Source organism: Prionailurus bengalensis, chromosome A2, assembly GCF_016509475.1.
Source record: "Prionailurus bengalensis isolate Pbe53 chromosome A2, Fcat_Pben_1.1_paternal_pri, whole genome shotgun sequence".
Taxonomy (NCBI): Eukaryota; Metazoa; Chordata; class Mammalia; order Carnivora; family Felidae; genus Prionailurus; species Prionailurus bengalensis.
This window is the reverse complement of record NC_057348.1, coordinates 106280079-107433511: the sequence shown is the minus strand read 5'-3', so window position 1 is coordinate 107433511 and position 1153433 is coordinate 106280079. Positions and strand designations below refer to the sequence as shown.

At 35.6% G+C, this 1153433-nt stretch overlaps 2 protein-coding genes and 1 non-coding gene across 18 annotated transcripts; all 3 read left to right on the top strand.

The window, feature by feature from the left end:
• Nucleotides 1-190781: 190781 nt before the first annotated feature.
• On the top strand, nucleotides 190782-906099 carry DGKB (diacylglycerol kinase beta). Of its 7 annotated transcripts, none has more exons than XM_043589005.1 (26): nucleotides 190786-191125; nucleotides 252070-252327; nucleotides 341435-341511; nucleotides 345334-345354; nucleotides 353592-353745; nucleotides 370497-370637; nucleotides 381882-381931; nucleotides 385249-385323; nucleotides 388637-388756; nucleotides 397565-397682; nucleotides 400510-400598; nucleotides 400682-400798; nucleotides 410812-410910; nucleotides 436076-436111; nucleotides 445241-445357; nucleotides 455094-455167; nucleotides 458814-458888; nucleotides 480272-480357; nucleotides 482486-482575; nucleotides 495486-495646; nucleotides 588303-588367; nucleotides 713402-713492; nucleotides 723769-723964; nucleotides 866957-867077; nucleotides 868026-868086; nucleotides 902268-906099. In XM_043589005.1, exons 2-26 carry the CDS (start codon nucleotides 252258-252260, stop codon nucleotides 902373-902375), a joined length of 2412 nt encoding a protein of 803 aa, XP_043444940.1. In that variant the 5' UTR covers nucleotides 190786-191125; nucleotides 252070-252257; the 3' UTR covers nucleotides 902376-906099. The 7 variants fall into 7 exon arrangements, with proteins under 7 accessions (XP_043444944.1, XP_043444947.1, XP_043444945.1 ...); XM_043589007.1 differs by having other exon boundaries at nucleotides 190788-191125; nucleotides 436079-436111; XM_043589006.1 differs by lacking the exon at nucleotides 190786-191125 and adding an exon at nucleotides 191550-191658.
• Nucleotides 201482-201634, top strand: LOC122488838. Its single transcript, XR_006298752.1, has one exon. It is a non-coding gene; the product is annotated as a small nucleolar RNA SNORA57 (small nucleolar RNA).
• A 153679-nt stretch (nucleotides 906100-1059778) lies between the features above and the next one.
• On the top strand, nucleotides 1059779-1151840 carry ETV1 (ETS variant transcription factor 1). 10 transcript variants are annotated; one of them, XM_043588997.1, is made up of 14 exons: nucleotides 1059781-1060085; nucleotides 1060184-1060380; nucleotides 1060513-1060644; nucleotides 1061450-1061537; nucleotides 1062933-1062980; nucleotides 1072221-1072274; nucleotides 1108728-1108857; nucleotides 1111564-1111752; nucleotides 1115728-1115975; nucleotides 1133620-1133688; nucleotides 1135254-1135322; nucleotides 1138405-1138574; nucleotides 1142744-1142845; nucleotides 1147870-1151840. In XM_043588997.1, the coding sequence occupies exons 3-14, from the start codon at nucleotides 1060600-1060602 to the stop codon at nucleotides 1148089-1148091; spliced, it is 1434 nt and encodes a 477-aa protein (XP_043444932.1). In that variant the 5' UTR covers nucleotides 1059781-1060085; nucleotides 1060184-1060380; nucleotides 1060513-1060599; the 3' UTR covers nucleotides 1148092-1151840. The 10 variants fall into 10 exon arrangements, with proteins under 10 accessions (XP_043444937.1, XP_043444936.1, XP_043444932.1 ...); XM_043588996.1 differs by having other exon boundaries at nucleotides 1060486-1060644; XM_043589002.1 differs by lacking the exon at nucleotides 1072221-1072274 and having other exon boundaries at nucleotides 1059779-1060085.
• Nucleotides 1151841-1153433: the final 1593 nt, after the last annotated feature.

The window sequence follows — 1153433 nt, the reverse complement described above, 5'->3', positions numbered from 1 at the left end:
GTATTTTGCAAATATGCATAATAGGACCAGAAATAGACCATTATTACATTGAATACAACATGATATTCTTCTTATTCTCTTGGTGTATTTATTCTATTTTTGTATTTTTCTTAATGTTTATTTTTGAGAGAGAGCCAGAGTGTGAGCGGGGAAGGGGCAGAGAGAGGGAGACACAGATTCCAAAGCAGGCTCCAGGCCTGTGCTGACAGCTCAGAGCCCTATTCGGGGCTTGAGCTCACAAACTGTAAGATCATGACCTGAGCCTAAGTCGACTGCTCAACCGGCTGAGCCACCCAGGTGCCCCTATTTGCGTATTTTTAAAATAATCTTAATTTAACTCACCATTGCTTTATGTGGAGCTGCAGAGTTAAGAACAAAATGTCATCTGAATCACAGAGACAAATATGTCTTCAAAGAACACATATTCTGAAGAAAAATGTTGTCAGTATAACAACAATAATGTTTCTTCATTCCATAATTCCTCTTGAAATAAAAGAACCCTGCCCCTTCTCATCTAATTTGGATGTTCATCCATACTCTTATACTGATGAAATGTAATCACTGTGCCATCTTTAACTTTCATGTGAGAGCATCTGGTCTGGTAATTACTACTCTATTTTGCTTCTTTGATGAGCACCACTTTTCATGTTTAAAAAACAAAAACAAAAACACTGAGAATATCCCTTGAAAATACCTGGAGTGCATACAATTTTCCCTGCAGCACAGTTGTAAATTATGATTTTTTTTATTGTTAAAACATGGTGATTATTTTATAAAAGAAACAGGGCTCTATCAGATAATGTTTACATTATGTTAAAAAAATATCGGGAGACTGATATTTAATATTAAAAGTTTCCACGGGAAAACCCATAACTCTGAAGTTTTACTTGAATGGTTTCTTGCATTTTCAGAAATTGTTCCTTTTTGGCAGTGTAGATAAAGAACTGTGCATCCCTGCAAATTCGATTATGACATTCTGTCACCAGAGAACATGCAGGTGAACCTCTCTGGTGGGGCGGGGAAGTGAAGAGAGTGTCTTACTCTAAATGGATAGCTAATGAGACACTTGAAAGCACATCCAGTTAAATGTATTACTGTAACAAGATCTATACACATTTGTTTGAGGCCTCCATTTCATTGATTTGTTTTTGGAGGTGTCTTAGGTTTGTAATAGCTTTCACTGCTGTTGTGATATATACAAATTGAAGACATATTGAACACATCTTATTTGGTGAGAGTTCCTGGGGGAATATCAAAATTAGCAGCCTCCATCAATAATATTTGAGGGTCTCCCGCTTGATTTTTTTTTCCAGGAGTAATTAATTTAATAGTAATTGCTTCTCTACTGTTGTTTACATTGCAGCCAATTCTGAATGTCAGTAATTTCCCCTGAAGAAACAAACACAAAACCCCATGTCCTTAATGTTACCATGACTGTCCATCTCATTTATATGTAATTTAGCTAGGTCTAGACACAGAAAGCAAATGAAGAATTAGGCAGTTAAGGAGGGAATTTATTTTCCACTAATCAGACTAAATCACAATACTTTTGTCAACTTTTCTCAATAATACCATTGATTCTTGGGTGCCTGGGTAGCTCATTGTGTTAAGCATCTGGCTTGGGCTCAGGTCATGATCTCACAGTTCATGAGTTTGAGCCCCACTTTGGGTGAGCACTGCTTCTCTCTCTCTCTCTCTCTCTCTCTCCATCCCTTCCAGGACACACTCACTCACTCTCTCTCTCTCTCTCTCTCTCTCTCTCTCCATCCCTTCCAGGACACACTCACTCTCTCTTTCTCTCTCTCTCTCTCTCTGCCCCTCACTCACTTGTGCCCTCTGTCTCTCTCTCAAAAAAAAAAAAAAAGGAAAAAGAAAAAAAATGTAATTATGGAATGCCTGGGTGGCTCAGTTGGTTAAGCGTCTGACTTTGGCTCAGGTCATGATCTCGTTGTCTGTGAGTTCAAGCCCTGCGTCGGGCTCTGTGCTGACAGTTCAGAGCCTGGAGCCTTCTTCAGATTCTGTGTCTCCCCCTCTCTTTGCCCCTCCTTTGCTCTCTCTCTCTCTTTCTCTCAAAAATCAACATGAAAAAATTAAAAAAAAAATAATGTTGATTCTCCACTTCCATCTCCTATAAGTAAAAACACACGTTAAATCTGAAGCATGAATTTATATGATATGTAATATTGTGTTTGAGGAGAGAGCTAATCAAGGTTAGAGTAGGCAAATGAAAACAACACTCCTAGTGTGGAATCAGTCGAGTTCAGCACACATGTGTCTTTTAAATGGGGGAAGTGTCAGAAAAACTGAAGGGTGTAAATATGAAAGTCACACTCCCGGTCCTGGAGGAGTGTATTATTGAGGAAAACTGACAGTTAAGCATGTATCTTCAATATAATTTTTCACTAAGTGCTAGGATGAAGACAAAAACATGCAAAAACACTCCAAAAAATTCAGTTAATTACAATGCCCCTAACGCCACTCTAAAATGAAAAGACAGGGGCGCCTGGGTGGCGCAGTCGGTTAAGCGTCCGACTTCAGCCAGGTCACGATCTCGCGGTCCGGGAGTTCGAGCCCCGCGTCAGGCTCTGGGCTGATGGCTCGGAGCCTGGAGCCTGTTTCCGATTCTGTGTCTCCCTCTCTCTCTGCCCCTCCCCCGTTCATGCTCTGTCTCTCTCTGTCCCAAAAATAAATAAACATTGAAAAAAAAAATTAAAAAAAAATAAATAAAATAAAATGAAAAGACAGAAAAATAGTAGGAAAACAATTACCTTTGCAAACCCATTTAAACACACTACATTGCTCCCTAACTAGTCAGCAAGAGAACATTTACTACATTTGCCGCATCATATATAGTCCACTGTAGTAGAAAATTAATTATTAATGACAGAATAGATGAAAATTTCGGGAATTGAAATTTTCTCCAACACATCACCATGTAATTTAACTATCACTGTGCTACCCCTTAGGTTAGGTGGCTAAAAACCTTAATGACTTGCAGTTTATAGCTGGGAGTTACAGATAAGAATAACATTAAAAAATAGAGTTATTTACAGTTATATAATCTCTGCTGCAGATTATATTGATGGAGAAAACTGGGCTACTACAGTGACTAAAAGAATGACACTGTGCCCATGCCAATCATGCTATTCTCACTTCACTCTCAGGGTCTTTGTGTTATCCTTATTATTGGATCAATTTAAGTATTTTAAAAAGAGAAATTAAAATATTTTATCCTTTATCTTAGCTATTTTCAACACAGGTATTGTGATGTCTAATTTTATGTCAATTTGACTGCACCCAAGGCTACCCAGATTAAACATTATTTCTGGGTGTGTCTGTGAGGGTGTTTCTGGAGGAGATTACCATCTGTTATTATCTGCTTTATTCTTTTTAGTTGTCTTAATTAGGGTTTTTTTTTTCTTAGTATTTGGTATTCAGGTAGTTTGTTACTATATTGGTTACTGATGTGAAAGATCTGAGGCTCGTCTCATTTTCTCACCCCCCTTCCTAATGTCTCTCCACTGTAGTTTTGTACTTGGTACCCTGAAAAGTCATCTCAAAAATATAGTATTTAACCAGCGTATGTCTTAATATGCATTTTTTTCCCAAAATAATCCAATAAAGATTTTAGTAATACGGTATGACTTTTTAATATAGTAATTTAATTTTTCCTTCATTTTCTTCCATTATTGTCCTTTAATATTTTTTTTCTATTCCATGTGTTGAAATAGACACAAATTATAGTGATGTTTGATCATCTTTATTTACCTTATCTGCTATGTTCTTTTTAGTTGTCTTAATCTTTTTCCTGTATTTGGCTTTCACAGCAATTTCTTTTCTTTTCTTTAGGAGAGAGAGTACATGAGCAGGGTAGAGGGGCAGCAAGAAAGAGAGAATCTCAGCACCTCCTCCCCTCCTGCTGCCCCAACATGGGGCTCAATCGTACAACTATGATGTCATGACCTGAGCCAAAATCAAGATTGGGACACAGCTGACTCAGCTACCCAGGCATCCTTCACAGTAATTTCTTATGCCCTTTCTCTATGCCATTGATTTATTTCACCCATATTTACTCTCTTCCTTGTTTCAAACTCACTGCTTTTGTAACACTGTTGCTTAATTCATGATTTTGTTCTTCTAAGTCTGTAGTCTTCCTATTCATGCAATTTTGTACTTTTGTCATTTCATATTTAATATTTGATTTCATTAAAAGTATGCTCTCTTTGGGGCACCTGGGTGGCTCAGTCAGTTAAGCAGTCGACTCTTGATTTTGGTTCAGGTCATGATCTCAGGGTTATGAGATTGAGCCCCATGTGGGCCTGTGAGCTGGGTGTGGAGCCAGCTTGAGGTTCTCTCTGTCGCCTCTCCACCACTCACTCACATGTGTGCATGCACTCTTTCTCTCCGAGAGGAGGATGGGAGGATTAAAGGAAAGAAGGAAGGAATGTAAAATAAAAGTATGCTCTCTTTGAATTCTTTGATGCAAACAACCAAACACTAGTGTAGTTATTTTTCTGTGTCTTGAGTTTTATTTAATCTTGGAATTGAAAATTTCATCATTTTATGATTTTTACATTTTTAGTTTACCTTCTTATAGTGTCATAGATATATGCCATTCTGACTTCATTCCATTTATTTCTGACTCAAACAATTCTAACTCAAAAAGTATGAACTATTTTGTTTTTCTGGGACAGTGTGGTTAATTTTTCTTAATTATTTGACTACATTGTCTAAGACATGTTTGTCTCCACATCTAAGATTTTACTTAAGAAATATAAATTATATATTCGTTTTGGTTTTCTAAGAGTCTAAGAAAGAGCTTGTATTTATATATGTTTGGGGGAAATCTGGGAGTGGGTTAGGATTAAAAGTGCTAAGTCAGAAATACATTCAGTTTGAAAACTGGCAATTTGTCAGTAGTTCTGTTACAGAATCTACACTACCTGGTTGGAATTTTTGTTACCAGTTTTTGAGATATTTTTGAGCTTTGAATTTTTCCATGGTACCTTTGGATCGGTTTGCTTCCAGAAGACACACAACCCTGATGCCTCAAATTTAATTTGTTAGTTTTTAAGAAAGGAAATGCCAAGGTCAACCATTCTTTATTCTGCCACGTCATTCAAGATGTTAGAAGGTATTATAAACATTTTAGCATTGTCAGTTCTTGAAATGCTTCAACTCATTTGGGAAGGAAGTAACATATAAGTAATAAATGATAGAAATGCTAGCTCTCTATAGTGGATTCTCCCATATAAAATCTCCATCAGTAGTTTGAGAATGTGGTTTCAGTTAGGTCCAACAAAATATTTTGAATGAAATTTAAAGAAAACATATAAAACAGATTTCTAGTATACTTTTTTCTTTCATAAGCATTTTCACTGCCTGGCAAGGATATTAGCTGGCAAGGTAATTTGTAACTATTATTGAGAGTTGAATATTGAGTCCAACAGCTTTGGGTTCAATCTTGGGTTTGTTACTTATTAATTATGTGAGTGACTTTGAGGTATCACTTTACCTCTCTGAGCTCTAAATTCCTCTTTTATTATCTCCATCTTTGGGTTGTCATGACGTCAACTGTATGTGGAGTGCCTGGTATAGTCTATCATAGAATATGCCCAATAGCTAGTAATTATTATTATGAATTAACATTTCAGTGCTTTACTCCATTTTAATTAAGGTATAAAGTGACAGTTATATTGTGGCTTTGCTATACACATAAAAATACATAGATTTATATAAATGTTGTAGCTGCATCTTATACAGTTATGACATGAAAAATATTTTTTAAATTACAAATATTTGAAAACAAGTGCATAAATGTTTTTTAATGTTTTCTTTGTATAATACATCTGATAAGTTCAAGTAAATACCATTTTACATTAAAGGGTCAACAATTCTTTAATTTTCAGTTATTTTGAAGTTTATCTCCTAATGATGCTCATTTATTCTGTTTCTTTTCCATTTGGAGTAGTAATTTTAATTAAAAATCTCATAACAAATTTATATGCATTTTAATTTAGAAAACCAAAACATTAACACAGTTTGTCCTTTGGATACATATGCGTTCCAGCTTTTCTTCTTCCGTAATCAATTCTCTTACATCTTTTTTGGCGAGAGAAACCTCACATTGCATTTCAAAAAATGAGGAAGTAAAGTACATGAATTAATTCATGTAAATTACATTAACTCAGTAAGCTCTTCAAAACCCTTCAAGAAAATATTGAAAAGAAACAGATTTTGGCAGACCAGTGTTTGCCTAAACAAAAAAAGTGGTTTTAACGTCATTACATTTTTCCTTCTGTATTTGTTAGTTTCCTCTCAGTATAATCGGAAAAAAACATTTTTATCAACTGACTATGGGTGGTTCACGTTTTCTTTCTCACATTGATTTATAACTTCTACATTTTAAAAAAATAAATAGAAAATATTTTTAAAACAAAAGCAAACTAATTTAAAGCTATTTCTACAGGAAAAGAATGCTTAAAAATTACAGCATTTGATTTACAGACCTTGAGAAATTTCTATCCAAAACTTTGAGTCTTGGAAAAAATGTTCTATAAATAAACCCATTGATTATATTGTTCATCTAGTGTATTATGTCAATGTCATAGGAATTATGTTTGCCCATTATTCATTTATTGCTACATTTTGAATTGTTACTCTTTTTTTTTGGATCTTCTTTCCACTTGCATATGTCAACAAATCCATTTTATATTCTTAGGCTATCCACTCAGTGATCTGCTAAATCAAATTTGAAAGAAAAACTGCTATGAAATTTTGGTGGATTTCGTTGAACTCAAACTGCCTTTTTAAAATGGCTGTGGGCCTGTGGCCTTCAGTTCATTGTGGAAACATAAATATCACTTTACATCTATGTTACACTTTTTCATAAATACTTTTCATGGAAAATTAATTTATTTCTCATTAATTATGCAATCATATGGCTTTATTTGTTATAAAGTATGATTGTATTCCATCCTTTTACTGAGGAACTTTTTCCCAGATTCTTATAAATGACTGTTTACATACAGAAAAGTTTTAATGGCAGTTCTTCCATAAGTGCAGATTTCACAAAGCAAGACATCCTGTCTTTGAGTCTTGGAGAAATGATTCCATGTGATAATATTCCACCAATGCGTATCACTTGTCTTCAAGCAATGAGTTTTATAAGGATGCTGTTATCTGTTGGCAAGTTTATTATTCATGGGGCAGTTGAGCTTTTCAAAAATGCAACTATTATGTGTTAAGTGGTATAAAAAAAAGGATAATGCATACCTACAGATCAAGAAGGTCTTCAGACATTTTTCATTTCCTCTTTGTCTCTTCCCTCAGTTTCCATAACTGTAACATGTTAAATGCTTTCTGTGGTGGAGAGATTATGAGCAGCATTCTCAACCGTTGCTCTTGACTTTAGACTTTGACACTAAGGATGAAGCTTCATTCAGTTCTTGTGGACTAAATATGATCTTTCATATCATTTGTGTTCAGCTAAATAAACCCAAATGTATCATCAGAAAATTAATACTTGAGTAGTCCATTTTAATGCAAGAGCTGTTACCTTTTGAAGGATCAGCTAATAAGTACTTTCCTATTTCTCATCTTCCTCACGGGACAATTAAGATGTCACATGTGGAAAAACCAGACCCCTCTCTAAAATGGCATATGGCATTCAAAAATATAAATCTCTATTTTCAGGGCTTGCATGAGTCTGATGATTTTTTTTTCTTTCAAGCAGAGACTTTAATGTCTTCCTGGTGTGTTTTGCAGAGCACTGGATCAGCATCACACATGGAATATATTTGTAAAGAGACAGACAGAATTATGTCATACCCAGAGGGGATAATAATCAGGTAACAAGCCTGCATTTGCTGCATTAATCATATTTTTGTGACTAAGAGAATTAAGAATAGAGTTGGTTATTAGACTCATGATGACCTCGTTCTGAGTCTCCTGTTTTGGTGTGGCAAATCTGTTGACCTGTCTGCACATTGTGTCATTGGCAAAGTAAAGATAATAATGCATAATACGTCCTTATTGGCTCAGGGCTTTGGAAAGTGATTTCACATTTTGTTACTTGAAAATTTTTATATTATTCAGATGCTAATGTTTCTCGCTAGCAAGGAAAACTAAGGCATACTCTTTTATGATGATTTGAAGAGGATTTTAAATGAATAACTATATTAATATTTTAAGTAGATTACATATCACCTTTATATAATAGAATTTAGAGTTGTTAGCACGGGGTAAAAATTAAAATGTAGATATTAAGGGTATATTAGGATTGGAGAAAAATGATAAGATGGAATTTTTAAGAGAAGACCTGTTTTCAAGTAAAATAATGTTACATTACACCTTGTAAAAGATAACTTATAGCTAATTTTGTATATAGTTTAGCATCTATTTGCAGATGATAGTGATAGGAAATGTCAAGGTTGAATATAGGCATTTGGATAAATTTAATGGGGTAAATGTATAAAACGAGATGTGCAGGGATACTCATTTTCAATATACTATCAGTTGAACTAGAGTTACAAGCACTGCACTAATAAGATATTAATTAATATTTGTTAATTAGATCATGTAGCAGTGATGCTCATAACTGATAAAACAACAAAGAGTTTGAAAAGCAATGGCTGAACTCTTCCTATTAAGGAGAAGGTTAGTTTCCTAAATGATACCTTGTTGCAAAGCAGATGCATGTCTGTCAGTGCCAGCTTGCCCAGAGAGAAGAGTATGCAACTGGATAGAACCTTGGATAGAACCTATGTTTCTTTTTAAGTTAAATAAGGTAGACCTGACAGCCATTTCTCATTTTTTGTTGTTGTTGTTGAGAGAACCCCAGTTCTACTCAGTTATCGGAAAGCCATATACTAAAGAGAAGGTCATATATTTTTAAAATGTACATACCAGTAGCTAATTTTGATCAGCTAAGCCAATGATTGTAATTCAGTTTTCATGGCATTGGCTTTTCAAACTTATACCAATGACTGGTGTTAAGTATAAGCATGTGATTGAATTCTGGCTTTACAGACATGAGGGAAAAACTGCAAGGGGGATTCTGGAAAAGACTATTATTCTCACTAATAACAAGGAAAAGCAGAAACAAAATAACAGTCTTCCCTTCTGGATTCTTTCATGAGAGTTGAAAATTTGGCAGTCATTTTGGGAACTTGAGTAGTGCCAGTGTACAAGAATTAGTAAAGATACATGCAGGCAAAAAAAAAAAAAAAAAAAAAAAAGAAAGAAAGAAGAAACAAACCAAAACATAAAAAGAATAAATCATGGGGCGCCTGGGTGGCGCAGTCGGTTAAGCGTCCGACTTCAGCCAGGTCACGATCTCGCGGTCCGTGAGTTCGAGCCCCGCGTCAGGCTCTGGGCTGACGGCTCAGAGCCTGGAGCCTGTTTCCGATTCTGTGTCTCCCTCTCTCTCTGCCCCTCCCCCGTTCATGCTCTGTCTCTCTCTGTCACCCCAAAAATAAATAAACGTTGGGAAAACAAAACAAAACAAAACAAAACAAAAAAAGAATAAATCATTATGTTGTAATTTATCCACTCAACTAATCATTCTCTCTCTGAACTTCCTTTTACATGCAATATTGAATTTCTGTATTGCCAAGTTATTTTTATTTGGTTCTTCTCTTACCTGCATTATAGTTGATGCTTGAGTATTTCATACACTGAAGAACTTATTTGCATAAGACAATCTTTCTGAGTGGATTTGAAAGAATTGAGAGTCTCTATCAATGGTATAGGTATATAAGTTAGGATTTCATTTGTCTAAATTTGTCAGACTAGTTTTAGATAATACTACTAAAATTTAGAGCAGGAGAGGTCCTTAGGTAACTTTTCCACATTTTCTTTCTACCTCACCATTTTACAAAGAACACATTGAACTCCAGAAATGTTAATTGGGGGGAAAAAAAAAGAAATGTTAATTGGCTTACCAAAGATAGGCTAGCTATCTATATTTTGAAGAGCTTTATTTAAAGCTATATGTAAAACACTTGATTTGATTCCTCATGTATTTTCCTTTCTGTTATACTATGCTTTTCCTAGAAGAATTGAAACTAAATCAAATATCTAATTTTAATTATTGCTTCAGAGCCTTGTTGTGTAGTTGACCCTTGTTTATAAAACTGGTGGTATTTATGAAATTTCCAGATTAACCAACAGATGGCCTAACAATTGGTGTTGGTGAGTCACTGTCCATGGTGCTATAGCAGTAGAAAGAAGAAAAGACATTTCTAATTATTATTTGACTCTTACTTTTTGGTAGTAGACAGTTATATCACCATGGTGTAATTTAAATAAATTTTATATAGAAATTGTTGCTCATTTTAAAAATAATATATTCATCATATTTGCCTTGAAGTTAAGATCCTAAAATTTTCCTTATTTTTATATTATTCTGGTAATTGTTTAGATGAAAATCTTTTAGACTCTATATGGTCTGTAGTAGAATAGTTTGAAAATATAACAGGATAATATAGTCATTATGTGATTGATCTTTATTAGAAGACCCCACACTGGTGTAGATTTAACATATTTTGCTTAAATTTTTTCATATATATGTTGATATCTTATAGTGCCATCACTCACCACTATCCAGGTTAAGTCATAATGAAGAAAGATACTTTCCTCAAAGTAGAGCATTTTCCTTAATAAGTGATCTGGTGCTCCCTAACTCCTTTCATGTCCTGCTAATCTCCTCTTTTACTTGTTGTAGCAACAGTTACCTTCTTGCTGTTCCTGGAATAAATCCAGAATGCTCCAATTTGTAGTCTTAGCTCAAATTGTTTCTCCTCCCTAGTCAACTTTTTCCCCCAGACATGTATGAACTCACTCACCTCCAGTATTGGTTAAAATACCACTTTCTCTGACTGGCAAAACAATAACAACAAATAAAATTGGTAAAAAATGTTGACAGCATTATAATAATTTATAGTTGTAATAAGTATAATAAGTTATAATAAGTATGTTAACAGATCCAATAAATCCTATTCATAAGCCTCCCATATTGTTTGTATATCATTGATAATACATGCACATAAGCTTTTTTGACCCTGTTAGTGTAAAACAGCTCTTTGTAGTTGTTTATTTATCCTGTGTACTGTGCTAAGAAATTTACATATAGTTTTCATTTGTACAACTTGATTTAAAGACTAATCTTTTCTCCACATTATAGATGAAGAAAAGAACCAGGTAACTTTCCAAAGGTACCTGACTTAACAAGTGATAGAACTGGAAGGATCCATAGTTTTAAATAACATATTTTTCAAGTATTTAAAAATCACATCTGCATATACAATATTTATAAAAGTAATAATTTAACTTCCCTTCTCTTCAACAACTTTATGGGGTTTTGGTTTTGTTTTCTAAGAGCTTTCTATAGCTATTTAAAGACAGGTTACATTATTTTGCCTCAAATTTTTTTTTCTGTAAGTTATTTTCAAGAATCTCTATCCAATTACATGAAAAATTCAATAAAGCATAACTTTCCCCAAAATGTAGACTTTTATATCATCCAGATCTATAAAACTCTGTAGAATTTAAGCCAGTATTCTTGATTCCCATGAACATTACAGCTCTCACCCTGATCCTGGACTCTAACTCAGTTTCAGATATGGTTCTCTTTCTTATAAAAGATTTGAACAAGACAATTACTTAAAAGAGAGTAGGTTGCAAGAAATCCTAGTAATTCTGAAAGTGAAGTTAAGTAAAACATGAAGATCATGTATGGGTATGACCCCAATGGATTCAAGCAAAGATTCATAGCAACATGGGAACTTGTGAGTATTTCTCTATATCATGAGCAACGTGATATCAGCCCAGCCAATTTAGAAACTTCCAGATGTATTGAATCAATAGACTTCTTTAAAATGGGACAAGTTAATATGTGATAACTCAACTTTGCCATTTAAATGACTTACATTAGTCTATGAGTAGGTACTGTGCCCACAAATAGAGTTATTTTAAACATTGTTATTTACTAATCCTGAAATGAACATTTAAAAAAATCGTAATTAAGAAAACTTGAGTGTTATTTTCCTAAATTCCATCATCATTTTCTCTGAGAGACAGTTAACAGTTTTTTACCTATCCACCTACTTTAATATGTTGTCTATTGAATAAGCAATTATGTGCCAAATAAGTGGTTTTCTGTCCATGAACCTGATGACTTGGGTATAATTGCCCTGCCACTATTTGTTTTTACACTTCATGTGACTCTTTCGTTTTCCTGCTGTCTCTTAACCTTCCTGATGCAGTTTGTGATAGTTGGTATCTAAAATGTCTGGCCCTAAGGACACGATCCTGAAATGAAATAAAACAGTAGGAGAATGATGCCATCAGGTAAATCAGACTCTTAATATTTGAATTGCCTCAGTCTAAATGTAATGAAGGTAGCAGCTTGTCTTATTATTTTTTTATTTAAAAACCTGTATTAAACTGACAAAAAAAGAGAAGAAAACAGCTTAAATATTCTGAGATACTGAAAGTTTGCACTAGGACATCATGATCTCTCTGTTTATTTGCATTGATGGCAAAATGACCTTCTCTTTGATGTAAGAGAGTTTTGTCGCTATTTGATGTTTCAGTTATTTTTTTTTTTACCTGCTAACACTGAGCAGTATTCCCAGAATCTCCCAGCAATACTGCAGTACTGTAGATGAGCTTGGGATAGTTACTGAAAGACAACTGACATTTTAGTAAATTCTTTAATATTGTTCAGACTTGGTTAAAAAACAAATTTTTCTATTCTCTTTTCCTTTTTTTTTTTTTTTTAATTTTACTTTGCCATGAGAAAAAGTTGAGATCACTTAAGCCCTTAAATACAAGAGCTTTCAGATAGCACTCTTGATAAAGTGGTATATACAAGTGAGTGGTATATTGGAAAGACTTGAAATAAAAAATTCAGGAAATCATATGTCAAGCATGGAGTTCAGAATTCCTATAGAAAAGTACATTCTAGCTAACTGTACTTGAATTCTCTACTCTTTGTAAAGCATGTTCTTTTCACTTCCATCATCTGTCTTCCCCTGCTGCCACATATATTCCCCACGAAATACTCCAATTCCTCCACACTCTTAGTTACTAGAATTAGAACTCTTGTGTTTTGTGGTAGTTCCAAAGGAAAAAAAGAAGGGCATGGCTAGCTCACTGAATTCAAATTATATTGGCTTTTGCTGTGCAAGGAAAGAAAATGTAGAAGTAGGTTAGATTCCATTTTAACTTTTATTAAAAAAAAAAACTTTTGAGCAAATTTTCACGATCTTATTCAGTCACACCATCATCTCTCCCCTGATTTCCATGACTATAGCTTGACACATTATATAGACACCTAGCATCTTTAAGTTGGAAGACAGATTAAGATTTATGATACTTATCTGCAAGGCCTTTTTTTGTTTTTTCTTTGATATTGACTACACATTCCACTGTTTGCATTCATCCTGGATTTCTAGAATCTCACAACATTTAAAATCTCTACGTGACTGCCAACGAACCACTCAGTACCCGTTCTTCAACAACGCCACTTTACCTAGGCCAAGACATTAGATAATTGGTTGATATATTGGAGACAGGCACTTATCTATGGCAGGTTTTTTTATGTTCCATAGTGTTTCACCTTCTCCTCATCTCCTGTCATGTCTTCTATATTCTGTTTTCCAAAGTGGAGAAGTAATTACCACCTTCTTTTGGGTGTGGCTCCCATGAAGGTTAATGACTTTCCCTCATGATTGACATGATTGACCATTCCCTCTTTTTGCATCATTGACTTCTCTACCTTAAAGGACATCTTTTCTGATTTTCTTTTTCTTGTACTTTTCTCTTTTACTTCAGAGTTTGCTGGTTGCTATTCCTCATTTTACCTTCTAATCTAAATATGGAATGTATTTGGAATGTTTTGGATCTTTGTCTTTTCTATATACATAATAATGCATTCATGACAGTATATTTTCTCTCTGCATATAATGTATTTATATATAATGCATCTTTGCATACATATCTTCTTATATACATGAAATGTATCAGTCATTAAAATGCTCCTGATAAAAGGAATATATAATTATATCAAATGGATTAGTGACATGAGTTTTAAAAAATTAGAAAACAGTTGTGATCAATTAGCATGTTGTAAAATAATGTGTTCTGTAATATTAAAATTGTTTACATTTGAGAGGTGGTGTTTTATGTATTTTACACTATATATGTATATAACATACAGTATTTATCATAATTCATATATATTTATAGACAGCAGAACAGCAAAATGTTATTCTTTTTAATATATTTTTTCTTTTCAAATTTTTATTTAAATTCTAGTTAGCTAACTTACAGTGCAATATTGGTTTCAAGAGTAAAGTGATTCGTCACTTACAAACAACACCCAGTGGCAAAATGTTCTTCTTAAAAACATATCAAATCAATGAATAAGGTAATTTTTAAATTACATATAACTTAATCCATTAATATTTACTAAATTTTTAAAGTGATCTTATTAGAGTTGGGGATATAATTATGGCATTTATGAGGGAAACATAAGAGATTAAAATATTTACCATATATATCATGTATTTATCATATAGGGTAGTTCAAATGACCAAAATTGCTAACTTTAAAATATTATTTACTTCTCACTAAATAAGCTATTTCATCTATTCAACTATATTTTTCATAATTCTCTTACACTACTTTTGACTTTTCCAAAGAATTGTAATTGGAACTTTAATTGAAATCAAATCTAAATAATTTATTACTTAATATGGTGTATCAGCTCCCTTTTTTTTTTTTTTTGCACTAATGCTACATAACAAAACTCCTGAGATGGGGGGAAAGAACTCCTGAAAATGTAATGGCTTAAAACAACAAGCATTTTTGGCTTATGAGGCTGCAGTTAAGTGACTCAAACAGGGCTTTGCCTGGGCAATTCTGCTCCTTTTGACTGAGCTTACTCTTCAGTCTTGGCATTTCCTAGCTGCAGGCTGATGTAGGCTGGCTATGGGAAAACTGAGACACTCCTCTTTGCTCTATGTATCTTTAATTGTCTAGAATGTGCATATTCTCATAGTGGTGGCAGAGATTCAAGGACACAGATGAAAGCTTGCAAGTACTTTTTAAGCCTGTGTTTATAAAATTCTTGCCAGTGTTTCATTGGCCAGAGCAAGTCACATGCCAAAATCCACACTAAGAGTGGGAGAGTACTATCTACCAAATCAGTATAACCACATTGAATGCTTCTCTAAGATGTCATAATCATCTATGGAGCATATTGTCCTTTCCATATAGAGCTTCTATCCCTTAAAAAAATCTTATTCAAAGTATATATGTGTTCAAATCCATACAGATGATTGAAATGTATAACCTGATTAAGAATCACTAACCTAATGCAATTAATACCAAAAGATATGACATGGCAGTTTAAATTGTCCTATGCAGAATATGCTTATATTTCAAAAATTGTCAAAAATGTTTACCAGGTTCAAGGCATCTGTAAAAATTTTGGGAGAGATGAGCCATGAATACAAGGGCAACTTTATTCCTTAGGTCCTGTAATTTATCTCCCTTGTACTTACTTTTCAGAATGTAAAAATTGTGAACACGAATTTATCTAGGGTGCCTGGGTGGCTTAGTCGGTTAAGCATCTGTCCCTTGATTTTGACTCAGGTCATGATTTTGCAGTTGATGAGATCAAGCCCCATGTTGGCCTCTGCACTGAGAGCATGGAACCTATTTGGGTTTCTTTCTCTCACTCTTTCTCTGCCCCTCCCCTGTGTGCTCTCTCTTTCTCTCTCTCAAAATAAGTAAACATAAAAAATTAAAAAGAAAAGAACAGTAATATATCTAACTTCAATGCTCCAAAATGCTCCTCTTAGATTCCCTGTTTCACATTTTCACTTGGTTTTACTACCTACTGCATTTTATAATACAGTTTTTCCCCTTTATCCAGATTTCACAAACGATCTAACTTCATTCTGTGACTTGCCATGACTCAGTGGATCATTCAAACAATAACTTAGTAATAAACACTGACTGGAGCATGTGTCACAAAATCATTTTTGTATTTAGTCTTTAAGTGTCATTCTAATTAATAATATGAGAGCATGATTTTCCAGTTTCATCATGGGATTTTATTTTAGTATAAATATCTTGGATTACTGCATATCAGGTTAAAATACAGAAATAAGAGAAATGTATACGGGGCACCTGGATGGCTCAGTCAGTTAAACATATGACTTTGGCTCAGGTCATGATATCACGGTTTGTGAGTTTGAGCCCCATGTCAGGCTTTGTGCTGACAGCTCAGAGCCTGGAGCCTGTTTTAGATTCTGTGTCACCCTCTCTCTCTCTGCCTCTCCCCCGTTCACACGCTTTGTCTCTCTGTCTCCAAAAATAAACATTAAAAAAAGAAAAATATGTATGAAAATTGATTCATGGAAAGGCACAAATGTATACCAAGACTCTAAGTTTTAACACAGGCAGAAATATGGCCTTATTCTTTTTCTCCATTTTCAGTGTGCTTTATTGACTGGCTTTAAAATAACTTCTCATCAAGAAACTTTAATTCTTATGAAAAAATAAGTTCATTTTTGGTGGTCAAGAATATTATTGGTGTAGTCCCATTTGTCTGTTTTTGCTTTTATTGCCTATGGTTTTAATGTTATATCTATGAAATCATTGCCAAGGACCATGGCAGGAAGATTTCTTCCCTGAGTTTTCAGTTAGAAGCTTTACAGTTTCAGGAGTTAAGTTTAAGTCTGTAATCACTCTTGAGTTGATTGTTGTGTATGGTGTAAGATCAGGGTCCAATTTCGTCTTTATGTCTGAAGATATCCATTTTTCCTATTGCCGGTTTTTGATGAGACCATTCTTCTCCCATTATGTTCTTGTCATCCTTGTCAAAGATCAGATGACTGTATAATGTCTGAATTTATTTCTAGGTTCTCTGTATTCTGTTCTTTTAGTCTAAAAGTCTGTTTATGCCACTACCTTACTGTTTTATTGCTGTATCTGTAGTATATTTTGAAATCAGGAAATGCAATGCCTCTAGCTTTATCCTTCCTTTTCAAGTTTGAGAATCCTTTGTGATTTGAGATCCTTTGTTATTCCATACGAATTTTAGAATTATTTTTTCTACTTCTATAAAAAATGCCATTAGAATTTTGTTAGGGATTGCATTCAATCTGTAGATTGCTTTGGGTAGTATAGACATTTTAACAATATTAAATCTTCCAATCAAACAAAAAACTTCTCAACAGTAAAGGAAACAATCATTAAAGTGAAAAGGCAACACACAGAATAGAGGAAAATATTTGCAAACCATATATCTGATAAGAGATTACCTCCCAAAATATATAAGGACCTCTTATAACTCAATAGGAGCAAAAACTAACAACCCTATTTTAAAAATGGGCTAAGGACTTGAATAGACCTTTCTTCAAAAGATATACAAGTAGCTGACAGGTTTATGAAAAGATGCTCAACATGACTAATCATCAGGAAGATGTAAATCAGAACTATAACGAGGTATCACCTAACATATGTTAGGATGGGTATTATAAAAAAAAATACTGTTGTTAAGAAATGGGAACCCTTGTACACTATTGGGAATGCAAAAATGGTGAAGCCTCTAAGAAAAACAGTATTGAGTTTCCTCAAAAAATTAAAAATAATTAATTTTTACTACCATGTGATCCAGTAATTATAATTCTAGATATTTATTTAAAATAACTGAAATTAAGAACTCAAAGTGAGATTAGCTGTCATGTTTATTGCAGCACTATTTGCCATAGCCAGATGTGGAAACAACCTAAATATCCATCAGTAGATGAATAGATTAGATGAAGGAGATGTGCACACACACACACACACACACACACACACACACACTAGACTGTTTTTCAGCCTTAAAAAATAAGTAAATCCTATAATATGTGAAAACATAGATGAACTCTAAGTACATTATGTTAAATGAAATAACACATCCACAGAAAGACAAATACTGCCTGACTCCACTTATGTGAAGTATTTAAAATAGTCAAACTCCTAGAAGTAGAGAGCAGAAAGGTGGTTACCAGGGGCAGCAGGGAAGGGAAATGGGTAGCTGCTCACCAATATGTATAAAGTTCCAGTAATGATGAGCTAAATTGGTGAAAAGGATTAAGAGGTACAAATTTTCAGTTATAAAATAGATAAATTATAGGGATGAAAAGTACAGCCTAAAGAATATAGTCAGTAATATTGTAATAATTTGTATGCTAACAGATGGTAAGTACACTTGTGATAAGTATATCATAAGTTTATAATGGTCAAATCACTATGTTGTACACCTAAAATTAATATAATATATGTCAACTATACTTCAATAAATAAGTAAAAATAGAAATAAAAGTTAAGAATGAAATTGTTTTAAAGTTCTAGTAATCCAAGATGAATGGTGTAGTATATACTTAAAAGCTAAGTGGGTAGTTCTCATGTTAAATGTTACCACAATAAAATAAAAATTGAAAAAGAATATTATTGAGTAAATTTGAATTAAGTGCTATATTTGAGGGAGCTATTTAAATGCATGATCTATCTATTGAAGAGTTCAGGCCTGGTTTCAGAAATTTGGGACAAAGAAACTCTGAAATGCTTGAGGCATGTTTCCTGGCACTGTGTTATATCACCTTTTCGGACTCTGAAGCCAAGACTCATAGCTTAAAGAGTGGGATGTTGATTGTCAATGTGTTACTAATAAAAAGTTAAGCCCTCAGATTTCTAAACCAGACATATTTGCAAAAACCATTGCAATTCCTTATATTTCTTTCTGTATCGGTTATTCATCTCACACTCCTGAAAAGCAATGCATGACTTCATTCATTATGATCTATGCTTCAGTTTGAACGATTCAGGAATATTCGTCAAGATTTGCCATTAATCAGTTAAAGATGTTCATAAACAAAGCCAATGAATAATTCATATAAAATCGAGTACATGTGCTCTAATGATGAATAATCATGAGCTGATCTGGAATTTGTTAATGACTTATGAATATTTATCTCTAGATGGAACTCCTGTGCAATTCATAATTCCATGAAAACTGTTTCCTTTTAGATTTCATCATGTACTTTTGCTGAAGATGCCTTTGGGACCATTAAGTATCTTTCCTAGAGGATTATGATACAATAAAAATTGTGAATGTAATGTCATCTGCAGACCTTACTAAACACACAAAAAATTTAATTTATTTCCACAGTCTGCATGTAGCAGATTTTTCTCAATAATATGGTCTTTCACCATATGATCTTCTTACATGTGACAGGAAGATTGCTGTGTGAACCTCTTTTAATGAGTCAGATGTGAAAATGTGAAAAAGTAAACCGAACTGAAAACCAAATGCCGGAGGTAACATTTTACTTAAGTAGTCCCTAATCTTATGCCAGGTGTGGAATGTGCTGCTCTTCTACAAATGTGTTCTCAGTGTGCCCTCCGGCCACTTGCACACTGGAAATTTCACAACAACTTTGGATTGAGTATTTATATGACATGAGACACTTCAGCCTAGAATTGTCATCAGCTGGCCTTTCTCAGGATGAGGAGAATTAGCAAGCAACATTTTTGGAACTCTTCAAGTGTTCTAGTGCTTGGCAGTCCTTTACCAGTTAATCCTCCTTTAAGGGAGGTCAGCCCTCTGCTTGAATTTTCACACAAAGTATTTCACACAGATGTGAAATAATCTCTAAAAGGCCATTGTGCAAGCAGTTGGGTGGTAATGAAATAATCATCAGATACATACCTGGACAAAATTGAGGGGCAAGTAATCTATCTCTTTGGTTGCCCACTTGGATGCACTTTCTTAGTGCTGCTTCTAAGAAAAGCATAACTGTTACTCATTGAATCAGGAACTTTGCTAAACACATAATGGAGTGAATTTGTTTTTCACTAGAATTCTAAGAAACGGGGACTATCATTGTCTCTATTTTACAGATGACACAATTAAAGCATACAGTGGGTAAATTAATTGTTTAGTACATAGCTAGTAAGTGACACAGCTTGGATTCAAATCCATCAGGGCTCCACACAGGACTTGAAAGCACTCTGATAGGATATGCTTCCTCTGTTTCCCTGGGATGCCTCTGCTGCTCCAGTTTTGCCCTACCAATTATCATCATCTCATCTAATATGTCTACTGCCCACAATTACCTGTAATGTACATGTCTGCCAAGTATCTCCAGCAAAACTTGTTTTATGTCCTGTTAGTCACTGTTTTCCCCCTCTACAGCAAGAAACTCCTAAATTATCCCTACATAATGTGTCTTTTTTTTTTTTTTTTAATTTTTTTTTTGCTTTTTCAATGTTTATTTATTTTTGGGACAGAGAGAGACAGAGCATGAATGAGGGAGGGGCAGAGAGAGAGGGAGACACAGAATCGGAAACAGGCTCCAGGCTCTGAGCCATCAGCCCAGAGCCTGACGCGGGGCTCGAACTCCCGGACCGAGAGATCGTGACCTGGCTGAAGTCGGACACTTAACCGACTGCGCCACCCAGGCGCCCCACATGTGTCTTCTTGATCACTGAAATATTTTGAAAGGGTAACTTTTGGAGATTAATTTAAAATACCTTGTAAGTAGATATATACTGTGTCCCTGTGTCCCTGCACAGGATCACCTGTGCATAAAAAATGTGGTGAGTTTTTTTTTTATCACTGTTTTCTCCACAAGATTGTAAAATTTATCAGGCCCCTTAGAAAAGTGGGAAGCTTTTGCAATTAAACTCTGGAGGAGTTCGCCGCTAACCTGTTTGTAGATAGTAATAATGAGGGCAAGGTTGAACTGAAAAGTAAATCTCATGCTCTTTTAGACGTTTTATTGTCTAGGCCAGGACATTTTCATACGTGCAAATGTTGTAGGGTTTTTGGAGAGGGCACACTGCTAGTATTTGGGAAAATTACTTTGTGATTGTAAATTTTATCTATGTCACTACACTGAGTGGTTAAATTCCTCAATTTATAAGGAAAGTTAATGGTTGCTATGAGGGTCAGTTTCTTTTTCTTTTTCTTTAATGTTTCTATGTTTATTTTTTATTTATTTATTTATTTATATTTATTTTTTAAAATATTAAATGTATTGTCGAATTGGTTTCCATACAACACCCAGTGATCATCCCAACAGGTGCCCTCTTCAATACCCATCACCCATCCTCCCCTCCCTCCCACCCCCCATCAACCGTCAGTTTGTTCTCAGTTTTTAAGAGTCTCTTATACTTTGGCTGTCTCCCTCTCTAACCTCTTTTTTTTTTCTTTCCCTCCCCCATGGACTTCTGTTAAGTTTCTCAGGACCAACATAAGAGTGAAAACATATGGTATCGGTCTTTCCTCTATGACTTCTTTCACTTAGCATAACACTCTCCAGTTCCATCCACGTTGCTACAAAAAGCCATATTTCATTCTTTCTCATTGCTACGTTGTATTCCATTGTGTATATAAACCACAATTTCTTTATCCATTCGTCAGTTGATGGACATTTAGGCTCTTTCCATAATTTGGCTACTGTTGAAAGTGGTGCTATAAACTTTGGGGTACAAGTGCCCCTATGCATCAGCACTCCTGTATCCCTTGGGTATATTCCTAGCAGTGCCATTGCTGGGTCATAGGGTAGGTCTATTTTTAATTTTTTGAGGAACCTCCACACTGTTTTCCAGAGTGGCTGTAGCAGTTTGCATTCCCATCAACAGTGCAAGAGGGTTCCCATTTCTCCACATCCTCTCCAGCATCTATAGTCTCCTGATTTGTTCATTTTAGCCACTCTGACTGGCGTGAGGTGATATCTCAGTGTGGTTTCAATTTGTATTCCCCTGATGAGGAGTGATGTTGAGCATCGTTTCATGTGCCTGTTGGCCATCTGGATGTCTTCTTTAGAGAAGTGTCTACTCATGTTTTATGCCCATTTCTTCACTGGGTTATTTGTTTTTCGGGTGTGGAGTTTGGTGAGCTCTTTATAGATTTTGGATACTAGCCCTTTGTCTGATATGTCATTTGCAAATATCTTTTCCCATTCTGTTGGTTGCCTTTTAGTTTTGTTGATTGTTTCCTTTGCAGTGCAGAAGCTTTTTATCTTCATGAGGTCCCAATAGTTCATTTTGCTTTTAATTCCCTTGCCTTTGGGGATGTGTCAAGTAAGAAATTGCTGCAGCTGAAGTCAAAAATGTTTTTTTTTTCCTGCTTTCTCCTCTAGGGTTTTGATGGTTTCCTGTCTCACATTCAGGTCCTTTATCCATTTTGAGTTTGTTTTTGTTAATGGTGTAAGAAAGTGGTCTAGTTTAATTCTTCTGCATGTTGCTGTCCAGTTCTCCCAGCACGATTTGTTAAAGAGACTTTTTCCATTGTATATTCTTTCCTGCTTTGTCAAAGACGAGTTGGCCATACTTCTGTGGGTCTAGTTCTGGGGTTTCTATTTTATTCCATCGGTCTATGTGTCTATTTTTGTGCCAAACCATGCTGTCTTGATGATTACAGCTTTTTAGTAGAGGCTAAAGACTGGGATTGTGATGCCTCCTGCTTTGGTCTTCTTCAAAATTACTTTGGCTCTTCGGGGCCTTTTGTGGTTCCATACATATTTTAGGATTGCTTGTTCTAGCTTTGAAAAGAATGCTGGTGCAATTTTTATTGGGATTGCATTGAATGTGTAGATTGCTTTGGGTAGTATTGACATTTAACAATATTTATTCTTCCAGTCCATGAACACGGAATGTTTTTCCATTTCTTTATATCTTCTTCAATTTGCTTCATAAGCTTTCTATACTTTTCAGCCTACAGATCTTTTAAATCTTTGGTTAGGTTTATTCCTAGGTATTTTATGGTTCTTGGTGCAATTGTGAATGGGATCAGTTTCTGTATTTGTCTTTCTGTTGCTTCATTGTTAGTGTATAAGAATGCAACTGATTTCTGGACATTGATTTTGTATCCTGCGACTTTGCTGAATTCCTGTATCAGTTCTAGCAGACTTTTGGTGGAGTCTATTGGATTTTCCATGTATAATGTCATGTCATCTGCAAAAAGTGAAAGCTTGACTTCATCTTTGCCAATTTTGATGCCTTTGATTTCCTTTCGTTGTCTGATTGCTGATGCTAGAACTTCCAACACTATGTTAAACAATAGGGGTGACAGTGGACATCCCTGTCGTGGTCCTGATATCAGGGGGGAAAGCTCTCAGTTTTTTCCCATAGAGGATGATATTAGCTGTGGGCTTTTCATAAATGGCTTTTATGATGTTTAAGTATGTTCCTTCTATCCTGACTTTCTCGAGGGTTTTTATTTAGAAAGATGCTGAATTTTGTCAGATGCTTTTTCTGCATCGATTGACAGGATCATATGGTTCTTATCTTTTCTTTTATTAATATGATGTATCACATTGATTGATTTGTGAATGTTGAACCAGCCCTCCAGCCCAGGAATGAATCCCACTTGATCATGGTGAATAATTCTGTCTATATGCTGTTGAATTCGATTTGCTAGTATCTTATTGAGAATGTTTGCATCCATATTCATCAGGGATATGGCCTGTAGTTCTCTTTTTTTACTGGGTCTCTGTCTGGTTTAGGAATCAAGGTAATGCTGGCTTCATAGAATGAGTCTGGAAGTTTTCCTTCCCTTTCTATTTTTTGGAATAGCTTGAGAAGGATAGGTATTATCTCTGCTTTAAATGTCTGGTAGAATTCCTCTGGGAAGCCCATGTGGTCCTGGACTCTTATTTGTTGGAGATTTTTGATAACTGATTCAATTTTTTCTCTGGGTAGGAGTCTGTTCAAGTTTTCTATTTCTTCCTGTTTGAGTTTTGGAAGTGTGTGGGTATTTAGGAATTTGTCCATTTCTTCCAGGTTGTCCAGTTTGTTGGCATATAATTTTTCATTGTATTCCCTGATAATTGCTTGTATTTCTGAGGGATTGGTTGTAATAATTCCATTTTCATTCATGATTTTATCTATTTGGGTCATCTCCCTTTTTTTTTTTTTTTTTTTTTGAGAAGCCTGGCTAAAGGTTTATCAACTTTGTTTATTTAAAAAAAAAAAACAACAACTCTTGGTTTCATTGATCTGCTCTACAGTTTTTTTAGATTCTATATTGTTTATTTCTGCTCTGATCTTTATTATTTCTCTTCTTCTGCTGGGTTGGGAGATGTCTTTGCTGTTCTGCTTCTAGTTCTTTTAGGTGTGCTGTTAGATTTTGTATTTGGGATTTTTCTTGTTTCTTGAGATAGGCCTGGATTGCAATGTATTTTCCTCTCCGGGCTGCCTTCGCTGCATCCCAAAGCGTTTGGATTGTTGTATTTTCATTTTCATTTGTTTCCATATATTTTTTAATTTCTTCTCTAATTGCCTGGTTGACCCATTCATTCTTTAGTAGGCTGTTCTTTAACCTCCATGCTTTTGGAGGTTTTCCAGACTTTTTCCTGTGGTTGATTTCAAGCTTCATAGCATTTGGTCTGAAAGTATTTATGGTATGTTCTCAATTCTTGTATACTTATGAAGGGCTGTTTTGTGACCCAGTATGTGATCTATCTTTGAGAATGTTCCATGTGCACTGAAGAAGAAAGTATATTCTGTTGCTTTGGGATGCAGAGTTCTAAATATATCTGTCAAGTCCATCTGATCCAATTTTTCATTCAAGGCCCTTGTTTCTTTATTGGTCCTGTGTCTTAGATGATCTATCCATTATTGTAAGTGGAGTATTAAAGTCCCCTGCAATTACCACATTCTTATCAATAAGGTTGCTTATGTTTGTGAGTAATTGTTTTATGTATTTGGGGGCTCCCATATTCAGCACATAGACATTTATAATTGTTAGCTCTTCCTGATGGATAGACCCTGTAATTATTATATAATGCCCTTCTTCATCTCTTGTTACAGCCTTTAACTTAAAGTCTAGTTTGTCTGATATAAGTATGGCTACTCCAGCTTTCTTTTGAGTTCCAGTAGCATGATAGATAGTTCTCTGTCCCCTCACTTTCAGTCTGAAGGTGTCTTCAGGTCCAAAATGAGTGTCCTGTAGACAGCAAATAGATGGGTCTTGTTTTTTTATCCATTCTGATACCCTATGCCTTTTGGATGGAGCATTTAGTCCATTTACATTCAGTGTTATTATAGAAAGATATGGGTTTAGAGTCATTGTGATGTCTGTAGGTTTCATGCTTGTAGCGATGTCTCTCTTCCTTTGTCTCACAGGCTACCCCTTAAGATCTCTTGTAGGGTTGGTTTAGTGGTGACAAATTCCTTCAGTTTTTGTTTGTTTGGGAAGACCTTATCTCTCCTTCTATTCTAAATGACAGACTTGCTGGATAGAGGATTCTTGGCTGCATATTTTTTCTGTTCATCATATTGAAGATTTCCTGCCATTCCTTTCTGGCCTGCCAAGTTTCAGGAGATAGATCCATCACTAGTCTTACCAGTCTCCCTTTATATGTTACAGCATGTTTATTCCTAGCTGCTTTCAGAATTTTCTCTTTATCCCTGTATTTTGCCAGTTTCACTATGATATGTCATGCAGAAGATCGATTCAAGTTATGTCTGAAGGGAGTTCTCTGTGCCTCTTGGATTTCAATGCCTTTTTCCTTCCCCAGATCAGGGAAGTTCTCAGCTATGATTTCTTCAAGTACACCTTCAGCACCTTTCTCTTTCTCTTCCTCCTCTGGAATCCCTATTATATGTATATTATTGTGTTTCATTGTATCACTTAGTTCTCTAATTCTCCCCTCATACTCCTCGATTTATCTTTTTCTCATATTCCTCTTTTTCCATAATTTTATCTTCTAGTTCAGCTGTTCTCTCCTCTGCCTCTTCAATCCGAGCTGTGGTCACCTCCATTTTATTTTGCAGCTCATATATAGCATTTTTTAGCTCCTCCTGACTGTTTCTTAGTCCCTTGATCTCTGTAGCAATAGATTCTCTGCTGTCCTCTGTACTTTTTTCGAGTCCAGCGATTAATTTTATGACTATTATTTTAAATTCATTTTCTCTTATATTACTTAAATCGTTTTGGTCAGTTCGTTAGCTGTTGCTACTTCCTGGAGTTTCTTTTGAGGAGAATTCTTCCATTTCATCATTTTGGATAGTCCCTGGAGTGGCGTGGAACTGCAGGGCTCTTCCCCTGTGCTGTCTGAAGTAACTTGTGTTGGTGGGCAGGGCTGCAGTCAGACCTCCCCACTTGCATTTGGCACTCAGATTTTTGGAGAACCAGTCTCTTCTGAGCTGGCCGGTGTTCAATAAATCTCCAATCCACCAAGATCTCCAAGTGCTTCTTGGTTTTTCTGCCAGCATTCCAGCCTGGTTCTGTAACAGTCTGGTCAGGGGTTGAATTTCCTCTGAGGAAACCCCTTTCCTTTCTCAGTCCAGATGCTTGGATCTTTCAGATTGAGCCATCTAGAGGCTGGGAAGCCCAAGATGAAGGTGCCAACCAATTTGGTTCCCTGTGAGGCTTCTCTTCTTGGCTTGCAGATAGATGGCTGCCTTCACACTACATCCTCCAGAGAATATCCTGAAAATATTCATGTCTCAGCCCCTCTTCACTAACATCCTGGTTGAAGCCACAGCTCATGAACTCAGGTTTGATTGACTCCATCACCCAAGCAGAAACCCTGTGAGTCTGTGGAGGGCTCAGCTGTGGTTAGCCACCCCTCCGTGGAGCTCTGCCACCTGGAGGAATCTTTAATGTTGTCATTTTTTGAGACAGGGTGAGAGAAAGAGAGTGCAAGTGGGGGAGGGGCAGAGAGAGAAGGGGCAGAGGATCTGAAGCAGGCTCTCTGCTGGCAGCAGCAAGCCTGATATGGGACTCGAACTCACAAACTACAAGATCATGACCTAAGTTGAAGTCAGACGCTTAACCACCTGAGCCACCAAGGTGCCCCGAGGTCAATTTATATTCATAAAACCATTGAAGGTTTACAAACTATTTTGCTTTCCTTACAGTTCAGACTATTTCATACACATTTAAGTTTTTATATCTGGACCAAGCTTGTAGGTGCATGTACATATTTTTAAAGCACTTCTCCATATATCCCTCCCCATTTCATCAAACGAATATTAAGGTTTGAAAAACCAATAATTGTTCATAAATATTAATGGCACAATGGGAATTATATCTCATAGCTGCAGATAGACAATGATATATATGATACAGCAATGAAAGAAAATATGAAGTCTTTTTAAAGGCTGAATTGGAAAAAGTAGGTCCTTAGAAACATTGCTAAAATTACTCAAAATTCTGATGTTGTCAACACCTCTTTCTTTTATACATAAGCCTAGCATTTTTGCCCTAAGAGAAAATATCTAAGAGCCAATGGTCTTCTGAAAGTCTATCAAATTTCATGAAAATTACTTCAATCCTCTTCATAAATACCTTGTGTGAATTTATTACCAAATAAAATAGTCTTCTTCAACAACATGGGCAACATAATTTATATTATTAGAATAATAACAATTTTAAATGGACTGGTTTTATTTTCTGAATTTTTCAAATCAACTTGCTAACCCTTTGTGTATATCTTGTACATTACAATACAGATTACTTCTTTGTAATGTTATTGTGAGGAGACACTTCTCATTTATATTTACTTTTAAAAATTGTAAACTTCCAACAACAAAGCAAAAAGGCAACCTACTAAATGGGAGAAGATATTTGCAAATGGTATATATGATAAAGTGTTAATTTCCAAAATACATAAAGAAATTATATAACTCAATACTCGAAAAATCCAATTAAAAATGGGCAGAGGACGTGAATAGCCCCCTTTTTCCCCCCAAAGAAGACCTATAGATGGCCAGTGGACACATGAAAAGATGCTCAAAAAAGTAAAGATACTCAACATCACTGATCATCAGGGAAATGCAAATCAAAACCACAACTGGATATGATCTCACACCATTCAGAATGACTAGTATCAAAAAGACAAGAAATAAATGTGGGCAAGGATATGGAAAAGAAGGAACCCTCATACACTGTTGATGGGGATGTAAGTTGGTAAAGCCAGTGTGGAAAGAAGTATGGAGATGCCTTAAAAAAAAAATCAAAACAAATATCATATGATGCAATAGTTCCCGTACTGGGTATTGGCAGAGGACCTGAACAGATAGGTTTTTCCATAGACATACAGATGGCCAGTGTCTCTAATCATCAGGGGAATGCAAATAAAAGCCACAATGAGATATTACCTCACATCCATCAGAATTACTAGTATCAAATAATAAGTGTTGATGAATATGTGGAGAAAAGGGAACCTTTGAGTACTGGTGGTGAGGTCAATTGGTGCAATCACTGTGGAAAACAGTATGGAGGTTTCTCAAAATTTAAAAAACAGTTCCACTACTGGGTATTTACCCAAAGAAAATGAAAACCACCAATGCAAAAAGATGTATGCACTTCTATGTTTATTGCAGCATTATTTATAATAGCAAAGATACAGAAGCAACCCAATCTATCAGGAGATGAATGGATAAAGATGTGGTGTGTATGTGTATACACACACACACACACACACACACACACATATACACACGATGGAATATTACTCAGCCATAAAAAAACAATGAGATCTTGCCATTTGTGACTATATAGATTGAACTAGAGGGTATTTTGGTAAGTGAAATAAGTCAGACTGATGAAGACAAATACCATATGATTGTATATGGAACTCAAGGAACAAAACAAATAGCAGCAGGGGGGAAAGAGAGGAAACCAAGAAACAGACTCAACTATAGAGAATAAACTGATGGTTACCAGAGAGGAAGTGGGGGGAATGGGTTTAATAGGCGATAAGGATTAAAGAGGGCACTTGTAATGAGTACCAGGTGTTGTATATAAATAATTAATCACAAAATTCTACACCTGAAACTAACATTACACTGTACATTAACTAACTGATATTTAAATAAAAACTTGGAAAGAAAAAAATAGTAATAATAAAAATTAAAATAAAATTGAAAAAAAAATGGTGGTTGCCAAAGGGGAGATGTATAGAAGATAGGTGAAATAGGTGAAAGAGATTAAGTAGTACAAACTTCAAGTTATAAAATAAATAAGTCACAGAGACAAAAAGCACAGCACATGGAATATAGTTAATAATATTGTAAAAGAACGTATAGTTGCTATTTTATCAAAGTAATATATACAATTAAGTGCCTTACATCTATTAGTTCATTCGCCATCTTTCATGCATCTTTTATCAGCTCTTTATTTTTTAAAAAATTTTTAATGTTTTTATTTTTGAGAGGGAGAGAGCAGGGGAGGGGCAGAGAGAGGGAGACAGAGGATCCAAGGCAGGCTCTGTGCTGATAGCAGAGAGCCTGCTTCGAGGCTTGAACTCGGGAACCATGAGATCATGAGCTGAGCTGAAGAGGGATGCTTAACTGGCTGAGCCACCCAGGCACCACTTTCATGCCTCTTTTAGATAGTTACCTCTATTATCTCTATTTTAAGAAGGAAAAAAAATTCAGACACATGGAAGTTTATTTAGTTACAGTTAGTAAATGGGTAAGTTCTGGTTATACATAGGCCTTTTAAATATAGAACCTGTGGCAGGTTCTCCTACACCAACCGCCTAAAAGCTGTGCTGGGATAAGTAACAATCTCTCTTCTTCGTCTCCGCCATCTGCTTAATGGAGCAGCAGACGTAAAGCAACAACCATGTGTGAGTACATCTCCAACCACATTGGCCAGGCTGATGTACAGATCGGCAATGCCTGCTGGGAGCTTTATTGCCTGGAAAACAACTTATGTTAACCTGAATAGGCTGATAAGCCAAACAGTGTCCTCCATCACTGCTTCTCTCAGATCAGATTTGATGGGCTCTGAATGTTGATATAACAGAATTCTAAACTAATCTGGTGCCCTATCCCCATATCCACTTCTCTCTGACCACATATGCCCCTGCCTTCTCTCCTGAGAAAGCCTACTGTGAACAGCTTTCTGTAGCAAAGATCACCAGTGAGTGCTTTGGGCCAGCCAAGTAAACGGTGAAATATGACCCTTGCCATGGTAATTACATGGCTTGCTGCCTATTGTATCATGGCAACATGGTTCCCAAATATGTCGATGCTGCCATGGCCATCATTAAGACCAAACATACCATCCAGTTTGTAGACTGGAGCTCCAGTGGCTTCAAAGTTGGTATTAATTACCACCCTTCCTCTATGGTACCTGGTAGAGACCTGGCCAAAGTACAGTGAGATTGTGGATGCTGAACAATCACAGTCATTGCAGAGGACTGGGTTCACCTGGACCACAAGTTTGACAAAATGTGTGCCTAGCATGCCTTTGTTCCCTGGTATGTGGGTGAGATCATGGAGGAAGGAAAGTTTTCTAAGACCCATGAGGGTGTAGCTGCCCTTAAGAAGGATATGAAGAGGCTAGTGTGGATTCTGTTGAAGGAGAGGATGAGGAAGAAAGAGGGGAAAACTGAAGTTAAAAATGTCACAAAGGTACTGTTTTTACCTGGAAGCTTATTCTGTTTTAAACATTGAAAAGTTGTGATCTGATTATTTAATTTGTATGTAGCAGTGTATGGTCTCATATAGAATTACTGACCTGTACTTTAAAATACAACAGTTGTTACAGACCTAAGCTGTCTCCATTTCTCTGATGGGTTTGAATAAAGTATTCTCTGTCTTGAAAGAAAGAGAGAAAGAGATGAAAGGGAGGGAGGGAAGAAAGGAAGGAAGGAAGGAAGGAAGGAAGGAAGGAAGGAAGGAAGGAAGGAAGGAAGAACTTGCTTTGGTGTAATTGACCAATTCTATCTTGTTTTTAAATATCCAGTGGTTCTATAAAGCTGATGATAAAAATGCCTTTTTTTGCCATCACTAGTTACTACTTTGCTTATACCTCCATCTTCCTCTTTCTTAAAAAGAAAACTATCTCTGCATCTGTAATATAACTTATAGAGCTATTTCTGGAGATTTCACTGTTGGGCATTACTTATTGACTCCTAGAAGAGGAGGATTTCACCCATACAGTTCTTCCTCCCTTTGTGACTCCACATCTATAGCCATTCTTCTAAAATACTAATACCCAGTTTCCTGGTTAACTCAAACTTCATTGTTTACATTTTTATGGTTTTTCAGATATTGCTGTCAGTTGGGCCATTGTCAGAACTTTCACACTTCATTTCTGTACTAAACACACTAACACTTCATTGCTTGTATGAGTTTTTCTTTATCCTGGAGTTACCTCATTCTCTTCAATTGCTTTTTTCCCCCCTATTATTTATCAGTAACTCAAGCACCCAAATGTCCTGACAGAACTGTACAATTATTTTCAATATGGACAGATACTCCATATGCATCTATAAGTTTCATTATTTCTCCTTTGATATATCCGGCCTAGACCTCTTTGTCCCCTGCTCCCATCTGGCCCATTTATTCACAAAGCCTACTGTACATACGGCTTTGGAAAATTACCATTTTTTTCACCATCCTGGGAATTATCTTCCCCTCTCTTCTCTGTCAGATCCTCTTTATCTCATGTCTTCTCGTTTTAGTGTTTATTCTCTAATTTTGATGGAGTATATTCTCAAAGATCTCAGAAGTAAAAGATTTAAAGTCAAGCATGACTTGACTTTATACTGAATATATAGAGTGGAATTATTTTATCAGCTCTTTAGTTTCCTAAGTTGATCTTGAGGAATAAGATGCAAAATATTTTATGCATCCTTTTTTCTTCTCTGAAAGTTTCTAGGATCTGAATGTAGGTCTCAAGTGTTACTGTGATCATGTCTGGCCTGCTGTGATGGGTTTCTTCCTGTGTTATACAAAGTAATCAGTGAACCTGTGCAGTTTGGAAAACCATCTCCTTCAGTTCTGAGAAATTTTTTTCTCCCAGTATCTTTCTTTATTATCTCTTTCTGGAACTCTTAATTGCTGGCTAAAATATTTTTATTATGAAATATTTATCTTTATCAAGGGTCAGTGCACATTTTCTGCAAAGAGCCAGATATTAAATATCTTAGGGTTTGGCAGACCATAGAGTACTTGACACTACTCTACACAACTACTCATTTCTGTTCATAAAAGTTTTCATAGATTATACCTAAATGAATGGGCGTGGTTGTGTTCCATTAAAACTTCACTTACAAAAATGATAGTGGACTCATTTGGTTAGCAGGTGGTAGTTTGCCAAACCTAATCATGATCCACATCCACTTTACTGAAATCAGTCATTAATTTTTATTGTATTCCAAATCATTGCTTTGGATTTCTACACAGAATAACTCAGATACATTATTTGCACCAACAAAAAAACCCCCAAATTTAGTTTCTTCCTTCCCATTGGTAACACAGAGTTTTTATTCATTTATTTATTTGCCAGATGTTTCAAATGACTAAATAATACTATTGGCTAAAACCTTCTGATTTTAATGTGAACAAATCTATTACCATATTAGCTCTTAGTTTAAGGAGATTTCTTTTTCTTTTATTATTTCTAAATAACTTAATTAGGGACAGTGTGATTGAATTCCCTAATGACAATATGATTGAAATTCCCAAATGGTAATTGTGAATAGTTTTTCCAGTTGCCTGGGACATAATGTAGTGATTTTATGATAATAATTATTTAATTGACAGGCTAAATCTCGTTCTTCATGATGTTTGATTTAAGTTGCTTAGAATTTATTTATAATTTTATTTAGATTTAAGATTTATATTTATTACTATATAATCTTTTTATTTATAAACTTTGGTGTATATATATGTGTAATTTTTGAGATATATAGGTATGTGCATATAAACTTATATTATTGATACATTGAATATGTGCCCTGTGCATGTGGAGCCTGTAGGAAAAAAAAAAAATACTAGTTCTATTCAATCTCGGTGACCAATAATGGATATTGGCTTACCAAATTACTTTTATTGTTTTGTCAGCTCTTCTCAAGAAGCATTTGAATTCAAAGTTTACAAAGAGAGTGAAATTCAGTAACACAAAAGTAGACTGAAAAAGCCATAAGTGGTTGGTATAAATAAGAGGTGCTAGATTAGGCAGCAGTCAATATCTGCCATGGATAGGTCAAGGTAAATGGGCCAGTAGTGCTGAATTTTATGCTGATTACCAGTTCTTATTCCTTTGTGAGGTTTGATTGTTCAGCTCTTTCATTTTTTTTAACTTCCTCCTATATTCATATAATAACTTTCTATTATCTGAATTAGGTTTTAGATGTCCTGGCAACTCAAATGAACTTTATTATTTTTTTAATGTTTATTTATTTTTGAAAGAGGGAGAGAGAGAGACAGGGTGTGAGCAGGGAAGGGGAAGAGAGAGAGGGAGACACAGAATCCAGAGCAAGTTCCAGGCTCTGAGCTGTCAGCACAGAGCCTGATGCGGGGCTTGAACCCAAGAACTGTGAGATCATGACCTGAGCCGAAACCAGACGCTTAACCAACTGAGACACCCAGGCGCCCCATCAAAGGAACCTCAAAATGCATGCACAGATCAGAGGCATTTGAGTGGCTCAGTTGGTTAATTGTCTGACTTTAGCTCAGGTCATGATCTCCCGTTGAAAGATATCACACTTAAGTTACTTTATCCTAGAGCTTTATTTGGACATAAGTTTTGAATTTTTCAGCATTTTTTATAGTTTTTGGTTTATTCATATTTTCTCTTTCTTAAATCAATTTTATATTTTAAATGTTTAGAAAGATCATTAACCTATTACAATTTCAAATTCATTAGCCTGTATGTAGACATAGTATTTTGTTAAGATATTCTGAATCTCCTTTACATAATGTTGGAAATGTTCGACCATATACTCTTTTAAGTGTTTTAAGACTTGGAAATTGAGAATGACAGTGGTTTTTATTGTCTCTGATAGTTAAAATATTCAGTCACCTGGAAACATTGGAAAACTCTTTTGAAGATTACCTGCTCCGATTACCTCAAACTTGAGGGTGGTTTCTCAATTGTTTCCTTGCAGATATAAATAGCACTTTGATACAAACCCAGACAGATATTATTTAATTGGCATAAGTACAAAGGCAATTATAGCATAAATTCACCTTGAAGACTCTTAGAGAATTCTGATGTTCCTCAACAATTTAGACATGTTTGGCAAAGTGAGCTAGCAGAGCCTTAATTTTGTTTTGTTTTGTTTTGTTTTGTTTCCATGTATATTTCTGGTTCTGAATTTTCAGCACATATGGCCATAAGAATAAAGGAAACTGATTAAATAGAAACAATACGTTTCATTGCATTGTCATTCTCATACTCTTCCACATTTACAAATACATATGTAAACTACATTTTAGCATATTCCTTTTGAAAACCACTTTTGAGTATAATTAAAATTTACTTTTGCTTTATTGTATACTTGTATTAATTTCCCCTTTCTTTTCTTAAATGCTAATCAGTTGTTTGATTTAAATTGTGCGTAAGAGAAATAAGCCTCTGTAATGCTATTTCTATATTATACATAAATAATAACTGAATTTCAAAGGAGTGAAACGTTTCACGAAAAATTTTGGGACCTAGAAGATTATATGGCCTTTTTCCCCCCACGGGAGAATATTAATTATTAGATTCTCAAAGAAGAGTGACTCGTGAAAAATTTTAGAATCACTGAATAACTTTGTGAGACTTTGGTAATGTCCATATTGCTTAAATATTTATTTTGCTGTCTAGTCAATATTAGCTAACACTTTTGAGTAAATGGAAGTACTATTAGTAGTAATTATTGCATTATTTTTTAATTAATAGAAATGTCTCTGGCTTTCACTAGTTAGCATGATTTTATGATGATTACAAATTATATTAAGTAACATTCTTGTATTATATTTGACTAAGAGTTTTGTGTGTTTTGTAATCAGGAATGGATGGTGATTTCTATTATAAAAATTTGACAGTTCTCTAATTCATGATTTTTTTCCCTCCTTTGAACTATGTAAAGACTGAATCATATTCATAGATTTCCCAATAAACATTCTTAAATTTCTAGGATAAAAAAATACAAAAGTCATCTTAAAGCAACCATAAAAAATGTTTTCATCAATGGTATATAGCATCAGCAAATGATTAGTTTTTATGCCTTTTTACATCACTCATAGTATAAAACAAACCAACCACCCACTGGCCAAATTGATCAAGAGAAAACAGAAGAGGTCATAAATATTCAAAATAAGAAATATAACAAGGAGGAATAACCATTGAAACATAAGAAATTTAAAGAGACTCCTTCAGAAATGTCTATGCAAACAGACTTGAGAACCTAGATGAAATGGATAATTTCCCAGAGAAGGGCAGATTGCTGAAATTAACCCCAATAGAGTTAGACAGCTTTATCCAATTTCCTAATAAGGAAAATTATGGAGGAACCGCCCTGGAAGCACCAGTGTCATATGACATCATAGAGGAATTCTACCAAACCTTCAATGAACAAATAGTCTCATTGTTCCATAGATCATTTTAAAGCAATGAAACTGAGGGAAAACTCAAATTCCTTTAAGAAAGGAAGTGTACACCAATACCATAGGATCTTCCTTCTGTCTTCCCACAGTTTTCCGTCATTTGCCTTTGTTGCCATAAACTTGTTGATGGGGTGGCAGTGACATGTTAGTGTGGAAGATCATATATTGCTAGTTGGTAGGTTATTTTTCTCTTTTACTCAAAGTTAAAGTCTCAGCATTCTCTGTGATCACATTATAATGAGGGTGTAATTTGCGTAGAATGTAATTTTCCATTCTTACTGTATTACTTGGTGATTTATTAGTAGATAGAGGTACATTGACTAGATTTGGGCTCATTTTCATTAGGTATATCATGTTATTGTTCCATTGTTGGCATGTGTTTTTAGTCCTTATGTCTTTTTAATACACATACGTGCTTACGTATAATGAGACTTCTTTTCTCATTTACTCCTTTTCACTTTGAATGCTACTTTGCTTCATATTTATCATTCATCATCTTTATTTTTCATGATTTTCTTATATAGCTTTTTCTCTCCTTTTTTTTAGGCTTTCTAGATCAGCATACCTGTTTCATAAAGTTTGATGAGGATTAAATGATTATATCTATCTATATCTATATATCTATATCTATATCTATATCTATATCTATATCTATATCTATATCTATATCTATATCTGTAACTCACTTAAAATAGTAACTAACACAGGGGCGCCTGAGTGGCTAAGTTGCTTAAGGGTCTGCCTTTGGCTCAGGTCATGGTCCCACGGTTTGTGAGTTCCAGCCCCACATCAGCCTCTCTGCTGTGGGCGCAGACCTGCTTCAGATCCTCTGTTGCCTTCTCTCTCTGCCCCTCCCCTGCTTGTTTGTGTGTGCTCTCTCCCTCAAAAAAAAAAAAAAAGTAATTAACACATAATAAGTACTTGATGTTATTATTTTGCTTCCAGTAAACGAAAAACTAATTAGATTTTAAAAGCCCTGTGTGAGATTTTTGAATTTTGTTATGGACATATCTGGACATATCTCATGCATGATGGGTGCCAGAACCCACTTGACTCCTGGTCTTTTAGCTGCTTGCTCTGCTACTGCTACCATGGCAACTAACTCCATGGGATCATGTCGTTCTGCCTGTCTGAGGCTGACACCGAGAGGCTTATGATTCCCCCACCACTTCCAGATAAAATACCACACTACCTGGCAAGAAATGGAATTTCCCAATGGTTGTCAAAGGACCACATAATACAAGTTGAAAGTCAAGGATAGTAGCTTCCCATGTTGTGAAATTTGACTAGCAGGAGTTGGGGACAGAAATACAAAGAAGAAAATATACCTTTTCCATGCTTCCCAATGTAATTTTCTGAAAGACAGTGTTTGCAAAGCTTGCTTAGAACTTTACAGCTTGGCTGAGCTAATGAACATGTGCCTTTATGAAACAGTGGCTCTTCGTGTAATTGTGTTATGCTTTTTGAACCTCCTTGCATCCTGTCCTAATTGTATGATTTATGTTGCATGATGAATTCCTGAAACACCCATGACTTAGTACCATAATGACATAGATGGCAGTTTAGACTCATACTTACTCATTGCATGGTCAGATTATCTCCTTCTAGAAAAGGTCATGTACTGAGGGATGTTTTTTTCCAAGTCAAATCTTTTCTCTATAACGATGGGCATGTTTTTGTTCCAGTGTGTGATAATCTGTAGACCGTGTATGATGTTTTATGTCATATCAAGGAATATCAGTGTGTGGATATCTTATGACAGAAGAAAATTCACTTGAATTCTACATTGAAGCTTTACTGCTGGCCTTAATGTATAAAGGCAAACTGCTTTTGGCCTCCTCATCATATTTCTCAAAAAAAATTTTTTTTGCCAACTCAATTTCTGTGTACTAGTTGCTGGTGACTATGCTTATATGAGTCATTCCATATCACGTATGGCATTTTCAAGTGACATTACCATTTTGATAAGATTACGGTAGATCTTCATTATCTACATGATTTATAAGGTATTAGCCACAGGCCATGTTAGTGAATGGAATGGGATGGAAGGGTAACTACCACTCTGAGTTCTTCAATCGTTAAAAAAAAAAAAAAAGTTTATTTATTTATTTTTGAGAGAGAGAAGAAGAGGGCAGAGAGAAAGGGAGACCGAAAATCCCAAGCAGGCACTGTCAGCACAGAGCCAGATGTGGGGCTCCAACTCATGAAGTGTGAGATCATGACCTGAGCCAAAATCAAGAGTTGGACACTTAATCGACTGAGCCACCCAGGTGCCCTTTCTTCAGTCTTTTTATGCAGGTGCACTACTAATTGATATGTTATATATTGATATATTTTATAAGTAAAACCAAATACAGGCACATCACAACTGATTTTTACTTTAATTGTGAATGATAGTTATTTGGAAAAAAATCCTGTGACTTAAGAAGTTTGTCATATAGTTATCTCTGAAACAGTAAGAGTTATAAACAAATTGTTTTATACATTAATTTTTTGTAAGTATAATTCTTTTCAAAACATTTCATGTTTATTCTCTTTAAAGTGTTCAGAAGATAAGCTTTCATTTTTTTAAACCCTTGTCGAGTATAATATTCATCAGCAAATAAAATATTCAAGTGTCGAACTTAGTGAGTATTCACAAAATTAAATACACACAATGATGTAATTGGCACCCAGGTCAAGAGATAGAGCATTACCAGAATACCAGAAATGTCCCTTAGCTACCTCAGTACACTTAGTACTACCCCCATAAGGGTAATTGCTATCGGACTTCTAAGAGCTTAGATTAACTCTGCCTTCTTTTGTTATCAATATAAATAGAATCATACATTATGTACACTTTTATATCTGCCTTTTTTGTCTCAGATTTTACTTCTTAAACTTATCAGTCTGTTGCATATAATTGCAGATCATTTGTTCATTTTATTTAGTATCCCATTGTAAGGATATTTCATTTCAGTCTTCTAGTGATTTATAAGAGACAATGAGGAGTTGAATACATTTTCAAATATTTATTGGCTTTTTAAATAGCTGGCATCTTCTGTGAAATGTCTGTGCAAATTTTTTTGCATATTCTTCCCTTGGATTTTCTGTCTTTTATAATAATTTTATTTTGGTTATCATTTCTTTCTTGGGTGTGTATACTGCCAATATTTACCCTATGGTTTGCTTTTGTCCTCTATTATTGGTGTATTTTGCCAAATATTAAGATGGTAATACAAGTTTGATTAAGAGAGGAGCCCTAAAAATAATAATTACATGTACTCCTTCCTCCCCTATTTATTTTCTCATAGTTTTGATTTCATTCCTTGATATGAACATATACTTCTTATCAATTAATTTTTTTAGGTTTATTTATTTACTTATTTATTTTGAGAGAGACAGAGAGAAAGAGCACGTGAGCTTGGGAGGGGTAGAGAAAGGGAGAGAGAGAGAATCCCAAGCAGCCCCCTCACTGTCAGTGCACAGCCCCACCCGGGGGCTCAAACTCACAAACTGTGAGATCATGTCCTGAGCCGAAATCAAGAATTGGATGTTTAACCAACTGAGCCACAAGGGCACCTCTTTACCAATTTCTTTTACAAAGTTTTTCCAGCACTAAGTTTCCATTATCTGAATTATCAGACCAGACTGCTATGCTCAAGGAAGACTTATTTTCTTTTTTTCCCATTAGGAAGACCATTTGAATACTAAGTACTTTTTTTACCAAATGGTTAAAAGTTCAAGTGTATCCATTTTTATTAAACTGGCATATTGTTGATATTGTAATCACTAATGATACCAACTAATTTCTAAATGTGAACACTTTTTGCATATTATTTCACATCTTAAATTTAGTCTTTCCAAGGGGTAATCAAATTATTTTAATTGTTTCTTCCCACTATTTTTAAATAGATGAGTTGTCAATTCTCTTTTTGTTGGTAAATACATATACATATGTGTGTATCATGTAATAACACATATAACATACACATAATTTAAATAGTTATTTACTGAAAGAAAAGACACATGTTTCTGGCCTGAAGAATATTTAATTTCAGGGGTGAGTTTGACAGCATTTATTACTGTGATTTTTACAAGCATGTAGGAGTAACATATAAAGGATGTTAAATTTCCTCTAAGCAAAGGCATTGATTTTAACACTCTTACTTCTATGCATACACATATAACTACGTTCCCCTTGACAAAATAAGCCAGAAAATTGTGGGAAGGGCCAACTAGAGCTATTTGTTATTAAATAGTTTAAAGCATCAACTTTTTTAAAGTAGCGTTAAGAATAACCATTATTAAACAAAATCATTTACTCATAAGTAGGAGTGAGAATAAAACAGAATAAGGGAAATAGTAATACCTGTATTATTATGATTTTGCAACCTTAAAATTCCTACAGTATTTCAAAATAGCCTAAGATTTTCTGCAGATTGCTTTGAAGTAGTTCTCCTTTGACTTCTTTTTTTAATGACTAAGTGATTTAAGAGTAAAAATAAGCATTTCTTTGAATTAATTTTCAGTTTCAATTCATTCCTTAGAAAACATCCTTTTCTGAGACAACATCCTTCTTTTTCTTCCTCTGTTGTTTGAATTGGAAATTTTTAATTTAAAGCCAAATGTGTTCTCTAATGCATTAGTATCATATTTTCCCCGTATGTTTTTTAATTTTCTTAGATACAGATGATAAAGTCATTAAAGAATGGAGACATACTATATTTTTTTAGTATTGTCTGACGTTCAGCTACTTCTCTAAAATAAAGTAGTCCTTTCAAATAAAACTCTTATATAGCTGGAAGTAAATGGATTGCAGAAAATATACAACTTTTTATTGTCAAATTCATTCAAGTCAAATGGCCAAATGGAGCCAACAATCATCAAGAGAAAGGATGGGAAGTGAAGGGGGCAGAATTAGCTACAACTCATTATGCAACAAAGCAATGGCAACAAATGGGAAATTCTGTTAGGGAGCTCCCTCTGCAGGTGAGTTAGGGGACTTGCTATCCCTCTTTTTACAAGAGATTGCAACTGGGCTTCCAGTCAGGTCATGGTGCTTTTGCGGGTGGGTGTTCCCTGATTTCCATGATATGGAAATGTCTGTAATAGTGTCCTGCCAAGAATAGCAAAGGTTTAAATGTCTAAATGATTATACCAATCTTGATATTTTTATACCTAAATATTTTTTGGACATTTCAATCTGGTTACAGGTGGCTTTATTCATTTGGTAAATGGAACAGCATATTTAAATTAATCTTAGTTTAATACCTTCTTTCTTGAAAGTTCCAAACAAGACTTTCTGCATCTAAAGGTGTATTTCGGAAACTGTATCCCTTTAGAGATAGACTAAGCTTCTTGGTGACACTGACATCTTTCAAATATCAGAACGTATTTATACTTCCAAAAACATCAGTGTATTACAATCTCATCATTCAACCCAGCCTACTTTTCTTTCCTAAGTCTATCCTTTGAAGATAGGATGCACAATTATTTTGTTTTTCTTCAAATTCTTAAGTGCTACATAAAGGCCCCTCCATAAAACCCTGCTGGGCCCAAAACTACATTTTTTTGTAAATCTTTAAAACTTCTCTAATATTTGATACAGTTTGTGCAAACTACAAATATCAGCAAGGAAAAAAGGAATCACTGGAAAAAGTATAAACTCCTCAAAAACACAAAGCAACCTGCAATACAGTGTCTTAGTCTAAAAATTGTATTCTCTTTATTTTAACTAACAAATAACTTTGTTGCCCCAGAAAATTCATATACAAAAAAGTTCTCTTCAGTCTTACACTCACATCCCCAACAGGAATGTGGCAAAGAATAAGGTTTCTTTTCCGTTTAGTAAATCCATTCCCTGAAATAAAATTTTGATAAATCTGGTTTTAGCCATAGTTTTACTTTCTTTTCTGTCTCACCCAAAATAACACCAAAATAAATGGCAAAATTTCTTTCTAGGCAAATTTGGATTGATTTTATGCAACCAGGCTTCCATGGTAATATTATGGTATTTCGTAGGACAAGGGCATGTGGTCCTTTCCTTTAAGAGAATTTCAGGGTATGGGTAGGAAAAGATGGGAAGAGTGGTGCTGAGTTTCTGTTTGTAGAAGTTAGACTGCCACTATCCGACAGACCTAGTTCACATAACTTAGTAAGAGGGCATGGCCAACAGCATCAGGGAGGGTAAAAATACTTACAATTAATGCAAGAGAATAGTTGTGCCTCTGAGCACATACCTGAGATTGCTTCTGTCCGCTGTATCTTGGCTCTGTATCTTAAACTTTTCAGATATATTTTGGATGGACTTGATGCTCAATACTAAATAGCTGTGGCTGTGTTTAGATCTAAAAGAACAAAAGAAGTGAATTTCCTTGCTTTAAAATGTTACAAGTGATAATTAAAGGTACCAATCTCAAATAGCTTTGCTGTATCAGGCACAAAAATAATCTGTTTCAATTCTTTGTAACGTTTTTCTGATAACAAAGTAATATCAATGTATACTTTTAAAAAATACAGAAATTAGAATGTCAAATTCACCTTCTCGAAAAAGTTTCTTAAATATAAAAACTTGACATATACATATATATATATGGAATCATATATATGGAATCAACATTTCAATGATTTCCTAATTCTTCAATGAAGGAACAAGTATCGGTGTTAAAGAGGGTTGCCACTGCAACTAGGTGTTTTTAAGCATTTTTAAAAGCAAATGTTAGAATAAGAATTCCATTTTAGAGATAAAACTTGTTAATGTCTTATAGGACAATAGAATTAAATTGGGCTTATTTTCTCTCCTGGACAGAAGTCTACAATTTACTATGCCACTTTATAGTTTCTTGACCTTTAGTCAAACAGCAAAAAGCAATGTCAAATAGAGGTATATTCTTCTAGAGAATTTAATAGCCCTTATCTGTGAAAACAGTGCTCCAATATCATATTGAAAGAACATCATGTACTTTTTTTGCCTCTTTTCCAGATTTTGAAATTTTTGTTAACAGTCCCCCCATTTTTATAAATAATCTCCAAAAAGCTTTCTTCATCACAGAGATTGAACACATTATGGTTGGATTGCTTGTTTGTATAGTTACAGGAAGAAGTATCGATTCACAGTCTGCACACAGTTTTGAACAACTACTGAGCATCTACCAACTAACCCTCGCTAGAAATTTTCATACAGACACTCAGTTTTGGGTTTTTACAAGCTCATATTGTTTGTTCTTTTATACTCAGTCCAGGAAACCAAGGCCGAGAAATTCTCTCTTATAAATTTGGGGAATTTCTACTGTATGAGGTATGTAACAACTGTTAAGGTCTCTGGTCTGTCAGGAAGGGCCTTCCTGAATGAAGAAGCTGTAAGTGTGTAACAAGTACATGGGACAGTTTACCTGAGAAGCCTCTGTTAGCATAGGCACCATGTGGAAACTCGTTCCTTAAGAGTCCACTTGGCATACTCTGATCAAATTAATAGCATTCTCATTGCGACCCTTTAGGTATGCTCTTGGATTCACTGTTGATATCTCCAAATATATTTTAATCAGAAAACATTTTTATTTAACCTCTGCAAGTAACTATATTTTCATTAAAAGTGCAGAAACTCAGTAGAAGTATTTGTTTCTGAAGCATGAGGGGTAAAAGAGACTAGTAAATTGACTTTTGACACAGATTAAGAGGAAGAGAATGAGTTTACTAATATACCCATCAGAAAATAGAACAATGAGATTAAATCCATAGTATTGCAAATAAATAACCACAATTAAATTTCCTCATTAGTTCTGTCCAAGGGATTAATTCTTTTACTGAGTCTTAGGTCATTTGTCGGTTTTTACATAAAACTTTCTACTTCTGGATTAAAAAACAAAAACAGGGGCACCTGGGTGGCTCAGTCAGTTAAGGACCTGACTCTTGATTTCAGTTCAGGTCATCATCTCACAGTTCATGAATTAGAGCCCCACATGGGCTCTGCACTGGCAGTGGGGAGCCTGCTTGAGATTCTCTCTTTCCCCTCTCTGCCCCTCCTCTGCTCTCTCTCTCTCTCAAAATAAAATAAATAAACTTTTAAAAAATGTAAATAAATTAAAAAAGAAAGAAAACTGACAGATCACCTGATTGAGTCTCCTGGTACGATTTGGCAGCTGTCTACATGATGTCAACTATAAGCTTCAAACTCTGTAACTGCAAGTCGACTTTTTGAAGTTATCAAGAGTTATCAGTAGTTAAAAGCACCTGATATATTGCCTTCCATAAGCCTACCTTTCTTTGTTGAACACAAAAATTTATTCTATAGCCTATTAGACTTTAACAAGCATGAGAGAACAGCAAAAAACATCTGTTGATGATACTGAATGACTATGCTTAGTTTATCACAGAACCAATATCACTGTAGAGAGGAGTGAAGTTCTTTATTGGAGTACAGTGAATAACCCGTTACTAAGAATTTTTTTCAGTGTTGTCTCTGAGAACATACTAAGGACAGCAAGGGCATTGACAAATCTTCAGGACCTTCAAATCCATTTTGCATACCGTAGAGTCTCTGATATATTTATATCATTCACTGTCAACTTGTATAAAATTATCCTTTAGTCTGAAATCTCTTCCCATGTATCTTTTATAACAGTGTTAAGTTAGATAAGAAATCTGACGGATGTTAAATGAATCTATTATTTTCTCATATTTCTCTTTTGATAAGGTGAAAGAACAAGAGGACTTAATGATTTCCAAAAACCCTGTGAAGAATTCTAATCTTTGAGTTAGGTGTAAAAGCCATGCAGTTTTTCCCCCCACTAAATTCAGAGACTGATTTAGAGGAAGGCAAAATTAAAAAAAGATTAGTGAAGATTTGTTCACTTGATTAAAACCAAATCCTGGGTTCTTAAGAAAAAGTAATCAATGTGGCAATATAATATTTTAAATAATTCAAAGAGAAGAAACTTCAGCTCCTTTAGATACAGAAATAAATATCTTTTCATTGTTTAAAACTCAACCACATGATGAAGTCAAAACAAAGCATAGAAAATACGGAGTTCCTCTGACGAAGTATGAAACCTCAGCTGTTTGAGCATACACATTGTTTTAATACCTCTTGTTAACACATGACTAAATACTTGATTATTACCCTAATGAATAACAAATTCAGTTTTCCATTAACATATGGCACTAGAAAATTCATAAGCTTATTTTAAAATATATTATTAATCAGGTCCTCAATACTAAAATAATACCAAATTTTTAACATATTTATTTTCTTCTCTTTACACGAATTATTTGCAGGTAGATCATTTCCAAGTTAAATAAAGTTAACGTCTCTCAAGTCCTCTAAAACTTGCTAAATACACTCAAGCATTTCCCTTTATGTGACTTCTGTACACTCTGAAGTGAGCTGACACATTTATTTTAGGGCAAAACTACTATCTTATTTTCTCTTAAAATCAGAAGCTTAATGTACAGACTTGTTTTTGCAGGCCATTAACATTCCTACTATAAGTGCAAACACCAATATTAACTATGACTTTTTTAAAGTCATATTGATTTTGAGAGAGAGAGAGAAAGAGAGCATGAGCAAGAGAAGGGCAGAGGGAAAGAGAGAGACAGCTCTCTGCCTTTGCTGGCAGCACAGAGCCTGATATGGGGCTCCATCTCACAAACTGTGAGATCATGACCTGAGGCAAAATCAAGTCAGATGCTCAACCAAAAGAGACACTAGGCTCCCCTTAACTACAACTTTTAATCATAAAAACTCTATTGCAAGGAGAAAGCTGAGATGTGATTGGCAGCTGACTGCCAATGCCAATCAGTTGACAGACCACAAAGGCTCATGAGCAAAACAGTGACCACCTACTAATACCCACATTCTTTTTATTCCTTTCTGAAGTGACTAAATAGAGATGTTGATTAATTTGATGCAAAGAATGGCCACTCTGTAACATACTAAAGTAATAAGTAAAGGAATATATATATATATATGGTATATATCTATATAGATATATATATGTATTTGATATATATCTATATATGTATATATGTATATGATATATATCTATATAGATATATACATAAATGTATATATAAATAGAAATGCACATATATGCATGTATATATACATGTATATATTAATTAATGTTTAGTATTCACTGTTTCTTAATGTTTCACCAGGCACCTAAATATTAGTTATCAATTACTTGGTTTAATATTAGTCTGTGTCTTTAAGTTAAGCAAAGATATTGGCAGTTTTTTAAGTTCTCATGCCCAAATGTCACAGAACACTTATGAATTCTTCATTAGTAATTAATACATCTAAATTCATAATATACTAGCATATTTAAGGTTTCAGAAGTTTAGTTGTTTTGTTCTCCTAGGTTCCCTAATTGTTGGATTCCCTAATATATATATAACATAAATCCTAAAACAAAAATTACATAAATCCCTGATTTATGTTACCCTTGTCAGTCTCTATAGACTAATTGAACAAGGCTTATTCAGTTGAGAGATGTTATAATTCAATGTATTGATATACTACAAAGGAAAGATTTTGAACTCACAACAGTATAGGTGTTTCCCAATCAAAACCACACAGATGCATAGACAGCTAGCAGGTTTAGCTCTGGGGCGCAGCCACAAATTTAAAATAAATACAGAAGGGGCACCTGGGTGGCTCAGTCAGTTAAGTGACCGAGTCTTGATTTGGCTTCAGGTCATGCTCTCATGGTCCGTGAGTTCGGGCCCTGCATCTGGCTCTGTGCTGATAGTGTCGAGCCTGCTTGGGATTCTCTTTCTCACTCTCTCTCTCTGCTCCTCCCCTGCACGTGTGCGCTCTCTCTCCCTCTCTCTCTCTCTCTCACTCTCTCACTCAAAATCAATAAATAAACATTAAAAAAATACAGAACAGCAACAAAGAAATCAGTATTGTAGATCTTAAAGCGTTGTTTTATTTTTTTCCAGTGGGCAAGAAATGTTTTCTTCACTGAGTTAAGCTCACAAATAGAAAAGGCACACAAAATAAGGAACTAAATAGCCAGATTTTGATCATCTCTTAGCTGACAAAAAGAAATCTTCATTATCTCAATGGAGATTACCAAATGTTCAGGTCATGAAACCAGAATCCCAGTCATTACTGCCAGCCAGTCAGGAATGAGTTATTGGCCATATACAAATCAAAACCAGAACCAAACTTCATAAAAAACCTGAAACAAAACCAAAACAGAATTGAGAGAGACATAAACTAAACTGATTACTAAATGTTTGATGAATATCAATATTCTCATTGATTTCAGAAGCAAAGTAACTCAACAATTTATCATTGACAAATATAATAAAATGGATTTTTAAAATTTGAGCAATGCAATTTATTGTTTTGAAAAATTTTAATTGAAGTATAATTAACATACAGTATTATAGGTCTACAATATAATGATTCAACACTTCTATATATTACTCAGTGCTCATCACGATCATAATCCCATTTGCATCGCAATACACCATTTATTTAAAACTGATAGACATGTTGAAGCTCACACCATCCTCATTCCAAACAATAAATGTCTTTTAATCCCCTTTATCTCACCCATTTTCTATCCACCAGCCTCTGCTCTCTGTATTTAAGAGTGTTTTTTGTTTGTTTATCTCTGTTTTTCTTTATCTGTTTTGTTTCTTGGATACCACATATGAATGAAATCATATGATATTTGTCTTTCTCTGTGTGACTTATTTCATGTAGTATTATACCCTCTAGATCCATCCATGTTGTTGCAAATGGCAAGACCTCATTCTTTATGTGGCTGGGTAATACACACACACACACACACACACACACACACACACACACACACACGTCACATCACATCGCATCACATTTTTACCCAATCATCTAGACACGGTTGCTTCCATATCTTGGCTATTACAAATAATGCTGCAATTAACATAGGAATATATATAAATTTTCAAATTAGTGTTTCCATTTTCTTTGGGTTAATACCCAGTAGTGAAATTACTGAATCGTGTGGTAATTCTGTTTTAATTTTTGAGGAACCTCCGTATTGTTTTCCACAGTAGCTGCACAAATTTGCATTCTCACCAACAGTGCACAAGGGTTCCTTTTTTGCTATATCCTGACCAACGCTTGTTATTCCTTGTCTTATTTATTCTAGGCATTCTGACAGGAATAAGGTGATATCTCATTGTTAGGTTTGTAAAGTGATTTATTTCGGACCTAAACCAGAAAAACAAGTGCATATGAACCTGCTTCTGACTTTCAACTCCAAATTCAAGTCTTTTATCACAATAACTTTAGTTGCTTTTTTGGCACTATATTATTTATGCTGAAAATGAAACTATTGACGTATGCCTGGACTCAGTTCTCTTCTTCACCATCACTGCCATCTTTGTTCCCAGTTGAGAAGACATTGACCTGCTTGAGGGGCTATGTGTGGTATATACTATACAGACATATGGGAGTCCGAATTTCAGATTTGATTTTTTTCCACAATGATATTAAGAATTAGACAAGTGTCAATATCTCTTGTCCCAAAACTCTATAAAATGAAAAATTGTTCAACTACCTGTCTGTTCAGTTCCATGCCAGCTGGATTATTCTATTCTACAAATTATTTATTACTCTACTATAAAATTGAATTTGGCAGCAAATTGATGGATCTTACTTGTCAACAGGGAGATTCTTAGTCATGGTCCATTATGGCTAACTCTTTATTCCTGCACATTTTACTATGCAGATAAATGTCTAAGGTGTACTTAATAAAATGATAAATATTCAGCTTTGATGGGAGGTTTCAAAGGGGAAAATCTTTTATAAAATCATAGCAATTAAATATGCTGGAGAATACCCTGAAATGTGTGTAGTTAGCCTAAAAGTCGTTGTTGACCTTTTGTACAAATACTATCTCCAAAACAATAAACAAGATAAATCATTTATTTGTAAACAGCTAATATGCCAAAATTACAGACTTTTATTATTTTTGTTACAAGTTTGAGATTAAAAATCCCTCAAATCTTCCAAAGTTTATATTTTTAAAGTCTTGAATTGCTTGTCTTTTGGACATGAGTATTTCTTTTCAAAAGACTCTCCTTGACATAGTGTTACATGACAAATCAAATAGAGTTAAAACATGCTTAGAAAGGTGCAGCATTTTAACTCTTCCAAAGCTTAGAAAAAAAAGTGTCTCTCATAAAAACATAGATGTGCATATCTTAAATTTCCCCGTCTGCGTTTTTTCACTAGACAGAAAAAAACCAATATGCCATAAATATATACACAAATCATATATAAATTGAGACATCATATTAACATTTTTTATCAGATTAAAAAAATCATCACTTACTGAGAAATTGTCCATATGATATATTTTTCATAGAAAATACAACATTTGGGTAAGGACCATTTGGGAAATTGAGTGTTTAGAAGAAAGCGTCATCAGCTGCATTCACAACATGTATATATTGTCAACAGGGATTAGTTTTCATTCCTGTTTGACAGCAAGTTAATTCTATGGCCTCCTCAGTGCAGAGCAGTTCCATATGAAGCCAACAAGGAAATGTATAAGCTTGCATTCACAAAAGATTTAGATATGATTACAATTTATTTGCCCATATTTCTAATTTATCTCACAAAGAAACTTTCATTTTGAGTGAAGCCTGTATGTAGAACAGATTATATGCTCACTCTGTAATAATTCTTATTGTTTGAATATATATTTGTGATAGATTTGCTATGACCAGATTTTAGATACTAGAGACTGTTATCTATACTTAAGGACACAAGTTTGAAATTTGAGGACTGTTTCTAAAAATATAAAAAAGACAATATCTAAATACTTTTATAATCTTAAAGAATAAAGCAATAAGTCTTTTTAAATGTAGTTTTTAAATTTTTAAAAGAGGAAGTAAAAAGGTTCTTCTCACTACTTAACTTGTTCCTCTATAAAACGTTAGCTCCCTATGTCCTATAGTCTTGGTAACTCTGATGTCTTCAAACATTTTTGAGCTTTTTCAGCTTTGTCAATTTTTCTTGACAGGTAAATTGGCTTGACATTAGCTTTTTTCCCATAAAGGGTACATATGTCTCTTTTTTCGAACTTTAAACATAAAACACTAATTTTAAGATGACTTGAAGATTTCAAATATGTCAATAAATGTGTACAATCAAGACTTTTGTAATAATAATAGGCGAAAATGAGTAATTTATTTTAAGTAGCTCAACTGTATTTCTAATGCACATATGGGAAAAAATATTTTTGTTACTTAAAACCACACCATGTTTTTCTGCTCAAGGCATCTATGGATCATAAGTGGAATACTTCATAATGATAAAATGGAATTCATAATATTTTTGAATTAAATTTTCAAATTTTAATTTCAAAAATTAAATTTTTGAAATATTTTGAATATTTTGGATGTATATGCACATAGAAAAGTAGTCTCAAGTACATAAATAATTTTCAAATGTTGAGCCAAATTTGAATACTTGGAATAAACCCTACTTGGTAGTGATGTAGAATTAGTTTTCAACATTGTTGGATTTCATTTGCTAATGTTTTCTTGAGGATTTTTGTATCCATGTTCATGAGAGATACTGGTGTGTAGTTTTCTTTTCTTGTAATGTCTTTGCCCAGTTTGGTTATTAGGGTAATTCTCAGCTCACAGAATAAGTTAGGAAATATTCTCTCTACTTCTTTTTTTCTGGAATAGATGGAAAAGAATTAGTATAATATCTCCTTTAAAGAGTTGGTAGAATTCGCCAGTAAATCTATCTCAACATGATACTTTATATTTTGGAGAGTTATTATTGATTTAATTTTTTTAATCTATATAGGTCATGTTGAGATTATTTAGTCTCCTGTGTGAGTTTTGGTTGATTGCATCTTTCAAGAAATAGATCAATTTCCTTTAAGTTATCAAATTTGTATGTGTCTTAACTTTCTCTCTCTTTTTCTAAATTAGCCTCTCTAGTGTTTTATCAAGCATATTGATATTTTAAAAGAACTAGCTTTTGGTTTATTGATTTTCTCTATCATATTCCTATTTTCAACTTCATTGATTTATGATCTAATTTTTACATTTCCTTTCTTCTGCTTACTTTGGATTCAGTTTGCTTTTCTTTTTCTAGTTTCCAGGGATGGAACCTTACATTATTGATTTTTTATTTTTCTTTTCTAATATAGGTAGTCAATACTATCAGTTTCCATATAGCATTGCTTTTGCTGTATGGTTCAAATTTTATAAAGTGTATTTCATTTAATTTGAAATAATTTTTAAAATACTCTTGAGAATTGTAAAGATTGGCATGCTCAAAATCCAGGAGGAGGTGATGTTTCAGTTTGAGTCCAAAGGCGAAAAAAACCTAGTATTTCGGCACAAAGATAGTCAGGCAAAGAAGAATTCCCTTTTATATGGAGGAGGATCAGACTTTTTGTTTTATTCAGGCCTTCAAACGATTGGGTGAGGCCCACCCACATTAAGGAGGAAAATCTGCTTTATTCAGTCCAACTATTTAAATATTAAACTCATCCCAAAACACCTTCACAGAAACGCTCAGAATAATGTTTGGCCAATTATCTGGCACCCCAGATAATCCCAGTTAACATCATAATGTGTAAGTTACACTTTTTGTAATCCTCCCATAGGTCTTGGATATTCTATTCTTTTTCATTTTGTTTTTCTCTTTGTATTTCACTTTTGACAGTTTCCATTGACCTATATTGAAGCTTACTGAATCTTTCCTTACATGTGTCCGGTTTACTGATGAAGCCATCAAAGGCATTCTTCATTCATTTCTGTTACAGTATTTTTGTTATCTAGCATTTGCCTTTACTTCTTTGAGTTTTCATATCTGCTTATGTTACCTATCTCTTCTTGTGCGTTGTCCATTTTTTTTCACTAGATACTTTAGTGTATTAATCAGAGCTATCTTAAATTCCTAGTCTGATAATTCCAACATCTCTGCCATAACTAAATCTGAATCTGATGCTCGTTCTATTTCTTCAGACTGTTTTCTTGCTGTTAGCATGTCTTGTAAAATTTTGGTCAAAGGCCACATGTGCTGTATCAGGTAAAAGGAACTGCAGTAGGTAGGTTGTTAGTGCGTGGCTTTATGTTTAGCAGGCTAGGGGTTAAGCTGTGTTCTCTTTGCTTTGACTTTGGTATCAGAGGCTAAAATGTCTTTTAATATCTTTGTTCTTATCTCCCTTAATGTCTGTGGGTGTCCCTAGAGAGTCAAATAGTAATGAAACTTGTAGGGGTTTTTTGTTATGTTGCAATCCCTTGTTATTATATGGGAGCCCAGTAGATGTGATATTAAGGTGTGGGAGAGGGGCATGCATTCTATAATCCTCTGACTAGGTCTCAGTCTTTTAGTGAGACTGAGTTGGATATTTCTCTTTCTCCATGTCAAAGACGAGAGTAGACTAGGTTTGTGTATTTCCCTTCCTCAAGGTAAGTTGAGGCTTGGTAAAACCGCAGTCAGTTAGGCTTCTGTAAAGTACATTCCCTTTAGGGCAGGTTTGTTAAGGAACACAGAGAGCCCTGGGTATATTTCAAAACTTACTTTTTCAGATTTTTTCAACTTTTTTTCAGGTGTAAGCATAGACATGACAACTTCCAACTCCTTACATGTCGGAATCATAGCCAGAAGTCTTTGCCCAGTTTGTAATATGATTTCTCTCTGACAGTGTGCTTAGATGATAACCTGTTACTTCATTTGCTGTGCCCGGTGCTTTAACTATCAAGCCACTTGTTATTTTGAAAACCAGTTTCATTTGATTTTGTCTGACTTTACATGTATTATTTCCTTTACCTTGAAAACTCTATCCTCTAGTCACAGCATTAGAATTAGCTCCTACTTTTCTTTCAAAATACACTTCATTGTAATTCTCCATGGTTCTGAGCTTTTGGTGCGCCTCCACTCCTCAACTTCTGTTCATTGTGTATTTTCCCTAGGCTCGCATTCCCTTTTCCAAAGCACTTTCACACTATGTGGCAGTTGTCTTTCCAAGTGTCCCCTTTTAACTTGCTTGTCCCTGGCCAGACTGTTGCTGTAATGCTAGTACTTGTCACATAGTTGTTTCATCACTGATTTTAAATAACTGGGTTAATAACACATGAGACAAAAATAGACATTTTACTATTGCATTAAAAAGACAAAAAGAATAATGATAAAATTAGGGAACTTTTGAGCATCATGGTCTGTGGATACTGTTTACCAATTCCTTTATTTTTACAGTGGAGGATGGGTGATCAGGCTGTCCACAGGAATATACACATATTTCTTACAAAACACTAAGCAATTTTGATTCAAAGTCTAATCCTGCACCTTAATAGTAGTTGCAGTAGTGTCTTTGAACAAGCCATTTAACCTGCCTAAGCTTAAGCTCATAAATTAAAATACATTTAATAACTTGGTAGGATTTTTAACTTCATGGGATGACCAACTTCATAGGTCAGTCAGGCTTACAGAAGACACTCTGTAGGATGATGGTTCATGGTCTGCATTATTTTTATCATACTGTTTGTGATTTTTGAAGTCCTGGGTTGTGAAGCTAATGAAATAAAAAGAGAACTGGAAGCTCATCTGAATCCACTTTTAGTCCTGTAGGTTTGGTTTTGGCATAGTTCTGCTTGGATCCCCATAGTTTCCTATGGGTCACAGCCTGTGGAGTGGTTGGTTTTCTCTGGCTGTAATCAAGTCTTTTCTTTTCCCCAGGCATATTACAAACAGTAACCCTTTCTACTTGTGCAATAGCCAGAGCAAAGTTAAAGAGTACCACTTTATAAACTCGCCTACCCTCCTCACCCCACACCCCCACTGATGTCCTTTCCTGGTAGTCAGAGATTTGTTTTGTTTTAACGGGGGAAAACTCAACAGGGTTCTAGGTGGGAAGCTGTGTCCCATAGGATGCTAGCCAGAGGCAGAGCTGCAGTGACCTCTTGAGCCACGGAGTCCCTCACCTACTAATGACCACAAAAATGTCTTTCCAGCTAATCCTGTGGCAGATGTGCAGGGCTCACATGGAGCTCTGAATTATAGACACCAGACTAAGATCTGCTTGATTTTTCCCTTGAAAATTTTGATATGTGGTATTTTGTTCATTTTTATTGTAAAAAGACAATACGCTTTAAAGGGAAAAGATCTAGCCACAAGACTTGCTGCCTAAACTGAAGAGTCATATAAGGTCAGTGTGAAGAGTGGACTCATAATAGATGCCTTTGAAGCATTCCACTTAGCCACAGCAGAGGCCAGGCTTCTTAAGTTACAAACTCTGTGTCTGGCAGCACTTGGTAAAGACACAAACAGGTCCACTCTTTCAGTGGTGAACAGGGTAGACCTTCTCAACCAAAATCAGAAGAGTGAGTCCCCTAAACTTACATTTCATGATATGATGCTGCCAGGTCTTGAAAGACAAGCATGGCCACTCAAAAGAGGCATCAAAATCCCTGTAGTCCCAAGTGACTGAGGCCTGAAAAATGTTAATTTCAGAAGAATATAGAGCAGAGTCAGAGGCAAACAGTTCATAGGTTTGATGAAAATGTTTAGTTTCAGAAAACCTTAAGGCTGCTTGCCCAAGAAGATGCTGAAAACAAAAGAGTACAAGAGTTGTAGGAACAGGAGAAAAAAACAAAGGATAGGATATATCAACACACAAAGGAAATAGGAGGTCACTTACAGAGAACCAGTTACAATGTCTGACTGGACTCTGTGTTGAAGATGATAAACTTCCCTGTTATCTTTAGAGATGATTACACAGATAGTGAAAAGCTGGCAACACACAAAAAGGATGTCAAAATATGGAAACCAAGAGTGTCAGAGATCAATTTGAAGAAGCTCATTGATGCCGTTAACTGAAATGTTTTCTTTAAAAAAAAAACTCAAAAAAGAGAAGCAAAGAGTATTTTAAAAGTTCCCAAACAGAGCAGGCATCTTTCTATGCAGTGAGAAAACGCACAGTTTGGAAGCGAGATTCAAAAGCTTCCTCTGAATCTCCAGACTTCCTGAGCTAAAACAAGAACATGAAATGCGATTTTGCAGAAAATCATTGGGGGAGGGAATTTACTGCTTAGAAATGGAGGAGACAGTCCACAAAGTATATGAAAACATTAGCCTTGTATATCAAAACCTTTACTTCTACAGAAAGATGGCCAAAATCCTGGAGAAACATTGGGATATTCCGTTTCCTTCAACCCAAGATGAATCAATTCCTATGAGAAGTTAGCTTGAGAAAATTTGCCAGTTGTGATTGCAATCAAGAGAAAGCTTGATGATCTAAAGAAAGAACATGGTCACAACAGGCAAAAACTGGCTGAATTAGAGTTTGAGTTGTAACTTTTTCCAAGTGGCCCCTTTCTGCCTCCTATTTCCAGTGTCTCAAGGCAGGGTCCTAGAGAGTCAGAGCATGCCTCTCTCATCAGATCCCCGGGGCATCCAGGGTGAGGTGGGAAGGTTTAAGGATCCTGGGTGATAGATACAAGTTTGATTGAGGTTTGCAGCAGCCAACTCCCAAATATCTACAACCTCAGCAGGATATCTGATTTGTCTTCTCTCCTTAAATTAATTCTGATGGATGCCTTTTGGCTTAACTTGTTACCCTAAGTGATGCAGTATTCACTCTTTTGTAGTTTTATATAATTGTAAACTCCAAAATATTGTTTCCAGAATATATATTGTTTTACCATAATTTTTAAGAGTATATAATTTTATTTCATTGGAGCCTTCAGAATTAGGTAATATAATTATTATATTTTAATTTATTTAATTAGTGTACTAGTACTTGAACTGTTACTGTAGTTGGACCTAACTAGTTGGACATTTGAAACGTTGAAAATCATTTCTACATGCTGTGAGGTGATGACAAATCTGTAAAAGTAATCTGATGTTTACATTAATAAATGTTGATTGGTCTTAAAACACTGTAATAGAACAAAATCAAACACAACCACATCCTCAGTTAAACTTAGTAGTATTTTTGTGTAGGCCTAATTCCATAGATTAATTTTGGGAAGTTACCATTTGGCAACCACTTGTTTCTTATTTTTTTTCTTTATAATCTTTGTTATATAAATTTGTATTTTGGATATTGTATCATTTACTGTTAAAACATTTCTAAATTTTATATAGTTAGAATAAAATTTGCTTCTATGGCTTCTGGGTTTCATTTTTGACTTGGAAACAGTTTCCTGAATGTAAATTTTCTCTTCCTCTCTCTGAATTTTATGGTTACAAGATTTTTACATTAAATGTTTGAACCTGCTCTGCTTTGCATAAGGAAAGATTAGAAATTTCACATCATTTTTCCCCCAAAATATCTATGCAGTTTTCCCATAGGACTCATGAGATTATCCAGGCTTTCTAACTATTTAAAATGTCACCTTTATCAAATATCAAATTCCCATATGTCTTTTAGGTCTACTAGCACTTTTTTTTTAAAAATAGTGCTCATGACAAAATCAAGAGAAATAGCAACACAGAAGATGGGCAGGGCCACTAGTATTACCTGAACAACATGACTCTTGTAGGACAACCTAGTGCCATGCTTAATTCTCCCTGGGCTGGTCATCTTCTTCATTTGCACAAACTCCACAGTAAGCCATCCCTGGCCCATCTCCCCATGTCAGGGGTGCATGAAGACAAAAACATAAAGTCCTTATAGCTGCCCCAGGCTGACAGTAACAGTGAGTAGGTAGCTGCCGTGACCAGAGAGCTCCAGCCTGCTGGTTGGTAAGGAGGACTCAAGGACCAACAGGTTAAGGCACCATGTCTTCACTGCCTTTATGATGGGAACCTTACAGATGACCTGCCAAACACAGCGTGGACCTGACAGCACGTCATGCTGGGGTGCAGTCAGTGAACAACAGTTCTTGTCTCAGAGATGAGAGTGTTTTAGGGTTAGAAAAGTAGGGCAACCCTTGAGAACAAGAGGAAAGTGTACACAGGCAAAAGTGCAAACCCTCCGACAGTGTCCCTGGTGGCTTGCACTCTATCCCAGAGCAGTCAGTGAGCCAGGAGCACTTACTGAAAGCTGACCAGGGCTCCTAGGATGTGGCTGAGCCATGCTATTTATTATGCCAGTTCTTTTTGTTTGCCTCACGTCCATCCCATTGGTGAGAAAGGGGTTCTACCTCAGGGTAAGGGGGGTGGGCAAATATATACCTCCTGACTCAGGACAGTTGGGATTTACAGCAGTTTATTTGGTCACATGTACTCATAGCCTGTGGGAGAACACTGCATGCCATGTGGGACCACACAGAGTTTCCAGCTGGGGATGGAGGGAACAAGTAGGGATTAAGAGAGGGGACCTTTGTATATCAAGAAGGTAGGATGACTCCTTGTTCCAACGGATGATGTAATTGGCTCGTTTGAATGATTCCATGGCCAGAGAGGGAACTGAAACAAGCTATTCAAAGATAGGTAGGAACTGTGGCTGATACCCTATCCAAGGGACCTTCTACATGGGAACAGTTAGAAGGGAAATTGTAGTTAGACCTTTCAAAGCCCTTTTGAATTCACCACTTATCAAGGCAGCACATAATACTGGCATTTATTTTTAGACGTTACACCATGTATGTGTTCTGTTTTTGCTGAATGTATTTTGAAACTCTGTTATAAGGTATATTAGCATTTAGTTCTCTTGTCTCTTCTTAGCATGGATCCCATTATCATAATATGAGCAAATCATATATTTGATCAGGGACTTGTGTCCAGAATATATAAAAAACCCTTACAACTCAACCAGAAAGACACATAACCAAATTGAAAAAGGAACAAAGGAATTGAATAGACATTATTCCAAAAAGTGGCCAATAAACACATGAAAAGATGCTCACCACCATTACTCATTAGGGAATTGTAAATCAAAACCACAAATTCAGTATCAGTTGACACTCTAAGATGACTGTAATCAAAACGACATATAATAACAAATGTTGTGGAGGATGTTAGGAAGTTGGAAGCCTCATGCACTGTTAGTGAGGATGTAAAATGGTGCAGCTGTTTTGGAAAACATTTTGGCAGTTACTTGAAAGGTTAAGCATAGAACCATCATATGACTCCACAAGTCCACTTGTAGGTAATAAACTCAAAAGAATTTGAAACATACGTCCAAACAAAAACTTGTATGTTAATGTTAATAGAACATTACTCATGTTAATAAAAAAATCAGAGAAAACTCAAATATCTAACAATTGATGAATGATTAAATAAAATATGATATATCCATATAATAAATATTATCTGTCAATAAGGAGAAATGACGTACTGATGCGTGCTACATTCAAGAACATTACAAACATTACACTAAACATAAGCCAGTCATGGCGCCCCTGAATGGTTCAGTTGGTTAAGTGCCTAACTCTTGATTTCAGCTCAGGTCATGATCTCACAGTTGGTGAGTTTGACCCCACGGTGGGCTCTGTGCTTACAGTGTGGAGCCTCCTTGATATTCTCCCTCTGTCTCTGTCCCTTCCCTGCTTCCACTCTGTCTCTCTCAAAATAAATAAACCTAAAACAAAAGAAGCCAGTTACAAAAGATCATATATTTTATGATTTCATTTCTATGAAAAGTCTGGAATAGGATAATCTATACAGTTGGAAAGTAGATTAGTGGTTGTTTAGGTTTGGATGGTTGAGAATAAATGGGGAATGACTGCTAATGGATATAGGGTTTCTGTTTATGGTGATAAATATGCTCTAAAATTGATTGAAGGGATGATTTTTCTGTTCTATGAATATACCAAACATGTTGAATTGCACACTTTAAATGAGTGAATTTTGGTGTGTGAGTTTTGTTTCCATAAAGCTATTTTACTATTTTTTAAAGATACAATAGAAAAAGCAGTAGACTGAAAGACTTCATTGGTGAATTCAGGAAATGATTTCTATCAAATTGACACTAGATTTAAAATTTTTTTTTTCAACGTTTATTTATTTTTGGGACAGAGAGAGACAGAGCATGAACGGGGGAGGGGCAGAGAGAGAGGAAGACACAGAATCGGAAACAGGCTCCAGGCTCTGAGCCATCAGCCCAGAGCCTGACGCGGGGCTCGAACTCCCGGACCGCGAGATCGTGACCTGGCTGAAGTCGGACGCTTAACCGACTGCGCCACCCAGGCGCCCCAAATTGACACTAGATTTAAAAAAAAAGAGGTGTTTTTCCCAACTTATTTTATGTGGCCAGCATAATATTGACACCAAAACCTAACAAAGACTTTATAAGAAAGGAAATTTGTAAGCTAATATTTCTCCTGACCATAAATGCTAAAATCCTAACAAACAAACTGACCCAGCAATATATAAAAGGCATGAGACATCAAAACCAAGTTGGATTTATTTTGAGAATAAAGCCATGTGTAATAGTTGAAAATCAGTTAAAGTACCTTACATTTTAGTAGGATAAAAAGAAAATTTCATATAGTTTTGTTAATAGAACAAGAACTTGATAAAATTCAACAGTGAAACATAATTTTAAAAAATCCTCTTAACCAAGGAAAAAATAACTTAGTATGATACAGCATACCCACAAATTTCTACAACCTGTGTGTACATACTGGTGAAATTTTGAAAACTTTTCCCTCCATATCTAGAAGAGTACAAGAATGCTCTCTCTTAGGGTACCTAGTGGCTAAGTTGTTTAAGTTGACTTTTGGTTTTGGCTCAGGTCATGATCTCAGGGTCATGATCTCAGGGTCTTGAGATCAAGCCCTGAATCAGGCTCCGTACTGGGAGTGGAGCCTTCCTAAAATTCCCTCACCCTCTACCACTAACTCTCTCTCTAAAAAAAAAAGTCACTCAACTTTCTGTACATCCTAATGTACAGATCTAGAGATCCTAATTCATTCATTAATTCCATAAAATATGTACAAATAGTAAATAAAAAGAAAGAACTCTCATAATATGTGGAAAATGTGTATATATAAAAAATTCAAAACAATCTACAGGCTATATAATTAATGTGTTAATTTGCAATTGCTAGATAAACCAATATATACATTTCCAAATAATAGCAAGTAACAGAAAACATTTTAAATAACAATATTTAAATTAATATCAAAAATAGCGAATATTTTGGAATAAATATGAAAAATATGTATAAGAACTTTACAGTGGAAATCTACAAAATATTACAGAGATAAGTCAGAGAAAGCCTAAATAGGTGGCAGGACATATTACACTTCTGGTTAGAAAACTTTTACCAAAAAGGTGTAATTTCTCTCCTAATTTCTCTATATATTTATCCAATCCATATCCAAATTCTGGCAGGTTATTTTTATGGAAATTAACCAAATATTTCTAAAATGGAAATATAAAATGAGACTGTTAGGACCAAGACCAGGTGAATTTTCATTTTATAGTCTCTTCTCTTACTATGGGGTCTTTTTTCTTTATGGCAGTACCTCATTTCCAAATCCCAGTACTTTTTTTTCTTTTTTTTCTTTTTTTTTGGAGTTTCCCACATCAGAACATTTACATTTTATTTGGAGAGCCATACTCCTTTTCTGAAGCCATGGCAAACCTAGAGCCAGCAGCTCTTAGAGAAAGAAACTAAGAACTCTTGGGAGACACCTAAGTTAACCTTTCAAGCTAGTTGCTAGTTTTGAGTTTCTTAGAATTATCAGCTCCTCAATTACCTTAAGTTTCACAATTACAGTGGACCCATTTAGTTCATAGTCCATTTCATTCACTGACTCCTTAGTCTTCTTGTTTGCTAAGTGTCTGTAACCTTTTGAGGTAACTATCACAGGTGTTCTTAATTAGTACCGTGTTTATTTTTAGCATTTCAGTAGGTTTTTTTGAAAGGAGTAGAGAGAAAAACCTGAGTGTCCAATCACCCATTTTGCCATGGATGTTTCTTTACTTTGTAGGTGTTTTCCACCAGTGCTTTAACTACTATTCAAAATAATTTTAGAATAATAAGCGGGGGGGGGGGGGTCTGGGTGACTGAGTCAGTTAAGCATCTGACTCTTGGTTTCTGCTCAGGTCATGATCTCATGATTCATGAGATCAAGTCCCATGTAGGGCTCCATGCTACCAGGTCAGAGCCTGCTTGGGATTCTTTCTCTCCCCCTCTCTCTGCCCTTCCCATGCTTGCACACACTCTCTCTCGCTCTTTCTCCAAATAAATAAATAAATAAATTAATTAATTAATTAAAAAAGAATCATAAGCAAATTCATGACACTCAACTCTTTTTTTTTTTAATTTTTTTTCAACGTTTATTTATTTTTGGGACAGAGAGAGACAGAGCATGAACGGGGGAGGGGCAGAGAGAGAGGGAGACACAGAATCAGAAACAGGCTCCAGGCTCTGAGCCATCAGCCCAGAGCCCGACGCGGGGCTTGAACTCCCGGACCGCGAGATCGTGACCTGGCTGAAGTCGGACGCTTAACCGACTGCGCCACCCAGGCGCCCCGACACTCAACTCTTGACTAAAAGTCAACGGAGGGACAAAAGAAAGAACAAAACAGCCTATGTCCTTCAAAAACCTTACTGATGATTTGTGATTGTTGAGTTTGTATAAGCGTCACATTGAATTTTTTTCATGTTTAATAGAATTAAATATCTCATACTTTTTGAAAAGATTGTATAAAAACAAGACCTTTGGTAAAAATACCTCCAATGTGTGTATCTATAGATTTAATCTCTGGACTTTATTATTAATACAGTCAAATGTAAGCAAGGCAATCCTGAACATTATGAAATGCATTTGTGAATTTTTATGAATTGGTTTATTTCTTAGCTGGTTGCAGAGCCTTCCACGAAATTGAGTGCCTAAAGGATTTTAATACCAAATCATTGGCTTTCCATTCATTTACTACTAATAGTACTCATTTCTATTTTCTTGGTTCTAAATAATCATAACCATAGCAGCATGTATTGTGTTGTTTTGACGTAAGTGGAAAATTGACATATTGTTTGCAGAAAGGGAGCATTAGACAGTTATAATAAAAATATTGTGCTGTTTTACTATAGGTTAAATGTAAACTGTTGTATGTCCTAATTCAAACACTTTTAATATTTTAATGTTCTTAGTTCCTTGTCTCAACTGTCACCACCTTAGTTCAGCTCCAGTTCTCTCCTTGCTAGATTCTTGCAAAGCTTCCCATCTCTTCCACCTGTATCCACCTTGCTCTTGTCCAGTCATTTTCCATGTAGGAGCAGAGACATTCTAATAATGTGCAAAATAAATCGTGTCATTTTCCCGCTTAAAATTCTTCAATATTTGCTCATTTCTCTTAGCAAAAAGGACAAAATTCACCAACATAAAACACAACAAGCTGCAGAATCAAATCTCTTCCAAGCTTTCCACCCTCCTTGCTCTCCCTGTTCCACTCATTGTAGTTTTCTTTTAAATTACTTCCTCATGCAGTTGAGATTCTGATGTATTCAGACTTTTTGTGTATGCTGTGACCTCTTGCTTGGAAAATACTTGGTCTTTTGTTTTATAACAAAATTCATCTCATATTTACATTTTATTCTTCTATTCATTCAAGAAATGTCTACCTACAGTGTACTGTGATAATATTGCAGATAAACTTGTGAGCAAAGTTAGACATAGTCTTTGGCCCCATGGCTATTAGAGCCCAAGTAGGAAAATAAACATGGAGCAAATACTTCCACAAATAACCTGACAAGTAAGAAAGTACTTTGAAAGAAAAGCATGTGGCAGTAGAAAAGCATATAATAAGAGTATACTAAGGAGATTTCACCCAATTATAGAGATCAGAAGGTTTTTAGGAATGATGATTAGCTGAGCTGGGAATGAGTAACAATTAACTGGGCAAAGTGGAGCAGCATAAAGGCATTAATGTGGGAGAGATCAAGCAAAAATAAAGAAGTGACTTTTACTCCCTGAGTGCTATCTACTGACCTGTGCCCTCCCAAAATGTATACAGTAAAACCTTGGTTTGTGGGCATAATTTGTTCTGGAAACTTGCTTGTAATCCAAAGCATTCGTATATCAAAGAGAATTTTAAGAACCATTGGCTCAGTTGTGATCATGTGACATTCAGTATCACATACCACACACATTGCAAGATGTCACTTGTTTATCAAGTCAAAATTTATTAGAAATGTTTGCTCGCCTTGTGAAACCCTCGCAGAAGAAGTTACTCACAATCCAAGGTATTACTGTATGTGGAAACCCTAATCCCCAGTGTGATTGTATCTGTACATGGGACTTTTAAAAGATAGCTAAACTTAAGTGAGGTCATGAGGCTCGGATAATAATCTGATAGGATTGGTGGTCGTATAAGGAGAAGAGGAAAGAAGGAAGAACATGGGCAAGAAGCTGGTTGTTTGCAAGCCAGGAAGAGAGATCTCATCAGAAATTGATTCTGCCAGCACCTTGATCTTGGGCTTCCCAGCGTCTGGGACTGTGAGAAACACATTTCTGTTGGTTAAGCCACCTGGTCTGTGGTATTTTGTTGTGGCAGCCCAAACAGACTAATCAACTGATGAAAGTCCTTTGTGACACAACAGATTACATGATTGTGCCTCTGTAAACTAGTTTCACTGCAGCCTGCCCTTCTCTTGATCTCCTCCTCTATTTTTCAGCTCAGTTTTCCTTTTCGTGTTGCCTCCTTCCATGAACAATCTTCCACCTGTGGCTTGAGAAAAATGCTGTTCCGTATTTACTTTATGCAGGCTAACATCTAGAGCAGAAATTTCTTCCCCCTACACTCATTAAAATGTTCATAGGACACAGATTGGCTCTATTGGGTCACATGCCTGGGAATTACTGTGCAGTACGTTTGGGTGATGTGCTCACTCTGTTCCAGAGTTGGGGTCCATTGCCAGAAGGCATGTGGGAAAAACCATTTTGCAGAATTAGAAGCAATCACCATGACTGCCCAACACTATGTTTCCTCCACCACTTTTTAATTCTATCTTTTACTCACTTCCTTGAGGGTATTTTGCTTTGAAATGTGGCTCAATCTTATTTAAATATTTAGAAAAACTTTGCACTTTAACAAAATTCTAAGAATACACTTACAATGTGAGTAGTGTAAACATTTTAAAACTTAATTTCAAGTATGTTGCAATGAAATACCTGAAATTATATTGCATGTCAGAATTGAAAACCATTTTCTATGTGCAAGAAAAACAGGAAATCAGAAGCCAGCCATTCCAGCTTTTATAAAGCCAAACCTTTTTCTGGATTCACTAGTAAGATAAGAATTGATTGTATTACTTTTCCATTTATATTGAAAATTATAATGTCATTTATGACATATCTCAATATCTGGCAAATTCCTCCCCTGAGAAAAGAGTATATCAAAATGAAAATATCATTCTTGACAAAATCTAAAATGGATTAAAATACAAATGAAGAAAATAAACAGTTTATAGTAAACTAGATAACTTTAGACAAGTCAGAATATTAACTGTGTTATTTTAAGAGCTGCCAATCTCTGTTGCTTATAATAAATTCTAGAATCTAGAGAATGATGTTTTGCTTTATGCTTCAGGATCCCTATGAATCATTCAAGGGTACAAATAATATAAATCCATAATCCCAAATTATCTATAGCTATATGCTTGTCTAAAATTTAAATTACACATGGCAACATTTTCATTTGATGACGGTGAGTTATTAACAACACATATTTATTGAGCACTTACTCCATGCTATGCATTGTTCTGTGGCACTTAAGATATATTGGTGAATGCAGCAAAGTTGCCTTCAGTCATTGAGTTTATGTTCTATGAGATTTTAGCAACCACTTATATTCATAGTTATGTGAATAAGGAAACTGGAATGGTGTGCCCATCAGATGGGCCTCTACAGATTGTCCTTTATCTTGGAGAAATCAGCTCATTTTATAGGCTAGCCTTAACCACTCACTAAAGAAAACTGATGTTGAGTATATACCAAATAGTGCTGCGTCTATCACAGGTAGAATTCAGTTAACTTCACAGACACCAGTGTCTATAAGAAAATCACTGATTTACTGACCTATATTAAAATCTACAAAACCAGCTATACAGGGACTAAGCTCCTGTATACATTCTTCCTCTGAGGACAAAATCCAGGAAAGCCCATCTATAATCAGAGGATTGCTTGCAGAGCATAAAATCGCATCATGGGAGTTAAAAAGAGGTTTCAAATGTTTGCAATATCAAATTGAAAAAAAAAATCTGTTAAGGTCAGCCTTCTATGAAGTGTCTAACTCCAAGTTTTTGTGCAAATTATTTTGCATTCTCTGGTATCACTCTAAAGTATACATACAGATAAACAAAGAGAAACATGCTCATTTCTCCATGGCTGATTCTAAAACCAACTCTTTGATTGTCTAATGAGGTACATTATACCTCAGTCTTCCCATTGTTGTTCCCTCAGATCTATCTACGTGGGAAAAGAAATGGAAAAGGATATAGAAAATGTGCTGGTCTCTAGTTTACTCAGTTACATGATCTTCATTACTGTCTAGTCAACCTGCCTAGCAAATATAATATAGGATTTCAACCTGGGAACTCACTCTTGTTTCTCTAAATATCTAGTTCATATCCTGTAATATCTAATGGATGTTTGGGTTTTTTTTTAATGATAAGCTCCCAATCTGTGATGCTCTGATTTCTGAGTTTACTCTCTAAAAGTGCATTTTGTGCAGTCTTAATAATAGTCCTCACTTTTTCTCCACCCACCACAAGTTTATTATTTCACAAAACACTCAACATCCCACTCACTGTCAACTCTACTTTAAAACTGTTGTTACATGTTCCCAGTACATTCCCTATAGAAGAGTTTATTATCTTCTCTACTGATATCCTCATTTGCCTTGTCCTATGGCTCTGTGAAAAGTTGGAGTCTGGTTTATACACATAACACAATAAACGATTCCCATAAAAGGCAATGACATTTGTAAAAAGGTGGTGCTTTCAGTAAACTGCAGTATTGGAAAAAGCATGTGTGATAGTGAATTATTTATGCATAATTCATATTCAACAAAATCAATGATGTATTTATCCTTAATGGATCCCTCTGAAAATGGTTTCTGATTCACAGGACAACTAAAGGTTCTTAAATTAACAGTAGGAGGTGTGTTACTCATCCTTGTGCAAAGTTTTCATAGCATAGCCTCAAAGATATGCCTGAATTGACTTGTGATTATCAGTGTGTCGTGGATTTGACCAGGACATGCTGATTTACTAGTGGAATTATTATTGCTTCTAGAATATTTATTTATTTTTTTAATTTTTTTTAATTCATTTGTACGTTCAGTTAGTTGGTTATTTAGGTACTTAGGGGAGACATAGAAATGCACCACTAATATCTCCCTTCAAGCAAGGACTCTGCCTAACTGCAAGCTGTTGTAACAGTGGAGACAACAGAGAGGTTAAGTAATAAATGGATCCTGATCAAAATTGGGCATATGATGGGTCCACTGGATCCATAAACCCAATTATTGGCCATTTCCACAACTTTGGGATATGTAATTGCCATATATGTATGTGATAGTTGGAGTAACTACCATTATAATGGATCTTTAGGCTGTGCAATGTCATAGTAGGGAAAGGCAAGGAGAAGTCTCTGAATTACCCCTACAGCCATTATTTCTTTAAGGATAATAGCAGAGATATAAGCTATGCAGCAGTGGTAGCCTCTATCACATCCCCATTATATTAGCAAGTATGGGTCCTTTACAAATTGGGTGGATCCTGAAGTATGCATAGATGACCAAAGTTCCTCCAAGTAATAAAGTTTCATCTCTGTGCTCATGTAGTATCATTGCTAGAGGCCTCAGGTACATAGTATGTAGATTCTGATTTGGTGAATGACTTATGTCCTATCCCAATCAGGAAAGAAAATTAGTTTGTATTCACATGGAATAATCAAAGTCAGCCACTGACAAGACTGTGTTACCAGTGGTTCAGAACTCTTTAGAAAGGAAGCTTTCTTCTACTTCCATGTAAGTGACCCAGGCTAGGGACATGACAACTTAGAGTTAAAGGGGATTTAGATATGAAAGTGAAAAAAGGAGGAGACATATACCAGTTTGGGTAAAACTATTAGAGTGAGTATTTTTAGTCCACATTACCATTATTCTTTTAAGTGTCCCCACACTAAGGCGGGCACACTCAAATTCTGGAGAAGGGATCCCCAAATGTGTATGGTCAAGTGGACTTACATGGTAAAAAGAATGGATGGTGACAGATACGGAGGTGTGCTGCTTGACTTTCTTCAAGAAAGGACTCACTGGCCAACTGCAAGGACTGTAGTTAGTTGACAGCCTCAGCTGCTAACTCCTTCAGGTCAACCTTCACTTTTGTACTAAGAGCACACTCTTTCGGTGGCCCCAGTCATTGACTGAGAAGCACTGTGATGCCAAGGCCCAGTCATTTCCATACAAAGTACAACTCCTCTAACGGCTAATCCTTCCTCCACCTAGGAAGAATATGTAGGTTGGAATCTGCCAATTCGGTGTTATTATCTAAGGCTTCCCCTTTCCATTCTTGTTTCTACCTATTACCTTTCATTGCTATTACTTTCCAGTTAACTGTTGCACTCCTAGCTCTGTCTTGGGATGTACTTCACAGAGGACCCAATGCAAATAATTTTTTTATAAAGTGCCCAAAATTGCTTAGAAGGAAAATCAAGATTTGGTGTTTTTCTGCGTTTTAGGTTGGTTTTACAGCTGGAACCTAAAATAAATAAATAAATAAATAAATAAATAAATAAATAAATAAATAAATAAATAAATGATATATATATTCTACTTAAACATCAAAATTAATTATACTTGGAATTTCTACTTGAGACTTTTCAAACTTTATGTACTCAGAGGAATTTCTAATTCTGGCTATGAGATAGTGACTAGTGTCAGACTCACCTTTCTGCACTGAACAATTAAAAATGTATTATAGGGGCGCCTGGTTGGCTTAGTCAATTAAGCCTCTGACTTCAGTTCAGGTCATGATCTCATGGTTCGTGAATGTGAGCCCCATGTCCAGCTGTGTGCTGACAGCTCTGAGCCTGGAGCCTGCTTCAGATCCTGTGTCCCACCCTCTCTCTGCCCTTCCCTTGCTCACACTCTCTCTCTGTCTCTCCAAAAATAAACAAATACTAAAAAATAAATTTAAAAAAATAAAAAATATATCAACCTTAAAATTTATATAGAATATATGCAAGTGAAAAAAAACGAACTTTTAAATATTGGACAATAGGCCAAGCTGGGATGTTTCTTACAGAGGGGAAATAAATATAATATGCTCCATAACCACCATGGTTCCTGCCTGAAGGCACTTCTGGACCATGAAACATGGAAGGTATATTGGTTTGAATAGTGTCCTCCAAAATTCATGTCATCTGGAACTTCACAATGTGACTGTGTTTGGAAATAGGTTCTTTGTAGATATAGTTGGTTAAGATGAGCCCATACTGAATAAGAATGAATATTAGATCCAATATATGCATATAGTATGATTCCATCTACATAAAATTTTGGAACTGAGAAAAGTGCAGTTGCCTTGGTATAATAGGGTTTTAGGGAGTAGGGGGAGAATGAGTAGAGATGTCTGGGAAGAGAAATGAGGATCTTTCTGGGTGATAAAATTTTTCTGTATCTTGAAAGGGGTATGGGCTAACCTAACACACTGGGTGTGTGCATTTATTAAACCTCACTTAACTCTATAATCCACTGTACTTTCCAGTGTATGTAAATTATATCTCATTTTCACAAGTTTATTTAAAAATTTATAATAGAGTTTTGCACACAGAAAGCCTAAATACTGGAAATCAGCTTTTCAGGAAAGTGGGGGCTTGCTTAAGTTCTAAAACATCAGTACACTTGATTTTATCTAGGCAAATCTATCTCTTAACAGACGGACATCATGACTAATTTTTGTGTCAGCATGCATGCCAAAAATAAATAAATAAATAAACACAGTCAACAGGGACTATTTACAATTTCTTCATAGCTAAAGAGTTTCTTTGAAATTTGTGACATTTTTGGGGAACTTTTAAAGCCTACACACATGCAGAGTTTTTTTCATGTACAGAGTTCTTATGTACAGCCAAAGAATGGTGTTTTGAGATTTGATGATTTGTAGATACTGTTTTTTTTTTACAGTTACTTTTAGAGGTGTCTTTAAAACCTCTAGAATATTGGCTGGGAAAATAGTAATACATGTACAGTTTTTCCAAGAAGACATACTTTAAGAGAGAAGTTGTGGTAAAGTTATAATAACTCCAATCTCATCTTGGTAGATGATAGGTTTTACCATGCATTGAGGAGAAGGCACACACTAACTCCTTTGTTCTCTCTGACCCTTTCTCTACTCCCATCCTTCTTAAAATAGGATGAAGTTGCACTTTCTTCTACTACCTGCTTTGCTCTCTATTCCATCCAGTGACTTGTTCTTAACTTTTCAATTTTAGATGACCCTAGTGCTCTATTTCTAAAATTGCTTTCATTAACACTAGAGAGTGAGTTCTATGTCTTCAATAATAGGCTAATGTAGTTTAAAAAAGAAAAAAAATAAACTTCTAAATTAATTTTAAATTAACCATTGATGTTTTTTAAAATTCAGTCAGAATAATTTTACTGGACGGGCACCTGGATGGCTCAGTCGGTTAAGACTCTGACTTTGGCTCAGGTCATGATCTCGTGAGTTTGAGCCCGGCATCAAGCTATGTGCTGACAGCTCGGGGCCTGGAGCCTGCTTTGGATTCTTTCTCTCTCTCTTTCTCTCTCTCTCTCTCTCTCTCTCTGCCCCTCCCCTGCTCACGCTCTGTCTCTCCCTCTCTCAAAAATAAATAAACATTAAAAATGTTTTAATAATTTAAAAAAATTAACAAAAGAATATTTTTACAGGGTTGCTAACTATAGATAGAATTGTGAATGAATTTTTCAAACCTTCTATTTTTAGACTGTTTTATAATGTACTTACATTTTTGCACTTTTTGTTGATTTTTCATAGCTTATTGAATTTTCCATAATGTGCTTTTATACAGTTTAGAATTTAATAGTTAAATTTTAAATTCAACCATACATAGAAAGAAAAAGGATCAAACAGCCTTTTGAATAGATAGAAGAAATGACAGTTTTATAATTTATTGGTTACACTGTTTTAAAGAAAGAGAAACCTCAGTGCTTTGGCAGTTACTCTCAGAAACTGATAAGCAAACTTAAGATATAGAAAACTTTGATATGCAGGTTGACAAGGGATGATATAAGGAAATTGAGAAGGTTAAAAAATTCACATTAATTTGGCCTTGATCCTTCTAAAGCAAAGTTGACATGGGAAAATGATGTCTTTTGTGTTTTCTGCATATATTTGTCTATCTATTGATTTTACCTACCAGTTCTAAACTACTCCAGTGTAATCTCATTGTATATCACCAAACTATCCTTGAATCATTGTATCAAACTCAATCTCCTTTTTAATTTTCTTTCCTTCTCTATAATTCCTAATATCCCTCTCACATTTTGTGTTTGGACCACGTATTTGACATTCTCATCTCATTTATTATGATCACTATAGATTTCCCTCTACAACTTAGTTTAGTTCCCTCAACACATGTGAGACAATCTACAAAAATTAGCAGAAAATTACTGAAAATGTGGACATGTGAATCTTTTCTCTAAACTCTGGATATTCTATTTCTCTTTAGCATGTATTACTGAATACCACATAATAGTCCATAAGATTTTAATTATTTTGCATTATGCATTTTGTTTGCTATGTTTCCTTGGCCATGCCAGTCACAGGTGAAAATATTCAAGAGATAAAGTCCTTCCCTGTGATGTAGGAAATAACTTTCTAGTACTCACCACATATTTTTTATGAGGATATTATTGTGGAAGGCATACACATATTATAACTTACGTCTCTCAATGGTACGTATATTCCAACACTATTTAGGAATGTGTAATCATTGAAATGAGAATGGATAGTAAACAGAACATTTCCAAACACACTGTGAATAATTTGTTTCAGAATTTCTTGCTGTGGGAATATGCCAAACATTAAAAAGACTTATGATAGAAGCTAAAAACAATAGAATGCATTTTTTAAAAAACAAGATTAGAGAGACCTTCGAAAATATCTTGAAATTTCATCCCTTTTTTCTTTGTTTTCTGAGAGCTGTTTGGCAATGGGAGATTTAAGCTAGACTGCAAATGTAGACTTATCTAGTGATAAATACTGCTACGCCAGCAATCATATTAAAATATATAAATGTATCAAAGTAACATGCTGTACACCTTGAACTTACACAATGTTATATGTTACATGTATTCAATAAAATATTTTTAAACTGTTTTAATTCTGAAGCCATTTCTCATGAAAGAAATATAAAGGGAAGAATAATTACTTCCTAATGAGGATTGAAAATAAAAATGAGATATTTTGTAATTTAACAGCTAATCTTTCAAGAAATTACAATTATTCAAATACCACTTATGATTACTTTCTTACTTTAGGTGGTTAGTTATATGGCAACTTAATTTAGAAGTTAAAAAAAAAAGACTTGAGTTTAGTTGTCCCAAAGAGAATCAATTTCCTGAGCGCACAGTTTTTAGAATTGTTTTTTTACAAGATTTTCTGTACTTTAATGCACAGAAAGAATACTGCCCAATTTAGTTATTACAGCATTATTCTGTTCTTACAAATATGTTGGTACTAATAATAACGTTTTGAGCATGATATTTTTCTCTTTCATGTTTTTCTATTTTCTCTCACCCAGTCATCCACTTGTATTCCTAATTCCCACATTTTCTGTCTCCTCCATGTCCTTCCACCTGAGACTCTCTTCTCTTTCTTGCTTATTTATTACTATTTGTTCTGCACACACTCACAGCCTCTACTGACATTTAGACTCCCTGTTCATTTAAAAATGATCCAGGTTTTTAGATTGACAGTCATATTCTGCTGGTTAATATATTACAGTGTCTTTTTTTTTAAGGTCAAGTCTTCTATATCAGTGTAAGTTCTCCTGAAAGTTCAACACGAAATCTCAAGCACATTGAAGTTTGGATGAAGAAACAACACAACTCATGATCTTTGGTGTATAATAGCTCCACAACAGGAATACCTCCCAGGGCCAGTTGTTAACAACTGCCATCACACCACAGAGTTGGTTAATGTTAACTTCCAGTTGTAGCTGAATATCTTCAAGATGATGACTCATGTGTGCCCTCTAGCCTTTGATCCATCAATGAGAACCTCACTAGCTATCTCATGAAGAGATAGTTCTATGAATTCCTGGTCTTCTTTCTTACAGAAGCAGAGTCTAAGAATTGTATACATCATCATCTCCATGTTCATCTACTCTTTCCACCCAACAACATGTACAAAGTTGGATAGTAGAGGAATAGAGAAGGTTTATCCTCAATGCTAGCAGAAATTGAGCTACAGTTAAATTAGATATAGATTCAGTTTAGTGTCTGTTTTCCACTGGACTTAAAACTCTTCTAGGAAAGCAAACTAGTGGAGTGCTTGGGTGGCTCAGTCAGTTAAGCATCCAACTGAGGCTCAGGTCATGATCTTGCAGTTTATGTGTTCAAGCCCCACATTGGGCTCTGTGCTGAGAGCTCAGAACCTGGAGTCTGCTTTGGATTCTGTGTCTCCCTCTCTCTTTGCCCTCCCCCACTCATGTTCTGTCTGTCTCTCTCACTCTTTCTCTCTTTCACACTCAAAAATAAATGAGCATTAAAAAAAGAAAGCAAACTAGGATGTGTGATGCTTCACAATGACCATCAGAGCTCTGTGCTCATGTTACCCTTTTAAAATAATTTTTGATGTTGTTGACAAAAAAATTAACATATACACAGATGTCATTTGTACTTTGAATAAGTACAAAGATATCTTCTTTTATTTATTTATTTTTAATTTTTTAAATGTTTATTTTTGAGAGAGAGAGAGCATGCGTGCATAAGTGGGGGAGGGGCAGAGAAAGAGGGAGACGCAGAATCCAAAGCAGGCTCCAGGCTCCAGCCTTCTCAGCACAGAGCCCAACACGGGGCCTGAACCCACAAACCGCCAGATCATGACCTGAGCTGAAGTTGGACGCCTAACCAACTGAGCCACCCAGGCACCCCAAAGATATCTTCTTTTAAAAAAATAAACCCAAGTTTTGCATCTGGAGATTAGATTTTTGTTCTTATGAACACTTTCAAAGAATAATTCAAAACATATAGTCGATTTTCAAGAAATTCTTTCACTTGCATATAAGATACAATAATCAATAGATTGTTTTCCTTCAACAAAGGAAAAAGGGCATGATTTATTTATTTATTTTATTTATTTTTTTTATTAAATTTTTTTTTCAACGTTTATTTATTTTTGGGACAGAGAGAGACAGAGCATGAACGGGGGAGGGGCAGAGAGAGAGGCAGACACAGAATCGGAAACAGGCTCCAGGCTCTGAGCCATCAGAAAAAGGGCATGATTTATATAAAAGATGAGAAAGAGAAGGAAAAATATATAGATGGTTTTGGTCCAAGTGATTTTTTTTTTCTTTCACAGGAGCTAGCAGCCAACAAAAGAAGCCAGTCAGGGTGTTCTGCCATTGGCAGATCAGTGGGTCATCAAAGAAAACAATTTTAATTGTTTGTGGATTCTCAAGACAAACTTTGGCATACACAGCATCTAACAGGCTCTCTCTGTATACTAGCTATCAAAGTCTTTTGTTAACACTTCTTTCCTAGATCTGAATGTGCTTCTTTTATCAGAATTCCCCAAACTAGAGCTGAGCATCTGATGACATAGCTAAAATTCCTTAATGAAAAGCTATACCATGTTTATAAATAACATACCCTCTCATTATTCTTTGACTCTATTTTATAAAATAAAGATGAGCTTTCCACTTCTATCAGTTTACAGATATGGTGTCACTATGAATTCTTAGATATTTCAAACTCATGATTGCAAAACCAAGTATCTGAATGAAATCACCACCACCAATAATAATCTCCTCTCTCTGTCTTTTCCATGTACAGTCTTGTTGTTGTTATTGTTGTCTCTGAAAAGAAACTTTAGAAATGTTAAATCTTTGAGCTAATGGGCATATTCACTATACAGCAAGGAAGTCGGTGTACCTGAAGCTTATTTTAAATAGAAGAGCAGCAGACAAAACCCCTGCTTATGTAAGGTTTTTAGTTTTTAGGCCTTTTTTATTTTGTTTTTGTGGGGGTTTTTGTTTGGTTTTGCTTATGATAATGATTTTTGATTTTACTTGGGTAGATTTGATGTGGTTTACATTTTCACAGGATCCTTTTGCAGGGTATTGAGAATAGAGAGCAAAGTAGAAAGGGTGGAGTAAGTGGAATCTTGCAGTAGGATTTATAATAATCCAGGCAGGAGTTGATTATTGGATTAAGCACTGCTATAGAGGTGGTGAAAAGAGGTTAAATACTACATAAAGATCTACTGATAGACAGGATGTAGAGTATGACAGAAAGATGGAAATCAAGATGGACTACCACCTTGTTATTTTGTGTGCTTTGAAGTTTCTCCTGAGCCACCTTTAATAGGATTGTGTGTCTGAACCTGGAAATATCCTAAAGACTTAGATTGACTGCGCTCAGTCAGATTTCTTTTGGCCATCTAGATGTGGGGTGAATAGTGTCCTAAAATAGTGACAGGATGCTCATTCTCACTTATGGTTAAATAAATGCAATTAAAGTAATATTTTTCTCTCATTGTTTTGGAAAAGCACAAAGTTTGATAGCACACAGTGGGAAGGGCATGGGAAAGTAGGAATTTTCATATACACTATAAATGTGGAGAGTAATTTGGTAGGACCATGAAGGGTATGATATTGAAGTATCCATAAAAATTAGAAATTTGGGGTGCCTGGGTGGCTCAGTCGGTTAAGGTTCTGACTTCGGCTCAGGTCATGATCTCACAGTCTGTGGGTTCGCGCTCTGCATCGGGATCTGTGCTGACAGCTCAGAGCCTGGAGCCTGCTTTGGATTCTGTGTCTCCCTCTCTCTCTGACTCTCCCACCTTGTACTCTGTGTTTCTCTCTCTCTCTCTCTCTCTCTCTCTCTCTCTCTCTCTCAAAAGTAAATAAACATTAAAAAAATTTTTTCATATGAAATGTATTGTCAAATTGGTTTCCATACAACACCCAGTGCTCATCCCAACAGGTGCCCTCTTCAATGCCCATCACCCACTTTCCCCTCCCTCTCACCCGCATCAACCCTCAGTTTATTCTCAGTTTTTAAGAGTCTCTTATGATTAGCCTCCTTCCCTCTCTTTAACTTTTTTTTTTCCTCTTCTGCTCCCCCATGGTCTTCTGTCAAGTTTGTCAGGATCCAGATAGAAGTGAAAACATACGGTACCTGTCTTTGTCTGTATGACTTATTTCACTTAGCATAACACTCTCCAGTTCCATCTATGTTGCTACAAAAGGCCATATTTCATTCTTTCTCATTGCTATGTAGTATTCCATTGTATATATAAACCACAACTTCTTTATCCATTCATCAGTTGGTGGACATTTAGGCTCTTTCCATAATTTGGCTATTGTTGAAAGTGCTGCTATAAATTTTGGGGTACAAGTGCCCCTATACATCAGCACTCCTGTATCTCTTGGATAAATTCCTAGCAGTGATATATCTGGGTCATAGGGTAGGTCTATTTTTAATTTTTTGAGGAACGTCCACACTGTTTTCCAGACTGGCTGTACCAATTTGCATTCCCACCCACAGTGCAAGAGGGTTCCCGTTTCTCCACATCCTCTCCAGCATCTATAGTCTTCTGATTTGTTCATTTTAGCCACTCTGACTGGCGTGAGGTGATATCTCAGTGTGTTTTTGATTTGTATTTCCCTGATGAAGAGGGACGTTGAGCATCGTTTCATTTGCCTGTTGGCCATCTAGATGTCTTCTTTAGAGAAGTTTCTATTCATATCTTCTGCCCATTTCTTCACTGGATTATTGTTTTTCGGGTGTGTAGTTTGGTGAGTTTTTATAGATTTTGGATACTAGCCCTTTGTCCGATATGTCATTTGCAAATATCTTTTCCCATTCCATTGGTTGCCTTTTAGTTTTGTTGATTGTTTCCTTTGCAGTGCAGAAGCTTTGTATCTTCATGAGGTCCCAATAGTTCATTTTTGCTTTTAATTCCCTTGCCTTTGGGGATGTGTCAAGTAAGAAATTGCTGCAGCTGAAGTCAGAAATGTTTTTTTCCTGCTTTCTCCTCTAGGGTTTTGATGGTTTCCTGTCTCACCTTCAGGTCCTTCATCTATTTTGAGTTTATTTTTGTGAGTGGTGTAAGAAAGTGGTCTAGTTTAATTCTTCTGCATGTTGCTGTCCAGTTCTCCCACCACCATTTGTTAAAAAGACTGTCTTTTTCCCATTGGATATTTTTTCTGCTTTGTCAAAGATTAGTTGGCCATACTTTTGTGGGTCCAATTCTGGAGTCTCTTTTCTGTTCCATTGGTCTATGTGTCTGTTTTTGTGCCAATACCATGGTGTCTTGATAACAGCTTTGTAGTAGAGCCTAAAGTCTGGGATTGTGATGCCTGCTGCTTTGGCCTTCTTCATCGAAATTACTTTGCGTATTCGGGGTCTTTTATGGTTCCATACAAACTTTAGGATTGCTTGTTCTAGCTACAAGAAGAATGCTGGTGCAATCTTGGGATTGCATTGACTGTGTAGATTGCTTTGGGTAGTATTGAGATTTTAACAATATTTATTCTTCCAATCCATGAGCACGGAATGTTTTTCCATTTCTTTGTATCTTCTTCAATTTCCTTCATAAGCTTTCTATACTTTTCAGCCTACAGATCTTTTAGATCTTTGGTTAGTTTTATTCCTAGGTATTTTATGATTCTTGGTGCAATTGTGAATGGGATCAGTTTCTTTATTTGTCTTTCTGTTGCTTCATTATTAGTGTATAAGAATGCAACTGATTTCTGGACATTGATTTTGTATCCTGTGACTTTGCTGAATTCCTGTATCAGTTCTAGCAGACTTTTGGTGGAGTCTATCGGATTTTCCATGTATAATGTCATGTCATCTGCAAAAAGTGAAAGCTTGACTTCATCTTTGCCAAATTTGATGCCTTTGATTTCCTTTTGTTGTCTGATTGCTACTGCTAGAACTTCCAACACTATGTTAAACAACAGCGGTGAGAGTGGACATCCCTGTCGTGTTCCTGATCTCAGGGGGAAAGCTGTCAGTTTTTACCCATAGAGGATGATATTAGCTGTGGGCTTTTCATAAATGGCTTTTATGATGTTTAAGTATGTTCCTTCTATCCCGACTTTCTCGAGGGTTTTTATTTAGAAAGGGTGCTGGATTTTGTCGAAGGCCTTTTCTGCATCGATTGACAGGATCATATGGTTCTTATCTTTTCTTCTATTAGTGTGATGTATCACGTTGATTGATTTGCGAATGTTGAACCAGCCCTGCATCCCAGGAATGAATCCCACTTGATCATGGTGAATAATTATTTTTATAAGCTGTTGAATTCGATTTGCTAGTATCTTATTAAGAATTTTTGCATCCATATTCTTCAGGGATATTCCCCTGTAGTTCTCTTTTTTTGCTGGATCTCTGTCTGGTTTGGGAATCAAAGTAATGCTGGCTTCATAGAATGAGTCTGGAAGTTTTCCTTCCCTTTCTATTTTTTGGAACAGCTTGAGAAGGATAGGTATTATCTCTGCTTTAAATGTCTGGTAGAATTCCCCAGGGATGCCATCTGGTCCTGGACTTTATTTGTTGGGAGATTTTTGATAACTGATTCAATTTCTTCACTGGTTATGGGTCTGTTCAAATTTTCTATTTCTTCCTGTTTGAGTTTTGGAAGTGTGGGGGGTGCTTAGGAATTTGTCCATTTCTTCCAGGTTGTCCGGTTTTTTGGCATATAATTTTTCATTGTATTCCCTGATAATTGCTTTTATTTCTGAAGGATTGGTTGCAATGAATCCATTTTCATTCATGATTTTATCTATTTGGGTCCTCTCCCTTTTCTTTTTGAGAAGCCTGGCTAGAGTTTTATCAACTTTGTTTATTTTTTTATAAAAAACAACTCTTGGTTTCATTGATCTGCTCTACAGTTTTTTAGATTCTATATTGTTTATTTCTGCCTGATCTTTATTATTTCTCTTCTTCTGCTGGGTTTAGGCTGTCTTTGCTGTTCTGCTTCTAGTTCCTTTAGGTGTGCTGTTAGATTTTGTATTTGGGATTTTTCTTATTTCTTGAGATAGGCCTGGACTGCAATGTATTTTCCTCTCAGGACTGCCTTCGCTGCATCCCAAAGGGTTTGGATTTTTGTATTTTCATTTTCGTTTGTTTCCATATATTTTTAAAATTCTTCTCTAATTGCCTAGTTGACCCATTCATTCTTCGGTAGGGTGTTCCTTTTCCTCCATGCTTTTGGAGGTCTTCCAGACTTTTTCCTGTGGTCGATTTCAAGTTTCATAGCATTCTGGTATGAAAGTGTGCATGGTATGATCTCAATTCTTGTATACTTATTAAGGGCTGTTTTGTGACCCACTATGTGATCTAGCTTGGAGAATGTTCCATGTGCACTCAAGAAGAAAGTATATTCTGTTGCTTTGGGATGCAGAGTTCTAAATATATCTGTCAAGTCCATCTGATCCAATGTATCATTCAGGGCCCTTGTTTCTTTATTGATCCTGTGTCTAGAGGATCTATCCATTGCTATAAGTGGAGTATTAAATTCCCCTGCAATTACCACATTCCTATCAATAAGGTTGCTTATGTTTGTGATTAATGTTTTATATATTTGGGGGCTTCTGTATTTGGTGCATAGACATTTATAATTGTTAGCTCTTCCTGATGGATAACCCTGTAATTATTATATAATGCCTTTCCTCATGTCTTGTTACAGCCTTTAATTTAAAGTCTAGTTTGTCTGATATAAATATGGCTACCCCAGCTTTCTTTTGACTTCTAAAATTGTTTAAAATTAGAAATTCATATCTAGCTTTTAAACAGAAATTACACTGCTCAACATTTAGAGACAATTTTTGATGTGTTTCACAGATGTGTATTAGAATTTATTTTTTCTTAATAACAAAACACTGAAAGTGACCTAATTGACCTTTGGTCATTGGTTGAATAAATTATTTACCTAGTCTATGTATATCTGGTTAGTATACTACTGTGCAGTAACTTTTTAAAAGTATATCATTTATATTTAAGTTATATTCTTAAAAAGTGAAAGGTAGAAAAATGTTTATAATTCATTCTTTTATTATAAAAATGATTACATATATTTATCAATATATATCTATATATATATGATTTTAGATGCATAGAAAGTTTGTTGAAGAGTATAAAAATGGCTAACAGACCCAGCCTTTGTGAGGAGAATTTCTACCTCAGGAGAGATCCTTATGTTTGACATCTTTTGCAGTGCTGGAAGTTTCTTGGTGTGCACATATTATGTATTTAATTAATTTAGCTAAAAATATAAAAGTTGACCATTTCAGAGAAGTGGTGTGATATATTATTGACCACATTAATCTATAAGTGTCCATCTGTTAAATTTTCAATTATTTTAATTCTGTTTTTTTCTGAAATATCTAGTATCTAACATATGTGGTCAAAATTACCTGAGTAATTATTTTATTAAATATCTATTTTATATTTTGTATTTTGTTCTATTTTGTATTCCCAATGAGCACTGGGTTCTTCTCACATGTTTAGTAAGGACTGGAGTATTGCAATTTCACTGACTTCCCAATTGCTAAACTTATTGTTTGCTTTCCAACTTTGCTCTGTTTGATCTTATTCAAGCATTGTGTTACATTGACTACCACCTACTGGTAGTCAAGGCATTCCTCCTTGACTTCACAATGACTGACTACACTCTCTCTTGAATTTTTTTTTCTCTCCTCTTTTTTTTTCCCTATATTCTTTAGCTGGCAGCCTTTTGCCCTGTGTGTCCTCCTTAATGATTAGTTCTCCCCAGGGTCCTGTCACTCCAAGTCAGGTAATCTTAACTTAGATTCTCAGACTTCAAAGTTCATAGAATTCAGATTGAATCTATGAACTTGGATAAGAAAGAGTTAAATTACATTTTTATTTATCTTTAGCTTAAATTTTGAATGTAAGCTGCAAACCTAAAGTATTAGCAATAGTACCTATATCTCTGTGACTAATGGAAATTGAGTATTTTATATCACATGACAGATATTACAGACACACAGCATGCCATTTATACCCACCACTAGTTTGAAATTACAGTAGCTATTAGGTTTTCCACTAGAGCTTGTTATTGATTATTGATTATTGTTGGTGAATAAGCAAATGTGTGACCATAACTCAAATATGCTTATATTTTGATAATTATTTTAATAAATGGGTCTTTTTTGTGACCCTATATATTTACTTCTGCACATTTAAATGACTTATCCAAGGGGGTCCTGGGTGGCTCAATTGATTGAGCATCTGACTTCGCATAGGTTATGATCTCATGGTCTGTGAGTTTGAGCCCTGCGTTGGGCTTTGTGCTGACGGCTCAGAGCCTGGAGCCTCCTTCAGATTCTGTTTCTCCTTCTCTCTCTGCCCCCACCCACCCCCATGTTCTGTCTGTCTGTCTCTCTCTCAAAAATAAACAAACATTAAAAAAAATTAAATGACTTACCAAAAAATGCTTTCATAGACTTTACCAGTCTATCAAAAGGGAGAATAACACAGAAAAGTTGAAGAAAGTTGAGTCTTCCCTTGGATAACCACATCACCTCCAAGACTTCAGTAATCATCAAGATCAAATGATCCTCAAATCTATATCTTCAAGAAAGCCTTCTCTCCTAACCTAGGTCATTAAGTTAGAGTCAATTCATTCTAATGAGAATTCACTCTTCCCCTTCCCCATCTCTACCTTCATATCTGGGTACCCCTGTATCCCCTGTATTTATTCATATTGCCCACATTTATGTAGTTTCACAAGCCAAATCATATAGTCATTCTTTATTCCTCTAGCTTAAATAAAGAAAAAAAATCCATCTGCCAATTTTTGTGCCAAAAGCTATTTGGGATTTGCATCCCAATTTGATTTTCTCTTCACAGCAATCCTACACACACAAAAAAGTTACTGAGCCCTTGGTAGACTGGAAAACACTAGCATGGAGAAATTAAATATTATTAAATGATCAAATGAAAAGTCAAGTCCAGTTGTCTGATACAAAAGACCATACTCTCTATATCACATAAAGAGTCAGTAGAATCCTTTATTACTTTCCTCATCTTACTAAAAACTCAAGGAAGTGGGAGCCATGCTTCCTTCCTTCCTTCCTTCCTTCCTTCCTTCCTTCCTTCCTTCCTTCCTTCTTTCCTTCTTCAAACATTTACTGATTCCCTACCATACTTTAGAGGGTCTCAGTTCTGTATTAGGAAAAAAACATAAAGTTGAATGAGACGTGACACCTAGTCTCAGTCACCTTACAAATGATCCTTTTTTTTTTTTGCAATTTAAACATCTACAGGCAGAGTGACTTGCAAAAATTGGACAAAAGTTCCTTTAAGAATTGGATAGTGTAGTGACTAATAATACTAATTATTGGTAATGCCAACTGAAATTGTTAAGTACAGCTTCAAAACAGCAGTTACAGAATTTGTTCTACTATCTTGAATTTGATATCCAAGTACGTTCTTTTTTGTGAATACATTTTATTCAGTTTCCAGCACTGTCAGTGATAATAAATTTACTTACAAATGTGTAGACAACCAATGACAGACACCATATTTTATCATCAGTGATAAAGTCCAATTTCCCACATTTTTCTCACTGTGACCGAAACAAACAAAACTACCACACATTAGTAGGTCTTGGGAATTTCTATTATAACTGTTAAATCTATATTTAAGTATTTGAATAGTGTTTTGAAAATGAACTTACTATTTTATAAAAAAAACAATGGATGCTTATTATCTAAAAACATACATGAAACCCAAAAGAAAAAAAAAAGTAAAAGACTACTTACTCTCTTATATACAAGGTAATATTATTAGAAATCAGATTAACCCTGGTGCCTGTGTGGCTCAGTCGGTTGAGCGTCTGACTTTGGCTGAGGTCATGATCTCACGGTTCATGAGTTCGAGCCTCGCATAGGGCTCTGTGCTGACAGCTCGGAGACTGGAGCCTGCTTTGGATTCTGTGTGTGTCTCTCTCTCTCCTGTCCCCCCCACTTGTGCTCTGTCTCTCTGTCTTTCTCTCAAAAGTAAATATACATTAAAAATAAATTTTAAAAAATCAGATTAACCCCGCTCCAGGCATTACTATTGTATTTATTAATAGAGGCTATATGGATAGGTAACCAGATATGTATGAATGGAATTTTTAAATAAAAATTGGATTATACATGCCATTTTATTGAAAAGTATAATTTTAAAATATGAAATGTATTTTTCCTCTCTTGATGAAGTTTAATTTCTTATCTTTTCAGACAAAAATGGAAAACCTTGTTCTGAGCCTAAAAATGCATTTAATTTCTCAGTTGAGTTAAGAAAATCTGTCATAATTATTTGACAGTATTCAACATTGTTTATGAGCCATCCACTAACACCAATTAAAGAAGAAAACATTAGAATCGAGTTGGCCCTCAGTAATTGGGAGGAAGGAAGATTTTGTCTTTAGAAACAACCATAAGAGCTCTTCCATTTCAGTAACCACCTTCAGGCCCTTCCCAGAGTCACTTTTGCTTTGAACCTGACCTTGTTAGAGGGTCTATCTCATTCTGTCTTTTACTGTGTTTACCTTCGACAATGAGGGCATGATTATCATTCCTCGATCTCTTTTCTCTTTGTGAAGACAGATGCTACCACATGACAAGGGTCTGTCTTCTCCCTTAACTTCCTCCTCCCTTCACAGCCATGATAATTGCCTTTTGGTTAAGATATTTATCCAGAGGCTGAAAATTCACAGGTGAAGAAATTAATGCATCTGTCTATCCATATACGTTATTTTCACAAACTGTACGTCCACCCTATACCAAAATGAGGCAGTTGTTGAACATAAGAAGTCCTATAAATTTTTAATGTGCTTTATGTGCTTTGTTTCATTGGAGTTTACTAGTCTCACAAAAATTTTCAGAAGGAGATAAAGTATATGGCTCCTTTTTAAAAGACAGATAAATGTAAAGGGTGGCAGTTTAATGATTTACCAGAAGTCATAGAACGGATTATAATATAAGTGAAACTAGGAACCAGGTATCCTGGTTTCTAAAGCAGGACTTTCTCCACTACATCAAAACATACACTTTAGTAACTACTACCAGAGAAGATGTATGTGGTGTGAAATTCATAGAAGAGTACAGGGAGAATACTGTTTGTTGCATTTTAGTATATATGAACTACTGATGCTATCGCAAATTTATTTAAGCCCCAACAGATTACAGTTAATTTGATTTGGGAAAGACATTTTACTCAATTTTTTTTTCATTCATTGCAGTCATTTCCTTTGACAAAGCTCATTAACTGAACTAAATATAGAAGAATAAGTTGTTCCATGTCATTTAAATCATTTGTAACGAGGTGCAAATTTTTTTCCACAGTTGATTCTTAATGGAACAAAATATTATTATGCCTGCTTAAAAAGAACTTTGAGTAGACCAATTAAGTATCTTTTTAAACGTTTTTTTAATGTTTATTTATTTTTGAGACAGAGAGGCACAGCATGTGTGGGGGAGGGACAGAGAGAGAGGGAGACAGAATCTGAAGCAGGCCCCAGGCTCTGAGCTGTCAGCACAGAGGAGCCCGATGCAGGGTTCGAACTCAGGAACCGTGAGTATATGACCTGAGTCAAACTCGGACGCTCATCCAACTGAGCCACCCAGGCACCCCAGTTTAAGGTCTTTAATTTGATTGACTACATTTTTATTTAAAGTTGCATTTTTCTTCCTGAGCTAAGACACTGATTTTGGAGACCTATAATTAAGTCAAAAGCTGAACAGTTTAAGTATCCATAACCTGGCAAATCATACATTCTTAGTCTGAACTCCCAATAATTAATGATTTGTCATTCCGGCATGTAAAAATAGGTTTAGAAATATTGTTCATGTAGGGAAATTATTTTAATGTAACTCCCATCTCCATTTCCTTGGTTATTTGCCTAGCTATTCTTATATGCGAGGACCTCTATGTCTGTGGTCTGGCTAACCCCCAAATTCCGTTAAGACCAAGTTATCATCCTCAAATGTGATGATGATTTATTTGAAAATCAGATCTATTGATTGACAGAATACATTTTCTTCTCCAGTTCTATTCATTGTGATTGCTGTGTTGAACCAATACATGAGCTAGAATAGTTCCTCATAGCTACTTAACCTTTGGTACCTCCATACCTGGTTTGAAGCAGACTGTCAGATGAAATCTAGACTTAGGTTTCATGGCTTAATAAACTCAAAGGATTATCTCTGCACCATGGTTTTGTTTCAGGTTTATAATCCTTACAAAACTATAGACTACTCACTATTGCAGCTGAGGGACGAATCACTGGGTTTTATATAATGAATCCAGAGGATTGGAATGTCAGTGTGTGGCCTTGGCAGCAACTGGTCTTTTAATAATGGGATGAAAATGCTTCAGCAGCTCTAGCCTTAAATCTTTGGGGAAGTCATTTCACTGTAGGAATCTCACCATCGGAGTTTCTGATTTCACTGATCAAGGATGGGCCTCAGGAATTGGGAAAAGTTAAATGAGCCTTAGGTGACTCTCATTTCCAGCCAAGATTAATTCCAGCCCAAACTGATAGAGTCTCAGTAACGATAGATATACATCAGCTGGGTAGGAGACAGATGCCAAGTGATGCTCTAAGCTAGGACCAACTTGCTCTCTCTTTTGACAAGACCATAGCAAAGTGCACAGAGGATAAGGTAATCATATCTGCAAATGTTAGAAAAACAATTGGTGCTAGTTCTTTGACTTAGAATTATTTCTCTTGTGTTATGTTTAATTTCCCAATATAGTATGTATTCACTCCATTTACATAACCAGGATTTGGCTTGTTTTTCTGCAGATGAGGTTGGGTTTAGTGGCCATTGGTCTCAAGCACTCTTCTATACCAAAGACAGGAATAGGAATATAAATATAATAATATATAATATAATACAATATAATATAATAATAATATATAAATACAATAATTTCTATTTTTTTCTGTCCTCATTTGTTTTAAGGATCAGACTACTACCAACTAATGTGAGCTTGGGCTATTTGGCTATAAGGAACTTAGTTTTGTTTATTTTAATTACATATATATATGTGTGTGTGCATGTAAATTTTTATATGTAATATATTTTAATAGTATATTTTAATATTTATTACAAATAATATATTAATGTGCATTTCTATTATATATTAATATATTACTAATTATATTATATATTATATATAATTGCTATAATACTAATTATATATATGTGTGTGTGTATGTATATATATATATATATATATATATATATATAATGTGCATGAGAACAAAGACATGCTTTCCATGAAGTATTTTTTTAAAGCCCCTTTTCTTATATTGGAGTTCTAGAGAATGAGATCATAAATTGAGGAAACAAATGAGAAGTTTTCAGATTTAAAGAATATTTGAAACTGGAATAATGGAAAAGATACCAAAGGGAGATAGGAAAGCAGTGGGAAAGCCAAGATGTGGTAAAATATCTCAGTTCTCATTCTGGCTGTGCATGTGTGTGGGTTGGAAAGAAGGAAGGGGTGAATAAAGAAAGCTTTTCCAGAGAAGGAAAATATTTTGTTAAAAAGGTAATATATTATTTTAAAGTATTGGGTGAAGTATAATAATTTTGAGGGCAGCATATGGGTTGTATTAGCCCGATTTAATACAGTGAGGTATAAAATATGTATTTTTGTTTAGTTAAACACAATGATCAAGTAACTGTAACTCATGTATCCTTAGAACAAAGCATTACACTCTTTTCAAATTGATATTATTGTTACTAATGTTAAATGTCTCCACCCTCCATCTCATTTCCCTAATTGGATGATACTTCATGCTAAAGAGAGGTCAACTTTTCTCTTAGTATTCAAAAGGTATAATAGTTACTGCTTTCAGTCATGTAAAAATACCTTCAACAACAACTTGTGATGATTTGCAATACTGTCCCTTATTGAAATATAATTTTAGAGAATTTTGACTAGTAAGTATACAGTTTTTCTGCATGAACTAAAAAGCTTCATATATATATTATAATGTATATTATAAGTTTGTGTGTATATTTGTGCATGATTCTCTCTCGGTGCTCCCCCCACCTCTGTCTTCCCACAAGGAGTGAGAGGAATTTCACTGATGATAGATACAACCTATATTATGATAGTGCCATTACCTGGCATCTGGGTAGAATGATGTGAAACTACAGGAGAACTCTAAAGTGGTTGCTGTTATTTAGTAGTAATAGTATCGGGCACATCATAACAATAGTAAATCCCAGCAGATGCCACTGATGAATATGTATTTGAGCATCTTTGGGTGAAGGGCCCAGTGGGGGACTAGTTTTGCCCTTGCCCATGTTACATGTGAATATATACATGTTCATAAATCTATTTACTTTTATTATACCTTAGGCATCATTGGTCCTAATTAGAAACTTGACTTGGTTTAAATCATATTTGTTGTGCCACAAAATGTATTACTCCAAAGAAGAAATTGTCTTTGATTTGCCCTCTATTTATCATGGAAATAGATGCTAACTCAGGAGCTTCATGAATTAATCATATGGTTGTTCCTGAGAAATCCTTTCCCTACAATGTAAAATCAGATACTGTACCAAAGGGAAGAGTTATGATTAGCTGTTTTCTCCTTGTGTGTACAGTTCCATAGTCTAATCAATGCTGAGAAGAGAAAATTATTTTTTTCTATTGGACAGCTGTGGATGAGCACCTGGCTTAGAATCGGAAGACCAGGTGCTATTTCTGGTGCACTATGTGGTGTCTTGGTCCCATCATTTATCTTCTTGGACTCTCTAAACGCTGATTTATAAAATGAAGGTGACAATTTGCCTCATAGAGGTATTTTAAAGGTTAAATTTTTTAAAAATCCTTTGTAATTGTAATGGACTATGCAAATAACTGCTACAGTTTTTACTACAATTTATAAAGGATGTACATGGTATAAAATATGTAGCACTTCCTATATCTTACTTTGTTTTCTTTCCAAACAACTCCATTGAATAGTGTTCATGTTATCAATGACTACAAAGCAAACCATCCCACGTGAGTAGCTGAAGTCTTTCCACACAATTTTGTGCATCAGGATTTTGAAAAGTCTGGGCTAGGAGGTGAGTCTCGGATCCACTGTGGTATCAGCTAGAACACCTAGGACCAGAGGATCCACTTCCAATATGGCTTCTTCACTCTCAGGTGTGTGCCTTGGTGCCCCTTAGCTTCTCTCTCTCTTTTCACCTTTAGGGCATATCCATGTGGCTTTGCCTCCTCACAGCCTGGTTATCTCAGAGTTGTCACTCTTCTGATATGGTGGCTGGCTTCCAAGAAAGAGGACCTATCAAGCCCAGTTAAGGGCTGTGCCCAGAAATGGCACAGCATCATCTCCACTGTATTCCACTGGTCGAAGCCATCAAAAGGACTGCATAGGTGCAAAGGGGAAGAAAACAGACTCTATCCCTTCGTAGGGTAATGGCCAGGTGAGCTGCGTTTTGAATCAGATCTGACTCATTGTCTTCTGTTTATGTTTTAAAATATGCATTTAATAAGTGAAGACAGCTTTTTACACAACACACAAATACATACTATACACACAAAACATTATATGCAAAGGCAGCTATTACCTTAACATCTAGAAATATCCATTCACTTGACATTTGCTCTTGTTTTTGTTACATTCACAACTGATAGTTGTATAATCACCCTCAGGTGTTGAAAGTATATAGAACTACAAGGTGGAATATTTATATTTTATTTTCACTAAGCTACTTTCAGTCTGAGGAATAATAGAAGTTTGATGTCAAAGGCAGGGGGTGATGAAAATATTTTAAGACATGGGTACTATGGAAGCAGCTACCTCCTCTGCATAAGACTAGTCATCTTTTTCATAAGTTTGAAAGTGTGGAAATACATTTGTGGTATATATGATATATCAATGTGGGAGATATGACCACTTTATTCCTTAGAATAACAAGTATACCACAATCCTTCATTATGTCAGGATGGAGGGGATTTTTTTTTTCTAAAACTGTCATGAGTTTTCCTATTAATGCTCACAGATGTAATAGCATGAGATCCACAATGGGTTTAGTAACCATGACAAAATCTCACTGTGGCCGTCCTTCACTATTCTTAAATAGACATTGAGGCACCATTTGCTGTGTGTGTGTGTGTGTGTGTGTGTGTGTGTGTGTGTGTATGTGTGTACTTCATCATTTTCCATCCATTATAGGGAAATTCCAGCATCAATTTTCCTTTGCTAACGATCCTTAGTTTTGCCTTCTTGATGTCCATATCTCTAGCTTTTTTTTTCATCTTCTGTTGACTCCCTTCCTGATAAGATCTGACCTTTCAGTACAATAAAATACACTTGGGGAAGACTCACATCATATGAAATTATCAGGACCTTGAGCCCTGTTATGGGGCCCCTTTTTGCTTCTCTGTTCCCATTCTCTCCTATGCTTGAATCTGATTTATATGAAGGGGATCACAACCTCAAATACCTGTAAGTAACTCATAGTAAATTTAGATGAGTAAGATGAATAATGCAGACTAGATACAAACACAACAGGGTCTTTGAGGTTATCTTTTATTCCCTTATATCTGGTTTAGACATGAGTAAATAGAAATATTTTCGACTCTAAGAAAAAGTTTCATCAATAGCAACTGACACTCAGACTCACTCTGGAAGAGCGAGGGACAGGATGAGTAGGGAACAGTGGAGAATATGACAAATGGAAGGACAAAAGCTGTATAGAAGAGGTGCAGCCTTTACTCAGCTTCAGGTCCCTGGAGACACAAGAGAATACAGAGCTAGCATTACCATATCTCATTTTATGCAAATTCTCTTGAATTTTAAATCATGGTGACTATTTAAAAACAAAATAAAGTTCTGTGTAAGTCAAGAAAATATTTCTGTGGGCCAGCTGTGGACCACTAGTTTATAAATCTATTCTTGGCTCTTGACTCTTTTCTTTCTTTTGGGCTCTAGATTCATACCCAGCTACTCCTATGAGATCTTTTATCAAATACCTAAATCTACATGCATTAACATATCCAAATCAGAGCTCTTACTATTTTTCCCTCAAATTTTCCTATCCTAGAAAAGCACCATCAGCTTAGTAATCTACCTTAATTATCTTATTTCTCTTCTTCCCCATAACTCAGCTTATCAACAAGTTAGGTCACTTCTGATCCCCAAAATATAGCTAGAACAACACATCTACCTCTCCCCATCTTCACTACCACTTTCTTAGTCTTTGCTCAATTTCACATTCCTGGACAACACAATAGCCTTTAGATTGGTCTCTCTGCTTCTCCTCTTCTCCCTTTTTAACCTATATTGAATCAGCACTGGAGAAATATCAAATGACAATAACAATAAAAGCATTATTCCTCCACTAGAATCTTTCAGTGACTTCCCATTGCAATTGAGGTAAAAGCCATGATCTTCTCCATGTCCTACCTCTTTATAACACCCCCACCTCATTCACTGTTCTTGGGCCATATTAGTCTTCCCGATGCCATTGAAGGGGGCAAGATCTTATCCATCTCAGGATCAGAGTGTTTGATTTGCACCTGGTGCTTTGAATAGTTGGCTTCTTCTCAATTTTGTGTCTCAGCTCAAATATCTCCACAGAGACATTTCCTGACCATCTTATCTACAGGAGTTCCTCCACTCAGTATCTCTGTATCACATCACCTACTTTATTTTCTTCATTAGTACACTGCTGTTATTTTATAGCTTTATATATTTCTTGACTAGCTATAACCTCCCCATTGGAATGTAAACTGTATGAAGGCACAGATTTCATGTGTCTTGTTTGCTTTAGTAGTCACAGTATGTAGCCTGGCATTTTCCAAATAAATATTTGAGGGAGCAAATGGTTTGAACACCTAGAGGGACACACTTGGGATGAAGACATCACCATTATGCAAAAAGCCTCAAGTTCTTAACATGTCCTGTGTTACCTGGGCCTACCTGCATTGATCACTACAGTTAGCACCAACTTGGCTAACTCTTTGTGAACCAGCCATGTAATTCCTCATTTAGTATTGTAATACCTGCCCAGAGTGATCTTTCAACTCATATTGCTTTTAGCTATCTAGCTCTTATTTTGTTTGTCCTTACATTTCAACTGAATGTTGTTTCACAGTGAAGATTCCCCTGCCTGCCTCACATCCCACCTCCTGAGACCCCCACCTCAAATATGCTTTTATGTACTTCTCGTTTGTATCCCTTATTCCAGTTGTAACCATCCCATTTTCTTATTACTTGTTTACCATCTGTAAGGACCGAGTCTGTCTCATTTACTGCAACATCAATAGCTTCGTACAAACTTCCCCGAGCAGAGTTGCTGCTAAATAAATATGCCTTGACAAACATTTGTCAATGAGCAGCAAATGAAAGTACAGAACTCACTTTTCTGCCATCTGTGTTCCCTCAGAGTACAAATTAATTAACATTAACAGAAATTAATTAACTTATCACCCTAAATTACTAATATAGGGCCTTCATTCCCTAAAAAAAAAGTCCTCCTCCATTATTTTTAGGAAATCTTGAGGGATTTTCGTGTCTGCTCAAGAACTACTGCTGTCTGTGACCAGGAAGTCTGCTGTTTTCTCTCCTCCCTCCTGACCCACAGCTCTATTAATGTTTGCCATCAAAGGAGCTGTCTGAACGTATTCTGACACTGTCCCCCAAGTTCTCAGCAAGGTAGACTTCCATTTGTTACCTTTTGGTACCACAGCTGATCTCTGCCACCCTATGTGCTACTGAGGCTCTAGAAATGTTGAGTGTTTTAAAACATTCTGTGTGGACCCACTCTGCTGAGTTACATCCAGAAAAGCGAAAAGGGCCCTCATTCTCTCTTGGATTACAACTCATAACAGTAATGACATCTTGTAGTCCAGTGCTCTTCAGATTTTTTGGAGAAGACTGTGTTCAATTACTTGTTTCCTTATGCTTTTTAAAGGATAGAGGTGGCCAACTCTCTTAGGGTTCAGGCACAAATCCCAATGAAGCCCTGATTCAGTGACTGTTCCATGACTTTCTCAGAGCCACTCTATCCTTCTGATAATTGAGGCTTCTGATGTGGCGCAGACACAACTTTTCACAAGAAGAGGGTCTTCTTATATCACTCACACACATAGATTCCTGGAGAACATGTCTCAGGCATTTTGCAGATTTGGAATACAGTGGAAGATCCTCAAAATCCGCTTCAAATTTTGTTTCAAGGAAGAAAACAAACAAACATAGAAGTCGGAATTTGGGATCTGTATTGAGGTCTAATGGAAAATGCTTTGCAATTCCAAGTGAGCAAAAATATTTTTTTCTCCCACCTGTCTAGGTTCTTGACTGAGACCTCCTTGTAATAAAAGACAGATTAACAGGAGAAAAATAAACAGAAGTGTAATAAGATGCATATCTCCTGTATACATGGGAGGTACCCAGAAAAACTGAGTAACTTCCAGAAATAGCCCAAGCTACCACCTTAACATCTCCAACTAAAGACAAAGATGTTGAGGGTTGGGATCAGGAAGGAGGCCAGTTATGGGATGTTACTAGGAAAAGCACAGTAAAAAAGGTAAGGTTTTTACGCAGATTTAAGTTCAAGCCTTCACCATTGATAGGAATTTCTAGGGATTTAGGGGCACCTGGGTGGCTCAATTGGTTACGTGTCTGACTTCAGCTCAGGTCACTATCTCAAGGTTCCTGTGGTGGAGCCCCACATCCGGGCTCTCTGCTGTCAGCCTGTTTCAGATCCTCTGTCCCCATCTCTCTGCACCTCCCCGGGTTATGTGTTCTCTCTCTCTCTCAAAAATAAATCAATTAATTAAAAAAAAAAGAATTTCTAGAGACTTAGAGTCAGCCTTGTCTTCCTGGTACAGGGAGGCAGACACCCTTACAAATGGAGATTTTTTTTTCCCTCACAAATGTAAATGTCTTTTACAAAAGGGTAGCTTCTATTCAGTTTTCAGAGGTTTTCTAATTTCTGCTCTTTCTTAAAGATAATCCTTATACTAAAGTGGCATATTTTGAAGTCACAAATTCTCCCCTTTACAATTCTAGCATGATAAACCGCTCCATATCATGATGTATTGTGACACTTAACAAAGGCAAAATAATTAATATGGTTTCAGCATCACAGAGCCTGTAAAGGGCCTAGATTTCAGATATATTTATAGCAAATCCATCATAATATTCAGGGATCCCAGCCAAAGCCTCTTTCCTTCTCCCTTTTCCCTTACCATCACGTAAGATAGCAAGGAATGCCATATGCATATAAAAGGGGAAAATGCTGATGTGAGACTAAAGACAGGGAATGCTATGGAACCTGCTCTTTGGCAGGGAATGTTTTTTCAATGTGTAGTGACTAAACTTTTCCTTAGAAAAATTTCTCCATTCCGATAAATCTGCCATGCTTTATGACCAAAATGCAAAACAGGATGATAGACACTCAGCAGCCTAGAGACGGCCTGACCTGCCTTTTACTGCCTTCCAGGAGCCAATTTGAGCTCTGAGCAGTGAAATGTGTCAATGCTTGAGAAATACAGAAACATCAGGTGACAATTCAGAAGAGGTCTGCTGTGAACAAAATAGAAATTTTACTCTTAGAAAATTAGTAGAGACAGAAAAACCTGGGAGTGCAAAGGTTCAAAGCAAAAGGAATAAAAATAATTAAGAGAAGCAAAGATAGACTGAAGGAAGACTTGGCCAGTTCTTAGGCATGCTTGTAAAGAGAGATCAATGGGAAAGTTGAATATGACTGGGGAAAAAAAGCATTACTCTATACAACTTACTCTAGCACAAATTTCATATATATTGCATTTGAAATATTTATATTGTGTGATTTATGAATGTGTCCACATCACGACTGACACGATTGACACTATGCTTTGTATGTTTTTGTTGATTTTCACTCCATACATGAAGTGATGGAAGCTAATACTTCATGCCAATGATGAGGGGGTTGTAAGGAAGTACTATTTTACAGAAGATATCGGTGTATTTAGATGTGCTTGTTCTGATTCTTGTAATTAAATCAAACTCCCACCAGGGGGAGTAAGGGAATAAATCTCAAAGCCCTAAAGCCAGGCACCTTTCCAACTGAAGGTACACTGGATTCCACAGGGAACTGCTCAGTATTTTTTTCTTTTTTTTTTCTTGGTGAATCATTTGCAGCCTGCGTTTCACTGTGGGAAGTTTCTTTCAGATTTATTTTCTTTGGTTTTTCAGCTGCTTTTTTTAGTTGTAAATCCGTGCTGTGGTTGAGCAGTAAAGCAATATTCCAGCAAACTCCAGCAGGAAAATATTTTCTTACAGGATTTCTAAAACCTTGCATAATCAGTTACAACAGAGCCTTCCCCAGTGCCTTGCCAAAGGTAGCACTCTGGTAACTAAGCCTGGGGACTGGAAGAGGGAGTAAAATTAGATGGGTAGGGGACCTACTGCATAGAGAAGCTCTGGGAACAGCTTAATGACTCAGAATGATGAACTGGGGAAGCAGGCAGGTCAGCACAATAGATGCAATTAGCAAATGTGATTAGCATCAGCATATAAATCCCTCCCCCTTGACATTCTCTTTTGTATTGCCACGGCAACTCTGGCAGCCTCCTCCTTTCCCACCTCCTCCATTTCAGCAGCCCCAGTCTACCTCCCCTTCTCACTGACTGCCTCTGACCTTGGAGTTGATGTTAAACACAGTGCACCTGGATTAACATGTGTCTGGGGGTGGAGAAACAGAAAAAAACAAAAAATAAAACAAAACAAAAAACAAAAAAACAGGTGGGGAGAGTGAGGACTTAGGCTTTGCAGTTGAGCTTTTTTGTTGTTGGTTCACACTCTTTTCAGGATATAGCCTGTGTCATTTGGGGAATGTTTTATTCCCGTTTGTTTTTAAAACTATGGGCATCAGCTGGCATGAAACATACCTTTCTTTTCACCTCAACATGGGAGTTTGCAAACTGAGAGATGTGCATCCAAGCACTTCACTGTGTGCTCTCAGTATACCTTTTGCACATTTAAATCTTCTATGGAGCTAGTTTGTTGTAAGATAAGCAATGTTTCAAGTTAATTTCATTGGTTGCTCCCAGCCAGAAATTGTGAAAAGCAGCATAGCAATTCAGGAAAATAAATGGGAATGACTAAGTATAATATATGTGACTATATACTAGTAACATCTGAGAAGTGATATTAAAAGAAGATGGTGGGGCACTTTAATTTTCTGATTTAAACAGTTTTGGGGCACCTGGGTGGCTCAGTCAGTTGAGCATCTGACTCTTGATTTTGGCTCAGGTCATGGTATCAGGGTCATGGGATCAAGCCCCTTGTTCCACTCCAGGCTCCATGCTAAGGGTGAAGCCTGTTTGGGATTCTCTCTCTCCCTTTGCCCCTCTCCCCCACTTGTGCACGTTCTCTCTCTCTCTCAAAAAAAAAAAAATTAAACAGTTTTGCTTTTTATTACCTAATTAAGCAAATATATAATAGTTTTAAAAATATGAAACTAACCCTCCATTTTTTAAGTCATTTAAAGATAAAGACATTCTGATCAGTTGGGGAAAAATAAGACATAGAATTAAATGAGGCAAATATCTCCAATAATAGCAAAACCTTTACTGGCACTCTGCATGCCAGGCATATTCTAAGCACTCATGTGATTCTCACAACAACCCTAGGATGTAAGTATTTTTATCTCATATTTTTTTCAGATGAGGGAACTGAGGAATACAGACAATTTGGCCAACTTACTTCGCACTGAAAACTACCATGCTATACTGCCTTTCATTTTCAGAATTCTCTGGCGGCACGATTTGTTTATGACAAAAGAGAGAGAGCAAAGGAAAGGTAGGCAGCTTGATAACACGAAACATATTAACCTTCATGTCAGCTTGACTTTGGTCTAGTGAAGAATCTTATAGATTTTGAAGTCAGCTAGAAATATGTGCACATTAAGACTTCACCATTTTGTATCTGGCAGGCCAGTGTCTCAGCCTCAGGATTGACAGGTAAAATCGATCTCCTGAAAGCAACCTCTCTTCCAACCTGCCCACTTTCCCTTAGATTGTCATCCTACCCTCTTGTGTCCCCTGCTAGTCTTCCCCACCACCCCCCCGCCCAGTTTTGGATACTCCCTTCCTTCCTGCCAGAGTAGAAAGGACTTGGTAAACTCCCTAAGATAGCAGCTTAGTCGCACAGTTCCTTTCCTTGCGGTATTGACCCTTTAAAAAAAGGACCCATGTAGAAATGAAAATGCTTTCATCAAAGACAGTTTCCTTATGAAATAGTGTGGGGATGGAATTTTTACTGCAATACACTGACTTGTACCCTGTCATTTGCATTTCCATCTAAGCCTCAAGTGTACTTTTCTCCACATAAGTCACAGATATAGCATATACAGATATATAGAAATGTGGAGAGACTTTGTAAAAATACTTTGCTTACCTGCAGTGCCTCCCCATAAATGAGCTAAGGCAATGGAGCCCTGATGTACGCCTCTCAAATTTTCATGTGGCTTTCCCTTCAAGGGCCTTTTAATCAGAAAAAATAAAAGACAACTACTCATTTAGCTTTTTGTTTTCAGTTTTATTGAACTATAATTGACATGGTAACACATGTACATTTAAGGTGTACGACGTGTCGATTTGATACACTGATAAACTATAAAATGATTACAACCATAGCATTAGATAACACCTCCATCACATCACCTAATTGCCATTTCTTTCGCATGGCGAGAACATTTAAGACCGCATCTTTCCTACTTGCTTCAAAGTTCAAGTGTATAATGCAGTATTACTAACTGTAACCACTATATTGTACTCTAGATCCTCAGAACTTATTCATTTTATAACTGGAAGTTTATACTCTTTGACTAACATTGCCCCCATCCCCTCAACCCCCAGACCCTGGTAATCACTGTTTACTATTTCTGTGAGTTCAGGTTTCTTTAGCTTCTACTCATAAGTGATATCATACAGTGTTCGCCTTTTTCTGTCTGACTTATTTCACTTATCACGATTCCTTCAAGGACCAACCATGTTATCACAAATGACAGGATATCTTTCTTTCTCATAACTGCGTAATCTGCTATATCCATCCATCTGCTTTTCATTCATGTGCTGACAGACACTCAGTTTGTTTTCATGTCCTGGCTGTTGTGAATAATGCTGCCTTGAACATGGGGGTTTATATATCTCTTGAAGATCCCGTTTTTTGTTTTTTGTTTTTGCTTTGTATATATACCCAGAAGTGAGATCACTGGATCACATGGTACTCCTATTTTTTTAAACTTTTTGAGGAACCTCTGTAGTGTTTTCCACAACAGGTGCCCTGATATACATTCTAACCCCAGTGCACGATGGTTCCTTTTTCCCTACATCTTCCCCAACACTTATTATTTCTAGTCTTTTTTAAAATTTTTATTTATTTAAGGAATCTTTGCACTCCTCATGTGTCTCAAACTCATGACCCCAAGATTAAGAGTCACATGTTCTTCTGACTGATCCAGCCAGGAGCCCTTTATTTCTAGTCTTTTTGATGACAGTCATCCTAATAGGTGTGAGGTAATATCTCATTGTGGTTTTGATTTGCATTTTTCTGGTAACTAGTGGTGTTGAGTACCTTTTCATGTACCTATAGGCTCTTTGTATATCTTTGGGGAAAAATGCCTCTTTGGTTCTTCTGCCTAGTTTTTAATCAAATTGTGTGTTTGTGTGTCTGTGTGTGAATGTGTGTTACTATTGAGTTCTATGACTTCTTTATATATTTTGGGTATTAACCTCTTATAAGATGCTTGATTTGTAAATATTTTCTCCTATTTCATAGGCTGCCTCTTGGCCATTTAATTTTAGATAACATCCTTGAATGCATTGTTTAAATGGTTCATCTCCCAGAAAAACCTTCTGCCCTTATTACAGACTCTGGGCTTGAGAGGTTGGCAACTATTATTTAAGACTGGACCCATACCTAGTTCATTGGCTAGAATGCTTGCTTTAAGCCCATGAGGATCTAAAACTTTCCTTGAGCTATATTCAGGATATAACTTGTTAAACACTAGAGAAAAAAAAGAAAAACAAAAAAACAACAGTGGTGCCTCTTGTTCAGAAAGTGAATTTGGTTATATGTCCCAGCTGCTCTGTTGAGGCCATACGGTTTGACAACTTCCTGAGAACAGATTTGGGGGAGTGGAAACTTTGAATTTAGAAGAAAATCTCTCTTCCAACACACACACATGCACACACACACACACACACACACACACACACCACACACACTTGGGTCTCTATCTCTTTGGCTTGAATGCTCAGGGAATATAAATGTTCCTAAAGGAAAGATATCTCTGCTCTGCTCTTAGGAAACATCAGCAAAATGGGAGGGGCATGGCTAGAGAACTTCTGGTCAATGAGAATGACTTTGGCTTCACCTAAAAGAAAACCCCAACTTAGCTCAAAAAATTAATGCTTTATTATTTTTCCTTTATGAGGAGACTGGAGATGAGCCACTCCCAGGGTGGGTTGAATTAGAGGATCAACAGTGTAATCAAGGATAGTCGCTGTCATGGCCATCACTCCCTCCTGCCAACCTCACAACTTTGGCTTACATACTTGGAACTTTGTCCTTTGGTGAATGCAATATTATACCATACTTCCAAGAGTAACATCTTCAAAGTACAACAACCAATGTCCCAAAGCAAGTAATGGTGTGTGGGGAAGAGCATGTAACCTCCCTGTATACCTTTTGAACCGCCCAGTAATCTTCCCAGGGGATACCTCAACCCACTTACCTCCAGCCTTCCATCGAGTTCCATGTTCTGGTTTCTGAATTTGTCACTAGCAAGAAGAATGCCAGTACCTTGATTGAAATAGATCCACCCCAGCTTAACCTGAGACAATTGCCATCAGAGGGATTTCATTAGCAAAGAAGTAATAGAGGAATGGCAGCCAATGTATAGGCAGGAACCATTGAGCCAATTCAAGAGACAACCTAGGAAGCCAGTTGTAAATCATCTTTTTTCCTCTATCTCCTGTCTGTTAACCCTTGGCCTTGAGTGATGTCCTGAGAACCTCATTTAATTTTGTTGTGGGCTTCATAGGCAAGGTGTGGCCAACCTGAGCCAGTGTAGTAAGTGGGAGAACATCATAACCTGGAGCCAGCAATGTTTTGGCAGCCACACTAGTAAGATCCACATGAGAAAGAAGAATCTGTGATCAGGAGTTGAGACTGTGCCATACATCTGCCCTTCCCCAAGTGTATATTTTCTCCTACAGTGTTCTCCCAGGAGGATTCATTTGTTCACTCAACACATTTTAACGGAGCCTCTAGCAAGTAGTCAGTCATTTTTCTAGGTACTAAGGATACATCATTGAAAAAAACAGACAGTATTTCACATCCACAGAGCTTATATTTTAGTGGAGCTGGTGAAGAAAGAAACACTAAAGACCAAAATAAATAAGTAAATCATTTAGTACATAAAAGGTCAGAACCCTGTGAAAAAATGAAGCAGTGAAGGAGTAGGGAGGGTCAGGAACTGCCTTCAACAGAGTAGTCAGAAGTAACCTCACTGAGGGGCACCTGGGTGGCTCAGTCGGTTAAGTGTCTGACTTCAGCTCAGGTCATGATCTCATAGCTCGTGAGTTCAAGCCCCACATCAGGTTCCGTGCTAACAGCCCAGAGTCTGGAGCCTGCCTTGGATTCTGTGTCTTCCTCTCTGCCCTCCCCTGCTCGTGTTCTCTCTCTGACTCTCTCTCTGTCTCAAAAATAAATAAAAATTTAAAAAAAAATAAAAAAGAAGTAATCTCACTGAGAAATAACTTTTGAGAAAATACTTGAAAGAGGTCAGGTAGCCAATCATGAAAATATATTTGTGGGACAAGCTTTCCAGAGAAAAGGAACAAGTACATAGACCCTGTAGTGTGAAGAAGCTGGTATCCATGAAGGACACCAGTGAAGCCAGAGTGGGGTGATTGAGGGTAAAAGACAAAGTCAGACAGGAAGCTGAGGAATGGGAACTCAGAGGTTGTAGTCGGGATTTGGGTTTAGATTCAGAGAAAGATGAGAAATTAGCAAAAGGTTGTCCCCATAGTAGAGACCTGTATTGATGTATCTTCTTTTGGAGAATGGACATAAGGAGGTAGGGTGAGAAGTACAGAGGCCAACTAGAATCAGGCTATGACAATAAACAGATGAACAATGATCACAGTTGGGATCAAGATGGTAGAAAAGAGGGATAACAAGGATGGTTTCTGCATAGACACACACACACACACACACACACACACACACACACACACGTAGCCCCAAAAGAACTAGTTACAGGGTGAATGTGGCACTTGCAAAAAAAGAGGAGCTGACTGCAGACTATATTCTTTTATTAAAGGGTTTTTTGCTTTCTTAATCATGATTAGTCAGCACTTAGCACAATGCTACATGTAAAGTGTTAAAATGGGTTAAATATAGAGAAAAACAAATCAAAGCACACCTGGTGGAGGGTCCAAACCATCACTATGAGTAGGGAAATAAAATAACGAAAGTCACAACAACAGAGAGGAAGTAACACTCTCCAAAAACACCTCTTGAAGGGCCAGGCTCTGGACAGTGTATGACCCCTCTTTAATATAGCAGTGCTCACAGGTGTAGAGCACAAAACAAGCTTTTAAAACATATAAGAGACAGAAAACTAGCCAAAGTGATGAAACGGAAGAATTCGCCTCAAAAGAAATTCCAGGAAGAAGTGACAGATAAAGATTGATCAAAACAGGTATAAGTATATAACTGAACAGGAATTTAGAGTAATAGTCATAAGATTAATCGCTGGGCTTGAAAAAAGCATAGAAAACAGAGAATCTATTGCCACAGAGATCAAGGAACTAGAAATAACAGTGATGAATTAAAAAATGCTATAAAAGAGGTGCAAAATAAAATGGAGGCAGTCACAATATGGATTGAAGAGGAAGAGGAGAGAATAGGTGAATTAGAAGATAAAATTATGGAAAAAGAGGAAGCTGAGAAAAAGAGAGATGAAAAAATTCTGAATCACGAGGGGAGAGTTAGAGAACTAAATAATTCAATGAAATGGAACAATATTCATATCATAGGAGTTCCAGAAGAAAAAGAGAGAGAGAAATGAGCCAAAGGTTTACTGGAACAAATCATAGCTGAGAACTTCCCCAATCTGGGGACAGAAACAGACATTGAAATCCAAGAGGCACAGAGAACTCCCTTCAGACGTAAACTGAATTGATCTTCTGCATGACATAGCATAGTGAAACTGGCAAAATACAAGGATAAAGAGAGAATTCTGAAGCCAGCTAGAGATAAACTGGCCTTAACATACAAAGGTAGACACATTGGGGTAGTAGCAGACTTATCTAGTGAAACTTGACAGGCTAGAAAAGAATGGCAGGAAATCTTCAATATGATGAACAGGAAAAATATGCAGCCAAGAATCCTTTATCCAGCAAGCCTGAAAATGGATTCATTGCAACCAATTCCATAATTTTTTAAGGGACATGGTTAATAGTGATTGAGTTTTCTACTACAAAATGGGATGGGGTTCCACATTCCAATCCCTGCTCTTTTGGCATCTAATTTTGTTACCTTGGGCAAGTCACATCATCTTTCTAGATCTCATTCTGTTTCATGCGTAAAAGTAAAGTGGCTTTACCAAACCATCTGAGCTACATTTCAGATTCGTCATTTTGTAGTTCTTTGTGTGTGTTATCTGGTGAGGCAAACAGTTCGTTCTTCATATGTAATTGAGAATAATTATAAACATGTCACAGAGAAGATTATCAAATGACTTTCTGTCAAAATGAGCTTGAGAACTATTTTATTTCAGAAACAAAAAACAGGATTATTTTAAAACATCACTAGTCTATAAATTGTAGACATTTCTAAAGGTCTGATTATTGAGCCATAGAAATAAGATAATATCAACATTTACAAATAAGATGGTATCAATAATGTGTTTTGTAAGTTTGAATAAATTGCAATTTTTGCTTCCCCCAAGGAAAGATACATCTGTTGGTCTCTTTTGACCTAATTGTAAACCATCAAGAAGAAATGTCAGGTAAAATCAAAGGCATTAGTTTTGTTTTGCTTTTTTTTCTTTCAGTATGTCGGAGCAGGTTCCTATTTGTATCATCCATTAATTTAGTTCTATAATATTAATTAAAAAAATTTTTTTTGAAAGACTTAAATTTTCTGAACACAGAGGATGTGTTCTGTGGTCAAAGTCAGCCCTCAATAAGTTATTTTTAAGTAGTAGTTTTTTATCCTCCTACTTATAGAATCTGGTTACATACTTTCAAGAAACTATTTTTTTTTATAAATTATTGTTATAGGTGAGCTATTTAAATGCTATTCATTATTTCATCCATTCACTATACATCTAATGGGCCTACTATGTGTCAGACGCTATTTTACCTGTTGAGGACAGAACTGCAAAGTCCCCAGAGCTATAGAACTTTGCTTATGTTCTACTTCATAGTCACTTTCTACATGTCAAATGGACTAACTTAGAAGAAGCTAGGGTATAATCTTGCCTAAGGGTGTTTAGAAATGTAATTCTGGTGCACCTGGGTGGCTTAGTCATTTAAGGAACCAACCCTTGATTTTGGCTCAGGTCATGATCTCATAGTCATGAAATTGAGCCCTGCATGGAGCTCTGTCTTGAGTAGAGAGTCTGCTTGGCATTCTCTTCTCTCTCTCTCTCTTTCCCTCTCTGCCCTTCCTCCACTTGTTCACATGCATGCATGCTCTCCCTCTCCCTCTCTCAAAATAAATTAATGGACTTAAAAAAAGAAAGAAATGTAATTCTTAAGCAAACATTGCCTCATATGTTTAAATCTAATTATTAAGTAATATTTGTCATTTGTCATTCTTTAACTGTTAGTAGCCTTGCCTAGCACTGCTAAGTAAACTGGCATCTTTAATTTTCCATAGGCAAATGATTTTTCAGCTAGACCAATGGGCCTCATTTGTGCATTTCAATAAACAAAGCTACGGTGGTTTTGAATAAAGAAAATGGATTGGGAATCAAGGCTCCAGCTCCAGCCCTGACAAGTACTGTAGAAGCAAGCAAGTTGTGCAACTTGTCTGAGCTGAGGCCTCATATGTAAAATGGAGTCTATATCTATAAATGAGTGCCTCTTAAGGTTTTCTTGAGGCTCTAGTGAAATAGTATATCATATTACTCTAAACTATTCTAAACTCTAAACGAGTATACTATCATGCTGAAGTCTAAAATACTATTCTTAGTTTTAAAAAACAACAATCAAATTTGTTGTAGAACTATAACATAATACATCCACATTAAAGAGAGTAAAAAGATACATAGCTTGTAATTAACTTGAAAATTTTAATCCTTACATTATTTCATTCATTAAACATATCAAGTGAGAGAATTCCTGAAAATGGATCAGTTCATTTCTGTTTTCTTCAACTTGGTACTGGCAAATCAGAATAGCACACTTGAAACAGAGTGTGACACAAAAGAAAATGTGTTTAGCTCTGTTTATCCAAAAATGAATAAGCAAGGATAATTCATTTCAAAATGAGAGTTTATTGCATCCAAAACAACACAAATGACTTATGAGCATATTTTTTTCTTATCTCTAGGATTATAACACCCTTCAGAAATTTACTAAAGGTAACAAAGGTGTTCTGCAGGTACTATCGATTAACTGATCAATGAGATAATAAATAAGGTACCCACTGATTTTTAGAATCTTAATAGAGAATGGAAAATGAACAGCACTAACCAAAAGTCTATTCCTACAGATAAGTTAAAATGGTCTTTTAACCTCCCACAATCAATTTAAAGACTCCAGTGGACAGAATATAAATAATGGCTATGCCCAATGTAGAATGAAGCATAGGTTAACTACTAAGTGCATTATCACTCATCTCAAGCAGAACAAGCCATAATTTTTAACGGAATGTTAGCCTCATATTTTACTTTCTCTCTCTCTCTGATAACATCCTATTCTAGTAGCTTGCTAAGGAAGGTGTTTTCTTTTAAAATATAGACTTTAAATATTTACAGGGAAGCATTTTATCTTTACCTATGTAGCATTCCTCTAAATGGTTAAATACTTCATGATGATATCAGAGAAAGTAATGTCTGAAAGAAGAAAAAATATATAAATATGATGGAGTACATTATTAACTAGCATTTCTTCTTATTAAAGATCCTGGTGCCGAGTTATGTGATCCACATTAGAAAATAATTCACTAAATTCCCTTGTTTGCTTGATGAAGTACATAACCTTTATGGATCTGGGAATTGCAGCAAGAAATAGACTAACATATATCGACATTTAGGTGACATTCAAAAATTGAACAGAGGAAAAACAAACACCAGATACAAATATCATAAGTGGTTGACTTACATTATGTTATATCACCATTTAAATAAATTAATCACATAATAAGAGTCTTACATAGAAAACGAATGTATTTGGGGAAAGTTTCAGCTCATAAATTGGTATGTGATGTGTGTCTCACATAAATACCTCTAAAGCTGTTCCTTTCTTCCATACAATAGCAATTGAATATTTGATGGAAATTACTTAATAGCTGTGTTCCACTTGTCTCATGCAGCTTCCCACCAATTTTGAGTAAGGAAAAGAGTGAAATTAGAACTAAATTGTTATGCCATTAACAAAATAATAGGTAAGAACTCCCCCCAAATACAGTGAAATAATAAAGACCTGAGCAAATCTATACTGAACACATTCATTTCCACCACACAATAACCTAGGTCAATATTTCAAAAAGTAAATACAAGAGAAGAGAGGTGAAAATAATTGTTAAAATGCACCACGATTCTCTACATGCACAAAGGTGGGAGGTGATCATTTTAAGAAGGTCTTAATATTGGATTTGATAATATAGATTCATTAGAATTTCTTTCATAAATAAATCTTAAGTTAATTTACTTTGAGTATTTTCTCAAAGGTCAAATAGAAGATAATCAGATAATATGTCCTAACAGAAGTAGATAAAATTAGAAATTCACTGTAGTGGCTGCTGAGCTACACTAATCCAGGTGAGGACCAACATGCCAGTAGTTTTTCCAGTGCCTGGGAGTCTTCTCTGGCTCACAACTAAGACCCTCCCCAAGAACTGCTTTCTGCCAAAAGGAGCTATATCTCCACTGACTGGTCAAGGTGGGAGAGGGTGCAGAGGTGAATGCATTTGCCTCAGTATGGGAAATCTCTAAAAGGAGCACCAACTCCAGAGCTTCGAAGGGATCACCTAAGTCCTCTGTGTACACTCTGTTGCATTTCACCTTCTCCTTCTGCTCAGTCACACCTGCTTCCTTAACTGCCAGATGTTGTTCTGGAGAGCTCAAAATAAACCATGTTCATGCAAATGTCAGTCTTAGAGTCTGCCTCCTAGGGAATCTAACCTTGGCATTGGCCTCCTCCCTAATTAATTATATTTTGAAACTGCATACACTATAACAGGAAATTGGAAATACTCTGCATTTTATTATTACTCTACTGTCATTTTATTAAAATTCTTTGCTTATTTGTCTCAAAAATTCTTATAATGCTCTCCTTTTTTCCCTCTCCTATATTCTTCATCAAATTCTGATCACATCAAGAATATAGGACATTGACTTTTTTCTTTTCTAGATGTATGGTTTAATAAGGACAAAAATTTTGAAAGGTCATTGAATCCAGTTTTAGTTATAGTTTCAAAAGCCAATAGACTATGAACATTCTATTCAGTCCTCCAAATTAGCATTAGTCATCTCTATTTGAGACATCCCTGTCTGACAGCTCATTCAGATTTATATTCCCAGACTTGGGCTACTCTAAAAATGAAGCTTAAAAGACATAAACCAAGAGTTATATCAGGAACACTGCCAAATTTCTATTAGGTGCAATGCACATTTAAAAAAAGACACTTTAAATATACTAAAAAAAATTACCCACTATTTAATGATGCTTATTATCTGCTATATACTACATTAGGCACTTTTCATATATCGTCCCTAAACCACACAATATATTATAAGATAGGTATTATGACTATTAATAAGGAAAAAGAAATTAGTTGACATTCATGATTTTCAGGTTCATGAAGTTCATGATTATTAAATAACTAGGTCAAAACTGCATATTTAATTAGTGGTAGTTTTGAAGCTCCTTGGTGAAAGGTAGCCAGGGACACACCTGTAATCATACAATGTCAAGCTTATTTAAGTTGGTGTAGTCAAGAAAAACACTCCCCAAGCAAGCCTTCAGAGTTTCTCAAACTGAGGAAGTTGTGACAGGATTTTATAGGGTATTGAGGCTTGTTATGAATGGTTTTAAGGTACAAAAACAGAGTATCCGTTAATATTGATAGAAGCAGAAGATATATGCTTATTGGTTATGGGCTCTCCGTAGAAATATTTTAACCAAGGAGAAATGTTTTGTGTCGTTTTCTTTGGCCCACATGTCTATCCTTGTGATTTATGAATTAATACCTTTAAGGGGGCCCATCAAGCAGTTTCTCAAAGGACTTAAACCCCATTGCCATTATCTGAACACCTCCAAGTATTTGGACCTGAGCCCATTTTACCTATTCAACCATATCATGCTACCTTTAACCAAGGCAAAAATTCTAGAACATAGATGGATTAGAATGCTATCTTTTACATTTGAAACTTCATTTACAGTAATATATGTCTGTCAGTATGATCCTCACCATCAGCTTTCTCTTTAACTGGGTAAGAATGTACATTTTTCCTCATTGTTTTTCCTTTTCAGGAATGGATATTGGCTACAGTTAGATCTGTAACCACCATTTTGAAGGAAAACTAAAAGAAGTAAGTTTGGGCATAGACAACAGAAAATGCTTTGATATTAATTTTATTTGTGCAATAGTTAAAGATGGTCCTAACATCTAGAATCTGAGTGAGCACTTAGCTCTTCCTTGAAGAGGAAAATCGAGTTGATCTGCTTTAGACCAACTGATTTTGAAGTGGGTATATACTGACAGATTTGCCCTTCTCAGTTTCACCTAGACCTTGTGAAGCAGAACATGAATGATTTTGCTTGCTCATTATAACATTACATAGTTTTGATTTACTGTGTGAGATATTCTTGTGCACAGTTCATCATTGTAGTCACTGCAGAATGATGGCAGAGGTGATATAAAGACACCCCATCCATTTTTGGAGTTGAATCTGTTGATGTGGCTTGACAAAGGAAATTTTCAAACATATAAAGTAACTGTGCTAAAGTTTCTAGATGACTTATTTAGGAGTTGTTCTGGTTACCTTATTGCTGCCTAACAAACTCCCCTAAAAGTTAGTGGCTTAAAATAACACCTACTTTAATATATCTTGTGATTTTAGGGTCATAAATTCAGGCAGTGCTCAGTTGAGCAGTCATTCTGCTCTACATGGAAATGATGAGGATCACTAGGTGGTATTCAGTTGGAGGCTAAGCTGAACTGGAAGGTTCGAGACTGCTTCACTCACATGTTTTGTGCCTTGCTGGAGGTTGCTGGAATGTTGGGCTCATCTGGGTTTCTTTTCTTTTCTTTTTTCATATTCTCTCATGGCCTTAACCTATGATCTCAACAGCAAGGTAGTTGGACTACTTAGGTGGAGGCTCAGGGCTCCCAGTGACCAAAATGGAAGCCACCCATGCTCTTAAAAGCTAAGCCCCAAACTCGAATATTTCACTGATTCCAAACCCTGTTGATGGAAGTTGTCATAGGCCAGCCAAACTAAAATGGGCCAGGAGCACCCAACTCTTGATGGGAAGAGTACCAAAGCATTTGTGGTCATTTAATTTGCTATAGGAGTGTGAGAAGTTAGGTGATGCCTCTATCCACTGCTTATAACCTGACAGGCCCTCACCCTAAACAAGCAGAATCTGCTCACCATCTTCTGAGCACATCAACCCTAAAGAAAGCAGTGATACTTAAAATGCTGTCATCACCCATCCTGATGCCCTCTCGTATTTTTTGTTAAAAAAAATTTTTTTTTACTTTATCGTGGGAAAATATATCTTGTAAACAGTTTGGAGGGCTCATACTCACGAATTCTCAAAATAACCAAGTTGAGTTATAATGTAGACTGTCGGAACTAGTAGAAATGTCTGAGATAGTGACAAACCTAAACTCTGCTTTTAATTTTTATAGATCAGGTAACCAATATATATTTTATGAAAACTGTTTGGATTTTATTTAGATAACTTATACCAACCTCAATTTTGAAAATAAATTAGATTCTTGAATAAGAATCTAAAAAAAGTAGTATTTTCCTGTTGAATATTGTTTACTTAAATGTATTTCCAAATCCAGAATCTCATTATTAACCAATGTGCACATATGAACAAAAAGGTGACTAATTTAACTGACAGGTAAATACCATATGTTCTTATTTTCAATCAACAGCTTATTAATAAGGACATCAGTTTAAATGACCAACATCTTGAAAACCATAAATTAACTGTTGTTGGTTTGTAAACATGTCACCAAGGTAAATTACCAATTATAACCTGTGTAATTGGAATTGAATTGCAGCTAGAATAAGTTGTATTTAAAGACTATAATTTCCTTTCATTTTTATAAACCTATATTTTAATGAATTATCTATATTGATTAGATGTAAAAATGCCACAGTTTAAACTGTTCACCCTAACTAGAATTGAAACACTTTCTTATTTTCGTAATTATGATAGGTCTATAAATATCTGAAATACTTTATGCTTCCTATCCTATGTATGGTAAAATTCTCTTTTGCGTACATTCTATAGATATTCAATTTTTAGAAAAAGATTTATTTTCAACAACTTTTTTCAAGTATAGAAAGTTATGTGTAAGAGGTTTTTAAAATAAGTTATGTATATAGATTATCTTCTCACATTTTATTTATGGATTTGAGTTTCTCTCAGTCATTTTCTGTCATAAATGTTGTAAAAAAAAAGTATAAATTTCTGATAAGTAGTCACACCAATTCACCCCTGAGTTTTACTACAGTCTTTCAGTAGATGCTATGCATCCTCAAATATTTATTCATACATCTTTTTCAGTTAGATATGAATCAACTGTATATCTACTACTGTGTCTTAAAGAAGTATATAGAATTTTAGTATTGGTATGTAATGAAATTTATGTAGCCCCTTCATTCATTGGTAACCATTAATTGAGCTCCTACTCTTGTCACTCTTCTAGGATGACAAACAAGGCCAGCTTAACCCTCGGTGTCTTGAGGTTTTCACTGTATTAGAGGAAATGGCAATATAATAGGAAATAAATAAATATAATATTAGGTAGTCATTAGTGCCATAAAAATTTAAGTCAAGTAAAAAAGGTAGGGAATAATGGGAAAAATGGGTAGGAGGACTCTTTTAGTTCATGAAATCAGCCAAATAATTTATATGGGGGTGACATTTTTTTATGGGTGTGACATTTGACAGGTGCTACATAAAGGGAGAGTGGACCATGCATGATCCTGCCTGTGCACCCCATCATTCTACCTCTTCTTCCATAACTAAATTGTTTTATGGCACTAATTAATATTACATATATATTATATATATGATATGTAATTATTATATATAAATGAATATGTTTTTTATTTTTATATATATGTAAAATTATTTTATTACCTGCTCCCTTAAGGACTTAAGGATGCCAGAGGTTAGGTCACTTTTGCTCATCATTGTATCCCTAGAGGGAATATTATAAATATATTTAGCTTTATAGTTGGGGCAGCAAAGGTCCTTCAGTGATCAGGTTTCTTAACAAAAATCATACAATCTAGTTAATAGGATGAGGAGTTAGGAAGAAGAAAATAAACATAAGTTGATGTTAATATGTGCCATGTATCATGTGTCATGATGGGTACTTTATATCTATTATCTAATTTTTTTTGTTTTTAAATTTTTTTAAATTTTCTTTTTTTAAATTTTCTTTTTTATTTTTTTAAATTTACATCCAAATTAGTTAGCATATAGTGCAACAATGATTTCAGGAGTGGATTCCTTAGTGCCCCTTACCCATTTAGCCCATCCGCCCTCCTACAACCCCTCCAGCAACCCTCAGTTTGTTCTCTATATTTATGAGTCTCTTCAGTTTTGTCCCCCTCCCTCTTTTTATATTATTTTTGTTTCCCTTCCCTTATGTTTATCTGTTTTGCCTCTTAAGGCCCTCATATGAGTGAAGTCATAGGATTTTTGTCTTTCTCTGACTGACTAATTTCACTTAGCATGATACCCTCCAGTTCCATCCACGTAGTTGCAAATGGCAAGATTTCATTCTTTTTGATTGCCAAGTAATACTCCATCATATATATATACATATATACCACATCTTCTTTATCCATTCATCCATCAGTGGATATTTGGGCTCTTTCCATACTTTGGCTATTGTTGATAGTGGTGCTATAAACACGGGGGTCCATGTATCCCTTCAAAACAGCACACTTGTATCCCTTGGATAAATGTCTAGTGGTAAAATTGCTGGGTTGTAAGGTAGTTCTATTTTTAGCTTTTTGAGGAACCTCCATACTGTTTTCCAGAGTGGCTGCACCAGCTTGCATTCTCATATCTAATTTAATTTTTAAAGCAACTGTTAATAGGCTGAATATTTCCCCCCTCAATATCCACATCCTCCTCCTCAGAACTTGTAAATGATACCTGAAAACAAAAAGAGACTTTGCAGATGTAATTTAGCCAAGGACTTTGAGATGAATTCATGTGGGCCTGTGTAGTCAAAAGGGTTCTTATAAGAGGGAAATAGGAGATCAGAGAGAAAGCAGATGTGAATTTGGAAACAAGAGTTTAAAAGTGGTGTGAGGAAGAGGCGTGAGCCAATGAATGTAGGTGGCCTCTAGAAGTTTTTTCAAAAGCAAGGAAATGGATAATCCCTGACAACCCCTAGAAGAAACCAGTCCTGTCAACATCTTGACTTTAGCGCAATACAACTGAATTGAGACTGATTTGGTCTCTAGAATTGAAGATAATACATTTGTGTTGTTTTAAGCCACCAAATTTGTGGTAAGTTGTTACAGCACCTGTAGGAAATTCATACAGCAGCTCAGCTGGGGAACTCAGGTTAGGGTTAGGTAACTTGTTCAATAGTACAATACCTCTGTATTAGGAAGTTCAGTGTGGGGCACCGGGGTGGCTCAATTAAGAGTCCAGCTTCAGCTCAGGTCATGATCTCATGGTTCAGGAGTTCAAGCCCCACATCAGGCTCTGTGCTGATGCCTGGAAGCTGATGTGTCAGAGCCTGGAGCCTGTTACGGATTCTGTGTCTCCCTCTCTCTCTGCCCATCCCCCCACTTGTGTGCGCTCTCTCTCTCTCTCTCTCTCTCTCTCTCTTAAAAAATAATCTTAAAAAAAAGAAAGTTAAATGTTCTCTCCTATATTTGCAACCAGTATTCCAAAGCTTGTAATCAAGGCAGAAATTGCTCCTGTGTTTTAAATAGAATGTCAAGTAGCTACAAGCGACTCTATTTATAGTTCTTAATAAAATATGGTAGGGCAAGTTTTTTGCTTTGTTCTATTTTGTTGTTGTATTTGTATGGTTTGGTTTTGAAGGGAAAATATTTATTCATTACAAGTTTTCACAAACTCAGCGTCAAATACAGTTCTATATCAGAAACCAACTGCCCCAGTGGTCCAGCAGCCCTTTATTAATAAGACGTCCAGTAGTGTTCTTATCCCAAATGCTGTGTTTCTCTCTCTGCCAGACAGACCTAACACTTCCTAATCCTGCAATGATTGTATAGCAGTCACAACACTTACTATGGCACCAAACCATTGCAAAGCCTTGTGCTTTAGGCTTGGAATGACTGAGTATTGGTGGCATAGCTGAAAATACTGTGACAATTTTTAAGGGGCAGCTTAGCTGTTGTCACAGTGAAGATGTCCCTTGTCACACAAGATGGCCCACCAGTGCTGTCAGTCTCACAGGTCTTAGGTCATAAACTCACCTGCTTCAGAATTCCATGATTTGGCTTGATGGGAGGAACAGCAGAGCTGAGCTTAGCCAGGGAGCAAGAATCTTCCTGCCCAGAGCTGACTTGTGCTCCTCCTCTGTTTGCCATGGCCTAGTTCATCCTGCCATCCAAGTTTGTCATCTGTTTGAGAGACTGGTCTCCAAGATGAAAGACCTCCCCACTGTGAGGAGTCCATCAAGCAGACTTACAGCACCCAATCCACTTACATCTAGAGGTAAGTGAGGCCATGACCATAGGCCAGGGGTTTATATTTGTTGCATCATCCTGAAATTGAACTCTTTGTCTAAGACGAACTAGCCTGTCCTGTGAATCTTCCTTGTTGCTGTTTTTGTTTGTTTGTTTTTGTTTGTTTTATCTGTTTTGTTTTGTTTTTTGGTGCTGAAATCCAGGGTTGGTTGTTTTAATTAAATAGAAGAAGCCGTACCACATGCTTCTTCATATTTCATTTCACACTGGTCTTTTGTAAATCATGCCCACAGCCCATTCAGCCTGGGTAAGGTGTAGAAGACTTTATGAAAATAGGGAATTCATCTGGATTGTTGAACTGTGAGCTCAAAAAGAAAGGACTAGGACATGTGGGCTCTTTCTCTTCCAAGGCAAGATAATCTAAGAAAAGCGTGCAGAGATTGGCAGTATCTTTACAAGAAGTAGACTGCGTCTCATACCATGATTGAATGCTTATGAGCGATAGAACCTCACAGTCTCATCTTGTGGCTTCCCTTGGAGTAGAGCACAAGACAGTGCTTAAATGAGTCTCTTGCAGGATGGAGACATTTATGTACCTAAAGGCTTAAGCCTGTGTATTGCCATCAGTTTTCTGTGGGTGGGAATATGGCTAGAAAGGTCCACAACTGCAAAGAGACCTAAGGTGTTGAAGTGGCTCGTATCCCGCCATTGGATATGCAAGGATTCACGGGGCTGATAGATGCAGAATACAGTAGCCCAGCTTAAGTCTTCCTTTATGTGCCCCACAAAACAGGAAAGCCTGCCAAGAAGAGTCCCCACAGCTTAACACCCACATTACAGTACTATGCATTGTGGAGATCTTCACCAACCCACTGGAAAAATTCACTCATATGCCCTAGGAGAGTGAGTCATAGTGATTGAAAAGGAAATAGACGTGACTTAGAGTTTATGAGATTTGCATAATGCATCATCAGGGGGCAGGGAAGCTTGATCCAAAAAGAATGTTTAAGAGGAATAGCTGGTGTAAAAGAAAGGGGCTTCCAGAACATGCTTCTATCGAATTTAGTTCACTCAATACCCCAGTTACTGCACAAGTGTAGGATGGTGCAGCTAGAGCTTGGGACCAGACCTCCCCTATTGCTGTCAAGTTGTCTTCCTATGACAGTATATCAAGGTCTAATATCTATAGAAATCTAACATTACAATTTAGTCTCCAGTGTCTTGTTTGCAGTGAATATGCCTTTATGATACATTATACAGTGTACTGATGTTAGTGGTCATCTACCAGTTAGTGAATTGACAAATTCTCTACAAAATTTTCCTGCCTTAAAACATCAGATAAACTTTAGATTTCCTAGATGAGTGTTTTTCAATTTTTTCTCTTAATTTTTGGTTTGCCTAACTTGCCACACTTTGTTCTTGCTTGGAAGTTTTTTCCCTTTTTTCATGTAATAGTCAAGTGGGAGAGAGACTTGAGAAGATAATACGTTAAAAGATACACTTCCAGGAGCAAATTTAGGGTATTTTTGATAACCTAGGAACTATATTTTTGTGGTCTTTAGGGTTTATGATTTCAATTAAAGGAAAAGAGGGGAAAAATGGAGAGCATTACTTTGTCTAAATGGTTTCTTGAAAAGTTCAGTCTCTTGAATGTCAACCAATAAAGATTGTCAATTTAAATAATTAAGTCCTTTGTAGGAAATAGATGAAGAATAATAATGGGAAAGGAAAGACCTACCTTCAGTCATTAAATGGCCTAAAGACATTTAGAAGATAATTAAATAAAAGCATCTCCTGAACTCAAGACAAATTGAAATACTCAGCAAAGATGTTACACAAAATTGTCTTTGAAGTGAGAAAGCTCTCTTTGTCCTGTACCACTTGGAAATTGCTAAGAACCAGCATTTCTCAATTTTTCATTTCATACTTTAGATTTTATTTAAATAATAATAATCCAAGGCATTTAAGTTGAAATATGTCAGGTTTAATGCTGGATGTCTCTTTCTATTCTAATTAAATATCACACAAATATATATGTCCATCAAAAATGTTTTAAGTTTACAATAGATGTGTCTTAGAGGGCAGTAAACGTATGTTCTTTGCACTGTTACAAAATAAAGAGTTCAGTAACAGAGTCACAGAGTTTCAGATCTGGTTGAGGTCTTAGGACTCATCTAGATGACTTCCCTCATGGTTGGATTCAGTTTTCCAAGGTTTCTCATCTAATCAGGGACAGAGTTTGAATTCGTTGCCATTTCTTCTGTCTCCTGTCCAGTGCACCCATCCTCTCTGAATAGCATTTGTAATTTTTTTTCTTGGTTCCAGTTAACACACACATTCATCCCCTTCCCATCCTCAGCTTCCCCACCTCCCCACCCAATGATACAAGATGGACTTTGGGACAAATTTTATTTTTATATTTCTTATGTTCAAAATCCAAAATCATGTTGTTTGTGAGGTGCCTTTCCCCCTCCATTTTTGTCTACTTGTTTTTTTCTATTTGAAGCCTTGATTCCTTAATTTTTCACGCATTTGAGCCTCTTTGAACAGAGTACTGTGGGTGGGAGTTAGGGGTCAGTTTTAGGAGAATTGGGACAATCTGTATGAAGATGACAAACCAGAAATTTAGACAGTTTGACCCATTTTCTAATCACTCAACATGCTTACAGGATTTTGTTGTATTTTATGTCAAATTATGTACTCATACCAGTATGAAAACATGATAATTCTAAACCAGTTTCCCTAATGTTTCTGCATGAGATAAAAGAGGCTACAGTGTATTAACAGTTGATTGAAAATGCAATGATGAAAAAAAAAAGGCATTTGTTTCTTTCAACCAATAGTGTAAGATAGTACTTCTCAAAATAGGAGAACGGTTAGAAAAGAAGATTCTGGAACCTGACTCTAGATCTCCTGAAGCGGAAACTCTGGTACTGAGGACCAGCAATGCTTAAACAGATCCCTCAAGTGTGTCTGATGCTCACTACACTTTGAAGTCTATGGGGCAATTTCCCAACCCAGAGAGATGTAGGTGTGTGCCGTTAAGAAGGGGTACCTCTGCTCCACCTCGTCATGCAGAGACCCAAACTGACTGTATCTCTTCCATTCTCAACATACCCACATGAAAAGGCTGAGTGCACAGAGCAGTATATTGCGAAGTTCCATAGGACAGTTATTTTGCTTCTTACATAATTTTTGAGGGAATTTCAGCACACTGTCATAGGCAACTGCAAGGGAGGCTGAGAAGTGTAAAATAGCTGATACATAAGTGTAATGTAGCTCATAATATTCCCAGTTACTACAAGAGAGGGGCGAAAGGGGTTTTGGTAGACATCTGACAGTCTCTGAAACAATTACATAATTATATTTGGATAAACAGGTTTACTGGTGATGTGTTTGGTCTCTCCTTTTCCTTACATTCCTATTGATTGTTGCCTTCAGTCGGACACTTTAATTCTAGCATTACACAAGAGGAGTGCATCTTGGAAGCTGAATAAGAGGGTAATTCAAGAGAGACAAAACAGTTTACAGTGTCACATGCTGCTGAGAAATCAATGAAATGAGCACTAAAAATGTCCCCTAGATTCGGCAAAGTGGAGGCCATTGATCACCTTAGGAAGGATTATTCCATAAAATAATGGTACGTAAGCTGTGTTGGCATAGAGTACATTAGTAAATGCATAGGAGGTGAGAAAATGAAGACTGCAAAATATAAATAACTATTTTAAGAAAGACTGACTATGGAGTGGTGGAGAGGTAGGGCTGTAAGTAAAGCCTGATATAGGATGGAATCCTAGGAATGATTACTTATTGGTAGAAAAGATCTAGTTGAGGAGGTATGGTTGAATACTCGGGTAAGGGGAGTTGGATAACATGCCTGAGACAGTCTAATGGGGTCCAAAAGCACAGATAGATGGGAGGAGTGACCTTTTTTTTTTTTAAAAAAAATAATGTTAATTTATTTTTGAGAGAGAGAGACAGAGTGTGAGCTGGGGAAGGGGCAGAGAGAAGGAGACACAGAATCCGAAGCAGGCTCCAGGCTCTGAGCTGTCAGCACAGAGCTCGACGCAGGGCTCAAACTCACAAGCTGGAAGATCACGACCTGAGCCTGAGCCGAAGTCAGATGCTTAACCAACTGAGCCACCCAGGAGCCCCAGGAGGCATGACCTTTGATAGAAAAAGAAAGAAAGAAAAAAGAAATCTACTTCTAATGTTACAAAAAAAGAAGGAGATGTATAGGGAAAGGGGGGAAAATTGAGGTACTCACTGGGGAAATTGAGAGAGAAGTTTCTAAAGTAACATAGATGGATTAGTGAGCAGTATTAGAGACCTATTTGAAGTCACTTTGCACAAATGTACATAAAATCGTAATAACATGTTAATGTTACATTGATTTGCTATATAATTTGAATGCTAACCAGCCCTAAAAATTACATTAATTAGTTTCTCTGTTATTTTTTTTTCCTTTTTAAAAACTTTTAAAAACTGGCCAAGGGTAGAAAAACTATGATATTTTATTTCTGCCTAATCCTGTTTAACTAATCTGTATTGGGAATTCCCTAGTCAGTAGGTTTATTACAAATATAGCACTTTGTGAAATTCAGTAATTCTCTCAAGGCTTCACAATAAACACTTACATAAGAGGTTTTTAAAAGTTGCCATCATTTCTCTATATTTTACAGAAATTTTAGAAAATTCTGAACAGAAAGTTACCAAATGAACCAGTGCAGTGCTTCTTGCTTATAAAAAATTAAGAAAACTGAGTGCTTAGTTTCACATTCATTTCCTGTGTCCAGAAAACGGGGGGGGGGGGCATTTCTTAATCATTAAATATATTTTTACAGGAAGTCTCTAGGTGCCTGTAAGTTGAAGTGACCCGGGTGTGTATCCAATGCCATGCTCTCACCCTTGTGGTCTATCTTGAGGCATCTGAGTGTACTGTGAACATTACTAAAACCTACCATGTTGCTCTGAAAAGTTAACATCCTTTATTAGGATCTTACCCTCTGCGCTATTTTGAACCACCCTAATTGCTCCAAGTACCAAACAACGAGGGATAGCCCCTATGCTAATTATTCAAATTAGCCAATCCTCAGGGAGGCTGCAAAATCTAACTAACCCACCCTGATAGCCATAGCACCCCTACATAGCTGCCCCCTACAACTCTGGTTTGCTTTTATCTATCCCTGGGTGCTCTGGTGGGCCCCATCTGGCAGCTGTCTTTACTCAGTAGATGTAACAACAACAATAACAACAACAACAACAACAACAACAACAATCAGCCTTGTATCTACAGGAGTGTCAGTATCTTGTATCCTACCATTAAAAGAATTCTTCAAATCGTAAAAAAACATTTGTTACTTTAGCGATAACCACTGACTTTTGTATAACTTCTTGGGAGACTGCTCTTGACTTACTAACTGGTTCCAGACTGCAGAGGAAGAGACATTTGGTGTGGAATTGAAGCTTGTGCTTTTTGTCTTGTGGCCTGCTGCTCTGTCTGCTAGTGGTTGCCAAGTCTCAGAATATTAAAAATGAGCCATGCTAATTGGCTCACCTCTGGGGGCTCACCTCTGTGGACACACCTTATACATACAAGTGATAGGCTACGAGCTCTGCTTTCTTGGGTCTTTGTTCTAGTGTGCTTCCAGTCACCCTGTGTTTGGCAGAAGCCTATTCCAGGGGTCTGTCACTTCTTTGAAATTGTTTTTTTTTCATTATTCTTTGGGGCAGAACTCTCATTTGTCTATGTGTTTGATCAACTCCTGTGCAGAAGATGTTGGTTGGCTCCCCCACGGTAGAGAAACAGCACCTGGGTCTCCCATTGCTGTTGCTTAGGTGGAAGTAACAGCTAACTGTTTTCTTTGCTGCTGCATACCTTGTTGCTGTCACCAGGGAACTTTATACTTTCTAGATGTTCAGGGGCCTCGTAGGCTGCATCCTTGGAGACCAGCCACACAATGTATAATCCAAAGGAGGCCTCTCAGGCAAGGAAACTAATATCTCATCCCAACAACCGCCTTTGGAATACCTGCCAATTACCCTATTAAGTATTACAAGAACCCTAGCCAGTATGCCTGGACCTTTGTAAGTGCCCCAACATAACATACAAAGGCACTGGTACTTCTGAGTGTTGCTTACTGCCCTGTCCCAAGGAGAGGCTGCTCTAGCTCTCAAGTGCAAACTCCACTCCTTTAGAGGTGGCCTGGGAAGGCTGGTGCAAGAGCCACCTGCCTACGAGGCGGGCCACTGGTCCCTTTTCCCTTTTCCTCATAACCACCTAGAAGTTTCACACTGTGAGTTATCACACAGAGACTGAAACTAAAATCACAACATTAGGTGGCCAGAAGCCCCAAAACAGGTAGAAAATAATGGAATACAAGGGAAAGAAATAAATGCAGATACAAGAAAAAAAAATTAAAGTAAACTATATGTATGTGTAACTAAATTCCAGCAAAGGTCCAGAATTTGACCCAATTGGAAATCCAAAATTTACTGAAACAATGTTTGTAGCAACAAGATTTAAAAGATGCCAATTGCCTTTTTTGCCTCAGTAACACAGTCTCTAAATTAACTTTGACAACTACTAAAATGTACCAATTGACAAAGCTTCAAGACTTAATCGTAGTGGGTCTCAAATTTCAGTTTTACCAGAAATCCCATTAAATTTAAACATAGAACCCCCTAAAACCTTAGAAGAGTAACTAAATATAAAATAGAGGAAAAAATAGGTATTCCTCACTTGAGCTATAGCCTTGCCTAAATTTCCCATGGCGATAATATCCATTGTCCTAAAATATTCCATATTGGACATAAACACTAGGAAACCATGAGCAATTATTTGAAACTGAATAAAGACTTTGGTACTTACAAATTGGCTTGACAAAAATGAACCCCATTGACCTCCCAGTTAAAATAGTTAAGATGGCCCAATGTAAGTAAAACAGCACCTTTAAGAAGTCACTAATTATATAAGACATAATTAATAAAGGAGTGATTATGCTCATTCCTTCTCCAGAAAAGTCAAATTTTGCCTGTTCTTAAATTTTCAAAAATTAAAGAAAGAAAAAAGAATAGCACCTCACAGTGGATTATTGCATCTTTAATGCTGTGGTTCAATCTGCTAAGGCCCCATACCCAATATCCAATATTATTAAAATTGCTGACCTCACGCAATCACCAGCCAATAAATATTTTGATAGCAGAGATTTAGCTAATATGCTGTCTTTAGTGTCTATTTCAATAGTTTCTTAGTGGCAGTTTCCTTCACCTCTTTTTTTTTCCTTTTGGAGAGAGAGAGAGAAAGAGGGCAAAAATGAGCGAGGAGGAGAGAGAGAGAGAGAGAGAGAGAGAGAGAGAGAGAGAGAGAGAGAGAAAAGAAGAAGAAGAAGAAGAAGAAGAAGAAAGAAGAAGAAGAAGAAGAAGAAGAAGAAGAAGAAGAAGAAGAAGAAGAAGAAGAAGAAGAAGAAGAAGAAGAAGAAATGGGCTCACCTACAGCGGTGCTCATGTTTTTACCTGAAGCAGGGCTTGTGCTCACCGAGGAGTTTGCCTTCACCTCTATGGGAAGCAAGACATATTTTCCAGGCCAATCTCCAGAGTAACTGCCAATCTCCAGAGTAACTCAACAGCTTTGCCATTGTATAAAATGTTTACAGACTATATCTTAACTGCATCCACTGTTCTCCATCAGCATGAGTAGGACATTACAGTGATGATATCCTCCTCCAAAGAGTTTTATTTAACACACTTATTTTTTTAAAGATACTTTTTTTAAAAGATTTTTTCTAATTTTTAGGAAATTGCTACACCCACATGGGGCTCAAACTTACAACTCTGAGATCAAGAGTAGCGTGTTCCACCAACTGAGCCAACCAGGCACCTCAACACCCTCATTAAGGACATAAAAGTCCAACGTGTTTTAGTTTAGTCCTTTTTTATATTCTGGAAGCAACGTATTCCTCATTTAGAGATTCTACTTAATCTTTCTGATGCTGCTACTTACAAATTAACCTACCTTAACTGGGATCCTTTCCAGCAAAAGGCTCTAAAATCTGCCCAAATTAAAATCAATAGGCCCCACAGGGGACAACTCCATAAAATGCAACTGGGTGACATATGGGGTTGAACCAGAATCGTTCACTCTGGAAGAAGCCGTTACTGCCTGCACCTGGTCACCTCAAGTGGCGACACACATGGTTTTTTTCCTGTACCTGCATGGGGATACCCAGGCCACTGTCTCTGACGTGGTGCCCTGTTTGATTATCACAGATGCATTCAACTGCAAATGCCATTCACTGAGATAGCAAATAGCCCAACTCAGTCCTGTCACAGATATCTTCACCTCCCATGCCCCACCCCCCCAGGAGGCTTTTCTCACTTGACCAGACTGCAGAGCTGAATACAAGGCCTAAAAACTAGATATGCGTCTGTGCAAGGTCATAGACAAGTTCATTTGTGACAATGAAGAGTGGCCAAGCCTTCATCAGGGACTACCATCTTTGTTGCCTCATCCTGATCTACATGGGGAAAAGGTCATTTATTTTTGTATCTAGCGGCTGTGATTAAGATTTAACACAAAATCAATTTAACACAAAGAAACATTTTGAATGCAAACATGAAAATCAGCAAAACAATATGAATGCCACTTTGAAAAGAAGGCCTTTAACAAACATCAGCAGCTGAAAATCCATCAGTGATGATAGAAAAATGAATCTGATATAATAGAATTCAAGTGAAACCATGAAAGATATGGAAAGCACTCTGCTTCACCCAGTAGTCTAGAAGGACATGGGATGGTTCACAAGGGCTGCATGCATTAAAAGGGATGTTCCACTGTGGCAAACATGTGAGACAAATCTACGAAAAAGGAACCAACATGGAAGTAATGTGGAAAACATTCAAACCCAAGGATGAAGGTAAGTAACATACAGAAATTCATGCCCCAGAAAGAGAATTGTGTCAACACCCAAGAAAAGACTGCAGTAGAAGTTGTGCTTAGTCTCCAGATCCATGTTTTCTTTTTTTGTGAGGAAAAACACCTGTTTAAGTGTGAATTTGAAGGCTATTGCAAAAGATACGCAATGAAACACTGTCTCATGAGGCATGCTGTTGTGTATGATCGTGACAAGAAGAAAATGAAGATCAAAATAAGAACATTTCATGAAGAATCCAGTGAATATATCCCTTCTGAAAGAAAACACCAGCAAAGCTTATCTTAGCCTACAAAATGAAGACACTGAATGGTATTGATCTCAATAGTTGCAATACTTACTCTCAGCTAAATATTAGATCATATTGTTCAGAGAATGACAAACTGATGGAGCTCAGTTATTTTCTCTCAGAAGACCATTTCTCTTCATTGAAATCCTGATTTAGAAAAATCAAAAAATTGCTGAGACTCTCCTTAGTGTCCCGAGACTCCTTCACTATAGAGGCTTATCAGCCTCTTCTCAGGCCTCCCTAGTATCAGAACATCTATGACAGCCATAGGTTGCTATTGGGCTTTAGATGGTAGCATCTAACCTTGGCTCTGTGCTCTACACCATTAGAGCAAAAATTGCCATCCACTTACTAGCCCTTCCTAAAAATAATGTCTCTCACAGATCTCTGAACCTATGACTCTCTACACCTAGTTGCCCATTATCCCTGGGTCATAAATGCATCATCTCTCAAGCCACACCTTGATACAGAACAGAGCCAAACCTGGGCCTTATGGCACATTATACCTAGAGGAGCATGTGATCTCTCCTGTCCTCACTACCTTGTCAGATCTAGGATGCCGGATAAGATTATTGTTCTCCCAGACACCTTAACCACTTGGCATTCCCTTGGGATCAAATGAATGAATGACAGTGGGAGTTCATACACTATATGGATGGCATTGCTACTACCAAAGGGATGGAGCTCAGTTGTATGGTGTTGCTTTGTATCCCCTAACTGGTGTGTCCCTGATAAAGTACCCTGCTCAAAAGCAAATTTGCCAAACTTCAGACAGTCATCTTGCCTCTGGATATCCTGGTCAGCAAAATACCTCTACTATACATTTTTTAAAGAAATTCTTGAGTCTTTGCCTAAGAGTTTTACCCTCTGTTCAGAGTAAAGAACTCTGTGAGCCTATAGTCTCACACATACCCAAAATATAAATCAAGGTCACATGTAGTTCTACATATTCTGAAGCCAAATACCTCATTAAAACACTTCTTATCCCCTTTGGAGTTTCAGATACTTCTCAGAAAACAGTATAGGCCTACCTCTTTTTGTTGTGCTTTGCTTTATTGCACTTTGCCTATATTGCATGTATTTGTTTTTTGAAGATTCGTGGCAACCCTGTGTCAAGCAGGTCTATCAGCACTATTTTTCCAGCAGCATTTGCTTACTTCATATCTCTGTCATGTTTTGGTAATTCTCACAATATTTCAAGCTTTTGCATTATTATTATTGTTATGGTGATCTTTATATTAGTATTGAAATTGTTTGGGGGCACCACAACCCCCCTCCCTAGGTAAGGTGGCAAATTTAGTTACCAAATGTGTGTGTTCTGAATGTTCCACTGCCTTGCCATTCCCCCATCTCTCTCCCTCTGTGGCCTCCCATTTCTTGAGACACGATATTGAAGTTAGGCCAATTAATAACCCTATAATCACGTCTCAGTGTTGAAGTGAAAGGAAGAGTCAATCGATATGGCAAACTTAATTGTTGTCTTATTTTAAGAAATTGCCACAGCCATCCAGCCTTTAGCAACCACCACCCTGATAAGTCAAAAGCCATCAATACCCAGTCAAGGCCCTCCTCCAGCACAAAGATTACAACTTGCTGAACGTTCAGATGAGATTTATTCTCTTTTAGCGATTAAGGATTTTTTAAATTGAATTTTAGTTAACCTACAGTTCAATATTGGTTTCAGGAGTAGAACTGAGTGATTTATAATTTACACCTCCCTCCGTAAACCCTCAGTTTGTTTTCTATCATTAAGAGTCTCTTGTGGTTTGTTTCCCTCTCTTCTGTTTCTCCCCCTTTCCCATATATTCATCTGTTTTGTTTCTTAATCTCCACATATGAGTGAAATTTATGGTATTTGTCTTTCTCTGGTTGACTTGTTTCACTTAGCATAATACATTCTAGCTCTATCCATGCTGTTGCAAATGGCAAGATTTCATTCTTTTTGATGGCTGTGTAATATCCCACTGTCTATATCCCACATCTTTTTTATCCATTCATCAGTTGGTAGACATTTGGACTCTCTCAATAGTTTGGCTATTGTTGATAATGTTGCTTTAAATATTGTGGTGCATGTACCCTTTCAAATCTGTATCTTTTTTAATACTTTGCATAAAAATCCAATAGTATAATTGCTGGATCATAGAGTAGTTCTATTTTTAGTTTCCTGATGAACTTCCATACTGTTCTCCAGAGTGGCTGCACCACTTTGCATTCCTACCAGCAGTGCAAGAGGGTTCCCCTCTCTCCACGTCCTCGCCAACATCCGTTGTTTCTTGTGTTGTTAATTTTAGCCATTCTGATTGGTGTGAGGTGATACTGCATTATGGTTTTGATTTGTATTTCTCTGACGATGAGTGATATTGAGCGTCTTTTCATGTCTGTTAGCCATCTGGATGTCTTCTTCGGAAAAATGTCTATTCATGTCTTCTGCCAATTTCTTAACTGGATTATTTGCGTTTTTTTTTTTGTTTGTTTGTTTGTTTTGAGTTTGATAAGTTCTTTATAGATTTTGAATACTAACCCTTTATCCGATATGTTGTTTGCAAATATTTTCTCCCATTCGGTAGGCCACCTTTTAGTTTCATTGATTGTTTCCTTCGCTGCGCAGAGGTTTTTTATCTTGATGAAGTCCCAACAGTTCATGTTTCTTTTTCTCCTTGGCCTTTGGCAACATGTATCATAAGAAGTTGCTCTGGCCGAGGTCAAAGAGGTTGCTGCCTGTGTTCTCCTCTCAGCTTCTGATGGTTTCTTGTCTCACATTTAGGTCTTTCATCCATTTTTAAATTTATTTTTGTGTATGGTGTAAGAAAGTGGTCCAGTTTCATTCTTCTGCATTTTGCTCTCTAGTTTTGCCAACACCATGTGTTGAAGACACCGTCCTTTTTCCATTGGATATTCTTTCCTGCTTTGTCAAAGATTAGTTGACCATATATTTGTGGAGGCGATAAAATATTTTTTAATTAAAATATATTCAGTGTATTTACACATAATGCTATTGCGCACTTAACAGAATTTGGTAGAGTATAAACATAACTTTTATATGCACTAGGAAACCAGAAATTCATTTGACCTTGCTTTTATTGTGATACTTTATTGCTGTGGTCTAGAACCAAACTTTCAGTATCTCCAAGGTATGACTTTATTGGGTGCTTAAACCCATCTAATAAAACATTTCCCCAATAGATCCCAGAAGCCTAATGGGCTCCTCAAAAAACTCTCCTTTCAGTTTCACAATAAGCTATTAAATGGTGTCTGTCTTACCCCAGTCATTAGTCTGTCTCAACTCAAGGCCCTTTAGCCAATTCATACTACACACCAATTAAAACAAAAATAAAAACAAAACAAACAAAAACAAACAAAACCTTCCTAAAGACCTTTCCCGTATTTAAAGGGGGAATATACCTGGCCTACATGTATATAAACACACCTTAATGGTGTCTTCTTCTATTATTTTTTATTCAGATTTTTAATTCTGCCACCATCCCATATTGCTGGAGGCCAGATCTGGGGTACATGCTCTCCTGGAACCTGTTAACCATAGGCTGTCCCATGGGCCAGGATTCTGTCCATCTGATACAGGATTTATTTGAGCCTAAATTTCTACCACTTTAAAAATCTATGTCAATATGCAGGTTATAAGGGATGTATACTTAATTCCTACAATACTTCTTATTCCCTCCAGAAAATTAAAATTACTCTTTCAGAGCCTTTCCAACAGAGAGTGCACACTAACACAGAGGAGATAGAAAACTAGACTTCATAAATAAGATAAAAATAACACTCAGAGATAATAAAATCAACACCATATCCCATAATGATAAAATAATACCTCATTGGTAATAATCGAACCAGAGGAAAATCAACATCAGACAACAAAGGTCTGTCAAGTGCAACTATACACCATTCTGTTGACTGTTGGTTCATTGCTATCGGTCTGGAGGCTTTCATTGGTTTGCAATCCAAAGGCTCAAACCCTCCAAGTAAACCACTCTTTCACTGGCTTGTCCATCACCAGCCAAACCAAAAACTGAGTCAAAGCATCCATAGCAATTGGCTAAATTGGGGACCTGCCTACAGGAATAATGCTGGAGCTCCAAACACAGCCACAGATATTTTAATTGACAAACATGACATCCTGTTAACTCCATGTGCCCAAATCTGGTCATATGATTTAAAACCTATCTGCAGTAGAATCTCCCTCATTACCCATCTAGACCAAACCTTGAACACTTGGGAGCCTTTAGATTTGACAACCCTTAGAGATTTAATTGTGCCAGTCAGTTTCTGGTATATTAGTCCAGTCATGGCCATACCCTTGATACAAGCATCATCTTTGCTAGCTGTGTACCCACAAAGCCTTGAATTAAAAGATACTTATAATTCAAGCTTTCAAGCCCAGCATTGCCTTCATTTTCAGATTTTTCAGAGACTTAGCCTTGCTATAATACCATAAATCCACAAAAACAAAGCCCCCATCAACTCAAGTGCTCATCCACTTAAAAAGGATATTCCAATACCATATCCAAACCATATTGCCCTAGCCATATGCTTGCTCTTAGAGAAGACATCACTTCACATAACTTTGCATGGGACAAAGACCTCACCATTGGAAATGACTTTGCATTCTGTACCAGAGACAACTTCTCCCCAGACACTGAGACTACCATACCAGCAAAACCCATGGGTTGCCTCTGTTATCCCCTGAGATGATGATAAATTGAACATGGAACACTTATTACTTTTTAAATTATTATTAGAAATTATATTATGTTTCCAGAGCTTGCTGTTTGCTTTGTCCATGTTTATGTCCCTTGTGCTCTATCTATACTTTTACACCTGAGGGTAAATTTTATAGAGGTCCCTACTATCTGTGCCATTCTAAAGATTAATTCAGATTATTGATTCTCCCATTAGGTAACTGCCTCACCCTTTGATTGGACCTCCTATTCCCCTCCAGAGCCTTCTCCTACTTCCCCCCTCCCTCCAGTCTGTCGCCACAACCTCCCACTCACCACAGCCACCCCTTTATCCTAGTTACAAACAAATACTATTAACCTTTACACATACTTTACTGAACTATCAGCTTATAACCTCCAACAACAAAATTGCTGTACCTACCATCTTGACTCAAGAAATACACCAAGAGGGGCGCCTGGGTGGTGCAGTCGGTTAAGCGTCCAACTTCAGCCAGGTCACGATCTCACGGTCTGTGAGTTCGAGCCCCGCATCGGGCTCTGGGCTGATGGCTCAGAGCCTGGAGCCTGTTTCCGATTCTGTGTCTCCCTCTCTCTCTGCCCCTCCCCCGTTCATGCTCTGTCTCTCTCTGTCCCAAAAATAAATAAACGTTGAAAGAAATACACCAAGATATTATTATTATAAAAATATATAATTCATACTTTTACAAACTTTACAAATATAATTCATACTTTAACAAACTTTACATGATATTGTTAGAGACCCAAAAATTTCAGATCTAGGAAGATATATTATCTATTTTTTTAACATGATGTGACTTGTTTTTATTTGCTTTGGGGCAATTATAAGAAAACTATGTACAAGTAGCACCCCCTCATTATGCAGTTATGACAAACAACAGTGTCTCCAGATATTGGCAAAATCTCCTAGCCTGCATTTGGGAAGCCCTGGTCTATCATAATTTCTCAATTGGGATTGCAAAGGGACTGATAATGACTAAACTTAAATGATGCAATGCAAAATGTACATTTTATTGAACAGTATAAATATGGCCATATATATGTTTCTATAGATGTAAATATAACATATAAACATGCTACTGACTGTATTCATCCAATACTGCTTTTGGTCTCCAATCCCACACTTAATAAATTTGAGATGGTATGGCATAAAGTAAATATTCAGAACTTCAAATGTCAAGTCAGGGATTTGTGAAATTTTCTTAAATGGAAATAAAATCCTTTATTAACAATGAATCAAAATTAGCTCTATGAAAGTTATGTTTGGGGAGGAAAAAATTCCCCTTCTACTTTGTAGGTTCTTTAGCTGGTCTAATAATCAAATTAACATAAAATAGGTTAGTATCAGAAAAACAAATTCTATTGTGTACGTGCAGGTGCATCATAACGATAGAAGTCCCAAAGATGAGCTGAGTAATTGAGGATTATATGCCATCTTGAGCTAAAGGATGGGAAAGGGGCCTGAGGCTTCCAAGGGGAGGAGGGCAATTAGCGCACATGACAAAGCAGCAGTTTTGGGAGACTTATTCTCACCCTGTCTTAATTAATAGAGCCCTGAATAAGCACATAATTTTTAATCAACTGAAAGATAGTTCTTTCAATGCAGACAGATCATTACATTTGACCACATCTAAGTCACCATTGTTGTAGTAAAATTACAGGGTGACAAAGTAGCAATGCTACTTTTCAGAGTAACTAATGAGAATGATCACTGAAACAAATCTCTAACTGAAAAGTAATCCAGTTGTGATTTGCATAGTTTATCTTCCACAAACTGGTAGATTTTACACAAATCAGGTGAGTTCTGCTTTGCCCAGAGAGGCTTTATTTTAATTAGAATTAATTACTTTTAGATAAGGAATTTATCACTGGTCAGATTCACACCTTCATAAAAGGCATTAAAGTCTTCTCAAAATCAGGTTGCTCAATCAGTTGCAGTGTCCTGGATTGGAGGAGGGAGTGATTTTCTTCAGCATGAGATCCCATACTTATCAACATCTATGGTTCATTATGAATTATTATTTTGAAAATCCTCTAATTTTGTATGAAAAACTCAATTATTGTATCAGAGTTTGGTGTTAAAATAATATACTTATTAAAAGAAAACATTTTATTTTTTTAAATGTTTATTTATTTTTGAGAGAGAGACAAAGTGTGAGCAGGGGAGAGGCAGAGATAGAGGAAGACCCAGAATCTGAAGCAGGCTCCAGGCTCTGAGCTGTCAGCACAGAGCCCGATGTGGGGCTCCAACCCACGAACACTGAGATCATAAACTGAGCCAAAGTCTGATGCTTAACCAACTGAGCCACCCAGGCCCCAGGAAACATTTTACATATACAAAAAGTAACCTTTTTTTGTGTATATATTTTTCATTCTTAATGGGCTAGTGACCTAAAAATAGGGGTTCTCTGTTCATCTCTAAGATGCTCTGACAGTGTTGTTCTCACTGCTTATTGTGAAGTCAGTCTACAAAGACATGGACGGAGAGATAATTGAACCACTAAATGTAACATCTGAAGTTTCAGTAACATCCCTTTGGCATGAAAGGTGATGCCTGAAAGTGTTTTGCCAAGACCGCGAGGGATTGAATCCAGAATTCAGGACTGTCACCCCCATATCACTCTGGGAGTCCAAAAAAAATTAAAAAGGATTTAACAAAATAATTAAACTGAGCTCATGACTTGAGGAGCTTTTGTATTTGGCAAAGGCACTTGGGAGCAGAATCTTCCTTAGCAACCGGTTAATCATGATCTCTTGGCTATGTTCACCATCATCCATTCACACACTTGTGTTTTTATCTACATTTCACAGATACATATATTCTTACGTTAGTCTATATTTTTGCATGCTTTATTTATGTAAAGCTCATTTACCTGTATATATTAAACAGTACATTTTACAGCATTTTGAAATGTAAAATGCAACAGGAATCAGCACTGATATTTTTCTCAGATAAATCGCTGCAGTGATTACCATGAAGTACATTGATGTCACTATCACTATGACAACATTATGACAAGAACTAGTCACTCTAAGCTACCTAGTAAAGGGAACTGTCATCTATATTTCTGAATAAAATATAATACATATTAGGACCTCTGCTTTCTTACATAAATTTGTACCTTAATGATTAGGGAGTGTTGAATTACAATTGGATGAAGAAACAATTCATGTTAATGTCTCTCGAAAGGTAAGATTTGAATATTTGAAGAATGTATACTTTAACTTTTCAGTCAGTTAGAAAGGAAGCAATTGTTTTATCATTATGGTATGAGCCTATTTGATGCAATAAATGACTTCTTTTTACCTGCTTTTTTATATTTTCACATTTAAAAAAACACAATACAGTGATACCAACAAATATTCTAAATAGGTGAACTTTGGGATCTATTTGAAGGTTTTTACACGAAGCAATATTAGAATCTTTCAGGATACTGCATAGTTTTTAATTTTCAGCTTCTTATGAAAGAAGTGAGTCACCCTTTTGTACTGTTCCATTTTTAATTAAGCAAGGATTCAAACTCATTTCTCCTTTGTGAACTCTAAAAATCACTTGACTCTTATGTATTCTCTGTCTCCCTCCCCCTAGCCCCACCCAGGGTTGTCCTATAGAAAATAAATGAAGGCGGACTAGAACTTTAGGAAGAAAATATTAGTTGTCACAAACACCATTCATCTAGAAATGCACTGTTGCCAATATTTTTAGATCATTTATGCTCAATTTTGTACTTGTTTTAGTTTGTACAGTAGAGTGTCAGCATTCTGACATTTGCTGTTTAGAGAACTATATTACCACATGATATGACATGAAACAGTTGACAAATGGCAATTTTCCCAGTAATGTTTGCCTTTTTATTTGATCTGAGCCAAATCAGAAACTCTTTAGAGGAATTCCTTCCTTGTAAGATTTTATAGGTTTATAAAAAGAAAAAAACAAAGGTATAATCTGTCTTGATTTTAAAAGCCTACTTTCCATTTGGGGTAATTAAGAAATATGTCTATATTGGACATAATATGTATATACGGGCTGTAATCTTAGCGATGGACACTGTGTTCTCTTATAACTTCTTAATTGCAAAATTCTTAATGAACATGATTGAGAGGCTACTTCATTTTTTGTAATGCATCATTTGGTGCCAGAGACACTGAAAGAAAAGCAGAAACATTCTTGGTGCAGGGTGTATTATTCCAAGTATATTATCTGATGCAAAACTCAATTATGTTTTTGGTGTTACTCAAGTACCTATTTAGAACAACTGAGGAAGACCAACAATTCTTTAAAAAATTGAAAATGGATAATATTCATTATAAGTAGCCTGAGGTTTCTCTGAGAAATGATATGATTAGCTTAATATGCAATTCGTATTTTGTTGTATCAGTCTTTGTATTAGAACTCAGTTGTACCTATTCTGATTATACTATTTTTAACTAAATGTTTCTTGTTTTTCAAATTATGCTGACTGTAGGTGTTATACACCATCTAAACTAAGAAAAAAATTTCATTTCAATAGAAGACATTTTGAATATGCCTCAATAGCATTTTTGACCAAAAAATAAACATAAATAAACGTAAATATAAAGAGAAGGAATGCAATAAAAATTTTATTGGTTATTTAGAAGCATCAAGCTGAGATGATGTCAACTTGTATTTTAATGAAAAAAAACTTTAAAATTGATTGCTTTAAGGGATTTGTTTTCATAAGGCATAATTTCCTTGCAATTTGTAGTTTCTATTTTAAAATAAGCCTTTAGCTGAGCATATTGCATATCACTTAAAAAAAATTTGCTCGACACCATCCATCTAGCCTATTTTTATCATGTAATAAGACAAGCATTAGATTTCCTGTATCTTATATAAAGTTAACCTACTTTCTACAACCCCCCCAACCACCACATGTACACAAATGTACACACATGCTTTTGTGTTTATTTTTCTCTCTATTTCAAATTATATGTTTTACCATAATATCATTTTTTACATCTCTCCTTTAATTCTTGCAGAAGTAAACAAATTTAAAATTTGGTTCCCTAAGAACAACTCTTTATTTGAAGATTTAAGCAACAGATTTTTTTAAATCTTTCAGAGAACCGGGACATCAAAATCATATTCTTACGAAAGGAATTCAAATATTAAGAAATAGTTTAGATCTAATAGAATATTAGTCAGATGTTAAATTAATCACTTTAATGTGATGATTATTCCCTCATCTAGTGTTTTAAATTTACTCGAGTTCAGTGATGTTATAGCAAGTCGGAAATAGAAGGCAGGAAGGTAATCTTTTTTCTTCTTTTGGATTTAAAAAGAAATGTTTTAACATTTTGCTTTAAAGATAAAATGTTTTTGTTAATCTGGAAATAAATAAAAATTGCTGCTTATAAACGTAGGACAAAAAGACAGCAATATCTCTTTGTCACATGGACTCTGAGTTACTCTAGTTTGTCAGTGTAATTTCAGGAGGCAGCTTTTAGAGTGCATAAGGAATCCTGACATTTCACAAGATACTTAATCTAAAATGGAAACCCTTTTTTAGTATGCATATTAAAGTAAGAGTATATATCAAGCCTTAATTTATTTGCAGTTCACTGTAAAAATGACATTTGTGAATAGAATGGCAGGGACTCCAGCCACCGATTTCTATCATATCCAGATCCTAAGACAAAGTAGCTGTCATTATTTTACTAAAGCAATATCATCTTGATTTATCTTAAAATTACATTTAGTATTCTTTTATAAGCAAGTTTAGGCAAGGCTGTGACTTTAAAAAAAATTGAAGGCTTTCATCAATCCAGGAATTTTTACACAGACCGTATTGTATTTGATGATGTTAATGAACTTATTTTTCCTTTCTTTTTCCGGAATAAACCTAATTTGTTTCCCAAATGTTTGTTTTAAGTTTAGTTGATTCTGTGGTGCAGTTAAGATGTGGAAGATAAGCTAGATATTTTTATTCACCTACAAATCTTAACCCAAGTAATTGTTTAAAAAAGTACTATATTTAGTGTTCATAAAATATAGCTTGTGGCCAGAGTTTTTGGCCAAAAATATACCATAAACCTTTTGTTAGTATTTATGCCTAAGTGAGAAAGAAGGCAGGAAACTTTATTTTCTTCAATGTAAGTGAGGTTTTCCCCTCTCTATTATCTCAGAGTTCAGTACGCATAGGAGCCCCTTGGAATATATTTATTTATGATTACATTTTCCATGAGACCAGTCATTCTCTAGCCTCTGAAATACACAGGCCTTATTTACTTATCTGTTAGGAAATATTTACTTATTCACTATCTGTCTGGAAATATTTTGAGTTGAACAGAAGCAGCAAAAGAATAGCTCCACCTGCAGATGCTGTTCCACTGAGAAATTAATCCTAACAATTGAAATCATCACTGAGGGAGCCCCGGCTTATATTTCTTCTCATTGTGATACGACAGTTTACCTTATTTGACTCCTTGGGATAAGGAAAGAAAAAGACTATTTTTCATTCAGATTTCCATTTAAAACTTCACTTTAGGGGTGTCTGGGTGGCTCAGTAGGTTGATTGTCCGAATCTTATTTTCAGCTCAGGTTACCCCAGGGTCATGGGATCGATCCCCATGTCAGCTTCCGTGCTGAGCATGTAGCCTGCTTAAGATTCTTTCTCTCTCTCCCTCTGCCCCCTCCCCCACTCCCACTCTCTCTATCTCTCTCTAAAATAAAAGGAATCTTTTTTTAATTTAAAACTTCACTTTAGGACTTTACACAAAAATGGTTCAGGATTTCTCTACTCCCTGTCCTGTATTTTATTTCCATCCTAGTATATATGGTTGATCTGCACTCCAGACTGAGATCCATAAATGGTCTTCACGGCAGGGGGAGTTTAGGGCTACCTTTTGGAAGATAGACTCTAGGAATACTACACAGTATGTTATCAACAAGATTTGAACCCCCGTTAAAACAAGATCAAATAAAAATATAGCCTTTTAAGGGACAATTTATAAAAAAGACAATCATGCAACTTTGGGGAATGGACTGGAAAATTTGAGGGACAATTTTGTCTGCTTTTGTGTGTGTGTGATTGAAGATGTGTACATTTTGAGGATGATCTCTATGTATTTGCCTTTTTCTCCTCCAAATAATTCATTCATTTCCTTTTTCGCTTGTTTCAATTATTTTTTTTCTTTTATTCATTCAACTAACATTTAGTGAGCATTGTAGCATTGTGGGCCACTTTATTTTTTATTATATTTGCCAAATTTTTTTCCCATCTCCAGACTTTACCTTTTCCTATTATCCTAGTTGATTTCTTCACAACATTTGTCACTGCTTGAAACCATCTTATTTGTTTTTTTGTTTTGCTACATTGTCTGTTTCCCTCTACCAAATATAAGCTTCCTGAGAAAAATAAATTCTATGTGTTGTTCAATGCTGAATTTCTCAGATCTAGAGACTTGCCTGGCATCTAGTGTTGATGGTAAATACTAGCAATAATAATACCAACAACAACAATCAATAGGAGCTAACTTTTGCTAGAATTTTAACATGTTTGTTTAATAAATGAAAAGAATGAAAGATTGAAGTCATACCATAGGATTCCTTGAGATGAGTGAGGCCCAAATTATGTTACTGGACTTAATGTTCGATTGACCCCATAAATCTTCATTTTCAAATAACCCGGTTTCCTAAAGTCAAAGGGTATCTGCAGTCACTCATCATTATTCCTGGGGCACGTTTGTGTTGGACAGGAATTAGAATGGCACCTGGGTGGCTCAGTCGGTTGGGCATCCAACTTTTAGTCAGGTCATGATCTCGCAGTCTGTGACTTCAAGCCCCATGTCAGGCTCTGCGCGGACATATCAGAGCCTGGAGCCTGCTTCAGATTCTGTCTCTGTCTGTCTCTGTCTGTCTCTGCCTTTCCCCCTCTCTCACTGTCTCTCTCTCTCTCTCTCAAAAATAAAATAAAAACATAAAAAAATTTTAGAATGGCATTTTTTGTGATATCTTAATAAAGTAATAAATGGATATTCCCTTGAGGCCTGGGCCTCTAATTATTATTCTTACATTTGCTTATGATACAAGAATCCTTAGGGAGAACTGATAGTATCACCTACATTGTACCTTTGGTTTGTCTCTGCTTCTGGCCTTGTTGCTGGTATTGTCATTTTTGTTAACTCTTTTACAAATGGTGTTAACGCTGTACAGGATAGTGAAAAGATTAGGTGAACAACAAATGATCAAATTAATTTTGACAGGTGGAAAACAAGTCAAAATAAAGAGCTAAATTTTAACAAATATTAATGGAAACTGTTGTATTTAGGTTTAAAAACTAGTTAATATGTAATAAGAAAATGCCCAGAGTAATGGTGTTAGTGTGAAAACAAAACACATCACCTTCTTCGAATGTTGGAAATGTAAAGCGAATATGGTAAGAATGTGAAATCTCATGTGCTTTGATAAACGTGTATTCTCAAATAAAGGATACCATGGTCTGCATTTTAAGATTGACTAAAAATTTACTTCCATGTGAAGAGGGTCAAATTAATTTATTCCATGATTTTCCAGAGCAATAAGGCCTGCATCTTGCCACAGGAAGTGTTTGGGTAAAGAATGAATAACTGGGTTTCATTCAGTTGTAGACAGAGTCCATGCATGGTTGGTACAAAGGGGTGGATGATATGTTTCTTCCAGGTCTGAGGTTTTTTTTTTTTTGGAGTAAATTATTCAAGGCCAAAAAACAAACAAACAAAAACGGAAAAGTGAAAAGAAAAAGAGGATCTTTTATTTCCAGTCATCAAATGTAGAACATACTAATTTTTTTAAAGAGCTCTCTGGAGAACCTATTATTTTAATTTCACCTGCTCTGTTGAAAAGAGCTAAAAATGGGTAATTTATTATCACAGATTTTTTTTTCACTGTAAAAACAGCAGTGCTACATTTAGCTTGATTCAATTAGCCACACACACAAACACAATAAATCAAAAATCTATCAAATAAAGTGTTCTAAAGCCTCAAGTTAAGAACTCTTTTGTAAATTGTTCATGCTCTAATTGAGAGCAAGCTTGTTATATTTAGTGTTTCTTGGCTAATATGACAGTAAAGTCAATGGAATGTTGTTTTTAATACCCTAATACTTTAGTGTTGAGTGGGGAAAAAAGAAGGGAGAAAAAAAGATCAAACTTGTCAAAGACAGAAAGATATAAGGAGCAGATTGTTTTTATTATCCTTAATACTTTAGTGGGTAAAAAAAAGAGGGATAAAAAAAGATCAAACTTATTTAAGACAGAAAAATATAAGGAAGATAATGTAAATATTTATGACTTCTCTGCTACCAGAAACATTAAGCAGAAAGTGGCCAAAGGGATTTCAGTTCTGAGTTTCTCTAATATACGGAAAGTGGCTGAGTGGGCTATCACACTCCTCTCCTTGCCTTTGTCAGAAATAGGAATACTCACTGATCTCCAGAAATTATTAGAGTAGGTTATTTCTTTGGACTAAACTTCTCTCTTTCTCTGTCTCTGTCTCTGCATCTCTCTATTTCTCTCTTTTTCTCATTCTCTTCCTGTTTCTTTAATACCTTTTGCTCTAATAATTTTTCTGACTAAAATTCTCCAGTAGAATTCATTAGTCTTATATACTTTACTGATTTTTAAACAAGATTGTTCACTAGCATTTTAATCAAGATTGTTCACTAGCAAGGATAATTCAAGTGTTTTAAGCCCTGCAATTACATTTATCTCCCAAATCAAGTCTGAAGTTATGCTGAAGATTTTTAAGTTTTGTTTTTAATTATGAAAGGCATTCTCCTTAAAAGAGTCAACCATGTGCCTATAAAGTTAGCAAGCATTTGTTGCTTAGAGTGTTCTGTGGATGAAATGCAGTTTGTTTACATTATGTAGGAGTTTTAAAATGCTCTTAGATTTTTCCCTGGCATATTTGGATTAATTTTGTCATCTAAAATTTTTTGTCTTTCATGTAAAAAAATCTGCAACTAACCAGATGAAGTTGAAGTCTAAAACTAAACTTAATATTAATTCAGTAGTTTAACTAAACCGTACTTTTTATATATTATATTCTAACTTTTTTTTTTTTTGGTAATCAAATGGAAGTATTCCCTTCTCTAATTCTCAGTTATTTGTCTTTACAACATCTCTGCACTTAAGCTGACAGAAAAATAAAATTAACAATTCATTAGACTGCGTAAGGTTAATCATGGAATGGAACCAAGGAAAATCTCCAGGTAGATCTCTCACCTGCTCAGTTCTGTTGTAATAGAAGCAGCGTAAGTTCAGGCAGTCAACAGTGAGGATTGAATAGCTCCTTTCAAAAGTCTACCATTCTTGGGCCCCTTTGATGGCTCAGTCTGTTGAGCATTCACCTTTGGCTCAGGTCATGACTTCACTGGTTCTCTGCATCGGGTTCTCTGCTATTAGTGCAGAGCCTGCTTCAGATCCTCTGTCCACTCAATCTCAGGAATCGTAAGCCTCAGTCATCAATTTTGGGCATCACTGATTTGGTTCAAGAAACTGTACTCTTGCCTCTTATTTATTTAATGGCCAACTGTCAATTCCTCATCGAACTTCTTTCCACACTGTTGCCAGCAAGATCTCTTTAAAATGAAAATTTGATCCAAGTGGCTGGGTGGCTCAGTTGGTTAAGCATCCGAATTTGGCTCAGGTCATGATCTCACAGCTTGTGAATTCAAGCCCCGCATGAGGCTCTGCCCTGACAGTGTGGACCCTGCTTCAGATCCTCTGTCTCCCTCTCTCTCTGCTTCTCCCTCATTCGCGCGTGCTCTCTCTCTCTCTCTCAAAATTAACCATTTCAAAAAAAGATGTGAAAATAAATAAATTAATTAATAAATAATAAAATAAAATAAAATAAAATAAAATAAAATAAAATAAAAGTTGATCTTCTTACCACCCCCGGCTCACGAAAATCCTGTTTAAAAATTTTGAATCATGTTAGAATAAATTCCAATATACTTTCATAATCTACAAGATCTTTCCCTTTTTGGCTTCAGCTATCCAACTCTTTGTATGTAAAAATTATCATACGCTTTACTCTATCTGGAATATTTACAATTTTTCTAAGTACCATGTTATTCTATGAATCTCTGCCTTAACACTTCATATTCTTATTCATAATTCAACTGTTAAACACATTAATTATTCCAAACATTTGTCAGGCATTACCTCCAGTGTCAAAATCTCTCTCTACCCCCGAATTTCCACCCCTTTCTGCAAAGGTCATCAATTTTTACTAATGAAAAGGTTTTTATGTAAATTTATTATGGCAAATATCATATAAATATAATAATATCATAATATGGGCATATTTAAATAAATTTACTTTTACCTCTTTTGTTTTCCTTATTGAATTATGTGCTACTACAAAGTAAGGTCTGTCCTGGATTTATCCACCTGTCACTGTTGTTGAACATAGCGCCTGCAGCATGGTAAGCCTTTATTAATATTGGGTAACATAGAATATATTTCCCACCCACTGGAAATAAAACCAAAGAATATCTCAATAAATTTTAGTTTTAGAATGGGAATATAGGACATGTTAAAAACCAGGAGCTCTAGAACAAGCCCCTTTGGCAACGAAGTTTTATTCCATCACTCCCTAGTAATTGAGTCTCAAAAGGCAGATATACCACTGCTGCTCCAATGCAAATGTGAATTCAGAAAACAGGCAAGCAGGCCAAGGGTTGCAAACATAAGAGAATGAGAGAGAGGTCCAGTGGACTATAAGTTCTTGATTCTGATTTCCCTGGGAACTGTAGTTTAATTCATGTGCCAGTATATATTCTTTATGGTCAACATCTTGCCCAGACTCATTTTATTTGTGTTCATATCACTTGCAATCAATAGAATCCTAAATAATATAATGGCTTATATATTTGCAGCCACGAGGGTTTGTATGTTTGATGAAAATAATAAAATTGAAAATTAAAAATTAAATATCACTTGAAATAATTGTAGGAACATATATTAGTCTTGATGGTACTTTCCGGTTTTGCACATATGTACACACACACACACACATACACACACACAGACATACTCACTCCTATAGCTACTTATAAAGAATTTCATAAACATTAAGGTATTCTGAGGAAGCACAGGGAGGTGTTTCATTCTATATTGAAGGAGTGAAAAATAGACATTCTTGATTTACCAGGATCATGATAAAAGGTTTATGTTTTTTTCATGTAAACACATACTCTCTATCCCAGAATAAACCATTATATTGCAAAACATAAAATGATAATGTGATTATGATCTTTGAAAAAGGCATTGTTCTACTTTTGTTGGCATTGTTGCTCTTGTAGTTTTTAGATAAAAGTGTGATGTCCTTTAAAATTCTGCAACCAAAACAAAAACTGTCAATGAAGATAGCTATTCTGAAATTGGAAAGTGCCTTTTTTACTTCTTAAAATTGGAAATATAGGAGAATTTAGATGTATGGATGGATGTATAGTCTATTTTCTCCAACTTAAGGGTCTGGAAGTGCCTCATAAAAATATGTGAACCATCACACACTCAGTAATTGATAAAATTGATGATCATTGAGGATTATAGGCTAGTGGCATATACTGTTCATACTGACAAATAATTTTTCATAGTTCTAGATAAATGGCTATATAGTTGGTAAAATCATAATTAGAAAGAACCCATAAGTATATCGTCCCGCATATCGAGGCTGAGAGGATAAGAGGTTTTTTTTTTTACTTAGTGGGTAGATATGATGATAAGTAATCAGCCTGCAGTAATTTAGTGTATTATAATTTTTGTAATATATGAAATTTAGATCCTGTGAGAAGCAGATGCTGAGATTGAAGTTCAGAAGGGCTACCAAAAGTTATTGTGGAGTAAAACCTGTTTTTAAAAAAATAGAAGGGAGTAGGGTGGCAGGAAGGAAGAAACATGACTATGCAGCAAGAACTTTCAGACCATGTTTTGTGTTTGATAAAATCTACCACCCCATCAGGGAGGCTTGGGAGAATGATTGCCTGTTAGAAGAGTCCTGCATTAAGCAGAAATGGATCATTAAGTATCATAGTTTGATCAGTTATCTGCTGTGTCCAAAGAGTGACCTTGGCTCAAAAGCTGTGATGAACTAGAAAGTGCTCTGAAGAGTGTGGTTGGGAATCAGGCTGCCGCTTTGTGTCCCATGTCCATGACGGCCACATTAAGAAAGACAAAGTTAATATCATGATGAGCTCTGAGTAATAGAATTGTTGAATCACTGTATTGTATACCTGAAACTAATATAACAGTCTATGTTCATTACACTGGGATTAAAGTTGAAAAAAATACATAAAGCTAATTAAAAAGCATGCTTGTTGATCAACTGGGGTAACATAATTCATTGAGAGTTAGGACCATTGTCTAGAATTCCAAATTGTGTGTTTTTAATTTGGAAAGCTTTTGCTTACTAAAGAGTCTTGGGGTGCATGGATAACTCAGTGGTTAAGCTTCCAACTTCAGCCTAGGTTGTGATCTCACAGTTAGTGAATTCAAGCCCCACATTGAGCTCTCTGCTGTCAGCACTGAGTCTGCTTAGGATCTTCTGTCCCACTCTCTCTCTGCACCTCCCCACCACTTACTCTCTCCCTCTCTCTCTCTCAAAAATGAAATAAAAACATTACAAAAATAATCTGGGGGTTACCACAAGGGAGTGCTTGAATGGAAAATGGAGAAATGGAGACATCAAGTAAATGTTCTGTTCACTAAAACTTCATAATGTAAAAAAACAAAAAAAAGGTAATTTGCATGAACACAGATCTCTGAAACAAAGTGAACAAGATGCCAGGCCATGTTCAAAATATGGAAAAGAATTCAGAAAAGAGGGAATAGAAAAGGAGTACAATTGGACACATGTCAAAAAAGAATGGGATAAAGGAAGAACCTAGAAAAGATAATTTCCAGAGTGGAATACACATTAAAATAGGCTATATAATATTTGTTTTACTATTATTATTATTATTATTATTATTTAAAGTTTATTTATTTATTTTGAGAGAGACAGAGACAGTACAAGTGGGGAAAGAGCAGGGAAGAGGGAGAGAGAATCCCAAGCAAGTTTGGGCTGCCAGCAGGGAGTCCAATGTGGGACTCAAACCAGTAAGCTGTGAGATCATGACCTGAGCCTAAATAGAGTCTGACTCAAGCTCCGACTGGGGCACCCAGGTGCCCCCAGCTATACAATCTTTAGAGACCTCCATTCTGCATTGCTCTTAGAAAGCAGCTGTGCCTAGCCTAATTCCTGCCATAACTACCACCTCTAAGAATGAGATTGCCAGAATGTGCAAGAGAATTTGTAGTTTTTTTTTTTTTTAATTTTTTTTCAACGTTTTTATTTATTTTTGGGACAGAGAGAGACAGAGCATGAACGGGGGAGGGGCAGAAAGAGAAGGAGACACAGAATTGGAAACAGGCTCCAGGCTCCGAGCCATCAGCCCAGAGCCTGATGCGGGGCTCGAACTCACGGACCGCGAGATCGTGACCTGGCTGAAGTTGGACGCTTAACCGACTGCGCCACCCAGACGCCCCGAGAATTTGTAGTTTTATAAGATATAATATATCCTTAAATTGGGATGTTATGTTCTGTGGGACTTGTCCTGTGCTTTTCAGCTTGAGATCTTGGGTAATGAAAAATTTATTAGTGGCATATATTTAATTTGATTTGACAGTAAGAGAAATATTTGTTGGTATAACTTGTAAAATCTGGGAGGAGAAAATAAATGGATTCACAGTACTCAGTACACAGTTTTCACGTCAAGTTTAAATTGGATCAAAAAATTATCTGATTTGACATTGACAATGGCATCCCACTAGTCAGTAGCAAATGCAGTTTGGGGGAAAATCACCATTGTCATTGTCATTTTCATTCCTTGACTGGATTTGCTGTGACTTTATTATATAAAACGGTATTTGGAGAATGCATTTTCTCAAATTATAATATAAAGCTTACCTTCTTTCTACTTTTGTTTACCTTTACCATAATATGTTTCTATTGATAATACTTTTAAAATATATTTTTACATAATTAAATAATTAAAATAATACAGTTTTTAAGTCAATCTTATAAAACAAAAGAAAAAAATGAAGTCCAGGGATTGCTTATAGTTTTACTATCTAAGTGTAAGTATTGCTAATATTTTTCTTTCATTTTAAAATATAAGACAAATATTCTTTTTATAATCAAGTAGTACATACAAATTTGGGTTTCTTTTTCCTTTTACTACATCATAATGTTTCAAACTGTTACATATTCTTTTTAATTTTTTTAATGTTTATTTATTTTTGAGACACAGAGAGAGACAGAGTGTGAGCGGGGGAGGGGCAAAGAGAGAGAGAAAGACACAGAATCTGAAGAGGCTCCAGGCTCTGAGCTGTCAGCACAGAGACCGACACGGGGCTGGAAGTCACAAGCCATGAGATCATGAACTGAGCCAAAGTCAGACACTTAACCGACTGAGCCACCCAGGCGCCTCTGTTATACATTCTTTTAAGCACTATTTTGAATGGTAGCAGAATATTTCATTAAGTGAACCAAATGCACTATCACATCTCAATACTTGAATCTTACTCTTCCACAAATTGACCTTTGGAGTCTGTAAGAGTCACAGATCAAAGTTAAGAGGTTGTTCTTAATTATTGCATATTTGTAAATTAAAGATTTTTCAATGTTTCTTTTTGAGAGAGAGAGAGAGTATGAGCAATGGAGGGGCAGAGAGAGAGGGAGACACAGAATGTGAAGCAGACTCCAGACTCTGAGCTGTCAGCACAGAACAGGATGCAGGACTTAAGAACTGTGAGATCATGGGGCTCCTGGGTGGCTCAGTCAATTAAGCATCCGACTTCAGCTCAGGTCATGATCTCACAGTTCATGAGTTCGAGCCCCACATCAGGCTCTGTGCTGACAGCTCAGAGCCTGGAGCCTGCTGTGGATTCTGTGTTTCCCTCTCTATCTCTGCCCCTCCCCTGCTCATGCTCTGTCTCTCTGTCTCTCTCTCAAAAAAAAAAACAAAAAAAAAAAAACAAAAAAAAACAAAACAAAAAACAAAAAACAAAAACGTGAGATCATGACCTGAACCAAATTCAGATGCTTAACTGACTGAGTCACTCAGGGGCCCATCATATATTTGTAAGTTAGAAAGTAAATTAGTCTCCAAAAAACAGGCTGAGGTAGATTTCGAAATTGTAACTCATGTCTCTAGTCACAAAAGTGACTGATGATGGAGTTTGTCTTCACTTTAAAAATATAGGAAAACAGGACTCCTTGTTGAGAGGTCATGAGGAAAATGTTATGCTTTCACTCAGGGTTAAATACAAAATCATTTTGCTTAAAGAAAGATATAGATATTTCTTAAGTATATGGTAAGTATAATAGGTAGATAGATGGATAGATAGATGGATAGATAGATAAATAGATAGATAGATCGACAGACACAGATATCCCTATATATACAGCTATTATTATTGCAGTGAGATAAAATATTTTGGGTAAATTGATTGAAAAAAGGAGAACTACTAGAAGAAACTACTGTGTTTTACTTTTTTGCTTTCAGTGATAAAATCTAATGTTATATGATAGAGCTTTACATTTTACCTCACAACAATGATTGTGTAGGGATTACATTCCCCTCTCCAGAACTAAATGTTTAAATTACCGAGATTTCCAGTGACCTCTTTCAGGTTGACACACTGGAGCAGTTACTTAATCAGCTAGCCTGGCAAACATGTAATTTAGTGACAAAAATGGTTACTAGGTTACAAACGAGTTATGCTGTCTTTAGTGAACTGTAGAGCTTTGAATACACAAATTAGTTTCCTCTCCTCAAATTTAAAAATATTAAAGAAACTGGATCATGATGGCAGATCAAATGAATAGAGGCATATAACTCCTCATCCATTTAAAACACCCTAAAAGTATAAAAAATATGTTTAAAATTTTGTTTACTATACTGGCAAGTGAGACAGTCATAAACTGGTTATGAAATCAGTTTGTCAAAATCAATAGCTTTCATATAAAGCAGCTATATACAGCCAGTTAGAAAATGTAACTGAAAAATATCTATAAACACCTAGAAATAAACCTATCAACAAATGCACACTCATTCTGTGAAGAAGTTTACAATATTTTAAAAGATAAAAAAGAACTGAGCAAGTGGAGACATATTCAATATTTTGAAATGTGAAGACATATTTGTAAAGTATTCAGGTTTTATCTAACCCCGCATCCTACTGACCTATAGCTCAATGCAGTCCCAAATAAAATACCAAATTAACATCAGTGATTTTTCAACCAAATGATAGAGATAAATTCCAGAAACAGTATCCAGAATGAAGCTTAGGAATTATGCCGTTACATTCTTTTTTGGCTTCTGACGTAAGAATCTAGATTATTTATTCAGATATGAACTGCAACATTTCCTTATGCCTAGGCTTTCAACCAACCAAAAAGATCCTTCCCCAGAGAAGCTCCAGTGGAGGAGGGAGGGACCACAGTACAACATGTGGGCACAGCACCCAGCTGTGTGTCCACCAGGTGGCAGAAACCATCATGGAAGCTCTTCCTTGCTCTGTAGTTATCAACCTTCCTCACATCAAGAGTAGGCAGGAAAAAGTAGTGGGTTCACATTTGACCTTGACTAGTTTTTCTGTTGTTTTCTACATTTTCCAGCAGTGAAATCAAACTGGGTCTTCAGCTTTTTTCCTGCTTCTTGCAGGGAAGACCGTTTTTACTATTAGGCACGTTTTGTGTTTTTTTTCTCATTGAGAATTTGAACCCTCTTTTGTGTTCTACAAAAATTTGGAAACATGTTTATTTTTACCTGCTTTTTATTTTTTAATTTACAGATAGTATTTTTTATATTGCACTTGTGTGTCAAAATAACACCTCTCGGGGTGCCTGGGTGGCTCAGTCGGTTAAGCGTCCGACTTCGGCTCAGGTCATGATCTCACAGTCTGTGAGTTCGAGCCCTGCATCAGGCTCTGTGCTGACAGCTCAGAGCCTGGAGGCTGCTTCAGATTCTGTGTCTCCCTCTCTCTCTGCCCCTCCTCTGTTCATGTTCTATCTCTCTCTGTCTCAAAAAATAAATAAACGTTAAAAAAATTCAAAATAACACCTCTCACATAAAAAATAAAAACAAAAATATGGCCAGGGATATGCATAGTACTCTTTTTTTTTTCAACGTTTATTTATTTTTGGGACAGAGAGAGACAGAGCATGAACGGGGGAGGGGCAGAGAGAGAGGGAGACACAGAATCGGAAACAGGCTCCAGGCTCTGAGCCATCAGCCCAGAGCCCGTCGCGGGCCTCGAACTCAACAGACCGCGAGATCGTGACCTGGCTGAAGTTGGACGCTTAACCAACTGCGCCACCCAGGCGCCCCGCATAGTACTCTTGTGAAGATATTATACAAAGAGACTGGAGTTAAAAACTTTGACATAATGAAATAAAGTTCACTTAAAAAAAAAGGGGGAAATGACATTTTTGGGAGATTTGGTCAAAACAGAAAAAAATCAGATGTTTTGGACTTAAAATACTTAGCAAGTTTGTAAAGCTTATATATTTTTTTCTATTTTATTCACATCTAGAAGAGGTGTGTGTGTGTGTGTGTGTGTGTGTGTGTGTGTGCGCGCGCGCGCGCATGTTTAGAGGCATTGGTGGAGAGGGGTGGTAATGTAATTAACAAGAAGGCCATTAGGTTGAGGTGGCTTTAATGCCTTGGTAGCCTACCTAAGCAAATGAAAACCTAAACCAGAGTCAGTGCAAGTGTATCTGAGAAAATTAAACGTAACAACAACCAACCACAAACAGCCAACTAGGTTTCCCCAAATAAGACAATTACTTAAGCTTTTTCCCTTGCTCCTGTAGGCACAGCACTCCTAACCAGCTTTGGTTTGGCTCTGTGTGATTCCAATCAATGTATGCTCAAATAAACTCAAAAATTTTAATGTACCTAAATTTATCTTTTAAAAAAAAGCTATTTTATTGAGCTAGGAATTGTTTGTTTTTGTTTTTGTTTTCAAGTAAGCTTTACAGCCAACATGGGGCTTGAACTCACAACCCTGAGATCAAGAGTTCCATGCTCCACTGACTGAGCCTGCCAGATACTTCTCAGTTGATCATTTAACGGAAGATACTTAACCATTTCGGATACCACCTAATTCAGTTTTATGTGTTCACCATCTACCATCTACTGTCTTGTCTAAAACAAAACTACCATGTCACATGTACACTTGCCTCAACTGACCACAAGACCACAAGACCTCAGCCTCATAAGACCACAGAATCCCCTGGAAGCTTTCTTAGTTACACCACAGAGAACTTTGCAGATGGAAGGGAAACTAACGCCTATCACCACATGTATGGATGCTGACATATACAGTCATATGAGTGCCCCGGTTCACTGGATGTTGACTTAACTCTTGTGAACTTATATTGCCAAAATTGTTGGAAGACTAAAAGAACAACTTAGAATTTGTATAAGGGTTTCAAACTAATGCATTTAAATTACACATGTACAATATAACATATTCTACAGTGTAGCAAGTGCTGTAGAAGTGTTTATCAAATAATTATTTACTACCCAAGATATATTTCTGATACAAATATTTTAAAGCAATATTCAGTTTTTGATTTTACAGTGCCATGGATGTGAACTAAATTTTGAGATTTTGCTGTGTTAGTATTGATTTCTATCATTCATTTCTAATTCTATAAACAAGATTACTTCATTTATTGTTCAATTATATATTTCAAACATTTCATATATATTTGGAGTAGGTGTTAAACATTTGTAATATATAGAAATAGACATGGTAATAAATTGTGACAGTCTTATGTAAAATACACACACACACACACAATCAGATTTACAAGTATATATACGTCAGTGCTTAGTAAAAAGAGAGAGTTTCAACACCATTGCTAGGTGGATAAAAGCTAGTCTCAGAAAATACATTCATAATTCCTCACCAACTTTTAGCCACTTTTCTGTAGTGTCTTTCTCAATCTTCCTTAGTTGGAATTAAGCTATTTCTTTTTTCTTATGCTCTTTTGTTCTTCAATGATCATTTTCAACATATTCAACTTTGTGTTATAGTTGGTTGTATAACAAACTGTCTCTAATACTAGACAACATTATTTTATCCCACCTCATGGTAGCACAGGAAAAAATAAATTTTTAAGTTGACCAAAGCAACATTCTGAACCTTACTGATTAGAACATTTCTAAGCTGCAGAAATGGTATAGTAAGAAAAATAAAGGAGAATCAGGAATTTTCAAATTCTGTCTGAGGATTGATTTCTAGAGGCATTGAACCAAGCTAAGAATTTTGTTTTGTTTTTGTGTCCTCTTTGTTAAAAAAAAAACATAAAGCCAAATACTTAATAAATAATAAAATTAGAAACAGAAAATTTCAACTATGGAACTAGAAAACTAAAAAGCTTCACAAATTCAGATTTGGGCCTTTGATAGCCTCTGAAAAAGAGCAGCATCTGATTATAGGTTTCAGTTAGAGATTTCATTTCTTTGCAAATGAATTGTGAAGCTTGTTTTAGAGCAAGGAAACCAGGAGAACAGGAAGGAAGGCTACAAGAATGTCTAACTTCATGTTAACTTTTCATTGGCCTTTTTTATACTTTTTTTTTCTTTTCATGAAATGCTTTTTTCTCCCCACCCTCCACGTTTTTTGTTTTTGTTTTTTTTACCTAAGAGTAATGTCATTCTTCACACACAACCTAAAATCCTTAATGCTGATATTTCATGAGTTTCTATGTGTGTTTGTTGCACATATGGATATGCTTCTCTTTTTCTTCTCTAAGACCCTATATAATTTTATGTAACTGAATTGGTTTGTGACATTATGATAATATCTCTTGTATACACACTGGTATGTTGCTAGAAGCTAAGAAGCTTAAGCTATAGCCAATCACATATTTCCTTGTTTTGCTTCTATACCTTCTCTGTGAAAATTTTTTTCTGTATTTCTGTATTACTACATTACAGCAGATTTTGAATTTTAACAAAGGCTTCCTAAATCTTTATAAATTTTGGGGAAAATTGTATCTATATAAATCATTGCACATAGGTATGCTGGTAATGAACTTTACTGGGTACTCTTCCTCAGTCTCCCCACAAATATACTAAGTCCTTTACTATGTAGATGTCAGAGTTACTGTGGGGGACAAAACTCATTCTGGTTTGGGGAAAATCTTGCTAAGTCAAGAACTGTGTTTGAAATTCTTTGGAAGGTGTAAAGTATCCTACACATGAATGGAAAAACAGTTATTTTAGTTAATCTCTCAATCCCTATTCAGTTTTATAGTTCTGTCAAAGGAGTCATCTTTCTTAGAGTCACCTTTAAGAAACTGGGTACACGGTTCTTAGCATACTTTGCATTTTTCCCCATATTTTGATACATCTTATTATCACTTAAGTTTTGCCGAACTTAGTTTTAAATTTCTCTTAGGACGATCATTTTGTCTCCATTATAGGTGTTCTACTTCTCCAGAATACACACATCTCATACTTGCCTCCTTCAGTTTAACTTCCCATAGTTCTTTCTAAATAGTGGCCTAAAAACAAATTAGGATCTGCCCACCCTTCAGAGATTTGTTCTACTTGTATTCTTCGCAGCAACAAACACTGACATGGTGATCACCTATATATTTATGATCCTATTTATGATATATTATGTAAACTCTAAAGAGAGTAGGTAAATTTATCATCTTAGCATGGTTTCAGTCAAACATTTTGACTGGCTCTCTTTATCATTGCCCTCCTGTTCCCATTGTGCATTAAAATTTTTAAGCATTTTTTTTCTTTTAAAAAAAATGTTTTAGTGTTTATTTTTGGAGAATGAGAGAGAGAGAGAGAGAGAGAGAGAGAGAGAGAGAGAGAGAGAGAGATTGAGAATGGGTAAGGGGCAGGGAGGGAGAGAGACACAGAATCCAAAGCAGGCTCCAGGCTCTGAGCTGCCAACACAGAACCTGATACAGGGCTAGAATGCATGGATTGGGAAACCATGACCTGAGCCAAAGTCTGGCGTTTAATGGACTGAACCACTCAGGTGCCCCTTAAGCATTTTTTTTTCTGTTCCTTCAGCCCCTGCCTTGTTTCCTCCCAGTTGTCTCTTCTCAGACAAGCAGCTGTGGGGTTTATTGAAGCTGAATATTTACATGAATATCATTAATTATTTTCCTCTAATGTCCTAAATTCTTGTGAAATGTTGTTAAGATATTTTTGGACTCAGTCACTTGGGACTGGAGAGATTTTGATGCCTCTTTGAGTGACCTTGACTATCCTTTAAGATAAGCCATCATCATTCCACGAAATGAAATTTTATGGGATTGGCTTTTCTGTTCTTGGCTGAGAAGGTCAACTCTATCCCCCAGGAAAAAGGTGAAGCCATTCACATCATTAAGTTCTGCCAAACACAGAGTTTGTGATACCAGAGGACTATCCCCCACTACAGGTGACTTCAGGGCTCCAAAGTCTTCCTTCATGAGTCTGTTCCTCTCACTAGCTTTATGATTCTCTTCCATTGAGGTAGCGGTTTTTTTGCTAGCTTATTTTCTCTCAAAGCGTGTCTTTTTACTGTACATACATCAAAGCTGTACACATACCAAAATTACCAAGGGAAACTGAAAAAGAATTGAGTCTCATATTCATAATTCAGACACCATCAGACTACCACACAACTGCCACAAGTTAGCTGGAAAGACATTTTTGTACTCATCGGCAGGCCCTCATTGGCTCCCAAGGTCACTGCAGGTCTGTCTCTGTCCAGTTGCTTATGGATTGCAGCTGCCTTCCTGCAAACTCTGTGAGTGTTCTGTATCAAAACCAAACAGTGCCTGGAAACCAAGACAGATAAGCTTAGAAAGGTTAAATGGCTCATTCAAGGACATGAAGTATTAAATTGCAGTTAGATTTAGAATCAAAATCATCTGTCTGTCTATAATTTTTTTTCTTTTGTAAACCATTCTATATTGCTCAATAATTTTGCCCTGCTTTAAAATGATGTTGTTATTAAACAATGTTTAATGTGCATGTATCTGTACAATTCTCTTTTCCCATCAGTATTCCTTTTGATTCTTAATCTGATAGAAAAGTGATCATTTTTTTTTTTTGTCATGTGTGCTGTTAACCCATTTAATTAACAAGCACTAATGGAACTACTCCTATACAGCAAGTACTAGGGTTCCAGAGACAAGGAACTCACATTCTAGTCAAGGGGACAGACAAGCTAACACACAATTATATCTTGCTAAAAGAAGCTATACAAGCTTAGGGAGGACACCTAACCTGCAGGGCTTGGCAAGGGGATACGGCCCCAAAAGTCATTTAATATGAGGAATTATATTGCATTGGAGTTTTGAGAGCTCAGTAGGAGTTAGTTCATGATGGTGTGGCCAAAAGATATTTTTAAGAAAAAAAAACTAACAATTCATATAAAAGCAGAGATAAATAACACTGTGGTTTTGAACACTGGATGTTTTATGGTTTAAGAATTGGGCATGACAATGGAAGTGACAGGATATCATCCAAACATTGTCAAGGGGCAGTGGTATTGGAAAAGTTGCACATTTGCCTATGAAATTGTGGATTTTCTCCTGGTTGCAGTGAGGAACCTTGAAGTGTTTCAAGAGAGGCAGTAAGATGATCAAATTTGATTCAATAAATGCGTTTAATGCAGAGAATAAGAAAGCTCCATAATGCAAGGGTGAGAGCACTGGCCTTGTCATATGGAGAAGAGATTGTGAGGGAAAAAGGCTGTGAGATTGGAAAAACAATTCAGGTAAGAAACTGCAATCATATGAATTGTACAAAACAGCCTTACATACTAATATAATACTTGGCAGAGTGGTGAGTTAGGCAAAAATCAACAGGGCATGTACAGAATTGTATTTATCTATTGAGAAGAGTAGGAGGTCACAGATAACTTAGGTGTTTCTGACTTTAGAGACTTAGTTGATGTTCATGCCATTATGATTACGAATATGCATGTGCGTTTGGGGTGAGATGAAGCTGAAGTATTTCAAAATACAATTCCATTTCCAGAATGGACTTAGATGAATATACGAAACCATCTCTGAAGACAAAGTTTTGTTTAAAGAAAAGGGTATAGTTTAGATAATTTGTAAAAAAAAAAAAAAAAAAGTGTGTAGAATGACAGCTACAAAGAGGAATTCCAGTGTTTGTGAATTTAAAAGAGAATGAGATGCTTACAAAAGAGATTAAGCTTCACTAATTTTTGACAAGAATGACTCACCCACATTTTCTCGACTTCTCTTAATCACTCTGCAACTGAAAAACATCTGGTTTCTCTCCTAAACTTTTCCACTGGACCCGCTCTCCCACATGATCTTTTGTTAAGTCAAATGTGCATTTCCAAGTCCTATTTTTATTTGACATCTCAGCAATTTTTTCAATGTTGGTCTCCTTATTTCAGAAACTTTCTTTTTTGGCTGTTCCCAACCCCACAGCCTTCTGGGAGTTCTCCCTAACTCTTTACCTACTTTAGTCTCCTTTGTTAGCCACTCTTCTACCAAGTCTCTTAATGTCTCTTCAGGCTTATTAGTAGACTGTTTTATCTCTTTATACTCTTTCCACAGCTTTTCATGGATTTGGAAAATATCTACATACCAGTGACACTCAAATATGAACTTGAACCTCAACTTCTCTTCAGAGCTCCACACCTATATAGCCAAATATTTGTTTGCTATCTCCACCTTACTATCTAGTAGCCATCTATAATTTTATGATTTCATTATGCATATATCTGTATTCATTTTTCCTTTTGGTTTTATCTCATATTCTATATAAAAATAATATCCTGTTCTTCCTCCAGAATATATATCAAATATTTATGTTGCTACCATAACTATAATCAAAAAAAAAAAAAACACCACACCTATCTGGAGGATTCTAATAGCCTCCTCAAAATATTCTAACTTGTAGTATTGCTTTCCTTGCAGTTGATTCTCAATTCAGTGGCTGATCTGATTTTTTTTTCCTTTGAGTGATTTTTTAAAAATGCGTATCTGATTACATCTCTACACTGCTTTAGTCATTGATGACTGCCTTTAACCAAGGATAAAATTCAAGAGCTTCATGTCCCTTACAAGGCTCTGCATGATTTTACTGCGTATATTTTAGCCTCATTTCATTACACTCTACCTGACGTTTAATATATTTCTCCAAACTCTTTCATCCGCAATGCTTCCCCATCTGAAGTGCTCCCTACCCACTACTAATAGACCGGTCTCATGGTCAGCACCATGGACATCAAATGCCAGCCTTTTAGAAATGCAGAATCTTAGCACATACTGTACAATTCACTTTGATGGAGGAGTCAGAGATGACCCCCAGGTTTCTGACTTGAGCAAGTAGAGACTACATCTTCCTTCCCCTCCACATCTACTTAAATTTGAGATCTTAAAAATAGATAAAAACTGCTGCAAAAAATCCTCCTCTGATCCTCTTAAATAGTGATTCTCCAATTAGAGAGCAACATCAAAGTCATCTGGCGAACTTAGTAAATCACAAATTGCTGGGCCCCACCACCGGAATTTCTTACTTAGTTGGACTGATGAGAAAGGGGTGAGATTCACCTGTCTAGTAAGTTCCCAGGTGATGCTAATGCTGCAGGCTTAGGCACCGCTCTTTAGGAACCATGGCTCTGCTAAGTAGTCCTCAGCCTTAGCTGCATAGTAGAATCACCTGGGGAGAGTTTTTACAATCCTGATGCTGTTCCACACCGTAAGCTAATTAAATCAAAATTTCTAGGACCTTTCTTAAGGCCCTTACATCGGTGTGGCGGGTTTAACTTCAGCCTCTTCAGTTTCTTGAAGGACCTATACTGATTCTGTTTACTGATGTCTTAAGGTAAAGCGTTTTATGTTTTATATTTTCCTTGTTTCCTTTCGCTGCTAAAATTTCAACTTCATATTTGTGTGGTTGTTTTACAATTTTCAATTTCCTTTAAATTCCATTGAATCTAGTAGTGCATTAAATTCCCTGTATGTTGTAGTTATTACAGAGGCTTAATGATTTCAGCAAGGGAAGGGAAGTCTGGAGGGTGGATCTGCCAAACCATACCATACTGCTAAGTTTGAAAGACAAATTTCAGTAGAAAGTTAAGGAGGAAAAGTTGTCAAGAATTTTCACAATAAATAAATTGAAAGTAAATTATTTTTTAGTCCATATTAGAAAAAGGGAATATTAAGACAGAAAGGGGTGGGATTAGAGAATTTGTAACCTCAATTTTGTTACTCTGATTCAGAAACTCTGATACATTCTTGTTCCTGAATCTCATATTCTAGGCCCCATGGAAATTATTTTCCTTCTTGACAACTTTCTTTTCAGTTAAGGAAAATACAATAGTCAATATATTTTACTTAAGATTTGTGAGCTACCTATTTAAAGAGTATTGGGGTGCCTGGGTGGCTCAGTGGGTTGAGCGTCTGACTTCAGCTCAGGTCATGATCTCATGGCTCGGGAGTTTGAGCCCCACGTAGGGCTCTGTGCTGACAGCTCAAAGCCTGGAACCTGTTTCCTATTCTGTGTCTCTGTATCTCTGCCCTGTTCGTACTTTAACTATCTCAAAAAACAAATAAACATTAAAAAATAATAATTAAAAAAAATAGAGTATTGCTTCAGGTGTGTTGGTTGAACAAATAACTTTATATCTTTGATTCTTTTGACCTGAGGTGTATGTGTGTGGATATTTTCTTTTTCCTTTCAATCCTCATAATATATTGCCTTTACATGGAAGCCAATAAATGGAAAAGAGTAAAATGAACATGAAAAGAAGGTGGACAAAGAAAGCAGTAGATTACTGATAAGTAGGATTACTGAGCCTATTGAAATGGAGAAAAAAATAGCAGATATTTGGACAAAAAAGATTCAAAGGAACTGAGTATATATGGCTGTGTCTAGTGTAATTCTTTACCATGTGATTTTCCCCAACTTTTCATTGAACATACATGATAAAATATATATTCTATAAATTAAGATACATACACGCATGTTTTTTAGGGTTGTTTTTACAGCTCTTCATATATAAAATAAACCTAAGAGTGTTTTTTTTTTCTTCTATGGATATTATACAGTACACACTGTTATATGATCCTATAATTACATTAATTTGATTCCATTGTGCTCAATATAACTCATTACTTTATCTTAAAAATTTCACTTAAATATATACATAATTTCTGTATATGTCCCAAAAAGTTAATGATGCAAGGATAAATCTTACTCAGTAAAAATTTACATTTGAGCAATAATTCATCCAGAAACAAGTGGAATGCCAGAAACAGAACTGAAAAGATTCATTACAGAACAGTTTTGTTTTCCATTTCTATATAAAGGCGTTTGTTTTACAAGCAAAGTAACAAATGGCTTAAAACAATCTTCTTGTTGCTAGGCTCTTAGATACCTAAACAGACCTTATACTTTTTAGGTTTAAACATAACAAACTGTAGCATTATAAAGATGCTTAGTAAAATAAGAAGGTGACTCATTACAAAAATTAGAATTTCTGTTTCCAACTAGAAGTTCTTGACATTGTGTACAACAGATACTAACTTCTTTGTTAGGTTTTCTCCCTTTTTTTCCTTAAACCTTATCTTAACAACAACCTGGCTATGTGAATTAATATTTTTTTAAAATAAAACTCTGTAAAATATTTTTAAATTACAGTTTATTATTTCCTGGTTGTTATAAATAGGCTGTTTTATTTTAAAACATTTTCAGTTATTGTTATCTGATAATAAATTTTTGTGAATATACAACAAATCAAGTATAATAAAAATAGATTAAGGAACTTGGTTCAAATGTTGGAAGAATCTTGCCAAGTAGTGTGGATACAATAATAAACAGTCTTGAAAAGGGAGCTTGGAACGGGACTTTCAGAAGACTGAATGATAAGCCTTTTGATGAATTTATGGCTGTTTGATTGTAGGCAAGTCCTGTCTCCTTTTGAGACTCCTCATCTTTCCCCTTTATATAATGTCATAGACTCCTTTGGGAGAAAAACATTGAGTAACTTGAGGGCATGATGTTGTGTGTGTATATGTGTGTAGTTTTCAAGACAGGGTGTGGTTGTTGCTAATTAGCTACATCACATAAAAAAGATACAGTATTAAATACCAGCCTGTGAAATGTAGATTTACTTTTATATGCAGTATGTGTGTGTGTTGAAAGGAGAGGGAAATCAGTTTGAAGGAAAAATGATCAGTGTCTGGATGGAGAGAAATAAATGAAGAAGCCAGTGTAAAAGCAAGTGGGAGTTTGGCCTAGATAAAAGTAGTAGTTAAGGAAATGGAAGGTTCTTTGATTTTCTTCTGCAATAAGTGGTCCATTTTTTCTTTTTTCTTAAAACTATGTCAGTGTCAAACTTACATTCTCCTGGAGATGTTTAATAGATCATGAAAAACTAAAGACACAATGCTGTAGAAACTGTATGGAAGTAAACTACAAAACCAACTGGGTAACAATATGGAAAACTTAACAAGAAAATTAGTGATACTGGACAGTGTATACATTTTCAAGAAATCAAAATTAGAAGAGTAAGAATACCTATGTATTAACACTTTGTTAGTGGCATAATCTTATATTAGATGCTTAATACACCTTCATGCCGATACATTTGTTGGGAAAAAAATTAATTCTACAGTGCCACATTAATATTAATACCAAAATATTTTCTTCTTGAAATTCAAGATTTTTCTCTCAATTTTTAAAGTTTATTTATTTTTAGAGGGAGAGAGAGAGAGAGAGAGAGAGAGAGAGAACATGAGTGGGGAAGAGGTAGAGAGAGAGAGACAGAGAGAGAGAGAGAGAGAGACAGAGAGAGAGAGAGAGAAAGAATCCCATGCAGGCTCCACGCTGTCAGCACAGAGTCCAAATGAGGCACTCAAACTCATGTACCGTAACATCATGACCTGAGCCAAAACCAAGAGTTGGATGCTTAACCAACTGAGCCACCCAGTTATGGATGTGGAAAACTGAAGGAAAAAGTTATAAATAGGTTACTGTAATTTGCTCACTTACCTGATACAGATGTATAACACATAGTATTGATAAATCATCAGAGACTATGACTTCATTAATTCTTAATAATCACCAAGGTACAGGGTACCTGGGTGGCTCAGTTGGTTAAGAGACTGACTTCAGCTCGGCTCATGATCTCATAGTTTGTGAGTTTGAGCCCAGTGATGGGCTCTGTGCTGACAGCTCAGAGCCTGGACCCTGCTTCAAATTGTGTGTCACCCTCTCTATCTGCCGCTCCCCTGCTCACCCTCTGTCTCTCTGTCTGAAAAATAAATAAACATTAAAATAATAAGAATACCAAGGCATAAGAAATAAATATTATAACTGGTAATTGGAATATTGATTTTTTTAACACTACCTTGCTTTTTCATTTTTCTTCATCTATGTCTAAAATGGCTGGATTTGTATCAATAGAATATTTGTATTGCCTGTTACTTGAATCTAGAGTAGTGGAATGTTTTCAGATTTAGTTCCTTTTAGGGTGTACATACTTCTGTTTGTGTGTGTGTGTTAGTGAGGTTATAAAGGAACAATCATTATAATTAATAATAATGGGTACATATAAAAGATCTGGTATGGTTATGCTTATTTGTAACCAGATTTGTTTTAGTTTTCTAAGTAATTGTTTAGTCGATAACATAACAAGAAGGAAAAATCTTAAGTGTGTAAATAAAAACCTTGTTGAAAATTGAACACACAAATTACCAGAAAAGAATTTGAAAGCCAGGATGCTAGCAATATTTCTAAAGTTCTTCATATGCTCTCCTTCAGTTATTACCCTCTCCAAGAATAAGCATACTCCTGACATCTAACACTGTAGATTAATTTTGCCTGTTTTTTAATTATACATAAATGAAATTATGTGATCTAGACATTATTATATCTTTTTCAGTGTTAAGTTTGTGAGGATTTTCCCTGTTGTTTCATATAGTTACAGTTGACTATTTTTTGTGGCTGCATAGTATCCACTATGTGATAATACAGTTTATTTTTCCGTTTTTCTGTTCTGAACTGTTAAATTATTTCCACTTAGGTGGTATTATGTATGAGCTATTATAATCATGTGTGTACGTATATTTTAGTAAACATATATAATCCATTTCTTCCATGTGTCTACCCCAAAAACTGTTAGGTTATTACTAGGTCTTTTCCCAGATGAGAGTGACAACGTTTGGAAAAAAAATAGATGATGCTCATACTTCCTGAAGTTTATACTTCAAACTATATCTTCTGATAAAAGTTTTTGTTTTTAGAAAGAAGCAGATTTAATTTAGGTTATTCAAATCTTAGCATTATTGCCATTTTTGAATGGTAAAGTCAGTTACTGTGGGGATCTTTCCTGTGTACTTGATATTTAAAGGTATCCTATACTTCCATTTAAATGTATCCCTGAAATGGCAGTAGTGGCCTCCACATTGTCAACACTAACAAATGTATTAGATAATATGATGAAATATAATTTAAATGCTATTGAAAATGAGCTTGAATTCTTTATCAGCTCTCAGAAAAAACGTCGTTGCAATATGGTAAGCTTTAATAGCAGAATGAAGGACAGCCTTGTAGGGTGATGGGTGAATAGCCATCCACTGCTGAACAGAAAGCAGATAATACTGTGAAAGAAAATAAAGGGTCATGGGGGCCAGGAAAGAGCAAATTTAACTTAATAATGTAGTAAATGTAGTAAATCAATTAAGAAGTGATGAATCTTGAGTATTTATTATCTTTATATTTAATGTAACTTATTTAATTTCAAGTTAATTTGATTTTAATAATAGCTGTGTTTAACAACTAAATCCTAAGATTCTTGAAAATTCAACAATTGGGTCCCCTGAGTTGGTACAAACTGCCTTCAACAAATCACTGATGAACACTGAAAATACATGGAAATATATGAGTAATACATACAAATTTGTTTAGTTATCTCAAAAGCAGGCATTACAAATCAAAGTTCTTTTCAACAAATGTTTGACCAAAAATATTTCTGTATTATCAAAATATCTATACACCCAGGATTAGGACTCAATTTCATCATCCCATAAAAATAATGTAGATAATTTCTTCTGGCTTGGGAGTTCAAGCATTCCTTGAATACAAAAAAATAGGTCTATGAAATAACCACCTAGGATGTTCATTGTTATGAATGGTAGGCTACATTTGACTTAATGTAAGTCTGATTTTGATTTTGGATTTTTCTTTATGCTGTATTGTGTATAGTGTTAGAATTCAGTAAAGAAACTAATTGGTGTACATGGACATATTTTTTCCAGTATTAAACTAGAACTATTCAACACACAAAAAAATCTGAGTAAAAAATGGGCAGAAGACCTGAATACACATTTTTCCAAACAAGACATATAAATGGTTATCAGATATATGAAAAGATGGTCAACATCACTACTCATGAGGGAAATGCAAATCAAAACCACAGTGAGATACCATCTTAAACCTGTCAGAATGGCTAATGTAAAAAACACAGGAAATAATGTTAGTGAGGATGTGAACAAAAGGGAAACCCTGTATACTGTTGGTTGGAATGTAAATTGGTAGAGCCATTATGGAAAACAGTATGGTGGTTCTTCAAAAACTTAAAAATATAATTACTATATAATCCAGTAATTCTACTACCCAGAGAAGACAAAACACTAATTCAAAAAACATGTATGCATCCCTATGTTTATTGCAGCATTGTTAACATATTGCCAAGATATGGAAGCAACCATATCTATAGTCTATATATGTCTATAGATAGTGTCTATAGAGAGATGAATGGCTAAAGAAGAGGTGATGCATACATGCACGCACACACACGAAATAGAGTATTATGCAACCGTAAAATGGATGAACTCTTGGTATTTGCAACAATATGGATGAACCTAGAAGGTATTAGGCCAAGAGAAATTACTCAGACTGAGAAAGACAAATGCCATGTGATTTCACTTATATGTGAAATCTAAAGAAAAAAAAAAGAATAAGCAAAAACAGAATCAGACTTGTCAATACAGAAAACATATTGATGGTTGTCCAAGGGACGGTGGGTGGAGGATGGGTAAAATGGGTGAAGGGGAGTAGGAGATAGAGGCTTCCATTTATGGAATTAGTAAGTCATGAGAATAAAAGTCAAGTTACAAGTGGTATTTATACTTGTGGTGACCATAGCATCAAATATAGACTTGTGAAATCACTGTGCTGTGCACCTGAAACTAATGCAACATTGTGTGTTAAATACACTGAAATTTAAAAAGTAAAAAAATTAAATTAAATTAAAAACAAAATAAAAACCGAGACTTCATTAACTCTAATGATATCCACAGTTTTCTTCCATTTAAGAATATCTTATCTCAATTAAAGGAATGTGATCATGGTATTTTGAAAACACTTTTCTATATTAAATATAAAAATAAAGAAAATAAAGCCAGGGCGCCTAGGTGGCTCAGTTAGGTAAGCATCCAACTCTTGATCTCGGCTCAGATCTTGATCTCACATTTGTGAGTTGAGGCTCTGTGTTGGGCTCCAGGGTGGGAATAAAAACTACCTATGAATAAATAAGCACACAAGCAAATAAATCCTACACATTTATCAGTATGCCAGCTGGTCATTCACTCAGTATTGAGTGATCAATTCCAATGGGATCCTTCAATTATTCTAGGTATGAGTGACTTCTGGTACCTGGTACCTACGTACCAGAAGCCTGGAGTTAGGCAGCTGTAGCATGGTTTCAAAGGCTCATTTCAGAACAGCACTAAATACCATGCAATTTTCCATTCTTTCTGATGGCCCAAGGATCACTTCTGCAGCAGTATATATAATGTCTTTGACCAGCCTAGAAAAGAAGTGGTTCTCAGTGCATGCCTCACTTCCTCATCTCTTTGTTTTTTGAATCAGGATAAAAGTATTCTATTCAAGTCCCAGTAGAAATTAGTCACTGGCAGAGAAGGACAGAATTACCCATTCTGGACATCGTTAATACAGGATCTGAGCTGGGGTAAAGCGCCCACCATACCTACACAAACAGCTCTGCCTAGTCTAATTTTTTTTAAAAATAAATCTGTGGTTTTCCTAATGAGGGAGTAGAGATTGAACAAAATTAATGATTGAGCAGGTTAACAATAATAACGGTTCACTTTATATTCCTCAATTTATTTGAACTGTTAAGTTTTTCACTCAATTGCAAAGGCAAATCTCTGAACTAACTTAGCATAAATGAGCACAGCTCCAAAGAAACTATTACTAATCAGATTCTAAAATTGACTTCTACTAAAGTTGAGATTGAAATAATTTGGGGCGCCTGGGTGGTGCAGTCGGTTAAGCGTCCGACTTCAGCCAGGTCACCATCTCGCGGTCCGTGAGTTCGAGCCCCGCGTCAGGCTCTGGGCTGATGGCTCAGAGCCTGGAGCCTGTTTCCGATTCTGTGTCTCCCTCTCTCTCTGCCCCTCCCCCGTTCATGCTCTGTCTCTCTCTGTCCCAAAAATAAATAAACGTTGAAAAAAAGAAATAATTTAATAAACTATGAAATTATGTCTTCTTATACCTATACTGATTCTAAGTATCCCTTTTCTTAAACTGTATCTTAACTATTTAGCATAATCTTTCAATATCTTTCCATTATACTGAAATCTGGAACCTATTGTAATTTTTAAATTTCTATGTTGTTTTTATTATAAGTGTTTAGGGATTGACACTTATTAGTCATGTACAGAGGGTTTTTCAGACTAAGTACCAAAAAAACCCCTAAGTTTGTATTTTATATTTTTCACCAGTATTTGAATCATTATTATTGTTTGAGGACCACTTTAAGAAATTTTATGTAAACAACAAATCATCTTCATGGTAGTTGTGTATATTTACAAATTAGGCATAAAAATTCTAAAGTAGGGGCGCCTGGGTGGCGCAGTCGGTTAAGCGTCCGACTTCAGCCAGGTCACGATCTCGCAGTCTGTGAGTTCGAGCCCCGCGTCAGGCTCTGGGCTGATGGCTCAGAGCCTGGAGCCTGCTTCCTATTCTGTGTCTCCCTCTCTCTCTGCCCCTCCCCTGTTCATGCTCTCTCTCTCTCTCTCTGTCCCAAAAATAAATAAAAGTTGAAAAAAAAATTTAAAAAAAAAAAAAAAAAAAAAAAAATTCTAAAGTAAACACTCTCCATGGAATTGACTTAAGTAATCCATAAATCTGGACCATAGTTAAGATTTAAGTAAATATTTTTAAAAATCTTCCATTTCTTAATTCCTCCAGCTAATTTTAAGTAGCTATATCCCATTATGATACAGTTTTACCCAAAATCACTTGCTGAATTATATTATGGGTAAGGTAGTCTTTTCCTAAAACATGCCACATACAATCTCAGACTAAGACTCTTTTTCATTATAAAGAGCACTTCTGTTTCAATAATTTATTATTTTTTGCAAGAGCTTGAAAAGATGTAATTTTTATGACAGTATTAGTTCCATTTGTAATATTTCCCACTGTCAGTGCCCTACTGAGGCTATTTGACCTTTGCTTTGAGCAAGAATAAGTAATTCATCTCATAAATTTTCATTAAAAAATATATCTTCCTCACATCTAGTATTTAAATCATGGTCCCTACCATATCAAGAAATATGATCTGTATACTTTTGAGTATTCAATAATGCATTTATATTCTCACCCATCAAAGTCTTAATTCAGGCCTATGTTACTTTAAAAAAAATCCTAAGGCATTATTAAAAATCAATTAATATCAGGCTACCAGAAAACAGAATACCTGGAATGTCATCTTACTGTCCAAAGATAGATGCCTAAACTGAAATAGGAATTATTGATGTCCTTAGTCTTTATAGAAAAGTACCATAAGAAATGTTAGATTTTGAATAGCAATTTTGTGTGCATGGCAAAATGTGTTTCCAGAAAAATGTGTCTTGTGGAAAAATATTTGTGTAGTTATGGAAAAATACTTATGTACTTGTTTATACATTTTATTTTACAACAGATTAAAACAATATGGTGAAAAGTTTACTTCTTTTTGTTATGTGAAAAACTCCAGCCTCATTATGTGCTCACCTAATATAATCAGTCCATCTCAAATGTCTAGGGGTTTTTCTTAATTTCTTTAGATTCTATTTTATATCTTAAATACCATCTTTAAGTTGCATTTAGAAGCCCTTTTAAAACCTTTTGGAGCTGGGCAGCATGTGTATATTTTTTAAGCAGTTTGAAATTTTGTGTCTTCTGTGGAGTTCAAAATAACATGCAATATTTCCATAGTTTTCTAAGTAACTCTACATATGTGTGTGGGTGCGAACATATGTGCTGTTTGAGTACTTGTGTGCTTGTATGTTCATGTTCATATACATGAAATCTGGGAAGAGAAAGGCCACAAAAACAATAGAGAAAAGGAAAGAAAAGGTCTTATGTATTGCTTAGTATGTGTCAGGTACTGTTCAAGCATTTTATATACATTATTTCATTCAGTCTTTGCAACAGTGTTAGGAAGCTGGTATTAATCAGCTTCCCATTTTACTAATGAGATAACAGATTTTTTATATATAATATAAATATAATATACATACATATAAACACACATATACAGTAATTTTCTAAAAGAAAAAGAGCAATGAACTTGGAGTTCAAAATCTACATCCATATGTACGTATGACCATGGTTATCCAGTGGCTCGAGTTGATTTGTTTATATCATGCTAGCCATGTAATGTAGCTGGATTTTTGTAAAGACAGAGATGCATTATTGTCTCCTTTTCAAAGGAGTATCTTTCCATTGCAGGTCTTCCCTCCATATGAACTTATATTCAATCAAGATTTGGATATACTTAAAAAATTAAGCTATGTGGGGGTGCTTGTGTGGCTCATTCAGTTGAGGATCTGACTCTTAATTTAGGCTCAGGTCATGATCCCAGGGTCGTGGGATCAAGCCCCATATCACGCTCCTTGCTCATGCTTAAGATTCTCTCTCTTTCCATCTGCCCCTCTCCCCAACTTGTGTTCTCTCTCTCTCTCTCTCTCTCTCTCTAAGATAAAGTAAAAAAAAAAATTAAGTTAAGCTACGTTTATAAGCATGTACAGGATTTTTTATTTCTTTTTATTTAAAGTTTATTAATTTTTTAAGAGAGAGACAGTGTGAGTGGGGGAGGGGGACAGAGAGAGAATCACAAGCAGGCTCTGTGCTGCCAGCACAGAGCCCGACATGAGGCCTGAACCCATGAAACTGAGATTTCGCCTTAAGGCAAAGCCAAGAGTCGGATGCTAAACCAAATGAGCCACCCAAGTGCCCCTGGAGTTTTATTTCTATTAGTAATACATCAATATATTTTTTTTTTCATTTCAGATATTTCAGTTTTATTTGGCAATGAAAAGCCTAAGAATGTTTTTAAAAACCTATCCATAGGGAATACTCTAACCATAAAATCAATTTGTGTGATTTGGCAGGACAAATCTCAAATGTGTACTTTCAATGTATGTGACATTTTTATAATTACTATTAAAAAAAGATAATGTTAGTTGAAGTTATGCGATATACTAAAGTTGTGTGAAAGGTCTGGATGGACATATTATCTGGAATAATAACAATATGAAAAATGAGGAATAATTATAAGCCTAATCCTAGAGATGTAATCAGGTTATTGCCATGACACTCAATAGTCAAAGGAAAAAGTCAAGTAAAGCTGATTTGAGATGAAAATCAATGAATCATATCAAAAGCAGTTTTTATAACACTTAAGCAGAAAGTCTATATAAGGGGATATTTAACAGTCTCCAGGGTAAATTTACATGTAAGTGGGATTCTGTTAAATAGTCTTCTAAAACTACCTGAAATACAAAGTTGAGTGTCAGGTCATGAATTTTTGCAAACTGACACAAGAGACCCATCATTCTTGCTCGTGTTGCTCATTAATGAACATCATCCCTAATTTTAGAAAATAACTAAACCGTGTATGCTACCTTTTTTTTTAATTGCCCTATTACCAGCCAAAGATTTCTGAGCTATCAGGAACATTGATTGTGCTAAAATTTTCTTGAAAATTCTGAGTGTGTTAGCTTTGTCACTCTTTGAGGGGTCTCTGTTCCATTACCTTTATCCAGAATTTTTTTAATGTTTGTGTATTTTGAGAGAGACAGAGCATGAGTGGGGGAGGGATAAAGAGAGAAGGAGAGAGAACCTCAAGTAGGCTCCATGTAGGCGGTGCACAGAGCCTAATGCAGGACTCAAGTTCAGAAAACTGAGAGATCAGGACCTGAGCCAAAATCAAGAGTAGGATGCTTAACCAACTGTGTGCCCCAGGTGCCCTTGCCCCTTTTCAGAATGTGAGCATTGCATGCAGAAGAATTTGAATAAAGGAAAAAAATTCTTAATGCCAAAGTTCAAAATAAAATTTTTATTTTTGGATGGGGTCTTTTAACATTTCAAAACCCATTATATATATCTTACAAATAAGTGCAAGTAGTTTTGCTATGGAGACCAATTCCATACAACATCAAGAAAAACAAGTCTGATCTATTACTATCTCTGTCACACTTTGGAAGAATATATCTTTATTGAGCAACTATGTGGTGATTGGCACAGAATGAAATGCACAGGGTGGAAATAAAGTTAAGATCTAGTCAAGTTTTGAAGAGCAAAAAATTGGGTGGGGAATATGTACATATAAAATTAATTTAATGTGATTTAAGGTACATACACACAATGTTAGAAGGACATTTAACTGTCGTTGGAGTCTTGAAATTACCTTTTTCAAAAGAATGAGTAAAGTACATTTCTCTATATTAAATGTGTCTCTTGGGACACCTGGATGGCTCAGTCAGTTAAGCACCTGACTCTTGATATTGGCTCAAGTCATGATCTTACAATTTTGTGAGGTCAAGCCTCCTGTCAGGCTCTGTGCTGGTAATGTGAAGCCTGCTCAGGATTCTCTTTCTCCCACTCTCTCTCTCTGACCCTCCCCGACTCACATGTACATGTGCATACACTGTCTGTCTGTCTGTCTGTCTGTCTGTCTCTCTCTCTCTCTCTTTCTCCCTCTCTCAAAAATAAGTAAATAACTTAAAAATTAAAAAATAAATAAATTATAAGAGACTGCCAAAAAAGTCAGATTGTCACCTCCACTACTTAATACTGTTTTAGTAAAGGTCCTTTTGTTGTGTAAGCAATTTTGTCCCGCTTACTTTAGAAGAAAAGGAGGATGAAAAGTAGAAGAAGTAAATTAGAATTGAAATCAAAGTTAGGGTACCTTGGTGGCTCAATCTTAAGAGCATCTGACTCTTGATTTCAGCACAGGTCATGATCCAGGGTTGTGGGATCGAGCCCCACATCAGGCTCTGTGTTGAGCATGGAGCCTGCTTGAAATTTTCTCTTTCTATCCCTCTGTCCTTGTGCCCTGCTTGGATGCTCTCACTCTCTCTTAAAAACAATAATTGAAGGTGAGCATTCACACATTGGAAAGAAGAAACCAAGAGCAGGGTGCTGGTGCCTCTAATTGTATCTTTGAGAAGCTTCCAGGGACTGTCTTCATCCTCTTCCTTCTTTTCATTATTCTCCTGATATAAGGGTTCCTCTTCTTTCGAGTACAATATTTCCCCTTGTGATTTTGATCCAATTTAGGCTTTTTTTTCACAAGGACTACTGCACATTGAAAGCTGTTAGGCAATTTTCTTTATTCTTGTTTGTATAGTCTCTCCCTTGCCAGAGACCTCACTGGCCTCTAACAATACTCTGAAGCTTCTCAGTTGCAGAAAAAGCAGATCTTTTTTTCAACCTTGTTATCCTCTCAGCCTCTTAATGCTTTTTATTTTAAAAATTAGTCTCTACAGACTATGTTATTTACTCTTCCTTATTTCTTATGTACACTTTGGCATCTGATCCTGAACCCTTTACAAGTTGCTTTTAAAAAGATTTTTCTTGGGGCACCTGGGTGGCTCAGTCATTTAAATGTCTGATTCTTGGTTGTGGCTCAGGTCATGATCTCTTGGTTCATGGGGTGGAGCCCCGCAATGGGCTCCATGCTGACAGTGCAGATCCTACTTGGGATTCTCTCTTTCCTTCTCTCTGTCTGCTCCCCCCCCCCCGCATTCTCCTAGTCAAAATAAATAAACTTTAAAAAAATACACAGATTTTTTTCTCTCCTTTTTTCAGCCACTTAGTATCTGGTTGTCTTTCTGATAGCTCCTTCTCTAACTCTTCTGTGACACATTTCTTTCATTACCCACCTCCCAAATACTTACGTTGTCTGAACCCTGTTCCTCAACCATTTCCATTTCATGCCACTGTTTAGACACTGACTACATTGATAGGTATCACTCTTACCTCTAACTATTGATTAGGTATTGTCACCTATTGTCATGCTGATGCCTCAATATGGAACTCATTTTCCAGGTCAAATCCACGAATAATACTGACACCTCAATTTCTGCTAATAATACTGTCTTTCTTGTCAACCGTGTTAAATACCTGCAGACATTCCTCATCCTTCAAACTCATGGCTCTGAAAAATCATTCCTTTCATTCTTACAGTGAACCTTCCCTGATCATATGACCATTATTTTTTGCATAGATTAGCATTTCTCAAAATGAGTTATTTATTTATTTTTTTAATATATGAAATTTTTCATAAAATTGGTTTCCATATAACACCCAGTGCTCATCCCAAAAGATGCCCTCTTCAATGCCCATCACCTACCCTCCCCTTCCTCCCACCCCCCATCAACCCTCTGTTCTCAGTTTTCAAGAGTGTCTTATGCTTTGGCTGTCTTCCTACTGAAAGTGTGGTTGACAAACCAGCAATATAGACATCGCCAGGGAATGTTTTAGAAACGAAGATGCCTCAGATCCTACTGAATCAGAATTTACATTTTAACATGATCCTTTGTTTTGAAGTGACTTGCTTTGAGAACATGAGTTCCATGAGATTTTTTTGGAGTGGGAGAAACAGAGATAGGGACACATAGACAGAAATGGAGAAGGAAGGAGGGAGAGAGGGTAGAAGAGTGCAAAGAGAATGTAGACATGTTTCTCCGCTTGAATTTTCACAGTGCACGTAGCCTATTTAATGCTTTATAGTGAAACAAAGAATCTTCTGCATGTAATATATATGAAAGTTCTTGTAAAGAGCATTATATATAGCACTTATTCTATACTCACTGATTTCCTCATTTTTTAAATTTTTAAATGAAATTAGTGGTGTTACTTATAGATTACTATAATCTTGTCATAATCAAAAGATTGATTTGAATGCTTTTAGTCAAAATGCATATAATAGTTTCATTGTATTATCTTTATCTAAACTTTTTTTGGTTAGGAATTGTCTGGTGGGATGTTTTAAGAAAAATATTTTTAATAGACATTCTTATAATTGAAGTGTGTTACTGGGTCTTGGTGAGAATTTTGTATCCATTCAAAACCTATGGAGTTCATCCTGCTGTTGCCATAAGATAAATTTAACTTTGCTTCTTGATTAAAAAACAAAAACAAAAACAAAAAACAAAAACTCATTGTGACACCCCCAACCTTTCTGGCACATTTTCATAATATACACTGTCTTCCATTTGGAAATTCCCTATTTAAAAAATGGCAATTTCACAGATCTCTAAGGCTGCCAAAGCCTCTTTACATCAGGGTCTCATTTGCAGGCTCATTAAAGCCCACACAGAGACAGCTGCTGGTCATCACTGATGTGTTGGCTGATAGGCTCAGGAAAAAGCAGACACTTGAGTGGTTTTTTGCCCAATAATACTCAAATTGGCTCTAAAGCTCGTCACAGCATTAATAACCTGCTTTTAGCACTGCAAGGCTCCAAATTAGGCTGTAGGTAAAATTATGACTGCAAAGAAATTCGGTTATGTGGGATCACTTTTGTTTGCCTCAGCCACTGATAAAAATCATTGAATTAAAAAAGTTGGGCAGATGTCAAGTACAGATCAATATTCCACATGGGGTTTTAAATCACATTAAAGGGATTGATTGAAGCAGGCATTCTGTCACCAAACACAAGGGATCCATTTCTTGGGGTGTGTCAGTCAATAGACCAGCCCAAGTCTTTTGTTTTGAGCAAAAAGTTTGTTTGTTTGTTTTATTACTGGCAACAGGTAAGTAGGTAAAAAAAATAGTTGTCAAAGCCCTGTCTCCTTTTGGGTTTAGTGCAAGATGCTTTTATTCAGTGTGCTAGGGGGCAAAAGCAGGCAGCTTGATACACTGAGGACACACACTTTGTAACTTAGGCTCTTAGGTTAGCTGTGCAGGCCTAGCATGTAACATGCTAATACATATATTGTATGTTCAAAAAATGGCCAAAAAAAAAAAAAAGAAAAAAAAACACCATACTAGGAGCTTTTAAGATTATAATGAGCTAAAGGTAATTTCAGGCCACTTCAAGGAGCTTCTGTGCAAGTCCTCATCTCTAGGCCCTTAGTTCCAGACTTGTTGAACTGGTTCCCGAGGGGATCTTGTGGAACACCTGGCTGTGCATCTCCTCAGTGGGAGCTGTTGTTCTGCAAAAGAGACACTTTACTGGGGGGCCTGGGTGGCTCAGTAGGTAAACCTCTGACTCTTGGTTTTAGCTCAGGTCAAGGTTTTCTAGTTTTGTATGCACCGGTTTTGCAAGTTCCATCAATTGATGAACACTTAACATCTGGGAACTGCATATGTGAGTAAGAAATCGTTTCTACCCTGAAGGATCTGGTGAAGTGATACAGTGTTTACAACACTGTTTGGTTTTGAAAAGCTCTGGGGCACCTGGTGGGTCAGTTGACTGAACATCTGGCTCTTGATTTTGGCTCAGGTCATGATCTCACAGTTTGTGCGATTGAGCCCTGCATCTGGCTCTGTGCTGACAGTGTGGAGCCTGCTTGGGACTCTCTCTCTTCCCCCTCTCTTTCTGCCCTCTCCTGCTCATGTCCCCTCCATCTATCTGTCTGACTGTCCTCGCTCTCTCTCCCTTTCTCCCTCTCTCCCTCTCTCTCCCTCTGTCCCTCTGTCCCTCTCCCACCTCCCCAACTAAGTAAATAAATAAACTTAAAAAAAAAACAACCAGACCTATTCTTTTCCTGCTTTTGTCCCTTCCCCTTCTTCTCTTCTGTTGGTAGCTTTCAGCCTCTGATCTGAGTATTCCCTACTATATCGTAGCTCCTAATTCCTTATTTTAATTGTTTGGCTTTATCTGTTTTTCCTCTGCTAAATGAGCACTTATTTTGAAATATACCAAATTTGCATTTTTACATGATAAAATGTACTATATTAAGCATAATATATTTTGAGAGATATAAACAGTAAAAAAATATGGTGGAATATATTTAAATAGGTTTACCCTTGATTATTGTTAAAATTAGCATTTAATGATTTTTGTTGCTTACCTCTTCCTTACTTTGGAGTCCTCAATCAGCACATTCAGAAAGCAATAGTTTGATCTCACAACAATCTCACAAAAGTTAATAAATGAAAATGAATTTTTACGTCAGTAAGATCATAGATTGATGATTTATAGCATGCCAAGCACTCCTGTACTCAGAGGAGTGACAGTCCAGCAGATTCTTGGCTAATTGCTCTATTTTACACATAGAATAATGTTTATTCCTATTATACATGCTTATTTAAAATATTGGTCTACAAATAAATAAGGTTTGTCACTGAAATTTTAAAAAGTGATTTTCCTCTCCTGTAAGCATTCTATTAAAATAGTAATTTTGAAGTTAGTGATGTCAAAAGAGAAAAGTAATATTAATTATTTTTCTGTTGATCAAATGGAAGTTGAAATTATTCTTGATGTTGAAGCATGCACTAAAACTTTGTTTATCGAACACAGAACTAACAGGTTATTCAAATGCTTACTTTTGCCTGAGGACATTGTTCATCTGCGGATAGAAAACAATGAAAGGGTATTCACAAAGGTTATCATTTTTTGCTACTGAAAGTATATCCTTTTTCCACAGAGTCAACTGGTGGATTCCAGAGTGGAATATAGTGAGATGTCGCATAGTTAGGTGGATACTCTTTCACAGTTCTTGACTTAGGTGTCATAACTGATACAGGAAAAAATAGCAAAGTAATGCCTTGTAATTTTCAAACATCAACCTAATAGAGAAACTTTTGGGTGTTGAAAACTAAGTACATTGTATCTCTTAAATATTAATCATAATTAAATCTTAGCAAAGCATAAAATAGTAAAACTAAAGAAGTTTGTGTTCTGAAAAAGCTAAACTTTTTGCCCTCCTGAAATTAAAGTTCATATATTCGTAAGGCCTTGAGTGCTTTTCTAGTTTTGTATGCATCAGTTTTGGAAATAGCATCAATTGATGAGCACTTAACATCTGGGAACTGCATGTGAGTAAGAAATCATTTCTACCCTGAAGGAACTTGTGAAATGATACAGTTTTTACAACACTATTTGGTTTTTAAAAACTCTGGGGCAATTGGTGGGTCAGTTGATTGAGCATCTGGCTCTTGATTTTGGCTCAGGCCATGATCTCGCAGTTTGTGAGATGGAGCCCTGCATCAGGCTCTGTGCTGACGGTGCGGAGCCTGCTTGGGACTCTCTCTCTCCCTCCCCCTCTCCCCCACCAAACTGTGTGCACGCTCTGTTGTCTCTCTCAAAAATAATAAACATTTAAAAAATAAAAAATAACATAAAAAGCTAGAGTATAGTCTTTGAGGGATATACAAATGTAGATGAGACCCATAAAAATATAGATGGAAAATGTACTTCATTCTTTAGACACACAAAGTCCCCATAGAATATGTGCCGGATAGTATGTTAAGAAAAATTTAAGTCTGGGGCTAAGGAATGAATATCTTTATAAGTAAACCAGATTTAAGAGGGGAACTAAAAGATGGATAGATACAATTTCCAGTGATGGAGAAAGAAGAGGAAATGTATTCTAGGGATACAAAATTGTTAGGATGCAATGTACAGGGTATAATGGCCAGTTCAAGTGTGTTCAGCTGATAGAGTAATCTAATAAAGAATATGTATTGATACTTTAGTAGTAGATTAATATAGAAGCAGGGTTTATCGTAAGTGGAATAAACTGTTGTGGTTATTGTCTTTCAGTGCCAGGCAGCCAATTTTATAATGTGCTCTGTGATACTGGGGATGAGAGTCATTTCTATGTTTTCCTCACTGGCTGGGACGCAATGGTGTGTGACTAAAAGGTCAGAGAGGAGAAAGGACTCTGCCTCCAGCCTTCTGTCAGTCATTTCAGCATCAGCAGACAGCAGCAGCTCCAGTGCCATTTGCTTGCACTTTCCCAGGTGGCCCAACAATTAACCATAAAGTTCCCACCATACTCCAACACCTCCTCTTTCTCCCCCCCCCCCCCCCCAGTCCCCAGCCATGTCCCAACATGTCATCTAAAATCTGCCTTGGTAGCCAACACAGTAGCTTTGCTGAACTCCTAGTTTCTGCTGACACTTCTGACCCTATATTTCTCAAGACTTAGTGGCCATAACTGATTCTTATGGATCCCATTTTTACTTGAGCCTTTTCATATCTGAGTAACCCATCATCTTTATTAAATGATCTGTGTCTGAAATGCCAAGCTTGTTTCCATTTCTTGAATATACCTTATTTAACTGATACAGAAAACATTGAAAGATTTTGCTCAGTGTATGTGGCATAAACAGTCATGTGCTTTTAAAAAGTATAATTTTATAGTTTGCAGGATTGATAGGATGTGTGCTAACTGGAAGTTTGGCAACCATTTGGGAAGACTGTTAGTAATTCAGGTAAAGGGAAAAGAACTGTTAAGAAAAGATTGAGTGACATATTAACTATAGAATAGAAATACCAGTGGGTTGAGAACCTGAGGAAGTTAATCTAGCACATGTATATCACTATTAAAAAATATTTGGCCTGGAAAGAACACATAAATTCCATAACATCTGAAAAAATATGTGCAGTCTCTAGATTTTTTTTATTCTGACAGAGAAAATTACATACTCATTTATTTATTATTTTGAGATGCCAATGGATGAAGTAAAAATCCAAGGAAATTTTGATACAGTTAGAGTATTGCTAGGAAAACTAGGTATTGATATGGTTAACATTTTTCATGAATTTGTGAATCTTCATTTTGCTATAATTGCTACCAAATAAATTTCTACAAACTCACCCACTAGGATGGATGCAGATTTCATGAGTTCAAGGCTGTATGTTCACTTTTGAATTACCAGTGCCTGGTAAATAATAGCTGCTCACTAAATACTTATTGAAAGAATTAATCTATATTTCAGTATATCTATTTTTATTTAAATTCTATACAAATCTAATTTAAAATAGTTTTTGTTCTAAAGTTCAAAGGTCTTCTGCAAGAAAATTTTACCTATTTAATTTCTCAAATTCCTAGCCTACTCCATTAGTTACTCTTGTTATATTATCTAGACTCTAGTACTATGAGGGATGTATTTGTAGTAACAATCTTGCCTTTTTATAAACTGGCTCAAAATTCACTGTGAATTGCCTTATAAACAAACTAGTAAACCATGTAATTTGTGTAAATTGAATCTGTACTGAGATCTTAAAATGAGGGATTTTAGAGGTTGATTTTGCAGATAAATATTTGGGAAAGAGGGAAATGAAAAATAGAAACTGCTACTTAGAATTGGTAAAAATTGTTGGAAAATTTTTCTTTTTACTTTTTTTGGTTTTGTTATCTGTGCTCTGACTTTTCTCTGTGAACACAGGATATAGCTTAGGGAGAAAATGGGGGAAATTATTATTGAAAGTGATGTTGCTTTGCTTCATAGAAAGCAGGAAGCAGGGGCGCCTGGGTGGCACAGTCGGTTAAGCGGCCGACTTCAGCCAAGTCACGATCTCACGGTCCGTGAGTTTGAGCCCCGCGTCGGGCTCTGGGCTGATGGCTCGGAGCCTGGAGCCTGTTTCTGATTCTGTGTCTCCCTCTCTCTCTGCCCCTCCCCCGTTCATGCTCTGTCTCTCTCTGTCCCAAAAATAAATAAATGTTGAAAAAAAAAAAATTAAAAAAAAAAAAAAAAGAAAGCAGGAAGCAATATACTTTTTCCAAGTAAATATAATCCTGTAGTTACATTAACCTTTATCTTAATATTTCTTAACCATGACTTCTGTGTATAATACTGCAGAAATTATGTAGGGGTTTGCCTGGAATTTTTTTATGCCTTTAAAAATTCTTATTTACAGAAGATAGAAAACAAAACAAAAAATCTAGCATGCATCCTCCTAGATTAGTATACATATTGTTTAAATTATAAGGATAGTGTATGGTGAAACAGATGTCATACTCATCTTCAGAAAACAAGAAAAAAAAGAATGTTTAAAAGTTTGTTTAAGGGTATCAATGAACTAAAAATAAACACTTAAGAGATTCAAACTGAGAGAAGGCAAGGACCAAATAGGTAAGCAGAACATTGACAAGAACTTTTTCTGTCTTGACCACATTTAGCAAAACAGATGAACATGATTTTCAGTTTCACAGGAATACAGAAGAGAAAAGAAAAATGCCTAGGACGGGCTCATGGTAGAAGAGACCACTCAAATGGGAGAGGACTGTCCTCCCCATCCCTGCATAAAATTGGAATCCACAAAATTTAAATCATCAACACAGTGAAGTAGAAAGGTTCACCTCCCAATGACACTAGTAACAGGGAACTCTAAGAAAAAATGCCTGTCCTGAAACTTTATGTTTGAAGTAGAGAGAAAAAAGAATCACTCCTGTGTGTTTTAATGATAAACACACTCCTTAATGAGTCTATGGCCCAAATTTTTACTGAATAGAAAGTTCAAAACCCTAAGCTCACAATTTACATTCAAATGGTCCTAGGTTGGATCTCCAATACCCTTCCAAACATATGGAAGCAAGTGCAAATATTCTATAGAGAATCACATTCAGCAAGATATCAAAGAATTCCTGTGGTAAATTTTAAGGAAAATGAGCTGATTTCTAAAACTTAAAAAAACACCAACAGAAGCAGGCATTACTAGCTAGAATCAGAAGAAATAATAGATCTCACATTCAGATGCAGAGACATTAAATACTGGCTATATCAAACATTAAATATAAAACACTTAGGATAAATATATTTAAAGTAATAAAATTAAGGATTAAAGATATGAGAATGAAGTACAAGACATGAAAAGTGACCAATCAGATGTATCAAAATGAAACAAAAACATAAAATAATGTAGAAATACAGGATTTTTTATTCCATAAAGATAGAGTAACCTTATTCTTCTCAAATCCTCCCACTTGAAACTAAAAAAAAAATGCCTGAACATAATGCAACAAAAACAACAAAAAATAGAAAGATTCTGATAGGTGGAACAAAGGTCAGACTGTTTAGGAGCCATAGGACTTGAAAAATAAAACATTTAAACATACAATTGAAAATCATTCACACTAAGAACAAGGGAAACCACAAAATGAATGAGAAAAGAAAGTCAGCAGCTGCCATCAGCAAAATAAATCATATGGTGTAGTTATCTGACCAGAATTTTAAAGCAGCCATAGTAAAAATGAAATTCACAAAGCAATTATATATCCTCTTAAAACAACTGAAAAAAATAATTCCAGCAAAGAAATAGAAATTATACAAATAATTCAATGTTAATTATAGAATTGAAAACTAAAATAAAATCACTAAAAACAGAACACAACTTGGGATGGTTTTAGTAGTAGACCAGACATGACAGCAGATAGATGCTATGAACTGAATGACAGATCAATGGGATTTACCCAGTCTGAAAAGCAGAGAACATAATTTGAATAACAAAACAACAAAATTAGCATAGCCTCAGTAATCTGTAGGCCAATAACAAAAGAGCTATGTTTTGTATTCTTTCTAGAGATGGCCACTCAAGTGTGGCCACAAAAGGAGACACAAGAGAGGCACAGGGAAACAAAGTTAATTATACTTACAGATCTTAGAGAAACAGTCACTGCATGCCCTGAGCAGTCCTTAGGGGAGTTAGCTCAACCAAACAGTTGCAAGCTGAAACAGAGGTGTAGGGTTTGTGGACAAGTGCCTTCATTGGGGATCAGGATGCAGTATACAAGCAAAAGGTGTGAGGGAAAGTCACTGATGCATTTGGATGTCACTGGGCCATAGTCAGGGGAGAGTAAGAATTTGACTCCTTTAAGCAGAGACGAGAGAGCTGGGACTAGAAAACTATTCAAAGAAATAATGGCTGAAAACTTCCTAACTTGGTTAAATACATAAATCCTAACACTAAGGCAGGTGAATGAACTCTAAAAAGGAAAAATTCAAAGAAATCCAAATCCATACCAGGGCACATTATAATTGAACTTTTGAAAACTAAAGACAATAAAACAAAAAAACTCTCAAAAGTGTCCAGAGGAAAACAACCCATTGATTATAGAGGAACACCAATTTGAATTATGGCAGATTTCTTATGTGAAATTTATAGGGACCATAAGGAAGTGTATGATATTTTTCAAGTACTGTTACAAAAATGTAACCATAAAATGTTTATCCAGTGAAAATAAATATCATGGATGAAGGGGAAATAAACACATTCTCAGACAAAGGAAGACTAAGGAAATCTGTTGCCAGTAAACCCACACTTGAGGAAATTTCTCTTTATGGATAGAGAAGGTAAAGCACTTTAAAGGGAAAATTTCTAAACTTCAGTTGATGCAGTAAAACATAAATATGCAGTAGACTGTGCTAAGTTAAATGTGTATATTGTAATAGTTAGACCAATCACTAAGAAACATACACCAAGCAGTATATTGGGGGGGGAAAGCTAATTAAGTCAAGATGCAACCCTATCAAAAAAAAATCAAGTCATTAACAGGAAAATAAGGAAAGAGAAAATGAGGAAACAAATTAAATACAGAAAGTTGTGATATTTAACAAATTAATACTGAAAAACATATAGTTAAAATATGCAATTAAAAGATGGAGGTTGGCAGAAAGGATTTAAAAAGGAAAAGCATAATCCTAAAATACATAGGAATAAACCTAACCAAAGAAGTGAAAGATTTATACTGTGAAAACTATGAAACACTGATGAAAGAAATTGAAGATGACACAAAAATATGGAAAAACATTCATTGCTCATGGATTGGAAGAAAAATATTGTTAAAATATCTCTATTACCCAAAGAAATCTACACATCTAATGCAATCCCTATCAAAATACCCACAGTATTCTTCACAGAGCTAGAACAATCAATCCTAAAATTTATATTGAACCACAAAAGACCCCAAATAGCCAAAGGAATTTTGAAAAAGAAAAGCAAAGCTGGAGGCATCACAATTCTGGACTTAAGATGTATTACAAAGCTGTAGTAATCAAGACAGTGTTGTACTGGCACAAAACAGACACATAGATCAACGGAACAGAATAGAAAACCCAGGAATGACCCACAACTATATGGTCAATTAATCTTTGACAAAGCAGGAAAGAATATCCAATGGAAAAAGACAGCCTCTTCAACAGATGGTGTTGGGAGAACTGGACAGCCACATGCAAAAGAACGAAACTGGACCACTTTCTTACACCATGCACAAAAATAAATTCAAAATGGATTAAAGTCCTAAAAGTGAGACAGGAAACCATCAAAATTCTAGAGGAGAAAACAGGCAGTAACTGCTTTGATATCAGTCATAACAACTTCTTACTAGATATGTCTCTTGAGGCAAGGGACACAAAAGCAAAAATAAACTATTGGGACTTCATCAAAATAAAAAGCTTCTGCACAGCGAAGAAAACAACCAACAAAACAAAAAAGCAAGCTACAGAATGGGAGAAGATATTTAATAAAGGATTAGTATCCAAAGTCTATAAAGAACTTATCAAACTCAGCACCCTAAAACACATAATCCAGTTAAACATAGGCAGAAGACATGAATAGATATTTTTCCCAAGAAGACATAAGATAGATGGTCAATATACACATAAAAAGATGCTCAACATCACTCATCATTAGGGAAACACAGATCAAAACTGCAATGAGATATCATCTCACACCAGTCAGAATGGCTAACATTAACAACACAGAAAACAACAGGTATTGGCGAAGATGTGAAGGAGGACCCCTCTTAGACTGCTGGTGGGAATAACAAGTGGTGCAACTACTCTGGAAAACAATGTGAAGGTTCCATATTTTTATTTAACAAGTTAAAAACAGAACTACTGTATGATCCAGCATTAAAATATTTACCCAAATGATAAAGAAAACACTAACTCAAAGGAATACATGCACCCAATGTGTATAGTAGCATTATCAATAGTAGCCAAGTTATGGAAAGAGCTCAAATGTCCATTGGCTGACGAATAGATAAGGAAGATGGGATGAAATCTTGCCATTTGCAACAACATAGATGGAGCTAGAGAGTATTGTGGTAAGCGAAATATGTCAGTCAGAAAAAGACATCTAGCATATGATATCACTCAGTATGTGGAGTTTAAGAAACAAAACAAATGAATATAGGAGGGGAAAAAAAGAGAGGAAAACTACAAACAGACTCGTAATTACAGAGAACAAAGTGATGGTTATTACAGTGGAAGTGGGCAGGAAAGGTGGGCAGGGGGATGCACTAAGTAGGTGATAGGTGTTAAGGAGGGCATTTGTTGTGATGAACAATGGGTGTTGTATATAAGTGTTTAATCACTAAATTTATATACCTGAAACTAATACTGCCCTGTATGTCAACTAATTGGAATTTAAGTAAAAACTTGTGAATAAAAGGAAAAGCAGAATCCAACAATATTCATCTACAAGAATTTTACTTCAAGGAATAGAGGGGAGCTTCCTCAACCTGATAAAGAACATAGACAAAAACCTACAGCTAACATCATTACTTGATGGTAAAAGACTGAATGTTGAGGAATAGTCAATAATGTCTGTTGTTTCCACTCTCATTCAACAAAATACCTGAATTTCTAGCCACTGTAATAAGAAAAAGAAATAGAAGAATATATATATTGGAAAGGAATACTAAAATGATCCCTTTTTGCCCTTAGCAAGATTGTCTACATAGAAAATGCCAAAGAATCTAAAAACTTTTTAATTAAAAATAATTAAGCAAATAACCTCCTAGAACAATAAGTGAGTTTTTTAATGTTGCAGGATACAAGATCAAAGCACAAAATAAATTGCACTTTTATATATTAACAATGAACATATGGAGACTAAAATTTAAACACAACGCCATTTAAAATTTCTCCAAGGAAAAATGAAATAGTTAGGTACAAATCTAATAATGCATGCATAGGCTATGTATGCTGAAACATAAAAATGTTGAAATACAGGTGCCGGGGTGGCTCAGTCGATTAAGTGGCCAACTTGGTTCAGGTCATGATCTGGCAGTTCGTGAATTCAAGCCCTGAGTTTGGCTCTGTGCTGACAACTCAGAACCTGGACCCTGCTTCAGATTCTATCTCTCTCTGTCTCTGACCTTTCCCTGCTCATGTTCTTTATCTCTCTGCCTCTCAAAATATGAATAAATGTTAATTTATTTTAAAACATTGAAATAAATTTAAAAATACCTGAATAAATGCATACACATACCATGTTCATGTATTTGACAGTTCAGCATAGGAAACTTATAAATTCTCCACAAATTAATATATAAGTTTGATGATATTCCTACCAAAATCCAAACAAGGTCTTACATCTAGAATATATAAAGAATTCACAAAAGTAAACAATAAAAAATTAAAAACTGATTAGAAAAATATGCAAAAGACATGAAAGACATTTCATCAAAAAACAGGCACCAATGGCAATTACTGTATGACTCAGAAATTGTACTCTTAGGCAAAGAATGAAATGCATGTTCATACAAAAACTGATTCCTAAATGTCCGTAGCTCCATTTAACTCTTATGACCCGTTACCTTTTGGTCCAGTGGCTTCTGCCACCATTAGGCTGGACTCAGCTGTGGTTCTCTGTGTTTGCTTATCCCTCCAGCCTTGAGGTGACAGTTGCCCAGTGACTTCAAATTTCTGATTAATCTGAAAAAAAGTTACTGATTATCAGTTTATTCAGCCATTTTTTTAATGTGAGAATGACAGTGATGTCTTCTAATATCTTTATATGTCAGAGCTTAGAATATAAGTCAAGAAACTACCTGTTTTTCAACCAGCAAGTCATTCTTGAAAATTATCCTCAAATGTCAACTATTCCCTGAAAAACTTCCCTGTAATTTACTTCCCATTTTTTCATGACTTACCTCAAACTCTTCTTTAGTATTTTAGCCCTACTTTTGTTAAGCTGTCACTTTTATCTGTAACCTTTAAATGGCTTTGTGGGATTTACCTATTTTAAAGTCCTTGATTTTGGAAAATAGATGTCTTTCATCTTTGTATTTACAGTGCGCAGCACCATATCCAGCACATAAAACATGATATAAAACATGATTTTCTTGTGTAAGGATAATGGATATTACAAAGACTATAATGCCTAACCTTAAGATGTCACATGTTTTAGTAGGAGTACCAGAAAAACTCATAGGAATTTTATATGCAATGTGCGAAGTACAATAATTGCCGAGTGCATGGGTGCTATGAGGATCAGCAAGAAGAGAAATTACATGTTTTTCAGAGGAAAAGAGACCTCTTGTAAAAGAAAGAGTTGTAGGGAGCCAAGCAAAGCAAGAGATGGTCATAGGTGAATCAGATAGGGCATTTTGAGGAAGAGTGTGAAAGTGAGTGATAGCATGGGTTGGGTACAGATGTGCTGATCCATGTGCTGGCTGAAGCTGAGCAGAATTCTTGACATCATCACATTTCTTGATGAAGTGGAGGACCACATCATTTGCTCTGAGTGAATAGGTTGAACAAAGTGGGAGAACCATGAAGTCTGAAGTATATTTAAAAAAAAAAGTAAGAATAAAACTTTTTTACACAGTGAAGGAAACCACCAACAAATAAAAAGGCAATCTACTGAATGGGACAAGATATTTGCAAATGATAGATCACCTAAGGGGTTAATATCCCAAATAAAGAATGTAACATAGCTCAATACCAAAAAAAAAATCTGATTTAAACATGGGAAGAGGACCTGAATAGACATTTTCCCAAAGAAGGCATACAGATAATTAACAGACACATGAAAAAATGTTCAACACCACTAACCATCAGGGAAGTGCAAATCAGAACAACAAGATAATACCTTGCACCTGTCAGAATGGCTAGAATGAAAAAGGCAAGAAATAACAAGTATTTGTGAAGCTGCAGAGAAAAAGGATTGCTTGTGCACTGTTGATGGGAATGTAAACTGGTAAAGGCACTGTGGAAAATAGTATGGAAATGTCTCAAAAACTTAAAAAAATTACTAGGGGAGCCTGGGTGGCTCAGTCGGTTGAGTGTCCAACTTCGGCTCAGGTCATGATGTTGCAGTTCATGAGTTTGAGCCCTGCGTCGGGCTCTGTGCTTACAGCTTAGAGCCTGGAGCCTGCTTCAGATTCTGTGTCTCCCTCTCTCTCTGCTCCTCCCCCACTCATGCTCTGTCTCTCTCTGTCTCAAAAATAAATAAAAACATTTAAAAAATGGCATTACTATATGATCTAGTAATTCCACTACTGGGCATCTATTTACCCAAAGAAAACAGAAATGCTAATTTGAAAAGATACATGCATCCCTATGTTTACTGCAACATTATTTACAATAGCTAGGATATGGAAGCAACCTAAGGATCCAGTGATAGATGAATGGATAAAGAAGAGGTGGTATAGATATACAATGGAATATTATGCGGCCATAAAACAGATATTACTAGCCTGCCATTTGCGACACCATGAATGGACCTAGAGGGTATTAAGCTAAGTAAATAAGACTGTGAAAGACAAATACTGTATGATTTCACTTATATGTGGAATCCAGAAAAACAAAACAAATAAATAAACAAAAAGAAGAAGAAGATCTATAAATGCAGAGAACAAACTGATGGCTGCCAGAGGCAAGGGAGTGGGGTGATTAGCAAAATGGGTGAAGGGATGTGGAGATGCAGGCTTCTAGTTATGGAATGAAGTAGTCACAGGAATAAAAGGTACAGCATATAGTCAGTGATATTGTAATAGTGTTGTGGCAGATGATAGCTATACTTGTGGTGAACATAGCATAATATATAGAGATGTTGAATCACTTGAAACTAATGCAATACTGTGTGTCAATTCTACTCATTTTTTTTCAAAATTAGGATAATAAACTTTGACACAATAAGTAGGGGACAGTGGCTTAAAACAATGAGAGGCAACTTGAAAGGAACAGAGAAGAATTTCTTGCACAAGGCAACATGAGAGATGGTGTATAAGTAGGAAGATGTTGTATATATGTGGGGCAATTATATGTGTGGGACATACAGCACCCTACAGAAGAAACAGAGCCTTGACTGGAATCATGATAAAGAGAATAGTGATGAAATAGACAACCTGACAGGTTTTCACTACAATATTTACTTTTGGCATTGGCGTTCACTTATCCTACTCAGTGGCAGCTAGGGTAAGAAACTGAAGAATTTTGTGGCTGAATCTACTTAACACTAAATACTTTTCATGTTAACTCCATTGAAACAATTCTGGCTTCTTAAGTAATCTTTTCAACAGCCTCCTGTTGGATCCTCCTGGTGTTTTTCTCTTTTTATTCTGATACGTTCTAATCATGACCACCAGATGAATCACCCTAACCACTCCCTCGCAAAAATTCATTCCTCTGATGTAAACTCAGAATGTTTCAACATTGCTTGATCTAGCTGCTGATGTACTTGTTGCAGACAAGTTGAACTGACTCAAGCTACTTGATGCAAGATAGTATCATTCAAAAAATGTAAAGTGGTTCCTACACTAAAATAAAAGACAAAAAGACCAAGCTTAAAAAGGTTAGGAAATAAGTCAATTTTAATATCTATATAGAAACATATGAGGGTGTTTTTCTTGGAATTTTTCAAATCCATTAGCTTCACAGAGTTTGGGAATCTCAGCTTTCTAGGGAGAAAGTCTGGTTGGCTAAACTTAGGTCCCCTTGGACTTGGGAACAAGGTGTTTTTATTTACATTGCAGCAAAACTGTATCCAAAGAAAAATCAGAATTTGTTACAAGAAGATGGGGAACTGGACACCGAGTAGGAGTAAACAGAAGCTAAACAAGTCCAAAACAATAAAAAACTCAGATGTGCTTTGAACATAGCCCAAAAATTTTAGCCTAATAGGCAAATTCTTTATTGTTTTTTTCTGGTTTCTGTATACTCTTTTGGTGTCCTAAAATGTTTCCAACATTTTTTATAAACAAGTCAGAAAATGTGTAACAAAAAATGGTCCATTAATTTAATTAATCACTTTCCTTTTTTTTTAAATTTTTACATCTTTGGTCTCCTATCTTGGGTAAAATGAAACATAATGTTGCTGCAGTTTGACTTCCCTGGGTAATAGTATCCAGATGCTCTCTCTATAGCTTAAGGCTCTCATGAGAGCCTCAGGTGAACATGCACATCTTTCCCAGATGATTGAGACTTGGAAAAACCAACCTGGGTTTTGAAGGAAAACAAAGAAAAGAAAGAGGTTTGCCAACTCTTCCTGAATTTATTAATTTTATGTAGATGTGGATAATTGATCATTAAACTGGAGTGCCCATCTGCCAAGCTTCGGGCTAAGGGTTGGAGCTGTAGTGGCCAAACAAAAATTTCAGAATCCTGCCCCTCATAGAGCTTACAAGTTAGTGAGATTGACAAAATACTAAGCAAATAAACAGCAAATATATTGTACAGTTAATAATTATCCTAAACCATAGGAAAGCAAACCAAAAATACTCAACAGCAGACTATTAAGTTTACATAAGGTAAGATCAACTGTTTAGAGTATTTTCAGCATTTGGACAGATCCCTATACAAACACATTTATTGATGTTGTGATAAATTTGGCAATGTTTCTTATTCCAAATATTTTTCAAAGAACTAAAGCTACAAAGGCAAATAATATATAGTCCTTCCTTCATTGAGTTTATGGTGTAATGAGGGAGAGCCACAGAAAAACTAACCATAATAATATATCGTGTTTCACTATATATATATATATATATATATATATATATATACACACACACACACACACACACACATTGTATAGTTAACATAGTTATTAAAGTGCATAAATTAATGCCTCTATTAATTATTCTTTACCTTGGCATGAAGTATATCTATTACAAACTATTAGTTGCAATAATTATGCAAATGCCAGAAATAGATTATAACCTGAAACAATGGAAGGAATCTTGAATTTGTAGTTTAATGAGGATATTAAATTGTCAAGAATTCTACCTCTGTGTGATTTAAAGTTAATATAAATTATTGACATTTCAAGTGTTAGGTACATCAGTACTGATTAAACATAGATTAAGCAATTATCTGTCCTATTGCCATAGGCATTCTAATTTCATATCTTAAATGATACTTCTCTATTGAAAGTAGAGAGGCAGTATAGCAGAGCTGTTGAGAATATGAGGTCTGAAGTTAGCTTATGAAGATCCAATGCCTTTGCTATTCATCAGAGGTTTTGGTCCTTGAATAAATTAATTAACTTCTCTGTACTTCTGTTTCTTCATCTGAAGATTGGAAGTAACAACAGTATCTGCCTCATAAGATATTGTGACAAGTAAATAAGGTATCATTGTTTAGTAGACGCTCTCAGATTAGTGGCTAACATAAAAATATTTGCTTTTCCTGAGAGTGAACATATTTTTGGTGGACAAAAAAAGGAAACATAAAGTTATTCTGAAGGTGTATGTTCTTCCAAGCTTTGGTTGTTGTATTTTTGGAATAAATCTTTCCAAGAAAAAAAAAGTATGCTACAGGCTTTAGTTTTTCTTCATTTTAAAGAATATATATTTTGTTTGCCTAAATTTTCGTGATATCACAGATTCCCCAGATTATCACAATGGGTGGCAATTTTTGCCTAACAGTTTTGACGTCAGTTCCTATTGACGTAAAAGTGCTAATGTGCCAGGGTTTCATGGAGCTATTAAACCTCAGAGTCATTTTTAGATAAATCATCCAGGGCAAATATGGTCTCTGAATTCAGGTCATGCCAACTGAGAAAAAAAGTGACTGATTTTTGAAAATATATTTAGTCATTGTCTGTTTTAATTATACAACTTATTTTTAATTTGCAAGCTGACATGTAATGAAGTCCATTTGCAAAATAAAATTTTTCATACTGTCTAAGAAAACTTAGTTTTAAACATTGGGCTAGGTACAGTTATAACTATTTAGAAAATCTCCAATGAAAATTATTTTTCTTTCTATTTCTACAAATTATTAAAGTTCCTCTGCATAATATTCTAAGAAGACCTACAAAGATGAATCTTAATAATGTAATACATACATGATATTTGTATAGATAAGAACGATGAGGGCACCTGGGTGGCTCACTTGGTCAGACAGCTCAGGTCATGAACCCTCAGTTTGTGGGTTCAAGCCGCATGTTGGGCTCTGCGCTGACAGTGAGGAGCCTACATGGGATTCTGTCTCCTTCTCTCTCTGTGCCTCCCCAGCTTGCTCTCTGTGTCCTTCTCAAAACAATAATAATAATAAAAAAGAATCATGAGACTATGAAAATATATAAAAAGGTTTAGATAAAGGTAATATTAAGCAAGACACATCCTCTTTCAGGAGATCTTCATTCTTAGTTCCTTGAGAATCTGACTTTGAAAATATGGTTACAATAATAAGACAAGGAATTATTCACTGTAGAGTGAATGAACTGGTTTTAATAGACATACTTGTTTGGGGACGGTACAAAGTTACATGTAGGATCACACTTTTCCTCCTTCGTACTCTTCATGCTGGACGTAGGATAATCAGTAAGAAGCCACCACACACAAAAAATATTTATGAGTTAAAATTTTAAGAAGTATTTACTGAGGCTTAGAAAAAGCTTCTCTACTTCGCAAACTCACTTTATTATTTTAATATTTATATTGATCTCTTAGCCCATATAGACGGAAAAGGTTAACTGAAGAAATGCATCGTCAGTTTTTCAAACTAACTTTAAGGACAAAAACCACACAGATTGCTGATTTCACAGCAGTGAATATAAAGATAATTAATCTTCCTATTAAATTTCCACAATCTTCTAGCACTTGCCTTTCCAATAAAATGGTTTGTTAAATCCACCCCAAACTAATCTCTGTGCATGTGCTTTTTTAACGCATAATGCAGGTAGCTATGATTCCTGTTACAAATTTTAATAAAGACTCTGTATTTCAGGGTACTTGCCATCCTAGAAGTTATACAAGTCTATGTTTCAGTTTAATAAAAATTTACTTTAATGTTAAATCACATAAGATGTACTAGAAAGCCATTCAGCAACGCGCCCCCCCCCAAATAAACAAAGAAAATCCCTACCCTTCATCTTAAGGTAGTCTTGTCTAATATGTAGACAAGATGAAGCTTATATAACCAGTTAAATAGCTTAAAGCAAAAATAACTATTTGCTTGAAATTTATAATCTGCTGTTCTAAATATTTAGCTATTAAGTGAAAATTAATTCTTCTCTTTTAAAAGACATTTAAAATGATTTTTGTTACAACTCCATATCAATGCAATCGAAAATCTTTGAATGCCTTCTCTTTGTGAAAAAAAAAAGAAAGAAAGAGAAAAAGAAAACAAAATCTAAATTGACCTGTAAGTCCATTGAAGAGACAAACAAATAAATGACCTCCAAAGTGTTAGGAAGAGTGATTGGATGTCATTCTAGGGTTAGAAGAATCTCAGAAGAAGAATTAATTAAATCTACCTATCTAGTTTCTTTGAAAAAAAATTAGAAAAGGTCACAACAGAATATATATGTTGTGTCTTAAAAAAAAACAAAAAAACATTGGTCTAAATAGTAGTGAGATCATACTATATAAATTATGGCCATTTTTAGGAATTTGTCCTGAAATTCACTATGTGGATGATCATTGCTAAGTTAATTATGCTGTAATCCACATCCAACATGAAGACAGCAAATAAATGGCTGTGCTGTATCAGAGTCTGCTAATTTCCCACATAAAACTTCAACTTCAAAACTATAATTTCTCTGTCACAGACTCTGTATTTCATGCCTTAAACCATGTTTTGCTGCATTTTCTGTAGTTCCTTAAGTAGGTATATAGCTGTGGACTTCACATGTTGTAGATTGAACAAATGTAATTCAATAATTCGTGTGATTAATCACTGTTCAGTCAGACCTCCTTACAACACAAGTTACCTTCTTTGAAGTAGAGGGAAAATACTCTGATTGTAAAAATTGTCTCTTACTGTCAGCAGTATGCTTGCTGCCCCTAAGGGAAATCATGCAGATTCTGTCATCATCATTCAGTTTAAAAAATTAAATAACTGGAAAGTCATGTACTTAAACATTAACCCCAGAAAGTATCACAATAATGAAGGGAAGACGTAATAGTCCTTTTGTATGTATGTGTGCACATGTGTGTGCATGTGTGTATGGGAGCTTTGCCAGGCAGTGGGTTGTGTATTTTACATGTGCCAAATTCTTTGATTTTCTCAACTATTCGCTGGGGTAGATGCTATTATAGACATTTTGAGATATGGACAATTGCATTGCCTTCTTTCTCTGGCATGCTTTGAGGATAAAACCAGGTTGCCAACATTTCTCCAGAGGAAGCTTATGCACATGACTGGTGCCCCAGCTTTGATGGCTGCCGCCAAACAATGGGACACCAGATCACCTGGCTCTGATAGCCAACAGGGCTTGCTTTCATGATTCCAACAGGACTATAGTAAAGAAGTAGTTACATTTTCAAAAAAATTGTATTAATTACAGCTTTATTGAGGTATACTTGACATGTAAAATGTTGAGATAATTTAAGTGTACGTTATGGTGATGGGACATTATTGTACATTGTGAAAGGATGCCCCCGTCTAGTGAATTAACACATCCATCACCCCATTTATTTATTTCTTGAAAACATTTAAGCTCCACTCTCAGCAAATTTCAATGATAGAATATAATATTACCAACTGTAGTCATCATGTTTTACATACGATCTTCAGGCCTTATTCATGTTATAGCTGGAAGTTTGTACTCTTTTATTTATTTATTTATTTATTTATTTATTTATTTATTTAAAATTTTTTTTAACATTTATTTATTTTTGAGACAGAGAGAGACAGAGCATGAACAGGGGAGGGGCAGAGAGAGAGGGAGACACAGAATCTGAAGCAGGCTCCAGGCTCTGAGCCATCAGCCCAGAGCCCGACGCGGGGCTCGAAGTCACGGATGGCGAGATCGTGACCTGGCTGAAGTCGGATGCTTAACCTACTGAGCCACCCAGGCGCCCCAAGTTTGTACTCTTTTATGAACATTTATCAACATTTATCAACATTTATCAACATTTCTCTATTTCCCCCACTTTGGCCCCTGTGATCACTTCTCTGCTCTTTTAAGGGTTTTTGTTTTTTGTTTTTTTGTGTGTTTTAGGTTTCACATATAAGTGATACTATGCAATAATTGGCTTTCTCTGGCGTGTTTCACTTAATATATGTTTATATCATATATTCTTTATCCATTCACCCATTGACAGACACTTAGATTGTTTCCCTTTCTTAGCTATTGGGAATGATGCTGCAAAGAACATGAGAACGCAGATATCTCTTCAAGATTCTTATTCCATTTCCTCTGGATGTATATGTAGAAGTGGGGCTATTGGACCATCCAGTAGTTCTATTTTTAGTTTCTTGAGGAACCGCCATACTGTTTTCTATAGTGGCTATACCAGTAGTATATAAGGGTTCTCTTTTCGCCACATCCTCACCAACATTTATCTCTTGTATTTTTGATAATAAACACACTAACAAATGAAAGGTTACACACACCTACACACGCACACACATATATATATATACTCATATATATAGTGGAATAATAGCCTTAAAAGAGAAGTAAATTCTACCATTTGCCATTTGCAACAATATGGATAAAACTGGACTACGTTATGCTAAATGAAATAAACCAGACAGAGAAAAAATACTGCATGGTTTCATTTACATGTAGAATAAAGAATTTTTGAACTTATACTAGTGGATCAGAATGGTTGTCGCCATGAGCTAGGGTGTGGGGAAATAGGAAGAGGTGGGTGAAATGATATGAACTTTGAGTTATAAGATGAATAGGGAAGATCTAGTGGTTAACATAGTGAATATACTTGATAATACCATTTTCTATCATTGAAATTTACTGAGAGAGCAGAACTTAAGTGTTCTAGCAAAAAAAAAATCAAATATGTGAAGTGATGGATATACATAAAATTAACTTTATATGGGAATCTTTGCACATAGTATATGCTCATCAAATCATCACATTGTACATTTTGATTTTATTCTATTTTTAGTTGTCAATTATACCCTAATAACACTGAAAAAAATTATCCTTATTTTATAAATGTGAAACTAAAGTCTGGAAAGAGTTTTCCCAAGATCATCACTAGCTATTGACACACCAAATCATAGCTAGCTATTGACCTTTTTGTGTGGGCCAAAGCTTGCATATCTAACCCTGCTATTCCTAGTCAGATGGTCTAGTGGAGACTGGTAAATGACCTCAGCAATAAGCCATGGTGTTTTTGTCCATCCTATAAAATGTGAGAACTGGACTACATTAGGTCTAGCATCCTATTCAAACCCAAGATTTTAAGATTTTTATTCATAATAAAATTTTTCATAAATTTTTTTTTCATAAAATTTCATATGAAAAAATTTTTTCATAATTTTTATTCATAAAAAATTTTTCTGGGCCTTTCACAATTTCTTAGCCTGCATCTACTTATTCATGGTTTGAAAGCCAGTGGAAAAGTTCCCATGTTACAATGTACTCAGTTTAAGAAGTAGCTGTGCTCTTATCATTTAAATCAAAGTTGGTGAAGATTTTAATCACATTTGATATAAATTAAGCTATTTAATTTTTCTGAGACATAACAGTTAAATAAAAAATGTTCAAATTATAAAGTAAGAATATGTTTTTTTGTGGGACCATATGTCCTTTAGAAGCAGATGCTATGAGTGATAGACTATGTTTCTCTTTCCAATGCTTTGTATGTAATAAATGTTCAATAAGTATTTGTTGAATAAAGTATCATGAGAAGGTGTTTTTAAGCCCCAGTTCACATAAAAGGCTTGATAAGTATGGATTTACATTTACTTTAAGTAATCTATGCTACATCGCTAATTAGGTCCCATCTTTCATAAATTGGTTTTAAGAATTATGTTGCTAAAATTCATAAAAGGTCAGTAAAGATTACCTTGCTACCTTGCTTATAATCCTTATTACAGGACTAAAATTTTAAGAACACATATACATAGCTGTGTAACAACTTACTTTTTTTTCTTTCTCCTCTTCCTCCTCCTCCTTCCCTTCATCTCCTTTTGCATAAGCTTGTATTTCTTATAGATTTTTTTTTCTAAGTTTTTATTTAAATTCCAGTTAGTTAACATACAATGTAATATTAGTTTCAGGTGTAGAATTTAGAGATTCAACACTTCCATGCCACACCTAATGCTCATCACAAAAAGTGCCCTCCTTAATCCCCATCACCTATTTAACCCATCTGCCCACCCACCTCTCCTTTGTTAACCATCAGTTTGTTCTCTATACTTTAGAGCCTGTTTCTTAGCTGTGCTCTCTTCCCATCCCCTGCCCATGTTCATTTGTTTTGTTTCTTAAATTCCACATATGAGTGAAATCATATGGTATTTGTTTTTCTCTGACTGACTTATTTCACTTAGCATATATATATATATATATATATATATATATATATATATATAATGGTACTTTATATATATAGATAGATAGATCTGGAGTACATTATTGCTAAATGAAATAAGCCAGACAGAGAAAAACAAATACTGTATAGCTTCACTTACATGTGGAATTAAAAAAATTTGAACTTATAATGGAGAACCAGAATGGCTGTCGCCATGGACTAAGGAGTGTGTGCGTGTGGGGGTGTGTGTGCGCACGCGTATATGTGTGAACATTTGGGCTCTTTCCATAATTTGGCTATTGTTGATAATGCTGCTATAATCATCAGGGTACATGTATCCCTTTGAATTAGTAGTTGTGTATCGTTTCCATAAATACCTGTAGTGCAGTTGTTGGGTGATAGGATAGTCCTATTTTTAGCTTTTTAAGGAATTTCCCTACTGTTTTCCTGAGTGGCTGCACCAGTTTGCATTCCTACTACCAGTGTAAGAGGTTTCCAGTTTGTACACATCCTTGCCAATACCTATGTTTCCTGTGAACAACCTATTTTCTCAAACATCTAGCCAAGTACCCACTAAACTAGCTACAGATTTGGAAGTAAAAGTGGGAGAAACCATGCATTTCTTAGGGATGAATAGGTCTTGATGTTACTGGTTTGCAAAATTCTTAGAAAATGAGATTTTAGGGAATTAATGTTGATTGAATTCATATAGTAGAAAACCATTTTGGGAAAGTATTAGGGGCATTTATTATGAAGTTTTGTAAAGTCTATGAGATACTTTTTAGCAGTAAAGACTGGAAGAATGTAAACATCCTTATTCCGAGTTCACCTATCTTCCCAATATCTTGCATCCATAAATTAATTTATTTATTCATTCACTCATTTGTTAGAAAACTACTTACTGTACACATAGTACATTCTAAGCACATTGCTTGATGCTAGAGGCATAGGAAGGAACCAAATAGCCACGGCTTCTGCCACTGCAAAGCTTGCCATCTTTGGGCTTTTCTACAGCAAACACATATTTAGTTTGGGAATTACAGAATCTAGTTTGGGAATGAATTTTTTTTTATTGTCTATTTATTTTTGAGAGACAGACACAGAGAGAGCTTGGGCACATGTGCACAAGTGGGGGAGGGGCAGAGAGAGAGGGAGACACAGAATTCAAAGCGGGCTCCAGGCTCTGAGCTACCAGTTCAGAGCCAGACATGGGGCTAGAACCCCTGAACCATGAAATCATGACCTGAGCCTAAGTCAGACACTCAACCAACTGAGACACCCAGGTGCACCAGGCATACATGTTTTGATAATAAAGAGGTTTAGTTGGCAATTAAGATATTATTTATTTCTATAAACCCATAAGTTGTTGGGTTTGTTGATTGATGGAAATTTATAGAACAAGTTTATTTCTCTGCCACTGTGTTTCTGAGATTCATTAATTACACAATGATTCTTATGAATTTCTAAAATCCACTGACAGATCTATGGATAAATTTGATCTTCTATATCAAATATATTTCTAAGTAGGGTGGACAACCTTTGCCTACCTCCTTACATTACATTAAATATAGGTTTGAATGTGAAGCTACTCTGGATTATTTTTTAAGTTTTTTTTAATGTTTATTTTTGAGAGAGAGAGAGAGAGAGAGAGCAGGAGAGGGGCATAGAGAGAGGGAGAAAATATGGAGTGGTATCCAGGCTCTCAGCTGTCAGCACAGAGCCCAAAGTTGTGCTTGAACCCACAAGCTGTGAGATCATGACATAAGCCAAAGTCGGGCGCTTAACCGACTGAGCCATCCAGGCGCCCCTGGATTTTTAATAATGGTGACATATAAACAGAAATTGAAGAGGCAAAATTATGTGACTATTTGACCTTAAGTTTTATTAGGATTTTAACATTTAAATAATTCTATATACTCTTTGAATTTAGTACATTGTATGACTTTTAAAACAAAATATTAATCTATGTATTTTCTATAATAATGGTCATAAGGTTGGTTTTGGTAAATTGATAATTATTGGACAATTGGTAAATGCTTTGCACATGAACTGGTCTGTGTTTCGCTGAAAGCAGTGATTTTCTAATATAAACAGATCAGGAAAAGATGTATTACTTAATCCTTTTGGGTTCTTTTCCTCCTTTTGGATCTTCTGTTGTATTTCTGTTACGCTTCCTTCTTTTTGTATTAACATCCTCCAAATTAACCCTGATTACATAAGCCCTAGCAAGTGAGAAACTGTATGGCAAATACGAAAATTGCTCAGAGCAGAGCAGAAATAATTAATGGTGTGCATTACAAATAAAATTAAAAAGGAATTAAGTTTATTTTTAGCTTAGACAACTAAATGCTGAGAGTGGCTTAATACCACCACCAATTGGGGTGCCTGAGTGGCTCAATTAGTTAACTGTCCAACTCTCTTGATTTCAGCCCAGATGATGATCTCATGGTTCCTGAGATCAAGCCCTGCATAGGGCTTTGTGCTGACAGCACAGAGCCTCCTTTGGATTCTGTGTCTGTTTGTTTCTCTGTCTCCCTCTCCCCCTCCCCTACTCATTCTCTCTCTCTCTCTCTCTTTCTCAAAATAAATAAATAAATAAATAAATAAATAAATAAATAAATAAAATACTATCAATTAAGTGGTGTCTGTGTGTGTGTGTGTGTGTGTGTGTGTGTGTGTGTCTGCGTGTGTGTCTATTTAGGAGGGGTTGTTCATTGTTACTCAGACTCTTACAGAGCAAGAACATGAAGACAAACTTGCTAGAGCAAATTAAGTTAGTTATTAAGAAGTATTCTTGTCTTTGGGGGTTTTGAGAACTTCCTTAACTTCTTAGTTCAGCTCAGCTTCACCTTATGTGAGAATAAGCTGGAGATAAATCAGGACAGAGAATGAGAAACCAGTAAGGAGGGAAGGGGGAGTCCACAGACAGCAGTCACCCATAGGTTTTCATCAGAATTTCTAGCTGACAGAAATAGTAATGCATTGAAATCACAGTGGATACTATGTACAGAAGACAGAGCCACCAAGGGATGTGTGTATATCAAGGTAGCCTGCACTTAAGGTAAACACGCTCCTTAATTGATTTTGCCCACATTTTATAAGATAGAGATGATTTGTACACAGGCTTACATTTGTATTACTCCAACACATTATTTTACACACATGACTCAAAATTATCCTTTTACCTGTGACCTGACCGATTACATACACAGTTTCCCTTCTAATATTCACCTGCTTTTCCCCTTGCCTTCCTAGTTTGTCGTCATCCATCCTCCAGTCACCTGCTCCCAGGCTGGAATGCAGAAATAGAGTGTGCAGCTGTTAGAATTGCTAGAAGTGGGTTAGCAAGTGGTTGATGAACAATGACCCATCAAGGACTGTAGTTAGCAGAAGGGTGATGGGGAGACAGGTATCAAGTTTCCTGTTGAAGGGGAAATGTATCCTGAATGGTAGTAATTGCGGTGAATCAAGCCTAATGTCTCAGCCGCAGCCACTCATACCTGCACAGTCTCCACCCTCCTCTTATAACTGGTCCAGCAGTTAAATAGCTATAAAGCACTGTCTCTTTCTGTCTCATTCTCCCTGAGCTCCAACAGCAATAGTAGCAACAGCAGCTGTGGAAGCGGCAGCTAGAGATAGGCAGGGCTGTTGCTCGCTGCCGCGCAGATTGCCTCCTCCTTACCACACACGCGCGCGCACACACACACAGACACACACGCACTGCACGGATTCCCAACATCACCGCGTCTTGATAGAAATGAAGGACTCAGAGAGATGAAACAAGAGCATGAGTCATGGACAACAGGTATTTCAAGCTCTGGCAAATTCCATTTCCCTCGCATGCCCCTTGGTATGGCTACCAAAATAACCGTTGGCGATGCCGGGCTTAACCGGGAGCCTGGAGGTGGCCGCGCATGGGAGGGGAAGCGGGAGTGCGAGGTGGGGAAGCGGGATGCCAAAGATGACTTTCAGGCTCCGGAAAGCCACATCGTTCAGCCTCCGCTGTTTGGGAGTTGCAAATTGTCAGGGAGTGGTGGGCTGCAGGCCGCCTGTGTGTTGTGGACTGGGAGTCGATGTCCATCTCTCCGACACTAGTTAGAATGGGCCGCGCGTTGTGCAAGGGGGTGGAAGTGGAGGGGAGGAGAGGCTGCGAGCGGAGTTCTTGAAGCTCCACTCCTCTGGGGGAAGCCGAGCCGAGAGGCAGCCTTCTTCCCGAGCGGAGAGCGTGCGAGCTGGAAGCGATCCCGAGGGCTGGCCGGTCCAGGCGCAGGTCCTCTCCGGAAAAGCAGTTGCCCTCGCTTGGGAGATGCGCCCAGCCTTCGCCTGCATCACACTGCAGTAAGTTAAACTCGACACGGTTGGCAGTTTGAGTGGCTTCTGGGTTTGTGCTGCGGGGGGAAGGGAAGCTGAGAAGAAATGGCGAGGAAAGTTAGAAAAGCATAGCTCTGATTCTCCTTGAGATGTTAAATCCGTTGGTCTCTGCGACTCCCGTCCTAGTTACGCTATAGTTGGTGTACTTGCTCGGCTATTTGCTGAAGGCTGTGGCTTTTTGGCGAGGGATGCATAAAGCGCTCAGTCCTTTGGGATTTTAGGCAACAAAACTGGTAAATGCGTCCTACATTTCGTTACCAGCGCGTGCTCCCGAAAGTTACCAATGGATGGCAGTTTGCCTTTGCAAAAGAAAATTCGTGAAGAGGCCAACTTGCACTTACAAATGCTCAGCTAATTGCTACAAATTTATTCCAGGCTCCTTCCTAATCTGCAAAATAAAGAAGCAATCCAGCAAACAAAATGAAGGGAAGGTCTTTGATTTACTTGGTTGAGTTAAAATGTGAAGTAGGGCTCTAGATAACTGCCAGGCAACAACAGCCTAGGCGACTCTGATGATACGATAAACATGCAAATACTCTTTAGTGGATGGAAGTGCTGGATTCCCCCAGTTTCTTACTCCTGCAATCAGCACCTCCACTTGCTAAGCAGTCCCTTCCTTGTGATTTCAAAGTGGTGGTTTTTACACAGATGGCTTTATGCTCAGAACCAAGCAGCATTGTGGTCCCTGGCAAAATAAAATGAAGGCGAAAAAACTTTCGCAAAAGTACTTCAACTGGTTGCTCAAATTACAGATAACAAACTCTTAAAAGGAGGTAAAAACAGGTCAGTGACACAGCCAGCCCATTGTAAAGCAAATGACCAAATAAATGTGAATTCAGGCAGAATACTAAAGGTCTTTTTTAGAGAGAAGCCAGGAATAATTAATCTGGAAATGTTGGTGTATTTCTAACCAGTCCCTCTTTTACACTCACCAGAATTTTATAATGAAGAAAAAAAGAAGAAACAACATGTTTCACAAAAAACTATTAGACTTAGTTACAGAATCACTGGAAAAAATTATTCTATTACTATAGTTTTCTCCAACAAAGATTAATGTAAAAACAGAGGTTACCCAAAACGGAATCCAGGATTTTAAGCTGGATTGTCTCATGTGCTGTCATAAATTCTTTAGGATAAAGAGGTGTCAAAACTTATGAAACAACTATTGTGAAATGCAAAATAATTCTAAAAGTCTCCATCATTAGAAAGGAGAAACTAAGGATCACTCTTATCCAGTTATTTCAGTTTTTAATTGTGTTAAACTCCTCAAATCCACCTAATCTTCATTATCTTTTTAAGAAATAAAACATATCCTGAATGTAATTTGACTTACTTCACCTACTCATCCTAAGGATCTCTATATAATGTTCTTGTTATTATGGAAATACCCAGTTAGTTACAGGTAACCTGTTCCAAATACACATATTTCTTGGTGCAAAACTCTACATATGACTTTGTAAATTACTGAGTAAAATATCATCCAGAGGACATATTGTGATAGTGCATGCATGAGGGTGGTTAAAAATTTTAGACAGCAACAAAAAGGAAAAGGAATACAAAGACTCAAAGAATATGGTTGGAGCCAGTTTGTAAGCAACTCTAGAATAGATCGTTACCTGTATCTCAAGTATTGGCTAAAGACCAGAAAAATCAGGCTGAGAGCCTGAGTGGAATCACTAGGAGTTGTAGTTGAATAGGGATTTGTGAGACTATCTTTAAAGATAGAAACGTAGGTGGGTGGAGTTGAGTTTGGGGAATACATTTGCTTCATATTTTGGTTGTCCTCATGATAAACCTCAGGTTACACCTCATGGTATGTCCAAGGTGAAGATTTTCAAAACTGTTTTTGAAATCAATTATTTTAAGGTTTAAACCATTAGTAAGTTTTGCTGGGAAAAGCGTCTGAACTAAGCATGTACCCTATGACTCATGCTTTCCTTGAACACTATTGGAAGAAGGAAGAGTTGTAGCCAGACAAGCCAAAGATAACTGCTGGTCCCCGCTAATAATGACTATGATGTTGATGTATAGGCTTGAAATGACATTGAGAATATCCTTTCCTGGATGCTTCTCCTCCTGGCTGGCCTCAGGAACAGAACTTTACTTATGCATGCATCATACTGTTGTAATATTATCTTAAGGGTAATACTTCTAGCCTAGGAGCATCTGCCTGGAGGAAGATCTAGGCAAGAATTTAAAGAAGGCTCTTCCTGTTGCTCCTTTCCCATTCATGACATTTTCTCTCTCTTTTAAAAAGCCAACACAAAAATCAGACCTCAAGTAAGAATCTTATGGCTTTGTTCACCCTTAGGTATTGGTTGTTAAGTAGATTCAAGCTCTTAATAGTTCTTTCATTTATGGGATAACAGCTACATTTTCTCCCATTTATCAGAAACTTAATCTCAGAGTAAATAAGCAAATTGCCTAAAGCAGTATATTCAGTAACTGGTGGGCTAGGATTAATCACTTTGCCACTTTGTTTTATTTAAATGGTACTCTACCATATCCTAGTGGAATGGGCTTGTTGTTCTATCGTTGAAGAATGTTGAGAGTGCTTGAGAAATCATCAGGAGAGAACTCCCTCCTGTACCCATAACCAAGATTGGATCCACTCAATTTAGAATCTGAATTGACACCAAATCCAAACTTAGCAGAATCAATGATTCCAAGAGAAGTGTCCTACTATGGTTTCATGAACCATGGGAATGAAGCTGGAAATATCTTTTCCAGGAAGGAAAATGATGGAGTTAATGTAGGAGGGAAAGAAGTTGGAAAGCCCCAAAACCAAGAGGGATAAAAGGAAACTAAGGGGAGATTGGCTTATCATGGTGGGAGACGGGTATGAGAACTTGTCCAGAGACTGTGTCCTGAGGGATGTTAAAAAACAAACTCTTTGGATGGTATGTGGGGTAGATAGATAAAGCACAGATTTAAAACAATTCTTTAAGTATTTATAAGGTCTGATTATAAAAATTAGATTAGGTTTGTCTTCAGATAATGTCCTTTACACATTTTTTAAAGACTAAAAGTGATGATTCAAAGGAAAGTGGAGGAGAAAGGCCTGCTGATGACTGAAGAGGTAAAACAGTGGTGTGGAAATCTCACTGGTTTTTGAATAAGCACTTTCTGAAAATTTGCCAGGAAACGAAAGGCCATCTTTAACTGGTGAGGATAAAAAGAAAATGGTTCATTTAGGTAAAATCTGAAGTGTTAAGGAGAATAACATGATTACTGTCGCTTGTCTTCTTAACACAGAAGACAAACACTAACAAGGAAAAAAATCAAAATGTTGTGGGCATAGTGCCAAACAATATTTTAAGATTGGTCTTTCTCAGCATGCTAAATTTAAACAGCTGAAATTCTTTTTTAAGTATTATCTGAGTCAACAATTTGAAATGAAGGATTTGCCTTTTAATAGAGAATCTGTATTGCATTGGAAGTTTGAAACAGTGTCCTTGAGTCAGTTACTTCTAATTGGCAATTGGCCAATCACTACAGATCAAGGAGCACCAAAAATAATACCTTCAAAATGAGAGTAAAAATACATATGCTGCAAAAGGAAAGTTGATGAACTTTGATGGAGCTTTGCAAATACATTTACATTATTAGCCCTGATTCTTTGTTTTGTATCTTGTCACTTGTGACACTGCAAATCAAGGTTAGAAATAGAGTTCCTGTCAAGAGTTGATTTTTGGATGTGGTGCTTTGGCTCTTCTCCCCTTATGGTTTAAAAATAATGACAGGAACACTTACTGAGTGCTTACTACATACCATTTGCTTGTATGAACATCTTGCACATTTAATCTTGACAGTGTTACTCTTGTAGGATAATCCCATTATCGTCTGCATTCCCATTTTATAAAAGAGCACAGTGAGGCACAATAGGGTTAAGTGACTTACCCACAGTTAGAAATTAATAGTTACAGAGCTGGTGTATGAACGGAAAGTCTGGTTCTACAGCCTTTGCCTTTAACCCAAAGGCTGCAAGTCTACTCTTAACTCTTATTGGCTTTTTATAACCCTTTACAGTTCATGCTATTTGTTTACCTCTTTCATCTCTGCTTACACCTGTCTCTGTCTGTAATTTCTTTCTTGACACGCAGATCCTTCTGTCCTTATTCCATTAGTGTTTTACCTTAGGATACATCTTTAAGCTTCTGCTGTAGCATCATGACCTTTCAGGATTCTATTTGGATTCCACCACTGGCCTAACTGTCCTTTTCTGTTGTTCCACTGAAACTTGTGCTTACCTTTATTATTGGATATGCCACTGAGGGTTGAAATAATCTATTTTCTAAATTGAGGAAGGAAATTAAGCTTTATTTATCTTTGGAACATTAGTGCTGAGTGTTATGTCTAATACAAAAGTAAAAATCAAAAACCATTGAATTCAAAGCTCTAATTCAATTCCCTGAAGGGATAGGTAGTTTCAATTCCAGTCTTTATCCCTGCAAAGTCTAGAAAATAATGTTTCAAATGCAAGTTACCACCTCTGAGCCAGATAGTATATTTTAATTAGTTGAACTCATAATTAGTATGAAATTACTCAAAAGATATTTGCCACCCTCTGTGGTATTATATATTTAGAATATAGGAGACAATATTTTGGAAGGTGACAGATGGCATATTCCAAATTGCAATATTGAAATTTATAATGATAACTAATTTCTGGTACTAATGTATCTGGGGGTGGGGGGTATTAGAATAAATGGTTCAGCAAAAATGTTTTGCCGATAGAATGAAGTTGTGAGATGGCTTTTTAAAAAAATTGTTTCTTTAACTCATTTTCTTTGAGGAAACGTCCTGAGAAGATTTTGATTTAGTCATAGCTGATAAATATTGAGTCATATCTGTGAGCAGATGTTAGAACCTTGACTACCACTAGAGAAAAATGAAAAAAAAAAAAAAAAAGATAGTAGTGGGAAAATCAGTCCCCACTCTCCCTCCCCCAAAGAAGTATTTTCAGTTTATGGGATAAGTTGGATTTTACTTTTTAATGATTTGTAAATTTCTTTAAGTATTAAAACAACATAATGATGTGAACTGAATGGACATCGCCTAGGGCTGTCCAAATACGGCATTTTCATTAAAAATATCGTATTAGGTCAAATAATTCTATTTTACTCTCCAAACCACACAAATCAGTTGTCAAATAAGAGTTATAGCCAGAAGAAGAACAGATGTGATGAGATGTGTGGTAGGTATTTAAGATCCCTTTGGAGTTTCATCAACAAAGTTATCTCAGGATGAGATTACCTCAGTGAAATAACTAGACCTTCCTTTATATTTGTTTTTTCTTTACAGAATCTTGACTTATATCATATTTTGATTATTCATGATGATGGAATTGTGGTTTAAGGTGTGGGGAAATCGACTCCATGTAAAATTTCTCATAGGTATGCAAAGATGCCCATTTGAATTTCATTATTTCCTTCTTAGGCACTGTGATACAGGGGTTAACACTTACTCTTTGCATTCAAATTGCATGGCCTCAAATCTTTACTATGTGGATGACCTTGAGCAAGTAACTTAAAATCTGGTTTAGATTTCTCTTTGTAAAATAGGGGTAATGAAAATGATATCCACTTTATTGAACTGAATTATTGAATTAATCCTGTGTGTAAGAGGCTTAGAACAGAAGGAACATAATAAGTACTCAAAAATATTAGCTATTTGTTACTTCCTATTTACTTAGGATGTTGTCTCAGGTAAAAAGTAAAGTACTAATAGCAAAGAAAATGTTCTAAATAAAATTTAAATCTAAAAACTGTTTCCAGTTTAGTTTTATATTAATATTTATGAAACTCATAAAATCTATTAAATGTTATAATGAACAGCCTCTCATTAGGGTCATCTTTACTTAGTATTTTGCCCAAAAGGTTTTTATTGAATTATAGAAAAAAAATGGCAACTGGTCACAAAGATAAATTAGATAGCACATTTAAATACTGCCAGGAGAGTGGCGGGCACACAATCAACCCTTAGAAATTTTAATTCTTAGGGTGCTTGGGTGGCTCAGTTGGTTGGGCGGCTGACTCTGGATTTTGACTCAGGTCAGGATCTCATAGTTCCTGGGTTTGAATCCCACGTTGGTCTTCATGCTGATGTTATGGAGCATGTTTGGGATTCTTTCTCTCCCCTTTCTCTACCCCTCCCTAACTCAAGTTCATATTCTCTCTTAAAATAAAGGAAGAAACTTTAAAAAATTTAAAAACGAAGAAATTGTAGTTCTTTTCCCTTTAGCTAGAACCATGATGAGAGGCCTTTCACTTTTCTTCCTCCACCATTCTTAAAAGGCAGTCACAGCTATCATCCATTTGATATGCAAACTGATGCTCTATTTCCATCCTTATCAACTATTCTATTTGTACCTATGCAGACTGGGAAAATTTCCTCTTGTGTGAGCAAATCTATTATTACATAAATGGACTCCTTTTGAATTATATGAACTGGAAAGGAGGAAGAAATAGAGGTGCTATGGAAGAGCGTTACCGGATCCTTGACCTGAAAACAGAACTTCAAACACATAAGATGAGTTTGTATTTTATTCAGCAACTTGTTTTGCTGAGACAGAGAATGTGAGGAAATGTTTTTTCCTGGGCTTTTGACCAAGGAATCCCTTCACTGGTTCCTTCATGAAAAGAAAGAAAGACTGGGGAATTCTCGCTTGCCTGCCTTTCATAACATTGTATTTTAGGGATTGTAAGTAACACACAGCTACCTCTGGGAAATTTTGAGGTTCATATAAATAAACACTGTTACTAAAACTATTACCTTAAGAAACAGAACTAACACCAGGATCCTGTGTTTTATTGTATTTCATAATTTTTTTTAAGTTTATTCTTTTATTTATTTTGAGAAAGAGAGAGAACACATGAGCAGGGGGAGGGCAGAGAATGAGGAGAGAGATAGAGAGATAGAGAGAGAGAGAGAGAGAAAGAGAGAATCCCAAGCAGGCTCTGCACAATCAGTGCAGAGCCTGACACGGGGTTTGAACAAACAAATTGTGAGATCATGACCTGAGCTGAAATCAACAGTTGGACATTTCACCAACTGAACCACCGAGGTGCCCTTATTTTATTTCATTCTTTAGTCATTGATGGGCTACTCTGTCAAGCAATATGCCAGCCTCAGGGAAGGAAGAATAAAATAAGGGACAAGTTCCTACAGTACTGAAGGTACTACAGTGAAAGAGAAAGACACAAGCCAATATAATAAACAAGGAAGCAAATACATGATTTATTGTTGTTATTGTTTTATTAAGTGCTATGAAAGAAAGAGTTGAAATAGAGAAGAACAGAGGTCCAATTTACTGAGGAACAAACTGGTTTCAAGATTTATAAGAACCATTTCCACACATCTCCCCTCCATTATCATTTTTGTCATGATAGAACAAGTTTCTGGTGTTGACAGTGATGAGAGGAGGGTTATGCACGTGAAGTAATCCTAAAACTAAGACTGATGAACTCATGGTGAATCAGAATTTTAGAATTATTGAGCAAAACATTTTCATTCAGTCAGAAACATGACTCCCACATTGCTTTTCCCTTTACCTTTATATTACAGGATTTTTTAGCTTGTGGCAGCTTTTAAGGATTAGAAAAACGTGAGTCCTTAATGTTGCTTAGTAACTTGTATTGCCTGTCATTTTGGGCTGCACATAAACAACTTGTAACTTCCCCACACTTGTCCCAAATTACTAGAATTGAGAAAGAGCACACAAGCTGATGAGTCACTTTGCTATCCTGTTGTTCTTAATAAGAGTTCTGGTTACCAAGATGGGTGCTTTATCGTTACATAATCTTATTTGCCACCCCATATGTCAGAACTTTCTATTTGGCAAATAGAGTTTCCTTCCCTGTCACACACTGAAAACAGTATAGCATAAAAACCATTCACGGTGGGACTATTGTTGTGTTTGGGTTCCTGGTTTTCAATGTACTGTAAACTCTATCAGAAAACATACTGTGAAGGTGAAGTGGTACAGGGTTTTCACCTTCATGTGGAAATTACATTTTGGAGCCATGGATGCTTCTGTCATTTAAGTTACTTGCATAACTGCTTGCTGGTATGTTTAGTATTCAGGTAACTATATTATCTTGGTAAGAACACTTTCAAAGCAAAGCAAAAGAAAACAATGATTTCAGTGTGGCTATAATATTGCTATTCTTTATGGTTGGACAGTGTTTTTTAATTCTTAAAATTAAATTCTTTATAAAATCTTTTATAAAAAAGAAAACAACAAGGTTCTGTTAGATTTGGTGTATATATCAGTAGTATGGGAGTACTATACTGATCAAAATTTCTTCTCCACTATGAACTGTCAAAGCTGTATCAAAGGAATTAGCCCCTTTGCCTTACCTTTGGGGAGAATCCTAGATAAAGAGAATGTGCATAATTTCTGTTTTTTTAACATCTGTTTTGCTGATCCTAATAAGTTAAAATCCAAATCCAAACTATGTTAAGACAAAAGCGAAAATTGTTTGGGGAATGCTAGTATGTGTGTTAAAAGAAGAAAAGGGCAAGAAAGCTTTCCTTATCCAAACATTAAACAAAATTAAATAGTTTTCTATTTTAAGGACTTCTTATAGTTCGTCAGATGCAAGTGTGTGTAGGAATCTCTAGAAGTGGGATTTAGTACAAATTTCCCCGACTTTATTTAATCCCAGAATCCTTTCTTTTGGGAATATCTATTAATATCTCTTTGAAAACCCCAGAGAACAATTTATTGGTCTATTGGCACTCGTTTGTTCATATAAAAATTTTTGAGCATCTCTCATACATCAGAGTAGAAAGTTCTGAGAAGAAATTTATGAATAGAACCTGGTCCTGTCATTAAGTGGCTCCTAATTTGGGGGTTAGAGGAAGACACATGAATATAGAAATTATAACACCATGGGTTCTGGGCAATGATAGAAGATAGATGGGTGGGAAGTACATAGTAGGCTATAGTATAGGTAGATGAGAGTATATAGTAGATGAGAGTAAGATAATAAGTAATTCATTGTAGATAACTTAGAATTTGAGTTGGATCTTGAGAAAAAGTAGGAGTTTTTTCCAAAACAAGGACAAAAAAACAAAACACAAAGTTATGTCTAGAGATCGTTATTCCTTTGCTCTGATGTGGAAACCAGTACTCTTTTCACTCATCCAAGCATAACTCCTGAGTGAATAGTGGCTACATAAATTAAGAGATACGAGCAGGAAACTGGGAAAAAGATATATAAATTTGGTGATACAGATAGTATTTGATTCCTTTGAAGTAGATAAGAATCCCTGGGAAAAGAATGTAGAGTGATAAAAAGATAATTGTAGGTTTCTTGGTCAATTTTTAGAGTATATTGGAATACACAGGATATACAGAGTGAAAATGAATTGTCACACAGGAGAAGACCAATAGCAGAAATCTATGGTATTCCAAAGACTAGGGGAAAATATCCTATAAGAAAGACGGAATAATTATCCCTGTAGATGTTGCTGGGAGGTTGAGATGAGGAATGAAAAATATCCATTGGATTTGAACACTGGGAGATCATCGGTGATTTTAGCTAAAGATGTGTTGCCATGGTGATTGGGGTGAAACCCAGGTGAAAATGTGTTAAAGAGTGAGTAGGAGCCCAGGAAATGGAGATGGAGTGACTCATTCAAAAAGTTTGTCTGTGAAGATTTGAAAAAAAGAACTGTTTTTGCACAATAATGGAAATTTGAAGAAGCTTTTCTAAGATAGGAGTTTTTGAGCATGTTTAAATATCTATGAAAAGTCCCAGTGATCAAAAATATAAAATTGTACTCTCCTGTTCTTGGTGGGGGTCAAGTGGGTGGTCCCCACCCCTGAAATGTATTGAGACAGAGGAAAAGGGCTCCAACCCTCTCTGTACTATGTGTTTCAGTCCACCAGTTCAAGGGCCACAACATGGGTTCCAAAAACAAATACAAAACAAAATTTAGAAAAATAAAGCAATATTTGATGGATACCTAAAAATGTGAAATTGAATAGGTTTTAAGACATTGAGTATGAGTTGACTTTGACTAGCAGTTAACACCTTCTATAGAGAAAGAGGGAAGGAGGGAGAGAAAGGAACAATCTGAATAGGTATATAGGCTTTGTAGTGTTAAATTGAGGATATTTTTGGAATTTAAACTTTCTTGCTAGAAATCTGAACAAAGTGAAGAAAGTTTGAAGTTTTTGAACAAGGTTGGAGGAGTTATTGACTGAGACATTTGCTAGGATCTGGGTGATATTGGAGGAAGGGGCATTTGAGTAGGTAGGTGGTCCTGACTTTACAATGATGGCATTTTATGTCAGTATGTGATTCTTTTCAACAGCTCGGAAGTGTGATGTTAAAAAATATAGAGCTCATCCAAGATGTATTGTTTTATTTCATTTTGTCTTTTATATTGTCATCGCCTACTCTCTCAGTATCATCCATCATCTTCTTTAGTACTTCTTCAGATTTAGAAATTTGGATCACAATTTTCCTTTTTCTTACCTCCTGTTAGCATTATGATTGATTTTTTTTTAATTTTTTAAGTTTATTTATTTATTTTGAGAGAGAGAGAGAGAGAGAGAGAGCAAGTGAGCACGCACCCGCTGGGGAGGGGCAGAGAGTAGAGACAGAATCCCAAGCAGGCTCTACGCCATCAACACAGAGCCTGGTGCGGGACTTGAAACCACACACTGTAAGATCATGACCCGAGCTGAGATCAACAGTTAGATGCTTAACCAACTGCACCACCCAGGCACCCTGCATTATGATTGATTAAATTATATGGGTTGACAAGTCAATTAATAGCCTGTAGAAATTTTTAACCAAATTACCTTCATTGGTATTCTGCTCCCTTCCACGTTAACCATTGGCCAGTGACTCTATTCTGAATCTTGATATTATCTGGAACTTTTCATCTTTAAAATCATCAATCACAAAGCAGTAATCTTCTTGTTCTGTCCTCCTCCCACCAATCTCCAGCACCTTGACACACCTTGCTTTCTTCATGACTGTTTTCTCACTCACTTCTCCTTACCATGCAGCCAAGACCTAGTATACAACTTAAAGAATTCCTTTGCCCAAATCTTTTCTTTGTACTCTTTTCCTTCCACTTCACATCTGGCAAAATCTTTGACCTTTCTCAATTGAGCAGTTTCGCTTTGCTTTTTCACTTGGGGTATTGAATGCTATCAGAAATCACAAAACTGTGAAAACTGGTGTCATAATAAATTTGTGATCTCCCATCTCGGTCTGACCCCAGTAATACTTCTAAGTGCCCATGTTTTATTTACCTTTCCATTCTCTGCAACAGATATCTCATAAAACTCTGCCACACATGTACTTGGTAATTCCTTAAGAAAAGACTTAAATGTTATTACCTCTTCCTCTTTGTGCTGTTTACTTTTATTTTTGGTATTGATTTTTTTAAAATTTTTTTTTCAACGTTTATTTATTTTTGGGACAGAGAGAGACAGAGCATGAACGGGGGAGGGGCAGAGAGAGAGGGAGACATAGAATCGGAAACAGGCTCCAGGCTCTGAGCCATCAGCCCAGAGCCTGACGCGGGGCTCGAACTCACGGACCGCGAGATCATGACCTGGCTGAAGTCGGATGCTTAACCGACTGCGCCACCCAGGCGCCCCTTGGTATTGATATTTAAACATTTTTAAAAATTTTAGATTTTAATTAAAAATTATCAATTTCCATAAATAAATCAACCTTCCTCCCCACTGTCTCCACCAACCCCCTGTACCCTAGCTTTTAGATAGTTTCATAATTTGTCCCCTCTTTATCCTTGCAAGAATATATATTGCCACAGTATTCTCTTCCAATCCAATGTTTCTTTGACATTAAGCTGCTTAAAATATCCTTTCTGTCAGTGCTCCTTTCCTACCTTACTTGCACTCTCATTGTGTCTCTCATTCTTTGTCTGTGATTACAACAGTAGCTGGTACAAAACAGGTACCAAAAAAAAACAAAAAAACAGAAAACAAAAACAAGAGTAACACTGAATAAATAAGTGAATTTTGAAAATGCCTCCTTTTTGATTGAGGGTGATGGATTGTCTCATAAAGCATTTCCCTCAGTCAACAATGTTTTTATCTTTCAGTTTACTCTGTTAGAATGCTAAGCGACCATCTCTGGTCTCTGAAATATACTGTCCATTTTTCAGTAAAGTTTTTTTTTTTATTCTAATCAAGTGCTTGTCTTCTATCGCGTTTTCCCCTTGGTAAGTAGTAGTAATAAGTACATTTGCTTATTCTGGAAGTAATATTCAATCATGTTATTCTGTTTTGAGAGAATAAGATTATTCTTAATTTGACCGAATTCAGTAATTGGCACTTTATTTTACAATATTAACTGTTTACGTTAGGTTTAGGCACTTGTTTTATTTGTGACACATTTCGTGAATTGATTATCAGCATTTGATTGTCAACCTGGATGAAGTGGAAGGTTCAGAGTTATTTTCAGTATCTGACAAGAATAATCACTGAGACTTTGAGGGCTTAACGGAAGTAAACAGTAGGCTAAGAGGTCACACATGTGGAAGGAATAGAAAATAATCTAGTCTACTTTCTCCACTGCTATGTAACTTTCTCAGAGTCCCATTTAAGTGATGATGTACCAATGACAACAGAAAGAAAATACTTTCCTCAGCCACATGAAATACTTACTTAAAAAAGTGTGAATAAACACAGAAGATTTTTATCATGATTTCTGAGTGTAATTCATGAGCGGGTGGTCACTTGCTCAGTTTCTTGCTTTCCCATAGCCCTCTCTTCCCTCCATTCTTTCCACAAAATCAAATATCAACTAATAAATGAATGAAGGCATTTTTAGGAGGGAAAACATGATTTATATCAAACCTTACTCTAAAAGTGAATTTATCCACAGCAGTATGCTAGTCTACTTTACAAGTGTGTGTTTTTCACTTACGTGTAGCTCTAGAAATTATGGAATAGGTTGGCCTTGGAATAGCTTTTGGATTTCTAATACAGTGTTTCTTTTCTATATAGTTTTACTTAAGCAATATAAATAAGGTTAGCTGTGACCTAAAAAAAAAACTACTCAGTCATTTTTCTTAGAACACAGTATGGTATGTGCCCTAATTAATTTTATTTGTGGTATAGTAAAAAGTATAACTTCAGAAGGAAATGAAAACTGTGTGGAAAGAGATGACTTTGAGGCAGGGACACTCTATTAGAGCTTATGATTGGGGAAATACTGATAAGCTGATATATTGTAACACTTTATATGTTTGATTTTTCCCTCTTTTTTATTTATTCTAGACATTATAAAAGAGGTTAATGTATTGGGGTATGATATTTTTTCCAGGCCAAACAGGAAAAAAATTGAAAATTTAATTGTTAATTTGCAGAAATGACTTTGATAGGTCTGATTTGAAGAAATTAAAGTCAACTTTCCCTTTGCGTTATGTTGTCCAGATTCCATTCATTCCACACTTTTTGTTTTTGTAGATTGGAGGTGGAATTTTATGTTCTTATTTCAGGACTCTTTTCTTTGTACTTCCTGCTTGAGTGTCAAGAGACTAAGTACAAAGGATTCATTGATACCTGTGAAGACTTTTTGTTTTTGTTTGTTTTTTATGATGAGCAAAACATTGGTGGCCTTTTGCTACCCAAAGCATGCTCATTTTCTCTTAGCTAATAGGAATTTCTGTTTCTTAAACTGAGTACTGATTTGTGAAATGAGCTTCCTCTCCCATCTACTTAGGGCATGGAGATTTTCTACCCAGGACTTGTGGTAGGCCATAGCCAAGCCAGTTGCACTGAAAGTTTTGTTGGTTTGATGAAGCACAAGAAATAGAGCACAGAAGTATGTATACATCTGTGGTGCAGCAAGGCTCTCACTGAAGGGAAGAGGACTGGCCCTTTCATTGTTGCTGTGGTCCCCCAACCAGATGGTTATAAAAGGCCAAATTCCTACATCTTGTACTGTGCTAACTGGGAGGATTCCTCCCTCTGCATGGGATTCTGGTAGTATTGAACTTTGGCTTTGCCTTTGTGTGGAATAAAACAAAGCCTCAGGGAGCATCTACTGACTTACATTCTTAATCTTGTGTTTATTCTTTGCAAGGATTCTTTGCCAGTATAATTGTGAATCAAAGCAAAAGCTGAACGTAGTTGAGTCATGGCCCTAATTCTTGCCAATTCTAGAACCTGAACCAGCTTTTTTGTTCTTACCAGCTTAGAGTCAGTGGTGATAAAAATGGTTTTACTGGACTGGCTCATAGATTCATGGCCACTTCCTGCATAGTATCAACACTTCCTGGCTTCCACAGTTGGAGGGTGTTCCTCTTTATCCGTATATTACTTGCCAAGGTGCAATCTATGTAGTCTTATCAAATGTTTTAAAAATCATTAACTTAGAAAAATTCTAACAGGCCAGTAAATATTACAGTTACCAGCTCTTACTTGTTTTTCTTCCCAATTTCAATTTCTAAATAAAAGGGCTCAAACATTACCCTCATGTAGCTGTCCTTGAAACTTAACTTCATAGCAATGTTTTGTGTTCTAAGCAATGACCTACTCTTATAACTTTCAGATATATGGCTCCTTATTCACACAGAGGTAAAAATAAAAGGTCCAGTTCTTTTAGATTTAAGGTACCCCATGGGGAAGTAGCCTCTTTAAGGGTACACAGATAGGTATTGAATACCTAGTTGATATAATGGTGCAGCAAATTTCAACATTGGCATATGGAGTGAAGGGAACTCAGATGTTAAGAAGAGTATCTACTATATCATGTTTACCCTTAGGGCGTCTGTCTCTGTGCCTCCCACTTATTCTGTAGCGAATTATACTTTGCTATCAATGTATACCTGTACTTCAATTGGCCTTTAAATTTATTAACAATTTCCTGGTTATCAAATGCATTTACTTTTTATCAGTTTTTTTTTTTTTTTTTTGCTATCTTTAGCCTCTTTACAGAATTTGCCACCTTGGATAGCTTCACTCATTGTTGCAACTTTAGTCTTTGTCATTGGTAAGACTGCACTATTAGAATGTTACTTCTGTTTATTCAATGAGTCAAAAACTATTCAATGACTACCATTTACCAAGTACTTGGAAAACAATGCTAATAAAACACGTACATAGTTTTTGTGCCTAGTGAATTTATAGTTTAGTGAGTGATTGATAATAATTTATTATTTGATTTGTAAATATATTTTGAGTACCTACCTGATGCCAGGTTCTGTTCTAGGCATTAGAAATGCAGTGTAAAAACAGTACATGGGGAAACACGTTTTCTTGGAAGAGATAGAAAGTAACAAGTACTTAATATCATTTTATATATAACTGCCATGATGAAAAGTAAGTCCGGGCAAGAGGAAAGGAAGTGATAGAGAGTGGGTGCTATTTTTAATAATGTACTATTTTAGGGGCACCTGGGTGGCTCAGTCAGTTAAGCATCCAACTCTTGATTTCAGTCATGATCTCAAGGTCATTAGATCAAGCCCTGCACGGGGCATTAAGTTGGAAATAGAGCCTGCTTAAGATTCTCTCTCTCTCTCTCTCTCTCTCTCTCTCTCTCTCTGTCTTTCTCCTTCTGCCCCACCCTAGCTCTCTCTCTCTCTCAAAAAAAAAAAATAATGTACAATTTTAGATTTATTAAATATGTTCCATTCTTCCATGGACATATTACATTTGAAATGCCTTTAAATTATCTAATAGGTGCTGTTAAATAGGCAGTTGGGTACACGAGCCTGAAATTCAAGAAGTTATTGGAGGGGCGCCTGGATGGCTCAGTGTGTTGAGTGCCAGACTCTTGATTTCGGCTCAGGTCATGATCCCAGGGTTGTGGGATCTAGCACCACCTCAGACTCTACACTGAACATTGAGCTTGCTTAATGTTCTCTGTGTGTGTGTGTGTGTGTGTGTGTGTGTGTGTGTCTCCCCCTATGCTCTTCTCCCCTGCTTGTCGGAGACAAAAATGTGAGATTTGTGCATAGATCTAGGACCAGGAGTGATCATGTAGGGAATCAGAGTAGAGAGAGAGGAATATACAATGATGAGCCTTGGAGAAAGTAAGAAGGAGCAGCAGGAGAAAGCCAGGAGAATTTCTCTGGATGCTCAATAAGTTTGCAGTAAGAAAGAGCTGTTGAAATATGTGGCTTGTTACTGAGAGGACAAGCAAGAGGACCAGGTAGGTTAGCCACAGGATTGGGAAAGTCAGTCTTTGTTTACCTTGAAAAGGGAAATTTCAGTTGAATGGTAGAGCACAAGTTAGACCAAAGCAGACTGAAGTGAAAATTGTTGGTTTGACATGGAGGGAAAACCAGTCAGATAACAATACCAATAAATTGGAAATTGCACCTGAAATGAATGGCCCAAATATAACAGTATCATTTGAGTTCATCAAGAGGGTTTGAAAGGCTTCATGAAGAAATGATTTTAAACTGAGGTCAGAAAGATGAGTTGGTATTAATTAGACAATAAGGCAAAAGTAAAAAAGCTTGTGAAAAGACTAAGACCGCAAGGTAAACTTGAAGACTGCAAGTTCATACAGGTTGGCGTGGATATGTATGAGTTTAATGGTGACATGAAACTGTTTTATCCTTTTTTCAAAAATTTTTAACTTTATTTACTTTTAAAGAGAGAGAAGGAAAGAGTTCACACACATGGCATGGGGTGTGGAGGGGCAGAGAGAGGGGGAGAGAGAAAATCCCAAGCATGCTCCATGCAGTCAGTACAGAGGCCAATGTGGGGCTAGATCTCATGGACTGTGAGATCATGACCTCAGCCAAGATCAAGAGTCAGACACTTAACGGACTCAGCTACCCAGGTGCCCCAAGACTGTTTTATCTTTAACCCTAGAGCATTGGGCATAATGATTAGAGGGAGATGGGGATATGTGGACAACATCATCTATCATTTGATGAAGTTGCTCTAGCTGTACTGTGTATAGGGTATATAGGTAGGTCAGCAAGATGGAAGTTGGATAGCTCACGAACAGGTCATCTTAGTAATTAAGGTGAGTCAAAATTGTAGCTTGCATTACAGCAGTTAAGGTGTAAAAATGGAGAGAAAGAAATCTGAGTGATACTTATGAAGTGAAATTGGTAGTGCTTATAACAGTCTGGATAGGAGTATATGAGGAAATGTAGAGAAGTCAAGCATGACCCTTAAACTTCTGGCATTCACAGTTGAGAGGGAGTATCTTGGCGTTAATTAGGAGAGAATTAGAGCAGAACTCCATTGGTTTGCCATTATTTTTGTGGGCCTTAATGGATTTAGGTTATGCATGTTGGATTAGAGGGACTTGTGAGCCATTCTCACCTGCCTATTAGACTTTTCTATCTATATATCCCACTGAGTTCTCAAAAATATTAAAACTGAGTCCATCTTGATCCCTTCAAAATTTCTCTTTCCCATCAACCCAGACTCAATCATCTTGTAGTGGTTTTTCTTCCTAGTACCCTCTCAGTTTCCATGTCAGGAGACTCATGATCTTTCTTGACTGTTCTTTTGCGCATTTGCCCTTTTCCATTTTTACCCATACTATGCAATTTCAAACTCTTTAATTTCACTCCACTGTACTCTTAACCTGCTATGTGGTCTTTTTTTCCCCCAAATCATTCCTTGTCTGATACTTTTTTAAAAATTTTAAGTATCTATTTTCATATTTAAGATTCTGATTTTTCCCATGTCCCTACTTAAAATAATTCAGTGTCTTTCCTATTCCTTATAAATAAGCTGTAGATTGACTTTAGCTTGGAATTCAGGAAAAAAAAAAAAAGAAATCTGTAGATTTTTCTTACCCCGACACACTGTGGAACTCAGTAATTAGAAACTGCCTGGTTTAAATCCTGAGTTTAGTACTTACTAGTTGTGTGGTTTTGGCTGAGTTAATCACAATTTTCTATTTTTCAAATGGGATTAAAAATAGAAACTCATTTACATGGTTGTTTTAAAGTCTAAATCCATTAAATTCTCTTAGCACAGTCCCTGGCACAAAGCTAGCACTCAATTAATGCAGTTTCTATTATTATTCTGTTAGCCTCCCACCAAGCCCCCTGTATGTATGCAGGCACATTTAACCACTTCGTGAGCATGCCTTTTATTTCTCTGATGTGCTGTTTTATACAACTTGCATTCTTCTGCCTAGAAGGCTTTCTCCTTCCTCTCTTGGCAGCCTTTCCCCACAACGCAATTTCTTCCTGTCTAAATTTGTTCATCTCTTCAAGTACCAGCCCTTTTCTATCCCCAGGAAACATTTCTGTCTTTCCCAGCTTGCCCTGTCCCTGGTTCTAGGTGCGGTTACCAAATATATATATATATATATATATATATATATATATATATATATATATATATATATTTTTTTGTATTTTGACACCTATCTTATCAGCTCCTTGTATATAGTTAGGTATGTAGCTTTCTTACATCTTCTACAGGGTGGGCCTTGAGTATAGGGCCATTTTTAGGATGCTATTTGCCTAATGTCTATAGTTTTTGCAATATTAGTGAACAAAAGATTGCCAGTGTTGGTGGGCAGTTCCCTCCTTTGCCTGTGAATATTCTTTTGTTTTCCTTCCCGTGTAGACTGATTTTGGCTCTACTCCTCATCAAGAAACATCAAGTTACCTGTCCCAGATCTTTTCCTTAAAGACAAGAGCTTTCAAGTCAGCAATCCACTAAATCCGTCAGGGCTAATGTGTTTTCAGTGCTCTCAGGAACTCTAAGTGCATTTAACCAAGCTCTTCTGGCAACATGGGCCCTGTTTTTATGTTCCAAGTCGTTAGTTTTGTTTTGTTTTGTTTTTCTCAGTTACACATAATTTGAAGGAAGCAGTTTTAGGAGAGGTAACTGAGCACCAGCTTAATAGTGTTTTACTCAGAGATCTCTAATAATGGGCTTCTTTAAAATTAAAAAAAAAGTGACATAAAAAACAATATTTAATATCTTTTCTGTTTCCTGCCTAATTGCCTCTGGTTCTGCTGGGCCATGACCTTTGGATTACAAGCTGCCATTTTTTAGGATGTTCCAAAAGCATGAATCAAGATTGATTCTTACTTTATCCATCGTTGTACTTGGTTGTAACTTACACAGCCTGAGATGAGGGTTTATTTTTCCCCTCCGAAGCTTTCAGGGATGTTTTTGTCAGGTTTTGGAAAATGTGCTCCAGAGTAATGATAAATTGAGTGCTGCCTCAGAAAGAGTCAGGCTGTCAGGGAACATATTTATCTCCTCATTTGGAAAGCAGAGCAAAATAAGTACAGACCTTTCAAAAACCTGTGTGAAAACTTGCTATGGTAAGGGAGAAGGTCAATCTGACATGGCTTTATATCCACTTTATTTATAATTTATGGGCTTTATGGACATACGGAATAACCTAAAATCCATGATCATTCAAAGATGAACAATGTTTTTCCCTACAGTAATGTACTACTGAGGAAAACTTGATAGTTAAATGGTTCTGTTTCCTTCTGGTTCAAGAAAAGATATCATGATATAAGAGAAATAAATAATTGTATTTAAGAAATACTCTCCTACATTTGCCTAAAGTACAAATCTGCCTATTTTTTGTACATAAAAAGTTATTGGAACATGGCTGAAGGAATTTATTACATGTTGCTTATGGCTGCTCTTGCACTACAACTAGAAGAGTTGTGTAGTTGCAACAGACACCTTTTGGCTCACAAAGCCTAACATAGTTACTCTCTGGTTCTTTACGAGAAAAGTTTGTTGTCCTCTGGCCTAGGAAGAAATTCTGTCACAAATGGAAGTTTCTGCTCTATTTTCTATCATGACATTAACAAGAAGTTTGCTTTAGTTGTAAGAGATGACAGGATTGTAATGGGAGCATCTGTTTTTTAATTGGTGGTCTTGTTCTATGGATTTATTTGTTTGTTAGGGATAACTGGATTTAGAATAGGGCTAAAAATGAAAAGACAATAAATTAATAACTGCCTCATCCAACTAAAGCATTCATTAGGGTCTTAATTGGATATCACAGAGTTAAGTATTGTTTGCAGAGGTACTGAGTCTATTTTTGTGAGCAAAATGTCAAGTAAACCTCTAGTTTTAGGTCCCTATTCTTATAAGAGATTTCCAGAAAGGGACTCTCCATTTGTTCAGCAGTATGAATAGTGACAGTAGTTAATGTAAATAATACGGCTTTGAGTGTAGACTCCTTGCAAAAACTGTGAGGATTGTCTTTATCTCTACCTACCTCTATGATTTCTACCTCTATCTGTGTGTGAATATGTATGAGTGTGTATTTTTCCATCTTAAATATTTCTCTTTTTTTAAAGTTTATTTACTTATTTTGAGAGAGAGTGAGCATGTTATGCATGAGTGGGGGAGGGGCAGAGAGAGAAGGAGAAAGAATCCCAAGCAAGCTCCATACTGTCAGTGCAGAGCCCATCGTGGGGCTCGATCTCATGAACCATGAGATCATGACCTGAGCTGAAATCAAGAGTCATATGCTTAACCAGTCGAGCCACCCAGGAACTCCCATCTTAAGTATTTCTTAAAGAAATGGCAAAATCTGAATTTATTAAATTCTTTTCATGGATCTACATGTTTTGTGTTCTAGCTATGTATTTGTTTATTGATCACTAGCTCTCATTAATATTCATCCAATCAAATATTACCACTGTGCTAGGTACTAAAGGGGAGCAAAAAAGCATGTTCCCTAAGTTCATCAAGCCTTCATATTTGGTGTAGACAGACAGTTAATACAGGACAAACAAATTACATACATATTTTTATTACTTTTTTGTTTGAAAAGAAAGGCACAAATAATAAATGTATGGTTTTGTGAAATGTTCACAAACTGCACAGACCCATGTAACCAGCACAGACCAAGATGCAGGACATGCCCAGCAATCTCACTGATGTCCCTTTCTTGTCATGCCCACTCTCCAAAGAAAACCATGGCTTGACATAAAGCCCCAGAGATTCAAACCTGAGGTCTTTCTTCCTTCCTTCCTTCCTTCCTTTCTTCCTTCCTTCCTTCCTTCCTCTCTCTTTTTTCTTTCTTTGTTTCTTTAAGTTTATTTTTTGAGAAAGAGAACAGGGTAGGGGCAGAGAGAGAGGGGAGAGAGAGAATCCCAAGCAGGCTCTAAGTTGTTAGCACAGAGCCTGACACAGGGCTTGATCCCTTGAACTGTGAGATCATGACCTGAGCTGAGATCGAGAGTTGGAGGCTTAACTGACTGAGCCACCTGGTGCCCCCAAACCTGAGGTTTCTAAAACATTGAGTTTCTGATATTTATAAGTCAGGCAATCTGCATTTCTGTCCTCCTTTGACAAATAATTTCTGGGTATCTGAGCACTCCCTCCAGGCAGAGGCCTGCTGAAGCAGGAGCTGCTCCTGTCCCTGAGGGAGGGTGTGGCCTCCCAGGCCCACTTGGCTCACCTCATTTTGTTACTGGCCTGTCTGTTGATATGAGAGACACTTGCCTTTTTCTATCTCTTGATCCCAATTTTATGTCCGTATTTTTGGCCACTTCAAGCCTTTTGTACAAGATAGTATAATATTACATATAATTTTATATATAATTACTTATATATAATATATATTCCTTTTTGTTGTACTTATTTATTTATCTAACACATACAAATTTAACATGTGCCATATACAGGAGATAAAAACTGAGTTTATTACATGGGGCTGTGATTTGGATAGATGAGTAACCGAAGCTTCCCCTAACAAAGTAACAATTTAGCTAAGATGAAAAGTGAGAAGTTAGGCAAAGAGGAGAAGAGAAAACGTATCCTAGGAAGATACCTTTATACCGTTCACAGTTACACTAAGTACTTCACTCTAACAATCTTGTCAATTGTTTTTCCTCCGTAAAGCTTGTTTTTATATGCTCAAAAATGACATTTAACTTTCCCATTCTTCTTAAAACTTTAGCCATCACCTTTTATTGAATTCTCAGATGGCCATGGCCCATATTTTATATAGATACATATGACAAAAGTACAAACCTTAAAACGGGATTCGGCACTGCCTGTCAGTGAATAAAACTATCCTACCCACCCCTCCTTCTCTCTGCTCTTATGGGAGAGGAAGATTTGGTCCTTAGGTAGAATCTAGGAACTTAGTGTATACTCTGACCATCCAGCACTCCACCCTTCTCGTGGACTAGCTTTTCTGTTACCCATTTCATTCTTCCTCTTGCATCTCATCCGTGATTCCTCTTTCTCCCTCATACTCTCAAATATACTCATATTTAGTTTCTTTTTACCTCCAAAACCTACTACTGTTGATTTTCATCACTGCATTTGAGACCACCAAGGTTTCTTGCTTAGGAAACATCTGCTAAATTTGCAAATAAACTATGGAATGAATAAGTTACGGAAATAAAAGGCACGGCATGACGAATATAGTCAATGGTATTATAATGGCATTGTATGATGACACTGGTAGCTGGACTAGTGGTGAGCACAGCATAGAATATAAAATTGTCAAATCATGATGTTCTGCACCTGAAACAAATGTAACATTTGTGTCAACTCTACTCAAATACAAAAATCGCTTTCATAAAAATACAAAATGAACACATTTCAAAGATTTTAGTCAACTCATTAATTAATGAAGGAACTATTAACATGTCAGGAATGATTCAAAAGAGAATTAGAAGATGTGATATTTATAGAGCTGATTAGTTAAAGGAATAAAGAAATGAATTTACTAAAAGATACTAAAGTGGTTGGGGCGCCTGGCTGGCTCAGTCAGTAGGACATGCGACTCTTGATCTCGGGGTCATGAGTTCAAAGCCCACATTTGGGGTAGATTTCACATTTTAAAAATTGAATAAAAAAAACTGGGGGGGGGGGCGAAGGTCCAAAGCTGCAATAAATGATAACATTTGGATTATGGTATTAAAGTCATTAACGTCATTTCTTTTCAACAACATAATATACAATTTTTTCAGAGAATGATCATTGGCATTTCACTCAGTTCTACAAGTTAACCTTTATTCTTATATAGTTGCAACATATTCAAAGTAATAGTAAGTAGGAAGTTGAACAAAGATACGTGACCCTAGATATGTGACCCCCTTAAAATATCTTTTAAATTAGAAAATCTCCAGTTAGGGTGTGTCTGATGCACAAATAGCCAGTTACTGTACTGAAATGGCACCTAGTAATTTCTCTTCCCAAATGCAGAGCCATGTTTATGACTAAATTTTTCTGCACACACTCTTAACCCTTAATATATTCTCTAGAAAACCAAGAATGTTCTTTTGCCAATTTTATTATATAAAAACTTAAAATGCGGGTGTCTGAGTGGCTCAGTCAGTTAAGCATTCAACTTGATTTCAGCTCAAGTCATGATCTTGTGGTTTGTAGGTTCGAGCCCCACATCAGGCTCTGTGCTGACAGTGCAGAGCCTGCTTGGGATTCTCCCTCCCTCTCTGCCCCTTCCTCTTTCTTTCTCTCTCTCTCAAAATAAATAAACTTAAAAAATAAAAACACCTTTATGAACTAAATATTTTAGTCACATTCAAATGTGAGCAATTTGTTGAGAGTAAAATACTTTTTATTTATATAAATTGTAAAAGATTAACTCCTCCAGGGTTCAAGTATATACAAAAAAATTATTTTAAAAAAGATTTCAGAGTCATAGAAGCAAATCAGCAGGATGAGAACAATCAGTTTATAGAACCGATTCTAATGGGCAGTCCTGTGAAAAGATGCCCCATCTCAGTTGTCACGGAAATGAAGTGATGACCATTCACAGCCATATAATCCAAAGTTTGTCTATCAGATTGGTAACATTTAAAAGCATTTAATGGTATCCAGTATTGACAAGGCTGTAAAGAAATTGCTCTCTTCTAAATTATCAGCAGTTCTGTAAATGCTGTGGAATATTTTGAAAGCATTTTGCTATGACTTATTAAAATCCAAATTCCCCATCATTTTTTACCTTACAACATCATTATTGTTTATTTATTCAATGAAGTAAAAATGCTAGAGTATAAAGATACATGGTGGCGATTATTTTTATTGCAACATTATATATATATAATTTATTATAGCATATATATAATTAAATGTAATATATTATAGCATACAACTGGAGAAGTAATAGCAAATTAACATTATTAAGGATATGATTAAGTAAATTATACTTCCTTATTGTGTAATTCTCTGGCTATCATAAAGAATGAGTTATAATTGCCTGTATGCCTATTCTATTTTAAACTCATTAAATTATAGAAGGTGTAGCATATGATCATATCTTTAAAAAATAAAAAGTAATAGCAAAGTAATATTCTCTGTATACAAAGAGGTTGTATAAGCAGAGAGAAGTTATACACAAAGCGTTACCGGTGGGTAGTATAGGTTATGGGATTGAGATGAGGCTCCTAAAGATGTTGACAATTTTGATGCTGCACCATTTTGTTAAAAAGAACATTAATTTTACTGTTATACATATAAGTACATTAGTATACCATATTATAACTGTCCATATGCTCAAAATCTCTCAAAGGGCTTATTATGGAGTTAGAATGCAATCCAAATCTCTTACCCCCATCTGTAAGTCTTTTGGGGTTTAGTTCTTACTGCTCCAACTTGAACTTGGGCAACTCTAGCACTCCTTAGCTGCATCTAGAAACAACATCCAGCTTTTAGTTTATTTTGCAAAGTTAAAATTCTTTCTTACCTTAAAGCCTCCCCTCTCACCACCATATTCCCTGTCTAGAACCACCTTTCCTGTACCCTGGCTGATTCAGTTTAAATGTCATTTCTCTAAAATTGCCAATTTGTTCCTTCAATAAAATTTAGGTCCCCCAGTTAAATAGAAACCAAGTTGATGCCTTATGACTCTCAGAGTTGCTAAATGAAGCTTTTGAGTGTGCTGTGCAAAATGAGCTAGCTAAATATTGAGTATATAAAATTTGTAAAACTAGAATTCTGTTATGAGAGAAAAAAAGGATCATGTGTTCATTTGTCATTTATTAGTTACATGAAAGCATCTGGATTATTTCACATTAAAAGAATTTCAACTTGTCACACAAATATCTTATGGGATAAGATAATTTCAACGTAAGGTTAACTTACCATGGAGAAAATTAATGCTCCTTCTTGATTTTTCTTCCTAGCTGTAGGAGCTGCCACTATGAAGGTTTTTGTTCGATAAAAGAAAAGAGTTTCACAAGTTTGTTTACTAACATACATATTTAGAATCATAGGCATATTCTTTGGACTTGATAGCCCTAGGTGATTTCAGGTAGGAAAGAAAAAAGTTTTGGCCACTTGGATTAGAACCTTCCAAAGGCATAAATATTTAGATAGACTGCAAGGAGGTTCTGACAAGATAAAGTATAAAACATCCAAATAGCTTGGAAGAAGAGTTAAGTGTTTTATATTTAGGGAGCAAACTCCCAACTGAAGCAATAAAAACAGTCTATCTCTTTCAAGTGATATATTTAAGTGCATTCCTTTACTGAATACAGAGTGGAATTTTGCCATATTAAATTGTTTCAAAATTAGACTTGCCTAGCTAACAGAAACAAATCAGGTATCTAAACAGGATATCCTTTACGCCAGGTCATGAATATTTTGAAAAGCATTAAAATACAGATCATTTTGTTTGTCATAATTTGGGAAGAGTTACACTACCTTGAATTGTGATGTGTCTTGATACACATTACTTCTTTAACAATACAATACATCAGGAATCTGTATGATATTTTGTTCTGTCTAGAACATGAGGCCAGGAGTTTATCATTGATTCTTATCAACTAAAAGCATGGGGTTTTGAGAACTGAAATGTAACAATTTATAAAGCTGTAGCATTCATTTTGCTGGTGGCATTTAAATAGATGTTGTTGGTTTTTGATACAAAGTAGAATGGCCTGGGGCATATTTTTACAGTCCATAAACTAACACCTATGCAAGATTCATAATAAATTCAATAGGAGGAAAGCAAAGTTAGTTTGTGAGACATTTGAATAGATCACATGGTATAAATATTACATATCTATGTTTTTCAATTTTTTATATCTGATAAAAATGTAGTTTGTAGGGACTTATCACCAACTTGCAAATTAGGCAGTAAAGAGCATAGTCATATAACTACTCTAAATCTGACATTCTTTTAGAGCTTCACTGAAGGGACATTAGTGCAATTGGAAAAGACAAAGATGGAGCAAATGGTGAGAGTTTTACTGCACATTACCATTATGAATGTAGATGAAATAAGGGGTGAAAGTGTTAATTTCTGAATTATTATTGGCATGATTTTTTTTCTGGTTAGCTTGATGTATAGATTATATGTGAAAGGCTCAGACACAAGGAAATTTTGTTGACAGACTGTATTTGTATGTGTGTATATTTCACGGATAGAATATTATGTGCTTTTCCCCTTCTTACGGGGCATTCCCAAAGTCACCATAAAGTAAGACAAATGAAAAATTTATTCTTGCCCTTCTGTAAAGCACAAATGTGGATTCCTTTTTGAGTACATCGTCATATAAACTAGGTACTAGAGACACAAAAAGTCATAAAATGATAATCAGTCCTCAAAGCTAGGGGTGTGATTGAATTCTCCTGTATATGATTTTCTCCAGAAACCAATCAGCATATTTTCTAATGCTTCAAGGGCCTACTGTTTGTACAACTCAGCACTATGGAGAGTTATTTATTTATTTCTTGGAAATAATTTGGAAAAAAATTTTAAATGTGAAGTTAGCTGGAGCACCTGGGTGGCTCAATGGGTCAAGCGTCAGACTTAACGCTCAGGTCAGGATCTCACAGTTCTGGAGTTCGAGGCCCTCGTGTCTCAGAGCCTGGAGTCTGCTTGGGATTCTGTGTCTCTGTATCTCTCTGCCCCTCCTCCGCTGATGCTCTGTCTCCTTGTCAAAAATAAATCAACATTAAAAAAAATTATTTTAAAAAATGTGAAGTTACCTTAGTAAATAAACATTCATTAAGCATCTATCACAAACTTGGTTTTATGGGGAATACTCCAAAGCAAAACAAAAGTATATGTAAGTTATAAACTACTGTCATACGAAGCTGCACAAGTTGTGGGCAAGGGTGAGGGAAATGCAATCCCAGAGTCAGTGCCCCAAACGGATTGTTTCAAAAGAATATTTCAGTAATAATGAGACCAAAACTTTGACTGAATTTCAGCAGTAATATTGTAAAAGGTAAATTATACACGTGAAATCTCAGAGATTCCAGTGACAATGTGTGGTACATAGTTACGAAACTTCCCCTACCTTCCCAATATTGTTACATGAGAAAAAAAGTCTTAATGAACCATGATCATATAAGCCCTTTTATTTTTGTCACATGCAAGTCTAAAAATATTAATGTCTTTGTAATTATCTTCCCAGAACTAAGCATAGTTGTAAGCACATAAGTAGCATAGGGAGATTGAAATTGTAGACATTGAGTAATTTTTTCCCCCTGAAAACAGAATTTGGTGGTTGTTAGTAATCTGAATTAAATTACTTACAGTTTATGGGGTGCATGGGTGACTCGGTTGAGTGTCCGACCTCGGCTCAGGTCATGATCTCACGGTTTTTGAGTTTGAGACCTGGTTGGCGCTTTGTGCTGACAGCTCAGAGCCTGGATCCTGCCTCAAATTCTGTGTCTCCCTTTCTCTCTTCCATTCCCCTGCTCACTTGCTCGCGTGCTCTCTCTTTCTCTCTCAAAAGTAAATATTAAAAAAATTTTTAAAAATTACATACAGTTTATAAGTAGTTTGACATATAGGTTGAGTTTTTATTTATGATGTCATCCACTAGATTACAGACATTTATACCGAATGTACTACAGCAGTGAATTTTAAAAGATGATAGATAGTAGATAGATAGATAGATAGATAGATAGGTAGGTAGATAAAATAGTAGCCTAGCTAGCTGAGGAGATATGCTGTGTCAGTGAATGGCAATAGAGAGAGCATCATATGGTTAGGGTCGAATATCAGTTGTGCAGGAAAAAAAAAAAAAAAAAAAAAAGAACAAGCCCAGAAAGGCAGCTAAGTTATATTGAGCTGAATAAGTTGTGATTTATAATAACAACAACAATGTAGAACTGATATGATAGTGCTAATACTAAATAAACATTAAAACCTAAGAAACAAAAGAAAAACAGTTCAGGAAAGTTGGTTGAGTTCTAGCTTTGCTCTTCTTAGAATTCAAGGCAAAGATGTAGACCTGATAGTTAGGAGTCTTATTATTTACTCAAATGATGCACAATAGTGTGTTAGAAAAGATAGTTTCTTTTGCCCAATACTGGTCATTTTGAGATAAGATCATGTGTGCATGTGCATACACGTACAAATATATACACATACAAATCTAAGATATTTAGCATGTATGCACAGATTCATGAAAATTTCATAATGATCTTTACTGACAATTATTGAGCAGCAAGATTAAGTGGTCTTGATAGTTTCTCATAATTTATTTTTATAACTAGCTAAATAATTAGGCAAGCATAAGACATTATAACAACTTACAATTAGCAAAAACATTTTACAGAGGCATACAAATTGGTATATTTCAGACTAAAGTGTTAAATCATCTATATGGTTTGATTTTTTTAAAAGCATGATAACTTCTAAAAAGTGAATGTTGATTGTTTTCCTAGATTTTAAGCTATAAGCAAATATGGGAAGCAGCATTTTGGTTATGAAGTAAAAGAAGTAACATTTGGCATTCATTGAGGGTGTTTGAAAAGAATAGATGGTCCTAGATGACAAATAGTTTTAGAGGAATGACATTTATTTTTGTCTGTGGCTTGTAGTGGCTGCTTCCTTTCTCCACAAACATTTCTTTTGATAGGATGTTGGTCAACTGTTATTAAATTATATTATTCTTTGTGTTCTGTCCCTGACTTTCAAGGAAATTCATCTTAACTCCATTATATCTACTTAACTTCTTAATGATACACCAAACTCCTCTCTAGAAAATAGGTATTATTTTTTAACACAGAAGAAAATCTGTTTTTTCATTCATTAAGCTAGCAAGATGAAAAAAAAAAAGGTTTAGGAAGGGAAGATATTTTTTTTTCTCCTACTTTTTTTCTCCTACTTACTTGCGAGAAACAACCTGAAAATTTACATATGGGGACTGTGCAATCTAAGACTTGATATTATATCTAATAATAAATCTATGTGGGGGGATTGATTTTGAATAATGCTTTGAAGCTCAGGATACAAAGGATTTTGCTGCAATTGCTGCTTTTTTCGGTAACAATTTAAAAAAGCAATATTTCAGTTGACTTTAATCATTTGTATCAATACTCCTCCATTTTTGTCATGTATATGTAGTATTATATATTTTGTATTATTATTTAGTATGATATCTTAATAGCATCTTATTTACTGTGCTATAAAGTAGCATAGCATTTTTTCCTCATAATTTCATGATGAGAGTTTGTAGAAAAAATAATTGGCATTCTCATGGATTAAGTACATCTCCTATATTCATATAAATGAATAAGAGCAATATATATTTATAGTATTTACCATCATGGATTTAATTTGAAATGTGGAAAATCTGTGCTGTTTCCAGTGCTAAACTATGTCAACTAATTTGCCTCCACAAAAACTGCATTATAGTAGATTTATTTCTACTGAAATGATCTATGAATTCAATAAATCCTGAAAAAGGAAACTGGATGAGACAACTAAAGACTCTGTGATAGATCACAGAAACTCAGGTCCTAATTTTCTGAGGTCAAACTTTGTGATTAGTTTGTGTGTGTGTGTGTGTGTGTGTGTGTGTGTGTGTGTATACGTTTAAGTGCTACCGCAGGATTAACTGAGTACACCTACCTGTTCATCTTCAATTAGAAAAATTCAACCTCTGATACATTGGCTGGACTAATAGAATATTATTCAGAGAAAGAGTACTGTTTCTAATAATGTTTAGAAATTGGGGTTGGTAGAGCATGTGACTTTTGATCTAGGAGTTGGGAGTTCAAGCCCAACATTTGTCCTATATTTTAGAAAACTCCAAAAAAGAAAAAAACAGTCTCAAGAAGTTAGTCCTATCCAATCCATTAATTATGTTTAAAAATCACTACTGAATATTTTCATTTCATTCTTTAGGAATTCATTCTACTGTTTTTGTATTTTGATTAATAAAATTATTGTTCCATATTTTTGTAATGACTTTCTATGTAATATGTTACAAATAAGTTACTGTAGAATACATAAATAGTGCCATTACTGAATTCTACAAATAAAATTTTCTTTAAAGGAAACAAATGTCTTTTTTTAAATAGAAGTATTGGTGACATACAGTATTACATTGTTTTTAGGTGTATAACAGTGATTCATCATCTCTATACATTATGCCGTTCTCACCACAGTGTACCTATCATCTATTATAATGCCATTGACTACATTCCCTATGCTGTACCTTTTATCTCCATGACTTTTTCATTCCATAACTGGAAGGCTGTATTTTCCCGTCTCCTTCATCCATTTTGCCCATCCCCCAACTCCTTCGCCTCTGGAGACCACCATTCTGTTCCCTGTATTTATGGGTCTGATTCTGCTTTTTGTTTGTTTGTTCATTTGCTTTGTTTTCCTTTAGATGCCATATATAAGTAAAATCATATAGTATTGGTCTTTCTCTTATTTTTTTTCACTTAACACAATACCTTCTAGGTACATCTGTGTTGCTGTACATGGCAAGATTTTATTCTCTTTTATGGTTGAATAATGTCCCATTGTATATACATATACCACATCTTCTTTATCCATTCTTTTATGGATGGACATATATGTTGTTTCCATATCTTGACTATTGTAAATAATGCTGCAATAAACATAAGACTGCATATACCTTTTCAAATTAGTGTTTCCATTTTCTTTGCATGAATACCCAGTAGTGGTATAGTGGTTCACATGATATTTCTATTTTTAATTTTTGAGGAAACTTCACACTGTTTTCCACTATAGTTGCACCAATTTACCTTTCCACCAGTAGTTCACAGTGGTCTCCTTGTCTCCCCATCCTCACCAACACTTGTCATTTCTTATCTTTTTGATTTCAGCCATTGTAACAGGTGTGAGGTGGTATCTCATTGTGGTTTTGATTTGCATTTCCCTGATGATGAGTGAAGTTGAGCATCTTTTCATGTATCTGTTGGCCATTTGTATGTCTTTTTGGTTTTTTTTTCCTTTAATGTTTCTTTATTTTTGAGAGAGACAGACACAGAGCATGAGTGAAGGACGGGCAGTGTGAGAGGGAGACACAGAATCTGAAACAGGCTCCAGGCTATAAGCTGTCAGCACACAGCCCAATGCAGGGCTCGAACCCAGGAACCATGAGTTAATGACCTGAGCCGAAGTCAGACACTTAACCATCTGAGCCACTCAGGCCCCCCTGTATGTCTTCATTGGAAAAACATCTCTTCGGGCCCTCTGCCCATTTTTAATCAGATTATTTGAGTTTTTTGGCACTGAGTTGTTGAAGTTCTTTATTTTAGGTATTAACCCGTTACTAGATATATCATTTGCAAATATCTTCTCCCATTCCCTATTTTTGTACTAACTACGTATGGAATATTTTACATATAAGTTACTAATAGAATACATAGGTAATGTCATTACCAGATTCTACCAGTTATATTTCTTTAAAGAAACCAAATGACAAACAATTTTCATTCAGTTCAGAGACTTTCAGAAATGACTCTGTAGTTTTGGACTGTAAGGGTAACTGTCTAGAAATAATGGAACTCAGAATTAGCTATAAATTGTTGTGCATTTACTTGTCACTTAAAGCCTGTGTACACACGTATATATAAAGAATATTTATTTAGTATCTAATAAACTTAGTAATATTTATTTAGTATCTACCATAAATCAGGAGCTGTCCTAGGCATTTGAAGCATAGCATAATATAAGACAGAAACTTTGTTGGGATCTTTCAGTAAATACTTATTCCAGAGCAGGTGATAAATAGGTTTCATTACCTATGCCAAAATTAAGCAGTTGGTAGTATTTGCCTCTAGTGCTGTGTAGAGAGAAATTCTGAGACTGCCCCCGAGCTCAATAGGATGCTATTGTAATCCTTTATTTATGACTGTTTGAGTGTTGGGAGGTCTGTGCTTAGTGGTATATTATATATATCCATAGAGAGAGAGAGAGAGATGTCCATATATCTGTATATACATATGTGTGTGTGTGTATATATATATATATATATATATATGGATATATGGATATATATCTATATACACATATGTATATATATATGGCTATATATCTATATATACATATCTCTATCTCTATCTCTATCTCTATCCCTATCTGTATCTCTATCTCTATGCTGTACCTGCTATCCCTGTTCTATTTTCTTATTTAGAGTCAGCATTTCATTGGAGAAATAGATGTACTCTAAAGGTAGCATAGTTATATAATGAACAATATGGACAGATGAATATATGATAAATTCTTATATTACGGTGTTCAATCTTTCATCCTTTATAAACTCATATTTATTTTTAGATCTCATGAATCACCATTTTCCCCTTTGCTTCACAAAGAGCTTAGGGGCATTAATGTTCTTGAGACTCTCAGGTCTGTCTCAATGATAGCTTTATTTTGGGCAAAGTGCCATATTGATGACAGAAGTTGTAGCAAAAAATATTAGAGAGTGCTTACATTTCAAACTCAGAGGTTGTTTAAGATGAAAATACGAAAACTAAATGAGTAAACATTAAAATTCATTTTGACAATGATTGGTTAATGCCTGCATCGTGCCATCTATCTTTATATCTCCCCATAGGTAGCAATTAGCATAATAAATATGTTAATGTTTTTACCAATCTAAACAGTGCTGGGCACTTAGTAAAGGTACACTAAATGCCTGTTAATGATTTGATAAGTATGTGATCTGTGTGTTCCAAAAATTTTTTGTCAGCATTGTGCTATGAATGTTTTATAAGAAAAGGAGAAGCCTAGTCCTTCTCAGTTAGTCCACATCCTAGGTAGTGTTAGCAAACCAAACATCTGGGCATATTAACATTACCAAAAACAGAGAACAACAAGCATATTATAAATATGTGATAGGCTGTGTGAGACTGACCTTAAAGAGGGTAGATCAGAGTAGGGTGACTCATGGTAGCTAGAGATGAATATTCTCAAGATCAGTCTTAAGTTAGTCTTTGTCAGAATTTCTATGATGAGAGAAAATGAAAAAAGATTTTTATCAAAGACAGTAAGGGAAGTATTCTGCACAGAAGTCCAAGATATCTTCTAAAGAATTAACTCATTAATTCTCATATTTATTCATTTCATCTCACTCATTTACCCAGTGTGGAAAAAGAAGTTGCTTGTACCCCTACGATGCAGGCTAGGAAGCTCCAAGTAGGTTAATCAGGGGAGGAAAGAGAGCATTTCACTTACGGTATCTGTAGGATACCTAGATGAAGATCCCTAGTTAATAGTTGACTCTGTAGGCTTGGATGTCAGGTGAGAATAATGGGCTGAGGTAAGTTGAAGATGCATTTTCAACTGATTAACAGTGGAATGCAAAGATATGAGTGAGATCCCTCAAGGAAAGATGTGTAGGGCCAAGACTCCCAAGATACAACTTTGCACCAAGGTGTTAAAGAAAGGTTGATAAAGGAAATTAGAAAGTAGACAGGTAGAAGAATAATCAAGAGAGAGTGTAACTAACAAAGTAAAGTGTTGGATTACAAAACATTAATATCGTCTCCTAAATCATAAACTAGATCTTCTGGTATAGCATGAACATGAGTGGGTAATCATTTGTTTGTTTATTAGTATGTCATGATCCTTTGATACTGACTAGACAGGAGTAAATTACTGTAAATGCAAAGCAGAATTAATTTAAATAAATGAATATACATTGTGTATAAGATTGTTTCAAAAGACAAATTAGGCAAAGAACAGGGAAACACCATGAGTAATAAATGCTGTGATATATTCTTTATTTATGAGCTGATTTTACATAACTCAAGGAGGAATAAACTTTCAGAAAAGCTTTTATTTAGATAAGGTAGATCATACTTGTTTTTAGAAGTTAAGTGCTTAATGTTTGAAGTGAATTAATTTACTTAAGAATGGGCGTTGGGGCGCCTGGGTGGCTCTGTCAGGTAATTGTCCTGACTTCAGTTCAGGTCATGATCTTGCAGTTCTTTGAGTTCGGCTGCGTGGGGGCTCAGTGCTGACAGCTCATAGCCTGGAGCCGGCCTTGGCTTCTGTGACTACCATACTCTCTGCCTCTCCCCCACTCTCTCTCTCTCTCTCTCTCTCTCTCTCTCTCTCTCTCTCTCAAAATTAATAAGCATTAATTTTTTTTTGAAAAAAAAAAGGGAATTAGTAATAATACTGTGATACAGCATTCAGCTTAAACATTTTCCTAAAAATGGAAAGAATATTCCCACTTTAGAGGAATGTATGCTCATTTACAAAGTTGTAATAAAATGCATTACTTAAAAAAACTTTTAAACTTTAAAATGTACGGGAAAGTATGGATTCAGTTAAACCTTAAGTGTTTAATCCTGTGAAAACATGATAGAATCTCATAGTCTCCATGAGAGGCAACAATGTGAAGTAAAATATCAACAGTAAATTTTTAATCGAGTTTCATTTTCCGAGAATTTACATAGGTTGTTTTGAGCTTTTCATTACTCATTTTGATGAGGAACATGATTTTTTTTTTTTTTTTGTATATAATATTCGCTTTGGCAAGATGCCATTGCTCATCTCTGTGGGCTTGGTTATTTTAGTGATTGCCATCTCAACGTAGAATTTATAACCTTTAGTTATGAAGAATTCTGACAATGTTTAGCTTATAATATCTAGAGAGACTGTCCTTGGAGTTTGACATAAGTGTTCTATCTTTACCTCTAAGACAATGATGAGTTCTTTTTTGTTAGGTCTTCATGGGGTGTTTTATGTCTTCATCTTCCCCGAGAAATTTAAAATTTGCATTTCTGTAAGGAAGCAAGGAACAAGCAATTTACTAACATGGATTGAGTGTTTAAATGTACAACAGTAAATGTGCTAGATTCTTAGGCCTTTGATTTCACAGGCTAGATTCTTAGGCCCATTGAGGTAGGTACTGTTGTCTCTCATTATATTTAAGGGAGAAAATTCAGCCTTTTCCACTTCTACAGAGGGCGACTGGAAAGTAAAAAGAAAACAAAAATCAGAGAGGATGGAGGGAAGAAAAATTGTTCAACAAAGCAAAATGGTGGGGAGAGTTAAAGGAAAGTAGGTAGGAAGGCATGAGGTTTGGGAGCAGAGCCAGAGCTATTGTGGAGAGGAAGTCTCTGAAGTCAGAATCTGTATAAGAGAAGAGAGGCCACCATGTGGGGCAGCTACTGAAGGGAGCAGGTATCGAGTGGAATTTTAAGGGGAAGTTTTGCTTTGGAACATGAGTGTAATGTCTCTTTCTCCTGTATTTTACCACAAAACCTTCCATATAATCCACATTATGTTCAATGAAAGATGGAGGTTTCCACTGGGGGTTCTTGGTCTGATCAGAGCCAGGACAAGGTCCAGTTAGGTGGGGATTAGATGATGACAGCGACACACAGATACAGAGATGTTAATTTGAATTAAAAGTCAAATCCAATCTGTCTCCAAATCTCTTCTGTTACTACCTCACTTCTACAATTTGAAATCAGCTCTAAATCCAAGGGAAATACTAAATACTGCAAGAACACTGCTGTAGCTTTTATTGACACTACCTTAGGTAGTATTCCCTTTACAGTGTCTAACTAGACATCCGATTTGATTGTTTCAGCAGATACCTGTAAGGATTAGACGTCAGTCAAGGAATCGGTGCTAGTTGTTCTTACATATATATATCCTGAGGATCTGTATTTCCTCTGCTCTGCTGGTAATATTTATAAAGGCAGTTCTCAAAGGAGAAAACAGAAATCTAAGTTAGTTTCACATTCTGTTAAGCATATAGGAGAAAGTATGATTCATTTGAGATATTTATAGGGGTTAATTACATTTGCTTTTAATAATTCATAAATATTTACAGCTTTATTATTGTTTTCCACAAATACTGTTAAACAAATGAGTTTGAAAATTTAGTGCTCCAGTTTGAGAAAACACAGTCAGTTTTTAAATTTAAAGAGTAATTTAACAAGTTCCATTTCAGTAAAAGGAAATAAAACATTTCAAGAATTTATTGTTATAAAAACATGCAAACAAACAAATGTTGGCCTTAATATATTTTATGTGCTGCATTAAGAAGTTACTTCTGGGGGCGCCTGGGTGGCGCAGTCGGTTGAGCGTCCGACTTCAGCCAGGTCACGATCTCGCGGTCCGTGAGTTCGAGCCCCGCGTCAGGCTCTGGGCTGATGGCTCAGAGCCTGGAGCCTGTTTCCGATTCTGTGTCTCCCTCTCTCTCTGCCCCTCCCCCGTTCATGCTCTGTCTCTCTCTGTCCCAAAAATAAATAAACGTTGAAAAAAAAAAAATTTAAAAAAAATAAAAAAAAAAAAGAAGTTACTTCTGGGGCACCTGGGTGGCTCAGTCGGTTAAGCCTCTGACTTCACCTCCGGTCATGATCTCACAGTCTGTGAGTTCGAGCCGCACATTGGCTCTGTGCTGACAGCTCGGAGCCTGGAGCCTGCTTCGGATTCTGTGTCTCCCTCTCTCTCTGCCCCTCCCCTGTTCACGCTCTGTCTCTCTCTGTCTCAAAAATAAATAAACATTAAAAAAATAAAAATAATTTAAAAAAAGAAGTTACTTCTTGGGGCTCCTGGGTGGCTTTGTCGGTTGAACGTCCAACTCTTGAATTCACCTCAGGTTATAATCTTACGGTTTGTGGATTGAACCCTGCATCAAGCTCCCCACTCTCACCCTGGAGACTGCATGGGATTCTCACTCCTTTCTCTCTGCCCCTCCTTCTGCTCATGTTCTCTCTTTCAAAAATGTAAGTAAATATTTAAAAAAGGAAATTAGTTCTTTAAACCCCTTGAAACACAAAATGTATGACATTTCACAAAAACAGTTTAATTAGAAATGGGTTATTTTCTGTAACACTACTTAATATATGTAGATGTATTAAGAAACAGGACTACTATCTTCAAATAATTAGATGACTTATGAAATAGTCACCAGCATCATAAAAATCTAATCCACCCAGGCTTATGCATAATATTATCTAAAAAGTGCCAGTTTCCATTGCAATGCTCCATAGGAGGGTTTCTCACCCTTGGCACTATTAATCTTTTGCGCCAGATAATTCTTTGGGGCTTGTCTTGGTCATTGCTGGATATGTAGCAGCATCCCTGACCTGTACCCATTAGATGTCAGCAGCGTCTCCCACACCCACCCCACGGTTGTGATCATCAGAACTCTGTCCCAGCATTGCCAAACGACTCCTACAGGGCATATAATAATCTCAGGTTGAGAACCGCTGCTCTATAGAAATTCTCATTTACCTCCATTTTTTGAGGCTTAATATCTAGTTGTGTTATTCATAATTAATACAACTAATTAAAACATTTTATTTATGTTTCCTTTCTAGAAGCTTTGTATAATTGTGTAGCTCAAAAAGTTAGTACTAGTACTTGATGCTCTCCATCTCTGTCAATCAAAAAGATTATTTACTACGAATGAATGAATAAAAGTTGTTTTATTTTAAGAAACTCTTCAGAAGATTTAAAATAATGAGAAGTTGAGACGTATAATTCGGCTGAAAACACACATTTTTGGAACTAAATACCATCCCTTTGGCCAACTCCGTACGGAGACTACACTTGAGAAAGTAATGAAAAGAGACAAAACTCATCCTTGAGGTTAATTAAAATCTGGGTATGTTCAGTACAGAGTTCTGCATGGTCTTTGCTGGCTGTATTTGTAGAACACCCTGCCTGTGAATGGATTTATTTTGTCAATGACTGTCAAATTCAGTGACAGCCATTCTCATTTTACTTTTTAGAATGGAGTTATTACATCCAAGGAAAAGCCCAATAAATTAAAATATAACTGAAAAGTTAGGTGCCATCTGTATTCTCAAGTTTGTTGAAACTATTTCAAAACTATAAACCAGATTAGTTTTTCTTGGCTTTCTTGTATGAGCTAGTTTCTGTGTGGGAATCAAGATCTTGATAACAGAATACCAAAAGATAAATCCTGAATATTGATCCAAATAAAACATTTTTTTTTAAAGAGTATTTTTCTCTAAGTCTGGACTTTTCAGTCCAGGAAGTAACCTTTCTCCATCATCACATCTCAACTCCTTCTGTCTTTATCTCTATATTTGTATTCATTTCTGTGCTTTTGCTTGAACAATTGATGTCACCAAGAAAGCCTTACTTTTCTACCCTAACTTGGGAAAATTTTTATCTTTTAATTTCACTTATTTCTGAGAGAAAGCATAAAAAAATGAAAAATAAATTTAGTGATTTTTGTGACGTGTATAATACATTTAATGCAGTTGACCTGAAGTGATTAAAATATATAAAAAAACTTATAAAGGCAAATGAGGAGTAACAACTGCATTATATGTTCATTAAAAAAAAGGAGAAAAGAGGGACAAAAAGAGGACCCTTTGTAAAGAGAAGTAATAAGACCTTTTAGTCTTTTCCAACTGATTCTTACACTTTTAAAAATATAGGGGTGCCTAGGTGGCTCAGTCAGTTAAGCATCTGATTCTTGATCTTAGCTCAGGTGTTGATCTCAGGGTCTTGAGTTCAAGCCCCACATTGGGCTCTACACTGGGCATGAAACCTACTTTTAAAAAGTTAAAATTAGGGGCGCCTGGGTGGCGCAGTCGGTTAAGCATCCGACTTCATCCAGGTCACGATCTCGCAGTCCGTGAGTTCGAGCCCCGCGTCAGGCTCTGGGCTGATGGCTCAGAGCCTGGAGCCTGCTTCCGATTCTGTGTCTCCTTCTCTCTCTGCCCCTCCCCCCTTCATGCTCTGTCTCTCTCTGTCTCAAAAATAAATAAAAACGTTAAAAAAAAATTAAAAAAAATAAAAAGTTAAAATTAAATAAAATATTGGGGCACCTGTGTGGCTCAGTTTGGCTAAGCATCTCATTCTTGGTTTCAGCTCAGGTCATGATCTTGTGTGCTATGGGATTCAGCCCTGCATTGGGCTCTGTGCTGGTGCCTGCTTGGGATTCTCTCTCTCTCCCTGTCTCTCTGCCCCTCCCCTACTTGTGCTCTCCCTCTCTCTCAAAAATAAATAAATACACATTAAAAATATGTGTAAACATAAACTATTTAATCTGTGTAAGAGAAGTGACAGAACATCATAGTTACAATTCACTCAGAGTGGAATTTCCTCCATTGGACTTCGTGAGTTTGAATTCTGGCTCCATCGCTTGCAAACTGTGGTTCGAGGCAAATAACTTAAAACTCTGTATCTCAGTTTTCTTATTTGTAATATGCAAATAATAGTATTACCTCACTCAGAAAGTTCTTATAACCACTAAATAAATATAAAAAGTTAAAAATGTACCTAGACGATAGAGAGTACTTAGTAATTGTTAGCTATTTTCCTGTTTTTGTATTTATTAATAACAATTTGTTTTTTCTGTTTAAACCATATCACACATTTCTGAAATATGCATTATGCTGTAAGTCAAACATGTTAACACATATCTTTATATTATAAAATCTACTTAATATACACATTTCCTTTTTGAATGTATAACTGAGCAGAAATAACTTTGTACATTTTATTAGATGCCTCAGTGTCTGAGAAATATAAAAAATACAAATAGTGGAAAACCCAATCAGTTTATACAATTCATATACTCAGTTTGCTACTCGAATTTCAGAGGTCTAAATTTATTATACACATATGCCAACTACATGGAAATAAAATGACTTTGTGTGAAATCATCCTGAATTTGAATTATGAAGCCTACATTTCCCCTACAATGATGTCTTGTATCACTGCTATTAATCATTTTCTTGCTGGATATAGGTAAATATAGGGGTACGATGTGTCATTCACTGTTTATGAAGGAAATACATTTTAAATTCCCAGAAAAATCTATGATCTCAATATTTGGAATCATATAACCTTTAAAGATTGTCATGAAATTCATGAATTTTCTTTCCCAAGTGTGAATGCATATTCATGCAGTTTTGCATGTCATAAGAGGGTGCTGAAAGAGCTCCTGAGACTGTACATAAACAATTTAATATCCTGAGGGTGGAGGGGGGAACTCAAGGAAGGAGATTGTTTTATAAAATCCTGTAAATGTAAATCACATATAGCTGTACCAGTTAAAACTATAAAACTGATAAATAACTAACTGTGAAAGCATCTAATTAAAATTTTCTATACATTAATATTCTGTCACTGAAATATTTCTCTCTCAGAATTTACATACCATCCAGTTTTACAGTGTGGTAGGAAGAGAATGAAATATCTGTCTGTGGAAAATGACACCAAAATACCAATTTAAAATGATTTCCTTTTTCTTCCCAACTTATCTCAGTTTTTATCTGCCTTTCAGAAAATCATTTACTGAGAACCAATTTATTAGGCATTATGTACACATATAAAAGCAATAAACAGTGAGGGACAAATACAGATATGTATGATTGTCATCAGATTTCAAATTTTGTCCAAGGAGCACTTTTGTTATGAGAGGCAATGAATTATCAAGAATGAATGACATTTGTCTTTTGAAAGAAAAGGCTTCTTTATAGATTTGAAATATAAAATATTTTTAAGTAAGTGCTATCTGTCATAAAATCCACAATGTTTAAAGCAACAGAAATGATAGATTATATTTTAAGTATATATTATCCTGTCCTTTTTAGTCAGAGAAGTTATTTAACAAAGGAAATGCCTGGCACATTATTGTTAAAACATATCACTTTAGGTACAAAAATATAGAACTGCTTTTTCCATTATTTCTATAGCTAGTGAAATTGTTGCTTGTTGTCATTTTGTTTGTGACAGAGAAAATAAGTAAGTAGATATTATAAACTTATTTCTTACTTCTTGGTACAGTTTTCTGATTACATGGTTGTGTATTGAAATCACCAAAGTTTTTGCTACTAGGCCTTTGTTACGACTTTGGCTATATTGTAAGTCACATTATAATGTGGTTGGGAATCCTGGGATATAATACAACTGTCTTAAGAGGTGCATTTATTCATTCCCATTGTTTACATTTAGTCAGGAAATGAGGGGAAAGGAGAAAGGAAAATATTTATTAAACAACATGAAGATTCCATAATTAAATGTCCAAAGGAAATGTTGCATCAAGAAAATATGGCAGTACTTTTTAGTTGTTTGTTAGGAAGAGAATGTATTAGGAAATTTGTGAACTTCTTTTTTTTTTTTTTTTTTCATTTTTTTTTTTTTCAGCGTTTATTTATTTTTGGGACAGAGAGAGACAGAGCATGAACGGGGGAGGGACAGAGAGAGAGGGAGACACAGAATCAGAAACAGGCTCCAGGCTCTAGGCTCTGAGCCATCAGCCCAGAGCCCCACGCGGGGCTCGAACTCACGGACCGCGAGATCGTGACCTGGCTGAAGTCGGACGCTTAACCGACTGCGCCACCCAGGCGCCCCGGAAATTTGTGAACTTCTAAAATAATAATGAAAAAAAAACCTGAAAAAGTCTTTCCTACCAATCTTCTCTACTAGTTAACTTCTTCTCTACTCTTGCATATTTTGAAGATTCAAATAGTCCCATGTACTTCAGCTCTCTTAGCTCACCTCTGAAGTCAAGCTTTCCTGTCTCCTTTTTGGCTTATTTAAATAGTCTGTTCCTGATTCTGGAAAAAATTAATATTGAATGAAATAATGACAATATACTATATTTTCATGTATGACTGAGGAATCACAGTTCATCACCAAGAGTAATAAGGAGACTTGACTCGACTGTGTCTCCCTTAACCTTCTTCTTTCCTTGATATCCAGATCTCTTGTCCAAGTACAACCCTGTTTATGCAGACTCTAGTTTCTGTTCTTGACATCCACCCACAACCTGTACTCTCTGCCTGGATCACATCATGATTGCTGATGACAGTGTTTCTGCTGCCTGGAATGCCCTCTCCCAGTGAACATATAATTCAAAGTCTAACTTGGGTTGTACACCTCCTCTTTGTAGCTTTCCCTAATCTTCCCAGTCAGAATCATACTTGTACCTCTGTGCCTCTGAAGCACTCTGTCATTCACCAAACTGCCTCATAGAAAGATGAATGTATTTAAGTCCATCTTTTCAAACAGACTGGGAGATCGTTGAGCTCTGCAACCATGGGCTAATAATGTTTATTTTCCCCAGAAATTATGACAGTGAAATGTACTTGTCACTTGATGACAGTTGGATTTGAATATCTATACCTTATCTACTCTGGCTACTTTATCGAGTGACTCCCTGATCTGTTTTGTCTCTATCTCTTGGTCAATTACTGAGATTCCCATTCCTATCTTTTGGCTCCATGCTATTCCAGTGGTGGTTCTTTCTCTTTCTCCTTACTCCTTAATCTGTTGCCATCTGACACTATTAGAACTTTATATCCCTCATGGTGCTCTGCTGCCTAACGATAATACACATCTTGCAGGCCAAGTAATTATATTTCCTCCAAAGCTGCCACCTTGCTTAAATCTTATTTGTGTATCGCAGAGCAGGATTTTAATTTAATGTAGAGTTTATTGTCTTCTTTTTACATGCATCTTCCATTTCTTATATATATTCCTAAATCTATACATATTTTCTGTTTTTATTTTTCTTGGAAGAAATACATTTCTACCCTAAAATGAAGATGAGAAGAGTATAATCATGCTGATTTTTAGTGTTCTATTACTGCTGGTCATCAAAGTCCTTTTTATTGTAGTCATTTTTGAGCATAGAGATCTGCTGTGGGCAATCTGGCGATGGTAGTTAGACCCAAGAACAGAAACATACTGAAAAACTGGTTATTTCCAGTGAAACATGATCTCATTGACATGATTGAAAACAAAAGATAAACGCTAAAGCATGGCTTCTGGGTATGTTTTTAAAGTGTTTTAAGTCAATATTGGAGAACAGTTTCACTTTCATATACTCATTCATCTCCTCAGTCTTGAATAGTTGTTTGTATTACGTTGAAAATGCTGTTATAGGTGACTGAGTATGAATCTTACTAATAGTGGAGAACTAGTATCCATTGAATATTGATTCTAATAGGTCAGGTCAAGTAAAACTTTATCCACATAGGAGAAGATTGATTCACTTTGGATGTTTATATTTTCTAGACTTTCTCTTTCTTGAGATACTTAGAATTGCAGGTAGTATTTAAAAGTGTGCAATAAATTATAAAAATTAGTATATTTAAACAAGGGAAAATTTAAAATTCTGACAGCAAAGATACCATCAATAACTGAAATATGCTTAAAGCAATAAATGTATATGTGAAAAAATTTCTATATATGGAAAAGAAAAAGGAAAAAAAACCCCAGTAGAAGCATGGGAAAAGGATATCAACGGGCAGTGCACTGAAAAAGATACCTAAATGGCCAAGGTACATGTGAAAAGGTACAGTGTCCTAAAATCTAAAATCACAAATTAAGACAAAAATAAGGTAGCATCTTATCACCATTATATTTTTTCTATACCTCCTTAAATCACCACAGATGTTATAGTTTTAAACAACATTTCTTTATTATATCTTATTTGCTGTAGATAAAGAATGTGGGTGTGGTGTAGCTGAATTCTCTCTCAGGGTCTCACAAAGCTGAAATCAAGATGTCTGCAGAGCTGTCTTCTTGTTTGAAGGTTTGACTAGGGAAGGATATACTTTTGAGCTCCCTCTGGTTGTTGGCAGAATTTATTTCCCTGAGGCTGTAGACTTCATGGAAGCTTGCTTCTTCATATCTGGGAAGGGGGAAGGGCAGAGTGGGAGAAGCTTTGTTGCTTCAAGTCTCTGATATCTAGACCCACTTTATCTATTTCTTTTAATGATTTATTTATTTTTGAGAGAGAGAGAGAGAGAAAGAGAGAGAGAGAACAAGAGCAGGGGAGGGCCAGAGAGAGAGCGAGACATGGAATCCTAAGCAGGCTCCAGGTTCTGAGTTGTAAGCACAGAGCCCAAAGCTCGAACTCAAGGACTGGGAGACCATGACCTACACTGAAGTGGGACGCTCAACCTACTGAGCCACCCAGGTGCCCGATCTAGACCCACTTAAAAATTAATAATTCCAGTATAGTTGACATGAAGTGTTATATTAGTTTCAGGTGTACAATACAGGGATTTAACAATTCCATACATCACCCAGTGCTCATCAAGGCAAGTGCACTACGTAGTCACCTATTTCACCCATCCCCCACCCACAGACCCACTGTCAAAGGACTTGCTCATCTGACTAGATCAAGTCTACCAAGGTGATCCTCCTTTTGATTTACTTAAAGTCATCTAATTAGGAACTTTGATTATCTGCAAAATCTTTGTGCCTTTGCCATATAATGTAATCCGATCAAGGGAGTGACCATTGTCATATTCAACTATTTAAAAGCAAGTCGTGGGGCGCCTGGGTGGCTCAGTCGGTTAAGTGTCCGACTTCAGCTCAGGTCACAATCTCGCAGTCGGTGAGTTTGAGCCCCGCCTTGGGCTCTGGGCTGATGGCTCAGAGCCTGGAGCCTGCTTCAGATTCTGTGTCTCTCTCTCTCTCTCTCTGCCCCTTCCCCGTTCATGCTCTGTCTCTCTCTGTCTCAAAAATAAATAAACGTTAAAAAAATAAAATAAATAAATAAATAAAAGCAAGTCGCAAGTCTTACCCACATTCAGGGGGAAAGGATTAACTGACAGTGTGACTCATTGGAGTTTACGTTAAGAGTGTGTCTTCCACGTTCATTTTATGGGCAAAAGCTTAAGAAACTGACCAAAATAACTACATTGTAAAGAAGAATTTGGTAGCACAGAGCTAAGCATACTCTAAATTCCAACATTCTATGTATTGTTATATACCCCACAAACATATGCAAAAATGTCAATTGCGTCATTATTTTTAATAATTAAAAATGACACACAAAACCCAAGACCCATGAATAAAAGACGAGATGAATAACTTTGATACATTCATACAATGAAAACTTCTGCTCCACAGCACTGATAATGAATAAATCAGGGCCACATATGCTAATAGGTATACATCTGGAAAAAAAATGAGTGAAAAACAGAAGTTGCAGGAAAAAAAGATGGGCAGTATGATACAAATTAGGTAACATTTCAAACCATATAAAATAGTACTATGCAGAGTTCATAATATATATTTATATGCATATGACACTTGCAATAAAATAGTAAAGGAAACAGAAATAGCACTGTTATCATCTAGACTCTAAAAGGTATGAGTGTGTATGTGTGAGTCAAAAAATATATGGTTATCAATAGGAAAAGGATCAATTGTAACTGTATACTTTTATATTTCCATTTCAATAAGAATATATCTTTTTCAAAAGATAGGTTGAGATCTCTATATTTATTCCACTGAGGCAGTATTCAAATTTTAATCTAGGATTTTTTCAACTCTTGGAAATAAGCCTCAGGAGGGTTATAATGATGAGTTCATAAATTGAAAGCTGTTCACTTATGAGTTCTTATATAAAACGTATCTTGAGTGCTATTAGATTTTGTATTTGATGGAGGCATTATTTTTATCATTAAAATGGAGAGAAATATATGCTTCAGAGATTCAAGTGCACTACAGTTTGAGGAAAATGTTAATTACCAACACATATATTTTCTAAATTAGTATATTTGTTATTGGTTGGAGAGTCGGTGGGGTGTGAATGGAGGTCTTAGTTCTTGGATTCCTCACAAAAAAAAAAAAAAAAAAAAAAAAAAAAATTAAGAGAGGATCCATGCTGGAATAAAGACAGCCAGAAAGAAGGTAGCAATCACAAAGCGGTTTATTAAGGTGAAAGTACACTCTCAAGATGGGAGAATGGGCAGATTCCGGGAGGTGGATGCCATCCCGAGGGTTGTTTTGGGATTTGTTATTTCTTGTGTCTTTTTAGCCTGGGAGGAGCAGTGATGTTCAGTGGTGTGGTGTCTAATGGTGGCTGCTTCCAATCCTTTGGGGGAACCCCTCCCACAGTTTGGGACAGGGAGTTTTTGACCCTACATGTTTATACCTGGAACCATCATGGCAGCCTTTCTCAGGGGGCGGGGTTATAACCCAGTGCAAACGCATTATAATGGGTCTAGGTGTTACCCCAGGGTAGAGGTGGAAGTGGAGAGTGCCCACTCAGCACCTGTGGCTCTCAGTCTTTTAGCCCCAAGATCTTGGAAGCCATAAGGTCAGGATGTTGTGCCCCCCAGGCTTCTAATGTGTAATCTGTTTATCCCTACCCTTGCCTCCAGTTTCTGTCTCTATCATCTCCCCATCAAGGATTTGAGACTCTACCTCAGGGTATTCCCTGAGGGTATTCCTCCAGGGCTCTTTCTAGCTTCTACCTAACATATTGACCCTTAATCCCATTACTATTACTGTGAAACAATATATATATTATCTTTGCATACTGTACATTAAACTTTATGTTTTTTTATTATTTGTGCCTTATTAGGATAAAACATGTATTTTATTTATTTTATTGTTAACATTTATTTATTTATTTTGAGAGAGGGAACACCCATGAGTGGGGAAGGAAGAGAGAGACACAGAGAGAGAGAGAGAGAAAGAGAGAGAGAGGGAGGGAATCCCAAGCAGGCTGACTGGGGGCTCAATCTCATGAACTGTGAGATCATGACCTGAGTCATGAGTCAGTTGCTTAACTGACTGAGCCACCCAGGTGCCCCAAGATAAAAAAAAAAAAAAAAATGTATTTCAGGGTGCCTGGTGGCTCATTCAGTTAGGCATCTGGTTCTTGGTTTCAGTTCAGATTATGATCTCATGGTTTCCTGTGTTCGAGTCCCACATCAGGCTCTTTGCTGGCCTGCTTGGGATTTTCTCTCTCTCCCTCTCTCTTTGCCCCTCCCCCACTCACACTGTTTTTGTCTCTCTTGAAAATAAACTTAAATACATTAAAAAAATTTTTTTAATGTTTATTCTTGAGAGAGACAGAGACAGAGCATGAGCAGGAGAGAGGCAGAGAGGGAGGGAAACACAAAATCTGAAGCAGGGTCCAGGGTCTGAGCTGTCAGCACAGAGCCTGATGTGGGGCTCGAACTCACTAATCACAAGATCATGACCTGAGCTGAAGTTGGATGCTTAACCAACTAAGCTACCCAGGTACCCCTTAAGTACAGTTTTTAATTTTTTTTTAGAGTACACATGAGCTGCTCTTCAAAAGAGTAGAAAGGGAGTTGTATAGTCATATCTAATCAACATCAAATACGGTATTAATATTTAGAAACAAAAACAAGGACAACAAATTAAGTATGGAAAGAATCTGAGCTTTCCAAGAACATTGCGTTCAAAAAAATCTTGTGGTAAATACCTGAGACTTTACTTAAAGAGTTTAATCATTTATGACCCAAGAGGGCAAAATGCTCAATCCATCTCTGACAAAATGTGTGCATATGTGTTTTGTGTGGGTGTTTGTGTGAATGTATGCATGTGCGCTTGTGTGCGTATTTATCTGCGTTGGGTGTCAGCTATGTCTGTTGTCCATGGAAATATAGGTTTACATAATCAAACTTTCAATTCTTTATCCTTTTCCATGATGTCATAGATACTTTTTTGTAACAATTATCTCAAGATTAAAACTATACTTACATGGAAGGGATATATATCCTGTCTCTGAAAGAACCTTGAAGGAAGAATTTGTTAGTTCAAAGTATATCTCACAGGGTGATTGATTGAGGCTCTCCCTGGATTCCCAAGTGCTGCTCAATTTAGGCCATTCTAACCATGAGAGGCTGAGACGTGCTATTTCTCTGCTGATCTCCCAACAGCTGCTGTTCTTACTCATCTTTTTTGATGTAGACCTGATTTAAAATATTACAACCTCATTTCACACCTTGAATTCTTAAAAAAAAAAAAAAGGAATTTAATTTCAATTGCTTTTTTTTAGAAACCTACATTAAAACCTTTGTAATAATGTTTCATTTGTTAACATTTGTGTGTGTGTGTGTGTCTGTGTCTGTGTTTAAGGATGTCCTGCAGGCGCTCTTGAATGCATTACACCCTATTATGCTTCTGCTCAGCAATTGTTCCAGTTGAGAATTTGATTCATTTTTTTAATTCTAATTTGGTTATAAAAAACTTTTAAATGTTGTTGATGTTTTCTATAGGTCAAGTAACAAACACACTAGACTAATTTCATTAGTCAATTTGTTCTTTTGTAGTTCTATAAATAATCTCCTGCAGGAAAACAATAAAAGCTTAACTTGTGAAAGAAGAAATTCTTTTTTCAGTTCAATATTTTCTCAAGCAGGGAAGGGCAACATTTTATACTTCAATGCTAGCAACAAATAAAGACATCAAATGAGAAAATTACATTGTGTTTTTCTGTGGTGTTTTTGGTGAATCATGTGTACATGGAATGTTTAAGATAGTGGATTTTTCAGAGGGAAATAAAGCCTATATGACCAAAATATGTATTTTTCTATTGCTGATATCTGTCTCTGTGTCAATAAATTGAATATAGCTCTCTGGTTTTACCGTGGATTTACTGCAAGCATTACTTGTTTCTCAGAGCAGACATCAAATTTCATTTGGTAAAAAGGTCCCCAGTGTGCTGCCATAATGATTTTCCTTAGGCAGTTGTGTACTCTAACTTGAAGTTGAATAACAGCATTAGAGTTGATTATTTTCTAGAGATAAAAGGTTTGAAAGGTTCCTTACCAGCAATCATCAATTTCAAGGAAGTGCCTAAGACTGAATTTATTATTTTTTTAATTAATAGAAAAAATTGTAAACACATGCATTCATAATACCGAGTCTGAATGTATCATATCAATGGCTCTTTGGCAAAGAGTTGGGGAATTATTTTAGTGAATTTCTGCTTTCTTGAGTTGGGCATGAGAAACAGTAGTGATAAACTTATAAACTTTTAATAATTAGAATTCTAGAAAACATGTTTCTTTTGAAAAAGTCCCAGGTCGAATAGATTGAAAACACTCAATGGTATTTTTCTTTAATCAGTATTTCCATATTCAGGGTGGGAGGAAGGAGTTTTCTTTTATCCTTTCACATTTTCTCTTCTTTATTCGGGATTATATTTATGTTTGGAAAATCTTTGTAAAAGACACAAACAGGCCCTTTCCCCTGATAAAACAGAACAAAACAATGGCCCACAAAATGGATCTTTTCTCTTTCTGGCTTTGAGATCTTTGCCTATTCTAAAGTATTACTCTGTTAACCCCTTATTTTTTATTCCATGACTCTCATTCTCTCAACCATCCATCACTATAAAGTCCAAAGTTAGAAGGAAATTTATATTAAATATTTATACTCAACTCCCAAATACTTTATTCCTCAATTCAGAAGGAGATGGGAAATTCACAGCACTACGAGCCAGACAAGTAACGTAAGAAGGGTAAATTAAGAGTTACACACACACACACACACACACACACACACACACAATTTATTCAGCATATAAAAATGCAATAATAACAGTAAAATAATATTTTGGTACTTTTTATTTGGGTCAAATATTGTCCCAATATTTTTATTTTTACTTTTTAATAATAAAAACACAAAATAGTGCTGTAACTCAACCATTTTATTGGGTTCTTGTATTCAATGGGTCAGACTTTAGAATTTGCATAATGAGTTGGGTTGTCTGTTTGGCTCTATTTGGTAGCTCATCTGGGAAGACCTATAGCTTAGAGAAGGGGGTTACTTGAGAGCTTGGGCTGGAATCTGAAGGCATCTTCACACAGATATTTGGGGGTTTATGCTGGCTGTTGACTGACACTTAATCTGGGCTGTTGGCTGATGCACATATGCATGGTATGTCTTTGGTCTCTTCACATAGGCCAGTTTGACTTTCTTAGAATATGTTGATTAGCTTCCAAGAGCAAGTGTCCCAAGAAAGAAAGCAAGACTGAAGTGTGTGATAGTTTTATGATCTAGCCACAGAAGTCATGCTGCACCATTGCTGCTGAAATCTCTTGGTTAGAACGTAACCACAAAGGCACTCAAAAGTATAAGGGGAGGAAAAATAGATATCACTTGTTGACGGCGTTCAACAGGGTTCTACAATGGCATGTGGAATGAGTGATACTGTTGTGGCCATGGTTGGAAAGTAGATTCTTAGCATAGCACTTTACATTTAGTATTTCATATTGATAAAGGTTCTATCGCTGTACAGGATAGCCATTTCTACCTAACCCTCCCGTCTCCATTCTAAAGGGTATTCTCCTTAAAACCATGTATAAAAAGTGTAATTTTCTTAAAAAAAATGATAATCGAACTTTGAAATCATGACCTGAAAATACAGATAATGCAGTTTGATGTATTTCCCTGTTTTGCATCACCAAAGATTTCCCTTGAATTTTTTATTTTAGATTTTTTGTGGCAGTAGAGTCCAAAGATAACATAATCATGAATCTTACATTAAGCCCCCACATAGTCTTCTCAAAGGTTTGTAGACTTCCAGTTTATTTCCCCTATATACATACTGTATGTATGTTCACATCCTATACTGTAAATATGTCTTAAATCCTTACTTGCAAAAACAAGGAAAGAATAATTTTTATTGAGAAGATTTTATTTCTTTTGTATTATGCACATGTTATTTCATTAGCTGTTAATACCTCTGGGAAGTGGGTGATATTATCCACTTTTCATGAGAAAGGATTTGAAATTCAGATGGGTTAAGTGATTCACTTACATAGGGAAGAAAGCTCAGAATTTCAATGAGAATACAGATCTAGTTGATTCAGAAGTGGTGGGATAAGAATATGATTAATTGTCCTTTAGATGTTTAATTGTCCTTTAGATGTATAAGTTAATAATTTAAAACCAGGCTGTTTTAGTTCTAAATTTATGAATAGCAATGTCCCATTGGCTTTTAACTGTGTCTGCTGTTCTTACTACATGCCTTTAGTGAACTTGCTTTACAGTATTTGTAATTTTTTTGATTAAAAAAAAATTCCTAAAGATTTTATTTTTTAATTTATTTTTTAAAAGTTTATTTTTATTTTTGAGAGAAAGAGACAGAGACAGAGACAGACAGAGGGAGGGAGGGGCAGAGATTGATGGAGACACAGAATCTGAAACAGGCTCCATGCTCGTGGAACTTGTGAACCCCGAGATCAGAACCTCAGCTGAAGTCAGATGCTTAACCCATTGAGCCACCTAAGCACCCCAAGATTTTATTTTTAAGTAATCTCTATACCCAATGTAGAGCTTAGACTTAAAACCCTTACATCAATGGTGCTCTACCAACTGAGCCAGCCAGGCCTCCCACATTTGTATTTATTTATTTTTCGTATCTTCCCACCCTTATTTCTCTCTTCCCCCATCATTGCCTAAATGAACTCTCTGCTAATAACTACAATTTATATATCATCGAGAAAATAGAAGTCATCAGCCAAAAATCTTCCATTTTCTAGCCACCAAATCTACAAAACTACTTTCATCGGTTCTCATTGTTATGATTAATTTTGGCTCTCATATATTTTCTGGAACTTATCTCCTCTTGCTAACAAGGTCTTTTATAATCCTTTTTAAAGACTGAAATACCTATCACTTCTTCTGATCCTTAAACCATTCTCGCTATAAATCTTTCTTCAATTTTAAATTTTGTTGCAGTGATTCCTACAAACGAACAAACAAAAAAGCAAGCAAAATTCCTTGAATCCATATTCTTCTTGGATAGTTACTTCCAGCTTTCCACTCCTCACAATCATACTTCTCTGAGAGTTAATGGCTTTCACAGCTATCCCAAGCTCAGTTCTACTCTGCAACCTGTTCCAATTTGAGTTGCTCAGCCTCAGAGAAATTGTTTTGCTAAGGTCACCAGTGACCATCATGTTGCCTTTGGGTGTTTCAGTCCTCATCTTAAAAAAAATTTTTTTAATGTTTATTCATTTTTGAGAGAGAGAGCACGTGAGCGTGCGCATGGGGCGATGGGGAGGGACAGAGAGAGAGACACACACACACAGACTTTGAAACAGGCTCCAGGCTGTGAGCTGTCAACACAGAACCCGATGCCAGGCCGGAACCCACGAACCATGAGATCATGACCTCAGCCGAAGTCAGATGCTTAATTGATTGAGCCACCTAGGTGTCCCTCCTTATCTTATTTAATTGCCCAGAAACTTATGAAAAGTGCCTTCTACTCTATCCTTGAAGGATTCTTTTCTTCCTTTTTTGTTGTCTCTCTGGCACCATATTCTATTTGGGGGGGGGGGGTCTTTGTCTACATTTTAAAATAATGTTTACTTACCCATTCATTCATTCATTTATTTTTGAGAGAGCCAGTGAGCACGTGTGCACATAGAGTGAGGGGGGAGGATTAGAGAGAGAGAGAGAGAGAGAGAGAGAATCCCTAAAAGGCTCCATGCTCAGCATGGAGGCTGACATTGGGCTTGATCTCATGACCACCCTTGAGATCCTGACCTGAACTGATGTCAAAAGTTGGCCACTTAACCAACTAGCGGAGGCACCTAGGCAACCCTCTACTTCTAATCTCTAAATACAGGAACTCTTTGGAACTTTGTCCTGGGCCCTCGTTCTCACACCATATTCTTTCCTCAGATGTGCTTGATATTTCCTTATTTGCCCCTTGAGATTACCCCTTTCCCCTTTCCCCTTTCCCCCCTTCCATATTGCTCTCTGCTTCCTGAGATTATTTCATACAGGTGGCATCAATTGTTGCCTTTGCCCTCTGACTTATGATTGGGTTTGGTCATTGTGAGGCACTAGAGGAGATGGGAGAGTTGGAAGAGTACAAGGTTAGGGATGTCATTTCCCTCCACCTCCTGCCCAGCTAAGTCCTTTGAAAATAGGTGAATCCTGCTATCCAAGAACATGGCCCCTCTCAGATGACCCTGTATATATATAGCTACTCTGAGGTTTCTTACCTACAACATCCTTGTTCCGTTTAGGCTTAGGGTCAATAAGTTCCCAAGTTTTGCTAGATCAATATACTTCACCAGCCTCTATTAGCTCCCTAACCTTTGTCCATATTTACTCAAAATCCTTTTATTAAATTCCTACTTACCCATTTTAAGTGTACCATCTGTTTCCTACTAGGGATCCTGACACATGGGATCCTTCACCAGGAAACAAACACCAAAATGGAGTTAGGGATACAAAGGCTTACCAGGAAATTATTCCTGTGAAAGATAAAGGGAGGAAAAGCAGGATTGGGCAGAGACAGACTTCAAACAATGATGCAGATTTGATACCCAAGAAAAGAAAGGAGGTGGGGCTGCTGATTTGGTTATGAATAGCTTCAGATCACAATGCAGAGCTAACAAAATCTCAGCCGGTCCAATGGGTTGTTATGGAGCAAATACGGATCATTACAGGAGTCCTCCATTGTACAAAAACCACATGGTCCTAGTACATCCATCATCTTTAGTCTTTGACCCCTGCCTGAGAAGAGTGTGACCTTGGTTCAAAAGCTGACTGTATTCTGAAAGCAATAAGAGCTAGAGGCTGTCAGCTACTACAGTCTTGCAGCTGAATGCACGTTCTTTCTTAAAGGCAGATCTTAGAGGCAAAGCTTTATGGCTGCTACATCAGGCAAATGTACACATGCTCGTATCTTCAACAGTATTATCTATATCAGACAACTCACAAAATATGACCTCTATTTCTCTTTTATTAGCCTAGGTGTATCTTACTATCTACTAGTCCTGTCAATTGAGATGTCCCTTCTCAAATTTCATACATTCCCAAACAGAATACTGATTCATCTCTTCTCATACCTGATACTCTTCCAGTAAATAGTAATTTTTTAAACTCTACCTTTCTCTATGCTTTGCTCTAGCTCAGACTCTAGGAGTCATTCTTGGTTCCCTCATCCTACACACAATATATCCCATTCATTATAAAATCCTACTTCTAAAATATATTTTGAGTTTGGCCTTTTCCTTCATCTTTACTTCCATTTCTGTAGTAGAAGCCAACACCAGCTCTATCCAGTACTGGAGCAGACCTTCCACTTCGATGCTTGTCACCTTTCCATCCACCGTTTATAATGGACTTCTTAAAATATAAGTGGATCATGTTTATCTCCTGCTCAGAATATGTCAGTGGTTTCATACTTCAGTTATGATAAATCTTCAGTGTATCTTCTAAGAATCTACAAGATGTAGTTCTTATCTATTTCTCCAGTTACACCTGTCTTCTTTAGAGATCTGTTATTTTTTTTCTTCCCACTCTGAGGCTTCTGCTCATGTTTTTCTTCTCACCCAAGTTTTTAATTATTACTCACCTTTTATCATGCAGTATAAATAAAACTTCCTCTCTGAGTTGCTCTTTGAATCTCTTAATGAGGATACTGTGGTGCTCTCTCACAGAACTACATTGCCTTTTTTTTTCCATACAAGTTATTACAATTCAGAATGATTTATTTGTGTAGTTGGTTTGTAGTAATGTAGATCTTCCGCCAAAACAAAATCCAAGAACTCAGATACCATATATGTTTTGCTTTTAATATATCTCCAACATCTGGCATAGTGTCTATCATGTTCCTTTCATTAATACATGAACAAGTACTTATAAATTACATGATAGCATTAATGTTCCATTTAGTTTCATCCTACTTTTCTTAAACACTTTTTTTTAAGAGGGAGAGAGAGAAAGACAGTGTGAGCAGGGGATGGGGGCAGAGAGAGAGGGGGAAAAGGGAGAGAGATAATCTCTCAACAGTGAATGTTGATCTCTCAACAGTGAGGTCATGACCTGAGTCAAAATCCAGAGTCAGATGCTTAACCAATTGAGCCACCCAGGTGCCTCATCATCTTACTTCTCTTTCATCAATTCTTCGGTTGATATTTTGACTCTTATATTTTTGCTATGATTTCTCCATCACTTATTTAATAATTTGGGGTTTATGACCTTTCAGACCCAGTCAATATTTTCAGTCATCATAATACCTTAAATTTGTATACATGTAATTTTCACTATGCCTTAATGTGTATTAACTTTATTCAATCATGGGAGTCATGACTTGTTGACTTTGAATAATTATCAAGAAACATAGTCTGTGACTAATAAATAATGAATCCAGTCCATCAAATTCATGCATCTAGATATTGCCTATAACTTCTTCTTAGGAGATTGGTTTCCTTCCCTCATTGTAGAGAATATGTGTTAGCCCAAAGTAGGCCAAAGAGCCTTCTCCAATTCCTCCAACATAATTATTTCCTGCCAACGACTAAGTAAAATGGCCCATCCATTGAGTAGATGAGAATAACAGCATTAGACTGCTTTCCAACAGCCAGCAAAGTGGATCCTCCCTGGCTTTCATTTTATGTACCTGAAGAAACCCTTTGCCTGGGAGCAGGAAATCTGTGAATGTACCATAGGGAATCTCAACTGAATATTGTCATTCTCTTTCTACACATTTATAAAGAGGCAGAGACTGTAAGAAACCGTTGCCATCATGGGAATGCCTCTCCTGAGGCATGAATAGCTGTATCTCCTGGTTTAATATTATACATGCAACTTTTCTCTTTATAGAGAGCTGTGATACGTTAGTTCAACTAGTTTAAAATATTTGATTAGGAAAACTTTTCCATTTGCATCCCACCCTTATTTTTTCTTACTTTACCACATGTCACATCTCATTGTGAGAGTTAGCACTACCAGGATTGTAAGAAGACAAAGGCTTTACACTAGGAGAAGGATTAAGAGGAGGTTTTATTCAAGGTGTATTAGTTTTGGAAGAAAGCAAATCCAAGAACCAAAGAGAATTTACTTGGAGTCCTTCAGGGCTGCCATTACTCTTTAACATCTTCTTAATAAAATGCAAATTGTATTAGATCAGTCCAGAGAAACTGCTCTTGATACAGAAAGTTAGGACTCTGCCATCTGGCTGGTTCAGTTGGTTAAGAGTCCAACTCTTGATTTCCTCTTGGGTCATGATCTCACCATCATGGAGTCAAAACCTGCATCAGGCTCTGTGCTGGGTATGGAGCCTGCTTCAGATTCTCTCTCTCTCTCTCTTTTTTTCTCTCTCTTCTCTCTCCCCACTCACAAGCACTCTCCCTGTCTTAAAAAAAAAAAAAAAAAAAAGACTAGGACTTGTGTTGACAAGATCATGCTAAATTAAAGAAAGCTATGTAATTTTTTTTGTTAGATATAGAAAAATAATTTAAAGATAGTCCTGACGCTCATGTGTGTTATCATAAATATGTAAGCATTCCTTGGGAATAATGCTCATTTATATGGACTTAGTTATATTTGACAACAAAAACAATAATAAAGTACTCAAAAACTGTGTAAAATAAAATTTTTTAAAGTTCATTTATTTTATTTTTGAGAAAGAGAGTGAGAGAGAGGACACGTGTAAGCACGAGCATGGGAGGAGCAGAGAGGGAGAGACAGAATCCCAAGCAAGCTCCACACACAGTGCAGAGCAGAGCCCATTGCAGGGTTCAGTCCCACAACCATGAGATCATGACTTAAGCTGTAACCGAGAGTTAGCTGCTTAATCCACTGAGCCACCCAGTGTAAAATTTTTGTACCTCTAACTACAACTTCTTTGCTTCATGTCTCTTGAGTCGAAGGAAACGGATGGCCCCTAGTAAGAGTGAAATCTGTAGTGACTGATATTCCTAACCCCTTTATGCCCCATTTTCTCTTTCTCAACTTGAGGAGCTCTTTCTACCTCTACTACCTAGGTCTTTCTTTATGAAAAAAGCATGTAAGTGAGTTCATACCATAATTATTTACTAATCAGCTGCTACATACCAAGCATTCTTTTAAGTACTAGGAAAGTAGCAAACAGACAAAAATCACTGTCCTCGTGGGACTTAGGTCTTAAAGCACAGGAGAGAATATGGTAACATAGAATCTAATACATGTGTTGGGGAGAAAGAATGTCATTTCCCCTTCAGTATTCTAACAGACTAAGAATCAAATTGACATGAGACAGATTAAGAGGAGAAAATCAAATTTAATAGCATATGTATGGGGAACCTATACAGATACTGAAATTTCAAAGACAGGCAAAATGAGGCGTATATGTATCCTGAACTAAGGAGAAGGGGGGTAGTGCTCTGGGACGTCAGTGGAAAGGGATGAAATTCACAGGGTGATAGAATAAGCAGAAGTTTGGTAATTAGATGTTTGCCCAGCCATAAAGATGGGTCACTCTGATCAAATTTATCTCTGCTAATAACTCTTATTCTGGAAAAGAGCACACGGTGAGATTCTTCTATGTAGTTACTGGAGGGGCAAAATTGCCTTTGAGCCTATAGGATCTCTATTGCTTTCAGTCAGAATAATTTCCATTCCAAAGTGGCCCATTTTGGGGTGGCCTGCCCTTGACCCCTATACATACACCTGGATGAAAATCAAGGGAAAATGCAATAAGTATTTTTCCTTGTATTGTCCTTTTTGTGGAATCCTATGAGGGCTCAAAACCACTCATGTTGCCCCTAATTTGTAGCATGAGGAGCAAAGAATTACATAATATAAATAAATTAAACATTTGATAAGATATTATATTCAAAGCAAATAAAAGCATGATGGAGGGATGGTGTGTATGAAATATGCAATTTTAAGTTGAATGACCAGGTAACATTTTACTGTGAAGACGGGATTCATGTAGAGATGTGAAGGATATCAGTTATCCAGTCATTTTAAATTTGAGTTTTTTAATATGTAAATAATTGAGGAATTTTAATAAATTTCCCAGCAAGTAACAAGGTAGAAAGCTATAATTAATTAACCAATTCATTACTATTCTCATATATTAATTAACTTTTTATTGCTAATTTATCAGACAGGCCTCTGGAATCGCCTTAGTCTGTGACTGTCCATGAACTCAACAAACAGGCAACATTAAAGAAAGGTGGAGCTCAGGGGGCCAGTTAAGAAGCTATTGGAATAATACAGTGAGAGCAAGACACAAAATGAAGGCATTGGCATTTTTCTATAATGACATTTTCCCACAGGGATCAGGTTTCTCGTATTTTTGGATCTTCTACTGTTTATTACTGCCTTCAGAATAATTCCCCAAACTTTATTTAGCATTGAGATCCCTTCAAAAATTGGCCTCTTGCTGGTTCCAATAAAACTTTATTCACAAAAAATAGGGGGACGGCCAAATCTTTCTGCAGTTAGCTGTTTGGCTTCCTAGCCTATCTTATAGGATTCTACTATTCTTTGCACATGCCTTCCATTTTATCTCAGAAGTACAAAAAAAAACACAAAAAAACGAAAAAAAAAAACCTGCTAGATTTGCAGCCAGTATGTTACCATTCCTGGTAGGAAGTTGGAGGAAGAGAAAAAAGGTTAAAAGGTAATTTGCCAGCTGTTTTTCCCAGTAGAACCTTTCTATACACCTTATCCAACTTTATTTACATCTCACTGGTCATTTAATTATGCAAATAACCTGAAGAATATAGTTTTTTAGATGGATATATTTTCATTCATTAAGATTAGAGTTCTGTTACCAAGGAAGCAAGGGAGAGGAGTAAATATTGTTTAAGTTTCTAGCAGTGTCTCTCATATTTAACCAGATTCTTATCATCCAGGGTCAGTTTCTTTGTTTGTTGAAGTCAGAGAACACTGGTTCCTCACAAAGTTATTTTGTGAAGACTGAATAATCTGACACACAAATACTGTGAGGAGAGTACCATGCATACTGTAAGCTCTCAGTAAAGCTGACACATTGTTGTAATTAACATTATTTTCATTTTTGGGGTGTATTTTGATCTTTGTTGCATTTCTAGTGCTTAGAATGCTTTCTGGCACACAGAGGGGGGTAAATAAACTTTCTTTAAAATGAATAAATGATCTTCCATTATCATCAGTTAAGATTTGGGGGTTGTAGGCAATAGAAACTGATTCTGATCTACTTAATGCTTAATTGAAAGAATGTTACTTGCTTCTTGAAATGACAAGATATCTGGACAGTCTAGTTCAAGCACGGACATGCAGCCAATTATTGCTGTATCATTTAGGTACAACTATTTTCATCCTGTCCTTGAATAACTCCATTCAACATTTGAAGCCCCATGAGATGGTCTCATGTGCCAAATATGACTGAGTCATCTGTCTCCCTCTAGATAGGAAAGAATAGGACACCTTGTTTTAGAGTCCCCAAACTGCACGTAACTGGGAGAAGAAAGAATTAAGATGAAATCAGTGAGAAGGATGAAATCACAAAGAAGACACAAATAAATGTCCATCACATGTTCCTGTTCTTTTAGTTTGCATTATTTCCACAAAGTCATGGTTGTGATTTAAGAGCATTCCCTGGCAGGAAAAAGAGAGCTAGCAATTTGGCCTTTGTTAACACATCAGTATCTTCATTATTGCCAGTTAAAAAGCAAACCATCATCCCGTAAAACTGAGTGCAGGAACTCTGAACAGATGAGACAGACAAGAATCTTTTTTAAGGCAAAGATGAAAGGATGTGACAGTGAGGTCCTGGGGTTGATAGGGAAACAAACAAACAAACAACAAAAACAGATGCTAAGAGAGCTTACACACTAATGCCAAATATAGATACTATGGCCTGAGATAATGACATCTGTTTAAATAAGCTTTCCAAGCATACAATTCCATAAACTTAAGTCATTGTTGCTAAATATTTCATTTTCTATAATGATCACAATGCCAGTCTGACTTTGAGCAATTGGTTGCTGTCTTTAATAAAAAGTTGAAACCAGATGGTTTGTCATTTTGTTTGCCTTATAGATAAGGCAGTGAATGTAGGACCATGACAACCTAGGGATTTTTTTTTAAGCATGATTCATAGTAGTTATTCTACTATCATTACACAAGTCTGTCAGACATTTGGAATTGTTTTCATTTGGTAACTTTTATTGGGTTTTACAAATTGTAAAATTAAAATATTCTGTTTATTTTATTGCTGGGAAAAATCTCTATATGACTCCCAAAATTGATTTGCCTGATTTCAAATATATGTGGTACAGTTGAGTGTCATTCCAAATCATTGTTAAAAATCTGTTATACTGGTAATTGTATGTGTAAGGTTTGATTAGCCTCCTTTAATGATTTGGGTCTGGATTTTTATATAATAATTGCTTAAATATTAAAGGATTGATAAGTTCATAAAAATGACACCCTTGTTTGCTCTTAAAATGTGGAATTTATAAACGTGAACAACAAAAAAATCTACTTTTATGAAACAGACCTCATAAAAGTTTCTTCATTTTATATTTTAATCATATTTATTCCTGTGATCTGGCATTAGGAAATATACATTAAAATGCAATTAAAGAATGCATAGACAATTACCAATTGAGTATTACACAAAACAGAATAACTTTGGAACACATTATTTAGAAATTAAAAATTCTTAACATTCTATAACTTGTCAATTTTTTCTTTGTGCAATAATGCTGATCTTTTTATTTTTATGTTTCTTTTTCTGCAGTGCTTTAATATATTATTGAAACTACAAACTCACATCCACATCGGTTTCATGTTGACAGATTGCATATTTTGAAAGCTTGAGATATTTTGTAATGAAACATGCCATGTGGAAACTCTGAAGTATAGAATTCTGCCAAACACCTGAATAAAGAATTCCTCACCTGGTATGTAAGAGACATCACTACCACCATGACCAACCAGGAGAAGTGGGCCCACCTCAGCCCCTCAGAATTTTCCCAACTTCAGAAATATGCTGAGTGTAAGTATTCCTGTTGGTAGTATGATTTTATTTGGAATTCGTGTTAAATCAGATACTAATTATTTAGAGGTTTACAGATCCTGGTTAACGTTGGGATAGATGTAGGTATGTCTTTTGTGTTTGCAAGTAGGTCCACTTGGGACTACCTTTGGGCATGAGAATAAGGAAAAGGTAAACTTAAATATCATTAAAAAAAAAAAAGAACTAGGATATTAGATGCAAAATGAAGCCTGGAAACATTCCAACTGTACCAGAAGTAAAGCAAAAGGTAAGAGTTTGGGTGAATGGAAACTGGTGATTTGGCAACTGAGTAGAAGAACAAACAGAAGTAAAGGGGAAAAAAGGAGGGCTTTGTTGTTGTTTCCTTGTTGCTTCTTCTGTTAGTGTAACATTAGTAAAAGGACTGGGAGCAGGGAGTCACAGATTCATTGTGGAGTTGGAATTAGAGGTTGTTAGAGAGAGGGTATCAGGACCTTTAGCCAACTTTTCAAGTGTGTGTGATTATACAAAAGATAGACCATGGCAATCCAATTTATAGTAGGTTATTTCTAAATATGAAGTTTCTTTTCACATAAACAGTAAGATTTTATTTATAAGAAGTTTTATTTTTACCACACATTTTCAGGACCATGTTTCATGAAATGAGTTTCAACTATAAATATGAATAGCAGCTGGGTCAAGGTATTGAAGAGAGAAAAGGAAGTAAGTAATAAATAAGAGGCACCGCAAGTTGGGAAGATGATGAGTAGAGAAAAAATAGCACATAGAGAGTGGAATAAGATTGGCAAGAATGGTGGGAATACTATGGCGATTGGAGGAAGAGAACGCAAGAAGCTTTAGAAAGAGAAAAACAATCACTAGACACAAGAATGGAAGAGGAAGCTGGGGCTGCTTATGCAGAGAGCAGGTGTGGCATACAGGACATACAATAAGACTTGGGAGGAGAGGCGGGGAAAAGAATTACACACAGAAGGGGAATTTGAAATAATAAGTAGATAGGATAAATGAATACTAATATATTTATGGGGTACATATAAGTCAGGAACATTAATAAACAGTGCATATTATCTGAAAAGGACAATTTCACACAAGTTTTCTAGAGTCTTCCTCACTTGAGGACTGAAGTGTTCAGGGTGAGGTTGGGAGGATGTTGTTGGGTATTTTCAGTGAAGATGCAAAGCCATAAGAAAGCGTGCATTTTCTTAGTCAATAATAAAAATACAACTATCACTGGACGGTGGCAGAAATTTCTGACATCGAAGTGTTCCTGATATTCAAAAACTGTTTTGAGCAGCTGAAAGCACAGATCATCCTCTTATCCCATTAAGGACATGAAGTCTAGAATGACTGCGTTCTGCATGCTCTTTGCTGTTGTGTTATATCCGATAATTAAGTAAATAGTTCTGAGCACTTTCTTTTGTTAGAGTATTCTGCTTGGTACTGAAGGAAATACAGATATGAACAGATGTGGACCCTCCCTTCAAGGATGCTTAATGAAGGCTAGAAACTAATGGATAAATGACTCTGTATCTAGGCAGAATATTTTAAGTGCCACAAAGTTAGGGGTTCTGTAGGACATTAGTATACATTTGGAGGTGGGAAAAGGGAAGTCTTCATGGAAGAAGTAGGATTTAAAATGAATCTTAAAAAATAGGTTTAAGGTAAATAGAGAAGGAAATAATATAGATAAAAAGGAAAATTCAGCATATATTTGAGGCAGGAAGAGGAATCATATTTAGCCATACCACAAATTAAGACTGTAAGTGCTGTTAAAGATGTAAAAATGAGATGGAATTAAAATATATCATGCTAAACTTGAGTTAGACAGTGAGGAGTAAATGTAGGGTTTTAAGGGTAGAAAAACATGAAGAAAGAGTTTAATTTGGTAAAGATGAGGATGGTATATGGTATGGAAAGAGGCTAGAATCTTGCCAGTGGGCTGTTAGAATAAACTAAATAACATGGATGATGAAAGACAACCAGAGAAGCATAGATTCAGATATTGTAGCATTAAAACTAACAGAGAGTTTGAGAAATAATGAAGTTGAGAGAGAGAAAGAGAAATCCAGTTTAGTTCAAAAGATTTGAGTTTAGGGGCGCCTGGGTGGCGCAGTCGGTTAAGCGTCCGACTTCAGCCAGGTCACGATCTCGCGGTCCGTGAGTTCGAGCCCCGCGTCGGGCTCTGGGCTGATGGCTCAGAGCCTGGAGCCTGTTTCCGATTCTGTGTCTCCCTCTCTCTCTGCCCCTCCCCCGTTCATGCTCTGTCTCTCTCTCTCTGTCCCAAAAATAAATAAACGTTGAAAAAAAAAATTAAAAAAAAAAAAAGATTTGAGTTGAGAGATAGGGGAATTTGGTGACATAATCACCCAAGTGAAGGAAACATTGAGTTTGGTTTAGCTTATATTGAATTTACATGGATCAGTAAAATATTTTAATGTTTATGAAAGTACTGGCATAAAATAGGCAAATTATTGCCATAATAGCTAAATTATCACATAGAATAACTTAATTCAGATATTAGAATTCCAACAGAATTTATTGTTAAAGTATTAAATATGTTATAAACTGTTACTTTCATGTTATTGACTAAGGAATATGGTGTAATAAAATGGTAATAAAAATTGTCATAAATGTAGAAGTTGTAACATATTGAGACAAAGATTAATGAGCATTCAATAAATTGGTAGTAAGAAGTGACACAGTGAGTATAAGAACATTTTAAAATTGATTTTATGGGGTCAAAAATTAACTGATTAACTGTAACAAATTGACTGATTAACTGAAAATAAAAAAAAAAATAGTGCAAATTCCATGATCTACGCTCTTTTTTAAATAAGCAAGACAATATGACTTAATCATCCATGAAGTTTCCTGTGTAATTAGGAAGCAAAGAATAACATGATTAGAATGTATCCTTGTGTAATAAATTGCCATTGTTAAATATAGCTGGAAACAAACATTATTCTGAAGATTATAAAAGTAGTATATTTTCCATGCTATTCAGTACATGTGATCGGTTTGTCATCAGCATTTAAGGATCCGGTTTTTCTTTAAGAAATGTTTTTTAATGTTTGTTTATTTTTGAGAGAGAGAGAGACAGAGACAGAGACAAATGGGGAGCAGGGTAGGGACAGAGAGACAGGGAGACACAAAATCTGAAGTAGGCTCTGGACACTGAGCTGTCAGCACAGAGCCCGACACAGGACTTGAACTTACGAGCCTTGAGATCATGACCTGAGCCAAAGTCAGACGCTAACCGACGGAGCCACCCAGGTGCCCCAAGGATCAGATTTTTCATGTTGCAGTGCAATGTGGACAAAGTGACATTCCTCCATAGTTGATTAGAAAATGGTATATTGGATTCACTTTCTTGACTTTGTTTTGTAGCTTTCAATAGGAAGCTGTTTATATGTATTAAATTAAAAAAAAACGAGTTATTGATTTAAGTTTAAATTTGCAGCAGGTTAAGATTATATGTGCTATTATATGTGCTATATGTGCTATCAAATGAATGTTTCATATGCTTTTGGGGATGGGGTGGGGCTGTAGACCTCTTGTCAAGATGAGAGAATTTGGTAAAACCAAATCACTCAATGAGAGGCCTAGATAGCACCATAAAGATCATTTCCTCAATTGATCTGATTTTGGGTTCCCTCCACAACTGCCACAATACACCCCATATCTTGTTCTGTTTGGGCTGCTATAGCCAAGTATCACAGAGTAGGTGACTTATAAATACTGGAAACTTAACTTCTCACAGTTCTGTATGTTGGAAGTCTAAAACCAGGGCTCCAGCACGGTCAGGTTCTGTAAGGGCTCCCTCCTGGGGTACAAACTACTACTTGTACCCTCACAGGTTGGGAAGAGTAAGGGAGGAGCAGTAAGCTTCCCAGGGACTCTTAATAAGGGCACTAATCCAACTGGGGCCACACTCTGATGACTTCAGCTAGTTCTCATTACCTACCAAAGACCTTTCCTGTTGGAGAGTAGTATAGCAACCTGTGCATTTGGTGGGGACACATTTAGTCCATTACACCCGGTAACAAGAAATCTTCTCTCAACTTCAAGGTTTCTCTTGTAATTAATCGGGGACAATACAGTGATAGTGGCGCAACATTCCTAGTTAGGCTGCTAGCACACTAGACAGCTTGTATTCAAATCCTGATCCTCCATGTTTTAGATTTCCCATTTTGGGAAAATTACTCAATGTCACTGTGTCCCATTCTTTGCACCTATAAAATGCAGAAAACAATAAATATGTCAAGGGTTGTAAGGATTAAATTGAATGAATTAATAATATACATCAAATAATGATAGCAGTGCCTGGCAGGTTGTAAGTGATGTAATTTTACAATTATTATTTTAATAGGAAGGGAGTAGTGTGTTATGTTGGCTGTTTTGAATATAGATGATCAGTAGAAAAGTGCCATATTTTAGAACACAGTCAGTGTCTTTTTTTTTCCTGCTGTAAGACTAGATTCTTCCCACAAGGTGGAAACTTCTGGTGTTATTGGCAGCCTCATTTCTGTGTTGTCCCCACAAATGCTGAAGGCAGCTAACGTGAAGCCTGCTGTGGCTGCCTACAGCCTGCTGAGACCATGCTCCTGTTTAGGGTTTCAGGCTGAGTCACTCCATGGGAAACATTTCCATTGATATGTGGGAGAGGAGTATAATTTTCTTTCCCACTCTTTATATAAAGTCATCCAAACAGTTGTTACAAGACAGAGAGCTCTCACTCCTGCCGTGTAGAGAATTGAGCTTATCACATTATTAGTTTGCCAGAGCTTCCTGCTGTGGTTTCATGGCAGAGCAAAGGGTTAAGATACTCCAGATCTTTTTATGGAGGACAATATTTTCTATGTAAAAGCTACACGATATTTCCAAGTGATTCATTATCTGCCCACATATTGTCACTTAGGATTAGCTTTTTATTTTCTATATATAAAGCGTGTTATATAGCATGCAAATTATTTTTGAAAAATACTGTGTTATTATGGTGGGAACACTTCCAGATTTTCATAAATTTTATACTGTTTATAGCAGCTGGCATTGTTGAGAGTTACAAAATTATGATGAACTTGTTCTTTTCAACAAGGACCAATATGCCTAATGTTTAGACCTAACGTACAATTTCTTCCATGGAGAGAGGCAGGTGGCATGGCTTAGAGGAAGGAGCAAAGGATTTGCAGGTAGACTAATACTTGACAGTGTTGAGCCCCAGCCCCATTTTGTAGTTATTAGTGGTATGACCTTTAGAATATTACATAGACTATTTGTGCCTCAGCTTTTTCACCTGGGAGAGTAGAGTCCACCTCAAAGCATTGTTGTAGGATTTATTGAGACAGTAAGCATCATCATAATAAATAATACATTTGTTGTCTTATTCTACACAATGTGCAAGTGTAGAACACTTATTGTCTTATTCTACACAATGTGCAAGTGTGTTAACTCATTTAATACAATACACCTTAGAGGGAAGCAGATGATCTCTTTGAGGCAGATTACCTAGCACACAGCCATGGCATAGTAAGTGATGAAGATCAAAACAATAATAATTTATGTATATTTCTTATGAAGATCAATATGTTAATAAATGGGTTGTTAATCATGTTTCCAAAATAGGGAAAGCTGGAATCTGGGATTCAGGTCCTCATATTTCCATCAGCCACAGCCATCTCTCAAAGGTTTTCACATACAGGACAAAACAAAGAGGCAAAGCTGCTCACTAAGGCTTTGGCCTCAATATGTCTTCCTGGTCTCTTATCATAGTCAATTGGATTGGATCATGTGTGAACCTCAGTGGAGCTCTACCTAAAGAGAGACAGATTTCAATATTCCTCCTATACTCCCTCCTCCTGTCCCTGGAACCTCCCTCACGCTTTCTTTATTAAAAAAATGGGGAGAGAAAGACAGATAAGAAGAAAATCAAGAAGCAACTGTAATAAAAATATGGCAAAGTTCTTTTCCATTTTAAGTAGCCTTACCCTCCTGAGAAACTGCACCCACTAGCATGATGATCTAATGTGTCTTTGAAATATGTTTTGTGTTTGATCCATACAAGATGGGACAAAGATAATGGAGGAAAGCTGACCTGACCTCTTCCCCTGTGGGTATTTAATTTATTGTTAAGCAAATTTAGATCACATATTAGCCCTCTTTCTAATTTGTTATGATGCATTTAGCTTTTGCTTTTGGCCTATGCCATGTGTTAGACTGGCTCTGTGTTGGGAGGCCAAACCACTTACTGATGATTACTCTTGGTAAAATACAAAAGAATGAAGGGCAAAGGGTCATTTAGCACAGTGACTGAGAGAATGCAATTTTATGTTGCCTAAAATGAGGTAGGTTCTAGTGCTGTCACAGACCCCTCTGTTTTCTCACCCGTGTCCTAGGATTGCAATGATGATTCAATGTGAAAATGCACGTTAAATACACAGGACTCAATCTGTTATTGTTATGATGAGGATTATGATGGTGACACCTGAGGTAGTTTAATACCAAAAGAGAACTTTTTTAAGTAATTTTTTTAGGCCTATTCACCTATACTACTTAAGTGAAATGTCTTGACTTTGCCCTGATACTTGATCTGAAATTGGATTCTGCAACTCTATTTTGGATAATACATGTCTCTCATTTCCGACCCTGTTTCTTCTGATTCACATTGATTAACTCAGCAGTTCCTGGCTCTGACCCAGATTTTATTTCTGGAATGTATGTTGGCTGCATAATCTCTTTTGCCTCATTTCTGTCTCTGTTTTCTATTTGTTGTACTGTTTCAGACTGAATTTCTCCTTGGGAGCTTCTCTTGGTCCATATATGTCTTTAATGTTTTGATACATGAAGCTTGCAATGATAAAAGAAAGTAATAACTATGAGTGTCTAAATTTCTCTTATTTTAGTGTTGTAATGGCACATAATTTTCAGTGATTTTTTTAGATATCTATTTTTTTCAAACTTTTCAAACTTGACAAAAAAAAAAACAGTTTTATTAAGACTCACAGTCAAACAACCTTTAATATTGAAGTTAGGACTTTGAAGTATTGGCCATGGTGGGCCAAATTATGTCATAAAATCTTAGTGGCTTAAAGAAATAGGCACTGGTTTCTTGCTCATATTTTATTTCCAAATCTGAGTCAGCAAATGGTTAATTTCACTTTGTCCCCAGTCAAGTCCCAGTGACTTGGAATAGTCGTCAGCTTCAGAATTTGGCAGGTGCTGTGGTAGAGACAGAGAGCTTGAGAATTGGGTGCTGGCTCTTAAAGCTTCTCCCTGGCAATGATATTCTTAGATTTGTTTTGCCTAAGCAATCCGCATGACTACATCTAATTCTAAGTGAGTAGAGAAATGCATTATTTCTGTCTGCCCAGTGTCAGGGGAGCACCAAAATATTTGGTGAAAACTACTAACTGGCTAGTACACACAAGTAAAATATAATCAACCGTTTACTTTGGAAACTTAGGCTTTATGCTTCTGTTTCTTAATGCTTTACGCTCTCATTTCTTTGCCTATAAAATGAGGATGATTCCCCCTATCAAAAAATAACAACTGTTATTTTATCACTAATATTAATATGATAAATTTATAACAAAAGTTATCACTAAGAATCATACATATTGAATACATACTTCATCTTTAACTCTGTTATAGATTAAAAGTTGTCACTTGACAAAAGTTTCCTTTGTCGTCACCATCCCCATTATAGCAAAAGTGCTATACACACACAAAAATGTGAGTACACAGACTAGAGGAACTTACTTTTGCTCAATGATCATTATTCACACAACAATGCTTAGTACCTTTTATTCTTAGGCATTATGTTTGGCTTTGGGTAATACAGAAGTGAATATTGTGGTGCTTTCAGTCAAAGGGTTTAATCTATTCAGAGACTAATAATAAGGCAGATGATGATAAAGCAATGAAACACATTCTCTGAATGTTACATATATAAGAATGTTTTTTTATTGAGATATAGCTACTTATAAGATTGTGTTTTTTTTTTTTAATTTTTTTTTCAACGTTTATTTATTTTTGGGACAGAGAGAGACACAGCATGAATGGGGGAGGGGCAGAGAGAGAGGGAGACACAGAATCGGAAACAGGCTACAGGCTCCAGGCTCTGAGCCATCAGCCCAGAGCCTGACGCGGGGCTCAAACTCACGGACCGTGAGATCGTGACCTGGCTGAAGTCGGACGCTCAACCGACTGCGCCACCCAGGCGCCCCAAGATTGTGTTTTTTTAATGTATGTTTATTTTTGAAAGAGAAAGAACAGGGGAGGGGCGGAGAGAGAGGGAGACAGTGCAGGGCTTGAACTCACGAACCGTGAGATCATGACCTGAGCCAAAATCAAGAGTCTGATGCTTAACTGACTGAGACACCTGGGTGCTCCTAAGATTATTTTAATTTTAGGTGTACAGCATAAGGATTTAATATGTATTGTAAAATGATCACGATGATGAGTTTAATTAGCATCTATCACCACACACAGTTACATTTTTTTTCTTATGGTGAGAACCTTTAAGATCTAGTCTCTTGGCAACTTTCAAATACACAATACAGTTTTATTAACTATAGTCACCATCTTGCACATTATATTCCCAGGACTTATTTATCTTATAATTGGAAGTTTGTACCTTTTGACCTCCTTCAGTTATTTCACCAAACTCACATAATCACCCTCCATCTTGGGCAACCATCATTCTATTTTCATATGTTGGTAAGTTTATAGAGTTTTTTAGATTCCACATATAAGTGAAATCATACTGCATTTGTCTTCTGTGTCTGACATATTTCACTTAGCATAATACCTCCGAGTCCATGAATGTTGTCACAAATGACAGGATATCCTTTTTCATGGCTGAGTACTATTCCATTATATACTTTTGGCACATTTTCTTTATCCATTAATATGTCTATGGATACTTAGGTTGTTTCCATGGCTTGACTATTATAAATAATGCTGCAACAAACATGGGGTGCAGATATCTATTTGAGTTAGGGTTTTCTTTTCCTTTGGATATATTCTCAGAAGTGGGATTGCTAGATCATATGGTAGTTCTATGTTTAATTTTTTGAGAAACTCCATGCTCTTTTTCATAGTAGTTGTACCAATTTACATTTCCACCAACAGTGTACAAAGTTTCCATTTTTTCACATCTTTTCCAACACTTAAGTTTTGTCGTTTTGATAATAGCCATTTTCATAGGTGTGAGGTAATATCTCATTCCAGTTTTGATTTGCATTTCTCTGATGATTAGTGATGTTGAACACCTTTTTATGTATGTGTTGGTACATGATCTGCAAATATGCCTCTTTCTCACATACACTGGGAATTTTAGTCTGATACCTCTCCTTTGTACTCTGGGGTTAAGTCATTAAGAATGAATTCAATTTGCTATGGACCTGTGGAACCTGCAGACATAAGTCCTACTGGCCCCCAGAGCCAGACAGTCAAGGGATTCATCCTCTAGGCAGCAGCTACAGAAGCCTGGTACCAGTTGTGTGTACAAGTTCCTTTCTAATAGATACAAACAACTTGGAGTGAGGCAGAGGGAGAGTGCTAGCTTCCCTACCTCTGGGGAGTATTGCATTTGGCCCCTTAGATGTGTGTTAAGTTAGAAGGTTGTCTCTTGGGCCACAGCTTTTCCTTTTCTTCCAGTTTTATTGAGAAATAATTGATATACATCACTGTATCAGTTAAAAGCATACAGCGTGATGGTTTGATTTACATATATTGTGAAATGATTACCATAATAGGTTTAGCTAGCATCCATCTTCTCCTACAGATAAAATGAAACAAAAGAAAGGAAAAAAGAGAAAAAATGTGCTTTTTGTGATGACAACTTTTAGGACTAACTCTTTTAACAGCATTCTTATGTATCATATAGCAGTCATCATGTTATACATTATATCCCTAGTATTTATGTATCATAAAAGGGGAAAATTGTATCTTTTGGTCACTTTTTTCCAGCTCCCCCTCCCATGATTCTTCACCTTTGCTAACTAGAAGTCTTATCTCTTTTTCTATGGTTTTTGCTTTTGTTTGTTTGTTTTAGATGCCACGTATAAATGGGATCATATGGTATTTGTCTTTATTTATTTCACTTAGCATAATGCCTTCATATTCCATCCATATTGTCACAAATGGATTTACTCATTTTCGGTGGTCGAATAACATCACCACACACACACACACACACAACTTATTTATCCAGTCATCCATCAGTGGACACTTAGGTTGTTTCCATGTCTTGGCTATTGTAAATAATGCTGCTGTAAACATGGGGGTGCAGATCTCTTTTTGAGTTAGGGTTTTCATTTCCTTTGGTTATATTCCCAGAAGTAGAATTGCTGGATTATATGGTAGTTCTGTTTTCCATTTTATGAGGATCCTCCATATTGTTTTCCATAGTGGTGTCACCATTTTATAAACCCACCAACAGTATACAAGGTTTCCTTTTTCTTCACATCCACACCAACACTTGTTAATCCTTGCCTTTTTTGATGGTGGCTGTTCTAACAGGGATGAGATGATATTTCATTGTGATTTTAATTTCTATTTTCTTAATGACTAGCGATGGTTAGCATTTTCTCATGTACTTATTGTAATTGATATTTTTTTGGAGAAATGCCAATTCATGTCCTTCACCCACTTTTAAATTGGGTTATTTGTGTTTTGGTATTGAGTTGTTCTGAGTTCCTTACATATTTTGGATATTAACACCTTCCCAGATATGTGGTTTGAAAATATTTTTCCTCATCCCATTAGTTGTTTGGTTTTTTTTTTTTTTTCACTTTGTTGATGGTTTATTTTTCTATGCAGAGCTTGATTAGTTTGATGTAGTCCCACTTGTTTATTTTTTATTTTGTTGCTTGTGCTTTAGGACTCATATCTAAAAAATCTTGACAAGACCCATGTCAGGTAGCTTTATTTTCCTATGTTTTCTTCTAGAAGTTTCATGCCTTCAGTTCTTACATGTAAGTCCTTTTGTATTAATTTTTGTGAGTGCTGTTGATATGGGCCCAGTTTCATTTATTTTACATGTGAATATCCAATTATCCCAGCATTATTTATTGAAAATACTGTCTTTTCTACATTGAGTGGCCTTGGCTTCTTTGTCAAATATATTAGTTAACTATATACATATACATTGGGTTTACATTTGGACTCTTGATACTGTTCCATTGGTCTGTCTGCTTTTACATCATTACCATGTTTTTTTGATAGTATAACCTGATACTATAGCTCAAAATCAGGAATTCTGATACCTCCTGTTTTGTCTCAGGTTTCTTTGGCTATTCAGCGTCTTTATGGTTCCTAATAAATTTTGGGAGTGTTTTTCTACTTCTATAAAAAATGTCATTGGCGTTGCATTGAATCTAATATTGCTTTTGGTATTGTTGACAGTTTAACAATAATCTTCCAATCTATAAACACCAGATACATTTATACTTATGTGTGTCTCCTTTGATCTATTTTATCAATATCTTTTAGTTTTCAAAGTAGGGATTGTTTATCTCTTTAGTTAAATTCAATCTTAAGTATTCTGTTGTTTCAATGCTATTGTAAATGGTATCAATTTCCTTATTCTTTTTTTTGAAAATTGTTTTAATGTTTATTCATTTTTGAGAGAGAGAGAGAGAGTGAACAGGGGAGGAGCAGAGAGAGAGACACACACACAGAATCTGAAGCAGGCTCCAGGCTCTGAGCTGTCAGTGTGGAGCCCCACACGGAGGCTTGAACTCACAAGCCGGGAGATCATGACCTGTGCTGAAGTCAGATGCTTAACCGACTGAGCCACCCAGGGGCCCCATCAGTTTCCTTATTCTTTTTCAGAAAATTTATTGTTATTAAGCCATAGCTTTTAAGATAAGCACATCGGCTTTTCTCATGGAAAGACTGAATGCTTTAGTCTGTTGCCTCTGTGCTATACCTGGGGCTTAGCCTCAGTGAGTCCAGGTGAGTACGTTAAGAACTGTTTCTCAGTTCACTATAGCCTGTCTCCTGGACATAAGCCCTGTTGGTTTTCAAAGCTCAATGTTTTGGGATCCATTTCTCAGGTGGAGGTAGTTAGAGTTGGGGAACTAGATGTGGGATTCAACCCCTTTGCTTCTCCGGATGAAGCTAACAGTAATAAGTTTCCTTCTGATTCTGTGGCACTCTGGTGGGGGTGGAGTTTATGGTGATAGTGTGTGTCAGTTCCTTCTACCTGTTTCAATGTGGGTTTTCTCATTTGCCTGATGTGTAGAAGTCATTGAAATTTATGGACTTCTTTCATATGTAATTGTTCTATATGTAACTGTACATTTCTTGTGTCCATGGGTGGAGGTGAATTCAGGAGCCTCTTGGCATTGCCATCTTGAATCAAAATCTATGCAAGACACTTGGAGAGCTTTTAATTCTTCACGTAGATAGGAGTTGAGGGGGGAATGGGATTTTAATTTTAATTGAAATTATTGGATAGGAATAAGAGAAGTAGGGAAACTCTAAGCAGTTATCAAAGCATGTGCTGACGCATAATATACTGTGACACATTAGGGACAGTTGGAAGTGTGTGTCGATGTATGTACACATTTGTGTAGGAGTATGTATGATGTGTGCACATCTGCATGCATATAAGCACTGAAGATAGGCTGATCAGCAATAGCAATAAAATATGGGTACATGAATGCTATTAATAAAAGATTGTCTGTCAACATATACTCATCGGGAGACATGGAAGATACTAGTAGGAGGGATAGTGAAATGAAAAGATCATAATTTCTGAAAGAAGTATGTGTAGAATCACTTTGATTAAGGGAGACTACAAAAAATATTTTTCTAGTTCAAGTTGTTGAATACTCAGGGTTAAATGAAGTTAAAGGTATTGTTAACAGAGAGGTAATTATTTATTAGAGAGTATCTAGAGGTAAAATAAACCGGATGTAATCACCATTAGGATATGAGGACTAAGGAAGGAGGATGGTATACTCCAGCTTGAGTCAATGTGCTTTACTTAATCCAGGAAAGGAATACAAACAAACAAATTAATGCATTAATGACAGGTATAGAGAGAACTGATTTGATTTTGGACATAGTGAACCATAGTTTTGTATCCATGTTGTGATTGAAAATATGAAGTAGATTCTTGGGCATACAGTCTGGAGCTCCCAATAAATAAATCAGAACTGGATTTATATATAGAATCGGTGTGCTTTTGCATTGTGGGTGGTAATCAAATCATGAGAATAGATTAGATGACCCAATGGGAGAAAATTGGACAAGAAGATGGAGATGGACTGCTAGAGATCATTGTGTTTATAAGGCATTTAAGATAAGATATCCATGAAAGCAATTGGAAAATAGTACCTAGAAATGAAGGAGGAAATAAGTGAAAAACTAGTATTCTACAATCTAAAGAAAAGTGTTTTTAGAAGGTGAGATGTAACTTAATAACCAAAATGTACCCAGAGTTTTCATCATTTAGTGTTGCTGGTGATTTTAATGAAAACTCTTTTTTTCTTAGAATAGTAGATGCAGTGAGATGAGTGGAAAAGAAAGGCAGAGAGAATACATACACACTACTTTTTTTTATAGTATCTTAGCCATGAAAAGAAAGAGAAAAATAATTATAGCTGAAATGAATACAGTAAAAAGAAGAAATTTGTTTTACATAGGAGAAAAGACAAGTTGATAGGTGCACAAAGGGCATCATATAAAAAGAATAACTTGTGGTGGAAGCTTCTTAGCCTATGGCCAAATCTTAATTTTTGTTTTGGTTTTATTCAATTTTCTCAAGTTCATTTCTGTTTATTTTTTTAACATATTAGTTTTAGCCTTTAGCAAGTTACATAATCTTTCTAAACTTTAATTTTCTCAACTGTGTAATTAAGAAAATACTAAAGCCTATCTCACAAGATCGCTGTAAGACTCAAATAAAATAATGTGTGGAAATGCTTTGTAAACTGCAAACCACCATATGTAAGTTAATTACCACTTTCATTGTAGTTACCATTGGAATGTTCTGAGTTATCTTTATACTATTTCTTTTCTTTTTATGCAAGACAGTCTCTGCTTCTCCCAAATACACATTTATAATTTCATTATTTATTGAATTTTATCAGTTGACTCTATGGGATTATGTGAAAAATACCCACCTGCTCATTGTGACTTAATTTTTCATTTTAGCCTCTTAGATCACAGTTTGTCTTCAAATCCTTCAGTCTCTTGCAAAGACTTTCCCAGGCATCTTCAGGAGCGAGGAATATTTTCTCATACCAAAAACTGTATTTTGTGGGGAGGAAAATTGCCAATATTGTGGTAGGTCTGAGAATTTACCCCACTCACAATTTAACAATTTAGCTTGCCACAGATTTATGATGCTGGAAGACACAATACTCCTGGATCATAGGAAAAGGGCATTACTAACCATGTCACAGCAAACAGCATGCACTTCCTGTTCTATGTCCACCAAGGGTTTTCACTATAAAATATCTGTGAAGTGATGGTCTGGAATCAAAGTAGTGTGTACCTCTGTTTGTAAGACCTACAGAAAACTGAAAGAAACTTTGCAAATTATCCCCCAGTAAACATAAGCTTATAATAGTCATTACCACCATAGTCTGTATTCCAGAGGTTGATAAAAACACATGTTTCCTATCAGGTTGCCTTTCAGTCCCTATGAGTCTCTTTGTCTTGGTTTCCGACTCTCTTTCTTTCCCTTCACTCTGCTTCTGGGTTTTCAGATTCATCCTATCAGAGCCCTACATTTTATTTATTTATTTATCTATTTATTTAATTAATTTTTTAATGTTTATTTATTTTTTGGAGCGGGGTGGGGGGCAGGAAGAGCGGTGACCCAGAATCTGAAGCAGGCTCCAGGCTCTGAGCTGTCAGCACAGAGACTGACATGGGGCTTGAACTCACGAAGCATGAGATCATGAGCTGAGGTGAAGTCAGATGCTTAACCATCTGAGCCACCCAGATGTCCCTAGTGCCCTAAATTTTAAAGGTCTCTCTCTCTCTCAAAAATAAATAAACATTTTAAAAACTTAAAATAAATAAATAAATAAATAAATAAATAAATAAAATGTAGGACACTGATAGGATGAATCTGAAAAATCTGAAAACCTAGAAGCAGAGTGAAGGCAAAGAAGGAAGGTTGAGAGAAATCAGAGGTTATGAAGATCCAGGAAAAAACATAGAAATAATTAAGATGTTGGTGGACATTTTGGATGGTTTGAATGGGAACTTCCAATCTTTCACTTTTATGAGTACTCTTTTCCCCATGGTCTGAATGTAGAAAGTGACCCCGGGCTGGCTACTGTGTGGAGCCCTTGAAGTTGCCAGAAGAGAATGAGGAGGTCAGAAAAATGGTGCATATGGACCCAGCACTTGTAACCAGACTAATGTTGCAATTCCATCTCTTTTAAATATTGACCTGTTTTTTTTATCTGATACAGGATTGACGAATCGGCATCTTATTCTTTCCTTTCTAGGAAATTGTGGACAGTAATGTCCAGAGATTGACTAAATAATAATAGTGCTGCACATTCCCCCAGACTGCACTAGTAGCAATAGGTAGGGTGTCTTTTTGAGGAAAATCCCATAGCTCCCACTACTCATAAAAGTGAGGATAGGAAGTTCCTTCCAAAATGTCCACCAACATCTTAACTTTCAGTCAGATATATTTCCTTGAGTTGGTAGAGGACCCTTGTATCTTCAGGTATTTCTGATTTTTTTCCTTGTTCTCCATAACCTCTGATTTCTCTTGACCCTCCTTGATTGAGTTCATCGAAACCATAGGGATTTTTCAGACATTTTAGGAAGATTGATGGCTGGCAGAACTTGGTTACATATTTGGGCCACATATTTCTCCTATCACGTCTTTGACTGTGTACTGACCATCTTTTCCTAAGACCTCCTCTCTAGCATCTTTTGTAAAAACTTTCTAGTGCATCACAAAATTACCTATATTTTATCTTCTTTTCTCTAAGTGCTGAAGAAATTAGCATATATATCTTGATATTTCCAAACCTAATGCAGATTTACTTTCTAAACTAATAACACAGAGCTCAACAGAGGAACTGCAACTTTATCTACATTTATTCAGATTTTCCTCCATAAGCCACCTCAAAGATGACATTCTAACCTCCTTATGTTTTGCTTATATTTCAGTTTATTTTTCTGTTGTATAACTATGACTTCTTTTTTTTAAAAAAATCAATGTTTATTTATTTTTGAAATAGAGAGACAGAGCAAGAACAGGGGAGTGGGCAGAGAGAGACGGAGACACAGAATCTAAAGCAGGCTCCAGGCTCTGAACTGTCACCATAGAGCCTGACACGGGGCTCAAACTCACAAGCTGTGAGATCATGACCTGAGCTGAAGTCGTATGCCCAACTGACTGAGCCACCCAGGTGCCCCAACTATGACTTCTTCAGTGGACAGTTCAAAGTTTCTTTCTCTGGAAATCTCCTAAGTATTTTGAGATTTATTGTCTAGAGATATCTTGTGGAAGCTGTGTAACTTATCTGTTATTGTCCATACAGGGTCTCTGTGTGAATGGTTGAGATGTGAAGTAGATGTCCTTAGCTATACCGTATTCCTCATGGGTCTTTATTCTCCATAAGGATCCTAATTTTCTTTCTAAATATTGTATAATAAATAGGGAATAAGTCATTCTATCGCAGGCTCTTTTACCCAGGATTTCCTTCAGGAAATTTCTTTGAGAGATCATCTTGATAAAGATACATAATATAGCTTGGTCCTGCCTTTGGAGTAGAAACAATTTTCTCAAAACTTGTCTTTCTTCAGCATGTTTACTACAGAGTCCATGTGTCTATTGTGTCAGTGTCTCTCTTTCAAAATGATCTGTCCCTCTCTACTATCAGTTTAAAAGCTATAGTAGAAGCTTCTGGAATTTGCTATGATACGCTTGTATTTAGATGTGGCCATTCCACGAGTCAAAAATCCTAGGCAGCACCTTCTCTGACTGTTCCCATGCTAATAATACTCCATAGTGTTTTAAAGGGTGTTCAAATGCAGTCTGTCTTTCACACCAGATGTAATACTATGAGTTGCTGATAAAAAACATACATAGAGTTTAAAGCAAAACATTTGTTCATTTGTTCTATGCCTTTATTTTCCTCCTGTTTCCCTTTATCTTTCTTTTTGTAGCCCTTTGTAGTGTCCTGGCCCCATCCTGCCTGAGTTCTACAAGGTCAGAGCTCATAAGACCATTATTTTGGTATCCTGTGTAGTCTAGGTCACCTGTTATTCATGGCTTCATCCCATGAGGGCAAAAGATATCTCATTGAAGAATTTGGGTCCCTTTTAGAGTGTTCAGAGTGGTGTACTTTAAGGCAAGCTAAATGTTTGCATGTTGGTATTTATTATCTCTCAGAACATATCTTGAATGGCAAATATAGTATAATATCTAACACATAAGGATCTTGTCATGAATTTATTACAGCTCACGTTTTCTAAGTATCTGTGCCTTAACTATATTGATATATTTAATAATAGCAACCCTATAATGCCAGCAATTATTATTATTGTTATTTTACAGATGAGGAAACTGAAGCCCAGACAATTTAAATTAACTTACATAAGATTATAGGGATATTAAATTATAGAGCCATAGTTCAAATCAGGTGCACTGTGTCTATAGTCTATGCATTTAATTACTGCTTTACTGACTTTTTGTTATCCCTTGGGTGATCATTAGCTTAAAAACAAAGCATAAGCCAGCAGAATTGTTTCCCAACAGTAATGAGAATAGTAAGGAGAAAATGAATAAAGGGACCAGGAAACTCCATTTTGCTACAAGTTCAAATTATTCATAAAGGATATAAATGTTTGCTATGACTCAGACAAACTATAAAGCATGATATTTCTTGGAAGCTGCTGGGCTGAAAAATTGATGATTTCTAGTATATCCTTTAAGATAGTTTTGAGATAGTTCTGATGGGCAGGCAGTTGAGAGTCACTTTGAGAGAGCAGTGAGAGACTCATGAGAAAATCAGAGATTAAACGGGCAGAAGCTTTGATGAAGAGATACATTTCTTCCAGCCAGAATCCATTTCCAGGCTTTAGTAGGAAGAAGCATGATGAGGTCAGCCAAGTTGTTGGAGTAAGCATTTAAGGCTTGTCTCATTTTTACTGCAAGTTTAACACTGCTGCTCTGGGTAGGCCCTGAGCAGCATAGGCAAAATCAAATAGGCTGCCTCAGGGCAGGCAGCAGCAGTAACAAGAAATGTTGAAGGTATGATGCAATAAGTGGGCAAAAGGAAGTGTGCACTTGGAGACTTAATGCAACTGTTAAAACTGAAATGAATTACTCAGAAAGCCCAAGATGCCTCTGATTTTATGTTTCATTTAGTTCTCTACCTCACACTATGTCCTTTGTTGATAGAACATAGAGGTAAGAGTTCAGTTATGTTTTTGTTTTCAATAGGTAAGAATTCAATTACACTTTTGTTTTGAATAGAGAGTTAATTTTAAGGAAAGGGGGAATTGCCTTGGTCATTTGTTTATATTGTGAACCTTTTAAAAAAATCTTTTTAATGTTTACTTATTTTAGAGAGAGAGCATGTGTGAGTTGGGGAGTGTCGTAAACTCTGGGTCTTAGGTTCTCTCTTGTCTAGCAAAAGAGTGGCATGCAGGATTGAAAGTGAAAGATGGCTCATGTCCAGGAAAAGGCAAGAGCCCCGAATAAGTGTCCTTGCCCCATTTTTATTAGGATCAGAAGGCTAACAAACATGGCAACGGACGTGCACAAAGAGACAATGAATCTGTGAACATTAACTTGTGGATGTGAGGAAAAGGGTTCTTGAAGATACTTATGGTTAGGGGTTTAGGTTAATACAAAACAAAATCTGCACTCCGGGCAGTCCAGAGGAAGGTTGTTTACAGCGGACATAAGGCAGCACCTCTGTTTATCTTAGCCAGCCTAGGGGATGAGACAGATAGGGAAATAACCTCAGGGTAGACAAGGCACATTTTCTTTTGTTAACCATCTCCACTCTGGGATGCTTTGCCTGCAGTGCAGTGGTCTATAGTCCAATTCACCAATTTACCAAACCTGGCCCTATTCTCCTGTGAAAGCAGCTTTCTGCTACATTACTAAATTTTTGGGCGCTTTAACCCTGAATATCTAAGCTTGTTTGTTTCATATACCTATGTATTGGGCACCTTTGCACCATTTCTGTTTCAGGTCTTTTCCTGTCTCTATTGTGGGGGCTCTGCACCCCCTCTCTATTTTGGGGTGCCTTTGCACCTCCTTCCATTTGTGGCACCTTTGTGCCTCCCTATTCTTGGGGTGCCTTTGCACCCCCCTATTCTTGGGGTGCCAATATGGTTTACCCAAACTCAGGTGTGAGTATTTTATGACTTTGTATTTCTTTATGCCTTGTCAACCCATTGGTGTAAGCCTGCGGATTCCTAAGCTTATCCCCCAGAGGGGAGTAGCAGAGAGAGGGAGACAGAGGATCCAAAGCAGACTCTGCACTGAAAACAGCACAGTGCAGGGCTTTAGTTCAGGAACCATGAGATCATGACCTGAGCTCAAGTCAGATGCTTATCTGACTGAGCCACCCAGGAGCCCTGTGAACCTTTTAAAATATATTTTTGGGGGGCACCTGGGTGGCTCAGTCAATTAAGCATCCAACTTTGTCTCAGGTCACAATCTCACAGTTTGTGGATTCAAGCCCCACATCGGGCTTTGTGCTGACAGCAAACAGCCTGGAGCCTTCTTCACATTCTGTGTCTCCCCCTTTTTCTACCCTTACCCTGCTCATGGTCTGTCTCTGTCTCTGTCTCTGTCTCCCTCTCTCTCAAAAATAAACATTAAAAAATTTAAAGTAAATGAAATACAATATGTTTTCAGAAAATCGTGGCATCTCCATTTTAGCCACTAGCCAGCTAAACAGCTTAGTCCACCTGAAATTCAATCTTGCTGCAGAGAGGAGCTCCTCAGTTCAAGCCTGTTGTGTACCACACCTTTCACAGAGTTTAGGAACACATACTGAACAAGAGTAAAAGGAATGCTCTTTAGTATCTCTGCCTACCTGGTATATAATTTTGTCTCTTATTTAGACTCAACATGCTGTTTCTGTTGGGTCATTTATTATGAGAATCGAAAAGTGTAAAATTCTATAACTTTATAATTAATAAAAATAGACTGTTAAATGATGTTTTATTTACCTTTCTAATACGATCTTTAATGACAAAGATGAGGCCAGTTTATAAAAGGGTAATTGTAAATGAAAACTCAGTATGTCTTCTAATCTCTGATGCAGCTCACCTTGGTTGTGACACAGTGAACCATATACAATCATGTACAAAAATTTCTCGAAGTTGAGGCCAATGAAGGAACTTTTGAGAATTTTAATAATTTTCAGCTATATAATATAACATAGCTTTCTGAGTTCTGAACAGTAATACAGATACTTTGCTACTAATTTCCTTCTCCAGAGTGACTAAATTTGATGCACCTCTCACTCTCTCATTCTCAATTTGTATCTTTCTTCATTCTTTTTCTCTATTTCCCTCTGTAAAACATTCTCTTTCCTTTCTTTATTATAATCCATATCCTGACTGGCATAAACAAAATACACTCTTTAACATAAAAACTGTTTATATATTGCTATTTGTTGACAGAGGGAAACAAAAACAATGAGGAAAACATTATGTATTTAAAGGAAAAGTCGATGGTGATACAGGTTGTTTTAATATAGGTTGATGAGTAAGGCCAATTAAAGAAATTAAATTTTATTTTTAGAAGCCATATGTATTCATTGCAGGTAATCTGCAAAATGTGGAGAAGCTGGAAAAAAATTAATACTCTTAGTTTCACTTGCTTCTTGTTTGTTAATCATAATTTTATTGTGTTAACAAAAATTTACCTGCGTAAATTTAAAGATCAAATTGTCTTTATTTAGCAATTCATAAATTGGGAAGTATCCCATCTAGCAAATAGAAAGGACCTCCATGGAATCTAAAAAATAAAGATTTTTATGTCAGGAAGGGGGCAGGAAATTATTAGGAAAGAATGTAATATTTCAGGTAAGTTCTCCCTCCTAAGGGAAATGGAAGGCTTTATCTGGCAGATTATCTCATTAGTGCTAATCAGGTTGACTGGTTAAAGGTTACATACCTTGGGGGTTTAAACTGCACTTAGGTTAGGTATTAAGTCTTGATTTGTCAATAAGATGTTTAGCACAAGTGACTCCATTTTGGGCCTCCTTGTCTCCTTTTAACAATTGTTTTGCTATTCAAGTGATTTTGGTGAGAGTTGTTTGTTTGAAGGGTAATTACTTTTTAAACATTGTGGATTTTTTTCTTAGTTAAAATATAATCATATGTTTACGGCAGAGATACATTTTAAAATCTGACTTTATAAAGCATAGTCAACTTTAAGTTCTCTTAGTTGAAGTTAACGAAAATATACAATCTATGTCCTTGTTTGTTTGTTGTTTTTACTTTTAATAAGATACTATAATAATCATGTTTCCCTCCCCAAGGTTAATTTTTGAGAAAGCAAAAACGTCCTATATCTAGTATACCACAGACATAAATTTCTAAAATTGAGAAAATATTTTAAATATCTGCTCACTTTAGGAATAAAAAGTAGCAATTGAAAACACAAGACATAAGAATTAATTAAAAATTATATGTTATAACTTATCTACATATTTTAATATTTTACCTGTTACTTGAGTCATTTTGTCTCTTACCTGTTTTAATTTTAGTTGGTACTTATATTCCTCAATTATAGTTTTTTGACAATTTTTTGACTTAGTTTTGTTTTAATGTTTATTCATTTAGTTTGAGAGAGAAAGAATGTGAGCAGGGGAGAGGGGCAGAGAGAGAGAGAGAGGGAGAGAGAATCCTAAGCAGGATCTGTACCGTCAGCACAGTGCCCTATGGTGGGGCTCAAAATCATGAACCATGACATCATGACCTAAGCTGAAATCAAGAGTCAGATGCTTAACTGTCTGAGCCACCCAGACGCCTCTACTTAGTGTCCTTCTAATGTGAAATATGAAAAAATTACATATAAATTTAATTCTTAAATTATAAAATCTATTGTTCAGAATAAAAAATATATAAACTGATTGAAATCTGTGGTGAATTCAATTGAAAATAGATGACATCATCCAACTGTGCCTAAGATACTGAGTTGAGAAATATTAATAGTTGAAGACATCCCTAATTCTTGACAAGAAAGAAAAATTTTCCCAGAAATAGATATTTATAATATGAAGTTCAAATCTTTAATATGTGGTTTTGTGCTTGTTAGAACAGTTGTGCAAGGATTGCTTTTATCTGTTATTTGGCAGGATTTTTGTTTTGTTTTGTCTTGTTTAGTTTTTTTCTCATGAGCTCACTAACTTGCTTGTTCGTTGATATCAAAGACTTCTCCCATTCTGTAGTTTCTTACCTACTTTACTCTGAAGGGGAGCAGAATTTGCCACCCAAAATATGCCTCTTTGGTGTAAGAATTATCTTGAGCTAGTTATTTTTGAAAAACTGAATACACAGGAGAAATTCTAAAAACTGAGTAAAAGTTGCCCTTTTGTAAAGGACATTTCATTCATAAGAGAAATCTCCATTTGTAAGTGTGTCTCCCCCTCTATATCTGGAAGGGGAGGATGACCAAATCTCTAGAAACTCTTAACTGTGGAGAAGGCATTGAACGTAAATCTGTGTAACAACCATCCCCTTGTTTACTATGCGTTTCCTGGTAACCTCTCAACATTGGCCTCCCCCACTACATCTTTCTTTTGTCCCCAACTGGAAATGGTATGTAAGGTGGTGGCTTGGGTCATTTTGGAGAGTTAATCAGTTTTCTTGGGTGTCTCACGTATACAGGAGGTATATCCAACTTCCTTGTTTTTTCTTGTTAATGTCTCCCTTATTCCAGAACCTGGAAAGATAGAGGTAAAATTATTTTTCCTCCTTTACAACTCTTTTTATCAACCTACAAATCACCCTAGAATTGTCCATTCTATAAGAGCTTTACTAAACATCTCTACATACTGTTCCATCTATCTGCCTTGAGTTTTACCATAATTTGGAAACCAAAGGTTTTCATGGTCAGTATTCATTGTTTATTTTACCTGAACTCTCAAATTAATTCATTTGCATAACCAGTCATTTCTTCCTAAAACCCACATGTCTCTTGCTTCCAGATCTGTAATTTCCTCTTTTTTGACTACCTCTGGAGTGTCCTTCTCAATCTCCTTTGTAGATTTTTCTTCTAAACCTGACCTCTAAATGTTTGCTGCTTTCAAGATTATGTTTCCTTCTAAAACTCAACTTTCATTCTTTTGTAATGATCTGTTTGAAGGCTTTAAATACCATGTATGTGACAATGACTTCCAAATGTATATTTCTAACCCAGTTCTCTTCTGTCAACTTTAGCTCCAAATATGCAATTCTCTAGTTGACATCTTCAATTGGATTCTCATTGACATTTCACATTTGACAGATCCAAAACTGAATTCTTGATTCCCTTCTGCTCCATCCAAATAAAATCAAAATTAAAACACAACTCTATCCCTCCTTTAGATTATGCGTGTTGAATTTGTGCTATTATTATTCTATAACTTTGGAAGAAAAGTTAATACTCAAACTCGATATTCATCTTTCCCTCTCTCTCAACATATAAACTGTCAGCAAGTCAACCTCTAAGATAATTTCTCCATTTCTCTTGATTATGTTTCTTTCACTGTAAACCCAAACACCAATGTTTCTCTCCCAGATTACCATGGTACTCCTCTTCTTGGCTTTCCTGCATCCCCCCCAAATCCCTCTCCAAAATATTCTCTATGGAGAAGCCAGAGAAGTCTTTGGAAAATATAAATCCATCTATGCCATTCTCCTGCATAAAACTATGAAATGATATCCAATTGTACATTGAGTAAGATCCAGATTCCTTACTATTCAGTCTAAGACTTGTATGAGCAGACTCTCATCTGATGTACTAAACCATCTGACATCACTCTCTTTTGCCCACTATGCTCAGCCACACTGTACTGTCATATGGTCTTCTTTTTGGGGATGTACTTCCCTTTGGATTTTTTTCCAAGTGTGCTTCCTTTTTATCTTTCTGTTCTCAGTCTAAATGTCAACCACTCTATGAGGCCTCCTCTGGTCACTTGAAATTCTTCTTCCTTGATATTATCAACCCTGTTCATCTCCTGTATCACAGTTAATGTGATTTGGGTTTATTCATTTGGTGTTGTTGCTGTTGTTTAAATTTTTTAAAAACTTTTTTTTTTTTTTAGTTTTTAAGTAGGCTCCACAAGCAACATGGGGCTTAAACTCATTATCTACCAGCTGATAATAATTTTTTAATTATTTGTTTTTATCATTTCTAGTTTCTAAAGGTAGTTTGCTTATTCACAAATATATATCCACATTGTAAACGTAGTATTTAACATGCAGTGGATACTCAATAACTATGGATCTAATAAGTCAGTGAAACTTAAAGCAAATAAGGAAAATGGCCCTAGCCTATGTATATAGAAAGTGACATGGTAAGGTTTTCAAAGGGGCTTTAATACAAAAATGAACTTTTCTGACTTCAAGATTTCACTCTTCCTACTAATGGATATGTTACTAATTTAGATATGAGTAGCTTTTTTTTTTCCTTTAATGTAATTAATTGTAGAGCAGAGACAAAGACTTTTCTGGAATCTGGTTGAACCTGTTCACAGAAAGGATAGAGAGCTCTAAGATTGTAAATACCTAAGATGTTTCTCAAAAGCCTGGTCTGAGATTGTAACTATGGATTTGGGTCAGAAAGTATTCAATGGACCCCCTGTAGTTCTCCAGGTATAGCTTGATTTAAGTACAGAGACACACTTTGCTCCAGTTTTCAAAGTTCTAGCTCTGAGAGAAATCTCTGTGATAATTTTAGGTTAACTCTGTTAGAGTTTCTTGCCATAAACCCAATAGAAAAGTATTATCATGGAAAGAACACTATATCCTCCATAACATTTCAGATATAATCCACTCACATTATTCCCTCTCCAATTATCCATCCAGTGACCAATTATAATTGCATTAAGAACATTTGCTTCTTTTTGTGCTTATCTTTGTTAAATTAAAACAGTATGGCTTTCAATAAGCTTATTTCATATAATACTTTAGTTAATTGGAAACCATAAATGATAAACACCATTTCATAATTATATGTGCAGTTAAAAATTTTGAAATGCATTAAAATACCCAACCCAAGGAAATTTTTTCAAGTGTTATAATATCAGGCACTGCAAAACACCAGTGCCAAGGTTTTTTTTTTTGCTTTTTATGATGATTTTTTTTAGTGCTTGCTTAAGTAGATTATAGAAACAGCAACTATATGTTGAAATAAAGCATGGTATAAACATTTGGAAAACAATGAAATACTACTATATGTTAATGCTATATAAAGCAAAAATTGCCTACATATTATTGTAGTAAAAGAGTAGGATTTCCTACATGATGTTTAAAAACAAGGGGGCACAGTTACATTGGATTTAGGCAATTTTTTGTTGATGCAGAATCTCTATTGTTTACATAGCAGGTCACCAAGCATTTCTTAAAGCATAGAGAATCATCAGATGATTGATGATTGATTGTAACTAGGTAATTCCTTCAATGAGTTGATATGAGGCAATGTGTGGAAAGAATGAAAACAAAGGTGACTTCTTGCTATATTCTTTCTACCTTCTCTTTTTTAAGGTAGTCTCTCTTCCCCACAAGATCCCAAACACATGGATGAGGAGAGAAGGTATTATAAAGATTGTTCTGAATATATGAACCTATACTGATCTCTAACTTTTTAGAATTTATTATATTCATTCATTATATTATTCATTTGACTCTTCATTTAGTTTTATGACTTAAATTAGTATGTTTATTTTGTGTATTTTTTTAACTCATAAAGTGTATGATATACTGGTTAGGAACATGGGTTTAGAGGGATGCCTGAGTGGCTCCATTGGTTATGCATTTGACTCTTGATTTAGACTCAGCTCATGATCTCAAGGTCATGAGATTGACCCTGAGCCCAGTGTTGGGCTCTGCACCAGACAAGGAGTTTACATAAGATTCTCTCTCTCCCTCTGCTCCTCCCCTGCTCATGCCTGTGCACTCCTTCTCTCTTGAAAGAAAGAAAGAACGAAAGAAAGAAAGAAAGAAAGAAAGAAAGAAAGAAAGAAAGAAAGAAAGAAAGAAAAAGAAAGAGAGAGAGAGAAAGAAAGAACGAACGAACATAGGTTTAGAATTAAACTGCCTAGGTTTGAATTTGGATTCCACAAACGATGTTACTATGGGCAAGTTATTTCACCTCTGTGCAATGTAGAATCTGTAGAATATGCAGAATAATTACAGTATGTATGCTATAGGGATACAATGCTAGTAATTATGATTATTGTTGCCATTTGATTTTCCCTTTCCCCCAAAACAGGTTGGAACTACTGGGGAAGCCCTGTGCCTTTCCTTGGAAGTGTTTTCTGTGTTCTGTGCTGCAAAGCCAAACACTAAACCCAAGTTGCATTTTGGACAGCACCAGCTTTATTCAGTGGCCTGAGAATGCAGAAGCAGGAACTAAGTTCACAAATCCACTTCTCTGGGTTTTATGGGCTGGGGCAAAAATGGGAGAAATATGCATGAGTTTTTTCTGAATGAGTAGGTTTTTTCTAAGAATATGGTTGCCACCTCCTCTTTCTCCTTCCATGACTTTGGTTGGAACTGTTACAGTGTTGGCAGGTATGTCATCTGGCATCCTGATGTATTATAACCAGCCTATAATCAGATTTGGGGTTCTTCTATGGTCAAATCTGTCGCCATAGTCTAATTAGCTATGACTGGGTTTTTCCAGTCTCCTGCTGCCATCTTGGATCCAAACAGTTATGGCTAGTTCTTGTTTTGCCTGTAACTGAGAAGAATAAAAAGAGATAGGGCCATCTTCTGCTCAATGGGATGGGATGCAACCTTGGTAACATTACCTATTATTGTTATTGGTCAAGAGAACAATTGATTTATCCAAATGGTATACATCTGACTTAAAGGCAAGGCCTGTATGTCAATTTATCCCTTGGTATTATACACACTAGATTCCCTGTGTGTATTTAAAAAGTGTATTTAATAAATTGGGGAAAGTAAATTGAATATGGAAAGTGAATGAATCTGTGGCATGTGGAAATGACTAGGACATAAACTAAGGGAAACCAAGAGGAAGACAGAAGTGGACAAAGATTAGCATAAAGGAAAAAACAAGTAGCCTAAAGACTAGATGCAATAAGTTCTTTTAATGTATAATTAAATATTGGTACCTTATATTAATTCCTATTAAATAGGCATAACTGAGTTATGCCTATTTTTGTAGTAGGGACTTATGTCTGACTTTGTTTCTCTGACCTCCTTACAAATACCATCACCTCTAGTTGTTTTCTCTCTCGAATATTACCCTCCATGATATATAGATTTTGAGCACAGACTAACCCAAATACACTTTCCATAACAATTAATATGTCTTAATCATCATTCTTTCTCCTCACTAGGAAAGTAGAATTAAAAGTTGAATTTCAAATCCTGACTGGTAATATAATTTGGAGGCCATTGTATTCTTTAGTTTTTCTTTTTCTTCTCCAAAGAGCCATTGCCTCTGCTTCTGTCTCCCTTACACTACAGCTATTTTATAGTTCCTTCATGACTTCTGCTTGGAGTCTTACTCAGAAGTTTTCTGACGCTGTGGAAAGATGGTAGGAGGTAGAAGGGACAGGGATAATTGCAGTAGTCTAATGGGCTAAGTTTCTCCATGCTGCTGGGGAACATAGCAGGCCACCCTGCCTGCCTATTTATTGCTTTGCTTTTAGGTATGCAGGTTGGAATTCTCATCATAGCCTGCTGGTTCAAGATTGTAGAACCGCATGCATTAGAGGGGGCAGAGTTAAGTGTTTGAATTAATAAAGAATAGAAATTGGACCACCTCTGATTTAGCCATTTTATTTATATTTCTGGAAAACACCTTTAAAAGACTTTCAATAGTGCCATGTAGGAGGAGTGCGACAATGGCCCACTTTCCCTTGATATTTTTGAAACAAATGTTCTTAGTTGTTAAGGGCCCCCCTTCAATGAGCCTGTGGTGGTTTAAGTTTCTTAAGAATCCATGTTCTAATCTTCTGGAACATTGGTATTATCACAGTTTCCTAGCAGAAGTCACGATTTGTATACCTAAGAGAAAATCTGGAGTTTTTCCCAGTTGGTGTCTGGGTTGCTCTCTCGTATATTAGCACATAGTGCAGAAATTCAGAATTAGACTTGGCAGATATAGGAGACGCCTACTGATTTTTTGTTGTCGTTGTTACCAGAGTTGATTCTTGCTATCAGCATCATGCCATAATTTGTGTGCTTCTGGAAGCACATGTACTTTTGTATTATTATATTTCACTGGAAAATGATTAAAATAGACTTTACTTTGTAATATATTATTATTGTCAATATCTGTGGCAGGGATAAGGAAATAGACACTAAGCAGACAATTGGTTTTGACAATATAATCTAAACATTGTGTCATTTGTGCTTATTTTAGATGAAAACATGCATTTCCCTGTTAAGAAGGAGAAATGTATGTTAATTAAAATATCTAACTCTGATTCAGATTCTAAAAATGGGTAAACTACTGCAAAAGCATAGATATTAGATACCTTAAAAAAGAAAGTGTTTCTTAAGCTTTTCAAATTAAAATCCAACGTTTACTCAGTTTTTTATTACTATTTAGCCTCCCTTTGATAAGTTTCACTATAGTTATCCCTTAGAAGCTTTTATGTTTGTATTTCTATTTTTTTTGTTTGATTTAATTTTTTTTTAACGTTTATTTATTTTTGAGAGAGAGACATAGCATGAGCAGGAGAGGGGCAGATAGAGAGGGAGACACAGAACCCAAACCAGACTCCAGGCTCTGAGCTGTCAGCACACAGCCCGACTCTGGCTTGAACTCATGAATCAGGAGATCACGTCCTGAGCAGAAGTCGGACACTTAAGCGGCTGAGCCACCCAGGCGCCCCTTTTGTTTGATTTTTAAAGATATAATGATGTCTGACTAGATTTCATCATTTTCTTTTCAAATAAAAGCCAAATTTTGTACCTGGGCTTTTTGTAATTTAATTATTATGGTGAAACTCGACATGTGTTAGTATTATGATTGACAAATTAAAACTTGCAACATTTACCAGACTGTGAGATGCACTATTGGGGGCATATAACTTAAATTATCCCAATGGCATTTAGTCATATATATGTGCATGGTAGATGGAGCCATAAAGCTGTATCATCAGAAGTGAAGGTCATGGTCCCTGTGAGATTGTAATCAAATTACCATAAATTGGAGATGAACTTCATGATATCCTAAGCCATCAGTTATTTCCTGAAAGCTCAAACTGGAACTGGGTCTGAAGTTTAGCAAGGATTTGAAGGAAAATAAAAAGACAAATATTGATTCATGTTATGGGAAAGAGCATCTTATAGACAGAAAACTGTGTCAATAGTCTTTGGGTTTTTAAGTGTTAAGTGTTCCATCAGCAGTGTAGAACATAAAAGCAAACTCCTCACCAGGAGTTCACACTTGAATAATATTGGCTTAGTATGTTGGGTACCTATAGGAAGCCATTGCTATTATCAGTGAATGTTGGTTCAGAGTTTTTTGTTTGTTTATTTTTGCTATTCCAGTAAAAGCATTTACAGAAAATGTAGGTGTTATCCTATCATAATAGTAGATACTTATCCACATATGTAATATTGTGCTGTATCCTTTGCCTGTATTACCTCATTTAGTCTTTATGCAAAATAAGTCTTTATGTGAAATAGCATTATTTAGGCAATATTTTAGAGCAATAAAATTAAGATGTAGAGTCTTGGCATAGCTCTAACATGCTGTCAGTAGTGGAACCTGTGTGTGTCTGATTCCACAGTCCATGTTCTTTATTCACTTGCTGTTTTGACCACAATTCTTCCTGGTTAACGACAGCTAGAGTCTAATAAAAATGATCAATGACTATTTCAATAACTGCCAACCATCAACAGGGGTATGAGATCAGAAAAACCTGAGCCAAAATGGCAACTTATTGGAGAATGAAAAGGAACAAAAAGGTAATTTCTAATAAACATGTAGAGGGACTTTGCGGCTATTTTCTACAAGTATATAATATAGGTATCTTCTATCAGCCTACAATGTAAGCCTTTCATATTTAAAATCTACATCTTTCTCCTTCAGTTTAACCTGAGGTTGTATTTTATCCATTCCCTGGTGCCCCATGTCTGGTCCAGGGAATTGTCTTTCACAATATATTCCTAATAGCTTTCTTTCTTTTTGTGATTTTTGTAGTCTGTGATTTCATTACCTCTTGTTGTGCTGCTGTTGATAAAAGGAAATAACTAAGGGTTGAGGGGAGGAAAAGTTGAGCCTGCCTAGTGGGTAGTTCATGGGTGTGAAGTCCTCCCTTCCACAACACTAAAGCCAGGGACCAGGTCTCCAAGACACCACTCCGAGAGATCAGTATGGTTAGAGGAAGAGAACGATACCTATTTCTCTGTTAGGATCTTGGCTTAGACAATGGGCTTGGCACAGTGTCATATACCTACCTAAATAAGAGAAAAACAATCATGTGAAATAAGTGGGTGGAAAAATATGGGCAGACATCTGTTATTTTTTGTCATCACAAGGATAAGTGAGTTTCCCATGGGTTAAGTGAATTCAGTAAAACTGGCCAGGTTTGAACTCTTCCACAAGCATCATACCCTAGAGCGAGGCCTGGAAAGAGGACCTTGGAGCGAGAGGTCCACTAGCTTAGGGTCTAGAAGAGAGGATGAGGAGCCACATTTCTGGTGTCAAAGGAATGTGCAGTGGAAGGCACTGAATGAAGATTTCATGCCTGCACATGAGACTGCTGGCATTGGCTGCCTGCCCCACAGTGAATAATGATAGCAGCAGTCCTAGTCAGATAGGAAGCCACGATCAAGATGGAAAGAAGGAGAGGTGCCTGGGTGGCTCAGTTGGTTAAGTGTCTGACTTCAGGTCAAGTCATGATCTCACGGTTTGTGAGTTCAAGCCCCCCTGTCGGGCTCTTTGCTGAGCCTAGAGCCTGGTTTGGATTCTGTGTCTACCTCTCTCTCTGCCCCTCCCCGCTTGCACTCTCTCTCTCTCTCTCTCTGTCTCACTCTCAAAAATAAATAAACATTAAAAAAGTTAAAAAAAAAAAAGATGGAAAGAAGGAAACAACAAAGAAGCAAACAACAAAATTATCCACTTTTCTAATCTCTTAATTTTCTGCTTGTAACCCTCTCTACTAATCTGTGACTCATAAGATTTCATTTGTGTAATGTTTCATTTATAATAATATAGAACAGCAGCAAAATTTTTAATTATGAGAGAAAATACAGTAAATATAAAGATTAGAGAAACCATAAAATACTGTAATTGGAATGCCAGAATAAGGGAACAGAAGAAATCAATCATAAACACCAATTAATTATATATTAGAAGAGACTTTCTGAGCTGAAGAAGAATATGAGTCTGCTGACCCAAACAGTTAATTAAATAGAGCTAATTAAAAAAAAAAAACAACACTTAACATATAATACTGCCGTGATATTTTAAAACTTGAACGATAAGGAAAACATTTACAAGCCCTCAAGCAGGTGATCTCTAAAGTAAGAAAATTTGGTGTCCTTTTGGAATTTACCTCTTCAGAAAATTTAGTAATTTTCAGAAGAAAATGAAGTCATGTTTGTTAAATGTTGGGTGGAAAATGACTCTAAAATTCCAAATCCAACCACATTTCCATTCATAAGTAAATACAACAGAGACTAATACCTAAGCTTTTATGTCAGAAATTGTGATCTTGAAAATTAAATAGTCCTTTATTAATAAAAAGTATTTCTTGAAAAAATTCTTACCGTGGAGAGTATTTTCAGTCACAATAATGGAAATCTTGACTCAAAGTGGCTCCCCTCTCTATATGTCTATTTTTCCCATGTCACATTTTTCTCACTGCTATTCATTTATGTGATAGTTTGATGTTCCCAAGAGCAGTCCTGCTTAGGGCAAATAAGAGAAATATGCCTGTGGGTATACTAAATATAAGAGTAGTTCTTCTAGTGCAATTGAAAAAAAATTAAATGTGCATTATTTACAACTGCTCATCTATATTCCTTTTCCTTTTCTACTAAGACTTGCTAAAGGAAATAGCTGGAAATAAGGAGCACTGAATGTGTTTGAAATTCAGACAGTGAAGGTCTTTGGAATAGTTCTGGTTATTAATAAAATTATCATGTGCTTCTCACAAGTCTTTGAACACTCTAAATATGGCGTTGAAAAAGTTAGAGAACAGTCTACTTTTGCTGTGAACATCAGTGCTCAGGATTTCATGAGCTTTGTTTTCTTATTTTTAGATCATACTTGGTATATCACTGTTTATTTTTCTCCCTAGTTTGGATCTTGTTTCCTCAAAGCCGTATTTACTAGAGAGGCAGAAATTACAAGTGAATGCAAGGCGAGTTGTGGATTGGGGATAAAAAGGAACTGGAGATAGAAGTACTTACTGATGTTGCAAAATTGCTAAGGTGCAATTTCACAAGGCTAAATTTAACCTAACCGAGCACACATGGTATTTTAGTTGTTGAAATTGTATTGCTTTCAAAATGAGTTTTTAATACCAAGAATAGTTCACATGTGGGAGCCGAGAGAAGAACTAATGGAGTGAAGAGGGTTGAAAGATTGAAGCCTGGAGTATGTGACAAGATAAATTCCAACAAAAATGTCAAACTGGGATAATTTATCTGAGACCCAGGTAGCTGAAGCTTAGAATCTTCTATCGATATTTTAAGAGAAATGTTAACATTTCTCCATGTAAAATAATTTAATATTACAGAGTGATGACCTTGGAAAAATATAGTAGAATAAGAAGTAGGAAATAAGGGGTAGAAAAAAATTCAGGCTGTCAGGGCAATAAATTTCTGTTCTGCTAGAAAGGAAGACTGTAGATACTGCCAGCACAAGGAGGAAAGATTTTTATTTCATTCTAAAGTGAAAGAAAAATCTGCCGCCAATTTAATAAAAAAAAAAAAGTAGAAATGATAAGGGCTTCTCAAACTCAGGACACTTAATAAGAGTGAAAACCTGTGACTTGAACAGGTGTTTGTACACCACGTTCATGGCAGCATTATTCACGGGGGCCCAAAGGTGGAAGCAACCCAAGGGTCCATCAAAGGATGCAAATATAAGCTAAATGCGGTTTATACATAGGAAGAAAAAAATGAGCCTTAACAAGAATAAAGTTCTGACACCAGCTGCTACTTAGATGAACCTTGAGGAAATTATGCTAAGTGAAATAAGGCTGTCTCAAAGGTGCAAATACTGTATGATTCCACTTATATGAGGTACCTAGAGTAGTCAAGTTCATAGGAACAGAGAGTAGAATGATGGTTGCTGGGAACTGGGGGGAGAAGGGGATGGGGAGATAGTGTTTAATGGGTGCAGTGTATCAGTTAGGAAGAATGAAAAAGTTTTAGAGATGGATGCTGTGGATGGTTGCACAACAGTGTGAATGTACATTTATTTAATACCACATAACTGTTCACTAAAAATGGTTAAAATGGTAATTTTATGTTCTATATATTTTATCAGACACAACAACAACAAAAAAGAGAAGGCCCTATTTTAGAAACTATGGTAACAGGAGAAAATGGTCAATTCATGGAACTCTAATTTTAGGGTATTTAAAAAAATTTTTTTTTAATGTTTATTTATTTTTGAGACTGAGAGAGACAGAGCATGAATGGGGGAGGGCAGAGAGAGAGGGAGACACAGAATCGGAAGCAGGCTCCAGGCTCTGAGCCATCAGCCCAGAGCCTGACGCGGGGCTCAAACTCACAGACCGTGAGATCGTGACCTGAGCTGAAGTCGAACGCTTAACTGACTGAGCCACCCAGGCGCCCCTAATTTTAGGGTATTTTAACCAATTACATAAATACTTTAAATATGTTCCCCTCAAAATAGATATGTTTTATTCATTCTCCCTTTCCACTATTATCAAGAATAAATAAAAATATTAAATTTTTGAATAATAAGAATTTTATGAGAAGTATGGATTTTGATTGTAAAAGACCCAAGGTTTAAAAGTGTGTACTATTCTTTATTTTATAACTCTTGGCTATAATTCTTTATCATTAAACACTGAAAACAATTTAAATGTTACTAAAATTGCCCTTAGTACTTGGTTTTGAAGCGACACAATCTTGTAGTCATAGAGATTGAGAAATCTGGCTTACTTCAACTGGTCCTTTCTAGACCTCCAGAGTTCCAACTTTTAGTTAAGCCAGTATAATCAAAGAGCATTTTAATAATCCTCAAGCTCATGGCACTTCACCTGGCACTATTTAAAGCATTTGAAACCTTAACAGTTCCAGAACTGCATTGTCTAATATGGTAGCCACTAGCCATGTGTGGCTCTTGACTATGTGAAATGTGGCAACTCCAAATTGAGATGTGTCATAAATGTAAACTGAACTCTGCATTTCTAAGCTTTCATAAGATAAAGACATTCATTAATGTTTTGAAAGGTTAAATGTTGAAGTGTTAACATTTTGGAAATATTGAATTAAATAAATTATCAAAATTAATTTGACTTTTTTCTTTTTACTTGTTAAAATGTGGCTACGACAAAATTTTAGCTGACTTTTGCAGCACACATTTGTGACTTGCATTATATTTAAATGACTGTGATTGCTGGCCTAGAAAATTATAACGGAAATACAGTTAAGACCAGCAATGAGAATACAAGTTCAGGATGATATACCTTCACTCAGAATATGGATTCATTGCCAGGAGTGACTTGAGGTTCACTCGATTACCAGAAACCAGACTACAGCACATTTATTTTGTTCTGAAACCATTGTGTTCTAATAATGGCCACACGGGTACTTCTACCATTTATCTCTGAGTCTAGCCTTTGCAGCCATATTTCCTAGTTTCAGACCAGTTTTTAAATATAAAAAAGAATTCATATTTGCAATATGGATACATTCTGTCAGGTCTCTAGGAAAGACTTAAATGTAAGACTAAAGGAAGTGGAATTCATGATCTCAAGGTGTTAATGTAGGATCTTAACAAGTTTAACAGTGATTTGCTTGTTCACCAGATTTACTGGAAAACAGGGAAATAAACACAGTCCTAGAAATTTTACATTGGAAATCCACAGAGAACATTTTGCAAGTTTTCATGTTAGCTTTCTCTCATTTTGCAAATGTGCCAGGGGATGCTGAATAAAGGATCTGTTGCTTACTTTCATACATGTGGCCTAAAGCAATAAGACTATACTTTTCTTGAGGAGAGAACTACAGTGACTACTTTTAATGTTCCTCACTCCCTACTCTTGTAATACCAAAAATGCTGCTGTATTATTGACATTAAATTATTTTTTAATGTTTATTTGTTTTTGAGGGAGAGAGAAAGAGACAGACAGAGTGTGAGCAGGGGAGGGGCAGAGAGAGAAAGGGAGACACAGAATCCCAAGCAGGCTCCAGCCTCTGAACTGCCAGCACAGAGCCTGAAGTGGGGCTGAAACCCACAAACCGTGAGATCATGACCTGAGCTGAAGTAGGATGCTCAACTGACAGAGCCACCCAGGTGCCCCGGCATTAAATTATTATATAGTTTTGATTTCAGATCTGTTTTTCAGGCATATATTCAAGTTGACTTTGGAAAAAGTATTAACTTAAAAATCTAAGAACAAAAATACTTTTTCGCAAAAAGAAAAATTGCCTCGTGATGTGCATTCTTTCTTAATGAACACTCATTAGAAGATTCCAAATGTATTAGAATATTACTTTGAAAAACCCTACATTTCTTACATGGGTGGAAGGTAAAATATCACCTCCATATTCTTGGGGATAATGACACTGCCCATATAATTCACAGGGTCTTTGCTTCAGCTTCAGTTGAACTTGAAGTCTTAAATCTGATATTTCACTCACTTCTTTTGAAATGACTTTGAAAACATGGTCTCTGTTAGTATTTGACCTGGAATATTAAAAACGAAAACCACTGAACTCTAGTGGGAACTTAGTGCTTTTAGGTGAGTAGCTAATATCATTGTAAATTAAATCACAATTAAAATCATACATGTGAAAAAATATATTTAAATGCCTAATATAAAAAATTTAGCCAGAATCCTTAAATATCTAGATAGATTTTCTTAGGAGATATTCAGATTGTATCTTTGCCTCGTAAAGTAGTTTTATTACACTTTCCACAATAGTCAAAAAGAGAATGCTAGGAGAAAATTTGGCCTACATTAAAGTTATCACTTCCTCAAATTTTGTTTCGAAAGTTTTCTTTAACCTCAGTTAAAAATAAATGTGTTTATGTCTGCATAATTTGAAAACTTCAAGCAACTTCCAGTACAAGTGGGGGATGGCCATTCCCAAATGAAGAGGAACATGGAGCTGGGCCTTTGTTGTCCTCTATTTTGCCTCCTTCCCTCAGTTTCCAGTGGAGGATTTTTTTTTCCTTTTTTCAGTGGAGGATTTTGAGGACTGGGCATGTTTTCCAAGTTAACCAGTGTTACACAGCTAATTAGTGATAGGTCTGGGGTAAGGACCTGGTGTACCTGTATACTAGTGTAGTTATTTCCATTGTTTCTAAGGAGCTTCTTGGCCCTTTCCAACAAAATGAAACTATGAATTACAAGCAAACATTCTACCCTCATCAGTTTTCACCTGGGTTTCTGTAACAGCCTCTGTCCATGTTTTACTTCCTTTTTGCAGTCTCTTGTGCTCCATTCATTTTTTTTCTCAGTTATCATTTTCATCAAGCCTTTACCCTGTGTAAAACTCCTTCACTTTTTGCTGATTCAAGCTCAATGTGCTTTTACTATCCTTGAAATCCTCTATAGTGCAATGTCTCTTTTGTTATATTCAATTTTATTATACTTCTTTTGGATTCTTCATAGTTTTTGTGGTTGGTGATGAATATTTAGTGGGTATTAATGGCTACTTCTTGAATAGTCCAGAATCCTTCCAATAACTACCCAACACGCTAACCAGTGTGCCCTCTTCATGTAGCTAGTAACTTATTACTTTTGTGTAGGAATCCTTTTCCTTAAGAAATCATTTTCTTCATAATACTATTTTCTTTGTAGTAAATATCAACATTTGGGGGGAGCTATTTATTGAGTAATATTCAGGAAATGATAACTGATCTATTTGTTTATATAAACATCTCTCATAGAAATCTTGTTAGTCTACAATAGAGGCTAAATAGTGATTTACAGTGCATGAGCGTAGTTTAAAAATGGAAGCTCTGAAGGGTATTCTTATGACAACTGGGGACATTTGGATATGGTTAGATACTAGATTAGGAATTGACAATTCCTTAGTAAGAGATAATCCATATTCCTAGGAGTTTCATGATGAAGAATGTATGAATAAGTGTCATGATGTCTATAGCTTATTTAAAGTGATACCAAAAAATGTATATACCCAGACATATGAACAATAAACAAATATGTCATAATATTACAACTGTTGAAATTAGTCTGAAGTCATGTTTTTCATAATGTGTTTTTTGTAATTAAAACAAAGGGACTATTACTCTAAGAAGACGCTCTAAGCAGTAATGCTCAAACTTTTCCTACCATGACATATTTGTTTGATGGTGTAATTATAGGCAACAGGAGTTCTTTGAAAGAGATGGGAGAATACATGTTATGAGGTATTTCCAGGACTTTCAACTCCATCCCTCTTTATGTCATTTGTATCATTTCTGATACACATCAATAGTGATCTTATCAGTGTAATTTGATGCCATGGTTGGTAACTTTTTTTCTAATCTCATGTTACATTTCTTCATAATGATCTCTTCTGAGGCAAAGCAGAGGGAAAATAATATTTATTTTGTGCCATTTCAAGACATTTACCTCAGAATTATAGACAAAATTATCCTTCACTTATTTTAAATTAAGGGTAGCTGTAGTAATATAGCTACGAGAGCTAGTACTTACTCATTTGTGCATTCATTTTTTGTTTATTAAACATTTGAATTGGGCACTATGATAGGAAATAAATCTAAAATGATTAATGAGACATCACCATCTCTGTTCTCAAGAAACACAAATAGTGGGTAACGTAGAGGAGAGAATGGAAGGTTATAATATATGATCTGTGAGGTAAAACCTACATTCAGAGAGAAAATTAAACTCTAATTTGCTACTATGAGAGACAGAGAAAGAGAGACAGAAAAAAAATATAGACTTAACTGAAGAATTTCAGGACTGCTCTGCCTTTAGGTATAGCTTTGTTCCCCGAGGAGTTTATCACCATTTCTCAGTTCTGATTTTTCTTTCTAAGAGCTTCATTATGTTTCCTTCTTGAAGCTGGCCTACTCCAGCAGTGATGGATAAGAACCTTGCCAGTAAACAAACCTGGAAGAAAGAGCTACCATTGTTTCTAATTGTTTAGTGAAAATCCTAGAGCTGCTGATGCTAGTGGTTTCTCAGCTCACTTGCATATTGCTGCCACAATTGTCTGGGCCTAGGTTATATTGTCATTCTGATAGCCATGGAATAGGGAAGACCTTTGGTATAGCACAGTCTAAGAGTAGGAGCAAGGTGGATTTTTGAAAGAAATGGTATGTTATCAGAAAGGAGAGGGCAGGAGTATCTGGGTGGCTCAGTTGGTTAAGCATCCTACTTTAGCTTAGGTCATGATCTCGTGGTTCGTGGGTTCAAGCCTCGTGTTGGGTCTGTGCCGACAGCTCGGAGCCTGAAGCCTGCTACAGTTTCTGTGCCTCCCTCTCTCTCTGGCCCTCCCCCACTCATTCTCTGTCTGTCTGTCTCTCAAAAATAAATAAACATGGAATGAGGGAAGGAAGGAAGGGAGGGATGGAAGAAGGGAGGGAGGGAGGAAGGGAGGAAGGAGAGGGCTGCTTATGAATACTAAGGAGGCAAATGTACCAGATAGTCATTATGGGAAATAAGATGTGACAATTGCAAGTACTGTGGGAAGGCATGGTGCAGACAGCATACACTAATAATGAAGATGCCTTGTGACTTAAGATTGTGATCACAATGCCTTATTTTACAGTTTTCACTTTACAAACCATAGCAATGTAGGTGCTATTGATATGTTTTTATAAGGCATAGAACAATTATCAACTGTCCATTTGTGTTTACTCTTCCCTTTCTTCAGAGTTAGGTATTTACATGACTGGTAATGAAGGAATAGGTGCTGTGTTATGATCTTGACTACAAACACCCAGATAATTCTGAAAACTTAAATGTATGATCTGTAGCTGTAACATCAGTGCATATAGTATATTTCCAGTCAATAATTCTTTATAGGATTATTTTCCAAGTGCAAATTGGATAAATAATATTTTCTGATCTTTCTGAACTTCATAATACAGTGTTGTGCATTAAAGGTAGCTCTTCAGGGAGGCTGCAAATTAAGCTCCAGTTACAAGAAGAATGGAAGCTAAAAGCTGCTGTGCATACCTCAGGTAGGGTAGTAGGGCACACTATGTCACTTTGTCATATAACTTTGTAAAAAAAATAAATTTTAACTATTATTGAAGTAAAATATGAGAATCTGCTTATCTTAATATCCTAGTGTATATAAAAATGATAATGGACCTATTACATGAAAAGAAAAGACTGGAAATTTGAGTAGGCTACACTGATTTGACTTGGTTTGAAGGTATTTTCTAAAATATAATTACAAATAAAGGATTCAGTTTAACTAAAAATAAATCAATATACTTTAGATTCAAATGTTATGAGTTCTTGGGCACTGGCTGGCTCAGTTGATAGAGCATGTGACTGTTGATCTTGGGATTGTGGAGTTGAGCCCCATGTTGGATGTAGAGATTACTCAAAAATAAAATCTTAAAAAAACACCAATTTTATGAATTCTTGGTAAAATGACTTAGAGAGGAAGAGTTGTAGCCTTATAACATTGAGAATCAGAAAGAATCCTGGATCATTTCCTTAGAATTCTTATCAAGATGGAATTATAACTTCATACTCTTTTATTACAGTCACTAGTGTTGATAAATTAGTTATTTCAAAACTGAAGACCAAATCATAGTTTATATAACATAATATATAGATCCCCATGGACTAAAAACTGGAGAGAAAGATAAAAAATAGCATATGTAACTGAATCTACAGGCATGCTGGACTTTCCTTTTAGACTCAAACACAGGAGCTGAGATCTCACTTCCTATGTATCAAGAAGAACTAAAAGAACTCCACAAAAGGTGAGCGACCAGAAGTGTGTTCAAAGTTAGAAGCCAAGTGCTATGGTGAGTCCAACTAGTTAGTGAAAAGAAGCTTGAAAATGATGTACTTGCTGCCTTGAGCAGCATATACAGGGAAGAAGAACAAAGCAGCTGGTATCTTATAGTGATTCCACCCACTGGCTTATGACTTGTTCTGTGATATTCTCATTCCCACTCTTGGATGGTGTTTCCTAAGGCAGCAGCCCACAGTTATAGATGGGTTATTACACAATTATCAAGGAGTATCCAAATAAATGAGTCCATTGGAGTTGTGAGTGATAGCTCTATGCTAGCAATTCACCAACCTGAATCTTGTTTTTGGAAAGTGGGCTTTGGGACAGAATGGAGGTAACTATAAACTTCTTTGAAGAAATAAGAGAACCTAAAACAAGGAAGAAAATAACTTCTACTCAAAATTCACCTAAAAACTTAAAGAATGGTAACCAATAACAAGCCCAGTCAAAAGGAAAACCACCGGTAAAAATTAGCTGTAAGAGAAGAATTATAATATTTTTATAATGACTAAAAATTATCAAAGAGAGAAAGAAATAGAATTTAGAAATACACAACAGCAGCAAGACATATTAAATTAAATGAAAGTGAAACAAAAGCAGATGTACCTGAAAAGAGTTAAAGAAATCTTTGGAAAAGAGAATACAATCACTGAGAAGCTATAAACTCATGTAATGCATGTCAACATAATGCATTATTTCATGGAATAAATAACTATGATATTTTTATGGTTCAAAAGAAAGGACTAAAATTCTAGACACTAGTTACAAGGCAAGTGAAGAAGATATTCGCTTGTGACTAAAATATGCTAAGAGCAATTTTTGGAGCAATAATACAGATATTGAACCATAGACAAAAGAAAAATTATATCGATTATATTACACATATAAGAGTAATCACTTTTAAAAGTGGTATCTAGGGGCACTTAGGTGGCTCAATCAGTTAAGCATCAGACTTCAGCTCAGATCATGATCTCATGGTTAGTAAGTTTGAGCCCTGTGTCAGGCTCTGTGCTGACAGCTCAGAGCAAAAGAAATGAGCAAAGAAAAATCATGGTAGACACCACGCACATGCGCACACACACACACACACACACACACACACACACCAGGTGATAGAAATAAATTCAATTAAAAAATTGTCATAATACATTCAAACAGATGAATTCAGTCATGAAGGACAGTGCCTAACAAATGTGAAGGAATAAAAAACACCATTTGATGCTTTTAAATCAACCCAAAACATATAAATGAGAAACAGACAAGACAAAGTGAAAATAATAGAATGGCCGAAATATTTAGTTAAATTATAATCATTCTTCACACACACACACACACAATTAGCTAGCATAGCAATATTAGATGAAAGGATTAAAAGCGAAAGCATTAATAAGGACAAAGAGAGCTCAATCCTTTTAGTGCAACATCTAAACACATGTAATAATAGATGCAGAAAATAAATCACTCTCTGTCTTCTTAAAATGTTGGCTCATGAAACTTTGTCCAAGAGGTCTACATTCATTCCTCTATTTGAATTGCAACCTACCCCCAACTCTTCCACTTCAAGCCTTCCTTATCAGCTTTATGTTTTTAGCACAATCACTTCTAAGTGTTTTCTTCATTATGTTTTCAGTTCATTTTTTATTTTATGAATGAAGATAACCTTAAGAATATGCCTGTGAGAATGAAAACTTGTACGCAAATATTAGAAAAATATTCTCTATACATTTATGGTTATATAAATGTGCAGCAAATGTGTGAAAAATCAGTATGATGAAGATCCACTTCAGTTTTCAGATTGTGGTTATTTTCAGGTAGGATTGAGAGTGAAATGTATGCAGATTTTAGTAAATCTATAACTTTTATGTTGATTTTTATAAATGAGCTAAAGAAAACTATGACATTTTAGCAGTTGTTATATCTACATGGTGGATTACACAGATGCTTATGATTTTACTCTCTAAACTTCTGTGCATATTTGCAAGATTTCTAATAGAATGATAATTTCATCCATCATAATTTGACAAAACTTCAACATTGTTTTATAAATTACTTACATTAAGAATGTTAACAAGTAAATCTTTTTTTAACAAATAAAGATTTTTTTAAAATATTCATAGAAGTTCACAGAAATTTAAAAAAATATTTTGCAAAGTCTTTAAAAATAAGCTAAGAGAAGCCAAATAATACTATTGACCTTATTAATATTTAGCTGGCTAGATTTTAATGGGTCTTCCTCCCAACATAAATGCTATAGCCCCTACATTCCTAATGATTGCAATGGACTTTTGCAGAAAAATAACTGCGTTTGTAAAATTAGTAACAAAAAGGAAAATGAGATAGGCAAAATAAATTATAGAAATGATTGCTCCTTAAAAATTAGATTGCCGTTACAGTAGTGGCAGTGACTTTGTAAATTAGAAATTAAGTCAAGTATAGAAATGATTAAAATGATCTTAATGGTCTTTACTTTGTAATAAAATAGAAAATTCTTGACTTTAAAGGACTATAAATCAGGGATGAAACCCTAGACCTTGACAGAAATTCTAACACTAGATGTCATGTAAGAATTTTTCATGAACATGGTTAATCTTCTATTTTTTTTTTTCATTTAAAGTCAAGTTATACATACACTCTCTATAAAAACTGAGATGTCTGTATGTTTCTCTGCTTTTGGCAAACAATATTAATCATCCTCATAAAAACTCTTAAGTACTAATTAGACATAATACTTGAGTGATACTTTATGAACACTTTAATTTTTTAAAGTTTATTTATTTATTTTGAGAGAGAGAGGTAGAGGGACAGACAGAGAGAGACAGAGAGAGACAGAACCAGAGAGGGGCAGAGAGAGAAAGGGAGAGAGAAAGAATCTCAAGCAGGCTCTGCATTAACAGCATGGTGTCCGATGCAGGGCCCAAACTCACAAACCTCAAGATCATGACCTGAACATAAATCAAGAGTTGAACTTAACCAACTGAGCTATCCAGGTACCCCTTTGGCAATATGAACACTCTTTTCTTTTTCCTAAAAAAAGTGTAAGTTTATTATTTGAGTGATACTTTAAAAAGTATATAATCTTCTCTGATTTCTCAAAGGTGAATATCCTAGTGAGGCTCAGAAACCCAGACAGAGAAGGCAGAGCAGTGTCAATGTGTCTGGGAAGCAGGAAAGAAATACAGTATTTGAATATCACAAGTGATAGTTGTGGGAGAAGAGGCAGGGATGTTTTCTTGGGATGGTGGTGGTGGAATGCCATGTCCCAATAAGGTAAGATAAGGAGAGGAATCCCATTTTAATAATTCTGTCTTTTCTGAATGTAAGAAGTTTCAAGTAACATTTCTTGTAGAGTGAATTTCCAATACCCATTTACTAGAATGATTGCTGTTATTTTTCTTAAGATTCACCATTAATGTTCATGCAGAATCTCAATTGGTAATTTTGTCTCACATGACTTTTGTGTCTATGTGTATTTTCACGTATCTGTGTTTTCCTTGTTTCCTTAATTAGGATGTTAGTGTTTCTACCAAAAGAACATTTTTCTTCAGATTTAATTTGTATCTTTTTCATCGACAAATTCAAGAAATTTAGTTTAAAGTGGAATGAATTGGCTATAAAATTTCTTTCTATAAGAGGAGTATTATGTTTCCATGTGGGAAGTTTCTCTAGTGGATTGAATTAAAAGTATCTCAACAGAAAAAGTATGAAAGGGTTAATGATTATACTATAGATATGGTGCCTTTTTCTTAAAGCTGTTTTGCAGAAAAAAACAATGAGGTGTGACTAGATTAAACAAACAAAAGTATTCTAATATTATCCTTACAGTAACTTTCAAAGTTTGCTCAACAGGTGTTTAATTTCATGTCCCCCTTTTGACCTGAGTATGCCTGCCTATTTTTATTATGAATATGAAGATAACTCAAGCCACCGTGTGCTCATTTATAGAAACATTAGGAAAGGTGGATTTTGCTCAGAGCATGAAACCCTTTCTTTAGTTCTGCCTATTATCATCATTGTATGACTACCTGATCCGAGACTTTCCTGGTCTCAGTGTCCTTCTTTGGGTGGCTTCCAAGAGGTATTGTTCACCCATTTCTTTCCTGCTTCTATGATCAGAGTGGTAGAGTGAATGATGGAAATTCTTAATTCTCATCACATTTTCTATATCCAAATACTTTTTGTTCATTATTTTATTTAATTTTCACTATATTCTTTTGATGTCAGTACCATTATAATCGCAAATGATACAATTGAAATTCAGAGATGTTAGAAAACAAGAAAGCTAAAATTTCAACTGATAATTGTTTGACCCAGTGTCAAATCTAAGACTTTAAGCCTCCTGACCCTTTACTTGAACTGAACAATAAGTTATTGAGACCTTGCACTAGATTCCCTTTAAGATACCCTTTACCTACTACTGACCTAACTCTTCAGACTATCCAGTTTGGGTTATCATCATTTTTCTCCTTAGATTAGTTTTGAATAGTTTAATTATGTATATAGTTTGAAGGTCAAAACCATCAAAAAGGGAATAATCTGAGGAGTCTCATTTCTGTAAGAATGAGAGTCTGTTCCCACCCCCTTCATCTCTTTCCTCACCTCTGGTTCACTATTGCTATTTCTATTATTTTCTTATTTACCTTTCCATTGTCTCTTTCTGCAAAGAAAACCTAATGTATATTATTATCCTTTCACAAACAAAATTTCTCCTTGCCTGCTGCCATTTTACTTAAACCCTGTAACGATTTTTTAGTAGTATTTAGTGAGCTTTCTCATTTTTAGAAGTTTATTTATTTATTTTGACGAGAGACACCATGAATGGGGGAGGGGCAGAGAGAGAGAGAGAGAGAGAAAATCTTAAGCCTGTTCCACTTCCAGTGTTTTGCCAGACTCTCAGTCTCATGAACCAGCTTTCAATGTCATGCCGGCTGTCAATGTCATGAACCATGAGATCATGACCTGAGACAAAATCAAGAGTCAGACACTTAGACTGAGCCACCTGGGCATCCCTCTCATCCTTTTTTTTTTTAAGTTTATTTATTTTGAGAGAGCAAGAGGTGGGGGGTAGAGAGAGAGAAGGGGGACAGAGGATCCAAAGCAGACTCCGTGCTGATAGCAGGAAGCCCATTATGGGGCTCAAAGTCACACACCATGAGATTATGACTTGAGCCGAAGTCAGATGCTTAATTGACTGAGCCACCTAGGTGCCTCCCTCTCCTTATTTCTTTATAGCTACATTGTATTCTTTATTACCTAATGAAATTTCTAACCATCCTTTGTTGACAATCCCCAAAGCTAGCTAGCAACCTAGCTAGCAGCTATACATATATTTGTTTTATTAATTGGGCAGTATCCTTCTTTCAGTACTGGTAGTTAATCAAATTCATGTCATTTATCTATAACTATAAAATAAAATCTTTTAAATAGATAACTCAAAGATATAGCAAGGGGATTAAAAGAAAGTGTAGTTAATGAAAAGCTAACAAGATAACTGACACATTAAAAAATAGAGTTATATAATGATAGGTTTGGGGAAAAAATGATAGATTTGGTAGAGAAAATTGTAGCTTGGGCTTGAGGATCAAGGACACCTCAATGTGTAGTCTTCCTTGCTGCTTACTGGACCTGTTAATGTGGATAAGTTGTTTAGTGTCTCTGATCTTCATTTCCCATCTTTGTAAAATGAGGAAAATGACAGGTACCTCAGAAGACCATTATGAGAATGAATGAGGTAATTAATGTAAATCTGAAGAGCATGTGGCATATAATAACCACAGTAATTATGTTTTCTTTCTTCTTTATATTGTATTGTTCAGGTTAACATTGTAAAAATAAGAGTATTAACAAGTTTTCCAATTTCCTCCTCTAATTTTGTTAATGGATGGTTTAAGATGGAAATGTCTTTCTTGGCATATATCAATGTAGTTTTCTTTTGGACTATTATGTAGCCTCCACCCTTCTGTTGGGTCTCATTCTCTTTCTCTGCTAGGCTCCCAGTGATTTTATAAGAAGCATCTTAAGTGATCAAGGCCACCCACTGTTTTTAATCAGAGCCACAGCACTGAATGTAGCTGAAAAAGCGTTAGAAGGTAGCTACATGACAAGGCTGAATGCTAATTGGATTTGGGGATGAGAGTGGCATGTATAACCTGCTGTACTTCTTCATTCTCATATTTGGTGGCTGTTGGAACATTTTGCTCTGGGAAGGCAAAGCAAATGATAGGTCTAAGACAAGGTACATGACTGTACAACCATCAATCAGAATTCTGTCAAGGCTTCCTGCCTGCCATTTGTAATTAAATCTATTCCTAGAACAGTAATAACAACCCCACCCATCTAGTTGGCTATTTTAAGTAATACAGTACTGAAAACTGTCAGAATATTCTTTAGACAGTTTCAACTGGCAAGATGCCCTCCAATCTGTGATTCCTCTTACTGTTCGTTTTTGATCACTTTGGAACATTTGGCAAAGGAATAGCCGATAAGAAGATGGGGATGCTCATATTTAATCTCTAATGGAAACCATCAAATGCTTTATGTGAAGCTGAAAACAACTTCTGTGAGGCTTTCAGAAAAGCAGATTAAAGGCATAACTTTAAGATGCCAAAATAGTTTTTCTCTTTATTTAAAATATATTTGTGGATATCAGCAAAACAAAGCTAAACATTCTGCCTATACTGTGTTTTCCTTGTCTCTTTTCAAGCACTGGTTTGCACTTTCTCAGGCTCCTGAGTGTTAATCTCTCACCCTTTTTCTCTCCTAACCACCCTTGTGAAGGTCATACTTCAAAACACATAGTTGCATTTTTTTCTTTATGTGTAACACGTACTCTACTTGAGGTATAAAGTTTTAAAAATCCTCTATTAGCATAGTATAGCATATTTGTATGAGGAATATAGTAAGAGATATATTGAAAACTTATAGATTAGTCAGTCCAATTGCTGCTTTACTGCCTCTTTCATACATGGCCTTGGGAAAACTCTGGTTCTCAGGAGCCTCAGTCACATTCAGTTTAACAAGGAATAGCACTGCTACATGCAAGAGTTCATATGATGATTAAACTAGATAATGTATAAAAACATTCTGCAGAGTACTTTAGACATGTAGTAATGGATTAGCTTAGATGCTTTAAAACATTTGATTTGCAGTTTCCATCATCTCAGAGAGTTCCCTCTAACGCATTTTCAGTCAGTTAACTCCTACCACACCCAACCCCTGGAAATACAGATTTAATTTTTGTCATTACAGTTTTATGTTGGCAAGAGTATCATAAAAACTGAGTCATTTAGTGTATATATATTTTTTATTTTTATGTTGTTTGTGTTGTTTTGTGTTTTTCCTTTTTCTGGCTCCTTTCACTTAGCATAATGCTTTTGAATGAATCCTTAGTGCATGTATTGATAATTTGTTCTTATTACTCCTATATTTCACTGTGTCAGTGTATCAAATTATGTTTATGAATTCACCTAGTGAATTGAATGTCAGTTTTCAACAATTATGAAAGATACTGCTTAAATATTTGAGTACAACTCTTTTTATCCATAAATATTTTTCTTTTTCTTGGCAAATAATTGTATACATACAGAAGAATGTTTAAAACAACTATATCATTAATAGGGGAGGTAAATGGATGCAAAAAAGAGGTAAGTTTTCTATATTTCGCTTACTTTGAAAATGGTGAAGTGTATATTATGGTAACTTATATGTATGTAGTATAATATGTAGAACAGTCATTAAAATCTGTTAAAGAGATAAACAAAAACACTAGAATAAATGAAAATGGAATTATAAACATATTCAAGTAATCCCCAAGAAGGCAAGGAAAAGGAGAAACAAAACAGAGAGAACAAATACAAAACAAAACAGTTTGAGTCCCTAATATATGAATAACTGCACTAAATATGAATAGTCTAAGCCAGTTAAAAGATACATAGTGGCAGAGTGGATTAAAAATCATGGCTAACTCATTTCAAATATAAGGATACAGGCAGACTGGAAGTTAAAAGGAGGATAAAGAATGTAATGTGCAAATATTAATCAAAATAAAGTAGGGTGGAAAAATTAATATCATAATGTAGATTTCAGAGCAAAGAATATTTCCAGAAATAGAGACATTGTATAACAATGAGAGGGTCAATCTACTAATTAGGCAGAACAATCTTAATATATTTACACCCAACAAGAGTTTCAAAATATGTAAAACAATAGCTGAGAGAACTGAAAGTAGAAATTCCCCAATCTACAATTAGAGTTGGAGCTTCCATACTCCTTTCTCAGTAATTGATAGACCACTTAAATATTTAAACAGCAAGGATATAAAATAATTTAACAGCACTATCAACCAATATGATCCGAACATTATTTATTTAATTGTTTACACAACAACAGTAAAATACTTGTATGTTACTTTTCAGGTGCCCATAAAACATAAACCAAGATGGACAGTATCTTGGGCCATAAATCAGACTTTAACAAATCTCAAAGAATTGAAATCAAATAGAGTGTGTTTTTTGATCACAATGGAATCAAATTAGAGATCCATAAGAGGAAACCTCAAAATACTTGGGAATTAACATAATTCTAAATAAATAATGGGTCAGAGAGGAAATATCATGGGAAATAAAATATTAGTTTGAATTTACTGAAAATGCAAATATATCAGTATTTGTGGAACACAGCTAATAAAAACCAAGAGGGAAATTGACAGCAGTAAATGCGTGTAATAGAAAAGAGGAAACATCCAAGTCAATACTCTCATCTCCTCCCCCAAGAGATTAGAAAGATATGAGCAAACTAAATCTAAAGCAAGGAGAGCACATGAAATACCAAAGATAGGTAGAAATCAACAAAATTGAAACAATAGAAACAATACATGACACAAAGAACTTGTTCTTTGAAAAGATGAATAAAATTCACAAGTCTTTGGGAAGAGTGACAAAGAAAAAAGAGAGAGGCTACAAACTGGCAGTATCAGGAATGAAATGGGATAGCACTGTAGATCCTGTACACGTCAAAGGAATAACAAGAGAATACCACAAACAACTCTATGCACAAAAGTATAATAACTTAGACCACTTCTTCAGAAAACAGAAAATGTCAAAACTGAATCAATATGAAATAGAATTGAATAGCTCTAATACTATTAAAGAAATTAAATTTATAATTGAATAGCTCGTGCAAAGAAATCTCTAGGCCCAGATGGTTTTACTGGAATGCTACCACACATTCCAAACAGGAAGAAGTAATACCTATTGTACATATTCTCTTCCAGTAAACAAATAAACAAAACAAAACAGAAAGCGACAGACTAATATCCCCCCAAAATATAAAATCCTTATGAAAATATCAGCAAATAGCATATAAAAATGGAATATGGTGCTAAGCAAAGATTTTTTTAGACTTGATACCAAAAGCACATTCATAAAAGGAAAAATAGATAAATAAGATTCTCTCAAAATACTTATTCTGTGCAATAGACCCTGTTAAGAGGAGAATATAAGCTACAGATAGGGAGAAAATATTTTCAAAATACATTCACTGTATGTTAGCCAACTTGACAATAAATTATATTAAAACAAAACAAAGCAAAAAAAAAAGCAACAACAAAGTAAAGCAACAACAACAGTGACAACAAACTCCTTCAACAAAGGACTGCTATCTATATAATGAACTCTCAAAACTCAACAGTGAAGAACAAAACAAATATTCCTATTAGAACACAGGTAAAAAACGTCAATAGGCATTTCCCTGAAGAAGATATACAGATGGTAAAGAAGCACATGGAAACCTGTTAACATTATTGCTCGTTACGGAAAGGCAAATCAAAACCAAAGCAAGATAGCACTACTCACCTATTGGAATAGCTAAATTAAAAAGTAGTGACGGGGCGCCTGGGTGGCGCAGTCGGTTAAGCGTCCGACTTCAGCCGGGTCACGATCTCGCGGTCAGTGAGTTGGAGCCCCGCGTCAGGCTCTGGGCTGATGGCTCAGCGCCTGGAGCCTGCTTCCGATTCTGTGTCTCCCTCTCTCTCTGCCCCTCCCCCGTTCATGCTCTGTCTCTCTCTGTCCCAAAAATAAATAAACGTTGAAAAAAAAAAAAAGTAGTGACATCACCACCTGCTGGAGAGGTTGTAGAGAAAGTGTCCATTGCTGGTGGGAATTCAAAATGGTGCAGCTATTCTAGCAGTCTGCTGGTTTCTTAATAAACTAAACATGTAACTACCATATGACACTGCAAATGTAATCCTGGGCGTTTGTCTTAGAGAAATGAAGCTATGTTCATATAAAAACCTGCATATAGGGGCGCCTGGGTGGCTCAGTCAGTTAAGTGTCCGACTTCAGCTCATGTCATGATCTCACAGTCCGTGAGTTCGAGCCTCGCATCGGGCTCTGTGCTGACGGCTCAGAGCCTGGAGCCTGCTTCAGATTCTGTGTCTCCCTCTCTCTCTGCCCCTCTCCTGCTCATGCTCTGTCTCTCTCTGTCTCAAAAATAAATAGAAACATTAAAAAAAAACCTGTATATAAATCTTTATTGAAGTGTTATTTATAATAGCCAAACACTGGAAACAATCCAGTTGTCCTTCAAATCGTGGTAGCTTCATACCATAGAATAGGATTCAGCAATAAAAATAAACAAAATAACGAATCATGCAACAAGCTAGATGAATCTCCAGGAAATATTGCTGAAAAAACAGTCGGTCTGAAAATGTTACATAGTGTGTGATTCCATGTATGCAGTATTTTTGAAATGACAAAATTATGGGAATAAAGATGAGTGCTTGTCAGGGCTAAAGAAGGAGTGGGAGCTGGAGGAAATTGGGTATGGCTATAAAAGGGCATGTGGAATCTTTGAGATGATGGAACTGTTCTGTACCTTCACTATCAATGTCACTATTCCAGTTAGATATTGTACAATATTTTTGCAAGGTATTGCCATTGAGGAAAACTGAAGAGAAGACAACATGAGATCTCTCTGTCATAGTTACTTGCATATGAATCCCATTATCATCTCAAAATTAAATATTCAATTAAAAAAATTCCTCCAGTGGGAAACTGCAGCTATATTGTTGTAAAGTCAGGTCTGGAATGCTGATGGATTTTTTCTCAGTGTTCTTGCTGCACTGACATAATTTAGCAGACTGTCAATACCTGTGCCCTAGAGGAGACTCTGTGCTGCTTCACATCCTTCAGAAGCAGACGCTGTTGTATGTTATTTTATGTAAGATGTTTTTTATTTATTTTGAGAGAGAGAGAGAGGGAGAGAAATTGATGGAGTCGGGGAGGGGCGGAAGTGGTGGGGACAGAGGATTCAAAGCAGGCTGTGTGCTGACAGCAGAAAGCCCAATGTGGGGCTCAAACTCACAAACTTTGAGATCATGAGCTGATCTGAAGTGAGATGTTTAACCAACTGAGGCACCTAGGCGACCCCGTAAGTGCTTTTAAAAATAGCTTCTATTATTATTTAGGTATGGCCGTGTCAACAGATCACGGAGTGATTGCCATTGAGAAGGTACTTTGTTGTACTCACAGATCCTAAGAGAAGCGGCTCACCCTGCCATAGGGGACACAGGAGGGTCAGTCAGGAGGTAGACAAAGTAAGGAGAAAACATGGGCAAGGGCTTTTATTATGGTTTCTGTGTCAAAGAATGGGTGATGCAGGATAAGCAGGCTTAGGATTTCTTAATTTAAGTAATTTCAGCAGGCTTTGGGTCATGGAAGCTGTCTCTAGTCATTTGATACCTGGCCCTGGAGTAACTGGACCAGATAAATAGTGGCTCAGGGTGTGAGAGCCTGATGAAGTGGGTGAGTGGGGTAGAAGATGTGTATTGATAATTTGTAGATGAAAAGCATGCTCATAGGCAAGATTTTGCTATCTTAAAAATGAGCTAACCCTTGAAAGTAGCAGTCCCTTCTGCTTGAAGCAAGGCCTCAAGGTATCAAAGCATCAGAATGCAGAAAACAAAAGGCATATTAACCTATGCATGGCTTTTGATGGGATGCAGATGGCAGTGGAGAATTTCATACCGTCTGCTGCATCCTCAGACTATGTTTCTGTAGACCTGGTCCTCATGGCTTGGGTTGTTCTCAATGTTCCTGACCTTCCTCCAAGGGTAACAGACCTCTGTTTTGTATTAGGTCAGTGCTCTGGCCATGAAAGCTTTATATGTTCCTCCTAACAACAGCAGCAAGCCTTTGCCTGGGATCAGGGTACCAGAGTCTGGGTCTTTCCCAACAGTGTCCTAATGAGACTTATTACTCAGTGCAGTGATGCTAAGAGCCCAGGGCATGTTTTCATTCTTCTTCCCCAGCTGCAGTCTTAGCCATCAACTTTTGCCAGATTTATAATATTTTAAGTGTGTGGTGTGTGTGTGTGTGTGTGTGTGTGTGTGTGTGTGTGTGTGTCTGTCTGCATTTTCCTGGAAATTTTCTGACCTTTGCTTCCGATGAAGTTTATAACACAGGAGATCTCTGTACAATTGCTTAGAAATATCATGAAGGGAGAAAGAAAGAATGAAAGAAAAAAGGAAGAGAGAGACAGGGAGGGAGAGACGGAAGGAAAGGGAGGGAAGAGGGAAGGAAGGAAGGAAGGAAGGAAGGAAGGAAGGAAGGAAGGAAGGAAGAGAAAGAAAGAAAAAGAAAGAAAGAAAGAAAGAAAGAAAGAAAGAAAGAAAGAAAGAAAAAGAAAGAAAGAAAAGAAAGAAAGAAAGACTCATAAATGATTTCCTGCCAGAGTTCAAACACTGTTTTGTAAATAATTCTTTGAGCTGGTGGGATAATGAACTGTAATATGGCTTTCTTTTACCCTTAGATCTTTCAGCTGTTGCAAAAAAAGAAAAATCTTTCTTCTTTTCATATCTGAATGTGTACTTTCCAATAATACTTGGATAAATTTGAGTAATCCTAAATTTTGGAATGTGAAATGAATGTTTAACTTAATCTACTGTTTCAGAAAGTCTTATTCATGACTTTGGAATGTACAATATATATATGTATTTTGAGGTTATGATTCAATACTTGATTTTCTATTTCAGAATTCAGCTTGGGAGAGCAGGCTTAAGTTTCTTTGTGTCACAGTCTTCCTGTTATGTGCTTTTCCACACATGTTTTTGATGCAGGTGGCCTTCAATTTCTAGTTCAGTTCTAAGGAGACCTCTGTCCTATTTCTGATCTCCTGACAAAAAGTACAGCAGTCAATGGATTTAATATAATTTAATTGTGAATTGCAATAAGGTTTTTGCCATATATATATATGCATGTGTATATATACATGCATATATATACATATATGTATGTATACATATGCATATATATAAATACATATGTATACATATGCATATATATACGTATGTATATGTATATATATGCAAAAGCTTTCAATGAACTAGATGGAAGGAGTCAATATTTAGAGCCAAAATGTTTTATTTAAAAATAAATTGAATGACAGGCAAGGTTATAAAAGGAAGAAGTGAAACCATTTATTACAGTGAGTTTGCTAGCCATTTTCTACACTTTTCTTGAGACACTGATAATAAAATACTCAAAATAATTTTCAGAAGCCACTTAGCTATTTTTAAACCTTTGAAGTGTCATATTTTTATATCATATTACTTTTTACTTTATCTGTTTTTTTCTGAGACCTTGAAAGCCATATGATGAAATAAGTGTAAACTGCCAAGAGAAAATGGAAAATAAAGATAAAAGTCACTCATAATACTAAGCTGACTCTTTCTTGCTCTTTTTCATGGAAAGTGCACATTTAGCTTCATCGTACAGGCCATAGGGATGTAGGACATGTTAGTCTGATGCAGCCAGAACCTTAGTTTATGATGGCCATCCTCTGGTAAAAGAATGAGAGACTTTTCTTTCCTTTCTTTTAAATAACTTTTTATGTAAATTCTCCCTCTAATGTGGGATTCAAACTCATGACCGCAAGATCAATAGCTGCATACTCTACTGACTGAGACAGCCAAGCACTTCTTTTTTTAATATGTATTTTTGAGAGACTTTCTTTCTCATCAATGTGGCAGACTAGCCATATTGAAAAGCCTTTCAACAGTAAATATACATTAAAATATATTGTTGTTGAGCTCACAAGAAGTATGGAAAATTCTCAAAGGGCAAAAGAGAAAAAGAAAAGCTGACACAGGAGGGCTAAAGGAACAAAGAAGCCAGGTTGCCCTGAGGAAAAGGCTAATATCAGCAAACTAAAGCAATCTTAACTATATAAACAATTGTAAGAATTTCTTGTGATGACCAAAAAAGAAAAAAGAAAAAAAAAAAGCTAAAATCTAATCAAAATAGCTTATGATTTCGGAGTTGAATATTGTTAAAATGTTCAATAGCTTTTTAATAGTTTAGATTTTACTAAAATTAATTTGAATAGTGTAACTAAAATTAATTTGAATAGTGTAACCATTCAAAGAATAGATTACAGAGTGCAACACAATGGGCTGAGAGGGTGAATCCATAAGTATTAATAATTTAAAAAAATACAATGTATCTTACTCTCATTACATTTACTTCAGAAGATTTTTTAAAACTTAAAATGAAATTAATGCAATTTACAATAAAAGGTTCATGTTGAAAAAGTCATTAAAAACATTCAGTAAAACTCAATGTATATTCATGATTAAAAATTCTTTGCAAACGAGAAAAAAATGCTCAACTTGCTTAAAACTATTTAACAGGAAAGTATAATAAATACCATTTTCAATGACAAAATAGTGCAAGTATTCCCTCCAGAATTAGGAAATTGGCCGAGATATTCGTTGTCACTATTTCTATAAACATTATAATGGAGGTTCCTATAAGTAAAATAAGAAAAGAAAAAAATATATATATTAGGATTAGAATAGAAAGAACAAATGAATATTGATGGTGTAATTATCTATTTTTAACATTCATATATTGTGTGGACACATTTTGATAATTAATAGTTGAAGTAACCAGTTGCTGGTTGTAAGACCAATAAAAAAACTACTTCTGTAACTCTAAAACTAACAACTAGAAAATGTAAAAAGAAAATAAAAAGATGTTATTCAAAATAAATCTACCAAAATGTGTACAACAACCTAATGGAGAATGTTATAAAACTTGATGAAAACTTATTAAATCTGACATAAATAAAAGAAACAATATTTTATATTCATGACATGGCAGACCCAATTTTGAAAAAAAAATGATCAATTCTCCACAAATTAAGCTTTGGGCTTAGTTAAAAAAGCATTTTCAAGTATTATTGTTGGTGAGAGAGTTTAGAGAATGCTGTATCATAAAATAGGAAAAGTCTGTGATAAAACAAAAACAGAGATTAGCAAGACTTCTTCAAAATTAAAATAATGATGCCATCATTATAAAAAAAAGTTAATATTGGGATGCCTGGTGGTTTAGTAGGTTAAGCTTCCAACTCTTGATTTTGGCTAAGGTCATGATCTGGTGGTCCTAAGATCAAGACCCAATGTCAGGGCTCCAAGCTGAATGTGGAGCCTGCTTGGGATTCTCTCTCTCCCTCCCTCTCTGCCCCTCCCCTGCTTGTGCTTGCTCTCTCTCTCTCTCTCTCTCCCTCTCAAAATAAATAAATAAACATTAAAAAAAAAAGTGATTCTCAGGGTGCCTGGGTGGCTCAGTGGGTTGAGTGACTGACTTCAGCTCAGGTCATGATCTCAAGGTTCGTGAGTTTGCGCCCCACTTTGGACTCTGTGCTGACAGCTTAGAGCCTTGGGCCTGCTTCTGATTCTGTGCCTCCCTCTCTCTCTGCCCTTCCCCTGCTCAGGCTCTGTTCTCTTTGTCTCAAACATAAATAAATATTTTAAAAACATTAAAAAAAAAGGTATTCTCACTACCTCTTTCTGCCCCTCCCCTTGCTCGCACGTGCACATTTATGCTCTCTATCTCCTTCTTAAAAAAAGTCAATACAATATATATAGTTAAGGAAGACCTTAATTATCTGACTGTAAACAGTGGCTCCATTTTGTACATAGGGCAAAATAACAAAGAATTGTTAGATCTAGTATTCATTTAGTAAATATCTCAGAAAAAATAAAGAAAGGCATTTAGCTACTGTGAAAAAAATCTTTGTAAGAATATCATGCTCTAAATACTATGCAAACTACAGTATGGCATGGTTTGAACTGTGGATTGACTATAAGAAAATAGAACCTAACATTCTTTTTAAATGACACAGGATTAATCTAGCTTTCAAGCTCCATCCCTCAGGGTCCAATCACACTATTTGGTTGAGCAGTAAATTATACCATTATATGCCTAGTGTTGTAAATGTTGCTATGTAGTTTTGATATTTTAGAAATCAACAAACAGACAAAATACTGAAGTGTATTTGTTAAGTGGATTAAGATGCTAAAACAGAGAGACCAGAATTTCCAAAATTTAAAGAAGATGTTTATATCCTTCCTGCAGAAAATAGTCATCTGGGGAATGTTCCACATTTGTGGATGGCTCTATATCCCATGGTCATTTGCTTTTACTTTGCTGCCCTGCCATTTACTGCACACTTAGGCTGTGTGTAGGTTTTTATCATTTTCCAGCCAGCATAAACAAGAAAAATAAAGTGTAAAGAAGGCATATCCCCATTTAGTGACCCAACTTAGAATTAACAGAGTACTTCCTTACATTCCATGCCCTGTTTCTACATCTAAGCTGGCCCTCTGCCCAGCTACAACATTCACTATAGAAAAAGAGGCATCTCCATCACAGAATAAAAATGTAGAAGGCAACGTGTAGTTCAGAAAAGTTGGAAGAAAGGGTAGTGAAGTAAAGAGAGTGTAGGGCAATTTTCCTAGGCTCCATAGAGAACAGAGAACTGAAACTGAAGAATCAATAACTATAACTAGTAATATAAACAGTAAAATACTGAATGTATTTATGTGCACTTTGGCGGGAGTGCATATGCAACATACATTCTTTTATATCAGGATATCAGGTAATTAGTAAATATTATGATAATCAACAGAAATTGCTAAACAGCAGAAATGGCTAAAGTGGTCAGCTCTGGAGTTTGGGAGCCTTTATTTTTCATTTTATATTTTTTGGTACTCATGGAATATTTTAATTAAGTTACTTCAACCGTATTAATCATAAGTGGTGATTATGATCATGGTACTTTTATAATTAAAAATGGAATACTCTTTCCTGCTTTGTCAAAGATGAGTTGGCCATATATTTTTGGGTCCAATTCTGGGTTCTCTAATCTATTCCATCGGTCTATGTGTCTATTTTTGTGCCAATACCATAATACCTTGATGATTACAGCTTTGTAGTAGAGGCTAAAGTCTGGGAATGTAATGCCTCCCGTTTTGGTTTTCTTCTTCAACATTACTCTGGCTATTCAGGGTCTTTTGTGGTTCCATTGAAATTTTAGGATTGTTTGTTCTAGCTTTGAGAATACTGGTGCAATTTTGATTGGGATTGCATTGAAGGTGTAGATTGCTTTGGGTAGTATTGACATTTTAGCAATATTTATTCTTCCAATCCATGAGCATGGAATGTGTTTTTCCATTTCTTTGTGTCTTCTTCAACTTCCTTCGTAACTTTTTTATACTTTTCAGCCTACAGATCTTTTACATTTTTGGTTAGGTACATTCCTAGGTATTTTATGATTCTTGGTGCAATTGTAAATGGGATCAGTTTCTTGATTTTTCTTTCTCCTGCTTCATTATTGGTGTATAGAAATGCATCTGATTTCTGTACATTGATTTTTTACCCTGAGACTTTGCGGAATTCATGTATCTGTTCTAGCAGCCTTTTGGTGGGGTCTTTCAGGTTTTCCATGTAGAGTATCATGCCGTCTACAAAAAGTGAAAGTTTGACTTCTTTCCCCATTTTGATGCCTTTTATTTCATTTTGTTGTATGATTGCTGATGTTAGCACTTCCAATGCTATGTTAAACAACAGTGGTACGAGTGGACATCTCACAAATATATGGCCAACTAATCTTTGACAAAGCAGGAAAGAGTATCCAGTGGAAAAAGATAGACTCTTTAGCAAATGGTGTTGGGGTGAACTGGGCAGCAACATGTCGAAGAGTGAAACTAGACCACTTACTTACACCACACACAAAAATAAACTCAAAATGGATGAAAGACCTAAATGTGAGACAGGAAGCCACCTGTCTCAGGAGGAGACAGGCAACGACCTCTTTGACCTCAGCCACAGCAGTTTCTTGGTCGACCCATCTCCAAAGGCAAGGGAATTAAAAGCAAAAATGAACTATTGGGACCTCATCAAGATAAAAAGCTTATGCACTGCAAAGGAAACAGTCAGAAAAACTAACAGACAACCAATGGAATGGGAAAAGATATTTACAAATGACATATCAGATAAAGGGTTAGTATCCAAAATCTATCAAGAACTTACCAAACTCAACAACTGAAAAACAAATAATTCAGTGAAGAAATGGGCAAAAGATATGAATCGACACTTTTCCAAAGAAGACATCCAGATGGCCAACAGACACATGAAAAGATGCTCAACGCCACTCATCATCACGGAAATACAAATCAAAACTACACTGAGATACCACCTCACATCAGTCAGAGTGGCTAAAATGAACAACTCAGGAAACTACAGATGCTGGTGAGGATGTGGAGAAACGGGAACCCTCTTGCACTATTGGTGGGAATGCAAACTGGTGCAACCACTCTGGAAAATAGTATGGAGTTTCCTCAAAAAATTAAAAATAAAACTTCCCTATGATGCAGCAATAATAGCCCTACTGGGAATTTATCCAAAGGATACAGAAATACTGATTAATAGGGGCACATGTACCCCAATGTTTATAGCAGTGCTTTCAAAAATAGGCAAATTATGGAAAGAGCCTAAATGTCCATCAACTGATGAATGGATAAAGAATATATGGTTTATATATACAATGGAATACTACTTGGCAATGACAAAGAATGAAATCATGCCATTTGCAGCAATGTAGGTGGATCTGGAAGTGAAATTAGTCAGAGAAAGACAGTTAAGCTAAGTGAAATTAGTCAGAGAAAGACAGTTATCATATGTTTTTCACTCATATGTGGAACTTGAGAAACTTAACAGAAGACCATGGGGGAAGGGGATGGGAAAAAAATAATTACAAACAGAGAGGAAGGGAGGCAAACCATAAGAGACTCTTAAATACAGAGAACAAACTGAGGGTAGATGGAGGGTGGGGGGGTTGTGGGGAGAGGGGAAAATGCATGATGGGCATTGAGGAGGGCATTTGTTGGAAGGAGAACTAGGTGTTGTATGTAAGCGATGAACCACTGGAATCCACCTCCAAAACCAAGAGCACACTGTACACACTGTATGTTAGCCAATTTGACAATAAATTATATATATATTTTAAAAAATAATAAAGGTAAGACAGGGCATCCCTGTCACTTAATTAAAGATGGAAAATCTCTTACAATTTCCCTCTGTTAATTTAAACAATTGGGATAAAAATAAGAACAAATGTATTCATTCTTTCCATTAAATAATTCATATTGTATTTAAAAGTTCCAAAAATTTAGTGATAGGTACATTTAAAATTCAGAGCTACCTATGTAAGAGCAAAAGTTAAAAGTCAACTCCTTCTTCACCTCTATTTTAGCTGAAGGCAAGAAGTATAAAACCGAGGCTTTCTTAGTTGACCGAATATTTCATATTAGTAAACTTTGTATGAGACCTCAATCAACTTTTTTCTCTTTACTTTCTAAAAAGATGAAGTAAATGGAAGAATGGTTTCATTTGCAGAGGGTTATAGAGCAATTAATACTGGAAAATCAATATTTACTTTATTTTTATATGATCCTTTGAAATGAAAATGGATTAATAAGCAGCCTAGCATACTCATTTAAAAATATGTCTTAATATGATTCATGTAGCACATAAAAATGACTATTTTACGCAAAGTACTTTACATGCTAGGTGCTGTGGAAAAAAAAACCTAAGAAAATAAGTCATGGTCATTAGCTTAATGGAGCTTGCAGTATGGTATACATGGTGTTTGACAACTTGCAAAGGCTTAGAAATTGCCCAATCTGTCATCTTTATTTACAGATTAAAAAAATCAGGTACAAGGAATATATTTGTTCAGCTAGTACAGGTCTCCTAACTAAATCTTGTCGCATTTTCATTTCTGAGCACGTTTCTTGTTCAGTCTCTTTATCTTGATAATATTTAAGAGCATGATGCTTATATGTGTATATATGTATATGTATATACACACATGTGTATATATATATATATTTTTTTTTTTAATTAATTAGTTTATTTAAAAAATTTTTTTTTCAACGTTTATTTATTTTTGGGACAGAGAGAGACAGAGCATGAACGGGGGAGGGGCAGAGAGAGAGGGAGACACAGAATTGGAAACAGGCTCCAGGCTCCGAGCCATTAGCCCAGAGCCCGACGCGGGGCTCGAACTCACGGACTGTGAGATCGTGACCTGGCTGAAGTCGGACGCTAAACCGACTGCGCCACCCAGGCGCCCCTAATTAGTTTATTTTTAGAGAGTGAGAGAGTGAGAGAACAAGAGCAGGGGAGGGGCAGAGAGAGAGGGAGAGAGAGAATTCCAAGCAAGCTCTGTGCTGTCACCTCAGAGCCTTATGTGGGGCTCAAACTTATGAAATGCAACATCATGACCTGACCCAAAGTCAAGAGTCAGACACTCAACTGACAGAGCCACCCAGGCATGCCAAGAGCCTGATGATTATTAATTACTCTATAACAATAAAGGAAAAACAGAATTCACCAATAATACCTATGTTTACTTAATTTATTCACAGCAGTATGAAATGTGAATTAATGTGGATTTTTTTACTTGAGTATATGATTATTGAGGCTAGAATACAAATATATTTGCATCATATTTGAATTATGTCCAGATTCTATACACAGCAAATACTTTCCTTATATACATTGTTATGACAAATTAAATTGGGTCAAACTTGCTGAACAGCAAATTGGCATAATGTAAAAATAGCCTTAAAACATATGAAACCTTCCATCCATCCATGCTGCCTTTAGGAATTTATCCTATGGATAGAATCAAATATGTTCCAGAGATGTAAGTATATTATATTTATTTACCTTAAATATCAATAAAAATTTAGCCATAATTTAAATAATTAAATAGACAAGTAAATAAAATAATAGTACAACTATGGAAGGACACACTATTCAACCAATACTAACAATAATATGGATGTGTGTTTATTAACATAAAAACTTAAAAATATATATATTAGAGGCACCTGGGTGGCTCAGTCAGTTGAGTGTCTGACTTCGGCTCAGGTCCTGATCTTGTGGTCTGTGAGTTCAAGCCCCATGTCAGTCTCTCTGCTGACATCTCAAAGCCTGGAGCCTGCTTCAGATTCTGTGTCTTAATCTGTCTCTGCTCCTCCCCTGCTCATGCTTTGTCTCTTTCTCTCTCTCTCTCTCTCTCACTCAAAAATAAAGATTAAAAAGTCAATAAATAAATAAATAAATAAATAAATAAATAAATAAATATTAAATATAAGGGCAGCTTAAAAATATCATGTCCTCTCTCACCCCAGTTTTCATGATTTCTGATCCCAGTGTTCTAAATATGCATTTATATATACATATTACAGAAATTCTGGAAAGATATCACTACATTGATAATAGTGGTCATTTTCAGGTAGAGAAATTAAAGAGAGTGATATCGTTTTATATTTGGCAACTTCTGTTTTACGGTTCTAATTTGTGGGCATTAAAAATACAGTCATCTTGTCACTTCCATCTCAGCAGCAGTGGAGCACATTCTATGCAATATGATGCCAATCTGGACAATAAGAGCCAGACAGATAAAGCAATCTGTGGTGGAAAGGAGACTTAGGAAAGGAGAGAAATTGGAGAATTCTAACACAAAAACAATTTTTTTTTACTCTCACAAATTTAAATAAATTTGCTGCTGGGGTGCCTGCATGGCTCAGTTGGTTAGGCATTCAACTTCAGCTCAGGTCACGATCTCACGGTTCATGGGTTTGAGCCCCACATCGGGCTCTCTGCTGACAACTCAGAGCCTGGAGCCTGCTTCGGATTCTGTGTCTTCCTCTCTCTCTACCCCTACCCCGCTCATGTGCTGTCTCTGTCTGTCTCTCAAAACTGAGTAAGTGTTAAAAATTTTTAAATAAATTTGCTGCCAATTTTACTGAGTTGTGCATCTGTCTTTAATTCGGACTTGCTTAGAAAATGTAATAGTTTGAAGAAGACCATTGCATATGACATATAGATACTTAGGTTGAAAAGAGATTTTTGATGATCTGATTAGATTTAAATAACACTTGCAAAGGGCCAGTTATTTAAAAAGTCATAAAGCAGATCATCTAATTCAGAGCAACATTCAAGCAAAACCAGTATACTATAGCAAAATAGCAATAATAACACTATGCAAAAAAGAGGAAAGCTATGATTTTTGACACTTTGTGCAGCACACTACCCCTTCTTAGCTTTTCTTTAGTTTCAGACTTTCAGTGGAACAAATATGCAGTCACTCTGAATCTCCTTTATTTTGTATGTGCTTGGATGATGTGCCTTAGGCAAAGCTCTTGCTACATATTAATTGGAATTTATTTTAATTTCTTGGAATTCTCTTTATTTAAAAAAATTTTCCCAGACCAATTTTGACTTTGGAAGGGATAATTTCTTATTTTTCTTGGGCTCTTCCTATGACAAAAATAACATCAAGATGATTTTTTCAAGGCTTGTCAATCTTTTCTGTGCAGTCATTCAGATACATTTAAAAAAAATTTAGAGTATATTATCTAGGCTTCCCGACACCCCACCCCTGACACTTTGCACTGCATTCTACAAAAAACTTGTGAGGCAATACAGGTTCATGAAAATGTAACTTACATCAACACACTTTTATCATGATGTTGACAGGTCGCAATACAAAAGAATTCCTGACAACTGTTGGCCAGTATAATCATCTTTATTTATGGTCCATGTACACCTCCTGGTGATCTCATCTTTGGTCCACTTCAAAAGCTCTCCCATATTCCTTTCTAGGACTTTTAGTACAGTACAAGCATTTTGATTATGTGTTTCTTTGCTTCCATTATTGATTACTTCACTGTTTTTTCAGAATGAACTTGAGGATATGACTCCTTATTTAGAGCAGCTGATGTTGAGGACTGTACTGTTCAGACTTATTTGGATCCTCTGATGTGCTCGGTTAAACTCTGATGCTATTTTTGGCTTTTCTCACTCTTGTCCTTTCTTCATTACCTTCTTTGTTATTCTTCAGTTACTTTCCCTGAATTCACTAACTATATACATTGTTTTTCTACTTAGAAAGTATAATGTGTGTCTCTTATAATCTGAATCTAATCTATTATTGAAAATGTGTTGACTACTGATTTTTTAATAGTAGTAGCTTCAATGCCATTATTTTTAATAGGGAAAAACGAATGCATTTGCTGCTTATGAAAACATCCAAGCAAAATTTCCCAAGTCATAATACGTATTGAAAGACTTATATAAACCTCAACAAAGATTTTGTGTAATATAAAGCACTAAAGCACCAAATTACTTAATCATTAAACAATTATTTAGCACTTTATGAGCTTTTCGGTGCATAGGTGTGAAGTATGTAATGATACTAGTATATCAAGTATTAGATACAAATAACCTTCTCTTTCTAAGTAGAAACCTGAAGAATGAATAATATATTGGAGATTCAGTGAATGAAAATAGCCTTTAACAAAATAAAAAAAAAGTTAAGAAACGGGGTAGTTTTTTTGTTTTGTTTTGTTTTTTAAAGTTTCATTTATTGTGAGAGAGAAAGAGAGAGTATGTGTGTGCACTTGAGTGGGGGCCAGAGAGAGAAGGAGAGAGAGAGAGAGAGAGAGAATGCCAAGCAGGCTCTGCACTGTTACATGGAACCCGACACAGGGCTTGATCCCATGACCCTGGGATCATGACCTGAGCTGAAATCAAGTCTGAAGAGTCAGTTGCTTAACCAACTGAACCACCCAAGTGCCCCCGGATAGTTTTTAAAATTAAATAAACCCTTGCAGACTTCCTCACTGAGGTTAATGGTGAAAAGGGAGGTGGAAGATGTAGTCAAAGCTGCTGCTGGCTGAATGGAAAAGATGAATGGGAGGTAACTGGTAAAGGGGTGAGAGAGGCAAGAATAAGTGCCTGAAGTTTGGCTGTGTCCTAGTACATGGCCATGTCCGAGTATATGGAACCAGTGGATAATTTCTCCTGTTGGCTCTTTTGACTCTAGAAACATATGGCTGTGAACTATCAACTGATGTTATAGACAACAGTAATAGGCTCTGTAGAACTCAAATTCCACATCTATTTCCATTCATTTTGCTTATGCCAGTATAACTGGTGATAAAGTGATAATATGTGATGTTCATATTCATGTCTACATCACATACACTAGCTACATGGTTTTTACATGAGTGATCTAAAGCGTGTTTGAAGATTTTCATCAACCATCAATGCTTTCTCTTCTTCCAATTCACAATGATTAAATGAACAAATCCTTGCTGAACTATTCTTCAATGTTTTCACTGTCCAAAGTGACAAATCTGGCTTCTATGCTGGATATAAGATGTCTGTATGGTTAGCTCTCTTCATGAAAATTTCGGCAGTTTAGTTAAAAAAAAGTATAGAACTTGGGGTGCCTGGGTGGCGCAGTCGGTTAAGCGTCGGACTTCAGCCAGGTCATGATCTTGCGGTCCGTGAGTTCGAGCCCCGCGTCAGGCTCTGGGCTGATGGCTCAGAGCCTGGAGCCTGTTTCAGATTCTGTGTCTCCCTCTCTCTCTGCCCCTCCCCCGTTCATGCTCTGTCTCTCTCTGTCCCAAAAATAAATAAAAACGTTGAAAAAAAATTAAAAAAAAAAGTATAGAACTGTGTAATTTTTTTCATATTTAATTTATTGTTAGGCATGAAATCTCTTTTGCAGCCCACTTGATCAATTTGAGTACCTTCTTGCTGTCAGGACCATTCAGGTAGGCCTTCACAAGGGCAAAGTCATCTGCATCAGCCTCCCACTCCAGGTACTGCATCACCATAAAGTGATATGCCTTCAAGGTCACCAGTACCCTTGGCTGTACTAATATTAGTGGTATTGAGAGACAAAAAATATCACTTGTGCATTATCTCATAATCAACAACCCTAGAAGGATATCTTAGGTATAAGCAAAGAGCTGTATTTACAAAAGTTTCCTTCTCGAACTCTTCTTGGAACTTTGATGGATGGTGACAGAAAACTTTTCAACTGAGCCTTGACCAGCTTCTCATCATTTATGCCTCACACTTGGGACTTAGTACACTGTTAATTCTGAGGCCATGCTCTCCCTGGACTGCTCCCAGGCAGTGACTAAGCCCAGTGGCGGTGATAAACCCAAGTTCTAACAGCACTCTTCCAATGGGCAGTGTTTGCTCAGGAGCTCCACATTGGCCTGAGGGAGGCTTTGTCAGAGTTTCCCGGTATCTGAAGCCTTGCGACCCAATTCTCTTCCTTCTTGTGTCTTTTTCCAAGTGTTAGATCTGTTTCATTGCCTGAAAGTTCTACCTTCTCCTGCTTCCCTTTGCCCTTCACAGATGTCTGTCCAGTTTCTTGTATATACTCCTCACAGGACCTGAACTGACATACCATTTAACCAAAAATAAACTTTACAAAATTCCATTAAGATTCCTGGGTTTTTCAGACCAATGCATCAATAAAAGTATTGGCTGAACACTGCCTTTAAAATTTCTACCTAAAACCAGTGTCTTGTGGGTGAATAGTGCCCACACCTTCCAAAAAGGTATGTCTGAGTTCTAATCCATGGAATCTATGAAGGTGACCTTATTTGTGAAAAGGATCTTTGCAAAAATAGTTAAGGATCTCAGGAGGAGTTCATCCTGGATTTAGGGTGAGCTTTAAATCCACTGGCCAATATCCTTATAAAAGACGGAAGGGAAGAACACACAGAAACAGAAGAGAAGAGCATGTGATGACAGTGACAGGAATTAGTGTTATGTGTCAACAAGCCAAGGATTATCAAGGATTTACAGTAGCCTCCAGAAACTAAAGGAGAGTCATGGAAAGGATTCTTCCTTGGAGCCTCCAGATGGAACTAACCCTGTGGATACCTTGCTTTCAGACGTCTGGCCTCTAGAACTGTGAAAGAATACATTTCAGTCGTTTTAAGCCATCAGATTTGTGGTAATTTATTACAGCGGCAGTAAGAAACTAATGAGCAGTGTTAGCTTATTTTTGGAGGCTTTATGTTCTTGGTAGGTTTTTGTTCTTTTGTTTTTTGTTTTCCAACATGACTGAGAATTTACTCTGTAGGAGAGGCACATTGATCAATGGATTTCCACAATTCATTTGGAGAGAATGCTGCAGCCTCACTCATTGGAATCTTCTCATTCCTGATTGTTATACTGTGCGATGTCACATGGTCCTTAAATCCCTCAAACCATTTCCGATTTTCTTTGTAACCAAATTCCTTTACAAAATCATCACCTCTAATTGTTCCCTTCATTTTTAGATCTTCAAAAATATTTAAGCAGCGTGGGACTAGCCTTTATGCTGATTACAGAAAAGGTGCATTAGAAATCCCTTCCCTCAGGATAGCCAACACATTTTGCTAGCATTTTAGAAGGTGGTTTTATTTGATGGCAAATTATGGCCAAATCTGTTGGAAGTTGTTATAGCAAATATTCCAATGTAAGAACGTAGATTGTGAGATACCATTTAATAAAATAACACCACCACTTAATTTCCTTCTGAACACCACCCAGTAGGGATATTTAGAAGAACTAAGTGACAATATCCATGTACATAATGTTTCATCTTTGGTCTACTCGCCACTCAATAATTTTTGAAAATATAAAGATTGATTGTCATTTTGTAGGTAAAGTTCTCCATTTAAAATTGTCAAGTTAAGCCTTAAGGGACCTTGATCAAAGTTTATCACTTTTCAAAGTAATAAGTATAAATCTTAATATATTTCTCATATATAATGCTAGTAATATGATTAGAGGTTCAAATAACACTGGGGAGTTTGACATGCCAGAAAAATCTCCACCTCTCTGAACTGGAATTATTATTCCTCTCCTCCCTCTTCTGTTTATCAGGTTAGTGGGATTAGAAATTTCCAATTTCCTCATTCTGAACTTTGTACTCCAATGCTGGGTAACAATTAAAGGAAGGGGAAGTATACCTGGGAATACTAGTGGGAGAATATTTAGAAGGTGTAGATCTATTTTTCTATGGCATCTGGAGATTCTTTTTTCATTTGGATCATAGAATGTCTTGGTTGGAAGAATTCTTCAATACTGGTTTTGTTTGCTTTTCTTCTGACTTCCTCAGTGTTGGAGGGAGAAAATGGAGGTCCCTTTTATGAGAGGACTTTGATATACATCATCTAAGAGCCAAGGTCTGGAAGCAAATATTTCAACTAGTTTTAATTTCATGTAGAGCTAGAGGCTTCTTTTTCACAATAAAGCTTTCATGGCCCCTGGAGGCATGGTAGAGATGAGGAGATAAAGCCACAAGATAAATAGAACACATTTCCCTGCCTTGTGTTCTGAATTTAAGACCTGGGGACAGTGTTTTAGAGTTTTATGTTCTTTGAAATTATGTATGTAAGCAAATCCTATTCTTTGAAATATGTATGCCAGCAAAATAAATAGACTTCAGTTTTTCCACATTGCCTAATACTGTGTTGGTTGGTAAATATACACAGGGCTGAAAATTTTTATGGTCAGAAACAAATAGAAAACTTTGGTAGTTTTATGTTGTCTTAAAACAGGATGTCATTAGCAGTGCCACTAGAGAATACACAATTGTTGCCAGAATGTCTGGTTTCCCAGTTAAGTGTTTTGCAACCCACACAAAAAATAAATAAATAAACTTTCATCTTCTGAGCTAATGTGGGTTTAAAAGGTTTAAATAATGCACACATTCAAAATTGTAACTCATAGTTGCATTTCATTAAATATTTGGTTGAAACACATAATGGCTAGACTTAATTCTATTGTCCATAATAAAAAATAAAATTGATAATTTTAATTTAAAACATTTTGTATTATATCCTGGTTATTGGTTTAAATAGGAAATTTAAAGCATCTAGTGAAAATGCAAAAGAAAATGAAGAAAATTGAGAATAACCTGAAATTAAGGTTATGGAAGAAAAAAATCTCAAGAGCACAGTGTCAATCTGACAGGACAGATGAGAAGAACTCATGTTGGTGAATAACTGTTATGTATTAGGTACTAAGCCCATAAAAAATACGAGGAAGATATAATTACTATCCCCATTTACCGATAGCAGTAACATCATCACAAAAAGTTGGTAGGTAAGCAGCATTAATCAATATAAAATCTAGATATTTTGTTGAAAATGAGTTCATTAGTTTGGAGATTCTGCATGATACTTGTGAAGGATCTGCTTGAACAATGCTGCATGAAGTGGCATTTCTTGCTTAATACATACTTTGAATTTTTTATTTTTTAAAAAATTCTATTTTTGTGTGAGAGAGAGAGCGTGAGGTGGGGGGGGGGGGAGTGGGGGAGAGAGAGAGGGAGACAGGGACTCCCAAGTAGGCTTTGCACTGTCAGCGCAGAGCCTGACACAGAGTTCTTACTCTCAAACCGTGAGATCATGACCCGAGCCGAATTCAACAATCAGACCCTTAACCAATGAGCCACCCAGGCACCACAATATATACCTTTTAAATCTTGCCTATCTTTCTGGGAAAATACAATGAGTACAATTTGTAAAGCCTCCTCCACCAAACCTAACAAATGACTCAAAATCACTTTTACAAAGAAAGAAAAAAATATTGTGAACAAATGAGCAGCCTTTAAGCCAAAGGAACTGGAAAAAAATATGTAACTTCAACCATATAAGCTATAAAGTGTGTCAAGGGGCAGAAAGCCTTCAGAATCATCTCACTGTTATTTTTCAACCTCTCCAAAATGAATTAAGTGGGTGTGTGCTGCGGACGGTTAAAGCATCATCAGACAGGAAGGGAGGAGTAGCAAGCAGTGAAGTGGGGACAGGAGACTTAGAATGTGTCTCTAGAAAAATAACCTTTTTCACCACTGATAGTGATGGCTCCAGATAGAGCTAAGGTACTCGGGCTTTCTATTTTATTCTCTGGACAAGGGGGAAGGATGGAAAGACAATTTTAACAGAACTAATTGTGTCCAAATATAATTAGGTGCATTATAGAATAGAGAGAAAAAAATGAAGGAAGTGGGGGGGGGGAGCAAGAATAACTGAGGTACTGTTACCTCTTGGGAAACATATATAGAAAGCAATGTGAATTGTAGAGTTCTCTTTTCCATATCATTTTATGGATGGTAGAGAGGAGGCAGTCATCTGAGGAGGGGGTAAAGTTCTGAAAAGCACGATAATTGCCAGAAATGTTTCTCTCTCAAATGACTGACAGAGTCACGCAGTGGACTCTTCGTGAATTGAAGCCGTAATCCAAAACCCATATAACCCCCCAGAAAGTCATTAAAACCATCCCTCTGCTTCCTTCCTCAAGTTCCTTTCCTCCCCCTCACTGCAAATCACTTTGGCGAACAAACTATAATGGTAGTTAAATTTAACTCTCCACCTACGTTATAGTTGGCTGGCCTTCAGTGTGGCCTGGCAATCATCTCCCTTGGCCATTCCCCTTTTCTGTCTCCTGGATGGCTTTTCAAGACCTCCATATTCGCCTCAAATGTCTATAACTTCCCCTCTCCTATTTTCTCAATTGATGGTCTCTCTTCCTGCTTCACTGACTATAGTTGTCACGAGAACTTTATATATGACAGCTGGACATCTCCCTGCCCCTCAGCAAATGAACCCGTATACTCTGCCTCTCCCTTGGGTGAACTGTCCATGCCCCCCTCTGTTCTAAACCAGATCACCTGCTGTGAACAAGACTGCATGCTATTTTAGCCACTTAAAAAAGTGCCCATCTAGTGGTGTTCCATTCTTTTCCTTAATTGTTAATTTTTCCCTATCCACTGGATCATTTTTATCAGAGTGCTGTTTCCTTTTCTCTTCTCTTAGGAAAGTCAGCCTGAGTCCATTTCTAGTAGTCCACCTACTGCTCAAATTGTGTGCTTCCATTGCAGCAAATCCATTTGAATGAGCTGTCTCTATTGGCTGCTTTTGAATTCTTCCATTTTATTTTCTCTTAACTTACTCTGGTATTTTGTCCCAACTACTAAACTGAAACAGTTCTTGACAAGGACATGAATGGGTGTCTTACTAAATTTAATGATCAGTTTCTGCTCCTCATCCTACTGGACATTGTGTGACACTTTGCTTCCATGACCCATGTTTCTCCTGGTTTTCTTGCTATTTCACTAGATACTCATTCCTAGTCTCCTTGCAGATTCGTCTATTTTTCTTAACATCTGAACATCTGAGAGTTCCATGTCTTAGTCCTTGGTATCTTCTCTATGTCATTCTTCCTGTGATACTCAATTCTGTGGCTTTAAATACGAATTATATATATAACACTGAAATTCAGTCCTTTAGCCTAGATCTTCTCCTGAATTCAACACCCATATATAAATGCTTTCTTTTTTTACTAAAACATTCAATTGAAATATAGTTGGCATGGAACATTAAATTAGTTTCTGTACAACATAATGATTCAACAATTATATACATGATGACATGCTCATCACAATAAGTGCACTGTAATATCATTGATTGTATTCCCTATGCCGTACTTTTCTTTCCCATTATAACTGCTTTCATAATGGCCATACTTGGATGTTTGGTAGATTTTTCAATTATAAAATGCCAAAAATGAAAGTTTTTGTCTCAAACCTGCTCTTTCTCAGTATCCCCCATTCTTCTTTGTGGCAACTTCCAGTTACTCAAACATAACTTCCAGTTACTTCCAGTTACTCAAACATAAGAATTATTATGAATCTTAGAATTATTTTTGGTTTTTCAGTTTCAAAACCCACATCCTATCCATCAGTAAATCTTTGGACTCCACTTTCACAATGATCCAGGTTTCCTACTCTACTGCTAATACATTCATAAAAAGTCATCAAATCTCTGGACTCAATTAATGTAATAATTCCATAACTACTTCCCTGTTTTAACCTTTGTCTTCTAGAGTCTCTTTTCAATACAATAGCCAGAGCACTCCATTTAAAATATATTTTGAGGGGCGCCTGGGTGGCTCAGTCGATTAAGCGTCCGACTTTAGCTCAGGTCATGATTTCTCAGTCTGTGACTTCAAGCCCCACTTTGGGCCCCGTGCTGATACCTCAGAGCCTGGGGCTTGCTTCAGATTCTGTGTCTCCCTCTCTCTCTCTTTGCCCCTTCCTTGCCCACACTCTGTCTCTCTCTCTCTCTCTCAAAAATAAAATAAAAAAATAAAAAATAAAAATTAAGAAAATATTTTGAAATAACTTCAGATGCACAAGAGTTTATATTAAATATGTACAAGGAGCCCCCATGTACCAGTTAGAGATGGTTACACATTAAATAACTACAGTGTGTACAATACCATCAGAATCAGAGAATAGACTTTGTTATAATCCCCAGAGTTTATTCAGATTTCATCAGTTTTACTCGGACAGAGTATTTCTTTTATAACTTAAATCAGATTCAAAGTTTTGCCCAAATGTCATCTGTTCACAGAAGTCCACTCTTGCTATTTAAAATTGCAGACTACATCCTGAAAGTTGATAATTTTCCTTATCATTGTTGTTCTTTCCATAGCAGTTGAAATCTTCTAATATACTACATTTGCTTATATTTATTTTCTGTCTTCTTTCACTGGACTACAAACCACATGAGCCAAGAATATTTTCTGTTTTGTGCCTTGATATATTCCAAGTACTTAGAACGATGCTTGTTCTAAACTCATTACATGCCTCTCAAATATTTTCAAGAATGATTGGGCAGTCACAACTGGGCCTTTTGTTTTTTCTCTTGATCTCTATTTGTTTCTAAAGATTTGTTCACTTTCCTTAAAATACATAAATATCTATGTTGATTAATTCATTAATTACTGCTCATGTGAGTGAAATATTAACATATATTCCCAACTCCACATTCACGATGCCATGCTGAAGGCTTGAAATGGCCAAGGTGGGAGGATGTTTACAACAGGTTAATCAACAAACACATAAGTCAGCACTCTGCATCCTCTATAGTAGGTAAATATTTAACAGTACACCGCTGAATCATGCTAATCAATTTAGGTCCCAATTACAATTCATTTTTTTCTTTAGGGAATCTTCATTTATTTTCAAAATAAAAAAAATTTTTAAATAACTGCAATTACTACCTGGGCATACACAAAACTCAGCCACAGAGAGAGAATACCAAAAAGCAATCAACTTTTATTTATAGTTGATAAAGTAAATTTTGATCCACAATAAATATTTTATCCTGTAAGCATAAATTAACAAGGTTCATAATCTACCTTCGTAGAAGAGAAAAAGAAATCTGAATGTTGATGCATTGCACTTTCTTTAGGCCTTTAATGTTTACTTATTTTTAGCTACGATCTTCTCTTGCACCAAAAAGAAAATACTTTCATTAAAAATATTAAATATTAAGATGTCTTTGAAGGAGTTTTAATCTTTGGGAAATTATTTCTTTTTTGATTCCTTATGTTTTATTTGTTTATTTTCTTTTTAAAAAATACCTTTATTTTATTTTTTAATTAATTTATTGTTTAATATACATCCAAGTTAGTTAGCACATAGTGCAACAATTATTTCAGGAGTAGATTCCTTAATGCCCCTTACACATTTAGCCCATCCCCCCTCCTACAACCCCTTCAGCAACCTTCCGTTTGTTCTCTATATTTAAGAGTCTCTTATGTTTTGTCCCCCACCCTGTTTTTATATTATTTTTGCTTCTCTTCCCTTATGTTCATCTGTTTAGTATCTTAAATTCCTCATATGAGTGAAGTCATATGATATTTGTCTTTCTCTAATTTCACTTAGCATAATATTCTCTGGTTCCCTCCATGTAGTAGCAAATGGCAAGATTTCATTCTTTTTGGTTGTCAAGTGATACCCCATTGTATGTGTGTGTGTGTATACACACACACACACACACACACACACACACACACACACATATGTATATGTATATATACACCATATCTTTATCCATTCATCCTAAAATGGACGTTTGGGCTCTTTCCATACTTTGGCTATTGTCAATAATCCTGCTATAAACATTGGGGTGCATGTACCCCTTTGAAACAGCATACCTGTATCTCTTGAATAAATACCTAGTAGTGCAATTGCTGGGTCATATGGCAGTTGTGTTTTTAATTTTTTGAGAAAACTCCATGCTGTTTTCCAGAGTGGCTGCACCAGTTTGCATTCCTGCCAGCAGTGCAAAAGAGATCCTCTTTCTCCACACCCTTGCCAACATCTCTTGTTGCCTAAGTTGTTAATGTTAGCCATTCTGACAATTGTGAGGTGGTATCTCATGGTGATTTTGATTTGTATTTCCCGGATGATAAGTGATGATGAACATTGTTTCATGTGTCTGTTAGCCATCTGGATTTCTTCTTTGGAGAAGTGTCTATTCATGTCTTTTCCCCATTTCTTCACTGGATTATTTGTTTTTTCAGTGTTGAGTTTGATAAGTTCTCTATAGCTTTTGGATACTAACCCTTTATCTGATATGTCCTTTGCAAATATATTCTCCCATTCTGTTGGTTGCCTTTTAGTTTTGCTGGTTGTTTCTTTCACTGTGCAGAAGCTTTTATTTCAATGAGGTCCCAGTAGTTCAGTTTTGCTTTTGTTTCCCTTACAGTGATGTGTCGAGTAAGAAGTTGCTGCGGCCAAGGTCAAAGAAGTTTTTGCCTGCTTTCTCCTCAAGGATTTTGACACCTTCCTGTCTTACATTTAGGTCTTTCATCCATTTTGAGTTTATTTTTGTGTATGGTGTAAGAAAGTGGTCCAGGTTCATTCTTCTGCATGTCGCTGTCCTGTCTTCCCAGCACTATTTGCTGAAGAGACTGTTTTACTCATTGGATATTTTTTCCTGCTTTGTCAAAGATTCATTGATCATATGTTTGCAGGTCTGTTTCTGGGCTCTCTATTCTGTTCCACTGATCTGAGTGTCTGTTTTTGTGCCAGTACCATACTGTCTTGATGATTACAGCTTTGTAATATGTCTTGACATCTGGGATTGTGATGCCTCCAGTTTTAGTTTTCTTTTTCAGGATTGCTTTAGGTATTCATGGTCTTTTCTGGTTCCATACAAATTTTAGGATTATTTGTTCTAGCTCTATGAAGAATGCTGGCGTTATTTTGATAGAGATTGCATTGAATATATAGATTGCTTTGGGTATTATTGACAATTATTTGGGTATTATTGACAATGTTTACTCTTCCAGTCCAGGAGCATGGAATCTTTTTCCAATCTTTTTCAATTTCTTTCATAAAGTTTCTATAGTTTTCAGTGTATAGATTTTCACCTCTTGGGTTATGTGTATTCCTAGGTATTTTGGGGGTTTTGGTACAATTGTAAATGGGATCGATTCCTTGATTTCACCTTCTGTTGCTTCATTATTGGTGTATAGGAATGCAACCGATTTCTGTGCATTGATTTTATATTCTGTGACTTGGCTGAATTCATGGATCAGTTCTAGCAGTTTTTTGGTAATCTTTTGGGTTTTCCATATAAAGTATCATGCCATCTGTGACAAGTGAAAGTTTGACTTCCTCCTGGTCAATTTGGATGCCTTTTACTCTAATGTGTTGTCTGATTGCTGAGGCTAAGACTTCCAATACTATGTTGAATAACAGTGGTGAGAGTGGACATCCCTGTCATGTTCCTGACCTTATGGGGAAAGTTCTTAGTTTTTTCCTATTGAGGATGATATTAGCTGTGAATCTTTCATATATGCCTTTTATGATCTTGAGTTCTGATCCTTCTATCCCTACTTTCTTGAGGGTTTTTATAAAGAAAGTGTGCCGTATTTTGTCAAATGCTTTCTCTGCATCTATTGAGAGTATCATGTGGTTCTTGTCCTTTCTTTTATTGTTGTGATGTATCACACTGATTGTTTTGCGGATATTGAACAAGATTTGCATCCTAAGTATATCCCAATTGGTCGTAGTGAATAATTCTTTTATTGTATTGTTGGATCCGGTTAGCTACATCTTGTTGAGGATTTTTACATCCACAGTCATCAGGGAAATTGGTCTGTAGTTCCTCTTTTTAGTGGGATCTTTGTCTGGTTTTGTAATCAAGGTAATAGTGGCTTCATAGAAAGAGTTTGGAAGTTTTCCTTCCATTTCTATTTTTTGTAACAACTTCAAGAGAATAGGTGTTAACTCTTCCTTAAATGTTTGGTAGAATTCCCCTGCAAATGATCCGGCCCTGGAGTCTTTTTTTTTGGGAGATTTTTTATTACTAATTTGATTTCTTTACTAGATATGGGTCTGTTCAAATTTTCTATTTCTTTATTTTTCACTTTTTGTGGTTTATATGTTTCTAGGAATTTGTCCATTTCTTCCAGAATCCTCATTTTATTGGCGTATAATTGCTCATAATATTCTCTTATTGTTTGTATTTCTGCAGTGTTGGTTGTGCTCTCTCCTTTTTCATTCTTGATTTTATTTATTTGGGTTCTTTCCTTTTTGTTTTTGATCAAACTGGCTAGAGGTTTATCAATTTTGTTAATTCTTTCATAGAACCATCTCCTGGTTTCATTGATCTGTTCTGCTGGGTTTTGTTTGTTTATTTGTTCATTTGTTTGTTTTGTTCTTTTTCAATAGCATTGATTTCTGTTCTAATATTTATTATTTCCTGTCTTCTGCCAGTTTTGGTTTTTCTTTGCTGTTTTTTTTTCCAGCTCTTTAGATGTAAGGTTAGGGTGTGTATTGGAGACCTTTCTTCCTTCTTTAGGAAGGCATGGATTGCTATGTACCTCCTCTTCTGACTGCCTTTGCTGTGTCCCAGAGGTTTTGGGCTGTGGTGTTATCATTTCATTGGCTTCCATGTACTTTTTAATTTCCTCTTTATCTTCATGGGTTAGCCCAATCATTCTTTAGTAGCATATTCTGTAGTCACCAAGTATTTGTTATCATTCCAAATTTTTTCTTGCGGTTGATTTCGGGTTTCATATCATTTGGTCTGAAAATATGCACCATATGATCATGGTCTTTTTGTACTTGTTGAGGGCTGATTTGTGTCCCAGTATGTGATCTATCCTAGAGAATGTTCCATTTTCACTCTAGATAAATGTGTATTCTGTTTCTTTAGCATGAAATGTTCTAAATATACCTATTAAGTCCATCTAGTCCAGTGTGTCATTCAAAGCCATAGTTTCCGTGTTGATTTTCTGCCCATTGCTGTAAGTGTGGTGTTGGAGTCCCCTACTATTATGGTATTATGATCAATGAGTTTCTTTATGTTGTGATTCATTGATTTATATGTTTGCATTCTCTCACGTTTGGATCATAAATGTTTACAATTGTTAGGTCTTCTTGGTGGATAGACCCCTTAATTATGATATAATGCTCTTCTTCATCTGTTACAGTCTTTATTTTAAAATCTAGATTGTTTGATATAAGTATGGCTACTTCAGCTTTCTTTAGGCAACCATTAGCATGATAGATGGTTCTCCATCCCCTTATTTTCCATCTGAAGGTGACTTTAGGCTTAGAATGGGTCTCTTGTAAACAGCATATAGATGGATCTTGTTTTCTTATCTGTTCCTTTACCCTCTGTCTTTTGATTGGAGCATTTACTCCATTAACATTTAGAGTGGGTACTGAAAAATGGAATTTATTGCCATTATGTTGCCTGTAGAATTGGAGTTTCTGGTGGTGTTCTCTGGTCCTTTCTAGGCTTTGTTGCTTTGGTCTTTTTTGTTTTTTGTTTTTTTTTGTTTTTTTCTCTCCTCAGAGTGTCCCCCTTAAAATTTCTTGCAGGGCTGGTTTCGTGGTCATAAACTCCTTTAATTTTTGTTTGAGGAAACTTTTTAAATCTCTCCTTCTATTTTGAATAACAGCCTTGCTGGATAAAGAATTCTTGGCTGCATATTTTTATAATCCAGCATGTTGAATATATCCTGCTGCTCCTTTCTGGCCTGCCAAGTTTCTGTGGATAGGTCTGCTACGAACCTGATCTGTCTTCCCTTGTAGGTTAAGGAGTTTTTTCCCTTGCTACTTTTATGATTCTCTTCTTGCCTGAGTAGTTTGTGAATTTGACTATGATATGCCTTTTTGGTGGAAAGTTTTTGTTGAATCTAATGGGAGTTCTCTGTGCTTCCTGGATTTTGATGTCTGTCTTTTCCCAGGTTAGGAAAGTTTTCTGCTATGATTTGTTCACATAACTCTTCTACCCCTATTTCTCTCTCTTCCTCTCTGGGACTCCTATGATTCTGATGTTGTTCCTTTTTAATGAGTCGCTGAGTTCTTTAATTTTTATGTCGTGCTCTTTTGCCTTAGTCTCCCTCTTTTTTTCTGCTTCATTAATCTCCCTAAGTTTGTTTTCTGTATCGCTGATTCACTGCTCTGCCTCATCCATCCTTACCGCCGTGGCATTCATTCCAGATTGCAGCTCAGTTATAGAATTTTTTATTTCATCCTGACTAGTTTTTACTTCTTTTATCTCCACAGAAAGGGATTCTAATCTATTTTGAACCCCAGCTATTATTCTTACTATCATGATTCTAAAGTTTTATTCTGACATCTTGCTTGTATCTGTGTTGAGTAAGTCCCTGGCTGTCATTTCTTCCTGTCTTTCTTTTGGGGTGAATTCATTCATTTTGTCATTTGGATGGAAGAAAAGGAATTAATGAAGTAAAAAAAAAGTTAAAATGTTAAAAACAACACAAAGAAATCAAATAAAATATGCTAGAACCTAGGTGTGTTTTGGTCTTATGGTTGATTGAATCTTGATAGATTAGGGAAAAAAGGAAAAGATAAGAAAAGGAAAAAAAGGGGGGAGGAAAACATTTGAAAGTTTGAAAAAATGAATAGAATGACATAGAATAAAATGAAATGTTGTAAAATAGAATTTTAAAAAAATTACAAAAAATTAAAACAATATAGTAGAGAAAAGTTAAAGAAAAATATTTTTAATAAAAATAGCAAATAATTTTTTCCTCTTTATTCAATAATAAGAAAAGAAAAAGAAAAAAAATGAATGAAGGGACCAGCAAACAGAATGAAATATGATTGAAATGACATCTGGTATCCCTTAGAAGTCAAACTAAGAAGCACTTTATAGTCTGTAAACTAAGCAGGTGGAGGGACTAGTTGTGTTTCTTAAGAGTGTGGTTGGCCCATTTGGGTAGGGCTTAGTGTACGGACTCTGTTCTCCACTAGATTGTGCTGCTTAGCTTACTGGGGTGGATTGTTGTGGCACATGTAGGCATGTATATGCATGCATGGGAGGGGTGAAAATGGCATCTTTCAGCTTACCCAGTCTCTAGTATTGGAATTCCATGTCCTCCCCGACCAGGAATCAAGTCCCCCTCCTTTGTGTCTGGCTTTCATCCTCTCCCTGCTTTTACACTATTTATGAACAATGTGTCAGGCTGCCAGGCATCACCTCCATCCTGAGTTTTATCTCAGATAAGTCTGTGTTTCCCAATCCCTCATTTCTGAGGAGCTGTGGCTTTGGCCCACTCAGACCCTCTGGGGGAGAGTCTTGATGAGCAATGGCCAGGTGCCAGCCTGCCCCCAGGAGTGTTCACAAGATCATGGTGTTGCCAATTCCCAGAGACTGTGGTTGGGTGCCAGCCTGCCACAGAAAAAGTTTGTGTGATCGTGTAGAGGCAGCGTTTCAGTGATTATGGTAAATCACAACACATTTGGTACCAGGCTTCACCCTTTACATCCTTATTTCAACACCAGCAAATCTGGTTTTTCTCTGGGTCCACTGGGACATTTGCCTGTGGGGAGGCCTCACAGCCTCTCTCAAATGTCCTCCCAGCAGGGGAACTGCCACTCCTTGAGTGACCCATGGAGCCCTTGGACCTTCCTCTTTGCTTCTTGGAATTTACCTTTCCCACCAGAGCACCTCCAGGTATGGAGCTACGGACTTTCAGACTCTGCACTCCCTCTGTTTGTAGAGTCTTAATAGTATTTAAATCCTCTCCTTTCTCCTTTCTCCCTTTTTTGTTCAGACACTTGTGGCTGTTGCCACTTTTGATTTTTCTCTCCAGCTGTTTTTGAAAGGGGGGGGGGTGCTTTTCCTGTATTTCTCCCCCATCTCCGTCCTCTCTCCACAAGCAAAAATAGCTCCCTGCCCTCTGCAGCTTCTCTCTCCCCCAGTTCACCTCTCTGTTCTGCTTACCTGCAGAGTTCTGTGGTTCAGGTTGTGAAGATTGTTGTCTTAATCCTCAAATCCGTTTTCTAGGTGCGCAAGATGGTCTGGTATTGATCTGGCTACATTTCAGGGACAAAAAATGAAAAAAAAAAATAAAAAACTTCCGTGCTGTTCTGCCATCTTGGACTTTCCCTCTCAATTACAATTCTTAATTAAAATTATATTTTAAGTATCAATCCTTAGTTATTTTATAGAACAGTGGCTCAAATGCAAATGTATATTTTCCTTAATGAATTTTCCATGTGAGAATATCTCTATGATATGCAGATCATTTCATGGGCATTTCAGACAGTATCCAGCTGGAGGACAGATTACCAGATATGTTGTCTATCCAAGGAATCACTCTTATAAATATTTTGTCCAAGGCATTGAACAAGTGTACACCTCAAAAAGTTAAATGTGAATAGATGAATAAGGGAAAAAAATAGCAAATGCAGAAAATAGTTTTAAGGATTGGTTATTTAAGAGTATTATCATCAAATAATGAATATCAAAAGGAGAAAGGGAATTTTCTCCATAGCCTCACATCAACAGTTATCTTGAAATTAAATAATTGTCTTTCCAGATAAATAGAAATAATTATTATACTGTGTGTAATAGTTTTGTCTAAGATAGTATGACCATTATCTTTTCAAGTTACAAAGATCTCGAGAGCTTAGTAGAAATATGTAGAAAGGGAACTTGCTCTCAGAACTACTTACTAGCTTTTTTTTTTTAATTTTTTTTTTAATGTTTATTTATTTCTGAGACAGAGAGAGACAGCACATGAGTGTGGGAGGAGCAGAGAGAGAGGGAGACACAGAATCGGAAACAGGCTCCAGGCTCTGAGCCATCAGCCCAGAGCCTGACGCGGGGCTCAAACTCACGGACAGTGAGATCGTGACCTGGCTGAAGTCGGACGCCCAACCGACTGCGCCACCCAGGCGCCCCCTTACTAGCTTTTTAAAACAATTCTTCCTAATGTAGCTGTACCATCAGAGTATCTTTGGGATGTTTTTAAAACTCCAGCTATATACATTTCACTTAGCATATAAACTGCTACAGTGTGACTTACTATTTTTAACAATAGTTTCAGGTTTTTTTTTTTCTGTTTGTACATTTGTTATAATTCTCCCACAAGTAGATATGAACTTTAATGTTGGGGTGACTGGCTCTCCAAATATTTTATTCTATAATGTTGTAGGTGTTTATTTACTGCTGCTGACCACAACTTAAATAGGACATTTTTTTTTATATCACCTTGGGATTTACATTAATAGCAATAGCAATTTCTGGATCTTCTCTATTTCTAAAATACTATTTTTTGCTATCGTGACCTCAGATGCAGTTAAATCAGTTTTTAAGTAAAATGCTCTAATAAGTTTTTTTCCCTAATAGAAGTCCCCTGAGCAACAGCTAGACTAAATATATACTTATTAAAGATTATATATAATCTTTACAATCAGGCTAAATATATATAAATTCAGATTAAAGGCTCTGTCAACCTCTTTGCGTCATCAGAGATTTTTTTTTTCCTCCTGGAAATGCAATGTTCTCAGTGAAACAGGGACCCAGGTAGGAAGATGTAGCGGCAAAAATTTTGCTGATTAATTCTCAATTTCTTTATGCATCTCTTTAAGGATAAGAACAGTGGTTAATTCAACCTTAGCTGCATATAAAAATCATGTGAAGAGAATTTTAAAAGTTATCATGTCTAGTGGGATCCACTCTAGTGGATTCAATCATCATCACTGTGTTTTAAGCCCAGGTATCAGTATATTTTAAAAACTACCCACATGATTCTAAGATGGATCCCAGTTTGAGTATCACTGGGTTAGACACAAAGCTGTTTGGGTTATTTTATTTGAAATACTATATAGTTAAGGGAGACTTTAATTTTCACATTTAACTTTGTACTGAATAGTAATACGTTATATGTGCATTAACGCTAGCTCAGTATTTAGACTAGAAAATTTTCATTTAAACAGTTGAAGCTACAAACCTTATTTCCTACAGGATTAAAATAGCCACTGCAAAGATGATTTAGATTGAGTGCATAAAAAGATTTCTAGGCCACAGATAACCTTTTTTATAAGGGGAAAATACCACGTGGGGAAGCTTAGACTTTGAAGAAAAGTTTTGAAGCACTGAGTTGGGAAAGCCAACAGATGACTTTTCCATGGTCCCAAATTCAGATTACAGGCATTAGGAGCCTCTCTCACATTGTCAGAGCTGCATTATTCCTGGAAACCCAATGTCCTCACTGAAACAGGGGCCCATGGTGTTGTCTACTCAGGCACATAAAGGACTAGATGATTAATCTACAGTTGGTTATTTCAGAATTTGGTAGTTTTAAAAATAACAAATGTGCTTTGTAAGTTGGATAGTCTTGGTGTTAACAGTGGAATATGATAATCTTTTCATGGGAGTGAGAAGGCCTAGGACTACTGTTTGGATAGTAAAACTATTGGCCTTGACCTTTAAAGTATATTTACCTTGAAACAAACAAAAAAAGATTTTCTTAGGAGGTATAATAAGAATGTGTTCTTTGCAAAACATTTTTAGGATTTTACTTCAGTAGTTCTCTGCATTTGCTGTGACTTTCCCTTCTTAATGCACACAGGCAATTTTAATGTTTAAGAATGTCTCATAATAATTATATGAAATACATACATTATGTCAAATTTACATATGTTTTAAGGTTTTCAAAAAGAATTGTATATATATTCTAATTCCATTATCAAAGAGAAATATAATCCTAAACAAAAATAAATATGCCAGAAAACACTTTAAAAATATCCATATGACCTTTTTGGTTTGTTTTTTATATTTCATATATATATATATATATATATATATATATATATATATATTGTATTCTTCACCTGTTAATTTAAGTTGGTAAAAAAGAAATAGAATGTTTCCATGTGCTAGAAAAATAGGTAATGAACTTCAGTGAACTAAATTAAAGAAAACCATGGACTGCCAAGTTGATGCCTTGGCTATGATGGAAACTTCTATTTTTTTTGTTATGTTTTGCTTTGCTTTTACAAAATAAGGAAAACAGATTTGGGTCATATACCAAAGTTTGGATCACTACTTAAACCCCTTTGGGTTGTATGATTTTGAATAAGTAATGGTTACTTTAACCTTGATGTCTTCATGCGTTTGTGAGTCTTAAATGAAAGAATAAGATACAATGTTTAAAAAAAAGATACAGCACTTTGCAATCTCTAAAACAATCTACCCATGCAAATGTTGATTAACAGTGTTAATTGTACTCAATGCATAAATCAGGTGTAGATTCTAAGAAAGTTATTATAGGGTATTCCATAGAAGGTTAGTTGCTATCTACTGTTGTTGAAGGAAGTCTTGAGAGGTTTTATGAATAAGGTGACAGGTAAACTATGGCATGCATTATGTTTGAACTTCATTTGATATTGGAGAGAATCCCAGGCAAAGAGAACATCATGAGCAAAGGAGGGGCTCTAAAATCATGGGATATCTTACAATGAATATTAACTATAATAAGGAAGGCATGAAAAATAGCTGTTGGTAGGTAGGGTATGGATCATATTGTGACATAACTATTATGCCAAAAGGAGGAGTTTGTGCTTCAATCCAAACACAACAGGAAACTGTTGAAAGTAATGATATTTTTGAAGTCATATTTATGGTGGAACAAAGGAACAGGAATTTATTGCGCACCAGACACTCTGCTACATACAGTACTACAAGGTTTGTATCATTATTCCTATTTTCCATATTAGAAAACTGAGCCACGGAGACATTAAAAATATGCCCAAGGATATTCAACCATGAATTCTGGAGCCAGGACTCAAATCTAAAACTCTCTATCTTTAAATGTTTCCATAATTGCATGAGACCTTTGTGATTAATCTGAGAAGTGTGTGTTGAGTTTTTTGGAATGAAGAGTCAAAGAGACTGTGAAATCACAAAGGAAGTTCATTCAAGATGTAGCAGACACTTAAGTAGATCATCAGTCCCCATATACATTTCCTCTGTCCTTGCATATAACCAAAGCATTTGCTGAACAAAATGATCCCTCCCCGTTTTTGGTTCAGTAGCACCTTAGTGATTCTGATGGTGGTAGAGCAAGTAATCTAAAATCCCATAGTCTTTGTTGTGGTTAGTAATATTAAATTGCTTCCTAGTAAAATGGATATGGTTTTTACCAGGATATTACTTCCTGGTAAAATGGATATAGGGCAGTGAGTTGCTTCTACTGTTCTTCTCCAAGTCTCCTGCCCTATTAGCTGAGTCAAGCATCAGTGCCTCTGGAATTAGCCATGTATTTCATGTCATGACCCTCCTTTGCTTTCTAAGAGACCCTGTATTTGGTACTAAGCATCTGTCCTGATCCCTGATCCAAGGATGAAATCAGCTGTTTGAACATGGCTGCCCTACACTTCAGTTGCCAGGCTTCTTTGATGCCAGACCTTTGTTTCATTACAGATATGTATTACCTGTGAATTGATCTCCCAGTTCACAGCTGCCTGCCTGGCTGCCTGCCTACCTAGATTTCTCAGTATTGCTCAGCCCAGAATCTGTCACTATGCTCTCTTATTTGAAGCTCCAATATTAGCTGAAATGTGATTGAGATTATGTCTTTCACTAACCATCTATTCACCCAGGCATCACTTACTTTATGTCTGTTTTATACTAGAGAGTAGGTCAGATTAAGTTATGTGTCCTTTCTCCTCTCCACCACCCCAGTGCTGTTTGAACAGACGTGATTTAGAGTTGACAGAATTAGAAAGATAGGAATGTTTATGGTGACAAGTAATAGGAGCAAATCCAGAAAAGCAGTAGAATTATAAAATAAGTAAGTGACGTTTTGCCTTTGAAGGTCGGTAGAACACAACAGCAGGATCTTTACAATCTACTGCAGTTCGGGAATCCACACAGATATGTAGACTGTTCATATAAGGCAATTCTGATTAAAGGTTAGGGGACCAAGTCAGGATATCTGGAACCCTTTGATGTTTCATACCAGAATCTTAATCTATAGAATATTGGCTGGGTAAGTCAAGGCCTCAGTGGTCAAGAGACTGGGCCCAAGAGAGGTTATTGGGACTGGAATAGAACAACAAGATAATGTTCCAGTTCCTAAACTAGATTGTGAAGTGGAGATTGGATCATGAATATACCTTAGATATCAAGATTAAAAATGAAATTTGACCATTGAAAAAGGGGTAAATGGAGTGAATGGTGATTGATCTAAATATGAATCAGTGCTTGTCAAATTGTCCCTGAGCAGGATCATCATTGAAACACAGAGATTTTGCCTCTTAATTTGTTAAATTTATTCCTAGTGGTCTTCCACTAAGAATATTCTAATATAAACTATGACCAAGAAAATCCTAAAAAATGACATGAATAATTTTAAGGACTATTGCCCTCTCTGGAGCATTCATAAATGATTACTGAGTGTGTGTGTGTGTGTGTGTGTGTGTGTGTGTGTGTCGGGGCGGGGGGAGGTTTACTCCTATGGAAACCTGAAATGAAAAGCCTATCTTTAGGCAATGTCTTTAACGTTCTTCGGAAAGCCTAGGTATAAGAAAGCAAATTTTCTCCTCCCCCTTTCATTTTATCATGGGGCTCAGATATGGTTAAAATAGCCAGAGTCCTTGGGATATCTTATTCCAAAATTTGTGAATCTAGAAATGTGTATGTCTATGTAGTTGTTTACAGAAGTATCTGCATCCACATCTATAAATTAGAAGAAGTAAAAGTTTTCTGGTAAGTTACACTAATGCCTTATTATTGACAAAGAAGGATTTGGGACAAAAGATTCAGCTTCATGTCTCTCTTTAGTTTTTTTAAAGTTTATTCATTTATTTTGAGAGAAAGGGAGAGCGATAGAGAGACGACACTAGTGGCAGAGGAGCAGAGAGAAAGAGAGAGAAAATGAGAACCCCAAGCAGACTCTGCACTGTCAGTGGAGAAGCCAATGCTGGGCTCAGACTCATTAACTGGGAGACCATGACCTGAGCTACAATGAAAAGTCAGACAGTTAACTGACTGAGCCACCCGGGTGCCCCTCATCTCTCTCTTTAATATAGAACCTGGTCTCTAAAGTAGTTTTAAGTTTCTGCCAAGGTAAATGTCAAAGTAATTACTGTAATTTGTTTTAATTAAGAAATAGCTTTGATCAATTGAATCACAATATTTATTGCAATTCCATTACTTCATCTTTGTAATAAATTTGAGTGCTATGTAAAAATAAAATGTACATTTTCTTCCCCAGAGCAACCTACAATCTAGCAGGAAGCAAGACGTAACAAATTAACTCTGATCACAGTACAGAAAGTGGTAGCAAAATATATACTGAAAAAGAAATATATAGGAAAGTGTAACAGTCTTCAAACATGTTACACCACGCACACACACACACACACACACACACCACTCTCAACAGCAAAAAGATAAACAACCCAGTTAAAAAATAGTCAAAAGACTTGAATAGACATCTCTTCAAAAAAGATATACATATGGCCAATAAGCATTTGAAAAGATGTTCAGGGGCACCTGGGGGGCTCTGTCTGTTAAGCATCTGACTTTGGCTCAGGTCACAATCTTGCAGTCTATGAGTTCGAGCCTCACATAGGGCTCTGTGCTGACAGCTCGGAGCCTGGAGCCTGCTTCAAATTCTGTGTCTTCCTCTCTCTTTGCTCCTTCCCCACTCACACTCTGTCTCTCTGTCTGTCTCTCTCAAAAATAAATAAACATTTTAATTTTTTTTTTTAAAAATGAAAAGATGTTGAACATCATTAGCCATTAACAAATAACTAATGAAATACAAATCAAAAGCATTTCATTCCCTTTAAGGTAGCTCTGATAATAATTAAAAAAAACTAGGGAAGTATAGCAAAGATGTAGAGAAATTAGAATTCTTATACATTATTGATAGGAATGTGAAGTAGGATAGCCCTGTGAAAATCTGTTTGGCAGTTCCACCAAATGTTCCACATGGAGTTTCCGTATGACCTAGCAGTTCTCCTCTTCAGTGTATACCCCTGAGAATTAAAATATGTATTTGCACAAAATCATGTATACTTGAATGTTTGTTCATAGTGGCATTCTTTATAATAACTGAAACATGGAAACAACTCAAATGTACATGAGATGAGGACTGGATAAACAAAATGTGGTATATCCATAAAATGGAATATTTTTTAGCTATAAAAAGGAATAAAGAACAGACACATACTGTAGCATATGTGAACCTTGAAGTAAAAGAAGCCAAACAAAGACAACAAATTATATAATTCCATTTTTATGGAATGTCCAGAATATGGAGGTTGTTTTTGGGGTGATGAAAATATTTTGGAATTATGTAGGGTGATGGTTGCACAGCAATGTGAATACATTTTAAAAACCCACTGATTTGTATAGTTTAAAATGGTCAAAATAGAATCTATGTTATGTGGAATTTTTAATAATATAAAAACAATACAGTCACACAAAAAACCTCACAGAACTTACAACATAAACAAAATTGCATACTCTAAATGAAAGTATAATTCACAAAATATAGACATGATTCACTTGATGGGGATCTAAGAATTAATTTTCTGGCAGGATGCCTCAAAAGCTCATTTGTAAATTAGTATTTTTGGAACTGGGAATTATTTTATGTTACAAACATCGCTGAATCTTGGGGAAATGAAAGGAGGATGATATTCAAATGCTAGGACCATACCCTCTTCCCTAGTGGAAAACTAAACAGCTTCTGCTTATTTCCCACATTTCAGTTTCAGCCTTGTTTTATCACTATTAATCAAACTTGATTGAATGTTTAGATGGCTTATCAGTATTAATGGTTAGTTTTCTCTAAGTTAAGTATATTGTAAGTCTTAGATTGCTTTATCAAAATTATATTTTGATAACTATGAGAGCATTGTATTAGTAGATTGATTGCATATATTTATATTCTACTTATTTATATTTTTCTAACATTTATTTTCTTTCATGACATTATTTCCATATTAACTCAGGATTCTTTTGTCACAATCTTAGTATGATGAACATCCTAAAAATATTTCAAAATATTTCAAAATTGAAAAAGCAATTCAAAATTATTTTGGTAACATTTTTTAAAAAAATGTTTATTTATTTATTTTGAGAGAGACAGAGAGTAAGCTGGGGAGTGGAAGAGAGAGAGGGAAAGAAAGAATCCCAAGCAGACTCCACACTGTCAGTATGGAGCCCAACCCAACATGGGCTCCATCTCATAAACCTTGAGGTCATGGCCTCAGCTGAAACCAAGAGTCGGATGTTTAACTGATTGAGCCCCGCCAGGTGCACCTAAACTTTTTTTTTTTTAAGTTTATTTATTCTGAGAGAAAGAGAGAAAGAGAACCAGTGAGGGAGGGGCAGAGAGAGAGAGGGAGGAAGAAGATCTGAAGCAGTCTCTGTGCTGACAGAGAGCCTGATGAGGGGCTCAAACTCATGGACTGTGAGAGCATGACCTGAGCCAAAGTCGGACACTAAACCAACTGAGCCACCCAGGTGCCCCTAAACTTTTTTTGTGTGTTTTTTAAATTTGGAGCTATAAGTAGCTTTTCATTGAATGCTTCCTCAATGGGGCAGCATCCCTTCTGGCAAGTAGAGAGATACTTCCTCAACTTTGTTTCTTAATTTTTTTTTCCTAAACTTGGTTTCTTAATTGAATTAAGCTTTAGTTTGTTCTTTGTGTATATTTAGAAAATTCCTTATAAAACCATCTGCAAAATACTACAATGTGTACCTTGCCTCTGACTGGATTCACCACTGAGGCTTGACTACACATTTCATTGTGTTTATTTGTCCAGCAGGGTTATTCTTTGCTAATGGAGTAAAATATGTAAAATGTACTGTGTTAATTATAAAGTTCAATAACAAATGCCTATGTTTAATTTTTTTTCTTTTTTAAATGTTTATTTATTTATTTTGAGAGAGAGAGACAGAGTGAGTGTGTGCACAAATGGGGGAGGGGAAGAAAGAGAGGGAGAGAGAGAATCCCAAGCAGGCCCTAAGCTCAGCACGGAACTTGATCTCATGACCTTGAGATCATAACCTGAACCAAAATGAAAAGTTGGAGGCTTAACCGACTGAGCCACTCAGGCACCCCCTATATTTTCTTTTTAAACTAAGCTTATTTCATTCATTTAGATGTTATGCTATCAAAATAAAGAGAAGAGATGCTACTTTTTTATATGTTTGCTCATTAATTTATGTAGTACATAGGTAATGGCCTTATTCTTGGGCAATACACTTGGAAAACAGTATTTCTGTCCCTTTCTTTTTTGTGTGTGATTGCTTTTTTCAACCAAATAGCCTTTTGAAAATGATAAAGAATGTTTCACATGTTCATTTTAAAACTGAATATGTGTTGGTGGTTATATTTTAATGGGTCTTTGTTTCTGAACTGGGTTATTTAACCACAACAGGCATCTATAAACAATTTGTGTGTTCTCTATTTCTTTATAGATTCCACAAAGAAATTAAAGGATGTTCTTGAAGAATTCCATGGTAATGGTGTGCTTGCAAAGTATAATCCTGAAGGGGTAAAACTTCTTTTTCATTTATATCAGTTTCATATATATGATTGGAGAAGGGGTTTCTTAATGAAGAGTCCTTGGAAATATATGTACCATATACCATACCATAAATGAAATAAAATTCATAATGAAATGCTATTTTGGAAAATACGTAAAATAGTGTACTACTTTTTTCATTCAAAAAACGTTTGCTGATGAAAATAACATTTCTATACTGGGTGCTTGAAAGAGTATAGGTCATCTCTAATATGGTCTTAGGTTCTTTCCCTAGATGTTAAAGATACTGCAATTCTGAATTGGCTTGCTCAGGTAGGATCAGGTCAGGATTAGATAGAAGGGAAGACAAAGTGTGCTTGCCGCTCACTCTGTGACCTACAGGTTTTAACCCCAGATCAAAATTCGTTGGGGGCAGGAGAGTTACTCCTTTCAGAGAATGATTCCCTTGACTAAAGAAAGATCTGTAATTTTAAAAAGCCACTTTGGGTAAAAAAGAGGAATTTCTTCACCCTATCTTGTTTTAACCTACTACCAGTAAGCTGACAAGTCCCTGAAATTCCTTCCTTGTAAAAACTTCATGTCCTGTCGATTGCTTTTGGACACCTTGCTTGAATGAATGTCTTTCCTTTCCTAATTACTTGTTAAATAACCTTCCTTTTAATGCTGCCTGAGTGATGCTACATTTAAATGTTTGAGCACCTTTGCTGTGAGTTCTTTTGCAGTTTCTCTGAATGATAGTTGTGTTGTATGGGAGATAAAACAAATTACCCTTTGGAAAAGGCCCTTTCCCCTGGATGAATTATTTAGCCAGCTAGATAGGTTTGTTTGCTGATTTAACTGCGATTTGTTTTTTGTTATCATTGTCATTACAGTTTTGAATGTTTATAAGAGCACAGTTCCTAGTTTTCCTTCAATATTACTTTTCTTAGGGATTTATAGAATTTGCGTTTTAGTCAAAACCAAATCTACATATTCTAACCTTAATTCATATTGTTTTATAATTTCCTTTCAGTATTTTCCATAGCTTTCTTTCATGTCATATTTTCTTATTTTGTCTATATTCTGATACATTACTGTAGCTTGTAAAGGTGTTTAATCTAAGATTTGTTTTCTTTTTCAAGTAAGTTAATATTTACAGCCTACCAATGATGGGGAAAATAAGGCAGTTTAAAGCCATTCCCATTTTCCTGTCCTAGGAACAAAAGCAGATATCCAGCGTACATTTCCCTCAGATTTTATTTTCCTGGATGCTATAGTATGAGAAAGAAAATGTTGGCAGAAAAGTTTGTAGAACTGAAAATCTCAAAGACCATAAAAGCAGAGTGGGAAAGCTAAGATGACAACTGTACAGAATTGCTGTAAGGCCCAAAAGTGTCATTAATATTTACATTTCTGACCATGCTTGAAAATGTACATGTTATCTAATCTATATACATAGATAAAACTAGGTTTGTTTTTCTCCCTAAAGATAGCTGGTAGCTATAAATTAAGTTGGAATGTAATTTTGTTTGCAAAATAGCCTTTTTGCTTCAATGATTTCTTATTTAAAAGACTCTCCAGACTTAGTCTTACTGTTATATTTTTCATGAGGATTATCAGTCACTGTATACTGGATTTATTGAGGTAATTACTAGATTCATTCTTAGACACCCATATGATGTCAGCCTATTCAGTAATGTAATAATTCTCCATAAATGTGCAGATCTGCTCTTGAAATGCATTATTAAAATAATGAATTGTTGAAAAACAAAAAGTTAGATCTCATTATGACCCCAAAGTAATTCTAATTTAAAAGCAAAACTACTCCTAATCTAACATTGATAGGTCTTTTCCCTTCAGGAAAAAAAAATAAATAAAGTTTATATGACTCTTAAACACTAGTATGTATTTTACAAAAGCCAATAGGAGGTAATTAGGAATATTTAATGTTGAAAAAGAAATCTTTAAAGCCTTGAGGTTCTCTTCAGAACATGACTTCATCCAGTTTCTGAAAGGTTACTATAACAGTATGCAGAATTCACATGGGAAGTTATCACTCTCTATTGACTGGACAGGTTAATCCTAAAGTTCTTTGCCACAGATGACTACTTAATTGATGCCCCCTTATACAAGAAAATTTAGAAAAAAATATTTCATCTACACTACTTTTAGAATAAACAATTAATCCTTTGTTTTCTAAAATGAGCATTGCTTATGTCATCCATATAAAAGATATTTGCAAAGAAACAAAGAAAGAACAGCCTAAATATCTCTTACTTGCTTCTCCTCTTTTAAAGCTGCTTATATGATGGTAGGCGCACTGTATTTCTTATCACTCTTTTAATTACTGAATTCTAAATCTTTGTATAAAGGCTTAATATAATGAATATGTGACCTGTTTAAGTGTATTTTAATGGAGAAGAAATACTAATTGCAATATATGGATGAATCTAATGGAGAATAAATACTAACTGCAATATACAGATGAATCAATTATTTTTAATTTGTGTCTTTTAAAGATCATGTAACAATCACTCTTTGAAAAAAAATAAATAACCAAATCAAAAAAATATATTATTCTAAACAATGGTACTAAAGATTCCCTAAGAGCCAAAATTTTAAAAAGGTCTTAAGTTTCCTTAACAGATAAGATTATCAAGTTTTTAGATAAAGTCATTATAAGAAAACTAAAATTACTTTCTCAAGATTCACAAGCTAGTTTCATGATAAGAGCCGTAATTAAAACCTAATTATCTGGAATCCCAGATTAAGATTAATGCCCTTTCTTCTTCACTTTGTTGACTGGCCATAAAATGAAAAGGAAGGTTTTGGGAGATGAGAATAAGGGGAAAAGAAAGGTATGTCACGTACATTGAATGGCATTTCTTATGTAATGAGTATGGCATATTCCCATGCATGTAATTACTACTAACTCATACCTAATAAGGTAAGAGATTCTTATTAGTCTCCAACTAATCTTACATGAATGATATAATGTTAAGAGTATGATTATAGCTAGTTTTTAGTAGCCATCCAAACTCAGTGAGAAGACTCACAGTGAATATAGTCAGCATATCTCAGATATAAATGATTCATGAAAGTAACGGAATTTGATAATATGAGAGAGAACCAGTTTGGCATTGCATTTTATGTATATGTAAAATATACATAGAATATTATAGAATAAGTAATTGTGTGTGTGTGTGTGTGTGTGTGTGTATCTTTTTCCCTCCTGGATTTCAAATTCAATTCTATATTGTTCCACTGATGTTTAAAAACATGGGAAAAAATAAGTAGTACTATATGTATGGGAAGATATTTTTCTTTAAAGGCATTGCAATGGGCTAGTCAAACATGTTATTCCAAAAGATGGAAACATTAGAAGTGAGAAATAAGTATTCATAATCTAATATATATTTATAATGTTGTTATATTTTCATAATTTTCTCTGGAAGGTTTTAAAAATCTTATATGTGTTGTTCATTATATTTATCTCCTATCAGTTAGAACTATTTGCTTATTACACTCAAAGATTGACCTAGTAAGTGATTCTCAAATTTTAGCTTGTATCAGAATCACCTGTGGGTCTTCTTAAAACACAGGTTTCTGCCTGTTCCCCTACCCTCTCAGTTTCTGTGTTTCTGGGGTAAGGCTCAAAAATGTATATTTCTATCAGTTTCACAGTTTATGATAATGATGCTGTTTCAGGACCACATTTTGAGACCCATGGATCTAGGGTATGTTTTAAAATCAATCTGTAAAATTGACCTTTTAGCTTGTCAGCAATATGAGATAATGAGTATAAATTACCTTACATTAACACATGTATTCTTTCTTTCCTTGCATGCACAGAAACAAGACATTCTTAACCAAGTAAGACATTTTCTTTTCTATTGAAATCTGTCTTTTCTTTTTTTATTCTGATGTGAGCTATGAATTTCTCATCCATATCACTGACCTGTACTTCTGTACCATTAAGATTCATATAATATGCAAGTCTATCCATAATACTTAGTAGGTTATAATTGACCGACACTTGTTCACATCAAAGTCTGAAACAGAGGAGCTAATGTCTCAATGGATTCAAAGAGGGTCTAGAGGGTGGGCTTTAGTTTTATAGGCTCTTGAATTTAATTTTCTAATTTCGCCAAAACATGGATCAGACTCCAATAAAATAATTCATATAATGAAAGTCTTAATTTATTCTTTTACAATGGGAGGTTTATAATTGCACTTAAATGCAATTGATAGGGATTTCATTGTGGGGGGCATCTACAGTGCTATTAGAATCTGTGAGAAAAATATAACTGAAAAGCTGTTGATCTTTGCCTTCCTGGGAAAAAAGAGTAAACCATCTGTTGTTTCAGTCACTCTCTCCTAGCAAAGCCTATTTTGTAAAGGAAGTTTGGGGTCCATAGTTCAGCTGGGTGCCTAGAATTACAACCCATTTTGGGAATCTCTAAATGGATTTTTCTATCATACTAGGAATATATCATACCAAAATGCATGAGATATTTAAAAACATAATATTGTCTCCCTTGAACAGTAATGGGTATGTATTAGCAGCTTTTTATTCACACGTTTCCCTATGGTCTCAATGACAGAAAACACTGTGATCTCATCCCCGACATATCACAGTGCAATTGGTTACATCAGAATGATCTTGATCGACTAGATACAGGTCCTCCATATTACAGTCTCCTAGGATGAGGTAGGACTGAAATGGCAACTTATTGACTGTGATGACTTTCACCAGTCTCTTTCAGAGGATGACACTTCCCTGATATTATCCCTGACCTCTATGGAAACCTACCAACCACTACCCCACCCAAGATGGACTACATGGACTTTATGGTTTTAGGGGACAACTCTTCAGAGTAAATGGCTGCTTTTATATAGCATGCTTTAGCTAAATGAAAGGACATTTACTGAACACGTTGGTCAACAAACACACCTTTCTGCACAATCGGCATCCCTACCAGGGACTGTCTGAAAACTGGTGTCAAAGTTAGCCCTGCCCTTTTTAGGGTCAGTGGGATGAGTTTCTTCCTTTTCCTTGCTCAGTCTTTGTTCCATATGGAAATGTTTAGTAGGCAAGCGATTTCAGTTGCAGAATAGAAAGAATAGGTATAGCTGAGGTTAGCCAAAGGAAAAAAACACGGCATGCATATTTATTGCTCTATATGGGCTCTTGGTGTATCAGTGCCTATGAGTGTAGGACTTTCTCTTTACATTTCCTGTTAGTAGATGATCCTTGGCTCAAGGCTGAGTTGTATTTCATAGTTCCCTAAGCTTCCCTTATCTTTGTACTTGGTACTCTGTACTGTGGATTCTACCAATATAGAAGGTTACCCTTTACATTTAGTGAGTTGCTTCATTCCTTTAATAAGAAACCTGGGAATTCATAACTTACATTTGGTAGTGCTGTTGCCTAATGTAATATTTTAAGTGTCTTTAACAAGGATATTGACACTGATAGAATTGTTAGCAATGATATAAACACCCTTTTATTGTAAGCTATAATTGTCCTTCCAGAACCGAATTCAACCTTTGCCATTAAAGAAAGCATCTGGAAAGTATAACAGAGAAAATGTGGTCTTAGGAGTTCAACTGAACTGAGTTCAAATCCCACATCTGCCACATATTAGCAGTTCTTGTACAAATGATTAGCCTCCATTTGTTCAGGTGTCGAACAAGAGGAATACTGGCCTTATTGAGTTGTTAAAAGGGTTAAATTCTAAAGTGTGTATAAAATACTTAGCTCTGTGCCTGACGTGTAGGTATTCCAGTGATGTTTAAAGACAGTGGCTGTTAGTCACACTTTAGCAACCAGCATGATTTCATACAAAATTTCTAGAATATATGTGAAAAGAGAAGGTGGGAATATATGAGATACACCATCAGCCTATCCTATCACCTTTATTTTCTTAGAGCCTCACTTTTCTCAACTATAAAGTGAGAAAATATAACTCTGATGTCTTTTCCAACTCTAAATTGATTTCCTTCTACCATGAGGTACGAGTGGAGGACACAAGATGTGATTTGTTTCCCTGCCAAGCCTGGCCACCATCCAGAATGCTGTCCTGCTCCTAGAGTTATTGTGTCTGTTGTATCTGTTCTGCCTCCCACAACTGCATAAATGCCAGGGCAGTTAGCAAGGAATGGAAGGAACATGTCAACCAGTATCTCTGCTTCTCTTCCCATTTCCTGTCAACACAAAGGCAGCCATTTTCCTCTTATCATGCTACAACCAGAGAACAGTTTTGAAAATTTACCACCAAACTGAATAATAAAATGCCTTTGATAATTCTGTATTATTAACTTCATATTCACTATGTATTAATTATTGTTGAAATATGTAGTGACTTCCTTTTCATGATGGGGCTTGGCTTTTACACCTTGATACTCCGAGAATTGCTCTGCCCTACAAGGGAGCCATGTAAAAGTTTGAGAAGATACTTACATAGATACTTATGAGTTTACTTAGTTACATTTTATCATAATTAAACACATACATTTGAATAGCTTCTTACAGGTTTCTCATAAATGCACTGAGGATCCAATCTCGATATTGTAAAAAAAAAATAGTATCTTGTATCTATCACTACATTTAGAATTTGTGAATAGACCATTTGCAGTACCATATCCTAAATTGAAACTTCAATGATCTGACTTTTTCAAGTGGTGAGGTGATACCTGTCAACAGTTGATGTATTTCTCCCCTAATTTTCTACAATAGACATATGAGAATGTATTTTCTACTATTCTAGTCTGCCCTCACTCCTCCTCTGCTCTCCTGCTCCTCCTCACTGGATTTTTTATAAATTCCTTTAAAACAGGAACAATTTAATACCTCAGGACATTTGCACTACCTGTTTTGCCTATCTGAGATGTTCTCTCTCCAAATATGTGCAAAGCTATCTCCCTCATCTCCTTTAAATCTTTATTCAAAGAACAGATTCTCATTTCTTCATCATAAGATTTAAAACTACATGTGCCCCTCCCAAATACATAACCATTTTCCTTCTTCATTTTCCTACAACACTTAACACTGTCAAACATTGTACATTTAACATATTTATTTCTCTATTTTCTTAAATCCTTTGTTAGAAGATTAGCCTCTAGTGGAAGGATTTTCGCATGTTGCAGTAGCATCTTCACCCAAACACCTGGGGCGGAGCCTCATATAAAGTGGGTGCACAGTGAACATTTGCTGAATATGAGAAAATCTTCATCCTGAAACCACCAGAATACATTAATGATAGAGCGATGACATTTATTTTCATTCACTTCGAATCTACTTGGATGAACACTAGTGTTATTTCTTTAGAATTAACTAGGACTTAAAAACAAAGGACCCAGATGGTCAGATATAATAATGAAAGGCATATAGAAATGTGTTTTGAATTCATGCCAACTTGGCAACAATATCTCAGCAGCTCCCTCAGTCTGAATTCTTTGCAGATTCTCTATGTTATCTCCCTAAATAGTCTGTGGCTGCTCCTTAAGAAAAAAAAAATGAAAAAGCAGTTCTCAAAATTTTCAACATCGTGTGGTCTGTGTGTCTCCGAGCGTATAGTCAATTTGATTTTTGAACACTCATTCAGTTAAGTCCAACCCAACTTTTTTTTTTTTATTAGCGTTTCCATTGATGTGCATATAAGTGATCTCATTCTATTTTAAGGTCACAATCTTTAAAAAACAATTCTAATGCTGCTACATGACAGCAGTAGAAAATAAAATACTTAAATTTGGAAATGTTCTACTGAATCACGAAATAAGGAAAATGTATATATTGAGAACAGTATGCACTTACAGATATTTTAGACAACATAGAATTTAAAAGATATTTGGAAATCTTTTACTAACAAGAAAATAAGGAGACAAGGGTAACGAGAAAAGGCATTGCAGAATAATTAGCTCCATGAATTGGAAAACTGAAACAGCTCAATTTTGGCTTTAAAGAAGTTTGAGTTTTATAACACTGTAAATTGTATGTAATGACCGAAATGGAAGGCAGGGGAAATTTGCTTCCACCAACAGCGTAAAGAAGTTTGAAAGAGAAGTTTACATCAACAGTAAAACTTAAGTAATAAATGGGATGATGTCATCTCGTAGAAAACTTTCAAAACTGAGGAATTTATGATGATTCCAATAATAGACTTTTATTTTTTTAAAAGAAGATATTTGTTTATAAATAAATGCTCACATTTTATTTTATTTAAAAATTTTTTTTAATGTTTATTTATTTATGAGACAGAGAGAGACAGAACATGAGTGGGGGAGGGGCAGAGAGAGAGAGGGAGACACAGAATGGGAAGCAGGCTCCAGGCTCTGAGCTGTCAGCACAGAGCCCTACACGGGGCTTGAACTCACAAACCGTGAGATCATGGCCTGAGCCCAAGTTGGTCGCTCAACTGACTTAGCCACCCAGGTGCCCCTAAATGCTCACATTTTAAAAGCAGTGATTTGTCATTGTTGCCTGATTCTGAACAATTAGAGCAAAAGAGCTAAAATACAGAAACTGCAGGTTTGATTCGGGAAGATGTAGTGACTTTCCTGGTTTTCTGGACTAACAAAGAGGAAGGCAAATTAAGATAATAAAAAATCCATTAAACCTCAAACCAGCACTTCCTTCTATTAGTTTATTATTTCATTTATTTTACATGCCACGTCCCCAAGAGCATCTTAAGTGCTTTATGCTGATTTATTATTACATTTAGATGACAATCCTAAATGTTTGATCTTACATATATATATATCACTTTATATGAAAAAAATTAAGGTTTAGAGCTGTCAGAATAAAACCAAGCTGCTTTTTGCTTACTGAGCACAGCAGAGCTGCAGCATTTAATTTTAGAATGTTTCCTGAGGACCAAGAAAGATGTACCAAGGAAGGATGCTATTCATTTTGATTGATTATTTTTCTGTATTTCATTATTAAATTACAGGCGCTAATTTCAAGGAGGGTCTACTTGGGTTATGTAAAGCTTTATAAAATACACCCACTTGAGATGTGGCAGATTTTTTCTTTAAACGAGCATGTAGAGGCGCATGAGTGGCTCAGTCAGTTAAGCGTCAAATGTCGGCTCAGGTCATGATCTTACAGTTTGTGGGTTCCAGCTCCGCACTGGGCTTTGTGCTGACAGCTCAGAGCCTGGAGCCTGCTTCAGATTCTGTCTCCCCCTCTCTCTCTGCCCCTCCCCTACTCATGTCCTATCTCTCTCTCTCTCAAAAATAAACATTAAAAGATAATAAAAAAATAATAATAAATAAATAAAAGAGCAGATAAACTCCTTGCCCCAGAACCCTCAAATAGCAAGTAGAGATATTGGAATATGACACAAAATTATTTTATTCTGAAGTTCTTCTTTCGTTTTTCTTTGTTGGTTGTTATTGTTTCCCTCTGTTATCATGTTAAACTCTTGCCTTGCAATAGTTAGGTTTTAAAATGTATTCATGTACCAAAAGAAGATCCAGAGAATAAATGTCAATGATTCTAGTCCTTTGTTCATGTTTTGTTACTAGCTTTCTAAAACAAATATCCAAAAAGGATATTCAAATGCATACAAAAACATTTAAGGTAATGTGGTTTTGAGGCTTATTCTTCAAAGACTATTTGAAATTGCTAATAGACCAAAAAGTAGGTATTATATTATTCTTATCTAGAGATGGAAAAACTGAGGCATTGAGAGATTAGTAAATCGCCCACCTTGACACAGCTAGAAAGTGTTGAATCTGAAAGCAGATCCAAAGTCTCACTTTAAAACTATGCTGTTGTCTTCTGTTACATTGGCAAATACAATGCTGACTACTTAAGGCTTAGGACACAGAAGCAAGAGTGAATATAAATAACCATGCTCCCAGCCACAGTGCCTACGAATATGTTATTTTTTTTTTTACACAAAGTTCCTATATTTTTGTAATAAAATTAACTCCTAATGTCCCATGGGGCTTCACACATTTGAGGATTGTCTGTCAATACTGCTCACTCATCCAGTTGAATGTGGATTGAATCTCTGACAATAGGCCATGCCTAAGGAACCCTGTTAGTAAGAGTAGGTGTCTCTGGTCAAGAAAACTAATTTTGATACAGTGGCCTGGCTGTTAGCCTTATCAGTGTATTTGGAAACTTTGGTTTCGTTCATGGTAGCAAACTGCTTTTTGGAAGTAACGCTACCTGAGACTATTCTTTATATTTTTATATTATTCATGGATTTTAATTACGTGGTTCACTTCCTAGTAGAATGTGTAATATTTTGTAGTGGTGGTGATCTATTAAATATAGAAGAAAATGAAGTCTCCTTTTTTTATTAAAAAAATTTATTAAATGTTTATTTTTGAGAGACAGAGAGACAGAGCATGAATGGGGGAGGGGCAGAGAGAGAGGAGGACACAGAATCCGAAGCAGGCTCCAGGCTCTGAGCTGTCATGCTCTGAGCTCATGTCAGACGCTTAACCGACTGAGCCATCCAGGTACCCCATGGAAGAAAGTGAAGTCTTTTTACTACCTCCAGTGTAAATGTCTGAAGTGCTCTTTATGAATAAGCACAGGAAGATTAAACTAACTAAAAATATCAGATTAAGGTGTATGCAGAGTTTTGCAACCATTAATAAACAACATGACATTTTTGTTTTGTTTCTATTGGCTTGAAATTATATTAGATACAGAAACATACTTAGTACATATTCTTAATTGGCACATGATCTAATCTTTAAAAATGCCCTTTCTGTAATGATATCCCTGTATGTCATATTCCATTTTAGGTTTATTCAAAATAATGTTATAATAAAATTGGTCATTCTGTACCATCTTATCCCAATATAATTACACAGAACAAATACTTTTTCTATCCAAAATAGTAGTTTAAGGAATTAATTTATTCTCATCTGCCAGAAGTTTGACCAAAATTAAGAGCATTTATCAGCCAAATTTAATTTTTGCCCTATTTGTAGTTTCATCTCAATTACATTGAACTGGATAAGAAAAAATAGTGCCCTTCAAGGGCTTCTTCTGAGGACCATTGACCTTGCACTCTCTTGATCTGGACAGATGTGGTTTAATTCCAGCTACTTCTCAGTAGGTCTCTTAGTCCCTTCAAATCAACTACTGGCCTCTTCCATGTGGTCTACATTCATTTCCCAGGATATATTTGTGCCTTATTGTCCCTCCAGTCATGAGGGCGTTGGCCAAACCCAATATAGTGCCATTGACTTGCCTTTGCCCTAAAGCACCTGCACTCTTGTCCTCAGTTTTCAGACAAGAGTAAGATCCTGCCTGAATCTGTCCAGTCCACTGTCCTCATCTGTGTGGAGAAAGCAAGCTATCCAGGTGGCTCCTGGGAAATCCTCTCCTTAACTCAAGGATAGAAGGTGGTTCCCACCACTATTTCCCCAGGTCAACATGGAGACTGTCAACATATCAATGGTTCTCTCCTAAGAAATAACTGTGATTTCGTTTTGTTTTGTTTTTTTATAGACCTGCAGTGAGTATAGTTGGGCAAAGTTCTTGAAATAGGTTTCTTTGAAAGTTTGCATAGGAACTTTTAGAATTTCACTTTGGAATTTCATATCACTTGATTTTTTGGTGCTAGGGTGAAATTTATAATTAACCCCTTTTTCCATTTGTCAAAAGCAAGACTCACCATTAGAGGCAGGGAAATGAGACAAGAGAAATTCCTTTATTTCACAGTATTCATGCTGTGTTCATGACTGAATTGGCCTGTTCATGTCAGTTGCCTGATTTAATCATAACAACAACTCTGTAGGATTGGGAATATTATTCCCAATTTACAGAAAAGGAAACTAAGTTTCAAAGAGGAGATTTTTTAAGTGATAAGATACTCTGGAAATAGAAATGTGTGACTGGAAAGCTTCAGCCTTTCCTGCTGGAATCCAGCTCATCCACCACAGGTAAGATATATACTTACCTAATCGCCACTGTTAGCCTAGGACGGCTGCAACTATTTCTCAAATAGTCCCCTTCCTTTGGTAGACATGGATATAAGAATGTTTGCGGTCATTTCTACTACTGTTGATTCTGAATACAGCACATAAAAAATCTTAACATTGGCTGTGTGTGAAAATATATGTTTCAATTTTTTTTTCAGACAATAGATTTTGAAGGTTTCAAGCTATTTATGAAGACATTCCTGGAAGCAGAGCTTCCTGATGATTTCACGGCACACCTTTTCATGTCATTTAGCAACAAATTTCCTCATTCTAGTCCAATGGTAAAAAGTAAGCCAGCTCTCCTTTCAGGCGGTAAGTCTAATTATTTATTTAAGTATGTATACATAGTAGAAACCTCAAAGGGAAAATCGGTATCAAGTTCTCTATAAGAGAAGAGATTATTTGCTTAGGAAATATCTTTGTTGCAAGACTTATACTGTCATACTAAGACTGTGCAAAATATTTAAAGTATCTCTGATATAATAATAGCTAAACATTAAAGAAAATATACTTTTTCATTATCCATCACTTGTCATTCACAGTCTTAGAAGTCTGTGTTTAGGTAATAATTTTAAGAGATACTTCCATCACATATGGAAAAGTGCTCCTTTAAATGACTAGATAAATATAGATCACTTTATATATGAAAATGTAGTCACAAAGCCATCATGTGTAAGAAACATAATATTTTTATCACTTGTGTAAATTTCCAATATGCTATCAAGGAAGACAGTTTTGATTTTTCTCTTGGATACTTTTTTTAAAAATTTAATGTCACCATAGAGATGATTGGTTCTGTCATAATAGGTAGCTTTTCAGAGATGTCTCATGCATTAATACCTGTTGCTAATTGTGTCTAGCTCCATCCAGTCAGGAGAACAGAAGTCTCACTCTATTACTCTAGAGAGTGTAGAAGAGGTGATTGGTAAAACAGTGTTGGAAGGTTGAAAAAGCAATGAGAAATACTGAGGTTATGCAGAGGCAGAACCACAGGAAGTGTGTTGGTTGGAGTAATCAAAACTCAGAAGCTTGGAGAAAGGACGTCTTGGAACTGGGACACAAGGTTCTGCGGGGAAGGTGTTGCCTGGCAGATCTCACCCTGGGACTTCTGTGAAGGGGCTACTTCCTTCTGAGTTTTATAGCTCAGGGACTCAAGAGGAACCTGCAGCTTGGCAGTCAGACATCAGAGGAGCATCTCCGAGGTCTGTGCAGGACTGTGTAGCCAGAGCTCCCTCTGCCTTTCTCAATGTGGATAAAAGCTAGTGACTAGAGCCTCTTCTGCCCAGAACCATGTGCTGTGAGGGTGAGATACCTGAGAGTTCTAACAGGAGTGAAGGTAGATGAGCAGGAACCAGCCCCTTCTCCTTTCTTTCTTGTCATGTCTCTCTAGTGCCCCCTGTTAACTTGATAGGAATCCAGCTCACAACAGAGAAACGTAGTATACAGCTGAGTTTCTCAAACTCTTTGGTCTCAGGACACTTTCAGGACCCCAAAGAGCTTGGATGATGTCTATTGTAACCAGATTAAAGATGAGACATTGTGAAAGTAACCATAATCAACCCATTACATGTTAACAAAAATAACATTTTTTTTTCCAAAAACTAATTTCAAAAGCAAAACAAAAAAATTGTGAGAAGAGTGGCATTGTTTTATATCGTTGCAAATCTCTTTAACCTCTGGCTTCGTATCTGCTTCTGTGTTTCTTTCGCTGTATCCTATGTTATGCAACCTCATAAAAGATCTACTGTACAGTCATGAGAAAATTATAGTGAAAAAAGCAAATGTGATATCTCACAATTATCACTGATAATCATTTGACCTTACAGATTCCCTGAAAGGGCCCAGGGATCCCAAGGGAGCCCCTGCTCTAGCGACTTCAAGCCCTTACATCACTAAGTAGAATATCAAAATGTGAGTAAAGGGATAGATGTTTAATAACCCGCACTCCAATAAATAAAAAAAAAAAAACCTGGAACACGTAATTAAGAAATAGGTGGTTGAGCCATAACTAAGACTTAGGCAGTGTGATGAAGAGTCCATGCTCCTTCCCCTTCTGTTAATGACATAATGTCTCTTCCTCAAGTGATTATATATATGTCGGTGCAAGATTTTTTTTTCTTATTTTTTAAATTTACATCCAAGTTAGTTAGCATATAGTGCAATAATGATTTCAGGAGTAGAATCCAATGATTCATCCCCTACATAAAACACCCAGTGCTGATCGCAGCAAGTGTCCTTCTTAATGCCCCTCGCCCATTTAGCCCATGCCCCCACCCACAACCTCTCCAGCAACCCTCAGTTTGTTCTCTGTATTTAAGAGTCTTTTATGTTTTGTCCCCCTCCCTGTTTTTATATTATTTTTGCTTCCCTTCCGTTATGTTCATCTCTTTTGTATCTTGAATTTCACATATGATTGTAGTCATATATTTGTCTTTCTTGACTAATTTCCCTTAGCATAATACACTCTAGTTCCATCCACTAAATGGAAATGGCAAGATTTCATTCTTTTTTAATTTTTTTTTAACTTTTATTTATTTTTGAGAGAGACAGAGACAGAGCACAAGCAGGGGTTGGGGGAGGGCAGAGGAAGAGACATGGAATCTGAAGGAGGCTCCAGGCTCTGAGCTATCAGCACAGAGCCCAACACGGGACTTGAACCCACAAACTGTGAGATCATGACATGAGCCAAAGTCGGTTGCTTAAGTGACTGAGCCACTGAAACTTCTCAAGATTTCATTCTTTTTGATTGCCGAGTAATATTCTGGTGTGTGTGTGTGTGTGTGTGTGTGTGTGTGTGTGCATGCCACATCTTCTTTACCCATTCATCAGTCGATGGACATTTGGGCTCTTTCCTTGCTTTGGCTATTGTCAATAACACTGCTGTAAACATTGGGATGCATGTGCCTCTTTGAAACCGCACACCTTTATCCCTTGGATAAACACCTAGTAGTGCAATTGCTGGGTCGTAGGGTAGTTCTATTTTGAACTTTTTGAGGAACCTCCATACTGTTTCCCAGAGTGGCTGCACCAGCTTGCATTGACACCAGCAGTGCAAAAGAGATCCTCTTTCTCTGCTTCCTCGCCAATGTCTGTTGTTGCCTGAGTTGTTAATGTTAGCCATTCTGACAGGTGTGAGGTGGTATCTCCTTGTGGTTTTGATTTGTATTTCCCTGATGATGAGTGATGTTGAGCATTTTTTCATGTGTCTGTCGGCCATCTGGATATCTTCTTTGGAAAAGTGTCTTTTGCCCATTTCTTCACTAGATTATTTGTTTTTTGGGGTGTTGAGTTTGTTAAGTTCTTTATAGATTTGGATACTAAGTCTTTATCTGATGTGTTAGGTGTGGGCTTTTCTAAAAACAACTGTACACCTTCCATATGATATATTTTGATCCCTTCAAACTGTATACCAAAGAGTGCATTTATTATAATCTTTAATTACCCTTAAAATATTTTAGTTACTTAAATAATTCCCTTTATATCATGAATTGAAAGGACTCTCCCCGCTTTTTTTTCTCTGAGTCTTATTTTGTGTGTTCTCACAGTGTGCTATCAGAGCTTTCCAGTGTTTGGGACTGAACATTTTAAAATGGGACAGTTGCTTACTTTGATCAAGAAATTAAAACTCTGTTCTCCATTTCATGCTATAAATAGGTTGTACATACCATAGACTAAATAAAATAAAAATTGTCTTTTTAATTTCAGATGAAACAATACTGTTCTTGAGTTTTGACAAAGAAGCAAGGGGAACATTTTTCAGTCTGAGTAATTGTGTCAGAGTTGGATGAAGGGGAGAGATTCTAATTAATTAGGCAGGCTTGTAACAAGTGAAAATCTCAAGCTCTCTTTTCTTCAAATAGCATGTAGTATTACACAGAAGATGCCAGATTTACAAGGAGTAGAAATCGAATCAGTTTCCAAAATGGAAAAAAAAGGGTAACAGCTTGTATTTCATTTGGGACAGCCACATAATCTGCACAGATCTACTTGAAAAGGAATTGCAAGATGGGCTGTGTAACTCTCATGTAGCAAAAAAATAAAACTGGAATTCCTTTTCAAAACTTGGTCTCCACATTTTAAAACATAAGTGCATGGTGTCCTTCATAGCCCTGTTTTTAATGCCATATTCTTTGAAACTTACCACTGACAGTGAAAAATAAATGTATGTTTATTTTTAGAACCCTACTTTGCAATAATCTGTTATGTACACAAGATGTATTTGTGGCTGAAAAATCACAAATTAATATTGAATACAAGAGAGCTATAATCTGTTTTGTTTATCCCTTCTTAGAGTTCACCATATTGCATTACTACAATATCAACAGGAATATGATCACTATTCTTGACTCTGTATATAAACTAAACAACAATGGTTTCTCAATAAAAAGCAAGACTAAATTGGGAAAAATGTTAATGTTAATGAACAATATTCAAGTATCGGAGATATGGTGAATGTAAAACATTTAGTTTTTATAGAATAAAAATGTTTAAATGAGTATAAAGAGGCATAAAGGTGTGTGTGTGTGTGTGTGTGTGTGTGTGTGTGTAGTCATTTTTTGTTGAACTTGTAGTAGCTACTGATCCATCTGGTATTTTGTGTAGTGAATGATTTTTTTGGGGGGGAGTATATTTTGTTGCAGTATAAGTGCCTTTTGTCACCTACTTAAAATGTAAGCTGATTATTTTTCCTGTTCCCAGGTTAGACTTTTAATTTTTGAAGATATTCCTAACACTATATATTTCCATATTTCTCACTTCTTCTGCTTCACCATAAATGTCACGTCCCTAACTCCTCACCTCTTTGCTGGCCTAAGAGACTAACTTCTGATTTTACCTTCATCACTAGAGTCTATTACCTGAGCTATTCTCATTACAGGATTGTTAGGTCATGTGGAACCTTTGCTTTTTTGCAAGTGGCTCATATACCTTCCACCATGAATCGATATTATCATCTCATATTTCAGTCCGTACAACTCAAACAATAAGAATAACCCAAGAGAAATTTTATAAATATGCAGATTGTTGCCTACAAATTCTTACCATTCAATATTAACATGGCCTTAACACCTTTACACCTTTTTAAAAAATCTGTCTTAAAAAGTGCTCATTTTTGATGCTGTCTCCTAGCTCAATTAGGTTAAAATTTTCAGACATCCTTTAGCTTATTCATTTCTTTCTCCTCATTCTCAATAGGTGATTTTTTTCACAGTGTACAAAATAACATAAAGTACCTGAATTATTCCCCATGCAACACAGAACTGTTTCTTCAGCTCTAAGAAAATATATATTAACTATATTCAAGATGGAACTCTTCATCTGGATATCCCATAGAAATTGAACTAAATGTGTCTGAAAGTCAAATAATTGTATTCTACCCAAACCTGCTTCAATTCCTATCTCCTCTCTTGGTGAGTGGAACCCAAGTATCTATCAGTTTTCCAATCCTAAAATATTGGTCTCTTACACCCTCCACTGCTTCAGGCCTCATGTTTAATTAATCACAAAATACTCTCTGTTGCTCATGATAACTTATTCTTTTCAAACATTCTTTGTCATTTTTATCCATCATTGTTTGTGTCTTAGGCTATCCCCTGGCATGGCTCCCAGCTGGACCCTGACTTGACATCTCCACAATGTGCTCCACACAGCAGCCTGGTTATTTTACTCTTGGGTTTCCAAGTTTCAGGCCTTCATGATCACCTTGTGGAAAGTTTTTAAATTTTTGTATAGGGAGTCCTAGTCATAGTCTTCCCCTATCTTTTGAGACACCTCCCCCTCCACAAGGTCCCCTTAATGGAACTCAGGGTCTGGGCAGTGCAGTTAAGAAGACGATGAAACCTGAGTTTCCTAGTAGTAAATACAATGTCATGTAGCTTGTGGATCTGCTTATAGTCCCTGTTCTGTGTCCTGCCCAATGCACCCCCGCTCCTTTTCATATCTAAATGTTCACTCTGGCTTATGTCTGCTGTGGTTACTCAGAACTCTCATTTCCTGCGTAAGTCTTGCTCTGCCCTTAACTCACAGCAAAACCCAACTCTTTGAAGCCTCGGCTAATGTTTCATTGTAATTGAATAGCACATGCTGTGCTCCATGCTAAGAATGCAATGATCAATAAGATGAGATACTTAGACTGTGCAACTGGAAGGCAAGCCCGGCACCCTTGTAAAGTCACACCATCTTCCTCCTGTAAGATAGCTGGTGCATCCCTGCTCCTCCCCGACTTCCACCTAGGCCAACTCTGCACAGCAGCACTGGGAATTAACTATCCTCCACTAAATTACTGTTCTTATTGTATAGGATAGCACTTAGCAGTAGTCATTAGTAACTTCTGCTTTTTCTAAAAATATAGTAATTAAAAGAGAATGTAATTGATTTGTTACCTGCTTCAGACACTTATTCTGTATATTTCCATTGGTTCCACAATGTCTAAAATGTTGACTCCACAACACTATCTGTTATTAGCTATAGGTCAGTATAAGTGTTTTTTGTTGTTATTATTAGTTTTATAGGACAGAAAGAGAAGATTTTCCTAGCACCCTTTATATCAGACCATGTAGTGAGTTGGCCAGGTGTGCCATTTAATTCTTTGTCTGTTCATTTTATTACATTAATTCATGCATTCCACCATTCTTTTCTAAACCATATTATGTCCCAGGAATTCCACCAGAAAGCTGAAGATCCTTCAGACCCAAGCAGAAAAACAGACAATTAGGTAATCAAGTATATAATAAAATAAAAGTTGTCATCTATTTATCAAGATCATCTTTTTCACCATAAATTAAAATTATCTAATTTACATAGAGGTAGTGACAGGTACCAGTTGGAGAGGATGGAAGGGAGATTCAAGAAGAGAAAACATGTACTCAAATAAAAAATATTGCCTGGGCTTCCTGGGTGGCTTAGTCGTTTAAGTGTCCAACTTCAGCTCAGGTAATGATTGCATGGTTCTTAAGTTGGAGTCCCACATCATGCTCTGTGCCGACAGCTCAGAGCCTGCAGCCTGCTTCAGGGATTCTGTGTCTCCCTCTTTCTCTGCCCCTCTCCCACTCATGCTCCGTCTATCTCTCTTTCTCCCTCTCTCTCTCAAAAGTAAACCTTTAAAAAATTAAATAAAAATGCCCTGTCAAAGGATAGCGTGTGAACTATATAAGACATTCAGTATTATTCCATTCATAAATATTTATCTTAAAATTTTTCTTTTATTTAAAAAATATTTTTATTTATTTTTGAGAGAGGGACAGAGAGACAGAGAGTAAGTGGGGGAGGAACAGAGAGAGTGGGAGACACAGAATCCAAAGCAGGCTCCAGGTTCTGAGCTCTCAGTACAGAGCATGATGCAGGGCTTGAACTCATGAACTGCGAGTTCATGACCTGAACTGAAGTTGGATGCTTAATCACCTGAGCCACCTTGGCACCCCTATTTTTAAGTTTTTAAATAAATTTTAAATACAGTATAGTCAACTTACAATACTGTAATAGTTTCAGGTGTACAATATAGTGATTCAACAGTTCCATGTATTTCTCAGTGGTCATTACCACAAGTGCCCTTCTTCATCCCCATTACCTTTTTCACCCATCCATCCATCCACCTCCTCTCTGGTAACCATCAGTTTGTTTTCTAGAGTAAAGAGTCTGTTTCCCAGTTTCTCTCTCTCTCTCTCTCTCTCTCTCTCTCTCTCTCTCTCTTTCTTTGCTGATTTGTTTTGTTTCTTACATTTCACATCAGTCTAAAATCATATGGTATTTGTCTTTCTCTAACTTGTTTTGCTTAGCATTATACTCTCTAGATCCATATATGTTGTTGAAATTGGCAAGATTTCATTCTTTATGACTGAGTGATATTTTATATCATTCACAAATATTTATTAATCACTTACAATGTGCCCCCCACACTATTCAAATTTCAGTGAGCAAAATGGAACTACTTCCCTTCCCCTATAGTCATTAACATTTTAATAAATAAAAAAAATATATATATATATAGCATGTCAGAAGGTAATGTGAGGAGTTCTCTTAGCAAACATTGATTAGATAGAAAGTACAAGTTGAAACTGAGGATGACTGGAAGTCCTGAGTTTTTCATGAAAGACTAAAACTGGGATGAGGATCACAAGGAGATCATTTTTGATTGTCCCAGAGCAGATGGTAGTCATGACCTTGGAAGTATTGGGCACAGCCTGGAGGTGGGGCTGCGGAACTGGTCCTGGTAGGATCAGAGTCCTATGGCCTTAGGAGTTAGAGGTAAGTGGGCTTGATGAGTAAGAGGAAGGTAGGCTTGCTCAGTACTGAGAAATCTGGGTCTATGCCTTGAGTTGTTGGGATGGGGCAGATGAAGTGACTGGAAGAGAGTGGCTGGAGAAGATGCCAGGGAGGGAGCCAAGGGCCCATGGAGAAATTGGAGAGTTGATATATTGTCTTAAGTCAGAAAATAATCACACTGCTGGGGGCAATTGGGTGGCTTAGTTGGTTAAGCATGTGACTTTGGCTCAAGTCATGATCTCATGGTTGTGGGTTCAAGCCCCGCATTGAGCTCTGTGCTGATAACTCAGAGCCTGGAACCTGCTTCAGATTCTGTGTCTCTGTCTCTCTCTACCCACCCCACCTCCCCACCACCTCTGCTTGCGCTCTCTCTCTCAAAAATAAAACATTAAAAATTTTCATAAAAAATAATCATACTGACAGCAGTGTGGAAGCTATCACGAAGGGACATGAGGCTAAAGGTACAAAAAAGTCAAGAAGATATTTAAGATTGAGAATAATAATAGCTACCAATGAAAGAGTTATAGTACTTTATCTTTGGCCCCTCTCTTTGCCCATCCAGTATGGCAATGGTTAATTGATGTATGCTGTTAAGCTACAATATCATTAGTGGAATGTAGTTCTTTTTATGTTTTCTGTACAACCAGAGAGTCAGACCACAGGTAAAAATTTTAGGCATAAAAGGAGAAAGAATTTATTCTTGTTCATAAGGAAGTTAATCAAATTAACAACAGAAAAATGTACAATGAAAATGAGGTACTTGAACCTTGGGGAAAATATTCTTTTGCCAAATGACCTTACTGGATGTTCTTGCCAAAAGACACACTTCATTAATTGTGCTGAGAAGGAATTATTACTCTTATCAGGACTGTCTTGAGGATATTAAAAATTTGTGTGCATGTATGTGTGTGTGTATGTGCATGTATATTTTCACTGTAGCTTCCTTTATAGGTCTTTTGTGTCTAATAAACTATTTCAGTTTCCACAATACAAAAAAGGGCAGACAGGGTCTTGTAGAGCACAAACTGAACAGAGTACAAGGCTTACATGACTATAAGATAGGGAACTTCTTGTCACATAGTAGACATTTAAGATATATTTGTTTGTGTCTTCGCTAATGTGGATATACTTACATACTTATATAGAAATGCTCTAGAAATAAAGATAAAATAATTCCTATCCATTAGCTAAGTAGCTTTTATTTACATCAACCATTACATATCTTATGCTTTTATAGTACCAAATTTCTCTTATAATTATTATTAGTGGCAGTAATCCACAAATTATTTTATTCCAATAAATATTTTATCTTGAAACCCTGAAAACTCTTAACTGAAACCACAGAAAAATCTACACTTCAAGGCACCATTTAGGATAAAATTACTGTCAGTACAGGAACAGTTCCCCTAAATCTCCCCTTTGATTACTAAATAGGTTTGAATATATTGAGTTTTATTATACAGGTTTCTTTATTCTCCTATCTGAATATTCTAAGTAAAATGTTGGTCTTCAAATTTGCCATTTTTACCATTAGATTTATTCACCAAATATAAATGGATTTTGTATTTGCACTTACATGTTAATGATTGCATATATAAATGATAATATTATCTTAAGATTGTTGCATTGCATTGTATGTTCATGAATATCATTTATAGTTTTTTTATTCAAATAAAGGCAAATAGGATATTTAGTACTTTTCAGAGTCCCAAATGAGTCATAACTTTATTTAACTTGTGATGTACTCTAAAATACCTAGGAATAGCTGTAAAAATGAGCATTGGCTTTGATCCATTAGAATGAAAACCCTATAAAAATGGGATTTTTCAAATTTTCTGTGGTCAATGCTATATCCTAGGACCTGGTTTTACGTGACTAATATGAAAGGTTCTTAATATCTATTTGGTTTATATTTATAAAGTGCATGCTAGTTGTTTACCTATTAGATAACACAGATAAACAAAAAGAACATCTCACAATTGTATTTTATAATGAATGGCCCAAGAAATGATCTGAGTGCAAGAGTAACATTTAGAGGGGCACCTGGGTGGCGCAGTCGGTTAAGCGTCCGACTTCAGCCAGGTCACGATCTTGCGGTCCGGGAGTTCAAGCCCCGCGTCAGGCTCTGGGCTGATGACTCAGAGCCTGGAGCCTGTTTCCGATTCTGTGTCTCCCTCTCTCTCTGCCCCTCCCCCGTCCATGCTCTGTCTCTCTCTGTCCCCAAAATAAATAAACGTTGAAAAAAAAATTTAAAAAAAAAAGAGTAACATTTAGAGCTCTCAGCCATGACTAGGATTTCTAATTTCATTCCAAAGGTTTATGAAATAATCAATGTACATACTCTTAAGAGTCCTGAAAACCAGACTCTTAATACAAAAGGTCATTTATTGAGAGTTAGGAGACCGATATCTCTGATTTATTTTTTCTCTCTAGCACCACAGAATTATACTTAAAGCATAAATCTCAATTCAGATTGCCTTTTGAATTGGAACCATACTACTTGCCTTTGCCTCTGTTCTCCCAAATATGAAACGGAGATAATAACGTTCATGTATCTTACTGGGTACTGTGGGACTCAAACACATAATGTATTATGTATATTATAAGTGTTCAGTGAATGCCAGCTGTTACCATTATTCATTAAATAGGTTGTTTTCCAGCATTTTAGTTTGAGACATAGGGAAAAATCAAATTCACTGTCTTTTTTTTCTCTAAAATGTTGATCATTCTGAAAGAGTACAGTAAATTTTATGGAGTATTAATTTGGATTTCTTTTTGTTTGTTTTGATTTTTGTTTGTTTTATTAAGATATAATTCACACATATCATTGTACAAGTTTAAGGTGAACAGCATACTCGTTTGACTTAAATATATTGTGAAATGATGGCCACAATAAGTTTAGGTAGCATACATCATCTTGTACAGATTCAATAAAGAACAAAGGCAAAAGCAAAAACAAAAACAATGTTCTTCTTATAATGAGAACTATTAGAATCGACTGTTGGGGCGCCTGGGTGGCTCGGTCGGTTAGGTGGCCGACTTCGGCTCAGGTCATGATCTTGCGGTCCGTGAGTTCGAGCCCCGTGTCGGGCTCTGTGCTGACAGCTCAGAGCCTGGAGCCTGCTTCATATTCTGTGTCTCCCTCTCTCTCTGCCCCTCCCCTGTTCATGCTCTGTCTCTCTCTGTCTCAAAAATAAATAAATGTTAAAAAAAATTTTTAAAAAAAGAATCGACTGTTAATTTTTTTCTTTATAAGGGGAACTCTTAGGGTCTACTGTCTTAACAACTAGCATATACAGTTATATCATATAATAGTGTTACTTATAGTCATCAGATATATTACATCATTGGTACGTATTTATCTTATAACTGGAAGTTTGTACCTTTTGACCATGGTCCTGAAATTCCCCTCCTCACACCCCATCTTCATAACTTTTACTTTTTTTAATTGAAGTATAGTTGACATACAACATTACATTAGTTTCAGGTATACAGCAAAGTGATTCAACATGCTTATAGATTATGTGCTCTGTGCTCACCCACAAGTGTACTACCATCTGTCTCCATATAATGCTATTACACTATCATGGACTGTATATCCTATGTTGTACCTTTTATTCCTGTGACTTAGTGATTCTGTAACCAGAAGCCTGTATCTCTCACTCTGCCTCATTTATTTTGCTACTGTCACCCCAGCCGTAAGGTTGTTTATTTATGGGTCTCTTTGTGGGCTTTGTTTCTTTGTTTTTTGTTTTTCTTCTTGTTGTTGTTGTTCCAGAAGTGGAACTGGGATTTCTCTTTAATATAACAAAAATAAAAATTGTTATCATGACTCTTTCTTTTTAATACATAGTAGTTTTATTCTCTTACTTTCAGCAGACAGTATGTCACCAGTACTGTCGAATATGGTAGCCATTAGCCCAATGTACCTATTTCATTTAAATTTAAATTAGTTAACAAGTTAATAAAATGAAAATTCAGTTCCTCAGTCATAACAGCCATATTTCATATGCATAACAGCCATGCGTGGTTAAAACTACCATATTGAACAGTACACCTACAGAATATTTCTATCATTGTAAAATATTCTCCTGTAAAGAACTGACATAGATCTTGTTTTTACTGACTTGGAAAGACCTTAATGTCAGGAATTAGATATCCTGTCTCCAGCCCTTGGCTCCCTGGATTGCTATGTGACCATCAGAGGTTTGCTTTACTCTCTGATTTTTCACCCTATTGTCTCTAAAATAAAATTGTAGTGTCAAATCAGGCCCTACCATTGTGTTTAAGTGTTGTTGGCACACAGCTAGGGATGTTATAATTACTGCTTCTTCACAGTACAGAGCAGCACAGTACGGAATAGAAGCACAAATGTGCTTCTAGAACGTTACCCCCAAAGACCTGTGCTTTGAGCCCTTCTCCTTATAATTTCTTGTTTGGGGTTTTTGCCAATGTCCAAACAGATGAAATCCAGATACTTTGCTGACCCAGTCTCTTGTCAGGGAAGATATCCCACTGCCTGTCCTCACTTGATGCATATTTTACATTCCTTATTGATTTGTAACCTAGTCTATCTCATTTTGCTGCCAGTTTGTGTAAGCATAAAAAATAAAAAATATGTGTATATATAATACTATCCTAAGACAAGCATAATTGGAAGGTTAACTCTGAAAATCATGAAATGTCTGACAATACGAAACAATTGTTCTTACTTTTTATTATCTATGCTACTAATCATGACTATTACTAAGGATAGTGGAAATATGATTATACTCTGACAATACTCTGACAATGATTATACTCTGACAAGGCTTGTGTCTAAGCCTGATAAATTTCTGAAAATTGAACCGATATTAAAAAATAGAAAATCCAAATTGCCAGGTGGTTTTTTGCCTTGTAAGTTTAGAAATGTAATTCATGTTATTAGTTTTGAATATTCCATTTTAATAGATGAGGGGAAACACTGGATATAGTGATACCTTTTCATTATCTGAGCTACATGTGTTTCAAAATAAAACACAATGCAGCAGAGGCAATAATTGAACATGTACCCAAAACTTATTTGCTAATAATTGAACCTTGAAACTGGAGTTAAAAGTATCTGCTAAAACAAAACTTCTTAGGTTTTTGTTGCAGGAAATGGAGTGTCTAGTTTGAAGTACAATGAAAATCATGTTCTTGAAGAATGTGATAATAGCAGGCAATACTCAACTTGACTACTGCGAACTATTTTTATAGTTAAAACTTTGAAGAATGTTTATATATTAGAAGATATATATACATACACACAGACACACACTAAAATCATCATCAAACAGAAAAATGCTCTCAAAGTACAAGATAATTTTTTCCTAATTGAACTAATACACTCTAGTTCCAGTGCGTGTTTTTTTCACTTTATTTTGTGCTTTGTTGTACAGTGCAATAGATATACATTAGTATGTGGACATAAATGGTGTGTGTGTGTGTGTATACACTTGCTTCAGTTTTGTGACGCAGCATTCAAAGAAGCATAACCTTTGGCACATCAGCAAACCTGTAAACTGGGTGTCAACTAATCACATTATCTTTAGAGCTAAATATTGACCACTCCAGGCAAAAGAAACACCACTGTTTTTGCTTATCTTTGTGTTCCCTTCCAATTCTAAAAAGTTTTACCAAAAATCAGGTGGATTAAAATGGCTTTTCTTAATGGAAAGTAGAATACTGAGGCTTTTCATCAGAGGCTCTTGCTGCTGAAGAGGAATGTAGGGTTCCATTTAGCATCTCCTTGAAAAGGAGTCAAGAAACAGGGCTTGCAACTTCTTGTTTGCCACTTGTGTCATTTCCTGTGTGTTCTGCATCAACCTTAGCCAGTATTCTTGAAAGAAAAAGAAATATTTTAGAGCAATGAAGGAGTTAAGTTGTGAAAAAGACCTAAAGCCAGATTTAAGGAAGGGAAAACATATATATCAAGTATATATAAATGGTAGAGTAAGGTTGGAAAAGTCTCTATGAAGACAGATTGAGGCCCCAGGGCCTGCTTTCAGAAAATTAAATGAAAATATGAAGAAACATTTTCACCACATGAGAGAAAGTGAGCTGATCTTGGGGACGGGAGTAGGAGCAGGAACAAACATAGGACATTTTTCATCAGTTCAGCACCTCAGGATTCTGTCAAGTCCTGCTCTACCCAATTTTTTGTCATGAAGCAATTGAGAAAAAGGTCTTTAACATTTTTTTTCTGTGACTTTATCTCTCACAAAGGAACAACAATAACAAAAATCTTTGTCTGGATTTGAGGTTAAGTTGATTAGTTCTCCAATGTGATTGCTATATAAGCCCATATATTTTTAAAAAATAACCTTTAAATTATTTTAAATATAAAACTGTGACACGAATGTGACAAAGCTTTTCGTTTACAACATGTTGTGAATAGAAAGTGAAAAATATTTATTCATTTTGTCAAATAAAAATAATCTTAGTATAATAATATGTTTTTCCAAAAAGGTGGGGCTAAATGTAAATTATATGTGGATGTTTCTGTTCAATATGTACATTACTTAAAAGAAAGGCAAACAAAAAATATGTGGTTTTCACATTCTCCATATTGTTTATATTCACTATTATGAAAGCTGATAATGAAATACCAAGCACTTTAGTTTTATACAAACAAATGATCAGGAGGTGTTCTAAATCATTGAAAATGTATAATATGGTTGGCATTCTTTCAAATTAATGTCATAACATGTTCTTTTCCTTCTTTCTTGTTTTGTTATAAGTTTTTGTGTAAGAGTTAAATCAAGCTGATTAAATCATTTCAGTACCATAATGGGAAAGCAGAGAAGAGAGGATTAGCTCATCATGCAGGATGAGTTAGGTCATAGTTTATCCGACCATAATTCAAATGCTGTGCTTTCCAAGTCTGGAAGTTATGGCTATGTCAAAGGTTAGTGCCAAAATGTCTTTTATCATAAAAGACAACTGCTTATTCCTACAGTTGGCCAAGGTTTCGTTGGTTAGATAGAACCAGTAAGGTATATAGGTGTTTTAAAACTCAAGATTGTCTTCAATCTCTGCCTTTTATTTTTAAAAAATAACTATATTAGTTTGTATTAGACATACAGTGACATTTTTCTTAAGAAAAAATCAATTTATAATTATATGTCTCTTTTAATAGCTATAAACAGAAGTAGAATCAATGTGAAGCGTAGAATTGTATCTGAAATAAGACTTTGGTTAAAAGAAAATGAAGGAAAGATTTATAGCAGTGTTATTCAAAATGTGAGTTCTGACCCACTAATGGGTGGTGAATTCAATTTAGAGGGTCTTTGACAGAATTTTAAGAATGAAATAAAAGAAAAGACAATAGGTTAACATAGAAAAGAAAAATTGGGGCAATTATGGAACCTACTAGTAATGAGAAATGGGGTGGGGGGAATAAAAGGATTCTGCTGGATTAATATGTAAGTTGTTTTTCTTATTTTTTCTTACTCTTGGCCTTGAGCAAAAGTAGTCCGTAATTCATTAGTGTAGATTAAAGGGGATGGATTTTCCAGCTGCAGAACTCTAAGCTCGTAAAGTGGGAATATAGTAATCTACCTCACAGAGTTAAGGTGGGAATTAAGTGAAATCATACATGTTAAAGCCTCCGGTTTGATTCTTGCCACATGTTAGACACTCAATAAATGAATGATAGAAGTAATTTCATAATCCATTAGATTATATGCATGGCTATCTTGAGATGGCTAGAGGAGAGGCCAGGTACTCCATCAAAGTTATTCATCAAAGGAAATAGACAAGAGCAAGAGATGTGGTTAGGTTAGGTTCATAGAATTGTATTTGGATGGGATTATTCCCTCCATTCTAGTAACTCCTGGTTGATTAGGAATCTAGTACATTCAGTCCATTAACCATTTCACCCAAGCACCTCTTGTTTGCCAAATGAACCTTAAAAGACAATTGGGACTTGCCTTCAGGCCATGTCAGATACACATGATCTGGTTTCACAGGCTTCTCTGTGGAACTAACCATTTATGTAAACGAGTTTCAGTACAATTATCACCAGCCAGATAATCTACAATCATCAGCTGTTGCAAACAGACACTGAGTTCACTACCCTCGTCTTGGAATAAGCACAGTGAATGGGTTTCAGAAATAAAGTATGAACCATATTAAAACTAAAGTACAGTCATATGTTCCCACCTCTCTAATTAAATGTCTGTCATGTTTAAACAGATTTTTGTTTATGCTCCCTTTCTTACTCATGGGCAGATTTCTTGATAGGAAAAAGGATGTGTTGGAAAAAGGATGTTTTATTCACGGTGCTGGCAAATATTTGACATAAATATGAGTTTTTATGAGTGAATGAGTCCTGATTATCAACATATAAATCATATTGTGACAGACTCAAGTTTCTTCTTCAGTTTTTTGTGAAAGGCCAATTTTTTGTGTCTCCTTCGCTTATTTATAGCTGTCACTTCCTAAAGCACAGAAAGATGGAAGAGGAAAGTAGTTATTCATGCATTCAAATACACCTACCAGCTTACCCTGGACAAGAGGATTTGACCCTAACACCCTCCTGTAGGCAGGCAGAGCAGTCCCCATGTCCCTGAATCCTGAAGAACTCTGCACTATTTACAACAATCATAGAAAATGTCTGACTCTGCTATCCTAGAGTTCCAGAGAATTTGGTTATTATATAACCTAAAAATATATAGCTCTTTCCTTTGTCTTTGCATTATCTATTTTCTTAGTTGTTGTTTTTCTTTGAAAGCAGTGTGGATATTTTTATGAATATAAAGACAAATATGTTTTTTCCCCAGGTTTGAGAATGAATAAAGGTGCCATCACCCCACCCCGTACTTCTCCTGCAAATTCATGTTCTCCAGAAGTAATTCATCTGAAGGACATTGTCTGTTACCTGTCTCTCCTTGAAAGAGGAAGACCCGAGGATAAACTTGAGTGTATGTGTTTCTTTATTTAGTTTACTTCTCACAATAGTGGGGAGGAGGAGGGACTAGATACTGATGAATTGAAAATCGTATTTACTATGGTTATCTAAATTTTCATTAAATGAAGTGGCCTTGGTTAAGAAATAAAAATTCTTTAAAGTGGGAATCAAAGGATATTGTGAATATATTAAGATTCTTATCAAGTTCCATTTATTACAGAGTATTTCTTTAGCATGTTGGTCTGTCAGATGACTTGTTCTTGACTGTCCCTCAGTTAGGTAACATGATGATACTGGAAAGTGTCATTTGAATTGTTTTGAAAAAACACCTTTATTTCTAGGATATGAGGAGGTCTTCCTCTTAGCACCAAGGTTCACTGGACACATAGAACCTGAGCCTTTCTCTCATGGAAATCTTTCTTTAAAACTTCACCACTAACACTTTCTGTGCCAGGAATAAATGATTTCTCAGGTGCCAAACACCTGAAAGTTTCATATATAGGAGTTGACTGTGGATGTTGTAAATAAACATAGCTGTGTTTGTTTTTTTCTACAATGGAGCAGGTGTTTCAGATAGAGATTTTCTATCTAGGTGAAAAGGAGAAAATTGCTGTCTTTAATAAAGCGCAGTGTGTGAGCTCTCTCTGGTGGCAAACTATGCTCATTGCAATGCAAGATATATTTTTTCAAATATTTACAATAAGCCTGAACATTTAATAATCTGGTCTGTCTCCAAAGCCCCTGCTAAACATAGAGCTGGTAGTTTGTTCAATAATCCAATAACTTGATTATATTGGATAGTGTTAAAATAAATTAAAGTTCTTGCGACTGAAATGATAGTGAAGATAACAAATCCTAAATTTGATATTTTCAAGCAAATATAGACCATAGTGATGTTTCAGAATTATGATTTGAAAGCATGTTTAGTTAAATCTAATAGTAACATGTTGATAATATTTCTCTTACTAATAAAGAATTAACTATAATATGACTAAGTCATACCTGTCTAAGTTATAAACTGTATTAGGAGTCTTTAAATACGTATTTATTATTCCTAAATGTGGAATATTTGCATTTCAAGATTTATTTGTATTCCTAAAGACATACATAAATCTTTCACATTCCAAAATAAATATTAATGTTCAGGGAATTTCTCTTGAAGTGACAGCCAAGGAGAAAGTTTGCTCAGGTGTTGTCAGGTCCGTGTTTGGGATGATTTTAAAAATATACAGGCAAATCCTTTCTTCCAGGTCTGAGACTAAATGAAGGCACCATCATTCCTCTTCAACATGCTATTTGTGTTGGAGTTTAATTGTTTTTATATCAACTGGAAGCATTTTGTTTTTAAGGTAGAATTCTTAAGAGGTGTGCTTTTAAGTTCTCACATTGAGTTTATGAATCAAACCGTCTTTGTCTACAACTGCAGTCAGAATGTTAACCCACAAGTCATTCAAAAACACTTGATGAATCAGGTCAAACCTGACCTGCCACTTACCTTTCTTCACTGTTTTCAACCTCCTTTACTCTGTTCTTTCTTCAAATTTTCCAGCTTTTTGTCAAGCATTTGTCAGATTCAGTTGCCTTTGCCTTTTTTCTTAACTGTTGCTTCAGACTCTTGTCATAGTGGGAATTTTTAGAGCCTGGCTCTATCAGTATGATTTTCATCAGTCTCTTCGAAATAGATGAATGTCGATTTACAAATATATGAAGATTCTGCCTCTGTCCCTGCTACACTCAAGTTCTCTGCTCTACTCCTCTGATTTGGAGGAACTTAACTTGATCCTTAATTATCTGGAACTTGTTTTTTGTCTGTTCTTTTTGTTTTGTTTTGTTTTTTGTTTGTTTGTTTGTTTTGCTTTGCTTTGCCTTGTTTTGTTTTGTTTGTTTTTACTGCCAGTGCCTGGCCCTTTCCTACCTCTGTTAAGTCAGAATCCATTCCTCTTACCCACTTTCATATCAATGGACTGTACACTGTTTTCCTTCTACAATTAAACATTGACATATTCTCAATATTCATGTAGTCTTCTAGAGCTACAGGTTTGAAAAATATTTTCAGTAATACTTTAAAGAAATTTAATGGTGGTTAATTTAACATACACTTATTTCCAAAAGGGTTGTGACTTATTAAACACAATATAAACTAGAGGAAAGAAAAATAAGTTGACAATACATAAATATGGGCAAGCACCTAATATAATTCATTTTTGCTGGTAAATGCTGAACTTGGATCTTAATTTCTAAGTAGCTAAACAGAAAGGAATACACGCACATTCACTTAGGCCAGAAGTTAAACTTTATCACACATAAGAATTACCTGTAGGACTTAGGAACATACAGCTTATTCCGAGCCCCAGATTCAGTGTAGGTGCCTCAGCAGGCTTGGTGTGCGCCCTTAGAATTTTCATGTATAACAAGGCTCCACATAGTGCTGATGTTGCTGTTTCAGGGACCACATTCTGAGGAACACTGGCTTATGCAATTCCTCTGTCCAATGAAGCATATACACACACACACTTTCTCTGAAGGAAGGACCGTTTCTCAGAACTGCTGAATGGTGACAGTATTTGGTAGGCTTCTTTCCCTGGGTTACTACATAAAATAATGACATGGTTGTAAATGTTTCTAAAAAAGATATTTTCCCCCAAAATACTGTTTTATAAATCTATCCATCACTTACTATCACCTCCCATCTTCCTACCTGTCTTTTTTTGCCAGGCATTTACACAATGTTTAGAATAAAGGTAATTTTTTTCTTTGAAAGGAAATAGAAGTCCTCGAACTTTCCACCGATTATGTCATTTCTTCAAATTACTTTGCCTAGTCCAATTAGGTTTTCTCACTGAGAACTTTGCTTATTCTGAGGCCCAATCAAGTAGATGGCATTTATTCACCTGCTGCTGTAGAAGGTATATGTGCGTGTGCATGTGTTTTTATGTAAATGTGTTCAGGTTGTGGGGAATTCCATTTTTCTCTTTCCTTGTCGGTGCTACTTACCTGCCATTCTGCTGTGTGGAATAGGAACATTGTACCCCAGCTGTTTTGCCCTCCTCACCTTAAGTCAGCTACAATACTTTGTGGAGAGCCATTCAGTATCTCCCTCTGTTAGTTTCTTTGCCTTCCTCGAATTCTGTAATTTCAACTCCATTTTATTTCAGTCTCCCACATCTGCTGCAATACCACACGACTTGTAATTTGTAAAGACTGGTTTTATTCTAAAATTTTAAGCTCTAACATTTTACTTTGACCCCAGACTATGATCACTTAACTTCCCCCTCTCCTACTTTTAATTTAAACATAGCATAGCACAGTACTGAAAAGCCTAGACTCTTGATTTCACTAACTGAATGTGTCCTAGCTTTAACACTTATGACTGCCTGGGGGCACATTTTATGAAACAAAAACCTCTTGAGGCCTTAGTTTCTCCAACTATAAAATTGGAATCATAATAATATCTATCTCATATGTTTGCTATAAAGATTAAATTAACCAATATTTGCTCACATAAATTCCTTCATATTTATTGGTTCACATAAATGTTTGTTAAGTGCAATTTAAATAAGTATTCTTGTCTCTTAACCATTTCCCTTCCTCCTGAATTTGCCTGCTGCTTTTTTGGAAACCATCCCTCCATAATCTATGATGCCAGTCATTCTTTGACATTTAGTTTTGGGCACCCAATTTATTTGCTTATATATGGTGATGGCAGAGATTTAGTAAAATAAAACTATAATTCTACAGATTATAACTCTACTCAAAACTTCAGCTGGCCTACAGTGCCCTCAGTGTTTCTCTCATCATCAACTTCTTCTAGTTAAGTTGATCCAGATGCTTCATTTTTCCAACACCTACGTATTTAATCATCATCTTTTGGTGCGAATTCTTATAACTTTGTTTCATCTTACGTAAAACTTATCAACCTCTAGACATGTTCTTTCTTCTTCCTCTTCTTCTTCTGAATGTGTCCCTTTGACAGTTCCCCATTAAAAATACATAAACTTAAGCCCTAAACTTAGAGCTATAAACTGATTTGACTCTACAGTTTCATCCCAACCTAGTTGGCCAGTCTTGCATTTAGCTTTGACCTACATTTACATGCACAGACAACGTCCTAGTCACATAGATCTACTTTTCAATCACCAGACAAACCCAAACTTTTTCATATTTATACCTTTGCTTATAATGTGCATTTGCTGGGAGTGCTCTTTCTCAATGTATATCAGATCCACTATAGTATACACTTGAGACCCAGCTCATGTTATGAATTCTCTGGCCAACTCCTAATTGGATTCATTTTGCTTGTACACTTATGCTGTGTAACTTCCTACCCTAGCACCTACTCTGTGTGTGTGAGTGTGTGTGTGTGTGTGTGTGTGTGTATTTCAAGAGACAGATGATCAATAAATGATACTTAATTGAAATTGTGTTGAAGTCAATGGGTGTTTGAGAAGAGAAAAAAACGTGAATTATTTAAGTCATGGAATGATGCTAAATTCATTTATACTGCATTTAAAAAAAAATTTTTTTTTCAACGTTTATTTATTTTTTGGGACAGAGAGAGACAGAGCATGAACGGGGGAGGGGCAGAGAGAGAGGGAGACACAGAATCGGAAACAGACTCCAGGCTCTGAGCCATCAGCCCAGAGCCTGACACGGGGCTCGAACTCACGGACTGCAAGATAGTGACCTGGCCGAAGTCGGACGCTTAACCGACTGCGCCACCCAGGCGCCCCTATACTGCATTTTTAAGACACATTATATTTACATTAGGATTGGTATTTATAAATTGTTAATGACTTAAGGAATAATTTTTGTTAGCTTACATTTAATGAAAATGTATCACTGAAGAGAAATACAAAATACAGATACAAAATACAAAAATAACCACAAAATAGATCATTGACACACAAATGACACACATTGACACACAAATGAAGAATAACCTGTATGTTAAAGTTATTGCCATGTATAGTATTAATCTTAGAACAATTGGATTTAACACTGAAGAGACCCTAAAGATCAGTTAGTCATTCTCCCTATAGAGTCAATGAAAAAAATTAAAGCCCAGAGAGACTGGTTGTTAATTATAGCACTGGTTTTTTTCTGGCTCTGACTAACACCCATGATTTCTGAGTGGCTGTATAAGTGCTCTTCATTTTGAAAAGCTTCCTTTCCTTGTCTTTGTTGTTTCTGTATAGGAAAAAAGGAGAAAACATTACTTCATTGCATTAGATGTCACAAACTCCAAGCAGCTATTTTTTTCACCTCTGCCCTGAAAGCTTACTAATATATAAAAAAGTAAAAAAAAATGTGAGTTAAAAAATTCCAGCTTACATGCCCTTTATAAACATACTTTCTAATGTTTAATAACAAACTAAATATTAATATTTTGATTAGCAAAATATATTATCCCAAGTATAATAACACCAGAGTATATTTAGTAGGATGATGAGGAGAAATAGATTAAAAACTTGCAAATCTTTTGGAAGAGAAAAAAGTGTAGATATAAAGAATGAACCTTATATTGCATAATGTGCCTTTGCCCTGATCTTTTAACCAAATTCATGTGTGGGTGCATAATTGTTTCTATATAAAGGGAAATTGCATGAGCATAAAAATAGAAAAAAAGTGGGTTAAACTAGCTTGTAACTTTGTAACAGGTACCCACATTTGGAACTTATCATGTTGACAGAGTTATTTTAATATTGAGCTTAAATTATGTTTGCACCTAAAAATCTATATCCTTATTATGTTAGTTTTAAGAATATATTTTTTTCAATGATTCACTTGACCTTGGAGCCTAATTTAGTTTTAAATTCTAAGAAGAATATTAATTTTATCAGTATTATTCAATGTAGTTTTAAAAGGGAAAGATTATATAGACTTACCAAGCCAAACAATTTTTATTTTCCATAGTTTTAATAACTGCCCTTTAAAAAAAATAGCTACCTTTTTAAAAAGTTTCATTAGTTTCTCTATCTCTGTACAACTGAAGAATTTTCAAATCCTCCACCACAAATTCTAGTTTAAAAATTTGTGCCCTTCATTTTTTCTTTAATCTTTTCATTCTTAGTTACTTTCTCCATTATTTTACTTGTTCTGTCTTTCTGGAACTATTATTTTTGGATATTGATACTCCAAGACAGAAATTTGAATTTTTTTTTTCAGTATTTTCCTTTTCCAACATATTTTCTCCTATGTCTTTTTTTTTTCATCTGTAATGTCTTCTACATTTGTGATAAGTGTTTTATTTTTTCTGTCATGCTTTTAACTTCACAGAGGATTCATTTTGTTCTCAGCATAATCCTTATTTGTTTCTCTTCTCGTTTTATGGATTGAAACTTTCCTCTTACAAGATTTTATTCTGTCTCCCTGCCTAGCTGTTTTTTTTTTTTCCCCCTCCCAATTACTTGTTTTGGAAGGACTCCTTGGTGTGGTGGGTGGGTGGGTATGTGGGTGAGGTTTAAGTGTGACTCACTGGAGATAAGGAAGGGGGCTTATACTCTTAATATTCATTGTATAGATTTTCACATAAACACCCTGATTTTGGTGTAGTTCCCCTCCCATCAACAGTCCTAAGCAGCCTGAGCTCAGCATCCTCTTGGTTTGCATGCTATAGAGCACAGTGCCCACTCTTCTCCTGGGGTAGGGAGCTGGCATATTGTTAGGTGGATGGTATGAAGGGTAGTATTTGAGGGTCTAATTTCTTTTCATGAAGATTATCACTTAATTTTCCATCTCATCACCATTTCTGTGCAAATCTTTGCTGCTTCTTCACTTATGTTTATATTCTCTGGGTTCCAAGTCACTCAACATGTGTTTTCCAGCTTCCATTTTTTTTTTCCTCTTACATTTTCCTTGTACTTGTTGATTCATGCCAATTTCCTTTTTTCTTTTTTTAGATGCTTATTTATTTCTTTTGGTGGAGGGGGTGGGGGAGACAACGAGAGAGGGAGAAAATCTCAAGCAGGCTCTGCAATGTCAGCGCAGAGCCAGATGTGGGGCTCGATCTCAAGAACTGTGAGATCACGACCTGAGCCAAAATCAAGAGTCAGACACTTAACCACCTGAGCCACCCAGGCACCCTGATTTATGTCTATTTCATACATTACTATTACCATAGTCGCACTTCAATACACAGCCAATGTCGACAAATGTGTTTAATACTTCATATTTTGCATGACACTACTGTAATTTTAAATTAGGAAAATAGACTTGTCTCTGAAAACTAAAATCCTAGAATTTCTCTCTCTTATTAGGGGGAAGGGAAGGAAGGAAAGAAGGAAGGAAGGAAGGAAGGAAGGAAGGAAGGAAGGAAGGAAGGAAAAAAGAGGCAGGGAGGGAGGGAGGGAGGAAGGAAGGAAGGAAGGAAGGGAGGAAGGAAGAAATTCTTGATTTAGACTTGGTCAGATTTAGAGTATGTTAGATTTACTGTTCAATATATGCATGCCATTTATATGATTGCTATTCTTATTGACTAGAACTTTTATTTTTCCACCTTTTTCCTTGATGAAATAAAGAGAATTCATAAGCAACCATTACCCGCTGTCAGTGTGTTTAGAAATTATTCAAAAGATGTCAGGACTTCTACTTTAGACAATAATGAAAAAACTTTCAGACCAACATCTCTACTGGGAACACAATTTGGACATAGTATTTTTTTAATTTGTTTGAATTTGTTCGTTTAATTTTTTTGAATTCCAGAGTCTTCTTAATAGGTGTATGGTGGTCTCTGTGGCTTAAATTTTTATTTTGTTTATGATTGATGATCTTGAACACTTCATTTTGACTGACTATTGATGTATCTTCCATTTTTGAAATATCTGTTCAATATTTTTTGACTCTCTCTTATTTGGGTTGTCATTTTATTACTAAGCTATAGAGTTTGTTAATATATTTTTGAAATAAGCCCTTTATCAGACATCTGTGTTTTCAAAAGTTCTTCATTTGTGGCTGGATTATTTTGTTCTTATTTTTCTTTTTCCTTCTTTCTTTCTTTCTTTCTTTCATTTTTTTCCCTTTCTTTCTCTTATTTATCTTTTGATGAATAGAAGTTCTAATTCTGATGAAGCTTAATTTACCTATTATTTATTTTTTAACGTTTTTTTTTTTTAATTTATTTTTGAGACAGAGGGAGACAGAGCATGAACGGGGGAGGGTCAGAGAGAGGGAGACACAGAATCTGAAACAGGCTCCAGGCTAGGAGCGGTCAGCACAGAGCCTGACGCGGGGCTCGAACTCACGACCCTGAGATCATGACCTGAGCGGAAGTCGGACACTTAACTGACTGAGCCACCCAGGCGCCCCTACCTATTAAAAAAAAATAATAATTGATGGTCCATATTGGCTTACCTTAAGGTTGTAAAGATATTTTCCTGTATTTTCTTCTAGAAGCTTTATAATTTAGCTTTAGTGTTAAAATTAAAGTCACAATTTTTTTAAGTTCAATTTACACTTAAAATTTATCTTGATCTAACCTTTATGTCTGAGTGAACTAAGTAGCAATGTTGAGTGCACAATATCACTGGGCAAGACAGAAAAACAGGTTAGTTTTTAATTAATTAAATTTAACTTTTAAAAAAATATCCTATGTTTAGGATTTTTGTAAGGTTTATTTATTTTTGAGAGAGAGAAAGAGAGAACACATAAGCCGGGGGGGGGGGGGGGGGGGAGGGATGGCAGACAGGAGGACAGAGTATCCTAAGCATGCTCCGTGCTGACAGCATAGAGCCGATGCAGGACTGGAACCCATGAACTGTGAGGTCATGACTGCAGCCGAAGTGTGACGCTCAACCGACCAAGCCACCAAGGCACCCTAATTAATTTGATTTTTAATAAAGCTGGTTATTGTTTTTTTAATGATATTGAGGAACACAGAGAATCATTAGTAGAGGCAGAGAACCAGATCTGGAGGATACTTTTCTAGGATCAGTGGTGAACTTAAGTACAGAATTGGACCGGGGAAAAATCCCATTGCTGCCGCTCCGTGCACAGGGAGAGCACTGTTCATTGCCAACAGTCCTAACACATCCAGGACTCCGAATGCACTCTCTCTGATTACTGCTACTCCTGCCTCGCATCACCAGAATGAATTTGTATAGCACATTTTTTTCTTGGGTCACTAGCATCTGATCGATTAACAAGGTTTTTCTTCTGAATAGTAGAGCCGACGTCATGTGCAAAACTCTCCCTTCAGGTTGTCTGTTACTGTGTTTTGTAACATGTGGCTTTAAGAACATAGAAAAAAGTTGCAGACGGTGCCAAAAATAAATGGCAGATACCCCCACACAGAGTCCACTTGTGTGTGTATTTTTGAGGTTATGTTTCCAACAGGGTTTACCAAGAAGTGTAGAGCTCCATATATCCGACCATGTGAAAATGGTTTCATAGTCATTTATTACAATAAGGATTACTACAATAAGATAGGATTAATAGAGTCACCAGTACCCCCCATTCTAAAATACAGTTAGGCTTGGTGCCTCGGTGGATTAAGCTATCTGACTTCCGCTCAGGTCATGATCTCACGGTTTAGGAGTTCCAGCTCTGAATCGGCTCTGTGCTGACAGTAGGGAGCCTACTTGAGTCAGTCTCTCTCCCTCCCTCTCCCTCTCCCTCTCCCTCTCCCTCTCCCTCTCCCTCTCCCTCTCCCTCTCCCTCTCTCTCTCTCTCTTTCTGTGTGTGTGTGTGTGTGTGTGTGTGTGTGTCTGTCCCGCTTTTCTAAAAAATAAACAAACTTAAATAAATAAATAAAGATAAATAAATAAATAAAGTTAGGCTTTTGTAAGTCTTTTCCTTGTTCCCTGCATTGAAACCATTCTTTGGGTGATGTGTGAATGAATTCCTGCCGCTTAACAAGTGATTTTTATTTTCTGCTTTTTTCTGGAAAATCTTAGTATCCATGTTGTGGTAGGTTTTTTTCTTTCTGAATTTTTTCATTTATTGAGTACACCAGAGAGAGTAATCATCATGGTTTGCAAATAAAGATATTTACATCATTAGCCAGCCTAACGTTATGTTCCTTAACTCAATAGGTACACACTTTCCCCTTACATTTTAACATCTTTAAAGTCTTTTCGCGTTTTACAATAAATAGTATATGATAGTTACATTGCAAGCATTTTTTCCAGTCCGTTGTATGCAGACCGGCTATACATCTTATAAATAAGTAATCATATCTTAGATTGGTGAAGTATAATGATTGTTTTTAAATACAAAAATAATAATTACAGATATATGATCAAGGCCATTGCATAATTATGCCCCCTTGTTATCAATGTCTTTATTTAATATGATAGACCTCAGACATCAAGATTCTCCCAGAAATTATGCAAACCCAACAAAAACTCTCACTTCCACTCCTCTGTTTTAACAGCTGTGTCAGTCTTCTCTGTTTATCTCAAAATGGCACCTGCAGCCTCTTCTGTGGTCTCCTGGTGGTATGTGAATTTATGAGGGAATCCTCAGGCCATTGAGACCCACTGTCCTCTGGCTTTCCTGTGCTGGCTACCACAGAGAGAGCACTTCCCTTTTCCTGACTCATTAGTTCAAAGAGTGGGTACCCTATGAAACTACCTCTCAGACTGCAACAAATACACCATTATAACCGTGGTAGTAATGCATTTGTGTCTTGTTGTCCTCCATCAGAAAAATTCCCTTGTTTTGCACTAATCCTTTCCCATACTGCTTAGGGATCAATCAAAACAAGGGCTTACATTTGTGTACTGACCGACAGCTTTGGATATGCATTTATGTGTATCACCTCACTTAACTTTCACAAGTGTGTTTTATGACAGGGTAGTTATTCTCATTTTACAGAGAAGAAAACAGGGTTTGACTATGCTCATGTACTAGAGGATCGCCCATTCCGAATTTGGGTTACACACCTCCAAATCACATCTTTCTTCTTATTCACTCTGCCCTTTAATATCTGCACTCTGAATGTCTAAACTCCTTCTTTCATTTTTGAGTTTTCATCTAATGATCTTGTAATTAAAAAAATGAGCAAAGAATAGTACCTCTTAGTGTTTTCTAGATACATAACAAAAATTGATAGACCTTGTATCTGATATTTCATATTTTTGTTAACTGATGAATTCATTTGCAACTTAGTTTGATAAATGATCCCATAGATCAATTGCTTTGAGTAGGAGAGGATTGAATATTTGCTTTCAACAGAAAATAAATTTTGAAGAATCTGTCTTATCCTAACATTGATCTCACTCACCTATAATATTTTTTTCAACACCTCTTTTATTTCTAGTTATGTTTCGCCTCTATGACACAGATGGGAATGGCTTCCTGGACAGCTCGGTAATTTTTTTTCTTCAAATTTTCTGTGAAAATTTCAAAGCAGTTTGTTCTGAAAAATGCAATGAATAAATTTATAGCTATTACCACAGAAGACACACTTAATATAATTTCCATGCACTCACACAGCAGTTTTATCATCTGAATTTTTGAAAGAGAATGATCTGAAAAGGCTGTTAGGATTACAATTGTTCTATTGAATTATTTTACTAGAAAAAAGTGACTTTTATGCATGGGACGATAAAAAAAGACCCCAACCTTGTTTGAATAATACATGAGAAAGTTGAGATCATTGATCTAGAAAGAAAAAAAAATCTGAGGTTTGACACTAAGGAAATTATCGAGAATACCAGTAGAATTAAAAGAAATTATAAAGTCAATTCAATCATGTTATCATTTGCCACATTTTAAAGTCTTTTGGTCATATATATGCTGTTAAAATACATACATATATTTAAAAATTGATTTGACCAACTCTCCTTTTTAAAATGTCTCTCATCTAATATAAATGCAAACTGTATTCTTTATCATTTTAGTCATAAAAAGCAATAGGAAAAAAAATACAATCTCTGTATGAATTAATTGAAATGAATAATTAAATGTTTATTTTATTTGTAATATACACAAATAAGTGTTAGTTTTCAGAGTAGTTAGATTCTTAATTTTACTGCACGAATCAGTGCCTCAATTGAAAATCCATTTCAGGTTCCATCCAATAATGCATTTACATTTCCTAATCATATATTTTTCATATTATATCATTGCCTATTCCATAAAGGAAATATAAGAATATTAATAAAATAATAAATGTCAGGTTGTGGAAATTTTGAAGTATGCAGGTACATTAAAAAACAAATGTTTTGATATTTTTAAATTGATTAAAATGAGCATTACTTCTGATAATGAGTGAGTTTCTCTCATCATCTGATATACCTCCCTCTAACAGAACCAAACAATTCTACAGACAAAGCAATGAAGTTGGATACATATTTATGTAATGCTGAGTACGATAATGGCACATTAGCTTCTCCAGAGAGAGATAAAAACGTATAATTCCTAATTTAGGAAATGACCACCCATCTAAATTGATGCTGTGATTGTAGCATTTCTTATTTAAGTCCCTCCAGTTTTTCAAATGCTATCATTTTTAAGTGCCTGGTAGTGTGCAGTTTTCCATTTAGGAATATTAAGCTACACGATACATTTGCTCATTTTCTGGTGGCACTTCACAGCTAGGAGTTTAGACTTTTCTAGATATTTCCATATGCTTATTGTAGCACTTCTGACCATATTGATACAAATTATATTTCAATGCAAATTTGTTTTATTTAATGTTTCTGTTTAATTAAATTAAAAAGATGTTTCTTTACTAGACTTTTAGCCATGGTGTGGCAGCTGATTTGAAAATTAAATTAAATGCTTTTTTGGTCTCTGGCCATTTTTGTTGTTGTTGTTAACATACAGTATATTTCCAACAATATTTATAACTATACATACAATATTAAACAATGAATTGGGGATAAATAAATTTATTTATGATTCAAGTAGTCTGTTTTGTAATTAAGGGTCTGAATTTTGTTTCTATGGTTTTCTCCATACAACCTACTGCAACAGTATATTGCCTTCACTGTCAGGTTGAAATTGCACATGCTGATGTCATTTGTCTTGGAATTGTAAAGGTATAACACTTCACATAGTGGAGGCAAGGCATAGGAAAATTGATACTTTGAAAAATGACCACTGTTGTGTAATAATGCTAGTTAATATTTATTGATCCCTCGCACTATGCCAGGTGGCATAAATGTATTTCATATCATAGCATGTTTACTCTTTGCAGCAACTCTACAAACTAGGTAAGATTAGAATAGTCATTTTACTGATGAGGAAACCGAGTCTTAGGTTAGTTGACTTACCTGATGTCAATTAAACATGCCTACATAATAGTCTCCTAGAAATAGTTTCTGTTCCTAAAAACATATCCAGGGACGTTTAACCTTTCTAAACCACTAAGGCATATATATGTAGGCAAAGACAGAGTAACACACACACACACACACACACACACACACACACGCACAATTCTAGCCTATAATTCCAAGGTACACTAGTTTAAAATTTTTCTTATCTGTATTAAGTAAACACATTCATATTTGTATGTTTTTCTGGGGCAACCTGTGTTACACAAACAACATTTTCATGATTACATTTTTCTAGAGAATGGTAGGGTAGCTTCCATCAGTTTTTTATAGGGATCCATTATCTCCCAAAAGAAAACCTCTTTTACCATATTTCCTTCTTCCCTTTATGAATGTTAAGTACATATATTAGATCAGTAGATTAGTAGATTAGAGATTAGATTGAGTAGAGTTATCTTTGATTAATATGCTTTCAAACCTTATTCTTTTATACTATAAGAAGTATAAAGTTTTACATTATTATACTGTAACAACAATTTTAATTACGTCATTGACTACATTTAAAATTACTAGCATTTACAAAGCATATTTAATCTATTCTGGAGACAGGGAACAATTAAAGCATTAAATAAATAGTTATGAGCAAATGTTTTAATTTGTTTAGTCAAGTCATATGTCTTAACTAGCCGTTGTTCAAAGAGTTGACACTTGAGCAGAATAATATGAAGATTCTAACTAAAATTCTATTTCCTCATAAAATAAACTTTACATGTACTTAGCCTCTAAACTTTGACCCTTGAACGCACCTCTAGCAGAGCAAATTATACCACTTAATGACTAGAACAGTCAATATACATTCTCAGTGTATCGGAATAAAAATAAACTTCTCAGTTGCCCTCAAACACTTCCTTTCATCCTTCCACACCTGTTTCCAAGCCATAGGGTCAGGATGCTTGGTGACTTAAACATCACATCTTGTGAAAATATGCATGTCTCTTCTTTGATCAGATTTTCTTTCCCAAGACAGATTTTCATCCTTAAAAAATCTTCTATTGGAAGAAAATCTTTTTTTGTGCAGTTGGTGCCCTCTCCTGGTGAAGATTTCTAGACAAAGTACAAAATGAATTTGTATTCAAGTGCATCTTTTATGTATAGTTAATCAGACTGTTAAAAGGATATATTACATGTGTATATAAATTACTATATATATATAAATTTTATATAATAGGTATAGATTAATCATGTAACTCCTTTAGTTTTTGAGCTACATGTTAAAGAAAACAATTCTTGTAAGTAAAAGTTTGAAAAACTTACAAAGACCTTGTATTCATATCCATATTCTCTCTCTCTCTCTCTCTCTCTCTCTCTCTCTCTCCCCCCCCCCCCCCACTCTCTTCTCTCCAGGAACTAGAAAATATTATCAGTCAGATGATGCATGTCGCAGAGTACCTTGAATGGGATGTCACTGAACTTAATCCAGTAGGTATATGAATGGTTTAACTGTTGGCTACATTCTAAAAGACCCCTTTGTCTTTTGGGTTTTGCTTTGTTTTGTTTTGTTTGTTTGTTTGTTTTTGGAACTTGAAGATACTCCTGTCATTTGATATTTTCCTTTGATAACTCTAAGTTACTCTTTCTATTCATTGCTGAAAATGGATTCTGAACAAGAAAATGTGTATGTGCTGTTCTGGAGTTCTAAACAGTAACTTTTCCTTTTCTTCTTCATGGAAATTAATTTGAATGGTGGCCTCAAATATCTGTCGGTAAACAGGCTGCTGATGAACACTGCCAAAGTTGTGCCATGTCATAAAAAAGTCAGAAATGATGTGTGTTTTTCATGATCTCTATGATTTTCCTCGTATGGAAATAGCTAAATATTGATTCTAAAAGAAGGTGAACTCAATCAAGAAGATGATAGTTTACTGTGTATGGCATTGTATTATTACCTGTATATATGTTATTCAACACTTGCAACTCTCTGAAGTAGATACTCCTATTTTACTCATTTTACAGATGAGGAATTGAGACCTCAGAATGTTAAAGTAACTTCCCTGTAGCACTTAAGCTGGTTAAAGATAGAGCTAGAAAATTATAAACTATTGTTTAAAGAAATGGTATCTAACAATGCTTGTAAGAACATTAAAAAAAAACCTTATTGGGGCTCCTGGATGACTCAGTTGGTTAAGCAGCCGACTTTGGCTCAGGTCACGATCTCGCGGTCCGTGAGTTCGAGCCCCGCGTCGGGCTCTGTGCTGACAGCTCAGAGCCTGGAGCCTGTTTCAGATTCTGTGTCTCCCTGTCTCTGACCCTCCCCTGTTCATGCTCTGTCTCTCCCTGTCTCAAAAATAAATAAAATGTTAAAAAAAATGAAAAAAAAAAACTTATTTTTACAGCATTATTCAAATGTATATTAAAACATACTTGATTAGAATCTGTGACTTTTGCTACAAGTAATATTTTGGGGAGAGTTGATAAGTATGTTATTGACTTTAGTTTATTCTTGAAACCAACTAAGTCGAGCAAATTATAAATGAGTTAAGCAAATAGAAATCAATTTATTTTAATGGCTTGCATTTTATATGAATTTTAAAAGCCTTATAGCGGCATGATAATGACATGATTATGTGATAGGAGAGCTGAGATAGCATTCCCTTTGCTTTGGAAACTAACACCAGTAAATTACAACAAAATTATATGCAATGTCACCTATAAAGGAGGGCACCATTCTTACTGGGATTGAGGTTTCCAAGTTTTAAGTCAACTGGTTTTTCTTTTTTGAGGGATGTGGAAATAACATGCTGTGCATATGATGCATAGCAGATATCATGAACAAGGTTGCAGTTTTTATATTCAGTAATAAAAGAATGGTATTTAATTCTAAGAATACTGCTTGATTCATCTTAGTACTATTTTCACTGGAATTAAGGGACTTTTAAGTTCCTTTGTCCTTTGGGGTTATGTTCATCTAAAACAGCTTTGTCCATCCTACTCACCTTAATACCTGTAAATATGGTACATCTTTCAGTCAAGTCTCTTGTCCTCACTGGAGCCATGGAAAGAAGGAAGATGTTTTTTATATTAGATTTTAAAGCTGAAGGCGGCACTACTGCTTTCTCTCCCCCAAAATATTGGCAGGCTGTACATTTGAGTAAAAGGGAGATGTGGATGATTTGAGGAAGGGAACAGTTGGTGGCTGGGCCGTCTAATTATGACAGATCCCTACTAGAAAATATAAATAATAAACTGTATGGCATTATTTGTCATTTGTAGCACACACTGATAAATCTGTCACCTCTGTGAGTAGTATAAATAGTAGAAAGTGAAGATAAAATGACTTACCTTGTGCAGTGTGTTTGCCATCATGGGAAACGGCATGCCTCATCCTGCCTAATGATTCGGCAACTCTGCCTGTTTTAAACCAGTGTGTACATTTGTACACATTGTCAGACACCTGATAAGTTTACACATATGAATAAAAACAATTGAACATTTGAGGTTCATGGCAGTTAATGGGGAATATTGAGACGTCCTTGGAAAAGGTTTTTAAAAAATGAACCCAGGCTCTAACATTAGATGTATGAGGTACAACCACCTGAAACAATGCTCTGTGTTTTAGTTTTCTTCTTATTTATTGTTTCTACTAGTTCATCAAAGTACGTTCAAGGGGCAGGAGATTTTAACGGTATCTTCTACCTTTTTGCTAAATTCTAAATAATTTCCCCTGTTTTTCATTTGGAGAATAAATGATTATTTCAGCACCATTTGTTCCAAAAAGTCTCTTGTTTCTCAATACCTACCTTTAGGTGTGTATGAAGGAAAATAACCTGATTTTCAAATACTTCATGAGGAACCACACCAATCAACTAAGTTCAGGAGTTTTTAGGCAAACAACACTGTATCAACATATCAAGTATTTCATTTATTGCATCTTTCAAATTTTTGTTCTAATGCTCTCCGTGTATCTTTTTTTTTTTCTGAATCGATTAAAATTTCTGTATTAGCATTTTGGTGCTATTAGATGGAAATACTTCATCTCCCCAGAAAGCAAGGGTAATATGTTTGGAACACACATATACTTTTTGCTAATGTAATATTAACAGCCCCTATGTGATACTTAGTATACATTCTGGATGCTCTTTGAAAAAGCTTACAGTATATTAACATACTTATTAAACACATTGGATTAAATACTGATATTACCACTGTAAAAGAGATAGTTGTATTACCAACAAACACTGTAGAGAACGTTTTGAGACATTCTATACAAGTCAACTTCAGAAAAGAAACCTAATCAAAAATGACTTGATGGTTTAACTTCTTGGATTTATTAAGTTCTGATAGACAATTAAAAGCAACTTCATTCCTCCACCCCTTACCACTTAGCAAAGAATTACTTCAGCTCTTTGCCATGAAGTTAATTTGTTCAGACATTTTCTGGCATATACATGAATTTTAAAAATCTAGAGAAAGCAATTAAAGACCACTTTCACCCTTAAATTAAAGATACCCTCTTGTTTTAGCTGTATCATCCACTGAGAAAGTATTAAAAAGTGAAGCAGTTATTCGTACAAGTTGAACATCATAGGTGGTCAAGTTCCAGAAATCATAACAAAGCCACGATATCCACAGTTTTTGGATTAACATTGTACCAACTTACCTAGGTATTTATCTCTACTCTGCAATTAGTTGCTGGTCAGTTTGTTTTAGCTAATTCATTGCAATGCTTTATTCTTTCTTTTGAAATGTATTTTATTGATTCACTGCAAGCTTTCCCTCATCTCTTCTACTCCAGATCCTCCATGAAATGATGGAAGAAATAGACTATGATCATGATGGAACAGTCTCTCTGGAGGAATGGATCCAAGGAGGAATGACAACAATTCCACTTCTTGTGCTCCTGGGCTTGGAAAATGTAAGCATTTACACAAAGAGGGTGGCCTGGTGGTAAGTCAGTGGGGTGCTCCATTACACATTTTGATTATAAATTGATTTGGCCATTTTCTGTCATTAAGCATGTAGTGAGTGCCTGGACCTTTTAATAAGTATACCACAGTGCAGTGTCATAATAAGTTGTGATTAATACTTGCCACAAACACATTGATTCATTTTAGGTATTGCTTTATTATTTAATACGTAATTTCTTTTTTTCTCTATTTAAAATATGATCTAGTTTGAAAAAAATATTGACCTTCTCATTTTATTTACTGCAAGAAACTCCCCAATATTATTACAGTCTGTGGTTCTTGTGGTGCTCCTTCTCATTCCATAATCACCATCCCCATGAAGAAAATCTATTTTATTGATAACCAATACTTGGAGAAGCCAATTATATACTGAGGTAGTTAAGAGTATATATGAAACATAATTTTTTCTTACGTATCATCAGATCAGCCAGCTTTTCATTCTAAGCCTATCAAAAGTGTTCTTATATCATTGCTTCCAGTGGTAATTAAAAAGTGGTTTGCCAGAAAATAAATGAACCTAAGTTTAGAATGGGATATAACAGTGAGTTTGAAACTGAATCTTGCTGCCGGGTCTTGATGTCAATTTCAGTAATCAAAGCCAATGAGTCACTATTGGATTTTTGTATGTAGCATTAATGAAAAGAATTAATTCTAATGTGCATATAATAAAATGTATACTAAGATTTAGAGAACATTACTTATGGAAACCACCATAACACATAAAATATTTAGAATTTTGAAATGCAAGAACATCACGTCCACCATTTTGCTGCTGACTCCAAAACTTCTCATACTTATTTGTTACCAGAGCTAACAACGTTGCAGATTCAAGACTATACCACAGTTACTCAAGAGACCAAAATTTTTTTTAATTTTATTTTTTTAAAATTTACACCCTAATTAGTTAGCATGTAGTGCAACAATGATTTCAGGAGTAGATTCCTTAATGCCGCTTACCCATGTAGCTCATCTCCCCTCCCATATCCCCTCTAGTAACCCTCTTTTTGTTCTCCATATTTATGAGAAGAGACCAAATTTTTTAAAGCCCTCGTGAAATCTTACAGTCTGTATTTGTAAGACATATGAGAATATACACAATATGTTTGTACACTTTTACATATGGGTGTGGGAATATATATGTGGGCTTTAGGAAAGTAGCATTTCTCTCTTTTTCACCTGAATGTTCAAATTCTTTCACATTTAGGTTAAGCTTACCCCTCATGAGGCCCATAGGATTTTAGATATGGTCATAGGAAGGCAAAGAAAAATTGCTAATAGATGATATACAAGGAAGTTATCCTTAAAGTAAATAATTTATTAAAACAAAGTATATCTTATTGTTAATAGATATATATTTCTACATTTTGAAAATTAATGAGGGAGTTTTTTCTTATATCTGATGTTCTCATACAATACATAACCTGATATCTTTTGGTAAGAACCTGTTGTATATCTCTATATTTTAAATATTTGTTTAATTGTTTAATACACCTGATTAAACTATATGTAAATAAATCAGGAGAAAACAAAAAGAAAATTAACAAAAGTTAACATTTTAAGGAGTAAGGTATACTTTAAACAGAAAAAGTTGTCATATGCTAGTCAAGAAGTTCTGATAATAACATTTCCCTCAAAGAGAATTTTATATTTTTAAAGCTACAATTACATTTATTCTAAATATTTATGGAAATTTTAGTATGAGAGAATGTATGGGAATGAGTAAGTACACTATTTGGTATTTGGTATGGTGGACAGCAAAATGCAGAAATGCACACTTAGTCATCTATTTTTAAAATATTACATAAAGATTTTGAAATGATGTTCTTCTAAGGAAACAGTTGTTTAGATTTTTTATAATTATATATATATATATATATAATTTATAAGGTTGTGAAAATAGCATGGGTAAATACAATCCACAAGTCCTGATAGATTTAATTCAAATTATTTTAAACAAATACAATACTTCATCGGTTTCTAAGGTAGCAGTAAATTTATTTCAACTGAATGAAAATTCTTTGTCATGAATTTGTATCAGGATAAGCATACCTAATATACTTTATAATCATGTTCTTAAATTTATATTTTGTGTTTTTAGTAATATGAGATGTTTTTGGAGTTTAACAGGAGAAATCCATTTAGGGTTTCAAAGTAGTAACCAGACCTATGTTCCAAAATTGTGTTTCCAGTGAAAGCCACTAGATGGCATGGCTACATCGTTTAACATTTACTGATCAACTTAAATAGGAGATGAAATTTTTCCTCTATAAAGAATTCTGAGAGTAATAGCCCTTTTCCTTTGCTTTTTTAAAAAAGAATAAGCCAATAATGTTTTAAATTGTCTTTTAATAAAATGTATAAGCCATGTAATTATGATCACAAAGCAGAGCATTTATTTGTTAGAAACAGCTTTTTAATTCCGAAGCATGGAAAGTGTTATACAAAGCAGGAATGACACAATGACAACTGAGTGATGAGGGCCTTTTTTTAGTAATTGAGATTTATTTCCTTTTCTGTAGGCAGTTAATGTGTTATGTTATTACCTGTAGAGAATTTGATTCATGATGCCATTTCCCCCTTCCACCCCCCAAGCCCCCCCCCCCCTTTTGCTAATCAAATTGGAAATCTAGAAGCTTTAGGTTGAATCCAGCCATTTATTGTGCAGCCACGCTTGTTATGTTGTCCTATACATTCTTGTCTTCTGTCAATTATGAGCTCAGGGAGTAGATTCTAATTGATAGTGCTTGTTAAATACCACAGTGCATTTGAAAGTGACTGTGGTGTACTAGCCAAATTACACAGATAAGAACATTGTCCTGGGAGAGATATCCTTACTTCTAATGCAAAGCAGAACAGTTGTGATTTCATGGTAGTTTATTTTTCTCCATCAATAGACTTTAAATATTTACTCTATTTCAAGTACTATCTGTTTTGGCAGCAAAATCACAAATGTAGTTTATCAGAACCTGATTCTATACCAAATGGTAGAGAGTAAGAGTCATTTCTTTTCTATTATAAGAAGTCCATGAGGGGCGCCTGGGTGGCTCAGTCAGTTAAGCATCTGACTTCGGCTTAGGTCATGATCTCACAGCTTTTGAGTTCGAGTCCCGCATCAGGATCTGTGCTGACAGCTCAGAGCCTGGAGCCTGCTTCGGATTCTGTGTCTCCCTCTCTCTCTGTCCCTCCCCTGCTTGCGCTCTGTCTCTCTCTGTCTCTCAAAAATGAATAAATGTAAAAAAAAATTAAAAATTAAAAAAAAAAAAGAAGGCCATGAAACTTAGCAAACCCAGTATGAAATGGTACAGTCTGTTACATCTGAAGGAAAACTGAGAGTTTTGGTGGCACTTGTGATTTTTATTATACCTGAAGCAGAGTCATTTATTTATAAGGTCTTTGTTGCAGTTGCTCATTTCCACCATATGGCTGGCACAGAAGTAATCACAGGAACTAAGTAAAGGGAAGAGCAAAGCTGTGTTCCAGGAAAACCTTATTTACAAAAACAGCTTGCTAGTCAGATTTTACCCACAGGCCATAGTTTTCTGACCCATGATTTATTCTGTCGCTTATCTGTCATATTAGAAACAGAAAGAGTATTAATTTATATTTAGTCATTTAGGAGAAAGGAATCTAATATCTTTTTATTTAGCTCAGTTAGACAACCCCAACAAGACATGTGGACTAATGAAGAGATAGTAGGGTAGCAGTAAACTTCATCAAATTGATCTTTACCTTGGCTCTGTTACTAACTAACTAGGTCATTTTTGTGCCAGGCAGTCATTCTCTCTAGATACATAAAAAGAAACTAGGCAACAATATCCCTTTCCTTTTCAAATATTCTTTCAACTCAGTTATTCTTTTTTTTTTTTTTTTTAGATAAACAAGATAATTCATAGTGCTGCAATTCCTAAAATCTGTAATCTTGGATCATTATTAGGTTTTTCAAAGAAAATTCCTGAATTCATATTATCATAAAAACAGAAATACACATTTAAGTAGGAGCCTGGCTTAAGATAAGAATACCTTAACTTCTTAGTCTTGGATTGTAGTGCCCACATCTGGCATGTATGGCTTTTGAGTGGATATATGATTTCATTTCATTTTATGTGTTCTCAGAATCCTGGACTTTAAATACTATACATCATTTAAACTTTGCTGTTGATCAGAATGTCTTAGGACACATATTTTCAGCTGACTCAGCAAAGTAAAAGTGACCACTTGGTGTGCCTCCTGATTTCTGATGAAGTCTATTTCCTGATGAAATTTCTGAGTATAATGGAGAGCCGAAGATGATGCATTCTTAATAGACTAAGCTATATTTGGAAAACTAATGCTTCACACTCTATTTTTTAAATTTAATTTGGTTGAGCTGTTGTTCTGCTGTTTATACATTGCTCAATCTAGAAAGGAATTATGAAGCTGGATAAATGCAACATTTCTTGAGATTCCAAGTTGGGTCGTTCAAGGACGCCAGCCCGGTGCTGTGATGTGCTCTTGGATTTGCATTTGAACCCAAGAATGGCAGGTCCTGAGCCTGGCTTTTAAAAATGGGGTCTGGAGATAAGCAGTTGATTGCAACTCTACTCAGAATTTTAAACTGTCTCTCTGCATTCTCTTTGCCCAGATCTGATGTAACTCATCTTTCTGTCTTAAAGAGCATTTTCTTACATATTGTTGTAACTTTTTGGAGACCTTGAGCAGAAAAGGAAGGTAATTGAATGGTCATTATTATTTAATGAGTTGGAATTAATTTGCAACATTTGCTCTTAAAAGTGTCTTAAGTGAAGTCAGCTGAAACAGACAGGGATGTGGCCCGGTATGGGGATTAGGGGCATTTTGGCTATGGCATTAATAAATTTTCTCCTTCAGGTCTTTTGAAAAAATGAGATTATTTATAGTAGCCCTAGTTCACTTGAACATGATATGTGATCTTGGATGCATTTAGGGAAAAACTAAAACTTTAGAAATCATTAGGGTCATGAAATAGCTTCCAAAAATTTCCAAGGGGCATTCTTGCCTTTGAAACCTCCTTTTGACTTCTAGGGAGTAAAAAGGGAGGAGGAACTTAGGGCTCTTTCTCTGTGTGAACTTGCCTCTGTTTCATTAAGTAGTTCTCTGTCATAATCAGTTCACAGAACTGAACCACTTCACTTATAAAATACAGTGTTTTGTAAATATCAGGAGGAAATTTCTACTAAAAGTGATGTCTGGTAATGAAAAACAGAACAGATTTTTTTATGAAACAAAGTATAGTAAACCTACAAACATCCTTCTCAAGTCTTTTGGCTAAAACATTGGGATGTTACAACTCAACCCAATGATAGTAATAATATTTGCTGTTTATATAACACCAATCTTCTGAGGAGCTAAATTGACTTCACAGGTATTGTATAATGAAACCTCACACCACAGCCTGAGAGAGGAAAGTAGGTGTTTCCATTTTATTAGAGAGGAAAATAGGAAGAGAGGTGAAATGGCTTATCCACATTTTCATAGTAGGCCAGGAATCAAGCCTTCTAGATTTTTCTCTTCATTTCTTGTTTAAAAAGATGAATTCCTTTCTATGACAATAAATATTTATTTGCAAGAGAAGTACTATTAGGGACATGCTCTACTGCTGATAGAATATAATAAGGGACAGATTCTCCCTGTCCCCCACTAAGTTTAATAAGACAAACAAGACAAGACATGAAAATACAGAGGGCTGGAGTATAATTTGCACTGCTGAGAAATAGTTGGCTCCTGGTTTCAATTTCTTCTCTTGAAGTCACATACATATTTCATCCTTTGCATATTTTGGCAATGTATCCGGTTAAGAGCTATAAAGCTATTTAATTTGTTTTTTGGTAAAGTATTTTATGTCTGGGTAATGGATTTGTACATCAGTTACAGCCTGTAACATGGCTAAGTGTTCTGATTGACAGAACACCCACGTTCAGACTTGTTTATTTTTTGATAAGGAAAATGCCAGCTAACTTAGTCCATATGTGCTCTTCAGCAAGATGAGGCTTATTCACATGTAATGGACATTCATTTAAAAATAAAATGACAAGGATTATAAGAACAGTAATACATACGAAAATTCCATATTTTTTCTTTCCTCTTTTCACTTAAGAATGTTTGTTTAACCTGATTTTATCTATATCTATGTATTATTTCTATCTACCTATCTATACCTATGTGTCTATATCTATATGTATATCTGTATCTGTATCTATATCTCTATCTGTATCTATATCTCTATCTGTATCTATATCTATTAAATTAACAACCCCCTCACTTAAACTTTTCACTCAGGATGTTTTATTCTTATTTTAAGGAATAGAAATTTTAAAATACAGACAGTTTGAAAAACATAGCAATGCTAAACAAATATATAAAATGTTCCATTCATATAATAACAACACTAGAAATCTCATGACTCAAACAAATTAGAACTGGATTCAGAAAGTACTATAAACACTATTTCTTATTTTATTTTATTTATTTTGAGAGAGACAGAGAGAGCATGAGCCAGGAGGGGCAGAGAGAGAATCTCAATCTCCACTGTCAGTGCAGAGCACCACACAGGGCTTGAGCTCATGAAACCATGGGATCATGACCTGAGCCGAAATCAAGAGTTGGGCACTTAACCGACTGAGCCACTCAGGCACCACTATAAAAACTATTTCTTAAGTTGTGGAAGAAAATTAAAACACCAGTGTTTTCTGATGTCCTCTCCACAACACCCTTAGCATAACTGCTTTTGTTGAGAGCTTGTTTGTCAAAACAAACAAACAAAAAACAAAAAAACTAAACATTGTCCAGAACTGTGAAGGGCCTAAGAAGTTCCCTACTTGCACATTAGCAAGTTAGCTTGTTCAAGTTTCATGTATGCTGGCAGAGGACATGAGACACCTGGGTCAGAAACAAAGGACATTTATTTATAGCACAGCAAGAGGTAGGAGCTGCATGTTTGAGCCAGTTCTCTTGGCCTATAGTCTCACACAGGTGATGGAGCATGTCACAAGGAATCACTGTGCACAGCCTCAGAGCTTGGATCCCCTGGCTCGGGGAAACTAAATCTTTTATAATGTGCAATAAACAAACCTGCTTAACCTTTTCTTAGAAGAGAGAGATTATTTTTATTATACTGGACAGTAAGTAAAACTGCCCTCTGCTCTGTAGGGAGATCCATCTCTATTGTCCAAGGCTACCTGTTTTTCAAATATCTTTAAAAAGATAACCTGGAAAAAATGACAGTTCTTCTGCTTACAAAATGTGCAGAAATTCAAGACACCCATGGAGAATTATCTCCCAGGAAACATTTTCATTAATGTTTCATATTATGATGCAAATTTGACATTTCTGGTTCTAATGTAAGAGTTAGTTACTATGGATTTAATCAAGTACTTTAAATCTGATGGTTTATCTCATCACTGGAAATAAAAAAAGGTGGTCAGGAGGCATTATTATTAATATTTTAGTATAAAGAAAAATGAAACAATCTGGACATGTTTATATTGTCCCACCACTATGGAAAATGTATTCATGTCACAGCACACAGTAGGTGATCAAAAAGTTTTATTAGGTGAATGTGTTCTGTAAAATATAATAACTAGGTTAACGTGAAATATCATGTCCTATAATGGTTGCCATTGAATAAGTGATGTCTAAAATTAATCTGAGTTTGATAGAATTTGGTGAATGGTGTACACGGTCTGCAAGGACAGAAAATGATAGTAACAACAGTAATGGTATTTAATAATTTCATTTAGTATCTTGACCTTCTTGTAAGGAATTCAAGAGATTCAGGAGCATCTTAGTATTTCATTTTACTTCAGTCTGAACAATATAGATGTAATTAAATGCCTATTAGAGAAATAGCTATTATGATATTATATAGTTTTACTTAGAAGAATACATCATAATTATAATTGTTATGAAAAATGCGATTTAACTCAAACTTAAGATTATTATAGCAAATAACTATAGTGCTTGTTATAAATAAATACCATAATACAGTTTTAATATTTTAGCACCTTTCTATGAGATCAAAATCACTCATATTTTATGGAAGATGAATAAACAAGATAATAATATAATTAAGTCCGATGATAATATAATTAAGTCCTTAAAAAAGTTTATCTTTTAAATTTTGCTAGCTGTGACATACAAAAATACACTAATGTAAATTATAAGGTGTAAGTAGTCCTCAACTGAAGTCTTAAAATAACACCAATAACTTACCTTTAAGTAATTGTTCTTTCCCACCCCATTCCATCCCATTCCTCTGCCTCCTTTAAGACCCCCTGTCATGAAATTTGAATATTCCTACTACTAAGCAAGGGTTAACATTCTTTCCAAGTTTGTATTTGTCAGGCTTTTCCACTCAAGAAGAGCGTTTTCTCTTTATTTATTCATTTACTTCTTTCTGGAATTGTTCTAAGGATAAAATTTTCAAAGGCGAGGCAAGCATGTCCCCTTTCTTAGGGAGTGCTCGGTTTGCCAGGTCATTATGATGGTTTGGGACATGCTGTTGAACTGTTGACATTAGACAAGAATGTGTGCGTTGCTATAGTATCCGAGATGTGTTAGCGGATCTCATTCCACTAGAGCACATGTGTTTTTCTAGACTCTTGGGCGATCTTGGAGAAAGTCAGGGATGAAATAACAGATTGTCTTCAAATGCCTCAGTCCAGCTCTGAATTTTATTGGCACTTGCATATTCCACTGTTTATTTCATTAAGTGAAATCTGTTTCTTTTGCGTCCTGCGCAGAACGTGAAGGATGACGGACAGCATGTGTGGCGACTCAAACACTTTAACAAACCTGCCTACTGCAATCTTTGCCTGAACATGCTGATTGGTGTGGGGAAGCAGGGCCTCTGCTGTTCCTGTGAGTATATTTACTTTGCCTGGACGTCATCACCTGGAGGAAAGGTTGATTTCATGGAATAGTCCTATTTGTAGATTGAGACCTAAGAAATGATTCTGACCTTTCCTGTACCTAGGATTCATGTTTCCCTGCAATATGTTCCTAGATGTTTAGGTCTCTCTGGTTTTATCTTTCTTCACTTTTGAGAAACCTTCCCCTTGGAAAAGAACAAAGGACATTTTCCAATTGAGTAGCCATTTTCTTTCCATTGTAGTTTGATTTATGTATGATTCCCATTTCTTCTGGGACTATTATGAAAATTCCCACTGGCTTCTCATATTTTTATCTTACTCATATTTGCCCTTTTTTTCCAAGTTAGCCACTTAATTCACATTGTCTTCCTATCATGAGACATTTCTTTTAGGTCTTTTAAAAACAATTAAATTAATTGATTACTAATTTGCATTCAAATTAAGGATACAAACTAATCTTAAAGCTCAGGCAAGTAATTTTTAATGCTAGCATGAGGAAAACCTTCATATATGATTAATGGATATTGGGAACCAAAGGGTTGCCACTTCATGAGTTGTGGCCATTATTTCCGTTACAGTACACTTACCTTACAATTTCCGTTTTTTTCTGTTGAGTGAGTACTGCCCATTAGAGTTTTCTGGTAGTATAGATAAGAATTTATTAACAAGTCACCTGAGTATTTTTAAATTTTTTTTTTCAACGTTTATTTATTTTTGGGACAGAGAGAGACAGAGCTTGAATGGGGGAGGGGCAGAGAGAGAGGGAGACACAGAATCGGAAACAGGCTCCAGGCTCCGAGCCATCAGCCCAGAGCCTGACGCAGGGCTCAAACTCCCGGACCGCGAGATCGTGACCTGGCTGAAGTCGGACGCTTAACCGACTGCGCCACCCAGGCGCCCCCTGAGTATTTTTAAATACACAATATTTATGCCTGAGAAATGTTTACATTTTCTTTTGTCCCTGTTAAAACAGAGGAATAGTGTGTCCTAATCAATCAATATGCCATTCTCTTAGTCCAACAATTTGTCCAACCATCTCCTTTTCTGCTATGTATGGAGTTACTGAAAACTGTCAAGTACTTTTTTATGTTTATTTATTTATTTTTGAGAGAGAGAGAACCAGAGAGAGAGAGAGCTAGCATGTGACCAGGGATGGGAGAACAGAGTGAGAGAGGGAGAGAGAGAATCCCAAGCAGGCTCCATGCTGTCAGTGCAGAGCCCAATATGGGGCTTGAACCCATTAACAGCGAGATCATGACCTGAACCAAAATCAAGAGTTGGATGCTCAACCAACTGAGCCACACAGGTATCCCAGAAACTGTCAAGTTTATTAAACACATCCCATTTTTTTGTGCATGTATATTAAATCTAATTTCTTACTTGGCTTCCATACAGCCCTGCTGGCTTCCGATACTATTTTTAGGTAGCAGCATCTTTGGTACTATATCTGAGAACTGACTTCCTCTTACGTGTCCCATTTGACATAAAAACCATGTTTTAATGCCACGTTTAAGTGATATTAATACAGTTATGTGAAATTGGCTTATGTCACTTCAGAGGGCAGTTTCTAGTGGCCACATTTGAGAGGCTAGTTATGCTAGAACATACTTTATGTACAAAGGAAGTAATCTGTTTTTAAACTTTACTTTTTAAAGTTCACTTATTTGTTTTGAGAGAGAAAGAGAGCATGCGTGGTAGAGAGGAAGAGAGAGAGGAGACAGACTGAATCCCAAGTAGGCTCCACACTGTCAGTTTGGAGCCCGATATGGGGCTCTCAAACTCATGAACTGTGAGATCATGACCTGAGCCGAAGTCAAGAGCCTGCTGCTTAACTGACTGAGCCAACAAAGTGCCCCTAAACTTTGTTACTTTTAAGGAAAAGGATTTTCCATGGTAGACTCTACTGATGGGAGCATATGAAACAAAATGATAATTCATTGTGAGTGCTGTCAAAGAGAGAGTGAGAATTTTGCTCACAAATTTTAACTGAGCAGTGTGACAAATGTAATACTCAACATTGTTACCAATATGGAAAAGAAGAAAAAGTGTGATTTCGTCTTCAAAGTCACCAAAGGAAATAAAAATTGTGGATATTTTAAAACAGTTTTACTATATAAATATGTGAATTTAGTATTGTTCATTCCAATTCTACATAGTGGTTTGTTTTTGCCTTATTGAGAGGACTACACAGTAATTTTTTAGTTTTTATTCTCTATATTTATACATTTAGAGCTCTTTTAGAATAGGTTGTTCCTTTTGGACAAGCAGTGCCATGATGGCAAGTGAGGGATAAACTTATTCTGAAGGCCTGGCATGTATGATGAAATCTATTCTCTGGAAATGGACTAATCAGCCATTTAAGGTTTAGATAAATCAATAGAGAAAATAGCATAAACTCGTGGGCTTTTATTTCCATGCCCTCCAGCTGCTCTCATGCCTATACTTTGTAAAATATAGATCTCTTCCTTCTAGCAAATGACACCAAGCCATTTGGCAGTCATCAATTTGTCTTTAATATTTCTGTCATCTGGGAATTATTGTGAAAAATTTGAGTGAGGCCTGATTTAATTAAGCATTTCCTGCTATGCCATGACAGAGGAGTCTTGGTTTTTCACATGCATAATATTTCCTGTACTAATTGGCCTTTTGTATTCCATGGTAAAAACAGTCAACTTAGACTTTTTCTTGATGTAGCTGATTGGATTGATTAGGGGGCAGTGGATATAGAATGAAGTTCTGTTAATGTCGTTCTTTCCCTATACAATTGCACTTGGGACCAGCATTAACTCTGAATGTGTATACATGTTTCTTTTCAGTTTGCAAGTACACAGTGCATGAGCGTTGTGTGGCTAGAGCGCCGCCTTCTTGCATCAAGACGTATGTGAAGTCCAAGAAGAACACTGATGTAAGTGTGTAGCTGTACTTGCTCTCTTAGGGTGATGTTGAGGTATGCCTCCTCTTAATCACAATGTTCTTTTCTTATTCTAGGTCATGCACCATTACTGGGTTGAAGGTAACTGCCCAACCAAGTGTGATAAGTGCCACAAGACGGTTAAATGTTACCAGGGTCTGACAGGACTGCATTGTGTTTGGTGTCAGATCACAGTGAGTAACATTGGAAAACAAATCTCTAGCATTCACTCAAAATGACGACACTCTAAGAATTTTATCCTGGGTGATGATCCAGAATTTTAGACTAACTTAGCATAAAACCATGGAAGCTTCTTATCCCATGTGGCTCTCAAAGGGATAAGTATCAGAGTCAGATTTGTCCAAATAGAATCCAGAATTTTAGAACTACTGACATTCTTAGAGAATTTACCATTATGTAGATTCCAGCTATGTTCCAGGGAGCTCTGGGGGTTACCAGGAAGGTAATGAAAAGCCATGGCTAGGGGTGGGCACTGTGTGTTGGGTATAGTCTGTGTAGAACTCCGCTCTCCCTCCATCCCCAGTGCTATTTTGGAAGAAATTTGTTTTACATGTTGTAAATGTATTTTAATCACAGAATCTATGGGATTAAAAAAGGTAAAAAGATGAAAAAAACTTAATTATATAATGAAGATCCAAGACCAAGAAACATAGCAAATTGATGTTGACCACATGGCTAGGTAGACAAGCAAGTGGGTCGATATTTTAGTTCTCGATGCTTCTAAGAACTTATTTTGTGCTTCTTCACAATATGTTTTTGCCTTGTTTCTTCACTTATATCATGATTTGAGGGATACAGTTTTACATGTGGCATTTACATATAATATTTATAGATGTAAACTCTAGTCATTATAATGATACTGAGAGTTGACAAAGAAGAGGTAAATTGGTTTTTTCTGGGAACTTTTAGGATTCTACTTGGTTTGTATAATTATGAAAACCTGGTTCAAATGAATTCTGGAATAAATGATTTTAGATGATATTGATACTATTTTTGTGCTTAATTTTTGGAAATTAGTGGGGTGCCTAGGTGGCTCAGTCATTTAAGCATCCGACTCTTGATTTCTCACAGTTCGTGAAATCAAGTCCCACACTGGGCTCTCTGCTGACAGTGAAAAGACTGCTTGGGACTCTGTCTCTCTCTCCCTGTCTTTCTGCCCCTCCCCAGCTTACACTCGTGAGTGCTCTTTCTCTCTCTCAAAATAAATAAATAAATAAACATTAAAACATGATTTCTGAGAATTAGATAGAATGCCATTTTTATGGCATAGTACAAAAATATTTATGGAATCGTTTCCCCTCCCACACATAACATTTTGATTTTGTTTTTCCAGCTAATGCATGAGTGCTCTTGTTAGAGGAGAAATTGTTCTTGCTCTTGTGCAACTAAAACAGTAGAGGGCACTGTTCCAGTTAAGTACATTTTTCTGTAGTGCCCCTGATCACCATACCCCACAAACCATTTATGATTTTTCTTAAGCACACATATGCATAACACACAGGATAATGAGAAAAACAAACTGTGACTTGCATTTCAAAAATACAATTACGTACTTTTTTAAATGAACACATTTTCTTCAATCATTTTCAGCTATTACTCAGTTAAATTACATTTACATTTGAAATTTCCTCAATTATGAAAGACAGTTTTATACTTTTGAAGTGTTTGGTTATTATAATAAAATGTGTAACAATGATTTAAATTACTCATATGGATTACTTAAACATGTTAAATCCTCAGTTTTAAGAAGACCACACTATTTCGTTTTAGAAAATTTGTGCACATTATATAATAATTTTTGTTTGCTAAGCATCTATAAAATATGCAGTCTTTGGTTCAGATCTTATAGAAGCCTGTTTTGATTATTTTTCCCTTAATAGTGTATCTTTCATTAGTTATATCTTGACTTAAACTGAATTAGGGGTGCCTGGGTGGCCTAGTCGGTTGAGCGTCCAACTTCGGCTTGGGTCATCATCTCACAGCTCGTGAGTTCGAGCCCCACGTTGGGCTCTGTGCTGACAGCTCAGAGCTTGGAGCCTGCTTTGGATTCTGTGTCTCCCTCTCTCTCTTCCCCTAACCCACTTGCATTCTGTCTCTCTCTCCAAAATAAATAAACATTAAAAATTTTTTTTTAATATAGAAAAAAAAATAAAATAAACTGAATTGGGACAATATCAGAATTTATTTCTTCTTTATATTTCAAGTTATTTCCTCATTCTTCATAAATTTCAAATGTAATGTCTTAGGTTTGTTTTTCTTCTCTTTTTTAATTTATTTAAATTAATATCTTTTAAATGTGTACTCATCTTAAACATGCATTGCTAAATATAAAATATGCATTGCTAATACAAAAGCTTTTGAGCTTCCGGAATTTTCTTTATTTAGCTTATTTCTTCCTTTCATTTTTTAATCTCCATGAAGTGTCCTCTCCTTTCCATTCTATGGAAATGACTCATATCAAAGTTACCATTGGAAATAGTCTGTTATTTCTATTTCATGAATCTTGAAATTATTTTCTTGTTTTCTATCCCATTTTGTTTCCCCACCTTTCTTCCTTATGTTTTAATGTCCCTCTCATCTATGGCTCCACAAATCTGCATTGCTACCCCAACCACTTATTAGTCACACATTTACATTTGATCTGAATGTTGGCCCCAATCTTGTAAGAAATTGGGCCTTGCTTTTGTAGGAAAGAGGGTGTTCCCTCTGAAGAAACTATATACTTTTTCAGGATTTCATGTCCAAATCAATTCAGACAATAAACCCCTGACATCTTAAGTAAAGATCAGTGCATATATGAAGATTACTTTGTCACTCTGGCAGGGCACAATATAACCTATAAATGTCTTCAAATCCTTTAATTCTGGGTCACTTGGGTGTCTCAATAGGTTGAGTGTCCCACTCTTGATTTTGACTCAGGTTGTGATCCCAGGGTCATGGGATCAGACCCAGAGTCGGGCTCTGTGCTGAGCATAGAACCTGCTTGGGATTCTCTCTCTCTCTCTCTCTCTCTCTCTCTCTCTCTCTCTCTCTCTCATTTTGCCCCTCTCCCCCTGATCTCTATCTCTCTAAAATAAATAAAATGAAAAAAAAATCCTTTAGTTCTACTTAAGAAATAAAGGAGCAGTGAGGGGTTAAAGGCAGAGTAAAAAAAAAAAAAAAATGGCTGCCCTCTTACTAAGCTCTGCTAAGTCCTGAGGCTTCTGGAGAACCTCAGCCTTATTTTTCACACACCATGATCTCTAAAGGTCATTCGGGTATTTGGTTTATGAAACAAAATTCCACAATTTTTTAAAAAAGTTGTCATCTATCCAAAAGAATATGTAGCCCTCTCAAAAGTAAGTTCAGCCTTTTCTGCACTTTTGGATTTTTAATTATGAGCAATTTTAAGGACATATTTATTAATTTAATGATGCTGTACCTAGGTTAAACAGAACATATTTACCTCAGAATATTTATATATTTACTGCAATCTATAGTTTCTTCTTGAACCATTGTATAAAGACTTTAGTATAAAATTGATTTTATACCAGTTCTTAACTGGTGCTTACCTACTACTACTCATTGCCTTTAAACAGACTGAATCTACTTTCTTATGTCTATGCTTCCCAGAAAGTTCTATTAATATAGCACATAGCTAGCAGAAGTTGTGAAAGAGATGGGTTGTGGCCTCATCAGTGCTGAGTTTTAGGGAGACTTACCTGAATGGAGTCTGTGGGAAATAGATTGCAGAGAGAAACAAAGAGCATGAAACTTCATTTCACAGGTTTCCCAAATGCCATTATTTCTTTTATGTTTACTTTTAGAAATGGGTTGAGTCTTCTAAGGCCAATCAGATAGATTCTTAACATGATCGCTGTCCAACAACTAAGATAGCAGTTGTATAATCTTGGGCTAGATATATAAGAAGTTGTGGGCAGTTTCCTAATTTGTAAAATAGAGTTAATTGATATGCACCTTATAGGATTGTTGTAAGAATTAAATGAGTAAAAAAAAATCTCTGTAGGTGTGTTTAGGGCAAGACCTCACACATAATAAGTGCTCAGTAATTGACAATTATTAACATAATGAAATCTAGGCAAAATATCATAGGGTCACAAAATCCAACCCCTGGTTCACAGAGGGCACTCCATGATTATTACTCATGCCCTTTCTCTTTCACCTCTGGAAGGATCTAGTTGCCCAGACTAAATCAGACTAGTATCTGCATATTCTAAAATCATCCAGAACCATGTGGTCCTGAATCTCACTAAATCCTAGACTAAGCTGATTTATTTATATTCACAAAAAGCACCAATTCCAGCTCTCTCTTTTCTGTCAGCCATGGCATCATCATGCTTGCAGTCATTGGAAATAAAGTTAGAAATCAGTTTCTTTTATTCTTGTCTTTCACCTTTCTCTCATATAGTCAACCTATCACTGAGCCTTGACATTTTTTCCTTAAAATATCTCTCTCGGATTTGAGTTTTTGTATCCATCATTCACAGCCCAAGTGCAAACTCTTAGCACCTCTCAACTAGATTAGAGTCAGAATCTCTTGGCTTATCTCCCTAACAGAAGGTACTTTTCCTATAATGCAGGCTGCAAACCACCTCCAGAATCATCTTCTGAAAATACTAGTTTGTTATCATATGCCACCTTCAGCACCCTATAATAGTTCTGTGATAATAAATGCAGCCCTCACTTCCTTTTACCCGACCTGGTTTTCATTTCCTCAAATATCAGCCCCAAACCCAAGCACATGACGTATATGTTATTCCTTTCTACACACAGCCCCTGCTGTAGTCGTGCATAGCTGTGGGCAGTCCCTTGGGAGGGCCATGCTTCCCCCTTACCTGTTATTTTGCTTACTCTATTCCCTTGACTGTACCCACCTTGAATTCTAATTGCCCCTCAAAAACCAAATTAAGTTCCATATCTTCCTTGAAATTTCCCTTGACACTAATCATTCTCTCTCTCCTTTTTAAAAATACTTTCTATACATTGAGTCAATACCAAAATGAAAGACTAAATGCTCTCCAGTGGTTTCAGGTCTACGTACTGAAGTTGTACACACTGCCAGACTACAATGTGATTGAGCTCCTGGTCAAAAATAGACACTTCTACCTAATCACCTGAAGTACTTAACAGAGAATTGAGGTTAGAGAAGGTCCTCAATAAGTTAACCTAATCACTGATATACTCGTCTTCTTAATGTTAAATATTGAATTTTAAGTGCACATCCTAAATTCTGTTTTTTTTAGAAAGATCATCCTATAATACCTAAATCTGCATCAACTATGCAAGTAAGTTTACACAAATACTAAAGGTAAAAACTCATTTTAATACTTCCTTTTTAGTCAGCAGTTGTGGCTTCTTGAAATGATAGTTTTTGCCATATTGTAGATTGTAAACTCTTAGAAAATAGAGTTTTATCTCCTGTTGCAAACCTTACGTGAAAAAATAAAAACAGAAAACTCCTAAGTAGGAATAGTGTAAACTATCTTCTAGCATTTATGAAACTGTTTTATTACATTTTTATAATTCAATCAGTCATACTAAATATGTTCATTGATTCTCTCTTCCTTCTCTTGTTTACATTCTCTGATCCCAAGATCCCACTATTTATACGTTTTCATTTCTGTTGAGAGTTTATTTCCTTGACATTCTATTTAAAACAAGTTGTAATTTGCTCCTCATTGTAGTTAAATGTCCCTGGTCAGGTAGAGCTCCCCAGGATAGGAGGGTGATATATTTCATTTGAACTTGACTAAAGAAAGCCTATATTGTGGCTATGAATTATTTACTTTTGGTATCATGAGTGCTACTACATTATTAGAATATTAGGCCACCAGCAGTAGTGTTTAAAGGTTTCCAATACCTTTCCAACAGGAATATTTATGCTTTAGAAAAAGCTTGCATTAAAGCAGCAACCTGCACTTGCAAAATGTTAGAGATAAAAGGGTGTGTAAACCAACAGTGTTTTTGTAAATCAGGTCCCTTAGTTTTGCTTTGGAAGAATGACTTACTTCTCTTCTTTTCCTCCAAATTAAAATGAAAATATATTTCCTATTTTTCCTCCTTTGACTTCTTAAATTCCAAAGCTTTCTTTTCAATAGAGTACCCCAACTCTTTTCTCAACTCTTCCCTGTAAATACACACACACACACACACACACACACACACACACACGTGTGTACACACTCACACACACATACAAACTCTCACGTTTTCTTTTTCTTCCTAACTTGAGACAGCTTTTCCCAATAAACATAGATCTGGCTGTAAATTAGGTGCTATTGGAAATTGTCATAAACTCTAAAATTATTTCCAAATCTTTAATTCACTTCCAGGAAAAGCTGGTTTGTATTTTATGAATTTTGTAGATAAAGGTCTGATTCCCTTAACTCTAATGGGAATTTCTGTATATATAATAAAATGACCTATGCGTTACTCTTAGAAAAAATTGCAAACACAACCATAAACACACATAAAAACATTTAAAAGAAGGTAACAGTTTCCTATCTCTGGGCTCTATTGGCCATTTTATTGAAGACCTGGGATTCATCAATGCTCTAGTTTATTTGTATTCTTGATGAGGATTTTTGTATTTACACTTTTGGTGATTTGGGATCTGGGTTATCTTTAAGACAATTTTCAGTCTTCAGCAACTTATTGACACTGAAAAGAACTCAGCTGTGTCTTTTACTGATATGCTTGTCTGTAAAATGTCATGGTGACAAGTTTAAGCAAATTGTTTTTGTTGCTGATTATGCTCGCTTTTTTCATTTTTAAGATTGTATTGAAAAATAACATACATGCAGGAGAGTTTAAATGTCCTAAGGGTAGAGCTCAATGAATTTTGCACAAATGAACGCTCCATGTAACAAGAATCTGATCAAGAAATAGAACATTACCAGTAACCTAAGATTTTGTGTGAAGGGAAGGAAGGAAATTTTAAATTCTTTCATATCCTATTTTCTGGACATTTACTGTTTTTTAATAGACTTTTTATTTTTAGAGTAGTTTAAGGTTCACAGCAAAAAAATGTTCACTTTTAATCTTGATAAATAGTGCTGAGAACTATGTATTATTATTATTATTATATTTGGCTTTCACATTTTATCCCTTGTCCTCAAGTGTATCTCTGAGCAATACAGTGAATAAACTAGATCTGTTGTACAAATTTGACTTACAGCTTTTAGAATGATGAGAATGATCAGCAGTTCCAACATGGTGTCCTCAGTTTTGACACTTTTGGCTTCATACAATGTCATGGTGTCTATGGCCACCCAAATATATTTAGCAGCTGTAGGATTCCAGTCTTTAAAAAAGGTGTAAGGCATCATTGCACATTATTAGTTAATATAGACTTTTGGGGTAGGAGAATTTTCTTGCACTCTGTGTCCCTGTTTCACTGACGATCATATAGTTACCAGCTTTCTCATAGTCTCTGTTATTGGCCTATGTTCCTGCAGGATTCTACCTCACAGCTGACTCGATAAACCTCAATGATATGAGCCATGTGACAGGCAAACTGAAAAAAAAAAACCCTTACTAGCTTTATTTAGCACTTCTACTCTGAAATCTCCAACCCCAGATATGAAGAGTTATTCCCTGTACATACATTCTGTTGAGCTCATCACTGTGATTCTACTGGAGTCCTTAGTTCTTTCTTTTTGGATGAAAAACAGGTAAGAAAGAAAGAAAGAGAGAGAGAGAGAGAGAGAGAGAGAGAGAGAGAAAGAAGAAAGAAAGAAAGAAAGAAAGAAAGAAAGAAAGAAAGAAAGAAAAGGAAAAAGAAAGAAAAAACGTGTCGTTAAGTTTATGTTTGCCATCTCTTCTTACATCTGGTAACCCTCAAATAATTATACAGAAAGCTCACTTGTCCTTTACCAGATCAGTTGCAAATTGTTGGAAGCACATGGAATGCAGGTATGGAGGAGGCTGAGGCCTTCAGATAGCACATCTGTGGTCAGTGCTGGCAAGAGATTAGGAGTGCCCTGCCCCTCTGTCCTTCAGAGTCACGTGTGAGGCTTTACAAACTTCAGTCAAGAGTAAAAATTCAGTGCTTTCTCATTCTGTACACACAAGGATTTTTATTATAGATCTTATCTCTACAAAATAGAGGCTTCTGAGAGTCTGCATTCTCAGTTTTAAAGAGGTTGTGCAGGATCAAAACACAAGAGCTTTTTGCTGTGACACCCTACTAACACATGAGTGTTAAGACTCATCGTTTGTGTTTGGTTTGGGTTCAGTTTTCATAGTGATGGATATATTAGTTTCCTAAGACTGCCATAACAAAATGCCACAAAATGAGTAGCGTAAAACAACAGAAATTTATTCTCTCATAGAGGCTAGAAATTTGAAATCAAGATGTCATCAGAATAATACTCCCTGTGAAGGCTGTTTGGGAGAATGCTTTCTTGCCTCTTCCTAGCTTCTGGTGATTGCCTTCCATCCTTGGTGTTCCTCGGCTTATAACTGCATCACCAAATTTCTACCTCTCTTGCCACATGGCCTCTTCCCTCCATCGCTGTCCCTCTATGTCCAGATTTTTCTCTCCTTATGAAGTCACCAGTTATTGGATTAAGGCTACTCTTACTCCATTAAACTTCATCTGACCTTGAATACATCTACAGAGATCTCTCCAAATCAGCTCACATTCACAGGTATCAAGAATTAGGACTTCAACACATCTTTTGAGGAAACCATTGTCCATTAAGTCCACATCCAAAATTCCAGGGCCATGATTTATTACAAGGAAATTGACCAAGTCCAATAATTTAATAATATATTTCACCAGTCACTAGTTCTAATTTGAAGTAACTATGCATTTTCATTTGCCAAATTAGAATACCCATTTATTTAGTTCTATTTTACATGTAGCTTGACCTTCTTTATCTTCAACATCTCTTACTTTTTGACAAAGATCCGCAATGCTTGTTAAGAAGATTAAGCCACTTTTGGGAAGGGGTTTACATGTCACTGAGAAGCAGAGCTGCTAATGATGGATGAATGTATAAAGGGTCTTTCATTTCATATAATGTGGCCTGATGTGCAGTAATTACAGTCCAAGTAGTCTTAAGTCAGGCAAGGAGGTAGTATGACAGATATTTTAGATTCAAGGGCAACAGAAATACACCTTCAGTAGATTTCTGTCACCGACTGTAAATCAATACTCTTTAGTTGTTTATGTTTGATTGCTAATTAACTGCTTACAAAGGTAAGTTTGTTTTTGAAATTAATGTAGCCATGACTTAAATGGAGTGACTTTTGGTCCCAAACTGAAAAAGTGATGCAGCTCTGCTTTTATTTTGAACTAGGCATGTTGCTTTATTAACATGTATTATTGTTTAAAGTATTAATATTTTATGTTAAATTTTATATTTTAATAATTTTATATTAACTTTGTATGGTGCGAAAGAGGGAGAAATCCCTAGATGCCTTTAGCAAATTTGTATGATTCCAATGATAACTACCACCTCAATTTTAAAAATCACTATTTAATGCACTAGGTTATAACCTTAATTTAAACCTGTGACCAAGATGGATAAAAATATCAGTTTCGTTTCATACATGTTGAAAAGTAAATAACACATTATGTAATTATACGCTAACTTAATGTAGAGCTGATAGATACAATATAAAGATAAATTTTTATCATCATAATCATCTTCTTATATTTATATCCTGCTCCTACTGAGATGAATCTCTGGTTACATTTACATATTGAATTACAAAGTTAAAACTAATGATGGGATCAATTATGCCCCATACTGAGCTGTGCACTTTGGAATGACTTTGAGAAAACAGGAGGGTCAAAAAAAAAAAAAAGCATCCACAGCACACAGTGGTTTCAAGATTATGCTAACAGATAAGCACAGGAAGGACCGTAGTAGACAACAATTTGTGTTTGTCAAAGAAATCAGGTTTTTATTGGTGTAAAGCCTAAAGTATATTTTGAATATAAATATTTCTGAGAATTAGAAAATATATAGGCTGGGTCACAGAAGTTGCTAAATGGTTTATTTAAGGTAGATGTATAAAAGCAAATGTAATATGAATCGCTTTATGGTCATCTTAATTGTTCTTGTAATTCCTTTGATGTATTGTTAGTGTATTTGCTGTATCTCAGTTGAAATACCTGCTGTACGTTTGCTCTTGTCATGCCAGAGTTGATAGTGTCCTCTTTCTGCTTTCCTAGCTGCATAATAAATGTGCTTCTCATCTCAAACCTGAATGTGACTGCGGACCTCTGAAGGACCATATTTTACCACCCACAACAATCTGTCCAGTAGTACTGGTGAGTTTTTCCTTCTCATCATCCTGCTATAACTTGGGGTCTCTATGACTGACTGGTACACTATACCACTAAATGCTTCCAGAGCTAATTTTCCATTGATCAAGGCAGAGCTCTATAGATCTAAAAGACCTCATTACTGCGGAGTAGACACCTTTGCCCACTATATTTCCTTTTCTCTTCATGGCACAATAAACGTTTTAGTAAGGTATGCTCTAACTGAAGCTGACTAAGGCTTTATCACTTAGTCATGCTGTACTTACCAGAAATTGTATAGGCAGAACACTTCTACATTTTACATGTTTTATAGATCTAGCTTCCCAGAATAATGAAGTTATTCTTATGGGCAATTTTGCTGGGGATGCACATTATATATCTGAAACGTTGAGTTCTCTTATCTAGGTCAGAGGCTACCTAGAATGAGGACACATACGCTGAAGAAAGTTATGCACTGCCATTAGGTGTATTTTATTTTTTATTAGTGAACAATAAATTTAACTATCTGCAAAATACTTAATTAAATAAATGTGCAAGTGGAAAATGTGTTAAGTGAGGTAACCCAGAAAAAAAGCAAACCTTGATGGAGAAGCAGATATTTAAAGATAATATTCATTTTACATTTCAAAATCCAAATTGTGTCTAAAGTTTAACACTTATTTTACAAAACATACTATTTTTTTGTATATAATGCAATCTGTATTTTTTAAAAACTATGGAAATTAAGTGGCTGGAACTTCAGCTTGATATAATAAAAATACAACAACTAAAAAATGTTAGACAAATACTTTTCTAAAGGTCAATCTAGAAATTAATCAAATTACTCAATTTGCACCCACTTATGATTCATTTTGTAATTATCTGTAAAATACTGGTTGTATTTTAAATGTCTTTATTTAAAAAAAATTATTTAAAACTCCTAATTTTCTCAAACTACAATATAGAGCAAAAGAAAATACCTCCACCTTGCTGAGGATAGCAATAACCGATTCTCAATTTCCTTTCTTTGTGTGTGATTTATTAGACATCCTGTAGCAAATAAGATTAATTAAAAATAATGAATGCCATATAAATATACTTTACATTTTTAGATGAATTGGGGTGTCATTTTATTCTTTTAGAGTGTTATCTTAAAGAGAAAGGACTTGTAGAATTTTTACATGTTTTCATCCTTTTTAAAAAGTATAGTAATTTTACTGGTTTTGTTGCAGATCTCAGATTTTAATTCTGAGAAGAAATTCATTATGTCATCCTACCTTCTAGCTACCTATGTAAAACCCATTCAATTTATTGAAACTGTGGACTACTTCTTTGGTCCACTTATATCAGCCTCTGGTCACATAAAGTTAAGCATGAGATGTATTCTTTTTACCCTCTATCTTTTCTTTCTTTGAGAGAATCAAAGGTAAAGAACATGTGTTACACAAATATTCTTGTCTTTTAGCAATCTTACAAACCCTCTCATTATTTCGTTGTTTTTTTTTAGATACTCTTGATTCTGAAGATTTAATTTCAGTCATGAAATCTTCCTACAGTTTTAATCATCAGTTGTATCTCAACATTTACCATTTTCTCATTTCCTTGGTACTCTCTACTCTGAAACACGTGGGCACTATTGACCTCTTCATCCTTCATGAATGCCTACCTTTCACTGACTTCCATTATACCACATTCTCCTGGTCTTTCTTCTCCTGGTTTCCCTGGAGACTTCCTTTTTTATCTTTCCTGGCTTTCATAACTTCCTCCTGCTCCGTGTTGGTGCATCCCGTGCTCAACTGTCATATGTCACAGCTTTTCACTCTTAACATTCTTCCCAGTGGGATCTTGTTTATTTAGTTGACTTCATTACCATGTTAATTTATATACAGTTCATCCTCCATCCATAGGTTTGCATCTCAAATCTATGAGGCTGCAACTTGAAAGTCCCATGTTGTTTTACATGCCCAATATATTATTATTATTTAATGTAATAATGATAATTCATATATATTGAACATATATACCATACCAGCTACTATGCTAAACAGGTTAATTCATTAATTCAATAAGTATTTATTGACTGTCTAGTTGATGCCACATAGTATTATAGGCAGGGGGGTAAAACAGTAAAAGCTAAATTAAATCTTTGCTTTTGTGAGGTTTTCATTCCAGCAGTAAACAATGAAATGAGAAAATTATTTCCTACCTGGTTGTATGTTAAATGTAAAAGACAAAACTGAAGCAGGAAAAAAGAAGAAATGTTGGTGCTGCAGTTACGAAAGGGGTGGTCAGGAAAGAGTTCAGTAAGGGGATAGTTGAATGAAGAGTTGAAGAATGTGAGGGAGTCACCCAGGTGACTAACTGGGGATGGAATTTCACAGAGGAGTCACCAAGGAAGAATGAGGAAAGGCTTAGAGGCAGGAGAAAATGGTCATACCTGAAGAGCATCAAGATTAGTGGCTGGGCCTAAGTGAGAAAGAAGAATAGTAGAGGACAAGCTCACAAGTATCACAAAAATTTTCATGTCCTGTGGGGCAATTTAGGCCATTTTAAGATCTTTAGTTTTTATTTCAAGTGAGGTTGGAAGGAATTAGAGGATTTTTGACCAGAAATATGATTTATATTTTAAAAAGAACAATCACACTGGTGAGGGGGAAGCAGTGAACGAAAACATATGTGACACTTCTCTCTTCTCAGAGAAATAGGAAGCTGGGTCGTTGCTGAGAGCAAGGAAGGTATAAACTGTATGAGAAGTTTGTGGATTGGGAAGAAGTTACACAACAGGCACCTAGAAATGTGGGAGCTTAATGGATCAAGGAAATGCCATTTGATTGGCAGGGAACAATGAGCAGCCACTTGTTAATCATCATAGATTTAGAGTAAGACCAGTAAACTTGGATGAGTATACTTCTCTGGTCACATTCAGTCATATTTCTTTAGTTTCAATCTAGCTCCAGGAGTAGAATAGGTATAACCTAGCCTTAACAAGACTGTTTTGCTAAATACGATCCAAATAGAGAGTAACCAAGGAATTGAGACTATATGCAATGGAATGCTTATAAGGATTGGTCATGGAAGTTAAGCTGGGAGGTAAGGGAAGTAAGAACATGAAGAGTGAGGCACAGTAATGGGTGTTAGGAAGAATATCTTATGGATCATAATTGAATCAAAGATTGTTGAAGTCAAGGTTACTGGTGTGAGGTTGTGGGAGCGAGTGGGGTCACAAATGGAGATTATGAAGGGGTTGTGGTTACTGGTAATGATATGTATGAGTTTGTTTAATCCTCATAGTGACACCGTGAGGTCAATAGTATAACTTTCTCCATTTTGTATGTGAGGAAATTGGGAAACAGAGTTTAAGTAAATTTCCTATGTCACATGGCAACGAAGTAGCAAACCAGAACTGGAACCCAAGAGTGTCACTCCAGAGCTTGTGCACTGAACTCATCATTCTTACCCCTTTTCCAAATCCCGAAATAGGCCTTCTCCTATTTATCTTATCTTGGTGACTAGAACATTCATATCCCAACTTTCCTAAGACAGAAACCTTAGAATTATCATTGCTTCATCTTGAATATCAGATTGGTCATTGGGCAGCCTATTCTAATATTCTTAATCCTTTTCCTTTTCTTCAGCCCAGCCATAACGGCCTCACATGCCACTATCACAAATTGTTCTCCAGGATTGTCCTAATGACATCCTTACTGAATTGCTTCCATTCCATACATTGTTCATTCTGCTTCCAGAATCCACTTGTGAAAATGCAGTATAATATTTTAATTCCAAACTATCTAGCATGGTGAGCAAGGCTTTAACTAGATCAACTCATTCAGCCCTTCATATGCCAATTACTCACTAGAAATCAAGGATGATTTGAACTACTGTAGTTCTCTTAAGTACACCTGCTCTTTAAAGCCTTCGAAGTTTTGTGTATCTTAATAAACCAGCCTGAATCACTTTGCTTTAAAATTTCCCCCAACTTGCTAAGTGGAAATTAAAGGTTACATTCTTGTCATGGAATAGATCCTATTAAACCCATTAACTATCTAAATACTGATACTTTAAACAAATTAATGCAGTTGTTCTGCCCATAAAATTGCTTAATTTTTTCTGACTGATGGGCTTTGAGACTTTTCAGTTTTTAAGCTCTCATTTTATATCCCAGGTTAATTCCACACCACATCACCTGATGTAAAATTATAAACTTTTACTTAAAGAAAATCATTAGTCTTTTTTAATGTTTATTTACTTATTTTGAGAAAGAGAGCACAAGTGGTGGGGGGGAGCAGAGAGAAAGAGGGGGAGAAAGAGAGAGAACCGTAAGCAGGTTCCATGCTCAGTGTGGAGCCTGATGTGGGGCTTGATCCCACAACCACAAGATCATGACCTGAGCCAAAATCAAGAGTTGGGTGCTTAACCAACTGAGCCACGCAGGTGCCCCCAAAATCATTAGTTTTTCAAAAATAATATAATCTTGTTTTTGTTTTTTTTTTCAATAACAATTTCCTTCTTAAAAAATTATGAGACCCATTTTCTCATGCTAATGTCCTCAAAGAAGAACAGGTGAGGTTCAGAATCACTTATTGCAAAATGGCTGTGAATATCTTCTCTATCACATTCCAGGAAATATAAAATGAGGGACTTAAGATACCTATTTTTGTTGAGGTATTTTTTTTTTCCTTTTCCTTGACTGTATGGTTAGGAATTGGTTATTGAATGAGTGGTATAAACAATATGGAGCCCTAATTCCTGGTTGAAACATCTTAATAATATAAGTTCAAGGTCTATAGCAGCAGTTTTTTGATATTTTATAATGTCTTTTTAGGTTTTTTTTTTTTTATCTCTTAAAAAATCCTACACCAAATTTCTCAGCCCACTAATTACTCCTCAACACTTGTTACTAACTTTAAGTTAATGATTCAATTGATATGTGTTCACCTCTTTTGCAGATTAGCAAGGTAAGCATCTTTTTTTCACTGGTGGCACGTTTCTATTAGCATATACTACAAATGGCCTCCACACATAATTGGTCTTGATAGTGCCTATTGCCATAAAAATGGATTAAAACCAACTACTCTGAAATTAAAATTGAAATGTAACCAGTAACTCTATACATCAGATATAATCACTGTTTTCTGAGATTGAAATTGGTATCAGGCATATTTTGAAAGTATTATAAAAAACACATAGCTTAAAATTTATATAATTTCGAGATTTTGTCAAGATATTCTATGGCTGTGTTTGCATACTGATAATGCTTTCTTCTAAAAATTTTCCAGCAAAAATGATGACATTAGTGGGCCATTTATTGCCATATTGAAGAAAATTCAGAACTGTTTACAAAAGCAGATTTCTTGAAGGCCTTCCTTCATCCTACCTCCAAGTGATTCTATTCAGTGGAGACTCTTGATAAGCAACTTAATTTCCATAAAAAGCCATTAATTCTTCACAATTGATTGTTAAAATGAGTATTTCTCCTTTGAATAAAATCCTTTAAAAATTCATTCTTGATTCTTGCTATAGATTGCGCTCAGAAATTTCTGTTGTCCAACCTCATAGTGACAATGCAAAATAGAATTGTAATAATTGCATGTAGAACATGGCTTGATAAGCTTGAAATCTATCTTTTATGTTCTAAATTTAACCTCCAACCAAAGACAGACTTGGTCCATTTGTTTTAGTCCGTTACTGATTTGCTATAATTAAATGTGAACTCACCATTATGGCTTCAGCCTATATTGAAAGACATTTTAAAAATCATACAGAACTCCTTATTGTCACAAAAAAAGCTATATTTTTAGAGATGCCTTCATTACCTAACAGAAATCCTTCTCAGTTCTCTTTATCATGGTTTTCTTATCTTTTGGACACTGTGAGTCTTATTACTGTCATGATTTATTTTCTCTCCTTAGGATGCACTAGAGTTAAATGCATGGCCACATTTAACAATGATACACATTTTTATGTTACTTACTTCTATGTGCTAATCCATAACTTTATTGCTAGCTTATCAAATTATAATGGCCTCAGTTAGTACTTTTATTTTTTTAATTATTTTTGATAGTACATAAGTTTGTTAGATCACGGAAATCCATGAAATAGGCGAGTCCCTTTGATTCTTAGAGTAATTTTATAGAGTCAGCTATAAATGTTCTTAATTTTTTTTATAAAATTTATTTATTTTTTTAAATTTTTTTTCAACGTTTATTTATTTTTGGGACAGAGAGAGACAGAGCATGAACGGGGGAGGGGCAGAGAGAGAGGGAGACACAGAATCGGAAACAGGCTCCAGGCTCTGAGCCATCAGCCCAGAGCCTGACGCGGGGCTCGAACTCACGGACCGCGAGATCGTGACCTGGCTGAAGTCGGACGCTTAACCGACTGCGCCACCCAGGCGCCCCTATAAAATTTATTTTAAGAGAGAGAGAGTGAGAGAGCACAAGTGGGGGAGGGGAAGAGACAGAGGGAGAGAAAAAGAATTCCAGAGAAACTCTGCACTGTCAGCGCTGAGACCAACTTGGGCTTGAACTCACAAAATCTAAGATCAGGACCTGAGCCGAAATCAAGAGTCAGATGCTTAACCGACTGAGCCACTCGGGTGCCCCGAGGGAGCTATAAATTTGACCAACTTCTCTAAAACTGTGGTATAATCCATACATTCATTCCAAGTTTTATATTATTCTTTTATGATCAGGCAAATTGGGTCTCTAGGAGTATACCTGTTTTCCTAATGATTCTTCAGTTTGAGGGAGGCTGTTATTAAATTGATTCACTCTCAACAAAAGAAGACTTAAGATGTCTCATGAGGAAATCGCATTTTAAACTTTATGTTTGAACAGTGAAATGAAGCAGATCATCATAAAAATCATTTTTATTATATTTAGCTCCATGATTAAATTTAGTTTTCTGTATGCATAAAATGATTATTATATATTATTACTTAAAAGCAAGATTTTTATTTTCTTTTTGTAAGACTTTTATTTTCTAAATAAGGGGTTGATTAGTCATTTTCTGTATCTATATATCTATATATATTCTAGTAAAGCTGATAAATTAAAATATAAGAATGATATGGGATTGATTACTTTAAACATGAGTTTATATTAGAAATAAGTATCTGCCCTTTCTATACTATTTTGACTATGTCTTTATTTTAAAATCATTACTGATAATCTATGTGCATTGTTTTCATATACAATAGCTATAGTGCTTGATTCTTTTATGTCTTATCATCCATCTTTTTCTCTCTACTTCCTTCTTTCCATTGCCTTTTTAGGTTACAGAGCTAAAAATTCAGATAAGAATATTTATCTTATTTCCTACAAATTAGACTCTACTGGTCAAGGCAGAAAAGCAGATTACATATTATGGTGTGATAAATATTGACTAATAGGGGCTCTAGAGGACAGACTCTTAATTCATCAGGAGGGTAATTCAAAGAGTAAATGAAAACTTTCTTGAAGAAATGATGCCTGAATTATGAAGAATAAGTAGGGATTTAGCTATCAAATTCAAAGTGAACTCCATCTGAGTAGTCTCAGCAACAAGAGTACAGAGTGAGCTCTTGAAGCTAAGAAATGTTTATTAAGGGTTATGTGTAAAGGTGAGACTTGGAAAGACGGACAAGACAAAGTCTGAGATAGTGAAAAGTCTGGCCTGTCTCATCAAGGAGTTGGGTTTATCTAGTATATATTGGAGACCACAAGATCAGGTTTTAGAAGGAAAATTGTGGTAGCAATGTGATCACAAATAAATATAAACTGGGAGCAGAGGAGATACAATAGAGTACGGGATTATGATATGAACAATCATAAAACACCAACAAAGTAAGAAATTGAGAGCATCAGGAGAGAAAATTTTAGCAGAAAGTGGAATTAGAGGGTTTAATTTGATTTCAGAGTGGATTAGTTCCAGAGGATGGTAAAATCCAGTTTGTAACCATGGATCTGAGAGGCTCACCTGGTGCAGAAGAGAGGTTCACTAGATATCAAGAGGTCAAGTAACTCTTGGGATAGCTTATTGTATGTTGTCCTGAAAATGTCCCAGTGTAATTAAAGGGTCTTGGTGAAATGGTCTCGCTGTATAAGAGTAATGAATACGAATGGTGGGGAGAGGTATTAGATTCCATGAGTTTCAAATGATAAGAGATAGTCTACTCTGGGTCTGAAGGAATGATGATTTGAATGGAAAACCAAGAGATTTCTATAAAAACTATACAACAAAGCACTGGTTGAGAGAATGAGCAACCTCTTTACAGAAATATAGCAGGGAAAATGGCAGTGACTTGGAAAGAAAAAAAGATAATTTGTTTATTTGAAAGGTTCAGAGAGCCCAGCAAAAAGTTTTAAAAATGAGGTGAGATATGGAAAATCAATTTAGGAGAAAGAAGGCAGAAATAAGCATGGGATAGTGATAACCAGAAAGGATAGAAACTAGAAACTTAAGTTTCTAACATGAATTTTGGATCTGTGGGCGAGTTGTTTCCTTCATAGGATTACAGAATAAGAAATGACTTGTGTCCAGAATATAAAAATAATTTATGTATATAAATAATAGGTAACAAACAATGCAATTTAAGAGGGCAAAGACCTAAATAGGCTTTGAATAAAATATATACACACAAATCACCTAGAAACATATAAATATATGCATACTATCTTTACTCATTAGGAAAGCACATATTTAAATCTCAGTAGAGAATACTACACATCCATCAGAATTATTAAGACAATTAAAAATCCTAAGCTTTGCAAAGGATAAGAAACAACTAGATTGTTCATACAATGCATATGGGAGAGTAAATTTGTTCAGCCACTTTTGGATACTGTTTGGTAATATATTCTCTGTATTTGAATCCTGGCTTTTTCACTAATTTTGTGACATGAGGCAAGTTATTAGTATTTTACACATCTGTATTCCATTTAAAAAATGGAATTAAATTAATTAATTCATGAAAATTACTTAAAAGTGTGGTCAGTATTGTTCCTTTGGTATCACATAATATTACTGTTATGAGAAGTATTGTGTTGGAATACTATGATTAAAAAGTAAATTGTAACCAAGGCGCCTGGGTGGCTCAGTCGGTTGAGCATCCAACTTCAGCTCAGGTCATGATATCACAGTTTGTGAGTTCGAGCCCCATGTCAGGCTCTGTGCTGACGGCTCAGAGCCTGGAGCCTGCTTCAGATTCTTTGTCCCCCTCTCTCTCTGCCTCTCCTCCACTTGTGCTCTGTCTCTCAAAAATAAATAAACGTAAAAAAAAATTAAGAAGTAAATTGTAACCTTTTACTATAAAAGAACTATGTATTTGTTAAATAAAATTTATAAAAGCAACTTAAAAATGAAGAGAAAATATTTAAAAATTGTAATATAAATGGAAGAGCTATTAAAAATTTCCTCTTGATCCTTAGATATATATTTTTGACATTTTTGTAACTAAACTTGGTAAATCATGTGACACTTTATTTTTTTTAAGTCTATTTATTTATTTTGACAGAGAGAAAGCACGAGCTGGGGGGAGTGTTAGAGAGAGAGGAGAGAGAAATAATCCCAAGCAGGCCCCACACCAACAGCACAGAGCCCCATGTGGGGTCCAGTCCCATGAACCGTGAGATCCTGACCTGAGCCAAAGTTGGATGGTCAACTGACAGAGCTATGTAGGCTCCCCCAGCTTTCATTTTGAACACCTTGTTTTATACTTAAACTAGTACCATTAAATGTTTATGTTTCTATATACTATGTAACATTGCTATTAACGGCTGTATAATAACTTATTAAATGAAGATACCATAATTTAGTTATAACAATGTTTATGTTTAGTATGTTTCCAATTATTTATTTTGTTTTTATATATAACACCTTAGGGAACACCTTTATGAACCATGCCTTTTCCTGGTCACTGTGTAATCAAAGTATCCTTTTCTTCTCATACTTATTATTTTGTTTCACAGGTGAATCAGATTTCACAGTTGTTTCGTTTTTTTATGTACTATAAACATGATTCTTTTTTTAAGTTTATTTATTTATTTTAAGAAAAAGAGAGATCACGGAGGAACAGAGAGAGAGGGAGAGAGATAATCCCCAGCAGGCTCCATGCTGTCAGCGGGGAGCCCAATGTGAGGCTCAGTCTCACGAACCATGGGATCATGACCTGAGCCAAAATTAAAAGTCACATGCTTAACTGACTGCCCCACCCAGGCATCCCTATAGTATAAGCATATTTCTAAATCAGAAACATAATGATTGGAATGATTTTCCTAAAACCTAAAAAACATGTTTTTTGAATAAACTATTAATTTAAACATTTAAACAGTTAATTTGAGATGATTATTTTATTTTTCAAGAACATATTATTATCAGAATGTATGGTCAAAGTAGTATTCATTGGCAAAAGGTGATATGATAAGAAATTAAGTATATGTTCAGTAGTGTGCCCCTTTTGACCATTTGTGGTCTTTTCTCCCCAGAATACTTCATACTTTTGCTATAATATCCTACATTACCTTAAATAAACTTTTAGGAATGCCAACAAAATAACCAATGAAGCCCGTTAGCTCAGAGACAGGAAAATAAAGGTATTTGGAAAATATAAATTCTAGACATGTTCTTAGACTTAATTCAGAATTTTCCAAGTACCCCTCTTCTTTGTTGTGACTAAAAACTTGGACAACGTGGTGTTTCTAAAGTACCAATCCACGTATCTCTGCATATATCATGCTTGGAGAACCATATGCCTCTGCTACCTTCGCCTCTTCCAATCTTGTTTGCTCTTCTACAATTACAAGAATTCTACTAAATTATGCATTGTAGATATGGTGATTACGTCTTGTGTAGCAGAGAGTATGTTAAATCTGTCCTTAAAGCATGTGTTTAATCAAGTGTTTACTCCTCAGCAATGTCAAAAGTTCTTTTAGAGACTGGAAGTATGGTGTGTGTGTTTTATCCTTACATTCCAACTATTAAGGGTCCTTTCCATACTGTGTCTGTCATTTAACCAGAAACAGTCAATAATGACAATTTCAGTCATAAACATTAGCCAGTTAAAAAGGGAGGGAGATTTTTGAATTCTCTGTGATTCTGAAATTTGGATTTTGAATGCTCTGTAAACTTACTTCCTTTACTAGTTGTAGAGCTCCCAGAAGTCTGGTGGGGAAGTGTGAACAGTTGGCTAGGGATGTGACTTGCTGCACTGAGCTTCAGTTTTTATTTAACATCTTTTCGGCTGCTTCTCCCTTCTTTGCATTTACCTCTTTAACCTTTAACCACACTTACTGAAGTCATCTATTTTCTTGAAATTCTTTATGCAATGTACCATGGGTTTGTGCCTGTGTAATTTTCTTTTTTGTCTAAAGAGTGGGGACAAAGCACATTGTCAGTGCTCAATAAATGTTTCATCAATGTCATTACTTAATATTCATTTAATTAATATTCATTATAGATCAATTCATAATTGTCATCATAGTAATGATAGGTAAAAAAGAATCTAATTTTTCCATACTTTGAAAATCTAACTCAGACTCAATTTTGTGGTATTATTCATATAAGATAGCTGCTTTTTTTAATTTATTTTTAAAAATATGTAGAATTAAATTCTGAATATTCCCACATTTTTTTGCCAATTTTTTTTGATTCAATTCCATGGAGGAAAATATTTAAGCACTAAAGATCTGAAATGTTTATAAAATATGTGTACATCCATTTGGGTTGGACATAGTCTTCATGTATTTATATTTTAAAGGGACATAGTACAAGAAATGGAAAAGGACTCTGCATCACTAAGTGATGATTCCATCATCTACACTTAAGAGATGAACCATTTATCTGTTACACTGTCTTAGATTGATTCTAGTGGTTTCTGAAGAACCCATCTTTACAGTAGCTTAGGCTATATAATGTATACTATGTGTGATTAAAAGTAAGGGCTAACCTAGAAGAAAAAGTTAATTATGTCGTGGCAAATTATATTTGTTTCTACATAAATGAATATGGTAGATTCTATGTTTAGGATTATAAAAATATTATTTTTATTTTTTTAAATAGGACTACAAATTTATTCCTACACATTTCTATATTTTATGCCTAACATGTAGCTGTACCTTGATCAAGTTATAATTTTTTAAGGAAACAAACCTGTACTCTGTTAATTTTGTCATGATTTATAGAAAAGCAAAACAAAAGACTAATATGACATAAACAGAAAGTTCAATTATTTGAAAACTGATGGAAATCTAAAGCTTGTAGCCAAAAGTGGGTATTATCTAAAGAAGGAACAAAAAAAAAATACTTAAAAGGTAAAAATCTAGGTAATAGACTAACACAAAATAAAGAATATTTTGTATGTGTCTGATTCAAAAGTCAGGCTATGAGATTATGAATTAAGTTATTCTACAACGTATTACCAGTAACATTCAAAGTCAGCCTATTTAAGTATATATTAAGCAGCATTATAAAGCAATAAATTTATGCCAAAATCAAAGTAGACTTAGAAATTCATGTCGCTAATATCTTTAAAAAGTTGACAAAGGTAGTTTTCAGATTTGTCTCAGAGTTTCTTAGTAGCCTTATGAAAAAGCGGGAAATAAAGTGTTGACAATCTTCACAGCATAAAACCAAAGCATTCACTTAGCGGAAACGCTTTTTATTGTTATTGTTGTTACTGAGATCTGAGATTAATTTCTTCCATATGAAATTGTATCAGGCAGGGACTATGCCTCAACAATATTGCTGTAATCATTTAGTAGAGTTTGTTTCCTTTGGTTTTGCTTTTTTATAACAACTGTCAATGCAGAGTGATGGCTTATGGCCAAAGTGCATTTTAGTATAAAGAAGTCTACCTGTTGCAAAAATAAAATAGTAGTAATTCTGCCATAAGAAAAAAGAAACAGGCATAGTAGTTAAAAGTTAGATGGATGTCATACATGAAAATTTATTGTATTGAACGGAAGAAAATGTTAATAGCAATTGTTTTACCTGATAAAGAATACTAAAGAAAACATTTACTTTATAATATACTGATTTAAAAGGAATACCTGAAACTTTAAAAAAAGACATAGAGAAAAATAATACCTTAGCAGAAACTAAAATACATCAGTGTCTACCTAGGGAAAAATCAACATTGAGGACAACTGAATCAGTAATTTGAAGGAGAGGATTAAGACAACCCCCTTTAGTGCAAAGGAGAATGGCAACAAGGTGCTATCCCTAAACAAGAAATTAAAATATTTTCTTAAAGTCTAAATATGCTGAATAAAATCAAATTGAACTAAAAAGAACCTACATTTCTTCAAGTTCACTCATCCACTTAATGCAATTTCCAGGTATTATTACTATTATTCATGTTTTTTCTTGGCAAAATGATTCTACAGTTTGCCTGGAAGAATAAACATGCACAAATACGTTATAAATTCTAGGAAAGAATAGTAATAAGTTAAGACCTGTTTGAAGAGACCTTAAGAATATGCTTATTAAAGTTACAGTGATCAAAATAATGTAATACTGGTTCTAGAAGATACTTGGTAGAGAGTCTAAAACTTATTAAATGATATGTCACAGTGTAATATATGATGACACTCTCATATTAAATCTGCAGGGGGATGGCAGGGGTGCATGATGAGATGACTACATATGTATGGGACACTAAATTAATTCCACTTTATTCCTGTTCTAAAATAAATCAAACGTGGATTAACGGTTTAGTTTTTGCCTGTAAAATGCCTTTTTCCATTTTATCTTAAAACACAAAGGTGGAAGAAAATGTTGACAGACTTGACAAATCAAAAATTTTTTGAAAAATCATAAAGAAAGACCAAAACTCACAAATCAAGATAGATGTAAACATTTTAACAAAAAAAGCCTTGTTTTGTAAAATTAATACAAATACGTAAAAAAATAATGAAACTTTTAATTCTTATAAATAACTGAGAAAAACAAATTAAAACAAAGGCCAGAGATACTCATTTTCTATCCAGTGAGACAATATTGCCACGAAGTGGGGCATAAATATACTCCCAAATATGTGAACTCTATGTTGGTATTTTTGCTTGTGCCCTCCAGAGGAAGTTTGGGGTTGAGGCAGGGCAGATATCCAGAACTAATTGCATTACAGTAGAAATAAATACTTTATATCGTTTCTGTCTGCTCACTTTTAAATTTTGAGTGCAATAAAAATCGGATCCCTTCACCACTAGACATTGAAGGATAAATTCCACCTTGCAAAGGTAACCTGTGGTTTTAATGATTCCAGATGAAGTAGTGGTGATCATAAAGTATTTATATATATGCTTTTCTCTGTTTTACTATTAAATATAACTTGTCTATTCTCAGCTTTCAACTTGAAACCTGAGTAAGAATTGAGTCATGTAAAACTTTTGGTCTGGACACCAGTTTCATGCACAGTGAAATGATTTTTGACTCAATTTTGTCTTTTTTTATTAGCCTGCTCTATGTTTCCCCTTTTTGTAGAATAAAGATTGCTTAGTTCTTTTGAGACTGCCACACCTACCCCTTGCCTTCCCGTCTAGATGGTAAAATCTATCATTTCAAATTCTCTTACTAATACTCACAGGAGCTTTGACCAATTTGGATTCGTTCGCCCAAGGGAACTCAAATCCTGGAGGAATACAGCTCTCCATTCCTCTTTTTTCCCAACCTGAAATATTCTTGAATTCTTCCATTTGGTTACCATTACTCCAACATCCTTGAGTCATCCAACACCTCTATCCCTCCAGTTTCTTTCATTCTAGCATTTTCTGCCTCTCTTTCTCCCCATTTTGTTCCTGTCATGGCATATGCCACAGTATGTAATAATATACTGATTCACTAATTTACAGTTGGAAAACTCAGATAAGGTGTAACCTAACATCTTATGGCAGGTAGCACTTGACAGCACGGTGATCTGAGTGGTGGAACTTCTTTGTTTCTACTTTCAGTGATATGTCTGCCTCTGAGCCCATACTAGAGGGATAGCTGTTCTTTTTGCTGTCTTCCATATTTGTTTATGGATGTGACTTTTCTCCGCTTCTTAATGTAGCTATAAATCTATGCAGCTGTGAAGATGTACTCACTGTGTCAAATTTCCCTCCTCCTCCCACCTCAACCCACATTATTCTCATTCCTGACGGTCAAATAGGTGGAAACCTGCTCTTGCTATTCATCCCAAATCCAGCGGCACACTTTTTGGTTGGATTCCCAAGGAGCAGAGAGTGAAGGGGATTTTGCTGTTTGTGATTTATAGAAGGAGGAATGTTCCTTTTTTTTTTTAAATTATTAAATGATTATTTTTCAGAGAGAGAGAGAGAGGGGGAGACAGAGTGTGAGTGGGGGAGGGCCAGAGAGAGAGGGAGACACACAATCTGTAGCAGGCTCCAGGCTCTGAGCTGTCAGCACACAGCCCGACACGGGGCTCGAACTCATGAACCCTGAGATCATGACCTGAGATGAAGTCAGATGCTTAACCGACTGAGCCACCCAGGCGCCCTTGAAGAAGGAATGTTTCTTTACAAAATCATCTGTAAGGAAGGAGAGGAAGGGGGCTTTGAGCAAGGAAGGAGTCATAGGGAGAGTTCAAGACTCAGCCTGAACCTTGGCATCTCTAGCATAAAATCCCACCATATGATTGTTCTTAAGATAAGGGGTTGGCTTTTTCTAACTTGTATCAGTGTTTCATTAGCTGTGGCTTCCTGTAGGATAGAAGGTATTTGCCACCCTGGGAAGACTGCTTCTGAAGTAAAGAATAATTCTTCAGAAAATGGGACACTTGGGAATTCTCATCAGTCAACCCTCACAGCAGTTGGGGGATAGGTACTCTGGCCAGGTGACAAAGGATCTGCTTTGGGCTACCAACAACGTCTACTAGACCCCCTTTCCAAGAGTCCTCATTTTTTAATCCCCTGCTGCGTTGGCAGTATTTAAAGTGCTCTGTTATAATGTAGCACTCATCTAACACATTTCTACTAGTTTTTCTTCTACCCCTCTAACCACACTTTATCTACATTGCTAAATTCCTCATCCTCCTGTTCTTGAATATGTATGTCTCCATTTTTAACTGTACTCTCATGTCATTATGCTCTCTATAGATTATCTCATCCAGTATCTTATGACTACAACTCCCACTTTTGAATACAGCTGTGTAAGCTTCTTCTCCCTGACCCCTCAAGATCCAAATCCTCAGCTTCAGCTTGCAAATTTCCTCTTGATGTCCCATCGAGGGCTCAGTTTCCAAACACCAGGAACTGAACTGAAAACGTCTCTTGTGGAGCTGTTGCCTCTGCTCACTGACCAGTGCTGCCAACACTTATCACTGACACGAAAAGGGTTTATCTCTTTGTCTCAAGTACCTAATTCAGTAGGCAACTAGTCAACTAATATTTGCCGAATTAATGAATAACAATCAGTTGTCTCTTTGTGTCCCCATCAGTTACTACCTCTCCTGAGTCAAGAAGAAAATATATCAGACAGTGACATACATAGCAAATGAAAAATTAAAATGAATATGTGACAGGGAGGTTTCTTTTTTAAAATCATTCAAAACACATAATAATTAAATTTTATTGTTACAAGCTAATACACTCGAGTTCAAAGTATGTGATAATGAAGTAATCTTAGGGGCTGTCAAATAAGCATTGTGTTTAGTTTCTAGAGTGACACAGGAAGTATTTTACAGTTAGTACTAAATTTCAAAAAACCCTGTGATTGTTATGTTGTTGTAGTTATATCAGATATCCAATAGATGGTACTGTGAAATACCTAATATTTAAAATAAAGTGGTATTGCAGGTAGAAGGCTGAGAGGGAATATTTCAGAATTCTGAGGAGAATCGAGACCTTTTTCTCTGACTGTCAAAATATATTTACAATCTGATTTTTTTAAATATAGCTTAAGCAATACAGTAGTCCATGTAAAATATCACAAATATTCATTCTTAGTATAGCTCAGAAAATGAATATTGATGTTTACTACTAAATAGAACTTTAAAATTATTCATATTCTATTAGTAGGATTTTTTATGTGGTGATTATTACTCTTAGTGTTATTCAAATCACCATGTTTTCAGCAAGAAATTATAGCAACATGTCTTTGTCACTGAAATTCAACAGGAAATTTCATGTTAAAAATACAGCAAGCCTGTGTGAGACCATCTCCTTTCTTGTTTAGAAAGAGAGAGTTCATTATTTATTTCGTTTTGGCCTCTACCAAAGCCACTCTAATATCTGAATGGAACATTAGACCATTTTGTAAATATACATTCAGAACATTTAAAAATATATATAAGCTTATGGATTTAATTCTTTTTTTTTACAAAAGCAATGATTTAAAAACTGGTTAGAGTTTGTTCCTGAAGAACATGTAAAAAGTAGCAATTTATAAATGGCCTTATTTATCTTAGTTCTCGTCAGTATTTCCATTTTAAAACGATGCTTATCTACGTGTAAGAATGAATGTGAAGTATTCAATACCAGAACTAAGTGTTATGAAACCTATTACTAAAGCTAAAAATGTCTGAGGGATTATGTCATAACATAGAAAGCTTCAAAATCTCTGTGTATCTTATTTTAAATATTACAGGGAGCTTTTTAAAATTTTGCTTCTGTTGATGATACTGTTCTTGGGTATTAGTCAGTATTCCTTTGTATTAGGGTTATTTATTTGTTAGTTTATTCAATCATCTTTTATTTCATATGACAATATGCTAGGTTCTAGCAAAACCAAGATAAATAGCTTTTAGGAAGAATGTTTTTGCATGAATCAACAGCTTCATGTGGTATAGGAAGTATATGCCCCTTGGTTTCTTTATGCATTTACTATTTTTTCCATGTTTTATATAATCGGAATATGTTATATTATGCATAACCTCTTGAAAAGAATATAGTTTTAGGTGCTTATGAATTTTCTGCTTAAAGAAAATATGCTATTGAAATACCGTGAGCTAGCTTAAGTAATTGAGGTTATTTTCTTTATTGAAAAAAAAAATAGTTACTGCTTTGGTAAATCTAGGCTTTTCTGACTGTTATCTCCTAAGCCATATCAAAACAAATATGCCACATTTGTAATAGAAAAGTGTGGGATGAACAACTATTTTCCTGGATACTTCAAGATAAAAATAATTTCTATCCACCACTATGTAATGATACACCTTTATGGATTCATCAGGGAATCAAAGGTCCTCTAGAATCCTACTCAGGTCCTTTAAGATTTTCTGTGTATTGTGTATTATGTTCTTTTCAAAAACACTACCACACACTGATTCATTTTCAGATTTCCTAGCATACTGCATGTATATAACATTACATGGCCAAGTTCCTACTTGAGCTAAATGGGTTTAAATATGAACTGTGCATGCAGATCTCAAGTGATAGTCTCTTAATAGATGTCAGATACTCTTTATTGCTGCCCTCTTTTATTTCAGTAACATTTTAATTAATTCACACTGATTGAATAAATGTACATTGAGACTTGTTTCCTAATGAGGGCGCATTTAGAGGAAAGGTTTTGCATCATTCTGATATCCTGTGGGTAATTATATTCTAATTATATGGTCGGGGGAAAAGAGTCTATAACTCAGTACTGATATTGTTCGTTGGACCCAATTAATTACATGCACATAATGAAAGTTCATGATAAGGTTGACTGGCAGTCAATGTAAAATTTTAACTCAATTGAATCTTAGCCTAATGTGAATGCAGAATTGGACTTTAACCTGGTTAGAAAATGCTTTGGTGTGAGATCAGTGGATATTTAGAGAGGCAAAGGATAGGAACAAATTTCATTATACCTTGTTTGTTTTTAAATTTGGGTTTTTTTCCCAGATTGATGAAAAGGAAAACTTAGCAGCCTAATGCTTTAATTCTAAACATTATTATCCATATTCTTTCACTACGTAACAGTGTTTTTCTATATTTTAGAAAGCCACAGTGTTACGTTTTGAGAATGGGATCATGTTGAGAAAAAGAATAGGTATAACAGGAAGTATTTTTGATGAATTTTATTTACATAAAATTCAATAGGTATTCATCTATTGTATTAGATGTAGTTTCTTGAGGATGCTTTAAAAAAAGTTTATTTTCAGAAAGAGAAAGAGAGAGAGAGAAAGAGAGAGAGAAAACCAGCAGAAGAGGGGCAGAGAGAGGGTACATAAGACCTCAGTGGACTCTGTGCTGAGAGCAGAGAGCCTGATGTGGGGCTCAGACTCACCAACTGCAAGATCATGACTTGAGGGGCACCTGGGTGGCTCAGTCGGTTGAGTGTCCGAATTCAGCTCACGTCATGATCTCACAGTTGGTGAGTTTGAGCCCTACATTGGGCTCTGTTGTGACAGCTCAGAGCCTGGAGCCTGCTTCAGATTCTGTGTCTCCTCTCTGACCCTACCCTGTTCATGCTCTGTCTCTCTCTCTCTGTCAAAAATAAATAAAACTTTAAAAAAAAATTAAAGATCATGACCTGAGCTGAATTCCTATGCTTACCGACTGGGCCACCCAGGTGCCCCTTGAATGTACTTTTTTTAATTTAAAACTACCAGCTGCATTCAAATCCCCTGTCCCAAAAATCACAAGCATAATCATGCATATGTATACATACACGTAAATAGCTATCTCTTAATTATATTTATGTAAAGTAAGACTTGTCAAGAATTATTTGACACAAATAAATAATAAGGCATGTGCATTGTATTTTGAAATATATTTTGTAGATGGTTGAATCTGATGTTTAAGAATTTTTCAATACTTGAATCAAAAGCAAAAGCCACACTCTAAATATCAGCCCCCATCCCTTCTTTACTCAATTTCATTGTTTTCTTTGAATGAAAGGACATTTATTTCTGAAATGGTAGATGTAGTTATGATGCCCATGGTACATGTGAGGATTGAGGAGAGTAGCAAGGAGGACCCTGTTCTTCTTTTATTTTTCTTAGCCTCTCCTGTCTCCCTCTCCTTTTTTCACTATTGCTTTCTCTTTTTGATCTCTTGTCTCCCCTTCTGCATCTTTCCTTCTTTTTCTCTACTGTAATAGCCCTAACATCGATGTTTCATTAAAAAAAATAATCTGTTGGTTCACATATAGTTGTAAGCAACAAAAATAGTTTCAGATGAAGAAAGTGTGATTAGTCCTTTTTTGCTGAGCTACAGGCAGGCAGTGGAGACTGAAGAGCGCTTCTTCAACCATCTGGGCTTCTGATGATTTTATGAGACCTGGCCAAGTTATGATAACATTACTAATGATTTCATTTCACTAGTTAATCAGGATGGCAAGACAGTAACAATAACATTGGGAAGGGTTTAGTTCTTGCTGGTTGCTTTTATATGTAGAAATCTATGTTTGAAATGATTTGGGTATCTCTATAAAGATATGTTTTTAATATTCTTATTGAAAACAGTACCTCTTAAGTTTCCAAATATCCACTGCATTAGGTGTATTTTCCCTGAAGGTTCAGGGTGTTTCCTTTCTAGACACAAACATGCACACATACTGAGGGAACCATAAAGGATGGAGCCTTCCAATTCCTTTTGTGCAGTATCTCCTGAGCAAAACTCTGCAAATATGTGTAAATGATCACATTTACAAGAGTAAGAATAGACATTTTTGTGAACAATTAAAATTATGAAACACTGAGATTATCTGTTAAACATATTTTTACCATTAAATTCATGTTGTTGCAAACTTAAAAATTTGGCTCAAACATCCCTTGGTTAGTCAAGGGATCTTGAATAAGATTGTAATATCTTCTAAAATATTTTACTTTTGATAGTTTCATTTTAATTAGATATGTCAATGTGCTGCTGGAAAAGAAAAAAAAAATAATGACCTAATTTGTCTAATGTCTAATTGACATACTTGCCATACATTGAAATAATCATTGGTTATAAAAATTATTTATAGTATACAAATTATTTCAGTCTCACTTCCTTTTTTAAAATTTGTATTGTGTTTACATGTGTGAGTATACTCACTTAGGGACCTGCAAAATCATAAAAGTTTAAACAAATTATGAATCTGGAACGTGACAATAAAATTTAGCAAAACCAAATGTGTTTAGTTTCTATACGATACAGATTCCCTTGATACATTTTACCATCAAGGATGATAGAACAACTTCTCTTTAAGGCTGAGACACTGTACCACTTTAGGAAGTCAGTTGTTCTTTTCCCAGACTTGCTTTTTATGCTCTCACTTCTTTTTTGATGCCAGAGATATCAACCTGCATATAAGGAAAGCAGCTATTTAAAATAGTTTTGTTTAGGGGTGCCTCAGTGACTCATTCGGTTAAGTGTCCTACTCTTGATCTCAGCTCAGGTCGTGATCTTATGGTTTGTGAGCAGAGCCTGCTTTGGATTCTCTCTCTCTCTCTCTCTCTCTCTCTCTCTCTCTGCTCCTCCCCCCTCAAAATAAATAAACATTTTAAGAAGTACAAAAATAAAATCATTTTATTTGGCCACCTTAATTTACCACAGTACTAGAAGTTATAAGGTTAAATTAATCCATATTGATATTCAAGCCACTTCTTTCAGGCAGAACATATATATTGTGGTCTCTAAATACTTTGCAGTGTTCAGTGTTTTAAAATAATGGTATTTTCATATCACTTAAAAAATAGAGACATAGCTAAAAATAGACTTAGGAAAAAAATTCTTATTGAACTTGTGTGAAAAAAAATGGAGCCTGGGACAGAGAAGCACTATATTTGGATCTATCGTTAACTTTATTTTCTTAGGCTAATTAATTATCTAACCTTTCTGATTTCCAGTTTCTCAGTCTGAGAAGTGAAGTATCTTGGCTTACATGGAGGATTAAATGAGACAATAAACATAAAAGCGATTTTTCAAAAATTTGAACATCCCTATATAGGTAGAGCATAGAGTTCTGTTAATTTTACTTTAGTCTTGAAATAACTGATGACCCTTTTAATCTGAGTACTATGTTCTTATTATATTTTTAACTCAAACCTCCAACAATCTCTCTACCAAAGATTTTTCTTTATCCTATGACAATTTGGATTAAATTGTCAATTTAAAATGATTACATGTTAGAAACTATGAAGACAAGAGATATCTCTATACTTTAGAATAATAGAATTTTTAAAAATTCTTTGATATTACGTTGAACTTAATAAGTGCCCTGAAGACAAATGCATCTTTTAAACTAATTATCTGTACTGTGTATTCTATTTAATATTAAAATGATACTGATTAAATAAAATCAATCACATTCCTCTGTAGTCACACCTCACGTTTGATTAAATACAAATATACAGTTCCTATATTAATTCTGATTAAAAATATATTACATTTAGAATTATACAGTCATAATAATTTTCAAAAAGCTAAAACATTTACTCTGTTAATCCTTGATATTTAGAAATCATATACAGAAGAATATAATTGAAGTAACATAATATCTGAATTTGTTCTGTAACAAGTTTCTTGTTTGTCGTTTACCTGGATACCATAGTTTTCTTATTGTAACTCAAGGGTAAACCACTGATGGGCATATTAGTTTAATATACCCTCTTTGCCTACACACCTTGATTATAAGTGAGCTTTTATATACATTGTTTCATCCCTCTTATTCTTGGAAAGAATTTTTAGTGTTGCTGTCAGATACTTGAGTGTTGCTAGAGATAATTCTCTGAACAGGTGGCTTTCTCTCTTACACATTTATGACTTTTTGACCCGCTGTGCTCTCAATTTGTTTGATCCTGTTACTTATTCTTAGTCAACTGCTTTCACATTCTCAGAGAGGTAGTGACAAACTTTCTACTATTTCCTTACTCTCTTGTCACTACTTCTCTGCCAACATCACTCACTCTCAGTAGATGACCCATAATCCCACTACCTTAAGAAGGAAGAAGCCTGTAACACGAATATCCATAAATTACCAATTCTCCACACAAGTGGTAGCAAAGTGCCAGCTAGGGGTTAATTTCATCCTACAGTGTGTTTTGGGGAAAGAATGCCTTAAAACAGGGTCCTCATAACCCAAGTTGGCATAATTTTTGCTTTTTGTGTCATCGAGCCATATGATTCAAATATATCCCCAGCCTCTATTATTATTTTTCCATTATATATGCAGAAATAGATATATTTTATTAAGTTGAATCTTTTATATATAAATTGCAGGTAGTATGACATTACATTGCTAAATATGTCAGCAGGCATCTTGTAAGATTAAGGACAATTTTTTATACAATTTCCATACTATTATCACACATAGGAATATTAATGATAATTCCATAATATTAATCACTATCCTGTCTATTCAAATGCTTAAATATATCTCAAAAATGTCTTTTATAGGTTTTGTTTGTGTTTTTTTTTTTTTTTTTTTTTTGGTGCTTGAGGTGGGGTGGACCATATCCATTTAAGATTTGTGCATCACACTTGCTGTTACTCTAAACCATTTTGACAACTTTAATCTTTTCTCTTGGCTTTCCAGTGCCTTGCTCTTTACAGACGGGTAAGGTGAACATAGACTCTTCCGAAGATAGAAGGCATCTGTGACCTATGTCCCGTAGACTGTTTCATGGACATCCTAATTTTTGCTTGAGAGTCTCTGGGACTTTCCTTGGCCCATGGCATAGGATAGGATAAGGCACTTACTCTGGATTAGAGGGAGAGCAAACATAGACTATAATAAAGATGGAAGAATTACACTCATGTCTTAAAATGTTTATTCAGATCTAAGCTTGAACTAAGAGCTGAGAAGAAAAAAATAGGAAAGCTGACAACAAATTGAGGTGATGTAGATTGAAATTAGCACATTTTCCCCACCCCCCATTATCTCAAGTGTTATATAGACTGATTGGGGCTCAAAAGTCAAGAATATTACTGAAGTCAGAAAGCTTTCTTTGAAAGTTCTATGAAATCTGTTTTCAGTCCATCTGAGAAATGGCAATTACTTCCATAGGGTTTTGCTGTTCATGGGATAGTTAACCTAAGTTCATCCTTTCAGACTTCATGACTTATTTTGATGAAAAATCTGCAGCTAAAACATTTTTTTACTTACATGATGAAAATATCTTCTCAATAGAGTTGTATTCCTGGACACTTCAAATTCCTCTGTGGCTTCTCTAGACCCCTTCTTTTTCTGATCCACTTTTATGTGCACTGGATCCTTCTAGTCCTCTATGCTGAGTAGCTGGGAAGTCGCTTCTGTTGCATTAACCTCATGTAGCTATTTATTCTTCTGTTTCTTGTTGCCTTCTTGGATTTACACTGCATCAGGGAGTAAACTAATGTCTATGTTCTCAGATTTTTCAGACCCATCTTGGATATCCATTTAGAGTCACTTTCACATAGCCCAGTCCTGGGGGTAAACTGGATTATACTGACCACTCCCTCCTTTTCAGAGACACACAAATGTCTAAGACCTTCTAACTTGACATCCAGTTTCATACGTAGCCCCACCACACACACCCCACCATTAGAAAACTTTATCTAGCATTATGTGTGTGATTTGTCAACAATTCTTCCAAATTTGCCCTGAGTCCCATAGGGCATAGACTTTTGGAATTGTTAACCTTTTATTCTGTTTTTTGCCAGAAACAAAGCTACTTACTGTGACTCAGAAAAGGAGGGCTGGTGAATAATTGAAGATGCACTGTCATGAAGACCAGTTTCAGTGTGTTTAACCTCATCTTTTTTTTTTTTTTAAGTTACTCTCAAGTAAAATTTTTCTACCTACTTAATAATATTTTCACTTTTTACTGATGCTAATGGAATTTTTTTTCTTATTTCCAGAAAAATCCCAAAATAAAATCCACACCATAAGCTATGTCTCCATCAAAAAGATACTGAGTGTTTTTAGCAAGGAATGAGAATTGGACTGGAAAATGGAAAAGTGGGCCGGGTAAATGGGCAACTCAGTGGAACTTAGAGATGAGTTCTTATTGTAAAACCTGAATGTAATATATCAGTATTATTTCAGAGAGGTATATGAAGCAGGTCAACAATATTGACCAATCTCCTTTGGGTGGATGAAGTTGCATTTTGGACAAGTACTTCACAACCCAACCCACTCTCCATTAGAGTATTCCTTATTCATTTATTTAATGGAATTAAGCAGAAAAAATATGACAAGGAAATGCATTTTATATTTATTCATTTATTTCACAGAAGAAGAGTGGTATAAGAACCTTTGTTGGCATTTGTTTTCAGTTTGACTTTTGTTTTTTTCAGCTTTAATATGAACTTCTCTTTTTCAGCAGACTCTGTCCACTTCAGGAGTTTCAGTCCCTGAGGTGCGTAAGCAAAAAAGGTTTTCACATTTGGCCATATAGGTCATTATACATCTTTTCATTGTTATAAAGAACATTTGGGGCTATCTCAGTGACCTACTAATATCAATTTGTTAGTTCATTTTGTCTCATATTCTGATATTTGGAATTGGGGATCTTTATATTTTTTTTTTAAGTTTATTACTATTATTTTATTTACTGTGAGAGAGAGACAGAGAGCAAGTGTTGGAGAGGCAGAGAGAGAGGGAGAGACGGAATCTCAAGCAGGCTCTGCACCATCAGCACAGAGCCTGACACGGGGCTAGAACTCAAACACCACGAGATCACGACCCCAGCCAAAATCAAGAGTCAGAAGCTGACTGATCCACCCAGGTACCCCAGGGAGATTTATATTTTCATGATAGGATTGACTTGAAACTGTTTCAATCTACTTTTGTGAACAAACATTAGGAAAGCAAAAAGTTATATGAAACAAATTATACAGAGAAAAATAAAAGTTATTTTGCAAAGAGTTTTGACCTGTGTATAAGAATAGCATCATTCCTATTTGTCATGTTAAAATGTAAATACCTTACAGAAAACCCAAACGATGCAAAGTTCTATACCATTAAAATGTAGTTTTAAGTGATAGTAGATTGAGAAACTCTTGCTCACTTCGAAGTGCCCATCATTTTAAAAAAGAATGTATCTGCATTAATCAGTTAGCATATGACATTATCTAGGAATGTCACTGGAATAAAATATAGTTACAGAAAAAATGACTTCTATTTTGAAAATAAATATAGGTATTCCCATACCATTTATTTTCAGTGAAGTCTTAGCTTTGTCTTTGCATTAATAAAGGAAAGCCTCCACATTTTTCTGTGACCCTATTCTATTCAGTTGTTTCTATCTTTTTTTAAATGTTTATTTATTTTGAGAGAGAGGGAGGGAGGGAGGGAGGGAGGAGCAGAGAGACAGGGACACGGAGAATCCCAAACAGGCTCTGTGCTGTTAGTGCAAAGCATGACGTGGGGCTCAATCCCACAGATGGTGATGTCATGACCTGAAGTGAAGGCAAGACCCGGATGCTCAACTGACTGAGCCATGCAGGAGCCCCTCAGTTATTTTTATCTTTAAAGGATATGCTCAGATGGTATTATTTCCCCTAAATTATAATTTGAATCGGCCTCCTTAGGAAAAATATTATTTATAATATATGAATACTACATAAGGATATGAGTTTCTTTAGAGGAAAGCATAATTGTACAAAAATGTAGTAACCTCTCTTCCCTACCCACCCCCTGCAAAAAAGTTTTCCAATTAGTGTAGACTGCTTCATGAGACTTTTAAAACTTTAATTTTGTAACCAGACATATACTTTAAAAGATACTGGAAATATGTTTGAAAAAGTAATGTTTCTAATCTAAGAGAAATATTAAATTGTTTTTGTAATCTTTAAGTCAATTGATACCATTATTATCATCATGGTTATAAAATAGAAATGTTGAATTACAGACTCAAGTGACAAGCGTTCTCAGAAAGTTTATCACTTAGTTCAGTTATTTAAGTGTAAGAGAACTGATTTTGTATATTCAGGTGTTTGAGTTTATTTTTGCCCGTGAATATAGGCACTGCGTTTGAGATTTAAAATTTTCTCCTTAGACTTGATAATTTCCACAGATCTCCCATATTAAACTGTATAATCTGTATCATATAAATAGAATAAATAGACCAAACTGCACTTTTCATAATACACTTTTCTCATTTAAAAAAAACAAACAAACAATTTCTTCTTCTGTAAAGTTATTAAAAGTCTTCATACATTGCCTTTTATTTTCTGGCAAGATATATTGGTTTATATTAATTTAGACTTTTCACCATTGTCTGAAATCATCATATGAGTTTTTTTCAACTATGTTGTTCCAAAAATTTGATTAAGCCCATATGTGGATGTTTACACTGGTGAGTGTGTGAACACACACACACACACACACACACACACACACGTATCCCTTTGTTCAACTGTCAGAAACAATTGCTTGTTAAGTAATTGTTAGGTTAAGATGTATGTGGGGGAACTTATGGAAGGATATAGACATACCTTAAACATTTAATGTGAAATATGTACATGTATATTTGTTGGCTACACTTTTGATGTAGGTTAAAGGGCTTTTCTATGAGGCTGTATCTCTTGTTTGGAAATTGTATATAGGCTTTCTTACATATATCACAGTCTTATCACCCATGGTAAGTTTCAGTTATCAATTGTTGTGAAGCAAAAGTAAAGCATTCCCTATTTCATGAAAAGATATTCATTTATTTATGAAAATAATTGAAGACAATTATTTTCAGTTTTTTAAAGTATAACAAAAATTCAAGGATCTGTAAAGCAATTTGAGTGTAAAATAACTCTTAATATTTTTTAAAGTTTATTTGTTTTGAGAGATAGAGCATGAGCAGGGGAGGGGCAGAAAGAGAGAGAAAGGGACAATCCCAAGTAAGTCCCATCCTGTCAGTGCAGAGCCTGACATGGGACTCAATCTCACAACCATGAGATCATGATCTGAGCCGAAATTGAGTCACTCACTTAACTGAATGAGACACTCAGACACCCCAGTAATTCTCAATTTTTATTAATTTTCAAAGCTTTTACAGTCATTGTGTCTTAATCCAACTGGACCACTCCTTCTACACACACACACACACACACACGCACACACACACACACACACACACACACACACATCATGTATTATTGTGGTTCCAAAGAATGCAAGTTATTTTCACAGAAACAACTTATTTTACACTCAGGATTCAATGGTTTGAGTAATAATGAAATCACATGGTTATAATAATAAGATAACAAATTCTACTTGGAGCTGGTATAAAAAGATTGGGGGCAGCATAGTAATCACTATGAGGAGCATTTAACTCAGCTGGTTGAAAGACATGATGAGTATGAACAAACAAGAGTGCTACCTCCTTGCTTTTAAACTTTGGTTCAACATGTCCGTGGTGACAGTTACAGAGAGAGGAAATGGAGAGTGAGTGAGGTACGTATGCACACACATACTTTTATAAAGTCACAACCATATACTGGCAAACAGCCCAAAGCAAAAGATTTTGGCATGGGCCTTCTCATTCCTAAATTTCATTGCTTCCAATCAGTATTTCTTGAACAGAAATTTTGTAAGTGGTTTGCACCCAATATGAAATTACTCCAAGATAAAATAGTCACATTGTGTGTGATGTGTGAAAACCAGGACTTGGGGACCAAGTTGTAAATTGTACCTCCGGGTTTTGTTGGTGAGTAGCACCTCTAGGTCGTTTAAGACTAGCTTGCATTCTAATTGTTTGCGTCTCGTGTGCCCCAAAAGACCCCACCTGGATCACAGCACCACTTATCCCCAGAAATGGGGACTCAGCAGACAAATAAAGTACTACCAAGTAAATGAGGTACTTCTTCACAACACCCATTTCGCACTCCTGCAGTGTAAGCAGCATACATGTGATAAGTTAAATGAGAAAATATAGCAATATACTTTTTTGTATCTTAAAAATTTTGCCATTCGCTAAGTGCCTATTTTATGCTGGTATCTTTATCCACATTTTCTTAATTTATCATCACAAAAATCTTCTCATTTTATAGATGAACTCAGTGGTGGCTTAGAGATAGCAAATAACTTGCCCAAGTTTGCATGGCACATAAAATACAAATCTGGGATTCGGCCTCCAAGCCCATACTTAGGACTTTTCCCAAAGTAGTTTTAGTTTTTTAATAAGTCCTTACTTAACTAAATTAAGAAAGAAATGAAAACCTTTATAATATATCAATTATTATATCTATGTTTAAAGCTTTCTAAACTTTTTTTTTTTAAATCAAGACTGCTTTGCTACTCAGCCATAATAAATTTTGCTGCAACTTCCAAGGATTCCTAGTAGATTTAGAGCTTTTGTTATTTTCCGAGTGAATTTGTTTCTCTCGGCAGGGAATGACTCCAGTTTCACAATAAGGTCACAATAATTAAAAGTGCAGTTCTGCAGCTGTCAGCCTTGCTTTCATGGAACCCATAACCCTACTAACCACCAATGAATTTGTTGGCACGTCTGCTTCCACGAGATCTTTTATATTGGGAATATCTAAGTGTTACCTTGGGTTCAAATTCTAGAGCTCCTGGGAAATTTCTGTGGCCTAGCTCCAGTGGCAGAAAGGACTAAGTCTCCCCTAAGGCAGGTAACTGAGAAAGCAAGTTCCAGGACTAGCTAGAAGGATGCTGTTGCAACAGTGCACCAGCCCACCCTTTTGTGGCTTTGTACCAATGGAGGTACTTTGCTGCTGCCTGTTTCTCATGCTGAGATTGGACAAAAAGAAGAAAGCCCTGTGCTCGAGGTAATCATCACTTGCTGCTTGTAGTTTGTGAGTGATCGATAACAGCAGGCTCAAGTATTGTGGTAAACATCCCTTTTGTGAAAGTGGTTTTCAGCAATGCACAAATACTCTACCTCTGAGAATCAGCATGATATAAAAAAAAATTTTTTTTAAAGCACAGGTTTAAAGGGAGGTCTTTTTATTTCATTTATTTCATCTTTCTGTTTTCTGTGAATGGTCCTTTCGGCTTTTTTTGTTGGTTAATTATGGTGATTATTCTTTTGGAATTCTATTACAATGTATTCCCCAGTTAAGATCTGTTGTACTACTTAGAGAGTCTGAGGATCACAAAACACTGAATTCTATATTCAAAATGTCTGCATAGCAAACACAAATGGCTGATATTTGAAAATCCTGAAATATCAATAACTATATTTTATTTTTTGTATTTTCTATATTTTGGGGGATAGAGTAGCTCTTTTCAGGGTTTGAATAATTTCTATTGATTAAAGCAATAATTTTCCAACTCTTTTTATATCTTGGATAATTTATCTGGCAGAACAAAATTTGTCTTGATTATAATAAGGTAATTTATTTTGTTATTTAAAGCCCAAAAACTTAAAAAAAAAAAAAAGCAGAAGGTGAAGTGGTGAGCACTGACCTCTATTACCAGAAATCAATATTCTCCTGAATAATGATGCAAAATAAGGTTGGTGAGTTCTTCTTGAAACTTTTCAGTAACTTCAATAAGGGGAGTAATTCTCTTAAATATCACAATAGAGATCTGCCATTCAGAGTTAACCCCCACAACAGGCTAATGAAATTTCTGTGGACAGCAGATCTTTAAAAGATGCAATTGCTTCCCCTTCCTGTCCCTCATATGAAATGAAAGAAGTAAAGATTTTCGTAGTGGAAATAGGAAAAAGCATCCAACTATCATTCGGTGAGCTTATGCTGCTTAACTAAAGTATAGTGGATATTTCATGGAGATTGCTCTACAACTTGGAAATAAAGATGAAACAAATGAGTACAATAAAATGATAACTCTGGGGAAAAAGTAAATGCTTATGAGTTTCTCCTGTTTACAATTTTCGGCCTTGAGTAATTCCACGCATTCTACCCACTAGACATATTTCCCTTAACCAAAGAAACCATTTGGTGTCTTTGGGGTGTGTGTATGAGTTCGTGTGTGTGTGTGTGTGTGTGTGTGTGTTTAAACAAATGTTTACTATTTTAGCATTATCTGGATTATATAATAAAATTCACATGCAGGTGGAGGTACTGACGATTTTTCTGTTGACTTGTTGTATACCTCTTTCTTATAATTTTAGATTTCAAAAATAAAATCTTAGTTGAACACTCAATGTAGGATTTACATTTTTTTTAATATCTTACAAAGGTTACTATAAAGCATTTGTTTCGTCTACTCCAGTTTACTCAGAAAGATGACTCCCTGGAGAGACCTGAAGCTACTTAATCAACTGCTTTTCGCTAGTTGGAGGGTCTTACCAGCAATGGAATTTCCCCAGCTATGTGCATGGCTAAGAATAAAATCAAGTTAATAGATAATTTGGTAGTTCTTTACAGACATACACTTACATGTATTCAATTTCCAGCATTATGTATATAAATAGTTTGGTCACAAATATCCAGTTCCAATATGACTAACCAACTTAAATTTTATTTCATTCTTGTAACCTAAGAATTTTAGGAATTAAATGTAAAATAACAATTGTTGGATTGTATGTCAGAATACAAGGTATTTAAGGTATGATAAGATATTAGATATAGAAGATATTAGGTATATAAGTATCTTCTACACTATAGATTTTTATAGAGTATTTTATAGAGCGTTGTATGTTTTACATACCTATATGCAAGCATCCAGAAAGAAATTATTCCCATACCTACCTCAGTATTTTATTTTTGAACTCCTAATATAAGTTATGGATTTTCAAATGTAATCACTGAGACTTGCTTATTTAATATACTTAATGTAACTAAGTGTAATTTTTCATACATATATGCACTTGGAAATAGAACAAACACTTTGCATAATACTAATGAGCACCCTAATGAGACAGCCACACTTTCTTATTCATAATAACTTTCATTTATTGAGCACATATTCTAATATAAGCACAATGTTAGGAATTTGTGTGTTTTCTATTAAATTTTGCACAACTCTGAGGAGTATGTATTGCTAACTCCATTTTGAATAAGAGTTAAGTGTTCCAAGGTTACATAACATTTAAGTAACAGAGATGGGATTCAGCTCAGGCTTTCTGACTCCAAACCTCATCCTATAATCCACTCTTTCTGTGCATTATACTCTTAACTCTCTAGGGACAAAATTGTAATTTGTAAGTTTAGAAAGAATGATCTATCTTTAAAAAAATCAATATTTTTGCCAGAAATTATGCTTATGTGAAAGTACATCGTTTTCCAAAGAATGTGAATTTCAGGAATCCTATTACACCATCCATTTTTAGCCACACAAAAAATATATTCAGTGATTTTACACCATGAAATTGCAAGGTAAATGGACTGTATTGATTAGCATCTATTTTGGTCTGAGAAATTTTCTGATCCATCTGGCCCTAATATAGTTAAAAAGAGCTTTACTTGTTAGTCCATTTAAAATATGTTCCAAAATTACAGAAATTGAAATGATGCTCTAAGAAGCAAATATAGGGACTAGAAAATATGTGTCACTCAAATATTTAAGCATACATGGCAGACATTGCTTTTTGATCAGAACAACTTTTCACTCCAAGCCTAGACATGGCCCAAGAATCCCTCTTAATACAATACTATTAAAACATTAGAAATTGTTTGACTCTTGATTCATCTATTTCTCCATTCATTTATCCTGACTTTTGTCAGACACTGATTGAGGATCTGATCTCGAACAGTGAAGCAAACCAACCACTTTTTCTTCTGAAGTTTTGACTAAAAGTGGGGATAGACCAGCATTAAACTAATTAAACAGAACACATTTCAGGTTGTAATAAATTATATATTATATGTGTATATAATATGCATATATATGTATATAATATATATGTGTAATGTGTATATATACACACATATGTATAATACATATTATATATGTGTGTATAATATGTATATATACACATATGTATAATACATATTATATATGTGTGTATAATATGTATATATACACATATGTATAATACATATTATATATGTATGTATAATATGTATATATACACATATGTATAATATATATGTGTATAATATGTATATAATATATATGTATATAATTATATATAATATATATACTTTTATGTGCAAATATATTTTTATTTCTATAAAAGGAGGCTAAAGGGAATAGAGAAGCCAATATGACACTTGAATAGAAACATGAAATAAGTAAGGAACATGCCCAAAAGAAAGCTTTGCAGCAGAGAGAAGAATGATGGCCAAAGCTCTGAATTAAGAGCTTACTTGTGATCAAAGCATAATGAGGAGGTGGGGATAGCTGGAATGGAGTGAAATAGGACGAGTGTGGCTGTTGTACAGAGAATTGACTGTAGGGAGACAAAGATGGAAGCAGATTGATCCCTTAGTTGATGATTACAATACTCCAGGTAAAGAAGATGGCAGAGGCTTAAGATATGTAATGTTGGAAGTGGTGAGTAATCATCCAGTTTGGGATTTATTTTTAAGGAGAGTAGGCAGGAAATTCAAGAAAAAATAGTTTTGGATATTTGAGGACTAATGTGTGTTTTAGACACACATGGACAGATAGAAAGGGCATTTGTATGTAGGAAGTAAAGTTTAAGGGAGAAATCTGAACAGGAACTATAAATTTGGAAGTCTTCCTCATAAAATTGAAATTCAAAGCCTTGGGATTTAATTAAGTTGCCTAGGGAGTGAGTGTAGATAGTGAAGATGAGCCATTCAAGGAAGAGGTTAAGTGTTATGGACCCTAAACCTGGGAGGGAGAATCAAAGAAAGAGACTCTGAGGAAGCAATTAGTGAAGTAGGAACAGAGCAAAGAGTAAGAGAAAGACGTGTCCAGAAGCCCAAGTGAGGCAAGTGTTCAGGAGACAGGAAGAGATCAGTCTTCTCAAATGCTGCTAAAAAGTGGAAAAGATGAAGCTGATCAATAGGTGTGGTAATGAGAAGGTCATTGGTGATTTTAAGAAGAGCAGATTTGGTTGATTAACGGTGACAAAATTCATTGGGTTGGGTTGAAGAGAGAGTGGGGGTGGGGGTGGGATTGAAACAGGAAGCAGCCAACTCCAAGAAATGTTTCCACTATGATGAACAAAGGAATTAGCTGGGATAGAATGTGTGTTTTAACTTTAATGCCATCCTTGATATAAATAGCAGCTTAAAGGTCTGTCATGTCTTCATTTTCAGTATTGCCTGCATGTATAAGCCTTGTTTTTAGTGCTCAGTAACAAATTTCTTAAATTGTAAGTCCATATTATTTATTCCTACCATTCCTTATGAAAATAATTAGTCTTACTGGTCCTTGATAACTTCTGGTGAAGAGTCCTGATTGGGCACATAGGGGGAATACCATCTGGCTTTCTTTAAGTGATAATTAATTTCTTTAAGATAATTAAAGAAAATAATATTTCTTCTTGTGCCTGTATCATGTGGACTGTTGCAAGCAACAGATTTCTTAGTAGTCATTAAGATACTCCAAATTAGGAGCATGGGCCCAAGTCTGTAGCCAATAAAGTCTTCTTTGTGTTCCCCTTTTTATTAAAACAATATTCTTATAAAAGATTGTCTCCTTACAGGAAAGACAAGCAACAGTGAAAAAGGAAAAAGGTGGTTCCCAACAGTCAAATAAAGTGACTGACAAAAACAAAATGCAAAGAGCCAACTCCGTGACCGTGGATGGCCAAGGCCTACAGGTAGGACTTTTTTGATCAAATTTTAGTGGCTTTCATATTTGTTCCTTCTATGCTCTTACAGGCACATATGTCCAGCTGTCAACACATTTATTTAATGTGCAATTAGCTCAGCAGAGGACTTCAGAAAGATCTTTGTTAATTTATCAAGATGACGGTTTTATATTTGATTGACAGAGTGACACTCTGATTATATTAATCTCTTATGACATTATCTGCATTTGAAACTAAATGGTAAGAGATCTTTTGCAATTCCATAGATTTTGCAAATCATTACTAAATGTAATTTAGTTAGTTACTAACTGTAAATTAGTTACTAAATGTAATTACTAAATTACTAAATGTACCATTTAGTTACAGGCATACATGTTATTTATTTACAAGTTTACTTTCTCCATATATGTTTATATATTTGGAAGAATCATTTTGGTGGCAAAAAAATGTTTAGGAAAAAAATAAAATGAATTTCATGTGTGTGGATATTTTTATTGCTAAGAAATAACATAAAGGGTTTTTATGATTTATTCATATATTCCTTTAGTTTTAATTCAAAATTAAAACTCCATATATATTTCTAGTTTGAATAAACACAGGTAACTCAAAATCTGTTTTTAGCACCCTAGTATCTCGGACATCAGCAGTAAGATTACTTTCAACCTACATTTTTAGACATCGTAGAGATTGTGTGGATTGTATTTATTTGCCTTTATTTTTCACTCCAACCAACATGTGAAGTTGGCTAAATCTTTGTGACATTGTGCATTCATTTTTTTTGTTTTTTTACCTATAATTCTCTCTTCTAATTTTCATTTCCTTTTCTTACAACAATATGCTTCAAGTTTCATGTTCTCCAAAAAAAAATTACCAACCACTTACCAAACAAAAATATATTATGTCACATTCTTGCCTTCAATATACAGAACTTTGTATCTTCACTTTTCATTAATTATTTTATCTATGATATTATGGATTATGTGTTTTATATTTCCCTATATTGGAAGCACAGTTCAGAGCACAGAGTAGTTGCCTAAATGCATGTTTCTTCATTATTTTGAAGATCTCATTAAAATTTAATAATAATTGCTTAAATACTGGTAACCAGATTGCTGATTTGTTTTTGATCTAATAAAACACATTGTGAACGGAAATTTTTTAAGTGTTATTAAACTCAAATATAAAAAGAAGAAATTCTAAATGATGAAATTGTTACATTGGTTAGAAAGTTTAAAAATTAAAAGAGTAAAATTAAAAGAGTATTACAAGAGTACTAAAAGAGTAAATCAGGATCTACACTTTTTGGTAGTCATCTTTATATGTTTAGCAACCTCATTGAAAGACTCAAATATGAAGTCTGTCTACTTGGATAGAAAAAAAAACTTAAGTGATCCTATTAAATTTTTGTGAAAAATATCAACATTTACAAATCTAATACACCAGCTGCAAATGTTGATTAATTACATCTTCAGTCATTCTGGGTTCCAGTGATGAAAATATCAGAATGTAGAATTAATTTAAAAATCAAGTACATTTCACACATGGCTAGATACATACTTCTCAACATGAAAGTTAAACGTGCACCATTTGTCAAACAGTATATGGTAGACATGGTGATAATATCTTACGCCGACTAAGTAACTGAATCTTCTCAATAAATATATGAGATAACTATCCTTAATTTTCTCAATAAACATATAATGCATATCATCATTATTATCATGACTTTCAAAATGAGGATACTGATGTTCAAAGGCAAAGTTATTTCCAGGGCCTCCCACTTAGTCAGTGGTAAAGCCAAAGTTTGATAAGGACAGTCTGACTCAGAGTTTATGTGTTTTACTCCTAAGATACCTGGCCTCCTTGGTTAACAAAGTTTAACAGGTATATAAATGCTAACTTCTTGACCAACTTGTTCTGACTACCTGCCTTTCTCTGTGGACATATTGCATCTCACAAAACAGATAATAACTTTTCTAAATTTTCTATAGAGTGTGAATTTATCAGGTAAAGTTGTTAGTCAGGACAGGGTAGACACCAGCCTTATAAAACAGGAGTAAATAAATACCTTAATTATTGTCATCATAATTTTTTTGAATTTTAAATGTTGGTATATAAATCATGTGCAATAGTCTTTCACCTCAGCAGTATGGACTAAAATTAATACACATGGGTATTCACATAATTTGGGGGAAAATAGAAAAAAATGAAAGAATAAATTATTGGATAGCTAATGCAAAGTAGAAAAATAAACTTTGTTGTGAGAATCAACTTAAAAATAATAACATGGTTATTCTTTATCAGGAAAGATAAAAAGATATGCCATAAAGTTAATTTTTCTGTGAGTTTTAAAAAATGTGTATCATGAAAAAGCATTGAGTTGCAGGCCAGTTTGCATAGAAGTCCATGACAGAAGAGATCTACCCTGCTTAAAGAAGACTATTAATCATAGTTAAGCACATTCATCTTACTTCTTTCCAGCTAACCAGCATAATGATCAGGATTATTATTTCTAATTAGAGGAAGTAATAGATCATGTATAACCTTAGGATGAGTCTCATTAATTAACCCGGGTCCTAGGGGACTTCAAATAGAGGTGGTTAGGCACTCTGTCTTTGTCATCGCTCATACCATAGGTTTACACTTAATACATATGATCGAATGTAATTGAAACTACAATTTCTAACACGCACGAGATGTAAAAATGCAGTAAGTATTCGCATGTGAACAAATAGGTGAAACAGAACCATGGTTTAAACTGTATTCAACTGAAGTTTCCTTGTCCCTAATTATTGTCTGAGAAGAATTTCCAAATTAAAGGGTCACTTGAGAACCAAAAAGTCCAGTTTGTGATACTCAACACTAGAAAGAACAGGGAACCTTTATATTTAAACATGTAAAACTGAGCCAGTGCCATGCCCTGCCACAGTGCTTCTCCCTGTCCCTACTTTCTTATTTGCAGTATCCCATTCTTTTAATTACCAAGACTGTAAACACACACACACACACACACACACACACACACACGTGTAGTATAAATGACTTTATAGTGTGTGTATACAATTAATTTCCCGTATTTGATTGGACTGTGTGTGTGTGTGCGCGCGCATGCCCCTTGACTACTTTAGGAACCTCAAGCCACTTGGCTCTTCCATAATTAGCTCTTCATTGTCATTTTAACTCCCTAAGTCCAGAATTATTACTCTACACTTTAAGTAATGCAACAACCTTTAAACTGAGTTCCTGTTCCCATAGTTGTAATGTGCTAGCTTATCAATAATATGGAAAAAATGGAGCTCCATATGAAGTGTCAAAACTGAGAGTTAGAATTGTCTCTAATATTAAGTAACATGGCCAGATTTGGCCTCATTAAAGTGTGATATTTGAGTAAAGACTTAGGTGAGATCTTTAGTCTGTGGATATCCAGCGGATGGGCAGCCCTAAGGCAAGTGCATGCCTGGCAAGTTCTAGAATCAACAAGAACAACTGCCTGGTTGGAGCAGCGTGAGCAACATGGAAACTGGTGAAGACTACTTTAGAGAAGCAAGAGGAGCTAGACGTACAGAGCCCCCAAGGCCTGTATAAGAATTCTGACTTTCCCTCTGAGAGAGATGGAAAAATAGAACATGATCTTGACTTAACTGTTGAAAGTCTTACTCTTGTTGAGAATGTTAGGGACCAAAGAGTCTAGGTTGGAGATTTTAACTAGGTATTTAGGGTTTGTAGGATAGAGATATGTCCAGAGTAGAGCAGGAGAGGTGAAGAGATGGATTCTCCATATATTTTGAAGACACAGGCAACAGGATATGCTGATAGATGTGTGTAGGGTTTATTATGAAGTAGAAATTAGGTACATCTTTAAGATGATTGGCCCATTCACCTGAAATGATGGAGTTGCCAGTGACTGACATGGAGAAGGGTCTGGGTCAATAGGTTTTAGACAGAAATTTCTGATACTGTTGGACATCTAAGTGGAGATGTTAAGTCGGCAGGCAAATAAGTGAATCTAGAATTCAGAGCAGATGATAGATACACATTTGGAAGTGAAAGTCATATTGATGGTACTTAAAACCATTAATATGAAATGAGATTACCAAGAGGGAGAATAGAGAGAGAAAGGAGTCATTAAACTGGGACCCAAAACCAGTCTGAGTCAAGTCATGCACTTTAATATTTACTATACGAAATGACCCCGTTATGTGAGTAAGATTTCATGGGATTAGCTCTCTTCTCTATAGAGAAGAATCCAGTATAAACTTTCACATCCTGGAATGCCCTTTATCCAATTTATAACCATTCTTCAAGATTTCAGTTATCTTGAGCATTTCCTCCCTTTGTAAATATTGTCTTTGTTATACCATATTTCCTACTGCATTGTATCTTCAAAACTTGTCTGAAAAGCCCAGGGTTCTGTAGAGAGATGCCTCAAGCACAATGGTGGGACAATGGAAGGCTGAGGATAGGGTCAGGGTTCTTCTGAGCTTCAAACAGAGCAACTGGCTTTTCACCTGTCTTATCTATTCTTCCACTTAAGATTACTGCAAATGCTATAGAAATATTTACTTTCAAGAACAAATCAGTTTAGGCTGACAGTTTTTTTATGTATGTATATTTTGGTTTTCCCTCCCCTTCCACAAAAATTTGTTAGAAAAGGGTACAATATTTTAGGATGATAGTAAATCAGTATGTAAAATAACTTGGGGCACCTGGATGGTTCAGTCACTTAAGCATCTGACTTTGGCTCAGGTCATGATCTCCCAGTTCTTGGGTTCAAGCCCCACATCACACTCTGTGCTGACACCTCAGAGCCTGGTTCAGATTCTGTGTCTCCCTCTCTCTCTCTGTCCCACCCCTCACTCACTCTCTCTCTGTCAAAAATGAATAAACATTAAAAAAATTAAAGAATTAAAATAACTGAATTTTACATCTTTAAAATTTTGTATGAAATAAAAATTGAAAATTCATGACATTAAAAACTATATTAGATATAGTTCAAAGAGAATTAGTAAACTAAAGATTGATATATTAGTGCCATCTAATTCTTGGATTCCATTCAGGTTTTACCAGTTGTCCAGTAATGGCTTTTATAACAAAAGCAGCTAGTACAGAATCATGTTAACTTCCCATTTTTGACAGACAGTTGTGTTATGTTCATGTTCTTGTGTAAAGGCAAATCTAAAGTAAACAAGAGTGATAAAATATCATCTTATCAACTTAGTTTCAATTGGTTCAGGAAAAAATGTTATTTGAATAGTCCTTTTAATTTTTCTGTAAATTTGGAATTATTTTAAAGTATAAAAATGAAAATATCACTTCAAAATATACAAAATTAGTGTAAGATATTTCCATAAAACTTTATTCATCAAAATCAGATGTATTGAGTTTCAGAAACAAAGAAAAACTTTGTATTCTTTTAATCTGCTTAAATTATTTTAAGTATATATGATTTACATTTCAATACAAATTCGTTCCTCTAGTCTGAATTCTGAATTTGATAAGTTAGTTCTTACCTGATATTGACCTCCCAGGAAAATAAAATGTGGAATCAAATAGATCGGATTAAGTAATTAAAATATCACATCTAGTAATACCTGTATTTTTTTCCTCGTTTCATACTCTTCAAGTTACAAAAGGATTAACTGATAATGAGTATAAGGAGAATAACATAATGTAGAATAAAATAAGATACAGATTCTCTTCAAGAATTTTGATATCAAGTCTCTGTTCTTCACTTAGGGTCTAGAAATATTAACAAGTTTGATGAAGTATGAAGTTTCTATGCCTGGTTATTCAATTCTGTGCCCTTGTGGATCTTTCATACCAGTGACAATTAGGTTCTGCAGCACATAATGGAGAAAGAACAAAAACGAATAAAACATAACAGTGGTTTAGAGAAGTTAACCATCAATTTTTCTTTACTGTAAATAAAGTCTAGAAGGAGGATCTCCAGAAGTATGGCTAATAAGACAGTTCCACATTTTTATCAGGGCTGGTTCTATCTTTCCTGTCCTCCATCTGTGGCATCATCAAGGTCACCTCATTAGCAAAGATGGCTGCTGGTCCTTAGAATATCACATTTCATGCTGGCATCCAGAGGAAGAGGACTAGAAGCTGTTACGCTTCCTTTTTAAAGAGCATATCTTGAGTTTCCACAAAACACTTCTGTATCAGTCGCCTTGGGCTGCTGTAATGATGTATCATAGATGGGTGGCTTAAATAAGAGACATTTATTTATCACAGTTCTAAAGGCTGGACAGGTCAAGATCAGGGTGACAAGTTATATTTCATTCTGAGGCTTCTTTTCTTGGCTTATTGGTGGCTGCCATCTCCCTTTGTCCTCACGTTACCTCTTTGTGTGTGCAGAGGCAGGGGTAGATCTTCCTTTTTTAAGGGTACTAGTCCCATCATGAATCTCCCACTCTCATCTAACCTTCCTTGCATCCCAAAGGTTCTCTCTCCAAATACCACCACACTGTGGGGTAGGGCTTCAACATAAAATTGGGGGACACAATTCAATCCATAGCAACTTCCAATTATAGACGAAACATAGACACATTTTTTTCTACTTAGACTATTTATTTGCATGCTTATATGGCAAGACACCAAAAGTTACACCTTCCTAAAACTCTTCAAAAGAAATACGTATTTAAATTCTGCAAACAGCAGCAATAGTTTCCAAGGTACAGGTATGATGGGAAGGGCCAGTCTTTCAAAATTTTGCCCAGGGCTCTTTCGATAAAGATGAAGAGAAGTAGAAGTAATGACAGTGGCAGTCTTTGACAGTAAGATGCTGCTCCTTCTTCCAGGAGTATTAATGCACAAAGTAGTTGTTATTTTTAACATGTCAGACCTGAAAATGATCATGCAGGACTACAGTTTTGGTGCTTCCAAATTTAGGAATTCTATCTTTGGTCTTCTGGCCCCCAAATTTACTCTGGTGGGTTGGTATTCTTATAGTAACAAAGTGTAGCCAGATGTTAAAGCTTTTTGAATAGGGGCTTGAAAAACATGCTAGATTTGCTTAAAACCTTGACCTTTCCAGTGTAACACCATTAAATGATCCCTTCACACCAGTGTCTTTGTGGTGCTGGTGTTTAATCACATATTATCCCTTAAATGTAGATTGTGTTACGTCAGGAGTTTATCTAACATCAATATCAAAGAAGCTGTGTTCCAGGGCGCCTGGGTGGCTCAGTCAGTTAAGCGGCCGACTTCGGCTCAGGTCATGATCTCGAGGTCCGTGAGTTCAGGCCCCGCGTTGGGCTCTGTGCTGACGGCTCAGAGCCTGGAGCCTGTTTCAGATTCTGTGTCTCCCTCTTTCTCTGACCCTCCCCCATTCATGCTCTCTCTCTGTCTCAAAAATAAATAAATTAAAAAAAAAAAAAAGAAGCCGTGCTCCACAGTGCCAGGTAACTGATAAATAGATATCTCAAGTTTTCAGTATTTTATTTTTATTTAGTCTTATTTCATAAGCCTACTTTGTGATGTGAATATATACCAGGAAAAGACTGCTAAGTGATTTTATTCTTCCTGTATTTCCATTTGGCATATTTGACTTTTGTGCTTACAGAGCATCCCCATTCTTCTAAATTTGTTCTTTATCTAAATTATCTTCTATTTTCTAATCCATTTGACCTATTTATCCATTTACCCACCTCTAAAAATAACATCTACATTTTTTTTTTGTATTTTGAGATCCTATAGACTATATTCTAGTGGGATATTTATTTGATGGTAATAATGTGCCATCAGTTGTTCTATAGCTACAGTTGTTCTATAGCTTGCTACTAACCTTTATTTGATAAATGGTTATGATGCCTTTAAATATTCCATTATACATGTATTTCTGAAAGGCATTCAAAAATATTTAAAAATACATTGTAAATATTTGACCCAGTGTGAATGTAATATAATCTAATCTATTTTAATAGAACTGTAAGCTGAATGTTGAGTTTGGAGAAGATCATCTTAATGAGTGTTTGGGTTCAGACTTAATGTTGTGCTTGAAAACCTTTATTTACCTTGAGATTCTCACCCTTATTTAAAAATGAGTAACAATTCAAATTAGGTGCAAAAATAAAAATCCACATCTGTTACCATTACTTTTTTTGAATGTGCAAACTTCAGGAGTTCTTTCTAATTCTATAATAGGATAAAAAATAAAGGAAATCGAATATAAGTCTTTAGATAAAGTTGTGTTTGTGTAGTTTCTTTATTCTAGCTTTTAAATGAGGGGAGAAGGGCACACACTGCAACCTAGGAGGCACTGTCTATATGTTAATTGATTGAACACGTTTGCTACAGGAAAGTTACTACAAATCCACTTTATATATCTTATCTCCTACCTAAATTAGAACCAAACCAGGAACAAGGAACCCTTGTCCTCTTTACAGAGGAAAGCAAAACAGAGACAGATACAATAAATGAAAGTGACAAGTTGAGTAAGAGTAGAAGAATTAAGAATATTTTACTCAGCCTTCTGTAACTAATGTGAAGATTTTAACATTTTTCCAGTGCCTATAATCACTGGAAAAATTACAGTTCACTTAAGATTGGAGGAAAGTGTATTAGAAGAATATTTTAATTTCTGTTGTTTGAACAAAAAGGAAGAAAGGATATCATATGGTAAAATGGTTGTTTTTAAGTGTCTCATTACGTATCTTAGAATACTTTCTGAGATAGATTAAAAAAACATAGCAATAAAGGATAGCCTGAATCTACTTTCAGAAAGTAAACTGATCAAGAACTTTTCAATTTAATATCAAGAGGGGTCCAGTAGTTGCATATTTTGTTACTAAATATTTTTTGTCAAACTGTATTTAGACAGAATTTTTATAGTGGTAGATTGAATAGGAACACATGCATTTAAGAGTCTACCTATTAACATTGAAGTCAGGCAAAATGCAAGAATTCTTCCTTACCATCCTATCAAAAAACAGCTTTACCCCCTTCACACCAATAAAGTGCTATCATTTTATTTGATTTATTTCTCTTCATGGTATGTTTTACTGCTAACTACATATTTGTTTGCTTGTTGTCTATGTCTCGACTAGAATATAAGCTGCACTAGGACAGGCAATATTTTCTTGTTCAACCAAGAAATCAGTATCAGTATATAGTAGGAGCACAGTCAGTTTGAGGATTCCTGGTTAGCAAACAGACTTGATTCACTGGTCTTCTACTCCCCAGGCAGGGAAAGAAAACATTGAGGAAAATTGTGTACAGGGGAGCAGTTAGGCTGAAGGAGACCTCAAACCATCTTACTGAGATTCTAGTTGGCAAGAGATTGGGTAGATGGATTCCACACATGCCACAAACCTCTACAGGAGGTGTCATCTATAAAGTCAGGGCTGTCTATAATTTAATCCCTTTATTTTCTTCTAATCATTTTCTTCCCACTATCTTCTGTTTCATTCTGTCTGGTTTACTCACTGTCCTGCACATTGTACCTTTTGTTTTCATCTCATGGCTATTCAATCACCATTCTTTCTTCATAGCTACCTTCCTCTCTGCCCTATACCTAGCTGGACCCTACCTGTCTCTGTGGTGTGGATATGCCTGTTTGATATAGTAAAAACATAGGGTTCAACTGAGTTGTTAAACAGATCTATCTCTCCACCCAAATTACAGAACTGAAGAGCCATATTCTTAAAATTGCTAATTGGTATTTCATGAAATAGAAATTACAAGGGTCCTTTTCATACATAATGCGAATAATTTGACCATCTATCCAAATTTCTTCTAGATTACTCCTGTTCCTGGTACTCATCCACTTCTAGTTTTTGTGAACCCCAAAAGTGGTGGGAAACAAGGAGAAAGGTATGTTCTTAAAAATCAGGTTCCTTTTCTATGTCATATGTATGTAAAAGATAAACTAGAATTGGAGTGTAAAGACACTTTATTTACTTTTATCTATTTTTAATTTTTTAAATGTTTATTCATTTTTGAGAGAGAGAAAGACAGAGTATGAGCGGGGGAAGGGCAGAGAGAGAGGGAGACACAGAATCCGAAGCATGCTCCAGGCTCTGAGCTGTCAGCAGAGAGCCTGATGCGGAGCTAGAACCCACGAACCGTGAGATCATGACCTGAGCTGAAGTCGAACGCTTAACGGACTATGCCACCAAAGTGCCCCATAGAATTACAGTGTAAAGGCATTTTAAAGCATTATTCACTATGGTTTGCGAATTTTAATGTGAAATAAATAATTCTAGAGTCAATGTGTAATATATCGATATGATCTCTCCTTATTCTTATATAGTTCAAATTAATATAATAATGGCTTTTTATAAATATTTTTATTATCAATCTTGGGTATCTGAGTTCTCTCTACCCTATCACCCCTAGCCCTTAACAAAGAGCTTTGCATACAACATGGCTCCATAAATAGTGTTGAATGAAAATTGGTTCTCTAAGTGGTCAACAAGGTGACTTCAGGTAAATCATCACTAAGTAGTGAGGAACAGAATTTATATTCAGCTTCTAGATAAATTGTATTGAAATGATTTTCTACATGTGAGTTTTTGTAGTACGTGATGCCATATATCCTTAAGGAAAACAATCTGAATTATAATCTGAATTATAATAAGGTTCATTATCAGGTGTTTCAGCATTCTGGCAGACAATGCAGAAGTTTCATTTTTGTAATACATTAACGATTAAATCATAATTATTAATAAATATCCGAAAATCCCATTGAAGAGTAAATCTTATGTCCTTATAAAAAGGCATGTCATAAACAAAAATGCAGTTGCGTCTGCTGTAATTTCTAGAAGTCTTTACTTATCTCAACAAAAAAATGAGATGAAAGCATCCATGCAAACACTATGATAATAAAACAGAAATTTGCATTGTGATTCTCATGGTAAGTGGAATTGTTTTCATGGTAAATGGAATTTTATAATTTCTTTTCTTGCCATCTAACTTTCCAGCTTTATTTTAGTGAAAAGAAGAGTGCTATTCTTTTTCCAATCAACAAAATATTATTTCTGTTTAGAAAGTTTTGTTTCCTTTACCAACATGTAGTTGTATATTTTTTTTACTCTGCTAAACATGATAGAAATTATTTTAAATTACTAGTGGCTTAATAATTAAAAATGGTTTTATTAAAGAGAACAGTTACCTCACTTTTAGAGATACAAAATCACAATTAAATAATTAACTAAAATTATTTTCTCCTTTACTACGTACAGTCTGTCAGCTTTATATATTATGGATGTTTGCAAAAAAAAAAAAACTCCTTATACGGAATTAGGTAAGCATTAAATTCATGTTGGAAAGTAGAGATAAATGAAGTATGAAGAGGAAGAAAAGGTATATTTTCAAAGGGAAAGCATTCCTTTCATTTTAGGAGAATATGGATCATGCATGATGACCTTAAGTGAGTATCTGACTCCCCCTTATCCCATTAAGAAAAAAACTACATAGATAGACTAAAGTGAGAAGTAAATTAAACTTAATGGCAGGAGGGATGATACTGCAATGCTCCTAATTTTTGTGAATGAAGAAGAATCATCTTTCAGAAATAATGATATTCCATTCAGGGTTTCCTTTAAAAATAATTGGTTTTTAACTTTGATATGTTAGATAACTCGCAAAAGGTTACAAAATTATATATTTACACAAAGTGTTCCATACCAGTCAACAGATGTGAAAATGTTCACATACCATTCATTCATTCATTCATTCAAACAACAAAACCTTAGTGAATCCAAACTCTACTAGGAAGTGGGGATAAAAGACCCACGATATAGCCACGCAAGGAGGCAGGCACAAACAGATAAACTGCAGTACCCCAAGATGAATGACAAACTAAAAGTGTTTAAAATAAAAATGCTGTTGAAGTTCAAAGGGAGGAATAGCTATCTCTGAAGACTGAGAAGTTTCTTTGGACAGGAAGTAGCTTTTGAGTTGCTTGTGATATAGTAGATGTTTGCCAGGCGAAAAAAGAACGATTTGTGAAGGGGTGTGGTGTTTTTTAGGGAACCAGGAGATAATCACTGAGATTAAAGTTTCAGGGAAATGAGGGGAAAGGTAAGGCGTAACCTATTTTATTTTATTTTTTTATTTATTTTTTAATTTTTTTTCGTAACCTATTTTAAATATAATAAAATATTCTGTATCATAAATAACTTGACACTTGCAGAAACGTTTCATCCTGGAAACAACATGACTGTACTTAACCAGCACTATGTAAGAAGGCTGGATAAGCAAGAATTTTATAGAGCTGGTGAGTCAGCTTGCAATCCTGAGCTAAGGTAGTGACAGAGAATAACCAGGTTTGATTGACATTACTGATAGCAGGTGCCAAATTGTGCTCTCATTGGGTTCAGGTGCTGGGGAAAAAGAAGTACCAGAAGTACCAAGAATGAATCTTAAGGTCTTTCTTGAGACACTAGATCATGTAATTAATCAAGATCTAGAATGTGAGATTATTGCAGATTTGGGAGTGGAGTGATAAAACAGATATTACACAGTAAATTTGAAGAGTTTCTATCAGGAAACAGTATGAATGTGTTTATAAAATATATGGTAAAATTTTCCCATGTATGTGAAATCTGACTTTAAAAAACTAAATATATGCTTTCAATTTCAGTATTTCATTTAAGAATGCCAATATGGGATGTGTGTCTACTTAGAAATATTTGTACTGCATTTGTTGTACGATGATTGATTTCTTTTAGAAAAAAATTATTTAATATGTGCCTGTTGAGGGGCATCCGCGTGGCTCAGTAGGTTGAGCGTCCGACTTTGGCTCAGTTCATGAACTTGCAGTTTGTAAGTTTGAGCCCTGCACTGGGCTCTGTGCTGACAGCTCGAAGCCTGGAGCCTGCTTCAGATTTTGTGTCTCCCTCTCTCTCTGGTCCTCCACCACTCACCCTCTGTCTCTCAAAAATAAATAAACATTTAAAAAATAAACAAAAAAAAATATGTGGTTGTTGAAACAGTTTAGCAATTGTGTGAGCTGACTGATCAAGATGATTCTTTATGTGGCATAATTAAGCAGATGAGGTCACATTCTTTGATTATATATACACATACAGCATGCCCAGTCCCATTTTATATGTGGGATAGTTTTCATATTGATTAGCTTGGCCCAATAACCTGTAAATTTCATAGGGCTCCATTAGGAGAAGGTATGTTAGTAATTCTATTCTGATATTCTTAAAAAATATATTTGAAATCTAATTAGCCAAATAATATTCAAAAGCAGGATGGAGAATATTCTAAATGTATATGCATATTTAGAATGCAAGTATCATTCTTTCTATTATAAACTGTATTACTTGTATATTGGCTACTAAGCCTCTTTTCAAAGAACCCTAAGTTCTTATAAAAAAAACTGTATGTCTAATATTATTAATGTAAAATTTTTCAAATATATTTAGTTACAACCATCTATATAACTATTTAAACATTGGGGAGTGTCACTCAATTTCTTTTTTTTCCCATATTTTCGTTTTTATAGAATTTACAGAAAATTCCAGTATCTACTAAATCCTCGTCAGGTTTACAGTCTTTCTGGAAATGGACCGATGCCAGGGTAAGTCCAAGGAAAATATTGTTACCGTTAACTCATTTAGTAGTAATTAATACATCAAGCAGCCTGATGTACCTAGAGACAGTGTTATTTGAATACACAGCCAGATTAGTATACAAACAACAACAACAACAACAACAACAACAACAACAACAACAACAACAACAACATTGAATATCAACTCTATAACAGTAAGCAGTGCAGATGCTATTTTTCAAAATAGTCTGTTTCCAGCACAAATTTTTCCCTTTTAAGTACCGTGGAGTACTGTTACTATCACCGCTAATCGCATACACTCGCTTGCTGGCTGCCTAAATATCCAGACCATCTGTCTGAAGAACTACTGCCTCTTCCTTTCCTTGTTACAAAGCGAATGGAGATCTACCATAAAGAAGAAGCTAGCTCACAAAGAATAGAAATCATAACATGATTGTTTCCTTTACTACTTGAAAAATCTAGTGACTATCACTCTTTTCCAAGATACTTTATTCATAAGTAAGGGATAGTAAAATACATTTATTTTTTCCAACAGAGCCATGTGCTTTTGATACACTGAAGTCACTCATCATTAATTTGGCCTAGTTTACTAGTAACTTCCACTGACCTTTTTTCTCTCCCAATATGAGAGTAAACCTTAGATCAGATGAGGTGGTAAGAGGCTTTATAACGCTTACATGAGCTTCTTTTGAAAAAAACAAGAACAACAACAATAAAAATACATCAGTGTGATTGGAATAAGTCTTCCAGGTTTTCCTCAGAAACCAGAAACCAAATATTGAAATTGGATGGTTTTAAATGCTCAGAAGAAAATGTATACCATTGTGTCTTATGTTAAACAAAGGTAAATAATACACAGCTAATTAGCACAGGCACCCTTAATATATTCATCTCTTTCTTCCACTCCCTGCTACCTGTTGTCCAATGCCAGCTGAGCAGTGATCTGTAGAACCTCCTTGCTGTCAAAGGCAGGATCATCATAAGCATTTAGTTCAGAACAGTGTCTTTGTCAAGATCCAGACTCCAGGATCTAAAATATCATGATCAGATTTTTGGCTGCTTGAACCACATACAGGAAGTCCCAATCGAAAGAAAGCGAAGCAAAGTAAAGTCTTGCTATTAACAAGGAAGCTTAGTCAGGGTGGCTCTTTTTCTCGTTCTTCAATATTCTCTAAATTTTGAAGCAGTAGCTCTTATTCTGCAAGATTAAGCAGTGATGTATTCAAAAATTTAGCCATTCCAGGGCCTCTTTAGTTCTATCTAGATCAGTAAGTCCAGGATTTTCCCATATTTCATAATTAAATGCGATGCCCACTGACTGCTAATTACAAACCTCTGTGTCTTCATTGCCTTTTTCTCTAAAATGAGTACCTGCCTCATAGAATAATTATAAAGTGAAATGGGATGATGCTTATGAAGCATATAAGACTAGGCTTACTACATATATCCTCAACTAATGTTATTTATTATCAGTACTATTTACATTAATTAGTTAATAATTACATGTTTGTAGCTCCATATCAATGTACTGCAATAATAATGATTTTAGCCTTGTTTCCTCATTTCATTTTTTCCTATTCCACTTTAAACATGTACAACATGTTTCCTTTCACTCTTTCAATTTTAGCCATCATATTATCCTGCACTCTATTTTAATATATTGAAAAAATAAAAAATAATGTATGTACTTCTGAAAATCTACACTCAATAAATATTACTTAGAAAATATGCTAAAGGCCCCACTTCAAGCACTAATACTCCTCACATATTACCACTTCAAATTGTGTGTATCCTTCCAAAACTTCTGATGGGAACATAAAACCTAATGTATATATGTGATGTATTTACATATAATATATTCATATATATAATGTATTCATACACATATATGTTGTATAGATGAATAGATTTTTTTATGTAACTTGAATATAGGTCTTTTATTGCTCTGCAGCTTGCTTATTTTTTACGATGGATGTTGTTTAAGTAGAACAGATATTGATCAGTTTCATTATTTTGAAGAGATACTGTACTGATGTACAGTATTCTGTAGTTTTGTTCACTGTCCCATTATTGATAAACATTCAGATTGTCTGTGCTTTTATTACCAAATATGTTAAGTTAACATTATTAGCAAATATGTTTATTGCCAAATATGTTAACATTATTACCAAATATGTTAGGGTAACATTTCTCAGTTTATTTATGTTTTTGAAAGCATATTCAAATATTTTCATAGAATAGGTTGATAATAGGTAGAATTGCTTTGTTGAGAATATTTTCCATTTTAATTGTGTAAAGTTCTGCCAAGGTTCTATACAAAAAGCTTGTATTGAATGATAATCCCAGAAGTAGTATATAAGGCTTATTTCCCACCATGTTCTTTAAATTGACTATCTTCAGTAATTTCTATTTTTGCCCAATGTGACAGGTGAAAATATATTTGTGTAATTTTTATTTGCATGCCTTTGATCAATTACAAAGTTGGACATGGCATTAATTAGATTGCTTTTCTGTGAACAACAGAATGAAGTTACTCCTAGAATTAATTGAAAAATAAAAGAACTCTGTTTTGTTAAAGATAGGGATCAGGACAATTTGAGGGCACGGAGAAGTATGGACAAAGGACAAAGTCTGTGGGATTATTGCTGAGAGGAATTGGTTCCAGTTGCTTTTGGTATTCTTGTATCTCTGCTCAAGATTCATATACTATGGAGAAGTATATTTATTGGTTTCTCTTGTTTCCCATGGCACAGCCTTGACTTGTTTAGGATGGACCATCTTGACTCACAGCCCTGTCAAGTTTCTATCTAAATGGCTTATTCCCTCAAAGATACTTGAGGATGCTATAACCTGAGGATGACAGGTGAATTCTCAGAGGGAATAAGCAGTAGGTGTTCAGCACAATCCAGTCATTGGGTTGTCCAATATCCCTTCTTTTGTGAACATATTTATTGAAAAACAAAATTATGCCATTCAGTATATTGCTGTTACTAAAGATACAACTGAAAACACACATTCTCCTAAAATGTAGACAATGCAGAGTCTCATATGTCCCACTCTCCATCCTGGTTTGCTGGAAACATCTGTGGAGATGACTATTTTCTCCTCTCTTTCTCTACATTTGCACTTAACATACAAAAATGTAAGGGGAAAGTTAAAATGTTTAATATGAATTTAATGGAATGATGCTTTTAATAATAAAAGGAATGGGACACATGTAAAGTCTCTGTCCCTGGTTTTGTAACTGGTTGAAAGTTGTAGTTGAAACTTAAAACATTTCTCCTGCCTATATGTTTTTACCCAGTGCAGTTACCTGTTTTTCCCTTAGAGTTGAGACATTGGTAGTATTGTTTCTATAGGACTGAATTAGTCTTTCATTGACCCTTACTGAAAGACATGGTGGTATATGACAGTATTTGTGTTAGCTATCAAATATTTCCAGGTTTCTTCCCAGGCATTGATTTTAGTGTACTTCCTTTTCCCTTGCTATTTAGAATGTCCATATGGGTCTCTCACAATAAACTGTGGGCAGAAAGTAGATATTCCATGCTTTCTTTTCCTTTGCCAGAGCAACCAGCAGTATTCTAGATATTGGCTCTTTTGTTAGCTTGTATCATGGAGTAAAGAGAGGGAGAAAGAAGAGAGGGAGACCCACACACATCACCTTACTCATGATCCCCATTGAATGGAGGATAAATAAGCCCCTGTAAGGTGATGTCTCTAAGATTTTGGGTTATTTGTTATTATATGTAACCTGGCCTTTCATGACAAACCAGTGATAGGGGAGAGATCTTATTAGTAGTATCTATTCCCATTGTACAGCCACAAACCTATTTCTCCTTGAGAATCAGAGTCAACTACATCAGTTGACACCATATCTTGTTTGTTTGTTTGTTTGTTTGTTTGTTTGTTTTTTGTTTTGTTTTCGTTTTGCTGGTTTGTCTAGTGGTGTGAAAAGCCTCAAAATGTTCAGGTGTCAATCTTAGCTTCTAATTCACTGAAAACTGTATTGTCTCATATGGCAGCATTCTTTGCTGAGGTGTTAAAACATCTACATGATGATAGTTCAAAACCAAGGGTATGGGAAGCAAAATTGTTAAAGTGTATGGTACGAGTCAGTGTTCTTCAGAGACAGAACCAATAGGTTATATATAGAGAGATTTATTATAAGGAATTGGCTTACCTGCCATGGGAGACTGACAAGTACAAAATCTAGAGTTGATGTTTCAGTCTGAATCTAAAGGCTGGCAAGCTGCTTTAGAACCAGGAAGAGCCAATGTCCTAGGTTGAAGGCCACCAGGCTGGTGAGTTCTCTCTTTTATTCTGCCTTTTATTCTAATTTGACCTTTACTTAATTGGATGAGGCCCACCCACCTTATGGAGGGCAATCTCCTTTACACAGTCTACAGTTTAACTATTAAGCTCATCCAAAACTCTCTCACAGAAACATCCAGAATTATGTTTGATAAACTATCTGGGTACCCCATGGCCCAACCAAGTTGACCATAAAATTAACCATCACAGTGAGTCTTAAATATAATTGTAAGTTTAATCACGTAAGTTTAATCACTTAAGTTTAATCACCTTTTGGCCCCAGACCATGTTTTTTTTTTGCAACATGAGTAAGCATTGTCATATAGTTTAGACCATGTGCTACATCGGTTTCTAGTACACCATTTAAGTGTCCCCACTGATTCAGTGACTGAGTCTTTAGTAGGATATTTCAGTGTTCTGTTGACCAACTGCTTCTGCCCAATAAAACACAAGATAAGGATTTCAAGTCTTAGGGGCATCAGCCTACAGTCTTTCCTCTTTCTCTGTGAAAGTAATTTTTTGAGAGGAGATAGCAGTATGTGACACACTATGGTAGTGTGTGAGGCATTCAGTATCTCAATTGCTATAACCATTGACAGAAACATAATGGGAAGGAAAAGTAAATCCAGTAAATCCAGTAAATCCAGAATAAATGTCTAGTGCAGTGAGGCAAAAGGCTGCAGTACCATTATGGAAGGAGTCAGATGAATTTAGGCTACTCCTAAGTAGTTGTTTGGGTCCATTGAAGTAAATCAACACATTGGAATTCACTCATCGGTTTCTTTGATGACAACTTAGCACTCCTGAGTCTAACTACTTCTTGTTTAAGATAAATTAATGTTGTTTATCTCTTCCATCACCTCCACTCCTACCAACATGAACATGAATCTTTTTCCGCACACTCATTGGGAATAACTAAGATTCCTTTGGGTCATTTAAAGTCCGAACTATGGGTTCATTCTGAGAAGTTCACTTATGTAAGTTTTCTTGCATCACTAATTCTCCATTATTATCCTTTCCAAGTCCTTTATCATGTAAGACATCTTATCACCAGTGCTGTTGAATTGTTGTATTTCATAAACTTTGGTCAACATTCTGTCCAGAAAAGGTAGACATCAAATTTTATTGTTTAAAATACTGCCCTCTGGTCAGCTGGCATTGTTTTCTGTTCCCAGATTATTCCCCCTTCCACAGGAGTCTACTTCATGTTACTTCTGATATATCATGGAGAGGCCCTGGCAAACCAGTTTCTTTTATCCTTAAAGAATGAGAATTAAAAAAATGCCTATGAAGGCGGGGTTGGGGGGGTGGGGGGGTGGAGGTGTGGGGGTTGAGGCAGTGCCTGGGTGGCTGAGTTGGTTAACTGTCCAACTCTTGATCTCAGCTCATGTTTTGATCTCAGGGTTGTGAGTTCAAGCCCCATGTTGGGCTCCACACCCAGCCTGGAGCCCACTTAAACAGAATCCCTATGAGGACACAGATATGGGACACTCCTTTAGAGTGGTGCAGAGTTTAGGCAGATTCTGATTATCTGGGGGTGATATCAAGCATTTGAATCTCTTAAAATCTCCCCAGTTGATTCTTTGCAGGCAGCATGGAGAATCACTGAATAAATAGATCAGTTGCTGTATAATAGGTATTATAGTCCAGACTGATATGGTACAAATGGGGTAATTTCCCAATTGAATTATAATAGTAGTACATTCTTAGTAATAAGCCTTGTGAATTACCATGTTTGCAGGTTGTCGCATATGGATGAATCAGTAACCCATACTTATCTCTTTAGATCAAAGTTCAAGTTCAAATTTCAGAGAAAAATCGTCTCATTGGCCTGGCTTTGGTCACATGCCTATTGTTTGATTCAATACAGTTGGTTTCCTTGTTTGGTGTATCTACCAAAACCATTCCCAGCAGTATGTTTCCCCATAATCAAATAAGGCCAAAAGAACAGATGCTCCAAACAAGTTTTTTTTTTTTCTTATGTATACCAAAGTGTTATATTTCTTGTGTAAAGCATATGCTCTTTTATTTGCCCATTTTCCTTTTGATTTATTTGTCTTTTTTATGTTCATTTTAAGATCTCATTGCATAAATATTAACACCATCATTTTATATGTGTTGCAGATGCTTTCTTATAGTTTGCTCTGTGTGCTTTCAATTTTTTATTTTCTTCTTTTTTTTGTCCATATAAATATTCATAATTTTATCTACTAATTCTATGCAGAACGAGGTCTCTATTTTATAAGCTTTAGAAAACTCTTTCCTCAAGTCGAGATTATGAAATGTTCCTGTATATCTTCTTTTATTACTTTTACATTTTGTTTAAGGTTCTGACCTTTAATCTTTAAAGATTGAATTTTCTCTTAGAAATGCATTGAAAGATATGGATTATATAGACATGGAGCACATTTTCCGCCTCAAAATGAAATGTAATTGTCTCAACAAAAGCTGTTCATTAGTCCAACTCTTTCACCACTGCTTTGACATAATTTCATATATGATGAAATAATATATATGTTAGAGTATTGCTGCCCTTTGCTTTGCTTTGTTGGTCTTTTGATGCTAAGGATAGAACATTTTATATACTCTATCTCCCTAAATATTCTCTCAAAATTTAGTGACATTTACTCTTCCTAGTTTGTTATTGCCTCAAGTAAAAAAAAAATAAAAATAAAAATAAGGGCACCTGAGTGGCTCAGTCAGTTAAGCATCTGACTTTGGCTCAGGTCATGATCTCATGGTTCAAGGGTTCAAGCCCTGTGTCGGGCTCTGTGCTGACAGCTCAAAGCCTGGAGCCTGCTTTGGATTCTGTGGCTCCCTCTCTCTCTCTGCCCCTCTTCTGCTCTCTCTCTCTTCTCAAAAATAAATAAACATTTAAAAATTTTTTTTTAAAATTTTTTTTTCAACGTTTATTTATTTTGGGGACAGAGAAAGACAGAGCATGAATGGGGGAGGGGCAGAGAGAGGGAGACACAGAATCAGAAACAGGCTCCAGGCTCTGAGCCATCAGCCCAGAGCCCGACGCGGGGCTCGAACTCACAGACCGCGAGATCGTGACCTGGCTGAAGTCGGACGCTTAACCGACTGCGCCACCCAGGCGCCCCATACCATAAAATTTTTTTTTTAAAAATAAAATAAAATAAAAAGGTTTGAATGAAATTGCATTGAATTTCTAGTTTCTTTTGGATCACCTTTGAGAACGCTCTGTTTCTATACCAATGCCCGCACTGTGTCCCCAGTGGCAGACAGTACTTTTATGGAAGAACTGTTTCTCTGTTATTATCCTGGAGGCAAATGCCACTGGTAACTGCTCTTGATGGGGACGCTGAGCAGGCTATGACTGACCTGCTCACTTGTTGTAACTCCTGCCCCTCCTATTTCTAGCTGTGCTATCCCTGATCATGACTTTGTTACCAGAGCTGCTTTTGCAGTGGTTCCCTTTCACTGTTTTATGTTGGGAACTGTTCCATTCTGTGAGGTCTCTCGACTAATGTAATGTTCCTTGTGATTTAGTCTCGACTTTGTTTTTGGTGCATTACTTTCCAACTGGTATCATAGATGTACTTAAAATAAATTTATTTTGTCTGCCACCATGAGCTTGCAGTTATTCATTCTTTTAATTCCCTTTCTTCCCCATTTTTTCCTCCTTACCACACCAGTCTGTAAAATCTTTATGTATGCATCTCTTCTCTCATCCTATCTTTATTTATTTTTTCTTTTCTAAAACTTCGTTTATAGAGTAGAAACTTTTCTTGATGTATTGGAGCTCTGCTAATCCTTAGTGTGAGTTATTTAGTAAATATCAAACTCTTTGGACATTTCCCTTTTTATCTTAAATTGTTTTCAAGACAGAAGTGGATATTTGTTTGTTTGTTTCCATTATATCTCCTTATATAAATTCTCTCTGATTCTATTCTATTAGTGGTCTCTAAAATTAGTATCTATGTCATAAAAATGGTTTCTTCCTGATAATGCATGTTGTTATCTGATTGAATACATTATTTGCAGGTGTAAACTAGTTGGAAAAGATGAAATATACACTGTATATATTGCTTTCTGGTCAGAGAATGAGGAGGTGTTTTTTTCCTTCACAACACTGAAATGAATATGCTCATCTTGAGCTGTTACAACAACTGCATATGCTAATGTGGCCTATATAAAGTCAATATCAAGTTTTTGTGTACTTGTGACATGGGTTTTTCCTTTCTAACTCTAAAGCTTTGTGAAAGTACAAATGGTTTATTTTAGTCTCATATCATCCCTAAAATATTCTAGGAAAAAAATCAAGTATTTATTGAAATGAAATAAAATAGAAGATAAATCTTTTAAAATCATGTAAATTATTTTCCAGATTATTAGAATAATTAGGTATAATGATTTTTTTAATGAAAGGTGCTATATATAGAAATGTTTGGTTTCACCTACCTGAACTAAATGCAAAACATATACAATATTAAAAGTAAAAGTTAACAGTCTACAGATTCTCATATTCCAAGTATGCATACTTGCATAGTGAAAAATTTTAATATATTTTCCTATTACAATAAATGTGTAACATAGGAAAGATTAACAGATTCCACGAATTGTATTTACTACTTTCATAATTTAAGATATAATTTTATATAACAAAATTTCTACCATATTTTATGTAAATCAAATCCATCTTGAATCAGAACCGATGACCTACTATATATGTCTCTTGTTATGAAATCTTGTTGTGTCAGGGAGCTAAACAAAAATCCTCAGAAGGCTGAGAAAAAGATCATAAAAATTCAATCCAACTCTACTGGAAATATCCAGAAAAATAATGTTGCTGGTTGTGAAAAATTGTTGGCAAAGTAAAAATAAAGCCCTTCTCTCACCCTTCCAGTCCTTATGATTAATCCTATTGTATGATGATTTTCTGAGCTACAACCCATCAATTAAATGTGTGAGCTTAATGCTGTCTTTATCACTAGAGTAAATGAGTTTGAAGTCGATTTTTTATTAAATATCTATGGGTAGTAAAGGTTTTTATATTTTTTTATATTAAAAATCTATGGGTAGTAAAGGTAACAAAACAATGTGCTCCTACAATTAACAAAGTCATATAATCACCTGCCTTAAAGAAGAACTCCCCAATTTGGGGTATTACAACTTTATAGTCACTTTCCACATATATCAGCAAATGAATTATGACTTGAAAGATGTTGAAAACACTGAACTTTTGTTATTCATCTCACAAAGAAAGCAATACTCGTTGGCTGAATAGCAGTTATACTAGAGACCCATGTCATTCTAAATTCCTTGAACACTCTAAAAAGAACAATTTCACATGAATTGGCTGTTAGAAATAACCAATTCATTTATCTATATGCCTTAACCTGTTTTTTATTTTATCCCATGAAAGAAAAGTTTCTAATAATTACCAAACTAGTTTATTTGAGTATTCACAATTTGCTAACCTGCCCAGTGTCTTTTCTGGTACAACTTTTCCCATCCTCCCCAGGCAGTTAAAGGACACGTCCCTACTAATGAGTGAAAATGAGATAACTCTTAGTAGATATTTATGTCAGAATCTTTTAAGAGTGATGATCATATAGCTTAGTCCTATAATTTAATTAAAAGGAATAACAGTGGGCAGTGTAATCCATACCAAAAATAGAATAACGATGCAACAGCTAAGTAAAAAGTAAAACATAGCTCAATAATCACAACAATGATAGTGACATAAATTGAATCAGTATATATTTATTAAATGGCTAACAGATGTGAGGAACAAGTCTTAGAAGTGCCAGTCCAGTTTGAACAAAGAGATAACAGTTTCTACTCACATGGCTTTATGTTTCAGTGGAGGAAGACAAATTAAACTAACAAAATATACATTACGTCAGCAGAGAAAGTAAAGAGAATATACATGGGTAGTGAGTGGTCTGTTCTTTTATATAAGCTGAGCAGGGAAGAAGTCACCGAGTATAGACATGAAGGAGATGAGGGAGCAAGCCATTTGGCCATCTCATAGAAGATCATTTAAGGTAGAGGGAGGACCAAGGAGAAGAGCATCAGGATGGGACAGTATTGACATGCTTGGGGGAGATTAGCAAGATGGCCATGGTGGCTGAACCAGAAAGGATAGAAATAGCATAGAAAAATGTTACTGAGGGGCCAAATCACATAGGGTCCTACAGTTATAGTGAGTATAATAGTTAGATTTACCCAGGACTCTTCTGGTCTATTCCTGGTTTTCCAGCATCCATCCCAATTTAGTATTTGCCCAGGAATTTTATATTTTTAATTTAAATATTATCATTAATCAGTAAATTATAGTAAACTCTGATGATGATGATGAGTTTGGGAGCTCTACTGTATATCCAGTCTCTGCCATGTTTTCCTCTAGTAGGGTAAAAGATACATACCTGTCCAGTGAATGGTGTTCACGCTTCAGTATGTAATCATTACGTCTGAAACATTACCAGAAAAAAAAAACCCTCTCTTTTCCTGGTCTTTCCCACACACAAAGACAAGCAACAATTTCTTCTGAAGTACAGTATGCAGTGAGTTCAAAAATAAAATTAAATGTTCAGTAAACACCCTGTTGGCTAACTGGTCTACCAGCCCCTTATGCCTTGGCCACTGCCTCCTATCCCCTTGTGAGATGCAAAGGAGAAGAAATGTACCAATCAGCAATGTCAGTGGAAATTGGGGGAAATCATTGGTTAGATGCGTATTAAATAAATGTGAAGAAGAGAAGTTGAGCAGCCCTGCCAAGAATTTTAGTGAATAGTTTGAATACTCTTCTTCAGTCTATTCTTTAACTAAATATGTAGTTTGGGGGCACCTGGGTGGCTCAGTCAGTTAAGTGTCAGACTTTGGCTGAGGTCGTGATCTCCCATTTCGTGGGTTCAAGCCCTGGGTCAAGCTCTGTGCTGTTAGCTCAGAGTTTGAAGTCTGCTTCAGATTCTGTGTCTCCCTCTCTCTCTGTCCCTCCCATGCTCATGCCCTGTCTCTCTGTGTCTCTCAAAAATGAATAAATGTTAAAAAAATAAACATATAGTTTATAAATATTTGTTTGTAATATTTTTCTTATTTTGCAATAAAACTTTTAAACAAAAAGTAGCTAAAAAATCAATACAAATATTAAATGAAAAATTCAGGTCTGAGTTCCTATTTTCTCAGAAATAATTGATTATGAATACATAATTTTTATGGAATACTTACCAATATATACCATCGACAGTGGGAGCTCTATTGATATCATTGACCATATTTAAACTGTAAGCACAAATACACTGTAGAAGCATCAGTATCTGCTTCAAAATTAATAGCTAATTATATTCTCAAAACAACCATTTAACCTACAGAAAATCTCTTTGCCTATCACTCTTTGAAGCATGACTTTTCATTTAGATCAAATGATTTTTCCATATTAATGTTCATGTACAATTCCATGTTTTCTTGTGTGTGTTATAAAGGAAGTTATTAATATTTTGGCTTCATATTTTGGCAGAACTTTAAATGATTAAGCAATGCCTGTGTGAACTATTTTTCCACTTTTCCATTTCCTCTTCAGTGTAGTTAGGAGAATCTCTATGGAGACTGCTATTGTCAATAATAAACTTTAAGATGTTAAATAAAGCCCTGTTTATTTTTAAAAGTCTCCTCTCCCTTGGATATTAGGAAATAATTGTATCCAATCTCTATGGTTGCTGCTTCTTATGTAACTGGATACATCCTTCCTGGTTCATCCCTTGAAAATTATATCTTCCTAGAATTTCATATTCAGAACTCTGTTTCATGCATATAAGCTTCCTTAACTTTATAATAATAAAATAATGGTGATTTGTTGGGCATAGGTCAGGAATAGGTAGGTCAAAATACAACATACTTATCACTTGGGCATTTTCTCCATTTGCAGATAAGGAAGCTCATGATCAGACGGTTTAAATAATTTGCTCAAGGTTTTAATCCCCAAAAAGAGAAAATCTTTGTCTGCTGTATTCCATCACGACCCTTTTAACCTTTATTGTGTGTTCCCTCTTCTTACTTTCTTGATTTTGATCATCAAAATATATTTGGATTGTTTCTGAATATTGCCTTCCATCTCAGATTTCTTTCTGTAGTCCCATATAGATTTGTACAACTTCTAGACAACATTTCCAGGTTAGTATCCTGTAGATGTTTCAAATTTTGCATGTCTAGTATGAAACTATTTTTTCCCCTTTCTCAAACTTGCTCACTGACTTCTCTTCCATAATATGATGAATAGCACTGTCCCTTCTCTTCTGACAATGCATTATTTCACACTGTCCAGAATTTCTGATCTAATCACTTTCCTGGTATCCTTTATTCACCCTTCTTCTTATATATTAATCCTTCGCTCACATCCTGTTCCCAGTTCATCAGAGAATTAACTTACCTTGATATACTCCTCAATTTAATCTGCATCACCTGCTCCTAGAGAACTTTCTATTGTGACCTGAACTGTGTGTTATTTTGTCTGCTTTCTCAACTAAACCAGTCAGATACTGGAGGGAAGGACTCTATCTTGCTTTTTGGTCTCTGGAATCTAACTCAGTTCCTGGCACAGAGTTGTAGTTAATAAATGCATATTAAATAAAAGGATCAATGCAGGTGCTGTGTCATTCATAAAAGTTACTTTTCTCAGTGTATAAATATTCTATTAAACGTAACTCTCTTAGACATTTATAACTATTCTTTTGTATTTGATCCCTGTCAAAGTATTTTTTTCCTCCATAGAAGTTCAGATGTATTTCATAATTCACAATACCTTCTTACTTCACATTCTAAAATTAACTTGGTGGAATGATCTAATGCATATAAAAAACTCATTCTAATTACTACTAATAAAAGCATTAAAATGACAAAATGGATTTGAGTAGATTTGCCAAAAAGACCTAAGCAACCTAATCATTTTTGGTGTTACATTTTAGGAGTTAATTTTAGATAATGTCCTTTGGACCAGAGATGATACCTTTGTGCTTTCCAACTGGAAGTATTAGGAATGAATTCTTCCAAGTTAACTTCTTTGAACGATCAGGAAATATGTGTGATTTCTGGCTAAATTAAAACTCTTCATCATATTTTTCTCTTCATTCTTCACTTCAAAATTTTCAGTCTTTTCTACTCATGTTGTAGTCATATAATTATAAACTTAGAAGAAATATTTAAATTACATTTTCAAACATATGCATATATGTTAGTAGGCAAACTGTGTGTGTGTATATATTTATGTATATATGTATTTAAACATGCACACACACACACACACACACACAAACACACATTAGGATTTTGAGGGATGAAGATACACGTACCTGGCCATAAGGTTCATTGCATATTTACAGTACTAAATATAGTTAGATAAATACTGAGTCAAATCACCTACCTCCCATTCTAATGCAGAAAACTCTTAACATGTAGAGATGAGAGGAAATGTCTAAAAAAAAGTCTAAAAAAAAAAGGTTGTTTTATGTTCCTCAGCTACTTGGTCCTTAAATACTAATTTATGTTTATATATATTTAAGAAATCCTAAATCAGTTGCTATTTTCTACATACCAGAATAAGTATATTTTAAAGTAAGATCTTTATAGAAGTATTTTATTATACAAATGAAATCATGAATAGTTTCAGTAAAAGGCCAAAACTATTTTAGCTAACTATTTGTTTTTATTCATTGAAAAATGATGTGAGAGAGTTTGATGTTTTTAACACACTAATTTTCCAAGAATTATGTGCATTAGTGAAAAAGGAACCGAATGTTTGGACCACATTACAGAGCCGATTGTTTGCTGATTTATCCTCTCTAACTCATTTTATGTGAGGAAGAACATTAAGGTTATTTAATAAGATGACAGAGGTTTCCCAGGAAAAATATTCTCTCATTTTCTGTCTCTCATTATCTCTGTCATTTCTCACTGCCTTTCTCCTGTACTCTTTCTCTCCTTCTCTTGTAAAATACATATGCATAAAATATGTTTTTGATTTTTCCAGAGATAATAAAATTAATGTTTCAGTTATTGGTGGTTCATTGGGATACATGTTTTCTCCAATACTCTGGAAGTTATTTCTGGCTGTGGTGATAACAGCATTTATACTGGTTTCATCATGAGGAGTTCAAGTTACATTTTGTATGACTATCCCACTTATCTACATGAAATGCCCTCTTGCCAAAACAGTATAAATCCATCTTTCATACAGTATCCTTGAAAGACTAGCCAAATTTGTTAAAACAGGTGCATTTGCTAGTTTACCTAACCTTTATATTTTCTTAGTAAAAGAGAATACATAAGATATGAGATGGGAGGACATGGTTATAAGTAGTTTTACTTTAAACTGAAATGATGGGGGAGGCATATTACAGTTGATGAGTCATCACTTTGAAGCTGACATTATCAAGATCCACAGAAAAGGACACTATATAAGAATGTATTTTGTAGACAAAATTTTTTAACGTTTATTTATTTTTGAGAGACAGAGTGAGACAGACCATGAGTAGGGGAGGGGCAGAGAGAGAAGGAGACACAGAACCCGAAGCAGGCTCCAGGATCCCAGCTGTCAGCAGAGCACAATGGGGGCTTGAACTCACAAACCGTGAGATCATGACCTGAGCAGAAGTCGGATGCTGAACCGACTGAGCCACCCAGGTGCCGTGGAATATATTTTGTGAATTGGCAATATACAGTAGAGAGGAGACTTTGGGGAACATAATTGCTTCATGCATAGGTTTTCCAATGTGACTGCGGCAGCAATAATAGTATCCAGTGATACCAAGGTATGTATAGATGCGGTCTGGGTATTAGGAAATGAAGTGGAAGATATCAAACATTATTTTTCTAGACTAGCAATATGGTTTCAAAAACAATAGCAACATCACAATTCAGAAAATTCAATCTGGTTTTAGTGAGGCAATTGTGAAGCCATTTAATCTTATAACCATAAGAGTAATATTTAACTGTGTACCTGAAGGTATGACTATGAATTGAGCTAAATAATAAGAGATAAGTATGCTTGTTTCTGGCTCAAAATGCCTAAATCAAAATGCAGACCTTTCTTAAGGCAAGCTCTTGATACATTTTTTCTGAGCAAAGAAGAGGAAAAGGAAGAGTTGAGGACATATAACAAAGTCATTTTGTTTCTTTAATGCTAAGAAATATGAATAGTGTTTCTTTAATGCTAAGAAATATGAATAGTGTGTACTAATGAGAACTCATCCTGCATTATTATGCTGATAATATTTATGAATCTCATACTGATTTCTTGTAAATATCAAAGAATATAATTTTATAATATATGCATTGTTTAATAGCTATACACATATATTTTCCAAGATTATGAAATCCATACTATAGCTTTTCTTTTCTCTTTTTAAAAAAAAAGTTTTCCTTGTGTGTGTATTAAATACTATTGTCAGGTAACTATTAAAACTTCCTCAATCTTCTTTGTCTGTTTTATCCTAACACTTCTTAGCAATGGAAAGTAGACTTCTAAATCTTAGATGCAATATCTTGATTTGCTTTCAGTGATATTAAGCTTGAAGATCTCACCACCCTTTTTTACAGTGTGTGCTGTAGTGTTGGCTGTTGAGTCAATGTGGTAGGAAAGCAGCCGACACAGAGCTACTAAAGCTGTACATTAATATTAGATCTCCTTCACATGTAGCTATTGCGGCTGAATAGTAACTGTCCTAGGAGAGCACTGATGACCAACCCTGGAAACTCAGCAATTATTAATCCACTTCATAAATCACTTTAAGTTTTAATTTCAGTACATTTCCATAAACATAACCTAAATAAATTCCAGAGCCACACATGATTACTTGATTGAGAAATATTAATATGTATTAATTCTGCAAGTGGACCTCTGAAATTGGTAGGTGAAAGTATAATACACAGTACTAAAGTTTCCACAAACACACATTTTTGCAGACACTCCTTATTCCCTCATCCTTCTTATTGTTAGGATGTCATGTGAAGTGGGATCTTCATATCTGCTGGTCTTTACAGCTTAATGAGTAAAAAGTTAGTGCCCATGCAGGACCCTGCAGTTTGGTTCTTGCCAAGTCTCTTGGATTCATTTGTTCTCACTCAGACCTGTTTTTCTCTGCACGTTCTGGCCGTAATGCCATAAGTAGGCCTCCCTGTAGTTCACCGGCCACAGTTTCAGAATGGAGGTAGGAAAACTTCTCATTGTCCATCCAGGTTTGCTTGGTAGTAAGTTCTCCCTGTGATGATTTTACCAGAACACTGAGGGAGAGGGAGGGGTGGAAATAAAGGCATGACACTCTGACCTATAAAACATATATACTACTTTTAATGAAGGGAAAATGATTGAATCAGTAATAACCTGTGGATAGTACAATATAATTTACATATACATATTGTTTGTTTCTTAAGACAGCCCAATGAAGCAAATGTTATTAACTTCATTTTAAAGAAAGGAAACTGAGGCTCAGAATGATTAAATAATTTTCCAAGGCCACTATTCAGTGAATGAGTGAAATAAGGAATGAATGAATCTCTAGGGAAAACAGCATGGATTGAGTGGAATAAGAGGCTGAGATAGGTCAATTTTTCAATCCATTTAGCAATCTATTTACAGAGAGTAAGCTGGTCTGACAGTCACATGGGGTTTATGTTTGGGGGTAGGATGCTGCTGAAGAACCAATGATGACAATTTTAAAAGAAACAAGAATGAATAACAGATGAAACATCATCATGGAGTAGAAGAACAATGGTGAGTCAAATGTATGGTTAGGCTTTCACCAGAAACAATTAGCTCTACAGTAAACTTTTCATCTGCCAGCGTATTTTGAAAAACTTTTCTACGCTTCAGTGAGTCAATGTTTGAAAATTTAGGAGATAAACAAATTAATAGGGTATATTATGGCAAAAACTGATTTAGGGAGTATTAAAAATAGAAATTTTGTTCAATAATTATTAAAGGAATTGAAAAAATTATATAAAAAAGAAAGATAAAGACTCACCAGAAATTGGATAGTTTATATGCAAGTGCTACCTTCCAAAAATTGTACAGATGCTTCCAAAAAAATGAAAATGAAGGCATATTCTAGAACTAATTTTATGAGTTATGAATAATTTTGACAAAAATTAGACAGAGAGGGTAGGAGGAAGAAAAATAGTAAGTCTGTTTTGATGAATATAGATTCAAAATGTCTAAGGAAAATATTAGCAAACTAAATCCAGTTCTCTACAAAATAGTAATAAACAATATCCAATTTGGGTATATAAAGTACTGTAAGGGTATTTTAATAATGCAAAAATATCTAAATGTGTATCCCTACATTACTGATTAAATGAGATCAACCATATCAATATCTCAAAAGATGCAGAAAAAATTTAAACATTTACTCATAATAAAAAAACCCCTACTATAACAGGAATAGAAGGAAATTTTATGAACCTTGTAAAAGGTGTCATTCAAAAAAGAAGAAAATAAGAAAATCTGTACAAAACAATAAGAAAATCTGTACAAAAACATCATATTAAGTGGGGGAAAATACAGAAATATTCCACTTAAATTTAGGAAAAAAATGTGGGTGTTCTCTATGAATATCCCAGTTCAGCGATATTTTAGAGCTCTGGACAGCATGAAAAGAAATAACAGTTAGAAAGATTGGAGATCACTAATAGTACCATTATTATCAGCATATCATACAATTATTTACATAGAAATCCAAGTGAATCTACAAAATATAGGCAATAGAAACCACACGAGTAATGTGGCTCTTTGCAAGATCAAAATATAAAAGTCAAATATATTTTCTTATACCAGCAACAAAACATCAGTAATAAACTATTTTAGTAATATTTAGTATACCAACACAAACTATAAAACAACAAAGAATAAACCTAATAACACATATGCAAGACCTGGAAGCAGAAAATTAAAAGCTTTATTGAAGGACACTAAGCAATATCTAAAATAAATCAAACATGCTGTATCATGGATGAGGAAACTTCACTACATTATACAAACGTTAATTCTCCCAAAATTGATCTATAGGCTGAATGTTACTTTGTTCAAAATCATAATTGGTTTTGTTTGTTATTTTGTGTGTGTGGAATAGGACAAGTTAACTTTAAAATGTATATAGAAAAGCAAAGAAGGGATAATAGCCTAGATTCTTTACACTCTATGAGATACAGACTTATTATAAAATTACTTAAGGAATTAAAAGAATGTGGTACTGGTTGAGGGATGGACAAATTTATGAATAAAATAAAACAGTTCAAAAAGAAATGTACTCATGTATAGAAATCTTATTTATGGTGGAGCTAGGAAGTGGAATTATTCAATAAATAAAAAGAACAAAGAAGAGAGAAAAATTGGTGCACAAGAGCCACAAGGAAAGATAGAGGGAAGGAAGGGAGAAAGAAAGAGACAAAAAGAAAGAGAGGATGGAGGGAGGGAGAAAGGGAGAGAACAGGAAGTGAATAAAGGGATCCCTACCTCGTACCACCACAAAGAATCGTCAAAAGCAAAACTGAAATTTTAAAACATATTATATATGAATTATCTTCAGACCTCCAAGTAAGCAAACTTTTGTTACACAATATAGGCCAAAGGGCTAATCACTTATGAAAAGATTGATGAATTTGAATGCATTAAAATCTTGTGTATTAAAATACACATTAAAGTAAAAAAAAAACAACTTATAGAAGAGAGTTGCAAAAAAAAGCATTAAAATTAAGAACAATTAAAGACTTTTTTTTACAAATCAACAAGAGACAAAGGAGTAAAGAAATAAAAGTCATGAATAACCATTTCACAAAAGAGGAAATGCATGAAATTAAGAAGTGTGACATTATAAGTGTTAGAATGGGTTCAGCCAAATTTTATCTATACTGTGAATGGATGCATGCACTGGTAAAACTTCTTTCGGAAACTAAAGTTGCATATAAGTATATCCTACTCTGAAAGTAGCATCTGTCCACGAAACCTAGGAATATGTCCAGTACAGTTTTTGTAAGAACATAAATGAACCAATCCAAATGTCCACTGACGTGGATTTCAAAAGGCACATTCACCTAAATGATATTTACCAATAGAAATTAAATAATTTCAACTATACATGGAGATAACTTCAGCTATCACATGAATGAATCTTAGTAATAATGCTACGTGGAAAAAGCAAAAAGCGAACAATATGTTGTCTATGGCATGCACATAATGACTAAGAATTCAGAATAGTGCTCACCTTTGTGTATGAGGAAGAGAGAAAGACCACAGCGGTCTATGTAAGTTATTAGGAATGTTCTTCCCTTGGGGTGGGCAATTAGTACATAGGTGCTTAAATTATGCATAATATTATGCTATACATAATATGAGCAAACAAATGGGAAATAGTCTCTAAGAAAATATTGCAACATGTCTAACATTATATCCACAATATAATACCTAAGAAAATACTTGGAAGTTTCATGTTCTAAATATTAATGCCTCTAATTATCCGATGGTGGGGTTTTAGTGAATTTTTATACATTTCTATTATATTTACACACTGTTTGTATTACTTTAACAAACTGTTTTTGTAATAATGCTAATTTGAATGAGACACAGCATTCATAATATGTAGAGTTCATAAGATAATAATAAAAGACAACTCAGTGGAAAAGATGACGAGGGTTTGAAGATGCAGTCCACAGAAGAGATCACACACGTGTAAACCTACAGAAATATGCTCAGTCCACTAGCAAGCAGGGATATGTGATTTGACAATAATAGCATAATTCTATTTTTCACTATTACTGAAGAAATATCCTCAAGTTGTTTACCTACAGTGTTTTGAAGTTGAAGGAAATCGATATTTACATCTTTCCTAGCGGGAGCTGTTCAGAGAGTAATATGATGGTATACTGGAACATTTCTCTTCTAGAAGATTAGCCTTCCAAAACATGCACATGTTCACATAAACGTACTTCAAATAGTATTAAGTATGATACCTATTTTTTGTATTAGTGAAACACTAGAAATAGTTTAAAAGTACATGAAGGGAAATGGTATATTTGATCATAGAGTGTATACCTTATATAATGCATTCACTTATAAATCATGATGCAACCCTATATGAGCTGACATGGCAGGATCTCTTGCACATTTTTAAATAGAAAATGGACACAAATACATTAGCAGGATGTATAGCATAATCCCATTCACGTTAAAAATATGTGAATAATAATGCTCATATGTGTACCTTCACATATGTAAATATGTAGAAAAATTTCCTGGAGGATTGAATATTATATTACTACCAGTTGGTTACCCCTGGGTAAGGGAGATAAACAGACACATTCCACATATTTCTGTCTTGTTTCAGTTATTTATTTATTTATTTTTGTTGCAAGAAAATAGGCATATACAACTGTATAACTGCCTGCGATACCTGCCTTTTTAGCTTTCCCCAAGGTGGGTTTCTTTAACAAGCAGATGCTCTTTGCATTAGCAACAGAAGCTATGGTCATGTATTGCAGCCCACCCAGCAATTCGGTTTGAGTGTTCCTAGTAGCAAATGCAGAGGGCTGTGTCAATAGCCGAGGGGAAGCCTCCTATTTGCAAATTCTAAGTCAAAGGAAACAGAACCCCAAAAGCAATGTGATCGATTTCTTCCAGTGGTGGAAAGGCTGAAAACTCTCAAAAATATATTTGCTGGCATAATAGTTATATTTATATAATGATTCAAAAGAGCATTTTTGATTAATGAAAATTATTGAATTAAATACTATAATGTTTGTCACTTTGGGTTATTTGTGAGTTGCAGATCAAATATGAGAGGATATTTTAATAAAAATTATAATGTCTTAGTTTTGTTTTTGTAAACTTAAGAGTTGATGAATCTAGAATATACAATTAAAATATGTTTAAATCGAGATGTTCTTTTATTTTAGAATTTTATTCTAGATAGTTATTGAATATTTTTCAATAAGATCATTGATGTCATCTGACAGTTTTCATAAACTAAAAATGTCTGTCATTAGACAAAATGCTAAGAATACAAAACTTTACAAGTCCTAATTTTAAAGTATCAATCATGTGCCATTACATGCTTATTTTTCAGGTTAAACTTTTTCCGTGATGTTCCTGATTTCAGAGTGTTAGCCTGTGGTGGAGATGGAACCGTGGGATGGATTTTGGACTGCATAGGTAATGAAGACACATATTTAATGCACTGGGGTGAGACTGGCAACCGAAAATTCTTTATATTTTATTTATGTTATTTAATGCATTGATATTTTTGAGTGCTACGGTGGTATAATCGGACATCTGGCATGTTGCACGTTATTTACTGGCTTAATGTATTTTCTAAATTTAGAAATTTTAATTGGTAAAATAATTTGCAATTTCTATATAGAAATCCTTCTTTTTTAAATCCATTTCTCTTGGAATTTCCTAAATCCTCAGAGCTATTTTCAAATCAGGCTTTACAAATTCCATTTCTTTCTTTGCCCCGAAGAGGGAGCCAAAGAGCATCTTAGCATTTGTGATAAAATGTGTGCCAAATAGAAGTACTTATTTCATTGAAGCATGGAGCCTCAGAACCTTACCCTCTGTTTACAGTCATATCACATGCATCAATCATTATTATTAACATAGCTATTTTTTATTTATCATGAACTATCTCATAGACCTTGTGCTAATATTTTTACCCCATCCATCCTCACTCACAACTTTTTGATATAGTATTGATAATCCCCTTTTATAGAGAGAGGCTTTAATATATGGAGAAGTTAAATAATTAGAACAACGTTTTAAGAGCTGTGAATTGATAGACCTAGGATTTGAGCTCACGCCTAACCTTATTTTATATTGTTTCTCTATTTAAACTTTTAAAACATTTTTTTTAAATAAGCAAACAAAGCAGATACATGACTGAGGATCAAAAGCAGACATGAATCACAAAAGCTTGATGGTTGAGAAAAATTATCTAGTTTTTCAGAGACAGTCAGATGTCACAATTCATTACAAGTCAGTAAAATGATCATGTACCGGCCTTTAACAGGAGATAAATGCCAAACAAATATCCATTTCTTTAGTTCTCATTTCAGCTACTACATTGAACAATTCTTTGTTAAAAACGGGCCCTTCACCAAAGGGAAATAGTTGGTTCAAAAGAAGTTTTGCTGTCTATGTAAATTGAAGCAAACTTTGATTTAGTTAATGCAGGTGAAAATATTCTATCTTTTCATACACACAAAAGTATTCAAATTAAAAGTGAATGCATGTTGTCAATACACTTTTGGTAAACATCTTATGACTTTAGTCCATTTTTTTTTAAGAAACACTGAAAACTGTGTTCTTGGGCCTTTCAATAAAAGATGTAAATAGTATAATGTGCATTATCTAAGGAGAAAATCAGAATTCACAAACTGCAGAAATTAGAGCTGCTTGAATAGAGCCGGAGATCTTGTAAGAATGTTAGTGAAAACAGTACGATATTGTGAGTTTGTTTTAGCCTCCCAAATCTAAGCCTCACTGACTACACTGGGGCATATCCATCCCTAAATAATCTGTTGTCTCCACACTCTTCACACAGACACATACTCACTTTGAGGGCTGAGCAGGTAGAAAAAATAAAGAAAAGTAATATATGTTTGTGAGAGTCATCAAAGGCATATGATGGTTTACACAAAACTATGTGGAATTTTGATGGCAGAGATCTTTACTGTTCTGAACCCAAAGCACTATGTTCTGTAAACCTTAATCTCAAAGAACCCTGCTGATCTCAGAATTACCTAGTTCTTATGTTGTTTACTCTGACCCAAAGCAGCACCATGGGTAGGAACAACACAGTGAAACACTTTTAACATTTTACTAGCTTCTAGAGTTTGATTTTTTGAAACATTTTATTCCTTAAAGTGAAATATACCTAGAGTTGGTGTGCAAAAGGACTTTTTACAGAAATGCTCACCTCCACTCTGATGATAGCCCTCTAGTATATTCCTATGATGCATATACCTGAATCCTTGAGAATTTCAATGATGTTAAATCAAACCCACCATAATTTTTAACTGAGTTAAAATTTTAAAAGGCTTTATTCGGGCATAAGTCCTGAAAATTCCCACCACTTTGTAAATTATGGTATTTGTTTGTGTTTCATAAAGTGCTATAAATACACACAAATTAATCTTAATTTATAATTGTATATAGCTATAAAACAACACTTTTCCTGCTTGTAAGTACCTAGTAGGAAGCCTCATGCCAAGCTGTCTTATTTACTGTTTTTCCATCTGTGATGAAAATTTTATTTTATCTTAATTTTTCTATTCCACAGAAAAGGCTAATGTTGTCAAGCATCCTCCAGTTGCTATTCTGCCTCTTGGGACCGGCAATGACTTAGCAAGATGCCTGCGATGGGGAGGAGGTAAAACATAACACAATAATGAAAATCTTAAAAAAACAGAAATACAGTGTAGAACATCCCCCCCCAAAAAAAAACACCTAAGCCCATCATTTTTTATATGTGATAACTGCCGTGTGAAGTTAGTAAATATAATTGCTATGAGAGACACAGTATCTAGTTTTGAACAATAATTTAGGGTAAGGGAACAAATAATGGACCAATCGCTAGACTGTGAGTGCTGGGCTTTAATCTGATACCAATTATAGACTTTATGGGACATGGCAAGTTTCTAAACCTGATTGGTTTGGGGTTTCTAACTTAAGAAATGAGATAAGCATGGGTTAACTTTAAAATAATGTTCAGATTTTTAATCTCTGAGTTGTGTAGCAAAATCACAAACAAAGGAAAAAAATTGAAAGGCTAATGAATGATTTGTCCAGGAATGAATACATTAAATAATACTTACTTTTTGAGACCCGCTTTATACCAGGCAGTGTGTTCTGTACTTGGGATACAGCGTTAGTAATAGAAAACAAGATCTACCTTCAAAGGGGCCTTGAATTCTAGCAGCATGTAAAGTCATATGTAAATTTTGAGACTTCCTACTAACAAGCAAACCTATAACCAACAGAACAAAAGGCCTCACGGAGGAAATGAAAAGATAACATAGGGAGAACCCTAATTGGTGGATAATGACAGCCATATAGAACTGAAGGTAGACTTTATAGGGAAGAAAGAATCTCAATTTCAGAGACTCAGAAGGAGAAAGGGACTTGATACATTCAAGGAATTCAAAGTGGAATATTGTGTATGAAATAGGATAAGGGGGGAATATTTCAAAAGGTCTTAAAATAATTTGAAGTATCATTAATAGGCTCTACTTACCTGAAGATGACAAAGAAAATAAAACCAGATTTTGCTAAAAAAGCCAGAATTTAAATCTAATTTTATCTTCTAAATTCACTTAGAAATGTTTAAAAAGTGTCTGCTAAAACAACGTGAATCAAAAAGCCCTTGCATAGCTTGTTAAAAATACGGTGGCCTGACCTCACCCCAAATATGCTGAATGGAAATCTCTGGGGGTGACCTAGGCAGATGATTTTCTTTTTAAACAAACTCCATAAGTGACTCTGATTTACAGTAAAAATTTGAGAACAATTGTTCTGTGAGTATTTGGCCTACTGGTAAACTCTAAGTCATGTGTATATTATGTATGTGTATATGTATATGTATATGTATATATCAGAATTGGAGACTAAGTTAAAAACTCGGTATATTATATATTTGTAAGTTTCATTAGGGATATAATTTAGTAAAAGGATATCATGAAACACTGAGTTAAATCTCATAGAATCTATAGACCAACAGACAGATAGAATGAACCATTACTTATAAGATGCTAGTGTTTGCCAGCACTTACACATGCATATTGATTAAAAGGAAGAGAATCACACATGTGGTTTCTTGTGTATTCTTTCAAGAAAAAATTTGATGTTTGAAAATTAATGATTTTGTTTAGATTCCAAACTTATAAATGCCTTCAATCTCAAAATCAAATAGAAGTTACATTTGGAACATTTTCTAATGATTTTCTTATGAAACAATTTTAAATATTATTATCAGTGGTCAAAGACACATGAATTGTAGATATGGAATATATGGAGTATATGTCAAAGCTCTGAAAGACTCAAACATATTTAGAGAATAATGAGGGGAAAGTATCCAGCTAGACGGTCAGGAACACCTCTCTGAGGAAGTAACATTTAAACTGGATTTAAAACATAGGGAAGGAGAATTAGCCTCCTAAACTGTAAGGGCTGAAGGAAGGCTGATGTGACTCTTGAATCAGTCGAGAGATAGTGGATAGCAATGGAGTGGGGGAGATTGGAGAGATAATCAAGAGCCAAAATAATGCTGGGGCTTGGTGGTCTTGTTAAGAATTTTATTAGATTGAATTTGAAGCACGAAGTGAAACTTGGAAAGAGTTTCAAAAGCAGCGTAACACAATGACATTTATGTTTTCAAAAATAGGTTAATTGAGGGTTATAACATAAACTTAAGAATAAATTGTGAAAATGTAGACAATCACAGTTTTCCAAATAAGAACTTGTACGATAGTTTTCATAATTAGAGAATAAAAGGACTGGGCCAGGGTGATGATAAAGCAAATGAAGACAAGTAGACAAACTGGAGTTGTGTTTTCAGGGAAGGACTGATAGAACCTGCCAGTGGAGTGGATAGGAGCTTTGTGGAAGGCAAGGTATTAAGGGAAACAGCAAGATGCCTAAGTGGAGTGATTAGGAAAATAGAGATACCATTTGGTAAAGCAACATGCTCTGAAGTGTGATTATTTCTCACCAGGTGTGTAGCTAACTTTGAGCAAGTAAGTTGCTTAACAACTGCGTACTTCCGATTCCTCATCAGATTTGAAAAAATGGTAGTGTCTGCCTTGTGGGTTCTGATACCAAGCTATCAAATTGTTTGCCTAATGTTTGTTCTGAGTACTTTAGGTAGTTGTAGTAATTATCATCATGCCTAGCATTTGGGAAAGAAAATAATTACTTGGTTAATTATTGGTTAACTTTTGGTCACTGTAATATGTTGACTTTAAGCTTATTGTTTGATAAGAATATATTTGGGAAAATGTAACACTGGAAGAATGTAGGAGGTCCTAGGGCATTTGAAAATACTTAGTTTACATTCTCTTTGCAGTTTTTCTGGCAATAATTAGTCTAACAAAAATTTAACATTATGGCAGGGAAAATGTTTCGTGAGAGTGAGGGGATAAGAGAGTTTTAGACGGGGCACACACTTACAAATGTATGTTACTGCTTTCCTTTATGTGACTTTCCTTTATAAAAATTTCTATGATTATTTTTTTTTAATTTAAAAAAGTTTTATTCATTTATTTTGAGAGAGAGACAGAAAGTGTGAGGGGCAGAGTGTGAAGAAGAGAGAGAATCTCAAACTGGCTCAGTGCTGTCAGCATAGAGTCTGATGCGGGGCTCGATTCCATGACCGTGGGATCATGATCTCAGCCAAAATCAAGAGTCAGACAACCAACAGCCCCCCAGTCACCCCTGTGGCTTTTCAGATACATTTGGTCATAACATTGCATCATTAAATGGAAAATAAATATTAAATATGCTTTTATTTTGTTTCTTAGCCTAGAGGGATTATACGTTTTAAATCAAAATAATGGAAGTAAAATAACATCATTCTTTTCTAGAAATAGGCTTTTACTTATATATTTAGTGATTTTGATAAGTATTTTAAAAAAAATGACCTTCTTGAGTTTTGGAATCCTGTTTATAGTTACACATCATTATTTAACAAGCTTGTTCATAGATAAACAGAAACAAGTAGGGTGTAGACACTTGTTAAATTGGGGACTACAGTTTGGAATTCTTTACCTTTGAAAATTAGCTCTCAACTGCAGATGTTGTGATTCTCAAAATAGATTTACTGCCTATCTCTTTCCATTTTTATTTGGATAGAAGGTTGATTGGCATTAGACTTTTTCATGCTTATCCATAAAAACTTTGAGAAAATAACCAATGGTAAAGATTTTAAGGTGAACACTACTAGAATCTAGCTCTAATAGTTAAATTTCACTAAATCCGTTTCTACTTTGTTCTCTCCTGGTCAGTTGCTCTTCCTACATTTTTCTAGCATTATATTGGACCATGCTGCTGTTAACCTGAGATGTAGCTGAGGACAAGCGTAATATTTTATTTAAAGCATTATTATTTATCCATGTATCTGCTGAATATATGTAATACAAAATATATTATATATTATATTATATTATATTATATTATATTATATTATATATTTCTATTATATATATTGTACTATACTTCCATGCTATATTGTACTATACTATATTACATTAGTATATGTAAATTGATTTACACCTGATAACCATCATATTTATTTTCAAATGAGTTGAATTTGCACAATTGGTGAACATACTTAACTTTTTTATTCACTTCAACTGTGAAAATATATAAAATTCATTTGCGGGATAATATTTATCATTTTTATAAGAAATTAAAAATTTAGGAGACATTCAACATTAAGAATGAGGGCAGAACTATTAAAATATGAAATTTATGTAAGTTTAAATATTTTTTTTTAGCAGACAAAACTTTATTAGAGTATAAGATGAGAAAGGAAGAATAGTATGAAAGATCTTTTTACAGAGAGGGGACACTCGAAAGTGACTATAGGCAAAGGGCTTTGTTTTATAAGGTTCTGATTAGCCCTCCCTCCCCTTCCCCCTTGTTCCTTCTCAGGTTCTACCTTACTAGCTGGATAACTCTAGGTGCTGGGTCCATTCCTGATTAGTTCACTTCCATTGTATGAGGGGTAGTCTAAGGCCACACCACTTCCTTGTGGGTCATAGGTTTTGTGTTCAAGTCTGTCAGGTCTTTTGTCAAATTCCTAAGGGGAACTTAAGGGGGAGTAGGTGGTGTCTGTTGTATTCAAAAGAGAGACCTTAAGCCTGAGGGGGTTTGCTATGGTCAGACCCTCCCAGCCTTGTTACAAAATATGTGTTTTTTCCCACTCAGGGACCTCAGGTCCTAATCTTTCCCTCTGCCTACTGAATCCTATCCTTTTCCTATCATATTCCCACCCTCTGAACACATGATTCCTAACTGCTATTAGGAACTGGGACAAAGGCTGATCTTAACTGCTTCCTGCTGAGCAGGGGCAATGACAGGAGAACATTAGTCAGGGCAAGTTCAGAGGTTGATCCATGATCCGATATAGTGGGCAGGTGTTTGGAAAATCTGGACTAGCAAAATTTTCTTGGATGTCTTATTTTCTGGCATGTGCAACAGCTTCTACAAATGACATACAAAGAGAATGTTAGGCCAACAAGCATTAATATTCCAAAATGCAATGCCTCTTTTGTGTGTGTGTGTGTGTGTGTGTGTGTGTGTGTATCAGGATTTGACTATACTCCCTTTTATTTTTTTTTATTTTTTTTTCAATATATGAAATTTATTGTCAAATTGGTTTCCATACAACACCCAGTGCTCATCTCAAAAGGTGCCCTCCTCAATACCCATCACCCACCCTCCCCTCCTTCCCACCCCCCATCAACCCTCAGTTTGTTCTCAGTTTTTAACAGTCTCTTATGCTTTGGCTCTCTCCCACTCTAACCTCTTTTTTTTTTTTCCTTCCCCTCCCCCATGGGTTTCTGTTAAGTTTCTCAGGATCCACATAAGAGTGAAAACATATGGTATCTGTCTTTCTCTGTATGGCTTATTTCACTTAGCATCACACTCTCCAGTTCCATCTACGTTGCTACAAAGGGCCATATTTCGTTCTTTCTCATTGCCATGTAGTACTCCATTGTGTATATAAACCACAATTTCTTTATCCATTAATCAGTTGATGGACATTTAGGCTCTTTCCATAATTTGGCTATTGTTGAGAGTGCTGCTATAAACATTGGGGTACAAGTGCCCCTATGCATCAGTACTCCTGTATCCCTTGGATAAATTCCTAGCAGTGCTATTGCTGGGTCATAGGGTAGGTCTGTTTTTAATTTTCTGAGGAACCTCCACACTGTTTTCCAGAGCGGCTGCACCAGTTTGCATTCCCACCAACAGTGCAAAAGGGTTCCTATTACTCCACATCCTCTCCAGCATCTATAGTCCCCTGATTTGTTCATTTTGGCCACTCTGACTGGCGTGAGGTGATATCTGAGTGTGGTTTTGATTTGTATTTCCCTGATAAGGAGCGACGTTGAGCATCTTTTCCTGTGCCTGTTGGCCATCTGGATGTCTTCTTTAGAGAAGTGTCTATTCATGTTTTCTGCCCATTTCTTCACTGGGTTATTTGTTTTTCAGGTGTGGAGTTTGGTGAGCTCTTTATAGATTTTGGATACTCGCCCTTTGTCCGATATGTCATTTGCAAATATCTTTTCCCATTCCGTTGGTTGCCTTTTAGTTTTGTTGGTTGTTTCCTTTGCTGTGCAGAAGCTTTTAATCTTCATAAGGTCCCAGTAATTCATTTTTGCTTTTAATTCCCTTGCCTTTGGGGATGTGTCGAGTAGAGATTGCTATGGCTGAGGTCAGAGAGGTCTTTTCCTGCTTTCTCCTCTAGGGTTTTGATGGTTTCCTGTCTCACATTCAGGTCCTTTATCCATTTTGAGTTTATTTTTGTGAATGGTGTGAGAAAGTGGTCTAGTTTCAACCTTCTGCATGTTGCTGTCCAGTTCTCCCAGCACCATTTGTTAAAGAGACTGTCTTTTTTCCATTGGATGTTCTTTCCTGCTTTGTCAAAGATTAGTTGGCCATACGTTTGTGGGCCTAGTTCTGGGGTTTCTATTCTATTCCATTGGTCTATATGTCTGTTTTTGTGCCAGTACCATGCTGTGTTGATGATGACAGCTTTGTAGTAGAGGGCTAAAGTCTGGGATTGTGATGCCTCCTGCTTTGGTCTTCTTCAAAATTCCTTTGGCTATTCGGGGCCTTTTGTGTTTCCATATGAATTTTTGAATTGCTTGTTCTAGTTTCGAGAGAATGCTGGTGCAATTTTGATTGGGATTGCATTGAATGTGTAGATAGCTTTGGGTAGTATTGACATTTTGACAATATTTATTCTTCCAATCCATGAGCAGGGAATGTCTTTCCATTTCTTTATATCTTCTTCAATTACCTTCATAAGCTTTCTATAGTTTTCAGCATACAGATCTTTTACATCTTTGGTGAGATTTATTCCTAGGTATTTTATGCTTCTTGGCAAAATGCATGCCTCTGAAGAGGAGGCCTAACCATAGGAAGGAAAGACCCATTGTAGCCATCCAAAAAATTCCTCACATGTCTGGTCATTTTTTAAACCAATTTGACTGTAGTTTTCTTCCCTCCTCCATACTTATTTGGATCCTGTGATATCATTAGTTAGAATAATTAAGTACCTGAACTAGTTTATGGTTCTCAATCCTCAGATCTTCTTCTGGCTATCCAGTTTCCATAGGAACAACTCCATGAGGGCTATTTAAATTTACCTCAAGGAAAGATTGTTCTTTGATATCCAGATTGCTGTTAGTTTAGGCAATTGTGTATCTATCCTGGAGCTAGTAGCACTATAGTCCCTAATTTGGTCATATTATCTCTTTCTAGCAAGGGAATGGAGCTCTCTGGCATTATCAAAAAGAATATGAAAAAATTAAGGATGCCTGGGTGGCTCAGTTAGTTGGGTGTCCAACTTCAGCTCAGGTCATGATCTCACAATTCGTGAGTTCAAGCCCTGAGCCAGGCTCTCCAGCTCAGAGCCTGGAGACCACTTCAGATTCTGTCTCCCTCTCTCTCTGCCTCTCCCCTGCTCACACACTCTCTCTCCTTCAAAATAAATAAACATTAAAAAAATAGAATATGAAAAAATCAAGTCTCCCATATGCACCCTGGTAGCTGAGAGAAAAATTTTTCAGAGATGCCTCTAATCATTATGCAGTGTTCAGATAGTTGGCCGGGAGTGGAAAGGAGGACAGAAAAGATGGTTCCAGTGTCAGGAAGGAAATCAACTGGTTTACCTTGTATATCTAGAGTTACCAGAGGCTTTAGGTTTACGATAGCTAGTTGGTTTGGGAGAGCCATTTTAAAGAGCCTTGGACTATATCACTCCCTTTCAGGGACATTGGTTATCCAAGCCCTCACAGACAGAGGTCCCTGAAGGCATTCAGACTCCCAGTGCCCCGAATGGACAAGTAAATGGCACTTGGTTCCGGACCTAGAGAAATCCAGTCTGACATAGTGTGGAAAGCCACAACCAAGGCCTCAGATTTTTTCTTAAGACTCCTTTTCTGTTCCTTACTCTCCTCATGATCTCAGTTGTAATGTACCCATTTGACAGCTCCAGAGAACTCCTCCAGGGTCCCTTCCAGGCCAACAGCCAACTTTTTGCAGCTTTCTCCAAATATCTGGGGCTGATTGAGTGACAAATTTGTCCTTTAGGATCCTCGCAGCTTTGGGGGGTGTCAGGGAGATACCCATATATTTAACCTCAACCTTTCCAGGAAGGCCACCAGGTTTTCATCTTGTGTTTGCGTAATAGTGGCTAATTTACCATAATTTAAAGGTTTAACTTGGGACCTCATTAATTTTTCCAAAAACAAAGGCCATCCATTCCTCAATGAGATGGTCATAGTCCCAATTAGGATCTTGGAGCAGGACTGCCTGGGTCCTTTCTGGTTCCCTATAGGACCTCTAGTCCCATGATAATTAATGAGTTGCTTTATGAGTCCCCATATCTCTCAGCTGCTGCCAGAACCCTATGTTTCTCTGTCTCATTAAGTGTCTGAATCAGCAAAAGCATTATATCTTTCCAGAATATTCTAAAAAGCCCTTATATATCTATCTGGATCATCAGAAATTTTACCTAGATCTCCTTTTATCTGTCTTAAATCTTGTAATGAAAAAAGTACTTGTAATCTTACCACAGTGGTGCCTCCTTGTGTCCTCCCTTCCAGCACTTGAGCTTCTTGTAGGGGAAATATGCCTGTTGCATTATGGGGAGGGCCTGGATAACATGGGCAGAAGGGAGCAGAAGTGTATGTTTTTAAGTCTGAATGTACAGATCGAGGACCTGAGGAGGAAGAGGCTGAGATGGAAGACTTCCCTTTCTCCTTTTCTAGGTCTGCTTTGGGTACAGGCAAAGGTTCTTATGAACTCTTGGAAAACTTTGCCAACAGGCCAGAATGGACCCTATACATAACTGGATTCTCTCTTAAGGCCCCCAAAACACTGAACATAGGCAACTTCTCCTCAATTCCTCCTCACATTTGTAAAACAGTCCAATTGGAGAATAGTATCATAATTGATATTTTCCTCTGGTGACCTGTTTTCCTCCTCTAATTTGTACTGGGGCCAAGACTTGGTGCAAAAGAAAATGAGTCGCTTTTCTTTCAGGGTATGTGGATCAAAATTATCCCAATTTGTGATAATGCATCCAAAAGGAGGATTGGCCTTGGTTGGGGAATTGCCAATTGCCTATAGAATTCCAATTTCTACAGGAAAAAGGAGGAATAGGCATCCCTTATCTCAATTTCCTATCTCTGGCCAGAAGAAACCTTATCTCCTAACCACTGTACTTAGCCTGGCTATGCAACTGGCAGCCAAAAGCCCTGTCAGTCTTGTGAGGTGCTGGCAGTAGTCGCTTTTACCCGCACTTGACCCTACCTCCAAGAACGACCTTGTCTTCCCGATTCCTCACACCCCTCCATTTCCCACCTGTGGGACTTTGGGGGGTATCAGTTGTGACCAAGCAAGACTTCCCTGGATGTAGAGGATGGGCTCATTTTATTTTTGGCTGTGCAGTAATTTATGTATTGATCATAATAAAAACTGTTCCTCTTTACAAATACATGTCAAAAGGCTGGTGAAAAACCTTTTTTGTAAGGATAAAATTGGCCATTGAGGGGGGCTAAAAGCATCAAAATTGAGGTCTATTCCCCTGCCTTTTCCAGCAATGCCCACATAAATACATTCCAGCCATGTGGGTATCCATTTTACAATATCGAGGTTGTTGCACATTGGCAGACACTGGGTTAAGTGTAGCAAAATGGCTCCCATGTATCTCAATAAAAACCCTCTATATATCATAGCCATCCATCCATCCCTCATATGGCACAGGCCATATTCATCTGCCTTGCAGAAACACAAATGTAGAGTATTTGGAGGCCAGCAACGAGGGTATTGCCACCATTTTCCCAGCCTTTGGCTCAAAGGAGGGGGAATTTTAATCTTATGCCAGGGTACTTTTAAAATCTGTTCATTTTAATCTTAGTCTCCCTGACCACACATAAAATTCCTTTCCAAAGATTTCCCTGCACGAACCTTCTACAATTTTCCTTTGCATTCAGATTTTGTCCCAAGCCATTTCTCTTCAAACTACCAGTCTTGTTTAGGACAAAATTCCTTTTTTTTTTTTTTTTTTTTTTACTGTCTGTCAACAAAAATGTATTTCCTTTCCTTATAACTTAAACATCTACTTTTCTACAAACATATTTGCTTTTACTTATTCCTTGCTTCCTTATTTCCTTATTTGTACCAGTGTTAACTACATTAAGCAGAATTTTAATGGTTAGAAACCTTAGTCTCCAGTGAAAACTAAGCAGTAACCAATTGTGAATTGTTACATCAGAATTCCTTAGATAGAACACTTATGAATCAATTAAGCACAAAGCATGTTTTCCAACAGACCCAAATATCCTTAGTTTTTCTGCTATAAGTCAAAAGCATAGGGGCACCTTGGTGGCTCAGTTGATTGGATGTCTGACTTTGGCTCAGGTCAATGATCTGGCGGTTTGTGGCTTTGAGCCCCACATCTGTACTGACAGCTCAGAGCTGGGAGCCTGCACCAGAATCTGTGTCTCCCTCTCTCTCGGATGCTCCCTGCTCATGCTCTGTCTCTCTCTCTCTCAAAAATAAATAAACAATAATAAAAAAAAAAAGTCAAAAGCATAAACCAATGTTTAGTTAGCAGTGCTTTAGCATTCCACCTGATTTAGAAAAGTCCTAAATGTCCAGTGAATTTAACCCAGTTTATCATCCAAGCAAAACTTCAAAGGTTCAGGTTATCAAAGACCCTGAAAGCCATCTTAACAATCACCCAAGAACATTTTGAAACAAATTGCAACAGAGATAGCATGAGCTTGTTTGACCTTTAGTAAACCTAAGTAGACAATTTTTTATATATTTAATGCTGATGACCCTAAAGATGTGCATATCTTAAAGAAACCAACAAACTTAAATTTGTTTAAATACCAAATATGTTCCATCTGTGCCTATTTAAAAGTCAATTAATTTGTTCCCCATTGTTACTTTTTCCCTGGGGCACCTGTGGGGAACTCTGAAGTGAGTGGCTCCTTGCTGCCCCTTGACCAGAGGGTGGCAGGAGGAGCCGGTGGTGCCTGAGGCCCTGAGGATGGTATAGGAACCAGTTTCTAGGCGGCACCCAAGGTGGTGCGGAAACAGGCAGAGGGAGGGCAAGGCTGAAGGGATGAGCTTTGGTAAGAAGTCCAGAGGCAGATAAAAGCCCAGAGGGCAGACAAAAAGAGGTCTCCTGGTCCTAAAACCAGTCAACTTGACTAGATGAGCAGATGTGGATTTTTTTTTTTTTTTTCACCAACAAGCGGAAATGGGCAGTCCATGTTGGGCCAGAGAAGATAGGGAAAGTTCCCCGAAACAGAAGGAGTTTTTGCAGCTGCTTGGGACTATTCCTTAAAGTCCCCATCGTGAGGAAGACTAACCAGAGATAGTTGGCTCTTATTATAATCTGCACATTGTGGGAGCCTGCCAAATGTCTGAGTACAATTGTATGCAAATTATTATGTATATTCAAAGTTTTTGAATTTTACTGCAAAAATATGATGTAACATCTACAAAAATAATATGTGATACTTTTAATGTTCCTATGTGTCTAATCATTGTTTGTTGTACTCTTTGCTGTATGTATTAATTAGTACATAATTATTTTACCTGTGTAAGAAAAATGTAATGGTAGGCGCCGAAATAGGCATTCCTAGTTTCTGTCTGTCTTACCTTCTAATAGTTAATTCAACAAATACACCATAATTACACTTATTTATTTTTAAAGAATGTTGGCATATTACAGTGCCTATTCTTCTTTCTTTTAATCCAATTAATTCCAATGTTATGTGTGCTAACACCTCTGATCAGGCCTCATAGCCTCAGGCAGTTACTTGTTCAATGAATACATTATTAAAATATAGACCAAAGTTGGACACAGAAAACCTATGAAAATCTTGTTTCAATTCAAAATATACTCTCAAGAATGTGTGTGTGTATGTGTGTGCAGAGTTAGAGAGGGAGATATTGTTTAACTTAATACAATATTTCTAATTCTATTATCATTAGTAGTATTATACAGTTGAGAAATTCCTATTCTTATGCCTCATATACTAAGACCTTTTATGCATTTTTCTCATTTAATTCTCACAATAAATCTAAGTTTTTACTTAGGAGGAGGACGCTATTTAGGGAGGTTAACAGCAAATATTAAATAACACAACCAGGATTAGGATGTCTGAACTATAAGGTTATATAGATACAAATACATTTAAGAGAAAATATCATAGTAAGCAATAATTGTAGTTTCAGGCCATGTTGACTATCTGCAGTAGACTCATTAAAACAAGACTTGTTGAGCATCTGCTCCCGGGAAGACCTGGTAAAGGACACTTGCAGTGAGAACAATGCAAATAACTATAATGCGATGTAGTGGTTCTAAGGTGCCACTAGTTTGGAGAGCTGTGTGCTGTGGCACTGTATAGAAGCCATTTATTTTGGGAGGGTGGCTTCTGGAAAGAAGTGCTATCAAATATAAAACCTGCAAAGAGAGCAGAAGCAAGGCAACCAAAAGAAAAGGGTACTCTGGGTATATAGAATAAGGCAATATAGTGCACAAAATGAGAAAGAGAAGGACCTTCTTCTACTTAAACTGAAAGTTGTTCCATATCAGTAGAGAGCAAAGTGTGAAGATAAAGGAGGATTGTAAAGGGTCAAGTCTAAAATTGCATCCAGGATTTTTACTTCAGCAACTGGGTCAAGGCTGTTGCCTGTCTGAAAGAGAGTTAAAGCAGGCATTAATTTCATTCTGAATTCAATGATACAGTTTTGAGGGGATAAGCAGTGGAGATATTCATTTGTTCTTGGACTATACTGAGAATTGGCACCCTAGGAGAGGAATGTGAGTTGCAAATTAAAGCTAAAGGTAAAATATTTTTATGAGCTCAACGATTACAGTTAATTCTTTATCTTGTATTAGACTTTGCTTTAAAATGCATTGTTTAGCTTTAGAGTGATGTATCCACATGCACACACTCAGACACACATAAATACAGCTTTTGTTATTTGGTTATTTTTTTTTCTCAAGATAATTTTTGTTTCATTAGGTTATGAAGGTGAGAATCTGATGAAAATCCTAAAAGACATTGAAAACAGCACAGAAATCATGTTGGACAGGTGGAAGTTTGAAGTCATACCTAATGACAAAGATGAGAAGGGAGACCCAGTGCCTTACAGTATCATCAATAATTACTTTTCCATTGGCGTGGTAAGATTTTGCGTTAAATGTTCTTTTTTACCAGTCTGGAATAATCACTGTATATAAACTCTTACACTGTGAAGATTTACTGATTATAAATAATTTATTTTATCTCTGTGTCAGCAAAACACCTCTTTTAATGGGCTATAATAAAACTTACGAATTTATTCAAAGTCAAAGAATCAGCAATAGATAAATTTTTCATGTGTTAAACAAAGGAAAGAAACTTTTTTTCCCCCAGTTGATTTGACTATTTGGGTTACTAAAATAAAGGGTAGAATGGTTTGTAAGATAGTTATGTTTTTGAATATAGACTGAAGCTCCACAGTTAAAATGTGAAGATGATGCATCAAATTTTATCTTACTTTGAGATATGTATCAAAATATTATAACCTATTAGGTTTTTACGCTTAGGTCTGAAGTCTAAGAAAAATGCTACTATCATTCTCAAGTGGTTAAAACGTCAAAAGGCTAACTTTTTACTTAATTTCTTGAAAAATCTTAGATGGAAAGTAAAATATCATTTGACAATTAAAATAGTTATTGTAATTCTAATCCCTAAGGAATTAATATTTTTAATAGTGATTTTATACATACATATATGTACTTGGTAATTATTAATTCTTAAGATATATTATGTACATTACATTTCATTTAACATACACTGTTTAATATTAATCTCATGTCATGCTACATACTGTTTCATGTGCCTGCACACACACACACTCACACACACTCACACACACACACGCACACAAGCACCCACACACACTGCTCTCGTAGATTATAGAAGTCATTGATTGAATCTGTGAATTTAGGAAGTTAAGCTACCTGAGCAAGGTTCCTTTAGCAATATTTTTTCTGAGTGTCCATTTATTTATCTGTACTCTCATTGTTACAAATAATGTCGTCATACATTTAAAGAGCCTCAAACAATGGTACATAATGAAAGGTAAATATACAATCATTAATAATACTATTACACTATTATTATTTGCAACAAAAGTGTAATGCATTTGATCCAAAAAGTCCTACTTATATTTGATATGAAGTATGCATACTAATGTTTTTAACAGTTTTATGGGCATGTAACTTACACACAACCTAATTCACTCATTTTAAGTGAACTATGATTTTACTAAATCCATCCAATTTTACAAGATTTTCATTACCTAAACAAGAAGCTTCATGCCCATTTGTAGTCAATTCTGGCTTCTTCACCTAACTCTAAACAACTAATTTTTCTGTATATAGATATTTCACATAAAAGAAATCGTACAATATGTAGTCCTTTGCATCTGGCTTGTTTCACTTCACATAATATCTTTGAAGTTCACCCGTATGAACTGCATGAATACTGTATTCCATTTTATTGCTGAGTAGTATCCCATTGTGTGGGCATGCCACATATTGTTTAGTCATTCACCAGTTGAGAGGCATTTAGATTGTTTTGATTCTTTGGATGTTATGAATAATGCCATTCTCTTGAGTTCCTTAAGTGTATTTTTTGTTTGTTTTGGTTAATGTAGTTTTTAACTCCAGAATTTCCATTTGTTTCTCCTTTTATAATTTCTCCATTTTTAATTGGTATTTTTTATTTGAAGAGTCATTGTTGTTATGCTTTCCTTTATTCTTTAAATATAGTTTACTTTAGTTCCTTTGACATGTTTAAAATAGCTGTTGTGAAGTCATTTTCTGCTAAGTTCAACATCTGGTGCTCATCAGAGAATTTAATAACATCTTGACCACATCCAAGACTATTTTTCCCAAAACATGTGCCACATTTTGCTCTTCCTCTGCATGTCTTCTAATTTTTTGCTGGTAACTGGATATTATATACAATTTATTGTAATAAGTTTGGATTTGGATCTGCTCACAGTGGTTATAGTTGTTCCTGTGTTTGTTTAGTGACTTACCCACAATTACCATGTGGAGCATTTCTCTCCTGTGGTGTATGGTGTATGGCTGCTGATGACTCAGTTTTGTTTTGTTTTCTCTTTTTTAATTCTTGTGTTTATTTTAATCCTGGCTTCCTGGAGATCACCTCTGTGTCAGCATGATTGATCAGAGTTTGTGCTCAGTAAGTTTGTGGCAATAAATCTTCACCCCTTTGCCATTGGATCTGTGTGTTCACTGGGGAACACACATACGCTTCAGGCAATTTTTAATCCTACTTCAGCTTTTAATATCTGCCATCCCTACTTCTGTCTCTTTTGCCCATGCATAAAAATTCTCACTAGTCAAGGATGTATAGTCAACTAGGGCTCTTTTCGGTCTTTCCTGAACATGTTTGCAGCCTTGCACATGCATACAGCCTTTCAGACAGCCAATCAAGGCCCATTATGGCTATCTCATTCCTCAGGTCTCCTGTTGAATTTCCTGTTAGCTGGCTCCTTAGTTGTTTGCCTTAATCAGTTTTGCAAACTCAAGCCAGCTGGGACACTGGCCTTCCTTACCCACTTGCTACTGAGATTACTCTTGTTTTAGATAACTCTCTGGGTCATGGAGTTTTTCTACCTTCCACTCCAAATCCAATCAGTTCCCCTGCCAGTAAAGTTGCTTGCTTTCATGGCTTGCTCACACTTTAGAAGTAGAACACTGATGGAGCTGGAGGATAAGGGAGTAGCCCAAAGCTGAATCATGACCAATTGCCACTGCTCTTATCTGAACTTAAGTAGTTTTTCTTGGATAAACACTTCTCAGTTTTTATATGCTTTTGGTCAGTTTCCAGTGGCCCTCAACAGCATATAATTTTTTCCCACCACAGGAGATACTTGGCAATGTTTGCACACACATTTGATTGTCATGAATGAGAGGGGATGGCTATTGGCAGTAGAGGCTAGGAATGCTGCTAAGCACTCCCAGTGCACAAAACAAGCCCCCAGACACACAAGAAAGAATTACATAGCTCAAAATGTCAGTAGTGCTGAGGTTGAGAAACCCTGGTATCAAGAAACAGACATATTAAATACAAAACTCAAGGTGTTGGGAAAGGAGAAATAACTAAAACCCAAAGAAATGAGAAAGGAAACTAATAAAAATAAGATGGGAAATATAGCAAAGATTAACAACAACAGGAAAAATATATATATATAGAATGCTGGCACAACAAAATACTGGATAATTGAAAAGAATTAATCAGTTCTATTGCAAAATTGATTTTATAAAATTACAGTGGAGAGAATTACAAATAAACAATGTAGAATGAAAAAGACCAGAAAAACAAACAAATAAAAAAAAACCCATAGACACAAAATATAATATCCCAATTGAAAATATATTAGAACTAAATATGGGAGAGTAGCAAAGTTGCCAAACTGAAAACCAACTTAAATATTCAAAGTATAAGGTGTCTGCGTGGCTTAGTCGGTTGAGCATCCAACTGTTGATTTTGGCTCAGGTCATGATCCCAGGGTTGTAGGTTGTAGGCCTATGCCAGGCCCCCTGCTGAGTGAAGCCTGTTTAAGATATTCTCTCTCTCTCTCTCTCTCTCTCTCTCTCTCTCTGTCTCTCTCCCCTCTCTCTCTCTCACTGTCTCCCACTCTCTCTCTCTTTCTCTCCTCCTGCCCCTCTCCCCCACTCATGTTTGTTTTCTCTCTCTCTCTAATATATATATTCACTAATACTCCATTATATCAGTAATAATCAATGAATTTACAAAAACAGCAGTAAAAACAGAAAACATCTAATAATTAATAAAGTATATACAAGACCTATGTATAGAAAATGTTAAAACTCTCTACAAAGACATGAGGGATCAGAACAGAGACATTTCCTATTCTTAGATGAGATAGCTTAATATAATAGGCAAATTAATTTATACATTTATCTGTAACTAATGAAGATTAGCGCTGGATTTATGACAAATTCGAAAAACCTATTTTAAACTATATATCCCAAAGTAAGTCAATTTCAATACAAAGAAAAGATGGAGAACTGTTTGACCAAATTAGACATACTGCAAGTGGCCTGGAAATGAAAATAGAATGGTGCTGTGAAATGAAAAGATGGATGAATCAGAGAGGTAGAGGGACATATAATGACAGTATAGACATGGCACAAAGACTCATTGGTGAAATGACAGATTGTATAGTTCAGATTGCAAATCACTTAATGTTCAAAAATTAGCTTCCTAAGGAAAGAAAATTTTGTTAGAAGTCTACCTCACATTACATAGGTAATTGCTAGATGTATTTAAGTACTAAATTTGAAATGCCAAGCTGAGGACCTAATAAAAGAATATATCAAATATATTTGTGATTTTGAAGTAGAACAGAACTAACTAAACAAAGTGGATTTTGAGTGAGGTCACTTTAGAAGGGTCTTTGTCCGTTTGACTTGGAGCCTCTTTCAGTGAGTAAAACATGGGAAGGCGGGGTAGGAAGAAAGGAGAAAATCCCTCCCTGAAATATTTGCTTCTGCCCCAGCAAGCCAAAGGCTCAACACTCAGGATCGGAATGAGAGTAGAGTTCAAGCTTTGGCTGTCCCTCAGCAAGGCCACCTTCTACTTAGCAATTTGTATTCTCCTGTCTCAGTGGATCCAAAAAACAATAAAATGAAATGAATGATCTATCTCAAGCTATTCCTGAATATATAAGAAGCAGACCAGTTGGAATATTGAAAGGATGGGGGGGGGGGGAGGATTTCAGCTTTTTCATATCACCAGCATGGGACACATGAAGATGGCATACAATTTGTACTGGAAACTATCTCTTAGAACTTTATACCTCCTAGTTACAAGGAGATCTCAAAGTTTGACTGTATTATCAGTAGAGTTTTCAGGATTTCACTTATTGCCCTTCATTGGCTGGCCATAAGCGTTTTATACTTTATGTAGAACTTGCTTCAAACTTTTAGAAAAACCTGTGACGGTCAGAAATATATAAATATCATCTTCATATGCCCTGTGGAATACCCCTTGTATTAGTCAGAGTGGGTTGAGTACTGGCACAAACAACCCCAGAATAACAATGGTCTGACAACAACTAAGAATTAGTTCTTCCCTTGGGGTGCCTGGGTGGCTCAGTTGGTTAGGTGTCCAACTTTGGCTTATGTCAGGATCTCATGGTTTGTGGGTTTGAGCCCCGCATCGGGCTCTGTGCTGACAGCTCAGAGCCTGGAGCCTGCTTTGGATTCTGTGTCTCTCTCTCTCTGCTCCTCCCCCACTCATGCTCTGTCTCTCTCTGTCTCTCAAAGATAAATAAACATTAAAAAAAAAAAAGAATCAGTTCCGTCACCTAGTAGCATGGGTTAACATTTGGAGAGAGGTTCTAGTCCACTTGGTCACTCAGTGGCCCAGGCTCAAGAAAATAGAGGACTTTTGAAAGGAGGGCTTTTATGGACCAGGCTTGGAAAATGTTTCACTCAAAACCACTGTCCCTATCTGAATCATTTGCTGCACCTAATTTTAAGGAAGCTGCAGAAGGAATTCTTTCTGTGCAGGAAGAAAAGGGAAATGGGTAAATAACCAGCCCATTTATGCTAATTCCTTCTGCGTAATGCTTTTCAATTTTAGCCAGAACAACTGGAAATAATCCTGAAATCATAATTAACTCTAAAAATAGATATTGTTGTACAGTGGTGGTCCTTCAATAAAAGCATAATTATATAGCACCTACTGTGTGCCAGATATTGTTTGAGGAATGGCAGTGAACAAGATAGAAGGAATCTATGTGATCACTAAGCGTACATTATAGTAAGGCGAGAGAATTGTCATGAAAAGCTGAACAATCACATTAGAGGCACAGATATAGAAATTAATGAAAAACAACTGGTATGTGTCACCTTTCACTCTTAGTTTACACTTGAAAATAACTATAGAAAATCTCGATAATCGCAGGAAGAAAACTTTCCATACCACCAGATTCACATATGCCATTAATTTTGTCCTCATAGTTGATTCTTCAGCCATTTGTTTAATAAACAAAACTAAGTCCCCCTCATTTTTGGCCAGGCCTTAGTGTTCTAGGAACGAGTTAAACAGATCAAGTCATTATTAGAGCTTAGAGTTTAATGGTAGAATCATTAAAAAACAAATCCACAAGTACACATTTTTTCGGAAATTGTTATAAATTCAATGAATGAAAACTAAAGTTATCATGAGCTAGAATAAGGAACTTTAGATCTGATGGTCAGGGAAAGCCTAGAAAAGAAGATGTATTTAAGCAAAGATCTGAGGAGTACAAAAATGAACCGGTCACTAAAGAGATGGACAGAGCAGGGCAAGCAGGTGTAACTCTATGTAAAGAAATTGAGGTAAGAAAACATTTGATGTGTTCCAGTCCATGAGCCTGGAACATAGAGAAGGTGGAGACATATGGAAAAAAAAAAAAAAAAAAAAAAGGCTGTTGCCATGTTGCCACTTCCATATCTTGAAGAATCTTGGAAGCCAGGTGTGGTGTTTGCCTTTCAAGAGGGGCCATGAAATGATTGAATGCTTATAATCAGGAAGTTAAGTGGTCCAATATGTGCAACAGGAGTGCTTCTGCCAGGAGTGACAGCTACATATTAACCGAAAGATAAAGTGTCATAAAAATGATACACAGAATTTTGAATATTTTAACCTAACTTATATATACAATAGAATTGGTCAATCTTCCCTTATAGGCCCATCTAATACCATTTGTTCGAATGTGGATCTGAGGTTCTACAAAGTCAGTCTTGCATAAATCACATTCCGTAATAAACCATCTAATGATTTCCATTTGCAGTTTCTGTTAAGTGGAATAAAAACTCAAAAGACACTTAGGATGCAATCTGAGTATAAAACCCTTCTAGATTTTTACAATCCTTAAATCTTCTATAATGATTTTCCTTATAGGTAATTCTATAGCAAAAAAGATATAATTCTATAGCAGTTTCAGCCTTGCATTTATATCAGATCTTCGTTTCGATATAAAACAAAAAATTTTGTAATCATATTTTTATTTTATATAGTATGAAATTAAATTAGTAATTATAATAAAAACTAAAATTGGTATAAACAGTGTTGGAAACAACAAAAATGATTCTTGGTAAGTGTAAAGCTCATAATGTGGCAATACAAACAAGCAGGTTTACTAAAAACTAGTGGCTGATCAGCGCTGGAGGTGAATTACCAGACTGCTTCAGTATCCGCAGTCGAAAGGATGTTGGCAAGCTTGCTGCTGGGAGCACGGCTGGGATGAGCATGACCCCTGTGGGTTTCTGAGCAGGCAGGACCACTCCCAGATCACTGCTAAGGGTCTTGAGCAGGCAGGACCACTCCCAGATCACTGCTAAGGGTCTTGAGCAGGCAGGACCACTCCCAGATCACTGCTAAGGGTCTTGAGCAGGCAGGACCACTCCCAGATCACTGCTAAGGGTCTTGAGCAGGCAGGACCACTCCCAGATCACTGGAACCAGATAACAGCGCTGCTTTCAAATCCACAGACTGCACTTGAAGAAGCATTCAACTCCTCCAACTCCCTGCTCCCTGGCTTCAGTCCGCTCAGTTAGGGAGTCTGAAACTGTCCCAGAGCTTTTCTGTAGATGCACCTCTTCCCCATATCTTGGGACGGGGACATAGGGAGGGGGGTAAATTTTTAAGAATGGATGCTTTCTCTCGATCCTCAAAGCCTGGGTGGGTGTTGAGAGGCTCCTGTGTGTTTTCTCCAGAGCGGTGCACGGGAAAGCTGAAGTTTCCCGGCCAGCCTGCAATCCTGCAGAGTTGACCCGGCAGTCTGCACATGCTCAGAAGCAGACGGCCAAGCTTGCCGTCCCACGCACAAGGGTGCGCTCCGGGGCGGGGCGCGCTCTGGGGCATGTTCTCCGTCGGGGACGTGGGGATAGTCTAGGCAGGGCGGGTGGCCGTGGGGCAGTGGGGTTTTAACAAGGTGCTGTGGGCAGGCCTGATGCAGTTCGTGGTTTGAAGGTTCCATCATCCTCTGTTGAGTTCGAAACCTTTTTGGCCGTGAGTCCTCGCGTCTGCTACCTGCTCCCAACCTCTCCTTACCACTCAGCTGTGCTGATGCCCTCAGTATTCTGGGTGAGGCAAAAAAAAAAAAAAAAAAAAGAAGTGTTCTGTCCGGCAGTGTGCAGCAAAGTTTAGGAAGATGCGCACTCAACAATACTCAGGGTCTTCCGTGAGAGAAATCTCCAGCTGAGGGTCATTGCCTTTGTCACTGAGCTGCGCCACCTTGGGAAGGGGCGTCGCAGGTGAAGTGAGAGTGTTCTTGCCCTCCACCTTGCATCTGTTGTCGGATCTTTTGCTCCAGTGGTGTGCCAGAGCTTCGCTGGACCCTCTGACTCCCACAAAGGTACTGTGATCTGTGAGTGGTCACTTCTATGGCTCTTTGTGGGGGATTATAGCCGAAAACTCCTATTCTGCCATCTTGGTGATGTTCCTCTCCAAGAATATATATATATATGATATATATAGATAGATATCTATATATATATATGTATATATATATATGTATATATATCTATATATATGTATATATATCTATATATATATTTAATTATATATATAATTATATATATCATATATATGACATATATATACACATATATATTGTGTATACACAATAATGTGTATTGTGTATACACATATATATATGTGTATTATATTATATACATATAATATATAATATATGTATATAATATATATATTATATATAGTATATATATAATATATACACGTATATATTATATATATTACATAATATATACAAATTATATATTATATATATTATATAATATATGTAAATTATATATTATATGTATATATATACATTAACAGAAATTAAATACGCAGCGTAATTAGTTTGAGGCTATAACTACAGCTATGGAAAATATTTAATTACAAAAGTATGTGGTTTGCATGTTTATGTCATTAAACTTTATCATATGGAAGAAACGGAATATTTTGCATTCTAAAATAAGTAGCTGAAATTTCCTTAAGAGGAGGGAGTTTTAAATCTAAGCCAGTAGTTCTCAAATTTAAGTATATATTAGAATCACCTGAAGGGCATGTTGAACTCCAGTTTGATGATCCTTATATCCTTTCTATTTCATTAGGTCTGAGATGGGGCACCCAAATTTATGGTTCTAACAAGTTCCCAGGTGATCCCAGTATGGCTTTTCTAGGATCATGCTTTGAGAACCACTGCCCTAAGCATATAACAAAGATGAAAACATAGCATGTAGTGAGAAAACTAGTTTGGTAGTTCTGGTGTCATGTAAGATGGTCTTTCACAGCACAAATAATTCTTATATATTAGAAGTTATTTCAGAATATAGATTAAAATGGAATGTTTTCCCATTCATTTTGCATAGCTTGCAAATGTCAATATCGTTACCTCATGAACGACCCCAAAAAGAAAATACACATAGGAATATAAATGCTACAGTTTCAAACAATATAATTAGCAAATAAATTTAAGTATTATATTTAAGGACTAAAATCTGTTGACCAGGTAAAGTTTTAAGAAAGCCATAGTGGTAAATATTAGTGTAATGATTAAAAAAAAAACCAAAACAGGTTTGGGCACCTGGGTGTCTCAGTCCCTTAAGGCTCTGACTTTGGCTCAGGCCATTACCTGAGCCCCACGTGGGGCTCTCTGCTGTCCATGCAGAACCCATTTCAGATCTTCTGTCTCTCTCTCTGTCTCTCTCTCTCTCTCTCTGTCCCTTCCCTGCTCAAGCTCTCTCTAGTTCAAAAATAAACAAACATTAAAAAGAAAAAAAAAAAGGTTTGCCATTTTTCAAAATTAAAAACTATTGAAAATATGTAAAACCTTTTCTACAAATGCATAGTTAATATCATATTAATAATGGCATATTAAAAGCATTCAAAATATTAGGAAGAATACAGGGATTTTTCTATCACTACTTAATACTTTTAGAAAAGTAAGGTAATATACTGGTAACAAATTTAAGTAAGTCATAAATACTGAAAATTTCAGTAAGAGACAACATTATTATTTGAAAGTTATATCATGACATATGTAGCAAATTTTGCATAAGCTAAACAGTAAATGAATATGAGGTGCCAAATACTAGATAAATGTATAAAAAATGACCATCTAGCTTTCCTTTATGAAATTACCAGTTAATATATTAATATATATAATTTAATTAACAGTATCAGAAAACGATAAAATACCAAAGTTTACATTTAATACAAAAGATACCCAGGGGCGCCTGGGTGGCTCAGTCTGTTAAGCATCCGACTTCAGCTCAGGTCATGATCTCAAAGTTTGGAGTTCCAGCCCCACGTCGGGCTCTGTGCTGACAGCTCAGAGAGTGGAGACCACTCAGATTCTGTGTCTCCCTCTTTCTCTGCCCCTCCCCTTTTTAAGCTCTCTCTTTCTCTCAAAAATAAATAAATATTTAAAAAAAAATATGAGAAAGATATCCAGCCTATATGGAGAAAACTAAGTTTATACAAACTTATAAAATAGAACCTGAATAATAAGTCATTTCATGTTCCTACATGGGGCTATTTAATATTATTAAGAAATCAAGTGTCCTCAAATTATTTTATACCTTTAGTCTATTGCTACTGAGAATTCTTATAAGATCTAGTAGTTATTTTGATAAATGGTAATTTATAATTGGAAATATTCTCTTTTATAATTTTTAAAAATAATGTCCTATAATGGTCAATTTCCTTGCTATGTAGAAAATACTACTAAGTTAGTGTAGCTAAAATATGGTAGCACAAAAACAGATGAATAGAATGGAATATAAAATTAGACCAAAATAATTACATTACTCCATTGCAGGGGATTTAATATTTGTTTAGTGTTGAATTTTCAGATAATTGGGTAAGATTGAAATGCATAGTAAATTAAGTTACAGAATTGGTTACTAATTTGAATGAAAATAAATTTATATTCCCATTCAGATCCTTGTGAAATATACATCAAATAGATTTAAAATGCAAATTGATGTAATACATTAAAAATATATTAGAAGAAAATATGCAAGTATATTGCTTAGGATAGGAGAAACCTGTCTCAGGCAAACAGGAAACTTAGAGTCCGTCAAGTAAAAGGAAATTACAATTACTTTTCATAACCTTTTATTAAAAAAAAATGTTAAGGGGCACCTGGGTGGCTCAGTTGGTTAAGCATCCGACTTCGGTTCATGTCATGATCTCACGGTTCGTGGGTTTGAGCCTCACGTTGGTCTCTGTGCTAACAGCATGTTCAGAGCCTGGAGCCTGCTTCAGATTCTGTGTCTCCTTCTCTCTCTACCCTTCCCCTGCTCGTGCTGTCTCTCTTGGTCTCTCAAAAATAGGTAAATGTTAAAATAATTTTTTTTTAATGTTAAAGTTCATTAACAGTTAAAAGTCAAAAATAATTTCAGCACAAGTAGTAAATGTGGGGTTAATAAACAAAAATAGTAATTCTTAATAAAAATAAGTGTCTAATAGGAAAATGGACTAAGACTATAAGAATTATAATCAATAACCAGATGAAAAGATTCCAAATACTGTTAGTTTACAAGGAAATGCAGCATTATGCAGTAGATATCATATTTTGTCTTTCAGACTATTCAAATTCACCAAGATTGATAATATCTGTCTAAGGCCAGTAAGTATGCACAAAAATAAGGACATTTGTAATTGTGTGATCTTTAAATTTAAATAGTCTTTTGGAGAATAATTTGATTTCATTTGTTAAAATTTAAAATGTGAATCACTTTTGGGGTGTCTGGGTGGCTCAGTTAAGCTCAGATCATGATCTCACGGTTTCGTGAGTTCAAGCTCCACATCTGGCTCTGCACTGGCAGCCAGAAGCTGGCTTGAGATTCTCTCTCTCCCTCTGTCTCTGCACCTCGCCACTCTCACTGTCTCTGTCTCTCTCAAAATAAACACTCTTAAAAAAAATTTAAATGTGAATAACTTTTGAGCCATCAATCCCATTTCTTAGAATCCATTTTACAGAAATAAATAATAGAGAAGCCTAAGCTGCATTGGTTATGTTTAATGACATAAAATTGTGAACAGCCTACAAGTCTATCAGTTTTTAAGTGATACACAACAGGAAAAGAGGTCCCAAAATTATAATGTTCAATCGCAAAAGCAAATTGCCCATAAATAAGCACTGTTTCTTCTATTATTTTGTGAATGGGGATAATATAGAAACTTTCTTAAGAAGCTCTTAAAACAATATGTAGCACTGGTGCTTAATAAATATTAGGAATGATGATGGTGATAAAATATGAATGGTTTTATATAGCTCTAGTTCTAAGAACTTATGAAAGAGTATATATATGTTCACAATATTAACCTCTGGAGTGTGGAGGTATGGAAAGGGAAATTAAACTTTATCTTCTTAATATAATTCAAAAATATTGTGGAGCAATGGGTAATCTTTAAAATTTCACAGGATTATTCAAATGTATTTAAATGTTTTTAAACATACCACCATGATACTTAAATTCACATTCAAATATTCACTTTTAACCTGCTTCATAGCCCTGCCTTTTAAAGAATTTAATAGTGTTGGAGATTTGATGTGGTTTGATTTGGTTAGATCACATTTTAAGTAGTTAGACTTTACTAAACTTTAGTTGCTGTTCTGTTGATCTCTTTTACTTTTGTACATTCTCATGTCTTTTCCTTTCATTAATTTCTGCAGTAATTTAATTTTGTTTATGTGAGCAGCTATTATGTTCTGGACACAATTCTAAACATTGGATGATACAATGGAAATCAGTATAGGAGACTAGGACAGGCAAAACTTTAGTTCTCATTTAGTTGCCGTTTTCATAGGGAGTGAGACAAAAATGTGTGAATTTTCAGTAGTGGTAAGTGTTATGAAGGAAAAGATGCAGGTACTATGATGGAAAGTGACTTAGTATCTTTATTTCACTGCCGAATGGGAAATACTTTTCCTTTTGGACTACATTATTTCGTGCACTTTGCAGAATGAAGTCATCTGTATGGAGTTCCCTGTACCAGACCATGACAAATTCTTTTATTTCATATGTTGTTTTTTGCTTCTTTTTTTTTATTGAGGTATAATTGACCTATGGCTTTATATTAGTTTCAGATGTACAACTAAGTGATTCATATTTGTATACATTGGGAAATGATCACCACAATAAGTCTGGTTAACAACTGTACCATAAATAGATTATTTTTTTCTTTTTCTTGTGAGGTGGACTTTTAAAATCTACTTTCTTAGCAACATTTATTTAAAAAAAATTTTTTTAAATGTTTATTTATTTTTGAGACAGAGAGAGACAGAGCATGAACGGGGGAGGGGCAGAGAGAGAGGGAGACACAGAACCGGAAGCAGGCTCCAGGCTCTGCGCCATCAGCCCAGAGCCCGAGGCGGGGCTCGAACTCACGGAACGTGAGATCGTGACCTGAGCTGAAGTCAGACGCTTAACCGACTGAGCCACCCAGGCGCCCCTCTTAGCAACATTTAATTTTTTTTTTTACGTTTATTTATTTTTGAGACAGAGAGAGACAGAGCATGAACGGGGTAGGGGCAGAGAGAGAGGGAGACACAGAATCGGAAGCAGGCTCCAGGCTCTGAGCCATCAGCCCAGAGCCGACGCGGGGCTCGAACTCATGGACCATGAGATCGTGACCTGAGCTGAAGTCGGATGCCCAACCGACTGAGCCACCCAGGTGCCCCTCTTAGCAACATTTAAATGTACAATACATTATTATTAATTGGTAGTCACCATGCTGTACACTGTATCACCACTACTATTTTATAGCTGGAAGTTTATATTTTTTGACCCCCTTCACCCATTTGTGTCCCCCAACAACCACCAATCTATTCTATTTATGAGATTGTTGTGTGTTTGTTTGTTTGTTTGTTTTGGGGTTTTTTGTTTTGTTTTTTTTAGTTTCCAGATAAAAGTGAAATCATGTGGTATTTGTTTTTCTCTTTTCGACTTATTTCACATAACATAATGCCATCACAGTCCATCTATATTGTTGCAAATGGCAAGATTCCAGTCTTTTTTTTATTGCTGAATAGTATGTTATATATGCGCTACAAGTTCTTTATCCATTCATCCACTGATGCTCTCTTAGGTTGTTTCCATATCTTGGCTATTGTAAATAATGCTGCAGTGAACATGGAGGTGCTATATATGTCTTTTTGAATTAGCATTTTTTTCCCTTTGCTTCTTACAGTTCCACTTTCTCTTTGGCTGTCTCCCCTTTGAGGATTAGGACTTACACATCCCAAGGACCTCAAGGCCCTTAGATTTAGCCTTAAGGCAATGGCTCATTAATTTTATTTTCCAGCTTTCTGATTTTGTTGATAGCTATGATTTTCTCAGTTCATTACAACACTGACCCTGACTTCTCATGCTTTTGTCCTTTTGGCTTTGGGCTGGAGTGTGAATTTATACATAAAATGCGGATGGGAAACTCACACATCTGGGGACAATAGAATCCATACTCCATGACTGCTCCCTGTTCAAAAGTATTCACTTTTCCCAACAGCACAGAAAGCAAGAGAGATTATATATTCAATATGCAAGGGATGTAGTTCAAATTAATGGCGGATGCCACACACACACACACACACACACACACACACACACACACCCCACACACAGTTTTAAGTCCCTTTGTGCATTAATTTTTTGCTGCCTTGTGATGTTATTGTTCACCCAAGCAACATGAAGTTTTAAAGTAAGGAGAGTATTACATGCAGCATCAAGGAGAGGAGTGTTAGTACTCAAAAGTATTCCTAATGAAAGATCCAGTTCAACAGATCAGCAAAATATTCCTTTGATGAGCCTATTACTAGGATTTGTAAACCGTTTTGTTTAATAAACATATCTTAACCTTTGACGGTGTATGCTTTACTTATGTTAATATAAAAAAATCTAAAATGCTGAGTTATCATTTAATGCCCTAGTGCTGCTTAGTATTTTAGTCTCAAAGGAGTTTATTCATTAGTTCATTCCACAAATACTGACAAACTGCCCTCTCTAACTCTTGGGGTAAGCATTATAGTGGATACAAAGATGAATATTGTGCCAGAAAAGAGGTGTTAATTCCAGTGTATTGGAGGCAGAATATTAGACATATGTATCTTTGCTTGAATGTGTCTAGAAGAAATAAAAAAATTAATTCAGAGAATTAATTTTTCTCTTTAAACGGTTAGCATATCTATCTTGTTATTGTAAAATTGAGTTATAATATTAAGTTACTGTAAGCAGTATAATAATTTATTGTAAAAATTTATTTAGCCCTACAGAAATATAAAGGAATTTTAGGGCATATGTGAGCATCAGTGTATCATAAACCAAAACACAAATGTCTGAATTATTTTTCAATTTAATTTGTGCAGAAAAAAATTGAAGACTCATTTTGGGGCAGATTGCAGTAGCAATAATAGTATGACTTAGTGTTTCAACCATAATAAATGTTAAAATAATGAAAGATTTAAGTAAATCCATTTCTTACTAAGTGTAACAGTGATCATTTTTGCAACTGAGAATATGCGTAATTATGCATAATTAAAACCTATGAATTATCTTCCTCACCCCCTAGGTCTCTGAGGTTGAATCTGAAAAGTCCATGGATTATATCCATGGAAATGCTTCCACCAACATAAATTATATTTGGCTTGCTGACATAGATAGATATTCTGCCACAGAATAGTGCTCATGTAAGACCATCTTAGCCCAATTCTGTTTTCCCTCCATGGAGTATTGATTTTGTAGCAGCTGTTAATCATCCCAGTAAGTTCCAATTTGGACACTCTTCAACACAGAAGTCAGCACTGTGAGCAGAAACAAGCAAGGCAATAAGAATTTCAAAGGCTTCTGGAAGGGTCCTCCAGTTTTTGTAGAACACATCCAGAAACAAATTAGTATCGCACACTGTGTAAGAAGCGAAAGCCAATATGAAAATGAAAACCTTATCCATGTTAGTACGTCTGAAATTGGAAATGGGTCTATACTTGCTGTGGAATTACTCTCCGAGTCTCGAAGAAATCTGACAAAGACAAGTGGACTTTTAGTGCACCATATATATCACCACCCAAATGTTCTATCAAATAGATATTTGCATGGTTATGATTTAATATCCTTCAGCCTCACTCAGTCACTAAGAGCCTCTTATTCCGCCAGTGTAGGAAAAATATGACTGCTTAATTCTCATAACCATAAATTTCAAGTTAGTGGAATAGTAACCAGTCAGAATTCCTTTAGCCATAAGCCATTTCTTACATTATATATTTTCCTATGCCTTTACTGAAAATACAAAGGAAATATCTTAACTGTAGAAATTTGGTTATGATCACAGACTGTATAGGAACGTAGAGTTCTTTGGTCTTGATATCAATAAAATTGGGTCTGAACATGATCAAAATCTGTTTTTATAACTTTTATTTTCTTTGATTTGACCACTTCATCTACCTCTTTATTACAAGCATTATATAATTTTAAAGCATTTAAAGCATTTAAAGCATTATAAAATTTTAAAAACAAACTTTTAATTTGTTTGGCCAATTCTATTGGTCTAAAGATAATCCCGTTGTCATGCAGGCAACAATAATTGTTATGTGATTCCTTAATGAGGAACATGGATTCTATGTTTGAGAAATTGACAAGGTAATCAAATGAAGACTATCATTCTCATTATAGAAAGACATTGTTTTGAAATGCATTTTTTCCCATTTTATGACAAGAAATTTAGAATGACATTAATGCTATACTGGTGTAGAATGTTCTTCCTGTAAAGTCAACTTCATAGTTTTCTTGGAAGATGCTGCCTCCAAGGACATTTGTTTCTGAAGTAGTTATTTATCCCAAGAAAGATATACGTTATTTGACTGAATGGTCAACCACAAAAAGATCAATAATCTCAAGTACTTGATAGTTTTATCTTAAAACACTTTATTTTACATACAAAATTTGAATGCAAGTTTAATTCCAACCATTTTCTTACAATTACATAGTGTTTTCTCTTTTATTGGCCAAGCCACATTAAACTCTTTAGTAAATTATTTTTGGAAAAATGAGTAACTTAGAGTACCTGGGTGGCTCAGTCACTTTAGCCTTCACCTCTTGATTTCCGCTCAGATCATGATCTCAGAGTCATGGGATCCAGATCCACTTTGGGCTGTGTGCTCAGCAGGGAGCCTGGTCAAGATTCTTTCTCTCTCTCCACCCATCTCCCCCACTTATGCACACTCTGTAAAATAAAAAAAAAAATAATAAAAAATTAAAACAAGAGAAATGAGTAACTTATTCTATACTGAATGATAAATAAATTATTCATTAAGCATCAAACAGAAAATAATGGTATTTTTTTCCAAGCAGTTCCATCAGTTAAAAACCAATAGTGGATCCTATGATTTGATTTTACCCCATAAACTAAAAACCCTGAACTAGAATATTGAATCAGAGGCTGAAAACAAGATTGTTGTTCATATTGTATTAATAAATTTGCAAAAAAAAAATTTTTCTTAAGCAACTGATTGCTATATTTTTCAGTTATTTTTTTAACCATGTAAATTTTTCTTAAATGCTGAGACTTCATACTTTGGAGTTATTTTTCCTGCATTTTCTTTATCACTTAAAAATTTACAGTGGGTTTTCATTATTGACAAGAATGTCAGATTTTTGAAGATGGTATAATGCAATGTTTAATTTAAAATATTAAAATAAAATACAAAATATTAAACAGACTATTTTAAAATAAATATATAAAATACTTGGGGAAAGAAGAAAATGGAAAACCCATAATTTTTTAAAAATTTTATTCCTATATAATTTCTGAGTATAAAACAATTTTTTTTAATGTTTATTTATTTTTGAGACAGAGAGAGACAGAGCATGAACGAGGAAGGGTCAGAGAGAAAGGGAGACACAGAATCTGAAAGGGAGACACAAATGAGACCCAGAACAAAAGGGAGACACAGAATCTGAAGTAGGCTCCAGGCACTCAGCTGTCAGCACAGAGCCTGACGCAGGGCTCGAACTCACGGACTGTGAGATCATGACCTGAGCCGAAGCCGGCCGCCCAACCAAATGAGCCACCCAGGCGCCCCTAAAACAATTATTTTTAGTTGCCACTACCTCATCACCCTTTTGCTGAACTGTGAGTGGCTCTGCTGTCTCTTTACTCTCTCACATACCACTTTGCTAAAACTTCTCTGCCTTGTCACTCCTGACCTTCAAATTTTTCCTTCCTTTGTCAAGATTTTGCTGCACATAACCTTGAATTATTTTCTATTTCCTCAATTTCTTTTCTTCTTTGGGCTTCCTCACCTCCATACCCTCTCGAGTCCTAAAATTCTCTGACCACCTTGCTGGATATATGTCATCTTCATGTGCTTTTCTAACTTCATCTGTCTTTTCATTGTTGATGGTCACCAGGATTATTGTTCTGTGCTGCTCTTTTCTCTTCCCATCTACCTGAGCTCTTTCATTTCTCCTTAGGGTTTCAGCCATTGTCTGTGCAGATGACAGTTTTCTCTGTGTCATCCATCTTAGATTTCTGGAGTTACACAAATCTCCACAACGGTCAAAGAATGCTGATGATTCTATATCTGAACATCCTCCAAATGATTTCTCTCTTTACCCCCACGGCCACCTCCCTCCCCTGCCACCCCCAAGCTCATAAGTAGCTCAGACCTCTTATTTTCACAATTTCAGTGCTTCTCATTTGGTCTTCTCTGCCTCCAGTCTTGATTGCTGACCAATCTTTGCCCAGATAGCCTTGCCTTGGCCGGCCCACTATTTCATACAGAGGAATTTATATGCTTTACCATGTCCTGGCCCTTTTTAATCTCCATTTTGGAAACTGCCTTTAGTTTCCAAAATACTTTTTCTTGATTCTCTTGCTTGCTTCTGTCATCAACTCCTGGATGAAACTGACCACTGTCACCTTCCCCTCCTCTAATTTGCCTCAAATATATCTGCCCTTTCCATCTGCAGGTTATAAGGCTAGGTGCTGTCTGTATTGGGGCAATTACCTTGGACTACTCTTCTCTAAAAAAAAAGTCTTTGCTAAGCTACCAGATTGGGTTTGCCACTCCTCTTTGGTGACTTGTGTTTCTTTTCACATATCTTTTTTTAATATTAATCACATTTCTACATTATTTTTTTTATAGTAATCTGTTTGTAGTTTTTCCCCTAGTATCTGAGCTCCTTGAGATCAGGAATGTAAGTTTTCAAGTACTCTTTGCATATTCATTTGCATATAGCAGTTCTCAGCAGATATTAAATGATCATTTATTATGAATACATTTCCTACTCGATTCGAACCTGCAGAAAGATTTCTTTGGTTCTTTCTCTTGCTCATATTAAATTAACAACATTTTCATTGTCAGAGGAAAGCAAAAATATAAAATCCCTATCATAATTCAAACATTCTTTAGGTATATTAAAGTAAGCATATTATTCTTTTGAATATTTGTAACAATTTTAGAAAATGGGAATATTAAAAAGCTACCTAATGTGCACAAATTGAATCATAATGTGCCATACATTTTCTATACATACATTTCAAAGCATAGGATTTTCTTAAAAAATGTAAAAAATAGAAGAGGCCTTTGTCTGACTTGAATGATTTTAACAGAATTATTATTTTCTTAGAGTCATTGAATTGCTGGGACATGAACTTTCCTAATGTTCCATAGCTAATTTAATCTTACCTGGTTTTAGCTGTCATGTGCTTTTAATGAGTAAACTTACAAAATGTATCACAGCTAAGGAATTTTTTTTTTTACATTAAAAAAAGCACTACACTCTTGCTAAGAGCTATAATGCTGCAAGTGACAATGATAAATGAGAGTGTATTCCTGAAGATGTAATTAATCTGCAACAGGGTCAGAACAGCTCCTTAGGTAGATGAAACTAAATCAGCTGTGTAGTCTATAATTAACTTACAACCGTATTAGTCCAAGTGTAATATTATTCATTATATATGTAAGGTATTATTTTCTCCATATGAAAGTTGTAATTTGCTAAGTAATGATTAACAATTCATCTTAGTACTTTAGTCATATTATCATAATGTAATTGTCATATATTTTCATTTAATTCCATTTGCCATTTGTATTTGAGAAGCAGAAGTAAATTTGTATTCTTTACATGGTATGTACAGAAATAGATAATTTAAAGATAAAGTCTGATTTATTGTGATCAGATTAGTTCCCATTGACACTTGATTTACCAGGTTTATTGTGGATTCTCTGAGAATGTTGGAGGTGTATTTATTAAAAATTACTTCAAAGTAGAGGTATAACATTTGGTCTGCTTTGAGTACCTGTTAGTAAGAAAATTTCCAAGAAATAGATAAGGATCTATTGACCTTTCAAACCTCTGTCAATTTTTTCTCTTCCATTCTGATCATTCCATATCGAGGACTGAGTCTGTAACAGGTTCAGGCATTCAGTGATTAGTTAACCAGGAAAGATCTTATTTTATGCAAAGTGTGGTGCTTTTCTAGATGTATCCAATAACATTTTAGGGAAGAAGGAAAACAAATGAGACCCAGAAAAAAAATAAAACATGTTTTGGTGAAAACCCCAGAACCCTGCTCCTGCTAATTTAAGCTGAAATTGGAGTATATGGACTCACTTAGCTGATCCAGTAGTGTTTCAGTGTTTCTAATCCCAGTTTTAGGCTGGGATTAGAGGCTTGACAGCATTGTCAGTACCATATTACTTTTTCTTTCTTTTTGGTTCTGTTGATCATTGACTTCATTTCTAGCAGGGTCCAATTTGGATTCAATTTCTGGATTTAATTTCTCTCTCCATTTTTGGGTTTGGTTACCTCAGTCTCTTGTCATCAATAGAAAAACTACTTCCTGGGGCGCCTGGGTGGCTCAGTTGGTTGGGTGACTGACTTCGGCTCAGGTCATGATCTCACAGTTTGTGAGTTCGAGCCCCGCGTCGGGCTCTGTGCTGACAGCTCAGAGCCTGGAGCCTGATTTGGATTCTGTGTCTCCCTCTGTCTCTGCCCCTCCCCTGCTCATGCTCTGTCTCTCTCTGTCTCTCAATAATAAACAAATGTTAAAAAAAAAAAGAAAAACTACTTCCTGAAACTCTGGATCCTTGGTACAAAGATATAATCTTATCTCATACTTCCAGCAGCAAACCCTAAAGAGATATTTGCTTGAAAATGTTTTGAACATGTACTCAGGCTACATAATTTACAGGGCCCATTGCAAAGTGAAAATGAAGAATCTTTTGCTCAGAAGTTACTAAGAATTTCAAGAAGGTAGCAGTAAAACATTAAACTTACTGAGAGGCTCTCCTGAGTTGAGGGTGGGCCTCTCTTTGACTACATAATTCCTGTGCCCCTGACGCCACCCTGCATGGATTTATTCCTGAAGTAATCACTGTGTTCTATTACACCACAAAAGAGAAGTGCTTATGGTGATGAGTTATTTCTACTTGAGCCACAAAGAAGAAGTTACCTGTTGTAAGTCGAGATTTTATTATGAGAAGGGAGAGAAGGAGTACTTGATAGGCAAGCCAAAAAGATACCCACCAGAAGTCATTTAACGCCTTAGGAAGTCACTTAAGAAAAAAACTGAAAGATTAATTTAAGTAAAATTTAATCCAAATAGTTGGGTCCCATATACATGCAAGTAACTTTTTGTTGGTGTTCTTCCTATGTACCATAATAAATGCTACTTACTGTAAAGAATCTTGTAATCTAGAGGAGAAGATTTAAAAACTTAGGAAAAAGCAATTTTAGACTTGCTAGTATTTTTACAGATACATTTACTAGATAAAAAGCAGAGTAACAAGTTAAATGAAAGTAATATGTGCATTTGCCCAAATAGGCTAGGTTATGCTGAGATAACAAACTCTGAAGATTTTAGGGCTTAAAAAATACCAGACGTCTGTTTCTTAGTAATGTGCATTCATCACAGTCCAGAAGGGACTATATTCTGGGTGTGTTAATTCGGGGACTCATGCTGATAGATCTATCCCCATCTTGAATATCATTCGCTATGGCAGAGGCATGCAGAAATGGTGAATTCAACCCTGGATTTAAAGGCTTTTACCCAAAGTTGACACAAATCACTTCTACTTACATTTTTTTGCAAAGGAAGTCTGCAGCCACAGATGACTTCAAGGCAGCAGAAGAGTTTACTTTTTCCATGCATCCATTAGAAGAACCAGAATGTCAAATGACTATCAGAATGAACTCCCCTGGTTAGAAAAGTTTCAATTTAATCTCTGTCCCACACCCAGTATGCTCATGGCGCTGATCAAGGAAGTTACCCTCTAGTCCCAGTTACTCATATCCAGATTTTTCAAAGTTCAGACTCTGCCTTAATCATATTTGCCTGTTCTTCAGGAGGTAAGGAAAATAGTCTACCTCAGTTCTTCGTGTGGCCTCTTATGAGCTAAAGACCTAGAATTAAAAATAAGTTTTCTGCCCTCATTCTCACCTCATATGATGATGGGTTAGGAACACAATAACCAAAATACCTGCTCCCAGAAAGGAAAAGAATGGGAGTCATGCAGCTGACCTTGGTTGGTAGCAGTTCTTATAGGCTGTTGAATGTATAACTGTGAGCTTTCCAGCTCTGGAAGGGTGTGATGGAAGCTAATGGAGCCTTTTTTTTTTCCTGCTTTCTAGAGGCCCCATTGAACATTGTTCATAGTCCTTTTGCCCTAATTTTTATTACCTTCTTGGACCACATCTAATAGAGACATTTTGTAATATGTCTTTTTTGAGAGAGATTTTTTTCAGTATATTTTCTGTTCATAGATTCTTGGGGCCTCAACAATCTACTGTTGGGCCATCACAAGTCTTGTAGATTCAGTCTGATTTAGGCCAAGCTTTGGAAGTATATTCTGACTACTTATTTGGGCTATTAACTATTTGTTTCCAGTCAGCAACATGGTTCAATACCCACACCCACAATTCCTTTTAATTGAAGATATTTTAATTATATAAACTAAAGCTGGAGACACTCTCTCGTAATCTTTTTTTTTTTTACCCCTTGGGTCATCTTTTATCATTGAAAGAATATTCTGTGCCATGCATATTAGCCTAACTTCTCTCCAGTGCATCTTAATCTTTCCGAGGTTCTAACAGTGGAAATGACGGGCAGAAATGTAATCACATCCTTGTCTTGAGTCAGTTTAATGAACTGCAAGTTTTTAAAAACAATTATGAATATTTTTTCTTTATAAAATCTGAGTTTTAATCTACTTTTGTTTCTCTAAAACTGTCCCAATTATCTTGTTTATCAGACTAAGGAGAAGTATCTCCTTCCAGCTCTAGTAAATTCTCTCTGGTTTTAAAATTCCCGATTGCACACTCTTCAGTCCTTTTCTGTGCTCACCTCTTTCTTGGAATACCCTACCCACTACCATTAATAGGAATGGCCACATGCTACTTACATTTTTTTTAAAAAACCTTTTCTCCTAGAGCCCGGGATATTTAAACACATGTTCTCCTTTTATTTCACCAAGGCAGAAGATGAATTACCACTTTCTTTCCAACTACCTCTGACAATACTTTCCTCACTGTTCTATTCTAGACCTTACTTCTAAGCCATTGTCATATATTTTATTTCTTCTTCCTCCTCCTCCTCCTCCTCCTTCCTTTTAATCATGGTAACATCCTGCGTTTTGTAACGATTTCTGCTGGAATGTGGTGACCGAAAACAGTTTAAATTTCAGTGAATTAAAGTTTATTTTCATTCATGCTATGTATCCAGCATGTGTTGCCAGAATTCTCTGATCCATATCATCCTCATTCATGGATCCATAATTGGATGTTGTCTCCACAACTTGGAAAGTTGATGTTGTCTTGGCAGCAGAAAAGATACATAGTGAATCACCCTCTGGCTCCTCAAGGCATCTGACTTTCAGTGACATGTATCACTTTGGTTCACTCTTTTTTATCCCCATAAAACAAGTTACAAAGGCACTCCTAAGCTAAAAGCATCCAGAAAGAGGAGAACTGAAATATGAAATGAAATTTTGACAACAGCCATGATGGCTATCTTAGCATGCATGCACAGAGAGGAGTAGAAAAAGTAAATGCAATTTTAGAAAAATGTGACAAAAGATAAAACATTTAGCAATAAAGGAAAGTTGGAAAGGATGGTGATAGGAAGGATAAAATAGTTGTAGGTATAAAGGAAATGGGAGGTTTTCAAAAGCTGAATTAAAAAAATACATATTTTGGCATCGACATGAAGAAGCATCTGACAGTAGAAATACAAGTGGGAGTGAATGAGAGGGAAAATTGACATTTGGGAGCAAGCCTAGAAAGCAGAGAAAGAGAAAGAACTGACTTACGGAGGGGAGGGGGAAACCCAGCATGCTGGTACTAAAAGCAAAAATGGATTTCTATAAAAGAGAAAACACCACCACTAAGGAATTTAACACCTTGTTCTAGAAGAATATTCCTGTCAAAAAACATCATGTGAAGCTTTTATCATTACTATTACTCATGTCCCAGTAGTTTTGATTAGCCATATTATAAATGTGCCTGATTTAATTTAGATATTCTCTCTTTGAAAAATCATCTGAATTGTTTTTCATTAGAGTCAAAAATTTGACTTGCATATTAGCAATGGGAGAGACCCATGGTAATAAAATATGTTATTGACACTTTTTAGGCACAAAAAATAAGTGAATCTTCAAATATGTGTTAATGATTTTTAAATTCCTAAAATGAAGATTTTTCACTATTCAATGATTCTGAATTTTAGGTTTATTTGTTCTATATGTATATATCTTTTGATAAATGTCTTCAAGGCTGATTAAAACCACTGCTCTTCTACAGCACATTTGGAAATACGAAATCAGAGTTTTTTCGTCCATCTTTATTGAGAGATAATTGCCCTGTAGCACTGTATACATTTAAAATGTGCAGCATGTTAATTTGATACATTTATATATTGTAAAATGATTATCATGATAGTGTTAGCTAACACGTGTACTGCATCATATAATTACCATTTGTTTTTTGTAGTGAGAAAATTTAAAATTTACTCTCCTAGCAATCTGTAAGTATACAATAGAGTATTGTTAAATGTAATCACTATGCTGTACATTACATCCCCAGAACTTACTCATCTTACAGCAGAAAACGTGTATTCTTTGACACATATGGCCCCTGGGCCCCGTTTCATCCACAGCCCCTGGTAACCGTCCTTTTAGCCTCTGTTTCTAGGAGATTGACTTTTTAGATAAATGTAAGTTCTTCAGTACTTGTCTTTCTTAGACTTGTTTCTCTTAGCATAATGCTCTCAAGGTCTATCAAGTTTTCACGAACAACAGGCTGTTCATCTTTTTTTGTGGTTGAGTAATATTCCTGTGTGTGTGTTTGTACATGTATATATATACCACATTTTTATCCATTCATCCATAGATGAGCATTTGGATTATTTTCATATTCTAGCTATTGTTTTTTTTTTTTATTTTTTTAATTTTTTTTTAACGTTTATTTATTTTTGAGACAGAGAGAGACAGAGCATGAACGGGGTAGGGGCAGAGAGAGGGAGACACAGAATCGGAAGCAGGCTCCAGGCTCTGAGCCATCTAACCCAGAGCCGGACGCGGGGCTCGAACTCACAGACCGCGAGATTGTGACCTGAGCTGAAGTCGGACGCTCAACCGACTGAGCCACCCAGGCGCCCCAATTCTAGCTATTGTTAATGATGCTGCCTTGAATGTGGAAATGCAAATATGTCTTTGAGATCCTGTTTTCATTTCCTTTGGTTATAGCCCCCCCCCCTCCCCCTGCCAAATGGGATTGATGCACCATATAGTAGTTCTAATTGTAACTTCTTCAGGAACTTCCATATTGTTTTCCATAGTTACTGCACTGATTTATATTCCCACCAATTAAACATTTACAAATACAAAATCATGAAAAATTATATTGCATAATTTTTATTTAATGAAATTAGTTGATTCTTATTCTCAGTGACTGTACCTAGTCAGTAGTAAGGGATTAAATATAGAAATTTTTTTTTCTTTTTTTTCTTTCATTATTACAACCTTCACCATCTCAAAGGCTTTCTTCTGGTGTACTGTTAAAATTTTCTAAGTATATGGAATTTTCATATGTTTGATGATTGTCTTAACAATTGTTAAGAATATATTTAATTATGTTAAGGTCATTTTAAATTTCAGAATTAATGACTGCATTATAGAGAAGTAAAAGCTATGGCCTTAAAGCCATGTAATATTTTTAATAATATATAAAAATGAAATTTTAATATTTTTATTTTTATCAAAATGAAATTATTTTTTTTAAATGTACCTGATACCCTACATATTTATTTTTGTTTTTATTTTTTTTTAATTTTTTTTTCAACGTTTATTTATTTTTGGGACAGAGAGAGACAGAGCATGAACGGGGGAGGGGCAGAGAGAGAGGGAGACACAGAATCGGAAACAGGCTCCAGGCTCTGAGCCATCAGCCCAGAGCCCGACGCGGGGCTCGAACTCATGGACCGCCAGATCGTGACCTGGCTGAAGTCGGACGCTTAACCGACTGCGCCACCCAGGTGCCCCGATACCCTACATTTTTAAATATTCCTTTTTGTCTTTGAAATTACTGAGATGTATGTAGATTTCTGGAAAGGATTTATGAAGTTTCTTCTCTAGGATTTATAACCAGTCACTACCTTCTGAGCTAGTAAGTCTTGTATTTTTTTTTTTTTTAATTCATAGCTCTAGCAGTGAGCTATTATTTACCAAACTTCTGTTTACTAGAATTACTTTGTACTAGATGCTATACAATGTCGTTTCATTTAATAATCTCCATATCATTATGAAATGGTGGCTTCTATTTTTTTCCTCATTCTATTGATAAGAAAACCGAGGTTCATATGGGTAAAATTTCCCAAGCGTGTGAAGCTAATAAGAGGGAGGGTAATATAAATATTCAGACTTTTTTTTTAATGTAGATCTTCTAACACTGTTGTAATTAGTTATTACTTTATAAACATATTCTTTTTATAGCACTGGCAAAATGGAAATCAGTTCATTATATATTTAGAAATTATTTTAATGTCTGACATTTTTAAGTTAGAATAAAACATGACATAGACCAGAAATGTGTACCAGCCCATAGTGTGAAACTATGAAAATTAATCTTTATCTCAAAATCTTTAAATGGTCCTCTTGGACATATCTACTTTTTTTTCCCCCCCCCAAAGCCATTACAGCAAAGTCAGCTAATACACAATTCTCTAGGGTCTCTGTAAACATATTTGGGAGTAGTATGGTTATAGATAGAGGGCATTTCTTTGTGTGCTAAACTTGCCTGAACGCCTCTCGCCAAGGTGGTAACAGAGCGGGCAGTCTTCTGGGCCTGGTTGAAGTCTCAGGAATATATTCCTATGGAGAGTCATCCCCTCCAGAGGACCCTTGAATTTTATGATTGGACCACTGACAAGCAGAAGTGTTATTTTCATATTTCAGTGTCTGAGTCTTTTGCCTTTGCCAGGGAGAGGCAGCTATCCATTGGTTTAGGAGACAAGGCAAAGTAGTGAAATTTAAAACTTGTAAGGTTATACAGAAAATCTTCTTGAGTATCATTTCAGGGAGTGTATGGATTAAATAGGAAAATAAAGTGTGGAAGAGTTTTCTGGATATGAAGAATGATAACAAAGTTTTGAAGTAGAGAATCCAGTTAGTATAAGCCATATGTAGGGGAGAGTGATCACTGTGACTGGACAGAGGTTCTTGCAGGGGAGAAGTAGATGATCATAAGAGAGTTCAAAAACAGTGCTATGGTCCACATTCAAAAATTGATATGGAGTTGAAGGTTAAGATGTAGTTATGCTATAAGGGACCATCAGTTAATTTTGAAGAAACAGTTGATCATTTGAAAGGAAAGGTGTTTTAGGAAGAATGATATCACTGCAGCCAAGAAAATGAATTTAAATATGGAGGCAGTGAGGCCAACAAGTTCGTAGGCTAGTACAGCTTCCATGGTATGAGGTAATTATATAATGAACTGGAAAAGGATTGTTAGAATGGGCAAATTAAATCAAAATGTGCTAAGGACAAAACAAACAGTTGACAGAATTTGGTAATGGATTTGAATTGTTTGATGTGTCCATTAAAATGTTACAAGTTCAAAAACATCCTCTGACATACTGATGTCCATTGATGTCCAATTGGAAACTCTTTCAGGTTTGTAACACAGATAAAAAGGTGCAGTGATAAAAATTTAGGAGTAGATTGATATAGATATGATTGCTGGAAAAATCCTGTGGAATATAAAAGAAAGTAGTCTAAGACTGAGTAAGAGAATAAGTCAATTATGTTCTTTGGGAAATTAAAAAAAAATATTTAGAATAGGTTGCTTCTATATAGCTCTCTACAAATATCTATCAGTCTATTATTTCTTAATAAGATCTCTAAAACACAAATAATTACTTTAAAATGTTATTATAGACATGTACTTACAGGGAAATCTCAGTAATATTTTATCTTTTATTGAATATCCTCAGTGGGCTCAGTTCATTCCTGTTTCATTTGTCATGTTTAATAAATAGCAGGATATATTGCCCATGATTCTACTTTTTCATTTGGGATGTAAGGCATTGCCAATTTTTTATCCAGTGTAGAAGCACTTCAGTGTGCCTTATATGAAATGGTACTATAATTGACCTATGTTTGTGAATGATTTTCATTTTAATTTTTATTACCATAGAATCCTAGTCATGATACTACCTGCAGCTGCCATTCACCTGGCAGCTTCTGTGAATGAAAGGGTATCACAGATCTTTGGATAGGGCATCACTTGTTACATGAGTGTGTCTGGAAAAAAACAAACCAAAAATAAGAAAGACAACATGGGGCAACTGAGTGCCTCAGTCGGTTAAGCATCTGACTTCGACTCAGGTCATGATCTTAGGTTTTGTGGGTTCAAGCTCCACATCAGGCTCTGTGCTGACAGCTCAGAACCTGGAGCATGCTTTGGATTCTGTGCCTCCCTCTCTCTCTGACCCTTCCCTGCTCATGCCCTATCTCTGTCTCTCAAAAATAAATAAATGGTAAATTTATATAGATAGATAGATAGATAGATAGACAACATTTTTAATGCAGTTTTTCCTAAAGTGTAAACCATGGACCTCTAGTGAATCTTTAAATTCTGTCAGATATCAGTGAGCAGTCTGATGGCTTCAGATGAAACCCAATGAAATAATTTTGTTCATAAAAATTGCAAAAATTTGAAAAGTAGGGTTTGGGTGCCCACATGGCTCAGTCAGTTAAGTGTCCAACTCTTGGTTTTGGCTCATGTCACGGTCTCATGGTTTCATGAATTTGAGCCTGCTTGGGATTCTCTCTCCTTCTCTCTGCCCCTTCCCCACTTGTGCTGTCTCTGTCTGTGTCAAGTAAAGAAATAAACTTTTTTTAAGTAGGATTAATTACTATTTTTATAGATACTCTATGATGCTGTTAAACTTATCACTGCATTTGAAAGGTTATATCCATGCTAAAAAGACAGTGTTGATCAGTTTGTCTCAGACCATGTTCAGACAACAGACTAAATTTCCTCTCACCTAGTATTTTCATATTATTTGGATTTATTGCTTGTATGTTTTAAGTATGAAGTTGCCATTGTTACTGTTATTGTGAGTTTTTACTACTAAAAGTGCACCCAAGCTTCAAAATAAACCATGGGAATATGAATGTAATGATAAAATTAGTCATGAGGTTGTGACTCAAATTGTGAACCAGACCGTATTACAAGGGTGGAAGATAAAACTGTGTATTCTCACAAAGTGAATTAGCAAGTGTTAGGACAAGTAGCCACAACAGAAAATGATAAGATGGGAAATATGAAGATAAAAATCTTTTAAAATGAGATATTATTGGATTGGTTTTATGTATGTATGTATGTATGTATGTTTTCCTTACCCAGAGCTTTTCAGGTTAGAGATGTCTGCCAGTTTGGGACATGAACTTTTGCTTAATTTTCAAACAAAATACAGTAATCTCTCTAGTAAACCGATTGAGTTATTTCAGAAATATCGTAATATACTTGCAAAACTGATTACTATTACTTTTGCCAGAGGCAAGGACAAGAGCAACACTTCAAAAGCGTTGTTAAAGTCACATTTTCATCGTAATATGTAATATGGTTGCAGGGAGTATCATGACAACAGATGCAAGGTTAATAATGAATATTAAAAAAAACAAAAATGATGTATAGCAAAATTCCTTTCTCAGATGATACTGTTGATTCTGGCATATCATTGGCCTACATCTTGGAAGACAAACAGAGGGTATGTGCATGCTATTAAATATTTCACTTACGTGAGACCACTGATGTGGTAAGTCCATAAATGAGTGGTAGCTTAGGGAAATAGTTTCGATGCCATTTTTTCTCTTTTACACATGAAAATTCACGCTACAGGAGATTAGTCAAAGTTATTTTGCCAGTTACCACTGGGGAATTAACGAGGTATATTGTGATCAATAATGAAAAAGATTGAGTATTATATCCTAAAGTGTTTACCCCTAAAAGTTCATCTACATGTAGTGGTCAAATATATGTCTCTAGGGGCGCCTGGGTGGCTTCAGTCGGTTAAGCGTCCGACTTCAGCTCAGGTCACGATCTCGCGGTCCGCGAGTTCGAGCCCCGCATCGGGCTCTGGGCTGATGGCTCAGAGCCTGGAGCCTGCTTCCGATTCTGTGTCTCCCTCTCTCTCTGCCCCTCCCCCGTTCATGCTGTGTCTCTCTCTGTCTCAAAAATAAATAAACGTTTAAAAAAAAATTAAAAAAAATATATGTCTCTGGATCTTGATTAAGTATTGAAGCAAATCAATTTTATGAAAGTATGCAAAGGATATGTACTAATAATAAACCTTTTTAGTGTGCTGTTTGAGGAATTGGATAGCACCTCTAAGACTGTTTTTTATTACCAAATTACCATGGCTTTTAAGAAGAATGTGCATTACATGAGTTTTTTGAAATTGAAGATGAAAATTTTATGTTTGAATTTTAAAAATTGAGTTGTAGCGTTACATTAGTTTCAGGTGTACAGCATAGTGATTCAGTACCCCTGTACATTAGGCTGTGCTTACCACAAGTTTAACTACCATCTGTCACCATACAATGCTATTTACAGTATCATTGACTTTATTCCTTATGCTGTACCTTTTAGTCCACATGACTTATTCATTCCATAACTGGAAGTCTTTGTCTTCCACTCCTCTTCATCTTTTTTGCCCATCTCCCCATCCTCTTTCCCATGGACAACCAGCAGTTTGTTCTCTGTATTTATGAGTCTGCTTCTGCTTTTTGTTTCTTTGTTCTTTTGTGTGTGTGTGTGTGTGTCCACATATGAGTGAACTCATATGGTATTTGTCTTTCTCAGTCTGACTTACTTTACTTAGCGTAATACCCTCTAGGACAATTCATGTTGTCACAGCTGACAAGATCTCATTATTTTTTTTATGGTTGTGTAACATTCCATTGTGTGCGTTTATCCATTCATCTACTAGTGGACACTTAGGTTGCTTCCATATCTTAGCTATTGTAAACAGGGCTGCAGTAAACGTAGTGGTTCATAGATCTTTTCAAATTAGTATTTTTGTTTTCTTTAGATACATACACTAGTGGAATTATTGGGTCACATGGTGTTTCTGTTTTTACTTTTTTGAGGAACCTTCATACTGTTTTCCACAGTTGCTAAACCAGTTTTCATTCCCACCAACAGTGCACAAGAGTTCCTTCTTTTTTCCCACATCCTCACCAACACTAGTTACTTCTTGTCTTTTTAATTTTAACCATTCTGACAGGTGTAATGTTTGATTGTGGTCTTGATTTGCATTTCTGTGATGATTAGTGATGTTGAGCATCTTTTCATGTGCCTGTTGGCCCTCTGTATGTCTTCTCTGTAAAAATGTATATTCAGGTTATCTGTCCATTTTTTAATTGGATTGCTTTTTGGTGTTAAGTTGTATAGTTCTTTGTATATATTGAATATTACCCCTTTATCAGACATATCATTTGCAAATATCTTTTCCCATTCAGTATGTTGCTTTTTTGTTTTGCTGATTATTTGGTTTGCTATATAACAGCTTATTTTTCATGTAGTCCTAATAGCTTATTTTTGCTTTTGTTTCCCTTGCATTAGAAGACCTATCTAGAAAAATGCTGCTATGATGAATGTCAGATAAATTATTGCCTTTGTTTTCTCCTAGGATTTTTATGGCTTCAGGTCTCAAATTTAGGTCCTTTATTAATTTTAAGCTCATTTTTGTGTATAGTGTTAGAAAGCAATCTCATTCCTTTTTTTTTTTTTTTCATGTAGCTGTCAAGTTAAAATGAAAATTAAGAAAAATTCTTGCAGGCAAAACTTGTAAGTAACTTGTTCAAGTTTTGTATCTCAGCAATATTTTGGAAACAAAATTCAGAAACATAATTTACATGCCATAGAATTAACCCATTATAAGGGTATGATTCAGTGATTTTTTTGTAAATTTAAACAATTGTGCAACCATCTCCATAAAACAGTTTTAGAACTGTTTTATCATCCCAAAAAGTTCCCCTAATGTTCCTTTGCATTCGGTCCCTGCCCCCTCCTCTGACATTAGGCAGCCACCAAACTCCTTTGTTTTAAAATTTTTTTTTGTTGTTTATTTATCTCTTTTGAGTGGGAGGGTGCAGAGAAAGAGAGAGGAGAGAGAGACTCCCAAGCAGGTTCTGCACTGTCAGTACAGAGCCTGTTGGGGGCTTGAACCGTCGAACTGTGAGATCATGACCCAAGCCAAAATGCTTAACCAACTGAGCCACCCAGGTGCCCCAACCACCAATCTCCATTTTGTCTCTTTTCCTTTCCTTACTTTTTTGCACTGGCTAGACATGCCAATGGGCAGGTCCGCCTTCCTTTCGCAATCTTAGGGAAAAGGCATTCAGTCTTATAACATTTAATGTGAAGTTATCTTTTTATGAGTATCTTTTGTAAAGCTGAGGAAGTTCACTTTTTTTAAAAAAGTTTTATTTATTTAATTAATCTCTACACCCAACATGGGGCTCAAATTCACAACTCTGAAATCAAAAGTCATATGCTCTTCTGACTGAGCCCGCCAGACACCCTATGAGGAAGTTCACTTTTATTTTTATATATTTTATTTTATTCATTTTTATTTTTTTAAGGATATCAAAAGATTTTCTTTCACATAAAGTCACATACAATTTCTTTGGGAACTGGAACATTGTGAATATTACATAAACAAAAAGTGGAAAGAAATTAAGCATAATTTTACAAATTATATCCTATTGGATGGTATCCTAAAACTAACTATTTGTGAGGCTTTTAACATGCTATACAAATTCATTAGGAACGATGCATAAATACATTTATTTCATAAAACTTAATTAGACACACCCTAAATATATCTTTGACATTAGCTATACATACAGAATCTCATTGATACTTATTTTCCTACACCAAAGTCTAAGTCATTTGATTGTGTTCACCCAGGTATAGCATGCTCAATGATAAAGAACTCTCTCATTAGAAAAGAAGAGGGAATTCAAGAAATTAGAAGACAAGAGGTTGCATATTTCATTGAAAAAAACAAACATTTTAGGAAAAGCAAGTGCTTAAGTGATTATATAAAAGGCCCATTTAAAACTAATTTAGCTTTGTCTTTTAGGTCTTTTAAACCTATATTTTGAGCATTGAACTGAGTTGACAGGACCAAGTTATCCTTAATTATTCTTGTTTAACTTGACCAATTAATTCCTATTAGAGTAGTGAATTATTTCACTTATATGTGAGGTAACCTGAACATATACTGGGTTTTTTAATTTATTATAAAAAAATTATTTATTTATTTATCTATTTATCTCTCTCTTTTCAGTGTACATCCAAGTTAGTCAGCATGTAGTGCAATAATGATTTCAGGAGTAGAATCCAGTGATTCATCCCCTATGTAAAACACCCAGTGCTAATCCCAGCAAGTGTCCTTCTTAATGCCCATTGCCCATTTAGCCCATGCCCCCTACCCAAAACCCCTCCAGCAACCCTCGGTTTGTTCTCTGTGTTTCAGTCTCTTATGTTTTGTCCCCCTCCCTGTTTTTATTTATTTTTGCTTCCCTTCCCATGTGCTCATCAGTTTTGTATATTAAATTCCACATGAGTGAAGTCATGATATTTGTCTTTCTCTGACTAAATTCGCTTAGCACAGTACACTAGTTCCATCCACATTGCTGCAAATGGCAAGATTTCATTCTTTTTGATCAGTGTATAATATTCCATTGTGTATATATATATATATATATATATATATATATATATATATACCACATCTTCCTTACCCAGTTAGCAGCCAATGGACATTTGGGCTGCTTTCATACTTTGGCTGTAATCAATATTGCTGCTGTAAACATTGGGATGCATGTGCCCCATTGAAACCGCACACCTGCATCCCTTAGATAAATACCTAATGGTGCAATTGGTAGGTCTTTGAGTACTTCTGTCTTTGATTTTTTGAGAAACCAAGGAAGCTCACTTTTAATGTTAGATTGTTGATACTGTTTTGTCAGGATGAGTTTTATTAGATTTTATCAAATTATTTTTCCATGTTTACCAAAATTAAAACATTTTAAAGTTATCAGTTTACCTCTGTACAGTACTTGAACCAACCCATACATTTTAATATGTTTTGATATACCTTCAGTTTAGAAATTTTGTAACTTTTTTCATGATTTCCTTTATGATCAGTGGATATTTGGAAGTGCATTAGTCAATGAATATTTGGGGATTTCTCATTTTTTTTCCTATGGTTGATTTAGTTGTGGTTTGAGGTTCATCCTTTGGATGATTATAATAAATTTTGATTATTGATACTTTTTAGTGGCCTAATGTAAGATCTATCCTGGGAATACTCCACTGCACTTTGAAAGAATGTATAGCTCCTGTAGTTGGGTGGAGTGTTAAAAATATATGTGCTTAGTCCATTTTGTTGGTTGCGTGTTTCATTTGTTCATGTCTTCATTGATTTTCTAATTGTTTTATCATGTATCAAGAGTAGGATATTTAAGTCTCCAAATGTAATTGTTAACTTGTCTTTTTTTTCTTTTACCTTTGTCACTTTTTTTATCTTCTATCTTGGGATCCATTTTTATGTGTGTACATTTATGATTATTATATCTTCTTTATGTTTGGCCATTTGTATATGAAACTTTATCCTTTGTCTCTAACTGTATTTCATGTTTCAAAGTTCATTTTCTTAAATATTACTGTGTGTACTCCATCTCTGGTGGTTGCTGTGTACCTTATATAGCTGTTTTCCCTCCATTTGCTTTCAGCCTATTTATGTCTTTGAATTTAAAGCTTGTAGACAGAATATAAGTGGATCTTGTTTTGTATTTAGGCTGACAATTTCTGCTATTTGATGCAAGTGGTAGTCCTTTAATATTCCCATTGTTATTGATATGGTTATTTTTACATTCACCATTTTGTTTTTGTTTTCTGTATCAAATTTTGTTCCTTTGTCATTTACTGCTTTCTGTGGGTGTTGAGCAAATTTTTGTTCTGTATAATTTATATTCCTCTGATTTTTTGACAGCAGTTGAGATATAATTTAGTCTAAAATTGATTCATTTCAAGGGTACAATTCAGTATTTTTTTTAATGTTCATTTGTAGTTAATACCAAGTCTCATCTTTAGTCACAGACAACCACTGATATATTTTCTATAAAAAGTTTTTTACTAGACACTTGATATAAAGGGAATCATACATTATGCAGTCTTTTGCATTTAGTTTCTTTCCCTTAGCATGTTTTATTTATTTATTTTAAAGTATTTTTTGTTTATTTAATTTGAGTGAGGGAGAGAGAGTGAGAGGGGGAAGGAAAGAGGGAAAGGGAGAGAGAGAAACTTCCAAGCAGACTTCATGCTGTCAGCACAGAGCCCCATGTAGGGATCAATCTCAGGAACCATGAGATCATGACCTAAACTGAAATCAAGAGTTGGATATTTAAGCAACTGTGCCCCCCCAGACACCTTTCACTTAGCATGTTTTAAGTTGATTAATAATTAGAAGATGTATCAGTAGTTTTTTGAAAATGTTATTTGATGCTATTTCATTGTATGGTTATATCATATTTTGCATAACCTTTTATTAATTAATGTGTATTTAGATTATTCCCATTTGGGGCTGTTATAAACTGTGCAGCTTTCACATACATGTCTGTGTGTGGACAAGTATCTTCATTTTTCTTGGATAGGTTCCTAAAAATAGAATTGTTAAGTTGTTTGGCAAGTAACTGTTTGATAATTTAAGAAACTTACTGTTTTCAAAAGGGGCTGCATCATTTTATATTCCCACTGTAATTGATATGACCCTTCCAGTTCCTCTGTATCATCCCCTTCTCTTGATACAGTTTTTCTTTTTTATTATAGCTATTATAGTAGGTATGTAGTGGGATCTCATTATGATTTTGATTTGTAATTCCCTAATGACTACGGATGATGATCATTTATTCTCATGCATAATTGCCATGAGATATCTTCTTTGATGAATTATCTATTCACATTTTTGGCCCATTTTTAAAAATTGGATCTTTTGTCTTCTCATTGTTGATTGTAAGAATTCTTTACATATTCTAGATACAATCCTGCTATCAGATATATTTTATCAAATATTTTCCTCCAGTGTGACTTGGCTTTTACATTTCTTAATGGTGTCTTTTGATGTATTTTTCATAAAAATTTTTAAAAATACTTATTTATTTTTGAGAGAGACAGAGACAGAGAGCAAGTGGGGGAGAGACAAACAGAGAGAGAGAGAGAGGGAGACAGAATCCCAAGCAGACTCCAGTCTCTGAGCTGTCAGCACAGAGCCCAAGGCGGGGCTCAAACCCATGAACCGTGAGATCATGAACTGAACCAAAGTTGGACCCCCAAACAACTGAGCCACCCAGGTGCCCCGATGTACAGTAGTTTTGACTTCATTTGTGAAGTCCATTGAGGATTATTCTTTTCATATTTAAGACCTCTTTTCCCAATTCAATTTCATAAAGATTTTCTCCTGCATTTTCTTCTAGAAATTCTGCACATTAAACCCATCTATATAGATGCTGGATCCACTTTGAATTAATTTTTGTGTGTTGTTCAAAGGTTTTTTGTTTTTTCTTTCTTTATTTATTTATTCATTTATTTATTTGTTTATTGATAACTAATTATCCCATTGCCAATTGCTAAAACTTTTTCTCCACGGAATTAATTTGATGTCTTTGTCAAACACCAGTTGATCATAAATGTCAGGGTTTATTTAGGGACTCTTAGCTATGTTCTGTTGGTCTATGTGCATTATGTGCATATTGTAATGCCAATACCACCCTCCTGATTGCTATAACTTTATAGGAAATTTGAAATCAGATAGTTTCACTCCTCCAATTTTGTTCTTCTTTTTCAACATTGTTTTGACTATTCTGGGTCCTTTGTATTTTCCATATATTGAAGTTGGCTTCATCACTTTCTCCAAAATATCCTACAGGCATTATGATAAGGATTTCATTAAATCTATTTTATTTCTACAGAATTCTATCTTGATAATATTCATTTTTCCCATAAAATATCTCTCACTTTATGTAGAGCCTTTTCACTTCTCAAGTGTTTTGTAGTTTTCGTTGTACAAGTCTTTTACTTTTTATAAATGTATTCCTAAATATTTTAATTTTAGGAATCATTATAAATGAAATTATTTTCATGATATTTAAGATTTTTCAGTGCTAGTATATAGAAAAACAGTATTTTCTATATATATTTTTGTATCCTGTTACCATGCTGTCCACGTGACCTTTATTAGTTCTAGTAATGTTTTTGTTGGGATCAAGTTGTTTCTTTCTTCCATTTACATGTTGTAAATTTATTTTTATTGCACTAGCTATAACCTCCAGTGGAATATCGAATACAAGAGGTCAAAGTGGTTATTCCTTTTGGTGTAGCAGTCTTTCAAGGGATAGATTCAAGTATATCTGGGGGACATATGTTTCTCTTAATGTTTGTCAATATAGAGATGTAGAAATTACTGCAAAATATTTGTGACAACACTGGTATTGTTATTAAACAGATTAAAATTACTTTCTTTTTACTCCTTATTTATTGTTATAGGTGTTTATATGTTTTCCTTTAGATTTAGGTTATTTAGCTATATTATATATTTCCTCAAATTATCTTATAGAGGAAACAACCCAGATAAAATGAACTGGGAAACTTCATTTATATTCATTTATGATATTTTTTGGCTAGTTTTTTTTTTATTCTAAGAGTGATGCCATCATACACAAGGGCACTGAATATGTAGTGAAAAAGAAACACAAAGGAGAGGTTCAGTTTAATGGCAGATTATATAGACGGTTCATGGTGAGATTAAGTCAATTTGAACCTCCTTGCTATATCTTGTGTGATGGCACATTTCTTCTTATGAAGTTAATATAATAAGTAGGTTGATCTCATCTATGTTTTCATGAGACACCCCATATTGTGTAGTAAACTCATTTTAAGCATCTTTTCACATTTTATATATGCCGTTCACTTTTCAAATTTCATCCATCTATGCAAAAGACAGGAATTTTAAATTCTGGCCTATATCAACTAAGAAGTGATCAAGAGAAGAGCCAACCTGAAATGAGTTGTTTATACAGAATGGCAAGCCATGTTAATTACCTGCTAACTCCTTTCCTCAGCTGACCAAAGGCATTACTTAACACATGATCTTTATTTATTACCTCCCAAATTTTATACTTCATAAAACAGTGTATAGTAATTTATTTTAAAAATCAAAAGTATAAAGATTTACTTTTGGGAAGCAATTGTAAATAATTTTTAGTTACTGCATTAGAAAATATAGTCTTAGTAAAATGGCATGCCTGTCTTAGAAAGATTATTGACATTTTGATATAAGGCAGAGACCTTTAATGAGATCTCAATCAAAGGAAATACTTCAGTAATGATACATGAATTAATCGATGGTGATCATATAAATCTACTTCAGTCCATTTTGGATTTCAGTTTATATGAGTATCTGCTCAGGTCAAAAGATTAACAAGTTTGTAAGTGACTACTAATAGCATTCCACTTGACTATGCATTTGTGTCTAGCTAATTATACAAGACAATATTTGAAAGTCCTGGAGATTATAATTTATTGTAGTATAGAATTCCATGGAGAAGGAACGTAGCAAGCAAAATGTTATAAATGAAGGCTTAACCTAAAATAAGCCATGAAAAAATCCTTGAAGGTATATTGTGTTGCATGGAACTATGGGAGAATATAAATGCTAAAAAAATAATTATATTAAGCTTATGTTGAAAAACGTTAGAAAGAATTTAAAAGTTACCAAATCATATTCTGATAGCATTATCATTTCTCTGGATGCTGTCAAATCACCCTTACTCCTTAGGTAAGGAATTTTTATCTGTTGTACAGACATTTTTCATGCAGAGCTATGATAATAACACATTCCAGAGCTCCGTGCCATTATTTACACAAAATATCGTCATAATTACTTTGTAGTGGAATCAATAAGATCTTCATTTCAGGGCTCGTATTATTGTTGTTTCTAATGATATTACCAAAGACATAGTTACTCAATTAAATAGACTTTGCAGATTATTAATTTTAGCACCATGGCACACCAGAAGTAGTCGATGGTCACCTTTAATAGCAAACGCATGTAAACCAATACACGCCACCCCAACAAGTCCTTGCCCTGCTGCCATCCTCACCACTCCACAATTTCTGTATTTATTTGGGAAGTATCTACATTCAGCCTGTATCAGGTAAAATTTCAGGAAATAATTTTTTACCAACTTTCAAACTTAAGGTAATAGCTTTAAAAATAATTTTAATATCTTTAGGGGCACCTGGGTGGCTCAGTCGGTTAAGCATCTGACTTTGGCTCAGGTCATGATTTCATGGTTTGTGGGTTTGATCCCTGTGTCCAGCTTTGTGCTGACAGTTTAGAGCCAGGAGCTTGCTTTGGATTCTGTGTCTCCCTCTCTCTCTGCTCCTTCCCCGCTTGTGCTGTCTGTCTCTCTCTCAAAAATAAATAAACATTTAAAACATTTTAAAAATAATTTTAATATAGTTAGAGTATTTCAGCATGATTGTAAACAGTTATTCAAACAGTTCTCATGTCAGTCATTTCAGGAGGAAGAAAGTAAGAGTTTGGAAATGACTCTGAGCTGTGTTTCACCAGTTAGTAATGAAGTTAAGTTAAACTCTTGATCTGGATTTAGCCACTACACCCCAGTGCAATTGACAAGTTTCTGAACTACATCTCTTTTGACCTTACAGGATTAATTCTACCTCTCTATCCCTGTTATTTGCCTTATCACAGGTTTTTATGGGATATGTATAGAAATTTCATAAGACTACTAAATGATATAATAGCACTTCTCTACTTCATGGGCATACTATAACAGTCCTTATTTCAGATACTGATTACCTGTGTTGCAAAATAAATATCCCCATTCACATGCTTGTTTAATGAATTGCCTAATATTTTTGGTATTAATATATTTATGCTCTATTAGTGCAATGTATTGATGATTTTTCTGTTATCACTTGATACAAAGTGTATTCCAATATAACTACTCTGCAATTACTGTTCAGAAGAACCACAATACAAATACAATTTCTCCAGATTACTTCATAATTATACTTCAAGTTACCACGTAGTTCAATGACTAATCACCATGTTACTTGCAATTTTTATATCTTGTAAGCCTGCAGTTTAAAAGACAGAAATAATCAGATAATTAGTCTTTGATTACATAGTACTCACCCTGTTCTTAAATGTACTTAAATGGTCAATAATTACCATGTAATTACCAAGCAATTATTGTAGTGCATTCACACCACCATATGTAAGGCACTGCCAATGATTTCATCCCCTATGTTTAGGGACTTATGACTCAGTCATAGAAAGGTCACTGCAGGCTGTCGGGGAAAAATTGCCTAAGAAAGCTGGCCATTTTGTAAAGGTGAGAATATATGGCAATACAGTGGAAAAGCCTACTAAAGGGAAGTTATGATAACTGGATTTTAAGATTTTTTTATATGGTTAATACATACAAAAGACATGCAGAAAGAGAATATGTAGAGTTTATACTGACTGTTGACATTTTCAAAAATCTATCAACCTGTTCTTTTCAGTAAGTCAGTTTCTCTAAAGTATCTCTTTTCACTTGACCCAAAGATGCCTTTTTGGAGGGGCTACTGATCATTTTAGTATAAGGTTCACACACTAAAAATTTCTACCTCATTTCCATCTAGCAAGAAATTTTAAGTGCCAGCACCTGGTACCTCAACAAAAGATCATATTTAGCCCATTTTCTTTTTATTGAGAGTTGCATGACAAGAATCGATAATTTTCCACTCTGAGAGTTTCATAAAAGTTGCTGCTTTAGACATAGTTTTACATGGTTGTATTATCCTACTTAATTATGTAGTTTAACTAATTCTATAATGTTTTATTTTCTACATGTTTATCTTCCTACATTCAGGTTTGTTAAATGAAATTAGAATTATTTCTCTTAACAAAGAAAAATACATCTAAAGCCAATGAGAGTTATAGCACTTCCTGGTAATATTGTCCTGCACTTTCTTTGAAACTTCCAAAGGTGATTCAGACAGAGTTAAGCATATAAAGGAATCCTAGGAGAATTTTGAATTGAAATACATTCAAACCTTACTGTTTTTAGTGCCTTCTCTAGTGCCAGAATTTGTGAGGTTGGTAGTTTGATAGCACTTTGGAGGTTTAATTTTACTATTTTTAAATTTTGGCTTGTCTAATGGAGATGCTAAAGCTCATATGGCCACAAAACAGAACAAAACAATCTCTCAATTTAAGCGTTCAAATATTTATTCAGGTTTTATTCTGTCTTCAGTGCTATTTGTATACAGGGGGCAGTGCTAAAATTAGCTATCCCATGTACCTGTAGTTGTAGAGAGGAGATCATTGCTAAGCTATGCAAGCAAATTGAGGGTAGTTTTAGAATAAGATAAAAATCCTTTAAAACTAAATAAAAGGCTATGTTATTGTACACTCTTTAAGCACGTAAGAGTAAGGTATTAACTCTATCATTTGACTTAAGAAAAAGGAGAGAGGGAAAAATAGGTGAACTGGTTAAGTAAAAGGTGGTGTTTACTCATATCAAAATGTGGTGTGTGTGTGTGTGTGTGTGTGTGTGTGTGCACGCGCATGTTTACATCTGACCCATTTTGATATTCATGTATGACGGTTTAGAATTCTTCTTCTATGATGAACCACTCTAGATGAAGAAAGATCAACGCAGTTGGATGAGAACTGCTTTGTGTGTCACCCTACCCCTTCCCCAGGCTTAACAAGCAACCTGAGTTTTTCAATCCCAGGTCATTGGGCTGCTCTCTCACAGATCCTCACATTAAGCACACGGTATTTAAATTATTTAGTTTAAAAAAAGTTTGTAGTTGAAAAACTTTCTCTTATCCTGCTCCCGTTCTCCTCCTCATCATTTCTTTTTCTTGTTTGACTCTTCCCACTACTTGTGTTGTAATCCTTTGAGAGTAATTGGAATTTAGGCAGGTGTAAAGCAAAGCTCACTTTAAAGCATTGGTTCTTAATTGGGACAGGAGGGTGATTTTGCCTCCCTGGGGATATCTGGCAGTGTCTGGAGACATTTTTGGGTTTGTCACAGCTTTGTAAAGGGGATACTAATATCATCTGTTAAGTAGAGAACCGTGATATTACCAAACATCCTGTAGTATACACTATAGCCCTCTACAGCAAAGAATTTCTCAGCTCCAATTCCATAGGCTGAAGTTGGAAAACTTTGCTTTAAAGAATGAACATAAATTGACCTTGATAGTTTGTAATTAATCATATGAAATTTTAGAAGAATGTTTATTTTTCCGCAACATTAATTAAAACATATACAAATGCAGAAAAATATTTTCTTGTAACTGAGTTTGAAAAATATATTAAACATAAAGCAAAAATTAGTTTGTCTAGCTGGGAGTGGGCACATACTTTTAGCGTATGTAAAAAGCTATCCTACATCATTACTTTCAATGATTTAAAAATTCTAAAATTTGCTCTTAATGTTATTTTTTCTTCAAATGTTATTCCTTTACTTTATAACTCAACTGTGGACCTAATTGTTATGATGCTACTAATACAGATTAATAAGTCCCGGAATAAGTTGACATAGGTAATTAGCTTAATAAATAGTAAAAAACTAAAATATTTTCCTATTTTACAAATGAAATTATTTTACTCTCTATTTTTTTTATTATCCATGTTTAAAGCCATTAGAGCAACTGGATTATGTCTTGCTTACAATCAACAATGTTATGATTCTAATTTAAAGGTCACTAGACTAAGTCACTTAAGTGACCTACCAAGGACATGTACCCAATCATTAGCCAAATGAGAGAGAGTTCTTTGTTGGACAGAATGATTTTCCTCTGCTGCTTAATGAAGACAACTTGATAACACTCTTTTCAAGACATGGTATAAATGGAGCAAAAGAGTGTAATTTCCAGAACATTCATTCTCTTTTCCAGAAAAGTCTAACTTGAAACACTTAGAATGTCTTCTTTTTCATCTGGGACACATGTACATCTTAGAGTTGCCCTGGAACAGCTGAAGATGAAGGTTGGGGTCAAGCACAAACACATTTTTAACTGGAGTGAAAAGTGTTACCTAGACCAGGGCTACAGAATGGACAAAAGAAGAAAAAAAAATATCAAAGGGATTCAAAGTATCAGTAATAAATAAATTTAACTTTTTACTATTGAAACCTTTGACACTACCACAAGATAGAAAGAAGAATATAAGGAAGGCAATGTACTTTCCACACAGCTACAATGATTACCGACATCTTGTCAATCTTAATTTACCTATAAATATTTTAGTACATGTGTCTAACTTATAGCCATTTCATTTATTGGATAGCTACCATTATTTTATCATATTTAAGATATTAACAATTTCCTAATATTTTCACAATTCCAACAGGATCCCACATTGAAGGTGGGATCCTTTAAAGCAGAATTTAGTACATGAACTATTTCAGAAGATGTAGCCAGGTTTTAGGGATAACAAAATGACAAGGGGTAATTCAGTAGCCTGGCTTTTATCTGTTGGAAAAGTGTTCCTTTCTACACTCTCCTGGCCTGAATTCAGTGAGGAGTGAGAGCAGTTACCTAAACTCAGAGAAAGGGACTATAACCACTTCACTGGTAATGCTATTTTCCAGTAACGTTTGATTTTTTTCATGTTACAATTTAAACTGTTAATGTATCTCCTAAGAAATTGTTTTAGAACCAAGAATTGTATAGAGAAGTATGAGAAGTCAGAAAGTAAAAGGCTGAACAGATTTGAAAACATAGTCCAAAGTATTAGTGTACTGTCTGGGTCACCAATAAATCCATCAGCAGAAAATGAAGCATTAAATGCGTAAGACAGTTGAGGATAAACTCTAACCAATCTTTGGGGAAACACTAAGCTATATGGTCACATAGGTGTCCCCTAGGGTTCCAGGCTTAAAAATAAAAACAAAGTAACTGAGCAGAAATGTACCTTGTGGAAGATGCTGTATTGCTAGACAGATAGATGTAACAGATGGAGTCCAGGCAAAGTAACTAAACAAGAACAACAACAACAAAAAAAAAATACCAAAAAACCCAGCAGTCTTAAGGCGGGAGAGTCATAATCCAGAGTTGCTGAAATATCTGAAAACTCCATTATTCAAAAATTATGACATATGCAAAGAAATAAGAAAGTGTGACTCAGAAAAAAAATCTCTGGAAACTTTCTTTTCCAGATTTTGAAAGTAGTAAGTTTTCACAGCAGCTTTGTAAATATGTTGAAAATAAAAGAAATTGTTTTGAAAGAAATAAAACCATATACAAAAACAGTAAATCAGTGAATAATCTCAAAAAAGAAAAGATAAAAGTATTAAGTAAATGGAAATTTTGGAAGTGATAAGTACAATAACTGAAAACTGAAGAAAAAATGCACTAGAAGGGCTCAATTGCAATTCTATAAAACAAAAGGAAAAAAGAACCAGCAGACATGAATCCAGATAAGTAAAATATTCTTTTTTTTGAAGTTTTTTTTTAATGATTGTTTATTTTTGAAGACAAAGAGAGCACAAGCTAGGGAGGGCCAGAGAGAGAGGGAGACAGAATCTGAAGCAGGCTCCAGGCTGTAAGCTGTCAGCACAGAGCCTGACTCAGGGCTCAAATTGATGACCCTGAGATCATGACCTGAACCAGAGTACATATGACACTTCACCGACTGAGCCCAGTCCCCACACTGAGCCCAGGTGTCCCCACCTAAGTAAAATGTTCTTACTGGAAGAACGTGCATAAAAAAGACTTGAGGACCAATTAAAAGTACAAAACTTGTGGGCTGGTATCATGTACACCAATATACAAATTAATGAGTCTCAGAAGGAGAAGAGAGAGGGAAAACATAGAAAAGTTTGAAACATAATGGTTGAAAACTTCCCAAACTGTATGAAAAATTGTAAATCTACAGATTCCAGAAATCAACAGACTGTAAGATAAATACTGTGTGATTCATATAGAGACACACCATACTCAAACTGTTGAAAAACAAAGTGAAAATCTAGAAAGCAGGAAAGAAACAACTATTCACATAGAAGGGAATGACAGTATAGCACATAGCTGACATTTCATCAGACAAGGAAGGCCCAAAGAGAGTGGAACAACATATTCAAAATGCTGCAATAAAAAAAAATCTTGTCAAACAAAAATTTTATATTTTAATAAAGAAGGTAAATAAAGATCTTTTCAGAAAAAAAAAGCCTGAAAGATTTCATATAGGATTTCTTGCCATATAAGAAATACTACAGGAAGTCTTTCAGGATAAGGGAAAGTACTACTAGTAAATAATTCAAATTCACAGAAATAAATTAACTACTAGAAATGGTAAATATATGAGTAAATATAAAATATTCTGTAATTTTTTCTTATTTTTTCTCTTAATTTAAAATACATAATATGCTTTATGGCAATGATTGTAACATGGTATATGTATGTGTGTGTGTGTGTGTGTGTGTGTGTATAGTAACATTTATGATAACATATAAAGATATATAGCAATGATAGCATAAAATTGAGGAAGGAAAGGTGATATACTGGAGCAAAGTTTCTGTATTTTACCAGAATTATGTCAAATTAGCTTTATGACTAGCAAAATCACTAAGAAAATAGCCCTAATACTAAAAATCAGCAGAGATTAAATCTATAAACCAAGAATATCACAAAAGCAAGCAGTAGATATAGAAGAGCAAAATTTTATGAGACAATAGGTAACATCAACGAAATGCAGACATAAATCCAATCATATAAATACTTATATTAAATAAGAATGGACTAAATACCCAACACAAAACAAGAGTTTTTTCAGACTGAATAAAAAAAATCCAACTGTATGTTGCATATAAGAGACTCATACTAATTCAGATTCCTAAGTAGGCTAATGGTAAAGTAAATACCCTGCATAGAGTAACCCCAAGAGAACTTCAGTGCTTAAAGATGAGATTTATTGCAAAGAGGAATATTTCAAAATAACAAATGTCCATGCATCAGGAAGGTATAATAGTTATTTATAAATGTATATGCACCTATGGAGTATAAGTTATAAACATAAATTCGTTTTTGAATAGTCCCTAAAATATGTTATACAAGAACTGAAAGATTAAAAGGAGAAATGAAAAGTTTTACAATATTTCCTAATCTTTCAGTCTTCCATTCATAGAAATTTATAGGAAAGCCAGACTGAAAATATCAAATATATATGAATCTTAAACAACACTATCAACTATCTTGATTTAATTGACCTATATAGAACACTCTACCAATGACAATGGAATACACATTCTGTTCAAACACTTAAATTTGCGAAATATTTCTCAATAGAAAACATTTGCTGTACCATAAAACAAGTCTCAGTGAATGCAAAAATATTGACATCATAGAAGGTGTTGCTTTGACCATGGATAAATTATATTAAAAATCCACACTAGAAAGGAATCTTGGAAAATCCCAAATAGTGGATATTAAACAAGGCATTTGTAATCACCTGTGATCAAAGAAAGAAATCATGAAGGAAAGTGTAAATATTTTTTTAGGTTTACTTATTTTGAGAGAGAGAGAGAGAGAGAGGACACACGTGAGTACAAGCAGAGGAAAGAGAGAGGGAGAGAGTGGATCCCAAGCCGACTCCTTGCTGTCAGGGCAGAGCCCATGAAGAATTGTGAGATCGTAACCAGAGTAGAGATCAAGAGTTGGATGCCTAACCAACTGAGGTACTCAGGTGCCCCTGAAGATATTTTTAAATGAAAATTAAACCCCAACTTATACAAATTTATGATATGCTGCTAAAGTGATGTTTAGAGGGAGATTTATAGATTTCAACATCTGTATCAGAGGATAACAAATGTCTTAAATCAGTAACCTAAGTTTCCACCTTACGAAACCAGGAAACAAAAAGCAAATTAAATTCAAAAGCAAACAGAAGGAATGAAATAATAGACACTAGAATGAAACTCAGTGACATATCAAGTAGAAAATAATAGAGAAAATCAATTAAACCAATCAAAGCTTTGTTCCTTGAAAAGATGAACGTGAGACAACTTATACCAACAGATAATGATAAAAAGAACGAGTTAACAAAGTCCTGAACAATAAGAACTAAAACTGTAAAGTTCTGAAAAAAAGCAGGTGAAATCTTTGTGACTTTAGGTTACATAGAGTGTGCTTAAAAACAATAGTGAAAGCACAACCTAAGTATTAAAAAATGATTAGTTGCACTCCAATAAAATTTAAAATGTTTGCCCTTTAAAAGACATCATTAAAGAAATGACAAGTTAGAGTAGGACATTAAAGACAAGCTAGAGTAAGACACATATTTACAAATCATATATCTTATAAATGACTTATATCCAGATTATAGAAATAAATTGTATACAAGAATTATGAGGAAAAAAAAACAATTTAAGAAAGTAAATTAAAAAAAAAAGAAAAGAAAAGAAAAGAAAAGGGAAGCCTGAGTGGCTCATTCAGTTAAGCATCCGACTTTGGCTCAGGTCATGATCTCATGGTTTGTGGGTTCGAGCCTCGTGTTGGGCTTTGTGCTGACCAGCCCAGAGCCTGAAGCCTGCTTCGGATTCCTTGTCTCCCTCTCTCTGCCCCTCACCCGCTCCTGCTTTGTATTTCTCTGTCTCTCAATAAATAAATAAATAAATAAATAAATAATAAATAAATAAGAGATTAAATTCTTTTTTAAATGGAAAAAAAATGGTTTGAATAGACATTTCACCAAAGAAGATATTTTAAAAATGCTAATAAGCACATAAATAACACATTATTATCTTTAGGGAAATGCAAAATTAAAATTACCATGAGATACCACACATATACAGTAGGAAGGACTATAAGCAAAAGCCAAATAATACGAAGTGATGGAGAGGATGTGCAAAACCTGGAACCCTCATTAATTTTTGGTAGGTAAAGTAAAATAGCCACTTAGAATAAAAGCTTGGCAATTTCTTAAATAGTTCATTCCACACCTACAAATACACACAAAAGAAAATTCATGTCCATGCAGATACTTATGTCTCTTATACCTAAGTAATGTTTAAAAAGTTCATGGAGGCGCATGATTTGTTTCTTGCCATTAAAAGAGACGACCCAGCATGAAAGTCAGTTGGAGCAGCAGCAGCACCTAGGAACTTAGAAGTACAAATTCTGAAACCCTAACTCAGACCCACTGAATCACAAACACTTGGCACAAGGCCCAGCAATCTGTCTTTCAAAACCTAAGTGATTCTTGTAAATGCTAAAATTTGAGTGCTACGTATCTTTAAATTCCTGTAGTAGTGTGGTTCTCTCTCTTCTTGAGAGAAAGCTTAGATATCCTAAATCTCTATAAATCAAATGCTTTAAAAAATGTTTTTAAAAGTGTTGAATAGACAAATATTTTTATTTTATTTTCAAGTTCTTATTTAAATTTCAGTTAACTTGTAGTGTAATATTAGTTTCAGGGGTAGAATTTATGGATTCATCACTTACATGTTAACACTCAGTGCTCATCACAGGTGCCTGCCTTAATGCCCATTTCCCATTTACCCCATCTCCCCACCCACTTCCCCTACAGTAACCAATAGTTTGTTTTCTCTATTTAAGAGTCTGTTTTATGGTTTGCCTTTCTCTGTCTCCCCTGCCGGGTTCATCTTAAAATTCCACATATGAGTGATATCCTATGGTATATTTGTCTTTCTCTGGCTGACTGACTTCATGCAGCATAATACACTCACACTGTAGCTCCATCCATATCACTGCAAATGGCAAGATTTCATTCTTTTTAATGGCTGAGTAATATTTCATTATATTTTTATATACTGCATGTTATTTATCCATTCATCAGTTGATGGACACTTGGACTCTTTCTGTAATTTGGCTGTTGTTGATAATGCTGCTGTAAGCACAGGGGGTTGCATATGTCTCTTCAAATAAGTATTTTTGTATCACATGGGTAAATACCTAGTGTTGCAATTGGTGGGTCATAGGGTCATTCTATTTTTAACTTTCTGAGGAACCTCCATACAGTTTTCCAGAGTGATCGTTTCAGTTTACATTCCCACCAATAGTGCAAAAGGCCTTCCCTTTCTCTGCATCCTTGCCAACACCTTTTATTTCCTGTGTTGTTAATTTTAGCCATATTGACAGGTGTGAGGTGATATCTTATTGTAGTTTCGATTTGTATTTCCCTGATGATGAGTGATGTTGAGCATCTTTCCATGTGTGTGTTAGCCATATGGGTATCTTCTTTGGAAAAATGTTTATTTGTGTCTTCTACCCAGTTCTTAACTGGATTATTTAGTTTTTGGTTACTGCGTTTGGTAAGTTCTTTATAGATTTTGGATACTAACCCTTAATGAGATACATCATTTGCAAATATCTTCTCCCGTTCTGGAGGTTGCCTCTTAGTTTTGTTGGTTGTTTCCTTCACTGTGCAGAAGCCTTTTATCTTGATGAAGTCCCAATAGTTGATGTTTGCTTTTGTTTCCCTTGCCTCTGGATATGTGTCTAGTAAGAAGTTGCTGTAGCCGAGGTCAGAGAGGTTGCTGCCTGTGTCCTCCTCTAGGCAAATATTTTTAAGTGGTAGTATTACCTATAAAATTCTAAACATCACTTTTCTCTTGAAAAATTATAAGACAAGGCAATAGTTCTCTCATCTTCCTTACATGGCAGTATTGAGCAAGAGCAGACTCTAGGCATCCCTTGAGACAGCATGGGCACTTCAATGCGCCTCTGTTCCACACGGCTTTCTTCACTCATCTCCACTGTTTGTTATGGACCTTCTAGTTCTGATTTGTTTACTCCTATCTTTAATGCAATTCCAGACTATTTGATTGCAAATTAAAGAATTTGTAAAGAACATTGAATTCTTCAAAGGGTATAGGAGAAAATATTTTAAAGAGTATTGCTATAATGGTCCTGAGGGAGAGTGTATAGAGTTTGATTTTATTGCCATATTTGTAATTAGTTCAATGATTTGTTCAAATGGTGCACTTCTTGGTTTATTTTGTATTCACTTTTCTGGTTTACTTTTCTGTTTCATCTGCTGGGAGTTCCAACCATAGTTTACTCATGCCTAGAGTAATAGATTGCTTTGTTTACTTCTATTGTGAAACAATGGTTTTCTTCTAAGAAAAATCTAACTTCAGTGCTAGCAATTTGGAATGAGAAGTCTTCTTGCATTTCTGTAATAACCATGACACTTTCTTTACAATTCAAGTAGTTTTAACAAAAAAATGACCGAGGTGATTATTCATATAATTTAATGATAAAGTTCTTATTTCTAGTTGAAAAGACATAACGTTGAGTATGTTGGCTAGATTGTAGCAATGTTGTGTGAATACTTTGGTATTAGACACTTGAAATTTGAAATTTATTGATTTTTTTCTCCCCCTGATTCATACATTTTTGGATGAGATACCTAAATTCTTTTTTAAATCAGCTGATATGCAAGTTAATAGATAAATGAAAAGATAGTTTAATAAAATTTAATTATTAAACATGTTAGAATGTTTGAATCATTTTTTGATTTATTCATCATAACAGAGGGGGAAAAGTGTTTGGTCTGGCTGTCAGGAACACCTAAGAGACAATCCATCTCAAAGCAAAGAACTTATTTTCTTATTATGGGACCTTGAACACTGCCATCACTGATTTCATTATTTTCCTGGCAAATAATCACAAAACCCTCTATAATCAGTTTTCTCAAAGATGTTGAGTAGTTTCCTTGCAATTGCTAATGGAATATAAATAATGAAACAATATATTTACATACTGATGAATGCTTCCATTTTTTATTTTTGTAATTTGATTTTGATATTTGTTAACTGACTTTCTAATGCTATAAACGTGAGAATTGTTACATAAGAAAGTTTTATTACTGAGTGTCCCAGCTGTATATGGGGGATCTTGAGGTCACTAATTTTTAGTCTACTTATCTTTTAAGTGGGAAATTAATAGTACCTTTCTCTACTGTTGTGATAAAAAATCAAGAACACTCATTTTATCACTACAGTTGATACAGGGTAGGTTTAAAAATAATGTTCATTTGATTTAAAATAAGATCTGAATGTTGTTAAATAATATCTTTGTGATTCTGATACACATCTGTTTTGCTAATAGAAATGCTTAATCACTGCTTGTTTTATAATTAGATCACTAATACATAATAAATTTTATATTCAAGTGTTTAGATAGGGATTATTTGCAGTTACAATAAAATTCTACAACGTGCAAGTAAATAGTTGGAAATGTGTACATATTGTCCAAATAATGTAATCAGTATTTCTAGAGTTCTGCTTGTGTGTAGCTTTTTAAGAAAGTCAAGTTAATAGCCTATTTTTAAAAGTTGTTTTGAGGTGGGAATGTGATCCTCATATATATTTTTTCGTTTATTAATTCTAAACTAAAATTTTGGAAAATAGCCCCCCCCCTCTTTTTTTAACATGGGGCAGGGGAGTACCTGCATGATTCAATAAGATCAAAGTCTAGTTTACTATTTATATCATAATTTATATCTATTACTCTAGGCATGAATAAATTATTATTGGAATTCCCAGCAGATGAAATAGAAAAATAAACAAGAAAAGTGAACAAAAAGTAAACCAAGAAGTGCACCATTTGAACAAATTATTGAACTAATTAAAAATATGGTGATAAAATCAAACTCTATCCACTCTCCCTCAGTACCATTAAAATAATATTTTCTCATATATCCTCTGAAGAATTTACATCACAATTACATAATTTAACTCATATCATACAAAGAGTTTCTTTGGCGAGAACGAAGCCTTGTGATTTAAGTGGTACCCAAAATATAATCAGTTCTCAGTTAATTAGTGTAGTTTTCATTGGCATTTTATACATGTTTAACATTTATCATGGATTTAAAGAATTTAATTTACATGGGGAATAAATGAAACTTTAAAAAGAGAATCAGAGTACTTTTTCAGTAATTAACTGCTTAGAAATGTCTGTAGACCGAAAGCAATGCCAGCAAATTTAGGTACAAAATAGCAGGTAGAAGATTTTAGCCACTAGTAAGCAGTAGAACATAGTAACTACGTAGAGTACTTTTATATTTAGAAAACCACCCATATGTTCACCATTTTAAATTTGTTCTAACTCTTTCATTAAATGAAACGTTAGGCTGGTTCCTGGGGGGGTAGTATACAAAGATGAACAACATATAGTTCTACCTGTAAAAACACTTATAACCTAGTAAAGAATTGTCCTTAATTTGTATGCCAATTTAAATATTTATAATAAGAGAGTCCTTCCACTACAGTATTTAAAATCCTAAAAATATAAAATAAAGTATAAAACCCTGTAGATAGATGGAAAAAATCTTATTTTAGTAAAAAATGCTGTTAGTATATATGAAGATATAGGTAATAATTATGAGTCTTAATCACTCCCATAATTAGTTCAAGTGTGACACTGCCTTAAAGTCAGATGAATAAACTCTCAAAGATCTTCCCATCATCATGCTAACATAGCTAACTCATTTTAATTATTTTTTTTGGTAAGAAAGTAGAAAATACACAACAAATTTACATTCATTAAAAGCACAAAAAGCTGTTGATGTAACATGATTATTTTAAATGGACACAACCATCTACTATCTCTCATATGTATTTAAAAAAAACCTAAAAACTTTTTAGTTTTATTCTTAATTATATGTAATACCGCCAAATGTGGTTAAACCTACTTAATACATGTAGAAGATAGAATAATAAAGTATGGATTCCGTCTTAATCACTCTGCTCTATTAAATATTAAAGGGCTGTTATTAATAGCACTTTTATAATGGATGTCATTTTCTACCTTGAATGAAAACCTAATCTCCTTTCATGTATTCATTGCAGAAGTTATATAATCTTTTCAATTCCGAATCTTCTACCAAAGGATTTTTTACTACATGCCATATCTTCTTTGTATCTGCCCTAGTTCTTGATGTGTAATAAATGTTCAACAATTACTTCGTGAATGAATAAGTGACTACATTATTGAATGAAGGCAAAAATAAAAAAGAATAAATGAATTGTCACAGAGCAAAACCTCTTTGTTTAGTTCAAATAGGCTGTTTCATTTTTGCGGTTTAAACTTTTGCTGTCAGGGAGATTTTATGAGTTGTGGTGTTTTACAACTTATGTAATGATGGCTTGAGTTTCGTAATATATTAATAGATAGGGAATCAGTTCATTTAGTAGGGAAAATTGATAAAACAGTAAGTTTTTACAAGTTGTATATCTTAATTATAATTTGAGAAAACCACATAGTACTATGATAGCTTCTTTGTTTCAGGAATGGCTATGACCACTTTCTAAAGCCTGAGCTGTCTGTATGAATGTTTTAAGATAAATTAAAAATAAAAGAGAGTGAGTTATCAGGATGAGATTTTAGAAGGTTCCAGTAAGCTAAGGGTATTCTAATCATGTCTCATTTCCAAGTTAAATTTCATGGGTAAGCCTATTTCTTAACATTTTAGTGTCTTTCAAGAGAAACTGTTACAATAGAGAAACTTTACTCTCTGAGTAGTCTTTGAATATATGCATCAGCTATTAAAATCCTTCTTTGTAATCAAAGCAAGGCAAATCATTCCATTTAAGAAGATAAAGATAATGTGAACTTCTCAAATAATCAGTTTCTGTGATTGTGTTTGATGTTCTGCAAACATGAATGTGTTTTGGAAGTATGTATGCAGCATTTGATGAGCAAGATAGATACATCTATAGGAAATGGACGTAAATTGACCATGAATCAAGACTAAAGTGGTTGTGAGCTCTCTGATCATAGAAGAGACTAGATGTCTGTGTGTACTAAGTGCTGTAGAATTTGAGGGAATTACAGAATATAACATGATTTAACCACTCACTTAGAAAGGGCAACTTCTTTTCTCGATGCTAGATTGAAATCCTGAACTTACATGGCAGTGGTCATATAAGAGATGCTCACTTGAGAACTGAATGTAATATTTTTTGCTCACATCTTAAACTATAAAAGTTATATAGATGAACTAGCTCAACTCTGTAAAGTGGCAGGATGATAGGATAATAACAATAGTGCTGGATTTCGGGGTCAAGAGCTTGGGTTCAATAAATATGACTCACTGAGTTACTTTTGATCTATTAATTTGGACATATTAACTTGGTTACTTAGGTCTCAAGTTAATTTTCTAAGTATTTTCAGCTTTAAGAAGGTCAGTGTCAACTTCTCTAATAGACACTGTCCCTAAAACCAATTTAATAGCTATTGTCCTTACTAAAGCTTGTATGTACAGTGAAGATATTCTCAGGGTCTTTCACAGCAGCTCCAAAAACCTTTGCTGACTAATTCTACCTCATCCTTCCCAAGAATTCAAAATCTACTTGTTTTTCTTTCCCTAGTAAAATATTTTTCTTTCTAATAGGCACCTTCAGAAGATAGAATAGCTTAACCTAACTAAAGTGGCTCAATAATTTAAGAAATTTCAGGCAAACTGCCAGAACAGTTGGGAGGGGATTCTTTAAGTGGATGATCCATTTAAAGATCCTCAAATCATATACTGTCCATTTTATGTGCTCAGATGTTCATTCCTGATAATAAAGTTTACTAGTTTATAAAACAATATATTTTTTGAACATACAGGCAGAAGGGTCAAAGATGAATATTTAATAGAGCCACGATTTGAAGCCTGCAGTGCAAACTGTTCATCCTCGAATATATTTTTTTTTGACATTTGTCTTCAGGTTTTATTATACAGTTTAGATGAATAAAGCCAAAATCCCCCATTTCTCTTTATTTATTACTGATTTGGTTAGAAATATAAATTTTTTAAATACGCTGCCTGATTGTTTTTTGAAGAGTCACCTGGGTAAAGACAAAAGCCTAAACATCAACCTTTGTAAAATAATTGCCCAGTAACTATCCTCTGCAGCCAAAGGTAGCTTTTTAAAAAAAAATATTTTGAAAGATTTATCCGTCAGTACTAGAATATTGTTGACAAATCTGTGTATCTGTAAGTAAGTACTATAAGCTTAGGATGGACAAGTGTTTGGACCTCCATGTCTGGGAATTATGCCATCAGAACCCACAGTTGATTCACATGTTTTTTTTGGCTCTTTCCCCTCATGCCATCTGCGTGTTTGGCATTGTGCCTGCTAGCAAGTTGGGCAGACCTGTGCCAACATAATGGAATGTCGATGGATGGTACATAGAATGCTGCAAAATATAGCATTTTAAAAAGGAGAACCTGCTGCAGGGGGCACCACATTGGTTCAACATATGGCCTTCTGTGGATACCTGAGGAGAAAGGGTGAACAAAGACATGGAATCCACAGATACTTCCAAATGGCAACAAAGATAAGAGCACTGTGAAAATCTCTGTGCAAAGTACAAAATGAGAACATCCTCACACACTTATGGCTTGACATATTTAACATTAAATCATATGTGGATTCTCCATGAAAATGATTAGTAAGATGTCATTAAGATTTTTACATGCATATTTAATATTTCAGGAACATCCCTGACAGTGTGCTCTGGGGAGTTAAGTATTTCATTAAAATTGACACTATTCCTTAGAGAAAATATCAGAGCTTCAGTGCTACTGTTGAGTTTTGAGGGCCAGAGACTAAGATGCTAGATTTTGGCATTGTCATGAAAAGTACTGAAAACTATAATTGATCTTAAATTTTTATGTCAGTGACTGAGGCTTAATAATTTGTAGTTGTTTGAATTAAGCATCCTATGCTAGGTTGTGCTGCAACAACAAACAGGCATCCAAATCTCTAGGGCTTAACACACTAACTATATCTTGTCCAGGGGTCAGGCAGCTTAAATTAACCTCTAACTTATCCAAGCACCAGGCACTTGCAACTAGTACTTCTGTCGCACTGTAAGTACAGTGTCACCTTGGCATCATCCAGCCTACAGATGGAATGGGAAAGAGGACAAAAAGAAGGAATCCTGGACACTTACAGTCTACTGGCTAGAGCTGGTCAGTGGCCAACCTGCTGGGAAATACTGCAGAGCACAGATTATCAGGGGATGTCAACGAGCTCAGAGGCTGTCAGCAGTAAATCTTTTTTTGTGTATGGAAAATCCCAGGAGGTCACGATACCTCCACCCATTCACCTACTTACAGAATCTTGCATTGCTAGGGATTCTAGGGATGTTAGATAGGATCTCCTCTGTGTACGGCTTTGTACTTCTGAGTTCCCAGTGTCTTGCTAAGTCTCTGGCACAACTTTGTTTTGTGAATGACTGGATATAATCTAAATTCCCATTTTATATATGAGCTCAACAGAGATTAAATGACTCTCATAATTTCCCAGAGTTCTCTGGATCATCTGTCTCCTGGTGCATCTCTTTGCCAATCTTGGAAAACTTTATTTACATGCTGTCCATCTTTTTCACATAAATATTTTAAAGCTAGGCACCCTAATTGTTCCCTTTAAAAAATTTGAAAAGCTGGGGTGCCTGGGTGGCTCAGTCAGTTAATCGTCCGACTTCGGCTCAGGTCATGATCTCACAGTTCGTGAGTTTGAGCCCCACATCAGGCTCTGTGCTGACAGCTTAGAGCCTGAAACCTGCTTAGGATTCTGTATCTGCCCCTCCCCCACTTGTGCTCTGTCTCTCATTCTCTATCAAAAATAAATAAAGATTTTAAAAATTTTTAAAAAATATTGAAAAACTGTTTAGAAGGTAGTTTTTGACTACAGGAATTTGCCATTTTTGCCTCCCCAAAAATGTACTTCACACAAAGCTCTGGACTTGCTCTGTGGAGTCAGGACAACATCCTTCATGTGGGTGAGTTTACATTTATGGGTTTGTAGGAGGCCTGGAATTTTGTTCTTCTCTAATAAGAAGATTCTGCCAAAATCTTTTTTCTGAGTTACCAGTAAGTGTGGTTAGTCATAATGTAGTGCACAGTGTGAGCTAGAGATATATATTTAATAATACCATAAATCCTGCATTTTATAGGCTCTGGATATGACTATAACAACAGGCAAATTCAGGTTGCATATTTGAGTAGTGAAACTTACAGTCATGGGTCATGCAAAATGGAACCTGTACAGCTGCTAGTTCTACGGAAAGCATAAACTGGGGCGGTGGGGATGGGTGGATAACAAGATTCTGATGAAATTAAGGGGCAGAACATATGGTAGAATCCCCCAAGGAAAATACCTAAGCCACAGGTGATATTGATCCACAGGGGCCAAACTATCACCACGTAGTTGCTAAATGAACATTTGCCACATTTATTGCCTGTAAACAGTTGTTTTATCACTCCTAGCCTTTTGTTGCTAATGTTCCTTCCTGTTGAAAGGAAGGGACCCTTGAAAATATTAGGCAGATCTCCAGAAATAATCTGGTCATAGCTAAAAGTGAAAGCATTTAAAATCTCATTACTAGCAAGGGAAGAATGTTGCTCTGTCTTTATTATCAGCAGTAAAGAGACCTGGAAATCAAGTCTGTTGTAGATTGAGAGAGGAGATAGAGCATTTTCATGAGGACAGTGTACAGAAGTGAATACCGTGGATATTTGAGCAACATTTGTACTGTGCGAGCACCTTTTACTTACATATTTTCTTGAAGAAGATCTGCTAAAATTTGTTTTCTGTTTCAAGAAGAGTAAGAAATCAAAAGGATATTTAATCATAGTCTAAGGCAAATAATTATATACGTATTCAGTTAGGAGACAATTTTCCATTGATTTTTGAAAGCAAAAGTGGACAATGTAGAGTAATAAGCGTTTTCAAAACCTTCCCAAAGCAGTAACCTTGTGACAAGTAGAAGCTCATGTATAAGATAAGGGAGGATGAGGATGAGTATGGGAAATACAGTTAGGAAACCTCGAAACTAAATAGAAGAAAAAATAATGTTTAAGTACATGAAATTAATAGGGTATAAGTACAAGAAAATGACATTATATTGAAGCTCTCCACTTTGCAGCATGGGGTACAAGGAGAGCATTGGAGAGCTTCACCATAAAGTGAAGGCTTGCTCTCTGCTTCTAACCTTTAGAGAGTAACAGGCATTGAATTCTAGTCCTTGTTAGTTTGAAGAATTGGACAAGTTTGACCATGTTCACTGGGTGGTTATAGGATTAACTAAGTCACCACTGACTGCACTTTACCTAATTGGTTGGTTGAGAGAAAATTTAGTTTTTAGTGGTCTTTTGACCACTGCAGGTGAATTCAGATCTTGGAAATTATCCACTCAAATGCTTACAGGCGAGTTTTAAAATAAAAAGTAAATTTCAAGTCAACTGTAAGCTTTTTGTGGAAATCATGTCTTTTTCTATTTGATTTAAAGAAAAAGCAGTACTTTTGGTAATTGTCTTGTTTTCATATATCGATAGCTTCTTAGTGATGCATGTGACTGCTTGCTTCAGAGCAATTGTTTACTTTAAAACCATAAATGGAAGAGTGCTTAAAAATTTTACAGTACATTAGTAATCGCACATCTCAAATAGATGAATGATACTGTGTGAATCATAAAGATAAAGCTGTAGAAAAAAAAAAGTCAACAAGTTCATTTCTAGATGCCTCTTAGCTGTAAACCTCTAGCCACTCTTCATTTGTCAATACTGAACTTTAATGAGTCCGGATAAGAAGCTAGTCAATGGATATCCATTTAGCTAGTGATAATCTGAACTCCAGCTGATTGTCCTAGCAGCTGTGTGACTTCATTACCATTAGAAAGGCATACAGCCAAGCCAGCTGGTACCCAAACCGGCTACTCAATACACAGAGCATATCTATTTGTTGGTTTACACATCAGAATTGCACGAGTCTCCATGAAAAGTTTGGAGTATAAAATAGAATCTGCATAAAGATTTAATTTAAAGGGCTTATCATTACTATGCCAAGTACAGCTAGTTTGTTTTGTTTCTACTATGATATAGTATATTGTGGTTGCTTTCAGTTCTTCCATAAATGCAGCCTACATGCACAATTTGCATTTAGATACCAAACATAACTGCACATCATAATTTCCCAGTTAAGAAAACATCTTTTTGGTTGTGTTTGTTTTAGTGCTTACAACAGTGCATTTTCATTTTCTAAGGCAGCTTTAATAGAAAGCAGTTTCAGGAACTTGTTAATAGCTAGTTTAGTTTCCATCTGTCCCCTCCTTTCTATCCCCAGTGCTACTGTCTAGATCAGGCCTCTGTTAGCTCTCCTTTGCACTTTTGTAAAGTTTTTCTAACTAGACTTGTTCCTCTAGTGTCTCACTGCCCTACATTCCTATTAGAAAATGTTCTTGAATTACATCCCCATTGCATACACCTGTGTTTTATATTTTGGTCTCAACCCATCTGTGCAAGAATCAGCTGGAATCCAGAAGTAATTGGAGGCAGATTTTTAGCTCCATTCCAGACCCACTGAATAAGTCTATGAGTTAATTTCATTTATACTGATCTCTGAAAATTACTTCTGTGATAAAGATGCCACAGATAATAATTTAATTCTTGCCTTGAAGTCACCCCCAATTTAACAAAATGATTAACACTTTTACATAAAATGAGCCAAAATATAGATCATGATATAAATTCAAAATATGTGAAAATTAGATTATATAAGTAACACATGCAGTGTTGTAAGAGAGTAAAAACAGTTGGTTAAAACCACTGTCTCCTCTTCAGGACGAGACAATAGTTAAGGATTGATAAGAGTCTAGAAAAGATTGTCACATAAATATGGAGTTTGTTTTTGCAAGGAATTTTAAGAAGCATATTTTACCAAATAAGTCTCTGCATAAGAATCGTTAATATTAGGTAGGTTCAGCAGTGGGTCTTACACAGACGTCGAAGTACGTAAGAAGCTTTTTGTTCTTGTTGTTTCGGGGAAGTTGAGCCGCTAAAAATGGCAGAAGTATAGGCGTGATGAGGTTTCTGAAGCAAGGACTCAGGGCAACATACAGTTACTTAACATTAGATCCTGGAGAGGCATGTAATCACCCGAGATGAGAACTTCATTACTGGAGTGTCAGTAAAACAGTCAACGAAGGACAGAGTTTGGCCTTTGTAATGTTAAGCTGTCCACTTGTGCTTTCATTGAGTCCAGTTTTCTCTGTGTAAACTAATCCTTGAAGGGCAGATTAGAAAGAGTTAAAGCTGAAGGTAGTGTAAAGCTCTTAGGTGAAGGAGAAGAGAAAGCAAGTCTAAGACCATAGAAATCGTGCTGCTCTTTGATCAGTGCTACCGGCAGGAGGGGTTTTGCAGTTGGGACATACTGTGCTGAGAGTGGTGGTATAGAATAGGTCATATTTTCAAAAAGTGTTTATTGACATTTTAACTGGAATTACAAGACCCAAGATGGTCAAAATCAAACCTCAAATGAAGCTGTCAACCCAGTGTCAAAATTTGTGATCTTTATATTTCTGTCAACTATATTTAAGTTTCTGACTTTTGTAATTACCAGAAAAATAGCTATTTTCAAAAGTATTTCCAATCATAAATGAATACTGAAATGGCAGTATAGGTATGCTTGGCTTGCTTAAGAGTTATCTATTGCACTGTGTAACAAACTGCTTCAAAATATAATGGTTTAAAACAACCATTTGTTTTGCTCAAAGTTTTGTAGGACAGGAATTTGGAAATTGATGAGTGAGTGAGTTATCTCTGATTCATGTACTTCGGCTTTCATAGCTGCAGGATCCACTTAAGCCACATGTGTGATACCTTGGTTCTGTTTGGTCCTTTCTCTCTCTGAAGAATGGGAAACCTCTTTTTCTTATCACAGCATGGAGGTCTTAGGTTGGTTGGGCTTCGTACATGGAGCCTGGCTCTCTCCAAAGCAGATGTTTTAATTAATTAATTTGTTTTTTAAAAGCTTATTTATTTATTTTTAGAGAGTATGTGTGTGCACTCATAGGCAAGTGGTGGAGAGGGAGAGAGAGAATCCCAAACAGGCTCTATGCTCAGCATGGAGCCCGGCATGGGGCTTGAATCAGGGGCTTGATCTCATGACCTGAGTCAGAATAGAGGTGGGTGCTTAACTGACTGAGCCACCCAGATGCCCCTAAAGCAAACATTTTAAAAGCACACTTTCTGAGAGACAGAGGTGGAAGACTTACGACATAACATGTCATTTTAACTGTATTCCTGTTAGTTAGGTCCAGACTGCAGAAGAGACAAATAGCCTGCACTCTTCCTTGGAATATGAGTTGTGTGATTAGATAGGAGTAGAATTAATGATAGTTATTGAGATCAACTACAGCATCCACCCACATTTATGACCATCCCATATGTAAAATAAAATCACTGACTCCCAACACTGCAAAAGCCTTATTCCATTATGGCATCAGTTCAAAGTGCAGAACCTCATTATTTAAATTAGATCCAGAAGAGGTTCCTGAGTGTACTTCCTCAGGTACAGCTAGCTCCTCGAGTATGATTCATCTTGAAATAAAAGCCTATTCACTAAAGAGACAAGTTATCTACACTCCATATGCACACCTGACATAATATGGCCTAGGATAACAGCATTATATACTCCTATTCAAAAAGGGAGGAAATGAAAACTACATAGAACTTATGTGATTCATCACAGGTCTGAAATCAGGCAGAGCGTACCTTGCCAGTTTCTTGGTTAGTACCTAGTTCGGTTTCTTGGAGATGATTCTCTAAACTCTTCTTTCTGCCATCTGAATCACTATGTCTTTTCCAGAAAAACCTAATCCATGTATTCTTTTTTTTAAATATAATTGTATTTCTTTTTTTAATGTTTGTTTATTTTGAGAGAGAGAGACAGAGCACAAGTTGGGGAGAGGCAGAAAGAGACGGAGACACAAAATCTGAAGCAGGCTTCAGGCTCTGAGCTGTCAGCACAGAGCCCGATGCAGGGCTTGAACTCATGAAACGTGAGATCACGACCTGAGCCAAAGTCAGATGCTTAACCAACTGAGCCACCCAAGTGCCCCTATGTATTCTTTTAAGCAGTTTACTCTGCCTGCTACCTTGCCACAATAGGTTGGGGCTTCAGCAACCTCTTTTCAGTTTGTCTGGTTTCTGTCCCTTTCAGCCCATCTGGAAGAGCTCCTTTAAAAACTTTGTGTGCTTCTTAAGTGTCAAAGTATAAATCCATTCCATTAGGCAACAGTAATGCCCATATATCTCTTCCTGATAGACTTTTCTCTAGCTTGGGTTCCCTAAGAGGCTAGGGTAGGTAATGCCCTTAAGATTCTTACAAATTCTATTAACTGAAAAGAGTCTATAAAACATACTTTGCAGAGTCTTAGAAGTTCTACTAGACAGGAACTTAAGTATTTTTGAGGTCTTTTTTTTTTTAAGTAAACTCTGTACCTAACTTGGGGCTTATACTCATGGCCCCGTGATCAAAAGTTGCTTGCTCTACTGACTGAGTCAGTCAGTACATTTTTGAGGTCTTGGCAAAGAATCCTAGTCACAACTTTGTGATGTTAACTCTGATTCCATGTGTTATTTGTAGTGCCTGGATTTGATCTTTTCCCTGAAGCCAATTTTAATGAATTTTTTGATGGGAAGGACTGAGGATGAGAAACCATTTTATTTTCAAACCATTAAATCCTGGCTCATGAATTCTTTTCTTAAATTTAGCCTTAAAACTTGGTTAAGTTCCTTTGTTATTTAATATTTCTCTTTTGTATTTTATGATAAGCATCTAGAAAATATGAGTAGGCACTCTTCTACATTTTGCCTAGGAATTTTTGCAGCCATATTCATAAGATCATTCTATCCCATCCCTGTCTTCCTTGTAATAAGATGGAAGAATGTCACTAAGCATTTCACCACCGTGTAACAAGGGTCCCTTCTCTCCAGCTCCCAATAGTGTTATCTCCAGGTCCCAGTAACATTCTTCCAGCCATTTCTCCAGCTTCCAGTAACATTGTCCTCACTGTAGTTCACATCTTCACCAGTAGACTCCCTGAAGCTCTTTGAGCTTCTGCTCATCAGCTGTCCCCAAACCAACACTATACCCTACTTCCAGGTACCATAATTACACTACCACTAGATTGCTTAAGTTTAGGAGTGGTTTATGTCACTTAGTCTTTATATTTATTATTGTTAAAAATGATTGTTTACAAAGCATATGGAAATGATACTAGAGATACCCTTGTACTTTTGCTTATTTCATTTTAAGAAAGTTACAACAGCAACAGGGAAACAAGGATCTTTAGGAAAGTTACAACAGCAACAGGGTAACAGTCATGTGTTTTCTTAAGCCCTTACTCCATTACTCCAGTACCAAACATATATTAAGGCCTCAGTGATAAATTAATTACTTAATAGTAACAGCTGAGCAATTTTAAATGCAGTCAAAGGTTAAAAAAAATTATTTGAAAGGCTGATCAATAAAAACAATATGAAAACCTAATGGATATTTACATTAAAAAAGATGAAGCTTAAGATAACTTCAAGTCTTTTTCAATAGAGTTATACAGGCCAAGGTGTTAATCAAATTAAAAATATAAGAAAAGGGGTCATTGTTTGATTTTTAAAAGTTAAATTTAGTTTATAGCAAATGAAAACTCAGTCAAAAATATCTTTTATGGAGCATCAAGTTGGGGAACAGAAAAATATATAAAAAATGTAAAAGTCACAAAATTAATTAATAATAACTCTGTAAAGGTAAACAAGCTATTGAGTTATAGTTTTGATTCAACTTACTTTATTTTCTAATTTTGAGGGTGCCTTCTTCTCATTGCCACCGCCAGAGAAAAATACTGAGTGTGATTCATTATGACAGTTCTTGGGTTTTCTCTTTTCAGTTGGTGGGAAAATACTTAATTGTTCTATCTTTTATCTTACTACACTGGGCCATGCTTTGAGCAACTTCTGCCATTCACTTTCCAGAAGGTATGTCATTCCTTTATTACTTGGCATTAAAGTTAGATTTATGTAGTATAAAGGGTATATAATAGGAATCAAGAGACACACCACCAACACATTAACTATTTACAAATCGTTGTACTTAAAATGCTTACTTCACTTTTCTTGCTTGTCAGAGAATTTTTCAAAGATGACTTGGAATATCTAAATTTGTAGTTTTATGATTATGTTAGTCTATCCCTGATTTGGGAGGTCTTGATTTTCGTTTTTGGTATTGAGGAACACTTGGACCAGAAGAGAGAGTGGACAAGCCAAAATGAATCTTTGGGGAGTGATATTGATAGCCAATAAAAATTACATTATAGATTGGAGTAGCAAAGAACTTGCCTACGTTTCTTTTGAAGAGTTCCAAATGAGCAAAACATAGTGAAAAATCGAACCATAAATTTTTGGGGGAAGCCTTGCTTCCCACCAAAGCTGGTAATTCTCTGCCCCAAACAACTCCAAGATGCCAACCAGACCAGACTTACATTCCTGGGTAAAAACCAATAAAAAGGACAGAGAATAAGTTTGAACATAAGTATGTTTGTGGCATCATTTGCTACATTTTACCACTTTAAAAACCTGTGTGAAAACCTTTCTCTTATGCAGTGATTGTGTTAGCTCCCTGAAACAGAATTATAATTATCTTCTTAGAAGGAGGCCCATCTCTAAGAAATACCTTCCCCCGCCCAGGTCAAGAATTTATGCGTAGGATTCAGTTGTCAATCACATCAAATTAAAACTCTTTACTTTTACATTCTGGGGCCTTCATGTTTACACACAATGTCTTTCATCCTCTTCAAAACCCACTTTAACCGGCTGCATCTCTAAGTGATGACTCTACTTCCCTACCAATTATAATCTACTTTCCACATTCAAACCATTAGTAAACTTAAGGCAAATAAGTATACTATATCCCTGCATGAAGTAATTAGTTTTGACATTTTCAGTCTGTTGAGATGAGTATTTCCAGTGGTAGAATCTAGATTAGTTTGGCCCTATTTGTCCTTGCTAGCAAAGATCTGAGAAGTGCTTATGGATAAATCCTAGTGCTCATTGATATAATAGCACACATTTTGAGGGGGAAAAACACAAAAAAAATCTAACAAAATGGGCAATTCTCTGAAATTACTTTCAATAGACCTTAATTTGGATAATTTATCATAAAATGAAAAGGACACCTGCATTTTAATTTTCAAGACTTTTGTTTGCCTCCTGTTTCAGTGCTAGTATTTAGACAGGTTATTTTACTCTTCGAATCTCTGAGCTTGAATCTCTAAAAACCATTCCACGTTTTTAAAACTCCATGGCTTATTACCTGTGCTATTTTTCTTTTAAATTTATTTTGCTATGATTTTGTGGTACTGTGTGTTAATTAAGTTGCCAAGTTGGCTGTATTAATGTATCCTTAGCAGAGCAGTTTTAAAACATGGAGCACTTAAGTTTGTGAATATATTTTAATGAGATTTAAAGACATTTAAGCAAGGTAAGCATCTTTAACAAATGCTGCTAAGGAGAATGTGTAAGGTGGCAATTTGCTTCACTAAGACAATGTTTGTTTGCTTTGAAAAGATCTTTTTCACAAATTAAAAGTAATAAATTTCAATTACTTACTTTTCTGACATATTAAAGTGGAAAATATGCCTATTTTGGACTTAAACCCTTCAGAAAGAATAAATCAGGATTATTTGCCGTATGCATTTTAAAAATTATAAGAATTTAACTCAATACAAATACAACCTAAAAATCTAAAACAAGTCAAGACATATTAAGTGTATGTTTTGTTACTGAAGTTAAATGTGCAACAACATTTGAGTTTTATTAGTGCCAAAATATCAGTAGTCCTTTTTTGAGTGGCACTCGGTGATACACAGCAAATCTTTCAGCATTCAGTGATATTGGAGAAATAAGATAACCAGCCATCTCCTGGGAGAGAGGGAGGCATTTGAACTGGGTTTAATTAAATATCAGTTGAAACCAGATACGCTTTTGTAATATTGCACAACTTACCTAATATTAGTGAATCTCACTTTGCTCAATTATATATATAATAACCCCCAAACTTTGATAACTTCAGTAAGTTATTAATACTCCAGATGATCCAGCCAAGTTCTGATTGTTGCCTACTAGCTCCGGGTCATTTGGTAATCACGTAAAGGTGATTAGCAGATGCTCTGTATGCTCACTTGCACCTGACTGGATGTGTAGTGAGGAATATAGTGATGCCTTCTGTTCACTGCCCTGTTTCAAGAACCTAGAAAGATACTTTCTGTGATGTGGGGAATGGAGATGAGAGCTTGATGTAGTTTTCCCAAAAGTCTAATGCAGTGTTATTATGGAGGGCTAGTGTTGGAAACTAAAGGTACTCACTTTTCTTACCACTCTCCCTCCTTGTATAATCTACACCTTGAAGCATCCTCACATATTTTTAGAAATACATTCCTATTACGTATATTGATTTTTGGCATCTTACCTGAAAATGAGACTGCACACTCACCAATATAATTTTAATAGTAATTATATTACTGTAAATACCTAAACAACTTTATCCTCTCCTTCTATTTTTAGCTTTATTGAAAGAAAAATACTGCTTCTTCTGTTGGCAAGAACTTCACTATATTGTTTCTGCCTCTTTATCACTGATGCATACCCAGTAAGGTTCAATGAGAAAAGATTTACACATAGGATTTTTCCGACATGCAGGTCTTTGTTTTATTTAATTTTGTTAACTTGGGACCCAGCACAATGTTTGGCACATATTGGTGCTCAAAAGATATTTATTCAGGTAATGACTTTGTAAGTTAGTGGGATGAAAGTGGTTATTTGAATAAAGTATACTATTATTCCACTACACCTTTTCTTTGGTTTTTTGAACCCCTGTCTGAATAAAAGAACCCCAAAGGTGCCAGGTTTGTAAAGAAATAACAGCCATTTGTAACTAAGAAATTAATACTCATCAATCTTACTATCTTATCACCTTTTATGTTTTTAATATGCCACTGAGGTTTATCTTTAAAAATCCAAGAACAAATTGCTTCAGGCAGTTATTATAAGTTTGACCATATGGGCATTGCTTCTGCAATCTACATTTGAAATGGAAAAAACAAATCTTATGTGCATGTTTGATAAAACATGGACTATTTATTTATTAAAGGTAAGGCAAGAAAATGTTACTTCAATAAATTTTAAAAATGCAAGTCAGTAGGTTAAATATTAATTTGAATGTCTACAATAATGGGTACTTCTGCTATTTAAGGAAGTCATTATTCCACTGTGTAGTCAACAAGCATATTGATTAGAATTAATTCACTACAAAAAGTCTCCAATCATTTTTAACATAAGTTTTTCCTCTTTAACAGTAGCCTGAAGCTTGTCTTTTTTTTTTTTTCTCCTTTTGTGGTCAATTTAGCAACAAATTTGCAATTAATCATTTGCTGATTGCAATGAATGGTCTGTCAATAATATGCAACTCACATTGCTAAAAGGGTTATACTGAGCTTTATTGTTTTCCTTTTGTCTTGGGAATGCTTTGTCTAGCTTTATTTCCTAGAATGGATTTTGAATAGTTGTTTGGAGGTAATGCATGCCAGTTTTAAAGAGACACTACAGGCTGCTTTGAGGGTATTAATCAAGATATGCCCTAACTTTCTTTTGGCATTACAATATTTGGACATCTGTTCTGACTCCTTATATGTGAAATAAAACTCATACCAGATAGTAGAATAAATGAAGAGTTTCATTATCTTAAATGTCATAACATTTGTTTGAATTATCATGTGTAGATTTTAAATGCTGAAATTGTCATCTTGGTTTTGTTTCATCTATTTTGCTGTCCTTTCCAAAGACTATAAGCCTGAAGATTTTTTCTATTGCATTAATAATTTAAAAGAAATAATTTACAATTTTATGCAATAACAGTGAAATTGTTGTGGATGAGCTCTATAGTCTGGTAATTTCTAAAAACATAAATATTTTACTGAGAGAAACATACCCTTTTAAAGCACAAAAGGTTTCTTGTTATAATGGCAGTGTATTTAGTGACAAATAGTGCATTTTTAAAGAGCCATTTCTTGACCATCACTGTAGTTCTCTTTGTGTAATGGTATTCTTGGTTCTTAGGTGTTCACTTATTAAAGTCTTTTCCATTGTGTGTATCAGGAAGGATTTGTCTCTGAATTCCATGGTGCCACTAATTAGTGGTGACTGCATTTACAGACTCACGGGTCAACCTGAAATATAATAGGAGTGTATTTGGACTTTTCATTTAAAAAACAAAATAAATGATTTGATTGTGATAGATATAAATAATACTTTCAAATTTGACTTATACTACCTCAATACCTTTGCTTTTCTCAAGACCTTTTTTTCCTTTTCTTTTTTTTTTTAAACCAGTATTGTTAATCTTGGGAAGATAACTGTTTATCATTAAGCCATATCACATACGTCCGCTGGTTTAGTGTCTATATATATTTTTTCACTTCACATTACTGCAAAAGAATAGCATATAATTTGACATACATAAAATTATTTAACTAAATTCTAGAAACAAAGTAGTGTTTTACAAATGTATAATTTTGAATATCTTTACAAACCCACAGGAGCTCTCATCCTTGTATTCACTTTGCATATTTGATGTGAGAGAGTCAGTGATGTTTTGCCTACCAAAACATTTCAGTCCAAGGTGCCCCATACTACTTTGTTTGTGAGACTAAGGTTGGTTCTAATTCTTCACAAGTGAAAATCATTTTTATAAGTGTTGCTTACTTGAAGAGATGAGCCAAAGTTTTTATTAAATGTATACTCTTATATTTGCAATAACTGAATGATTCTGTGACCCTTTTGGATAGTTGGGGTTTGGAATTAGGTTCAGCATAAAGCAGAAACAAATGATCCCATTTGAAGTACTAAATATAACTTGTGTCAAGCTGTTCATACATTTTATGTTAGATATCTAAAATCTGGTCATATTATAAAACATTAAACTAAAATATGACATTAACATATAGAATGAAAAGGCAAATGATAAATGAGATAAAATACTAAACTAATGTAATAGAAAATATACTTTTTTTAAGGAAAACTTCCATAAGACAATACATATCAGTTATATATATATATCTGCTCTAAGCAGGGGGACTTGATAATCTCAGGTGAACAGCATTTTCATACATTTTAAATCTTCAGAGCCCTTAAAAGATTGAAGCTGATATGTTGGTACCAGAATAAATAGAATTCATGTATTTATTGATTTTATATTAAATTATAGCTTTAAGTTTGTATTTGCTTAATTGCTCTGATATGTACATATCCATGATAGGTAATTCTGTGATAGTTTTTCTTTTCTTCCTAGATTTAAAAGTAATAGTTTGTTATGTGAGAGGTCTTCATGGTGAGTAAGTCCAGAATCATAGAAGGCTGTGAATTGATTTATCCAGCATTAGTGTCTCTCCTTTTTTTAGCCTTCAGATAGCAATAGGGACATGAAACTCCATTTGTAACCCATAATTTATTCAAATAAACATACTCAAACTTATTCTGTACCCAATCATAGAACCGTTTTTCCTGAAAACATTAATATAAGATTATTTTATCAGAAATAGAAACATTACACAAATATGCCTCTGAAATAATTTGCATAGGTTAGGCATTCAAAGTAGATGTATTGAAAAATGGTTATGTCTGTCTAAGTGTATGTGGATAGTTTTACCTTTTGCAAAATTTGACTATGATTATTACTACTTAACAACTATAATAGTTTAGCTTTTTTATTTCTGTATACTATAAACACGTAATTTTTGTTTTGATTTTTGTAGCTGTTGAATGTGAAATATGAAGATGATTGAAATTCTTCACACCTATTACTTTTTAGGGTGACCTGTGTATATTAATTTTTCAAGTTCAGTAATCACAAGGGGTGGTCAAAGAGTTTTTGTGTTTGTGAAATTACTTTAATGGCAGATTGTATTTAAATGGTTGCTTATTAGAAACAGGTAAATTATGAAATAGATGTACACAGGCTATATTTTAAATATATGTAAATATTAGAATAGAATTCTAGAAGCAGGTAAGTTGTGAATAGTAGAGTAGTCAGAGGGTGGCAGGCCTTGAAAGCCAAGCCTCAGATTTGAAACTTAGATGGCCCAGAGTAATTATCACGTAGTGTGCCAGATTATTAGAAGAAAAAAGCATTTGGAGCACTTTTTAAGCAGTTTAGCTGGGATGTGATTGAACCTGGACTAAGGCAAGGGCATGAAGATGAAAAGAAACAAGAAGAATTGACGGGACAGGTTATAGAGAAGTTGTAGGAGTAAAGGGAGGAATCAGAAACTCTAACCCTGAATCCAGGGAGCCAGAAGCAGGATAATGGCAGGACTGATGGAAGTAACAGTTTTGAGAATAAGAGCCACTTTTGGGGAAAAGATAATGCTGAGTTTGAATAATCAGCATGGTACCTGCATGACAGTATAAAACATAGATTTGGAAAATTGGAACTGTATATCAAGAGAGCAGTCAGGGCTGCAAATACTGAACTAGACTTTACTTAAACAGTTGAAAGCTTATAGAAGAGAGTGTAACCAAAAATGTGGAGATTTTAAGATTATAGGGTTTGGAAGAAATGGAGGGCAGTGCTGAATATTGCAGGGATCCAGAGAACAATCCTAAAAAAAGTCTTTGGAGTTCAGTGATTTGGGTTATTTTCTCATGCTGTGAACTTTCTAGTAACTTTAATCTATCTCATGAAAACTGTCAATGAAATAAATATGTCCCAGTATTACTCAGCAAAGGTCTTGAAACAAATGTATGACATATTTTTTTTTTAAACATTTATTTATTTTTGGGACAGAGAGAGACAGAGCATGAACGGGGGAGGGGCAGAGAGAGGGAGACACAGAATCGGAAACAGGCTCCAGGCTCTGAGCCATCAGCCCAGAGCCCGACGCGGGGCTCAAACTCACGGACCGTGAGATCGTGACCTGGCTGAAGTCGGACGCCTAACCGACTGCGCCACCCAGGCGCCCCTGACATATTTTTAAATGCCGAAATTTTAAGAATTGTTGGAAAGATAAGGAAAATCCAGGAACAAATTTTCATGTGTGAAGTTGCTTTACTAAAGAAAATGTTCTATTTCTTATTTTTTTAATTGGGTCAATTTATTTTATGTGTCTTTCAAGCAAAGATTATTTTCTTTCTATTGATATATTTAAAAGATAATATTTGTAGGTATTTTAAAATGTCACAACTTATGAAGTCAGAAATCTGATACTTTTCTTACAAATTTCCAGTGATGACTTTTATGTTAGGAATGCAAATACAATGAAAAAAAGAATAATTATCATTGTTAAATATTTTCTATCTGGTAGATATTAGTTTGACCTTTTTACCAAACTATTTTCTTGCTTATTCTTTACCATAACCTCAAAGATCGAAAGCAATTTTCCCAGAATCCCACTGTTTGGAAATGACAGAGAAAGGATTCAAAATAGGAACTCTTGGGGCGCCTGGGTGGCTCAGTCGGTTAAGCGTCCGACTTCAGCCAGGTCACGATCTCGCGGTCCGTGAGTTCGAGCCCCGCGTCAGGCTCTGGGCTGATGGCTCAGAGCCTGGAGCCTGTTTCCGATTCTGTGTCTCCTTCTCTCTCTGCCCCTCCCCCGTTCATGCTCTGTCTCTCTCTGTCCCAAAAAAAAAAAAAAAAAAAAAAACCGTTGAAAAATAGGAACTCTATGATTCCAAATCTCTAATTTGTGTGGTTGTTTCATACTGAAAGATTGAATGCTTGTTTTAAACTATATCAAATAAAATAAGAAATCAACATTATTGGGGTGCCTAGGTGGCTCAGTTGGTTGGGGGGTCCGACTTAGGCTCAGGTCATGATCTCGCAGCATGTGAGCTGGAGCCCTGTATTGGGCTATGTGCTGACGGCTCGGAGCCTGGAGCCTGCTTTGGATTCTGTGTCTCCCTCTGTCTCTGCCCCTCCCTCAATCACACTCTGTCTCCCTCTGTCTCTCAAAAATGAATAAATGTTAAAAAAAAAATTAAACAAAAGAAATCATTATTGAAAAATGATGTAGCACAATTGAATTTTTCATCATCGTATATAAATATCCCATAATTTTTTTTTACAATTTAAGTTTTTATCTAAGTATTGATAATAATTGGCAATTTTCAAAGGAAAGATAAATTCTGGAAATGACTGTTATGGCAATATATCACATAAGTTCTTATTTGAGATTCTAATATTCTTTATAAGTATTTTCTTGTTAATAGTCTTTTTAAGTATTCTTGTAACCATCAATCTATTCTATTTCTTTAATTAGTTGAAAGCTACTAACACCCACCATCACATAATTATAAATACACATAAGTTTTGCATTCCAGAAATAACTTTAAATAGGTTTTTAGTCATTCACCTTTTTAAAGATATAGGCAGTGACTGGAGTCAAATGTCATATTTACCATAATAATTGGGTGAAGGCAATTATTGTGTGTGTGTGTGTGTGTAGTTTTTATATATGGTCTACACTTGACTCCGAGACTAACATTCAACTTCTCTTAATGGGAACTGGACTTTTGGAGACCATACAAATGTGCTGTTTATTTATTTATTTACTTACTTACTTACTTTTTTAAAATTATTATTCTGGATGTGGTTAACACAGTTTTTCCATTTATTCATTGTGTACACTTTTAAAAACTAGATATTCATTTCGATAGAAAGTTAAACAAGCAAAAAGTTTCAGTGTGACTAAAGAATGCCATCATCTCTGCTGAACTTCCTATTCTTTTTCTATTTCAGTTGGAGGCACCATATCAATGCAGTTACCCAAGCCAAAAACCAGAAAGTCGTTTCTGATCCTTTCCTCCCTCTTACATCTCAATCATTCAGTGTCTAATCAATCATCAAGATCAGTATTTACCACTTAAATATTTAATGAACAAGAACCTTCCTTTACATCCCTCCTTCTAGTGTTCTAATTCAGCACTTACTCTATTGTTCCCCAATTTTGTCCCCACCAAATAAATCATCCATACAGCTTCCAAATGATTACTCTAAAATGCAAATATGATGCCCTGTTTAAAACATTTCTGTGGTTTCTTATTTTTGCAATCATGTTTAATCTCCTTAATATGATTACATGCTTTTCCTTTTCAGACCAACTTGTGTAGAGTTAGAAAAAAGAGTATGAGGACAGAATCCCAAGAAATATCACTATTAAAGATGGAGACAAAGGAGTAGCCTGCCAAATAAACTGAGGTCAATGGCCTGGAAAATAAGAGAAAAACCAGGACTTTGTCTTATTCAAGTTCAGGCAAAAGAGCATAGGAAAGAAAGACAAGAAATAGAGTCAAAATTGCCAAGAGGTCAGAGATGTGATTTATAATGGATTGATAAATGACGTGCCAGACTACAGTAGAATAGGGAGTGAAAGTTAGTAGACGAAGCAGAGACATAGTTGATAATTTAAGTAGTGAAGTGGACAGTCAGACTGTAGTGGATTAGAGAGTCAGAGGTGGAAGTGAAGTTAGAGATTCTAGTCAGTGTTCTTAAGAAGTTTGGGTAAAAAGTGGAAAGCAGAGTGCCAGTATTTTGCAGGCACAGAGGTTAGGAGGTTTTCATTTACATTATTGGTGTAATAATAAAACTATGCAGTTTTAGTGTTAAGGAAAAAGAGCCTATTGAGAGGGAGGGGATGGAATACCGGAGGGAAAAGACATCAACTCCTAATGTATTATGGTTTGTCAGAGATTGAGGAAGAATAGGATCTGAGCACAGGTCAGGAGACTGGTCTTAAAATGGAGGAAGGGAACCTCTGCTGTAACTAACGGAAGAAAGAACAGGGTGTGTTTGAAAACAGTTATGTGTTAAGTTTGGTGACAGGAGTTTGGCAGGTTCCTTGGTGTATGTGTGTATATATAGGAAATAGGGTCACCTAAACTGGTGTGAGAAGAGTGAGAATGTCCAGTATGCCAACTAGTGTGGAGAGGGCTTGAGCAGATTCCAAACCCAAATCAAAACCCAGTAAGATGCCATCAATCAAAGATCAGACATGGAAAGACATCAGTTTTAAAACCTCAGGCAATTGGCCCACATATGTGTCAAGGACAGGTTTGATTAGCATTCCCAAACAATAAAGTTATAAATACTCAGTTCTCTTCAGAGGAGAATCCTTTTATATTCTTTTCCACTGAGGAAATTTCATCATGAAAAATAAGTGTTCATGAAAGAAAGGTTTCACAGAACAACAGTTTTAACTATTTCCAAACTACTTAAAAAAATAAAATAGGAGCAGCTGAGTGGTTCAGTTGGTTCAGCGGCCAGCTTCAGCTCAGGTCATGATTTAGTGGTTCGTGAAATCAAGTCCTGCACTGTGCTCTGTGCTGACAGCTCAGTGCCTGGAGCCTGCTTTGGGAGCCTGTCTCTCTCTCTCTGCTCCTCGCCTGCCCAGGTGATCGCGTGCTCGCTCTCTCTCTCTCTCCCCGTCTCTCAAAAATAAACATTTAAAAAACTAAAATGCTTGAATCGTTTATAAAGAAATCACCTCTGAAGTCCTGTTTTGGAACAGAGCTGAGTATAGAGGATGACTAAAACAGAATCTTTCATCTGTACTCATATTTGCCTTGCACACGGCAAGTCATATAAACTTTGTTGGTCCTCCCTTAACCCTTAGTACCTCTAAACTCTTCACTTTAAACAAAACTCACTAGTTTCCCTTTATGTTAGCATTATGTTAACATCTTTATCTTTTCACTCTTTTTCTGACACAGCCCCACAAAGAGTTCCCTGGATAAATTACATTCCCTTTCTATAAATAGCCTTCTGGGGATTATAATCCTTTTTTTAGTTTAGTTTAGTTTGTTTTAGTTTTATTTGTGTGTGTGTGTGTGTGTGTGTGTGTGTGAACAGGCAAAGAACACTAACATGAGACCTACCCTCTTAACAAAATTTCAAGTGCACATTATATTATTGACTGTCGGTACAATGTTGTATAGTATAACTCTAGAGTATTCATCTTGTTGGACTGAAATTTTATGGCCTTTGATTAGTAACTCCCCATGACGCCCCTTTCCCAGCCCTTGGCAATCACCATTCCACTCTTGGATTCTGTGAATTTGCCTTTTTTTTTTAAGATACCTTATATGAGAAGGTAAGTCCTTTTCTTATAGTGCTTTTCTTCAGAAAAATCAGACCAAAAGACATCTGAACTTTTATGTAAGGATTAAATGGGCAAAGAGAGAAGGAAGAAGTTATGAGTCCTGTGTGTTAGCAGTTGGTTTTCTGTCACAAATATGGTTGTATGTGTTATAACATTTAAGGGTTGTATATCTTAACATCTTGCTTCTATGATAAATCTTTTGCAGAACACACAATACTGAATCGTGTAATTTGATATTTTGATATTTGTAATTCGATGATATTTAAGAGTTTCAGATTTTATTACTATTAGTATTGTGGACTTTGCAGGAACGCTTCACAGGAACCCATGATTTGTGTGAGGCAGAAAGTAATGTTTCTCATATCCATTACTTCTGTACCTCTGTGTGATCTGTGTTAACAAATGTGACCACTGGATTTACTTACCTTCAAATGAGCCACAATGCAAGATACTTTTCCTTCATAAGGATTAGGCCTTTACTTTTAAGTTGGAAAACATGAGTAAATGTTACTGAAGCAGTGCCTGATATATGCTCTTTCATTGTTATTTATGGATTTTCCCCAGAGCTTTGACAGAGCTAGAGCCAGCACCTCTGCCCCAGACTGTTGCATACCCGTCACTCCCCAACAGGACTGTTTCCTTGTCTGGTACATGATTGTTCATTTCTCTGTTGCCCATAGGAAGATTCTTAATACACTAGATACAGCCTTGTTTGGGGAGAGTAAAAGTAGACTAACAGGGACAACTTCTCCTTATAAGTTTAATTTTTTCTAGATAGTGAGCAGATTTGAATTTTCTTTTACCTTAGAAGCAATGTAATTTTCTATCTGGAATCTGCTGCAAATTCACTTACCAGTATTATTCATTCATGAGTATGATATCATAGCTCCTTACCCTCTTTAAAGCCCTAGTTTACTGATGTGGGAGTTCTCTGCGGTCACTTTGTATGAAGTTCTTTGTAGCATTAAGGCATGGGATTATTTTTGCTGAAGAATTTTGAACTCAAGGTCTTCTGACTTAAATAAATAAATTAGTCTGATTATGGTCTCAAGCTACTGACTTACTGATTTCATTTTCTTTAAGGACTGTGATTACAGGAAAGAATTGTCAAAGTTGTATTTATTCTGGAGAACAAAGAATAGGCACACTGCTGTTTATTATTTAATGAGGACCAATCAACATTATTTTGTTTTCTAGTATTACCTAGGAAATACATCATTAATTAAATGAAACCTACCATTAAATTATGAACAGAATTATGGGCACAAGCAGCTTCTCCTGATTTTCTGAATATTATTAGTTGTTTTAGGAAATCTGGAATGTTAATGGTACGAACAGCAATTAATGTTGGAATACCTTAAAGACAAGACCATCATTGGAGTGAATATAAGTGAACTGTCTATATTTCAGGGATAAATAAGGAAGGCACACCTTGAGTTACAGATTAAGGGACAAAAGACAAACTCATCTGTCCTTTGGATAAGCTCAGAACCTCAGGAAAATCCCTTACATCCAGATAGACTTTTTTTTCCTAAAATAAAGATATCTTAATCTTAATCATAATATGTTAATAATCTTAATATCTGCTCTGTTTCTTTCAAAAAGGTAAATAATTTAGCAAAAGTAATGAGGTCAAAATATATAATTTGGAAGAAAACTCTTTAGAAATCACAGAGCTCTGTACAAAAATACAAAGTTTTGTAATTTTAACCATAAAAAAATAATTGAGTGAACTCTTTCTCACAAATCACCATTACAGGATTTGCAGACTTCATATCTTAATGTTTCCAGAGGAATGAGATGCTAGGGAAGGGATCACCCGTGTTTCAGTTAAGATTGTGTTTGGCTTCATGGGACAGTACAGAGTTAACAGGTCAGGGACTTCTTTTCTCTGCTTTTCTCATCTGGAGAAAGTCATCTTGATCATCAAGGTACTTTAGGGTCTTCTCGGTGGCTCATTCACTTAAGCATCCGACTCTTGATTTCAGCTCAGATCATGATTTCACGGTTCATGGGTTCGAGCCCCACATGGGGCTCTGTGCTGCCTGCTCAGATTCTCTCTCTCTCCTTCTGCCCCCGCCTCAAAAATAAAAAAAATAAATAAACATTAAACAAACAAATAAAAAAGATGTTTGAAAGGACCATGCTTCTTTTTTTGCCCCCAGCAGTTCTCAACAATAGCTTTTATCCTTATGTTTTCAAGTTATCTGCTATTCCTTTTAGTAATCACACCCATATGCTTATAAGTATGGAAGTGACCTTGGTGGTGGAATGTAGAAAGGAATTGTATCTAAATCACCACTCCTAGCTACAAAAGAATCCGCAGAATTGGGGGTTTGGTTTCTCCATTGCTTGCTTTTATATGCTTAGTACATGGCTTCCCAGATGAAATAAGAGCTTTGTTGGTTAGAAAGAGGTGGGAAATAGGTATTGGAGCTTAACAAGCAGCATCTGCCATGGCCAAGTTTTACCCTGTAAATGTCTTTGGTGGGTATACAGTTCTGGGAAAGGAATATTTTCTAGAAAAAAAAGATGATGAACTCTTCGTGAAGGACTTTCCTATGTGTATGTTCAGGAGGACAGAGAGTGGAGACAGATAGCAAGGAAGAAGGTGGAGTGATGGAAAGAGAGGGAAGGACAGGAGAATGAAGTATAGTGCAGTATTCCTCAGTGAATTTCTTCCTTAAGATGAAGAAGCAAATAAATAGAATATATGCTATCACTTTGAGCAATCTTATTGAAATCAACCAAACTATTAGTACCAATTATTTTTCAGATACAAAGAATACATTCGTATTTGGAAACCATTCTTGTAATGAAGCTAGAGTCATTTTGGAAGGAATTTTCAAGATACAGCCTTTAGAGCACTGGACAACATGACTATAAACTATTTACGTGTAGACACATACATTCTGGTTTATGTTTTGGCTACTCCAACTTGATGACTTATGCCAACTTATATAAACTGATGTACCTTCAGTTTTTTTTTTTCTTTACAGTAGTACTTATCGTACACACTTAACTGGGATAAAGGTGATATAATTATACCTTGTACTTAATGCCAAACATCAGTCTATTGGCATTCATTGGTTTTATCGATATTCTATAGAAAGCCTTACTCTTATACTTTTTCTATACAAATTATCCTAGTTTGGGTTCTAATAAACTGTTCAAACTCCTGCCCCAATGTGGTGTTCCAGTCTCTGTCCTCCCCCCTGACCCAGTCTCACATAGTCAGGCTTGTTTACACTCGTCACCTTTGAGACCTACTCCCATTTCTGCTTACAGAGAGTAAAAAGAAATTATTTTATTCAATCTCCATTCTCTTCCTCCTCTGCTCTACCTCAGCCTCCATTCCTACTTGTTTCACTAGTCTTCCTCCACACTATCTCACTCCAATTTGCTGGTGCCACTCATACCACCATGGTCATTACCACCCCAGTTTAATGACTGGCCATCACACAGCAGGTGTCTATTTTATTTTGCAAATGCAAGAATTATGCCTAGTTCGAGATATTATGAAAAATGCTGTTCACATTTAACCCCCTCCCCCCCGGGTATTTAAAGACAACAAGAGTTTCTTTGCGGATTTGCTGAAATTACATCAAAGCAGTGAATACATTTGTAGCTTTATCAGATTGAATGAATACTGTAATGACCAAGTCAACTTCAGAAATAAATGGAGTTGATGGCTCCAACCCTTCTGTTTTAACTGAAGAAGATAACTTTATTATTAAAGGTAATAGATATCCACAAAATACTTCAGGTTTGTAGAAATTAAAACAGCTAAGGATCTAGTTTACTATGAAAAGAAAGAAATATATGACATTGACTTGGTTTTTTTCAATTCAGCACTCAGACAAGTTTATGATAAATAAATATTTTAGTATTTAAATTTATATACTTGTTTTTTTTTCCAATTTTGGAAATAATAATGCAAACTCTAAGAATTCTGCTATGGAGAGATACAAAACTTTTGAAAACCAACATGTTATCCAATGTTCAGTGGACGCTAGCAGAGCTTGTGATATATTCTAAGCCTGTGATCATCTTTGCAGAGTGTTTTTGTAAACATTTGCCAGTCAGGTGATACATAAGGAAGGCGATTGGTTCTTTGTTAAGACACCACCAACTTGTTTCTTCTTTTCTCAGACTAATACTTTTTATTTGCCCAGTACCTGAGCAGTGTAATAATAGCTTTATTGTTCTGTTTATTGTCAGGCTTTATGCCAACGGATAAAGATACGTTCAAAAATGATCTTAGTATTGACCTGATGAGGTAGATCAGGGCTATTTTCATTTTTTAGATGAGGAAACATCATTGTAGTGATGGCCTAAGTATAGGAGCTATTGGTCAGGTGGTAAGGTGTTCTTAATTGCTGCACTGCCTGGCTGTGAGCAAGCCACTGCCTTCCTTTGTTTCAGTAATTTGGACCCTGTTTTTTGTCCTTAAGCCTTAACATCAAGTGCAGCCTTCCAATTCCTCGTTCCCTGGAGCCCTGGCCTGCTTTCGTTTACTTTGGGCCTGTCCCAGACCTTAAATGTGAGAAGGGTATGTAGACTTCTCTCTTGTTAGGCACGGACAGAATATCTTCCCATACTGCGTGATGTCCTCCTCTCCAGACCCAAAGCAGGACATTTTCATATGGGTTTGTTTCCCTCTGAAAGGGAAGGCCTGGGGTTTCCCTTTCCAGGATTATTCTGTGACTCTAATTTCTCGTGAGAACTTCAAATTTGCATCATGGTTTGAGTTGAGTTTTACTATATATAGGGTTTTACTATAGACTAATTTAATCGCCACAGCACCCAAACTATGAAATTAAAAAGAAAAACCTAAATTTTATTCTACAGTGTTTTTAGTAACAATTTTGATTTAAATATTGCCTTTGCTACTTATGCACCAAGTTCTGTATGTATTACTATCTGCTTTCTTTAGTTTTGACCTCAGCCTCTATAGAAAGGGAGCTCCTGATCTAATGATTAACTGCTACTAAAACTCTTATAAATTTGGCTTTCATGTATTTTTGTTTAATTAAGATGTTCTTGGGTCGTTCCACATTAGGAATGAAACAAATTATGAAGCAATTATTTAGATTACAATTCAGTCACTAATTATGTACTGTACACTGTTTGCTTCATTTGAGATTTCTAGGCCTCCAAATTTATGATTTCTTAATCAAAAGAAGCACTTTGAGAAGAATTTAGTCTTTTTAATTGAACAAAAAAATCAAATCTGCTTAGTACAACAAAATTTGTATTTAAAGGAGCATTTTGATCATAGAAATTATATAGTTGTGGTAATAGTATGTGTATACTAAGTTTATTATTCTTTTGGCAAGTTTGTTCACAGAGCTTAAAGTTAACGTGAAGAAACCGTTCTGGAAGTTTTCTGGCAGTGCTATGTGTTGTATGTGATAGAGCAAACGTGGGATTTATGATTTAGGGCTAATTGGAATATTTTTTCCTCACAACCTAAACTAATCTGCTTGGTTTCATGATCTCGTCTGCATAAAATTTATGTAAACAATGGGAATTTTTAATGAGATTGTGAAAATGAAGACTCTCTCCCTCTCTCTCTATATATATATAATTTTAATTATATAAAATTAAATGATTTTTACTGTATAATTTTAAGTATGGGTTTTTTGTTTGAGAACTGAAACTCAAACTAATCATTTGTACTTCTCCTGTCACTCTTAACATAGTCTATTAAATTTTTAACAAATGTTTATAAGAGGTGAAAAATACAATATTTAAATCCCAATAATGTTTATTTATAAAAGATTATGGTACTACTAACTTTGGTTTTTTGGAGTAAAATGGCCACCTAGGAATTATGTAAAATAAAATGCTTAGGTTAGAATGATTATCTCAAAGTTGATGCACAAAATTTCTGAAATTCACTTATAGGAGAACCTATAGACTATTTTAGCCTCTTTTCTGCTTATTGGCTGTGTTCCAGACTTGTGTAAGCTTTGTTTAGTCCACTTTGTTAGAGCAGGCTATGAGCAGTAGTTATGTTCAATTCTAGGTTTCAAATTCTGTGGTTCCCTTTTTTTCAAAGTATGAAAATTTACATCAGTGAAGCAGGAGGAAACTGCTAAGGAAAGACATTTTCTTTACAGCAAGAAGTGAAAGATAGGGGTTTGATATGATGGAATAGGAAAGGATTTAAAAAACCTTAAAACTAGAAAACACCATAATAGTCTGAAGTGATTCAGTGTAGAGCCAACAGCCCTGCATGCACTGAGGCCCATACTGTGTCACTGTACAAGGTTTATAATACGTAAAAAAATAGCCCTAGCCATTAAGAGTAGCTTAAAGGTTATGCTGTATATCAATTTTATTGAGACAAGGGATTAATTTATTAACTAAACTTAATTAAGGTAACTCTATAGGTATAATAATATATTTTTCCCAAATTAGCAAAATTTATATTTAAAAATTTAGTGTGTAGCACATAGTGGAAATATATTTACATGGGATATGTAACTCTTTGCTAAAGCTGGAAAAATTTCTTTGTGTACACTTTATTCTTAGTGCACATATGTAAACTTACAGGGTGCTCTTAGGTAATAATGGCAACTTTGGTTTCATTTTCTGAAATAACTCAAATTATTTCAGGTGTTTAGCTTTTTTTAAAATGAGAAAGTTTAGTATTTATTTCCGGGTACCATGTAATAAGTATTCATTAAAAATTTTAAATGCATATTTTATATATATACATGTACATATATACTTATATATTACAATTATTTGATACTTTTGTTGATACAACGGTAGCCCCCCCTTAAATGTCAGTACTTTTCCATATATTTGGTGCTCATGCTTCTTAGACTTCTGTGTTCTTGCACGTAGCTTTCTGTTCTGCTATGAGCATTGAATCTTAAGGACTGCAATTCCTCTATTCTGGATTGCTTCCGTTTGCCTGCCTAGATCCCCTCTCTGTCCTTCTCCATCGTGCTGTCTGACCGGGCAGTGTCCTATGTAACTATCAGATTCCTCTTGTCCTTTTGCTTCCGATTGACTTTTCCAGTTGAGGGCCCCAGCGAGAGATGAGAAGGAAGAAAGTGGGGAGGGTGATTATATCCCTGTCTATCTCAATGAAAAGTCAGTTGTGAGTGGAGGTCTTTTTCTCTCAAGGCCATGTTCTGCATGTCACTCTATTCCTTCTGAGTGGTAACTGCCTTTTCACGTTACCCAAAAGGATTTAGGTGTGGAAACCCTTTCCTTCTACTTTTCCAGTATTCTGTATGACCCTATTGGTTTCTCAGCTTCTTTGCATTTAGGATAATGCACTTCCTCAGATTGGAGTATATCATCTGTTTTTTATGGAACACTGATGATGCCGCTTCCCTCAGTGTAAAGCTACCAGCTTCCTAAGGGTTTCTTGAAAAATGAGAAAAGGAGAGCGGGAAGATGCTGAGGTGGGGACAGGCTTCATCTCACAGACAACCGCAAGTCATACTTCTCTCTGTAACGTGGACACACAGAGCGAGTGACATGTGCTCTCTAACTTTACTGAGTAATTGGGGGGGGGCAACTAAAACTAAAGAGAATTATAAAATCTGAGAGTAATAATTTAAACTGAAAATTATAACTTTTGCCATATTCCTAGAGAAAGTGTTTTAAAGAAATTTCTTAATTTAAGAAATGCGTGAGAAGTCTGCTCACAGTGAAATGCGTGGCTTCACTAAGCCACCTCTTGGTGCAAATCTCCTCATTGAAAATTCTGCTTCTGAGTCTGCATCTACCATTCAGCAAAGCCAGACCCTGGGGACTGGCTCTAAATGACTAACACCTGTCATCTTCCTCTCAGGAATGTATTTCTCTAAGTCTGAATTTGCAATTTTAGAAAAATTCTCTGATTGTCCCAGGAATGTAATCAGAAGCTAACTAACACAAGTCTGCACTGGGTTGCATCTGAAGTATTCATAGCAGGATAAATTGCAGGTGTGCAACCTGAAGCCTCTGAAATCCTGTGGAATCACATACACTCTCACACACACACTTCAACCAGTTCAAAGAGACAGTAAATACAATACAATAGAGAAAAGTCCTTGTACTTCCATTGATGCTCAAGTCCAGAAGAAACCGTACCACCCCTTGCATCCTCCAGCTCCTTAAATCATTGTGCCTCAGGATGGTATGTATCTCCATTGATTTGCTCTTCTGTGTCTTTCAGTAATTATGATTTTCTTCTGTAGGACTCACATTGGTAGTTTTTGTAATTGTTGTTATTGTGAATGGGATAATTTTCCTTCACTTTGTCTTAATGTGGTTAATTTTGCTAATTTTATATGCTAATTATATATCGGGACAACTCATTAAACTCAATTTATGTGGATTTCATTTGATTCCTTTGGATTTTCTATACAGAATATTTATGTCATCCATAAATAATGATAGTTTTTCTCTTCCTTTATAATGCATATACTTCTTTTTTATCTGTTCTATTTCTAAAGACCCCTAACGCAATCAATGTTAAGTAGATACTCAGCAGGAGGATCTGGGGTTGACTTAAGTCTTTCTCATAAAGACAAGAAGTTCTGCCTTTCTTTTTATTTAGAATTTATTTATTTATTTTGAGAGAAAGAGAGGGAGAGAGAATGCGTGGGGGAGAGGCAGAGACAGAGGCAGAGAATTCCAAGCAGGCTCTGCACTCTCAGTGCAGAGCTCAATGTGGGGCTTGAACTCAGGAACTGTGACATCATGACCTGAGGTGAAATCAAGAGTCAGATGCTTAACCCGCTGAGCTACCCAGGAGCCCCAAGTAGTAATATGCTAAATTACACATTCAAAACATCATGCTAAATACAAAAAATAATGCAATTTGAATTGATAGAATGAAATAAGGATTCAGAAAAGTTAAGATAATGCTTTCTTCAAACAACTTGTAGGGATAGATGATGTATAAATTTTCTTTGCCTGCTGTAACAAGTTACCACAAACTTGGTGACTTAAAACAGTAGAGATGTATTCCTTCATGGTTCAAGAGTCTGAAAGTCCAAATTTTGTATTCCTGGGCAGAAATCACAGTGTCACTAGGTTCATGGTTCTTCACGAGGCTGTAGGGGAGAATCCCTTCTTTGCCGCTTCTGGCTTCTGGCGGCTGCCAGTGTTCCTTGACTTCTGGCCGCATCACTCCATTCTCTGCCTCTCCTATCACCTTGCCTCCTCCTCTTCTGTCTGTCAAATTTCCCTCTGTCTCTCTTTATTATAAGGACACTTGTAAAGGCATTTAGGTCCTACTTGGATAATTCAGATAATCTTCTCATTTCAAGATCCTTAATTCAATCACATTTGTAAAAAGTTCACCATATAAGATGACATTTTCAGGTTCCAGGGATTTGGGACAGATATATTCAGGGGTTGCCATTCATCCCACTACTGTCTACCTGCTGGCCCTCAAAGATTTATTCCGTCCCACATACAAAATACTTACACCTCATTTCAGTGTCTCCAAATGTCTCAGTCTGTTAAATCAAGTCAAGTCAAAAGGCTCATCTAGGGGTGCCTGAATTCGGCTCAGTCAGTTGAGTGCCCTAACTCGGCTCAGTTGATAAGTTCACACTTGGTAAGTTCAAGCCAAGCATCAGGCTTGCTTCTGTCAGCTTAGAGTCTAGAGGCTGCTTTGGATTTTGTGTCTCCCCCTCTCTCTCTGCCCCACCCCCACTGTGTGTGTGTGCTCACACATGCTTTCTGTCTCAGAAATAAACGTTTAAAAATGCTCATCTAAATATCATCAGCTCAAAGTCCACATCTTATCATATAAATTATCAAAATTAGTTATAGGTGAGACTCAGATGATTCACCCTGGGGCAGATTTCTCTATTGTGGACCTGTGAAACCAGAAAGAAAGTTATCTGCTTTCAAAATACAGTGATGGAACAAGCATAGCAGAATAGTTAGACATTCCTATTCCAAAAGAGAGACAGTGCGAGGCAGAAAGGAGTCACTGGTCCCAAGCAATGTTAATCTGTAGCTTGATCACATCTGCAAAAACTTTACCAAGTTCTAGGAATTAGGTTCTAATATCTTTGGGGACCACTTTTCAGTCCAGTCACTACAGATGACTTCATGAAAAATATTATTTTAATTATGTAGAGAGAAAAAAACCTAAATAGATCACAGAACTTAAGAAATGTTAGAAAAACTCCCCAAACTACAAAGCTGGCAACTCACAAATGATTATTAAAGCCTTCGAAGAGCAAATAATTCTCATGTGTTGTCAGCTGTTTCAGAACATAAAGATGGAAATATTCCGATGCTCCTTATTAGCCAGCAGTTATCAATATCTCATAAAATCTGCCTATGAAACAGTCTCACTTATAGTTGTTGGTGTGATTTTCTTAAATAAAATATTTTAACAGATAGTGTATTGTATAATTAGTACATTAGGTAAAGGTTGTCAGGAGAGCAAAGACTGCTAATTGTAGATAGGAAATAAATTCTGAACTATAATCTTGTATCTAAAATTTCAGAGTCCCCAAAGCTCTGAAAATCAAAATTTCTTTATTGTTTATTTGGTGAAATACAGAATATGAATGGACATGGTCATTGTAATGTTAATTTATCCTTCTTTGAATCATTATTTATATGTGCTAGTGCAGAAATATTTATATGAATTTAAATTATGGTGTGCTATTCCTGACCCTTTGGGTTTGTTGATTAATTTACCATATATACACTGAATAATCTTTTTAAGACCCACAAAACTTTGCATACCAAAGCATGATTGTCCCCAGATACTTCATCTAATGCATTATAGATTTTATTTAAGATATCAATGAACCAAAGGAAAAATGATATGAACCTCAAAACACTAAATATATTTCAGTAATAATAAGAGCTAACGTATTTGATTGCTTTGTATGTACCAAGCCCTGTTTTAACTACCTCCAGGTACTAGAATATCACATCTTTGTAGGAAAGCAGGTACTGTTAATATCATTTCTATTTTTAAGATAGGAACATGGCAGGACTGAAACCTAAGCATACTTTTCAAGGTCAAAGATCCAGTTAATTTTAGAGCCAGGTCTTGAACCCAGGTTGTTTAAATCTACAGCTCGTGTTTTTAACCTCTCTGCTCTAGTGAATGTCAATAGGTATCTGGTGGTTATTAAAAACATTTGGTCATTCACCCATTCATTCAGTCAACCACAACTTGATGGTTAATCTTTCTCAGGCTATACTCTAGTTCTCAGATACAGAAGGGCATAAATCAAGTGGAAGAAAAGAAAAGAAAAGAAAAGAAAAGAAAAGAAAAGAAAAGAAAAGAAAAGAAAAGAAAAGAAAAGAAAAGAAAAGAAAAGAAAAGAAAAGAAAAGAAAAGAAAAGGAGAAAAGAAAAGAAAAGAGAAAAGAAAAGAAAAGAAAAAACAGAGACAACCTCTCCCTATTCTCATAGAAACTACATAAGCTTACATAGAGTTTACCTGTTAGGTTAACATGCTACATGTAAGATGGTCATAGTTATGGAAAAAAAAATATATCAAGAAAGGGAGTCAAACTCTTAATGAAATATAACTGGATGAATCTTTCCAAGCATGGTAAAAACTTAGGATCTCAAAAGAAAAGGCAGCATCATATGTAATGATAATGTAGTATAGTATACATATTTTCACTAAATCGAGTTTGCAACAAGTGTACTAGCATTTCCATTTGGTACTGTTTTGAATGTACTCAGTAAGCAATTAGATAAGAAAAAAAGAATTGGGGAAGGAGGTTTTTGAAAGAAGGCAGAGCATATATCATTATTTGTAGATAATAGGACTGTATGTCCCCCAAAAATGAATCACCTGAAAGGAATGATATATGGCAACAGCATTACAAGGTGTCTGTGGAAAAGATTAATAATAAATGATCAAATTATTTTTTAAAAAATATAACCAGCTCAAACAGATAATGTAAGAAGGTGTTGTATTATAATAAAAAAGAAATGGATAAGTATTTATGTAATAAATATAAATATATTACACTTAATGTGAAGGAAACTTTGGGCCCTACTAAGAATTATATGAGAAAACCTAATAAGTAGGAAAACATACTTTTGAAAGATAGGCCTGATATTATAAAATATTCCAGTTCTCCCAAAATTTGTCTATCGTGTAAGATATGATTACAATACCAAAAGATTTTGGCCAGGTTCTTAAAAGCAAAGGTAACTCGAAAATTATTTCAAATTTTATCCAAAAATATGAATCTTGTAGGAAAACAACAAATTTTTTAAAAAAGAGTAAGCGGAGAATTGATTCTAGCCCAACCAAATATGAACATTTAGTACAGAACTAGAATAATTAAAATAGTTGGGTACAGTTCAGAGGTAACGTAGAGATATAGAGGTGGAAATTTATTATAGAATTACCTGTGTCTTTCAAACAAGGAGGAAAAATTAGATTATTAAGCACATTCTATTAATATATATTAATATGTATAAATCTGAAATGATTGAAACACTACAGTGTAAAACATGAAGTCATCAGGGAAAAAACAAAAAGTATTCTGCTGAATTATGGAGAAAGGAAGGATCTTTCTAAGCATGACTCAAAAGACTGAAAGAAAAGGTTAATATATCTGAAATATAAAAATTTAACACTACAAGGTAAAAAAGAAAAGTGGGAAAAAAAAGAAATTTGGAAAATATTTGCAATGCATGACTTTCTCATTACTAGCAAAAAATATAAAAGGCTTGAAGGCAGTTACCTGTATTTAGCTGTTAATTTCACAGCTTCTTCCTGTATGGTCTGGAACAATTCTAAACTCCATAGTCCTCAGTTTCCTCAATCATAAAATGTAGGTAGCAGTAGCTAGCTCATAAAATGTTTATGAAGGTTAAATGAAATATTACATGCAAAGCTCTTAAAGTAGCGCTTTAAGAAAGAGTAGTGAATATTTAATTACTGCTAATTATCATCATTATGGTTATTAATATAAATATTTTTAATGTGCATAGAATGGATGAAGGACTTGACTAGGTACTCCACACAAGAAAAAGTTGAGGCAAGAGCATATGAAAAGATAATCAACTTCAATCAACAATAAGGAAAATTTATTTTAACAATTGTGATACATTGCATTTTTCAACTTACTGCTTTTATTTTAAGTATAGTTTAACCAAAGAAAAAGATCGTAATCAGTTTGAGAGCTTAAAGTTCTTCAAAGGAGACTTTAAGCATATATCCTCTGAAATATCTTTTGGAGAAATTTAATAAAAAAGGACGAATCCTTTAAAACACGTGAGGCTCTTTGTGGGGTGATTTTGAGGCAGAAACCACAAGTGGAATTGTGGAGTGCTCTTTGCTGAGATAGTACAAGAACTGCCAGAATGAATGCATTGTGGTAGAGCTGGAAGCATCTAGTAAGTCTGCCCCAGAACATTCAAATCTTCTATTTTCGTCAGAATTGACAGACCCCTCTAGTGAAGCAGCTGGTGTTGGCTCACATGGTTAAAGTTCCAAGCAACAGCACCATTGCAAATTTATTAGAATGGTGAAATTCAAGACTGCCAAGGGTTGGTGTTGCTGTGGAATGTTAGTAAAGATGGGGAGTAACTGGAACTCTCAAATGTTACTGGTAGAAGTGCAAAATGGTACAATGATACAATCTTTATCAATACAATTGGGCAGTCTCAATCCTAGGTATTTACTCAAAAGATACAATCGCATATGTCTATGAAAAGAGTTGTGCTCAAAAGTTCATAGCAGCTTTATTCATAAAAAGTCAAATGCCAGCAATCAGTGAGTAAATGAACTGTGGCCTATCTTTTCATTTGGATACTATTTAGTAATAAAAGGTGACAAACCACTGATATGGGAACAAATGGTAGAATCTCGTTAAGTATTACAATAAGTGAAGGAAGCCTGATGTAAAAGAGTACTTTTAAATTCCATTTATAGGAAATTTTAGAAAATGCAATTACAGTGACAGAAAGCAGACCAATGTCTTTTAAGGGGGGTAGTGGGGATATATGCCAGTGTAAAAGTATATAAATGCAAAAGGGAACTTTTTTGGGGTAATGGAAAATTTCTCTGTCATGTTTGTGAAAGTAGTTATTATATATACCTTTGTCAAAACTCTTTGAATGGTACACTTAAAATTGATGAATTTTGAATTAATAACTTAAAATGCAACTTTGGAGATTTAGGTTAACTGTATTTTTAAAAATAAAAATGTAATAACCCCTTACAGGAAAAGAGAAATCACTTCTCAGAAAAATATCAGTGACAGAGTATTAAAGACACCTATGACTAAGAAGCTGATTCTCTGATATATGAATATTTCTATGTACTGTGTGTGTGTATTACTACTTTCTGCTGCTTATAAAATTTACATATTTAAATTTGTCTTGCCTTAATAAAGATGGGTATATTTTATTTTTACTTCTTAAGATCTAACTAAGTTTTAATTAATTTAAAGTATTTTATAATTTCAGGAAATAACACCAATTTCAGAGTCAGTAAACACATGTTCCAAAATTATACAGTTTAACTATGGTTTAGCATCCTCTTTTACTTTCAGTGTAATTCTGATGTGGATATAAAATATATGAACATCCCAACTATACAAAATAATCTAAAAAATCTTCACCAAAATATTATAATGGAGTATGAGTATCCTCTTTTAAAGATAAGAAAGCTGTGACTTAACAATAAATAAGTCATTTGCTCAAAGTTACAAGTCTTGGAAGTAAAAGTCTGTCTGAATTTACAGTTTGTTCATTCTAGAATGGAGTAATGTTGATTAATTTATGTTTCTCAAGAGTGGAGTACATAGAGACAGAAACAGCAAAATTTATATAAAAAAACCCGACACTATTATAGCTTTTTCTTATTTGGTCTCCTTTTACAGAATCTTCGGTGTCTCTGAAATATGGCTGCTGGATAAGTTTACAGTGTTTGGCAGTTCTCTTTTAAGTCTCTTGGGGTTACGCCAAAGGGACAGTGTCCCATGGGAATTCAGTCTGAATTCTCATCCAAATGAACACCTGCCGTCATTGTTTCTTATCAGTCCTGTAGTTAGCAAATGCCAACTCCCATGAAAGCCATTCAACACATGGAAAAGGCATCCCAGTGTTCCTCACCAGTTTTAATTTATCCCTGCTTTTACTACATGATCCATTGCCCCAGTATCTTGGAGATAGAGCTAACATTAAGTTTGTCCTTGGCTATTTGGTGATCTATACGCCTAGGAGTTTACCCAGTTATAGTCCAGTCTAATTAAATGGTCTTCTTTTGAAACTCTTTCTCCTTTCTTCTCCTTTCCCCTTTTCTCTCCTTTCCTCTTGCCCTCTCTAACCTGTTTATGTTGCTTTGGAAAGGAAGAGATTTGTTATTGCAAAAATAATACGCTTGTAAAGCAAATTATACTACACAATCTATTTTTAAAAGTCTCAGTTCTCTACGTTAGCAGGAAAAATAATTCACGCAGAAGCAAATTCAATGATAGTCTCCCTATGGATAACCAATATTGATCATCCATTCTTAGTACTTGAATCATACTTCTTTTCTTTTTGTTCAGCTGGTCTCCTGGATGTATGCATTTAATTATAAAGTATTACAAATTGATTTTGAACCAGATTAGGGATAAAGTCAAAATAAATGATTTAAAAAAATTAATGATCATGTCATATAATATACCCTTAATAGCCTAGCTACATTTTTATCTATAATTTCATACCACGTAACACAACATTCTAAGATGTATTTATGACTTATTAGTAAGAATTTAAAAAAAAGAAGAAACTCTCTGACTGTATTTGAGAGCTATTAAACCAATAAAAGTGAACCATCTTGACATTACTACTTCTTAGCAAACCAGGAAGTTGACCATGTATGTATAACAAAGACATCCTAGAATACCAAACCACAGAGGGTTTTGGGGTAACTTTTTAATAAGTTTTTCTATATATCTTTGTGTCCTTTTCTCTTGCAGATTAATTTAATTACTTAATGATTTTTAGAGGATAAAATCTACAGAAAAACTAACAGTGCTATTACAGCTTTATCTTGTAGGGAAAAGCTACTGGGCCTGCCATCTGCAGCGGGCTTTGGTCCCTCTCTTGTGCCTCATGCTTTGTTATGCATGAGTAAGCACATTAGCCTTTTCATTTCATTCATTAGACTTTTAATCCTTGATTAGTGTTTTCAAGATTCTCTCAAATACACAACTTCTTTATTTCCTTTGTGTATGCTTTTTTTTTTTATCTGCACTATGAAACAAAATTAAGTTAATCACAACAGTAGACCCATTTCTTTTGAGATGACTGGTAAATATATTAGTTTCTCATTGGAGTGATTAATCATGTGTAGATGAAGAATGGGGAAATATCTTCTTGCTTGGAATAACAGGGGCAACTGTTTAAAGTCAGCAAGAACAGTCTGTTTGAAAAGCTTGAATCACAATATTCTACCAATCTCACATGCTCAGTGTGATTCTGTCTCATAGAAACTCTGAATGGATTTCCTAAAAGAAAGAAACATCCATTCGGGTTCAGAACTGATATGTTTGGGGTCTCAGAGCTTAGTTATAATTACACCAATTCTCCAAAAATAATTTTCTCTCTTCGGTGCTTTCTTTTCTCCATTAAGCAAGACATGTGAGAAGGTTGCTTGTGACTGAACAGTTAATAGTTACACATGCAAGACACTCTTAGCAAACTTTGAAGTCATGTATTATACTCATTTACCTTTATTAAATACGCACTTTCACACTATCTTTTTACTCATAATTAATCTCAAAGGACTAGAAATTACTATCGCTCCACTTAGGCATCCTTCCAGCTATGCATTACAATATTTTCAACTACTTTTTAACATTTATGTTCATTTACACTATTTTAAACATACTTCGATCATGAGACCAAAACCAGTTATTAAAGGAGATACATAAATTAAATAGAAATCAGTTTCCAGAAGTCAATATAACAAGTAACCGACAGTGAAATGATGGCATAAATCACACTTGTACTGAATTTTTGTAGGTTACTCATTTTTGCCTAATTTCAGAGTGTCTTCTTGGCAATATTGTTAAGAAAGAGTAATTTAAAAATATTACTCATTAACTTTTCTCTTTTGATCTTTGCACAAAATAGTAGGATCATAAACTGTCTCATTTTTCTTTTCTGTTTCTCTACCTAGGATGCTTCCATTGCACACAGATTCCACATCATGAGAGAAAAACACCCAGAAAAATTCAACAGTAGGTAAGATAACATATGATAAAATTATAATTACGGTTACTGTTGATGAATTATGTCATGAAAAGGATCAGTCTGTGCTCTAAAACATTTTAGGTATAATCGCTGAATAAGATTGGGTATGTATGTGTGAGTATTGAGACACAAGTGTAAATGAATTTAATTTTTCTTCTTTGGTTTTAATGAGACTATAATGAGGAATGCAGTGGTCATCTGTAGTCCATTCTCATGTGTTAAAAAGAATTTCAAGTATAAGGTAAAACTAATATTTTGTTAAGATATACTGGAAGTCTTTATATGGCTAAAAATATGAGGGTGATTACACCAAGTCCCAAAGAGAAAACATGGGACTGTGATTTGATAATGCTGAGTAACTCTGTATTACAAAGGTATCACGGAAGGCCTCTCATCTTTCTACTGTTCATCCAGTATTGGCCTCAAGTAAATGGAAAATAAACCAGAGAAATAATCAATGCTAACATAAACTACTTTAAAAGATACATTCTTCAAGGAGAAGATCCTTGACAATGAGAATTTGTTTTGCTAATATAGTAATACATATTTCTTTTTCAAATGTAGATATTGACTTTTTCTGATATTCAGGGAAATAGAGAAAGCTTTGGTTTTGTATCTTCCCCACTTGTAGATGGAAATAGGGCTGTCTCCAACCCTTTCCCCAGGAAAAATGGGATGGAAGTAAATCATCTTTGCTTCAATTACATACATTTCTACTTTGATCATTTCACAAAGTTACAAAATCATAACCAGCATTTCTGTGCATATATTTAAGTATATATTCAATATTAATATTAATATTCAAAGCCCAAGGATCTGTGGTCTCCATATTTGGATAGTTAACAACCCTGGAAATCATAAAATCATGATATTATGGTTTGCCTTTTCTCTTATAATTCAGCTAGGTACAATTTTTGTTTAAGGAAAGTGGAAGAAATGTATGTATGGATATGTACATGTGCCCATAGTGTCTTTGGAGGGATTCACAAAAATCTCTTAATTCTGGTTCTTTCTGGAAAAGGGAACTAAACGGTTGGGATGAAAACTAAATTTTTATTATATACTTTTTTTGTGTGAATCTTGTGACATGTGTATTATAAAATTTAGTAGAAATCTAATTAAACGTTGCACCTATAAATTTTCTTTGTATGTAGAATAGCCATTTTCATTTTATAAAATTTAATTTTATTTTATAAAATATATGCAAATAAATTGATGTAACAATGAAATTATATTCACTTTATAGCAACTTTTAACACATGGTAATCTACCTTGAATGTCCTGGACATGAATATACTAGTTAATGTACATAAAACCATATTATAAAATCTAGCTCGTGCTTACTCAAATACCATTCTGTGTAGCAGTCATATGTTGATATTCATATATTGAAATAGATTTCAAGCAAAAAAATAAATGCTATTTGAGAATGAGGCATGCAGTGACCCCATTCAGGAGTTTCACAATTTAAAAACCCAGTAAAGACTGTAAGAAATACATGGAAAAAAAAAAAAGTTTGATGATGTTTAAGGCATTTTTGTCCCAAAGTTATTCAGCAGAGAGAAAGAGAATGATAGGGGAGAGGGGAAGAAAGGAGAATTAAAAGTATAGAGAAAGTGTATCAATATATTTATGTAATACTCAAATTGACATACTACATATAAGAATGCCAATATATATGATCCTCTCTCAAGTACCAGTGGTTAATGAATTCTGTTCTCCGGAATAATTTTAATTCTTCTTAATAAGACTTCTATTATTCACATATATCTACTTAATTTTTTATTATCAATTGCAGTGTTAATTTATGACATTCCTCACTGCCCAATATGTGGTTAGATACTATTTACAGCAATGCGTTTGTATAGCCCAATGTATTTGTAAAGTGTAAAAATACATTTGGAAGGCTAATAACATAGAAAACACCTTCTAGATTGACACAGGTCACATGTTTCTACTGTGAGTTCAAAGAATGTCAGATATATAGTAGATACTCAGTGTATAATCACCTACTATTTTTTTTTAAGTTAAGAGCTCTAACATTGCATATATTACCAAGTCAGGCACATACATTTCAATCTATATTTTTTACAGATTGTCTTCACTCAGAATTACAAGCTTTTAGATAATTTGCTAAACTATAATTTAACTTATTCAGAATATGAAAATTTTCTAATAAATTTTTATGAGGAAGACATGCCACATATTGTGCATAAACAATTTCATACTTATAAGGACAGATTTTCAGATTTCAACTTTGAGACACATTCAGCCATAGCACTCTTTGGTATTTTCAGGAATTTGCAAATGGATTTTTTAAATACTCATAATAATGGTGTTTCACATCAGATCTCTTGTCACAATCAATCATATGCCATTAATATTATCCTCTAGTGTGCTCACCTTGAAATTCATTTATATTTTAAAGAACTTGATGTTTCTAACATTATCTTAAGGAAATTAATTACCAAAATATATAGTTCTCTCTATGCTTCTTCTGACAGAAATTGAAAGAACTGGGAAAGATAATGATTTTTCCGGTGCTTAAGAGAGTGCTGGTTGAGAGGTTTATATCATATTCTTTTCCAAATTTTTGTATAAATCTAAGTTAACTATTAAAAGGAATTGTTGTTTAACTTTCTAAACTCAAGACATTCTTCATACTTAATATATATATTTTTTATTATTTTAGACTCAAATAATCCTTAAAGTATTGAGGAAACTATTATTTAAAACCATTATTGTACAATATTATTATTTAAAATATTGACTTGACTATTATTATTAATAATCACATTCGTGTTCTTAGAATTCACATACATTACTAATTCTCCTGATTTTATTGAGAATAGAGCATGATATTACTTCTTGGCCTTTTGACTTAGATCAAGTGTAGAACAGAGCAATATAAGTTCTTACTTTAAAAAATGATACTAATAATTGTACACTTATAGTATTTAAAATATGCATCCATTAAAATGATAATTATGAAGGGCTGTAATAATTTTGAAAAAAACCAAAACTCTTTAATTCCATGAATAAAATCTTGCAACATTGACAAAGACTTACAAGTAATATGTGAAATGGAACCAACTATAAAAAAAAATTGGTCATCTTACAAAGATTTATTAATACTGTAGTTATAGCTTGTTACAGCTTGTTTCAAAAAACTAATTTTTTTTAACATCACTTGATTCGATTTGCTAGCAAACCCTGATAGCCAGCGATACTCCACAAAGATACTAATTCAGTAAGTCTACAAGTAAGTCCTTATTTAAAAGAATCTGGTCTCTAATGCACTGAATGAGATACAGATTGTTTTCTTAGCCTCCTGTTCAGAGGAATATACTTCATTCTTGTTCTGCATTCCGCTTTTTATGAAGAAATCTACAACTAGAAAATGGAAATTGGTGTATGAATTTAAATAAAGCCGTTTAACTCATCTGTGTAGTGATAGCGGATACATCAGAGGGTCTTACTGGCCAAATGTGTGAAAGGAAGAAACAAAAGTAACAAGTTGGAACACCACACTTATACTTTATCACTATATTAATAAACCCTAATATAAAAAAGTTCTTTTTTTTTTCAACGTTTATTTATTTTTGGGACAGAGAGAGACAGAGCATGAACGGGGGAGGGGCAGAGAGAGAGGGAGACACAGAATCGGAAACAGGCTCCAGGCTCTGAGCCATCAGCCCAGAGCCCGACGCGGGGCTCGAACTCAGGGACCCCGAGATCGTGACCTGGTACCCCGAGATCGTGACCTGGCTGAAGTCGGACGCTTAACCGACTGAGCCACCCAGGTGCCCCTAAAAAAGAAGTTCTGTACTCCAAATTACCCAAGAAATTAATAGCATACAGGAACATAGAAATTTGCGTATGACTTTAAAATCACACTGGTTCTGTGGAATGATGCTTGATTTTTTTTTTGTTTGTTTTTTCCTCTAAAGTAGGCTTGGTGAGATCCTGGAATAAGACTCTTTCTGGGACTTTAGTATCTATACAGAGCATGGAACATAATGCTCACTTAGTAGATACTTGCTAAATCTCTTTACTAAATTATTTATTAATGAGCGCTGTATTTGTCTTTTAAATACCTACCGGGGCGCCTGGGTGGCGCAGTGGGTTAAGCGTCTGACTTCAGCCAGGTCGCGATCTCGCAGCCCGTGAGTTCGAGCCCCGCGTCAGGCTCTGGGCTGATGGCTCGGAGCCTGGAGCCTGTTTCCGATTCTGTGTCTCCCTCTCTCTCTGCCCCTCCCCCGTTCATGCTCTGTCTCTCTCTGTCCCCCAAAAAATAAATAAATAAAAAATAAAAAAAAATACCTACCTAACTTTTATAGTTTACCCTTTTTATAGTGTCAAAAATGTAGTAGATAAAACAGAACTGAAATATGCCTAGAATGAGTCTTCATTCTAAACAACTATTCTTTCAGATTTTAATAATGCCTTTATTTTTTTTTTGTACAGTATTCATGTACTTAATCTCCAAAGCCCCCAACAATGTTAAAAAACAAGCAAAAATTCTTCAGTTATAATCTCTGACCATTGTGGATGTCTTGCTAATGAATAATACAAGCTTACTTATACATTTGTTTAGCACTTGTTATCAACTTTATAGGTCAGCAATATGTAATTATCAACCAGTTATTAATATTTACCTGGTGATGGTGACCTGAAGACTTAAGTATTAAAAATTTGTTTTTATGTCTCTTTTTCTTTGTCTCTAATTTTGTAAGTTGCAAATCATTTGATATAAAGCTAAAGACAAAATCAATTTTGTATAAAGTATAACAGGAGGCGTTAATTTGCTGAAGAAAATATTTTTATTGGTCAAAACTGTTCATGAAATATTTTTATTGATCTTGAAGTACCAATTTTATACCTTTTTTTTAATTTTAAACTGTGCATGTGTATATCTATTCTGAATTTGGAAATTATATTTTCCATATATTCCATACTCTACTGTATGGGAGATAGTACAATTTCCAAGTTAAAGAAATAAAACCTATTGATCTTTTTTTTTTTAAACTTTCCACCTTGGTGTTGTAGCAGATAGACAAGAATTATATAAAATTATCAATTGTTATCTAGACAGAAAAGATCGAGCTGAAGTTCTAGAATAAAATGTAGAGTTAAGAATAAAGTAATATTTCAATAATGATGACACGATGCTGAATCATAACTAGATTTTTCTATTTATCATTTAAATAACATTGAGAAGGTTTTTCTCTAAATTCAGTAAAATAAATTTTTAAAGCTTCAAAATCAGTGCTTAAATTGTGTTTAATAACATGATTATATATTAATATATCTAATTTTATTCATATACTGTAAATGTTTTTAATGTATGTTTAATAAAAGCCAATTAACACTATTTTTCAATAAACTTCATGATATAGCCTCTTACATATATATCTTACATATTTTTTTAAGGCACTTAACCTATTTTTATTTTTATAAAATCTAGATATATTCAAAGATTACACATTTTAGTGACTGTAATAAGTTAAAATCATTGTGGATAAACTAAGATTTTGGTTTTTTTTGTTTTGCTTTTTTTTTTAATTTATTTTTTTAATTTACATCGAAGTTAGCATGTAGTGCAACAATGATTTCAGGAGTAGCTTCCTTAATGACCCTTACCCATTTGATCATCCCCCCTCTCACAACCCCTCCAGTAACCCTCTGTTCTCCATATTTAAGAGTCTCTTATGTTTTGTCCCCCTCCCTGTTTTTATATTATTTTTGCTTCCCTTCCCTTATTTCATGTGTTTTGTATCTTAAAGTCCTCATATGAGTGAAGTCATATGATATTGGTCTTTCTCTGACTAATTTCGTTTAGCATAATACCCTCTAGTTCCATCCATGTAGTTGGAAATGGAAAGATTTCATTCTTTCTCATTGCCAAGTAATATTCCATTGTACATATATACCACATCTTTATCCATTCATCCATCGATGGACATTTGGGCTCTTTCCATGCTTTGGCTATTGTTGATAATGCTGCTATAAACATTGGAGTGCATGTGCCCCTTTGAAACAGCATACCTGTATCCCCTGGATAAATACCTAGTGGTGCAATTGCTGGGTTGTAGGGTAGTTCTATTTTTAATTTTTGAGGAACCTCCATACTGTTTTCCAGAGTGGCTGTACCAGTTTGCATTCCCACCAGCAGTGCAAACGAGATCCTTCTTCTCCACATCCTCGCCAACATCTATTGTTGCCTGAGTTGTTAATGTTAGCCATTTTGACAGGTGTAAGGTGGTATCTCATGGTGGTTTGGATGTCTGTATGTCTTCTTTGGAAAAGTGTCTATTCATGTCTTTTGCCCATTTCTTCACTGGGTTATGTTTTTTCGGTGTTGAGTTTGATACTAACCCTTTATATGGTATTTCGTTTGCAAATATCTTCTCCCATTCTGTGAGTTTCCTTTCAGTTTTGCTGATTATTTCCTTCTCTGTGCAGAAGCTTTTTATTTTGATGAGGTCTCAATAGTTCATTTTTGCTTTTGTTTCCCTTGCCTCTGGGGACATGTTGAGTAAGAAGTTGCTGCGGCCAAGGTCAAAAAGATTTTTGCCTGCTTTCTCCTTGAGGATTTTGATGGCTTCCTGTCTTCCATTTAGGTCTTTCATCCGTTTTGAATTTATTTTTGTGTATGGTGTAAGAAAGTGGTCCAGGGTCATTTTTCTGCAACTTACATGTATTTCTGAGTCAGTTACAACACAGCAAGTAAAATAAAGAAGACATTCCTTTTGTTTTCTCTGAAGCTTTTTAGTATATATATTTGTAGGAATTCAGCTTTTCTTGCACTTTGAAATTATAAAATTAAAATTTTTATATGACTTATTTATATAAATTTATTTACATAAGTATTTGTATCTAATTTGTGTATATTTTATATAAATTCTACTTATTATGTATTCTTAAAATATGTAGAATAATTTATTTTTATACTATTGACACATTCACAAACCATTGAAAACAATGAAAGTGAAGACAGAATGGAGTCTGCATGGCATTGTCTTTAAGGCATTTGACCTCAATTTTGCAACCACCATTATTGTATAGTGAAACCTTTTTATCTATTTAAGAACGTACATACGTACCTTTTAATGTAAACTTCCATATTATGTAAGTGGTACCATCATTTATAAACTAGGGAAATTGTGCTACTGATATTAAAAGTTAAACATTTTGATTTTTAGTATTTTGAATAAAATCCATATTCATTAGTATTGGCACTTGTTGGGGCGCCTGGATGGCTCAGTCGGTTGAGCGTCCAACCTCAGCTCAGGTCACGATCTCGCGGTCCGTGAGTTCGAGCCCCACGTCGGGCTCTGGGCTGATGGCTCAGAGACTGGAGCCTGCTTCCGATTCTGTGTCTCCCTCTCTCTCTGCCCCTCCCCCGTTCATGCTCTGTCTCTGTCTCAAAAATAAATAAATGTTAAAAAATTTTTTAAAAAATTAAAAAAAAAAAGAAATGGCACTTGTTGGGACAAGCACTGGGTATCATATGTAAGTGATGAATTACTGAGTTCTACTTCTGAAAACAATACTACGGTATATGATAACTAACTTGAATTTAAATAAATACATTTAAAAATAATAAAAAAAAGGAATGTCAGCACTTTATAGATATTTTTGGATAAAATTATATGTTAAAAAGAATTTCATATCCTATAGCATTTGTTATGTCTTCACTTTCTGTGTAATCAATTTTGTTATTTTTTAAAAATAGAAACATACTCCTTTTTCATTTTCACTTAGAATGACTCTTCAATTATATCTTTTAAATAACATTTCTTGACATTTTTTTGTGTTAGAACTATTGTTAAATCAGTTTTCTGAGGTGCTAGGTGGCTCAGTCAGTTGAGTGTCCTACTCTTGGTTTCGGCTCATGTCATGATCTCATGGTTTATGGGTTTGAGCCCTGTGGCAGGCTCTGTGCAGACAGTGCAGAGCCCCCTTGGGATCCTCTCTCCCTCTTTCTCTGCCCCACCCTTGCTTGTGCTCCCTTTCAAAATAAATATATAAACTTATGATCCGTATATAAGCGATATAGTGCTTAGATGAATATGTGGATTGATAATATATAGATGTATATGCATGTATACATACATGGTGTATGATTTATATATATGTGTGTACATACATATATTTTTTGAGTTTCACTTTTTCTTATATTTATGCAAATTTTTCATAATTATGTGTATTCTTATTGTACATGTATTTATGATATGAGGCTTTTAAAATAATTTACCAGTAGCTGTGGTATTATATTCATATATTTTCATTTGTGTGTTGAAATACATTTAAATACTTCATCTGAGGAGGTAAAAACGTGAATGGGTAAATTAGTCACAGTTGTGTTCACACTGATGCAAGGGATTCGATTCACCTGAATCTTCCTGCATCGTTTCTAGATATCATTAAACCAGAATACTCACTTTTGTGTCCAAGCTGTTCAAAATCATGTGTATAAGATAGTTCTTTGGAATGGAAGGAGAACTGGAGGATAAACAAGGAAGAGATACAGTAGCTTCTTCCTTTCTTTTGCCTCTCACTGATTTCTTTGTTCTCTCCGAAGTTTTTATTTCTGCTTTTTTTCTATTCTTTATTTTGCACTGCCATGGAGTAACAAAAGGATCAATGAAGGTCTTGAAGTTTGGATAACGTAGCTCCTGTTATTGATTTGGTTGATTATTTATTCTGCAGACACTTACTAAAGGAGCCCCTGTTATATGATGGACATCCATCTAGACAACTGAATCTTTCAAATCTCTAAGGCAAGTGAAGAAAATGAATTTGAAGTTACATAGAAACCTTAGATAATGATAGGTTCTGCAGAAAAATGTAAACAGGAAGAAAAGTTTTCATGGTAGTAATATAGAAGGAAGGATATTTTCTGGGGCTCCCAAGTTAAGGTGACCATTGAGCTTTAAAGGATGTATATTGAAGTAGGGGCTGGGGCGCCTGGGTGGCGCAGTCGGTTAAGCGTCCGACTTCAGCCAGGTCACGATCTTGCAGTCCGTGAGTTCAAGCCCCGCGTCGGGCTCTGGGCTGATGGCTCAGAGCCTGGAGCCTGTTTCCGATTCTGTCTCTCCCTCTCTCTCTGCCCCTCCCCCGTTCATGCTCTGTCTCTCTCTGTCCCGAAAATAAATAAAAACGTTGAAAAAAAATTAAAAAAAAAAACAAAACTGAAGTAGGGGCTGCTTGTATGTTCTCAGATTTAATTGAAGAAGAAACATTTATTTCTAGTTTCTGTTTGCAGGGTACTTATATTTTATTAGTATAACTTCCATGCAAATATTTTCAAAATTTTCTTCATTGATTTTGCCTTTCTTTTCCTAGGATTTGTGTTTGTGCTTTACATGAATTTGCATGTGTTTTATGCAGAAGTTTTACACACACACACACACACACACACACACACACACACAATCATTTCCTAGAGTTCCAAATTAAGAAACAAGATTTGTGAAGTTACAGTAGTTAATTCAGAGATGTCTACAAGATCACAACTGAAAAATCTAAGATACAGGGTATTTTTTAATAGGAAAGAGTACTAAACAGTAACAAAGGAGATTAGGAACAACATTTCTATTCATTATTACAGAGTCTGTGCCTACATGGAAACTTTTGGGAAATATTTATGAAATTAAAACACTTAAAATTATTTCTTGTTTGTTACAAGCTGACAGCATATACATACACACACACACACACATGCATATATATATATATATATAAAATTGCATGCTTTATTTTTTATATTTCTATATAGAATAAATATAGATGTAAGATATGTATGTATATAGAATATATGTAGAGTTAATAATACACACACATATGTATACATTTCAATTAGTTCACAGTAAATGAATGATCAGTTTTTAGGCAAAAACCAAAGATAGGCTTAGCCAGTAGTTAAAGCTACTGTTTCTGGGAACCCTATCCCTAGTTTATGAACTGCTTTTGTGTTAAAAACACTAAAGATCCCATTTCCTTTGTATTCAGATTAGTCTACTGAATCCTTTATATAGATCCCTACTCCTTTGTTCAGATTAGTCTAACTGTAACAAGAACCAGTTGTGCTCTCGGGACTAAGGGATGCGCTAAACTAATTAGACAGTGGACAGCCGACTTTGGGGAATGAGCCTTTGACATTGATCAATGTCAATGACAGATTTTTTTGTTTGTTTGTTTGATATTCTTAGATATTCTATAGACTAACATTTGGAATTGAATATCATTCAATTATTATATTCTTTAGTATATAGTACATGCCATGTAAATTAGTTCATCTGATATGAACTTTTAATATCTAAAAGTGTTTTGTGGTTCTTATAGAATAACATCTGTTGATTTGGAGTAGAAATCATCCCTGGGAACAATTTTGAGAACCTTATTATGTCACCTTTTTATAGGCCATATTAAGTAGAAAGTAAGTCTATCTTAAACTCTTTCAAAAGAGGTTAATCACCTCATTATAAGGTAATTTTACCTAGAATAATCCTATGGCATGGCTAATTGGAACTAATTTGGTGATCTCCATTGTCTCTTGCTCTACCTGAGTGAGCATTAGTTACTAATTCCTTTCCTTTTGGAATACATGTTCTTCAACAGAGAGGTTCAGCATTATATTCTGGCCGAACATAATAATCCTAATATATTAGCTTCAAATGACTGATAGAACTTTTTTTAAAGAGTTCCCTGATTCACATTTTTCTTTGAAGAGGAAAATAATATTCTCACTTAAGCAACACTGTTAAGTTTCTATTTTCTGTTTTACATTTCTACATGACTGGTGTTTTCACAAAGTAGAGAATCTTAAGCAGCCCTTCTATATATTGATATACCCTAGTCCTAAAATATGAAGAGATTATTTCCCTAATGGGTAAAATTTCTGAAAAAAAAAATTAGATAGAAAGTAGAGGTAAAAAATCTTGATTTATTATGACTTTTAATTCTAATTTCTCTGAAGTTTCTTCCTTCCCATTTCTACTTCTCACACACACACACACACACACACACACACACACACAAAACAGAAATGCTATATAACTTTATTACATTTATTTGGTAAATACTTATAAGGGGCAAAAATAGGCTGAGATTTGCCTGTTACTGTTGTTTCGTAACAAACTGCCACCATATAACTAGCGTTCAGTTTCCTTTTCCCATTAACATTATTCTGTATTGTCACTGCCCTCACTAATGGTTTCCCAAGGCCATTCATTGTCTCCCTTTACCTTCTAGGTTCTGTTCATCTTTCAGTTCCAAAGCAAATGTCACATGTTTTCTGTTTTTGTTGTGGCAACACTCCACTTCCTCATGTCAAAATCTCTTCTGTTTATTGTGGCTACATAACAAACCACTTGAAAGCTAGGCAGTATAAAACAACCATTTTATTACCTGCATAACTGCTGTAGCTCAGCCATTCAAACGCGGCAAAGCAGGGATGGCTTGTCTCTAGTCATGGGATCTTTACCTGGGAAGATTGGAAATGATTGGATTTGCCGGGAAATGGAATTGACTGGAGGCATGGTTACTCTCATGTCTGGTAGCCAGTGCTGGTTGTTGGTTGAGACCTTACCTGGAGCAACTGTGTTAGTCAGGGTCCTCTCCTTCCTCAGTCTTTTGTTCCATTCAGGTCCTGATCAGTTTAGATGACGGCTACCAACCTTGGGGAGGGCTGTCTACTTTACTGAGTCCACCAATTTAATGTTAATCTCATCTAGAAACTTTCACAAACACATATACACAGAAATAATGTTTAATCTGGGCACCCTAGGTCAGTCAAGTTGTCACATAAAATTAACTATCACAGCACCTACAGCACCTTTTTGTCGCCTGAATTTTCTTGCAGTGTGATGGCTTAGGATAGCCATACTTGTCCGATGACAGCTCAGGCCTTCACAAGTGAGTGTCCCAACAGAACAGGAAGAAGCTATATGTCATTCCTTCACTTAGCTTTAGAAGTCTTAACAGTTTCACGTTCTCTGTACTTTTGTTGACAGATTATCATGATTGCCAAATTTATCAGACTATTCAGCCTGAATATTAATCCTGCATGTATTTCCTTATCCCATTCCTTCTCTCCATCTTTACGACGCCCATTTCCAACATTCCCCATTTGTTTTTAAACCTCCTTTACACTTAGAGATGACCCTGATTTATACTTCAGTAAGAAAAAAGTAACACCAAATAGTGATTAACATAACTTCTAATAACAAAGGAACAATTTTTCTGCATCCACATCCCCCTTTCCCTCATCCTTCTAACCTAGCAGGTAAGTTAGCCATCCATTAATCTAGGGCCACTTTACCTTGTGTCCATATCTGTTACATACCACCACCATCCTCTGTTTCCCTAGATCTCGAAGCATACTTCATCCTTCTCGCCGAGATCTTTCCTGTCCTACAACTGCAAGGTCCTTTCTAACATCTTACAAACAAGCTCTACCTAGCTTCATTCTTCATCATTAAAAAATCAGTTTTCTGATCTTGCTTTTCGTCAGTTATGCCTCATGTACCTTATTGTCTTCACAAATAAATCCTGGATAAATTTTGTACTCACCCATTGCTCACTCATTTTCTTCTGCAAAACCATTCTAACTGGATTTTTTTACATGTAAATGAAGCTTTTCTCATTAAGGTCACAAAAGATCTCTAAGTCACTAAATCCAATATTTTTAGGGCTTTTTTGATCCCTACAGACATTGAATTTGCATTTGTCATTTACTCTGTCTTCCTAAAACTTCTCTTACCTGGGTCCATAAAATATACCATCGTAAATATCCCTGCTCGGTTTTGAGTTTTATTTGTGACTTGTCTAATCAGTTTGTAATTGTTAGTGGCCCTCAGAATTCTGAGATAGACTCTTCCCTCAGTTTACCTTCTCTTCTCTAATCTCTTGACGCTTCATCAACAGTGATCCTTTTAAAGTGCTGAACCACCGTCCTTTATTAAACTCTTTAACTTCTCAAGTCTTTACCAGGCCTCCATGATCTGGTTCCTGGCCTGACTTTTGACTTTTCCTCTGTCTTTTGATGCATCTACCCTTGCCAGAATTTTAGATTGGTTGTTGCTTTTCATTAGACTGATAACTGCTTAGATGCTACTTCTGAAAGGATAATCCTTTCTTGTCCCACCTGACTAGGTTAGGCTCCCAAACTGTGTTTTCTTTTGTAGAATTTGTAGAGGATTTATGCTTTTAATTCCTTGATGTGTTTTGATTTAACTATCTGGCCCTTTCTTTTCCCAAACTGTGCTTTAATTCATTTATTATTTCATGATTGGGTCAGGAATAAAGAGATCACAGTTCTGAGTTGTTAAATTTCAAGAGACTTGAAATTCACATCAGGGATAAAATTTTGAGAATAGTTTTGGAAATTTCTTAATTCTGACTTGTGAATATCATAAGTAGAGGCCTGAAGGACTCAGAGTAGGGGATTTATGTTAGAATCATGATTCTGATGTTACAGAGTCCTTGAAAATTACATGCATTTTTTTAATGGCACTTCAAAGGAGTTTGGCAAAAAAGAGTTAAATACTTCGGAAATTAATGCTGGGATTGGTGGTACATTGGAAAGAATGACAATTCAACGAGGCCATTAAAAATAGACGAAGATTTCACTGATTGCTATTTCTGATGTTCTAATTGTTAGAATTTCTCTTTTTTTTTTAAATTCGATTATAGTTTTATAACATTTTTAAATTTTCAAAATTCAGTTTTAAATATAGGCCTCATTACCATACTAAACCTAACAAATTTATAGAATTGTTTATGCAGAACAAAGTTTATTTTTGTTTATGCAGATATATGTATGCTGCTTTTATTAAAGTTATAGGAATGAAGTCAGATGTTTATTTTGTTATTAGAAATTTTTTTGCATTATGGTGTTTTGTATTTTTAATACTATTTTTTTCTTTTTTATTGTGAGAAAATATATATAACACAAAATGTTTCACTTTCATTATTTTTATGTGTACATTTCAGTGGCATTAGGTACATTCACTTTGTTGTGCAACCGTTACCACCATCCATCTGCCAAACATTTTTATCTTCCCAAACTAAAGCTCTACAAATGTGGCTATTTTAGATACCTCCTATAAATGGAACATTGCAATATTTGTCCTTTTTTGGCTTCTTTCATTTAACATATTGTCTTGAAGTTTAGTCCATTTTGTGGTATATATCACAATTTCCTCCTGCCTTCCTAAGGCTGGATATTGGTTCCACTGTATGTATGTACTTCATTTTGTTTATCCATCTGCTGATGGGCATTTGACTTATTTGCATGTTTTGGCTATTGTGAATAAGACTGCTCTGAATAGTGGTGTATAAATATCTGTCCAAGTCCTAACCTAATTTATAAAGGCATTTTAAACTCATTGAAATCAACTTTAAAAAGAGTTGTAATCTACATTGGAACAATTTTATTCTAGAAAGGACATTAGATAGAGCCTAGGGCCTTTGGGTCTTACAATAAATAGTTGCATATTTTCTGGGATTCATTCCTTCCCTCCTTCCCTCCTTTCCTTCTTTCCTTCCTTGCTTTCTCCCTTCCTTGCTTTCTTCCTTCCATTCTGACACATCAAAAGACAGAGGAAAGGTCAAAAGTCAGGCCAGAAACCAGATCATGGAGGGCCTGGTAAAGATTTGAGAAATTAATGAGTTTAATAAAGGAGGGTAGTTCAGCATTTTAAAAGGATCACTCTTGATGAAGCTTCAGGAGATTAGAGAAGAGAGGGTAAACTGAGGAAACAGTCTACCTTCCTTCCTTCCTTCCTTCCTCCCTTCCTTCTTCCTTCCTTCCCTCTCTCTCTCCCCTTCCCCCCAATCTTTGGAGTGTAACAGGAAGAGGAGTATTTGTTTAACAATGATTTTTCTTTATAGCCTATTTATGGGCCTCTTACTTTATTTTAGTATTTCTTTGGCTTGCTGTATAATGTGTCTTTTTAAAACTAGGTCACTGCTCTTCTCTGAAAAGTTTTATAAGTGCTGAGAGAAAGCTGAGTATAAGTACTCAAGAAAATAAGTAATCACCAAATAGGAGATATATGCCATAACCAAAATTTGAATGTTTTATGTACATACATAAAATATATATAATTTTCTTAGCTAAATACTGACTCATAAGAATTTAATTACTTCTCATTTTATGGCCTCATGTGCTAATGGTCTAAGAATATTCATTTACATATTATTTATTCAGTGAAGAATTAAAGATTTACACATTTATACTCTTATCATTATGAAAACAAAATGATGAATAGTGAATTTTGAAAACACAAAGCCCACAACTTTAACACAAGCACCCATAATGTGATTTTATATTTTTTCCATTATTTTTAATGTGTAACTTGAGAAGTATTTATTACAATAGGAAAGTGCTTAGAAAATAAGTTAAGGTTCATAATTAAATATTCTCCCTGCCCTTGGGGAAGACAAACCAAACGTGTACTCACAATAAAATGTGGTAAAGACTGTCACTGAGGTTAAGTGCAAAATTAAGTGCGGCGTGCTGCCAGGAGGAAATGTCTATTTCTGTCAGAGGTAAGAAGGAAAGAAGACATACCTCCAAAAGGTACTCTTACATCCATGCCCACTGCTGATAACACTGTCACCAAGTTCCTCCACCAAAAGTCACGCTTGTCGCTTCTCACATTATGCCTCATATTGCAAGGCACCTACACTAAACGGGAGGAGTTGTTCGGGAAAATGTCATCTTCTCCTGCAGGGTCCTGTACCCACCTAAAGCGTAGGAGGTATTAGCATACACAGAAAGAAAGGAAAGTGGATAATGAGGGTCAATCAGCAGTGTCTGCCCAAATTTTTGTATGTTGTAATATATTTCATATATTGGGCTTTTCATAGACTTTAGGTTTCTTCATTTTCTCAGCTTTAAGCAAGTCACATCTAACTCTCTGAGGTTCTCATTTTCTGTTGGGTCTGTTTAATGATGTAATCAAATTACTTACAGGTACTATGAGAAAACCTTATGTAATAAAACATTTTTGTAGTGTAGACAGTCAGCCCCACATATTTATGCTGTTCTGCTTTATAAGTTTAAATCTTTACATGTCCATTTACCTCTAAGCAGAGCACATGCCACTTAGGCCATCCTTGTAACTTACTGAGAAGCTTATTACTCACTGAGATGGCATAATTCATTTTGTTTTGTTTTTTACACATAGAAATATTTATATATACAGGTTGGGTTTTTTGTTTTGTTTTGTTTTACCTATTTTCACTTTACTGTCATTAACTCTTTTTTTATTCATTCTGTTTTTTTTTAAGACATGTTCAAATTAAGAAGGTCATTTGGTACTTCGGTAATAATGTCTAAGGCACAGAAACATTCATACACGGTGATTCATGTGATCTGTGAATTTATGAATATGAAATCTGTGTTCACACTCAATTATTTTAATTTTGTTGGCTTTTTTACATTTGAAACTAGGTGCTTTAGTCTGTTTTGTATTCACCCAATGATCTAAGCCATATTCAAATATATTTAAATTAACTGAAACTATTATGTGACATAAAGGAAAGAATGCAAATTCTTATACAAATTTTTCTTTTACTTTCTTTACCTCTATTAACTTTGTCTTTTTTTTATTAAAATATTTCAGAAAGAAAAAAGGGCTTTGTTTACCATGAAAACTTAAAATAATGCCACAAGACCTAGTACCCATCTTATTTTTATTGTGAATTCTTATAGCCTTTTGTACAGAGTTACCGATCTAGTAGTTCTCTTTTGTTATACCAGTCTACTATATTAGAACTCACCATTAATACCTCTTGAAGCCTGGGGTATATTTCAGATTGTCTTACAAATGGTTCTTCTGAGTTATTTTATTAAACAACATACAACCCTAGGATATGGTTACTATTATCCCTACTTTACATATTAGAAAACAGAAGTATAAGTTACTTGCCCTAGTTTATCTATTTAGCAAGTATTAACCATTTTGTCTAGATAAATAGTTAAAAGATATTTGCTAACCAGAAAAGATTTTCATTGCTTAGAATAAAAGGTGAGTTTGATACCTTTGCAACCTCTGAGTTTATGGCTTGATATGGGGAAACATGCATGAGAGCAAACACATACAGTGTTGTGAGATGGATGCATTAATTGAAGTACCACACATAAAGATACAAGGGAGAAAATAATTCTCATGTAGTCGTGGTGCAGTGGTGCTAGGAAGTCTTTATAGAAGACATAATGCCTGGGGCATCTGGGTGGCTCAGTTGGTTAAACACCTGACTTCTGTTCAGGTCATGATCGCACGACTTGTGAAACCAAGCCCTGCATCGGGCTCTGTGCTGACAGCTGGGAGTCTGCAGCCTGCTTCAGATTCTTTGCCTCGCTCTCTCTCTGCCTCTCCCTGCTCACATTCTGTCTCTCTATCTCTCCCAAAAAGAAAATAAACATAAAAAAAATTTAATTATAAAAGAAAACATAATGCCTGTATATTCCTCTAAAAGGTGAATAGGTACTTTATAAAAGACTAGCATAAGTGAAGGAATATCATGTATAAGATAAAGTGTAATAAAACATAATAATGTGTGGTAGGGACCAAGAAGGAAGGAGGGAAGGGTGGAAGTTAGTTTCAAATGTGAGAAATGGAAGATTGAAGGGGATTTGTTGATCATACTGGTATTACAGGGAATTTGGGTAGTCCTATTGGAAACGTCTCCTTTATCTTTGAGGTAATTTGGAACAATTACAGGGTTTTAAACAAGAACATAATACTTTTAGAAGAGAAACAAGCTTACTGTCCCCAAGCTTAGTAATTGATATAGGTATGAATGCAGATGCAAAGGAAAGATGAATAGCAGCAATACAGATTTAAGAGGCGAATGTGGGAAGAAGAGACGTGTGGGAGGAAGGTTATGAGTTTGGTTCTGTGTCTCTTGGGAGATGTGTGTGGGATAGCCAGGTCAGTTACACAGACAGTAGATTATTTTACCGGCCTAGGATTAGGTGAGATGTCTGGGATAGAACTCAAGAGCTAGTACAATAAAGGAGCCATTCTTGTTCCATCATCTGTAAACTGGAGCATTGGTGAAATCCACAGTAGTGATTACTAGGTTATTTGACTGGATTTGAACTTTATATACTTGTTATAATAAATACTCATTTTGATTTTTGAAGACACTGATTTAAAATCAATGGTGAATAATATTGCCATGTATTATCAAATGTAATTATATATAATTATAAAGTATTATATATAATTATGTAGATATTATTAATTGTTAGTTTTGTCAGAAGCATTTATTTAGGATTTATTTAAATCATTTTGTTTATTTTTTTAGACTATTAGAATTATTTATTTAGGCATAAGAAGTTATTAAATTATTCCTTTAATTTTTAGTACAATTTAAGAATCTAGCTTCATGACCCTCACAGAAAATCCATGTTGTTAGAATGCCTATTATTCATTTCAAAATCCAAGTTCTTACATACAGTTTTCATACATTCTTAATTCCAGAAAGAAAGAAGCTGTAAGTCATCCTTTGTATAAACCAGGCTTGAAAATATTTTCTAAATTAATGAATTTGAAGAATCTAGCCAGCAGAGGGCAGTGGCTCACATGAGCACAGGTTTTGCTAGGATCCTTATGATCCAGAGAGCACTGGAAGACTCTTTTCTTAATAAGCACACTGGAAAAGCAGTTGTTTTTCTTGAGTGTTGTGTTGATGTCAGAACTTAGATATTTATCCCAGTAGTCCTTCTCTTGTGGAATTACGCATCTCTCTTAGCAAAACGTACTTTGAGTTACATTTGAATGCCACTCAGCACACATGAGAGTATGAAATAAAATGCCAAAATCTGAGCACCTGTGGTGAGAGATCAAAGGCCATTTGTTACCTTAGTCCTGCTGACTAATTAAGGAGCTTTCGATCACATTTGATGAAGAATACCAGTGTTAATCTCATGTGGAAGGGGCTTTACTTCAGTGAAACTAAAAGTCAGAGTGTTGAACTCCTTTGTAATTGTAGCATTACTAATTAAATAAATGCCAAAATGTCTGAAACAATTTTCTAATTTGAACTGAGGGCATTCTAAGAAAAGATTCTTATTTAAAAGAATTCTTAGATAACTTAATTTGGGAATATTAGCATTACTATGATATAGTGTGTAGATCATTTAAAGGATTTTTTCCACATACATATCTGGCTTAGAAGTATTTAATGATCTTTCAACTATATTTTATAAATACTTCAAAAATGCAAGTAATCCTATATTTATTTTAAAGGAATTTTAACAGATCCCATATTTTACATACATTTATGATTATAAGTTTTCTTGCACTTCTCATTAAGATAGAAGCAGATAAAGAATACACTTGTTTTTTCAAGCATATAGTAGATTTTTAATGTACAGAAATTCTGGGCAGCTGGGTATTTTAGACGATTACTTAATATCGACTCGTTTTTAATGATGCACGCCCTTCTACTTATCTGTTTACAAGTACATCATTTCTTGTTATTATGCCACAGCATGCTTATAAACTTGTGTACAATCAAATATATGATATATCTGTGTAATGTCAGAAATATGTTTACTTTTAAAAGCTAATATGAAACATACTTGCTTTTATGTTTTAAAGAGAAGTTAATGCTGTCATTTCTACTGTAATATCCAACACCGTGAAAGTGTAGTAAACTGTTTAAAAACCTGTGGGAAGTTAATTTTAACGTGTAATAGTGTGATGGGGTCCTATCTCTTGTCTTCATTCGATGAAGCTTAGAATAATTTTATTTGCCAAGATGATGATTATTTAATAAAGTGACAAACTGTCCCACTGATAGGATACATTAATTTGCCTCTAAAGCTGTTCCTTGTCCTCCATAAAAAGGTGATAATTAGGTTTTCAGGTTATAATAAAATAATCATGTCACTTATGTAGATGCCTGTTAAAATATATTTAATCTTCCGTATAAACCTGAAACAATTAAAAGCTGTAAAATATTTTTCTATGTGAACGTTTAGATGAATGCAGCCAATACATTAAGTTAATTTTAAGTTAGCATGATGCTTTGAAAAGTTAACAATTTGAAAAATAATATAAGAAGTGATTAACTTTTCAGGTAAAGCAGTGGTATTAAGTTGTGCTAGAACATCTACCTAATAAAATAGCACTCATTCATATCCTGATTTAATTTCTTCTTTTGTCCATACAGAGTGTGCAATTTAATCTTTGAAAAGTCACGTAGAATCATTTTGTGCATGTGTATTAACACCCTCAATTTCTAATGTCGTCGAGAGCTTAAATTATTGTTAGACACTGCAAATGATTGCATTTCAGTTTTAGCCTTATATTATGCAACATTAACTAGTTCCCACATCTGAGTGCCTAGAAAAGTACTATATGGTGTTTGAATTTCCAGCAGTGAAAACACTTTTAAAAACAAACCACTAAGTGACTTTCTATAAAGAAAGACTCTTTCATTGCCTTGGGGTTGATGATAGCACATTGTCTTAAAGTTATAAAGCCCAATCTTCTCTAGCTTTAAATAACCAAAGGTAATTTCCTTTTCTTAAAGTTTGCAGAGTTTTAAAAACTTCCCTAAATCTATTTCCTGAACCAAGTTGGAGAATGTTGAGTGCACATTCATTTAAAATATCTTTAAGCATTCTGACTCAATTACCTTTAATAGAGTGGAGAATGTTTGGTGAAGCTTTGAGTGCACAGCATGAAAGGTTGGGTTTTAGTTAGAAAACATACAAAATTAGTTCCTGTGCAAAGGTAATCTCTAGAGAAATAGAAGTAACCAGAAAACCTCATTTAAGACTATTACATGTATGGAGAACGTCATGTACTTTCTTTGCACATGTTGTGTACAGAATTATGACATAAATGAAATTATGACATAAATTATACCATAAATATTATGGTAAGACATTGGCAAGATAAAAAAGAGATTTTTGTTGATAATATGCAAAAAAGCCACATCTGTTTTTATTCATTCTGTACTTATTTCTTTGAAGAAGCTTTTATACAGCTGTGAAAACCTAGGGAGTTTTGTACAAAACAATTTTGACAAATGTTCATGGTTCTACACCAGTGAAATGCATTTTAATTTCATTCAGAATGTTCCAAGCTCTCTAGGACATAAACAGTAATAAAACTCATATTGAAACTATTTCTGTGATTTTTACCTTCACTGTTCAAATGATAGAAGCAAGTTTTCTGGTGCTCATTAAGACATACAGAGAATTCTAAGCAGAGTTTACACAAGAAAAAGTACACTGGTGATTAGGAGTTTGGACCTGATATTGGGTTCCATAAATAACTCAACCATGAAACACGATATGATGTCATACAAAGTACACGAATCTTTAGTTCTATTTATGTCTAGATTCTGCTTCGGCTTCGGCTTCTTACCAGCTCTATAACCTTGGGTAAATTATTTAGAATTTATGATGCTCCATTTCATTACCTATAGCATCAGAATAGCAATTACTGATTACTAGTTCTCACGGTTGTTATAAGATTAAGTTAAATTTAATAATTCATATAATGTAGCTAATGTAATACCATTTCCTTTCATTTTTATCCCTGTCAGAATTTACTATCAAAGCTATCATATGACTTCTGTTCATGAGGAACATTGATATGATGCGGGGGGTCAGTAATTGTCTGGAATTTAGGAAGGCATGTCAGAAATACTAAATAATTTGTGTGAAGTGGGAAATGGAGTTGGAAGTTTTTGAAAAATTTACTATTTAAGAGGTAACATGCATCTGATAGCAATCACATGTGATTTTTGTATGTAACACAAAATTTTTGTTATTAGTAACAAAGGCACAGGATTGGGAATAAGAAGCCATTTTATAATCACTGGAAGTTACCTCTTCTGCAAATTGGAATGATTTTGGTTAAATAACTCACAGGATTATTATGGCTGTTGAGTGTGATAACATTTCTAAAAACACAGACTGTGAAAGAATTGGCTCAAGATGGTTTTCCAGTCAAAACTGTGGTCAAGAAGAAAATATAGGTTCAATAGAGACACACAGAGATGGCTGTAGAATTAAGTGACTTTTCTAAATGGGAGAACATTTTAAAATCATACTTCCCTTACAAAAGGCAGAGCAAAGTATAAACATTTCCCAGTGTGATGTAGTAAGAGAGATCAGGGATTAAAAACTATGGCACACGTACCAACTGTAGTCCTATGCTTGCTTTGTGCAAATACATATATACGTACATACATACATACATACACACATACATACATATGGTTTCGTTGGGACACAGCCAAGCTCATTGGTTTTCCTGCTGTCTATGGCTGCCTTTTAACCACAAGGGCAGAGTTGAGTTGTGACAGAGACCATATGATCCACATAGCCTAAAATATTTACTATCTGGGTTTTTACATAAAAAGTTTACTCCCTGCTGTAGATGAAAAATTGCAACTATGAGAGAAAGTGTTCAGAAGAGTGTGGATAGATTTCAGAGCATATGAAATGAGTGGAAACCTCAAGTTCTGTAATTTGGGGGCCGATACCATAGAGACAATTGAGAAATGCAGTGAATGACGAATTTTAGTAGAAATCTAATCTTAAGTAGGGTGTGAATTTTGAGTAATGTAGAGAAACTGAGATTCTCTGTAAAATGTAATGCATTTTAGTTCAGATTCGTATGTGCTACACAAGGTAGTGAACCAGGACAATATATTAAATAGAAACTCTTGAGTAGACAGTCCTGTATCTGTGTCAGCCTTTTCTTACTTGTTTTCTAGGAAAGGCAAAACATAACAGAACCATGCAATTTGATCTTTGAAATGGCTGTAGTGGTGATGAGCACACACTCTGAAACCTAATAGCCTAAATCCAAATCCAAACACCTTGCTTAACGACTGGGTGACCCTGGACAAGTGGCTTAAGCATTCTCTGTGCCTCAGTTTTCTCCTATGTAAAAAGACATAGCAATAGTTCCTACCCTAAAGTGTGTAAGGGATATATGAGTTAATACATATGAAACTCAAAGAACGTTTCCTGGCATGTAGCAATCATATGTATAAATCTTTGCTATTTCCATTTCCATGCAAATGCATATATTATATTAGCTGTCCATTTATATATTATCTGATCTTAAGTGCATAGTGTGAATTTGGTCAGTAGTCTCATCTGATTCACTTTTTGTCTTTATAGGGCTCTGATTTAAACTTAACTTCATATAGGAGTGCCTGGGTGGCTCAGTCTGTTGAGTGTCCAACTTTGGCTCAGGTCATGATCTTATAGTTTTTGAGTTCGAGCCCCAAATCAGGCTTGCTGCTGTCAGTGCAGAGTCCGCTTGGATCCTCTCTGCCCTTCCCCGCTCATTCATTCTCTTCTCTTCTCTTCTCTTCTCTTCTCTTCTCTCTCTCTCTCTCTCTCTCTCTCTCTCTCACACACACACACACACACACACACACACACACACACACAAAATAAAAACATTAACAAAAATAAAGTTACCTTCAGATAGATTTATCTGTTTGGACAAATGGAATCTTATATTTAAGTTTTTTTAATATTTATTTATTTTGAAAGAGGAGAGAGAGAGAGTGAGAGAGAGAGAGAGAGAGAGAGAGAGAGAGAGAGAGAGAAAAGGGCAGAGGGAGAGGGAGACAGTCCCAAGCAGGCTCCACACTCAGTTCAGACCCTGAGGAGGGGCTCAGTTTCACATCTGTGAGATCAGGATCCGAGCCGAAATCAAGTCAGACAGTCAGCCGACTGAGCCACCCAGGTGCCCCTCTTATCTTTAAGTTTAAGTCAAGTAATTGTATTACAAAATGATTGGTAAATAATAGTTATCCAAATGTTAGCTGCTATATAAATATTTCTTTGGGGCCTTAACAGATAAAGTGAAGCATAAAAACTTTGGTACTAAAAGGACAAAATTTATAATTCTAGGGTCACAAGTTTTTCCTTACATTCAAAGTAAGTATTATTTTAAAATATATAGTTGAATACTTTTTAATTCATATGAGAAAAAAGTTGTTAACAGATTCTAGATAACTACCTGGTTGTTTTTAGATTCTAAGAAGATTTTTTTTTGCCATTATGGTTAAAATAAGAAAATATGTGCATATACTAATGTACAGTTTTAAATTTTGCTTTTATATGCATTATTTTATGTGATATTGAGATGCGTAGGCACTGAAATGTATGCCATGCATGCTCTTTTCTATTTGGCAGGAAATATTGCAAGCATATTGATGATGATAATTAATATTTTCTAAACAGTCAAAAACAGGTGTACCTTTCCAAATAAGTCCACATAAATTTCAAAACAAACTTGTTGAATGTCTTCAAAAAGAATTCATACAAAATAAAGTAGAAATTGTCTTCAAAGCCTCCAGATTAGGAATATTGTTAGAAATAATTATTACATTAAATTTTTAATAAGAATCATGCTTTATTCATCCTTGTATTTTCATTGCTCAAGTACCTAGCACAAGTAGGCCTTCAATGTGCATTACATGCTACGCATTTTAAACTGGTCTAGTTGTCTTTTCAAGGAGGTTTTAATGAGCTTTTTCATTTTTTAATCTAAGTATTTATGGATTAGAATTAATGATAAGAGTAGCTAAGTTAATTTCACATTATTACATAAAACTTACTAGCCTTGGCAATAAACACATTAATATAAGCAATCAAATATAAAGCAATCAAAAGTCACACTGAAAAGTGTGCTTTGTTTTATTCCTTTGGTTGTTCTCATCTGATTCTTGAGTCACCAATCTCACTGATGGAATAAATAACTGGTTTTGTCATTTAAAATGCTTATAGGTCACTTTGTGACAATTAAACATCCAACTCTTGATTTGGGCTCAGGTCATGACCTCACGGTCTGTGAGTTCGAGATCTGTATCACGCTCTGTGTTGAGAAAATGGAGCTTGCCTGGGATTCTCTCTCTCCTCTCTTTCTACCCCCCCCCCCCCCGTACACACACACATTCCCTCTCTCTCTCTCTCTCTCTCTCTCAAAAATAAATTTATTAAAAAAAATAAAATACTTCAGTCTTTTCCAATTTAAAATTTATTTTCTTTCATTTAATTACCAGTGTTTCTAGGTGTTTATCTCTACTCATTAGCTTTGCTTTTTCTCTCATTCTTCACAGAAAATACTTGGGTACAAAGGGCGTATTACATTTTCCCTCAACATGGGGGGAAGATACTATCTCCGTTCTCTATCTCTACTGAAATGTTCCAGAAAGTCACATGGTCATTGTGCATCTTCCACTGGTATCCTCTGTAGAGACCCCCCTCATATTTTTGGCATCTGGCTTATACCTTATTCCGATGACTGCAGACCATGTAATAGCCTTCATTGTCAGTGTTTCACACCTACCACCTACTTGTCCTGAACATATTTCATTCCTGTTTTGAGCCCACATTGTGAGATGGCCTTGTAGTTCTGAGGTGTTCTTTTTCACCATAATAAGGTCTACGTGTCCCTGCAAGGGCTTTCTTCAAATTCACTTAACTGGACACCTCCTTCAGCCACTGCTGCTTCACTGCTCCAATGCCATTTGGACACAGAATTATGAAAACAGCAGTGTTCTTCTCACTCACACATAGGGTCTGCCAGAGGTTACTTCTAGGATTCTTTGATTGCCTTGCCTTATGTGGATACTTTCCTTTTCCACCAGAGGAATGAGGAAGCCAATATATCTAATCTTGTGTCTTTGCTTCCAGTGTTTTGGCTTTTATCTTCCCACCCACCACCTTCACCAAGCAACAGCAGGGCTTCTAGTATGGCAGAAATCTCCCACCCTGCTTCCTTATTCTATAGTTTCAGTGAATTAATTCTTCTGTTCTCCATCATCTGGTACCTGTCTGTTGATCAGTAGATCCTTGCTATGAAACTATAAAGAAATGTCCTTTATTTTTCAGTGAGGAGGGACTTTTGCAAAATTAAAAAATGCATGTTTTCAGATTATTACCTGGCTAATGCCATCCCGGTGAAGATATGCATGTTACTGGTACAATTAGTAGGGGTTTCATGAGCATTCAGGATTCTGGTGTTAAGCAGCATGAGAGTACATGGATTTAATATCTCAAAACTCAGAACAATATTGTTATTTTGCATAACAATATAAGGTGTTTTGTTATATATTTTTTAATTCCCTGGAATAGTCTCTTCAAAGTATCATAAGATCAAAATTAGTTGTCACCTAGAAAGTAATCTATAATGAACTCTGAAAATCAGAGTCTAACAATTTAAAAACAATTCACTATATTGTTTACTTTCTACACTAGAGTATCTTCATAAAGTATCCAATTAGATAGTTTCACTGAACATTCTCCATGAGAGTTTGGCACAAAATTCAAATCAGAATAACTAACTGGCTTGGCTAAACATTTTGATCCAAGAGTCACAAACAAATTAAATGTTAATTCTCTACTCTTTTGAGACTGATATTTTCTTAATCTGTCATGAAAGAAAAGCTCACAAGAATATGCTTTTACATTAAGGGAATGTAGATGTTTGAGGGGAGGTTAAGTATCACTATAAGATATTTAGAAAATGACTTGTCTTATGGATTTTTTAATGATAAAATATGTCAGCAGTGCTCAAGAAAGTGGATGTAGATATTATAGGCAATTGAAAGTAGTAGGTGGTTATTGTAGTTGGAATGACTCCCAGAACAGATGGTTTTATAGGAGTTTTTGAAGGAGAAGAGCAAGGTGGCCTGCCTGGCGTATATTAACTTAGTGCCTGTTCCAAGTGTAGGGGGTGGTTGGAAGAATGTGTGATGTCTTGAGTGGGCGAATGATACAAACAGGCATAACTTCAAAATAACCTGGAATTTTTGTCTCTGAAAGCTTACAGACAATTTCACAAAGACACAGTTTTGTCTGTAAGGAGTCAGTAAAATGCAAAATTATACAAACAGAGAGCTAACGCCACATAAAATAGAACTAAGCCAACCACAGCCAGTATTTCCACATTTAACAATTGTCCCTTGCTCATGAACAAAAAATAATAATTTACTAATTAAGAAAAACTATACCAAAGCTACTTCTGATTAAACACACACACACACACACACCAGATTTTATTAAGCATTTAAAAGATATGAGTTTTGAAGCTCTTGGGAGGCTCAGTAAGTTAAGTGTCTGACTTCTGCTCAGGTCATGATCTGACAGTTCATGAGTTCAAGCCCCACGTTGGGCTCTGTGCTGACTGCTCAGAACGTGGAGCCTGCTTCAGATTAGGTGTCTCCTTCTCTCTCTGCCCCTCCCCCTCTCTCACTGTCTCTCTCTCAAAAATAAATATTAAATTTTTTTTAAAGATATGAGTCTTAAACTCTAATACTTTATATGTATTTTGGGAGGCACAGATTCTTTGAAAAATGACATAGTTTAACTTATATTCATTATAAGTCATTGTATTCAGTTTTAAGTTGAAAATGGATTCCTGAATCTATCCTATCCAATCTGTTTCTTACGGCCACCATTCTGGTTTAAATAATATTACCTCATGTTCATACTAGTGAAGGTTCTTCTAATTGACTTCATTTCTCAGTTTTGTCAGTTCTTTAAACACACATATATGGTGTTTTCAGATTTATTTATTTTAAAATTTGATTTTGCTCATTGACTTGATAGTTTCATGAGTAAGAACACAGAATCTGGAAACTGACTGCTTACATTTGAATCCCAGCTTTTCCACTTCCTGGTTGTGACCTTGGGCTTAACTTTGCCATTTCTCAGCATTCCAAGTCTAAAATGCTTGAATAATAAAATTATCTGCCTTAGAATGTTGTTATGAAGATAAATTAGTTATTATTTGAAAAATATTTTAAACAGTACTGGACACATTGCAAGTGAGCTGTAAGTGTTTAATTAATGGTCATGATCATGCTCGGGAAACTTTAGGACTCCCTGTTGAACAACAGAAAGTTCACAATTCTTAGTTAGTCATTCAGTCTTTTCAGCCATCTGCCTCCATTTTCCAGTCTTTCCCAACTTTATTTCTAGAGGCAAGTGTTCTACTTAATCAGTATTCCATTTGTTTTGTGCTTTCTTGCTTGCATCTTTTAACTCCTAGCTTTCCACACACTATGATGCTGATTGACATTCCAATACCACACCCATCTCTGAACCCTTAACCTATATATTACATCAGGTACTACTTTCAGAGTCCTCCTTTACTCTTTCCTCCCTTGTAATCATTACATTTTCCTTTTTCACATTTTTCCTATCTTCTCCTTCCAAGTTCCTCGGCACTACTAGCCTAAGCCATGTGTATAACATTATGTTGTTATTGTTTCTGTAATTCATGATATCTCTCCAACTAAGGCGCTAAATTCTTAGAGAACATAGCACCCGCACTCAGTGTATGGCCTTGCACACAGAAAGTGCTCAACATGTATATGATGAATGAGAAAATGACTGAGCACAGAAGTAAATGGATACATTAAAAAAAAAAGAAGTAAATGCATGCATAAACTGGACTATCCATCAAAGGGATTTGTTGTGGTTTAGAGAGATTGAAAGGTCTAAGGTTCTTGGAATGTCAGCACTACTCTGTCAGGTTGTAGGTAATATCTCTAAAAATTAGATAAACAGTCTAAAATTCCCAATAAGAGCACAGAATTTTTGTCTCACGAGATTGCTTAAGTTAGGGAAATGTTCTGTTATATAAAGAAGCTTAGAAACAGCTGACGAGTTATAACTTTCTGATTGCCAGTGGGTGTGCTATGACAAAGGCAGCGGTGGTAGCCATTGTGTGATTATTACTGTAGGTCTGTTGGTATCTGGAAGAAGAGTTTTCAGTGTTTTAGGTCTGAGATTTAGACATGTTGATAGTTGTACTTTTAGCACTCATTGAAAAAATATAAAGTGACACAAAGTAACATAAATATACCAATGCTTCAAAATAAGCAAATTTTATAATCTAATTAAAAAAAGTATTTTTAAAAATTATCAGTGTATATAAATGCAAAATAGTATTTCTACTCTTGTCTTTCTTCATATGTGAATTTGCAGACCTCTTGTAATATATTTGTGTATCCTACCCATGATCCACATTTTGGGAGCTATTGGAAGCAAACTTGGCAATAATGAAGCCAAATTTATGAGATTGTAGTTATGTGAGCCTCTGTGCATCCATAGACAAAACTCTTACCCTAGATCAACTTCTTTAAATATGTCCCTAGATACAAATAGAGCAAATGCTGATCTGGGTAGGAGAGAAAATCAGAGAGCTCTTAGAATACATGGCACACAAGTTGGTGTTTTATCATATTTTGTTGGACTTAGTATTTTTTAAATGTTTATTTATTTTGAGAGAAAAATAGAGAGCATGTGTGTGAGTGAGGGAGGGGCAGAGAGAGGGAGAGAGACAATTCCAAGCAGGCTCCATGCTCCGTGCAAAGCCCAACACAGAGCTCGATCTCACAACTGTGAGATCATGACCTGAACCAAAATCAAAGAGTTGGATGCTTAACCAACTGAGCCACCCATAACCCCTTGTTGAATTTATTGTTATTCAGAAGCTTAATCATTTGTCAATATTTAATTGAATTATTTTCACTTGCCGTTTATAACACTCAATTTCTGGGTACATGCCCTGTGTTAAAGTAATATGTGGAGTGTGTAAAAGCTAAGGAGGCAAGTTTCAACGGAAAAAAACTATGACTTTAAGGAGTTAATAGAACAATTGGATAAAAAACTAAGTAAACCAAATTGTGTAATTTCTCAGGAAGGTTTAACAAGGTTTTTAGAAGAGTTTATAAGGATTTGCAAATAACCATTCTAAAAAAAGGGTACATTCTGTTTGAATGAACTTTAGTTAAGTAGCTGCTTTTCAAAACACACACAAAAAAATTTGTATGGCTCTTGGGTCCATTAGTGATAGGATTGACTCCATGCCTCTCAGAACACAAATTGACTTCAAAGGGAATTGCTTTCCTGAAATAATGGGGCAAATATATACATGGACTAAACAGGAGATTGCAAGAAGTGTTTGGAGAAACTTTGATTGTAATGCGAATGAAAGAGAGACCAACTGGCCAAGAAAGTCAGTGAAACATGGCTTTTCCTCATGTTGCAAATTGTAGTAGTTTAAATTTAATTTATGAGCAAAACAATGCCTCTGAACAATTCCATGTAGACATTTTCTTCTGGTAGGATTTGGAATTCTAGGGAATTACTGCAGCAGAAACTATTTGAGTTTCATAGAAGGCAGTACTTTAGGACTTGCTCTTGGCAAAACATGATTCTCGAAAAAAATAACATTTCTATAGATGCCATGGTTTATAAGAAACATGAAACTTGTGGCTATGTTTAATGTATGCATGTCATTAGGGACACTTTTCTTTTTAAGATGCAAGGTTTTCTTTATGATCCTTGGAAACAGTTTCTACTGTTAAGATTGCAAAGGGTTTCATTAATCTTATAGTCATGGTTAATTACAGCCAAAGTTCACCTTATGCATTTTAGCTTTATTTTGGGATCCATTTTTTATGGCTATCTTTCCATTATCTCTTTTTGGCTAATTCTTCTTACTCAAGTCTGTGTGTGTGTGTGTGTGTGTGTGTGTGTGTGTGTGTGTGTGTGTATTTATTTATTCATTTATTTATTTATTTATTTAGAGAGTGAGCAAGACAGAGATAGAACAGAGGAGGGGCAGAGGGATAGAGAAAGAATACCAAGCAGGTTCTGCACCTGCAGCATGAAGCCCATCATGGGGATGGAGCCCACAAACGGGTGAGATCATGACCTGAGCCAAAAACCCGAGTCCAATGCTTAACCAACTGACCCATCCAGGCCCTCCTTATTCAAGTACATTTTCAAATTTATTTGTTTTAGTAAACATTTCTTTTGCTTCTCAGCTTTTTAAAACAAATTTTAAATTATTTATATTTGAGAGAGAGAGAGAGAGAGCGTGTGAGCAGGGGAGGGGCAGAGAGAGAGAGGGAGACACAAGAATCCTAAGCAGGCTACAGGCTCTGAGCTGTCAGCCCATAACCCCAAACCCAAGAACTGAGAGATCATGACCTGAGCTGAAGTAGGATGCTCAACTGACTGAGCCACCCAGGATGTCCCCTAGTAAACATTTTTAAATAATTTGGGAAAATAAAAATAAATATAATTAACAAACTAATTATAAAGACTATTGCAAATTTTGGGTAATATTTCTATTTGCAATTTTTTTCTTAGTATTGATTGACTTTTGCTTGATAATAATTACTAGTTGGACCTTACACACAATAATGCAGTTGAACGTGGGCAGTCTTTGAGCTGATATATCTAAAATATATAGTGGAAATAGAAGAAATCAAAAGATTAGAAGCTTTGCTTCGTCACTTCCTTCAGTGTTTGTCATGCAGGTTTTAAAGTATATGTCATGCCAGGGAGACACAAAGAAGAGAAACAGAAAATATATTTAAAGTATTTAATGAGTTGATTTGAATTTAAACAGAGTTTTGCATACACCTGAGGCATTAGTACCTAACCCCAACTTTATTTTCCACTAAATATCTCTACAGAATGGTCATCAGCTAAAAGATGTTGCTAAAATTTATCCTCACAAATTTTTCATGTGAATGTTTAATTGATTTTTGTTATTGACTTGGCCAAAGCAATCCTCATTGCAATCCTCACTTTAAATCCTCACTTTAAATCCTCATTGATCTTGGAACAATTACTTGCAAATAATCTTAATGACGATCCAATTTCAATTGTAAGAAATTAAAGTGAGGTATCATTTAGGAACTGATATTATGAATGACTGTTGGTAGTTACTTTTCTGTGATATTATGTTTTTAATATTTAAATTTTTCACACATATGATCCTATAAGTCTTCCAAATTACAAATTTTATTTTATTTTGTCTCTGTGTTTTATAGTTTCCATGCCGCCATTTTAAAACCAGTATGTATATATGTATTTTTTTTTAATTTTTTTTTCAACGTTTATTTATTTTTGGGACAGAGAGAGACAGAGCATGAACGGGCGAGGGGCAGAGAGAGAGGGAGACACAGAATCGGAAACAGGCTCCAGGCTCTGAGCCATCAGCCCAGAGCCCGACGCGGGGCTCGAACTCACAGACCGTGAGATCATGACCTGGCTGAAGTCGGACGCTTAACCGACTGCGCCACCCAGGCGCCCCTGTATATATGTATTTTAATATACTTTATAATAGTTCATTCAGTGGAGAAAGAAAGATAAACGTAATCGTTTTTCATTTCTAACAGAAAATATGGGAAACGATCTTTCATAAAAATCATTATAATTTATGGAACCTATAATTTAGAAAAATAAAATTAACTTCTCTTGTTTTTTATTATTTTGACCTTAAAAAAATACACCACTGTGCACTTTTTAATAGAATAATGAAAGCTAGGATTTTGTATCAGGTAACTATAATGACCAGAAAAAAATTCAGCCTTGGATGCTATAGACAAATAAAGGAGCCATCATGATAGCTACTAAAAAAAAGAATTAAATGTATACAAATGACAGAGGTGGGGAACAGTAGTGGTACTGGTAGATAGCCAGAAATATATTAAGGATTAATGTCATTCTTCTTTCAGTCATTAATTGGAAAATAATGATTTTTAATTAGTAACCAAATAATTGTAATAATCCTTAACAGGCTACAGGGAATAAATAGATATATTCATTAGTGGTTCAAGGCATTTCAGATGTTATAGTATGTTATTAATTTACTTTATGCCTTTTTCATACCCTTCTTAAGAACACAATATTCATGAGTTTATGAAATTATAGGGTGTTAAACATAATAATACTAGCAACTTATATTTAGGGCATTTAAAATATAATAGGTGCTATGCTAAGACCTTTATATGCATCACATATATTTGTAAAGTAGGGATAATAATAGGATGTACCTTATACTCTTCTGTGGAGATGAAAATGTCTGATCAGTACTAAATGCTTAGACCATTGTTTAATGAATGTCCAATGTTATCTATTTTGTTTTTGTTATCATTGTCGTCATCGTCATTATTGTTACTTTAGCATTTAATGCTGTAGTATTTACTACCCAAATGTTCCAAATTAAGAAACTAAAGATGAGAGGTCAAATCATTCCTTAAACTTGTAATTGCTGAATACCACGTTTGAATTCTTATCCATACACCTTCAAAGTCCATGCATTTGGCAGCCATGCTATAATGTTAATGAATACATAGCTTATCTTTTTATCACATACAACATTGCTATAACACTAAATTATATTGTACTAAGAAAAATGATATGCAATTATTATTAGGATAAAATAGTGCTCATACATACCAACTGAATAATACTAAAACTAGTAACTAACATACAATATCAAAATCTGACACAAAAAAAATTTAAAATTTTTCAGGAAAAAATAATCCTCGTGTGACTTATTTTACAGATTACCAATCTGGTTAATATTGTTGACAACCATTATTATCAAATTACTACAGTTGTAGATATAAAATTATTTTATAGAATTCAGGTAATATTGTTGGCAACATCATCCAACATGTATGTATATGGAAAAGAGTATATTTGCAATGAAATTAACTATTTTTAAGATGTATAAAGTATGATTATTTTCATATAAAACCCACTGTTTACTTGTAAATTTATTTTCCAAAGTCAAAAATGCAAATAATTAAATGTGGTCTTTTATTTCTTGACATTTTGGTGGGTAGGTATTATGAAAAAACTCAAGCCAAACATTAAAAATGTCAGATGCAATTTAAGTGCATGGATATGATGAAATGGTAAAATATAAAATAGGACTGTATGGCTATATTGCAAATAAGAGGGAATTTCCAACTGTCCATAAACTAAGAGAGAGAAAACTAAAGATGTAAGTTTAACTGGAAGCAAATATATAAAATTAGCATTTTCAAAAGGTTAATAGTAAAAAGGGGCTGTGTTTACTGGGTAGCTCAGTCGATTAAATATCCAACTTAGGATCAGTTCATGATCTCACGGTTTGTGAGTTCAAGCCCTGCATTGGGCTCTCTGCTTTCAGCACAAGAGCTCACTTCAGATCCTCTATCCCCCTCTCTCTTTGCCCCTCCCCTTCTTGTGCACACTCTCTATGTCTCTCTCTCTCTCTAAAAAAATAAACATTGAAAAATATTAAAAAGGTTAACAGTAAAAAAAAACAAAATTTGAGAAAGGAACATGATTATTTTTAAAAATACCAATCAGTTATGAAAACAACCCAACTCTAATGTCTATAAGTGCAAAATAAGACTACTGAAAATTGAAAAAAAATAATAAATCCTCAATATAGGATGAACAAAAATATTAGAACACAGCAGAAGAGAGTGTTAGTGAAATGGATGGTAAAGTAACACATGAGGAAAAGAGATTTAAAAAAATGAGAAGATTAAGCATCTGATTCTTGATTTTGGTTCAGGTTGTGTTCCCAGGGTTGTGGGATCAAGCCCCACTTCAGGCTCCATGCTCAGCATGGAGCCCACTTGTGATTCTCTCTCTCTCTCTCTCTCTCTCTCTCTCTCTCTCTCCCTCCCTCCCTCCCTCCTTTGCCCCTCTCCCCACTTATACAATCTCTCTTTCTCAAAAAAAAAAGTTAAAAGTAAAAAAAAAAATTTCTGAGGGGCACCTGGGTGGCTGAGTTGGCTAAACGTCTGACTCTTGGTTTTGGCTCAAGTCATTATATTGTGGTTGGTGGGACTGAGGCCTGAATTGGGCTCTGCCCTGACAACTCAGAGCCTGCCTGGAATTCTCTCTCTCTCCCTCTCCATTTGCCCCTCCCCCACTTACTCTTACTTCGTCTCAAAATAAATTAAAAAATTAAAAAAAAATTGTAAATGGGAATAAAAGCCGGGTTAAGTAGAGAAGTATGTGATTGGATTCCAGAAGTAGACAATAAACAAATGGTGAGAGCGCTTATATTGCAAATAGTAGTACATAAAAATTTTGTAGCATTAACAAAGATTATAAATTCTGAATCCAGGAATCATAATATATCCTATGCAGGATAACAACAACACAGAAACCAAAAAAAAAAAAAAAAAAAACCAGTCAAAACCTGCAGAATCAGTAATAGTACCAGAGAAAGCAAGAGAGAGAGCGAGAAAGGGTAGGGGAACCTTCAGAGTGTCAGAGAGAAAGGACAGATTACCATCAAAAGAACACAACAAGGGCTTCTGGGTGGCTCATGATTTTGCAGTTCCTGATATTTGAGTCCCCCTCTTTGGGCTCTGTGCTGACAGCTCAGAGCCTGCAGCCTGCTTCATATTCTGTGTCTCCCCGTCTCTGTCTTTCCCCCGCTCACGCTTTCTCAAAAATAAACTTTAAAATTAAAAAAAAACAAAAACAAAAAACACAACAAAAGAGACAATTTATTATTCAACATCAGCTGTTCTAGAAGCCCAAGTGGTGTCCTCAAAGTTCTGAGAAAGTATTTATCAGCACATGATTTGAAAGTTAGCTAACATCATTTGGGGACCAAAAGTCAAAAAACAGTATGTTCCTACAAAAAGTAAGAAAGCTTACCTTCCTGAAACCTTTACTTCAGGGCTTCCTAAAATTTATTTCTTATCAGAATAAAAGATTTAGTATATAAGAAGTTTGGACAAAAGTAGATAAATAAACATTGGCTGAATAAATAATGTTTAACTGAGAGGTAAATTTGAACATGTGAGTTGTGTGAGAAATGAAGTTTAAAGGTTGTAAGTTCATTTTATGCTTCAGGAATAGGACCCTACTTCCAAACCACTAAAGAAAACAATAAGGAAATAAATATCAGGTAAGTCAAAGGAAGGTAGGACAGGACTTCCAAAAGGTCTATAGAAAAGGTGATAAAGTAAAAAAACACACAATAAAGGCATTTCCAGCATATCATTTTGGATTAACTTTGACAGGTATTAAAACAGAGTTTATTAGTTCAGAGTTATGAAGTTGACCAATATGTAAATGATGCTATGTTTTCAAGAATTATTATCATGTAAGTGATATTTTCATACCAAAGGCCAATTAATATCAATATCAATTATCATTATCAATAACTGAAAGGAAATATCTAAAACCTTTATTTAGAATTTCAAAATCACACACAAATTATAGATCAAAGAAAACAATCACATGTATATTAGAAATAAAATATTTAGAAATAAAGTGTAATGAAAATACTGTATATTAAAATTTTTATAATAGAGTTGATAAATAATTACAGGAAAGTTATAGCTGTAAACATGCATTTTTAGGAAAGAAAAAGCCAAAAGATTAATTAGCCAATTAACTTAAGAATTAAACGAAAAGAAATATGAAGAGATTTAAAAATTTAACAATATTAAAGGAATAGAATAAAAACCTAAATTTGAGAGGAGAAAGAAAATTAATATTTGCTTGTTGAAATGACAAAATTGCAGCAAGATAGATCACAACAGCAAAAATGATAAAGAATTTTAGGAATATGATTTGCAAATTAAAATTCAGAAATCAGAATAATAAAAATAAAAGAATTTTATTTCAGTACATTTGGAAACTAGAACAGTGTTCAAGAAAATACAATTTGTAAAACCGGCAAAAGAAAATAAAAAGTTATTAGGTGAAAGATATTAAAGAGATTGAGGCAGTAGTTAAAAATTAATGCATTCCTTCATTCACTGATTTTTTAAAAGACAACTTTGAACAAACAGTGAAGGAAGAATTAATTTAAACATCATCCTTACCAACTAGGGGGTAAAAAGATGGAAACCTTTCCCACTCATTTCATGAAGTCTGACTCTATCAATAAAAATAATCCAGGACAGGGGTGCCTAGGTGTCTCAGTGGGTTAAGCATCTGACTCTTGATTTTCGCTCAGGTTCTGATCTCACAGTCACGAGATTGAGCCCCATATTGGCTCTGCACTGAGTATGGAACCTGCTTGGGATTCTCTCCCTCTCTCTTTGCCTCTGTCTGTCTGTCTCTCTTTTTCTCTCTCTTTCTCTCAAATAAATATATGAACAAACAAAAATAATCCAAGACAGAATGAGGAAGGAAAATTAAAATCTAATTTCAAATAATAATATAGATGCAAAAATTTAAGCAAATACTAGAAAATCACATCCTGAGACATATATGTTTAAAAATATCCATTGCATCATGACCTAGTTGGATTATCTCACAAACACAAGTGTGGCTCAACATTAGGATATTTATTATAGAAGATATATATCAAAAGAGAATATGTTTAGAAATAGTTTATTAAAGTTCTCATTGAAATAAAAAAAGGAAAGGCCATAAATGAAATTAAATACCCACGCCTAATTAAAGTTCTTACCATACTGGCAATAAAAGATGAAGATGTTCACAATCATTATTTCTGTAGAAATATCACCCGAACAGTAAGTAAAAAACGTGAAATGAAATGGTAAAATCCATAATGACTGAGAAGGAAGCTCGATTATCCTTATTTGTTTTAGCCTATATGAAAACACTCAGTAGTCTACTTTCAAATTGCTGCAGATGGCATAAGTCATCATGATGTCAGGTTGAAGCCCCGAGAGAGAGAGGGCCACAGGCCTGTTGCCAAGAGGGTTCTTAGTTTTGTGATAGAATTCAGGAGCAGGCCATTTAGAGAAAGGAACAAAGATGAAGTGTAGAAGTAAGAAAGGAGCTGCTTCACAAAGTAGCAGTCTCCCCTCCCAGGTGAAGAATAGGACCCATTTTTGCCTTTAAGGCAGTGTTTTGTTAAGTTTTTTATTTGTTTGTTAGTTTTAACTAACTGTGTAGCAAGCGGCTTATTCTTTAACTTTCAGTTTATCATTCACATTGGGCAGTTAGTTTTTCCATTGTTGTAGAATTGTGGAATTACCCACAGGGAGCAATTTTAAGAAAGTCCAGCCTTTGTGGCTTTTATTGCCAGAGGGAGTGGGGTCTTGTGATTTTCCATAAGTAGGATCTTGTGACTATTTTAGGAATTGCTGACTTTTAGGTTAAGGGTCAGCCAGAAACCAAAAATAGCTTTACTTTGGTCAACTTGTCTCCCTCGTCTCCCTTCCCCCTGCCTCAATTGGATACTTAACAGGTAGTTATGAAATATAATTGAAAAGAAAAAGAAGCTAGATCCTATTTGCTAATATGTCAGAAATTACAAATTATACTGGAATAAATTAAACAAAGTTGCACAAGAACTTTAAGGACAAAAAGAAAAAAATGATGCATTTGTGGGAAGGCATTAAAGTAGAATGAGTTAAATTAATTAAATGAGTTCAAAACCCTAGTCATTAGTCAGAAGACTATCATAAAAATGTCAATTCTTCTGAATTTCTAATTCCATTCACAGTTTTAGAAGAGTATTTTTTAAAGAGTGAACAATGAGGTACCTGGGTGGTTCAGTTTAAGCGTCCGACTCTTGATTTTGGCTCAGGTCATGATCTCATGGTTCAGGGGATCAGGCCTGTCATGTGGCTTTGTGCTGACAGCAGTGAGCCTACTTGGGCTTCTCTCCCTCTCTTTCTGCCCCTCCCGTCTGCACGTGTGTGCATGTGTGGGCACGATCTCAAATAATAAGCATTTAAAGGAACTGGACAAGCTTATCTTAAAATGTGTTGTATAGAAGGCAAATGTTTAATAATCATCAAAATAGAGTTTGCCTTACCAAATATCAATATTTATTATGAAGCAATGATAATTAGGACAATATGGAATTTGTTATTAGTGCAAGTAGCAAAAAGTACCATTTCAAAAGAATGCCTGGAAACATATCTACACACATAGGAAAGAATGATACGTGAGAGAGGTGACATTGCAAACCAGAGGAGATTATTATTATTTTTTAATGTATGTTTATTGTGAAAGAGAGAGGGAGAGAGAATTCCAAGCAGACTCTGTGCTGTCAATGCAAAGCCCGACACCTGGCTCAATCTCACAAATCATGTGTTCAAGCAGACACAACCAACTCTGCCACTCACGTGCCCCAGAGATTATTTAAATTGTATTGGGAAATGAGTTATCCATTTGGAAAACAATAAATAAATTGGATCTCTGTTTAATATCACACACACAGACACACATAGCAATTCTTATTACATTGAGGATTGAAGTTAAAAAAAAGTTGGCTTTATAAAAGTGAGAATCTTCTGTTTATCAACAGCAAAACGAAATATCTACTACAGCTAGGGAGAAGGTTGAGTGCAATGTCTGTAACTGACAAAGGATTATTATTTAGAATATGAAAAGGACTTCTTTGATTATAAAGAGAAAATGAGGCACTTTATTTTAAAATGGGCAAAAGATATGAAAAAAAAGCAATTCTAAAAGAGGAAAAAATGAATACCCAGTAAACACAAGAAAAGCTATTCAAGTACATTCTGTTAAGAAAAAGCAAATGAAAAGCTTCCCTTTCTTTCATAGCTATCAAAATAATTAAAATTAAAACCCTGACAATACCAAGTGTTTGCATGCATGAGGAACAAAGGCAGATGATGAACAGTCATATTGATAGAAACACTTTGAAGAGCACCTTATCAGCAGATGTAAATTTCAAGATGTGCATATACTAAGACCCACAACTTCTATTTCTATATATTGTAGAGAAATCCTCACATGTGTACCATGAAACTTGCTTGAGAATGTTAAATCCTCTTTTCATTGATTATACTTGCAAATTGGAGTCAACCTATGGTACTATCAACAATGGATCAATAATAAACTGTGTTAGCAAATTCAAACAACAGAATATCAATCAGCAGTGTTAAGAATTTAATGTGTATCTGTCAACTTGAATATATCTCACAAATTCAAATGATGGGTTTTAAAAGAGCCAAGTAAGGAAAATATGTATCTTTGATAGCATATTCAAAAAGTCTTAAAACCTGCAAAAATTGTTATATGTTTTAGAGATTCAGGCATACATAGAGAAAGCAAAAAATGGAAATGGAAATGCCAAACTGTAGAAAGTGGTTATCTGTGTGGAGAGAGGTGGGGTGAATGAGTGAAGAGGAGATCATGGAGAGCTTCAGTTATGTTTGTTATATTTTATTTTTTCAATATATGAAGGAAGCACAGGTGTTTTCATATTTTTATTCATTTAATACCTAAAATCTTTTTTACTAGTATTCACTAGAAATAAAAATATTTATTGCCTATATATGGAAATTCTGCTCAAACACACATTTACAAATATCATAAAAAGGCTTGTTTTCTATCCTACTGAAGTAGAAGTAATATTGACAATATATCAGGTTGTATCAGGGGTGAGTATGATGAAGAAAAAATGTAAAGAGGCAGTTTGGGTATAAGCACCTGTAATAAAAGCAAGTCCTCCTTAAGAAAACCATACTCCCCTTTAATATTTGTTTGTTTCCCTTGAACATATTTTACCTGGCTATGTTTCCATAAAATACAAGACACTCTTAGCAAGAGACTGGAATTAAAAAAAAAAAAGTAAGCTTTTCTCATTATTATATAATTTCTCCATTATTATAGGATTTGAAATGTTAAAAACATTCTGGAAATTTTTAAAGGTTAGAGAATATACTTAGGTCATTCTATAGAGAATATATTAAGTCATTTCTTATTACTTAGATCTTAAATTTTGGAAAGGTTAACCTCTCCTTTCAATAGTTATGGAGAAGATAATTATGAGATACTTAATTGTCTCTTTCTTTAAGGACTCCATTGCTTGACTGAAACCTATTCTTGCTGCCAGCACTTACTAAGATTGCTAGAAGGACATCTTGCTTCACAGTGTTGGCTCTAATTTGAGACGAAATAATGCATCTAACTATGCTGTCATCTGTAATTCATGGCCACTCATAAGTGCAGTTCATTGAAGTCTCACCACTGCTCCAACCTCCGTCACTGCAGCAAGCAAGATTCATTGCATTTTTATTTCTTTTCTTATCTAAATTATTTTGTTAACCATTTAGAGGGTTTGAGCAGTAAATTGTTCTCAATAAACAATAAAAGTTCTAACTTGATGATATCCCTTTAAAAGCGAGAGTTTGGATTTACTTACCTTTTTCTTACCCTTTTTAGAACATGGCTATAAAACTAACAAAATGTTTCTGATAGTTTCTTAACTGAGTCCTCTTCCAAATGTCATATGTTTGGTTGGACTGTTTTATTTTATTTTTTTCATTTTTTTTAAATGACTAGCTTTTCTCTCTGCACCTACTAGTGCAACTCCATCAGCCTCACTTACAAACCACTAACGAGGCAGAGCTTGAGCCTTGTTGTCTTAATCCTGGCTATTCTGGCTTTACACCGAGAAGTTGCATGAGCAATGTATCAAGTCTGAATTAATTTGTTCTAGTATCCCTGAGTTGTGTTTTTGGTTTTTGTTTGTTTGTTTGTTTGTTTGTTTGTTTTGTTTTTGTTTTTTGTTTGTTTTTGATTTAGATAGATACTTGCCAGAGGGAATAAAAGTTCTGTTTGGAAACTTTGAAACATACCATACTTTAGGATTGATTACAAAGACTTTGTCATCTAGATATTATGACATATTAATAGTTTTGTCATTTTGTAATCTTGCAAAAAAGAACGAGTTTTTAAAAATTTCATCCTTTTTATGCCAAGGGGGAAGTATTAAACTCTCAGCTTCTTTTTTGTCTTATAATTCACTTACTTAAAGGCCAGTAAATTCTGCCTTTAAAATACTTTCCCTGAATTCTCTAAGGCAAAATCTTACTATTATTTCCTAAGAAGGTTTAAAAGAGAATTCGGGGGTATAATTTGGGGGTTAAAGAGTAAGGGGGGAATTAACTTAAAAAACTCATAAATTATTGAAAATATTTTTTTTTAGCTCTCCAGAGATTATTAAAGACAACTCTCTGTCTTGAAAGGCTTACTTTCAAGATGCAAATTAACACAATTATCTTAGTTGAAAACATATTTAGGAGGTATGTAATCAAAATAATAAATCAGTTAAATAAAGCTGACATGTGCAATCACATTTGGTAAGTAAATAATTTCTAATGAGAAACTTTAAGGAATATGTTTAGCATACTTGTAAGAGTGGAGCACATTTTCTGCAGAGTCATTACTGCTCCTCAGCTTATGCTAAATTTTACATTTCTAACCCAGGAACTAATAAAGTAACAGGTAAATGTATAGGAAGCTCAAATAAATACAAAAGCATGAATAGATTTAGAATTATCAAAGTAATTTTATGTTAATTCTGCATTACTAACTGAGATAAAAGCAGCCTCTGGACTCTCATGGATTGGTTACTAAATTAATCAACTCCAGCTTAATTTTTAATTATAATCACTGTTTTTAGTTCTTGAAGTGCAGTTCTGGGGTGGCTGGGTGGCTCAGTCAGTTAAGTGTCCTACTTTGGCTCAGGTCATGATCTCGTGGTTCCTGAGTTTGAGCCCTGTATCAGGGTCTGTGCTGACAGCTCAGAGCCTGGAGCCTGCTTTGGATTCTGTGTCTCCCTCTGTCTCTCTGCCCCTCCCCGACTCATGCTCTGTCTTTCTCTGTCTCTCAAAAATGAATAAACATTAAAAAAAATTAAAATGAAATGCATTTCCATAAATCATTAAGTCTTGGGTCCCAGAAAAATCTTTTGTATATAAAAAATAAAGTTTATGGTTTGCTGAAGTTGCAATCCCTTACTGCAGGAACACACAAATAACTAAAAAAAAAAAAAAAAGAAAGAAAGAAATCTAAACAGAGAATGAAAAGCCCAAATACCAAATGAGTTTAGCTCATTAAGGAAGGTGAAATTAGTTGTCTTAATTATTAAATACCATGAAAGCATTTTAACAATGCTATACTTTTAGTAGTTGATCTAAGTAATTTAACTCTGAGGTTCATTAGAATATTTTCAAGGCTCATACCTGCTTTTTTTAGTTACAATATTTCTTGTAATATGATACTGTAAACTAGAAGACAAAGTCTGGGCTCCAATAATTTGAGCTAAAGCTAGACTCTCTTGAATGAATTTATGATAGAAATAGGTGTAAAACTTGTAAATGAATCACTGGGAAGTCACACAGAGTGAAATGAAAATGAAATGAAATGAAAAAGCAAAAGAACGTCTAGTAGCATTTAAGTATCTAATTATTGAATTTAGGTTAAAAACAAAATACTGCATTTTAGAAGAGTGGGTTCTTTGGCAGGAGGCCAGAGAGTAGGCTGGGCTCTCCCAACCTGTCCCCAGGTAGTTGGCATGCCAAGACCATTGTCCAGGGAGTCAGAAATGCTTTTGAATAGAAGGAGCAAGAAGTTCCAGTCCTTAGCTGTGGCCCACAGGAGGAGCAATGTCCGTAGTGTCAGCAAATGAATCCAACTCTTGTAACCAATGTTAGTTTATTTAATTTAATGTCTAGCTTTTATTTATTTAGTGGTATTTGTTCAAAGAGCTGTTAAAAATAAATAGAGGGGTGCCTGGGTGGCTCAGTCAGTTGAGCATCTGACTCTTTTTTTTTTAATTTGTTTTAATGTTTATTTATTTCTGAGAGATAGAGAGAGACAAGTGTGAACAGGAGAGGGGCAGAAAGAGGGAGACACAGAATCTGAAGCAGGCTCCAGGCTCTGAGCTGTCAGCGCAGAGCCTGACGCGGGGCTTGAACCCACGAACTGCGAAATCATGACCTGAGCCAAAGTCAGATGCTTAAGTGACTGAGCCACCCAGGCGCCCCTCAGTTGAGCATCTGACTCTTGATTTTTGCTCAGGTCATGACCTCACCGCTCATGGGATTGAGCCCCATGTCAAGAGCCTGCTTGAGATTCTCTCTTTCCCTCTCTGTCTGCCCCTCCACTGCTTGCACTCATGTATGCGTGCTCTCTCAAGATAAATAAATAAAAATATTTAAAACAGTAAACATTCAAAAGATAAATAGAAAATGATCACTGATATTGGGAATTAATTTTTTAATTTACATAATTCTAAATTAATATGCTAATACCTATAATTGGTAAATTAGGCATTAAATTCCACTTGAAGTGTTTGGCTCCTGGAGAACAGTGATGATTCTGGTTCATCTTTACTTGGATATTGTTCTAAATCATAATCTGTTAGAGTACCCATTTGTCCTATATTTCCAGAAAAGAAATAGTAGTACAATATATACCAAAATTCAGTAACTACACAGGACTGTTGGAAGCTCAGAAAACATTTCCATAGAGAGCTTTCATAAGTAAACTAACAAAACTTGCTTTATATCATTATACACAGTAGACAAATATTATTTGTAAAGATAAATTTTCAAATTGGTAAAAATCAATTAATTTCACTTTTCTCTTGCATGAGAGAAAGAACATAAATTAGAACAGTGTGTAGACATGAGCAAATAGACCATTGAAGATAATATGACATTGCATAGGATGTTGAAAGCTTTGCCAGTGAATTTTTTATTAATGTCATTGATTCTTGTTATAAAAATAATTAACATTTACTGAAAGTTTATTTTTCTATTTACTTGCCACATTGCTTTATGTGTATACTCAAAACCACCCTGTTGTGTCAGCACAACTCAGTTTTTCAAAGGAGAGAACTGTGATTTAGAGATTTAAATGTTTTTGACATCTAATACTGACCAAATGGGAAGCAGAGACTGAACTCGGCTTTCTGTAACTTCCTTTAGTCCTCTACATATTGCCCTTTTATCTTGAATTTTTTTGTGTGTCCAAATCTCATAAAGCTCAGAGATTTGCCTTCTTTTATTCTGATGAATCATTGTATGGTTAGTCATGATTATAGTTTTTCTTTATATACATCAACAGCAAAAAAGCAAGCGAGAGAAGTGCTTATTTGTCAAGAAGTAGGAAAATAGGTTAAGTTAGGTAGAGGTTGAAAAGAGTTAAAAATCTAAATCAAGAGCTAGTTTGAATTGACTGGCTATTAATATTAGGCACACAAGGAATACTAATATAAAAGTAGAGAAATAAACTTTCCTAATGTAATAGTTTACAGATTGGAAACACCATGATTTTCTGAATTTCAGGGGAGGAGGGAAAGAGAGAGCACATTGCGAGCGCAGGAAAATGCAACTGGCAAGAGTGAAAAAAGTATGACATAGATGTTATATACACTCAACCAATGGCAAACAGTCCCCCACTCATGATGGTTTGATTTAGGATTTTTTGACTGTATGAGAAAGTGATATGCATTCAGTAGAAACTTTGCTTTCGATTTTGACTTTTGGCATTTTCCGAGGCTAGCAATATGTGTTACGTGACTCTTACGATGGTGTGTAGTGGCAGTGTCCTGCACAGGTCCCAGTCAGCCACGTGATCTTGAGGGTAAACAACCAACTGACATATTTACAACCATTCTGTACCCATATAGAAATTCTTATTTTCAATTACAATATTGTATATAAGATATAAATGCTTAATTAGAAAATAGGCCTTGTATTAGATGATTTTGCCCACCTTTAAACTAATGTAAGTATTCTGAACACATTTAAGGAAAGTTAGGCTAAGCACTGATCTCTGTTAGGTTAAATGCATTTTTGGCTTAAAATATTTTCAAGTAAAATAGCTTTATCTGGACATGATCTCATCATAAGTCAAGGAAGATCTGTTATGAAATATATTTTTAATCAAATGATTTATGTCATGTTCTCATTGGTTTCCCAACCTTGGTCCCTTCTTTTCCACATGGTTGAGCCTTTTGGTCTCTGCATGTAAACCCTACACCTGGTCTCATGGTTGTGAACCTTCCCATGAGTCATGAAGAGGTACTGGCTTTGTTTTGCTGCAGTAACAAATCCCCTGAAGCCTAGTAGCCTAAAACAACACAAAACATTCTTAAATGTATTATCTTACATTTCTGTAGGTTAGAAATTTGACACACTGGATTAAAAGTAAGGTATTGACCAGGTTGCATTCCTCTCTATAGGCGCTGGGCATATGGGCTCTAAGGAGAATCCGTTTCTAGGTGTTTTCCAGCATAGCCTCCTTTTCTCTATATTCAAAGACAGTGATGACAGGCGTAGTTCTCACATTCCATTACTCTAGCCTCTTTTGTAGTCCTATGTCCATCTGATTCTCTTCTGCCTCCAACTTTTAAGGAGTTCTGTGATCACTTTAGCCTTTTCCAGATATCCAAGATAGCCTCCTGATCTCGAAGTCCTAGACTTAATCAAATCTGCAAAGTCCTCTTTACTGTGTAGAATAATATATTCATAGGTTCTTGAAGGTTAGGACAAAAAAAAATCTTTGAAGAAAGTAGATTACTCTGCCTATTACAAAGCATTTAAGATTTGCAGGCCAAAGTAATGATAACTCAGCAGTGTCAAATAGTTTGCTTATTTAGTTTTATTTTTTTTTTCAGTTTTTTATTTATTTTTTGGGACAGAGAGAGACAGAGCATGAACGGGGGAGGGGCAGAGAGAGAGGGAGACACAGAATCGGAAACAGGCTCCAGGCTCCGAGCCATCAGCCCAGAGCCCGACGCGGGGCTCGAACCCACGGACTGCGAGATCGTGACCTGGCCGAAGTCGGACGCTCAACCGACTGTGCCACCCAGGTGCCCCAGCTTATTTAGTTTTAATTATTTTTTTTTGGTCCAATTAAAGTGAGAATCTTTTTGATTCTGAGATGACTAGATTATATAATACTTTAAACATGGTAATTAGATATTTTTAGTTATTTATGCTTGATTACCTACTCATTTTTCTCAAACTCCCCAAAGTTAAAAAATGAAAGATAAAATTTATTTAGCATCTACCCTGCAAAATGTGGTTTAAATATATTATCACAAAAGAAAGTGATATTACTTTTTTCTTTAAGTATCTAGCTAATTTTTGTAGTTGGATTATTGATAATATAAAATTCCACTGCTGGTTTTATTAGATCATAAATATCCCTAAGGAAAGGCTCTAGTTGTGGTGCTGGATAATCACTGTATAAGAAGGAATGTCTATTAAAACTACAAGACTATATATATATATATATATATATATATATATATATATATACACAATAACTTAACCAGACTTTTAATCTCAGTTCTGTTATTTTCTAAGCACCTCCCACCACACACACAAGTAAACAAATATATTATTTAATTTTTCACTGAAGTAATTTTTTTAGGGAATCATGTTACACAGCTTCAGTGATGTCATTCTTATAAAACACAGTATCATTGCCCTCATATTACCATTTTTTTGCTTACAGATGCTGAAGAGACTAAAGAACTCAGGGTTACACAGCATGTTAAAGTGATCAAATTCAAACTCAGATCTGTCTGACCCCAAAGTCTATTGTTTCACATTAAGTTCCCTGGGCAGGGTGGGGGGGGGCGGGAATTGTGATATGGAGGTTTGCATGCAAGAAGTTTGCTGGAATCAGCATCAGTGAGGGGCCCAAGGATATTGGATCGAGAAGATTTGAATTTAAATAAAATCTCAAAAAGGGCTTCAGCTGATTCCATGGTGAGCTCTGGAACTGTAATGGCCCTTGAGAGTAATCCTTACACTAAAGGACCAAGTCTTTTATCCTTGCTTGACCAGTTAATGCATATGAGCTGCTCCTTGGGAGAAGTTGTGACCTCACACAAAGAGGCTCTCCCCTGCACAACTGTTGTCAACTGTCAGTATTTCCAGCAGCTAGAAGAATGAGTAGAGCGGTTTCCAAGGAGGGGTCTGGGGAGATCACCAGAGTGTCTACTATACCTGTGCTCTTGCCATGTGTGCTCTTTCCATGTGTGGAAAGTGTCATTTGAGAAAAAACAATGACTCTATATTAGCTTGAAGGGAGGAGGAGTAGAGAGGATGCATGAAGTGAAGGGAATGGAGGAAATGAAATCAGGACTGGGACAAGGCTAAGAAAATCAGGCAGAGGCAGAGACATGCATAAGAACCACTCCTCAAATGTACTTCTTGGGATTATGACTAATGGATTGGCTGTTAGAGGTCCATTTCTGTGTATAAATTATAAAATGTAGTGGCAAACCAGGGAATCTGAGGGATAGCATTGAAGCCAGAGGCCATGAAGGGAAATTGAAAGTCACTATAAAAAGAAATAAGAGCCAGACACTGGGGAAGTAGAAGTAGAATCATAAATAAGGAACCAGAGAATTGGAAATAGGGGCATTGGGTGTCTCAGCTGGTTGTGTCCGACTTAAGCTCAGGTCTTGATCTCATGGTTCATGGGTTCAAGTCCCACATTGGGATTTGCGTTGATAGTGCAGAACCTGCCTCATATTCTGTCTCCCTGTCTCTCTTCTCCTCCCCTGCTCTCTCTCTCCCTCTCAAAACAACAACAACAACAACAACAACAACAACAGCAACAACAACAACATTAAAAAAGAAGAGTTGGAAATAGATTGAAGCTGAGTCAATTTAGGAATATATCTTGAAAGAGCAAAGATATTTGGAAAAGGAAGCTATAGACATTGGTAGTGTTGGCAGCCCTTTTTTTTTTCTTTCTTTCTTTCTTTTTTTTTTTTTTTTCACCAAAAGAAGTGGTGGTGGTACCTGAGCTCTAGGAAGATTATGATGTCTTCTTCTCATTACTTTATGTTCTGCACATTTGGATCAATTCTTAGAGTGACAAAGAGGACCCTTTATAGGGAGGATAGGGCAACAGCAAGTCACAAAGGGATATATTTTTGATTTGATGGTAGCAGTTTCTATTTTACCAATGAGAGCCCAATAATTGTAAGGTATTTTGTAAGCCAGAAATTTTGCATGTACAGATGAAAGCATACTTTTTTTTTCAATATATGAAGTTTACTATCAAATTGGTTTCCATACAACACCCAGTGCTCATCCCAAAAGGTGCCCTCCTCAGTACCCATCACCCACCCTCCCCTCCCTCCCACCCCCCATCAACCCTCAGTTTGTTCTCAGTTTTTGAGAGTCTCTTATGCTTTGACTCTCTTCCACTCTAACCTCTTTTTTTTTCCCTTCCCCTCCCCCATGGGTTTCTATTAAGTTTCTCAGGATCCACATAAGAGTGAAACCATATGGTATCTGTCTTTTTCTGTATGGCTTATTTCACTTAGCATCAACCTCTCCAGTTCCATCCATGTTGCTACAAAGGGCCATATTTCGTTCTTTCTCATTGCCATGTAGTACTCCATTGTGTATATAAACCACGATTTCTTTATCCATTCATCAGTTGATGGACATTTAGGCTCTTTCCATAATTTGGCTATTGTTGAGAGTGCTGCTATAAACATTGGGGTACAAGTGCCCCTATCTCTCAGTACTCCTGTATCCCTTGGGTAAATTCCTAGCAGTGCTACTTCTGGGTCATAGGGTAGGTCTATTTTTAATTTTTTGAAGAACCTCCACACTGTTTTCCAGAGTGGCTGCACCAGTTTGCATTCCCAGCAACAGTGCAAGAGGGTTCCCGTTTCTCCACATCCTCTCCAGCATCTATAGTCTCCTGATTTGTTCATTTTGGCCACTCTGACTGGCGTGAGGTGATATCTGAGTGTGGTTTTGATTTGTATTTCCCTGATAAGGAACGACGTTGAGCATCTTTTCATGTGCCTGTTGGCCATCCGGATGTCTTCTTTAGAGAAGTGTCTATTCATGTTTTCTGCCCATTTCTTCACTGGGTTATTTGTTTTCTGGGTGTGGAGTTTGGTGAGCTCTTCATAGATTTTGGATACTAGCCCTTTGTCCGATATGTCATTTGCAAATATCTTTTCCCATTCCGTTGGTTGCCTTTTAGTTTTGTTGGTTGTTTCCTTTGCTGTGCAGAAGCTTTTAATCTTCATAAGGTCCCAGTAGTTCATTTTTGCTTTTATTCCCTTGCCTTTGGGGATGTGTCAAGTAAGAAATTGCTACGGCTAAGGTCAGAGAGGTCTTTTCCTGCTTTCTCCTCTAGGGTTTTGATGGTTTCCTGTCTCACATTCAGGTCCTTTATCCATTTTGAATTTATTTTTGTGAATGGCATGAGAAAGTGGTCTAGTTTCAATCTTCTGCATGTTGCTGTCCAGTTCTCCCAGCACCATTTGTTAAAGAGACTGTCTTTTTCCCATTGGATATTTTTTCCTGCTTTGTCAAAGATCAGTTGGCCATATGTTTGTGGGTCTAGTTCTGGGGTTTCTATTCTATTCCATTGGTCTATGTGTCTGTTTTGGTGCCAATACCATGCTGTCTTGATGATGACAGCTTTGTAGTAGAGGCTAAAGTCTGGGATTGTGATGCCTCCTGCTTTGGTCTTCTTCAAAATTCCTTTGGCTATTCGGGGCCTTTTGTGGTTCCATATGAATTTTAGGATTGCTTGTTCTAGTTTCGAGAAGAATGCTGGTGCAATTTTGATTGGGATTGCATTGAATGTGTAGATAGCTTTGGGTAGTATTGACATTTTGACAATATTTATTCTTCCAATCCATGAGCATGGAATGTTTTTCCATTTCTTTAAATCTTCTTCAATTTCCATCATAAGCTTTCTATAGTTTTCAGCATACAGATCTTTTACATCTTTGGTGAGATTTATTCCTAGGTATTTTATGCTTCTTGGTGCCGTTGTGAATGGGATCAGTTTCTTTATTTGTCTTTCTGTTGCTTCATTGTTAGTGTATAAGAATGCAACTGATTTCTGTACATTGATTTTGTATCCTGCAACTTTGCTGAATTCATGTATCAGTTCTAGCAGACTTCTGGTGGAGTCTATCGGATTTTCCATGTATAATATCATGTCATCTGCAAAAAGTGAAAGCTTAACTTCATCTTTGCCAATTTTGATGCCTTTGATTTCCTTTTGTTGTCTGATTGCTGATGCTAGAACTTCCAACACTATGTTAAACAACAGCGGTGAGAGTGGGCATCCCTGTCGTGTTCCTGATCTCAGGGAAAAAGCTCTCAGTTTTTCCCCATTGAGGATGATGTTAGCTGTGGGCTTTTCATAAATGGCTTTTATGATCTGTAAGTATGTTCCTTCTATCCCGACTTTCTCGAGGGTTTTTAATTAAGAAAGGTTGCTGAATTTTGTCAGAGGCCTTTTCTGCATCGATTGACAGGATCATATGCTTCTTATCTTTTCTTTTATTAGTGTGATGTATCACATTGATTGATTTGCAAATGTTGAACCAACCCTGCATCCCAGGAATGAATCCCACTTGATCGTGGTGAATAATTCTTTTTATATGCTGTTGAATTCGATTTGCTAGTATCTTATTGAGAATGTTTGCTTCCATATTCATCAGGGATATTGGCCTGTAGTTCTCTTTTTTTACTGGGTCTCTGTCTGGTTTAGGTATCAAAGTAATACTGGCTTCATAGAATGAGTCTGGAAGTTTTCCTTCCCTTTCTATTTTTTGGAAGAGCTTGAGAAGGATAGGTATTATCTCTGCTTTAAACGTCTGGTAGAACTCCCTTGGGAAGCCATCTGGTCCTGGACTCTTATTTGTTGGGAGATTTTTGATGACTGATTCAATTTCTTTGCTGGTTATGGGTCTGTTCAAGCTTTCTATTTCCTCCTGATTGAGTTTTGGAAGGGTGTGGGTGTTTAGGAATTTGTCCATTTCTTCCAGGTTGTCCAATTTGTTGGCATATAATTTTTCATAGTATTCCCTGATAATTGCTTGTAATCTCTGAGGGATTGGTTGTAATAATTCCATTTTCATTCATGATTTTATCTATTTGGGGCATCTCCCTTTTCTTTTTGAGAAGCCTGGCTAGAGGTTTGCCAATTTTGTTTATGTTTTCAAAAAACCAACTCTTGGTTTCGTTGATCTGCTCTACAGTTTTTTTAGATTCTATATTGTTTATTTCTGCTCTGATCTTTATTGTTTCTTTTCTTCTGCTGGATTTAGGCTGTGTTTGCTGTTCTGCTTCTAGTTCCTTTAGGTGTGCTGTTAGATTTTGTATTTGGGAATTTTCTTGTTTCTTGAGATAGGCCTGGATTGCAATGTATTTTCCTCTCAGGACTGCCTTTGCTGCGTCCCAAAGCGTTTGGATTGTTGTATTTTCATTTTCGTTTGTTTCCATATATTTTTTAATTTCTTCTCTAATTGCCTGGTTGACCCACTCATTCGTTAGTAGGGTGTTCTTTAACCTCCATGCTTTTGGAGGTTTTCCAGACTTTTTCCTGTGGTTGATTTCAAGTTTCATAGCATTATGGTCTGAAAGTATGCATGGTATGATGTCAATTCTTGTATACTTATGAAGGGCTGTTTTGTGACCCAGTATGTGATCTATCTTGGAGAATGTTCCATGTGAACTCGAGAAGAAAGTATATTCTGTTGCTTTGGGATGCAGAGTTCTAAATATATCTGTCAAGTCCATCTGATCCAATGTTTCATTCAGGGCCCTTGTTTCTTTATTGACCATGTGTCTAGATGATCTATCCATTTCTGTAAGTGGGGTGTTAAAGTCCCCTGCAATTACCACATTCTTATCAATAAGGTTGCTTATGTTTGTGAGTAATTGTTTTATATATTTGGGGGCTCCTGTATTCGGCACATAGACATTTATAATTGTTAGCTCTTCCTGATGGATAGACCCTGTGATTATTATATAATGCCCTTCTTCATCTCTTGTTATAGCCTTTAATTTAAAGTCTAGTTTGTCTGATATAAGTATGGCTACTCCAGCTTTCTTTTGACTTCCAGTGGCATGATAAATAGTTCTCCATCCCCTCACTCTCAATCTGAAGGTCCTCAGGTCTAAAATGAGTCTCTTGTAGACAGCAAATAGATGGGTCTTGTTTTTTTATCCATTCTGATACCCTATGTCTTTTGGTTGGCACATTTAGTCCATTTACATTCAGTGTTATAGAAAGATATGGGTTTAGAGTCATTGTGATGTCCGTAGGTGTCATGCTTGTAGTAATGTCTCTGGTACTTTGTCTCACAGGATCCCCCTTAGGATCTCTTGTAGGGCTGGTTTAATGGTGATGAATTCCTTCAGGTTTTGTTTGTTTGGGAAGACCTTTATCTCTCCTTCTATTCTAAATGACAGACTTGCTGGATAAAGGATTCTCGGCTGCATATTTTTTCTGTTCATCACATTGAAGATCTCCTGCCATTCCTTTCTGGCCTGTCAAGTTTCGGTAGAGAGATCAGTCACGAGTCTTATAGGTCTCCCTGTATATTTTAGAGCACGTTTATCTCTAGCTGCTTTCAGAATGTTCTCTTTATCCTTGTATTTTGCCAGTTTCACTATGATATGTCATGCAGAAGATCGATTCAAGTTACATCTGAAGGGAGTTCCCTGTGCCTCCTGGATTTCAATGCCTTTTTCCTTCCCCAGATCTGGGAAGTTCTCAGCTATGATTTCTTCAAGTACACCTTCAGCACCTTTCCCTCTCTCTTCCACCTCTGGAATACCAATTTTGTGTATGTTATTTCTCTTTAGTGCATCACTTAGTTCTCTAATTTTCCCGTCATACTCCTGGATTTTTTTATCTCTCTTTTTCTCAGCTTCTTCTTTTTCCATAAGTTAATCTTCTAGTTCACCTATTCTCTCCTCTGCCTCTTCAATCCGAGCCGTAGTTGTCTCCATTTTATTTTGCAGCTCATTGATAGCCTTTTTTAGCTCCTCCTGGCTGTTCTTTAGTCCCTTGATCTCTATAGCAAGAGATTCTCTGCTGTCCTTTATACTGTTTTCAAGCCCAGCGATTATTTTTATGACTGTCATTCTAAATTCACTCTGTTATATTGTTTAAATCATTTTTGATCAGTTCTATAGCTGCTGTTATTTCATGTACATTTTTCTGAGGGGAATTCTTCCATTTCATCATTTTGGATAGTCCCTGGACTGGTGTGGGACTGCGGGGCACTTCCCCTGTGCTGTCTTGAATAACTTGCGTTGGTGGGTGGGGCCGCAGTCAGACCTGATGTCTGCCCCCAGCCCACCACTGGGGCCACAGTCAGACTGGTGTGTGCCTTCTCTTCCCCTCTCCTAGGGGCGGGATTCACTGTGGGGTGGCGTGGCCCGTCTGGGCTACTTGCACACTGCCAGGCTTGTGGTGCTGGGGATCTGGCATATTAGCTGGGGTGGATCAGCAAGGTGCAGGGAGGCGGGATGGGGAGGCTCAGCTCCCTTTTCCTTCGGAGATCCGCTTCGGGAGGGGCCCTGTGGCATAAAGAGGGAGTCAGACCTGGCAGAGTGATGGATCCGCAGAAGCACAGTGTTGGGTGTTTGCATGGTGCAAGCAAGTTCCCAGGCAGGAACCAGTTCCTTTGGGATTTTGGCTGGAGGTTGGGCGAGGGAGATGGCGCTGGCAAGCACCTTTGTTCCCCACCAAGCTGCACTCTGTCGTCCAGGGCTCAACAACTCTGCCTCCCGTTGTCCTCCAGCCCTTCCGTTCTCCTGGCAGAGCTCTTAGCTTATAACCTTCCAGATGTCAAGTCCCGCTCACTGTTGGAACACACTCTGTCCGGCCCCTCCACTTTTGCCAGCCAGACTCAGGGGCTCTGCTTGGCCACCCCTCAGCCCCGGCTCCCCCCCGCCAGTCCCTGGAGCTCGCACCGCCTCTCTCGCACTGCCTCTTCCTACCCTCTTCTATGGGCCTCTCATCTGCACTTGGCTCCGGAAACTCTGTTCTGCTAGTCTTCTGGCGGTTTTCTGGGTTATTTAGGCAGGTATAGGTGGAATCTAAGTGATCAGCAGGACATGCGGTGAGCCCAGAGTCCTCCTATGCTGCCATCTTCCCCTAATTCCTCCAGATGAAAGCATATTGAGCTCTGTTTGTATCAACAGAAATGCAGATGGGTAAATTTTAGAAGAGACATCATCATTCTGATGTTTCTCAGCAAGCACATTCATTTTCCACTGAAGAATATCTAGCATAACCTTTCACAGTTAATAAATGTCAAGACATTGCAAAAGGTATAGTTATAGATAACTGTATAAATGTGCAAGTGAAGATAATAAGTACGTGCTCTCTTACGCCATAGCTACACTATGTGTTCACGTGGCTTTCCTATGGTAACATACAAGTATTTTATTTTGGTTTAGTATAGTTTTTATGAGAAATGTCATATAAATCAATATGTACATATTTTTCTTAAGAATTAATCAATTCTTTAGTAATATAGATACAACTTAATTATTGTATTAAATGCAAAACTATTTAAATATTGTCAGAAGATTTTTGTTTAGTACTTAATTGCACATAAAGTTTAATGACTAAAGATCCTGGAGCATTGCCTTAAAGAAAGTCAGCATTTAATGTTGTTCCTTTCAGTTCATGAAGTGGTATCAAAGCTCTGAAGGAGAGAATTAGAATTTCCAAACATTTTCCGCAGCAAAATTTATGCCTACCTGTAGGATTAGTTTGAACCAATTAAGTTGCTGTTATTCAACCACTTTTTCACTTATACCAACAGATCGTTTGTTTCAAGTGTCAGCCTGTCAACAAAGAGCTTGGCACCGAGCTCGATCTCAAGAACCATGAGATCTGACGCAGGCCGAAATCAAGAGTTGGTTGCTTAACTGACTCAGCCACTCAGGTGCTCCTAAAAAAATATAGTTCTGGTTGGTCTGGTTGGTCCATAAACAATTCTTCTCACAAACAATTCTAGATGGTAGTAGGAAAAATTTACCAGTAAAATTATTAAATATATAAAGGGTAACCCCCCAAATTAATAATCAGCCAAAATATTATTTGGACACAATTCTATCAATATTAAACAAATATTTTTGAACACGCAAAAAAAAAATTACTGGGGGTGGGGTGCCTGGGTGGCTCAGTTAGTTAAGCGTCTGACTTCGGCTAAGGTCATGATCTCACGGTTTGTCAGTTCGAGCCCCGCCTTAGGCTCTGTGCAGATAGCATGGGGCCTGTTTTGGATTTTCTGTCTGTCCTTCTGTATGTCCCTCTGCCTCTCCCCCCCAGAATTTTTTTTAAAACCTTACTGGGGATGCTATAATGAAAGAATTGCAAGTTGGATACAAATAATTTAACTCTAGGCAAAGAATAAAAAATTCTTAAGAAATTCTGTACCCATTGTTTACAAAAAAAAAAAACAACATAAGAAAGCAAATAGAAACTGAACAGTTAATAGATTTGTTTCAAAATAATGAAGAAATAAAGGTCACAGTATATTTTAACTTATAAAATTTGTTTATTATAATGCATTTATTTTAAACTTAACTATTTTAGGTTACCTTAGTTAAAAGTTTGGTTGAAATCATAAGCAAGTCAGAAAGGTATACAGAGATTTCAAGAATGTTGTTCAAGTAAGTGCTTGTTGTAAATTGGAACACTAAGTCCCCTTGTCTGTCTCATCCAGCTATATTTACTCCATCTTTAATAGAGAAGAACTGGATGTAAGACATCAAGATTCAAATAAATATGCATAATAAAATAATTTAGAAAGTCAGCTTTATCCTCATAAACAGTAAAGTGGTCATCTATTTATATTACCATTTTTTTAGCATTTATATGAACATTATGGTCAGTTTTAATTTTCACACTGGAGAAATGTGAGTTATTTAAACCCAACAGGCAAATAGAAATAAAATATTATAACTGAATTAATGGAGCATCTTGGTGGCTCAGTTGGTTAAGCATCCAACCCTTGGTTTCAGCTCAGGTCATGATCACTTGGTTCATGGGTTTGAGCGCAGAGACAGGCTCTGTGCTAACAGCATGGAGCCTACTTGGGATTCTCTCTCCCCTTCTCTCTCTGCACCTCCAACACTCATGCTCTTTCTCTCTCTCAAAATAAATAAATGTAAAATAAGATAAAATAAAATAAACTGAATTAAAGAAAATAAAAGCAAGTTAATTGAAACTTGTATATATATATATATATGTATATACATACATACATACATACATATATATATACATATATACATATATATACATATGTATACATACATATACATACATATATATACATATATACATACATACATACATACATATATATATACATATATATACATATACATATATGTGTATATATATATGTATTTTTTTTAATTTAAAGTAAAATAAATAGAATAAGGAAATGGCTTAATTACCTCAAGTTGAGAAAACTTTTGTTTGTTTGTTTGTTCATTTATTTTGAGATTGAGAAAGAGGTGGGAGAGGGGCAGAGACAAAAGGAGAGAGAGAATCCCAAGCAGGCTTCTCTCAGCATGGAGTACCACAATGGGGCTCAATCCCATGACTGTGAGATCACAACTTGAGTTAATACCAAGAGCTGGACACTTAACTGACTGAGCCACCCAGGTGCTCCAAGTTGAAAAGACTCTTAGGTAATACTTTTTAGTCATATAAGAATATTTAATTATTTTAGGCTTTGAATCCTTACATTATCCCGCAGATATACTTGTTTCAAATCACTTATTAAAAAATTTGTTAACTTTTCACTTATTGAACAATAACAAAACAAATGGAATTAGATATATGACTGTCTTTTTAAGTAAAAAAAAATACTACTAGTTACCATAGTAGTATTTCTTAATACAGAGTTAGTGAAACTGATTATACTAGATTCAACAAACTTCATACTCAAGGCTCAGATACAGCTTTCTAGCCTGTTTAAGAGTTTGTTTTTCCTCTACTCACAATTTTAGCAGAGATGACTGGAATACTTCATTATCAAGAAATCAGTTAAATCTCAAGCACAGTAGATGGATAGTGGGGTGAGGTTAATGATGGTTTAATCCAGTGGCTTTGTAAAAGCCTATTTCTTTCAATGCCCCTTAACTTTTGTGATGCATGGCTTTCTTGTACAGTGAAGCCACTCCATCCATTCGTACATTCATTCAACAAACATTTACTGATCTCCCACCGTATGCTATGCACACATGAATGTTACTTCCACAGCAATTTCACATTACAACAAAGCATCAGGTTTTGATTTCATATCTCTCAGATGCACTTTGTATGACTATAAACCGCTTAGCCTAGTTACTTTACAAATTTGTAATTCTAGTTTTACCCTTTAATGTGGAGGTAGCAAATTTTTACTGTTTGTACTGTCAGTAGTAGACTCAACCACTTTTCTCATCCCTACAGATAGTTTGGACTAGGAAATTCATGAAACTGTGTTGACTATGCATAAAACTAGTCTGTGGTATATTTCAGTTCAAGTACATATCCCTTTTCTCTTAACTCATGTAAATAGTAGCTGTGGTGACAATAATATCTTAAATCTGGATTCTTAAAAAAGTACAGGAGTTTGAGGTTTATTAGATAAAAGTCAAATCTCAGTAATACTAAATACTAGTGGTATTTCAAACTATTTGAAAAATGTTATTTAATTTGAGATGACTTTGAGGGGAATGGAATAAAACTTTTATTAGTAATACTGACTTAAAATTATGTACAATATTCCTTTTTGTGTATGCTGACATGGGACTATACTAATTAGACACCAAAGACACTCCTAATTATCTTTAATGCAAGTCTGATTATAAAATAATATCGATAATACAGAATTTTGTCAAAATAGAACTTTTTCTTTTTCCTACTACTGGATAAATGCTAAGACAAACTGAAACATTTATACTCAGAGCAGGAGATATTAATCTTGTAACCAAGTTCTATTTAAATGACTGTCTAATACTATCAAATTATTGCTTGTGGTTGATTGGTTCTTTGTGTTGGATATAGATTTATCAGCAGTAGGTCAGTAAATTTATGCCTTTTGTGTTAGTTTATATTTGATTCCATCATATAAAGGGCATTTTCACCCATGACAATTATTAAATACAGTTAAACATGGAAAGGCTGATTTACATATAAAGCAAATGTATAATTTGGCAGTTTGATCTTCATCTTTCACTAAATACACAAACAGTAAAAGAGAAGTTATGTTACGCCTTTAGTGCAATGGTTCATTACAAAGATTCTAAAACAATATGCTCTGTATCATAATTAAAAGTATATGTAAAGGATATCTGAGTTATTATTTAATAGGGATTTTAATTTAATAGTATAGTATGAACACTGATTTGTATAGTATAGTATAGTATGAACACTAATTAGAGCAGTTATGCTGTTAAGAGGATAGAATATTAGGAAATAAATGAAGGAAAAATCAATAGAAATAATAAATCTCAATGTAAGTAATTTCAGGATAAAATTAATGTTGGTAATATTCTATTTCATACATATACTTACATTTCTACACCAGCCAAATTATGGAGTAGAATGAGCATTTACTCACATGACCTTGGGTAAGGAAAGACAAAACCCAGAATTCATGCAGAGTGAACAAATGCCTTCTCTTTGGCACTTGATTGGCAACATGTCTTCCTTAAGAACACAGAGTGATGCAGGGGAGTAATCACCAGATTTGATTGACCTGTGTTTAAATCTCTGTTCTACCACTTACTTTCTATGTGTTCTTGGAAAATTATCTTAAACTCTTGACCCTCACACCCCTGTTTGTAAAATTGGGAGAGTCCTAAAGAATAAATGGGACTAGGTCGATGCTTAGCCATGTGTCTAGGTGTGTTGTGTAAAGCTTAGTAAGTTACTTAAGTTCTCTAGCCTCCAGTATAAATGAGAAAAAATAAAACCTAATTCTTACAAATATTTTGAGGATTATGAAATCACGAATATAATATGTGTAACAGAATGCCTAGAGTAGTAATGTAATAAAGCTTTCAGTTGGAATGTGATGTCGCTAATTTGTATAAGGGAGGTCAGAGAATGCTTTTTGCTAAGTGACATTTGAACAGAGACTTAGAAAAAGTGTGACATGCAGAAATCTGTAGGAAGAGTATTTTGAGCATGGAGGAGACCTGGCATGAAGGCCCAGGAACAGATCCAGGCTTAGTGTATTCAAAGTGAGGAGACAGAGTGGAGGAACAGAGTGATCGAATGGAAAAATGGGGACAGGGAGAATGAGGACAGAAGAGCAGGGCTCCAGGCCACATGTGGACTTAGAGATAGGGATGAGGGTTAAGTTTTACTGAATGGTGGAGTTTGGCAAGTTTTAAACAGGGCAGCTTTGATTTCTGCATGGGAGACTGACTGAATGGGGTGAGGATTTAAGTGGCAAGAGCTGTAAGGTGACTCTTGGTCAACTACAGGCAGGGAGTGACATTGGTTGCACAAATGTGATGGTTGTGAGTGAAGTGGGTAAATTTTGGAACATTTTGAAAGTGATATTAATGAGGTCTGCTGATTGATTTAAATGGGATGTGAAAGAGAAGTAAGAAATTTAAATATTTGAGCCTGAGCAAGTAGGAGAGTAAAGTTACCATTTATTAAGAGGAGAATATTGTAGGAGAGACAGTGATAAGAGGAACTCAAGAGTTTTATTTTTAGTGTATGTCCATGTAGCGAATTCAAAAATTGGAGGCGTTATAAATGCATGTCAGTGGTTTTAATATAATCATCATTGTAGGAAATACCACTGATTTCAGTTCACTTTTTTTCAGAAATTCTCCTTGATGAATTTTAGTCCACCTTGAAATGGAATCACAGTCTCAGGAGTTAAAAGATGTAGAGCTCTTTCTAAGTCTTTCAAAATATTTCCAAACCAATTTTATGAACTGCTAGGAGTAATTACACAGTTACATAAAAAAAATTATCCATAACTAGAGTCATTGGCTTTCATATACTAATTATGGACCATATGATATTTGAGCACCTATTTTTATAATATTTAGAACTGTGAGAGTTATGAAGCCATTTACAACTTCTTAAATGCCAGATAATTTTTATCAGTTTTCATGTAATTAATATTCTATTGCTGATTTCAAAAGATAAACAGCACTATTCTTTATGACTTATTTTAACGATAGGCCTTACTTTTCATCTTACATTTCAGACTAGAATACCAAGGTTTGTAGTATGTTTAAAGACTAATTTCTAGGGTGACAAAAAATGTATTCTGAGTTTGAAAAAAAATAGAGATATTCTATAGTTTTGTTTACACTCGAGCCATGTGGCTATCTTGCCATCTAGTTATTCATCTATTACTTGGGTCTGCTGTACTGGTTCCATTGTCAGAACCCTTAGTTTACAAAAGCGTAATGGTCTTCTTCTAGAATAGAGAGATATGTAGAGCATGATCATCAAACATAGGTTTTATCTTCAGAACAAAATTTGAGTCCCAGCACTGCCAGTGATTGGCTACGTAATATTGTATCAGTCATTTTGTTCTTTAGAGAGTAGTTTTCCCATCAAAATATGCACTGATCTTTTCGAGTAATTTGGGGGGGTTTAATGACATAATGCATACGGAGAACATTACACCCTACCAGAGATAGAGAAAGTAATCAGTAAAGGGTGCTTGCTGTTAGTATTTATTACAATATTACTGCTGCTGTTATTACTACTACTTCTCCAACAACTCCTCCTCCTCCTTCTCCTTCATCATCTCTTCTTCTTCTTCTTCTTCTTCTTCTTATTATTATTATTATTATATTTTGAGGAGAATTCTATTTATAGCACTTTTAATGACAGACTCATACAGAAACATCACAGGAGTAAGCACTTTAAATGCCTTAATGGGGAGAAATTCTCAGCAGTTAAGATTAAAAATATCCTGTGAGATAATTAGAATCTTAAGACTACATTATCAAATAAAATATAATAAAGGCATTTTCTTTGCAAGAGAGTCCTTTGATATTTGAAATACAGCCTAAGAGGTGTGTGCTGTATGTGATTAACTGCAGAAAAAAAAAATTGGATGGTCTTTTACCTGAATAAACCATTCATGGGTTTCAAGCCTTCTTGATTCTAAAGAAATCATCCAAAGACAACATGTATACTTCTTATTAACTCTCTAAATTTCTTTAATACAATAGGATTTTTGATTGCACACAATTTTTATAATAGCAATTCTCATCAATAATAACATAAAAATAAACTTCAGAAAAATAAATATGAGTTTTTTTACCATTGAAGGGGATTGGCTCTTTTCTTGATTTTATTTATTTATTTTTTTTAGAGGCCAGGAAGCACATTTTGAATTACAGTGATACTTTGTTGACACGAGATTAATCGTATTTAGAAACAATTGAAAGGCCACTGAATTTAATTGTATTTCTCCTTTTAGGTTAATAGAACTAAAGAAGGTAATATGATTCAGCAAATTGATAAAGGAGATTAGTTGTCACAAGTGCGTTTTTAAAAATAGGTAAACACAATATATCAATATTTATTCTATAAATATGCATATTATTCTATATTCTTTAAATGTGCTTATTATTTTCTCAGGAGGCTGTAATAGCTTTTTTGGATGCTAAGGAGTGCCTGAAGTGACTTTTTATGGCCGTTATAAACTCCTAAAAGAAGGGTTTATAATGGAAACATGATGAGACATTTAATATCAGCACGGAAATAGGTATTTTTGAGTCCCATATTTGTTTGAAAATAGTAACAGCAGTTCGAGTTTGTCCCAGAGGTATATTTTCTTTAGCTACATGTCTAAGTATGTCTAATTACGGAAGTGCTGTTTGTGCCTATTCAGTGTTGATACTCAACATTGTTTTCCATTACCACCATATTCTTATTTTAGAGCTTTTAAAAAGTATCCTACCCAATAAAATATCTGTGGAAATTATATTTTGAGATTGAGTGAAATGTTTTCCATTGATAACTGTTGAAAAGCAAAATTTTTCCTTCTTTTTTAATTATAAATTCAAGAGGCAGTTGACCCGAGACATTTGAATAACTTATTTTAAAAGAAATACCTACTTTCTACTTTATCTGACTAGAAAAAAATAGTAACAACTGATATCTTCCATTATAGTTTACAGTTTCCTAAACACTTCTAAAATAATTTTATTTAAGCCTGAGCAACACCTTGTGAGATATCTTTATTATATCTATCTATCTATCTATCTATCTATCAATCTATCTATATCTATCAATGGATTGATGGAAGTTATTTGTTGGTGGTCAGACAGCTAGTTAATGGCCGATACAATGCTTGACTGAAACCTTTTGGGCATCAAAGTCCCTGTTCTTCAGAGTTGTATTAATATTTCCAAAATACTTTGGGACTTATAACTGAGCAAGTGAATTCCAAAAAATTATTTTAAAAATTAAAAATTTTAAATTAAAATGAGAATATATGTGTGTGAAGCGTGAGCAATTTGTTTCTTTTTTTATCTCCAAATTTTTGTTTAAATTTCGGTTAGTTAACACACAGTATGATATTAGTTTCAGGTGTAGAATTGAGTGATTCGTGACTTACATGTGCTCATCAACAAGTGCCCTCCTTGATACCCATCACCTATTTTACCCATCTCCCTGGCCACCTCCTTTCCAACAACCCTCAGTTTGTTCTCTATAGTTAAGAGTTCATTTCTTGGTTTGCCTCTCTTTTTTCCCCCATGTTCATGTGTTTCTTTCTCATCAGCTAGAGAATGATTTAATTACTTAGTTGTATGAATTGAAATAAATCAGCATCTCAGTCATATATCATTGAAACTTAAATTTTCATTTTAAAGTAAATCCAGCTACGTACAGTAGTTGATACCTTTAACAATTTCCAAGTGAACTGAGTCTTCTGAGTTTATATCATGGATCAGGTAGAAGATTAGGGACAGTGCAGTCCCTTTCACATGCAAATCTACCATGATGATTCATTTTTCATTTCAGAAGTACAGAGGAAAAAAAAACATTCTGAAAGCTATATAGATACAAATGGGCAGAGACCCAAAAAGTCTGCTTACTAAATTTATAGTAAGCAGAGAGACATTTTACCCGGATTTTCTCTAAAGTGATTTTCTAGAAGTTATATTGGCAAATGAATGGAAACTGAAATCTGAAAACCCTCCTGCAGATTATTTTTAAAAGATTGAATATCAGTGAGAAAAGGATTTCCTCACAAGATTCAAAATATTGTTCAGTCTTATCACAATGAAAATATTCCCCCTAAATTCATCTTTAATATAGACTGGATAATATTTGATCCCCCCTGCTGTTTTGCTCATAAAGTCATTTTTAGGGGCTTTATTCTCATTTAGCAAATCTAAAATACAAACATTTTTAAACATCAGTTTTCCATGCCAATGACTGCATTTTAGTTTGAATTTTAAAAATATATAAAATAAGCAAAAATATTGATGCTTGTCCCTTGAAGTTTCAGGTTGGATATATTTAAAGTGGCAAATATATCTGCCAAGTGAAAGTGCTGCTATACAAGTTGACATTACTTAAGAATTTGGATAGCCTCCTTCCTTCTTCTGCACCTCTTCCATGTCCAAAATACCTGTTTGGCTCTTTGGTCTGGCTGAAATATTACATTTTGGCAACCTATAGCCCAGAGTATGGAATGAAGGGCCTTTGGGACTATTATTTGGTATTTAACATTAATTTTTTCACATAATTTGTGTCTTGATAAGGGAGAGGGGCATTTTTTACAGGTAATTAGGAGTCTCTAAACCTAATTCAATAACTTGTTACTGAACAATATTCAAGCTCATAGTTTCATTCAAATTTGTTGGAATACCATCAATATCACTTATTTTTTAAAATTAAGTGACTCTATTTTGCATAATCTCAATACAGTTTAAAAAAGAGAGCATTGAGTTTGGTGATTATCACCAAGACCTGGCAAAATGACTTTTTTTTTTTTTAACATAGCCTTGAGCTAGGTAGCCAGTATCAACAAACAGATGACCAGTTTCCCTCAAGGTTACAAAAGGAATGGTGACTTGAGCTTTTGCCAAAACAAAGTTTCTATCTATGAAACTTAAGTAGTCTCATAAATGATGAGAATTGAATAAGAATATTTTGGGATGTCTTTACATATGTAACCCTAGTAAGGTTTTGGTAATGGTATAACTTCACTTATGTTTGTAATAGGTTCTTGACTGATAAATGTGTTATATATCATATTAACTGTAGAATTCGAACTACTTTCTCACTGTATTTTCTTTTCCTTTTCCCATAGGAGAGGTAACTTTGCAGACGTTTATTTTGTATCTGCTTTATTAACTATAATGAATTTTTTTTAATATGGAAATTTATTATAATTATGGAAAGAGTTTTTTCAGTAGTGCAGGACACTCTCCTGACCCCAAGTAAATATTCTAGTACACTCTCTCTTCTGCTTTCTCAGTTACAGTAAACACATTCATTGATGAGTTTCTTAGTGGGATTTGGTCCTATTTCTGTGATGAGCGATGTAGAACATATGGCCTGGAATATCACAAATATTTACAGATGTTTGTGTTTCAAGATGCAACCTTTTATTATTATTATTTCAGGTTCAGCTAGCTCTTATTGAGTGCCTTCTATGCGACAGTCCAATTCACATACTTTTATCAAATTGATTTTCTTTCATGTTATCTTTATTTTTCTCATCATAGTAAGTATACTCTTTAATCTTCATCCCCGTTTCCCCTTTTTCCCCCACACACCTCCCCTCTGGTAATCATCATTTTGTTCTCTTATTTTAATTGTTCTCAAATTGATTTTTAATTTACTTCTAATAAATCTTTGAGGTACATATTATTTTTTGTACTTGATATGTAAGGCAAGCTCAGAGGGATAATGAAGCTAATGAAATTAACACAACAATTAAGTAACATATCCAGGACTAAACCCACAATTTTTTTTTTTACTTCAAACCTAATCATTTCAACATAGTTCAAATTGTTTGCTTATTTTTTTTTTTACAACAGAACAATAGCATGTTAAAAAGAAATAAGTGGATCAGTATAAGCTGTCAGGCTTTCTATAATTATTAAATAGTACTAGGGGCGCCTGGGTGACTCAGTCAGTTAAGCGCCAGACTTCAGCTCAGGTCATGATCTGACAATTCTTGGGTTAGAGCCCCATGTCGTGGTCTGTGCTGACAGGTCAGAGCTTGGAACCTGCTTCGGATTCTGTGTTTCCCTCTCTCTCTGCCCCTCCCCCACGCATGCTGTCTCTCTCACTCTCTCTCAAAAATAAATAAACATTATTTTTTTTAGATAGTAGTAATGATAACTAACATCTGTAAAGTAGTTGTGCTGTGCTGCTTTCATTTTGCCTTGTATGCTTGTTGATTTTAATTAGAAGAAATTGATATTTTATACTCTATTGTAAAGTGAAGGTATATATCTGCATAGATGTATATAGATGTATAGATAGTAGAGTGTTATATATATGACATATATAATACAGATCTATTTCAGGGAAAAATCTAGAAGCATTATAATCTAAGGGTACTTAATGCAGAGATGTAAGCATCTATAGAGTCCTTAGAACACCTTCATGATGCAGAAAGCTTGTAGTCATTGATAAGAAATAATGACTTGGCATAAGTAAGCCCAAGTTTACTTATGTTTGTGACTCCCTGATTTTTCTAAAAGTACCAAATGAGTACCTGATATATTCAAGAAGGCTTCCATTCAAACTAAGTGAAAAATTTTTGTTTTCTCTCCTTTGTTGCTGAATGTTACATATATTCAAATATCTAGAAGACATAGCTATTCAAACATCCTACTCATCCAAAATTCCAGAGAAGATGGCTTTAATGAAATTGTTTCTGATTGCTTTCCAGTATTCTTAGTAGGATAAATGTGTAGTCTGCAAATAAAAGAGTAAAATAATTACAAGAAATAATTTATTATACTTTTCCAGTTTTCACAGGTCAGTATAAAAAATTAAGCACAAGTGAATTGTAGATCATTATCTATAGAGTTTCTTAAATGGGGTGTATGATTTTTAATCATTTTAAATATTATTTATCATATCTCTATTGAAGTTAAATAATAATTTTCCCAGATGAAGTAAAAGAAACCATTAAGAAACTATATCGTATATTTTATATTCTGAATTAGTGGATGCCTCATAATTCCCCCAGTTCTTGCTACTCAAAAATGTTATAGCTTAACTCACTGAACCAGGGTAACTTCACCTTTTGCTATGTTTTTTGAAGTATTTTATGTGAACATTGAAGCTGCTGGTTATTTCAGAGATTTTGTTTTATTCTAATACAGTGTCTGTATTTAACAGTGCCAAAATAAGTATAAACACTAAAACCCTTTGATATCATGGAATTAATCATCATAATTACAATATACTACAAAATGTAGAACTCTAGAACTTGAGAGGGAAAGGGATTTTAGAAAACGTTTAATCTATACTAAAACCAGTAGGGGAGCAGAGAACTTAACGGTCTTCCAAAGGTCAAAGAGTGAGTTAATGGGAAAACTAAAATATAATATGTCTTCCTATGGTCTGAGTTCTCCTCATTAGAAATATGAATTAAATTAAATAAATTTAAAGAAATTAAAATCAATGCTATTCATGGTAACTTAGAATGTGATACAGGAGTGTTTACACAAAGGAAGAAAATTATCTAATGAGTGATGCCTGGTAAGCAGCATGGTTTACAACTTTGAAAAGTTTTGAGTGGGTCAACAAGCAAGGAAATGTTGAGTAAATTTACCTGGAGTTATAGGTAGGAACTAAAAATAAACAAACAAACAGACAAACAAATCAATAAAACCACAGGCTGATTCTTTGAAAAGATCAACAAAATTGATAAACCCCTATCCAGATGCCTCAAAAAACAAAAATAAAAACAAAACAGAGAGAGAGAGGACTCAAATAATAAAATCCAATTACAAAGGCCAAGACCAGACAGCTTCACAGGTGAATTCCACCAAACATTTAAAGAAGAGTTAATAGCTATTCTTCTCAAACTATTCCAGAAAATAGAAGAGGAAGGAAACTTCCCAATCCCTGCTGTGAGTCAGTATTACCCTGATACCACAGCCAGATAAAGGCACCACAAAAAAGAGAACTGCAGGCCAGTATCTCTGATGAACATAGATGCAAAAATCCTCAACAAAATATTAGTAAACTGAATTTAACAATCCATTAAGAAAATCATTCCCCATGATCAAGTGGAATTTATTCCTGAGATGCAAGGTGATTCAATATTCTCAAATCAATGTGATATATCACATCAATAAGAGAAAGGATAAAAATCATATGATTGTTTCAGTACATTCAGAAAAAGCATTTGGCAGAGTACAACATCCATTCATGATAAAACCCCTCCACAAAGTAGGTTTAGAGGGAACACACTTTAGCATAATAAAGACCTATATGAAAAACCCTCAGCTAACATCATGCTCAATGGTAACAAACTGAGAGCTTTTCCCCTAAGGTCAGGAACATGATAAGGATGCCCATCTCACCAATTTTATTCAACATAGTACTGGAAGTCTTAGCCACAGCAATCAGACAACAAAAAGAAATAAGCCCTCTAAATTTTTTTTTTAATTTTTATTTTTGAGGGGGAGAGAAAGAGAACCCAATCAGGGAAAGGGCAGAAAGAGACAGAGACCCAGAGTCCAAAGCAGGCTCCAGGGTCTGAGCTGTCCACACAGGACTTGACACAGGGCTCCATGTCACAAGCCATGAGATCATGACCTGAGCCAAAGTCAGACGTCCAAACAACTGAGCCACCCAGGTGCCCCAGAAATAAAAGCCATCTACATTGGTAAGGAAGAAGTAAAATTTTCATTATTTGCAGGTGACATAATATGTATAGAAAATCCCAAAGGCTCTACCAAAGAAACTACTAGAACAGATAAATAAATTCATTAATGTTGCAGCATACAAAATCAATATACAGAAATTGGTGGCACTTGTATACACTAATTATGCAGCAGCAGAAAGAGAAATTAAGAAAACAATCCCATTTACAACAGCACCAAAAATAATGAAATACCTAGGAATAAATTTAAAGAGGTGAAAGACCTCTACTCTGCAAAGTATTAAACAGTGAAAGAAAGTGAAGACGAAACAAAGAAATGGAAAGATACTCCATACTCATGGATTGGAGAAACAAATACTATCAAAATGTCCTTATGACCGAAAGCAAGTCTATGGAACCACCAAAGACTCCTGAAGAGCCAAAGCAATCTTGAAGAAGAAGAACAAAGCTGCAGGTATCACAATTCTAGATTTCAGGTCATGTTACACACCTGTAGTAGTCAAAACAGTATGGTACTGGCAAAAAATAGACATATAGATCAATGGAACAGAATAGAAAGCCTGGAAATAAACCTAAGTGTTACGGTCAATGAAACTTCAACAAAGGAGGGATAAATATGCAATGGGAAAAAGTCTCTTCCACAAATGATGTTGGGAAAACTGGCCTCTACATGCAAAAGAGTGAAACAGAACCACTGTCATAGGCTATACACAAAAATAAACTCAAAACAAATTAGGATATAAATGTGAGACCCGAAACTATAAAAATCCTAAAAGGGAACATAGGCAGTAATTTCTCTGATATCAGCTGTAATAATATTTTTCTAGATATGTCTCCTGAGGCAAGGGGAAAAAACAGAAATGAGTTAGTGAGACTATATCAAAATAAAAAGCTTCTGCACAGCAAAGGAGATAACCAACAAAACTAAAAGTTAGCCTACAGAATGCAGTCGCAAATGACATAATCCGCATGTGAAAAAAAGCACATAATGTAAAAAAAAAAATGGGCAGAAGACATTTCTCAAAGACAACAGACACATGAAAAGATGCTTAACATCAGTCATTACCAGGGAAATGAAATTCAAAACCATAGTGACATATCACTTCCAACCTATCAGAATGGCTAAGATTAAAACTCAAGAAATAAGTGTTGGTGAGGATGTGGAGAAAAAGGAAATTTTGTGCATTGTTGGTGGGAATGCAAACTGGTGCAGCCACTGTGCAAGATTGTATGGAGATTCCTCAAATAATTAAAAATAGAATTACCATATAATTCAGTAATTGCACTACTGGTTATTTACCCGAAAAATGTGAAACACTAATTTGAAAGGATATAATACACCCCTCTGTTTATTGCAGCATTATTTGCAATAACCAAATTATGGAGGTAGCTCAAGTGTCCATCAGCAGATGAATGGATAAGGAAGATGTGGTATATGGGTATGCCTGGGTGACTCAGTCGGTTAAGTGTCTGACTGCAGCTCAGGTTACAATCTCACAATTCGTGGATTCAATCCCCATGTCATGCTTTGTGCTGACAGCTCAGAGCCTGGAGCCTGCTTCAAATTCGGTGTCTTCCTTTCTCTCTCTGCCCATTCCCCCCTTACACTCTGTCTCTCTCTCTTAAAAATAAGACATTAAAAAAGAAGATGGGGTATATGTATACAATGGAATATTACTCAGCCATAAACAAAGAATGAAATCTTCCCATTTGCAACTACACAGATGGATCTAGAGAATATAATGTTAAGTGAAATAAGCCAGTCAGAGAAAGACAGATACACTATGCTTTAACTCATATACAAATGAACAAAGACAAAAGAGACAAACCTAAAAACAGATTCTTAACTGTAGAGAACAAACTGGTAGTTACCAGATGAGACATGGGTGGGGGATGGGTGAAATAGGTGAAGGGAATTAAGAGTATCCTTGCTTATCTTGATGAGCCCTGCATAATCTATGGAATTTTTGAATCACTGTAATGTACACCTGAAATTAATACTGTTTGTTGACTACAGTGGAATTAAAAATTAAAAAAAAAATACTTGGAGTTACAGAAATGAACTAATTTAAACTCTTCAGGAAAGGATTTGAGGCCAAGAAGATTTTGGTCCTGATCCATAATGTCAGTAAATTTTAAAGTATATGGTTTTAAATTTTTTTTTCAACGTTTATTTTTTATTTATTTTTGGGACAGAGAGAGACAGAGCATGAACGGGGGAGGGCAGAGAGAGAGGGAGACACAGAATCAGAAACAGGCTCCAGGCTCTGAGCCATCAGCCCAGAGCCTGACGCGGGGCTCGAACTGACGGACCGCGAGATCGTGACCTGGCTGAAGTCGGATGCTTAACCGACTGCGCCACCCAGGCGCCCCCTAAAGTATATGGTTTTAAATAGCGTATATTTTTACAAAGAGTCACTGGTTAAGAATGGTAGTAAGTTCTTCTTATCTAGATTCTATAAACCATTGTTGAGAGGAGACACCATAGAATTTTATTCTCTTAGAATGGAATCAAAACAAAATCTTATTTAAGAAATACATGAATAGCATTTGACTCAATAATGTTAATCATTAATTTGATGCATAAAACCAAACCTATTTTAATATTCACTGGAAAATATGAATTCTGAAAGGGAACTGATAAATTTAAATGTAATCACTTCATATGTGATATATTCATTATTTTATATGCTTGTTTAATGTTTACATCTAGAAATCTGTTTTCACTTTTAAACTTATTATTTTCTGATACTCTTCAATAGTTGTTTTTTTTGTTTTTTTCGTTTGAATAGAGATCACATAATATCTCAAAAATGACTAGGTGCTTTATTCAAAGTATTAAAATTTTATGTAGTTAAAAATTATGTGCACAAGAGGTAAGATTTTAATGGATAAATTGCGTAGGGAATAATGTCAAATGATTCAGCTTATCAGAAACATGAAGTACCCTCACACATCCCTAAGGCTGGAGAATGTCAGTTCACACCCCTGCCAACCTATTAGAATCAAGTCAAGGAATGTGTAGAGCTTTTATCTTCATTTACACGGGGACCTATAATAAAAGTTCTGATAATATCATGCTCTACAAATGTAATTTTTTTTCTTGTAGCATATCTTTCCTCTTGTTTTACTAACAGAAGTAAATAATTTTAATGTTGTAAAAGGTATAGATAATAGAGGGAAACTGATTAATTACACATATTAAGAAACGAAGGCTTGGATTAATTAAATGACTTATCCAAAGTACCTCTCTTTATTATTGGCAGAGATGAGAGGACGCCCTTGTTCCTGAATTTGAGGGAAGAGCTTTTGTTACTGTACTGTACCTCTGCAGAACAATTTATGTGTCACATAATACTGACATGGCCTTCTTAATATGATGGGATTCTTTTCATATCGCTCTCTTTTTTTAATTGTTCAAGTAAGTTTCTAAATCTTCCCAAAGACTGCTCTCTTCTGCTTTCAGAGAATAAACTTTTCTTAACCCCCTTTCAGATACCTTATACTCACTTATGTTTCATCTCTCCCATCCCAGTCACTTAGAGTGCTCCCTTTCTAAGCTCTAGACATTTGAAAAGGATACACAGTGGTCCCCAATTCATCTCCTTCATCTTTGTATTGCTAAATATCTTACTGGAATATGTTTATTCTTTCTTTATCTTGAATTACCTATGAAAGATTGTAACTCTGTAAACTTAAAATATGTAGTCTATTGAAAACAGCATGTTGAAAATAGTAGATATTTTTGAATATTGAAAATCATACACACACACACACACACACACACATATACACATACACCCTTTAAGTTCTACGAGCAAATCTCTATTCTAAATGTTCTTGAATCTGCCCCACTAAAAAACAAATTCCACTTTAATTTGCTTTCACTTTCATTTGCTTCATGCCTTTCTGGTTAATACCCTTTATTTTCACTACTCAGTGTGATCCAGTCTTGTTTACACATCCATCACTCTTGCTGTTGGCACCAATGACTTCTATCTCACTTTCTTCAATGAAACATCTGTTAACTACATTTCACATGAGCTGTCTGCACGTTTCATGTATTTGGGTTCTTCTTGAAGCACTTTACCTCTTGGCTTCTATAGTACCGTATCTCTGGCCACTCCTGCCCTGTCTCCTTCAAGATAATTCTCTATCTAGAATAGCCCAAGATCTTTTACAAGCCCTTTTTACCTTTAACTTTATTGACTCCTTTATGTAACTCCTAAATTTGGTATACAATTCAGAACACTCTTCAGATCCAGGCTAATTTTTCCAGTTACCTCATTGGCATTTCCTCTTGTATGTTTTGAAGATGATTCAGGTCAGGATATGTAAACCTGAATTTAAGATTTTCCTCCTCAAACTTGGTGCTGTTCTAGCATTTTCCATGTGGTGAGTGGCAACACTATCCGTTTCATTATGCTAGTTAGGATCCTGTAAACCACCTTAATTGGCTCTTTCTCACTTAATATCGATCAGAAGTTACCTGGACCTATACTGACTGTTTAAGTGACTTTAAAATTCTCATAACGGGGCGCCTGGGTGGCGCAGTCGTTAAGCGTCGGACTTCAGCCAGGTCACGATCTCGCGTTCCGTCAGTTCGAGCCCCGCGTCAGGCTCTGTGCTGATGGCTCAGAGCCTGAAGCCTGTTTCCGATTCTGTGTCTCCCTCTCTCTCTGCCCCTCCCCCGTTCATGCTCTGTCTCTCTCTGTCCCAAAAATAAATAAACGTTGAAAAAAAATTTTTAATAAAATAAAAAAAATAAATAAAATTCTCATAACCATATGAGGAAGATATTATTATTGTGTCTATACTGCACCCTCTATATCCAATCCAGTATTACATCATTTTACTTTTATTTCTTTTTTTTTAAGTTTATTTTAAGAGAGACACAGGCAGCCTGAGTGGGGGAGGGGCAGCTAGAGAGGGAGAAAGAGAATCTCAAACAGCCTCTGCACTGCCAGTGCAGAGCCTGATGCAGGACTTGAACCCCCGAAGCCATGAGATCATGATCTGAGCCAAAACCAAGAGTTGGACGCTTAACCATCTGAGCCACCCAGGCACCCCTACTTTTATTTATTTAAAGAAATTTTTTTTTTAATTTTTTTTTTCAACGTTTATTTATTTTTGCGACAGAGAGAGACAGAGCATGAACGGGGGAGGGGCAGAGAGAGAGGGAGACACAGAATCGGAAACAGGCTCCAGGCTCTGAGCCATCAGCCCAGAGCCCGATGCGGGGCTCGAACTCACGGACCGCGAGATCGTGACCTGGCTGAAGTCGGACGCTTAACCGACTGTGCCACCCAGGCGCCCCTATTTATTTAAAGAAATTTTTAAAAATATTTTATTTGTTTTTGATAGAGATAGAGCACAAGTGGGGGAGGGGCAGAGAGAGAGGAGACAGAATCCAAAGCAGGCTCTAGGCTCTGAGCTGTCAGCACAGAGCCTGATGTGGGGCTCTAACTCACAAATTGCGAGATCATGACCTGAGCTGAAGTCAGACGCTCAACCAGCTAAGCCACACAGGCACCCCTACTTTTATTTCTTAAGTAGCTCCTAGATCCATCACTTCACTTTATTTCTACCAACTTTTTTTTTTTTTCAAATCCAGGCTTCTGTAATCTGTCACTTGTATTAGACACATAACTTCCAGCACTCTTCGTTGATTATTGCTCATCTTTAGTCTGTAGCCAGAGTGATGGTTTTCGAACAGGTTTCTCATTATTTCACCTATGTGACTATCTTCTTAAATTTCTTTAATAATGCCCTATAATTGTAATAATTTAATAATATATATAATATATATAATAATAATATATGTAATTATATATATATGTGTATATCTATATATATGATGATCCCCATTATATAGTAGGGTAGGCTAAGACTCAGAGAATGAGTAAATTACTGAGATTATATAACAGGCAAGTGGAAAGACCAACTTGAGCCCTGGACTATATGATTATGCTAGACTTGATAATAATAAACTGTACTCATTTATTGTATTTATTATTTATTTCTTTTACTTTAGGATAGTGATTTATTCTTCACAAAGTACTTGTATGTACATTTCATTTTTTACAACAACTCTACCACCCAAATATAATCTGTTAACATTCGTATATATATTTCTTTCCAATATTTTTCATGTACTGAAATGTAATCTTTATATTTGTAGAAAACCATGATCGTATTTTGTAGATCATTTTATTTTTTGTAAGTTTTTATTTAAATTCCAGTTATCATACAGTAATGTTAGTTTCTGGTGTACAATATAGTGATTCAACAATTCCATACATCACCTGGTGCTCATCACAACAAATGTACTCCTTAATCGCCATCGCCTCTTTAACCTATCACTCTCCCTTCTGGTAAATATCAGTTTGTTCTCTACAGTTAAGAGTCTGTTTTTTGGTTTGACTCCCTCTCTCTTTTTATTTTCCCTTTGCTCACTTGTTAGTGTTCTTTGAGTGATGAATGGATAAAGAAGATGTGGTGTATGTATACAATGGAATATTACTCAGCCATAAAAAAGAATGAAATCTTGCCATTTGCAACAACATGGATAGAGCTAGAGAGGACTATGCTAAGCAAAGTAAGTCAGTAAGAGAAAGACAGATACCATATGATTTCACTCATATGTGGAATTTAATGAAGTGTACTCCTTTAAATTTCTTGATTTTATTGTCATTTGCCCTCCAGAGTTTTTTATTAGCCTGTATTTCTATAGATCTCTATATGTGCTATCACTGTTATTGTTGTGACTATTATTGTGACTAAGGAAAAATATTTTGGCATTGAATATGTAGGAATTCATTTTTTAATACATTTTATGTGTGAATACAAGTAAGATCAATATGAAAATGAATATGTAGGAATTCATTTTTAATACATTTTATGTGTGAATACAAGTAAGATCAATACCTTTGTATTTTTCTATACATTGTCTGATTTTAGCTTTATCATTTTTATTGGTAAACTTTTTTAATATAATTGATTCATCAGAGCTCTTTCTATATCAAGAACATTAACTGTGTACCTCATATATTGCAAATATTTTCCCATTTTGTCAATTCACTTTTGATTTTTTTATGGGATATGTATTGCATTTGTGTGTGTATTTTCAACAACACATTCATTTTAACTCTTTTGTGTAGCCAAATAATTCAAAGACATAATCTTTTACCATATTCAAGATTTTCAAGATTTGACTTTTAAAAAAAATTTTATTGATGGATAAAGGTTAAATAATTCTTGAAAGAAATGTTCTTGGAAATAGAAATTATAAGTATGGTTAGTTATATAAGTGAATGTAGATGAAATCTATTTTAGACATGTCTTTCTGAATAAAAATGTCTTAGTGATAGGAATAGCAAAAGGTTTTAGAAATAGAATGAGTGTACACATTAGATGAATTTGGAGCAACATGATAAAAACTTACCCAGAACTAGACTTTATGAAAATATACAGCTATATTATAAATTTTAAAATATGTTAAAGGCTTCTTCTGGAGATTATTTTTAAAAGTGAGTGTATATATTATTGGTGTAAACAGGCTTAGTGTGATTAAAAGGTCATAAAAATTGATGGAAAATATCTAAGAGATTTGAGTATGAATAGAATTTTTGTTAATCGTGGTACCCCAGTTTTATTTATGGAAATCCAATGACTATTGCTGTAATGAACACAAAAATATGAAATTTTTAAAAACATAAAATAAAAAAAAAATCAGTGAACTAGAATAGAATAATAAAATAAGTCAGAAACAGTATTTGTTCCATGAATTTGGAAGGATTTTCCAAATTTCCTACATTTTCTCTCATAAGTATCAGCATCTTGTTGAACTAAATTTTCTGCTCAGTACAGAACCTACAGTTCCTCACTTGATTATATTCTCAACCAGTCCATTATCCTTTCATTTGCTTCCCTGAAAACTGCCAAGTGTGGATCCATCCCAGAATTTATACTCTTTACTCCTTGATCCAGACTAGTATTAGCACTATAGCACTTGGGAATATTGTAAATAACTTAACTCCACAAACTGAGATGTAAAAATGAGTATATTTCATACCATACTAATTAATCATTCATGATAACATTAAGCAGAAATAATAGCAGAATAGTAACAGAAAGTTTAGAATCTTCTAGAGGTTTCTCTTACTCTGTACATTTTCTAAGATCCTGAGGTTTAGACATTCGCAAAGTGGGCCAGTTGTCTTCAACCTAAGAGCCATTTTTGTTTTGTTTGCTTGTTTGTTTTGTTTTGTTTTTAAGAAGTGATGGTCACCATCAAAACTTCTTTCTGGTTTTATATACACAGCCATCTTTCTCGAAGTCAACCAGATAGGACCAGTAAGTGTGGTCTTGAGTAGGAGTATACCAACTCATAGACCCAAATCTTTTGTCTGATTCTTCATTTCCTTACAGAAGGGCCAGGCAATGTTTTTCTTTATGTCCCTAAGAATATCACATTTCTGAGTTTTCCCAAAGTGTTGAAGTAACCCTTGATAATCTGAAGGATCTTCTAGTTCTGAGCCAACTTGCTCTCAGATCAATTCTTTGTCATTTGCTTTCTCTCCTGGCAGAAAGGGGGCCGGATTCTTGGTTTGCATTTTCCAGGCAGGTTGTGTCATCTGGCATCTGACTTGGTTCAGCCACTGAATGTTATTGATAATGGAGACTTTTACTGATAAGGAAGGATGAATTAGGATTTAATTTTCTTTCTTTTTTACATGTTTATTTATTTTGAGAGAAGAGAGAACATGAGTGGGTGAGAGGGACAGAGGGAGAAAGAGAGAAAATCTTAAGCAGTCTCTACATTCAGCATGGAGTTGGACACGGGGCTCAATCCCAAGAACCATGAGATCATGACCTAGTGGATTATCAAAAGTTGGACACTTAACCGACTGACCTACCCAGGCACCCCAAGATGAAGAGGAATTTTAAAGTTATCTCTCCTTTCTTCTCTCTAGGCCAGCATCTCTCATAATGGCTATATCTCCTCATTGGTTCCAACTTCCCTTAGGCAGACCACCTAAAATTTCATCTTTTTGTGGCTGACCCTTCTCCTGGGCTTCGGTCTCACCACCTTCCTTTTTGGCCCTAGCCGGTTAGTGGTAGTAGTGGCTTCCTGCTCTTGCTAATCTTGTGTTGTCTCCCCAGCCCCCATTTGGAGTCACATCTATTCCTGAAAGGCACTGGGTTCTTTCTTGCCATAGTTCCTTTGCCCTTTCTAGTGCCTGTGATGTAGAATGACTTTTTCTCACTTTGTGAATGAAGAGCTGCTTCTCCTTTAGGTCTCATCCCAAGTATCATCTCCTTGCAAAGATGTACCTTGCTTCTGTTGTTCTTTGTCACATGGAATCCTTTCATTCAATGTGTCACAGTCTTTTTAGCTTACATGATTATTGTTTGACTTGCATGTTGACTTTCTTCTCCAACTGGATTATAGTTCCATGATGGCTAAAACTTTGTCTGTCTTGATTATCTCTTTAATACCTAGAATGGAATATAGTAAACTTATAATATGTATTTCTTGAATGAGTCACTGAACAAATGAGTAAGTAAAATCTGATTATGGACTTTACGAAGCCGATCTTGTGTAATTCTTACTGCAAGCCAAAGTCATAATTACTATTATTATCCAGTTTAACAGGTGAGGACCCTGACATTTATAAAGATTAAGTAGCTTGTCATGAGTTATTTCAGAAGTTATAAGATTAAGTAATTTATTAAAAAGCTAATAAATGGTGAGATCTGTATTAAAAGGCAGGTTTTTGTGATTCCCTAATTAATACTCCTCACCAGAGTTATTTTTTTAAAAAAATCATCTAAAATAAAAATATTGACAAGGCCACGTAAGAGAATTTTTCTTTTTTTTCCCCCATATATGATGTCTTAGCTATGCAGATGTGCAATAATGGATTCAATTACTGGTTTTGAAAAGCTGTAGGTAGAGTTGAAATGTGAAGATTAAGAATTTTGGCCTACACACATTAGTTATGAGATCTGAATGGTGATATCAAGTAACCTGTTGGGGTTTGGTGCTTTAGATATGAATCTTGGAATATCAACTTCTCTCTGATGCTTTAAGCCTCAGAACTGTATGAGATTATCCAGAGACTATCCAGGGAGAGAATGTGGGCTCAGAGCACTTGACTGAAAGTTGGGTCACACCGGCATTTGTCTGAAGTGGGAAAGGGGAATGAACAAAAGGAACTGAGAAGTAACAGCAAAGTAAAAGGAAAATGATGGAGGTATAGATCCATAGACATGAACAAGAAAGAATGATTCAAGAAAAATAAATTTTGATGAAGGCAAGGCAAGGTAAGAGCAGAGCATAAAAGAACACTTATGGTATGGTAAAGACTGAAGGGATAGGTTTGAGTGAGAATTGGGATGAGGTAGTAGAAAAAGTGATTAGAGACCACTGCATTGGGAAGTTTTGTGGCAAAATAAGGCTGCAGCCATATTTTCATCACTGGGCCCAGTTTCTGGCACATAGTGACTACCTAGCAAATGTTAATTTCACACAACAGGGTTGAATTGAATATTGAATTGGAATTTAATTTGAGGAATTATAGCAGAGTGACCAGTTGAGTATACATACGAATTTGCTGTTAGGGTGAATGAACAGTGAAGAAACATCCATTTGTGGATTCGCCCTTTTAACACATGGTTCCATCAGTTTGGCAAAGGTGAATGACATAGCAAAGCAAGCGTAGCATTCAAAAAAGAGAAGGTATGGATGATATTCTGTTTCAGAAGTTTAAGGAGGAAGGAAGGGCATTGCATCTGAAGGAAACAGTAGATTAAATGGAGATAACCTAGGACATGTGTGATACATCTCATGATGTCAGCACCAACAGCTTCTAACGTACTTACTTTTGGTCTACTATGTGTTTGCCTATAAGAGACTAGATATTCATTCTTTCTAAATCAACTTTGCATAATTCACTAAGCATGCCTTTGGTTGAAAAGCCACCCATTTCTCTCTGACATGATAAAATATGTGAACTTTCTGAAAACTATCTTCCTCAAAGGAATCTTTCACTTCTGTCAAAGAAGGAGGTTTCGTTCTGCTAGTTTAGGAATTGGAATAATTAGGTAAGTGGGACATTATTGTAATGTGTTCTTACTTTTACATAAAAAAACAAACAAACTAAAGAACATAATCACTGGGCAAATTTATAAAACTCAGATGAATATCACTGATTTTAGGTATCTATTCTGACAGAGTCCATGATTCATGGAGGGTTGAGTGGTTTCAATGACAATCCTTATCAAAGGATACTTGAAGAGAGCAAATCAGTGTGGTGGTGAGATAGATGGCAAAGCAGTTATATGTAAATAGTGTCCAAGGTCTTTACATGAGAAGTTTACTTCCTTATTGAAAACTAATGCATACTGTGGGATGCTAATCAGTGTTCCCTAAGAGTTCTCCAAGAGGAGCCGCATTGGAGTTGATGTGAATTGGCAGAAAGCAGCATAAATTGATTTGATCACTAAAAGGCCTTGCATTTGGGGCTTCTTTTCAAGTGGAAAATGGTTCCCCAATGAAAACATATATCATAGGAGAATGAGAGGAAGAGAAGATAAAGAAAATTGAATGTTCGTCACTGATCAATTATTCAGAATCAATTATGGTTTGCTAGGGAAAGCATGCTGTGCCAAAGCCAAACCAAAGTCAAGTAAGCATGAGAATTAATTACTTTCATGCCTGCATAAGGCTAGAGGAGGGAGAAGGTGGTATCTTTTGGCAGAAAAATACTGCTGTCTAGGAGCAGAAAATGATTGTGACACGAGAGACCTTAGTCTAGAATGCATTGCATTTTGTTATTTAAGGAAGATATTCTGAATTCACTTTATGAGAGGGGGTATGCAAATATATGTAATTTCTTCTGCAAACAATGTATTAGTCAGGGTTCTTCAAAGAAACAGAACCAATAGGATAGGTGTGTGTATATGATATATACATACACACATACACACATATATGTAAAAATATATACTTCATAATATATATTAACATATATACATATTTATATTACACACACACATATAAAGAAAGAGGTAGGGGGATTTATTTTAAGGAATTGGCTTTATGCAGTTGAATTGTGGGTGCTGGCACAACGGAAATCCACAGGGCAAGCTGGCAGGCTATAAATTTTGGCTAAAGTTGGTATTGCACTCATGAATCCAAAAGCTAGAAACTGAGGTTGAATTTCTATGTAGCAATCTGCAGAGCAGAATTCCTTCTTCTACAGGGACCTCTGTATTTTCTTAAGACTGATTTTCTTAAGACCTTCTTCCACTGATTGGATGAGGCCCACCCACATTATGGAGAGTTATCTGCTTTATTCAGAGTGTACTGATTTCATCATTAATCACATCTAAAAAAATCTTCACAGCAGCATGTAGACCTAGTGTTTGTTCAAACAACTAGACATCATAGACTAGCCAAGTTGACACAACAAATTAACCATCACACTTACTATACCTCCTTATGACCCAGCTCTGTGCCATGGATAGTAATTTCATATTTTGGTAACTGCTTTTATGCACTGTCGTAGTCATAAATTTCATATTCTCATGATGGAATTGGAGGTTAAGCAAGGCAGACATTTGATTCCAGTGACATAACTGGGAAAAAAGAATCACTAAAAATATATAGTTCTCTTTATTTTAGTTTTATTTTTGTCAAAGCGATGTACTGTTAAAAAGAAATTTTAAGAGCTTAAAGAGTTAGTAATAGGCCTGTTTAGAAAAAGATCAGTTTCCTGTTTTCTCTTCATTTCATACTCTTCAGAGGCAGTTATTTCTACCGCTTTACCTAATTCCTTGGTATGTCTCTCCAGATTTCTAAGTAACTGTGTATATTTCCACTTCTTGGTTTTTCAATCTGATACATTTTCTCTTGACTTTCACTAGGGGAATTGAGGATTTTACTCTGTCACCATACCTACCCACCACATGCATATACTTCCTGTTCCCCCATCCTACCAATATTCAGTGAATACATGATCATGACCAAGTGAACTTACTCACATAAGCTATTTGTTATACATGATAAGTTTTCCACCATATACAACTTTTTGTTTTTCTAAAAGTTAATTTTGTCTTCTTTTTGGAAAAATGTGTAGGCCTTTAATTATAGATTGAATTCCACATCCAATATCATAAAGAATCCTCCTAGCAGCCGGTGAAGGAAAAAAAAATGTTAGTAAGAAAATACATTCTTGGGATTAAAATTAGGCATTATTTGGTATAGGTGGAAGTCTTTATCATTAAATTAGAATTATTATGTGAATTTCAAAATGTAAGCAACTTTAAATTAGCTATTTGAATATTTTCACCCAATAGTAAGAGGTAAAATGTGATAAAACAATTTTAATGCTATGAGTGATACTGTCTTCTTTCTTATATAAAAGAAACATTGAAATCATATAAGAAATGAAATAAGTATGCTTTTCTCATGTAATCTTTATATTTAGAGAGAAAGAGAGAGAGAATTAAAGAAAGAGTGGTAAATATCAGTCCCTGCCAAAGAATGTGAAGTACACATCCTACTGTGAAAGACTCAAAAGTTTTGTTTTTTTTTTTTCCTTCACATCTTAAAAAATGGGGAGGACAGGGATTCATATTAGTTGAATAGGATGTCTTTGCTTGTGTGTATGTGCTTGTGTGTGTGTGTGTGTGTGTGTGCATACAAATTACTGTGTTTTTTTCTTGACACAAATTCTTGCCCCTGTGGAATCACTCTTATTCACAGGTGTCATACATAAGGGAATTAAAAATCCTATCAGTATTTCAAAAGTCTCCCCCAGTGAGGCAGTATTTCCCTTTCACTGCCGTTGAGTGGAATCCTTTTGAGCTGAGAAAGATTGAAGAATCTCTCTCATTTTTAGAGACTGAGTTGAGTTGGTTAACTAATAGTGCTAGAAAGGGGCTATTATACCAGTTATTTGAAACATTTAAAAACTGGCCTAATGCAAGCGATTATGTTTGGAGTTAATGAAGCACTGATTCCCCTAACATAGTTGAGTAAAGGAAAGAAAGATCTTTTGCCAATAAAAATCTCATCAGGTGATGGCCTTGACAGAACATCCCACTATTCCTGTCAGCCAGAGCTGTCATAAACAAACCACTGATGAGACAATGACAATAATTAACACTGTGTTAATGGGATATGGAGCCTCACAGTTATTTTTTCAGCTACAGTGAACTGAATGAATGCCAAGCAGTGCACATGGCTTAACATCATAACATGTTTCTCTTTTATTTACTGTGGTTATGTTGGCTCCCTTGTATTACAGATATGCTTTCTCGGATTCATGGGATGGTAGCTAAGGAAACTAGATGCCAGAAATCCAACAACTATGTTCACATTACCATTAAAGGTTGGGAGTGAAGAAATTGGCTTAATCTGGACTTTGTTTAGATAAGACTGTGGCAATTTGGCCCCACACAGCGGAAGACATTTTGATTATGGTCATAACTCAAAGGAAGAACATTCTTTTAAAAGTCAGAAGTTGGTACCAAAAGTTAAAGTAATCAGAGGCAGTGGATTTGCTTAGAGATGTTGTCACTGGTACAATCAGGTTCCTAAGGTCAGGAGAGGTGCTGGCTGCTACTGCTCTCAGCAGGCATATTTGGTGCTAATTTTGTAAGTAAGAAGACATCACTTCTAGTACAGGGTAGCATATTGAACTGGGAAGCAGTCAAGGATAGCTTGGCACATGGTTCCCTGAAACTCTCTCTTCACTATAAATTTCTAGACTCATCATTGCAGTCTGACCTGCTTACGCCCCACTGTTTTCAAGCGTCTTTCTGAGAGGACTCTCCCTCTTGGAATTACTACTTTTCAATAAGATATTTATGGAACACATGAATACTTCCTTAAGCCACATTTCAGACTTAATAAATTTCATCTTATACAAGGAACAAACATGGTACGTCTAGACAGATTTTTTTTTTTTCGTTTTAGCTTCCCTGCTTGAACTCAAATCAAAGGAAATAGCTGTATTACATAAAATGCATTCACTTGTAGAAATGGAAATGTTTTGATCTCTATTAAAATACTGGAAATTAAAAAAAAAAAGTTTGAATGTACTCTGAAAAGTGGGATTATTTTTATCATCCTGAATGACAAATCTTTCTTAACAGGCTTTCCAGCAATTAGTCTTGCTCTAATGCTATTTCTACACTGGCAAGATGAAGTCTGTTACTTGCCAGATCTCTGGAGAATATGGTGCTTTCTCCATAGGCACCGGTATTTGTCCAAATGCCAGGGTATATGCTTGTATTTGGCCAGTGCAGAAACAGCAGAAGAGGCCTGAAATACTCAAAATTTTGATTGGATTACATGGATGATTTCTCTAAGGAATCTCTGCTTAACTTTTCTGAGAGTCACAAATTATTAAACAAAATGCAAGGAAATCTGTGGGTTATTCTATTTACTGAGTGTGCATTATGTTTGGCATTACTGAGAGTAGGAAGGAAGTAAAATCATGGTTCTGATTCTAAGGCAGACCGTAAAGGGTGTTTTCACCCTAGACTCCCATTTTAATCGAAAAGATTTATATGGTACTTCAAAATTGATTTGTAGACAAATATTTTTGTACACACTTCAGTATACAAATGCATGTTTGTTTTTTGAGTCTGTTAAATACTTATATGGAAATTCCCTTAAAATGCTTTGAAAAGAAATTCTATTGTTTTTGCCAAAATTCATGGTGGTTTCTATAATAATCTAAAACTTTTATTAATATTATCTTGATGTATCTCTTCTATCAAAAGGGAAATATCTGGCAGTCTGAAGATTGTTAAATTTTTTTTTTCATTTTATTATTTTCAAAGGCCTCAGAATAGTCTGTTCCCTGTTCTGTCTTTTTTGAGAACTTCAAGAGAAATGGCTCATTCAAAGAACACCCTGTTGAAGTAGATTTTCTCTGCCATTCTAGAAACACATAATTTGGATGTCATCCCATAGTCTGTCTCAGTTAAAGCTTGGTAAACTTTAAGTTTTCTTTTTTCTTAGGCCAAAATCAAAGGTCACTTTTTCATGGAAGTAACCATATAGGACAATCACTGTACATGGTAATCATCTCACCTTTTCCTTCAAACCTTAGTGCTTGGCTCTAGAATTAGTTAAAGGTTATAATGTGGTTCAGTTTGGATTTTAAGTGTTCATCTTTGTTTTTATGATAGAAATATCTTTTTTTCGTAATTGAAGGTACTATGAATAATCTTGTGTTACTGACAAAATATAATTATTCTTATTTTAACTAATGTTAGATAAATACTTCTAATTAATATTTAGGTTTTGGCCGTAAACAGAGCTATAGATAATTCTTGGAGAACAGAATACTCAGGTGGAGTGTTTTTTGTTTTTTGTTTTTTTTAATTAGTTCCATATCCAAAATCATTGTGGATGTATAATTATTCTTAATTATTTATAATAATAGACACCAATATATTGTTTTGTGTACCAAAATGTTTTCAGATCTATTCTCTAAATATTCTTAAAAGCTTAAGATGATTTTTTAAAGAATGGTAGCGATAAGGGGCGCCTGGGTGGCTCAGTCGGTTAAGCGGCCGACTTCGGCTCAGGTCATGATCTCGCCGTCCGTGAGTTCGAGCCCTGCGTCGGGCTCTGTGCTGACTGCTCAGAGCCTGGAGCCTGTTTCAGATTCTGTGTCTCCCTCTCTCTCTGACCCTCCCCCGTTCATGCTCTGTCTCTCTCTGTCTCAAAAATAAATAAACGTTAAAAAAAAATGGTAGCGATAATAATAGTTGTACTCCCATTTTGCCAGTGAGAAAATTGATTGAAGAAGTTAAAATATTCATTCAGATTCTTATGTTTTGTACATTACAGAGCAAACTCATGGATTCATATCTCTTGAGTCCAAATGTTTTACTAATTTCACCATACCTTTCCTCTATGTCCACCAGGTGTTAATGGGAGTAAGATTTCCAGATATGCAGGATTTGCAGGCATATTTCATCTCAGGTGACATGCTGAAGGTTCACTCAAACAGCCTTAGATCTTCTTCCCTTGGCTTGGACTGGTCTCACAACAGACAACCAACTGAATACCTTAAATGGCTTTCAAAATCATGGCCTTCCGTAGACAGATACCTTGCTTCATCTGTCATGCATTTTTTCACCTTCCTTCATTTTTTCAGTCATAAACTATGGGTTTAGAATCTCAGCTCACATTGCTTTATAGATGACTCCAGATAGGAGATGTCAACCACTGTTCACTCTAATTCCATTTCCATGATACTTTTACCTATTATTCTGGCTATCCCCTCATTCTAGCTCATCAGAAATAAACTGCTACTAAATTGCTGCTAAGTAGATTTGGTCATTTGAGAACAACAAACTGAAAATAAAAGCTGAGTCTCAGATTTTACTTTCACACATGCCAGTTAGTTTTCCTTTTTGTAAAGGTAGTTGTAGCTTTTGCCTAACTATTCATTTTCAAAAAAATAGTATAAATTTGTCAAAACCATAATGTGAATTTGTGCTTAAAGTATTGATTGCCAGTTGCTCAGCCTTTTGAATGAATCATGCTTTTAGAATCATATACCAGTCATACCAATGTTCATTATAAACTTTTCTTTCTGTTTTCCGAATTACTCATTTTTTGTTTACAAGGACATTTTCAAGGCCTCAGTTCATAGGAAACATAAGAGACTATTTATTGGTAAATGTGGTTTAGCATAATGTTTCACAATGGGTACTATAAAACTTGGCATTTCTTCATTTTTACCATCTTTAATCTTTTCAACCGGTCATTATCATTGATCAAAATCATTCAAGAAGATTAGATCAAAGCAGACAGTTGGGTAGTTGCAGTAGGTGAGCATTTATGGTGCCTATGTCACGTTTTCTCCAATGTGTAAAGCATTCTTTGAAGTAAATCCAATGTGTATATCAATGTTAAGTGTTCAGAGATTGCAGTAAAATTTTGGCTATCTAAAATCAGATTTCTTCCACCTTCATTCATCTGGAACAAATATGAGCACAAAGGAAGGCTCCCAATTTTTTTAAACAATGTGTAATTGTTAGGCACCCATTTATCTAAAAGAAATGGGAGATCCACAGATTTCACTTGATGTAAGAAAGCAACCAAACAATAAATGTTCTGAGTAGCTGATAAGAACACATCAGTTTTTTCACATGAAAGTTAAAGAGCATAAGAGAGGCAACATTAAACAAAATTCAACTAAACAAAAGTATAAATTGTAATGAAACGAGAGAACAGAGCAAGGATAGGTCCATTGGAACATGGTGGTAATGATACAAGTCAACTGTAGGGATGGAAAGAGCGAATGAGATTGTGATGCTGAAGAAAATGAACAGTGAAGAACAGTAAGACAGTAGCTTTGTTGGTAGAAGGACACAGCAGTTCTAGGCTACAAACCTTGCAGAAAGCATAAATTAGAGGTGATCATTACTACCTAAAGGGGAGAGAAAAAGCAAAGAGTTAACTAACCACAGTAAAACCTAAAGATACGCTCAGAGTATTTCCAGTGACTGGGTCATAGAAAAGAGGAAAGATGTAAATACACACTGATATTTCTGTATCCCTCAGCTAACCCCAGTAGAGTTAAATAGTCTAGGAGTGGCAAATATCCACATCTCAGTGCATGAACCGTTTTTTACCAGTTACACTGACATTTGTAACTTCAGCTTTTCCTATAATATAGCCCAAGTACAAATGTTAATCTTCTGTCATCAAGAAAGTTTAAATCATGTCCTGTCTACCCTATGTGAACTTGCAAGGAAACCTGCAACTCTTGCTGAGATTTCCATGCCCCAGTCTATATCCATAAAAACAAAACAAAACAAAACACAAAGCTCGTCTCAGAAAACTTGAAAAATACCTTGTCCAGAGAATTTTGTCCCTTTGGTGTTTACATATAACATAATTTTTAATAATATGCATGAGAATTAGACAGTTTCTTAGTCCAGTTCAGAGTTGGGAATTCTCCTTTCTCTGAACCAGCAACATATTCTCCTTCTTTTATTTGGTGAAAACCTATATGTTTTCATTCTGGTCCTGGTCTTTAGAGTTTTGTGACTCTGTAAACTTAGTAGATATGTACAAGCATGGCAGCTGCAGCTATGGGAGACCTGCGTGTGGATGGAAGCATATTGTCACCCTAGTATGAAATACACCCAGAAGCATTATAAAACACAGTGTAGCATTTTTTTTAAATAAAACACTGATTCTGTTTAAATATGTTACCAACTTTGACCTACATGTCATGAGTACTGTTATATATTATCCTATTTAAAGATGCCCCATCCATAAACAAACAGAAGCTCACAACGCTTAACAGTTGTTGTTGTTGTTGGTTTTTTTTCTCCCTGAGAGAGCAAGCGAGAAAGAGAGAGAGAGAGAGGATACTCTGAGTGAGCGGGGATGGAGAAAAGGAGAGAGAGAGAGAGACAGAGAGAGAGAGAGAGAGAGAGAGAGAGAGAGAATCTTAAGCAGGCTCCACATTCAGCATGAGCCCGACACAGGACTCGATCTCATAATGGTGAGATCATGACCTGAGCCCGAATCAATAGGCAGACGGTTAACTGCCTGAGCCATCCAGGTGCACCATCACAACAGTTTTTTGTCCAGGGCCACATAAAGTTGGGGTTCATCATGCTTTGATGTGAGTTTGAGTATTTTCTTTGCATTAAATCTTAACTATATAAGGTTTGACGAATAGGTCTGCGTATCCATAACTAATGGTAAACCAACATACTTTCCTTTTCTTGAAAATATAATCTTCTAATGATTTAGATACATGGCCTAAAATATTTGTTCTATGTTAAGTTTTGATCATTTAATCACCATGCAAAAGTAGATTTCTGTGCCCTTTGTTTTCCTACAAGATAAACTGTTGCTTTTCTAGTTTGCCACTAATTGCTGTTTGCAAACAAATAAGTCTTCAGTATTTGGGAGTTCTCCAGTAACACTTTGCAAGCAATCTAGACTCTGGGATTTTGCATTTACTAACAGTTAGTCATATTTAAAATATATTTTTTCCGGAGCGCCTGGGTGGCTCGGTCGGTTAAGCGTCCGACTTCGGCTCAGGTCATGATCTCACGGTCTGTGAATTCGAGCCCCGCGTTGGGCTCTGTGCTGATAGCTCAGAGCCTGGAGCCTGTTTCAGATTCTGTGTCTCCCTCTCTCTCTGCCCCTCCCCTGTTCATGCTCTGTCTCTCTCTGTCTCAAAAATAAATAAACGTTAAAATTTTTTTTAAATAAAAAAAAATAAAAATAAATAAAATATATTATTTCCTACTCAGTAATCTTACTCTTTCATAAAAAGAAATAGTTTCATTATATATAAGTAAGGTTAGCCTGCTCTACCATTCTCTGGTGACATGGTCACATAATTACAGTCTAGGAGAGCAAAGTTTAATTCACATATTGATGCTTCACAATGGGAAAACTTATATTGAAGGCAGTTTTTCAAATGCATACTTTATAACAACGAAATTTTATGTCATTGAAGTGATATAGAGAGTAGCTTGTGTTGCTTACAATGAAGTCATTTTCAGAGGACAAAAATACCCTTCTTGGAGAAATCAGCAATTCTCAATAGGTTAGGCCTAGGTGTTCAAGGGTTTTACTTATCTTAAATTCACTGAGTTTATTTTATTACCAGTTAAATAATTTATATATTGGTTTCCTCAGGGTAAAATAATGTGAATAATAAATTAACTGAAACTAGAATGACCTTAATAGGTTCAAGAATCTAAAATATTGTATATTTGTTATTTGTACATATTTATATATATGGTAAAGTACACATGATAAGATATTATTTAAACATATTGTTCTCTAAATGCTTTGTACTTATCTGGATTTTAGAATGCTAGACTTCTTAAATCTTATCATAATATATGGTAAGTTTGGATGTCAGTAATTTATAATAAGATACTTTAAATTTTTTCCTGGATCTTTAATTATAAAATGGAATTTTTTTCTTACATTTATTGGAAGATAATTTGAAACTACTGAAAAACAGATTATCTACTGAAAATAAAGAAAACATAGTAATAAAATTAACCAAAATTCATTTTGAATTACAAAGATTAGATTTTTCTAATGTATTAGCAAGAAAAAGGGGAAAAAGTGGGATGAGAGTGAGTGTGAGATACGGGTGAAAATATTTCATCATTGTATTCATTACCATAAATCAAAGGCAGTGTAAGATTTGCCTTTATGTTTGGAAGAACAAGCTTTTTATTGACTGTCTTTCATAATTAATAGCATTTACTCTTTAAATCAAATTAGTCCACTTTTCCTATTAAAGCCATACTGTAGAATCATTTTTTAAAGCACAAAATGACCTTGACAAAAATGAAGAATCGATAATATGTTGATTAGGAGTCTATTTGCTCTAATAGCAAATGTTTCCTTGTCGTTAGTTCCTGTTGGAACACTCTCAGAGGTTGTAGTTCATTACTATCTCCTGGCAGTGGTATTTTCTACATACAGAAAAAGTTGACCCTACTGAGCAAAACACTGATGGATTGACTTAGTCATATATATGGATTTTCTTAATACTTCTTTAATCAGCTCATTTTTGGATTCAAGATTGCGTTGCAGGATATCCATCAATTGGGCAGGAAGAGAGAACAATATGCTGTTGAACCTAGCATCCTTAGAATTTCTTGAGTTAGTCTTAATCAATGAGAGGTAAGGGAGCTATGCTTTATTGCAGAAAAAAGAAAAGCTTAATGTGATTGAGGTTTTAGAAAATCAAAATGTGAGCATTGATGGGGAAATGGATAGCAGGAAGAAAGTGCACATATAATAGCAGATTATATGAGTGTTCATGGCTTGATGTGTTGAAAAATGAAGCTAGAAAGGGCTGTGCATAAGTCACTGGAATCCTTGCTGAATTTAAGAAATGTTCCTATGAAATGTAGTAATTTTTAATATAAAGAGATGTCCTTTCCACGCTAGTTTGAGCAAACGAACACAGATATTTAAAAACAACACATTCAATAAACAGAAACTGTTAGTGATAGATTCTTTATCAGTAATACATGTGGACTTGCTGGTCTAAAATAAATCTAGTATGAGGAAAAAAAGTTTGCTTTGGGTAGCCAAGGGGAATAAAGGACAAATGAGATGCAATTAAGCAGAGAACAATTTAGTATAATTCTAATAGCAAAGTCTTTAATGATGCTTTGGTACAGACAAATTTGATTTAGAAATATATCCCAAGTTAAGTTGTGAAAACCCATCTCTTCAGTCACTTAAATTTGGACAGGCCAAAGTTATTATGCTGAATGAGAAAATTGGAACCTAGGAAAGGAACTAAATGACCTAATTGATCTTCTTTTCCATCACCGATTTTAGATACTAGTGTGAATTAAATGAAAAAAAGGTTAATTTTTTGCTGTTTAAGATAAAAAGAAATGAACTGGACTTGTAAGTGGTTACATTTTTTTAAATTCAGCATAAGGCTGTGTCTGTAGTCTCCTTTCTCTTTTTGCCTGTGTCATCACACACATTGTTTCTAGTCATGTGTCCCTGAGGTGATGGACACAATCTTCATGTTAAATAAATCAGTTCAGAGAGATTGCTTACAGTATTTCTGGAACAAAATAGTAGACACAGAGTTTCTTTTCCTGATTTAGAAACGAGTGCATCATTAGAAATTGTAAAAGTTATCATAATTAGTTACCCGTGGCTGCTCCATAGCAAGTGTTAGAGCAGCAAGATAGGTAAATAAATGGTGAGGGAAGGAAAGAGAAAGGCCCAAAGATGTTGTATCAGCTAAATTAGTAATGTAAATGTTTTCTGATCTTTAGCCAGCAGTACACCATCCTGCCTGCAACAGGGGTTGACACACTTTTTCTGTAAAGGTCAAAGAGTGAATACTTCATATTTGCAGGCCAAGATGCAAAATTAAGAGTATTATATATAAGATGATTACAGAACAGGAAAGAAAACAAATGTCCTTAGTTTTTATTGATAACATAAAATATTAATATTAATTGAATGCTTCTGTGGTAATACATGTTAACTAATGGGAAGAACAGATTTCTGTTTGAGGACAATAACATTTTGCTTGATTAGGGTTCGTAGTTGGTGATCTTTGTCGTCAAATCAATTGCAAACGTAAAAGGCTGTAGAGAAACAGACCTGTTTTGGCCTCTAGGCCATAGTTTGCCAAGTCCTTTCTTAAAACACTTTTGACCTGGGGTGGAGATATTTTTGTAGAGGTTTTATCCTCATGTATAGGAAAATATTAGGGAAATTCTTAGCTCAAGTTATCTGGAATATCTAATTCTGTATCTGTATTCCAAAGGATATCTATACTGCACGGTATAGAAGAAAGGTTGTCTAGTCAACTAAGTGTGACTAATCAAATATCCTTGAATTCTTGTTTCTTAGTTGTAATTGTGATTCAGAACTCCCATTTGCCATTGGGATCTGGAATTTCCAATGGTGTTTGACCAAACTCATTTATGTTCAACTGTTCACTTTCTGAGTGCAGGTGGCAACACCAAACGTGCTTCACTTAGTGAACTCTCTTTGCCAGTGCCTCTGCATGCCCTAATGAGATCGGAGGGACCCACTGATAAATGGTCTAAACTTATGCTGCAGAAAGACAATAACAGTGTTAATTTATTCATATGCATTCATTTACTTAATTTAGTTGTATATTTATTCGACAGTCCAACAATCATATGTTCAATACTGGCTGTTTCGACTCACTGAAAATTTTGAGGGTACAGAAATATTTTATGAATATTTTTCTCAGACAGGTGATTACATTGTGATAGTAACTGGAAAGCAAAGTAAACTAGATTCTTGCTCCTTTATTTATTTATTTATTTATTTATTAGCAGTTTTTAGTAGTGACAGTTTCTGGATAAAGGCTATAAGCTTATGATCTTAAAGCTATTCTTAAAAGGTTTTTTTAATGTATTTTTGAGAGAGAGAGAGAGAGAGAGAGAGAGAGAGAGTGCAAGTGGGGGAGGGGCAGGGAGAGAGAGGGAGACACAGAATAGAGTTTTGACCGGCAAATTCAATGTATTGATATAATGGTGTTTTCAAACATCAGAATAAAAATGAAGCAAATAAAAAATAGCAAATTTCTTTGCATTAAAATTTCCCAATGAGTCAATGTCAGAAGTGCAGATAGAAGTTTCTTCACGCACAAAAAATGGGCAGGTACTCTGTTGCTGTCAAGCTATTCATGCGATATTCTTTTGGGAAGCACATGAATTTATATTATAATATACTAGGAGTTATTGCTCTTATGTACATTTTTCAAACAATTTTAGTTAAGGTTCTTTTAAGGGGGGGTGTTCAAATATAATCAAAGAAAAAATCCTCAGTTTTCTAAACAAATTCAAGTATTTGCCTAATTCTCATTTATATGATTAGTAGATTCTCTTAGTATGATATAGTTCCAATCCAGTGATGCAATGAGAATATAGTTAACATTTGCAATCATTTTATCTTTGACATGTGTACATTACTGAAGAATTAACAGTATATGAATTTCGTGTTTTCATATATTTTCTACGAAAGACACACAATAGCCCCTTTGCAATATCTTTCAGGTTACCTTCTCTCCTCCTTAGAACCTCACCCAGGTTGGGGTAGGATTGGAGAACATGAAAGGTTGGGGAGAGAAAAAAAGGGGCTTGGTTTGCAAGTAGCAAGATACGACACAGACTCTCACTATAGACTTATCCAAAATAGAGCGAAAAACAAAGTAGATAAAGCTATACAATTCCATACAAAATTAATTGTAACTGAATTCTTAAAAGTGAATTAATATAATACTGTTACTAAAGCTATTCTTAAAAGTTTTTTTTTTAATGTATTTTTGAGAGAGAGAGACAGAGTGCAAGTGGGGGAGGGTCAGGGAGACAGCGGGAGACACAGAATCCGAAGCAGGTTCCAGGCTCTGAACTGTCAACACAGAGCCTTATGTGGGCCTCAAACTCAAAAACTGTGAGATCATGACCTGAGCCAAAGTCAGGCATTCAACCGACTGCCTCACCCAGGCACCCCAAAAAGCTATTCTCTTCATCACAAAAATACCTCTAACTAGCAAGTAGGTAATAAGTGAGTTGAATTGCATATATACTAGTTTTATGTTGATTTTTCCTGAATTATATTTTTTCCAAAAATGAATTTCAAAGAATTAAATATTTTTTCTAACTTAAGATCTAATTTATTTGAAGCTGAAAAAAACTTCCTCTACATTGAAGAGGTGAATCCACAAAGAAGGAAACAACAAAAATCTCTCCAGGAAACAAGTCATTTTACCTACTCTAAATACCAGTTCACTAATGCACTTCCCTTCCTAAATGAACATATTTTGGAGCATATTTCATCTTGTAAATTCTGTTGCGGTATTGTACTTTAAATAAGTACATTTCCCCCTCTCTGTTCTGCTGTAATAATTTTATTTAAATAAAATTGTGAAGAAGATCTCTGAATGAAACCAGATCAAGGCATAGTGAGAGAAACTCTCATAGAGAGAAAAACAGCCCCACATTTCCCCTGTTTTTGTTGTGGTGGTGGTGGTTGTTTTGTTGAAGAAATGTCTTGTGAGCTATAAACATCTGTATTTGAAAGTCTTGCTTGTTCAGAATTTATCTTCTTCTTTGTGGTTCTTATCAAGACATCGGTAGAGTGACATAAGGATTAAGTGTATAAAGTAGTTCAAAGACAAATTATTCCTTCATGATAACATTCTCATATTAAGCCCGGAAATCCAGGAAACGTGAATGGCATTGAAAGAAGGAAGTTGAAAAAGCAAGTAAAAATTAATTCTTTTAAGGAATTATCTTTTTTCCCCAAGATTCTCTTCTTCCAAAATCCCTAAGAACTTTATCATCAAGTTATTACAACTAATTATTAATGTGAAATTCATAAGAACATGAGCGACTTTCATTTGCTGCCATGGACATAGGAGACTTTTTTGGTTGGCCGCATCAGAAGAGAAGGAAGTTCTGACTGGCTTTTGCTGTTTGGAATCATACCAATAGTTAAATAGAAATGGTAAAGATGGATTAGTAGGCAGAGTGAAAGATTCTGTGGCCTATAGCTTCATGAGTGCACCATAGTTTGCTCAGAAATGGGTAAGTAGTATTTACTGTCTTGAAACACCACTGATATATGCCTCTTCCCACTCACATTACTGCCTGCACCCCTACTTAGAGTTTTTAGGTTATTTGCCAATCAGTACAACTTTGAGTTATAATGCCCCCTCACTATGTTGGAAGTGTTTCACTCTAAAGGAGCTTCAATGGGATGCCCTCATCTTTTAGGTTTAACAAGGGCCGCTGATGGATGTGGTCCATTTAAATGTACAACAGAGAGCTGAACTAGATAACGAACTTATTATTCCTCTCGGAGGATTATAGGTTAGTCCCAAAGGAGTGCAGTAAGCCAGAGCAAATCTATATCTACTGGCTAAACAATAGCCAGAAGGCTGACTAGAAATATTGATTTACTTTCTAGGCCATTTAGGCCTTAATGGCAGAGAAAAGCTGAAGTGCTGTTTACTTTTCTGCCAGAATCGACCAAACAACCAGTCCATTTTTTACAGGTTTTTGATTGATTTCGCTTAGAGGAATTAGAGGTGATTTATTTTTAAGCTGAAAGCAACTCGTAAATATCTTCAACTGCATGGGTTCCCTGAGAGGAAATGTTAAGTGGAAATACTTATTGAGAAAGACTTTGTTGCAAATCAATGGGAACAGGTATCATGCCTCACTATGAGCAGTCAGATGTCAGACACCTTTCCAGAGCACTGTCAGGACTATAATCTCATCCCTTCAGCTCCTCTCCTTTTGAAAGCTCTCAAGTTCACCAAGCTTGAATAAATTTAATCGCCTGACTGAATTTCAGCCAGATGCACCCTGCTGACTTTCAAAGGGTCCTAGATGGGACAACATAATGGTGTGCAAGGCTCGTATGGAGCATTTTCGATGTTTGATGGGTGAAAACAGTAATTTATCACACAAGTGGCAATTTTCCATGATTCCTCAATCCCACACACAGAAAATGTGGAACTCCAACAAAGGAATGAAACAGACACACAAAAGAAGACTCATCCCAAATGCTACCATGTTAGTCTGCCTTTCAAAAAGACATCAACTCTTAAATCAGTGATAATATGGAAAGATATGCTTTAACAATAACAACAAAAAATGATTTGTGATTTACTGTTCATGCTGGCAAGATGTGAAGAGGCTTTGAAGAAAGGGCAGTTAGTGTTTTAAATGATCTTTCCAAGAGTGTTTGCCTTCATGTTTAGAATGAGTTAACAAAGGAGTAAAGGACAGCACTTGAAATTCTATATAAAAGGTGTGTATTCCATGTTGGCAGGAGAGGGAGAAGAGAGTTGGGCAAGCTTCTGATTTCATCTCTTCTCTTTTATGCTGCTATCCCTGCATCCGCCATCTTGTAAGTTTTGTGAAAGGGTGCTGTTTGGAAAAGTTCTCAATGTTCTTTATCTTCTTCAGTCTAAAGAAAAAAGAGTTTTAAAGTCATATCATCAGTTAAAATCAGTTTGGAATTTTGCATTCATTAGTATACCTATTCTTACACTTTTCCAAGGTATACAGTCATTTTTATTTCATAATATTTTTTCCTGAAGATAAAACTATAGTTGAATATTGTGGAAAATGTAGATAATACATAAAATGTTAAATAGTGAAAAGAGCACCTATATTCCCTTTAGCTGCTTTTTTAGTATTCTTTCCTTCAGTCTATCTTTCTTTCTCTCTCTCTCTCTCTCTCTCTCTCTCTCTCTCTTTTTTGCTTAGGTGTTTATATATATTTGCTTAATGTTAAACAAACAAAAAAAATGGAACAACTACATATTGTTTTACTTAATGCTGTTTCAGGAGGAATTTACTTAATCAGTAATAAGAGTCTTCCTTCAAATCATGGTACCACCATTTCCTAGCAATGAAAGCCTAAAAAGGACACTTCTCCAGTTGACAATACTAACCTGTAAAATGGGAATAATAGTAGAGCACCTATTTCATGTGATTTTTGAGAAGACAAAGATATAAAAAGAAGTAACGGGAATGATGATCAATCATTAGTTCAGAAGTTGTTTACATGTGTCTCTCATGTGTTTTGTTTGCACAGCATAAAATTTAGCTCCCTGCTTTCTGTCATGCCTGTTCATTGTCATTAAAATGGTAAGCACCACTTAGAGAAATCATAAAACGGATAGAAGGTTCCTATGAGATAGACCTTTTAAATATAATAAGTGTGTAAGTTAGGTGAATATTTCTCGGTCTCCCCCCAACCCCTCATTGTCCTTTATTTCCCCCATCAAAATGTTTGATCACTTAGAAAAGGCCAGCCCTCCTGGGAGAGGCGTTGGACATGTATATGCTGATAAGCTTGAAAGACCTGTTTGCTGCAGTTCACCAGAGGGACAGTTAGCTACAGCTTTGCTGTAATTACTGTAGACTGAGGGCAGCAGTAATTTATGGGCTGACAATTTACACTTTCTTTCTCGCTTATCTCTTGCTTTTCACTAAAATCTGTGCAACTATTTCAGCAACTGGCACATGGTTGTATCATGATTCCTGTGTCAAAAATACCTCATCAGCACAGATCTTTCTTGATAAATGAGGTTACTAAATGAGAAGGGGATTATACTTGAGACTGAGTCACGTGTTAGGACAAAAGTTCACAATCAGCCTAGATTCCCTAAGCATAGAGGTGTGAGACAACTCATTTTTTCCTCTCATCCTTGGAATTTAAGTGGAGATACTTGCTAGGAACAAGTATGAAGTTCAAAGAAAAAAAAATCATTTCTGAAAGTGAAATACATCAGTAAAGAAAACAACAGCTGTTATCATGGAGCTAAACTGGATTTGAAAATGTAGCTTAAAACAATACTACATCATGACATTAGAAGCTTCCAGGCCTAAAGCACTAGTTCAGAGCAGAATTTCCCACATGCCATGTGAAACGGTATTTCCAAAATAAATCAATGGTTCCCAAATTCAACTAAGTTTAACTAAGTCCCACAACCCTCACTCTTAGAAATTCACAATCAACATAACATTTTTAAAGGCTCTGTGATACTTTATATCTTAGCTTTTACTAACCTCTCGCTGGTGTTATTTCCTTCAGTTTGAATGAAGACAGGCTCCAGTAATAATAGCAGTGACCTCAGACTTTGTCCCCATGAAAAGTCACATGTTTTTTTGTGGTTTTTTTTTTTTAATGTTTTTATTTATTTTTGAGACAGAGAGAGACAGAGCATGAGCAGGGGAGGGGCAGAGAGAGAGAGGGAGACACAGAATCTGAACCAGGCTCCAGGCTCTGAGTGGTCAGCACAGAGCCCGACACGGGGCTTGAACTCACAGAGTGTGAGATTATGACCTGAGCTGAAGTTAGACGCTTAATCAACTGAGCCACCCAGGTGCCCCAAAAGTCACATGTTTTTATATGACATTACATTTACTGTAACTTTTGTGAAGTATTATTTATACTCATCACTATTTTGAAATTACGGGAGTTATTGGACCTACTACTAGATCTTATTATTTAATGTCTCAATGAAGAAATGCTTGCATTAATTTGCTGCATATTTGTTTTTATATTTTGATAATTGTATTTCCTTACTCTTTATTTCCTTTAAACCCTATACATTTTGTTTTATGTATTTTATAACATTATTTTGAGAAGGGATCTATGGCTATCTGTCTTCCCACAGGAGAATGGTTAAAAACCCTCTCCATAAATAAACTCATTAAACTCTGCATAGTCTAGTACTCTTCCAACTTATTTATTTAGGAATCCTTGTATCTTTCCATTTAATCACCATGTTTGAATGAGTCATTAGGGGAATGCTGATTGGAAAGTTTTGGCAGGACCTTTGCTCTACTGACCTAATGTATTTACCCTAGAAGTTTGTAACTGGCTGCCTCCCCAGGATCATCAAGCCCACAGTTCACAGATTTCTTTACCACCAGACCTTTAATATTCTTGTTCACAGTGAATCTCCAGGATGGTGATGTTATAGGCATCCTCTCCCCAGTTCATTTGTCCAGGGAGCCCTTTTCTCTTTCAGAAGTGAGCTTAGGGGCGCCCGGCTGGCTCAGTCAGTTGAGCGACTGACTTCAGCTCAGGTCATGATTTCACCGTCTGTGAGTTCAAGCCCCGAATCAGGCTCTGTGCTGACAGCTCAGAGCCTCGAGCCTGCTTGGGATTCTGTGTCTCTCTCTCTCTCTCTGCCCCTCCCCCACTCATGGTCTGTCTCTCTCTGTCTCAGAAATAAACATTAAAAAAATTTTTTAAAAAAAGTGAGCTTAGTAGCTAGCCTTTAGCATGACACCGGTGTGCAAAAGACTGTGTCAGTACATTTTACATGACTGGTGGAAAACTTTGAGTTGTTTAGTGCAGATAAAAATGGTGTTTTTATTTAGAGAAAAAAAGATGAGGCAATATGGCAAAGATATTACCCCTGAGATAGAATACCAGAAGACACGTTTCTTTCAAAGAAGGTGGTTGGTTTTTGGCAACCACCTGTTCAGTCCTGGGCAAGTTCTCACTTGCCATAAGGTTTCTCAACATTGGCACTTTTGACAGTTTGAGCCAGATAGTTCTTTATGGCGGATGGTTGTGCTTTGTAGGATGGTTAGCCGCACTCCTGGCATCTCCCTACCGGATGCCAGTGGCAGCTGCTTCCCCTTCTTCTTGCCCTGGTTATGACAAGTAAATATGTCCCTGGATATTGCCACATGTCCCCTGGCAAGAAAAATCTGCCCTATTTGAGAACCATTAAAACAAATGTTTAGTTTATAAGAGGAAGGAATTTGTCATTCTGTAGGAATAAGTCAGAGACAAGATAAAAACTGATTAATTTGCTATGTAATTTAAAAATATAGCTATAATATTTTTCCAAGAAAGTTCTGTGGACCCTTTCAAATACGATGAAAATGTAATATGTCTTGTATTTATATTGTTATACCTTATATTGTTATATCAGCAAACTTTTTCGATATGAATCTAGATAGTAAATATTTTAGGCTTTGTGGCAAGACTGTCTGACACAGCTACTCAAATCTGCCATTATATGGTGAAAGCAGCCACTGACGATATATAAACATTTAAGAGTGGCTGTGTTTGATAAAACTTTATTTACACAGAAACATGGCAAGCCAAACTTGGTCAGCAGCCTGTATTTGCCAATCCTTGCCTTAAGTACAATTTGTTAATTTTAGGTCTAGAATAAGGAAAGGTGTTTTCTAAGAAAATATGATTTTATGTATTCGATATACATTTAGCTAATCATTAAACCATGCTAATTTTCAAAATTGACATTGCTTTTTATCTAAGAGTTTGTTTACATAAATTAATGAATCAGCTTGGCCTATCTTCACAAATTTAACATTTTGGTATCTTGTGTCTGAAATTAACTTGGAAATGACTAAGTGGGTTTTTACAGAAATGTGCATACCTCATCTTTAAAAGCCTTTCAGTCCATGATTGATGATGTTCAAAGACAGCCACAAATTGGAGTCGATCTTGATTCTTATATACAAACTACATGCTTTAGTAAAACATCGGTATGAATGCCAATTAACATGTCCTTTATAGACAGGCTATGTGAAATGACACCACTCAATAGCTGTGCTCCCCTTCATCCTTAGAATTATAACCTTGGGTTTAACTCAGGTGATAGTACATTCAGCTAAAAGACTATACTTCCCAGCCTCCTCAGAAACTTCATTTGGCTGTGTGACTAAGACAGCCTGTGTCCTACGAGACACCTGAAAATGTGTTGTATAGGACATCCAGGAAGAATGCTTTAAAAAAATGTTTATTCAAGAAGGAGCCTCCTTCCTCCTTCATTCTGCTTGCCTGGCGCATTTGTATATGAGGACTGAAGGAATGGGCCATTTTGAACCGTGAGCATAGAAACCACACACTGAGGATGGCAGAGGAAAAGATAGGAACTTGGGTCCCTGACTACATCAAGAAGCCAACATACAGGACTGTGTACCACCTGATGCCATCTAAATGGAAAATGACTAAACTCCCATCTTCTTTAAGTTAATGTGATTTTGGATTTAATGTTATATACTATAAAATATCATAATTGATGGATCAGTTATGTTTCAAAGTAACTCTAATACTCATTTGATGATCACATGAAGTCCTGAGGTACTAAGCATTGCCTCAGGAACTGCAGTACCTCAGACAAAATACCAAGGCATCAGTTCTGAAAGAAAAGAGGTGAAGAGGCATGGAATAGTACTCGGGGACCTCATGTTCTCCTCATATGTTCTTTCCTGAGAGTGCGATGAGCCATTATAAATCTTTTTTTTAAGTTTATTTTTATTTTGAGAGAGAAAGAACATGGACAGAGGAGGGGCACAGAGAGAGAGAGAGAGAGAGAGAGAGAGAGAGAATCCCAAGCAGGCTCCACACTGTCAGCGCAGAGCCAGATGCACAGCTCAAACTCACCAACCATTAGATCATGACCTGAGCTGAAATCAAGAGTCAGATGCTTAATGGACTAAGCCACCCAGGTGCCTCGAGATGATCCATTATAAATAGGAACTGTCACTAGGAAAAAAAAAAATGTTTCCACTGGATTGTGTTTTTATCACAGATCTTCCTCTTTATTCCACTCCGGAACAAAAGGAGAAGGAATTTGTTTTTGCTCAGAACTATCAAAATATTACCAAGTTGATTGGTACCAATATTACCAATCAGGAGAGGAAATGACATTATTTGTTTTTTTGCCTGATCATCAAATTTTTGTCGTATTTTTTAGTATTTCAGCTTCCTAAAAGATCCCCTCTTGGCTCTTGCTCACTCTGTATTCTGCTGTCACTGTCCACTGGGCTCTGTCACTGCTGCACACTTGGCCTCACTGAGACACACTACCGCCACCCATTCCAAGACTCAGTGTTGTCTCAACCAAGTCCTCATTTTAGCTCCCAGGCATCTTCTGTTATTTCCTTTTGATCCGTAGCTACAGGGAAAAGCCCATGGCAATAAAAGCTTCATGGCACTTCATCTTGTAAACACTAATCTTTTGAAAGCTATCTTTTGGGTGCTCTGAAATGCTTCATTTCCTAAGAGTTGCTATTCTGGCCTTTGATTCTCCCTCCATAGGCTTCCTAACTAGTCATGCCTATCAGAAGGGTGTATAAGAATTATTCCTGTGAGCGGGATCAAGCCTTGTCCTTCTATAAGGTCACCTATGGTTTATGTTTTACAAACTTTGTGATGTGTGTGCATGTGTGTGCATGTGTGTATGTATATGCGAGAACTAAAGAGATTGGGAGTGGATAATGAGAAATGTAAAAGGAAAGCATATATGAATGTGAATGAATAGGCGTTTTCCTCTGTATTTTGTATGTGCTTTATTGAGTAACACTTCGGTGGACAAAAATGCTGCCTTTTATATATCTTTGCATAAGAACTCTGTTAATTGTGGGTAAGAAGTTTATAGAAGGCATGCTCTCACTGTCTGTTTCTAAGTTGGTCATTCCTGCTGCATCCACATAGAGCCCCATGCTCCTTATTGGCAGAACCATCCAGGCAGCTGCTACCATCCTATCAGAGGTGAAATCTTAGATGAAAACTATTTGAGTCCTAAGAATAAATCGTCTTGTAAAAATAAGATGTAGAAGAAAGATGGCTGAATTGAACATGTGTGAAACATACACCTCAAGATCGAAAAAAATCACACTGACAAAATGAAAATATTGTATTATTACAAAGAGTTTGCAAAATCAGTAACCGAAGCCATGGGTTGCCAAGTTTTGAGTGCTATTCCACTTTAAGCAGAGATGGAAACTGAAACTGGCAAATGTTATCACCATTCCTCTAAGAACAATAGAATTTAGGGAAAAAAAATTGTGATTAGGATATGGCTAAAAACAGGAAGAAATTGTATGGATGCCCACTTCCTGAATGTCAAAGAGAGAAGCCTTCCTATAAACTCTGTGTGACTGAAAGGAGAATCGCTTAGTGGGATCACTCTACCCCTCTAATTCCCATTTTCTCATCTCTAGAATGTGCAACATGAATTGTTCCTACATTAAAGGGTTGTTAAATGAATTATATAAAATGGTGGATGCAAAGCTTTTTATGTAGTACTTTCCATATAGAAGTCACTCCATAAATCTTAGTCACTAGAATTATTATCCTCGATTATTATCCTGCACCTGAGGTTTTCAGGACCTGGAGCAAAGTACAAATGGTGTTCCCCACATTATGTATCTAAATATTTAAAAGTTTTAAATCGGTCTAATCAGCTTGCTTATTGTTAAATAAAATAGGCTTTTTCCATTACATTGGTATAACAACAGAGAAGGCCAGTTTCCAACTCTTTGGAGTTTCTCACTTGGAAGTGACAGCACAAAGGGAATGAGGCCCTGGCCTCAGCTCTCAACAATGATCTTTTCTCGTCTTTTTCCACCTGCTGCTCCATCATACATTTGAGGAGCTTCACTTTTATCTATAGCACAGTCTGCTCTCATCTTTTGCACATAGCTGCCTCTTGGCCAACCTTGGACCTCAGATACACACCAGAATATTCTGTAATCAGAAAATAGGACTTTCCAGGCTCTAGAAGTATGTACGCGTCTATTTGGGCAGAGATTAAAGGAGGAATTATTGTATTTGAAACAATTGCTTAAAGCCAACTAAACCCATCAACATTTGACATCAGTCAGGATTCCTGCCATCCTGAAAGTTTCTCAAGCACGGGATTCCTGCCACCCTGAAAGTTTCTCAAGCACAGACTAGAATCAGAAAGTGGGGAAAAATATAATTTCTTTGAGGCACCTAATGAAGGATTTCATTGTACAATTTCTGGTAACAGTGGTGTGTGAACTGGAAAGTTGGTTCAACAAAAAAATGATTCTGTACATGGTTAAGTACTTACAGATGATGAAAGAAATGGGAGCTCGTATTTTAAAGAGGGTTCCAAAACAAACACTCACTGAATTCAGCATAATGAGATAAGAAAACATAGCCAAGGAAATGAATTAGATTTACAAATAACAAATTTAGAAAATGAAGAAATCTTGTGTGATGGGGGAAAAAAAGTCTTAAAATGTATATGTGACATAATTGTCTACAGTATTTTTTAAAAAAGGATTTTGGTAAAAACTAAGAATTTTTTTAAATTTTTTCTTCAGATGACATTCCCTAGTCTCATTATGCCTTACTTTATTTCTGTATTTTTAATGAAAATTTCCTCCTATCCTTCCAAATTGGTTTTGATAACAACTTCTTTTGTACTTCACAGAAATGTGTAAATATTTATAATGGACAAGAGCAAAAACATGGATTTAAATTTTTCACTTCTTAATTCTATATGCATAATCAGCTAGTAAAAAGAGGTCTAAAGAAAATGAGTAGGTAAATGCTTTCATGTACATAGTTTATTTAAAATAAGGGATCTTTATGGTCCCTTTGAGTTTTTAAGATTTCAGTATATACCTTACCGTATACATTTCCCTAAATCTGATAGTGTTTTGTACAGAAGCACATTGGTTGAGGTATTTGATGTTAGTTTTTTGATGAAAATAATCAGTGTTTCTAGAATATATATTAAGTAATTTTCCATCCTTTATAAAGACTAGTTATATCATTCCCTAGGGTATATTTGGCCTTTTGAATTACTGGTGATTTCCTCTACCACAAATTTTTTAAACAGATTTGGGGTACTTTTACATTTACAAAAATGTTACAAATATGGTATAGAGAATTTCCATAGACCTTTTATCTAGTTTCCCCTTAACGTATTACTTAGTCATGATACATTTACCAAACTAAGAAGTGAACACTCAAAACTAAGAAATTAGCAATAATATATTTTTTACTCTGTTTATATAGGCAGATGGATTAGAATGCCATCTTCTCTTCCCCTAGAAATGACTGAATCTCCAAAGAGAATCAGGGTTCATAAAGAAGTCAGCTTCAAAGTTAGTGAGGCCCCATCAGCCAGAATTAAATTCATTTGTTGTTCATTATTTCCTGCTTTCAGTACAAATCTTTCTCTTGCAGCCCCACAATGTACACAGTTTTTGCCGGGCCAGCTGGGTAAAGTCTAAACTATCCCAAGAGTGTCTGACTGAGTGACTCTGATGTACTTCACCGTCAGGGCAGAATCATAGGGGACAGTTAGTAGCCTGGCAGATCCAAGAATTACCCATTCCAGGAAAACCTTTTGTGAATTAGAAAGACTGGCATTTTAGACAATCATCAGAAAAGCACTCTGGGGAAGGAATAGCACTGTACTATCTATGAAGACATTTCAGAGGGAAAATCCCAAGGCCTGGCTGTGAACACTTTTACATACTGCCAAGGGGAGCAAAACTCACCTGGGATCTGGAGACTTGATTTAGTAGGGAGTCCTGGGAGGGCCTGAGGGATCAGGAGAGGGCCCAGCTAACACAAGGTGCATTATTGTCGGTGGAGAACACAGATCTTCATTGTTACACGGATAACATATATTTATTTTGATATACACTGTTTTAGTACGAATATCTTTGGGACTGCATCTGTTACCAAGTTTTAAGTACATATTACCAGTTTTATTAAAATCACTTAAGTGTTTTCATACCTGTCCTAGAAAGATAAGAATGTTCAGTGAGGAGTTTTAAAATAGAAGACAAAAGCATGGGCCTCAAGAAAAGAAAGTCTATCCTTTAAATCATAAAGCAAATCAAGAAAGTTTAACAAGACTACCATCAATGCAATTTTTCATTTTTCATTTTAAATTAAATCATGAGAATAAAACAATTTTCTTTTTTTTTCTTTCTCTTAAGAGCTTAGTACATTATAATAGATATGACATTGAATGATTGCTAAATTAATGAAACCATTGTTAGAGTTCTCTACAAGCTAAGAGATAGATTTATAAAAGGTACATTTGGCTGGCTGGCTGGCTGCTCAGCCCTATTTTTGTCCCTTTAGCTTTGAAACGGCCTAATCAGGAAACAATTCTGCACAGTGGGGCAAAGGATAAAATCCCTTGAGACAGAACTCAGAATATTGTGAAACCAAAGTGCCTCAAATTTAGAGGTTCTCATGGTTCTGAACCCCATATCCTATAACCTGGGTTCTCTAACATCACAACCTGGACTACAAAACACAGAGACAGTCCTGTACTTCCACTTTCTAAATATTGCCTGAAGTTTCAAAGGCCACATGGAGCCTTGGGCTATGGGGTCTCCCAGAATTTTCCCCATGGTTTTGGTGGTGAGGGAGGGGCCCCGAACTCTCAACACTGTCTTCAAAATTTCCACGTTTGGCCATTTATAGAAAGACTACTTCTGCTTCAAGGAATAAGACTACAGTCTGAATGTTTGATCAACTTTGCAAATCTGCCTGTATGGAAATATCTGGGTATTCCTTAATCACCTTAGAAAATTAGTGCGAAAGTATTCATACAATGGCTTTCCGTGGATTTCGTATTTAAATAAGCAATGCACGTGCTACTTAAGGGGCAGGGGAGGGGCACAGTCATGATTTTATAAGGCTTTTATAATTCTCTTCCCTAAAGTTTAGAGCACTGTAACAATGGTTTCATTAATTTGTGAATCCTTCAATGTCATCTCTGCTATAAAATACCAGACTTCTAATGGGTTTAGGGAGAGAGGAAAATTATTCCTATGATTTAATTTAAGATGAAAAATTGCATAGTTAGTAACTTCGTTAATTTTTGGTGGCGGGGGGGGGTTGCTGGTAAAATCTTCATCTGGTATAAGGTTATTTTTGTGATAAGAGTAAGCATCTGTTTTCATGGTCTCTGTGACAAGAAGGATAGAACATATATTTAAAATATTGCATGATGAATTAGGTTAGTTAGGAAATTAAAGAGAGTTTTGAGAAACACAAAAGGTTACTATGGTGTATTGTCACAGCAGGTGACTTTGAGCCTCATGAAGAATCCTTTCAAGCTACCTCTGAATTCAGCCACAGCTGTCTTGGGTGTTCTGTGCCAGCTTGAGCTCACCTGATGCTGGCAGCTCCCTGCAGGAATAGGCTGGGTGTTCACCTGCTTTCTGCCTCTGGGCTTTGCTTTCTGAGAAGAAACTAGAGAGGCATGAGAGGGCCACTTGTACTCTCCTGTGTCCTGGAATATCTGTGTAACATTTCCACTGCTGGTATCCTTATTTGTAGAAAACTAAAATGAAATTGTGCTTGAAACAAATTTGAGCCAACATTTCAAGCCAGGTCTCTGTGCTGTCTTCGGTTGACTCAAATACTAAGACCCCCATGTTGAGGCTGGAAATGTATTCAATTTATCCAAAAAATATTTTGGAGAACTTACCAAATTTGAAGCATGTTCTGTAGGCATTGAGGATATAGCTGTGAAACGAGATCATTGTCTTGAAGGAATTTTTAATCTTTTGGGGGAAACATAACCGACAATTAAAACATCAATATTTTGAAAGGTAGGAAGTTCTATGGAAGAAAACATGGCAGGGAATGCCAGGATGGGGCAAGGGTTGAATTTTAAATAGAGTAGTCAAGAAGTTCTCTGTGAGAAGGAGACATTTGAATACAGACCTGAAAGGCATATGGTTATTTTGGGGAAGAAAATTCCAGACAGAGACAACAGTAAGTATGAAGACTGAAGACAGGTTTGTGCCTGGCCTTAGCAAAGTACAGTCAGTAGTGAAGCCAATACCTGGCTTTGAACTAATAATTTATTCTCTCTGTGTCTCACTTTTGTCTCTTGTAAAACAAGGGTAACTCCAGTGGCAAATGCACTGTGAGGAGGGAACCTGTCATTTTATGTAGGGCACATAGTATATGTTCAATAAATAAAAACTCTTATTACTCACTTAGTTTCATCTATTCCACTCTCAGCGGAAATATCAGTGAAGGCTTTGGATTCAGCAAACTGCATATAGAAGAGAAAATTAGAACTGTTTTTCTGCCTGGAAAGTTTTCCCAACAGAGACGTGGCTTTTTCCTCACCCTTCATTTGTATTATCAATGGCTTCATTTTGTTGTTCTGGCCTTAGTGTGTGCAATGTCCTAACACAGCTACCAGCCTTCAAAAAGTATCTCTTTGGAGAAGAAGGGGAGGAGATTGTTAAAAACCTGTCTAGTCACAATGGAAAAGTGAGGTACAGGATGCTTTGTAGTAAAACAACAACAACAACAACAACAACAACAACAACAACAACAAACTGATTTAGTTTGATCATCCAGAGCTAAAGATAAGTAAAAATTTTCTAAGAATGAGAAAGAGAAATTTGTAGGGAATGGGAGTATCATGAAGTTTTTAAGGCAGTAAGTGGATGGTTTACCCTCTCAACAGGATATTTGGCAGTGTCTAGAAACTTTTTTTTTATAAGTTTATTTATTTCTTCTCAGACAGACAGAGAGAGAGAGCAGAAGGGCAGACAGAGAGGGGTAGAGAGAGAGGATCCCATGCCCCCTGCTGACAGCAGTGAGCCCATGTGGGGCTCAAATTCACGAATCATGACATCATGACCTGAGCTGAAACCAAGAGTCGGATGCTTAACCAACTGAGTCACCCAGGCACCCCTGGAAGCATTCTTGATTGTCACAAGGCAGAAGTACAAATGGCAGATAGTATGTAGAGAAGTGGTATACTGCTAAGCATCCTGCAATTCACCGGACAGCCCTTCACAACAGAGAAGTATCTGACAGTTAAATATCAGTAGTCCTGAGATTGAGAAATGTTGTTCTAAGGCAAGAACGTTCTTTCATATAAGAATCAAAGAAGACCTCCGAGACTGGGTCTTATTATCACAGGGTTGTTAAAACAGGTAAGTTCTAGATCATATGGACTTTATAGGCTTAATTCCATTGTATCCTCAATTCAAATAAAGTCACTGAAGGACTTTAGTAAGGATGTGGGTGAGACCCTGGGGGACAGGTGGGGTTGCTAAAACTTGACTTATATTTGGAACAGATTATTATAATGGGAGTTTCAGTTGAGGCATATTCCAAAGAGAGGTGCTAATACAGAACCAGTTTTAAGACCATTAAAACACTTCACCACACCAAAAGTATAAAACAGCCAATGAATATAGGTTGGAAGATTGTTGAAGAGGATTTCTCTGGAAGGAGATAGGCTATTGGGTTCTCTTCAGCCCTCCCAGTGAAGTCAGTCCCTGCGAACCCCACCTAAACCAAAATTAGGACGTTTCCAAAATTCACTTAGAGATCTGTATATGTGTCCAGTTGCCCTGCAGCATATTATGCGTGAGTTAAGTCTGAATGAGATAAAGGGTGGGACGCTGACTAAAGTAGCTACGGACAGTAGAGCAGAAGACTGCAGGGTGTGGTCTCTGAGTTCATCAGGCAAACTTGAAGCCTGAAGGCTGGATCTGTGAGCTCTGCAGGGAAGGGGGTGGGAAGGCCATGAGCTGCTTTGGGATTGTGTTACATCCTTCAGAACAAACAAAGTCGCCTCAGCAGAAGGAAATGGAAGTTAGATTGGCAGCTGCCCAGAGGATGTGGAGGAGGTCAAAATGAGGAGTGGCAGAGCACCTGACCATGTCAAGGATTGTGGCACAAATGTCTTCAGTGGTAGAGGTAAAGGGAATACAGTACAGGGAGGAATCTCTAAAAGGACAATGAAAGCAACGGCTCAAGAGCACAGTCAATGTTAAAAATAAGACAGAAGTAAAAAACACGAGTGAAGTTTTCCACTGTGATACAAATCAAGAACTGTCTCACTCTCCTTCCCTCTTATCATACCTGGTGCACCAAATTGGCAAGGTCAGAGAACATGGTTTGTGAGATGGATCGGGGAGAGAAGTCCTAGGTGAAAAATGAGTGAAGAACTTCCCCCTCTCCCTTACTATCGACTTTCTTCTTTCATCAGCCATTAGCCAGGATAGGAAAGACATTTCAACTTTAGGTTAGGAGTTTTGATGACACTAGCATTTTAATTAATGAAGTGAAACTTTATTTTGATCAAAAAACTAGAGTAAAAATAAAGACAAATTTCAAAAATGATTTAGTACCTGATAACATCATTTCATTCAGTTTAAATCAACAGAACAGTAACTGTTTCACAAATTGAAACAGTGAACAAAACCTGGATCCTCTTTGGAGAATAGTTTGGGAGTGAAGCAGCAGTGTTTGAAAAGGTATGTTAGAGCATGTTTGAACAGGATAGGAAGTGTTCTGCCAGTATAATATCCCCAAAGTAAGGGTGACTGAAAACCACAAAATATCATTCTCTCAAGTTCTTTGCAAGGGTAAGGGAGCCTTGTTTACTCTGTTCAGTTAAGAATCTAAGTTGAGGGACACCTGTATGGCTTAACCAGTTAAGCGTCTGACTCTTAATTTCGGCTCAGGTCCTGATCTCACAATTTGTGAGTTCAAGCCCAGGTTCTTGCTTTGCGCTGACAGCACTGAGCCTGCTTGGGGTCTCTGTCTCCCTCTGTCTCTGCCCCTTCCCTGTTCTCTCTCTCTGTCTCTGTCTCTGTCTCTGTCTCTCTCTCTCTCTCTCAAAATAAATAAATGAACATAAAAAAGAAATCCAAGTTGATACCACAGCCACATACTTGACCCTTGCCATTCAGTGCACAAGAACAGAAGTCCAGAGGAGCTCACTTTGGCTATTAACTGTTCCAGTCCTAAAATGACTCACACCATATTTCTTAACATCTTATTGGTCAGAAGTAACCACATGGCCCCCTACCACCATAAGGGGACCACGAGGTGTAAATCCCATATGGTTTCCTAAAGGAAGAAAGTAAAAATATTTGTCAAATTGTGGTGATCCCATAATCAAAGGCAAGTGATGATAATGATTTGGACTAATGTAGTAACAATGTATATGGACAAAACTAAATGGACAGATTCAAAGGATATACTTGAATGAATTCTCTTAGAGTCATACTATTTTTTTCTCATATTTTTAATTTAAACTCCAGTATAGTTAACATACAGTGTAATATTAGTTTCAGGTGTACAATATAGTGAGTCAGCAATTCCATACATCACCCAGTGCTCCTCCATCACAACAAATGCACTCCTTAATCCCCATCACCTATTTCACCCATCCTCCTCCTCTTCCCCCCTTCCCCTCTGGTGACCATCAGTTTGTCTTCTGTAGTTAAGAGTCTGTTTCTTGGTTCCTCTCTTTTTTTTTCTTCGCCCATTTGTTTCTTAAATGCCACATATGTCTTTCTCTGACTTCGCTTAGCAAATGGCAAGATACCATTCTCTTTTATGGCTGAATAATATGCAGGGTCAAAAATAGGCACCATTTCTGTGTTTTCCAAGAAAGCACATGAGTACCTAACACAGTATGTAAAGTGATAGGTAAATGCATATAAACATGATTTGATACCTGCTAATTGCTCTAGGAAATGCTAAGAAACCGTCATTATCTGTAACCTCTCCTGTTATACACACCTCTCATTGTGGTCAAGATACCCACAAATGAGACCTTGTTTGTGACCCACAAAACAAGTCACACCTAAGTCTGAAGGATGAAGACACTCTGGATGGCACTGCTTACACATGTGTTGCTCTGACTCACCTGCTGCTTGTGGGCATAGTTGCCTTGCATTTGCGTTACAGGCTACATTGCTGATTGTTCCTTCACATTTTGTTTTTAAAGTATTTCTAAACACAATATGGAATATAATTATGAATGTATATTCCTTTCTAGAGGAAACCTTTGAAGAAAACTTCAAGTTTAACTTTAATATTTAGTTTTTAAATCTGTCTTTAGTTATAATTTGTTATTTGAAAATATGCTTAATTGCAACATATAATCCCCTTTCAGTTTAAATTTTTATGGAACTGAAAATAGACTAGTATTTGGTTTCAGGTAAAATACTTTGTATTATGAAACAGAGTTTAGTCAGTGCTTTGCCATGTATGAAGAGAAATGAGAAGGAAAAACAGTAAACATGAAAATATATACAAACGTTCTTCTTCCCAACAGCAAATTAGATTTCCATAAGTCATAATGCTAACGTATTTGGGATACAGCAATGTAAATTTGCTAGAGGCAAAAGTATGGACTGAGGGTTAAAACCCACTCATAAAATGTAATCAATTCCAACTTTATGAATTCTTGTTAGAATAGCAAAGTTAGTATATGGCTATAGCTATTTTGTTTTCATCGTATCATATCTATTGTATGGTAAAACGTTCCTTTCTTCGCAATTCTAAGTGGAAACAGTTATTTTATTTCACATGGATTTCATAGAGATATATGAAAACACAGTTGAAAATTGCATTTTTGATCTCACGCGATACATGCTGGTACCAAATAACTTTGAAAAGAAATAAAAATAATTTACATTCAGGATCTGTCATTTATGATACATGCCATTTTGAGGATTTTTGTTAATCCTCGACTTTGCAAATACCACCATAGTTAAAAGACTTTTAACCTGGATTTATATAGTTCTAGGCACTATCAGGAGATTTCAAGGAGACTGTAAAACTTCTGAAATTTTAGGCATGGTCCTTTTACATATGTGTCATGTTTATACTTTAGGAAATGAGGTTCATGACTCTTACCAAAGTCTCAAAGTATCATGACTCACTGTCAAATAAGAATGGCTGCTCCATTTACTTCATATAATTCATGAAGCTAATTACAGACTAATTGGCTCTAGTGTCTAGATATTTTTTTAGTATTTTACAGGTTTATTTTTACAAAAATGAAGGAAAAAAACTTTTTAGCCCTTCACTAGGATTTCTGCATAAGTTAGGGCTGACTGAGGAATTCAGGTTGATTCAAGTGTTAATAGAAATCTCATACCTCATCTTTACCTGTGATTTCAGGTCCTTGCTTTTGTATTGTTTGCAGATGGTTAAAATGCAATCATTAATAATCATGGGGATAGATATAATCCATGTTGCAATGACAGAGACTTAAGTCTTAGAAAACATAGTCATATTGACTGATGCTCAGAAGTCTTGAGTCCGATCTCGTGTCTGACATAACTTCCAACAAATATAGATTTGGCTTCTTCATCCACTGGAGAAAAACACTTCTGTGATGCTTTTCTGCTCTAAAAGTGGGATCCCACAATTAATAGTTTTATTCCCATCATTTATTCTTCAAATATTGAGTGCTTATAAGTCTAAGGCACTATGAAAGACATTAAAATGAAACTGACAGGTAGAGCCCCTACCCTCAAGATGTTGACTATCTAAGAGGACAGCAAAATGTTCATAATATTTTAAAGTGGTAAGTTTTGAAAGAAGGATATATATTTAATGTTTACAGTCAGTGTCATAAAGTGGCATTAGGACTACCAAATATATTCATTTATGTGACACATTTGCAGATGGTGACCTTCTGTATGATAATCTTGGTACATTTCCTTAGAAAATTCTGTTTTTCTGAAGTCTGTTTCTCCACGACTTTTGGTTCTTGAGATTTATGCTCCCGTGCAGTCTGGTCCTGAGCTTCATTAGCACCTGATTTACCATGAGTGCAGATGGTTATTGGAAATAAAAAGTCAGCCATTTCCTATGATTAAATCTCTCCTGGGCTGCATCTCTCTCTTAGCTATTTCCTTACTATTGCATATGATTCATTTGCAAGCAGAACGGTGATTATTATATGATTGTTAAATCTAAAGTGGAAAGGAAAGTAGATTATTAGAAAAAGTCTAGTAGCTTATTAATATATATGATGTGCTACAATGAAATGATTTTACTGAAGTATTAGCGAGATGATAGATTTATGGATGATGAGAGAAAATTACTCTATTTTGACGATTGAATGTAACAAAAAGAATTTAGAATTTTTTTTTTCTTTCTTTTCTCTATTTGTTTGCCTTTCTTTCAGGGGTTGCTTAAATCAGTAATCCCTCAAAATGCTTCTTCATCCTGGTCACTTGCCAGTCTTTGGGCAATAATAATATTGCGAGTCTAGTAGGTTTCACTCTTTCAGAATTTTGCACATTCTCTATATTATCCTGAATTAATAAAGTTGATGACCACATGTTACAAAGCCATAAAATATAAAGAAACTAGTTGATTTGCCTGGTTATTACTATATTTATTTGCCCTATCATATTCCTCTACTTCAAAGTAAACGTCTAAGTATTCAATTGAAAGACAAATACAGCCACAGTCACTAGAACTCTTTTCTTTCACATCCATTTCCATTATTACATTTTTTTAGGTTACCAAGTTTCAACTCTGAAGGCTTGAATATACAAGGATTCTGAATAAAATTTGAATATTGCTTTGGTGATTTTTTTGTTAAGTGCTTTGTTGTCATTTCATAAATGTTCATACAGCCAGTAATTGCATCAAAAGGAAATACACAGACTGCAGAAATATAAATTTTGTATACACACTGCTATTAACAGTATTCTTCATAAGACATATAAACTGTACAGCTAAATATGTGCCCCTACTATGCTGGTACAATCTCAGTGAGCTAACTTTGTATCTCTTCTAGGATCTTTGACCTTTTTTCAAGAAGTTTTAGGTACCTGCTTTCTACCACTGGGCCTTTGTGCCAGAAATGTGCTGCCCTCCCACTAATTGTAACCTCTCATGATGTATCTTTGCTTTTCTTTCTTTCTCATATTACCACAGCAATTTCACAGTATTTGTGTATTTGAGAATTCCTATCTTCCTCACTACACTGTAGGGCAAGCACTAGAGGCAGAGCTATGGAAAGCTTTACTGGCTTTTGTATATGTTGTGCTTAGCACATTATGAGATATGTAACGTGTTTTTATGTCTTTTTCCCATTTCTAGTTAGCAGCACACTAAACTCAATGGGTTAAAACAAGAGTAATTTATTATTTCTCATACTTCTGTGGGTTGGATAGGCAGCTCTTCAGCTTCAGGAAACCAATGGATAAGCAGGGTTCGGCTCGTATATTAGAGCTTCATCTTCACATCATTTTCCATCCTGGGCTTCTTCTCAACATGGAGTCCATGGCACAGAGCTCCAAGAGGGGGAAAGTGGCATTTACAACTTGCGCGGTGTTCCTTCTGCCACATTCAATTGGTCAAAGTAATTCCCTAAGGCTAGTGACCCGCAGATTCAAGGTGGTGGAGAAAGAGATTGACCTCTGGAAGGAAAAAGTGACATAGTCCCACTGCATAGGGGCTTACATGCAGGACCGGAAACAATTTGTGGACATTAAATAATACCATTAGTTATTCAATTGTAATCAAATTTTGAAGTCCAGGAATTGGCTGATTAAAATGTGTATATTTTGTTATGTATTGTTTGTGATCTTATTTTTTTTTTTAATTTTTTTTTTCAACGTTTATTTATTTTTGGGACAGAGAGAGACAGAGCATGAACGGGGGAAGGGCAGAGAGAGAGGGAGACACAGAATCGGAAACAGGCTCCAGGCTCCGAGCCATCAGGATCTTATTTTATACATATTCTGTTCTAAGAATGAAAAGAGATGGAGAGAGTGGTTTATTAATTCTAAGGGGTCATAAGCAAACTAATCTCACATTTAGATACATAATGGCTATATGCAATATGAGAGTAGAAACTTTGTTTAATCATTGATGACTTTTTAGCAGCTACAACAGTACTTGGCACGTAAGAGATTTTTAATACATCTTTGTTAAATGAATGACTAAACATAACTAATGGACATTTATTTGGTCTTTTCTTTCATGTTCCTAAAGAAGTTGCTTTTTGTTTTCATCCATCTCAAATGATTGGGTTCTAAATTTTTAGAGAAATAGTTGAATGGGAAATAGAGTTCTTACTCACATATGTGATTTCGTGAATCTATAATAATTAACTCTGGCAAGATTCAGTGACACTAAAGCATTTTATATAATTATGAATAATCTTATGATAATTTTATGAATATTTGACCATTCACTAAAGAGTGCCTCCAAGAAATTTTCTTTTCATATTGATTGATACAAAATGACAATGAGATATTCTCTCTAATCTGTATAATCTGTTCAGACTAGGAAACATCTCTAAATTAGTCATTAACCTAAATGAGTGACTATAAATATCCAATAATATTCAGTATGTAATGATTTCAACACTATATCTGGGTTCTCACTGTAGTACTACTTGTGTGGACAAAGTATATCATTTGGCTCGGCCTCGATTGAAGTATGCAGGTGACTTTTTATTTAAATTCTGGAAATAGTGGAACATGTGCCTAAGTACTTTAATATAGCAAAAAATGGTGATTTTTTATTTGTTTATGATAATGTAAATTGAAAATAGTTTTATCTTATAAAATATTTCCAACTGGATTTCATCTTCATTTATTATACATTTATATGGGTATGATTTCAAATACAAGGAAACGGTATATAGACTAGGCATATTTTTAAAATAAAACAGTAGATGATACGAGAGAGAAAAAGAGGAAAAATGTTTCTTTCACATCTGTCTTAGAATTATCTAACATGTACTTGAATATACCAGCACAATGATTAATCCCCAAACTGTAATGTCTCCTTCTGTCAATTAGTTTATATACGAGTCAGCCTGAATATTTTATATAAATTAGAGCATATTTACTATCAACAAAAACAGATCATGATATTTCAGGGAGTCATCTGGGTCCCTTAAGATATGAATCAGTGACAAAAAATGTAATCTAAATAAGAATGGATTTACTGACTCACATGTTAGAGTGTATAATTCTTCAATTTGATTAAAAATACCAATATTTTCAATATAATTCTAGTATCTGATTCCTGTCCATATCATTTTTATATACAACAATTAATGTGTTTGTAAAACCACTCCTCTGTAACATTGGAAAAAGGAGTTATCCCATTCTTCAGTTGTAGTGTGAGCAGAGTTTTAAGGTGAACCACATTTTCAAAATGCAAAGTTGTGCTTCTTGTTGCAGAATTGGAAAAGGCTTCTAGTGTGTGAAGAAAAACCAAAAGTAAAAAACACTTAACTAATTTTCAGAGAATAGAAACAAGTTTTATTAGAAGTATTTTTTTACAGTGGTGACACTGTGGCAGTCTTCACAGAATAAAGGTAAGGGAAGTAATGTGTGAAGGAGCTAGAGAGGTGTAATTTTTTTTTCATTATTTTTGCAAGTTTTACAAAACAGAGCATCTAAAAATTGGTCAAGAGAAACATTAAAATGCAGCAAGGTATAATATGTTCTAATGAACAGAATTCCTAATTTAAAATTATTCTGTAATACTGAGGATAGTCATAGAGGATTTAATTGGCCTTTCAGTGATGGAAAGTAAATGTGTTTTACGAAAATATTTGCATAATATCTTTTTTCTCGTGTTGAACTCCTTATGTTGTATTAGAAACTGCTTCATCTACTGATTTCAGATGTCATTCATATTTTAATATGCAAAGCAAATGTCATTAAACAGAGTTACTCAGTTTAATGTGAAGTCCTTCATGTAGTTCTTAACTGTACAAAGTTATCAATCAATTTATATTCTGGTTCGAAAGAGTTGCCTACAAGGCAGGACAGAAAAAAACAGGAGCTGTGTTTACTTTAAGTTTAGTGAAACTATCTTATTTAATTAATGTCCCTGAAACTAAGTAGGTATTTTTTTAAGTATCTGTTGAACTATATTAACACTGTGTTCTTATAACTGGTGCTTAAATAATTGACTGGTTTAGAATATTTGGTAAAAGAAAATACGGCAGACAGAAAGGGTGACAGAGACAGAGACAGAAAAAGAGAAGAGGAGGAAGGGAAGTCAAATGGTGAATGTCAGAAACAGAGGTGTGGCAGACAATTCTTTCCCTAACTAGCTCAACACACTCAATTCATATTATCCAGCTGGTTTTCCCTGCTGCCACTAACGGCCATTTGGTCTTCCTAGGAGTACTTCCAGCGGGCAATATTGTAAGTGTGTAATTATAGTCTCATCATCATTTTGGTAAATGCGAAAACATAATTGTGTCATGGTCCTCAGAAGTGATCAGGCTCTTACTCATTTGCTCAAGTTTACCAAGTAATAAAATTTATATACCACTTAAAATAGAGGGAAGGAGGTGGTAATTCCTTTCTAGGGATTGGAACACAATTCTTTCATTCAAGACACCATATCCATGGTATCACAATCCACGAAAACCATATTAACTCCCAGACTGCTTGATAATCATGGAATTAGAGCAAGGGAAAAGGGAGGGTTTGAGAAGCTGTGTTAGAGGGAAAACCTGACCAATTTCCTTCCTTAAGTAAGTCTTGCAATTCCCTTTTACTGTGCACATGGCTACAGCATCCTGTAAACCTTTAACACTTACAATTAATATGAAATAATTTAATGTAGTTCCTTGACTAGGTATTAAGTGTTGCACAAGCAGAGACTTCTTTTATTCTATGTACAAATGTAATCCCAATGTGTGTTGTAGTACCTGTCTCGATGAGGTGTACCGAATATTGAATAATTTCTGTCCCACCAGAGAGAAGAGCAGTCTAGTTTCCCTTGATGTCCAGAGTTATGCATGGAGACCTGCTAATTCTCACATTTGTAGTGCCTTCCTCTTTTTTTGTTTTTAAATACAGTGAAGGCATGTTCACGTAGTAGTCACTTTCTAGTTATGAATAAAATAATCCATTTAAATAAATTATAACTTTCTTTTATAAAGAGGCATACAGAGCTTCATTACATTTTCATCATCCATTTTGGCTTGGCTCAACATATTCCTGTTTATCTTAGTGGGAAATACTATCTCTACCTTAAATATTTCTGCAGATGATCTCAGGCATCATGGTGTATTTCATCAATTCATGTTTCACTAGGTGACTCTGTTCCTAAGTTATTGGATATATAGGAAGGTAATTTGATATATGGGAAGTTTCTGGATACGGGTGATGGTAAGAAGTATGAATTTACTAGCTGCTTAGTAGCCATTACAGACTTCATTGACTATAATGTAAGCGACAGATGCAAATTAGAGATACTTCAAAAAGGGATGTTTTACGAATTTTCTTACAAGATTGTTTCAAATATATACACATGGAAATAATTCTTAGAAAATTCAGGGGGATAGCAAGTCATGACAAAAGTAAGTGTAGTTATATTGGCATGTCTAGTCAAAATATAAGCACAAGTAATTATGCTGAATAGAAATTATCCACCTTAACTCCTTTCTTTGTTACCACTGAGTTTCACATCTAGAAAACTTGTATGACAAATAAATCACCTCATTTAGATTTTCTAAATATCTCATTCATAATAGTATATGTGAAAATTTTCTTAAAAACTATAATGAGCAGTGTGTCAGCTGCTGGTAACAGAATACACAAAATAAATAAAAGTTTATTTATAAATCTCCCATGAATAGAAATCCAAAGACAGACTGTTTCACAGTTGGCTGATAAGGCAGGGATCTGGGTTAGCATCTAGGTTTCCCATGCCTTTTCCTTCATAGTGGCAAGATGGCCACTCCATCTCCAATTATAATCTTACATGACAACATGCAAAAACAGGAAAGGAGGGGCAGAGCTTTCATTTTGCATGTGTCTCTTTACCAGAGAGGAAAATCTTTCATAGAAACCCACAGTATACTCCCATCAGGTCCCATCGGTCAGCTCTAGATTACATTGTTATCTTTAGTTGGCTTATTTCAGGAGAGGGGAATAGAAGTTCTTTTAAAATAGAAATATGAACAAAGGAGTCATCTAATGGTGACCTATATGACCTATAACATTTCCCTTTTGGCTTAGGGAGAAGTTTCAGGTGATGCTGCATTCATTATTACATTTAATGAGAGACAGTATGGGAAAAAAGCTAGAATTTCTTGAGTTAGGTTATGCTCCTTCCCATGTGATGTTAGGAGAATGAGTTTGCAGCCTCATTGGGTTCACCTGTGACAGTGTCTTGCTCAATAACAGCAGCAATTATTGCTATCACAATTTTGTTTCATCTTTCAAACAGTTTTCATAGGGAAGCTTTCATGATTGTGAAATAATAGTAAAGATCTAATTATTATGGGAAGATACTCAATTGTAAGCATGCCTGGACATCATTTATACATTTTATAGGTTTAGTTTTACATTTCATATAACTATTAATTTATCACTGCTCTTGGGACCTTACCATGTAGATACTTCTTTAGCATGGACTTGGCAATGTGGCATCACTACTGCTTTTATACTTTTCCATTCTCACTCTCCTAATTATTTCTAATAAAAAGTAGAGAAAACATTTAAGAAAGAAATGGTTGATTCGCACTTACAGTAGAAAGTTCTTATATACAAAAACACTCATATATAACCACATATTCTTTTTCTTTTATAAAGAGAATTTAAAAAATAATTGAAAAATCATACTGAAACTTTTTGATCTTTGGATGCATCCTTTTGTAGGGGAAATTTCTTTACTCATGTCAGAGCAGTTCAGGTTAAAAATTGTACTTTTAGAATATCCATCTTTTTTTACACACTAAGACAGAACATTGTGTGATTCTGTCTGAAGTTTCTGTAGCTTGTTTCATTGTCTCCTGGGGACTTACCATGCATATCTTATGAATGAGCATTAGATACAAGCACTTTTATATGTCATTAAAAAGAATTATATCTGTACCTATTGTTTGGAGATATGAAAAATGTTTGCTCTCTTTGGCGTGAATATAAAATATCCCCACTATGGTCATTACAGCTGTGTTTCTTCCTTATGAAATAATATTATCAACATTATTCACTTGCTGTGAAAGGATTATAAATTACTAGTTACAAAACAACAACATGGGTTTCAGGGTATCAGTAAAATGTGTAGTATTTGACAATACAGAATATAGGGTCCCTTCTGCCACTAGTACGTTCCTGTGGGTAGTAATTGCCATAAAACTATAGTTTCAAATTTCTGTAAGCAAACGTATAACTCTTTGTGCACTTCAGTGTTTAATACTGTGATTTTTATAAACTGGAGTAAGAGTTCCCATTCATTCCCAAATCTCAAACTTTAATCTCAGCCTTTTTCATAACCATTTATTCGTGTATTTACAGTTGCCAGTCAAAAGAAAAAAATTAAATTGCAAATCTCATTTGGTTGGGTATAGACTTCATTCTTAACAAATGCCTGCTACTGTATGTAGTCCGTACAGATGACAGTTTGCAGATGTCAAGAGGTGACAGCCTAAGCTACAAGTGTCCCCAGCCTTGCCCCCTTATGTTAACCTATGGTTGCTGCACTGTCAAAGCCCTGCTGTCCTGCCCGCTCTGTTTGCCACCCCTCCCCCCATAGGAGCTTCTCCTGCCTGGGGCTGCAGCTCTTAGATGCTGCTGGTCTGCCCAGGAATCAGGTCCCACCACGGCATTACCACTTGGCTTGTGTATTTTTACCTCACTAAGTTTGGTAAGAAGCGAGTAACCCTATAACCAGTGTTTAGTGTCATGGCTTTTGATACTGAAAGATAAATAAAACTGAATTGATTGTATGACATAAATGCACCTCTTGAAACACTTACCCTATTGCTGTGAGCCAAGAGTGCTGCCTGCATCTTTTAACACTGATACTGTTAGCCAAGTTCAAAATTCCTGCTGTGTTCCTAGCATGTTCTGTAGAGTTGTGAGACTGAATCTTACCATTAAAGTTAGTGAATTGTTAGAAACATTGTTCTTCGTGAGAAAACGATTTTCAAGCCAGAACTGAAATAACTGTTGAAATACTTTCATAACAGGACAAAAGTGAAAGAAAGCTAGTGAAAAAAAATGAGATTTTTGAAACATCCTTAATGGATAGAAAAACATACTGGTTTTAAATCCTTTCTAACTAAGCTGCTTAAGACATTGTTTTTACTTTCATATTGAAAAGCAATGATCAAAAGAGTTTTATTTTCTTATCTCATGAGCATGTTATCCATAAAATATAGATAAAATTGCTTAGTTAAGGATGCTTGAAAAGGGGAGTCAAGTGTCTAATAGAAGGCTTTTCAGATGTTTGCACATTAAGTAGTAATATCTTAATAATTTTATATATATTTATAATAGAATAAAAAAGAAAGACATCTGTGAGAAAAAAAAAGCTGACCCTTAATTTTAAGAGTAATTTCACTGAATTAACAATTCTCTGTGTTTATGACTTCTGAGCTTTCTACATAAGATAAATGAACCAGTTTAACCCTTCTCTTTATGTTTCAAATTCATTAGAAATGATCTTAATATCTAATTAGGCTCTTTGTTATTCTTTGTGGGAAATGCACTAGCAATTCATGTTCCGTTTGTTTGTTTTATGTTTGCTGCATTTACAATACGTAGCAGACAAAAGCCAAATCAAAAAACATGTATACCAGGAAGAAAAAAAATCCAAGGAAAGTATATTGAAACTAAATGACCTGTTTGTAAGTTCCGAACTTGGAGAACAAAATATTACCTACATTTTATAATGACAAGTATGATTCTTTGCTTGAACAAAATATCTGGTAGTTTACATTTCCCTGAGGATATGTAAAAAAGACAAAGTGGCCGTTGGGAAGAAAATCTTGACAAATGTGAGCTCATTTTTAAAAGTTTTTACCTGAACATCTGGTAGCCACGCACGTTAAATATTAAACCAAAACCTGTAGACTTACAATTAAATTCATTGAAATAGGATTTAATATATTAATGAATTAAAATTATGATAATATGGGTCACTTTTTGTAGGACATTTGTCATCATACCTGGAGTCACAAAACCTGTCTAAGAATACAATAAATTTGAGTTTGGTGTGGATGTTTCACAGTGTGTTAAATGTCCAGTTACCTTATTATTCTTAACGTCCAAAGCTACATGTTTTCTCTGGAAAATTTGAGTTTGAATTATTTGGATCTTTGTCTAATGTTAGCCGTAAAAGTAAATAGCATACATGCTTAAATGTGCTTTTTTGCATTTCTACAACCTAAAGACCAGTTTGGTTGAAAAAATAAAATTTAACAGCTTTTAATTTGTCATGTGGAATCTGATTCTATGTGTTTTTTATTACCTCCATATATTTATCTAAGTGAAACATAAAATGGTTGTAATAATGGAGAATTTAAAGCAGCTTTTGCACATGAGCAGTAATGCTAACTAATATGGGGAATAAAGACTGAATGTAAATTCTCAGAGTTTCTTTTTTTGGGGGATGTATTTCCTAAAGTTGGTATATTTTGGTTAGCTGATACAAGCCCTCCATCATCCTAATTAATCTATGAAGAGTTTTGATGGACAGAATGGGAAAGAAAGTAGGGAGTAACCATTGATAAGGAATATAAGCAGTCTCATGTATGTATATGTATGTGTGTGTATGTGTGTACATCTATATATATTTAATTTTCAAACTACCGTGCAATATACATTAGATCACAGAACCTGTCATAATATAAACACACATCCTTCTTTTGCTGGAGTAATGTTCTGGTATTTCTACATGTATATCCAGAAATAATAACCTTGGTATGACAGAAATCTATATAATCTAATATCATGAGTTCCTACTGATACTACTTAATTTACGCCCCTTATATTGAGCCTCTTTTCTCCCTTTCCCTTGCCACTCGGTTTAGCCCTTCATTTATATTTCATTTGTAATATTCCAATAGCCACATTTCTGTTCACGTGACTAGCATTTCAACATTTTAGCCCCCTTATTCATTTCGGCTAAACTTACTGCTCATAAACCAGAGCTGGCCATGTCACTCAACTGGTAATAAAGTTCTGTCAGCATCCTATTAATCTAGAATGTCAACTCCAAACCTCCTAGCTTGACATATATGTTCTGAAACAGACCTTTGTTAGCCCCTACCCTGTATTCTCTTAAGTCATTCTGCATACCTAAACTGCCCAGAACTTGTTTTTCTTCCTTGTTTGCCACCTTCTAGTGACCTATTAAAGTGTCGCCTTATCTTCTGAAGCTCTCTGGCCTCTCCCAGGAATAAGCGGTTGACTCACTGAAATGTTTCCCCATAACATTTTGTTCATATATTATATAAAGAATTAACTTTTTAATCATTTCATATGTCCATAATCTTACAACATTCTGCGCTCCTTGGAAACAAAGCATTGTGATCATATTTATATATTTACAACTTACCCCAGTAGCATATGGAAGTTAATGTCCTTACTGAATATTTGTTGAATGAATGGATGGATGAATAAATGAGTCCAAGAAGGTCTGGATGAAATGCTAACACAAGTGTTATTAGAAAACTTGCTGAACATAGAGAGACAGTTCCAAAACGTCATAAAACATCTACTTGTTATTATCCTAAGATTGTCTTGAAACTACTGCATAAAATCATTATTTCCCTCTCACTTTATTGAATGCCATGTTTTCATCAGAATGATGAATCAATAGGAAAATATTTTTAATTTGTGTAACTTCAGCCATTGTGTAAATTTGTAAACTTACATATATTGAATGAAGTAGATATTTACATTAATTTAATATAAATTTGCCTGTAGGCTCAGGCCCACAGATCTTGGTGTTAAACCGATTCTATCTAATTAGCTATCATCTCTTTCTAACTACTCACATATATGAAGTCAGGCCATAACTCGAGGAAAATATTCTCCAAAAAAGAGTAAAGATTCATGGTACTAGAATCCTAGGCGTAGGACACTTTCAGATTACTGGCCTGAATATGGTGATTGATACAACAAGAGCTAGTGACAATTTTGTAAGTAAATAAGTCCTTGTATGAGGCTATTATTGGACATGTCTAGATAGATGAAATTAGTTGTATAATTCCTAATTTCATATTAGAGAACTCTATTCAACACACTGTAATAATAAACGTTGTATTAGGCTCCATGTAATTTTCCATAACTGATCATAGGGCTGAATTAAGTAAGGTCCTTGCCAAATGTATTTTTAATTGTTGAAATGTTTTACCTTCTAATGTGAAAAGCACATATCAATATTTATAAGCCAAAAAGAATAATTTGTTATGAGAGATGTATTTGAATATGGCAAAAATTTTTGTTTTGCCTTTATGTGCAAAAATGTATCTTATTTTACCTTCTTTTCTTCTAATTGAGGGCATAATACCTTGTTAAAATATGTGTAATTAAAAATTGCGGGTTTTTTTCATGAGAATGAACTTTTAAATTCAATATTGGGTAATACATTACCTAATGCAATTAAGTTACATTAAATGATCATAAATTTATTTACCTGGCACAAAGAAAGATAGGGTTACTGGATCATGGGAGAAAATAAATTTTGAGCATCTTACTTCCAGATTATATACTAATATATTTTAAACTATATTTTTTGCAACTTTTGTTATACTGATAAAATGCTACTACTTCTTTTGTTCTCCCATATGGTATCATAGTTTTTCACTACTATTCACAGAAAAGAGGCTACTGTCTGAAAAAAATAATGGCTATCCCAAAGTTACTAAATTTTATCTTTATGGATAACCACTATTTTTTTCTTTTCAATATGCTATTCAATCATGTCAATCTCTGATGAATACCTAGCCATCTAGAAATATTTAGCATTGTTAGCTTAGTCTCATTTTTCTCATAAAAAGCTCCAATTGTTTTTTTCCCTTTATGATTATAGAGTTGCTGGTCTAAATCAAGTTGTCTCTGAACAAGCTAAGAATTATAAGCGCTAAAATCATATTTTAAAACCTGAGCAACCAATATATATAAAAGTCAAAGATATACTTGTATCTATCAGATCAACATATTCTTCTAATTCCCTCAGAGGCAATCATATAATTTGACACCAACATTTAAGCTTTGAAAATTATGTGACCATCTATTATATTATAGATGGTATATGTCCTCAAACCTTTTTTATGACTTATAATACAAGAAAGGACTGCTCAATTAAAAAAAAAATCCCTTCTGTTATTGATAATTGCCTAAGCTGCTTCTTCCTTTCCTTTTTCAGAATGAAGAACAAATTTTGGTATTTTGAGTTTGGCACATCTGAAACTTTCTCAGCCACCTGCAAGAAGCTACATGAATCTGTAGAAATAGAAGTAAGAAACATGAATTATATTTTATAATACAATGAAATGGCTTGAGTTTGGTTATTAATGTTTGTGACAGTCCATGTGAGGAGTTATACTTTGAGCAATCCATATAACTTTAACCCGCAATCCTAAAATTTCATTTCTGTCACTCATTGCGATTCCAACACTATCTGAATTATTAGTATAAAGTTAAGTTTTGAGTATGAGTTGTTTTAATACACTATAAAAGGATGAGAGGTGGGACACAACTTTAGAAATCAATGGAGAAGTTGCTAGGCATAGTGTGGTTAGAAAAATGTAAAATGAAGGAAAGTACTTGAAAAGAAAGGAAAAAAAGTTGCAAGATACATTAAAGAATACTTTTTTTTCAGGTCTCAATATCTTACAATCTTTAAAACACAGTTAACTAAAATTGTACTTGATTTTGTGAATAAGACTTAAAATATATACTTTTCCATTCCATTCCCATTCATTAACTAGATTTTTCTCAGTTCCCAAGGTTGCCATTTCCCCATTACATTTATAGGAAGCGGAAAAACCAAAAAGAGGGCAAAGATAGCAAGAAAGACAAACTTTGAAAAGATTTGGAGCAAATAGGTCCTCCAAAAGAATATAGCTACTGTGGGACTAAAATTTTTGGAGATGGGTTATAATATAAAATGACTTAGTTTTGTTGAGAGATTTTAGGGGGTTAAGAGAAAGGAAAAGTTACATTTTGTTGAGTGGTAAAGACAAACCAAAGGAACATAATTATGAAACAAGAACATCTAATGACTAGCTGATATAAATTGTGAAATATTGGCTTTAGCACTTTTTATTTAAAAATGAATATTGGCTTTAGCACTTTTTATTTATGGATCCATTGGATCATAATGGTCTGCCTGAGTTCTTCATTATTCTAGCTTTCTCGTTTACTGTTAATGATTGTGACAGCAAAAGTGGTCCTATTTCAGAATGTAACTTTTTTGGGGTTTTTTGGCGGATAAATTCAAGTATTAGAAGTAGAATTGGTGATCATGGAATGGAAAACACTCTCCGTGACCGAATCAGATCATAACCCTGAAAAAGAATATAATCCCAAAAGACGAAGGATTTGGGTTCGACATGGGCTTTCTGTAATTACTGTTCATCAAGATTTATATATGTATATATTTCATATACATATGTAGAGAGTGATATATTTAGATAGTTATATATATATACACATATATATTTATAAAAAAATAAAAATCAATATTTCTTTAGCTTTAAAATCATTATTTTAAGAAATTCTCAATAAAGTGGATTTTTAGCATTGTTTTACCCTCAGAAACCTATGCTCAAAGAAAATCCATAGAAGGCAAAAATGAAAAAAATAAAAGTATGACTTCTGGTTGAACTTAGGGTGAATACTCTGAAGCCTCTTGCACTTCTCCTTGCTTTATCCTACCACTGAACACTGACTGAAAAAAAGTGTTGAACTAGGAGAGAGAATTCATGGATAGGAAAACTCAGTATTGTCAGGATGTCAGTTCTTCCAGCTGGAGGACTGACACTACCTGACTTCACGGCTTACTATAAAGCCACAGTAATCAAGACAGTGTCGTACTGATGAAAGGACAGGCAAACAGATCAATGGAATAGAATAGAGGGCCTAGAAATAGACCCACCCCATAAATATACTCAAGCTTCTTTGACAAAGGAAGAAAGCCAATGCAATGCAGCAAAGGAAGTGTTTTTTTACTAATGGTGCTAGAATAACTGGATGTCCACTAACAAACAAAAAAAAAATCTAAAAGAAATGAATTCACTCTTAACAAAAGTGAACTCAAAATGTATCAAGAACCTAAATGTAAAACATGCAACTATAAAACTTCTAGAAGATAACATAGGAGGAAATCTAGATGGCCTTGAGTATGGTGATGCCTTTTAGATACAACACCAAAGGCGCACAAACAGTGGAAGAAATAATTGATAAGCTGAACTTCACTGAAATTAAAAACTTCTTCTCTGTGAAAGACATTGTCAAAAGAATGAGAAAATAACCCACAGACAGAAAATAATTGCAGAAGATATATCTGACAAGAGACTGTTAACCCAAAATATACAGACTCTTAAAACTTAATAAGGAAATAAACCACTCCACTGAAAAAAATGGGCCAAAGACTTTCACAGATACCTCACCAAAAAAAGACATACAGGTGGCAAATCACCATATGAGATGATGCTCCATATCACATCATCAGAGAAATTTAAATTAAAACATTAATAAGATACAGCACTACACCAAAACACCAAATGCTTGTGAAGAGGTGCAGCAGTAGGGACTCTCATTTATTGCTTGTGGGAGTGCAAAATGGTACAGCCACTTTGAAAGACAGTTTGGTGGTTTGTTACAAAACTAAACATATTCCTACAATCATCTTCCTTGGTATTTACCTAAAGGAGCTGGAAAGTTATATCAACACCAAAACGTGCACACGGTTGTTTACAAGTTTAATAATTGCAAAACTTGGAAGAAAACAAGAGGTCCTTCAGTAGGTGAATGGATAAAAAGACTATGGTACATCCAAACAATGGAATATTATTTAGTGCTAAAAAGAAATTAGCTGTCAAGCCTTCAAAACACATGGAGGAAACTGAAATGTGTTTTCCTAAGTGAAAGAAGCCAATCTGAAAAAGCTGCATACTGTATGATGCCAACATATGACCTTCTGGAAAAGTAAAACTGTAAGACAGTAAAAAGATCAATGGTTTTCAGGGGTTGTGGGGAGAAGGAGAGATGAACAGGCAGAGCAAAGAGAGGATGTTAGGGCAGTTATAATACTCTGTAAAATACAATGATGGTAGAAAACTTCCTTGGTTTGTTCAAACCCAAGGAATGAACAGCTGGAGTGAACCCTAATGCAAACTATGGACTTTAGATGATTGTGATGTGTCATTGTAGGTTCATCAGTTATAACAAATTTACCACTCAATCCAGGACGCTGATAAATGGGGATGCTGTGCCTGTCTGTTAGATAGATGGGAAATCTCTGTACGTCCCCTTGAATTCTGTGGTGAACCTTAAGCTGCATGAGAGAAACAGAAAAAACGTGAGTTGGGAAGGGGCAGATAGAGAGGGAGACAATTCTAAACAGGCTCCACACTGTCAGCGAGGAGCCTGATGCGGGACTCAAACCCACAAAACTGTGAGATCATGACGTGAGCCGAGATCAAGAGTTAGACGCTTAACCAACTCCAGGCAACACCCCCCCCAAATAAAGTCTTAATTTAATAACATGTTGATCTAAAATATAATATTATATGTCAAAAAGGTAAAAAAAAAAAAGAGAGAGAGAGCGAGATTTAGAAAACATAACAAAGGGCATTCATTTGAATGAAAATGAAAATAAAGCACATTTTATGAAAAAAAAGTTTTAATGATAAAAGTGTATGGTTTTGTTTCATACAGCTTTATATTCTACAGAAAATCGATTTAGAATGCCCCTCCCCCCACCCAAGAAATATAGGCACCTAGAATAAGTTATTCTTTCTGGTGTCTTACTTTTACAAGCCCTCCAAATCTGGCTTCCTAGCTCTGCATTTACCGGCTTATTTTGGGTCACATTGCAATAGCATATATAAATCAGAACCAGCGCCATGCCCTCACCACTTTCTTGTTGCATATCCTGAATACTGTTATACTGTCATGTATTTATCTCAGTTCTAAAACTTGAGGGGTGTGTGTGTGTGTTTGTGTGTATAGATGGTAACGCAAAACCAGCTTTTCTACTCACTTTTTAATGAATCCAGTCTATCATAGTAGCAAAATATGCCTTTCTACCCTCAAGGTTACTTTATAATTTAATGTAACAAAAACGTTAATTTGGAAATTGGATTCTGTTTGCTGTTGCTCCCTACTTGGCCTAAAATTGTACCAACCATGATTTGAAAATACATAACTAAAGATAAAAATACAAGAGTACCTCAAGTAGATACATGCTTTATCAGCAGCTTCTTTTTTTTTTTAATTTTTTTTAACGTTTATTTATTTTTGAGACAGAGAGAGACAGAGCATGAACGGGGGAGGGGCAGAGAGAGAGGGAGACACAGAATCGGAAGCATGCTCCAGGCTCTGAGCCATCAGCCCAGAGCCCGACACGGGGCTCGAACCCACGGACTGTGAGATCGTGACCTGAGCTGAAGTCGGACGCTCAACCGACTGAACCACCCAGGCGCCCCTATCAGCAGCTTCTTCAAAACAAACTATTTGCTCTGTGACACTTTATTTCACTTTTCTTTTTCATAGAGGAAACTTTTTCCAAAAGGGATGAATATTTGGAAAAATATGAATACCATGGTATAATAGTTGATAATAATAGCTAATTTTTCTCTCTTATTAACTATACCATCTTCTTGGTGCTAAGCAGTGTGTACACATTATCTGATTTAAGTCTTTGTCAATCAATTAGAGAGGTTCCCATATATTTCCACTACAGAGATGAGCAAATGAGCATGTTATTTAATAATTTAAGAGAAACAAGAATTGTGTTGCTGACAAAATGTGTAAATCTAAGGAAATAAATAAATTGGAAATGATATATATAATAGGAAAATATATACGATATATATATATAACATGTGTAATATATATAGCATGCAGGCATATATATGACGTGAAAGAGAGATGAACAAAGGTGAAATTTTTAATTTAAAAAATTTAAGTTATTCTCTTTGTTACAAAAGATAAATAATACAATGAAAAGTCTTAAAATTAGAAGATATGTTAAAAGCAAAGTTTGTGTTAAACTATTTGGGGCATAGATGTGCACCTAAGACTCATAGGTCAACATCTGGAAATGAAGCTCTAAAGTTGGTGGACTTTTAATTTGTTCCATGTACCAGGCAACATTCATGAGAAAATAGAATAGTCCATTTTCCAAAGTTTTTTCAGTCTTTTGGTTAATTTCTGAGACTAAGAAAGATGGGTGTTTTGAGGGTTAGAATTTCCATTCCAAAGCACTAAGATTTGTTTTAGTGATTAAGTACTTCTATAAAAACCAAAATGATCTCTAGGATTAACAAAGGGCAAGAAGCCTCAGGGACACAAAATAAATTCAGAAGGATTCTACAGTGAAGATTCTTCCTACCCAGTAATCTGCAAAACACTGAGCTTTTAAAGACAATGGGGCAAACTTTTATAGCTCAGTCTCTGTTCCATCTGTATCACAATTACCTTGGATACTCCTTCAACACATATTTAGAGCACCTTAGCTGGGTCTCAGCCATACCAAACCACAGTCTTGGGGCGGGGAAATAAAATTTGTGGATGGACATTTTTTAACAACTTTATTGAGGCATATTTGACATACCAAAAACTGTACATACTTAATATATACAACTTGATGAGTTTGGGGATAAATGTGTACCCATGAATCCATCACCACAATCAATGCCATCAGCATATCCATCACCTTCCCTCTTTGTGAAGTGTGTGTGTGTGTGTCAGAGAGAGAGAGAGAGAGAGAAGGACACTTACAAGATCTATCCTCTCTTCTAAAGCTTTCTGGGTGATGATTTTTTTTTTTTTTTGCTAATGAAATTCTAAAAGCAGTAAGAAAGGAGACTATAAAAGTGTGGACCTCAACAAATGTCACTAAAAACAAAAGTTGGACTCATTAAATCCAAAACATAAACAACTTCTTATTCCAGAAGAGAGTAAGAAATGTGGTAGGGGTGGGACATAGTGTTATTTTATTAAGATAAAACATCATAATTTTTCTTAGGAGAATGAAGAAGAAATGAGACAAGTAAAAACAGAGTGAATGACCAAGACATGAATGAATATTCTCTTCTGTTTAGCAGAAGTTATTTTTAATGAGATAACTTCTGGTAAGAATTCTAATATCCCAGCAATAATTTTTTAGCCTTCACAGTATCTATCAAAAAAGAAAAATATGTAAAACTCAACTGATTTTCTGCTGATACTTATGGCTAATGCTGGATATCTTGAGCCAGCGATATTATCATCAACATGTTTAGCAACTGGGTGTGTGCATGCGTGGTACAGGCCTCAAATTTTCCTGTTTTCGGGTTTGCCTCCATCTTTCTCTCGCTTGCCTACCAGCTCCCATTCTTCTCTGAAAGTCAGCTTGCGATTATCCACAATCAAGACTTCTATCACTACCACTGGACTGCCAGCTAATACTAAAATTACTTAAAAGGCATGCCCTGGGCCCCTATACCACACTGTCTTTTGTAGATAGAAGTCATAAAATGCATTTCAAAAAACAATGAGCTTACCCACGGGAAAATATAGAATACCCCAGCCTTCATACATCAGGAGAGATGCTGTTAGGCCATTTATGTGTACAGGAGTGTTTTTTTTTTTTAATTTTTTTAAATTTTATTTAAAAAAATTTTTAGTGTTTTTTTTTTTTTTTTATGTCTGAGAGACACAGAGAGACATGGCACGAGAGGGAGAGGGAGACACAGAATCTGAAGCAGACTCCATGGGACTCGAACTCACAAACCGTGAAATCATGACCTGAGCCAAAGTTGGATGCTGAACCAGTTGAGCCACCCAGGCACCCCTGTACTGGTGTGTTTTAATTAGTGGATTTGCTGTTGTTGTTCTCTGCAAATACATACATAATTGGGTGTTACGAATCCATATGAATTTGAAGAAACTCTTCTAAAAGTACACGTAAGCTATTTTACTCCAGGCTACTTTATATAATGAACAAAGCAATGTCTGTATGCTTGATTAAATCAAATTATGGATAATTTTTATTTGACCTGGGCAAAGAATTAGACTCCCTATGGAAAAATATTTACAGGGTATCATTAATTATATCTCATCAAATCTATCCACACTTACAACTCTCCTAAGTTCCTCACATTCTGAATTTTCCTATCAAATGACATGTTAACTGAATCTCAAACAATACATTTATTTATAAAAGTTTGTCTTTAACATCTCTGCATAGTTTGGTGCAAGGTATGTTTGTAAGCAAGGATTAAACTACACTGGCAGAAAAAAAATTAAACCATCTTCGTTTCTTTTAGGTAAATTTGTGTCTGGAATAAGATCTTCCAAATTAAAACTGAAAAGAATGGACAGTGGCCTCATAGCATCACAGTCTGCAAATAGCTCCCATAGTACTATATGTTAACGACCTTTTTTCTACATAATAAAAATATTCAGGATTTATTGACTAACTGAGGCTGTTAGCTTTTAAGCTTTTATATTCTTTTCCTCTGTAGCTACCTTTTTAAGAATCATAAATCTTCAAAGCGGATGAAAATATTATGTGACACAGTATTATAAGTTGTTTATATTTCATAGCCTTCACGTCAGCTTTTATTTCCATGCACTCAATTGGTGTGCTACAATTCCTGGTCTCCATCTGAACTAGCACCGAAATTTTCCAGACTAATGAACAAAATGTTAAAGCAAACAGAGGAAGGTAACCCGGGGTCAAGAACTAGTGGAAACAAATCATTAATAAATAGCAATTTATGTAAGTACATTGTCCTGCTCTCATAGAAAACTCCATGTTCTTCATTAGTCCTGCTATGGGACTCCTTAAGGATTTTTTTTTTCATTTTTCCGAAAGCTGCTTGCTCTGTTTCCTTGAAACTACACGTGACGAGACTTGGAAAAGTGAAAACATGAATAACAGTATACACTGGTATTTTTCAATTGTCACATGTAACTCCCCTAGTTCAATTAAAACGAAAAAGCCTGTTTGCAACCGCTCTCCTTTTCTGCAGATGAACAAAGGAATACTCCTTCACTAATTCTGAAAGTAACTTGTCACAGTGGGGTTCTAAGGCCTAGTCAAATAATTGTCTTAGTGTACTACCTGCTGTGTTCAATATTGAGTGAAAATGGAAGCCAGGCCCTAACTCTAGCTTATTTCACAATTCTTCTGTTATTTAAATGATTTTAGTCAGTTTGGGGAAAGCCAGACCTTTATAAATTAACAGCAGGGAAATACCAAAGGTGTCAGATTGCATATTTATCATCTTTTTCGTGTAATACTTAAATATGTATTAAGAAGTGACTGACATAAATTAGGCAGATTTCAGAAGCCACAGGCCGTGGCTTGTAGAGGACCCCCTTCTGCTTGACATTTCATCCTTGTCAAAGATCAAATTATTTTAATTTAGGCTGCAAATTATAAGGAATGAAGACTTCTTTGTGGGAATTCCCTGTGGTAATCTGACTTTTGTTGTTACTGCTGCTTGTCAGTGTGCAAAAGATATAATATGCATGCAAATAAGGTTAAAAAATATGTACTATCTAATTATCCAGCCAGTACATTCCACTTGAAGACAGTGGGAGGGCTGACACACAGTATGTGTTTGATTCATTGAGGCCTGCAGGGTATTTACACAAGATTACTTTTAATTATGAAATTAATATCTGTTTATCTAGAATATATAGCAGTAAGTGAGTATACACATGAGCAGAATTCTTTAGTAAAAAGAAATCATCTTAATTTAATACATGAAAAGGAGGAAAAAAAAATCGCTTGTTTCTAGGGGGGAAAAAAGGCATCATCCAGACCTTGGTTTCACCCCCTTTGAAACAAATTGAATGAAAACTTGGCACCTTCGCTAGAATTTGTTTCTAGCCCTGCCAAGTAGACTCAAGATGTGTTGCTTTATTTCACAGTTTTTATATTTTAGCGAACAAGATGCAGGATTAGATTCAGCAAGAAGACACAAATGTGGAAAAAAGAGAGATTTCTTGTTTGTTTTTTTGTCTTTTCATTTAGGTGGAGCATTATCTCTTCTAGGTTCAAAAATTCATCCTTTCCATGAGAGACAGATGAAGTCAGTATCGGTGTTGTTTGTTTCTGAAATAACGGGTGGCGAATAAAACAGCCCCACTGCAGATAGACTTCAGTTTATGAAATGCATATCCCTAACAAAGTTCTTTGTAAAACAAAGTGTTACATATTTGCATCTCTTCTCATATCAGCTCATATCAGCTGATGAAGGGAAAACAGTACCTGGGATAAATTCACAGTAAATGCCATTTTAGAAACCTCAAAGTGAACGAACAAATAAATAATAATTCCAAAAATACACCATGGCCTTGCCACTCTCCACATGTGTCCCTCAGTAAAAATGAACAGAAAAATCAAAGAATTAAAAAGTGACCACTCTGAATATCACAGAGCCTGGTCTGTTAGCAAGTTTCATATTTTTCATAATCAAAAGGGTTGTTTTGTCACCAGGTGAACAAAAAACTGTGGCTGATTAATTATTTTTATTCTTCCATTTGTTGTTAAAGCAGCTATAAAGTAATGGTGGGTTGGAGATTGCTTTTACTGCTGTTCTTGGCATTGCTCTCACTCAGCCTGCCTGGTCCTGCTCTTCCATATTCCTTCGGACAACAGTGCCTCTCATTGCCTTTTGACACTGTGCTTGGAACTTAATCTAGTGCCAGAAATCATTCTTGGCCCCTGTGACGTAATTCAGGTCTCTGAACTGCTGTTTTTTTTTACTTTTTTTCCCCCCAAAGTCTATTAAGCTGCTTCTTTCTCTGATCAACCAAGTGAGATCACAAATATGAATTGCTTCCCTATTTTCCTTCAATAGTGGCTTGCAGCGTGTTCTAAGTAGGAGGCAGTCACAAAAAGTTCTGCCTGACTCGTGAGTTCAAGTCCCACATGGGGCTCTGTGCTGGCAGCTCAGAGTCTGGAGCCTGCTTCGGATTCTGTGTCTCCCTCTCTCTCTGCGCTTACCCCATTTATGTTCTGTCTCTCTCTCTCTTTCTCTCAAAAATAAATAAACATTTAAAAAAAATTTCTGCCTGAGTGTTGACCAGGTTTCCTAGACTCAACTTCTTTGCAACACGTCGGAAATTTCTAGCTGGACATACTTAGCATCATCGGTTTCAAGAGAGGGAACAAAAAAGTTGAGCCAAATCGGTTATGAACATACTTTGGTTACCGCTCATACAATGACCTTCGAAAACACTGATTTCTACTGTTTTTCCCTTTGTGGTGAGATAATGTGTGTCCTTCCCAATGGGTTTCTGTAAATAAAGATAGACGGATGATTTAATTTGATCATGTTTAAAGATATGTTTAATTGATAGCTGGTTAATGTTAATGTCTCCTTTACCTTTCATATTGACATTTAGCGTAGTCATTTAAGTGTTCTTGAATGGTTTATTTAAATACGACAAGATTGTGGACTTAAAAGCTGCTACTGAAAGATAAGGAAGTGCAAAAGAAGAAATCAAGGAAAGGATGATCAAATATCTTACTGGTTTTTTTCCTTTGTTCTTTTTACTGATCAGTGTGATGGAGTACAAATAGATTTAATAAACATCTCTCTGGAAGGAATTGCTATTTTGAATATACCGAGCATGCATGGTGGATCCAATCTTTGGGGAGAGTCTAAGAAAAGACGAAGCCACCGCCGAATAGAGAAAAAAGGGTCTGACAAAAGGACTACACTCACAGATGCTAAGGAGTTGAAGTTTGCAAGTCAAGGTTAGTTTTCTCTCATTTAATTGTGTTAACTTGCTTCTTAACCTGCTTTTGAGGCTACGTTAAAATTAAAGACTTTTCCATTGCACTGTAGTCTACATATATATGCAGTTATATTTTTCATACTATCAGATATGTATGTGTAATTAAGTTATAATATATTCTAAAATCACATATACACTGGTTGTATTTTTCATGGATTTTTTTTTCCTTCTTTGGATCTCATTTTTTTTTTTATTCTCCTTCCCCGCAGAAAATTGAATACATGTGGGTATTAAGTGGATAAGATTATAGGATATATTGCACATTAAGTTCTGAAATGTGGTCATCTTAGTCAAGATGTTTGAGTTGTTATAACAAGAGCCTTGTTAAGGCTTTTCTAACATTGTGTTACAAGATTTTTTATTTTTGGCTTTGTTCAGTCAGGCTATGACATCCAAGCTATCTTACATTTAGGTGTTGCTCTATAATGAATGACATGTTTAAATATCCCACAAAAATTTTTGGTTAGCTGCTGTTATTTTTCCAGAAATTTTATGACAACAATTGGGAGACCTGGGAAACAGATCATAAAAGACTTAAAAAAAATGGGGTAGAATAGTTGTGGATCAGAATTTTCAATTTCGTGGTGATGTCTTGTGGGACAAGACAACTAATTCTTGTTGATAGATTTTATAGACAAAGATACTAAATTGGTAGTATTCTCATAATCGTGCTTCAGTAATTTTGTTCATTTCTTTGAGTTTCCAGAATCTAATTAATACCATTGATGGCATTCAGATGGCCATCAGAAAGCATATTGGCTTGCTCAATGTAGCAAAGACAGAATATGGAGAGGTTACAGCCTTATAGACCCAAGAAAAATAAATAAATATATTTAAAAAATAAGTAACACAGTAACATGTGAAGATGGTTGGTAGGCTTTATGGTGGTAGGAAATAGCTTTATCTTTCCTTGTCTTCAGGTATCTGATTCAAGTTTCGGTACCTGGCAGTTACTTATGTTATATGGAATATGGTGACCATGAGGGTGACAAAGATTAACAGAGAAAATATTAGGTACTATTCTCTTGAAAGGAGTGCTTATTACAACCTGTCAATGACAAAAAAGCTTTTGAAGCCCCTTAAGCATGTGGGTAATCTTAAAGAGGTAAATCCTGAAGAGTCATGTAATTTAGTACAAGCAAATATACACCAAGTTAATATAAATGCTTCATACTCAGAGTTAATATAACTATATGAAAACATCGAGAAAAGTGTTTTTTTGGAGGAGACACATATAGAAGAAGTGACTAGGTTTGTACCATATGAATCATAAAATGAAGGGAATTAGATATAATTATTTCCCTAGGGGTTGTTGACATTAATATTGTATTTATATTTAAATATAAGGTTAATATTCTAAGAAAATTAGTAAAAAATCTCCTACGTATTAAAATTAGTTCAAGGACCGTACTAAGATCAGACTTAAAAATCTCTGCTTCTCTTTATAGGGAAGCACTGAGTACATATATATTAGTAATATAATCCATATAATTTAAAAAAGTTATATATATATAATATTTATAATAATTTCCAATATTTATGTGGTTACTACATACCAATACTTGACATGTCCTTTGCATGTTGATATTCCAGATAGAAATCTGAATTATTCTCAATGTTCGGCTGCCAGCTACATTCACCTCTCGAGCTGTTAAAGTTTGTCAAACTCGTGACTGTGCTCGACCGGGACGAGTGTCTATACAACCCCTATTGCGCTGGCCTCCCTGGCCTCTGCTGGCCTCACTCTCACCCCTCTGTATGCTTTTTATCAGGATACACACCTGAAATAAAGCACAGAAAAATCAGCCAGAAATACTGCCAGAGACTGTCATTGCCCATTAACTGTACAAGAACTTCTTTCTTCCCACTGTCTTCTTCTTAGTGTTGTGGAACTATTAGGGCCAAGTTTTCGTAAGTTCGGGAAAGAAGAAACTACAAACCTGTAGGGTTTGTGACTTCAAATACATTTTTTCTCACCACAAAGGGAAAAACAGTAGAAATCAGTGTTTTCGAAGGTCATTGTATGAGCGGTAACCAAAGTATGTTCATAACCGATTTGGCTCAACTTTTTTGTTCCCTCTCTTGAAACCGATGATGCTAAGTTGTTTGAGTTTAATCTTCAGACAAGAACAATTCCCTTATTAAAAATGACCTTATCAGCTGAATATTAAATAATATACTAACCTGTATTTCTTTTTTATTAACTTTATCTAGATTTTTTTCCATTTTGATATATTTGACAACAAAATAGCTAAAAGTATTTCAAAATGCCTCTAAGATTTGATTGCAGATTCATTCTGCAATTTACAGTACAACAGTAAATGTTGTACTCAGTACTCAAAAAGTGAAAGTTATTACTTAGTAGACCCCTTTTCTAAGTGGTACATATTTCTATCATTTGATTTTGTTTTTAGTATCTTGACACAAAAACAATAGTATTAAATGTTAGGTCAATCGGTATTTTAAATCTAAATATATTTTCAATTTCACATAGAATGATTATAAGTCTTGACTTTAGCTTGAAATATGAAAAATGTAATTCTAGTTGAAAACATTTCTTTGGCCCAGATCCAAGTTATTATTTTTTACTCTTAGAAAATATGTAAGTAAAGAACTAAACAAAAAAATTAGTACTATAACTTCCTTTTTAGGAAGTACCTTCTTGAAATATTAACAAACAACTTTTCTGATATGCCTCTGCAAAAAGTTTATAATTTAAACTAACTTTTAGAATATTGGAAGGATGTTTGTTTTCATAAAGTGTAAGAATGCTTTTGATGGGGACGGAGAGTAGAGGCAGCATACATATCTAGATTCTTATAATAAAGAAAGATTATTTTATCTGGTAGGAGCGTTTAAATTAAGAAAAAGTTTACTTATTTTTTTCTTCATTTTGAAACTGTCATAAACCAAAGGTATGGGACCAGGTTTTAGAGCATTAAATCCTCATCTATGTTATGCTGTCTATGATCTGGGACTCCTGCACAATTAATTTGCTTGCAATCTTTGAGGACACTCACAGCATAGGATCAGAGTATCTTCAGTTAATAATTTCACTGGTTGGAAATTTTATGCTTGGTTTAATTCAAGTTGATCAAAATTATAAGTAATTCATTTAATTACATTATTGTTCCAGCAGAACATTTTAGAACAGTTGGATGCAATTCTGAAACATATTCACACTCATCCAACTCAATAGATAATTTCTTTGTGGGTTTGTCTTTTGTGTTTTGTTTTTGGAAATATAAGTAAGCGTGTTATGTATAGACACCATGGTCTTTAAGCAAAATTGTAAAGTAGGCCAAGTAGTTCTTCAGTGCGCCTACCCCTAATATTAACTCAGTCTTCCCCACTACTTTCAGTTACTGAGTTTATCTTTGCTTCCTTCTCTTCTGAAGTAAATCCAAGCCTCAGAAGGATGTCTAATAAATTCACTCACATTAATGTAGAAATGACTGATTGCAGATGAAAGTAGAGGTATTTGCATTTTAAAAGAAATAAAGGCCTTCAGCTAAACCATTATTTTTCAAACTTTGTTCCATTGAGTTATAACTGTAATTTTTCAGAGGTTCTGTGAAACCTTGGTTCAAACCAATTATTGCCATATTTTGGAAATATAAGAAAAAAAACTATAATGAAAACACGGTAAGGTGTGTTCTATAAAACATTTTGTCATATTAATGACTCTAAAATCATTAAATTCTGCTACCACAAAATAACTTCCTCTCCTCCTCCTGTTTCTTATCCTCCTCTTCCTTCTCAGTAGATAGATAAAAAGACAGATTATACATATCTACACACACACATGCACACACACACGTACACACACACACGTGTGTGTGTATGCACAGATAAAAAAAATAAAAACTGTGCCATTAATTGGAAAATCTGTAGTTTTGTAACGGTCACTTAAAAAAATGTATGTGATGGGCCATGTGGGTGGCTTGGTCAGCTGAGCGTCTGATTCTTGGTTTCAGCTCAGGTCATGATCCCAGGGCCATGGGATCAGGCCCTATGTCAGGCTCTGTGCTGAGCTTGGGTACTGCTCGAGATTCTTTCCCTCCCTCCGCCCCTCTCCCCGGCTCGTGTGCTGTCTCTCTCTTAATGTCTTTGTATATTTAATAGGATAATTGCACATAAGGGTACATTACCACCACAGTGTATATGATCACATTCAATTAAAAGGCCCACAAACTTTGGTACTTTTACTTGGCATAAGCAATAAACGGTACATAACAATCAATGGAAGTGAAAGCAAAGTGATAATAATACTATTTTAAATGAAAATGGAAATGAATTTTTAGGAAGCATTTTTGTCATAAAGAAATTGCATTAAGTACATCACAAAGATACTAGGCTTGTAGTAGCTTAAACATCAAGTGCGCTTTTATCAGAGATTTGTGGTATAAACATGCTCACAACTGCAACCAAAGAGCCTGCAATGAAATTGAAACAAAATTTCAGCTAAGTATGCAGAGTAACATGAATTTGACTAACAAACTTCCAGTGAACATCTAAACCAAATAACAAGTAGCATCTTACAGTAATTTGGATTGACAAAGTTGAAAAACTGTGTTTTTTTGGATTGGGCACTGTTTGTTAATATTTTTTAAATATATATAATACACTAGTATGTTTTTTTGTAAATGATTTTAGCAATAATTCACTTCTTACTCTGCAAACAGAGTAAAAAATGACTAGGGTTGGCAAACTCTGGCCTAGGGGCCAAATCAATCATACAGAATTTTTGCAAACGAAGTTTTACAGGAACACAGCCATGTCCTTTCAGTTGTATTCCTGCTATAATTGTCTATAATAGCTTTCGTGTTACAGCAGTATAGTTAAATAGTTGTTTCTTAAAGACTGGGTGGCCACAAAGTTGAAAATATTTGTCTGGCCCTTACAGAAGTAAGGTTTAGAATATGGACTCCAGGTTTAGAATATGGACTCTCTGCCTATTTCTACCAGCCATGTTCTTATATACCACGCATGTTCACAGACTCTATTTTTTGTGCACATAAGTGAGATTGTACCATATACATTGTTCTGATACTTGCCTTTTTTTTTGATTATATATCTTAGGGATCATTCCATGGCAGAATATCATTTTATTCATTTATTTAAAAAAATTTTAATGTGTTTACTTATTTTTTGAGACAGAGACAGAGACAGAGCATGAGCAGGGGAGGGGCAGAGAGAGAGGGAGACACAGAATCCGAAGTAGGCTCCAGGCTCTGAGCCATCGGACAGAGCCTGACGTAGGGCTCAAACTCATGAAGACAGTGAGATCATGACCTGAGCTGAAGTCGGACGCTTAACCGATGGAGCCACCCAGGCGCCCCTCATTTTAATCATTTATATTTTGTGGCTACAAAGTAATCTATAATGTGAATATCTTATAAATTATTTATGCTTTCTTTTTTGTGTTTCAGTCAGTTATCTTCACCAGTATTTTACTTTGTAAGTCTTTATTTTAATTCCAGTTAGTTAATATACAGTGTTATATTAGTTTTAGGTACACAGTGTAGTGATTCAACAGTTCCATGCATCTCCTGGTACTCATCACAGCAGGTGCACTCCTTAATCCTCGTCACCTATTTAACCCATCCCCCATGCACCCCCCTTCTAGTAACCATCAGTTTGTGCTCCATAGTTAAGAGTCTGTTTCTTAGTTTGTCTCTCTCTTTTTTTCCCCTTTGCTCATTTGTTTTTAGTTTCCACATATGTGTGTTATCTTATGGTACGTTTTTCTCTGACTAACCTATTTCACTTAGTGTTATAACCTCTCTAGCTCCATCCATGCCATTGCCAATAGCAAAATCTCCTCCTTTTTAGAGACTGAATAATATTGCATTTTCTCTATATATCACATTTTATTTATCCATTCATCAATCATTGGACACCTGGGCTGCTTCCATATCTTGGCTTTTGTAAATAACACTGCTGTAATCATAGGGGTCCATGTATCCTAAAAAACATCTTTCAAAGTATTTTTTAGCCAAACAGTGAGGACTTGTCAAGTAATGTGAGCAGTTTTCAGCTATGCTAATGGTCTTAGCTTTGAAGGTACAAGTCCAACTATTTCACTTCCCAGAAATGGTATAAGGCCACCACGTGAGTTGCAAAACATTCCTAGCATTTACCGTCACATGCTGTTTGGTTCAGGATATTTTCAATGCCACACAACTGAAACAAAATGCAGAAATCAGTGAAAATAAGATGACTGTGATACTGCAACTGTTGATCAGAAAAAGTCCATTATTCTCATGGATTGACTATTCAAAGTGAACCTCTAAAATATATTTGTACAAATAAAATCTAAATTTTCTCTTCCATTTCCTGATCTTTAAAATGTTGCTAAATCTGAATAAAATTTAAAAAAAAAAGGTTGACTGCTTTAAAAGGTTTGAAACCACTCAGCCAAAGTAATTCAAGCCAAAGAGTTTTAAACATTTGCCAGAAGCTACTGGAAACACTGTGGGGAGCCGCTGGGACTTCCTGCTTGAAACCTCATCAGCCAGGTGACTGTTCACCACACATGTGGATACAAGTATCCAGGTACCAGTCATATGGAAGTTTATTTAAAAAAAAAATAAATGTTTATTTATTATTGAAAGACAGAGAAAGAGCACGGCAGGGGCAGAGAGAGAGGGAGACACAGAACCTGAAGTAGGCTCTAGGCTCTGAGCTGTCAGTGCAGAGCCTAACACGAGCTTGAACTCACAAACTGCGAGATCATGACCTGAGCCAAAGTCAGACGCCTAACCGACTGAGCCACCCAGGCACCCCCAGAAGTTTATTTTATGAACTAATTGGCATGTGATAATATCCAAGAAATTTTCAGTGATTTCATCCCCATTCAACAATGCGGATTCTTTTATTTGGGCGGCATTTCCCAGAATTGCAGCATGCATTCTGCTGATGGAAAATCAAAATGGTTCAAGCTGTATGCAGATGGATATTTTAAAGTTTAATACTTTTTATATCTATTGTTATAGTTGTTTATGGTAAGGGATGCTGCTTTTTTTAACTTACAATTTTAACCTCAGTTTTATTCTTGAAGTAAATCTGTTTGAGCAAAAATAGGGTAAAAACCAAAACTGAATAATAATATAGGAGGTATTTGAGTAAGGCAAAGATTGTGAAGGTGGGACAAGAAAGACTGAAGTTTAGAAGTTACAGGTCTCCTCTCTTCCTGTCATTCACACAGCTCTAATTTTGGACACTTAGTGTAAACATTCTTCCTCTTTTTCATCATCTTGCTTAAAGTTTCCTATGTATCAGTCCCCCAAGAGTAAGCTCTTCTACGGAATTTACACTACATACACTCCCACCCCACCCTATGTGTGATGTGTGTGCTCTGTGCTAGGAAAGACTAAAACCCTGATTCTTCTTAGAAGCCAGAGAAGAGAGATTGTGCACCTGACTATCAAGGAATCTCTCTATATCAGATGTCTTTATTATTTTGTTTTTGAAAACTCCCGGGAAGTAGGAAGAAGAATAAATCAGTCCAAACCAAACTGATCAAAGAGAATAAGCAAATTGGTATCTCTGAAAGCAGCAAAACTTGAATTTATTTTGCCTCTGAAGATAAATAAGATTATTGGCTCTTGTGTCTCCATCTTTAAAATGGGGATCGTAGGCTCTGAAAGAGTTGAGATTAATCTGTGTGTGCTGTGCATTGTTATCGCCTGGGCAACTGCGCAGGCATTTACATCGTAAGACCCTAATACTTTCTATGCCTTGTACAGGTTATACTTATCTGAAAGCTGATGGTAAGGACATTTGACATCCATTATTATCAGTTTTTCTAGACATTTCTGTGGGTTATTTGGGGTAATTTAGAAGGCAATGTTTTAAGTTGTCTAAATATAAACTGCAACATTCATTTTAGAACTGTAGATGATGTATTTGGCATTCAAACATCGGCAAGCAGAACAATTTCCAAGCATTTAAATCCAGTGATTAAATCAATTAAATTTAGAAACAAGAAAGGATTTTATGCTGCATTATTTTACCTGGATCTTAAAATTGTGGAAAAAAGATTATGGCATTTGAGATATTACATTTCACAAAAAAAACATATACTGATTCCATGATAATTTTATTCATTGAAAATAGATCCAAACATTTGCTATCTAGTAACCTTTAAGGAGATGTCTCAAATGAGTTCCTAATTGTATATTTTTAAACTGCCTCCAGCAGTGGGTAATGTAAATAATATCACATATTTAGTAAAACTATCTAAATCTCGAAGTTTCTGTTTACAGCTGAATATTGAATCATACACCTAGATATCCTATATGATAGCTCTCTATATTTTTATGAAAGGCATGCTTTTAAAGTTTATAAAACAGTAATAAAAACTTAAGGAATATAAAACATATTTCTTACATGTAAAAGTAGAAATGTATTTTCACATTGTAAGACTGGGTATTCTTATCTTTGACCTAGCTGTCCTATAAAAGCATATATATTATGAAGAAGCATTTATGAAATATCTATTTGTCATGGCACTATAAAAGTACAGAGAATGTGCTAGCCTCATAGAAATTTGGAAAACAAAAGCCATAAATATGAGTAAATTATTATTTAAGAACAATTGAAACATCAGTTGGCAGTCTTTCGAACTAGCATTGTTGCCCTTTTCTCCCATGTTCAACAGTCAAATTTTCAAAATCTGACACACAGTATTCTAGAAACAAAGTCTGGCACATAGTATAATTCTGGGAATAAAATCTGACACACACGATAGATAATTCTAGAACTTCTTATAGTAAAATGGTAAGTCCACAAAATCATTTTGATACAACAGATAAGTAATAATTTAAACAGGGAAGTGGTATTTTCTAATACATAAATGAGATCATTACTATTAAAAGCTTATTCTTAAAAACAAACTGAAATAGGAAAATGGAGAAAATCCAAGTAACACAGAGGTAGGGAAAGGGAGAACAAGGAGTAATTTGCTTCAACACAATGAGTCTGGGAAAACTTGAAACAAATTAGATTTTTGTAGCAGTTGCATTTTGAAAAATATATGATCTGGCAATCAATCTAGTCAATGCAAAAGCAGAAGGAAAGGGATTTGTTTATTTGAGGGTTTGAATTAAAACTCAGCTGTTACCTTCTCGGACTTCTGAGGCAGAATACCTTCTTTATTTCCAGTTGTTCCCTTTCTACTTTTCCAGCTATTGATTTTAATTGTGACTTCAGGGAAAGAAAATATAAACGCTTTAATGGATCATTTTCTCTATGATGTTGGTGTCTAACATCAGTGATAAAACGACTACCTGACGTGTTTCTGTGACATAGTATTCAATCCTGAGTCTGTAGAAAACAATGGCAGGTACTCCACCCAGGCTAAGGATGCATTATAAGTCTAAGTAAATTTAACTTATGCAGTGGTGAAAATATAAAATACATTTCCAAGTTAAATAAATATTGACTGATTATATAAGCCTCAACTGATTGAATAACACTTGTAGATCTTGGTTTCAAATCATAGTCACATAAAGCTCCCAAATATGAGATCATTCTTATAAGTTTCCTAAATGGAAAACTCTACTGTAATCTTGCCATTTGAGGATGGTAATTTAAAGCTCATGTAATAGATGTGCCCCGGGAAGCTGAAAATAATTTTCCTATAATCAAGATACGACAAGAAGTTAGGGAGGATTAAAAAAATAGTAAACATGAAAGAACTTTCAAAACGACATGAAACCAACTACAAAAATTGTTAAACATGAGTCCTAGTTCCTTTTTATTCTGTTGGTATTAAAAACTGTTCTCTCTTCCATCAAGATAGGAAATAATAACAAAGAAAAACGAATCTCCTTGAGGATGAAACTTCAATTGCACCATCTTGTGGAATGACGTCTTATTTAAAGATTTCAAGTCATACCAGGAGAGATATTAGACTTTTATTTCACCTCTCTTTCATTTATAAGTATTTTCTTCTAGTTACCTTAATGGATGTGAGGAAACCACAACAATCTATCACCTGATTCTGTTTGCAGTCATTTGTCTAACTACCAAAGGGTGCCATTGGGAGTCCATTAGGGAGCAAAGAGACTTCTTTTTTTTTTTTTAAGTTTATTTATTTATTTTTAAAGAGAGTGAGACAGAGACAGAGAGAGGAGAAAGAGAATCCCAAGCAGGCTCCGCACTATCAACACGAAGCCCAATGGGCCCTGGAACTCACGAACCATGAGATCATGACCTGAACCAAAGTCAAGAGTTGGATGCTTAACTGACTGAGCCACCCAGGTGCCCCAATACCTCTTTCTTGAAAAGAGTCAGATTCCACCACCTACTTAATTAGCTTTGAGCCATGTGAATTTGAGACAACCAAGGCAACCAACCACTAGAGTTCCATTGCCATGAATTTAGTTTTCATGAATAAGGTTTTTATTATACAGAAGTAGTTAACATATCACTTGTAGTTTGTTGGACAGTATCCAGCCAACTGTTTGGAAATTGATAGAGATTCATATAGATCATCATTCCCTCCATTCTGGATAATTATTCTCCAGGCTTAATAAAAATAGTTCTATCGTTTTTTTCTTGGTAAACTGTAGATTGATAAATTCAGGGGTTTCTTGGTGTCTCTTTCAGGCAGCATCTGTTGGCTGCTGTACAAGTACAACCATTAATCAGAGTAAGGTAAAGATTGAGGCCTCAATGTTATAAGGTGACATTCATTTGAAATAAGACTAAAAATCTCCGTGGATAAATATGACCAATTTAAATGAGCCCTAGGGAATTTTTTTAGAAAGTTCAAATGCCTGATGAATGCTGCACTGTTATTCTAATTATCCCGTAATATGGCATAAAATAACAATCTCATTTCATCCTTTTATTTACAAAGCTTCTCCCATTATCATTATATTTTACCTGTTCAAGCTCTGAAAGATTGCTCCTCGTTGAGAGATTCATTAAAAGAGAATAATTATATTATATTTCACAGATTGGCTGAAAGAAAATGTATCTTTGAACACTTCCATTTCCCTGAACAGTTGTTCATTTCAGGGTGGAAGACAGGTCTATTAAGTACCTTCTACCCTTTTTAAACATGTCAAAGCTAACCATTAATACTGAAATTAGTAATTTGGTTCTGATTTAATAAAATAATCTGCTGCTATTTGTAGAACTCAATTTCTGTGGCTGAGAAAACCATAGCATTTTCAACATATGAATTACAAAAAAATATTTAAGAATCTTTTTTTCTGCATAGTGATTTAAATTCATGTCTTTTCTGATAAAGTCCTTAGCATACTGACTTTTTCCCTACTGATGATGCTTGAGAATGCGTATCTCTCCCTTCAAAAACTACATAAGACATTTTTTTTCTAAGTCTGTGGCGTTCACATTTTCAGAGTATCTTGTTAGACAAAGAGTAAGGGAGAAAAAAATGAACAAATACCAGAGAACATTTAGTTATTAAATTTCCTGCAAGAAAGGTTCATGGATCTGTGATTAAATGTCTTTTCAAAATTAAAAAGAGAGTCATGTGCACAAAAATGTGACTTCAATAAAAAAAATAGATGACACAAGTCACTTCATATTTAAACATGTTGGTGCTGTGAAACTTTTAACTCTTAAATTTCTTTGGTAAATAATTAAGCAGTAACGAAATAATATATTAATCATTGATAGTTTTGCCAAGCTTTCTATAGTTGATTATATGCACTTTCTTCCCTCAGAGCCCTTACATTGTGCTGTTTTTTTTTTAAGTTTTTAAAGGTGTTTTTTTTTTTGTTTTTTTTTTTTTTGTTTTTATCTTGATAGCACAAGCAGGGTAGAGCACAGAGAGAGGGATGAGATAGAATCCCAGATAGGCTCCTCTCTGTCAGTGCAGAGTCCATTGCAGGGTTTAAACCCACGAACCATGAGATTGTGACCTGAGCCAAAACTAAGAGTTGGATGCTTATCAGACTGAGCCACTCAGGTGCCTCACATTGTAGTATTTTTTTTTTAACATTGCCCTGCCACTCCCTAGAATGGAAGTACCAGGATATTTAGTGTGCCAAGTGGGTAGCAAGGAAAGGAGTCAATTCATCTTTTACCTAGTATAAAAGTATAAAAAATGTTGTTTGATTTTTAAAAGATAGTAATTGTATCATATTGAAATAGCAATTTTAAATGTGTTGTAGGATTTGAGTAACTCCCAGAGATATGAAATGGTGTTAATAATATATGCTAACATATAAGCAGTGCTGTTTTGACTCTGAGGTTTTGTACATTATTGTAGTTAGGTATTATTTCTAAATTCTTCATCAATATGTGTTCTGTCTTTTTATTAATGAAACCCATTTCTTCTAATTCTGTAAGGTCTTTATCTTATTTGTCATGTTAAAATAGATTAGTTTAGATTTCTGTTGCATTTTTTTTTCATTTTTGCTCTTTGGTTTCTGAATATTTTATATATATTACCTTTGTAAACTTTTCATCCAAATGTTCATACAGCAGTCAGCAATTAACAAGGAAATATAACAGTTGATTTCATTCTTGAGGAAGGGAGTGACTATGGTAAGGTAGATTTATGGTACATCCTGAAATTTAACTTCTTTTGCAAGTCAAGAAACTATGCAGTTATCCAAAATATTGCAAACAAAAATAAAGTAACTGCATCAGTTTAGGCTTAAAAGTTGAATTAGCTGTGCAGTTAACAAAATGGGAGAAGATATTTGCAAATCAGATAAAGGGTTAGTAATCAAAATCTATAAAGAACTTACCAAATTCAACATCCCAAAACAAATAATCCAGTGACGAAATAGGCAAAAGACATGAATAGACACTTTTCCAAAGAAGACATCCAAATGGCTAAGAGACACATGAAAAGATGCTCAACATCACTCATCATCAGGGAAATACAAATCAAAACCACCATGAGATACCACCTCACACCTGTCAGAATGGCTAACATGAACAACTCAGGAAACAACAGATACAGGAAACAACAGATGTTGTCTAGGGTACAGAGAAAGGGGAACCTTTCTGCCCTGTTCCTGGAAATGCAAACTGGTACAGTTGCTCTGGAAAACAGTATGGAGACTCCTCAAAAAATTAAAAATAGAACTACCCTATGACCCAGCACTTGCACTACTAGGAATTTATCCAAAGGACACAAAACTGCTAATCTGAAGTAGTACATGCACCCCAATGTTTATAGCAGCACTATCAGCAATAGCCAAATTATGGAAAGAGCCCAGATGCCCATCGATTGATAAAACGATAAAGAAGATGTAGTATGTGTATATATATATATATATATATATATATATATATACACACACACACACACACACACACACACACACAATGGAATACTACTCTGTGATGAAAAAGAATGATATCTTTCCATCTACAACAATATGAGTGGAACTGGGCTAAGCGAAATAGGTCACTTAGAAAAAGACACATATCATATAATTTCACTCGTATGTAGAATTTGAGGAACACAACAGATGAACGTAGGGGAAGGGTAGGAAAAGTAATATTAAAGAAAAGAGAGAGGCAAACCATAGGAGACTCTTAAATATAGAGAACCAAAGGGTTGCCAGAGGGGAGTGTGTAGAGGATGGGTTAAATGGGTGATGGGCATGAAGGCGGGAACTTACCTGGATGAGCATTGGTTGTCATATGTCAGAGATGAATCACTGGGTTCTATTCCTGAATCCAAGACTACACTGTATATTATCTAACTTGAATTTAATTAAAAAAAAAAGTTGAATTAAACTAAAAATTATCTGACATTTTAAATCTCTCTCATGGGGGACAGGGGTTAATAAATCTGGATATTTACTAGTGAGTACTCACAGAAAAGGCCTTTATGAGGTATATGTTGTTACAGAGTTTGTGTGTATAAGTGCATATGTGTTTATGGGGTGTGTGTGTGTGTGTGTACATACATATATATTGGATTTATTTATGGGGAAAGAGTAATGGACAGTGCAGATTACACAATGATGCATGGCAGAAAAACATTTCTTGAACACAGGTTATTTTGGAAGTTCTAGTCAAAAAACCAGGGAACCAAACAAAGCATTGCTTTAGGAGAAAGGAAGATAAGTTTTATTTTTGTTTTAATAGCAGAAGTGAGATTGATAATACAAAATGTTTGCTAAGCATTTTCCTGAGGGAAATACAGATCATTATTCCCAGGGAAAAGGAGGATTAAAACAGGTGGAAAGGAATTCCTTTTTTTTGTTTTTTGTTTTTTGTTTTTTTTGTTTTTTGGTCTTCCTATTCTTTTCTTCTACTAGATGTCATCCTTGGAGAAGAATGCCATCTTCAGATTTCATCATTCTCCCTCCCCCATGAGAAGGCTCATCCTACCCATCCTAGAATGATCCTGCCCCATTAGCTAACTTCCTCTTTTAATGGTCCCTTGTAGCACATTTACACCTACTCCTCGATTAGAAGGTGGTGGCTTCTGAAGGTCTCTAGGGAAATTTTGTTCAGCTACTATAATGACTTTGTGTGTGTGATACTTTTTTTTGCATTCTTAAAATTGAGATACACTTGACATGTAATATGGTGTAAGTTTAAGTTATACAGTGTGTTGATTTGATGCATTTAGATGTTGCATTATGCCAGATAGCTAACCTCTCTGTCCCATTAAATAATTAAGATCTAGTTTCTTAGCAACTTTGAAGTTTTTAATGCAGTATTGTTGACTGTGCTGTAGTGATTTGTCTTTCTGTTTTGTTTTTCTGTCTTCCTATGATAAAACTAAGTTATATTTTATGAAAAGAAACACACCAATGGTTGGTCTTACACAGAATTCTCATCTTAATTTAGGCTATCTTCTTCCTATTTTTTCAAGTGAGCAACCTCTGAGGGAAAAGACCTTTGACATGGACATTGAGGGCCAGTGAATTTCTTACAGACAAGGTTTAGTTTTTAGTTTTCAGTTTCTTAAGTGAATGGCTGTAACAGATTCTGTGATAAAAAAGAGAGAAATTCATGAACTCAGAACCATTATCTTGGCCAAATCTGTATCCTCGCCTGTATAAATGGAGACAACAATTTCTCATTTTGTTTTTACCTACAGGATGAAATTATTTATTTCAATAATTTTAAATAACTTACTATAGAAATGTAAGATGTCCTTACTATTATTTCATCCACTACAATATGCACAAGATTATCACTGGAATTCATGTGAAGCCCTTGTAACATTTGGCCCACATTCGTGAGAGAGGAGGCAAAGGTTAAGAGGTCATTCTCCATCTATCAACCAGCACACTTCTAAGAATGAAACCTGACACTACAAAATTATAAAATGAATACCATTCTTACTTCAGATTTACAATGTATGTTTCCTTTTCTGAAAAACTGCATTATGATTAAGCAGTGGAGTTTTCAGTATTTGAAATATTTAAATGAGATCTGATGAGAAATAAGGTGTCGAGTGCATTCTGAGCCACCTTTGAATTACAAGCTCTTCATCCTTCCTGACCAAGAAAGGCGCAATTCCTATTAGAATGTTTGCACCAATAGAAGTTGACTAGAATACAGCTGACTCTTTCCAGGATTTTGGAATGATTGACTTGTTTAGTTTATCCCTGTAAGAATACCTGTTAGATTAGTTTCTTTGCTTCTCCTTCTTTGTTACTTTCTTCCTCCTGGTGATTCATGGAATACGTGGTTTATTTTCTGCATTCCCTTTGGCAATACATCTTTCATCTCTCACTTTCTTACAAAGCTTGTAAAATTGTGGTGGCCACAGTCCTGATTCCTTGGGAGCCTCATCAGCCAATTGCCCATGACCATCTCCCATTGGTTTTGTAGCAGAGATCAAGTCTCCTGAGCAACCAGTTCAGATTGTGCTTGCTGCTCTTAGATTTCTGTTTCCCTCTTGGTGGTACAAAACATTACTGTGGTTCACCAAGATGTTTCTAAGAGCCCTCTCTAAAGTAGGCTGTATTGGAAAGCACAAGCTGTCTAGCAAATTAATGACCTTGTAAGGTGCTGCCTGCTGGGGTGAAAATAAATTGTAAGAGAGGACGGGGGGACAGGTAATGGGCCCTAGCTAGGCTGCAAAACTCTTTTCAAACTGGCGCTGACTGTGTGCCAATAGATGTGGCAATAACTGACAACAAAATTTATGGCCCTTTAACATAGACTCAGTAAGAAGGGAAAATGGAAGGAGTTCTGTGATTTCAAGTCCAGTGCGTACTGCTTTTGAACAACTCTTTCTAGACATCAGGGATGCAGTCCCATTGAAGGTCATTCACAATTCTCAAGGAAGCTTTTTGGCATGGTCTCAAGCTTTTGAATTTTTATTTTATTGTTCTTGCATGTGTTGTGTTATTGTTGCTGGGAATGTGAATGCTACTACTTTTAAATTAAAAAGGAAAAATTCTCATAGAGTTAGAGTGTGGGTTGTCTAGGTTCTCATAAAATGTGGAAAGTATAATCATTGTTCATATTCTTTTGCTATCTGAGAATAAGTTTCAGTTACCTCACATGTCATTGGCTGCCTTTCCTGGGCAACCCAGGTAGCTTTTGTTTCTGAGAGTACTGTGTCCCTTTAAAACGTGATTTTTTTTTTATTGTTCTATTTCCATTGTTGCTAGTGTCACGTCTTAAATCTAGCATTATCGGGGCGCCTGGGTGGCTCAGTCGGTTAAGCGTCCGACTTCGGCTCAGGTCACGATCTCGCGGTCCGTGGGTTCAAGCCCCGCGGGTTCGAGCCCCGCGTCGGGCTCTGGGCTGATGCCTCAGAGCCTGGAACCTGCTTCCGATTCTGTGTCTCCCTCTCTCTCTGACCCTCCCCCGTTCATGCTCTGTCTCTCTCTGTCTCAAAAATAAATAAACTTTAAAAAAAATTTTTTTTTTTAATCTAGCATTATCTCTCTGTAAACCTTTCATGTTTATATATGAAATATGCCTATAACTCTTTTTCATAAATGATCAGTGAATAAACAGATTATGCTTTATTAACACTTTTTTTTTCCTTCAACCTATTTTCTTGATTAACTGATGGTTTCTGTCTTCATTAAGAATTGCGTAGGATGGGCAAAACTTTAAAGATTGAACCAAATGATACTCAGCTCTTAAACTGAGCAAGTTGATTACCCTCAATTTAAGTCTTATTTTCCTAAGGACAGTAGATAGTGTATTCTAAACCAATTTACCGTGTGCTCTATGTATTTAATGGACTGGGCGTGTTAAGACAGAAAGTCAACATGAATATAAGTCATTCATTCAGGAGTTTAATATGTGCCCAGCCAATCTGATATGTGTCTGCCTTCCTCATTCCACTCAAGTCCGGTCAGCCTTTTTATTGTTCATCAAATACACCAAGCATGATACCACCTCAGAGCCTGTCCAGTGAAATTCCCTCTGTTTGGAATGTTTTTATCTCAGATCTTCACATGGTTTCACATAGCTTCTTCTTTGCTTCTTTCAAGTCACTGCAAAAATATGTTCTCCTGGGAGAGGCTTTCCCGGATCATTTATCTAAAATGTCATGCATTCCCTCCGATCCCCTAATCCCTCTCCAACTAGGTGTTACAATTTTTAAAACCTTGAACACTTTAATGAACTCTAACGTTTGCACAGAAAAGCTGAACACTTTAATGAACTCTAACATTTGCACAGAAAAGTGCACACTTCATATATGTACAGTAGATGAATTTTGACAAAATGAACACGTCTATTTAACCAGTCTTCTCCATCAAGAAAAGGAATACCAATACCACAGAAGCACCATCCCACAACACATGCCCTACTCAGTATTCTGAGTTCTATTACTATGAATAAGTTTTGCTGGGTTTTGAATTTTATAAAAATAGAATCATATAGCATATATTCATTTATGTCTGGGTTCTTTAATTTCATATTTTCATCACTTGATATTATCCATTATATGAATGTAGGTTCTTTTTTTACCAGCCTGGGGCTATTATAACTTCTACCATTGTGAACATTATTGTACAGGTCTTTGGACGTGTGTATGTATTTCTTCTGGGTATCGACTGAAGACAGAAAATTTCTTGGTCATAGGGCATATGGATGTCCAGTTTTGTTAGATACTGCTAAAAGTGGTTGTACCGATGTACACTCCGGCCAGGGGTAGAAGAGGCTTCCAGTTCCTCCATACCCTCAGCAATGTTTTGGATGATGAGTCTTTTAAATGTAGCCATTCTAGTTTATTGTCTTTAAATATGCATTCAAGTGATAGCTGATGATGTGGACTACCATTTTATGTAACTAGGTTATTTGGATATCCTCCTTTATGAAATGTCTGTCAAAGTCTTTTGCTTATTTTTAAAATTAAAAAAACGTAAAAATTGTTTTTATCTCTATCTAACCATTCATCTTTGAAAAACTTAGAGTCTTTTGTTGGCTCTGTGGTTTGCAACTATATTCTCCGACTTTGGCTTGCCCGTGTACTTTATTAATGGCATGGCATCTTTTGAAGGTCATATCTTAATTTTATTGAAGTCCAGTTTATCAATTTATTCCTTTTTGATTATTGATTTTAAGGCTATGGTTAGTTTTTTTTCTTTTAAAAACATTTAACATCTTCTGTGTTATTTTTGAGAAGCTTCATTTGTTTAACTTTAGCTTTTAGATGAAATTTTTTTTTTTGGTCATGTCTTAAGATCCAAGCCCGGATTTTTTTTTTTTCCATAGCATTCAATTTACATAGCACTGTTTACTGAAAAGGGTCCTAATCCACTTATCAGTGATAAGATAATCTTGATTCATATGTCCATTTATGTGTTGATTTATCTCTGGGTTCTCTATTCTGCACTTAAATTAGGCAAACTTTTTCTATATTGTTAGTTAGCAAATATTTTAAGCTTTGTGGGTCATATGCTCTGTATTGTACCTAGTCAACTCTGTCACATTACAAAAAGCAGTCTAAGCAAATGGTATAATCCTTTTATCACTATGATATATCCCTCTTTATAGTAATGCTTCTTATCTGAAGACTTTTTTTTTTTCCAACGTTTATTTATTTTTGGGACAGAGAGAGACAGAGATTGAACGGGGGAGGGGCAGAGAGAGAGGGAGACACAGAATCCGAAACAGGCTCCAGGCTCTGAGCCATCAACCCAGAGCCTGACGCGGGGCTCGAACTCACGGACTACGAGATCGTGACCTGGCTGAAGTCGGACGCTTAACCGACTGCGCCACCCAGGCGCCCCAAGACTTTTTTACCTTATATTGGCATAGCTGGAGCAACTGTATTATCCTTGCATTGTAAATCCTTTTCTATCCTTTATTCTTAATTAATATTTTTATGCTGGGTTAAGGTATGTCTCTTATAAGCTTCATACAGTTAGGTATGTTTTCCCAACAAGACTGACAGTACTATTATTAAGTATTTATTCCATTCGTATTTAATATAATTACTAACATACCTACTGTCTTTTAGTATTTGTTTCTGTCTTATCTTTTGTATGTTGCTTTTCCTTTCTTGTTTCATCTTCTTTTGGATTAAGAAAGTATTTTTAATTATTCCATTTTTCACTTTTATCTTTCTTTTTTAATGTTTATGTTTTTTTTTTTTGAGAGAGAGAGAGAAAGAGAGAGTAAGCAAGTGCACAAGTGGGAGAGGGGAAGAGAGAAAGAGGGAGAGAGAGAATCTCAAGCAGTCTTTGTGTTGTCAGTGTAGAGCCTGTTTTCTTTCTTAATCATACATTATTTGCAACATTGACGTCCTTGATTTATAAAAGTCTAAAATATATTAGTATATTTTTACTATCACCTGACTTGTATGATAGTTTTGTCACATTAATATTCATATAGCTTTAATCCCATAAAACACTAGTATTATTATCAATGTCCCTATACTTTTATCAGCATATTTCCTGGAATGAGGTGTTTGTTCTATATCTTAGATGGGATCTCTTGGAAACTCTGAGGCAGTTTTATGCAAAAAGTTTATTGGGAAAGAGTTTCAGAAGTAACACCTGCAAGGAGTGAGGAAATCAAGTTTGGAAAGATGGAGAAACAGGTCCACAGGGCATTGCAACTGAGGCCTCAAACTGATCCTTCTGGACTCCAGACGGCCCTTTAGAGTTGTCCTAAATTGAGTCAAGGTGTTGGGCTTTTGAGTATTTTCTTTTTACTTCTCTTTCTTTTTTTTAATTTTCCCCTGTGATATGTGGTACTCTTAAGAACACACTTTTCTAATTATAGGTATTTAATTTCTCATCAAAATTTAGTCACACAGGGGCACATAGGGGGCTCAGTCTGTTAAGTGTCTGACTCTTGATTGTGACTCAGGTCATGATCTCCTGGTCATGGTATCCGGCCCCTCCCTGAGGTCCATGCTTTGTGCAGAGCCCATTTAAGATTCTCTCTCTTCCTCTCTCTTTGCCCCTCCCCTGCTTGCACACACATGTGTGTGCTTTCTTTCTCAAAAAAAAAAAATGTAGTCATGCAGATCTTAGGCCTTCCAGTCATTAAAATGATACACTGACTGAAGTAAGGGGAGGAGAAGGGAAGATATACTTTCAGTATTTACTTAATTCCAAACACTGTGCTAGGTGTTAGTCTCCCTATGAGACAGGCATACCCATCTTCATATTAAAGATCTGAGATTAAATTTAAGTGTGAAAGGAAATACATCCATTAGGAAGGCTATAAGATGCTATAACAAGGAGGCCCCAAAATGTAGGGTTTCCAGCAGGTTAGAACTTTATTTCTCTCTCACATAACTGTCCATAAGTAGGAAGTTTAGGATTAGTGGATGGCTCTGTCATCTTCAGGATGATGCTTTCATTTCCAAGTCCAAGATGGCTGCTCCCTCTGCTGTCACTGTGTTTGAGTCCCAGACAGCAAAGTCAGGGAAGGGCAAGTTGACCTTTGCTTTTAATGGTGTAATCTAGAAGTGCTACACATCATTTTTGCTCATGTCCCTAAAAGAGCAATGATCTAAATAATATGGAAATTTACTTCTCTTTCAAGTAATGGTGTAAGGGTAAGCAGCCCAAGGACCTCAACAGTGTCAAGAACCACATTTCTTTTTGTTATTCTGCTATCCCCCAGAGTTTGCCATCTATTACATGGCAGAAGGTAGAAGGCCCACATGGGTTCACATGTCTGTGAACAGAATTAGCGGAAAGGAGAAGGAGAGGACACCTCTTTTCTTGTCAAGAGCATACTGATAGAAATGTTAATATTACTTCGACTCTTACGCTTTTGGCCAGAATTTGGTTACATGGCCAAATCTGGCTGCAAGAGAAGTTGGGAGCTGTGCCTAGCTACACCTGGGTAAGTCTATCAGCAGAGGAAGAAGAATAAATGTTTTTTTGGCAGACAATAACATTCTGTGTCATGGGGGACCATTGTAGGGATTTGTACAAGGCAGTGACACAATCTCATTTTCCAGAAGCTAATGTGGATGCTTGAGAAAAGTAGACCCAGAAGAGTCGGCACAAGAGTAGAAGCAGAAAAACCAGTTAAGGGATAAAGGCCTCTTTGTCTAGGTGGTAGCAGCGGAAGTGGTGAGGAGTGATCTGGTTCTCTGATTCAAGATATGTTTTGAAATCTGTGTTCACAAACCCTCAGCAGGGTTTTGTGAGGTGTTCTATGTGAAGTATGACAAAGAAAGAGGAGTTGAAGATCTCTGAATGAATGGCTTCTTCAGGTCATTTGGGGTTCAGCTCAAACACTGTAGTTGTCCTTGATCCACTGCTTCGTGACATTCACACTGTTACATCTTCCTGGTTTTTCTTCCTGAGAAAATAGCTCTAGGTGAAATTATTTTGTCTTCTATTTGCTTAATTATTTTCTGCCTCTTCCCACTAAAGGGTATGCTCTGTGGACTGTAATTTTGCCTATGCTATTCATTACTGTTGGCATATAAACAACGTGCAGCACATAGTGATATTGACAGGTAGCCAACATTTATTTAATATTTTTGAATGAAGGAATAAGTTAAGATAGATAGTATTTCTTAAGATGATAATAGAATAAAAATATTAAATGATATAAAATGAAATGATAGAGGTCAAAAATCTACATGTTGAACAGTCTACAGTGTTATTTTTGAATGATTACATATTGAACATTGCTGTTCTAACTTTTCTGAAGTTGTTATTCTAAAGTTTACAGTCCATAAGTGCCCTAGTAGAAGAATCTGGTTACTTTAAAAGAAGAAAGAATCAGGCTGATCTCAAACCTCCCAGTAGCCCAGTAGATAGCAACAACAACAAAAATAAAGTAAAATAAAAATAAATAATAAGCAATCCACAGAGACTTAAGAAGGGAAGGAATTGATTCAAGAATTATAAAAACAAATTGCCATTCCAATGTGAAGAAATTTGGGAATCACCCATATTCCTCTTATGGAATGATAAAAGATCATCAGAGCCACTGAGCATGATTAGAATGAAGTATTTATGAAAAGGGTGATGTTGAGGCATATAAGGACTATTGACAAGCGCTGAAATATATTGAACAAAAAAAGGTGAACTTTTAAATAATTGTGGTTATAAAATATAGGTATGTAAATTCTTGAAAGAGGCTACACAAGGTAAAATAGTGATGGAATATTAATTTATCAGCTTTAACAGATACCAAATTAACAGTGCTTACAACCAGGTAAAAATTGGTTTCCCTCTCCTATAACAGTCTCATTGCTAATGCCCCAAGCTGATCTGGGTCTCCATTATGCTAGGAATATATATATATATATATATATATATATATATATATATATATATATATATATGAGACTGCCACCTCTAGCTTCTTTAAATGATTGTGTGTGGCAAGAATTGATAGCTTTAATATACAAGTCAAGAAACCAATGTGAGGGATTTGCCACATATTAAGGATATATAATTCCTTGAACGATCTTGACAAAGTCTACCCAGTGGGTCTGTGGACTACCATGAGCCAGATGCAGGCCAAAACTCTGTTTATTATCTGGCTCCTCAGATGCCTTCATTTTACTAGGGAGGATTGTTGGATCAATTTGGTTCTCAGAGTCTCAATTTCAGTTTTGACTCAAATTCAGCAATCCATAAAAAGTTCTGTATGTTCTCCTTTATTTTGTGCATAGTCACTTGAGTGTATGACCTAAGGCCCCTGTGAAAAAGGACTGGGGAAATTGCTGCTTCATCCTCTCATAGGGTAACTGAGTCCTTCCTCTTAGAGATCTGCTCTCTCCTTTAATCAAGAGTCTTCCATCAAATATCTGCAAATCAGTACAGGTCTATAAACTGGGCAAAAGATGGTGTCTTTCAGGTGGCAAGAAAGGAGAGAGAGGAGAGAAACCCATCCTTAGACTCCTAATCTTCCATTCTTGATTTTTTTTTCATTGTATAAATTAAGCAACACCCTCAGTGGCTGCCCATATATGTTGCCTATTGGAACTCCATATTCTATGTATTTACTCTTATCTTTTTTCTAATGTTCATACCCTATGTTTGCTGCTTTTACCTTCCTGTTAATTGCAATAATCATGCAAATCTTTCTTCTAGCCATTAAGTGCCACCTCTTGGTTTCTATTATTTAGAGATTCTATCATTCCCATTTTTATCAGGAATCTCAGTTCTATAATAACATCTCCTACCCTGATTACAGAACTGGCTACTACTGAGCTTCTCAGTGATACTGATGTCCCTTCTCATAGAATATTCCTTACTGTTTGGCAAGTGGAGTGCTAAATTGTCCATCCTATAAATTATAGCTAGCTGTGTGGGTTTCTAGCCTTACATATGTATTTTTTTTCCCTCAGGCATACCCAGTACACTGTGTCTTTTGATCCTTTTCTCCTTCATCTTCCATGGCAGTTCTGGGATTTCTACCCCACTTAGTATGGGTAATAAATTTTCCAAGCTTCTTAGCAGCTATTAACACTATCTCCCAGGGTATATGCCAGGTAAATCCTATATCACAGGAGAGTGCTCCATATCAATTAAGTACTGTATCAAATTGTCTATTCTGTCCCCTGTTGTTGTGGATCTTTAGCATCTATGCTGTGCATCATCTCCCAGCTCCTGCAGATCCTTTAGGAACTTCAATGATGGTCCTTCTCTCTTAACAGTCCCACTGCATCCCTATTCTGGTTTACTGGTATGTGGCCTTTAATATTTGTCTGGCTATCAAGGCAAGTGATGGCAGTAAATCCTGACAAAGGACAAAGATTATCTATGAGAAATCTGCCTCTTGTAGGTTGCTACATGATCTTTAGGAGTAGACGGGAAGGGTAACATCTTGTAAATAGAAGGATTGGGTCATTTTAGCAGGCCCAGAGAGAATCTAGGAGATTTTATTTCTAAATTGGACCTACCCAGATATCCACTTATCAGTATTGCAGCTCTCAGGGTTCTGATCTTAGAATAGGAGACTAGACTTCTCTGAAGTCTCCTGCTTTTATGATTCAGTACCTGGTGTTGTCTTTTGTTCTTCTTGTTCTCTGGCTGCAGAAGATTAGATTTCCTTAAACCTTACAAAAGAAGCCCTCTAGCTTCCACTTTTTGCCTAGAAATGGTGATTAATCAGTTTTGTATTTGCTTTCATAGAGAGCCATTAAAAAAACAAACCCTCAAATTCTATTGAAGATCTACTATGTGCTGGCTCCTACAAACACACAGTGACCAAGAGAGACAGTGCTCTGCCTCTAGCAGATTATTTCATTTAATCCTAACAACAGTACTGCCAAGGAAGCAGTATGTTCCCGATTTTAAGATGAAAAAACTCAGAACATTTATCTCAAATAGTAGGATAAAGAACACTGAGACTGTTAGAGATTTACTTGTGAAACTGAGGAAAATGTGTCCCAAATTTTTACTGTATTTGACAGACAAGACTGCATTCTCCTCTAGCAGAGTCTTCCAAGGGCTTTTTTCCCTTAAGCTTACCACCATGTTTAATAGCCCCCAGTCCTTCTCTCATGACCCTAGTGTGGCCCATACATTTCCCTTCCTTCTATGTATCTTAATCCTTGCAGTTTCACTCTTGTTTCTAGATTTACATACCTTTTAAATTAATGTTTGTGGTCTTGCAGCTGATTGATTCTCTATCCTTACCTGGTCACACTACACATTAAATAAGATGTTTATTATGCCTCATGATTATTTTCCTTGTAGTTATAAGGTTTGGCAAAGATATTTGTAATTAAAAGAAAAATTATATTCATAATTTGACTATCATGTTGAGCATATATTTTATACCATTAAATTATATTTTAATATTAGAAATATTAATGTAAGAAAGTTTAGGTCATATAATTTAGTAAATATTATTAAAGAAATCTATTATGTTAATGAGTATTAAAAAGATGTATATTTAAATATATTTATTGCATCAAGATAAATTGTGTGTGTCCAAATGTAAGGGAATTATTAAATTAATCATGATGTAGCCATTATAAATTATAGGTTTCAAAGCACTGTTTTGTTTTGGTCTTATTTTTTTTTCATGTTTGTACTTTTTTAATTTATGTATTGAAATAAATTGACATATACCATTTTGTAAGTTTAAAGTATACAACATGTTGATTTGTTTCATTTATATATAGCAATATGATTGAAGAATTTTAATAGCATTTGAAAATATTTATGATCTGGAATTACATTAAGAAAGGCTGCATAAAACTACTCCATACAGTATTATTATTATTTCATTTTTAGTATATACACATGTACGAGGTATATAAAAAGAGATTATTTCTCAAAATGAGATAATAGATTATTTGTTATGTTATCTTTCTTTTCTAGATTTTCTAAAAGTAGTTTGTATTACTTTTAGAATAAGGAAAATGTATTATTTCAAAAACTTTTCTTTTAGAGAGATAGCAGGGAGAGGGGCATAGGGAGAGAAAGGGAAAGAATCTCAAGTAGGCCCCATGTTCAGTGTGGAACCCAATGTGGGGCTCAGTCCCACAGGCCTGTGATCATGACCTGAGCTGAAGTCAAGAGTCAGATGCTCAATCAAGTGAGCTACGCAGGTGCTCCCAAAAATTCTTTTTTTAAAAAAAATCTTTAAAAAAAACTAAAGATCTCATATAAGATTTTGAGTTAGATACTGTGATTTTAAAAGAAAAAGAAAAAAACTAAGTCATTGATTCAATATTTAGGGAAAAGCACAGTGGATAGTTAGCAAAGCATAAGTGAAACAAATTACTTGATTTAAATATGCCAACATTACTGTTTTTCATATTAACTACTGATTTTGTGTTTTTGTTTTCAGATTAACTCATTTATAAGTTGGAACTAAATAAGGTACCTGGTAAAGATTTATATTTTAGTTGTACGCATAAGGCCACCTTTCTTCAATCCTAAGAAAATTCCAGCTTTCTTTTCCTATATGCAAATATAACACCTAACTGTTCATCTTTCATTTAGAACAAACTCCAGCCTTTAACCTTTACCGTTATTTGACTGTTCAATTAATATTCCTAGTCATACATTAGAAATAGGTTAAAACTAGAATTAAATGTCTTGTATGAAAGCTTATAACACCACATCTTTTTCTATAGAAGACTTTAATTAATTGAAGTCTGAAATATCAAATGACTATAAGCATTTTTTTATACTATCAAAAGTCTCCTCTTTTGGAAATTAGATAGAGGTATAGTTTGAGATGGTGGTAATAGTTTTACGTATTGGATTCCTATTATACTCTAAACACATACTTAAACACATTACTCAATTATATAACTTTTCTGCTAATATCATTGTTCTAATATGTGCCAAGCAATGTGGTAGATTTAAATAGAAAGAAGGTGGAAAAAAAAATTAAACCATAAATATTATATGTATAGTTACTGCTATGATGGGGAAGTACTGGTGATATAGAAATACATACTAGGACACCAAATCTTGTGAGGAGATTAAGGAAGTTAGAAAAATATGTGAGAATAAGTTGAGATTTGAAGAATGAGAATGAATTAGGTACACAAAGACAAAGAGGAATGTTCATATTTTTCCAGGTTTCTGGCAGAACAAGAGGACACATGTGAAGGATCAGAAGCATCTCAGTATGAAATCACAATAGAGGGGAGCCTGAGTGGTTCAGTTGTTTAAACCTCTGACTCTTGATTTAGGGTCAGGTCATGATCTCACCATTGCACAATCCAGCCCTGTGTCTGACTCAACAATGGGTGTGGAGCCTGCCTAAGAATCTTTCTCTCTTTCTGCTGTTCCCCTACCCACGCATGCACGCACATGCTCTGTCTCAAAAAAAAAAAAGAAAGAAAAGAAAAGAAAAAAGAAAAAAATCACGGTGGAATTGGAGTTAGTTAATTATTGAACTAAATACTTAGGTTTTATTCCCTTCTCGCCCACTTAACTGTAAACACCATGGCAAGGAACATGTCTGTTTTGCTTCCTTTTTATTTCCTTGACTGAACTTGGTTTCTGGCACACCTGGGTGCCTTAATGATTATTTCTGGGGGAAAAAAAAGGACAATAGGAAAGCCATGAAGCTGAAGAACAACTTTGTACACATCACAGGGATATATTAATGCTAATCTTTACAACAACCAACCTATCACAGGTGAGGAATCTGACTTAACTTTTAAAACAGTGCTCAAAGTCACAAAATAGGTAGAGTGTAGTGAGGGTAAGAACCAAAGCCAATGTGGTTTCCAATATACATGATGATTCTTTATTTTTTCTTTTCACCTCAGTGTGATTCCTGGGAAATATATGTGATTCTTGAAAGAAAAACCATAGGCCTAATTCTGAAGCATAGAACCAAAGGATCTAGGGAACTTTTTACTTCATTTCTCTAATCTGTCAACCTAGCTATTCAAACACTCTGAGAAAAGACATCACTTCATGAAGGCCCAAGTGTGAACACAGAGTACCCATTTAATGGCTGATATTCTACCAGCGTCTGTATTATTGTTACCATTATTGGCCAAAAACAAAAAATAAAAACGTGTTCAAAAAGCAGCCAATTTTTTGTAGCATTAATTAGCAGCCCCTTCTTAGAAATCAAATGTCAAGTCATTAAATCCTCCATTAACTTTTCTGCTTTTCCCAGTATATTTGTGGCTTCCTTCTTGCTCACTTTATTTTAGTTTTATATGTTATCAAGCCTTTGTTGATTGCAGTATATTTAACTTCATTATCTTGCTTTACTGATAATAACCATGTCCATCTGTCTGTCTGTTTGCTATCTATCTATCTACCTATCCATCTATCTATCTGAGACTCAGTGTCCCTGGGATAGAACTGAATGATTCCAAGTAAGTTAAGAGTTTATCAACATTTTTAACTGCTTTAGGATTAATTTAAAAAATTCTGCTTAGGACTATCTGTCAACCTTAAGGAATAAATAAATAAATAAATAAATAAATAAATAAATAAATATCACTTAGATTTCAGGCCAACTCGATCAAGTCTAATCTCCAAAATTAAGTTCTAAACTGTGTCTCGTGTATTTTTTAACCCTTGAAAGTTCATATTTGCTATTTTCACACAAACTGACATTAATCATTTAGGTTAAAGTTTAAATATAGGCCTCTGGAAAAACAGAGTCAAGCAGACTAATCCTCTAGTCATCTTGTGTATTAAGAACTGCTCAAACTAAGGCAAATACTAGAGAACCTTTTGCTTTCCTAACATTTGTCTTATAAAACAAGAAACTTGCAAACACTGCAGTGATTACCCCATAAGATCCTTGGCAAATCAACCTCAAACCAAACTACCAGAGATTGGAGCTCTATGTAATATCATCAGAAATGAGATAAGAAAAAGATGACAACAACAAAAAAATCCAGTCCCCTTCCCGCCCCCACCCCAAGAAAACCCTGAAACCCCTCAAGTAGATAAAGTTAACAAATAATAGTGGCCAACCAAAAAAAGAAAGAAAGAAATGAAGTAAAAATCTCAAATGGTATTTTTATGAGTTATGTATCTGTTTTGAGTGAAAAATCACAGATAATATGGTCATAAACCATAGAAACTTCAAAACTGGAAGCTGCCCCTATCATTGACATAGTTCTGTAATGCTGCCTAAAATAATCAATATAAATAATATAAATACCTTAACATGTCTCATCAGGCTTAAAACAGGCCTACCATGTCAGAAATAGACAAATTTTTACTTTTTTGAGAAGATGAAAAAAATCACATAATTTCCATTCAAATTCACAGAATATTGAAATAGACATTTTCTTTCTCATTTTAAAAATTGAAAATCAGATGACATTTATGAACTGTAAGCTCACTAGTGGGCACTAAACTAGCAGTGAATACTTACCAGGCGAAATAGCTGTGAACTGAACTTTTGTTAGCAATTGAAGAGAAAACAATCTACTAGGTCTCTAATGTAAAAAACTAAACCGGCAATTTCTTTTTCTAAAACTCAGCTTATTACCTGGCTTTCTGAGGCAGAAAACCAAATGTGAGTGAATTCTGTGAGGCTGAGCACAAAGTGGGACTGTAGGATGTTGTGTATTATGACAAGAAAATCTGAGAATATTGCAGAAATCAAAATGCTCTTAATGGTGTAATAAAAAAATCTATAAGACGCCACGTTATAAAAATAAGCTGTCTTACAATAACTGGGTGCAATGATGGCAAATGTAGAACCTTGACAAGATAGGTGGGTCTCTAAATAAGTAAATAATAAAAAATAAAAACAAAAAATAATTCATTTGAAAGGTAGTCATTTTAACTTGAAGCAAATATATATACATTACATATCATGCAATGAATTTTAGGTTGATTTGTTATTTTGGAAAAAGAAAATTGCATTCTCTTCCTTTGCTTTAGGCATATATGGTGTGTGTGTGTGTGTGTGTGTGTGTGTGTGTGGTGTGTGTGTGTGTGTGTGTGTGTGTGTGTGTGTGTTGTGATGTTAGTTTTCAGAAAGGAAGTTGTCTAGACCAGCAGACAGATAATAAAAAAAATAATAATAATAAGGCAAAATAGGAGTGAAGAAGCCTATTTTCCAAGGCATAGCTTTATAAAAACATTAAGTTATCTGTATACCTGATAAATTTCCTTCTCTAAAACTTGATAGATTTTTCAATCCCCAGGTGACTTTCATGGTGGCAAAAGTATTGTTTGCAAGCAAAGTGCATGAAAACTCTGCAAGTAAGCACTAAGTCACCTGCACTATAAAGGTCCCTGGGCCACATCACTCTTCATAAGAAATGGCTAAGTGTTTACCGGGAGCTAGTGTTCTAGCATAAGTGGAAATTAACCTTTGGAATTTCTATCCCTGTCCTGGCTGACTTTCTTTGATGCTTGTAAGTTAAGAGAAAGTGCCGCCATGATTCAGTGGATGTATTTGAACTGGAACATGAGCATGGTGCAGCTGGATCAAGACCAGATTTGATATGAGCAGAGCAATGTCAAACAGCAAAGAAATTAAATGGGAAAGTAAAGTGTTCAAATAGTAAATATGGCAGGTAAGTTGTTTCATGAAGTTGAAAGAGGCACAGTTTCAAATGATCAATAATGAATAAGAAAAACATAGTTTATCAGTTCAGGCTAAATATCCAGTTAGTATTGGGGGAGGGTGAATATGATTTCATGTGAAACGTACTTTGTAAATTAAAAGCTAAATACAGAGGGTGGAAATGGTCATAACGATAAGGGCTAATTTCCTTAAAAGGACATGCAATTTATGAAATAAAAATGAAACACAATAATGTTTTTATTACATTACATTGCAAATTAACTTTGTCATTAAGAAAAATAACTGTCATGGCTACCTAAAGTAACACATTTCCTTTACTTTTTTATAATGTCTCTAAGTAAATACTTCACCCAGATATAGCAAACAAACAAACGAAGGGAGAGGGGAGGATTTCAAAAATTGGAACTGGATACATAATATTTTTCTAAGATAATTCTAGATAGTTAGGGCAAATAAGTATTTCCTGATTGCCTAGCAGCATAGCTACAATGATCAGATTATATAATTAGATCTTAGATTTCTCCTTCTATCCATAGCATGGTAGACTAATCTTTAGAATTTCCACAAAGTCCCTTCTGAAAATAATTTTCTTGGACACTGATCTATTCAGTGCATCCAAAGGTGTACTTGTCCTCATAAATCTTACATTATAATGAAGATTTTACGTTAAGTCAAAACTATATACTAAAACTTACAAATTTACTTCATCATGTGGAGCTTCCCAAGATGAAGGAAATAAACACGTCATAAGGAGTAATTGGTGGATGGCTTTCAGTTTAGAATGAGTGGTCAAGGAATGCATCCCTGAGAAAATTACAATTATTTTGAGGCTCAAGAATGAAGAAACATTTATGTGACAACCCAATAAAAGTGTATTGCAAGAAGAGAAGGAAATTCAAATGCAGACTCTAGAGTGGACTCCATAAAGTTGTCTTCTTGAACAAAAGCAAGAAACTCTGCCTACATTGAAATGGACAGGGGAAAGCAAGCTATTTCCAGATGAGAGTAGGAGAAAAACAATGGCAGGTTATTGGAAGGTTTTCAGTAGTCTGCAACATGATCTATTAAACACTTCAATAGTTTTAGAATAAAATATAGTGTATATATATATATATATATATACACAAATGTCAAACAAAAAAATACACTTAGCGATTTACCACAAGGTGATCACCTGTGTGAACATCCCCCAAAAATAGAATGTTGGCAGCAACCAGGAGAATTTCCTAACGCCTTGTCTTCAGTTGCAATTCTCTGTCCACCATAGGAAATATTATCCTGACTTTGATTATAAATGCTTTGTTGATTTTGCCATCTGATTTTAGCACCTAAGAATGCATTTCTAAGCAGTGTAATTTGTGTGTTAAAATACATACGGTCATTTAGTATTCATTCTTTTGTATTTCATTCCTTTACTGAACTAATATGTTTATGGAATTTGCTCATTTTGTTTTTGGCTTTAGTTTGTCTGTATTTTTTGCTATATAGTATCACAGAGACAGAGAATCAAACAAAACTGCACTCCCTGTGGATGTTGGCTTAATTTTGGTTGACTCTTATTGCTAGGGCACTGGCATTTGTGGTCGCAACCCAAGAGAAGTGCTATTTCCCAAGTCACCTACTTTGGTGGCCCTAAATTCAATCCCATGAGTCTAACAGCTGTACTCTTCACTCTACCAGCCACGCTTCCTAGGATGTATGAAAACCCACAGGGCAAAAGGAGTCCACCTCCCTGGAGGGTCTCTGTTGTTAGTCAGATGGTGGCCCAGTTTCTTTACTTTCTTATTGACTTTATAAACCTTCAAATATATGGATATATACATTGATACACACACACACACACACACACACACACGCATCCGTGCATGTATATGTATATAAATTTGTTAATTTATATGCATGTATATACTTAGGATTTTTTTTTGTAGGTTTGGCTCAAGTCACCTAGTTCTTATTACAATACATAGTCTTCCTAATTTATATTTTAAAAAGATTACTGACTGCCTTGAGGAGAATGGATTTAAGTGGTAAGAGTTGAAGACAGGATGTAAATTAGATCAATACTGCTATTGTCTTCACAATAGATGAAGATATCTTTGAGTATGATTGCTGTGAAGAGAGATTTTTTTTTCTTTTGGTAAAATCTCAGGACTTGCTAATTGTTAGGATTTGTAGTATATGGGAAACAGAGGTGTTAAGGAGGCTGATATCCAAGGGAAAATTATCCAGGAATATCTAGGATCCACTATTCCTATTTTATTGTTACTAGGTGTCCTAGTAAAATGAGATTTTGTTCTTTGTTTTTATTGTTTAACATTTTATTTTAAAATATTTTCTCAAACTTTAAGTTTGCAAAGTTCATTTAAAAGATGATGCATGTGTTTAAACAAATAAAATGTCAAATGCCATAAATGGAATAAAGGAAAAGTACAATCTTTTATTTTTAAAGCCATAGCTATTTAAATCATGTCAACTGTATACATATATATTGCAGGCTGTGTGTGCCATATGAAACTCTGATATCTAATAGTGTAGGAAAACTAAAATGCCATCAAATCTGCATCACATTAAAGGATTTTCTCAAGAAAACCCATCTGGCTCAAAACAAATGTCATTTTTGACTGATAAACCAATGTCTAATAAATTTCTGTGCTGAATGAATCATTGAATTTAAGGACCATTTGCTCTAGTTGAAATGAGGTACCTTAAAGTTCATTGTTGATGATAGAAATAAGACTGTTAAAAACTAGGAAACTGAAAGAGTAGAGCCACAGAAGACATGTCTTTATGAATGATACATAAACTAGATTGTGGCTGTCTTTAATAAAATCAGTATGCTTAAGATTAAAATCCAGAATGATAACTCTTTAGAACAAGTTTCTAAAGTAGGAAGGAAGTAGGTAAGAGTCTGTTTGTTGGTTTTCTTCTCTCTCTCTCTTTTTTCTCTCTTTGCATGTTTGCTTTGTTTCTTAAATTCCACATATGAATGAAATTGTATGGTATTTGTCTTTGACTGGTTTAGCTTAGCATAATATTCTTTAGCTCCATCCACATCATTGCAAATGGCAAGATTTCATTATTTTTTTAGGACTGAGTAATATTCCAGTGTGTGTGTGTGTGTGTGTGTGTGTGTGTGTACCACATATACAACATCTTCTTGTGGATGGGGAGATGGGTTAGGTGATGGGGATTAAGTAGGGCTTGTATGATGAGCACCAGGTGTTGTATAGAAGTGCTGAATCACTGTATTGCATACCTGAAACTAATTTTACCCTGTGTATTAACTAACTGGAATTTAAATAATAAAATATAAAAATTATGGAGGAAATATAAGGTTAAGAGAATATTATAGACTTGACTGAAAGTATTCAGAGATTTATTGAATAACTAACTTCATCAGGTGGGTTTATAATTATTAATTACTAATAAAAATAAGTGACCATTTTCACACATTTTTAATTTTATTTTTTACCTTTAACATTTTATTCCCAAAGCAATACAGCTAATTGTGCTTTCAGTTTTTTCTACAGCATATTTGAATAATATACATGGTTGATAACTTCAAAATGGTTACTGGTTTATTTATTCCTTCCTTCCTTCCTGAACATCAGCTATGTACCTGTAACTGCTGCATGCTATTTTGCAACCATCAAATGATATTCAGTTGTGAAGTTTTTTTTTTTAATTTAAATCCGAGTTAGTTAACATATAGTGTAATAATAATTTTGTGAATAGAATTTAGTGATTCAGCACTTCCATACAACACCCAGTGTTAATCCGAACAAGCATCTTCCTTAATGCCCCTTGCCCATTTAGCTCATTCCCCAACCCAACACCTCTCCAGCAACCCTCAGTTTGTTTTCGTTATTTAAGAGTCTCTATTATTTTTTGCTTCCCTTCCTTTATGTTCATCTGTTTTCTATCTTAAATTCCACATATGAGTGAAGTTGTATGATATTTGTCTTTCTCTGGCTGACTTATTTCACTTAGCATAATACAGTCTAGTTCTATCCACATTGTTACAAATGGCAAGATTTCATTCGTTTTGACTGCTGAGTAATACTCCATTATGTATATATACCACATCTTCTTTATCCATTCATCCGTCGATGGACATTTGGGCTCTTTCCATACTTTGGCTTTTGTTGAAAGTGCTGCTATACAGCTGTATACTATACAGCACTTTCAACAATAGCCTAAGTATGGAAAGAGCCCAAATGTCCATCAACGGATGAATGGATAAAGAAATTGTGGTTTATATACACAATGGAGTACTACGTGGCAATGAGAAAGAATGAAATATGGCCCTTTGTAGCAACGTGGATGGAACTGGAGAGTGTTATGCTAAGTGAAATAAGCCATACAGAGAAAGACAGATACCATATGTTTTCACTCTTATGTGAATCCTGAGAAACTTAACAGAAACCCATTGGGGAGGGGAAGGAAAAAAAAAAAGAGGTTACAGTGGGAGAGAGCCAAAGAATAAGAGACTCTTAAAAACTGAAAACATGGGGAGCCTGGGTGGCGCAGTCGGTTAAGCGTCCGACTTCAGCCAGGTCACGATCTCGCGGTCCGTGAGTTCGAGCCCCGCGTCAGGCTCTGGGCTGATGGCTCAGAGCCTGGAGCCTGTTTCCAATTCTGTGTCTCCCTCTCTCTCTGCCCCTCCCCCGTTCATGCTCTGTCTCTCTCTGTCCCCCCAAAAATAAATAAACGTTGAAAAAAAATTAAAAAAATAAAAACTGAAAACAAATTGAGGGTTCATGGGGGTGGGAGGGAGGGGAGGGTGGGTGATGGGTATTGAGGAGGGAACCTGTTGGGATGAGCACTGGGTGTTGTATGGAAACCAATTTGACAATAAATTTCATATATTGAAAAAAATAATAATAAACAAATAAATAAAATTTGATGGAATGTGCCATACAAAACAAAAAAAGAAAGAAAGTGCTGCTATAAATATTCTGGTGCATGTGCCACTTTGAAACAGCACTTGTCTATCCTTTGGGTAAATATCTAGTGGTGCAATTGCTGGGTCATAGGGTAGTTCTATTTTTAATATTTTTGAGGAACCTCTATATTGTTTTCCACAGTGACTGCACCAGTTTGCATTCCCACCAGCAATGCAAAAGGGTCCCCCTTTCTCCGCATCCTCGCCAACAACCAACATCTCTTGTTGCCTGCATTATTAATTTTAGCCATTCTGAGAGGTGTGAGGTAGTATCTCATTTTTTTTCTTTTTTAACATTTATTTATTTTTGAGACAGAAAGACACAGAGCATGAATGGGGGAGGGGCAGAGAGAGAGAGGGAGACACAGAATCGGAAGCAGGCTCCAGGCTCTGAGTTATCAGCCCAGATCCCGACGCGGGGCTTGAACTCACGGACCGTGAGATCGTGACCTGAGCTGAAGTCGGACGCTCAACCGACTGAGCCACCCAGGCGCCCCGGTAGTATCTCATTTTAGTTTTGATTTGTATCTCCCTGGTGATGAGTGATGTTGAGCATTTTTTCATGTGTCTACTAGCCACCTGGATGTCTTCTTTGGAGAAGTGTCTATTCGTGTCTTTTGTCCATTTCTTCACTGGATTATTTGTTTTTTGGGTGTTGAGTTTGATAAGTTCATCATAGATTTTGGATACTAACCCTTTATCTGATATGCCATTTGCAAATATCTTCTCCCATTCGGTTCATTGCCTTTTAGTTTTGCTGCTTGTTTCCTTCACCATGCAGAAGCTTTTTATCTTGATGAGGTCCCAGTAGTTCATTTTTGCTTTTGTTCCCCTTGCCCCCAGAGACATGTTGAGTAAGAAGTTGCTGCATCTGAGGTTAAAGACATTTTTGCCTGCTTTCTCCTCTAGGATTTTTTTTTTAATGTTTATTTATTTTTGACACAGAGAGGCAGAGCATGAGCGGGGGAGGGGCAGAGAGAGAGGGAGACACAGAATCCAAAGCAGGCTCCAGGCTCTGAGCTGTCAGCACCCAGCCCAACGGGGGCTCAAACTCACAGACCGCGAGATCATGACCCGAGCCAAAGTCGGATGCTCAATCGACTGAGCCACCCAGGCGCCCATCTCCTCTAGGATTTTGATGGCTTCCTGTCTTGCATTTAGGTCTTTCATCCATTTTGAGTTTATTTTTGTGTTTGGTATAAGAAAGTGGTCCAGGTTCATTCTTCTGCCTGTCACTGTCCGGTTTTCCCAACACCATTTGCTGAAGAGATTGTCTTCATTACATTGGATATTCTTTCCTGCTTTGTCAAAAATTCTAGGTCATATGTTTGTGGGTCCATTTCTGGGTTCTCTATTCTGTTCCATTGACCTATGTGTTTGTTTTTGTGCTAGTACCATACTGTCTTGATTATTACAGCTTGGTAATACATCTTGAAGTCTGGAATTGTGATGCCTCCAGCTCTGATTTTCCTTTTTCAGGTTTGCTTTGGCTATGTGGGGTCTTTTCTGGTTCCATACAAATTGTTTGTTCTAGCTCTGTGAAGAAGGCTGGTGTTATTTTGATAGCGATTGCATTGAAAATGTAGATTGCTTTGGATAGTATCGACATTTTAACAATATTCTTTCAGTCCATGAGCATGGAATGTTTTTCCATTTTTTGTGTCATCTTCAGTTTCTTTCGTAAGTTTTCCATACTTTTCAATGTATAGATTTTTCACCTCTTTGGTAAGATTAATTCCTAGGTATTTTATGGTTTTTAGTGCAATCATAAATGGAATCGATTCCTTTATTTCTTATTCTGTTGCTTCATTTTTGGTGTATAGAAGAAATGCATATGATTTCTGTACATTGATTTTGTATTCTGTGACTTTGCTAATTCATGTATCAGTTCTAGCAGCTTTTTGGTGAAGTCTTTTAGGTTTTCCACCTTGAGTATTATGTCATCTGCAAAGAGTGAAAGTTTGACTTCCTCCTTGCTGATTTGGATGCCTTTTATTTCTTTGTGTTGTCTGATTGCTGAGGCTAAGACTCCAATACTATGTTGAATAACAGTGGCGAGAGTGGACATCCCTGTCTTGTTCCTGACCTTAGGGGGAAAGCCTTCAGTTTTTCCCCACTGAGGATGATATTAAAGGTGGGTCTTTCATATATGGCTTTTAGCATCTTGAGGTATGATCCTTCTATCCCTACTTTCTTGAGGGTTTTTATCAAGAAATGGTGTATTTTGCCAAATGTTTTCTCTGCATCTCTTGAGAGGACTATGTCGTCCTTATCTTTTCTTTCATTAATGTGATGTATAACATTGGTTTGTGGATATTGAAGCAGCCCTACATACCAGAAATAAATCCCACTTGATTCTGGTGAATAATTCTTTTAATGTATTGTTGGATCCAGTTGGCTAGTATCTGGTTGAGAATTTTTGCATTCATGTTCATCAGGGAAATTGGTCTCTAGTTCTCCTTTTTAGTGGAGTCTTTGTCTGTTTTTGCAATCAAGATAATACTGGCCTTGTAGAATGAGTTTGGAAAATTTCCTTCCACTTCTGTTTTCTGGAACAGCTTCAAAAGAATAGGTGTTAACTGTTCTTTAAATGTTTGGTAGAATTCCTTTGGAAAGCCATCTGGCCCTGGACTCTTGGTTTTGGGGAGATTTTTGATTACTGATTCAATTTCTTTACTGGTTATGGGTCTGTTCAAACTTCCTATTTCTTCCAGTTTCAGTTTTGGTAGTTTATATGTTTCTAGGAATTTGTCCATTTCTTCCTGATTGCTCAATTTGTTGGCATATAATTGCACATAATATTCTCTTATTCTTGTTTGTATTTCTGCTATGTTGGTTGTGAACTCTCCTCTTTCTTTTGTGATTTGATTTGGGTCCTTTCCTTTTTGTTTTTGATCAGTCTGGCTAGGGGGTTATCAATTCTGTTAATTCTTTCAAAGAAACAGCTCCTGGTTTCATTGATCTGTTCTCTTTTTTTGATTTCGATATCATTGATTTCTGCTCTAATCTTTCCCTTCTTCTGCTGGTTTTGGGCTTTATTTCTGGTTCTCATTTCAGCTCTTTTAGGTATAAGGTTAGGTTGTGTATTTGAGACCTTTCTTCCTGCTTTAGGAAGGCCTGGATTTCTATATACTTCCTTCTTATGCCATATACTTCCCCTGCATCCCAGAGATTTTAGGGTGCCGTGTTTTTATTTTCATTAACTTTGATGTACTTTTTAATTTCCTCTTTAATTTCTTGGTTAACCCATCATTTCCTTAGTAGGATGTTCTTTAATCTCCAAGTATTCACGGCCTTTCCAAATTCTTTTCTTGTGATTGATTTTGAATTTCATATTATTGTGGTCTGAAATATGCAAGGTATCATCTCAATCTTTTTGTACTTTTTGAGGACTGATTTGGTTCCAGTATGTGACCTGTTCTGGAGAATATTCTGTGTGCACTCACGAAAAATGCTTATTCTGCTGCTTTAGGATGAAATGTTCTGAATATAACTGTTAAGTCCACCTGGTCCAGTGTGTCATTCAAAGCCACTGTTTCCTTGTTGATTTTCTACTTAAAAGATCTGTCTATTGCTGTAAGTGGGGTGTTGAAGTCCCCTACTATTATGGTATTGTTGTCAATTAATTTATTTATGTTTGTAACCAATTGACTTATATGTTTCGGTGTTTCTACATTGGGAGCATAGATATTTACTTGGTCGATAGACCCCTTAATTATGATGTAATGTTGTTCTTCCTTGTTGCAGTCTTCATTTAAAATCTAGTTTGTCTAATATAAGTATGGCTACTCCAGCTTTCTTTTGACAACCATTAGCAGATAGATGTTTATCCATCCCCTTACTTTAAATATGCAGGTGTCTTTAGGTCTAAAATGGGTCTCTTGTAACCAGCATATAGATGGGTCTTATTTTCTTATCCATTTTGATACCCTATTTTCACAGTCATTTAAAATGTAGACTAAATGTTACAGTGGATGAGTATAATAGTATCATTGTGTATACCAATCCATGAATCACTAGCCATTTAAGAAATACCATAATTGGGGTGCCTGAGTTGCTCAGTGGTTAAGCGTCCAACTTTGGCTCAGGTCATGATCTCGCGGTTTGTGAGTTTGAGCCCCATGTGAGGCTCTGTGCTGACAGATCAGAGCCTGAAGCCTGCTTCAGATTCTGTGTCTCCTTCTGTCTCTGCCCCTCCCCCTCTCACACAGTCTCTCTCTCTCTCTCTCTCTCTCTCTCTCTCTCTCTCTCTCTCTCTCAAAAATAAATAAACATTAAAAAAAATTAAAAATGTTATAATAATCATTTGTGGAGAAAGAAGTGAAATAGGATGAAGATACACTTTGCTGTTACATGGCAACCTATGAAACAATGGTGACATCTAACATAGGAATAATCATTTATTGAGTTAATTTTGTTAGGAAATTGTTACATCACATAGGATTTCAAAATATTGATGGGCTTTGGAAATTACACTAGAGCTATTTTGTAGTTTTTGGTAGATTTCTTTCAGCAGTCATAAAAGTCTAATTACACAGTCTTCTAAGTGTGTTGCAACTAGTTGTTATACTAATATAATAAACCATATAGAAAGGCCTGCTTAAAGAAGCAATTATTTGGGATTGAATTGTCAAAATGTGGTCAGACAATGATAGTGACATATTTATAACTGGAAGCAAAATATTCTACCAAAAAGTTCATCCACTATTGTCTTTTTAATAAAGAAAACTGCATCTTTTATAAGCATATGATCATTCCTATATACATTAGATATGTGTGTAGAACCTACTGTGTACCAGCAACTAGTCTACATGCTGAGGAAACCATGATGATCAAGAGAAATAAGATTATTTCTCTCATGAAGCTCTTGGGAGTAAAATGACAACAACAACAAAAAAAGAATACCCTTTGACAGCTTTCCCTTCGTCAGAATTCCTCCCTTAACAGCTGGTCATCTCCATTTGGAAAGATATCTGGAACTCCCTGATCCAGAGGTTAGGTGTCCTGGTTAAATTCTTGAATTTCAGTAAGAACCTCTGAAACTTTTGTGAAAGTTCTTACTTAGTGATCACCTGTGTGATCCCCTCATTAAACTGGTGAAAGCTAGTCCTGGGTCTTATTCGTTACCATATTCCCAGGGCCGTTCCATAATAGATTTTCATTCATCTTTGACCAGCTGTGTTGACAGCCATGAAACCACTTCCCAAGTGCCAATAAAACATACCACCTGTTTCCCAAGAAATTATATGCAAATAAAAGAAAAACAGTGCCTATTTAGTAAATCAAAGTAAATGGATGCTGGTACCATGACACAAGTCTTTTTATTATCCCTTATAAACCTTAGCTGAATGTCCTTCTCACCGCTTATACTTTCTCATTTGCAATATTCCACCATTTCCAAATTCTCAGTTAATTCATTGGGCACACAGTATGGCACTCTTCACATCACAGTGTCTATCACTGGGCCACCGTGATCTGCATGCTTGATGATATTGGAGGTATCGATGAGTTTTCTTTGACTCTCCATGGAATGTTTGGAAGTATAGCAAACAGAATACCACACTCTACCCCCTCTACACAAGATGTCCACATCCTAATCTTCAGTATCTATGAATATGTTGCTACATAGCAAGGAAGAATTATGGGTATAGATGGAGTTAAGGTTGCTAATGAACTGATTTTAAAGATTATCTTGGGTTGTCTGGGTGGGTCCAGTGTAGTCCCAAGTGTCCTTATAATTGGAAGATGGAAGTAGAAAAGAGAAAATCAGAGGGATGATAGCCTGAGAAAGTTTGGCCAATGTTTCTGGTCTTGAAGGGGGCCATGAGCCAACCAATGCAGTTGGTGTCTAGAAACAGGAAAAAACAGGGAATTGATTCTCTCTGAGGGCCTCCAGAAAGGAACCCACACTGTCAGCACTTTGGTTTTAGCTCAATGAGACCCATTTTGGATTTTGCCCTCCAGAAGTGGAAGATTTAAAAAAAAAAAAAGGTGTTGTTTTAAGTCACTAAGGCTGTGTAAATTATCGCTGAAACAAATTGTTTTTGCAATAGAAAATTGATGAAAGGGAAGAGAGAAGACAAACCAGACTGTACAAAGTCATATAGAAAGAAAAACACGAGAACATCATAAGGACTTTGAAATTTATTCAAATTGCAGTAGGAAGCCATGGAAGATTTTAAACTGGAGAGTTTTTAAAAGTACACAAGGGTGACATCACTTAGAAGAAGTATGCAGATAGGAAAGAGAAGGGAGCCTAGGTAGAGATGAGGAATAGACCTAGAAAAATCACCGGAAGGCCAAACCATATGTTATCATCAGCTATTTTGGGTGGTGAAATGACAGATAATTGATGTGTTCTCTTTTTATTTTTTTCTTTCTGTTCCATAAGTTTCTTTGTTGAACACACCTTACATAGTATTTTTTTAAATAACAATAGTGGCACCACCATATGGAGAAACCATCAGCCAAAGGCATAAGATATTAGTTCCTATTCTGTGAAGAAAGAAGGGTGACCAAAGATGGAAGAAAACACAGAAACCATGGGAATATTTCACAGTTTTACCTGTTTGCCTTCATCTTGGCAGGTACAAATAGAAGCTGGGCACTGGGATATTTTTATCATGCACCTGCAAACTCAGGTAAACTGTTTTTCTTGACATGATTTCTGAGGAGTTTTCCTATTTTTATGTGAACAAATTTATAAAAGAAGCCTTATTTCCAAACTACTCAATAATGGCAATTTTGCTAAGCATACTGTATATATTAAAATATAATATGCATATTCAATAAACCACAATGTCTCCAATAAAATATAAAGAAAAATATTTTTAAACATATTTAAAGAACATGTCAGTAGGTATCCTCTGAAGTTTTGGGTTTTTTTTTCTTTTTTTCTCTCTCTCATCCTAAGAATGTTTTACAAACAATTACTTGAGTTTTCTCAGTCTCTTATTTAGCCATCTGAAAGCCCAGAACACTGGATGCTTCAAAACCAGAAGCCTCTCATTTCAGAAAGGTTAAATGGCTTTCTTGGGATGGCAACACAATTCATCCATAAGTAAGACCACTCAGGATCTGAATTGGAATGATCCATTTAATAAAATGTACTCTCACCTGCTATTTTAAGGATTGATACTCCCAAAGAGGGAATGGTATAGATCTGTCTAAAAATTGGCTTCCTATTTAGGGGTCCCAAACCACTACTGAAATATGCCTTTCATTTTGTGACAGTTTATAAAAAAACGAAAAACCAACAAACAAAAGAACCCAAATAGCCAGGTTTAAATTATAGTCAATTCAAGATATGAATATGATCAAATAGAGTTCGGCTGACACAGAATAGGAGTATTGCCGTGACACTTTTCACAGCTTGAACACGCGTAAATACTGTGGGGAAGGCAGCCTCATCATGTTCCTCATTCTGAGTCATTGCTGACGGCGCAGCGCCATTTTGCGAGGGAAAACCCAGCAGGAGGGAAAAAAGACAACATAAATGAATCATGTCGTATCCACCATAGATGAAAATGCAGTGAATGGGAACTTCTCACAGAGAGGGATTCTTGAATTTAAACACTGTAATTAATATCTGTCCCCAAAACATTAACAATTATTTCTTTAAAACAAAAAATACTCGACTAAAATGACTTTTCAGAAACAGAACAGATAAATTGTCATAATTTCCACTGCCTTCTGTAGCACTGATAAACATAACATTCAAACTTCTGAAGTGAGCACTTGGCCCTCAGAGATTATGCCTCTTTTGTAAAAAAATTGAAAAGGAGGTAAATGGTAGATGCTACTAACAATTTCCAGAGGTTACTCTATCTGAAACTCCTGAGATTAGCTCTTGCATTTCTATGCCAATGTTTGCTTTGTTGTCTAAAATGACATTATGGCCTACTGCTTAGAAAAGCAAAATGTTTAGGGCAACAGGATCTTTGTTGCCTACTTAAAAGGTTTGTGATTTTTACTAGTGACGGCAGAATTTTCTGCTTACATTGAATAATTCACCTGGAAGTATTCCTGCTATTTACTATTTCAAAATCTACAAAAATTTTCTGAGAATTAAATTTTTAAATTGGACCTTTTATCTGGGTCTGGCAAAAGTGATTGCACTGAAATATTTTCTCATTAAAACAAAAGTGGCAGAGAAAGAGTTTCAAGCTTCCATTAGGCTTAGGTCTTTGGGTCCCCAAAACTGTGGATTCCTTATAAAACTGTTTGGAGAATTTACTCTGAGGAAGTTTCAGGATTCCTGAACCAACCTGAATATAAGATTGGGAAGAAAAGGGCCCAAATCTGAGAAGATACATTTTAGGAGACATTTCACTTCAAGCTTATGGCTATTTGAGACATAAATTCTTTTCCATACCTAGGCCAATAATAAAGAACTTTCTTGAATTTTACAAGTTAGGAAATTACTTATTGTTTCATTGCTCTATGCTTAACAATGGACATCATTTGTCTACTTTTAGATAACGTGATATTTTGGCACTTCTTCCCTGATACTTAAGGGTTGGTACAATGAATCTGGTTTTGTGGTCATTTTGCTTGACCAGGAGGTCACAGTCCATCCAAATGCCTGTCAATCCAACATTCTCTACTTTAGTCCATAGTAAGGGCAATTCCTTTATGTTACTCCTGGGAATTATGTTCCCTGATTTTGTCTCTAGTAAGCTGGATTATTGTTTATAAATACTTTCTTCTGATGAGAGAAAGGATTATATTTCCTCATTTAACCTATTGACCTCCAGTGTGCCACGAAGACTTTCTTTGCCCAATAGCATGTGAGCAGAAGTAGTTGGCATCTCCTTTGGGCAGAACCTTTAGGAGCCAGTGGGTAATTGGTGTGTCCCTTTCCTCCCCCTGTCAAAAGAACTAGCATTGTTCCAGATAGACTAAAGGAAATGTGTAGCCAGCTTACACCTCATCTTGGGTATGTGCATGAATGAAAAATACAACTTTATGATTGTAAGCCACCAAGACACTGGGTTGTTAAACAGAAATAGCCTAGCCTTTCTTGACTGACAGAACATTCATCTCACAGTTTATAGGTTTTCTAAGGCCAAAAGTAAAGTTTGAGGAGTCATTCTTACACTATTGAAATTGCAGACTAAATAATAAACCTTCAGTCTATGGGATTCATTTTCTTTGCCTTCACAAAGAAGAATGAGATTTAATTTTCACTCATGTTTTCCAAAATACTTTCCCAGAATGCAATGCATTAAAAATATTTGCCTGCTTGGAATAAGGCATAGACCTTTTCACCTACACCCTTTGGGCTTCAAGGTTAGGCCAGGGTCTTCCTTTCTTGCAGTGTGCCTGTGAGAATGAGCAAGGAGGTAGTTCCAAATCATCCACACTGGTGGTTCCATGTTGGTTGCAGTTTATACCCGATTTTTAAAAAGGGCTATATACATTTTGCACCAGGAAATAGCATTTGTTTTTATATATTTCTTGAGTGTCAATTAATGAGTTTGTAGTTTAGGTGAACCATCCTAGAGTAACAAACATAAAGGACAGAAAAATACAGCTGTGTTTTCTTGACAAAAATCATATCAGATAAATAAAGTCTCATTGCCTCTCAAGATACTTGCTTAAGAGGGGCACCCAGGGACACCTGGGTGGTTCAATCGGTTGTGTCTGACTTTGGCTCAGGTCATGATCTCACTGTCTGTGGGTTTGAGCCCCGCATTGGGCTCTGTGCTGACAGCTCAGAGCCTGGAGCCTTTTTCAGATTCTGTGTCTCCCTCTGTCTCTGCCCCTCCCCACTCGCTCGATCGCTCTCTCTCTCTCTCTCTCTTGTCTCTCAAAAATAAATAAACATTTAAAAATTGAAGAAGAAGAAGAAGAAGACGACAACGAAGACGAAGAAGAAGGGGTGCCTGGGTGGCTCACTGGGTTGAGCTTCAGACTTCAGCTCAGGTCATGATATCGTGGTTCATGAGTTCAAGCCCCACATTGGGCTCTGTGCTGACAGCTGAGAGCCTGGAACCCGCTTTGTATTCTGTGTCTCCCTCTCTTTCTGCCCCTCCCTTGCTCACAGTCACTCTGTCTCTCAAAAATAAATTAAAAAATGTTAAATTAAAAAAATGATATTTGCTTAGAATAAACTAAAGATCTGTTTCTCTAATAACACTAACCTTACAGAACTTCTTATGATAATTTTTTAGCCGTTTTCATATTTATTTTTGCATCATTTTATTTTCAAAGTACAGTGTTAAACAAAGGAAGGGATATTTTTTAAACCTAAGCTAAGACAGTGATTTCTTAATGGTATTATCCTTCTTTGTTATGGCATATTCCTGTGACTTAGGAATTTGTGATTACTCTTTCAAATCACTTATAACAAAAATATTTAATGATTTAATGTGTTATTAGCCCATATCTATCATAATCAAAATAGAGTGTATAAGTGACATGAAGTATTTAATTTTTAAACAGGATTTTATGTGTAATATAAATGGATACTTATGCAAAAACATTTTTGCTCCAACTGCCTGTGTTTGTGAAGTGTATTTAAATATATTTGCTTCAGGGGCGCCTGGGTGGCGCAGTCGGTTAAGCGTCCGACTTCAGCCAGGTCACGATCTCGCGGTCAGTGAGTTCGAGCCCCGCATCAGGCTCTGGGCTGATGGCTCAGAGCCTGGAGCCTGTTTCCGATTCTGTGTCTCCCTCTCTCTCTGCCCCTCCCCCGTTCATGCTCTGTCTCTCTCTGTCCCAAAAATAAAATAAAAACGTTGAAAAAAAAAATCTTTAAAAAAAAAATATATTTGCTTCAGTTCTTAAGCAACTTAGTTTTACGGATAAATCTTCACTGTTTTTCCCTAATTAGAGTCAAGGATTATTGTATTTATCCCATTGCTAATATTCCTTTCACCCCACTCTGACAAAATACTATAAATTAGGTGGGGTTTTTTTCGAGCATGAGTCTCTGTTGCAACATTTTAAAACAATTTCCAAAACATCTACAATAAATATTGAGTTTAATATTGAGTTGATCAATTGCCTTCAAATCCATAATCATCTTAAAAGTCTGATTTCTATAATAAACAGTGTGACTTGGGACAATTAGGAAAAATCTGTTCTTAGATTCTGAAGAACTGTGCCAAAGAACAGCATGCTATAAACAGTATTCCAAAACTCTGTCACTGTCACATCTTTTGGTATCACTGTATGTGCTAAGGGCCAAGTTTTGGCTGAGACCCAGCCCATGTGGATGCTAATGTAGGCCTTGCATTCAGGAGCAACAGTGCATATGGGTGTAGGCTGTTCTTTCTGGTAGCAGAACAGGACCGACCTACCAGAAGACATCAAGAAACCTCCTGTTTGGATGCGTCTGTCGGTGGGGAGGTTTCAAGCTGGTGTATTTGCTATACATTTGGATGCTTCTGTGTAAACAATGAAAACATTGAGGGAATTGCCCATGGAGTCTGACTATGAACCAAAGCCAGCCTTCACTGCTCTACAAGGAAAAAATGATGAAGGTAAAGAGAGTTGAAAGAAGGGTGTGAATAAGGTGGATGCAGAGAAGGAAAATACAGAAAAGAAGGAAAGAAGTTGCAAGGAAGAAAATAGAAGAGGATAGTGGATAACAGTGCAAAGGGCACTTTATTCCTGGAAATGTATAATTGGTCAAAAGTTAATTACAGCAATTACCAATTAGGCCTAACTACTAAAATACATATTTGCAATCAATACCTGAGTGAGTTCTTTTCAAATTAGGAATTTGAATTCGTATATGAACTCAGTGTATAAAATGTGCCATAGTCGTGGGGCCAAAATTTACTGCAGAAATAAATATCTCATAATCTCTATCTCCCAAGCCACAGCATTCTAGAGCTATATAAAAACTCAGAGATTGGCCTCACTTACGGAATGTCAAGAATTCTAACACACTCAAATTGTTCCCAACCAGTTCAGGAAGTTCAAGGTACCATTTCTTATAAGCTTGCAAATATGACCTTCTCTAACATAGTATTTGACACTTCTCTTTCTGATCCCAATAACCTAAGAATCATAAGAACCTTAAGAAAATTCCTTGAAAAGGAAACCATTATTATTTCTGAAGTGACATAGCCTCAGTTGCCTCTGCATTTTCTTTCCATTATATGCTCCAGTGTATCCCAGTAAGACCTGTGTGGACGTGAGATAATACCGTGGGGTATAATTAAATCTAAAATTCTCATCTTTTAAATATACCTCACAGTAGCTTCTGTGAGTACAGGATACCCATCTGTTAAATTAAAACTTTTAAGATGACTTTTACCTAAGCATATTAGTGCCATATTAAACAACAATTTGACACTAAGTTCTAGACGGTCCTGTTCCAGGACTGTGATGTGTTCAAAGATTCCTGTGCTCACCATTCTCTGTTCTACTCACACTACTACTCCATCTCCTAATTTAAGAAGGTGTTTCTCTTAAAAGCTCTGATTGAGTCTAGCAGTTGTCAGCATATTCCATTTGAAAGTGTAATACGACATTAACCATGGACACTAACCAGGTGCTTATAGTGACTCAGTTTCTTCTCTTAAAAGCTCTGATTGAGTCTAGCAGTTGTCAGCATATTCCATTTGAAAATGTAATACCACATTAACCATGGACACTAACCAGGTTTTTATAGTGACTCGGTTTCTTTATCAGTCATATAAACCATGCAATAGAAATAGGTAAAAGCCAACCACAGGCAAATAAATATTAGTTCAGCAAATTTTCACTGTGCATCTACTGGATGCCAACCATGGTGACAGACCTTTAGAACAACTTACAAGTTCCTATAGATTTGCTGTTAAAAAATTGGGATGTAACTAAAGGTGGCATCACAAACCCTACTCTGTTGACTTCAGCCTAACCGTAACAGAAGAGAAATGCGGAAATGTAGAACCCAAGAAACCATTAAAACATCTAAAAAGAACAGGTGGTAGAGGAACTAATATAGCCTTAAAACCTACAGTTTCCCCTTTTTATTTCATTAGACATAGCATAACATACTCAAAAGCTACCTTTTATTCTATGCCATATTTGAATTTCAGAGTCTGAGTAATATATTCTACCATAAGGAGAAGTTAATAAAATCTGTTTTGGTATTTCCAAATATCCTGTTTCATCCACCGTAATTATTTTGAAATTCATTAATGTGGCATGCATCAGTAGTTTATTTTATTGCTGTAGAGTAATTCCATTGTATGGGCATATCTAAGTTTGTTTACCCATTTGTTTGCTTTTTAAATTTTTTTAAATTTGAATATGCTTGAACCACAATGTTACCTTTGCTTCAGGTGTACAACATGGTGATTTGACAAATGTATACATTATGCTGTTAATCTTAAGTATAGCTGCCATCTATCCCATTACATCACTATTATAATATCATTGACTGTATTCCTTATGCCTACCTAGCCTTTTATTCTCATGATTTATTCATCCAATAACTGGAAACCTGTATTTCCCACTTCCCTTCACCCATTTTGACAACCCCCCTCCCCCAGCAACCACCAGATTGTTTTCTATATGGGTCTGATTCTGCTTTTTGTTTGAGTATTTTTTTAGATTCTACATATAAGAGAAATCATATGGTATTTATCTTTCTCATTCTGACTTATTTCACTCTGCATGATATCCTCTAAATTTATCCATGTTGTCTCAAATGGCACAATTTTGTCCTTTTATGTTGCTGCATAATATTCCCGTGTGTGTGTGTGTGTGTGTGTGTGTGTGTGTGTGTTCACACTACATTTTCCTTATTTATTTGTCTACTGATGGACACACATTGCTTCTGTATCTGGGCTATTGTAAATAAGGCTGCAATAAATATAGGGGTGCATATATCTTTTTGAATTAGTGTTTTTATTTTATTTGGGTAAATACCCTGTAGTGCAATTACTGAATCACATGGTATTTCTGTATTTAATTTTTTTGAGGAACTTTCATACTCTTCTCACGGTGGCTATACTAATTTACATTCCCACCAATAGTGCACGGGGGTTCCTTTTTCTCCACATACTTACCAACACTTCTTGTCATTTTGATTTTAGCCATTTTAACTGGTGTAAGGTGACACCACATTGTAGTTTTGATTTTCATTTTCCTGATAATGAGTGATGTTGAACTTGTTTTCATGTGTCTGTTGGCCACCAGTATGTCATCTTTGGAAAAATGTCTTTTCAGGTCCTCTGCTCATTTTTTAAATCAGATTGAGTCTTTTGCTGTGTAGTTGTAGAAGTTCTTTATGTATTTGGATATTAACCCTTTATCAGATACGTCATTTGCAAATATCTTCTCCCAGTCAGTAGGTTGTACTCTTGTTTTGTTGGTAGTTTCCTTTGCTGTGCAAAAGCTTTTTATTTTGGTGTAGTCCCAGTAGTTTATTTTTGCTTTTGTTTCTCTTGCCTTAGGAGACATCTAAAAAAAAAAAAAAAACGTTGCTAATGGCCAATGTCAGAAAAATTACTGCTTGTGCTGTCATCTGGGATTTTTATGGTTTCAGGTCTCACATTTAGGTCCTTAATCCATTTTGAAGTGTGTGTGTGTGTGTGTGTGTGTGTGTGTTGTGTTAGAAAGTGGTGCAGTTTTATTCTTTTATCCCACCACGACTCATTGAAAAGACAGTCTTTTCCCCATTGTATTTGCCTCCTTTGTTATAGATTAATTGACCATATATATGTAGGTGTATTTTTGTGGTCTTTCTTCTGTTCCATTGATTTAGATGTCTATTTTTGTACCCAGAATTTTTTAATGGACAAAAATGTCCTATTTTAGACCATAGTCACAGAATTTTATTGCTGAAAGAGATGGTAGAGATCACATGGTCCTACTTTTCTCTCACCCCCCACATTCCAAAAATAAGCATGTTTTTTAAATGTTCTTCTGTGAATATGTCACTTTATATGCAGAGATGTGATGAGTAGGAGAAGTAATATATGGGCACAAGTGGCTAATATGTTGGTTGCAGATGAGGAAAAATTTACATTGGTCGTGTCTTTTTGTCCATTAAAACATTTTTCTAACATTGTCTTCAGTTTTTGGCACATTATTTTGTAATTCTAATAATAACTAAAATATGTTAAGTTATAATATGCTTATGTATTTATAACTGCAGTTATTGAAACACAGTCTGGAATCTCAGAAATTATCCAGGCATTTAATGTTTATTGAACTTATGAACAGTTCCTACAAGAAACATCTGAAAAAAATTGTCTTAAACATACTTAAAGGACTGAAAAAAAGGAGAATTTAGGGCAATGAACTATGTAAGTGGTTTAAGTCAGGTATAAGCAGACTTTTTCAGGTATGAACATTTACCCAATTCCAAATTCAGACATCTTTCCCCTTTTGAAGATCAGTAGTTACCCTAGGAGATTCTGAAATCCAGTTCCAAGTCCTGGGTACTCTCATGTTTCATGCAAGACATTAGCTCTCAAGCAATGCTTTCTCATTATCCTTTCATTTTCCAAGGCCTGGTTACCATAAAGTTCATATCGTTACCATGCCAGCATGTAAAGCTATATTGTTTCCTCAGTTTGCCCTTTTACATGTTCTCTGTCCTTCCAAAGTATTATGCCTCAATGCTCAGTGAAGTACACTTTTTGGATGGATAGAAGTAATACCACACAGCTCTGGGAAAAGCTTGCTCACAGGTGTTGTGTGTTATATAAGATAGATTTCATGAAGAGCTTCCCACAGTGGATGTAGAGAATGCTCGGCTGTGCCCTGGCACTAATTATAAATAATGATTTCTGACATTGCAGACTTTGTGGGTCAGTAGGCAAGGAGGTCTCCAGCATCTAATTGCTGTCACCTTCTAAAGGGAATTTTAAAAAAAGAACAACAGCAAAAACCTATACTAGTCCATTGATGCATAGAATTACTAGTAATACAGAAAAGGAAGTTTCAAACATAAAGTCTCCTTTAAATTTTTTTTTAAACACAAAGATGTGATATTTAAGTATTTGAAGCTGCCCCACAAATGCTGACAACTATTAGGGCTATTAAGTTCAAAGATTTCTCAAACATACTAAATGTGAATTTGTCTCATTAATATGTTCTTTGTTTCTCTAAATTATTTATGTAACATCTTCCCACATATATAAATGCACCTTCCAAAAATATGTATCATAATTGATTTCCAAAATAAAAAAGCATTTAATATTTGCCCTTTGGCACATATTGATATCTACTTAATATACAATATGAATTATAAGATGCACTGTGGTACAACCATCAGTGAGCCCAGCCAACTGATATGTCATCCTCAAAGTGGTCTGTGAGACTTTCTTCTTTGAAAATAACATTTCCCTGGTCCCTGCTAACCCCTTGTACATTTAATTTTAGTTCTTGTTCTTATTCAGTCTCTTGTACTTAGAATGCCTTCAAGAAAGATGAATAGGATGAGTAGCTTAAACACCCACCCGGTAGAAAGGGACTTTTCTCTGAAATATTTACTTACTACATCCTTCCCCCACTAGTTTGCTCCATTAGCACTTTTTAGCCCCTCTATTTTGGCAGTAATTGTGGTCCAATGTATCAGTGATTTGCCTTTTGACAAGCTAGTAAGTTTCATGTCTTGTTCAATCTTGTGGCACCTGTGCAATGGCAATACATTTTAGGAACTCATTTAGGGCAGGGTGAACATATATGGGTGAATCAATAAAATGCATATATTAGGAACTAGGGTTAAATCAAGTTATTCTTGATTCACTATAAAGCAATAATGGTCTGTGTGGGTGCAAAATGAGAAGGTGTGGGCTAAGTAATGTTTAGGAGTAGAACCTTCCAATTTATTTTTTTTCAAATTTGTAAACTCTAGGGGCACTTGGGTGGTTCAGTTGATTAAGCATCTGACTTTGGCTCAGGTCATGATCTCATGGTTTGTGAGTTCAGGCCCTGCTTCAGGTGAGCTCAAGCCCGGCATCAGGCTCCTCTCTCTCTCTCTCTCTCTCTCTCTCTCTCTCTCTGCACCTTGCTCGCTTGCATGCTATCTCAAAAGTAAATGATTAAAGGGGCGCCTGGGTGGCTCATTCAGTTAAGTGTCTGACTTTGGCTCAGGTCATGATCTCATAGTTTGTGGGTTCAAGCCCCACGTCAGCTGTATGCTGACAGCTCAGAGCCTGGAACCTGCTTCAGATTCTGTCTCATTCTCTCTCTGCCCCTCCCCCACTTGTGCTCTGTTTATCTCTCAAAAATAAATAAATGTTAAAAAAATTTTTTTAATTATTAAAAAAAGTTCAAAATAGTAAACTGTAAAAAAGATAAATATTATGTTTGTCCATGTGTAAAATGGATATTATAATAGTGCTTACATCATTTGGTTGTTGCATCAACTGAGATAATCAGGAAAGTTTTTAACAGAGTGACCAGCATATAATACTCTCCAAATGTTAATGATTAATATTTGTATAATACTGGAAATTACTAAAGAAAAGTTATGAACAATTTATGGTAAAGTGATCTGGACATAAACCTTCTAATAATTTAATGTGTATTTTTCAGTAATGTTTCTGTTAATGTATACACATAGATATATATAGCACAAATTTGGAATGATAGTTTGTATATAATATTGCAAAACTACAATTTTCACTTAAAATTTACCTTGGGGTTTACCTCATGCCACGGATATATTTTTAAGATAGTATTTCTGTAGTATTTAACATTATATCATGTGAATCTGCTATAATTCATTCAGCTCATGCTGTATTGCGTCTTTATTAACCAAAAAATACTTTTTGATAAAAAGTAGAAATATCAAGAAATGTTACCTATTAAAGATGTTCATTTGATTGGAGTGGAAGGGATTTAAGAAAACATGTAGTTCTACAATTCAACAAGAATGATGACCAGGTTTATTTGCCTTTATTATATAGGGAATGTGGAAGCTGTGTGATATCATCGATGGAAAAAAATTCTGTCACCAAATAGTGATTCTTAGTGATTCTTAGTGATTCCCTGTAGTTCTTAGCAGGGATAGATTATATATAATAGTGCTAAGTTAAAAAAAAATAAAGTTTCATCTATCAATTTTATAGTAATATTAACTTTATATCATCTAATTTTTGACTATTAAAAAACAAAATATTTTTGTATACTAATAGGTATAGCACTGTAGATGAGGCTAGGAACTAAAATTGTGAATAAGATTTCAGAACTTCTTGCATTTATATTTATAAAGAATGAAGAAATTATTTTCTATGAATGAAAAATTAGATATTCACATACCATAAAAGACATGATGAAATGACAATTTATTTTGTTACTTAAAATTTATGTTGTCCTAAAATCTGATTAGCCTCATCATCATTATGAACTGGCTTTGGAGATGTGTTTCGAAACTTGTGGAATTTTTCTAATCTGTTACTGGCAGGACATCATTGGCATTTTAGATTTGTTAAGTGCTATTAAGAATTGCCTGGGGGTGTCTGGGTGACTCAGAGTTGGTTAAGCGTACAATTCTCAGTTTCGGCTCAGGTCATGATCTCGCAGTTTCTTGAGTTTGAGCCCTGTGTTTGGCTCTGCACTGACGGTGCAGAGCATGCTTGGGGTTCTGTCTCTCTCTCCCTCTCTCTCTACCCCTTCCCCACTCTCTCTGTCTCCAAATAAATAAACTTAAAAATAAAAGAATTGCTAAATTCTTTTTTTAAGTTCATTTGTTTATTTTGAGACCAAGAGAGAGAATCCCAAGCAAACTCCATGCTGATAGCTTATGCCCCTGATTTTTACACAATGAAGAGAAATTAATCTAGGCCAATGGAGAAGGCCATTTGAAGTAGAAGAAACTGCATTTGTCACACACACACACACACACACACACACACACACACACCCCTCCAGGCAGAAACAGTATTGAGGGAGAAATTGAGGTAATGAGCAAAAGTATCAAGTGATAAAGACAATAAAAGGCAGGTAGAGACAAATCAGTTCATAATGAATCTTTTATGCCATCCCAGAAAATCTGAATTTTGGTAAGTAGGAATCACTGAAGACTTTTTGTAAGAGGGACTTGAGTTTTGCATTTTAGTAGGAAAATTCTGATTGGGTATATGAAAGTAAGATTAGACATTATCAAGAGGAAAGGTCCCATCCAAAAGAGACGTAGCTGCTCAAGTCTAGTAGAGTCTTCCATAAAATCATGAAATATAAATATGCTTTTAGTAATTTAAATCACCCTGAAAAATAATTCTGAAAGTAAAATTTTTTAAATAATTCTCGATATTGTCATATTTATTATCTGTGGGTGCAGTGAGAAATTACTAGTAGTTTTGAATATATACACACATACTCACCTCCATATGAGTAGATGAAAGAGAACAAGAGCAAGAAGGAAAGAAAGAAAGGATTAGAGCCATTTACTAGCAACATGTCTGTACAATTTTAAAACATACCTTTTCAAAACAAGAGGGATGAGCTTAGCCAGTGGATACATCTGCAGCATTTGTTTATAGAGTTGTCATTCAATTAAAATCTATTCTCTGAAACCATATCACATGAAGACCTACCATTAAACTATGCTAACCAGAATAGTAAGATCCTAAATCATCCTTAAACTTAGCATTCCAGCCTATAGTCATTACAACAGTATGATAAACCAGAGACCCCATGTTTTTGATATACATGCATTGGCTATGAGTAAAAAGCAATCAATCTGAATACATAAAATACACATGCACATCACCTTCATGCCCTTACTCTGCCATTACATCTGAAGTGATGCCAACACATCATTACATGTAGTGTTGAGGAAAATTGTGGCCCCTGTTATGGATTTAGAACTCATAGTGGGGCAGACACTGGGTTACAACACCTTCACTTCTGGTCCTGCTACACCAGATATCCTGACTATTATCACAGACATTCTTTTGTTCAGCTATTCCATTTACCCCTGCAAATATCCTTCCTCAATACTACAATCTGCAAACTTTATATCCTTCTTTCTTGTTTAAATCCTTGATTATTCAGAATGGGATTTGCAGTTGGAACCTATTGTCTTTAGGGCAATTTCTGTGAAGTAAGTCAAATTGCTAAATAGTTAAAGTCAACAGTCTACATTATGAACATTTTCTGATTCTTATGGGATTGCTTTTGTTATATGAAGACACTAATGGATCAGAGAGAAATTGTTTGTAGTCATGGATGACATCTGATTTAAACAACAAAGTGGATCGACAATGACAAAAGGTATAGTTAAGGAGGTTCTAACGCTATGATAGAGGAAGCTAACTCTTACACAATGTAATTGTCAAGTAATTGAGTGTATAGCTTCTTCAAGGACATAAATCTCAACAGAAAAGTGGTCAGAAAATGTTTTTCTGACCTAAGTCTTTAAATGTTCTTTCATAGTTTATACAGATTTAGAAAACACATTCCTCTTTTATCATGTGAGATATTTCTTCCAAGATATAATTTATATATGCATATATATATATATATATATAGTAATGGTAATGCCTGGTGTGTGTATAGAATTTTTCACAATTAAACACCTTTAACATTGAGAATCTGTGAACAAACACCTTTCCAATCTGATCCCATTACTAAAAGGTTACTTGCACAAATGTCTTTTTTAGTTCTTTAAATTGACAGACCACTAATTCAGGTAATTCTTCAAATAAACATACTATCATCATGTGTTGTTTATGAGAGATAATACATAATGACATAATTGATTACTAAGTTTTTTGGTTTGTAGTCTTATTGCTGCCCTTCGAATCAGATTAAATTAGATCACCTCAACCTATCGCACTGTATGCTTATTTACTTGTTTTAAATCAAAGTATCAAGGAAAGTAGAGGACGGAAGATACATAACTACATCACTAACACACGAACAAATATGGTTGTAGGCATGATCTTTCAATAACCAAAATAGGTAAGAGCTCAAGAATATCTCTGCTTTCTTTATGCTCACAGAAAAATGTTGGGATTTTGTTCCAGATACGAAACATAATATTGTTAGATTTTGGAAACTCATAGTTTGCCTTTACTCCATCCCCTTGGCACCAGAACACACACAAAAGGATACTGGTGAAACCCATTTATTGGGAGCTATTTTCTTTTTCCCTTATAAGTCCCAACCAAAAGCTTTTATGTTTGGGGCCTTTAAGCCAAGAATACCTTTTGTGTAGTGCTCTCTTTCAAAGCACTCAGGCCATGTGCTCTGCCATTATTTTAGAATGGTAATGCTTTCTTTTTAAATGATGCTTCCTTTGCCCCTCAAAGGCACCATTGTCTGCCTGGTTTCCTCAGTTTGGTTGCTTTTAGTCCCTGATAAATTAGTAATGGAACAGAATAGGAGGCTTTGCGGCTCTTGTGCCCTGTTATTAAATTGTGGTTTGGTGCTAAAATGTATATACCACAGCCTCTGTAATGACAGGTAACTGTTTGACTAATTGGACCAAACTCGATAGAATCACAAAGCTACAAGGATCTTCAAATTATTTGGTCTGCTCAATTCATGTTTTCAAGGAAGACTGAGTCCTTGGCAATTAAAAGATTTGCATAAGAACATAACAGCAAGTAACATAGTTTGGACCACAGAACATTCTGTTTCCCATGGTATTTCTCTTTGAATAGAATTTCTGATATCTATTGAAATAATTTTACATTTGGCTATGAACATTTTTGGAAAAGTCTGAGAGTTTTGTTAAAATATTTTAAACAATTTGAGGCAGCTTTTAAAAATTTTTTGGTCACTTATCAATTTGTAAATTATTGCTGACTCATAAAAGAGCCTATGTTCCCATAGGACTGTATTGCTTTCAAAACATGTCCCTACAAGCTCTTCCCTTCAAAATTTGTACCCATGTTATATCAGTTAATGTAATACCAGTTCTGTGAGGTAGTGAAAGAAAGTATTATTATTTCTGATTTACCTAATCTGAACACCAATAGCTATATATTTAAACTCTGGGGTTTTTTTTAATTTTTTTTTTTTTTTTGTGAGAGAGAGAGAGAACAATTGAGTGAGGGGTGCAGAGAAAGGGCAACAGAGAGTATCCAAAGCAGACTCCATAAGGGCAGTGCAGAGCCTGACGTGGGGCTTGAACTCATGAACTGTGAAATCATGACCTGAGCCAAAATCAAGAGTCGGATGTTTAACCGACTGAGCCACCCAGGCGCCCCTCAACTCTCTTTTTATAAATCACTTTCCACTTCATATTTTCCTTATTTGCTTGAAAGCTTCATCCCTTCTATTAATTACTAAAAGCTTTTGAAGGTAAAAAGCTTCCCTTCTATTAATTACTAAAAACTTTTGAAGCATCTTTCTAGACCTCAGAAGTTCTACCACAAGGCTTCACAGAAATAGGCCTTCAATGTGTCTATTTAGTAAATAAATAAATGTATACCTCTTTGACAGATAAGAAAATGTCTATATATACCAATATTTTCTCAGGGTCATATAGGAAATTAGAAGAGATAGGACTAAAATACTGCATTCATTTTATCACCTATTTATTTAATATTGTAATACTTGGGCAAGGATTCAGAATGCTTACATCCTCAACAACCCCCTTCCTAGAGAAACAGCTTTGCCATAGGCCTTCCTGAAGAAGTACTGCTTCCCAGCTGTCCTCCCCAACCAGAGCTCATAGGTTGAGTGGGTGGGCAGAACTGCAACCCAAATTACATGGAACAGAACACGGGCTGACCAGTGACTTAGAAACTGAAAGGCATGAGATGCAAAGGGGTGGGAGAGACTGCCATAGGTCGCACACCAGCTAAAGGTGTGAGGATGTAGAAACTGTGAGTAAGCAGAGGAACCTGGTTCGGAGGGAGAAGAGGAGAAAAATGTAGCATATGTGCAGGAGAAAGTGGAAATGCCATGAAAGACAGAATATGCAGCCTATTAGAGAAAAGACAGTGAGAACAGCCTGAAGCTGAAGCTGTGTCACCTTTGAAAGCTTTACTTTTCTGTTTTCACTACTGTCCACGTGCATCCTGAAACTGAAACCTCTCATGAGGTAAATTGAGGAATATCCTTCTCTTGTAATAATAATAATAATAATAATAATAATAATAATAAACAACTTAGTGAAAGGCATAGGAATTCATATCCTCTGATTCAGGAAAGTTAATATATTTCCACCTTTCCATGATGCCTACTTATTGATTATCTTATGGATTGTTACAGGACTTTTAGCACAGATAATTAAATTTTTGCCACCTGTTTAAAGATGTATTATAGGCTCTCCTCTATGTAGTTGATTTCCAGATTTATTTTGGATTCAAATCATGTTACAATATTTCTCAGTGCTGAAAACAAAACTTCCCTAACAAAATAAAGAAGGCAAATGGATTGCATCTCAATAGGAAGTTTCTAAACCCATAGACTACAGTTCAGTGCTGGCTATTTTCAACCAAGCACTATTTTTCCTCTGAACAGGCTAACACCTTGACCTGGATTGCTCCCGTGCTGCCAGAATATGAAGTTGCATTTTGATAGAATATATTTGATTTTTGTGAGACTCAGAGGTGGAGTTGGAGAAATGATGGATTCAGTAAAAGCTCCTAAAAGAATATAGTCCTCACAAATACACACGAGCTATTGTGCATAGCTATGAAATGTACGGTAGTTAGACTGTCACCTCTAATTCGGGGCCAAACCAAAGAAGTTGATTCTTGTTAAGTCTTTGAGACTGCCACTTGTGGTTTTAAAATATGTCCAGGGGGCGCCTGGGTGGCTCAGTCAGTTAAGCGTCTGACTTCGGCTCAGGTCATGCTCTCACAGCTCGTGGGTTCAAGCCCTGTGTCAGGCTCTGTGCTGACAGCTCAGAGCCTGGAGCCGGATTCTATGTCTCCCTCTCTCTCTGCCCCTCCCCTGCTCATGCTCTGTCTCTCTCCCTCTCTCAAAAATAAATACACGTTAATATTTTTTATAATTTTAAATATGTCCAGAAATTCTTTGATAGTGCTCCCATTAAGCGGTGGAGCCAAATCATCTCCTCTTGAGTGGGGGTGGACTCAGTGGCTCACTTCTAATAAATCAAGTGCTAGTGGTGGTGTGTGATGGCAGAAAATAGGCCCTAAAAACGTTGCAGCTCCCTCCTCTCTTTCTGGTCCCTCATCTGCCATTCCATGAGGGCGCTGAGATAATCCTACAGAGAGATCCACATGGCAAGGAACTAAGACCTTTGCCAAACACCAGTGAGGGACCAAGGCCTCAAGCCAGTAGCCTGTGAGTGAGCCATCACAGAAGCAGATCAGCCCCAGGTAAACCTTCAGACATTCGGTGATGACTTTAGCTGGAGCCTCATGAAAGACTCTAAGCCAGAATGACCCTGTGAAGCCACTCCCAACCTCAGGACTTACAGAAACTGTGACATAATACATATTTGCTGTTTTAAGCTGCTAAATTTAAAGGTCATTTGTTACCCATAATAATTAATACACTGCCTTCACATCACCCACAGACACACCATCAAAGTGAAAGTTAATGTTCTTACATTCAAATTATTTTTCAACAACTTCTTCTCGATCAAAAGTGGTACATAAAATAACATATTCTCAAAATGTTCAACGTGTGTTCTACATATGTTATGCTTTGTAGATGTTAAATGGATTAAACTGTTCAATCAACAGAAGATTTACGTGTTTTTCTTAAAAGAAAAGCAAAATTAACTCTCTAAAACTGATTAGTAATGCTAGGAATCCCCAAAGATTCTGCATCCTCTAACATATTTTTTATTCATTTCTTAAATTTCACTAGTTTCAATTTTAAATTTTAAAAGAAACCAAATGGAAGAAGATTTTTTTAATATGTTTTTACATTGTTATTTTGAGAATTCTTTGGGCACCTCTTCATGCTGAATTCTAAATCAATAACCTTGCATATGCTTGAAGTGTCTCTCTGTATTTATGCACATAGATATGAATACTAAAGTGCATATGTTGTTTTTCATTCCATTTTTATTTTATTTATTTATTTATTGCTGTTGTAGATTAGTTCCTACCCAGAAGCAGCTGCCTGTGGGTGGTGGGTAAATTCACTGCTTATCTCAGAATCTTTTTAAGATGACTTATAAAGCACTTTATAATCTAGCGATATGAAAGAAATATTTTGAGTGTGTTTGTGCCTGTGTGTATGTGTGTGTGTGTTAATGTATAAGGTAGATGCTTAAAATCTAAACGTCACATAGCTCTACTCATTGGTTAGATCAGTGGGCTGGAGGCTACCAGACCTGATTTTATCTCTAAAACAAATATAATAATTGGGTAATATGTGGCTGGCACCCCTGATTTTCTTCATTAGTCCTAGATTGCAGACTTAATAGTTTCAATATTTCCATTTACCCTTGTGAATCATTTTCTGATTGTCTTATTGTAGTCTTGTTAGTAGAATGGTTCTGACATTCTTTTAGAAAGGGAAGCACAAAATGGAGTATCAGCCCAGAGAATCACCCCATTTACCCTCTGTTATGGTTATTTATTATTGTATAACAAACCACTCAAAACTTAGTGACTTAAAACAGCAACCATGTATTACAGCTGACGGTTCTGTGGGTTAGTAATTTGGCAGGTAATTCTTGTGCCCCATGTGGTATGACTGACATCACGTGGTGGTGTTCATCTTGGCACCTTCGCATGGAAGGCTGAGAGGTGGGTTGATCTGGAGTCTTCTAGTTCTCCATCTAATTGCAAGAGATGGAAGATGAATGCTGCCAATCTCTTTTAAGGGCTGTCCCAGGAATTCCCCCCAGTATTCCCACTTCTGCCATTGTCTTTTGATTAAAACAGTTACAGAACCTTCTCAGACTTGATAGAAAAATCATCAAAAAATGTGTGACATCCTTAATCTGCCACACCCTAAAAGACACACAAAGGTACACACTTATATACAAATATGTCACTTGAGAGAAACTAGAATTGTCAGTCATCTACATTTCAAATGCCACTGGCTTTCAAATGTTAAGTTATGTTCATATGACAAATTAAAACAAAAAAATTTGATTACACTAAGGCATATGAATTTGCTTAAGTATTCATGTGTTTTTAATGCCAATATTGACCATTAATACCAAGGAAATTGTTAGACAAACAACAGTCATTTTAAATTATGAGGCTGTATTAAAATGAACAGTGTTGTACATTTAGTTAAATCAATGTATATTCCTTTGTGTATCAAAAGGCAGTTGAACCGCTAAAATAACCAGAGTAAAAATATATAAGGATACAAATTGATACAGTGGAATGTTGTGATTTTACTTTGAGTCTTGTTGAATAAATAGTGGTAGATATATTTTGGTACATTGGTATTTAGAATCTCAATAGAAATACTTAAAAGGTCAAACACACAGAAGCCTCTTTACCTGTAGCAGCAAAATGACATCATCTGTAGCCTTTATAGCTGCAAACATTTTTCAAAGACAGCAATTTATGGATGCTCTTCTAAGAATTAGTCGATATATTAGCTTTCTTTAAAATATACAACTACAGCAGCAAGCCACATATATTTTATTTGGCCATGCTAATATTCTCTGAGTTCTAGGAGCTATGAATTTTTCAGATATTTGGCTGAAACTCAAAATGAAAAATCATTTTAAAAAATAGAAAAGCATTTCATTCTTCAAAAATGCTAAAAATATATGATGCAAAATGTCATAGTTTGGCTGTAATAGCAAAATTCTTAGAATCAATCAGTCAAAAATAACTGTGTTATTTAGGCGCAATTTGAAGGCATACAAACTAAAAACAGTATTTTAAAACCATCTATAAGAGCTTGATGGCTTCTTTACACACTGATAGCTATTTGCCTTGTAAAAATAACAATTGAATGAGCACAGAGAATAGACTACCATAGAAAAGGTTGCCTTTTATGTAGAACCAACATGCACTCAGTAATATTTACCTATTTAGTCTGGGCCAAGGGCAAGAGGGTCCTTCAACAACGACCCAGACCCCCCTAGTTTATACCACCATCCACACTATATAATCCTCTCACACTAAAAGCAGGGAGCAAACTAAAACTCACAAAAATACCTCAAATTGGGAGATGTCTTATGTATGTTTACTTTTCCAGAATAAAAGTGTATTTGGGAAAAAGTACTTGGCCCAATCATTTATTTATTTTTTATTCATTCATTTATTTAGAATACGTTTATAAAGAGCCTACTTGTGGGTCAGATACTTTTCTCAATCCTGGTGGTGGAGAGAAATATACACAGCTCTTGCTTTCAATATACTGAGAATCTAAAGGGAAAGATAGGAGGATAGACCTAAAGAGGTACTTACAGTATAATTTGAAAACAAAACAAAACAAAACATAATCACTGGGGTAAGGATAGGACACTATGGGATATGGGATCCATAGGTGGGATATGGGATATCTAACTCAGTCTTGGAAAAATGGGAAGCAATGAAGCAATTTCCCAAAATAAGTACCTGAAAGGCATTTGGGAATTAGAGTGGCAAATATGTGTGTGTGTGTGTGTGTGTGTGTGTATATATATATATATATATATATATATATATATATATGGAAAGCAGGATAGAAAGAAAGGAATATGAAAATGTCAGGAGATTAGAAAAAAATGTGTGAGTTGGAGCAGTTAGCACGGTATGGGGAGGGTAGCAGAGGCGTATGGAGATTTAAGTGGTAAGATGAGTAATATCTGAAGTGACACTACTAAGCAAAAAATTTTTAAACAGGGAGTGCAAGAGAAAGGGAAGCATTCCAAAAAATGTTTTTAAAGCCAAAATGGATATGCTAACCATTAGGACCAGAGGGTTAAATGTGAACCAGATCATGAAGCCCACAGTATGAAAATGAAAAATATTATCCAATGCTTAGTAGAGTGTCTTTGAAGGTTTTTGAATTTGACATCATCATATTTGGTTTCAGAATGATCTCTGACTTGGAAAAAATGGATTGGAGACCGGAAGATCAAGAGACTATTACATAAATTCAAGTGGGGATAGAAAACAGAAAAAAATTAGCTTTTTCTAGCTCATACTAACAGTCTCCTCAGAGTTCTTCCAGATTCTTCCCAGTCTTTATCACAAAGTCAATGCCAGATATTTTTGCTTTATCTTCCAGAAAAACACTACTTCTGATGAAGTTTCAGTTTTAGTTACTTTTGTTGTGTGATAAACTATCCCAAATTTAAGTGGCTTAAAACAACAACCATCATTTTTTTCTCACGATTTTGTGCATTAACTGAGCTCCGCTTGGCAATTTTTCCGTTCCTAGTAGGGTAGGCTGGTGCTAAAACATCTTTTGTGCACAAATGGGCTGCAGTATTAAGGATGGCTCGCTCACACAGTTGTACCCACGCTGGGATACCTGGACAGCTTGGCCTCTATTTCCATGTAGTCTCAGACACTCACGCTGCATGTGGCCTCTTTAATGGTCATTCTAGAAGAATAGCCAGAGTTCCAAAAAGTGACTCAGAGTTCCAGAAAGTGCAAAAACAGTAACTCCTCTGCTTCTTTAGATTTAGACCGTGTTCGTTGATGATTCCTACCACTCACAAAATTTGAGCCTATATTCTGAGTGAGATCCTTGATTATGATTAGGACTTAAGGATATTTTCTTAGGATCCCTGCTTGAAAAGCAGAGCAACCAGTGCATCATTAGAAACCTCATAATCAGACCACTGAGGTCCCCAGAAGCAGGTGTTTTCATTTGATTTCTGATATTTAATGTAGAAACCAAGACTAACCTGAGAGCATGTGATATGGCTACTTTAGAGATATTTCTGATAAAATCCATGAATACTAAAAAGTCTTTTCATGGTCCCCTCCTTCACCTGGATGTAGGATATGTCATCACACAATGAAGAACATAAAACCACAATAATGCTACCTGCTTTTTTGGAAGATTGCCACTCACTCCAGTTTACTCAGGTGTACAGAAAACCTTTATTTTATCAATGATTAATCAAGTCGAATTTATTATCATTTAAGTATGAGGAAAGGAAAACATAGTATTGTCCTGTTTTAAATGTGCTTGTTCTGATGCTTACTGAGTCTTTTTATGTAATGCTCAGTCATTCTAAGATAGAATGTGTACCCTCTCAGAGTTTAAGCCACCTGTCCTCCTTTTCAGATTTTTTTTAAGTTTATTTATTTTTGACGAAGAGAGCGTGCATGCACGCAAGCACAGAGAGAGGGGGGAGAGAGAGAATCCCAAGCAGGCTCTGCATCATCAACACAGAGCCCACCTCAGATGGGGCTTGAACCCACAAACTGGGAGATCATGACCTGAGACGAAATCAAAAGTTGGCCGCCTAACCAACTGAGCCATCCATGTGCCATCTGTTCTCATATGTATTCCAATATGTGTGAATATATTAATGTGTGATGGCGGGGGGTGGGGGGGTGGTATGGCCTAAGTCACCTCATTATGGGGATAGAAAATTGAACTTGTTGAATAAGATATCCTCTGGCTTCCTTTGTTCCTGGGGCAATAACCCTTGTCTAGTTTATTGCTGCTGGCCAAGTTTGTTCTGAGCTGATTTGTGAGAACTCTGTCATTTCACATCTACTCCTAAGTGCTTTCTCTTGATTTGCTTTAACTGTCCTTTGCAATAGCCCTGTGGCAGGTCCCTGACTCTGAGCCCTAGAGTCTTCCAAGCCATTCCACCAGGCGCAGTGAATACATCTGAGTTTCTTCCACCTGTGCTACAGTAAGGTAAAAGAGACAGCTAAAAGTTGTGAACTCTTCTACCCAACACTGTTGGACTACTGAGTTTCTTTTGCTAGATTGAAAATTCAACTGCTATATTATTATCTGGGGAGCTATACTCTCCAGACGGTTCCCTCTGCCCTCAGTACATCCTCCCCTAACCCAAGGCCAGAGATGATAAATCCATTTTATTAATTAGTCACCACAGAACCCAGGATTTATTGAAGATCTTCTCTCATATATAAAGTACATTTCACTAAGCTTATTCTCATTCTCGCAGTTTGTTCCTAAAGTGCTTAATTAGGAAGGTTTATAGGTAGAGTTTATTTCTGTTTTGTGTTCTTAAGGGCATTTATTGCCAATTGCTTACCAGGAAAGAATATAGAGGGGTACCTGGGTGGCTCAGTCTGTTAAGCATCCAACTTCAGCTCAGGTCATGATGTCATGGCTTCTGAATTTGAGCCCCATATTGATGTTGTGTGCTCACAGTGGAGCCTGCTTGGGATTCTCTCTCTCTCTCCCAGTCTCTCTACTCCCCTCTACCACTCTCTTTCTCTTAACATAAGTAAAGTTTTGGGGCGCCTGGGTGGCGCAGTCGGTTAAGCGTCCGACTTCAGCCAGGTCACGATCTCGCGGTCCGTGAGTTCGAGCCCCGCGTCAGGCTCTGGGCTGATGGCTCAGAGCCTGGAGCCTATTTCCGATTCTGTGTCTCCCTCTCTCTCTGCCCCTCCCCCATTCATGCTCTGTCTCTCTCTGTCCCAAAAATAAATAAACGTTGAAAAAAAATTTTTAAATAAGTAAAGTTTAAAAAAAGAATATAAAATATAAGCTTTTGGAATATTGCGTGTCTAGTTGAAAAAGTATCACAGCGACAGATACAAATATTAAATTCTGGCATATAAAATTTTTAAAATACCACCAGATCATCATTTCCCTTTTAAAATATCAAAATTGTATTTCATGTTTTTTCCTAAGAATAAAATATAGGCTATATAAAATATCTTTTTTTTTCTATACTCACTTTAAGGAAGATCTTAATCTTACTTACATTTGGCCGTGTGAATACCACATACTAAATTATTATTGGATTAATTGAATCTGAATATAATGTCTATTTTTATCCCTAGTGGAACATGTCAAATCAATCACTGAAAAGGCAAAATTACCAACTCAACTCTAGGTGTTTTTGAACATATGTGTCCAAAAGTTCTGTCCTTCATTATTCACTGTAGGGTATATAATACCTAAAGTTTGTAAAGGGAAAATATTATGTTTGCCTGGAGAAATCCATGCCAGCACTTAGATATTTCTGCATAAAAATATGAAAGGAATGAGCTATACATTATTAAAACTGCTGCTTGAAAAGCAACATAATTAGCCTAAGCTCTAGTTGTTTTATTTCTGTGATACCAAAACACTTATATTTGACTTTACTTTTATTTACTTTTTTAAATTTTTTAAAAATCTTTTTGCTGAAATGACAAATTGTCACTACTGTCATAGTTGTCTTAATTATTTTGGCACTGTGGAACCCAACATGTTGAAGAAGAGTGTGAAAATAATTGCATGTGTAATAATTTAAGGCAGTTAAAACATGGTTAAGAGCATATAGCAATTGTTTGATTCATTTAGTTAATTTTCTTATATTCTGCATGTGTAAACAGCCATTCTGAAGAGGCTTTGTCATTTGTTCAGTTAATGTGATTGAGGAATTCACTAGCTATACTTAGTGAATAAAGTCTAGGCTTTCTAAATCTTTAAAGATTTTCTTGATTTGTTATTAAATATATAATTGTATAATTGACAATATTCCCCTTCTTCTATGTAGACAAAAATCTTAATGAGTGATATTTCATCTTCTTTGGGGGGCTTAGAGCAAGTTTTCATAACCTTACCCAAGTTCAATGTTAACATTTTGGTTAGTAGCAAAGTTCACTAAAAATGAAATATTACTGTAATTTCTTGCATTAAGTGGCCATACTTAGGCCAAAAACTTGCTAAATTTTAGTAAAAATGCCTAGTTTCCTGAACTTTAATGAGCCAGAGTCTCATTCTTAATTATATTGGTTGAAAGTTCCTAATGTAACTGATGTAAAAAGAAATGGAAGCTAGAGAGACTGCCTTATTTTATTAGTTGTAATAATGCCTATTGTTTTAATAATGAAAAATGTCTAAAAATTCTTATAAAATCTTGAATATCATGAAAACAACAGCCTCATGTAGCTCTGAGCCCATTGGCTTGTATTGCTGGATGATCACCAGCAGCGTTTAATTTTAAACTTGCTAACATAAAATAGTAACTGGAAAGCAATTTGTTTCACTTTTTTTTCTTAGTAAAAATATGATGGAAAACTGTTCACCTGGGAAAATCCAAATTCATATCATAAACATAATGCTGCTTATAAGGAGTACTAATGATATACTTTATGAATTTTAATTTCTGTTTGGAAGTCAGCAAGTGTGCATTCTATAAATGTAAACCATCTGTTGGCACCTTCTAAAAGACTAGATTTCAGTCCATCCCAACATGAATTATTTATTTTGATGGATTTCTTTCCTAAGCAAATTCAAGGTTGTGTGTATGTGAATGTGTGTGTGTGTGTGTGTGTGTGTTCATCTGTTTTTAATCTACAATAAAGTTTCAAAGTCAGGACATGCATAATTGCAAACCTAGAAGATAAAAGTCCTCAACAATTTGAAATGTGTTTATTTACCATAACAAGTTGCTGGTAAAGTTAAGAAACACCATTTAACGTTAGATCAAAGGTGAAAAAAAAGTGGGAAGCAACACAATGAGAAGTTTTTGTAATTTTAATGTTTCACTGACAATATCATAAATTCCTATTACTTACCAAAAAAAGAGAAATCCATAGCTAATCCATTGGCAATTTCAGATGCTTCACAGTTATAAGGTAACTGCAGTGGCAATGAACATTTTAATATATTCACTTCACTAGAAGTGTTCTTTGAGTGAATGCAAAAAAATTCTTATTGGGATTAACTTAACAGGCCTTACTACATTGCCAGTATTGAATTTTTTTACAAATAACTCTTGCTGATACATATATAACATGGTCCTTATAAGTCAAAACTCACTGCACCTACTTGTACCTTCCTCTTTTGAGTTTGTATTTATTTATATATTTTTTTGTTTTTTAATGAAACATCTTATTGGGTCAGACAGAGACAGTCAATGCACATTAGTGAATCTATACTTAAGGTAGAAAAGAAATTGGTGTCCAAGGGATTTTTTAAATCATGTTCAACAGGCAATGGTGCAGAGTTAAAAAAAAAAAAAGAAAAGAAAAAGAAGTCGTTGCTATAGGATGGTTGCTTCAAAACCATTGAACAAATTTCATAGACAAATACCTCAAAATCTACATTACAAATTAGAGCAAGATTTAAACAAGGCTTTAAGAATCAAAATTTTCTTGGTTTAAAAAACTTTCCTCCCAATAATGATTTAAAAGCTGCGCATTTTCCTAGGGCTAATCACGTATTTTTAAAAGAGTGGGCCCTAGTTGAAGCAAGATACTTACCCTAGAGCTACAGATCCTTTTTTTATTCCTTTATATGGTCATTATTCCGTTTTGTAACATGAGCAAATTAAATCAACTGTGAAAAGTCTGTTCCTCTCTGCACCAAAGACCAAGTTTCTGCTGTACATAGACTTGATTGTGCTTATGTGTATTTCCATAACACTTGTTGCCATTGGAGAGCTCCAGCTGCAGTCACCATCTCTGGGTTGTTCCCTCCCATCCCTTTCACCCTCCAGCAATTTTTGTTCTCTTCCATTCAGGCAAATTTGAACTGATTAAATGTTCTCGGATTATGCAAGGACACTATAGGACAGAGTGACAGTGAATGCCCGATTGCATTTCACTCTAATTTCAACTGCCGATAAATTTTTTCTGGGTCTTGGAAAATGCATCAGTCTTCTAGGCAACAAATCCAAATATTATTTAATTCAGACTAGTGATTGATTCTTGACTGTGAAAAAAAAAAATCTTAATGCCCCAACAAAAAGAATCTGTATGCCTCTTCTTGTCCAGAGTACCTTCCCCAAGCATTATCCTCCCTACCCCTAACACACACATGAAGTCTTATTCTAGGTGCCCATTAAAGATTAAATGCAGCCAGATATATTGAATAAACGGTATTACAAATTCATATTGGCTTACAAAAAAGTGAACATTGAACAGGATTCATGTTAAGCCTTTTCACAGTTAAGCAAAAGTTTTCTTACTATAATGTCTGTCACCTTTTGCTCATCACATTCCTTTAGTTCACTTGTTTATTCTACTCGGAATCCCTTCTAAATAAAATATGTCATTATTTTGTATTGATATCATTTGAAGTCTGTTTACTAAGTTCCTAATAAATGCCACATCTGTGTTTTTGTTAACCGTGGAAATCAGGAGTGTAATCACGGCTCAGATACCTTAAAGCCTAGACCCAATGAGAGTTATTCCTCTTATTTAATTAGAGGGGGCAGACATAGACGAAGTAGAGAGAGGCTACTTGTTCCTTCCTAGTCCTTGCTCCGCTCAGCCTTCACTCACTTTTTCTTAATACTTTTCATTATGCTACTATTTGTGCACTGTACCCTCAATTTTGTATGTATCTGCTTCTTCTCTACCTTCACCATGAATATCTTTTTTTTATTTTATTTTTTTAATGTTTTATTTATTTTTGAGACAGAGAGAGACAGAGCATGAATGGGGGAGGGTCAGAGAGAGAGGGAGACACAGAATCTGAAGGAGGCTCCAGGCTCTGAGCTGTCAGCACAGAGCCCGACCCAGGGCTCGAACTCACGGACCGTGAGATCATGACCTGAACCAAAGTCAGACGCTTAACCGACTGAGCCACCTAGGCGCCCCTCACCATGAATACCTTAAGAGCATCATTCTTTCTCACACTGCTGCAATAAGCTCCAGTTTACCTCCCAGCTACGACTTTGGCCTTATTCTATTCACTCTCATCACAAAAGCCAGAGGAATCTTTTGAAACACATAAAGAAGATTCTTTCATTCTCCAACTTAAAATATTTTTTATAAAATACAGAACAGTTGCATTTCCAATATCTGTAAGTTTGAAAATTTAACACATCAAAATGGAATTTTAAAATATTGGAATGGAATTCAATATAAAATACTATAGATCAACTTTAAGACTACCTGCTTAAGTGGTATGTAGAGGAAAAATTATACACCTGTAGTATAAAAGACTAGGAAAAATGAAAGACTGAAAATTAAGGAGCTAAGAAATCAACTCACAAAATTAGGGAAATAGAGCAAATGCAAAAAAATATGAAAAGAGAAATAATATAAAATGAGAGAGTAAAAAAATAGTAGTAAACAAAGGTTCAGTAGGTAAGCAAATAAAACAAACTGGTTTTTGGAAAGTCTAATAAAATGGACAAAATGCTGCTAAGATTTAAAAGGAATGATCAAGGGGTGCCTAGGTGGCTCAGTCAGCTAAGCTTTTGACTTCAACTCAGGTCATGATCTCATGATCCATGAGTTCAAGCCCTGCGTCAGGCTCTGTGATGACAGCTCAGAGCCAGGAGCCTGCTTCTTATTCTCTCTCTGTCAAAATAAATAAATAAATAAATATTTAAAAAAATTAAAAGGAATGATCAATAAGGAGTGAAGAGAATCATAAGAGAACATTATCATAAAGATACTGGGATTTCTGGAATATAGTTTTGGTTCACAAGTCTCCAAAAGGTAAAGAGAAGAGGGACTGAAATATATGTGCATTTCATCTCATACTTAGTAGGTGCTGGGTGATCTTTGCCAACTCAGTTCAACACGGTCACAGCTTGAATGCAGTTTACAGAAGAGTGAATGGCAGTTGAGGACTTGTAGAAAATAAAGGGCAAATTAACTATGCTAAAAGCTTAGCTGTGAAGAGAAGAGGAGGAAAAGAAAAAAATTGTGGGGGGATAGTACAAAGCAAATCAAGGGGCTTTTCACAAACTACAGAGGAGGAATCATTGGAAGAAGTAAGTTCGGGATTTAGGAGTAGGTGCCCGTAATATTATGTATGTGTGAAAGTCTGTATCAAGGATATTATTTTACGTCTCTCTTTTTTTTCTTCACTCTCACATTTACAGCAGCCTAGTGGTCTCCAAATAAGCTCTGGATATGCTTCCTGTTTTACAGTTCTTTGAAATTATTTCAAGAAGTCTTTATATATTTTTTTCTTTCTTCTCACTTAATTAAGGGCCCAGGGAGATGCTTCGAGTCAAGTGAAATGTCTTTAATTGAATTCTGTGTCTTGATCTTTATCATCATGAGTATACACGTATTGACTCTGCTGATTGCATTATGTGTAGTAGCAATAGGAGGGTGATGAATATTAAAATATTTTAATCATTAAAACACCTCTAATTAAATTATTTTATTTTTTCCAAGGCTTAATATGGGAATGTTTTCATTTTTATTGCACCGTTTACATCTATCTTTTTCAAGTTTGTTGATTGCAAATAATTCTTAGCTAGGCAATGGGAGTCAATTTTAAGAGAAGCTTAATTTAGTTGGTTTGACACCACACTTAGACTTCATCACCTTGTCCTCCACATCTGTCTTTTCTTTCATAACCTTCTATCCTGGTGTAACTCATTCTTTACCTGAAAAATTTGTGATTTTTTTAATATTAAGTTTAAATAATGAATCAAATGTGGTACTCCATCAGCTTCCATTGGCTGCCCTGCCAAATAGAAGAGAAAAGCCCAATTATTTACACTGGTACGTGCCAAGGAACATTTTTCATTCTAGGGAAATCTTCAGTATTTCTAAATACCTATAGTAGAAAGAATTCTTTGTGAGTTTTTTTAATGATTATTTATTATTTTTGAGAGACAGGGAGACAGAGCGTGAGTAGGGGAGAGGCAGAGAGAGAGAAAGGGAGACACAGAATCCAAAGCAGGCTCCAGGTTTTGAGCTATCAGCACAGAGCCTGATGCGGGGCTCAAACTCAGGAGCTGTGAGATCATGACCTGAGCCAAATTCAGATGCTCAACCAACTGAGCCACCAAGGCACCCCCTCTTTATGAGAAAAGTTTGAGGTGGGGTAAAAATAGGGATTCTATTTTTCTATATTTTCTATTTTATTAAATTCCTGTATTCTGTTAGGTTTTATTTTTTTAGTTCTTATTTTTTAGGATAAACTTGAGAACATACCATTCATTGTGTTTGCTGTGGAGGAACAGGAAGACAAAGAAAGAAGCACAATTTTGGTTATTTAGAAAAAGTTTTAAAATATTTAGAAATAGCTTAAAAATAGTAATAATTGGGGCGCCTGGGTGGCTCAGTCGATTAAGCGTCCGACTTCAGCTTAGGTCACGATCTCGCGGTCCATGAGTTTGAGCCCTACATCGGGCTCTGGGCTGATGGCTCAGAGCCTGGAGCCTGCTTCCCATTCTGTGTCTCCGTCTCTCTCTGCCCCTCCACCGTTCATGCTCTGTCTCTCTCTGTCTCAAAAACAAATAAAAAAACATTAAATTTTTTTTTAAAAAATAGTAATAATTGAAATATGAAGTACTGTGTGTGTGTGTGCGCGCGCACGCGGGAGAGAGAGAGAGAGGAGAAAGAGAGAGCTGATAAAACATATGGAGAATACAAGGATGTGGAGAGGAACTTTAACAAAGAACCTGAAATCTACTCTAGGACTCAGCGTAATAATAATATAAGACAGGCATCCCTGCTTTCAATTCAAATTTTGTTTCTTTTCATATCCTGGGAAAAGTTACTCATCCCCTCTGTATTTCAAATTTTGTATCTGTGAAATGTTGTTCTTTTTCTCCTCCCTTCCCCCTTCCTCCCCTTTCTTCCTCTTCTTCCTCCTTCATAAATGATAGTAAAACCCACGTGCTATTGAGTCTCAACAACTTGTTGTTTGGAAAATGATTAATAGTTACATTGGATAACCGTAAATAACTCAAGAACTTTATGCACATAACCCTCAGGAGTTTAGCAGCTGCACTTAGTTGTCTGAATATAAAATATCTTTCTTCCCCCCACATGATCCTTATACCTTGGTCAGAACTGACCCTGGTGACTTGAAACAAAGTCACATATCGGCACACCCCATATTTTAAAGAACAGTGAACCCTGGCAGCAACATAACACAAGATACTGCCTCATAGAGGTGTCCACCTCAGAAGGTGACTGACTGACTGGATGTTTCTGTGTATGTGGAATTGAAATGGAGGAGGAGGAGGGAGGGCAGACAAAGGAGAACAAGAGGAGGTGAGTCCTGATTGTGGAAGAGTCAGATTATCTTCATAGAAGAGACACACAGTTTTGATATAACAAAAGAAGGGGAGAGTTATTTTAATTTACAACTACAAAGAGAAGATTTTACTGAATACGTTTAAAAATTCGTCCTTATCACGTATTGAAAACTCTTGACCACAGGAGAGGAAAAAACGTTGGATGCCAGAGAGACTTCAGACCTAAGAGCATTAAGGATAGAGAAATAGGGAGGTATAGCTATTTCAGTAGCTAACCATCAGTTATTAAGACTAGGTAATATGGGCCCTCAAGGAAATGGTAGACAATCCAGTACCCATAGACTGGGGCCAGACAGCTGGAGACCCAGAGAAGGGCATAGACCCATGACTGAGGGAACTCATCTGTGTGCCACCCTTGTGAAAGTTACTCCCAGTTCCTTAGCCAAAAAAAAGGTATAGCTTGATATTAGAAGCTACTGGATATTATTTAAAATTATGATTTGTTGTGGAGTGCCTGGGTGGCTCACTCGATTAAGGGTCCAACTCTTGATTTGAGTTCAGGTCATGATCTCATGGTTCCTGAGATCGAGCCCCATGTCAGGCTCTGTGCTGACAGCAGGGACCCTGCTTGGAATTTTCTCTCTCCCTCTCTCTCTCTCTCAGTGCTCCCCCCCCCCCCGCTTGCCCTCAGAGCCTGGAGCCTGCTTCAGATTCTGTGTGTGTGTGTGTGTGTGTCTCTCTCTGCCCTTTCCCTGCTGTCTCTCTCTCTCAAAAATAAATAAACATTAAAAAAAAATAATTGCCTATGTATAAATGTATAAATAAATAAAATATTTATTTAAAATATTTTAAAATAAATGTTTAAAACAAATATTTATTTTAAACATTTAAAATATTCATCCAGGGTTACCGATAGATCCCTGGGCTAATTGATGCCTTCAAGAACATTGCAAAAAAAACAACTAAGAAATGTCCCTTAAGTCTCTCTTTTTATAGAGAAAGCCAATTTATAACCAGAATACTAGTTATTTGCAATAAGATACAATTGTCAAATAAACCTTTGCACTATGATATAGCCAATACATTCTCTTCATGAGGACGTGTTAAATGAAGGGTCAAATTATTATAAATTTTGTTGGTGTAAACTTGTCCCTTAGTTAAAATAGCCTGAAGCACTCTTACTCATTATACCATTAGTCTTACCAAAGGAACCACAATGTTTAGAAGTTGGGGGCCACGTAGGCTCCCTACCTTTTGGGCAGCACCTACTTTTACGATTTCCATTTTCCTAAATTACCTGGCTTACTCAGCTTCTTTGTTTTAGTTTGTGACATCTTTTTCCAGACAGGAATGTAACTAAACATGGCATGTTTTCTGTGTTTCGGCTTAATCAATTCCAGTCAAATTCCAATCTTCTTTACGTGACATTTCCCCTAAATAATCATATGTAATCATAATTAGAGGTCGAGGGGCACTCGGGTTGCTCGGTCGATTACACATCTGACTTCGGCTCAGGTCATGATCTTACAATTAGGTTCCTAAGTTTGAGCCTACATTGGGGTCTCTGCTGTCAGAGCAGAGCCTGCTCCAAATCTTCTGTCCCTTCCCCCTCCCTGCCGCACCCCTCATATAACACTCTCTCTCTTTCAAAAATAAATAAATATTTAAAAAACTTTTTAAATAAATAAATAAAATAAAAAATCACTAACGTAAATATCAGTAAAGTTTAAAGACATTGCAATAATAGGGGTGCCTGGGTGGCTCAGTCATTCAAGCGTCCAACTTCAGCCCAGGTCATGATCTAGTGGTTGGTGAGTTCAAGCCCCGCATCGGGCTCTGTGCTGACAGCTCAGAGCCTGTAGCCTGCTTCAGATTCTGTGTCTCCCTAGTATAAATGAATGTGATAGCTAAATTATTTTCAAATTTGGGGAAGGCTCTTCTGTGACATTTCCCTGAATCATATTCCTCTTTTCACTCAGAAATTACTTCATATGTGGTTCTCTCTCTACAGATGAGATATAAAGAATAAAGGTAATAAGAATTGTGGAGTCATAAGCATGACTGGTATTTAGTGACATGGTGCTACATTTTATTTAAAAAAAACAGATTTTGAGAAACCTGTTAATGGGAACAATGGAAGTGGATAAATTCATTCTTACTCTCCTTTCCTCTAGCTTTTTAACATTCTTCTCATTATTCCAGGCCTGATCCATGTTCTGTCTTCTCTTTATGTCTTCCCCAATCTTTCTCATTTTGCCAGAAGTCACTTTATTCTCTTTATATGATAATAAGCATCTGGAAAGTACCCCCACACACTGCACACAGAATCTCTCAAAATACCTTAGGCATATAGAAGAAAAATATCAATATAAAATTAGATTTAATAGTCTTCAATTTTAATATTTAGAGAATAAAGGTAGAGGATTTTGCCAATATGAAGTAGTAGAAATTGGGCTAAAAGTTAGTTATTATGATCCCACTTTAGTTTCAGTAAACTAAACTATTTTACTATTTTAATATTTTACTATTTTACTGTTTGCAGTAACTATAGGAATAAAAAGGACAAAGTGAGGGTCATTTTGAAAAAAGAATTGACAGTGTCATGGAGTAATTTGAGCAGGAAGCTATAGTCAAAGACAATTGTAGTCTCAGCTTTATTGGGAGAATAGTGGTCATATTAAGAGGGGAGATTTTTATTTATCAGCTACACTGCACTGAGGAAATTATCCAACTTAAATATTTTATCTCTGAATACAGGATTTGAATGGTGATGTGCTTTGGTATACTGATGCTTCAAAAGACATTCCTAAATATATTTGTTTTGGAAACTGAAATGCCATACTATGCTCTAAAAGTGTGGTTTCCCTATTTTGAATACTTTCTTAGGTATGAAATGTTGGGGATTTCAGCATATATAATCTTGACTTATTTATTTATTTATTTATTTATTTATTTATTTAGAGACAGAGAGAGAGCATGGGGGAGGGGCAGAGAGAGAGGGAGACATAGAATCCAAATGGGCTCCAGGCTCCCAGCTGTTAGCACAGAGCCTGATGCAGAGCTCAAACCCAGGAACTGTGAGATCATGACCTGAGCCAAAGTTGGACACGTACCAACTGAGCCACCAAGGCACCCCCGACCTTCACTTTTAAATATAAAATCAAGATATTTGAGTTACTTATTCAATATTAAAATCTAATAATTAAGATCCAAATCCCTGTATTGCTTATCACGACCACTTTCTATTCCTTGTTCACCTTCTTTGTTTTGCCTGCTGCTTGAGGGAACTAGCAATAGGCTTCCACACTTTTGAGTCGCATTTGCACAATACCTTGTTACATGCCACTTCTGTTTCCCACACTTAGTATGCACTGGGTATACCTTTGTAAACATTTGTACAGCCCCAGAGCAATAAGCAAATTTCCCCATAAGTCTCTACTTTTCCATTTTAGTTGTTTTTTTTTTCATTTTCAACTCTCTTGGTCTAAGAAAAGGTAAATCCCCTAAAAATAGGCTTAATGCATTTGCTTGTGGACTTTCTCATTTATTTGCATTTGATATCTGAAACTGCTTTTAAAAAATTCTTCTATTACCGCGATTCTCTCCCCCTTTCCTATCTTCTTCCAATGTCCAGTCTTCATAATGTCACCTCTATTAAGAAATATGCTTATACTCCCTATTTGCATCAAGTCCAAATTCTAAACATATGCAGTATTTTAGGTACACCCAGAAAGCTTCGAATACTTTGAAAACAAAAAAGCCTTCCTCTATTTGGATGTGGTTCTTGTATATTTACTGCTGCTGACACTTCTATAGAACTTAGAAGCACTAACATCATCTTCACTTATTATTATTGACTTGGAAGTTATGAAGGGTATAGTTGAATTTAAGGACTATGACCTTTCTCTGAGGTCACCAATTAAATTTTATGACTTATCTTATGAAAAGCTGGAGTCAAAAAAGGGACAGAATAACTTTTTCTCCCTTCAGGTTGTAATATAATTTATGAACAACCGTCCAGTTTCACTCAAAGTATTTCCACAATGTAAGATATTGCTTTGAAGGGCCTGGGTGGCATTACTGGATGAATTCTGACCTAGATTCCTGAGAGAAGCAGGCCTCACGGCTCTCCGCTCCTTCTCAGACAAACAGTAATCTGATTCTTGAGCACAGAAAGCTGTCACGATTTGTGACCTTTACTGTGAGTGATATAAGCTAAGCCAAAGTAGAGACAGAATTACCTCTTACCTCGCAGAAAGTCACTCTTGAGGTCACCTTCAGGACAATATAAGGACAGTTGCCCTACTGTTTTTTTGCCCTGTTGGGCCTTTCTGTTTGGCTGATTTATCCATCCTAGCACACACCCTGCTACAGTAATTCAAAGAGAACTCATCCCACAGTGGGTGAGATCAAGACTGGTAACCACCGGAGACTGGTTTCTGTGAAGGAAAATTATGTCAGCCTGCAGGCAGGTCAGGGACTGACGGAATCAAATGAAATCGGCTTAGGTTTTCTCATTCATTGGGCATCATCTGCCTAATAAGTATGGGCTAAAGAATGTCAATTTGCTTCACACTAGCCTTTTTATATAGATGTGTTGAAATATATAAATTACTGCAGGTCAGTAAGTAACCTAATGCAATTTGTCCTATTATTTCAACTAGTTATTTTATATATGTTGTTTCTAAAAGTAATTTACTGCAAGGAATTTTCTTTATACTTCATTATTTAATCATTAGTTTGCAGTCATTTTATAATATTGGTAATTTTTTTTCTTGTTCTTAATAATGGCCCTGGACTTTGCATTTTATCTTTCTAATGCTTACCTCCTTTCTGTTCTTATGTCTACAGAAATATTCTCATGATATAATTATATGTTTCTTAGAATTCAGGTAAATCAATTTTACTCATTCATTTTACTTTGCTTTCCTACTTTTGGGTAAAAGCCAACCAGTTAAAACAAAATATTTTCAAATTTAATTAAAATGTTAAAAGCCTTTAATTTGCACTCTTTCTTGTTAAGTATGTATAAGCTGCTTAAAAAGCTTATTTCTTCAGGACAATTTTAGGACACACAAAAGTGCTATAGGATATTACTTATATATGTCATTTTTCATAAGCTGTATGAGTTGGGTTTAGGAACATAACATTCAGATCTTTAATTTAATATATCAGGATTTATGTAGGACCGTTCTTCACATGGTCAACGTACTCAGAATTTTGATAACCTTTATAAAGAATTATGGATTGCCATGGAAGAGAATGCTAAGAAAAAAAGTCTTAGGTAGGGGAAAATGTATGTTTGAACTACTAAATGAAAATAAAGCTACTGATTGTTTTATATCATGAACCTTCATCCAATATACAGTATACACAGGAGTTATTAATATTATGATTTATAACAATAATAATTAATTAAACAACCATGGGGCTAGGTTAGAAGGATATATTTAATTAATCCATTGAAAGACTAAGTCAGAACACAATTAAGTCACACTTCCAGACCATATCTTGATGGTGCTTGTGTTTCTAACCAGTGGTAGGCGTTTATTAGTGAGAATCAAAAAAAGAGGACAGAGGTCACATGGACATGAAGGCCACATATGACCATAGCTGCTTGAAGGAGAGTTGGAGAGACCCTCTCCAAAAACTTTGTGAAATGATTAAATCACAGTTCCTGCAAATTCAATAAGGAGCACATTCAAAAATTTTCAACCACCTTTGTGGCTTATTAAGTTCACTTGTTTTAATAGCACATTCTGTGAATCTTTCTACTCTGTTACCATTTACTGAAAATGTCAGTTAGGGTATTAAGAGTTAATTACTCATTGACTGAAAGGCAGCAATGGAGAGCAAGATGTCAGCACAGAGAGGCAGCCCCTTCTAGCTTCATGTTTTTTTTTTTCCTCTTTCTTTATGCTATAAGTAAATAGGAGACCCAAATGGCAGAAGCTAAGCCCTTTCACTGAGAAGCTTTCTTTTGGGGAAGGAACAAAGGGTAAGGGGGCACTTTCTGACATTTCTGCCTGAGGGTATTGAAAGAAGTAGGTAGTTTATTTTCCCTTATGAGTTGTATTATGCCACAGTGAGAGCTCTGATAATACGAAAGCACAAATGTAGGTTTCTTTGGAGAATCCTGGATGACATGGGCCAAAATAAAATCATTTGGTCATGTATCACTTAATGATAGATTACTCACTCCAAAGATAATGGCTTTTAAAATAATTAAACAGTTGTTTAAACATTGATACTTCTTACTATTTTAGGTACCAATTCTTTTATGATTTTTCATAAGTACTAGATAGATATCAAAGAAAATTTATTTTAAGTGGAAGCTAGGATTGCTTTGGTGTTATTTTACAACTACGGGACTTAGGATGTTGAAAGAATTTAATGAGGAGAGTTAATGAAATCTCTATAGCAGAAATGTGTTTTCTGGTTAATTGTCAATATTTTGGCAATATGTAATTGGTGAGAGAGGATTTAAGACATCTGTGTAATTGTACTATTATCTCTTTTCTTGTGAGCTATGCCCTCACTTTTTCTTTTGTTGGAAATAAAACTTAGTGTACGGTGACCAGTAAGGTAATAGAATCAAATTGTGTTTTAGTTATATCTACATGTCAACATTTAAACCTAAAATGAGTTCAATAGGGTCTATAAACCATAATATGGTAAAGTACATATATCTCTATAGATTTACTTTTAGATAAATCCTGTCCCATATTAATCCCCTATGCCAACTAAACTTCAATCAAATAATACTCAGACCAACTGGAGAGATGATCTCATCACCAGAGACCCTAATTTCATGTTATGTTAGAAACCATAACCGGGGCGCCTGGGTGGCTCAGTCGGTTGGGCATCTGACTTCGGCTCAGGTCATGATCTCGCGGTCTGTGAGTTCGAGCCCCGCATCGGGCTCTGGGCTGACAGCTCAGAGCCTGGAGCCTGTTTTGGATTCTGTGTCTCCCTCTCTCTCTGACCCTCCCCTGCTCATGCTCTGTCTCTGTCTCAAAAATAAATAAATGTTAAAAAAAATTTTAGAAAAAAAAAACCATAACCTATATTAATAGGCTACAGTGGAAGTCTTTAATGAAAGTAGATTTTAATGAAAGAATAGTGCTGCTTTAAATATGAAAAGTCTAGGCTTTCCAAACCATGGAATCTTTCACATTGTTCAGATAAAAGTCCCCATCCTAACCAGAACCAATTCTGCAGGTCGTTTTCAACATTTAAAGCTTAACCAAACCTAAATAGTGCACGAGAACTTTGTCATGATTCTTGTTGTTTCTTTTATTTTGCTTATCAAAATTGAAAGAATTTCTTACTGTCATGATTCACATGTCTTGCATTTGAAGGGAAGACATTGTGGTTAATTTTGATGGTTCTTTATGTTCACCAGGAAACAAATATACGCATATTTTCTCCCTCCCTCTCTCTCTCTCTCTCTCTATCTATCTCTCTCTTCTCTGAGCTTATTTATTTATTTGGGGAGAGAGAGAGAAAGAAAACGCGAGTGGAGGAAGGAGCAGAGAGAGAATCCAAGCAGGCTCTGTGGTGTCAGCGTGGAGCCAGATGCCAGGCTTGAACTCACAAACGTTGAGCCAAAATCAAGATTTGGATGCTTAATCAACTGAGCCACTTAGGTGCCCCATAGCTTATTCTCAGTGCATGAGCTAATGTAAATGTTTTGCCTTTGATTCTTTGAATTACCTTCATGTATCTTCATTTTTTTTTTCCTGAAAATAACCTAAAAAGTATTCTCTGGGCCCAGACTAGCATGTTGAATCAGACACTTAAGAAATACTATAGTTTGAGAAGACCAAATTAATCATACAAAATTGAAGTTTTTATTCTAGGGTGTTTGGAAGGGCTTCAGAGAATCCATGAACCCTCTGATATAGAAGGCAAAATTTTTGTATTCTGGAGTAATAGACTTTAATTACCAACAAAATCGTACTGGCTTTAGGAACACATTAATAATTAAAAATCACATACAGAGCTAGACTTACATAGTCTAATATTCCCAGTTTATATTTTACTGCCTTGGGCCTATAGAAAGTCTGGGGCAAATCTGTTTTGTGAGGATTCTTCTAGCACACACCAGGCTGAATGGGTGTCAGGTAAATGTAGGTTCTGGTCTAGGCTCAGAGACTCATTGACCTTTTGACCTTAGCACATAATTTAATATAGTTACTTTCCTTTTTTTATTCTTAAAATGGAAGTGCTAATTATCTACCTAGGAAGATCAGAGGACATAATGAATGAGTAAACACATAATAAAATTACGAAGTGTTATATAAATGTAAGGAATTACGGCGACTGCATTGCTTGAGATTTTGGTATTAAAATGTACAGTCTACAGAAAATTGCACAAGGCAGTCTGCCATGTAAAGATCAAAAAGTAGTGAGCTATTTTAGAAAACACTTTTTAAATTCCATTCTCTCAAATTTTCAAATTTATCATACCTAGGAGCTTTAAACTTTGCCGAATACATTTTAACATTTTTTTTAAACTTTTTGAAATCAGCAATAATGTTCCTGGAGCTGTAAAAACATGATGTTCCAACTGCACTTTTTTATAAGCTTTGTACCCTTTTCTTGGTTTTATTGCCAAAACAACCCATGGAAACAAAAGATGCAGAAAAGATATGAAAGGAAGTAACGACTGCTGAGCAGTTATCCTGTAGATGAATAATAGACAAGTACATAAACAGATGCAAGCCTAACACGGATGCAAAATGAATGAGAGGAAACAAACAGCAAAAGCAGTTACAAAGTTAGGTTTTGGGAGTGGGCATTCATCTATCTCCCTTGGAAGACGCTCTATTGCTGACAAAACAAAATCCTTCTTCACTGTAATGTAATCATTGCTTTATATGTCTCTTTCTCCTTTTGACAAGTTTTAAAAAAAAAGAAAAAAATTTAAGACTGAATACAAAACATGCTAACTTTCTTAGGCTGTATTCCCTGTGATACTTCAACCAGCTTCTAAAAATTAAATGGTATATGTAGATATAATATGTAGTTTATCAACTAATATTTTCTTCACATAGTACTCAACTGCTGCTTGGATGTATGTTCTTACTAGCAATTACACTGTCTTGAGTCACATATTCTCTGTTTAATTTTCCATAAACCTATATAATTCTGATTTTATTCAACTAATAATAGCTATAATAATCATTTTGTGATACCTACTGTGTGCAGTTCTCTTGGATTTTCTCCTTCTCTCCAACAAGGTTTCTGATTAGTATAATAGTTCAGGCATTGTTAAGCTTATTATTGTACGTGAATTTAGACTATACCCATTTCCAAAGATTTTCAAGATTTACAGTAAAAAATACAGATGTAATACAGTTTAAAAACTTTAAACTAGGAATAAAGAGACCATAATGAAAGATAAAATGGCAGAGAGTTGAGAAGGGGGGGAACTGTTAATTCCCACCATTATATGATGAATCCACTTCCATAAACTATAGCGTTGTATCATTGTGAAATTAATTAGGTGATTTTGGGGGCTTCTATACAGCTACCCATTGGGGAAAACCATAGGTGTGGGTATATACTTTCTTCATCTTACTGTGACTGAGTTGAGTTTGACACATGGAGATACTTGTCTCCTCTAGTTTAATATTAGCAAGGATGGTACATGTCTCGTGGCTCACAAGGACTTCCTAGCCAGTAGCAGTAATGTTAGGAATGTTCTCACCCATCAGCCTAATCCAGGGAGATTGGTCAAGGAGACTCTGGAGGACACGGGGATCGATGCACCGCTGTCCAGATACCCAACATAGAGAATGTTGCCTGTAACTCCCCTGACTGGGTTCAAGTTCACCTCCATTTCTCTGTTCCCCCAGAAGATAAAATTTTGACACATTGTCCTGTACTATTTTAAGAATGTTTATTTGAGATAGCATTACTAAGTTTCCTTCTTAATAAATTAGAACATGCACTCCAAGAAAACTTATTGTAGTTAAGCCCTTGGAAAAGGCAAAAATAACACAATTTTTATTAAGCTTTTTCTCTGATAAAAGGAAGTTCATGGGTTTAAGAGAAACTTTTTTCTTTTACCAACCTCTGAGATGTATTTATCATATGGTTGTATATAGAGGATGCTAATCAATGTAATAGATACATTCAGAATGTGTTAACATCAAAATTATTTTGTTAGGTTTTGGTGACATATTTAGCAATAAAAATAACCTGTAATACTTATAAACTCTATTAGGGACCACAGGATTCTTGATTGTGTTTTGTGTTTAAATTAATTTTGAATGAATGATTAACATTCACTAAAGTCTGCAAAGATTATCAAGAAAAATAAATATGTGAGAGAAAAAAAAACTTGTTTTTATATCATCTTAAAAGGGTGAACCTAAAATGGTGATAATTTCTGATTTTTGTTGCCAAGTTATTGTTGCTTTTAATGGCCTGTTCCTTATCTCAGGTAACCAAATGGTTGATTCCTCCCTGCAAATGATTTAGTTTTATCAGACCTATTTCTGACTTTTATTCAAAATACCTTAGGTAGGGACACCTGGGTGGCTCAGGTGGTTAAGCATCCGACTTCAGCTCAGGTCATGATCTCCCAGTTCATGAGTTTGAGCCCCAGGTTAGGCTTTGTGCTGACAGCTCAGAGCCTGGAACCTGCTTCAGATTCTGTGTCTCCCTCTCTCTCTGCCCCTCCCCCATTCATGTTCTGTCTGTCTCTCTCTCTCTCTCTCTCTCTCTCTCTCTCTCAAAAATGAATAAATGTTAATTTTTTTAAATATCTGAGGTAAATTGCTATGAATCCTATATGAATTAAAATCCAAATGGAATTTTTAAAAATTATCTTGAATAATTATAAAATATTAGGAGAAGTGAATTATATATTACTTACACCTATTCAAGATAACATTTTTCATATTCATGGCTACTTACCTACTCAGGCATATTAGTGGTTGAAACATACTATCTTAACAAAAAAGTACCTCATTTGTTAGCACTTTCACAGCTGCCACTTGAAGGAAACAACAAAAAATAAGACCATACACAAACCAGAAGGTAATCAAAACTAATAGCAAGGAAGGAAAGTAGGAAGGAAAGAAGAAAAGCATGAACAAATTGAGCATGCCATTCATATCTGTGTTCTTTGTTTCAGTGGAGTTCAACTTATTTTTTACTTATACATATGTCATCATATATGTGTATGTATATATCACATATATGATATTTTCGTTTATATACATATATATTTGGAACATAGCAAAGATTGTGAATGATTAATGTAGGAAAGTGTTAGTTAAGTGCAATGCTAGACTGTAGGATGTGACTTACGGCTTAAAAATGAACATTATTTATGAGAAGAGAATAAATGTAAGAAATCTCAGTAAGATATTTCTTTGTATTCCAGACTGATTCCTAGGGCTAGCACACCTTATTGATTTATTCGTTCTCTATAATATTGCCAAAAAATTAAGAAAAGGAGGATAAATGGAGGAAAAATGTTACATTAAGACTTAAGAAAAGACAACAGAGGTCAGAAGGAAAAATGTTAAATTCTGAAAGTATTTAATATTATTCATGCTTGTTTTCACTAAAATTTTTTTCCATTTAATTTCAATTTTTTGAGATTTGATCAAGCTACTTGTACTGTTGGTAAAAGCATTGAATTGGCTTAAGTGTTTCAACTCATTGGTTGATATGTCTTTTGATAAGTGTCAGAAAAGAAAAATTTAGAATTTGTTTCTTTCTCGTATATAATTCATAGTTGGGAAAAGTGTAATTGCTTTGTTTTTTAGAAATTTTTTAGAACTTAAAGTTTGTTTCTTTCAGATGAAGATTTTCCAACATTTCTAAAATTATTTGGCTAAAATAAGAGTACTATGTTATATCGATCAGCCATATAAAATTTGCTTCTCAATTTGATTTTTATTGAAGACTCAAAATTGTCCTTTTATCATAATGTATGTGTTTTTCTTTTTTTCTTATTTATAATCATTATGATAGGTTTTATGTTCTGAAAGACATTGCTGTTCAAAGAGCCTTTGTTTTCTTCTAGCTGTGCTACTATTTTCCCAATGTGGGGGAAAGAAATAATAATTTATTATTAGTTTTCTTTCTTAATTGAATTGAATACTTTCTTCATTTAAAAAAAACTGCTCTGTTTTTCTTGCTTATTTGGGAAATGATAAGCTGCCTTTTCTGTTGTTAATTACTTATTCTGATGCTTGGGTATATTGCAAAAATTGTAATTCACTTTAAATGATGAATATGAAGTATTACTGGTTCTTTCAAATAATCTATAATTTGAGAAGTCTATAACTGCAAAACAGGTGTATCATTCTTTAAATTCTATTTTAAATAAGGATTCAAATGCATATTTTGTGGTAACTTTTAAGAAAAAAATTATCAGATAAGTAAATGAGCTTATTTTTTATGTATCCCATTTCGAACATCCGTCTGCATTAATAGTATTACAAATTGTGTGTGTGTGTGTGTGTGTGTGTGTGTGTGTGTGTTTGTGTTGGGTGCAGTGTGTGTATCCATCTATGTGTGCACATGCAAGAAATAAACATGCCAGAAATGTGATTTACTATTTATACATATTACTTATATTGCCACAAAACTTTATAGCTTCACATAACAGTCAAATTAGCTTCAGGAAGCTAAATATTAATACATTGTCTTTTAAGTACAATAGGATAGGTTAGCTTTTTAGAGGAGAAGTTGAAGCAGGGTTAGATAAAAAAAAAATAGTTGGCATTTTCAAATATGCTTAACTATTTAGTGATGTTTTACTTCACATGTGTCCTGATTACACTTTTAGCAACTATCATTTACAATATGCTGCAATGATTTTTAGTTATAAAATTTTATTTATAAAATTATAAGCCACTAATTTTCCAAAAGGAATAATCAGATATCAGCATTCTGCTTCACCAGTGGTGGTGAAGCCTCTGATAAAATTGATATTCACTCTTGCATCCTGAAATAGGTTCTCATTTCTGAAGCCCTTCTCTGCTGTACAGCATGACAGTTTACTTTCTTAATATCAAATTCTTTTGCCCGTTCCAAGCAAAACAGATGGTTAAGATAATTATAATGGAAATGGCATGCTGAGAAAACTGTGGAGAGACCATTCCATTCTTTTATCTCCTTTTTCCTTTTCCTAAGTGCAGTGGGACAGCGAACAAAATATGTAAGTTAGAAAAAAGTGGGGCTCTAACTTGGACTGTGGAGGTGGCCTGTGTTGTACTCAGATCAAGTCAACTGACTTCTGTGGGTCTCAGTCTCTTCTGTAAAATCAAGAGCAGAGGATTCTTTACCTTGGGCCTTGAGTACTCAGAATCTCAGCGTTCACCTGGCACAGGGCTCCTGGAAGAAGAGGAGGAGAACAGGGCTTGAGCCAGAGAAGACATAGTTCTTTCCAAATCACACCCAAGCTACTTTTTTGTTGACCAAAAGAATTTTTATGCAAAAGGCATTTCAAATGAGTTTAAAACACAGAGCAGAAATGAATCTGAAATGCCTAACGTATGCTTTTTCAGCACTTTCTAGCAATTATGACAATTTAGGTGGTTATGTAAATTACACAATTCTTGTAAAATGACATAATTATGAAATGTTGGGGCAGAAACAGAAAAGGATTACATTGCTTTAAAGTGAATACTGCAGTGATACAAGATTGGGCATACACCCCCTCCATCACCTTTTCTAAGTCCCTTGGGATTTTACTGTTGCTAGTGGAAAAGTATTAATAGGAAGTAACTTTCCATGGGCATAAGTGTTGATAAAAACTGAATAGGGTGCTATAATATAATGAGGATATTTTAGACTGGTTTATATTGTTTGGATTCAGATTATTAAATCTATGCTTGCATAAACAATCCATTCACATGAAACTATTTTCAAAATATTATCTTTATTCCTAGAAATCTATTTGGCATTTGGAGCATTTATATCACTGGAAAAAATATTTATAGTAAGTACTTGACTTAGCAACGCATGGTTCATGTTTTCAAGAAAAGGCTATTTTAGCAGGAGAGATATTGCTAAGATAGGGCCAAGTAGTTTAAGAATCATAAAATACATCTGTGTATTTGCAAATATTAGACTTCACACTCACAAGCAGGCTCCTCACTGCCAGCACAGAGCCTGATGCAGGGCTCGAACTCATGACCCTGGGATCAGGACCTGCGCCAAAATCAAGAGTTGGGAGCTTAACCCACTTAGCCACCCAGGCACCATGAAATTTAGTTCTTAATTATATAGATAATTTTCTTCTGAGACTACCTGCCTCCCTCCCACCTCACCATAACTTTGACTTAGTGTTCTTAGATAGTGATCATCATCCATAGGCCACTTATAGAGTACCAGAGAACATTTATTTCAGTGGATGTAAATGCATTCCTACCTTATTACCTTCACCTCAGGGATTCAGACACCGTACTCCTAAGAATAGTTAATAGTGAGTAGTATGGACCTCTGCTGGGGTAGGATTTTCCCCAGTCACACCCTGTCACCCTTACTGAGAAAATGGAAGGAGGAAGTGAGAGCATTTACCTTGCTAAGTTTGGAACTCAGAGTGGTGAAAAATGAGGCCTGAGGCTCAAAGGGACATCAAGAAGAAAATTTTGTGACTCAATTTATGTGAAAGAAGAAACCACATTCTTGCTTTACAAAATAGCAAATGTGAACATCCTCCTTGGCTAAGATATAAAGTACCAAGAAAAAAGAAGGACACAGAGAGAATTTTACACAGCTCTGTACTTAGAGTCTCTTCAGATAGTTCCACTTGTCATTGGCTAACCAGACTAGGGTGGAGAATTGTCTGAAAAAACCATTTCCCCACTATTTCCTTTTTATGTCCTTTTGCTTCTTTCTTTGCTTGCACATAGCTTAAGGCAAGTCTTTTTTCATACACAGGCTTGCAGTGTCTTGAGTGTCCTTCATGTACACCCCCCGTCTTCCGACTCTAGCCAAGACACCTCGAGAAATCACTCTTCCTTTTTGCAACCATTAAGGCGCATTATTAAGTATGAATAATAAACTTGAGTTGTCTTTGTGCAGCAAGGACAAAATGCTATTTTAAAGTGGCCAGCAGATTCTTCCTGTTGCTCTGGATGTAGTCTAGATCTTAAAATTGTTGGAGGTTTGGAAATTGATCTCTTAGGGCTTCTAAAGAACTTTTCCTTACAAGATAAAGCCAGGAATTTAGCCTTCAAGCAGACACAATGATCATTCTGGGAGTTGCCACTTTAATCAAAGTGACTTTTAGTCTTAGAGGTACCTCTTTATGGCTTTGAGATAAACCTTCTAACTAGTAAAATAATTAGACAATTTACAGTAAATATTGTTTTCTTAATGTATTTCACCTGCTTCCTTAGCAGCACTATGCCCTTAAAGAAGCTAGGTTTTTGCTTTCCAAATTAGGAAGTTGAGCTGGCCCTGTCATATTGATGCTACATGCCAGGTAGGATAAGATTGAGTCACACATTTTAAAAAGCATCTGGTCTACTTTAAAGATTATCTTGCCTCTGTGTCCATGGTCTGGATCACCTTATATGGTAGGATGGGGACTTTCTCCTATAACAAGGCATAATCATACTTCGATTATCCCAAGTTCACACACACACAAAAAAAAGTCAGCCTTGGACTACTGAGGGGAAGAACTCTTCTTTTCTCCCAAGCTTCTTCTGGATTTAGAAAGGAAGGAATTTTTAGCAGTCTTTTGTCTACTGAGGACACATGGCTCTTAAAACTCCAAAGAACTGAAGCATTGAGCATAGAGAGAACCCATACACAGGGGGTCCCTGGAAAGGCAAAGCTGATAAGGGAATATCTCATATCCACTTTAAACTTTTACTTTTCCTCTTTTAATTCCCTTCTCTTAAATACTTATTTTATTTTATCATACATGGGAGGTAATCCAAGGAAAAGCAAATTGATACAGAAAGAGTACAACAATCTGAATAAGTGGTCCAGAGCTAGGTGGAATGGACCAGAAGAAGAATTTGGGCAGTGGTCTACAGGAAATAAGCACCTGGAAGATTGGTGTGGCATGAAAACAATCCTAGGATCTCTTAGAATAGAAACACTAATAGAAAAGTCAGTAAAAGTCAACAACTTCTCTCAAACTCATAGAATGGAGCTTAGGCTAACTTGAACATTATAAGGCAGACTTGATAAATCGATAAGATATTTTAATAATATCAATATACTTTGAACACTGTATACTCTTTTCCTTAGAAATTTTAAAATTGAACATCAACTAGACTTTCCTCTTTCAAAACCAGTAAACATCATTGTTTTTGATAAATATCACAATATAGTGAATCTTCAGGCATTGTCAGGGAATATAATACAGTAGTTAGTTTTAAGCAACTTTTTTTTCCTGGATAGCAGAAAATTACCTTCCATTCTATACCAAGATACTATATGTGTGTGTTGGGGGGGGGGCGGTGTATGCAAACACACACATATATTCACAACATATGTACAAATATATACACAATACACATACAAATATATATACACATAACAAAATTTAATTAATTTTACAATTTGCTGAACTATTCTATAGCAGTTTTTTAATGAAGTTTTGATATAGTCACTTCTTCAATATGCTGATTACTTTTTTATTGAGTAGTTTTGTTAATAAAATATTATCAGGAAATATGGCATCACCTGAATAGTAATTCAACAATAGATTCTCGCTTAATCTAATTTGTCAACCTAGAATGAACAAAAGAGACTAGACAGGGGTCCTCTAGGAAGATTACAACATAGTAATGAAGATACAAATAATTACATAGCAATTATTTAATTGCTGTAAAGATACTTGTAATACACCTACATGTTGGAGACATATCTCATCTGGTGGGAGACGAAGGAAAACTGCCCTGAGGTATTTGGAACTAGCAGTAATTATGGACAGCGTCATTTTCCAGACATATAAAATAACATTTGTGAGTTGCAATGCATAGAGGAGATTGGTTCTTTAGAGGAACTGAAATAAGGAAAATAAACATCAAAGAGAATAAAAAGAGATAATACTAGTGAGGGTGATATACTGATGTAACAAATTCGTTCTGAAGTTTAACATTTTAAAATACTTGTGAATCTGTGTTGCTGTAATAAAATGTAACAAAGTTGTTAATGTTACAGTAATTCTTTGGCTATACCCATTTTTCACTTGAAATCATTTTGTTATTGCTCTATCTTAACTGGATGTCATTAATTTCTACTCCTTTTTCTTAATTTGTGGAGGACCTTTGACTTTACAGATTACCTCACATAATAATTCTTCCATTAATGACTTTTTATCATAACTTTTGAAAATATATACCATTTTTCAGACAAGATTTCCTTTCTTTTCTAGATGAAATAACTTTTTCCCAAAAAATTCACCAAGTAACTAGACCATAAGAAGTATTATCTTGACATTAGTATTTTAGGCAAAAATGCACTTAACCAATTTTGTCACAATGTTTTAAAAAAATTTTTAATTTTTATTTTTGAGAGAGAGAGAAAGTGTGCAAGTGCGTGCAAGAGTGGGAGAGGGGCACAGAGAGAATCTGAAGCATGCTCCACACTGTCAGGGCAAAGCCTGGTGTGGGGTTTGAACCCACAAACTACAAGATCATAATCTGAGCCAAAGCTGGAGGCTCAACCAACTGAGCCACCCAGGCGCCCTGAGAAGTCACATATTCTAGTCAATCATATGAAATAAATTTGAATTGTGTGAATTTGCCAAGTGAGAAAATAAAGAGGAAGCATCTCTTACAACACTTCAGTCTAGTCCTTCAGTTTCAGGGCAGTCATGTGTTATGCATTTGTTTTGTCCTAATGTTTTCTGGCCTAATAATATTTTCTTTAAGCATTTAGTGCAGTTTTAATGAAGGTTTACAGCAAAATTGAGAGGAAGATACAGAGATTTTCCATGTGCCCCATTCTCTCTACACATGCAGAACCTTTCCCATTATCAATATCTCCCATCAGGGGTACCTGGGAGGCTCAGTCAATTAAGCATCTCTTGATTTTGGCTGAGGTCATGATCTCACAGTTCCGTGAGTTCGAGCTTGGGATTCTCCCTCTTTCTCTGCCCCTCCCCTGCTCCCGTTCTCTTTCTCTTTAAATATAAATTTTACAAAAAGTCATTCACTATTAAAAAAAATCCTCCCTCAGAGTGGTTTGTCTAATAGATAACCCTACACTGACACATCGTAATTACTCAACATCCCTAACTTATGTTAGGGTTCATCTTTGTATTGTACGTTCTGTGAGTTTGGACAAGTATATAATGGCATGTATTCACCATTATAGTATTGCACAGATGTTTTCACAGATGTTTTTACTGTCTCCATAGTTTTGCCTTTTCCATAACATCATACTAGTTAGAATCCTGTGGTATGTAGCCTTTCAGATTGTCTTCTTTCACTTAGTAATATCCATTAAGTTTCTCCTATATCATTTCATGATTTGATAGCTTATTTGTTTCTAGTATGAATAATTATCCATAGTCTGGAAGTACCAGAGTTTGTTTATCCATTCACCTACAGGAGGACATCTTGCTTGCTTCCATGTTTTGGCACTTATCAATAAGGCTGCTAGAAACATCCATGTGCAGACATAAGTCTTCAACTCCTTTTGACAAATTCCTAGAAGCATTATTGCTGGGAAGGGTATGTTTAGTTTTATAAGAAACTGGTAAACTCTCTTCCAAAGTGGGCAAATCATTTTGCCCTCCCACCAGCAATGTATGTGAGTTCCTGTTCCACTTTCTTATCAGCATTTATGTTGTCATTATTTCAGATTTTGGTATCTCATTGTTGTTTTAATTTTCATTTGCTTGATAACGTAAAAAGTGGAGCATCTTCCCATAGGCTTATTTATTATGGGAGTATTTTTGTTGTTGTTGTAGAGGGGTTTGTTAAGATCTTTGGCCCGTTTCTTAATCAGATTTTTTTCTTATTGTTGAGTTTTAAGAGTTTTTTGTGCATTTTGGGTAATAGTCCTTTATCAGATACATCTTTTGCAAATAGATTCTCCCCAGTCTGTGGTGATCTTCTAATTCTCTTGATACTCGCTTTAATGAAGCCCAGCTTTTTCAGTTACTTATTTCATGGATCACATCCTTGGGATTGTGTCTGAAAAGTATCACCATTCCCGAGGTCATTTCGTGGATCGTGTCTTGAGGGTTGTGTCTGAAAGGTACCACCATTCCCAAGGTCATCTAGGTTTTCTCCTATGCTACCTTCTAGACGTTTTATAATTGCACATCTTACATTTAGGTCTATGATCCATCTTGAGCTAATTTTTGTGAAGAGTATATGATCTCTGTCTAGATTTTTTTTTTTTTGGAGATGTGGTTGTCCAGTTGTTCCAGCACCATTTATTAAAAATATCTTCTCAGGGTGCCTGGGTGGCTCAGTCAGTTAAGAGTCCTGCGCTTGGTTTTATATCCGGCTATGATCTCACGGCTTCGTGGGTGCAAGTCCCGCATCAGGTCTGTACCAGTAGTGCAGAGCCTGCTTGGGATCCTCTCTCTCTCCCTCTCTCTGCCCCCCTCCCCCCACTCATGCTGTTTTTGTGAAATCTTTCAGATTCTCTCTGTAGATGATCATATAATCTGAAAACAAAGACAGTTTTATGTCTTCCTTTCCCATCTGTATACCATTTATTTTCCTTTTCTTGTCTTATTTCATTAGGAAAGACTTTCAGTATTATGTTGACAAGGAGTAGTGAAAGTGGACACCCTTGTCTTGTACCTGATCTTTGACAGAAAGTTCTGAGTTCCCACCTTTAAATTTGATGTTTGCTGTAGGTTTTTTGTAGATAGTCTTTATTAAGTTGAGAAAGTTCCCTTCTGTTCCTAGTGTACTAAGCATTCTTACCAGGAATGTGTGTCAGATTTTGTCACATGCTTTTTCTGAATCTATTGATATGTTCATGAGATTTACTTTTTTTTGAATACAGTAATTGGTTTTCAAATGTTAAACCACCCCTTCGTAACTGGGATAAATCCTATTTGGTCATATTGCATAATTTTTTCATAATTTTTTGGATTCAGTTTGCTAGCATTTTGTTAAAGATTTTTTTTAAACCTAAGTTCATGAGAGATCATGGTCTATAGTTGTCTTGTAATGTCTTTGTCTAGCTTTGGTGTTAGAGTAATGCTGGCCTCATAGAATGAGTTAGGAAATATTCTCTCTGCTTCTATCTTGTGAAAGAAACTGGAGAAAATTGATATATTTCTCTCTTAAATATTTGGTTAAATTCACTGTTGAACCAATCTGGGCCTTTTGTGTTTTGGAAGATTGTTAATTATAATTTCAATATATTTATTAGATATAAATTGTTTATTCTTGTGTGAGTTTTGACAGATACTGTATTAAAGGAACTGGTACATTTCACTTATGTTATCAAATTTCGGAGCACAGAGTTGTTTATAGTATTCCTTTATGATCTTTTTAATTTCTATGGCATCTGTAGGATGCCCCTTTTTCATTTTCTAATATTAGTAATTTGTATCCTCTCTTCTTTTTTTCTTAGTTAGCTTGGCTAGAAGCTTATCTATTTTATTGATCTTTTCAAAGAAACAGCTTTTGATTTCATTGATTTTTCTCTGTTGATTTCCTGTTTTCAATTTCACTGATTTTTTTTTGCTTCAACTCATATTAGTTGTTTTTTACTGCTTATTTTAGATTTAATTTGCTCCTATTTTTCTTTTTTTTTAATTTTTTTAATGTTTTATTTATTTTTGAAAGACAGAGAGAGAGTGCAGAGAGGGAGGGGCACAGAGAGAGGGAGACACAGAACCCCAGTAGGGTCCAGGCACTGAGCTGTCAGCGCAGAGTTTCTGAGTTTCTGAGTTTCTTACCTATATTAGTTTTCTTTTCTCTAAACCACTTCTCTTTTAACATTTCTTGCAAGGCAGGTGTAGTGGCAACAAATTCCCTCAATTTTCATTTGTGTAAGAAAGTCTTTATTTTCCCCTTATTTCTGAAGGGTAATTTTTCAGGATACAGAATCCTAGCTTGGTATTTTTTTTTTCGCTCTCTTTCAGCACTTTAAATATTGCATTCACTCTTTTCTTGCTTACATGGTTTCTTAGGAAAAGTCAGGTATGATTCTTATATTTGTTCCTCTGTAGGTAAGGTATTTTTTTTTCCTCGGCCTTCTTTCAGGATTTTTTTGTCTTTGATTTTCTATAATTTGAAAATGACATCTGTTGGTATACTTTCTTTGGCATTTATCCTACTTAGTGTTCTGTGAGCTCTCTGTATCTTTGATTTGGTCTCTAGCATTAACTTGGAAAATTATCAGTCTTCAAATATCTCTCTGGCTCCTTTCTCCCTTTTCTTCCCTTTCTGATGTTACCATTACATATATGTTGCACCTTGTGTAGTTGTCCTATAGTCTTTATATATTGTTCTATGTTTTTCAGTCTTTGCTCAGAGATTCTTTTCTCAACCATATCCAGTCCAGTAATAAACTCAAAAAAGGCATTCTTCAAATCTGTTACAGGGGGTTTTGTTTAATCTCTAGCATTTCTTATCTGTTATTTATTAGGATTTTCATTTTTTCTGCTTAAATTCTTGGTTCTTGCATGCTGTCTACATTGCAGTACTAACATATTAATCATAGTTGTTTTAGATTCCTGTTCTGATCATTTCTACATCCCTGAATATCTGGTCCTGATCCTTCCTCTGTCTCTTCACGTTTTGTTTTCTGCTTTTTGCTCTGCCGTAACAACAAATAAAAAGCTGTACAGACTGAAAAATCAACAACTCTTCTTGGATCCATGAGAGAGAAACAGGATAAACTGTGGCCTTCTTGTAAATTTTTCTTGAGAGCAGGACATGATATGCCACTTAAAATGAACTGCTATAAATAGGCCTTTAGCAATGTGGTGGTGGGGTGTAGTGGGAAGGGAGCATTCTATGGTCCTATAATTAGGTCTCCATCTTTTAGCAAGCCTATGCCTCTGGACTGTGAATTTCAGTAGTATTTCTTAGGGGTGTGTGTGTGTGTGTGTGTGTTTACCCTTCATCTAGAATTGGCTGGAATTGGGTATTTCCCTTCCCTAGGTCAGTTAGGCTCTGATAATATTGTAGCAGGGTTAGGCTGTTGTTGTCTTCCCCTGAAGGCACGCCTTGTTAAAAGGAACAGAATGCTCTGGTATATTTTTAAATGGTTCGTCCCCCGCCCCCAGTATGCAAGAAGGCTGAGGGAATTTTTCTGATATTTACTGCGGGAATGTGATCAAGCACCTGGAAGTAAATCTCACATTATTGTGGTGACTCCCTCTGACTGTCTCTCCTTGAAGCTTTTAACTCTGAGGCTTGTCTGCATTGAACTCTAGCAGTTCATCAATTACAGTTCAGGCTTACCCCAGCACTGGTACCCACAGTAGGTTTGCCTGTAAATTGAGCCAGCCTCGGTAAGCCTGGATTCCCTATATTTGCCTGTCTTTGTCTCCAGTCTTGAAGGACATACTTTGCCCTGTGTTTTCCCTCACATGAATCCAAGAAGCGTTGTTGATTTTTCAGTCTGTTCGGCTTTTTACTTGTTGTTAGGACAGAGTGATGGCTTCAAAGCTCCTCACATATAGAACCAAAAATCTCCAACCTCTATGACTGCATTTTAATTCCAGTTTTAGTATAGGAGAAGCATGAACCCATATATGTTAAGTATATGTATACTGAAAAAAACTGGTGTAGCAAGAATGAACTTTTCAAGAATCAATTCACTTTTATACCTGCTCCACCAGCTATGTCTCACAATGAAGTTGTATTGTTTTTTGGCGAAGAAAAATAAAACCTCAGTACCTTACATTTTATATGCATACTATATTTATTTACTTTTGAATTATCATTTATTACATATAAATCTACGGTTATTTTATTTTTTCTAATAACAAAAATTATCTGGTTATCTTGGCTTGGGATGGAATACATATACTTTATTCCACTACAATTAATTCTTAACATTTTTAAACAACTTTTCATTTAGAGGTAGTTTTCTCAGGAATGAATGACAGTCATTGAAATTGAACATTGAAGATAAAAGCATTTTTTAGTTAGTTACTTATGAAGAAATAGTCGCTAAAAATTAACCCAAAGAATATTCCTGGATGACTTGATTTTCTTGCATTTCTATTATGGTGTAAATTCCATAGAATGAAAGGAATAAATGAGATATCTATAAATCTGTATAATATATGTGTATATATATGCATATCCATGTATCAGTAGTAATAAACAATTTTATAAACAAGTAAATTTATAAACAAGTCAAATAGTGTAGAATGAGTAAAAGTAGTATCTTTAGAAAATAAATAATCAAATTTGGTTTTTAAAGAAGATAATTAAGTGTATGGTGTAATATAAAATGTGTTCTTGCCCCTGTTTTGTGAAGTATAAAGTTATACTTTTACACTATGCATCTTGGTTTTCTCCTTTATAAAATATAAGAATGAGTATAAATGATTTTAAGGCTTCTCTCAAGTCTTAATTACTATTCTAAAACATTTATATGCATGTCTGTATATATATATATATATATGCACACATATAAAAATCATATTATATATGTATTTCCATATATGTATAGGTATACATATGTAATCCTAAATGTTTTTCTTTTGAATTCATTGTCATCATTCATAGGAAAATATTTTAAAACACACATAGAAACAAACAAACAAAAAAAAAAAAACGGATGCCAAGCAGTTTTAAACTGTAGTCCTCTTTGTTAATGACAGAATAATGAGTTTTCAGACAGAAGGGAACTTGGATTTTTTAAATGTTTATTTATTTTGAGAGACAGAGAGAGAGCGAGAGAGCACACATGCACAGGAGCAGGGGACGGGGCAGAGAAAGAAGAGAATCCTAAGCAGGCTGCACACTGCCAGCTGTGAGCCCAATGTGGAGCTCAATCTTATGAACCGTTAGATCATGACTTGAGCTGAAACCAGAGGCAGAGGCAGTAGCACCCTCTGGATCGCCCTAATCGTGATGCACCCAGTGTAGTAGTGTACTGTGTGTGTGCGTGTTTATATTTGTACACATGCACTTGTATGCTGTCAACATAGCCCTGAAGATGTTTTCAGACTATTCATACTAAATGCAATGCCTTTTCAAAATAGAGTCTGGTTCCCGTTTCTCCACATCCTCTCCAGCATCTGTAGTCTCCTGATTTGTTCATTTTGGCCATTCTGACTGGCGTGAGGTGATATCTCAGTGTGGTTTTGATTTGTATTTCCCTGATAAGGAGCGACGTTGAACATCTTTTCATGTGCCTGTTGGCCATCCGGATGTCTTCTTTAGAGAAGTGTCTATTCATGTTTTCTGCCCATTTCTTCACTGGGTTATTTGTTTTTCGGGTGTGGAGTTTGGTGAGCTCTTTATAGATTTTGGATACTAGCCCTTTGTCCGATATGTCATTTGCAAATATCTTTTCCCATTCCGTTGGTTGCCTTTTAGTTTTGTTGGTTGTTTCCTTTGCTGTGCAGAAGCTTTTTATCTTCCTAAGGTCCCAGTAATTCATTTTTGCTTTTAATTCCCTTGCCTTTGGGGATGTGTCGAGTAAGAGATTGCTACGGCTGAGGTCAGAGAGGTCTTTTCCTGCTTTCTCCTCTAGGGTTTTGATGGTTTCCTATCTCACATTCAGGTCCTTTATCCATTTTGAATTTATTTTTGTGAATGGTGTGAGAAAGTGGTCTAGTTTCAACCTTCTGCATGTTGCTGTCCAGTTCTCCCAGCACCATTTGTTAAAGAGACTGTCTTTTTTCCATTGGATGTGTACCCCAATGTTTATAGCAGCACTCTCAACAATAGCCAAATTGTGGAAAGAGCCTAAATGTCCATCAACTGATGAATGGATAAAGAAATTGTGGTTTATATACACAATGGAATACTATGTGGCAATGAGAAAGAATGAAATATGGCCTTTTGTAGTAACGTGGATGGAACTGGAGAGTGTGATGCTAAGTGAAATAAGCCATACAGAGAAAGACAGATACCATATGGTTTCACTCTTATGTGGATCTTGAGAAACTTAACAGAAACCCATGGGGGAGGGGAAGGAAAAAAAAAGAGGTTAGAGTGTGAGAGAGCCAAAGCATAAGAGACTGTTAAAAACTGAGAACAAACTGAGGGTTGATGGGGGGTGGGAGGGAGGGGAGGGTGGGTGATGGGTATTGAGGAGGGCACCTTTTGGGATGAGCACTAGGTGTTGTATGGAAACCAATTTGACAATAAATTTCATATATTGAAAAAAATATATAGTCTGGTTTTACAAAACAATAATGAGGTGAAACTCCCCATTACAGCATGCGGGCCACTTCTGAATGTTATAGTATTAAAATTACAGTAATATAAAATAATTTTTTGCATTAATTTAGAGCATGTTGCAATAGGAATTGGCCCATGTATCAGAGTATGTCCAGCAACAACTTAGTCTTTGTCCTTAGTGTTGTCAGCCTCTATCTTTAGTTCTTTCAAGTTGAGAAAACAGTTGGTAGCATGCTCTGCTGTTGGTTCTGTCCTGTGGTCCACAAGGCAAACAGGCATCAGTTATAAAATAAAATGAAAATAAATTACAAAGAACCATGTCGTCACTGGAATTAGTGAGCCCCAGAAGCTGATGACATAATAACCTTTGTCTTCAAAGCCAGAACTTCTCTATTCTGCTGAAATTCAGTTCCCTGAGCCTAAAGAATGAGAGTGATTAAACTATTCTGTACCATGGCTAGTTCAGCATAAACAGTGGCTTTATAAATGTTGTCTTAGTCGATAGTATTCTTGGCAGGCACACCGTAACAGCAGCAAATGCACTTTGCAAAACCATTTTAATGTTTTCCAGTGGCACATATAGTCATCCAGAATTCAGAAGACAGATGGCTCTTGTATGTAAAAGGTGAAAGAGTAGCTCAAACTTTACAGAACTTCAAGTTTGTAAGTGTTCCATTATTTTTCTGCTTCTTTGTTTTAATAAAATTATGGCTATATTGTACATAGCTATATGTGAGATGTATATGTAACTATATACCCTTGTCCCATACTTTTAGTATTTGCACATTTTTCTTATATAGCCCAGCATAAAGGATTGGACTGATAAACAAGTTTGCTGACTGCCTTCTTTTCTGCTTCCTTCATTCTCTCCTCTCCTCCTTGTGTAATTTTACCAAGGTAGAGCCCAATGAACCTTAGTTGTCCCATATTTGCAATGGAAATGATTGACTCTTATTTCCTAGTGAATTGACCTCGGAAAATTCTTTATTTTTTATTCTTTATTCTAATTCTTTATTACATTCTGTTTTGTTTTGTTTTGTTTTGTTTTGTTTTGTTTTGTTTTGTTTTTTGAATTGGGTAGTTTTGTCTGGCTGTTTGATCATAGATTTCTCTAGTAGCTTGCACATTTGGGAAATGTTTTGAGATTCAAATACTTAGCCGGTATGATTGTTTGGATAAAAATTTCACAAAAAGAAAACTTCTGAATCTATGACCCTAATTTCAGTTTCCAGTGTGCATGAGGATGGGGTAACTCTATAATACCTAAGACCTTCCAAAGTGAGATTTTTCTGGACAGTAGTAGTTCATCATATTTGTAAAGGAAGCACAGTAGAGTCCAAAGTAGAATGGACCACAAGTTTAGCAACCTATAGTCTAACCCTGAACTTCTCATTAAAGGACGGTAGGCCCTTAGATAAGTTATATAAACCTTCTAGACCTCAGCCATCTTATCTTTAACGTTCAAGTTTTTCACCCTAGGACCCATTAGCTACCAGTTTTAAAAGTTTACGATTCCAAGTAAATATTAAAAATGGAAGAGGGGCGCCTGGGTGGCGCAGTCGGTTAAGCGTCCGACTTCAGCCAGGTCACGATCTCGCGGTCCGTGAGTTCGAGCCCCGTGTCGGGCTCTGGGCTGATGGCTCAGAGACTGGAGCCTGTTTCTGATTCTGTGTCTCCCTCTCTCTCTGCCCCTCCCCCGTTCATGCTCTGTCTCTCTCTGTCCCAAAAATAAATAAATGTTGAAAAAAAATAAATTAAAAAAATATATAAATAAAAATGGAAGAAATGCCTCACCTAAAAGAGTAATCATAGACTGATTCCAATGCCATATTATATTTTTCACATATGATTCCCTCATGTATTATAAGTAAAATGCTGTATACTGATAAATATTTGCTATTGTATGGAAAATTTAGCCAACATAGATTTGGTGAACTGTGTGACTCAGTTTGACATGTGTTTGACATCCAAGGGTAAATATAAAAATATTTACTTTACCCTTTGGTCTGTGGAATCTCTTTAAAATCTTGTTCAAGAAAAATAATCATGAGGCTAAAATTTTAGTGAAATTATAGAATGCCAATTAAAATATTTAAATGTATAATTGCTTTAATTTAAAAAAATATAAACTAAATAACATCTTTTCTCTTGATCAGTTTTGTTCTAATTCACATTTCCAAGATAAATGATCAGCATGCCTTTAAAAAGTCTTATAGTCAGAAAGAGAAAAAAATATCTATTTTGCTTACATATAATCCTCTTAACATGCACATGCCAGATGGTGTTTCATATCAGGTCAGAAATAATGAAGGAATCTGGCTTTAAATCTAAGAATCTGGGGGAAAATGAGTAACTAGGGATTATGTATTTGTAATAGCATTTTTCCCTGAAATTCAACCATTTGTAATAATTTTTGATATGCTTCTGTCTGTGTGTGTGGATTTATTTTTACTTATATCATTTCTATTATACCTTATTGGGATTCTGAAAGGTTATTTATGATGGGATTAGACATTTTCTCAATCCTTGGTTCTCTGTAGCCAAGTAATAATTTGACCTTCAGATATTTCAGACTGAAAGTAACTAGTCTAGAAACTAGAAAATCAATGACTCGTGAGGAGAGAAAAAAATAAATAGAAATTCTGTTACGTATGGAGGGCAGTAATTTTTTCTAATTAATTTTAAGAAACTAATTATAAGATTAGATAGTCTGAATTCTTTTGCTAAAAAGAAATAAATTCACTTTCTGTAAAAATAGTACATTTCATAAGCATCAACCTTGCTGACTTTGAAGAATAAAGTCAGGACTTTATATTTTAGGGAAAGCAGAAAATTGTACTCTTAATTAACTCACTGCTACTATTGTCTTGATTTCTTTGGCTTTTTCTTAAAAGATCTTGTAATAATCTATGTCATTAGCTAACCAGATCCAAATTAATTTATGACAGTATACCAGTCACTCTTTTTTTAATGTCTTTAAATAATAATTATTTGGTTCTGTGACCTTCACTGCATCCAAGCTTTAAAAAAAAGAGTGAAAACATTTCATTTAATAATATGGCTGAATTTTGTAAATCAAGCCTCCAACTCCCTGCCAAAATAAACCTGAAAAAGCAAACAAGAAAGAAATAAAAGTTGAAAGTAAAACTTTCAGCACGATGACACAAGTTCTGTGGACCCACTCCCTAGTGAAACTAGGAAGAAATGTAAAACACAACAACACACAAAAAAACATTAAGTTTCTAGCAATTGTCCTAGTGAAACATTCAAAGTCTCTAAAATGGTTCTAAGGAAAGCAAACATTAGTCATATATTGAATAAATTAAGAAACATTCCAGAAAACCTGATAAAACTGCCTTGCCCTCTCCCATCAATTCAACATTCAACTCCTAAATTGGAGGTCTTACTCAGAGAGAAGTGTACTGTTATTCCCACCCTTTGCTCCAGAGCTGTAGCTCACAGATTTTGCAGTAGGAAAAAAAAAAAATGGACTGTAATATAGAGAGCTTCACATTTCTTTCCATAATGACTGATTTCATTTGCAATAGAATGTGGAGAAGTTCAAGATGAAGGATGCCATCAAAAAAAGTGTTGATTATGGTGAAAGGCAATTAGTAGGAGATGGGTAGATTCATTGGAGATCCACTCTAAAGTACAAGTAGGCTACTTGGCTGGCGAGAACCAGGCGCATGTGCAGCTGGGAAGCGTACTCCTAGGGCCAGAAAAAATCTCAAACTAGGACTTCAGGAACTATACATTCAAATGATCCCAAATGTGGTTGTATCAGCCTGTCAAGCAGTTTATGCCCCAGGGCATTGTTGAAAATAAGTAGTGGACCTGAGTGTGCTTAGGAGACAAAGAAAGCCCTGCAAAAATCATTGTCATCTCAGAGTGATTGGGGGCTTATCCAAGCTTGTATTGTCTGAGGAGCAACAAACAGAGGCTTCTTGCTACAGGGGGTGAGAGAGAGGGGTTGGTAACTGTGGCAAAGTAGACTTCACTAAAGTAAGCACTAAGCAAATAAATAATAACCAGCCCATAGGGTTAGGGGAGGTACACCGAGTAGCTAAAAACATGTAATCTAACGTATCAAGGTTCCAGTTAACAAAATACTGGAACTGCAGAAAAACAGAAAAATATGCTCTATACACAAGGGGTAAAAAGTGGACAACAGAGGGGCGCCTGCATGGCTCAGTTGGTTAAGCGTCAGACTTTGGCTTGGGTCATGATCTCATGGTTTGTGAGTTCAAGCCCCGCATTGGGCTCTGTGCTGACAGTACAGAACCTGCTTCAGATCCTCTGTCTCCCTCTCTCTCTGTCCCCTTCCATGGCTTGCTCTCTCTCTCTCTCTCTCTCTCTCAAAAATAAATAAACATTTAAAAAATTAAAATTTTAAAAAGGTGGACAACAGAATCTGCCTGTGATTGCAGCACATGTGGGATTCAACAAAGTCTTCAAAGTAACCATTATAAATATGTTCAAAGAAGTAAAGAAACCATGACTAAAGAATTAAAGAAAGGTTTGGTAACAATGCTGCATCATATAGACAATTTCAATACAAAATCAAAAAAGACAGAGAAATTATGTAAAAGAACCAAAGTTTAATTCTGAGATTGAAAAGTACAGTAACCAAAGTAAATAAGTCAGTAGATTTGAACTAAATTAGTGACTTCAAAATTGATTGATAAAGATTATGCAGAATTAAGAAAATTATAAGAATTAAGAAGAAAAGGAATAAAGAAAAATGCAATGCAGATAAATATGAGATATTGTCAAGTACACCAAGATACGCATAATGGGAGTACCACAAGGAAAAGGAAGAAAGAAAGGATTCGAAAAACTATTTTAAAACTAGTGTCTAAAAACTCCCCATATTTATTGAAAACATTAACCTGCAAATCCAGGAAGCTCAGCAAACTCCAAGTGGAAGAAGCACAAGGAGATTCACAATGAGACACGTCTTAGAAAAAGTGTTGAAAACCAAAGATAAGGAGAAAATCTTGCAAACAGAGAAAAATAAATAAATATTCTAATTTACATGGAAATTAAAATAAGATTAATTGGTGCTGCCCATCAGAAACAGTGGAGGCTGGAAAGAAGTAGGATAAAACACTAAAAGTGCTCAAAGAAAAAAAATGTCAATCAAGGACACTGTATTTGAGCAAAACCGTGTGTCGTAACTAAAAACAAAATGAACATACCCCCAAATAAACAAAACCGTGAGAATTCATTGTTAACAAACCCACTTTACATGAAATACTAAAGAAAAATCTTCAGGCTACAAGCAATGGACACCAGATAGTAACTTGAATCCATGTGAAATTATAAGGTGTGCTGGTAAAGATAATAATGTAACTGTACAATATAAGTGCATATTTCTCCTCTCTTGCTCTCTTTTTAAATATTTATTTATTTACTTTGGGAGAGACAGTACGTGAGTGGGGGAGGGACAGAGATGGAGAGGGAGAGAGAATCGCAAGCAGGCTCCATGCTGTCAGCATGGAGGCCAAAGCAGGGCTCAATCCCACGAACCGTGAGATCATGACATGAGCCAAAATCAAGAGTTGGATGCTTAACTGACTGAGCCCCCAGGCACCCATCCTCCTTTATCTTTTAACTGATTTAAAATGCTATTACATAAAACATTATGCATATCATGTATTATTAGGCCTATAACATATAGATATGTAATATATCTGGCAATAACAACACAAAGGAGGAGAGTGAAATAGAAGCCATTTTAACTAAGGAGTTGATTCCAAATAGTAACTAGAGCCACAGGAACAAATGAGAATATCCAGATGTGATAAATAAGGTTAGTTGGAAAAAGTTATTATTTCCTACCCTGTCTTCTCTTAGCTTCTTTAAAAAATATTTTTAATGTTTATTTATTTTTGAGAGAGAGAGAGACAGAATGTGAGCAGGGGAGGAGCAGAGAGAGAGGGAGACCAGAATCTGAAGCAGGCTCCTGGCTCCAAGCTGTCAGCATAGAGCGGGGCTTGAACTCTAATAGTAAGATCATGACCTGAGCCCAACTGACTGAGCCACCCAGGCACCCCTCTCTTAGCTTCTCTAAAGACATAAAATTATATAAGGTAATAATTATAAATGCAGTGTTAAAATGTTTTTAACATTTATAAGATAAAATAATCATAAAAATAACGTAACAAAAGATAGAAAACAGAATAGTTGTAATCATAACATTTCTTTATCTTACTGGAATTCAGGTAGTATAATCGAAGCTGATTCTGATAAATTAAGATGTATTTAGTAGGCCTTAGAGCCAACCCTGACATTGCTTACAAAAATATAGTGAAAATATCATTACAGTAATTAAATCATTAATTAAAATACTACATTAGAAAAATAATCACTCACAAAAAAAAAAATTAAAGCAGTACCAAAAACTTGACATACAGAACACAAAAAGTGAAATGCCACACATAAATTCAACTATATAATAAATATCCTAAAATGTGAATGAATAAAACAGCCCAGTAGAGATTGTAAGAATGGGACAAGCAAAACAAAATAAAACAAAATCCAACTATATACTGTCTACAGGAGACACCCTTTATATTCAAAGATAACAATAATTGAGGAGCCTAGATGTCTCATTCAGTTGAGTGTCCCAGCTTCATTTTGGCTCAGGTCATGTTCCCAGGGTTGTGGGATTCTAGCCCTGCTCTGGGCTCTGCACTGAGCAAGGAACCTGCTTGAAATTCTCTCTCTTCTTCTGCCCTTCTCCTGCTTGCTCTCTCTCGCTCTCAAAAAAAAAAATAGATTGAAAATAAAAAACTGAGAAAGGATATTGTATACAAATGGCAATCACAAGAAAGCTGTTGTGGGCTGTAGTAATGTCACATAAAAAATAGACTTTAAAACCAAAATACTACTATAAGTAAGGAGGGACATTGAATAATGATAAAGTGTTAACCCATCAATAGGATATAAGTATTCTAAACATATATGTACTTACAGCACAATATAAAAGTACATGAAGCAAAAACTGACAGAGATAAAGGCAGGAATATACAATCCACTATTAAAGACTTCTGTATCTCACTTTCAATAATGCTAGAATGGGAAAGAATATCAAAAAGGAAATAGAAAATTTGAACAACATTGTAAACCACTGTATAACATCTGTACAAACACCTACTTAAACATCTATAGAACATCTATATAATACCTATACAAAACTACAACAAGAGTACAATATACATTCTTCTCAAGAGCACATGGAATATTCTCCATTATAAACCACACACTAGGCCATAAAATAATCTTTGCTAAGTTTTAAAAGATAGAAATAATACAAAGTAAAAGAAGATAGGAAGGAAAGAAGGAAGGAGGGAAGGAAGGATGAGACAGAGGAACAAAGTATATTTTCTAACCAGTGGAGCAAAATTAGAAACCAATAGCAAAAGAAATTTGAAAACTCACTAATATATGAATTAAGCAGCACACTCCAAAATAGTCAGTGGGTCAAAAGAAATAAAAGGGAAATTTAAGGAATTAAGGGAATAAAGGGAAAAAAGGGGATGAAAATAAAAATACAAAATACAAACTTTATGGGATGCAATGCTTAGAAGGAAATTTGTAGCACTGAATACATATTTTAAAAAAGAAGAGGAAACATGTTACATTAACAACCTAACCTTCCATCTTAAGACAATGGTAAAACGAAGAGCATACTAAACTTAAAGCAAGCAAAAGGAATGAAAAAAGTAAATATTAGAGAAGAAATTAGTGAAATAGAGTATAGAAAAACAATAGAGAAGGAGAAAAACAACAATTAACTAAAGGATAGAAAAATAATGGAGAAAATCAATGAAACCAAAACCTGGTTCTTTAAAAAGATCAACAAAATTAATCAACCCTTATCTAGATTGACCAAGAAAGAGAGAAGACTCACATTACTAGAACCAGAAATGAAAGAGGGAATATTACTATGGATCTTACAGGGGGGAAAAAGAGAATGCTATGAAAAGGTATATGCCAATAAATCAGATTAATTAGATGAAATAGATAAATTCCCAAAAAGACACAAACTACTGAAATCAACTCCAAAAAAATAAACAAATCTGAATTGATAGGTAAAGAAATTGAAGGAGTAATCAAAATCTGCCTATAAAGAAAAGTACAGGCCCAGATGGCCTCACAGGTGAATTCTGTCCAACAGTTAATGAAAAATTAATATCATTTATTCACAAACTCTTCCAAAAAGTAAAAGAGGAGGAAATATTTTCTAACTTATACTGTGAGGGCATTTTGGCTATGACACCAGAATTGCACAATAACAAACTACAAACACTACAAACCAATATTTTGTATGAATACAAATGCAAAAATCCTCACACAATACTAGCAAACCAATTCAACTAACCTATAAGATGAACTGTGCACCATGCTAACTAACTGGTGTTTATCTCAAGAATGTGAGTTGGTTTAGGGGCACCTGGGTGGCTTAACATCTGAAAACCCATTAAAGTAATACATGAAAATCAAGACTAAAAACCAAAAAGCATATGATCTTCTCAATAAACAGAAAAAAATCTTCAGAGAAGTCCAGCATTTTTTTCAAAATAAAAACGTGACAAACTAGGATAAAAATCCTCAAGCTGATAAACAGCATCTGTGAAAAATCCACAGCTAATATCATACTTAATGATGAAAGACTAGATTAGATACTTTCCCCCTAAGATCAGAAGACAAGGATATCCATTCTCCTCATTTCTCTTGAATATTGTACTGGAGTTACCAAGGACAATTAGGAAAGAAAAATAAATAGATGACCCTCAGGTTGAAAAGGAAAAAGTAAAACTATATCCGCTCTCATATAACATGATCTTATGTATAAAATTTTAGGGAGTCTAATAAAATATTATTAGAATTGATAAATGAGCTCAGTATGCTTGTAAGAAGATACAAGATCAATATATAAAAGCCAGTTATATTTCTACACATTTCTAACTAATAAAAATGAAATTGAAAATTTTTTGTTTATAATAGCATCAGAAAATAATAAAACGAAGGAATAAACAAAATTCAGAATTCATACTCTGAAAACCCCAGGAGATTGTTGAAAGAAATTAAAGATCTAAGTCAACATCTCATGTGCATGGATTAGAAAACTTAAAATTGCTAAGATGGCCAAACTCTACAGATTTATCTAATACTCGACATAGTCACCATCAGATTCCCAGCTAGCCTCTTGGTGGAAATTGATAAGCTGATTCTAAAATTCAGATGGAATTGTATGAAATCCAGGATGGCCAAAGCAGTGAAGAAAAAGATGAATAAAATTAGAATACTCACACTTCACAATTTCAAAACCTAGTACAAAGCACCAGTTATCTAGGCAGTGTGGTGCTCAGATAAGTATAGACCTAAAGATTGTACACTTTAAATGTGTGAATTGTATGGTATGTAAACTATATTACAATAAATCTGCAAAATAAAGTCTCTGTCCCAGGAATTGTGGTTTAACTTCTTAAAAGGATCTAATATAATATTTTAGTCTAGAAATTCCATAAATGGGCAAAATTATGATTTACTTCCCCTTATCTTCCTTTGAGCCATCTCTTATTGATTATGAGAAAGAGCTACTTTCAGAGCAAATCAGGTCTTTATTTCCATTAGCATTTGGCCTTTGGTCACTTCACAACACAAAAAAATCTTTTGTTGGCAGACATCTTAGACCACCAACAAATTCACCTAAGAAGTTGAGCAAATATCATTGTGGGTTTTACTACTTTTTAGTGAAGTGATATTTTTACTTAACTATCAAGTGCTTTTGAAAGATGGAGTTAGGAATGAGCCCCACAGAGTAATCTTGCTGACATTTATAATTTTTAAGTCTGTGAACTTATTAATATGACTTTAAGTATCACAGATAATTTAGGCTACATCTTAAATTTATTATCTATTTGGAAAAGATTTTAAATTCTTTCTCCATTTCCTGTAAATAAACCAGTACATTTGTTTTTCTATTATCTATTTGAAAACATTTATATTAGAATACCTCAAATTGAAATGATTATTATTTTTGCTCAGATTCTTTTTGAAGGCTGAAGTCTTATGAACATGAAGGTGTGTCTGGTAGGTGTATCTGGGTGTTTATATGAATCTACCCTAGCAAATAAAACTTTGTTTCAAAGCCAAATGAAATCTATTATTTGCTTATTAGTAAAGGTCTTAATAGAAAACAGGTTAAACACTCAAGTTAGGATAACTTGAGGAGGGTTTACTTACAAAGGAAATTATTACAAGGGTCTGGGCAGGAACATGGAGTTATAACCAGTAGAGATGTCACCACCTATACCTCAGTGGATGAAGGAAGAAAAAAAGAAAAGGAAAATGAAAAAAAAAAAAGAATGGTACACAATCCTTTGCCTTGAAAGATATATAACTTTCTGTCAAGGGGGTAGATAGTTTGAGCCCTATGTGGAACATTTCATACAAGTCTATATGTGGAAGAGTGATCCCATCATTTTTTTACTTGCATCTCTCATGCTTTTAGCTTATTTTAAGATCTCTTCTTCTGTTGTCCATAATTGTTCTAAATAAGTCTTTGGAATTCCCACTATGACTATTCACCATAGACTTGTATATAATCTAACATGATTAATCATTGTCAGTGATCACAAAAGTTTGTAATACTTTAGAATGCTTGTCCGGATTAACTACAAAGAATATCGTTGATGATTGCTTTTCCTAAAGGTTAATGAAAATGGTAAAAGGTAAAATTACAAGAATTGCAGCTAGAGTACTAGCTTCAGAGATGTGATATCTAGAAAAACATCCATGTACCAAGGAAGAAAACAAAAGTCTAACCATTGGATTCAGTTAAAGGCAGAGAAAATTAGTTGACAGTTATAATTATTAAAATTATTACTAGAAAATGTATCATTTATAAATAAAAGTTTGAATTGCATTTACCTTTTAAAATCCAATGTACAAATAACACTTCAGATTTATCAGTTTTATCTTTTCAAAGAATAAGCTCCTGGTTTCATTTAGCCAGACTCATCAAGAAAAGGAGAGGACTCAAATGAATAAAATTAGAAATAAAAGAGGAGAAATAAAAAACCAACACCATGGAAATACAAAAGGTTATAAGAAAATATTATTAAAAATTACATACCAATTAATTGGGCAGCCTAGAAGTGAATAAATTGCTAAAAACATACAACTTTGGAAAATGTATTAAGAAGAAATAGAAAATTTGAACAGGCTGATTACTAGCAGCAAAATTGAATCAGTAATCAAAAAACTCTGAACAAATGAAAGTCCAGTAACAAATGGCTTCACAAATGAAATCTACCAAATATTTAAAGAAAAGCTAATACGTATTCTCCTCAAACTATTCTAAAAAATAGAAGAGAAAAAAAAGCTTCTAAATTCATTCTGTGACACCAGCATTACCCTGATACCAAAACCAGATAAAGACACTACAAAAAAAAGAGAAAACTACAGACCAATATCTCTGTTGAACATAGGTGCAAAAATCCTCAAGAAAATATTAGCAAACCAAATTCAGCAATACTTTTTAAAAAATCATTCACCCTGATCAAGTAGGATTTCTTTGTGAGATGCAAGGATGGTTCCATATTCACGAATAAATCAACATGATACAAGAGAGAGGATAAAAAACATATGATCATCTCAACAGATGCAGAAAAAGTGCTTGACAATGTACAACATCTATTCATGATAAAAACTCTCACCAAAGTAGGTTTTGAGAGAACATACCTCAACACTATAAGGCCATATATGAAAAACCCACAGCTAACATCATACTCAAGAAAAACTAAGAGCTTTTCTTCTAAGATCAAGAACAAAACAAGGATGTCCACTCTCACCAATTTTATTTAACACAGCAGTGAAAGCCCTAGCCACCGAAATCAGACAGGTAAAAGAAAGAAAAGGCATCCAAAAGGGTAAAGAAGAAGTAAAATTTTCACTATTTACAGATGACATGATACTGTATATAGAAAACCTGATAGGCTCCACCAAAAAAAAAAACTGCTAGAACTGGTAAACAAATTCATTAAAGTTGCAGGATACAAAATTAATGTACAGAAATTGGCTGCATTTCTACAGACTATTAATGAAGTAGCAGAAAGAAAATTTAAGGAAACAATCCCATTTGCAAGCAACAAAAATAATGAAATGCCTAGGAATAAATTTAACCAAGGAAAGACAGGTTGAAAGACCTGTACTCCAAAAACTAAGTCATTGATGAAAGAAATTCATGACACAAACAAATGGAAGAATATTCCATGCTCATGGGTTGAAAGAAACAATATTGTTAAAACATTTATACTACTCAAAGCATTATACAGTTTTAATGCAATCCCTGTCAAATTACCATCAACATTCTTCACAGAACTATACCAAATAATCCTAAAATGTGTATGGAACCATAAAAGACCCCAAATAGCCAAAAAATCTCAAAAAAGGAGAACAAATCTGGAGGTATCACAGTCCCAGTTATTAAAGTGTACTACAGATTTACAGTAATCAAATCAGTATAAAATGACACAAAAATACACACATAGATCAATGGAACAGAATGGAGATCCCAGAAATAAACCCATTCTTGCAAGGTCAATTAACTTACAACAGAAGAAATAAGAATGTACAATGGGGAAAAGACAGTCTCTTCAACAAATGGTGCTAATAAAAGTGGACAGCTACATGCAGAAGAATGGACCACTTTCTTATACAATACTAAACAAATACAAACTTAAAATGGATTAAGGACCTAAATGTGAGACCTGAAACTATAAAATTGCTAGAAGGGAACACAGGCAGTGATTTCTTTGACATTGACTGTAGAAACATTTTTTTTAGGTATGTCTCCTCTGGCAAGAGAAACAAAAGGAAAATTAAACTTTTGGGACTACACCAAACTTAAAAGCTTTTGCACAGTGAAGGAAACCACCAACAAAACAACAAGGCAGCCCACTGAATAGGAGAGGATATTTGCAAATGATGTATCCAATAAGGAGTTAAAATCCAAAATACATGAGGAACTTCTATAACTCAACAGGAAGAAAGCAACAATAATCCTATTAAAAATGGGCACACAATATGAATAGATATCTTTCCAAAGAATACATACAAATGGGCAACAGACACATGAAAAAATTCTCGACCTCACTAATCATCAAGGAAATGCAAATCAAAACACAATATAACCTTATATCTGTCAAACTGGCTAAAATAAAAAAAGAAAGAAATAGCAAGTGTTGGTGAGGATGTGGAGAAAAAGGAACCTTCATGCACTGTTGGTGGGAATGCAAATCGTTGCAGCCATTGTGGAAAGCAGTATGGAAGTTCGTCAAAAAAAAAAAGTAGAAATACCGTATGATCTAGTAATTTCACTACTGGGTATTTACACAAAGAAAACAAAAATGCTAATTCAGAAAGATATGTGTATTCCTTTGTTTATCACAGCATTATTAACAATAGCCAACATATAGAGGCAACCCAAGTACCCATCCATAGATGAATAGATGAAGAAAATGTGGTGTGTGTGTGTGTGTGTGTGTGTGTGTGTGTACTATACAAAAAGAATGAAATATTGCCATTTGCAACAACATGGATGGACCTAGAGGATATAATGCTAATTGATATGAGTCAGTCAGAGAAAGACACATACCATATGATTTCATTCAAGTGGAATTTAAGAAACAAAGCAGATAAACAAACAAAGAAAAAAAAAGAGAGAGAGAAACAACCAGAGTCTTAAATACAGTGACCAGACTTGTGGTTGCGGGGTGTGGGGGAATGGGTGAAATAGGTAAAGGGGATTAGGAGTACACTTACCTTGATGAGCACTGAGAAATGTACAGAATTTTTGAATGATGGTATTATTTACTTTAACATAACACTTTATGTTAATTATACTTAAATCAAAAAAAAAAAAAATGTGCTACCCTAGAGACCCTTAGTCTGAAAATAAGGCATCATCATGCCCATTATCCAGCCCCACAAGAACCTGTGCTAATGGAGAACAAGGGTCCATGTCATGAATTTAACACATTTATATTTAGGAGAAATGTGTTGATTGTATAATATTCAGTGTCATGCCAAAGTAACAAACAAAATCTTATAAATTGAAAAAAGGCATTTCAGAATCCTCATGTATATCCTTTAAATATATAATACACTTTGGACTTATAAGGGACCTTAGAAACCCTCTAGCCCTTTCTCTCATCATTTGATGTATAGGTTGGAATGTAAAGAAAAAGTGACTTTATAAATCCATTCAAGTTCTCATTCAATGGGCAAATGAAATAAGCCAGGTTAGAGGTTCAGAAGGATTTTTTAATGTACTTTTGTGTGGTTTTATTATTAAATATAATATGTAAGACTAATTAAATAGAAAATATATAGTGTTGAAAAGGAACAAAATATCATTCATGATTCCATATTTCAGAGATAACTATGCCCAGTAAGTATATTCTTCAAGATGCAAATCTTGTATTTTATTTTCTGAACACACACATCACCCCCCCCAAATCCCTTCCCCACATATTGATTGATACAGGTGGTAACTTACCATATGTATTTTCATATGCTCATATTTCCTTCTATAATTTGAGTTTATAATAGTATTTTAAACAAAATTTATCACTTATGGCATAACAATACACTAGTGTGGACTTGAGATGTCCAAAAAACTTCGGCGTTACTGAGATTTAAGCATTTTAACATCTTACCAGTGCCATTTTACTTCTTCCTGCTCACATTCCTTACCTCCAGTTTCTGGTGAGGTTAACAAGATTAAGAAAGAAATATCAGGGAGCCTAAGGGGCTCAGTCGATTAAGTGCCCAGCTTTGGCTCAGATCATGATCTCACAGTTTGTGGGTTCAGCCCCACGTAGGGCTGTATGCTGACAACTCAGAGCCTGGAGCCTGCTTCAAATTCTGTGTCTCCCTCTCTCCCTGCCGGTCCCCTGCTCACACTATGTCTCTCAAAAATAAATAAACATTAAAAAAAATTGAAGAAAGAGATTTATCAAAATTATCTTTCCTTATTATTTGTTCTCATCATGGCATTATTTTTCATTTCCTTCATAGTATTCATTATAATTTACAATTTTATACCTTAGTTTCTGTTCTAAATCTGTTATCCTTATTGGACAGCAAACTCCAGGAAGGCAAAAATAGTATTTACTTGCTTTCAACCCTTTAAAGTCCTAGCATAGGGTTAACATCTAATAAGAGCTTGGTAATTATTTGTGAATGAATCTGCAAATCAGTCTGCTTAAAGAAATAGTATCCAGGCCATATGTACACAGTGACACACACATAGAGGGAAATAAGCTTAAAATTATATAAACAAATATGTTTGAAAATGTTTGACTTTAGTGAATAAAATGCATGCCTTTCAAGCCTTTTTATGTACATATTTTTCAGTCCACAGAGAAATAACATTTCTAGTAATTTCATCAAAATAAGAGCTTGAGGGGCGCCTGGGTGGCGCAGTCGGTTAAGCGTCCGACTTCAGCCAGGTCACGATCTCGCGGTCCGTGAGTTCGAGCCCCGCGTCAGGCTCTGGGCTGATGGCCCAGAGCCTGGAGCCTGGTTCCGATTCTGTGTCTCCCTCTCTCTCTGCCCCTCCCCCGTTCATGCTCTGTCTCTCTCTGTACCAAAAATAAATAAAGGTTGAAAAAAAAATTAAAAAAAAAAAAATAAGAGCTTGAATTCAAAATCAGAATGTTTTCTTTCAAACCCTAGTTCCACTATTAATCAAATCAGTTAATTAGCTCTGTGTCTCTTCTGTAAAATGGGGATAATACTAGTATCCACCTTGTGGGTCTATTTGAGGAGTAAATGAGATTAAACATATAAAACTATTGTACACTAACTGCCCTTACTAAATGCTCTACATATTTGTGATAATTATTTTTGTTTTACCATCATTATTATTCTGGGCTCATTTTCACAAATAGACTGGTAGGAAATTTGAGAGAAAGGGAATTTTCATATGAGACATAGAAGAGGGAAAATAGCTAATGTATATTATTACACTGGGGCCCTTTACTTTGTGAGATGCTTTTAATATATTGCCTATATTTTACCCTTGAGGAAAGGGTAAAACCCAGGTTTGTCATTAACCACCTTGTCATACATGCATCCCAATATTAGAGGTAACGCTCCTGTGAAATTGTTTACATTTGCCCTAACTTGAAATTCTCTTCTTGTTTACCCTGTATGAAAAATCTCACTGCATCCCTCAGCAACCAAGCAAGTGTCTACATTTTCCTCAAGACTCTACTCAAATGCTACCTCTAATTACAGTCATTGCCTTCATGTTTTTTCTTATCATTTGCCATCATGATGAGAATGGGTCTTTATAGATGAACTCCTCCATTTCACCATGAACTCCTTTGACTTGTTTAGCAGCATCCTGGCTCTCAGATAGTGCTTATTAAATGTTGAGTGGGAGGAGGAGAAAAGGACAGTGATAGAGAGGGAGACATAAATGGAAGCCAAAACAGTACCATGGGACTCTAAAACCTAAGAAGCCATCAGTGGAATTTCCTCTCAATTCAATGCCTTATCTCCTCACAGCTTCTTGATTCAAAGTTAATTTAAGTGAGAATAAAGCAGTTCATTCCCTTTATCTTCACTTGATATTTTCAAAACTGTGCTACCTTCTTATGGGAAGAATCAGATGCTGCATCGGAAACTTTATTATTTGTTTTGTTGCAATTATGTGCTGGAGCAAAATACAAAGAGGCAAGTTTTTAGAAATATGTTTTCTTATAGAGCAAGATGTTTGTTACAGAAAAGGGAGGAATATGGAAAACAACTAAATGAGAAATATGTATGTATACCACTACCCAGAAATAACTTCCCATAACATGTCTATATATTTTCTTCCTATACTTTTTCTTTTATCTGTGATACAATATGCAACCCAAACACATGGGTTTTTAAAAATTTATTTTCACAACCTGAAATTGTAACAAATTTCTTTGAAAGCATGAATGTGAAATAGGACATGACATGAAATTTGATTTGTAACTGGATGAACATCCTGAAAACAAGAGTGAGACATATTCAAGAAAGTGAACAGTTAAGTTTTCTGCCAAAAATGAAGACAGGAATGGCAAGAGTCAGAGCTAGGGAGGTGAGCAGGGTGAAGATAATCTGGGTTTGGGGTTTTATCCTAAGTGTAATCTCAAAGACTAAGTGTTATTAAGCAGAGAAATGGTGTGATCAGGTCTGCATTTGAGGGAGACTAAATAGATGTGGGGCAACCAGTTGGGAAGCTATTACAATTACTTTAAACTAGGATGGTGATATCAGAGATGAACAAATGGAAGTAAGTAGGAAGAGTCCTTGGGAAGAAGCAAATCAAAGTGAAGGAAGAAAGAAATGTGTAACTTCATTATACTGATCACCAGGGAAATTCAGACTAAACAGTGAGGTATCATTTTTTTCTTCTATTTTACTGGACATAAAAAAAAATTCGCTCCTATCAATTATGGGCTATAATGTGGGGAATATTATATCCTGCATACTCTTATGGTTAGAATATAAACTGTGTGGCCATTGTCAGTTTCATGAATGCTGGCAGAAGGCACACAACTTCTGAGTTAGAGATGAAGTATAGTGTATTACTCATAACAATAGCAGTAATCAGAATATCAGCCTTTTGGCACTGGTTCCCAAATTGTAATTGCCACAAGACAACATGAACGGGGCCAAATAACACCTGTCTATGCAATGTGTGGTGTTGCAGAACTTTCCTGAGCGTGGGGAAAGCATTAGTATACTGTAGAGTAAGCTTGCCTCCCTTTTGCTCCACAAAGAGACATGTTATTTTTCAAGCCTTTTCACTATTCAACTTTGAAAAGATAATGCAGAAAAAGGACTAAGCCTTACACCCCAGATATACCAAAATGTGACAAATCCATGCAGAATAGTTTTCCAGGGCTACTTGTGAGAGTGTAACCTGCCAGTAGCTTTCAAACCTGTATTCTTCAACCTTGAAAAACACTCATATAAGAAGCTCTGCATAAATATATTCATTGCAGCCTTGTAATAGAAAAGATAAAACCTAACTTTAAATAATAGAAAGTCTAACAGTAGAATGTTCATATTTTGGTACTTTATGCGTTAATTAAAATGAAACAAATCTAGTGGCACCTGGGTGACTCAGTTGGTTAAACGTTCAACTCTTGGTTTCTGCTCAGGTCGTGATCTCACAGTTTGTGAATTCTAGCCCCACATTGGGCTCTGCACTGACAGTATGGAACCTGCTTGGGATTCTCTCTTTGTCCCTCTCTGTCTGCCCCTCCCCCTCTCATGCCCTTGTGCGCTCTTGCTCTCTCTCTCTCTCTCTCTCTCTCTCAACATAAAATAAAATAAAGTAAAATAAAATAACATAAAATAAAATGAAACAAATCTATATAAATCTATATATACAAAAATACCTCCCTAGGACATGTTTTTGTCTGAATAAACCCAATTACAGAGTATGCTACCTTTTGCCTTTTTTTAACTGACATACAAATTAATCCATATATTTGAAATTGAACCAGTACATACATGAGTACATAGAAGAGGGACAAGATATTTGGATGAATATACACCCAATTCATAATTAATTTTACCTCTGGATAGAGACAGAGATGGACAAATGATTAGGAGTGATGGTGAAAGTTGCCATTTTGTGTAAAGTACATATTTGTGTATAACTTGTTTAATTTCTCAAAGTTAATTGGGGGCACCTGGGTGGCTCAGTAGGTTAAACATCCGACTTTGGCTCAGGTCATAATCTCACAGTTCATGTGTTCGAGCCCCACATCAAGTTCTTTGCTGACAGCTCAGAGCCTGCAGCCTGCTTCAGATTCTGTCTCTCCCTCTGTCTCTGCCCCTCTCCCAGTTGCACTCTGTCTCTCTCTCTCTCAAAAATGTTAACAAATTTTTTTAATAAAAAAATAAGAAATAAGTAAAAGTTAATTGGGAATTCTTGACCATTGATAGATTTGAGAAAGGAGAAAGAAAAGTGTCACAGTTGACCTAGGTTACCTGGCTTAATCAGTTGGGTGGATGGTAGTGAAATTTGGAAGGATGAGAACCTTTAAAATGTTTTAAATTTTTTTTAATTTATATTTGAGAGAGAGAGAGAGAGAGAAGCAGAGCATGAGCAGTGGAGGAACAGAGAGAGATGGAGACAGAGAATCTGAGGCAGGCTCCTCAGTGCTCCTCTCTGCTGACAGCTCAGAGCCTGACGTAGGGCTCAAACTCATGAGCCACGAGATCATGACCTGAGCTGAAGTCGACCATCCAACCAAATGAGCCACCCAGGTGCCCCAAGATTGAGAACTTTAAAAATGAATAGGTATTGAGGTGCCTCGGTTGCTCATTCAGTTAAGCATCTGACTTCAGCAGAGGAGATAGTAAATAGCAGGAATAAGCAAAACCAAACAAAACATGGGAGTGAATGTCACAAAAGCAGGGGCTAAGGAAAGAGACTTCGTGAAGAAGCAGTGGTCACACATCCAAATGCTGCTGAAGTATCTTATTAAGATAATGAAGTCCTTTGATTTTAGCAGCACGAAGAGATGTGACTTACAAAATGAATGACGAATTTTAATGGAATGTTGAGGAAAGAAGCCAGATATTAATGGTTTGAGAGGTGAGTAGGAGGGGAACAAAGTCAGAAACTTGAAAAGATGTTTGGTTGAGAAAGAGGAGAGCAGTGGTGAAGGTGACTGTTGTAGGGGAATAGGCCATCCAGAGGTTTTCTTCTAAGCAAGTGGCTTAAAAGCAGCTTGAGATTCAGATGGGAAGGAACTCGGGGAGAGGGAGAGTGCGTAAAAAATCAGTAAAATTAAGGATATAAAGCAGAAGGAGGTGGGCTTGCTTTGTAAAGGTCAAGAACCCATAAATCTCTTCCAGCATGAAGCAGAGGCAAAGGGGAAAGGGCAGGTGGTGATGTGTGCAGCTGTAAGCTGATAGAATGTTGAAGTCAGGCTGATCGGGTGACTTCTACTTTCTCTGCTGTAGGTGGCATGGACATATATTAGAGATAAGGGTGATTTGCAGATTTGAAGAAAGAGACATAATCTTTGTGTAAAATGGGTTGTTGGTCATGTGAAGCTTCATTATGTGGAGACCACTGGATGGAGGATCTCCACCATTCTCATACCTACCATAATTATTGATTCTGAAAATTAGATGTATGTTGGGACGTTGGACTGAGCCAAGTCACATTAAAACTCTGTTATGATTCTTGCAGTACATTAAAACTCTGTTTTAATTATTATTTCCTAGAAATAATATTTAAAGACATAATTTAAAAGTGAAGAATTAACCTTCTCCACCTTATGCACATGGATATATATCTGACTAAACTGAAAAGCCAGAGCAGCCATATTTTTGGAGTGCCGTCTGCTAATCAGTCTTGTAGAATTGGCTGGCTGCCCTGGACCTGAAAAGAATTCCTGTTTGCCTTTATGTTGAGTTAAAGAGTCGGGCATTTGCCCCCAGTAATGGAGGCATCGCTACTTCTTGCTTGGCCATTGCACCACCAGATGTATCTTATAAATACTCTAATGGATAGTGGTGGACTAGGAACGTAGGAGATAATCTGATGCAGGCAGATGCTAGCAGTCAAGATTACTCAAGCTGTATTGAAATTTCCTTTGCACCTGGCACTGGAGGTGTTAGCCATGCCAGTTCAATCCCCCCAACACAGATGTTCTTGTTGTACCACTTTGTGTGTATAACATTTAGGTTTCTGTTCAGCTTTGCCATCGTGCACATAAATACTGTAATCCAAAGACCACCCATTTATTAGTGCACCTGCGTCTTCAACCAGATCTCTTTTATTCTTTTCGATGAATGCGCAACATTTTTTTTAAATGAGACAGCCATAGGGTGAATAACCTTTTGTATCTGTCAGATAGCTTAACAATGATGATGATGACAAAAATAATACCAGATCCAAAAAAAAAAAAAAAAACAACCAATATTATGAAAACATGGAGCTAAACTGAACTATGTTTCAGCAAAATATATATTATTAACTTCTGTTGTAAGCTTTTATTTCTTAATAGTGAAGAAGACAGATTATATAAATAGATTTTTTTTCTCAAAGTTATATTCTCATTTTTTTCTTCAAATAGGATTTTGATAGAGCTTACCTCTTAAGAAGCAGGTTTCCCTGTATGTGAACCTCTGAAACCCCCATTTTAAATTAATAGGACTGGAGCTTTGTGCAGCTGAAGACTGGATATGACCTCCTGAATATGGGATAAAAAAAACCCTTGGAGGGAGGGAAGATCATTACTCTAGAGAATAGCCTTGTGTAGTTGCTGTCCTACTGAAGTGGGAAAAGGGCATCAAAATGTTTTGATCTTGTTTTTATAGTTGCAAGCAGTATCTGTATCTTTCCAAATACCTAATTTTGAAATATATCACTCTATGAAAAGAAATTTCAGTGCTACTTAATTTTGGTTTGGGGAAGATAGAACTGCCTTTCATTATTCATTTGAAACAAATAAATGTTTAAACATGCACTACATTTTAAAAATTGATGAGTGGTGATGGTTTTTAAAGTTTTTTTTTTCATCAGTAGTAGTAGTTTTCCAGGTTTATACTCATGTCCTGCTTGTTTCCACTCTGCATATAGCCATGGTTGTATTCTGTTAGGGAGGTACACATGCACCCCACAGAGAAAAGAGAAAGGACGAGGGCCATTGTATCAATATTACTCTGCTAATTTAGTAATCCATTGTGTAAAACACATAGGCTACCAAGAAGCCAGCTACTTAGGGATGGAGTAGAGAGAAGAGACTACAAAAGAAAGAATGAAGAAGCAAAGAGGTAAATGAAAAAAATAAATAAATAAAAACTAGCTATACCCACGTGGCTTTGAATGGCCTTTTGTTTGTTTCAGACAATTCTTGGAGCACTAGGATAGGACTGAGCAAATATTAGTAGTGAATTCAGTGAGTAATTAGAGAATGTAGTTAGCTGCTGAGGCTACTTGTACTCCTGTATTCCAAAATTAAATGCATAAGGCTCAAATGAAGAAAAATGAAGAAAGAAATAAAAGCCTGCTTCCAAAGGTACTCTAAAATTAGTGCAACAGTTTGCGCTCTTCATTTTGAACTCTTGTGTTCAATACAGAAATACTAGCATTTGTGTACACACAGGCACAAAGAAACATTAATTAATAACTTCAAAGGGAGAGGGAAGGAGAAAACTTATAAAGAGGGGGAAATTGGGGCTGTCTGGCAATGCCTGACAGTCAGTGAAATGGGTAGAAGCTATTCGTGGTAGAACTTGAACTCCCATTAATAGTTCCTGCCTCCTATTTCAAATGTGAATGTTAAATAGAATGTACTTGTTTATCCTAGACTAGCCTGTGTTCTTTGCAAGTTTTTAAGGAGTTCTAATACTGCACTCCCATCACAGTTCAAGAATCCAGAGTACCAGTACTCAATATACTTGTTCCATCCTTGTAGAACTTTTCCAGTTCTACAAAATGTTATTGTTTATGATGTTAACAAGCAACTATTGAATGTCTGTCCTGTACCAAGCATGGCATAGTCTTGAAAATATTTATACTGGGTATTTTGTTTTAATTTTTGTTTACATTTATTCATTTTCGAGAGGCAGAGAGAGACAGAGCACAAGTAGGGGAAGTGCAGAGAGAGAGAGGGAGACACAGAATCTGAAGTAGGCTCCAGGCCCCGCGCTGTCAGCACGGAGCCCAACATGGGGCTCGAACTCACAAACCACAAGATCATGATCTGAGCCAAAGTCAGATGCTTAACTGGCGGAGCCACCCAGGCACCCCATCTCACTGGGTATTTTTATTTCATTTTATAGGGAAAGGGACAGGTGCTCGCAAAGATAAAATATTTTTTTTTTAAGATCACACAATTAACAACTTAAGGAGTAGCAATCTGGACTCAGACTCCTATTCTAAAGCTTGCACGTTTACTCACTGCAAAACCTTCCTGAGAAGATTATAGTGTTTACAAACAAAATGTTCAAGGGTCACATGAGAAATTATGTTAATAAGTCCTACTAAGTTTTTAAGGTTGTTAATTTTTAAAAAATCTGTTTTACTTTGAGGATATAGCATTGGGATCCAGTTCTTTCTTTTGTCCCACATTTATACTCTCACCCTTGCTGTGTTCATGTCCTAGTTCCCAAGTACAATAAGGGAGTAGAACTAAAAAGTTTGCCATTTCAGGATAAATATCATAGTTTTGCTTTGACACAGATATCAGTCAGGGTTTTTAGTTGCAAACAACAGAATCATGTCTCGCTTGTGTAAGAAAAAAAGAAATGTATTTAATAGGAGCCCCAGGACCTCTTCAAAGGACTGAAAATTAGGCTTAACAGCCACTCGGCCAGAAACCACACACGGACTACATCACCTGACTTGTCCATAGGAAACTTTACGGTCATTGCTTCTGTGCACAAGTATAACACCTCAGTGTAGAGATGTTGGAGACAGGATGCTACCCCAGGGCCTCTGACACTACTCTGTCAGAGAACAGAATAACTCCGTGCCATCCTGGTCGAAGTCATTTCTTCCTGGCACCTCCTCCTTCACCACTGACTTCCAAACTAAAGTTTTGCATTAGTGCACCTGATTGGCAAAGCATAGGTCACATGCAGGTGAATTACTGTCTAATGGGTCACACTCTGAAGGGTCACCTACTGATGCATCACACACTGATGCTTCACATGCTGTTAGATCACATGCTGACCCCAAAGGAGGCAAAGGGAGTGAGCTTCTGCCTTTTCCTGAAGGCAGAATTTATGTTCATGAAACAGAGGGAGGTTGCTTAAAAAATATCGGGCAGAATTTGCAATGACGTACATATAGCTAGAGAGTATTATGCTAAGTGAAATAAGACAGAGAAAGACAAATGCCGTATGATTTCATTCACATGTGGAATTTAAGACACACAAATAAATGAGCAAAGGGGAAAAGAGAGAGGCAAACCAAGAAACAGACTTTTGATTATAGAGAACAAATTGATGGTTACTAGAGGGGAGGTGGGTGGGAGGGTGGGTGCAATAGGTGATGGGGATTAAGGAGGGAATTTATTGTGATGAGCACCGGGTGATGTATGGAAGGATTGAATCACTATATTGTACACCTGAAACTAATATTACACTGTATGTTACCTGACTGGTATTTAAATTAAAACTTAAAGTATTAGGCAGAAAGAAGGACAAACGTCTTCAACACCTTAAATAAGAGTAACAATATAATAAGAGAAAAGGTAAATTAAAAGTTATTTGCAACATCTATAACCTCTATCTCATTTTTTACTCTAACGCTCATTTTTTCTATCATATTGTCTTTCTCCTAATTGACTAGATGGTAGTAACTTATTCACATTGTACTTTACTGCTAGTGTTCTATATAATACAATTTATTAATCTATCAGGGATCTTGCTCACCCGCCTCATGCAAAAACAGTTAATGCATTAAATAAATTTTAACCAATATAAGGTTTACTTACATCTTAGAGTTTGCCAGGCTTTTGCATATATCATTAATTGATCTTTGCAACAATCCAATGAAGCCAGAAGAGTATATGACATTATTTCCACTTTACAGTTAAAGAAACTAGACTTTGAAGGAGCCATATGATTTCTCAGCACCAAAAATCTGATTATTATGTTGTGTACTGTATTCAGTATTTCAATGGGGGGGGGGGGAGCATTAGCCTTCATATAAGTCCAAACTCTTTGATGTGATTTATAAAATTCTGTATACATGCACCTGCTTGCTCTTTGACCCTACTTGCTGTTTCCTTCATACCCCATGAAATTCTCTGCTCCAGCCAAATTGAACAATTTCTAGGTCATTTTAAGCATCAGGGTTTATCTCACCTTTCACTGTTTTTTTGCACATGCTGTTCCCCTGCCTGAAACCACCATTGCCTACCTGTTCACCCGGCTCAGACTCATTCTTTCGTTTTTTGCTGACACATAGCTTCCTCTGAGAAACTTTTCTATAAGGTTGGTTAATTTCCTTTCCTAAAAGCAACCTAGCATCTTGAGCTTAGCATTATTATAACCCCTATCACATTTTTCAGTGTGTGTTTTAATGAACTGCTTGCCTATATGTATTCTATACACCACCTGCTCTTTTTATGAGACTAGTATCTCTATGAGAATATATGCCGTGTAATTCATCTCAGTAATATCAATTCTGTAAAGATTTGATAGCTTGTAGTTAGCACATAACTTTTTTTTTCTTTTGAATATGTGCATTATTAAATTATCATCTGGTTAGTGTTCTATATCAGAAATGATCTTATTCAGTCTATAGATTTCCTTGCTTATATGTATCCATCTGTCTGCGTCTCTGTCTAAAATATAATATGTATGTGTACATTTTGTTATTATTCATTTTGTTTGTTATTCATTTTCTTATTATTGTCTACCTATAGTCTGCCATTCTAAGTTTTATGGATGTGGTAAGGATTTTCCACATTTTGGCTCTGGGACTTTTTGCAGTTAGTATTCTAAGCTCGGAAGACAAAATCATAAATGCTTGGTGCAGCCAGAAGTGAAATATTCTAGGCAGGGACTTTGTTGAATTGTAAAGGGCATTGCTTTGCCTAAGATGAGGAGATTTGCAAGGAGAGCAAATTGGCTCAATGTTGCCAGATCCTCTAGTCTTTCAAGAGACTCAGAAGTACATGTTTATGTGGAAATCTACTTATTTTTTAACGTGTTAACCATAATGTGAGAAAATACTTGTGTATATATATATATATGTACATATATTTGTATATATATGTGTGTATATATATGTACATATATTTGTATATATATGTATGTATATTTGTATATATTTTGTACATATATATTTGTATATATATCTGATAAGGAATTAATATCCCAAATTTATAAAGAACTCCTGCAACTCCTTAACATAAACAAACCCCCAGATAACCTGATTAAAAAAAAAGGACCCGAATAGATATTTCTCAAAAGAAGACATACAATGACCAATAAATGTATGAAAAGGTACTAAGTACCACTAATAAAGCCACAGTGAGATACCACCTCACACCTGTTACAATGGCTGTCATTTAAAAAAAAAAAGTGGTGGCAAGAATATAGAGAAAATGGAACCCTTGTACACTGTTGGTGGGAATGTAGATTGATATAGCCAGTGTGGAAATTAGTATGGAGGTACCTCAAAAAATGAAAAAAATAAATAAACTATTATACGATATACCAATCCCACTTATTGGTATAGATCCAGAGTAATTGAAATCAGGATCTTGATGAGATACATGTATTCAGTTGTTCATTGCAGCATTATTTCTGATAGGTAAGATGTGGCAACAACCTATATGTCCATCAACAGATAAATGGATAAAGTACATATATGTAGGTTATTCATGCAATGGAATATTATCCAGTTTTGAAAAAGAAGGAAGTTTTGCCATGTGTGACAACATGGATGAACTTGGAAGACGTTATGCTAAAGGAAATAAGCCAGGCACAGAAGAACAAATATCCCATGATCCCACTTATGTGAGGAATCTAAAATAGTCAGACTCACAGAAGCACAGAATAGAATGGTAGTTATCAAGGGCTCTGAACAGGGGCAACAGGGAAGTGCTGGTCACAGGTACAAAGTTTCAGTTGCATAAGAAGAACTCAGAGGGGCACCTGGGTGGCTCAGTCATTTGAGTATCTGACTTCAGATCATGATCTCATGGTCAGTGAGTTAGAGCTCTGGTGTAGGGCTCTCTGCTGACAACTCAGAGCCTGGAGCCTGCTTCTGATTCTCTCTCTCTCTCTCTCTCTCTCTCTCTCTCTCTCTCTCTCTCTCCCCCCTTCCCTGCTAACACTCTTGTGTCTCAAAAATAAATAAAAACATTAAAAAAAAAGAACTCACAGATACATAGTGTAAAGCATAGAGCCTGTAGTTAATAACACTGTATTGTATCCCTAAAATTTGCTAGGGGAGTACATCTTATAAGAAGTGTTCTTATTGGCAAAAAAAAAGAAGGGAGGAAGCTTTTGGAGGTGAAAGATATATGTATGACATAGATTGTGATGATGGTTCTATAGGTATATACTTCTCTTCAAACTTGTCAAATTCTATATATTAAATATATACAGCTTTTTGTATAACAATCATACCTCAATGAAGTTTTTTTTTTTCAAAGAAAAAATTGACAGAATAAACAAAGTTAGCAACAACTTAAAATTTTATAACACAGTGGGGTATAAGTCAAACAATCCTGTGGACCATATTCGGCCATCTGGCCAAGTATTTGTGACTCTTGCTCCCTGAAGAGATGTTCTGAGACTCCAAACAAAGTGGAAAATTTTACAAATGAAGAAAGAGAAAAGAGAGGTTCTGCTGGACCAGGCAGGGGAAGGGGTTACTATGGTGGGTCCCGAGAACAGAGTAGAACCATAATCGGCTCCTGGAAGACTTCCAAGGAGGTGGTGGTATGACATCCTCAAACGGATGGGCTGTGAAGGTATTGTCCACCTCCAATGAAGAGCTGGGAGGCCGCCTCCAAGGCTCAGGAAGGTTCCCTCAGTCCCACAGGTGCATCAGGAGACCAGCTTGTATACTGTAATTAACACTGACAATGTAACAGACTAAGAATGAGAGGCTATTGTCAAATTGCCCCGGCTTTTATACAAACTTCAGAGAGGAAATGGGCCTTTAAAATATCTCAGATGGAATTTACTGATAAGATAGAGTCATGGGAACATAGAAGCAGAATTAAGTTGATTATCAGGAAATTAAAATTATGATATTTTTGTTGACACCTAATCTTGTGGGTGTACATTTGCCCACACATATAAACATACAATGAAAACTTATTCAGGTTTTTCCAAATAAAAATTTCCCAATTTCAAAGAATTCCATGCACATAACTACCAGAGACAGAGCTAGGAAACAACTCATAGCAATATATTTCTTTTTCTCCTTGAATTGAACCACCTGAGCATATATGTTCCTCTCCCATACCCATGACACTATTATTAACATTCTTTATTTTTGTACAGAAAATAATCGCCATCCTAATGGTCTGTCATGGGTCTTGGCTATTTCATAATGTTCCAGAAACATTCACTCTAAACTTCCTTTTAGTCAGTTGACTAAGAACTTGAACCACTTAGTTCTCATGGGCAAAGAGCCAATGAAGGTTTTCAAGAGACAATTTAGGTCATATTAACTCCTTACCAAATCATAAGCCCTGTATTTTCTCAGCCGTTTTATATTTCCCAATTTAAAATCTATGTGGAGAGTCAGTCTTATGGAATGAGGTATGGTCAATGACTTAACCAGAGACCTCAGGCTAATCATCTCCTCATTCACATGTATCTAGTTAGACACACATACAGACACACTTAGAAGGTTCAGTTCACCAAGGCTTACTTGTAGAACTGTGTAGGAGAGCTGCAGTCAATCAGAACAGTTGATGCTCTGGGTCATGTCAGAGTTGAACATGGATGTGTACATTAAGCCTCTCTATTCAAGTTTCCATGTGTTAAAATTTCATCCATTCTAGCACAAAATGTTGAGATTTGTGAAGAAAAGCATTCTCCTTGTTTTTATGTGATTTAATATAATGTATATCAATGATTTCTGTAAAAGTTAATTAGTTAAAAAAACATTAATAGACAATATGTTTAAGTACAATTACTTCAACTCATTTCCCTCTTATTTAGGAATATCCTTGTCGGTTAGTGACATTTCGTTTTATGTTTTCTTAAATAGATGGCACTGCAATGCTCTGTTAAAATGATGAAGAGACAAATATCTGGCATTTCCTTGGAGTGGGGGTCGCGGGTGATGGTGGTAGAGAACAGGATGACACTTAAGTAACTTTTATGGCTGTTATTTGACCAGAAGCTTCAGATTGTCTAAATATTTCAGATTGTCACTTGACACTTCAAGTTACTCTTTGTTCCACACCTACTGAATGAAGTAGATGAAGACTGGGCATTCTTCCGGTGGCCACCACACTCTACCTCCTAGAAACATAAATGAAGCTTTATGAAGCACTTTGATCTCATTTATCCCATGCAAAAGAATTCTCTTCACATGTCCTACAACCTCATGATACTGGTCATGGCTCCAGTGTATGTGAATGCAGAGGACCTGCTCTGTAAAATTTAAGGAGGTGCCATTCCTTTCACTAGAATGTGAATTGTGAACCTAGAGTTGTGTGGTTTACAATCTGGACAACGGCATACACTGGCCAGATCCTATAGGATCATAAGCTTTTCTTTTTGTTACTGTATCCTAGCTGACTAATTCCTATTGAAATGCTTTAATGCTAAATATTGTGGTTAGATACATATGAACTTTCTCTGAATGTGGGGGGATCATTGCTATTTTTGAAATGTATCCATTATCAGGAAAGAAGAGTGTGAGAATGAGGCAAAATCAAAATATGTGTCCATCTCCAAGAGCTATTGCTGATTTTGTAGGTTATTATCTGCTCCTCACTCCAATTTGTTATTGGCTAATCCAATTATCATCATAGGGGGAAATTGTGATTGTTTTTGTGCATGTCCTTTTACATGGGTGCAGAAAAACTTCGGAGTATAGAAAGAATATGAGTTGGAACCTTTTCTTTTTTTTTTTTTTGGCTACTGTTCTTTTTGATACTAATCCCCAAGCAGAGATTATTCGCACATCTGTTGATTTTTTTTTCACGTTGCACACATTTGCACCTTTTTTTTAATGTTGACTGAATCACTTAATTGTAGAGGAGCGTTCATTTTAATGTAAATTTTACAGTATTACATGAGTGAATGTATGAAAATAGCTTGGAACAGTTTAAATTGGGCAGAATTCTGCTTTGATCATAATGTGCCTCTTCAGCATTAAAATAAACTTGCAACATATGCTGAAAAACGTGTAATAAGTAAGTGCCTCTTGCATGGTGACTTATCTGGAAAAAATAAATCATCATTTAATAGAATTCAAAATTCATAAAATACTTCTAACAACTAACAGTGTAATGGTATGATTAGCATCTTATGACAAATAAGTAACACACTATTTCTGATTTAAAGAATTTTTAGATATTAAAAATGCTATCAAATTATAATTATTTTTGGAGAGATTTGAAAATAAAACATTCAGTAGGCAGTTATATAATACTTTATTATATTGTTACAGACGTAATCCTAACTTCTTTACGCTATTGAAAAGATAACAAAGAATGAGCAAATTGATGTCAACTTTTACAGCGGTCAGTAAAAATTAAATTACCAACACTCTTGAATCACAATGAGAATAGAGAAGAATTAATAATGACAAAGGAGTTTCCAACAAATAGAATGGCTAGATAACAACAGTTTTGCCTTTTAAATTTACCTTGACAAGATATTATTAATTAATGGCAGTTTTCCAAAGAATCTTTCTATCAGCATCCTTGAGAGACAGAAAGGAACTCTCATATCATGAGCAGAACTCTAGATGCTCACTGAATAACTGTTGACAAATAGCTTATATTCTCTGCTTTTCCCCATCTGTAAAATCATATACATAAGAAATGTTATTGGTTGCAAGTTTAAAAAAAATAAACATATCTAACAATGGCTTAAGCATAGGTCTTAATTACTATGAGTATAGTTAGGTCGTGAAAAACCCTGGGAAACTAAATAGGGCCAGATTAATAGAAGAAATACTTCCACATAAAAGATGATCCATCAATGTTTACCTTTAATCAAAAGGAATACATTTGTCCCTTCAAAAACTGTCTCTGGGGGCGCCTGGGTGGCGCAGTCGGTTAAGCGTCCGACTTCAGCCAGGTCACGATCTCTCGGTCCGTGAGTTCGAGCCCCGCGTCGGGCTCTGGGCTGATGGCTCAGAGCCTGGAGCCTGTTTCCGATTCTGTGTCTCCCTCTCTCTCTGCCCCTCCCCCGTTTATGCTCTGTCTCTCTCTGTCCCAAAAATAAATAAACGTTGAAAAAAAAAAAAACTGTCTCTGAAATCATAAGCCATTCTCTCAACCCTGCCCCTCCTCACCAGCTAGGTAAAACAAATTCAAAGGTGAGTCTGTCTTTTGGCAACAGTTACAGAACGCTAACAGGAAAACTTCAAGTGTACTTAATACAGTACATTATTACTAATTCAACATTTGCTTATTGATTGTCTGTTCTATGCCAGGTTGTGCATTTGGGGATCTAAAAACAAACAAAACAACAACAAATTGTAAAGCAGCACAATGTATGATTCTTACCCTTAAAGATTTTAAGTGAATTTGGAGATAGTGGTAATATACAGACATGTGTTCTCCAAGCAGTCCTCTCTGTGGCGTTTCAGAGAGCTCTGTGTGAATGTCCCCCGGAGCCCATAATCCATAATATCAGCACATCCTAAACCACACCCATCATGTTTTCTACTTCCCCACTTGTCCTTTCCCCCAACCCCCCCCCCCATCTTGATTTGGTGGCATGGCCATCAGTTTGTCTCCCAAGCCTGAGCGTGAGTGTCACTATGCCTTCTAACATTCCCCACCTCCCAGGTGCTGATACTGCCAGTTCTGCCTCATGAACAAATTTCTCTCTCCTGCACATGGCTCCAGCCCTCCTTACCTCCTTGTTATCTCTCACGGGATTCTTTCAGCACTTCTCTCAAAGTGATCGCCCTGCTTCTCAACCTCACTTCCTTACAATCCATCTTCCACATGACTCCCAAAATGTTCTTTTTAAAATGTAATCTAATCACTTATCTGCTTCACTTAGAAATCTTAACTGGCCTCCAGTAAACTACAAGGAAAATTCAAGCAACCAAGCACGGTTTATAAGGCCCTTCCTGATGGAGTCCCCATCTATTTGGGAGCCAGAACATGGAGATTTGTGTAGTTCACTGGACATAGCGTGTGATTTAAATGTTATTTTATTTTCATGCATGTTTCTCATCCTTGAAGAGCTTCACTCACCCTGACATCAGATAACTAAAATTTACCTTCAGTGTCATCAATTCCAGAAAGATTTTGCCTAAAATCTTAATATCCCAACTCTCCCCACCCCAGCCACCATCCATACTGTTAAACAGTCTCCTTTTTTCGCACTTATACTTTGAATATTTCTACTGTAGCATGATGTATACTACATTACATTATTTACGCATCGGTTCTCTTAAGGATAATAAGCTCTTTGAGATTAGAGACTATACCTTCATTCACACACATCTCAGGTAGCTTCCATGCTACCAGGCCTGTATTGATCTACTGAGCATCTATTTTGTGCTTTGTGTAACTGTGCTGTGTGAAGTAAATGGATAAATGAATGAATGGAAGTTAGGTAATATTATGAAACAATATGTATAACATAACAAAATAAATATGGAGATGAGACTTAAGCCAGGAAAATAAAAATTCTTGCCAACATCCCTAATCATGATGAAACAAAATGAGATAATTGGAAATTCATAATAGTTATGTCAAAATGGGGACCGCTTTTGTGAGTGGTGTGGAGGAAAAAACAGACTTGGACCAAAATATTGATAATGATCAAGGTCAACAGTAAGGAGTCTCATGTAGACCATTAGGCAACGAGATGACCAAAGTGCAAAGTGATGTGTGCCATTTTTTAACTGCTAGGTCTTACGCTCTGGGAGCGACACTATGTGACTCTTTGATTCTGTGATTGTTGCCTCCCAGTGTAGGTTGAGTGCCAAAGGGTCATAATTGATACCGTGTTTTTTGCAACATTTAGCAAAAGGTGATGACATAAGAGAAAGCATTACAGAAAAGATGTTGTTAGCTGAGCCTTAAAGAACTGACAGAGTTTAAATAGGAGAGGACGAAAAAACTTTCATATTTGAGGGGAGCAGAGTAGTGACAATCAAGCCTACTTAAGGGAACAGAAAATAGTCTGGACAGGGTCTGATAATTTGCATAAAAGAATATTGGAAATAAAGATTATGGGTAGCTAAATGCCAAGGTTCTTGTTTGAGGAATATAAATCACTTAAAGGTGACAGTGACGGAGAATGACACTACCAAGTATATTGAGGACTATGAATCTGGCAATAGTTAGAACCGGAAGTAATGTCACTCACTTACCATTTAGTTGCAAGTGAGAAAAACCCAATTCAACTGGCTAAACAAAACTAGTTTGTCTTAGTTTAAACATTTAAATGTAAAATGATTGTAAAAGAGGCAAAGTGGATATATTCGCTCACGTAATGGAAAAATCTATGACTGTATTCAGAAATGCCTGAATCCAACTGCTCAAACCTTTCAGGAACCATAATATCTCCTACCATGCAGTAGCAAGTTGCCTCCCAGGAGCTCCAGACAGATGCCCGGTTCTGAATGTGCAGTAAAATGTGAACCTCTCCTTTCCAATGATTGTATTAAGAGTCTCTGTTTAGTCTTGCTTACTACTATGTACCCAGCACCGAGCCTAGCAACTGAAATATATGTTTTTAGTATTTTTCTCCTTTTTTTTTGTTTTGACATTCTTGTCTTTGTTATTTCTGAGATTATAAGGATGTAGTGAAGGACAAGGGTCTTTTTTGGTAATATTGCTGTCCAGAGTTCTGAGATACTGTGCACTTTGTCATCACTACTGCTTTTACTTCGGAAATCATCAAGCAATGGCATAGTACAATCGTGCTGTTAATTTAGTAGCCTAATAAAGAACTTTATTCCAGTGGCGGCCACTGGTCCAGTCATATTATAGCTTGGTTCTGCTTACCAATTCAATCCCACTGAATTTTGGTTCTACCATGCCTTGCACCTAGAGCACCTGAGCATCGTCTCTCCATCCCCATTACTTGTGGGAATAAGAGCAGTCTCTGTCCTATTTCCGCCCATAGGTTCACAGTGAGCCTAACACTTTGCTAAGAAGCCTGCAGAATGCTGGCCTAGTTTCTCTATGCCCCTTCGATTCCATGATTTAAGTGCTCTTTGCTTCACCCTATGTAAATTGGGGTTCGGAAGACTGACATAAATGTTGTAGGTAATAAAGTCTTGGGTTTGTGACCTCAGAGATTTCTGTCTTGTGCAACCCATCCCAAACTGTGGAAGGCTAATATGTTAGCTTTCAAAAAAAAGTAAAATCTCAGATGTTTCACCTCTTGGCAACGATGTTCATTTCCATAATGAAAGCTTCTTTTCTCACCTATGTTCTCCCTAGACCTCTGCTTGCTAATTCTTTCTTACTGCTCTCATCTCCTGGCTTCAAAAATCTTTTCTTTTTTATTGATGATCCATATGGAACAGATTCTTCTTACTTAGAACTCAAATTAGCATTCCTTTATGAATCTGTTTAGTCCCAAATGCTAGTTTCTATTATTTGTTGAGGAAAAAGAAAAGAACTGGATAGATGGAGAATAGGGGTCTGAAACTCTACTAATAATTCACTTCTTTGACCCTATTCCCGTACACTTGGAGCCCAAAGATAAAAATTCCTCCGTCCAAAATGAGTTTCCAGACTCATTTTCCTTGGGTACCTTGGTTTGTTTCACACCTGGTGACCTCTGGTTAGGTGGCCTGCATCCAAGAGAAGTTGTGATTCCATTTGCAGCTTTTGCTCCATAATACCTACCTTTCTACGGGATCGATGCATACCAGCTAACTTGTTGAACAGAAACCACTGGTAATATTCTTTGAAATATGTATCTCAATTATATGGGTACTATTTGAGAAATAGGACCTTTCTAATAATATTTTTCCAATGAACTTGATGCTCATTTTGCATTTTTACCTAAAATTAACAACAACAAAAAAAGTTATTAGGAAGATTCCGTACAGAAGCTTTAAACTATGTGGCAAAAGTGGCGATCAGTCTAAACACATTAAAATTCTATTTTCCTTTACAAGTGTTTGCTGCAGATGACCCCCACTGATCTTAAATATATTTCTGTATCTGTAACTGAATAGAGGTTTTCCGTACAGCATGTTCTAATGGCACTCTGGCCTTTAGCCAACAAGGCACTGAATAAGGCTATTTTTAAAATACAGAAACTGGGAACAGCTGCAGCAATCAAATTTGATAAAAACAGAGAGGAACTTTGCTTTTTTTTTTTTTTACGGTTTGTCCAAGTTTAGACTTCTTTCATAGAACTGCTTTTGTTCTGTTGTATGAAGGGCTGCAAGACTAATACAGTGAAGCCCTTTTAAACAAATAACTTTTAAAAGAATACAACTAAATAGAATAATTTTTCACTATACAACAGTATCAGTGCAAAAGCGTTTTAAACTCTTTTAAGAAGAATATATCTCTTATAAGAAGAGGTAGGAAAAGAATGAATTATATTAACAAAGTTTGGACTATAAAAGAGGTTTGGGCTCTCCCTACCCACAAAGCAACTCCTTGAAAGGGGAGATAAAGTCCTTAGTTTTTCAGTGTTGGAAATCTGAAAGTTTGCATTTGAACTTCTCTTATGTACTCAAGTGCTGTTGGGGGCAAAGGTACTTCGAATGTTCCATTTCTACTTTTCACATAACTATTAGTCACAAATGTTGCTGTATTTTCTGAAAGTTGGATTAATATCAGTACAGTTCTTTTATAAAGATAAAATGACATGTTTCTTAAAATGTAAAGGAAAACTTTCTCACAGAGACCTTTTGTACTTATCTGAATCCCTCAACATGTCCATGTACAAGGGCTTATTCTTTATTTTTTTTTTAAATCCAAGCTCTTTGGAAACGTGTCAGTACATGATTAATAAGCATGGTGAGGTGACTAGATACTGAAAATTTCCTATACAGTAGTAGATTGCAAGTTCTCTCTTCTAAGTGATTTCATGTGTTGCAAGGATTTCTTTGCTAACTTTGTAATTGACATGACAAAGGATATTTATTTCTTACAAGTATTTACAAGTGGGATTAATTTTAAAATCCCATCCAAATAAAACTACTTGTGTCAACATTAATTCAATTTAGTAATCCAAGATGTAATTTAATTCTTTTTCTGTAACCATAAAGTTATAAAATAAGGTTTTCTTACTACAGAAGAAAGAAAAAAAAAAAGGAAGGATCTATATGAAATAAAAGAATCTAGGTATACACCAAGTTGTACTAACATGTTAACAAGTAGCCTTTTAGATAGGATGGTTCATCTGTCTACAATCTATTATAAGCCTTAAAAAATAAAGGAAAAAAAAGCAGAATCTTCTGACTCAAATCATTCTTTACTAGAGGCACTGATGAGTCAAGAACAGCTCATCTTTAAACCATGAGGCAATGATGCTATTAGGGTGTTGTTAGAACTTGAGACCATAAGAGTTCCTGTCTCAGTTCTGCTCTGACGTCCTATGCTCAGTTGAGCAGAAGGGAGAGGAGGGGGTCCTCAGTTCTGTAAAACAACAAAACCCCTTAAACACACACACTATTCTAACCAGCAACTGTGGCATTCCTGTTGTGCAGAGCCCTGAAGTCAGCAGATTTTCAAGGATTCGCTGGCCAGACACCAGATTTCAGGATATAATTCTATATTTGATGAATACCAAAAAATTCCAAATGAAGGTTACTGGGATTTAATTATATTTAGTCATGGAGCCTCTTTTCTGAAGAAATACTATTCTGAAGTATGATTTACTTCTGACCAGCAGGGTTTTATACAAATGGTCTGAAAAAGCAGTCAATCCAATATAATGGAATCTTTCAATCCCTTGTTAAGAGTACACTATTTGTATGTAACCAGGATAAACTGGACATAAAAACCAGCTCTGTTATTCAGTAAATGACTATGTGTCATTATTATGCTTTGTTCTTATTTTAATTTTCAGTATTAATTTATAAATGAGATCAAATTAATTACCATGTTCTTAAAACGTTACTGTTTTTCATAAGTGTTTTTCATACATCATTGAAACTAAAATAAGGGGACAATAAAACATCGTATTTTGTAATCTATGTCAAGAAAATAACATCTTCATATTGCTGCTGGATACTGAATGCAAAACTACAAAGTCATATCTAAAGTAATATTGGCACTGCCTTCTAATAAATTGATTTGAATTGGGGTGGTTTATTTTTTAATTGTTGGAACTGCTTAATTCGTAGGAGAAGACAGTTGGTCGTCTCCCTGATGACTTCACCCTTTTAGCAGGCATCAGTGTTGGGGCGCAGGATGCCCCTCCAGAAGCTATTCAGAATTTGCTGACATCAGCCATCATTCATGAGCACTTGCTTTGTTTAGTGATGGTGCTAATATGAGGAGACACGTGAGGTAGCTTGGTTTATGGAAGAGGGCAGCAGAGGCATGGTGCTGTGAAAACATCCCCACACACACTAATGGCTCATTCACACAGAAAACAAGCGACGGCCTTCAGTCCCTCCACAAAGCTTAACAAGAACAAACTGACTCAAGAACCCAGAAGCACAGCGTTCAGAGTCACTGCTAGCTTGTGCTCACAAACTCTCTGTTTACATTTAGTCATAATACACATTGTCAGTTGCAGCAATAGATTGCTGTGGGAAGTCCTTAAGCTGATTCTCTATGGGCCTTGTGAAAGAAATGCTTATGATTTCTTGGATTGTGTGCCCCGGGGTGAAGATCGCTTTTCAAGTATGCCACGTAAGAAAGTGATTTGCAGGCCCTGAATCACTTTGGTCCCGATAAGGGAGGTTGTTGACAATATGCCACGCTGTGATTTCTGGTCTTTACTTTTTTTGGATCCATTTAGAGAAGTTCAGAATTTTAGAATGAAAATACATAAAGTTATAGTCAGCTCTGGCTGGTTGTTTTCAAAAACCAGATGGCTTTCAAAGACATGATCAAATCCATTCTTTAAAAGTCATTTTTAAAAGCAGGCATGTGATGAACCATGGGATTCTACCCCAAAAACCAAGAGTACACTTTACACACTGTATGTTAGCCAATTTGACAATAAATTATATTTAAAAAAATAAAAATAAATAAATTTTTCTTTACAATTAAAAATAAAATAAAATTGGTGGTATCTCACTTTAAAAAAAGAAACAAATAAATTAAATGAAATAAAAGCAGGCATGTGGCGGGGGCGGGGGGGACGGCGCCTGGGTGGCTCAGTCCGTTAAGCTTCCGACTTCAGCTCAGGTCATGATCTTGCAGTTGGGTTTGTGAGTTTGAGCCCTGGATCGAGCTCTGTGCTGACAGCTCAGAGCCTGGAGCCTGCTTTGGATTCTGTATCTCCTTCTCTGCACCTCCCCCTGCTTGTGCTCTGTCTCTCTCTCTCTCTCTCTCTCTCTCCCAAAAATAAATAAACACTTAAAAAAAGCAGGCATGTGATTTATAAATATAAATATATATATATATACACACACACACATACACATATATATACATAATATATTTATATGTATATGTGTATATATATATATATCTTATGTGTGTGTATATATATATATATATATATATATAAAATTTCGGTATGTGTAGCTTAACCCCTTATTTTTCAGATTTTTAAAATAGAATGGGTTATTTCATGCTGCTCAATTTTCCAAATAATTCTAGTTAATCCATTTATGTTCCAGACTCTAATTTTCTAGTGTTTTCATTTTAACCATTTTGGATATAAATTATTCCAAAAAGTATTTTGCATTTCATAGCCTCCTTGCAGGATTCTGCAGAGTATAATGCACACATGACCTGGAGTAGTCGTTGTGAATGAGAGTTTTATTCTATATTTTCATTCAGTGACATCTGAAATGATTTAGCAGTAAGAAAATTAGTGGTATTAGTGGTACTATTAGTGTTTTTTTTTTCTCTTCCATCAGTGATAACATTTAATGGTTACTTCTTACTGTGTCAGTATGTATAGTAACATGGAATTTGGAGTCAGGCATATGTAGTTTGAAAATCAGATTTTCAACTACATGTGAAGACTTGCACAAGTAACATAGTTTTCTCATCAATAAAATGAGGAGAATAATATCAGTTTGTAAGGATTACTGGGGGAGTCTTAAATGAAAAAATGCCTATAAATTCCTGAGCAGAGAGGCTGCCCATAGTAGGCATAGAGTATATATGTTTATATATATATATATAAACTCTCCCCACTTCTTTGATAGACCTATAATTGCATGGTATGTCGCCTTAGGTGCTAAAAGTCGTCTTTTTTTTTTTTAATTTTTTTAACGTTTATTTATTTTTGAGACAGAGAGAGACAGAGCATGAACGAGGGAGGGTCGGAGAGAGAGAAAGACACAGAATCTGAAAGGGGCTCCAGGCTCTGAGCAGTCAGCACAGAGCCCGACGCGGGGCTCGAACTCACGGACCGTGAGATCGTGACCTGAGCCGAAGTTGGACGCTTAACCGACTGAGCCACCCAGACACCCCAAAGTCTTCTTTAATGTTTACATACTTGGGCTGTGAAACAAAGTCCATATGAATAAACAGTGGCTTTAGTTCTCTCCAATCACCTTCTTTTATTTGCATTTTCTAATTTAGGAGGTAAGGGAAAATGGCCATTGGTGCGTGTGAGGAGCCATCTAAATAAAGAATCAATGGACAATAGATGCACATGTGAAGGAAAAATCCTCAAAGATTCACCTACGTGGATGAATTTCATACATACCTTGGCTTTTTACAAGTTTATTCTGGATCTCCAGGCATGTTTCCAATAATTGCTAGATAAATGAAACATCACTAGAAGGCATACAATCTGCCCACCCTCAAAGGTACAACTCCATAGATATCCTGGACACATCATGGCCAAATAAAGACATAATAGACGTTGATATAATTAGCAACTTATGGTGAATACAAAATGTCCCTGCTGAGTCAGTGAGTATAGCCCAGGATATGGCCTTCCCCCATGTCACAGCATGTTGCTGGACACCAGTCACAAAGAAGCATGCCCTGCCTTGCCCCTCCTTTCCCTCACTTCAGTACACATTATATTCTACGAGATGTAAAATGCTGCAACCCACATTCAGTCTGTGTTTGTAATGCGTCCTTTTCTCTTCCCTCACATATGGCATTTTGAAACAATTACATAATGAGACATATTATCAGGGCATAACTGTCAAAAATGAAGAGACTGAGCTGTGAATAAATATTACCCACTTATTAGCTGTGCTGCTCCTGTGTTCTCAAATCTGTACTTTATCCCTGACTCTTGGGGGTATACTTTTCCCCCTGATTGCCTGTGTAACAAAATGGCCCTGCACTAAAAGTATTCAGAAAAACATTTACAAAGTCCGCGGCAAATTAAACTCTAAAGTAGTGTTTCTTGTCATATTTCTGTTACAGTCTGGTGAAATCTACTGGATATCTTCAGAGCATGTTTTAAAATTCATAAAAATATATAGGATAATGAAGGACACCACTTACATTGAAATACGTTAAAGAGTCACCTGACCCTGTGTTAAGAAGGTTGCTCCAGGGGTGCCTGGGTGGCTCAATCGGTTAAGTGTCTTACTCTTGATTTTGGCTCAGGTCATGATCCCAGTGGTTTGTGGGTTTGAGCCCTGTGTCAGACTCCGCGCTGACAGTGTGCAGCTTGCTTGGGATTATCTCTCTCCCTCTGTCTCTGCCTCTCCTGTGTGCTCTCTCTCTCAAAATAAATTAATTAATTAAAAAAAAAGAATGTCGCTCTAATATGACTCAGTTTTTGGTTGTTTCATCAAGTTCCTTCCCTCTGACACACCTCTTCTGGACTGTCTGTTTTAAATATGAAAAAAATCAAATACAGCAGATTCTTTTAACTCTGTTACCCCCATAGAGCCATTTGGAAAGACATTTAACTCTTTAGAAATGCAGTTTTTCCCACTGAGTGAAAGCAGTATCTTCCTCAGGATCAACACATACTTCCAAATACCAGGATGTCAGGAGGTCTCAGTACTCAGTGGGTGACGCTCACAGGTGGAGCTAGCTCTTCTGGATCTACAGGTCTGGTTGTGATTCATGTCTACCTGTGTATCATCTCCCTTTTTTTTTTTTTTCTCACGCTCAAAAGTCCAACCAGGATGCAATGACTGCGCATAATGTTGAACATTAAGTCTCTCGTTTTTTTGTAACAAAGTTATTTGGAAACTTTGGTATTTCACGATGCAATAACAAATTGATTATGAGAATCCTCACAGTACAAAAAGGCGGTGATACTCCATGGTTGAGAAAAACTGTTTTACCCAGGGACACATACACTGAGGAAGGAAGGATGTTCGGCATTTCATTCAGGTCACTGTGATGCCATTTAGCATTTATAGTGGCAGTACTGAAGTGAAAATCTCAATGGCCTAATTAATTATATGTTTCTCTTGACTAGAGGTTGACACTTTTCTCTAAAGGTTCAGATAGTATATGTTTCAGGCTTTTCAGGCTGTATGGTCTCTGTTGCAAATACTCTGCCATTGCAGTGTGAAAGCAGACATAGACAAAAACAAACAAACAAACAAACAAACCCTAAAAGAAACAATGTAGCTGCGCTACAATCAAAGCTAAATTATGGGGATGCCTGAATGGCTCAGTCAGTTGAGCATCTGACTCTTGATTTCATCTCAGGTCATGTTCCCAGGGTCATGGGATTGAGCTCCATGTTGGGCCCCACACTGGGGGTGGAGCCTGCTTGAGAGTCTGTCTGCTCCCTGTCTCTCTACCCCTCTCAAAAAAAAAAAAAAAAAAAAGACAAAAAGAGCTAAATTATGAACACTAAAATGTTGATTTCATATGATCTTCAGATGTCACAGTATATTATTCTTTTTAAATGTTTTCACTTTGTTAGTGGATAAAAACCTTTCTTAATTAGCAACCCACACAAAAACAAGCAGCAGGCCAGACTTGGTCCATGGGCTGTAGTTCGCTACTTTATCTTTTATGTATGAAATCAATAGCCAGGTAGCAAACTAATTCAGTAGATTTATTTGGTTGGTTGTGACATCCCAGCGGGACCTGCATGTAAACTAATTTTAGCTAGATTGTGAAGTGACGAAGTCTTTGATGTTTTTAGATGATACTACATATAGAAACAAAATTCAAAATGGCATAGATAGAAAGTATCTTTGTCTGAAATCAGTCAAGATCCAACCCCCAAAGACAATAAGTAAGAAGCCTCAATTTTGCACAGACATTGCAGACTACTGTATTTACAAAATGTGGAAGTGTAATAGAAGCAAATTTGTTCAGCACAAATTTAGAGCTTCTTTTTTTTTTTTTCCTGAACGTTATTGGTATTAACCTGAAATAAATGGTATCAGTTTCCTTTTACTGGAGTTAGGAAATATTCCACTGTTTCTATGCAGTTCTTTGTGTTATGAAGAACATGAAAATCTGAAAGCCTGTCTTCTAAATCTGTAAGAAATATCTTCATTACTGATTATTAATGGTAGAATTGATTTTCAGGGTATTTTTTCAGGGAGGAAAAACAAAGACAAATTAAAGAAAAAAAATCGGAAGGAGGGTGGTAGACAGCAGCAATATGGTGTGGGTTAGACAATCCCTGTGATTCATGGAAAAGTTAGGGCTCACAGATTAACTGTCATGAGAAAGTGTTTTATTTCTTGTAGAATAGTTCCCATCAACCAGATCATTGCAAGATTAGCACAAAATTTCCCTTATTTAGGAATCAGACAGTTGCAAAATACATAATACTTCATATGAACTTCAATGTTGTTGTTGTTGTTGTTGTTTTATAAATATCACCAGACACACATCTGGGGTTTTAGTGCTTGCCACAGTGTAGTTTTCTGGTTGACATATATCTAAGAAATGCGTATATTAACACCCAGGCTATAGAGCCAAGTACATTTTAGTGCGGGCTACAGCTGAAAGAATATGTTTCCATTCCTTGTCCATCTGTTCTTGGCAACATAAATTTAAACTAGAAACACAGAATAAGTTTCATGAGAAATAAGTCTAAATAGGGTTTAGAACAGCAAGGTGAATGAATGTATGACTTCTTAACATTTGATTTTGTAGCTGGAATGTTGTGTTGACTTGGTGAAATCTCAGCTGCAGCTATAGTTTAAAGTTTAAAAAAAATAATTGGGTTTTTTTGATCAGTTCATTTAAAGAAAAATCCAGTGGCTTGGTCACACTTTCTGTTTTAAGGGTTTATATTTGCCAATGATCATGAGCCTAACAAATTTTGAGATTTCAGAGTGTTTAGTTGCCATACCCTTGAACTACACTACAATGTATTATCTACTTTTATGAACTCAGTGCTACAGTGGATCCGTAGTGCGGGAAGAGGGTTTCCCATGCAAAATGGAGTTCGTACAGAACACACTTGTTTTTCTGCACGTGCAACCTCGGTTATGACCAGCTTTTACGTTATTATCTTGTAAAATCATCCTGCCCTCCCACTCTGTGCTCCAATCTCTAGCTTGTTCTGCTACTAAAATAATATTAAACTATTCACATTTGAAAGAAACATGAGAATGTTAAAATATAAAAGGACCATATATATGCACCTGGAATCTTGCCTCCCTCTCAGGGATCCAGGCACTCTGAGCTCAATAAGTAAGCTGTGTAGGGGCTGTGTGTCAGGGCTGGGCTTGGTGGGATTCTCCTGATGTGAGGGCACCCTCTGTCTCTGGCTGAGCCAAAGTCTTCAGATTGGAAAGGGACCTTGAAGCTTATACAGTCCAACCTCTTTCCCTATGTAAGAAGCATTTCTATAATTTTTAAGACTCTCTGTTTTATATGGTTGATTTATCAAGTGCACGGTTGTTATGCATCAAAGTAGTTAGGTTCAGATTTTGGCTCTGTCACTTCCTAGGTATGTTAATATGAATAAATTAGTTAACTTCTCTAGTGTTCAGCTTCTGTGTCTATGAATGGGAATAATCATATTTACCCACAATTTGTTTTAAGGGGAACCAAAGGAGTCCAGCGACAGGCACTTATTAAACACTCAACAAGCAAGAGCTATTACTATTAGCCTCTTTCTACTGTCCTCTGTTAAAAATAATAATAATAATTGCACTGTGCTAATTATCTAGCGGTGTCCAAATAGTATTTTAGTAGCATATCGTCAGAAAAAAACATTTCAAGAAATTAATATTGTTTCTTGAACTTCTGCACAAAGTCACCCATCACTAAGGACAAGTCACTCAATGATTCAGAGACTCAATCTTCTTATCTCTAAATGAGAGACTCGAATTCCATGATCTCTAGGGTCTTTTGTTCGAGTAATGTAACAAAATCATGTTTGACAGCATATCCTCATACTTTATTTATAGTGTTGAAATGTATATTTGCTGCCAAATGTATAAACGTTCCATATATACATGTGGAATAACATTAAGTTTGTTGATGTTAAAAACTACTGGTATATTCTTTGGCATTATTTGGCTCCAAATTCATTCTTCCCATTTTGTTTTAGACCAAGCTGACAGCAGATCTTTTCCCACAGCATCTCGGGGTTTAGTTAAACTGAGAGCTTTAGACGTAGGCCATCTTTTCATTACTTTCAGAATCCAAGACAAGCTTTCTTTGTCAAGTAGCTTTCATTTTTCATCTTCATAATATCTAAGGGCATTAAATTGTGCACATATGGATCTACACTGTAACTTACAAGGCTTCTGTTTTCTTTCAGATCTGAGTGATCAGCTGCTAGAGGTAGTTGGCTTGGAAGGAGCCATGGAGATGGGACAAATATACACAGGACTGAAAAGTGCTGGGCGGCGGCTGGCTCAGTGCTCCTCTGTGGTCATCAGGTAGCTGTTTCTCTGTAATTGAGACAGGGGGTTGAGATGATATAAATAAAAGTTAATTAAAAGTATGCAGGACTCTGATAACAACATCTGTCTTATTTGTGCCTCAAATTATCAATAATTAACACAGATATATTTGAAAATGATGGAAATTGGCAGATTTTACCAAGTTTTGGTTAACTGTTACTTATCAGGTTTATTGGAATTTGATACCCTCGTGTTCAGACCATGGATACAATTCTAACATACATATTTCATCTCCACTAACATGATTCCCATACAGTTTAGTTTGCAGAGGCATGGAAGTATCTACCAGGCATAATACCCAATGGAAACACTAGTGAAGCACCATTAACTTAAATTCCTTCATGAACTAAAGTACACCATCATTTCTACAAAATTAAATAATCAATTATTGTAAAGTAAGATCTTATATATGTATTAAATTTAAACCTTTTTAAGAAGCATTTTTCCAGAACTTTACCTTTAGGGAAAAAAAAGTATTTTTGACCCTAAGGTGAAACCATGGGTCATAGCACAGGTATAATTGGTGTTATTTGTATAAAAATGTTGATATTAGAAAATCTGAGACATCAAACACCTTTCCTCCAGGTCTGAGATGTAGGTTTTCATGAAAACAAGGAGGCTTTTTTTTTCAGCTATAGGAATTCTGACTGTATCATTAACCATAAACCCGACATTTTTCTGTTGGTATCCATAATTTGTTTTATATCATCGCATTCACCAGGAAGCTCTTCATATTCCTGTTACCAAGGTACCTTTTCAGGGTATTCATTAACAGTCAAGACTTAAAGTCTCCTTCAGAAGAGTTAAATTTAGAGCCAGCTATTACCATATTTGCATTTTCTGGTCTCATCATCTTATATCTTACGTATAGTCTATTATATAAAATATTCATTGTTATACTTAAAATGAAATATTTTCCTCCAGGACTAGCAAGTCTCTGCCAATGCAGATTGATGGGGAACCATGGATGCAGACCCCATGCACGGTGAGTACCGAGTAGTTGAAATGCTATGTCACTTCATATTTGCTTTTCAGATGTCATGTACTTCTATAACTAACTAATCACATAATCCTAGAATTGAATAATCACAATATTTAATCTTTGGATCTATTACCAAGTACCTTTTTCTATTTATTATTGATGTGTCAGGACTACTGCATTCAGGTTTGTGGGATTATATGCCCTTGGCAGTGGTTTGACTTTTGAATGTTTGTGTTAGTGTAAGTACAACCTTTAGATACCATAGATCGATTATATTTTAAACTCTGGAACTAAAGAAAATTGATAAAATTTTTCTTAATTTTTATTGTACTTATTTCAGAGCACCGTGTGAGAAGATTATATGTAGGGCCTTCAGACATAAATCTCCCTGAATTTTTACCCATCTGTTTTGTTATTTTTTTTACCTCCATTTGGGGATTTGAGGGCACCCTTCTCTGTAGAACACTCTCCCTGTTGTTGTTTTCTCCATAATGAGATATTAAGTTAGACATTTAGACCTCCCACAAAATTTTAGTTTACATTTTTTATAGTGAATATTTTATTATATTTCAAAAATATGTTAGGCAATGCCCACAAAACCCACAATGCTGTGGGTTTCTATTTTAAGAATAGAAACATGATCAGTGATATATATCATGATCAATAAAACAACAGGATCAATAATATAATTATCTTCAAGGAACTCTTTGGATAAGACACTAAATGTAAATATAAACAGATTAATCACAAACGTAATTTAAGATTACAAGAGTTATGAAAACAAGTATGGTGAAATGATAAGGAGGAGCAGGGTGCAATATGGAGGATACTACTTTAGATAAGTAGACATAGGAGGCCTTTTTTGAAAGAAGAAATAAAAATTCAATATGTTAGAGAAACAGTAAGGAGGGTTTTGATGACCGAAACTAGTTTGTAGAGATAGGGGGAGAACAGAAAGAGATAAAGTATAGAAGATGAACAGGAGACAGACCATGTAGAAAAAATGATAGCAAAGAGGTAGCATTTGATTCTGTGTCCATTGGGAAGCTTTTGAAGGCTTTAAGCATCATCTGATTTACATGTTAAAAGGTCATCTTGGCCACTGGGTGGAGATTGGATTGGACTGAGTAGCAGCTGGGAGAGAGTCTATCAGAGAGGTCTGGGTTCAGGCATGGATAGTGACAGGGAAGTTGATAGATTTAAGCAACATTCGAGAGGTGGAACAAGAAGAATTTGCTAATGAGTTCCCTGGGGGCTAAGAGAAAGCGATGAATCCAGTTTAGCACTTACATGTGATTGATGATGTATTTACTGTGTAGTTAAGATTGGGGGAGTAACCAGTTGGGAGTGGCAGAGGAGGTCTTAATCTTAGATTACTATAGCATTCTGCTAAGTGCTGGTGTTATATTTAAGTATATTTTAAATTGAGATATAATTAATACACAACATTGTACTAGTATGTATTAAATATTCACCTAAACATTAAATAATGGATATCATCATTTTTCAGATGGAAAAAATGGAGGCTTTGGAAGGTTGAATAACTTATTCAAGGTCAGATACGTAGTAGAACTCAAACCCAGGCTGTTTGATTAAGGCCCCTTCTCTTAACCACTAGTTTAAACACATTTAGCTACAGATTCCAAACAGACCAGCTTAGCATGTAAAATGGAAGTGTTAATTCTACCTTTCAAGTGGTTTTACTCTAAACTTATTATCTTTACTCTTTGTGTACAGCAGATAAATATGATCTTTTGTTTATTCCTGATATATTCTTTTTAGCGACTTTGAACCCCAAGTTTGTGCATCAGTTTATTCTCTAAAAATAATGTAAAAAAAAAAAAAGCCTGTTTAAAAATCTCTGTAGATTGGCTACTTCCTATACTTTCTGCTCTCTTTGTACTTAGTTCCAAATATCCTTAAAAGACTTCCTGTTCTCCCTTTACCAGCATGTATGCACTTGCATCTTGTCTGGTATTCTTCACTCTCCCCACACTTCTAAGGTGACATTTATACTCACAGAGATGTTATAGGTGTTGCCACAAGTGATGGTGGTAGTGATGTGCTAAGGTGCTGGTGATATAGTGGTGGTAGTGATGCGCTAAGGTGCTGGTGATGTATGGCTGGTGATGGTGGTCGGGATGAACTGGTGGACGTGCTACCAACGATGCTGGTGATGGTAGTTGTGGTGGTGGCGGTGACAGTGGTTGTGATGTGGGATGATAGTGGTGCTGATAGTAACAGTCTTCTTGTCTTTAATGGAAGGCCAGTTTTCATCAGCTTGCTTCACAAGATAATAGATGAAAAACAGTGAAACACCAAATGCCTTCCACAAGGACTCTGTAATTTTTGGATTCTTTTCAGGGAGAAGGGATGTTTACTCCTTACTCCATGCTTAAAATCCAAAAGAGTTAATAGTCATAATAATAATATCTAACATTTACTAAGCTCTTAATTTATGCCATGTACAGTTTGAGACATTTGACCTGTACTGACCTGTACATTTAATTTTCACAAAAACCCTATAATTAGTTTCATTTTATAGATAAAGTAACTGAAGCAAAGGTCAAATTGTTTGCTTGATTCCACACAGATAAAAAGTGTTAGAGTAGAGCGGCACCTGGGTGGTTCAGTGGGATTAAGTGTCCGACTCTTGATTTTGGCTCAGGTCACGATCTCATAATTCATGAGCCCCAGGCTCCTGCTGAGCATACAGCCTGCGTGAGATTCTCTCTCTCTCTCTCTCTCTCTCTCTCTCTCTGCCCCTCTCCACTACTCACATGCCCTCCCTCAAAATAAATGAACATTTTTTTTAAGTGGTAGAATAGTAATTAAAACCAGTGGTCTGGCTCCACTGTCCTCACTCTCCATGGTTATTTCCCATCATGGATCTCAATCCAAAAAGGCCCTACACCATCCTTGTGACTCCCCCTCCAGAGCATGAGGTAAATCACTTACTTTAAAAAGTCTATGTCTGGGGCACCTGGGTGGCTCAGTCAGTTAAGTGTCCGACTTCGGCTCAGGTCATGATCTCGCGGTTCATGAGTTCAAACCCCGCGTCAGGCTCTGTGCTGATGGCTCAGAGCCTGGAGCCTGTTTCAGATTCTGTGTCTCCCTCTCTCTCTGACCCTCCCCCATTCATACTCTGTCTCTCTCTGTCTCAAAAATAAATAAACGTTAAAAAAATTTTTTAAAAATAAATTAAATAAATAAAAAATCTATGTCTATGAAAATCTAAATAGTGTTTCAGAATAATTTTAGCTTATTTTACATAGCACGAGCACTTCAAAAGATACTTTTGTTAACTTATATTTCAATTACTAACTGGATATTTATTTTGCCTATTAATTATCATGATCTATACAATTGTTAAATTAATAATAATTGTATATAACTTATATTTAATTTTCTCTCCTTTATTTTTTTTCAAAGTTTATTTATTTATTTTGAGAGACACAGAGACAGCATGAGTGGGGGAGGGGCAGAAAGAAGGAGAGAGAGAGAGAGAGAATTCCAAGGAGGCTCTGCACTATCAGCACAGAGTCCCATCTGAGTGTTGAACTCACGAACTTTGAGCTCATGACCTGAACCAAAACCAAGAGTTGGATGCTTAACCAACTGAGCCATCCAGGTGCCCCTAATTTTCTCTCCTTTAAACTCTCTTGTTCTTTAATTTTTTTTAGATTTTTTTAGTGTTTATGTGTTACTGAAACAGAGCATGAGCAGGGGAGGGGCAGAGAGAGAGGAAGACAGAATCCGAAGCAGGCTCCAGGCTCTGAGCTGTCAGCAGAGTCAGACGCAGGGCTCGAACTCACGGACCCCAAGATAATGACCTGAGCCCAAGTTGGATGCTTAACCCAGGCACCCCAAATCTCTTATTCTTTTAGAATATTCCATTCTTTAGCGGGCCAAGAGCTGTACTAGACTATGGCTCATTTTTGTCATTTCATATTCTGGTATATTCTACTTTTCCTAGAACCACATGGAGTTCTGAACTTTAAATTTCACTTTAAATGAAGAGACTATTTAAATAGTCTTCATAGCATTGGTATGGTTTAACTAAAGAGTCTTCTTTGTTTCAATTGAATAACAAAATGTTTTTCATACAGAACATAAAAATTGATAGAATGTAAAAACTCTTTGATGATTGAGCTGATATTTAATTTATGAAGGATTTGCTCTAGATATATAGAGCACAGCAGAAGTCTGGTTTTCTCTCAGTGGAATATATAAAATGGAAAGGCAGGTGATAAGTGGGTCTTGATTCTGATTTTAATGATATGTTTTTAAAAAATCAAAGTAATACAAGGTCTGCGGATAAGCGGTGGTGGTGGTTCTACAGCAAGGGGAAAGTACATAATGCCATCAAACTGTATACTTTTAAAAATGGTGAAAATGTGAAATTTTCTGTTACCTATATTTTACCACAATAAGAAGAGAATTAAAAAAAATAATATAATATTTGCTTAGAAATTTCACCAGTCCAGAATTAAAGTATCAGGAAAAGCAAAACTAAGAAAGCTTAAAACTAAAGCTTTTCCACTATATACTTAATAATTACATTTATGACCTTTTAAAATATCTCACTATAAAGTAGTCATTAGAAATGTGTCAAATACTCCTCAGTTCACAGTTTTATAATAGTCACTAACAGAGTATGGATTCTAGCCATGTAACAATCGGCCATGTTCACAAGCCTATCAAACTGAAGAGACAGTTTCAGAAGACTTTGTATTGAAATAGTTCCAGAAGAGCCTTTCTTTAGGCAGGACCCCAGAGCCTATTTTCCCCCTTTTGTCTTCTTCCTCCCCAGTCCTTCTCCCTGAGCACATCAAACATACTGTTTGTGTTGTCAGTATGTTCCTATTGTGGAGAGAACAAACAGATTAACTTGGGGAGGAGGAGAGAGCATAGTAAGATATGGGGGGTCATAGATGAGGTCAGATTTCATTTTGTATCCATTCATAACAAGTGATGAGTGCCCGCTAAAGTTCTGTTAAGTTAGAAGTCATACCAAGCCACAAATTCAATATAGCTAAAATAGACACATCATCTGTCTCCCTTCATTTCCTCCCCACAAACAAATACTGACTTCTTACATTCCAAAACACTTACTCCTCCTTTTACCATATTGAGTTAGTGAAACCATTATGTACCTACTGTTTCCCAAGCTAGAACCATGAATGCACTCCTATATTTCTCTCCATACCCCCAAATTCAAATACCATGTCCACCTACCAATATGACATATTTCTGGGATCTTTTTCTTTTTTTCATCCCTACTATTCTTGTCCTAGATTTGGCCCACTTCATTTCTCTTTCACGCCTGGAACTAACCACATCAGTCTTTCCCCATCTCCATTTTGTCCCCCATTTTAACGCATCCTGTAACTTTCTACCAGAATGATCACTCTAAAATACTAATCTCACCATGATACTCTTCTGCTTAAAATCATGTAATTACTTTCTTTCTGATGAAATATAATTTGAATCAGGCTTCCTATTTCACCAATATCATTTACCTTACTTCTTTTTAATCTCTTCATGTGCTTCCCTTGTGTCCAAATAAATTTTTCTTCTTCTTTAGTTGAGTTACACAACTCAGCTTGAGAGTCATTTCATGCTGCCCCTCCTCCATGAAGCCTTTGTTGAGCATTGCCATTTCTTGCACCCCATCCCTGACCCCAGCTAGTTGGAAAGCGTGGCCTCAGTGCTTCATAGCTTTATCCAAGCACTAATGATATTACATCAAAATTATCAGCTTGTCTGTCTAGTTCCTTGATAGACATAAGCTTATTGAGATCATTCACCATGATTTTTATCATCTTTATACCCACAGAGCATAGCACTGTGCCTTATACATAATTATGCTGCCAATGCCAAGTGCATTTTGAGTTTGTGAATTTCTTAAATACTTCTTGAGGTAGTATAACATTTTTTAAAAAATGCTTTCTACTAAATCTTCTTTCACTGAACATAATGTAGGTTGGCTAGCAATTCATTCACATATTTTTCATATATAAATACATGTAAAAGTTATTTTGAGTTAACTTTATTCATTACATTCTCAAAGCAAAGAATTTTAATGTATCAAAGAAAAAATACATCCTTAACCTTCAGAATTTTAATTTCTTTCTGTTTCTTGGTATGGTACAGTTAAATTTCTTTGGGCCACTTCCCTTTGCATTATCAATTATGTTAATAATTCTGCTAATACTTTAAAATATTAATCATCATGTATTAGTTGTTACTTATGATACTTTTATGAAAATAATGCCGAAGAGGTTGTAATGCGGTATTATCCTGAGCGCTTTGCCTGTGATTAAAACGAAGGGAGTTCCTGGAACTTTCTTCAGTGTGGTGGCAAATGGGAAGGAAGTCATGAACAGATCATAAGCTAACTGGTGAAATGACTACAGATTAAATGTAAAGACTTCTCCAAGGGCTAGCTGAAGTAAATGCAACTTCTAGAAAGCACTTACATGGCTTTTGATCTCTCTTTGCCTTTTTTATTTACCTCTCAGGACCCTGAACCCACTTCCCCAATGTCTACTTCCACAGTTAGACACCATCAACACACAAGTCAGCCCTGACTTGGTACTCAGCCAATTTCTGCCAAACCAGGTTGTCTTGCTGCCTTAGGTTTGATCCCTGTTATTCCTGGGGCAGATACTTGGTCATCTAGTGACCTAAGAGCAATTGTCTCCTCCTTCCCCATTTCTAATGTGTAGGCCGTTCTATGAGATACTGTCTTCTGACTTGAATGCCAGTTTCTTTCCCTGGTACTAGTATCTCCTTGATTCAGACACTGGCTACGTTCCTAGCCTTTGCTTTCACCCTCACTTAGGAAGACTGGATCTTTTTGTGATTGCTCTAGATGATGCAGTGATCTGGAGCTTATCTTAATTTTGACTTGTGTTTGCAAAGAGAATATATCCAGCCCAGATTTAAAATGCAAAGTCTTTAAAAAAGAGGAGCAGTGTTCTGTGGTCTATTAAATCTTTATTTATATGTTTGCTTAATTATTAAAAATAAGCATAACCTAAAGGTATTATTTATTCTGAAATGATTTCCTAAATACAAATTCATCTCAGACTATTAAGATAGAAAATTAAAATTTTTAATTTGTAAAATTTAGTGCCATTTAGGTGAAGGCTGATTGAATTTTGGGATATTTGGACGTACCAGATAGATATGTTTGGAGGTATCCACTATAACAATGCCTAACATTTTTTGAGTGTTGACCATGAACCAGTTTCTGTTTATATTTATTACTTATTTAATCCTTACAAAAACCCTAATAAGTCAGTAAGGTTATTATAATCCCCATATCATACACTGAAAACAAACAAACAAATGAAAATAATCCAGATAAATTAAGCAGGTTTTCCAAGGCCACAAGGTAGGAAATAGAGCAGGTCGCTCTAATGCCTTTTTTCATTTTTTCATAATTATAATGCTTTGCTGTCTCACTCAGTTACTCTTCAGACCCTTACTGTATCTCTAATATTAGTAATCAGTTACAACTCTATCATTTATAACAGAATTGAAATAGTTTTCAGCTTATTTACATTTTTCTCTTTTATATGTCATGGGTTTTTTTTGTTTGTTTGTTTTTGGGTTTGTTTTTTGGGGTTTTTTGTTGTTGTTGTTGTTGTTGTTGTTTTTTCTTCCCAGTATAGCCAAAGCCATCCATCACGTTGCTGCCAAAATTACTACTGAACAACAATGATCATTTTACTCCCAGATCTCAAAGTTCAATGCCTCCTTGTTTCACACAAAATAAGTTTAGAATCCTTGTGATGGCATTAAATAATTCTCCCAAAGCTGCCATGCTTCATAGGGACCAATTTCCAGGGGCTTTCTACTCATGGCTATTAATTTTGTGTCTAAAATCCCAATTCGCTAATTTGTGTTTTAGAAATAAACTCATTATTCTGGCCTTCAAGCAGCCAACCAACAAATCTGTGGTTTCTTCCTGCCATCCTATAGGACCCATGGTTGGATTTCTTTCATTGAACCTATGGTTTATTATTTTGATATGCTTTGTTTTCCCTTTTATTCATATTGCCTGAATTAATTATCCTATCCTGTTGGGATATATGTATTTTTATAATTTACTACAAAATCTTTTTGAAAGGCAATGAGATATATAAATACATGTATACTAAAAATAAAATAAAATTCCTTCCTTCAAAGCCAAGCTTAGCAGCAATTTCCTCATGAAGCCTTTTTAACTCCCCATCTGTTTGAAATATTTGCCTTATCCTTTGTATTTCTGTGGCTCTCTGTTGATACCTTCTTGAAGCCATTGCAGTGCACAGTCTTGTATTTCAGCTATGTGTATATGTATCCAACTCTTCTGACTTAATTGTAAGCATTTTAAGATTCATTCTCAATTCCCCTTCATATATCGCATAGTGGCTTTTACATAATGTGGTTTCTGATGAGATATCTAGTCATTTGAATCATTGCTTCACAATATGTAATGCATCATTTTCTCAGGCTGCTTTCAAGATTTTTTCTTTGTCCTCAGTTTCCAGTAATTTGATTCCGATGAGCCTGGGCATGGATTTCTTTGAGCTCATTCTGTTTTAGTTTTTCTGAGCTTCATGAATCTTTAGCATTATGTCTTTGCCAAATTAGAAAGTTTTCAGCCATTATTTCTTCAGATATTAATTTAGATACCATACTCATTCTCTTCTCCTTTTAAAATTCTGATGACATGTATTAGATACTTTAAGTAGTATCTCACAGATCTCTGAGTCTCCATATTTTTTTTCTTTCCTCTTTGTTATTTCTGTTGTTCATACTGGATAATGTTTATTCATCTTTATTCAAGATCACTGACTTTTTCCTCTTTTTTTGTCTGTTGGATTCTTGAGCCCATCCAAGTAATTTTTTTTAATTTCAGTCATTGTATTTTTTAATTGTAAAGTTTCTAATTGTTTCTTTTTTTAATTTCCTCTATTTTTCAGCCAATAGTTTCAATATTTCCTTTCATTTTAGGAATATCTATCATTACTTTTTGGAGCATGGTTGTAGTAGCTGCTCTAAAGCCTTTGTGTGGTAACTCTAACACTTGTGTCATCTTAGGATTTACATTATTGACTGTCTTTCCCTTTGTGAGTTTTTGAGATTTTCCTGGATCTTCATATGTTGAGAAATTTTGAATTGTATTTTGAACATTTTAAATATCATCTTATGAAACTCTTGTGTATTTTTTTTAATTCATATGGGGAATGTTGATTTGTCATTGTTGTGGCTATTTTAGCAAGTAATTGATCCAGTTAGTTTCAGGTCACAAATCCTGAGCTGCTTCCTGTGAGTTGGGTTTCCAATGTCAGTTCAACTTTCAAAGTCTTTGCAGTTTATTCAGAATCATTCTATATGTATAATATCCATAGGCTTGTGTGGAATCTGGATAGTAGTCTAACCCCTATTTTGGTTCTTTAAGTTGTCAGTATGCTTCTGAAGGACAAAGCTATCCATACACAGCTCAAGAGTAAACACAGGAGATTGTATACAATGTTGAGGAATAGGTTTTTGTGTTCCTCCTCTATTCCAAGATCTCTGGCTAGGAAATGAGAGGAGGAAGAGAAAACAGGAAACCCATCGCTGGTTTAGTGACACATTATATTCTGATTTCCTTCTCCATTCTGCCAGCTATCATTTGCTTTCAGCATCCTCAGAAAGCTGCTCTATGTATTCTATGTAGGATTTGTACTTGTTGTTAGGGTGAAGTTTGCTTATTCCTACTTGAGTAGAACTGAAAATGTCACCACTCTCCTTAAATGTTATTGTGTTTGGCTATTTTGAGATCTGTCTGAATTATCCCCATCAGGTTGAAGTATTAGTAGCCAGAAGTGCTTATCTGCCAACTTGGAGACTTCACAGCATAATTCCCCATTTCTCTATTTCTTAAAACAACAACAACAACAGCAACTACGTAAGAGTAAGAAATTCACTAAACCTTGAATCTCAAATCTTACTCATTTTGAGAAAACCTCATGAATTATTTTTCCATTCTTGTGTCCTGCATATAAGTAGTTGAGACCTTGTTTGAGTGAAAATAATGGATCAAAATGGCATAGTTTTATACTCAACTGTAATGTTTTAGGTATTTCTCTAAGCCAGTAATGATGTGGATCACTACATGAGATGTGGTTTTTAGATTACTCTGTCTATAAGAAAACATATATTAAGACTATTCCAAGTAAGTTATGTGTTTGTATGAGAGGTTTTTAGACTATGAAGGTATGGTTAGTTCAGTGTCCAAGGTCACCAAGCAAAGAGTTATAAGACTGGGTCTGTCCCGAACTTGGTTTTCTACTCCCAAACTGGTCATCAGTTGATTAAGCTTGTTTGCCGAAGGGTAAAAAGTTCAGAGAGGAGGTAATACAGTGTCTCTGAAGCTTTCTGTAATGCATAGTGTTGTGTAAAGGAGCTCAAGTGTAAAACAAACAGTGAGGCAGTGGGACTTCTTGGCACTTGGACTTTCTCTAGCACCTTAACCACAGCAAACTCAGTGTAGGTCACTTATGCTGAAAAGCAAGATAAACTGTATTAAGAAAAGATTGTTTTAATGGCCCTTTCAGCCCACTCACAAAGTTGAATACCATGACAATCTTTTTCTAGTTGGAAATACCATTGAAATGAGCATTTCACATAATATCATATTAGAAAATATAATAGTAGTGGATGGATTGCTTTTCTCTATAGTTTATGTGTCTATATCTTTCTCGATTGCTAGAGATACAACAAATACTATAGGCAAATTGTGGATGAAGCTGTGTTTCCTGACAAGAAGTTACTAAAGCCTGACTATAAACATACATGACAGTATTTATAATAAGAGTAGAAGAAGAGGGAAATAGCTAGAATTTTTTTTATATTTATGGTAGGTGGCTCCCCTTATACGTACTACCTAAATTAACTGATCTCAGACCTGGGAACTAAAAACAGACTTGAAACCAAATAGCTTTACCATTTTTTTATTACAGAATCTCAACCATTTTATTAAAACTTCTGTATATCAGCTTTTTATTTGAAACCCATTCTAGCTTAATATTTTAAAAGTTATTTTGAGGGGCGCCTGGGTGGCGCAGTCGGTTAAGCGTCCGAAGTCAGCCAGGTCACGATCTCGCGGTCCGGGAGTTCGAGCCCCGCGTCGGGCTCTGGGCCGATGGCTCAGAGCCTGGAGCCTGTTTCCGATTCTGTGTCTCCCTCTCTCTCTGCGCCTCCCCCGTTCATGCTCTGTCTCTCTCTGTCCCAAAAATAAAAAATAAAACTTTAAAAAAAAAAAAGTTATTTTGAGCAAGCTAATATCTACAACTGAAATAGTAAACTTTTCTAGCACTTTAGCTGAAATTCCATGTAGTCTAAGGTTAAAAATGTTTTTCACTCTTTGAAAGCAATGTTTTATGGGATTTCAATAAGGAAGGAGGGAAAAAACTGTTTAGGAAGATTACCGTGCAAAATAAATGTATCCCAATGGATAGAAAACAAGGAAAGAGGCCAGAGGCCAGTGTTTTTTTTTTTATTTGTTATATCAGTGACCTCTGGACTTTAGAGAATTACTTAATCTTCTTGAAACTATTTCCTTATTCCTAAAACCAGCTACCTACAGATCACAAGGGAGTATTGAAGAGTTGCAGAAAATTATTGTACATCACATTTTGCAACACTAGGAAAGTATTAGTTATTTTATGCTTTATATTAAGTATTGTTATATTTAATATCTAGTGTTCCCATTATCTAAGTCATACAGGAAAAAAAGTTAAACCAACGTTATTTTAGGGTGACAAAATTTGGTATCTTTTTGAGATTTGGCCATGGTGTTACAGAAAATGTAGCTGTAACTTTTTTGTTTGTTTTCCCATAATCATTTACAGATAAACTAATATTGGAAAAGGACATCATTTCATCATAACATTTAATATTTTAATAATTATCTAAAGGGAAAATTATATTAAAACTCATCCAAATGGAATAGTGCTGTGAAAGTTATCTGCAAGTTTACCTCTCTTGACTCTCCCAAGATTCTTGCATTAGATTGATTAACTTTATTTTTTTTAATGTTTATTTATTTATTTTGAGAGACAGAGACAGCATGAGTGGGGAAGGGACAGAGGGAAAGGGAGAGAGAGAATCCCAAGCAGGCTTCATACTGCAGAGAGCCCAACACAGAGCCCAACACGGGGCTCAATCTAATAAACCCAGAGACCGTGACCCGTGCCGAAATCCAGAGTCTGATGCTTAACCCACTGAGCCACCCACATGCCCCTAAGCTGATTAAATAGCATTCAGTAATATCTAATATACCAGTGTTTTTTAGAAATTATTCTTGTTTTGAAAATTTAATAAAATATTATTTTCTCACTAAAAGTTATGCAGCTATTGTAACTTAACACTTGCTGACTTTGTAGACACACTATTTTTAAGGAATCTTAATCTGCTCTAATGGCTTACTTTAGAAAGGACTGGGCAAAGCAGACAAGGGGACATGTGTATTTTTAGTGATGGAAGAAAAAGAGTAACACATAAAATATTAGTAGGAAAATGCTTAACAGGTATATGTAGATAATGCATATTTTCTTGATGTGCCTGGAAATTGTATTTTGCCTAATATTTAAATAGAGAAGAGGGATAAAGGTTAAAGAAGGAAATGCCACCATTTTTTATTTAATGAGTCTAAATGTGGATACTTGGAGAACTAGAAAATTAACTAACATTGTTCTGCCATCTTGAAATATATTTGAGTAAGCAGACTGCTGTTCTAGTAGGTATATATTGTTTAAGGTGTGAGTGGTAGTAAGACTCCAAATGCAGTTAAATAAAACATAAACTAGAAGTATCTTTTACTTAAGACTTCAATGGTAAATTCTTTCGCATAAATTTGCATTTCTAAGCCTTTATTTTTTTCCAAAGACTGGCTTGCTAATGTTTAGTTGGGCGTTATTTTTTGTGTTCCCCTGTTACTTATGCATTAATTAATTTTGTTTACCTGTGCATAATTTTTCCTAATTTCACAACAGTTGTTGTTTTTGTAATTGACAATGCAATTTACTGCATGTGTGCTTTCTGGCCCCCAAACAAGAATGTTAAGGTGTAAAGCACCAATCTCTTCATTTCAGATTGTTAAAAAAAAGGATTGGTTGTGACTAATTTCCAATTAATTTGCAGTGGTTACAGGGAACAAAACAATTGCACCTACTAATTAAATTTTAAAATATTCCAAAGTGTCATCTTTAGGTGTCTGTGGAATATATAATTTCCATTTTGGTTCATTGCTGGATCTGTAACACCCATGAGCTTGACAGCTCTATTAATTTAAAGGCTCAGTAATACCTATTAGTACAAAACATGAAAAAAAATACCATTAATCATTTATTTTAATTTTGCAGCTCTGTCATTTTCTCAGTATGTTTTAAAATTATGATGACACCATAATGTGCACAAATCGACCTGGATGAAGGGGAAACGGATCACACTACTTAGGAGAGATACTGAAGTACATTATTAGAGCTTAATTAATGCCAAACTGATTAGATTTGATTGCATTTTGCACTAAAATATTTTAAAGAATTTTTTCTTACTATATTATATTTTAAAAGTTATCCCAAACCTTATGTTTACAATTAGACTTACCTTTTTTGTACTTTTCTCTTGAACACATTCAACCTAAATACTGTGAAATAAACCTAAATCATTCGTATTCTTCATGTTGAAAATTAATATAGTTATCCGTTTAAATTTAGACAAGTTTATTTCATTTCAGTTGATAGTGTCTCTAATATTCATATTCTTTGATAATAACTCCTACCCAAATTGGACACAATGTCCAAAAACATAAAAGATCAAAAATTTAAATGAGACATCTACTAAGTATGTAATACCTTTTGCATTTCTACTGATATGATCCAGGATTGTTAAACATGTTAAAAATGATCAAACTATATGCACTTAGACTGTTGTTATTAGGTTTCAAGAGGACCCATAGTTATTTTATTTATACTTATGTCTGGTTCAAAATGAAGATACTCCTTTAGAATGGGTAGTTATTAGTGTCTCCTAGTTGATGGGCATCATCAAATTAATACATAGATTTGATTTCTTTTCTACCAGAACACTTAAAGGTCACCCTTCTGGTAGATCCAAACTATAGAATCACAGGGCCTAACTTTTCTCCCACATTTGCCTTGTGATCCTATCTTATCTAGCTATTCATTTCCTCTGACTTTATGTATTAAAATTAGAAAATATTCTAAGTCTTACCTCAGAAGGCAATATACTGCAATGTTGAAAGTTTTAAGAGTAGTAAGGCTTCTTATCCACTAACAAAGAATTGGGTCCAGTGTTTCATAGAGATATTCCCTGGATGGCTTACTAATTTCAAACAAAAATTTGAATTAAAAAAGCTCATAATAAAAATACACTAAGAAGAATATAATAATATTTGTTTTTATTTTCTTGAATATTCAGAGCAGAGTTGCACATGTTTCATTTAAGAAGATTTGGGAAAATTTTATTTTTAAACTTTGAAGATCATTTTATCTTTTTTTAATATGAAATTTATTGTCAAATTGGTTTCCATACAACGCCCAGTGCTCATCCCAACAGATGCCCTCCTCAATGCCCATCACCCACTTTCCCCTTCCTCCCACCCCCATCAACCCTCAGTTTGTTCTCTGTATTTGAGTCTCTTATGGTTTGCCTCCCTCCCTCTCTATAACTATTTTCCCCCCTTCACTCCCCACCATGGTCTTTTGTTAAGTTTCTCAAGATCTGCATATGAGTGAAAATATGATATCTGTCCTTCTCTGACTTATTTCACTCAGCATAATACTTTCCAGTTTCATACATGTTGCTTCAAATGGCATGATTTCATTCTTTCTCATTGCCAAGTAGTATTCCATTGTATATATAAACCACATCTTCTTTATCCATTCATCAGTTGATGGTCATTTAGGCTCTTTCCATAATTTGACTATTGTTGAAAGTGCTGCTATAAATATTGGGGTAAATGTGCCCCTATGAATCAGCACTCCTATATCCTTTGATAAATTCCTAGTAGTGCTGTTGCTGGGTAGTAGGGTAGTTCTATTTTTAATTTTTTGAGGAAACTCCACACCGTTTTCCAGAGCGGCTTTACCAGTTTGCATTCCCACCAATAGTGCAAGAAGGTTCCCATTTCTCCACATCCTCTCCAGAATATGTAGTTTCCTGATTTGTTCATTTCAGTCACTCTGACCGGTGTGAGGTAGTATCTCATTGTGGTTTTGATTTGTATTTCCCTTATGATGAATGACATTGAACATCTTTTCATGAGTCTGTTGGCCATCTGGATGTCTTCTTTGGAAAAGTGCCTATTCATGTCCTCTGCCCCTTTCTTCCCCAGATTATTTGTTTTTCAGGTGTTGAATTTGCTAGGTTCTTTATGGATTTTGGATAGTAACCCTTTATCTGATGTATCATTTGTAAATATCTTTTCCTATTCAATTGGTTGCCTGTTGGTTTTGTTGATTGGTTCCTTTGTAGTGCAGGAGCTTTTTGTTTTGATGAGGTCCCAATAGTTCCATTTTGCTTTTAATTCCCTTGTCTTTGGAGATGTGTCAAGCAAGTAGTTGCTGTGGCTGAGGTCAAAGAAGTTGTTGCCTGCTTTCTCCTCTAGAGTTTTTACTGTTTCCTGTCTGACATTTAGGTCTTTGATCCAGAATTTTTTTTTTAATTTTAATGTATTACATTGTTTTCTACACATGACAATTCCATGGGAAGAATTAGGTAGATATTATTATCTTTTTTTAATGTTTCATTTATTTTGAGAGAGAGAGACAGTGTGTGTGTGTGTGTGTGTGTGTGTGTGTGTGTGTTAGCAGGGGAGGGGCAGAGAGAGAGGGAGACACAGAATCCAAAGTAGGCTCCAGGATCTGAGCTGTCAGGACACAGCCCGATGCGGGGTTTGAATTCATGAGCCGTGAGATCATGACCTGAGCCAAAGTCAGACGCTCAACCCACTGAGCCACCCAGGTGCCCCATTAAATAGATACTATTAAAGATGATTTTCAAATCAGAAAATAAAATTAAGGAAAGAATACAACTATTTAAGTCAAGTCAAGAATGTCAGTAACTTATTTTTTTCATTTCTTCAACAAATGTTTACCTAATTCCTTCTCTATGAAGGTACTGATATTTTGCCTTAGAATTTTACAATGGAGAGGAAACAAAATAAAACAAACAAGCGCATGGTTTCTGAATTCAGTATGGGTATACATTACTCAAAGAATCACACAAATACAGTACTTCAGTAATGATGCAAGGTCTCTGAGTGAACGGTTCATGATACTTTGAGCTGTGATACTATGGCATTATGAGAGGGTATAATAGAGGGATTTGACCTCATTAAAGAAGGTCTAAGAAGACTTTCAAAGAAACTCAAAATAGGCCTGACAACTAAAGGATGGGGAACATAACTAAACATGTAAGGAGGGAAGAGTGTCCTTTACAGAGGGAACTGCACAAGGTGGGAGGAGTCTGAAAGAGGACATGATGAATGTGGAACAGAAGGAAAGGAGGTGTGAGGCGAGGCAGGAGATTCAGTGGGAATCAGAGCTGCAGGACCTTGACACCCACAGGAAGGATGATTAGCTTTAGCTTAAGAGTCAAGTGGAACTATAAATAGAGTTTAAGCAGGAGAGTGACGTGATCAAATTTGCATGGTGATAAGATCATTCTGGATGGGAAATGGATTGGAAAGGAAGGCAATAACCAGTTGGGAGACTTCTGTAATTGTTCTTTATAATGGTGGAAGCAGGCTTTATAATGGTGGAAGCAGAAAGACAAAAGTCAAGAGATACAGAAAATATTTGAGGGATAAAATTAGTAATCAGATAAGAAAAGATGCCAAAGATGATCCAGATTTCTGGCTTGAACAACTGAATAAATGATGGAACAATTTGTTATAATAGGAGAGTCTGGAAAATAATCAGGTTACTTCCTCTCTACTCCAGTTTAACTCAACTAAATGATGGTCTCTTACCAATGTCCTGGGCACATTATTGGGAATGTCAATTATCATTTTACCATGCAACATTTTTTTATGAATGTCAAAATGTTTGTTGGATTACTATACAATGATTTAACATTGATAAGAAACTCTCAGATCAGTTCCCTGATCCTCCCGGTAGCAAAGGGTATATATATAGCTGAGTCTAGGAGTTGGGTCATTAAAAAAATTTGTTCTCACATATTGTTAGTATGAGATTATTGGTCTCCCTCAGTTTAAAAAAAAAAACTTTCTGTGGATTGGTAAATTTCTCACATGGATTTTTTTCTGGTATTTTCTTTGGGTGGAAGTGGAGCCTGGAATGTGGCTAGAATCCTATCAGGTGCTTCTGGTCTCTTCAGAGAGAAAGCAAATGTCTGTAATATGCCATCTCATAATGTCACCTAAGGAATCCCAAAAGCATTGTTCCAGATAGAGGAGGGGATAGAGAAGAACAAAATGTGATTTCTACTGGGCTAAACTAAAATAATAAGTAATGTTTATTAAGCACATAATATGACATACATAGCCTCATTTGGTACTTGCAGTGCTGTTAGAAAGTAGATGCACTGTTATTCTCCTTTAGAAAATAGAGACTGAGGCTCAAAATGTGATATCCTTTTGCCAGTGGCTCAGTTGGCACTCAAACTCTTGCCTCTTTTCCCAAGTCCATGATTTTAACTCCTAAGCTATGTAAAAAGACCATATAAGAAAGGACATACAAAATACTATTCATTAAGAAAAGTATAGTTACAAGTTGTGAATATAATGAATATTCCTGGTTGTAGTAAAAGAGGGGAATTTTTTGTGTTGTTCTGTTTTTACTTTTATATATTTTTTATTTGTTTGTTTTTTTGTTTTTCATTTTTTCCATATGACCAAAGATTTGATAGGCCCTGGGGAAAGAAAACCAGTTAGTAGGTTAATGTTGTGGGTATAATTTCTCTATAGAGACATGGAAATATTATAAAAAGGTTTTTTAAAATGTTGTTGACCTTCCCTGGCAACCAACTTATAACCATAAAATATTTTGGAAAGGAGAGCCAAATTTATATCTTAAAAGAGATTTCAAATCCACATATAAGTATTTCCTTTCCAGCGTAGCCAGAGCCTGTCACTTTCAAGAAAAAGTTTCTCTTTCCTCATTACCATATATATTTAAAATTTCTGTGAATTTCATCAGTGGGTAAACCTCCTAAACCCATTTTTTGAACTTTTTATTGTAAATTTTCACAATAATTTATCTGAATTTGATATTAGATCAAAGACTTTAACATTAAACTTGGAAATTACTACCATCCCAGAAAATAATGACTGGAATCATAAAGAAGCTGGCACAGGGATTTTAGAAAATTGTTATGTTTCCATTGCTTTGCTTTTTGGCAGTTATGGATCTGAAAAATTTAGCATGCTCTTTATTCCTGCTGTCATATGTCTCAGCTACATGCATGAATTCAAAATGGTTTCCATTATTGGAAGGACACCATCTTATTCCAGAACCAAGCTAGGTAACTTTTAATGTTCCAGATAATTGCTAAATTAGGCTCTCCCCACAGATATTTTATGGCATTTATTTTGCTCTGAGAACTCCATTCATTTCTAAGGTAGCTAAATAAATCCAGTGATAATAAACTCTTAAAGAAAAGAGGCAGGAAAAGAACATTTTGACTAGATACAGGGAGAGATTTTTAAGGAAAATACTACCTGCTGAGGTATTTTCTAAGAACCACAATATTATTAAGGCCACCCTAGTAGAAAGCACTAAAGAGATTGTACATTTGAGCTAAACATTATCGTTGATATTTTACAAAAATTGGGAAAGTTCATGTGTATTCTAATTCAGAACTTATAGAATGATTTCTGAGTGGTGGCACTCAGAATATCAAAGATATGCCATATGAAATTATGTCCACTTTTATCCATCTTCTAGGCATGGACCCATTAAATCATAATTTTACATTAAAATCTCTTTCACTTTGTGCCTCATAATTCTAGATGTAATTATATTTGACTGTAATTACATCAGGGGTCAGCAAGTTATGGCCTTTAGGCCAAATCTGGACAACTGCCTATTTTTGTAGAGTGAAAGAGTTAATTTTTTTTTACTTTTTTAAATAGTTGTAAAAATCAAAAGAAGAATAATATTTAATAATATTAAAATTATTATATAAAATTCCAATTTTACTTTTCAGACATAAGGTTTTCGTGGAACACAATCACAGCTGTTTTTTTCACATGTAGTCAATGGATACTTAAGTGTGACAATGGCAGAGATGAGTAGTTGCAGAGACCCCACAGCCCACAAAACCTGAAATATTTACCATCTAGCAGAAGCTGCTTTACAGGAAATACTTGCCAACCCTCAAGTTACATAAGCAACTACTTAAACATCCTACCGTATAAAACTTTAAAATATAATTATTTTTAGATTTACAATTAGTATAACAATTTAGGAGTTTACATCACTTATATGGAAACCATTGTGATAATCTGGGCCATGACTAGCCTAGATAGATACGATTAATTGGAAGGCCTTGCCGAGGAATCGGCCACACTGAAGATTGACTGGTGGAAATGTTTATATCATGGTGCTTCATTGTACTTTTCCTGTCACCCCTCAGGCTACTAGTACTCATATTCCTTCATAGGATATCATTCGCCCGCTTCACCTTTAAATGTCAGCATTCCACAGTTCCATGGTCTAATATCTGATATTTGTATTTGCCACACATCCTTCAGTAATCTATTCTTGATGAATGACATTATTATAGGTTCATGACACCCAAATCTGTCTCAAGAGCTGTTCTCCCTTCTGAACATCAGACCTACACATCCAAAAGACACTGAACCTCACCTTAGGAATGTCACATTCAGCACAAGAGTTCACCAACTTCTTAGCTCCCACCGTTGCCAAACATGCAACTCTTCCTATTAAAAAGCATCACCATACATGTAGCAAACAAAGCTAAAAGCACAGGAGTCATACTAGAACCTTACCCTTTTCCAATACTCCACATGTTCATCCATGTCCTATAGGTTGTGGCTCCTTGATTCCTCTTGAGTTTGCCCCCTACTTCATTCCCATTGCCACTGCCACAATTAAAATCCATTTCATTTCTTTTCCACATTATTATATTAACCTCCCATTTCATCTCCCTGCCCCTGGTATGGCATCCAGCCTCTAATCTATGCTTCCAGAGTGATATTGCTAAGACTTGCATTTAATTGTATCATGTCTTTACACCATGATCTAAATGGCATTGTTTTGTGTCCCCTTTGCACCCTGAGAATATCTCCATAGCACAATGCATATCACATTCTGCCACTGCATATGCTATCATCAATAGAATATAAGCACCTTAATTATGTTTAAAAAAAAATGTCTATTCAACTTGGAAGTCCAAGCATTAAGCTGAAGTAAGCTGGTACCTAGTAAATTAACAATAGAGCTAATTAAAGTTGGATAAATTAGGTTATTTCTTAGCCATAGGTTTTGGGGGTTAGTATAAGAAGGTAAAGGCCAGTCCACCAGTCGGTCAACAGATTCTTCTTGGTCTTACCGGTCAGAAGAGAAGTGACGTGACAACAGTAAATAGATAGGACTTCTCAAAGTTAACTGTGCATAAGAATCACATGGGGGAATCTTGTTAAAAGTAGAAGCTGATTCAGAAATTCCTAGGGGCACCTGGGTGGCTCAGTCTGTTAAGCATCTGATGGCAGCTCAGGTTGTGATCTCATAGCTTGTGAGTTCAAGCCCCCCAGTGGGCTCTGTGGTGAAAACTTAGACCCTGGAGCCAGTTTCAGAATCTGTGTCACCCTCCCCCACTAAAGCTCCATCTTTCTCTCTCTCTCTCTCTCAAAAAAATAATGCTAATTTTTTTTAATTTAATAAAAAAAAAGTCTGGTCTGGGACTGAGGAGTCTGTGTTTCTAACAATGATGTCAGTTCTCCTAGTTTGTAGACCACATTTGAAAACCAGAACACTAGGGATTTTTGCTATTGTTAATTTTGTAAATGTTCGTACCAAAATAATATATGCACACTGAAGGAAGCAGAATGTATAGACTTGCAAGAAAACAGGAAGCCTCTGTCCTATCATTTGTATGTCACCAGGTCTGTTCTTTGAATTATTTGGGATTTTTTTCTTATCATTTACTCTACATCTATAAAAAAAATGCTTTGCTCTTTTTTTCACCTATTAGTTTTAGGTGTATTCTATTTACTTTATGCATAGAAAAGTGGTTTTTAACACTCTTACATCACTGCATTTAACTCTCTTACTAGTAGTGAATATGTACTGAGTGATTTTTATGTACCAGGTAACATTCTAAGTTTTTTTGTGTGCATTGATTCATTTACTCCTAACAAGAAACCAATGAAACACACTATTTTAAAGTCTCTGTCATATTAATGAGGGAAATGAATCATAGTCACTTGCCCAAAGTCTCCATATAGGAAGTAGTAAACCCAGACAGTTTGATTTTGAACTGTTAGGCTCTTCTGCTTGAGGGAAAAAAATGATTTTATTTAAACCAAAACAAATATATAATCATTGAGATTATGAAAATGTTGTCAATTGCAGAACCAAATACTGATACAATTATATTTTCTTTCCTACAAATGTTTTAGAATCTCTTTTTTTCTCTCTTTGAAAATCTCCATTGTAATATTTCTCCTTTTTTAAAATAGATATCAATTGATCTATTATCCCCACTCTTTTTCTTTATATGGCACAAGCCCTTCTCTAGGTGTTTCTTTCTAGGTTGTTTGTTTATTTGCAAATCTGTCATACTATGTCTCAGTTGAATCTCCTGGGTTTTTTTGTTTGTTTGTTTGTTTTTGTTGTTGTTGTTGTTTTCAATAGACTTAATTTTTTAGAGGACTTTTAAGTTCACCCCCTGCCTACACATGTGCATAACCTCCTTCACCAAAATGTTACAATTGTTACAATCACTGAACCTATGCTGACAGGTAAATCACCCAGAGTCCATAGTTTATATTAGCGTTCCCTCTTACTGTTGCACAGTTTACGGGTTTGGACACATGGACAATAACATGTGTCTATCAATATTATATCATACAGAATATTTTCACTGCCTAAAAGTTCTGTGTATTCCATCTTTTCATCCCTCTTCCCCATAATGCCTGGTAACCACTTATTTTTTTCTACTTCTCTGTAGTTTTGCCTTTTCCAGAATGTAATAGGTTGGAATTATACAGTATGTAGTCTTTCCAGATTGGGTTCTTTCACTTAGTAATATATATTTGAGGTTCCTCTATGTCTTTTCATGTCTTGACAGCTCATTTCTTTCTTAGCATTGAATACTGTTTCATTGTCTGGAACTACTATAATTGATGTATCCATTCACCTACTGAAGGACATATTGATTGCTTCCAAGTTTTGGCAATTAGGTATAAAGCTGCTATAAACATCCATGTGCAAGTTTTTGTGCAGACGTGTTTTCAAATCATGTGATTGATATCAAGGAGTGTGAACTCTGGGCTCTATGATAAGAGTATGTTTAGTTTTACAAGAAACTACCAAACTGTCTTCCAAAGTGGCTGTACCATTTTGACTTCCCACCAGTAATGTATGAGAGTTCCTGTTGTTATACATCCTTGCCAGCATCTGGTGCTGGCAGTGTGATCCTCTGTGTTTTGAACCTCTTTCTTAGGCCATGCATTTGTTTTGCTACAGAATACCCTCAAATATGTTTTACAGGGCATATAAAAGGTAAACTCAATCATTTCATGACTGAAAATGTTTCCGTTGTACCCTTATATTTAATCAATATGTTAAGTATAGAATTCTATAGTAAAATTAACTTTTTCTCTTGGGTTTGGAGGTATAACTCCATTTTCTTCTAACACTAATGTTTTTGAAAAACCTGATGCCATGCTGACTTTTATTTTTTGGTAAGTCACCTGTTTTTCCTCTGAAAGGGCATTTGGAATATTTTTTATCCCTGTGCTTTGAAATTTCACAATAATACATGATTTGAGATGGGCATGACAGGAATCTAAGTTTCATTAGCAGGAAAAAGAGGGAAGGTTCTCCAGGCCAATAGCTGGCACAAAGGCACAGATGCAGGAATTAAGGAGGAATACTTCGGAGGCTGGAGAGTCATCTCCCAAACCCAGTTCTTGGACTCACCAACATGAGCTGTGTAACACCACTTAAAGAACCCAAACTTTTGTCATATATTGAAAACTAAGGATATTGACACAGATGTCCAAGAGTTGCTGGAGGATAAAATTAGATAATATAAAAATTATGGAAAAAGTTATGCATTTATTTCAGCAGATCTGAGAACTCCTTGAAGAGAGAATAAATTCACCTCTGTTTTCGTTTTTTATTTGTTGAGGTATAATTGAGATATACCACATCCTTACCAATATTTGTTATTTTTTTGTCTTTTAATAATAGTCATTCTGACAGGTGTAAGGTGATATCTCATTGTGGTTTTGATTCCTATTTACTTGATAATTATTGAGCATCGTTTCATCAGCCTGTTGACCATCTGTATGTCTTTGGAAAAATGTCTACTCACATCCTCTGCTCATTTTTTTAAAGTGTTTATTATTTATTTTTGAGAGAGAGAGGCGGAGTGAGAACGGGGGAGGGACAGAAAGGGAGACAGAGAATCTGAAGTGGGCTCCACACTCTGAGCTGTCAGCACAGCTCAAACCCACATACCGAGATCCTGACCTGAGCCAAATTCAGACCCTTAACCTGCGCCACCCAGGTGTCCCATCCTCTGCTCATTTTTTAATCAGACTGTTGGTTTGCTTGCTATTACTGAGTTTTATAAGTGCTTTATATATTTTGGATATTAGCTCCTTGTCAGATATATGATTTGCAAATGTCTTCTCCCATTCAGTGGGTTGCATTTTTGTTTTATTTCCTAATAGTTTCCTTTGCTTGCAGAAGCTTTTTAGTTTGATGCCATACATGTGTTTATTTGGTTTATTTGGCTTATTTTGGTGTTGTTGTTGTTGGTTTTTTTTGAGGGGGGGGGTTGTTTTGTTTTGTTTGCTTTTCTTTCCCTTGCTTTTGGAGTCAGATCCAAGAAGGCATTGCTAAAACTAATGTCAAGGAGTTTACTGCCTATGTTTTCTTCTAGGCATTTGATGGTCAGATTTTACATTCCAGTCCTTAATCCATTTTGAGTTTGTTTTTGTATATGGTATAAGATGGTGGTCCAGTTTTATTATTTTGCATGTGGCTGTCCAGTTTTCCCAACAGCATTTATTGAACAAACTGTCTTTTCCCCATTATGTACTCTTGCCTCCTTTGTTGTAAATTCATGGTCATATAGGTATGAATTTATTTCCGGGCTCTCTTTTCTGTTCCATTGACCCTGTGTGTCAGTTTTTCTACCAATACCATAATGTTTGGTGTACCTTAGCTTTGTAAATATTTTAAATCAGGGAACGTCATACCTGTGGCTTTGTTCTTATCTCTTAAGATTGTTTTGACTGTTTGTGATCTTTTGTAGTTCCATACAAATTTTACAATTGGTTTTTTTTCTGCTTCTGTGAAAAATGCTATGGAATATTGACAGGAATTACAGTGAATCTGTAGATTGCTTTAAGTAATGTGGACATTTGTAACAATATTAATTCTTCCAGTTCATAAGCATGCAATATCTTTTCATTTATTGTGTTTTCTTCAATATCTTTCATTAGTGTCTTCTAGTTTTTACTGTTCAAGTCTTTCACCTAATTGGTTAAATTTGTTCCTAGATATTTTATTCTTTTTGATACTATTGTAAATGAGATCATTTTCTTTTTTTTTTTGATAGTTCATCATTAGTGTTTAGAAATACTGCAAAATTTTGTATATTAATTTTGTATCCTGCACCTCTACTGAATTCATTTCTTCAGTTGTAACAGGTTTTTTTTGTTGTTGTTGTTGAAAACTTTAAGGTTTTCTATCTGTAGTATCATGTTATCTGCAAATAGCAACACTTTCACTTCTCTTCCTTGCCAACTTGGATGCCTTTTATTTCTTTTTCTTGCCTAATTGCACCACCTAGGACTTCTAATACTTTGTTGAATGAAAGCAGGGATAATGGGCATCCTTTATCTTATTCTGGATCTTAGAGGAAAGTTTTCAGCTTTTTACTATTGAGTATGATGTAAGCTGTGGTTCAGCTTGAATTTTGAATTTTGTCAGATGCCTTTCTGTATCTATTGGAATAATTACATGTTAATCATTTTGTTCATGTGGTGCATCATATTGATTAATTTGCAGATATTGAGCCATCCTTGCATCCCTAAATCCCAGTTGATCACAGTGTATGATTTTTTCAATATAGTATTGAATTTAGTTTGCTAATATTTGATTAAGGATTTTGTGCATCTGTATTCATCAGTAATTTGTGTGTGTGGTGTCTCTCTTTGGTTTTGGTATCAGGGTAATTAATTTTAGCTTCTTAAAATAAATTTGGAAGCATTCCTTCTATTCAGCTTTTGGAAGAGTTTAAGAAACATAGGTATTAAATCTTCTTTAAATATTTGGTAGAATTCATCAGTGAAGCCACCTGGACTATTCAGATTTTCTATTTCTTCATGATTCAGTTTGGAAGATTATAAGTTTTTAGGAATTTATCTATTTCTTCTAGGTTGTCCAATATGTTGGTGTATAATTGTTCCAAGTAGTCTCATGATACTTTGTATTTCTGTGGTAACAGTTGTAAATTTTCCTCTTTTATTTTTTCAATTGTTTTTTACATTTATTTATTTTTGATAGAGAGAGACAGAGCACAGGTGGGGGAAGGGCAGAGAGAGAAGGAGACCCAGAATCCGAAGCAGGCTCCAGGCTCTGAGCTGTCAGCACAGAGCCCAACGCAGGGCTCAAACTCACAAACCATGAGATCATGACCTGAGCCAAAGTCGGATGCTTCACTGACTGAGCCACCCAGGGGCCCCTCCTCTTTTATTTCTGATTTTGTTTGAGTCCTCTGTATTTTTTTCTTGGTGAGTCTAGCTAAAGGTTGGTGAATTTTGTTTATCTTTCCAAAGAAGCATCTCTTAATTTCATTTATATTTTTCTATTGCCTTTTTAGTCCCTATTTCATTTATTTGCAGTTTGATCTTTATTATTTCCTTCCTTCTAGTAACTTTAGGCATCATTTTTTCTTCTCTTTCTAATTCATTTAGGGGTAAAATTATATCATTTATTTTAGATTTTTCTTATGTTTTGATGTAGGCCTGCATTGCTATGAACTTCCCTCTTAGAACCATTTTTGCTGCATCCCATAGATTTAGTTATATCATATTTCTGTTTTTATTTGTCTTTAGGTATTTTTTTTAATTTCTCCTTTGATTTCTTCTGTGACCCAATATTTGTCAGTAACATGTTTTATCTCCATGTGTAAGTAGTGTTTTCCAGCTTTCTTCTTGTAATCAATACCTAGTTCTATACCATTGTGATCTGAAAAGTTGCTTGACATGATTTCACTCTTTTTGAATTTATTGAGACTTGTTTGTGGCCTAACGTGACTTTTCCTGGAGGATATTCTATCTGCACTTCAGAAGAATGTGTATTCTGTGGCCTTTCGATGGAACGTTCTGTATGTCTACTAAGTCCATTCTGGTCTAATGTGTCCTTTATGACCAAAGTCTCCTTATTCATTTTCTGTCTGGATGATCTATTCACTGATGTGAGTGGGGGTATTAAAATCCCCTACTATTATTGTATTGCTATTAATTTCTCCCTTTAGGTTTGTTAATATTTGCTTTATATATTTAGGTGTTTCTATTTTGTGTGCATATACATTTGTAAATGTTATGTATCTCCTTTCTGGATTGACCCTTATATCTTTATGCAGTTTGTTACAGTCTTTGTTTTAAAGTATGTTTTGTTTCATATGAGTAGAGCTACACTGGTTTTCTTTTCAGTTTTTATGGAAGATATTTTTCCATTTCTTCACTTACAGTGTGTGTGTCCTTCTGAATTGAGTCTATTGTAGGCAGTACTTAAGTGTGTCTTGTTTTTTGTTTTGTTTTGTTTTTTAATCTCTCCAGTCACTCTGTATCTTTTTATTGGTGAATTTAGTCAATTTACATTTAGAGTCATTATTGATTGGTATGTATGTATTGCCATTTTCTTCATTATTTCTGGCTGTTTTTGTAGGTACTCTCTGTTTCTCTCTTTTCTTTTTCTCTTTCCTTGTGGTTTGATGACTTTGGTGTTATGTTTAGATTCCTTTCTCATTTACTTTTATGTTTACTGTAAGTCTTTGTTTCATGGTTACCATGAGATTCACATATATACCATACTATGTATGTAACAGTTTATTTTTAAGTTGATAGCAACTTAAATTTGAACACATTTAAAAACTCTATATTTGTACCCTGCCCCCCACATTTTATGTTTTTATGTCACTTCTTGCATCTTTTTATTTTATATAACTACTATAGTTTTAATTTTACTGCTTTTGTCTTTTAATCTTCTTAGTAGCTTTATAACTGATTCATCTACTACCTTTATATTTACTTTTTACAGTGAGAATTTTACTTTTGTTGTTTTCCTGTTATTAACTAATATCCTTTTCTTTCAGCTTAAATAAGCCCCTCTAATATTTATTGTAAGGGCAGTTTAATAGTGATAAACTCTTTTAGCTTCGTCTTTTCTGGAAAACTCTATCTCTCCTGAAAATATGAATGATAACTTTGCTGAGTACAGTATTCTTGGTTGGAAGGTTTCTCCTTTTAGCATTTTGTATATGTCATGTCACCTCCTTCTGGCTTGCAAAGTTTCTGCTAAGAAACCTCTTGATGGTTTTATGGGATTTCCTTTGTGTATAACAAGGTTGATTTTTGGTTTTGTTTTTTTTTTCTTTCCTTGCTGTTTTTAAGGTTGTCTCTTTAACTTTTGAGATTTTAATTATAATTTGTCTTAGCTTGGCTCTTTGGGGATACATCTTATTTGGAACTTTCTGTTCTTCTTTGACCTGATGTCTGTTTCCTTCTCTAACTTAGGGAAGTTTTCAGGCATTATTTTTTAAATAACTTTTCTGTCCCTTTCTCCTGGGATTGCTATAAATGCAAATATTATCACTTGATGTGGTTCCATAGGTCCCTTAAGCTACCTTCACTTTTTAAAATTCTTTTTTCTTTCTGTTGTTCCAACTTGAGTTCCATTGCTTAATCTTCTTACTTGCTAACTTTTTCTTCTGCTTCACTCAGTTGCTGTTGAACCCCTCTAACGTATTTTTCAGTTCAGTTACTGTATTCTTCAACTCTGTAACTTCCGTTTGTTATTTTTTTCCATGCAATTTTATTTGTCTGTTTGTTGAAGTTTTTGTATGGTCATCCTTTCTTCTCTTAAGTTCCATCGGAATCTTTGCGATCACCATTGAATTCTTTATCAAGTAAATTACTTATCTTTGCAATATTAAGGTATTTTTTTTTCCTGAGGTTTTGTCTTGTTCTTTCATCTTAAACATATTTCTCTGTTTTCTCATTTTGTTCGACTCTGTGTTTGTTTCTATATTTTAAGTGAAAACAACTACCTCTCCCCATCTTGAAGGAGTGGCCTTGTGTAGGTGATGATCCTTCTTATTTAACCTTGCCCTAGATTTTGGTTGTCTCTTGAACCCTTGTGATTTTCTAAACCACAAAATTTATTCTTGGTATGTCTCAATTGTTGAGTGTGTGCCAAGACCTGTCAGCAGTCCAAGAGGAGGAATCTCATTTAGCATCTACTTTCAGGAAACAGCTTTTAAAGGATGCAAATGTTTAAAGTCAGTGGGGCCCCATATGTAATCCTTGCTGGTCTGCAGACCAGGAGATCTGGAGGTATCCCCTGGGTGACAGTTGCATAACTGGGGTTTTCAGATTACTGTAGAAGCTCCTTTCTGGGAAGTTTTGTGGAGCTGTAGCAAGACCACGGTGGTGCTCAAGGATGGTGTCTCCCCACTTACATTCCCTGGGAGTACTTCTTAGCCTCTAGATATAGGCGTTTGTCACAGGAAGACTAGGGTTGTGTTTCAGTCTGCTGTCTGTGCAGTGCCCTGGGGGTGGTGGACTGCCAAGAACTGTCTTTCCAATTGTCACAGTGCTGTGGAGCTCTGGAATGCTAGGCCTCCTGGCCACCAGGGCCAAGTGTGCAAGGGGTGTCCAAATGTGTGGATTGTGTGTGCCCACTGGTTTCGGCAAGGCAGCTGGAGAGTGCCATGTCTGTGCATGTGCTGGAATGGGAGAATGCTTGGCTCACTCATACTCACCAGCCCCAGCCCGAGGGCTGGGAAGTGTTGCAGTCCCCCCTTCTCCCAGACTTTAGCTAGTGAGCACGAGGACTCCATGACCATTTGTGCTTGCCGCCCTAGTCAGAGAGAAGGGGAGCACTGTAACCACCAATGCCCTCCTGTGTCAGCAACTACCACAACCACTTGCCCCTGTCCATCTCAGCAAGGCAGTAAGAGGGTGCCATATCCAAGGTCATCCACCTGCGCTAGTAGGCTATGGGGAAAGTGCAACAGTGACATCTATTTTCCAGTTCCTCTGTCTCCAGAGAGCATTTCAACTATCCCCTGCCCCTCCAGCCCATGCCCCTAGATCAGCAAATGAATCTTCCTCACGTATAGTGTAGGTGCTTTTTAGTGCTGTTGTTTTGCTGGGTCCCAAGGCAAGGAAGACAGCGTGCAAGCCCTTCAAGGGGGGAATCTCAGTTTCCTTTAACTTTGGGAACTATAAATGTCAACCCCGTTGGTTTTCCAAGCCATACATTCTGGGATTCATCTCTTTGGTTCAGATCCCAGGAGCTAGAGTACCCAATGTGGGGAACGAATCCCTGCCTCCTGCTTCTCCAGGAGAAGCGCTTGTCTGGTGACACCCCTCCCTTCTGTGTGTTGCTGTGCCAGGGGTGGGGCTTTTCCTACCAGTCTCAATGTGGTTCTTTTATCCTCTATTGTGGAGAGCAGTTTATCTCATTCTCAGATATATTTCAGAGGGAAATGATCCTCATGTGGCAGCAAATCTAGTATCTCCATGGGAGAAGGTAAGTTCAGGATCTTCCTACACTGCCAACCTGGATGCTCTTTTGACAGAAAGCTTGATGAGCACTTAGGTGAGTCGCCAGGGCCTCCAGGGACTCAGTGTTGAACAAAGTGTTCATATAACCTGAGGAAAAGAAACATTACTCTTTATAACAAAGGGTATCAAGAATAGTCAGTGATAGAAAACAGTGAACTAGAAAAGAAAATACCAGTGAGTCACTCTAAACTTGCCTGGAGAATGAGTCAGGAAAACTTTGCTCTGTTCCCTCAATTTTAGTTGGGCTAAAGAAGGTCCTTTATGGAGAACATAAGTGTCTAGTAGGCATAGATACCATTTACTACTATGATATATAAGCCCACTATTCTATTCTATCATTTTAATGAAATGATACTTCACTTCTATACTCTTCAACAATAATACTTTTTATGGGAATAGACTTTTGTTTAGGGCAACTCAAAGAGATGGATGAAACAGGTAGCATCTGAATAACTTGTGTAAAACTATTAGCATAATGCTCAGCACACAGTAAGAGCCAAATCTTACTATTTTTTAATCTTGTTATCACTCAATATTGTAATTATGAAGTGAAACTCTCACGCTATGCAACACTGATAATACAGTAGAAACAAAACTGCCTTGTAATCCTAGATCTGGTTTCAACGTGTGCATCTTTATTTTGTGTTGAATATTTCTAAAACTGAAACTGCAATCAAATTTTCTCATGTTTATCTTTTTATTTTTTTCAACGTTTATTTTATTTTTGGGACAGAGAGAGACAGAGCATGAACGGGGAAGGGGCAGAGAGAGAGGGAGACACAGAATCGGAAACAGGCTCCAGGCTCTGAGCCATCAGCCCAGAGCCTGTCGCGAGGCTCGAACTCACGGACCACGAGATCGTGACCTGGCTGAAGTCGGACGCTTAACCGACTGCGCCACCCAGGCGCCCCTCATGTTTATCTTTTTAGACGTCCCCAATCTTAACACGTTATAGGAAGATAGAAGTAGAAAGAGTCACAGAACGGTAGAACAGTAGAAGGTCCTGTCTTGTGGCACCGTTGCTTTGCAAAAGAATAGGTAATATGTAGAAGTGAAGAGTTTATATAGGAGGGTGCTCTTCTATTACTGACAATATTTATCTTGCATTTTTTAAAATTTTTTTCAATGTTTATTTATTTTTGAGACAGAGAGAGACAGAGCATGAACAGGGGAGGAGCAGAGAAAGAGGGAGACACAGAATCTGAAACAGGCTCCAGGCTCTGAGCTGTCAGCACAGAGCCCGACCCGGGGCTCGAACTCACAGACTGTGAGATCATGACCTGAGCCAAAGTCGGACGCTTAACCAACCAAGCCACCCAGGCGCCCCTATCTTGCATTTTTAAAGTGTGTTCTTCTACCTTCATGCAGCCATCCCAGCTTCTAGAAGCCCCATCACCATTGCTTATGAGTGCCCACAATTTTAAATTTCAGATTCTCTTCCAAACGAATCAAAATCAAGTTGCAGATTGCCTTGCTTATAGCTGGTGCTTGATAAATATTTGACATGTTAAGAAACGGCTAAGAAGTAACTGCCTGGTTGTTGAAAGATGGAAGCAGTCAAAGATTGCCAAATATATGGCTCATGTCTTCAGATTGCTGAAACTTAATATATTCTAATGTCTTTAGAGATAAGATCTGCTCCTTACTCATTGCTGTTTTCCTACTAGGTATCAGGTTCTCAAAAAAATAAAAATAATAACACAAGAGTGTGGAATGTATACAAAACAGGCATGTGAGTCATTCTTTCAGTCCCGCAGAGGTTGTTTATTTTATTTACTTTTTTTTTTTCAAGTAGACCTCACACCCAGCATCGAGCCCAACACAGGGCCTTAACTTGCAATCTAAGATTAGGACCTGAGCTGAGATCAAAAGTTGGATGTTGAACTGACTGAGCCAGCTGCCCAGGCACCCTGCAGAGGCCCTCTTAACCAAGTTCTCTGACACGGGCAGTCTGAACTTAAACTAACTCTTAAGTCTCTACAGCTTTCTGGAGACTACAGTTAGACTTTCCGTGACCACACACAGAACTCACCTGGACTGGAATCATTCTCATCCTTAATAGAGTACTTTTTGCTTCTGTTCAAATATACAAAGACATTTAATTATCCAATGAGATAACCTATGTAAAGAGCTTAGATACATAATAGACATTTTATGAATGCTAGTTTCATTCACGTTATTTCCCCTCAGAGGAAAACATAGCCAGTTGTTTTTCATTTCCATAAACAATAGACAATTAATATATATATATATATATATATATATATTTATTTTTTTATGGAAATAATGTTAGCTTAAAGAAAGAAATGTGTACTTAGACCATAGGAATGATCAAACAACCAAAACAATGGGTTTTAGATAATTTTAAAAATCAGAGTGGCCAATATCCTGCTTGTTAAATTTCATTTTCCTACTTGACTAAAATTTCTTGGAGTAGAGATTGTCCATTGTTCATTAAAAGTTCCTGGTATAGTGTCTGAAGCATAGTAGGGGTAAAACAAAGTTTACAAAATGAATAAATGAAGGAATGATGTTGCATTAGATACTTTATAAAGGTATGGTTCAGGGGGATTTAAAAATCAGTGTCATAATCCAAAACAATTATTAAGAGAGACAACCTGGTAGAGATCTTTTTCAGTCTACATAGATGTGTGCAGTCTGGGATCACAAGCATATTGCTGTCAATTCCATAGTTCATAAGATAACAAAAATAAAATAAAATCATATATCCAGAAAGTTTGGGGCTGACTTAGCCTACTGGCCTTTTACAGGTGCAATTTATTTTTACAGTAAAGAAAAGAACACTGAATCTTCCCAGAATAACCTGATTCCTACAGACTTAAATAAAGTTGTTCATTCTTCCAGGTTTTTGGCATACTTCTGTCTTTCTAGACTGTGAAGTGAATCTCCATTTCCCAAAAGCCCCAGTGCTGATTTTAATGATCCTGTCCATGTGACGTACTTTTTTTTGTTTTGTTTTATTGCTATTAGTGAATGACAAGTGAAGGATATTCATTTTAACTTGAAAATGTCAGGGATGCACTTTAAGAGATATATTTTTGGAGCTTTTAATGAGGTGGTGTTTCTTTTTGAAAGAAATACTCATCTCTGATGCGGGTGCTGTGCAGGTGACAACTGATATTTAATAAGCGATGGTTCTTGTATTAGTCACAGTTCTCTAAAGAAAATGTCTCCGATTGCTTTTGAAAAACTCTTAGCGTCACTAGCCCAAAGGCAAGATGTGACCTTTTTATTACATAATGAGAATCATTTATTATCTTACAATGTATCTTAAAGTCACAGACAAAATGCCACTTTGATAATTGCTTTCAATTAGCTTTGAGCATAGCATATATTCATAAAATGTCTTCTCTAATTTAGACTTGAATTAGAGAAAATTGCAGACATAATCTACTTTAAGGTTGTCTCATTTAAGGTGATTCGTAGTTTTACATCAAAGAAATCAAAACGAGTAGCTTTAGAACTGTCTCTCAAAGTGTTTGAAGCAGGCTTTTCAATATTTGATTCTATTCTATTACCAATTAATTAACAAATTAGAAAGCTAGTTCATCATTTCTGACCTTTTACGCACGTTAACTTCTGACTTTCATTCCTAATGATTGTTTTGAAATTAAACCTTGCAGTTCGTGTTGAAAGAGAGAAACAATCTGATTAGCAAGATAAATAAGGCTTGCCTTGATACCCTGTGTATCTTGATGTTGGGCTGTAACTGGACTTGTGAATGCTGTCATGGTACATCCTTTCCTGCTTTAAATGGTCATTGAATTATACTGGATAATCATGTCACTGAAACAAAGAGTTTTGGGGGTGTTACTACAAGTGAGGGTGGAGATAATGATATTTAAAATGTGATTGTGGTTAATTTTTATGTTTTCATTAAAACCAAGCACTGGAATTTGGTTTAAAGGCAAATTTTTATCTCCCTTAAAATTATGTTTGAAATAACAAACACCCTGAAACTACATTTTACACTTGTGGTGTTCTGGTAACTCGTGGAATATTATTAACCTTAACAGAGATTCTCTGAAAATGGTATTCTGTCTGGAAATTACTCTCTTTCTCTTTCTTTTCCTAGATAAAAATTACACACAAGAACCAAGCCCCAATGCTGATGGGTCCTCCTCCAAAAACTGGGCTGTTCTGCTCTCTCGTCAAAAGAACAAGAAACCGAAGCAAGGAATAAACCTGTTTCATTTTATTCTTAGAGATCTAATTAGCATAATTGGGCCATGGAAACTTATGCTGGAAACCTTTCAACCATTTCAGTTCTCTTGCTCATGCAAAATCATGGAATTGGTTAACAGTTTTTGTTACCGAGCTAATGTAATATTCAGCTATTAGAAAATTTGTCTCCGTTTTTATAGGCATCTTTGCATGAAGAAGGCAGAAGTGTACATGAAGTGATACTGCATATTTTTGTTGCACGTGTTCCCATAGATTTTTATGTCTCTCATCCACCCCTCCCCCAATTCCATTTACTAACCTGTGAGACAAATATGTGAAACATAAAAGGAAATATCATGGGAAATGTGATTCTGCGTGTGATTCAAATTATTGGTAAGCACTAATCAGTAATGCTATGATGATCATCACTGTAGATTGCTATATTTTTCCCTGATAGAATCAGTGCATCAATGATCTTCGAACTATGACTTGAAAAGAAACTTTTAATTGGACGATTTTATTAAATAGTTGTCTGTGATAACCTTGCTGTACCTAAATAGTTTTTCTTCAACATCTTAATGCTTCTGAGTGGAATTTAAAATATCAGATATATAAAGTTTTCTTGTGCTAAAAAAAATAGAAAGTGATTTTTATTTTGTTTCATTTTGTTTTTAATTCCAGAAATAAGTGAAAACAGAAATAAGTTACTTGGCAGTGAAGTGTGATAATATGACAAGCCTTACTCCTTTTTGCATGTGGATCTAGAAGAAAATTCATAACCACACCAATAACCAAATAGATGTTTTAACTATGTGCCTAATATACTATTTCCCACCAAAGATTCAGAAAAAGATGCTTGAGAGAAATGGGTTAATGTATAATTAATTAGCTTTGTGGAGTAAATTTATGGTTCTTATGATTAATTTTTTGATGACTTAAACTCTGGAAGAGAGTGAATTACCCATTAATTATAATTAAAATTCTCACCTTACATAGACAATAGGCCAAACAACACAATCAAAGCTCAAATGCTGATTTCTTGCTTTTTTGGTCATTTATAAATATAGGTGTGTGTAATTTTTAATGGGTCAGTTGAGTACACTTGAGATAGTAAATGATCGTATCAGTTTTGCTCTGGAATAAATTGATACCTGCAATGCTATTAAGCTCATTGAAGCAAATCGTGCATGCAGTTAGCCCTCTTCCATCAGCCTACACCACTCCCATCTCTGTGACATTTCAAATGTTTATTTGGAAATAATGACCCAGATCGTTGTTTACGGTGTTCATGGGATGGTTGGAGTGTCCATTTAAAGAAATCACGGCAGAGTACTTTCCTTGGTGTTTCATTAAATCTATGATATAAAATGAAATGCTTTTCTGAGCAGTTTGGGTATTTTTCAGTCATATTGACCTGCATCCCATCAGTGCATGTTTTCTGTTTTTAAACATGCCATGAGGAAAACAAGTGCTTGAAATGCATGATTTATTAGTTTTTCTCTCCACTCAGCATTAAAGTACTAATGATTTATCAGTTCTGTTTTTCTATTGATTCATTCATCTTTGAATAACAAATAGCATTTAGTGATTCTGTTGAACACAATCCTGTGCATGGATTTATGGATTTCAAGTGAAATTGCTATAATTTTTGTTCTTCAGTTTGAAAACTCAACTGAATGCCTTTATATCAAATAGCTACTCTCAAGCAATGTACTATAATGGAAGATTATGTATAAAGCGTATTATTTTAGTGTTCCAGGAACATTAGATGGTAAATATCAATCAACAATAAGTTTAATTGCTTTGAAAATAAAAGCTTTTGAATAAAATTAAGACATAATTTAGCAGTCCCAGGAAAATGATCATTACAATTGCAAATGTAGCACAGCAATCACTTGCCCTAGTATAATAATAATAATAAAAAAAAAGTTATTTGGCAGAGCGTAATCTGGAGCAAAAGAAATCTCTCAAAACAGTAACAAATGCATTACTGACATGATGTTACATAACAAACACACTGATTTTGTGTATCTTTGGTTACAGGTAATAAATATTTCTACATAAATTGACAAAGTTTTGTACAATGGGCAGGCAGGCTTTGTATCAAAATATATTCTGAAGCCACAGATGATTTTATGTGCAGTACACATACAGTTATGTTTTGGCCGCCTTTTATAGTATGTGGTTTGAAGGCAGCAACAGTTGATGAATCATTCTTAACAATCTGTGTGGTGGCGAGCTCTTGAAGAGACAGCGGCTTGAGACAGTTCAAGCAACCTGCCTGTCAGATTCCCAGAGTTCTAGTAAAAGCATGCAGCTTTACTTCCGGGGTAGCCATGTAACTCTCATTAGTGCCGATAGTAGTTACATCTTCAGTTACAATCCATTGGTACAAATAATACATGTTCAAGCAGGAATCAAATGTTACTGTCTTCAACTCATTTCCTAAAGTTCCTGACATGCTTGCCCTCCTACTACACTACTCCTGGGGTTTGGAAAGTAGTTTTAAAAGCGCAACTTTGATGGTTTTGAAATCAGAGAAGATAGTCTCCATTTTTATGACAGCTTCAGGTGAAGAATATATATTTTCAAGAAAATTCTGCACTGAAAGTTCTATGGTTTAGTAAAATACTGAATAATGAATGTTAGCTTTTCAAGATGGAATTTGTTCTTCTGTGTGTGGGGGTGAGTGCCTGAGTGGTTGAGTCAACCTCTTTTAAACAGAGTAGATCTAGTTTTTCTACAGAGTTTTAAGTAGATGAAACTCTTAAGCAAAAATTAACATTGGGCTGGCAGGAGTCAGATTAACAGGGGAAAAGAGATAGGCATGTTGCCAAACAGTGCCATACACCGAGTTGACAAACAGACATTCCCGAAGAAACCTGGATATCCATGCTTCCCATTGGGAATAGAGGTGTCTACGTGACCCAGAAATTTTAAAGGACATAAATGTATTTTTCCACACTCATCTGTATACCATGTGTACTCGATGCAAAAAGTCCTAGTCAGTTTATTGTGGAAGAAGATGATATCTTGTAGAAAGTGGAGAAAATAAACTTTTAATACAGTTTTTTTTTATGTTTAGACTATGTGATTATAGCCATAACGAAGCAGAAGGCTCAGATGTTTAGTGTAGTCTACTGCAGGTAGAAATGTAAATTTGATTAAGAGCTAATGAATCTCCTGTATGTTTCTGCATTTTGTTCTTTTTTTTATTTTCTTTTTTAGGGGGATGGGAAATAAGCAATTTTCAAGGAAGAATCTGTTTTGAATCCCAGGTTGTATTCTACTTGAATGAGACAAAACTTTTAAATGGTTCCATGTCTTTTTGTGTCAGTTTGTTGTTTATTGATTATAAAAAGGAAAATGTACCTTTCATGGCACATATAACCCACAAATGATTATTCAAATACAGTATGTATATTCTAAACTAAACGATGAAGCCCTTGTAATATATGTTGAGGATGTAAAATTTAAATAAATGAATAAATAAATAAATAAATAAACAAGCAAAACCCACAAAAGAGCTTCTGTTTTGTGACAGGCAGACATTACCCCTTAAGTCTCCCGACTGAATTGCATTCTATTTAAATAAAGTTTGAATAAATGCACATTTCAAGGATTCTGTACATCCTTACTGTGTTTAAAAACATAGAAGTCATTTAATTACAGTGTCTTAATTATTTTTCAGAAAGTGTTACATACAGTATCCTGCTTTTTGAAATAAAAATGTTAACCACTCATTAGGTGTCATTCCTTCCTGCCATTTTGGCCAGATTTTGTGTGTACATGAACTTGTCGAGCATTTGCCATCAGGATGCCCCACTGAACATCTGGTGAATACCAGGCCAGCCCCACCTCGTCCTTTGTGAGGGAGGAAGGAGTCTGGGCATTTGGCAACTGAATTCTGTGTCATTAAGAACTGTACCATTCTATTTTGTGCTGCTTTGGCCCCAGAATGCCACTGTGAATATAAAACCAACAATCTCAGAGATCCCATGAATAGCAACAGACTGGATGATAGAGCTGTCTGGACTAAAAGATTAGGTCAGGGGTTCTTTGAGGGCTTATACCGAATTATCTGGATGAAACCCATGTCTACCTTCATTTTGTGTAACTGACTTCAGCGGACCTCTCATGGGCACTGACTAGGTACAGGATATTTTGCAAAGGGGTTGAAGCAATAAAATGTTGCAATTCTTTGGGTTCCTTCTTACTTGAGGTCAAGATTGGCTACCCAGGGTGTTCTCTGGTGTCTTGGTGGAGGTGGTGGCCCCCAGATCCGGGATAGCACTCTCCAACTCTGCCACGTGATTGACCAGGCTGCTGCCTCCTCCTTGTATTCCTCAAGTTTTGGAATGGGCCGATGCCAGTAAGATAACTGGGAGGTAACTTCAAGGTAAATCTGCTTCTGGGAGCTGTAAGAAGGTTCTGAGGACAGAGGTGTAAATTTTATTCCTAGCTGCACGTTTTATAGAATATAGACAGACTCAATCTGTCTAAGCCTTAGTTTTCTCATCTGTACAATAGGGATAAACATAGAACCTATTTCAGGGTTGTTGTGAGGATTAAATACAGTCAATTTTCTAAATAATTTGTGTTTGAAAATGGGAAGATTCTACTTTCTGGCTGCAGTGGATACGTAATCCTAGGAGCATCAGCAGCAGAATTCTCTTTGTCGCCACTTCCATCCTTCCTCTACAATACCAACTCTGGTTTTTTAGAAATTGATGATATTCCATGTTTTACGTGATAAAGGTACAAACTCCGCAGGCACACGAGAGATTTCATGAGCTGGATCTTCTCAACCTTTCCTGTATCCATTTTTCTCTTTACCCCATGTGCAAATTTAGCTCTAGCCACACCATTCTACCTGCATTTCACCAGATACACCATGTTTTCATGACTGCACTTTGGCAAAAGTTATGCTCACTGGTGCATTCCCTTGCTCAAGGGTTGGTTCACTTGTGTTTGGGAGGGTTTCTGGACTCACCCTTGTCTGGAATGCATTAGAGTGATTCTGGTGAGTTTCTGTTGTGCTCCTTTAAGACTCTGATACGTGTGGTAAAGTTTTGTTTTGTTTTAATGTTTATTCAGTTTTTGACAGAGAGAGAGAGACACACAGAGCCTGAGCACAAGAAGGGCAGAGAGAGAGGGAGACACAGAATCTGAAGCAGACTCCAGGCTCTGAGCTGTCAGGCGACCTGAGCCAAAGTTGGACACTTAAATGACAGAGCCACCAAGGTGCCCCTAAAGATTTTTACTCTGTATTTTAAATGGTTATTTGTCTGATTCTCTCATTAAACTGGTGAGTCCTTTGAAAAGCAGCCCTGGGGTCTAGTCACTGCTATTTCCCTGGGGCCATCCTATATTATATATCCAATAATCTTTGAGTAAATAAATAAGAGACAGCTGACAAAACTACCAAGTTCCCATAAAGTATATATTACTTCTTTCAGAAGAAATTATATAAAAATTGATATTCAACAAATCATAAAAATAACACTTTGGGGGTGCCTGGGTGGCTCAGTCGTTTAAGTGTCTGACTCTTGATTTAGTCTCAGGTCATGGTCTTGTGGTTCAGTTCATGAGTTCAAGCTCTGCATCAGTGCAGAGCCTGCTTGGGATTCTCTCTCTTTCTGCCCCTCTCCCATTCTCTCTCTCTCCAAATAAATAAACTTAAAAAAATTTTTTTTAATGTGACTTTGTTTTTTACAGTTTCTTTTATTATCCCTTATAAACTTTGGCTGAATAAACTTACATTTCATTCTTATGTCCTTCTCACCTTTTGTCCCATAGGCAATAGTAAAACATTTCCAACTTTTTAGTTAATTCAGTAGCCGATATGCCATGCTTTAACACACAGGTGGTTATCATTGAGCCAGTGCAGGGTCTGCATGCCTGGTGGGGCTGGGGGTAGCACACAGCTGTCTTCTGTTCTCCAAGGAATGTTGGGGAGGTAGAATACAGGATAATGGTCCCCAAAAGATGTCTACACTCTGATATTTAGAACCTTTGAATATGTAATGTCACAAAGCAAAAGGGAATTAAGGTTACAGTTAGAATTAAGGATAGTAATCAGCTGACTTCAAGATAGAGAGTAGCTTGGATTCTCCAGGTGTGCTCAACCGTCCTTTAAAGTGAAGAAAGAGGTGGAAGAGGTCAGAGTTGGCAAGAGATTGCAACTACTTGCTTTGAAGATGGTGGAAGGGAAGATACAAGCCACAGAATGCAGAGGCCTCTAGATGCTGCAGAAGGTAAGAACAAGAATTTTCTTCCAAAGCCTCCACAAGGAACAAAAAACTTTAATTTTACCCTACTGAGACCTGTTTTGGACTTCTCAGCTGCGGTACTATGATGATAAATTTGTGTTTTTTTAAGCCACTAAATTAGTGGTCATTTGTTACAGCAGCAATAAGAAACGAATATCGGGAGGTAGGAAGGTAGACAATCCATGTTTAGAGCTGTTGGGAAACATTGATGCCTTTTAAAATAGAATAAAAGTGCTGTTGCTGAATCTTTAATGTATTTGAATTGCTTAATCCTCTCTTAAATGCATTTGCATTGCTAGAATCCAGTACACATGTCTTGCCTTTGACCCTATGTAGATAAATTGAGGAGGGGTGGAGAAAGGGAGAGAGATTTTATTTCCTAGTTCATTAGTTTTTGAATGATAGCACTCTAATCAGGGAAAAGAGAAAATATAAGGCCTCTGTTGTGATGAGATTTATTTCGGTGAAGACAACAATCTTAATCATCAATTTTTTCAGATTATGTGTTTAATCCTGGTTTTAGTTACTGTGAAGTTTGCCTTATGTTAATACTTTTTACCCTTCTTGGGATACCTAAGATACTTACTACTTTAGCCTATAGGAATAAGAAGATAATAAAAGGTGAATGTAAATGAGAGGTTTAGAGTACTCCTCTCAAGTTAAATTATTTATGTATGTCTGCCCCACATTTTCCTACACATTCATTTCCCAAATTCAGCTTCAGCTAAAGCAATCGCCGAACAGAGTCAGCTAATGAAGCTGCCCCTACCTGCTGGGTCATAGTCCTACTTTTGCATTTGGATTGCTATCTCTGTTTGAAGCTTTTGAAGAGGAGTGTGCTTGGCAAATGCTAATGGGTTTCAACTGGCCTATGTGTAAATTTCTAGGTGTTTGGAGGGGAAAATTAAAGTACTTTGCAAATATTTTATAGAGCAAAAGATTTTCTGGCTCTTACCTTGTTTATAGATGAGAATTTCGTGAGTCATAGACCAGTTGCCGGCCAGATGAAAACTTAGCATGTCTTTAACTTGAGACCTTTAATTCGAGTCCTTTTCTTTTTCTACACCCTTCTATTGTGAGTGAGTTTAATGTATCATCAGAGACTCCATAGCCATACACACACATGGGATAAATTAATCAATTCAGGGTCTTTTCAGTACTGTTGAGTCACAAAGATTCTGTCCTTGACTTCACTCTACCAATCTCCCCTGAGCTCTGTTTCATCTGGGCTTTACCTTTTGGACTTGTATGTCTTTGCATTGTACAATATGAGCAGGAATGCTAAGTTAATTCGGTGGGAATCCCCCATCCTCCATAACTGATTACCTTTGGCATCTAGCTAATTAGGCTGCTCAGCTTCCATCATCCCCAGGTGATAACAGGTTACCCTTGACCTTGATGTTTCTCTTAGTAATTTGGGATTCACTGACCCCCTACCCTGACTTTAGCTATCAATTTCCACTTGCCCATGCTGTGTTCAGGGTTGAAACCACTCTCTCTTAGTGTAAAATTCCATTTCATTGGTCACTATACCTGTTGTGATAACTGCCCCTCCCCTCCTTAAATAAGTCTTTGTTGTCATATTTTAGCAAGTGTGATTGAAGAATTTTTCTTTGACTTAAGTCTGTTGTATAATGGAAAACCAATATATTGGTAGCATACTAGCAGAGGTTTAAGGACTGTTTTAAAATTCCAGCCGTATAAAATAATAAGGGAATTTATCTCATATTCCAATTGATAGGGACAAAAAACAAACATTTTTTAAAATCAGAATGTGGGAGTAATTGTTAATGCCCATGCAAAGCTTGAAAAAAATTGATGATTTGCAATTCTATAACGAAGTTCGTTGTAAGAAAGCCATATCCCTCCAGATCCCACCTTGAGTTAACCTGAAGCCATGGAAAGTTACCTGCACAAAGAACACTTGCCTGCCTAAGAAAACTCTTAGAAAGAAGCAAACATGCTTAGCAGAAAGGCACTAACATGTGCCTAGGCTTAATCCTGAAATGGAGGAGAATGGTATCTCCCCCGTCAACCCTCAATGAACTGGATGGGAGTCCACTGACAGATGTCCCAATCTCCCGGAGTCTTGTGGGTTTGACAATACAGAGTTTTGGTCTCCTGAAATTTTTGGAGACTTCCTAGTGAGACTCAGCTGCAGTAGCCCAGTTGTTAACGTGGCCTTTATTGAGTTGTCTTGGATCTCTGTCTCACTTTCACCTCCTGGCATTATCTTCCAAATGAACTACCAACAGCCAAATCCTTGTCTCAGGCTCGGCTTTTGAGGGAGCCTTGTTTGAACCCAAAGACTTTATCAGTGTACCACCTGTCGGTTGCTCTTTCAAAGAGACCTGTGTCATAGGTTAAAGAAAAGGTTGCAAATCAAATGCTTGAAAAGGCCAAGAGGGTAAGAAAGACAAACTGAGACTCATTAAAAATTTAAGAGTTTATTTGAGCAAAAATTGATTAGAATTAAGCCGCATCCAATTTAGCAGATAGAAAGGAGCTTGAGGAGCTGTACAGAATGACAGACTTTGATAGGCAGAAGGGAGTGGGAACAAGGAAATTATATGAGGCAAAAAAAGCAGGTTGGTTGTTGCAAAGTTATTTCACTTTACAGGATGGCAGCGGTCTGTCAGGCAGATTACCTAACCAGTGCTGATCAGGTGATGGCTGATGAAGATTACATTTCTGGGAGAGCTGAAACTATCTGATTTCAGTGATGTGGGCCTTAGCCTAAGTGACTGTATTCTGGACCCGATATCTTGCTGATGAGGATTGTTGGGAGTAGGCTTAAATATGCCAAAACACGGAGACAGGAGTACTAGGCATCTTCTATTGATTGAGTGCCTGTGAGTTTAGGAAACATCCATGGATAAAACAAAGTGTGTTGTCTTCTTTGATTTATATACTAACATAAAATGACCATTAAATCATCTTTATAAACCATTTAAAGTGGCAATATTTAGGAGTTTTAATTAAAAATTTTCATGAGGCTTTACCATAGTTGGGAGGCTTAAAAATAAATATTTTTATAACAGGAGTCACTTTCATATTACTGATAAGTTTGGAATATTTTTTCTTTTTTTTTTTTTTTTTTTTGCTTTCTTCTTGGTCTACTTAGTTTCCCTAATCAAATGCCACTTAACTCAAGACTGATATTACTTCACACTGAAAGGAAAAGCATAACCAGATAACCAGTCCATGTGGTACGTGATGTATTTATATATGGATATGTTGCTGTTGTTTATTGGTGCTGAAGATAATCTCTTCACTGTCAGCTATAAACAAGGAATTAATTACAGGTTTGACTCTATACAAAGTCCTTCTCACCATTCACTGTCTATGTGACCCCTAAGATAGGGTAGGTGACAATCTATCAGGGACTTCTTTGGGGGGCCCACATTTGACGAAGGATTGGGGGGAAAAATAAACCTAATGCAAAAACCACCACAAATCCATGTACATGTTTAAGATGGAACAAATAGTAAAGTGAAACAGCAGATTTGCAATAGATGCCTTAAAATAGTATCCAAAGCTTCGTGCCTCCTGCAATCAGAACTCTGGAAGATGCTTTGACAAAAGAGCTGCCTCACACTCAGGTCTTGACGACAGACTAGACCTCATTTCTGAACTGCAGACCTGCATCTAACTGTCTAGTGGAAACTGTCCCTGGATCTTCCAGGCATCACAAATGCAATGTGCTTGACCAATGACCCATCCACATTTTCCCATGACAACCTGCTCCCTGTTATTTGGTTTTCACATGATGGAAGCATGACCCGCTCTTTCTTAGCTAATCACTTACCAAGTCTTTTCTATTCAGTTTATTTCATGAATTTTCTTTCACCTTCTTCGACCCTACTGCTGTTGACTAGTTTTTGGTTTGTATCTGTGATTGGAAATTGGTCAGTAACTCCCTAACTGACCTATCTGCTTCGAGTTTGTTCTACTTTAACTTGATTGAGTCACACGAAATAATTTTTTTTTTCTAAAACAGAGCTATTACTAACAGACTCCAATACATACTGAAGAATGGTTATAATATATACTGAATAAAGTGAATTATTCCTATGGGTGGACTTGCTTCAAAATTGTTACATGAGAATGTGCTCTTGCTCTCCTGCATTAACATAAGCTATTTTGAGTGACGGAAGAAAGGACAAGAATGACAGAAATGTACTTAATATCTTAGCAAAATGGCAGTCCAGATTTGAGTTAGGCGTGTGGTAGTGATACATGGACCTTCATTACCAAATTGATAGAGAAAGGTGTTGAATGACAGCTGACCTACAAGACTTGCTGCACAACTCACAGCTTTCCAAGGACTTCCAAGGCCTCTGCCTTCATATTTCCTTTATCCTCTAAAACCTTCCAATCTCAGAAAAATACATGGCTTTGAATATCTCCTTGTTTAGTGGAGAACTTGATGCCTTCAAAGCTTGTTTCACCGCATCCAGTTATTAAACAAATTGTTACTTATAATGGAGTTGGCGTAAGAAATAATGGATAAAATAGTAGTTTGAGGCACTTAGCATTTATAAAGATCTGCAGATGGGCTAAATAATATTTTCAAAATATTTATACATGATTGTAACTTTTCTATGCTCTCTAGTAACTACATGCTGTGAGCTCTGTTTTCACTTCTGTAAAGAATTAGTTGGGCTTTGGCTTGTAATATTTTAGATCACCTTAACATATGTACTCAAAATATCTGGTACGTCTTGTAAAGTTGTTCTATCATAGATAGTTTTTCTTGTCCTCAATATGTGTATTCTGTCTTTTAAGACACCTTTTTGGAAAAAGTTCTGTCTCATTTATCCACATACATGTACATGTAGCCTCACATAATTTGGCAAAGCAAATTTAATCGAATAGCAGAGTCATGTTTAGCCTATATTAATTTCAAGACATTAAAATTTATATTAAAAGGAATTTAAAACATTGGACAATGCTCATTCGATTGTTACTGTATATTTCTTTTCATTTGCATTTAAGAAAACACATAGGCAGGGGTGCAAGTTGGCTCAGTTTGTTGAGTGTCCAACTCTTGATTTCAGCTTAGATCATGATTTTGCCATTGGTGAGTTTGAGCCCTACATTGGGCTCTGTGCAGTGTAGTACTTGCCTAGGATTCTCTCTCTTTCTCTAAATAAATAAATTAAACTTCAGGGGGAAAAAAAACTCATAGACAATACAGGTTCCTTTTGTTCAGGCAACTGAAAGATGAGTGGTGACAGGTAAAAATGTTTTGTTACTTAATTACTGAATAAATTAAGTTTCTAAATGATCCTTTGGTTTCACACAGATTTAATATTTGCTGCCAAACACATAGTATAAACTTTGAGAAAATGAAAACTTATAAATTCAGGAATAAACTCTGAGGTCTTTGTTGGTCCATTGTTGGGTGTTACTCTCCTAGTTTCTAAGTGCTCTTACACTGAAAACCCTTGTCAAGCTTACAGAAGGGAAAACAGGTACTTAAAAATGCCTTCCTGGCTCTTCTTCCTAGAACTGAATCTTCCATTGGTTTCTAATTTGTTAGTGTATCTTTGGACAAGCATAAGAGCCTCTGATTTTGTAATTACTTTAAAATGAGCAGAATTTCCATTTCATTTTAGAGCTATTTTGGAATTTGACTTTTTCAAATTCGAAAAAAAAATAATAGATTTTCTTATTTTAATTTTTAAATTATTTACTTGTTTTTGTGTCTTGAGGATGGATATTTTGTATATCTGAATATGGTCCTCAATTTCTGGTATCTTTATCAACACACAAGTATTTTCTGTCCTATTTTTAATTTCTCTAAATGAGTTCCGGTAACATTTTGTACATTTTAGAATCAAAAAAATGTTAGGAGCTATAAGAACCCCTCATTATTTTTTTTTTTAAATTAGGACTGCATAGCTTACGTTCTTTGGGCACATTCTCTGAGTTAACTAGGAATAGAACACCCACGTATTCCAGAACTACTCTGATCTCCATAAATAATTCAAATTGGCAAAAAAAAAAAAATTCTGTAATACTTTTAAAAATAAAGAACCATATTCAAATCTGAATTAACCCCCAAAAATACATGTAGGATAGAATAGTTATTTCCAAAATATTGAGTATTTGAGAAAACTATTTAATTTTAGAGACATTTGTATAATTGTTTTAGTAGGCAAATATTAGAGTAATTTTGCTTCTCCTGAATAAACAATGCCTGATAGGGATAATTGAGGAGTGGAGTTGATAGGAGTTGGCAGATTTTTTTTTCAGAGTTTTAATATATGTCTTGGCTGAAATACAGAATGCCAAATCACACAGGTGATTGAAAATTAAAATTGAAATAACTAAAAATAACAATAAAACCTAATCATGGGTATACTTAAATTTGTTGAATTATTTGTTATTTTGAAAGTTTATGCTCCCAGATTCCTTCAGGGTTTTGTTTGTTTGTTTGTTCTGAAAACCTTGATTTACAAACATTACAGTAAGGTATAATGCTATCTAGCCATAATGGTCTAAAAAAAAAAGACTATAGTTTTAACACCATTATATTATAGGCAAAAAGAACATACTTCTCTTCCTTAATTTTAATAAAAACAAATTTAAAACTGAGTTGAAGTTTCTTTTATCAATAAAATAGCTCCACACCTAAGAGTAAATACCTCAAGTATTTTGTGATGTATTTACTCACTTTTAGCCATTATCTACCAAGATAACATGGATTTTACATTAATGTCAAAAGTCTTCCATAAAGCTTGTCTTCCTTCAACCTTTGGTTTTTGCACGGAAATAACAGGGAAGCATTTTCTTCTCTGTTAGGCCCATTACTTGGGCTTACACACTCACTCTCTACTTGACTTCTCTTCTGATGTGTCCATACCACTTGCTGGTGTGCCTTCAGTGGATTAGGAGTCCTATTCTGGCAAAGAAGGCAGGGGGCATGTGATTAATTTTTGGCCTTCTCCTCAACTCAGAATCCAAATATAGTCACATTCTATTTTCACAGTTGATGGCTCACATACTCACCTTTTCTGTTAGCACAGAAACCAATTCATAGCTGCTTCTGGAAAAGGACCCTGAGGGATGAGAAGTTAGGGGAGGTTAGGGGATGGTGCAGAGAGAGGCCAAGATGAATTTTGACTGGTAAAATCAAGGATTTATTTGTTGCAGCCACTAGGTGACACCATGGAAAGTTGTCAACAAAGTAATGATGCGTGTGCTGGTGCAGGTTCCTGAGCGTGTTACTGAGTGTGACCACACTCAAGCATAGCTTCTAATGTCAGCCATCTCTTGATTTGCTCATGGCTCTTGGCCTTTTTCTCCCCAAAATATAATGCCATGCTGTACTTGGTCTGTTGGGACAGGCCGCTTCCTTCAGTTTAAAGTGGTGCTCTTACCAACTCACCTTCCTTACTGTTTAGACCTTTGTCTTAAGCCTAAACACCAGTTTAGACCTCCCTTTCCTCACAGATACTTTATTTTAGGTGTCAGATTTCCTTTCCATGATAGTAGATCCCTGGGAAAGCATCCTGTTCTACTGTGGTCTCTTTACCATTAAATCTCGGGGAACTATAGGTCAAAATTTCTGTTTAATCTCCTACAATTACATCTGTTATTTCTGTCTTATTTCCTGTGATGAGTGAGAAAAGGCAAAAACCTCAAGAAATAAATCATGGTGTCATCACCAGACGTTCTGTCAAACACTCTGGCAGGTTTTCTGCCCTCACCAGTTCCTCCCTTTCATATTCCATAATTTGTGTCTACTTACCTGTGTTTCTCCTGAAGAGTAAAAACATGGACACATAGATGCATATATACGTCCTGCCAGGTTAAGCACCTTCTTATACTTTTATGTGTATAGTGGTCTGGCCTTAGTCAAAAATCGCAAATTCAGTAAAATTATATTACATCAATATTTTTTATCTTTCTTCAGGGTCCCCTTGACAACTATAAATGGTTGTCTTCTACCACAAATGGTTAATGTTTGCCACTAAAACAGATTTCATTGTCTCAAAGATATAGTTGCCTTCTACCAAAAATGGTTAATGTTTGCCACTAAAACAGATTTCATTGTCTCAAAGATAAAGAGATTGATGTAATCCATGATTATAGGGAAGACATAACCAGATCTTTCAAGTTTAGGGGTTTAGTTTGTACAAAGTGCTTCCTTTGGGTCACAGACTTGGGTGGCAGAATACTCACTGGGTTTACAGTCAGCCTGACTCTATTCCAAAATTCTGAGAAAACAAAAATTAAAAGAGAGGGAACAGAATAAATGTGCAGTGATGAATGAGGATAGAAGTAGAAGCTGGACCAGGTCTCCCGGTTACTTGGACTCTACCACTTGGAAGATGAAATGAATGATGTGGTATTTACATTTAATGGGAGTATGCCAGGAGCTTGAACAATACAAATACTGAATTTTTAAAAAGGTATGCATAGTGAAATTTTAAGGGAAATTCCAGGAAAAAAGTATTGCAACTTCAACCTTTTTAAAAAAAGTAAATGTGTTACATAACAAATAAACCAGATGTCATCAGGAGCAGGTGCCAGTGAAAGGTTTTACTACTAAATTCAGTGGAAGGAAGCATGCTCTGATCATTTCTTTCTGTGAAAAAGAGGCCAACCAGATACCTGCATTATAAGTCCATGGAGTCTGAAGTAAAATCCACAAGTAGAAGCAATTTAAAGCAACGGAAACTTGTCAAGTACTAAAATAAAACACTGGAAAAAGTAGGGATAATTATTTGCATATCCTAGAGAAGACTGTAATGCATTAAATGAAAGATAGTTCAAGAGTTCAATTTTTCTATAACTCTAACTTGATTTGCAGTAAATGCTCTAATTTACCATAGTTTGCAAAACTGATGTTTGGTTTTCATTGCTTTTTTTGTTTGTTTTTTGTTTTTTAGAGTAGCTTCTCACATTTTTTACATACATTCATACACAGGCACATACACATGCACACATGTGAAAGCACATACATACATACACATTTGTACACACTTACACACTAACACATCTCTAGATTTCCAACTTTACTGTGGTTGTTTACTGCCATAGTGGTGACAAATCACCTTTCATAGACACATGTCATTAATTTATACTGAAATAAGCTTGGGTATTTATCAAATGTTCAGGTCTAAAAAATAAATATTTCCAGATTGCTCACAGCTGTATACAATTGGTTTTAATACCCAATCAGAAGGATTATTTGTGATGTTTTTAGTGATTTGCTAATAGTCTAATTTATTTTTTTCTTTAGAAATGTAACTATTGTTTAGGAAGTAATTCAGAGTAGATAAATCACCAGTCTTGGGTTTGGGTAACCCAAGTGTTAAAATGAACAAATACCGCAATCTGTGTTTGATTTCTATGCTTTTCCTGTTATTTACCAAGTGTCTACTTCTGTGCCATAAATAATTTAGAGTTCAGAGTGAACTATGCCATTAAGTGCTAAAAAGGTCCAAATCACGTTTATTTTATTTGTTAATGTTTCTCTCATATAATCAAAATCTAAAACCATTCCACTTGCCCTCTAATAAACAAAAGTGTGCCTAAAATGCTATTGTATGCTTTCTTGTGGCAAAGGGTAGAAGAATAAATTAAATATCCAGTATGATTGATTATAGAAGACTTTTTATGTGTATTCCTACTAGTGACAATGTAAAATTCTTGGTACATTCTATTCATAGAAGACAAACTATGTTTAATATACTTTAATATATATTTAATACTCATATGTATTTTGAGTCAACTACATGTTGACTCAACTACATACCTTATACATAAGCCAACTACAATCCTTGAAAGAGTAAAATTTCAATTGAGTATTTCTTCTAACAGTGTCTTGGTAATAATTTTAAGTGTTCACTCTAGCACGTGGTGAAAAAGACCTAGCAGATTCCTCACTGTAATGGGAAACATTTTGTTCTTTTTTGTGGTGATTTTCTTATGCCAAAAAGCAGTCATTTCAAATGGTTTTGTTGTATTTATATGAACTTAAAACAATTGTCAGAGTAAAAAGATGGAATATGTAGACCACACCCACATCTTAGTGACTGGGGAAATTGAGGTTCAAAAAGCTTTCATTTAACCCAAGTTATAAAGTAGACTTGAGCAGGTCAAGAATCAAAACATCACGATTCTGATGGGGTGTCCTGGCCTTTCTCCTTTGTTTCCTCTTACAGAGAGGGTTTGTGAAATTCTAAAACACTTCTCAAAAAAATACACTACAGACAAGTTTAAGATGTTAGTAAATGTGGATTAAAAACAGGTTTCCCTTTTGAAGTACTACTTACCAGTCATTTAAATATCCTATACATTGGAAACATGATAGGAAAAATTCTTAAATTTCTCTTTGTTCAGACTGGAAACTAATTGAGAGGTTTAAAACAAATAGACTAGAACTTAGTCATTTATGTACGTGGGTTTATATTTGCTTTTGGTTTTTCCTCTGTATGAAACTAAAATAATTCACACCATTACAAAATCCTTGCTTATTTGCCCTTTGGTTATATGTAGGTAATTACATATGATAGGGCTTTTGTGAGGGAATAACTTGTGTTGCAGGGCTGTGATGATATATATAAGAAATTAATCTAGTGGCTGGCATATAGTAAGAGTTTAATAAACTACTTTTTAGTTAGTGTTATTTAGTGATTGAATTTACTGAATCATCATGTTCTAATATTACCTGATTCACTTGGACTGGTTACATGGAAAACCTTTTCTCATTCATATGATAAGGTCATTACTAAAGAGAAAGAGACTTCTATACTATATGGGAACCATTTCTGTGGTAAGTAAGCCAAACACTATTGTAGGTGTTCTATATATTATTCCCTGTAATGCTCCCAAGGACCCTATAAGGGTATTAGTCACTCCCACTCGCCACCGTGTAAGCATGGACACTCAGTTCAGAGAGATAGACTCGAGGAGAACTCCACAGAAATATGAGAAAAGCTGATTTCAAACTTAGGTGTGCCTTCTCTAGAAGTCCATCTATTTTCTAGTCTATCAGGCAACCTTAAAATCCAACAGATCATGCAACTTTACAATTAAAAGAAGCATACTTTACTTATTGTAGGAAAACAAATTTTGTGTAAATGACACACTATTCCATTTCCATATGTCAACCAATATCAATGAAAAACAACTAGTTTCTAAATGCTAAGTCTGCTGGACCATATAATAGGAGGTAGGACTTAGGAGTTCTTTTGGCCATAGCTACATGCTTTTGTACTCCTGTCTCCCAGTCAGAAGCCAAAAGCAACCCGCGTGTGTGTGTGTGCACGCACACACACACACACACACACACGGCACCATCTGCTTAATTCTCTGACAGAATAGAGCTTTCTTCATATGATGAGAATCATGCCTCCCTCTGCAACATGGCCCGGTCTCTCACTGAGGCCCTTTTAAGGATGACTGAAGAATGCATTGCAGCCTTCAGCACATTTCCTCAGGCCTTTCATGAGCCCTGCTGAGATAAGCCCAAATGTCCAAATGTCGAAAATCACTTCATAAAGAAATGTCTTTAGCTTTTACACGAGTGACATGATTAATAGTCTCCCTTTAATAGTATGTGCCAGGTAATATGCTAAGCACTTTGCACACATTATATTATCTAACAGTAATAATAGCAGAATGCAATAGGTGCTATTCCTCATCCCTATTTTTCAAGTGTATAATTGCAAAGGTAAAGTAACAGAGTTAGAAGAAGATGATCCAGAATTAGAATGTGATAACACCCCTACTAATTTGGTTCTATCTTAGAAAGTTTGTATAAGATAAGAAAACTGCTGAGCTGTTCAGAGGTGATTCTAGGATCATCACCTTAAAGAATCTCCTCTAGAAACACCAGGAGTATTTTCTCCTTCCATGTTCTCCAAACTTCTCCAAACAAGAAAACAGGCAATCAGATACTCTGAAAATAGGAATGTGTGATATAATTATTTCTTTGAAACTATTAGCGTAAGACATTCATAATACTGAACATGGTTTCATGAAAGAAGATACTTGGTTTCATGAAAGAAACTCTGTTGGCATTTTCATTCCCATTTATTAAATGTGATATCTTTTGAGACCATAATGTTTATGTAAAACAAAGGGAATAAAAATCTCCACAATCTTTACACTCTAAAATTTACTATACATACTGTCAGAAACTTTATAACTGATGATATAAAAACCTTTCTAAACTTTAGTTATGATACATGTTGTTTGGGAAATTTTGGGCTTGTTCTATTAGTGCTCAGATGGTTGTAATGAAGACAGCTGCTGGGGAGATTTGGCAGGTGTACAAATGAACTTAGAGACGTACGTGTTTATCACTTAGAAGCTGCACACACCTACTGTTCTTCTTCGCCAAAAGATAACAATTCCACATTTTATAGGCAATTGTCTTTCCTTTTTTGTCCCAGAGGCTCACCAAAATTCAATAAGTTTATTTTAGTGAAAACCACCTTGCTGCACTCAGCATCTTGCCTAAGCAAATTTCCTTAAAATAAAATGAACAGGAGCCATTACTGCACAGTGAACAAAGCCAAAATGATCACAAGCCCATTTTTTTCCAAATGAGCTCATTACTATTAATTTCTCCTGTCCTTAGAGAATATTTGGAAAAGCAAGTTCATCAGGAAAGGGAAATAAATGTAAAAGCAAAGTTGGTAAAAATATCTCTCACCTTCAAAATTGCATCTGAAGTAAGGCAATCCCATAGGACACTAACTCTCCATGGCATAGGCTCTGAATAGATAATTCAGATGATTAGCTGTGCCTGATTCTCAGAGCATACATGGATGTTTTGACACTGGTATAAAAGAGAAGCTAGGTGTTTGTAGAACGACCTCAGTAAATATGCATAATGCAACAGATTTCATTCTCAAGAAACTTAAGAGTTTCCCTCCTTGGAAATCTAGAGAAACTCTGCAATTAGGACTATTGCAATAAAAGCCAAATGTTTAAAATAAATTAAAACATTTAAAGATTGGCTCTCTTGGAGCCAAGTTCTTGAGCTGTCCCTACCAAGATGGGGAGGACTTTATAGACTACCTGATGGGACATGGGGCTGGAAGGCAAGGCATTATGTGAGAAGAGTGAGGTGATTAAAGCAGTTCATCTCTGATGACTCTTCACACTTTTCTTTTGAACTTCAGCTCCTCCACTTAATAGCTGTATGACATTGTAATTCTATTCAACACATAATAGTCTCCATTTTTAAATGAAAAGATCATAACAGTTACTACTTTATAAGGAATAAAATATTAAATGTGAATAGCCTAGGACAGTATCTGGTGCACAATCAGATACAAACCATGTTGGTAATTATATAATGGTATGAATTTGAACTTTATTTTCTGTCATCTCTACGTTCCCTCCCAAATGGAGAGTATAGTAAGTTACATATAAATGTGCTTCTCTGCCTTCAAAAAGACTAAGCAGGACCAGGTGGGGTTTGGAGCCACGAAGTGGGTCAGGAGGCAGGCTGTGCACACAAGTTTTTGAAGGAGATCGTTCTTATTTTTCTATGAGCTAAAATCTTCCACACTTTATCAACGTACAGGGATAGTAAATCACCTAATCTAAGATCAGGAAAATGAATAAGATTGTTTGGCTTGACTTTATCTGAGACATGGTTCATGAAGCAAAAAAGGATTTTATCAGCTTCTACACGGTCTGACCTTCTTCACTAAGATGGAAGAACAAATAGCGATTTGGGGCTATTTACACCATTTTTAGGCAAGTGAGTGCATGAGCAGAGGGTGGGGACAGAGAGAGAAGGAGACTCTCAAGCAGGCTCCATGCTCAACAGGAGCCCACGGCGGTGCTCAATATCACCCCCTTGAGGTGATGACCGGAGCCAAAATCAAGAGTCATACCTTTAACTGCCTGAGCCATGCAGGCCCCCCATACCCTCTTTTACTTTATACTTCTGCTAGCCTGCAACAACAGGAAGCCGCTGAAAATGGGGGGGGGGGTGTTGCGGTCTCTTGTTATTACCTACACATGGCACTTCAATTCCATTAATATTGTCCCCTCTCCTCCTCTTCTTCATTGACTCCACCTCTCCTTCTCCTCTCCCATTATTTGTCTTTCCCTCCTTTTCTCTCCCCCTCCCATCCCCCTCATTTTCTTTAGTCTCCTCCTCCCTTTCCCCCTCCCACCTCCCCGTGACTCTCCTCCCTCTCCATCATCTGTCCGTTTGTGGTTATTTCTTTGCCAGCAGAGAGAATTTTATCATTATCAAAACTTCTCGTGGCCCTTTTTCCTGGTGAGTTGACTTAATGATAAGCCAGAAAAAAAAAGCCATACACCCAAAACTAGAACCATTAGTGTTGAGTTGTGTCTGAGTAATGCTGTCAATTCTTTAAGAACGGAAATACACTTTGCAAAGATGGTGGCTACTTTTCAATAGGAGTCAAGCTGTTAAAGTTAATTGAAAATGAAAAGCTGGAAAGTATTACTTGATTTAAAAGCCACTGATGCTCAAGTATTAAGAGAATGTCCACTGAGGACCCGAGTGTTGAATTCCTAGGTAGAAAATTGTCATTTTAACATTTGACTTAGAGTGCTTGAAATTAGAGTTTAAATGTTTGTAAACCTAGACATCGCTAATTTCAGAATTTCAAACCAAATCAAATGCTCTCCACCAAACAAAGATGTGGTGATAGTTCGAATTTATTTACACTTATCTTTATTTTGTAATACTTAAAATTTAAAGATCACAAATGACCTTCTTAGCCTGTCTGACAACGATTGCATTACCAATAATATCAAATGTTAAGCATGAAATACAAATATCCATCCTGTGCTGCACACCTCCTTAACATGTCTGTCATTTCCCTTAAGAAGGCCATGAAGAACACCTTGCTGGAAAAACCTTTGTTCCTCACCAACCAAAACATAAAGGAGGTTCTGAATAATTGATGTAAAGCTGTCAATTCATATACCCTAATGTACTCTATAAACAAGAATGCCATAATAGTTAAAAGATTGAACTCATTGGCTTTTCTTTAGGCTCAAACATTTTACCTTGGCAAAATATCCCAGCAGTAGCCAAAAACCATTGCGTGAAGGAAGATATCCGAGATCATGTAATAATCAAAAGTCAGAAGTTTTTTTAAAGATTATTCCTCATATGTAAGCCTTCTAAACATTAATTTGCTTGCATTTTCTCCTTGGACATCAAAAATATACATAAAATGGGAATCTTTTCAAAGAAACAGATTTCAAACTACAAAAGTCTGTTTTTTTAAAAATTCAATGCATTGCCACACTAGTTGGTTTTTCTTGCATTAGTGTATTTCAAAGTGCAGCCATTGTTCCTCAGCTATAAACAAAGTACAATATATAGCTTTTGCCTAACTTCCTGGGTAAACCACATTCAAGTCCAAATAATACTTGTACCTGATTCAAGATACTCAAACAACAAAGTCTTAGTAATAATATTAGAAGAAAGCTGAACAGTGTTGAGGAAATGTTCAGTGTGGTAAGATTTTGTTTATTGGAGAGTATTATGGTTCAATACAAAGTGATCAGAGGAAGTGGGAGAAAAACATGGGTTCTAAAGAGGAAGTCAAGGTAGAGCAGTATGTACATGAGTAGGAAGAAATGTGGCTTTCAAGCTTTTGACCACAGAACAGAGCCAAGAAATACATTCTACTTTATCATCTAGTAACACAAGTATGAGCACACACATGTGTGCATGGGAAGAGCAAGAACTAAAATGTGTATGAAATAACATGAAATATATGAGCTATAATCATGAAATAACACCATTTTTATATGAGACCTATTCTGGTATTTCCTAATGTGTTCTAATCAACGTCCTTTTCTGTCGTCCTTTTCTCTATCACTTGTGTTGGCGCAACTTTTGTCTTCCAAATTTTAGCTGTAACCTTTGCTATATATTCCAGAGGGTAGTATATGCTGCATCTGCATCTGGGATTTCTTGGTTTCTGCTCTGGGGCTTTTGAACCACCCCTGCTTGAGAATAGATAGAAATGCCATCAACCTTTGTGAGAAGCATAAAAAAACAAAAACAAAAACAAAAAACCCTATAAGATAACACATTTTTGGAGTAACCCTTGACCGGGGGCAGGAACCAGTGGAAAGAGCACTCTTATCTTTCATTCCTCTTCTAAGCACATGACTCATAATGTTCTAGAACTACACTAGAGGAATTTACCCCTAGATGCCCATAGTAATGATGAGAATACCAGTTCTGTGGGTTGGTTTGTTCTTCTTTCCTGTTATACTACTCTCAGTCTCTGACAACTATTTCTTGGGATCAGATTACAAATAAACAACTTGTTCGTATATTCTAACCTGAACTTCCACTTTTTGGGGGAGGTTAGAAGAGAGGTACCCAGGCTAACTTACCACTTGATTAAAACATTGCTGGTCATAAATTGGTTTAATATTAATTTGAAAAACAGTGATCTGGACCTTGGGAAACAGGAGAACCCAAGTACAAAGAAGGACTCCTTGGCGATGGTGTAGGCAAAGAATTCTTAGATCGATTAGAGAATCTTGTGAAATACCCAATGATGAATGGTATTCAAAAGTCCAAGTGTAACATGTCTAATAGGAAAGTATTCTCTCTTTGGTGTGTATCAACACCGTCCTCTGATGCCTCCTTTTGTTATTTCATAGAAACCTAAAATGTACATTTTGCCTTTAAATTTAATTCATCAAATATTTCTTGAGCTGCTACAATGATAAAGGCTGGAATGTTTGTAGAAAAGGACCAGAATGTATCTTACGCCTTTCAGTGTTAATAAGGAATTGAAGTCATGTGGACATAGCTGATGGCTTCAAACTTGTTTTACCGGAAATTAGGATTTTGGAAAGGAAATAGAGAAATTAGCACTGCATATTTCGGGTTAGAGAAGAGATTTAAACAAAATTAGATGGCTAAAGTAAAAATTTACAGAAAAGTAAATATACAGAAAAAAGGGGAAAACCAGAAACAGACTAACCAGAAACAGCAGAGCAAGTATCAGGAACACAAATTTTAGCATGAGATTCTTACACACAAATACCTAGGGAGTGAGAAATAAGTTTACCGTGAGATGTTATGATAACAGTGCGTATCCACATAGTTGTTACCAGGCTTCCCTCATCACTCAGAAGGTGTGCTGGCTGTGCAGAATCCCCTTCTATGAATTGATAGCCTTACCCTTATTGCCATATAGTCAATCTGATGCTTCATTCTTTTCTATGGATCTGTAGAAATTATTTTTACATATTCTGAAGAGTAATCTGTCAGTTATGTGTGTTACAGATGAAGGAGCCTTACTTCATTAGTATTCCAAAAGAGTTCCAGTAGCATCTGACAAACTCTTCATTTGCCAGGCTGAATTTAAGTCAAAAATAGATAAGGACCCTTAAAGGGGGCACTATTTTAAGACATTTTATCTCCTGTTGGTCAAAGGGTATAAATTTCCCATTTTAAGATGAATAAGTTCTGGGAATCTAATGTACAGAATAATGAGTATAATTATCAATATTATAATACTTCAAAGTAACTAAGAAAATAAATCTTAATTGTTCTCACCACAAAAAAAGAAGTAGTAATTATGCATTGTGATGTTCTTAGCCAACACTACGGCATGTAACTGTTTTGCAATACGTAAGTGTATCACATCAACATATTATACACCTGAAACTTAAATAATGTTATATATTCCACTATATTTCCATGAAGCAAAAAAAAAAGAAAGAAAGAAAGAAAAAAAAGTTGTATCTCTTGTCCAGAAACAAAACATCCAAGAGTTAGCTACACAATATGCTAGATACTAGGATACAAAAGCACACAAGACACCATCGCAGTTCTCAGACGGTTTTCAATCAGGTAGAAGAAATCAATATTTATAAAATTAAAATTAATAAGGTGTGATTAATACAATATACTAAACGAGTACAGAGGATGTGGTGACTAATTTGTTTAAATGTGTTCAAACTGGTTAATGATTTACCTTGAGAAGTATTGAGATCCCAAGTAGAGAAGCAATTCAAGCCAAATATGATTTGGAATCCAATGCTTTTGGACGTGTACCATAAAAACAATTGTTTAAAAGCTGAGTGATGGGGTGCCTGGGTGGCGCAGTCGGTTAAGCGTCCGACTTCAGCCAGGTCACGATCCTGGTCCGGGAGTTCGAGCCCCGCGTCGGGCTCTGGGCTGATGGCTCAGAGCCTGGAACCTGCTTCCGATTCTGTGTCTCCCTCTCTCTCTGCCCCTCCCCCGTTCATGCTCTGTCTCTCTCTGTCCCAAAAAATAAATAAATGTTGAAAAAAAAAATTTTTTAAAAAAAAGCTGAGTGAGTTTGAAACAGCAGAGTCTAAGATAGTTGGATTTCCAAGAACATGTTTGCTTAATGCATTTCATTCTTGAAGTCCAAAAAAACACCCCAAACCATGGACTCAATAGCAATTAAAGTAAACAATTATCTTGTTCATATTATGCCTTGTTTGTCAGTATGATTGATCTTCTAAACCAGGAGTTGGAAAACAATGGCTCATTGGTCAAATCCAGCTAGCTGCCTTTTTTTTTTTTTTTTTTTGGTAAATAAAGTTGTATCATAACACAACCATGCTCCTTAATTTACATATGTTTTATGACTGTTTTCACAACACAAGCCCAGATTTGAAGAATTGATTAAGACTGGCCCACAGATCTAAAATATTTACTACTGTGTTTTTCACAGAACAAGTTTGCTGAATATTACATCTAAATGATCACCTGTTGCTCATGTGGAAGGGGCATTATTGGGTCAAATGTTGGAATAGATTATTGTGCACTTTATATCGTACTTTAAAATTTTGTATTTTTTTCATTTTGAGCAAATTGTTTTATAATGTAGGTAAGCATATTCTTACCTGTTAACAAATAACTGATAAAATTCTCAGTGTAATCAATCCAGTTCAATTGGATCGTGTATGTTTTTTCTTCCAACCTAAAAATTATGCTATAAATCTACATATTACTTGGCTTTCACCACTGGTTCCACTCAAAAATACATTTAAATGGATTAGGAACAAGAAGTGACATTGCTATAGCAACAGGACCTATATGATGAGGTAATGCTTGCTAGATATTTAATGTTACATTAATGAGAATTATGCAACATTATTACTCTTGGAGGGTCAGTAATAAATTTTTTATTATCATATGAGTAGAGAGATACTATCTTCTCTTTTGCTCTTATACTGATTTATCTGGCCAAGCTTTGTGAACAATTAAATTCTGGGGTGTATTTTGAAGGTGGAGAAGAAAGTATGAATTAGAAACTCTTTTTTAGCAAAATAGCTAAGCTAAAATAACTCTTTCTAATATTAGAAAAGTCCATTTATCTAAGCCTCAGCATTCACACAAATTCTCTCAAACAAAATGTTTTTCCTAGAAATGAGAGACCTGGATCTCTCTGGTGGGCAGCTGCAATAGTCAGCCTTCCAAATGGGTTCTGATTATTCTTATCTGATGGCATCCACACCCTTGTGTTGTGCCCTCTGCACTAAATAGGGCAGACTCAGGCTAGTAATAAAAGACGTTGAAACTTCTACCTTACTCTCAGGGACTGCTCACTTCACCGGGTAAGGCAAGTTGGAAGAACAACCTTAGAGGAAGATCCTTCAGCTCCAATGAAGTGTTCAAATAATTACAGATATTTTGACTAGAATCTCATGAAAGGCTTTAGGCCAGAACCACTCAATTATGCTGTTCCCAAATACATAAAAAACAGCAACTAGAAGAGGATGTTGATATTATTGATGATATACCATATTAGCCACTATGTTCAGGGATACATTGTGAGACACAATAGATAATTAATGCAGCAGCAATACCCCATCTTGAACAGTTGGGAAGCCCTACCTCACTGAGAGAATCTGCCCATCAGCCTTTGGCAACCCTTGGAACAGAAAGTCCCAAACCAAAGATTTTACAGTAACATCATTCTACCTAGATAGAAGCCCCCTTCGGCACAGATTTAGCCCAACCAGAGTGCCTAGCTAAATGCCTGAACTGATGCAGTGGGAAATGTTTTCATGTGGGAGACTGACAAAGAATGTTTACTCATTTGAAACCATGTGACACTGGGCATGACACATAACTTCCAAACATCATTTCTACAAAATTGAAATGAATATTTGCCTTTTTCAAAGTGTTATGAGGGGCAAGTAAGGGAAGGAAACACATGTGATAATGTTTGAAAACAGTGAAAATAGCCCACATCAGTAATCGCTAGTCCTTGACATCTCATTTATAAGGTAATAGCTCCTACTTGTTTATTTGTAAATATCAATAAGATGGCCCTTTTTCAATGGTTTGAATTCCTGGAAATATGTGTAGCTCAGAAAATACTCTTCCATTCTTGATGCTTCTTACTCTGTGAGTACTTGACTTTATTCAGTCTCAGCTTTAACTCTGAAGATGCAGAAAGGATGCTTTCCTTTCCTATACCAATTGTCCTCATGTTTCTCCTCCTAACCACTTTTATGCTGGCCTGCCATATTTATCCAGTGTGAGAAGATCCTGTACTTCCTGTTCTTATTCATCTGTGCTATGAACCACCCACGTTAAACACCCCTAAAGGATAAAAGGAACACTCTTTTTTAGTATATATTACTCATACCATCACAAATATAAAAGAAATTTAACTCTTAGTAGCATTAATTCAACTACTTTATTATTTTATGTAATATAATAATATAAATACCACTAACATTTATACTTGGTACCAGATTCCAAGTGTTGGGAGCATAGCTGTGAGTAAAGCAAAATCCCTACTTTTACAGGGTTTTTAGTTTGTAGTGACAGGTTGTAAATGAACTGTATAAAGTATATAGTATAATATATGATGCTATTGATAAAAAGAAAAAAAGGGAAGATTTATAGGGGATACCTAGAAGGTGCAGTTTTAGATAGAGTTACCAAAAGTCTTCATAGAAGGGTGACATTTGAGCAAAGATTTGGTAGAAGTAAGAAGTGACCTGTGGTTCTCAAAGTAAGGGCGTTGCCATCACAGGAAACTACCAGCATATAGACCATCATGTGGAAACGTGTGTGATTTGTTTGGAAAGAGAAAGAAGGTCAGTGTGACTGAAACAAAATAAGAAAGGGGAGATTGTAACATGTGACGCCAGAGCTTTTAACCAGAATCAACATTTTCCAATAATTTGGCTTGTGCATGGAATGGTGTGGAAAGTCACAGAGGGACTGAGCAGATAGTAGTTCCAACCTGATTCGTGTTTTATAAGATGGACTCTAGTAGTTTTAATAAAAATAGAGTGGTGGGGCCCATGACAGATGCGGAGTGATGGGTGAGTAGACTTGGGCATTAATATGGGTAAGTGATGATGACTGCTGGGACCAGGGTGGTACAAAAATTTTTGAAGGGGCAGTGAAAAAAATAGTCAGATACCAGATGTATTTTGAATGTAGAGCTGAAAGGACTTACTGATTGATTGAATTAGTGTAGGAGAGAAAGAGGATGCTTAGAGATTTTTGGCATGAGAAACTGAAGGAATGGGATTGCCTTTAAGTGATAAGTAGGATGTCAGGAAAATCTACTTTGGGAAGACTGAAAATAAGGAGTTTTCATTTTGTAATAGGTCACTTTTAAAGTGCCCATTAAACTATTAGATAACCATGTAAAAATATCAGGTAGACAGTCGTCCACGTTGGGAATTAATAGATTAGGTACGGATTAAAGATATTTCTTTATAATTTACCAAGATTTAAATAATCTTTAAAGTTGACATTTGATTGTTAAAAGGTGTGGAATAAAAAGATAAAAGGTCTAAAATTTAGTTCAAAACACTCGTATTTTAGAAATAGGCAAGTGGAGAAGATACTGGCAAAAAAGCTTGAGAATGAGCAACTTGTTACTCAGAAGAAAAATCAAGACAGAGAGGCATCTTGGAAGCCAAGTGAAGACAGTGTTCTAAAGGTGAGAGACCCATGAGTTATCAAATGCTTTCAATAGGTCAGTAGATGGAGGCATAAGAAAAGGAAGGCAAGGGTAATTGGTGACATTTACAACAGTAATTTCAGTGGAATTCAAAGCACAAAAACCTCAATGTGGTGTTTTGAAGGTTGAATAAAGGAAAATAATTTAGGTGCTGGTGAGGACAACTGTTCTGAGAAGGTTTGCTTTATTTTTTTTTTTCAACGTTTATTTATTTTTGGGACAGAGAGAGACAGAGCATGAACGGGGGAGGGGCAGAGAGAGAGGGAGACACAGAATCGGAAACAGGCTCCAGGCTCTGAGCCATCAGCCCAGAGCCCGACACGGTGCTCGAACTCCCGGACCGCGAGATTGTGACCTGGCTGAAGTCGGACGCTTAACCGACTGCGCCACCCAGGCGCCCCGAGAAGGTTTGCTTTAAAGTAAAGGCAAAAATCCGATACAGTGACTGGGGAGAGGATAGAGATCCAAGGAGAATTGTTGTAGCATAGGAGATACTTGAGAATTTTTTATGTTTATGAGAAAATCTCAGAGAAAAAGACCATGACAGACCAGAGGGAGATTTGTGGAAACAATGTGCTTGAGTGGTTTAGAAACAGGCACACAAATGGAAGAGTTGGTCACTGGTCAGAGTACCGATAGTTGATAGCAACAGACATAGTTCAATCCTAGGTGTAGAGAGGTGGGTGGATATATTTGTTGGAACATTTTGAGGTTCTCTTCTTAATACTTTGGCTTTCTCAGAAAAATAGTATATTAAGTCATGGACGGAGAATGAGCTTGAGAGTGTAGGTGTTTAAGATTTGAGGAGAGAGAAGATGATTTGAAATAGTATCATGGAAAAGGAGAGAGAAGGTGCATTGTGCATCATTAAAAGCTCACTTGATCTTTGTGGTCATATTTCAAGTGATAGGTTGTATTTTTCTCCAGCATGTTCAACTGCACATCTGGGCAGGAGTGGAAAGGGAGACAAGTTGGAAGCAAACAAGCTGCACTCTGGCATTGCCAAAAGAATAGAGCAGAGTGAAAGGCAGAGGTAGGGGTCAGGAGTGGTTATAATGACTGAACACGGAATTCAAGAAGGATAAGGAGGGAAATAGAAATTTGAGCATGGATGAGGGTTAATATGAGGTGGTACATACAGTCAATGGATTGTAGAACCCATGAGTTAGAGATTCTTGCAGTTAGGATTTTAGACCAAGTGAACTGGAAAGATGGGATGTAGATGTTGAGAGAAAGGATGCTTGTAAATGAAATTTGGAGTAATTGTAGTTACTGGTAATGACATTGTAGGATATGACCTTGGGAGTAAGTAGGTGGTGACACAAGCATTAAAGGGGAAAAGATCAAAGAAATGTAGGTAAAAATATTGAAAGAATCATCTAAGCAAATATTAATTTTTTAGGAATTCTGGCAGGAGTAGTGGTGGGCAGTGACCTTGAACCAGGAGGTAAGCTTTTCTAGGAATGAAAGATTATACCAGGAAAGCCAGGTAGCAACTACAGGAAGCCAGGGTACTAGAGAGGATGGTCTCATGACTAGGGATCAGAAGATATTTTTTAAAGAGTAAGGAACAGGAATTTTCTTTAAACCATAATGAACAAGAAGAAGGCCTAATACATCTCTGAGAGAAATAGGCAGTGTGTTGAGAAGAAAATCTGTGCCATGTATGTGGCACTATGATCAGGGAAGAGGCACAATTCAGTATAGAGCAAGGAAATGAAGGATGTGATTTTTTTGCTAATGACTGTGAATGGAACAATCAATTAAATATTTTCATATTTTGTGCCTTAGTAATTGCATTACATTTCCAAGAAAATTGATAGAGAAGAGAAATAACCTGTATACATGTAGGTATTGCTGAACCAGACCATAATTCAATTGTATTAATGATTCACCTCAAGCTATGCACTAGTGATCCAGGTGATGGATTCAAGGTCAGATGGTCAGAACAGCCTCTGGGCTTTATGAACCACTTGTATTTCTGTAGCTCCAGGATGTCTTTATGATAAAGTAAAGACTGTGTTCCATTAGCCTAGTCAGATGGAAAATAAAACAATGGTATTAGATTTTGAGAACAAGACAGTTGCTCTAGTATCAAGTGTATATTTGGCAAGTTGTTAAAAATATATCCAAAGCAAGCAGTAGGAAGATTAAATAGAAAGAACACTCCTCTAGACTTGGGTTATAGGGTTACTCCTGCACTATTGATTCAAACTTGTTGGGCTTTGATTTTTTCCTATATATAAACTGAGAGGGTCAGACCAGTAAATCTTACAGTCCTGGCTCTAAAATTCTAATATCTTAATCTAATGACAAGCCAAATAATAAAACTTTTTATGTAATAACTTGCCTTTATACTTTGCATTAAAGTATTTGAAAATAATTATTTATGTAGTTGGAAATTGGAAAGCCCAGTAAATAATAGTAAGTAAACATGGTTTTTGCTGTAGAAAGCAAATGAAAGATGGAAATAAAAGGCTGTACCAAACAAAAAGAATAAAATTTATTATCCTTTCCCAAACCCAGGTGAAGTATGGCCTTTTTCCAGATATTTATCTTTCCCAACCATTTTCAAGATAATCAGTAATCAGCCTTATAACAGATTGCCTAATACTGAACTGATACAAATCCTAGGAAAGGATGATAGAAGAAATAATAGACAATATAAATGAAACAAAAATGTTAAGTTTTTATTTTATTTTTTTTAATTTTTTTAATGTTTATTTTTGACAGAGAGCAAGAGAGAGAGAGAGAGAGAGAGAGAGAGAGAGGGCATGAGCGGGGGAGGGGCAGAGAAGGGGGGAGGACACAGAATCCAAAGCAGGCTCCAGGCTCTGAGCTGTCAGCACAGAGCCTGAAGCGGGGCTCGAACTCACAGGACTGCAAGATCATGACCTGAGCTGAAGTCGGACACTCAACCGACTGAGCCACCCAGGTGCCCCGAAAAAAATGTTAAGTTTTTAAACACAATAAAAAAGCCACAACCATTTCTGGAAAAAAAAATGTGGTTACAAGATCTTACTCCATCCACTGTATGTAGCAGGTATGAAATAAACACTATTCTTGAGAATTGTTACTCCATCACATTTGAAAGCTTTCTTTAATATTAGTATTTGTTTCCATTACATTTTTTCAATGTAGAGAAATATAAAAAGACCCAAGTTTATAGTAGAATATTAAAAAATGGCATTTATGTCCATTTTTAATTTGAAGAGTAGATGCTAAAGAATGAAAATAGTAATATCATGACTATATATTATCTATTGCTGTTACTAGGAATTCCAATACTATGTTGAATAAATGTGCTGAGAGTAAACATCCTTGTCTTGTTTCTGATCTTAGAGGAAAAGCTTTCAGCTTTTCACCATTGAGTACGAGGTTAGCTATAAGCTTGTCATCATGGCCTTTATTTTTTGAACTATATTTCCTCTATACCAAGTTTGCTAAGAATTTTTATTTTAAAAGATGTTAAATTTTGTTAAATGTTTTTTCTGCATCTATTGAGATCACGTACGTACTATCTTTGCTTTTGTTAATATAGTATATCACATTCATTTTTCAGATTTTGAACCATCCTTGCATCCCTGAAATAAATCCCACTTGATCATAGTGTATGTTCCTTTTGATGTACTATTGAATTCAGTTTGCTAGTATTTTATTGAAGAGTTTTCATCTATGTTCATCAGGGATATTGATGTGTAGTTTTCTTTGCTTGAAATGGCCTTGGCAGGTTCTTCCAAATGTTAATGACTAAAGAGTAATAGCCATTTTTTATCTCACAGTGTGTATGAACCATGAATTTAAGAGCAGTTTGGGTAGGCAATTTTGGCTTGAAGTTTCTCATGATGTTATAAGGTGATGTCGGTCAAGACTCAAATCATCTGGACTCTTAACTGAGGCAGAAGTGATGCTGACTCTTGTGGAGAGGCCTCCGAATTCCATACACACCTTTCTCAGGGCTGCTTGAGTGTTCTTAGAATATGGTAATTGGCTCACTTAGGAGTGACAAAAGAGCTAGAGCCAGACAAAAGCAGTCCTTGTGTCTAAACCTTGATTTTTGCCACATTCTATTTATTAAAAATGGGTCACAAGTCCAGCCTTTAGTCAAGGGAAGGGAAACTTGGCTCCTCCTTTTAAAGAAAGAAATGTCAGTGAATTTTCAAAAATATTTTTAAATCACCAAAGACTACGTGGAAGATAAAGATTTGCCCATTTCTTAATAAAGACTCATTATTTTAGTTTAATACCTACTAAATTCACTAATACATAATTGACTTTTTGAGTAAATTGATTTTATTCCATCTTTCTCATTTTTTTTCTTCTTTATTTTTCTTCTAACCTTTGGTGTTTTGCTCAATTGACCACCTCAGTTGTCTACTTGGGAATCTAGTAACTAGCTTAAGTGTTTGTTTCAAGGTCGACCAACAAAATGTGGAACTCAGTCTAAGTTTTCCAAGTGACAGATTTACTCATAGTATTTTCAGTTATTTTGAAATAACCCATTAATGACAGCAGCTTTACTTTATTCCAAGGCTTTTTGATTGTGAATCTAAGGTTGAGGGAAATGTATTTCTGGCAAATATGAGACTGGTAACTGGGGAGGGGGGATTTATGAAAACTTAAAGTGACAAGGTCATAGAGAGAATTTTGTCACCCACATAGTATAAGTCGAGGTGCCTGATGTGGTAAAAGGAATTGATGACAAGATAATGTACTACAGACCTTTCAAATAGCGGGAGCAAAACTCATTTTTTTCTTTTATTTTTTATTTATTTTAATTAATAATGTATGATGATGATCTCAGCAGTTCAGCACAGCAAGTTCCAATTCTCTCATTTTCTATCTGCAGAACAGAGATGTGACTCTGCTGTCAATATAGGTTGTGACATTTGTTATATAATAAAAACCAAAATCTGATTTAGTGTGGCTACCTTCTTGAATCTCTATGCAACAGAAGAATACAATGTTGTCTTATGCAAAGAGATGAAGTCATGTCATGTCTTGTTTGAGTTAAGAGGGTAAAGTTATGTAGTGGGCAGCGACAGGGGTTAAGAAGTTATTCTCTATATATAGTGAAACAGAGCAAAAAAAAAAATAATAGCACTTAGGAGTTTCATACGCTGTCATAGCTGAGCTATATTAAAGAAGTATAAAATATAGTCAACCTTCTATACTACATGTACTACTAACAAAGTTCATTTTCAATTTTTGGTAAATTAGATTTTGACAGCTAAAATGTTTAGCCAAGAATAGCAAAACTTTTCACAATTAAAATATCATTGCTACTCTCAGGCTAGGTTTATGCTTTACTTTCCATCTGAATTTCACTGCTTATGGATCAAAGACTGGCATCAAGAGAACTTTCTCTGACATTGAAGGTCAGAAACTTCAAAAATAGTGCTAATAGAATAAGAAATAACAGAAAGGTGCCATCCAAGAATGTCCGTGTTTACAGTACATCCAGACAGCTAAATAATTTTCTCAAAGTTTAGTTATACACTAGACGATCTCATCTCTTTCAATTGGAAGAATTTCTAAGTGGTTTCTTAAGAAAAATAACTTCAGTCTCAACTGCTGGAAAGCCACATTATTGTCACTGTTGTATGCAATTACAAAAATAGGAATGGCGTGTGAGCCTGAAAGCTGTGCTAACCCTGGGTGATAGGGTAGTACATTCTAATGGAAGATAGTTTCAGGTAACAGTTTTGTGACTTACAGAAAAGAAATTATCAATTGATAATTGACTTTCAGATTGATCGTTCCTTTTAGGACTCTACATTCTTAAGGACCACAGAGAAATTGAAAAGTTTCTTTTAAACATTTCTAAAGAATAAAAGAATAGTAGCCTCTTTGAGTAGATAGCTAGAGTAAACTATTGATAGGAGTGTGTCATTGAGTTTATACTTAAGCATTTGCCAGAAGACAGATTTTAGTGCAAAACTGTATGGAAGAAAATATTATCTGAAGTGAATGATAATTTACTCACCCAGAACACTATTCTAGTGTAAAAACCAAAAATTGCGTAGATTTAGATAATTCCTAAAAATCCCCAGGAGATAAATTCCATTGCTTCCTCCTCCTATTTTTCCCCTAACATGGAAGAATGAAAAACCTAAGAATAGGTGACATAAGACAGACAATAGAAGCCCTACCTGAGTTTTTTCAGACTAACTAAAGGCTCAGTCATGGCTAACAGGAGACATTGCCATCAGCTTTTTATATACATACAATGAAAACAGAATCAGCTAATGAAATGAAGCTTTCCTTGATGAGTCTAAGTTTCTAATTAAAATCTTTTCATGATTTGGCTGCATATGGAAGCATGCTAGAATCTATCGATGTAGCCCACAGGCAAGTGGGCAGGAAACAGGCTGTCAAGTTTTGTGCCATTTCAGATGCGGTGGAGAATGGAGATGCTGTTTGATATTACAGTTCAAGAAGTATCAAAGGAGGCTTGGGGTCAAAGTCAACCTGAAAGCTTCTTTCTTTCGTTTAAAAAGAGAGGTTAAACCATACTACTCCTCCCGTTATTTTTTTTTCCTGAGAAGAAGAAAACCATAGAAGAGAGCAAAGAAAACATTCAAAGTGAAGACATAGGCAGGCAAAGAGAAAGAACCTTATGCTTTCCAAGGGCAAAAGACAGGAGCATTTCAAGCAAAGTGCACAATGAAGGAGCAGATGGGGTCACTAATTCCAATAGTGTCCAGAACAGCTAGAACTGTAGAAATACAGGTGATAACATCTGAGCAATTGCAGAAATAAAATGTCCTGGAACATGGGCACCGAGAGCCACATAAATGGATTGGCCAGTAGTGCAGCATTAGGAGACAAAATGAAAGATTCAGAGAGACTATCAGTCATTTGTGTTTATGTACAAGTTTTTCCTTAAGATGTTGATTTTACTGAAGTTAAAAGACTGAAAGAAGGAAAAGTGTGGTATTTTAGTTGCTGGATTTTTTTTTAATCTTCTTTTCTTAGGAGTTAATATTTTTTCTTTCAGGAATCCAGACAGTAGATCTTTTACCTGTGAGGCAATTCTCCATCATCTGAATTTCCATATTGTGTGGGTGGTGGGGGGAGGGGACTGAATTGTGCAGAGGCTATATAGAGCATAGTTGGTAGACCTGAAAGACAGCACCTTAAATCTTCACTGAGACTAGGAAAGCAAGAGGGTTTTATGGTGTTGGCACAGTTTCTTCAGCCGCTGTTGATTCTCAGCATGCCAGAAGGGAGGTGGAGACTTCACAGGACACTTACAAAGTCTGGCTGTTAAATAAATGCAAGCCCTTGACAGTCACAAGTGTCTTTTTTGTGGCTAACTCTGCTATGAGTTAGATTCATATTTGAGCCTCTGCAAAGCATCATTCATTGACGGAATTGGCAAGGGAAGGCAGCCATTGGCTGTGCACTGGAAGGAGACAGACTAACGATGGGATTTCCCATGGAATAAGAAGCAAGGTCTCCTGTGTTCCAAGCACGGTGTAAACCTCAAGGATTCTTCTGTAGAATGACAGAGAGATCCAAACTTCTTAAAATTGGGAATCTGAGTAAACTTTAATTTTCTTGTAAATAAAAATGATGCGATACATCTTGCTCTTTGGTGTTGAGGAGAAAATACCTAAAACCATTAGAAGGCACTGTAAAAAGTTTGCTGAATATGGCATGGGTTTATCTGTACATGAAAACAGCCTTAAAAGTTTGGAGACTCTAAGTCAACAATTTCACTGAAGTTTCTCTTCTGAGGGGGGAAAAAAGTATAAAATGACAAAATACGAAGAAAAGTATACCAGAAATAAACAAGATTTCTGAGAACTGCCATAGAATAAAAAAAAATACTGATAGTTAATTATTCTGTCCCTCGGGTCTCCAAAAAGAACATGGAGATGATAAAATAAATAGCAGATCACATTATACCCAAGGGAGATGGACAACCTGCAAAAATATTTCAATTATACACATTCGTGTCTCTTTCTGCTGCTTTTTACCTTTTTTTATTCTTTGTTCACTCTTAACTCCATTTCCTTAAAATGTTAAACTTAATTTTTTGGGTATCAGATTTATCCTAACATTTGCTCATTTAAAAAAAATTACCATTTATCTTACCTTTAATGTTTTATTCTAATGTATTAAGTGCTTAGTCTTAAAATTTTCCAAATTTTAGTATCAGGTTACAATTTTTTGGTCATGTCTTTCTCATTTGAATCAATTTTACTTGGTATAAAACTTCAGTTTTGGTTTAAGGTTTCCCTTTTTTATACGGATATTTCTCTTTTTAAATTTATGGGATCTTTGTATTGATGACTTACCTTCATGATAGCTGGACAATGAAGAGACTGGTCACCATGTGTAAGAGGATGACATCTTTCTTTGATCTTGCTATTCTGATGTAGGCCACCTGTATTTCCCAAGCCTTGTTATATATATATATATATGTGTGTGTGTGTGTGTATATATATATATATATATTTAAAGCAACTGCTCTTTGTGGAGTGCTATAGGAGTCTAATTTTTACATACGCATAATGAATTGTCCTGGTGACATTTATTCAGTAGTTTTGTCCTAATGATCTCTAATACACCTCTGTTACATATCGTATTTCTGTATAGATGTCAGTCAGCTTCAGAACTCACTATTGTATTTTTGATCAATTTTTCTAAAAAAATAAATATATATACTGTATCATATATAAATACCTAGAATTTTATAAATATTTATGAATATATAAATATGTATGTAAAATTATAAAGTTATACTCAAATACCTACATATATGCAATAACCATACGGAAAGTCAAGAGAAGTCATGCCTACCAAGAGGTGGGAAGGAAACGCATCTGAGAGGGGGCACACACAGGATTTCAAAGCTACTAATACAGACCTATTTCTTAGGCTCAGTAGTGCATTTATGTATTTTCATTAATAGCTATTGTACATATTTTATCTCTTATACATACACTTTCTTACTGAAGCGTAAATAGATAAACACAAATCATTTAAATTTACCAAAATGTAAAATCCATATAGGAACAAGATAGAGATTTGAGAAGGGAAAAGTAAAATTCTTTTTGTTTACTTAAGTTGCAGATAGCCGTAAAGGATTCAACTGCAAATATACATTCATTTCTGGAGCTCAAAGTAGAAGTTCATCCTGTAGGTTTAATGTTAGAAATCTTCAGTAGGTAATTGGTATTAAGGCCGGAGAATGGAGAAAAAAAAAAGATCCCTCAAGACTACACGCTGCGGAGAAGTTTCCTTCAGAAATAAAGAAGAATCAACTCAAGAGACAACAAAATAGCTTCCAATGAATTAGGAAAAGGCTGTTTCAGGGAAGCCCAGGGGAGATAATCTTTCAAGAAAAGCCAGTGGAAAATCTTAATTATGTTGAGAGACCAATAAAGACATGTTTAAAGAAGTGTTTGTCTTTTTCCACAAGGAGTTCACTGTAGCCTTGACAAGAGTGGAGAAGTTATGGGAGAAGCTGGAAGAATTGAGGAGTAAATGGAGAATTCTACTCTAAGAAATTACTCAGAAAACTTACCTCTTTCTCCTCAAATAAAGTAAAACCCACATCAGAATTTATAAACAGTCTCCAAACAAGCAATAAAAACCTTAATCAGTAAACTGTGAAAAGGAAAAACTGTAGGACATTACACCTAAAAAGAGAAGGAACATGGCATGCATCCTAACCCTCCCTGTGATAATTAGTTTTACCTGTCACTTTGGGCCAAGTGATGCCCAGGGACTAGGCAAAACATTATTTCAGGGTCTGTGAGGATGTTCTTGGAAGAGATTAGCATTTGAATCAGTAGACACAATAAAGATATATGCTCATCAATGTAGGCAGGCATCAACCAATCTACTGAGAACTGGAACAGAATAAAAAGGTAGAGAAGGGTGAATTTCTTCCTGTTGTTTCTTGATCTGGGACATCCATCTTCTGTTCTCAGACATTGGACATCCTAGTTCTCAGGCCTTCAGACTCTAGCACTTAAACCAGAAAACTCCCCAGTTCTCAGGCCTTTGTACTAAATTGAATTATTCCAGTGTTTTTCATCATCCTCCAGCTTACATATGACAGATCTTAGGACTTTTCATCTTTCATAATGCTGTGACCCAATTCCTATATATATAGGAATATATATACACATACATACTCTCTCTCATACACACACACACACACACACACACACTTTCACATCTTTTGTCATATATCCACATATACCTTCTCATATACATATATGAACAATGTGTATACATCTACATATATATGTACATATACAGTGTGTATATATAATTCCTATGTATTGTATATATGTATTATATGGACATATGTATGCATATGTATTATATGCAATACATATACAATGTGTGTATATATAATATATATATAACATATATATACTTCTGTTTCTCTAGAGAACCCTGGCCAATTTATGCTGGTATTTTGCACAAACAGTCCTGAGCAGTATCACAAAACATGGATTAAACAACCCAAAGCAGCATACTCTTTTTCTTGTTGTGACCATGAAGCAAAGGAAATAACATCGAGAAATAAGGCTGTAAAGTGGGGAATGAAAAGAAAGAAGGCAACTTTGATAGAAAGGAAGACATAAGGACTCTAAATTGCCTAAGAAAAATAATCTTGACTCACATGAGTACAAAATGCACCTCATTAAGGCAGATTTAGTGGAGGCTAATAAAGCTTAAGTCTCAGGTTTCCCTTACTTACATGAATCCCTTCTAAGGCACTAAACCTAATGTAATAGTCAAAATTTTGTATTCTTTAACAAAGCCCTACAGTTTGTGTACTCTCACTAAACCTCAATTCACCTTTGCCTAAAACTAGAAAGAGTAAAACTTAGTAGTTTACATAAAAAATTCATAAAGGAAAAAGCAGAGACTCTGCTACGAATGACACCACACCTCCACTCTCCGGGCTGCTTCCTAGCCCACACACAAAAAAAAAAAAAAAAAAAAAAAAAAAAAAAAAAAAAAAAAAAAAAAAAAATGCATCCAGGCCATTTATCCAGGCTTCGCACCATATCTCTGGGAAAAAATAAAGCAAAGCTGGCTTCAAAACTGTAGGAAGATAGTAAATGGAATGTCTAGACAGGGACAACCAGAAATGGGGAAGGAGAAAAAACAACAACACAACAACGTAGCAAACATACTGCGGTAAAATAACTTAAGATATCAAAGCATGGGAAAAAAAGAACAAGAGCTCATCCAATAGGAAATTATCACTGGAACAAAAGGCAATTATTCACAATCGCTTCACATTGTAGAGCAAATTAAGAAATACTATTTCTGTAAAATAAGAGCTCCAAGTTCAAATGTAAGATAAAAAGTACTTTGAAAGTAATTGTGACTGTAAGGGGAAATGAGGATTAAATCGTTGTAATAGAATTAATTTATTAATTAGAAGCGAAGAACAAAAATGACACAACTAAAAATAAAATTGCTGACATAGAGGAAGTGTTTGAAAAAAATCACAGTAGATATAAAAGAGCTTAAAGAAACAGAATGAAACAATTGGACATGGATGATAGAGCAAGATAAGCTAACATAAATACAATATTGTCCTTAAGGTAGAAAACCCTAACAATGGAATGGAAGGTTATTTTAAAACTTAATATAAGAGAAGTTCCCTAAAATAAAGAAATATATCTACAAATGGAAAGAAAACCTTACTTCTTAGATATAGAAACCTCAAAAACAAATTATATGCTGAGTCAGATATTTAAGTGTTATTTTAAAGAAGTCTTTTTTGGGGCCTCTAGAATTCAAATCACCTACAACAGGGAAATAGCAGGTTCACATCAAAGTTCTCAACTTTAAAAGCCAGAGTACAATGAAGTTGTTTCCACAATGTTCTTAGCAAAGTGTGACCCAGTAATGCTATGCCCGGCCAATTCGGTGAAGTATAAAGGCAATGGGGATATGTGAAAAGTATCAAAAACAACACAATCTACACATACTTCTTAGGAGGAAAAATGTTTGACAAATTCAGAAATGATGAGGAAGATAAAAATGAAGAATACAAAAGAAACACAAAATGATCAGTGGTAAACATTAACTAAATGAAACAAAACCAGTTGGCAACAACACTGGGAATTAATCTTTTTACAGAAGTAAGTCATAATTTGCCCAAGTTTATAGAGGGTAAAATAATAGTACAATTCAAATAAAATATTTAAAATAGTATATGCAGTATTCCATTTTTATAAAAATATTTCTATCAATTGTACATCTGTTTGCATGTATAGAATGTTATTTGCATTTGCTTTGTGTTAATGAAGACAATTTCAGGGAATTGGTATTTGGATATTTAAAAAAAATTATATCTTTGTGTCTCTGCAAAAGCTGTTTTTTTTAATGCGAATTTTTGAGAGACAGAGCATGAGCAGGGGAGGGGCAGAGAGAGAGGGAGAATCTGAAGCAGGCTCTAGGCTCTGAGGTGTCAGCACAGAGCCCAACATGGGGCTCAAAATCAAGAACCACAAAATCATGACCTGAACCAAAGTCAGACGCTTAACTAACTGAGCCACCCAGGTGCCTTGAAAATATTTATTATTTATATTTATCACTTTGCAGAAACAAAGTGATTTAAAAATATATATAATAAAACTGAAAAGCAGTAATTTTTTAACCAGCATTAATTAAAGATAGTAGACATGTGAATGATTATTCGTCTTTGTGTTTTTTCAGATATGTTATGATTCCCTCACCCCACTCTATTGCCAAAAAATTACAAAATATACATGGAAGTAAAGTTGTAGAGAGTAAATAAAGAAAACCATTTGAAAATATTTGGTTCGATGGGGCCTAGAAAAGACTATAATGGGAAGGAAATGTGGATTAACAGCAGAGTTTTCATTAAAATAGAGGAAACGAGAACATCTTTGTATGTTGTTGTGAAAGATCCTATGTAGCTAGGAAATCAATGTTGCAGGTAATAGCAGAGAGAACTAAGTGAAGGATCATAGTTCTTTGAAGAGGTTATAAATGGTGGAACCCAAAGGACTGGCTGAGTGATTGTCCTTGGACACAAAAGGGCTAGTCGTTCCGTTGTAACAGAAGAAGGAAAAATACGGATACAAACGTAAGCAGGTTGTATGTTTAGGGACAGAAAATGGAGGGGATAAGATTCTAGTGGTTTCCACTTTCCTAATGAATTATGTCACAAGAACATTATCTGAGAATAAAGTTGAAGGAGAGACTATTGCATTAATTAAAAAATACCAGTTAGTGTAACAAAACAAAGCCCAAATTCTCAGCAGCTGAGAGCAATAAATATATTTTTATTACGTATATAAAACCAATGTGAGTATTCCTGATAGACAACCTGTCTTCAATAGTCACTCATGACCCATTTTCTTTCCACTTGTGACTTCGGCATCTGCCAGATCCCTCTAGTGCTTTTCCATTCAACCAGGTGATGAGGTAAGAGAAAATGATTTGGAGGAAGCTAACCAATTTCTGCCTCAAGACAGTGGTATGAAATAATTTCAGATAGAGGGGAAATCAGTGTACTTGAAATGTAGTATGATTATTGGGCCACAAAAAATCTTAATGTTGAATTTTTAATAAATAATACATAGCATAAACTACTGGGATCAGTTGGGTACTTTTATATATGTTATATGTATTATTAACCAGTCCAGTTATTCACCAGTTATTAACCAGTCCAATTTAGATACAGAAAAGGGGGATGGTACATCTCATGCAGACCTATTTTCCCCAAGTGAGTAAATTAGGGGGAGTTAAATAACCAATTGAGAATATTTACAAAAGAGAAATGTTATCTATGGACCATGGTAACATGGCTGATCTCAGAAGCAGATGGATATGGAGAAAATAATGGAATTAACACACTGGGAATATCAAATAAATCAAAGATTTGTAGCAAGACACATATTTGATAAAAATGTTATAAAAATGAAGTATGTCAGTAGATTGCTTTAAATATCTATTTTTAAAGTTTCTGGTAATAACAGGGTTTCTGCATATTTTCATAAGAAGGAATGGCAGAAATAGAATGGATGAAAGGTCATTGGAAAAAACAACAGCAGAAAACTGAAAGGCTGGTGGATAGGATTTGTACATATTGAAGTTCTAAAAAGGAATGAGAAGATTAGGGAGGAAAATAATTAGCTGTAGGTTCTAGCCTTTAATGAATAAGTCGGGTGAGGAGAAAATCGTTAGATGACAGCATGAATGTGAAGGAAAATGTATTTTATCCAAAGGAATGACTCTCAAAATACAAAGTTGAGTAATTGGTGTAAGTAATAATGGAAAGTAAAGAATTGTAGGTAGTCCACCTAGACCTTGTGATAAGTGAAAAATGAAGTAACTTCAAGAAAGGAAGAAATTGTGCCAGTAGATATCTGGGATTTACCTAAGGCCAGGAGAAGAGAACAATACTCCAAGAGGAGGTTAAAGAAACTCAGGAACTTTCTGATCATAGAGTGTGTGATCTGGTTGTTGGGAAAGATTTTGTGAGGACGGGTGTGTGGGTGCTTAGATCAGATGAGTGGCTGTCAAGGGTAGTATGGAGAGAACAATAGAGTAGCAATGTATAACCTTGAGGCTTATACATTGAGTAGCAATGTATAACCTTGAGGTAAACCAGGAGGCTTACCTCGTGCTGATTGGAGTGAGCAGAAATAGCAAGTTGGATACGCTTGTAGGCTTGCAAGAAAGGAGTACTCTTAGTAATACTCTGAATTCTTCTGTAAGGAAACAGCCCCTAGAGTAAAGGGAGAACACAGAGGAAATAAAAGAAATGGGACAGATATGAGACTATTTGGAGAATAGAATATAAAATTATTGTGGATTGATTAGAAAAGAAGGGTGTCTGGGTGGCTTAGTCAAGTGTCCAACTCCTGATCTTGGCTCAAGTCACGATCTCACAATTCATGGGTTCGAGCCCTGCATTGGACTCTGCTCTGATGGTGTGGAGCCTGCTTGGGATTCTTTTTCTCCCTCTCTCTGCCCCTCCCCCACTCATGCTGTCTGTTTCAAAATAAATAAATAAACTTAAAAAAAATAGTTTCTTTCTGATAAAGCAAATTAAATATTATTATCAGATAATTTTAAGAACTAACATATCAGCCTCTGCTAATGCCATTTTCAGCACAGATACTAGTTCTATTTTTTAGAATATACTCTACTCATCAGTAGTGGAAAAATAATTTGAAAAGTGGAATAATCCATCACAGATGATCATTGTGCAGCACAGCTTCTGGATGAAATACAGTATCTATGGGAAATTTAGTATATAAGTTTTGGGGTTAGTAATATAAATTTCCATTTTCTAATAAAAAATTAATTTTATAAATAATAAATACACCTTAAGTGACTGTATCTATTCAAAAGCTAGAAAAAAAGTATGAAGTGATAAAAATGTAACTCATTCACTAAAAATGATTTAACTTAAAAATACCGTTGATCCTGTTATGTCCTCAGATACTAGTTTACAATAATCAGAGTTTACCAAAGAGAAGCTAAAGTTGAAGCAACAGGAAATCCTTTGACAATTTAGAAAATGTCTGTCTGAAGTTTGAGAGCTTTACTAACATGACTTTTTTGTTCCAACGGAAATTAAAGCACAAATGCATATTCATTATTTGCTCCATACAGTAATGACTTGTGAACTCAGCAAATTCAAATTTTGTTTTAAAATGAAGGCCTTGAGGCCAGGTAGATATCTACTTTTAGCCTTTTCCCCCCACATTTTTTCCATTTCTTACCAGCTTTAGATTCATAATATATTTATCCCACTGCTGAAATGTAATAGAACAATCTGATTGTGTGGATTCCAGGGAGTACCAGATACTAGCTTTTTAAGACTATTTGTCCAGATTGGTTTTTGTTTTTCAACCACAGAAATCTACATTATCATAATTTTACTGTTCTTATTTTAGCAAGGATCATTAGGCAGTCAATAAAGAATTGGAAGATCAATGAGGCAATGTGTTGAAAAACAAAAATCATAAGTGGCCAGCCATATAGAAATTTGTAAAGTTTCTTCAAGTTTGTGCATTAGTTCAACAAACTTAGCTACAATAGAACTACGTGACAGAACTATAGTACACGCTCTGAGATTTACCAGCCCAAGTCAATGCCAAGAGATTTTTTGCAAAATCAGTCTTTTTCTAAATGGGATAACCCTTTACATATATCCTATAGAGCTAATTATTTATTTTTAAATAGCCAAAACAACACCAAAGGGAATGTTTCTAACTGCTATAGTTGACTAAGGACTCCTTGACTTCTTTCCAATCTGAATTAACTGAATTAGCTTTGTTAATTTGAAAAATAGGGTCTTGCATGGCTGAAAATGGAATATAGTTCCAGGGAATCATAGCATAATGGCCAAGACGTGAACATTACAGTAGGACTGAATGACTTTGAATTCTGGCTTTGCCAGTGTCTCTGTGACTTAGATGAAATTACTTAGACTTTCTGTGCCTCATTTGTAAAAAGGAGATAATAATGACATCTTGCATGTGTGGTTAAATAAGGACTAAATTAGTTAATATATGAAAAGAATTAAGCACTCTCTCCTTGTGTGTTTCCTTCTGTGCTCCTCTATTTCTCACCCTGCTCCATGACCACAGCTCTCTCCCTTCTGTGGCACCCACAATCCACTTCTCGCCTAAAGCACATCTCCACACTTTCTACTTTCTTCAGTGTGGCCTTTTCTCTCCCTTTGCTTGTGGTGTTTGTTGTGTCAGTCTTCAGATTGATTTATGGGGTATTTAGGATGATATAATAGTATTTAGTTGCATTTGTAGGACAAGACAAGCCTCGGGTCCTCTTCTCTGCCACCATCTTCCTTTTCTCTCTTGAAAACTTTCAATTGCCAAATTGTGGACACAGTCCAAGTGCCATTGACTGATAAATGGATAAAGAAGATGTGGTGTGTGTGTGTATATATATATATATATATATATACACACACACACACACAGACACACATACACACACACACACACTGGAATATTACTCAGCTATAAAAAAGAATTAAATCTTGCCATTTGCAATGTCACGAATGAAGGTAGAGAGTATTATGCTAAGTGAAATCAGTCAGAGAAAGACAAATACCATATGATTTCACTCATATGTGGAATTTGAGAAAACAAACGTGAAATGGAAGAGAGGCAAACTAAGAAACAGACTAGAGAGAATAAACTGATGGTTATCAGAAAGAAGTAGATGGGTGAGTGGGGGGAGGGGTGTGATGGGTTAAACAGGTTATGTGGATTAAGAAGTCCACTTGCTGTGATAAACACCAGGTGATCTATGGAATTGTTGAATCACTATATTGAATACCTGAAACTAAGATTACTCTGTATGGAATTTAAATAAAAACTTAAAAAAATAATTTAAGATAGAGCTTGGCATGAATTAAACTCTATTTTAATATTAACTGAATAGAGGTACCTGGGTGGCTCAGTTGGTTAAGCATCCAACTTCAGTTCAGGTCATGATCTCATGGTTAGTGAGTTCAAGCCCCGGGTCAAGCTTTCTGCTGACAGCTCACAACCTCGAACCTGCTTCAGATTCTGTGTCTCCCTCTCTCTCTACCTCTTGCCTGCTCACACTCTGTCTCTCTATTGATCAAAAATAAATAGACTTTAAATATCATACATACACACTAACTGAATAAATATTACCTAAAATAAATGTTTTCTATTTTGGAAAGGTAACCCCACTTCCTCATGAATTTAAGCAATTAATTTGTTGGGCAAAGCTTTACCATTATAAATTGCAGAACTTCTGGCCAATGAATTTCAGAGTATAAAACTATACTCTGGGGAACATGACTGATAGGTCTATTCAACAAGGATTTATTGGGGTGCCTGAGTGGCTCAGTTGGTTAAGCATATAACTCTTGATTTCGGCTCAGGTCGTGATCTTGAGGTCATGAGACTGAGTCCTGCATCAGGCTCCAACTGGGTATGGAGCCTACTTAAGATTATCTCTCTCCCTCTCCCTCTGCTCCTCCCTGGCTCATGTGTGTGCATGCACACAATTGCATGCTCTCTCTCAAAATAAACATAAAAAAAAGAACTTACTAAGTGCAGAATCACTGTATGCCAGGTGGGTCCTCATTTCTAAGGTAGAAAAAAATGAGCAAGTCTTGTCTTAATGATTGTTCTATCATATTTACAAACAGATGATAAATAGACAAGAGCATTACAAAGTGATGGGTGCTAAGATGCATGTATGCTACATGGGCTACCAAGCAGAGAGCAGAGCCTTTGAAGTTGCTCTCTGAAGGCAGGTTAGGTTCACAGAACAGGTCAAGTCTGAATAGACCCTGAAGCCTGACCAAAAACCCCGGCCTATTTCAGTGATTAAACAGCTATTAAGGAGCCTTATATGTCTTTGCATTTTAAAAATAAATTTATAATAGGGCACCTGGGTGGCTCAGTCAGTTAAGCTTCCAACTTTGGCTCAAGTCATGATCTCACAGCTCATGAGTTCAAGCCCCACATTGGACTCTGTGCTGACAGCTCAGAGCCTAGAGCCTGCTTTGGATTCTGTGTCTCCCTCTCTCTCTGTCTCTCTCTCTCTCAGAAATGAACATCAAAAATTTTAATAAATTTATCATGGATCTTGATGTCTCCCTTGCTATTTTAGGTAGACACATGACGTTCACACCACCTCTAGAGGACTTTCTCCTTTTTAATTCTATTGAACAAAAGTCACGGATAAATATAGAGCCTAAGGGATTTGTGTCATGAAACCCATTATCTCCTCCTTCTTACCTTTATTCACAGATAAAATGCCACAAATATTACTCTCAAGGATAAAAGGATGAGGGGAGGAAAGCTACAGAAATACCTGCATACCAAAATGCATTTAAGTGATATAATCCCATCAATGAATACTTAGTTGAAGGGTAAATGGAACCAGTGACAGTTGTAATCACATATAACTTTTTCTGTATTTTAGGCTAATGCCAAAATCCATAGTTCTATCATGTTTGGCTTGGCAGTCCATCCCACCCTTCTGAGGGCATGTGGCAGAGACAAGAACAACCAGGACGCTTATGGAATAGATGGGTCCCAATCTCATAATCATCTCACGGCAGAAAGGCTATTTTTTCACTTGCACCGCTGCCAACATGTTAAGTGATGAGCAGCTAAGTGCCTTCTAGTCATCTGCAGACACTTGGGGACATTGATTTTTTATTTTTATTTTTGTTTTTATTTTGTGGACAGAGAAACTCAGAAAGCATGGCAGCTCAGAGTTAGTAGTGACTCATCTGGATTTACCACTCTACTCTACTCCCTCCATGGGTTTAGAAAGGATCCAAACCCTGGAAAGATCAAATGTCTTGAACGAAATCAAACATCTTCCTGGTATGAAAATCAAGGCTAGAATCCAGATGTTTTTGGATTTCAATCACATTTTATTTCTATTACATCATGAGTTCTTCTTGATAATTATAACTGAACCACAGTAGAGCCTCCATATTCTGGTAAAGTGCTTTCTGAGACCTTCTCAGATTCAAGAGTATGGTCTAAGCATATATTTTGTTCTTTCAAATACAAGAGAGTATAACTGGGAAACACCAATTCTAATGCATCTGTAACATGGGACTATAATTTGTTTATATAGCTATAAAAATAAATGTCTCCAAAAGCATATTTCCTTCCAACATTACATGTTTCATACTATGAGTTAATTGCTTTTTCAGATTCTACTAAAGTTTTTTTTTTTTTCTTTCAGAGTAAGAACAAATTTTGGACTATTTAGAACATTGCTGAATCAGATTCACAAATCACTTTTTCTTGTCTTCACATAGAACTTAGGGTGGGCTTGAAAACTTCAAATTTTCAAGCTGCCGTATCATTTAAAAATACATTTTAAATTTATCTAAAATGTTAATTTCTGGATAAAAACATTAATAAATCTCGACCAGGAGCCGCTGGATTCCTTTCCAAAGTCATTTTTCATAAAGAAACACAGTTTTATCACACTTGTGTAGAATTTTATATACTATAAATGTGAGGCGAGAATGCAAAGCCACGGTGAAATGTGAGGGCGTGGCAGCTTCCCAACTCACTAGCAAATGCTCATTCCTACCCCCCCCCACCCCCCCACCCCCACCCCCCAGTCCTGGTGCTGTGCGCCACTCGTGTTCACAATTAACACAACTATATATTACTATATAATACAGACTCACAGCTTATCTCCAAAATCATCTAAAGCAGTATGTTACATCTGTGGGTTAAAGTATGTTAAAGTTGTGAGTATCTTACATCTTTATCATATTCATCTTGTAGCCAGCCCCTCAGAAAGTGCAGAGTTTTCCCCAGTTCACAGGTAAAAACTACGTTAGTGTTGGCCCTAAATACATATTGTGTCCTCCACACTTTTCTTAATCTGTTTATATATGGAGTGGACATTTGAAGACCTGTAAAAGTTTCCAAATCAAGCATAGCATATTATGTAACAGAACTCTTTCTTCTCCCTTTTCCAACTAAAGAACTTTTAGATGTTAGATTAACTCTCTAAAGAAACCCTTTAATGATGTATTCAAAGTATTTTTTGAATGATGCAACACAATTTCAGCAAGTTCATTCCAGGAGGAGAGGACTTATTTCTGTGATCACCTCCAAAAATTTTCCTTTTACACTTATTCCCTCTGTTGTTAGGGCTTTGATCCTTTTCTGAAATAGGCTTTTTTATCTCTGGGTTACCAGTCTTCAATGCAATTGTCTCAGGTTCATGCTGATCTTCACGGTTCTTTATTCTACTTCTCACTAGTTGGTAGTGATCTCTTTGTACTGAAAATATTCCTCTTTCCAATAGTGCAGTCCTCCTATCCTATATCAATACAATTTAATCTATGACTGTATTGGTGTTTTGAACTTTGGAAAATTTATAGATTTTGTAGTACACGGAGTACATTGTGCAGAATAGCATTTCTTGGATTCCATAAGTTATATGCAATATTTTTAAATTTACAGGACTCAAAGTAAACCCCATAATAAAAATAAACTTATGAACCAACTGTAGTGAAAAATAATTGGCCCTTAAAGTTTGCATTCTATATTTGCTCCAATATTTCATATATGTTCGCAAATCAAGTTTAAAGGATGTTAAGAAACATTAACATTTTACATTTTCATGGGATCTCACCCTTTTGTTTGTGTTCCACCCAGACAGCTGTCTAATGTCTTGATATTTCTTCTGAAAGAATATAAGCTTCCTTATGATTTCATAATATATCAAAAGACAGAATTTTAAAGCCTTTAGTTACATATGAAAGAGTGACAGTAATTTGAAAAAAAATTGCTTTCAAATCTCATTGCAAAAAATAAATGATTGACTTCATATAACCCAAAATTGGAGAGAAAAAAAAATCTTATAAACTATCTTAAAGTTTGAAATAAGACTGGGAAGTCTATTTTTAAAAAGAATATTATTTTTGATTTAAGATTGAAATGTGTTGTAATTAACATATATTTTCTTGGTAATCCTTCAAAAATTGACTTATGGCATGTGATCTACATAAAGCTGAAAAGATTATTTTCTGGGGCATTTGCTGAAATTTTCAAAACCAAAGCTAGTGTTTTGGGGTCACAGATGGTATTATTTTACCCTGGAATTGTTGTGACTCTCTCTACTAGAAAATCATTGTCTGTAAATAAGAATCTATGAGGAAACATAGATTAGAAATGGAAGACAGAGATCTTATTTCAACATGCCTGATCATTCCTAGATGTTTCCTTTATGAAAGTCTATATATTCCATTTATTGTTTAGGCAAAAATAAACAGATTAAGGTTTATCTGTCATGCAAAATCAGCAGGAAAGGAGACAAAAAATGAAAAATTGAACAGTTAATCCTGTAAAAAGATATTATATAAGAAATAAAAGAGAAGTTAAGAATTATATTTTCAAAATGGTTTGATAAGTTACTACAACTATAAAAATAAAAAAAGAAAATGGGATCATAGGAAAGAATCAATATACAAATAAGAAAAAGTTAAAATAGCATTGCCAAAACAAAAATTTAATGAATGAAATCATAAAAGAGATGAAAATAAATCACACTATGGAAGGTTAATCAAATTTCTAGAACATAAAACAGAAAAATACAAAAAAATTATAGGTGTCAACATAAAAGACATAAAACGTGTTTTCAGAGACTCCAGCATCTCACCAACAGAGGACTAGAAGGAAAAAAGTGAAAAGGGAAAAATTCTAAGAGGAAAACAAGAGGGAGAGAGAAAGGCTGAAGAACATTTCCCCAAGTTAAAGACTCAAGTCTTAAAATGGAAAGAAAATTTCCAAGGACAAATCTGAATATAGGAAAGACTTATATATAGTTACCTTAGTATTGAGGTACAGGGTAAAAAGCATAAGGATAAAAGGGAGTTTTAAAATCTTAAACATGAATAGCACATGATATTTTCAAAAAGTGAATAAAACCAATTAAGACTTTTCACCACAACCAAGGAAATCAGATGAAAGTTGAAAAAAACATGTCTTCATATTTTGGAGTAGAAAATACTTTCAATTTATAAGTCTCTAAATGAAAATGATTGAATGGTTTGGATAGGTAAAGTAAATGTTTTTTTTTAGAGATACATAAAATCTGTATCATCACCACCTCTTTTTCATATATTTTTGGAGGTCCTAGTCAATACGATATGGTAAGAAAAGGGAAAATGTAGTGTTTTACCCTCTGTTCCCTAAGAAACTAGGCAAAAGTTCTTGTGTTACTAATTTTTTTTAGAAGTACAACCTCAGGAAAGCAGGAGTGAGACAGAGAAGAAAAAAATAACAGAAGGTTGCATTACTGAGCTGGTACCAAGCCCAACTGGTTGCAGTTTCATAGAGCTATTTTCAACAAGTTTGGTCTGGAAGGAAAATGGAATAGGATTTAACCAATGAATCCTATGTTTCATTGGTCTCCCATAGAGAGTTAACACACCCAATCTTTTTGTTTTCACATTCTTGGGAATCAACAGTGTTTCATGTTCTCAAGAAGGAAACCCTAAAGTGTGAGGTATGGGGTGAGCGACGGGAGCATTCAACAAAACTGGATGTGGGTGAACAAAACAGGATCTAAATTACCATACAGTTTGCCTAATGCAGGTGTTATAAATATTAGGAAGAGATAAAATTAGTGTTGTTTGCAGAATGTATGATTGCCTACTTAGAAATATAAAGTACAATGGACTCTGATATGCGGTTACCTCTGAAAAGAAAATGACAATTGGTGGATACCAAAGTAGGATTTTTATATTTTATTACAAGTTATGTGGGTTAGTTTCTACAAGGAATGATTTCACTATATAATCATCATTGAATTTGAAAAATTTTTATTCTACCTTTTTAAAAGAGCACAGTCTTAGGGGCATTGGCCACATTTTTCCAGAGTTGTACCTCTAGGAGCTCCACCAGGTTCTCATGGGAAAGATCAGAGAAAAGTCCTGTTGCGTTCCATGAATAGGGAAGGAGGAAAACAACCATTTCAAATACAGCTAGGGTAAAGGTAACGATTTCAAAATAGGCCCAGAGCACTCAGGTCTCAATATCAATGGCCCATCTTTAAAGAAAACTACTTTCTTAGAACCTGTTCTAACCCGGAGGAAGAGCTGTTAGTGTACTTGGACCACACCAGCCTTCCTGTCTCACATAAAGAGAGAAAAAACAAAAGGCCAACAAACTCTGCTGAAAGCCACATCCCAGGAATAAAGGCCCCCTAAAAACATGAGATTTAAAGAAAATATCATAAGAATGCTCTGCTTCCCAATGCCTACCACACCATCAACAGAGCCCAATATAATAACTGAAAGGTGAGTGAGACTCGAAAGGCCTTTCTATGGAAATCCAAAGACAAAAACAAGAACACTAGAAAAAGCTTATGGCAGTTATAGCAAACATTAAACACAGCCCAACTCCTAACCAGATAAACACAAAACCATATAGTAAAGATCTGTGTATTTCACTTTCTATTACCTGATACATCTTGTCTGACTTTAAACAAAAATAAATTTGAACAGTTTGGAGAGACAGAGCAAGCATCAGAACCAGATGCAGATATGACAGAGGTTTTGAAATTATCAGACTAGGAATTTAAAACAATTATGACTCATGTGCTAAAGGCTGTAGTGGGAAGAAGTGCCAATGCACAAGAACAGATGGGTAATGTAAGCAGAGAGATAGAAATACTAGCAAAGAATCAAGATGGAATGATAGAAATAAAAATTACTGTAAGAGAAATGATGAATATCTTTGACGGCCTGATTAGTAGAATGAACGCAGCAGAGGAATGAATCAGTGAGCCTGAAGATATGTGAATAGAAAGTTTTCAAACTGAGAAGTAAAGAGAAAAAAAGAACAACAAAGTAATAGAAGATCCAAAACTATGGGACAATTACAAAAGGTACAACATACACACAGTGGAAATACCAGAAGGAGAAGAAAGCAGAAAAGATACTTGAAATAATAATGGCTGAACACTTTCCAACCTTAATCACAGGGCCCAAACCACAGATCCCGGAAGCCTAAAAAATATCAAGCAAGTTACATGCCAGAAAACTTACACCTAGGCATATCACATTGAAACCACAGACACCAAGACAAACAAAAATTCTTGAAAGAAGCTAGAGAGAGAAAATATTACTTTACCTACACAGGTATAGGCTAAGAATTACATCAAAGTCCTCAGAAATGCAAGCAAGAAGAGAGTGGAGTAAATTATTGAAAGTGTTGAAAGAAAAAAAGAAAAGGTATGTCTGGTTGAATTTGAGTTGTAGTCAGATTTTCATCTTGATTCTGATCAAGAACCAGGCAGATCTCTGCTTCCTTGGCCCTGAAATATGAGGGGTTAATTTCCATCATTTTTAATTGTTCAATTTATCTATTTAAGCTTCTACTCCTTGGAGGTTCAAAATCGGACATATATCTTGAAACCGAGATTACTATGAGATTGAAGCAATCCCTCTAGGAGAAATTTGTCTCTTTTTGTGCTTTGTTTTTAAAGTTTATTTATCTTGAGAGAGGGAGCACGTGAGCACATGAACTCTGTCAGCACAGAGCCTATTGCAGGGCTTGAACTCATGAACTGTGAGATCATGACCAGAGCCGAAGTTAAGAGTCAGAAGCTTAACTGACTGATCCACCCAGGTGCCTCTAGGAGAACTTTGTCTCTGAAGTCCCTTAAAACTACCTAAGCTGCGGGGCGCCTGGGTGGCGCAGTCGGTTAAGCGTCCGACTTCAGCCAGGTCACGATCTCGCGGTCCGGGAGTTCGAGCCCCGCGTCGGGCTCTGGGCTGATGGCTCAGAGCCTGGAGCCTGTTTCCGATTCTGTGTCTCCCTCTCTCTCTGCCCCTCCCCCATTCATGCTCTGTGTCTCTGTGTCCCAAAAATAAATGTTGAAGAAAAAAAATTTAAAAAAAAAAAACAAAAAACTACCTAAGCTGCTTTACTTTTAAAGTATTTCCAACCCAGTCTACACCTTCCCATATCATCCCAAGACATCAACAAATACCCCAGAATAAAAGCTGGCCACGCATTTGAGATTCCTGAGATATCAACTCATAATTTAAGACTGCACATTTATTAACAGCTCTCCTGATTTTCTTTTCCCCCAGCAGTGAACCTCTATCTAAACCAAGCTCATATCCATATGTGGTAAATGCTCCCAGAAAGAAAATGAGAGCTCCAGAGGTCTGTAGCTCTCCTGAGGGCCCTTTCTTTTCTAGAATATTATTTCACCTCATCTTCACTATTCCAGAGTAGTCTGATGTTCTAAAAATGGCAGTTGTATTCATATTACCTTTTCTTATTTTTAGTTATTCTGGCAGGACTACTGGCCTACTACAGTGTATTATATCCAACACAGCAGGCATCCTTTTAAAATATTTTTAAATATATTTTACAATGTAGTTGAAAAGTTAAAATAGCAGTACAAGTATATTCTTTATTACCAAAATTAATACACACAATTAATATACTGAGTGTACTTACCCAAAAATGTTTCACAGATACTTGTAAGTGATCACCAATGTTTGAAGATCACAGTTTATGAAAATTACCTTTTTACACTGCTCCAGAAGCCACCCATATTTGATTTCTTAGCATGTTCACAAATCGGCTACAGGTGAAATCATACTTTTCAAAGGTCCATGCTGAGAAATATTTATGCGTATGTAGAATCCAATTACTATAGGATTTCTCTATCCACAAAAATTTGCAACGGTCCTTAAATAAAAGTATAGGAACAATAGGTGTTGGAGGAGTTATTTTTGTAAGAATGATGAACTATAGGGGCACTTAAAAGATCATCTTCATTTTGCCGAGAATCATTGTACTTATTTAAAGAAGAACCAATACACTAAGTTAATTTTCTTCTGGTTGAATTCCTAGCATTCACAACTAATGACCTACTAAATGAAGGATATTATATTTCACTATTCAAGTCAAATAAATTATCGTGGGCTTTATCTTCCATAAAATGAGCCTAAACTGGTTGTTCTATTTTCTAGTGTGTCTTCTACGTATCTTCCAGATGTTCCCATTACCAAGACTTTTTTGAATATTCACTCCTTTATGGTGGTATCATATTTCTCAAACTTCAGTAGTTTTTTGATCTCTTGTCTTATTTTACTTTCTTGGAGCTATTCTGTCAAGCTTTTTGTGCTGTCTGAAAAGCACTCAGCTATCTGAACATCTGGAAATAAAACTTTGCAATTAACAGTCACATTTTCATCACTGGAAGTCTGTTAGTTTGTGAACATCTTCTTCTTGCCTTTCTACTGGGTATGTTGAGAAACTGCACCATCTGGGCCTAATGAAACAGAAACAAAAACTGAGTGTCAAAATACTCATGGCATGGTTGCCCTGAGCATCCCTCTACCTTATTTCACCTATGTGTTTTACCTTTCTTGGACAGAGTGCATTTATACTCCCTATTGCTGAATTGCCATTGCCACCAAGTGACGATCAATGTCCTTTCAGCAATTATGTAAAATGTAAATGCTTTGATGGGGCTGAGGTTCTTTTACATGAGTCTGAATTTTAATAACACATTTCTTTTGTGTATCTAGTCTTGTTTTGACTTGAGTGAAACACAGTGATTTAGGAATCTCATACTTTCTCTTGGCTGTCATACAAAAAAGGTTCTACTTTAATTTATGAGGCTTTAGGTTGACTCCCTTGCTACAAAAATATAAAACAACTTATTGCTGTATTTTTATGTTACTTTGTTTTGGAACCTTGCAGGGACAAAACATAAATGATATTTAATTCCTTTAAATGATTAGAAATTTGCTCATTTTAGACTGGTTTTTGATGAATCATTTAAATGTAAACTAGGTTTTGTACTTGGAGCTTTAGGTCAATAAATGCAATTGGATATAATTGAATCCACACATTGTCAAACTGAGCTAAGTGGATTCTTGGTAATTTCAGAGTCCCTTTGGCTGGGTTTTTGATGTAGACAAGGGTGTGGGATTGTGGAAAATATAGTATCTTGGGTTCCTATGGGCCTTCCCACCATGATCAGAGAAGCTTAATTTTCATCTGTTTTACATGTTAATCTTCTTTGTCGGATTTGATTTGAATAAACTTTCCAGTGACCTTAAAAAAAAAATGAAGTTGTTGACATTGTCAGTGCCTCACTCTAGAGATTAAAGAGACCTTGAGATGATACGTCTTTTTCAGAGGCTAATTCACATCTAATTCATGGGAGAATTAAGGTAGTTTCTCCTAACTTTAAGTTTTACTGTCTTTTAAATGGAAGAACTAGAGAACTGAAGAAATTATGTAAATACCTAAAGAAATACAGGAAAGCACTAAATTTATAACATCATTTAAAGTAATAAGGAGTTTTCAGAGACATTTATAAAATTCACCATTTTTGAAGAAAAGATGGGTTGATGACTACAGACAACTGTAGCTTCAGTTCTACGTGTGTGTGTGTGTGTGTGTGTGTGTGTGTCTGTCTGTCTTCTTTAGAACTGGCTAGATAATTAGATATGTAGTGACATAGTTAGAATAGCTGGTAGACATATCTACAGCACTTATTCCTTTTTGTCAGAATCATTCTGAGAATCTCTAATATGCTAAATAAGCATTTTATGAATTAAAAAAACATGTTAGCCAATATTAAAGATTCAGTATGGTACTAGCTATTATAACTTGGGATAAATATTTCAAAACTGTAAAGGCAACAGAACAGTGGGACTATAGAAAAGGCAATAATAATTGATTACTGGAATTCTACCTTTAATGTTGTAAAAATTACATAGTAGATGTAAAGAACGATCAGATGTAAAAAAAAATTAAGTTTATTTTTGAGAAAGAGAGATAGGAAAGACCAGTGGAAGGGCAGAGACAGGGAGACACAGAATCGAAAGCAGATTCCAGGGTCTGAGCTGTCAGTGCAGAGCCTAACGTGAGGCATGAAATCATAGACCACGAGATCATGACCTGAGCCGAAATCGGCCACTTAACCATTTGAGCCACCCAGGTACCCCAAGAGTTACCAGATTTTTAAAATCACTTTGATGCCTGTTTTGATCATTGAAAATGAATAAAACAATAGACATTTTCCCCCATACACCTTAAAATCTAACAAGTTTTTAGCAAATCAGCTAATATCCACTGTTATTAAAAGGAAGAGTAGAACTACAACTTAGAAATCTATTTGGTATAGGAATATGGGCCACAAATGACAGTTACTTTTTGTGTACATGTCATTTCACAAAACATATGAGTACACGGAAACAAAGTATGCAATTTTGATTCAAATGTGCATTTATTATAGTGAAATAACAGATCTAGAAGTGATAGTGATTCCATCAAATACACAAGATGCTCTATGGAGTATATATTGCACTTTTGTAGTAGCACCACGGAGTTTGTATGGATTTAAACAGCTGGATTATCCAATAACATCTGCAAAAACTTTCTTGTATTTTTGTACTACACAATTCTTTTGCATATCTGATCTTCACCTGTCTCTACTTTATAGTATACATAGCCTGAGTGATTAAGAACTACAGTACATCTAACAAGTATATCATTAATCAACTCTGAATCTTCTTCAGACCAATTTTTCCCTGTAAGTGAAATGACCTAGGGAGGTTTTAATTTACCAATGCAGGCGCTCCTGGGTGGCTCAGTTTGTTGAACGTCCAACTTGGGCTCAGGTCATGATCTTGCAGTTCATGAATTTGAGCCTCGCGTCAGGCTCTGTGCTTACAGCTCAGAGCCTGGAGTCTGCTTTGGATTCTGTGTCTCCCTCTCTATGCCCCTCCCACCCTCATGTTCATGCTCACGCGTGCTCTTTCTCTCTCTCTCTCAAAAATAAACATTTTTAAAAATTGTACTAATTTACCAATGCATTTGACATCAATATCAAGATGTTATATTTTCTCATTTGTGGTAAAAACACATAAAGTTCACCCTCTTAATCACTGTTAAATGTACAGTTTAGTAGTGTTAACTTTAGTAGTGTTAACTATATTCAATTGTTGTACAACAGATTTCTAGAACTTTTTCATCTTTTAAAACTGAAACTCTATATCCATTGAACAACAAGCCCCATTTCCCCTCCCTATCCAACCCCTTTTGTAAGGACTGGTTTATTTTATTTCACATAGTGGCCACAAGATTCATAAATATTACAGCATGTGGCAGGATTTCCTTGGGTTTTAAGGCTGAATTATATTCCATTGTGTGTGTATACTACATTTTCTTTACTCATCTGTTGATGGATATTTGGGCTTCTTCCATTTCTTGGCTATCATGAATAATGCTGCAATAAACATGAAAGTAAGATACCTCTTTAATATCCCATTTGGATATACATATATAGCCAGAAGTGGGATTGCAGGATAATGTGGTATTTCTGTTTTTTTTTTTTTTGAGGACCTGCTGTACTATTTTCCATAGTAGTTGTACCATTTTCAATTCCCACCAACAGTGAACCACCATTCTAATTTCTCTCTGTGCTCATCAACATTTTTTTTATAGTGGTCATAATTGGTGGAAATGATATCTCACTGTGGTTTTGATTTGCATTTCTGTAATGTTAGAGAAGATAAGCTTCTTCCTGTATAGTTGATGGTCATTTGTATCTGTTTTTTTTTTTTAACGTTTATTTATTTTTGAGACAGAGAGAGACAGAGTATGAACGGGGGAGGGTCAGAGAGAGGGAGACACAGAATCTGAAACAGGCTCCAGGCTCTGAGCTGTCAGCACAGAGCCTGACGTGGGGCTCGAACTCACGGACCGCAAGATCATGACCTGAGCCGAAGTCGGCCGCTTAACCGACTGAGCCACCCAGGCGCCCCTGTATCTGTTTTGAGAGTGTCTATTCTGGTCTTTTGCCCATTTTATAATCACATTATTTTTATTGTTAAGTTGCATCAATATCAGTTTTACCATAAGTTGTATTAGCTTTTATGATATTGATATTTACCCACAAAAACAGGACAAATAGCTATATATTATATGATATTATGTTATATTATATTTATTATATTATATTATATTATATTATATTATATTATATTATATTATATTATATTATATAACAGATGAGACATGCAGCAGATAATCTTATATGATCAAATCCCAGCACCTTGTTTATACTTTTACCATCACCAGGACACCGGTGTGGCTCAGTCAGTTGAACGCCTAACTTAGGCTCAGGTCATGAGCTCTTCACTCATGAGTTCAAGCCCCATATCAGGCTCACTGTTGTCAGTATAGAGCCCACTTCAGATTCTCTGTCACCCTCTCTCTCTGCCCCTACCACACTCACAATTTTTCTCTCAAAACTAAATACAACATTAAAATAAATAAATTAATAAATAAACTTTACCATAACAAGTAATGACTACATAATGTTCATTCAGATTATTATGAATTTCTGTTCTCCAAATTCCACTTGGTAAATATTCTCTGTAAATTACTTTCTTTCATGATTCCTTGGTAACAGACAAATATCAGAAAATGAGAGTCAAGTACATAACCATATTAATATTGTTTCGTCAGAGGTCCCAACATACTATCTATTTTGAGGACAGCTCCTGAATGTGTGTTTTTTGGAATGGCTGTCATCCAGCTCATTTCTTGGTTCTTTTAAAAAGAAGGTTTCAGGGGTGCCTGTGTGGCTCAGTCAGTTGGGAGACTGACTCTTGATTTGGGCTCAGGTCATGATTCCAAGGTTGTGGGAATGAGCCCCATGTCGGGCTTTGCACTGAGTGTGGAGCCTGCTTGAGATTCTCTATCTCTCTCCCTCTGCTCCTCACCCTAGCTTGCACTTCCTCCCTTTCTCTCAAATGAATACGTAGACAAACAGGAATTTTTAGCAGAAAGTTTCACTCCAAGTGCCTTTGAGTGAAAGGTAAGGGAGCTTTGATTGTTTTTCTTCAAGGCTTTCTCAGGCACCCAAATTATATTATAATTTCCCTTTTTTTTGTAACATATAACATTCTTTGACCTCTTCTGCCTATGTATCAATCTCACTGTTCCTTCATTTACCATTAATTTTTATGTAAACCTATCCCTCTGAGATAGGTTCAGGAATTGATCAAGTACATATTGCTGGTAGGAAGGTGAAACATACCAGAACTTCCCCTTTTCTTTCATTTCTTGTTACAGGGCATTAGATTGGGCAATTATACAGAAATGGGACTATCACATTTATGAGGTGACAAAATACTTGCTACTGTCAACTCCAACTTAGCAAAGTACGGGGAAGAAATAATCCATCCCATCAATTCCTTTGTAATTCTTTCAGTTAGGCTCTAATTAATAGACATACTTTATTTTTTCAGAATATTAGCAGGCTATGGAATAGTGGCTGTAGTCTAGGGACCTCTGGGTCTGGTATTGAAGGAAAAAAATTGTGGTTACATGCAAAGAAGACTTGTATGTAAGCTTCTGTATCATACCTCATACTGTAATTCCCAATTTTAATGCAAAAACATAACAATTTATCTAACAGAGACACATGATTAGTTCTCTTGATATTCGCTTGCAAAACATAAGGCAGGAAATTTGTAGACTCGCCCTTCAATCCCTTGTCACTCTCCATCATTTTAAACAAGTATTTTAATTGACCATGTCAGTTATTAACCCCCTACCTTAAGGATGACAAGGAATATGTAAAGTCAGTTGTGAGTGCTGTTCCTGTTTCGGCGCCCTTTGTTGCTCTAGGAGAATGGGGAAGTGAAGGCTTTAATGTGATGGCCTGTAACTAGGAGGGCCAAACTGGTCCAGTATTTCTTGTTTGTCCTAGTTCTTTTATGGTATTAGCAGAACTGACTTATTTTTATCCAGTATTTTGATAGTATTAGCATTACTGGCTTCAGTAACTGGGTATGGCAGCCCAGACCTAGAATATGTATGAAGTGCTGTCACTGTTCATTTAAGTACCTTCCCTCTCCTTCCAGCAACAGGTAAAGAGTCAAAGTAATGTATTTGGCAACTACTTGCTGGCAAGGGTGAAGTGTACACTTTGCTTTTTCTGTATTACTGTGTTTGACTTTGGTAGGGGCCACGAGTAGATGGCACGATTTGGTAGATCATTGAATGGCTTGAATTCCCCTATATCCATTCATGTCATGGACATAAGTTGCCACTTCAAGAGATCAAACCTGAGCATTAGCATCTTGATTGCAATTGCCTTCAGCTCCTGGCATAGGATTGTTTTGATAAGCATCAATATGCCTTATTTTGATCTTACCTTAGAATTTCCATAGCAATTTTTTAAGAGCAGTATCATATAGAAGGATCTTTTCATGATCCATTTGGTCCATTTTGCAGAACAGATTATATGCCCAAGAGTCATTATACCCAAATAGTAGGGCTTTGGCTTTTAGTTTTTGTATTGCAGGAAACAGCCTGTAATTTAGCTATTCCATGAGAATTTTACTCCTTGCTAGATTGAGAGTAACTGAATTTTACCCTGAATCATGGACATTGCTTCTGGAATTGCCCTCTGTGAAGCAGACAAAATGCCTGACCTCTTCAGGCACTTGTCCGAAGCAGGCCCGTTCAGCAATAGTAGCAGGCAAGTCCTTGAGCAGCTCTACAATTGATCGTAGGAGGAAAGGGACTAGTTGTTTAGGAATTCAGTGACTCGTTCTTGTAAATCCCTGACAGGATGTTCTTGAATATAACATTTCTAGTTAATCTTATGAGGGGACTACTTGGGCACCACCCTTTTTTGTTGGAATGCTTTTCTGGAACCACTAATAGTGATAGGTATTTCAAGTCTTGCTGTAGTCCTCAGTCTTTACATACTTCAGCTGTCTTCATAGGTAAACAATGAGAAGCCAGTAACTGTCTTTCCAAAGTGGTATACCAGAGAGCCACATCTGATAATTTTCTCATCCAAAAGACAAAAGTCACTATTAAGCAGTAGTAGGTATGAGATTTTGTAAGAGACTCCAGTTGCTGTGTGTGTAGGTGGCCGACACTTCTAATACCATTTCAACATTAGGACTATGTGGTCATAAAAGAGTAGCCTGGCTTTAGCCTTCTATAGTTCTAAGAAGACTTATTTTTGTTCAGGCCCCCAATTAAATATTATCTCTTTTCAATTACTTTAAGGATTCTAGTCATCCCCAAAGTCAGGGATATGATTTCCCCAAAAGTCAAGAAATTTCAATGGGTATTGTTCACACTGAGAGACAGGCAATGAAAATAATTTACTTTTAGTGGTCTTTGGTAAGTCCCAGGTTGCTTCAGTCCTTGTAATTCTTAAAACCTTAGCAGTCTTCATGGGATTCTGGATTTTTACAGGGTTAATTGCTAATCCCTGATTACCATCATAAAATTGCTTTAAGTTTAATCTCCGGTTTCAGAAATAATTATTTCATCAGTATAGTGTGTTATAATACTGCAAGTTGTATTCGCTCTAAGTCCCACCTTATTAGATTGTGACAGTATAAGGGAGGGTTCAAATATCCTTGTAATAATACAGTAAATATATACTAGGGACAGTTTCACATAAATTTAAATCATTGTCAATTCTTCATAGCAACTGATATTGAGAAAAACACATTAACCAGATTAATTACAGAATACCAGTCACCATTATATTTTGTTGTATCAGTTGAATAATATATCATATCACAAACTGAGGCTATTGGGAATACTGTTTTACTGAGTCTCATAATTTTCTGTCTGCCTCTGAATTCCATCAGCCTTCTTCACTGTCTATACCAGGCTTTTGAACAATGAGTTTCTGAATGCTAATATATTTGAATCTAACATTTCCTTAATTAAGGCATAATTTCTGATTGTCTTATAGGTATATGATACTGTTTTTGACCATTTGAGATCTCTTAGGTAACTCCAAAGGCTTCAGTTACCATTTGACAAAAGTTATATCTTTTTTCATTAGTACCTGGTTAAGAGGAAGAATTTCCATTAAAATATTATATCCATACTAATTACATGTTCAAGTAATGTAGATGCCACCAGGACATATTTTTTTTTCATGAATTCCAAAATTTAAACAGACATTTTTATCCTACTGCAGTAGTATATCCATATCCCTGCAAATTACTTCTGTCATCCCCAAGAGGCTTATTAGCAGGTCTAAACAGTACTGTATGCTGTGCCCTTTTATCCAATAAATGTAAAAGAGTTTCTCTTTAATACCCAAGCCATATCATCTAATATTAGGGTATCTTATTGGATACTGAGTGAAGAGACCCTGAATTTCATGTCAGGTTTATTCTATGGCAAACATAATGTTAAAGAGAGTATTTTGGCATCCACTACTGGAGACTCGTCAGAACTTTTGTTAGTAATTGGTCTGATGTCAGATAAACTGAATATATATAGTTTTTTTGATATCCTAGAAATTTTGAGGAAAGGTAGTTGTAAGTTTTTGAATTTCCTGTATAGTCCAACCAAGGTTTTGATAAGCTCACTGTTAATTTTCTCCTTTCGTATACATTTATAATTAACCATCTTAAGACTGGTTAGTCTTCACCTAATGTGATTAGGTTCTGAATAGTTGTCCTCTTTCATTATCTGGAAGTCCCATATGAGCAAGCTGGGATAAAAGATCTATGACTTGGGGTGCCTGGATGGCTCAGTCATTTGAGCTTCTGACTTCAGCTCAGGTCATGATCTCACAGTTTGTGAGTTCAAGCCCTGTGTGGGGCTCTTTGATGGCAGCTCAGAACCTGGAGCCTGCTTAGGATTTTGTGTCTCCCTCTCTCTCTGCCCCTCCCTCAATCACACCCTGTCTGTCTCTCTCAAAAATAAACATTAATTTTTTTAAAAAAATTTGTTAAGTTCCTTTTATATCTTCGCTTGATCTCAACAGCCAAGCCACTTTCTGTGCCTTGCTAATGGGACTTTTTTTATTACAGTATAATCATAAGCTGGGTGAGGGACAGGCATCTCATTAGGGAGTTTATTTCCATAGGAGAGTCACTAGCAGGGATCTTTGAGCCTACCCCAATGAGTAACACCAGGCAGGTTGGCCTAGTTAAATCCCAATTTTTCCATTGCCTTAGGCAGTACCAACAAGGAGCAGTGAGAGCCTCAGTAGCACACATAAACCAAGCAGACAAAAATAAAACCACACAGCTCAAAAAACAGAAAATGAAGCTATCATTGGAAGAATAGGTTAAGACAAAATGAGGTTAGTACCTGTGTGCTAAAGCTAAACACAGTCACTGACTGATGAAATAAAAATATAAATTGGAACCAGAGTTTCTTAATATATTAAACTTCCATGATACAACAAAAAAGTCATCCATTATGCTAAAATCTAGGAAAATCAAAACTTGAATGAAAACAAATCAACTGATGGAAATACGGAGGTAAATTAGATATTAGAATTTTTGAAGATCCAATTTTAAAGCAGTTGTCATAAAAACACTTCAACATCAATTATACATGCTTTTATATAAAAAAAGAAAACTCAGGAAACAGAAGTTATAAAAAATAACCATTGGAAGCAAATGTAAATATTGAAAGTAGAAAAATTTAATAACAGAAATAAAAAATTGCTGGATTACTTTAATAATAGTCTGGAGATGATAGAAAATAGAATCGATGTACTTAAGAATAATCAACAGAGTATACCTTATCTAAATAACAGGTCCCAGGTACCTGTGTAATGATAACAAATATCCAACATTAATATCATTGAAGTGCTAGAAAGAGAGGAGAAAGTAAAACTGAAAGAGTAGTCAAAGAAATAATTATTGAAAAATTTCCAAACTTGGCAAAAGACACAAACCTTCAGATCTAAGAGGTCAAACGAATCTCAAGCTGGTGAAAAGTAGAGAAATCTACACCAAGGCACATCATAATTAACTTTTTTTAAAACAACCAGAGAGAAGCAACATAATACCTTCAGGGAACCATCAATTCAAGTAATTGGTCATCTGTAATCACAAAGTCCAGGAGTAAGTGGCACAAAATTTTGCAAGTGTTAAGAGAAAGGAGCTGCGAACTCAGGATTCCAAATCCAAAAAAATTATCCTTCAGGAATTAAAGGTAAATGAAAACATTCTTGGAGGAAAGAAAAGTAAAGAAATTTTTCACTAGCAGATCTATCCTTAAAAATGATCTATAGAAAGCCCTTCAAACGAATGAAATGATAAAAGAGAAAATCTTGAGGCATTAGGACTGAAGAAAGAAAAACAGAAAAAGAAGAAATATGAACACATATAATAGACTTTGTCTTATGAATCTTATAAATGACATCGGGTTATTGAAACAAGAATTTTAAAACCATCTGATATTCTAGATAGTGATATTTAAAGTAAGGAAAGTGGGGCACCTCAGTGGCTCAGTCGGTTAGGTGTCTGACTTTGGCTCAGGTCATGATCTCACAGTTCGTGAGTTCGAGCCCTGGCTTGGGCTCTGTGCTGACAGCTCAGAGCCTGGAGCCTGCTTGGGATTCTGTGTCTCCTTCCCTCTGCCCTTCCCTCTCTCATGCTCTCTGTCTCTCAAAACTGAATAAAAGTTAAAAAAAATAAAAAATAATAAAGTATGGAAAGTAAAGGAAACTACAAGAAAGTGAAGATTCCACACTTGACAGTAAGTGGTATATGTTTATATTAGTAGACATGATGAGTAACATTTGTAAATTATAATACCTGAAATAACCACTATGAAAGCTATTCAAAGAAAACAAAAACAAACAAACAAAAACAACTACAAATAAATCAAGATGAAATACTAAAAATTGTTCAGGTAATCCAGAGGAAGGAAGGAAAAGAGAAACAGAGGAATGAGAATCAGTTAACAAATAATAAATGATAGACTTAAGCCTTAACATATGAATAATTGCCTGAAATGTGAATGATTACCAGAAATGTCAACCAAAAGAGAGTTTGATGGGAAATATTTAAGACATGGACTGAATACATGTTGTTTACAAGAAACTGATTTCAAATTCAAAGGTGCAGTTTGGTTAAAACTAAAAGGATGGAAGACAACACTCTGTGCAAACATTTATCCAAAACAAGGAGGAAGGAATATATAAATACCCAGTAATATAGAGGTCAAAACAAAGAAAATTACTAAAGACAAATAGGGACAAGATACATTAGGTAAAAAAAATCACTTTATGAGGAAGATCTATGATCCTAAATGCATAGGCATCAAACAACCATGCCTTCAAAATACATGAAGTGTACAAACTAATGAAGTTGAGAGAAGTAGCCAAATCCAAAATCATAGCTGAGGACTTGAACATCTCCTCTCAGCAACTGATAGAACTACTAGACAGAAAATCAGCAAGGACATAGAACTGAACAACACAATCAATCAAGAAGTTTAAATTTATGTAGATAGTTTAACACCGAACCCAACAACAGCATACTACACATTTTTTCAAGCACCAAGGAAAAATTCATCATGATAGGCCATATCCTAGGACATAAAACAAACCTTAAGAAATTTAATAGAGTTGCAATCATACAGAGTGTGTTCTCTGACTATACTGATGTTTAGCTAGAAAGAATTACCAGAAAGATAATAGGAAAATCTGTAAACATGGAAATTAAACAAATTCATATATATATATAAATTCGATGAATGAAAGAGGAAAACTCAAAGTAAATTTTAAAACAATATATAGAACTGAATGAAAATAAAAATATAAATAGGAAAATATGTGAGATATATCTACAACTGTGTGAGAAAAATATGTATAGACTAAATCTTAGATTAGAAATGAGGACAGGTCTCAAATCTATTTAAGTTCCCATATGAAAAATGTGAAAAAAGACTAGAGCAGAATGAACCCAAAGAAAGTACAAAAAAGAAAAAAATAATGAGCAGAGATCAATGAAATAAAAAATAGAACAATAGAGAAAATCAAATAAAATCTGGTTATTCAAAAGAAATTAATAAAATTGGCAATCTCTCTAGCAAGACTGACAACAATAAAAACAATGAGACACCAACCACAATATCAGGGATAAAATAGGGTATATCACCACATATTCTGTAGTCATTAAAAAATTATAAGGGAAAATGACAAAAAAAATTTTATGATCACAAATTTGACAACCTAGAAAAAACAATTTCTCCAAAACTAAAAACTTACACCTAAACTGAACCAAGGTAAAATATAGATCATCTGAGTAAGTCCTATAACTATTAAATAAATCAAATTCATATTTTTAAAGCTCCCCAAATGGAAATCTCTAGCTCCAGCTGGTTTCACTGGAGAATTGTACCAAACATTTAAAGAAAAATTTAACACCAATTTTTACAAATTTTACACTATCTATTTCAGAAATAGAAGAGGAAGGGACATTTCCCAACTCCTTATCTGATGCCAGAATTACTCTGATACTCAAATCAGACAGTAAAAAAAAAAAAAAAAATTACAGACCAATTTTTCTAAAGAATTTACACATAAAAATTCTGAAGAAAAGTATTAGTAAGCCCAATTCAGTAATATATTAAAAGAACTATCTACTATGAACAAGTGGTATTTATTCCAGGTATTCAAGACTAGTTAAATATTTAATATCAGTCATTGTATTCCATTATATTAGTAGACTGAAAAAGAAATAATATGATCCTATCAATAGGCCTGGAAGAAAAATTTACAAAATCCAACACCATTTCAGGATAAAAGTTTTCAGCAAATTACAAATAGAGGATAATCACCTCAGTTAGCTAAAAAGCCTCTCCAAAATTGACTACAGCCAACATCACACTTAATGGTGAAAGACTGAATCCTTTCCTCTTGAAATCAGGAAACACAAGAATATCTACTCTCATCACTCAGATTCAACATTACTGGAAGTTTTAGTTACTAACAATAGGGCCAAAAATGAAACGGAAGGCATACAGTTTGGAAATAAAAAATAAAATTGGCCTACTTGCATCAAAATGGATATAGCAATTCCAGACTTTGATGTTTGTGCACCACCCTGTCCAGAGCAAGAGAGATCTTTCCTTACCTTTCATATATTCGACTCTGAGTCGTGTGGTTGAGGTCAGGAGGATGTCTTGAACTGATGGCTTAGGCCTAGGTTATTGCCCCCTTTTCTGGCCAATGCACTTTGGAAGGATGAAGAAATGATTCTGATATATTTGTGCCAACCAGGGCCCACACTGGAGCTGAGCAGTATGGATGCCAAACAACCACATTACTAATATCAGTGGATAGCTGGGGGAGAAGAGGTACCTATGCAACTCTCCTATTCACAAGTAAATCCACCTGTGGGAAAGATACCTTCAGATAATAGTAAATGCTATAAAGCAAATTCAACAGGTCATGTGACACTGTAGGTAGAACAGGTGCTGTTTTAGATAAAACAGAGAAGGTAATATGGGAAGTGAGGCCTGCATAATGAGAAGAAAACTGGTCTTGTGAAGAGCTTGGAAAGGAACAATCTGGGCAGACCTGTTATGATCTGGTTGTTTATTTCATTGTCCATCTCCTTCACAAATGTGTAATGTCAATGTGATAGGCATCCATGCTGGCTAACTCCCTGCTGCAAACTTGGTAGAGCCTAGTAAAGATTAGATAGTCAAATAAATTTCTAGGGAAAAAAAATAGTCAAACAGATTTCTGATTGAAGGGTGAAGGGGAAGGAAATCCCAAGTCCAAAGCCTCCTCATTAAAATGCTTTGGAACCATCTTTGAAGGAATGGAAAGAGAGAAGCTGTTAGGCCAGTAGGATAGATGAACAAAGGCATGGCACATGGAGGAAAGTATGACCAATCTCATGTGAGACAAGTGGGAAATAATGGGGAGTAAAAAGGAAGGAAGCCCACATAATTAAATTGGTGTCAATTACAATTTCAGAATACGGGTAGACTTGCATCTGATGGCCTAGGCTGTAGGGAAGCATTATTAGTTTTTGAACCATGAAGTAAAATGATGAAAAAGAATTTAAATAAAGTATTCTGCAACGAGTGACTTGACTGATTAAATTGACTATTACCATCTTAATTATCACTGTGTCAAGTATATACAAAAACTAATGCTGTTTTGAAAGGACATCAAATAAACCAGATTGTAGTCTAATATGTGAATGGTTATTATGAGTTAAACACCATTCTATGTATTTTGTATGTACTTATGTAATGATTCCATAACCTTATGAGATAGATACTATTTCCCCATTTGATAGGCAGTAACTGAGGTACAGAGAGCTAAGAAATTATCCATTCATTCAGGTAATAGGATGTGGAGCTGAGTGCAACTTTACTCTTAACCAATACTTGATGCTACTCTTCGATGGTACTGTGGAAATAAAAGGGTTCTAGAGTTTTCAAAAGGGCAGGAATGGACAACATTTGGACTCATATAAAGAATACTTCAAATTCTTGTTCAACATTTCTAGAGAATATTTGAATTTTTTTTTCCCCAAATGTCATGTACTAGCTCTTGAACGATTCTCCAGGAATCAATTCCTGGAACAATTCTCCAGGAATTCAATTATAAAAAAGCAAGGCTTAGGAACTACACTTTTCTGTGTATATTTTCATGGTGTTCTTTCCACAAATTCCTTTTTATCTAGAGCCTGAGTTAGATACTAGTATTTCCTCCTAATATTTTTTTCTTTTTGTTTTCAGGTATTTTGCACTAATAATTTATAATGCTTACCCTTTGGGGAATTTTCTCCCAATATTTTCTGTGTATTGCACTTTTGAACTCTTAAAATTCCTGAACATACCTGATTTATATAGACTATAAATATATAATTCTACTTACAAATAATATGTTTAAGTTTGGAAAACCCATGAAATATTGTTTAAAAACATGTTCTTTAAGAATACTCACTTCAGTAATTTGTTCATATATTCATAAAGTACATAGTTGAATAATATTTATAACCTGAATTCAGGAGAAATCATTTCTGTGGTGGTCTAAATTGGTTCTCCACTTCTCCTCACCAAAAGCACTCATGCTTTTATTCTTTTCACCTCAAGATAGTAGAAGTGTTGATCTCAGTTGAATGCTATTTCAAGAATATATCTTAAAGCATTTTAAAAGCTTTTCTTTACATTTTATATTTTTATTTATAATCTAGGCTCATACTTTTCAACTATAAAAAAGTAAATTATTCAGAAAAACATTTTTTAGTGTCTCCTTTCAATGTCACTCTCTAATGTGGCATGACCTAGCCATAATTTTCTTTGAGGAGGTTAATATTTAGGTACTAATTTTTGATGTTCTGCAAATACCATATTGATTGCACACTAGAATGTTTAATCAGCTTTTCTAAGCAGAAATGCTCTTTATCTTTTCATATTCTGTAAGATGTTTTATGTGTAATTAAAGAGTCAGCTATACTGAACATCACTGTACTCTGCTCTTTCCAGTATTATTGCATAATTATTGATTGTTGGACTGCTTTTAATTCTCTCTTATTAGCATAGACTACATCATTTAAAAATACTTATTATATTAAAAATCTCAAAAAAGGTTGCATTATAACCATTAAATCATTTTCAACTCCATTCAATATTTTTATATTGATACGTATCAAAAAATTATGTAGCAAATTTGTAGCCTGTTAATGATGTAAGTAATGACTAAGCGTATTTAAATGTAGAAAGAGTTGAGACATTTGAGAGCTTCATTCCTGCTCTCCATTTTTTTAAGTGTTTTGTGCCAGAGTGGACTAACAGCTATGAAAGTAATGTTGGGAAAATTTATTAGGCACACACCTTAATGAAATCAATTATTAAATAACCAGTGAAGTTATTTTGTGACCTTTTTCTTAAATGAAGGAATTGACTTGCAGCCCCAGAGCATATGGGTATATCAGAAAAATTACATGCTTTCTCAAAGGATAAATTAACCTGCACGACTAATGATCCATTTGGGGAAGCCCAAGCAACTCCTGCTTGGATATTTATTCTTTTTACATATCTTTGTTCTAAGTCATTGATTCATGAGCCTGAGAAGAGTTAAGATAGAAATAGGGACACATTAGGCTTCTCTGAGTCAGTTATTCCATAAACCCTTAACCTTAATTATATTGGTTTGCCCTTCTCCAGTGGCTGTTAAATATTATAGTATGCAAAACTATTCCTGGTACTATTGACAAATTATGTCAAGCCTTGTGTTCATCAAAACTGATCTGAGTGTTCTGCACCTCGGTATGTACAGTCAGATCTAGGCCTTGATGTCAGTTTCATGAAATTCTGTGGGAGTCAAATGACAAGGACAGAAGCATCTGAATCTCCAAGAGAAAAATCAATGGTGTGTCCTGGCTATTTGAATCCATCTTTTGTGATTGCAAGAAACAAAAATCAATCCAAGTTAGTTCAAAAGAAATGGAACTTATTATAAAGGAAGTGTATCCGTCTGAGTACAGTAAGTAGAAAAAAGTCATAGCAACTTGAACAGGAAAATTTTAGGATAAAGCATTAGGAAGTTATGAGAGGGGAGTGATTCTAAGGATGGAAAGAGAACTCTACAGATTCCCCTGGGGCTGAAGGAAAGTATTCATTGAAGGACAGGGTTGGAATAGAAGATTCTCAGGTGACCTTAGAGTTTGTTGGAGAAGGTGTTGTTGCCAATTCCTGAAAAGTTTGCTAGTTCATGTGTCTGGGCAAGCAGGAACTAAGTGTTAGTTGGCCAATGTAGGTAAACAGGTATGTATAGAGGAAGTGGGGTAGTATTCTGTGGTACCCACTAAGAGAGGGAGCTGCAATACTGCCCTTGCCTGTGCACGGATGAGTTGACCCTGGGGCAGGTGCAAAGAGCCTAGGGCATGGTGTTCCAAGAGGAAGGGCCATGCAAAGTAGTCACCAGTGGTCTAGAGCTTCAAGATGGCTGAGGAACTGTGTGTTCTGGGGGCACAACAGAAACAAAGTGCCAGTGGATGTCCCTATGCACCAACTGTTCACAAAATGTGCAGCAAGAGCAAAAAATCAAATACAAAATAAAATGCAGGACCCCAAAATCAGAAGTCTTCTTCCTCCCTCAATGTTTCTCCCATGTTCTCTATTGAAACAACTTAAGACGTGTTCACTTTGACGGAAAAATGTTTGAAGTCCAATCCATTATTACAAAGCAGGTACTGAGGGGTGAGTCTGGAGCTGAGTGGTAGTAAAGTGACAGTTGGCACAAATGAGAATGGAATTAACTTGGAACTAACACAAGATAATCAAAAGGAATCAAATCTGCCCTAAGAGACCAGTCCTTCTTCTTCTCTCTTTGTCTTATGTCTTTTTTCAACTTACCTCTCAGTAAGCCTCCCCATCTCTCCTCATCTTAGATTCCTTCCTTATCATTTTAACTTGTATATGGCCATCACAGTCTGTCTAACTGTGGTCTGTGTAAGACATTTTAGCTTCAACTTCCACTTCTAACAGGTGCATTCTTTCAGGACATAATGTATTAAGTCCGGGAAACAGGGGGTCTATTTGGCAAAGTTCATTGTTTTGCACAGACCTTGTTAAATGTGTAGTGGTCCTTGAGACCACTCCTAGTCTGGTTAGTTTTGTACCTGGAGATAGAGTCACATGGTATAAAACATGGCTCTCAGGGAAGACTCTTCAACAGGAGTCAAAAACAGTTCCCCACTATGTGTGATGGGACCACAGACTCTGACACACAATTAATGGTGTCTGTATTGGATTTGGGTGATATATATATATATATATATATATATATATATATATATATATGGCAAAATTTTTCATAGGAAGCAGTCAATTATATCTAAGCAGTTTTATATTTTATACCTTCTAGATATTTTATATACTTATTTTGAAGCTCCTTTTGTCTGAACAGAAAACGGTTTCTTTTTTCACTGGATCATCTTCAATTTTTTTCATAAATTCTTTTTTTGGAACTTAGAAGCAAACGGAAATCAAATAATTCAAAATAGATCTTAGAAACATAATCCATGGGGGCAGTTGTGTGGCTCAATAGGTTAAGCAGCAAACTTTGGATTTTGGCTCAGGTCGTGATCTCACAGTTCTTGGAATTGAATCCCACATTGCGCTCCATGCTGACAGCGTAGAGCCTGCTTGGGATTCTCTCTCTCCCTCTCCCTCTGCCCTCTCTCACTCATGTGTGCATACTAGCTTGTGCGTGCTCTCTCTCTCTCTCTCTCTCTCAATATGAATAAATAAACAAATATTATTTATAATGGAAGAATTATATCCTGATTCTTTTTGTTAGACCTTTCTGCTTGCTCAAGATTATTATAGTTTATTACAGAGCAAAGTCCAACTCAAATCACTTTACATAAAAAAAGAAATTCTGCTAGGTTCTCACACTCAGATAGTGATACCCATTTCTCAACTCCTTCCTCTGCAATGGCCTCATTCTCTGTAGTTTCTCTCTCTGTGATGGCCTTCACTATAAATTTACATTATTTTTAACAGGTGTAAGGTCAGTTTAGGCAATGGTCACTGCCCATAAGATGGTGATCAGCAGTGGAAACCTAGGAGGACAAATGTCAAGTTGCCTGTATGAAAGCATCAGACATGTAAAGTATTTTTTGCTCACTTACTTTTATGTAGATTTCCTTTGGTTGTATGTAGATATGCGACCATCTTTTTAACACTTCAAATGATCTGAATTGAGTTGAAAATCATCTCGTTTACTTACTGCCACTTTATCATCTATTGCAAATACCTTGGACCAGTGGCCTTCAACCAAAGGTAATTTTGCCCCTCAAGGAGCATTTAGCAATGTCTGGAGACATTTTTAGTTGTCACGATTGGGTGGGTAGTGCTGCTAGTATCCAGTAATAGAGACTAAAATCCTATTCAACATCCTGCTATGAAAACAGCAGCCCACGAGAAAGGATTTCTGGCTCAAAATGTCATCTTTGCTGAGGTTGAGAAGACTTTTTCTATGTAATGATGCCCTCTGTGCTCTCCCTTCTCCCATGCCTCCCTCTCTACTATGTATACCTTACAATGCCTGTGAACCCAATATCCCAGGTAGCCAACACCAGTGGGACTACTCTTGGCATATCCTCAATGAAACCTCTTTGCTGTTTAAAACTTGTTGGGGAGAAAGTAATTTTATTAGGCTGGACTGTTTTTCATTGCAAGTGACAGAGGTCCGATTTCATCACTCATGATCAACAACAAAGATGATTAATATAAGATACTGTGTCTCATGGAACTCAAGAATAGAAGTGTGCTTGGGTTCGAGAAACCACTAGGAAAGAGAGGTAAATGCCCACAGGACATCTTCTGCATCTCTTGGTTTTGCTCTTCTCCCCATGTTGGCTTTCTTCTTTGCCTTTCAGTCAGATCAGCCAAAACCACCTCTCAGTTTGTATCTCCTATTTGTTATTCAAAATAAACAAACTTAGTGTTCTGGGTGGCAATTGTAAAAATCCTGAACCTGAATTCTGACTAGCCAGACTTAATGTCCACCGTTGGATTAATAAATGGTAAGAGCAGTGGAGAGATGCTCTCCAGAGCGGCTCAGCTCTTCCCCTACAACCGTATGTATGAGGGTACCCTTCTTTTCTAAAGAAGAGAGTATTGGACATCAGTCTCAAAGATGTCCATTGTAGTCTTGTGGAGAGAAATCAAACATTTGGATAAATTATACATATGCTTTCTCATCCCCATGTGCTATCACTTAACTAAAAAACTACCTGATATCCTAGGTGCAAATCCTTCTTACAAAGCTTGGGTAATTACTCTCCTCAGCATGTTACCTCTTTTCTACCATCTCCTCCCATATGCAAAAGAGTTGAGAAATAAAAAATATTCTGTGAATTCAAATTAATTGGAGAAGGCCTATTTGAACTACTATAAAACCTGAATACTCGCCTGTTTTGAAAAGATCAATGTAATCATTTTTAACACAAAAACATTCTCAACCAAATAACTTACATATTTTGTTCTAGTGGGTGGAAAGTAATTTGAAATAACTATGGCAAAAACACCAACCTAAACTGAACAGTACTTTTCTAGGTCTAACATTATGTGGGGTATAATGAAGGTTATAATTCAGATTACTGGAAAATTTATCAGGAATTTAAAGCAGCTAATTCTTTTAAGTACTTTCCTCTGTAACATAATGCATAATGCTCACTTGTTTAGCAAGTCCCCCCCCCCTTTTTCTTTCCTTTGGAGAATAAAAATAAAGTTCTATCTAGCTATATTTGTCCGACTTATCACAAATTCTGAAAGAGAACTTCATTAGCAACTATAGAAGAATTTTCTTCCCAATATAGAATTTTGTAAGTTGATATAAGCTTGGCTGATATATGAAAAAATGAAAAATGATATGGCAAAAATTTCCCCAGCTATATCAATTTCACATATAAAGAAGGAATATCTCAGACAAGTATTGTGTTCTACATACATTAATTGACACAGGCATCTATTAAGCCTGGTGGAACTACTAAAGGTAAAATATTTCAATCATTATCTTGATGATAATTATCTTAATGATAATCATTATCATATAATTTTATTAGAAAGGAAAAAAGGTCTCCAATCTAAATCTTATGACTATTTAATAAAGTGACAAAGTCAATTCAGGGGAGGATACTTGGTAAGAGGTAGACTTGAGTGAATGACTAAGTTGGGATTGGGGGAATGTGGGTACTCATCTATGTAAGCTCTGGGCAATTTGTCAAAAATTGACTTAGAAACTAGAAATAAGACGTGTATTGCATGAAGGATCCTTATTCCTGGTCTGGAGCTCAAATCCTTCCACACTGGTCAAGCTGTGTCCAACCAAATTTCTTGATATGATAATGCTGCCAGGGAGGGCCTTATTTACTTTTGAAGACCTGTTTGTTATACTTGCTTTTAAGTATGTTCAAATAAATAGCAACTGAGTCATAGTTTAAAATAGGAAATAAGGGGCGCCTGGGTGGCGCAGTCGGTTAAGCGTCGGACTTCAGCCAGGTCACGATCTCGCGGTCCAAGAGTTCGAGCCCCGCGTCAGGCTCTGGGCTGATGGCTCAGAGCCTGGAGCCTGTTTCCGATTCTGTGTCTCCCTCTCTCTCTGCCCCTCCCCCGTTCATGCTCTGTCTCTCTCTGTCCCAAAAATAAATAAACGTTGAAAAAAAATTAAAAAAAATAAAATAAAATAAAATAGGAAATAAGTGATAAACTGTCACAGGAAAATACATGTGTAACTAATAAATCATTGCGGAATAGGTACATAGATAAAGTGCCCAATTTGGAAAAGGTATAACAATTAATATATTATTTTGAACACGCATAACCCCTCAAAGACTAATAATACCTTTTATTTTTCTGAGAAAGATTTGTTTCTTTTATTATACAAAATAAAGTAACTTTTTACAAACTGAATTAATACAGGTACACAAACGCTTAAATATACATATCTTCCTAGCATCATTTTAAGGAATCAACCCTTTCTCATGTTACAAGAATCCTATTCAGTCCAAACGGGTGGAGTGAGATACACACAGTGATGTTCAGTCCATGTGGCTGGGGAGAGATGCACGCCACTCTGTCTAGTCTGTATGATTGCGGCAAGGACAGTGCTGTTCCATCTGTGTAATTGTGATGAGCTGGAATATCTGCTCTCTGGACTCTCTGGAGAGACACATGAGTTCAGCCTAGTCATTCACAGCTTTCTGGTCAGCCATTCATAGTGAATGATTAAAAGCTGGGTATGTGACTCAAGCCATCTTACTTCAAGTCTTCCTTAGACTTCTTTTAATGTTATTAGGGAGAGAGTTCATTTTTTATGTAGTAGTCGCAATAGTAGGATCTGAGTAGGATCAGTCATGCTGATAACCATGGCTTTTTCTATATGGAGAAAGGCTAAATAAGAAAGAAGTCCATACAAAGGAAAAAAAGAACTAAAAGATGAAGGAAGAGTCATTGTGACCTCATATGAGCCATTAGAACTAACCATAACTGAAACGTCTGCTGGTCTTTTATTATAAATGGTAATAAATTCCCCTCTGTCACTTAAGCCAGTTCCACCTGAACTTCCATTGTGCGTAAATCCTTCTAAAAACAAAAATCACTATTTCAGGTGATCAAAACTTAGGATTCGACAAAATCTGCTCATTGTGATGTATTCAATTATTTAATACATGGCTAAAAGCAACTTAAGGGGAATAAAAACTTTTACCCATTGTGTCTACTTCATGTTATGTTTATTCTCTCAGCAAATATTTATTGTTTGCCTACTATGTTTCTAACACTACAATGTGGGTATAGCAGTGGACATCATCTTCTAACCTTGGTTTGTAAGCCATTATAGTCGTTAAATAGTTGTGGGGGTTTTGTGTGCTGCCGCAGATACCCCTCAGGGTGATCGTACCACTCTCAGCTTGCAGGAATTTTAGTTACTAAAGGCTCAGACCTGAGTCTGTCTCTAAAAACTGCCTTTAGTTTAAGGGGGCTGCCTTTTTAAAGGTCTAGCCCCGCTAGCAGCTTTGCAAATGTCTAGCTGATGGGGCAGAACAAAGGCCTTGGCATTGCCTCAAATGGGACTATTCTAATGGCCTCATGGCTTCCAGATTTCCTTCTTGGAGTAGCTGAGTCCTCTGTCATCATTTTGTCACAGCTCAACCTTGCTCTTTGCCCATCCTAGTTAGTCCCATCCCTCATAGGTGTTGTCCCCAAAAATCTCAGAGTCTCAGTCTGCTTCCCAGGGAATCTGACCCACAGTAATCACTAAATTCATAATAATTAGAAGTTTTATGTAAAATACTTTAAAAATTTTGGATTTATTCTGGAATTATCCAGGAAAGGTTGGATTACATAAAAATATAAATGTGAAAGGTAAAATTGTACAATTTTTGTAAGGAAGTATAAGATAATTATTATAAACCTGAGATAAAAGGGATTTCTTCACAAGACTCCAAACTCACTAATACTAAAATAATTGATTTTGATTACATTAAAGTAAGAACGTCCTTCATCTAGAGATACTACAAAGAAAGTGAAAATAGAAACCACAACCTGGAAGTATTTCAAATCATGTTAATAGTAAAGGATTACTATCCATAATACAAATGTCTTTAATACTTCTAAAAATATCAATCCATAAGAAGACACAAAAATAGAGGGGCTCCTAGGTAGTTCAGCTGTTTCAGTGCCAGCTCTTGATCTTGGCTCAGGTCTTGATCTCAGGGTCATGAATTCAAGCCCAGCATTGGGCTTTGTGCTGGATATGAAGCCTGCTTAAAAAAAGAAATTACAAAAATAGAAAATCAGCCGCTTCATGGAAGAGTTTGATGGTAAACAGTCACATAAAAAATTGTTCAACCTTACTAGTAGTCAGGAAAATACATATTACACCAAGACTTGGGGCACCTGGGTGGCTCACTCAGTGAAGCATCAGAATTCAACTCAGGTCATGATCTCACTCTTCCTGGGTTTGAGCCCCACATTGGACTCTGTGCTGATACCTCAGAGCCTGGAGCCTGCTTTGGATTCTGTGTCTCCCTCTCTCTCTGCCACTCTCCCACTGGCACTCTGTCTCTCTGTCTCTCTGTCAAAATTAATAAACCTTAAAAATTTATTTTAAACCAAGACTTGATAAGAAATCTAAAAAAAATTATTAATTTGGTAAAGGTGTGCTACAATGAGGATTCTAATGAAGTGCTAGTGGGAATGTTAATTGGTATGATTACTTTGGAACATAATTTGGCATGATTCTGCAAAGTTGAACATGACAGTAACCTAAGGCCTAGCAATTCCATTGCTTCACATTGCAGATCTTTTGTACATGTTTAATAGGAGCTTTAGTGTTCACAGAAAATGTTCATACTAGAAAAAAACTAGACACAGACAAAATATCTATGAACAGGAAAAGAGGAAGTAAACAATGATCATCACTCTCTGAAAAATTATACTGCAGAGAAAAAAAATGAACTTCAGTTACACAGAACAACATAGACAAACCTTAGAAACATGATTAGTAGGAGGGAAAAAGCAAATGACAGTATATGATGTTTTTCTAAAGCCTAAGAACAAGTAAAACTAAACCATGTATTAAGAACACATATATATGTGGCAAAACTTTTTTTTTAAGGAAAAAACAAGGCAGTAATGAATAGAAAGCCCAGAATAGTACTAACTTGATAAAATGGCACAGGGTGTGAATAGTGGAGAGGCGACAGGTAGATTCATCACTATTGATACATTATAGTTCTAGACCTGGGACTTGGGATTCTTAAGACTTGTTTTATTAATTGCTTTACATTTTACATACATGATATACATATACTCTTTTGTGAATGTTAGTATTACATACTGTTTTTAAAAGATAGTTAAACTCAAATAAACCAGTAACAAAATGTTATGAGAACATTAAGGGAATTTGAACTCTGACTAAAGAGTGAATGGGCTTATTGTTAATTTTTAGGTGTGGATTGTATTATGGATGTTTTTTAGAGTTCGCTTTTAGAGATATATACTAAGATATTTACATATTAGAAAATGATATAAATTACTAAATGATAGAATGGGATTTGCACAAAGACATGTCTTAATCACTGTTGAAGTGGGTATTAGAAACAAAAAGTTTTATCATATTATACTAATTTGAAATATGTTGGGAATTTTCATAAGAGAAAAATAGCAAGAAATAAAAGAAACATCTTTCCAAGTAAAATTTTTATTAAATGTCATTTAATTAATTATTGAACTGATTTTTTAAATACAGAATTATGTTGTGCAAAGATATAATTCAAAGGCAGTGCAAGAAGAAAAGAAAAAGGAAAAGGAAAAGCTACCTTTACAGAAAAGGCAGAATCAGTTCCCTCTCTTAACCTCCCTTTTCATCAGTATAATCGGCTCAACATAAAACTCCCAAAAAGGGCCTATTTTATGTCAATATTTAATGTCATTGCAGCCTACTAAATGTCTTCCATTGAAATCTTTTTGCTTGTATAGATACTATTTTAAAACAAAGTCTTTTTGATTAACTCATCTAATTTTTTCAATGGCCTTATCATTTTAGAATTTTCACCAACTCCAAAATCTCTAATGGCTCTCATGTATTTTTTTTATACTCTCTTTCCCACCCTTCCCACTCCATGTACAAAGACCCACACGCATTAACACTTCTGTTACCATGCTCAAACTCTTCTTGCTGTGTTCAATAACCATCTAAAAAGTCATTCCTTCTTAATCGGAAGTAAATTCTCCTTTCGGGTCCCCTCATCCGCAGTTAAACCTTCCCTGGCTGTTCTAGCCTACAAATGACCTCCTTTGTTGAAACAGTTTCTTCCCTTGTCATTCGTAATGCCATACCTACTTAAATTTACTTCTCATTCATTGACCTCTCTTGCCTGGTATTCTTTCCTGACTCCTTTTTTTAGATTATATACTTTTTTAAACTCCAGTGTAGATAACATATAGTGTTATATTACATTCAGGTGTACAGTATAGTGATTCGACACTTTCATACATGACAGTGCTCATCAAGATAAGTCTACTCTTAATTCCCTTCATCAATTTCACCCATCCTTCCACCCACCTCCCCCTTTGGGAACCATCTGTCTCTATGGTTAAGAGTCTCTTTTTTCATTTATCTCTTCCCCCCCCCACCCCTTCATTTACTTGTTTGTTTCTTAAATTCCACATATGAGTGAAATCACATGGTATTTGTCTTTCTCTGACTGGCTTATTTTGCTAAACATTATACTCTCTAGATCCATCCATATTGTTGTAAATGGCCAGATTTCATTCTGGTTTATGTCTAAATAATATTACAGTGTGTGTGTGTGTGTGTGTGTGTGTGTGTGTGTGTGTGTTTGTATACATGCACCACATCTTCTTTATTCATCTATTGAGGTATACTTGGACTGCATCCATAATTTGGCTATTTTAGATAATGCTGGAATAAACACAAGGGTACATAGATCACCTAGTATTTTGATATTCTTTGAATAAATACCCAGTAGTGCGATTACTGGATCATAGGGTAGTTCTATTTTTAATTTTGGGTGGGTTACTTTCATACTATCTTCAACAGTGGCTGCACCAGTTTGGATTCCCACCAGCAGTGCACAAGGGTTCCTTTTTCTCCCGATCTTCACTCATACTTGTTTCTTGTGTTTTTATTTTAGCCATTTTGACAAATGTGAGGTGTTATCTCACTGTGGTTTTGATTTGCATTTCCCTGATAATGAATGATGTTGAGCATCTTCTCATATGTCAGTTGTCCATCTACATGTTTTCTTTAAGGAAATGTCTACTCATATCTTTTTCCCATTTTTAATTGTAGTATTTGGTTTGGGGTGTTGAATTGTATAAGTTCTTTATATATTTTGGATACTAACCCTTTATTGGATATGTCATTTCCAAATATCTTCTCCCATTCACTAGGTTGTCTTTTAGTTGTATTGGTTGTTTCCTTTGCCATGCAGAAGCTTTTTATTTTGATGTAGTCCCAATAACTTATTTTAGCTTTTATTTCCCATGCCTCAGAGACTTATATAGAAGGATACAAGCAATGTCAGAGAATGCTATGACCAATGTCAGAGAAGTTACTGCCTGTGCTCTCTTCTAGGATTTTTATGGTTTCAGGTCTTACATTTAGGTCCTTAATCCATTTTCAGTTTATTTTTGTGTATGGTATAAGGAAGTGGTCCAGTTTCATTCTTTTGTTCTGACTTCTTTTTTATTTAACTTCAAAAGGTTTGAACCCACAGGATTCTCTCCTGCCCCATTTATTTTATCTGCAAAGAAACTTCATCCTGTCCCATGTTTATTATCTAAACACCAATGATTCCAAAATCTATATCTCCAGCTCTGACCTCTCTCTTTTGAATCCAGAAAGCAGAATAATAATTATTCTCCCTTTATTAGTCATAGTTTGTTCAGGAAAATATTAACTAGTCTAAGCATTTCAAACAGGAAATAACTTAGGGAACCAGAGAATTGTACAATTATTAGCAAGTCTGGGGAAGCCCCAACTAGGGACAAACCAAGATAGTCAGGAAACTCAGAAACTATACTTTCTAGTCTTAGTTACGTGTAACATTGAAGTGGGTGACTCTTGGGAGGACATTTGGAGGCCACTGGGGAAAATCCTTTATCTGTCATCTCTAATGCCCATGCAGCCCCCACAGAAGAAATGTCTTCTCCTTGTTTCCTCCACATCTCTAACAAGAGTGCCTCGTAGGCAAAAACAAAACCAGTAACTGTTGATAAATGAGTTTGATAAATGTGGATTGCATGTTTTCAGCCACCGTAATAGACAGGACAATTTAAAAGAGTGGAGGTGGTTTTGAGAAGATAAACAATATTAAGATAAAACCCAGCTTATTACACTCCAGTCTTGGTAATTTGGTAAATAATAATACAATACATCCAGTTGTTCAAGCCAAATTATAGGATTTACAACTGATTTTCTTTCTTTCCTATATAATTTTCACCCAATCCATCAGCAAGTTCTATCAATCTGTCAAACTATACTGTGTCTCCCCTTTTGGCCGTCTGCACTGACATCTTCCTTGTCTAGGCCACCATCACCTCTCACCTGGATAATTGCTGATTGCAGTAGTCTACTAATTTATAGCCCATCTTCCATTTTTGCCTACCTACAACAGATGTAACCAAAATGAACTTTAAGAATCTAAATAAGATCATGCTATTGCCCTCAAGAACTTTTTCTCTTGTTTTCTATCCCTCCTCACCTGAAAAGTCCTTCTCTGGAACATTTATGCTCCAATCATTACACTCATTCAATCATTATGCTCCAGTCACACTATCATTAATTTTCTTCAAATTTACTGACTTTATTACACTGACCCACAATGTTATTTCCCCAATATTCATATGGTGTATCATTTTGTCATTCATATCTCAGCTTAATACCTATCTGAGAGAGACTTCATTTCTCTCTCTAATAGCAACTGGAATCTTATTTTAATTCTCTACAGAGCACTTACTGAAATCAAACCTTGTTTTTTTTTTAATTATGTATTGTTCATCTCATCCTCCAGCATTAAGTACCATACAAGCAAGGTCCTTGTGTATTTCCTTCACTGTACATGGCATAATGCCTAGAACAATGTGTGGAGACAAAAATTACTTAATACTGTAAACAAATATATGCCAACAACCTGGACAACTTAGAAAAAAAATAGGAAAATTCTTAGAAATATACAACTTACCAAAACTGAATCAGGAAGAAATAGGAAATTTGAGTAGACCAATTGCTAGTAAGGAAATTGAATCGCTAATCAAAAATCTTCCAGGGAAGAAAAGCCCAGCACCAGATGGCTTCCCTGGTAAATTTTAACAAACATTTAAATAAGAATTAACACCAATCCTTCTCACACTCTTAAACACACACACACACACACACACACACACACACAAATTAAAAAGGAAAAAACACTCCAAAAACTCATTTTAAGGGACAAGAATTATCCTGATACCAGGCACAGGAAATAAGTGTTAGAAAAGAAAACTGCAGGCCAATATCCTGATGAATATAAATGCAAAAATGATCAATAACATTTTAGCAAACCAAATTCATTACATTGAAAGGATCATTCACCATGACCAAGTGGGATTTATACCTGGGATACAAAGAAGGCTCTACATATGCAAATCATTCGTGTGATACATAACCTCAATAGAATGAAAGAAAAGAATCATATCATCTCAGTAGATTCCAAAAAAGCGTTTGACAAAATTCAACATCCGTTTATAAAAACAAATGCTGGTGTGGATGTGGAAAAAGGGAACCCTTTGCAAAGCTGGTCGAATTGTAAATGGATAAAACTGTAACAAACAATATGGAGGATCATCAGAAACCAAAAACTTCGGCACCTGGATGCCTCAATTGATTTAGCTTATGGTTCCTGTCTGCAGCCCAGGTCATGTTCTCAGTTTGTGGGATCGAGCCCCATGTTGGACTCTGTGCTGACAGCACGTAGCTGCTTGGGATTCTCTCTCTCCCTTTTTCTCTGCCTCTCCCCTGCTCACACACTCTCTCAAAATAAACATTAGAAAAAAGACCTGGAAATATCATGGGATGTAGCAAATCCACTTCTGAGAATATATCCAAAAGATATGAAATACTATTTTAAAGAGATATTTATACCCTTAGCGATCCTACCAGCATTATTTATAGCAGCCAAGACATGGAAACCTAAGTGCCTATTGATGAATGAGTGGATAAAGATGTTGTGATATATAGACCTATATCTGTCCATATCTATCTGTCTACCTAATAGAATATTATTTGGCCATAAAAAATGAAGAAGTCCTATCATTTGCAACCACATGGATGGGCCTTAAAGGAATTACGCTGAGTGAAATAAGTCAGACAGAAAAAGACAAATAGTGTATAATATCACATGGAGAATCTAAAAAATGAAAAAAAAAAAAGAAACTCAGAAAAAGAGATAAGACTTATGGTTACCAGGATTCCGGGAGAAGATGGTGGTGTAGGAGGATGCTGGGCTCACCGCGTCCTGCTGGTAGCTTAGATTCCACCCACATCTACCTAATTTACCCCGATAACCACCAGAAGACTAGCAGAGCGGACTCTCCAGAGCCAAGTGTAGAATAGAGGCCTAAAGAAGAGGGAAGGAAGGGTGGAGAGGCGGTGAGCGCTAAACGGACTGGTGGGACGGAGCCAGGCTGGTGAAGGGGCAGCCTGCCCAGCAGGCAGAGCCCCCAAGTCTGACTTGCAAAAGCAGAGGGGCCAGACGGAGTGTCTTTTGACAGCCAGTGGGACTTAACATCTGGAATGTTATAAGTCAACAGCTCTGCTCAGAGAGCAGTAAGGAGAGATGTTGAGCCCCGGAGGACAGAGCTCAGCTTGGTGGGGAACAAAGGTGCTGGGAAGCACCGTCCCCCTCGCCCATCCCCCTGCTAAATTCCCAAAGGGAACCAGTTCCCGTCAGGGAACTTGCTTGTACCTCGCAAACACCCAACGCTGTGCTTCTGCAGGTCCATACTTCCGATGGGTCTGCCTCCCTCCCAGGGCCACAGGTCCCCTCGCGAAGCAGACCACTGCAGACAAAGCGAGCTGAGCCTACCCCTCCCTCCCTTGTGCACCTTGCAGATCCAGCCCGGTAATATACCAGATCCCATCGAAGTAGTACCACAAGACTGGCTGTGTGCAAGTAGTCCAGACAGGGGCCACACCACTCTACAGTGAGTCCTGCCCCTGGGAGAGGGGAAGATAGGGTACACACCAGTCTGACTATGGCCCCAGCAGTGGGCTGAGGGCAGACATCAGATCTGACTGTGGCCCCGCCCATCAACACAAGTTACTCCAAACAGCACAGGGGAAGAGTCCTGCAGTTGTGTGCCACTCCAGGGACTATCCAAAACAACGAAATGGAGGAATTATCCTCAAAAGAAACTCCAGGAAGTAGCGACAGCTAATGAACTGATCAAGAATGATTTAAGCAATATAGCAGAAAGTGAATTTAAAATAATAGTCATACAATTAATCGCTGGGCTCGAAAAACGTACAGAGGACAACAGAGAATCTATCACTACAGAGATCAAGGGAATAAGAAACAGGAAGAGATAAAAAATGCTATAAATGAGCTGCAAAATAAAATGGAGGTGACCACAGCTACATTGAAGAGGCAGAGGAGAGAATAGGTAAATTAGAAGATAAAATTATGGAAAAAGAAGAAGCTGAGAAAAAGAGAGATAAAAAAAAATCGAGGAGTTCGAGGGGAGACATAGAGAACTAAGTGACATAATTAAATGAAATAATGTATGCATAATTGGGATTCCAGAGGAAGAAGAGAGAGGGAAAGGTGCTGAAGGTGTACTTGAAGAAATAATAGCTGAGAACTTCCCTGATCTGGGGAAGGAAAAAGGCATTGAAATCCAAGAGGCACAGAGAACTCCCTTCAGACGTAACTTGAATCGATCTTCTGAACGACGTAGCATAGTGCAACTGGCAAAATACAAGGATAAAGAGAAGATTCTGAAAGCAGCTAGGGCTAAACATGCTCTAACATATAAAGGGAGACTGATAAGACTCGTGACAGATCTATCTACTGAAACTTGGCAGGCCAGAAAGGAATGGCAGGAAATCTTCAATGTGATGAACAGAAAAAATATGCAGCCGAGAATCCTTTATCCACCAAGTCTGTGATTTAGAATAGAAGGAGAGATAAGGGTCCTCCCAAACAAACAAAAACTGAAGGAATTCATCACCACTAAACCAGCCTTACAAGAGATCCTAAGGGGGATCCTGTGAGACAAAGTACCAGAGACATGACTGCAAACATGAAACCTACAGACATCACAATGACTCTAAACCCATATCTTTCAATAATAACACTGAATGTAAATGGACTAAATGCGCCATAGTCCTATGGACTAAATGTACCAAAAGACATAGGGTATCAGAATGGATAAAAAAAAAAACAAGACCTATCTATTTGCTGTCTACAAGAGACCCATTTTAGACCTGAGGATACCTTCAGATTGAGAGTGAGGGGATGGAGAACTATCTATCATGCTACTGGAAGTCAAAAGAAAGCTGGAGTAGCCATACTTATATCAGACGAACTAGACTTCAAATTAAAGTCTGTAACAAGAGATAAAGAAGGGCATTATATAATAATTACAGGGTCTATCCATCAGGAAGAGGTAACAATTATAAATGTTTATGCGCCGAATACGGGAGCCCCTAAATATATAAAACAATCACAAACATAAGCAACCTTATTGATAAGAATGTGGTCATTGCAGGGACGTTAATAATCCACTTACAACATTGGATAGATCACCTAGACACAGGATCAATAAAGAAACAAGGGCCCTGAATGATACACTGGATCAGATGGTCTTGATAGATATATTTAGAACTAACTGTGCATCCCAAAGCAACAGAATATACTTTCTTCTTGAGTGCACATGGAACCTTCTCCAAGATAGATCACCTACTGGTTCACAAAACAGCCCTTCATAAGTATACAAGAATTGAGATCATACCATGCATACTTTCAGACCACAATGCAATGAAGCTTGAAATCAACCACAAGAAAAAGTCTGGAAAACCTCCAAAAGCATGGAGGTTAAAGAACACCATACTAAAGAATGAGTGGGTCAACCAGGCAATTAGAGAAGAAATTTAAAAATATATGGAAACAAATGAAAATGAAAATACAACAATCCAAACGCTTTGGGATGCAACAAAGGCAGTCCTGAGAGGAAAATACATTGCAATCCAGGCCTATCTCAAGAAACAAGAAAAATCCCAAATACAAAATCTAACAGCACACCTAAAGGAACTAGAAGCAGAACAGCAAAGACACCCAAATCCAGCAGAAGAAGAGAAATAATAATGATCAGAGCAGAAATAAACAATATAGAATCTAAAAAACCTGTAGAGCAGATCAATGAAACCAAGAGTTGGTTTTTTGAAAAAATAAACAAAATTGATAAACCTCTAGCCAGGCTTCTCAGAAAGAAAAGGGAGATGACCCAAATAGATAAAATCATGAATGAAAATGGAATTATTACAACCAATCCCTCAGAAATACAAGCAATTATCAGGGAATACTATGAATAATTATATGCCAACAAACTGGACAACCTGGAAGAAAGGGACAAATTCCTAAGCACCCACACACTTCCAAAACTCAAACAGGAAGAAATAGAAAGCTTGAACAGACCCATAACCAGCAAAGAAATTGAATCAGTCATCAAAAATCTCCCAACAAATAAGAGTCCAGGACCAGATGGCTCCCAGGGGAATTCTACCAGACATTCAAAGCAGAAATAATACCTATCCTTCTCAAGCTATTACAAAAAATAGAAAGGGAAGGAAAACTTCCAGCATTACTTTGATTCTATGAAGCCAGTATTACTTTGATTCCTAAACCAGACAGAGACCCAGTAAAAAAAAAAAAAAAAAGAACTACAGGCCAATATCCCTGAGGTATATGGATGCAAAAATCCTCAATAAGATACTAGCAAATCGAAATCAACAGCATATAAAAAGAATTATTCACCATGATCAAGTGGGATTCATTCCTGGCCTGCAGGGCTGGTTCAACATTCGCAAATCAATCAACATGATACATCACATTAATAAAAAAAAAGATAAGAACCATATGATCCTGTCAGTCAATTGATGTAGAAAAAGCATTTGACAAAATTCAGCATCCTTTCTTAATAAAAACCCTCGGGAGAGTCGGGATAGAAGGAACATACTTAAACATCATAAAAGCCATTTATGAAAAGCCCAGAGCTAATATCATCCTCAATGGGGAAAAACTAACAGCTTTCTCCTTGAGATCAGAAACGTGACAGGGATGTCCACTCTCACCACTGTTGTTTAACATAGTGTGGGAAGCGCTAGCATCAGCAATCAGACAACAAAAGGAAATCAAAGGCATCAAAATTGGCAAAGATGAAGTTAAGCTTTCACTTTTTGCAGATGACATGATATTACACATGGAAAATCCGATAAACTCCACCAGAAGTCTTCTAGAACTGATACATGAATTCAGCAAAGTCACAGGTTATAAAAATCAATGTACAGAAATCAGATGCATTCTTATACACTAATAATGAAGCAACAGAAAGACAAATAAAGAAAGTGATCCCATTCACAATTACACCAAGAAGAATAAAATACCTAGGAATAAACCTGACCAAAGATGTAAAAGATCTGTAGGCTGAAAACTATAGAAAGCTTATGAAGGAAATTGAAGAACATATAAATGGAAAAACATTACGTGCTCATGGATTGGAGGAATAAATATTGTTAAAATGTCAATACTACCCAAAACTATCTACACATTCAATGCAATCCCAATCAAAATTGCACCAGCATTCTTCTTGAAGCTAGAACAAGCAATCCTAAAATTTGTATGGAACCACAAAAGGCCCCGAATAGCCAAAGTAACTTCGAAGAAGAAGACCAAAGCAGGAGGCATCACAATCCCAGACTTTAGCCTCTACTACAAAGCTGTAATCGTCAAGACAGCATGGTATTGGCACAAAAACAGACACCTAGACCAAAGGAATAGAAGAGAAACCCCAGAACTAGACCCACAAAAGTGTGGCCAACTAATCTCTGACAAAGCAGAAAAGAATATGCAATGGGAAAAAGACAGTCTCTTTAACAAATGGTGCTGGGAGAACTGGACAGCAACATGCAGAAGGTTGAAACTAGACCACTTTCTCACACCATTCACAAAAATAAACTCAAAATGGATAAAGGACCTGAATATGAGACAGGAAACCATCAAAACCCTAGAGGAGAAAGCAGGAAAAAAACCTCTCTGACCTCAGCTGCAGCAATTTCTTACTTGACACATCCCCAAAGGCAAGGGAATTAAAAGCAAAAATGAACTATTGGGACCTCATGAAGATGAAAAGCTTCTGCACTGCAAAGAAAACAATCAACAAAACTAAAGGGCAACTGGCAGAATGGGAAAAGTATTTGCAAATGACATACTGGACAAAGGGCTATATCAAAAATCTGTGAAGAGCTCACCAAACTCCACATGCGAAAAAGAAATAATCCAGTGAAATGGGGGGTGGGAGGGAGGGGAGGGTGGGGGATGGGTATTGAGGAGGGCACCTTTTGGGATGAGCACTGGGTGTTGTATGGAAACCAATTTGACAATAAATTTCATATATTGAAAAAGAAAAAAGAAATAATCCAGTGAAGAAATGGGCAGAAAACATGAATAGACACTTCTGTAAAGATGACCTCCAGATGGCCAACAGGCACAAGAAAAGATGCTCAACGTCACTCCTCATCAGGGAAATACAAATCAAAATCACACTCTGATACCACCTTATGCCAGTTAGAGTGGCCAAAATGAACAAATCAGGAGACTATAGATGCTGGAGAGGATGTGGAGAAACAGAAACCCTCTTGCACTGTTGGTGGGAATGCAAACTGGTGCAGCCACTCTGGAAAACTGTGGAGGTTCCTCAAAAAATTAAAAATATACCTACCCTATGACCCAGCAGTAGCACTGCTAGGAATTTACCCAAGGGATGCAGGAGTACTGATGCATAGGGGCACCTGTACCCCAATGTTTATAGCAGCACTCTCAACAATAGCTAAATTATGGAAAGAGCCTAAATGTCCATCAACTGATGAATGGATAAAGAAATTGTGATTTATATACACAATGGAATACTACGTGGCAATGAGAAAGAATGAAATATGGCCTTTTGTAGCAACATGGATGGAACTGGAGAGTGTTATGCTAAGTGAAATAAGTCATACAGAGAAGGACAGATTCCATATGTTTTCCCTCTTATGTGGATCCTGAGAAACTTAACAGAAGACCATGGGGGAAGGGAAGAAAAAAAAATGGTTAGAGAGGGAGGGAGCCAAAACATAAGAGACTCTTAAAAACTGAGAACAAACTGAGGGTTTATTGGGGGTGGGAGGGAGGAGTGGGTGGGTGATGGGTATTGAGGAGGGCACCTGTTGGGATGAGCACTGGATGTTGTATGGAAACCAGTTTGACGATAAATTTCATAATATAAATTAATTAATTAATTAATTAATAAAAAAAATTGTGATCATATCCGGAAAAAAAAAAAAGACTTATGGTTACCAGAGATGGAGGATGGGAAGAGGAAATTGGATGAAGGTGGCCAAAAGGGACACACTTCCATTTGAAAGATAAATTAACCATACTATACAGTACACCTTAACCTTACAAAGTGATACATGTCAATCATTTGTCAATAAAACTGGAAAAAGTGCCTAATAAATATGTGTTAAATGACTAACCCCTCAGGCATGCATTGTGATATTATATTTTTTAAGGTAACTGTGATGTTTCTTATCTTATTACAATCTACTGAATACAGTTGTCTTAATGCGATGGTTGGCCAGTAACTCTTTTTAAGTAACCATGCCTTGTTGAATGCCTCTGCTAAAGAGTTAATCCTTAAAATGTTGTCTCCTTCCTCAGTATATCCCGTTTCTTTTCATAAGTACTGGTAAATATTTTCAATGAAATAAACTAACCAAATATTACTATAAAGTGTACATAAGGTTTTTGCCATTATTTTATAAAAGTAACATATCATAAGGAAAATATTAAATCCAAATTGCTACTAGTAGTCAGTAATCCTGAGGTAGAAATTTGTTGAGAGCGTCAATGGAATATTATTTTTGTCTTAATTAAAATTTTACACATGTTAAACATTCAAATAAAAAAGTCCTTAAGAAATCATTTTGTTCTATAGGACACCTACTGCCATCGTGCTACGTGATATCATGGTAGTATTACTGAAGCAAGACAGACATTTCTTAGACTGGCCAGTTACTTAAGTTGTAAAAATATTTGCTTTTAAGAAGATTTTTCCTCTTACGATTTCCATATAAGAGATAGAAAACAGTGAAAAGTTAGCAGTGGGAACTGAAGCTGAAAGTTCATGATAGAAAAAGCTGGTATTGGGGAGGGAGAGTGGGGAGTGGTCATGGGCTATGTTCAAGTCAAGGCCTAAGATAATAAAAACTATGCAATACAGAAAAGATATATTGTTGGAAAATCAGTTTGGCAAGGTGTGTGTGTGGGGGGTGGGGGGGTGGGGAAGTGAGACCTGCCCAGAGTTGCTGAATCAGTTTAACAGTTCAGCTCTAGAATGAAGATCTACAAACTCTTACTGCCCCAGTGCCCTGAATTGATTTAGAATGAACTCATAATAAACCTGAAAATTCTTACCTTCCTGGGTGTTTATACTCAAAATCACTTCCTCATAATTTGGAGAAACTTGACTGAGTTTTCTTTCTTTAAACCATTATAAGCCTAAGAAGATCATTCATTGCTCCAATTTCTATATATTTTTTTCTGTCATTTCATCTTTGATTCAACAAATATTTATTTAGCAACATGCATTGGGCACTGTTCTAGGTTTTAGGATAGGATATTGAACAAAAAGAGAAAAAAGTCCTTTATCCAAAATTTACATTTGAAAAAAGGAGAAACCATAAAGAGTATAAGTAAGTTAAATATGCCTTATATGACAGAGATAATCCTAAGAAAAAAAAAGTCAGAAAGGGAATAAGAAAGATGAAGGATTGAATTTCAGATAAGGTAGGCTTATCTAAAGGATAAGGGAATGGGGCGCTTGGGTGGCTCAGTCGGTTAAGCAGCTGACTTCAGCTCAGGTCATGATCTCGCGGTCCATGAGTTTGAGCCCCGCGTTGGGCTCTGTGCTGACAGCTCAGAGCCTGGAGCCTGTTTCAGATTCTGTGTCTCCCTCTCTCTGACCCTCCCCCATTCATGCTCTGTCTCTCTCTGTCTCAAAAATAAATAAATGTTAAAAAAATTTTTTTAAAAATTAAAGGATAAGGGAAGGCTACAGGGAGACAGGTTTGAGTATAACAAGACATTTAAGAAAAAAAAAAGAACACTACTATGCCCATACTTGGAAAATCATAGGCCAAGGGAAGAATAAACACAGAGGCCCAGTGTTAAGAAAGTGCCAGAGGTGTTCAGAGAATAGCAGAATAAGCAAAGGGAGCAATATAAGGATATGAGATCAGAGAGCCATGGGAAGGTAGAAGATGAGACGAGAAGGTACAGATCAGGATGAGCCTTCCTATCATAACACAGATTTTGGCTTTTATTCTAAGTGAGATGAGTTTGCCATTGAACAGGTATATCAAGTTTTGAGCAGAAAAGTGGCCTGTTTTGACAAGTTTTAACCGAATCATTTAGGTTACTGTGTTGGTAACTACAGGTGCCTCATAGAAGAAGAAGTTAGATGAGTTAAAAGGCTATTGCTGTAACCAATGTAGGAACTGAACAGTCACTTCAGACCAAGGTAATGGCCATGGTGTGTTGACGGGCTAACAAATTATGCATATGTTTTGAAAATAGCCCTGAAAGAATTTGCTTTCAGATGGATTTGGGGTGTGAGTAAAGGAAAGTAGTCAAGATTTGGGGCCCACCATGAGAAGACTATAGGAGAATCTGATGGAGGATTAGGTAGGAGACAGGTATATCAGGAGCTCAGTGTTAAGCTTAAGACATGTTAAGTTTGAGATGCTTATTGGACTTCTAAGTGGAAATGTCAAACAGGCCAGTGACAGAGATCTGAAGTTCTGGAGAGCTTTCTGGAATGGAGATACGTATATCTAATACACAGACAGTCAAAAAAGCAGATAGATAGACAGATGGACAGATTACAAATCTATTAAACATGATAAGATCCCTTATTTGCAGTCCAGTGTTGAGACGCCAGTGAGACGAGAAGGAAGCAAATGAGACATTTCTGTAAGAAAGGCGAAAAGAAAAACTAGTACGTGGTGATAGCATGGAATCCCAGAGAAGAAAGAGTTTGTTTGAAACAAAAGTAATCCTCACCAGCAAATGATGCCAATAAATCACCTAAGACGGGGGGCAAATACAAGCAGGTAGATCAAACATGGTTGAAGAAACGTGAAATTCTCCCCTGAGAGTTTCTATTTGTTTTGTGCAGTGGAAAGCAAAGTCAGCAGCTGAGTGAGAAAACAGAAGGTGTTAGGCTTTCATTGTAAATCTCCAATTATAATGTCTTTCACTTAGCAGGCACTCAGTATTTGTTCACTTCGTAACTGACCACCCCCCCCCAAAAAAAAAAAGAGAGAGAGGGAGAGAGACAGCGTAGACACTCACTGAAGACCCTACTCTAGGGCCTACTCTGTCAAGTGACTTCCACTGTTCTTAGGATTCAGTTAGTGAAGTTAGCAATTAGTAGTGGATTCTCATTAGTAAAATTAAGCTAGTAATAGTTAGTGGAGGGAAACGAGCTCGTATTAATAGGATCTGTGGTAAAGAAATTTGGAAATGAATCTTAGGTATTTAGTGCCTTTTTTTCCAAATACAATTTATGTATCCATAAGTTTACATAATTTAAAATTTCACTTTGTTAAACTTACAAATTTAACAGCTCTCAGGAGCTGAAGCAGTTAGCTCTAGGGTATCATTGTATCTACTCCTAAATTTTAGAAAGGATTAAATAAAATAATGTATGAGGGAGAGTTTAAATTTGTTAAAAAGCTATATAAAGGTCAAGCCTTATTATTTCGAAGTGTTTAGAGGAAGAAAAGCAAAAGATACAGTTCCTGCCTCATTTGTGTTGGAATTGACCATGTAGCCTCAAATAGAGAATGATTAACAAGTTAATTCACAGCTTAAATTTCCACTTCGGTGAGGCAGACAAAATGCCTTCTGACCATAAAAATGAACATTTTAACATTTTTTTCATTAAAGATCTAAAAAAGTTGGTCAGTTTAATCTCTTTCTGTTTGTAACTTGGCTGCTTAAATATACTTCTCTTTGTAGGTAGGACAAACTATAACACCTCTAAAAGATTCCTTTTAAGTTATGAGTGAGTTATTTTTAGAATATTGGAAGCGGTCAGTATTAAGACTGTTTTGCAATATGTTTAAAATATTATTTGTTTGTTTGTTTGTTTGTTTATCTGTTGAGAGAGCATAAGCAGGCAAGAGACAGAGAGGGAGACACAGAATCCGAAGCAAGCTCCAGGCTCCAAGCTGTCAGCACAGAGTCCAACGCAGGCTCAAACTCCTGAGCCACGAGATCATGACCTGAGCAGAAGTAAGATGATCACCCAACTAAGCCACCCAGGTATCCCCAGAGTCTTTTTAATTTAGTGATAAGGAATATGGTGAAAAAGAACGAGTTGCTAATACTTCAAAGTGACATCTTTTCACTTGGCACACATTTTGGTGAACTCCTGGCATTTTACTGTCAGCTTGTGGTTCATTTGTTAGTGGTTATTTAGTACATGTGGCTTTAGTTTCATAATTTCTAAATGTATTTACACTATTTTTAATGGGAGTATTTATTTCTAGTTTCACCTCTCTTAAGTTGCATCTTTAAAAAATTCCTATGAAGAGTATCTGATTTTGATGTATAGATTATTGCCAGAAGACATGGTGTCTGCTGTACCATAAACTTTTCAAGCAGGACTAAAGAGAATTTTAAGAATATCTCATTATTTTCCCGTTTTCATCTTTTTACTCCTTTAAAAGAGATAAATGTAGAGAAAAAGAACTTTAGAGCAACTCAGGGCCAAATTCACGCACAAATCATGACCAATATGCAAGTGACTTAGTGACAAAATACGTTTTTTAAATTTTTTTGGTTGATTTATTTTTTAGAGACACAGACAGAGGGAGAGAGCGTATGTGTGTGCATGAGTAGAAAAGGTACAGAAGGACAGGGAGAATCTTAGGCAGGCTCCACGCTCAGCGCTAAGTCGGTGTGGAGCCCAATACAGGGCTCAGTCGCACCACCCAGGGATCATGACCTGAGCCTAAATCAAGTGGGACGCTCAACCAGCTGAACCACCAAGGTACCCCAGAATATGGCTTTTCTAAAACGAATTACATTCACTTACTCTATTTTTAAGCCCAGTATATTTTTTTTGAATTGTTACTCATTCCTCTGTCACCCACTTTTGTGACTGATGTTGGGGTTTATTTTTGTCTGCCAACATGCTTCCCTGTCAGGTTCAGAACCAGTGTGGTGATTTCTCAGTGTCTGCCGAGCTTCTCTACACGTAATGGTAACATAAAATGCATTGTACCTCTATCCACTTAAAAAAAAAAAGACTGAACTCACAGAAAGAAACAAGAACCCAGTATTTTCTCAGAAATTAAAAAAAGAAAACGAAAAATTGTCAGCCCTTTCAGAAGTCAAGATGCCCTTCAAAGTAGAGATTGATAGCAATCATTTTATAAAAACCAAATTTTTAAAGTTTAATTTACAGTCTTTTCAATAGGGTTTTTTTGTACTGACCTCAATATACCATTTTTATGACGTGGGGCATCATTTTCATTTTTATTCTACCACCTAAATTGGTTTAAAAGACAAACCTTAGCAGATATTACTAATTTAAACAAAATAACAACCTATCAGAGATTCTTAATCTTTTGTGTGTGTGTGTGTGTGTGTGTGTGTGTGTGTGTGTGTGCTATGAAGATTTTTGGTAGTCACTTAAAGACTAAGTTCTCAGAATGATGTTTTGAAATGCATGAAACAAAACATTTAGGATTATAAACAGAACCAATTACATTGAAATGCTGTTACTTACATATTTTCTTAAAATTACATGACTTAACAACACGTTAGGGGCCTGGGTGGCTCAGTTGGTTGAGTGTCCGACTTCAGCTCAGGTCATGATGTCACAGTTTGTGGGTTCGAGCCCTGCATCAGGCTCTTTGCTGACTGCTTGCTCAGAGACTGGAGCCTGCTTCAAATCCTGTGTCTCCTTCTCTCTCTGCCCCTCCCCCGCTCACGCTTTGTCTCACTCTGTTTCTCAAAAAGAAATAAATGTAAAAAAAAAAAAACAAACTAAAAAAACCCAAGACATTAAATAATAAGATCCAGCAATATGTAAAATAACTATCAAAGCACTGATGAGGATAAACAGTAATTTGTGATATCACCAACTGTAATGTGATTTTAAAATATTTCTGATTGCTATTAATGATTAAATGTTTCTGTTGCCTACCTTCATAATTGGAGGAAATGTTAAATTTCAGTAGAAGGCAAGCAGAAATAAAGATGCAATCGTTCCCCATACAAGTTGATACAGCCCTTAAAATCTATTTATGGACCCTGAGGTTGGTAGATGTGAGCTTATGAACCACTGATGTAGAATTTTATTAAAAAGTGCCTTTCCTTATTACAGTTGCAATTTAGAGTATCTTACACTGAATCATTTAGTCATTTAGTGTACTTTTATAGTGGATGAAGCTTTGATTCCTTTCTTATTTTTTTCCTCTTCCCATCCCTTTAGCTAGTAATATGTTTGACTCAACTGGAAAATTGTCTGAAAGCTTGTCATGTGGCCAGTTGGAAAGGGAGGAAAAATGTCTGTTTTTTTTTCCCACTTTACAAAGCCTGAAGAGCACATAATAGGTGAGGAAGCCATAGCTCATGTTCCCTACTGTGTACCAGTTACATGTCTGTTTAACTTTACATTTTAGAAAGGTCTACAGTTTCTCCACACTAGATGAGTCATGAATTTTTGCTTTTTAAAAAAGGGCTCGGGACACCTGGGTGGCTCAGTCAGTTGAATGTCCAACTGGATATCTGCTCAGGTCATGATCTCTTAGTCTGAGGGATTGAGCCCCACGGTGAGCTTGTTTGCGATTCTTTCTCTCCCTCTCCTTTTGACCCTCCTCTACTCGTGAAGGCATATTCTCTCTCTCTCTCTCTCTCTCTCTCTCTCTCTCTCTCTCTCTCAAAAATAAATAAATCAACTTTTTTTTTGAAAAGGGCTTACTCCTTCCATGCAAATATTAATAAACACCTTGTTAAAATAAGAGAAAAATAAGGCTCCCCATTTCATTTAGTTTGATGAGCTATTTTGAAGATAGTGTATAAGGAAGAAAACTAAGATGCTTAGAATTTAAACCATTTGGTTCTAAATCACAATTGTTATGCAGTTAAACTTCAATCTGATTTTCTGAAATTCAGTCTGGGGGATTTTATGCTTATATTATGTAAAAGATTTTCTAAAATATTTCCCCTAATTATAAACATTTCAGTGAAATTGTGTATTTTCCTCCTTCTCCAAAAAGTGATCACTACATGCCATCTATATGGTATCAAAAGCCTACGTTATCATGATTTCCATTTGTCTCTAATGAACAAAATTATAATGATTAGCCAAAATGAATCCACAAGAGATTCTATTCTATTTCTTAATTATATATAACTTATCTACTCCATTTCTAGGAGAATTATGGAGATGTACTTTTTGTCTGTACCAGAGTAGTCCCAGATAAGAAAACCTGTTTTCTACAGACCTGAAATGTGTTCTCTCATTTGGATATCATACAATTAATAGTACAGCATGTTGGAACTGAAAACATAATATGAAAAATAACATAGAAAAGTAAAATAAAATGTGATAGCAAAAAAGGTAAAGACTAAATTCAGAAGTTCAAGAGATTGACTCTAATACCTAACAGTACAGTGATCCAAGGTTTGAAACAGGACATGATGCTTATGCATGGAATTGAGACCTCCATATGAAAATAGATTCAACAAGTAGTTTTTGGAAACCTATACTTAAGACAGAGTATCAGATCGTTGGTGAAAAAGGAATGTGAAATGATGCCCGCCTTTGAAAAGCTTGAGAGCATTTATTGACTCATTTACTCAGCAATAATTGTGGCAGACCTACTGTGTGACTCTTCTTAATGCTGACAGTACAGAGACTGAGTAAAATAAGCAATATCCCTTCTTTCTCAGAGCCTACATTCTAGTAACACAGACAAACAATAAACAGGCAATAAACATAATATTAGCTCATGGTAAGAGCTATGAACAGCAAAATAAGTAAAGCAGGATATGGAATAAAAAGTAAAGCACAATGCTATTTTCAATAACGTTGCCAATAAAGGCCTCTGGGAGAATGGTTATTGTGTAGAGACTTGAATGAGAAAAGCCATGGGAATACCTGGGAGAAACAAGTTCACAGATGCCTTAAAATCTATCCATAGATTTAAGGCCAAAGGAACAGCAGGTCAAAAGCCCTGAAATATCAATGTGCTTAGTATGTCACCAAATAGCCAGAAGGCCATTTTGGCTTGATTTGAGTGAGACAGCAGAAATAGGTGAAATGAGGCAAGGACTTGAGGAGTTTGCTGAGGACTTTGGGTTTTATTCTAGGTGTGATGGACACAATTAGAGGTTTCTTCTGAGCAGGGAGTCCTTTTGGTCATTCTTTCATAAATATATGCATGAGGCAACCATATTTGGTAAAACAAATAAGACATAAATCCTTCCCATGAATTAAGGGGACATGAGAAGGTAGACAAACACACCGAGCAAGTGAATGCTATGGAGTATTCTGGTGCCATACTGGAAATATACATGAGCTACAGGCTCCAAACCAGGCACAAGAGAAAAATTTGAACAAGGAGGAAGGTCAGGATGACAACTGAGGGTGATCGTCCAATAGGACATGTTGGAAGGAGAAAATGCTCACACTAATTAATAGGTGGGAGGAAGACAAGAATCCAGAAGAAAGATGAAGAGTGTAGGCGCAGAGAAAGGAGAAGAGGCCAGGGCACCATGCCATGGGAAAGGTACTTTTAGGAAGAATTGTCCAAGTGCTTGAATCAGAACCCAAATAAAATGACAGTTGAAATAAATGAGAGACACTTTGCACTTAGGGTCATTTATTCATCCATTCTTTCAATCTTTTAAGTATTACTTACATACCAGACACTAAACTAGTCACCAGGGACACTGTGAGTAAAAAATTTGAAGTTGTAATTCCCTCATGACATTTACAGAATAGTGAAGAAAACAATGTTAATAAAGACCAAAAAATTACACAGGCTTTTTAAAAATTAATATCTGTAGAAGAATAGGGCATGGTACTACGACATAATGTGGACATTGATCTCACGTGGGAGGTCAAGGAAGCATTTTCTGAGAAAACAAAGATTTAGTTCATTTAGGTCATCGTTGGGACTGAAGAAAAGTAAAGATTTCCCAGTAGTTTTTAAGGGAGCCTTTACTTTGTGCTGGAAATTATGAGCATAGTGAATATTGGCTGGTCTAAAGGTAGTGAGTTATCTTGATTGATTGTTCACAGGCAGTCACAGATCTAATTCCTTGTTCTACTCTTTCCCCTACCTTCTCACCACTGCACTTGAATACTTTAAAAAAAAAAGCATTAGTTAATGTATATGTCATTAGTTAATGTATATATCATTCAGTTCATGAAAATTTGTGGGGGTTTTTTTTGAATTTTCAATCTGTATGATATTTAAAAAATAATTTAATTTCACCTAACCTTAAATCACAATGAAAGGCAGGAGCTTAGGTTAATTGAGATAGAGAAAGCAGTCTTGGTAATCTGATTACTAAAATCATATTATAGGGTAACACAGCCCACACAAAGAAATATAAGGGTATTTCAGTTACTGAGAGAATAGATGAAATTCTAGAATGTATAACAATTGCAAAATTAGAAAAGCTTCACAAAGGAACAGTCACATTACCATCAGGGTTCTCACTTGGGAGACACAGAAATGTGCTCAATTCCCCTCCCCCACTGCCCATGGAATCTTTGGGAATCTACTCATCACTTTCAGTAGCAGCTTCCTCTTCTGTAAATAAGTTAACATCTATGTGCACAGGTCTTATGAAAATGAAATGGGATGATGAATGTGCCTTGCTTGGATCAGGACAGTGTAATAGGTGATCAGTAAATGGTAGCTATATTAACAGTGTTGACTGATGGTGATAGCGATCATTATGATAGTAACAACAGCAGGATGTGGATACATTTATTCACTGTGCTGGGTTATGGGGAGCTAAAAGACATATGTCCTGACGTCGAAGGGTTTATCAACTACATGATCTAGGATATATGTTAAAATAGTAACACAAATTGCATTATGCTTTAAAAAAAATGAGGACTGAAAATCAGGATCAGGGAAGATGAAAGGAGGGCCTTATTGCTCAAAAGCTGGGCATTCAAGGAAAGATTGAGAGTGTCATAGATTTTAACCTCTTTCTCATAGGCTGTATTCGTTTCCTAGGGTTTCTATAACAAATTATTACAGGTGGAGTGACTTAAAACAGTGGGAATGTGTTGTCTCATAGTTCTCGGTGCTAGAAGTCTAAAATCAAGGGTGTGGGCACTGAAATGGGAGAATCAAGGCCATATTTCCTCTAAAACACATAGAGGAATCCTTCCTTGCTTCTTCCCAACTTCTGATAGTTTGCCAGCTATCTTGGGACTTCCTCTGTTGACAGTGCATCACTCCAGTCTCACCTTCCATCTTCGCCTGGCCCTCTCCTCATGTGTGTGTGTCTCTGTGTCTTCCTATGGCTATCTTCTTTTAAGACCACAAATCGTACTGGATTAGGCACTTACCCTACTATAGTATAACCTGATCTTAACTCAATAGACTTTGCAATCCCCATTTGCAATAAGGTCACATTCTGAGGTACTGAAGAATAGTACTTCAAAATATATGGTGGGGGGACACACAGTTTGGCCCATAAGATATCAACTCTTTTGATCTAAGGATTATTTTTCCTCATGGAACCACATGTTCAATTTTATCACAAAAATCAAAGGAATGGCCAGGACTTTTTTTTTCTTTCTTTTTTTTTTCACTAAAGATAACTGCAACCCAACTTAAAAAGAAAAATTTTTGCAGGGAAGCTCACAAAATTAAAAAGAGTTGCTGAACCAAAGGGCAGCTCTGAGACTCTCTGTCTCTGCCTCTCACCTTTGCTTTTCTCTGGGTTCCTGCTATGTCCTCTCAGGCTATTCCTTCCCTCAGCAGCTATGGTTACCAGAAGCTCTAGAATCACAGTCTTGAGTGAAGAATTAGAGAACCATCCACCCTTCTTCAGCAAAAGAAAAAAAAGGCCTACAGAAGGACTTTAAGTGACGCTGTTTGGGGCCTGGACAAGTGATTATGGCTGTTAAAAGGTGCTATGATCATGGCCCAGCCTTATGATAAGGTCAGCCCTTTTGTCCAATGCAATCGGATTTGTTTCCAGAACAAGAGAAGTTTTGTTTTTGTTTTTTTTTTCTGGGGAGACATACTAGTTTTCTAGCACTACCCATAACAAAATACCATAGGCTTAAACAACGCACGTTTATTTTCTTGTGGGCCTGCAAGCCAGAAATCCAAGGTCAAGGTGCCATCAGGATTGGATTCTTGTGAGGTCTCATTACTTGTCTTGTGGGTAGCTTACTGTTCATTCTTTTTCTCCACTCACTGGCATCTCTGTCCACATCTCACAATTCTTGTGAAGACATCAGTCATACTAGAGTAGGGGCCACCCATATGTCCTCAATTTACTTTAGTCACCTCTTTAAATAAAGGCCCTGTCTCCAAATACGTTTATATTCTGAGGTCCTGGGGGTTAGAACTTCAACAGAGGACTTGGGGGGAACATTCAGCACATAAGAGTAGACGAAGTTTGATAAGGGCCAACAAGCATTTGCCTGCTAACTACCATCCCCTGTGTGTTAGTGCTCTGCTAAGCCGACTATATCATAGAATCTTCCCAAGAATCCTAAAAGATTGACACAATCATTATTTGAAATTTTACAAATGAAATTAAAGCTTCAGGAAAGCTAATATTTTGTCTGAAGTAATACAAGAAAGCTGAGATTCAAATCTAAGTTTACCTGGTTCCAAATTCCATATGCTCAACAAGGACATTAGAGTTACAGAATTTGTTTTGAGTTTTTAACTTTGAGGTTTTGTATTTGTTTTATTTTTTTATAAAAAAATGGGGAGTGATGGTGAAACAGAACAAATTTTTAAAAGAACACATTTAAGTCCTGAGTATTTTGCATTTCAGACTTTTGGGGGCCTTAAAGAAACTTAAGAATCTTCAAATTGTCTCTTTACTATATTGGTTCATAGCTGCAAATGAGACAGATTAATTTAGGGGAAAGCTGATAAAAGTATTTCTTAAGAAAACATCAAAAGTTGGGCGCCTGGGTGGCTCAGTCGGTTGAGCGTCCGACTTCGGCTCAGGTCATGATCTCACGGTCAGTGAGTTCGAGTCCCGCGTCGGGCTCTGTGCTGACTGCTCAGAGCCTGGAGCCTGTTTCGGATTCTGTGTCTCCCTCTCTTTCTGCCCCTCCCCTGTTCATGCTCTGTCTCTCTCTGTCTCAAAAATAAATAAACGTTAAAAAAAAATTAAAAAAAAAAAGAAAACATCAAAAGTTTAAAGAACACATTCAACTGCTGCTGTGGAGAAGACCGATTTTAACTGTTAGCTCCTCTTAGCCTACACATTGTTACTTGGAGAACTGTGAAAGTGGCAAGATGTACTCCTTATCTTACGGCCAGTGAATAACTAAAGATCGTTTTAGTTCAGTGGCATCAGTAAAATGGCCTTACACTTCAAAGGCCAAAACACAGTACATTATATTTCAGTCAAACCATTTCTTATTGTTGATACTTGTAATTCCCAAGCAGAACTACAGGAAACCTTTTTGAAAAAGTAATTTTAGAATCCCATCACAAAAATAAACTATACATTAATAATATACAATAATAAAAAACACATAAATTATTGCTTCTTTGTAGTGCACCTGCACTAATCTTTCAGGAGGCAGAGAGAAGTTTGTGGCTGGCTATTATACCAAGCTGCTTCTTTATAGAGAATAAAGGGGAGAAAGAGGGCCACATTCACTTATTTTCTTGTTGATGATGTATGCTCCAGATCAATAACTGAAACCTCACATAACGCAAAAATACAAAGCAATTTTATTTCATAATAGGTTGTGGAAAGTGACCACACTTTGCATTTCCTGACTTTGTGGTAGTTTGGGGCTTTCAGTGGCTCTATCAATATAAAGAAAATGGGAGTCTAGTGATCTTCACCTTCATAGTACTGCGAAAATACATGAAAAAACTACAATCATGAAGTAGCAGACAAATCTATACAGTAGTTCAAGTTCTAGTCCAAACTCCATCTCCACATATGCTTTCACCTTATTTCAAAGTACTTAAAACTTTTAAATGTTTATAGGCCAAGCTATTAGCGCCTGAAACCTGTTCTCTAAGAATTAATGATGCCACACTGTTTTGAGCAGAGGGAATGTTCTTTTGAATTCTGTTTGTTAAACTACCTTGTCTGTCATTTCACTGAAGGTCATCATTTAACATTATTAAACAAGCTTTACTTATTGAGGACAGTGAAATTCAGAGCTAATAACTGGATCACATTTTCAGCTCAACCTTTTGAAAGAATGGGATTGACCTAGTCAAAGTATGTCTCATCCTTTTTTTTCAGCCTTAAAATTGACAAATAAAATGGTTGTTTTATTTAAAGTGTATAGCGTGATGATTTGACATACATACACATTGTGAAATGATTTCCACCATCGAGTTAGTTAACACATCCATCACCTCATATACTTACCTATATTTTCCTTTGAGAGAAATTTAAGGTTCTACTTTATTAGCCGATTTCACTTACACAGTACAGTGTTGGTAACTATAGTCACCATGTTATACATTAGATGCTCAGATCGTATTCATCTTACAATGGAAAGTTGGCATCCTTTTATGAGTCTCTCCCTATTTCTCCCAGTCTCCAACCCCTGGTAACCACCATTCTACTCTGTGTTTCCATGAGTTTGACGGCAACGACGATGACGACGACTACTTCTTTGTCATCTTCTTCTTCTTCTTCTTTTCTTTTTAGATCCCACAAAGAAGTGATACCATGCACTACTTATTTTTCTCTCTCTGGCCACTTAGCATGAAGCCATCCAATTGGATCCATGTTGTCCACAATGGCAGGATTTCTGTCTTTTTTTAAGTCTTAATAATATTCGTGTGTGTGTGTGTGTGTGTGTGTGTAGAGATTCTTCAAGATGATGATTTCATTTCTTTTGGATATATAGCCAGAAGTGGAATTGCTGGATTACATGGTAGTTCTATTTTTAGTTCTTGAGGAAACTCCCTACTGTTTTTCATAATGGCTGCAGCAGTTTACATTTCCAATAGTGTACTAGCATTCCGTTTTCTCCACATCCTCACTAACATTTGTTTTCTCTTGGTGTTTTTTAACAACATCCTAACAGGTGTGAGGTAATATCTCATTGTGGTTTTGATTTACATTTCCCTGGTGATTAGTGAGGTTGAGCACATGTTCAGGTAACTGTTGGCTATTTGGATGTCTTTTGGGAAAAATACATGTTCAGGTCCTTTGCCCATTTTTAATTGGATTGTTTGGATTTTCTTTTGGTTTGTTTTGTTGCCATTGAGTTGTAGGAGTTCAATATATTTTAGGTATTAACTCCTTATCAGATTTGTGGTTTGCAGATATTTCCTTCCATTCTGTAGTATTCCTTGTCATTGTCTTCGTGGTTTGTTTCCTTTGCTGTGCATAAAGTTTTCGATTTGATGAAGTCCCACCTTTTGGTCACCTTTGCTCTTTGTGTCAAAAACAAAAAATCATTGTGAAGACCAATGTCAAGGAGCTTACCCACTGTTTTCTTCTAAGAATTTTATGGTTTTAGGTCTTATTGTTCTAGCCTTTGATCAAACACCATGAGTTGGTTTTTGTGTATAGTGTAAAGTTGGGGGTCCACTTTTACTCTTTTGCAAGTGGCTGTCCAGTTTTTTTTGGCATCATTTACTGAAAAGCCAATCCTTTTCCCATTGTATACTCTTGGCTTGTTTGTTGCTAACTAAAATTAAAGGCATGGATGTATTCTGGATTCTGTATTATGTTCCATTGATCTTTGTGTCTGTTTTTGTAAAACTATCCAATTTTCATCACTGTATGTTCAAATATACTTTGAAATCAAGAAATGTGATGCCTCTAACTTTGTTCTTCTCAATATTGCTTGGGTATCCCAGATCTTTGGTGGTTCCATACAAAGTCTGATCATTCTTAATATTCTAACAGTCCAAGATTCTAATTAAGCCAAAAGATGTGGCAGCCAGGATGTCATTCATTCATGTGTGTGTGTGTGTGTGTGTGTGTGTGTGTGTATTTGGTGTTGGAAAATTAGAAAGTTGCTAGTAAAATAGTAAGACCCTTAAAACTTAAGATTAAAGTGTTAACATGTAGATATTTATTACACACCAAAATAAGGTAACTAGTATTTGATTTTTATTTTACTGATATAATATCTAAGATGGCAGAAGAAATTCTGGACTCTGCCTACAATATAAAAATAATAGAAGGGAATGAAATGCCAGCACACTGCATAGAACTACACAAAGCATAACATTTTAAGGGCCTTGAAGTGATTATACTTGATAATCCTTATGTCTGGCTGCTTACTAGTAACATAACCTTGTAGGCAAAAAAAAAAAAAAAAAAAAAAGGAAGAAAATTCTCCTTTGGGGTTCTTTTATTTGGTCTCTGGCTAAAACAGTTTCTAGCTCTATGTGGCCACAAAAGTTCTAGTTACATTGTTATCCTGACTTGAAAGCAGCATTTAGCATTGCTACTAATATGAAAAAATGGAAAACATTTGGATCATCAATGATCAAACTTGGCTAATGTCAAAAACTTTGAGGTCTACGTAATGAAGGTGATACATACTTATTTTATTTTCTGGTGCTACATGGTAGTATAGTGACACATGCATTTAAAGTATACCTCAAGTAAATCTTAGAATCTACTGAAATTTAATATGGCCCTAGGTGAACTTTATATACGACCTTTGGTCTATACCATGCACATGCATAAGCAATAAAAGGGCTTATTTCAGTCTGTTTTAATACTGTTTCATGATTTCATCTCAGAAAGGTTTAAACCATATTTAAATGCCTGATGTTCATAACCCTATATTATTTTGATTAATATGTTGGCAGTTTTACAAAATGTTTGTTTTTAATTACCAAAGGAACAAATCCATATTAAAAATTAAATGGTTGCATTTTTTAAAAAAAGCTCTGGCTCCTTATTAAGCTAGAGTTAGCCATAAAAAATGTTTTTGGCTCTCCTACAACAGAAAAAAGATTTATCTAAGCTACACTATTAAAAAATCCTTTTAGGCTGCCAACAAGTATGTCAGATATCAACCAAAGATGATTTAGAGATTCAGAGCCATAAAAGGAAAATATTCCTTGGACTCTTGCAGAATCCACATGATTTCAAAGAATCAGAGGAGAGTGACAGTCTGGCACAGGGTCCAGAGAAAGATGGACAGCTGCCTCGGGTGGTGAAGTCTGAGGGCTGGTTGAGTCTTGCTGCATGTGCCTGTTTCCCTGCCCAGCCTGGCTATGACCTCCATTTTCCTCAGTTCCGTTTGCTATGTGTGCACATTCCTGTTCAGGTTCTATGCCAGTTCACCTTTGCAATTATGGTTTTATTAGTCTCATTTTAAGTATATTTTGTATTGTAATTCCATTTCTCTTTCCCCCCAGGGCCATTTTCCTTCTATCGAATACATAGGCATTAATCATTTGCCACAATTTCTAGGGATAATAAGTGATAAGAATTTGATTCTTGTCCTTAGGGAGCTCACAACCCAGCAATCATACAGCAAAACTGTTAAGGAAAAGTTAGAGCACAAATAAACTTTTGCAATGTCATATTTCAACTTTTTTATTCCTAAATTCCTCTAAATGAATTCCTTAATACTCACAGTTCCCTCCCTGCCCCCACCCACCCACAAGACAAAATCATTAGTCACCATTCATCATTAGCCTGCCTTTATTTTTAAGCTATTGCCATATCTGTTAAATAAAGGACTATATGAGAACACACACGGGTGCCTTATCTTAGAAATTATTTTCTTTGACATCCTAGTGAGGTCAATACTGCTTACTCCATTTTTGATAAGACTCCAATATCTTTTAAAGGAATCAAACATATGTTTTGGCAGTAATTCCACACCCAAACAAGAATGAGCTAACCTCAAAAGCCTTGAATTATATGTATGTGGGAAAGCATTGCAAATATAGTGTTGACAATTGAATTGCCTTTGTGTAATTGAAATATTTACTTAATAATGGTGTCCCAGTACTTTCTTACCTGATAGAACACGAAAACTACAATATGCCTAGTATACAGAATTATACGGCAGAGTACCTTTTCTACTGCATGACTAAATATCTCTTGCTATAGCAGCCAGGGTCATGGCAATAGTATCTTCTTGTCAAAAGAAGCACTTCCATTCACAGTGAAGTGCTCCAGCAATGAGATGTACTCTATATATCTTGTCACCTTCAGCCTTTTGTACCAGGGGTGGTTGGAGAGTCAAGTCAAGCCAATTCACATACTTTATCCTGAGAATGTGCAATTTTGGACCCTGACATATGGAAAAGGGAAGTATACAGATTTGCCTGTCAATGGCAATACTTTGCCAAGCAGCCCATAGCTGGCTACTGTAGAGGTCACTGGAAGAATCCTTGATTACAAAGTTTTTTAAATACCAATTGTTTACTTCTTCCAGGAAGTCAAAATAGATGACATTATCATGCTAATACATTGTTATCTCTGGTTGAGTTTGTGAGAAGTAATTGCTTTGAGACTATAATAAAATAGTAGACATTTAGAACTGAAATCAATCTTAGTTATTTAATTCAAATCGTTAAAGATGAGAAAACTGAAGCATAGAGAAAATACTTTGCCCAAATTTATGAAATTTATATTTTAAGTTAGCATTTTCTCAGTACAGTGTTATGACATGAAAGCTGATATATTTCATATTTTAAAGAATATTATCCACAAATTGACTTAATTTGTTATTTGAATTGAAAAGTTGACCTCCAATGACATGATAAAATATTACTTCTTTGATTTTGGTTGCTAGAAATCGCATTTGAAAAATGACATTTGGTCAGATGTTTGAATTTTCAGTGATACAGACTTTGTTAAAAATTTGCCACATTGAAAAAAATATGCTACATTGTTTTTGAGGTTCATTAGGCATAGCTCCTTATATCTGATACTGACCAAATGGCTAAGAGAGTCAGTGAAAAATGGCAAAGGATATGACTGTGCTATTATTTTTATGAGGATAAAGACAAAATATGTTTCATTATTGAGTTGATTGTCTCTGACAAGAGGAAGTGTCCCCAGTAAGAAGTCCGAGGAGCAAGGGTGAGGTTTACAGCAAAGGAACTTACTTGGATTAATCTGTATTTCCTTATCTAAATTTTGTAATACATGCACCAAATACCAAATACATATTACTAGATCTTAAAGGAAATAAAGTTCATCAAGTGTGTGAAAAAGCTAAGGAAATTGTAGGAAAATGACAATGATAATACGAGGGGATATGTACTATTAAATCTTAAAATAATTGATAAACCTACTCTAATTAAAATAGCATATTCCAATATGACAAATAACAAGGTAGAATTCAGAAATAAATCCAGGCAGAGATGAACATTTAATATATTATTTTCCAATAAGCGAATTAAAACTGAAACCATTTACTAAACCTTGTTGGAACAATTAGCTATCAGATGGTAGGAAAAGAACACATACCTTTAAATGAATTCCAGGTAGATTGAAAACATAAGAGGCACCAACAAAGAAGTGATATAAGTACTAGAAGAAAATATATACCACTGTATTAACATGGGTGTGTGAAACACCTTACTTTGATTGGCATAAAACTCAAACATTATAAAATGAAAGACTGACAGACTTAATGATAAAAATTATGATAAAGTACACCATGAATATATATATTATATATGTATATTATATATCATATGTATATATATATATATGTTATATAATATATATATATATATATATATATATATATATATATTAGAGAAAGAGAGGGCATGAGCAGGGGAGAGGAGCAGAGAGGGACAGAGCAAGAGAGAGAATCTTAAGAAAGCTCCATGTTCAGTATGGAGCCCAACATGGGGCTCGATCCCAGGAGCTGGGATCCTGACTTGAGGTGAAATTTAGACTCAGTGGCTCTCATGACTGAACCACCGAGATATCCCACCAGGAATACATTTAGTAAAAAGCAGTCAAAAACTAAAGCATGTAGATAAAATAATAAAGATGTAAGCAGCACTTTCTGAAAGAAAAACATAGATACAATAGAGGCTGAACCAAGATCAACAAGTTTATCTTTAAAAAAACTGAAGAAATGTACATTCCTCCAATAAGATTGATGAAGGAAAAAAAAAGACAATTTGGAAACAGTACATAGTCAGGGATAGAATAAAGGATAAAATTAGTAAACAAGCATAAGGAAATACTTTATTAATATTAAAAGTATATATTAAATAGAAAATTCCTAGAAAAAGAAATCTTAGTAAAATTGACTTCCAACACATGAAACAGAACCCTGAATACTTATATACCACTAATTAAAAATCAATCATTAATTAAAATTTTCTTACAAAGGAAATGCCGGTCCCAACCAGATTTTAGGCAAATTCTACCAAATATTTCTGAAACACATAATTCATAACATTAGTAGACTCACCCAAATAAAGACTAATTATGCTAAGACTGGGTGTCAGAAGGTAATTATAAACAAACAAACAAAAACTACCACACATATACAATTCAATATCCCAAACAAAACATTTGGAAAGTAAATGCAAGAGTCTACAAATAAAATAATAGATAATTAGCAAGTTAGGTTACCCCAGGGATCGAAGAGCATCAGCCCTAAAATAATTTCAAATTTTGTTTACACATTAATAGATGAAAGAGAAATTAAAAGAAATCTTCTCACTAGATGCAAAAATAAAAGCTGCTGGAACATTCAAAAACCATGATGAGAACTCTTAGTGAATTTGGAATAGAAGAGAACTCACCTATGAAAGGTATGTTTGAAAAACATGGTAATCATCTCATTCGATAATAAAAAGTTAGGAACTGGATTAGAGAAGCTACAATCCGACGGCCTGTTGGAGACTGTTCATACAGACTCAGCCCATTATGCATACCTTTTCCTGACTCCTAAATATTGTTGATAGCTTGAAATTAGCCATGGTAGAACTGCTTGCATTATAGAAATTGGCAAATACTACACATCAAGGGTGGGGGCAGTGAAGGGAGGCAGAGTAGGAGGGAGATGTGTTGTTGGAACACCATTGAAGACAGGGCCGAGTTAGATCAATTAAAGAAGAAAGATAAAGAAATGAGATAGCATTTGGGAGGTAAGAAATAATACAGTCATTACTTAAAATGTTATGATTGCCAACATAGAAAACACAACCAATACATGGACCATCTATTTTAATTAAAAATAGCACTTAGCTTTTTTTTAAACATGAGTAATCACTGAAAAGAAATGAACTACAGCTACAAGTACCAACGTGCATTAAACTTTAGAAATACATCATTGACTGAAAACAAGATACAGAAGAATACAAACAATATAATTCCACATTTATAGAGTTCCAAACAAGCAAAATTCAGCACCTTATTGTCTAGGAATACATACATATGTGGTAAAACTATATTTTATAAAAAACAAGGAATGAAAAAAATCAAGATAATGATTATCTTTTGGGAGTGGAAGCAGGTAAGAGGTTGTGATTAGGAAATAGCACACAGAGCTCTTTTATAAGAAAAATAAATGGAAAAACTAGGCAGGTGGAAAAATTTGCAAGAAATATAACAGATCTACTGTTAAGACATAAATATAAATGTAGATACAAAATTTGCCAAATCAATAGATATAAAATCAATACAAAAAATTAAAAAATGGGCAAAGGTTATGTAACAATGGTTACTCAAACTAAAAATTAAATACCAATTGAACTTTTTTTTGCCCCATCAGAGTTAGAAAATTGAAAAATATTTTGACATGGATTATTGGAGAAAAAATATTCTCAAGAACTCTTGGTCAAATTATAAACGGACAGTCTTTCTTGGCAGGCATATTTTTCTCTTACACAACAAGTCTACTTACAGAATTATGTTCTGTGGCCAAAATAGTGTAAGTTTGTGCCTGTGTGTGTGTGTGTGTGTGTGTGTGTGCACGCACGCGCGCACGTGCACGTACCATCGATTGTAACGGAAACAAAACATAACAGAAAAAGTATCCTGAAAGCCTATTAATAAAGAAATTATTAAACAAAATAGAGGCACATTCTGCATACTATTAAAAATGAGCTAGAACTACTTATGTTGATCTGAAGCAATGTCAGTGATACAGAGTATGAAAATCAAAATACAGGGTGTGATGCCACGTAATGGGTTGAATAAAAGACCAGAGTGTTGGGAGTTGGTTCTGGTAGATATGAAATAGTTACAGTGATTGTCGCAGAGGCTTGGGGGTAGAGGAAGAGTTAGGGAATTTTCACTTCTTACTTGATATATTGCCCCTGAATTGGTTACCATTATGGAAAGTTGTTCACTGGTAATAAAATATATGAACCTGGACTAACAAAAATAACAACTAATAAAATATATGAACATGGACTAACAAAAATAACAACCAGTGTTTACTTCTCAGATAACTGAGGGAGTGCTTGTTGATTCTGAGGACTATGAAGTATTTGCATCATGGCTTAAGTGTTGAAAAAGATACGTGCATTAGGGGCTAGAGTTATGTTATCATCTTAATTTCCAATACTTTTTCTGTTTTGTGAATATAAATGAAATGCTAAGCATTTTGGTTATTAGTAACTGAAGATAACAGCAACCAGGAAGGAAACTCCATTTAAAGAATCTTAAAAAAAAATAAAAAACTATTTTGATTTTCAAAACTTCTAAAGATGTAGAAAAAGAAATGAGAAATAATTACTTATATTTCTATACATATATTAGGAAATACAAGTGACTATATGTGTCTATATCACTTTATATCTATATAATGCATTATATAAATCAAATATATATACATAAAATTTATTTCATTATATATATTTCATTATATAAATATACATTTCATTATATATATGTGTGTGTGTGTGTGTGTGTGTGTGTTTGTGTGTGTGTATCCAAATTAGAGGTTCATTTAAAAAGTTCATCAAAAAAAGAGCACTGCATAGGTTGGTGATTTTGTCACAAAAGATTGGCATAATAAGAATCTAGGAGAATTTGGAAAGAAGAATATAAATTCCCTAGACAGATTGTCCAGTTTGGAGAATACAGGAAAATGTTATTAATGGTTGTATGACGACATACACCTGCATAACCAGAAATTCCTCAAGTAAATAAGTGCCAATTCTGATAGCCAGGGGATTTTCACATAGGAGAATCTAGGCAGGCAGACATGCATGCATGCATGCATGCTGTTGTCCTCTCCAGCAAAGCTGGAGAAATGCATGGGACTAAGCCAAGGATGCTTCCTGAGCCCCAGCAATTACCTTCTCCTGGCTTAACCCGCCTCAGTAAAGTGGCATGCCCACAGCAAGTGATACTCGATGCAAAGTCTGACTGTGGAAGGAATGCCGTTCAGACTTTGCTGTTCATAACGTTTCCTGTGTATACTAAATTCAGCGCTTTGGATTGACCTCATTCACTTGTAACCTTCATGATTCCATTTGAAAATGCTTTCTTGTAATTAATCTTTTATTGACAGTTTGTTTTTATTCTTTCTGTGGTCTTCCATCTACTAAATTTATAATACAAAAGTCTTGTTACTATGTGAGTAGGGAGGGATTCATAAAAATGTGGATATCTCTCTATCAATAACATTCACCATTATCACACCGGAGCCAGTCCCAGGTAAAAGCTAAATACAGAAGTAGGAGACACAAGAGTCTCCAGGAAATTGTCTCCCTTGCTTATTGGGCCTAGAGTGTGTCTTTATCCTGCCACTAATGTACAATTGGATTAGGTAATGCAACCTTCTCCTGGTTGTTGAGTCATATTTCTCTCTGAAGAGCCCGAATATAAACTCAGTTAAAAATGCAGGAGGTTGGAAGGTAACCATAGATTTTAAACCCACAGCTGTAGTAATTTATCCTCCCAGGAAAGATATACTAGTTAGGATGCTATTATAAATGGACAACTCTGAGGGGAGGCGGCCATTTGAATCTGAATAACTCTGAAACCAAGTAATAACTTCACAAATAGGAATTTCAGATGGGAAAGATTTATGTATCAGGGAGGAATAAGGTGAAATAGATATTCTGAACAGAGCACAAAATCTTACATGCAGAGATAAATGCTGAGCTGACACATTACATTAAATCAGTGATTCTGTTGTTGTTTTCCCTTTCTTTGATAATCCTTTTTTTGGCATCACTTTTTTTCCCCTCCCCTTGGAGTTTCACTGGCACCCAAGGGTCTGTTCCTCTTCTCTTTAGCTCTTCTCCCTGTTTGTATATGTATGCTACTGAGGGGAGTCATTTGTTCACAGGCCACTTCCAACCATAGCTTCTAGTCCCAAGCTCTCCGTTACATTCCCTATGCTTTTCAAAGACAATAAGGATCCCGTATTGAAGACACACTGAAAGTCCTTCTATACACAAACCGCTCCTACATCCTAAAACAAACAGTGCTGAACATATACCTAAAGCCTTTCCGTGACGGAACATTTCACAATTTGTTAAGAGTTCTTCCTTGTATTGGGCAGAAGTTGGCTGGAACTTCTTCGCACATATTTTATTGGACCTGTGGGGTCCGTGAGAAAGAAAGGTAACATCCCCTCCACATGACAATATTTATAATTTCCAAAAATAATTACTATAGCTCCTTTACTATACTGCACGCTAATCCTGTGTAAATTTTTTAACCATCCTTCATGTGATATGGTTTGGGGTAAATACAGTAAATTACAAAAATGTGGTTACAGAGTGTTCCCATCGCTGTATGCACATGCTTCTGCAGCTTGTCACAACAGAGGGTGATGTAGTTTCTACACTACTTTAAATCTGGGTTTGTCTTTCAGCCTGCTCTGACCAAGAGCATATAAGAGAAGTTATGTTATAAGAGTTTTGAGTATAACCCTCAAGAGGCCCTGTTTCTCACTTTCCGGAATCTGACACACCCACGTGAAGTGGGCTGAAGAAGCCTGGGCTTGCTTCCCTGAGGATGAGAATGGCTCAGTGGTCAACCACCACCCATTCTCAGACACACAAAGGAGGTGTCCCAATCTAACTACTGGCTGACAACAGTTGCGTGAATTACACCAGAGAGGAATTGCCCAGCTGAGCCCAGCTCAAGTTGCTGACCTCTAGACTCACGAGCAAATGAAATGATTGTTGTTTGAAACCACAGTTTTGGTGTGGTTTGTTACCCAGCAGTAAATAATTGATCCAGTAAATTGTCCATTACCCATTTCATTACTTCATCCCTTAGAGTATCTATCCCTTCACAAGTATGACACCGAATACAGAATGCAGTATTTCCATCTCTAATTTGACTCAATTAGAATGGATCAAAGTTAGCCTTTCCTACATTATTCAGAGCTCATTTCTAAAATTATTTTTAATGTTTATTATTTATTTTTGAGACAGACAGACAGAGCATGAGCAGGGGAGGGGCAGAGAGAGGGAGACAACCTGAAGCAGGCTCCAAGCTCTGAGCTGTCAGTACAGAGCCCAATACTGGGCTCAAATTCATGAACTGTGAGATCGTGACCTGAGCTGAAGTCGGACACTCAACCAATTGAGCCATCCAGGTGCCCCATCATATATTTCATTTCTGTTGCCAAACTATCAAAATTGCTCTAAGTTCTATAGCATCACATTTCCGATCTCTATTACAACATTCTTTATGAATAAAAATAATATAGAAAATATTAAAATATACTTAAGATGCTTCATGGATTTCTTCACAAATATTAATAATTTCTCAAAAAGTTTCTTTCCTTGCTTCTTTGCTAATTTACTCCCTTTTTTCTCACCTCTTTCTGAAAAATCCAACAGTTGGATGTGGATCATTTAGCATTAATCCTCTAAGTTATTTTTTCTTTACTTTTCACTTCTTTGTTTCTTTGTTCTAATTTATGTGATTTTCTCTTTTTAGCTTCCTATCCTTGATTTATATTCACTGTCATATTTTGTATTGAAATATAGTTGACAATATATTGAAATATTGTGTTAGTTTCAGGTGGATACCATAATGATTCCACAAGTCTATATGCTGTGCTCACCATGATAAGTGCAGTGTCCGTCTGTCACCATACAACATTATTACAATATTATTGACTATATTCCTTGCGCTATGCTTTTCATCTCTCTCACTTGTTTTTTTAACTGGAAGTTGATACCTCTTAATCCCTGTCACCTATTTCACCCATACCCCCCACCCCCTCTCCTCTGACAACAACCAGTTCTCTGCATTTATGATTCTGTTTCTATTTGTTCATTTGTTTTAATTTTTTAGACTCTATGTAAGTGAAATGTTACAGTATTGGTCTTTCTCAGTCTGGCTTATTCCACTCAGTAAATACCCTCTAGGTGCATCCATGTCGTCACAAACGTCACGATCTCATTCTTTTCTATGGCTGGGTAATACTCTGTTGTATTTATTTGTTTGCTTGCTTGTTTGTTTGCTTGCCTGCTTGTTTGTTTATATGTCATATCTTCTTTGTCCCTCTATCTATCAATGTATTGATAGACAGTGAGGTTCTTCCCTATCTTGGTTATTGTAAATAATGCTGCAGTTAACATACAGGGTGTATATCTTTTTGAAGTACTCTTTCTGTATTCACTGACATATTTTTAATTTTGAGAGATTTCTCTTTATTCTGTCATTATCCCTTTATATTAGCATTCAGCTCCCATTTTTGAGGTGTAATAAATACTCCTGTCTTTCTGATGATATTAAACGGAAGTTTAAACGTAAGTTTCCTCTTATTTCTTGTGTTGGGACTACTTCCTCTTGGTTTCTGTTTTGATTCTGTGTTTTTAATTTTTTAAATTTGGTGTCTTTTTCTCTTACGTCAGAGACTTTCTTACAGTGTCATTAGCCGACACATCACATCTAATCATAAGATGCTGAAAAGCCAGTAGGGGCTTTGGTGGTGGGAGGACAGATTTGAAAAGAGGCAGGAACAACAAGGGAGGTTTGAGTACTTCACTTGGGTAATGGGACAATCCTGTGTCAATACATTGCGAATTTTTTTTTCTTTCTACTTTTTCTACAGGACTATTCGTTTCTCAAGAGCAGTCTCCTCAGACTTCCTGTATGGTATTATGGGAGTTAGGTAGGAAAAGAAGCATAAAGGCTCTCAAATCCACTGTTGTGATTGTAACTTGATCTCGTTGCTTTCTGTTCCATTCCCCTCTCCAGCTCCCACATGGGCTGGGTGTCCCTGAGCCCTGAGTTCCTCTGGTTCAGTTTCTTTAGAATAAACTTCCACCCCCCACTGATAGGGAGCCATTGACAGGACACAGGGCCATGAGAGAGTTGGGGATCCGGAAGTTAAGAAGAAGGCAACTGCCCATTATATGTGCAAGCTTGAAACCAATATTCCTATCATTACTTCCATGCCTCACATCTTAACTACCTTGTTAACTGGCACCTTCAAGTGCTGAGTCTCCCTGCAATTTCGCAGTTTGAAGTATAGATTGACCCATTTCTCATCTAGCACCTTCTCTGCAAGCACTTTGCCCTTCACCTCCTCCACTAATCTAAGTGGGGCACCGCAACTCCTTCTGCTTCCCATCTTCCAAACGTGTGTTTAGGATTCTAGCCTGTCAGTCTCTCTCCTCCATTTCTCTGCAGCCTTGTGAGTCTATACTTTTTAAATTTCTCTTATTGGCATTTCAGAGGGATTCTCAAGAGGCAGAGATGAACGATGAGATACATGGGTGTGAGGATCGAAGTTGTGGAAATACTTTAGTTTAAATTAAGAAAGCATGTATTGTGATATTTTAAACCCTATAGATTGTTTCTTCAGTTTTCTGTCCTTAAAAAAAAATGATGGCATTGCTAACACTAAGATAACTCAAAAAGAAAAGAATTCTAAGAAAAGTTAAGATAAATTTTATTTTTAAAAAGATATGCCAACTCAGCAGGTTTATGGATATCACTGGAAAAGGCTAGAATTCCCAGACTTGGGGAGAGTGGTGATTTTGTTACAGAATTGAAATATTCCTGAATGGAAGTGCCAAAGAATGTATTCGTCTTGGTCCTTCATTCTGCAGTCACCATACTTTTTAGACCAGGGTTGACAAACTGTAGCCCCTGGCCAGTCACCTGTCTTGTTTATTGTAACACAGCCACTTCCATTCACTCACATGTTACCTGGAGCTTTGGTGATACAAACACTGGTATTTACACTAGAACCAAGTTGTTACAAAAACATTTACTGTCTGGCTCTCTACTGAAAAAGTTCGCTGACACCTACTTTAGTTGGCTAAGCTGCAGGAACAAGAGTTAGTGGCCACTGTGTTAAAAAAAAATAAAATAAATAAGCGAAGAATCAGAGGTGAAGAATAGCAACATTTTATCTTTTTTATCCAGATTAACAAGATTATTAAAATGATGTCGCTTCTTCATTATAAAAGGCAAGTAAAAACAATGACTGCTCTATAGATTCTATTTGAAACACATTAAAGTCAAAATCTATTGCCACAAAACTCTTCATATCATCCACTGAATTACCTAAAGGATCAAAGCATCTGGGAACTTGATTAAATTCTTTCATTTTAATCATGGTGGACACAGCATTATACAGGCAACAAAAGACACCTGAGTTTGAGCCTCATCTGTGCTATTAACATATTCTATGGCCTTGGGCAAGTCACAATCCCTCTAGATTTAAGTTTCCTTGCCCATAAAGACAGGGGATTAAATTGCATGGTCTTGCATTGGCTGTGATTCTGTAAGGTTGTGACGAGGACAGCTAACAGCTCCATCCCCTGCACATGTTGTTATTAGGCTGCGCTACTGGTTTTAATATTTAAAAGAAAAAGCATCAAGCACTAAAATGAGGAATTTGAAGCTGAGGCTATATTATGATTCCCCTACTTTTATACTTTATTTGGATTGCCTTAGAAAAATCATTTATGCAATTCCATGCTCCAGTTTCCTTTTTACTAAAACAGCAATAATAGTGTTGGTATCTTTACTATATCAAGATATACTATTCTTTTTGAAAAAGCTATTTGGGAAGATTTGGAAGAAAAAGGGGTACATAAATATTAAGTTCCTGCTTCTAAATTAATTTTAGGTTATTATAATCTTCCAAAAAATACTTAACCTTGCCCTTTAAAATATTGCACGCAGAATGCAAATTAAATACTAAATTTTACACAGTCCTTACTCATGTGTGAAAAAATTAGATATTCTGCATCGTAGACAACTCTTCTGAAATAATGGCACCATGTAATATCACTGTTAGCTTTCCCAGCTGAGAAATGCTGTTTTCATGAATAGTGATAAGAAAGGAATTTGAATGGAATTTTACATTCTCATGCCTTGTTACATAAAATTGTCACTCAGGACTATAAATTTTATCCCTTTTATACCAAATATAAACTATCAATTTCAAATGTGTAGCATAGATTTAGATGCATTTCTTCCTATTTAATTTTTAAATGTCAGGTAAACAGTGTTAGGTAAAGAGAACTCTGAATATGATTAGTTAGTATTAGATACATTTAATCAAAACCATGTCCCCTTCTGATTATATATAATATTAAAAACCTTACTGTTTATGCACTATGCAGCGACTGGAAATGTTTGCCTCAGTAATCTACCTTAGGGTCAACTTTTTACAGAATAAGAATTGTAAAGGGTCTGTACCTTTTAATAAAAGGGTAAAATTACTTCTTTTCAAATATTCTTTCTTTGTTTTTGATACTTACAGTAGTAATTACAATACTCAAATTTTACCTTGATACCTAAGTAGAAAATATAACTTCATATTAAATTAGTTATAAATGTTTGGGGGGAGATAGCAAATTAATAAAAAAGAAATACTCTGAAGAAATATACTATTCAGTCTTTTTTTTTTTTTTCAAGATCTGTCCGTGGACAGATACTGTGGACAGTATAGTGGTCAGGAAAATTTAATGCTGTTGTTGAAGACCTTGTCATTTTTTGCTGAACCGAAATTATTTAAATATTTATAAAGTACCTATAAAGTTCACTGGAAACCCACAAAGCCTAATATGTATCTGAAGGGGTGTATGCTAACACCCCAACCTTTATAAAGAGCCACTGGTGAGAGGTCTGGTGGAACAAAGGGAAATATTTTAGTAACATGCAATTCTTCCCATAATATTGCGTCCTTAAGACTGCTCTCTTCCTATCACTCACTGTTCCTCCAAAACAGATAAACGATATATATTGTTTTACGACCACCATTGAACTTCATATCTCTTGTCTTGTTTCTATAATAATGGTATATTTTACCCCTATCCTAGCATACGAACACTTCTCTTCCTTTATGAAGACTTTGCAGACTGCCTGTAGTCTTCAAGTTCCTGTGAAACTCACCTGGTTGACTTTTTCCTAATAGTTTTTTCTTCTATTGTTTTTTTTAAAACTTTTTTCTTTATATTTAGCCTTATGACTTTTTTTCCCACCTGAATTTGCAGTTTGACTTTTTATCTAGTATTTCTCCTTTGAGTATTCTGATCATTGCAACCACCATGACATTCTTACCTCACCTCACCTCACCTCACCTCACCTCACCTCATCTCATATCTATGTAACATATGTTATGTATAATTCAGCTGTGGACCATTTAGTCAGTTCTAATCCTCCTCCTTTAAAAAATACATGAAATTCTGGGGTGCCTGGGTGGCTCAGTTGGTTAAGCATCTGACTTTGGCTCAGGTCATGATCTCGCTGGGTTTGTGAGTTTGAGCACTGCTTCAGGCTCTGTGGTAACAGTTCAGAGCCTGGAGCCTCCTTCAGATTCTGTGTCTCCTCCTCTCTCTGCCCCTCCCATGCTCATGCTCTGTCTCTCTCTGTCTCTCAATAATAAATAAACATTAAAAAAAATTTTAAATAAAAAATACATTAAATTCCTATGCATAAATATTTTCACACTTGTCCTATTTTTATTCCTAACATAATCCTTAAAAATTGAATTCTTAATCCATGTGTGTATTTTTTTAAAGCTTTTGGTACATGTTACCAAATGCCTTTTTCAAACTTCAACAAATTTATATTTCCCATCATTGTTTTTACTTTTTGTCAAGTCTGATTAATAGAAAAATAGTATCCAATTCATTTAATTTTTTAAATTTTATTTTTATTTTTTTTAATTTACATCCGAATTAGTTAGCATATGGTGAAACAATGATTTCAGCAGTAGATTCCTTAATGCCCCTCACCCATTTAGCCCAACCCCCCTCCCACAACCCCTCCAGCAACCCTCAGTTTGTTCTCCAAATTTATGAGTCTCTTCCATTTTGTCCCCCTCCCTGTTTTTATATTATTTTTGTTTCCTTTCCCTTATGTTCATCTGTTTTGTCTCTTAAAGTCCTCATATGAGTGAAGTCATACGGTTTTTGTCTTTCTCTAATTTCATTTAGCGTAATACCCTCCAGTTCCATCCACATAGTTGCAAATGGCAAGATTTCATTCTTTTTGATTGCCAAGTAATACTCCATTGTATGTATGTGTGTGTATATATATATAGATATAGATAGATAAAGAAGATGTGTATAAATATATATGTATATATATTTATGTATATGTATATGTGTATATATATGTATACATATATGTGTATGTATATACATATATATGTGTGTGTGTATACATATATATGTGTGTGTGTGTGTGTGTGTGTGTGTGTGTATATATATGCCACATCTTCTTTATCCATTAATCCATCGATGGACATTTGGGCTCTTTCCATACTTTGGCTATTGTTGATAGTGCTGCTATAAACATGTGGGTGCATGTGTCGCTTCAAAACAGCACACCTGTATCCCATGGATAAATGCCTAGTAGTGCAATTGCTGGGTCATAGGGTTATTCTAGTTTTAATTTTCTGAGGAACCTCCATACTGTTTTCCAGAGTGGCTGTACCAGCTTGCATTCCCACCAACAATGTAAAAGAGATCCTCTTTCACTGTATCCTCGCCAACATCTGTTGTTGCCTGAGTTGTTAATGTTAGCCGTTCTGACAGGTGTAAGGTGGTATCTCATGGTGGTTTTGATTTGTATTTCCCTGATGATGAGTGATGTTGAGCATTTTTTCATGTGTCTGTTGGCCATCTGGATGTCTTCTTTGGAGAAGTGGCTATTCATGTCTTTTGCCCATTTCTTCACTGGATTATTTGTTTTTTGGGTATTGAGTTGGATAAGTTCCTCATAGATTTTGGATACTAACCCTTTATCTGATATGTCGTTTGCAAATATCTTCTCCCATTCTGTCGGTTGCCTTTTAGTTTTGCTGATTGTTCACTGTGCAGAAGTTTTTATTTTGATGAGGCCCCAATAGTTCATTTTTGGTTTGGTTTCCCTTGGTTCTGGAGACATGTTGAGTAAGAAGTTGCTGCAGTCAAGATCAAAGTGGTTTTTGCCTGCTTTCTTCTCGAGGATTTTGATGACTTCCAGTCTTACATTGAGGTCTTTCATCCATTTTGAGTTTATTTTTGTGTATGGTGTAAGAAAGTGGTCCAGGTTCATTCTTCTGCATCTCGCTGTCTAGTTTTCCCAGCACCACTTGCTGAAGAGACTGTGTTTATTCCATTGGATATTCTTTCTTGCTTTGTTGAAGATTAGTTGGCCATACATTTGTGGGTCCCTTTCTGGGTTCTCTATTTTGTTCCATTGATCTGAGTGTCTGTTCTTGTGCCAGTACCACACTGTCTTGATGATTACAGCTTTGTAATATAGCTTGAAGTCTGGGATTGTGATGCCTCCAGCTTTGGATTTCTTTTTCAAGATTGCTTTGGCTATTCGGGGTCTTTTCTGGTTCCATACAAATTTTAGGATTATTTGTTCTAGCTCTGTGAATAATGCTGGTGTTACTTTGATGGGGATTGCATTGAATATGTAGATTGCTTTGGGTAGTATCGACATTTGAACAATATTTTTTCTTCCTATCTGGGAGCATGGAATCTTTTACCATTTTTTTGCATCTTCTTCAATTTCTTTCATAAGCTTTCTATAGTTTTCAGTGTATAGATTTTTCACCTCTTTGTTTAGATTTATTCCTAGGTATTTTATGGTTTTTTTGTGCAACTGTAAATGGGATCGATTCCTTGATTTCTCTTTCTGTTGCTTCGTTGTTGATATACTTTTAATTTATTATGATAAGGTAGGAGATTGGGAGCAAGTGATGTGTGTTTTTTTTCTAAATGATTATCTCAAAACCAAATATTTAATCATATAACCTCCTAATTTAAGTGCTACTTCATTACATTCTGATTTATATACATTAGAATGCAGTTCTGGATTTTTCCCTTACATTCCAATTATCTGTTAATTGTTATGCTCATACCACATTTCATTAATTAATAATATTAAATGCATTTAAAATTATATCTCAAATACTCTTCGTAAAATATTAGGACATATTTGTTTATTCTTTTTACTTATTTATTTTGAGAGAGAGAGAGAGAATATGAGAATGAGCACGGAAGAGGCAGAGAGAGGAGGAGAGACACATTCCAAGTAGGCTCCATGGCTCAGCCCAGAGCCTGATATGGGGCTCGATCTCATAAACTGTCAGATTATGACTTGAAATGAAATGAAAAGTCAGATGCTTAACTGAGGCAGTCAGGCACCCATTTATTTGTTTATTCTTATAAGAAAAATCTGACAGTGATATTGAGTGAAATTGTGCTAAATTTATAGCCTTGCTTGGAATGAAAAACATCTTTACAATATTCAGTATTCACACATCTGTCATATCTTAATTTATGCAAACTTGTTATATAAAAATATATTAATTTTCCATAGATCTTTCACATAGCCTCTGTCCCTTTATTAGGTATATTACTGGGTATTTTATTTGTTTTGTTTTATATGAAGTGGCTTTTTTATTTTTATTTTTTATTTAAATCCCAGTTAGTTAACATTCACTGTGATATTAATTTCAGGTGTACAGTGTAGTGATTCAACAATCCCACAAAATACCTGGTGCTCATCACAGCCAGTGTACTCCTTAATTCCCATCACCTGTTTCACCCATCTCCCGCAGCCACCTCCCCTTTGATAACTCTTAGTTTGTTTTCTATAGTTAAGAGTCTGGGGGTGCCTAGGTGGCTCAGTCCATTGAGCATCTGACTCTTGATTTCAGCTCAGCACAGTTCATGAGATCAAGCCTCGTGGTAGGCTCCTTGCCGACAGCACGACCCCTGCTTGGGCTTCTCTCTCTCCCTCTCTGTCTCTGTGTCTACCCTGTTCAAACTTTCTCTCTCTCTCAAAATATGTAAAATAAAAAAAAATTTTCTTGGGTTGCCTGGGTGGCTCATTCAGTTAAGTGTCTGGCTTCAGCTTATTTCATGATCTCAAAGGTTCAAGCCCTGAGTTGGGCTCTATGCTGACAGTTCGGAGGCTGGAGCCTGCTTTGGATTCTGTGTCTCCCTCTCTCTCTGCCCCTCCCTGGCTCATATTCTTTCTCTCTCTCAAAAATAAATAAACGTTAAAAAATATTAAAGTGTGTTTCTGGGTTTGCTTCTCTCCCTTTATTTTGTTTCTTAAATTCCGCTTGAGTGAAATCATGGTATTTGTCTTTCTATGACTTACTTTGCTTAGCATATATATTCTCTAGCTCCATTCTTGTCATTGCAAATGGTGAAATTTCATTCTTTTCTATGACTAAGTAAAATATATATAATATATATATATACATATATATTATATAGTATATATATTATAGTATATAATACTATAGTATAATACTATAATACTATATTATAGTATATAATATATACACTATATTATATTGTGTATATATTATATATACATATATATTATATAGTATACATAATATTCATTCATCAGTTAGACACTTGGACTGTTTCCATAATTCAGCTATTATAGATAATACTGCTATAAACATTGGGATGAATGTATCCCTTTGAATTAGTATTTTTGTATTCTTGGGGTAAATACCTCTAACCGAAATTGCTGGATTGTAGATCCAGTTCCATTTTTAACTTCTTGAGGAAACTCCATACTGATTTTCAGAGTGGCTGCACCAGTTTGCAATCTCACCAACAGGGCAAAAGGGTTCCCCTTCCTCCACATCATCAGCAGCATCTGTTGTTTCTTGTGTTGTTGATTGTAGCCATTTTGACTGGTGTGAGGTAACATCTCACTGTAGTTTTGATTTATATTTCCCTGATAATCAGTGATGTTGAACATCTTTTCATGTCTGTTGGCCATCTGTATATCTTCTTTGGAACACTGTGTGTTCATGTCTTCTGACCATTTTTTAATTGGATTATTCATTTTTGGGGTGTTGAGTTGCATAAATTCTTTTTTTTAATGTTTTTATTTTTGAGACAGAGACAGAGCATGAGTGGGGATGGGAAGCAGAGAGAGAGAGAGAGACCCAGAATCTGAGGCAGGCTCCAGGCTCCCGGCTCCCAGCTGTCAGCACAGAGCCCGATGCAGGGTTCAAACTCACTAACTGTGAGATCATGACCTGAGCTGAAGTTGGACACACAACCCACGGAGCTACCCAGCGCCCTGAATTGCATAAATTCTTTATATATTTTGGATACTAACCCTTTATGAGATATGTCATTTCTCTTATGGGAGAAATAACTTCTCCCATTTTGTAGGTTGCTTTTTTAGTTTTGTTGATTGTTTCCTTCACTGTACAGAAGCTTTTTATTTTGATGAAGTCCCAGTAGTTAATTTTTGGTTTTGTTTCCCTCGACTCAGTGACATATCTAGAAAGAAGTTGATATGGATGATGTCAAAGAGGTTACTTCCCGTGTTCTCCTATAGGAGTTTTATAGTTTCAGGTCCCACATTTAAGTCTTTAATCCATTTTGAATTACTTTTGTGTATGTAGTAAGAAACTGGTCCAGTTTCATTCTTCTGCGTGTTGCTGTCCTGTTTTCTCAACACTATTTGTTCAAGAGATTGTCTTTTTCCCATGACATATTGTTTCCTGCTTTGTCAAAGATGAACTGACCATACAGTTGTGGGTTCATTTCTGGGTTTCCTGTTCTGTTCCATTGATCTCTGTGTCTATTTTTGTACCAGTACCATACTATTTTGATCAGTACAGTTTGCAATAGGACTTGCAGTTGGGAATTGTGATGCTTCCAGCTTTGCTTTTTTTTTTTTTTTTTTTTTTTTTGTCTTCAAGATTGCTTTGGCTATTCGGGGACTTTGTGATTCCATACAGATTATAGGATTGTTTGTTCTAACTCTGTGAAAAATGCTGTTAGTATTTTGATAAAGATTACTTTAAGTGTATAGGTTGCTTTGGGTAATACATTTAACAATATTTATTCTTCCAATCCATGAACATGAACATCTTTCCATTTCTTTGTTTCCCCTTCAATTTCTTTCAACATTGTTTTAGAGTTTTCAGAATACAGGTCTTTTGCCTCTTTCATTAGATTGATTCCTAAGTATCTTACTGTTACTAGTGCAGTTGTAGATGGGATTGATTCCTTAATTTCTCTTTCTGTTGCTCCATTTTTGATGTATAGAAATGCAACAGATTTCTACACAATGATTTTGTATCCTGTGACTGTACTGAATTTGGTGGAATATTTCAGGTTTCTATATAGAGTATCATGTCATCTGCAAATAGCGAAAGTTTGATTTCTTCCTTGCTGATTTAGATGACTTTTATTTCTTTTTGCTGTCCAATTGCTGAGGCTAGGGCTTGAAGTACTATGTTAAATAGTAGTGGTGAGAGTGGACATCAGAGTGGGATATTAATTTTTTTCTCAAAGCATTTTTTTTTCAACGTTTATTTATTTTTGGGACAGAGAGACAGAGCATGAATGGGGGAGGGGCAGAGAGAGAGGGAGACACAGAATTGGAAACAGGCTCCAGGCTCTGAGCCATCAGCTCCGAGCCCGACGCGGGGCTCAAACTCACGGACCGCGAGATCGTGACCTGGCTGAAGTCGGACGCTTAACCGACTGCGCCACCCAGGCGCCCCTCTCAAAGCATTTTTGATTGAATGTAAGAATATTATTCAGAGGCGCCTGGGTGGCCCAGTCAGTTGAGGGTCTGACTTCGGCTCAGGTCATGATCTCATGGCTCTCAAGTTTGCATCCCGTATCAGGCTCTTTGCTGACAGCCTGGATCCTGCTTCAGATTCTGTGTCTGCTTCTCTCTCTGCCCCTCCCCTGGTTGCATTCTGTCTCTCTCTCACAAAAATAAATAAACATTAGAAAATTAAAAATAAAATAAATGTAAGAATGTTATTCATGTAGATATATTTATTTTGTATCCACTTTTTGTATTTATACGTTGGTTTTAAACAATTTTAGTTGATTCTCTTTGGTTTCCCAATGAATCATCATATCCTAAATAAATAACTTTGGCACCTTGTTCTATGTCTTCCATTTCTATGAAAAGCTTCCAGGCTCTCTCCATGTTATTAAACAAAGAAAAGTTTATACTGAAGCATAGACCAGAGTACATGTCTGGACTGCGACCTTGAAGGGTTATCCAATGTATCTCTCTCATGTCCAAATGTCCAGAATCAGTGATGAATTATTCTTTTAAAGGAATTAAAGACATTCTTTAGCTCTCATTCGATGTATTTTTTCAAGTATATATATTTTATCTTTAAGAGACTTTCTGCTTACATTTCAGAGTAGGCTTTTTACTTTTCCTTTATTCTTCATGGTTTAATAAGTTCCTTAAGGATTTAAGAAGATACACAGCAAGCTGGACACAAATGTAAAGGAAAGCAGAGAATTCAGTACCCACCTGTGCCCTGCATAGAGTTTAGCATAGTGTCTGATAAAGAGTTGGTTCTGCCATAAACTTTAAGGAATTCCACTTCTAAAAGGCCTAGAAATAAAAAAAATAATAATACAACTTCTTAAATTGACTTGGATTAGTAAGTCTAAAATGAAAAGGAACTTCTAACACTAACATCTTCACTTCTGGGTACAAGAGAGAAATATCACTAAATGAAAGACTATCATTGATTAGAAAAGCAAATAAAAACTCTGTTATCAATTTAAAGTGACAGCATACTAAGGGAGCCTGGGTGGCTCAGTTGGTTAAATGTCCAACTTTGGCTCAGGTCATGAAGTCATCGTTCACAAGTTGGAGCCCCACGAAGGGCTCTGTGCTGACAGCTCAGAGCCTGGAGCCTGCTTCGGATTCTGTGTCTCCCTCTCTCTCTGTCCCTCTGCTGCTTGCACTCTGTCTCTTTCTCTCTGTCAATAATAAATACTAAAAAAAAATTTTTTAAGTGACAGCATACTACTGCCACATTTTCCTCAGCCACATCTTCGAGAACAAATAAGAGCATTGAACAATTACTGGGTTTTAAAACTGGAAAATTACAACTGATGACAGATATCAATTTCTGCTCCAACTCTGGAAAATTTTTCATTTTCTCCTTAATTTATTCATTTCTCCTTAAGTTTTATGAGGAAAACTCTATTATTGATGGCTCCCTCTTTAGGCATCTTTCTCAAAGTGGGGAAAATTAATGTAAGTACAGGGTTCCTTGGACTTTGACTATATCATGTAACATATTTAATTCATTTCCTTTTCTTGCCAAAACATAAGCTACCACTACTTCATTATAGGAAATACAGAAAAATGACTGGAACTTCCATTTTATTTATTTATTATTTTTTTTAATTTTTTAATTTTTTTTTTCCAACGTTTATTTATTTTTGGGACAGAGAGAGACAGAGCATGAACGGGGGAGGGGCAGAGAGAGAGGGAGACACAGAATCGGAAACAGGCTCCAGGCTCTGAGCCATCAGCCCAGACCCCGACGCGGGGCTCAAACTCACGGACCGCGAGATCGTGACCTGGCTGAAGTCGGCCGCTTAACCGACTGCGCCACCCAGGTGCCCCGGAACTTCCATTTTAAAAAAAAAAGGAAAAGTGATGTGAGTCAAGAGATATTTAAGAAGAATAAAGTTAAATCTGACTTTGAGCATATCTTACTGTGGCCCATTCCTTTAGACAATTAATGCTTAGGCTTCACGATCATGATTTATTTTGAGATGTCAGTTTTAAGATCGTGAAGGAAAAATGTTCAAGGCAATGATAATGTCCCACTTTAAAGTTCTTGTGTTTCTGCTTAAATGGTTATAATAACACATGCTGTAGAAATTTTCTATATTTATTTTAGAATTACTGGTATGTGCATATGCATTATTCTTGGTAGGATGGGCATCTTCATATCTAGGGCATCCCACTATGATGACTGATTATGTTCCAGCTGGTCTTTCTCTACTTAGGAATGAAATTTTTTACTAGAGTAAATTTAATCAGACAATCTTGTTAAATGTGGCACTGGTCCCAATCAGTCGAAAGTTTTAAAAAGAAAAAAATATATATATGAAAAAAGACAAAAGCTCTAGTCTTTAATGTCATGAACTTCTCCAATGTGAGTTCTGATTTTGGACAGACTTTGAATCATATCTTGAATTCATCACTTACTGGCTCAATTACTTTCAAAGAGCTGTGGAATCCCTCTAATTCTTGGTTTCTATAAGTTGGAGATTAGTATTAATAGCTACATTTCAGGCTTGTCATGAGGGTAAATTGAGATACTGCTTGCATGTATTTAGCCAAGTGTCCCCAGATGGGAAGTAGGCAATAAATGTTGCCTTTTGTTGTTACTATTATGTTTTCTAACCAGTGTCAAAGAATAATTTACAAACCAACCACCTGCATCATTATCTCTTGAGATACTTATTAAAATATAAATTCTAAGTCTCTCTCAGTACCAACTATTTCAAGATCTATAGGCTTGAGGTCTAGGAATCTGTATTTTTCTAAAGAATCCCAGGTGATTCTTCTGCACATTAAAGTTTGAAAACCATTATTTAATCCTGGAATTTACTTTTATTTTTATTTTTTTTTCAACGTTTATTTATTTTTGGGACAGAGAGAGACAGAGCATGAATGGGGGAGGGGCAGAGAGAGAGAGAGACACAGAATCAGAAACAGGCTCCAGGCTCTGAGCCATCAGCCCAGAGCCTGACGCAGGTCTCGAACTCACACACCGCGAGATCGTGACCTGGCTGAAGTCGGACGCTTAGCCGACTGCACCACCCAGGCGCCCCTGGAATTTACTTTTATTTTTAATGCTGTTTTCTTATCATATAACAGGAGTTTAAAGTCGCTCATTAATAATTGTATTAATTTATATTCTTAATATGCTATCATCCTGGAAGATAATAAATGAGCATTGCTAGGTTTGTATTTTAAAAGCCCAACCCTGGGGCGCCTGAGTGGCTCAGTTGGTTGGGCGACCTACTTCAGCTTAGGTCACCATCTCACAGCTTGTGAGTGAAAGCCCCGCATCGGGCTCTGTGCTGGCAGCTCAGAGCCTGGAGCCTCCTTCGGGTTCTGTGTCTCCCTCTCTCTGTCCCTCCCCTACTTACACACTGTCTCTGTCTGTCTCTCTCAAAAATAAACATTAAAAAATGATAATAAAATAAAAAAAAAAATAAATAAGCCCATCCCCCGGGGTGTCTGGGTGGCTCAGTTGAGCCTTAGACTTCAGTTCAAATCATGATCTCACAGTTTTTGGGTTCAAGCCCCATGTCAGGCTCTGCTCTGACAGCTCAGAGCCTGGAGCCTGCTTCACATGCTGTCTCTGTCTCTGTCTCTCTTTCTTTCTCTGTGCGCCTCCCCTGCTCATGCTCTCTCTGTTTCTCAAAAATAAATAAATGTTGAAAACAAAAATTTTTAAATGCCTATTCCCTTTCCTTCCTCCCAAGCTCAGGGCCATTGACAACTGCTTCCAACTTCCCTGGAGTCTCTCTGATCTCTTTGCTCCCTGCCCAGGACCACTTGGCTCTCTCTAATGCACTTCTTAGGCACTCTTCTTTTCTAAATATTTGAGCTTTTAATCATTCTCTAAATGGTAACTTCCAAGCCTCTGAATGTCCAAGTTAAAATCCTCAGAAATATAGCCTCTACCTCTCCTTTTAGTCATATCTCCATTCTGTCTCTGACACAGTGTATTCCAATGAAAGAGAAAAATTCATCATTTCAAGTAACTTATTCTGCCTGTTTCAGTGCCCTTCCTTCAGTCATTGAATAACTTTAAATTTCTTCCCATTGACATCATGTCGACTAAGATCCAGCTTGAACGCCACTTCCTCCCAAGAGCTTTTCCAAATCTTTCCAGCTGGAAGAGATTACCTTCTCGAAGCCCTTAGTTACTAACATTCTTCTAACACTTAGATTTTTCTTTTTTGTATTATGTCCACTATTAGGGTTTTTTTTTCTTTTTTTAAAACTTCTTACAGACAAAAACACATCATCTCTTTCTCTTCATCCCTCATGGTGCTTGGCATAATCCTGATCTTAAGATGGTTATTCTAAAGTAACCACTGAATGAATGAGTAGTAGCAACATGTGGCTTGCCAAAATGGTTTTCTACAGACACTCAACTTATAAAATATTTATCTTTTGGCACTTTTTAAAAAGCTGATTTATTTATTTTGAGAGAGAGTGCACATGCAAGGTGGGAAGGGGCAGAGAGAGGGGGAGAGAGAGAATCCCAAGCAGGCTCCATGCTGTTAGTGCAGAGCCCCATGAGAGACTTCATCCCATGAACCACAAGATCATGACTTGGGCTGAAATTAAGAGTCAGAGCTTAAGCAACTCAGCCACCCTGGTGCCCCCCTATCTTTTGAAACTTTTAATTACTCTGGGAATGCAAGCAATTCTTGCTTTGTTGAATGTGTATGGACCTTGGAAATCATCTATCCAACACTAGCCCTGCAGTTGAGATACTTCAAACCACAATGACTTGCCCAAATCATACTGTTAAGGATGACACTAGGTCCAGTAGTATATTGGACTAATTCTCTTTCCTGATGATTTATACATTTATTTTGTCATGTATTAATATACTTACTTTTCACTTTGGTACAGTATATTGTATAAGCTTGTATTAGTTTATTTTATTGCTTATAATGCTGTATTATCAACAATCACAAATTTTTACTGTGATACAACAAGAAGCACTGATCCTCATGCTTAAGAGACAGTTTGTTGACTATGTTTCAGCTGAACTACATTGGGTTCTGCTTTAGGCTGTGTTTCAGCTGGGCTCAGCTGCAGACTGACTGCTGGATTCAGGTTTTCTACATGTGTCTTCTTGGGGACCATGCTAATGGGGCAGCGGCCACCTGCGGCTTTTCTTTCGTGGTATGTCACAGGGCCTCAAGAATTAGACTGAACTGTGACATTATCATCTATGCCCACGTTCCATTCGCCAAAGAAAGTAATTTGGTGAAGCCCAGTATAAATGCTTCTCATGTTGGCGGGGGACTCCAAGTTGACAGGGCAAAGTGCATGGATGCATAGGAAAAATAAGAAGAACTGAGAATAATGATCTACCTACCCCATGTCTTTATAATTAGTTTTTACTACGTTTACATTTATATTTCATACCTGCAATAGGGATGCATGTCAAAATGGTTCATTTCTAAAGATACGATTATAGATATTCCTTATAACAAGTGCACCTTGAAAATAAAATAAGTAAAACTTTACCTACATGGAAATTTAGTTTCTATATCTCCATTATTAAATTGGAAAAAAAAAGGTGTATTCAATATTGTCTTCATACTTGACAAAGTTTTTATAAGATTGGCCTACACTAACCATTCTCTATTACTCAGTCCTGCCCGTGTGAGAAATTACAGTGATTTCATTCATGCTAGCAATGTAAATAAGTAAAACTCTACTTAAAGATATTAAGGGATTTGGGTTTTGTTTCCTATTTGCACCAGCAAACAGAAGAATGTAAAGGTATGATTTTTAATCTGCAGTGATAAAATTCATGAGAAAATTGCTTAAAAGATATAAATTTTTAGGGGTACCTGGGTGGCTCAGTTGAGCATATGACCCTTGATTTCATCTCAGGTCATGATCTCCCAGTTTGTTGCATCGGACTCCATGTCCGGCTCTGCACTGACAGCATGGACCCTGCTTGGGATTCTTTCTCTCCCTCTCTTTCTATCCCTACCCTGTGCACACTCTTGTTCTCTCTCAAATAAGTAAACATTTTTTACAAAGATACAATTTTTTAATAATTACCCAGGTTGAATCTAATGCATGTGGACTAAAATCAGTTTCAGTAAAACCTTCCTTCAAGGAAACCTCATGGAGCATGTTTATATAAATACACTGCAGAGTATTTTACACATGTATATTGACTGCATGCGAAATGATATCATTAAACAAAATATTCAACTCTCTGCCTTCTTGAGTGATAACCAGTGATTGCCTATAGTCTAGGCAAAATATTATGTAAGAATAATTTGTTAGGCTCTATTATGCAGTCTTATTTCAAAAAGCTTACTACTTAACTATGATACTTAATAGGATCTGTAACTTTGCATTTAGCTATACATTTTCTTACTAATTCTGGGATGGTGAGGGGTGCCTGGGTGGCTCAGTCATTTGAGCATCTGACTCTCTATACTGCCTCGGGTCATAATCCCAAGGTCATGAGATTGAGCCCTGCATTGGGCTTTACTCTGAGCTTGGAGCCAGCTTGAGATTCTCGCATTCTCCCTCTGTCCCTCTCCAGCACTCCCACTCTCTATCTCTAAAATTGAAAAACAAATAATTCTGGTATAGGCAAACCTTTAATTCCTTTCTAGTTCCTTGTATAGAAGACAGAACAGTTTTGGAAAACTCAAAAAAATAAAAACAAAATTTAGGGCTTAATTCTCTTATTTTTTTCTTGGAAATTAATATGCAACTAGAAATTGTTAAACAATGGGGTACTTAAGATCTCTGGTCTGAAAATTCAAGGTACAGAGTCGTTTAAGAAGTATTATTGCCACAAATATAAAGATTCAATAATGAATTATCTTTAACTCTCAGTTATTTTTTTATCTGTTGGGTTGCCTACCAAAAATCTTTAGCCCAGCTTTCTTCTAAATTTGATGTTGTTATGGGCCTAGCAATTCAGATTTTGTTTTTCTTTTGCCACATACAGTTTAATAACTGCCAGTTCTCTCTTTTTTTTCCAGTTCTGAATAATGTAACCCATCTGATGTGTTATTTGTCCCCAGCTGCCATGAATAAAGAATAGGTAAGAAAGATGCCACAGGGAAATGAGCCCCCCAAACTACCATCATATCATTAAAGAGGGGGCACAAACAATTCATTTATTCCAGCCTAAATAGTTTTAGTATCTGCTGTCTCTGTAAGGTACATTGAAGAGGCAGGAAGTATGTTCTAATTTGAAGTAATTTGTAATGAAAATAAGTTGTTCATTTCTGTCTAATTACTCAGTATTGTATTGATTGATTTCAACTAGGGTTCAGGTCTACATCAGGCAAGAGCTATGTGCATGTTACTCTGAGACCATAGTCAACTTTGACAGTGTTGGTGCTTTAAAAGTTCCTTGGCTTTCATTAAAGTCATTTATTCATATTCATAAGGAAAACTGTTCCAATTTTTCAGTACAAAGAATGCCGGACTGGTGAGTAATACTACCTTTACCGAAGTACATATGTAATGATAAAAAAGAGGATGTCTCAATCTGGTTTTTAAATTTCATTTTTCATAAAATGAGGAATTAAGGGCACCTAGGTGGCTCAGTTGGTTTAGTGTCTGACTTTGGCTCAGGTCACAATCTTACGGTTTGTGAGTTCGAGCCCCACGTTGGGCTCTGTGGTGACAGCTCAGAGCCTGGAGCCTGTTTCAGATTCTGTGTCTCCCTCTCTCTCTCTGCCCCTTCCCCCACTTATGCTCTGTCTCTCTGTCTCTGAAAAATGAATAAACATTAAAAAAAAAATTTTTTTTAAATAAAATGAGGAATTAGAACTGTATCAGCTCCCAGGTCCCATCAGATAATAGGATGAAGTAGTAATGAAGAATTATGTTTAGTCATTATTTTTATATACCAGTATGCATAATGATCAAAATACAGAGCATATTCAGGATGGTCCTAAGTGTAGAACATGTGACAGGATTATTTGCTGAGATACTAATTTGTGTTTCATTTTCATTGCTATGGAAGGATCAGAAAAAAAAAATAGCCATTTTTACTTGGTACCTCTATTCCACTCCTTTCCTCATTTCAGAAAGTAGCCTAGAATTTATATTACCTAAAGATAAACTTCCCTTCGAGCACTTGTTTCAAAAGCCTCCGTTTATTAAGATGTCATGCTGGACTCTGGAAAGAAAGGCAGAAGGAATGAGCAAGATACAGAGGAGAAGCATCAAAGTAGAAAAAGAAGATTGTCTCAAATAGGAAGGTGATGAATGGCTCTTACACCCGTGATTAACAGTCCACACATCATTCCTTATAGAAACCCTAGAAGTGCAGAAGAACCTGGGGAAGTTTAGTTGAGTACTTGGGTCTTCTAAGGAGGCTTCTCTTGAAGTAGTTGACAAAGCTTCCTTTGACTGGCATTACCTACCTACCTTCAAGAAGTAGGCTTGCATATTGAGTATGTCTTCAGGAGTCATGTTGACTGAAGTTGCCTTCCCCCATCTTCCAGTCGTCCCATGAAACTCCTTGATTCCAGTATGGTTCTAAAGAGACAGATAGATGGGGCTAAAATGACTGAATTTGGATCTCTTACTACCCAAGCAAGAAGAAGCTTGGAGTCAGATTCATTTTTATTTAATGATGAAAAAGTTAATGTAACATTTATTCCTTGTGAGTTTAGGAACTAAAAATTATAATGGCAAGAAATATTAAACAGTAAAAAATTCTTTGAAAATGAACTATAAACATAACTGAATAATTAAATTAGAATTATTTTCCTTCCCCCTGAACATGAAAAGTTAAATTCAAACTATATATAGGGAAATAGAGTGAAAATAGTGTTATTGTTTGTAGAATGGATCACTGTAGATAAAAATTCTCTAGGATTTTTAAATACATGGAGAAATTTAAAGATCTCAAACTTATTTTTATAAACCTAAGGGGTAAAAATTCTTAAATTCAGCCTTTTTTAGCACTTATAGATGTACATCACTACACATTCAAGACATCTGCCTCTACAAAGCTTAGTTATTTTAGGATATAGCCCAGTGAACTTGTCAGCATGATGTAGTGGTGAGAAAAACATTCTACTGTGTGTCAAGTATCCTGACTCTAGTCCCAGTTTCTGACCTTAACCCTGTGAACGTGGTTACATCACTGAACTTCTCTGATTCTCAGTGATATCATTTATAAGTTTAAAGGATGGTGATGAGAGATTCCAAAGCTTCAGCCAACTTGAATTTTCTATTGTAATTTTTCCAAATACTTTATTTTCCTGCCTTTTAGTTGAATATCCTAAGAACCACCATCTTCACTGACATTCATGTACTAATATTGCCAGTTGAAGGAGTCACTATAATGATTCTTGCATCAGCTAACAATTTCAGAATTCTCTTTTCTTATTGTCTTCAGAGTCCATTTGAATTCCACAGCAAAGTATCAATACTATGACTTTAAACTCACATCACTATTTGAACAAAGGCAACATTCCGCACCTCTTTTTATTCACAAGATGCCCTCCAAATGGTTCATTTCAAAGAAAATCCACAAAGACTCTCTTCCATTAAAATTATTTAACAAAATTATGTTGCCAGCATTGATGACATCTACAAATGATGAAACCAGAAAGTATTTTAGGCATTGTCACTGTCTTTGAAATAAGCATCACCCTTTAGTTTATATATTGAGTTTAATTCACTAAATGTAAGGAATGTATGCTTGTCTTAGTTTTTTTTTCTGTCTTTTTTTTTTCATGAAACATCAGTAAGATTTCATTAGTTGTAGGAAGTGGTAGGCCAAGGCAAGAAAGAGTATATATTTACATCATTTCCTGGTCTTCAGCATCAGAAGTAATGATACCATACTTACCTCAATGTTTAAAAAGGAGTCTTCATTTTCTGCATATGCACATTTTAAACTGAACAGAAGTTTATACTTTAGAAATATAGGGAGACTGATAGGGAATTTCCGAACGAATTTATTACAAGGTGAAAAGTGGTAGTTCAAGCCTATTTTGTTTTCTCAACACGTTGCATGTTTTTATTTATTTTTTCTTCTTTTTCTTTTATGCATTCTTATGTTTACTTTGTCTTTATTAAATTTAACACTAGAAAAACTAAAAACAATATATATAGCTTGCAAGACTCCAAGTAAGAAACATAGATGGAATACCAAAGTATATAGGAAGACATATTAAGCAAAAAACAAGAAACAAAACAAAAAAACCCCAGTATTTATAGAAACATCAATTTCAATTAGGATTTCTAGAAAATGTGCCGGTCTCAGAAGGGGTAACAACTTAAACTAATAAAACACGTCAGAGAAGCTGCAAAATCATATATTGTTTTGATTTTTGATTTGAATATAGTTGACAAACATGTTACATAAGTTTCACGTGTACAACATAGTGATTCAACCTCTCTGTGTGCTATGCTATGCTCTCTACAAGCATAGCTACCATCTTTCACAATACAATGTCATGGCAATATAACTGACTATATTCCTATGCTGTACTCTTATTCCCGTGGTTTATTCATCCTATGACTGCAAGTCTGTATCTCCGCTTCTCCTTCACCAGTTTTGCCTATCCCACCATCTTCCTCCCCTCTGGGGAAGCTTTTTGTTCTCTGTATTTTTAGGTCTGATTCTGCTTGTTTGTTTGTTTCCTTGTTGTTTTGTTTTCTAGATTGTACATATGAGTGAAATCATTACGGCATTTTTAATTATCAGTCTGACTTAGCACAATACCTGCTAGGCCCATCCATGTTGTCACAAATGGTATGATCTTGGGGGCGCCTGGGTGGCGCAGTCGGTTAAGCGGCCGACTTCAGCCAGGTCACGATCTCGCGGTCCGTGAGTTCGAGCCCCGCGTCAGGCTCTGGGCTGATGGCTCAGAGCCTGGAGCCTGTTTCCGATTCTGTGTCTCCCTCTCTCTCTGCCCCTCCCCCGTTCATGCTCTGTCTCTCTCTGTCCCAAAAATAAATAAATGTTGAAAAAAAAAATTTTTAAAAATAAAATAAAATAAAAAAAAAAAACAAATGGTATGATCTTATCCTTTTTATGTCTGTGTAATATTCCTGTGTGTGTGTGACCTCTTCCTTATCCATTCGTCTATCAATGACACCTAGCTTGCTTCTATATCTTGGCTATTATAAAAATGCTTCAATAAACATAGGGATATATATATCTTTTCAAATTCATGTTTTTGTTTTCTTTGAGTAAATACCCAATAGTGGAATTACTGTATCCTATGGTATTTCTATTTCTAGTTTTTTGAGGAAACTGTGTACTGTTTCCCACAGTGGCTGAACCAGTTAACCTACCCACCAACAGGGTGGGAGGGTTTCTTTTTCTCCATATCATTGCCAACATGTGTAATTTCTCATCTTTTTTGTTTTTGCCATTCTGATGGTTGTAAGGTAATGTCTCATTGTGGTTTTGATGTGCATTTTCCTGATTATCGATGTTGAACATCTTTTCATATGTCCGTTGGCCATCTGTGTTTTGTTTGGAAAATGTCTAGTCAAGTCCTCTACCCATTTTTTAATGGGATTGTTGTTTTTGTTTTTGTTTTTGTTTTTGTTTTGGTGTTGTGTAAGTTCTTTGTTTTGGATATTAATTGCATATAAGATATATCATTTACAAATATTTTCTCCCATTCTCCATTTTGTTTTGTTGATGGTTTTCTTCACTATGCATATCTTTTTATTTTGATATAGTCCCACTAGTTTATTTTTGCTTTTTTCCCCGTTCCTTAGGAAAATCTTAGGATTTTTATGGTATCAGGTCTCACATCTAGGTCTTTAATTCATTTTGAGTTTATTCTTATATATGGTATAACACAGTGGTCTGGTTCATTCTTTTGCAGGTAGCTGGCCAGTTTTCCCAGGACCATTTATTGAAGAGATTGTCTTTGCCCCATTTTATACTATTGTATCCTCTGTCATAGATTAATTGATCATATAAGCAAGGGTTTATTTCTGAACTCTCTATTGTATTGATCTATGTGTCTAGTTGGTGCCAGTTCCTTACTGTTTTAATGATGACAGCTTTGTAGTGTATCTTAAAATCTGGAATTATGATAGATGCAACTTTGTTCTTCATTCTCATGATTGCTTTGCCTACTTCAGGGTCTTTTGTGGTTCCATACAAATTTTAGTACTTTTGTTCTAGTTCAGTGAAAAATGCTACTGGTATTTTGATAGCATTGCATTGAATCTGTAGATTGCTTTGGGTAGCATCAACATTTTAACAATATTATTCTTCCAGTCCATGAACATGGAATATCTTTCCATTTGTTTGTGTTGTCTTCAATTTCTTTTATCAGTGTTTTATAGTTTTTAGAGTGCAGATCTTTCACTTCTTTAAGTTTATTCCTAGGTATTTTATTTATTTATTTTTGGTGCAGTTCTAAGTGGAATAGTTTCCTTAATTTCTCTTTCTGTTACTTTGTTATTAGTGCATAAAAACATTACTGCTTTCTGAGTATTAATTTTGTATCCTGAAACTTTACTGAATTCATTTCTTACTTCTAATAGATTTTCTACTGTAGTTGTACAACTTATGAGTTTACCTTTCTTCCTTAACAATATGGATGCCTCATTTTCTTTCTTTCTTTCTTTTGTTCTTTCTTTCTTTCTTTCTTTGTCTGGTTGTGGTGCCTGGGGCTTTGGGTATTATGTTCACTAAAAGTGGAGAGAATGAGCCTTTTTGTTTTGTTCTTGATCTTAGAGGAAAAGCTCTCAGTTTTTCACCTTTGAGTATAAGGTTAGCTGCAAATTTTTCATATGTGGTTTTTATTATGTTGATGTATATTCTCCCTATACCCACTTTGTTTTTATCATGAACAAATGTCAAATTTTGCAAAATGCTTTTTCCGCATCTATTGAGATGATTACATGATTTTTATTTTTGTTTTTAAGTTTGAACATAATCCTAAATAATGTTTTTTTAAAAATTCCTCCACATTTTATGTATATGCTGTCATGTCTTACATATTTTTAAAAAGTTTATTTATTTTGACAGTGAGCATGCACATGTGTGTGAGTGGGGGCAGGGCAGAGAGAGAGGGAGAGAGAATCCTAAACAGGCACAGCCCTACCAGGACAGAGCCTGACATGGGGCTGGATTCCACAACTGTGAGATCATGACCTGAGGTAGACTCAGAGGCTTTGACGACTGAGCTACCCAAGTGCCCCATTTTATATATTTTTACTCATAATTTTCTTGTTCTTTATTTTCAAGTATATTCTCTGCCTCCCCATTTTGCTTGACATTCTGTGTTGTTGCTGTAGATTAGGAAGAGTAGATACTTGTAAACTTGGAAGAATGGACTGTGTCTCCATCTCTCTTGCTTTCTCTCTTTTTTCTCTCTTCTGTATCTTTTGCCATTCTGTCTTTTGTTGTGCATAGGCTGTTCAGTCAGCCCTCAGTTCTTCAAGAATTGCTCTCTAAATGGGTATAATATGATGCTGTGTTCTATGGAGGAGGTGAGTTCACAGTCTTTCTACATCACCATCTTGGACCAAAACACTTATTTATGATTTTCTTTAAAAAAAAACAATGCCCTTTTACAGAGGCATCTGTTAGACATGTGTCCACTGCTAACTGAAGACCCAGAATATCAAAGGGCCAGCATTCTTTCAAATTTAAAGACTAGGGATGTTTCCTGGAAATCACTTCAGTAACTCTACAATTAAAATTTGCATACATATTTTTTGCACATTAGCCTTTATCAGTGGGAATTGTTTACTCACTTTAATGAGACTAAAATAAAGGCATTCATTTAAATTCTGAATACTCAGATTTGTCCACAGGATTTGCGGACAGGAAAGAAAGCAGAAAGGGGAGTAATTCATTTTATAGTTAAGAAAACTAAAGCAGACACATCATTGAGTTTCACAAAGTTAGACAGTAGGCTATGTTAAGTCTAGAACATAAAGAACCTTAAGCCATTTATCTTTGGAAATAAAGTCAGAAGGATTAATTCTCTCATTAATACTTTCTGGCCACAGTTTGTAGTTAGGGAAGTACAAGACTTTTTGGCCTATAAATTAAGTTTTCACCCATTCCCTAAAGAATAATGAAAATAGCTAAATACAAATATAAATAACCCGAAATGAATAATCTGTGGTGGGATGCAGCTTGTCTTATGAAGTGTCTGAATTTTTTACATCACCAAAGAAGTCATCTTTAGTTTCCTTAACCCACAGAAAATAAACTAAGCAATCAAATTGAAGGAAAATCTCATATGAATAGACAGATAGGTTGTAAATATTTTCCTCTGCCCCATATTTTAAAAAAGTGTTTATATATTTACATACACTCATAAGCTAATCCTAAAGTATGCTTGTTTTCAATTCGATTTCAAATTCTCAACTCTTTCCTTTATGACCTATAAATTAAGCCTATATACATGACCTGAGTTGGAAAGCAAATCTTTTGTAATAGTACATAAACCACCTCCTGACAATATTAGTAACCACTTCCTAAATTCCATGTTATATTTACTTTACCAAACAGGAAATGCAAATTCTCCTTCTTTGTTATTCTTCCATTAAAGATACACCACTTCATTGAATTAGGGACTTTTGTTGAATACAAGCCAACCATTAAAAGAGATTATGAGTACCAAATATACATATACATCTTACCCCTTTCGTTCTTAAAAGTGTGGAAGAATAGAAGAGAATAGGAAGAATTAGAAAACATCTAAGCAGTCCTGTTCTAAGACAAGAGGACACTTAGCACTTTTCCAGGGCCCTACACTTACATGGGCTTTCATTTGTATTTTACTCCCCAAACACTATTTTATCTTGAAAATATTAGGAATTGACTTGCATATAAGTATTTCAGTTCTTGATACTGGTCATTTATCTGAGATTCTTCTTTAGAACCGATGATATATACGGCAAATTAATTGGAAGTTACATTTAACATTTCTTTCCTATCTCCTAATTTTTTCTCCCTACCTCCCTGCCCCACCCCCCCTTCTTTTTAGTAATAGCTAAATTGATAATACAAATTTAGAAAGGATCTGTTTGCGGAGATTAGTGAAAATATAGTAAGAAAGATAATTTTTTAATGATAAAGAGTTTTTATTTATATTGTAGGATTTCCTGAGTGTATAAGTTTGATATTTGTTTACACACACAGAGGATAGAGGGAGGAACAGGAGACCACTGTGGTCCCCCCATCAACAGTGTCACTCCATAGAGCTGGAGTCGTGAACTGGTTGCAAAAAAACAGGGGGCAGTAATAAGGGAGAACTAAAGTGGAAAAGTTATGAAGAAATACAGATAAGTGTTAATTTTATTATTGTTTAATATCCAGCCACTATTGTTAAGTATATCATTAAATGATCATTTAAGCCAACAATAATCTTGTAAATTGGATGCTATTTTTTATCTACATTTCAAAAGTATGGAAACAGAGCTTACAAATATTAAATAACCTGCTCAGGATCACACAGCTATCAAATGGCAGCAGCAAGTTGTGGAATCAGGCAATCTAGCCCTGGAAATGTATCCCTTCTCAATGTCTTCCTCCCTCCCATCTTCTCTCAGTTGAATCCAACATATTTCTTTATCATTATTTGTCTTCCCAGGCGAGAAGAAGCTTGTTTCTATTTAGAAAAATTTCAGCTGCATTATCAAATTTTTTTTTTAAATAATGAGATAAATATGTATAAGCTGGGAGAAAGTAAATTTAACAAGCATTTATCTAAGTGCTTGACAAAAGGTAATTACTTTTATTCTTTTATCAACACTGTGATGTAGGAATTTTATTTTCCCCATTTTGCAGAACAAATTAAGCAGAAAAGTAAACTGCTAAGTAGAGATGCTAGGATTTGCACCAAGGCAGTCTGGCACCAGAATCTGTCTTAACAGGGATTGACTTGTCCATGAGGCACACAGACACAATGCCAAGGGCCCACCATATTTTAGGAAGACAAAAAATGTTTTAATCTGAATTTTTTTCTAAAATCAGAAGCAAAAAAAGAACATCATAACATTGATTATATAATAAATACAATGAATATGATAATATTGAACATATAATAATGATTCCTTATGCCAACACGGACTCAAAATATAATAATATAATTTTATGTATGTATGTATGTATTTATTTTTCAGTGAAGGAAACAGCCCATGAAAGCAAATGCATTCACAGCCCACAGATGTCGAACTATAGCCATGTTCTTAGCTGCTGTGCTATGTTGACTCTCATTAATATATAAAGTTCATGGGTGCCTGGGTGGCTCAGTAAGTTAAGCATCTGACTTCAGCTCAGGCCATGATCTCATTGTTCCTGAGTTTGAGGCCTGCAGCAGGCTTTCTGCTGTCAGCACAGAGCCTGCTTCAGATCCTCTGTTCCCCGTCTCTCTCTGCCCCTTCCCCACTAAGCATGCATGCACTCTCCCTCTCAAAAATAGACATTAAATAAATAAATAAATAAATAAATAAATAAATAAATAAATTTCACATTCAAACATTCTTCAATTTAGTTGTGGAAATAATTTTCTCCCATAATTACCTACTTATTATTTAGCATTCTTCCTATTTCCCAGTTAATGGCATTCCATCCACTCTTTCTAACCAAAAGGAATTAAGAAACATGAATCTTCCTTTTCATGCAGATATCATTCATTACTATTAAACCCCAGACTCAAAATCATAAGACAAAGTGCTTTTGGACAATAAAATGTAGCTGAGGTCAATTTCACAAAGCATAAGACTGAAATCAAGTAAATTATTTCACTAGGCCTCATTAATTCTATGGAGTGCCACATTTGGTGGTGGGGGTAGGGGTTGATAACATAGATCTGAAAATACTCTGAAAATTAAAAGACAGTTTAAATGTCGCATCCTGATCTGTACTGATGTCTGGCCTTGTTACAATCTACATTTATTTTACTTTTTGTGTGAACACCCATGCTTTACTAGACAAATAGTATTATGTTACATTCCAGAGTTCCATACCCTTTGAATGTTATTCAGTACTCACTGTATTAAGGTATGTATTTATTTTCTTTGCTCTGCAAAAATAATAAGGGTTTCAAACAAGAGATTGAGGGCCCATACTTTGTTTTGAGGATTCAGGTTATAATAGTAGTTCCCCACTTCCAGCTCTCAGTCAGGTGCCTGTATAGAAAAATCTTTTCATGCATTGTTATGTATTGCATATTCATGCCCCTCCCCCCAATTCATATGTTGAAATCCTACTCCCCCAATATGATGATATTAGGAGGTCAGGCCTTTGGGAGATAATTAGAATTAGATGAGGTCATGAGAGTAAAGCACTCGTGAATAGGATTAATGTCCTTATAAAAGTTGCAAGAATGCTGGCTTCCTGTCTCTGCCCTCCGCTGTACAAGAATGCAAGAGAAGGCGGGAATTTGTGAACAGAAGAGGGCTCTCCGTGGCATATGACCATGTTGGTGTCTTGATTTCGGATTTCTAGACTCCAGAACTGTGAGAAATAAATTCTTAATGTTTATGGGTTGCCCCACGTATGTTTATTACAGCAGCTTGAATAGACTAAGGCACATACATACACATACAAACATACTTATATAATACAAGCGTGTTATGAGATCACAATAATTTATAGAAGTTTTTCAAGTATATGCCCTTAGTACTTTAAAATTTTTTGCTTTATTTTTTAATGTTTATTTATTTTTGAGAGAAAGAGACAGAGTATGAGCAGAAGAGGGGCAGAGAGAGGGAGACAGAATTGAAAGCAGGCTCCAGGCTCTGAACTGTCAGTACAGAGCCTGATGTGGGGCTCCAGTTCACCAGCAGTAAGATCATGACCTGAGCTGAGTCGGATGCTCAACTGACTAAGCCACCCAGGCGCCCCTTGTTTTTTTAATGTATTTTTTTATGAAATAATTTTACAGTCAAAGGTAAGTAGTTCCCCTCTCCTCTGACATCCACCCATCCCTACCCTTGCCTTTTTTGTTATTTTTGGGTTCTTATCCGGTAGAAGACTGTTAGCTTTCTGTTAAATCTTATATAGGTTTTTTTTGTTTTGTTCTCGTTTGTCTATTTATTTATTTATTTGTTTTGTAATTTTATCAATCCCCAGTCGAGAGAACTGATGAACTACTCAACTCTTGTAAAGAACGCTCTGTCATTCTGAGTGACAATTTATTCTTTTCCTGAGTGAATTCGTTAAGGCTTTAGGTGCCACAGAGACTGAGACTTAGGACCCTACAGATGGAAAAAACAAAACTGGAGATAGAAGAAAGGACTCAGGGGAAGCAAGGTGGGTGGAGGGAATCATTTCATCAATATTAATTGGTACCAATTTTCTATTATTCTTATTATAGCCTTTTCTTAGAAAAGAACATCTTTTATGTCCACATGGTGATATTTAATCAGTATAATTAGTAGCCCTAGTGGTAGACTCCTTCTACCTGCTGCTCTGCTTTTGCTCTAACAATTTACACAAGGATTGCACAAACCATAATCCATAGAGCTTTAGTCCTATAAAATATTCTGCCAAGGAAAAACATTAGATGTTCAAATACTTCTGGTAAGTTCATTGTACTGTCTCAACCCCGCCCCCCACCATTTCCATCTCTAGGCACTAAACCACCTCCACTGAGATTTATTTCACTGGGAACATTAGCATAAGGCACATTAGCATATTAAAGGCTCTGATAAGTGCCAAAGGGTTATTTGTTTTGCTTTATTTTAAAGTGATTTAATTGCATTCAACTCAGCTTTTCTTAAATTTTCCCCCTGGCAACTTTTTCCCCCCCAGATAACCCCTATTAGTATTCCAAGATAATATCCTTCCCTCAGGACAAACTTTGGGAAACTGTGTTCCATTTATTGTGCAACCACAGTTGTCAAGATTACACATTAGAAAGTGCTTGAAATCAGACTTGAGCAATTATTCAGCAACCATTTATCCATGGTCTTGAGGTGAATGGGAGTCAAATGAGCTGAGGTTGATGGCTCTTTTCCTCCATGTGCTGGCTCTACTGACTGTGGGTGAATCCTTTCATTTTGTGGGTATCAGTTTCCTTGACTATAAAGCGGGACCCTAATATTGCTGTGGCTGGACTGTCCTCAGTATCCAATAGGAAAATCAAGCAGTCTGTCAAGTGCTTAGTGCGCAGAGCAGAACTCAGTGTTTTTCTTCCCAGCCATCTCTCACGCTGCTCCATTCACAAATGAACGGTTCAAAATTAGCAACAGTAAAATTCCAATTAAAAAAAAAATCTTTTTTTCCCCCTTCAGGTTCTTATAAATTCTGAGAAAGACATCTACTTTACTTATCTTGGGTTAGTGGGTTAGTGATTTCCATGGCTACTGAAAAATAATTTTACAGGAGACTAATTGCAAAGCAGATCAATTTTTTGAATGAACGTCCTTGAAAATGTCTCTTTAATTTCCATTTAATTGGAACAGATTCATCTGCCGTCCTTAGTCATGCAAAACTCCCATTTGACACCACTTAGTTCCAAACGAAATGAGGTAATGTAAACGCTAAAAGCAGCATCACTGCATAGAAACACAAATATTCGGCTCATACTCTGGTCCACAACTGAAAAAGTGAGGAAAAGGGAACTCAGTGGCAAAACAAAGCCTGTGATCCCAACACTGAAAAGCGAAACCTTAACTGAAAGCATAAAAGAAAAAAAAGTAGAATTATAGGCCTTGTCATGACATTTGGAGACAGGATTTGTAGAAGAGAGTAAAAGATTCCATCTTGCTTTGAACGTACTTCTACATTAACTCTATTCCTTCAGTGTGTACATGGTACATGCTTAGTTCAAGCCAAGTCCAGTTCTAGGCAGGCTTGTAAATAAAATAATCGTCAAGTCCACTGGGATGCCCTCTACCCTCCAGAGCTTACATCTTGTGTAGGTGGAGGAGAGGGCAAAGGTCAGGAAGCAAACAAAAACTAGGCACATAGGTACACAAGAGAGAAAATTGTAAACAAGCTAAATCCTCTGATGAAAATAAAACAGATTAATATGCTGGAGAGAGAGAGTTAGGAGAAACATGGGGAGATGTCATGAAAGTCCCCTCTAAAGAGGAGTTTTGCTATTAATGTATCTCTCCTTTAGTTTATGCCTTTCATTTGTTTGTGGGACGACCTATTATCTGCACATTTCTCATATAACACAGTGCCTGGTACACTGTGGCAATGAATGGCAAACAGAGAATTTAATATGAGGACATAAATTTAAACTTCAGCCTAAGGGATTTAGTTTAGTTATTACTGGACATATCCCAATCCTGAAGTGTTAAATCCCTAAATGGCTTTGTTACTTTAAGGTCTGGATTTCCTTTCTGTCTTAGTCTGCTCAGGCTGCCATTACAAAATACCATAGAAAAGGGGGTCCTGGGTGGCTCAGTTGGTTAAACATCCACCTCTTGATCTCAGCTCAGGTCTTGATCTCAGGGTGAGTTTAAGCCCCGTTGGGCTCCACCCTGGACCAGAAGCCTACTTAAAATATAGCAACAAGCAAACAAACTACAGAACAGATGCCTTAAATGACTGAAATTTATTTTCTCACAATTCCTAATATTGGAAATCCACTATCACAGTGCCAGCTTGATCATGCTGTAGTGATCTCTCTTCCTGGCTTGGCTTTCCACTGTGTGCTCACAGGGCTTGCTATGGGGAAAGAGGGGGAAGAGGGAGAGGGAAGACAGTAGAAAGAAGAGAGGCATGTGGGGAGGGAAGAAGGGGAAAAAAAAAGGGATGGAGGGAGACAGAGGATGAAGGAGATTGGGAAAGAGATAACTTTCTCTTTCTCTTGAATCCCTTTTTCTTTCTCATAAAACCAACTAATATGTCTTGAAGGCCTCACTGTCATGACCTAATCTAACCCTAATTACCTCCCAAAGCCCTTGTCTTCCAATCCTATCACATTCACTTAGGGCTTCAACATATGCATTTTCAGGGGGATATCAATATTTAGCCCATAACATTGTTTTAGCAGCTTTAAAAATAGGATGTGTTTACTAAATTGTTCCAGTCATCACTCAATTACCTGTAGAAATACAGCCGTGAATAAGATAAAGTCCCTTTTGCCCTAGAGCCTTAAATCTAATTGTAGAAGCCATTTTGCATAAATTAGAATGGCAAATAAATCTGTTCAATGTGTGATAGATTAGACATTTTCTTTAAATTTTGTAATGTTTATTTATTTTAAAGAGAGAGAGACAGAGCACAAGCAGGGGAGGGACAGAGAGAAAAGGGGACACAGAATCTGAAGCAGGCTCCAGGCTCTGAGCTATCAGCACAGATACGTGGGGCTCGAACTCATGAACCACAAAATCATGACCCGAGCTGAAATCAGACACTCAACCAACTGAGCCTCCCAGTCACCGCAGATTAGACATTTTTAAGAGAAAAAGTTCTTACAAGTAAGCTTCTAACTGGCCCCCAAATGATCATGGACGCCTGATACTCACAGCTTTGTGCCCTCATCAATCTCTCACATCTTACTGGTCTATGTGGCCAGTAGCATAAGGTAGAATTGACGGTTTGTCATTTCCAAGATTAGATTGTACAAGACTGTGGCCTCCTTCTTGAGCTTTCTCTCTTTTGGATTATTTGTACTTGAGAAGTCATGCCATGAGCAGCAGTAGGGGGAAAGCCACATGGTTTAAAAAACTGAGCTATATAGCTAATAGTCATAAGGAACTGAGACTGCAAACCACCACATGAGTGAGCTTAGGGGACGATTCTTTTCTAGATGACTGCAGCTCTAGCCCACAGCTTGGCGACAATCTCAAGAGAGACCCTGAACCTGGAAACACCCAACTAAGTTGCTTCTAGATTCTTAATTGATAGATACTATGAAGTAATAATTATAGATTGATTTAAGCTGCTAAATTGGGGGGGGGGGCGTTTGTTACTCAGTATAGAGAACCAATGCAAGTCTTGGATTGCGGATAGTTTGAGAAACAATGGTGTGGAGCATTCTTGACTATTAGATATTGAAGGTTTAAGTAAGAAGTAGCTAGTTCTTATTAAGCATGGCTGGATGTGTTAGAAAATAAGACCAATTATGGCACTGTAACAAACTAGATGAGCTGTTGATACTTCTTCCAGCTGTAAGATCAAATTATCCAGAATCCAAGCACTGTTATCTCCCATTACGTCAGGAATGAGTCAAATAACCAGAGCTATTTATAATGAATGTCATGGCCTTTTCCTGTATTTTAACCGATAACACTTATTATTTTAATAATTCTGAGTAGATTTCAGTAGGAGTGGGTGTGAGAATGTGTGTATGTACAGGAAAAAAAATATCGGTTTTAACTCTAAGTGCAAAAATTATTTTTAGATATCCTCCATACACATACCTGAGGCATGGGATTCTGCTTCCTGAATGCCTTTCTGATAATGCCTTCCTTTATTGATTCAAATGATCCTCCTCTTTCCTAACAAGGGTAAGACTTTCATTCATAAGTAACTTCTTTTCTGGGTGGAACAGGTTGCCTGGAAATACATTTGATAAACCAATAAGCACTGATAATATTTGACAGGATAGAAACAGAGAGTAACGTCAGTTTCGAATACAAAAGTGAGCCAAGACTAAAAACCTGAGTTTTATTTAGAGTTGTCATGCAGATACAAAGAAGATTTGTAGCTTTCTTTGATGTGCTTACATGAAATGCCTATAGTCAAACGGCTATTTTTAAACTTGAGAGGAAATTCAGGACAAAAGGAACATTTTAAATATAAAAGGGAATTCGGAAAGATCACAAAGAAGTGAAATCACGATTACAAAGTTCAAAGACACATTGTTCTTCAAATGCCAAGAAGCTGACTTAAGTATCATTGGTGACCCTCATTCAAGGGAGACTTTCTAGGTTTTAAGGAAGCTATGGACATGAGGCCATTCTTTTGCCACCTTTTCAGAAAATGCTGTGTTTTGGGAAATCATTCTTTTTTACTTTCTTGAGATGAATTCCTGTGTGTGCATTCTTGTCAAGCAACATTTTCTCTCTTTCAACTACTACGCTACACTTTGTGAACTTAATAAGGAGATCTTAATAGCAAGATCATTGGCCTCTTGTGTCAGGAATCAAGTCAGCCAAACCACCAGAGACCAGGGAGAGGATTTTGATGTGTCAGTCCCCTGCCTGCGCAGGGGAAATACTGGAGACCAGGAATTGGCCCCCACATAGATAGGAAGGTAAAAAATTGTTCTAAACATGGGTAAGAAGTCAGGCTGAGTGTTCCCAGGTGTCAAGGACAGTTCTAAAAGTCATCCCTAAAGTCATAAGGATATAAATATGGCATATTTAGGCCAATGAGGACTAACAGAGTGAGATCTACTGTCTTATGTCATAGTAAAGTTCCAACAGATAAGAAAGGCAACTTTTATGGAGTTCCAACTCTGCAGTTTAAGTACAATGGCTCATTTCTTCCTCACAGCAGTTTTGAAAAATAGGTTTTATATACATTATATAAATTTACAAGTTGAGTCTTAGATAAAGTGATTTGACTCGTGTTAGAGTCAGTATTCAAATCCATGACTTTCTGATGCCAAGTTCTGTTACTACTAGATGGTATTTTCCCCCATGTGGTTGAGGTCAACACAGCCATTGATTAAAAATAAGAAAATTGGGGGATTGCTTTTGTAAGGGATCTCAGGGCATCTACTACAAACCCTTGATTTAATAAATTTTTTAAAAATAGGTCACATTGATACAAGCTATGATTCTGAATTCTGTATTTCAGATACATTAATGTTGGTTATATAAATATCAAAGCCTTAGAAATCACAAAGAATGTTTTCTTAAAAAATGAACTCAATGTACAAATATGAAAAATATACGTAGTTGAATGCCACTTTCAATTTTCCTTTTGACAATAATTTTAAGAGCAAAGTTTTATCTAAAAACCATTTGTACGTGGGTAATCAATCAGCCCTTTTCAATTGTCCAGTAAACTTTTGTTTGCAGAAAGTAATTGCTCATAACATTGCTTCGATATTTGAAATTTGTTTATATTTGTACAGTAAGGCGGTTCAGCAGGATGTTGTCCATTTACTGATTCTGTCATCCTGCAGCAAGCATTAAACACCTTCTATATGCCTTCTATGACTAAGAACACACTCGTAATCAAGATCCTAATGAGTTTATCAAATGAAGTACAGTCTGAAACATTTATACATAATTTAGGACTATGGAAAAATACCGGCTTTGAGAGCCCATAAGGAGTTCTCCTAATTCTACTTTGGGGATCATAACAAGATAAAACAAACTCTTTCCAGGAAGACTTTCTAGAAAAGGTACTTTATGAATATTCCTACCAATGTCTAATACACATAAAAGGTTAACTTGTTAATGATTTAAATTTTTCTAAATCAAACTGTATCCCAGAAGAATAAAACTCCATTTCTAAAATGGACTTTTAAAAGCCTTTTTTCCTTTGTTAACTAACCTTTTACATTTGAGGAAAGCGGGGAAACCACACCTGTATCTCTTGCGGTGGTTCAGAAAACAACTCTAAGAGTAGAGCTTGGTGACCTTTGTTGTTTTATTGTTTATTTTATTATTTTATTTTAGCTATTTAAAGTTGCTAATACCATGCTTTCAATTCTAAAAGATATGCAAGGTGTCCTTTTTTAAAGGAAGGCAAATGATTTGTATTTTGTTCTTTGCTTATCAGTTATTCCAAACCATGTATCACCTAGAAGTTAAGGCCCCTGACCAACTACATATATTGCTGTTCTACAAATGAGAACGCCTATGGTTCTTACAAAACAAATTATAATTTAAACTACTAATTCATTCATTCTTTTAATGGATTAAAGAAATAGGACTATAATACAAGCATATTGTAACGAGCCATTGTAAGTTCTAGAAGAAAAATTTAGTTACTTTTTACATCACACCTCCAATCTTATCTACTGGAGGTACAATAAAAGATGGATATGTGTCTTTCTTTTTGATGATAAAAAGAATCAATATGTTAGGGGCACCAGGGTGCCTCATTCGGTTAAGCATCCAACTTCAGCTCGGGTCATGATCTCGCAGTCTGTGGGTTCGAGCCCCATGTCGGGCTCTGTGCTGACAGCTTGGAGCCTGGAGCCTGCTCTGGATTCTGTGTCTCCCTTTCTCCCTCTGTCCCTCCCCCACTCACGCTGTGTCACTCTCTGTCTTTCAAAAATGAATAAATGTTAACAAAATTCTTAAAGAATCAATATGTATAGATAAATACAGTATCCATAAAAAGAAAAAAAAGAATTATAAATATATATTATACATTCTCAGTTGGCAGTGATATTGCCCCCAAGTGTTGAAAATTGATTCTTGGAGGAATGGATGTTAGGTATTACAATTGTTTTTGACTCTCCCAAGAATTACAGTACATGAACAGATATACGGTGTATCTGTGGTATTAAAATTTAATGGGAGGAGGGCAATTAGGGATAAAAAAAAGTCTGAAAGGGCTCCTTGGGGGGCAATAATGAAAAATGTTGAGAAACATTGGTGTGTGTATATATATATATATATATGTGTGTGTGTGTGTGTGTGTGTGTATCCGTATTTGTGTATATAAGTACACTTTTATTACATTATTTTTTTTATTTTGAACAAAAATAGGATATATTATTCTCTCTATTCTGTCTCTTTGTTCACTTGACATGATCTGTCACATGTAAATTAGGGCTGACATATGCAAATACTTAAAGAGTTCAGGTGAGTAACATAACAAGAAAACCAGGGGTTGGGGAAGAGTATAGACCATAGCAAAATTGAGAGCCCATGCTCCTTTACCCTTTACCTCTTAAGGAGTAGCAGTGTCCAGCTCCAGCTAATAGTTGCCATGAAAGAATATTCTCTGATTTGAGAAACAATACTAGAAGTCTGAATTAAAAAAAAAATTAAGTGTTAATTCATTTTTGAGAGGCAGAGAGAGACACAGTGTCAGTGGGGGAGGGGCACAGAGAGAGGGAGACACAGAAGAGACATTTCTCCAAAGAAGACATCCAGATGGCCAACAGACACATGAAAGGATGCTTAACATCGCTCATCGTCATGTAAATGCAAATTAAAACCACGGTGAGGTCTCATGTCACTCCTGTCAGAATGGCTAAAATTCAAAACACAAGAAACAACAAGTGTTGGGGACAATTTGTAGGAAAAGAAGGTCGCCTGCACTGTTGGTGGGAATGCAAACTGGTACAGCCATTGTGGAAAACAGGATGGCGTTTCCTCCCAAAGTTAAAAATCAAACTACCCCTGTTCAGGACTACTGAATTAGAAACTCTATGGATCTATCCACTAAGCAGAATGTTTAATAAGGAATTTCTTATGCAATTTCAAGTTTGAGGACCAAGGACATTGCATACTTTTTAATGGATACATAACAGAATTGAACTCCAAAATGTGAAAGCATCACACTTTGTTAAAACCATTCCCTTATTATGCCACATCTTCTTTATCCATTCCTCAATCAGTTGATGGACATTTGGGCTGCTTTCCTATTTTGGCTACTGTAAATAATGCTGCTGTAAACATAGTTGCTGCATATATCCCTTTGAATTAGTGTTCTTGTATTGTTTGGGTAAATAGCCAGTAGTGCCATTGCTGGATCATAAGGTAGTTTTATTTTTTAACTTTTGAGGAAACGCCATCCTGTTTTCCACAATGGCTGTACCAGTTTGCATTCCCACCAACAGTGCATGCGACCTTCTTTTCCTACAAATTGTCCCCAACACTTGTTGTTTCTTGTGTTTTGGATTTTAGCCATTCTGAAATGTCTGTTCATATCTTCTCCCCATTTTTAATTCGATTATTTGTTTTTTGGGTGTTGAGTTTTATAAGTTCTATACATATTTTGCATACTAACCCTTTATTGGATATGTCACTTGCAAAATCTTCTCCCATTTCATAGCTTGTCTTTTTAGTTTTGTTTATTCCTTCCTTCACTGTGTCTAATTTTAGGATCTAATAGATATTGTCCATTTTAGGATCTAGTAGGTATTGTAAACTTATTTTTAAAATGTTGCCGAGAGGCACCTGGGTGGTCAGTCGGTTAAGTATCCAACTTCAGCTCAAGTCATGATCTCGTGGTTCCTGAGTTCCAGCCTCGCATCAGGGTTTCTGCTGTCCACACAGAGCTCACTTCGGATCCAGATCCTCTGTCTCCCTCTCTCTCTGGCCCTCCCCCCTGCTCTCCCTTTCTCTGTCTCTCAAAAATAAATAAGCATTTTAAAAAATGTTGCAGAAAGTCAAACTCTGACCAGCAATATATGTGAGCATGCTTATCCCAACATTGACATCCCTGGGTATTAGAACATTTTTTAATGCTCTTCATTTTTTTAATGTGTATAATGTTCTGACTTAGAAAGCAGCTAAGAATTTTTTTCTAAATTTTCTTTTTTCTTTTTCTTTCTTTTTCCTTCCTTTTCTTTCTCTCTCTCTTTCTTTCCCTCTCTCCTTTCTTTCCCTCTCTCTCCTTTTTTCCCCCTTTCTTTCTTTCTTTCTTTCTTTCTTTCTTTCTTTCTTTCTTTCTTTCTTTCTTTCTTTTTCTCCCTCTCTCTCTCCCTCTCTCCCTCTCTCTCTCTTTCTCTTTTTCTTTCAGAAAGAGTAAAAGGGACAGAGAGAATCTTAAGCAGGCTCCATGCCCAGCCGACTTGGGGCTGGATATTATGACTAACCGCGAAATCATGACCTAAGCTGAAATCGAGATTTGAAGGCTTAAAAAACTGAGCCACCTAGGTGCCCTGAGAAGTTTTTAGTCATGTGTTTGCATTTCCTCCTCTCAGAGAGTTTGCCGATATCCCCAAGCTGACAGTGGCAGGGTTGAGAGGTGAGTCAACACATTGTACACAGTGTCAATTTTTTTCATATCCTTACCTTCTTCCTAGGGTCCACCCTCCCATCAAATCCCTGTTTTCTTCTCACAGGGAGCCCACTAAGCCATTCATTATTTTGCACCATTCTGGCAGGTCTCTAAGTTTTCTTTTGGAATTATATTCATTTGTTTATTTCCTTTGCCCATTTACCTACTTAATAGTCTATTTTTTCCTTATCAATTTGATGTAGCTCTGTGAAAACTAGGCCATTAACAATTTGCTTTATATAATATTGTTAAGAAATGAATTATGAAAGCTACTATTTTACTTAATTAACCTAATTTGAGCAAATTTAATTCTAATCATATTAATCATTTAAAACAACTAGTATCATTTTTCTTTTTTGCTGCTTTTAGAAACTCTATTTAACATCATGCATTTTCAGTATAATGCTATAATAAGTTAACTGCAGAAAAGCCACTAATGAATATTATTTTACTTTATTAACTCACAGCAAAGGAACTATAAAGCTTTAAGTAGCTTATATGAAAGTTAAAAACTTTCCAAACTTAGAAATGAATTTTTTTTTTTGAGGGGCGAGGGGTCTTTCTCTCAAGAGCTCCTATTTCAAGACCCATATGGGATTTCAAAATACAAGTAAATAAATGTCAAAGCCTCTTGGCCTCTGCTCTGCCATTCTTTGCCTGAAATCCTGCCAAAATGAAATTTTCCATTCAAGGACTGGCATTTACTAAGCTGATTTTTTTAAAGACTCACTTTCAGAAGTAGTGGAAATTCTGTGCAACTTTTGACGTTCCTTTCTGTGGATAGAACAGCTGCCTCTGTAGACATTTTCCACAATGGTAACTTTTTTTGAAAAACAGATTTTTAGTCCTTCCAATTCTTCAGCAACTGGGTCTATTGGCTTTTCCTAGGGCCAAGCATAAAAGATAAACAGCAGTCAAACTAAAAGCTGGTGTTTCACTAGGTATAGCAGCACAAACAGGAAAGAAAGAGAAAGGACAGAAGAGAAAGTGGGAGAGAGGAGAATGGTCTAAAAGTTCACTTGCTGGAGGGGCAAGTGAGATAAATCTCAGAAAAACTGTCTCAACAAAACTGAGCTGTAGTGAGACTGGCTGTCTGCTTATTCACATAACACCATTTTCAGTTACTGTTAAGATCAAATAGTTAAGAGCTGAGTGCGTTTAAAGAATCCAAGGGGGAAATATGGACCCCCCCCTCAGAACAAAGTAAAGTGTTAGGATTAGGGTGCTACTTCTGTTTGCCCAGTGTTGGTGGGAAAAAGGGGGAGTGCTTTTGGGAGCCTGTGAAAGAGTGGGGACTGGGAAATGGAAACTAAAATTGTCAGCCAGCAAAATCCTGCGGTATTCCTGAGTGAAACTTTAAAAAGTTAACAAGAAACTGCGATAAATTCAAGGTAAAAATGAAAATTACAGGAAGTTAGGTGAGAAAACTGAAATCCATCTGAAATCGAACTGTTTGCACTTCTAAAAGCAATGGCTTGAAGCAGCAAGTTACTAGTCTGTCTTGAGGCTTTCTTCCCAACCTACTTGATTCTCGAAAAGCCTTTCACTGCTTTTCTCATAGAGAGTGCACCCTGAGATTATCTCCATGCGAGCCTTCCTTTAATTTCCGACTTCTTTTCCTCTTGTCAGACCTAAGGCTCCTTTTCCTCATAGAGTATTTGCTCAGCGACGAATCACAGAGGAGGTAGCGAGGTAGAAAAAAGTTTTGTGGTTTGGGAAACTTAGGCCTTTGTTGTGTCATTTCCCTTGCCCCTCCACGCCCCCAACCACGTGACCAGGAAAGGCCGGAATTTTGTGAATGGAGCCGAAAGGTTGCTGCTGGGGCGGGAGAAGCTCCGCCCCTTCCCTGGAGCGGCCAATCTCCTAGCGGAGCGCTGCGAGGTCAGCAATAAACAACAATGGGCTGGGAAACCACGAGACGTTATTGGCTGCGGCAAGAACCTCGCGGGGGCCTACCCTGAAGCTCCACCCCTTCCCGGTTACCCTGGATACCCGTCTGGCTCTGGCTGCTGAGGTCTTCGGAAACTGTTGCTCACGTTACAGAGGCTGGGTTATCCCGGGAATGCTGGGCGGCGGGACACCCTTGCAATTGGCTCCCCGCCTGATTGCACCCTCAGAATGCACCCCAGAGCGTCTCTATCCTGCGTTGCGAACCCGACTGTGCACAGAACCCTTCTCTGACCCGGGTTAAAATGGAGTTCCCGCTCAAAATGCTTGTAGGTGCGCGCGTTTGCACCGGCTACTCTGATTTACTAGTTTCAGGGAATGCGCTGTGGGTGTCCTTGTTGTCCACAGTTATTGGGTGTTTCCCCAGTAACACTTTTTCTGTTGTTTATTACAAAAAAAAATTTGTTTTTGGCGTAGGTATTTACCCTTCTGTTTCCCTCCATGGGTCCAGAATTGAGTCTTGTGTGCTCACACTCTCATTTTAATGCGTCTCCATAGCGTTCCATTTAAGGAACGAAACTTTATAGAAATTGAGAACTACAGCACGTTTCCCTACGGGCGGAACAGCTGCCGGAAACGTCCTTTGGTCTGGTCGCCATCAGTATCACAAGTGAATTTCAACACAGTGCACCAAGTCCCTGGTCAGATCCCCACGGCCTCCCATCCACTGTTGGGCCGAGGCTGCTTTCTAATGACTTTTTACAGCCCCAAGCCTCCTAGGCGCGTCAGGGATAGTGGTTTCAGAGTCGCAACCCTCACTTTTTAATGTCCCGAGCATTGTCCTTGAAACCCGAGCCCCAACCCCGCTCGCCCCCACTCCCGGCTGGGGCTGTTTAAAAGCTGGAGAGGAAGTGAAAGCGTCAAGTACAGTAAGTGACACCCTCCGCCTCCTTGTATACATAACAAAAGCTCAGGAAACGTTCGAGTCCCTAGGATATCCGAGCCACCCCATTCCCTCCCCGCTCCTCCCCTCCTCCATAGTGGACTGGAAGCACCTTGTCCCAGTACACACGTGGGACACATTTGTTTTTTATAGTTTTCTTCACCTAGGTTGCTCTGTGGTCCTGCTAATTCTTCCTCCCAATGCACCCCCTCCTGACAAGCAATTCCTCAGCTCCCAGGTGATTTTACTCATGGATTCTTTATTTTACTGTCCCATGAATGATAATATCTTGTTTTACTTGAGGGATGGCTGATAAAATGAAATATTTTTGATAAACCATTATGGTGGTGCTGGATGTTGAAAAACAGGGGAAGAATTTGGGCCAAAAGCTTAGTGGGAACGAGGCTATAGAGCGAGGTGGGCTCGTTATCAGGTTAAAAGTACAGGGGGCTGGAGATCTTGAGGGAGGCGATTCGGAGGAGTAAGGAGGCACAGGCTTGGTGGATCGCCCTTCAGGGTATGTATCCGAACCGAACAAAAGTGCTTTAGGAAATCAGCCCAGTAGTGGACCTAACACACCAGTAAGGAGAACTAGCGACACATGGCTTCAGTGTCCCGGACGCCTTAACAATAAGCAGCGGCTTAGGAAGGCAGCTGATTTCCTCTTAGGCGTTTGCTGACTGTGGACCCAGCGCCAGCCCGCGGAACATCCCTGTAGGAAGAGGGGCGCGAGAGATCCACGAGAAGGGGCAGCAAGCCGCCTGATTGACAGCTCGAAATCTGATCTTGTGAAAGAGACGCGGAGCCAATGGGAGGCAGCGATCCATCAGTTTGGATTGGAGGCCCCTGGAGGAGAAGTAGAGGAAAAACCACCGAATTGAGCTCTGTCAGAGGCGCTTTCGGCTTCCAAGGGGGAAGTGCTGGGCGATAATTAATGTTTTTATTAAATTTGGAGGGAATTTTTTGCAGCCGTTCGCCTAGCGTGGCCTTCAGGTGGGTCTTTCCAACAACTTTTTATGTCTCTCCAGATAATTGCATGGTTGTGGGTTGCAAAAACTATCCTTATGAAAGAGGTGTCTCCGTCTCTCTAGTCCCGTTAGGTGCAAAGCAAGTCTCGTTGATCGCCATTGCTAGTTTTGCACACGTTTGCGAATCAGAGCTGCCCGGGGTACACCGACCGCGCAGGGAAACATCGAGAGTGTAAATAAATACATCGCCTCTTGTTCGGATTTTTGCTACTGCCGAAAATATGTAAATTGTGAACTCTCTTGGCTCTCTTTGGATCCAGGTGAAGGAGGCTGTGTAGGGAGGGTTATTTTTTGTGAATGGGACTGTCTGAGGGTAATTAGCTATGCAAATTCAAGAGCTTCATTCATGATTTTTTTTTTTTTAGCCTAAAAGCCATCTTGTTCCCCTCTAGGTTGATAGAAGTCCACATCCCGAGGAAATCTCCAGCTAAATGCTCAAAATATAAAACACTGAGCTGAGCTTTGCGAAGAGCAGCAGAATGGATGGATTTTATGACCAGCAAGTGCCTTACATGGTCACCAATGTGAGTGATCAGTTCGAAAGTTGCTGTTTATAAACTTGACTCCAACGGAGGGGAGGGGGGGGAGGAGAGAGAGAATGAGAAGGGAGGGGGTAAGGGGGTTGGGATTGCAGATACTTTATCTGCTTTGTTGCCACTGTAGGGCGACTCTGCTTCTAGAAGCCCAGTCTTCAAAATGAGCTTACCTTTCAGTGACTTGGATAAGGCATAGTTTTGTTTTTAAGACCCCCCCCCCTTTTTTTTTCTGATTAAAGTGCCCAAGATGAGTGGAAGAGGAGACGGAGGGCAGCAGCAGCTGCACTCAAAGTTTTTGGCTGGGTTTGTCTGCCACATTGAAAAGAATGAAGTTGAGACTAATGCTGACACTTTTTGTTTACATGGGGTGTTTTTCTTTCTTTTTTTCTTGTCTCATTTTTTCCTCATATTTTTCATTTCACCACTCTATTTATGCTTTTTGTTTTGGGGGGTATCAGAGAGAATAAAACTCACTGTATTATAGTCTAGCTTTAATCTAGCTGAAAACGACTTTAAGTGTGATTGCTTAATGTTTTGATGCCAAGATGCCATGAATACAGGACTGATAAGTAGTAGTGTGTTCCGCTTGGCTGGTAACAACTCTCCCTGGTTGTTGAATTCTCAGCTTTCACTGTCAAATGAGCGCAGAAAATGAAGATTAGATTGGATACTATGGACTTTTATTTTTCTATGCAGAGAGAAGATCCAGTAGACTTATATATGCATGTGTTTTTGTGTATATGACATCTGAGGTTTACATTTTTTTTAAAGGATTTTTTCTTTCCCTTTGTAGAATCAGCGTGGGAGAAATTGTAACGAGAAACCAACAAATGTCAGGAAAAGAAAATTCATTAACAGAGATCTGGCTCATGATTCTGAAGGTGAGGTTTGATTTTGGGCTGAATCCCTGCTCTTTACCTATACTCCCTACCCTCATAAAGAAGAGGAACCCTTAAATCTTAGCTTAAAAATAATATTCTTTCAAATTCCTGCATTTAATTGAGACTTTTACTTGTAGCAATTACCATAATGTGACAGTTTGCATTGGAGGATATTTTATGGCCCTGTCACAGACTAATGAAAGAAGGAAATAAAAAGTTAACAGTGACATCCTTCTTTTAATCACTTTTGTGTTTAAATATTCTGGTCCATATGGCATATAACTAATCCCATACACTAAGGTAACAGTTTTAAAATATCCAACACAGTGGGACATAAGCAGCCACGTATACTACTTAATTTCTCCTTTTTACTTTATCAGAAGTAAAACAATATAAATGATTGCTTGATTTCCCATTCCCCTTACACTGAAACCATATACTATTATAAAACTTTTCGTGGATGATTTCAATGACTACATGGTGAGGTCCTAATATCTTGTTTATAGGCCGTCAAGTGTTCACTGAATTGTAATTAAGGCCTAATTAATAATTATAGTAACTATTTGAAAAATTATGATTTTTTTTAAATGCACTGTTGGCTAGGAGTTCAATATATTATAAATTATTCCAGACATACGGTAACATTCATAATGAACTTAATCTACTTAGATTTAATTATCAAAGTTCATTTTGCCATTTTGATTAGGTGTATTGAATTCTGAAACTTAACTCAAATCTTCATCCATATTGGACACCCCTCTCCCTCCTACTATGACAGAATACACAGTTTTGGACTTGGTAATAAACAGGTGCCAGGGAATTACCTCACTTTGACTTTGTAACACCTATTAATGTAGAAATTTTCCTCTACAACATTGTATTCAAAAGTTGTCTCTTTCAGTTTTGAGGCATTGAACCTCAAAACATACAATGCTTTAGAAATTATACCATGTTCTGTTAAATCTTTTATATAAGGTCCAGAAGATAAAAAGAAAATGATTTGCAGTCTTTCTAATCTTTCCCCTGTGAGAGTTGACTCTGTTTAAGAAAGGTTTACGTGGATAGACACACCTTCACCTCAGCCTTTTTGTGACTCCTAGTATATGTGTATTTGGTCTCCCGGATCTTATTATATTAAATTATTGGTTAAAAGGGGGAAACTCCTGCCTTTATTATGTATTTCACTAAAAGAGTTTTTTAAAGAAGTGTTGCTTATAGCAATTACAATGGCAGGATTATTGAGCTATTTAAGTCATGAATCCTATTTTGTTTTTATATTGACTCCCCTCCCTAAATTAAATTGAGATTTAATACCAACTTCATGACAAACAGTTCCATTTAATGGAACCTAAAGGTTTTCAAATCTTTTGTTTATGTCTCTGACTTGTTTTTTAGAACTCTTTCAAGATCTAAGTCAATTACAGGAAACATGGCTTGCAGAAGGTAAGGCAAAAAATTGCTTTAAAAAGAGGGGAAAAGCAACTCTAGAAGGGGTAAAAAAAAAAAAAAAAAAGTCCTGAACTTGCTGTCTTAATGTTCAACCCAATTAATTGAGCTCTAAAAGAGCCACCTCATGTGTCATGCATACATTAGAGTCTCTGATGAGTTTGTCTTTGGGGAATCTGGGGCTGCACTACCCAGTGTCATCACAAATTACCAGGAGAAATTGCTTCCAGCTCCCAATCACATCTGCTTTTGGCAAGAACTAAAGCACCAAGACTTCAAGTTCTAAGCCTCTGTTCAGATTTTAATTGCAATTGATCAGGTTTATATTATTGTACCTCGAGAGACCTCCTAGAGCCAGAACCCGGCTTGCTGTTTCTTTTAGAGCAGCGCATATCATTATTTGGTGTTCTGGTGGAGGACTTTTCTGATGGCAGAAATTAGTTTCTCTGGGTTCATCAGGACGGGATGCTTCAAGATTTAAGTGCAAGTGTCTTCTTTCCACCTTGTTCACAGCACAGAACGTTAGGTGTGTATGCAATACTTAGGAAATCTATGGCTTTAAAAGAAATCTTTGGGGGATTTAAGGATTCAAAATAATGTTTTCTATTTGTTACTATTAGGTGATAGTTGCTGAGATGGGTTTTGCTTTTATGTCACTTTCGTTAGGATTTATTTAATATGGCAAGGTGACATCTAAAGGCAGTACTTTTGTTTTTAATTACTTTTTAGTAAAATTTTGTGCTGCAATCTATTTTATCTTTTATTGGGTACAACTTTATTTTACAGGAACAATGAGATACTGCTTCAGTACAGTTTAATACAACTTGGGAAATGCCTAATATTGAGGGACTTTTGTTAGTGTCCATAATTTGAAATTTTTCTTTTGGATTTGTCATGATAAATGTGGAATATTAATTTTATCCTATGATGTGTTTTATGGGAAACACAAAAAGAAAATTATACATTTTTAAGCCCCGAGTCTAATTTGTATTTCTGTCTGTCTGTTATATGGATATGCAGTTTCCGGAACAGATTTCTAAGATTGTTAAAAGACGAGAGAGAAGGTCTCTTTAAATGGAACCCAAGTGTTGCTCTTGCTACTTTGAGGCTGACTGCAGGGTTTTATCGGGGGTCTTGCTTGCAGTTCATCAAGTTGCTGTTAGCATGTAAAATAAGTTTCTTTGTTTTGCTGATATTCTTGTTCTCTAAAAAGCTTTTGCAATCTTTATAAATCTTTTAAGTTAATAGCTTTCCTAGTAGCCCTTTGAAAGGGTGATTTAATTTGCATGTTCATAAAAGGTGAGTATTGATGAAAGCTTTAGTTACATTTAAAGGTCATTTTGCTTGTCTCTGTAAATGAAACTTATTGCAATAGATTACTTAGTATTGCGACATATACTATACCTTAAAACTTAACTTTTTTTTCAGAAAAATTTGCACAGAGGTCCTTGTGTTAACTTTGATCTGTTAGTTTTGCAAAGTTGAAGGTTGTGAGGACATTATGTTTAGGAGGGAATTTGTGTGCTTATCTAAAATAACTGGAAATGTCTATTTTAATTGTTCTTGAAGATTTTTGGTTCTTAGATGTTTAAGTCTCATTGATTCCAAGGCAGTGCTCTTGCTGGCAGATTTTGAATGTGCATAGCAACTCTGTTTCTGGAATTTTAAAATGTGGATTCTGTGACAGACTCTTGCCATTTTATAATCAGTTTTACTACAGTCTCTTACTTTTGTTTTGTTTATTTGTCGCTCGGGTAAGTGATTTCAATAACTTATCCAAGTTAATCTGTTTTAAAACTCTGCACTTCATATATTCTTACCCGTGATTATTAACGTACCTATACATCAGATCTGAAAGATTTAGCTTTATGTAAAACAAACCTGAAAAATGACTGATGTATTTGGAGGAACATGGACTTTTACATAGAAGGTAATTCATAAGCTTAAATAAGTTCAGGAATTAATCCTCAGGGTGTTTTATCGAATACCCAGGTGGGTGACTGTTTATAAACTATGGATAAGGCTGCATTTTAGAATAATGTAAACAGTTTTCAAAAGAGTTTACGTTAATTTATTCTATCATGATATAAACGTAATGCTGTTAATATGATTTTTTAAATCTTAATAATGGAGAGTTCTTTTTTACTATTTGTTAATAGACTGCACATTTATTTGTATTTTTAGCAACTCTATATAATAATATTATTTGCTTTAGCGTTTTAACTTGACTTATACCACGTGTTGAACTCAGAACAGATCTTAAAATTACAGTAGATTATTTGTAGCTAGGTTTGCCTATTTATGTCCTTCTGGACGTCCACAAATTAAAACATTACCAGATTGGCAGACTATGAACTGTTTCTATATTTCTTTTTATAATGATTGGTAGCCAAGAAAGTGACCATGGAATTTTAAGGCTTCTTGACCCTTTTAAAAAAAAAGATCATGGACGATTAACCAGTTTCTCTCAAGAGTTAGAGTCCCACTGGGAAGTTGAACAGGTCTAAAAATCATATTAGATATGAGTCAAGTTGTGTCCAATGAAAGTTATGTTTTTAAAAAGTTATCAAAGCCCCTAAATACTTGGGAAATGATATATCCTAGAGTGTTTAATTTGTTTTTTCCTGTAAGAATTTTTATAAATTAGATTCAAAGTGCAACATAGGGATTAGTCATAGGTAAAATATTATGAATTATGAAATGTGTTTTACCTCTAAGGACAAATTGGGGTAGATAAGGCGGGGCTATTTGAGGGTGAAGGTTGGAGCCAGTATTCTCAATTTGCTAATATCCTCTAATTTAGGGGGAAGAATGGAAGTGTATTTTACATTTTTAAGCAGGATCAAAAATATGTTTGTGAAGAATGTAACTTTGTATTAGTATCACTTTTTAAGTATTAACCCTGAAATTTAAATGCTGTTAACATATATACCACAATTTAATGTATTCACATCTCATTCTGAAGAAAATTGAAAAGATAACGTTTTCAGTGACCACAGTAGCACTTAAAAAAATAATATCTGTCGTTTTAAAATTTTGCCAAAGCCGCTTTATAATTTTACTATGTACAATTTTTTATTGATTCTTTTTCTTTTGAATTAGATTGCTACTGACAGAAAGGCAATTTCAATTATTTGATCTCATGAAATAATGAGTTCATATATCAATCCTATCAACATCATGGTAATGTCTTACTCTTAACATCCTGTTTTAAGTGATGCTGTAGTGAATGGTGTCCTAGAAATTGGTAGTTAAAATGGACCCTTTTGTGTGTTAGGAAGATAACTAGAAGGATATAAAGTTGAGTTTAAAAAGGATTGCATTCTTCCAAAGTTGCTTATTAGAGCTTACCTACTAACATAACTTAAAGAGAAACCGTATATTTCCTGTGTATCTAATGTGAATACATAGCACATTTTGAACATTGTTTTTGGTGTGGATCTAGATGTTCTTGAGGTTCCATTTCATCAGTAATATTAAGGACAAAAGTCAACAGTGATTTGCTGCCACAGGATAGAATGTTTCTCAGTGGTGTTATAGTTAAGTTTCCTGCTGCCACCACACTTAAATCTAAGTTTTCTCTTCAAGAACAGCCTTTCTACACCAAAAGTTATTGCTTCCGGCAGATAGGGCTTCTTTTTTTTTTTTTTTTTTCCCTTTTGTGTTGTGTGACCTTCAAATAAAAGTTGAGTTAACAGTAGAGATGTCTGCCTTTACTTCAGTGGCTGATAGTAAATTTACATTCAAAATAATTTCTAATGAAGTCCCTTTAAATAATAGGTGCTGTTGTTACTCGCCTTACATAATGCCACCCACAATGCACCCTGGTCCTAATGTACTCATTTTAATTTTTCAAAAATTATAACTGTTTCTTGTTAAAATGGAACATAAATTGGATATGTGTCCATTAATGTATTGTTTTTTCTTTTAAATGTGATCCGGTAAAAACTAAAGATTTTAAAAACTACGTTATGTTGTGTGGTTTACGTAAAACAGGAAATGAGAATAAAGCATCAAATTACCGAAGTCCATCCTATTTCTTAGTTTTGAGCAAGAATCATTTCATGTGTAGGGGGGAGGGGCGTGACCCCTCTTGTTGTTGTATCAGGAAATACTCTAAAATATGAGAGCAAGACTTCTCATTTGGACTTGATTAAAAGATAGCAGGTAAAGTAAATGTATTATATTTCTAAATATTTATTGGAATTCTATAAATGCCTTTTTATCTAGAGTCTACTTGCAAACCACCCCCCTCACCAAAACAAAAAGCCAAAAAAAAAAAAAAACGAAAAAACAAAAAAACCCACCAAACTTTGTTTAAATAGATCTTGGATCTGGTATAGCTTAGATACAGTTTTTCCGGAAGGTCCTAAGGAGTGTTAATGAAATACTGCTTTTCTGGTTCAGTTATAAGAAATGTGTCATGTTTTGGATTTAATAATATAACTTTATTCCCTTTGACCTGTGTACAAGCTTGTAATTAAAATGATAGTAATAATGTCAGACCTCCGTAGTATTAGAGAAAATAGAAACAACAGCTCTTAAGCCACACTTAAGTTTTCAAGTCACTGTAGGTTAATGTTAGGAATTGAAGCTTATTTGAGGCTTAAGACAACTAAAACGTACTGTTTTCTTTTTTTTTTAGAGCATCAAGTATTAAAGATGTCTCTGTCATGCAGAAAAGCTTTCTCTCTCTCTTTTTTTGTCTCTTTAAATATGTTTATACTGCCGTATTAATTAATGCTTATACATTGGTACAATCATTTTAATTTTAAAAGCGGATGTGGTATAAAACCAGGCTTAGTGGCTTCATGATTATTTTGTTCCGTGGCCCGAAGCTTCATTTTAGGATTACACAGAATGCCACTGTGCAAAGGTTGATTTTCTTGTTGTTTTACTTTTATTTAAAATAAAATTTAAGTTTATTCAGAGCAACTCATTTCTAATTCTTTGGTTCAAAGTGAAAGGCTACAAAGTTCAGCAATAATCTAGTCTAATCTCAGGATAAAGAAAATCTGAATAATAGGCAAGAAAAACAAGGCATTTCTTCAATGAATTTTTTCTATCCTTGCTTCCTCCATCCTTCTCTCCATTCTCTTAGCTCCTTCCTTCCTTCCTTCCTTCCTTCCTTCCTTTTCTTCTTCCTTCCTAGTTTTAGACATTTAGGTTTTTGTGACAAGTTACCCTATAAAGCAGGACACAATAAATCAGTCAATCTATCCATTGATCATCTATCTGTCTATAGATGTCTAGATAGATAGATTTAATTTTGTAAACTTGTCATTTATTTAAATGTATACCTTAATGAACCCGAGCTGTATTTGAGATAGAGTGATAAAATCGGTGTGTTTATTGCAAGTTCAAGTTGACTTGCTTTAGCTCTCTGGAAGGGTGTGACATGAAAAGATTGCGGTTGGGCCACATGGCTCATGCTGGACTGTGTTTTTGTGAATGGAGGCAGAACTCCAGTTCTGCCTGCTTGTCTGGAGGAATTGCTGAGGAGATCAGCTGTCTCATTCACAGGCAGAAAGAATGACTCATACATCTTCCGCCTTGTTTGGCTCCAGGTCATTGTTACAGTGGATAGAACTGGTTTTAATTAAATATTAACCCCTTTTATACTTGCCATTTGTTCCATTTTTAATTTTCCCACTTTTTTTTTTTTCATAGCTTTACAAGAAAACTTCACGGACACCTAGTTTGTAAGAAACAGGTTGCCTGCAGCCAACCTTGGAAAATATTTAAACTCTCACCTTTTCTTAAGTAATTATTATTTCATCTGAAAGCTCAGCATAAGCATAAAAATAAAGGAACTCTATTTACAAACTGCCACCGTGCCCGAAGTGTTAGTTAAGAAAGTATGTTGAAACTAAAAACGCGGGTTTGTGATGCTGTGACATCTGAATCATGATTAATATTTTTGAGTTTGTTTTTCGTAGTCTGTATTGCTATGCAGTAAAGAGAGAGAGAGAGAGAGAGAGAGAGAGAGAGAGAGAGAGAGAACAACTTTGGATAATAATCTAGGTAAAGCAAATAGCTGAGAGTGCAGATACTACCCTTTTAAAGCTGAAGTCCTGAGACTTGATGGCAACTTGTCTATTAATGTGCAATGAACTGATAGAGCCACTCCAGCTATTACCAATAAAATCCACATGCTTAATCTTCTTGAAAGCCTTTTATTGGTCTTTTGGTATATACTTTTCCCCCTTGTCCTTTCTTACTCTTCCCCTTCCTCTTTAATTACATAGTGTGGGGAAACATTTTCATTCCCCAAAGGTGATTATTGCAAGCATAGTTGATAATAGATAGCAGTGAAAATAGTATTTTTTAAAGGTTGGCCTCTATTGTTAATTTTCGACTTTGGAGTTGGTATGGCTTGCCACACATTTTCAGGCAGCTGTAGTTTGCTACTTCACAGAATTCCCGTGAATTGAGGAAAAAAGGAAACGCATGATACGAGTGTGGCAATACTTTGTCATATTTTCCTTGCCCAGATCCAACGTGTGTTTTTCGTTAACTGCTTTCCTTTTACTCTAACTTGAAATTAGAAGTATACTTAAGCCTTTGTCTATTTAAGTAGCATGCCTGCTTCATTTGGTCTATTCAGTTCCTTAAGATTAGCTTCTGTGAAAATGTGAGTCATATGTTTTTTGTTAAAATTCTGTAATATGTTCAGGCATAAGTGTGAAGTATTTATTCAGTATGTTAAAGAGTTAGAACAGAAATAGCAGCTCTACAGCAATTCGTATTCTTATTCTTTTTACAAATTGTTATGCACCTATTTTCTATGTATCTGGAAGTATAACTTCCAGCTTGTTCTAAAATTTTGCTTTTTTTGCTCCCCAACATATTCCAGCACATACGACGTATCAAAAAAATCATCAGTGATTTTTATATCTCTCTTGCAGTGATACGTATCCCAGAGTTGCAATTTTGTCTTATGATAGTAAGGAAAAAATAATGTCTGGCCTTTAGGACACTCATACCAGCATATTCAGTTACAAATATATTTTTGTTACTCACCAGCTATTTTTAACTATTCCTGTAAAGGGATATTACATTTTTATTAGATTCTTGTAAATGTTGGCTTTTAAAAAGCATAGTAATTGCTGTGGCTGATAATTTTGCATCTCAATAGTTATGTCTATTTAGCTGTTAATTTCGAAGGCAAACCAAAACATGTGGATTTGATGGAAAAATGTGTAGGATTTGGTTCTGTCTATGTGCTGTTATTTATTAAGTAGATATTGAAAACATTTTTTTTTTGGTGTGAAAACTCTACTTGTACAACTCTGTGAGAAAAATGAAGCTTACTGTAATGTGAAAAAATGTTTATAGTTAGAGAATACTAATGTACAAATTGTAGCATTTTTTTTAATCCCTTTCCAATATAATTCCCGAGAGCTGAAGATGTGTAACGTGCATTGTAATGACGGGAGGAGTTGTGTGTGTGTGAATTGAAAGAAGTGGGTGAGAGGTGAAAGTTTGGAAAAAATAAGTCACATTTAGAATTCCATGTAGTTGTCACAGAAAACCTGTATTAACACTTTTACACCGAGGAATAAAATACAGTTCAAATAGGTTAAATAATGCATGTAGTTTACACTGATAGGAAGTCATAAAACTATGATTTGAAGTTCGCATGACCTTCGTTATCCATGGTAGCAGACATTAGTGGAATATGAAGGGGGCAAAAGAAATCTCTTCTTTTATTATAGGTTGATCAGTTAATAGCTTGGAAAAAAGTTCTTAACATTTTTGGTGACAGAGGATGGAATTTGTCTTTAATAAGCTGATCTACTGGTTCACAGAGAACGTTAGGAAAGAATGTAATGTCACATTGTATATATTTTAATACTTGGCAAGATTTTCATTGGTTCTCCTTTTGAAAACATGATATAAATTTTATTCAGCCAGATATTTCCCGTTTAAAAAATGTGATTAAATAAGCCAACACAAAAGAATGCTTAATCCTATTTATGTTGTATTTCTTTTTTATACAAAAATTTTAATACAGAATTCCTTTTTATAGGGAATTTTTCTTAAATCATTCAACTACCAATCCAAAACTTTTTCAGCAAAGAGTGATTCTGTTCATAAACTTTCCCCATTCAGAGTAGGCTCTTTTTAAAAAAAATTAATTGACATTTATTTTAATATGACTTGACTGGATAAAACGTTTCAGTATTAGATAATACTAGTAAAGTAATACTAGTAATCACATCATAGCTAAAGTTAAATAGAACAACTCCTATTTTTACCAAATTAAAAGTAACTAACTTCTGTTTTATGTAGTTTGTGTGTATGTGAGTATGTATATCTGTGTGTGTACCCGAAAACTTGTTTTAGCAATATCTTGTTAGTTTGGAATAGGTTATTTTGATGTCTGAATCAACCATGATGAAAATATTTTAGAAGCGAAAAACTGTCCTTGTGTTTTGATGGCTGCTGAATGCATTAAGTCCTTGCTATTCAGTATTTTTTTCCTTTACTAAAAATAGGGAAGGTATTTGACGTGAGAGTTGATGAACTACTGATATTCTTTTCATTAGTGTTGTATAGTTGCCAGGAAAATACTTGGTATGAAAAGATTGACTTTATTTTTATTATTTATACTGTATTATGACACAATCACTAAAATACAATATTGTCTTATATATGACCAAAATCAAAGACAATGCTTTCATTAAAAAAAAAAAAAGTCTGTAGCCTATTTTGGCCAAATTTAGGTCAAACATTTTTAATTATGGCAGTCTAATTTGCAATAGGCCGAACATACCAGAAGCAGGCATTTCTGAAAAAGCAGAGGGATATGTGTAGCTGCACGTCGTTTGAAAGAAATTGTGTAGTTAATTTAGATGGGCTGCTGAAGCACTGGCTGAGTGAATTGAAATACTTCTTCATTCTTGCAAAGAAGCACTGCAGCTAATAGAAATCCTGTAGCTTCTTCTATTTTGTATGTCTCTCTTATTTCCATCTGGCAGGTGATAGTCAGAGGGACCACAACTGCCCCAATTACATTTCTGACATAAAATGTTTTCTAGTTGACATCAATGGTTGCTTCTATTTTCCCTCCCAAGTATGGCCGTCAATACCGGTTGAAATAGGAGCTCATTGGCAAATAATCACAGGTTTGATCGGAGCTGAAACAGATCTTACTTGAAAGATCTTACTTGACATTCCTTATGCCTTGGCAGTTTCTCTCTTAATTTTTTTTTAATTTCTTTTTTTCTTCAGCTCAGGTACCTGACAATGATGAGCAGTTTGTGCCAGACTATCAGACTGAAAGTTGTAAGTATAGTATGACTCAACTCTTGAATTTTTCTGTCTTTCTTGTTTCCTTCTTTCCTTCTTTCTCTCTGGTTGGTTTCTACTTCCAGTGTCTGTTCTTGCATTATGTTGGTACCTTTCTAGCTTACAGTCATGAGATGATTATATTTGTCAAGTTGTGACATCAGCAGGGTCCCTATATGATCTGAGTAGAGCTCCAAAGAGTAGCCAAGGAAAACTGTTTTGATTAAAAGATGGTCCTATTCTCTGTATTTGGTTAATATCCTTGGAGAAGAAATAGGGTACGATCCATGAACGTGCAAGTGTTTACTTACAATTTTTTTTGTTATGTTCACGAGAAAAAGACTAAATGCTGATGGGAGAAAGTCAGTAGTTAACATCCACGTGAGATTATTTATTGAATAACTTATACAAATGCATTCGCTCGTATTATTTTACATTCATGAACTTGCACTTGTTTTGATTTAGTTTTTACCTTCGTTTTTTGCTTCCTAGTTACAGTAAGACGCATGGACGGAGCCCTTGGCTTCTCTTATGATCCCTTCCAGTATTTCTTTCCCTGAGCCTTGCTCTAGGGCCTGTCAGAGAATGCGTGAGTTGTGATTCACAGGATGCTCACCTCCCAGGAATCCCCGAGTGAGCATTATGCTTGTACAAACATGGCTGCCTCGGGGGTTCCTTCTCTATTTTAGGCTTTGCCATTCTACCAACTAACTACAGCTGTTGACCTGAGGTGTAAATAGTAAAGAAAGGGGTATAAATGCCATCTTGATTATAAAACTGACCTAATACGTTTTCATTCATTAGTACCACTTAAAGCTCTAACTTGTTTCATTTTTTCCAGACCACTGACAGTTTCACAGGGGGCAGTATCAATAGCTACCAGAAATGCTTTCCACCTTACAATTTAGCAAACCCATATTCTCACACCTAATATCACACATCTCCTACAGATACCTCTGTGACTTTGAGAAACAGATGTCTGTAAGCCATGTTTTCCCCTTTTATGTTTGGTGTTTTCAATTTCCCAGGTGTCAAGAGTTGTGAGAGGTTATATCCATATCCTCTCCTGTGTTTTAGTTGAGCTCTATTACAGTTTTCTTTGCTTAATTGTGGTAAAATATACGTAACAGAAAATTTACCATTTTAGCCATTTTATAAGTGGGCAGTTCAGTGTCACTCACGTTGTTATGCAAACATCAACACTGGCCACCTCCAGAACTTTCTCATCATTTCATACTGAAACTCTGTGCTTACTAAAAACTAACTCCCCACTCCCCCCAGCCCCTGGTAACTGGTCTTCTCTCAGCTTAATTTTTGATCTGAGAAGATAATTTTGTGTGCTGTTTAATGTCTGAATATAGTTATTAGAATACGATTTCAAGAAGCCTATTCAACAATGATATAGAACTAATTAGAGATTCTTAGAAATTCCCAGAAAGATGACATCTAAGGATGCTGGCTAGGCAAGGCCTGCCTTTCTTCTTTATAGTGTGGGAAGGGAATGGTCACACTTCTAGCATTACTCTTTCTGGACATTTGAGTGTTTTCTAAAAGTTAAACCTGTCATCTGAGTGGGAGAAGTATTCTCCTTGAGTCATTTTACATCTGAAGAAATTGGTAATGCTTCCAATACTATACCAAATGCAAGGGTAAAATCACTACCAAAAAATACAAATTCGTTCCTTTTCTTATTTTGATGTCTTTTCAGTTTTTCAAATTCTTGACTCTTTTGTGTCCTTGAACTCTTTCTTCTCTTGGTCCACAGTGGGGTGATTTTTTCCTTTCCCTTTTTACTGCTTTGGTAACTCTTCTTCACTCCACTCATCTTCCTGCCCTTCTGTTTCCCTAGGGTTCTGTCTGCAAGCCTTTGCTCTTATTTAACTTGTGCCATCCTTGCAAAGTCCCGTAGAACTATCTGTGATGATGGAAGTGATCTGTATCTGAAGCATTTGGCATTATAGCCACTAAACACATTGCTCACTGGGCACATGAAGTGTGGTTCATGAGACTGAAGATGGGAATTTTTTTGTTTAATTTTTACAACCTTAGATATGAATAGACATGTGGCTCTTTGCTGCGGTAGTGGTCAGCCCAGTTTTGTGTAGTGATGTCTCCCACATCATTATCTCTAGCGTGTGTGTCCCCTCTGCCCCTGTCTACTGGGCATCTTCACTGCTCCACCAACTCATCCTTGATGCTTGTGCCAAGTCAGAAAAAACTCAACCCTCGGCTCTTAGCTTGGCATTGGCGTAAAACACTGTTACCCGTGGTGTTCCACAGACAATTCCTGCTCCGCCAGGCCAGTGTGGAAATTATTGTTACAATTTTTCCTGATCAGCCTCTCTCGTCTGCTTCCCTTGCCTTTCCCAGTTGATGACATCACCATCCAAGCGGGAAATCTTTATCTTCAATCCCTCCCAGTTCTTTACTGTACACTTTCAGTTGCTTACCTTACCAAGTTGTTGATTCTGCCTTTCAAAAATCTCTTCATTTTGTGGTCTCTGCTTATCTCTGTTTCATGCTCTGGGTTCACATCCACATTCTGTCTTGACTGGTCTAGTGCATAAGCCTTTTGATTGGTGTTCTTGCCTTCAGTTTTCCCTCCTCCCAATGCATTCTCTGCAGTGGCATTAATACATAGCTGTCTGACCTTGTTAATTTTCTCCTTAAACTCCCTTCAGAGCAAAGTCTTCCAGAACATTATTCTACAATCTGGACCTCGACTTGCTGTGTCAGTTTTAACTTTTGCCAGCCCAGCACCTGGTTCCTCCCTATCTGCTGAGCTTGAGCCCTTCTAATTTTTCAGGTCTCGGAACAGATGAAGCTGTTTTAGGTCTCTCTGCCTTTGTACATGTGGCTCATTTTGCTTTTTTAAACTTGTGCTTTTGCTCTGTGGTGGTGGCAGACCTCCTACTCCAGACTAACCTTAGGCTTCACCGTGTTGAAGTCTTTCCTGACTTTGTCTTGCCGTCCATACCCTGCAGAGTGAGACTCCACAGCACCTTGTAACATTTTAGATACATGTCTTTCTTCAATAAGACTAAACTGTTGCAGGATTAGGAGCATAACTGTTTAGCAAATACAGCAGCACAGAAGATAAAGTGGTTACCCTAAATGTGATCTTCTTCTTAGGACTTTTTTCCTCCTAAGTCTTTTCAAAGTCTTAATTCCCTTCTTAAGGTAGAAATACATGATCACGCCTTAAAACAATAGATGTAATCTCATTTTGGAAAAACATGCTAAACCATGATTGTTTAGCCAAACATTTTCACAATGGTAAAGTTTTATTTGTCCTCAGTAGTGAATATTTACAGTTTAACAAGTGAGGTTCTGGGACTTGTGAATAAAACACCTAATTATGAAGGAGACCTCTAAACAAAGGTGAAAATAAATCTGAAATAGTCTAATGAAAAGGAAATGGAGATGTGCTTTATTTCACATTTTCATTGACATAAAAAACTATTGTTCAGAAGATAGTGAACAGCTAATTTCGATGTTCATTCATTGAGAACAGAACAAAGGAAAATGATTTAAAAAGAGAAATAGGGTATATGAATTAAATGCTAAGGATTTCTGGAGGCAGGAGGTTATCAAATATTGGAACTGAAAGTTTAGATTGTCTGCTAAATGCCCTATACAAATGTTTGATTCTTCTCTGGGAATGCCTAGTGGAGCAGAGGCATCCTATCTCTAGGAATAGAAAGAAACCCCACCCCCTCTGTGTGGCCCATCTACAAATTCTGTGGGGCCCTTTTTTCAAATGTAAATAACCAGATTTCCTTACCTACCTCAACCACATAAAATGCTTCTCTTTTTATTGCTTTAGCCCTTTGATAAGTGTAGGTTAGGAGAATGAGCAGCTAAAGTCTGCTCAACACTGGATTACAGAGCATACATTTGTCTGTAATGTGTAAATCTATGTAGAAAAGTAGAGAACAGAGCATTCAAACATGGTGAAAAATGAGATTAAACCATAATACTTGGGTTTTCCCTAAAAATATTCCCATTCTTTATTTTTACTTCTAAAACATGTCAATTGGAAATCCAGAATAGAAAGATCTATAGCTTGCTGCTGATCGTTTTGAAGGGTGCTGACTTTTGGAACACCTATGTAGACATCAAAAGCAAATGAAAAAAACAAAAACAAAAACAAAACAACTCCCTACAAGTCCATCCTGGGAAGTGAATGGAGGCTGAAAGAAAAGATTACTTGGCTATCACAAATTGTTTATGACTTAGAAACAAATCTTTTCAGAACTCAGACACTCTGCTGAATAAAGCAGAATTACTTTAAGATATGCTTTAGTCCAGAGGAAGTAGAATTCTGTCTTTTTCGGAAAAGAGAATTTAAAGAATATTTAGAAGGTAGATTAGCCTTATCTTTCCAAATTAGATGCACATCTATATATAAACTGAAGTTTTGTAGATTATGTGCTTTAAATTTATACATTAATAATCTTATATTTTAAACTACATACTTTACATTTTAGTTGTAGCACTCATCTTTTGAAATCTACTGCATATCATTTTTTTCACTGCAATAATATAAGTTTTCTAACTAGTTTGCTTCCATTTGGTTATATTAGTTCCTTTCATTGTTTTCTCTAAGTGATTCACATGATAGATGGTATTCTCATTTACATTTTACCTCTTCCCAGAATATTCCCAGGGGTATAACCAGGGTTATGCAAAAATTCCCAGCGGGATAGATCTTTGTAACTGTACTCCTTTCTCTTACACTCAAGAAAGAATAGTGGAATGGAATTCAGTTAGAATAGTGTCATTAAAGGAATAATAATAACCTTGACTCTGCTATGTTTGTGCATCACAAAGCAAATATTAAAAGCTTGCAAGTTTGTATACTTCAATTGAAATTTGTAATATGGCACTGGTGGCCCAACTGAAAAGAATCAGGACAAACCAGTGTGTGGGGTCTCAGCTGTTTAAAGCCTCTATTACGTGGGTGATACCTTGTTCAAATAAATGAAAGTCGTAGCTATACTTCTTTTTCTTCCGAATTAAAAAATTAAAAAAAAACATAGTACTTTGGTCCTTTTTGCAGTTACATGGGGCCGGGGGAGGGAGGACCTTAACAGATTACTATTGCAAATCTTCTTTTTAAGAAACTGAAGCCAGAGAAGTGTATGCAGACCCTGACTGAATAATTTCTTTTAAATTAACACGTCCTTATCCTGGATAGGGAAGTTCCATGCATGTGTCATTTTTGTTTATTTTTTCTGCTTTTCTACTAAGCTATCTTTTTGCACTGTGTTCCTTTCTACACATATAGTGAGTACTTTATAAAAGTTTGCTTTTTTTTTTTAAGTTTGCTTTTATTACTAATTTTGAAATCTTTTTTGCCTGTTTCACTCTTTGGATATGACTGGCCAGGAAGACATTGTCTTTCATTCCTACAGTTTCTTTACCAGAAGGTGAACATATATTCAGAGAGGAATTCCATTTCTGGGATTTGGGAACATGAGTTTGTTACTGTGTTTTGTTTTCTTTAAAAAAAATTGAGGCATTTTTAAACATGCCACTATAGTCAGACTCAAACCATCCATTTCAAGGATGAGTAGCCTCCTGCCTTCCTCATCTTAGGTAGTATTGCTTGAGATCTAAGCTGTGGCTAGCGCTTGAAGATTCTGTTTCCTTTGTGTGTTGTTTTTGTTGTTTCAGGTGTATTGGGCTTTTTTCTTTTTCTTTTTGTCTTTTTGAATATTTTATCAAAGCAGTATGTTCATAGAGTAGGAAAAAAAACCACAAATAAGATCGTTCCCCATTTTCCTTAGGCAACCTTTTTCTTTTCTCTTCTTTCTTTCTTTCTTTCTTTCTTTCTTTCTTTCTTTCTTTCTTTCTTTCTTTCTTTCTTTCTAATGCCTTTTCATTTATGCCACATGTTAAATAATATCCTTACACTGCAACTTCTTAATTTATCAGGTTTAGATTTTATCTTGCACCCCATTTGAGAAGATAAGCATTTGAAATGTGTTTTAATTAATATATTGAAAGTACTCAGATATGTAATTCTACAGAAGTCCAGTAATCTTATTCACACTTGGAAATGAACAAGCATAGTTTGGAAAGCTTGTTCAAATGCAGCTTCATGTTCCCTATCTTACGAGAGCTTGACTTTCAGGTGTGGAATTGAGTCCCCTAATTTCTAATGAGCTGTTAGAGGATTCTGATATAGGCTTTCCACACACACAGGGTCAGACATTTCGCTTAGTTGTCATTTACTTACTTGTGCAACAACGGCAGCGGTATCAGTCTTTTGCAATTAAGTTTAGGATGGGCTCTACTATTCATAAACATATACAATTCGTGATGTGATACATGTAGTTTCTGGAAATGTTTATGTAAGTAATACACTGTCATTTTCTTATTTAAATACATCAGGAAATTAAAAATGAAGTCTATAGAAAAATGATATTGTTAAAATAGCTCCTTAGTTTTTTTGTCTTTGTTAGAATTATTTGTATTTTCCAGTTGCAAAGATGACTTTCTACTTCTTTTCTCTTACATTTACCTTGAGACAGTCATTGCTCGCTGTAGATCCTGGTCATAGTAGAATCACTCCTAGTTTGTAAGGGATCTTCCCCTCTAGTTTATAAGGGATCAACCCCTTATAAGGGTTGGTTCCCATCAGAGAACCAACAGGTGGTGGCCCCACCCGGTTCCAGGTGCATCCACTAGGGATTCTCCTCATCAGACCATCTACTCTTCCATTGGTTGTGCACATCTGCGTTATGCTTATCACAGTTTAGCGTCTGGTGACGACCTTGTCAGCAAAACAAGCAGTTTGGTGCTAGATTATTTCACCAAGAGCGTATTTTTCAAATGAAAACCCAAAGCCAGTAGAAAAAAAGCTACATCTTATAAGAAATTTTGCCTTAGATAACCTAGAATCTATCAAGTTCAATAGAAGAAACAAACTCTAAATCATACACCTTGGACATGTCAGGTAACCTTTGTTTACTTATCTGTAAAATGACAAGTAAATAAATAATCTCTCCATCCTGGAACACATTATGATTATGGCACTTTTTCCACATTCAAGGAAAAAAGAAGTGTTAGTATCTAATATGGTGAATGCTTGCTGAATATAAAAAGGTAGACTTTAGAAAAGCCACAATTAATGGAGAAATATGTGTAAATAGAGATTACTGTGACTATATACTTATAGCTAGAAATCTGCATCAGTTTTAATCAAGTCTGTTCTGATAGATTCTTTTCAAAATTTTTGGTTTTATCATCTCATTCTTCCTAAGGTAGATGGTTCAGAGTGAAAACCAAAAGACAAAGTAACACTCACCTCCTCACAAAACTGGAGTTTGTTGCTTTGTTATGGCTGAAAACTGAAATTACACATTTCACTTCCAAGTTTTTAGCTTTTTCTTTCCTATTTTATATGTCCTCTTAAATTTGGCCTTTAGTTTAACACATTGTCCTAGAAATTCACTTCAGTAATATGATCAAAGAAAGTATGCCAATAAATCCTTTCCATTTACTCTGCCTATAATCAGTAACAAATTATTTTAGGGCAGGTGATCCGTGCCATCTTTGGTTAAATTTTACTTAATATTAAATTAATATATCATTATGCAGTTACTGGGCTTATTAAGCTAAAAGCTTAAACAGTATTTGTTGGAAAGCTTACATAAAATATTATATTCTTTGTTCCAGTATTTTTAATATACATACATATACTTATGTATAGTAATGAATAAAAAAGAGCAAAAAACAACATTTATTAGTATTTGCAAATAAGGTCAAAGCAGTCATGAAAATAAGTACATTGTTGGGTCTCCATTTCATAAGAAATGTAAATTTTATGGAGTCAGATATAAAGAAGAAATAATTTGAACTAAAGTAGTACATGTGGACCTTTATGTCATAACTGTGTGTTTAGTGTTTTTATGGGTTTTTATTTTTACCATTTTTTTCTACTCTCCCTCTTTTATAACATAAACATCTACTTAAGATGCACAGTATGTATTTGATTCTGTTATTGAATCTTCTTTTAATGATGGTTTGTACTGTGTAGCAGTAAGTAAAAATGGTTGATTTGATGTGGTTGACTTCCTTCTTTTTTGGTGCCAAAACCTGGGAACAAACCAGTGGTGGTTGCTTTTTAAAAATGTAACGAATTACACCCCCAACAAGCATTTCTTGCTCTTGACAGTAGGTGAGGATGATGTTAACTCAAGAACTCAGTTATTGACAGTATATCAGGAATGGCCAGATTGAAATCCGGTTTATATGATGCCTGATTAAACTTTTAGTTAGAAAAAGTACCTTTGTATAACCTTTGTATAATGGTTTTATATGCATTCTGACTATTATTTAAATCTAAACTTCAGCAAAGAAGTTCATTTTGCTGTACAGGTCATATTGTTAAACCTGTCAGAAGTTTGTTTCATAGTTAACTCCTAGTTTTTGGCTTTACAATTGTGTTAGGGGTGATTTTAGATCCCATAGAAGAGGCTTGAATTGTGATTGCTTCTTTATTTATGTCTTACTATGGGGAAATCTTTTTTTTTTGTTTTTTCTGTTTGCAAAATTGGAATGATTGTATTCTTACAAATGTGAGCCATATCCATTACTTTGGTTGTTATGATTTGGAATATAAATAATAAATCTTAATAGCATAACAATTTTTATTTTACTTATGAGATTTTAGTTTAAATTATTTTCTGATGCAAATGTCCATAGTTGTGTATTTCTATTGAGGATGTTAAGTAGGTTTATAAGACTCTAAAAATTTATTCACTTAATGAACATCTTTTGAGTGTATTATGTGCCGTGTTCTTTCTAGACACTGATAGTACAGTGGTGGACAAACAAGAAAAATACCTCTGCTCTCATGGAACTGGCATTCTAAACTGCATGCAACTGATAAATAAGGTTGTATTTATCCCATGTCAAGGGATTGAAATTGTATAGGGGACAGTGTGAGTGAATAGTCATTGTGTATTTAGATGCTGATCTACAAAAAGTACTCTGCTCAAAGTTATGGCCATTAGATTTTCCAGTGGATTATTGTCAGTGTCTGTGTTTGTACCTCTTTTAGCCTATGCCTAAATTCCTGTGATCGTGACTAAGAAGATTATCTTATGTCTTTAAATGAGTCATGTACTCCACTGGCAATTATATATGCAGAATATTGACCTACCCTAATTAAAAAAAATTTTTTTGATGTTTATTTTTGAAAGGGAGAGGGGGGTGAGGGGCAGAGAGAAAGGGAGACACAGAATCTGAAGGAGGCTCCAGGTTCCGAGCAGTCAGCACAGAGCCCGACGTGGGGCTTGAACTCATGAACCGTGCGATCATGAACTGATACGAAGTCGGATGCTTAACCGACTGAGCCACCCAGGTGCCCCGACCTACCCTAATTTTTGATATCATACTCATTCATGAGTCATTTCATTCATGAATGCCATTTGTTCTTTGCTTATCTTAGTCAGAATTAATGAATTCTATGTGCTCATAAATGCTTTACATACGTCTCAATTTTAATAATACTTAAGTTGGTTTATAGAGGATGGATCATGTCCTACACATCTTGGTATAATTCACATGTGGGTATTCAGTGAATTGAATGAATAGCTTCTTGGATATTTAGAATCTTAAAAAAAATGCTTTAAACATATTTATGCACAGGTGGCTTAAGTCATTTGAAATCTAATGTTAACTTATCTGCTTCTATTTTTCCACGTTTCATTTTTCTTAGAGGGATAATGGAAAGCCATTTGCCCTTAAGTGACATTATCAGTGATCAGTCCTGTTGTCAGATGAAAGCTCTCTAATAAATATTATTTGATGTTCAAATCTCACAATACAGTTTTCAGTATTCTCTACTTAACACAAACAACCTAGGGCATAAAATTTTCAAATACCTAAGGCATGAGGTGATCGAAATTATATAGGTCAGATCTCCAGCTCGTACTTGCATTGTCTGGGGAGATCTTCTCCCTTCCTGAGGGCCAGTACTTAGCCCACTTGTAAAAGTTTCACAACTGCTACTACTCTTTTTTTTTTTTTTTTTTTTTTGTATCTCTCTTTTTTTTTTTTTTTTTTTTTTTTTTTTTTTACTGTGAGCTATACACACAACATGGGGCTTGAAATCATGACCCTTAGATTAAGAGTTGCCTGTTCCACTGACTGAGCCAGCCAGGTACCCTTAGAGACAGAAATCGTTGACCTGTCCTTTGTACACCAGCTGTTACTACTCTTAAAAACAATCTTCCATCACTAACAAAGAGTGTTCCTTATACCGGACATTGATGTTATTGTTACTGATATTGATAAAATTCTTCTTATCAAGGTAGAGAGAGACCAAGAGAACCTTTCCATAGGGGTTTGTCCTAAGAAAGATGTTCTGTGAACTTAGTTGAGCTCATAGCTATGGGAAAGGAAGACGGGAGGGCTTACTACTTAGGAACTCTTCTGCTTCTCATCTAGGCTGTAGACTTTGCCTTTTCCTGCCTCGAGGATTTTCTCTTACTTATCCACCAGGAGTATTAGCATTGGTACTAGTCAGAGTAGTAGGGCTCATGGAATCACCTAAGTAGTGGTAAATATTCATGACAATCTCAGAGCTGCTGCTCGGCGAGACATTATAGATTAATGATACCCATGCTCTTGTTGTAAAGATAAAAACCTGAAGTCCAGAAAGGTTATTTTGTTCTGTGATTTTAAACAAGAAAGATCATATACCTTTACTTGTGTGTTGGGAAAATGGCAAATAAGAATTTTACCAACCTAGATTCTTCCACTTACTGGTGACCTTTTCTTTGTCAAAGACTCAATTTGTCACACTGGAGTAGGAAATATTTTTCTCAACCATTTTCTTGTTAAAGAAGGTAATTTAAGCTTTGCTATCCCATTAGTAGAAATTTAATTTTGTTGTAAGAAGGAATAAATTCAGTTTGATATATCTTTATGCCAAGTTTTTGTTTATCTACTTTATCAGTTTTAATGTGTTTGTACATAATCACGGTTTACTGTTCTTTGGGTTTTTCACATTAATTATGATCAAGACCTAGAAGCCAATACCCAGTTCTGGATAAATTTTGATCAGAAAGAAATCTATCCCCCTTTCTCCACCTTTCCCCCTGAACCTTTTAATACTGATATTTAAGGCCCAAACATAAGGTTTTCTTAGGGTTTCTTTCAGCCACAGATTAGCCAGCAAAAGTTCTGTCACATACTGTTAAGGCCGCTGGACTTGGGTAAAAATGGCTCATTCCTATCAAGATATATGTGTAATACTGAAATGTTCACTTCAGTAGTGTTAGCTTTTCCTTTGAAATGGCAGTCATGCTGTGAAGTGAACTTTTACTGCTGTTTGAGGTTGTTTTTCTCCATCCTCATGGACACAACAGCCTTATTATGTCGATTTGATTTCACTCTGGTTCTTGGCACTGGGGTAGAATGTCAGGTGACACAGTTGCCTCAACTCACGGGTCTGCTGGGAAAGCCAAGTAACTGGATGTCATCGCTCTGTTTTTCTGGGTCTTTTGCCATACTGAGCCTCTCGACATTGTTTTCCACTAGGAAAATCAAGCCCTGTATTCCTTTCTGAAAGCTCTCCTTACATTCACTGTTTTATTGCAGATTAAAGGCCGGTGCATTAGAAGGTTATCAGCTAATCAATACACTTCAGTCACCTCATCTTGTGATAAAGCTGTCCCATTGATCACAAAGTGAAAATTTAGGTCCTTGGCCTTTAAATGGCAATTTCTGAAGGTTTGGATAATGTGCTTATGGAATGTACAGACCTATCCGTTTATATATATTTAGAGGTAGTTACCTGAAGTACACATAAGGAGACCCACATATCCAAATGGCTCCTTCTGTGTTTTGTTTAAAATACTCCATTCTTACTTTTCTTAAATTGTTTTTTTGTCAAATTCTAATCATCAGCAAATCTCCCGCCCCTACCCTCTTTCTCTCTAAATATGTAAAACCTTTTTTTTTTTTTTTTTTGGTTAGGACTGGTTTTAAAATGCTTCCTAAACCCTTAATGCAAAATTACAATAATTGGAAGCATAGTAAAATACAAATGCTGTGATTATGAAATGAGAAAAAAAATACTCTCATTTTGATATTAATTATATAGTTAAGTGGATAACAGTTTTAGCATCTAAAGATCTGGCATCTTTATTTTGGTAAAATGCAGCATGTTGTTTTGGTTAAGAACCAGAAAGCTTTTTTTTCCTCATAATGAAAAATAAGTTTAGACAACAAACATCCCGAGTGCCAGGTATTATGCTAGATGCTATGGAATGAAAGATAAAAACAATAGTAGCGATAGCACCAATCTCCTTTTTTATTTGCTTAGCAGTTTAGAGTTCATAGATCATTTTCACATCCGTCAACTCATTTGCTCTTCACAGTGCCCTGGGACGGGAGCAGGGCAGACAAGGCTCATACAGGTTTAGTGCAATAACCGGAGTCCTACAAATAGTGAATGGCAGAACCAGGACTCACATGACATTTGCTCTTGTGCACATGATAGCACACAGCAAACTGTGGCAACCACTCATTTATTGAAATGCTGTGACTCCACAAGTGAAAAAAATTCATGTAAATATTTTTGCCAAGTGCATGTGCACATATGTACAAGTCTATATGTTTGTATGATATAAATTCAGGAAAAATAAAACTGTTATAAAAATGTTTCTTATTTATAAGTGTCTTCTAATTTATAATGTAATGTACAAAATAACACATATATGGAAATTAAGGGTGGAGTAGACAGCCCTGTAAATTCCCTATGACTCTATGAAAATCTTCATCCTCATGCTTTGAATTGTAGAAATGTGGTTAAGTTCTATGTATACATAAGCCTTTAGTTTCAGGAATCCTGAATGTTTGCTTAACAAAATAATGGTGCTCTCAAAAGAGAATTTTTAAATTGTGTTTGGGACACTGTTTACTATAATGTATCATATAATTAGGTCAGAGACATTTGCTACTAATATGCTGAAGTCAGCTGAACATCACATTTGGCATTTTGTCTGATAGTACATTACATTTTAAATATCTGTTCATGCTCTTATATAGTATTAATGCTCAAACACTAAAGTCATATAATATGAAGTGATGGCATTCTCTCGGGGGACTGAGAACAGTATACTGCATACGAGCAAGGTAATAGATCTTGGACCCTGGAGTTCAGATCTCTGCCATTTAATAGTATATGACCTTGAATAAGCAACTTCACATCATTGTGCCTCAGTTCCTTCCACATAAAACAGGGATGATAACATTACCTTCCCCTAGAAAAACTTGCATACCACTCACAGCACACACATGCACACACACATACACACACACAGATATGTATAACATTATGTGTGTTTATATGGAATATATTACACATGTATGTTTGGACATAAAAGGCAATGCTATAAGCTTTTATTCTATATATCTACAAATATATATGAAATAAACAAAGTGTACAATTCATATAATATTTGTGATGAAATGCATTCATTTTGATCAATTTACTTTTTTGTGTTGTGTTCTTTTTTTGTTTTTGCCATACTCAGAAATGATATCTGTACCTACCAACTTATAGCCTGTCTCTATACCTACTCTAAAATAATTGTAAGAACAGCTTGACCTTTTACCATTGATCACACTGCAGTTCAGTACCTATCCACAGTGACACTGTCAGAAGACATTCAGAAGTGTTTGTTCAAACCTACTGTTGCTTTGACCATAAGGGATTTATAAGCAGAAAGTTGAGCTGAAAACATTTGGTACTTGTGATACTGGCCAGGTTATAAGATCAGTTAGCATCTTATGTTTAAGATTACAGGTTATGAATTCTGGTTGATCAAGGACACTTTAATTTGTGGGTCTAGGAAAATTGCCTGCATCTTCAATGTTTTTGTTGATTTTGAAGTTCATGTATTCATTGAAAATTAAAAAAAAAGTGTTTATTTTTCAATTAAGATGCAACCTTTACAATGGAAAGCAATAATAATTATAGTGTTCACTCAGCTTGGAGAAAAAAATTTCACCAGTTAAATAGCAATAATCAAGATGAGAACTATATTAGAAGGGTGCTAATTTTATGATCATCTCTTATTTAAATGATAAAAATTAATCCATGGGACCCTTGCTGTAATACCACTTGTGAAGAAATGATATTTGACTTTAGAGATGGCCTTCTGGAAGCCCATATAAAAGTAATTGGCTGATTAAATTGTGAATGACCCAAGATCATCTTTATAAAATAGCTTCTACCCCAATGAATCAAACATTAGGCCGTGGTTGTGCTTCTACCAGACTAGATGTGTTTGACCCAAAGCATTTCATGAGTATTAGTGTACTCATTCTTAATGGTAACAAATCCTTATATATTTAGCTTCCATGGAAAAGCAAAAGCTACAGGAAGACAAATTCAAATTTAAGAGTTTCACCAATTGGCCTCTGCATGCTAAATGTAAAAATAGATTCCTGCTGTACCTGAAAGAAATACTGGAATTAACTAACCTTAGAGGATTATTCAGCCCTGAAGTAGAGATCTTGAAGTTGCTCTAATCTCACAAGGTGACCTGTTGGCTTTGGAGGCCAGCTCATATAGGTTCAGTGCTTCGTTCTACATTTTAGCATTTTTGTGAACTTGGGCCAATCACCCAACTTTATTGAGCCTCTTATGTAAAAGTTAGGGAAAGTAAATGGGTTGATGTAATGATTAAATGAGATATTTTATGTCAGAATTTTGGCACACAGGTTAATACTTGATAACTCAGTGGCTTTATAGAAGAAAGACATTGTCAGTGTGTATTTAGTGTATATCCTGTTTTGAGGCCAGAGGATTTCATAAGCTACAGTTTTCAAAATAGTAACACCAACAATACAGTTAAAACAAATTCAAAATGATTACATTTGATTGATCTAGTAGTAAAAGGGTTTGGTTTGCGATGTCATTTCCTCTACCTACCAATGCTGCTAATATATCTTCTCTAGATAGCTATAATGAATAAATTGTTCTCCAAAAAGTAAACATTAGCTTTCTTTCCATTTTGCTCCATTACCAGCCCAAAAGGAGGAAATGCTAAGGTTGTGGAAGCATATACATTAAAAATTTGTGAAAGATCTCATTCTTTCTCTAGTTCGTTTGGTAGATTGTCTATGCATAGTGTTCTCTAGGAAACATGCATGACTATTCATAACTCACAATTAGAAAAAATAATGGTTTAGCAGATCAAACGATTTTTAAGCCATGTTTTTAGTTATTCCATTTTAGAAATTGTATAAATTACTTGTGTAGTTAAAATGCCAAGATAATAGACAAATATTTAAGTATTTATTGATTTAGGATACAGTTCTTATGCATTAATAAAAAACAAAAATGCCTCCCTGAGCCAAATAATCCCTGACTTCGAAAAGTATACTGGGAAGTTGGAGAAGAGAGGAGAACATGCTAGGGATAGTAAAGATACAGTAGAGTTGGGAGTTAACAGAGTAGCTAAGAGTGTAGGTTCTGACATGGCCCCTATCTACTATTTTCTAGCTGGGTGACTTTGGTGGGTCACTTAATCTCTGAATATTTCTGTCTCCTCATTTTAGAGAGAGGCTCACCGTAGTGGGGACACCATAGATGTGGAACAAGGATAACATAGGTCAGGACATTTACAATTACTAACATCTCTGAATATCTCTTAATCTCTGAATATTTCTGTCTCCTCGTTTTAGAGAGAGGCTCACCGTAGTAAGGGCACCATAGATGTGGAACAAGGATAACATAGGTCAGGACATTTACAATTACTAACATCACTGTTACTACGTTATTAAGAATAAAAAAAACCCTTGACTAAAGTTAAATGAATGTTACAGTAAATTCTATAGTTTTGTTGTGTTTTGTTTTCGTTTTCTAAGAGGTGAACATAGGTTGGAATAGTTGAGAATGGCTTCATGAAGAAAATGAAACATGTCCGGAATTGGAAACTCAGACCCATGAAATATTAGAAATGTAATGAACCTAGAGATAATCCACCCCGTATCTCTGTATTTGATGGATAATAATCACTAATATTTGCATAGTGCTCACTGTTCAGTGGATACTCTTTTAAGCCCTTTATTCCTTAATGTATCTAGTCTTCACAACAGCCTAGTTTAGTAGGAACTATTATATGCAGGTAAAAAAAAAAAAAAAATTGAGGCCCAGAGTAGTTGAAGGGATTGTTTCTTGTCACACAGCAACCAAGTTGCAGATCTGCCTCTGGAGTTTACACTCTCAACCACAACCCTACATTGTTAGAGATAAAGCTGCCTGCCAAACATGAGTTGCTTAGGGCTAGACAGTTTGTCCAAGGTCACAGGAAGTTAGTGCCTGAGTTAGAAGTCATAGAAGTGGAACTTAATCCTCCTAGGTGTCTCAATGTTCACTGTAGCTGTGCTTACCACACTCAAGTGGCTCTGCACTTTTTATGTGATTGACCCAGTAATGAAGGGAGGACCCATTAATGGGTTGAAGGCCAGGTGTTAGTTGCTGTGAACCAGGCAAGTGCCTTCTCTGTCCCTCTAGAGAATGGCAGCAGCATTTGGAGATAATAGATGTGTGTTGGATAGTGGGGAAGATGAAGTTTGATAGGTCAGAGAAAGTCGAATTTTCTGGGTCAGCAAAATTAATCACATATATCTGGGGTTTATCTCAAGAACAAATGGGCCAGCCTGGAAATTCCTAAGCATGAAATTTCTGATGACCCATTACTGAGGAGGAGAAAGTGGAGAGGAAAACGACAAAGGGGAATGAATATACAACTTTTTGGTGGGGGGAGTAGGGAAATGTGTTTGAGCGTATAGGCACACTATAGTTTACTGTATTTAAAACAAATAACATACTATATAATGCATATGTATTGGAAAATTTATAATTATGTTAGTGTCAGCTAATGTGGTAGTTTAAACAAATGTTCACTGGCCAAGAATTTATGTATGCATTGTAAGGGAAGACTCCTTTTAAATCATGCTTTATCTGATTTAATTTTTATCCCTGTGCACACCCACAATTTACAAAGCTTCTATTAACTTCAAAGGGCAAGGAAGAGAATGCAAACCAGGCCTATTATGTTTGTGATCACACAGTTGTTTTGCAGGTGGTATCCATGTGTTTCTCCAAAGTTCGTTTCTATTTGCACACATGGAAGGAGAGCAGAAGGACTCTTTCATCTTCATATTTTTCTCGTTTCTTGGAACTATCCATTACAAAGGAGGACTGTATAAATCTTCTTTGTGTGTTTAAGTGCTAATGTAAGCTGTTGCATATATCATCTGGCTGCAGTATTTGACACACCTACTGGTCACCTTATACATGGAGTTACAGCAGACCCGTTGGCAGAGCTCACTGTTCTAAAGAATCAGATTGTATTTTAGAATGTACTATTAAAAGGAAACGTGAAAAAGATACCCATTCTACACATGACTTTCCTACACTGCGTTGTGTTGGTAAACCACTAAAGGGCTTGAAAGAATGCTGTTGTCATTGTTTATCATCCTCTTTGATCACTAAATTCTAGAAAAACGATTATTGCTGTATAACCTGTGACCTATAGCAGACCTTGTAATATCTGTTCATTCACATGGGCATGCTTTTAACATCTAAGAGTCTCAAAAGGTTAAATTTAAATGGTGCTTTAGGTTGACATAGCAGTAAATATAGTTTTGACCGTTTAGAAGAAAGCAGTTAAACGTGAGAATACATTAAGTGTATGGATACACCACCTCATTGAAGAATAAGGGTCCATTTATATATACCTTGCAGCTAAAATTTAAAAACCTGCAAGGATTAGTGAGTGTAATATTTATTTAAGTGAAATTTATGTGAAAATAAAAGCAAATATAGAATTTATGTCCTACTTAGTGCATCTGTACATCATGAGTAACATAAAGACTTGCATTGTGCAAAGATTAGTATGCACATTTTGATGTTACCACAAAATGCTCTGCCCAAGACAGAAGCAAAAAGATTTGTAATCTTCAAATATTATTGCCTTCATGCTGCTGTTTTCTATTTCCGATAACACCTGTACAACACTGCTACCTAGTTACGCTCTATATTTTATGTTTAATGTAGTAATCTAATTTCCCCTTATTTGCAGTTAGCAAGTCAAAGTAAAAAAAAAAAAAATACATTGGAATGCTGCCATGACACTATTGTTATGGAGCCAGATTTAGTAACTGGTGAGTTGTCTTGATTCTCATCAGACAGGGCGTAGTTCCTGAAGGATCACAATGATCTTATTATAAGGAGTTTCTCCTGTTATGTAGCCTCCAGAATGCACTTGTGGGATGGTGACGTGGAGAGGCTCCAGAGTTGGGTAAAAAAAAAAAAAGTATCTTTTGAACTACTATCTAGAAAGTTATATCAAAAAGTCTATAAAGTATAATAAAAATTTAAGGATCATTTTGCACACATTTATGAAGGCTTTCTGGGTTACTGTAAATAGAGTGAAAGTTAAGGAAATGTCTTTCATTACAAAGGTATAGAATTAGTGAACAGTAGCACAAAACTTGATTTTATGTTTTGAGCTATTCTAATAATTATATATTCCTAGGACATATCACCCAAGTCAAATTTTGTAACTTTAAATAAATGTTTTAACGTAAATTGGACTGCAGAGTAGAGAGGTTAGACTGGTAAGTTCTATATCCATGATTAAAGTACTTCTTGATAACTGCTCCTTTGTGAAGGTGGACAAGAAGAGCAATCTCTTGAACTTCTTATGAAATACTGTAATCAGATTTGGTCCATTTGTGATTTGTAACACCAAACTGTTACGCCAGTTAAAAATTAGAGATATGTTGGGGCACCTGGGTAGCTCAGTTGAGCCTCTGACTTCAGGCTCGGTCATGATCTCATTCTTGCTGAGTTCGAGCTTCGTGTTGGGCTCTGTGCTGACAGCTCAGAGCTTGGAGCATGTTTCAGATTCTGTCTCTCTCTCTTTCTCTGCCGCTCCCCAACTCATGCTCTCTCTCTCTCTCTCAAAAATAAATAAAACAGGAGCGCCTGAGTGGCTCAGTCGGTTGAGTGTCCGACTTCGGCTCAGGTCATGATCTCATGGCTCGTGGGTTCTAGCCCCGCGTCGGGCTCTGTGCTGACAGCTCAGAACCTGGAGTGTCCTTTGGATTCTGTGTCTCCCTCGCTCTCTGCCCCTCCCCTGCTCATGCTCCGTCTCTCTCTCTCTCTCTGTCAAAAATAAATAAACATTAAAAAAATTAAAAAAATAAATAAAACATTAATATTTAAAAAAAAATCAGAGATAGGTTCCATTAGGAAAAAAACAATTTTTAATCTAACATATAACACGTTTTTAAAAAGAGGCTTATATTCAAAGGAAGCAATCTATTAAAAAATGAATACATTAAATCTGAAAAATTACTTATCAAATGCTAATATAATTCTAGAAGCCTTTGTTCCAATGACAGTTTTCTTGGGATTATATCCTTTAGCTATGGAAATGTGATCTGTGTATACACCCATGAATCATTCACATTTGCTTCATACAACACACAGTCAAATCAGTATATTGTATAATGGATCTTCTATGATATTTCATGGCCATGGTTAAGCCTATCCATAATTCTCTTGGTTGGTTTTCTTTATTACGGTTCAGTTGTTTGCTTCTTGCTTTATTGGTGAAGGCTGACCCTGTGTCAGTAGAGTTTTTATAGTTCATTATTCTGATATCACTCTTGACCTATAGGTGTTTTTAAATTAATATTTATTGTTAAGAAATGACAAAAAGGGCTTGATCGGCATCTAGAGGTGATGATGGCTTTGTCACAGTGTAGGAAACAAACACTGGTTCTTAGCTGTGAGTCTTTACAAGAAAGTCTTGGGGCTCCTAGGTGGCTCAGTCAGTTGAGAGTCTAACTCTCTAACTTAATTTTAGTTCAGGTCATGATCTCACAGTTTGTGAGTTCAAGCCCTGTGTCAAGCTCTGCATTCACAGTGCTGAGCCTGCTTGGGATTATATCTCTTCCTCTCTCTCTTCCCTTCCACCTCTCTCTCCCACTCTTTCTGAAAGATAAATAAAGTTAAGAAAAAAGTCTCATGGGCTGTTATAAGAAAGTTTGGGCAACATCAGTATTATCTGCTGTATGAAGGATAAAGTGCACTTTTCTAGATGTTTCTACATACTGTTAATGGATTTTTTTTCCTTCACAGAGACTATTTTGGGGTTAAAAATGTGACTCCTTAGTCATGGTCTTATTCTTACATCTCATGTATCTCACATTTCTTTTGGGGGGAATTCTTTTTTTTTTTTTTTTTCAACGTTTATTTATTTTTGGGACAGAGAGAGACAGAGCATGAACGGGGGAGGGGCAGAGAGAGAGGGAGACACAGAATCGGAAACAGGCTCCAGGCTCTGAGCCATCAGCCCAGAGCCCGATGCGGGGCTCGAACTCACGGACCGTGAGATCGTGACCTGGCTGAAGTCGGATGCTTAACCGACTGCGCCACCCAGGCGCCCCTTTTGGGGGGAATTCTTAATCTGATACAGTTAGATGACATTTTTTTCTAAGATGGGCAAAAAATACTTTGTATAAAAGCTTTTCTATAGCAATGGTGATTCCTCGTGGAAACTGTTCTAATATACATTGAATTTAATATTGCAAGCCGCTTTTAAAGGAATCCCAAAAATTTATTTTGGGAAAGAAATTATAAAAACTTTGTGCCAAATTAGTAGTTGGTTTAAATAAACTGTTTGTAGGATTTACCGTAGCTCGTATTAATAGCTGTAACAGTTGAGGCCAGGTGACAGATAATTTCTTTTTAAGAACATGTTTATTGTCAGGAAAATTGCAAAGTTTCCTTTGTAATTATTCTATCTTTGTTATTTTGGCAGCCTATGAAGTTTTATTGGCATTTACTGAAAAGGTACTTTTTTTTTTTTTTTGGCGCTAGCCAGCTGGCTTTCTTTTTTTGGGCAAACTTTTCTAGCTCTGGTATTCAGAACATATTTTCAACTTTGATTGTCTACCAGTGGGATCTTTTTGAACAAGGAGCCAGGGGCTAATAATAACCGAATTGATCTCCATCATGTCTTCGGTAGGGTGACAACAAAGTGCCACAGGTGTACTTCAGCCACCTGAGTGTTGCTTCCTACTTACCCAGTGTGTTGTTTTGATACTGAAGTGTTCAATTTCAGACCATGCAAATTACAGGCTCTTTTCACATATAGCCTGGAAGAAAAATTATGAATGGAAAGTGAGGATTGACTCACCTGAAAGCAAATAGAATTTCCCAAGCAGAGCAGGTTCACCAAATGAAAATGAAATGAGCCTTTCCAGGGGGTACGTACCAGAATAAGTAAAGCACAAACATTTGAAGACATGGAACAATAAGAGAGTTTTATTAGACTTGAGAGGGAGGTGTGCGGGTTTAGAATTTCAGTTGGCTTGGGGATGCCGTTCATTCTGCAGGCTGAGCACCATTTTTCTTACCTCCGGGCTTATTTAAAGGCTTGTTCAGATCATGCTGATGCATGTGAGATGAATTCTAAATTTAGAATTATATTGCTTTCGTTCTGAATAACATGGTAATAAATTCATTCAAGCAAGTATCTGCATCACTAATTACTTATTTCATTGCTTTTTAAATGGGCAAACTATTTCTGAAGAAATGGTGATTTCTCATGGAAACTGGTTAAAATATTTATACTTTATTGCATAAAAAACTTACTTGTTTGAATACTTGTCCTTAGTGAGTGAAACTTACAGACCTTAGAAACTGCTGGTCTTTTTAGTAATTATTATTCCAAAGTGATGACAGGCATATTAGTAACTGGCAGTCTTCTTTGGCAATGAGATATTATCTTCATTTGGTCTTTTTACGTTACTATGGTTCATGGAGTAATTAAACTTTTAGGTTAGAGCTTCTATGTTTGTGATTGAATAACAAGGGAAAGTTAAAGATCACATTTATCATGTCTTGTTAGTAAAATATCTCTTCATGTTAACCATCCACATTGATTCTTTTCTACTATTATCCGTCTCCTTTTTTGTATCACTTGATGGCAAGTAATAGATTTACCACTTTCCCCCTCCCCCAACCTATTTGTGAGAGATGTATAGAGATAGTCTACAGAGGGTGGCACTCTGGGGTTTGTTCTGGAGAGTGTGGAGGATGCCGGATAGGGGATGCCCACCTTTCACCTTTTCTTCTGATGGGAAGGACCTGTTTTTGTGGTCACACAGTGGTGAGGACAGAGCACGCTTGGTGTCTGGGTATTATGCAGGGCCCATCTGCCATAGCATTTCTCTAAACTTCTTCATGCTACACTGAGAAACACCAGGCAGTGATGGGATCTTCCAGCCTCTCCTCGGCTAAGAACAATAATAAGTACTGCCCAGTATTTTCCAAATAATGTTCTCTGTTATTTGAAAGGAATTACAGAATTACTAGGCAGAGAAGCAATACTTATTTTTGTAACTTTGTAGGGCTTAAAGAATATCCATATTAAAACAAAGTGAAACAGGTTCTCCACAGGAAGTGTTTTCTGTAGGCATATAGGTCATAATTAGGTAATTAATTAAGTAGAGCCGTTTTTGAGAGGTTAGGGATTCGTTTGGGCATCTTGATTCAGAACTTTACTTCCTTTTATTAGATCTGTTTCTCAAATAGCTGCAGCTTGTTCAGGTTTCATTCCTGCCAGCTGGATATGAAGCACTGTATGTTTGGGCTCACTGTACAGAATTGGTTTCCAAAAAAATAGTGTCGTGCTGCTTTCCATCTACTGGACCAGTAGGGGTAGGAAGATCTGATTTGAAGCCAATGCAAAATGCAAACTGATTCGATTTGGATTGTTCATACATTAGGCCTTCCTTTCTCTGTTCTTGTCCTTTTCCAGATGGAAGGACCAGTTTCCTCCCAGGGCACTTTCTCCTGGCAAGTAGTCTGTGAAGATGAGGATCATTTAGTGCCACAACCGCTCAAGTACTGTTAGAGCAGCATTGGGCTTTAAAATTTAGAGGAATGAATCATTGCATTCTGTACTTGATCTCTTTATATTTCAATTAATGGTGCTTATGATGCTTTTACAATTAGGAATATAACTTTGTCTTTTGATTCTGCTTTGTGCTTTATTAATATAATAACATATTACTGCCATCAGCTGGAAAGTAGGTGGTCCATGAAACACCTTTTAAAACACCAGGCATTTTTAAATGCTAACATATTGCATGTACACTTTTCCGATGTGCATTATGTACCCTTCCTTCTTGACTATAGTAGATTACACCTGATTTTGCTTTTTCATGATAAGGAAGGTTCATGATCATAAGTTTCAGTGACCACTACTGGCTAAAAGGCAATAATGCGCTCCATTATTAATGAGGTGTGTAGAGTTCTTTGTGGACTCAGAATACTATGCCATATGAATTCCTGTATCAAATCCTTGCATTTTCCTCTCCTCTGTGACATTTAGTAAGCAGGTACTCCCACCCAGACCTGAAATTGTCAGGCTCCCAGGAAAGGTTGCCTAGTCTAATGCCTTCATTTTATAGATGGGAATGGAAGCCCAGAAAGGTAGCACAGCTTATCCATTATCACACAACTAGTTACGGGTGAGGTAGCAACTAGGTAGATATTATAGTTGACTTTGAGCAGTGCGGGGTTAGGCATGCTGAGCCCCTGCACAGTGGAAAATTTACGTATAACTTTTGATTTCTCTCAAACTGAACTAATAATAGCCTACTCTTGATTGGAAACCTTAAGTTGTCAGTCGATTAACATATATTTTCAATGTTTTATGTATTGCATACTATTCTTACAATAAAGGTAGAGAGAAGAAAGCGTTATTAAGAAAATTGTAAGGAAAAGAAAATACGTTTACACCGCTGTCCTGTATTTGTCAAAAAATCCACATAGAGGTGCACCTGCATAGTTCAAACCTGTATTGTTTGAGGCTCAAATGTATTTGTTTCCTCATCTGGTGCTCGTTTGACCCACTGTACTGTGTGCTTTCAGCTTCTGTCAGAATAAGTTTTCCTTATAGTCTTCTCCATGTATAAATGTCTTGCTCTTAGTGTGTAGTTGATCGGCACAAAACAAAATTGGGAATAGGATGAAACAGAAAAAGTAGCGAAATAATAGTCTGATGGCTGGAAGTTGGGTGCTTGCAATGTCACTTTACTTCCTGGAGTCTTGGTTCGTCCTCTCTGAAAGGAAGTGGTTGAAATAATATTGGTTATAAGTAACATTTACTAAGTATGTACCATGTTCCAGGTACTATCCTAGGTTTTCAGGGGCTTCACTTTGTGTAATTCTTACATACACACCGTGAGGAAGGTCTCCTCTAACAGGGAGAAACTGAATCACATAAGCAGTTACTCAGTTTACCAGAAGTCTTTCAGCATGGAAGTAGCAAAGCCAAGATTTAGCTTCCATGCTCTTTACCACTATGCTCTTTAGTTTCTGAATCATCTGTGTGCTCTCTTCTAGATGTTGTGTCCTGTGATTCTGTATTTGAATAATGGCACCGATAGCTGTCATTGAGCACTTACTGTATACTTTACACAGTGTCTCATTTGATCATATCAGCAACTCCATCAGGCAGGTACTGTTATAACCTCATTTTGTTTTATATCAGTGAGGAAACCTAAGCACAGAAAGGTTAACTGGCTTGCCCATTCTTAGAGCTGGAAAGTGGCAGTAGGAGATTTGAAACTAGGCAGATTTAAGTATCTGTTAGTTCTGCCAATATGCCTTATTGCCTGAGAACTAGTACTTGAGAGTCTAAGACAGAAGTGATGTGAGTTTTATAATATTTTTGGTGTTTATTTTTATCATTTTTTTGATGTTTGAGGCGCCTGGGTGGCTCAGTCGGTTGAGCCTCCAGCTTCAGCTTGGGTCGTGATCTCACAGTTCATGAGTTCAAGCCCCACATCAGGCTCTGTGCTGACAGCTTGGAGCCTGGAGCCTGCTTGGGATTCTGTGTCTCCCTCTCTCTTCCCCTTCCCCGCTCGTGCTCTGTCTCTCTCTGTCTCTCAAAGATGAATAAACATTAAAACAATTTTTTTAATCTTTTTAATGTTTATTTATCTTAGAGAGAGAGAGAGAGAGAGAGAGAGCACAAGTAGGGAAGGGGCAGAGAGAGAAGGAGGCACAGAAACCGACCTGGCTCCAGGGTCTGAGCTGTCAGCACAGGGCCCGATGTGAGGCTCACACTCACGAACTGTGAGATCACGACCTGAGCCAAAGTGGGACACTCAACCGACTGAGCCATGCAGGTGCCCCAATATTTTTGTTGTTTACAGGTGATGTGTGAGTGTGTGTGTGCATGCACACATGTGTGTATACATCCATATGTGGAAACACATGCACTAATGGTTTCTTACCTGTGTGTCATCTAAAAAGTAGGTAACTGGTATGCCAAGCATCTAAGTGAGTCAAGTGAATTTAGCACAAGAGCTACTGAGGTGTGGAGTGGTGGGGGTAGTGGGGACTGTAGCCAATAGGAAAACACATATCCTGGCCAAAGGGGCAGCTGATAATGGGTTCAGCCAGGTGCTTTTCAGGCTGGAAAGTGGACTCGAGTGTTGCTGGATATTGTGGGTTTTTTTTCCTAGATATGTCAGAAATTTGGATTTTTAAACCAGAAAGAGATTTTGAAGCTGATTTTTAAAAGATCACAACAAGAAATGATTTGAAACCATTCCATGAGCCAAATGGAAACATTGGCAACTTCTGGTTTAGATCATCGGGAGTAGATGACTGACCTTCAGATGAGTAAAAGTTGGCTGCATCTCCCTATCAGTGCTATTTTTTGAAGAGAAGCTACACAGGCCCAAACCCAGAACATTTGTCCATTCTATTCTATTAAGATGGCATAGTGGCACTCGGCAATGTAGAGAGAGTTGAATTATTAAGTGTACTTTTAAGAAATAACTGTCTTGTGAGGCTGTAACATCATCAGAAGGCTTTACCCTGTAGAGAGCGAGGGTTTCTGGCTTCTGACTTCTGCACTGTTCTCAGCACTGGTTTCCGAGTCTGTGGACTCTGATTCTGGATGGGGCCAGGAGGTCCAGAATCACCTTCCAGACCTGTCAAAGTACCTCTCTTTTATTCAGAAGCATCCCTGGCAGGACCATTGAGGAATCTCTGCAATAGAGTACACACACTGAGACTGGTAAGAGTCGGGTATGTTGGAAAAAAATAGTTTGATGCCCTTTTCTGAGAAATGCATGGTTTCTCTGAGCTCAGTTCTGGTGTTCAGATTGCCCAGGAAGTTCCTTGCAGGTGCGGAGTGTTAACTTCCGGGAGCAGTGGGAGCAGACTAATGACCATTTGCCTTCCGCTGATAAAACTAGCTCATCACTTTTTAATCTTTTTACCCAGTTGACTTCCACTTGTGATTCCTTTAGCACAGCGGTTTCTGAGTACAAACACTAGCTCTGTCTTTGAAACTGGATCACACCTAATGTCCTCTATAATTGAAAAATTCTTAGGTTCATAACTAGGGTTGAGAGGTTCCCTTACTTTGCCTTTGAGATTACTACTAAGCAACATTTTACGTATCGCCAAAATAGCGCCAAACGGCAAATTAGGTTTGGGAACTAGCCCAACTGGTGATATTCCTTTAAAAACATTATATCATCTTTTTAAAAAAAAATAACTACTCTACTTAAAGAATATTATTGAAGAAAAATAAATATCACCTTGCCATGCTATGGTCTGAATTCCTGTCTTGAAAATATTACAGCTGAACGTATTTCCAGAAGCTGCAAATAACGGAAAATCGCAAAAACTCGAATCAGGGCCCCTGTCCTTAAATGTGTTTCAGTTTGCATTTTGATAGCAGTTTTGAAATGTTATCGCTTGTTTTGTCACAGACATAATTCACATCTTTCTTCAGGCACTGTAAACAAGAGAAAGGGTTTAATGGCCCCATAAAGGCACTCTGCTGATATCTGAGATTAGGCCCTTTAGTAATGGATGTTGGTGTGTGTATGTGTGAGCGTGTGTGCACACTGCGGGGGTGGGGAGGGCTTAAAAGAGGTAAATGTACTGGAAGAGAATCTTTGAGAGGCTCAGATGCGGCAGAAGTGCCCTCTGTTTTTCTGTGTGTCTTGGAAGACGGATTTACGGAGCATGTGACAATATTGTCCTTCTTTGTACGCAAGCCTTACCCTTTGCTTCTGGAATTTAACTGAGTACTAATTGAGGTCATTGCCACCCATTTATCACCTGAAATTGAAATGATATTAACTTAAGTGAATGCTTTTCATCTAGTGAGTGTATTCCTAACTACATATATTTATATAAAAACCTGCATGCATTTTTCACGCCATGCTTGTATCTGGTCTGAAATAATCTAATTTGTGTATACCATTTACTTTTTTCCATCTTTACAGAGTTTTTGTTTGTTTGTTGTTGTTGTCGTTTTTAATTTGCTGCTATGGCCAAGAGCCATAGCCATAATCTACATATTAACAACAATTTGTAGATTGTTGTTTTTTTTTTTTTGAGCATTTTAGTGTCCACACAATGATTTGTTTTGACTTTCTCATTTATATTTTGTAGACAAGTGTAAAAAATTATATGTTAAACATATCCGTGGTCTATGTAAATGCCTTAAAATTCCTCAAAGAACATAAATTTGTAGTGTTTTAGAGGCTCAGTGTCATGTAATTTTTCATCATCTTGTTTGTGTATGCCCCTGTAAATTGGCTGCATAAGGCTGCACGCTTGGTTTTGAGAGTCAGTGTAAACAAAGCGTTAATAAAGGAAAATCCAATGGCCTTTGTTAACTAATTTACCTAAACCCTATCAGTAGCAGGTGTTCCTGTTCTAGCCGTTCATTTTTATGTTTTCTTTCTCCTTTCATTGTAGACCATAATCCAGAACAGGGGTCAGCAAACTTTTTTCTGTGAAGGATCAGACAGTAAATATTTTAGGCTTTGCAGGTCATAGGGTTTGTCACAAATTGTCCATTATAATTCAAAGTAGCCCTAGACTATACCTCAATGATTGGGTGGGACAGTGTTCCAATAAAACTTTGTTTACCAGAACTGGTGGGAAGCTACGTGTCATTGATGCACTGTAATTTGCCCACCCCTGTTCTGGAACATCATACAGTAGACTATTCTAAAGCAGGAGTTTTGAGCGGATCAGAAATCTCAATGTCAAAGTCAGGAGACTCTCATAAAGCTTTGTATTCCTAGGTGGTTTTTGTTTAAAAACTACATTTGTGAAAAATTTGTAAAAAAACACAGATTTGATTCGAAGACATGCTTCTACTTAGTGAAGAAGTAATTAAAAATGTGGTATGTTTCTCTTCCCAGAGTAATTGTTTTGTACTCACAGAAATTGCTACTCTATTTCACTCTTATGATAAGCGTTGGGAGGAAAGCAGAGTGAAAGGTCAGAGCCAAGGCAACTTATCACTATAATTATATCCACTGTCCACATACAGAAGGGGACCCATCACTTGTGACATTTTGGTTATCAGACTCTAGGGGAAGCTTTAGATGCTGGATAGCAGCATTTTTCCTCAGTGGAGTATGAGAGGTGTGAATTTTTAAATGCTTTTGGTCACAGTAATAAATTGAAACAAAGTAGAATGCCTAGAAGTAAGCATGAGTAGTCTGAGAAGTGTTTTAGATAGAAGTGGCACAAATATATTATTACGATCATGTATACATAAACATGTATTGCACACACGAGAATTAATCAAACTTAAAGGAGACTGGCTAAAGTCTGTATTAGAGAAAACATTTCAAAAAACTAAAGCTCTAATTGGACTTCTATGAGTTCTTGATGGGTAAGACTGTGTCTTATTGTTCATCTTTGTTCTATAGGTTTATATTCAGTTTCCCTCTCAACACCTGGTTTAGTGTCTGGGCCATAGTAAATGAATGAATGAATGGATAAAGGAACACCTGATAGGCGGTTACCATGGTGCTTATGCGTGAAAGAATTCATACTTGTATTTATTCAAAATAAATTTGAATTATATGCTCAAGAGTTCAAAGTTATAGCCAACATTTAGGGCTCTTAATTCTTATCCTGTTGTAAATCAGTCCTAGATCTTTGGATAGGTATTAAGCTTAGCTTTTTTATGCCTTTTGAAAAAATTTTGCACAAGTGGGAGGTATAATAAAGATATTCTTGTCTTGAATGATGAGAATCAAATAGAGTAGGTGACAATTCTTTGAAAACTTGGTAATACTGTGTAAATTTTGAGGGTTTTTAAAAAAAGTGTTATAGCAAGTGGTTTTTATCACAGTTCTAAATTCAACCACAGTTCACTAAGTCACCATCTATAGTTAAACATATTATCTTTCTTAAATGTATCAGTAGACATCATCATCTTCACTATAGAAATAGAAACTTAATTTGTAGATTAAACTGTTTATTCTCTGTACTAACATGAAGCAGTCTGTTATAAAAAACATGTTCTGTTTTCAATTTAATGGTACAAAAATGTTCCAATGTCAAGATTGTTTAGGAAATTATTCTCCTATGAGTAAATTTTTAAATTCATTATCTTCATCTATAATTGAAGGTGTTGAAATGTAATTTGAATGAAAGACATGGTTATATATCAGCCTTGTTGCACTTGGAAAGGTGGAGGGCATTTCTGTGCTCCAGTAGAATGATGGCAAGATTTTGCTTTTGTTCTAGAGTGTAGACAGAAATAAACTGGAAGCAAGATGATACCTTGATGTTCATAGTTCTAAAATGAAAACAACTAATGGAGCGTGGGTGGCTCAGTTGGTTAGCGTCCAACTGCAGCTCAGGTCATGATTTTGGAGTTTCTGAGTTCGAGCCCCGTGTCGGGCTCTGCTGAGAGTTCAGAGGCTGGAGCCTGGTTTGGATTCTGTCTCTCTCTCTGTCTGCTTCTCCCTGTCTCATGCCCTGTCTCTCTCTCTGTCTCTCTCTCTCAAAAGTAAACAAACATTAAAAAAATGAAAAAAAGAAAGCAATTATTAATTTATCCAAGACTTTACGATGAATACCATAACTCCGAGTAAACTTTTAAATTAGGAAGTGGTTAAGTTTATTTTGGAAGTGTACTTTTAAAAGTCTTGGTATTTTGGAGCTCTTAAATGTAACCATTAGAAGAACTCAGTCATCATTAGTCAGCCTTAAGATGTGGTTTTAAAGGTCAAGCCTCCATCCAAGAAAAAAATGCAAGATGCATCTCTTGAGTGTTCTTTCTGCTTCTCCTCCTAAAGATCTGGTTGTGCGGAGGAGTTGGGGGCCATAAAGGTTTGCATGGAAATGCGTCTGAGGAGTACCTGAGGAAGGAAGACTTCAGATTTCCTGGATAAATTTCTTAACTGTCCGAAGGCAGGGATAAAAATCTAACTGTCACTTCTTTGTTAATGACATGAAGGAGTTAACTCGCCCGGTTTGATACCCTGGAAGGAGGAAAGATTCACTTTAATTAAAACCGCAAACAATGCAGATGCATGTCGTTCACTGTTTCAGACCCAGTGAGGACAGTACAGTAAGCGAAACGAAATGTACCTAGCAGCCTCGGCAGCAGGCTGGAGCCCTGTTCAGTGAAAGTAATTTAATTAGTGTTGATCATGACTCCAGATGATGGTGATTTGATAAGGAATAATTTAGTACTTAACAGCCTTTTACATGCACCAACTCCATGTGGGAAGGTAAAGCAAATTGCACAAAATGAATGTGCTGCTTTCACTTGTGCCTGTGCCAGTGAGCTGGAAAACTGCCTGTTAGCAGGCGCTCAGACTCTCAGCCCTGTGATGAAATACCCAACACGCTCTCGGCTCAGCCCGCTCGGGTGGGAGTCTCTGTGCTCTCCTTGTTTAAGAATAAATAAGAGAAGTCACTTTTGTGATATAGAATCTCTAGGAAGCAGGGAAGTAGAAATGAGGAAAATGAAGTCACATGCGGTTCTTGTGCAAAATGTTGGAGATCATCAGGTTGGCTTCTTTTTTTTCCTCACAGCAATTATAAAATAATCCTAGCCAACTCAAATTCATTGGATTACTTATTTGGCTTATGAGTAGAAAAAAAAATCACAGTTCCGAGGGCCCATAATGATTAAGAGGCCCACACATGTCGCACGTGTTAGAGACACGTTCATGTTATGGAGTTATGTTAGGAGTAGGGGAGCCCTAAACTTTTGGATGTAGGGAACCCGTGAAAATCCTCAAGTGTGGGCATCTACTGAATAGAAAGACTTTGTTAGATCTTTTCTTTTCTTTTCTTTTCTTTTCCTTTCTTTTCTTTTCTTTTCATTTTTTTTTCTCAAGTCTTCTCAAGGATTGGATTTATTTCAATGCAGCACACAGTGGATCTAGGTATGACCAAGCATCACAGTGGATTTGAAATTAGCCCAGTTACGAGAATCACCTAGACATTTTTATAAGATACAGAATCCAGATATATATCCCAGCCTCAGTGACTCGTCATTTCTGGGAGTGGTATATTAGCTTGCTTAGGGCTGCCATAACAAAGTACCATAAACTGAGTGGCTTAAAAAATAGACATTGATTATCTCACAGTTCCGGAGGTTTGAGGTGAAAGATGAAGGTGTTGGTAGGGTTCGTTCTGAGTGCTGTGAGAGAGAAGCTGTTCTATGCCTGTCTCCTGGATTCTGGTGATTTGCTGGCAGTCTTGGCACTCCTTGGCCTGGAGAAGCATCACCGTATCTCTGCCTTCATCTTTATGTGGCCTTGTCCTGCGTGAGGGTCTCTATATCCTAACTCTTCCTTTTTTACAAGGACATGACATGAGTCATATTGGATTAGATTCCACCTAATGACCTCATCTTAGCTAATCTTCTAAGGAAGGTTACACCCTGAGGTGTCCTGGGGTTAGGACTTGAACATGAACTTTGGAGGAGGCACAATTCAACCTATAACATATGAGGTGTGGGAAGTAATCCCTGGGTTTTTCAGAAGTACCTCCTAAATTTAGGGATCGACTTACCTCTTCTCGCATTGTGGGGAGCCTTACATCCTTTCATCTAAAGTCAATTTAGGAAGGGGTCACGTGGGTGGTCCAGGTGGTTAAGCATTTGACTTCGGCTCAGGTCATGATCTCACCGTTCATGAATTCAAGCCCCACGTCGGGCTCTATGCTGACAACTCAGAGCCTGCATCCTGTTTCAGATTCTGTGTCTCCTTCTCTCTCTGGCCCCCCTGACTCACACTCTGTCTCTCTCTCTCAAATAAATAAATAAATAAATAAATAAACATTAAAAAAAATAATAAAGTCAATTTAGGAAGCTCATGGAACCAGTCTGAAAGCAATAGGGCTCCAGATAGTATATCCATTAAGATGGATCCTACTTTTTTTTCTAAGTTGATATCAATAGACTCTTTGATAGGACACTACTGTTATGCTAGCAGCCATTCCTGTTGGTAGCCCAGACTTGTCATTCCTCCCGTGACTCATTTGGAATGATTTATCCTGTGGAGTTAAAAACAAAATCACACTTCCAAGATCACATTCTCAGATATCTCTGCTGGAACAGGAGGCCAGACATATTCAAGTATTTTAAGTTGTGTAGCGTTGCTTGATACCTCTCATATTTTTTAACCTTTTAATTGAGATATGCATTCATTATGATGTAAAATTTTAACTGCACAGTTTGGTGAATTTTACATATGTATATATTCTTATAAGTACCAATCCGTGCAACATATAAAATATTCCCAGCACTGTGGCAGGTTACTAGTGCCCTTTATTGGTAATTAACATTTCTATCCACCAATAGAAGGGAATTCTTTCACTATCAGTTAATTAGGTCTATTCTTGAAATTCCTATGCTACATACTCTTTTGTGCTTGACTTCTTTTATACACCTTCACATCTAGGAGACCATCTATATTTCTGTATGTGTCAGTTATTTATTCTTTGTTGTTCCTGCATAGTATTTCTTTGTATGAATATCCCATGAATTATTTATCCATTTTCCTGCTACTGAACATTTGAGTTTTTCCAAAGTTTGCTATCTTGAATAAAGCTGCCATGAACATTTTTACACATATCAGTTGGTGAACATATGCAGTGCCTTCTCTTGGGTATACACCTAAGAGTGAAATTACTGGGTCCTGGGGTAAATTTATGTTGAAGCATTAGGTGATACTGCCAAAACATTTGCCAAAGTGTTTATATCAATTGGTACTGTCAGGAGCTTGTATAAAAGTTCCTGTTGCTCTAGGTCTTCTTCAAAACTTGATAATGTCCGGGCACAGCATCTGGCTCTTGCTTTTGGCTTAGGTCATGATCTGGTTGGGCTCTGCACTGAGAGCATGGAGCCTGCTTGGGATCCTCTGTCTCCCTGTCTCTCTGTCCCTTCCCTGCTCACGCTCTCTCTCTCTGTGTCTCTCTGTCTCTCTCTCTCAAAATAAATAAATAAACTTTAAAAAACTTGGTAATGTCAGTCTTTTGCAGCTTAGCCATTCTAGTGTGTGTATGATAATTTCATGTGGTTTCATTTGTTATTTTGCTCATAAGTAAAGATGTTGAATACCTTTTTTATATGCTTTTTGTTGTTCATTTGTTTGTTTTACCATTTGGATGTCTTCTTTTTTGGACTGTCTGTTCAAGGCTTTTGCCCATTTTTAATTGGGTCATTTGTTTGGTCTTCCTTGTAACGAATCTTATTATGAGCTTTTTGTCAGATCTTTCTATTGAAAACATCTTCTTGGAATCTGTAGCTTACTTTGAAATCTTTTAATAATGTTTTGATGAAGAGAAGTTCTTAATTTCAGTGAAGAAAATTTTGTAGGTTATTTTCTTTTATGGTTGATGCTTTCAGTGTCCTGTTCATTAACCTTATCCTCCCTCAAAGTCCCAAAGATTTTTAAAATATACTAGTATTGAATAGTCTCTGATATATCTGATATTTTGATAAATACATTGAATTGTGCATCATACTACATATTTATTCTCGAGGCCTCACGTATTTTTATTCATATGAATTATATCTGATTTCTCAGGTATGAATATTTGGTACTACTCTGAATGACAAATAGAGTTCCTGATGTGTTACTACTCCTTTTTTCTTAGGAGAATGTAAAACCCAATACACAATCCCAAGTACTAAACTTGGCGATACATATTTTACTGTATATGTTCAAAGTAGTAATAAATCGTTGAAACCTGTTTGTTAAGAATGCAACAAATGTATGGTTAATGGTTGCATCATACAATATTTGTCATTCTGAGAAGTAGCACATAGACACAAACACAGGCAAAGAATTTTCTTATACAGTGTTACTTTAAATTTTTAGATTTTTTGCGTGTTTAAAAAAGTTTTTGTGCAAATTTAGGACTTTGTTAAAAGTAAAGAGAATAATGTAATGAACTCCCACCTACCCATCCTGCAGCTTTTAACATTTATCAACATTTTTCTAATTTGATTCATTCCTCATACATCATTTTTTCTAGACTATTTTAAAGAAAATCCCAGATATACTATTTTCTGCAAATACTTTATGAATCTCTCACATTAAATTTTTTGTGTTTATCTGCCATTGCATTAGCACATCCAATAAAATTAATGATAATTTCTTAAATATCTAATACCTAGTCCATTTTCAGATGACTTATTTGTCTCCAAGTTAGTTGCCTTTTTATAGATGTTCTTTTCAAATTAGAATCCTAACAAATCCTCATGTTCTTAAATGTCTTCTATCTGAATGGTTAATAAATTATAACCCTCTGACTTCATAAAGTTAATGAACATGAGTACTCTTGACATTTGAAAATGCACGTAATTTCTCCTTTGTTTCTATTCCTCTACTCTCTACATTGAATAGGCATATTAAACTCACAGTACATCAAGAAAAAACTTTGAAATAGACCTCCCAGTGAAATTATTTTGTTACTATTTGTTAAGTTTTTCTTAGACAGCTAATTTAGGTGAAGTTATTTATTTCTTTGGCAAATGTATATTCCACAATGTTTCAGGTGGTTCTTGAGCCACCACTGAAGATTTCTGTGAAAATTATGTACATATCCAAACAAACAGCATATATTTGCCCATAGCTTGATAGTTCTTGGTATCAAATTATTGTTAAATTATATGTGACATTCAAACAAGTGCACATTTATAATGCTGTAATGTTACAATCAAGATTGAATGGCATCATAAACCATGAAGTTTCTCTTGTCATATCATGTCTTCATAGAAACAGACTTAATAATTTATAATGTTTCTTTATTTATTTTGTGAGCTAGAGAGAGTATGCATGCACATGCATGAGCTGGGGGTGGTGGTGCACAGTGCGGCGCGGCGCAGAGAGAGAGGGAAACAGAAAATCCCAAGCAAGTTCCCCGTGTAGCATGGAGCCTGACACAGGGTTTGAAATAGGGCTTGATTTCATGACTGTGAGATTAGGACCTGAGACAAATTCAAGAATGGATGCTTCCCTGACTGTACCATCCCAGTATATCGGGTTTTAATTTGAATTCTCATATGAGTTAGAATAAATCTCTAGAATGTGTGTTTTCTTGTGTTTATCCTTAATTAGTCATATTTGTGCATATTGTATATGAAAATAAAATCCTTGTATCTTTTTACTAATTTTTCATTTATTACTAACACTTTAATTATTCTAATAGGATCTCCAATTTTCAATTTCATATACAAGAATAAAAATACATATAGTGTTACTTGTTTATTGGCTTTAAAGCTATGATTCTTCCCACACAACATATTTCCTCTAGAGTTCATATTTTATAGGATCCTTGTAATACATTAAGCATTGATAAATATAAGTATAACCATTAAGTCATGCAAAAAAGGAGACAATATCATTAGATATAGAAGAATTATTTTATGGTAGATTGCATGTGAAAAATAATTTTCAGATATTTTTCCCATTTTATCTTCCTACTCTGGTAAGCAGATAGGCAGGTACTTTTACCTTTATTTTATAAATGAACATTGGCCTCAAAGGTGGTGAAATTTTGCCCAAACTATCATCAGTTACCATGGGACCTGCACTTGGATTTTCTTTTTTCTACTCTAGTTATCATTCCATTAAACCATTATTATTGATGGGTTTGAGATATTTTCCTTTCAGTAATGCTTAAAATTATGTTCCTGTCTTCACTTAATTCTTGGATAACCAGTTATGTTTTTTCTTCTTTAATCACTAGAAGTTTGTTGGCAATGTTTTTAAAACTTTCTGAAAACTGAGCTTCTAGTGTTGTTAATATCAGTTAAGTAAATTATAATTGATTCACTTGAAGTAATGAAAGAGAGTTCAAGCATGCATTCTGTTATACAGTAAAAGCAGAAAAAGAGTATACAGAGATTCTCTATAATCTTTTCATCCATGAAATTCATTAAATGTGATTTTTCTTTGTTATGTAAGTTAATATGAAATGTTAAGGCCATTTCAACCAAGAGAAGTAGAACAGATTACTGTACTTAATTTCTAACTGTGCTTCATTTTTGTGGGTATTTTTGTTTTGTTTTCTAGTGGCTTTTCATGGCCTACCACTGAAAATCAAGAAAGAACCCCACAGTCCATGTTCAGAACTCGGTTCTGCCTGCAGTCAAGAACAGCCCTTTAAATTCAGCTATGGAGAAAAGTGCCTGTATAATGTCAGGTAAAGCAATCAGGTGTATTTATATATATAGAGAGGGTGGTGGTTCTTACTAAAACAAAAAGTACAGAAAAATATAAAGTCTCAGATTATATTTTATGAGTTCTATCTTCAGCATGTAACAAAGCTAATTAGGTAATGTGTTTAGCAGAACTCTGAAGAACTGTATACCATCTGATCACACACTTGGAGAATCATTTTAAAGCAATAATTTTCATCCACATCGTTAGTTGTTTTTCTGCTGTAGCGATGCATCCTGGGTTTGAAAAGAGGGTCTTACTTGGTGTGAACAGCTATTGAAAGTTCTCATTAGAATGAATGCATTATGCACTTTAGATAGAGTCTGTAGGAAAAAAAAAAAGGAAACATTTGGCAGGTGTGAGCAGTACATTAGTTACTGACAGGCTTTGCAGATGATCTATAAGATATGTTCATGGAGAATTGCAATAAAGTTAGAATTTTATAAGGCTCAGCACAGGCTATTATCTATTAAAAAGCCAGTTGTTCTTTTTGATGATAGTAAAGGGTGGAGCAGTAAAATTACTTTGTTCATTTGTTGGAAGATTTCATAACATATATGTTCATTAAAAACCCTTCACAGTAAATTGCATTCTGTTACTTTTCATATTGGCCTCTAATTGCATAAGGAAAAGTTGGCACTGTCTGTTGAGTATCATTATTCCCAATTACAGTAGATACTTACTTCTTAAAAGGAGTTCATTTGGAAACTTACAAAAAAGGATTACAAATATTTGTAGTTATAGAAGTTACATAGATTCAGGTTCAAAATACATATGATCCAAAGGAGCCTTCTCTATTCTCATATAGTCGCAACATGTAATGTTATATCCAAGATATATAAAATTCAAGAAACTCAGATTTGTGCAGTCTGATGGCAGCTGACCAATGTTGGGATATTCTCTTGCTGTTTGTTCTTGCAAACTTGTCTCTTATGTCTGTTTTTCTAGGAGGATCCCCAGAGCCTGAAATTATGAGCCAGCTCACTTGAAACTGCAAAACTTTTATTAAAAAAAATCTCGTAGAAGGCATTAAAGCTTACTGAGTTCAGTTAAAATAATATTGATCAATCTGAGTTTTATTTATAGTGTTTTTTAATTTTTGCATTTTCTCTTTAAGAGTGCTGCATTTTCACAGAATAATTACTTAGCGTAATGAAGAATTTTAAGTTAATGGACCAGATAGATATAGAATTGTTGTTCCATTTCAGCGTTGATCTCAGGTGTGGCTATGAAATAATTACTGCTTTGTATGACATATCTGACTTTCATAAATTAATAGTAAATGAATCACATGAATATTTTTGGGTTTCTCTTGGGGACCAATAATTTCCACAGTGATTTATAGATTAAATTCTAGTACCTCCATTTCCATATGAACAATGTAATTCAATACAGTATTTTGTGGGGGGAAAAAGAAGCGTCCTAGGGCAGAGGGTGTGTCAGTTTTTTCTTTACATGGGAATGGGACAGGCAAACTAGTTTGTAAAAGAAGTCGTTTCTCGTTCAGAAATATTGGTAAAGGGTATAGGTAGAAACAAACATAATACGAGTACTGTTGGCTTTGCTTTAAAACCACCAGTGGGCTTATACAGCACACCCTCCTACGCTTTTATGAAGTGTTTTTGTGCTTGGCTATAATTCTGTGTACAGATGTATCAACTGAATAAACTATTACATAAGTTAATCCAAAAAGAATGTTTCTTTTTAAAAAAGGAAAAACTATGTATTGATGATCACTATTTTGAAAGAAAAATATTATTTTAGCCTCAAACTGTCTTCCTTATTCAGAAATTTAAGTAAAGTTTATTTTTGTTTATTTTGAAAGAGAGAGAGAGAGAGCGAGCGAGCATGCGCATGTGCAATAGGGGAGGGGCAGAGAGAGGGAGACAGAATCCCAAGTAGGGATGTGGGCCTCGAACTCAGGAACGCTAGATTGTGATTTGAGCAGAAGTCAAGAGTTGGATGCTCAACCAACTGAGCCACACAGGTGCCCCATATCAGAGATATTTTAATTTGCCTCATTACTCTTTATTATCCCATGTGAGGAAGTAAATGTCAGGTATCATTTATTTTATATATAAGAAAAATGAAAATAAGGCAAAGGCATTGTCTTCTTAAAATTATACCCAAAATAAAGGCAAGCCAGGAATGGTCTCCATCTTACGAAATTGAAGTTAGTTTCTTGTTCTAAAATCTTATGTAAATATGGAACAATGACAATATCAGAAACATGCCACGATTTAGGAAAGATCTATTCAACTTGCTCAAGCATTAATTCCACTGCTCTCATAGTGCTTTTCTATATGCTAAGTTATTTGTGTAAGTATTAAAATACACATTTTATATTTATGCTGATACTAAGTTATATATTAATTATCCTATTTTCTCTTTAAGTGTGTGGTGATTCTGAAGATTATGTGTTTTAGGATGACAAAAATTAACACATGTTAAATTCTCACTTCCTTATGACTTGAGCCTAACATATATATATTGAGCCTAATATATATATTATATATATATTTACATATGTAATATGTAATATGTAAATAAATATATATACATTTATATACATATAAATACATATTACATATATATAATATATATATTTCTTCTTTTCTTGGGTTGGAAGGAAAAGTGTTTAATCACTCCAAGGAAACCAATGTTCTCTTTTCTTTTGCTCCTTGGGTAGTGCCTATGATCAGAAGCCACAAGTGGGAATGAGGCCCTCCAACCCCCCAACTCCATCCAGCACCCCAGTGTCCCCACTACATCATGCGTCTCCAAACTCCACTCACACTCCAAAACCTGACCGCACCTTCCCAGCTCACCTCCCTCCATCGCAGACCATACAAGATAGCAGCTACCCCATGGACCACAGGTAAAACTGCAAATATTGTATATATATTGTTTAATGTTTTGAGCATCTTGGAGGCAATTTCTATCACCAATTCCTAAGACCTATGGTAGATTTAAGGTGAGCATATTAATTTTGCACATCTTTGCAAAATATTTTTAGAAAGAGCTTGCTCTGTCTATAGTTAGAAATAATTTGTGGAGAAGGTCATTTATAAACATTCCTTTTATAAACATTTAAATTGGTTGCTAAAGTGGAGAATTAATCTATATACTGACATTTGAACATTTCCCTTTCGCTTTGCCTGAATTAAATTGCCTCACTTAAACTTTAAATCAGATCATCCCATTTTTATGAGCATATGTGTGTACTTGTTCTATAAAGTTAGGAGACTAATTTTAGTAGGTGGCTTATGGAATTAGGTTCTTTACCTTAGATTGAATGGTTTAGCTGTACATAGTTTTGCAGAATAGAACTTATTCGATTAAAACTATTTTCCATCCTTTGCAAGTGATGAATATTTAATGCCAGTAGGTGCCTGACCCTGGACCCTGAGAATACAAAGTAAAGAGATAGAGACTGAATTATTCTTTCTTAGAAAGAAGACAAGAACCCGAGTGTGGAGCTAGGGAGGATGCCATGGTGGACATTCTGAATTCCTAGAGATACATGCACATTCGAATAAAATACAGGAGTACCTTTGTACTTTTAATAATAGAGCTTAAAACACAGGTTGATACTATATAGCATCCATCGTTTCCTTTCTACCTTGTAATTATAGAGAGCCGATGGTGTGCAGGGAAATGTTTAACAACAGGCCTAATGGGAGAAAAACCAGAAGGCCCCATCTGTAGCATTTGATGAATCTGTGATATAAATGTTCCAACTGTAAGCCATCATTGTGACAGCCCTAAACACAGAGTCAGAATCGCATAGAAGCAGACCTTCACATAGTATCTCTACCCTAAAGATAAAATAGACATAACCTCCAGGACATAATTAGTAGCAAGACAGAGTGAAACAATTAGCAAGAGATGCATTTTGAATACTTCTTGCCTTTGTTTTTAATAGGATTTTTTAAAAAGTTATAAATTTACATCATTTAATGCTTAAGTATCCTGTGTTTAACAATCGGCTCACAGTATTTCTGAAAATTTAACAATAAGCCAGTGCAAACTGGCTGTGACACACCGTTACAAAAATAACTCAGCTGAAGGAATCCTCTAGATCAGCAGAGGAAACCAGAAGATGTGTCACTGGCAACTTTCAGAGGATAAGGGAATACTCACTCAGTTCAGCTTTTTTATAGGTTATTTAATGTGACTCAATCTCAAATTCAGTTCAGTCTTTTTTGGGATGATGGATAAGATGAAAGCATTCTTTATAGTGTGAGACGAAGCCACATCTTTTCTACCTTTGTTTCCATCACTAAGCCCTCTTGTGCTCTAGTTATGAAATGCTTCCTATGATCTTTCCCTTCTCACTCCGTAGACTCGAGACCTTGTCAGAGCGTAATGGTATGTGCATCTGTGTAAACAGTTTGGTAAATACAGATGAAAGAAATCTTATTGCAGGGTGGGCCATTGAACAGATGCACATTGTGCAGGACTGAAAGGGAGAAAGAGTACAAACAAGAAAAGCAAGTTTTATTTTGTCCACTTCTGTTGACTTCCCAGAGTTCTCGACACTCGAGGCTCTCACACTTTGAATGAGTGCCAGCATCAGAGATCGTGTCGTTGGCTGTTTGTGCGGAGTAGTTATTTCTTAGGGAAGGTGACTGCTAAACAAGCAGGATGCCTGTGTTTAGGTGACCTAACTCGGAATGGTTTAGCCAAATCCATTTTAGTTTCTCTACTTGAAGTCAAATATCTGAGACTGAGAACAGCCGGCCCGGAACTATAAGAGGGAAGCTCGGGGTCTTTTCCCACTGCCCCCCCACTGAGTTTTGAGGACAGCACCAGCTGGCCAATCCCAGGAAAATCTCTGGAGCCGTATGTTTCTGAGGAGGATTTCTTGGAGGGTTCTAGCCAACAAATGACAGTCCCTTGGTTATAAATGGCAGATTTGCTCTGGAAACAGATCCTTTCTCCAAATAGCCCCCTCCAGGCCGGGCACCCCACTTCACTCTGGGAACGCTCTCTGGCCAACTGGGCTGCACCCTGCTTCCTTTCCTCAGGCTCATTCTGTTCCGAGGGCCAGCCCTTTGGCACTTGTTCCTGAACCCACTGTGCCGGAGCCCTGTCTCTCTTTCTCTGTGTTTCCCGCCACTTATACGCTGTTTTGCTGTATCCAAGAACCGTCAGCATGCTCTCTTTACCCATTAACTCTCTTCCAGCAGCTACTTGAGTCACTGTACCTTTACCTTGTCCAGTGCCTCATAACAATGGTGCGAGACACTTGTGTGTTTGGTATATATGTAGTCCTCAGCAAGTACACGCTCGAATCGGGTTGAATCGTAGAAACAAATGGCTTGATTCTTTACAAAGCTTTTAGTATAAGTGTTATTAACTTCCTTTTAAGGCTTCACAAGTGAACTGGTTTCTTATTTTAACGTCAAGTTACAATTTTCTGATTCACTCCTTGACAGTTCTTAATGATAATTTCTGTTGCTTTTTTTGGCTAATGAAATAAGCAAGAGAAGGGAAATGAATGCAGTGCCAGTCAGCCTGTTTTGCAATATCTGAGTTTCTAAGTTTATTTTCTGCAGGTGTAGGTGGAATTTCAGTGCCTTCTATGGCAGGCAGGAAACTTAGAGTTAAACCACAGGACCGTGAAGAAGGAGCATTTGTAGACATGCTAAAGCGAGCGCATTGCCATTCTTTCACTTTTACCTTATTTTCATTTCACCTGACCCAAATTAAATGTTAACTTTCCAAATTAAAGTCTCAGGAATGCTTTTAGTGTGTGTGTGTGTGTGGGGGGGCAGTTCATGGGTTTATATTTGCGCATTGAAGTGTATGGTAGGTTATTTGTAAGCACTCTTGGGGCATTTTAGAGCAGGTTTAAATCTTTAATTAATCCACATCTTTGTGGTGGGTCAGTGATCTTATGTTTGAGAAAGACGGAATTGAATGATGATGTGATTAGCCCATCATTACACAGCAAACCAAGAAGGAAGGAACCTAGGGGTTCACTGTCAGCTTGTTCTGAGTCCTCAGAAACTTCCTCATGACCTAACAGCACAACGTGTCCCAAATCTTTGCAGCAAATACATCTTGTTTCCATCTTTGGAGGTCTGCTGTATTATGCATGCTTACTTTTATCAATCGGATATTTTCTTTGAAGCCATTGGATGCTCATGTGTGCCGTGCTGCTGTTTGACAAGGGTGGTCTTTTAAACAACCAGCTTAGATTTTAGTCTCTGTATTATTTCCCCTTTTAACTTCCCACCAGAATACAGTGTTTCTTAGAACACTGGTGAAGATTTAAGAGTCCTGCCCGTTTGAAAACTGGGCTATTCCTCTCTTGCTTCCTCAGTAACTGATGGTAAGGGATGGAAAACCAAAAATGGGTTAGTAAAAACCTGGTTGATTTTTGGTATGTTTGTTGATTGGTTTGTTAACATAATTAAGAGACAGGGGATGCAGTTTGGAATCAGATTCTTTGTGTTTTTCCTGGTTTGTTTTTTCCTTATATATAATCATTTGAGACTCTCTTAATATGGAAATTTGGTAAATGATCCAACTTGTTAAGAATTGGGCATTTTAGCGGTTAGGGTGTGTGTTTCCTCAATAGTACACTGCTCAAAGCACTTTCACTTACTGTAGTGTTCCAAAATGGTACTGCAGGGGACTAATTATCAAGGAACACAAGTCATATTATGATATAAAAAACACGGTGCTACTGACCCAGGAAGGAGAAATCTTCTCCTTCCAAAAGATTTACACTTCGGGTCAGTTGGTATCATGCTCATTAACAAAACAGTTAAAACTTGTACCAATATTGTAAGGAGTATTCCTTGTTACCCTTTTATTTAAAACATGCTCTCTTATTTCCCAGATTTCGCCGCCAGCTTTCTGAACCCTGTAATTCTTTTCCTCCTTTGCCAACAATGCCAAGGGAAGGACGTCCTATGTACCAACGGCAGATGTCTGAGCCAAACATCCCCTTCCCCCCTCAAGGCTTTAAGCAGGAATACCACGACCCAGTGTATGAACACAACACCATGGTTGGTGGTGCGGCCAGCCAAAGCTTCCCTCCTCCTCTGATGATTAAACAGGAACCCAGAGACTTTGCATATGATTCAGGTAGGCCCATGCTTTAAGTTACGTTTAAGACATCATTTCACTTGCTTGTCACTTTGGTTAGTGTTGGCATCAACTTGGGCCGCTCATGACCATTTGGTGTGGAATCTTTCTGATTTTATCCCCTCTTTGAATCTTTCTCTCTGTGTGAAGTTGAACCATCAAACCATTTTGGCTTGAGCTCACGGTTGAAATAGTGTCTAGAAATGAAAGCAGTCCAAAGAAAAGTGTAATTTGTAAAATCAGGCATACTCTCAGTCCAAAAGAATAGCATTGTAATTCTTTGGATATGGGGCTTTCTTTCTATTTTGCTGTGGTAGTGTTATCTAATCATGTTGGTTACAGAAAGCAATATTCTTTTGCTTTGGCTCATTTATTGGTTATAACTGTTTTGTCCTTTATTGGTGGTGATACTCCAATAGTCCAGCAGTAAAGATTCTTACATATTAGAAGAGGAAGAGCAAAAATAAAATATCTGAGTTTCAAATTGGTTTATTCATAGAGTTTAGCTTTGGTCTCACTGTGCAGAAAGGCCCCAGAAAGTAACATATCAAGATGGAGAAAGGGGGGCTCCTGAAAGTAAGAAAATATACACTGGTTACAAATATCATCCCAACATGTAACCTTGAGACTTTAGAAGAATTACTTAACTCCTCTCCTTTTCACCCATTATAATCTCAAAATCTGGACGTCTGCTTTTCACACATCCCAGGAATTTTGGAAAAAAAAGTATGAAATAAAAGCTAATGCTTATAAGAAGGGCACCATGTTCCTACAAAATATTATTAATGTTATTGTAACTGGTGAATAGATGACTGTGGACTTGGAAATACCTGAAAACAATGTAATTTCCTCTTGATGCAGTTATGGATATTCTTTATGAGGAAACTTTTGCTTTTCTAGGAATAACTCTGCTAAGTTTTTCTATTCTACTTGAGGAAAGAAAATTGTCTCTAGTTTGAGTTTTTAGCTTGCATAAAATTACCTGCTTTATTAGGAACTGCTCTCGAAGCTCAGCAAGGGGGAGCCTTATGACTGAGAGTCTCCCTTTGGCCACCGTTCTTCTGTGGGCAAGAGGTCCAAAGGATGAAGAGGAATTGCCTACTCAGAGGCTATGTCTCCACTTGTCGAAAGAGCACGAGCTACCAAGGACACATGAATTCCCAGCCTGATTGGCCCTAAGTCCATTTCCACAGTCTGAGCAGGTCTTTCCCAGGCTCAGCTTTCTGAAGGCAGAACGCATTGCCCCTGTGTACACTCCCAGGGTCCACGGAAGCGGCTTCGAGGTAGCTCTTTGTGGCAGAATGAGAATGGAGCTTGGATGTGCCCGTGTGCTTGCGTATGAGGCCCCCATGATTTACATGGTATATGGAACAGTGTAGGGTGAAGGGATAGGAAAAGAGGAAGAAAGGGGCGTGAGCCAGGGTCTAAAGACTAGAAGCTGGCTCCATACCATCCTTTGCCCGTGCTAATCTTAGAGCGTTCTCCAAATTCTAGATTTGACTTGGCCTTCCGGTTGTTATGAATGATGTATTTCATTCATTTCAAGGAATGGGAGGAGAAAATGTACTCATTAGCTGTTTGTTAGTTGGTTTACAATTTAAAAAATGTAAACATGTGCGTGAGGGCTTTTATTTGAATGCTTGCCTCTCAGGCCCTGTCATTTGCAGACTACATGTACTTGAAATGCATCATAGGGGTTTCAGTTTAGAATTTTTTGTATTTGTCCATAGTTTGTCCATAGTTAAGAACCCTACAATGCATTTTATTATAGATAAGATTCATTTTTCTCTATAAACTTTAAGTCCTTTTAACTGATGCTATCTTTATTTCCCAAACTGTATTTCGATTTGCTGTACAGTTTTTTGAAGTCACCACGATTTTAAGAAACTTTATATGGAAATCATATAAAACAGTCCAAATAATTTGTTCAAAGGGACTTACAGAGCATAGCATTTAAAGAGCATCTCTGTGTGTTCTAGAAATGTTTTTATATGTATAATCATACCAAGATTGACATTGAAAGCATTTTTGGGGGGCCCCTGGGTGGCTCAGTCCATTAAGCATCCACCTTTGGCTGAGGTCATGTGCCTCACAATTTCTGAGTTCGAGCCCCACATCAGGCTCTGTGCTGACAGCTCAGCCTGGAGCCTGCTTCGGATTCTGTGTCTCCCTGTCACTCTGCCCCTCTCCCACTCATGCTCTCTTTCTCTTTCTCTCTCTCAAAAATAAATAAACATTAAAAAAAATTATGAAGCCTTTTTTTTTGATTCTGTAGTTAACTCCATATATGTATCTTTTCCTCATATTTATGTGATAGGTAAAATTATGTATAACATGGTATTTAACGTGTGTAACTTTGCTTGAGGAGATGTGAACCAAGCAAGAAAGAGATTTAAATAATTCAGTGAGGTAAAAAATAAACAAAAAAAGTAACCTGGTTTTGTAGGATTTGATTGCATTATTTGTGGGCCATACATAATAGGAACTTCGAGTCAATCACTGTCCGACCCTCAAAGCACAGATATAGACTAAAAAGCATAGTCCATGTCTTAGCTCAGGCTTCTCTAATAAACTACCATTGACTGGGGAGCTTAAACAACACGTTTCTCACAGTCCTGCAGGCTGGGAAGGGCCAAGATCAAGGTGCCAGCAGATTTAGTTCCTGGGAAGGGCCCTCTTCCTGGCTTGAAGATGGCCACTTTCTCACTATGTCCTTGCGTGGCAGAGAGAGAAAGAGAGTGAATGAGTTCTGATCTCTCTTCCTCTTCTTATGAGGGCACTGATTCCATCACGGGGGTCCCACCCTCATAACTGAATCCAACCCTAATTCTCTCTCAAAGGCCCCATCTCCAAATATGCTCACAGTGGGCATTAGGGCATCTACAGTGAATTGTGGAGGACATGATAATTCTCTCAGTCATAGTCCAGTATCCAATTAAAATTTTTTTTTTATTTTTTATTTAAAAAAAAAATTTAATGTATGTTTTTTTTTGAGAGAGAGAGAGAGACAGAAAAGGACAGAGGGAATGTGAGTGGGGGAGGGGCAGAAAGAGAGGGAGACACAGAATCTGAAGCAGGCTTTGAGGTGTCAGCCCAGAGCCCGACCTGGGGCTCAAACCCACGAACTGTGAGATCATGACCTGAGCTAAAGTCTGGCACTTAACTGTCTGAGCCACTCAGGTGCCCTTCCAATTTAAATTAAAAAAAAAAAAAATGTTTATTTATTTTTGAGAGGGAGAGAGAGAATACGAATGGAGGAGGGACAGAGAGAGAGAGGGAGACACAGAGTCTGAAGCAGGCTCCAGGCTCTGAGCTGTCTGCACAGAGCCCAACGTGGGGCTCGAAATCAAGGATGGTGAGATCCTATCTGAGCTGAAGCCAGATGTTTAACCAGCCGAGCCATTCAGGCACTCTATCCAATTTTAAAGGTATATGGGGCATGTCTTTTGTGAAGTGTACATTATACCTTGCAAATGACTTGTACAACACTTGTTTAATATTTGAGAAGCTGTTAGTATATATTCCTTCCTACCCTCCAAATTCTCTTGCAGATTGCTAAAATTGTACAGCACCTCTGAATGCTAATTTAAGTATTGCCAATAGGATACAGTTCTGTTGTGCTTGAGTAATTAAGTTGTAAAGTTGGAGCTTCTGGTTGCGGTCTAAAAGAACGGTGGTAACAGTGTATAACCAAGGCCTGTGAAAATTAATATGCAGGTATCAAAATATATTTCCCTGGCCACCAAACAGCTGGAATCAAGTTGACACATCTGTATATGTCCTACATTGCAGTCAACAAATATGATCTCCAGATATTTTGTTTCGTTGTCATTACTTCTTTCATCCCTTTTGAGAGCACATTAAATAATCTTTTTATGAAATCTAATGTATTTATCACTGGATCATTGATTTCTTGGTTCACTTACTAATGTTGAACAAATAGGACATTAGGAAATAGTTGATGTGATTTAAAAACAATGCAAAAACGTTTCATAGTTTACTTAGCATCTATGTTCCAAAGGTTTTCCTTTCAGAAGGCCTCCAGAACTCTTTATTGCTTAATTCAATATAACATAAATGTTGTGAAAATAAAAGAAGCTTTGTAAGTGAAAAGGCAGCATGATGATGCTCTAATAAAGCCTGACATTAATTATGACATGGGAAATGGAAGGTCTATTAGTTATAATTATAATTACAGGAACGCAATTTCAACTGCCGAGTATTCAAGCTAAAAAAAAAATGCAAAATATTATGTTAGTTGAGTAGAAATTTTTATTTAGGAGAAGAGAAGAAAACCTGAATCAGAAGACACTGAGAAGATTAAAAAAGATTGGTATTTACGTCCAATTTGGTGAACCAGTGCAGTGTGTGTGATCATTATTATATTATGATATTAAGTTCTCGACAATTACATCTGTTATTGTTTTCTTTCTCTTCTTCTCGAGCCTAATAGTGCTGCACAAAGCAGTACACGGGTTTTTTTGTTAGTTTGACTTCTCCTGAATCCAGAGTGGTTTTCCCTTTCTTGCCCTAATGGCTAAGTGACCACATGAAATGGGTTGAATATGCATTGAGTGCTTCAGTGGAAGTGCCTTATGCCACGCCACATTTTCATAGAATCATAGTCACTTTCCCATTTTCATGTTTGCATGTGAGGTTTCACCGATTCACAATGCTGAACAAGGCAAATATTTTATATATGCATAACAACATATTTCGTTGGAGTTGTTTGTGTTCGTTGATTGGTTGATCTTTTGTTTCATTTTTCTTTCTTTCCTTTTCATAGATTTTAGGGGTAGTATTTTTAGTGGCGTGGTACTTACATGAAACTGAAGTTTGGCTCAAGAAAACATCAGCACACAGTGTTCATATACTGTGATTAGATAATTTCACTCTGGAAATTATGTTAAGGGATGAAAGACACAGTGAATGAATGAGAGGGAGAAATGTTAAAAGTATATAGTAGTTGAATGGTAGAGTAAGTTATAGCTATCCATAACAGAAATATCATGTAGCCATTTGAAGTCAGTTTTTTAAAAAAAAAAGTTTAATGAAACGAGATGAGTAAAAAAAAAAAAAATAGACACACCGAATGACTCATGCAAATAAGACCCAATACAGACATACTGTAGCTTAATTTTTTTTTAATTAATTTATCTATTTTGAGAGAGAGAGAGAGACTGTGTGAGTGAGGGAAGGGCAGAGAAAGGGGGAGATAGAGAATCCCAAGCAGGCTGTGTGCTGCCAGCACAGTGCCGGATGTGAGGTTTGAATTCCTGAAACTTCAAGATGATGACCTGAGCCGAAACCAAGAGTTGGATGCTTAACCAAGATGCCCCATATAGTGTGACTTCATGCGCGTGATGATATCCTAAGCAATTTCTGTTTTGCCTGTGAAGTGCTTTGCATTTTAACAGTGCGTAGGTATTACTTTGCTAATCAGACAGGAAATATGTGTTCTGTTTTAAAATATCAACCCATTTGGAGTTGAAGAAGTATCCAAATTAATCACGTCAGTCCTTTAAGTGGAAAGAATGCTAAGTAAAGGATTATATTATAGTACCACATGCTGCAAACCTACCTGGCTTGCTATTAGTTTGTGTCCAGGACTGCCTTAGAGGTGGGAGCAGAATTAATATGCTATTTAGTGGATTTTTGGTTCATCCCTGCTCAGTGTTTGCAATCCACAATTAGTACTTTGTTCCTTTGCGCTATGGGGTATATTAAAATTTTTAACCTAGGAGTTGACTGAAGGGTAACACATGAATAAGATGTTTTTAGCCCTCAAGGCCTATTCTATTATTCTAATTAGTTTAAAAGATGCCTCCCAGCCCTGTGGTGGAGCAGTTTCATCAAACAGCTGGGGAGGGAGATGGGGCAGAAGAGAACTTCCAGGGACCTGCTCCAATCAGAGATTGGGGGGCACTGCGTACCTTGAGTTTCCGGAGAGGAGGAAGTAGAAGTAGGGGGTAGTGGAGAAAGCTGACATCATGTGCCCCCTGAGGAAAGTGTTTTATATTTTTTAATGGTGTTGTCAACACTACTGGAAATTTGGAAATTGACACGAATAGTTGTTGTGTAGAATTATAAATTTTTAAATCATGAAAGTTCTTGGAAATCACCTAGTTCACCTGTATTCTCCGTGCCCTAGTTGTACAGATAACACGCCTGAGGCTCTTCCATGTCAACTTCTCTCCAGGTACACAGATATTTTGTGAAACAGTTGGAAAGCTTACATTTGGAAGAATAAAGTGGGACTTTTCCATCCTCCCTTTTTAAATCCATTCTTCACCCAAGCAATCTTTCCAAGTTCCCCTATATCCTTCTTTATCACCCTAGGATTTTGATAAAGGCCCATAGGCAAACCTTTCCATTTAGAGAATGATTTTCTGTGTTTAGCATGTAGAAAAATGATACATAGGCAGAGAATTGATGAAATAAATACTGAAAATATATTCACCTCATATTAAATATGTTAAAACTAAGATTATGTTCAGTTTTCATCTGTCAGAACTGACACATATATCTGGTAGTCGTGTATGCCCAAGTTGGCACTTTAGTCAAGAGAGTTAAACATAAATACTCTTGGATTTCTAAAATGGCAAGAGGGGAAGATTTTTCCACTGTCATTGTTATTCTGTGTTTTTGCTGTGTTGGTAGCTACTCATCTTGGTCAAAGAGTAGGAAAAGGAGTCAAGTAATTCCTACTGCTTCTTCTAGTAAGCCTCGTTTGGGATTCCCCTTGCAGAGTTTATAATAATGTTTTAAGGTGGAAGTTAGAGGTTGAAATCAGAGGATAACAGAGCAAGACAACATAATTATTTTCTGTGGACACATAGAAATATGAGTAGGTAGTGCTTTATGTGTTTGGAGATGATTCTTCATGGCCTCAAACAGTTGGTCAAATTACATAAAACTTCTAAAAAGCAAAAACATAAGAGCAAAATTTAGAAGGCTACAATTACCCAGTAGTATCTCTATACTCTTAGTAGACTAATTTTGCCACTACAAGAGTATTATCTCAGGAATGTTGTCATCAGGGTTTATTTATTTATTTTGAGAGAGAGAGGGAGGGCAAGGTCAGAGAGAGAAGGAGAGAGAGAATCCCAACCAGGCTCCACACTGCCAGCACAGAGCCCTTTTTGGGGCTCAAACCCATGAACCATGAAATCATGCCCTGAGCTGAAATCTAGATTCAGACGCTTAACCAGTTGAGCCCCCCAGGTGCTCCAGGGTTTATCATCCTTTTAAATGATATCTTATTATTTGTTTACAAGAGGAGATAATATATTTGAGAAATTGACTTCATGTGTATTTACTAATACATATTCTTCTGTCTTTTCTGAACAATTGAGTTACACACAAGTAAACAACCTAACATATTGCTCAGGAAACACAAGGAATGCAGCGATTACAAAAGGAAACTGTTGAAAAATGCTAATTAAAGTCAGATGTGACAGAGGGAGTAAGGGCTCCTGATAGTTATTTTGAACATCCAGGCTTTCCATTAATTAGTAGGCTTCATCATCTCTAAAATGGAAGATCCTATGACCAATAATTATAATTTTATATTTTACATATATGAAATATTACATTTGAAAATATTCAACTTAATTTCATCATTTTATTTGCATATCTTGGAACTACTTTATTTTATTTTTTTTTTTAATTTTTTTTTTTTCGACGTTTATTTATTTTTGGGAAAGAGAGAGACAGAGCATGAACAGGGGAGGGGCAGAGAGAGAGGGAGACACAGAATCGGAAACAGGCTCCAGGCTCCGAGCCATCAGCCCAGAGCCCGACGCGGGGCTCGAACTCACGGACCGCGAGATCGTGACCTGGCTGAAGTTGGACGCTTAACCAACTGCGCCACCCAGGCGCCCCGACTTGGAACCACTTTAAATAGAAGAATATTGTGGTTTTTTTTAATTCAAAGAGTGTTATTTAGGAATTAATAATTCAGTGTATGTTCACTCTTCAGTGATCTTGCCTCTGCTCCATATTTTCTCTGGATGGGAGATTATAGAATTCCTTATTATCTCCCCACCTGGCTATGTCAGGCATTTCAGCTTTGAATTCTAAAACGTGTTGGTAACTTTATTTATTCTCTGCTATTTTATTTACCAGATATTAGAAATCGGGAGATAAATATTAAATGGTCATTACACCATAGTAGATAATCTTTCACAGGTTTAAAGATGAATACTAGGCATTTTTTTTATGTTTATCCTCATTCTTTCTTTAATGGACATGGTAAAGATTTCATGAGAAATTGTTTAGAGATATATACAGAGATGGTTGACTGCAACTGTTTTCCCATATGGCTTCAGATCACTGGAAGAGAGAAGTGTTTTGTTTTTTTTTTTTTTTTCCCCTCTAGAGGCAAGGACCAAGTTACAGATGGCTGATAAAACCTATTATATGTTTAACAGTATTTGGTATAGGACTGACTCTTCACAAATCATTCCCATAATTGCTCATAAATAGCTTTTTTCTTTTAAAACTTTAGATGTTTTTAAGCATTACTGTCTTTAGTAATTTCTACCATCTTTAGTAATTTCCAGTGCAGCGATGTTTATGGTTCCATGAACTTTGGCTTTTTGTAACTGATATTTAACACTCCCAAAGGCCAGGACTTGGCCCTATTCCATTAGTAAGCATCATTTGCTTATGGTTACATTTTCTCCTGAAACATGGCAGCTCATTTCTCCCCACCCCCCCCCCCCATCCTAACTTTAAAACTATTGCTTCGAGAAATTCAACTGGAGAATCACTTGGGAATTTAAAGGAATGAGCTATTGATCCTTCAGAAACATTAGCATTCTATCTGTTTCTCTAACATCCAAAGATAATTTTCTTTTCCTCAGCTACTGATTTGTGGACGAGTAGATCATTTAATCTCTGATTTTTAGGTGCTTCAGTTGTGAAGAGTGACGGTGATGACTTCCTAATTAATTCTGTTATTACAATAGAGGTCAGGGATTGGCCTCACAACTTGACTTTGCTTTTTATTGCCTAGCATGCATGCCTCAAATGGATTTTCCTCATTCTTCTGAGTTAAAATAGCAAATCACCCAAAACAGTACTCTGGTCCACTGTATTGCTTTTTCTAAGAAATACTTAAATATGCTCTAAATCTACAGTTACAGTAAGTGGCATTGGCTAGTGATTTGATTTGAGACTTGAGACCATGGTCTGGATTTACTCTTTATGCATTAACACAGGTCAGATGGACAGGGACTGCATTTTAAGTCAGTAATGGAAGGCTGAAGGCTGTCTTAAACCAATCATATCAGTTTTACCCATGACTGATTGATCCCCAGGGGCAGAGCCCTGTAAGCATTTGTCTTACATGAATGGACTCTATAGAGCCTGGAGTTTCATTCATAAAATGGAGACTGAAAGGAAACACACACACACACACACACACACACACACACACTTACTCTCTGGAATGTCCATTTATACAGAGCTGAAGGGTGTAGTGTTCCATCAGCTGCTGCTTTTGCCAGTTGACTAGAAGTAATGATTAATGCTCATTGGTCCTGCCTGCATGTAACCCAACACTATTTATGGCCTTGCAGTGTTTCTAATGTATAGTGAATGAGAAGACAACATTCTCAAATCTGAAACATAAACAGGAACTGGTGGGTCTGAATTCCATTCAAATATGTCATTTCAGCCACACAGTGTTTGTCTAACTTGGATTTTACAGGCAGGAAAGGGGGAAGGGAGGGATAATCTGCTTGTGAGTTGTACTAGCATCAAAAAAGGAAATTAGAAGAGGGAGGAGAGAGTACTTTCATAGTGTGGGATTTTTAGTGTCTTTCCAAAGAAAACCACCAGGATGCTTAGGCCCAGAACTGCAAGCGGACAAAGTGAACTACAACTGTTTTTGTATGTGCAACTAAGATTTGAAATTAAATGGTTTAAGGATGCATATTTGGGTGTGTGTGTTTGTGTTTGTGTGGTTCATGAATGTGAACAAGAGGTAAGATAATATTATTTATTTTTTGAAAGTAGCTATTTGAATATCTACTTTTAAGGTTAGAGTGTTGTCACAGTGTATTTTCTTTTGCACTTAAAGGATTTCTATTTCTTCAGTGAGTTGAGTATTTCATAGTTTAGAGGAAAAGGGAGGCTTTTTGTTTCTATGAAATACTTTTGCCTAACACATGAGGAATGTAATTGAAACATTTTCAAGGAAGTTTTGTCACCTTAAATAGATGGTTGTTTTTATCATGTGTGTGAGAGATTTGTAAGTTAATTGTTTCTAAAACTCTGCAAAATGTTACTAGGAGAGATATTCAAAGATAACTGTGTTCATAAAATTAAACACAACCAAGTGAATATACTATCATGTAGCATCATAGAAATTAAATAATAGCACAGTATTAAAAAGCAGCCAAGACAAAACTGAGAGAATGACACGCATGTGTCACTGTGATTTCTTTACCATTTTCTGAAACTTAGTATGTTTGAATACTCTATTCTGGTGACCTTTTTTTTCAGTGTGCGGGCCTCCACAGTGCACTGCTTCATCCTCATGTTTTTGTTATTCTTAGCATTCAAAAACAAAACCTCCCACTTTGTATGACACTGGAAATATTATACTGAATTCTGTGCCTGATGACTGTTTACTCTCTTTGTCATATCAAGTATGTTTTGTTGCCTCTTTTGTCCTCAGTTTCCTTTATAGAACGGGGCAAATAATTCCTCTACCTTCCTGTTTTTGTAAGGATTAGATATGATGATGTTTGTAAAGCTACTAATATATATAGTATTAGGGGTCCAGGCAATAATAGGGGATATCTTTATGATATGATTTTATCTGGACCTCTAGAGATTTCCTAAAAGGCTGCTAGTCCTGAAGTAAGATGCCATTATTATTATTTCTAATATTTACAAATACACTTTTGGGGACCAAAGGATAAGACAAAGTGAGAAAGATATTCTCATGTGAAGATGATCCAATTGTGCAAGACCAACAAGGTACTGAACTATTATGCTGTCTGCGACATAGTGAGCAATCATAGAGAACTTGATACTAGTATTATTCACATTCGAAGCCAGTAGAGTAAATATCTGAATATTACAATGATCCAAGGAGAGATGAGAGGGAGAGGACAAAGCCATTCATGATGTGGTTTGCTTCAAATCACGTAGACTCAAGCAGAGGAACAATTCAGTATCAGAACTCAGCATTAACACTTTCACCTCTTCAGATTTCTTTTTTTTTTTTTGGTGGCCTCAGTTTAGCGTAGCGCATCTTTTCTTGCATTTTCTTTAAAATTTCTGTTAATTGTCAGAGTACAATAATATCTAATAAACAGAGTTACAATATTTCCTATCACTTCAATTTTATTTTTAACTCTAACTAAATAAAACTTTCACAGGCTTGTAAGACTTGGAAAATTGTCAGTCTGCTAGATCATATAAGCTAATCCTGTTTGAATCTGGTCATTATTTGTGTAGGATATTGTCCCCCCAAAACTTAAATGCTTAGAAGAGAAGTTTGCAGTTTCATAGATAGGTTGTTCTATATTGTTCTTTCATGTTATGTAGCCTTTATGTTTTAAAAGTATCTGAATGCAGATAAAAGCATTACTTAAAAAAAAATACTTTACATATACTGCGCAAAGCATATAAAGAACAATAGTTCTCCTTCTGTCCTCAATTCTATCAACAGTAGTCTCTGTATTTCCAGGCTGTGGTGGAAGAGAATATCTCTACAGATTTTATGTTATTAACAGTTTACTCAAAATCCCAATGAAAAAGATCCCATCTAAGTGTGAATGAGGTCATACTAAATTCATCACTGTCTTCCCCAGATTTGAGCCAACTCCAACTTTTTTGCCTTTTTTATATGAGGTTCAGCAACCTAAGATGTTACCTCCACGTAGAGCTTTTGTGACTGACGACAAATAGGTCTTATAAAACTTCATTTTTTTTTTTGCCATCCCACTTGCCTTCTCTCTCAAGTGAATTCAGATGTACTCATCCTGAGTCTTATTTTAGAGTTAATTCTTTTAGATTTGTTCTATCATAGAGAGATCATATGAGTGTAAAAAATTCATTCCCCTTAGCATCCTTTGCAGAAAACTTTATAAAACATAATTTTCTCAATTAGCTACATGAAATCTATTCATAGGGCAAGTAGAAATGCATAGTAAAAGGATGCTAGACTAGGGTATATGTGAATGCATTTGCATTTAAATACATCTTCATAAAACTCCTGTTATTCCTGCACTCTAGAAAATCTTTGGATTTTAAACACTGTGCCAGGAAATGGGGAAAAACAAACAAAACAGTAAAACATGAAGTTCAAGACAGATAAAACTTTGGCAAGATACCTCATAGTGCTCATCTTTCTTGAAGGAGATTAATGTCTTTAGTTCTTGCAACACCTCTCTATTTCTTTAGGTAATAGTTACATGTGTTTTTGAAAAGCTTGTTTAAACTCCTGTGTATGCCTAGAATGACCCACACATGCACACATAGTTTTCATTCACGAAGTACCTGCTGATTTCAGATGTATGTCTGCACACATATTTCATCCCTGGACTTTAATGCGCCAGGTTTTCCGCCATCATCAGTGTTTAACAGACACGTTTAGGTAGACTTGATTTTGTCAAATCACTTCCCCAAGGAGTTAGTCAAGTGTATAAAAAATCCATCTTTTTCCATTGCACACTCATGTGAAAGCAACATTAAAATACATCAAACTTATTCCTATTTCACAGGGATTTCTTATTTACTCTCAGAGACTTGAGTGCTTAAGTTATCACACTGATGATTGCCACACGAATTTAAGTAAAAACCTCCAGGGAAAGAGAGGCGTTTCTTACTCCTTGCTCAAAGTTTATAGTATCAAGAATTTTCAGGTTTGCGCACTATTTGATAACAAACAATTTCAGCAAAGTGTATGGATATCTCAGATGGTCTTGGCAAATATTTGTCTCTGATCTGGCCTCATACAGCTCTTAGAAGGTTTAGGCAAACCGTGCCCTGAGGGGATTCTTCCTTTTGTACCCCTGGGCAGCAGTATGCAAATACACAAATCGGAGCAGGGTGTAGCTATGCCGTGTGCACAAATTCAAAACTCCACTTTGTGGTCCGGCTTTTGGTAAAGCTCCCCAAATCAGTGCTGTGTTTCCCACTGTGGCTTGGAAATGCAAGAGAGAGAAAAGCCAACTTGTTCATTTGTTCTTAAGAAACCTGCATATCTTAAAGGCAATTTTAACAGTGTTACTAGAGGTGAACACTAAGAAAATCGGATAGTTTGGGGTCTGTGTTTACTGTTTTTCCTAACTGCCCCTACGTTAACTAGTGCCTTAAAAGGACAACTGTGCTTTGCTGCTTTGAATTTTTGTAGCATACTGATCACCCTCCCCCGAGCTCATCTGTGACAAATTACAGCCACTATAGTTTCTGCAAGCTGGCGGGGCCTGTACTATGGTCATGTCCTAGTGCTCTTTGATCCATTGGTTTCAACATAATACAAAATCCTTTGTGTTAAATGAAGTTTACATAATTCAATTTACAGATTAAATTTAAGACTTTTTAAACCAGTCACACAGCAGCAAATATTAGGGCATAATACTGTAGAAAGTAGCTCAAAAGAGATACCTCCGAATAGTTTGAAAATGTAATGGAGCTTCTCACTTCAACCTGAGAAGTCATGAGTTTGTAATGAACTTTAAATCAGTGTATTTTAAATATCATGGGTTTATAGATTTGTGAAGAATATCACTGAATAAGTATACGAATAAGCAACAAATCAATCTTAAATAGCCATTTAAGATGCAAAAATAATTTTACTATGTAATCATTTTTAATTTTAAGTGCTGTGGTTCACTCACTTTAAACACTTGTGAGGGTCACTTAAAAATAGTTTCTGTTTTCAATGGTAAGCACCATATCCTGAATCCTCCCTGTTGGCACTAAGTGAAATGTTGCACATATGGTCCTCTCAAGAACCCTTTGAAGCGTGTCGCTTATAATTCCCATTTTACAGATGTGGAAGTTGAGTGTTTGAGATGTGAAATAACTAACAAAATGTCGTACTCCCACAAAATCTCAGAACCGAGGTTCAAAACCAGGTCTATTAGAAGACAAGATGCACATTTGTAATCAGTGCTGGTCTCCTGAGCCTAAAATTATAACCTATGGACACATAATAGAACAGCACAAATACGCTATCATAGTAACGTTTGTGCATGGGTTAAACTACGTTTTATGATCGCTGCTGAATTTTGTAAGCTTTATCCTATGAAAAAACATGAGTGTATACGTATGCAATGCCTCCATTCCCTGCCACAAAACATTTGCCTTTGAAGTCACCGCTTAGCTACTTTGGATCTTGGTTGAGCATTTAGCAGAAGTTAAAATGTAATGCCAAACTTCATTGGTTGGATTTTTTATTAGATAAGGTAGAAATGAAAGCAGCAGGCAATTTAATTAGCAGTAATTTTTCTGGGCAAGTCATTACTTTGATGAACTTCAGAGCAATGTTTATGGCTCCTAATTAACCATGTTAGTCATTTGATTGAATAATCACTTTGGAAATGTTTCTACAATTTGATTAGAGTCTGACCCACTCTGATAGTCATAAATTAACTGATACCACTTTAGGATAACATGACTTTAGTTACTTTAGGGGAATAAACTCCTCTTAGCTATATTTTTCCAGGCTTCTCTGGACTGTATAAAGGATACTGATTTTAAGGATAGACTGGATTTAAACACTGTTAGCTGGCATCTCAATTTCAAGAGCTAGATGTTAATTTTATTTACTCTGGAGTATAATAAATAGTATTAAGAGTGGGAAAAACACACGTATATTCTTACATATGTATGTTTTTTTTCTAAGCTGCCGTTCCTTGTTTTTCTTAGAACCTCGATCATGAGTTTCGCCTCTGGAACTGTAATGGAGGTCCTGGCTTTAGCCTTATTAGAAATTATTAATTCATTATGGGTTTTAAATTAGTATACTTTGAATGTCACAGATTAATAAACAGAATTTGTGAAAAATATTACAGAATTAGTACAAGAAATAACAAATCAGCAAGGTCAATAGATACATGAAAGTTAGTGAAATGATCACATTCTTTCTTTGATGTCAAATGTCCAAGATCATGCTTGTGTGTATTATGTTATTTTGTTTTATAAGATGTTCCTTCAACTTTGAATAGTGGGTTTCTTATAAGTACTTGCATTTCCTCTCCTCCTCTCCTTCTTCCCCTCTTGGGAGGAAAGACTACATTTAGTCACACTTATATATAATAGAGTTTAATCTATATGTTTTCCTCTAGCTTCAGAGCCAGCCAGCTGTTTTTACAGCCATACTCCAGCTGGCCAGCAGTCAGGAAAAGTATTTTGTGGCAGGGTGTCAACATTGGTACAACAAAATTCTTACCTCTAAACAGCTGCTGAGCTGATGGCAGAGTCATTAACACTGTCCCTTCTAGGCCCAGCTGCTTCAAGGGTCCTATGCCTGGCAATAAATCAAAATAACGTTAAAAATTAATCTGAAATACCACTGGTTAAAAAGTATGGATAAAATGGATTGCTAACTATTTGGTAACCCAGACGTTCAATCACTCTGCAACCCCATGATAAATGTCCTGATATCAAGAAACAAGATTAACTCTGTCTTCTTTTGTACGGTCAGAATTCTATACTAGATAATGTGTCATGTAAAGAAGGCATGGTATACTAAAATGTTTGATAATGAGTTTTATACTGTTTTCAACTCAAAAGCTGTTGATTTCTACATACTTTTAAATGTTCTTGCTCTAATGAATTGCTATTGAGATATATTTGACTAGGGGCACCTGTGTGGCTCAGTCACTTAAGCATCTGACTCTTGGTTTCAGCCCAGATCATGATCTCGGGCTTTGTGAGTTTGAGCCCTGAGTCAGGCTCCATTCTGACAGTGCAGAGCCTGCTTGGGATTCTCTCTCTCTCTCTCTCTCTCTCTCTCTCTCTCTCTCTCTCTCAATCTCAATCTGTCTCTCTTGTCTCTCTCCACCCCTCCCTTGCTCATATGCTTTCTCTCTCTCTCTCTGAGTAAATAAAACTTAAAAAAAATATTTTTGACTAAAACCACATCAACTTTTTTCTGTGAAAAAATATCTGATATTTTGGTTGACATTAATTACCAGGCAATTTTTGTTTTTTTGTTTTTGTTTTTGTTTTTAATTGTATACACTTTAAAAATGGAACATTCCAGACTGAGAAAGAATGACCTCTAGGCCAAGTAAATGGTGCTGATTATCTATTATAACATTAAATTCTATGGATGGGTGGTTAAGAAGAGATGAGGGTCTTTAAATCCCACTTCTTTTAAGTGATCTTTATTACACATTCAGAAATCACGTACTTACTATGAGTGGTGGAATGGGGAGACACACTCTTAAATAACACATTTGTCGTGTGTTTTATAAGTTTATATGTGTTCAGAGTTTCAAAGACTTGAGTATACATACAGAAGATAGAATTAGTTTAGTCACATATATTTATACACTCCTATAGAATCTGTATATGTTATATACAGGCTTTGGTCCAGGTTTGTGGGACCTAAAACATAAACTTTGTGGAATCTTCTGAAAGAAAAAGAAAATGAAATGGCATATACAAAGTTAGGGGCAGGACCTCAGGAGGGACTTCTGTAAGTGGAGGATCCTTCCTGAAGCTATAACTTCATTGGCTTCACCAGACATCAACCTCTGATCAAGTGAGTGAACTTCTTTTTTCAGAATCAAAGAACTTGAGCCTGTAGTAGATTGTAGATAACATCTGACCCGACCTTTATTTTATATAAACTTGGACACAGAATGGTTTTTCTAAAGTCATGTAGCTTTGCTAGTGGTAAATAAAGCACTTGAATTTTAATCTTTTGTCTCCTAATCCATATTTTTTTTTCCTTTTCCCCCTCCCTAACCTAATAAACAGCCATCACTAGGACTCAAGTTTAACCATTAACCAAGTTTATTTTTTTGTATTTTTTCAGTGATGAGTTAACTTGGTCAGATAGGCAAGGCCTCACTCCTAGGGTGATAGTGGTATTTGCTACCAAATTGTGGGATTTCTGTTCTCTAGTCTCATTGGTTTGGAGTATGACCTGTGTGCTTAACAAAATAAAAAGTTAGTGATAATTTATTTGGGGCTGAAAATAGCAATCACCTTGAAAGGCTAGACTAATTTTAAGAGATGTAGCAATTTTGGTGTTTTGTTAATAATTTCTACCAGTGTTCATGAAATAAACTATGAATGAGTCTTTTGTTGATCTTTCCTCTAAATACCACGGGATATACAGATATATCTCATAAATGCCCCCCAAACGTATCTTAACTCATTACACCATTTGTTTCAAGGCTACTCTCCTATTCATGTGGGATTGCAGGAGAACCACTCTTCCGCAAATGTGGGTAAAGCTGTGAATTCACATGCCTGTCGAAGAGAGTCTGTGTTCACCATTTCTTGTGTGGGCCCTGCCTGAAATGTTAACTACGTGTTGACAAGCTCTTCTCGTGGAGACTCATGTCAGTTTCGGTTATTTTCCTCTCTGCACTCTGTTCACTGGTAACCACACATTTTCAGCTCCAGACTTCTCTTTGACCGGTGTTGTTTCTTCTTTCAGAAGTGCCTAGCTGCCACTCCATTTATATGAGGCAAGAAGGCTTCCTGGCTCATCCCAGCAGAACAGAAGTTAAGTTTTCTATTATTGAAGTTCCTTGTAAATCCTGTCAAAATCAGATGTGCCAAAGATGCAATCATTTGATTATTCATTCTATTTTATGGGGAAAATCACTTATGTTCCCTAAAGCTTAAAACTTTATCTTTTTGAAGTAAAAGGAAGATGTTTCAGGTCATGTTATCTTGAATTTGGTTGTTAACATGAGTCATGTGCATGTAAACAGCTGAAAAGTGGAGTTCTGTGTTCTTTCCGCCCACCCCCCCAACAACCACATTCTTTTAAAATAGAACATGTGCTTTATAGATTAGCCTATCTTCCTACTCTCTGTTGAAATGTATCTTCGAGGAATGTCAGTTTTTCTTTACAAATTTAAGTCTCTGTTTTGAAATAAAAGACAGGAGATATAAATATATTTGCCTTTAAATAAACTGGATTTTCATTTTCAGACAAATAATAGTTAAGAATGGAATTTCACATAAGAGGCCTACAGAAGGAACTTTTATTATGGGTGTGTTCATGGTAAACATGGTGGGAAAGCTTTGATCTAACAGACTTTGATACCTGCAAATTAGTGAATAAAAAAGATCTCTGGATACATTCCCTCCTAAAGTATTTCTGGAAATATGTGCGTGGTTCTTATCATAATGCTCTTTGTCCTCAGTAAGATGATATAGGTGCATGCGTTTACATTAGGTCTAATATGGGTTGTTTTGTGTAAGTGAGATTGATAGAAGTAAATCCTTGTATTTAAGGAAGAGTATAATGAGCTGGTAAATCAAAAATATTTAAGAAATGCGATGTAATTAGTTCAGTCACTACTGTTGTTAATGTTATGTACTCACGGTAGAGACCAATACATTTGAGAAAAAAAAACTGTGATTAAATTGTATGAAATTTCTTACTGGCGATCAAAGACAACGAGAATTCACTGAAGGTCACAGTCAATGACATGGGGGAGAAAATGACCGTTAAAGCTGTTGATCTATTTTGTTTTTTTTTTTTCCTGTGGACTTAGTTTTGTTATAGGAAAAAGGAATATTAAACATAGAATTAAACTGTCTTGGCTGTTGGAGATGAAAATATGAGACGGTTAGCCTAGCTAAATATTTCTCGCAGGAAGTAAGGGGTAGACTGTGTTTCAGTTTATCAGGATAACCCCGTGAGGTAAATATAAGTAATTCATCTTGATTTCCTTCTTGTCTCATGAATAACAAAACTTGGAAGAGAATGAAAAAGGAGATTGTAATTTCTAAGTTTGCCAGTGTTTACCTGCTCTGTGCTTGGGTTAGTAATGATATAAATGTCTGTCATATATCACTGTGCTAGGTACTATTCCAAACTTGTGTATATTATATTCTTATCCTGACAACACCCCTTTAAGATAGGTGATTTAGTATCACGCCCATTTTATAGGTGAGGAGACAGAGACACAGAGGCTAAAGAGTGTATCTAAGGTCACAGAGCTGAAAAATGGCAGAGCCCTTTTCTACCCCAGTTTTTGTGTTAATGGCTCTATTTTAAATTGCTTGTGAATTTCATTTCTATCATGAATAAATGTATCCTCTTTCTCCCCACAGGCTGTATGTTTGAAAAGGGCCCCAGGCAGTTTTATGATGACACCTGTGTTGTCCCAGAGAAATTTGATGGTAGGTTTTTCATTGTCCTTCAAGTTTGAATTTTTCTAAGAGGGAGTGGAGAGTTCACCCTCAATTCTCCTGAAAGAAGGTGACATCTCTACTTAAAGATTTCTATGCACATCATTTGTGATGTATTCAACTCTTGCTAAACTTTACCTTTTATAAATTCTCTCTTCCTTTCCTTATTCGGAAGCTTTTTGCTTTTGTCCTAGGAGAGATCTCATTTTGAGAGTTATAACCAGAGTATCATTCTTGCTGAGATTTGTGTCCAGTAAGAGGGGTCTTTCCATTGCCCTGCTGAGCACATGCAGCTTGTTGTTCGAGATTTATTGAAAGCTGATCCCATAATTAACAAAGCAGAACAGAAAGCATGCTACTGTGGATACGCAGATGACTAATGCAGTCTTCTTCCTTTTATTGTTCATGAAAAGATGCATTATGGAGCACAGGAACAACATAGCTGCCCATTTAGTTAGTGATTGTTAGTCCTTTTTGTTCTCCCCCCCACCCCCCCTCGGGAAGATGTTCATTCCTAATGTGCCATTATTTTGTAATTGCTTAAAATGGAGTCAGGAAAGCATTACCTTTTTAATATCACTCTCGATTGCAGTGAAAAGGTTCCAGATTTTAGAAAAGAGTGTCAAGTTAAATAGAATTTCTTCTTTCTCAACAAAGGTGGCAGAAGTCAGCATCTACGCGGACGCTTGGGTAAAAAGTGAACAGTTCATTGGTTTAGCGGTTCTTCGGAGTGAACCCCATATTTCCTGCTTTGATTGTTTAACAGGAAATGAGCAGGGACCCTCTGATTAGCTGATTGCACAAACTTTGGGGATCATGGCTGTAATGACTTGGTAGCACTCATAAGTTTTTAATCGTTGTTATTTAAACAGCAAAGTGCATGCTCAGATTGCTTCTACATCTCTAATTAGTTGCTTGAAGACTACTCTGTTCCTGAGGTTTTTGCTACTCTGGTCCTTCACAGAAGGAATGATAATTTTGGGAAGATCTGTTTCCCTAATCTTGCTTTAAATTGCTAAATTCATTGAAGGTCACAGGGTTAAGCTCCGGTAGGGGTCACTTTTTTGGCCTTATTCTAAATAGATACTGGTTTTAAGCTTCGAAGTTCAGCAGTGTGATAGGTGTGGAGTGTCACAATTCTTAAAATACAACCTTTTTTCTTCAGACAGAGCATAAAGCCTTTACTTTTTGGAATGACCTTCATCAGGTTTTTTTCTTTTCTTCCTTTCTTTCTTTCTTTCTTTCTTTCTTTCTTTCTTTCTTTGCTTCATTCTTAGTGAGCTTAACATTTTAAGACATCTTGATTATCAGCATGGGCATATAAGGAAGAAAAAATAGCTCAAAACTATCAATAGGATTACGACATAATCTAAGAAGCCTAAATCACATGAATGTCTATCTTGATTATTCATTCCCTTTGACTTTTAAATATTCTCAATTTTGTACTAAGAAAGGCTTTTTTGGAAAATAATACTTATTACTCTTTTTTTTTTTTGTAAGGAAAAGAGAGCAAAAGAATAGAAAAACAAAGGGTTATTTTTTTTCATCGACAAGGCCAGTATGGTCAGTCACATTTATAGGCAGAAACAACCTAGAGATTATAAAATTTGACAGGGTTTCACTCTGTATAATTGCTCAGTTACCCCCATGAAAAAATTTGTGAGTCTCAGAAGGAAAAACTGAGATAAATAAAACTGTCATTGAAATCAATATGAAGAGACACTTCTGTATTATCTAGCTTAGACCAAAATGACATAATGATTTTTAGCAGCTATTGACTGAATAATTTTATTTTGGTTATGGTTTTTAAAGTATTGCTCTTTTCGTGATTATTTTAAGAGGTGTGTTGCTGTCTACTAACCAAAGGAAAGTTTTAAGAAGCTTCTGACTTCACCTGCTTTATAATTCACACTAACTGTGAATAGATTAGCTTCAGTATATTCTGTCTGAATTGCTTCTATCGTGGAGAAGAGAAAGTTGTGCATTAACAATGATATGTCCGCAGGGCCCTAGACATTCGTTCCCCAGTGTGACCAGTTCCACATATTTTAGGGGTAGGTGCCTGGAGGTAGATGTAAATAATCAGGAGTTATGACTGAATTTTTTGTTTGTTTGGTTGGTTGGTTGGTAAAAGTAAGATAACTGACCAGATTTATGCCAGAAGAATTGTGGTACTAACACCTATAGTGCTGTAATGTACTTAATAGGTTTCTACACTATGTATAAATAACAAATAAATGTAACACAAACCAACCTTTCTTGATTAAAAATAGAGATTTACAGAAAGCTCCAGTACGTATGTTTTCAGATTGCACTTTTAGAAAAAGACTAGTAAGCTAAACTCACATGAGTGAAATGCAAGCAAGAGATGAAGAAAAACAAAGAAATTTTTATTTGCTGCCAGCTAAGAAAGTGGTAGTGCCCGTATGAAGGTGTGGAAAAGGATGGTATGAGGATAATCCAATATGCTCTGATTTCCCTATGAGATTTTCCTAATTTATATAATGTACAGATTACTTAACCCAGCGTTTAAGATGCTATTAAATTTGCTTTGAAATATTTGCATTTAAATTTGCAATAGTTTGTAATGTGCAGGTCAATGAGATAGTACACATTATAGTTTGCAGAATTTAATTTGTACAAATAGAGTGCCCAGAGCTTAAAATTGATTACTCCCTCTTCAGTGTTGCTTAGAGCAGTGAATAATGTCATTAGCAATAAAAGCAAAAAGAAGTGTGATTAGACAGTATGGTTTTTAAATAAATGAATTAAAACAAAAGGATAGTTATACAAAAATGTTATAAGTAAATGACATCTGTGGATTTATTCTGCACCTGTGTGCATTTATTTTGACCCTTATATGTTATAGATAGTTGTTTGTGAGTTTGTACAGATTCTCGCTTTACTTCAAATCCTTTAATTGTTTTAAAGCCCTGTTTAGCAATAACATTACATTTCACAGACACCCATAAAGTGGTTGTGTTTTAATCATTTTAGCGATTGACTTAATGTAAATTTTATATAAATGTCATAATATTGCTAATAATCGAAACTTAAAACCTTTTTAATTTAGGAGACATCAAACAGGAGCCAGGCATGTATCGGGAAGGCCCCACGTACCAGCGGCGGGGGTCACTTCAGCTCTGGCAGTTTTTGGTAGCTCTTCTGGATGACCCTTCAAATTCTCATTTCATTGCGTGGACTGGGCGAGGCATGGAATTTAAACTGATTGAGCCCGAAGAGGTGGGTTTAACAGATTTTTGTTTGGAAAACCAGATATGTTATAATATTGAAGAAACATATATTCGATCAGTGTGCCACAAACGTTTTTGTTTGTTTGTTTTTTTTTTACTTTTAAAACTTTAGGAAAACCTTCTAAATTAGAAGGTGGGCAGAGGAAAAAAATGTATCCATTTAAACTAAGAAATGAATGTGTTGCACACTTTTTCCAGTTGAATACCATCCTGTGGAATTGATGAAGAAAACTAGCCAGAGCATCGTTGGCATAAGACTTGATTCAAGAATGCAGTGCTTGGGAAGGTCTCTAAGAGAGCATCTACATTGGGGATGTTTGATGATTTTTGAGGAGGAGAGGGTGTATCTGAAGTTCAACTACTTTTGCACACGAAGGGATTGTTCTTGAGTATTAGCATTTGTTATTTGGATAATCTTAATTTTGTCAAGGGGTGAGAGAGGGACATTGAGAAACCAAAGTCATGTGCCAGAGGGAGCAGGGGAGAAATTGCCGTAGGGGGGTAAAGACCCACAAGAGCTGCAGTAGGAAGTTCTCACTCCTTCAGAGATGCGGGCCTAGTAGGGACATTGCTTCTCTTTGATTTTTGGTGATACCTTTTCTAGGCAGCCAGACTGTGTACACCCCATGAGAAAGTAGGGATTAAGTACAAAGTGTCACCGTAACACCTAAGAAATTGCCAAAGTGAGAGAATTCTAGAGAGATAATATGGATAAATGGAACACACTTTCAACTACCTGTTCACCTTTCTTACTGTCGCCCACGTGCACAGACAAATGGAATGTTTTCCGGAAAAACGTCTCAGTTCAAGTTTTATTCTCCCCAGGTCTAGTTTCAGACTTAAAGCTACTATAATTATTATGGCATAACCCACCAATTGCATTTTGGACCTCTATAGAAAGGTGACTTTTGTATGAAATGCTTGTGTCTTATTAAAGGTGCTTTCTCTGCTACTTTTGAAGTTGACTTTGGTTTACATTAGCCAAGAAAGCAATGGAAGACTTTCAGTTAACATGCCTATGACTGATCATTTTGGCTGTAGGGTTTAAACACCTCAGAAAGATTGAAAAATTTCGTAAGATATCCAGATATTTTTGAACCCAAGTGATTAGTTTCTCATAGACCAAATATCTACAACCTAGGATAATGGGCCTATATATCTTAAATTTTCTGCCCTTTGAAACCAGGTATTCATTTATAATCAGATAACATGTCGTAGTTTGATATCCAGAAGATAAGTTACCTTTCTTATTTAAGAGATTATCTGATTCAAATATGTATTAAAAGAAGTTTGAAATAACAGGAGCTGGTTAGCATAATTATAAATCTACTTCAGATTATAACTTGTGCTTGCCGGGTTAGCTTTGCATCTCCATTGCCCTACACCAAACACACATACAAATTTCAGAATTTGAAAATATCCATTGTCTAGTATGGGCTAAATGTTTGTGTGTTTGAATTTCCGTAGTGTGTCTCAAGCTTACTTTGGCTTTCAAACGAAATTCATTTTTATGTAGATGTACTTAAATGATGTAAGCTAAAGAACCGTAAAAATGTGAAGCACTAACAAATTGAGACTAGAAACACTTAATGTAAAGTAACTTGAAAGCCCTTTAACGTGATGGAAGTGTGTGCTGTTCACCTCATCGAACATGTTAATAATCACTGAAGAGTTGGTTCATCGGAGAACTGAGTACGTGCGATAGGAATTTACATCGAACAGTTATTTCCTTCTACCTGTGACTAAAATATAGTACTGTTAACTGTGGGCACCCCGTGGTAGAGTAGATCTCTAGAACTTGTTCATCTTGCATAACTCATCTGCTTCTCATAGGCATATTGGTATGTGGCACTTCTCTTGATGAATGTGACACTGAGTCAGTTAAAACATCTCTAAGAATCGGGGCACCTGGGTGGCTCAGTCGGTTAAGCATCTGACTTTGGCTCAGGTCACGATCTCATGGTTTGTGGGTCTGCATGGAGCCTGCTTCATATTCTGTCTCCTTCTCTCTCTGCCTTTCTTCTGCTCATGCCCTGTCTCTCTCTGTCTCTCAAAAATGAGTAAACATCACAAAATTTTAAGAAAACATCTCAAAGAATAAATTTTACTGTTTTAAAATACCTACTAATACCCACTTGTGCTGAGAATTACCAGGCATCCTCAAAATCAGACTCTGCTTATGGTATCAAAAAAATCATCTTTCTCTCCCTAGAGACTTCCACTGTGTTGTCTTAAAGTTGGTTGCAAGTTTTTTACTTTCTAGGGACATCCTGGTGAGTTTCTTCATGAGAAGCATTTGTAAATGAAAAACTATTCAGAGGTTGTTGTTTAATTTAAGGAAATATTAATACTTTATTTTCACATAGTTACAAACAGGTAGAGAGTCAAACAATAAGACACTCTTAAATACAGAGAACAAACTGAGGGTTGATGGGAGGGTGCGGGAGAGAGGAAAGTGGGGGATGGGCACTGAGGAGGGCACTTGTTGGGATGAGCACTGGGTGTTGTATGTAAGTGATAAATCATGGGAATCTACCCCCAAAACCAAGAGCACACTGTATACACTGTATGTTAGCCAACTTGACAATAAATTATATTTAAAAAAGAAAAAAAATATATATATATATTTAAAAAAAAAAAGTAGTTTTCATGTCCTTTTCAAGTTTGCATGCTGTTCACTTGCCAAATCTCTTAAAGATTTGCTGATGTTCATTATTTGGTTTTTAAAAGGCATTTTATTTAGAAAGCATTGCTTTCATTTCTTACTGCCACCCTCCCATTTCACTACTGCTTAGAACACTTGCATTAAAATAAAGTTGATCTTTGGAAAATTAAGATGTACCTGCTGTGATGACCACTTGGATATGTCATCATGTCCCTGTTGCATCACATTTCTCTGCTCTTAAAAAAGTAGAGGGATGCATGTGGCTAAATTACATCGTATGTTTATTCAGGGAATACAAATTAAGGAGGTAGAAGATAGCAAGGATCAGTATTTTTAAAAGGAAGGAAAAAAAAAAAAAAACCAAACCCTGAGGAAAGTCTATTGCTAATAAAATGGAGAAAGACATTATGATCTCTCTGAAAAGCATTCTATTTTAGTGTATGGGACCCAGCAACAACTTGGAATTTCATAGAAATGAAGGAAAACACTAACTCTATTAGCTAATGCTCTCTTGGGGTCGCCTAGGTATGCATGACAGCTGCAGTATCTGCTCAGACTAATAAAATATGGAAATTAACGAGAACGTGGTTGTAGCTGGGGTAGAAAAAGCAGGCTACGCTCTTCAGTATAATGCGTCAGCCAGCCCAAGGCGGTGGTGACGCGGGGGAGGCATATACATTGAAGAAGGGGCTTTTCTTGAAAACCTCTCCTCTGCCACATAAGTTGCTCCTCCAAAGCCACATTATAAAAAGTTCTGAGATTTTTCACTAAACAACAAAGTGGACATTCTGCTTTAGAGATTTTTGTTTGTGGACTTGTGTACATGGTGACCTTTTCCACTTCCTTCTTATTTTTAGTATGCAATTACTGTTGTCTAAGTGAATGCCTAATTTGCCAGTTTAGTATTGGTTACAGTTTTATTCTGATGCTGCTTCAGGCAATAAAAATTATTTGCAGTTCAGATTATGAATTTGTATAGTGTTTCCTCTGCTCCACATAAAATGCCACTTGTTCACTCTTTTATTTAGTATCAAACAGGGTATTTTTTCCTTTAGTTTATTACAACCTCGAAAAACACCTTTACAAAGAGATCACTAAGCTGTTCTTGATCTATGGGTTTTATCTGAAAAACTAAGAGGGAAAACACAGGCCATATATCTCAGGATGGGAAACTTGCCTCATCTTGGTGAATTGCAGCCTGTTCGTTCCCATTGTAAACACATCCCCTTATTTCCATTTAATTTTGTATCCAAAACAATAGTGACAAAGAATTCTATTGTGAAGTTTCAGAATGATCACTGTGCTGCACGCCTGGTTTAAAAGCAAACCAGGACACAGGAAAATTCAGATCATGATTTTGCCTCTTTACTTAGGTCTTTAATTTGGATGTGTTTTGGAAGGTTTGGAAGTAATTGATTAATTCACTAATGCTTTATGAAATATCTTGATAAGGCAGTACTTAACACTACAATGTCATTCTGTTTTGGTGGCAGGTGGCCCGGCGTTGGGGCATTCAGAAAAACAGGCCAGCTATGAACTATGATAAACTAAGCCGTTCGCTTCGCTATTATTATGAGAAAGGAATCATGCAAAAGGTGAGCAGCTAAAACAGCATTAAAATTCATTGAAATGTTGCACATTAATCTGCATGTCGTACTTTAAAAGCCACATATCATTGCATTGCTGAAGCAAGGTTTTCACTCATTTTAACATATGCTTAGCTCTTGGTTTTGGTATTACAAGCCTTTCTATTTATAAATTCCTGGGCATTAGAGACCGGTGTAATAATATCATATAGAAACTAGTAGGCTTTCTGGCAGTCCCAACTTTACCGTATTTGGTAAAAAATGTTGTTTCAGTACTAATATTCACGTATATCTTCCCAGAAGTTTTCGGTAGTCCACTACATTCCCCACAATTATATAATTTGGAAATGCTTTTGTTTATAGTTTCCAGTACAAACTGAATGCTTACTTTTTCCCTCCTTGTTCTTATCCTTAAGAAACATTCAGAGAATTTCTTGTCCTGAAAAATCTTCTTTTCTTGTCTGAGATCTTGCCTGGTTTCAGCATGTGACAGCTTAGAATCCTAAACCATTTATTAAAAATAAGTATTGATACTATTTCATTGGTGAATGAAGTTAAATATATTTTATTTCATTTCAAGTGAGCTTCTCTTAGTATTTGAAAGTGGCTTTAAAAAAAAGAGTAAGATAAAACAAGTGAAGTGCATGCAGAAGAGATTGTAAAATTTTTGAAGAAGGGAATGAACTGATGAATAAAGATAAAACATTGAATACTTGTGATTATTACATCTTTCAGCCTTGCATGTGTATTCATTCCAGTTGTGTAGACTGTGAACCAAGTTTATGATTTATCCTTTGTGAACATTACTGTCTTATTATGCGTCCTTTGTTCATTTGGGTGACACAAACATAGGTATATATTCTGCACTGTGGCATATTTTTTATACCACTATATTTACACCAAGAAAACTCAACCATTTGCTACATGTAACATACTGGAACAGAGGGAACAGCATCACTGAGTTTTTAGACCAAAGGGAATTGGTGCTCTGGAGTTCACCGTCTCAGAAGTTAGAGTGCCCAAGATCCTTGAAAGATAAGGCTGAATCCATTTCTCATTTCCTATTTCCCCGAATCTTGCCTTCAAGATATATAACCTATTACTACCTGCTCCCCTGTGTTCTCCATCTCAACTGTAGGGTCTTTTTTTATTCCTCCCTTCCTCTCACCTGCCCTTCCCACCTGCAGTGATACCCTTTCATTTTCCTCACCAAGTCCCTAGTCCCAGCACATCACGTGGGCTGGTGCAGCAGGTGCTCCCCAGTCCTGGGTAGTGGTGCACAGCGAAAGAGAGAATGCAGTCGGGTTTACATGCTGACTTCTCAGCGGGTCACCTTTTTGAACAGGTTCTTCTGCTAAATGGTGGTGTTTTTACTTCCTGAAGTTGTTCTGATGATTAAATGAAATAAGGTACCCGAGACCGTTGCGTGGTACCTGGCACAGTAGAAGTCTTCAGTGAAAGGTAGCTCTGAATACCACTCACACCCTGAAACCAGTGGGAGCTGAGACACATTTGGCTTCTGTGTCTTGACCATTAAGTCTCTTATTAAAGAGAGCATTCACAGAGAGTTAAAAGGAGAAGGTCTCTAGTTACACCTCAGCTTTTAGACATAGTGTTTGACAGGGTATCTCCAGGATGTCATGCCAGGTCTTAATTATTCTCAAGGGTGTTCAAACGTGATTCTTATTACTAATATCACCATTCCATGTGCCTGTTGATTTATCCGATGATCACATATACCGTGTGTTTACCTCTTATTTTAATAGATTGATAAGACAAGATGCTATCACATAATCAAATTATGGCATAGGTACTAAAATACAGATTAAAATAGTGTTGCTCCTCACATTTTTCCCTGTTGGGATGTAATTGCCAAAAGAAATTGTTTGCAACTGTTTATCAGCTAGTAGAGGGTAGCAAAATTCTGTGGTTTCTATGACATACCTTTTGGGGTGTTGCCGTGCAATGTGAGAAAGCATAGGGTGTTTAATGGTGAAATATGCAAAATTGAGGTCTCCTTGTAGCCAGCACATAAATGAAGGCTGCTTACAGTTTTTACAGACATGTTTACTCTTTTTCCTCATATGTGTTGAGTGATTCTCTTTGCTGCTATTTGATACGCCTCTGACCCCCTCATTACTTCACCGATATGGTCCCCTCTTTATAGAGTGCCTTGCCTTCTGATTTTTACCTAACGTCTGTATCAGTCTAATGGTTAAGTAAATTTTAACAGAGTCACTCAGGAAAATTATGCTGTCCTTAAAAAAAAAAAGTGTGATATAGAATTTTATATTTCAGGGTGTAGTGGAAAAATGTTTATATGACCACACTTGATTAGAAACTTAAAATTCTGTTACTCTGGTTTCTTTTCAGATCATATAAACTTAAAATTATGTATGTATGTGGTGTATGTCAAGGAAAATAAAATGGAAAGTTTAGAAAATAAAAATAATCAAATGGATCTAAACATATAAAAAAATCCTGATTATTTCAGTAGTTGTGAAAGAAGAAAGGGTGGGGTATGGCTTTTAGACTGTACATACATGTGTTCACTTCTATTTCAAAACAGAAATGCCTAGACAAATATGTGGAAAAATTTGAACAGTGGTTATTTCTTGATGATATAATGATAAATCATTATTTCTTTTGGTTTAATGTGTAGTTTTTAGTTTTCCTCTAGTTTCTCTGTGTTACTTCTACGATTTTAAAAATTAACACATAATTTAAATGTGTAGTCTTTCAAAGCACAGTTCAAAAGATACTTCCTTACTTAACTCTAATTCATCTCCTATAAAATTCATGTTCTGTATATCTCAGCTTTGCAGTTTGGGTATACTTAATGTGCAGCATTTTCTACATTGTAATTGTATTACTACTAATAAAAGACATTATTTCCCTTGGTAGTTATCAGCCTTTGTTCTAAACTCTGTGGCATCTAACATAGTCCGATAAATATAGTGGTAGCTCCAAAAATGTTTTTCATAAGAAAAATAGCAGGAAGCAATGAGTCAAGGCAGTCTCCTTAAGAGGTTTTATAATCTTGATTGCATGTTGTACATTTTAATTCCCCATGGCGATTTATCAAATCATTTCTAATTATAACCAATAGCAACAGGTTGGATAAAAAAGCTACCAGTAGCCTAAAGCAAATACCTCTTTTTCTGAAGCTCCAAACAAAACAAAGAAGGTTATTGAATGCTTTGAGGTATGCAGGCCATTTATTTATTTATTTTCCTCAAGATGGTTTGAATAAAGAAAAAAAAAAGAACACAAGGATTTCATATCTTAGCTTTGTTTCTGATATTGCCTGTTTATATATTTATGGCAATTCCACCTTTATGAACTTAGTTTCTTTCTTATAAGGGCCTAAAATAATTTATGTCAGCTCCTCTGTTTGCTATGCAATGTACTAGAAACTTCCATCTTGATTTTATAAGAGGCTTTCCATAGGAGCCATTCCCACCTCTATTTCACAAAAGAAAGGGGAAACTGAGAGCAGATTAAGAAACATGTCCAAATTTATAAAAACGAAGTGTTCACTCTTTTCATACCTAAGAATATTCAGATTATTTGGATTCTCTAAATTGGTTCCTTTTACAAGCTAAAAAAATCCAGGACAAAAAAATGTTCTAAATCTTGAGTCCAGAACACTAGCGCTCTTTGGTAGTTGATTCGCTTTCTCCAAACATACAGATAGTTTCTAAACCATGAACTTACTCTTCTCCTGTATCACAAAGCAAATAGTAGTGCCTTTTTGATACATAGGAACCCAGAGGTACTGAGTAATTCTCACCTTTCTAAAACTACTAATCTCTGCACACATACGAAAAGGTACTGTCAATGTCAATGCAAAGAACTGTATTCATGCACACACCCCCTCCACCCTCTATCCCACAACCCACTCCTGGTTTTTTTAGAACCTCAGTTTTGTCTGTTAACGGAGGTGGGGGTACATACGTGTTTCACTTCATTATTGTTTATAATTTCCTAGAGAAACATTATTCTTCAAAATTTAAGTTTGGTACATGTCATTCCCTACAAATTATGCTACTTCTCCTTTATTTCAGGCAGCTGTCACATTTCTTTTTCTCATTTCCTCCCTATGCATTGTATATTTTAAATTCCTTTCACTTTTTTACACCTCTTACTTCAATTTGACACTTTACACACATCCTTAACTTCTGTCTAATGCAACTTGCCTTCATTTTTAAAAGTGATGTACCCAGGATAATGCTGTCCTCTTGATCCATCTTTCATTTAAATAAGGCTATGCATCTTTTTCTTTTACATCAGAATACACAAGTGCCAAAAAAAGAAAAAAAAAAGAAGAAAAGAAAAAGAAAAAAGAACCAGTTCACTGTGAATCAGCAAGTCACTAGTCTAGTCTTATTAGGAACACAACACATTTTTCTTTTAAGGTTTAGAAGTTTAGTTTTTCTACGATTTCAGAAAATGTAATATTAAGAGGGAGACACTACACCTTAAAGATCCAGTCATTTTATAAAGATATTACCATTTAAAACAAAGGAAAAAAATTTCGATGGGAGATGCCTGCATGAAATCATTGATTTCCACCCCTCCCCCAAATAACAATGTAAGCTTCCTTTTATTTAAAACAAGCAAAGTGCTAAGCTTTCTAGCTGTGCCTGGAATGAATGTAATTATTACTCAGAGTCAATCATTACTCAAGGTCGCATTTCCCTCTTTTGGACTGTAATTTATTCTACAAAGTAAGGACCTTCTTTTTTTTTTTTTTTTTTTTTTTTTTTTTTTTTTTTTTTTTTTGGTTATGCACCCTTTCTGGTATATTAAACCAAGTTTTTATTCTTTTGTTTCCCTGCTCTTTCCTATTTGGGGATGGTAGAGATCGCAGTTCTATTGAGGTCCATTGACATATAGCGTTACATCAGTTTCAGGGGTAAAACAGAATGATTCACTACTTGTATATATCATGAAATGATCGCCACACTAAGTTCAGTTAACATCCTGCACCGTACATAAGGCTGGGTTTTTCTCTTCCGTGTTTTCATCAGGTGGCTGGAGAGAGATATGTCTACAAATTTGTGTGTGATCCAGAAGCCCTGTTCTCCATGGCCTTTCCAGATAATCAGCGCCCACTGCTGAAGACAGACATGGAACGTCACATCAATGAAGAGGACACGGTGCCTCTGTCTCACTTTGACGAGGGCATGGCCTACATGCCGGAAGGGGGCTGCTGCAACCCCCATCCCTACAATGAAGGCTACGTGTATTAACACAAGTGACAGTGAAGCAGGGCCTGCTCAAGTGTTTCCTCTTTTTGCAGGATGCAGAGAATCTCTGAGTGCTCTTCGATTTTTGATTTTTGTTGTTTGTATTTTATTTTTAAATAATAATACACAAAAAGGGGCTTTCCTGTTGCATTATTCTATGGTCTGCCATGGACTGTGCACTTTATTTGAGGGTGGGTGGGAGTAATCTAAACATTTATTCTGTGTAACAGGAAGATAATGGGTGAATGGGTGGGGGAATACGGGGATTACTTTTTACTTAGGCTTGGGATGGGGTCCTACAGGTTTTAAGTATGATGAAGCTATATCATGTTTATTTGATTTCATAACAACATAAGAAAACGTTCATTTTCTCTGGGTATCTATGGTACAGTTAATTCACATTGTGTAAATATCCACTTGGAGACCATTTGCCTTGGGCATTTTCCCCTCTCATTTCTGAGTCTCTGCAAGATGTACAAAAACAAAAACAAACAAACAAAAAAAAAACAAAAAAAACAAAAAACAAAAAACAAAAAAAACCCTACTGTAAATGGCAGTTTAATTGTTAGAGATGACTGGTTTTGCACCTGTTGTAAAAAGGTATTTAGAGATTGCATTTGCTGTTTTTGTTTTGTTTTGCTCTATATATGACTCACAGAGGATAACCATAAAATGGGTAATTCTCTCTGAAGTTGAGTGATCACCATGACGGTAAATGAGGGGCACAATTTTGGACTCTGGCTCCAAACTGAGTCATAGGCCAGTAGCATTACATGTATCTGGTGCCACCTTGCTGTTTAGATACAAATCATACTGTCGTTTAAATATTTTGAAGCCCGTTTCAGTTAAATAATGATATGTCATGGTCCTTTGAGATCTTCATTTAAATGTTAAATCCAGGATCACAATGAAGCAAAAAATATCTATCTCACTTCCTTCAGTACATAAAAAGACATTATTTAATCGATAAGAATTAACTGTACTAAATCACATATTATGCTGTTCTAGATACAGCAAGCACTCCTTAAGAAAAATATCCAATACACTAAATAGGTACTATAGTAATTTTTAGACATGGTACCCGTTGATATGCATTTAAACCTTTTACTGCTGTGTTATGTTGATAACATATATAAATATTAGATAATGCTAATGCTTCTGCTGCTGTCTTTTCTGTAATATTCTCTTTCATGCTGAATTTACTATGACCATTTATAAGCAATGCAGTTAACTACAGATAGCATTTCAGGACAAAATAGATGACTCAAACCATTTATTGCTTAAAAAATAGCTTATGCCATGCTATGCTATAAGCAGCTTTTATGCACATTGACAAATGAAGAGTAAGCTTCAGCTTGCTAAGGGAAACTGTGGAACTTTTGTAACTTTTGGTGAAATAGAAAATTATTTACAAACTGTCGAAGATCTGAGGAAGTTGCTGTATGACATAGTGCTGGCACTGATATTCATCATCTTGTTTTGGACACTTGTGTAAATGTGTTTGGATTGTTTGAAAGAAGATTTAAAGATTTAAAGTTTCAAAGGTTTTTGTTTTGTTTTTGTTTGGCATTTGGAGAAAATATTGAAAGCAGAATATGTTGTTTCATTCACCTTGGAAAAAAACAAAGTAAATGGTGTTATGATATCCTTGAAAAGCTTGCTGAACCATTCAGACAAGAAGCATGAATTTTGTTCAATCCATCAATATCCCAGAGAAACGGCATTTTTTAAGAGTCTATAATGAAATGTTAAAAAAAAAAAATCCAGAACACAAAGCCAAAATGAACCTATAAAAGCATTTCTTGGTGAACACAGGAAAGATTGTTGAAAGATGATTTCTCGGCTACCCATTTTCCAAAATGGCACAGATCACAGCTCATATATCTAAATTGAACAGCTATTGGGAAACCCATATTCAGTGATCAATACTAGTCACATTTAATCCTACAAAAAGATCTATTTTAATTTCATTGTATGTATGTAACCTGTGATTTCAATGATTGTTCTGCCTATACATTATATATCATTAGGCCCATTATGGGTTAATAAGTATGCCTTAAAAATGAGAACTTCTTTCCCCCTACTATGCTCATGTGGCCATTTACAGCACTTAGAATAAAAACAAATTTTAAAATATTCAGCTAAAGATTTATTGGAAAGAGTATTAACGTATTTGGAGAAATTAAGGAGAAATTAAAAGTGGGTCTTTAAAATAGCATCTAAATGAAATTGTATTGAGGATTCTTTTTCTTTCTTTCGCCTTTTCTTTTTTTCCTTGTTCTTTTTTCTTTTTAATATCTAGTTCTAATTTCCCATTGGGGAAGGATTGGGCTATGAGTTATCTTAATGGATCAAAGGAAGAACTGGTATTAATTATATAATATTTAAGGCCAAACTATTTTTCTGCTTAAGGTAGTGACTCACAAAACAAAATGAGTAATTGGCCTGTTAACATTAAGAATATTTCCAGTACAGAAGGGCTCAAACGTTGCATTATAAACTCTTTTGGGAAATGTATCTCAAGTTCTTTTTTTTTTTAAGTTCTGTTTTTATTCTTTTTTGCTTGTGTTTTTATTTTCAGATAGATTAATAAATCTGGCAGCTGATTTCTGCGAGATTCTTGTGTTTTGAATTTCTAATTGAATTGGCTATTAGAAATCCTTTAAAAATATAACATTTTCCTTCAACTTGGTAAAATAAACTAAAAGAAATCTCTCCCCTAATTTTGCTGCCTCTCAGTGATGATATGCTATTACCCAACAGACTGATTACAACCAAGAATGGTACATCCTAAGTAACTAATGAAAAATGACTTTTCTTAAGTTATGCCTCTGAAAAATACTGAAAAATAAAAGTCCACAAAGCTAGCAGTGCACAACACTTTTCTGAAATCATGCGTGGGTCTTGGAGGTAATTTATTTGAATCTTCTTTCTACAGATAGTTGTAATTTCTTGTGGCTGCCCTAACAAAGGTAATGGTTCAAAGCTACACAAATATATCCTTTTATAGTCCTGAAGATGAAAAGTCCAAAATGAGCCTAAAGGTGCTAAAATCAAGGTGTGCATGTAGGGATTCTCTCGAAGGTTCCAGGAGAGAATCCCATTCTAGCTTCTACTTTAGAGGCTACTGACATTTCGGAGTCCTGGCTCCTGGCTTCAGCACTCCAGTCTTTGTTTCTGTCGTCATGTCCCTCTTTGTACTGAAGTCAGATATTCCTCAAGCTGCCTCTTGTAAGGACACTGAGGATTGTATTTAAGGTCCTCACAGATAACCCAGGATGATTTCTCCATCTCAAGATCTTTCCTTCGTCACATCTTTGAAGGCCCTTTTGCCTGTTTCATTCACAGCTTCCCAGATCAGGACATGGAGGTGGAGGGTTGTGGGGAGGGTGCTGTTATTTAGCCCATCACCTAATGAAGACGCTCTGGTCAAAATACTGATTGATTTACCTCTAGACAAAAGTTGTGTTGATGGAGATAGGGTTAGAAGTTACTGAAAAGCATTTTTGTTTACCATTGAAATAGTTTTACTATACTCTGCATAAATGGTACTGAAAACATTCTATTAAAGTTCACCTATTCCAATAAAGGATCTAGTAATCACATCAAATGATGACATGACTTTATAACCCCTTGTGTAAATATTATGTGATGAGCGATAAGGTGTGTTAAGTACAGCGTAGTAGCACAGTTAATTCTGTCGTCCAAGCCAGATTATATATTTTTTAAATAAATTTCTTTTTGTGCTGGTATGAGTGGTTACTATACGCTCTTAACATCTGCTAGGGATTACTATTTATTAAGAGTTTTAGAATATGTCTGTTACTCAGAATAACAGTTCTAAAATGTGAGTCACCTTGTCTTCATATGACAAGGAAAGAAATCTATTACCCACTTTTATAACATTTAAGCAGATCATGGGAATTTCTAAAATGAGCTCCTTTGTCAATCAGGCAACGTTTTAAGAGCTTATAATGACAAAACATTGCAGAGGAGAAGGCCATTTGAATGTTTATACTTGATATCTTAGAAGAAGTAAAATTTAAAAATAAGCGCATGAGCTATTTTCCAGTGCTGTTTGAGAGGAGGAAGGGGAAAATACTGTTGTAAAAAAAAAATAGAGATCCAGGTAAAAATAATAGAAGGAGATTAAAGGAGGCAAATGAACAATTAAGCAATTGTGAGAATTCCATAACAGCCAACATTCCATAAAATATCAGTGTTGGACATCATGCTGAAGAATTTGACCCAGTTTACTCAGAACACAACTAGTACTTGTAGGGCTTGACTTAATTTTTTTTAAACATGAGACACATTTAGAAGGATTTATTAAAAAAACAATTTATGGGAAAATACAGTTTAAGAAGAGAGTGGACTAGTGGGTACCTTTATAGAAGTAATGATGACTTTAGAATGTTCAATTGCATACAGAATAGCTATGGCTTATGAATTCATATGTAAGGTAGCATCTTGTGGGGTTTTTTTGTTTTTGTTTTTTGTTTTTATTTTGCAAGTAGACCCTAATATTCTTATGTACTTCCGTTCTAACATTATGTTTCTATGGGGAAGACATTTTTAATTCACATGGATGTATTGAAATTATACTTACAGTTTGAGAAAACATGCTATGAAATTTGTGATGATAGAAAATTAAATATGCTTAAAATCTGAATCTAAAATAAAAGCCCAGAAATTGAAAACATGATCGTGATCACTCTGGAAGGTGGCACGTCTATAACTGGAGGGCGGAACATCTAAATTTTTGACACATCCAAATTTTGGCACATCTGAATCATTTTAATCATTTCGTGTATGACCAAGCACTTGAGTAACCTCTTTGCTGTCCTTCCACTACTTCCCATGTATTATTCTCTTTCTGGTAACTTAGTTCCCAGGACACCTGATCAATGGTTTTCTAATTTTGTGTTCTAATCTCTTTTAATACACTATTTCACCTAATCCTCTCAGCAACTGTATCAGAAAGAAATTTGGGGACGGGAACTCTCTGAATTATTTTAGTGATTCCCATGTGCCAACCAATGTGTATGCATGACATACGGCAGTGTGTCACTCATGGCTCTTATTGAGGAGAAGCTGAGGCTCCCAGCAAAACAAAAATGTAATGTCAAGATGTCATGTGATCACAGTCAAATTCATCAACTCTTTTCTGTAACTTGGGCCTGGCTACTTTCTTGATTTAAATTTCTAATGACTTAAAAATGTATGTAACGATGATTCCCATTTTGCTGAAATACGGTCTTACGGTCTTACTTAAAACATTTCTTTAACCATTTTTGAATAGTCTCTATAGAAAAATCTGGAAAAGAAATCAAGTGCTATTTAAA

What these genes read in the sequence shown, in the direction of transcription:
- DGKB (XM_043589005.1), top strand. Translation starts at nt 252,258, where the DNA reads ATGACCAACCAGGAGAAGTGGGCCCACCTCAGCCCCTCAGAATTTTCC. An exon ending in CAATCTGTCCAGTAGTACTG is followed by an intron (nt 410,911 to 436,075) that starts GTGAGTTTTTCC and finishes TCTCTTTTTCAG; the next exon opens with CAGACTCTGTCCACTTCAGG. An exon ending in ATGCCTGCGATGGGGAGGAG is followed by an intron (nt 482,576 to 495,485) that starts GTAAAACATAAC and finishes TTGTTTCATTAG; the next exon opens with GTTATGAAGGTGAGAATCTG.
- ETV1 (XM_043588995.1), top strand. Translation starts at nt 1,060,904, where the DNA reads ATGAGTGGAAGAGGAGACGGAGGGCAGCAGCAGCTGCACTCAAAGTTT. An exon ending in TGTCCCAGAGAAATTTGATG is followed by an intron (nt 1,135,323 to 1,138,404) that starts GTAGGTTTTTCA and finishes TTTTTAATTTAG; the next exon opens with GAGACATCAAACAGGAGCCA. An exon ending in AGAAAGGAATCATGCAAAAG is followed by an intron (nt 1,142,846 to 1,147,869) that starts GTGAGCAGCTAA and finishes TGTTTTCATCAG; the next exon opens with GTGGCTGGAGAGAGATATGT.